The sequence below is a fragment of the Lissotriton helveticus genome, chromosome 1_1 (genome assembly GCF_964261635.1).
Source record: "Lissotriton helveticus chromosome 1_1, aLisHel1.1, whole genome shotgun sequence".
Lineage (NCBI taxonomy): Eukaryota > Metazoa > Chordata > Amphibia > Caudata > Salamandridae > Lissotriton > Lissotriton helveticus.
The window spans coordinates 1,305,453,401-1,306,606,833 of record NC_136057.1 but is presented as its reverse complement, the minus strand read 5'-3'; the positions used below and the strand labels follow the sequence as shown (position 1 = coordinate 1,306,606,833).

At 45.8% G+C, this 1,153,433-nt stretch overlaps 1 protein-coding gene across 4 annotated transcripts; it reads left to right on the top strand.

Annotated features, from left to right (window-relative positions):
* Positions 1-295,891: 295,891 nt before the first annotated feature.
* On the top strand, positions 295,892-987,423 carry ADGRL1 (adhesion G protein-coupled receptor L1). 4 transcript variants are annotated; one of them, XM_078681438.1, is made up of 23 exons: positions 295,892-296,793; positions 513,712-513,894; positions 663,855-664,068; positions 726,806-726,915; positions 795,532-796,332; positions 848,954-849,268; positions 852,491-852,594; positions 856,086-856,271; positions 857,395-857,433; positions 860,689-860,872; positions 863,201-863,323; positions 864,335-864,540; positions 872,499-872,669; positions 944,897-945,106; positions 948,234-948,454; positions 949,883-949,949; positions 954,565-954,656; positions 956,948-957,116; positions 970,022-970,150; positions 977,559-977,655; positions 982,108-982,236; positions 983,026-983,043; positions 986,507-987,423. In XM_078681438.1, exons 2-23 carry the CDS (start codon positions 513,825-513,827, stop codon positions 987,259-987,261), a joined length of 4,410 nt encoding a protein of 1,469 aa, XP_078537564.1. In that variant the 5' UTR covers positions 295,892-296,793; positions 513,712-513,824; the 3' UTR covers positions 987,262-987,423. The 4 variants fall into 4 exon arrangements, with proteins under 4 accessions (XP_078537564.1, XP_078537573.1, XP_078537583.1 ...); XM_078681447.1 differs by having other exon boundaries at positions 983,026-983,074; positions 986,507-986,723; XM_078681457.1 differs by lacking the exon at positions 795,532-796,332.
* The last annotated feature ends 166,010 nt before the right edge of the window (positions 987,424-1,153,433 follow it).

Genomic DNA, 1,153,433 nt, shown 5'->3' with positions numbered 1-1,153,433 from the left:
TGATCACACAATTTGCATACAGGAAATTGTCCAATAGATACTCTTGTGATAAATGAAAATGAAAAATGGACAAGTACTTCCGCATGTTTTCAATCGAGCAAAACAAAATGCTACTGTGGCTGCCATCTTATAGTATTACATACAGTAATGAAATGATCATGAATACTATTAATGAATGTAATTAATGGTCGCAAAATGATTTACATTTGTTGCAAAAGCATATAAATAATCTGGCATTAGGTAATATTCTTGATTTTACAAATTATAATTTATAAATAATGCAAATTAATTAGCATTCAGAATATATAAGAGACTGCCACTGAATGTTAGGGAGCAGTTACCAGTGCCAAAGGTTCTTGTTTCATGGGTATATATGCATAGCGGCCATTGTATAGTTGTAATACTCTCAATGCTTCAGAGCGTATCTTGCTAGTCCTACGAGGATCTAAGACCTGATCTAAGGCAAGGTGTAAATAAAGCGATCAATACTGCAATACATTGCACAGCGCTTAATATTACAGTAGCATGTAATACACATAACGATTATAAAAGACATAGGGGTCATTAGTATAGCGGGCGGATCGCCACCGTCCGTTTGTCGGTGGCGATCCGCCCGCCAAAAGTCACCACCCGCATGACTTTTCCCCCCACATTAAGATGGCAGGGGGCCCTGGCGGACGGGAAGACCGTCCGCCGGTTCTCAGCCGGTAGGCAAGCCGTCCGATTGCCTACTGGGCGGAAAAGCACAGCAATATGGTGGCGGTACCTTGCAGGCACCGCCATTCATATTACTATGATGGTGGAGAAGTGCCTTTCCATGACAGCGACTCCGCCATGGAAAGGCATGCAGTTTTTTCTTTGGAGGCCCGTTGCGGGCCCCCAGGGTATTGGGAGGTGGGGGTGCACATGGGGGGTACCCATGGTATCCCCCTGCATTTGCATGCGCATGGTGCCTGCCACGGTGTGCATGCAAATGCGAGACATGCATATATTGCATTGTGGCGGGTGCTGCTTCCAGCACCACCCGCCACAATGCAATGTATGCGGGAGGCCATCGCCACAGTGGCAGTGGCATCCTAATTGCTGGTGCAGGACCACCGCACCACTGGCAGCCGGTCCCAACACCACTAGGGTGGCGGGCGGACATAAGTACGCCACCCTAATAGGCCCCATAGTGTTATAACAATAGTAAAATGTTGGAATACAATTGGATTAACAAAACGTCTTGCAGTATACTTTGCGCTTAGTGTTGAAATAACATATAAATATACAATTGTATTATTAAGGCTCAGAACATTTATAAAAGACATAGTGCCATAAATTGCTTTTCACGAATTTGGAGTGAATTGTGAATGCTAATATGCACTTAAAAACGTGTGCTTTGTAATATACATGACGCCATAGTGGCTAATGTTAGACGATATACTTGATTACTTATACCAGAATATTCCAAAATTAATGAACATGAAGTTATTAAAATCCTAAATCATGATCAGATGTACTGTACCGAATTACATCAGGCCTGAAGGCATGCAAGACCATTGGTAAAAGGAACATCCATGTAGGTCAAAGTAGAAGCAAGTGAAAAAAGTGAAAAAAATGAAAAAAGAAGGCTTATCTGAATAAGAAGTGCCCATTGTGGGGAAGAAAAGGGTAGGGAATTCCACTGTGGCACTATCTGAGAGTGCAGACATTCTTTTCTTTTTCGTATGGCATTCAACTGTCGGCTTGCTCCACCGACATCTCGCGACACCTGCCTCGGGCCAAGGATCCTGGCAGGAGCAACTGCTGTGTGTGATAAATGTATACATATCTAAAAAATAATATAAAAATGTGAAAAAAAATCCTACGTTTAACAATATATATTAAATATAGTTATAATAAAATAATATGCTTTTTCTTTTTTTCTTCAATGTTTGAAGCTAAATAAAAAAATGAATAAAATATCAATATGTTTCTGTATTTATTTTACATTGTTTTAAATCTTGTATATGTAATAAAATATTTATGCTACATTAATGTACTTTAAAAACTATGGGGCTCATTACAATGGTGGAGGGACCGCCAGCCATGCAGTGCCGGGCCCTCCACCATCTGGCAGCAATTTTCCCCGCCAGATTATGATGGGGGGCAAACACAGGAAAGCGTGGCGGACGCAAAGACCGTCCGCCACGCTTCCGAAAGGCAGTCCTTTTCCATCCACCTTGTGGAAATTAACTATGGCCCAACATTGCGGTGGTGCCTGCAAGGCACTGCCATAGGGATTACGATATCCCTTTCTGCCTGTCTTTTCACGGCGGTCATCCCACAGCAAAAAGACAGGCAGAAACAGATTTGGGGGCTCATAGCGGGTCCCCCTTGTGTTGGGGGAAAATGGGATGCACTTCAGGGTACCTATGGTACCCCTACATCTTACTGCACCAAGTGGCAGGCAACGTGTGGTGCCTTTAATGTAGTGCAGTGAAATGCAACACACACGTTTTAATCTCGCGGCGGGTGCTGCTGTCAGCAGCACCCGCCACAATGTTAAAATCAAGCTTGGGACCACCTTGGTGGCAGTCACATCCTAATGTGTGTTGCGGGACAGCCACCTTACACTCATGTCCGCCCGCCATCGTAATAAGCCCCTAAGTTATTTTGATAAAAATATATAAATAATTATGCTTACTCCAAAATATGGGGCCGATTAGGATGGCGGACGTCCTTTGCCCATCCGCCATCCCTGTGGAAACGGGACCGTTCGTGATTGAGCGGCAGTCCCGCCATGGCAATTATGATGCTCCCCAAACACTGCCAGGCACATCATGCATTTTTAACATTACGGTGGCACCGTCCACCGCAATGTTAAAAATGCAGGCATGCATTTGCATACAGAAATCGGCAGGCACCGCGCGGTGCCTGCCGCTTTGTGTATGCAAATGCAGGGGGGAACCACAGGTACCCCCCATGTCCACCCCCCCTCTCGCCTTCACCATGGGGGCCTGCAGGGGGCCCCCAAAGTAAAGACCGCATGCCTTCCGTGGCGACATCTGCAGGAGGCCATCCTAATATGGCTGGTGGTGTCTGGAGGACACTGCCAGCCATATGAACCCTTTTCCGCCCCGGCCGCAAGGCGAACGGGTGGAAAAGCGGCGGATGGTGTTTCCGTCCGCCGCGGTCCCCCCGCCATTGTAATATGGCGGGGGAAATATGAGCCGGTCAATATGAGCCGGTCAGTCACAAATGGCAGACGGATCGCCACCGCCTGCATGGCGGTGGCGATCCGTCCGCCATCCTAATCGGCCCCTATATTTTTATTTTTTAACTATTCCCACTTTACACTACATTAATTTAGAAAAGGTGCTGGACAGTAAACATATATAATTTACTATTCCCACTCCAACATAAATGAACTCAGAGAAGGTGCTGGACACTAAACATATTTAATTTACTATTCCCACTCCAATTTATATTAAGTCAGGGAAGGTGCTGGACACTAAACATATAATTTACTATTCCCACTCAAAACTATATTAACTCTGGGAAGGTGCTGGACACTAAACATATTTAATTTACTATTCCCACTTCAATTTATATTAAGTCAGGGAAGGTGCTGGACACTAAACATATATAATTTACTATTCCCACTCCAAACTATATTAACTTTGGGAAGTGCTGGATAGTAATCATATTAAATGTACAATCCCCCTTCCAAACTATATTAAATCAGGGAAGGTGCTGGAGACTAAACATAAATAATTTACTATTCCCACTAAAAAATACATTAAATAATGAAAAGTATTGATTTAAAAATCAATATTCATAAATAAAAATTAATCATAAAAATAAAATTAAAAAACAATATACACATATAATTATAATACCCACATATTATATATCATAAACACATATCATTTTATATTTACCAAAAAATATATATATATATTAACATGTTCATAAATTGACAAATATATAAACAACACTAATTTATTATCAATATATTTATTGCCAGAAATAAAAGTAATAAACAAAATGTATTTTTATAAATAATAATAATAATAATAATAATAATAACACTGTTTATAGTATTTTAATTGGTAAATATATAACTGCCCCAAAAAAATAGGATTATTGTTTTTAAAAACAACGTAAATCACTGTTAAAAATATTAATAATAAAAATAATGTACACAACATTTTTAGTTACTATTTATTAAAACACATTTAAAATGGTAAAAATGTACATATATATATATATATATATATATATATATATATATATATATATATATATATTCGACAAAAAGCTCCACAACACCTCCGGCAAGCTGTCCAGCAACACCAGTGAGAGAGGAGACGGACCACAGGATCAGGTGCAAAGATTTTATTTAGCACAGAAAAACAGCTACGCGTTTCAGGCTACACGATCCCTTGTTCACGCTGTAAGTCATTTAAAGTTTTTGTTGCTTTTTTTATGTGTATGTGTGCAAGTGCACGCCCTAAACAGTGACATCACATATCACATGGTCATGAAAACAGAAGACATACTCAACAAAGTATGTTTATACATATATTGATAGTTGGTTATCGTAAAATTATGACAGCATAAATGCGTAATGTGATTCGTATGTATAAATTATTTGTAGTGCAATATTACTGAACAAATCCATATATGCACATGTAAAAAACACAAATATATACACACAATTTATGCAGTTTCCAACATATTACGCTGGTACTGTGATGTTAATGGTTGAATCCAAAACGTAAAGATAACACATAATCAAGATCAAAATTAGATACCTAACAGATTTCTACAACCACTGTTAGCTCAAGATCCTAACTAATAATATCTATTGTTTACATGGCCACGATAAAGTGCAAACATTCATAGTGCAAAGCCGCAAGGATTTTAAAGTGCAAAAAGTTGTGCAAAGTTTAAAGTGCAAAGAAGGCATAAAGTGCAAGATGTCTGATTGATATATGAAGCGTATCAATATTTTTAACACAAATCTGTCGCAGAGCCCTGCAACCTATGTTAAAATCCTATAAATTATCTTCTAAAATTTATCAATACAGAAAAGAATCATACTTGAGGAAATATAGCCATGAGAGACTGCAAAAACAAAACTAAACAAAAAGAAAGGGGAATATAACAACCTTAAATGCATATAGGCATATATACATTATACTTCATCTTTTCAGATTCTATATACATTGTTTCATAAAACCATACATTTATTACTTATTTTCTTCTTTTTAACTTCGACATGACAATATGAACATACTGCTATAAATTGATGCTATATAACATTGGTAATTATCAAAATATATAGATACAAATACATACAAAAGTATATAAAAATATCTATATATATATATATATATATATATATATATGTCAGAGATGAACCAAAAATATCAAAAATATCATAAATAGTGTAAACATGACCTCAAATTCATAATAGGCAATATAAATACATGAATAGATGTAAAAACGATGTATATTATGTTTATGTGTTACCATTCATCATCTACCCATTCAAAAGACATTTATTTCTCAATATTAGGGAACCTATATATTGGAAATATTGATATTATATAAAATATGAATGAGGGAAACACTAACTAACCTACTATATAAAACTGATAAAATGCAAACACTAATGAAGCTCAAAGATTAATTTATATAAAGCTATGCATTTCCTCAATGTTATTTAATCCATTGGGCCACTTACTATCGAACTCTAAGATCATCCTAGTTTCTAATTGTCTCAGTAAGCGCTCCCGATTGCCTCCTCTTTTAAGTTTTGGAATGGCTCCCACCACATAATACCTAAGGCAGTCCAAATCCTGATTATGGACATCTTTAAAGTGGCGAGCCACCGGGTAGGCCTGGTTATTATGGAGCATTGCCCTTAGGTGTTGCAATATTCTCACGTGCACCTGTAGCTTTGTACTTCCTACATAATTTAAGCCACAGGTGCACGTGACAACATATACTGCAAATTCCGTTTTGCAATCAAAATTGCCTCGAATGGGTGTTTCATTTGCACCAAATGGAGAGGAGTAGGTAGCTTTATTCATACCAAACTTACATGCACGACAGCTAGTACATTTCCTAAACCCGCTATTAGGTTGTAGCCAGGACACTTTTTGTTTTGTTTCCGGTGCTGCCTTATCCAAGGTGGACCGCATGTTCCTGGCTCGTCTAAAGGTAATGTTCGGGGTATTGGGAAGTTTGCCACTGAGAATTGTGTCTGTCAACACAATTGGCCAATTTTGATTAATTATGGCTCTTAGTTTTCTATCTTCACTGCTGAAAGTAGTGATAAGTCGTGGACATGTGTTGGTATTGGCTGTTTTTAGTGTTGCTGCTTGGGTCATATTATTATGTTGTGTGTTCGCATCATTAACAGGGGTATTTTTAAATAAACTCTCCCTTGGTCTTAATCTAGCTTTTTGGATGGCTTTTTGCAGAATAGAGTCAGTGTAACCACGTATTTTGAAACGTTTGATCATTTCTTCCACACAACGGTCAAAATCATCAGATGAGCTACAAATTCTTTTCAGTCTTAAAATTCTATTTTGGTCTTATTCACGTGAGATGTGAAATGTAAGTTTGAGGAGTTTAAATTGATGTCTTCTACAAACTTGTTAGCCTGCTGTTCATCACCTTTCCACAGGCTGAAGACATCGTCTATATAGCGTAAGTAACAGCAGATATGATTGTCAACCCAATGTTTGTGTTCCGTCGACAGGACCTGTTTCTCCCACCAGCCAACGTGTAAACACGCGTAGCTGGGGGAGAAACAGGACCCCATTGCTACTCCTCTGAGTTGTCTAAATAAATCAGAACCAAAGGCAAAGAAATTATTGTTCAGGCACCAATCAATTAAAAGAATAATAATTTTGTTGTGCTCATAATACTCAATACTCCTGCTAGATAGATAATATTTAATAGCTTCTAGTCCTTGTGAGTGGTTGATGCTCGTATAGAGTGATTCCAGGTCTAATGTTATTAATAACATGTCAGCACTCCACGTTAAATTTTGAATTTTGCATAAAAAATCACTCGTATCACGAACATAGCTAGGTAACTCCTTGACAAAGTCCTGCAAAAAATAGTCTATATATTGTCCTACTTGCTCTCCCATACTATTGATGGCGGAGATGATTGGTCTGCCAGGGACGGGATTTGTGAGCTTGTGAACCTTAGGAATTAGGTATAGGGACGGCACAACAGGGAATTCAATATTCATAAATTTATACTCCTCCAGAGAGATAAGTCCTTCCCTACGCCACTGTCCCAGCATTTTTTGCAGTTTTTCTTTGGCTCTTGTGTATTCCTTTTGATTGGTCTTTTCATAGCATTTAGTATCGCTCAATTGTCTATTGGCTTCCAAAATGTAATCTTTTTTTGGCCAAATGACCAAATTGCCACCTTTGTCTGAATTTTTAATTACAATTTCACTGTCTTCTGCAAGTCTCTTCATCAATTTGTCATATGCTCTTGTCATGTGTAAATGTTTCTTTTTTTTTCATTGTTTATTGATTGATACAATTTCATAATATCATTTGTAACACAGTCATGAAATACATCTATGCAGTCTTTAGGCATCATAGGCATGAAGTTGGATTTGGATTTAAATGGACTTAAGCCAGCTCCTTTTTGAAAGATGTCGATCTTGTTTAATCTCACCTGTGTTGTTTGATCAATATCAGAGTTAGAAGGGTCTGAGTTATCTTTTAAATCATGTATTGTGAGAACAATTTCCGCATCAGATGATTGAAAAGGAGCTGAAATAGCTGGCTCGCCATTATCTTTATTCATTTGTATTGTGATTCTGGCATCTTTTGAGGCGAAATGTTTCTTTAGTTTAAGCTTGCGGATGAAACAAAAAACATCCACTCGAGTCGTAGTATAATTCATACTTTGTATGGGACAGTAGTTGAGGCCAAGTGACAGTAGCTGTTCTTCTACCTTAGTCAAAGTTATTGTTGATAGGTTAATTATAGTTTTGTCTTCTACCGTCTGTTGCTCCAATTGCTTTTTTTCTTCTTTTTTTGTTAATTTTTGTTTACATCTGTGTCTCCTTTCTTTTCGCCTTTTGTTTCTTCTTTTCTTGTTTGCTTCCGCGTCAACATTGGTCGTGACGTTTGTAGTCTCTCTTCGACTAAAAAATCCAATTCTTCAGCTAAGTCTAATCTGGTTGCCGGGAACTGGTTGGAGGAGATTGATTCACAACTTGAACCACTTGTTAACGAAATCGTATCAGTGCTGGTTATATCTTCATTATCCTCATTTTCCACATTAACTGTGTTGAGTATTCCACTTGTGGAAGCATCACTTGATGGTTCATTGGATTTACTTTTGCTCCTTTTATTGCTATATTCTTGTCTTTTTTGTGCATTATATTTTCGAGAGAAAGTGAAGATTCTGCCGTGATTGTGGTCATCCTCATCACGGGTAAATTTGTGTGCTTTCCTAATCTTTATCTTCTCCTTGTGTTTTTCCAATTTGACATTCATAGCATCCCACATTATCTTAATTTCATCATTGGTTCCCTTGTTGTTAATTTCATTTGTTAATCTCTCAATTTCTTCCAAGATTATGTCCCGGTCGATGGTTGCATATTTAATTAAAATATGGACCGAGTTCATTGAGGCTGCCAAATTGTTCTCTCCCCACTCTTTCAACATGGCAGGGTTGGGTTTGTCAAAACTGGGAGCAAGGAGAAACCCCGAGGAACTCTTCCAACTTCAGCATATTTACTCAACGATTTGTGCTCCCACCATTTAGTTATTTCCGTTTTTTTATTCTTTTCCAGATTTTTAAATAGTGTTTTAATATTTGTAGCTGCTGCATCTTGTAAACTTTCATTGGGCGTTTTGTTTTTTATCGCAGTATTTGACGTTTTACTAAACATCTCCTCAGCTGCTTCTTCGCGTTTTTTCATAGCTTCCGCTGACATGATTTCTGTGCTATTTTAAGAAAACAACCCAGCTTTGATTGTGTCGGGTCTGAATAACGTCCTGTCCTTAACCTCGCTAACCTGAACGTGTTTTCCAAATCACTCACCGCGTAACAGTAGTCTTCAAGCCGTAGGTCCTCCGACTCGACCGGTCTGAAGATTTCTTCGTCGGCTTCGGCAATATGTCAAAAGTCAGGGGGCAGCCGTTTGTATTTTCCACCACGGAATTCTAGAAGGCGGTTTGATGGCGGCTGCCGTCTTTTTCAGCGAGGGGGTCCGTATAGCGAAGCAAACCAACTTTCGCTGCAATATTCAACAAAAAGCTCCACAACACCTCCGGCAAGCTGTCCAGCAACACCAGCGAGAGAGGAGAAGGACCACAGGATCAGGTGCGGTAAGGAGTGGGTGGCAGCTACTCTAACTCCGCTTGGCGCTGACATTGTACAGACACGCTGGGTTACTTATAAAATTGTCAAGGGAGCTCGAGAATGTTTTAATGATCGTTTTTAAAAATTTTCCTTGCACTTCGTAATAACTTGCCACAAATCCTGATTACAAACTCTGAATATTGATTTTAAATGTGTATCGCTCCTGGCTAGATAATTAGAGGCACGCTGTGTTTGAATTCACTTACTTGCATACAACTAGGGATCTATCTGTCTGCCTCCTGACCCCTGAACCGGTACTGCAGCACTGCAGCCTATCGCGGTGTGTGGAGGGCGGGGCAGAGACAGACCACACGGAAAGTCGAGCGGTTAGCGCTCTAGACATCCGATTTTGAAAGGCTATTTAGGCAGCGAGGAGGCAGACGCATTTGCGGTAAGGAGTGGGTGGCAGCTACTCTAACTCCGCTTGGCGCTGACATTGTACAGACACGCTGGGTTACTTATAAAATTGTCAAGGGAGCTCGAGACTGTTTTAATGATCGTTTTTAAAAATTTTCCTTGCACTTCGTAATAACTTGCCACAAATCCTGATTACAAACTCTGAATATTGATTTTAAATGTGTATCGCTCCTGGCTAGATAATTAGAGGCACGCTGTGTTTGAATTCACTTACTTGCATACAACTAGGGATCTATCTGTCTGCCTCCTGACCCCTGAACCGGTACTGCAGCACTGCAGCCTATCGCGGTGTGTGGAGGGCGGGGCAGAGACAGACCACACGGGGAGTCGAGCGGTTAGCGCTCTAGACATCCGATTTTGAAAGGCTATTTAGCCCTCGTCGGCCCCAGCGCGCAGCATTGGCACGCAGGGTGGCGCCTAACTCTGCGCCTAAGACGAGCCAAAGACCAGCCCGTCTGCGCCCGTCCGCGACCGGACGGGGCCAGGGGCAATGGCACCAAATTCGACCAATGCAGATCGTTGGTCCGCGTCTCATATCTCATACTCCCCTCAGACTCTCACGGCCCTACGCTGCACACTTCCTGACTCATGCACCATGGGGGTTTACACCAGCTTGGAGGGGCCCTTCACATGCCGGCACTGCAAATTCCAGTTCCATATGGCATTGGAGGACAAAACAAATACATACCCTGCTGTTGAATCCCGAAGTGCGATTACTAAGTCAAGCGACTTTGTTGGGAACAGCCCCACTATTGCTGACAGGGTGGGTACTAATGCATCACCTGGGAATAAGAACCTCTTATGTAATATTCGGTCATTATCTAAACACTCCACCGAAGTATGGGACCTAATTTCATCAACAGAACCCGACCTATGTTTCCTGACGGAAACATGGCTGAAACCCCACTCGGTCCCGGCCATAACCCTAGGAATCCCAATAGGATACAAAATGGTCAGACTAGACCGCCCTATTAAAATTGGGGGCGGGATTGCAATAGTCTACAAACAAGAAATGAATATCTCCATCCTAGATGAACTATGCACCCCAGAAATGGAACTGCTAATTTTTAAAATTAGCACCTCACCCAAATGCAGTCAAAAAGGAGCACTGATCTATCGCCCTCCGGGACCCTGTGCTAATTTTTCCACCACACTATTAGAAGCTCTAGCTCCCCACGTAAGTAAAGAAAGAAATGTTTTGCTCGTGGGAGATTTCAACATTTATAGCGAACTAAAAGAGTGTACCGAAGCACAAACCCTGTTGACAGATTTGTCTCTACTGGGCTTAAAACAAGCCAACAGTGGTCCCACACACCAGGCAGGACACACTCTGGATTTAATCTTGTCCAATCTAGCAGAAATTAAATGTCTCCCTCCAACGCAAGTAAAATGGACAGATCATTTTATTATAGAATTTTATACCCCCTACCTTTGCACTCCCCCCTCAAGCGTTATAGCCTTGCCAAGCAAACGTAGGCAATGGCATAAAATCACCCAAAATTCTTTTAAAAACAGATTTGTTGAACCTTCCCCTAGGCCCACAGAGGACATTGAGGAGGCCCTAACTAAATTTGAAGGTGCGCTGGTAACCGCAGTGAATGAAATTGCCCCCCTTAAACTGTTCAAACCGCGTCCGGCACACAAACAAGAAGTCTGGTTTTCAGAACATCTAAGATCCCTAAAAAGAACGGCCAGGAAACTTGAAAAGAAATGGAGATCGTCCCACCAGAATGATGACAAAAGTCGCTTCTGGGAATCCCTCTCCATATACCACAAAGCCATTCGTAGGGCTCGCAAAACTCATATCGCATCCCAAATTGAAGCTGCGGGAAGCACCCCAAGGGTATTATACCAAATCTTACAATCTTTTATCAAACCAGTGGCCTGCGAGAGTTCGGAGTGTGAATCTCAGCAACTGTGTGACGATATCTCACAGTTTTTTACTAAAAAAATAGATAACATCTATGAAAAAATCACTAGCGCAAACCTGTCCTTCGGTGGAAACAACTCTCCTCCACTAAGCAAGGAATATCCGATCTCCACCACACACCCCCTGGTCATATTTCCCGCTATCACTCTTGAGGAGGTAACAGCTATCATATCCCAAATCAAGAGTGGTTGCCCAGATGACATCATCCCAGCAAGAATCATGCCTATGATTGCTTCCGAATTAGGGCCTGCGATTCAGACATTGGTGAATCTTTCCCTGAATACCGGTGTGGTCCCCAGAGGGTGGAAAAGGGCTCTGGTCAGACCAATTAGGAAAAATACAACAATCCCCTGGACAGATCTGTCCAACCTTAGGCCTATATCCCTGCTCCCATTCCTGGGAAAACTCCTTGAAAAACATGTGAATCACCATCTATCCATGTACATCGAACAAAGAGGAGGACTGGATTATTCACAATCCGGCTTTAGGCCTAAACATAGTACGGAGTCGGCCCTGATATCAGTCATGGACGACCTGCACATGTATCAAGATAGGGGCCTTTCTGTTATCATGGTGCTGTTGGACCTGTCAGCGGCGTTTGATACGGTGTCACACAGCATCCTGACTAGCCGAATGGAAAACATCGGTCTAACAGACAAAGCCCTGACATGGCTAAGAAGCTTCCTATCCAACCGCACCCAAACTGTCACCATGGGTGCCTACCGCTCGGCGGAGGTGGAGATCTCCAAAGGGGTACCACAGGGCTCCTGTCTGAGCCCAACCCTTTTTAACGTCTATGTGGCACCCCTGGCTGGAATTATGCGAGCATATGGTTTCGTCCCTGTATCCTATGCGGACGACACACAGCTCCTTTTCCCCTTTAAATCTATGACCGCCGAGGTAAAGGACTCCTTCTCACAAGGCATGAGAGCAGTGGCACAGTGGATGTCATCTAACTGTTTGCAGTGTAACGTGAACAAGACCGAAGTTATGCTGTTCGGGGAGGCTAAGATTCTCTGGACCCCAGATTGGTGGCCACATGATCTGGGTCCAGTCCCCGAACCCAAACAAATTGTAAAAAAATTAGGAATCCGATTAGATCAGGAACTCTCGTTAAAACAACACAGCAACTACGTCGTGGGATCATGTTTCCACGTAATCAGTATGCTACGGAAAATATTCCCTATTCTCCCAGATTCCGTCAGGAAAACGCTAGTGCAGGCTCTGATTCTTAGCCGCATCGATTACTGTAACGGCCTGTTACTATCCGTAAATGAGGGAGTATTGGCAAAACTCCAAGTGGTGCAAAATACTGCTGCCCGCTTGGTCTTAAACGCCCCCCCCCGGTCTGCATCTAAGCCTCTTTTAGACAGACTGCATTGGCTATCAGTCCGGCAGAGGACTAAGTTTAAGACCTGTTGCCTAATCCACAAAAGCTTAAACGGACTAGGTCCTGCATACCTGAAAAATAAATTTATAGCCTACACCCCTTCGCGTTCCCTTAGGTCAAGCAACCAATCCCTACTAGTTGAGCCCCGCGCAAGGAAGGCCAGGCACGGAGGTAGAGCCCTTTCCGTGGCCGGCCCATCGCTATGGAATAAGCTCCCTCTAGATCTCAGACAGTGTTCGGAACACCTTATGTTCAGGAAGAAACTCAAAACCTTCCTATTCCAAAACTAGCTCCATCCGGTCCCCTCTCTAACTGTGTCTGCTATGTTTCTTGGGCGCAGAGATACTCCCTAGGGAGTTGATTCAAGCGCGATATAAACTCGCAAAAAAAAACAAAAAAAAAAACGATTTTATTTGGCACAGAAAAACAGCTATGCGTTTCAGGCTACACGAGCCCTTGTTCACGCTGTAAGTCATTTAAAGTTTTTGTTGCTTTTTTTATGTGTATGTGTGCAAGTGCATGCCCTAAACAGTGACATCACATATCACATGGTCATGAAAACAGAAGACATACTCAACAAAGTATGTTTACACATATATTGATAGTTGGTTATCGTAAAATTATGACAGCATAAATGCGTAACGTGATTCGTATGTATAAATTATTTGTAGTGCAATATTACTGGACAAATCCATATATGCACATGTAAAAAACACAAATATATACACACAATTTATGCAGTTTCCAACATATTACGCTGGTACTGTGATATATATATATATATACTATATCAATGTGAACAAGGCAGGTGTACCGAAACACGTCATAGCGAAAGTATCGAAATAAATATCAGGACCGAATAGCAATGTTACCCCTGTGTCTGTGTCCGATTCGTATGGAGACTTCGGAAATGGTATATATATATATATATACATCTATATATATATATATATATATATATATCTATATATATATATATATATATATATATATATATATATATATATATATATATATATATATATATATATATATATATATATATATATATGAAATCCAACGCGTTGCCGGCGGCAGCCGTCAGCCAGCAAACAAGTACACAGACTCCTTAATAATTACCGCAAGCCAGACTTCATTTCGAAAAATTTATTTCCAACAAATGGTGATGGTGGTGCCAGTCATCAGACGCGTTTCGGACTTACGTCCTTGCTCACTGAATATATATATATAACCACAAGTACCATCATGCATGCTTTGCATGCGCCCACAGGGGCGGGACTTGGGAGTATATCAGGTGTTCCAACCTAATGCTGGCAGTTGCTCTGCATTTTAACCCGTGATCAAGGACATTCATGTTTGAAACGCGTTGGGCTTTTAATTAAAGATCGAATAGCAACAAACCCCAACTCTGCAGTCTTCAATTAAAGGAGTAACTCTTCGTGTGAGGCGCCTTAACCGAGGGCAACCTTCTTTGTTGGATATTTGCGGCTGGTCCAGTCGCGAAAGCGCCCTGCTGCTTTGCAGATCCTGCGCATTGAAACCAATCCGCGAAAAGAAACCCAGAGGTCCGTGTTGAAAGACATTTTAATCAACAGAGTGGCAGTTTCTGTGTGCTCAAGATCAACCCACTGAGGTAAAACTTTGAAATATTTGGGGCACGCCAACACCCACTGGGAAAGAATATGTACGGTACCACAAGTACCATCATGTACGCTTTGCATACGCCCACAGGGGCGGGACTTGAGAGTATATCAGGTGTTCCAACCTAATGCTGGCAGTTGCTCTGCATTTTAGCCCGCGATCAAGGACATTTATGTTTGAAACGCGTTGGGCTTTTAATTAAAGATCGAATAGCAACAAACCCCGACTCTGCAGTCTTCAATTAAAGGAGTAACTCTGCGTGTGAGGCGTCTTCACCGAGGGCAACCTTCTTTGTTGGATATTAGCGGCTGGTCCAGTCGTGAAAGCGCCCTGCTGCTTTGCAGATCCTGCGCATTGAAACCAATCTGGAGGAATTTCAATGGTTTTGTATGAGTGAAATGTCCAGCTAACTATAACACCCCTGAAACCTATGGTTTTTTCAATGAATTTCTAAGGTTTTTTTTAAAAGATAATTCCTAACTATAACCTGCCTGAAACTTGTGTTTTTTTCAGTGAATTTAGATAATTCCTTAGTATAACTTAATAATTGTATGTGTATTTACCAATATATATTTCATGTTTTGGAAAAAAATGAATCTGAAATTAGTATATTTCCACATTTATTTTACTGATAAATATGCACTCATGGCTGAAAGACTGACTGTTTTCACTCATGTAAACACTCTTAGATGATAAACTATACACAATCTTCATATTAAAATGTGCAAGTTTTCTTATACGAGGATATATATTGCTCTTTAAGGCTCTTTACTAAAAGTCTTTTATTATTTTTACCCTTTTACTTTTAGAACGACAGACCTATTGGCCTACTACTCATCATTGACAGCATTTACAAACGCTAAAAAAAAACAATTTCCGTATTTATCCACACTTTAAAATAAATAGAGAGGAAAATACTTTCTGTCTGTATTTATCTGTAAAAATCATTAAAAACATAAATCAAGGAGCCCTACTTATAATTTAAGAATATTGTCAACCTAATTAGCAGTAATTCACATATAAGTGTGGTAAAAGTATGACGCATCACCTATAATACCTGACTTTCAAGAACAGTGTTCGCAGTTCGATTGCAAAGTCCATCATCATCTTAGCCCACCACTATCTCACTGTAGGTAACACCTTGCTTAATCTTCCCAATGCCCCAAATGTCGGCACACCTTTCTGGGGGTAGCTTTACGCTTTACAAATGATGTATTTTTCTAATTAAAAAGCATAGTGATAACAAATATTAATACGTTCTTTTTTTTCTTCTATTGTAAACAATATTTTTTTTTATATCTTCTATTTAGATGTTTTTAATCATGACAAAGCAAAGGACACAGTTTACCGGGTAACACTTTTTATACTCTCCAACGTATGTAGATAATACGGACCTTTTACGTGTTACTATGGAAATCAAAACCGTTACAGCTTCACAGTTTGTAACTTTTCCCAACACGTGCACAAGAAAAACAGTTAAAACGTGAGCACATGTAAACTGTAAAAGGTGAAATCTACATAGGCGGAGCCAAATCTTCCTTCCATAGACTCCTAAAGAACCAAAAACGATATAAACCACACCTATTGTACGATTAGTTGCGTTTTCGTGAGTTATTTCTGCGTCGCCAATCTGTGATGCAGGTTCCCTTTTTCTAGCATCGGATTCTTGTTTTGTGTCAACCAACATATTCTGGAGTTGTAAGTTGTTTCATTATTCACTATGGCATAGTAGATAGTTATAATTTGTGACTATTTGTCAATATTTAAACATTTATATCTAGAAAAATGTGTTATTGCATGTTTTTCCCTTTTTATCTGTAACGTCAGCAGCTTGCTTTCAGAAAGATAGATTACAACAAACATTTCTCCTTTTCTCGCTCCTTTCAGCCTATATATTGTGACTTTCTATATTATAATATTGACACTGTACTTTGCTTCCGAGGTGTTGGTGACCCGTCGGCGCAGACCCTAAACATTTACAATCAACGTTACCACCTTCCACTTGTTAGTGTGTTTTCCCCTAGGGATTATATACTGTTAATATGTATATTATAATATTAACAGTTATGCTAATATCAGTGGATTTCATGACCCGTCGTCACAAAGAGTAAAGATATATAAGCAACATCACTAGCTTTTAGTTTTTAGTCTGTTCCTCCCTTTTGATCATATACTGTGAATATATATATTATAATTTTCACAGGCATGATCTAAGAGGAGTTTATGACCCATCGCCACGAAGATCAAACTGTTTGAGCTCCCGGGGAAAAGAAGCTCAGAAAATAATTACAAAAGGGGGTGGTGATGGACGGAGCATCTGAACCAATCAAACACTCACACCCAGTCAACAGATCTGGGTTTAATGGCTTTAATGGCTTGGCAGTTTGGGCTGGACTGTTCCCATGAGGCACAGGGTCAGACTGATTTGCATATGGCCATGTCTGAACTGGGGTGGCAGAGTGGGCTAAAGAACGGTGATGGATTAAACCCAGATCTGTTGACTGGGTGTGAGTGTTTGATTGGTTCAGATGCTCCGTCCATCACCACCCCCTTTTGTACCACTTTGTTCGCCATAAGTTGGCAGGGTATGCTCAGACGTGAGTCCCTTGCTCCCTTTGCCACTGGATTCAAGCAAGCCAGGCTGAAGACCGCTGAAATGCCAGAAACCGGTCCTCGGAAGCTTGTTTCCGGTCCAGGGAAGGCATGGCTTGGCAGTTCGGGCTGGACTGTTCCTATGAGGCACAGGGTCAGACTGGTTTGCATATGGCAATGTCTGAACTGGGGTGGCAGAGTGGGCTAAAGAACGGTGATGGATTAAACCCAGATCTGTTGATTGGGTGTGAGTGTTTGATTGGTTCAGATGCTCCGTCCATCACCACCCCTTTTTGTACCACAGAAAATAATTACAGCTCGAAAGTATTTAGTTATGTTCTGTTAAATAGATAACTTTATTTTCCTTTTCTTTTTACTGTAACAATGGTATCAATCGTTATATTGTAATAGATTGTCCTATTGTTACAGAAGAGGAATAGGAGATTGTTCAGCGCCATCTGTAATACAGATTAGAAAACATTAGAACGTACTTGATCAGATTTTTTTTCAGGGAGCATATTTTATGAAATTGCAGAATAACAAATATAGCTTTCATACATACTTTGTTACTTTAAATATTTGATAAACCCTACATTTCTGAATTTTATTTTCAAATTTCTATTCTTCTCATTTGCGGTTCCTATACACCTTCTCCCTAAAGAATATATAGGACCAGTACTGTATATTATATTAGTACCATCCTATATATTCTTAAATGAGTATGTGATTTGTTAGCGGAACACTGTGTGACCTCTAAGCACTACAACAGACTGTTCCTGAATTCTACAGAATACAAATTTGAAAAATAATAATGCATACATTTCTATGTAATATAAGGTCACTTGTATTTAACTGTTTTTTACTTGTTCTCCTGACCTCAGATAATGTAGTGTGAGAGTGTTTGTTGTAGCACTTCTTTTCTACTTTATCAAAAAGTAACTGATGCCCTCTTACATTATCAAGAATATGGAGAAACACTTTTACAAACTATAGCAGAAAAAAAGAGGGTATTGCCCCGCTTAACTGATATTTTCTGAAATTGCATTTTTAATTGTCACCCCTTTCATATATATGCAGCATCAGTTTCAGAAGAAAGTTTATTTGTATTTGCTAAATAAAAACAGTTTCAAAACTAGACTGAAATCTTTGCTGCACAACCACACCTTCCCATCAGAAAAGTAAACACCACATTATACGTAAATAGTGCTCCTGGGAAGTATCCCATCCGCAAACTTGATTAAAAAACACCGCAAGACACTGTCATTTTTCCGCTGTGATTTGTACAGCACACGGTAATTATATAAATGGCCCTTAAAACATATTTTAAAAAATGTGTCTTTATAATCCCTGTCCACCACCTTGTTACCACTGTACAGAGTTAATACTGTTCCTAACCTCCCCTCCCACCCATTAAGGAGCAAACTTGTGCTCGAAACACAGCCAATACAATGCCCATGTTGTTCTGCAGACGAGGAAGGAATGACTGCCAAAACTTTTACTTTTAATGCTTCGTAGCCAATGAACATTAAGCTTCGTAAGGTCCCACTTGGAACACGTTACCCAATGAAATGTCCCTAATACTCCGCGAAGAGGGAAGAAATCGCTGACAACACTTCTACTTTCAACAGTTTACAGCCAATCAACATTAAGCTTGGGAAAGTCCTCCTTGGAGCACGTCAGCAAATCAGATGTCCCTCCTACTCCGCAGAGCAGAAGTGAATGGCTGGCAACACTTCCACTTTCAATAGTTCGCAACAAACCAACATAAAGCTCAGGAAAGTCCTCCTTACAACATATAAGCCAATTAGATGTCCTTGCTACTCTCCGGAGCAGAAGTGAAATGCAGAAAACACTTCTACTTTCAATAGTTCACACCCAATGAACATTAAGCTTGTTGTTAAACACTTTAGCCAATTAAACGTTAAATTTGTTCCACACACACATAAAGAACACGCCGTCCTACATATTAATACATTGCCTGTAACAAAGTGACTCTATCAGTAACAAAAGTGAACACTGCCTAATAAATAAACATTATTCCACATTATATCAAAGAAAAGCCGCAATAAGCCACATTGTTGTTTTCCAGATATGATTTACACAGCCTACTGCACCCCCCTCCCAACATGAGTGAAGCCCTGGAACTGTGGGGGCCCCAGCGTACCCCTCTATTATTTTTATTATATTTTTCACTGACTTCTTCTACGACTAACGGTTCCTATGGAAAACTTTTAAAACTCCAGCACAGTAACTGTTTCGATTAGCAACATAGTGTGGTGAACTTCTAACCTCTGTGCTCACTTAAGTGTTCCATGAACTGTTACTATGGTAACAGTCAGTAAGCAGTTTGGGGGTAGGGTTGAAAGGTACTGGCTGTATAGAAACCGTTATATTTACCCAGGATCCTCTACATGACAGAAAGGAAACAAAGCAAGACAGAACACTGTGTAGCAGTTTTACAAATCCCTTGAGCCACTTTCGCGTCCCTTTTCCCATGTTAAAAATGATGCAACAGTAACACAATGAAGTTGTAAATCTGCCCCTATGCACATTACGAGCAAAAGAAGTGCACAACTCTTTCAATTCTTTATCGATCACAATTAGATAGAATTGCTTCACGATTCACAATGCACTTCAAAAAATACTTTGTGCCTATTTAAATGGGAGACAACATTGTAGACATTACAAAACTTAAGGACATATTTACAAACACGGCGTTAAAATTGTTGACGCTTTAATGGCTGCAACCTACAACAAAATAGACTTTGAAATCCTTTGTTATCTTACCGGAAGATTTTCTCAACATTGCTGTTTGCTATGCAACAGTGAGAGCCACCCCGCGGAGCTATAAAATAATTGGTTGGAGTGGACTTCAAGGCCCACCCTGCAAAATTAGAAGTGTGGGGACCTCAACGACCCTCCTCAAGCCCCCAGAACCACCTCCTCCGTGGATTTGTGTATTGTGGGAGGCAGACTGCGTGGACCTCCGTCTGGAGCCCTTGAGGGCCCTAGGGACCGCCACGCCCCAGGGCCGGCTTCTGCAGTGTCCCGGGGTGCCTACCCCTGGGACACTGCTGTTTGCTATGAGAAGGCGGGAGTCTCGCGGCACCCGCCCTCCCATAGCAAACTTAGGGGTCCATTAAAGTCCGCCCACCATCCTATCGGTCATTGCGACTGCCCGCCATAAGGGCGGGGGTCCCATGGGGGTAATAGGATGCGCCCGCCACTGTGGCGGGCACATCCTGCATTGTTAGCATTGTGGCGGGCGGTGCTCTCAGCACCTGATGGCGCTCAGGTGGATAGAGTCCTTCCTTGCCGGGCGCACATTCCAGGTATGGGACAGCAATCACCACTCGTCCACCCTCCCCCTCACGAGCGGGGTCCCCCAGGGATCATCTCTAAGCCCTACGCTTTTTAATGCTTATATGGCCCCCCTTGAAGACGTGGTGACACCCCTCGGCATCAAAATAGTGAGTTACGCGGATGACACACAGCTGATCGTCTCCCTATCCCAACTAGACGACCACCCAGACAATTTGGCAAATTGCCTTACGAAAATCTATGGCTGGATGTGTGAATCATCACTCAAATTAAACGGGTCGAAGACCGAAGTGATGCTCATGGGAAAGCAATGGGTGACCATCCCCCCATCAGCCTGGCCAGACGTGTTCGGGGAAATTCCCACCCCGAAAAAAGAAATTAAGACCCTAGGAGTCTGGCTAGAACCCGAGCTCTCAATGAAAACACAAGCAGCCAAAACTGCAGGAACCTGTTTTGGGCTTATGCGCACCACCCGCAAGATTCTTCCCCTACTCCCGCCCACCTCCAGAAAACTCCTAGTCCAAGGGCTAATTCTGTCACGGTTGGACTACAGTAACATGGTTTACCTGGGTGCCCCAGAGGCCACCTTGGCTAAAATACAACGAACACAGAACGCTACAGCCCGACTACTCATGAACCTTCCCTCCAGAGTGTCAGCTAAACCTGCCATCAAAGCCCTGCACTGGCTCCCGGTGCGTCAAAGGGTGGAATTCAAAGCCATGTGCACGGCTTACAAACTGATTAATGGAGCTGGCCCTCCGATTCTCAGCGACCTGGTAACTCCTTATATAGCTCCCAGATCCCTGCGGTCCGAGAATGAACATCTAGCCAACATCCCCAAATTTAAAAAGACACGCACTGGAGGCCGACGCTTCTCTGTGAAAGCTTCCACCGGATGGAACTCACTCCCCCGTACCCTCAGACTGGAACCCAGCTATCTTATTTTCAGAAAAAAATTGAAAACACTTCTATTTCCGAAATAACGTCCCCCCCTTTTCTTTTGTTTTTTTCTCCTCCATCTCATCTGGATATCCAAATCATTACAGCGCGGGGATGCCTTCGGGTCACCAGGCGCTCTACAAGTCGTTAAAATAAATAAATAAAAATAAAATAAATGCTAACAATGCACGAATGCATTTACATTAATTAACTTTGTTAATTCAAATGCAGGTGGGTACCACAGGTACCCCCCCGTGTGCACCCCCCCACCTCTCCTTTACTCCGGGGGCCCGCAGGGGGCCCCCAAAGTGAAGACCGCATGCCTTTCCGTGGCAGCATCGCCGCCATGGAAAGGCATCTGTTCTGGCCCATCCTAATATGGCTGGGGGTGTCTAATGGACACCGCCACCATGTTAGTACTTTGCGACCGGGGCGGAAAAGTGGCGGACGGTCTTTCCGTCCGCTGCGGTCCCCCGCCATACTAATATGGCGGGTGGGCATTTAGGTGAGGATGGCGGGCGGATTGCCCCTGCCAGGCCGGTGGTGGCTACCGCCAGCCTGGCGGGGGCAATCCGCCCACCATCCTAATGGGCTCCTTATTTTGGATTTTGAAAGACACTGCAGTGCGCCCCTGGTGTGCACGCCCTGGATGCACAACTCATAATCTGTAGGCTGCTCGACTCCAGCGCCTTTGGTGCACAACTTCTACGCGTTTGGGAGCCGGCATTACTTTTCCACATGGGGAGCTACTAACATGCAGCTCCCTATGTGGAAAAGCAACCCGATTTAGATGTTGAAAGAGAGAACAGATTTCCTTGCTATGGGAGGGCAAGATAGCCACCCCGGGACACTGTAGGAGCCGGCCCTCCCACAATACATAAAGCACCGGGGAGTGGTGCTCCCCGGGGCTTTGAAGACCTTGCAGCACCCCCAGTCATGTTTTTTTTTGTAGCCCCGGGGGGTAAGGTAGCCCTTGAGTGCTCCAGGAGCGGGGCCATGCAGTCCCTCTCCCACAATACATAAAGCCCCAGGGTTGGTGGTCCCCGCGGCTTTGAGGACCTTCGACCCCTCCCTTCAATATTTTATTCTTTTTAGCCCCGGGGTTTGACGATCCCCGAGGCTGGGGGGCCCCTCTGGGCCCCACATAAAATTTAACAATTTTCCCCCCGGTATTTAACCCCCTGGAGACAAATTATTAAAAACAACTCTGTTTTATTTTATATATTTTGCGGCACAGTCCACACACCCTACATGCACCTGCCACTTTTTCTTAATGTGGGTCCTGGGGTCCTTGTGTGACCCCCTAAGCAGGTCTACAGGGTAAAATAATTTCTACCCTGCCCCTTTCTATTTTTTTCACACATAATCCACTGACTTCCTCAACCTCGCTTCTACCGAGGCACAAAATGGCTGCCAACAGTTCCTGGTTTTGAATGTTTAAAACCGCTTGACAGCCAATTAGCATTGAGTGCGTGATCGGGATGGTGCGCTTATGGTACAATGACAATCCTCGCACAATACGCGGATCCACCGCGCCCATAGATATATAAATTACTTTAACAGTAATTTTCTCAGGAACTACTGAACAGATTAACACCATTTAAGCAAAAAGCACAAGTCTGAACTGAGGACTACCTTTTTGCCAAATTTGGTGTAATTCCGTTCAGTTGTTCAGGCTCTAGCCGCGGCTAAAGGTCCATAGGGCAATTGCATGGGAAAACACGTTTTGGGAGCCTCTTTTTTCTCGGCCCCCACTTGAAGAGTCACCCCCAACCTTCAGAGAAGGAGCGGAACTAAGCTTGCCAAAAGTTTGGAAAATTTCGAAGAGATTCATCAATTGGCACCAAAGTTAGTGGCAATAGAATGTCGCGAAATTCCTATGCATAATAGGTCCTAACTATAACTACCTACTGGCTAGTAGGTTATATATATAGGTCTCCCCCATGCAACACTCACCTGAATACACGGCATTCTGGTAGCTGTAGTCGTGGCAGGACTGCAGCCGAGTTGACATCATGTGACCAAGGGTCAGCGAATATCCGGCAATGAGAGAGACACTGGACACTTAAAGGTGGGGGTGGAGTTACACTTTGATTACGGTGGCATCTGAAGAAGGCCGTAAGGCTGAAATGCATCATGCCACGCTGTAATCAATAAAGAATCTTCCGACGTTTCCCCTGAGTCGCCTTTACCTTTGCCTTTTGGAGTGGGAAGTTGTGGATATATATATATATATATATATATATATATATATATATATCAATCCACAAGAGTTTCACCTCAAACGAAGGAGCCCACACACGGGTAAGTACAGCAAATGCATTTAATTATATTCAAGGCTGCAGCGTGAGGCAGGAAAAAACAACAGCAAGTCCATTCAGCCGACGTGTTTCGGGCCACTGCCCTTTGTCATAGGCTGTATCTGCAATGGTATTTCAAACGTAGGGCACACCTTTATCCATTAAAGTACCGCGCCTCAGTGGGTGTAGCCATATGGTACTTGAAGTGTCACCAGTGTTGCTCGAGTGAGCCGTTTTTAAGTCCATCACACTTTAAACAATATGAATATATATACACACACACATACATACATGTATGTAGTCTATACACCAGCATTCCACACAATGCAGGAGTGGATGCGTGCAGACACTTCTTAAAACAAAGATCATTATCATTTCTAGTTCACACAGAAATGATACTGGACATGATCACTATTTGCTTGAAGAATAATTTTTTCATCTTTGATAAAACCATGTACAGACAAACCCAGGGGACGGCAATGGGGACCTGCTTCGCCCCCAGCTTTGCAGGTCTTTACCTCGGCTGGTGGAAGGAGCAGGTGGTCCGGAACATCAAATTGTACCAAGACCATGTCGTCCTCTGGGCAAGGTACATAGACGATATTTTTTGTATTTGGAGAGGTGAGCAGGAGAAAGCAGATGAATTTGTCCGAATACTCTATGTGAATGATTGTAACCTACAGTTTACCAGTGAGACCAGTAAGGAAAGAATTGTTTTCTTGGATCTTGAAGTATATATTTACAAAGATTCAATACAGAGTAGATTGCACAGGAAAAAGACTGCTGGCAACAGTCTGTTACTTTCCCAGAGTTGTCACCCCAGAAATCTAGTTGCTAGTATTCCTTTTGGAGAACTATTGCGAGCCAAACGCAACTGTAGCTCTGCTGAGGACTACATAAAAGAAGAGACTATCATGTGCAATAGATTTAGAGAAAGGGGTTATAAAGAGGACACTATTCTAGCATCAGTTGAGAAGATGAAGAATCTTAATAGGGATGACCTGTTGAATAAATCAGAGAGGAAAGAAACAGACAATAAGCTTAGATTTATAACTACATACAACAACCAGGCTTGGGAGGTGCGGAAAAGCTTAAATAAATTTTGGGAAGTTTTACGAACAGACGATGATCTCAGTGAGTATGTGGGACTATACCCATCTATCACTTTCCGACGATGCAAGTCCCTCAAGGATACTTTGATGACAAACTGTATAAAAGAAACTAAAAAGAAAAATCCAATTGAAGGTTTTTTTACTTGTATGAAGTGCAAGGCATGCAAGTATAGTCAGAATTGCAAAACAGTCAAATTGAGGAAAGACAAACCGGCGTTCAAAATCAATAGACATTTCTCCTGCGACACTGAGTTCGCTGTGTATGCATTGAGATGTCCTTGTGACCTCTATTATATTGGAAGTACCATCAAGAAAGCGAAATTACGGGTTCTTGAACACCTACGAGCAATCGCTAATAATGATAGACAGTACCCGGTTGCTCGCCATTTCCATGAAGCCCACAACCAAAACCAAAACCTCCTCAAATTCTGTGTGTTAGATTCAGTACCCCAGAGGGAAAGAGGGGGAAATCGCATGATTGAGTTGAGGAAACTTGAATCCAAAATGATTATAAGGTTTAATACCATGATACCTGCAGGGTTAAACTTTGATGAGGAATTGTCAATTCATCTGAGATAATAATATGAATTAATTTGTCTGAACCTTTGCGTCATTTGTCTCTTGAATAGTTTTTTAACTGATTGTTTTTATATTCACTAAGAGAGAGTTCCTCTGACAATTAATTAGAAAATATATGTTTTCATTGCAGAATGAATTGTATGACAGATTTGAAGATCCGGAAGATGAATTATGTACATGCTCACTTGAGCGGGACTTTTATTTTCATTTGCGCAAAACAGAATGATGTTCAGTTGATTGTATTTAGGGGCACATCATGCTACACAGGTACTTGGTATGCCCGGCGGATTACGAATTTCCAAAGCTCACTAGGGCGGTATAATTAAACATTTTCCTTTTGTCTATTATATATAGATATAAGGGCATGAAGAAGAGAAAAATAAGTCAAGCCACGCCCACTGGGGCAGTAAATGTTGTGACATCTATTTTTGCTCTGTTATTACTAACTCTAAGAATGCATAATTATGTATTATATTTTGAGTTGAACGACAATTACGTATCTAAACTGTTTTATTTAAAAGTTTAGGCAATGAAGTCTTTCCATTGTTTTCATTATTAAAGGTGGAACTAGTCTCTACCACTTTAAATACACATTTGCATCAGTGTAAACTTGACCCGTGAACAAGCTGTGATTGAAACAGCGAAACGCGTTGGGCACCCGTTGCAGGAATAAATAAATGCGTTTGAAGAACTGAGGCCGCGGCACCAGTGTGAATTCTTTTCGTGATACTGGATTTGTTGGACACATACATACATATACATATATATTGTATGGACTTCCAGTCCCAGCATGCAATTGAAGCTGTACTCATCTGACTTTGATTGATGGTTATTAATAAAGGGAGATCGCTGGAAACCATTTTGTTGGCAGTTTTTGTGTGGCAGTGGAAACCTATGATTAAGAACGATGGATGTGCCTGACACTTCCTTATCCTTGTGGAACAGTATATATATAGATATATATATATATATATATATAGATATATATTATGCTCCATGGGGTTGTCCAAGTAGCGGGTAGCACCCGAGCCTGCGTGCGCCTTCCCCCAAGCGTTAGTTGGTATGGGCAGTTGCGTGTTTGAAATAGGCCCGACGCGTTTCGGAAATTTATTTTCCTCATCAGGGGCCAGCAGTAAAGTGCATGACGTCTACCATCTCCCTGTATGAAAACACATATTGTGCTTGTGGGAGATGTAGTCCATATATCCTGGATGGATGCACTCTCAAATTACTGCTTGTTCCAAGGCTCTACCATGAGCCCCAAACATCACTCCTGTCCTCATCCATCACGCAGCTCCACATACGAGACTCCTTGGATAGCGAGTCTCGTGGCCCCCGTTTCTTCGGGGTGGTGCAACCCAGCGGCAGGACCGCCGCTAATGTATTACGCTCCATGGGGTTGTCCAAGTAGCGGGTAGCACCCGAGCCTGCGTGCGCCTTCCCCAAAGCGTTAATTGGTATGGGCAGTTGCGTGTTTGAAATAGGCCCGACGCGTTTCGGAAATTTATTTTCCTCATCAGGGGCCAGCAGTAAAGTGCATGACGTCTACCATCTCCCTGTATGAAAACACATATTGTGCTTGTGGGAGATGTAGTCCATATATCCTGGATGGATGCACTCTCAAATTACTGCTTGTTCCAAGGCTCTACCATGAGCCCCAAACATCACTCCTGTCCTCATCCATCACGCAGCTCCACATACGAGACTCCTTGGATAGCGAGTCTCGTGGCCCCCGTTTCTTCGGGGTGGTGCAACCCAGCGGCAGGACCGCCGCTAATGTATTACGCTCCATGGGGTTGTCCAAGTAGCGGGTAGCACCCGAGCCTGCGTGCGCCTTCCCCAAAGCGTTAGTTGGTATGGGCAGTTGCGTGTTTGAAATAGGCCCGACGCGTTTCGGAAATTTATTTTCCTCATCAGGGGCCAGCAGTAAAGTGCATGACGTCTACCATCTCCCTGTATGAAAACACATATTGTGCTTGTGGGAGATGTAGTTCATATATCCTGGATGGATGCACTCTCAAATTACTGCTTGTTCCAAGGCTCTACCATGAGCCCCAAACATCACTCCTGTCCTCATCCATCACGCAGCTCCACATACGAGACTCCTTGGATAGCGAGTCTCGTGGCCCCCGTTTCTTCGGGGTGGTGCAACCCAGTGGCAGGACCGCCGCTAATGTATTACGCTCCATGGGGTTGTCCAAGTAGCGGGTAGCACCCGAGCCTGCGTGCGCCTTCCCCAAAGCGTTAGTTGGTATGGGCAGTTGCGTGTTTGAAATAGGCCCGACGCGTTTCGGAAATTCATTTTCCTCATCAGGGGCCAGCAGTAAAGTGCATGACGTCTACTTTCCTCATCAGGGGCCTATTTCAAACACGCAACTGCCCATACCAACTAACGCTTTGGGGAAGGCGCACACAGGCTCGGGTGCTACCCGCTACTTGGACAACCCCATGGAGCGTAATATATATATATATAGATATATATATATATATATATATATATATATATATATATATATATACATTACCTACTGGCGGTTGCCAGTAGGTAGTTATAGTTAGGACCTAGTTACCATAGGAAAATCGCAACATTCTATTCCCAATAACTTTGGTGCCGATTGACGAATCTTCGCGAAATTTTCAAAACTTATGGCACGCTCCGGTCTGCTCCTATCTTGAACGTTTCGGGGAGATTCGGCAACCGGGGGACGAGAAAAAAGGGGGGTCCCAAAACATGTTTTGCCTATGTAATTTTCCATAGGAAACATTAGACACGGCTACAGCCCTGCTGAACGGAATTACACCAAATTTGGCAAAAAGGTAGCCTTTGGTTAAGAAAGAGACTTTTTGTTAAATGGTGTAAATCTGTTCAGTATTTGCTGAGAAAATCTAAATTAAAAAAAATTATATATCTAGAGGCACGAAGGATCCGCGCACCCTCCCAATCACGAGCTGCATGCTAATTGGCTGTCAACACTCCAAACTAGGAAGTGTTGGCAGCCATCTTGAGATGTCATCAGTGATGTCATGAGTGATGTCACTGACCATGTCATGAGTGATGTAATATGTGACGTCATCAGCAGTGCATTGCGGGTGCACGAATTATAGTTAGCTGAACTAACTATAACGGGGGAATTTCTGTGGTTTTGTACGAGTGAAATGTCCAGCTAACTATAACGCCACTGAAACCTATGGTTTTTTTCAGTGAAAAAAAATAAAATATATATATATATATATATATTCCATCAAAGAGTTAGCCCCAATGGAAGACCACACAAGGAGGTTTTCTTAACGGTTATTTAATGAAGTCAGCTACACAGTTAAAACAGGCAAAGTGCATCCCTTCTTATTTGCCGGACGCGTTTCGGGCTTCCCTTTCTCAATGGCAAAGTTCTCTATTCGCCACGGAGGTCTGCACACTCATTTAACTTCACTAGGACCAGCACCAGTGGGCGGGCCATGAACTTAGCCTTCTGGTCCTTGTAGTGCTGCTATATCGTTCCTCAGGTGAGTCTGTCAATGCGTGCATGCTGTATGTCCAAAATTATATCCCAGTGTATCGCAGCACTACAAAGACCAGAAGGCTAAGTTCATTAGATAGAAAAAAATATCTAGCAGAGGGGCAAATACAACTTTCAGATGAGAACTGTTATTGTGTCTCTAGCAAGAGTGAAGTAACAAAATTGAATTTGAAATATGGTGAGAAGCTAGTTGAGTGGAGAGAAAGGGGATTATTGGAATGGGAGGAATACAACTATTTGAATTTATTTATTTATTTATTTATTTCTGGCGATTTTTAGAGCGCGCAAATACCCTGGGGTGTCTCGGCGCTGTAGTTGCAGAACTCTCCGGAGGAAGGGGGGGGGGATTAGGCAGGGAACAGCCATGTCTTTAGTTGCTTTCTGAAGTTAAGAAGGGTCGGAGCGCTCTTGATGTTTAGAGGAAGTGCGTTCCACATTTTGGCCGTGGCCACAGCAAAGCGTTTGTCGCCCCAGTTGGCCCTTCTTGTACGGGGGACCATGAGTAGGTGCGCTGAGGATGACCGCAGAGTTCTAGTATGTTCAAGCGGTCGGAAGGCTTTCCTTAAAAATAAGGGTCCTTGATCGTGAATGGCCTTATATGCAATGCATAAAGCCTTAAACTTGATGCGGCTCCTCACCGGTAGCCAATGTAATTGTCGGATGTAGGGGGAAACTGATGCAAATCTAGGGATAGATAGCAGTGTTCTGGCAGCAGCGTTCTGGACGGTTTGCAGTTTATTAAGAACCTTTTGTTGTGTATTGAGTAACAATGCATTGCAGTAATCAGTTTTGGAGAATACTAGTGTACTGACCAAGGTTTTGCCTGCATGTGACGGAAGGTATGGGATTAGTTTTTTTATCCTTTTTAGTACGTGGAAGGAAGAAGAAACCACAGCATTGACATGTTGCTGGAATGTCAATTTGTTATCGAAGATAACGCCCAAGTTGCGTACCTTCGTCACAGGTTCTGGCGGTTGTCCCATCTGGTAAGGCCACCATTGAGGGGACCAGGTGGGTTGAAGCCTCCCGAATGTCATCACTTCTGAATCATCAACGGTATTCGCTGGGAAGACAACTATACACTGATTACCTTAGATGTAAGTAGTCTTTTACCCCAGTATTGAACATCAACTAGGTTTGCAAACTATTAGACACTCTTGAAAACCCGTTTGATCTCCCTATTTTTTAAATTCCGAAATCATTTTAGACATGATTAAATTTAGTTTAACTAACAATTTCTTTCTGTTTGATGATGTCATCTACCGGCAGTCTCAGGGCACAGCCATGGGGCCCTGCTTTGCCCCCAGCTGTGCAAAATCTTTTCATGGGCTAGTGGGAGGAGCAGGTGGCCTCACAATTGGCAGAATTTGAGAATTGTGTCCTGTGGCTGCGGTATATTGATGACATCTTTTTTATTTGGAATGGAGACGTTGAATCTGCAAGTGCTTTTGTTACGAAACTCAATATTAATGTATACAATCTCATTTTCACTGAGCATATTAGCAAGACTATGATTGAGTTCTTGGATGTGCTTGTTGAAATGAAAGGTCACACATTACAATCTAAATTGTTCCGCAAGAAAACGGCAGAGAACAGTATTCTAAGTGCCTCCAGCTCCCATCCCCGCAATTTGGCTTACAGCATCCCGTATGGGGATCTGTTGCGTGCTAAATGCAATTGTAGCACTGAAGCTAGTTATCAGGTTGAAAAAGAGATCATGTGTCAACTCTTCAGTGAGAGGGAATATAGTGGTAAAATCATAGCAGAAGCAGGCAGAAGAGTCAAACAGGTTACCAGAAACCAGCTACTGCACCCAGTGAGACTCTATACAGAGCCTGATACTTTGAGGTTTATCACCACATACTCAGGTCAAGCACAGGATATATGCCAGATATTGAACAGACACTGGCATGTACTTCTGACAAATGACAGTTTGAAGAAAACACTCATTACGCGACTAACTGAGTCTTAATCTGATTACCAGCAACATGAGGCCAACCCAAGTGGGCTGCCCAAGCTTTCGATGTTACAAAAACTGCAAAGCCTGCAGCAACAGTGTAGATTGCACTAGATTCTCAATTTCCAGTACCAGTAAAGAAGTAGTAATCAGGAAGGCACTAACTTGCAACACCATGTACTGCATATACGCGCTTACAAGTTATTTGTCCTTGTAACGTATAGTGCGGCATATATAGGCCGCACTATACGCACACCAAAAAGAGAGTACTTGAACATGTGCGTGCTATTCGTAACAACAGACAGTACCCAGTTGCACACCATTTTTTCGACCATCATTTTCAAAATGAAAAATTACTGGTGGTGGTGATTGATACTGTGCTCAATAATGTGAGAGGGGCAATTGTGAAATCTCACTACGTCAACTGAAGTCTAGGTACATTATTGATTTGGAAACTATGACACCAGGTGGCCTGAATTCAAATGAAGAATTGGTTGTCCACTTACATAGTTAAACCGTTTGTGTGTTTTGTAATGCAATTGTGCTGCTGATCGCTTCCCCTCCTTTTGTATTGTATTTAATATTTATTCATATCTTTTCACTTTTAGGTGAGGGTATTGTGTATGCTGACAACAGGCAGTCATCTTATCGATCGATTCAGTGTATTGCTGATACACAAACAGTTGGAACCATTTGCCTACTGGTATTATGAGCACTAAGCGTGGTGGTATAGGTTTGACCATTTGGATATGAGGAAATACCAACTTCCGAAGGACTGTGATTTTTGCCCACTTGGGCTATACCTTCTTTCTCTCTTCCAGTCCGTGGTTCCTTTGTACCAGTTCTGATGAATTAATATGATTTTTTGTGCACTTATATATATCAAAATATATGTTGACACTGTAAAGGGAGTCTATGTCAAATGGTCGATTTGTATTTATACTTTTATATATATATATTTTCATGAATTCATTCACCACTGATGAAGTTGTTATCATTGAACTTTTGCTTGTGTATTTAATGGAACATCAGCATTAGGTATGATCATTATTGTTAAGCAGTGTGATTCTGCATTGTAATCAATTATGGAGCTCTGTGCACCAGTCCGGATTTCGAGCAAATCACAGCACCGAGACCGCCCTCATCGCAGCCACAGACGACATCAGAACCCTATGGACAACGGAGAAACAGCCGCCCTAATCCTCCTAGACCTCTCAGCTGCCTTTGACACCGTATGCCATCGCACCCTAGTACACCGCCTCAACAACACGGGAATCCAGGCCCTGGAATGGGTCACCTCGTTCCTCACCGGCAGAACCCAGAGAGTCCGCCTCCCCCTTTCCGCTCCTCAGCCACCGAAACCATCTGCGGTGTACCTCAAGGATCATCACTCAGCCCAACACTCTTCAATATCTACATGAGTCCCCTCACCGCCATCGCATGAAAACACAACATCAACATCATCTCCTACGCCGATGACACCCAGCTGATACTCTCCCTCACCAAGGACCCAGCCACCGCCAAAACAAACCTCCAGGAGGGAATGAAAGAGGTAGCAGACTGGATGAAGCACAGCCGTCTCAAGCTCAACTCGGACAAGACGGAGGTCCTCATCCTCGGACAATCCCCCTCTGCGTGGGACAACTCCTGGTGGTCCTCAGCGCTGGGCACCGCACCGACACCCACGGACCATGCACGCAACCTGGGCTTCATCCTAGACTCCTCGCTCACAATGACCAAACAAGTCTACGCCGTCTCATTCTCATGCTTCAACACCCTATGCATGCTCCGAAAGATCTTCCGATGGATCCCCACCGAAACCAGAAGAACAGTCACCCAGGCCCTCGTCACTGGACTACGAGAACGCCCTCTACGCTGGAACCACCGCCAAACTTCAGAACCGTCTCCAACGCATACAAAACGCCTCCGCACGACTCATCCTCAACATCCCCTGCCGCAGCCACATCTCAACCCACCTGAGAAACCTCCACTGGCTCCCCGTCAGCAAAAGAATCACGTTCAGACTCCTCACCCACGCACACAAAGCACTCCACAACATTGGCCCAGAATACCTCAACAGCCGACTCGCGTTCAACACCCCCACCCGCCAGCTCCGATCCACCAACCTCGCCCTCGCCAGTGTCCCACGAATCCGCAGAACCACCGCCGGAGGACGATCATTCTCCTACCTGGCATTAAAGACCTGGAACTCCCTTCCCACCCACCTACGACTGACCCAGGACCATCTCCGCTTCAGGAAGCACCTCAAGACCTGGGTCTTCGAGCAATAGCAGTGCCCCGCCCCCCCCCCAGCGCCTTGAGACCCTAACGGGTGAGTAGCGCGCTCTACAAATGATTGATTGATTGATTGATTGATTGATTGATTGACTTAATTATTTCACTTAAAATGACGAACTGCATCGTTTTAAGATGGCCTCCTTGGTTGTGCACTGTTGTATATACCTTCGTTAAGAATGAGTCCTTTTTCTATGTTGATATCACTTTTATAATGGCAGTTATGTCACTTGCCTGCTTGGAGCGTGATCAAGGCGAAAGCTGAAACGCGTTGTTTGGAGCCATTTCATAAAATTTTCTGCAACTTTTAAGAGTGTTTGAGTAACTTCTTGGTATCACAGAGGAGCTGAAGTGTAAATACAGGGTTGCCGGTAACCCGTCCTCGAACAGCCCACAATTGACAGCCTTGTACCAGAACCGGGATCTGTTTTTCTGTTTTGTTCATATATATATATATATATATATATATATATATATATATATATATATATATATATATATATATATATATATATTTGTGTGTATATATATATATTATATACTAGCAGCCCGTCCCGACGTTGTCCGGGAGCAATTAGGCTCCAGGCCCCCCGCCGCCCCGACGTTGTCCGTGGGTCCCCTGGAGCCTTCCTCCGTATATTGCAGTATTATACCTCTATGTTTACTTTGTATGCTTTTGTAACCTGCACACGTAACTTTTTCCTCCTGTAATGCACCGTTTGCTACGCTCACGATTGTCACTTTTGTAATGCACCGTTTGCTATCTCTTGTATTTTTTTGGCTCACGATTGCCATTTTTGCTTTTGCTTCATTTAATGTAACGTTTGCTTTTGTTTTTTGCTCACTTGTAATGTTCTCATGTTCTCATCCGCCATCCCTGCTCCTTAATAAATAAATAAATAACCTACCTCATCCGCTTGCTTCATTTAATGTAACGTTTGCTTTTGTTTTTTGCTCACTTGTAATGTTCTCATGTTCTCATCCGCCGCTCCCCGCTCCTTAATAAATCTATACTACTATTAGCTGACTCACCCGCGCTGACTCTGCCACACCCGCACTGACTCTACCCGAATCAAATAAATAACCTACCTCACCCGCCGCTCACCGGCCCTCCCCGCCGCTCCTCACCGCCTGTCCGCCGATCCTCACCGCTCCTTCCAGCCTGTCCGCTGCTCCTCACCGCTCCTTCCAGCCTGTCTGCCGCTCCTCCCCGCGCTGATGTCCGCTGCTCCACTTCCGCTCCTGCACGCCGCTCCTCCCTGCGCTCCTGATGTCACCATGCAGGTCGCGGCCGGCGCTACTTGCAAGGGACTACTTTTTTTTTATCGTCAATTTTTTAAATAACGTTTTTTATATAGCCTATGTCCATCTGCACAATCTGACGATTACAATGATGTATCGGGTGTGTGGATTGGCGCTGTGGTTTCCGAGTTTACCCGCCTCAAAGGTCCAAAGTTCTTGCTTTATAATAGTAGTATAGATATAAATACGTGGCGAAAAACTAGGAAGAGGGAGCCCCGGGATGCCGCATGTGAGGAAATTTGTTTTAATTTATTTAACATTGTTTTAAATCATTGCCAGGGCATTTACAAGAGGGCGGAAGGGAGGCGGGAGGCACCTAGTGGGGCTACGCAAAGTGTGTGGGTGGGGGTAGCTTCCTCCCCACTTCACGGAGCTTCGCGTAGCCCCACTACGCACACTACGCCCACCCCTAAATAAAATAAAATAAATAATGAAAACAAATTATTATAATACACCTTATGCCCCTTAAATAAAAATATTTACAATCATAAAACTAAACATTTAAATACGTAACAAATTTTAACAAAATAATTAAATATACATAATAATTTGAAAATTTTAAATTATTGAAGTATATATTCCACAATATATTCCACACATAAATATTAAGGGGCCTATTAGCATATTAGGCAGATCTCCACCGCAGGGGCGGCGGTGGCCACCTCCGGCCCGGGGGTGGCGATCCGCCCGCCAAATGTCCCTGGTTCACCCCCCATCATATTAGTATGATGGGGGCACCACGGTGGACGGAAAGACCGTCCGCCGCTGTTCCGCCAGTCGGATTGTCGACCAGGCAGAAAAGGGGCACAATATGACAATATGGTGGCGGTGCCTTGCAGGCACCGCTATCCATATTACTATGGCTGCGGTTGGATGCCTTTCCATGGAAAGGCATACAGGAATTCACTGTTGGGGCCCGTTATGGGCCCCTGTTGTACCTGTGGGGTACCTATGGTACCTCCCTACATTGGCATGCACAAGGTGGCAGGCACAGTGCGGTGCCTGTCACGTTTTGCAGGCCAATGCACAGCACGCATATTTGGCATTGTGGTGGGTCCTGTACACAACGCACTGCCCACCACAATGTTAAATATGCAGGATGCGACCACCAAGGTGGTGGTCGCATCCTAATGGGCACAGTGGGACTGCCGCACCTTTGGTGGGCGGTCTCGTTTACCTTTACGGTTACCGTTACAGTGGCGGGTAATAGGCCCCTTCGTTTTTTTAATACATTTTACAAATTAATAAAAAAATATTTTTAATATTATGACCAAATTAAGATATATAATCCAACATAAACCAAAAATTGACTCAATAAAAAATGTATATTTACCTAAATATTAAATTTAAAATTGTAAATTTGTAAATTTTACATTTAAAAAAAACAACTCAACTTTATCCCCTATAAACACAACATAACACTCCCCAAAAAAGTATGATTTAATTGAATAAACTTTTAAAACATTCCCCACCCTTATCCCCTATCAACTCAACATCCTGCTCCTAAATAAAACATTATTAAATCTTTACAATGTTTAAAAAAAATTACATTTTAAAAACACATTTTTTAAAACACTCCCCACCCTTATACTATATAAACCCAACATCCCGCTCCTAAAATAAAAATTATAATTTATTTTTAAAATTGTAATTTTTTTAAAAATGTTTGAAAAAATACTTTTTAAAACACTCCCCACCCTTATCCCGTATAAACTCCACATCCCGCTCCTACATAAAAAATTATAAAATCTTTACACATTTTTTTACATTTTTTCTAATTTTAAATACAAACTTTTAAAAAAAGACTCCCCGTCCTTATCCCCTATGAACCTAACATCCTAAAAAAAGTATAATTTTTTTTACATTTTTGAAAAAAAACTTTTTAAAACACTCCCCACCCTAGGGGGCTGATTAGGATGGCAGGCGGACTCTAATCTGCATGCCATCCCAGTGGAAATGGGACTGGCTGCCAGACATGTGGCGGTCCCGCAGCCCTGATTAGGATGCGACTGCCACCTTGGCAGTCGCATCCTGCATATTTTACATTGCGGCGGGAGCTGCATACAGCAGCACCCGCTGCGGTGCCTGCCACCTCGTGCATGCAAATAGAGGGGAGTATCATGGGGACCAACGAAGTGCACCCCCACTCCCCCTGGGCCCGCATAGGGCCCCCAAAGAACATCCCCGCCAGCCTTTCCATGGCGGTAAAGCCGCCATGGAAAGGCCTTCACAACTCCGATCCCGCTCCTAAATAAAAAATTACAAAATCTTTACAATTGTTAACATTTTTCTAATTTTAAAGACAAACTTTTTTAAAAAACACTCCCCACCCTTATCCCCTATAAATCCAATATCCTAAAAAAATTATAATTTCTTTTTCCATTTAAATTTTTTTAACATTTTTGAAAAAAAACTTTTTAAAACACTCACCACCCTTATCCCCTATAAACCCAACATCCTGCTTCCCTACATTTTTAATTTTAAGTTTTTTAAAAACACTTTTTAAAACCCTCCTTACCCTAGGGGGCTGATTAGGATGGCAGGCGGACTCTAGTCCGCACGCCATCCCAGTGAAAACGGGACCGGCCGCCAGACTTGCGGTGGTCCCGCAGCCCTGATTAGGATGCGACCACCACCCTGGCAGTCACATCCTGCATATTTTACATTGCAGCGGGTGCTGCATACAGCAGCACCCGCCGCGGTGCCTGCCACCTTGTGCATGTAAATAGAGGGGAGTACCATGGGTACCACCGAAGTGCACCCCCTGGGCCTGCATAGGGCCCCCAAAGAACATTCCTGTTTGCCTTTCCATGGTAGCCACCATGGAAGGGCCTTCACAACTCACCATGCTAATATGCTAGGCACCGCCACCACATTAGGGGCCAATTCCGGCCAGCCGGCAATTGGAATGATTGTCGACCGGCAGAAAAGCTGCGGACACACTTTTCGTCTTCCGCGAAACCCCCCGCCATTGTAATAAGGAGGGGGTTTCACTCGTTACGATGTTGTGGTGGTCGACACCGCCGGATCAGTGGTGGCGAATGTCACAACATCATATTGAGCCCCTTATTCCTTATAAACCCAAGATCCTGCTCCTAAAAAAAAGTATAATTCAAAACTTTTTTTTACCATTGATTAACAATTATTCTATCATTTACAAACATGTAACATAATAAAAAAATATTGAAACAATATATTTTCATGAATGAATGAATACGCACTTGTAGAGCGCATGACTGCCCAAGGGCGTCCCAGCGCTTCACGTGACACCGTATCATTCACCACTGCTCATGGAAAGAGAAAAGTCTTCAGCTGCTTCCTAAACCTGAGATAGTCATGTTCAAGACGAAAAAAACTGGAAGTTGGTTCCAGGACTTTGCTGCATTGTATGGGAACCATCGGCCTCCCGCCCGTGACCGTTTAATCCTAGGAACTGCAAGAAGTTGTTTATTGTTAGATCTAAGAGTCCTATTGGTGCGATATAATTGGACCATGGACTGAATCATAGGAGGGCCATTACCAATAATGGACTTATGAATAATATACATTGCCTTAAACCTGATTTTTTCCTGCACAGGAAGCCAGTGCAACCGACTCAGCGCTAACTTAGCAGAATTACATTTTGGAACATTCATTAGAAAGTGGGCCGCACAGTTCTGAACAGTCTGTAAGATCTTGGTGGTTCCTTGCGGTGCACCCAAGTAAACTGCATTCGCGTAGCCCAGCCGTGATAAAATAAGAGCTTCGACCACCGTATGTCTGGCTTCAAATGGGAGAAGAGGAAAAATCTTCCTTATCAATCTAAGAAGACCATAGCAGTTAGCCACAACTTTACGTGCTTGTACTGTAAAGTTGAGGTTGCAGACAAACCATATGCCCAGACTCTTCATTTGTTTCTTTGGTACAGGAGGGGGACCAAGACAGCTAGGCCACAACGGATCTAAATTCCTAGGGGCCACATGGCTCATTATCACAATTTCTGTCTTGTCACTGTTCAATTTAAGAAAGGACAGATCCATCCACCCCGAGACTTTCACAAGGCAGGAAGTTAAACCCGGGTCAGCTTTGTCTTTCTGACTAAGGGACACCACCAACTGGGTGTGTTGTCAGCTTACGTAACAGTATAGATCCCCCAGGGGAGTTCCACATACGCAAGGGACCTTATGTAGATATTAAACATGGTGGGACTCAAAGAGGACCCCTGGGGGACTCCACACTGCTCGGAGTCTGCTTCGAAAGAACATCCTCTTCAAAGATCACATATGACCTGTCTGAAAGGAAGGACTGCAGCCATTTAAGGGCCGTCCCTGCTACCCGTACCTCCCTGAGGTTTTGGATCATAATTTGATGGTTTACCGTATCAAAGACTGCGCTGAGATCTGACAAAATGATCGCCGCACTGCCTCCGTTGTCCAGGATTTTTCTAGACTCTTTGACCACGGCAAGAAGGGCAGTCTCCGTGCCCTGGTTGCACCTACAACTGGTCTGGGTGGGATTGAGGCAGTTATTTTCCTCCAGAAAAGCTGCCAATGTGGAGTTAACATACTTTTCCACAAGTTTACTAATTCCAGCAGCAAAGAGATGGGGCGGTAGTTGGCCCAGTCCTCAGGATCTAAATTGGACTTTTTCAGAAGAGCTTTGACTCTTGCTTGTTTCCAGAGAAGCGGAACCTGCCCCAATTCAAGAGAGGTATTTATGACGTCCAAAATAACTGGAGAGACAATCTCTGAAACCAGATTAAGGATGGACGGAGGGGCGGGATCTGCCGGAGATACCGATTTCAGCTCTCTCAAAAGTTTCTGCAGGGCCGGTAGGGTCAGCAGAACTAATTCCTCCAGCATGACTTGTTGAGTAGGCAATGGGATATTAATATCAAGGTTGGTTTGCTGAAACGTAGAGTAGATGTTATTGACTTTTGTGAAGAAATAAATGTGCTATTTCATCACAACGCTTTTGAGCATCATCAGATTCAATAGGAGGACTAGGAGGAGTGAGCAAGGATTTCATAATTTTAAAAATTTCCCTAGGGGAATTGGATGCAGAAGCAATTTTTCCATGATAGTAGCTAGCTCGAGCAGCTTTTATTTAATTATATAATTGCTCTTGCTAATCTCTGTGAAATCCTTCCTCCATTTCCTCTCAAATTGTTTGCAAGATTGTTTGAGCTGTCTAAGTTTGTGGGAGTACCACGCTTTCTTATTGGGCCCAACTCGATGGCATAATTCTTTCTTAGGAAGAGCAGAGTCCAACAAGGACTCCAGCCAACTGTTAAAATTGGCATTAGCCATCGTGGGATCAGCGTGAGGTAAAGGGGTAGAATTTATAAGATTGGATACCCAGTTTTCTACAGAAAGTTTGGACCATGTGCAACCGAACGTTTTAGTCCTAACAAATGACTGTAACTGATCTTGGGGAGTCCATATGAAGGATAGTAAAAAATGATCAGACCAAGGTACCGCAATGGCCTCGGCCAAAGTAATATTTGTAAGGTTTGTAAATAGCGGATCAAGCAAATGGCCTAATATGTGGGTCGGGCTGGTCACGATGGGAAACATCACTTACAATGCAACTTTTACCACGCAGTGCCTTTACGACGCAACTTTTACAACGCAAACCATTACAACGCATTGCGCTGGGGGGCGCTCTAGGATAGGGAATGTATTTAATATACTATCCAACACCTTTCCTACTATCCACGGGGACTGGAGTTGGAATAGTAAATTAAATAAATCACTATCCAGCGCCTAAAAGCACTATGCGTTGTAATGGTATTCGTTGTAAATACCACGTTGTAAAGGCATGCGATGTAAAAGTATGCGTTGTAACGTCATACATGCGTCACGATTTGCTTGAATTGAAATGTTTCCAAGCCTTCTATAAGGTCCTGCAAAGGAGAGGAATCGGGATCATCAAAATGCATGTTCAGATCACCCAGGATCGAAAAATTGGATGAACAGCTCGCCCAATTGGTGGCTATATCTGGTAGATCATAACAAAAATTGCCAAATGCTCCTGGAGGACGGTATATAAGGACTCCTGAAAAGGTGTATGTAGATGAAAAACGTATGCCAAAGGAAAGGCTCTCACAGTCGGATAAAGGAGTCAAAGTAGAGCTACATCTATAGATATTTGTATATATAATGGCAATCCCCCCACCACGGCCACTGGCACGATCTTGTCTAAGAATGGTGTAGTTAGAGGGAAGAGCCTGAACCAAATCAGCGTCAGAATCATTGCTGGTCCAGGTTTCCGTCAAAAAGAGAACATCTGGGCTCCTCTCCTCTAAAAGTAAATGAATTTCACTGGAGTGTTTAGGTAGGGACCGACAGTTAAGAAGTAACATTGATATAGATCTACCTTTGCCATCTTCAATTACCAAAGGGGGAGAAGTATGAAAAAGCTTAAAATTGAAATTACAAAAAGGGCCGGAAACATTTCCCTCTTCCAAAGACATAATATGCGCACGCTTATTCCTAATCCCATCCTTAATCCTGAGGAGCTGCTCCCTGTTATAGCAATAGTTGTCTGAAAAGGATTGGATAGGGGTTCTGGCCCCTAGCCCCGTCCTGGCGCGGACGGCTGGAGACGGGCTTGCATTTGGTGCGCCTTTGGCGCGACGGTGGCGCGTCCACTGCGTGGAAGCGTCATTGGCTCAATTTGAGGCTGATTCTGCGGAAGTGCGCGTCAGCGTCCAAAAAAGATCTAGAGCGCTGACCTAAGGTTAGCAGAAAACGGAATTTCCCCTGAGCATTAGACACATCTCAAAATGGCCCCAGCGATTGGTACAGTGCAGTCATAGCGATATTTTAGCAAACAATATTTATCACAACAATATTTTTACCAACACACTACATCGATATTATTAACATTGATATTTTAAACATTGATATTTTTTACTGTCGATATTTAAAACTCGGTATTCTATATTGCGTCTACTTACCAGTACACATATACATTTGAACCCTGCCATCTGGCTTAGAGACAACACAGGGAAACTGAACAGTCTTCTGACCACACAACCACTGGAACACTCCCTTGAACAGCAGGAGGGGGTACTCAATAAACACGGTCTCACAACACAGTGTTCATCTCTGCAATACACTTCAGAATAGACAAAAATAATTGATGTATTTCTATATATTTTCAGCTTACTTGACAGTTTCAGACTCAGCAAACTGTCATAAACTCTTTTTCAAAGCACTATGAACATAGTTTCCATAACTGAATTAGAAAATTTGTTAAAAAGGAATATTTCATTACCATGAAACAGCAGTACAAAAAAACATTTCAATAAAACTGCCACACAGCTCCCGAAAAAAACAGTTTCAGATTTTGCTGCCATACCATGTCATCCAATAGGAATGCAACATTTACTTTCTGCGAATCGTCATTACCCCAATTCGTAGTTCTTCTTTTCCCAGTACTCATATAGTGAGATGTGCCTGCCTCTGACAGAACGATTACCAGTAAGTAGTTGTTGCAATACCCCCTCATCTAGTCCTCCCAGTCCCTGTTGTTGATTAGGGCCTCATTACGATGCTGGTCGGACTGTCCGTCTGACCGCCACAGCTATGAACTAATTCCTACTGTAGCGGTCGGGAAAGTTCCCACCACCATATTACAATACAACCACTACTACTGTGGCAGTCATATCCACGGTGTTGCACACATCCCATGAATATGTCGCTGCAAGTGCATAAAAACTCACAGGAAACATGTGATATGCATGCACATGCATAACATATGTGGGCATATGCCTTTTGTCGCATGTGCCCCATTGCTGGAGTGTGGTGATCTGTGCGCAGTCCAGTCAATGGGGATACATACATCTATGGACTTACCTGCATTCCTGTGCCCACTGGGTCTTGTCTTCAGGGTTCAGCTGCAGCAGTGTAGGGGGGACCTAGACAAAGGGATCCAAGCCGGAGATTGTCGGGAAGAAGCAGAATTGGGTGAGTATGCATCGCAAATCCTTTGTTTCTGGTGAGTCAAGGCAGTCAGTCGGACCGGCTTGGTCTGCTCGTTGGAAATGCATATCGTAATCCGGACGACGGTCGGAACTCCCTGTACAGCTCTATGGCTGCTTCTTTTCTCTGACTGTCATCTCAGCAGTTTGAGAACAGCTGTCGGAGTCAGCGGTCTTCCAGCGGTCGGTCGGACTGCATCTAGCATGCATCGTAATTCGGCGGTCAGTCCAACCGCTTCCTATGAGACTGCAGCAGTCTGGCCAACGAGGCCACGGTTGTTGGCCCAACCAGCATCGTAATGAGGCCTTTTAGTGAGGATTTACCAAGTTTAAGCCACTTGCACTGACAAATTGCCAATGGTGAAAATTAGTTTACTAAACAAACAATTACTTTATTGCTATTTACAAAACTTTTGTGCCAAAATTAAATTCATTAGAACTGGAAAGATCTAGTATGCTTTACAAAGCATAGTGTGAGCACCAGATGACTGCCCTGCACTTTTCTTGAAGGATACTCCACCCACTGTGCCCAAGATATGAATACTGATCTAGTTAAATGACTCTGGACGTTTGAAGGAATTTCTACATTCATTATTTTGTAAGCTTGCGATATAGCTTTTTGTACCTGTCTACTTATGGTTTATGTGGTTACTTTTCACCTCTGTTCCTGACAGTGGGAAGCAGTTTGATGATCTAAAATCTTTAGTGTGATCTATTTAAATTTTAAGAGATCTAATGAGATTTATCAAGAAGGAATATAAGAGTCTGTGTCTGAATGAAGCAGTGGAAGAACAATCTCCTGAGATAGATGGAAAGAAGTATGTACTTTTGGTATGCATAGAGGAATGACGCTACCAATGCAGACAACTCGCCCAACCTTTGTGCAGATGTGACCCTACCAGAAGGGTGGTTTTTGAAGACAACCAAACCAAATCAACCTGTTCTAGGGGTTCAAAAGAATTTTTTTATAGACCATTCAGGACTACCAAAATGTCCCATGATGGACCTGGAATAGGAACAACAGGTCTTTTCAGGCTGAAACTTTCAAAAGCCTAAAGGTAAGAGGAGAGACCTTCATCAAATCACCTCCTATCCCAAGAGCTTTGATAGCAGACTATTGTGCAAAATGGTTAAAGGAGCCAGGCCTGTAAAAATCCATCCCTGAAGGAATCCAATACTAAGAAGGGATCCATCGAGACCGGATCCAGATTATGGGAAGAACATCATTTTTGTAAGGAAACCCAATGTTTTTAATATAAAGCTAGAGTAGAGAGTTTTCTTGACATTTGCATGTCTTTGGCTACCTCTCTAGAACATTTCAAACTCTTGAGATTTACCCATTCAAGTGTCAAGCCATCAGTTGAAGGTGCCAGAGCTAAACTAGTGACAGGACTGGAGGCTGAAGAGGTAACAAATGGAATAGTTGATGGAAGGAATGCCCTTTCGATAGATTCTACAGATTAGGCATTCATGGCCAAGGTGGCCATAATGGGGCCTTATCTGACGCTCTTCGTCCAAATATTCTGAAGCGTGTTTGGGAAGCAGGGAATTGGTGGGAAGGCATACAGAATGCCCTGTGTGCATGTGTTTGACAGAGCATCCACTGCCCATGCCTTAGGACTCCATGGTTCTGTGCAAAAGGCAAGTACCAACACATTGTTCCGGGATGAAATCAGGTCTATCCAAGGGGTGCCAAAGCAGACATAAATCTGATTGAACAGGCCAACAGGCAAATGATATGCTATTGAGGATGGACGGTTCTGACTGAGTGAGTCTGCTTGAAGGTTCAGTCATCTTTGATATATACCATTTTTAAATGTATAAGGTGTATCTCTGCCCATGCAAACATTTGAGATGATACTAGATTGAAATCCTTACTCTTAATCCCTCCCTGTCGATTTGAGTAACATCGTGTCGCCTGATTTTCTGCTCTGACTATGCCATTTCTATTCTTCAGCTGCTTGTAAAAGGCCTGCAGAGCCTTCCAGACTGCTTATATTTCCCTGTAGATGAGGAACGGGACCTTTCCCCATCTGACAAGGACCCTTCTTTTCCTGCGCCAACAGTGTTGCTCCCCAACCACAGGGACTGACGGCCATGGATAACAGAAGGGGAATTGGATAGGTTAGACACACCCACTGATAGATTGCAGTCCGTCAACTACCACTGCAGGTGTGTTTCTATCTGAGATTATACATGTATCAGGAACTCATAGGTATTAGAGCTCAGATAATAATATTGTAGGATATGTTTCACAAGAGACTTCAAGAGATAACGGTAGTATGACGGAACCATGCATGCCCTTAAGACACATCTTTACAACTGGTCGATTCCAACACAAATGCCTTTAAGACGCATTGGCTTTACTACAAAATGTATTACCACACACATGCCTTTACGACAAATGCCTTTACAACAGAAATAAAAATATAAGTATCTTACAGGTAAGTATAAATTTACCTGTAAAATATTTTACATGTAAATATTTTAATGAGTAAATAAGTATTTTACATATATATATATATATGAAAATTCGAAAAAGCTGCCCGCTTTAGGAAGGGTCCACAACAGGTAGATTTGCTTTAAGAATTTTATTGGAGGTTGCCGTATACGAGTGATGAAAACCTGCTTGCCAAATTCTCCTTTCTGGTCCGACGCGTTTCATGCCTCACTGCATTTCATCAGGGACTAAGGTTCATGTTTCTGCGTGATGGCGCTGTATTTAGTAGTGACGATTCAAGTCCCGCCTCAGTGGGCGTGGCCAACAGGCATCTTGGTACTTGCAGTCTTATTGTTTCCTTAGTGGGCCAAGTGCCATCCGCAGTTCTAACAATCTATAAAAAGTTTTTTCCACAGTGGGTTGCCGCATGAGTTCTCCTCCTTGCACCGGCACCTTCACACCTCCAACACCGCACCTGCTCCAAATGTGGTCTCGCTGGGTGGCGAGACTGCTGGTCTGTGTTTCAACAGCGGGACCGTTCCGCGACCCAGGCTTGGCCGCAGATATGGAAATTCGAAAAAGCTGCCTGCTTTAGGAAGGGTCCACAACAGGTAGATTTGCTTTAAGAATGTTATTGGAGGTTGCCGTATACGAGTGATGAAAACCTGCTTGCCAAATTCTCCATTCTGGTCCGACGCGTTTCATGCCCCACTGCATTTCATCAGGGACTAAGGTTCATGTTTCTGCGTGATGGCGCTGTATTTAGTAGTGACGATTCAAGTCCCGCCTCAGTGGGCGTGGCCAACAGGCATCTTGGTACTTGCAGTCTTATTGTTTCCCTAGTGGGCCAAGTGCCATCCGCAGTTCTAACAATCTGGCAAGCAGGTTTTCATCACTCGTATACGGCAACCTCCAATAAAATTCTTAAAGCAAATCTACCTGTTGTGGACCCTTCCTAAAGCGGGCAGCTTTTTCGAATTTTCATATATATATATATATATATATATATATATATATATATATATATATTTATATATATAGAACAACCTCCATCTCCTCCCGCAATCGCTCTCACTCCGATCACGTTTTGGACACAGACACTGACCAGAAATTTCGGATGCTAGTTAGATTTTATTCAGCTGTCGCCATAACGTTTCGGCCCAAAGCCTTGATCACACGACAGCGTAACCACATTTTGCGTGAGTATTTAAAGTGCACAGTGCTCTACTTGATTGGTCAAATTTTAACCATAAATATAGAGGAAAGACTACTTGTCACAGGCATCACGTTCCTATTCTTACAGGTTCGAAGTAACTAGTACATTAAAACTTTATAAGTACTTAGTTCCACCTTTACAATAATTATGTACACAATAATTTCTGCAATAAATAATCCTGGGTTAAACCCCTGTTAACAATCACCACATATTTACATATTTACATATTTTTTCTTTTTCAAAATTGTGGGATAAATCCCTTTAGTTGTAGTAATTACACAGGTATTAACCTCCTGGTCTTCCTCTGTGAATTATCCCTAATCCCCAATACGTGTAAAGTGCTTCTATGTGCTTAAGATTTAAAAAAAACATTCATATTATTTCAAAGTAGGATTGAGCTTATTGTTACAAATCCTTTCATCTTATCATTTCTGTTGCTGCTCATGTCAGCCCCTTCCTCTCATATTGTGCAATACATATCATCATTTCCTTTTCTCAGCTTCCCTTACTATTCATTTTTGAAGGGTTTGACTTCCTCAGAGTTTCTTATCAGAGTATACTGGAATGTTCTACTTCTTCACCTTTTGCTTCATTATTCAGGGATATATCTATGGGCTTTACATCACATTTGACAGTTATTGCGTTTCACAGTTCTATCTTCTTATATGCCGCCTATCATGGTTATCATCTCGGGCCCTAATACTATGGTATATTCATTTTTACATAGTTTTCTACTTATAAAACCATAAATATGCTAAAATATACAAAAATATATATATATATTTTTCTCATTATATACAATTCAGACGATATAACAAATTCATTTATATACAATATATAAAAAATCTCATTTGTTTTCGTGATATTTGGTTACCCGAGTTTGACCTTAGTTGTATAATCATTTAGTGCAGACATGTGTAAAGATCTTCAGTGAGGTTTAATCCTCCTGGCTATTTGCTATTAAACTTCAATATGTAATTAGTTTCCATTTTGCTCAGTTTGGTCTCCCTATTACCCCCTCTCCTGCTGGCTGTGATGGCATCCACTACAAAGTATGTCAGTTCCTTATTGTTACTCTGGTGATGTGTTTTGAAGTGACGCGCCACTGGGTAGGTATTATCTTGTGTGGTAATTGCCCTCAAATGTTGCAAAATTCTTCTGTGGACGGGGAGCTTAGTGCTCCCCACATATTTCAGTTTGCAGGGGCATTCCAGAATGTAAACAGCGTATTCCGTTTTACACGTGAGTACCTTAGTGATCTGATGTTTCCGTTCACTAAAGCCATCGCTGTATACCCGCTTGTTTACAGCATGACCACAGGCCTTGCAGGTTTTACATTTAAAAAACCCTTTATTGTTTTTGTACCATGATGTGCTGTCAATTATCTCTGGAAATGTTACTACTACCCTCTCTCTCATGTTTGGGGCTTTACTGAAAGTTATGGACGCCTTTTTGGGGAGGTTCTGGCCAATAATAGGGTCTTTGCTTACTATAGGCCAATTTTTGTCTATGATTTTGCGCACATCTCTGTGCTGATTGCAATATCCCATTATTATCCGAAAAGATTAAATTTTTGTCTTTGCTATACAGTTTGCTGTCAGTGGGACATTAGATGTCTCAGCCGAGACATCTTTGTAACCAAGCAACTCCTTTCTATCCTTAGTCATTGACTTCTGGATTGCCTGTTTTATAGTGTTTATATGGTACCCACGCTCCAAAAATCTCCGTGTGCTTGCTTCCTGGGCCCTTATCAGTTCCTCAGGTTCACTACACAGTCTCCTTATCCTGAGCATCTCCCCATACGGGATACTCCGTATCAAATGCGATGGGTGAGTGCTACTTACGTGTAGTATTGTATTTCCAGCAGTAACTTTTCGGTATAATCTGCTCTCTAGCTTGTTGTTGTGTGTGTATACCTCGATATCAAGTGTTTTCAATTAATTTTTCCGCTTCAATTTTAGTACCCCTCCACACCACAAACAAGTCATCAATGAAGCGGTACCACGCTGTTACATTCTCCCTCATTTCTTTTTCAAAGGTGGTTCTGAGGACCAGTTCCTCCCAAGCCCCCATGTGTAAACATGCGACGCTTGGTGAAAAACTGGCCCCTATTGCCACTCCCTGACGTTGTTTGTATAAGAGGTTGTTAAATATGAACACATTGTGTTCCAAACAGTATGTTAGCATTCTTATTAACATAATAGTATGCTCTTTGAACTCTTCAGTTCTTCTTGTGAGGTAATATTTGACCGCTTCAATACAATCCAAATGTCGAATACTTGTATAAAGGGCACTTACATCTAGAGCTAGCATCCAATCTCCTGGTTGCCATTCAATGTCATTCATTTTGCATAAAAAGTCTCCTGAGTCACGGACATATGAGTCAAGGGATTGTACAAAATTTTGAAGGAAGTAATCAATATATATTGACGTGTTTTCCAGTAATCCCCCTATTGCATTGATAATCGGTCTGCCTGGGGGATTGTTGAGGTCTTTATGCACTTTTGGAATGAAATATATGCAAGGCATGACTGGATGGTCCACTTTTAGATATTGAAATTCTGAGTCAGATATTACTTTTTTGCTCTTCCATCGTGTTAGCCAGGAGTGATATTCAGTTTGCATTTCCTTTGCTGATATTGCATTCACTCGCTCATAATGGTTTCGGTCATTCAGCTGTGCATATGCCTCTTTGTCATACATTTCCTTTGTTAGTAAGACCACATTTCCTCCCTTGTCACTTGGTCGCACTATGATGTTCTTGTCCTTATTCAGTTTTGTTACCAATTGCTCATAATTCATTGTTTGCTGATTGTTTTTGTAGTGCCCCTTATTTATTCGTTTGTGTAACTCTTTGAGGTCATTTATTACATTCTCATGAAAAATGTCGATTCCATCGCGTGGCATAATGGGGCAAAACGTAGACGGCGGTTTAAAGGGTGTTAGTCCTGTGTCTCCTTCTTTCTCATTTCTTATGTTGGGGGTGCTTACTGATTGTGGCATTGGCTCCGCTCCCTCGGTTTCCCATAATCCGGCTAACTCTTGAGAGAGTGTTCCAGGTTGTTCACTTTGACTCATGTTACTGTCAACAGGACATTTGTTGGTATTTCTACGTTTGTGATATTTTCTTAGTTTTAGCTTCCTTGTTGCTTTATAAATATCTGTCTGTGCTGCCACATAGTTGAGATTTGACTTTGGTGCAAATGATAACCCAAATTTCAAAATGTTTTCCTCATTTTTCGTTAATACCATAGTGGTGAGGTTGATTATCGTTTTGTTCGAAGCCTCTATTGTTTCTTGGTCCATTTCCCCCGGCCTCTCCACGTGGCCTGATTCCCGTTTCCACCGCCGCCTCGTCCTTTGCCTCTTCCTTGCGATGTAGTTCTTCCTCCTACGTTGTAGTTTTTTCGCGTCCCAGGTCTTAGTGACTGCAGTCTGTCCTGGCATAAAAAATTGATTTCTTCACCAGGGGAAGGTCGTTTCCTTAGTGTGGCAGCCACTGCCTCCCTCTGTTCTGACTCCGATCCACTGCCCCCCTCCGAGCTGAAATCTGATATTGTCGAGTCAGTTTGATCTTTCCGCAGTCTTGTCTGAGGCACCTTTTCATATCTTACAGTTTGTGTATTACCCGACAGCGTGGTACGCATGGAGTCATATCGCCTTGAGAAGGTAAAAATTTGCCCCAATTCATAGTCTTTTCGGTCTCTCTGGAACTTGTATGTCTTGCGGTCAATGATTTTTTTCTTCCTCTTTTTTCACCCTGATTTTCATTTCTTTTAACAGTTTCTCCTTTTCATCCTCAGGGCCCATTGTTTCTAGTTCCTCATTTATAGCTGATATCTCCTCTAATATTAATGCCCGATCTATGTCAGCATATTTGATAAGGACAAGAACTTGTTGTCTCGATGCTTCGAGGTTTATGTCAGCCCATTCCTTCAGTAAATCCAAATTGGGATTTTCGTAACTGGGAGCTGTGAGTATTCGAAGTCCCCGAGGTATTCTATTCACCTCAATGTATCTCTGTAGAGACTTCGATTCCCACCATTTACTTTGTTCCTGGCGGGATTTCTTTTCTAAGATTTTAATTTTCTCATGCAGAGAGTCATTTTTGGGGCCACTGGCAGCTTCCGATTTATTACGGGTAGTCGTTGTTGTTGTTGACTGACTATCCGAGAACATCGCGCTAGCCCTAGACTCTCGTTCTTTTACGCTGTCGGCTGACATTTTAATTAGCTGTAGGTTTAGTTGCGGCTGTCCTGTTACACTGCGTACAATACTTTTCACTCACAGGTAACACCGCACATCCGTTAAAGTCCTTCCTCCCTCCTGTACCTTATTTGTCGGCTTCGGAATCCTCACTCCTTATCCCGGTACTGCCGCGCCTTCTTTTCGGTGCAGGTTTCTCGGGGGTTATTGGATTTTCCGAACTCGCTCTTCGTACTCGGGGGGGTCTGACGCCGCTCTCCCTCACGGAAGTTCCAAACTTGCTCCATTGAAAACCCGGACCGGATACCACTTTAGCGTCGACCAATCAGCTCTTCCCTCTCAAGCTGATTTCGGAAGGGGTCCGTGTAAGCCGTGTGATATCTTTAACGGCTAACTATATCGAACAACCTCCATCTCCTCCCGCAATCGCTCTCACTCCGATCACGTTTTGGACACAGACACGGACCAGAAATTTCGGATGCTGGTTAGATTTTATTCAGCTGTCGCCATAACGTTTCGGCCCAAAGCCTTGATCACATGACAGCGTAACCACATTTTGCGTGAGTATTTAAAGTGCACAGTGCTCTACTTGATTGGTCAAATTTTAACCATAAATATAGAGGAAAGACTACTTGTCACAGGCATCACGTTCCTATTCTTACAGGTTCGAAGTAACTAGTACATTAAAACTTTATAAGTACTTAGTTCCGCCTTTACAATAATTATGTACACAATAATTTCTGCAATAAATAATCCTGGGTTAAACCCCTGTTAACAATCACCACATATTTACATATTTACATATTTTTTCTTTTTCAAATATTTATATATATATATATGTATTTATGTATGTATGTATGTATATATATATATATATATATATATATATATATATATATATATATATATATATACCAAATTGCTTTAAAAAGAAATGATCACTCAGGGGGTTAATCCAAAAGTTGTTATTTTATCCAGTAATGTGTTTCGAGTGTTACACTCTCTTGCTCACACACTGGATGTGAGTAACCCAGCAGTATACATACATTTCCTTCGAAATAGAAGGTGGACAAAAGAGAGCTGTAATACACAGGCAAACATGGCATCCATTTGAAGTGCATAAATACATATTGCCCTGGTGCCCATTTCTTCAGTTTTCAGTCAACATACCACTTGTATGCTGTACTTGAACATCGTTATATATAAATATTGTGTTATTCCACTAAAGTACATTGTTACCAATCACAAGACTACCATCATAAATTGCTCTACATGGGATTATATGTGTAAAGACATCTTTAAAGGGTGTTGTGTCACATACGATTATGGCATCCATCTTGGAATGTCTTTTCTCTGAAGTATGGTATCCTCATAGAGAGATACTTTTTAAACATAGAGAATGTGACATATATATATGAGATCCGTATTACAGGAGAAAGATCTCAGTACATGAAGAGACCGAGGTGGTATCTGTGTAATCTATGTTGCGTAGTGCTGAATTTGTATGTTAATACAATTTCAATTCAGTGACATTACACTAGGAACTGCGTGTTCACCTGAAAGTTTCTACTGTCATAGTGCCCAACTTTTCATCTCATTTGATACTTGAGCCACAGTGTCGAATTTCTGGGACACTAAGCATCCTAAAATCATCTACAAATTAACACATACAGGGGCCCGATTAACAGAACTAACTTAAGACAAAATCCTAAACTTACTACCATTTTGGCATTCACTTAAGGCACTTCTCATTTCGGTATTCACAGAAGGCACTTACTCATTTCGGTATTCACAGAAGTTAGGACCCCTAACTTTAGGACTCCTAAATGCATTCTGTGAATACCGAAAGTCTTAAAGTTAGGATTTTTCTCAGTTTAGGAGTAGTAAAGTTAGGACTCCTAACTTTAGGACTAAAGTTTTGTCTTCAATTAGTTCTGTGAATCAGGCCCTACGATCCTATAATACCATACTTGTTCAAGAAAGATAGGAAGGAAATCTGTATGTTCTGAGAAAAGCAACATAAACAATTGCAGGTTCACGAATGACATTCTGAATCTCATGGTGTACGTCATGTGGTAACAGAATAACATAAAATAAGGAACTGTGAAGTACATGTGATCAAACTTAGATTAAAAAAACAGTGTATCTTATCAGTGATGTGCCCTTCACCACTTCGAAGTGATGTTCAAAGAAAAGCGTAGGGCCCCCTGATGATCTCATCCTATTTGAGATGGTCCCTTCCTTTTCCCCTGTGACATAAAAGAAAAATAAATTATGCAATTTATGTAGTGTGCATTTGATAAAATTTAGGATATTATAGAGAACATACCAAACACGCAATATACTAGAAACCCAAAGGAGTCACTTATACTGTGTATTATCCCTAGTTTTCATGTAGGTGAATACCTAATCCTTCATCTACATTATGCCCTTTTGGGAATCTACAAAGTAGATTAAGAATATGTCAGGATTCTCTTTTCCTAAATGGTAAGGTTCTGCCCAACCTCTGTAATTCTGGTGTATCTGCTCTATAATGAAATACTGTAGGAGGGAGCTGTTTCACAAGTGATACTCAGCGAAATGCCTGGCCTTCGGGTAGTTTGGATCTTTCTTGTTTATAGCTCACATGTGCTCCAATATTCTTTCTTTAGGTGGAAAAAATATACTCCCTTCATACAGTAACTTACTAGGGCATTCAAGTACATAGATGGCACAGGCGGAACTACAAGTCAAGAATTGGTTGATGTTTTTCAAACCAGTAGGTTTTTTCTATGTTTTTTTCATGTAGCTTGCCCGGCATGCCTTGCAATGGCCACATGGAAAAACAACCTGTAGTCCCTGTTTGGAAGTGTGTTGTTTTCTGGTAATATCTCCCTTGACCAGTATGTCCCTATGGTTTCTTCCTTTCCTGTATGTTATCATGGGTCGTTTTGAAAGATCTTGTCCCTATACGGGGTCACTCGTCAAAATATTCCAGTTACGTGCCACTATTCTTGCGATCTTCTTGGATTCTAGATTGTAGGTCAAGATTACTATAGGTGTGGCTTCTTTGTCAGTATTTTCTGGTTGTTCAAGGAGAATTTCTTTTCGTGTGATTCTATTTGTTTTGTCTCTAGCTCTCTCCAGAACCCACATGGGGTAGCCTCGTTCCGTAAATCTCTTCATCATATTTTCCTTTTCTCTCAGAAAGTCATCCTCAGTACTGCAGTTTCTCTTTGCTCTCAGTAGTTCCCCATTTGTGATACTCCATTTCAGGATTTTCTGGGTGACTACTGAGAGCATGTAGGAGACTGTAAACCAGCTGTTGCTTTCCTGTGTAGTGTAGTTTTTTTTACTTTGTTGTTCTCCACCTCAACTTTAACATCCAGGAATGTAATACTTTCCTGACGCATGCAGCCAAGACCTGGAACCAGCTGCCACTTCCAATAAAAAACAGTCCATCACTTCTAGCTTTCAGGAACGCCGCAAAAACATGGCTCTTCTCGGGCTAGCCGTTTTCCAACGTGGCATGCCTAGACTTTTTTTTGCAACAGACCTAGCGCCAAGACGCCCCTGGGCATTCGCGTGCTCTATAAATCCTTAAATCAAATCAAATCACTTATGGTATAGGTAAGCCTTAGGTTGTATCCATTCCTATTAAGGTCATTCATTCTTTCCACTGCACTAGTCTCACTGCCTTTCCATATGTCGAATATGTCGTCTACATAGCGCAGCCATTTGATCACTTACCCTTCCCTGTGTTCTGCTTCTAGACCTTTCAAGGTTTCCTCTTCCCATGCTCCCAGAAAAAGATTCACAAAACTAGGGGCAAAACATGTCCCCGTGGCAGTTCCTAGGACTTGCTTGTAAAAGGTTCCATCAAACACAAACATATTGTTATGTAAACAGAAGCGCAACATTGCTAGTAGCATGTGTGTGGTTGTGGTAGCAGATTTCTCTGTCCTCCCGGAAATGTTAACACGATTTAATACCCAGAGAGTGATTAATTACAGTATACAGGGAGTTGACATTCATGGATATAAGCAGATAGTCATCCTCCCATTCTATGTTCTCCATCTTCCCCAGGAAATCGTTTGTATCCCTTATGTGTGAAGGGAGTGCTGTGACGTAATTTCTGAGGAAGTGATCTACATATTTTGAGATGTGTTTGGCTACACTCCCTATTGAGGAGGAGACAATAGGTCTGCCAGGTGGTACTGTGGCATTTTTGTGAATTTTAGGTAGAAAATAAAACTCTGACAGCTTGAGGTAGTCACGTTTCAAATGGAAGTATTCCTCCCACTGGAGGATTCCGCTATCTTTCCAGCCCATAAGCTTTTTCCATATGCAGATAATGCTCTCATTATATTCTGTTATCTGCGTTTTTACATACAATTTGGTATCATTCAACTGTCTCAATGCTCCAGTTCTGTAAGTCTCTCTGTCCCACAGCATGATACTGCCCCCTTTGTCTGCTGGATGTATCACAATGTTATCATCCTCTGAGAGTGTTGTGATCACTCTTATTTGTTCTCCGAAAAGTTCTGTGGTACGTTGGTCTTTTTCCCCTGGAGGCGTAGTTGGATCAGGTCATTCCTAACAGTGTCATGAAATGAGTCAATATAATATTGTCATGTGCCGTATTTGGTAAGAAGATAGATTTTGGTTTGAAGTCCGTACCTGCTGACCGGTCTGTCGTGACTCCCAACATTCCATCTGTACCTCCTGGTACCATGTCAGATTCAACAAGGAGTTCTTGAAGTGTTTTTAGTGTATCCCTAATGGCTAGGTAGAAATTGTTATTGGTGTATTCAGAGGATTGAACTAATTTGGGATTAAAAGTCCGCCAGCGTGTGCGATCCTGTTACTGAGGGCGGGGGAAGTGGAAGGAGCAAGTCTTTGAAGTTATATATAGCACTGTGCTAATTCTATGCTTAAAAACTTTGATAGAAAAACAGAAATTTGAGGTGAGCAGATCTAGAGTGTTGAGAGTGCTCTAACAGGAGCTGCTTTCCACCTAAACTTGAGAACTACCCAGAGTTCTCTCCTACTTTTTTGCATAATTTATGCATCACTCTATGCCTGAAAGGGTTTTGATTTGACTTATACTGGGTGCTCCCTTGTGTCTGGACAACGCTATACCTCTCTGAAGAGCTCTAATTAGAGCAAAACACTGTGTCAGGGGTTGCTTTTACTCATTTCAGGTTGGCAAGTCAAAGCTGCAATACTGTGCCTGGAGTGATAAATGGCTTTTGTCATTTTACAGCTCGGCAAGGACAGCACTGTTCTAGTCCTATGCTTAAAGACTTTGCTGTATAAATGGCAAGAGAGAGAGAGAGAACAAGATATATATATATATATATATATATATATATATATATATATATATATATATATATATATATATATTGCTACAGGCCTCCTCCCCTAGCCGGGAAAGCAGAAACAGCACTCGCGGGGTGTTTTTCATCAGTTACTTCCTTCATTCAAGCGCTCCTCACAGACGCGTTTCGGGGCAAGCCCTTTATCAATGTGTCAACACGAGTGTTGCACAGGAGCCATTTTTAAAGTGCAGTGTGCGATTTCATGAGAGAAAGTGAGGTAAGACTACTCAATCACATTTACATGAGCGCCATATTGGAAAGTGCAAAACAAGCAGGAATTATTACTCATTCAATGATGTAAGTACTTTCAAACAGTAATTCCAAACTTTTAGGTAACTTTACATAATGCCGTGAATCGGCCAACCAAATGCATCCGAAAATGCCAAATCCTATCAAGCTTTATATAAGCAATTGTAAGTGTTGAGTAAACCACGTTCGATAAATACATGACATTCATGTTTCAATAGTTCAAAATGAAAGATCTTAGACGATATCGTCTTACGCATACAACACATATAATTTTCTCAGAATATTGGCTTTGGGGAATAGTATTTAATCGCCTGATATGTGGCACATTCCTATTGAATCTTGCGGTGGATCGGCTGTGGCGGTTTCTATCACTAGAAACCGACAAATTACCTCTATACAATGCCCAAGGCAGTGTGATTCCCTCATGGATTACTAGATGGCTGTGGTAATGTGTCTACAGGTTTATTTCCCAAGGTGGATTGCCAATTCTTCTCCGCTATTCAGGCCCTTTGGAATTTTGGTTTGCATGTCAATGATATACCTGGATTCCAAGCGTCTGAGTTTAAGTAATCTGTTACCACCCCTTTCATGATCTAATACCTGGTCCAACCCAAAGTATTGTAGGGCGTCCCTGTCACTTTGATGTTTGATCGCAAAATGTTTAGCTACAGGTGATGTCATGTCCTTGTTTGCTATAGCACGCATGTGCTCAAGGATTCTCAGTTTCCCGCTCTTGATAGTGCTCCCTATGTACCTTAACTTGCAGGGGCACAACAGACAATACACTACATATGGTGTTTGGCAGGTAATGAATGAACTGATTAGTGTTCGATCTTTCAGGCCAGGAATTTCATAGCCTAGAACCCTTTTGCTATATGCACAAGCCTTGCATTTTCCGCAAGGAAAAAAGCCTTTCATGTCTGCCACAGTGTTAGTTCTCATTTTTGGAGCATCTAGATGGCTATGTACTAAGAGATCCTTTAAAGATTTTGTTCTCTTAAAAGTTACGTGGGGACCACTCGGGATATCCATCCCGAGGATGGGGTCTGTTTTCAGAATGTGCCAATTTCTACGTAAAGTTCCCTTCAGAAAATTGGCATCTTTAGAGTAAGTTGTTATTAGACGGAATTTTCCATCCTCGTTCTTTTTAGTGTTCTGTTTCAACAACTCATCTCTTGGAATCCTGGTCACTCTATTGAGTGTCTGGCTCAGGAGGGTTGGACTATATCCTCTGACTTTGAACCTTGCAATGCTGTTTTTTGCTGCATTTTGGAAGTCCTCCTCACGTGAGCAGTTGCGCTTAAGGCGCAAAAGCTCCCCGTAGGGGATACTTCGTTTTAGGTTTTCCGGATGCCCACTATCCGCATGCAGGATGCTGTTTCCAGCAGTAGGCTTGCGGTACAGAGAAGTGGTCACTTGATTGTTTACAATTGCTACCCGGAGATCGAGGTAGCTCACTGCCACTGAGCTTACCTCGCCGGTGAACTGTAGATTGACATTGTTGTTATTCAGATGGGAAATATAATCTTTGGCACTTTGTACCGACCCTCTCCACACCAGGAAGAGGTCATCTATGTATCTGTGCCATTTGATCGCATTCTCCGTCCACGTCCGGTTTCCCTCAGACCAGGTCACCTGCTCCTCCCACCAGCCTATGAATAAATTCGCAGGTGCCCATCGCGGTTCCAGAGGTCTGTCTAAATAAATCCCCCTGAAAAAGAAAGATGTTATTTGTTAAACAAAATTCAGTAAGTTCCATAAGCATGGTGCTATGTCCCGCAAATTTTAAGGGTCTTTTGGTCATGAAATATTCAACTGCTTTAAGGCCCTGAGAGTGCTCAATGCACGTATATAAACTGGTGATGTCCATTACAATCAGGACATAAGCAGGGTCCCAGACCAAGTCTTGCAGTTGTACAATAAAATCCTTGGTGTCCTTGATGTACGAGGACAAGTTTAAGACTGATTGAAACAGAAAATGATCAATGAAGATCGACAAGTTCTCTGTTAGGCTGCCCATTGAAGATACTATTGGATGGCCCGGCGGTGCTCTGAGATCTTTGTGGATCTTCGGTAGGTGGTAGAATGTCGGGATTGTAGGATGATTCGATCGCAGGAACAGATGTTCTTCTGTGTTGAGCATATCCTTGTTGTGCCATTTCTGAATCAGTTTATCATACTCTAAAACACTATCCTGATATTTTTTCATGGTTGTTGGTTCATAGTGTTGTCGATTCAGTAGCTGCCGTTTGGCTTCCCCAACGTAAAAGTCCTTTGCCATTATAATGACGTTTCCGCCTTTATCAGATGGTTTGTAAATTACTGAGAAATCGGCTTGAAGATTCCTCAACGCCTCTCTTTGTCCCGGTGTTAGTGGGTTAGATGTTGCATTTCCCTCACTCCTCCTCGATGTTCGGAATTTTATCAAATCCCTCAACACGGTTTCAGAGAAAGTGTCGATAGCGTCCTGCGCCATTTGTGGGAGGAATTGAGAGATCGGTTTAAAAGGACTGCAGGGAGCCTCTTGATCTATGCCCACCCGTCTACTCCTTTGTGTGAGACTCTGGTCATCAAGATCTGTTCTTGGAATTTCTGATCTCATTTCTTCAAAAATTTCAAGGGTTTCCAAATCGCCTAGTTGAATAATGTAAGTATCTTTGATTTTGTTCTGTAGACATCTAGTCTCATGTACCGTAGGTTTTGTTTTAAAGTACTTATGCAATTTTAGTTTCCTTGTGAACTTGAAGAGGTCGATTCTGGTTTGAGTGTATTCGAGATTATTTAGTGGACAAAAGGAGAGACCTAGTTTTAATACAGATTCCTCATCCTTGGTTAATTTTTTAGGACTGAGATTGACAATGGTTAGTGTGTCAGCTGCGTTTACCGTGTCCCCCCTTCTTGGCTTTCCCGTTTCTCGTTTGATTGTTGCCTTCGCCTCTTCCTCGTCCTCTTCCGGCCGCCCCTCCTCGTTTTCCTGTGTCCTGTTCTGGGGCTTGACTTCCCCCCCCCCCTGAGCCACGCTTGTCGGATTAAATCGAATTCCTCGTGAAAAGGAGTTTTCCTAATTGATTTTGAAGGACCTGCTAATTCTTCTTCCTCAGATCCTGTAATCTCCGATTCCGAGGTTTCTATTGTCACAGTTGCTTGGCCAGGGTTTTGTCTTCTCCGGATTAGTTCTTTTCGGGGGCCGTCAGAACTCTGCCCATTGAGTAGTCCCTCTCATCCCTGTCGAATTTCTCTTCTTTTCTTTGTCTGATCTTGGTTTCATATCTGACTAGTCTCTTTTTCATTTCTGTCATTAGTTCTTGATGTTGGCTATTGCCTGGTAGATTTTCCAATTCCTCCTCAAGTTTTTTTTATCTCATCCAGAACTTTTGCCCGGTCGCTCTAGGCAAATTTCATCAGTAGTTGTAAACTTCCCTTGCAGAATTGAGCAGTGTGTACATGCCACTCTTCAAGGAGCTGGGGGTCAGGATTTTCGTAGGCTGGGATAGTATATACTCGCAAGCCGCGTGGGACTCTCTCTACTTTGATGTAGTTCTCCAGAGAGGTAGCCTCCCACCACTTGCGCATTTCCCTTTCAAAGAGTCTTTCCAGCTTAGAATATTTCTGCACCAAGGGGTCCGCACTTTTGGCATCATTGGTCGTGGTAGTGCGTATTAGTCCACCCGTTTTCTTATTGAACATACCAGCGGCCACCTCTTCGCGTGCTGCATCACTAAACATAAGTTCTTTGTCGTGTGGAGTACCAGTCCCGGTCTCCGTGTGGAAGTTGAACTGACAACACCCCTCACCACGCCCTCGCTAACCGCTGCACACCGTCAAGACAGAGATTACTGGATAATAAACAGACGGCTTACCCGGTTCTTCTCCGCGGGGGCCCCTGTGCGTTCCTCTCTCGTCTTGGCTGTAGTCCGGTCTCCTCACGTTGAGGGTGATTATCGGAATGTCAGCAGAAATATCCGAATATATCCTCCAAGTCTGGGCGGTGCCTCCGTCAAAATCAATTCACGCTCCTCTGTACCAAAGTGTGACGGGGCACTAGCGGTGCCCCGTCACTTTGGTACAGAGGAGCGTGAATATATATATATATATATATATATATATATATATATATATATATATATATATATATATATATATGTATATATATATTACCTACTGGCGATAGCCAGTAGGTATATATAGTTAGGATTGATTTCCATAGGGAAATCGCAACATTCTATTGGGAATAACTTTGGCGCCGGTTGAGGAATCTGCCTGAATTTTTCAGCAACTTTGCCTTGCGGCGCTCCGGTCCTTTCCTGAAAGTTTGGGGGGGATTCGTCAAGCGGGGGCCAAGATAAAAGGGGGTTCCCAAAACGTGTTTTCCCCATGTTAATTTCCATAGGGCGGTCGGTCGCACTTTTAGCTCGAACGGCTGAATGGATTTTCACCAAACTTGGCAAAATTGTAGGGACTGGTAGCCCGATGTGCCTTTGCTATGTCTCAAGATATGTGCTCCAGTGGATTTTGAGTAATTTAGGTTAAAAAAAATTTATATATCTATAGCAGCTTACCCGTGAGCTTACCCGTACGCTTACGGTACCCGTATGTGCGCGTACCGTAAGCGTACCTCTAGTGCGCGAGCTGCATTCTGATTGGCTGCCAATGTCTGTCAACACTCCAAAACAGAAACTGTTGGCAGCCATCTTGTGCCTCGGTAGACTGAGGCACAGGAAAGCAGAAAAACAAACGTGTAGAACTCAAAAAGGGAGCAGGGTAGAAGCATCCTGACCCCCTAGGCCTGGTCAGGGGGTCCCACAAGGACCCCCAAGGCCCAAAAAAAATAAAATTCGGAAAATCGCGAGGTACGCTTACGGTAAGCGTACCGGTACGCGTGCCGGTACCTCATTTTTTTACAAGAAAAAAAAAAAGATTTGGGGGCCTTGTAGAAACACTCTGACCCCCCTAGGGCTGTTCAGGTGGTCCCATACAGATATTAACATATATAAATGTTATCCGCTAATATAATTAGCATTTAAAAAACCTTGCGAGTTCACTGAAAAAACAAAGGTTTCAGGCCTTATATAGTTAGGAATTAGCATTTAAAAAAACTTTGAAATTCACTGAAAAAACCATAGGTTTCACACCAGTTATAGTTAGGAATTAGCATTTAAAAAACCTATGAAATTCACTGAAAAAACCATAGGTTTCACACCAGTTATAGTTAGGAATTAGCATTTTAAAAACCTATTAAATACACTGAGAAAACCATAGGTTTGACACCAGTTATAGTTAGCTGAACATTTTACTCATACACACACACACCCCACACACATACCCCCACATACACACACCCGAAACCCACCCCTCCCACACACACACCCCACACATACCTCACACACCCACACCTCCAACCACACCCAAACACCCCACACACCCACACCCACACACACACCATACACCCCCACACCCCCACCTACACCCACACACCCCACACCCCCCCACCCACACACACCTCACTCCCCCCCACACACACACACACACCTCACAGACACACCCCACACATCCCCCACACACACCTCACCCCCCCACACACACACCTCTGACACCCCCCCCACACACACACATACACACACACACCCCACACACATACCTCACACACACACACCCCCACACCCACACACACATTCCTCACCCCCACACACACACCCCCACACACACACACCCCCACACACACCCCACACCCACACCCACACATCCTACACACACACACCCCACTCACATACCCCCACACACACACCCCCCCAGACCCCCCACACACACACACCACTCACACACACACTCATTATTTTTTTTATTTTTTTTTTGAGGGGGTGCGCGCCACAGTACACGTATCGGTACACGTACCGGTACGCGTACCCTGGAGAAAAAAAGAAAGACAGAGTTTTTTTTTAAATGTAGCATTTTTATATAAATTGGAGGTAGTTCTGAAAAGAACTGTTTTTTTATTCTTATTGTTGTTTTATATTTTTTTATTGTTTTTTGTACCCCGCGACTTTAAAAAAAAAAAAAAGTTTTTTGCATTGGGGGTCCTTGTGGGACCCCCTGAGCAGACCTAGGGGGTCAGGGTGTTTCTACTCTGGCCCCTTTGCGAGTTTCACACCTTTGTTTCACTGCTTTCTTGTGCCTTGGTTCGAACAAGGCACAAGATGGCTGCCAGGGACACCCAGTATGCAAGGGGAATTAGTTCCCCCTCATCAAACATGCACGGGGGCTGCGTTGCAGAGAGGTGTAAAAAAGGGTGTGGCCTCATTACACCTCTATGCATTGCAGCCATCTGGCGCATACTGGAGGCTCCTGGTGGGCTAGTTGGCCCCCAGGGACCCCCATTATGCAAGGGGAATTAGTTCCCCCTCTGCAAACGCGCCAGGCGGTTGCGTTGCAGAGAGGTGTAACAAGGGGCATAGCCTCATTACACCTCTGCAATGCAGCACCCTGGCGCATACTGGAGGTTCCAGGTGGGCTAGTTGGCCCCCAGGGGCCCCCAGTATGCAGGGGGAATGAGTTCCCCCCTCTTCAAACATGCACGGGGGCTGCGTTGCAGAGAGGTGTAAAAAGGGCCGTGGCTTAATTACACCTCTCTGCAATGCAGTCCGCTGGTGCATACTGGAGATTCCTGGTGGGCTTTCAGGTCTTATATAGTTAGGAATTAGCATTAAATAAACTTTGAAATTCACTGAAAAAAACATAGGTTTCAGGCCTTATATAGTTAGGAATTAGCATTTAAAAAACCTTTGAAATTCACTGAAAAAACCATAGGTTTCAGGCCTTATATAGTTAGGAATTAGCATTTAAAAAACCTTGCAAATTCACTGAAAAAACCATAGGTTTCAGACCTTATATAGTTAGGAATTAGCATTTAAAAAACCTTGCAAATTCAATGAAAAAACCATAGGTTTCAGGCCTTATATAGTTAGGAATTAGCATTTAAAAAACCTTGCAAATTTACTGAAAAAAACATAGGTTTCAGGCCTTATATAGTTAGGAATTAGGCACAAGAAAGCAGAAAAACAAACGTGTAGAACACAAAAAGGGGGCAGGGTAGAAACACCCTGACCCCCTAGGGCTGCTCAGGTGGCCCCACTAGGATATTTATTTATTTATTTATTTTTTTGGGTTAAAGACTTATTTAGGGTTGCAAAGTAATACACCGCTATTTAGCCAACAACCCGGAGGCAGGCAGCATCAATAGGTACAATTAGATCTCTTTTTGCGGTCACATGTCATATACACTTGCTTACAGTCTGCAACATGTTGCATGTAATATATCTAGGGAAGAAAAGCAAAGAAACAAACATTTTAAACTAAACCTAAAGCTTCTGTGTTTTGTAACGTCAATCTTGTCAACACATGGAGTATCGTGTCACCATCTCTGGAGCGAGCCCTTAAGTCCCCGTCCAATAGACAAGGGAGGAAGGGGGGGGGGGAGGGGAGGGGCGATGACATGTCAGGCGTCTCACCTCTGGCAGTTTACTCATCCAAACAGTCTCAGGTGTGGGGCTAGCGTCCACCCACCCTATATCACAACACCCTCTGTGCCAGCGTTATCAGTCATATCGCCACTTCATCCATGCCCTTGCATTCCTGCTATCTAAAACCCCCATCCTCTCGCATCTTCACACTGTCCACCCTCATTCATCCAACATGGTGCCAGCCAGCAGGTTCGCCAGGGGCTGCCATATATCAGCCGGTCTGGACCTCAGCGGGAGTAGTTCCCAGTAAGTAGTCAGCTGATCACGACAGTATAGTGCCGAGTTAATCCAACCTGTTACCCCAGGAGCGCCCTGTTGCTTCCAATGTAGTGCAATTTGTCTCTTCGCCAGTAGCAGCAACATAGCGATCAGTTTTCTCGAGGCACAGGGTATAGCAGCTACCATTCCCAGAAGCGCCATCAGGGGGTCCGGAGGCAACTGCTCTCCTAGGATTTGTCCCAACTTTGAGAACACCTCAGCCCAATATCGCTGTATAGGAGAGCATGTCCAAGTTAGGTGGAAGAAGTCCGCATCCATGGCGCCACAACGCCAGCAGCGAGAGTCGGCTATTAACCCAAGTTTGAAGAGCTGAGCCGGTGTGCGGTATAGCCTATGTAGAAAATTAAAGTGGATTAATCTCAATCTGTAGTTGGGAGACAGGTTCTCCAACTGAGTGCAGCTGAACGCCCATTGTTTGTCCGTTATGCTGAGTCCCGTCTCAACCTCCCATTGTGCTTTCGAACCGGGTCGTATCCATGGTGCCGTATCCTGTGTTACTTTATAGATCCTAGTAATCAATTTATGTGGAGATTTGTTCGCTAATATGTTTTCCAACGCCGAGACCGTTGGTGGCACCATCGGGAACATCGGGTACCTGGCCCTACACGCCGCTCTGAGCTGATAATACAGGAGTAGTTCAGATGCTGTAGGGACCTCTGAACCGCAGATGTCTCCCAGCTCTACAAAAGTGTTGTCCGGGTATAGATCACTAGCGACCAAAAGCCTGCTCTTACGTGCCCTTTCAGATATCGCCGCATCCAGCAAGGGACTCAGTAACGGATTACCACCCAGCGGCATTGATGGAGCATATAATTCAGCAACGCCCGCCCGTTTCGCTATGTTTTGCCAGGCCCATCGTGTTGTTTCAACTGTGTTCACATCCACCGGCGAGCGTTTGTATTTTTGGTAGACCGTCGTGGCCAAGGGTGTGGGTGCCGACACGTCTGTCTCGATCACCACATGAGGTTGGTACGGGATCGGGTGCTGCCAATAATGCAGGTATTGAGCCTGAGCACAGTATGCGTATAGCTCAAAGTCCGGAGCCGCCAGACCACCCTGTTTAAAGGGAAGCGTCAGTACCTTCCACTGAATTCTGGGCTGTTTGCCCGCCCATACTAAGTCCAAAATCGCGGAGCGTATGCGCTTAAAAAAGGATATCGTAAGTGGCAGAGGTATGTTGGCAAATAAATATAAACATTTCGGAAGTATAACCATTTTAGTTATGGCTATCCGGCCTGTCATCGACAGCGGCAGAGTGACCCATTTTTTCACCTTCGTCTCGAGCCAGTCAACTGCCCGTCCGTAGTTCAATAGCCATAGGTCCTGTATCGAGCGGCTAATATGGATCCCCAGGTACTTCACCTCTTCCGACACCCAGGCTATGGGGAACTCAGTGCTGCATTGTACCGTACCATCCGTCAACGGCAGTATCGTAGATTTAGACCAGTTAATGGTAATGCCCGTCAAACCACCGTACCGCACTAGTTCACGCATGAGGGGGTCTAAATTGTCAGCCGGATTCCGTACAAAGATTGTCATGTCATCGGCATATAGGGACACCAAGAGCCCCCTTGAAGTGAACCCTATACTGCGCTGGGTATGGTGTTGCCGCAGTCTCGCCGCGAGGGGTTCTGTGGCGATGGCGAAGAGCAGCGGCGATAGGGGGCAGCCTTGCCTGGTTCCCCTAGAAATACTTATCATCCGCGAAATCTGTCCATTTACCTTCACTCTCGCCGTAGGGCAATTGTACAGAATGCACATTTTCTGAATGAAAAGCCCACTGAAGCCCATTCTCGTGAACAGTGCTTGCAAAAATTTCCATTCGAGGGAGTCAAATGCCTTAGTGGCGTCCAGCAAGGCAGCAGTCGCTTGGACCCTCGGGTCCAAGTAGTGGAGCAGACCAAACAGTGTGCACAGATTTTGCGAGGTCGATCTACCTGTCACGAATCCCGATTGATCCGACAGCGCTATTTGGGGCAGCATCGGTTTCAAACGTTCTGCCAATAATTTAGCGTAGATCTTGGCATCTAGGTTTATCAGCGAGAGTGGCCTGTACGAATCAGGGCTCGTTGGATCTTTGTCCGGCTTTAAAAGCGTGATTATCATGGCTTCACGGAGCGACGGGGGAAGGATCCCAGTTTCGATCGCTTCCATGTACAGCTTATGTAACCTGGGGACCAGGATATCAGCGAATTCTTTATAGAAGGCCGCTGTAAGACCATCCGGTCCCGGCGCTTTACCCGACGGCATTCCAGCTATTATCGACCGTATGTCGTCCTGCGTGATCGGCAGGTCCATGTATTCACATGCCCCGTTGTTAAACCACGCCAGTGCAATTGTGTCCAGGTATTCCGTTATCACTTCGTCCCCCGGTTGTAGTTTAGAGGCATACAAGTCCTCATAATAGGCCGCCATAGCGTGTAAGATATCATTTGGCGCCCTGATAGACTCGCCAGTCGCATCCGTAAGTTCCAAGATATATTCCGCACCTCTTGGCTTACGAAGCATCGCAGCCATTGTCCTACCTGGGCGGTCTCCCTCCCCATATCTCCGAGCCTGAGCGTATTTACTTAAGAACTTCACCTCTCTGTCTGCCTCCTCCTGATACTTAGTGAGAGTAGCCCTGAATGTCGCCTGGGTTTTGGCAGTAGGCAATCTAGTGAGCTCAACCTCTAGAGCCGCGAATTCCTTTTCTAGCGCATCTAGTGTACTCCTGATGGACCGCAACACTCCTGTTTTTAGTGCCATGCAGTGTCCCCTTGTCACCGCCTTGCACGCCTCCCATAGCGTACCAGGCGATTCCACAGTCCCTTCATTGAACTCAAAAAATTCCTCCAACTTAAGTCTCAACTCTTCCCTGAATACCTGATCCAGGAGGGCCTGTGAGGGAAATCGCCAGCTGAAGGGCTGAGCGTATTGTGCAGGTGTGGCCAATGTCACTACCACTGGAGCGTGGTCCGACAAAGACCTCGGTAGATGTACCACTGCCACCACCGAGGCATGCAAGTCCCTGGACATCAACCAGTAGTCCAGTCGCTACCAAGCGGCCCTGTGGGCCGTAATGCAAGTGCCCTCCCGCGCCTGGGGGTGTAAATGCCGCCAGGAATCCACCAGGGACACCTCTAGGATAATGCCTCCCAGCGCCTCTGCCGCCCTTGGGTGGTGTTCCCGGGCAGCGCCCTGTCGATCTACCGCGTCAGACAGCACTACATTGAAATCACCCGCCCATAGTATTGCTGCATCACCAAACGTACGCATTGTGTCCCAAAGAGTTTCATAGAAGGCAGGGTTATCATCATTCGGGCCATAAACATTCACCAGCAATACCTGCATTCCACACAACACGCCCAAAATCAAAGCGTATCTGCCGTTCGCATCCTTCATCACCCGCTGTGTCACCCAGTGTAGGCCTCGGCGGATCAAGACAGCCACCCCCCTGGCATAGTTTGAGTATGGGGCATGTATCACTTCCCCCCATCTAGAGTGTTTTAGTTGTGGGGCGTCCGTGGAACTTAGATGCGTTTCTTGGAGCATGCAGATATCTACATTTTTCCGTGATAAGTAGGCATGGACCAATCTCGCCTTCCTCCTATCATTCATCCCCCTCACGTTCCAAGACATGCATGCTATGGACGGTAATCTGGGATCCCCACCTAAGGCAGTAGTCTCACCAGATGTCAAGCACTCTCTAGCGGCCATAGTGATACCAAAAGATGAAGGTAAAATCGGCTCGGCAGAGCACTCGACTCAATATCGCCACAGTTCCAGGGCTCGCAGTCTATCGCTACCTTATCGGTGACTATCAAATAGAATATCTCCAGTGACACAGTAAACACAGAGCTTTTCTGAAGTAACAGTGCAAACCAAACATACCCTTTCCCATCCCTCCCGCCCCACCCGCTCCAACCCCCCAATCAGGTCGTGCAGTCATCCCCCCCAGTACCAACCCAACTGAACCAAGTATCAACAACAATATATGGTCGAACCGTAGTTTGGGATACATCCCTCGGGGTATGCAGGTGTCTGCCTACTAACCCTGTACTTTTGACAGGGCGATCGTGTGCAACTCTGACTCTGTACGCTACAGGGCCTATTGCGCCCCAGGGCCAGCGGGGCAACGAGCATCTATTGGTAAGGATCTGGACAAGCCAATAGGAATTACAACAACTCCCCGCATAGGTGTGTAGCGCCCCATCTCCCTCAGTGGCATGATTACTTTGTCCCACACTAAAACAGGGGTCCCAGCAGCGCTTAATTACATAACACATGAACTATTCGACATCACTTAGCTGGTCAGTGTCCCCACGTTTGTCGGTCTCGGTCTGCCCCCTCTGATCCTTGGCAAGTTGTTTGGCAAATTTCAGCGCTGCTTTGGCGTCCGTGAAGAAGGTGGGTTTGCCCGGCCCCGGCACCCTCAGCTTCGCCGGGTAGATCAAGGAGTACTTTGTGCCAGTCTGTTGGAACACCTTCTTTGCGGGCAGGAATTCCCGCCTGGCTGATTGAACCTGGAGCGTGAAGTCCGGGTACATAGCAATCCGGTTCCCTTTGTATTGCAAATCCGCCACGTTGCGTGCCAGCCGTAGTATTGTGTCCCTGTCCCTATAGTTTAGAATGCGCGCAAGGATTGTCCGTGGTGGAGCTACCGGCTTGGGCACTGGTCCTAGCGTGCGGTGTGCCCTTTCCACCAGGAACATCGGGGATAGTTCCGCTCCAAATAGATCTTTCAGCATCTGCTCAACGTAGCGCTCCATATTCGCAATGTCCGTCGATTCCGCCACACCCGTGACGCGTACGTTGTTTCTCCTGGACCTGGCTTCCAAATCTTCATTCTTCATTTGGATCAGGGAGAGCACTTTGTCCATTCCTCGCAGCTTCTTGTCCAGGTCCGATTGGCATTCCTCCGTTTCCGTCACACGCGTTTCCAGCACCCCGACTACTCCTTCCTGCTTGTCCATTCTTTTAGTCATACTGTCCATCCTAGCAGCCAGGGCGTCCATCTTCCCATCGATGCCTTGCAGACTCGATTTGAGGTCTTGGAACATGGCCTTGATGTCGTCCGCTGGCAGCACTGGCCGGGCGTCTCCCGAAAGCTCCTGATCCGGCGTTTCATTGCCCGTCGGCTTCTAGGACGATTTCTCAAAGGCGAGTTTGGGCTGCCGCGTGTCTGGCTTACCCATGGCGTCGTCCAGGTCCGACGTGCCTCCAACCACTGTCCAGGAATGCCGTGTAAACAATTCGGGCAAGTTAAGTGGCGGCGGTCGCAGCTTTCGAAAAGTACTTGACTTGTCTCCGCGCCAGGCGTCTGCAACTTGGTCCCGTGAAGGGTCGGGCTCCCACGCCAATGAGCAGGCGCACCGCAAGTTCACCCCCTGGCACCGCGTTGTTCGACCTCAGTGCTTCCAGGGCAGCACGTCCACACAAGTCGGCATCCCCCACATGCAAAGAAAAGGAAAGTAGTGCAGCGAGCCACCTCCAACTGTTTCAGCTGTGACTGAACAAAATGGCGGTCGCCAACCCGCACTAGCAGGCCCAAGCAACGTCTACTGATGCATGTCCCAGAGTACCAGGCTCGGCAGGGGCCGCACGCCGCACAGCGGGTCAGCCGCTTTCAATCCGCTCACCGGGTGGCACTCTGTCTCTCCGGCGGCGTCCGAGCGCCCCCACCGCTTCTTCCGCTGTGACTGCGCGCCGTCAAGCCCGCGCAACGCGGTCCCTCACCGATATGTTCACTGGCGTCTGTATCCTCGCCTATGGAGCGGGTGTGCGCGGTGATGCCGCTTGTACCAGGCACCGCTCACAGCAGTCAGGCTCGGTCAGCGAGTCTCCGAGCCAGGCGGCACACACAGGATGGGCCGAGCCGGGCACCCCCACACTTCCGGCCGGCTAGCACCTACGCAAGCTCCCGGCGTCACACGCCGCTTCAGGCCCCACTGCGCAGGCAGGTCGGAAAGGCGGCTCCACCGCGGACCGGGGCACAGGATCTTCGAACTTACGCTCGTTAGGGCGGGGAAGCCTTGCAAGCACAAAGGGCACAACACCCGAGCCCCAGAGGCAGTTACGAACGGATTGTTGGCGGATTAATTAACTCGATCGGCGGAGCTCACCACTCAGGCAGCCATTCTGCTCGGCAGCCAAGCCACGCCCCCCCGGCCCCACTAGGATATTAATATATTTAAACGTTATCCGCTAATAGAATTAGCATTTAAAAAACCTTTCAAATTCACTGAAAAAACCATAGGTTTCAGGCCTTATATAGTTAGGAATTAGCATTTAAAAAACCTTTGAAATTCACTGAAAAAACCATAGGTTTCAGACCTTATATAGTTAGGAATTAGCATTTAAAAAAAACTTTGAAATTCACTGAAAAAACCATAGGTTTCAGGCCTTATATAGTTAGGAATTAGCATTTAAAAAAACCTTTGAAATTCACTGAAAAAACCATAGGTTTCAGGAGTTATATAGTTAGGAATTAGCTTTTACAAAACCTTTGAAATTCACTCAAAAAACTACAAGTTTTAGTGGTGTTATAGTTAGCTGGACATTTTACTCATACAAAACCATTGAAATTGCTCCTATATAGTTAGTTGTACTAAGTATATATCGCGCACCCGCAATCCACTGCTGATGATGTCACATATTAGATCATTCATGACATGGTAAGTGACATCACTGATGACATCTCAAATGACATCACTGATGACATCACTGATGACATCATCCATGTGACAATCACATACACCTTTTCATACACTATTACAATTTTTCAACACTCTTTGTAAAATACAGAGTATCATATTTAAATCCATTGTCACAGCAATACAAGTATCTAAAAATCCACTCAGTGATTCATACATGTATACACACATCTAATCCCTTACCTGTGGATTCACTCATACGTGCTGTCAATGAACAATAGAACACTATCAAAAATACTTATACATTTATATCGACATTAAACAACAGCATGCATCCTATTCACATATGAAGTCATCCTACTCACTTATGCAAACAATGGATCATACTTACATATTTACTTAGCAAAACACTTATACAAACACCACTTCTTCTATTCATTTAGATAGTAAGTCATACTTAGTGAATTATAAAATCATTATTACAAGTATACAGTTATCCATACAGTTACTCACACAATCATTGTGTCTTATGTATACTTATTTATATACAACAACTGACACATACACTGCCTTTTATTTTTCTAGTTTGTTGGACCTGTACCTTTGAGAAATATATTTGCTCATCACCACACCCATAAAGAGATTCCCTCACCCAAACTGTTAGAACATGTAGTTTTAACTTCATATATCTACTGAATAAACTATTCATACATCTTTGGACAGTCACACACCCTCCACCGAACCACACACACTTTCACACTCCCATACAAATACTCAGTTAACTAATCAATAACTAATATAGACTTTCACATAGCTAGTAACCAACTGTAGAATCAGTTTACACAACAACTGACAAAGTGATACAGATATTCACACATTTTAGTTACTATCCACTATATTTAGCGAGACATTATAAATTGGTCAAGTAAACAGTCAATTACACTGCTGCTAAATCCTCCATCCAAATATTTATTTATATATCCACTCATTCTTCAATGCAAATTGCTATATATAATGCATATTTAAATAACGAAGCAAACCACATTAACTGGATGATGTCATCAGTGATGTCATCAGTGATGTCATTTGAGATGTCATCAGTGATGTCACTGACCATGTCATGAATGATCTAATATGTGACATCATCAGCAGTGGATTGCGGGTGCGCGATATATACTTAGTACAACTAATTATATAGGAGCAATTTCAATGGTTTTGTATGAGTAAAATGTCCAGCTAACTATAACACCACTAAAACTTATAGTTTTTTGAGTAAATTTCAAAGGTTTTGTAAAAGCTAATTCCTAACTATATAAGGCCTGAAACCTATGGTTTTTTCAGTGAATATATATATATATATTTATTTTTTTACACCAAAGACGTGGCACTCCATACTTGTTTTTTTTAGCTCAATTTATTCAAAACTTCAGAGCTCGAACCAACGTGTGTCAACCTAACCTCTGCTTTGTTCCAAGTCTAGAGTGCCGCGTCTTTGGTATAAAATTGTTGTATTCGGGCCATGATCCGGACCCCACGCAGAGCACCAGTAGCTAAGCGCACAGGGTCTGAGGATCACATTGGTGCATATATATATATATATATATATATATATATATATATATATATATATATATATATATCACCAAACTCCCACCAACGTAGGAAATGGAGTCGCACACACTCGGCTTTTCAAACAGGTATTTTTATTTTCTTATGGGTGATGTTCCTGACGCGTTTCGTCTATCCTTAGACTTTCTCAAAGGTCACCCCTTACGCCATCGCTACCGTCAGTCCTACAACAAATGCCAATGTTCCACTTTTGTAGACCCCCAATGGTCAGACCCCCAATGGTCATTGCGTATGTTTCCAGGCATGCTGGGTCTTGTAGTCCATTGGCGGCAGTGTCTCGTCTGTTCTCAATTAGGCGGTGTTTTTTAATTGCATATTATTTTTCAAAAGTCTGTTAGTCCGTGTGCTGCTTGCCAAACCATTTTCAAGTTCGCTTGCAGAATCATACCGATGTCAGTCATCGGTGGCAACCGCTTTCCCTCTCGTTCGTCACGACCAAAAATGAAGGGTTCAGGTCGGGAAAGCCTACGGCGCGCTTGCTGATTGTGCGGCACTCCCGCGGCAGAACCACACCGCTAAATATCACCAAACTCCCACCAACGTAGGAAATGGAGTCGCACACACTCGGCTTTTCAAACAGGTATTTTTATTTTCTTATGGGTGATGTTCCTGACGCCTTTCGTCTATCCTTAGACTTTCTCAAAGGTCACCCCTTACGCCATCGCTGCCGTCAGTCCTACAACAAATGCCAATGTTCCACTTTTGTAGACCCCCAATGGCAGACCCCCAATGGTCATTGCGTATGTTTCCGGGCATGCTGGGTCTTGTAGTCCATTGGCGGCAGTGTCTCGTCTGTTCTCAATTAGGTGGTGTTTTTTAATTGCATATTATTTTTCAAAAGTCTGTTAGTCCGTGTGCTGCTTGCCAAACCATTTTCAAGTTCGCTTGCAGAATCATACCGATGTCAGTCATCGGTGGCAACCGCTTTCCCTCTCGTTCGTCACGACCAAAAATGAAGGGTTCAGGTCGGGAAAGCCTCCGGCGCGCTTGCTGATTGTGCGGCACTCCCGCGGCAGAACCACACCGCTAAATATCACCAAACTCCCACCAACGTAGGAAATGGAGTCGCACACACTCGGCTTTTCAAACAGGTATTTTTATTTTCTTATGGGTGATGTTCCTGACGCGTTTCGTCTATCCTTAGACTTTCTCAAAGGTCACCCCTTTCGCCATCGCTGCCGTCAGTCCTACAACAAATGCCAATGTTCCACTTTTGTAGACCCCCAATGGTCAGACCCCCAATGGTCATTGCGTATGTTTCCGGGCATGCTGGGTCTTGTAGTCCATTGGCGGCAGTGTCTCGTCTGTTCTCAATTAGGCGGTGTTTTTTAATTGCATATTATTTTTCAAAAGTCTGTTAGTCCGTGTGCTGCTTGCCAAACCATTTTCAAGTTCGCTTGCAGAATCATACCGATGTCAGTCATCGGTGGCAACCGCTTTCCCTCTCGTTCGTCACGACCAAAAATGAAGGGTTCAGGTCGGGAAAGCCTACGGCGCTTGCTGATTGTGCGGCACTCCCGCGGCAGAACCACACCGCTAAATATCACCAAACTCCCACCAACGTAGGAAATGGAGTCGCACACACTCGGCTTTTCAAACAGGTATTTTTATTTTCTTATGGGTGATGTTCCTGATGCGTTTCGTCTATCCTTAGACTTTCTCAAAGGTCACCCCTTACGCCATCGCTGCCGTCAGTCCTACAACAAATGCCAATGTTCCACTTTTGTAGACCCCCAATGGTCAGACCCCCAATGGTCATTGCGTATGTTTCCGGGCATGCTGGGTCTTGTAGTCCATTGGCGGCAGTGTCTCGTCTGTTCTCAATTAGGCGGTGTTTTTTAATTGCATATTATTTTTCAAAAGTCTGTTAGTCCGTGTGCTGCTTGCCAAACCATTTTCAAGTTCGCTTGCAGAATCATACCGATGTCAGTCATCGGTGGCAACCGCTTTCCCTCTCGTTCGTCACGACCAAAAATGAAGGGTTCAGGTCGGGAAAGCCTCCGGCGCGCTTGCTGATTGTGCGGCACTCCCGCGGCAGAACCACACCGCTAAATATCACCAAACTCCCACCAACATAGGAAATGGAGTCGCACACACTCGGCTTTTCAAACAGGTATTTTTATTTTCTTATGGGTGATGTTCCTGACGCGTTTCGTCTATCCTTAGACTTTCTCAAAGGTCACCCCTTACGCCATCGCTGCCGTCAGTCCTACAACAAATGCCAATGTTCCACTTTTGTAGACCCCCAATGGTCAGACCCCCAATGGTCATTGCGTATGTTTCCGGGCATGCTGGGTCTTGTAGTCCATTGGCGGCAGTGTCTCGTCTGTTCTCAATTAGGCGGTGTTTTTTAATTGCATATTATTTTTCAAAAGTCTGTTAGTCCGTGTGCTGCTTGCCAAACCATTTTCAAGTTCGCTTGCAGAATCATACCGATGTCAGTCATCGGTGGCAACCGCTTTCCCTCTCGTTCGTCACGACCAAAAATGAAGGGTTCAGGTCGGGAAAGCCTCCGGCGCGCTTGCTGATTGTGCGGCACTCCCGCGGCAGAACCACACCGCTAAATATCACCAAACTCCCACCAACGTAGGAAATGGAGTCGCACACACTCGGCTTTTCAAACAGGTATTTTTATTTTCTTATGGGTGATGTTCCTGACGCGTTTCGTCTATCCTTAGACTTTCTCAAAGGTCACCGCTTACGCCATTGCTGCCGTCAGTCCTACAACAAATGCCAATGTTCCACTTTTGTAGACCCCCAATGGTCAGACCCCCAATGGTCATTGCGTATGTTTCCGGGCATGCTGGGTCTTGTAGTCCATTGGCGGCAGTGTCTCGTCTGTTCTCAATTAGGCGGTGTTTTTTAATTGCATATTATTTTTCAAAAGTCTGTTAGTCCGTGTGCTGCTTGCCAAACCATTTTCAAGTTCGCTTGCAGAATCATACCGATGTCAGTCATCAGTGGCAACCGCTTTCCCTCTCGTTCGTCACGACCAAAAATGAAGGGTTCAGGTCGGGAAAGCCTCCGGCACGCTTGCTGATTGTGCGGCACTCCCGCGGCAGAACCACACCGCTAAATATCACCAAACTCCCACCAACGTAAGAAACGGAGTCGCACACACTCGGCTTTTCAAACAGGTATTTTTATTTTCTTATGGGTGATGTTCCTGACGCGTTTCGTCTATCCTTAGACTTTCTCAAAGGTCACCCCTTACGCCATCGCTGCCGTCAGTCCTACAACAAATGCCAATGTTCCACTTTTGTAGACCCCCAATGGTCAGACCCCCAATGGTCATTGCGTATGTTTCCGGGCATGCTGGGTCTTGTAGTCCATTGGCGGCAGTGTCTCGTCTGTTCTCAATTAGGCGGTGTTTTTTAATTGCATATTATTTTTCAAAAGTCTGTTAGTCCGTGTGCTGCTTGCCAAACCATTTTCAAGTTCGCTTGCAGAATCATACCGATGTCAGTCATCGGTGGCAACCGCTTTCCCTCTCGTTCGTCACGACCAAAAATGAAGGGTTCAGGTCGGGAAAGCCTCCGGCGCGCTTGCTGATTGTGCGGCACTCCCGCGGCAGAACCACACCGCTAAATATCACCAAACTCCCACCAACGTAGGAAATGGAGTATATATATATATATATATATGCACGAAAACTCCTCCAAGCCACTTCCAATCGCACGGACCAGCGAGGCATTCACACAGGAGTCGGACCACAGGATCAGTTACAGGTTTTCTTTATTTTGGCAGATACAGCTGGTAAAAGTGCATTACGCGTTTCGGGCTACACGAGCCCTTGCTCACATGCAAAGATTGTTTGTAATTTTTTTGTTTTTATAATGCTTAGTGGTTGCCCAAACCCAGCGCTCTGATCAAATCATGTGACCATAGACATAAACAACATCTCAGATGTTGTAGTTCTTACTGTGCAAATACGCAAAAAGAAATCAAATAACAATTTCTAAATAGGATAACACTTTGTCATCTTCACATATATATATATATCCGAACCAAAACCAGTGCGTCTTCTTTCGGGCACCGGAATACAACACAGCGATAAAGGTAAATTGCTCCAAAATTAATTTGTTAGCAGGTTTAGAGGGATATATATATGACATCGGGGGCGGAGCCTGGGTCACTTGGTCAATATAGGCAGCAGGACAACATCAGTGTGTTGATGAAAACCTCCTGAATACTTGTGGCGCTGAGGAAGGCATTGTTATGCCGAAATGCATTCACCGATTTTGTGGAAATAAACGGCTTCCATGTTGTCCCCAGCTGAGGCTTCTGCTCTTTTTTACTGAAGCGGTTGTTTGGATATATATATATATATATATATATATATATATATATATATATATATATATATATATATATATATATATATATATATATATATATATATATAATATATATATATATATACTAGCAGCCCGTCCCGACGTTGTCCGGGAGCAATTAGTCTTCAGGGCCCCCGCCCGGCCCGACGTTGTCCGTGGGTCCCCCGGAGCCTTGCTCCATATATTGCAGTATTATACCTCTATGTTTACTTTGTACGCTTTTGTAACCTGCACACGTCACTTTTTCCTCCTGTAATGCAGTATTATACCTCTGTTTACTTTGTACGCTTTTGTAACCTGCACACGTCAATTTTTCCTCCTGTAATGCACCGTTTGGCTCACTTTTGTAACGCACCGTTTGCTTCCTCTTGTATTTTGTTGGCTCACGATTGTCATTTTTGCTTGATTTAAAGTAACATTTGCTAACTTTGTACGCTTTTGTAACCTGCACACGTCACTTTTTCCTCCTGTAATGCACCGTTTGGCTCACTTTTGTAATGCACCGTTTGCTTCCTCTTTTATTTTGTTGGCTCACTGTTGTCATTTTTGCTTCATTTAATGTAACGTTTGCTTTTGTATTTTGCCGCCGCTCACCGCTCCTAAATAAATAAATAAATAACCTACCTCATCCGCCGCTCGCCGCTCCTCCCCGCCTGTCCGCCGCTCCTCACCGCCTGTCCGCCGCTCCTCGCCGCCTGTTCGCCGCTCCTCACCGCCTGTCCACCTCTCCTCACCGCCTGTCCGCCGCTCCTCACCGCCTGTCCGCCGCTCCTCTCCGCCTGTCCGCCGCTCCTCACCGCTCCTCCCCGCCTGTGCACCGCTCCTCCCCACGCTCATGTCCACCGGTCCTCTTCGCGCTCCTGTACGCCGCTCCTCCCCGCGCTCCTAACGTCAGCACGCACGTCGCGGCCGGCGCTTCTTCCAAGGGACTACTTTTTTGGGGGGGAAATTTTTGAAATTACGTATATTTATTACGTTTCTATAGCCTATGTCCATCTGCACACCCTGACGATTACAACGATGTATCGGGTGTGTGGATTGGCGCTGTGGTTCCCGAGTTTACCCGCCTCAAAGGTTCAAAGTTCTTCCTTTATAATAGTAGTATAGATAGGGTTTATAGACTGAAAAAATCCAAAGGTTATAGGGACTTTATAGTTAGGACATAGAATAAAACAGCCTTAGAAATTCAATAAAAAACCAAAGATTACAGGGACGTTGTAGTTAGGTTCAGATTTTTACATGCACAAAACCACAGAAATTCAGCTGGTAAAGTTGGGGGTATTTCAAGTAACTATAACTCGTGCCCTAAGGTAACTATAACTCGCGCCATCGCCATGCACAGTTCATAATTATATGGCAGTTGTTACAATGGTATTACCAATGATGTCATAGAAGATGTCATGAGTGATGTAATATCTGGGGTAATTATCAGTGCATGGCGAGGGCTTGACTTATATTTACCTTAGGGCACGAGTTATAGTTACTACTTGAAATAACTCTAACTATAACCGCTGAGTTTCTATGTTTTTTTGTGTGTAAAATCTGAACATAACTACAACGTCCCCGTAACCTTTGTTTCTTAAACTAATTTCTAATGTTTTTAAATTCTATTTCCTAACTATAACATCCCTTTAACCTTTGCTTTTTCAGTACATTTCTAGGGTTTGTTTAACATTAAGTAAAATGCCCATCACAATGCATGGTGGGTTGGGGAGTTCGACGCAGGGCTTGGTCTGCAATTGTGCTGCCCCCAATCAAGCTTGCTAATCCTGCCCCCTACCTCTCCTCCTTGCCATCCATTGTCCAAGTCCATGCCCCTGCTCTCTCGTTACAGCCCTGTGTGAGACCTGTTCTGCCACTGCCCTTCCCACCTGCCATGAACAGTCAGCTTGCTGCGTATCCATCTACTCCCTACTGTCCGTTGTTTGAGTCCATGCACCAGCCCCCTCCCTCCTGCCCTGCATCAACCAATGTCCTGCCACTGCCCTCCATTTAGCTTGATGGCCCTGCCCACTCCTCCTGCCCTCTGTTGCCCAAATCTATGCCGCATCATTGCTCTCCTGCTAGCATTGGTGCTTAGCTTGCTGCCCATACCCTCCTTCCCCGCCCTCCGATGTCTGTGTGCTTGCCCCTGCTCCCTTCATTTTGCTCACTATGTTCCATGGACCTGACACTGTCCCTCCTATCTACGCTGACTGTTCTGTTTAGTTGCCACTGCCCCTCCGACCTGCCTAGCATAGTCACATGACTGCTACCAGTCCGTGCCACCTTCACCCTGTGTGTTCTAGTTCCATGCCCCTAACCCTCCTTCTGTCATTCATGGACCATTTTACTGCCACTCCCTTATGCCCTCTATGTTCTGTTGTGCTGCAACTTCTCCTCCTGCCTATTATGCATGACCTGTTGTGAAGCCCCTTCCCCTGCCCTCTTTTGCCTGTGTCCAGCCCCTATCATCCCTTCTGTCCTCCATGGTCCTTTGTGCATGCCTTCTGCCCCCTACTTCTTGCCTATCATGGCCATTGTGCTGTCACTAACCATCTTGCTTGCCATGCATGGCCTGCTGTGCTGCCACAGTCTTTCCAGCCTGTGCTGTATGGCCAGCTTGCTGCCTCTGGCCCCCTCTCACCCTTCAACCTTCCCTCTGTTGTCCATGTGTATGCCATTATAGTCTCGCAGTTGCCCTCCAGGGTGTGATGTGCTTTCAGTGCTCATCCCGCTTGCTGCCCTTGCCTCTTTACCCTCTGCTCTCTGTTGTCCATGTGCATGGAACAGTATCCTCTCTATTGCTTTCCATGGTCTGTTGTGCTACACTACCATCCTGCTTGCCCTGTTTGTATTGTGCTGCTGTAACCCCTGATGCCTGCCCTATAAGGTCAGATTGGTGACGCTGCCCATCTCCCTCCTGCTCTCTATTATCCAAGTCTTTGTCCCAACCTCATTCCTCCTGCCTTCAGAGATCCAATGTGCTATACTTGCCAAAATGTTAAACTTGATAAGAGGGAGAAACGAGCATTTGCAATGCAATAGGTCTCGCATTATTAAAGTTAGATCTATTGGCATTGTAAATGGCGATGCCTTTTATTTATGTTTTTGCTTTTAAAACATAAATAAAAGGCATTGTAATTTACAATGCTAATAGCTTAAACTCTCGCAAAAGTGAGACCTAATGCATTGCAAATGCTTGTTTAAAGGACGCCCCAGACAAGTCTTCCCCAACCTACCAACCTTCAGCGATAGGACAAAACTGCAAGCTTATCTCAGCAAGTCCATACCTGAATACAGCGTGCTTCGAAGAGCAGCACATACGCTGCTCAGGATCGACCTAAAAAGTCTCTGTTTTAATAGCATTATACAATATGGTCGGGTATACAGGAAAGAGCTGGCAGTGTTGGATAGTTGTCAGGGGCTTTTCATTCGTTTTTGTGTTAAGCGCTACACATGGAACATTGTTTAATGTAATTGATACCTAGTGTTAATTTGTCCTTTTTTTCAGTGACTTTGTGTGCATGCATGCGTGTGCATATATGTATGTGTGTGTGCGTGTGTGTTTATGTGTTTGCGTTTGTTTGTGTGTGTTTGTATGTATGTATGTGTGCGTATGTATGTGTGTATGTATGTGTGTGTGTATGTATGTATGTGTGTATGTATGTATGTATGTGTGTGTGTGTGTGTTTCTCTCCAGATTATAGGTTCACATTTCTGCTGGGCAGCCTCTGCCTTTTATCCTTTGGTGTCATTCTCCCTCTGACACGTCATTGGTTTCACACGAGTCTCACTGTGGTGAGAGTGCTGCAGGAGAGTATCAGGGGTACTGGGTCTCTGGATGACAGTTTGTGTGGAATAATGTTTTTACTAGAAAAGTGCTTTAGACCGATGACCCCAGAGCCTGCTCCCTTCCAGTGTGTGGTGAGATTTTTAGGATGTGGGGGCTCTGAAGCGACAAGTTTTATAGCGCTTGCGAGCGCTGTATTCACCTGCCTAGCGCTTGGGAGCGCTTCATTTCCCTGAAGCGCCTGGAAGCGCTTTATTGCAGGAGGCCGGTGCCCACCCGGCATTGGCCGCGGGATTTGCCTCCTTAGCGCTTTAGAGCGCTGTGTTTGCCGTTGAAGCGCGTGGTGCTCCAAGCCGGTGCCCACCCGGCATTTGCCCCAAATTGCGGCGTATTTCCACTTGTAGCTAGTGTCACCTCGCTTTATAATTAAATTCTGGAGGGAGCCTACCCCTCGTGTGTCCCCCCGCATCACCGCCGCAGCCCGGGACAAACCGAACATCGCCGCCGGCCTGCGACCAGGAAGTCAGGCAGGCCGGGCGGGACAACCGGAAACCGGAAGTAGGAGGGCGGGAGCCTACCCCGCCTCCCACGAAGAGCTGTGGCTGTTTTGAGCACCGGAGCAGGCACGAGCCTACCCTGCGCCCCGGTGCACTTGACCTAAGAAGGAGGGAGGAAGAGTCCTGCTGCCGGCGCCTTCCACAAGTGAGGGAGAGCCCGTGGTAACCGGCATAGACGAGCCCTGCAGCTGCCGATGAGAGGAGAGGCGCCACACCAAGGAAGCCGGTGAGTGGGGCTTCGCCTTGGTGGCTCTCGGGAGCATTCTCTGGCTGTCTTGAGTCCGGGAGGGACTCCAAGGAAGGCGCCATTTGCACTAAGAGCTGCGGCGGGGGCTCTGTATGTGTGTGAGCGTGCGTGTGTGTATGTGTCTTGGAGTCTGTGTGTATGCGTGTGTGTATGCGTGTGTGTTTAAAAGAGGCCGATGACTGTGGGGGGGGGGAGTGTGTGTGAGCGAGCGAGTGTCTGTCTGTCTGTGTGTGTATATGCGCGCGCATGTGTGCCAACTTCAAGAAATCGGAGACGGGGATGTGCACGGCGCGGCGCGGGGCTGGACGTGCGCGTTCGCGCACCCAAATCCGCATGAAAAGCTCGTAACACCCTCTTGTCCCTAATTCCCCCGAGACGGGCAGCTATACGTCTCCAGCTGGACGCATCCTTCGGATGCTATTCCAGCGAGACCTAAAAACCTGGAGAATTGATTTTCCCCATTGACTTACATTGAAAAAGAGGAGATTTGAGGCAGGAGACAGATAAAAGAAATCCCTTTTGGGCCTAAAAGCATTGGGAAGTTCCTGCCTGAATTTGGCCTGATGGCATGTATGGTTGTACAGCCATTGCATCTTACTTCTCCCTCAATTATCTGTAATATTACCAGACTCTCTTGCCTGTCCAGCATGGCTGTTTATTTTTTACTTTTTTTATATAGCACAAACTTGACTCAAAGGTATCAGATCGCTTTACAGGAGCACCAGTTCCATTACAGACAGAGTCGACCCTGTTTTCCCATCTTCAAAGTCAGTCGTTCTTGCCATTAAGCCACACCCTTTCCACTTTGTGTTTGTTGCCCCTGCCTCCCCTTTCCCCTGGCCTCTATGTCCGTTATGCTGCCACTGCCCCTCCTGGCTGCCCAGTGTGGTTAACTTGTTGCCTCTGCACCCTCGTCTCTGCCCTCAGTTTTCTCCGAGTCTGTGCCCCTGACATTTGCCTCACCACAGTATTCTAGTAAATAACTAGATTGCCAACATTCTATATCTATTACAAAAGTGTTGGACACCTGATGTCAACTTAATGTAATCAAAACTGTAATACCTAAGGCATTTCCTTTAGAATTTATAAAAATGGGAAGATCTTATTCTCAGAGAAATAATGGTTAGTGCTCTAAAACTCTAAAATGATGACATGTTTTCTGAATTCTCAAATAGTGACAAAACACTTTTAAGTTATTTGCTATCATGAAGTTTTGTTATCGAGTTGATCACTTGATTATATGTTGCACTAAGGGGAGAGAACGTAGCGTTACGGCCAGAGCTGCAGACTTTGCAACTGGGGAACCAGGTTTGAGTTTCAGTGGCAGCTCAACATCCTGTGATTCTGGGTAAATCACTTATTCTCCCCATGTGTAAAGCCCGAAAGGAATGCATCCCTGTATATTGTAACTGATGCTCATGTAAAACACTCTGATACCTTCGGGTCAAGTCTGCACTATATAAAACTGCAAAACATACAAATGTATTTGGGCTATACTTGGGCTACATTTGAGTGATATGTGTGCTACATTTGGGCTGTCTGTCTGTGGCCATCTTGGGAGACTTATTTGTTATTAATAAGGCTCCCTTTCGTTTCTACGAATTTTTACAGATAAATACAGACAGAAAGCAATGTGGTTTTCTGTCTGCATTTTTTTTTTTAATTGGTTAATGCAGAAAATTGGGCTTCTTTTAAGTGACTCTCCATGCTGTCTTTCATGAATTATAGCCCAACAGCTGAGCAGAAGGTTAGCATGGGAAGTTAAAAAAACAGGATATGTCTTTAAATAACAGCATAGCTCAACACACATTTGTGGTATAATGCCAATATGTACCTGTGGATGTATTACTATGTAATATTTGGCAGCTTAAATAGCCAAAACACGACAGACGTCAACGTATGACTGTGTGTCTATCAGTTAAATAATTATGGAAATGTACAGTTTGACAACTTCATTTACCTGCAAAACACTAAATAAACATAGCTAAATACAGATTAAATGGCCAAAAAATAAATAATGATAAATACAGACGGAAATGTTAAAGAAAATACCATAAAACCGGGAGCCCTAGATATGAAGCTCCCTGATTGCCTCGTTTACTGCAATAGCCTCAGTAAAAAATGATTTCAGTTTTCCACTTCGATTCCATCAAGATGGCAGTAAGATGTGCCACGCTTTGGCATAAATTCAGAATGTTAGCGCTCTAGTTGCTCATCAGAACACGGTAGTAAACTGCTGATTATCAGGTAGTTAATTGACAGTCTGCTGCTGGTGTTGACAGTGCATGTTCCAGTCTACCATGTTTCAGTCTACATTTCAGAATGTTTTAATGAAATAGAAAAGGAAGATATTTGAGAATTCGCTTAACATTTGTCTTAATTTTTGTTTCTACAACACTAACCTAAATTCCTATGGCAAAATGAAACCCCTCACTTTGTTCCTTTCCAAATTAAATGTTTTAAGTTTTACCAGTTTCATTCAATCAAGATGGCTTCAGGGGTGCCACACTTTTGTCCTAGGTAAGACTGTTAGCTCTTTACTACACCCAGGGTGGCTGCAGTAAAAGACTGTTGGAAGCACATGTTTTAATGAGAATGTCAGATTTCATTCTCATATGGCTGAGAAACAAGGTGTGAATTTACAGGAAGTATGCTCTCATTTTAGCTTCTGGAGCACCTTCAATAACCTCTATGGTAAAATCGTGTGAAAACTGTTTTCTGTCAAACATGATTCTTGAAATCCTAGCAGAAGGCTTTTTCACAGGGAAAATCACCTTAGCAACAAATGATTTATATTGTAACTAAAATCTGCTATCACCCTTTATAGGTTTTCCTTTTTGTGACCCTCAAAACCTGGCATTCCCTACAATGCATTTCAATGGGATGCTATCATGTACATTGGTCCCAAGATGCTTGCCATCACTTTCCGGTTGAAGTGCTGACAGCCAATCAGTTCAGTGCTCAGGCTCTGAAGTGAAGTGAAGTGAAGTAGGTACTTATATAGCGCAAAAAATTGTCACATTACGGGTATCCTGGCGCTTAGAGTGAAGAAAGCCAATATAGCGGTGGATATAGCTATCCGAGAGAGGGACTAATGTTTGCTCCTAGGGAACAGCCAGGTTTTCAGGCTCTTCCTGAAGCACGTCAGCGTGCTGATCTGTCTGAGAATCTGGGGCAACTCATTCCAAAGGCGGGCCGCCGCCACACCAAAGGCTCTGCCTCCCACCCTTGATCTCTTAAACCTGGTGGCCGTGATCAAATTAGTACTGGAGGAGAGAAGCTGTCTCCCGGGGTTGTACCAGGTAAATCTCTCCTGCAGAGGAACAGGTCCCAAGCCATGGGCCGCTTTATATACAATGCAGAGAGATTTAAAACATATTCTCTCCTTAAGAGGCAGCCAATGAAGATCACTCAAGGCCAAGGCTGTAGAAGACCGACGCTGTCTCTTAAGCACCAGCTTTGCGGCCATCGACTGGACTCTCTGCAACCCATGCAGAATATATTGCTGTGCTCCTAAATATAGGGAATTGCAGTAATCCAGTCAATTTAAGATTATGCTCCTCACTACCAAGGAACGGGAGTCATTTGGTAGTAGCGGAAGGATCTTCCGTAGCACGCGCAGTAGGGAGAGACAAACACCGATGGTTTTATTGGCCTGTGCCTCCATTTGGAGGTTGCCATCCACCAGGACCACCAAGTTACGCACTGTTTTGGCAGGGGTCAAAGGTGCATCCTCAGGGGTGAGCCTAAATTCTGTCGATAAAGTGCGGTACACTCTAGTAGCCGGACAAAACACCACCTCTGTTTCCCCCCCCCCCCCCCCCCCCATTGAACTGTAGGGTGTTTTCCCTGAGCCAACTAGCAGTCTGACACATGCACTCCTGGAAGGTCTCCATAGATACTGGTTGTTTTCCTTCCAAGGAGAACACCAATTGAGTGTCATCTGCATAGTTGACCAGGTCAATTCCAAAAGATCTAATCATGGGGAACAGGGGGTGCAAATAGATATTAAAAAGTATAGGGCTGATCGCAGAGCCCTGTGGTACTCTATGATGAACTATTGACTTGGCCGAAGTAAAAGGTGTCAGAGACACAGCCTGTTGTCGTCCCGACAGATATGAGCGTAGCCACTGCAAGGCCCGTCCTTTTACTCCTAAACTCACTAATCTTTCCACTAGCACTGCATGGCTCACCGTATCGAATGCGGCTGACATATCCAGTAATACTAGGACCGAGGAGTTCCCATTGTCAGCACTCATTCGTAGGTTGTCCATTACTGAAGCCATAGTGGTCTCCGTACCATGTCCTGGACGAAAACCAAATTGGTCCAGCAACAAATTTTCTTCCAGATAACATGACAGAGTTTTACTGACTATTTTTTCAAGAATCTTAATAGGATAAGGCAGAAGTGATATTGGTCTAAAATTCGCTGGAGTAGTAGGGTTCAGAGAAGTTTTTTTAACAGGGGAGTCACCACTGCCTGCTTCCATATCTCTGGCACCTCTCCTACCTCCAGGGACTGACAGCAAATCTGTCGCAGCCAAGGAAAAGGTTTCCTGCCCAAAGGTTTTCCAAATTTTGTGTGGGAGGGGGTCTAGGGGAGATCCCGAGGACACACTTTGGGCAAGCTGAATAAAGGATTCTTCCCTAGGGGTTTGAAAGTATTTCAGGGAGGTGTCTATCCAAGGTCCCTCATGCACCTTCTTGGGAGACTCATCCTGATTGCTATGATCCATGATCTGAAGTTTCCCAACCATTTAAAAATAATTCTCTTCAAAATGGGAGGCAATCTTGTCACAAAGTTTCTGCGTAGCAACCACCTTGTTGCTCATGCAGGCAGGACTAGAGAGATCCCTGAAAACATTGAAGAGTGCTTTTGTGCTGTTGGGTGCTTGTAGAATGGATGCAGCTAAAAAGTTTGCTTTGGCCTTAGCGATAGATGCCTTATACTGAGACTGTAATAAACTCAAATTAGTTTTATCTGTCTCAGAGTAGGTCCTCCTCCATTTTCTCTCAGCCTTTTTACATGCTACACATAGCAATTTCAGCTCCTCGTTGTACCATGGGGCAGAAGCCTTTTTTCTATTCTTAAGCCTTTTTTCTGGGGCCAATAGGTTGAGAGTATCAATTACATAGGTACAGTAGGGTTGGTAGTTTTCTTTTACGGAGCCAGAGGGGTCAAAAGGATTCTGGTTCGGGGGTGACACACGGGTCCTATTTCTCACTAATTTGGCCCATTCTCTTCTCTTTTGGTAGGTTACCTACCGAATATTACTAACTTCTACACCAGATATCATGATGTCAAAGTGAATAAGGGAGTGGTCAGTCCAATTTTGAGGTAGTACCTCAACCACCTTAGTCTCATTCTCAGCCCTGATATACCAATTTTGATTTACTTAAATTTCTCAAAAATTACTGAATGGAGTTACACCCACCAAATAACAAAAATCATGATCTGCGGAACAAAATCTTCCTTTCTGACAAATTTGGTGTAATTCCATTCAGCGGTTTTGGCTGCAGCCGTGTCTAATGACTCTATGAGAATTAATATGGGAACTGCACTTTTGTGATCTCCCCTTTTTCTTGGCCCCCGCTTGACGGATCACCCCGAAACTTTCCATGCCCAACTAGAATTACCAGAGTACTTTTTTAGGAACATTTCATAAAGATTGGTCCAAAAGCGCCAAAGATGTAGGCAAGTCAAAAAAACGTTTCCTATGGAAACATGGTCCTAACTATACCTACCTACTGGTGACCGACAGTAGGTTTTATATGTATATATATATCATGTCATGCATGTAGAGATGACTCTTACGCCAAGATCATTGACAAGTTCTTTATTGGCAACTCTGCTAAGCACCGCAAAGACGATCACAACATATCGCCGTTCCCTCATCAACTGTCCCTCCCTGGAACCCCACGCATGCACCCTTATTCTAAGAACACACAGACATTCTGACAAAGAATACTACAACACGACACATCTTCCCCCTTAACAATAATAAAAGAACAAATGAAAACTATATATAAACTATATACAACAAAGGAAAATAAACTAAACTAATTAACATAGCAGCTCCCCCAACATTTTATATATTTTACACTAGCTATTCGACTCACATGCCATACAGACACTTGGGAAACACACTTCCTCCCCTTGCCACCTTCCTTGGTACCCTTGTAGTGTTTTACAACATTCCCCTTAACTCTTTCCGGTGACGTACTATCCATCCATCCTATGTCAACTCTCATGAACTCCATCTCAAAACATCTTTCAGGTGACAAAGATGGTCCTAACTTTGTTAAACTTTTATTTGAATCAGCACACTCCCTGCATTCCCTCACTACCCTACCCAACTCAATTTCAACACCTGCCCACCAGACTCTCCTCTTTGTCCTAACAATTCCGAAATGTCCTTCATGACATAAACCTACTATTCTTCCCCTCAAGGTTCTGGGTGGTAAGACTTCCCCTCCTCTGTAAACAAATCTTGATTCTACACTCCACTCATCTCTCACATTCCAAAAGCGCCTTCCTTCATCTGCATTTGGTTTCCCTTCACTCCAACCTTCAAAAACTTTCTCTTTTTTTTCCCATCAACCCATCTTTTCTATAATGCAGAAGCCACTCAATTGACTTCTCGAACTCTTCCTCTACTACAGCAATTTGACACCTATTTCACTCACTCCTAGGTACTTCTTTAATCGGTAAGGGCAATCTACTCAAACAGTCCGCAACTTCACTTCGTACTCCAGGAACATATTTAATCACGTCATTGTAATCCTGTAATATCTTTAAAGGTCTTGCTGTTCTGAAATATTCCATTTTCCACACACAACTAAGGGCCTCCCTTGTTGTTGCAGAATAAAGTCCTTCTGCTGGTGTCAAACTCCTTGATGCAAATCCAAAAACAACATCTTTTCCTTCACCATCAATTTGTGTTAAAACCGCACCCATCCATACCGATGACTCAACCCTTTCTACCATTCCTGAAGTCTCCAACCTTATTAATTCCTTCCTCAATTCATTCCTTTCTGTAAACTGTTCGTTTCTTACTCTATAAATTACATGAACGGCATTCTCCTTTAATTTTATCTCATGTTTTAAATCCATAAACACGCCCAAATTTCCTGAGAACATATCACTATACTTTCCTTTAAATTCTCCCGTCAAATCATCCTCTTTAACTTCCTCCACTAAATCATCATTCTCACCCAACACCATAACCTGCTCTTTTGCATTCGGATTAAGTATTATATCCAAGCTTGCCTGATCTCTCCATCCTAAAACACTTGGTCCATTTTCCGCAACATACATTCTTCCCTTTGCCACCCTCCTTTTAAACACAAATGTCACATCTCTACACCCCACCATTGGAATACTTTTCCCAGTGAATCCTCTTGGATTTATGTCACTTTTCATTAGATCTACACCAATCTCCTTCACAAATTTCCTCTTCCACATATCCAGATTAACAATAGTATATGGCGATCCCGAATCTGCCACTAACATCACTATTACCCCCGCCACTTCAATTTCACATTGGGGTTTACTCCTCCCTTTACTTTTTTCATCCAAAATAAAATCTCTTATCATAAATACGTCATCGTCTACATCTGAATCGTCTTCTTTAACTTGTTTCCTCAACTCATCTTCTCCCCTTGTCACATACTTTATCCTTGTAGTTTTATCTCTTCTATAACAAACTCTTGCGTAATGACCAATTAATCCACATACAGTACATTTTTGATCTCTTGCTCTACATGCTTGACTGTCCGCTAAATGTGTATAACTTCCACACCTAAAACACGCTAAATTGGTTGTGCTTTCTCTTCTATATTCATTCTTTGTTGCTTGAAAATATTTCTTCTCCGTCTTCTCTTCATCAAATTTATCTTTCCTTTCTGCACCAACGCCGCTTGCTCTTATAGTTTTCCTCACAACACACACTTCTTCTCTATCTTTTCCTTTCTCTTCTTCCAGGGCTGCTTTCGCACATCTGACAGATACTTCAGCCTTTCTTACTACCGCTAGCACTTTATTCAATGTTCCATCTCCCATTGTCCATAATCTTTCTTGCACCTTTTAATTGTTTGTGAGCATAATGATTTGATCTCTTATTAACTCTTCTCTATCTGTCCAAATCTACATTTCTCCGCCATTCTTTTCAATACGCTCAAATAATCATCAATCTTCTCATCCTGTTCTTGCTTCCTCCTGAAAAACTTGTATCTGTCAATTGCCACACATACCGTTGGCGCATAATATCTCTCTAAGTCGTCCAACGCATTCTCATATACATCCGTTTCATCTTCACCTCTTTCCTTCTTTTGCATCCGCATATATTGCCTGATTCCTTCTGGTCCTAAGGAATGTAGCAAAATTCCTTTTTTTATTTCCGGTGTCATTTCCTCATTTTTGATAGTGAACATATAATTATTGAAATACACTTTCCATTCTTGCCATCTTATTTTAGGTTCACCAGGTTCTGTTAAAAATGGTATTGGTGGTGTTAATGTAAACGTTTGTGCTGCACACATTTCAGAAAGTATAAATTACACTTCCAATAAACTTCCTTTCCTTGTTAGAGTTTGCTCTTCCTTTCCCTTCCTTTTATTCTGCTTTTTTTTTGTACTTAATTGTTGCAATTATATTCTTTAAAACGATTTCTCAACTCTTAAACTGCTTTTCTGATGCTTAACAATAGTTTCCTTCCTCTAATGGTATTGACGGTGTTTTAAACGACTTTCCAATTCTTAAACTGCTTCCTTGTTGCTTAACATTCGTTTCCTTTCTAAATTATCTTATTACCAAAGTTATCCCTCTATTGTCTGTTGTTTGCTCCTTCAACACATATGAATTCAAGCTTCAATCCATTCTTGATGTGTTTCCCCTTGAAATCAGTCTTCTTCCGATGTCAATTCGCTTTTCTTAGTCTTACTTCCTAGTATAATGAATGTACGACTTCCCAAACCCCTAAAATGGCCGCCGAGCGCGATGATGTCATACGCTGCACATCTCGCGTAGTCTTCCTCTCCACGCGACGTCTTCTATGCTGTCCTTGCGCTTGTGCGTGACAACTGCTCTTGCATCCCTCCGTCACAGACTGCGCACGAGACAGCTCCGATGGCACTCAAGACTGCTTTTAAATCACGCTCCACGCGCCAACACGTTTCCTTTAGGTACAGTTCCTCTCTTTTTTCCTTTGCCACTCAATTCCGCTTTTATCACGTTGTACGCTAGCTTAATGTACATGCGCTCAATCAGTACCAAATTACTTTTCAATTGTCCCGTCCTCCTCACCTCTTAACTTCTTTCGCTCAAAAGTTTATCTCTTCATGTATCACGCCTTCCTTTCTCAATGGTCGTCAGTTTCTTCTTTTCACTTCATTTCACTTCTTCTCCTCAAACTCGTATCTTCTTTTCACTTCATTTCACTTCTTCTCCTCAAACTCGTATCTTCTTTTCACTTCACTTCACTTTTATTTTTTTCAAACTCCGTGGGTCCACGCAGAGTTGCTCAATCCTCTGTCGCCAAAATTGTAGAGATGACTCTTACTCCAAGATCATTGACAAGTTCTTTATTGGCAATCACAACATATCGCCGTTCCCTCATCAACTGTCCCTCCCTGGGACCCCCCGCATGCACCCTTATTCTAAGAACACACAGACATTCTGACAAAGAATACTACAACACGACAATGCACTTTAGATTTTTAAATGGTTTCTTGAATTATACAAACTGACATCGATAAAGGTGTAGTGCCGAAACGCGTCTGTCAGTGCTTTGAGGTTATGAACATTAAAAAGCACTTTTTTGCCATATATATGTGTGTGTGTGTTGTGAATACATGCATGGTAAAGACACATGCGCTGTAATGAATGCGTGATAAAGGTAATGCCTTGTAATGGCCTAGTTGCACAGGTTGTTTCCCAGTGGTACAATGCCCATGTGACAACCACTGTTAAATAACTCATTAACCATTGTATTTTCAACCAAGTCCTTGCCGAGTCCATGGTTCTTAACACCAGTCTCTGAATGACGGACTGAATTGCTAGGATTCTGGAGTGGGATAGAAACACAATGACCCAGCTGTACGTCAAACAATGCTACTATGAAAGGGTTGGACTGGGTCACAATCAGCCGTAACTTCTGAAGATTGATGAGGAAACTGAACTTCTGCAGTATACCGGTCACCAGTGCTTTAAATGGAAAAAGAAAAGTGCTGGTACTCACCTAATTTATTGGGATGGGTCTTGAGGGTCTTGGCTTTGAGCAGGTATTTAACAATGGTGGTATTTTCTCATTCAATGCAAAAGCGTGTGTCCTTAGGCCAAGTTTCTTCATATGTGCATGACATAATTGGTGTTTTTTGCAGTTTTATATTGTGCGAACTTGGCCACAGGGCATTAAAGCTTTTTACTTGAGAAGTAGAAGTTTTACATGAAAACATCTTTTTTTGTTTTTATGGTATGGGGAGATCACCCAGAATAACAGGATGTTGAGCAGAATCTGGGATTTCAGCTCTCTGTGCCATGAAAACAAAATAAAGTATGGGTTTATGTAGAACTTGCAATGCTCATTTAAAGTGCTTTTATACCCTCCTGCCAAGTGTGCGCTATATATATAACTGAAAAAAAGTACTAATTGCGCACTGTACGAGAACTGAACTTGTAGTGTAGTCCAGCGCTGCAACCTTACACTCTAACTGACAACTCAAAAGTTACAATGTGGTTAGCTCTGTCCGACAGGCCATATCTCCTTACTCCTGTAACGCTGTCAGTTAGAGTGTAAGTCAGCAGCAGCAACCTAGCGCTGGAATACACAAACTGTTGACTGTCAGAGCGCCTCACAGACACACTCCCCCTGAAAGTATTCAACAGCACCTGCACTGCATGAAATCCGGTACCCCAGAGCCCGACCTCAGCTTTCCTCTAGGAGTACTCTCTTGCCACAAGGAGAAGTTCCGGTACTATAGGGGAGAAAACTGAGAAGTGCCGGTACTCAGTACTGGTGAGTACCGGCCCATTTAAAGCACCGCCGTGATGGAGCAAGGATTCGCACATGAAGCGACTTGCTTGTATTCATGAACCTCGAATAAAGTTAATAATGTAATCAACATGTTCGTTTTACTAATTTTGCATATTTTACCTTTACACGGGGTGTCCGAGTGAAGCTTGCTTATGTGTTTTACTAATCCTAATACGCTTGCATCTAAAATGGCTGCTGCTATGCAAGGTTTTCTATTGCGCATGCGTCTGTCATACTCACGTGACATGACGTATTCTCTGCTTTGGAGGGAATCTGTCGCTTTTGCGCACTAGGGCTAATATGGCTGCTCTATGTTCTCACATGCGAGAGGCTTGCATTGCTGCTTTTGCAAAGCTGTTTGTTTTGCCTAATCCTAATGCTATAGATAAAATTAAGATAATGGGAATAGAGTAGAAATTCATGGTATACAGTATATTAATTTATTCTGTGTTCTAATAATGTTACTTTCTACTTTTCATGTATCATAATCTTTGGGCCTGGGGGACGTTGATACTCCATTTTGAAAGTCTTTCTGCACATGACAAGATACAGAGAAAAGTTGAAGTCATTTGTCATTGAAACCCAGCCAAAGACAGTCACAGCCAAGATGTGCCTGGGAAGATGAACTCTCACCTTGCTAGAAGAAACTAAGCTGTACTCGTTGTAATACAATGTATTTGTCAATAGAACATCCATTGTTAGTAGAATTGAAGACATCATGTGAACCTGAATTTGATGGGCGGAAATGTAAATTTGAATAAGAGATGGTGCAAGTCTCAAATTTGGTATGGTGTGACGACCTCTCCTCCTCCTTTGTCCAATCGAAATTGGGATCCTTACACTTACACAAATTTGGGGGTGGTACACTGACCTGGAAAACAGTATAACTAGCCTAGGTTTAGCTAGAGAAATTGTCCGACTTGTCAGAATAGCTGACCTGTCACGGACCCAACGCACTCAATAGGTGACTAAGAGCAGAGGGCTGCAGAGCACTCTGTCAAAAGATTTGCTGACCCAGTCGGGGTTCAGGAAGCTGAGGTGCTGGCGAAGCACTTTGTCGGTGAATTAGATAACCCAATCGGGGTTCTGGCTGAATCCTTGCAGAGAGGGAGTAGCGCAGGCGTTGCAACTGAACTGCGGGTGCTGGTCTTAAGCTTTGGTGGTCTGGTCCTGATCCAAATTTGGTTTGTCTTGTCCTGATTCTGATCTGCACCTGCTGGCCTACTGGCGACTGCAACCTTTGGGGTTCTTTCCTGTCCTTTCAACTGACCCGTGGCCAGGGTTGGTCTTCACACCATTCTAGGTAAATATATATCTGTGTGGGTTAAATTGTCATCATACTTTGCGTCTTATTCTTTACCTTCCCTAAATAGATAAAAGCTTTGATTGCATATGTTCCTTTTCTTACCCATCCTTTTTACGATCAAAATCATCATTTAATAGTATGTTCCACTTTCTTACCCTCCTATAGATTTTGCTGAGATGTTCTCATGATTGCATAGCATATGTTTTCTTGATCCCTTTTTCAACCCTCCCCTTTTGAGAATACTTAAATTTGGTAATTAGACTTAATAAGTGTGTTCCATTTTTCTTACCTTCCCTATAGTTGTATGCTCAAATACATTTTTTCGTGATTGCATTTTATGTTCCCTCTTCTCACCCACCCTTTGGTAATTGCTTAAAGTTGTGTTATTTAGCATGTTCCATTTCTTTACTTACCCTTAGAAAATTGTACAAGTCTGTCTGAGTTAAATAGCATGTTCCTTGTTCTTACCTTCCCTTTAAAATCTAAATGATTGGCATAATATTTATTTTGCATAGCTATAAACTGTTTCTAATGTTGGTTATTGATAGTCTAATTGCTTTTAACCTCTTGATCATGACTTATGATGAAATTTAGATAAAGATTTTAACACTTTCCCGAATCTGTGGTTATTAAATGAGTGCATATGTTATTTGCTACCAAATTTACACTAACTCCCTGATCCAATAGGTTACAGGTACTAGTGACAAGGAGTGGTAAGTCAATGGTATAGGACCTAGTAGAATAAAATATCTGGTAGTAGCGTGGGTTACCTGATTAAGTAAATGTGTAATTAATTATGGGCCCAGGTGAATATGGTAAATTCCTAGTCGGGTGACCTGCGCGCTCTATCAGGCGGTCACCATTTCCATATTGCTCTGAGCCTTAGCTAGAGAGGAAGCACACAACAACCAGTTGTCCATATATCGGAACATACATATCTCTTGCAAATGTATGCTATGATTGGGGTTAATACGTTCATAAAAACCCTAGCAGATGTCGCTAAACTGAAAGACCGAGCTTGGAATTGTTAGTGGTTCTCTCCTCTTGTGAACCGCAGGAAGTGCTGACGATACGCATGAACTGAGACATGGAAGTTGGTGTTCTGAAGATCTAAAGCCACCAAAAAATTTCCTTGAGAAATTAGGGGACTCGTGTTTAGTATGGTACCATTTTGAACACATATACAAATTTGTTTAGTGTTTTTCCATCCATCACTGGGTAGAGTCTTGCATCCAACTTCGGTACTATGAATATGATAAAGTAGAAACCTCTTCTCTGTTTGGCTTTCAGACCTGGTACTGTTGCTTTTTCACAAGGAGAGCCTGAATGCCTGATAATATATGCTTGTACTTTTAATCTTTCCTTTGGTAAGACAGTAGGCATGAAGCATCACACAGCAGGTTCCTGTTTGAACAGAATTAAATATCCTTCAGGAATCAGGTTTAGAATTGAATTCACTCTTATATACCCTTTCCAGGAGTTGACAAAATATAGTTCTGTAGTAGGGGGTCTCTGTGTATAGTCATGATCTAGTGAATAGTCCCGCTCATGTGCGGGGACCTCGGAGCAATCAAAAATAATCTCTTAAACTGTCTTCTTTGCAGTATTGCATAGACACTTAAGAGAGAATTAAAGACAGATAATGCAGCCTATACATGCAAGGCTACACTGTCCAGTACTTCAACTAGAAATGCAAGGATATTCCAAAAATATCCCACTTTAGACCTGTCTGCCAGGTTTAACCATGGAAAACACTTCCCCCCTTCACCAAATCCTTAGAATGATAGAGAGGAAGACAAGCCCCCATAGGCTGCCATTATGTGGCTAAAAAAGGGATACCGTGCCTTTAAGGAAACTTTCCAGAACTCTCCTGGTATCCCAGAATGCACAGCAACTCCCTCCACTTTCAGTTCTTTTTTCGGGCTCCTGCTAACAGGACCCTGGAGCATTGAGCTCTCCCTTTTTTGGGTTTATTTCAAAATTGTGCACTTTTAAAGTGTTAGAGTGTGTTCACTCGACGTGTTTTTGCCTTGTCTACTTCTGACTGGAGTTTATCTGCTGTTCTGGCTGTTCCTTTTATCAAACATGCCGCCTTTATTTGATAAATGTTCTGAGTGCTCCAGGAAAAAGGCAAAATCGGATCCTCACAGGGTTTGTATCCTGTGCCTGCCTTCTTCTCATGTTCCTGAGGAGTGTGACATCTGTCTGCAGTTTCCTAAAAGAACCCTCAAGGTCAGGGAGCAGACCAGGCTCCAAGGCTTGGAGCTGAGAAGGCAGCAAGGACAAGGTGGGTCTGTGCATGAAGGGGCTCCTTCCTCAGCCCGTGCGTCGGCCTCTGGGGGGCTCCCCAGTAAAGAAAAGGCCAGAAAACGCCACCCGTCTCCGTCGATAGCCTCGACGTCGGCATCGAAGGGAATGACCACAGTCTGTTCTCCGTCTCCCCGGGGCTCCGGGTCGAAGCGACGTCGACGCTCGACGTTGAGGGGACTGACGTTGAGATCTCCGTCGAGGCCGACGTCGAGGACTGGTTCGTCGTCGAGCTATCATCGACATCGAGAGGGGTCAAGATGCCGGCGCACGCCATCGATGTGACACCGCCGGTCACAGTCGACGTCGACACGTAAGTCTGCGACGTCGAGACGAAGATCAGCGTCGAGACGGAGGTCTTTGACGCCGAGGAGGTCACCGTAGTCGAGGAGACGATCGACGTCGAAATACCGCTCGTCATCGTCGAGGAGACTGCCGTCGCCGTCGAGACGATGTTCGTTGGCGTCAAGGAGACGATCGTCGACGTCAAGGAGACGTTCATCGACGTCGAAGGGACGCTCAGCGTCGAGGAGGAAGACTAGACGTTCTAGGACTAGGACGGAGTCCCCAGCTTCAGCGAGCACGCGGTCGCGGCAGCGCCGTCGCTCGCCCACGAGGGAGAGGGCCTCTAGATCGCCCCCCTCTGGTCAGAAGAAGAAGAAAAGAAGAGTGGGACGGTCTCCGGACTCGGAGTACTCTCAAGTCTACTTGCCCACCAAACCAAGGTCGCCTACACTGCCTCCTTTACCCGTGGATCCTCCCCACGGACACCGACTCCTCCCCCACAACCTCCTACGCCTCCACTACCTCATGTTCCTCCTCATCGTCCTCCTCCACCGGCTCCGCCGAGGTCTACCTCACTGCCTCATTTGCCGATGCCGCCTACTGGGCTTCCACAGCCTAGGCTTCCGGCTCGGCCTCCACAGCGCCCTCCTGTCCGGCCTGCAGACCTCCCAAAACTGCGGAGATCGAGGTCTCGCTCACGGCGGAGCGATAGGTCCAGGAGTCGCCATCGCTCCTCTACAAGGTCCAGACGACGCCATAGGAGGGACAGATCTAGATCCCGCCACACGGACTCGTCCAGTGCCAGGGATTACTCACCAACCCTGTCGGACTCCCCACGGATGATGGTGTCCCCAAAAGACGATATTGTCTCCTTCCAGGAGGTGTTGCTGCGAGGAGCGGCTAAGTTGGGCATCACGCTCACTACGCCCACACCCTTGACTTCCGTCATTTTCGAGACCCTTCACAAGAAACAATTGTCTCGACCATTGTTACCGTTGGTACCAGGGCTAGTGGAACCCGCCATGGAGCGCTTCCTCACCCCTGCGGTTACTAAAGCAGCGCCTTCCAGGCTGCAAAAGAAGTATCTGGCCCCTGACACGGATCCTGCGTTCCTTCGCTTGGACCCTGCGCCGGATTTGGTGATTGTGACGGCGGCGAGGAAGCAGCACGCAACCACCCCATCATCGACAGTGCCTCCTGGTAAGGAGAGCCGCTGGACGGATTCGGCAGGCAGGAAGGTCTGCGGGAAGGCAGCCACGTCTATGAAGGCCGCGAGTGCCGCGGCCTTGCTGGGGCGTTATGATCGGTCCCTCTGGGAGTCCCTAGCACGGTTCGTGGAACGTCTTCCAAGGGAGGATAGGGAAGATTTCCAAGAAATCCTTAATGAAGGACTGATGGTCTCCAACCAGGTGATCAGCTCCGCTGCAGATTCCTCCCTCCTGGCAGCACACGGATACTGCCATGGGGTCAACCTGAGGCGCCACGCCTGGCTGCGTCTGACGTCCTTGACGCCCGAGGCGCAGCAGAGGGTGGCCAATCTACCCTTCTCTGGTGAGACCCTGTTTGGTAAACACGCAGATGAGGAGATGGCCCGTATGAAGGTGGAGGCGGAGACCTTGATGGCTGTCGAACTGGAGAAGCTGAAGGAACAGAAGAAGACCTTCTGCTCGTTCAAGAGACGATACGGGGCACAAGGTAGAGGGCAGGGTGGCCAGGCTGGACAACAACAACAGCAGCAACAGCAGCAGTTCCAGCGGCACCCGTTCCAAAAGCGCCAGAGGGGCCGTAGTGGTCAGCAGGGTTCATCCGCGACCAAAGGCCCGGCCGGGTCTAGGCCCTGAGCTGTTACTTCCCCTTCATCCGTTACCCGCTCCGGTGGGGGAAGCATTCCACATTACCTGGCAGAGTGGAGAAACATTACTCAGGACAAGTGGGTGCTGAATATTGTTTGCAATGGATACAGTCTTCGTTTCACCAGCCCGCCTCCAGCGATTCCACCGGTCTGCTCACAGTTCCGACTGTGTAGTACAGAAGAAGCACAAGAACGAGTTCAAGCCCATTCTGGATTTGCGACAAGCAAACAAGTGGATTCGCAGGGAGAAGTTTAGCATGCTGTCCTTGCACCAGATCTATCCTCAGCTGCAGAGAGGAGACTGGCTGTGCGCGATAGATCTGCGAGATGCGTACTTCCATGTGCCCATTGCACGGAAACATCGGAAGTTCCTGCGCTTCCTAGTCGGCGCCAATCATTATCAGTACGCCGTACTACCGTTTGGACTGAAGTCTGCACCCAGGACTTTTTCAAAATGCATGGCTGTGGTAGCAGCGCACCTGAGAAAGAACAAGGTGTTTGTCTACCTGTACCTGGACGATTGGTTGATCAAAGCCTCTACCTTCCAGGAAGCACAGTTGCACTTCAACAGGACGGCCGTCCTGCTGAACAGTCTGGGGTTGCACATAAATCTGTCCAAGTCTGTCCCGATTCCTGTGCAGTGCCTACAGTACTTGGGAGCCTCGATCAATACGTTGTCGGCAAGCGTGTCTCCTTCGGAGGAGAGACGCTTATCCATCCTTCGGAAGACTCAGGCTCTCATAGCTGCTCCATCTACAACAGTGAGGACGGTGTCTTCTCCACTGGGATCGATGGCCTCTTGTATCTTCCTCACGCCACACGCGCGCCTACACATGAGTCCGCTACAGGAATGCTTGGAAGATCAGTGGGACCAGAGGAAAGGGTGTTGGGACGACCAGATTCAGCTGTCTCTTCACGCCCAACAGTCCCTGAGATGGTGGTGCTCGGCAGAGAATTTACTCAGAGGGGTTCCTTTCCACAAGGATATCCCGACTCGGACTATCGTGACGGATGCGTCTCTCCTGGGCCGGGGAGCGCATTCAGACCATCTACAGATCCAGGGAACGTGGTCTCCGGCGGAGTCCACGTATCACATCAATTTCCTGGAACTCAGAGCGGTGCACTTGGCACTGAAGGCCTTTCTTCCGTCCTTCCAGACCAGCTCCTTGCTTGTACAGACGGACAATACAACCACGATATATTACCTCAACAAGCAGGGAAGCTCGAGATCGCGCACACTGTTGCAGGAGGCGCAGGCGATCTGGCACTGGCTGCTAGCCAGAGGATTGACGATAACGGTGACTCATCTGCCCGGTGTACAGAATGTTCAGGCGGACGCCCTCAGCAGGCTGCTACAAGAAAACCACGAGTGGGTCATAAACGGCGAAGTGATCGAAGTCATCTTCGCCGTGTGGGGCACTCCAGACGTGGATCTGTTCGCCACCGTCGAAAACAGCAAATGCCGCGACTTCGCCTCGAGGTATTACCAACCGGGGACGCTGGGGAACACGTTATGGATCAACTGGTTGAACAGCTTTCTGTACGCTTTTCCACCCATCCCCCTGATTCCGGCGGTGCTCATCAAGCTGGCCCAGTCTCGGGCGCGGATGATCCTCATTGCTCTGGAATGGCCCAGGCAATGGTGGTTCACAGACCTGCTTCATCGCTCGATCCTGCCTCATCGGCGGCTGCCGTGTCGGTCGGACCTTCTCACGAAGTTCGGGGGGCAGATGGTGCACCCCAACCTCTCGTCGTTGAGTTTGGCGGCATGGCTCCTGAGATAGTGCAACATGGCCACTTAAATCTTCCTGAGGATTGCATGGACATATTGAAGGAGGCTAAGAGGCCGTCTATTAGGACCTCTTATGTTTATAAATGGAAGAGATTCTGTATCTGGTGCAAGTCTAAGAACTATGAGCCTACGACCTGCAAAGAGGATGTCATCCTACCATACCTTCTGCATCTGGCTCAGTCTGGACTTAATTTCCATTCCATTAAGGTTCATCTGGCTGCATTGACTGCTTACAGAAAATGTCCTTCCCAGACATCTTTCTTCCAGATCCCTGTGATTAAGGATTTTCTGGAAGGATTGAAGGTGTTCCCTCCTCTTTGACTTCCTTCACCGGCATGGGAACTGAATGTGGTGCTGTCCAGATTGATGAAGGAGCCTTTTGAACCTATTCATAAGGCTTCGCTGCAGCACCTGTCGTGGAAGGCGGCGTTCCTCGTGGCCATTACATCAGCCCACAGGGTGAGTGAGATTCAGGCATTGTGTTGTCAAGAATCTTATACTGTGTTTCATGCTGCTAAGGTTGTTATGCGCACTCATCCTAAGTTCCTTCCCAAGGTGATTTCTGATTTTCATGTTAATCAGACTATAACGTTATCAACTTTTTTCCAGAATCCTTCTACTCCAGCGGAAAGGTCTCTTCATTCTCTGGATGTTAGAAGGGTGTTGAAATTTTATCTGGATAAGACTAAAGACATTCACAGGTCCGATCAATTGTTTGTCAACTATGGGTCGGTCAGGACTGGTCTGGTTACTTCGAAGCAGTCTATCTCTAGGTGGATTGTGTCGTGTATCCAGCTTTGTTATCAGAAAGCGAATAAGTCCTTAGGGGGTAGGCCTAAGGTTCATTCCACCAGGGGCAAAGCGGCTACAACTGCTTTGCTTCGTAATGTTCCCATTGCAGAAATCTGCAAGGCTGCCACTTGGAAGTCGGTCCATACCTTTGCTAAACATTACTGTCTGGACTCTGATGCCAGGGCAGATGCTCAGGTCGGACAGGCTTCGCTGCGAAACCTGTTCGCATAATCGTGGTGTTGTCTTTTTCTCCACCGCCGGGTTGTTTTTTGGATGGGCTTGCCATTCTATTCACTAGATTATGACTATACACAGAGATCCCCTACTACAGAAGGAGTAGTTTCTTACCTGTAACTCCAGTTCTGTAGTAGGGGTATCTCTGTTATAGTCATAAGCGCCTGCCCTCCTCCTCGGTGGAGAAAGGTATGAAACGATGAATGCTACAGGTCTAGCTGATACACCTCCAAAAACAACTGAAAGTGGAGGGAGTTGCTGTGCATTCAGGGATACCAGGAGAGTTCTGGAAAGTTTCCTTAAAGGCACGGTATCCCTTTTTAAGCCACATAATGGCAGCCTATGGGGGCTTGTCTGTCCTGTCCTTCCTCTCTATCATTCCAAGGATTTGGTGAAGGGGGGAAGTGTTTTCCATGGTTAAACCTGGCAGACAGGTCTAAAGTGGGATATTTTTGTAATATCCTTGCATTTCTAGTTGAAGTACTGGACAGTGTAGCCTTGCATGTATAGGCTGCATTATTTGTCTTTAATTCTCTCTCAAGTGTCTATGCAATACTGCAAAGAAGACAGCTTAAGAGATTATTTTTGATTGCTCCGAGGTCCCCGCACATGGGCGGGACTATTCACTAGATTATGACTATAACAGAGATACCCCTGCTACAGAACTGGAGTTACAGGTAAGAAACTACTCCTTATTTTCTCCCAACTCTATATAGTCATGTTTTACTTGTATCTTATACTGCTAACCAACGTGGCCCCCTTGATCATGGACCCGGCCACAAAAGGGACGTCTTTCTTGAAAGCTCTGATTCCCTTTCTGCTGGATTATAGATTTTTTGGTTTGAGGACAGTTTACAAGGCCTGCAGAGTCTTTTCTTTTCTGCTGCCTTTTGAAATATTTTGTCCAGTACAAATCCAAATTGTTTGTGACCGGAAAAAAGAGATTTCTGTATTAAGGATCTTTGTTGATTTTGACAAGAGCCGTCATCCATCTACAGCTGCACCTCCCGCTTATGCCCATGGACTGTCAAATGTGACATCAGATAGAAACTAGTTAATCAACTCCAAATTAGCTAAAATCTGACTTGGAGCTTGGTTATCCTACAGATAATCATATGACGCCTGAAAGTCTTTCAAAAGCACTTTAGTGGCATATGCAGAGTAAATATCTGCTCTCAAAGCAAAATTCGCAGAAGCATAGGATCTTTTAAAAGTAGACTCCATTTTTGTTATCTATTACACCTGGTAAAGTTGTTTTCTCAGATGCTAAGGATGAGGTAGATGCCACAGACGACAATATTGTGTTTACTTTCGGGATTTGCAGAAAGTCAGTATCAAAATTATTTAGCATGTACCTCTTGCTTTGGAATTATTGGATTTCCGCTTTGCCCAGATCACTCTGGTCTTTGAACCCAATGTACTTAATGAGGTCACGAGTCATGAAGAAGCAACTCATCAGCTTTCACACCACTATATTGTTAATAAAAACCTTCTTGGTCTGGGTTTTTGCTTCAAAGCACAGTACCTATCTAATATGAACCAGTAGGTCTTGTAATTGTGACATATTTGCCTCTCTGATCTGAGTCCTGGTCATTATCCAGGTCCAATGTTTGCCTCTTTGTTTGAGGCTCTACTAAGGCAGGTTCCACTGCCTCTTTTATCAGGCATTTGACTTCAGTCCTAGAAAGTTGGAGGATTTCCTCCGCCTTCTCAATCTGTGGCTCAATAATGTTCTGTTTCACAGCAGCTTCCCTGTCCTCCCTTAGAGCAGCAGCACAGGAACGTGCTAGGGTGGTGTTATTTCCTGTTAAATAGTGTTGAGAATACTCTGAGAACAAGCACTTCACGGGGGGATGTCACAACACTGAGGATCATCAGTAAATACAGTCACCTGCATGCGGTCATTAACAAGATCACTCAGGCTCGCATTGAAAAGTGATCCTTCACCAAGTGTTTCGCCTCAGCGACTGCTCTCCAAATTCATATTCAGGAACTTGCCTGTCAATTGACATCTTCTTCTTCAAGGGCGTGCCTCGTGCTGATCTATGAAAAGCACTTGCGTTTCAATTAGCGCCCACGCAGCCACACAGCGTATGTTAATATTCCAACATTATGTGCAGGAAGTAAGCTGTTTTTGCAAATTTGCTGCCATGAGGCCCATATCTGTCAACGCGGTGTGCAATAGCTCTTACATTACTTGCAGCAATACTGGACCTGTGTTATACATAGGACGCAATGTGCCCGTTTGCGCCGCGGGGCTCCTTTCAAAAGGTGCGTCTGGTACAGACTGGAAACTGCACGCAAGCATCATGAATACGCTTACCCCAGGGCAGCTGCTATCTCATAGTTTCCCTGAGGGGTAGCACATTCAGTCAGTAAAATACAGAGATGCTGCTTACAAGCCACTCTATGTTTCACAGTATGGGTGGCAGGCGCTCCGTCACGCCCCTCGGGTAGGCTGTGCTGGTGACGGAGCGGTTTCATCATGGCCCGCTCGCCGCGCTTGCGCGGTGCTGATTTCGTGCCTGCGCGGCGCGTTCTATTGAGCGGGCGGGCCGTGACGGAACCGCTCCGTCACAAGCACAGCCCACCCAAGGAGCGTGACGGAGCGGTTCCGTCACCAGCGTCGGAGCGCCGCATGGCCCCCACCACCCCTTAGCGCTGCGCCGGAATTGCCGCCGCAGCAAAAGCGTTAAAGAGGGAACAGAAATCCCTCAGCAGGCGGGTGTAGCAACTGACTGCACCCACATGCAGGGCGATGGTCTGGGAGGGCCATGGGAACCACTTTGCCCCTTACAGAGTGCTGCCCTCAGTGAGCGCCACCTTATTGTGGCGCGCTGTCAGTGTGCCTCCTTAGGGCCAATTTTCCTCTGCACCTGGGTCGCAATATGGCTTGGGCGCAGAGGCAAAGTCATGCCCTCATTTGCATAGGGCTATGCATTCAAGCAAATGAGTGAGCTAGCTCCTGCTCAAGATAGCAATGCTGCTACAGAATCAACTGCACAAGCGTCTGTGGCCCCTTCTGTAATACCAAAGTCCCCTAGTGTGCACAACGCAGGTGCACACACCTTGTGCGTCCCCAGGCACTAAGCATAATATGGCCCCTGGTGTCTTCTTAAAACAAAATATCTGAATAACCACTTTAGGGAACCAAGCCAGAAAATGACAAAGCCTTTTGCCAATTTTACAACAAAGTCTGTAAGCATATGACTTGCTAGTGCCATTCCACGCCCAGTTGACGGGGTACTTTAAAATGCTAGAAACAGCACAATCAAATGCTTCAACAATGCACTACAAGACAGGCCTGAGGAAAGCTCTTCCAGGGCAGCTGTTATCAGAAACACCTCGACACCGATCTGTACTGCCCCTCTCAGTGATTCCCCTCCAAGCATGGAAGTAGGACAACTTCAACAATGCAACACGACTGTTCCAAGGAGCACTTAACAGCAGGCCTTTCTGCCAGCAGTTACCTCTTTTCTTCCTGTGCTGAACTTTTGTTCAGAATGTTGTCCCAGCACATTTCCTCTGTGTGGATGTTGATTATCCCCCCAGCACTTTCTTGCTGTGCTGGTTTCCTTGCGCCTTATTGCCTTGTACTCCAAGCACACCTTCGCAGTGTTCTATTCTTTGGGCTGTAGGCTCTTTGTAGGCAATGATGGAAGGGATCAGCTGCTTGGATATTTCTTTCCGCTTCCTCTCTCAATCACAGGTTGACCAAAAGGCTATCTGGCGACAGAGACACTGTTGTGGCATCTAAATCTTTACTAATCTAATTTTCACTTCTTTCACACACATGAATTCTTTAATCTCGTCTCCAGTGTAACCAAGTCTCTTAAGTGCAGTAATCAGTCTGGACTCTGCAGGGCAAACAAGGTAGCTTCTTTATTCACAGATCCAGGGTGCGTTTAAGAACATCATGATCTGTTGCAGGATTCAAGTATATATGCACAGCATATCCCACCTGGGGCATGGGACTTCCCTGCTCAGCCTCTGGTGTCAATTTGTGTAACTGTCAAACCAACGCTCCAAGTGACATAGCTAAATTCCATGCCGCATCATATCTATGGGGGTGCATTGACATGGAGAACAAAAGCTTTTTTCTCAGAATGTTCATGCAGGGATGTTGTTTTTGCAAACATGAACTACAATCTTTGGAAAGTAGGAAGTTTATGAACCTTCATGGGCGAATTTAAAACTCCGCACATCTCTCTCTCATGAGGTGACCACATGGCTCTGGCAGTAAGATCAGCTGGAAGCTGGGCAGTGTCAGGAGCGGCCCGTGCAGGTAAGAGCGGTGGGGCAGGGTGGGAGTGGATTCGACAGACGATGAGGAGGGTGAGTTAAATATTTATTTAATTTTCCATCGTCATCGTCTGTTGAGTCCCCCCCACCGCCACACCGATCTTACCTGCACGGGCCCTTCCTGGGCAGTGTATACCCTTATCCTAGTGGGACGGTTGCATCCTTATTACCAGGGCACTTGCCTCCTGTTCCTGTACCTAAATAAGGATGACCTCTCTTTCTGCAAGCTGTGGATCTTGTGCTACCTCTAGAGTGGAACCCCTTTCTGGAAGTAGCCAGCCACAGCCCAGGAAGGGAGATACAGAGGGATCAAGATGATCCATTGATTTTGAGACTTCAGTATTACTGATGCACAAGTACCGCCACTGAGAATACATTTCACTGCACCAAAGTCGGTGCAAGGGTGATAGTGGAGGATTTACTTTTTTTTAAAGTTTCCTTTTGAGTTACAGTTAGGGTTTGCTTAGGGATAACGGTTGGGTTAGACTTAGAATTTGGGATATAGTTTGGATTTGGGTTAGTGTTTGGATGGGTTTGGGTCAGGGTTTCGTTTCCACGTTGAGTTTGGTTTTGAGAATAGGTGTTGGTTACAGTGACGTAGGTTTACCCTTAGAGTTAGGGTTAGTACTATGGTAAGGAATAGACTGAAGATTAATATGTATTGTTAGGGAATTATTTAGACTAAGGGGTACACAGGTGCTGCAACACTGTGTTTTTAAAGGGAATTAATGGGGTATAAAGGGTTTAAGAGTTTATGAATGGCTATGGGTAGGGGCTAGTAATGAGTAGTATGGGGTAGTAAGGAGATTCCAGGGTTCAGGCATAGGTAAAGGTCAGGGGGTGTAAGGGTTTTAAGGTTCATGGATGAGGGTAGTGAGTGGTAGTGAAGGGTTTTAAGGGTTAAAGGATAGGAAGGGTAAAGGAGAGTAAGGGGCTTTAGGTTCAATGAATGGGTAAGGCTATCGAATTGTTTGGGTTCAGGGCTGGGTACGAGTAGTAAGTGTTAGTAAGCAGTATTTAGGGTTAACAGATGAATAATAGGTAGTAAGTGGCTATAAGGGTTCAAGGATGGGTAAGGGTATAGAGTAGTATTAAAAAAGAGAGTGGGGGTACCACACAAAAAATCATATATATGTTTATCCCAGTGGTAGTCAGTAGTGGGTTGTTATAGTTAGGAGTGGACCGAATTTCCATAGGCAATGGAATGTTGGATTTTCTAAAAATGTTGGTGCTGTGTGACGAATCTTAACAAAACATTCCTCAAAAAATTTCAGTCACCTCGTTTGTTTCCTGGAAAGTTTTTGGGTGTTTCGCCAAGTGGGGGCCGAGAAAAAGAAGGATTCCAAAACTCATCTTGACCATGCTATTTCCCATATAAACTTTAGACAATGCTGAAGCCTAAGCGGCTGAAAGGAATGACACCAAATTTGTCAGAAAGCCAGATCTTTACTCATTAAGCATGCTTTGGTTTAAATCTGTTTGTACAGTTTACAGAAGCTTCAAAATGTATAGATACCTAGCAACACAAGCAGCAAATTAGGCCACTGGTTGGTTTGATCCGTAGGACTGAGACCTTTACAGAGGAACCAAGGGCTGTAATTGGCGGCTGTTAGTCAGTTCCCATATCCAGAAAATAAAGACAACAAATAAGGGGGCAGGGTAGGGGTACACTGACCCCCCTGACCCTTGTAGAAGGGCCCTGAGGGACGTTCTTGGGGTCGAAGTGAAAAAAAAGATTGCATCACCACAGAGTTGCGGTACTCACATGGTACTCTCTGCAGAAACTTGCCAGTGTGCTGTGAAATTTCTACAAAATTATCCAGCAGCCATTCATGTCATTTGACTTAAAAAAAACTCTAAAGTTTTGCTGAGAACACCAAAGGATAAAGTGATGTTATAGTTAGGTGAACATTTTAGTTAAAACGTTACATTTTAAACTCTAACCACTGAAATTCACCAGTCATCATTTAACTATAACTTGCACCCCCACCATGTACTACTTATAAACTTGCATATTAAACTGTCATGACATATTCTATCACATCATTGATAACATCACTGAAGACATCTTAAAAGACATCAGTGATAACAACACTATGCACGGCACCTCGCCCGACATGTACTGCTAATTACCCCACCTATTACATCACCCATGACATCACTGATAACATCACTACAACATCTTAAATTACATCATTCATCAAAGCAGTCTGCATGGTGGGGTGAAAGATGTAGATACTTTTGCACACAAGTTATAGCTCCTTGATATAATTATAACTTGTAACTTTCCGTGGTTTTGTCCATTTAAAATGGTATGTTTTAACTGACATTTTCACCTAGCTATTATGTCGCTCTAACCTTTGTTTTTTTCAGTGTAAAATAAAAGAATATATATTCCAGTAAGTAGTTATAGTTAGGACCTAGTTTCCATAGGAAAAGCTTTTTTTGTTTTCTCAATATCATTGGCGCCGGTTGACGAATCTTCGCATAATTTTTAAAACTAGTGGCCCGCTCTGGTCAGCTCCTGTCTTGAAAGTTCCAGGGTTATTTGACAAGCAGGGCCTGTGAAAAAAAGGGGGTCCCAAAACGTGTTTTACCCATGTAATTTTCCATAGGAAACTTTAGACACAGCTACAGCCCTAACTGCTGAACGGAATTACACCAAATTTGGCAAAAAAGATAGCCCTTGGTTCAGAAAGAGACCTTTTTGTTAAATGGTGTAAATGTGTTCAGTAGTTTCTGAGACATTAGAAAAAGAAAGCGTTTCGATATCTAGGGCAGCGGTGGGTTCGCAAACCCTCCCAAGCATGAGCTTCACTGTGATTGGCTGCCAACACTCCAAACCAGGAAGTGTTGGCAGCTATCTTGTGACTCAGTAGAACCGAGTCACAAGAAAACAGTGAAACGCAGTGAAAAATAAGAAAAGGGGGCAGGGTAGAAACACACTGACCCCTAGGCCTGCTCAGGGGGTCCCACAGGGACCCCCAGGGCCAAAAAAAGCATTTTTTTAAAAAAAGAATCGGCTGAATTCGCCCTGGGGTCACGAATCCGATCCGCGCTTCGTTGTATTTAAACCCCCGGGTGGGCCAGGTCCCCGGGGCACTGAAAAAAATGCGTGGGGGGACCCGATCCCCCACACTGCCCCGGGGACTGCAACCTCCCCGGGCTTTATTTATGAGTTGCGGGGGCATGCAGCCCCCCCGCAGCCCCGGGGACCACCACCTCCCCGGGGTTCAGTTTAATAATAAAAAATAAGGCGCGGGGAGATCACGAGCCACCCCACATGCCCGGGGACCACCACCTCCCTGGGGCACTGTATATTTAAATTTGGGGGTCCGTTACGGAGCCCCAAGCCCCGGGGACCACCACATCCCCGGGGCTTTCTAAATGAAGGGAGGGGACAGTGTGGACCTCATCTTGGAGCCCTTGATGGCCCTGGGGACTGCCACCCCCAGGGCCGACTCCTGCAGTGTCCCGGGGTGCCCAGCCCCGGGACACTGCTGTTTGCTATGGCAGGATGGGAGCCGTGCAGCTCCCGCCCTGTCATAGCAAACAATGGTTTGGATTTTGTAAGCGAGAGCAGGTTTCCTGCTCTTGCTTACAAAATCCAAACCAGATTGCTTTTCCACAAGGGGAGCTGCATGTTAGCAGCTCCCCTTGTGGAAAAGCAATGCCGGCTCCTGCAGGAGGCTGGGAACCGGCGGTACCGTGGGAGCATTAAGGCTCCCCCCACAGTCCCCAACGGAAAGTGCTGGCCCCAGGGGATGGGGTCCCCGGGGTCAGAAGTGGCCCAGAAGGGGGGCCACGCGGCCCCCCTCCCTCAATAACAAAAAAATAAAAAAAATAGAAAAAGAGGGACAGCCCGGGGGATGGGGTCTCTGGGGCTAATAGAGGCTTCAGGAGGGGGGCCACGCAGCCCCACTCCTAATTTATTTTTTATATAAAAAAATTAATTTATGCCCATGCCCCGAGGGATGGGGTCCCCGGGGCCAAAATTGGTTCGGAAGTGGGGCCACCCGGCCCCCTTCACGTTCATTATTATTACTTTTGTTTAAATAGGGGTTAGGCCCTGGGGGATGGGGTGCCCAGGTCCTCAAAAATGGGAAAAGAAGGGGGCCGCACAGCTACCCTTCTGAAAAAAAAAATGAAAAAAAAACGTCATTGCTCTGGTGGCCCCGCCCCCTCCCTGCATCACTCTGCAAACGCGCCCCATGGCGCATTGAAAGTTGGGAAATGTATTCCCCTTAAATACTGGGGGTGCCAGGGGGGCCAACTACCCCACCAGGTACCTCCAGTATGTGCCACAGAGTTGCGTTGCAGATAGGTGGTCCGAGGCCCTGCCCCTTTTTACACCTCTCTGCAACGCAGCTCTGTGGCGCTTACTGGAGGTACCTGGTGGGCAAGTTGGACCCCAGGGACCCTCAGGAATCAAGGGGACTTAATCCCCCAACTTAAAACACGCCACAGGCCCGTATGCACAGTGGTGAAGGGAGGGTCCGGGGCCTGATGTGATGTGTGCAAACACACCCCTTGGCGCGTTTTAAGTTGGGGGATTAGGTCCCCTTGAATCCTGAGAGTCACTGGGGGCCAACTAGCCCACCAGGTACCTCCAGTAAGTGCAAGGGAGCTGCATTGCAGAGAGCTGGTCCAAGGCCACACCCCCTTTTTACACCACTCTGCAAAGCAGCTCTGTGGTGCTTACTGGAGTTAGCTTGTGGGCTAGTTGGTGCCAGGGACCCTCAGGACTCAAGGGGACTTAATACCCCAACTTAAAACACACCAAAGGGTGCGTTTGCACAGTGGTGCAGGGAGGGGGCGTGGCCTGATGTGACAAGTGTGCAAACGCGCCCAGTGGTACGTTTTAAGTTGGGGGATTAAGTCCCCTTGAATCCTGAGGGTCCCAGGGGGCAAACTAGCCCACCAGGTACCTCCAGTAAGTGCCACAGAGTTATGTTGCAGTGCGGTGTAAAAAGGGGCGTGCCTCACGAAACCTCTCTGCAACACAGCCCTGTGGCGCTTACTGGAGGTTTCTGGTGGGCTAGTTGGCCCCCAGGGACCCTTAGGATTCAAGGGGACTTAATCCTTTAACTTAAAACACTCCACAGGGCGCGTATGCACACTTGTCACATCAGGCTCCGCCCCCTCCCTGTACCACTGTGCAAACTTGCCCCGCGGTGCATTTTAAGTTGGGGGATTAATTCCCCTTCAATCCTGAGGGTCCCTGGGACCCAAGTAGCCCACCACATACCTCCAGTAAGCGCCACAGGGCTGCGTTGCAGAGAGGTGGTCCGAGGCCACGCCCCTTTTTACACCTCTCTGCAACACAGCTCTGTGATGCTTACTGGAGATACTTGGTGGGTTAGTTGGACCCCAGGGACCCTCAGGATTTAAGGGGACTTAATTCCCCAACTTAAAACGAGTCACGTGGCGCCTTTGCACAGTTGTAAAGGGAGGGGGCGGGGCTTGATGTGACATGTGTGCAAACATGCCCTGTGGCGCGTTTTAGGTAGGGGAATTAATTCCCCTTCAATCCTGAGGGTCCTTGGGGCCAACTAGCCCACCAGGTACCTCCAGTAAGCACCACAGGGCTGTGTTGCAGAGAGGTGGTCCGAGGCCACGCCCCTTTTTATACCTCTCTGCAACGCTACTCTGTGGCGCTTACTGGAGGTACCTGGTGGGCTACTTGGACCCCAGGGACCCTCAGGATTCAAGGGGACTTAATCCCCCAACTTAAAATGCGCCACAGGGTGCGTTTGCACAGTGGTGAAGGGAGGGGACGGGCCCTGATGCGACATGTGTGCAAACACATCCTGTGGCGTGTTTTAAGTTGGGGGATTAAGTCCCCTTGAATCCTGAGGGTCCCTGGGGAAAAACTAGCCCACCAGGTACCTTCAGTAGGCGCTCAGAACTGCGTTGCAGAGAAGTGGTCTGAGGCCACGCCCCTTTTTACACCTCTCTGCAATGCAGCCCTGTGGCGCTTACTGGAGATACCTGCTGGGCTAGTTGGACCCCAGGGACTTTCAGGATTTAATGGGACTTAATCCACCAACTTAAAACGAGCCACGTGGCGCGTTTGCACAGCGCTGAAGGCAGGGTGCGGGGCCTGATGAGACTAGTGTGCAAACATGCTCTGTGGTGAGTTTTCAAGTTGGGGGTTAAGGTCCCCTTGTATCCTGAGGGTCCCTGGGGGGAACTAGCCAACAAGGTACCTTCAGTAAGCACAACAGAGTAGCGGTGCAAAGAGGTGAAAAAAGGGGCGTGACCTCAGATCACCTCTCTGCAACGCAGCTCCTGAGTGCTTACCGTAGGTACCTGGTGGGCTAGTTGGGCCCCAGGGACCCTCGGGATTCAAGGGGACTTAATCCCCCAACTTACAACGCGCCACAGTGCGCGTTTGAACATTTGTCACATCAGGTCCCACACCCTCCCTTCAGCACTGTGCAAACGGGCCCTCTGGTGTATTGTAAGTTGGGGAATTAAGTCCCCTTGAATCTTGAGGGTCCCTTGGGTCCAACTAGCCCACCAGCTACCTCCAGTAAGCGCCACAGAGCTGTGTTGCAGAGAGGTGTAAAAAGGGGCATGGCTTGGACCACCTCTCTGCAACGCAGCTTGTTTCCAGTCCAGGGAGGACCTGGCCTGACAGTTCGGGCTGGTCCTTTTCCATTGGGCACAGGGTCAAGACTGATTTGCATATGGATGGGTCCAAACTGGAATGGCATGGTAAGCAAAAAAACAATGGATTTAGGCCCGGATCTGTGTACTGGGGTGAATGTATGACATTGTTCTGCATTCTGTCCATCAATTGTTCTTTTTGCACTTGTCACCCCGAGTGGGACAGGTATGCCCAGACGTGGGTCCCATGCTCTCCATGCCACTGAGGTCAAGCTATCCTGGTTGATGAGGGCTGAAAGCTCGAAACCGGTCCTAGGATGCTTGTTTCCAGTCCAGGGAGGACCTGGCTTGGCAGTTCGGGCTGGACTGTTCCCAATGGGCACAGGGTCAAGACTGATTTGCATATGGCTGGGTCCAAACTGGAATGGCATGGTGAGCAAAAAAACAATGGATTTTGGCCCGGATCTCCGTACTGGGGAGAACTTATGACATTGTTGTGCATTATGCCCAGACGTGGGTCCTGTGCTCTCCATGCCACTGGAGTCAAGCTATCCTGGCTGATGAGGGCTGAAAGCCCGAACCCGGTCCTAGGATGCTTGTTTCCAGTTCAGGGAGGACCTGGCCTGGCAGTTCGAGCTAGACTGTTCCCATTGGGCAAAGCGTCAAGACTGATTTGCAGATGGCTGGGTCCAAACTGGAATAACATGGTGAGCAAAAAAGCATGGATTTAGGCCCAGATCTCTGTAGTAGGGTGAATGTATAACATTGTTCGGCATTCTGTCCATCAATTGTTCTTTTTGCATTTGTCAACCCCAAGTGGGACGGGTATGCCCAGACGTGGGTCCCGTGCTCTCCATCCCACTGGAGCCAAGCTTTTCTGGCTGATGAGGGCTGAAAGCCCGAAACCGGTCCTAGGATGCTTGTTTCCAGTCCAGGGAGGACTTGGCCTGGCAGTTCGGGCTGGACTGTTCCCATTGGGCACAGGGTCGACTGATTTGCATATTGCTGGGACCAAACTGGAATGGCATGGTGAGCAAAAAAACTGATGGGTTTAGGCCCAGATCTCTTTAATGGGGTGAATGTATGACATTGTTCTGCATTCTGTCCTTCAATTGTTCTTTTTGCACTTGCACCCCGAGTGGGACAGGTATGCCAAGACGTGGATCCCATGCTCTCCATGCCACTGTAGTCAAGCTATCCTGGCTGATGAGGGCTGAAAGCCCAAACCCAGTCCTAGGATGCTTGTTTCCAGTTCAGGGAGGACCTGGCCTGGCAATTCGGGCTAGACTGTTCCCATTGGGCAAAGGGTCAAGACTGATTTGCATATGGCTGGGTCAAAACTAGAATAACATGGTGAGCAAAAAAACATGGATTTAGGCCCAGATCTCTGTACTGGGTTGAATGTTTGACATTGTTCTGCATTCTGTCCATCAATTGTTCTTTTTGCATTTGTCACCCCAATTGGGACGGGTATGCCCAGACGTGGGTCCTGTGCTCTCCATCCCACTGGAGCCAAGCTTTTCTGGCTGATGAAGGCTGAAAGCCCGAAACCGGTCCTAGGATGCTTGTTTCCAGTCCAGGGAGGACTTGGCCTGGCAGTTCGGGCTGGACTGTTCCCATCGGGCACAGGGTCGACTGATTTGCATATTGCTGGGTCCAAACTGGAATGGCATGGTGAGCAAAAAAACTGATGGGTTTAGGCCCAGATCTCTTTACTGGGGTGAATGTATGACATTGTTCTGCATTCTGTCCATCAATTGTTATTTTTGCACTTGTCACCCCGAGTGGGACAGGTATGCCAAGACGTGGGTCCCATGCTCTGCATGCCACTGGAGTCAAGCTATCCTGGCTGATGAGGGCTGAAAGCCTGAACCGGTCCTAGGATGCTTGTTTCCAGTCCAGGGAGGACCTGGCCTGGCAGTTCGGGCTGGACTGTTTCCAATGAGCACAGGGTCAAGACTGATTTGCATATGGCTGGGTCCAAACTGGAATGGCATGGTGAGCAAAAAAACGATGGATTTTGGCCGGATCTCTGTACTGGGGTGAATGTATGACATTGTTCTGCATTCTGTCCATCAATTGTTCTTTTTGCACTTGTCACCCCGAGTGGGACAGGTATGCCAAGACGTGGGTCCCATGCTCTCCATGCCACTGGAGTCAAGCTATCCAGGCTGATGAGGGCTGAAAGCCCGAACCCAGTCCTAGGATGCTTGTTTCCAGTTCAGGGAGGACCTGGCCTGGCAATTCGGGCTAGACTGTTCCCATTAGGCAAAGGGTCAAGACTGATTTTCATATGGCTGGGTCCAAACTGGAATAACATGGTGAGCAGAAAAACATGGATTTAGGCCCAGATCTCTGTACTGGGTTGAATGTATAACATCGTTCTGCATTCTGTCCATCAATTTTTCTTTTTGCATTTGTCACCCCAAGTGGGACGGGTATGCCCAGACGTGGGACCCGTGCTGTACATGCCACTGGAGTCAAGCTATCCTTGCTGATGAGGGCTGAGAGCCTGAACCGGGTCCTAGGATGCTTGTTTCCAGTCCAGGGAGGACCTGGCCTGGCAGTTCGGGATGGACTGTTCCCATTGGGCACAGGGTCAAGACTGATATGCATATGGCTGGGTCCAAACTGGAATGGCATGGTGAGCAAAAAAATTATGGATTTAGGCCGAGATCTCTGCACTGGGGTGAATGTATGACAATGTTCTGGATTCTGTCCATTTGTTGTTCTTTTTGCAAGGTTAGGTTTTAGCCTTGAGGGTTGTGTTTAGAGTTAGATGTAATGTTAGGGTAAGGTTAAAGGGGCCATGTAGTGAGTTTTAACACATTAGGTCAAGGTCAAAAACCCCAAGCAAACTGGGTAAAGTGGGTTGTTTTTTTCTCCACACTAGGTTACCCTTTAAGTTTGATTGTTTAAGATTAGGCACATGAGCTTGTCTAGTATAATTACCCTGTACTTAAATTCTCAGTAGAGGTATTCTCACTAGGTATAATATCAGGATTTAGGGTTGGTGTTAGGGTTAGTTTTAGCATTAAGTTTAATTTAAACTATTGACTAGATTTAGGGTTTAATCAAAGTTAATGTTTACATAAGGCTGCACGTATAAACATAGCCAAAATCTGAATGTAATGTTATGCGATTTAGTATTTAAAGAAATTCATTTTTTGTTAAAAATGTATTGCAATATATTTTTAATTGTGTAATCAATATACAATATGTCAGGTATTTTTTAAAGTATTCATAATAATATATGTTATTATTTAATGTAAATGTATATGTTTTTATTTACACATTTTTTTATTACTACAATACATGTAATTTAATGTATAATTTATTAGAATTTATGTATATTATTTGTAAATTATTTTAAAAACACATGTATTTTAAAGAATTCATTTTATTAAAAGTCAATAGATTCTTTCTATATTTAATATTTTTAAGTTATGTATTTTAAAATGTATTACTTTTTTGAAAGAATATTGAACTTTTTTAATTACAATAATAATAAATACATTTCAATTCCTAAAGTTACCAATGCAATGTCGATATTTTAGCCCATAACATTTTTGTAGTTGATATGCTTGTACTTCACATTATATGGATGAAAAGTCAAATTTTTGGGTTTTAATATTTTAACAAGTATATTTTTATTAAAGATTCAACAAAGGGGCTTATGTTCCTAAGGAAAGAAAGCAGGTTTTCTCAAATAGTAGAGAATGCCTGGACTGGGATCATGGGGACAGTCAACAAGACTGTCTCATGTCGCCCTCACACATCCCCTAGAGGATGTCATGCTTCATCATACGGCAGTGCTCCTCGTCGGGCTGGCGCTGCAAAACCTCACAAGTCCCCTAAAGGGTCACTTTGGCGGAGATCTTTTTAAGAGGCTGCTGTATGATGAGTGCAAGTGAGGTGATCAGTGATGTGGAGTAGTGATGTGTGATCGGAAGTTAAAACTGATAAGGGAAAGCCTGCACTATACATTAATGAGGGGGTCACCCTTCCTGGAATAAAAACCTATGACAGGTGAGTGCTACCTTGAGGGTTTAAGAGGAAGCCTGGTAGTCTGTGTGTTGTGACTAGATAGGGGAAGTATCCTATAGTCGTGGGAGGGGGAACTATCTCAGGTCACTGCCTCGATTATATTTTTGTACCGCAATATTTGTATGCTTTATATTTCAATCTATATCCCATAAAACTGTTTCTAACAGGGGGAGGACTGCTGCCACTTGATGGCAGTTCTCCGTCCACTGCTGTAACTTCACACTTCTAGGAAACGTCCAAAGACCCACCGCCACTCTACTGTTCCCTGACTGCCCTCCAAAGCCCGGCTGTTATAATTGGAGCTATCCCTTTACATGGCCTGCAATATCCCCCCACCCCAGTGTCCTTCCACCCTCAGCTTCCTGCATCTGTTTCCTATGCTGATAGGGTACAGCCTAGGCCATCACTAGATTTCCTCCTTAAGGATGTCCCACCATGAGTTTTTCATCCCAACAGATGATGTTGGGAAACGTTACCTTGGGCAGACTATCCCCGATTTGCTGAACTTTGCAGCTAGAGGATACACCTTTGTCCACCCAATGGAGCAATGATTAGCCATCACTCCTTTGATGGCTGAAGACACTATGGTCTGAGACATTGTATCTTTATAGCGAGACACCAAATGCAGGAGTATTTTTGGACTATAAGATGTGCTACTGTGTTCAAAACACTCCTAGGTGTCTTATGAGGTAAGCTGGTGATCCGAGATAGAGATGGTTGGCATGGACCAGCCTCCAATAGACTGCTGAAGTGTCACAAAATGCCCAGCTCTGGTTCCTCTGCTCCTTGTAATGTGCCTTTATGAGGCCACCTTAGATGAACAAAATGTGATGGGTGGAATGCTTGCAAACATCTCAGCCATGGGCAGTCATTTGGCCCCCATGCCTACCGCGTCATTCCAGACAAGGAGCAACCATTATCAAACCAGTCATACTCCTTCTCCGTTAGGAGTAGACATGATGGAACCACCAGGCCAGGTCACCTACGAAGAGGAGCACCACTAACCCTAGACCACTCCCAGTCCCGTTGAAATTCATCACTGATGTGTGAATAGGGTGCGATCCTTTAGGAGGTCATCTAGTGGCTCAGAAATGATATTCTATCTCATTGTCTTAACCTGGGTACCACAGCAGCTAAAGTGTCCAGTAGCACACAGAGATTCATAACAATTTTGTTATCCTATGACCAGCATTCTGAGGCCATATTTTGGCAAGGAATCCCTAACCAGGGTTCTCCTTCTTCGCCTGGACTTCACCCAAAGCCTATCCATGACTTCAGAAAGCAAGTCCATTTGAATTCAGTGTGTTTATTGTTCACTCAAAACAAAATAAGTATCTATTATTTGAGACCTTTCTTCACAGGTAGCTTCCTCACGAGGGATATATCATGGAGCTGGCTGACAAAAAGCTTTAATGTGTTCTTTCCATTTTTTTTCTACCTTTTTTTCGTTCGTTATCTTTGATTGTATTAATTTCAGATTTGGATATACAGTACTATTTTTTTCATTTATTTTGCTTTAATATTTCCGTTCTTGGTTGTTCGCGGATGACTCCTCCCTGCTGAAAGGCTTCTAGAATTCTCTCCAGTGGCGGCTGACACGGATTGGAGGTAGCGAGGCGGGGGCAGGGGGAGGATGCCGGGGAAGTGGGTATTAAAAAATAAAAGAAAATAAAAAATCTTACCTTGTCGCTGCTTTCTCGCTGCGTCTCTCCTCCGAAGTCCCTCACTTGGCCTGAACTGGAAGCACATCTAGACTCCCAATCAGCCGATCTCAACAATGCCTTGGCAGCATTATGATTGGTCTGAGTGCCGTGGTTCGGCGCTCAGACATTGACTGGGAGTATGGGCATGTTCTCCATGCAGGCTGTATTCCATCCTGCATGGAGAACATGCGAAGTGCACCTGATGGTTTGGACGGCCCAAGAAACCCGGCCAAACAGTCATTGTGCACTTAGGAGGGTGCTACCACTCCTCCCCTGCCCGGTTCTGTGAGCAGAGCAGCCCCACCCTGCCCCACAGCGCAAAGCTGCCGGAAGTAGGACAAAATAAAACGATAATACCGCGTCATTATAATTTTATTTTCCCTTTATTTCACTGTTATAAGGCAGTGGAGTGACACTCGTCCGCCTTAGCGAAGGAGCCGCTACTGATCCTCTCCCATTAAGGACAGCTAATGAGGCACAAAGAAAATGGCGGCCGACTCTTTATCACAGCAGAAGATAGGCCGAGTATGTCCTTCTGGCTCCTTACAGACACTATCTTCGGGGGCATGATTTGGACATACAAATGTTCCCAATAGGTCATGAGAGTAATTTTGGCTTGTTTTTCTGAGGAAGAACACTGGGAGGCTCTGAGCGCCCGCAGCTACAAGCTGTTAGCCTCCACCACTCTTTTTGTAGTGTGAACTATGGGCTTTTGTGACTGAACTGTGCCTCACTGAAATTTTTGTTCCACCTGCATAATTTCCATAATTCATCAATTTCGTTTTTGCAAAACGAGCCATTTCCTATAATTGTGAAAGGCTGATGGCACGGTGAGGCATTTTCTCCACCAATTACCCTCCTGCGATTATCTTGCGTTACTATTTTTGAGCAAAGTATACTCTCGTGGAGAAAAGTTACTAAAGCTACTGGTGAAATATATTTCACTTAAAGCACGTAATTTAACAAATATTATGTCAATTTTGTGGAATGAAAACTCAATTTTGGATCTTCCGCAGCTACTTGAAAATCTGCAAGAATGGGCCTCTCCTGGACCTTCAGTGGACGCTCCTGGCCTAGGGGTATAGAATGCTAAGAGAATGGAAACTCAGCATGGGAGTCTCAGCTTCAAGCTCTGTGTATCCAAAGTTAATTCAAGAGGGCAGGATCTAAGGCAATTTTTCAGGATATCGGCAGCTGCAAATGTACATATAATCAGGGCTTTAAGTGGGATGAAAAAACTGGGGGGTCCCCAAAGGGGCGTGGTCTTTGTAATTATGGGTGTGGCTTAAAACACCTTAGCTAAAAACCTGTGCTTAGCATAGTGTGCCGCTCGACTGGTTCTTTACTGTTTCTGTCATTGCAGCCAGATACATAACACAACAAGTAACATCACACCTACAACAAGCCAGGACTATTGGCTTTGTCAATGGTTGTTGGTTGCATAAGATAAATAAGCAACAACTATGGCTTCGCTGTATATAATTTTGAAAATGCTTCAGTTCAGAAATGATGAGGCTGTGAAAGAACTATAACGAGTCTCTTTGACGTTACCTCAAAGGCAGTGATGGCTGGCACTGCACGCAGAGTTAAGATATATGTTTTCCATTTTAAAGGTTGAGGGCAAGAATAGAGAGCCCGATAGGGACCTGTCTCAGCACATGCTTTTTAGAATTTCCGGTGCTGAGCACCGGCAAGACCCGTCCCACTTAAAGCCTTGCATACAAGTAATCTTAATACAGAGCACTTTCATTGCCAGATGTTATCCTAAACGTATGTCACAGATCTACCCCCTGGGCCTAAGCGGGCCGAATGTTTACACTTTTATCTCTGCAAAAAGCTATAATTTCAGGAGGTTTTCGTAGACACTGAGCAGGTAGTTGCTAGCCAGCTGTTGTCCCGCGTGGCCGATGGACAACAGCTGACTAATCAACTGCCTAGTCCACAAAAACCTCCTGAAATTAGGGCTTTTTGGAGCGATAAAAGCGTAAAAATCTACCACTCTGCCTTAGAAGTGATATTTAAGGCAGAGTGGTAGATTTCCGATCAGGTCGATAGATGCCCTTGAGAGGCCGGGCCGGCTGGGCCAGAGTCGGTTCCACTCAGGCAGAGGCGAGGAAGCAGAGACTCCCGGTGTCCCTGCACGTGCCTCTCTCACTGGCATCAGCAAGGATGTGGGAGGGGGCGGGGCCGAGGCTGCAGGAAAGCCTCAGAGTCATGGATTTTCCGTGAGAAGATTAAAGACTTCATACGCTCGAAGCACTTCCATCCAATACATGCATTTATCAGGAGTTACTCCGATATCGGCAGATCTCCTGTTCAATTTTTAATGCAAAAAGCTCAATTAGCTCATTCAGGAGCTGTCCTAAAATAACCGCTGAACTGGCCAAGTGCACCCCAAGATCGGGAATTTTCGGTGTGTGTGTGTGGGGGGGGGGGGTACTTCCACCTACTGTGGGAGCATGGAAGGTCTGGTGTGAGGGAAAAAGAGATAGAAGGGTGAATGGGTGTTTGGATGAATGAATTGATGGACTGGGCTAGGTGGCTGAGTAGTGTATTTTTTTTAAATATTTATTTGAGTTTTATATGGCGCTGGCTAGACCCAGAGGAACCACATAGCGAGTTACAAGGTACAATAATTTAAACATTTGCTGCACAGTCATTACAAAGTAAGTGGTAAATCATACGGGGCAGTGAAGGCAAAGGGGGACAAGAATAGGATACTGAGAATAGGTGAGAGGAGAGAAGGAAACCTGAGGGGGGAATGGAGTTAAGGCAATCTAGCAAGAAAGAGAAAAACGTTTGACTATCGTCAGGGAGAGTCCTGAGGTAAGGGGGAAAGGACAAAGGTCAAACAAGATGGCGGGTCCGAGTCGTGGGTATCGACGGAGACAAACACCAAAATGGCAGGATGTACAAAAGTACAAAATCCTGAAGAAAAAAAAACAGAGAGCAGGATTCATTGAGTAGAGTCAAAGGGGGGACGCAGCCATAAACCCAAGGTGGGCGGAAGGCTGTAGCAAGCGTGCACAGGCTCTGGATCGCGGGGGCATTGGTGTCGGCGATCTGCAAGGCGTAGATCTGGGGAAGATAGCTTGGGAGTTAGGGAGCAGAATAGGAGAAAAGGGAGGCAGTGGAGAAGTTCGGGGGTGGGGGGGGAGGGGTGCCTTCCAGGTAAAGAAAGGTACAGAAGAGCCCGGGAGCGTCGCACAGCAGCGCTGAGTAGATTCATCACCCCTGCACCCCTGTAATTGGAGAGGACTTACTGGTCCCAGAAGTCAGGTCTGAGGCAAGGCGCCTGAAACCGGTCCCAGGATGCTTGTTTTCGGTCCAGGGAAGACATGGCTTGGCAGTTCGGGCTGGACTGTTCCCATGAGGCACAGGGTCAGACTGATTTGCATATGGCCTTGTCTGAACTGGGGTGGCAGAGTGGGCTAAAGAACGGTGATGGATTAAACCCAGATCTTTTGACTGGGTGTGAGTGTTTGATTGGTTCAGATGCTCCGTCCATCACCACCCCCTTTTGTACTGCTTTAGCAAAAGAGAAAGCACACAAAACCAGTCATAAAGACATGGAAACATTCATATCTCTTGCAAATGTAGGGATGCTACGATTGGGGTCAATACCTTCATAAAAACCCTGGAAGATGTCGCCAAACTGAACGGCAGAGCTTGGAATTGTTAATTGCTCCCTCCTACAGTGAACCGCAGGAACTGCTGATGTTACGCATGAAGTTGAAGTTGAAAATTCTTGATAAAGCGCACTGTGACCAAGCGGCTTCCTGGCGCTGAGATTAAGACTGAGGGGCATAGAAGTCTGTAGGGATGGAAATCAGTGGGAGTACGCTTGGGAAAACAGGAAAGTCTTGACGGCCTTGCGGAATTGCGAGTAGACTGGGGTAGATCTAATGGACAGTGGAAGGCTGTTCCAGAAGCAGGGGGCTAGGACAGAGAATCTGGTACCTCCAGTTTTGGACCTGCGGAGGCGAGGGACGGTGAGAAGGGCCTGATTGGAGGAGTGGAGGGCACGACTGGGAGTGTAGGGACTTGGCCACTGGATTCAAGATAGCCTGGCTCATGAGGATTACGAATCTGAAACCGGTCCTAGGAAGCTTGATTCCGGTCCAGGTAAGGCATGGCTTAGCAGTTCGGGCTGGACTGTTTCCATGAGGCACAGGGTCAAGGCTGATTTGCATATAGCCATGTCTGAACTGGGGTGGCAGAGTGGGCAAAAGAACTGTGATGGATTAAACCCAGATCAGTTGACTGGGGATGAGTGCTGCATTGCTCAACACTCCGTCCATCATCCCCTTTGGTTTTGCTTTGTTTGCCCTAAATTGGCAGGGTATGCCCAGACGTGGAACCCTTGCTCACTTTCCCACTGGATTCAAGCTAGCCTGGCTGATGACGGCTGATTAGCCAGAAACCTGTCCCAGTATGCTTGTTTCCGGTCGAGGAAAGACATGGCTGGCAGTTCAGGCTGGACTGTTCCCATGAGGCACAGGGTCAGACTGATTTGCAAATGGCCATGTCTGAACTGGGGTGGCAGAGTGAGCTAAAGAAGGATGATGGATTAAACCCAGATCAGTTGACTGGGGGCGAGTGCTTGCATTGCTCAACACTCCGTCTATCATCCCCTTTGGTTTTGCACCCAAGAAGACGGCCAGGATGGGGGAGGCAACAAGGCAGCAGCGGGGACTGGGAGAGCTAGCCTCCATTGATCGGAAGATTGCAGGCAAGAATTTGGGTGCACCGGACCAGCAGCACTGGGGCTGGATGAGTTGATGAGTTTATGGATGGATGGATGATGTGTCAGGGCAGGCAAGTGGTGGGTGTGGTGGATGAGTGTAGAATCATTGAACATTGGTGGTGTATGTAGAAGTGGTGGTTGAATGAATGGATGATTAGTAGATGGGTAGATGGATTGACTGGGGGATTAATGGACGGGCGGACGAATGGATGAGTCATGAAAGTTTGAATACAATACACTTCTTGCAATAGCTACATGGATCACAGAACCATGTGAACATAAACTTTAGGCTGAGTTTGTGGAGGAAATCAAGAGGAACCATTTTTCTGGCTGGTCTCTAAATCCAGGTGCCTTTCAGTGCAGAAGCCTCCTGTTAAGTAGACTTACAAACAAGGCAGCCAGGCTTCAACATAAAGAGAGACCTGGCTTTCAGGACACCTTTCGTTGTGACCAGTCTAGACTGAGACGCCATTAAAAGGGCGGTTTCACCATCCAGGTGTAAGGGGATCAGCGCTTGGGATGTGCTCCTTAAGCCAGTTGCCAGTAGTTTTTTTTTCTGTTTGAGTCATAATTGATGCCATGCTGGCTGGAAGTTATGTTATGTTACATTATGTTATGTGGAATTGTAGAGTGCAACTTATCATCCAAACTGTATCCAGGTGCTGGAGCAAGCATGTAGGCCATCTGCTGGGGATTAGTTGAAGAGCCAGGTGTTCAGCCTCTTGCGGAACTCAGGAAGTGAGGAGGAGTCCCTGATGTGTGGAAGTAGGTCGTTCCATGTTTCAGGTGCGATGTAGGAGGAGGCTAGGCCACCCATCCTGCTTTTGCAGATCTGGGTGGTCTGTGCGAGGAAGGGTTTGTGCAGTGACTTGTATGCATGTGTGATAAGTTTGAATTGACAGTGTTTGTGTATTGGCAGCCAGTGGACTTCTCTGAGGTTTGTCATGATGTGTGTGCAACATGGAAGGTCCAGGATGAGTCTAGCTGTGGTGTTCTGGATGGTTTGAAGTCAGTGGAGGATATGGCTGGAGATTCCGGCATAGAGTACGTTGCCGTACTCTAGTCTGCCAGTGACTAGGGTTTGAGTGACGGTATGCCTTGTGCTCATGGGGTTTCAGTTGAAGGTTTTCCTTAGACTGCTTAATGCGTGGAAGCTGGAGGTGCTGACTGCGTTCACCTCGGAGGCCATTGTGAGTTTGTCATCTAAGATGATTCCCAGGTTTCTTGCATGGTTAAAGGGTATTAGTGTTGGTCCGCACTCTCGTCGCACTTTGGTGGCCACCAGGTGGGGTTCCAGGTGGAGTACTTGTTCCTGAAAATCATCACTTCCGTCTTGTTTGAGCTGGATTTCAGGCAGTTGTTTTTCATCCATTCTGATATGCAGATCATGAATTTGGCAAAGTCGGATCTGTTAGTGGGGGACTTGAACATTGAGAGGATGAGCTGGGTCTTATGGGAGGTAGGCAGGTTGCTGATGATTGTGGTTCCCTTGTTTTTCAAAGTTATTATTAAGCATGAGCGGATTTTGCGTATTGGCAATCCGCGTATTTGCGTATTTGCGTATTTCGAAAATATGCAAAATCCGCGGATCCTAGCGTATTTTTTTTTTGTGTGTTCGCACGGGTTTCTGCAAGTTCGCGAGGGTTTTATTGTACAAAACGCTCGCGAACATGCAGAAACCCGTGCGAACACAATGTGCCTACTCATGGCCAAACGGACGGGGCTTCCATGCGAGTGCACATGCCTCTTGTGTGTATAAAAGGTCAGAGGCCGATCAGAGCAGCAGATGAAGATACAGAGACTCCTGGTCACAGGAACAGCACAGGGATTGTGCTCATGAAAGTCAAGGATGCAAAGGCCTCTATCCAGCATCACAGCTGACTTTCAACGGTAGATTTGGTAAAGAAGGCACATTGCCCAGCCTCGACGACGCTCTCGATTGTTTCTGGGCTGATGAATGAGTCACTGCATTTGAGCTTCAACTAGTTCCAGCGACCATGTGTGTGTTACTATGCAATCGCGCCGAAGGGCGCAGGGGTCTCTTGAGTGTATTTTACAATGGCGCCAGCAAGCTGCCAGCGCCGTTGTAAAATAGTTACAAAGTTAGCTTGCACAGGAAGCACTTAGATAAAATAAAGAAGCACCTGCTTCGTTTTATCTAGTGGTTCCTGTGCAAGCTAACTTTGTAACTATTTTACAACGGCGCTGGCAGCTTGCTGGCGCCATTGTAAAATAGTTACATGAGTGGGGGTTCAACTTTTGAACCCGTTACATCCGCGGATTTTTTTTTCGGATTTTGTGAAAAATACGTAAAATATGCGGATTGCGTATTCACTAAAAATCCGAAAAATCCGCGGACGTAACGGATTTACCGCTCACACTTAGTTATTATAGATCTTCTAAATTTCCTGTGGAAAAAGTTGGAGAGGTTGTCGCAGAGTTTCTGGCAGAGGGTGATGAAGTTGGCTGAGGCTGCTGGGGAAGTCAAATCTTTGATATTGGCGAAGATCTCTTTGCCATCATGGGCGCTAGCTTCCATCCGGTCGGTGGGGAATCTACTTTTGGTATCTCTCAGAAGGTGGTGGTAGTGCCTGAGAGGTGCTTTGTTGGTTGATCTGGCTTCGGCGTAGTGGTTGGCTCATCTTTGCAACATAGGTTTTTAAAGAGAAGTTATTGTCAGTGAAGAAGCTGTAGAATTTAGCTGTCACAGAACTGGGACTCATCAGGCCTTCTTGCATCAAAGGAAGAGTTCATAGTGAATGAAAATTACAAATGCTGTTCCTTACATACAAAACGGTCTTACGATCTCTAACTCCACACAACAAAAAAAATCCCAATTTTATTCTGAACTTCATGGGCCGAAGGTCCTTTGCAACAGTCACCTCTGGATACAGGGCCTCCTTCACTTTCTCTTTTTCAGTCACCCCTGAGCAGGATGTCTTCAAAGCAAATCAAAATTATTGGCACCACCCTCTTCTGATCTGTCTCGCGCAATTTTGTCAATTAAACCGTATTTTTAAGGACAAGAGATTGGTGCACAACCCTTGTTGCCATTTTGTTTTGATTCATAAATTGGTGTTTCTAATGGGGTACCCCCACAAGAGCAGAGGCCATGACAGAGTTTTAGGATATCTCATATAAGCTAAATTCATATGCAATGAATATAGCATGGAATTATTGATATCTGGTATGACTGCGTCCTTATGAGCAAACTTTGGACACCTGCAGTTTGGAACACCATCCTTCTTATTGCCTACCCCGAGATGTGCTGAACCAAAGAGGGAGCCCCAAAGTCTTTAGACACCAAAACTGCACCAAGACTAGCAATTACAGCGAAGACCAGTCAGCTTTAATACTTTGTACCTCAGCAACAAATGCATTTATTGATAGGTCCAAACATACAACAACAACTACAATGCAACATGCATGGAGACGTCCTAAAGTCATGCAGCAGGTATTTTGGCCGATCCTGCATTCATGTTTTAGCTCGAAAGGAGGCATGGTCTTAACTGTCCAATGCAGTGGTCGAAGTGGGAAATAAAAAGTAGGGGAACTGTGGGTGGAGAATCAGAGGGCAGGAATAACCAAAGATTGAATCAGTGGGCGGAGTCAGGGGTGTGGCTAGAAATAGCAAAACATACCAATTTTTAGTACGTTTAGCATTTCACTGACTAGTTACAGCTTATAACGTTATTTAATTAAAACAATGGATAAACATGTTTATTTGAGGTTTAATTCAGGAAAAAGCAAACACTTATAGGGAATACAAGTTTATGTAAAGCGTGTGAAATATAAGCAGGAACAACATGTTACCTTAACCCTTTCGTTGCTGCCGTTGGCACACAAGGTGCTCCATGCATAGCCTGGTTCAAACCAGTTGCTGGGGCACTCCAGCCCCAGCTCTGGCGCGAAACTGGACAAACGGAAAGGGGTGTAACCACCCCATTCCCAGGTTCTACCCATAGGAGGGACCTAGCAGGTAATCCAGCCCCTTAGTTTAGTATAAAGTTAGGAGCTGTGTCTAGAGACTTTAGATTTATCCTGGAAAGAAACTCTGAAACGAAACTCTTGGACCTTCGACGTTCCATATTGACTGGAAAACTGAAGACATCTCCCTTGTGGTCAAGGAGTGACCACCCTGTGCAAACAGGCACCTACAGTAACTTGCCGGTTTGCTTTGTCGACGCTCCCGCTAGAACCCGAAGACGCAGGAACTGGACTTCCAGACTTCTCTGACTCCAACCCACATCCACAGCAAAACTGAGACCCGTGGCGGACACGAGAGACGTGGGACCGGATATCCTGGACTGCCTGCTTTTTGCTACTTGTGCTGCTTCTGAGGTACCCTTGAAGTTGTGCATTAGGGTTTGAGAAGCCCCAGACCCGAGCAGCATTTGCACCGAAGCTCAGCCCTCCACACTCCACGAGTGCCGCGTTGGGGCCTGTGCCTGTATTTCAGCTCAATGCGTCTTCACGGTTGCTAACCCGTTGGCTAGTAGGCCCTCTGAAGACATCTTTGTCAAACTTCATTGCTTGCCTGGTTGCTCCGGGCTTGCTCCAGCTTCTCTGTGAAGGAGAAGCTCCCCAGACTTGCTGGTCTGAACTGCAGCCAATCTTCCCATCATGCGTGGATTGCATTTGCCAAGGTTTGTTGGGTCCAATCTGGATACCGACACCGCCAACAGCTAGATCCGTCATGGGACAGCTCGACTCCAGCTCCTGGTAATCGTCAACGCCTCCTGGTCCTCGTGGCTGCAGAGACAAGCTTCACCTCTTCACCTGATTGCATCTCGGAATCGCCTGGTTCCTTCCTGGTCCCTTCCTGGGCACTGGCTAGTGACCCAGACTTTGATCCCTCTACTTTCAGGTTCTTCTCGACTCCGATCTACCCTTGGATCCACCCGGACACTTTTCTCCTGGTCGCCTGCAGCACTTTCTTGCAGCTCTCCATAGGAAACAGCGACGAAACCTGACACGAAAGAACACTTATGCACCCGGCTTCCCTGGGTGAGGTAACTCGAGTACTCCGGTGCTCCTGTGGGTATTAACTATCCAAGTGTCCTAGTTTAACAGGGTTTTCCCGTAGTCCATCCGGAAGTGTCCAAAATCTACTACTGTCTAACTTTTACGTTCCCATTGAAACTCTATGGTAACCTGCGTGTGTGTTTATACACTGCACACGCTTCCCGTGGGCCTCCTACTTCCAATCCCTTGGTTGCTCAGTGTAGCCCCAGCGATTTCCTAGGCCCTAGGCCTACTCACCTTTCCTGAAGTGGTTCTTATACCACTAATTCAGTATATGGTTCGTGAGGCCCCTAGGGCAGAATTGTATTTGTGCAACTTATTGTATGCTTATTGAGTAACTTGTGCTGTATCTCGAATTCTGACCTCATAAAGAATGCAGAGGGGTTGTGTTAGTAATAAATACATATATATTTGATATATACCGTGTGTGGTGTCCTTTCATTTGGTATTAAAGGGATTATATATGGTAAAACAGCTGGCTTCACATGCTCTCTGAAGTTTTAGCCTAAAACTGCTTTGTCCATGCTACCACTACGATAGCTGGTCTATAAGGTTGACTTTACAACCATCACCATAAGGGTTGTTTGGACTGGTGCAAGGTGCCCACTAGAATAGTGGACATCATATATCAGGCCAACTTCTCACACTGCCCCGTTCACTACTCCTGCCTCGTTCACTACACCTGCCCCGTTCACTACACCTGCCCCGTTCACTACACCTGCCCCGTTCACTACACCTGCCCCGTTCACTGCACCTGCCCCGTTCACTGCTCCTGCCCAGTTCACTGCTCCTGGCCCGTTCACTGCTCCTGGCCCGTTCACTGCTCCTGCCCCGTTCAGCGCTCCTGCCCCGCACACCGCTCCTGCCCCACTCACCGCTCCTGCCCGGTTACCGCTCTTGCTCATGCCTAATCACCGCTCCTGCCCCATCACTTCTCCTGCTTCATCACCTCTCCTGCCCCGTCACCTCTCCTGCCCCGTCACCTCTCCTGTCCCGCCACTCCTCCTGCCCGGTCACCTCTCCTCTTCTGCCCTGTCACGTCACCTGCCCATCATGTCACCTGCCCGTCATGTCACCTGCCCGTCATGTCACCTGCCGCCACTTCTTCTGCCCGGTCACTTCTCCAGTCTGTCACTTCTCCAGCTGTCACTTCTCCTGCCCGGCCACTTCTCCTGCCCGGTCACCTCTCCTGCCCTGTTGCCTCTCCTTCCCTGTCACTTCTCATTTCCCGTCACTTCTCATTCCCAGACACTTCTCCTGTCCCGTCACTTCTCCTGGCCCATCACTTCTCCTGGCCCGTCACTTCTCCTGGCCCGTCACTTCTCCTGTCCTGTCACTTTTCCTGCACCGTTGCTTCTGCCCCGTTCACTCCTCCTTCCCCATTCACTGCTCCTGCCCCATTCACTGCTCCTGCCCCATTCACTCCTACTGCCCCATTCACTCCTACTGACCCATTCACTCCTACTGCCCCGTTCATTCCTACTGCCCCGTTCACTCCTACTGCCCCGTTCACTCCTACTGCCCCGTTCACTGCTCCTGCCCCGTTCACTGCTCCTGCCCCGTTCACTGCTCCTGCCCCGTTCACTGCTCCTGCCCCGTTCACTGCTCCTGTCCGTTCACTGCCCCTATCCGTTCACTGCTCCTGCCCATTCCTAATCACCGCTCCTGCCCCTTCACTTCTCCTGCCCCATCACTTCTCCTGCCCCGTCACCTCTCCTTTCCTGTCACCTCTCCTGTCCCATCACTGCTCCTGACACGTCACCTCTCCTGCCCCGCCACTTCTCCTGCCTATCACTTCTCCTGCCTGTCTCTCCTCCTGCCCTGTCACTTCTCCTGCCCAGTACTTCTCCTGCCCAGTCACCTCTCCTGCCCTATTACCTCTCCTTTCCTGTCGCCTCTTCTGTCCCGTCACTGCTCCTGCCCAGTTCACTCTGTGTACAACATTGACAAGATACACAAGGTGGCAAATTCCTCACAGTACTCTGTTTGGGGAAAGCTCCTCTGTAATCATTAACTCCAATCTCACTGGCACATGACATGCTAAAGGCAGACGGCGGGGACATTGTTTTTCGAAAGGGGGTAATCAGCCTCAATCGGAAACTAAAGCATTTTCAATCGGAAACTAAAGCATTTTCAATATTATATACAACAAAGCCATAGTTGTATGAATGTAGTATATTTATCTTTTCCAACCAACAACCTTTGACAAAGCCAATAGTCCTGGCTTGGTGTAGGTTTAATGTTACTTGTTGTATTATATATGTGGAGGCAATAACAGAAGCAGCAAAATACAAGTCGGGCAGCACATTACGCTGGGCACATATTTTTAGCATAAATGTTTTAAGCCGCATCCTTAATTATATCGGCCACGTCCCTTTGAGAGCCGGACAGTTATTTCAACCCACTTAAAGCCCTGCCCCAATTGTGCTGTGAGTGAAGGAAGGTCATGAAAAGTTGGTCGTATGGGTGTCAAGGGGGATCATATTGTCAGAGCCACTGTAGCATCACAACAAGAGATTCCCCAGCACACAGGCCCTCTACGAGGAGATTGAGACAAATAGTTTTTCTCAGTCTCTTTAGATTGTACTGGGTTGCCCTCCTGAGGAACAGTGCAAAAAATGTCAGTGCATCAGTGAAAAAAAATGTGATTAACCCTATAAACAGAAAAGGCATTTTTTTCAGGCCTTCTCACATAACATGACACAATCATTGTATTGTAATTGCATTTATATAGTGCTTACTACCCCCAACTAGGCGTCGAAGCGCTCTTTCGGGGAAAGCTTCTCTGTAATCACTAACTCCAATCTCAGTGGCACATGACGTGCTAAAGGCAGACGGCGGGCGCATTGTCATTCTAAAGGGGGTAATCAGCCTCAATCGGAATGACAATGGGCCTGCCATCAGCCTGTGAGAGCTCAGGGAGGGGCTGCTGCAGCCTCTGGAGTACAACAGAGAAGTGCGAGCAGCCCCTGAAAGCTGAAAGAAAAAAGTTATTGTTTTTATTAGGTAGAACTATTCTTGCCGTCCCGGGATGCTTTTTTGAAAGCAAGAAGTTGGGGAACGGACTGGAATAATTTCTAGAAGTAGGGGCACGCCGTGCCCTTCCGTCCCCGCCCACTTCTACCACTGGTCCGATGACTTTGGCACTGGAACTTGCTTCTTGTGACTAGTTCACAATGAAACCAACAACTGCGCCTTCAGAAAAAAAGCCCAGAATCATCAGTTCCTGGTGCATCCATCACATGTGTTCCTCCTACTGAGAAGTATGTGACTAGAGGTGTTCCCATTCATTCAGTCGTAGACATGTTTCAACCCTAGGCATGTATCAGTGAATCTGCCAAGGCCCAAGGCCCCCATTCATTATCACCCCCAAAGACTAAATTCACATGTGCTATATAAGGCTGCCCACTTGGCATGTACAGGCGGCCAATCCAGGGGACTACTCAGACACCAACGTGAGTGCTCCTCAGCAGAACCATAGGCGGTGTAGACAAGGAGCTTGCAAAAGATGCTCGTGAGGGCACATCCCTTTCACTCTGCTGTTAGGAGGCTGTCGGAAGAAGATTCATATATTAGGGGTTACTGAGAGGCCTGTATCGTAGGGTCAAGTTGTCCCAAACCCATGTAAAGTAGTATGACTGGAAGAGCTGGCTTTTTATGTCGAGCATACCCTGCTTGCTCTGCGAGGCATGTAGTAGTCGAGTAGACTGTGGAAGCCTTGCCTTCTCTCCGCCCATATTTTTGATTGGCTGATGTCATTGTCCTTGGTAAATGCTGGCTTCCAATTGATAATGAGGCTTGTTAGTCCCTCCTTGTTACTGCCCCGTCGCCATTTGTTACCTCCCATGAGGACTGGATCATTTACTTGTGGTGTTACACGTCTCCTTCATGAGTCGGTAAGCACTATTTTTTATTTTATTTGCAGTGCGGTCCGCTTTCACTTTAGCGTCCTCGCTTGTTTATTTAATTTGCAGTGTGGGCTGAAAGGGAAAGTTTCTACTCACTAATCTAACAAGCATTTGCAATGCAATAGGTCTCGCATTTACATGAGTTTGCGCTATTGACATAGCAAATAACAATGCCTTTTATTTCTGTTTTTAAAAACATAAATAAAAGGCATAGTCATTTACAATGCCAATAGCTTAAATTCGCTGATGCTTGTTAATCTTGGGACTGGACTGCACATTCTGTCATTTTTTTCAGGGGACTGCAGGCCCTGGGGTGGTGGGGTTTGCTTTCAAAGCTCTATGGACTGGCATGAACCAACCATCAACGCCTATAAGGCCCTGTCACTGAAACTGTAGTACGGAAGGATTGTATATTTTTGCCAGGGCTAGTTTTGGTTTCCAGTCCTGCCTGGCCTGTTCTACAGTGGGCAGATATGACTCTGCTGCCTCATCTTCTGTAATCTACAAAACCTTCTCCCTCTCTGCTGGTGCCCTCCCCTATTTTAATGTATTAAAGGTATTTTTCTAGGGAGTGCCTGGCACCAAATGGCCAAAGAGAAGGAAGGGCGGGTTAACTCTGGCGAGTACAAGTCCTCAAGTTGAATAGATTTTACACAACATGGCCGCTTGAATCACTAAGGTCAGATATTCTATTTGTTCACTGTTTTCTAATCACTGTACTCTAATTCTGGTACTGAAGAGACTACAGTGCATGGGAACCCTTCAGAAACTGAAAAGACCCGAATTCTATTCTGGAAAGGAGGAGGAAGGGGCACCCTCGGGACAGTGGGATCAAGGAGGTGTTTGAGCCTTTCTTTGATGGCTGTTTGGGTCTCCCAGACAAAGAAAATCATGGAGGGGATGTCATGCCAGCCTCTCAATCCTCTGAGGTTGATAACAAGGTAATATTAATAACAATAAAAATACAAATAATAATTAACCCCTCGGCTGCGCCGCCCGTTTTGTGGCAGTGCAGCACTGCCGCAAACGGGTGGGGCCGCGTCAGCCATTGGCCGACAGCAGCACCAGCGAGGTAGTGCTGCCGTCGGCCAATGGCCGACGACAGCATGGAAGGGGTTAATAAAAATAATAACAACAACAATAATAACAGCAACAATAATACTGATGACAGTAATAATAATAGATGTATAATATAACAAAACAACAATAATAATAGTTATAATAATCGTTTTATGACAATTTTTTATTAATATTGTTGTACCTGTTGTAGCAGTTGTTGTTACTGTAATAATAATAATGAACAGAATACTAATTATTATATTATTAATATTGTTGTTATTACATTTATTGTAGTTGTTGTTGTAGCAGTTGTTGTTACTATAATTCTATAATAATAATAAAAATAAACAGAATAATAATTATTATTATTATTGTTGCTGGTATTATGTATATTAAAGGGGGCTCCGTCCATCGCCACCCCCTTCTGTACCGCGTTATTATATTTATAGTAGTAGTTATTGCAGCAGATGTTACAATTGTTATTACTTTTGTTGCTCTCGTTCATCCCTATGCGGGCGTGCGTCAGGGCCCGCATGCCCCTATTTCGTCTACACTGAGAATAGTCACGTCCTCCATGCTCTCGCCCACTGTGCCCTTCCTCTCTGCCCTCCTTGTGTCTTCGTCTCCCTCACTCCCTCCACCTTCCCGGGGAAAGTCCGCTCCCCTTCCTCCCCGTGCCAGTCTGCTCTCTGCCCGCTCTTCTGGTAAACTGCTGGTTGCGGCGACGAATGGAGGCGAGACAAGCCATTGGCGCCCAAGGTTTATTTTTATTTCACAAATTAGGTTGTCTCGGCCCCGCTCCAGCCCCGCCCACCTCCATCTTGCAGCACGCACAATCTCTCACAACATTACACCCCCTGCCGTAGCCGAGATGACAGCGCCTTCTCGTAAATCAAACCCAGCCTTCGCGGAGACGGTGGCGTCAAAATGGGGCAAAAAAGAGAGCCCCAGGGGGGCAGAGAGAGGCATTTCTGGAAGTCCTATTTGCGAAGCCTTCACTCTGGATCCTAATTGATTTTTGATTAACACTTTGGTCTTCGATTCCATTAGCAGCGAGCCATTCAGCTCAGATAGGGCCTACTCGGCGCAGGGCGGGAAGGATGGAAGAGTTGGCAAAGGGCCTCTTGCCCTCCAAGGGCTATCGTTTCCAGGTTTCCTGGTAGCCCGAGCCTTCTCATATCCTGGGCGGCCTCGCATTCGGCCAACACAATCCAATATCCGCGAATGAGGGGGCACGAGAGCGATCAGCTGAAGTAGAACGTCTCTGGCAGGTCCAAGCCTCCCAGGGTGCACCGGGAAGGGGCAGGCTGAGGGGAGGCAGGATAGCGCGAGAGACAGCGAGGGCAGGATACAGGCCCAATGGAGGTATGGAGGGAATGTAGCTTGGCTAAGGGCCTGGTTACAAGTGTCACTTTAAATCCAACACCAAAGTATTTGGGATTTGTTGGAATGTGATAATTATCACCTACTGACTTTTTGGGGAATAACATGCAGATGTTTATGCTAACCACAATAAGGTGCGAATATCCTGGGAAATACCGGGGGGGGGGGGGGGGGCAAATTTACGAGCCCTTATGCCAGATTTGCGCCGCGGTTGCGTCACTTTTGTGACGCAGCGGCGGCGCAAAGCCAGCGCCATTCTGCGGGCTATTTAAAGTGTGGCGCATCTAGGGAGATGTGTCACGTTGTAAAGCCCTGCTCCACATGTGGGCGTTCCTGCACGGGGGGGGGCGTTCCAGCGCAGGAACGCCTTCGAAAAGTGGCTGAGTGAAATCTACAAGATTTCACTATGTCACTTATACGGCCATGCTGCTTCAAAACCCTGCGCCTGCTTGAAGCAGGTGTAAGGATTGATGCAGCATGTTAGGGATAGGGGCACCCCGATCCTTGCTGGAGCTACGTCGCGCTTGCGACGCAACTCTAGCAATGCGCCGCCATTCCGCGGGAAGATGCGACACGCATCTACCCATCCGTGCGCCACGGTGAGTCACAATGTAAATGCGGCGCATCAGTGGAGGCGCACGGGTGAGCAGCTGCGTCGCAACTCATCTGGCGCATTCCTGCTGATTAGCAGAGATGCGCCAGAAGTAGTAAAATCTGCCCCCCGGTCTTTACCCCTTATTTAATTTCAGCACATTTTACCTCACAAAATGTAATGAAGGTTGCGATTTTTATTGCAGCTGTAAATTTGCTGTTGCAATAAACAGCGCAGCACTTGTAACTGGAATTTAGGAGGACTGTTGTAATTAGGCGAAGGTGTCTTGATACATTCCTATAGGCAATGCCTACTGACGAGGTACAGTCTCAAAGGGGTATGCATTCTATCACAGTGGCGCATACAGTTAGACACAGTGGGGCATATTCACAAAGAAATTACGCAGAGCGGTGCTGCAAACAATTTAGCAGTGCTGCTCTGTGTTATTTAAAAAATGCAGGGATGCACCGTATTCACAAGAACACGAAGCAATCCTGTGTTTTCTCTTGTGCCAGTGCTAAAAAAGCTGCCCTGCGTCAACGCAGATGCCCTTGCACCATGGTGCAAGGGTGCGTTGCAGGGATGATAGCCTTCCCCAGTCTCTGGGAAGCGACCACCCCCTTATGGCCTTTCTTCCCCTCTCTAATAACCAGACCGACTGTCTTCTGGAAGGGATTAAATCTGGCTCCCCACTAGAGTCATGCTCCCCCAAATGGGTGAGGATAGGTAGGGAGATTATTGTTCACCATCTAACAGAAACTCTAAACCTAGCCATTAATTCTGGATGCTTTCCACTTGCTTGGAAAGCTGCGGTCATTAAGCCTTTACTAAAAAAAGATAATCTTATTCTTGACCCCACAGACTTTAAAAACTATCAACCAATCTCCCTACTCCCTGTACCAGCTAAGATTTTGGAGAAGCATCTTAACGCCCAATTAAATACATACTTAGAGCAACATAATCTTCTTGATCCTTCCCAGCATGGATCTAGATCCTGCCATGGAGCAGAAACAGCCTTAATAACTGCAATCAATAACATATGCATGCTTGTCGATGCTGGGCAATCCACGATGCTGATCCTTTTGGATCTGTCCTCCGCCTTGGATACCATCGCCCCCAATACATTGATCAATAGGCTGCAACAAATGGGTATCTCTGGATATGCACTGAAGATGCTGTCCTCTTTATTGACTGAAAGATCTCAAAGAGTTAAGATGGATCAATTTATTTCTGACCCTGTCTTAAACTATTGTGGAGTTCCTCATGGGACCTCCCTGAGCCCCACACTGTTTAATATGTATATGTCTCCCCTCTTGCACAATTGGTCAGGTCATTTGGGCTTGAGGTAATATCTTATGCAGATGACACACAGCTAATAGTGACAATCACTCAAGATGTAGAAGCATCAGCCACCAATTTTAATAACTGTATGAAGTCGGTGGCTCTCTGGATGAGGGAGAACTATCTTCAATTAAATAGGGACATGACAGAGGTACTGATGTTTGGTAATCATCACCCAGAATGGACCCACTCTTGGTGGCCAGAAACATTGGGATCATGCCCCTAGCTGGTTGAATCTGCAAAAAACCTTGGTGTCATAGTTGACACCAGTTTATCCTTCATCCTCTAGGTTATTATGACAGTATCCTCTTGCTTTTGGGTCATAAGGACCCTCAGAAAGATATTTCTATTTCTTTACCTTGATTCACGGAAACAAGTTGCTGTCTCACTAATTCTTATTAAGTTGGATTATTGTAATGCTCTCCTTCTGCCATCCAACAGGGATACCATCAATAAACTGCAGCTGGTACAGAATGCTACAGCTAGACTAATACTGGACATTCCTAAATACCACTCAAATTCGTCCGCCATCAAGAATTTGCATTGGCTGTCAGCACGAAATAGAATTCTATTCAAAACTTTGTGCATTGTTCATAAGGCACTACGCAATATAGGGCCAGCAGGAATCAGAAATATCTTCCACGAGTATGTCCCTAATAGTCAATTATGATCAACCAATAAAAACCTGCTGGTAGTTCCGAGATACAGAAGAGCACGATGGGGAGGCAGAGCCTCTCGGTCGCGGCAGCTAAGCTTGGAATACTCTTCCTTTATCCATATCCGGTTTAGAGCTATACCTTCCTTTCCGGAAAGATTTGAAGACCTGGCTTTTTGCCTTGGAAATCTAACCTTCATAATCTGCCCACCAGTTAGCTACTACTGCATCAGCACCTAGATGCCTTAGGGTATATGTACGCACTTTAGAAATACTTCATTAATTCATGATTGTTTATGTGCAGGAAGGAACACCTTCCTGCAAATAAACAATAATTAAAGGTGATTTGCTCCCATGTGTGCATGCAGCACACATACAAAGAGCAAAAAATGAGGAGAAATAAAACTCTATTGCCTTCCAATTATGTTAGTTTTTGGTGCTGCCTCAGATTTACAGGCCCTTGTAAAACTGGGCAACGGCAAAAAGCAATGGGCGTTGCGGTAGAACGCCCACAGCAATACCTATTGCGTGCCAGTTTCACTCACAAAACTGTGTCAAAGAGAATGATATTTACAATGCAGCGTTAATTCACGCAAAGTGGCTTAGCACCAAACTGTAAATATGGAGCAGGGCATTTCCCACCGGTGCGGCATAAAATGTAACACTCCTGTGGCGTAATGTCCTTGTAAATATACCGGACTGTGTGAAAAGTATGCCCACCCCAAAGGACTTGTATGGAGATTGGACATGGGGAGTTCATAGAGCGATTAAGGCATGTAAGGGTTACAGCAAAATTAATCCATGTCAAGCCACATTGCAGCTGTCTTAGTGTGTCCTCTAGTGAACTATTGGAATACTAAACTGTAATCCGATTGGTTGGATGGATGTGAACCAGAGCAGCATACAATCAAAGCTGTGTTGGAAGCTGAAAGATGTCCTGGAGAATGTTTTAATATTAGGCTGTTGTGTTGGTTCAACTTATGCACGGCAACTGTTCTCTTGTCCCAGAATAGAATGCAGCCTCTTGAGGGCCTAGAGAAGAGAACAGATGATGGTTGCTTGGTACAGCTCTGAAGAGCTTCTGTCTCGCTTGTCTCCAGGTTATTATGTTGGAATAAACGTAACGTGTTGAACCTACTGGGCTTATTTAAAAGAAACTGATGCATCTGTATAGAATCATCAGTTTCCATGTGCCTGCATGCGAACCCCTTGCACCACCATAGATGCGCCGTATTTACAATATGGTGTACCATGGCGCAAGGATTGACAGATGCGTCCGAAATTTGGACGCATCTGGCGGCGCAAAAGTCATGCATTGCTGGACTCGTGTCGCAAGCATGACTCAATTCCGTCAATGCATGGGGACGCCTATTCCTAATATACTGCATCACTCTTTACGCCTGCTCCAAGCAGGCGTAAGGTTTTGACACAGTGGCGTCCTAAAAGTGGCGCAGTGAAATCTTGTAGATTTCACTGCATCATTTCAACAAGGCTTTCCCGTGTGGGAACGCCCACCCTGTTAATGGGTCACAACTTGGCGAACTGATTACGCCTCTGTTGCATTACAAAAAGTAACGCAATGGCGAGGCAAATGTGTTGCAAGGGGCTTTTAAATCTGCCCCTTAATGTTTTGGTGTGCTGCATAATGCAACAAGTGGCAGTGAGCTAAACCTTGAGCTAGAATTTACACAGCCTTGAAGATGTTGTGTGTTGTAACAAATTACAGGAGCATCTTTGAAGTGTGATCCTTCTATTTGAGAGTTACGTAGAAAAAAGGAGCAACTACAGCTTGCGAACTGCTCTCGGGGGCCCATCACAAGATGACTGCTTCATGTGAGGCCTTAAGTGCACCTCACCATCATAACCTACATATGAGAAATGGGAGGGTGTCACAGAGATTATTTGCAGTAACATTAGTGAGCAGCTGTTGTGCTACAATATTGAAAACACACATCACAATCCCTGAATATTAGATGTAGATACATTTAGAATTTGGAGGATTGTGCCTGTCCACTGTTAGTGGCCTGCCAAAGACGGAATGAAATAGCTGAAATTGGGATCTAAAATGTAAAGCTATTTTGAACATGTCCCCCCAAAGTATGTTGGCCCAGGGCCTCCAAAAATCCTTAAGATGTCCCTGCTATTGCTGCTGGTGTGAGTGTGGCCCTGGACTTATGGGTCTAGAATTCAGTGGCCCAAACAGAACGAGGCGGGGCATGCAGGACGCACCTGGGCTGCACCTGGCTCAAAACTAGGCCAAGACGGGACCATCTGAGCCAGTCAGAGCCCGAAAGAGGCTCTTGGCCGCTCAACCTTGATAGCTGGAAGGAAGTATTAATAAAGTATTTGAAGCCTTGAATGTCTTGAAAAAAACAGATAGGTAATAAAAAAGCAGCCGTGGCACCCAAAGGTCAGGAGGATAAGGCAATGCTTTCAGCATCCTCCATCTCCTCATACATTATAAATGGGATAGATGTAATTACAACAGAAATTAGGTGAGTGGAGGAAAGACTTTCTACTGTCCATCAGAAGATATGCAATGACACAAATCCCTATCATATCAGTACTGCTGGTGTTAGTTGTCCACCCGAAGGCGCAATAGTATATAGTGTATGATTGGGGGATGTTGTTAGTACTATAAGTCCAATTACTACTTTGAACTGTAACACGTGTAATCCATGTGTAAATACCAACGAGCTCCCAATTACTACCGAAATAGATCTGTTTCGAGCTGAGACACACTCTCTGTCAATGAAGAAAAAAAAAGAAATAGTAAAAGATACGCTGGGGAAGAATACTAATTTGACCTCAAAATATAAAGCCCAAGGCTAGTCCCACTTGACTTGGAATGCTATTCTACCAATGACTAAGCTTACTAATTTAGAATCTATAGCACAAAACCTAATAACTCTCCACTCAGAATCTATGCTTAAAGTTGAAGAACTGGTATCAAGACTGTTTTCCCAATTAACGGAGAAACCCAAAGACTTGAGACCAATTTCGTAAAATTATTGAAGCAAGAGGATGTAGTTAAACAAACCTATTGGGCAAAATAATGTATTAATAAACTCTGACAGTGTTGGAGAAAGCCGATAATTGATCAGTTGTCCATTGTTTGGTAAGATATGTCTACTAAACTATTGTCAGGGCTATGGCGTAGGAGTGGGGTTCTATGCCTTCAATAAATTTAGATGAAAATTCCACCAGGACAGCTTTTACTTTTAATATTGGGAAAAGAAGAATTTCAAAAGTTCAACCTTTGCTTCCCAAATGGGGAGAAATTATTATTTACAAATACCTCCAGATTGCACGCCCTATGAGGTAGTGCTGGGAAGAGTCACACCATGAACAGAAAATCAGACATAAAACTGGCAAGAATCAAGGAATATCCCTTACCAAAGTTGAACACTACATTTAGTGGTTAACCTGTCTTTTTATAGCATTCAAATACTATTTTATTTCAATTGTAGTATGCAGCAGTATTCTTTTTGTGAAGACTAGTGTATGAAGACTACTGAAATGTGAGTGAACCCTAACAGAATACTAAGAAGTTACTTATTTGCTAATCGTATAGTCTTCCTTACAATGCAGAACATTGAGTGAATACAAACAATTTGAATACTACTGGACTTTAATGAATATTACTAGACTACTAATCACATTCTTCTATTGAAGGATTGCTGAGTCGATGATAATAGCAGAAATTGGTACGAACATGAACCTTATTATGTGTTTACTATTGAACTATTAAAAAAATGAATGTGCAAAACCTTTTTGTCCAAACTTTTAAAGCTAACCCAAATGATATGGCTAGCACAATAATATATCACAATATTAACAAATAAACAAGTACACTTTTAGATGCTTCCTAATTACACAATAGCAATTGTAAGTGAAGGTAGGCAGAAACCACAATCAATGTCTACTTTCTTAGCTCACAACTTCCTCAATTAATATATTACTACAAATGAATTGTCAAAGTGTTATTCCAGCACTTATGACCCTTTTGTCATATGACTATTTGGTGTATCTTCAACAGTGAGATCAAAAGTGTACAATAAGGTAAAATTATGCATTGAGTATTAGCACAAAGAACAATTTACTCATACAATGACTGAGACGCATAAAAGCCAAGCTTCATTTGTCAATGAAAACATTAGACGAAATGGTTATCAGGAATATAATTTAATTAAGAATAAATCAGAATTTGATGATACACACAACAATGTGAATTTCAAAAGGATAGGTGGTGGAAATTAGCTTGTACACATAATTTAAAATGCATTTAGAAAAACGTTTGTAAAAGTAAACACATCGGCCTTAATATGGGTGTCCTGGTAATTTCTTGTTTGGAGTGGGGAGGGGGTTGCAATTAAAAGTGATGTTGATTTAACATTTCTTAGTAATTACATGGTAGAATACGTCATAAACCCCAGATAAGGGTTCAAACCTGCTGAAAATGAACTATGAAATAGACCCTATAAAGATCTGGGCATGTAGATTTTGGTGAAGGGTACCACAAGGGCAATCCAAATCAAGACAGTATGGAGTTGAAAACATTGCAAGGCTGGGAAATAGTGATTACGTAACCGAAGAGCATTAGTGTTTTAAATCAAGTACATCGAAATGACTTGCAATGGAACAATTGCAAAAATCCAGTTGACTACATACAGAGGACCTCATCTACAAGAAAAAGATGCAGCACGGCTCTGCAAGTCATTTAGCTGTGCAGTGCTGCGTCATTTTCAAAGCACAGGGATGCACTGTATTAACAGCGATGCGATGCATCCCTGTGCTTTCCCCTGCACTGATGCACAACTGTCTGCCATGCGCCAGCGCAGGCGCCCTTGCGTCATTTTGCAAGGGTGCCATCGCTGCGGGGATGAATGTTTTTGTGCAGGAAGGCCACCTTCCTGCACAAAAACAATCATAAATGGAATTTTCCTCTTTCTATGTGTGCTGCAGAAGGCAACATGCATAGAAAGAGGAAAAACAAGGAGAAATAAAAGTATTTCTCCTCATTGCACCATTCCTATGCCTCCCCTGAGGAGGCGTAGAATTCGGACACATTCCCAGTTTTACAAAATGTTGTAAATCTGGTAATGCGTCAAGTTCCGTGGCTGTTGCGTGGGAACACCCACAGCAGCACCCAAGGAACACCCCTTTCACACAGAGGTATGTTTGAAAGGGACCCATATTTACAGGGCCATGAACATTTTACGTGGCCTTGTAAATATGGGCAAGCCCATTGCGCCGCAGGTACGTCAAAAAAAGTGATGCACCAGCAGTGCAATGGGCTGGTAAATGAACTCCTGAGTTACAAAACAGTCAAAGTAGTTCAATCCACTATGAGGAGAAAGTGGCTTCTATATCATGTTGTGGTACTGCTAATACAACAGCATCCGCTTATATCTCTCATAGTGATTTGGGAATTCACATACAAATTACTATTTCCCGGTACAAACAAAGCAGCAACTTCCTACTATTTCTGAAACATACACTGCTATCATCTGGTTCCAACTTGGATTAACTAGATGGACATTGAAGTCTCTGAAATATGTGTTTATACAATGCGTCGGATTTAATAGTGCCATGTTGTGGGTTTTACTATTTATTCCTCGGACCTGGATTCATTTTTAAACTTTTCCATACTGCATCTCTGAATTTTCTAAATATTTTATTGTATTTTGGTCCCGTCTGTCAAGCTTGTTGTAGTTTGCTGCATACACATAGCAATAACCCTTCCTCAAACTAATTTTATCAAATGATGCTACTTTCCTTTCGAACTTTGAGCTGCTAGGAACTCATCATTTGTTAAAACGTTTGTAGTCACTTCCCCATTTGAAAGCAACCATTCATTATCAAAAAAAATTACACACTCATTGATGGATCCATAAGTCTGTTGATTGCATTTTCTATCTTGCCATCATGTTACAGGTTGCTTTTAGCAATGGGATCATCTTAATTAATGTCAAAGCATTTAGAATTTGCATTTCTACATTTTGTGTTCCAGAGATGTAGTACACTATATAGCCATTTAGGTCTTCAAAATGAAAACAGTTTTTTGAAAAGAATGGCCCATTATAGCGTACACAGTCTGAAAGATATACTAACTGATGAATAATCATGGTCATGAACCTTTGATCATACAGGTCTCAAAAGATTTGATAAAAGGGAGCAAGCAAGTCTCTGCTAGGTTGATTTCTGAAAACGTTAGGCTTTCTTTATTAAGTTAATATATTCCTTTTGCGAAGAGGCAAACATTTATAAATAACTGATACAGTAATACATCTGCTAGTACCGGAATTCCCCAGAAGAGCAAAAGGTTTCTGTATTCTGAGAATTTCCATAAATGGACATCTTCAAAGCTACGAGGAGGTCTTGATATGTTAAGTGGGGGCTTGATAGCCTGTAATCTCTTGCTAACAAGGTCTCCGTAAGAACATGCTGAAAAGCATGACATTTGTATTGCTTCCTGAACCATAATGTAAGCATTAATTTCATTTCACCAGCACAAACCCTATGCATATAATCTAAACGGAATCCCATAATACATAGTAAAAGGGTAAGGGATAGAAACCGGACAGGGCCCTTCACACCATGAACTGAATATTCATGTTCACCCAGTTGTACTTTAGCCAATGTTTCATTTATATAATTATGCAAATGTTCTGTTGTTTGGGGTGGTCCTTTAGGATCATCATAATTGTAAGGAAACACATGACAATGCTCTATTCCCAATCTTGAAGTCGTATATGGCTGTAAACGAGACCAACAATTAAATTTCAGGTCACCAAACAACAAGCTGGTAGATCACAAGTGCTTGAAAGTAGTGCCACACGACATACAACAGAAAAATCTATGTGACATGTGAACATAACTCAATTTTCCAACCCACTCAATTCCTCAGTTAAAGGATGTAGGGATGTCCACATATATGGGTTCTAAATTCCACAGACAAGCATATTTTCTTTTGCTTTGCGATTTGTTACAGAGAGCTCATTAATCATCAAATACGCAGGCCAGTTATTTAGTTTGCTACTTTTAAAAATGCTCACTCCATCTGTGTTTAAAACGTAAGAGATATTGTTTTTCATAATTAATATTGCCTTATCAAAAATCTTGTATATCAAATTCCATCATAAACATCACCCATTACAGAGTTTCCATTCTGTTTGTAGTGTTCACAGCTGTGTGTTCGCACTTCCTCTCTAAAATCTCACTTCTTAAACATAGTATTTAACTGTTCAACTATGGATTGTTGGCCACAAAAAACCAGCACCAGGCTCTGTAAGATCCTTTAGACAGTGAGTGCTACTGCATATCTTTGCATTATCACTGATGCATTCATAACAAGAGGAACAGTTGTTTCTTATCAGAGGAATAGTGATGTATTATTTTTATAAACATCTTAAGTTGGAATAACAAGTTAATCATTTTATTAGGCACTGGTAAAATGAAGCAGATTACGTCCATTAGTGCCCCTAGTGCCTCATCAGAAATTCTAAATCTAACCCCAAAGCAAATGATAAGCAGTAGGACAGCTTGCACAGTGTGTCGTTAAATGTAAATAAAAAATTGTCTTCTTGGATTTCATGCTCTTCAGAAATGTTATTTCCATCCTCAATTACAATAGTTATATTGTTTACAATGTTCTCTGTAAAGACTTGTGATTCAAAACCCATTTCATTGTCTTCTGGATCAAAATTCTCTTTCATCTGCATATTCAGTCTAATGCCCAGATGTTTAATTCCTCATAAGCCTCTTCATCAAAATCATATGTTGGAGTGCGTAAATTACATTCCGTAGTAAAGGATGAGACCATTTCAGTCTCTAACTCTTTATGATCTATACATGAAACAGAAGAAAACATGCATTGAAGTATATTAGAAACCAGTGAATTAAGCTTCTCTAAATGAAGTATTATGCAATTCAGAAAATCCAGTCACTTATTAAACACACCATCCATGGAGATGTCAGTTAAAACAGAATAAAACAAACTTTCTGATGAGGGACCAGAGATCTACCTTGATCTTTCCCTTATATTTGTAATAATTTAACCCCTCAAACTTGACATGAAGAAAAATGTATGTCTGTTTGGTGAAAAGGCATTGATAACAAAGAGGTAGCTGTTATGGGGCAAATCATTTCTCTCAATGTCACTTTCTTTAACAAGTTGCTAGAAGAGAATAAAGGATTTCTTCGATGATTTTTGAAAACTGCCTATGCGTAGAAACTTTCTGTAGTGGCATAATTTGTAAAATAGCAAAGAGCATGACCATTCAACGGGTTCTCATAAGGAGCTACTACGCTAGAACATCCACAATGAACAGTTAAATAAACTATTTTATATGGTGGTGATATGATTGCATCATTAAAAATGAGCTTACCTGCCTTTTCTGATTGATTACATTCACCCTTTACACCTGGTTTATCACCAATCTCACTGGAACGTATGATATTTTTATTTAAATACCTAAAGCAGACATTATCATTGATTCCTATAAAATAAAGAAACACGTTTATAAAAGTATATCCTAAAAACTGTGCTGGAGATCAAAATGTATATGTCTACAAGAGGTGAGATCAATGCTAATATACCTCTAAGTTCTATTTTTTTTTTTAAAACAGCAATTTAAAAAAACGTGTTTAATTGATTTTAAGAACCAATAAAAACAATAAGGAATATACAGTGGCAGAGTTTCAGGGCCACACATAAGGTTCCAAGACATACGAGGCATAGTCAACTATAGGACTGGGTATATTCCCCAAAGGTAACCTTCATAGCGTCAGAGAGTTCCAGACAGTAGAAAGTGCCTCCTGTTAAATGAACCAAGTTTTTGAGCAGAAAACATCAACAAATGAGCAGAGCTGAAAGTACCTTGGTTGCCATACACATTATCATATGCCTCAGCCAGGACAATCATCCTCAGAGCTGCTCGCTGTGCTAGATTTCCCCTCTTCATCAAAGTGTTCAAGCAATTGGGCCCATAGTTTTATCTCTTCCAATGCCTTCTCATCAGTGGGAGGCAACCACATGTGGTGTTCCTCTGCCAGCCCAAATTCCCTTAAGACTCTCATCCACTAAGCTACCGGCAGCACACTGGTGCCTAACCAGTCAATGGCTATGTGCCTTTTTCCCAGAAGACGAGCTAGTTGGGCTAGCTTGGAGGGGATTTTGTGCCCTCTGGGTCTATCAGCCACGCCCAGCTGGCAGACGAGCAGTGTTAGAGGGATCACCACTCCAGTGGCATCCTCAATCTTTGGTGACACCTGTCCCCAGAAGGTTTGGGCCTCAATGCACTCCCAGGCCAAATGCAAAAGAGTGGCACCTACCTCCCAACAGTGCACCCATTTAGCCCCTCTAGAGAGATCCATTCTATTAATTGTGTACGGTGTTGTGTAGGCATGGTGTAAATGGAAGATTAGTCAGGCCTGCTTCAACCATTGTTTTGTTTCTTCCACCTGAAAGCAGGTTATTGCCTCCAAGAAATCTTAGGAAGAAAAATGAAGGCACCAGCCTCCTTTCCCTGTATGACTTTGAGGTGGCATCCTGGCCTTAAAACAGAACACATTTGTCCCATCCCCCCAAATCCCATTAGTTATATTAACCTACTACCTTCCTAAAGCTGCAGTTTGTAATAAAATAGGAAATGAGGATGTTCCCAACGAGCGCTGCTAAGAATTATCAATAATAGAGATCTAGAATCATGCTAGCGATACAAAAATCTCAGAAACAGGTGAGCAGTGTAGAGACAGAATATGTCCATTTGTAGATAGTAATTGTATCACTCTTATTCACTCATTACACAGACCTTCTCAGAGTGCAAAGTCAAGGTCCACCCCAACACCCAAATATATTTTGCACTAATGGGAAGAAGAGAATCAGTGAATGGGCTGCCACTATAAATTGATGTGGACTTACACAACAAAAAGCCCCACTTGCAGTGACAATGCAGAAATATTAATTTGTAACATAAATATTAATAATCTATTAATAACTATTAATACCCATTGGCTCATCAAGGATTCAGGTTGGCTAGTGATCTTTGTAATGAAATTAACATGGTCAGAAGAATTTCGAGCATTGGGAACAGGGAGAAGTTGTTTAGTGGGGACTGTGTTGTGGTGAACTATAAAAGAGTGAACATGGCGGCAAACCTGGCTCTTAGACTCACATTAAAGTCATGTCATTTGGTTACTTTTATAAACCCTCCTTATCAACTGCGCAGCCCCATACAGATAACCAAACCAAATTCTGTAGGGATGACAAATACAGATCCATATGCCAACTTTCCTGCTAGCAATAGCTTTGATCCCCTTTAAAGTGTGGTAGAGAATGTTTGACACATCTCATATGCAAGTCGGACTGAGAGTCTAAATTCACCTAAAGAGGAGAAGTGGGATATGCATGCACATGTTAACTCTAGCCCTAAACAGAAAGGGGATCACCAATCATTTAGGGCCAGATGTACGACTGTTATTAGTGGTCGCAGACGGGAAATAGGCCACTTTGCGACCACAAAAAAGAGTTGCGGCATGTACCAAACCTATTTTGTGTGTCGGTAACTGTTACAGACTCGCAAAATAGGTTTTGCGAGTCGCTATTAGGAAGGGGTGTGCCAAGGGCGTCCTGTCCTAATTGCGAGTCGCAGGGGGATGTAAGATTATTTGTGACCGCAGATGCGGTTGAAAAACAATTGCATTTACCACAAATTTCAAATTGGTAGTAAGCCAGTCACAAACAGGAAGGGGTCCCCAAGGGACCCCTACCCCTTTGAGATTGGCAGATAAAGTGTTTTTAAGAGCAGGCAGTGGTCCCACGGACCACTCTGCTCTTAAAAACTGAAACGTTTCCTTTTTATATTTGAAGCGTATCCTGTTTTCCATTAAGTATAAAGGGGTGCATTAAAAAAAAGTAGCTTTATTTGAAAATTAAACACAGACATGGGAATCTGCTGTCCCCAGCAGGCCATCATTCCCGTGTTATTGCTCATTCCGAATGGGTCGCAAATTGCCACGTGTCTCATAAATATTGATGAGGCAGGTAATTTGCAACCCCAATGGAAATCGTAAAATGTGTCTGAGACACATTCGCCTATTTCCATTTGCGACTCGCAAATTGCTAGTGGCAAAAAATTGCAAATTGCGAGTCACAAAAGGAAATGGTCATACATCTGGCCCTGCATCTCAGCATATTAGTAAATAAGTGTCCTGGAATGTTGCAGGTATACATGTAAAATTAGATAATCAGGATTGCATAGCATTTATAAGTGATTTTTTTCAGATAAACTTTTTTTTATTTTTATATTTACTTAAACAAAGCAGAACAAAAGACAATACTCGCGCAAAACAACTACATATATACATAATGACAATAGTTCAACGTCATCTCTTAACAATGGCACTCAAAACAGTTTTCCCATATTCCAGGGACCTGGGGGGCCATAACCCAGATGACAGTGTTTCTAAAAGAGGCCGGCAAATCACAAAACCAGAGTAACCCTCTATTGAGTCTTAGCTTGTTGTTGGCTCAAAGGTTTGTATCTCAATGTCTATAAGCCAAGGCCTAGCTGGACAGGGTTCTAGAACAGTTCTGTGGTGGTTTGACCCGTTTTCCAAGATTTTAAAATTTTTATGGTAGCGCCCTCTTGCCTGATATACCGGTCATTTCAGGTTCATGAGGAAGTCCATGTCTGTGGCCCGATCCTCCCAAGGATGGGGCTACGTGCTTTTCCATGCCTTTGCGATGTCTTGATTTGCCACCAGCAATCTCAACCAGTTCAGCGTCCTCTGGCACCTTTTGCCTTCTGCCTCCTCAGTAATGTGTAGCAGGATCAGTTTCAGCTCCCTAGGGATCCTCCAACCCAACTCCATCCCCAGAGTCCCAAATACTTCCTTCCAAAAGTGAGATAGGAAAGGACAGCTCCAGAAGGTGTGAAATAAATCTCCATCAGCGTCATTGCAGCACAGGCAAGTCCCGGAGTTTGTCAATCCCATATGGAACAACCTTGTCCAAGTGAGGTATGTGCAGTGAAGTATTGTAAGTTATATAGAGCAGAATTGAGTTGCCACTATAGCTTCCCTTAGGGCTGCCGTGGCCTTCCCCCAGTCTTTGTCATCGATCTGACTTAGATCTCAGGACCAGGCCTCTCTCACTGGTATCATCTGGTCTGGCTGTTGATGTAGCAGTGCTTGAAAGAGAACCAATAAATAGATTCTGAGTTTTTATATTGGTCAGTAGGATTTTTTACTCCAATGGTGAATAGGCTGGTATTCCAGTGTCTGCGGGTAGGTAGGGAATGAGGGTATGTTGCAACTGAAGATAACAGAAGAACTCCGAGCAGTGCATTTGGTACTCCAATTGCAGCTCCGAGATAGCCTTGAGGGACCTATGGGAGAGGGCATGACCAAGGGTTGTGATGCCAATTACATCCCATGTTGCTTAACATTTGTATAGCGCACAATCACCCGTTAGGGTCTCTAGGCGCTGGGGGCCGTCGGGAAGATTAAGCAAGCTATTGCCCAGAGTCGCATGGTGCTGGGCTAACCTGCCGCCGGAGCTAGGGATCAAACCCTGATCCCCAGATTCCAGCGTCAGTCGCCCTGGCCGCGGCGCCACACCTCTCCCATCTGGCAAATCCACAGAACACTGATACCTGAGAAAGCCTGGTCCCCTCCACAATGGGGTCTCCAACATCAGCCCCGTGTCCCATCCTGCAGCTTTGTTGCCTCCTTTCATATGGTCAGTAATACTCATGTAGAGGCAGGCATAACACTTGGCCCGGTGCCACTATAAAACAGATGTGAGAGGCAGCCACAGCCCAGGACCTATCCTTCCACTGTGTAAGGTGCCCAAACCCTTCAAACCACCAGTCGTTGAAAATTAACAGATGTGCCACTCAGTAGGTCCAGAGTGGCAGGACCTCCCTTGAGAACAGGCCTGCAGCATTTTGCTAGGGTTATGCGGGGAATCCCCGCACTCCACAGGAGCTCGCTGAATAGTGCATTCGCCCTGGTGAAGAAGCTTTTCTTTACAGGAAACAGGAAGTTCTGGAGTTGATATAGGAAACTTGGCAGGGAGATCATTTTAATTAAGGCTGAGCGGCCCAGCAAGGACAGTGGGAGGGAGTTCCCGAACGTAACATAGCCAGCTAGCCTTTTGAGCTGGAAATGGAGGTTGAGATCATATGCTAGATCCCTATCTTCCATGATAAATACCCAAAGGTAGCTGAAGCCCTGTGGGATCACCCGTATCTCCAGAGCCAATGACAGGATCGTTGTGTAACATGCACTGGGAAACATGCCCTGTACTCCTTGCATCGATTTCTTCATTGTGTGGCTATATTCCTTTCTCGGGGCCGTCTACTGTCTCTGTCTTCTCCTTTATTTCCTCGTCCTCCCACCCCACTGAACAGAGAGAGGGTCTAAGGGACAGATGGGTGTGTGGCGGTGCAGAGATAATTTGTTGCCAGGACGTGGGGTGAAAATGATTTTCAACTAGTTTCGGTGGAGCTTTGCTATTATCTGCAGACTACCCTAATTTAATTGTAAAAGCCCTGTAAAAATTTCTCAATTTTATCAAATTTTTCTTTTTACTATTGAGAGGTCAGGAAAAACGATGCTGTTATTCTTTTACAACACTATGGGGCCCATTAGGATGTCGGGCGGATTGCCCCCGCCAGGCTGACGGTAGCCACTGCCAGCCTGGCGGGGGCAATCCGACCGACATCCTCACTCGTTCCCCCCCCCCGCCATATTAATATGGCGGGGGGGACCTCGGCGGACGGAAAGACCGTCCGCCGCTTTTCAGCCCCGGTCGCCTTGCGGCCGGGGCGGAAAAGGAATAATATGGTGGCGGTGTCTATCAACAACCACCAGCCATATTACAATTGGGCATTTTACAACCTTTCCGTGGCGGCAATGCCGCCACGGAAAGGCATGCGGTCTTCACTCTGGGGGCCCCCTGCGGGCCCCCAGAGTGAAGGAGGGGTGGTGGCTGCACACGGGGGGTACCTGTGGTACCCCCCCCACATTTGCATGAACAAAGCGTCAGGCACCGCGCGGTGCCTGCCGCTTTGTTTATGCAAATGCTGAAATGCATTTCTAGCATTGTGGCGGGCGGTGCTGTGAGCACCGCCCGCCACAATGCTAGAAATGCAGGATATGCCCGCCACTGTGGCGGGCACATCCTAATGCCCCCCACAGGACCCCCGCCCTTATGGCGGGCGGTCCCAATCCCCGTCAGGAAGGCGGGCGGGCAAAGTCCGCCCGCCATCCTAATGACCCCCTATGTTTGAACCTAATTGAACTCCTGTAGTGAAATAATTAGAACAGGAGTCGCAGAGACAGTTAAGAAAATCTCTAACTCCAATGTCAAAGCTCCAGGTGGGAAATTTGAACATAAACGTTATTGGGCTTCCCAGCAACAAAGTTTGTAGTTTCACAGACAGGGTTGGGATAGAACGGTACATTTTGTTCACACAGCTTATTGGTTATCTTTAACTGACTTAGTGATGAAGCATAATTTAAGCTTTGCCAGGCAAGAGGAGATAGTTTTGGCTAAGAAATACCCTGACCTTTGTGTGTAAAGGCTCAGGAAGTACTATTGATTTTATTTTATTTGCATTACATTTAAGTACTCTTATATCAAATTTGAAAGTGATTCCCAGATGCTTCAGTGATTACAATCCACTATTAATTGATCTACATCTGGCTTCTCCAATAGGTACTTCGGGAGCTACTAGTATCTCGCCAGCCACCTGTAAGTAGCTCTTCTGTTTGCAGCCTGGCCTCCTAAATATGAAGCTTTTAATAATATGTGTATACCTAAATTGAAAAGTGCGTATTCAAGATGAAAATGGGTTTATTTGAGGAAATCATAAGCTGATGATTGTAGAAAAGTTATGTTGTTACTATTAGAACACTTATAATACTAGTAGCTCAGGATAATTTTCATTGGACATTAGTAGCTCTTAATATTGAAAAGGTTGGAGGCCCCAGATCTACATCGTCCCCAAAATAATAAGTACTCCGAAAGGCCACCTATTGTATTTTTGAAAAGCCAAGACCAAAGAATAAAATGGAATAGAATTGATCCCACTAGTTTTTCGCCTAAACTATTAAAGTTGACCATGGGACATTTGACACTTGTGTTGATGGGAAGGGTGATCCCTATGGCATTATATGTGCCTTCCAATCAATAGGTAAAACTAACAGCTCCATGCAAACGTTAAAGGAGTTTTTCCCTAAACACCAAATAATAGGGTGGTTTGATCAACACAGATTCAAATGCTCATAAAAAGCTGTAAATGGCTTAAAAAAACTATCTCGCTCAAGGGAAGAAATTATGGTATGCAGGTATCAATATAGAGAAACAATTAAAACAACAAAGAGAAATTAGAGAAAAGGCCTGGGATTTGCTGGTTGCAGCAAGTCAATATAAGGACATGAGGTTGTTTTGGAGGGTGTGATATGCCCTCTACTTTTATGATAAGGCTTCATTTGGTATCAATATAGTGATTCCGGCAGGAGACTGGATTGATTATTGATCAAATGTTTTTACACATGATGTGTCACAATTAAGTCAGATATTCATTATCTAGTAGATAATAAGGAGAGGCAGTACCAGCTTGCTCAATCAATCCAGGTTCAGGAAATAAGTAATGCGTTCTTGACAAGTTGACTTTTTAAAGTCTAACATTCCACTGTGTAACACCATTGCTGACAAATGTATGTTGTGCTGCTACTATAGACTTCAACCCCTAGACTTGGCTGAAGCAATTACTGTTCCTGTTTGCGTCAGTTGTTATCAACCAAGCTTCTTGTTGGATGCAACAGTAAAGATATTTGGTAACATTTTGCTATCAAAGTTAGAGACATAAGTAGAGGAGAATTTATTTTTCTGAAATCCAATATGGATACAGATAGGGCCTGGACATGGTGGAACAATGTCTCAACCTTCAACTAATCACAGGGAAACACAGAAAGGCAAAGATAGGTTCAGTCCTCATGGGTTTTATGGATCTTTGATTCTAGGAATCTCTCAAAACGGTGCCACTTAATGGAAAACATGAGGGTTTGGCCTTCATTCTCTTAAAAAGAATATATGAAGACACAACTGCAAGGGTTAGACATGGCACTAATGGGGAATGTACAGATAAAATAAAGCTGACTGGGGTATAATAGCACTTTTTTTTAAATTTCTTCTTATAATAATGGGCTTGAAAAGTTTTTATTTAGCAAGTGGAATGATTGGCCACAGTCAGGGGACATGCCCAGTGCCGGTCTTACTTTATGCGGATGATGCTGTCCTGTTATCTAGGAGAGCAAATTACTTACATGCTTTACTGGATGGATTTGCCCTGTTCATGAATGAAATAGATGTACATCAATTTTAAAAATTCATTTGTTATGACCTGTGGCCCAAAAATAATCATAATTATAAATCTTTAAACTGGAAAAATCAAGTTGGAGAGGGTCACTCATTTTACTTATCAGAGCATTCCATGTTCTGCAGTTACAGACTGGAGACACTTGACAGCGGTGATAACAAAACAGATGGGGTATTCTTTTGAAGCAGTGCATAGATTTGCTGTGAAGCTGTGGGATATCCCATTAAAATCTATTTCAGAAAGATATCAGGCTAAATGTATTTCAGAACGGTTTTCTGGTGCTCCAGGTTGGGACTATATTAATCCAGGGCCTTTTCAGAGGATTAAAAATGATTTTTTCCACTATCTTTTGTCATTGCCGAAATCCTGTCCAAGGCCATTTGTCATGCCAAAATGGGCTTGCCTTATATTGCTGATTGTATTGAAAGCTCCCCAGGTTTCCTTTGAATCTTTATATGGGTTAAGAGTGTAGAAGAAAGGGGGTGCGGCTTAAGCAACAACTGTAATGGCAGCTTATTAGAGTAGCTCCTTGGATCCTCTGACCCCAGCCTGAAATCCACTACATAGATCCGTGCATGATATCGGCAGTGACAACACGAGCACTTGTGGCAGTAGCGACGTTAATTTGGCGCTGAAAGGAGCAACAGCGGTGGACTAAGGTAGAAAACAAAGTAGCATCCTGACGAGATCCTGGAACCGCGGGCTCAAGTGTAGATGGCGTGGTGTACTGAAACCAGCCACGGAGGGAGCGCAATACCGGGCGAGACAACAAACCCCACAACGCGGCTTAGGGAGGTGAGCAGCTGCACGCCCGGGTCGGAGGGAAGGACGGCTCCAGTTAAGCAGGAGCGAGACGCCATGGGGGACGAAGTGGAGCACTCGGGCCCAGCCCTCGGCCTAGTCCAGTATTAGGAAGCGCGAGCAGCAAAGGCGGAGGAGACAATCAGCGGGGAAAGACACCGAGGAGAGGTGCGCTCACCGGCATTCAGAGGTCAGGGGACCAGGGACATCTAAAGGATTTTTGGGGCCCTGGGCCAAACATATTTTGGGGGCCCCTGTTCGGAACAGCTCTAAATTAATGATCTAATTTCAGCACTTTCATGTCCTTTTTGGCCAGGTCACTGACGGGCACACACCTCCAAATTCCAAATAAATTTACATCCAATATTCTGGGATAGTGATGTGTGTTTTCAATATTGTAACACAGCAGCAGCTCCCTAATATTGCTGCAAATCATTTCTGTGACCCCTCCCCATTCCTAATATGTGAGGTCCTGTTCTATCAGGGGCCTCTTGAAAGTTTGGGGCCATGGGTTAGAGCCCACTTTGCCCATGCCTTAAATCGTCTCTGCAGGGGACTGCCATGTTTGCTCAGGCATGCCCCTAGGAACTATCCATGAGTGTCTTCCCCTGCTGACCACACTAGAGAACCAGGGTAGCAACTAAGGGTCCAAACAAAACCCCCTGGGAAGGTTGTGACGACGGCTGGGGCATAGCTGGACAGGTGGCAGAATTAAATTAACGCAGACTTGCCTCGGAGATTACATGAGAAACTAGGGATGGAGAGATAGAGGCTGCAGTGAGTCCAGGAGCCGCAGCTCAGACCACAGGGTGAAAAGTACTGGCACCTTAGAGTGTACCATACTAAGCACCAGAAGAGCTGATGCTGAGCCATGTGGAGGAGACGATCAGCCATGGTCCGCAGCCATGAAATTTGATCAACGGGTGCAGCAGTGGGCCCGAAAGTGTAGAAGCCACTAACATCCTGCATAAAGGCCCGAACCCCTAAAACCGGACAGTAATTGGTATTGCAGGTCAGTTATGAGCAGTAGTGTCGGGCAGTCGACCCAGATGGCCATCCAATCTCACACAAACAAACTAATCGAGAGAAACCACAAGTGAACCGGGAGAAGCGCCGCAATCCAGGGGCTGGCAGAAAAAAGCGGGCTCTCACGTAGTAAGAAAACAGAGGAGACAATGGCCTGAGCCAAGGGTCCGAAAAGTACGCTGCTGACGAAACTGGACAAATTTGCAACCCAGAGGTCCTTCGACTCAGAAACTGCAAACAACGGAAGCGTGATAGCTGAACCGGAGCTAGAAAAGCATGACCCGACTTTGAAAGACATTATGGACGCCATTTCGGGTGTGCGCACTTCGCTGGAGCAAAGAATGGACTCAATCACAATGGAGGTTACTCTGATCAGAGCAGACCTACATAAAATGGGTGAAAAAGTTAGGATTATGGAAATGGTTACAATGAAGCTAAATAGAGACAGAAAGATTCGGATACTTACAGGTGCGACACGCCCTACAGGCGCAAATTCCAAGGGGTGAGTCCCCCCCAGAGGCCTCGCCACTGGAAGATAGGCTCCTGAATGGGTATATGCCCAAAAAAGCGATATCCCTAACTTACCAGAAGGTAATTAATAAGGCTCCAGACCCCATGGCACGACTCTGTGGGAGTTGGGAGAGGGATTGTTAGAACTGGGGGTCTCTAGTTGGCTGAGGTAGGTACCTTAGACCAAATAGGGACCCTTGCTTCTAGTCAGGGTAAGGAGGAACACACTCTTATATAACCCCTGCTCACCCCTTGATAGCTTGGCACGAGCAGTCAGGCTTATCTCCAAGGCAATGTGTAAAGTATTTGCAACCACACTCCCAGTAACACAGTGATAGCACCACAAATGGACACCACACTGGTTTCATAAAAATAGCAGTATCTTTATAAAAAGGAATACGATAAGACCAACAATAGAAATCCAACATATGCATATTCATAATATTTCACTTGGCTGGTTATTAGGCCAGTAATCATTTGTAGGTTATTGCGGTATTAATGAGCAATTCACGATCTCTAATGCCGTCCTAATGCTCTATGCCGTTCGTAATGCAGTTCGTAATGTAGTAATAAGACAGTCCTTAATGCAAGAATCAGGCAGTTTGTAATGCAAAATAATGTAGTTTGTAATGCAAGAATCAGGCAGTTCGTAATGCAAAAATGATGAGGTTCGTAATGCAAAAATCAGGCAGTCCGTAATGCAAGAATAATGCAGTAAGCCAATCTGAGCGGTCAACTCGGGCACCACTAGGCCTCAACAGCAGAGACAGCGGTCGTAAGTTTAAAGGGGTACCGCTGTGCAGGTACGGGTTGCTTGGGGACTCACCACTTCTAAGGCGGTGCAGCGGGAGTGAGATCGTAGCACTCCTGCTCTCCTCCTGCACGCCCCCCAGGCCACACACGATTGAGACTCCCGACCGGAGTCCAAGCCTTACCTGGGGGGTGCGCTGCCTCACTCTCTCTCTCTCCGCTCATCAGACATCCTGCTGGGTGTTGTATATTTATCTTTCCTCTATTTCCATGCTCTACCATAGTTCTTACCTGTGTCATTCATTCCAGAATGTAGATGGCTCTGCCTCCTCCTAGTGTTCTAGTTGGTGACAGTTTGTGCCTGGCCAGCTTGCGTTGAGGTTGCTCCATGCTTTTCTCCTACAATAAACCTCCTGTGGTACACCTGTGGTCCCAACAATTTACAACAATTTTTGGCGACGTTTATTGGCTGGCCAGTACTGGTGAAGACCTCATCTTGATGTGGATCCCTTCAAGATTCTGTACCAGAAAGAGCGGAGCATCCTTAACAAGAAACGAACCTGCTGCGTGTTGATTTCATCAATTTCTCCTTGGTTCCCTTCATTTTGGAAAGAAGACGTCCATCTGAGAAATTGTGAGTAATTTTACGGATAATTACATCGGACAGTGCAGCTCGAGCGCAACCAGCGCTGACGTCATGGATGTTTGATCTCCGTAGAAGCGCGAGCTTCATGGTTGCCTTGGAGACGTCTTCCATCGACGTTCAAGCGCGAGCTACATTGTTGCCAAGGAGACGCGTCAATGCTGCCTGACCTGCCTGGAAGAGCGAACTGCGTGGTTGCCTAGGAGACGTCTTTCATCGGCGAAGAAGCGCGAGCTCTATAGTTGCCTAGGAGACGCCTCTTCTACTGACGACAACAGTGTCTACCGTCACACGTGAGACACCTCTTTACTTCGTTTCTTCCACGCGCACTTCCTGTGCGTTCCAAACCTCGTTTTGGTGAAATCATAACCTTATAATCAGCGGCGGCCATTTTAACTCCAAGTGTTTGCCCTTCAAGCCTCGATTTCGATCGGCAGCCATATTGAATCATCCTAACGCGAATCCAGCGCGGATTTTGCTCGTTTTTAATATAAACTCCTTCATATTCCTGTCGCAGCGCCCAGACATCGTTTTTGCACAATTTCTGTGAAAAAGGTATGTTTTATTGTCAAATTGAACTCAACTTGTTGTAAAAAAAAAAAAAAAAAAAAAAAAAAAAAAAAAAAAAAAATTTTCTTTCAGCACTTTTGACTCAGCCAACTTGACAATTATGGCACAACAATTTATGGTTACTTTACCTCCTCAATTCTTGCCCGAGCCTGGTGTTCCAGACATACCTTGGGAAGACTGGTACATAATGTTTGACAATTATCTGGAAGCGCTGGATGGGCAGGAATTTTCACCCAAAAGGAAAAAAGCTATTCTTTTAAGTACACTGGGCAAGGAAGGGCAGAGGGTCTTTAGATTTTTACCGATCACACTTGGAGCTAGTGGGCAAGAAATTGATGAATTTAAAGAGGCGGTTAATCGTTTAGAGATCAGATTTGCAAAGGAGGAGAATCTGATTATGAACCGCTATAAATTCTATACACAACGCCAAAAAGATTCAGAAACTATAGATGACTTCGTGGCCAGACTTAGGGAACTGTCTATAAAGTGCAAGTTCGGCTCAATGAACGATGAGCTCATTAGAGATCAATTGGTAGTCCAGTGCTCTAGTAAGAAAATCCAAGAGAGGCTATGGGCTGCTAAGAACCCGACCTTGAAAGACGCTATAGATCTAGCCAAAGTCATTGAGGAATCTAGTAAATGCATGAAGGTCTTGGATTCACACAAACCTTCTTCTCATCAGGAAGTCTCTGTGGTTTCTGACAAAGGTGGTGTTGTGGAGTGTGAGCACTGCTCTGGAGACAATGTTGCTGTAGTGAAGAACAGGCCCAGACCTACTGCGAAGAAAACCTCAGTGAACAAGGTCTGCAACAGATGTGGCAGCAGTAGTCACTCTTCCGACGCAAGGTTTTGCTTTGCCTCTAACAAAGAGTGTTTGAAGTGTGGGAAAGTCGGGCACTTCTCCAAAATGTGCAAGGGCAAAGCCAAGCAGAGAGTGAATATTGTCGATGACTATGTGGATGATTCTGGAGTTGAACCCGATAGACTCCTGGTCATTGATGATGTGGATGTCATCTGTGATGATCCTAGACAAACCAGACCCAAAGCCATTTTTAAGATTGACTCCCACGAAGTGTTGTTGATGGTTGACACAGGTTCTCGTCATACTATTATACCTAAGTCTACCTTTGATGCCTTTTGGGAAGGGGTCAAGTTACATCCCAGTGATATTTCCCCTAAGGGTTTCAATGGGCAGAAAATTGAAATCCTTGGCTTCTTTGAGTCCGAGATTACCTTTGAGAAGAGGTCTATCTTTGGGAAAGTTTATGTTTCTATTGATGGTCCTCCCATCTTAGGGTGGGTACACCAATATGATCTTTATATTGTGATCAATCCCAGAGCAAAGAACCAAATAATGGTGGTGGATGATGACTCTGTTGAGTTTATACTCTCTGAATTTGGGTCTGTTTTCAGGGAGGAGTTGGGTGAACTTCGGGGGTATGCCCATCTTATAAAACTAAAGAAAGATAGTTTGCCTGTGCAACATCGTGTAAGGAGAATTCCTATCTCCATCCGCGATGAAGTGAAACTCCTAATTGAGGAGATGCTTCAATCCGGGGTTATTGAACCCACAGAAGCATCAGCATGGATTTCGCCCGTCGTTATTTCCAAAAAATCAGACGGAAAATTGAGATTTTGTGTGGACCTCAGGTCCTTAAACAAGAGTGTCGTTGCAGACACCTTTCCTTTACCAAACATTACAGAGATGGTTTCCACTCTTCAGGGGGCGAGGTACTTCTCCAAACTCGACCTGAAGAGTGCCTATCATCAGGTCAAGCTCCATGAATCCTCGAAGCATCTGACCGCCTTCATCACCCCGGAGGGGATCTTCCAATTTACTCGCCTTCCCTTCGGGTTGATTTCGGCGGCGAGTGTCTTCCAAAGGTTAGTCAGCGAAATTTTCAAGGGGCTCAAAAATGTTGTATTTTTTCAAGATGATATCTTGGTCTTTGGCAAATCTGTGGCAGACCATAACCACGTTCTCAGAAATGTCCTACACAGGATTTGGGACACTGGTCTTACGTTACGTAGGGAGAAGTGTTCTTTTCTTGTAGAAAACATTGAGTACCTGGGACATGAAATCTCTGTCAATGGAGTCAGACCAAAGAAGAATCTTCTTGATGCAATACGCCTAGCTCCTTGCCCGTCTGACAAGGACCAGTTGCGGTCATTCATGGGCTTAATCGAATACTACTCCAAGTTCGTAGAGAAATTCTCAGAGAAGACATTGCCTTTGAGAGCTCTGTTGAAGAAAGGTTGTAAATTTTCCTGGGGTCCTGAATTGGAAGCGTGTTTTAAGGGCATCAAGGAAGCCATCTGCAATGCCAAGGTGCTGGCACCATTTGATACTGCGAAATCCTCTACTCTCCTGGTTGATGCCAGTGCCCATGGTCTTGGTGCGGTCCTACTTCAATCACACAAAGACGGCGACAGGCCGGTTGCTTTTGCCTCGCGTACTCTTTCCAAGAGTGAACAGAACTATTCTGTTATCGAGAAAGAGACTTTGGCTGCTGCGTGGGGTGCTCATCACTTTCGACCTTACCTATGGGGCATTCGATTCAACCTTAAGACTGACCACAAACCCCTTATACGCATTCTTTCTCCCGGGGGTGGAGCATTTGGTTCCCCAAGATTGGCAAGGTTGGCCTCCAAACTCCAAGAATACCACTTTGATATTTCCCACATCTCTGGGTGGAGAAATTTCCAGGCTGACTGCCTGTCTAGGTTGGCCGTTCCACCAGGTACTGATGTTGGTTTCAGTCTAGACGGTCTTGATGAGAATGTTGCCTGGATTGATGATGTTCTTCTGCTAACTGAGGGTTCCTTTTCTCGCTCTGAGTGGGTTGAAGCTATGTCCAGGGACAATGTTTTACAGGAAGTCATCCAGTTGATAAGGTTGGGTTCTCGCAGGGAGAGCTGTCTCCATGTTTCTGTTCGCCCCTTCCTTAAGGTCATTGATGATCTGTCTGTTTACAATGATAATGTTGTCATGCGTGGCGACAAATTTGTGCCTCCTGTTGACTTGAGACCCAAACTCATTTCTTTAGCCCACGAGGGTCATCTTGGCCAAACCCTGACGCAACAACGTCTCAAGTTGAATTTTTGGTGGCCCGGTATGGACTCCATGGTTTCTTCTTGGGTTGAGGACTGCCATACTTGCAAAGAGGGGGAGAAGAGACTTAAAGTTTTTGCGGGGTCTGAGATGGGTGTGCTGCAGTTCCCTGAAATTCCGTGGCACACCATTTGTCTGGATTTCATAGGTCCTATGGCTGAGCTACCCCTTTCCCAGAGGTTTGCTGTTGTAATCGTGGATTGCCACTCGAAATGGCTGTCCGTGGAGTTTCTTAAGGACATCACCACAGCCTCTACCATTAAACACCTCAGTTCCTTGTTCTTTAGGGAAGGCTTTCCTAGCGTTCTTATAACTGACAATGGTACGCAGTTAGTCTCACATGAGATGAAAGCCTTTTTGTCTGAATGTGGCATTTCTCACCATAGGACTTCTCTTTACAACCCCCAGGGCAATGGCCTTTGCGAACGCCTCAACAGGTTAGTGAAAGGTACCGTTCAAATGGCACTCTCCAGTAGTTCGTCTGTCTCTTCCCTTGTTAGTGAAATGGTCTATGCGTATTGCACCACTCTTCACGGCTCCCATCTCAAATCCCCTTTTGAGATGATGAGGGGTAGGGTTCCCAGCACCAAACTCATCCCATTTTGGCTCAAGGACTTGGTCTCTCAGTCTCTCTTAGATGGTGCGTCCAAAGTGGCTCCTAAGTCTCCTTGTAAGAGTACTGTGACTTTACCAGTTAAGAGTGTCTCCAATAAGAGTTCTGTGAATATGTCCTCTAAGGACCTCTCATGCAAACCTGTTGTTGGTGGTAAACTTTCAGCTAAAATTGTTCACTGTAAACTTACGAAAGGCGACTTGGTCAAGGTGAAGTCTGGTCGTGTTTCAGGAGGCTTGTCAAAATTCCGTGGTCCTTTTCTTGTGAAAACGGTCTACCCTCACTATGTTGTTCTCTCGAATGGGGAAAAATGGAATTTAAGGAGGGTTGCCCTCTATCAGAAAGCTGGTGTCAAAGCTAGTGTTTGTCCTGGTCCTACTTCCCCCGTGCCTGCCCGGGATCTCTCCACTTCAGGGTTCATATTTATTCCCTCTCAGGTTCCGGATCCGGCTCTTGCTGTGCCTGTTCCCGTTAATCCTTTGGTGAGGGACAATGGTGGAGGGGATGCCCCTGACCCTGTTGATGCTGCTCCCAACCCCAGTGCTGTTTCCAGTCCCTCTTTACCTGTTCCCAGACCTCAGAGGTCCCATAAAACCCCTTCTTATTTGAATGATTTTTGTTGTGATTAAGTCTTAGAGGGGTGACGTGTGTCCCTTTCTATGACTAATTTTATTGCATTGACTGTTTTGTGCTTCACAACTTTTGTTTTATGCTTCTCAACTGTTGCTTACAACTTTTCCATCGTTTTGCAAATGCTCTTACAACTTTTCCATCGTTTTACAAATGCTCTTATTTCGAGTTAAGTTTCCTTTCCACGACATTTCCTTTTTTTGTTAAGTTTCTTTTTTTTCTTGTGTTTTATTCTACGAGAGGAGATGTGTTGTATATTTATCTTTCCTCTATTTCCATGCTCTACCATAGTTCTTACCTGTGTCATTCATTCCAGAATGTAGATGGCTCTGCCTCCTCCTAGTGTTCTAGTTGGTGACAGTTTGTGCCTGGCCAGCTTGCGTTGAGGTTGCTCCATGCTTTTCTCCTACAATAAACCTCCTGTGGTACACCTGTGGTCCCAACTATTTACAACACTGGGCAATCCCGAACACGTTGCAGCCTTGTTGCTAGGTGATGCTGTAGCCAGATGGGTTACAGCACAGCCTTCTCCTTCGTTGATGATCTTCGGCAGATTCCTTTCAACAAAAAACTACCACAATCCCTTTCACCTTGTAGCTTCCGTAGCTTCAAGAAATCCTTTAGCACGTTGCGGCTCGGGCCGGCGTCGGCGATCTTTTCTCACAGCCTCTGTTACGATGACGGCTCGGGCCACAAACAGCAATGCAGCAGCGTGGACAATGTTTCACGCTGTGGGGGCAATGCTGTCACAGGGCACCTTGTAAGTAGCACAACGGACCACACAGCAGTCTCAGGCGTGCAAACAGCACATGCACACAGCGTGACTGAAACACAATTCTTAGTTTCAAGTAGCCTTTAGCACATTGCGACTCGGTCCGGTGGCAGCGATCTTTACTCATAGCCTCAGTTACGATGACGGCTCAGGCCACAAATAGCAAGGCAGCAGCGTGGACGATACTTCCCGCTGCAGGGGCAATGCGGTCACGGGGCACCTCGTAAACAGCACCACGGACCACACAGCAGTCTCCGCGTGCAAAAAGTACACTTACACAGCGTCGCTGAGACACACTTGGAAACTTTTGTGTTCCTGAGTTTCCACAACAGGCTACCAGCTCTCCTAGGGCCCTTGTAGACAAGTTACTTCAGGACACAGCACACAGCAAAGTCCTCTAAAGCAGGGGGACACAGCACACAGCAAAGCTCCTTGTCCTCTCCTTAGTCAAATCAGCAAACTGCAGGCCAGCCCCAGAACACACAGCAAGGGCAGTTAGTCTCTTCAGCTGTTCTTCTTTGGCAGAGATTCCTCTTGAATACAAAGTAGTTTCAATCCTTTTTCAGTAAGGATTTCAGTCATGACTTCAGTGGTTTCAGCTCTTACATTTATACCCTTAAATGCCTTTGAAGTCTTTGTGTTCAGGGGGCTCTGACCTCGGTCCAAACCAGACCTGGGTATCTTCTTGCCAGTGCACACCCTCCTCCTTTGATAGTCAGGGTCTGGGGCCCAGACGCTCAGCAGGAGGTGGAGCCATCCTCTGGTGGCAACAACACAGCCTTGTTCACATCCAGTGGGCTACTCTTCCCCCCACATCAAACGCAGGCCAGCCTGTTGCTGTCTCACCTACTTCTCCCTAGGGTCGGGAAACTTCCCAGACCCTGTCAGATCCAAACCCAGGCTGGCAATATACAACCAGGCAGAGGCACACAGGATGGTTTAAGACAAGAAACCAGCCACTTCTAAAAGCGTGGTTTTTACACACAATTCAAAAACCATCTTCACAAAAAGATGTGTTATTCAATTCTGAATTCAGGCACACTAAACTCCATCTCTCAATCTTATGCCTATGGGAAGATATGGCGGAAACATGGGACACAGCATCCCCCATTCTGTCCTATGGGCAAGATGGCCTTGCAACAGTAAAAAATGAATTTGGCAGTATTTCACTGTTAGGACATGGTACACACCTCAGTACATGTCCTACCTTTCACATACACTGCACCCTGCCCAGGGGGTACCTTGGGCCTACTATAGTGGTGTACCTTGGGACTACTGTATGGGTATCTGATGTGCATAAAAAGGGAAGGGAAGGCCTGGCAAGTGGGTGCACTTGCCAGGACAACAAGGCAGTTAACAAACTGCGCAGGCTCTGCAGTGGGCAGGCCTGAGATCTCTTCTTAGGGCTACTTGTATGGGTGGCACAATTAGTGCTGTAGGCCCACTGGTAGCATTTGCATTACCAGCCCTGGCACACATAGTGCACTTTTACTAGGGACTTTACTAGTAAGGCAAACATGCCAATTAGGGACAACCAATTACCATAACACTTTATACAGGGAGCACTTGCACTTTGACACTGATCAGCTGTGGCAAAGTGCCCAAAGCTTCTAAGTCTGCAAGATAATGTCAGAAAAAGGTCTAGAAGGAAGGCAAACATTTAAGGAACTTTAGCCAAAAAGGGCCACGTCCTACAGGGATATATAGGAGCTGGACCAGGATAAATGGCAGGAAGCACTGGCCTCGTCCAGAGAGGATGCGATATGTTCCACACTCAGGTTGGTGCAGTCAAAGATACTCCACAGAATATATTTCACCGGGCCAACACTGGTTAGGATGGGCCGTAGGGAAGATCCTGGGTGTGGAAAGCGGTGTGGCCGGGAGGGCATGTTTCTACATATAATATGGGATTGTACACACATCGAAGGGTATAGGAGGGGGTACACCTTAGCATGGAGGACGCTCTGGGGTCGAAGTTGAAACTTGAAATAAAAAGATGCTTGTTAAATATTTGGGAACCAACAGACCTGAATAGTAAAGAAAAAACTTGGGTAACTTTGGGCCTGATGGTCGCCAACCAAAATATCGCCAGAATGTGTGGGGCAACTATAGCACCAACAGTGGGCGCCTGGAAGAAAGACATGGACTGGTGCATGATGAGGGAAAAGACTGTATACGAAGCCAGGGGATCTTCTGAGAAAGTGATCACAAATATGGGAAAAATGGAATATGTATAGAGGAAACATTTGTGTTCCACCCTCTCTCCCTTCCCCTCCCACCTCACCTGTTGAACAGAGATTTTAGATCTGAAGTATCAACCTCCACCGTGTATAATCAAATTATCAACGAATGTATAATCCATGTGAACAGTATATCATTGTCTAAATTATCATTCTGATGTCTGAAGGTCAGAACACTGTCATCGATAAAAAAAATTGTGGAGAAAAAAAAGAGTGTAGAAGAAAAACAACACTATACTAAGGAATACCAGAATACACATTTATTGCATCGAGGAAGTGTTTTGACCGAGGGAGAATATGAGCCACCAGACTTCTCTCAAAACTGAAAACACAGGCAGTGTATATACAAATCTCCATGGTCAGATGTCATTTGGTTCTCCAGAAGAGGAGGCCTGTTCAAACAAAATATTTTACACCTTAACAGGTGTGCAACATAATTTAAGAAAGGCTTCCTGCAATTAGAAATTTCCAGCTTCCCAAAACACCATAGTAAGTAAAGCGCTTAACAGTTTAGCCTTGTTCAGTGATATATGGTAAGTAATGTGAAGTAACAGTAAATGTCTCAAAGCAGAAACTGCTACTTTATACTCTTCGAAGGTCAAAAAGTGACCTACACAGATATTCTTGGTGTTGAAGAGAGGAGTACTGGTCAGGAGGTCATCTGCACACATACAAACACATCATGGGCACTGTCGTGTTTTTCTTTTATCTCCCACAATTCCTGGGGAGAGGAGTTGGCCTAACGGCTAGGGCGCTCGACCTCGGACCTGGAGGAACTGGTTCGAGTCTCGGTAACGACGCCAAAACCTCCTGTGATTCTGGGCAAATCACTTAATCTCCCCGTGCCTAAAATGAAAGTAACTGGAAAACGTAAAAATGTAACATAACTGGAAAAATATGTAAAGCGCTCTGATACCTGATTCGGTTCGGGTCTAGTTCGCGCTATATAAAACTCTGCAAAAAAAAAAAAATCATCCTTTTTGCTTCCTCAATCACAATTAAAGACATCTTTATGGCATTAGTCTCTCTTTATCATACTCCTCTTGTTTCGCTCCACTTCCTGTCTACTATTTCCTCTGAAAGCCCCAGACCTCTCCTCTTGAATGCTTTTTTTTGCCATACAGCACATACATCTTGTTACTTACTACCCAATGCACAGGCATTGTGCAGAACATTTTGAAGAAACATAATTTTATGACAAACACAAACCTCACAATCCCCCAGAAGAAGAAGGAATCCCAACACCTTTCCTTCTGAATTGTGTTAATGACCATCTGCCCTGCTCTATACTGCTCTGAAAAGTTAGTTTCCTTTAGCTCTCTTTAATGAGCGATTCATGAACTGGTGGATAAGGGTCATGGCTTTCATATTAGCACCTAGTTTAGACGTCATCCTTTCTATCTCTTTCCCAGTAAACTCCATTAACCAATTCTAATGCCCATCAGTACTTCCACATCTATTTTCCAATTTCCTGGAAGGCCATTGATGGTGACAGGATGTGAGAGGACTGAATCAAGCCAAGTGCCTACCCGGAGCCCATGTAACCCTTTTATAAAAGCATAGGTCATAAGGCACACGGCCACTGGCAAATTCAGAAAGCATTCTTTGCAAGAGAGTCAAGGCTGTATTGAAGACAAAAGTAAAATTGACTGGTTGTAACGTTGTGGTAGATATTCTAATGCTCCATTTGATGTCTGTTATTTGTCAATTGAATTGTAAGTGCTGTTGATAAGTACCTTTCAGAAAGTACAGCAACCTTAAAATCAGATTGCCATAACTTACTAACTCCCATCTACCTGCTCCTCCATGAATTATTCCCTCGGCCAGTCTGTCCTCATTCACTTGGCACCTATTAACTTCCTCATCCACTGCAATGGTGTTAAAAAGTGAATTTATTCTGCCAAAAACTCCTTGCACATCTCCCAATACACTTCTTCACACTGGACGGTGGCTAGTAGTGTTCACTTCTTCTAGAGCCCCCTCCAATCTCCTTTGTACCCAGGCTATTAAATCAGCATGATAGGCAAAATGCAAAATGTATCTTTGCACACCAATGTAGACCGCCAGGTTCATGGGTGTTTTTCTTGCATTGTATAGCAGAATACACATGTAGGGCCTTATTACAAGTACACGGTACATAGGACAATCATACTCACTGTGGTGGTCCAACCACCGCCACACTGTGGGCCTACTCGCAGTATTATGAGTGTGGCGATCGGACCACCACAGGATCGCTGCATCCGCCAGGGATCCAGGATCCTGTGGTGGTTGTGCAGCAGTCAGGGAACTGCAACATGCTGGGGGTGCCACTGCAGCGCCGCCGAGCATATTACGAGTTTCCTGTCTGCCGTCCCTTTCATGGCACATAGCCTGCATTGAAAAGGGTGGCGGAGAGGGAACAAAGGGGGCTCTAACAGGGCCCCCTGTTGCTCCTGGGCCTGGGGGTGCATGCAGGGGGCACATGTTTTCATTGCCACACCATGCAGGAACGTGCAGTTGGTGCTCTCATGTTGGCATGCTGTATAGTAGGTTCTCCTATGAGCCTAACAGCCCACCGCCATGAGACAGCCTCAGCACTACTCGTCCAACCGGGATTAAACTTAATCTGGCGGGTGGGTGCACCCCTGCTTTGGTGGTCGTCCACCGGATGACGCTGTGGCAGCACCCTTGGATGACTGCCAAAGTCATAATAAGGCCCATAGACTTGTTGAGGAAGTGTGTTGACTAGTCAAGAGACTGAGCCCCTAGACTCGTAGGCAGCATATATACAAATCTCAACAGCCCGTTCCCCGCAAGAGGAGGCCTGTTCAAACAGAATGGTTTACTGATGAACAGGTATGCAACCTAATTTAGGCAAGGCTTGCTGCAATTAGAAACTGTTCCAGCTTCCCAAAGCACAATAGTAAATTAGTAAAATGCTTACCAGTTAATCCTTGTATAGTGATATATGGTAAGCAATGTGAGGGGACAGCAAATGTTTCGAAGTAGAAACTGCATTCTTACAGTGTTGAAAAGTGACCTGAACAAATATTCTTGGTGTTGAAGAGAGGAGTACTGGTCAGGAGTAGGGGTGGGTAAAATGTTTTATTCTGCTAACAGACTTGACGGAATTTGGCGACTCCAAGTTACTCTTGCAACACATAGTTCCAGCAAACTTCCGCCAATACCTGCGAGTTTCACCGACCCCTTGTCAGGAGGGCATCTGCACTCACACACATTTGATTTTTGTTTTCTCATCATGGCAATGTTGTGTTTTTCATTTATCTTCCGCAAGAGTGAAACTGCATTTTCTAAAGCTATTCTCAAGTATTGTTTGCCCTTAGACAAAATGACAGATATCCCATGGCTCAAGTATGGTAAACCTTTCCATGCTCATGACGGCTCCATGCCGTCATGAGCCACGGACGGCGTGTGCTCATGACGGTGTGGAGCCGTCATGCAACTGCTCCCCGCCTATGCGGCACTAATTTCCCGCCTGTGCGCGCGAATTAGTGAGTGGGCGGGATCATGACGGCTCCACACCGTCATGTGCACACGCCGCCCATGAGTCATGACGGCATGGAGCCGTCATGAGTAAGGGAGTGCCACACCCACCCCCTAGCCCCGCCCGCACTGCAGCCGAATTCGTGCCGCGGCGAAAAGGTTAAGCAATGTTTTGATATATTGGGGACCCCTGAACTGTTTGTACATCCTAAATTAATCCAAATTAATAGTGAAGTGCGAGTTTTATGACTTTTTAATGTATGAGCAAAAGGTTAGAGTCCCGGATAGTTCTCAATGTAAACATATTTGATGATATGTCAATCTGATGCTATTGAACCTTATTTGCTTTTTGTCCGCAACAAACAGTATTGCTTTTATTTAACACTTTACAATTCTTATTTGCATTTCCAGTGACTGGCACATAGTTTGAAAATCTCCCACCTGTTCCTTGGGACAATGCTATGAAAGAAAATGCTTTGCATCTTATACTGTTTTGCACTCCGTATAAATCCCTGTGACAACAATGTATTTTAGCCTTAGAGCCCACCATAGGTGGCTCTACAGGCCAATAAAGGCCTGCTCCAGCACTAAAGGCCTGTGCCGAAAGCGAGGGCCTGTAACAAGGGAGTGGGCCTTTAATGGCCGGTAGAGCGGGCTATGGAGGGTTCTTAGGCTATTGGAACATTCCGCCCGAGAGGGTAAAATATTGTAATTTGTAAAAGCAAAGTCGTAACATGGGAGAGGGCCTTTAATGGCTGGTAGAGCCTACTATGGAGGGTTCTTAGGCTATTGGAACATTCCGCCCGAGTGGGCAGAATATTCTAATTTGTAAAAACAAAGTCATTTCGGAGCCCAAGGCCGTTTAAATCCCCTCTGGCTCAGAGAGGCCTTTGTTCACAACAACAGCTATGAAATGAAAAAACTAATTGAAATGTTGCTCTACTGGCTTCTACCGGCCAGTAGAAGCCCGGGGCACTCCTTTGTCTTCAATGGAACGCTCAACATTCGAAATAAATGTTCTAATATTCCTTTATTTAAAGCCCTAAACATTAGATGCTATAAGTCTGCAATGTATTTTATCCAGAAAACATTTGTAGTATGGTTATCACTTTTATTCTTGTATCATTAAAAGTAAGAGTAATTTATGGTAGTGAAAATTGGCAAACTTGTATTTGATGTGTATGATTCTCCAAATGTAATTAATAATCTCTTTTTAATAATTCATGATTTTAAGGAATTTTATGTATTATTTAATGTGCTTTTATGGCTTATTAGTTATTATAAGTCGAATAAACATTCATTTGATTCAACTACAAAGACATTGCAGAATTGTTTTTAAAAAAAAGTAAATTAATGTATTAAAAAAATTCTACATTTCAAACTAAAATACTATTAAAACTATGTTCCTGTACAATAATTTAAAACAAAGAAAACATCTAAAATTAATATATAAAATAAATGTAATTATCAAATAAAATGCATACAATTATTAAAAGGACATATGTCAGTAATAATTTATGTTATATAAGAACACAATATAAAGATATACATCATTATTCAATTCTGAAAAAAATAAAACATTATACAAATATTACACCATTAAAGATATTAAAAAAACAATACTAGATCTAATAGTTCTCATAGAATAAATCAGTCATAGTAATAAGTGAAAAACACAATGTAAATTAAAATATAATAATTTAAAATTAAATAAAAACAAATTTAACAAAACAGATCAAAATAATAAGCGAATATCAAATAAAAAATATTTAAAACATGATCACAAATTTTACTATAATTACAATCCTAAAAACATTGTGTCATGTTATAACAGATTTATGAAGTACACACCACCGTAGGGTTTCCTGGCACTAAAGCATGACAAATTAGTTGGACTAAAATGTATTGCATTTAGTGAAAGAGAGTAGTTTTCAGCTTTTTCCTGAATGCGAAATGGTTAGAACAGAATTTAAGTTTTGCCGGTAATAAAAATCAATGCATCTTGAGAACAGGAAGGAAACATATATACAAAATTCTAATTCCAATATACTAAACATTAAAACTGCATTTAAAACACAAGCATAAGATTATAACTCCATACTAACAAAAATAATTTTAAAAATACCTACAGTGGGGAGAAATTACATTTCCACGCCAAAGTAAACAACTTTGGGTATAGTGATGGCATTTGAAGGGGATCGGATTGACTATTTTCACTGTAACCTAAACAGCTTCATGGACAGGGATGGACTTTGGGAGTGGTGAAGAGAGTTATATTTACTATTCCAGATGTAGCAAAAATGGGGGAAATGTTGGTCTTTGGAGGGCTCATATTTACTATTCACACTCCAACCAGAGCACTAGTAGGAAGACTGTTGCACTTTAAAGAGGTCAGATTTACTAATTCTACTCAAAACCTAATAGAATTGAGGAATATATTGGATTTTGGAGGTGTCAAATCTACTACAACCTGAGCAACAGGAGGGAACGTGTTGGACTTTGGAGGGGTCAGATTTATTATTCCTACACCAGTCTAAGCAACAGCACAGAATATGTTAGGCTTTGCAGGGTGAGATTGACAATTCCCAGTTCAAATGTATAGAAAAAAACCTAAAAATGTAATTAATACATAATCAAAATAATTATGTTTAAAGCATAAATCAAACTATTAAAATAAAATTAAAAAAATTACTACAAAAATCGTCAAAATTTACATTTAGAACAATTAATTCTATCTAGATGGATAGATAGATATATAGATACTAGATAGATAGTTCCAGAGAACCACACATTTCCCAAAAGTTTAGGGACCCACAGGGGGTCAACCCGTATCTAAGATGGCCGACCCCCAGACAATTTCATTGATTTAAAAAAAAATATTTTTGCACTTTCAAATTCACCTGGCGGTGGGGGTGGGGGGGGGGGGTGCTGGGGCATGATTGCCACTCCCCCACCCCCTGGAAATAAGCAACCTTTAAAAAAAATAAAAATCCTCCCGATGGGGGCTGGCCCGATGTCAAGAGGGCCGACCCCCATTAGCATTCCCTGGTGTCTAGTTGGTTTCCTGGCTGTGGATTGCAGCGTGATCACGATCTACCGCCAGGAAACCGTTTCAGGGAGGCCTCATTTGAAAGGGCACACTCTCCTCATATCTTCACTATAATATAGACCAAGATAGTTTGGGAACAAAATAACTATTTTCCGAAGCCGCACAATTTGATAGAAAGCTCTGTAATAAAGAGATTAAGAGAGAATGTCTTCTGAGTGACAGCTGGTCTATGCTCCCACCAAGATAAAGCAATTATCAAAGCTTTTTTTTTTACATAATACTAAATACTGGACTTAGCCAGTTTGTAAGCACCGTTAAATTTGGCAGATAAGTGAATGGAAACAGAGGGGCATTAGGAGATTTGCTCAGGAACAAACATTTTGATAAAGTGACCAGATCAGGACACTAGTTAGTAATACTCTTTTCACAGCTGAACAATTCAGCTACTGGTGCCCAGCGTGGGTCCCTGAAGGTGGAATCCTTAGTAGATTCTCAATACAACCATAGTGGAAATCTACAATGATTTTGAGTAGCCTATGAATTTTGACTCTGCAATCCAGCCACTTGCCTCCAAGCAAAAGTATTGCTTTTCTAACTCGCTAGGTGTACAACAATTGTCCATAATTGCTAGGCTTCCCAGGTCCATGAGTGACTAGGCGGACTAGTACTGTTTTTTATTCTCAGACTTCTGGGACTTGTAGTCCTGGGTTTATACTAGGTTAAATAACACTATTCTATTGTTAGGAATGACAGGAAAGGTAAGCGTGGAGGAGGAGGTAGCAATGCATAGAAATTCTTTCTGTTCCAACCTACTTCATGAGACCAATATACCTAATTTGTGTGCATGCTTCTGGAGGTTTCCCTATGCACACTCCCATAATTAGACTAATATTAGTCTGTGGTAACTGTACCCTAATTGAGAAATGTATATATCACGTTTCTAATCACCTTAGGGTCCCCGATTCTGATACTGCGATTAAAATGAACCCTTCATTCTTACGAGACAACAAACATTTTTGCAACTCTTGAGGTTCCGTGGTTTTCGGGACCGGACTCCATTTTGTTTGCGTTGTTCGAGACGCCATTTTGTTTTGCCCTCACGTAGGCCGTGGAAGTAAACGAACGAACAAAGTTGCATGGGCTTCGTTGTTCATGTACGTATTAACTTGGTCTTTTCGATTTGCGAGTGAACTGCAAGATGCTGACCCCGTCACCTGAAACTGACCTTTTCACGAAGTGAGTTTCTCTAGCTGATCGTTGTCTGAAATTGCTAATCAATGTTCAGGATATCGTTAACTTTTAGTTTCTTGCACATATCTTATCCTACTCAACATCTGAATTGCTCTTTTCCTTATGTCTTTTCATTACATGGGTAGTGCTTTCAATTATGGGTTTGTCCGGCTTGTGGTAATCGAATTTGGGACAGTCCTAATAATTAACTTGTGGGTTGGTACGATGTAAAGTGAGCTTCTTGGAATGTAATAATGTGTGTAAAATTTATTTGATTCGTCAGAATTTGCCGCAGTGGGTGTGCATTCGTAATGAACTAAAATTCTAGATAAAAGGTGATGTCTTGCTCTACGAAAATTGAGCAGTTTCCTGAGTTGTACACCGTGTTGTATTGCTTGGTTTACTGTTACTAGCTGCAGCTAATAAATTTGATCTCTGACGCCACCTAGAAGTATTCCGTGTCTCTGTTTGCCAGGACAGGGGAATCCGAAGACTTCGGGCGTGTCCCTGATGCCGCTGGGTTCTAAGAAAACCCGGTTCTTCAGTTGGCGCCCAACGTTGGGCGACATCAAGCGGTACCGGTCCAAGCCCGAGGATCGTGAGGAGCCACGTGAGAAAATTCTGGAGGAAGGCCGCCACTTCATCGACCCCTGTATGTCAGCATGGACCAAAGGTTTTTGCTGCAAGGCTTCCCGCTTTCCGACGGCTACGAAGGACTGCTGCCCTGACTGTCGCCCTGTCTTAGACCCTCGATTGATTCTTTGTAGAGAGAGACGATAGACGGTCTTCTGGTGGCGTGACAGATATTTTGGTTAAGTATAAGTGGGTCGCTCCCACGACTTTGTTTTGGTTCTTGGTTTTGTTTGATTCGGTTGCTGCAACAATCGAAGCCGAGGGGCTCGTATATTTGCGAGTGTATCGATAGTTGATAACCCCTTGAAGTTTGAAGCTAGACTAGTGAGCTATAAGATGCCTGGTCTTAGCAAAATTAGGAAATGGTTTAGTTGTGGTTGCAGCAGGGATTCCCGATTGGAGGATTCGTGTCCGATATCTCCGGTTGGAACTCCAACTTATGAGCTCTATTCAAAACACAGAGTGGGTCCTATTACTTATAACGAAGTGTGGGTCCGCTATACGAAGAAAGATGGTGTTTTACGATGGCCCCAACATGGTAGTTTCGAATTAAATATTTTAGACAATCTGGAAGTTGTGCTATTTAAGAAGAAAGCCCGGCCGGCAATGTTTGACTTTTTCCGCCTTTGGCGAAATGAAGCCAAACAGCGAGAAATTAAGCAAGCTAAAAGAGATAAGAAAGATAAGAATATGTCAGTACTACAAGCTGCTAGGCAGTTTAAGGAAGATGGAGAAGAGCGTACGAGTGAAGTCTCAGATAGACAACGTTGCATGGCCATAGATAAATGTTATCCGGCCTTGCCGTCTTCTCCTCCGAAAGTGATTGAAGACCTTGAAAAAGATCCTTTGATCTCTCATTTATTGAGATTGCCACCTCCATATGTGCAGGGTGCTACTGCGCCTCCATTACCCCCGGTTTTTCCACCCTTTGTTCTTCAACCTCCTGCTGTTGTCAAGCCACCCGTTGTTCCACAGACGGTTCTCCCTTCTACTGCGCAGCCTTCTCAAGGGCCGCCAGTTTTGCTACCAGCTTTGCCTCAAACTCCTTTGCCTTCTACTTCTGAATCTTCGACTTCTACTGTTCTTGTCCCTACACCTCTTTTGCCTCAAAATACTTATTCTCCTGTTCTTATGTCTACTTCTTCTCCTTCTGCTCGAAAATGAATGACTGAGACTGTTGTTAATCTGTTGTCTCCATTGTTTGGGTCATTGAATATGACCCCTGTTTCGGAACGTAAGCAGAGTCGTAGTCAGCTTCCTAGTTCCGAGGAACGGACAGTGTTGGATTTGTTGGCTCGTAGGTGAATTTTAAATGTTTCGAGGTATGATTTGCCAGCGGTTATGGATGTTTTCTTTCAATGGGATCCGCCTAAGCAAAGGTATGTTTTTGATGTAATGTGTACTTTTCTGCATCAGGAATGGGAAGATAATGAGTTGGGTCCAATTCCGCAGGATGTGCTTGATGTTCAGTCAGAGTTTGCTACTGGAATCTGATGTTACAGATGCCGTAGAGACGATACTTGCTTTGAGATCTAGGCTTCCGCCTCAGACATTGCACGAACCTGATTCCTCCGTTAGGAGAAAAGTGAAGCAGTATCCTATGAGAGAAGTTCCTCCTGTATGAAGAGAGGCCATTGTTGCTAATGTTAATCAGGGTATTCAAGCTGCAGAGGCTCATTTTCAGCGAGTATGGGTACATGTTCCTTGGAAGAGAGCAGAGGTCTTGGCTCTTAAACAGACCTTACCTAACCCTCGTAAAAATCCTGCTGGTTATTACAAAGAGTTGTCCCAGACAGTTGATGCGTGTATTATGAATTTAGCCGACATCGATATGTTGATGGGTAATGTAGTTCCTCAACCTTTATGGGCGAAGATTCTTCATGAGAATCATGCGCCAGAGTTAGGAGATACGTGGGCGAATATTGTTGATGCAGATGGTCGACGGGTGGGAGGTGCTAAACCTGAACCTTTAGTTGCAGAATTACCAGGTAGAATTATTAATTTGATGAAAACGATGATGCCTCCTTTACGAGTGAATTGGGATAAGCTAGCAGCATGTAAGCAAAAGAAAGACAAGAGTGTGTCTGATTTCTTCACTAAGTTTGAGGAAACGTTTATCGATCATAGTGGTCAGGATATGAGTACGGAAGGTGGTCAAAGGTTGTTTGTGGACAAATTTGTCCTTAACTTGCTTCCCAAACTTTCTAATAAGTTGAAGGACTCTGAGAGTTCATGGGCTGTTTCTTCGTCAGCCTAGATATTGGCTACTGCACAATATTACGAGAATAGAGATAAAGATGAGAAGGATAAAGCGGAGAAGAAAACTAAAGATCTAAAGACGAAAGTTCTTTTGCAGCAAGCTTATCCGCCTCGTACGAATCAGCCTCAGTTTCAGCAACCTCCACAGTTTCAGAGATTGTTACAGAAGCCTGAGCCTTATGCTCCGCGATTCTTTCCTGGTCCTAATCAGTGTGCTTACTGCAGAGAGGAAGGTCATTTCAAGAATAGTTGCCCGGCTTTGCTACAGTGTGCGAATGGTGTATCTGGTCAGAGAGGTCGTGGTGGTTTCCAGCAAGCTCCTAGGGGTAGGGGACGTGGTGTGTTTCCCCAAAATAAGCGTTCCTCTCCCCCTCAGAATTCTGCGAATTATTTTGACAGACAGAATGTTCCGAGTGGTCAGTCTGCCCAGTACTATGTTGAGGATTACTGTGTTGAAGGTGAGAGTGTTGGTTATAATGATAACTAGGATAGCCAAGGACAAAGTGAGGGAGTAGTGTCAGTTCCAGTAGACCGGAGTGGACCTTATGTTGAAGTGGTTACATCAGGTGTGGTAGAACCTTTTCTTTTGGATACTGGTGCGATGAAGAGTTCTATTATGCACTCTAAACTTCCTGGCGCACCTTTGTCTGGCTTGACCAATGTGTCAGTAGGATTTTCAGGTGCCCCAGTTCGTAATCCGGTTTCTAGTCCTTTGTCCCTTTCTATTGGTCCTTGTGAATTGGAAGCTCCACTTATTCTAACGACTGGTTGTGGTGAGAATCTGTTGGGTTTGGACTTGCTGAAAAGATTGTATGCGACATTACATTGCTCTCCTTCGGGAGTACACCTTACCCTGGGTAAGAGAGTGATTTTCCAATGTATTTGTCTAAAGATTGCCTTCCACTGGAATTGCGTTCGCTTCCTGATACACTTTGGGCTACAGGTCCAAATGATGTTGGCCTTTTGCAGATTCCACCCTATGTTGTTACCCTCAAGTTAAATGCTAGGCTACCTCGTATTCCGCAATATAAAATCTCGAGCGATGGCGAGAGAGCTCTTTTAGCGATCATCTATGATTTGGTTAAGAAGGGTGTAGTTGAAGAAACGAGAGGTAATGTGTGTAATAGTCCTGTTTTGCCTGTCCTTAAGCGTACTGATGTTTCTCAGCCACCTGTGTACCGGTTTGTGATTGACCTTCGAGAGGTTAACAAAATTATTGTGCCACAGTTTCCTGTTGTTCCTGATATAACTGCTTTGTTGACTCTGATTCCTGCTTCGGCTGCTTGGTTTTCAGTTATCGACTTGAGAAATGCTTTCTTCAGTATTCCGATTGCTGAGGAGAGTAGAGATAATTTTGGCTTCTCTTTAGGAGGACGAAGCTTCCGGTTTAAGAGAGCTCCTCAAGGTTATTGTGAAAGTCCCTCAATCTATAGTCAGGTGTTGAAAACTCAGCTTGATGGTTTTGTGTTGCCTTCTGGTGCTACTCTTATCCAGTATGTTGACGATCTTCTTGTTGCTGCTGATGATGAAGAGATTTGTAAAGAGGCTACTTTTTCTTTGTTGCGACATTTGTCTGACCTTCATCATAAAGTGTCACCTTCAAAGTTACAGTATTGCCGCCAAGAAGTGACCTACTTAGGTCGTCTCTTGTCGAAGGAGGGACGGCGATTGACCCCAGAACGAATTCAAACGATTGCGCAAATGAGTGTGCCATCCACACAGAGAGAAGTGCGTGCGTTTTTAGGTATTACGTCGTATTGTAGACAATGGATTCTGAATTTTTCCCTTCTAGCGAAACCTCCGTTGGCATTGACTCTTAAAGATACTCCGCATCCTCTTCCTTGGTCTGACGTATGTCAGAGAAGTTTTTCTGAATTACGTGATGCATTGTGTTCGGCTCCGGTGTTAGGTACTCCGGACTACAGTAAGCCTTTCACGTTGTATGTGCACGAGAAAGAAGGTTGTGCGTTGTCAGTATTGACACAACAATTCGGAGACAAGCAACGTCCATGTGCGTATTTTTCAGCGACGTTAGATCCGGTAGCTAAAGCATTGCCGAGTTGTTTGAGAGCTACAGCGGCAGCGGCTGTTTCTATCCGACAGTCTGCTGGTTTGGTATTGGATAATACGTTGATTGTAATGGTCCCACATGCAGTGGATACCTTATTGAACAGGACCAAGACACAGCACCTTACTAGTGCACGTTTGTCAGGTTACGAGTTGACGCTTTTGGCTAGCCATGTGCACATCAAAAGATGTCATGTGTTGAATCCAGCTACGTTGTGGCCGATTTCTGTAGAGACAGATGCTCAAGAACAGCATGATTGCTTTCTTCGGACAGAGGAAGAAACAAAGGCTAGAGTTGATTTAAAAGATACTCCTCTTACGAATGTTGATGGTACTCTATGGGTAGATGGTTCGTGTTTTAAGCTTCCGAATGGTGAAACGACTGCGGCGTATGCCGTCACAACTTTGCATACAGTTGTTGAAACAGCACGCATAGCACAGAATTCTGCGCAAGCAGCAGAGTTGATAGCACTGACTAGAGCGTGTGTATTGTCAGAAGGAAAGCGAGTGAATGTCTATACTGATAGCCAGTATGCATTTGGTGTTGCCCATAGTTTTGGACGTTTGTGGAGAGAGAGAGGATTTCTTACTTCCCATGGTACGAAAATTCAGCATGGGCAGTTAGTGAATGAACTTCTGGAATCACTTACTCTCCCAAAGCAGATTGCAATTGTGAAGTGTAGTGCGCATAAGAAAGTTGTGGATGATGTAGGTCGAGGAAATGCGTTTGCGGATGAAGTTGCGAAGGAAACGGCGAAAGACATGATGAGTCGTATGTATTAAGTTTGGTAGTCATATAATGAAAATGATAGGATCCAACTCCAATGTCTTTGACTTGTAAGGTGTTTATTCATTCCAAATAAGTATTTGGTTCACAAGAAAAACCAGCCGACACGTGTTTCGTCAACACCGGGGTAAACCCGTGACTCTTCAGGGCTGGGGAAATAAAGTAGGAGAATTGAAACAATACTATTTGAGGGGGGCGATAAGTGACAGCACATTTTGTGGTGGGTGAATGGGTTGTAGGCCAGTGGGGGAGGCGTGAGGGGTGGGGAAGAATGGCCTGCAGCCAGTCTAGAAAGAGTGGAGACCTAGACTGGCTGCACTTATCGCCCCCCTCAAATAGTATTGTTTCAATTCTCCTACTTTATTTCCCCAGCCCTGAAGAGTCATGGGTTTACCCCGGTGTTGACGAAACACGTGTCGGCTGGTTTTTCTTGTGAAACAAATACTTATATTGAATGAATAAACACCTTACAAGTCAAAGACATTGGAGTTGGATCCTATCCTTTTCATTATATGACTACCAAACTTAATTGTTAGACACTGATGCAGGTTGTGTGCGCTTGACTTTGCATTTATGTACACAGAAGGTTGAGGCCTCCTCCCCTTCTTTTTTCTGAGACAAGGGTTATCTCAGATCAAGTAGCACCAACCACCCAACTTCTCAAACTACCCATTGACCACTACCTGTAGAGCGCCTCGATATTTCTGAACACTCTCATAACCCCTCGCTGAACTTTGCATGAGTCGTATGTATGTTGCAGGCCCCGCTAATTGGGTCATGGCAGGTGGAATGTGTGAAGACACAATAGAAAGTGTGAAGATGATTCAGGCTGAAGCGACTGAGAAGGAAGTGAGTACGTGGAGAGAAAGTACGGGTATGTTGGATTCGACAGGTTGTTGGGTTGAGTTGTCGGAGCACCGGCGATGGTTGTTGCCAGATGCGTATGTGCTCCCAGTGGTTAGTATGGCTCATGGAATGGCTCACATTAGTTCGAAGGGAATATGCAAGCTGTTGGCTCCAGTATGGCAGAATGCTGGAATTCCGAAATGTGCTGAGAATGTGGTGAAGCATTGTATGATTTGTTTGAAATACAATCCTGGAAAGGGAACTCCAACTCCAGCTGGTCATTTTACTCCTCTGACGTATCCGTTTGAGGTGATACAGCTAGATTACATTCAGATGGAGAGATCCAATAATTTGAAGTATGTCCGTGTGGTTGTTTGCGCCTTTTCCAGATGGATAGAGGCCTACCCCCTAAAGGATAATACTGCCTTGTCTACAGCCAAGGTTTTGCTCAAAGAGTATTTCCCCAGATTTGGTTTGCCGAGAATTGTATGGTCTGACAATGGGAGTGAATTTGTGGGTCAAATTATGAAGAAAGTGTGTGCTGGTTTGGGTATCAATCAGAAATTCCATGCTGCGAATCACCCCAGTCTGCTGGACTTGTTGAGTGCTATAACGGCACATTGAAGCTGAAGCTAGCTAAGATTCAAGCGAGCACTGGTCTTACATGGCCAGATGCCTTGCCGTTGGCTCTTTTGTCAACGAGGATGACTGTGCATTCTCGTGTGGGACTTAGCCCATACGAAATAGTTTTTGGTCGTCCGGCGAATGTTTGGGGTGTGCCTCGTCCCAAGAAATACAGTGACATTGAGTACCCTATGTTGGTGGATTACTTACATGACTTGACTGCTAAATTGCGTGTTCTCCACCAACAGGTCTATGGCGGTTTGCCGACAGCTACTGCAGAGCCAGGCCACACGATTCAACCTGGAGATTATGTATTAACGAAGAATTTCCAACGAACTAAGAACTTGGAACCGAGATGGACTGGTCCCCATTTAGTTCTGTTAGTAACTCGGACTGCTGTTAGAGTAGCTGGCAAAAAGAACTGGGTGCATGCCACCCATTGTAAAAAAAGTTCCTTTGCCCTTACCGTATGATAAGTGGGTGAGGGATGGAATAGCTGATTCCGAATGTGAAAGAGTTCCTAGATTCGTACCTTTTAGTGATGCGCATTTGACATGGACTCAGTCAGAACGTGCGGATGATGACATTCTCCAAGCTGCTGTGCCGTTGCACCTAAGAATCGACACAACGAATCCAGAGGTCCTTTTCCAAGACCAGACTGTGCCTGGTAAAGAGCGCTACGATCTAAGATTGAGAAAGACTGAATAGAATGGACAAATAAATTAGAATTTTTTTATGTAGTGAATTACACCTTGTCAGATCAAGAGACTTTTTTACTTTTTTCTTTTTCGAGTCACCATCCGGACTCCGCTGCAGGGTCGCGGTACAGCCTTAAGGGGTGAGCCGCGTATTGACGAAAGGTCTGTGGTTCATGGTCGTTAGTACGATCTTGACGCACACTTAAGTGAAGAAGGTAATAGCAGTGAGCAGCACGTTAGAGGATGGAGTTTTTTGAGTCTGGTAAGGGTGTTAAGAGAATTGATTTTAAAGTACAAATATGTATATTGATTCGTAGCAAATGTTTTTTAATATTGTGTTTTTTAATGCTTTTGAATATTACCTTAGCTTGTGTGGGTTGGATTTTCTATGTCACACAACAGACGCTTGCATCTACGTCCCAACCTACTCTTTCTTTTCCTACTGTTTCTCCACATGAGTTTCATACGTTGCCTGAACATGAACAGACATGAAGATCAGAATTTGCGAACAATTCGTTTATACAGATGTTGCATCAGCATCAGTTAGTCGTAAATACCACAAATTGTTGGGTTTGTGGTCTTATGCCGCATACGATAGATAAGGGAATGCCATATTTGGTTTTGCCTTTTTCGCCTAATGGGTCAGTATGGGCACTTCAAGCGATGTTTATCTATGCGAATGAAGCATCTCCTGTACGTTCCGTCAAAGATAATGTGAGTAACAATGCTTTGATACGGGGAATAGTCGATATGATCAGAGAGATCGATGAGTATAATGCTATCCCTAAAGATGAGGTACGAGCATATGTTGGTTGGAACAAGACGAGATATAGTATTAGTCTGACTGAAAAGGAGAGACAGAAAAGGTCTCCTCCTATTTGGATTATACCCCACCGAGGTCATGTTTGTCTGCAAGGTAATGGTCAGAATCCGAGAGCTCAGCTTGGTAAGAGTGTGTGTGTTCACACCTATGTCTATACGTCCCAGAAATATCCACCGTTCGTGCCAGCCAAAGGCACGTATTTTGTTTGTTACGACAGAGCATATACATGGTTGCCATCTGATTTCTCAGGCACATGTTATGTGGCATTTTTGCTTCCCCCTACATACACAGCTGCTTTCAATTACCATAAGACAAGATATGGTAGAGGTGTTATCGATGCGAAAGATACTGTCGCACAAGAAGTTGGAGACTTCTTTAAGGGTTTCCTGCCCTTTTGGGGTCCTATGGCTAATAGTAAGAATATTCGTCAGCTTACGAGAGTGGTCCAGGCCACTATAAATGAGACTGCAGGTGCCCTTAGCAATATTACAGCTGAGCTTCAAGCGGATCGCCTTATGACATTACAGAACCGTTTTGTTTTAGATATCATACTTGCAGATAGAGGTGGAGTATGTAAATTGATCGGATCTAGTTGCTGCGTTTTCATACCAGATAATGCCCCGACAGTGTACCAAGCCATCATGAAGTTGCATAAGTCCGCTGAGTCTATACATGTAGACGAAGGGAACTGATCGTTGATAGGATGGTTTTGGAACTGCTGTCCAAATGGGGATGGAAGATTCTGATGTTTCTTGGTATGGCTTTAGCGATCCTTTTCTCGTGTTGCTTATGCATCCAGTGTGGTCCCGCCATTTGTGGCCTTTGTGTTACGATCTGTGTGAGAAGACCCGTTCCGAGAGAAGTGAAGGATAATAAGATGATGTTACAGCAACACCTTGATGATCTGATGAGAATAGATATAGACCTGGATTCAGATTGACGTGAGTTTAGGTTATTGCCTACGTAATGGCAAAAGGAGGGTCTGAGGTTCCGTGGTTTTCGGGACCGGACTCCATTTTGTTTGCGTTGTTCGAGACGCCATTTTGTGTTGCCCTCACATAGGCCGTGGAAGTAAACGAACGAAAAAAGTTGCATGGGCTTCGTTGTTCATGTACGTATTAACTTGGTCTTTTTTTTTTTTTTGTAATCTTTTTATTATTATAACACAAGAGGAAAAATATACATAGACATATCGGGTGGCAATAAACGAACTACAGCACAGTCGTGGACGGGCAAACCGAGAGACAAAATAATGTACATCCATAAGCAACAGAAATTCAAATGCAGGGTGAACCAGAAGCAAGCAATTGTATAGCAATGACAGCAGTCACCCCTCAACAACACCCGCCCACCAGAAGTACAGGATATATGGATCAAACGTAGGACACCCGAATATGCTTGGATAAGAATCAGGAGAATACGCCACAGCTCTCGTGAAGAAAGGAAAGGGGAAATAGAATGGTCATAGAAAATAACAAAGAAAAATAAACCCCCCCCCCCACCCTACACCCCTGCCGATGGCTACGACCTAACCCCACTAGCAGCGTGCCTGTCGCCCCTTATACTACACCCCAAGGAAGGGGGAAAAAAAGATGGAGGAGGAGACTGTAACAGATCAATACGAGCTCCCTGACTCCCAACCCCCGACAAGAGCAAACACTCCGTACCGGAACGTTAAGCAAGTTATAGCAATCAAGAGACATTTTGTAGGGGAGTAGCAAGTAGAAAAAGGAACATCCTGCCCAAATCCCGGCATCACAGAAGCACCAAACCCGTTCCGCATACAGCAGACAAAGAAATCAAACACTCAGAACCACGTCTGGCTCTCGCTCTCATAGATATAACCCAACAAAAACAAAAGAAACATTGCTGCAATGTCCAATCAAGTTCAGCTCAAACCCTCACATCCCATCACGAAAACCCCTTCAAGTACTAATAAGTTAGCGCGATTTTCCACACGGATCAATCTTGGGAATAAGAAACAATTAACATATAGTAATGCAAGTCATACAATGCCACATGACGCTAGTCGTGATACTATTATAAGCGTGTCCCACATCGTCACCGGCCAAACAAACATCAGATAGCACCAAAGCATCCTCAGCCCTGGCCCGCACGATCAATCGAAGATGAGAAGGTACCAACAGTCGACGTCAAACAATGTCTCGCTTTTCCCCCCTAGCCCCAGCATTATGAGCTTTAGCAATCCAGAAAGCATCCTCAACCTTGCCCCCTGCGATCAAGATGGTCGATAGAGTCCAGCAGTCCAGCCGCTATCATGGACGGCAGAGGCGCCCGGTATTGCCAATACAGACAGGGGAGTCATCCACCAGAGTCTACCCAGACCACCTCTGCGCGTCCGAGAACAAAACAAAAAGGACCAAGGTGGTGCAGAAGCCCTCCGGAAACAACAGGCCTGAGCGATAGCACCAGCTCCAAAAAGAAATAAAGAGCCACGCCATCAGAGCACAAAGGAGTTGCTAAACATGGCGCCCGAGGACGGCATCCCAACCAATGCACGAAACCACGAACACCAGCCCTCTTCCGGGCCACTGCGATCAGTACATCGGCTGACTCCGAACCATGATCCCCCACCGCTTTCGCAGGCATCTGGGCAAGCAGATCACTGTGGTCCGGTGCAGGGTGTGGCGCAGTGTCCAGCACCGAAGGACAACCACGGCCAGCAGGAGTAATGGCAGCAAGCCGGCTCCCCAGATCCCGGGCATCCTCCTGCAAGGCAGCACGAACAGTTTCTAGTGCACTCAGAACATCGCGGAGTCCCAGGGGTGCTCCAGGAAGAGAGGACGCAGCAGTTCCCCATATCCAGGGCCCACGGACGCGCATCAGCTCCGGGGTCCGGTCGCCATCTTCACTCGTTAGCAGCAGACCACCCCGCCGATAATCCGCAGAGCACAGCCGAGCCAAAGGCATAGGGGCAACGGGCTGCATTTCGGTACCACACACAGGGCTGATAGGAAATCGGTAATTAGCCGGACTCTCGGCCGTGGTCTAGGGTCTCCACTGTCAAGCGCTGAGTACGCGGTGTATAAAATGGCGTCTACTACGGAACAGGGGCAGACGAGGGAGCTGCACAGGTCGCTTCCAAGCCGGGAAACGATACAATGTATGTCCCGTAGTTACAATGCATCCAGGCGGGCAAGATCGCGGGGCGGGATGAAATGTTGCAGCGGGAGGCACAGCGCAACAGTCTCTCACCAGCCGATCGACTCCGCCTCATATGCGATGTCTGCTGTTGACATGGTCGGGTCCGGCCGTGCCACACGAACAAAGACCGGACCTTCCGCCGCGCAGGGCCAGGGAAGAAGCGAGAGTGCAGCACCGCCACTACCGTCTGGAACGAGCCGGAAACACACCATTGTACTCAGGATCGGTTCGCCGTTTCAAAGCTGGGCTCAAGCTGGGCTCCGTTGCAGGATAAATTACAGGATCGTGGAGGAAAGCGTGAAGGTCGGCGGAGCCGAGAGTCTAGGCGGCCATCATGGTTGCAGGCGAAGCTCCTCCTCTCAACTTGGTCTTTTTGATTTGCGAGTGAACTGCAAGATGCTGACCCCGTCACCTGAAACTGACCTTTTCACAAAGCCAGTTTCTCTAGCTGATCGTTGTCTGAAATTGCTAATCAATGTTCAGGATATCGTTAACTTTTAGTTTCTTGCACATATCTTATCCTACTCAACATCTGAATTGCTCTTTTCCTTATGTCTTTTCATTACATGGGTAGTGCTTTCAATTATGGGTTTGTCCGGCTTGTGGTAATCGAATTTGGGACAGTCCTAATAATTAACTTGTGGGTTGGTACGATGTAAAGTGAGCTTCTTGGAATGTAATAATGTGTGTAAAATGTATTTGATTCGTCAGAATTTGCCGCAGTGGGTGTGCATTCGTAATGAACTAAAATTCTAGATAAAAGGTGATGTCTTGCTCTACGAAAATTGAGCAGTTTCCTGAGTTGTAGACCATGTTGTATTGCTTGGTTTACTGTTACTAGCTGAAGCGAATAAATTTGGTCTCTGACGCCACCTAGAAGTATTCCGTGTCTCTGTTTGCCAGGACAGGGGAATCCGAAGACTTCGGGCGTGTCCCTGACGCCGCTGGGTTCTAAGAAAACCTGGTTCTTCACTCTGCCTTAAACCTAGACTCATTAGTGGCGTGACACTAGTTTTAATCATCTACTAGGGGTCCATAATGTCCACTGATGATGATACTTGTGGACTGGTTGCATTATTTACTGATTTCTTTCTCTTTACGCTATTGAAGCCAGAGATCAGTTTAAGACAGCCTGCATCACCCACAAAGTCTTACACACTTCCTTGTCTATGGACTTGAAAGAAAAGCCCAAACTTTCTAGTAGACAATGACTCATGCACAGCATACACTCTCTTCTCCTTGAACCACAACATTCAGTAATGACAGACATCTCACATTTTCTCTCGCAGCGCAGCTAGATTATGGAATTCACTTCCGCTGGCACCACACTATACCTTTGACACATCTCTTTATTTTGTATCTGGAACTGCTACTGCTCCAATGACCCTTAAGAGACCTGTCCCTCACTCACATCTGCCTTTAATGCTAATTAGAACATTGGAATGTTGGGAGCTCCATTGAAAACAATGGGGTGCTCCGGGCTTATAATGGCTGGTATAAGCCCGGAGCTCCAACATTCCAATGTTTCTTTGTTCACAGCTCTGGCAGTGAACAAAGGCTTCAGGGAACCTGAGGGGATTTCAATCCCCTCACACTCCTTGAAGCCTTTGTTTAATTTGTTAGAACATTCTGCCCTCTAGTGGAAGAATGTACGAATACCCTTATAGCACTTCATAGCTGGGCTATACCAGCTATTAAAGTCCCGCTCCCTTGTTAAAGTCCCTCACCTTCGGCTCGGGCCTTTAACGCTGGAACAGGCCTTTAATAGCCAGTGCAGCCCGCTATGGTGGGCTATAAGGCTATAATATGACAGCAGTTAGTGCTTAATTTGTTGAAAAATAAGTGACAGGGCCCCAGATGTGTCTCAGGAGGCCAGTGCAGTTCTCACTGCCTGCTTTCAATGCTTGAGAGCCAACAACCAGTACCGGTGTTGCCTACTTACCATCACATTTCAGCAAATGCGACAATATGGACTATTCCTAGCCACCCACAGCTGTAAAAAATTGCCTGGAGGTGCTGCTATGATTCATTTTTATGTATTTATAATTTTTAAATCATTTGCTGTTTAACATTAGACACACAGAATCACTAATATGTGTTGGTGTCAAGAGATAAGTGGCAATGTCAAGCAGCGGCAAACACCAGCACCTACGAGTATCTGACTCCACAGTCTACCTTAAACTTTTTACCTTTGTTCTTGACCTCTTGATCATTGCTATGAAATATTCGACTTATAGATTTACCTTGATCTCTCGTGTCTCCTTTGCAGACTGTTGCTCTGGCCTTTTCGTTTGGCACTTTGGGGTCGCTCCCTATTCACAAGAGTAGCTATCCCAGAATACCCCCCCATCCACCCCCACATTCCCGATACTCCAGACCTGGATTTCCTGTCCACTTGAGCTCTTGATGCACTTTTGCTCCTTTCTTTTGGAAATCCAGTCCTGAATTTTCCACTCTTACTTGTCTTCCCTCCACTCTCTTTTCAAAGGATGAACCATAGGATGTAACTTTTCCTTGGCCTCTCCCCAGTACCTAGATTACTTTCTTTGTACTTCAGTCCTGCTTTTGCTCTACTCCCTGCTTTATCTTTGTATGAAAGTTCTCTCTTTTTAGTACTCCAGTCTTTCTGTCGACCTCATGCCCATCTCCATGTCCTAGCTTTACCACCTTACTTCATGTGGCAGCCTAATGTATCCATGATTTAGACATGTTTGCCTTCATTGAGCAACTTGCACTAGCATTCCTTACAACAACAATTTGTAACAGGAAAGGCAGGAAGAGAAGCATGGTTTCCAGATGGCATGGAGTGAGGTAGCAACCTGGCTGGCTGTCTGCTCACTTTGACACACTAGTCCAGTGTGTCCTTCTCTTTCTTCCCTGTCTGTTTGTGCTTAAACACTAAGGGGTCCATTAATGGGGAAGTAATGCACCGCAGCGCCAAAATCACATTACTGCACTGAGGAAAAGGGCCCTGTATTTAAAAGATATGATGGGTTTGTCAACACGTCACACATCTCCAGGAAGCACAACGCAAAGCCTAAAATGTGCCGCAATTGCGGCACATCGGAAATCCAGGCATAGAAAATGATGCAATGGCTGTAGTATGAAAATAACACTTTGGCAAGCTCAACTATGCAATGGAGGTAGTCATACTGCAGCTCGGAGTAGCTAGGAGACCACCAACACCACCACTTTCTAGGCAGCAAAGATGGAGGGAGTGTGTTTACTGACAGCACATATTCATCATTGACCTCAGGGAGGATGAGGTCATAAAGTTGTACAGACTCAAGAGGGAGTCCATCATGGAATTGTTGGCTAAAATTGGGCCAAGGCTACTGCCACCAATGGCAAGGCCCACTAACATTCCACCACATGTCAAACTTTTGGCTGTGCTCCACATGCTGGCATCGGGTTCTTTCCAAGTCACAACAATCAGATTGGTAGGAAACTCCCAGGGAGGAGTTTCTGTCTTCTTACTCTCTGTTTTAGATGCCATAACGAAACTCATACCCCAGTACCTTCTTTTCCTCAAAACTCAACAACAACTGGCTACCAAGTAAGGATTCTAGGCCATCGCTGGATTTCCTCATGTCCTTGGTGCAATTGACTGCACACATGTGCAATTTTGCCCCCGCTGCAACATCCCATCGCTACAGAAACTAGACCCAGATGGTAAACTCCGCTCACGGAGTTTGCGGAATTCAGGCACTCTGCGGAGGAGTGCAGAGTTCTTGAATTCCACCTTCTCAAGCACAAAGCAGAGGGTTTTTTTCCGTTTACTTGCTCGAGGTCAGTTTGCCACAATAATCTCGGGCCGCTAGCAAGCTCTTTTAATACTATGCGCTCGTTTTCATGCTTTCCGGCTGCGACGGCACCAATGTAGTGTCGATCAGGGGTGTACCGCTCCTGCTCCTTTTGTGCTCAAGAAGCAGCTGAGAGGCATTTCGAGTGGATTTTCTTCTCTAACGGGCTGTTGGAGTTTTTTTGAGTGCAAAAAGCCTTTTTTCCCAAATGGAAGGAAGTGCCCCAGAGACTCCAACTTCCTGCTCCTGTCAAGCAGGCTCCTCCCAGTGCTTTGTCAATCTACTGGTCTCTTTTTATTAGGATTTGGAGCTGGAAGAATATTTCTCCTTGTCTGCTGTATATATACCATTGGACTTAAGGACTTTGTATTTGAGATTTCACAAGTAAGTTCAAAAACTATTGTATAAGGTTTTTTTTTTATTGGGGGCATGCACGAAGATTTAGTTGCACTTTTCTTCAATTCATGTTTTTTACATTTATTGTGGTGGGTGGGCTGCAGTTTTAGTAGGGGCCTAGTTACTTTTTTGCATGTCAATTGTCTTGTTTTGTAAAGGACAAATGTTGCACAGTTTTGTACATTTTCTCCACTATTTTAAAAAATTTGCAATATCCAATTAATTCACTCTGCAGCCTAGTCTGCCAATGGGCCTTTCAGCGAGGAAGGGCCAGTGCTAGTCATTGGTGCATATAACAACTGTTTTTGTGGTTTCTGTTGAAGTGAAACATCATTTAGGCCATGGATGCCATTGGATTACATTACAAAATGTATTTTTTGAGTATTTCAATTTTTTTCTGCAAACAGTGTACAGGTGGCACAATATCTGATGCCTTTGGAGGATGTGTATTGTACAATTTCCTAGCTCAGTTCATTTTCATTTTTGGCATTGATGAATTAATACTGTTTTTTCCTTTTTCACCATGCCTCCTTTGTGTGGCCAGTGTGTAAGTGTGTTTGCCATAGCCTACAAGTTGTCTTTGTTCCCCAAACCATATGGCCAGCAGCCATTTTGTATTGTCAGTGTTCATAGGCATGCATTTGTTCTTTGTTTCCCATGACTCCTGTTTGTTGTGTGACCATGTAGCTGGTGGCCATTTTGTGTAAGCAGCCAGTGTGCTTTTGCCGTAGGCCTGCATGAGTTCTTTGTTTTCCATGCTTCCTGCTTGTTGTTGTGACCATGTGGCTGGCAGCCATTTTGTGTAGCCAGCCAGTGGGCTTTTACCATAGGCCTGCATGTCTTCTTCATTGTCGCCATGCCTCCTTGCTAGTTGTTGTTGTGATCATGCGGTTTTGTTCATGCAGCCTCTGAGCTCTTACCATAGGCCTGCATGTGTTTTTTTCCCATGCCTCCTGCTTGTGGTTGTTGTGACCATGTGGCTGGTGACCATTTTGTGTAGCCAGCCAGTGTGCTTTTGCCTTAGACCTGCATATGTTCTTTGTTGTTGCCATGCCTCCTTGCTCTGTGTTGTTGTTTGACCATGTGGCACTGGCTGGCAGGCATTTTTTGCATCTAGCCAGTGTACCATTAGGCTTGCTTGAATGGATGAGATATCAGTTTAATAATATGCTTTAGGATCTTTGTAGTATGTATATTAAAAATATGATTTTTACAAACTGTGCTTATATATCTTACATGCATTTTTTTTGCACCTCCAATAGGTTTCTTCTTATCCTCCAATATAAACCTCAGCAATTATTGTTTTTTTTAATTATAAGTTTGTCTTTTTAATTTTATTTTCATTTTTTAATTCTTTATTCATTTTATTTTTTAAATCTCCCTTATTTGTAATGTTTTCTTAATTAAAATTTGTTTACATTTTTAAAAAAATATTCTTATTTTTTAAAGTCTTATCATTTTGTTCAATTTTTTTACATTTTAATATTTTTTTTAAACTTTTTGTTTCAATTAAAAAAACGTTTTTCATTTTGCCTCGGTTGCATTCAGTTTTTTAGGTATATAATTCTATTTCCTCCTGGACACCCTGGCTGCGATGCACTTTAGACTCATCAGCATCATTCATTTGTGTAATGATGATTATTCCATTTCCCCCTGGACCACATTGCCTGCCATAAAACCTCAATTTCTAAAAAGATTATTATTCCATTTACCCATACAGTTCCCTGAGTGCCACTTGTGTCTCCTTTTGAATATATGGACATAAAGGAAAGAGCTCTATCATTCTGTATATTGTGTGTTATTCTGATGGGGAATTATATTTTATGGTATGGTTGTGTGGTTTAACTTTAAAGTGGTAACCAACCACACTAATATTGCCCTTGTCTGCAGTAATTAAAACTGTAACAATGCCACTTTTCACTAAATGTTTTTCTTACTTGTTTGCTTTTAGGTGCACAAACGAAGAGACATCACCAGCAGTCCTGCCAAACAGAAGGCCTCTGCAGTGAAGTCACAGGTCAGTCCTCCAATCTCTTTTGCTTGTGCAGCTTAGTGCAACTGCCAACTGAGAGTTTAAAGATGGCCCCACAGAAAGATTATTCCAAGAAACTGGTCAGTAAGAAGAAGCAACTTCTTGTCAGTGGTGTGCTGACCCAAACCTTTTTGGACCACATTGTGTGCCTGCTGCACCAGCCTCTAGGGAGCAAGCGGAAAGCAGCACTCCCTCATCAACAGCAGCACCCCAACCTAAGCCCAAGACCATGTCTGTCAGTGAGGTAGCCACTGCAATTATGGCGACACCGGCGAGCATTGACACTGAATTTTGTTTGTCCCTTTCGCAAAATAGTACCCAATCATTTCATGAAAAAGAGCAAAGTGGATAGCAACTGCAGTCAGCAATAATACACCTTCCTGATGTTGGAGCAGAAGAAGAGGTTGAGTTTAATTTTGAGCAAGAACCTCCTCTTTTAGAATCATTACCTACCAGATCTCCAGCAAAGGAAACGTTAGGGTACTACTCCACCATCTTCTCCAAGCCCCACTTCTGATTATGATGATAGTGACATGGAGTGGACCCTGACAGAGTCCAGGAGAGGTATGGGAAAAGAAAAGTTCCTTAAAGCATTAGAATTATGGAAGGGGACAGTGAGTATCTCTCTGCAGCCTTCGACACAGTCTCACACAGCACCCTAGCCTGCAGATTCTATGACGCAGGAATCCAGAAGAAAGCCCTCAACTGGATCTGCTCTTTCCTCGCCTGCCAAACGCAGCGGTTCAGACTCCTTCCCTTCCTCCCTTCATCTCGGACCTCACACCGACCACCTGCGGAGTCCACCAAGGATCTTCCATCAGCCCCAACCTGTTCAACGTCTACATGGCCCGCCATCATCCATTGCCAGATCACACGGACTCAACATCCGTATCGTACTCAGACGACACCCAACTCATCCTCTCCCTATCCAACAAACCCAACATCTCCAAACAAAACTTTCACGACGGAATGGAAGCAGTCTCAGGTGGATGAAGAACAGCTGTCTACAACTAAACACGGACAAAACTAAAGTACTCATCACGGGCCCACACTCCATACCTGGAATGACACCTGGTGTCTCCCGCCCTCGAGAACCCACTCTTCCCCACGTACCACGCTCGCAACCTCAGAATCATCCTAGACTCCGAACTCAAAATGGACAGCCAAATCAACGCTGTCACATCTTCTTGTTTCCACACCCTCCGTCTCCTACGAAAAAACCCCAACTGGATACCCATTGACCACAGGAAAACCATCACACATGCCCTCACCAGCATCAGATTGGACTACAGCAATGCACTCTACACCGGGATCAACAAAAACCCCACCAGCAATCTCCAGAATGTCCAGAATGATTCCGCCAGACTAGTCCTGAACCTATCGTGCTACTGCCACATCACCAAACACCTGCAGACACTACACTGGCTCCCCAGACAAGAGAATCACCGTCAAGTTCCTCACCCACGGCCACAAAGCCCTCCACAACACCGGACCTGCCTACATGAACCACCGCCTCTCGTTCCACGCACCCAAAAGAACCCTCAGGTCTGCCCAACTCTCCCTTGTGATGGTGCCATGCATCAAAAAGACCAGAACTGGAGGTCGTTCCTTCTCCTACATCATGGCAAAGGCTTGTAACACCCTCCTTCTCTACCTCCGACACCTACACTTTCCTTTTTCTTGAAGGACCTCAAGACCTGGCTCTTCGACGAATCACAGGGAACATCCAGGAGCTTTGAACCCTCCCCTCCGCCCTCAGCGCCTTGAAACCCTTTTGGTTGAGTAGTTGCGCTCTACAAACCAGTGATTAATTGATTGAGGATGATGACAAAGTGGTGGCTCCTCCACTAAGGCAGATCAGCATCACCCCGCTGCTCAGCGAGCAGTGCAAAAAAAGAAAACACTAATAACAAGAGTTCTTATCATTGTCTTTTTCTTTGCTGGTCTTGGAGCCAGGTCGGGTGGAGTGGGGCTAGGCTCACCACCGTCAGAGCAGAGTGAGGAGTTGTTTGCACTCCTCTAAGTGCGCATGATGGTTTGACAAGCCCTCTTGAGCCAGCTAAACCGCCAGGCGTACTTAGCATGTTCTCCACTGGGCTATGTTGCACAGCCCAGTGGAGAACATGCCCAGGCTCCCAGGCACTGCCTGAGCGGCCTGTTTGGCCGCTCAGACCAATCACAATGCTGCTGCTGCAGCATCATGATTGGCTGGGAGAGGCGAGGAGCTTGGTTGCTTTCCGGTCTGCTGATGGAGGAGAGGCGGTGGTGACAGGTAAGTTTATTTTTTATTATTTTTTCATCCCCCCTTCACCACCACTGTTCCGAGGCAGCCACCACTGGTAGAATTAGTCATCGTGGAAGGTGACACAGAGTCAAACATTGCTATTCAACCTGCTCTAAGGGATGGGGCACAGGTAGCACCACCAGCTCCCATATTTTCAAAGCCCCAGGAGTGACCTGCATTAGGAACCACTACCTCAGTAGAAGTATACACTGCAGAGAGGCAATCAACAACACATCTACATACCTCCAGTTCTTCTTCAGACTTTGGCAGTGACACAGTACAAAAGTACTCCTCCCCAGTTTGCGACTTTTTTATGGTTACCAAAGAGGGGGAGCACATTGAAGAATGCACCATTTGCCACACAAATGTTCTTTGAGGTAAGCCTGGGACACATTATGGTACTAAAGGCCGAACACCCCGCAGTTCTGGGGTGCTGATTTTAACCTCCAGAGAGGACAGTCTTGTCTCACAGTGGCTAACAACATGATCATCCAGAACACCTGCAACAACAGCAAAAGAAGAATCAGACCCAACCTCAGCATTGTATTGGTTACAATTCGCAGGGTTTAAGTTCAGTGAAGATGCGATGGCAAAAGAGGTTGAAGAAGTGGTAACACCAATGACCATCCACAGGATATTCCTGGAGTATCTGGATGATCCAAAAGAGGTCTATGTGGATCAAACCCCATTGATATATTGGTATGGGAAGGTTCGCCAATGGCCAAAGCTCAGCAGACTGGCAATAAACAATCTGGCGTGTCCTGTAGCCAGTGTGTCTGCTGAAAATGTGCTCAGTGTAGACGGTGCGGTTGTCACAGTGAGAAGGACCAGTCATTCACCTCTAAACGTGGAAAGATTGACTATGATCAAAATAAAGCAACATTTCATACCGCACAATTACACCGTTCCTCAGCAGCAGCAGCAAAGGAGAAGGAAGAAGAGGGGGATTGGCCAGATCCAAGCATGTTAGCTGATCAATTCTGGGTGAACCACCTGAGTTTGAGGACAAACTCTACTTTCCCAGACTGAGTATGTCAGTGCTCCAATAGAACTTTTAAAAATTATTTCTTGTTGATCTTCTAACTTTGCCCCCTGCCCCGAAAAAAGTAGATAGTGGAACATTATTGTTTTTTAGCAAGAATTATGCCACCCTACAGATTGTAATTGGACTAGTGTGCATAGAAGAAGCCTCCATAATTACTTTATGACATTGGAGACAATGCCTGCCTCCCACGCAGGTCTATCTTTAATGCATCACTTAGCAGGGCTGCCCCAGAAGATCGCTGATTCACAAGTGTCAATACCAAATTCCAATGTGATATCTTCATCAAAGATGAATTGTGTACCTACTACCTAACCTACCCGTGCTTGGATTAGGATAGGTAAACTGCAGCTAGTGGAATGGTGAATTAGGGATTGTGAGTGATGATTGATGATTCATGTGGTGGCAGACGGTGAGGGAGGGTGTTGAACTGTAATTTGGGAACTTGCTTGTGATGTTGATTTGAAACGTTTGGGGCCTGAATGATTGGAAGTCATTTTTTCCTGTAGTTGATTGGCCTTTTAAAACGTACTTAACGAAAATTAACCTGTACGGTCCACTCCCTTGATCCTTCTGATTTTTTCATCATCTAGGAGGGCTGCTCCAGGCGATCATCATTTGATTTACAAGACTGCCAAATTCCAATCTGTTGCTTGCATCGGGGAAGATAGTCTACCTACCACCGTGCTTGGATTGAAGCAAGTAACCATTGCACCAACAAGTGATTATTGAGTGATTGTGAGTGTTGATTATGATGGTGGCAATCAGTGAGGGAGGGTGTTGAACTGTAATTTGGGAACTTGCTTGAGATGATTTACAATGTTTGGGGCCTGAATGATGGGCAATAATCTTTATTTTTTCCTGTAGGTGATTGGCTCTTTCACATTTAGCCAGATTTACTTGCAGGTTCCCCTTCTTTTTGTCTGGTTCTTCAGGGACCAGAATAGTCACTTAGCTAACAAACAAAAGCCTATACAAAATACTGCAATTCTGTTTCCTCCACTCTGCCAGCAGAGTTTGATGAGTTTTGTCAACTCTCTGCTCCGTGGGAAGTGTGGGGTGCAGCAAAGCAACTCTAGGTTTGCCCCCATAGAGTTTGTAGTTGCAAAAGATAAACCCTGCCTCAGTAGAATAATAATATTGCTTAGTTTTGACTGTTGTGGTATTTGAATTTCTTGCTTATGATGAACCTGGCTCCTGCCTGAGTAGGCTTTTCGTAGGCCTGGGCGGTGAACTCTGCTCCGTTCTTAGAGTTGAGAAAATACTGCTCCATGTAGTGCAACAGAGTTTTTCCCCACTCGCGAATGGTAAGTTGGTGAGCGCGAGCTGCCGGTCAGGTAGAATTTCTCCCTGAGCGGCAGTAAGATAGGCGTGAATGGTAGTTCGCACTGCACTCCACCACTTGGGGAACTCCGCTTAGTTTTTTTATCACTTCGCAGAGTACCACGTAACAAAACTCTGTGAACTACGCCCAGGCCTGCCTTCTTGTGCAAGGACAGTGTCTGATTAGTGACCCTGTCATGGGTGTTTTTCTAGACCCTATATGTCTGAAACAAGTAATTCTTTTCCCCGTTCATAATGAGTTAAAGGAGAAAGGGGCATCGCAGGGGCAGGAGGTTGTGTGCCTGACTGGCACTTTTGTCAGCAGGCGGCACAAGGCCCTCACACACTGTGCATTCACTGAGAGGTCCATGGCCAGGCAACACAAACTATTGCCCCTAGTTGAGCAATTCAAGTACAGAAATGAAAATTGGGCAGTAAAACTAAAAAGCAGGCCACATGCCACAGTAATGGGGAGCAACTGACTGAAAATACACAGAAATGCGGGGAGATCCCTCTGCTACGGCCTGATAGCAGCAAACAGGTGAAGCCGGATAGTGTCTTCGGCCATTGGTGTCAAGGTTAGCAGCAGACAACGTACCCAGTAAGACATACAATAAAAATGCCACTAACCTGTAGTATCCAACCAGCGAGGACCACACCTTGAAGCTTATCTTCCCTATACCCTATAGCACTGACCCTCCCTGTGTGAACTCACACACCAGGGACAGGTAGCCCTCGGGGCAGGGGGAAGGAGGTTGATCGGGGAGGTAGCAGCGAAGACACCCTTCGCGGTCTGGTCTAAGGAATCGGATGTCTTCTAGTCATAACAACTTCTCTGGAAATACAAGAACAATCGTTGTAGGAGAATATATAAAATAAGGGCTTACTTCCATAACACCTCTATAAAGCGGATACGTACTTAAAACCTGCTCTCTGGCAGCTTGAGATCAGGGTTAAAGTCAGAAGCAAGTACGTAGGTCTCTTGGGGTTGTAGCACCCCCGCCTGATTCCCCTGTAGTATCGCCTTAGAGTCTAGCCTATAGTAGTTATATTCACTACTGGCTGCTATCTCGCAACAAGGTCTGTATTTACTTTTATCTCAGGGTCACTGATTTTGCGGTAATAATAAAGTCACAAACAAAAAAGGTAGCAGGGCCGTGCTCAATGTTAATGGTCCTACCTCGAACCCACGGGAAAAAACAAAAAGGTCCAAGACACGGCGGCGTCCTCCTGCGGGAAAGAAAGCGTCCGCCCAACGGCTTCTCCGACGGCGTCCTCCAGCGGGAAAGAAAGCGTCCGCCCAACGGCTTCTCCGACGGCGTCCTCCAGCGGGAAAGAAAGCGTCCGCCCAACGGCTCCTCCGAATACAAACTTGGCTCAGCTCCAACTCGAAGAGTGACGGGAAGGATTGACAAGCACCTGGTAAAGGGAAAGGAGGGTCCTTATGGACGCCGCCCAGAGGGCGCGTTCCGTTTCGCCTGGCCCCAGAGCTTTCTGGGAGATGTAGTGCTGCAGCGGTATTGTCCTATTCTACCTCTGTAACTATGGGCAATCGCTACAGAACCCCCTCTCGAGTATCGCCGTCCCGGCGGTCGTCCAGGCTTCCCCGGGTGCTTCAGATGAAACTGCGTTACCAAATCAGGGCAGTGGAGATTCAGCTCGGGTTCCCACGTTCTCTCCTCTGCCCCAAAACCCTTCCAACTAACCAGGTACTGCACTCTACCCCTGTGGATCCTAGAATCTAACAGCTCTTCCACCTCGTACTCTTCCAATCCCTCCACCAACAGTGGGGAAGGATGAACGGGCAGTCTAGTGTCCACAGGACAAGGCAGGAGTAGGGAGACGTGAAAAACTGGATGGATCCGCCAATTAAGGGGGATAGACAGCCTCAGTGCCACAGGGTTGATGACCTCCTCAACACTATAGGGACCTATATATCTTGGTTTCAGTTTGTTAATACCCCGGAGATGTATGTTTTTCGTGGAAAGCCATACCTTGTCCCCCACCTGGTAGACTGGTTCAGGTGTGCGTTTCTTATCGGCGTGGCGTTTCTGCGAGGCCTGAGCGTCCGCCAAGTGACGTTTCGCGTCTATTTGCACAGCCTGCAGATGCGCATGATGTTCTTGGATGCTGGGCAGTTTGGATGACACTGGCCAATCGAAGGGGAGGATGTTCGGGTGATACCCTAGAAGGCAAAAGAAAGGGGAACAACCCAAGGTGGAGTGATCAGTGTTATTATACGTGAATTCCGCTAACCACAAGAGGGTGACCCAATCCGTCGAATTCTGCAACGTGAAGCAACGTAGATATTGCTCTATGGTCTGGTTGAGCCTCTCCGTCTTGCCATCTGTCTGCGGGTGGTAGCTTGTAGAGAGCCTGACATCGATATCCAATGACTTACAAAGGGCTTTCCAAAAACGGGATGTGAATTGTGCTCCTCTGTCGGTTATGAAGACCCTCGGAATGCCATGGGCTCTGATAAGATGTTGCAATATAACCATGGCCAATTCAGCAGATGTAGGTAGGCTCTCCAAAGGCACAAAATGACCCATTTTGGTCAAGTGGTCGATAAGTACGAGTATTGTAGTCTTTTCTTGACATAATGGCATCTCCACAATAAAGTCCATGGAGCCCGTATGCCACGGTGCAGGGGGTACAGGAATAGGGCGAAGTAGACCCGTAGGTTTGGTATGTTTGGTTTTACCCTGGGTGCTCACCGCACAGTTCCTTACGTATTTTCTGACATCATTTCGTAAGGCAGGCCACCAGAATGATCGTTCGATGGTAGCTATAGTTTTGTACACCCCCCAATGACCTCCTAACACGGAATCGTGGGCCCAATGGAGCACCTGCATTTGCAACCCCGGGTCAGGAACGTACAAGGCATGTCTATAGTACAGGAGTTCGTCTGTTTGTGACCGCCATTGGGGTTCTTCCTGAAGCCATGACTGGGCATCGACATCCGTTAATGCCACCCGGAGGTCCTCAATGAAATCCATGGAGGTGAGCAAGGCTATGGTGCTTTTGGGAAAAGATCTTTCAGGCAGGATAAAAGATGGTTCCACGGTTACCTCTGACTGAGTATCTTGGGTGTCTTGATTCCTGGAGAGTGCATCGGCCTTTCCGTTTTGAGGGCCGGGACGGTATTTAATGACGAAGTCGTAATCTGAGAAAAAGAGAGTCCATCTCAGTTGTCGGGGTGTGAGGGCCTTTGCTGTTTTGAGGAATAACAAATTTCTATGGTCTGTGTATATTTCGATGGTATGACGAGCTCCAAGCAGGTAGTGTCGCAATTCCTCACAACCCCGTTTTATGGCCAGCAGCTCTTTGTCAGTGATGGAATAATTGACTTCACTAGGACTAAGTTTCTTAGAGTAGTAGGCCACTGGGTGGATTTGCCCTGTTGTAGGGTGGCGTTGCGAGAGCACCCCTCCCAGGGCAAACTGTGAGGCATCGGTTTCCAAAATGAACGGTAGTTGGGCATCCGGATGCCGCAAGATGGGAGCTTGGGTGAATCGTTCTTTGAGGATCCGAAATGACTGTTCTGCTTCCTCACTCCACTTAAATGGAACGTTTTTCCGTAACAGAGCAGATATGGGGTGGATGATCTTAGAGAAGTCCTTGATAAAGCGTCTATAATAGTTCGCAAAGCCGAGGAAACTCTGCACCGCTTTGACGTCTTGTGGGGTTTTCCAATTCGTGATGGCCTCTACCTTCCCACTTTCTATCTGAAAGCCTTCGGCGTTTATCACGTACCCCAAAAAGGAGACCTCCGTTGCATGGAAAAGGCATTTTTCCAATTTGGCGAACAGATCGTGCTGTTGTAGACGACTTAACACTTCCTTGACATGTTGTTCGTGTTCTAGGAGAGTGCTGGAGTAAACAAGGATGTCGTCAATGTACACCATACATATGGCATCCAATAGGCCCCGGAGCACTTCATCCATAAAAAATTGGAACGCCGCTGGGGCGTTACATAGTCCAAAGGGCATAACGTTGTACTCGAATAATCCGAACTTCGTTCGGAACGCCGTCTTCCACTCGTCGCCCTTTTTGACCCGAACCAGATGATAGGCCCCTCGAAGATCCAACTTGGTGAAGTAACGAGCTCCCTTTATTTGGTCCATCAACACTGGAATCAATGGAAGGGGATATCTATTTTTTATCGTGATGTTATTCAATGCCCTGTAGTCGATACACGGTCTCAATTCCGCACAGTCCTTCTTCGGGATAAAAAACAGGGGTGACGAAGCAGGGGACGTGGAATGACTGATGAATCCCGACGCTAGATTCTCCTCGATGTACTTCTGGAGATATGCGTTCTCATGTTCAGTCAGAGCGTACACACGACTACAAGGGATAGCCGCCCCTGGGAGTAGTTCAATGCAGCAATCGTAAACCCTATGCGGGGGTAGACTGGTTGCCTTCTGTTTATCAAACAGGGAACGATATTCCTTGTAGGGTTCTGGTAGGCTGGATACACAGCAAATGCTTTTATCGGTACAGGCCACAGCCAGGTGGCTAATCCTGTGACATGCTTCATCCTCAGGTGACAAGGGCGAAGAGGTGTAACAATGTTCCATACAATAGGAGGAGATTAATTCCACGGTGCGTGCAGACCAACTCACCACAGGATCGTGTAGTGTTAGCCAAGGCATGCCTAAGATAAGGCGAAACTGGGGTGCGGCGATTAAATCGAACTGGATAAATTCGGTGTGTTCTCCGTGCTGCATTCGCAGAGGGACGGTGTGTTTTGAAACAGGCCCAGAGGATAAGACGGACCCATCCACCGCCTTCACGTGTTCCGGCTGATCCTTCTTCTCCCAAGCTATCCCAAGGGAGGTAGCATAGTCGATGTCCATGTAATTGCCTGTGGCTCCCGAATCTAACAGAGCATCCGTAGGCGTGACCTGGTCCTCTGTGGTCCACAGGGACACTGGGATGTTCATATGAGCCACAGCGGGCATCATCGTATTAGCAAGGAGTGAGGAGATCGTAGTTTGTCGCATGCCCATCCCAGAGATCTCAAACTGGTCTGGACGTTCTAGTTTTCCGACGTCTCTTTTGTTCCCATGACGGTCGGTTTTCGTGGCGGGGGATTCCTGTCGGATTGTTGGGCTCTGGCCCTGCACTCTCTGATGAAGTGCCCTCCTTTGCCACAGTATAAACATAGCTTCATTTTACGCCGTCGCTCTCGTTCCTCAGAAGACAGAGGACCTCTGACACCACCGATCTGCATAGGCTCAGTACCGTCCGTACTTTTGGCGCCGTCTTCCTGAGGGGGTTTTGGTTTGGGATACCATACACGTCCATCACCCCGGCTCCGATCTCCTCTTCTCTCCAGCAGCCGATGATCTAATTGGACTGTCAGGTCTATGAGTTCCTCACAAGTTGCAGGCAGTTGGACCACCTGCGATAAGACGTCCTTCAATTCACTTCTTAGGCCTTGATAGAACAGAGAGATTCTCTTTTCTGGAGGCCAATCGGTTTCTGCTATGAGCCGGTTAAAGGACGTGATGTACGACAAGAGATCCTGTGACCCCTGATGTAGCGTCAAGAGCTCCCTATCCAAAGATAACATATGGGTCTTTCTGTCTAACAGTTTTCGCAAGGCTGAACAAAAGTCTGGGAATTGGTGCAGAATGGGATCATTCCTTTCCATTAAAGGGATAGTCCAGCTTGCAGCGTTTCCGCCCATGTACGACCTCATAAAAGTGGTCTTGGCTGCGTCGTCCTGGAACACAGAAGGCTTACACAAAAAGTGGAGGCGGCACTGGTTCAGGAATGTCTCGAACTTCTTGGGATCCCCATAGAACCTCTCAGGGGGAGCCAGAGGTATACCAGTACTCTGAATGACGTGCACCGTAGGGGAATGGTCAGTGGAGGACGAAGGTATGGTGGTCGGAGTAAAGAACCCACCCGCTGCTGCCCCAGGGGATGCAGGCTGCGCTATGGTTTGTGTTGGTGGAGGGAGTGTTGCTTCTCTAATATATGACCCTGCCCCGGGATTCTTTCGGGACAAGCCAGCGACTTCTCTACGCATGGTGTTCATGTCTTTTCTAAGTTCGTGGTTCTCCACTCGGGACGCATGCACTTCCTGCTGCAGTAGGCTAATTCCTTCTAGCAGCGATGCCAAAGTAGCGCTCGTATCCATGGCCCAGGCTAGTTGTCTTCCTTGGGCTTGTCAATCTGTTAAGGTTAGCAGCAGACAACATACCCAGTAAGACATACAATAAAAATGCCACTAACCTGTAGTATCTAACCAGCGGGGACCACAGCTTGAAGCTTATCTTCCCTATACCCTATAGCACTGACCCTCCCTGTGTGAACTCACACACCAGGGACAGGTAGCCCTCGGGGCAGGGGGAAGGAGGTTGATCGGGGAGGTAGCAGCGAAGACACCCTTCGCGGTCTGGTCTAAGGAATCGGATGTCTTCTAGTCATAACAACTTCTCTGGAAATACAAGAACAATCGTTGTAGGAGAATATATAAAATAAGGGCTTACTTCCATAACACCTCTATAAAGCGGATACATACTTAAAACCTGCTCTCTGGCAGCTTGAGATCAGGGTTAAAGTCAGAAGCAAGTACGTAGGTCTCTTGTGGTTGTAGCACCCCCGCCTGATTCCCCTGTAGTATCGCCTTAGAGTCTAGCCTATAGTAGTTATATTCACTACTGGCTGCTATCTCGCAACAAGGTCTGTATTTACTTTTATCTCAGGGTCACTGATTTTGCGGTGATAATAAAGTCACAAACAAAAAAGGTAGCATGGCCGTGCTCAATGTTAATGGTCCTACCTCGAACCCACGGGAAAAAACAAAAAGGTCCAAGACACGGCGGCGTCCTCCTGCGGGAAAGAAAGCGTCCGCCCAACGGCTTCTCCGACGGTGTCCTCCAGCGGGAAAGAAAGCGTCCGCCCAACGGCTTCTCCGACGGCGTCCTCCAGCGGGAAAGAAAGCGTCCGCCCAACGGCTCTTCCGAATACAAACTTGGCTCAGCTCCAACTCGAAGAGTGACGGGAAGGATTGACATCTCTTTTCAACAAACAAGGGAACCCAATTAAGTACCAAGGACCTTGGGCAATAGATTATTCAAGAAAACAATGGTCCTTAGAAAAAGGAAACTTTCAGTACAATATCACATATAGACTCAAATAAGTACTATATCTCAAAGGTTTTCAGTGCCCAGCCGGGCCTGAATTTTAATTTCAAGTATAAAACATATATACAGTGACCATGAGGTCTGATTTAGGAATTGATAGGGTGCAAGCCTGCACCTATCCAAAGTACATTCGAACAGCGTTCGAGGAAAGAAAGATAGGGATAAACAAAGAGAAAGCAAAGAAGTTCAGGCAAAAAGAACATGGGAGCCAATTGTCCCTTGCATCATTGGTATCATTCACCCGCAAATAAGGACAAACAATAACTGTAACAAAATTTGCATAATAGACAGGTTACAGAATTGTAAAAAAGTGTCGACGGCGTTTCGATCCCCCGGCTCCTATAGAACTGGGATCATCATCAGGACTTTCTAATTTATTGCCTGTAAGAACTTTTGTCATAAGCCTGTTTAGAGTAAAAGGAGGGAGAAAAGAAAGAAGATTCTTTTTACATATAACGCACTTAGTTCAGGACTTTTTCATTTCAGACAATATTTCTTGCAATTAATGTCGAGGGCCACAAACAAGTGGGCGGAACAATCATGAGGGCAACCCGTTGTGGGTGAGAAGTGGCCTCATGCAGACACATTGTGTGACTAGTCGGCGCAATATTGTGAGTGTTAGGGAAGTATATAATTTGAGTTGTTACCGCTTGTGCATACCGGTAGTGAAGCATTCGTGGCGAGTGTTACCGTATGAGCATAATAATCGATTGTTTAACATACCTTGTGGCGCAAGGAATACTCTGCTGTGCCGAGTTGGAGTGAGCAAAAGTGCACAATGTCTAAGGATTAAAGAACGGGGGTCAGTGCCGTGTTGAGCCGTTTGTGTCACAATAAATAAGTGAACTAAGGTGCCTAAAAATTACCTCCGTGAGGACTCGGTGAGCCTCAACCTTGCGGAGCGCGAATTGCTCCCTTGCAGCGAGGTGGTCCAGTGCCTGGGGATGTAAGGAAGCAGTTAAGTTTCGTGGTGGGCCGTAAAGGCGTGCCTAGTGGTGGTATAAATTGCTGAAAAATATACCTCCGTAACTTGTTGACGGTCAGACTGGAATCCGTTTTTAAGTTTCGCCCATGCCACAGGAATAATGGATTTGGGTTTTGCGGGGCAGCGTAATAAACTGCGCACTCTGTAAGAAACGGGGATTACTTGTAGTAATCTATTTAAGAAATGGTGCAGGCGAGGCAAAAGGGGCAACTAGTGCGCTCTTACCTTTCAGTTGCAGAAAGTGCTGCTTTGCTCTCCAGTCGAGCGGATTCCTACTCAGCGTGCACAATGGCCGCGAGCCGACTTCTCAGCAATCCGGAAGTGGAGTTGCAGTCGGTTTGAGACATTTAAATAAACGAAGCCAAGCACATGAAACCATGGCGGCCATCTTGGAACGGTAAAATATGTGCTCGCGAAGTGTCTAAGTGCTCACCTCCATGCATGCTTCATGACTTTTTAGGAACAATATTGAAATTACATTTGCAATTATGTCATTTGAATACCATTTTGACAGTTGACCTAGAAAGGGAGGAAAGTAGTGACATTTCAAATGATACTTTTAGTAATTACTGCCCGTTTGACTCTATGTCTAGAAGAGATGGTAGTGGCATTTCCAGCCCAAGTAATAGTTTTCACTTTTGCTACAAGTTAGACTATGTGTCTGAGAAAAAGTTCAGAGGAACCAAGTCTATATTTCAGAGTAAGCCAGCCCAATCTTCAGTGCGGTTAAGTCCATTCTGGATCGTGTCCAAGAGGATGATGCATTTGAGTTCCTCATGGTTGAGCAGTTGGCTCATGTTGCCACCTCTCACTGGTAACTTCAGTGACTTTAGTATGGTCCAGCGGAATTCGTCTTCCTTGTGTTTAGCGTCATTGAAGTGTTCCACAAGTGGGGCATTTGGAGTTTGACAGCGGATGCGGCTCCTGTGTTGGCAAATCCTTGTTTTTACCTTCTGCGAAGTTTGGCCAACATACATTTTGTTGCAGGGACATTGAATCAAATAAATAACATTACAAGTATTGCAATTAGACAAAGAAGTACTAGTAAAAGTGATATTATTAAATATTCTTGTTTTTCCTTCAATGGCCATGTCACACACACTGCAATTACCACATTTCACATGCCCAACCACGGGGGGCATACCCCAAATAGCTTCAAGTGTGGACGCTTGAGTGGGACTTGGTAGTGCTGCCCTCACTAAGTGGTCCTTCAGATTCTTATTTTTCTTGAAGGCGAACAAGGGACGTTCTAGTTCAAGTGTGCCTGCATTCACTACTGGCCAGTGTTGCAGTACCATTTTCCTCATTTTGTTTGATACAGGGGAGAAAGTGGTCACACAGGCTAGTCTGTCCTGAGGTGTCTTGACTGACGGTGTCAATAATGTTTCTCTGGGTCTGTACCATGCTCTCTTTAGGGCATTTTTGACAATTCTCTTTGGATAACCCCTATTTTTGAGTTTATCAGCTAGAATGGCACTTTCTTTGAAATAGTCCTGTCTACAGGAGCAATTTCTCCTAATTCGCAGGAACTGGGAGAATGGAAGGGAATCCCGCAGAGCCCTAGGATGGTGGCTGGAATAATCCAGTAGGGTATTGCGCTCTGTGGTTTTTCTGAACAGACGGGTCAGAAGGACTCCATCCTGGTGAAAAATAGTGAGATCCAGGAAATCAATAGCCAGTTTGTCAGATGTTAGGGTAAAATGGAGTCCGCAACAATTATTGTCCATCCAATGTAGGAAGTGGCGCAGATCACCGACTTCACATCTCCAAATCATGAAGATGTCGTCAATGTATCTGCGCCACAAACCTATCCCCGGGAAGAACGGGTTCGATGTTGTTAATATTACCTCGGTCTCAATCTCATTCATGAATAATACCGCCAGATTTGGAGCAAAAATTGCTCCCATGCTTGTCCCCTTTATCTGCTGATAGAAAACGCCATTAAATGTAAAGAAGTTCCTTGTCAGACAGATTTCGAGAAGTTGTAAAATGAACTCCGTTGGTATTGTATGTGGCCGTGGTCGTGTATCTAGAGTCTTCTGGATCACCTTCAGGGCTAAAACCTGAGGAATGTTTGTGTAAAGGGACTCTACGTCCATGGTACACAGTGTGTCTGTCACTGGGTCGAATGGTAGATTTTCAACCAATGAAATCATGGACATAGAGTCCCTCACATAACAGGGTGTCGAGGGGACAAACCCTTTTATGAAAAAATCAATAAAGGATCCAAGGGGCTCAAGAATTGAACCGCAAGCTGAAACAATGGGGCGGCCTGGGGGTGACGTTACATTTTTGTGAACTTTAGGTAAAGTATATATCACTGGAGTCCTAGGGCTTTTGATGTTCAAATAGTTAAACTCTTTCTTAGATAAAAAGCCCTCTGCCACTGCGTCTGTCGTGATTTTCTTTAGCGGGAAAGAAAGCGTCCGCCCAACGGCTTCTCCGACGGCGTCCTCCAGCGGGAAAGAAAGCGTCCGCCCAACGGCTCCTCCGAATACAAACTTGGCTCAGCTCCAACTCGAAGAGTGACGGGAAGGATTGACAAGCACCTGGTAAAGGGAAAGGAGGGTCCTTATGGACGCCGCCCAGAGGGCGCGTTCCGTTTCGCCTGGCCCCAGAGCTTTCTGGGAGATGTAGTGCTGCAGCGGTATTGTCCTATTCTACCTCTGTAACTATGGGCAATCGCTACCATTGGTTCCTTGGATAGGGTTCAGTTTAGGAAATGGGCATAGCGAGTGAGCTGGAGACATGACATACGGTCTCATCAGCAGCGCTGCTTACATTCATGTCCTTCAATAGACAGATGATGTCCAGCCAGGACGATGCATTGGTACAAAATGGGGTGATATATCATTAACCTCTTGTATAGCTCACAAAACTTGCAGCGTGGAGCTATTATTTCCTAGCATTTTATCAACCTCAGAAGACAAAAAGGCTGTATGAATATTGCTGACATATGAAAATAAGGCCAACAGGTTAAACACAGATCTATGCAGTAGTTGCAGTAACCAGTCGAGCTTACCCCTGCAGTCCTTCCAGAATGGCTCATCTCCTTCATACCTCTGGGGACCAAAGGTGTAATGCAGTCCTGTCAAGCCCTTGCTGCTCACAGGGAGACACAACCATTGAGGGACACAACCATTGAGGGACACAACCATTGAGGGCCCCAACCTTGCAAGCCCCCCCTTTACATAGTCCAACCACTGCATCCACAGCCTACACTTCCTGTGGATCCAATCACTCCGATGCTGTATGACATATGATGTCGGGCACTGTGGGAATCTCCTCAGAGGAGTCTCCCAGCCAAGATTAACGTCCAGCTTTCCCAAGGTTTCTTTCCGCGTACAGTCTATGCGCAGCCACCGGCACCAGCCATTTCCCAGGAGTTGGTCTAACGGCTAGGGCAGTCGTCCTCGAATCTGGGGAACTGAGTTTGACTCTCGACAATGACGCTGAACATCCTGTGATTCGGCAAATCACCTAATCCCCCCGCCCCTAATAATAAAAAAAAAGAATGTATCCTCATGTAACACAACTGGTGCTATGTAAAGTGCTCTGATACCCGATTCGGGCCAAGTTCGCGCTATATAAAACTCCGTAAAATAAAAAATAAAAATACCTGACAGAGCAAGGGACAGAGGAAGGCTGCTAAAAGGGACAACCCAAAGTTACATTAAGGACCCCCTCTGTCACACACACCCCAGCGATGGAAGAGCACGCAGAGTATGTCCCGTTCCGGTGTGGGAAGTCACGCTCCTTCGACCAGGTAAGAGCCAATGCAGTGCAGGCGCCTGTGCAGTTCAGTCACATTGTAAGTAGGGTGGAGACGAACTCCGCGGAATTCCATAGAGTTTTTATGCAACTCTGTGGATTTCTGCGTTGGGCAACTCCACGAACTCCACCCACTCCTACTCAGGTCATGACTGGGATGCAGTTACTCGGGGTCAGGAGGATGGAAGAACTGGACTACCCCATCAACAGCTACGAACAATAACTTCTCAACTTCTAAGGGAAATCATGACTTTGAGGCCTAGTACTCAGCTATGTGGAATGGAGAGAGGTGCATTGATTTGTGAAATGCTGTTGTGTGAATGTGTGTGCGTGTTGTACTGGTGACAAAAGTGAAACTCCGAGTCCTCCTCTTGTTTTTTTTGCTATGCCTCCCAGTCTCTTTCGTACATTCCTCATGAAGCTTAAGTTCTTTCTGCCCTTCTATTTAACGCTGAAATACTGTTTCTATTTTACAATCCACAGGCCTTCTAGCCTCTTTCATGAACAAAAGGCCAAAACTGAGCTAAACACTCCTGCTTACCTACCGGACCAGTCCAGAGAGGCACCTAAGAGTGATGGACATTCCAGAGGAGAATGCATCGTGCACCACCAAATTTTGCAATTAAGTAGCATTTTTCTTTTGACAATCATATTTTGAGAACTGTGTGGGTGGGTTCACTCTTCCATAATTTTATTTTTTTCAACCTGGAATACAGAATATATGAATAAGAATATATGATTACTTCGGACTCAGGGGCAGAGCACTGTTTGCAATGTATTTAACTGTACAGTGTCATACTCCTTCCTTTGTTTCCTTCTACAACAGATTGATGACGATGATGTGCTGCTCATTGACTAGATGAATGTTGTCCTTGTGTAATGTTTGTCTTTGTCAAACCTCTCCCCAAATCCCCTTTCCCATCCATTCATCCAGCTCCGAACCCTCTTCCGACGGGCTGTGTGATTTATTGAGGTGTGGCTTGATTTACACCATCAATGGATCACACACTTGGTGGGGAAGATGTGGTGAAAGCAACACCAACTCACTACCGGATCTTCTAAGCAAAAGCCCACACTGGCCCCATTTATCCATCAGTGCATAAAAGTGATCCATATTTTAGATATAGATTAGAACGAAGATCACCAGTCATCAACAACATCATTCAGGTGTTGCATAACCGTAAACGCCTAACCTAAGCTTGTTCACTTCAGAATTTGGGTTAATTTTTTATGACACAAGGATTTGAATTGTAACTTTAATTTTAATTAAATAATAGCTCCCCATTGCTTAAGTTACTACTATTGGTATATTTTGTTATTTTATCACTATCAGGAGTTCTTTTTTGTATCATCATGTAGTGGTCTGGTCTCAATTCTTTGTAAAGCTTTGCTGTAACCCACTAACTCAGTGTTTTATTTCCATTTAGTTGTCTGTGTTGGATAATCGTTCTGATTAATCCTACAGTTGGAGCTCACCTGGGTGGGAGTGGGTCCTCGCTTGTGAACTTGAGATGCCTTCCCTGCTATTGTTTCTTCTATATTCAGGTAAGACAACCATGGAGTGAAGTGACCTAGTTAAGTTACTAAGGGCCCGATGTAGGTCGGTCGGTAACGGCCGAAAATCGGTATTTTCGGCCGTTACCGATCGGTATCGAGCCCTCGGGATGTAGCAGTCAGAAAACCGCCCGAATCGGTTAAAATTCCGATTCGGTAAGGTAACCGTTTCGGTAGAATACCGAATCGGAAATATCCCCGAATCGGCAAATATACCGATTCGGTAACAAACCGATTCGGTAAATATCATGGAATCGGAAATTTCTCCGAATGGGTATAATACCGAATCGGAAAAACTCCGAATCGGGAAAAAAATACCGATCGGTAAATTTATCGATTCGGCAATTTTACCGATTCGGTATAAAACCGATTCTGTGTGAAAAACTGAAGAGTGAGATGTAGGAAAGGTCTGAAATACCGATTTAGCGTCAAAATCGGTATTTAAAAATCGGTATTTACCATGGATTGGAATCAGGTGGTAACCAGGTGCAACCTATAAAAAAGGACCCAAAATGCATTGCTGCTTGCACCATGGCAGCTTTTTATGTCATAGCAAGACGGCTACGGCTACAGCAGGAAGGAGAGAGGGAATGGCTGAGACAGGAGCAGGTGTATAGACAGCGGATCACCCTGTTCATGCTGACAGAGAGGTACAGGCTGGACCCAGAGACCATAATGGAGCTCATTAGGGACCTCAAACCCCTGTTGCAGCACCCCACCCCAAGGGCACACGCAATCCCAGTGCACGTGCAGGTGCTATGCAGCCTACACCTGCTTGCGTCTGGCAGCTATCAAAGTGTAGTTGCTGTGGCAGGAGGGGTGACCCAGAGCAGAATGTCAAGGTTCTTCCATAAGTTCCTAGACGCCATGATACACAGGATGGACCACTACATTTCCTTCCCTTCAACCCATGCAGAACTGGTACAGACAAAAGCAGACTTCTATCAGATGGCAAGATTCCCCCACATCATTGGCTGCATAGATGGCACACACATTCCGATTTGTCCCCCTGCTGACACAGAATATATATACCGTAATCGGAAGTCAACGCACACCATAAATGTGCAGGTGATTTGTAATGCCAAGTGTGTCATCACTGACGTGGTAGCAAAATTCCCAGGGAGTACCCATGACTCCTACATCTTTCAAAATAGCGGAATTTATGCACGGCTGACGGCAGGGGAATTCGGTGAAGGATACCTCCTAGGTAAGACACAGTGTCAGACCCCCATGACCCAAATAGCTGTGTGAAGTACATGTATGCATGTGAGTAATGTTACCCCTTTTCCTTCTAGGCGACAGTGCATATGCCCTCCGCTCATTCATACTCACCCCCTACCTCAACCCCTCAACACCCAGCCAAAGGAGGTATAACCGTGCACACAAAAGCACAAGGAATGTAGTGGAACGGACCTTCGGCATCTGGAAAAGCAGGTTCAGATGCCTGCACAAGAGCGGAGGTGCTAGACAATATACCCCCATCACCTGCTGCAAGATGATTGCTGTCTGTGCAATGTTGCACAACCTTGCGGTCAAGAAGGGCACAGAGGTAGAGTTGTCTGACTACGAGGACCCTGACGATGACACAGCTGTGCCACTAACACAACCTACAGGAGTCTCTACACCAAGTGATGGGAGGTACAGACGTGAGGAGATAACAGACAACTATTTCTGAGTGAGTACAGATGCACAAACATGTTGTGAAAGTGAAGAAATGCTATGTTTTAATGTAGGAACAACGTGACAGCACTGATGTGCAACAATTGAACAAGAAGAAAACAATAGGTGGTCAGGAACTGTGCGTGGTTGCATCACCCACACTGGCAGTCTTATTTCTTGCTGCGCTTGGCTGACCCACTGGGATGCGCCTCCCCCCCTTCAGCGTGTCCGGCTGCCTCTGCCGAGCGCCTGGTGCTCCGGCGCGGCTCGGACAGTGTGCTGGCAGGACTGCTGCGGCTGCTGCTGTCCCCAGCCTCTGCCACGTCCAGGGCAGGATTCACTACAGTGTTTGAAATAATTAGTGCCTCCATGGCACTGGTGATGCGGGCCATGCCCCTGGTCACCTCAGCAGTGTTATTAGTGAGGCACTCCTCCATATTTGCCCCACGGCGGCATAGCAGGGCTGTTGATGCCGCAAGCCTGTTGATTCCCCGGTTCTGTACTCGGGCATCCCTGCGCCGTATGTGTTCATGTTGGTCCAACTTTTCACACAGCTGTGTCATGGCAGTTGTCATTCTGCCCATACCTGTGCCTATTTCCCGGGTGGTTGCAACTAAGTCAACAATCCCCTTTGTTAACTCCCCCATCTGCAGGTTGTGCTGTCGCAGTTGCCGGTGACAGGCAAGGATGTATTTGGCCTGCATCCGCTGTATCCGGACCATGCTCCCCTCTAGCCCCTGGAAGACGCTGGGCTCCCGTGATGGTAAAGCACTGCCACTGCTGGAAGTGCGTGGACGGCGGCGTTCGGTGCTGGTCTGCTGTATGGGCTGCTGTGCCACAGGTGTGACTGGTGTGGGATCTGGTGCCTGACCCGCATCTCCCTCCATGATGGACAATGGGGCCACTATTATCCTCCTGGCTGTGGCTGTGGCAGGTGCTGGCTGGGATCGTGTGGGTGAGTTCTCAGGGGAGAACCGGAGTGTTGGGGATTGGGACAATTGGGGGGAGTGGGGAAACAAGAGGGAATGTCCAGAGTCATCCTCAATTGCAGTCTCGCTGCTGTCCTCCAACTCCTGCGACTCAGGCATGCTGCTTGGCCCTGCCACCACACTGTCTGCTGGTGCTGGTGCTGAGGCCTGTGCAGCTGCTGCTCCACTACCTGATGGTGGCCCTAGGAATAAAGTAGATTTTGTCAACTGAGTGGAAATGTCTTACTGTCACTACAATGAATGCATTGCACATGTGAAGTTCATTACTCAGATTATTTCTTAAGGTGCATAGCTGTGTCATGTGCAAAGTGAAAAGTTCCTACATTAGCTGGCTACATTTCACATCATGCTTTGCACATTTAAATTGCTAGCAGTACTGGACTGGGGTTTGGCTGTACACGGGGGCCAATGGGGAGGTGTCTGGTAGGGTGTGTCATGCTGTGCATGCTTCTTACCTTTAGCTTTGGCTCTGGCTGAGCTGTCCAGGTCCCCGACTCCGACCACACTCTCCCTCTCGATAGTTGTCGATACCAGTTCCTCCAGTTCCGTGAGGGGGGGCGCGGGGTTCCTGCCGCCACCGGTCAGTCCTGCCTGCTTGCTGATCTCCGCCAGTTTCCTCTTGGTGAGGCTCCTGATGTCATAGAACCTCTTCTTGAGGTCATCCATTGTCCTGGGGGTCACACCAACTGCATTCACCCTCTCGCTGATGGCACTCCACAGGTTTCTTTTTGTTGACTCTGGTACACTGAGGGACAGCCTCCCATACAGCTGCCTGTGTACCAACACCACCTCCTCCACTAAGACTTTCAGCTCCAAGCTGCTGAACTTCACCTTTCTCTTCCTGTCAGCCTTCTGGCTCTCTGAGCTGCTTGCCATTTTCAATCTGTACTCAGTACTCCCAAAACTCTCTCTGCTGCTCAGTCTCCCTGTTCAGCTCTGGCTTCCTTTCCAGAAAGTTCTGATGAGTTGCACCTGCATGGGTAGCCACTCCCTGCTAGGGTGGGGGAGGGTGCTTCCACCTCATTGGCTGCTTTCAGTAGTTTCACTTCCTTGTTTGCCGATCACGTGTTTACCGAATCGGTATTTACCGAATCGGTATTTACCGAATCGGGAAATACCGAATCGGGAAATACCGATTCGGTTTTGATAATGCTTTCCTATGGGATGCCATTACCGATTCGGTATCTACCGATTGGGTATCTACCGATTCGGGAAATACCGATTCGGGACATACCGAATCGGTAAATGCCGATTCGGTAGATACCCAATCGGTAAGTGTAGGGACACGATACCGATTGTTACCGAATCGATATTTTTTGGAATTTTTTTATCTACATATCAATTACCGATTTCTGAATACCGATTCGGTATGATTCGGTATTTTAAAATCGGTAAATGACTTTTACCTACATCGGGCCCTTAGCAACTAACTAACTGCTACTGCAAGTAATCATTTATCTAAGTTGCTGTAGAGAATATAAGTCCTGGCATCATCCCCCATACTGGTCAAGATAGTTAGAGAGATATAACGCTAAACCTATGCAGTATAATACATTCTTACAAGCAGATAAACAGGCTGCGTAAAAACTAAGGGTAACAGTCCAAAGTAAAAGTAAAACACAAAAAAATTACTTCAGGCATACATTTTGATGAAATATAATAATTTCTCCTTTATCTTTTTTAAGAAACTAACTCACCCTCTCCACCCACAACAGGCCCACCCCTTTCCCAAAACAAATTGACCCAACCACCAATGTCCAAAAATGTGAAATGTTCAATGAATAATTAAACTGGTCCCAACTCCCTTCCTACCTACAAGTCCCTCCCACCAAAACAATTGTTTTTTAAAACCACTAGAAGAGGGCATTGTCTAGTTGGGTCTGAAGCAGGTCCAGGCTCTGTTCCATTCTTAGGACCCAGCTCGCCATAGCATCCAGCCACCGCAGGATGCACCACAGCAGTGGCCGGTCAGAGCAGGATGAGGTGGCAGCAGTTGTTAGCTGGAGGCGGTGCCGGCGATGGGATGGCAGGGAGGCTGGGGGCTGAGGGGGGACAGCTGCACTGCGCCCTGGCTGAGAGTGTGAGGCAGAAGTTTCTGCCTCATCTTCTTCCAGGACCACCAGCCGCCGGTATTCGTGCTGGATACAGTTCATCCCCAGCTGCCGTAGGCGGGTAGCTGTCTCATGCCTGGTGAGTGGTATGAGTGGACCCGCAGGTGTAGCTATATTGACAAAAACAAAAAAGACATATTGTAAATGATGCTCTTTACAAACAATTGTTTTAAATTAGTGGGTGGCACAGTAGCAGTACATTGCTGGTCCCCTACGGCCATTGGAATTGTATATGATTATGATTAGTAGAGTCACAAGGCTAATTTTATGTTTTACCTACACATGCCTCGCATACAAAGTACTGACTATGTGGCAGAAAAGAAGTAAGGCAGAATAACACCGGTTTAAAAAACTGTGATGTAATTTTTTTTTCTTCTAGAGGTTTTTCAAGTAACTAAACAGACACTGTAAGTAGAAAAATAAATTACCTCTCATTAATGAGTAAGGCATTAAGGGGCATATTACCAAGGGTGGTGATAGGCAATTATCGCCGGTTTAGCGGCCATTTTCGGCCGCTAAGCGGCGATAATTCTATTGCTCTATTAGCAAGCTGTCGCTAACTGATGTTAGCGACAGCTTTTAGGCGATAGCAAGCGGTTTGGGGCCCGCTTTGCATGTCAGCGATATTTATCGCTAATGACATGCAAAGTGGGCGTACCCAACCTCTTAGCGACTGAAAGCAGTCGCTAACGTCGCTATCGCCTATTAGCAAGGCAGGCGTAGCGATGGAAATATTCCCGCTATAGCCAAAAACCAACGCCTGCCCAGACCAGTTCTTAGCCATGTTATCCAATGGGAGGTGGATAACATGGCTAAGAGCATTTCGTCGCTAATGCGTGAATATCGCTGTATTCTAAGTGATATTCATGCATTTCGCCGCTATCGCTGGATATTTTAGCACAATGGAGAAAAACGTTGCTAATAGCATGTTTTCTCCGCTAACATATCCAGCGATAGGCAGCGATAGAAAAATCGTCGCTAAGCCTATTTAGCGATAATTATCGCTACTTGTTGGTAATATGCCCCTATGTACTATGGAGTACAAGTTGTGTGTTGTGCTCAATAAATGGAGCCATTCTCTGCTACCTAGCTCGTCTGGTATTTTGCTACTGTCTGCAGCTGGGGCAGCTGTAGTTGACAATTATCTATTTTTAATTCCAATGGCCATGCTCTTCTACAAACGCCTTTCTTTTTCTTCTACCCTGACTGCAAAGAGGCAGATGAATAATAAATAAGATATTAAGTCTACTGCAGGATAGGCCAGATAAGCCTTTCTTAAATTTTTTCAATAAAAAAAACACAACCGTAATACATCAGTACAGTTCGCTTAGCACTGCAGTATATTCTAACAAAAATATAATTCTGGGCATTTGGTTGGTTTACATTGTTAGACAAGCCAGGTAGTGAAACCAACCAAAAACCTTTCATAATAGGGGGCAGAGCTATAACCAATGATGATCATGAAGACTCAGTCATTGAACCACAATGAAGGGGTGGAATAATGGTCAATGAAATACATATGGTGTTGGTTGGCAAATACAATGGCACCTCATGCTTTTTCCAGCCGTGCTGCACTTTCATGAAATCTGCTGGTATACTGTATAAATGAATTACACAGCATACAACATTAGAGGGTGGGGGGGGCTGGTCAATGACCATGGCCACTCTCTCGTTAACTCAACTGTTGGAGCATGAGTAGGAAAAAGAAAGCCTTCTCAACAAACATTAATGGTGAATACTATTTCTAATGCTAGCTTAATTGGACCTGCAATCTTCACAGCAGACTGCAGAGTACCAAAAATATGTTCTTAGTCTTACAGTACCACAAGATATATAGGAGAGAGGGAAACATTATTATTAACAAAGCAGAAGATAATTGAACTAGAGACTAGTACAGAATGGAAAAAGTCTGCTATCAAACAAAATACCACAAAATAAGGAAAAGAAACATAATGCAGGGATAACAGGAATGAAACAAAAAATGAATAGGGGACTTGGAAAAAAAGGAGATAGCATTAAAAAATAAACAAGGAACAATTTAAAAGTAGCATAGTGGGCAGAGGAAAAAGAGCTAATTCATTGTGCTTTGTACGAGTAGCTTTGTATCCCGCCCTCGTCAACACGTGAAAGGTAGACAACAGGCAAGGGTGTCAGAGCAACTTTATTTCTCGCCAGCAAAACCCGCCTCCATGCAACAACTTCAGTCCTGGATCCCAGCACCAACATTCCAATACCCCAAAATTCTACCCTAAGCCCACAACAATAATAAAACCTAACTTTAGTGAACTGATTATAATAAATATTAGGACTTACTGAGGTTAGTAGAGCCCTCTGCAGCGGCGCTGGCGGTCGGCGCCTCCTGCTGACTGGCTGCTCCCAGACCCATCCCTGCAATGTCCCTCTTCTTTCCCTTGGGCGCTGATGTAAGAAATGAAGAAGATAAAAAAGAAATTAGTGATTCAGGTCATCTCTACAAAATTTTTATGACAGGCAAAAGCAGCTACCTAATTGTACTTCGGTAAAACAGGTCGCCTATAGTACTAGTTTTGAGTCTATCTACTATCATTGAGTTGCCCATACCAATCCCAAATTCCCTATTTCAAATTTCCTTAACAAAAACTACATTTGGAACACATTCATTGCAGTGAATGATCTTTAATTCTATTCTCGTTTCTCAACCCCCATTGATGGACCAACTCAGTCTCCCTTATTTGTAATGCATAGATGCATAGTACACATAACTATGAAATAACTTGAAACTGCACAAGCTACATAAACAAAGTCACAGAGAATGCTAACTCACTAATATCACTAATTCACTATGGTGATAGGAGGACAGAAGAGTCTTCAATGGCTTCTTAATACATCAGCCAAAGTGAGCACCAATGTTGAGTACGATTAGGTAGCGCTGAGCACCTGCCTATCAGAAACTGAATCACATAATAATATTCTAAGCGTATCTTACTCTAAGTGTGAGCTGCCATTAGGAAAAAAATGTTAGCATTGTAGAAACACAACAAATAATTAATACTCACAGAGCAGTAGAATCTCGACACCAAGCAGGTCCTGCTCCTTGTCAAGTATATCTGACCAGTGGTGCATCAGCTGCTGGATGGTGCACCAACCCTGGCTGGTGCAACACACGCACTGGCGCACCCTCCATGAGTGCAGCCAATGCTCCCACAGGAAATATCCACTGCCGGGCCTGTCGACTGCTGCCAACATGGAGGAGAGGTGGTACTGCACAGAAAAAACTATTGCTGCCACCTCCACCTTGCTAAAGATGGCCTGGGCTGCACAACTATACGCCGGCACTACCCACAAGGTAGCCTACCCTGCTCTGCCATGTAACTGGGTGGGGTAAACATTAGAAAATAAAATAAAATGAAAGAAGAAATTCAAAATTAGGGGGAAAACAAAACAAAGTCATGAAAAACATGAAAAAAATTAAAATAAATGTAAAATTCACCGACACAAAAACACACACTATTTCAATACATAAAAATGAGGGGTGGATTAATTAGGAAGGCAGAGGATTGCAAAGATATCAGAGGGATTGAAGATTAGGCCCAGCACCATAAAAAGAGTGGAACACAAGATGTCCGCCCCCATGCAAACCACGTGGTGCCGATCGTGTGTAATTTGGAATGCACAGACGTACTCCACATTGTGTTTTGCAACACAAATGGGCACGCAGGCAAACTCCACCCACCTGCGTAACTCCATGTATCGTGGCAGAGTTTTTGTGCCACTTCGCGGAGCTCCGCATAGCGCGACTCTGCGAACTCCACCAAGGCTTAACAGAAACCACAAACACACATATTTCATCAATGTTCAGGACATAGAGAATCATCAGGGAACGTACATAAATGAGCTGGCAAAATTCCCAGGGAGTGCACATGATGCCTTCCTCTTCCGCCACAGTATCATCAATTAGCAGGTTCATAATGACACATAAGGGAATGTTCTACTCATTGGTAAGAAAACCACAAATATACTTAATACTAACTAAGAATTTGAATGTACGACATAATAGCCATCTCTGTTTGTAAATGGATCTTGTGTTATATGCAGATAGTGGGAATAATGGACAATAACATGTAGACCACAATGTACCATTGAGACCTTCCCTCACTAATCCTGCAATGGATTCATGCAAAAATCACCTGTGAGAAGTATTCTGTCATCTCACACTGTGTGAGTGGACAGACACATTTTCCTCACTGGATAACAAATCAACACCACAATCATGCAGTCCACACGTGAATTTAATAGGAGTAAAAAGGGTGCATATAAGCTAAGTGAGGGATGTGTATATGTTCAGTGTTTAATCTAGTCTTGGAAAATTCTGAAAGATACACTAAAATAATGTGTGTTGAAAAAATCATGTTTTCCTAAGTAAATGTGTCACACATGGCAGTAAACTTATACGTTGACCTAAGTATCAGGTGCAATGATGGAAGAAGTAGTTAAAAATTCCATTTATGTCATGCACTGTGAGTGTATCCTCAATTCATGTGTAAATGTCAAATCCAGGTTTGTATGTGATCCCAATAGTACACAGTAGTACACATATGTCTTAGCCATTCTTATAGTCTAGGCCCAAGCATATACATAGTTATCAACCCACATTAACATACTTCATCAGTGTGATAGATGACCAGTTTGGTGTCTCAGATTGCCTTCTTTTCCTGCATTTCAGTCCATCAATGTCAAAATGACAAGGAAAGCAGCCAAGGAGTTTGAAGCTACACTGCCTGAAGTAGTCACCGCATTGAATACAAGAAAAATTGTTGCCCACCTCAATGGCCAGCCCAGCCGCCTGTTGACTGTACATTAAACATTTTTTAGTACAGAAAAAAGAGGCAACATGATAACTTGACAGAAAACACATTCATCAAGAGACATTTGACACTGAATAGATACTCATAGATCTTCATTATAGATATAGGGCCAGATGTAGGAGCCCAAATACCGGTCGGTAACGTCCAATTTCGGCCGTTACCGACCGGTATTTAGGATTCGGCATGTAGGGGGCATCTCATTTACAGAATCGGTAAATTTACCGATTCGGTAAATATACAGAATCGGTAAAATACCGAATCGGTAAATTTACCGATTCTGTAAATGAGATGTAGGTGGCACTTCAAAGAGTGCCACAGGCCCTTAAGAGTCGGTATTTTACCACACAATCCTATTGGGTGGTAAAATACCGAATTCAGGTGTGCATGCACATCTGTGCATGCACACCTGTGCAATGTGACACACAGACATGCCCTTAGGGCATGTATGTGTGCCACATGTTACACGTGCCTGTACTTGGGGTGCTAGAGAGTGTCAAAGTGACACCCCCTGCACCCTTGCAGGATTCGGTATTTACCGAATCGGTAAATACCGAATCGGTATTGCCCATTGATTCCTATGGGCTTCAAGGCCCATAGGAATCAATGGGCAATACCGAATCGGTATTTACCGATTCGGTAAATACCAAATTTTACAGATTCGGTAAATCAAAAAAGAAATTTACCTACATCTCCCTCCTTCTAATTTACCGATTCATAAATACCGAATCGGTAAAATTCGGTATTTAAGAATTGGTAAATTAGAATTACCTACATCTGGCCCCCAGTTCTTTATGCTTTATTGTGTATTTTCAAAGAGCGCAGCCAATGGGTTTTACCTTACAACAGGCTTCATCAGGGCAAGAGAATGGTACCACTGGGACACAAGAGATTCTTCTTGTTATATAGTAGAAAGTATTGTCAGCATTCACAACTAAATCCTGATGAAAACATATAGTCCATTTAAAATTCAGATGTTAAAATGTCAACTGTCTGAAATGAGCGTTTGCACTATGTGCCAAAAGGTGGATCCTTCCACAATCCTGTGGTTCACGTGCCAGTCAATTCTCTTAGATTATGTCCGCGATGTGTTCCTCTAGTACTAGTTATTCCCAAATGTAATACTCTACCATAGCTATAGGAGCCATGATTTTGGGACTGCATGGGCCGTGTATGGCGCCAACCGCCTTTGTTTCATTTACGAAAATGCTGACATTTCCGTTAACAAAATGGAGGCGGATGGCGCCGTACATGGCCCATTCAGGATGATAAGAAGTCCTAGATTCAAGACTCCTGTAGCTATGGTAGGAGAAGTATCTGATGTGTCCCAGTGGTATGATTCTCTTACCCTGATGAAGCCTTTGGTAAGATGAAACGCGTTGGCTGAGTTCCTTTGAAAATACACAATAAAGCATAAAGAACTATATCTACAACGAAGATCTATGAGTATCTAGTCAGTGTCAAATGTCTCTTTATGAATGTATTTTCTGTCAAGTTATCATGTTGCTTCTCTATTTTCTGTACTAAAAAATGTCAAAATTACACAGTCAATCAATATGCTGTCAAACATGTCACACAACAGTGAATAACGTAGAATAAGATGCAACCAGGGCATTTTTTCACAGTGTACTCAGGATCCCAAACTCAACACTCTCTTGCCACATTAATGATGTCATGATCAAGGCATATAAGTACTAAATCACATACAATGCAAAAACACGTACATATGTGTGAAATAATAAAGTGTTGTGTATAGATCTGTAGTATAAAGTTACTTGTATCTACATCAGTTTCTCCCAAATAAAAACAGCTTCAATTGCCATACCTATGTGTGTATTAAAGTTCACCATGGCACCTTGCCACCTAAAAAGCATTAGCTGTTGTTTTTCGAAAAAAATATATAACTATCCATGTCACATGTTGGAAATTCACCGCATATACTAAACAAATAGCCATGCTATCTTTAGTAAACAAATCAACGGCTGTTCTAATTTCATGTAGGCAAGCAAGGACATCTGAGGAAACAAAAGGTCAAATATATGTGTGAGTGTCAAAAGTGTTGGCACTGTCACAACCTACCTAGGGCAGAATATATGCCAGAGAATCTGATCATAAGTGTGTTACTTTGCACACATAGTGAGTGAAAATAACATAGGGATGTCAAGAACATTCCAAAATATTTATCATAGTTATCTACTGCCTAAACATGCTAGTCAACATGAAAAATGCCCTTTGTATCAGGGCATGGACAATATTTGCAATGACACATAGAACTTAAAGATACATGTCTAAACCAATGGTCAACAGTATCTAACAACTATTGGTCAAAACTGTTAGAAATGTGTATGGGTTTACCAGCATACATAAAATACATGTACAGGTATGTCTCATTATTAATGTGCAAACTCATTCACTGTAGTATTTTTGTACTTTCCGATGCTCAAGAATATGGGTTGCAGCCGTGGGTCATGACCCCATTTACCCATCCCCAGATGGAGGCTGAAAAATGATATAACACGGCACACACCAAGTGTATGTGTGAAAGTCAATGTAAAAATTGACTCACTCACATCTTCTCAACTTGATGTAGGTCTCAACGTGTAGCAATCATGTTGTCTGAGCTGTTGATCAAAATGGGGCCTTAACACCAAACATTTAACAATCAAAGCAGCAAGCCAATGGGATGCAGTGTACTGCAAGAAAAGGACAGGGCAGAATTGCCACATATCTACATAGTAATGGTCCATTCCTGTCCTCACACACTTAAGCAGTGCAGTGCAGCACAGCTAGAAGTCTTGCTGCGTTCTGCAGCAGCAAAGTGTGTTCCATGTGGTACTCTGTGAATTATGGAACACATATCTCCTAAAATGTTAGTATCTGCAGCAAACCCCTCACTGTTGTGTGTCTCACAAATGGACTAGCATGCAGAATGGCAGCACTTTGCAAGAGCAAATGTTGTTGCAGATACCATCAAGGATCATTAGTGACAGTTGTCATGGCTGAAGGCCTAGTCTCAGCTGTAGATATTAAAATGTCATTTGTAAAGAAGGCATACATGCATGTGTGGGGATCCACAAAACACTACACGTGACACCTTTCCTGGGCAGATTGTTATACATACCACATCTGTCCACTGTTGACAAAATACACAATTACAATGCTTTTCACAGAAATGTGAGGAGACTTAAAGGCCTGCTACGGAACTCTATATACAGATGAAGATGGAATGTGAGGCATTAACCAGAGAAGTAAGACAAGGGAGATGTTTGCCAACCATCACATCACCTCAAGGACACAGAGCTGGTAAACGTGTGAGGCGTCCATGGACAAAGTCAAGCACAAATGTATGTCTACATACACAATTTAATTGAATATGGTGCAACAGAGATGTTGGGTAAGAAATTACCCCTGCGTGGTAAGAGAAGTGCACCCCTGCCCTGAGTGTACAACTGCTTAGTTGTGCAGCTCACAAACTCTGGTATATACTCAAAGGGGAACAGGGTATATGCATGTGTGCCTTGACATAGGCCTGTGTCAAGTATTGCAGTCTAATTGGACCAGGAGGGCAACACAAACACCTGCTCTCATTATAGATGTACAATATTGCCTTTGCCAGGGTTAAGCGAGAGCTAAAGTGGGGATGGCAGCATGTTGAGCACGTGTGTAGTGAACAGTCGTAGTGTAAATTACCTTTCAACCCGGGTTCACTGTAATGAGGCCTGCTGGCTCACAAACCTCTTCAAATGTTCTGTTGTTGTGTGTTACACTCACCCCTGCCCAACATGAGGTTGATCAGGAAATGTGAGCAGGACAAAATCTTGTGCAGACTGCATGTACCTGTGCAAGTGAAACACCTCAAATAGGTGGAACTGTTATCAGTGTTCACATGGATAGTGTGTGTGTGCTAGTACTTTATGTTCCACACATCGGACTGTAAAACAGTTCAAAGGAAGTGAAGAACTAAACAGTGGTGCACATTAACAAGTTGTGTCATGCAGTGTAGCAAGTCACTTTGCTGTACAGAACTGCGTGACAGGGAAAGAGCAGGAATATGCTGTATATTAAAATATAGGGTGCAATCCTGCTTTTACTTCTGCATTGGTGCCGTTTTGGCTGCCTTGCAACAATGCAGACACCCTTGTAGCTTGGTGCAAGGGTGCTTGTTTTGCATGCAGGATTGCTTTCTGTGCATGACGGGCCACCATTCAGCAAATAACAATTCCTGAGAGGCATATTCCTTGAGCTAGATGTGCTGCAAAATGCAGCACACATTGAAAGAGGAAGTAGCTGGGAAAAATAAAGTTTAGCACTCCTTCTTACGCCGCTCCTGGGAAGGTGTATCTTTCTGGATCAATACAAAATTTACCAGATCTTTTAAGTCTGGTAATGTGTCTATAAGCATGGGAGTTGCATGGTGTTAAACCTGGCATTTTGGCATGATCTCTCCTGACCTTTTTGACTACTGATCTCCTGTTTGGACCTTGTTTTGTTGGCATAGGTCTTTGAGCACATTTGACACTGCCATTTAGTGCCAAAATGATGGGCTTGTCATATACATGATTGGCTGATCCGATTTAGCTGTAAGTCCCTTGTCAAGGGGTAAGACATTTACCCATAGCATATATATTGAATGCTCCTCCACAGGCATGCAGCACTGGTTGTGCATCCACTGAGGTAGCTCGTCGATTGTGCTACAGGTTTGTCCTGGTGTTGCCTGTGTGCACAGGTTACTGTTAATTGTGTTGTCATTTAAAAAGCTACTTGCCAGGGTTCTGCATGTCTCTTGCTATATCGGGAATTCTCCCTGGTGACGGGGTGCAGTGTTGGGAAAAGGGAGAACGTGTGCATGTATGCAAGGGTTGTGAATGGCACCGGGTGGTGTGTTCAGTACGACATGACCTGTTTCTCACATTGGATTGGCATAGGCAAAACCAGGAAAAGGCTATTGAGCAGTATTTCCTGCGGGCAGAATAGTATAGTATTATGTTTGATATTGATGAGTTTGTAATGGTGAAATCATAGACCCTCTTTCTCCCCCCATTTTTTGATTTTGTAATGGTGAATCCTTTCCGGTCGCGTGAGTAGATCCAACATTGCATGTGTGGAAATGTCACTTTTGGGAAAGTGGGCATTTCAATGCTCATGACTCTGTGTGCCTGTCAGCCTGTTTCCAATTCACATCTGGGTGCTAGGGGGATAGGTACATCTTTGCATTTTTGATTGAAGGCCATAAATTAGGGGTGCCAGGGACACTGCGGGCCTCTGACTGTGAGGGGCTTTTCTGGGATGGTTACATGGGGGTGGAATTGGCACCTGCATTCCAAGAAGCAGGGTCTTGGCTCCACTAAATATAGTGATCAAACCTCCCGGGGCAGGATGGCAGACGGCACAAATTTTAGAGAGGGCATATGCATTTCAAAGGTGGTCTTTTGAATTGATTGTATCTTTAAAGGCCATGTGGGTATAACTACTGGGGCTCTAACCTCCAATAGTAGAGACACTTTTTGATTTGAAACCATACAATGCTGGTTCAATGCTGGGACATTTACATGAGGAATCATTATAGCAGGAGGGACTGCAACAGGATTATCCTCAGGCTTGTGGTGGCCTGGAGGTTGTCATGCTCCAGATAGGTGTCTATCACTTGGTGTATTTTGCCTGGACATTGCTAGCCTGGACATTGCAACTGTCATGGCCCGGGTCCCTAAGTCCTCTCTAAGGATTGGTTAGCTGGCAGCCAGTCCACAAGAACTCAGGCATATAATGGATCTCACCGCTTCCACAAGATCGTAAGGGCTGCACTGGGTGCGGCAGAAACAGGTGGATGTGATTGTTGTTCGGGACAAGGACTGGCCTGACAAACACCATTATCACACTGTGGGGAGGACTGTGCTCATAACGATCAGCAGTCACCTGAGATGCCTGAGACGTGAGGAGTTTGAGTAGTGTGGGGGAAGCTTGCAGAGTCTGAGGGACCCATGCTTGCCACTAAGGGGACTTGTGCTAGCTTGCGCTCGATTTCATGTGGTGTCCAAGGGGTGATGGGGGAACTAGAGGCAGGAGTTGAGACTGTCTTTGATCTCCAGATCAGGAGGAAAACAGTGGATGACATCCCACCCTCTATCCTAGGTCATTGGCTCCCTCTCCCTGGACCCACGACATAAGTTACTTTGTTGTGGAGAACATCGTGACTAGGCCTGAGGGGTTCTGTGTGCCTTGTGGGCACCTGCAGCTGTCTGTCAGAGGTACAGCAGTTCACACCTCTACCTGAGCGGAAACATTTCTCCAGACTTTGAAGTGCTCCATTTTCCTGGGTCACAATCTTTTGTCTACATGGGGGGATTGCGATCCCACACTAGTGCAGGTGCTGCTGGGTGCCTGGAGGTCTAATCAGGATGGACAAAACTAAGTTACTGTTTCTTTCCATGTTAGGTGGTTCTGACTGTCTATTCAACGTGGCTTCAGCAGGGGCAATGTGTATCATTGACTTGTGTAGTTGAGTAGCTGAGGAGCTGGGTCAAGAGGCTTAGTCAAAGACCTGTGACTGTTGCACCTTTCTGCAAATGGGAAAGTTTAACAATTGTAAATAACTGTAAAATGTATATACAATATGTATCTAATTTTGATTTTAATGGGGAATTCCGACAATTGCATATAAATGTAAAGTGTGTATACAATGTTTATTTCATTTTGACTTCAGTGTGTGTAATACAAGGGCAAGTGCTTTATACATATGGTGTGGAGTCTTTTTGTGGCATGCGCAGTGTGTTGCGAGGGTGGTGTTGTGCCGATACTTAACACTTGGGCCCTGAGGAAAAGCCTGACTGCCTGGTGCCAAGCTACCTAAGGGTGAGCACAGGTTATCGGACACGTGAATAGTACTCATTCTATCTGGAGCGAGGATTCAGACTGGATTTGATGTGTCCCTGCCAGCCGGAAACCACTGGGTCTAACACATGGGAACACCCAAGTGTTAGCAATAGAATGCCTCCCTAGCTCAGAGTAAGGCAATGCAGAAATATGTGATGCCATACTTCACTTGAGATGCATGATGGGCTTGCACGGCTTTGCAAACATCATATTTAATTAGTGCACTGCATGTACTATGTTGTGTTGTGCAAGTGCCATGCAACTGGGGTCAGACATATACCCCTGAGTGCAGCAGTGGCTGCGCTGTTAAATTACATGGAGGACGCTGCCTACCTTTGTACGTAACACATGGCTGTCTGGTAAAAACATGAGGCTTATTGCACTCACACCAGATGGAGTTTGAAAGTTTAGCAATCCTGCAAGTTGGGTAGGACATACTCTAAAATATGGTGGAGCCACCATGTGTTAGAGCGCGGGTTCACCTGCCCAGAATTTTACCATACTCACCTGGGGCCATAAAAACAAACATACACACTTTGAACAGGTAAACCTACGCTTAACCAGTGATTTATTTGAACTTTTAGGACCTATACCTTGACTTTCCAATCCTAGTCACCGGTACCTAGAGTCCTAAGGGATCAAGGGAGTTAGCATGAAAATAGGTAGTAAATAAACATTTGCACTCATAAAATAAACACAGACTCGGGGAAGGTTTAAAGGCTTTATCTAAATAATTTCTATAAATGTAAATGTCTATACTAAATTAATCAGGGCTTGATCAATTACAAAGAATAAAATCAAAGCAAGATGAAGTGAAAATATCATGAAATGTTCTTTAAGCATTGAAACATATGAAGGGTAAGAAGAGGGAAACAGCACAATGACATACCTACGCAGCTTTATATTTAGCTAGAATGGTGTGAAGACCAACCCTGCCCACGGGCTGGTATAAAGGACAGGACCCCCGATAGTGCAGGTGCCAACAGGATAGAACAGGTGCAGACCAGAATCAGGATAAGTACGGACCAAATTGGATCAGGACAAGACCATCGCAGGTCAGGACCGCACCCACAGCTAAAGTGCAACGCCAGCGTCACACCCCGATCCGCAGCTAACAGTCAGACCCCGATTAGGTTAGCGACTCTTCTCCCTCAGGAGCCCCGATTGGGTTATCAAACTCCTTCCCAGAACCCTGAATGGGTTATCAAATCTTCTGACAGAGTGCTCCGCCAGCACCTCTGCTCCCGAATTTTCTGACAGAGTGCTCTGCCAGCACCTCTGCTCTCGATCGCCTATTGAGTGCGTTGGGTCAGTGACAGGTAAGCTATTCGGACAAGTCGGACAATCTAACTAGCTAAGCATACCTTAGTTATACCATTTTCCAGGGCAGTGTACCACCCCCAATGTTGCAAATGTGTGTATTCCCTCAATTTGATTGGTGGTCAAAAGACGAGGAGAGGTCATCACACCATACCAGTTATGAGGTCATGCTCTTCAATATTCAGATTAATGTTCCCGCCCAATATTTAATTATTCCCATGCACTTTTATTTCACCTGGCAATAAATGTTCCAATAGTAAATACAATGTATAATTTGACATCCTCTTGGAGGTTCAGGAGGTCGAGTTCCCAGGAACATCTTCTATCAAGTCGAGAGTTGGCAGGAATTCAATGCCATGGCTTGTGGACTCGGGTGAATTCGGCGCATGCCCAGTTTCAGGACCCAAGATAGAACATCATTATACTCGATTGGTCAGAACACGAGCTAATAGCAAAGTCAAAGAGAAACAGTTTTAGAAACTTTTATAAATGAATGCACTGTATACCACTTACCTCTACTCTATTCCCATTACTTTATTTTAACTACAGCATTAGGGATTATGCAGAACGAACAACTCAGTAAAAGCAGCAATGCAAGCTTTAAGCACATGAGAACATAGAGCAGCCATCTTTAGTTCTAGTGCGCAGAAGCAAAGTTTTTAAACCAAGCAGTAAGTACGTCATGTCACGTGAGTGTGACAGACTCATGCGCAGAAAAATTCCTGCGTTGCGGCGGCCATTTTAATGCATTCGAGTTACGGTTAGTAAGAAGCACATATGCAAGCTTCCCCAGCTTACAAGAAATGTTGTGTTTTGCATTGTTAATAAGACAAAACATGTTGGTTAATACATTACTTATTATTTTGAGAGGGTTGAGTCCAAGCAAGGCGCTTTACATATGAAACCTTGCTCCATCACCTGTCCCAGTGGTTCCCTAAATGTGTGTTGCATCCGTGACACATTACGAGGAATGGGTCTTTACAGATCACAGTTAGAGAGAGAGATTGCACTGATTATGGAATCAAAATGAGTGGTGCATATGCCCCAGGATCAATCTTTACATGCACATATGACTGTGGGGGACATCATCCAGGTGTGTACCCTGGTAATGTATGTGAAAAATGATGTGTGAGCATTTTGCTCTGGATTCCTACCCTGCTGTTTTGCTGTGCTGCCTGCTGGTTCCATGGCTGTGTGGAAAGGACTGCACATGACTCCCTTGAACCCAGACTGAGTCCAAGGGCAATCTGCCTGGCCTTCTGTCATTAAGTTTCAGTGACATAAAAGACTTCCTTCTACCCTGCTTCAGCACCTGTACAATGCCATCTGTCACTGACCTGCCAAGTAGGGCCATCCCAGTCCTCGACCAATGGAATTGGGCCCAAGATGTTTAGACCAGCTGAAGCCATGCTTCTATTGTAGATCCCATGCTTTGCCCCTGTTGCGTCGGTCAGAGCCTGCGCATCGCACCTGTTTCGCCAGTCGTACCCACACTTCGGCCCTGCTGCATTACTCTGAATCTGCGCATCACACCAGTTTCTTGTAACTGACTGTACCGCAGAAGTGCTACTGCGCAGTGCATCCAACAAGCAATGTCTATTTGCATAGCAATGCGTCAGAAAAATCAACGCAGATGTCGGAAAAATGCTGGACACACCCAGGACATTACACAATGGATGTGGCAGGCTGCATACTAGGAAGTGTGAAAGTTTGTTTCACTTTCACTTACATTCTGTTACTTTGTGCTGGGTGCTGGAGGTAGTTTTGAGAGTGTCTGGTGTTTTGGAGCGATTTGTGGTCTTGTTGGTGTCTGGTCTGTCCCATTCTGGTGTCAATTGTGTAACTTTTGTGTCCTTTTGTAATATATTGTATTAGTAATTGTGATTGTATTGTCTGTGTTTGTCTATTTAGGGATTTAATCCGTGTTTAATTTGCAAATAAATAAGTGCCAGGGCTCTCGTCAGGAGGCCACTGCAGCTTGCACCACACATTGCCCCATCCAGCGCTGCCAATGATAGTAACAACACAACTACATATCATCTCACTCCTGCAATCATGACAATTTAGACTATTTCCTGCCCTCAGAGGTAAAAGAATGGCTTAGGCATCAAGTAATAGTCATTTTTAATGTAGATTGAATTATTAATTAACTGTTGTTGTGGTCATCTCTAAATTAGCCATATAGCACCACTTGTCAAGCGGCAGTGTTGATAATTAAGTGCCGATGCGGAGCACCAGAAACCACTGGCTCAAATGTAGCACTGGTTTTATTCGAGGTAGGTATTAGGTTAAGGGGTGTTTGTTTGGGGTGTAGTGGGTTTAGTAGGGTTTTGGTCATGTCGGAAATGGGTAGGGCAAACAATTATAGTGAAAGAGAGGGTATGGGTCCTCCTTTGGCTCCTGGTGCATTACCTGCACAACATCCTGGCCTCGGGGGGGTAGGGTCAACCCAGGCTGACCCCCTCCCCCCCCCGACAGGAAGGAGTGCTGGGAGAGGGTGCATTAGCACATGTGTCAGAGATTTAGGGTTGAGCGCACTGTCTCTCAGCTTAAACATCGCTGGGCTGATGTTGTGGCACATGAGGCGGATCTGGTGGACAGCCTGTGATCAGAGGAGGTATGTTTACACCATTTATATGTATTAATGTTACTATCTCATTTATGCACAAGTTGAATCCTGAAAGGGGCAGATTATTTATGTGGTGGTTTGATTTTGCACCATGCAAATTGCTTCAAATACAATAGAAACATTAAAGTGCTATTATGTAAGCAACACAAGGCCATCCATTTTGGGTGCCTCAGAGTGGGTACATAAACCCAGTCTAATACTCTCTCTCTCTTGATAACTTTATTGCGGTCATAGACCATAAAAGCACAAATAAAATATATACATACACAGAATAAAATACGTGAGTAGTTATAAAATACATAGTTAAAAAGTTATTAACCACTTGGCTGCTAAGGCACCTGAGGCACTTCCATTGACTTTCCATTGAAATCAATGGAAACTCCATGACGAGTTACCCTTGTCATTAGCACTGAAGGGGTTAAACAGTAAGATATCAAGGTGATGGTATCAAAACGTCCCAGTTAATCACAAATTGTTGCAGTTCATTAAAGTGAGCCTTCTGCGCCACATACCATATAAAAAGCGGGATACCGCAAACACAATAGAGGGGGAGGTATCGTATCGTAAAATTCTAGCAGCTTGAGCACATTGTCTTAAAGCAAGGTTTCTGCATAGCGGTGTCAACCAACATCTCCTTATTGTACTGTAGGCTGGGCAGAAAAATAAGACGTGGACAATATCCTCTTTGGTATTGTTACAGATTGGACAGATTCCCTCTTCTCGTCCATTCCATTTACACGTAAATGCCCCAATAGGTAGGCAACCATGTCTTAGTTGTGTGTAAAGTTTTCTTGCGAGGGGGGGCTGTATTATGTCCAAAAACTCCTCCCTCTTAGGCGCGAGTTTTACCTGCAAAAACTCAGCAGACAGGCTACCCAGCGTAGACGAGCTATACAGAAGGCTTAGGTTATAGTGACTCAAAGAGACCAGTAGCTCCAATCTCTTCACTCTCGGGCAGCTCACCTCCGGGGTCTCCCATAGTTGGGGCATGCCAATTTGATATATAAGGGCCTTGATGTGGGTGAGCCAGGGAGTATTCTTGGTCTTTAGATGGCCCCAGACTGCAGCAGACTCGGCTCTATAATCCTCAAGCTCAGGCACTGTCCAGAGCCTTCTCCAATACAGAAGAGGACGGATGGCTAACAATTCTGAGATGGGCTCTAGTCCTAGGTCGAGTCTCAGGGGTGTGAGCGGGGTGCTCTGGGGGAGGCCTATCAAGTTCTGCATAAAGGCCTGTTCCACCTTAAGAAGGCTTTGTGTGTTCTTATGGCCCCAGAGTTCTGCACCATACATCACAGCTGGTCTAGCTTGCGCCCCATAGATCTCGAGGGCAGGGGCAACTGGCTTAAACAAGGTTGCTCTATAGAACTTGCCAACACCCCCTCCAATCTGCGCCAACCTCAAAGCAGATTTGGATATCTGAGGGCCCCAACCGAAATCTTCAGTCAGGGTAACCCCCAAGTATACAAAAGTTCTCACCCTTTCCAACGGGACGCCATTTAGTACCGGGTTAGGGCGAGTTCGCTTCGGGGGATGAAAGATCATGAACTTCGTCTTAGCTAAGTTTATCTCTAATCCCCTTAAAGCGCAGAAAGATACAAAACCATCCAGGACCGTCTGGATACCTGATGATGTTCGAGACAACAACAAGGTGTCGTCTGCGAACATCAGAGCAGGTACCCGGCCAGTGGCCAACCAGGGAGCATCACTGTCTCTGACCTTATCCAGTTCACCCACCAAGCCATTAATATAGAGACTAAAGAGCGTAGGGGCCAGGGCGCAGCCCTGGCGTACGCCTCTAGTCACGGGGAAGCGGGCTGATAATTCCCCATTCTTCCCGCATCTCACCTTGGCGTAGTTCCCTACGTGGAAGCGCATCAGGACATCTAGCAGATAGGGCGGGAGGTCTAGCTCTTTCAATACCCTCCACAGGCTTTCCCTGGGGACAAGATCGAAAGCAGCCCGCAGGTCTACGAAAACAAGGTAGAGGCTGCCACCCTCTACACTTGCTGTCTTCCAGAATAGGACTTGCAACCTAAAAATTTGGTCCAAGGTCGAAATTCCAGATCTGAAGCCGGCCTGTAGGGTAGTCAGTATTTTATTCTCCTCCATCCACCCCAACAGTCTATCCAAGACGACTCGACCCATTAGCTTCTGAGAAGTATCCAGGAGGCTAATCGGCCGATAATTTGATGGCACTAAGGGGCAGCCCTTCTTGAAGATTGGCACAATCTCCGCTCCTGCCCAGGTGTCCGGTATCTTGGCTCCCCAAAGGACAGCATTGAATAGAACAGCCAAGTACGGGGCCCAGATTTTTGGCTGGGAGCGGAAAAGATCTCCTGGTAGTCTGTCGAGGCCTGGGGCTTTGTTGGGTAGTTGCCTGTTGATCACCGATTCCACCTCTTTGACTGTGATGCTCTCGGTGTCTCCAGGGCCCTCCCTTGTCAAGTTGTCCCGCTGACCTAACGGATGGCCCAAGTCCGAGGCCCCCCGCAGTCGATACTCGTGCGGGGGGTCTGGGCCTCGGGCCATCCGTAGGGCATCATCTGTCACCGATAGCTCTGCCCCGTTTAGGGGTTCACTAGTATCAGTCTCAGGGCTGGTGTAAAGCGCAGCAAAATGAGCCTCCCAGACTGACGGAGCAATGTTTGGTTGGAGAGGCTTCCCTCCCTCTTTTGAACCAGAATTTACTATTGCCCAGAATAATTTGTTGTCTTTTGCTAATAGGGCCCCTCTTAGGTCTTCCCACCTGGCTTCTTCCCACTCCTTCTTGCCCCTGGCGAGCTCCTTTTTGTATAGCAATCTGGTTGCCCTAATGTTCACTCTGTTGTTAGATTTGATTGCCGCAAGTAGCTTCTTTTTTAGTTTTTTGCAAGCATCATCAAACCAAGGGTGAGATTTCAGAGCTCGCCTTTTAGTTCCTTTTACAGGGTAGAACAGGTCCCCCAATGCTGTAACTAGCTTGCTGTGGGTTTCCACTGCCTGATGCTTACCAGATAGATCCCCCATTTGGGTGATAAGTGGGATCGCAACCTGGTAAATTTTCGCTAGTCTGGATGGTGAATTTACTAGGTGGGGCCATTTAACCCTTCTTCTATTATTCAGTCTAATACAATGCACGGGCACATGCTGCGTTGCTATACCTTGCCTCGGGGGGCTGTTCATTGGGTTGTGGGAGGTTGATAACATTGAACACACATCAATTTAGAAGCATTACCTGTATCCACATACAGGATTAGGCAGGGAATGATCAAAGAAATTATAAAACCTGCACTTGTGATGGGTAAGGAAGAAACATATGTATAATCTCCTATTATGTTAAATTTTGTATGTGTGCTGCATTGTTCAGGCAAGTATTTTGTGCAGGAAGGTGGCCCTTCCAGGATGAAACAATTAAAACCTCCCTACATGTTGCAAGGTAGCATGCATTGCTGCGAGTCAGCACTTTCTGCACCAGCGCAATGAAAAGTCTGATATGGTCCTTACAATGTTGCAAACACTGTAAATCAGTCCTTTCCCATTGCAGCACTACTTTGGTCTGCCCAGCACCAATGGTTTCCCCCTTGTGTCATAGTGCAAGGGAGGCTGAGATGATGTTGCCCAGTAGTACAGAAAACATCACATGCCCGAGGGAGCTTCAGGAAAGTGATGTGAGATATCTCTGAGCTTCAATGTCCAGGCAGCTCTGCCATGCAAGGTGACTAGCTGCCACCCATATTCATACAATATATGCATATGTGTGTCAAGCGTGTTGAATATTTAAAATCACTGGGAAGTTATAGTACTTATAATGGAATTTAGATTCTATATAGTTGCACTATTTACAATGCAATGCTCAAATCTTTATATTTTAGGTGGACATGTCCCATACACCTGGGGAGACGTTGACACCTTCCGGGATCCTAAAGCAACCAGTAAGGGTAAGAGAACATGTTTGTCGTTCTGTACGGTCTGTGTGTGATCCATGATAGTTGTAACATTATGATGCAACTAAATGACAGTCAATGTATCAACATAACCAAACTTGTCCACAGAATAATTGTGATTTGAAGAGGATGCATGTCAATGTGCATGTAGGGGTAATGTATGCAGACGCACAGAATTCCTGCATCTATTTCAGCTGTGGCAATGTTTGCTTGTCTACAGTTTTGATGCAATAGGCACATAAAACATCATCTGGCGCTAAATCTGCAGAAGTTTAACACTATCAAAATTTGTTGTGCAACACATGCCACAAACATTACAAACAATGTTTTAACAGGTGTAGTATCAAAGTGGATTGAGCTAGGCTAAGCTTGTCTGGACACGGTTTTGTTACCTATGTCCATATTTGAGTATGAAACTGGTCCTGATGAGGAGGGCAAATATTACCTAGACAGTGTTATCAAGTGTAAACACGATGGAATCAAAAAATCTGATGTTCAAAAAATGTGTGTCAATATGCCACATATATTGCTTCATCTTGCAGTATAGTATCCTTATACATTCAACCTCTCCTGCTACATAATTTCAGTGTGAATGACTGTAGGTGAGGGTCAAGATTCCTGCTGATCAACACTTTGGTATTTAGACCCATACTTGTCCCTGTAGCTCTGTGTCAAATAAAAAGCCAAATTGTTAAATCATGTAGGACAGTACCAGCAGGGTGGCCATCACAATCAAGCCCTTTTTCCTATGATAGATACGGTGAATCATGCAAATCATGGATTTGAAAGAGAACATATGACATGTCAACGGTGTTAGTATATTATCATAAGAATTTATAAATCATCATTTACTTAACTTAACCTGAGGTATGGCTGTTGTAAACCGGCCTCAGGGGTACTTGAGCCTGCCTCAGAGTAGTCCATGTCATACCTATGTGAAATGGAGTGCCAGAGGAACAATTACACTGATACCCTGGAGGCTGCAGGGATGTAGGGCTGCTACTCTACTTAACCATGGTGTTTTAAGCTCATTCCCAGACTGCCTGACTGATGCGCATTTTGAGTGTAGCTGTCCAAACAACAGGGTTCTGGTCATATAGCTTTGCAGGTCTAAACTGGAAATCAAGGTTCATATCTCAGTGCAATGTGTATGTTTTGAATCACATTGTGCAAATGGCATTACTATAAAATCTCTGGAGCGCCAGTAGGCCTCAATGTATGGATATACATTGGATATACAGTCTCATTGGCATGGCTTGACCAGCTGGACAAACGCACTACTCTGCACATGGAATGGCACTGAAATCCCAACTTCAAGACCCGTATATCCCCTATGTACCATTTCGAGGAGGCATTCATATAATGCAAGGTATGGAGTCATTTTGCTGCACTGTGTAAAGGTTCACATGCATGGGTGCACTGTTAGCAGCATACAGCCTAGTACACTGCTCACCTACTGGAAGGGTAAGTTAGACTGGCTGGCACCAACACAGTCACCCTTGCATCAAGGTGAAAGATTCCCTGCGTTATACCCCACAATGTTCTTGTACAGATGAGTACTCCAGCATGCATACACACCCTCCTGAGATGCATTGCCTTATTTTAGTTGTGCACTAACAAAAGCAGCCCTGGAAAAAGAAGTGTACAGACCTTTGATTATGTGAAGGTCATCATGGTACTGCTACAACTGTATACCAAAAGCTATATGTCAGATTTACTGATATTTTCCTGAGGGTAGATTGGTAAAGTGTACTACAGTTTTATCTTGCAGGAGGCACCAATCACCCTCCATCTATGTATTGGCTACCTGACACTGAGTAAGTCAAGACAGCAAAGTGTGCTCCCTTGTGTAACTCCAGATGAGACATGCAACACAGAAGCATACTACCTGGACGTGCTTACCTTATTACCATACATGTATGTTAATTAGCAAATTTCATCCCACTTGCATGATGCGATACCAACACCAAAACTGTCCATATCTGGGCCATGTGTCCAAATTCCTATCGACAAATAATCAAGATTGCGACTCATGTTATGAATGATATGGTTGTAAACATATTGTGACTACATTTCCATATTGTACACCTACACTAACTGCACTTGACTCAGTTTGTCTTGGTCGATTAGGAGATGTCTTTGTACTGAAGGTATATTGTACATATCTCAATCTCAATGTTTGGTATTGATCTGGACTGCAACATATGATTTTGCAAACATCATGTACATTTACAACTTGAGTTAATAAGTTTTTCGTTTACCTCCCTAGATAACATGACAGCTGACGAAGCTAGAAGCTACTCATTGAGATAGGAACGCTACTGTCATATCCGTCACGTTGTGAAGGCTTTTCAGAAGATGGTTGTGTGAAAGGACCTAAGCAATGGGTACCTGAAAGTCTGGATGGCCGATGGACACCACACAATCTGTTTGGGCCCAAACATCTGGAGAGTGCCCAGCAGCAGTAGCAGCTAGTCCAAACAGAGGCCACAGCGGGGCCATCTACTGACTCACAGTAGCCAACCATATGGGTCAGGAGTCCTGCACCTGCCAGGGGATCTTTGTCAGAATTCCAGATTCTAAAGGGGTTGTGGAAGATACACAGGAGGATGCATGGCATCGGACAGGAACAGGCCAGCCTCCGGGAAAATATGTTAACCTTACAGGAGGCCATGTAGTGTATCTGTGCACACATTTGAGACACTCCCTTGGACATTCCCTTTTCCTGTTTTTAATATGTTGGTTTATTGTTTGTTGCTACTAGGCATAGTGTAAGCTAGGGTTTAGTATAGGCATGTTGTAGTTCAGGGTTAGTTCTTAGATATTTTAGTAGGTAGTTATTTTTAAGTCTGTTTTTTATACTGTAAGGTTTTTAAGTGGGTGGGGTGATGAAGTTTAGTGCGTTAAAATAAATAAATATTTTTTCGGTTTACACGTTGTTAAAACTGGGATTTCTGGTTGGCTAAGGCTTGCGCCAAGGCCAGGCAGAAACCACCACTCTAGTCAGGGCAAGGGAGTCACACGCCAAAATAACCCCTGCTCACTCCCTTGGTAGCTTGGCACGAGCAGTCAGGCTTATCCCGGAGGCAATGTGTAAAGCATTTGTGCACGCACACAGCAACAACATCCCAGGCACACCACAAAAGGAACTCCACACAAGGTTATATAAAAATAACTTTTGTATTCTTAAAACACATCAGATAGTAATCACACAATATACATTGTGCCAACTGGCACGGGCAATATTCACAAGGGATTATTTACACAGGACAGGGCCACGTGGGCCACTGTCATGATCAACACTTAGCAGAAATTGGTACAAGTAAAAGTAGATCATAAACCTACAACCAGTAACTACTGGTAATCACTGTACTCCACCTCAACCTGTAACATAAACTACATTATGTACAGGCACATCAGGCGCGAATTACATCCTGCGCCAACCTCACCTACATAAACACATTATGCAATCTCCTCACTAGTCTAAACATGTTAGACCCTACCTCCTAAGTATAACTCACATTTAGGGGCGTAAAGCACAGAGTGAAGTACAATCTCATTAACACAAACCTACATAGGTAAAACAATCTCATAATCATAAACCACAGTTTTAGAAGTATCAGATACAGGGTGCGCAAAACATACTATATCCAATACATTTCCTAGCACCACATTTAGAACACATCAATCACATTAGGACCTTGCGCCCTATCCATATACCAACCCCCCTGGCCAACTTTCCATCCAAGAAGGGGCTCAAATGCCCTGTGTCCAGACTGTCAGGGCGCGCTGCCAATGCAGCGCCAGTCAGGGGTGCGCCATCTGCGCAAACCTAAACGTTGCAGCTGCCTACTACTTGCTGGGCAGCCGCGTTGGGGCAACAAGGCGCTGGAATTTCCCTCGTAACAGGTGTAGAGTAGCACAACAGTCCCCCAACGTTAGGAGGCTCATGGAGCAAACCATATTGTGATAACAAGCCAAGTACTTTTTAACTATCACTTAAGTCACTTCGAACCCCACCACTCACTCACACTTATAAATTCCTCACATGCACCTCACATAGTCATTGTGTAAAAGTGTTCCTGCGTAGTCGTAGGTAGTAGCACGCCACATCCCGTAGAGGGGTGCGAAGACCCCAATGATGAAGCATGACACCAAGGGTCCTTTTGGTGTGTGAGGGGTATTTAAAGAACACTGCCTTTTCCCCACCATTGTAGGGACCACCCACACCCACCTGTGGATTCTCTTTGTTTATCAAATTCTACTAAGGGAGAACGAACCCACCCCGTCTCTCTCTCCCCTTGTGTTATTTTCCTAGCTGAGAACAAGAACAGGGCCTAAACGCGGCAGCTGGCACTAAGTGCTGCGCAGCTGTGGAAGGCCTGGCACCACTGTGCCACCTCTGGCCCTCTCAGGGACTCTCTCAAATGCCGCCTAAATGGTGCAGCTGCCCACTACTTGCTGGGCAGCTGTAAATCAGCAAAACTGCAGCATGGGCCCTCAATGGCCCCTGGAACAACTGACTGTGCCCACTGGAGCCATCTAGGCTCTGGAAATGATGGGGCTAAACGTTGGAGCCACCTAGGCTCTAAAAGACACACATGGCCCCTGGAGCATTCTGGCTCCTTAACCCCTTCGACGCTCATGACGAGCTCAGCTCGTCATGGAGTTTCCATTGACTTCAATGGAAATTACATTGAAGTGCCAGAATATGCTTAGCATCCAAGTGGTTAAATACATAATGCCCCCAAAGGTTGGAGAACGACCTTGCCAGGGGCAATAAAGCATGGGCCCCTCTAGGCCTGGGTAAATCGGTATGGCCATACGTTGAAGCCATCTAGGCTCTGGGAGCAATGGGGGCAAAAATGAGGGCACGGACATGGGTCCCTCGGGACCCCTTTAAACCATTGTGTGCCCCCTTCAGTGGAGCAAGCCCCCTATCAGGCGGGGCCCGCTCGGGAAAGGATGCGGCTGTGCCCCCCCTGCCCAGCCCTCACTCACCAGGCTCCTGTGTGGGTGGGGACTCCTCCGGTCTCCTCCTAGCTGGGACCGGCACGCTGCTCGCCAGGTTGGGGCTCTCTCTTGGGTGCCTCCGGGACCGGCAACACTCCTCTTGTGGCACGGGGCTTCCCTGTCCCTCCTGGGAGCCCCGCGCTGCCATCGGCGGCTGCTGCTGCCTCTTTACTTCACCCGGGCCCACTCCTGGGACCCGGGACTTCTCAATGGAGCCGGCGAGGCTCCGGGGCTGATCTAGGGCGGTGAGCAGGACTTCCTGTCTTCAAGCAGAAGTCCCGCCCCGCTCCAGGCATCGGCTGCCTGACTTCCTCCTCACCACGTCCCCCGGCGTTGATTTCTTCGTCGGGGCACAACGAGGGGTAGGCTCCCTTGGTATAGGAAGTATGTCTGCGGGGTGGGTACCCGCAAAGAGGCTCAACTAAGCGGGGTGGGCACCCGCGTTAATTATGCAGTAACGAAGACGCAGGGTGTACACCTGCGCATCAACCATCAAAAACAAGGGCATAATGCAGGGTAGGCACCTGCTTGTAAATATCAAAAATAAGTGTGGTGGGCACCCGCACTGCCTTTATCAATGCAGCCATGAGGAGCAAGGTGCCCCCAAAACGAAGCCAGCACTCACAAGGTGCTGGGGAAGCTCCCAAAAGTCTCTCTGGGGTCCTGAAGGTGATGAAACAAAGTAGAAGAGTCTCACAAAATCTCCGGGGCATCCAGTGGCTGGGGGCAGGGCCCAGGGAGGCAAGCCTTCCCCTGGGCCCCAGCAGCAGCATGCCCCTGGAAGATTCCAGTCAAAGAACAAGAACATTTTCATGGGGTCACAGCCCCTCTTTTATACAACATTTCCTTTGTTTCCAAAGGTGCAGGCAAGGGGTGAACCAAATGCAACTGGTTCTTGAGCACTTTGTTTTGCTCAGCCCCACTCCCTATTCACAGGATGGGTCAGGGACATCAGACATACCACAGGGGTTGGAGCCAGCATTGTGGAGGGAAGGCCCAGCCCTATTTAGGTCCCAGGTGCACTCCTCCCTCCCATCAACATGCAGATCTCTCCATTCACCACCGGGGCAGACCCATCCTGACTCCTGGAGCCAGGCACACCAGCCAGCTCCAGCCAATCACAAGCCAGACAGTCAATTCACATTCACTGTACAGACATGCCAACTTCTAGAAGTGGCACTTCCACACTAGACACAATAAATATGTGCACATCATTGCGCAGCATTTAATCTCACGAGTTCGCACATACCCAACTCGACCCTGCACTCCCCACACATCTGGAACTACCATGGACCCACATATCCCCATGCATTCCTATGGGAGGGCAGGCCACTCTCACCACACAAACACAGAGAGCACACGCACTTTACACTGGACCACAGTGAAAAAGTGCGCCGAGGCCTACAATCACCAACACCAGGTTACAGAAACAGGCTAGGAAAATGCAAAAAGTTTCGGGGTGAACCTACCAAAAGGGCCAAGTCCAACACATGTCTCTGTAGTATATGTTTAGGTATAGTTGTTGTTTGTATTATACCAATCTATGTGTATGAGGTGGGGTGGGGTGCTGGTGTTTACTTGTCATGTGTGTATAGTAGTTAAGATAGTTTAAGATAAGTTAAGATCAGATAAGATAGTTTAACATACGTTTAACATAAGTTAAGATCGTTTAGTTAGTGTAGGCTAGGTAGGTGTGGGTAATTTTAATAGTTTTGATACATTTAAAAATGTTCTGCTTTAACTAGATTATCAGTTCATATGTAAGAGTTTGTACCATTGTGTACGTTGAGTTGAGTACATGATGTAGAAATTGGCATGCATTCTATGAAGGTATTTGTAGCTTTGTCAGAGGCCTAGGGACAACTGTTAGTCTACCTCACATTTGAATAATGTACAGACCATTTCTCATACTTTAGACACTGTGTGAAAGTGATAGGGAAAGTATAGGTGGGATACTTTTGTCACTAGAGGTTGCTGATCCTTGGTTGCACTGGAACGTACTGCACTACTTCACACACCCATGCACCATTGAGCAAGGGATCATTGTTGATAGGTTACAAATTGTGAATATCGTCACACCTGCCTGGAGAATGTCCACATATTTGCCATTGACTACTTGGTATGAGTGTCAACTACATTCAAAGTTTCTTGACCATATATCTCCCATTTGCTCTTCCCCTGGGGGGTGTTACATTGTTTCTGGTTCTGCGGTCTGGAACTTATAAAACAAATGTATGTACAATAGATTTAGGGGCATATTAGCAAGAACGCACATCTAACCTGGGCTTCTATTGGAATTCTATAACGCATATTAGCAAGCCCATTATTGCCGTTTTAGCTGCAGTTTCCTGCCGCTAAAACGGCGATAATTTTAACGAGCTTCTTGCTAATAAGCCCCATAGTGTGTGGTTGCACTCACACTCTACACATATTAGACCTCTCCAAGGGCCATATGTATCAACATTCCGTTTTGCGATTTCTAAATAGCGAATTTTAAGGAATCGCTATTTAGAAATCGCAAAATGGTATGTATTTAGAAAATCGCTTTTTCTAGCGATTTCTTAAAATTCCTTAATTAGCAATTTGCTAATTGCAATTAAGGAATAATTTCCCATTCATTTCTATGGGCCAGGAGGCCCATAGGAATGAAGGGGAAATTTGCGATTCGCAATTTGCTAATCGCAAATTGAGAATATTATCAAGGGTGCAGGGGTGTCCAAAGGACACCCTGTTGCACCCCTGAAATCTGCATGGGTGCACATGTGGCGCACATACATGCCCTAAGGGCATGTATGTGCGTCACATGGCACTTTGAAAAATGAAAAAATATGCATTTTGAAAGGAATTCGCAACTTACCACCAACTAGAAGTTGGTGGTAATTTGCGATTCCTTAAGGCCAATTTGTGATTTTTTTGGCTTCTTACATTGCATTTAAGGAATCGCAAACTTTGCGATTCCTTAAATGCAATCGCAAGATAAGGAATCGCAATTTGTGCGATTCCTTATTTTTCAAGCAGATTTCCTTGATACATACCATTAGTCCAAATTGCATTCGCAAACGCCGAAATTCTGCGAATTTCGGCGTTTGGGAAGTCAATTTGGCTTGATACATATGGCCCTAACACATTTTATTTACTTATCCTAGTGTAGTATTTTTGCCCCCAATTATCAGGTGACACTGGTCTCCGACATGGAGCCCCTGCATTTTTTGGTTACTGACAATCAAGTTATTGGATTGGCCTTGTGCATCCCTTTGTGGCACAAGTAAGATGCTAATTCATGTGGAATATGAGCTCGAGTATCTGCCTATTATCAGTCCAACCCCGCAGATTTAGGTCCTGCAGAATCTCTTCTGTGTGAGCAGTGAGGTTATCATTTTAGGATGATAAAGTTATCATGTTCACTGAACAACATTTATATGGATGAGTGGAATAGTGTTTTGGCTACACATTTCCCATGTATTGTTGGTAATAGTGTGATTAGAGGCAGATTCTCACTGTGTGTCAGTCAAGTGACTGCAGCTTGTTCTTACACGCTGACATTCCATTGGAAAAGAACGCATTGCTCATTATATCATTGCAGTGGTTGCACTTAGTGTAGGTGCAAATCCAAAGACAGCATGTGCAATTGACTTTAGCTCCCTCTTCTTGAGATGCAAACAAGTGGATTAGTATTGTACATTTCCACAATGGTATATATAGTCCTTTCAGCAAAAAACATACAATACATTTTGTGGTTTGGTAAAAATTGGTGTATAAGAGTTATTTTTTATTAAAGATTGTAGGTCCCTCACTATGGGGCCGATTAGGATGGCGGACGGATCGCCACCGCCATGCAGACAGTGGCGATCCGTCCGCCATCTGTGCCTGTCCGCCACCAATTTCCTCTTCGCCATATTACAATGGCGGGGGACCGCGGCGGACAGAAACACCGTCTGACGCTTTTCCGCCCGGTCGCCTTGCGGCTGGGGCGGAAAAGGGTTCATATGGCTGGCGGTGTCTTCCAGACATCGCCAGCCATATTACGATGGCCGGATGCAGATGCCTTTCCGTGGCGGCAATGCCGCCACGGAAAGGCATACGGGCTTTGCTTTGGGGGCCCGTTGCTGGCCCCCAGGGTGAAGGGGGTGGGGGGTGCACATGGGGGTACCTATTGTTGTATTTCTATCTAGGACCCTAATTCGATATTCCTGATTTATGCCCTTATATGGTTATAATAAATAATATCCTTATAAAGTCATAAGAATCATATCCATATTTAGTCGTAGCCCATGCAGTCCAAATTAAGCAAGGCTACTTCCCCAGACTCCTAGAGAGTACAACGCGTTCTTTAAACAAAGCAAACCTCCAGCAACCTGGGAAGTCCCCATGCTTCTGTTTTGATTTGTCCTAGAAATCCTGCGAACACTGAAAGAACGGCCAGTTCTTAGTGACATCTTTATTGACGTCTTATGTCCAACCTTACGTCAAACCCGGCACCTTTCAGGTATAAATATACCAATGTTGCCTTAAGCAAACACACAGTGGTTTGTAGCCGAGCGGCTATCTACTTGCCCGAGAGCCCAGCTGATGCGAGAGCCCACGGACGCCGCCCCTCCCTTTTGACGCACTGAGAAAGACGCTGTCTTTTTCTCCAGCCGAGAAAATCCAGCTCCGGTGTTTCCAGATACCCTTGCAGGTTGCTGGGATATCGAGTCCTGAGAAAGAGATACCAGACCTCCTGCTTTCTATTACACAGGTACGGAGCTGACTAAACCCTTAAAGAGAATTCTTGACTCAGATTCTTGGCAAAAACCAACTTAACTTAAACTGCTACTTACTTACTCCTTCCCACGTATTAGGCTTAGGTCAGGTACACCGGGGTAGGCGTATTTAGAAGCACCAGTTGAGTACGTTAGTCAATGTATATATGTATGTATATATTTTATCCATTTTAAAGTATCATATGGCTAAGAAACCATATTAATGCTTTTACAGTATTATTTCATAATACTCCTTTTACTGTACGCACTTTACTTTACATTAAGTATTGCAATTATGGCAATTCATTTCTTCTTGCATGAGAAAGAAGACTGCTCAATAAATAACACCTTTTATTGAAAACGCCTGTCTCTCTTTTCTCTGCACTCTGGTGAAACTAAGTATGCACGATTGACTGAGTAAAATAGCTGTCTATTGTTTTCACACGACTCTAGAGATACACTCTTATTCTGAGGGAGCAAAGTTGTCATGTTTATGGTTGTCAGAAGCTAATCCCTTCTTGTCTATCCAGAGAAGTTAAACTCCTCCTTGTTTATTCGAGAACGTTTCTAGTGACCTCTGAGCTTGCTGGCAAAACTAATTAAGTCTAATATAGTCAGTAGAGACCTAGTCGACCTCAGTCCTACGTCTACACTGCTGTTTATATTATTCCAATGCGCAGAGCCTATTGGGAATATAGGAACTACACTACATGGCGCCCAACGTTTGGTAAGGCGATAATCTAACGCAAGACACTAGAGTAACTCAGTCGTGCTTTTTCACACAGAACCCTTCTTCCCGTAAATACTCCAAAAGATCTCTGGAGTGGGTAAAAGGTTAAAATCCGCCGGAACTTAGTAGGAAGAGATTCCTATGTATAGTTTTGGTTTAGTCAACGTTGAAGGATACAGTGTTCCAAAATATTGTGCACCTAATCTTTGTTTCCCTTGAAACTTGATCTGCAACAAAAAGCTTTCTGTCAGTAAAATGCCTGACGGAGACGAAGAAAGAGGTGCTACAGCGTCTCCACAGTTGTTGGATGACACAAATATCCAACAGAATGACCCGAATGCTATTTACATTCCGGCAAATATAAGAAGAACTATAACTATTAAACGTATAGAAAATGGACTGACATCACGAGGTGGTACAGTCATATTCGTGGTAGAGGCCCATGAATATCGGCAGACAGAGGTATTCTATTCATGGATACACTTTCCAGCTTCAAACGCTGTAACAAGAGAATTCCACTATTACAAAATAGAGGAACCTCCGGATGAATACACTCCTTTCAAGGAGGTTGAAATCCCATTGAATTACCAAGAGCACCTGCTCTGGTTTAAAGGCGCCCTAAAACATAAAAATCACATCACCAGGCTTGGTCCACTAGGTAGACCAGGAGCAACGTGGCCAGTTCTAGCCAGCTACACACCACATCCAGACATTGATAAAATGTCAGACCGGGAACTTTTAGCTCAGCTAAAAATACTAATTAAGATACATAGACAATTGGTCCAATATGTAATGCGGACTTCAACAGTCCAACCAGCAATTAATATTCCACAGCTGACCCCTCATCAGGGGAACACAAACAAAATTACACCACAGAACATACAATCATGTCTTGGTAAAACACCCGCAAAACGGGAACAAATTCCATTCTGGTTAGCACAAAAAATCACTCAAATAGAGGCAGTATTTCCTGATACTACAGCCAATGAGAAACACAGAATTCTGACTATCTGTCTTCCAATGGGGATCGCACCACATGTGGAGGACTGTGACACTTGGGGCACAGTCTTTGCTTCCATCTACACAAAAATACATGGTGTTCCGTCCATGGCGGTAATACCAGATGTGTTAAGACAAATTCAAAATGAATACGGTCCAGAACCTGCTTTAACTCTGGGTATGAAATTACTGAAAGACTTCAGGCAGGTCTCGGCTATATTACTAGCCAACATAAAAGGAGAAGCAGCATCTATGGCGATCCGCCAGAAACTGAAAGAAACAGATATAGCAGAACAACCTTTTGAACTTGCCAGAATCATAGAAAATTCCAATGAAGAACTAGGAAGAGATAGTTTGGGTGGGAAACCAGTAAAACCCCAACTAACTGAAAATCCTGAAAAAACTTTTATTAAAAATAATCTAAATACTCCAAAAAAGAGTTGGGATGGTAATAAACAATCCACTCCCAAAGAAAAACGATTCCAGTCCAGAGGAAGGTCTCCTCAACGGAGAGAAAGATCTCCGGACCAAGGACACAAGTCTCCCCAGAGGGAGCCCTCTGAGAAAAGATACAACCTTAGAGATAGGGATAAATTGAGAAAACCTGATAGATATCAAGATATTGATACACGTCCCTCTCGATCTTTTCAGACTTCCTCACAGAAATCGGACAGAAGAGGACGGTCAGAACACAAGGAAGAGCACGTCAAGTCCAAAGATAAGGAACCTGCTCATCAAAGTAAAAAATTACAATTTCCAAGAAAGAAGGTAGCCAGTATTAAAATAATTAAACATGCCGAGGATACTGAGGACACAACTGAAAAACGGAGAGTGGGCTCAGACAATGCTAGACAGCGTAGCAGAAGTGACCATAGCTCGCAAGATCTTGATGAATCTTCTGGAGACAGTGGACACGAATGAATACATTCAAGTGGAAACTGCAGATACCAGAGTTAGCAAACCTCATAAAATATACGAAATAACACTGCGTATAGAGGGGGACAAGACCAGGAAAGTAAGGGGTCTCTTTTGGGATAACCTTTCAAAAGGCTATGACATTCTGTTAGCTGAGAAAGACTGGCCACCAGAGTTTGTCAGGGAGTGCCCTCATGGCGAAGAAATGATTATGCCTGCCTTCTCAAATCATATTCCGATTCATAAAAAATATACACTTGCAAGAAAATGGGCAGTGGCCCAAGCTCCTGTATTATATAAAAATCATGTAGGATGGGATGAGGACTCTCCTCCTCACAAAATCCAGTCAAAATGTGAACCCACTGCACAAAGGCAGTATCCTGTTAAGCAAGAAGCTAAAAAACAAGTCAGGGAGATCTTAGATCAACTTGAATACCAGGGGGTGATTGAAACATGCACCTCACAAATGAACAATCCTTTGTTTCCTGTCTCCAAGCCAGACGATTCATATTGTCTAGTTTTGGACTACAGACACTTAAACTCATGTTGCAAAACATTTGCAGTACAAAACTCACAGAGTGCAGCACTAATGAATAACATCGTGCGCAAAAAATATAAAATGACATTAGACATCTCTAATGGATTCTTTTGTCAGAACATTGCACCTGAGAGCAGGTATTTGACCGCGTTCTCAATAATGGGGTAGCAAAAACACTTCTGTCGACTCCCACAGGGATTCAAGAATAGCCCAGGGTTATTCTCAGCAAGAGTAACAGAGTTACTACAAATATATGATGATGAAGCATTGTCTTATGTCGATGACATCTATCTAACAGATGATGACCTGGAGACTCACTTGAAAAGAGTGAACACCATAATACTTGGTTTTGCAGCAGAGGGTTACAAATTCAACTTTAAAAAGTCACGAATTGCCCATCTAACTGTCCTATTTTTAGGATATGAATTATCAAGTGAAGGCAAAAGCCTAGCAGACAACTTCTTAGAGAAGTGTGCGGTACTCCAAGCACCTAAAACGCTGAAGAACTTACAATCAATACTAGGTTTCCTGAATTTCGGAAGAACATACATTCTAAAATATGCAGAGAGGGTTAAACCTCTCTATGAATTAATAAAACATGATTTCAAACCAATCAATTGGACTCAGAAACATACAGAAATTTTAAGATCATTGCAAACAGACATGTTAGCTAAAACTAACTTACAAACACTCGAAAACGTACGCAACCTTGTAATCCGAGTCATCCCAGGAAGATGCGGATTCACGTACCTAACCTCTAATGAGGGAGAAACGGTACAAATAGCTTACAAATCACACTTGTACACACACGCTGGAATGAAATTCAGTTCTACTGAAAAAATTCTACTAGCGGTTCATACTGCTGTAGCAAAAGAAAGAGCCCAAGCCCAAGGCAGAAGGATAACTGTTTTAACAGCAGAATCAGCCCTTGAGGCATTAACAAGCCCACGCAATTTGACTGCTGTGGCATTAGATCCAAAATGGATACAATGGGAAAATTCTCTTGCTGCAGAAGACGTGAAATACTATTTTGACCTGAAAATGAAAAAACTAGAAAATCTAGAATACGAAGAAGAATATCCTCTGCCAATCGAAATTCTGCCTCTCGAACAATACACATGTGTGATTACATGGACAGATTTGCACAACACTACGAAGTAGAGAAAAAATCCTACAACGCAGCGTGCGCAATTGTTAAAGGTCGCTGGCGCTTTGGTAAATTCAGACCATTAATTACCAAAACTGAATCACTCAGAAACTGCTCAATTCAGCGAGCTGAAATAAGATCTTTAAAGATGGCGCTTGAAAATGCCGATCGCGAATTCCCCACACTAATAGTGTGCGATTCGCATTTCTGCGTCAAGTCTTACAATAATGACATGCAGACCTGGATTCAAAACGATTACAAAGATGACACAGGTGCCACAATAAAGCATAAGAAGCTTTGGGAACAGGTAGTTTTTTTGCAGAAAGAACTACGAAAGACTCACGTGATACATACACTGAGTCACCGACGTGATGGCATTGACGTTGCAGGGAATTCATTGGCTCACAGAGCCACAGCGGAAGCAGCTCAACCGGCTTCCGTAGCCACAAAAAAGCGTTCAGAAAAATACATAGACGGAGAGACAATGCCGGCGGTAAAAGCGTCTTTAAAAGGCGACTATGCAGCATTACCTCTGAACTATCCACTCAGTAATACATACATAATTGATGCAAACTCCGTTCCTTTTGCTCAAATCCCTGGAGTGGGGGATAGAGTAATTCCAAACATGAACAGGAGAGTCTTACTAATAGCAGACGCACACATGGGAGAGGGTCTAGGTCATCGAGAGAGCAAGGAATCTCAGAAAGAATTACAATCAGAATACTGGTGGCCGGGGATGAGCCTGCAACATTACAAATTTGCAAAGGATTGTCCAAACTGCAACAGAGATCGCAGTCATGAACCGGACCAGACTAGTGCCAGGATGCCTCTATTAGAAAGCATAATCCAGCAGGAAAAATGCGTCCCATTAATGTTTAGGACTAGATTCACTTAAAATGTAGGCCCCAGCGCTCGGCTGACGCCAGAACTGTTATAAAAGATTTGTGAGTCTTTATCGGCACATATGCAATTGGCATGCTACATTCTGACCAGGGTCCTGCGTTTAGCTCTAGGGCTTACAAGGAGGCCATGGCCAGCATGGGCATTGCATTGCGCTATGGTTGTCCCTTCCATCCTGAGGGAAATGCGGTAGTGGAAAGAAAAAAACGGGACATAAAGCAATCTATAACGGCGAGGGTATTAGGTTCGGGTGATGGGTGAAAAAGAGCACCTCCTTTGAGAAGCTTGTTGGGGTTCAAAGAGGGAATGTTCCCACCTTAATTCCAAACAGCTAACATCCATGTAGATACCCATAGAGATCCACGCGGAAAAAACAGATCTCCATCAACTGCCCTTTGTGGCCAGTGTCATCATTTGGATAATCCGTTTGGTATTGGTATTGGTATTGGTATTTGGTATTTGTAGAGCGCAACTGCCGCTCCGGAAGGAGCATCCTGGCGCTAACTGGAAAATGAGTGAATGAGAGGTCGAATGTAAGCAGGATTAGATGGCATGCAGCACATATTCGTCAGATAGGCTGTAGATCCATGTTTTTAGTTGTTTCCTGAAGTGGATTTCCTTGGTAAGGGATCGCAAATGCTGGGGCATACAGTTCCATGCTTTGGAGGATAGGTGGGTAAGTGTTTTACCCCCTTTAGTTTTTTAGTCTTGCACACTCAAAACCTCTTGATGTATTAGGTGAGTGATCTGACATAAAATCCGTACAGACCTCTATGGACAGTGTAAGATACTGTAAGATACTAGGATGTACATGAGTCCCCCATATACTTACCACCGTGTCTACTGGATCCTATGATGGAGAATGATATCGAAGAAAAGTACAGTGCAAGTGATAGTGTGATTAAAAAGGAAATGGAGGAGAAAAATATTATTTATTCTTTATATCTCTCCCAAACCTGTTAAAATGATGGCAGATGCGGCGTGTAAACAAATATGCCGCTGATCTTACATACAAAATAGTCAACTAGTTTCAGCCCAGTGGGTATCTGACCCGGGCTTTCTTCAGGACCCTTGTCTGCTACTGCATGTGCATAAACATTTGTTTATTGTAAATTTGTCATATTACCTTCATATAGGCATGGTGATTTATGGAACACCTGCAAAACAAAGGCACACAAACACAATCCATCATAATTAAAAATAAGTGTTCTCTCAAGAAACCAAAAATCCCTCTTTCTCTTGTATTTCCCTTCAAACTCGTATATAGAACATGTCGAATCACTCACCCGTCCTATATGTGGTATATGCCTCACCTCACCCGGTAAACACTCAGGTGTATGAGACCCCGCCCTGAAATCAAGGTAAAAATTACCAGATTAGAGAGGTTAATGTGTCGAATCCCCTGAGGGCCCCTCACATCCATGTATAGTAGCATGTATAGTGACAATCATCAACAGATTTAGACCCAAAAACCCTTTGCAGAAAAATACATTACTGATCACTTTTTTCTTTTTTTGAAGAACAACTCCTTGATCTTTTCATCAAATGATGTGAAAAAGGTAAAAATTATTTTCTAATAGGAGGTTCCTTAAGGAAGTAACTTCCCAATGTCTCTATTGGTATGTCTATAATAACAGATAACGTGATTATTTTTATAATCGTAACTTGCCATGATAACATCTCAGAGGCTCACCCGTTTTTGCAAGCGTTGATAGTAAAACGCGGCAACCTAGGCAGCTTAGTTCTAATCAGTCACATGTAATATCGGCAAATGCCAATTTATACCACGTAAAGGTATCTGTTTAAAAGTATGTAAATATATTGAAAGTAACAGCGCTGTAACCAGTCACGTGTAACTTTCATAAGCCCCATAGACACCGCACGAGGGATCTGCCTCGGAATATTATCGCTTTGTATGCAAAAAGTTACTGGAAAGGAAACTCTTCCTTACCTAACCGTCGGTGCCTCGGGCTTCACCACAGTGTATGGGAGGTCCCGAGGCGTCGACTTCCGCATCAATAAGAGCATTTGGAAGAGCCCTCTCTTGCGTTCTTGACCAGAACTACAAAGTGACGTCACGCGCTTGACGCGCGTAGTTCTTTACAGTAGAACTATCTCACAACCGTCATCTCTCATGGTTCCGGCCGAACTACAAAGTGATGTAACGCGCATTATGCGTGTAGTTCATTGCGATCTAGTTTGCCTTCATATATTTGCCTATTTAATCGGAGCTTGCTTTTCTGTACTCGCAGTCCGTGATGTTCTCATCTTATTTAAATATTAAAACTTAGACCTGAACTATCAAGTGTATATGCAATAGTCATGCAGATTAGACATGGAACGTCAATGTCTGTACTCTCATGTATGCTATAGGTCAGGGTGGATTCTACCATGATGTCACAATCTGATCTACAGATGGCATACCCCAACCTCTATTGGTGTCCTAGTGATGTGTACTGTCTCATTGGCCCCAACTTAATATGAATATTGATAAACACTTACGAGAAGGGGGGTTTTGGTATGAGATCTATGAAACACAGATGATTAGCCAAAGTTACAGTCAGGAATCTCTTTATAAGAGGGTCCAGGGTATTGTGTCGTTTAGTCCCTTAGTATCACTACGTAGTCTAAAGACCCATCTTTGTTCCTTCATGAACAGATATTTAGCTTTGTCACTCACATGCGGAGGAATGTATGGTTTCTCCAAAACAGTCCACATGAACATATCAGGGGAATGGTTAGATTCTGCAAAATGTCTAGTCAGTTTCGTGTTCGACTTCTTGCACCTGAATGTGCTCTTGTGTTCCAACATTCGTGTTTTTACTTTGCGGGTAGTCATACCTACATAGGGCAAACCACATGGACAGTTAATCAGATAGATTAAGTTGTCACTATTGCAATTGGTGAATGAGGTTTGTACCCATGGTCGTGATGTCCCAATGTCGATTGTTTTTGACTGTTTGGTTTGTGGACACATGGCACACGATCCACAAGGATAGTGGCCTTGAACCGCTGGCAAATTCCATAAGGTGCCTATACCTCTAGGTTCTTGTTGTCTCGGGCGTGTATGTACTAATCTATCCCGCAGACTCTGACCTCTCTTTAGAGCAAACAAAGGCAACGGAATCTTTTCACTGCTGGTATTTAAGAAACGCCAGTTTTTTCTCACGCATTTCTGAATGCCATTAGTTAGTCTGTTAAATGTGTTGACAAAAGTTAGGCGTCCCAAAGGTGGTTTAGCAACCTTTGGCTCCAACAGAGCTTCTCTATGATTGTTTCTGGCACGTTTACAAGCCATTTTGACCACACTTCTAGGATATTTCTTATCATGTAGCTGTACAGATAGATCTTTCGCATGTTGTTCATATTTCTCTATTGTAGAGCAATTACGTCTCAGACGCAAGAATTGGCCGTATGGTAAATTGGCCTGCAACCACTTCGGGTGTTCACTGTCGTAACGTAAGAGTGAGTTAACCGCCATTGGTTTCCGGAAAAGCTCACTCTGTAGGCCTGTCGGTGTCACATATATGGAAATATCCAAGAAGGAGAGTCTGCTCTTGTTTACTTCCAAAGTGAACCTCAAAAATTCGTTGCGGGTGTTCAACCATTGATGGAACTGTGTGACAGAATCCTCATCCCCATGCCATACTACTAAGATATCGTCGATATACCTCTTCCACAGTTTAATATGCTGGTGGAAGGGGTTACCGTTAGATAGTACAAAATGTTTACCGACCTCAAACCAGATTCAATCCCCAAATCTATAATCTTACATACACAAGAATCTGGTGGTCATTATAAATACAGTAAGAAAGAGAAAGGAGAGTAGAGGGACCAGATTCGAAAAAGAGCACCTCCTTTGAGAAGCTTGTTGGGGTTCTGAGAGGGAATGTTCCAACCTTCATTCCAAACAGCTAACATCCATGTAGATACCCATAGAGATCCACGCGGAAAAAACAGATCTCCATCAACTGCCCTTTGTGGCCAGTGTCATCATTTGGATAATCCGTTTGTCTTGCACACTCAAAACCTCTTGATGTATTAGGTGAGTGATCTGACATAAAATCCGTATAGACCTCTATGGACAGTGTAAGATATTGTAAGATACTAGGATGTACATGAGTCCCCCATATATTTACCACCGTGTCTACTGGATCTTATGATGGAGAATGATATCGAAGAAAAGTACAGTGCAAGTGATAGTGTGATTAAAAAGGAAATGGAGGAGAAAAATATTATTTATTCTTTATATCTCTCCCAAACGACGTCGAATCTCTCTACACATCCATTCCTCAAGACGCCAAGCTTGACACCATTGCAGCCATTCTAAATGAAAGCCCTGGGGACTATATAACACCAGTCCACTTCATCTTGACACTAGCCCAGCTGGCCATGAAGGAGAACTTCTTTAAGTTCGAGGAGACCATCTACCTCCAAACCTCTGGGACCAGCATGGGCAGTGTTTTTGCGCCAAGTCTGGCCAATCTCCATGTTCATACCTTCGAACAGGATTTTGTACTATCTAACGGTAACCCCTTCCACCAGCATATTAAGCTGTGGAAGAGGTATATCGACGATATCCTAGTAGTATGGCATGGGGATGAGGATTCTGTCACACAGTTCCATCAATGGTTGAACACCCGCAACAAATTTTTGAGGTTCACTTTGGAAGTAAACAAGAGCAGACTCTCCTTCTTGGATATTTCCATATATGTGACACCGACAGGCCTACAGAGTGAGCTTTTCCGGAAACCAATGGCAGTTAACTCACTCTTACGTTACGACAGTGAACACCCGAAGTCGTTGCGGGACAATTTACCATACGGCCAATTCTTACGTCTGAGACGTAATTGCTCTACAATAGAGAAATATGAACAACATGCGAAAGATCTATCTGTACAGCTACATGATAAGACATATCCTAGTAGTGTGGTCAAAAAGGCTTGTAAACGTGCCAGAAACAATCATGGAGAAGCTCTGTTGGAGCCAAAGGTTGCTAAACCACCTTTGGGACGCCTAACTTTTGTCAACACATTTAACAGACTTACTACATGGCATTCAGAAATGCGTGAGAAAAAACTGGCGTTTCTTAAATACCAGCAGTGAAAAGATTCCGTTGCCCTTGTTTGCTCTAAAGAGAGGTCATAGTCTGCGGGATAGATTAGTACATGCACGCCCGAGACAACAAGAACCTAGAGGTATAGGCACCTTATGGAATTTGCCAGCGGTTCAAGGCCACTATCCTTGTGGATCGTGTGCCATGTGTCCACAAGCCAAACGGTCAAAAACAATCGACATTGGGACATCACGACCATGGGTACAAACCTCGTTCACCAATTGCAATAGTGACAACTTAATCTATCTGATTAACTGTCCATGTGGTTTGCCCTATGTAGGTATGACTACCCGCAAAGTAAAAACACGAATGTTGGAACACAAGAGCACATTCAGGTGCAAGAAGTCGAACACGAAACTGACTAGACATTTTGCAGAATCTAACCATTCCCCTGATATGTTCATGTGGACTGTTTTGGAGAAACCATACATTCCTCCGCATGTGAGTGACAAAGCTAAATATCTGTTCATGAAGGAACAAAGATGGGTCTTTAGACTACGTAGTGATACTAAGGGACTAAACGACACAATACCCTGGACCCTCTTATAAAGAGATTCCTGACAGTAACTTTGGCTAATCATCTGTGTTTCATAGATCTCATACCAAAACCCCCCCTTCTCGTAAGTGTTTATCAATATTCATATTAAGTTGGGGCCAATGAGACAGTACACATCACTAGGACACCAATAGAGGTTGGGGTATGCCATCTGTAGATCAGATTGTGACATCATGGTAGAATCCACCCTGACCTATAGCATACATGAGAGTACAGACATTGACGTTCCATGTCTAATCTGCATGACTATTGCATATACACTTGATAGTTCAGGTCTAAGTTCTAATACTTAAATAAGATGAGAACATAACGGACTGCGAGTACAGAAAAGCAAGCTCCGATTAAATAGACAAATATATGAAGGCAAACTAGATCGCAATGAACTACACGCATAATGCGCGTTACATCACTTTGTAGTTCGGCCGGAACCATGAGAGATGACGGTTGTGAGATAGTTCTACTGTAAAGAACTACGCGCGTCAAGCGCGTGACGTCACTTTGTAGTTCTGGTCAAGAACGCAAGAGAGGGCTCTTCCAAATGCTCTTATTGATGCGGAAGTCGACGCCTCGGGACCTCCCATACACTGTGGTGAAGCCCGAGGCACCGACGGTTAGGTAAGGAAGAGTTTCCTTTCCAGTAACTTTTTGCATACAAAGCGATAATATTCCGAGGCAGATCCCTCGTGCGGTGTCTACGGGGCTTATGAAAGTTACACGTGACTGGTTACAGCGCTGTTACTTTCAATATATTTACATACTTTTAAACAGATACCTTTACGTGGTATACATTGGCATTTGCCGATATTACATGGGACTGATTAGAACTAAGCTGCCTAGGTTGCCGCGTTTTACTATCAACGCTTGCATAAACGGGTGAGCCTCTGAGATGTAATCATGGCAAGTTACGATTTTAAAAATATTCACGTTATCTGTTATTATAGACATACCAATAGAGACATTGGGAAGTTACTTCCTTAAGGAACCTCCTAATAGAAAATAATTTTTACCTTTTTAACATCATTTGAAGAAAAGATCAAGGAGTTGTTCTTCAAAAAAAGAAAAAAGTGATCAGTAATGTATTTTTCTGCGAAGGGTTTTTGGGTCTAAATCTGTTGATGATTGTCACTATACATGTTACTATACATGGATGTGAGGGGCCCTCAGGGGATTCGACACATTAACCTCTCTAATCTGGTCATTTTTACCTTGATTTCAGGGCGGGGTCTCATACACCTGAGTGTTTACCGGGTGAGGTGAGGCATATACCACATATAGGACGGGTGAGTGATTCGACGTGTTCTCTATACAAGTTTGAAGGGAAATACAAGAGAAAGTGGGATTTTTGGTTTCTTGAGAGAACACCTATTCTTAATTATGATGGATTGTGTTTGTGTGCCTTTGTTTTGCAGGTGTTCCATAAATCACCATGCCTATATGACGGTAATATGACAAATTTACAATAAACAAATGTTTATACACATGCAGTAGCAGACAAGGGTCCTGAAGAAAGCCCGGGTCAGATACCCACTTAGCTGAAACTAGTTGACCATTGTGTATGTAAGATCAGCGGCATATTTGTTTACACGCCGCATCTGCCATCATTTTAACAGCTTTGGGAGAGATATAAAGAATAAATAATATTTTTCTCCTCCATTTCCTTTTTAATCACACTATTGTTGGACCCGGCCTCGTGGCGCGGTCAGCTGCTGTCTCTCCACACCCTGCGAGCGCAGGCCTGCACCCTGAGTCCCCTGCGCAGCCTCCCCGTTAGCGTAACCTGCACCCCGAGCCTGGTCGTCCTACTCCCGATAAGCCCGACCCTCGTCACCAACGACCAGGCCTGACCATCCCGTCCCACTCCCGGCTCCGAGCGCCTAACCTTGCATGCCCCACAAGGCCCGGCAGCCATTTTCCCTTCCCGAGATTCCTGTCTCCCTGGGCCTAGCGTGACCCCGGCCCCAGCGAAACCCAGACTCCAAAGGCGCGCCAGTCCCAGCTGGGGGGTAAAGGGCTCCCCGAGTGAGATAAGCCAGGGAGTTTCGATGGCCCCTCCGGCCTCCCCTGAGAGACCGGTATCTGTCACACCTCTGGCCTTCCCGCTGGCATCTGGGACCCATCGTCAAAGGATCAAAGAACCAACCGCCGGACCTCGCCAACGACCAGCCCCCAGGGCATGAGACCTCCGCCTGCGATGGTCCGGACATCAAAGGGCCAATGGACTATATCTGGGCCCGCCCGACAACTAGCGGGCAGTTGTATCTTGGACCTGAAGCCCTGCTGATCTGATCGCGGCTGACCCTAAGACGAACTCAACCTCGCACCCTTGAGCCCTGCTGACGCTGTCGCGGCTCCCTCTTCGCAACACAGAACTGAACCACCTGAGCCCTGCTGACGCTGTCGCGGCTCGAGGTGAACTCACAACCATCGGAGCCCTGCTGACGCTGTCGCGGCTCGTCCTCTCTAACACCTCGGAGCCCTGCTGACGCTGTCGCGGCTCGAGCTGAACTCGCAACCATCGGAGCCCTGCTGACGCTGTCGCGGCTCGACCTTGCAAAGACCTCGGAGCCCTGCTGACGCTGTCGCGGCTCAAGCTTGAACTAGTGACCACCTGAGCCCTGCTGACGCTGTCGCGGCTCCCCAAGACTTTCTCCGGTCCGAGCCCTGCTGACCTCGTCGCGGCTCGAGGAGTACTCTGGTCCGGCTGGACCATCGAGACCACCATCACGACCCGAGCCGACTCGACGTGAGTGAAGCAGCCAGTACAACCATCATCCCGTATCCCCCAGCTCGAGGATTGAGAGCTGTGCGCAGGGTACGCACTGTACTGGCCCAAACGCTAAAGACTGTCCCGCTTCCCTCTTCCCGAATCCTCAGAGACTCTGTGATCCCTCGATCATTCTGTACATAAGAGTGCTTCCTTCTTTTTACTGCATATAAAGAACTTGTCATTGAAATTCAACGTAGTGGTGTCTGTTCGTAAGTGTGGTGTGAGCTCAGTGTGTACGATCCTAGACTCGAAGTCCTCCCCGGTGAGGACCTCACGATAAGACTCGGCAAGATCTGTGGGAGAGGTGGGTCCCGGGGTGGTTGGGTGAGTACAACCTGGCCCTCTGAGATCGCCCCTTCTAACATTGGTGGCAGCGTCGCGATAAGAACCTACGTCTAGGGATCGTACAGTACTGACACACTACCTGAACGAAGAACAACCATGAGCCTCACGAACGACAAAACCACCTTCCAGATGGAGCTTCTGGGAGACTATTCGCACCGAGAGCTCAAACAATTCTGCAAGGATCTCCATATCCCGACAACGGGATTGAACACTAAAGAAGACCTTCAACAAGCCCTAACAGCCTGGGTGGAGAGCGGAGCAACACCTCCAGCACCGACAGAAGTCGTTGGAGAGGGAGCACCCCTGACCGAAACCCACGCCCAAGAGCTTGAGAGAGCTGAATCCCGACACGGAATTCCAGCACGGAGAGAGGTCTGTCACGAGAAGAGATGACCGACCGAGAACGCAGCTGAAACCACGAGCTCGAACTAGCCCGTCTGAAAATAGAAGGAGAGCTCAAGCTGGCAGAGAAGAAGCTAGCCATCGAGCAGCTGCGGCTGCAAGGAGAACTGGAGGAGAAGAAACTCCAGAGAGAGCACGAAGGGAAAAGACTCCAGCTGGAGCACGAGCGTGGCCTGAAGGAGATCGAACTAAAGGCCTGAAACGAAGACAACCGAACATCGGCGACCCGAGAGGCCGTTCCCCCGGGAGAACCCAAGTTCCACATCCCCAAGGATGTGGTCAAGGAGTATTACAAGAATGATGACATCCAGCAATGGTTCAAGGCCTACGAGGTCGCCATGACCTCCCACCGAGTTCCGCAGAAGGATTGGGGGGCCGGGCTGTGGGGGCGATTCCTGAGTGAGGGGAGGGACACCCTGCTCGATCTACCCTCCGCCGAACAGACCTCTTACAGCCACATGAAGGAGGCCCTTCTCACAAGGTACGGACTCACCCCTGAAATGTACCGCCAACGCTTTAGAGAATGCAAGAAAATCCCCGGCACCACCTGGGTGGAATATGTAAACTTCTACAGCAGGGCCCTGGAAGGGTGGATCAAGGGCAGCAAAGTGTCCACCTTCGAGGGGCTCATCGACCTCATTGCCTATGAACATTTGTCCCTGAACTGCTTTGTGGAACTCCGACAGCACCTTCTGGACAGCAAGTTGGCTGACCCCCGGAAGCTGGCCGTCGAGGCCGATCGATGGGTGAGCACCAGAGTCCCCCGGGGGCCCGGAGGAGACTCTGGCCGAAACGAACAAGGATCTTCCCGCCAGAGGGGAGGGGGGAATCAGAATAGACAGAGGGGATCCCAGGTAGGGTCCCCGCGCAGTCCCCCCAGAAACCAGCCCGGCACCTCACCTCCCACAGCGCGCGCAGGGTTTCCCCCAGCCAAACCAGGGCCCCGAGTCAGCCAAGCCTGCTACCATTGCCAGCAACCAGGGCACTATGCCAATGACCCCCGATGCCCGTTGTTCAAGAAGCCCGCCGCGGAGGGGCCCCCAGCGCGCCACATCACCTCAGTAGCCCTAGAAGAGGAGGGGGAAGAGGAGTTCGAGGGAGCTGACCCAGCCGCCATGATGTTAGTCTCTCTGGGAGATAGGGAGATGGTCCCAGGAGCCCCCCTGCCCGACAACACGGAAAAGTACCGCCAGCAGGTGACTGTCAATGGCCACCACAGAGGGGCACTCCGAGACACCGGGGCCAGTATCACCGCAGTCAAACGACACCTAGTCACCGAAGCCCAAATTGTTCCCCACATCTCCTGCAGGGTGATCGCAGCTGACAACTCCGTCCGCACCTGCCGGATTGCTCAAGTCCCTTTCGAATGGGGGGGCGTCTCAGGAGAGTTACGAGTGGCAGTCCGTTCAGACATGCCTGTGGACTGCCTGCTCGGCAACGATCTAGAGAGCTCCCCATGGAAGCGGGTTGAGAAACGGACCCACCTGGAGATGGTGGGCCTGCCTGAATGGGCCTGTGTGAGCACCCGGTCGATGACCGCCCGGGCAGCTCACCCCGAGGGGGTGAACCTTGAGACCACACCGCCAACCCCTGAGGACCCCGAGGTCCCCGAGTCCTTTGAGACCACCGAGCTGTCCCCCGGAGAGAGCTCCCCCCCTGACGCAGGTCCCCTCGGCCCTGACGTCGAACAGACCACGAGCCTGGACGACCTTCCTGAGCTGGCCCAGTGGCGCCAGGAAGGAGGACCGTCCCGAGAAGAATTCTGCCTGGAACAGACCTCCTGTCCGTCCTTGGTTGGGCCGCGGCAGCAGGCCACCGCCCAGGCCGCCAGTGACCAGTCCGGCTCCCACTGTATCTATTGGGAAAACGGCCTCTTATATAGCGAACAAAAATCTGCCGAGCTAGGGTCAGCCCGAGTGCTGGTGGTACCTCTACGCTTCCGCGGCTTCCTCCTCAACCTGGCCCATGATGTGCCCCTGGCGGGACACCTGGGACAGGACAAGACGTATCATCGCCTGGTCACCCACTTCTACTGGCCAGGCATGCGCTCCGATGTAGAGGCCCACTGTAAGTCCTGCACCACGTGTCAGTCCAGCGGGAAGAACGGAGGGAAGCGCAAAGCCCCCCTCCAACCCTTCCCCGTGGTCAGTACCCCCTTTGAAAGGGTGGGAATCGACATTGTGGGCCCTCTCGACCCCAGGACCTCCTTAGGTCACCGCTTTATCCTTGTCTTGGTGGACCATGCCACCCGCTACCCCGAAGCCATTCCCCTCCGAACGGTGACGGCCCCCGTAGTGGGGCGGGCCCTCATGGGGATCTTCTCTCGGGTGGGATTCCCCCGAGAAGTCGTAAGCGACCGAGGGACCAACTTCATCTCGAAATACATGAAGTCCCTCTGGCAACAATGTGGGGTGACCTACAAGTTCACCACCCCTTATCACCCCCAGGGTAACGGTCTGGTTGAGCGATTCAACCGGACCCTCAAGGGAATGATCATGGGTTTCGAAGAGCCCCTGAGGCGTAAGTGGGATGTCCTCCTCCCCTGTCTCCTCTTCGCGTACCGCGAAGTCCCCCAGAAGTCCCTGGGGTTCAGCCCCTTCGAGCTCCTCTACGGACACCCCGTCCGAGGACCCCTCAGCCTGGTCAAGGAAGGTTGGGAGACGGCGGCCCCAGAGCCCCCTCCGGATGTGTTTCTTTACATCCTGGCTCTCCGTAACCAGACCAGAAAGTTCCGAGAACTGGCCGAGGCCAACCTCGAGGCCAGTCAAGAAGAAATGAAACGGTGGTATGACCAGAATGCCACTCTGGTCGAGTTTCAACCCGGCCAGCAGGTCTGGGTGATGGCCCCCATAGAGCCCTGTGCCCTGCAAGACAAGTGGACCGGGCCCTTCAAGGTGGTGGGGCGCAAGAGTCAGGTGACTTAACTCATCGATGTGCAGTCCCCCAGGAACCCCTTGAGGGTCCTCCACGTGAACCGCCTCAAGCCCCACTTCGCCCGGTCCGAGTTGAGTTTGCTCCTCGCCACGGACGACGGACAGGAAGAGGAAACGGAGCCTCTCCCCGATCTCCTGTGCGCCAAGGAAAAAGATGGCTCCGTAGAGGGAGTGAGGCTCTCCTCTTCCCTCTCCCCCGAGCAGCGCGAGGACTGTCGCCAGTTACTGGGACAGTTCTCGGACCTCTTCTCCCTAACCCCCGGCGTCACCAGCTGGTGCATCCACGACGTGGACACCGGAGATAGCCCACCGGTACGGCACAGAGCCTACCGCGTCCCTGACAGAGTCCGGGCCTGCATCAAGGCCGAAGTCTCGAAGATGCTAGCCCTAGGAGTGGTCGAAGCCTCCGACAGCCCATGGGCTACTCCTGTGGTTCTGGTTCCGAAGGCAGCCGCCCCCGGCGCTGTTCCCGAGCTGAGGTTCCGCGTTGACTACCGCGGGCTCAACGCAGTCACCAGAACTGATGCTCATCCCATCCCCCGAGCAGACGAGCTTATTGATCGCCTAGGGGCTGCTCGCTTCCTTAGCACATTCGACCTGACCAGCGGATACTGACAAATCGCCCTCACAGAGGGGGCCAGGGAGCGATCCGCTTTTTCCACCCCGGATGGTCACTACCATTTCCGGGTGATGCCCTTCGGGATGAAAAACGCCCCCGCCACCTTCCAGAGGCTGGTGAACCAGGTACTGGCGGGGTTGGAAGAGTTCAGCGCTGCGTATCTGGACGATATCGCAGTCTACAGTTCTCACTGGTCCGAGCACCTCCAGCACCTCTGGGCGGTGCTGACAGCCCTGAGGAGGGCTGGCCTCACCATTAAGGCAAGCAAGTGCCAGATCGGACAAGGGTCTGTGGTCTACCTCGGGCACCAGGTCGGAAGCGGCCTCGTAGCCCCCCTCCAGCCCAAGATCGATGCAATCGTAGCCTGGGAGGCCCCCACGACCCAGACGGAAGTGCGGGCGTTCCTAGGGCTCACGGGGTACTATCGAAGGTTTATCAAAGGGTACGGCAGCATCGTAGCCCCTCTCACGGAGTTAACCTCCAAAAGCCAGCCGAAGAAAGTCAGCTGGACCCCCACCTGCCAAGAAGCGTTCGAAACCCTGAAAAACGCCATGTGTACTGCTCCAGTCCTACAGGCCCCCGACTACTCCCAAGAGTTTGTAGTTCAGACAGACGCGTCCGAGCATGGCATCGGAGCAGTCCTGTCCCAGATAAACGAGGACGGCCTGGATCAGCCAGTGGCATTCATGAGCCGGAGGCTACTCCCTCGAGAACAACGGTGGAGCACCATCGAGCGGGAGGCCTTCGCGGTGGTTTGGGCCCTGAAGAAGCTGAGGCCCTACCTGTTCGGTACTCACTTCCGGGTCCAGACCGACCACCGACCCCTCCGGTGGCTAATGCAGATGAGAGGGGAGAATCCCAAATTGCTGCGCTGGTCCATCTCCCTCCAGGGGATGGACTTCACTGTTGAGCACCGGCCTGGTGCTGACCACGCCAACGCAGACGGCCTGTCCCGATTCTTCCGCCTCAGCGAAGAGAACCCCCAAGAGGATGGGTAGTTCTCCCCGCCTTCAGCTGGGGGGGACGCGTGTTGGACCCGGCCTCGTGGCGCGGTCCGCTGCTGTCTCTCCACACCCTGTGAGCGCAGGCCTGCACCCTGAGTCCCCTGCGCAGCTTCCCCGTTAGCGTAACCTGCACCCCGAGCCTGGTCGTCCTACTCCCGATAAGCCCGACCCTCGTCACCAACGACCAGGCCTGACTATCCCGTCCCACTCCCGGCTCCGAGCGCCTAATCTTGCATGCCCCACAAGGACCGGCAGCCATTTTCCCTTCCCGAGATTCCTGTCTCCCTGGGCCTAGCGTGACCCCGGCCCCAGCGAAACCCAGACTCCAAAGGCGCGCCAGTCCCGGTTGGGGGGTAAAGAGCTCCCCGAGTGAGATAAGCCAGGGAGTTTCGATGGCCCCTCCGGCCTCCCCTGAGAGACCGGTATCTGTCACACCTCTGGCCTTCCCGTGTGGGCCAGTTTCGTTCACACCTCTGGCCCCCCCCAGTGCTGGCTCCAGACCCGCTGGCGTCTGGGACCCATCGTCAAAGGATCAAAGAACCAACCGCCGGACCTCGCCAACGACCAGCCCCCAGGGCATGAGACCTCCGCCTGCGATGGTCCGGACATCAAAGGGCCAATGGACTATATCTGGGCCCGCCCGACAACTAGCGGGCAGTTGTATCTTGGACCTGAAGCCCTGCTGATCTGATCGCGGCTGACCCTAAGACGAACTCAACCTCGCACCCTTGAGCCCTGCTGACGCTGTCGCGGCTCCCTCTTCGCAACACGTAACTGAACCACCTGAGCCCTGCTGACGCTGTTGCGGCTCGAGCTGAACTCGCAACCATCGGAGCCCTGCTGACGCTGTCGCGGCTCGTCCTCTCTAAGACCTCGGAGCCCTGCTGACGCTGTCGCGGCTCGAACTGAACTCGCAACCATCGGAGCCCTGCTGACGCTGTCGCGGCTCGACCTTGCAAAGACCTCGGAGCCCTGCTGATGCTGTCGCGGCTCAAGCTTGAACTAGTGACCACCTGAGCCCTGCTGACGCTGTCGCGGCTCCCCAAGACTTTCTCCGGTCCGAGCCCTGCTGAATTTGTCGCGGCTCGAGGAGTACTCTGGGCCGGCTGGACCATCGAGACCACCATCACGACCCGAGCCGACTCGACGTGAGTGAAGCAGCCAGTACAACCATCATCCCGTATCCCCCAGCTCGAGGATTGAGAGCTGTGCGCAGGGTATGCACCGTACTGGCCCAAAGGCTAAAGACTGTCCCGCTTCCCTCTTCCCGAATCCTCAGAGACTCTGTGATCCCTCGATCATTCTGTACATGAGAGTGCTTCCTTCTTTTTACTGCATATAAAGAAATTGTCATTGAAATTCAATGTAGTGGTGTCTGTTCGTAAGTGTGGCGTGAGCTCAGTGTGTACGAGCCTAGACTCGGAGTCCTCCCCGGTGAGGACCTCACGATAAGACTCGGCAAGATCTGTGGGAGAGGTGGGTCCGGGGGTGGTTGGGTGAGTACAACCTGGCCCTCTGAGATCGCCCCTTCTAACAACTATCACTTGCACTGTACTTTTCTTCGATATCATTCTCCATCATAAGATCCAGTAGACATGGTGGTAAATATATGGGGGACTCATGTACATCCTAGTATCTTACAGTATCTTACACTGTCTGTAGAGATCTATACGGATTTTATGTCAGATCACTCACCTAATACATCAAGAGGTTTTGAGTGTGCAAGACAAACGGATTATCCAAATGATGACACTGGCCACAAAGGGCAGTTGATGGAGATCTGTTTTTCCGCGTGGATCTCTATGGGTATCTACATGGATGTTAGCTGTTTGGAATGAAGGTGGGAATATTCCCTCTCTGAACCCCAACATGCTTCTCAAAGGAGGTGCTCTTTTTCGAATCTGGTCCTTCTACTCTCCTTTCTCTTTCTTACTGTATTTATAATGACCACCAGATTCTTGTGTATGTAAGATTATAGATTTGGGGATTGAATCTGGTTTGAGGTCGGTAAACATTCCCTTTGACCCTTGTCCTTTGTGGACGTGTTTTGAGTGGGTCCAACATTTAACAAGTGTCCAACATTTAACAAGTGTCCAACGTAGTCTTAATAATCTGCCAAGACATTCTCTAAAAGGTCTCAGTCCGTACGAACTATTGTTCGGTACTAGAATGCATATTCAGGACCTTGATAGTCACACTTCAGTGGTAGAAGAAAAATGCTTTGATATCAAGGACCGTTTGGCTGTTTTGCAGGACTTAAATGAAACAAGACGAAACCTGAGCAACATAAAGTTAAAACAACAGCCAACAGCCACTGAAGAAAAACCACCTGTCCCAGCAAGACCTGTCTGGATTCCAAAGATTGGGGATCTGGTCAGAGAGAAGATCGCGGTGAAGAAGGAATTTGGGCCTTCTTACAGAAAAGCAGTACCTGTCTTAGCTATCAGCGGAACAAGATCCGTTGTACTACCGCCCCTTGCTGGTAAAAAGGAGAACCGAGTTGTATCCATCGACCTGGTAAAACCACAATCATGTGGCCAATATTAAGTAGTAGGCCCAGTGGACTCCTAAGAAATAGCAGAGTACCAAAATTTGCTACGATACAAGAGGTTCAAACTGAGAGACTAATCACATTCGATAAACCTGCAGTGAATAAAAAAAAACTATGCAACAAAGCCATGGAACTTGTGCCTCTTGAAACCCAAATTGCAACAGTTCGTCAAGAAACACCAGTCTACAACGATGTAGCCTCAGACTATGCTAATGAAACAAAGAAAAATCCAAAAGCAACTGAAAATCCAAAAGCAATTCCAACAATTGAAAGAAATGCATCTGGCTACTTCATCAATTTCGATGACTTTTCTGAAGATCCAAGCGAGCCTGAAGAAAAGCCAGCCACAAAAACTTTCAAAGAAAAAGTAACAGAACTCATCAACTCAAAGAAACCTATCTGATTTCTCCATGGATTGAAATTTTGGATTGTGTTAGGTGTACTTTTCCTCCTGCTTTGGCTCATCATGGTTCTTTGTTTGGGAAAATTCATTGAAGGAAAATACAGTACAATGGACACAGCAAGTCAGAACATCAACTTGGTCCTAAAGCCTCACAAATCATCTCACATCGAGAAAAGAGAATTATCATCAGTAAACGTCACAGCCAATCCAATACCCGGTGGGGTAGCATGGGACAAAACGGATTATGAAATCTATGGCCCGATTGACCTCTTGAAATATCCACACCAGTTTAAGGTTTCATTAAGTGACTTTGTAAAACCAAGTACTTTCTCTGATGATTAGGACTTTGAAAATATTAATAATATGATGTCAGATTTAGTAATGTCAGCAACATTTACAGAACATGATTATTTACAGGGTTCATCAAATTATGAAGAAATGTACTGCTATAATCACTTTGGTCATCACTATTTGCATAAATCTGCACAGCCTAGAAATGTTTATAATTATAACTAATGGGAACATTGTGCAACACCACCTAAAAGCAGGTCTAAAACATTTTTTGAGACATTCCCATACTTCTCAGGGTTTAACACAAGTGATGCAGAAGCGTTTTATTTTAGAATGATAAATAAGAGAGGAATGAAAACAATGTTGACAAATACTAAATTGATTTATTCTGAAGCATTTTATGAAAAGATTATTACATTTGTTTTTCAATTCTGGAACAAAAACATTGAAACAAAAACCATCTGGGGTACAAAAGAATGGCAGGTCCAAGGTTTAGAAGCATTGTTTAGAGCCTGCATGATCCCAGAACAATTAATATTCCTGAATGACACCATTCAACAGACTACCTGTCTTGGCCTAGCCAATATTAAGGACTTAAACAAACCGTCTATTCCGAAGCCCATACCTGATAGTGATAGCACTACTGATATGGAGATAGACGTATCCCATATTTTATACCAAAACAGAACACATCCTGATTGGAAAAAATGGTTGATCTGGCCCACAGACACAAATAACTGTCAAGATAGATTCCTGAACAAAATACAGGGGTTAAAACTGAACAGGCCAGACCCAAGATACTCCCAGAGACAACATCCAGGGATAGTTACAACATACAGTGTAGGGAAACTATGCCGCGAATGGCTACAAAAATCCACACTGGCTGAAATTAAGCAACACTTGACTTTACTTAAAGACAGTGCTGACTTGCGTGATTTCATACTGGGACCACGCAAACAGCGTCAAAAACGTTTCATAGCGGCCGGTATATAAGCTGCGTACAACGAAGCTTGGAAAGTAATGCAAATTGAAACAGCAGAAAAAATACGAGAAATTGATCGTATTCATTTGGAAAAATCACTTTCTGTTGTGGACAATGGGTTAACGACTCTGTCCTCCAGAATATATTCACTGGACAGTATCGTATCATCTGCTATTGATATAATAGAGCAGGACTTACTAATGTTACAACATGGTCAGTCCCAATTACGTTCTATTGTACAGCTTGGCTGGACGTTGCAAAATCTGCGTTCAGGCTACGTACCATGGCGTTTAATCAACTCAACATCATTATTCTCTATCTTTAACCTTACTAATAAACAAATCAGTTTGGCACAAAAAGGAGCAGACTATACGATTCTGAGCATTGAAAAACTTGAGAGATTACCATTGACAATGTCAGAAAGACCTGTCATTGAATGGATAATACACAGAATAATTACAATTCCGATAACAACTTTCCAATTTAAATATTGCCAAGAATATATACCAGCGGGCCAGTATGAAAGGTTGGGTAAAGGGTACATCAAGTCAACATGGAAATTACCTTATACACACACATGTTACAGTGAAAAGAAAAAGAATGTATTTCTTAGTGGTAAAAGTTGTAAACGATCACTAAGCAGTACACTTCTGTGTCAAGGTATTAACTTGCATGGGACCTGCGAAGGGTCTTCGAATAACCTTTCATGTCACCTGCACGGCACTCCTACAACACAGATAGAGCCATTCTTTAGACAACTTTCTAACGGGAGCTATGTTCTAATAAATGACCACAGCTGTTGTGGCATGGTGCCAGGGAAAGCCTATCTCGTCAGCGTTAGTTCCATGGTCACTTGCTGTATGCAAGTATTGTATCCAAACAGCACTCCAGACATGGAGGCGGCATGGCCTTATTTGAATATCTCTTCTATTCGAATTGATACTTTAAGCAGAATGAAATCCGTTCTTTTACAGACAACTGTGCCTTTGACCTCGTCCAGACAAACGTATGATCTGCAAGTTGCAAGGACAACGGCAGAGATACATTCCCTTTTATCAACAAATTGCCCCATGCATTTCGTAGAAATGCTAAGCCAAATCCTAAACATGTCAGATACCAGTGGCATCGCACATGTATTTAAGACAATTTTTTCGGGACTGTTAACACCCTTCGAAACAGTTCTGGGCATTTTGTCCATTCTGTCTTTGGCGGTCTACCTCTACTTTTGGGACTCGTGGCAGGAATCTTATTTTTGATCCTTCTGCTCCGATATGGCAAGCCAAGTCGCAGACAAGACTCCAGCAACGATGGAAGAAACGATCCTAGCTATACGCTATCGGGACCGCATAACTAAAGTCCTCGGATTAGCACGGCTAAGAGATCTGAATATGACCTGGTTTCTTTCATTCAGACCTATCTGGCAAAATTGCATCTTACCTGTGCTTCGATGTATGCTATGCGGAGAAGAATGTGTTTTGGACATCTGTCTTACACTACCATCAGCAGTACCATTGGATACAGATACTTTGCTAGGTTCTGTAACGGCTCATGCATCGTGTTGTCCCCAGCGGCTACCCATTCTGATGACGGCATTCGTTGAGACTTCACCACTACGAGTATGTGGCAGTGGAGTACGAGATGAGAGCAGCATCACCCAGGTACAACCTTCTGTGAGCAATGCTGATCCTGACATCGATGATAGCAATCATTCTCACACATCCACTGTTACGGCATTTTCAAACTTGGTCGAACTTTCACCTGATGTCGTAGACCAATTTTTTGCGAGTCTGTCTGAAATGATGTTCTCCCCTGAACAGAAAGAATAGCTTTAAAGCAAAGAGCACACAGCGTTCCCTGAACTCTGAATTCGGCCTTCAGCTTTGATAAACAAAAGCTACTGAAAACATTTGGAACTATTTTACCCTGAAAACGAAATTATTTTTTTTCGCTTCCAAAATATTTACCTTTTTCTGGCACAGAGTACTCTGCTTAAAGTAGAACTATTCTTAGAGAACAGAGCTTCTATTTTAGGAACTCTAGAGACAATATTTTACCTCAGCCTCTAGCACATGTACAGCATTTGTATTAATATGTGATGGAATGGTCTCGACCTTCTCTTCTGTATTAAGAGCCATTTCATGTGTAATTTTCGCAATTCATTCAGCTGATATATATATGCATTTTTAACTGAATGATACCACTGCTTGAAAAGCGTACAGTACCAATACTCATTTTCGTGTATTTACCATATACCATTTCAAATGCGAATTATGTATTTTGGGGTGGGTTGGAAAACACATGCACCATTATACGTTTACTACTGCTTAGTTTTAAGTAATGAGGGACATTAGATCGTGGAGTGGGTGTTGTATTTCTATCTAGGACCCTAATTCGATATTCCTGATGTATACCCTTATGTGGTTATAATAAATAATATCCTTATAAAGGCACAGGAATCATATCCATATTTAGTTGTAGCCCATGTAGTCCAAATTAAGGAAGGCTACTTCCCCAGACTCCTAGAGAGTACAACGCGTTCTTTAAACAAAGCAAACCTCCAGCAACCTGGGAAGTCCCCATGCTTCTGTTTTGATTTGTCCTAGAAATCCTGCGAACACTAAAAGAACGGCCAGTTCTTAGTGACATCTTTATTGACGTCTTATGTCCAACCTTACGTCAAACCCGGCACCTTTCAGGTATAAATATACCAATGTTGCCTTAAGCAAACACACAGTGGTTTGTAGCCGAGCGGCTATCTACTTGCCCGAGAGCCCAGCTGATGCGAGAGCCCACGGACGCCGCCCCTCCCTTTTGACGCACTGAGAAAGACGCTGTCTTTTTCTCCAGCCGAGAAAATCCAGCTCCGGTGTTTCCAGATACCCTTGCAGGTTGCTGGGATATCGAGTCCTGAGAAAGAGATACCAGACCTCCTGCTTTCTATTACACAGGTACGGAGCTGACTAAACCCTTAAAGAGAATTCTTGACTCAGATTCTTGGCAAAAACCAACTTAACTTAAACTGCTACTTACTTACTCCTTCCCACGTATTAGGCTTAGGTCAGGTACACCGGGGTAGGCGTATTTATAAGCACCAGTTGAGTACGTTAGTCAATGTATATATGTATGTATATATTTTATCCATTTTAAAGTATCATATGGCTAAGAAACCATATTAATGCTTTTACAGTATTATTTCATAATACTCCTTTTACTGTACGCACTTTACTTTACATTAAGTATTGCAATTATGGCAATTCATTTCTTCTTGCATGAGAAAGAAGACTGCTCAATAAATAACACCTTTTATTGAAAACGCCTGTCTCTCTTTTCTCTGCACTCTGGTGAAACTAAGTATGCACGATTGACTGAGTAAAATAGCTGTCTATTGTTTTCACACGACTCTAGAGATACACTCTTATTCTGAGGGAGCAAAGTTGTCATGTTTATGGTTGTCAGAAGCTAATCCCTTCTTGTCTATCCAGAGAAGTTAAACTCCTCCTTGTTTATTCGAGAACGTTTCTAGTGACCTCTGAGCTTGCTAGCAAAACTAATTAAGTCTAATATAGTCAGTAGAGACCTAGTCGACCTCAGTCCTACGTCTACACTGCTGTTTATATTATTCCAATGCGCAGAGCCTATTGGAAATATAGGAACTACACTACACTATGGTACCCCCCTGCGTTTCACAGTACAACATGGCAGGCACCGCGCGATGCCTGTCATGTTGTGCTGTGAAACGCACAACATGCATTTTTGACATTGCGGCGGTCAGTGCTTTTTTTTCAGCACCGTCGGCCGCAATGTTAAAAGTGCGGGATGCACCCGCCACTGTGGCGGGTGCATCCTTATTCGGGGCACGGTACCTCCGCCCTTGTGGAGGACGGTCCCTGCCCCAGACAGGATGGCGGAAGGACTTTGTCCATCTCCATCCTAATTGACCCCAATCTTTTTTCGGGAGTCCAATGGTAGAATTTTGGACAACACTAACAGTTTTTGAAAGCTTAGAAGACCAAACAGAGCCTATTTAGGAGACATGTCATGCGACATGTGGAGGTGAGGGGTATTTCAGAGAAGAGGTACAAATTGCCATTAGGGCAAGTAGGGTTGTTTCAAAGTCCGCAAGTGATATGATCAACAAGTGCACAAACAGCACAGTGCTGGTCGACAAAGGAGGTGGCATGATGTCTAACACAGGACCATTAGGAAACTGTCCAGGAGGCACTGACAAATATTATCTGGCAGATTGCTGACAGAAACAGGGAAACTCCATGTCTTCCTCCTCTGATGGGTGTTGTGCCTCTCCTGCAGTTGGTGGTGTTTGTATGGCAGGCACCTGAGACACACATACATCAGAGTCAGAAGATGTGGCTCCCCTGTCTCCACTAGCATGTGTCTGTGACAGTAAGGCAGCCTGGAAATCCCTGGCAAGGGTCTGCTGGCTTGCCAAGAAAGCAACAACGTTGCTATTGATGCACCCATTGTTGTCATGTAGGAGTCCAACCTGCGCTCCATGGATTCCATGATGTTACAGGTGGCCCCAACTGCATGGCAACTTCACTGGTGTCTGATGTAGAGGACTGTTGTTGGGCCCTCTTCATGTTAACACCAGTGATGTCATGTAGGGACTCATTAATCCCATGGAGCCAAAAGGACGTGTCTATAATAACATTTGTTATACTCTTATTAGGGCTCAGACACTTACGGACTACTTCTAGGGTACCCGCTATGTTCTTCATCCCCACCCGCATCTCATCATCAGTTCGCAGCTGGACTCCTACCATTCGCCGTTCAAATCTAACTTGAGTGTCCTCCGAGTCCTCAGCCGGGATTGGACAGCTAGATGGGGCATGTCTGTGGGTCACAGTTCCTCTAAAGAGCCTGCAATGTCGCCTACCCTTGCCATGACCGAAGGAGATTCAAAAGAGTCCAGGAGTTGTTGCAAGGTGTCATCATCCATGGGGGGCATCGGGGGTGCAGGATGACATCACCAATCAGGTTTTCATCAAGGACAGGCTGCTCTACAGGAGGTACTGTTTGTCCCTCTGGAAAGACGTAGAAATATATAAATAATGTTCCATGATAGATGTATACATAGATGATTTGGTGACAATTAGGCTGATTTTGTATTCACTGTCAAGTACAAAGGGATATGTTGAAGATATTTTATTACAAGTAAATGAGGCCATGTTACACTATTGTTGCCTTTCACATAGCAATACCTTTATATTGTTCATACAACGTCTGTATAAACAAAGGATCCTATTTGTGTAATGGCACACAATGCAATGCAGCTAGGTTGCTTGCTGGCCTGCCCTGCTCTGCCCTGCCCGGCATGGAAGAGTGAGTGCTGGTAAGGCACCCATTTAACATAATATGTTACTTTTCTGGTTTGTGCCTACACTGATGTGATATTCGCATCTTAAAACCACTGCTGAGACCATTGCACCATGTCACCAGGGTGGCTGCATTCCCTCAAGCCATCAGTTTGCACCCCAGCACTGACCATATAATATTATTATGTTATGTATTACATATATATATAAACCAGCCCTGTGCCTTTCACATAGAACAACACACCAATCTGGCTTGCTGAAGTGTTGCATGCAATTTGAGCAATATTGTGGCCTATGAGTTATATTTGACAAACATCCACATAGCTTTACACTGCAAGGAACCTTGCTACACTGCAGGAATGGTTACAGGCATGTATATACCTTACTTTGCTTATTTGTGCAGAATCTAGTACTTTTCTAGCACACACAGAGTCATTTCCAGAGTCCACAACAGTAAACACTGAGAACCATCTCTGAAAGGGATAGCTACGGTCACACTTGGAAATATGTAAAAGCGCAAGCTGACTCCATTTCCTCAGAACCCAATATGGAAATCTACAAAGTCCCACAAAGGTCTTCACTCAGTCCAACTCACTTGTATTTGTACATTACTCCTATAGAAATCATCATTCAGGTCCAGGGACTCTACTTCTTCTCACACACTGATGACACCCAGCTCATAGGTTGACTCTCAGGAGACACCAACACAAGCAACATGGGTTACATTATGCCATTGAGTATTTTACCTATCTGTATATGAGAGTAATGGCTCATACTGAACCTCACCAGATAGTAATCAGGATATTCAGCAACATGTACCTACCCTGGTTTCCCACACAACTAGGCCCAAGCATCTCACCCTCCAACCGTTCCAGACAACTGCCCTTCATCCTGGTCACTCATCCCAACCTGAGACTTCACGATTCCCAGTTTCACCTCTACCTTCTTTCACATATTTTGCATAGTGAGACATTTCTTCCTATGGCCACCTCCTGACACTTGCTACACCGCCACCCAGGCCCTCATGACATGTAGACTGTAGTTCACCAATGTCCTCTACCACAGCATCTTTGCACAGCTGCTACACAAGTGGCAAACTTTCAAACACAACAATGCCAGATTACAACTCAGCCAAACTTGCAGCACTCACATTACACCTTATCTCCTTTAGAGACAATGGCTCCCCATGCAGAAACACTGCCAATTCTATATGCTCAGACACACCTATAAGATGCTACACTACCAGGGGCCCATCTAGCCCTCACACCCTCTACGCTTCCAACAAATACCCATGGACCTCTGCTGTGCATCACTTGCATTCACCCCACCCCTAATATCCATTTGAGAAAAACCAGGAGGTAGGGTGGTCTCTTATGGCTCTCAACACCTGTAAAAACTCACATAGCACATGAAGACAGCAGCTTGCAATATGGTTTAGTGCTACTGACTGTACACCTGGCTCTTCACATGATCCTACTTGAAGAGCCGGCACATACTTAGCACCGGGAAACCCTCTCGGGTGAGAACTTAATGCTCTGGTAAGCCACATTACTTTATATTACATTACTTTTCACTTTTGACTGCCTACCCCAAGACAAGCACATTTGCTGCATGGTGCAAGGGGGCCTATATTGTCACTAACCTCTCTGGAAAGATTCCAAGGTCTATGCACCATGTGCTGCTTCAGTCCTGGGTGTTTGCTTTGTATTGTAGGACTTGTACTCTTGGTCAGGATTCAAAGGACAGCCTGGACTGGGGCAGCACATCAAGCATGGACCTGAGAAGCTTGGCAGAGCTGGACTGGACTGAATGAATTGTCACTGCCCAGGAAACCTACATTAATGTGATAGATGAGTTAACATGCAGGATATTTCTGCCCTTTCCCTTGCACACATTGCAGTGCAGCGCAGCAAAGTAAGCTGCTGTGCTGCACTGCATGACAGTTTTGACCATATGGTCCCTTGTTTTCACTTACCCTTTAGCTCTTCCTGGTCCTCAACCACAGCACTATCCTGTCTGGGAACTCCTGCCATCAACTTTGATACCACTAGCTCTTCCAATGAGTCCAACTCCTCCTTTATTTTAAATTGTAAATGTTTGAATATATTTTTTATCTTTTTGTAAAGCACCAAAACGTCACAATATATAAGAGAGCCTGTGTATTAAATGTATTTATTTTTTCTAGAAGAAACCGTCCTGAAGAAGGTGTCATATCTAAAAAAAAAGCACTGAAACGCTGCGTCGACTTTTTATGGTTTTCTTGTATAAATTGTATATTTTTGTTATATTAAATGTATATGGCTATACCTTGGTTTTAAGAATAAAATGTGACAATTTTTTATCGATTTCTATATTGTGTATAGTGTAATCAGTGCTCCTATGACGTCTTTGTTGTGCTCTTGTTATCCTTTTAACTTAAAGTGTATTGCTGAGTTATTGGTTCCGAACATAATATTGTGTCTTGAACGAAGGTAGCTCTTTACCTCCCATAGTGTTACTGTGGTAGGCAAGAGTAGCGTATTAGTAATTCGCAAATATACGTTTGTTGAGGGACTTTTGATTTTTTCTGACTATGCACCCTGTCCCCTATTGGATTTGAGGGTACCTCCCGGTAGATTTATAGTCCAACTCCTCCTGGACATTGGGTGCTCATTCGGTCCTCACTGCTGTCCTCAGGTTCTTGGCCAGTTTCTCTTTGGTCCTGCACTTATAATCGTGCCACCTCTTCTTGCACTCTGGCACTGTCCTTTTTGTTTGCCCTACACTGTGGATCTTATCAACCATGGACTGTCAAATGGCTTACTTCTTCCCAAATGGCAACTTGGAGATGACAAAAGAGTAGGTGTTCATTCTGTGTCACCTCAGATATTAATATTTGGTTCTCCTCCTCACTGAAATTACTCTTCGCCTGCCCCCTGGTCTGCTGTCTGGTCATCTTGGCTAGGGTTCAGGTTGTTGCCCTCACTGTTGGCTGTTGTTACTCCCTCCATTTCTTGCTCTTCTTCAATTGGATCCTTTTTTTGTTTTGAAATGTGTCGCTTTTTGAAAATTACCGCAATGCAACACACTCCTGCGTGATACAATACTGATTTGCTGAACGTACAGGTGCTTTACGACACACAAAGCAGCTTGGCGTCATGGAGGCAGCAGTTGTGTTGCAACAGTTTGCGCCATCCTTCCCGCTGATTTATCAGGTTTGTTTAATGAAGCTTCAGACCTTGTGCCATTGTGCGCTGTACCATAAATAAAGCGCATCAGTGTCGCGAGAAAGTGGCACAGTGCTAGTTTTTCTGATGCAATGCTGCTGCAATGTAGCGTTTTGTCAGTTCGCATAAATATGCAACTTAGCATCTCTTCCCTCTTTCCCTTGCATTTCTTGATTTTCAAGGGCAGTCTCATAGTAAATCTCTTGAGCTTCCCAATTCCATGTGTGAGTTGTGCATCCAGTTAAGTTTGTATTTCTAACCACTAACTAAAACATGAAGAGAAATTTTGAGACTCATTATATGAGTGCTTATCACTGCATGTAGAGGGCTTGTATTCCGTTTTCCTACCACAGGTGCACATCTTGCCTGCTCTTTGCAGGAGAGTCCTGTGGAAGGGCTGATACCCTTTGTGGGACCACACAGTGGCCTGCAGGGCTACAGAGGAGGAGGAGGAATGGTTACTGACACCTTTCTAGGAGGCACAGTGGGGAGATGATAGAGGAATGTGGAAGGCAAGGACCCACTCCTTCAGTCAAATCTTCAAAGAACTAATAAAGCTGAAATTCCAGGATTGAGTGATATATATTGTTAGCTTGTCATCCATTGAGGCCAAAAATCAGAGGTTACCAAACCAATTTGTGTGGGGTCACTCTTGGTATTCAGTCTGAGAGAATCAATGTAAATGGGCACCTAAAAGTGTAACCTTATGAAAGCTTTAAACTGATCCCTCATTTTTCAGGGTCTTGCCCCTCATGGGTTTTTGGGTGCATTTTTTATTTTTCTTCTTAAATTTCATATTTTATTTGTTATATTTTTTTCAAGGGCTTGGCAGCTGCACACGGCTACTTTCCTTTGTCTTTGCTCTTCTGCACTCATTTTATCATTTAAAAAATGGCTGTCAGTCATCTTGGAATGTTAAATGAAACTTATTAAAAAAGCCAAAAGGGGCACAAGGCATAGACGTGTTGTGGCATCACAATTCATGTGCCCTCACTTCCCAAAAACGAATTGCAAAATGCCCACTGATCGGTGTGTATGCTTCATGACACACTGGAAAACATTATTGAAATTGGGACTTCCTATAAAAATAAAGCCGTCAAAGATGGCGAACAGTGCATGCTGCTCGTGACTCCTCCTCCTCCATGGTGGTTAAGTTCTGTTCTATCTTTCAGTGCATGACATAGTTGAGAGACGCGCAAACGCCAAGCAAATTCCCAAGGTTGCAAGTGTTTTTACAGACAAACGATTTCATAAATGCCATTACTGAGAAACCATTTCACCTAAATAGTTCAATGGAAATTTTCAAAATGAATAGCATTTATCATTTCATAGAAACCAATTTATAGAATATCTTTTTGTATAAATTTAGTTTTGCATGCTTTATTTTATAAAGTGTAAGTACGACTGCAGATCATACAGTTTTGTTGGAAGTATATATATTTCAGTGCTTTACGTCGGGGGACATTATTTCAGATTTATATCTTTTACATTGTAAAACAATTACTCTGGATACTTTTAATTCCCTGACCCCTCACAACCCAAATAAATACCTGCCCCTTAATTCCCCTCACTACACCTAAGCTGTACCCATTCCTGACCCCTAAACTACACACATCCCTAAACCCTAAAAGCTCTTTCTACACCTACATTCAACTCATTATTGAACCATAAAAGCAGACTCCCCATAAACTTGACTCATTCCTGAAACCTAAAAACACCTTTGCATGCCTAAACCCCAGCCATCCCTGCCCACTTAAAATCCCTCCCAAACCCTGCTCATCACTGAACCCTAAAAACCCCTCACTGCCCATAAACATCACCTCTCCATAACCCCTAAAACTAGGGGTGGGCGGAACTCACAGAGTTTCACTCCACGGAATACCTCAGAGTTATGTAAAAATTCTGCTGGATTCTGCAGAGTTTCCTTTACCCCTACTCCACACCCTGGTGTTGCGAGCCTCCGCTCTCTGTTTAGCTTTCAGGCACGTACCCGGTCGGGTGAGTCCTGTGCTCACGCGACAAGTTGCTGAATAGTTGGAGCAAGTGAGTCTCAGGTGCTGCAGAGCTCTCTCTCTCATGTGCTCTGCCTGTGCTCTCCAATAATGAGTCCAAAAGCACTCTGGGAAATGAGAGTCTCACAAGGAGCAGGGATTCCTGCTGGAATCTGCTAATACCTTTTCCGGATAACTAGATGCTAACCCCATCTACACCTTCCCACCATATCACTATGTAAAGTAATATTCACATGTATATAATATGAACAATGATGGAAATGCATCATTTTGTGAGAGATCGAGCAGGAAATAGGAAAACAAAAGTAGTGCTGAAACTCTGCTCCGCGGCAGAATGCAGTATTTATTGGCAATTCCGCATTGTACATGGAGTGCGGAGTTCCCGAATTCTGCACACTCAGCGAGCGGAGTGCATTTCTCCACCCAGGGCCTACTAAGACCCCTTACCACACCTAAACTGAACCCATCTATAAACGCATAAAACTTTTCGACATCTATACTCCACCCAAACCCGAACCCTAAATACTCTTCACCACCCCAACTATTACCCATTACTGAACCTTAAAAACGCCACCAGCCCTAAATTCCACCAAACCATGAACCCTAAAACAGTGCAGCGAAAGAATATCGAGGAAGAAATATCGAATTGCATAAATATTGTGGTAAAAATATCGTGGGTCAGGAATATTGACCGAAAAATCCTCGAGGTCAAGAAAATCGATTTTAGGTAAGTAATATTGATGTAAAAAATATCGAAGTGTTTAACATAGTTTGTAAAATCTAGTTGTTAAAAATATCGATTTTTTATTAATGTTATGTATTTTAGTATATATTATATGTGTGTGGTGTTTTTTTTTGTATAAGAATTGTTTTAATTTTCATTATATGTGTTAAAATGTTAGAAGTTATTACATTTTTTTAAATTTAATTTTGAGTTTTTAGTTCCGTAGCCGGTTGTGGGTTTATAGGGGAATAGGGTGGGAAGTAATTTAATTATATAAAATGTATTGATTATTTATAGTAGTCACAATATTTTTTTTATTGAATTTTGCGTTTTAGTCCCATTGCGGGTTGTAGGTTTATAGGGGAATAGGGTGGGAAGTAATTGAATTATATCAAATGTATTGATTATTTATAATAGTTATTAATTTTTTTATTTGAAATTTGCGTTTTAGTTCTGTAGCAGGTTGTGGGTTTATAGGGGAATAGGGTGGGAAGTAATTTAAATATATTAAATGTATTGAACAATTTGTGTTTATTAATATTTGTTTAATTGTGATGTTATCATGTTAAATGCGTAAATTACTTTATTATTAATTGTTTAATAATTAGTTCCTAATCAATTTCAATTAATTAATTCGTAATTATTTATGGTAATTGTGTAATTCATTTTTAGGTGTGTATTGTGGTGTTTATATGTGTAAATGGTGGGAGGGATGGGAAGTAATTTAGTTTTTATTGATAAATTAACAATTAGTTGTTAATTAGTTTAAATTAATTAATTAGTAATTAGTTATGGTAATTTTGTAATTCATTTTAGGTGTGTGTTGTGGTGTTTATAGGTATAAATGGTGTGAAGGGTGGCAAGTAATCTATTTTTTATTCATGAATTAATAATTAGTTGCTAATTAGTTTAAATGAATTAATTAGTAATTAAATATGGTCATTGTGTAATTAATTTAAGGTGTGTGTTGTGGTGTTTATAGGTATAAATTGTGTGAAGGGTGGCAAGTACTTTATTTTTTATTGATGAATTATTATTTATTAGTTAATTAATATACATTCATTAATTAGTCATTCATTTTGGTAATTGTGTAATTAATTTTAGGTGTATTGTGGATATTATAGTGTTAAAGAATGTGTACTCAATGAATGTTTATCTTTTTTACGGATAATATATTTTAAATTCATTATTAATTACGTTAATTATGGGAATAAATTTAAATAAAAATGCTGATGTCTTTTTTATATGTGTGGTGTTATAGGGTAGGAAATAAAATAAATACATTAATGTTTTAAATAATTTAGTTGTTTGTTAAAATTTGCTCCTTTTTAATAAATATTGTTTATAAATGTATTCATGAATATATTTTATATAATATTTGTACCCCTGTGTTATATGTAATTAACATTATAATATGTGTTCTTTTTATATGTTAGTTATATTTAATTGTATGTTTTTTTAAAAAAAAAATTCTTTATTTTGTGCCCCGCTTCATGCCCTAGTCCGACTGACCCAGTCCTTGGAGACGTTTATTTATTTTTAAGATTATTTAATTTTTTCAATTTTTTAAATGTTATCAGTAATTTTTGTTTATCTGCTATACAACACTTTCTGTACTGTTGCACTCACTGGAGTGGGAATAATAACTTTCTACCCTCCGCTATCCAATACTTTCCCTACTGTTGCACTCACTGGAGTGGGAATAGTAATTTTTACCCCTCCACTATCCAAAATTTTCCCTACTGTTGCACTCACTGGAGTGGGAATAGTAATTTTCACCCCTCTGCTATCCAATACTTTCCCTACTGTTGCACTCACTGGAGTGGGAATAGTAATTTTTACCCTTCCGCTATCCAGTACTTCCTCTACTGCTGCACTCACTGGTGTGGGAATAGTAATTTTTACCCCTCCGCTATCCAGCACTTTCCCTACAGTCATTTTACCCCACCACTATCCAATACTTTCCTTACTGTTGCACTCACTTGAGTGGGAATAGTAAATTGTACCCCTCTGCTATGCAACGCTTTCCCTAATGTTACACTCTTTGAAGTGGGACTAGTAATTTTCACCCCTTCGCTATCCATCACTTTTCCTACTGTTGCAATCACTGGAGTGGGAATAGTAATTTTTACCCCTCCACTATCCAATACTTTCCTTACTGTTGCACTCACTGGAGTGGGAACAGAATTTTTACCACTCTGCCATCTAACACTTTCTCTACTGTTGCACTCATTGCAGTTGGAATAGTAATTTTTACCCCTTCACTATCCAGCACTTTCCCTATTGTTGCAATCACTGGAGTGGGAATAGTGATAGTTACCCCTTCGCTATCCAGCACTTTTCCTACTGTTGTAATCACTGGAGGGGGAATAGTAATTTTTGCCCCTTCGCTATCCAAAACTTTCCCTCTTGTTGCAATCACTGGAGTGGAAATAGTGATTTTTACCCCTCTTCTCTCTAACACTTTCTCTACTGTTGCACTCACTGGAGTGGGAATAGTAATTTTTACCCCTCCGCTATCTAACATTTTCCCTACTGTTGCACTCATTGCAGTTGGAATTGTAAATTTAATTATTTTGCTATCCAACATTTCCCTACTGTTGTATTTATTGTATTGCGAAATGTATGTTTTAATGTTGTTTTAATAGTTTAATGTTTTAATTATAGAATTTGTTTTATTTTAAATTATTGATATATGTATATATTTTATTTTTTTATCATTTAAAGGTTTAACAATTAAATAAAGATAATAGTTAACAAATTATTTTAAACCAAATATATGTATATGTATAAATTATTATGTGTGTGGGTTTATATTTTTTTTATTAAGTTTAATTTTTATATTTAGTTAAAATGTATATCAAGAGGCCGATTCTGATTCGGTAAACCAATCGTATGACCGAATCGAATCCGTAGCCCTTTCCGTACGACTCGTACAATTCCGTCCGAATTGCGTAGCACGATTCGTTTGAAAAATATACGACCGAATCATTGCAAACCGTACGAAAAGCAAGGGAAAATCCGTACGACACGAACCATCACAGTGAACCGTACGAATCGTAAACATGCTGTACGACGTGACAAATACGATCCGAGGAATGAGAATGCGATTCGTACAGAAAACATCGCGTATGAGCGATTCGTACGGAGAGCCACACAATCACATACGCACCGTACCCGTGTAATCATGGGGTGTAGGCACCGTACCCCTACACACCGTACCCCTGCAATCATGGGGTGTACGCACCGTACCCCTACGCACGTACCCCTGGAATCATGAGGTGTACGCACCGTACCCCTGCAATCATGGGGTGTACGCACCGTACCCAGGGGGGTCCGTTTTGTACGCGGTTCGAGTCGAAATCTGCTTTTCCGGACGTTTTGAGCTCCTGTAGAAAAAGTGTCATACGGAGTGTTGACGAGACGAATCATACTTGCTGGGTCGGAAAATGCTGCTTTGATCCATACGGATGTCGCGTACTGCGTGTTTTGAATGCGATTCGTACGGAGATCTGCTTTGGGTCCGAATCGTACTTCATCTTACGTAGGGGGACGTTTAAGGGTATGATTCGTATGGGAAATATGCTCCATATGGCTATTTGTAAGGGATTTTACCGAATCGGAATCGGACCCTAAATGTAATTTATTTTGTTAAAGATAGTATTAATATTTTATACATTTAATATATATTATTTTATTTTATTTATATTTTTGAAACAATATTTTTTACATCTATATTTTTAACTTCAATCTTTTTGATTCGATATTTTTGTACTTACCTGTTTGAGTACAGGGAGTCGATATTTTTACAATCTATATTTTTTCGATATTTTACCACCAATGTTTTTTCCATCGATATTCTATCGGTGAACCCACTAAAACAAATCAACACACTTACACTCCACCCATCGGTGAACTCTCAAAACAACTCACACCCATAAACTTCACTCATCAATTAACCCTAAAATCACCTAACCAAACCTAAACTCTACCCATTTCTGATACCTAAAATCACCCTCACCACCTCTAAACTCCATCCAACCCTGAACTTTAAAAAAACTTTTCTATACCTGAACCCCACCTATTCCTGACTCCTAAAACTCCTTGCTTACCCCTCAGCGTTACCCATCCCTGAACCCAAAAATCCCTCACTAGTCTTAACACCACCCAAATTTAATGTCATTTTGTATTTTTCCTCAAAAATTATCTCTCCTTTAAAATGTTTCCTTGAATTTTTGATTTATTTCTTTTTCCTTAAAAAACATATTTTCTTAAAATTGGTTTTCCATGATTTGGCTTCCTCCAATGTGGTTTTACTTTCATTAATTCACATACATCAAATTCACACACCATAAGAAGAAGTTGAAGAGGCCAAGTTTCTGCAGGACCCCAGGGACATCACACAATTTTTGGGTGCTAAAGAGGCATAGATATCAGCACCGACAACTAGCGGTATCTTGACCGGCTGAGTGGATTACTCCCACAAGACACTTGTTTGAGTCTGAATTTGTTGTTGCTCAGGTCTCGGACCCGCATTCTCAGTGTTAGAACAATAGCCTCACCATTCTCTTTCATCATCTGATTGCAGAGAGTGAAGACCGTGCCTGTGGATTAACTCTTCATTCTTCATGTCAAGATTAATTTGTGTTGCCGATCTGTCCCTACCAGACTGCCTTAGTAGAGACAACTCCATTTCTTATCCCTCTCTAAGGTAGGTTAACTCCTAGTAAATGTCTCAAATCACTCCTCACACTATACGACATGCTACCTGCCTAACCTGCTAAAAAGGGCTCTTAACCATTTACCATTTCGTGTGGTGAGCTTTCTGCCATGCAACAGGGAAAGTGAAAACCACTCTATGGGCATTCGGTGATGATGTCACCCAAAACCCGTCCCATGGCTGAGTCACCACCCCATGCCCCTGCCTTCTCTCCTCTCCCAATCCCCCCAGGTAGAGAGGGCAATGTTCTCCCCTCGGTCCAGGGACCATGTTGCATGAAGAATCATACTGACACCATGCCTGGTTCTATGGAAAAGAATGCTTTATTTGGGAGCAAGTTCTGCTCATGTTACAGACATCCTTTGTGTATACCTTACAATCTTTCATGCCCTAAACCAAAGCACAAACAACCATTGACTAATGCTTCTCCCACACTCTAAACAATTTTGCACCACTACAAATTCCCACTGGCTCTCATTATTACCCTAGAACTTTTAATCAACTTTTAACAAACTTATATCTCACTTTCCCTTAAACTCTTTTTTCCTCTTCCACTTTCTTCCTCTTCTTTTTGTTGCCTAGCCTTCCTACCCGGGACCAGGCTTAGATCTTGACTGAACTCTTTTTTCTATCTTCTCTTTCAATTGCCCCTTCCTTCTTTCGCCAGCTTCATATTCTTTGATCTTTGAGCCATCACACCACCACTAGAAAAGCCATCCTGTGAGATGTTCTTTTGTTCCCCTTTCATTGTATGTTTTCACCCCCCCCACCCCCCCGGCACCTTCATCAGTTTTTCCAAGTAAATGCAATTTGCCCAGTAGGGACTGGTGATCTCCACCATACCAAAACAGGTTTGGACATTCAAAAACAGTATCCATGTGACTGATAAATAATAGCCTTTATTTCTTGCAGTACTCCAAAACATCATTGTTTACTTCTTTCACAGCCTATATGCTGCAGTCTTGGTCACTCCCCTTCATACTCTCCTGGACAACAGATGCATCCATTGCTCTTGCATCTGTACACATTTGTCCCTCACTTCTGAAAGGTCTTTTTCCCTCTCCACACTTTGGGCAGGGAGAGACTTTTCACACTATGGGGTCTATTACGATGGCGGCGGACTTTCGTATCGTGAAATGGGTCTGCCCGCTATGTGTGCAGCAGTCCCGCATATACAATTAGGATGCGCCCGCCACACTGGCGGGCGCATCCCACATTTTTTACATTGCGGCAGGCGGTGCTGTCAGCAGCACCCCCCGCAATGCAAAAAAGGCATTTGTGCATTTGCATGCACAAAGTGGCAGACACCGCGCAGTGCCTGCCACGTTATGCATTCAAATGCAGGGGGGTACCATAGGTAGCCCCCGTGTGCCCACTCCCCAACATCCTGGGGGCTCGCAACGGATCCCCAACTGCGGAAACCAGATACCTTGTCACCACGGAAAGGCTGCTCCCCGCATGCATTGTAATATGGATGGCGGTGTCTAGCAGACACCGCCACCATATTCAACCCTTTTCCGCCCGGTTGAGGTTGACTCGTCGACCAGGCGGAAAAGCGGCCGACCGTCTTCTCGTTCGGCGCGGTACCCCCTCCATCATAACATGGCAGGGGGAAATGGGAGGCGAGCGGAGATATCAGGTGGATCGCCACCGCCCGCATGGTGGTGGCGATCCGCCTGACATTATAATAGACCCCTACATTAGGTCCTGATGAAAAGCCGAGAAGCCGAACATGTCGACGCAATTTACTTCAACAACGCTTTTAACCAAACTGAATTTCCTCATTAGTGGGAAGTAGGAGTTTGGCTTCTGCTTTTACTCTATCCGGTGGACCCACGAATAAAAACCCTCTTTTATTAGGCACCATTGTGGTATTTCTAACTAACTGTCACACCAGCGCCACACACTTGCACTCACCATTGCAGAATTTTTACTGTAAAAGATCTCTGCCAAAGAGCCCGCTCGCGGGGTGCATGGGGTATTGCAGCACCGACCCCACGAGGAGCAAAAACGCCTAATGATGAAGCACAACACCTTTATGGGTGTGTGAGAGCAACTTTTCCAAATAAGAAAATTCCCCCCACCTATACATCCATCCTGAGACACCTTCTCCCCACCCCCATTTTTTTTGTTCCTCCGCGCCTATTTGACCTGACTCTTTTTAGGAACTGCTACCCCTGTGTGTTTCACACACTTTTGTCCTAATCTTCAATAATTCCAGGCCTGTGGATTGCACAATTTTTTCCCATGTATATCATTCAACACCATGTCAGGCCTGTGGCATTTTCCCTCGTTTCCCATAGTATGGGCATCAGCTGTCCCTCCGGTGCCAACCACCTCACTGCCACTTCTTCGGATGTTAATCCCAACTGCTGACCACAGCACTCCTGCTGCTCATTTCACGGTGGAATGCCTACAAATAATGTTCTCTTTCTTCCTAATGTTCTGTGCTGTCTGGCTTGTGGGACAAACAACCTTGATAGCTGTGCATTCACTGCCTCAACGCAGATCTCAAACAGCCCCACATACATTAACTTCTCTGTACTCTCATTCTCTTGAGATTTTTGCTGAATCCTAACCTGAACCCCTCTGGTAATGCTTCTATCTGGAATGAATGCAGCCTCTGCTGACCCTTCTCCAGGACCTCCGGGTTCAGCCATAGTCCCAGCACACCCAACACCGGACACCGCCCTTACATCCTCATGGACAAACAACCTCCTTGACCCCTTCCCTTCCAGCTGCAGGAATCTCTTTACTTGCCTTACTGGGCATATCTTTTGCATCCGATGGACTTATCCTCACTTTCTCTCTTTCGCTCTCTGATTGGTTTGTACCTTCATAAACATCTTATCTTCCTCCAACTTCACATCCTCACATAACAATCGGCCGCACCTCTGTGCCCCTACAACTTCTGATACTCTGAATGCCTCCAAAAAACGTAACCAAAAATATAGCCCTAACTAGCCTAAATTCCCAAATGGATGCACACACAGATTTCATTCAGGCTGTTACTTTCCTCAGAATGTTCTTCTTTTATTGACCACCCCCTCTTTTACAGACCCAACCAACTTTGCTGAGTACTCTCTGGCTCACTCCTTCTACTCTCACAGCTCATATCCCTAGAAACACTTTCTGTAGAAGGTGATTGCTACCAACTTTTCAGCAATAGTCTCTAGTGCCGGTCTCTTTCTACAAGGTTCATCAAGAAATGTATCAGGCTAGCTCACCTGGTCTCCAGACCTCAATCTGGGGATCACGGTTCGATCCCCGGCACCGGCGGCAGATTAGCCCAGCACCATGTGACTCGGGGCAATAGGTTGCTTAATCTTCCCGATGGCCCCCAGCGCCTAGAGACCCTTTCAGGTGGTTGTGCGCTTTACAAATGTGGATTATTATTACTTTAGTTTTCTTTTAAGCTCAATTCTTCACAAACTCTGTCCAAGCCACCCTATATGTGTTCCTCGTAGAGTCAGCCAGAACAGCCAGCTACTTCTCAGCCAAATACATAATTTGCATATACCAATCTTCTGCATATCTGGTGGTACTTGGGTCTCCTGCCAGTCATGGTCTAGAGCCAAACCACAGAACCTTGGCCACTGAGAACTAGATAGTGCGTCAGCCACTCTATTTTCCAATCCTAGTGTAAGCCTTGCTTTGTGCTTCGCATTCCACTTCAGACATTTCAGTACCAATGCTCTGACAGCACCTACCCATCCCAGGCAAACGTTTGTTTATCAAGTGCACAACTTCTTAGTTGTTCACCAAAAAAGTCACTCTTCAGACTTTGAGCTCCTCACCCCACAACCTCTTGGCCGGTACCACTTGAAAGAATTTCAAAAACATTTTGCTGTTATATTTCTGTCTCCGCCCCTCGGGCCATCTCTTAACACACCAACAACCTCTTCTAAAACACCCAAAACCGAATTTGCTCAATGTGTTATAAGATTTCAACTGTCCAGTCTACTGGATTGTCTTGAACTCCCTTCCACCCAGGAGCTTCATTCAGCACCTCCAGTGCTGATCCTCCTCACAGTAATAGCGGCGGCTCTTCCGCTAAGGTGGAGGGCCATCGCCCCACTGCTCTCTGAGCAGTGCAAAAACAAAAAATAAAATGATAATTACACAATGTTATTATCATTATATATTTCTGAACTGGCTCAGTTTGGTTGCATTTTAGGTGCAGTGTGGGTGGGGTGGGGCTGGGCTGTTGTCACAGCCAGCAGGAGGAGGAGTGGTGGGCACTTCCTAAGTGCGCATGATGGTTTGGCCGGTCGTCTTGGGCCGGTCAAACCGTCAAGCGCACGTAGCATGTTCTTCAGCCGGCTGCTTTGAACAGCCTGGGTGGAGAACATGCACAGTCTCCCACTCCCTGCCTAAGCACCGAACAAGGGTGCTCAGACCAATCACGCCGCTGCTGCTGTCATGCTGGTGACAGCAGTGTCGTGATTGGTTAGGAGAGTATGGGAGCCTGTGTGCGTCCTACTTCATCTACAGAAGAAGGACAGAGGAGAGACAGCATCAGTTAAATCAAATGTTATATCTTTTCTAATCCCCACGCAACCCCACCCCCTAGCCCCCGACCTCCCCTACCAGTACTATGCATCAACAGCCACCACTGCACAGTAGGCCAGGGTTGGTGCATTCTGATGGTGACACAGGCACCAGTGATGCTTCTACCACTGACCTCAAGGAAATTCATCCAAGAAGGACATATTTCTTGGTCTTTGTAAAGATGGCTGAAATGCTGTACAGTGAGGCATCAATCTTTGCTACTTGAACATAAGTGGAGTTATGCACTGGGGTCCGAATAGAATCCCTCATCAACATATCGCATCCAAATGGAGCACCAATTACCTAAAGATTCCCAGGTGCTATGATCCTGTCTGTGTCTCTCAGAGTTGCCAGCTTAGTCTGTAATGTGGATGGTGGATCCCCAGATGGCTCAAGCTAAGTCTTTTCACTTGAACAGGGAGGCAAGTATATTGACAACTACAGAATGGACACTTACAAACTGTGACCCACAGAGACAAGCTGATGACAGGGCAATTTCGGTGAGGCAGAATGCTTGCTTCTGCTGGGCTGAAGCTTTCAAAGTATTGTAAAGTTATTGACCTGACTCTCACTGGGTGATGTGCTTAAGTAGTGCCAAATAGCTGGGTTCTGAGAAGTTAAGAAGCTGAGAAGTGTGGCTCAATGGTTAGAGCGGCAGACCCTGATGCAGTAGTCTGGCCGGGACCAGGGTTCAATTCACCCCCTTGGCGGGTCTCGGGCTCAATTTCCTCGGACCTGATAATTCTCGCCTCGGTGCCTATTCTAATCATGGGTCCCACTCTGTGACTCTGGGCAATAGCTTGCTTAATCTCTACAACGGTCCCAACAACGCTGAGGATGCCTGACGTCACCTTGGGGGTGCCCAGGAGTGGGCTCCTCACAGGGAAAGACCAGGAAGGGTTCCTCGGTGGTATTCGTTCAAGCGCCAAGATGCCTACGGTTAGTCGTGCGCTATACAAGTGCGTAATCATCATTCTTTCAAGATGGTACTGTTGTAGGCCTCATACCAACCATTTCAGACTCTCAATACTAAATACAGTCCAGTACTTTGCATGCCCCTGCTTTGAGTTAAAGTCCAAGAGGAAGTCATTATTTGGAAACATCAAGCCCATTCCTCAAATTCCAACAGAAGCGAAGAATTCCTAATGACTTCCTCAAAGCAGCGTCATCCCTGGCTTCTCATTCCTCAGCTGTACACTTTCACTCCATATGGGAACTCTGTACTCCCAGCTCATCACACCACCCCTTGACCTCAATGGAGTCCATTGGGTCTTTAGCAAAATATAGGCCTTGGTGAAATTGTAATTACGCCGGAGTAATCAGAGTAACATCGGTAATTGTGTGCTACTCTTTTAACACAAAATTACTGTAAATTACACAATTTTGCCTGGATACGTAATTATGAGTTATTCGGCACAGAAATCCTACTGCAGGAGCACATGAACAACAAACTTAGCAAGCATGAGCGACTGCAGACTGCTGCTGGTCATGTTCTACTGCATTTAGCGCTATTTTATTAGTGCACAATGCATCCTTGAGTCCACTTTGGAAGCAACTGTGCATTTTACACTAAGGAAATAGCACTAAATCATGGATTATGATCCTCGCGTAATCTGCATGATCTGAGGTAATTTTGTTGTAATTTCGAGTAATTACACTACAGTAAGTTACTCCCTCCCCTACCAAAATGCAAGCACCACTTGTGACTTTTCTATGTCTGCCAGCTTGCTAGCTGTGTCTGAAAGACTGCCCAGTAAAGGCATCGTCCAGGCCGGTGAACATAAATAGTGTAGTTTAGCAGAGCAACGAGATCAGCTTCTGTCCAAATCCATTTCACTGTGATGTACACTGTGCGTGGGTATTTGCCTTGCGATGGCCTTCCCATATGATTCTTTTTTTTTTTTTATTGTATTGTTTTATGCAAGGAAAAACAGGGAAAAGCAGGTCAAGTTTTGCACAAAAACATAAAAATGCTTCCCATATGATTCTAATTACTGCCACCCTGTCCCATTAACCTGCTTCTTTTTTTGTTGTTTAGTCGCCCTGATTCCTTTTGTTTGGAAAAAGTAGCTTCTTTTTTTTTTTTTGGTTATTGTTGGACAGCAAATCAGGAGTGAGTCCGGCTTAAGTGGTCAACCTACCTTTCCTTTATTCTTTTTATGGAGAGAACCGCGCCATACCGCCAATCCTGTATCCCTCCCACTTTTTCATTTTTTACAGAAGTATGTCCCCCCACCCATGCTCCTTACCTCTGGGCCCTGACATATTGCTGCCTGTGGCTTTGGTGTTGTATGGTGTGCTGTGCTGTGCAGTGCAGATGGCGAAAGGTCTGGCAAAAGAGAGGACAAGGCAGGAGGGCCACATACCGTCCAACTCCTTTCTGATTCTCCTTCCAACCTTGAGATAATGGGTCATTCATCCATGTAAATGGATACTTGTATAGCGCACTACTCACCCGCAGGGTCTCAAGGCGCTTATACGAATACAGCTGTGGAACCCATCCTGGCTTTCCCTGTGAGGTGTCCACTCCTGGGCACCCCAAGGTGAAGCCAGGCATCCTTAGCGTTGTTGGGGCCGTTGTGGAGATTAAGGAAGCTATTGCCCAGAGTTGCAGAGTGGGACTCCATGATTGGAATAGGCACCGAGGCGAGAATTATCAGGTCCGGGGAATTTTGAGCCCAAGACCCGCCGAGGCGGAGAATTGAACCCTGGTCCCGGGCTAGACCTCTGCATCAGGGTCTGCCGCTCTAACTATTGAGCCACACTTCTCCATCCAATCGTGCAGGTCGGATGTTCCTTCTACCTGGAACAGCTGCAGGTTGCATCACCACTGCCTCTTTTCAGGATGGCACACTACAAAGTCCTGTCCGTTAAGGTGAACCGAAACAAATATGATTATTCCCGAGCAAACATTTACAGGAGTATTTGGCACTCATCGTGGCATTATGAGTAAGGCTCCCTGTTTTCAGTTTTTACTAATTTGCACAGATAAATACAGACAGAAAACCCTTTATTTTCTCATCTGTATTTATTTTTTAATGTGGATAAAAACGGAAATTGGGATGCTTTTTGAGTGATTCTAAATACTCTCTACCATGACTACCAGGCCAATAGCAGTGTGAATTGACAGGTAAGGTGGTTAAGAAAGAAATTAAGATTAGTAAAGAGGGTTACACAGCAGTAGTTTTGCATATGATTGATAATGAAATGTGCTTATTCTCATATAAGAGCATTGATTTATGTTCTGTGGGTCTTCATATCACTGAAACTCGGCAGGCATTCAAGCATGAGTGCTTATTTAGTGGTTAAATTGATATGTAAATATACCAGTCTCAGCTTCATTTTTTTCACACAACCCAAAATAAATATGGATAAATACAGATAAAATTAGCAAAAAATAAATATGGATAAATACAGATGGAAATGTCAAAAAATAAATAGCATAAAACCAGGAGCACTAATTATGTGCCTTGTTCTCTGCTCAAAGTCCAAGTGGAATGGTGAACACTACCAACGCCATAGCTTCTTTATTGATCAGAAAACAACTACAAGGCTTCAGACTGGTAGTGGACCTGTGGGAATGGGCCCTCTCCAGATGAATGTGCCTCCTGCTCTTCCACATTACATGGGTTTTGAATCAGAGAGCCGGTGTCCTTTGCAGGTGTCTCTCCTCTTTCTACATGTGGTAGCTGACCCACACAGGCCTCAATGCTTCTTTTGAGGCATTGGGGTCCCCGAATAAAGATGCTTTTGCGACAGAACTGAAGAACGTGTGCAATTGCGTTTACTCTTGGTTGACAGGGCTCAAATGTCCCTCAGAAACGGGGTAATGCTAGACTGGTGACAGACATTCTTCAATGCTACCTCTGTGACATCATCCCGTCAAGAGTAATTTAAATAACTTATTGTGGGTGCGCGGCCATTTTGCGGTCTCAGTTTGGTCCTGTCATGGTTGGTTCTCAGACTTCCGGTACTTGCGTCTCAGGAGGCCCTTGTCTTCCATGGAGCAAGCCATGCTGACCATAGATGATGGGGAAATGTTCCCTCTCTTTAGTGCACATCATCTAGCCATCTTGTGATTATGGCAGTAAAACACCAGCACCAGATCCCAGTGCAGAAGCAAGTGGATGGGGTTGTACAATTGGTCAATCACTAAGGACATGAAACCTTTCACTTGTTTATGTCCTTTTGAAGAACCTGGCAGAATCAGATGTTCGAGTAGATCACGATAAACTCTATAGCAAATATTCCAAGGAGTTAATTGATGGCAAAAGCCAAACTTCTTCTGACTGGCCTTGTGCATCTGTTCTTCTCCCTTTAAAGGAGGAGCCTGAGACGGGATCTCAACGTAAAATATCATCGCGTCTCCAGTACAAGCCTGATGGGACCATAACTTTCTGTGTCATGAAGTTTCTGTTATGGAAAACAGACCCACTGATTACCATAGCATCTGCAATACACATTACTGAGCGGCAAGCCCTATCCTCCATCCCAAAGGCTTTGACTGAATGTAATATAAATGAGGCAATTTGTCTCCCAGCTCTTCTTCAGCTGCTGTGCTCTTCCTCAGATTAAGAGGTGTTGTGAAACGTTGACGTGAAGCCTACTGTCAGATTGTTAACGGAGAGCGCAAACGATCTATGCCCTAGTGATCAGATCTTTGACTAGGTCTATGTTACCTGCGGCAGTGGGGATGCAGGAAAATTCATAGACAAAACTACTACTACAGCTTCTGTTGCTTATGCTCTACAAGAAAACATTGTCAATAGAATGTCCCAACATACTCCGCCAGACTCTGGGAATAATCGGGGGCATTCTCCACGCATGTTTTTATGTGCAGGGAAGCCACATGTCCACCGCTAATGCCTTCTGCAAGCAGTACATTCTTGACTCTTCTCCCTGAGGTGATGTTAGCTGAAAGGTTTTATGGAACCTTTTCTCTTAACTTTCGGGCTGCCATGTGCTGCTTTTTATCATTCCCTTTCATTTTTCTCTTATTAGGTTTTATATAAGGGTTTTTTTTAGCACAAGATCACCATATCGTATTGCGCCGATCAAAATAACCCAACGGTAAGAGCAACTGAGGAGATTTAAGACAAACTGAAAGTGACCTTGAAAAGCTGGGTTTTCAATTCCTTTTTAAACCTATCCAGAGAAGACAGGGTACGTAGGTTAACCATTAATGAGTTCCATTCCTTGGCTTCTGCATAGAAGAAAGCTATTTCGCCAAAGGAGAAAGTATGAATTTCAGGAACATCTGAAGAATTTTGCTACCTGAACTGAGGTTATGAGGTTGAGAGAGAATATGTTGGATTCTTTGTGCCACTGGAAGCCAATGAAGCTGAATAACAATGGGAGTAATATGGTCTTTGATTGTTCTTCATGCAAAATTGCGGACTTTTGCATTTCTTATTAGTTAGAGTCTTTCGATTAGCTTCTTAGGGAAAGCCCAACCACAAGAATTTGGCATAATTCAACTGCGGGTGAATGAAAGATGCGACTAGGTGTTTGTTATAATGAGTTGGTAGAAAAAGCGACATCTTTTTCAGGTATTCGAGGTGCCAAAAAACAGGGCCTAGTAACCTTAGTTATTTGCAGTTGAAAGGCTAACTTAGCATCAATATTGACCCCAAAATTATTTTCAGTAGAGAAGGAGATGAGCACAGGGCACATGTTGTCTGGTCAACATGTAAGACTCCAATTCTCAATACATTTCTTAGTGATTATTATTTCCGTATTGGCCGGATTCAGTTTTAGAAACTTAGGGGCCCATTAGGATGGCGGCGGATTGCCCCCGCCAGGCTGGCGGTAGCCACCGCCAGCCTGGCGGGGGCATTCCGCCCGCCATCTGCACCTAGATTCCCCCGCCATATTAGGATGGGGGGGGGGACCGCGGCGGACGGAAAGACCGTCCGCCGCTTTTCCGCCCCGGTCGGGGCGGAAAACGTTTAATATGGTGGCCGTGTCTATTAGACACCGCCAGCCATATTATGATGGGCTCAAACAGATGCCTTTCGGTGGCGGCAATGCTGCCACGGAAAGGCATGCAGTCTTCACTTCGGGGGCCCCCATGGTGAAGGGGGGGTGGGGGGTGCACATGGGGGGTACCTGTGGTACCCCCCTGCATTTGCATACACAATGCGGCAAGGAACCGCGCGGTGCCTGCCGCTTTGTGTATGCAAATGCATACATGCATTTTAGCATTGTGGCGGGCGGTGCTGATAGCACCGCCCGCTACAATGTTAAAAATGCATGATGCGCCCGCCACTGTGGCGGGCGCATCCTAATATGCAGTGCGGGACCGCCGCTCCGCTCGCGGGCGGTCCCGTTTTCCGTAAGGGTGGCGGGCGGGCAAAGTCCGCCCGCCATCTTAATGGGGGCCTAAGTGACCATCCAGGTATGCATTAAACATTGAATGTTTCCTTCTTTTGAAGTATTATATAGCGTCACACCTCAAGTTGGCCACTTCAGAGCACTAGGAGTAAAATTATATAGAATTAAGAGAGAACAAGTAGAACGGGGTTAGAATCCACTTGAATGTGGAAACTGCTACTAGATATGGAAATCTTTGGCAAAACCTTTTGAAAAGGTAGATGTCTAGCTGAAAATGTATCAGAATAACGTAATTTTAAAGAGTTTCCTGACTGAAAATGTATTGGAAACAGATTGCTGTAGTCCAAGGGTACTCTTAAGTCTCCTGCTTTGATTCCCCAAATACCTGTCAACATGATTCAATCTTTTCAAGGGACTTGTTGTGAACCTAGGGACACGTTAGGAGCAGATCAAGGTTGTAAGAATGGGGCAAAGTTGTCTTGATGGTGTGTACAAACATCTACCACAGGGAACTACACCTACACTGCCTCCTTCAGTATTCCGGTCCATATTTCACTGTCTCCCTATGTAGGCAATTTCATTCCCGTCGTACTCCAGTCCCGGCTCTCCCACCCTCACTCTGTACTTCTTTTAGCACTTTCGTCCAGGCTTCCAGCATCCCTGGTCACAGTTGTGCACCCTCCCTTTGGGACTCAAATGCTAGGTTTCGTACAAGTGCTGTCTCTCTTGAGTGCACCCCCACTCTGTGTCCCTCCTAGACTTCCAAGAGAGCCTGCCTAACCTGCATCCACCCCAACCCATGTGTTGCCCCAGTCCTGGTTTCCAACAGGCCCGTTTACTCCCTCGCCTACTCCAGCCGTGGCGCCTCTGCTCTCCTTGTGAACTCAGACCCTGCATGTGATTCTCTGGTCCTGGGTTTCCAACAACCCAGCCTCCTTCATCTACCTTCCTTTGTTACTCCAGCCTTGTGTCTCCTACCCTCTTTGCATTTTGTCCATCCCTTTGCCATGCCATACTCAGAGCTCATACTCTCCCCATGTACTCTGTCCCTCACTTTGGATCTCCAGTCATGGATTTCTACCTGCTGCGGTGCTCTTACACTTCCTCCCTTTGGTTTTTCGACACCACTGTCTCTCTAGGCATTCCCCTACTTTGTCACTCTAATCATGGAATTCTCCGTTATCTCGTGAACTCCAGTCCTCTCATTTTGGAATCCCGGTCCTGGGTTTTGAAGAGTTCATGTATCCCTTGGTCTCCCTCTCTTTGCTACTCCATTCTTGGGGCTCATCCTCACCTTGTACACTCCAGTTCTCTCATGTTGCCACTCCAGTCCTATATTTCCAAGAACCCTGGTTCCCTCTGCCTTCTTCCTTTGTTACTCCAGCCCTTTCTCATAGCACTCAGTCCCTCCCTTGGGCATTCCTGCGCTGGGTTTCCAGCCACCCTTGTTCCCTCGCACTCCATCCCCTTGGTGCTAATGTCCTGGGTTTCCAACAGCACCTATCTCTCTCTAGGTCCCTCGCCTTGTGTTACTTAAAGCCTGGGGATTCTCCTGTACCTGTGCACGTCAGTCTTTTCATGGCAGCTCTCCTGTCTTATGTTCCCAACCATGTCTCCTTTCCTCTCCCTCATTTTCTTACTGTAATCCTGTTTCCCTCTCTCTCCCTTGGAGCTCAGTCGCTTCCTTTGGTACTACAGGCCTGCGTGTATACCTGCTACCCCTTGCACTCCCTCCCTTTAGTTCTTCAATCTTGGGATTCCAGCACCCCTGCCCCCCTCCCCTTAGTCATTCCTATCTTGGGACTCCTCCTTTCCTTGTGATCTCCAGTCTCATCGTTGTGGTACTCCACGTCTAGGTATCACATGTTCTCAGTCTCCCTTACTCCCCCTCCCTCTGTTACTCTTGTGGCTGATCCTCACCGTGTACACTCCAGTTCCCTCAGGTAGCTACTCCAAATCTGGGTTGCTTTCTACCCTGTTTCCCTTTGCCTCCTCCCTATGTTACTCCAGTCCTGTGTTTTCCACTCTCTCATTGTCCCTGCTTCGGAATTCCTGTGCTCTATTTCCATTTCCCCTATCTCCAGTGCTTAATTTGAGCCGGTGGTTTCCAGTGCTTGGCATCAGCATTTAATTGTCAACCCCGGCACATAAGAGAGTCTGCCACATGGTGGCACTGTTTGTTTACTCAGAGATCAGCATAACAACAGCTGTTTATTAATTCAATGTACATGAAACATTACTAACGCCTGCCACCAAAGATATTCTTATAGTTTGGGGGGGCTAGAATAGTCTGAATTGTCACATTTGGAGGTGTGTGATGGTTAGTAGTTGCGTTGGTACTCTCGTAGGCAATGCAGGTGGAGGGGCAATGGGTAGTGCAAGTGGCAGTGGCTTCCTCACCAGGTCCGTGGAACTTTTTTTTTTTTTTTTTTTTTTTTTTTTTTTACAAATTAAGCACTGCCTGTTTCCCTTGTAGTCTCACCTTTCATGCTCCAATCCTGGTTTTCCATCAGTTCCTGTCGCTCTTAGTCTCCCAACCTTTGTGACTTCAGTTTTAGGCTCCTGGTCTCCTTGTTTACTCCAGCCCCCTCGTTTTACTTCTTCAGTCTTGCGTTTCCAATAAACATGCCCCCTTGCTTTCCCTCCCTTTGTTATTCCAATAGTGTCTCTCGCTCTCTCTTTCTGCCCAATCCGTCCTTCCGTACTCCAGTGCCGGGTTTATCCCCCGCTATCTCCTGCCTTTGCTTCTCCCGGGCTGTCTCCCCTCCTCGGCGCCTCCCGTCCGTGGATCCGCGCTCCGCGTCTTTCCCGTCGGTGCCTGCGGATGGAGACTGAATGAAACACCTCCCTGCCGCTGCTGTCCGTGCTGCCTGCACCGCATCCCCTGCCAGAGATACCAGGCAGCCCCGGGGGCTGGAGGAACGGAGAGACCCCCTGAGGAGACCCTGGACGCAGCTGATGCCCCTGGGGTCTCTGGCACCGATGGGTGAGACCGGCCGCTAGCACAAGTACCATTCCCCTCCATCGATCCGTGGTCCTTGCTCGCCTCCTTGGTCCGTGGTCCTTCCGTCTGGGCTCAGTGATGGAGGCGAGGGCTCTCTCCGGCTGAGGACCGGGCTCCATCCCTCGCCGAGCCGCTGCGCCCCGCGCCCGGGGTGGGGGCGCACATCTCACGGAGGGCGGAGGAGGTGGGAGGAAAGCCGCATTGTTGAATCTCCGTGAGCATCCGAAGGCAGATTCGACAATTACCTGGAGAAGCGAGGAGCGGGGGGAACCGCGCCACGGAGCGCCAGCAGCCGCCGTCCTCGCCAGCCTCGGCTGCCATCTGAAGACCCATCTTGACCACCACACCGTACCAGGTCAACGCATCTGGCGTACATGTTCTACAACCCGTCTTCCCTCCCATGCGTGACAACGTGACACCTCAACGACCCTAGCGTAACACTTCAGCGTCCCTAGCGTGTCATTCAGACACCCCAAGCATCTCCTCCCTGGCAGGCTCGCGGCCCCTCTAAGGAGCTAGACGGCGCATCCCCACCACCAGACAGCGCATCCCCACCACCACCGCGCCGTGCTGTTATCATCGGCTATGGGGCAGCCATGACCGTGGCTATGAGGCACAGCACTGTGTGTCTGGACAGTGTTGAAACGTAGATAAAAGATGACTTCCACGAATAAGGGCGATTGGTCACCTGGCCCCCACAGTATCCCACGTTACGTCCTGTCGAAGACTTAGCTTGTATCTTATAAAGACCCCAATCGCTGCCAACTAGATGCAAATCCGCTCAAAGCCCGGCCTTTCCCGCCAGTCGAGCATGCGTCTGCCCTCCCCTTCGATGCCCGGCTGCTCGGAAGGGTCCCCCTCGGCATGGCGCTGTCCCCGGGGGCTTGGTCACTGATGGAGGCGGCAGAGAGGGGAAGACGGGCGCTGACAGAGCGAGCCAGCCAAGGGCGTCGGAGAGTGCGGGCTCGGTGGGTTGGGGGAGGGCCCCACCAGTGACGACGAGTGCAATCATTTCATATCAGTATAGCGCTCCTTGCCGTTCCCTGGATCTTCTTAGCGGTGCATCAACCCAACTGCTCCCCTCATTGAGGTCGAAGGATGGGCGGATGAATCCAACCGATGAGATTCAAGCCTGTGGCCCAAAGGTGGCACATGGATTGTCGCAGCAGGTTCAATGCCCCACTGAGCTATCTTCTCCGCGTGCCAAAGCTGAACTGACGTCCCAGTAGACAGACTGGCACCTGGGACTGCTTTATATTTTTGAGATCTGTTGCTCGAAGAAAATAAGACCCTGTTTTGTTGTCCGCAGTATCATTTCCCACTGATCGGAGGATTGCTAAAGCAAGAACATTTCAGACTAGATCTTGTTGCAGGGGCATCTCTCCAGTAGATGGACCTCGACGGGCACTGGTTAGTGCCAGGCATGGCATGGTGTGCCAGCTGAAGCACCTCATGGATGAAGGCTGAGCAAGGTAAGGGTTTCCCAGCTCCGGCGCTCTTGAGTGTCTTGCAAAGTTGTCTTGAGTCTTGTCTTTGGTCTTAGCTGATGACCTCCCTGTCACCTGCTTGGCGCTTTGAGAATCCTGGTGATGGCGGGGAATGGCTTGGTCATGCCAGAATGCCCCATTGATGGTGTGGACTAGTGCAAGGGGGCAGTCAGCCCAGGCACCCAATGGAATGGTTCCATTTGGAACCCACAAATCATGGCAGATAAAGGGGCATCTATCATGTTTGCTCAGACTTGTACCATCTGGGTAGAGTTGCCCAGCATGTACAGTGCTGCTGTTGAGAGAAGGGTGACCAGGGCAAAAAAAAAAAACTCAAGATGGGTATCTCTGCCCAGCAAATCTGGGTGGAAGCCGCACCATGCTGTACCATGGAGGCTGTGGCTCGTGCGGTGGAGGCTGGCTCCTGCCCTTCATGGTGGAGGACCGGTGCTGACTGCTCTTGAGGCTTGAGGCTCATATTGGAAGCCATGATGGTCTTTTGCCCATATTGTATGGCAAAAAGGTTCGGCTTGTGTGTTGGATGCTGCTGGGGCAGGTATTGGACCACAAAGAGGGAGGTATCTTTAAATCCAGTAGGGACAGGGTAAAGTCTGTAAAAACACAAAACGTGTAGCGTGTCTAGGGACATTTCGTGTTTTTGCAGTTATTGGACCCACATAGGATTTAGATTATTACTTTGATTGGCCCGGTGGTCATGACGGATGGTGATCACATTTGGTCTTAGTCTTGGATGGTGCCCGAAAGGTTTGATGAATGCCTAGAATGGCATTTAGGGATGATACTGATGCCGTTGGGATTTTGAGTGTGCCTTGAATCAGTATGCAGCTCATATTGAATGTCGATAGGATTTTGTGTACACATTGGATGAGTCTAGTTTATGCCAATAAGGTTTAGTGTGTGCATTGGATGGGGTCGACGATCATGTTTGATGGCTCCAGTGTTTGATTTCTGCATTGGACAAGAGTGCTAGTTGGGTAGTGTGTGCTATAGAAAGGCACTCATTTCAGTTCGGTAGACGAGGATGAAGATATTGTCTCGTGTGATTTGTATGGCCTTTTGGCACATGATAGGTGCCAACTGGGCTCTCTGTGTGCAGTGCATTGGGTCTGGGAATCATAATCGATAGGATTAGGATTTAATGTATATGTTAGATGTGTCTTTGGATCATACTGGATGGCTTTTGGGCTTTAGTATTAACTGAACAGGGTATTTTGCCATCGTGTGTGATGGTAGGATTTAGTGTACGTATTGTATGGGATCTGGAAGGCGTCTGGAATTCACTAAAATGTATGGTGCTTAGTTTCTGTGTATTAATTGAGTGGGATCCTAAATGAAGGACAGAAGTAGGATTTGGGGTGTATATTGATAGCAATTCCAGTTTGCGCTATGCATTAGATGGCTTCTTTAGCTCATGGAGTTCATGGTACACTGCTTGATGTTGTTTGGGGGTCATATGTGTGGGGGGAATAGAGATTTGTGTATGAAGTAGCTGGCACTGGATAGCTATAGGGTGCAGGTGTGCTTTGGATTAAGGCTTTGTTGCATGCTGGTTGGCATTAGGGTCTGGGGTATGCTTCACTAAGGGGTTCACAGAACCATACTCGATGGCACAAGCATATGGGCTGTGCTTTGATCGATGCTCCTCTGGAATGTTGCCCGTGTGGGATGTACATCGTGGTAGAGCTTAGACTTGTGCTAGATTGAATATGTTGCGGTGCACATTGGATATGGTCTGACGTTCGTAATGGATGGAGACAGAGTATAAAGTACTCCTCTGGTTGGATCTTCTTTGACTCATTCTGAATTGCTATGGACGCCTGTGCAGGTGGGCCCCCAACCTTTCTGGGCCCCCACAATCCTTCGGGGGCCCCCATTCAGTCCAAGGCCAATGAATATATGTGAGACTAAGACGCCCCTTTTCACATTCTTAAGGGGGAAACGTTTTGCGCTATGCCACTGTTCCTCTGTGTGTGATCGATGGGTTCTGAGGCACAAGTTGGGTGTTGATAATCTAGAGTATCCCGGACAGAATCTAAGATTTCAGGTTGGGTGAGGACGTATGGGCCCAAACTGCCCATCAGTACCAACAGAAGGTCATACTGGGTGGGGGGACCAGTTGGGATCCGCATTATATGAGAATGCTGTCTCAGTCAGTACGGTGATAGTTGGTGGATGCATTTAGGCTTAGGCTTGATCTGATAGGGATTGGTTTGTGTATTGAATTGGGTCTTGGCTCCTACTGGATTGCAGTAGAGGTCGGTGGGTCTCACTCAGGGAAGTGTTTAGGATTGATGAGCGCTGGTGTAGCCATTAAATCGGTTTTAGGCTGGGTGTAAGGCAACAGCGATTGGCGTATGCACTATAAAGGGTGTCTTGATGGTAATAGAAAATGGTGCATGCGTTTAATAGGGTGCCTTGCTCATCTTGTACGGCAATCGGGCTGGATTCATAACGCCTGGTGACAGGCCTTGAGGCTGTGTTTTATGGGATGTCGTACCTATAAGGCTGGCGATAGTGTTTGCGATAGAGCCCAGGCTCATATTAGGTGTGAAAGGGTTTTATGCTCAACATTGGCGAGGGTAATTAACTGGGTGGCAAATGGGGTGCTATTTGATGCTGTCTGGGGATCATAATGGTGCTATTAAATTTGGGAAATAGAGGTGGGTGTGGGGGTCGCACACGTGAATATGGTGTGGGCTATGCAGAAGTATATAATGTTTGAAGGTACGGCTAGATGTTACAGGGTCTTCACACAGAATGGCAATGCCCTTTGAGTTACTTTACTCGTATTAGGGGGCAGAGGGCCTGGGCACATTTTGGACGTGGTATAGTTTGAACTATGGAACTGATAAGTTCAGTGGCTTCCAGTTTGTGTCGATGGCTTTCTAAGCCTTCAGAGTAGCCATGGGGTCTGCTGTAGGGATCACTTAGGGTCTGGGGCGAATACTGCTAGGTGATGCAGTTTATTATATGGATGATAACGTCCAGGGTTCGTATTAAATGGCGGTAATATTTTGTGTATGCTTTTGATTTGGCGTTCTGCTTGTGCAGATGGGTATAGGGCATAGGATATATGCTGGATGGGATCGAGGGTTCACGTGGTATGGGTGACAGGGTTGCTTTCCTGGGTCTGAGGCTCAAACTGGATGTGATAGGACAGGTGTCTGGTATTGTGCACCGTTTGACTCAATTTGGGTGGCTATAGGGCTTCTTTATCTCATCCTGCCTAGTATTGGAGTTTGGAGAGAAATTTGCGTAATTTCCCAAAATCATTAAGCGTTTTTATGTAAAATTCTGACCCTGCATTTTCTGCCACTTTGTATCATGAAATGATCCTCGCGTGCGTTTTGGAATCGAGGATGCATTTTGTACGAAAAAAGAGCACAATTGTGTGCATCGCTCACCTTTCAGCTCGTTGGTGTTATTCCTGTGCTCCTACAGTAGGATTCTTGCCTGAACCAAATCTTAATTTCACGACTTGGCTTAAAAGTGTACTTTCGGACATTTCGCATAACAGTTGTAACATAAAATGATTGGATTGAATGCAACATTATGCTAGTCTAAATGAAAGTTGGTTTGGGTTTAGTTTCTGTATTGGGTGGCTTCTAGAGCTACAACATAGACGGGTTTGAGATGTGTGTTGGAGGGAATCGAGTTGAGTGTATTTGAGGGCTTGGCTCATCCTGGATTGTAAAAGGGCTTGGTGTATTTATTATATGCGGGCAGTTATATGTTGATTGAGTTTGTAGTATACAGCGGCTGGGTTCTGGTGATGATACCAGAAGGCAGTAGGGTGGGGTTGTGCATTGGATGGGGTCGGCCATGTGGAAGGGGCGGTGTTTTGGTTGGGGTCCATGTCTCATACGAATACTGGAAGTGATGGGTGTGGTTTGGCTCATGCTTAATGGTACCAGAGTATAATATCAGCATTGGATGGGGCACATGCCTCATGTTTGATGTTGTAGGTTTTGGTGTCTGGATTAGGTGGTGTCTTGGGCTCATACTAGATAGTGATGAGGCATGGGGTGTTTACTGAATAGGTCCAGTGGATGAATACACTTGGAAGAGGGTTTGTTGCATGCATTGGATGGTGTCTTTGGCTCATGCTTGATTGCAATATTGTTTTGAGTCTGCAATTTTTTTGGGGGTGTTCTTAGTTGATTGTACTAGGCTAGAGATACGTATAGGGTAGGTCTGGCAATTAGCTCACAATAGGAGGCAATAGGGTCAGAGGGTCGTGTTAGGGTATGAGAGTCCTGGTCGGAATTGATGGGGTCTGCAATCTCATTAAGTTGCAGTGGGCACTGATAAGTTTGTTTGCAGTCGGGTTTGATGGGGACTGAGGCTTCTAATAAAGACTGAGGCTATTAGTGTGGACTAAAGCTCACATTGAATGTCAATGGGATCTGAGGTTTGTTTATGATGGACTTTGAGGAAATGGGGGGATTTAGTGGTATGTGAGGCCTGTAATGAAGTATGAGGCTCACACTGAGTGAGTGTGATGGGATTTCAGGCTAATGACATTGTCTTAGGTTCATATTCAGTATTGATGGGGTCTGAGGCTTACAACAGGGTCTGATGCTCGCTTTGGATGTTGATGGAGTGTAGTGGTAAGATGGGATTTGAGGCTTCAGGTGTTTGTGGCTGATGTAGGTTTGCAGTTGAGTCCAAGGTTTAGGATGTTATCTGTGGCTCAAGTTGGGCGTTATTGGGGTCTTAGGCTCGCAATGAGGTCTGAGGGTCACGTTGTGGGTTGATGGGGGTCTGAGGTTCATGTTGGGTGTCAATGCAGTTGATCGTTGATGGGATTTGAGGCGTGTGGTGTTGTCTGTGGCTCATGTTGGATGAAGATGGGATCCGAGGTTCATGGTGGAGTCGGTATCTCACATTGGATGACAATGGTGTCTGAGATGTACGCTTGATCTATATGAAGACATGAGTTTTTGATATCTGATGATATTACTGGATGGAGGTGGCACCCAGAGTTTTTATGATTGGGCTTGGGCATGTTCACGGAGGAATATATGGATGTTGCTGCTGCCAGTGAAAGCTAGTGCGTGTGCTGTATTGCAGTGGAATCACAGACTTGTGTGTTGAGTTTTTGTCTTGTGCTGCTTATGTGTGATGGGAGTAACCGTCTTGCCGTTTGTATTGTTTTATGTACATGTTAAGACAGGGGCCCACTGAGTGTCAAAGGAGTCTGCGATTCAAGGTATCTTTGGTTTTTACTGGAAGACAATGGAGCCTGGAATCCTACTCTGATTGCATGAGAGCCTGGACTTGTGATGTGTGGTGGTCGAATGGGCTGCCTACTGGGTGTAGAGGAGTGTGTGACTCTATACTAGTGAATTTGGAGACAAGGGGGGTTCATCCTGAGTGTCAGTAGTGGCTGCATCGCTGCCTGAGTGGGCTTGGATAGTTAGGATCACTATGTGATCATGAAGGTTTGGGATTGCTCTGTATGGTTATGCATAGGCTGATTAAATATGAAGAAAGGGGCTCACAGTGCCTCTGGTGAGGGAGCAGAGATGGGGAAGGAAGCTCTTGATAGTTTAAAACATTTTTGGAAACTACTTTTGGGTATCATTGACCCAGGTACAGAACAGGGATTTTTGTGGTGTTCTAGCTTGGAATCACTTGTTTTTGGGATTCCTAGTTCCCTACAGGTTTGGGATGTTGTGGGGGTAGACTGTGGTTCATGTTGTAGTTGGTTGTTTTTTGGATGTTTGGAGTTCTTTAGAACTTTGCAGTCCTGGTTGATGTTCTTTTGTGTGTACTGTGGTTTCTCAGGATCATTGAAGCGGTGTCTTTGGGAAACTACTCAGTGGAATCTGAAGTCTGGGAAGATACTGCAGTTTTTACATCTTAGAACGTCACTTTAGTTTTTGTACTTATTCAGGTTGGTTCTGGTTGCATTGCTAGTGGTCTTGTGAAATTGGTTTGATTTTGAAGGATTCTAGTTTATCAGCCTATTAGCTTTTGTTTGGGTGGATGTGATTACTCTACATGAAGTGGTCTGGTATGCCTTTGCTTAGGCATACAGTGTCATTGGCCTTTAATTGGAAGACTATAGTTTTAGTTTACAATCTGTAGTTTCTCTCATTTTTATGACTGGTATTGGTCTGACGTGGTGAGGACGTCCTATCTTGTTGGGGTTGGTTGGTAGCTTTGGGTTACTGTGTGCAGTATTTTTTGCTAGGGGTCTTTTTTAAGTAGAGAGAGCGTAGTTTTTCTTTTTACAGATGTCGTTGGGCTTGTTTGATTCATGTTGTTATGAGATATTTGGAACTCTTTAAACTGGGATTTGAGGGACCTACTTCTTGAGGAACTGGGTCAATGTTGTTTTTAGATGTTTTGAATTTCTAGACTGGGTGCGGCTGTCATTAATATTATGGTCACACGTTTGTTGGGGTTATACTAGTTATAGGTTGATGGTTCAAAAGTATCTCTCTGGTACTAATGCCGCCCTGGTTTGAGGCTTATTTTGTCTGTGGTTTTTAGTTTGTGATGTTATGGGTGAGAGTCTTTGGTAGCTATCACAGAATTAGTAGAGGAAGGGATGGTTTCTCTGTCTGTGTCTTCGGATATCCGTGGTTTGGAGGCTTTAATATCTCTGGTTGGGGAGCTCCAAATACCATAGCTTTGGAGTTCTAAACTAAGGGGTTTTGGATTGTGTTGATGTCATTGGAGCCCTGGCTATGTTTACATGTATGCATCTTCCTTGGTTTGGACTTGGAGGGTTGCTTTAGCGTAAACAGGTGATGATGTCTCTCAGTCTGAAAAGGCAAAGATTTTCGGGATATGGGAGGGTTTCACCTTATTTAGTTGAGCTGCAATAGTCTGTATTTTGGTCGTTCAGCGGTCACCTTTGATTGATAGGACAGATTGAATTTCTGTAGTGTGGCGGGTTAAGGTTTGTGAAGTGACCTTGGATAAGACACACTCTTTCCATTAATCCTGAATTAGAATCTTCTCTTCTGCGACCAGTCATATTTATTTTTCCATCCTGGGGAACTGACTTGAGCTTCATGCCTCTCCATTCTGATGTCTTTCAACATTAGAATAGCTTATAAATCATCTAAATGCTGATAGAAAGTGGTGCATGAAAAAGGATGTGTTTGAACGTCGCTGTTGTGTAAGCAGTTGCAGCTCCTTTGTACTGTAGCAACTCCTGTGGTGGTTTAGTGGCGCTGGTCCAAAGGGTGGGTGGAAATGCGTGTATTCTGAGTTGGTTGGGCTGTTATTTTCATGGACTGGTGGGTCTTTTGTACTGTGGTTGATGAGGTGGTTGGTGAGGTGGTTGTTGAGGTGGTTGGTGTTCTGGGTTGATAGGGCTGCTTGTGGTCTTGTTGTGTGTGACCTTTAGCACTCATGGTTGCTGATGTGATTATTTCTCTGGTATCCTGAAGCTATTGGTTGTCTGAAATAACTGGGCTGTGCTTCTTCTGTTGTAAGTGGGCTGTGTGTCCTCTGGTTTTATAATGTTGTTCCTCTGGATTAGGTGATTGGTGGTGCCTCTGGTTTCAGCTGTAGAAATTGTTCTCGTTTGGTGATTTGTCAATGATATTTTTCATGAGATGAGCCTTCTTTGGTTTGCATGAACTGTGTTTATTGATTGCCTTGGGCTGTCAAGTCTCTGTAGTATAGGTGGGCTGCCATTGCTCTGGTTTAGGTTTGTTGGGGTGCCATAGCTTTGTTGTACCTTTATGTAAGAGCCTGCGAGAGCTGTGTTTTCTGAGGTTGATGCTGCACCGCTGTGGGGGACAAAATCATATTGGTTCTGATGTAGAAAATAATTTGGTTATTAGGTCTGTTGTTAGCCAATGCCTTTTGATTTTACTAAAATGTATATGAATAACTTAATTTTTGGGTATTTCAGTCAGCCATTCATTGGTCTGTTATTGTCATTCACATTTGAAGAATGGGGCAAAGTTTAAGCCCACTGCTATGCCAATGTGTGCTTTTACATATATATTTTTTTTAAGTTTTTATTTTAAAATTAACAAGGGCTTCGCCACTTCCTAAACTTTAATGTTTAGGAAAAAACATGACAGAGCAAGTATTAATAAAACCAAAAAGACCTTGCAAATGCTTGTTTGATGTGGCACCACACTTCAGTGGCTGGGCCCTTCATTTTTGGAGGATGTTAGGTTCATGGTGGTTACTCTTTATGGTGGTGAATATGCTTATATGGATATGCTTGCTATAGGTTTGGTGTGCATTGCTAGTTTTGGATGACAGTATCAACAGTTGTTCATGAAAAATTATTCAAAAAATACTTTTAAATATTTGCAGAGTCAATAAAAAGGTATCAGTCGTTAAACTACACTTCTGCATATCACGCTTGTCACTTTTGACGTGCACTATGCAGATTTTGTTATTGGAAGCACATTTTAATGGATTCTATCTGTGTAAATTTCCACTCGGTAATTTCCGTTTGTCCAGCTAGTTTGACTGGGTTTGTGGTGTTTTGGTGTGCTGCCCTGCACTTTTGTGTGTGAGCATACGGTGCAATATGTTATCCCTGTTTGGATGTGTGTAATGCTTGTGGAAGACGGTGAAGGTGTGTGAGTTTGTTGTGTTTTGTACCTTAGCATTTTGACTTTATGGGGACATTGTGTAGGGTGTAGTTGTGATGACAAGTTTTGTGTTGAAGTCTGGTCTTGGGAATTTTCAATTTAGGTGATGCATGGTCAAACTTTCCATATTTCTTTGTTTTGTGCATTGAATGTGTAGACTTGGGGATATTGGGGAAGCCTTTGTTGAAGAAAGCAGTGCATTCCATGCCCTGGCTGTTGCATGACTAGGTGCCTGTGACCACGTGTCCTATATGCATAAATATTTGAAGGCCTCATTGTGAGTATGCGAGCATGGTACTAGAGTGTCCTGTTCGAGGAGGTGTAAAGACTTGCACGTCTTGGTACATTGTGCAGTGGTGGTCACAACTTAGTTGTTGTCTCATTTCTTTGTTGGACATGACGTACGTGAAGCTTCATGTCTAGACCTGTTGCATTGCGTATGTGACTGCTTTTTGTTGTCTTTATGTGCCTGCTTTTTGTTGTCTTTATGTGCCTGTATGGGTACTGGAGAGTTTAACAGGTTGTTGTTGTTGGGGGAACGTGTAAGCTAAATATTGTGGAGACTCAGTGATAAGGGCCTAACACGAAATAAGAAATGTAACGTCCTACCTAAGTGTCTCCAGATTCCTATATAAAGACCCTGACCCCTAACTTCAACACTGGCGTTCCATATTTTTTTTAATAGGATCACTATTTTGTCGGACGTGGCTCCCTCCAGTTTTGGGTAGTATTAGTGCGATTGACTTTGATGGCCTTGGTTCTGTTTGTACTGAGTCGGTGAGCAGTGTTGACTCTGTTTAGCTGGTTTGGGCGGCTGGACTGTGATATTTATTTTATGTCTGAACTGTACTGCACTCTGACTTAAGAAGCTGTAAGTGCTTTGTGCTACAAGGCCTGAAGTCGGTCTGGACTGTTGTTATTATCGGTTTGTAGAGGACTGTTGTACAGAACATTGAGTTGGCTTTGCTATTTGTTCAAGTGAAGGTAGTGTGTTCTGGTGTAGATGGTTGTGGTGCACTCTGATTGATTTAAGCTGCACTGTGCTTTGCTTGGGGAGCTGGAGTTTGCTTTGATTTAGGGGCTGCTAGTTGCTCTGGTGTATATGGTTATATTGCACTGTGGTTATGGGCCGCAGTTTGCTTTGATTTATAGGTTTGTTGTGCTGTTGTGGCTGGTGTTCACTCTGTAGTGATTTCCCCTGTGGCGCCTGATTAGTGGTGGACATGGGCTGGTGTAGATGCTGGTAGCTAGCCACGATTCACAGGGTGGCTTTGCTTCCACTGATTATAGGGTATAGTATGGTATGTGCTTGTTTTTGACCCTATGCAGCGTGGGGTAGGGAGTTCTACATGAATGGGGTCCAAGCCTGCTGTTTTTCTCGGTGGAAATTGTGTTTTGTGCCTCTTGGGAGAGGTTGCTATTAGAAAACATCAAAGTGTCCTTTGTGGGTGTTTTTTAAGTATCTCCGTCGCCTCGCTGGGTGCATGAAAGCAGATGTCTACATAACCAATCGTGTAATCCGATCTCGAGTCCCCACCGTGTGTAAAGGCGGCGGACCCCTCGGGGCTCTCGGCTGGCGTGGGCTGCGTCTCTTCCACCCTCTGTCTCGGGCACAGGGGTGGGTAGCGGCGGGTGCGTGGCCCTAGGAAACATATGGAGCCCGCGGCCCTTGCTCGGTTTACCCTCATCCGCTTGTCTTAAAGGGGCGGCGGAATGGAGACGGAAGTGCAGAGACGTGGGGTGCAGTGCGTTATGGCCGCTGTGCGTGTTTGTATGGTGGGGTCTACGCGTCCACCTTTCATGTGCGTGTGTTTATCCCCTGCACATACGTGACTGCATGTATGTACGCGCACAACCGAAAAGACCAAGAAAGGTGGGTGAAAATAATCCCCCCGCGCGTGGCCTCGTTGAGAGGGTGAACACAGCGGCGTCCTTGCCGCCTCAGCGAGAGGGGAAGAACGGACGGTGCCTGTCGCTTGCCTGGCGGGGAAGGCGGGAGATAAACGACAGAGAGAGAAATTGAGACAATAGCTTGCAGGGGGAAAAAAGATGGCACGCGACGGAGCACCGGGGGTGGGGAGGGGGCGAGATGAGAGGTGGCACCGGCCAGGTGGAGGGGAAGAGGAGGTGGCTGAAGAGAGGGAGAGCCCCCGGGTTTGGAGAGGAGAGGGCAGGGGTGCTGGTGCCTGCCTTGGAGTGAGGGCCATTCGCCCGAGGACTGCAGTCTTCAGGCGCGAGCCTGCCTCCCTCCCCCTCTCCAGCGCGCCGCCTGTGTGTGCATTTGTATGACTCGCACGTCGGGCGGTGCAGAACAATGGAGAGGTGTTTGCGTGGGCGCCTAGCGGGCGTCTTCGAGGCGGGGTGGCACGCTCACCTCCCCGTGGCCTTCTCCTGTCGTTTTCCGTGTAAATGGTCGTCTTTTGCGCTTCCTCTGGTGTGGCTGATGGAGCCGCTCTCGGCGTTGTGCGCAGCCAGCCTGTGTGTGTGTGTACATGTGTGTGACGCGTGTCTCGCGCCCTTTCGACCGATGTGTCGAAGGGGAGCGCAAGGAGAAGCCGTCGGTCTCTGCCTGTCTCCTCGAGTGTGTTGATGCGCTTGGCTGTGGTTTCTCTGCAGCTTTGCCACCGGTGTCTGTTCCAATTAGTGTCTGTATGAATTAACGCGGGGTGTTTTGCGTCTGCCACGAATGTGCACAGTACTGGAGAGCTCTGTGTGTTTATAATGTCTGATTGTCAGTACCATGCAACCGCAATTCGGTGACGTGTGTGGCGTTTGTATGTCCTTGTACAGACCCCTTTGGCTCTCTTCGTATGTGCATGGTGCGACTCGAGTCACTGTGTGTGTGTGTGTGTGGTGACTGCATCATGGCAGCGCCTTGAGTGTTCCATGCTATTGCTGTGCCTCTGTGGTTCAGTTAAATGCGTCTAAATTGTATTATACACTAGAGAAAGGCGTCTGCACTGTGATTCTGTGGTGTCTGCCTTTCTCTAATAAACAAACACCACCACGCACAAACCCACAAAAACAATCCCTTTGCTGCCCCGAAGGAGCACGCCGGCCTAATGTGCCTGTCTCCTCCATCTGAAGTCACTGGTAATGTGTTCGCGGTGATGCACGCTTTTGTGGTTGCCAGCGATGGGAGGGCAGAGACGAATGTGGCTCTAGAACTCGATTGGCACCTTCCCACTGAAGGTAATGACCACCTCACCACCGAAGGCTGCCCTAGAACCTCCCCAGCATTTTACGGCTGAGCCTCACACCAGAACCACATCTGCGGGGTCACACCTGTGGACCGTGCAAGAACTCTGTGCGTATCTGCTCTAGCACTCCACTATCACCCTACCAGCGATGATCGCTCCCAAGCTTCAGGAGCCTCTCAACAGAGAACTCGTCTAGAATCCAGCGGACGCCTCACTGGTGAGGACCACTGCTGGACTCCGTGAGTAGCCCCCAGTGAGGACGACTTGGAACCCAGCACCGCATCCCTGAAGAATCCTCTAGAATTCGACCAGCATCTCACCACTGAGGTCCCCTCTAGAAATTCGCCTGTTCTAGAATGCTGGGAACCTCCCCGCTGAATGATGGGAACCTCTGCACAGTTTACCACTGATGTCCTCTCCAGAATTACAGGACCCCCCCCCCTCCCCCACTGAGGTCTCCCCTAGCACTCCGTGAGCAACTTACGAGTTAGGCCAACTCTAGAAATCCACAAGCTCCTTACCAGCCTGGACGACTCTCGAACTCTATGTCTGGAACTCTGTGAGCACTCACCGAAGAATGCTCTAGAACCTTATCTGCACTTAGAGGCTGGTGCCACTCTTGTACTGTGCACATTTGCCATTGACACCCTAGAGCATCATGACCACGCTACCAGTGACGGCCTCTTTAGAACTCCAGCAGCAACTCACCCCCAGGAACTGCTCCAGATCTGTGAGCATCTCACCAGTGAGGACCTCTGTCGAACCAGACTTGCCGCTCTAGAACTCCACGGGCACCTCACTACCGAGGACCACTCTGGAACTCTCTGAATGAGCATGTTGTTGCCTTTTCGTAGGTCTCCCAACACTGCCCTACTAAGGGTCAGCTCTCGCCCTCCAATAAGATAATGTGTATTAATCTTGGGTTGAAAAGTGTGCAAATTAAATGCATCTTTAATCGCTAAAATACTGACCTGCATTAGTAATGGCTTTCATGTATAGAATGAGTAAAATTATGAAAGTTCAAAGAGTTTAAGTGTGGCAATTGTGACTAGTTGGCAGTTGGCAACACACGGCTGTGTGAGGATGCACCAGTGTGAGTGGTTTGTGCCCAGGAGTTGTGTGAGGATGAACCAGGTGTGAGTGGTTAGGGGTCCAACTGTTAGAGAGGTGACGTGTGAGAGGTCCCACAGAGCATGAATGGCTGTGCATTGATGAAATGGGTCTCCACATTCAAAACACTGCGTTGTTTACAGGCCTAGGGGTTGCGTCATAAAGGAGACAAAGGTCAGGATCTTGAAGATTATGGATCCAGAGTGTGAGGTTTGTGGGGGTGCCTACCACTGAAAGCCATTGGCAGGGTTTGTTTACTTTTAGGGGTTCTTCACGAGGTCCAGGGGCCAAGAGATAAGCGTGGCCAAGTGGTGATCATGATAGCTCCATAGCCAAAAGCAACATTTGTTCATGTGAATTTGAGGGCTACCTGCTTCTCCAGGAGATGCAATGTCTTCTTTCAAAGCCCCCCAGATAGCAGAACTGCTGGTTCTGTGGATAAGGGCTGTGATGGAGCACTTGGCCCACTTCACTATTAGTGTGCTTATTACCTCAACACTCTGTATGTCAGGGATAACATTCATCCCTTTTCACACTGAATCCAAAATGGCTGTTGCCATGAACAATGCTACTTTTAACTTATGTCTCTTGATTTTTTTGCTCAACTGGTTATGAAATTAAATGAAATGCCGGCATTTGTAAAGCGCACAGCTACCTCCACCGGAGGTGTCCCGGCGCTGTCCGTATACCGCTTAGGAACCCTTCCTGGCTTTTTCCCTGTGAAATGTCCACTCCTGGGCACCCCAAGGTGGAGCCAGGCATCCCAGCGCTGTTGGGGCCGTTGTGGAGACTAAGCAAGCTATTGCCCAGAGTTGCAGAGTGGGACCCATGATTAGAATAGCCACCAAGGCGAGAATTATCAGGTCTGAGGAAATTGAGCCCAAGACCCGCCGAGGCGGGTATCGAACCCTGGTCCCAGACCAGACCTCTGCATCAGGGTCTGCCGCTCTAACCATTGAGCCACACTTCTCCACTATGGTAATCTAGACACCGACCTACACCCTGTTCTTTCAGAAAACGATAAAATTATCTTGACTCCGCCTGCTGCAGTCATGCAGGCACCTGGTTTCTAGACTTTTCACACTACTTTCAGGTGTTGTACTGCGCCTGTCTGGCCCTAAGACTTCCAAGGATAACCTTGGAAGGACTCCTCCTTGTTAGTAGCTACAAGTCCCCTTCATCTTGTCATTGTTTCCTGTGACTCCAGGGGAGATTGTCCTGAAACATCCTGTGACCTTCCTTATAACACAATCTTTGCCATGAACAGAAGATCCTTGCAGATGCCCTCAGGCGTAAGCCAGGTATGACTGTTGAGCCACAGCCTGCCAGACTTCAGGATTTCATTTTTGTTGAAGTTGAGTGTGACGCTTCACCAGTCTCAGATCTTCTCATAGAGTATGACGACCTCATTTGGACCATCTCATGGAGGGCAGGCAAAGAACCACATCAGGCATTTCAAACTGAGGATGGCTGCAGAACACCATGAGAAATGAGGTCCTGGGCGTCCCGTTTTAAAAATCAATTAACATCTCTTAAGGATTGATCAAGATCTCCAGTGGCATTTCGCCGTTAAGGACATCTCCAGATGTGTGGGAGCATTTTAGAATGGCGAGTGTCTCTGGTACCCCATAAGCATCATCGCCCTCATTAACAAATGCTCTAGAACTCAATGAACAGCATCTCCTAAATAAGGGCTCTAAAATACCAGAACCGCTTTGGCACGGAGGACGCCTCGAGACCTGTATAAGCACCTCATACTGACAAGAGCTCTGGAACTTCATGACGACATCTGAAATAGAGAAGCGTCTTTATTTAACTAAGCACGTCAGCATTTAGGATGTCTCTAAATGAGCCCCACCACATCGATGTACGCTTTCGAGCATGACAAGTATCTCATTACTTAGGCCAGCTCTAGAACCTCAAATGCACCTTCACGTTGAAGGTATCTTTCGAGCAAGATGAGCGCTCCACATGGAGATTAGTGCCGTAATTCCTGATCAGACCGTTATTGATAACTGCTCTACGGTTCCATGTACACTGTGACATGGAGGTTGGTACTTGAACTCCAGGCACACCTCGACATTGAGGTTGCCTCTAAAAATCTGTATGCATACTGAACCCGCAGCCAATGGTTGGAATCCATGCATGCATTGATGTTGGAGGCGGCTCTTGACCTCCATGCTCATATTGATGCTGAGGCTGGCTCCTGAACTCCATGTCACCCATGTTTATGCTGTGGTCAGCTCTTCACTGCTATAAGCACCTGGATTTTGAATATATTGGAGAAACCCCTATGCACCAATCACTAAGGTTGGCCCATGAACTCCATGTCCATCTCAATGATGGGCTTGGCACTTGAGCTACTTGCAAATTTTGATTCTGAAGTGAACTGTACAGATCCATGGCTTCCTCAACGTTGAGGTTGGTTCTTGTCGTCTAAGACCCACTCGAAGGCCGCCATGTTAAGTTTCTGGTTTTGTCTTCATCTTGATGATAGAGAAGATGTCTTTAGCCATCAGCAGCATTGGACACTGTGCTCTATTTAGTCCTGGAGGTAGAAAATAGGCTCCAAAATTAAACCGGTCTCCATTAGCGAATAATATAGCCAAAAAAGTGCCCCATCTGCAAAGCAGCAGTTTTGAACTTGTAAAGGTTTGTTTAATAAGGGTTTTGCAAGGTAGAAACGACTGCATGCATTTGTGCTTGTAGCAGGCAATGTTTGTGGTAGTATCAGGAAACCAACTGTAAACAATGACCATCAAACAGACCCACAATCAGCCAAATATGGCCCACACACTAACCTCTCATACCAGCCCTTTGGGCATTGCCAAATTGCCCTATTGGCCAGTCCGACGATGTCTCTCAACCCCACAATGAAAAGGAGCTTTGGGGCTTCAGGCATTCAGCCTGGCCGCATCCCATGATATGACGGTGTACACCTCCTTCGCACACGAGACAGAGTCCTTTGAGATGCATCCCTTACTAGCCTTGGTCCATGTGGAACAGAACTTTCAGCAGAAGATCCAACACTCTCAGGGTAGAATGTTATTGCCTTCTCTTCACCTCTGATGAGATTTTAACAGTCGCTGTCCTTGTACCAGTGTCTGGCCCATTCACTCGAATCTTGTTCCTATCACCATGGGATGGACACGTATGCTAGGTGATGACTCCATCGGGCGAAGTCGTGTATCATTTGCTGCCCCCATGGTGGAGAACCCTGCACCTGAAGATGTTCCCATGAAATGAAGTCTAGGACCTCCTAGTCTTTTCAATGTTGTAGTGAGGTATTTTACTTCCTCTATGGGCCAATGGTATTTAATAAATGTTGGTCCCATGGGGTCCAAATGTCTGTCCCTGACTCCACGGAGAGAAGTTGTGCACCAGTCACTGTCCCGGGCTTTGAGTTAGTAATTTATCCACTCTAGTGAATTCTTGTTCGATTGACTGCCCTTATTGGAAGAAACCCTGTGTCAGTCTCTGGCCCTTTGTGGCAAGGTTTTATGATCCCAATCCCTGCCCCCAGGGGTAAAAATATGATCCAGGCCCTGATCCCAAAAGGAGGAGGCCTTTTGCCAGCCTCTGATGCCCATGGGTGTAATCTTTTGAAAGTCCCTGCCCCAATGAGCAGAACTTTGCAACTCTCCCTAAATCTTGTACCAGCTTACTTCGGGAACAGATGACTCCTCCTTTAAAAAACAAACAAAAAAACCTTTTAACAGAGTATTTTAACATTGAAATTCATAGGTACCACACCTCCATGTGCAGAACACTGTATGGAAGCTTCATAATTTGGCATCAGTACAGCTCAGCAGGGCATTCTTCTCAGGCCGTAAAAGAGCTGTTAACAGCACCTACCAGACTCTTCGTACCGCAAAGTCTGGCCGGCATCAGTGATAATTAATTCTTATTAATGACTGTGAGGAAGAGCTTTATCCTAGAACGAGCCTGCGATCTCTTCTTGACATTGCATGCCTGAACTAATCCACCTTCCGCTTACTCACCTGTGAAAGCGAGAAGTCTCCTTGCCAGGGTGCGAAACCTTCAATGAAGTCCAACCACGAGGAGGTACTTCGAGCCTATCGATTGCTCACCCGAAAGAGTGTCATTGCTGCCGCTATCAACATATTTATATCGCCTTTTCTGAGAGATGATCATGTTGAAGCTCCATTGAGACCACTTTGTGTCACTCAGAACCAGCATCTCCGAAGGGAACGCCCACTTCGATGGCGGGAAAGATTTGCTAATTGACAGCAAAGAGAATTCCATGATGTGGTCCCCAGGACAGAGAATGCCTGGTGGATCCTGTGATGAGATGTTGACTCAGAAGTCTGTGGAGGGACCAGATTGCGGGCATCGAGGTGAGGGTGTAAATGGACCAAAAGGTAAACGCTATAAGACCCGATACACAGAAACGTTGCAAACCTCCAGGTGAATTAAATCGCACATTGGGGACATTTACGACTGGCACCTCAATTGACAAAATTGCAATGGTGCATGATGGGAAATTACCATGCCTATAGCTTTCCTCTCAGGCGTCTGTTTCCGCTAACTCTGCATGTATAGAATATCAGTGTTGAAAAAAAATATATGCAAATGTAGGGTTAGAAAATGTATGGGATGACACAAAAAAGACTGGTCATATTTCTTCTCATGTGAAGCATATTTACATACAAAATGATTGTGTTTTGTACACAAGGTCTGGCAAAGTGTGAGTATTCAATGACTTTCCCACCCTAGGAAGGGCTTATGCCTAGCTCTCTCCACTGCAAGTTCAGAAGCACAGATAAGTGTTGGGAAAGGAATAGCAAATTTTGACAAGTGCCCACAAAGTTGATTAATTGCTGAGCTTGCATAGGGAGTACCTCTGTATGAAGAGCAACCTTAGTGAGTCCCGTGCCCGTTTTGCGCGCCAAGTTTCCTACTTTTTCCGTGTGTGAGTTGCATTTACAGCTGTGGGCCCAGATGTTGACTATTTCTGTTATTGAGGTGGGATAATGGGCAACGCCATACAGGAAGACACCAAAAATGAGGAAACAACCTCTAGATTAAAGAAACAAGACTGTTCTATTGCTCTTGCCTAGGGGTGATATTGAGGACTTTAAGCCCATTAAAAAAGCCCAAGTCATGTCTTGCAACCCCTGCAGGAGGTGCGCACCCATATATTGCTGACATATTGGTCGACTTGACTGTCAATGACCGATCCCTCTGATTCACTTAGCTTTAAGTTTCAACCCAGTCTGGCATGTGACGGGCCCACAGCTTCAATGTGTGGCCTCATCATGGCCGCCGGTTAATGGGCACCAACCAACCTTGACAGCGATGTTGTATCACGAGGTGTCCATGAATAAGACCAAGCAGAAGGATAGAGCGAAGTAGGGTCAGATAAAAGATGTGAAATAAGAATGGGGAACAAAATCCCCAAGTCACCCCTCTCAAGCGTCCCTGCAAAATAATGGAGGACGCGTGCGGCGCCAGTGCTGAAGGTAGATTGTTTGGCTTTTTTACAGCCCATTTAATAACCGTGTCTCTAAAATATTATTCACCTCCCAAGACCTTGATATTGCAAAGAGTTTTGGAAGAATGATGTCACTAGGAGGTTGGACAGGCACCACCACCACGGCCTGCCACCATGGCCTGCCACCATGGCCTGCCACCACGGACTGCCACCACGGACTGCCACCACGGACTGCCACCACGGACTGCCACCACTGACTGCTATCTCTGTATTTAGTTGGAGTCATTACCCCTCATGCCGGAGGCGCAGTGTCAAAAGACAATGTTGACTTTCCCCAAACCTTGGTTGGGGCAGTTTGAAGTAGTGGCCCTAGGGGCACAAGATCAGCCTTGCACTGTCCTTTGGGGGCACTTGAAGCATTATTACCAGTCTTTGTGTGTGTGTGTGTGTGTGCGCGTGGGTTTGCAGCCATTATCCCGCATTTTTTTCCCCGCGGACTTTCAGTCCGCATACCATTTGTCCGCAAGGTCATTGACCTCGCATACCATCATCCCGCATTTTTTCAAAACGCATGTGCATTTATCACGCATGTCTTTACAACGAATTACGTTGTAAAGGCATGTATGGTAAATGCATTAACGTTGTGAAAACCACGATGTCGAGAGAGGTATGGGGGTTTGGGTTAATTTTTTCTTCGTGCTGGGTTAGTGATTGTGTAGTGTAGTGTTGTGTTAGTGTAGTGTAGAGTTGTGGTGGTTGTTTAGTGTAGGGTCGTGCTGGGGGAAGTGTTATAGGGGTTAGGGTAGTGTTGTGGTGGTTGTTTAGTGTAGGGTCGTGCTGGGTGTAGTGTTTTAGGGTTTAGGGTAGTGCTGTAGTGTTTGTGTAGTGTAGGGTCGTGCTGGGGGTAGTGTTTTAGGGTTTAGGGTAGTGTTGTAGTGTTTGCGTAGTGTAGGGTCATGCTAGGGGTAGTGTTTTAGGGTGTAGGGTAGTGTTGTAGTGTTTGTGTAGTGTAGGGTCATGCTGGGGGTACTGTTTTAGGGTAGTGTTGTAGTGTTTGTGTAGTGTAGGGTCATGCTGGGGTGTAGTGTTTTAGGGTTTAGGTTTGTGTTGTGTTTGGGTAGTGTAGGGTCATGCTGGGGTGTAGTGGTTTAGGGTAGTATTGTAGTGTTTGGGTAGGGGCATGCTGGGGGTAGTGTATTAAGGTAGTGTTGTAGTGTTTGTTTAGGGAAGTAAAGTGCTTTATGGTAGTGTTGGAGGGTCGTGGTGGGTAGTGTAAATGTTGGAAAAGGACTGTGTGTCAAGGGTGGGTGGTGCAGGGGTACTAAATTGTAGTGTAGGGTAGGGTAGGGTACTCTTACTTACCTTTACAACTTTTACAACGAGTATATCTTTAACATGCGTGCCTTTTCGTTGTAATGGCATGCGTGCTAAAGGCATATTCGTTTAAAAAGTTTTCGTTCTCTTAATTTGCGGACTAATAGTACTTGCGGTATTATATTTGCGGTATGATGGGATGCGGGATTTTTGTCTGCGGTCTAACGTCATATCTTCGTGTGCGTGTGTGTGTTGTCCTGTTGTGTTAAATATGAGTGTCTTGGTGTTCATCACTTAATGGGTATGCTGTCTTTTGTGCCTGTGGCAGTGACAGCGGTGGTTCGTTGGTTCGCTGTTGTGTGCTCGTACTTTGATGTCTGGTAGTGTTCATGCGTAACCATTTGCGTTGGTGTGCTTCAGTCTGATTGTGTTACTTTTGGCATCTATGCCATGAGGTGGAGAGGTATTTGTGTTGCACTGCTTGAAAGAGTATGTTCATTTCATTTTGTGGAAACGTGCCCAACTTCTTCACGCACGTTTTAAATACCCCATGTGCCTGAGAAGTGAATGTCTGCGTGTGTCTTTGTGTCTCTCGTCGGTAACGGCATCTGTCTCCTCATGCATGGGTTTGAAATGTAGCTGCATGTCTGCGGTCATGTGTGTTAGATTTTGTGTGTGCGCACGCTTCATTGCATGATATTATTTCTCTGTAGTGTTTCCCAAAATGTATCCGTGTGTCTAAAAGATGGCACACTCTTGCAGCCGCAGCACGTGCTCACCCGGTTGTGTTGGTGTGTGGTTCTTTCGGTGTACGCAAGGCCGGCGATAGAGCCCAGCAGCTTGCGCCTGTGATGTGTTCACTTCTACGTCTGAGTGTTAGTGTGTCTAAGTCTATCGGACACACTCCCACGCCAGCACGTGCCTCAAGGTGTGTTCGGTCCTTTTCGTGTCTCTGTGCATAGGTATGCCCTTGTCTCATGAATGGTTCACGCGGTGTGAATTAGAATTTGCATATGAGTTAGTGTTTCCATGGGTTCCAATGGGCAGTGTGTGCGTTTGTGTCACTGATTCTAAGCGTGCGAAAAGACACGTTCATCTGCAGTCACCATCTTTGGATGTCCGAGTAGCTGTTTGTGTGTGTTTTAGTGTATCCAATCCTACAAATTGATTGGTGTTTCAGTTGCAGTATCCGCATCTGTGTGTGTGTGTGCTAGCGTGTTGCAGTTGCTGTGGCCGCATATGTGTGTGTGTGTATGTACGTGTTGCTGTTCTCGACATGCGAACTGACAAACGTTGCAGCTGCAGTCCTATGCTCTGGTTGTGTGTGTTCCTGTTTGTGTCTCGCTGTGTGTTACTATTTTCAAGCTTGCTAGCAGATGGTCAGTGCAGCAGGGCATGCCTCTGGTTGTGTGTGTTTGTGTCTCGCTGTGTGTTACTTTTTTCAAACTTGCTAGCAGACGGTCACTGCAGCAGTGCATGCCTCTGGTTGTGTGTGTTGTCACTGTGTATACCTGCCAGTGGACACCTGCTGCGGCTGCAGCGGCCGCCTCTGGTTGTGTGTGTTTCGTTGCGCGCCTGTGTGTGTGTGTTCTTTCCTCGCTCCCAGATTAGTACGCCAAGCAGGTCCTCGCTGAATGTTATTTTGCTCCATGTTCCGCGGGCAATTTACAGCAACGCTTTGCAGTGCGTTTTAAAATCGTATTTCTGTGGCACAGATATTTCCCAGAGGCCCCTCTGGCACCAGCAGTGCATTTATTAAGAGCTCATCAGCTGTTCCTTCACGCACGCAAACACACACACACACTCGCGCAGCACACACATGCTCGCCGCCGGGGGGGCTACCCATTCCCACTTACTCCCCTATTAAGCGGGGGTCTGTAACTCGGTAAAGACCCGCTTCTGTAATGGGGGCTTCAGCTAATGCCATGTGACGGAGGGTAGGCGAGTGATATTGTGCCGCCCCCCTCCCTGGCCGCCGAGCACCTCTGCCTGGATACAGGCGCTGTTGGCGCGCATGGACGTGCCCGGTACCCTGGCGCTCTCCCAGGCTCGCTCCGAGGATGGATGGTGTGAGCAGGAGGCAGGAGAAGGGGGTAGGAAGGCAGGAGGTGCGCGCGGAGCCGCCACAGACATGGCCGCCTGTGGCATCTCGTGCTTTGCCTTGCTATGCTCATGCTGCGGTAGGCTGACCAGCTTGTGAACACATACAAAACGGAGGCATGGCATAAACATAGAAGTAGGACTAAAACGAATGGCAGAATGGCCATCCATCACCATCACGGAGAACGCAGACATTAAGTCACTGAGAGAACTGCCACTTTCGCACCGAGTGACATCTGATTTAACTAAATTGCTTTGTGATGAGGGCTCGCGCCTAATCATGCACTGGAACACATGAAAATGTATGAAAACTTGCCTTTCTCTGGTCGTTCCTCTGCGAAAACTGTGACGTGCTAAATGTATCCAAATTTGCCAGTTCAGATGTTGGAAAACCCGGACTGCCCTAGAAAGTCTGGGATGTCTGGTCACCCCGCGCAGTGGTCAGCGTTCCCTTCCAGCCCTCTGCCTCATAGCGTGTCTGGTTTGGGCAGTGGGAGGCAGGGGGGGAGCATCTCAAGGATTTTGGGGGCCCTGGGCCAAACGAATTTTGGGGGCCTCTGTTAGGAACAGCACTTATGATCCAATTTGAGCTCTTTCATGCCCTCTTTGGCCATGTCACTGACAGTGCACAGGCATGCTAATCCAAATTGTAAATGTGTTTACATCTAATAGTCAGGGATATAGATGTGTGTTTCCAATATTGTAACACAACTGCAGCTCACTAAAATTACTGCAAATAATCTCTGTGATAACCCTCCCATTTCTCATATGTGCGATCCTGTTTCGATTTTAAATATTTTTTATGGATGTTGCACTGAACCTAAAACAAGCTTTCTCTGCAAAATGTCTTTAATAGACTCTCACACATCACCAACTTAAAAAATAAATTAAAGGAAAATGGTATTTAATCTATTTAAGAATTATTCAAGGTCATCAGGGCAAGACTTTCTGCAGAACAGAGCTGGCTCTATTGGGTCCCCCTGAAAGGCTGGGGCCCTGGCCCAGAGCCCACTTTGCCTATGCCTTAAAACGTCTTTGGCGGGAGGAGTGTTCCCAGAGAAATTGGCCAGTATGCCCCATGGGGAGTTTTGTGATAGTAATATGGTGTCCTGCGGGTTGGGGACTGGTCCACGGCCTGCTTGGTACCAACTGTCTCTATTTGGACGATGGTACAGTCTTGGCAACTTTGGGCCACTTGCATTCTGAATGTAGATATTTATTCATTTATCAGAATTCTGCTAATATTCTGCTGCAAATTTTTCTGTCTCATAACAAAATCGAATTCAATTGGCCGCTGCCTTTACATGGAGGTGTCAACTGGCAGTTTTCCAGAGCATGGATAAGCCTGGTCTTCAGCGCTGATCCTAATATTCCAGGAGGTTCAAGAGGCACCATTCCTTAAAACAAAATGGTGTCTCATTGGGCAGTGCCATCTATGCACTGATGTTCCAGTATCGGCTTCATGACCTTGTATTGCGGATACTATGTCTGTCACTTATGATTAAAGAGGGTCCTGCTGGTCTGTGATGCAAACACTCAGGCTGAAGTGGAAGGCAAAACTTAAACCAGAGGTGGGAAGGCCTAGGCTGAGTCGAAGTACGCAGGCTCTTTGGGATTTTATGTCCTAATGACCAATATTAAAGCAGGTCTAGACTTGATACAGAGCAATTCCCCAACTGTGCAATAACTTTTCCTTTGAATGACGAGAAGTGCTGTATTTGATGCTATATATTGGCAGCCCTATTTTTAAGTTAAAAAAAAGCAAACTTGGTCCTAAGCACAATACATTTTTCTATTGGGAGCCAAATTCAGAAAAAAGGCTCCTTTCTAGAAACCTTTAAAGCAATTCTGTTTTTCGAGTACTGTCATTACTTAGCGCTCACTTTATAGGAAAACTAGCTTCAATGCACCCCTTTCTAGGAGTCTTCTGTTGTTGGAAAAAATGATAATGGAAAATTTGACATTAATATTAATAAATGATGTAGGGCCATTCCCGTAACAGTATCCTTTACAAGGAAACCCTCATCGGAGAGCAGATGTTGGCATACCATTTATGTCTAGATCCCATTATCAAATCATTCCCTACCTAGAGACCCTGCTACCGGAGCACTATCTTCGAAGAGCTCCCCTATAGGAACAGCCTTTCTAAGCGCTCCTTTTACAGCAACATTCTTCCTATAAGACCCCATGTGATAGGAATACTGACCTCCTTATGTAAGCATTCCTCTTCCTAGATCCTATGATTGGTATATTTTCTTTAAGAACACCTGCTATTGAAGCATGTTATGTCAAGAAGATCTATAACACAAAATCCTCTAGGACCATCTCTTATAGGAGCATCTCCCACCCTCAACAGAGCTCTTATTCTCTAAACCTTTCCGACTGAGAGACCTCGTTATAGAAACATTGTCCTCTAAGCTCCTTTGTTAGAAGATGCTAGATGCACCACCCTAGAGACCTTGTTATAGCAACATTTTTCTCTAAGAGCCTTTCTTAGAAGAGCATACCACTGCCTTAGAGACCTTGTTATAGCAACATTCTCCCCCAATGGTCATAGAGAACTTGCTACAGGGGCATTTCCCCTTATAAAGGCTCCTATTAAAGAACATTGCATGTATCATATCATTAGGGTGTTTGGCATGACCCTCCCTGAAGCCACATTGCTCTCACTATATGTTATCTACATGTAAGTTTGCATGTGACTAATAGAAAACTAAAATGTAAATCTACAGATGCCTTTGAAAGAGTCAAGATTAGTAAAAAGTAGATAGTGGCAGTGCTTAATTCATGCCAGTGCTAGCAGGTGGTGGACATTTGCACTTATTTTGTGGCACCCAAATATAAGATCTGATTTAAATAATGGTCCCACATCCTGGGACAAAAACTCCCAGGATTTGGGGGTGATTTTTTTTTGGTTTGTTTTTCAGAAATAAACTCCCACTTTTGGAGTTTATTTTTTAAAAACATAAAATGTGAAATCTTTGGTGTATGGCAGGCAAAACTGATGGCAGCTGTACATCAATATTTTACTATAATGAATGGAACCACAGTGGCAGCAGTTCTTTTCAAAGTAGAGAGATGACCGCAGGGCCGGCGATCATCTCGAAATGTGGTGGACTTAGTATTTTCAGAAATGGTGAAAGTAATGTCCATCACCATCAGGACAAACGCTTCTCTGTCTTCTACTCAAAATTGGGTCCTTCCTTTTCATGATCAAACTTTGACCTGGATCAAGAAATAGAAATAAAGAAATGGGGAGAAAAAAGGAATGGGAGAACGCAGGAAATCGGGAATTAAAAGAACCTGCAAGAGTGAGATAAAGACAGCAAATGTAAGACAATGGAAGTAAGTGGCTCGTGGTGGAACCAAGACTAGGCAGCCTTGTTGTTTGACAAACCCGGCATTTGGTAGTGCCACTGGCAGGCTCCTAAGACAACCTTTAGGCCCCCACCACTTATGAGGGTGTTTTCTTAAAAGTTAATCATCAGGTAAGTGAAAAGTTTACTCCAAGAGGATGGGGAGAGTAGCTGTTGGCCTATGGCCAGAAGTGGCAGAGCCATTGTAGGAGCTATGGAGGTCCCACCCAGGGAAGGGACAAAGATGCTGATGAAACCCAAAATGAAAGAGGCTCTTCTTTGCCTCAAAATCTTTTCTTAAAAGCAGTCCTAAATTAAGACCAGGACAGGATACTGGGAATTCCTCAATCTTAGAATACTAAGGGCCTGATGATGATGCCGGTCGGACGAGCGTCGGATGGCCATGCTTTGGGAATTGGACCGGCCGACAGGGAGTCGAGGTCCCGCAAGACAAATTACGATCCGACCACCATGGAGGCAGTCGGAAACATGCCCCTTAACAGTGAGGCTTTTGCTGCGGCCCAAAAAAGGGCGGCAGCACAAGCCTCACTGCCATTAGGTATGTTTGTAATCATCCCTGCATCTTGTGGCACATGGTGCCGGGATGTTTAGGGAGGCACCATAGTTTCCCCTCCAGAACCCATAGCTGAGGGCCAGAAGGTAAGGGGTCCCACTAGGGGCCCCCAAACTCACTTTCCGACTGCCTTTTCATGGCGGGCAGATTGCCATAAAATTTTAGGCAGAAAGGGACATTGTGATCCCCTTGGTGGTGGATTGGAGCCCCTCCGATGGTCCGACAGGCTCCTTGAGCCCGTCGGATGTGAGGCGGTCGGTACTTCCGCCAGAAGCCTCTGCCCGCCGCATCCTAATGCGGCAGGTGGTCCTGCATGGGCTGATGGCGGTAGGACCACCACTGATGGCGTAGCAGTGGTTGTCTCACCTCCATCGTAGTCAGGCCCTACGTTTCTGGGTGTAAATGTGTGCACCTTGATCATGGGTGCGTAATCCGTTCATGCACAGCGTCCAAATGCTGCATTCATTTTCATGCCAAATATTGTCTCTGCCGTAGCATAGGCCTAGTATGAGTCACATGTACTAAAATAGTGGTTCTCAGTTGCAAGGAAATGAGCTGAAACGCACCGCGCAGTGTAGGGGACACCAGGAATGACAGACCTAATTGTAACAGATTATTGTGGGGTGGTTGGAGATCCTTGTTCCTGCATCGAAAAATCCAGACTGTGCATTAGGGCAGAACCCAAAGATAGCGCTGTGGTGAGGAAATTACCAGAGTGATGAAATCCTTTAATTACAGATTTAATTGATAGAGCAAATAGTAGGAACGAGGCTGGTAATTAGGAGATTTATAATTGTTCATAATTGTTCGACTCACTAGGGAAGAAATTCCCTTTAAGCTTCTGGTGTATTTGATACATTGTGCACAGCTTCAAGGAGCTGTTGTGCAGGCATACACAGCCAATGACAAATGGAGAGGCAGTCATCGGGTCCTAAAGTCACCTCTGCTCACTAAGCACATGTTTACTATTATGGTATGTCCATACAAAAGGCCCACAATGAAGTTATTGCGATGTTGGTACTTGGGTGAAAAGCTTATAAAGGGAGCCACTTTTCTTCCAACCCTCTTTCACCGACCCCTCCATCTGCTAATGGCTTCCCTCCATATTTCTATACTCTATTTATCACATTCCTTTCTTCACCAATCCCTCTCCTCTCTTTTGCTGTCATCGCCCCCATAGCCATCATGGCCTCCTATCCTCCATCGCATTGTTGTTCACTCCATCCATCGCCTTTACTTCACCTGTTCTCTTCCATCTTTTTTGCTAGCCATTGTCCACTGGATACTGTGGATAATTTATGCGGATGCTTGGAGGTACTTTTCATCTGCACTTAGTTTTTAAACTTCCAAAAATATTTTAGATAGCCTACGGCATATGTGTTTTTGAAATACAGAGATCCTAGACATCTGGCAACACTTCATAACTCTTTGTTTATTTTCTCTCAGTTGCGTTCCTGGTTTGAAGGTGCTTCCTTTAGGGTTGACTGCCTAACATCACCCATTTCCTAAGGCATGAATGGCATTTGACAGATCACCTTGCTTCCTGGCTCCTCCAAGGCATTGGACATATGATGAGCATCATTCCTGCCTAGTTGCTTACCCACCAGATGGGTTTTTGTCCTGCATTCACCCAAGGAGATCACCCACGGAGTTCATAACATCTTGGCCTCTCACCTTCACTTCCATATATTATCCTTTGAGCCCACAACTCTTTGTGTGGGAAACAGTCCATCACCTCGTCTCCTTAAGATTATTTGTCTAAAGTTACCATTAATTAGAAATCCCATCGCTTTATCTTACCGCTTTGCTATTTTCCTCCCAGTGACACTGTGGATTTCTTTGAGGTTAGATGGCTTCTGATGGCCTGCTCCATTGGCAGAGAGAAGTTTGGGCAAAATCTGTGAAAGTTTCTACTCTGTTTTTTTTCCTTGTTTCTTTAAGAGTGTAGGTGGACCAATATCAACAGATAAATGCTCTTCAGCATCCTTGTATCAATGGAAGTGTAGAATGGTGATGTTGGGAAAAGAACACGTGTAGGTAGAACAATCCTGCAAAGGAAGGAGTGCAATTAAAACGGCTATGTAAAACTGATAGTACTAAATGAATATGTTGATGTGACTGTCCACATCCAGTGAATGGCGAAATAATACTAGGGATGTGCGTAATTTACTATTGCGTAATTACACGAAATGACAGCAAAATGACAATTATATGTAGTCATGTGAAATACAAAACCATCATTTTGTGCTATATTTCAGCTCAAAAGGCGTCCTCCTGCTCATTTTTGCTCCCGTTTTGTTGTTCGTGCACGTTTGTGGTAACATTTTACTGTGAATCGCACGTTCAGGGTAAAGTTTTATCGCAAATGACTCGTAATGACACATAGTGGTATAATGGCATCATTTCAATTTCATGTAACAAGCATAACATGAAATACCCCAAATTATGTGAAGTACACTGGGATCATTTACATTTTGCCCAGACCTAAATAAGACTGCTTATACCCAGGTACCGGCAAAGCTAATAACATACAAACTAGCTTTCCTATTGTCTGCAACGTCTGCTGCCTACATTTTGTAAAACGTTCAAACCAATGGCATTAACATATCGAAATGTAAAATCCTATGACTCATAGTTGTCATTACTTTAAAAATTTGCAAGCGGTCTGTCTGGTGAAGCCAAGTTTAAAATTCTTACCCGAGGCCGTAGCCATTCTCTAGATTGCAGTGTAGTTATCCCTAAATTTGGAAGCATGAACAGTGTATGTCAGTTGTTCTACTAGAATGTGTCTAAATGTGCTGGTCAGGGTCTCACAGCAGAGTAGTGACGCAATCCTTTTCGTCATATACAAGGACACATCCACGCATCCTTACGGCAACAGGAGTGGGTTCATTTTGCCAGCGGCCATCAGTTTTGCTTAAACAGCAGTGACTCACTTGTTGGGTATTGGACACGGTCTACACCCCTAAAATGTTTCTGTAGTAAATGTACCTCAAAGTTATAAATATCTGCAAAAACTTTCAAGCTTGTTAAGAGTTTTCTTTAGAAATTGAAGACCGCGTTTCAACGGCCAGCGATAATTATCACTGGCCGTTCTTAGCGTGAGAATTGTTATCGCCGGCTTTCGCTGATAATTATCGCCATGCTAGTGCTGTGTTAACAACGCATAGCGCAATGGCGATAATTATTCCAGCGATAGCGTTTTTTTCCATGGAACATCGCTGGTTTTCCAGCGATGTTCCATGGAAAACGGCGATAACCTTGCTGATACGACCCTCTGGTCGTATCAGCAGAATCCACCTCCAATATAAAGTATAGGTAAGTCAGCATTTTTAGAGACGTTAGTTTTTGGAGAAAACCACGGTTTTCGCCAAAAACTAACGTCTGCAAAAATGTCTGGGCCTCCTTGTAAAAATCGCAATGTGCACATCATCGATATTTAACAAGGTTGTTCTTCCTAGTGACGCCCACATTGCATCTCATTAGAGATGCAAAAGGAGGCGTCGGGTAAAAGGATGCTAACATACGCTAATGCATGTTATCACCCTCTTGTTAATAGGGCGAAAACATTATCTCTGCTTTTTTGGCTTTTAAAGCGAAAAAAGCGGAGATAAGACCCTTGATAATATGCCCCAAGGTTTTTAATTCACAGATAAATCTATTGAGAAGCCTATACTTGTATGAATTACCTTTAGTAAAGGGAGGTTGGAAAGCCTTAGTTCATCTTTTCAGGAATGGATCCTTTTTGCAGTAGCCTCAGCTGCATCTGTGGCTTGAGCTGCTGTGAGTCCTCACCCTGCACAGAGACATCAGGCTCCGCCCTCCATTTGTCATTGAGATCTGTCCTGTCAGAGCTGCTCTTGATTCTGTTCTTGCAGCCTAACTTTGAATCACCTCATCTGACCCAGCACAGCCTCACTGAGGTGAACAAACTTCAGAGGAGCATTTTTTTCCACCCAGTGTTACTCTAACTCGTTTGTTGCCTACAAACCTTGTTCCACTTGATTTATTGTTTATTTTGGAACGCAAAACACTAAGGTAAACACTTAACTGTTTAAAGGAAAGATTAGAGTAGTTTATTGTATCTTATATTCTTTAATTACTATGAATATTTAATTATATGAAGTTTAGCAGCGTGTTTTTTACGTGATTTAATAAAAAAGAGCCATCTATATAACATTAAACAATAAGAAACCATTTCATTAAAAAAAAGGTAATTAGTTTTTTGATAAGTATAAAAATTGAAGTGTGGTAAAATAATTTTGAAGATGTGATTCTATATGTTTACCCCTACGTTTCTTTTGCCGTGACAACTGAGTGACAGGGTAAGATCACTCAGATAAACTCTACAAAATATATTTGGAGATGGACCTGTTACATTATGTCTGTTAATTTGATACAACTAGTGGTTTGAACTGTTCTGCCTTTGTGATTGACATTTTCTGGTGATCTCAAATTAACTCGCGGATTTGTATACCTTTGGTTAAGCTATGAACACTGGAATGCATAATGTAGCTAGCTAACACTATCTCTAGTTGCAAAATGGCTGCCTGTGTTTATCTTAGGGTTTTTACATACAATTGTTGTACTGTAATGTTCTGAGTGCACTATAATTCGTGTATTTTAGCAGTCCATGTAATTATAGGCACATGGCATAGTCCATAGTTGCCTAGTATTTTAAATATTCACCTATGCATATATTATTTAACAGTCCAGTCACTATAGCAAAAATATGATCTTTTATCAAAATGACAGCTGCTGTTGAATTATTGACATTGGTGTATACAATCCTCGGTTGACCCCACTTTAATGGACTGCAATGGTCTGTCACAAGTGGACTTGAGTGGTCTGAGAGGAGCTATTTCATTTAAAATATATTAGGTTGTGTTCAGCTATCTCTTCTTTGTGGAGCTCTCATTCTTTCTTGGATTTCAACAGCCTGTGCTGAGTGGTCACTGTTGGGTTGTAACTGTCTGTTTTGAGCTACCTCCAATCTTTATTGGGCGCTCTGCTTTGAAATACTAGTGCAAGTCAAAATATCGTCGATGGATCATGACTGTCTCTGTGGGGCATTTTAATGGGTTCTAACTGCATGAGCTGGGCTATCACTGTGTGATTCCCACAGTCTGGTAAGCTATCTTCTTTTAGTAACAGTGTTGCCGATAACTTGCGCTTTAACTTTCTGTTCGTTATATGGCTCAGGTCAATCAATCAATCAATACACTTGTAGAGTGCGCTACTCACCCGTGGGGGTCTCAAGGCGCTGGGGGGGGGGGGGGGGGGGGAATTCCGCTACTGCTCGAAGAGCCAGGTCTTGAGGTGTTTCCTGAATGTGATGTGGTCCTGGGTCAGTCATAGGTGGGCGGGAAGGGAGTTCCACTTTTTGGCTGCCAGGTAGGAGAATGATCTTCCTCCAGCGGTGGTTCTGCGCATCCGTGGGACGGTGGCGAGGGCGAGGCTGGCGGAGCGGAGTTTGCGTGTTGGAGTGGCTTGCTCGCATTTCAGGTCATCACAGTCTGATTGAACACTTATACTTATGTTATGTGTTGACTTTCTCAGATTTCATTTAAGTTCTTGTTTTATCTAAATTTCTGTGCCTCATAGGTGTGACGACTAGGGAGCTAGAAGCTGTTGTGGTTTTTGTTATATATTAGGACGCTTGTTTCTTCCCACTTGGCGCACTTGGTGAGTTGCCTTGATACACCTTCTTGTCACGCCCCCTCTGACTCACATTGGTGGGTCATTTAAAGCCGCTAGGATGTAGATGTGCAATGGGTACACCACTGGTGCACCTAAGGTTACGCCGGCTGTGCCAGTCCATGCCCCATCTACGCCCAGTGCCAGCCTCTCTGCTTAACATTCAGCAGACCCCTCCAGGAGTAGGGAGAAGCCACATAAGTTACTCCTGCACTGACGTGCTTGCTCTTAATCCTTTACTGTCGTGCTATCCCATCCCATCCCATCCCTTCGTTCCTCTCCTTATATTTCCCGTTGGGAACCCTACCCGCTCCGTCAGGGTGGCAGACTTGCATTTCTGTTTATTGAAGGACTAACCATCTCCGCGCTCTCTCTAGATTCTTTGCAGTCTCTGAATCCATTGGCTTTACCATCTGCCTTTCACCTACCAGCTCTATTGCAGGAGATCTATGCTATAGGCATCCCTTTCCGTACCAAAGATTTGGCAACTCACTGGCTGTCTTCATATCCAAAATTATTCTGAGTCAACCCAAGGTTCTCCAACATGGGAGCTCTAATGTTTGGGACGACGGCCTGGCTAACGCCACCTCTTATGGATTCTTTGATGGTCCTAAATTTGCATCAGTTAGGTAAAGGGCCCAGCCATATCCATGAACAGTGCCATCATTTGATATTTACTTTTCAGTGGAATAATGTGAGCCACCAACCCATTCCACTTGCTTGACCTGATCATTAATAAATTCCATTTGAACAATTTGACTATGCTTTCAACTTTGATTGCGTTCCTCAGTGCTACTCGGAGAAGACCCGCTTTTGGCAAATGTTCTCCCTTGAAATTTTTAATTCTGCCTATGTCAGTCTGCCACCGTTCGGTTCTAGTAGCTGTCTCACTGGGATCTGACTGAGGGGATTGCTCTGACACTGGAACTCTCACTACTTGAAGCTGTCCCTTCATCATAGCCCCTCTGGCCCCCAGACTCCTCCTCTTTAAGGGAGGAGACACTCCATTGTAAAAAACTAGACCAAGCCCGGCAGCAGGACTATCACCCACCAACAAGGTCACACCATAAGCTGCTCAGTTTTTCTACAAACATTTTTTGGGGAACAACGGATGCAAACTAGTATGCTTCCAAAATTCGCGGCACCAATAATGCTTCAAGGGAAATTTTAAAGTGTGCAAGTGCTATGACCTGACCACACTGACTTAGCCTAAGTCACTCTGCAATAGTCTCTCTGAGACCTTTGCTGATCAAAATTAAAAATATCTGCAGCACTATGCGATATTCATGGTCTACTTCAATCCGCTTTGCTTACGCCTTCTGAAACTGTCTTGCAAAGTACCAGTCCTCCTGAACTCTTTACTTCAGTTAGCTGCTCTCTTACTGAATTCTCCCCTCTATCCATCCTTGATCCCAACTGCGGGTCAACTTGGTTTCCTCTGGTTCTCTCTGTACCGTGCATCACCCCCCCCCCCCCTCCTTTAACAAAGCCGTCTGTACGGCATTTGTCCTAGATGACCGGAAAATGCCTTGGTCATACCTCGCTGAAAAGTTAATGGCTGGTCTGTATACTCTTGGCAACCTCAAACCTACGTTTATTTTTCCTTTTCTCATACAACTCTTGGAAAAAATCATCAATAAATAACTCTAGTCATATTTTGAAACTATATTCCACACAAAAAGAGGGGGAATTGTGAGATTTTTGTGGAAAAGCTTACCATCTCCTTGAAGTCAAAGCATTGTATATAGAGGATAAGGCAACCTTTGTTAAAAAGCAGACTGGCAATGACGGTATATGCCAAAATTACAGAACCTCGCCATGGCAACCGGTTAAGGAACTAAACCTCGTGTGGCCATGGCGAGGTTGTGGAATTAGATGAGTACTGTCATTTCCAATCTTTTTGGGAACAAGGGTTACCTTATCCTTTTTTGATTATGCCATAATTGTAAACTAATCGCATTCTTGAATTGGCCCAATCTAGCTTCATAACTTCTCAGAGCACGGAAGCTGGTTGCAAGGATGCTGGTTTGCATCACTGAGTACCTTCGTATGAAGGCAGACCATGATATTCTTCAGTATTGATCTTGCATGAGTTGTTGACTGCACACAACACTGTCACCTACTAGATTCTCTTACAACAACTTGCAATTGCAGGTATTACAGGCCATCCTCTAAAATGGATAACATATTATCTTAACAACAAGTACCAAGCTGTTATCCAGGGGCCTTACAAATTCCATTTGAAAACCTTGCACTGTGGCATGCTGCAGGAATCATCTCTTAACCCAACTGTGTTTAACTTGTATGTGCTGCACTCGCTTCACTCATCCGCTCATGCGGCCTTATATCCAGTTGGAGGATACTCAGATCCTGTTCTCTTCTAATAATGATTCTCCTCAGTCAATTACTATCTTTCAAAACTGCCCGCTCAGCGTTGCCAAATGGATGGGCAACAATCCTTTAAGGTAACACTCAAGTAAGAGAGATGTTTTTATATTTTCAAATCACAACTCCCCTTTGCTGGATCTCACTAATCGTTGACCCTCTTCCCACGGCCTACCTCCAGCCCCAGTAATCAGGTTAATAAAGTAGATTTCATAATTGATCAGGACCTATCCCTTTCAGCTCAAGTTAACAAATTCTCTTTGTCTTGTTTTCTTCTATTGAAAATTCAGCAATTTCTTTCAGCCTACACTCAGCCATGCCGCTATTCTCAGCCCCCTGAAGGAGATGCCCCCTTTGTTTTTGGCATCTCCTTCTGACACTTTGACACAGCTACAAAGTGTACAAAAGGCAGCTGCTTTCTTGGCTTTGGTTTTACCTTCTCATTCCTCCTCTGCTGCTGCTGTCAAATCGCTTCATTGACTCCTGCTAACAACTCACATTCTTTTCAAATCACTACGTGTGGTGTTCTGGGCCTTCCATTGCTTTGGTTTCAAGTATTTGCAGGTCAGGTTAGCGCCACATGTTCCTCGCTGCATCAAATATCCAACTCCACCTATCTTCTCCGAATTCCCGGATACTGTGATCCAAGATCTGAGGGCTGCACTTTTTCCATCTTAGTTGCTAAACTTTGGAATTCTTTGCCAATTTTTCTACTGGCACTCAACCAACTCCTTCCTTTTTGCAAAGCATTTAAAATCTGTCTCTCTTAAAAATTCCTGATAAATCATTATTGTAATACCTGATATCTCAATGTTGCTTCTAGGTCCAGGACACCCTTTGAGTGTTTGTACACTTCATAAAAACCCCTTACACATTTTGACTGGCTCAATTGCTGGATCCCCCTTGGATTATAACAGTCAGAGCTTGGAAATGTTAACTTGCTTATACTATCTAAACTGGGTACCTTCAGTTGATTATTCCATCTGGGATAAGTTATCTCCTTTTGTTTACAACATTTCGTTTTAGAAGTGTCTATGTTTTGCTATAAAAGCGTAGGTGAGGTTGTCTCAATTGATTTATAAAATACTGGCTGGTGCTTTCTTCATTCGGGAATGAAAACCTGTGTTGAAATATATCTATTGACTTGTAACCATTTTTGCAGAGTTGCACACATTGGACTATAATGATATGAGATGACTGCTTCATAATAGCATATATTGAGTTACCCCCACTATGCTAGAATAAATTGTCATGCGTTATCGCCATTGGCCTAGAACAGCCAGTGTGAGAAGTTTCCACTGGATTAGAACAACTAAACTGAACTATATCCACTGAATTCAGTTTGTGTTTAGCTTTCTTCAGTGGGGAATATCAGTCTGTGTTGACTCCTTTCTTTTTGACTACAAGAGGTTTGTGTTCCCCAGGATTGTGACACATTGTGTTGAGGTATCTCCTATGGATGACAACAGATTGTGTTGATGATTCTCCATTCTACTGCAACAGCTTGTGTTGAGGTATTCCCTTTGGGCTAGAGCCGGGTATCTTTAGTTAGCTTTGTGGCATTATACGGGTCTGTGTTCATTTACCTCTGTGTGTTACAATGGTTAGAGTTGAGCAACCACCGCTGTATCCTAACATTAGACTATGAACAGTCTGTGTGATTTTCTTTCCATTGGATTATAAAAGCCCATGTTGAACCATCCCCATGCCTGTTTTGAGCTGTCCTCATATCCACCCGTAGTCCTGGATTATAGCAGTCAACGATATCCGTTGGATTATCCAGTCCGCATGGAGCTATCTTGTACGGATTAGAAATTCCTGTTTGCAATTATCTCTTGGAATGCATTTGCTGGAGTTTAATTAGATTCCCTGGATTATAACAGCCGGCATTTGATTTTAGCAATCTCTTTAAAAGGGTCTGTTCGCTGCTAGATCACATTGAAATTAAAATAAAGACTTTTCATTGGATTATAATAGCCATAGCTCTACCTCCGTTGTTTCTTTGTTACAACATTCTGAGCGGAGCTTTCATTATTGAATTCAAGTTGTGTAATATGAACTGTCTTCACTGGATAATAATAGACTGATGGAAGTATATAGAATTTTATTTTTGTATTGTAATTGTCAAATTGAGTGGAATCATACTTATTGGAATATGATGAGATTTTGTTGTGTATTTGTGTATTAGCCAAAGTTCAGAGCTGCATTAGCATTTCAAAATGATGTTTCCCGTTCCACATATTTATTGTTGTTCCAGCAAATGCCATAACAACAACCTCGGCAGACGAAATATTTCAATAAATATCACTATCCAAATCCATCACTTTAAAGCATAAAAGCAATGGAAACTGTACAAACACTGTATGTAATGGAAGAAATCATTGCCCCTTGCTTAAACTGCCTGGCGTCCATTTAAATATCTCAGCAATGTTCAATCAATGCAACCATCTTAAGTTTCGCGAATCGCCAAGGGGTTACTTATAAAGCGAAGCAAAGCTCGTACTCCCTTCAAGGTTGGTCCTTCCAGTAAGTGCTGCAGGGTTTCTTTTACATACCTAAGATCATTCACATTAAACAGAGGCTTGAGAGATTTAATACAAAACACAATACAACAAGCAAATGTATTCGTTGCACACAATTTCTATGCCATACTACACATACTTACTACAGCCTTTCACAGTTTTTTGAGTGCACACTGAGTGAAGGAGTCGTGACCTTGGAAGGACGCGTTAGTGAATGGTAGGTTTTCAGACATGTGAGGAGGATGCCAGTGGGCGAGCCTCATTTTCTGTCGTTTCTAAGCGATTACACTTTATTGATCGAAGGGTAGATTTTAGTTGCCCTACAAAGGTTTGTGTTTGCGAGTACCTTCCAAAGTGGTTGTGCTTAACTTGGCGAAGCCCAGTTCGGGCTGGACTGTTCCCATGAGGCACAGGGTCAGACTTATTTGCATATGGCCATGTCTGAAATGGTGTTGTGGAGTGAATGATGATGGATTAAACCCAGATCCGTTGACTGGGGGTGACTGTTTGATTTGCTCAAACGCTCCATCCATCATCCCCTTTGGTATAACTTGCCAGGCAAGCAATTAAAAATCTAAGCTTCACACCATGGGTAAGGCTGTGGGGAACATATTCCAAGAAAATCAGAAAAGGCAAATGCAAGGAAACAACTGTTTACTTACCATCTGCATTGGTACAGTTGTTTTCTCGGAAAGTAAGAAACCTTGCTCTTAATCAAAGGGGAAATTAATTTAGGACTCAATATTCTGCAACATAATGCTTTATTAATTCACGGGAACACAAAACAAAAGCTACATTGGTAGCTGTATCTGCAATATGAGAGAGACAATCTACAAAACATCTGCAATATTTTGAGATTTTCTCCCTTTGATGGAAAATACTCTCACATTAGATTTTTTCTTTTACATTTGAAGCAAACATTTTGCGTTTCCACATTGAAACTGTGAGTTGCATCTCCATACTCTGCACTAGGTTCCTGTTTTCTGTACTCCACAGTTAATGTGTGGCTCAAGTTTTAAAGCCATGCTCATTACTTCTTCATTGTGATCATTTAATCAAAGTAGAAAGCTCCTTATTCGCGAATGTAACATATAACATAATGTAACCGCGTCATTCAGCATATCTTCACAACAGCTTGAATTACATTCTAACTTCTAAATACTATTATAAGTTTTACAATTTTAAAATTCATTTTCTGGGGAAAGCCCCGGTATTTGATGGGAAACACCCAGTTCAAAAGCGGCACCTAAGTTTCCCCTCTCTATGCAAAAGTTTTGCATATGTGCTTTTCAGAAACAAAATCCACTTACTACCAAGGCAAATCTGGCTGCAGGGGAGATTTTCTGGAACAGCATGTGTAGCACGTGGAGTGGGAAATTATTGTTCCTTTTGGTCAGGCAAGAGTTAACTATTTTAAAAGTGGTGAACCACTTTCATTTTATACCTTTAAAGATACTTACTAACACCCCAAATGAATTTGACACAAAGTATAAACACATACCCAAATGACTGCACTAATTTAGCAAATTATGGGCCAGATGTAGGTCGGCAAATACCGGTTGGCAACGGCCGATTTTGGCCGTTACCGACCGGTATTTGCAAATTAAGATGTAGGGGCCTTAAAATTTACAGATTCGGTATATTTACCGAATCGGTAAATTTACCAATTTGGTAAAATACCGATTCTGTAAATGTACCGAATCGGTAAATTAATATGTAGGTGGCACTGAAAACAGTGCCACAGGCCCTTACCGATTCGTTATTTACCATGTAATACTATTGCATGGTAAATAACGAATACCTGTGTACATGCACATCTGTGCATGTACACCTGTGCCATGTGACACTGTGCACCCCTGTTTGTGGCACCCCTGTTTGTGGCTTGTGTGCCATGTGACACACAGGGCATGTATGTGTGTCACATGGCACACAAGCCACAAACAGGGGTGCAACAGGGTGTCAAAGTAACACCCTGTCCCCCTTGGCAAATCGGTAACTTTACCGATTCTGTAATTACCTAATCGGTATTTGCCATTGAATCCTATGGGCTTCAAGGCCCATAGGAATCAATGACAAATACCGATTCGGTAATTACAGAATCGGTAAATACCGAATCCTACCGATTCGGTATTTTTTACCGAAAAATTACCTACATTAGATTTATTATTATTATTATTATTATTTATTTTTATAAAGCGCGATAGTCACCCGGAGGTATCCCAGCGCTGAGGAACCCTGAATTCACCAGTCAGCGGGGCAAGAAACTGAGATAGGAAGAAAGGGAGAATGAAAGATCAGAGACAGGGGGGGGGTGCACAGGTTAGGGAAAGAGATGGGTTTTTAACAGCTTCCTGAAGCGCAGGTATTGAGGTTCCATTCGTAGGTTACGAGGAAGAGAATTCCAAAGGCGGGAGGCTTGTACCGAAAAACGTGTTCCTCCTGTTCGGGTTTTCCTGAATCTTGGGGTGTTGATAAAGTTTTCTGCATTGGAACGGAGGGATCTAGAATTTCTGTAGGGGGTGACAGAATTACTGAGGACAGGAGGGCCTTGGTTGTGCAGCGTTTTGTGGACGAGACATAGGGCCTTAAATTTGACTCTCTCCCTTATGGGGAGCCAGTGGAGGAGTTTGAGAGCGGGTTTAGCAGATGATCTGGCCGAGGTGTTAGTGATGATCCGGGCGGCCGTGTTCTGAATTGTCTGCAGTTTAGTAAGGGTCGCTTCGGGAGCGCCCAGGTAAATCACATTACTATAGTCCAGCCTCGATATTATGAGACCTTGGACTAATAGTTTTTGGGATTTAGGGGGGAGAATCGGTAAAATTCGGTATTTATGAATCGGTAAATCTAATTTACCTACATCGGGCCCTATGTCTCCATATTGTGGGTATGCAGAAATTAGTTTCTCCATCTGTAAAAATATTTCCCAGATAGTGGAAAAATGTGCTTTATATGCTAATGCACATTTCTGATGCTCATTCTCTGATCTATTGTCTAACCTGGGTACAATGTATGTGAACATTAGTGTTTTGCAAAGATGTATAACTCTGCTCCTGATTATTTTTCAGAATCACCTCAAACAGGGATACCTATGCAAAATATGGGAAAAAATATGTGAGAGTTACTTGACACACAAACAATGTCTATGTAAATCAGTAATTAAGGTTTGAAGTTGCCTCTGCACATGTGGCGGTCCGTGTGGAACAGTGGAACAATATTGATAAAATATTTTGGCCATAAATCCAGAGATTTAGGGGCTGATTATGATGGCGGTTGGACAAGCATCTGACCCCCAACCTGTCAGGAATGGGATCGGCCGACAGGGAGCCTGCGGTCCCGCTAGGCAAATCACGATACGACTGCTGAGGAGGTGCTCGGAAACATGCCTCTTAGCATTGAGGCTTGTGCTGCAGCCCAAAAAAGGGTCCGCAGCACAAGCCTCACTGCCATAGGTGCCCCCAGACCCCATAGCGGAGGGCCAGGGGAAAAGTCATTTTCCTCCTTTCTTTTCATGGCGGGCGGAAAGGGACATTGTAATGCCTACAGCTGTGCCTGAGCAGGCACCGCCCCTATAGTAGGGATTACTGTACCTCCGACAGGCTCCTTGAGCCCAAGGATGCGAGGCGGATGGTCCCTCGGCCAGATGCCTCCTACCAACGCATCCTAATGTGGCAGGCAGACCTGCTGAGGTGGATGGCAGTGGGACCGCCACCCATGGCCTGACGGTGGCAGTCCCACCGCCATCGTAATCAGGCCCCTAATTTGCAATTCTGTGCAATGCATCTCCACGCAACAACATGGGTGTGCATAATTGAGTATATAGCACTCATGTCTTAGAATTTTACATTTATTTGGGCACACCTTAGTTGTACTTGGAATCTGAAACATCCCCCTTCCATTTCAATAAATAAACTGTAGGCTCTCTTAACTTATTGAAGGTAGGTTTCTTGTTCAGAATCGACTTTCAGAATGTATTTATATAAAGATATGTATGTGTTAGTCATTCAAACGTTCAGTAATTTGCCTGTGGTATAAAATCCACCATGTATATGCATGCTCGCCCACTGTAATTGTAACTTTAGTCATCTTACTGCAAACTTGGTTTTTAAAACTATGTTATTTTCTTATATTACTCTGTAATGTCCTGCGTAAGGCCCTGAGACACCCCCGAGGTATTGTTCCTTCTAAAATAATTGGAGACAATAAAGTGAATGAGACACCTGCGATGACCTCTGACCGCCACCCCCATGATATGGAACAACTTTACAAAGTAGAGCACTGGCTGCCTAAAATGAAATCCAATTAGTTTGTGGAGAGTGCGACTCCAGTGGTCAATATAGCAATATTATTGTTACCCATAGGGTCAACGAGATCTTTCTTCAATGACATTGTTCCGGTGTCTGTCCCCTTAAAACAACCCTAATCGCATCAAACCTCGGTTTTCTTGACCTCGCCCCCTCAGTAATATGAAAAGGTCCCCCTGCCAATAGCAATGATGTCCATTCTGAAAAGGTTAATCAGCAATGAATTTACACCTGTGTAGGCGGCTAACGGGTCCAACTGGCGCGTTTGACCGGCTGGAGACTTGTCCCAGGGCAGCCAGTCATCAGCGCACAATGGAGCCAACGCAGGCAATCAGGCAGCTGCCTGTAGATTGTTATTAACAGCTGACGAGGCCGAGTGCAGACCAGAGACCAGCAAATTAAGTAGAACTGGAGCCAACACAACCTTGTTTCAGCCGAATCCCAATCGATCTTGGGATTGTCAACGCAGTCTCGGGTGTAATCTGACCTGCGCCCACAAACTGCCATAGAACACTCTTTCCAACTACAGTAGACGCTGTTTGAGGGCTGTTAAAGACAATTTAGAAGGTGGACAAGCTCTAGAAACATATATAAAACACGTTTTAAGGGCCGCGGAGCACAAGAATAGCGGTTTCTTACATTAGACAGCGTTGGCGAGTGAAGTGAGGCAGTGTTTGATAGCTCGTTCCATCATCTGCCTTGCAGTAAATCGGAATAAGAAGGAAGAAAACGCAGCCAATTGGACTGTGCTCGAAATGAACTCGGTAAGAATGTTCTATTTCAGTGCCTGGCTTCTCGCCCTCCCTCGTGTTATGATGATTTGGGGCCATTTGTCAACGATAGAGTAGCCCAAGCGTGACACAGTTATAGGACAGTAAGTTAAGATGGTTGGGACCATCTCCCAGTAAATTAATCAATCAGTCAAGCTGTATAAGTTTGTATAGCACAGCTAATCACCCGTGAGAGTACCCAGGCGTTGTTTAATGGCCCACTTCACAAAAGGTAAATTCAGCTGTAAACAGGAATCCAAAAAGAGATTCCCGATATGCATAAATGGTTGTATGGGTGCAAACATCTTTGCCACAAATGCTAAGAAATCTTCAGTCCCAAATACCACTCAAGGATGGGTGGAGAAGACTTTCCAAAGTGCACTTTGCTTTGGAAGTTTGAACGTCCACAAACCTAGGAATTTGTGGGCATGTCCAAACTGCAGTCTAACTGCTTCCGACCATGGAAATGATCAGAGAGGGCTGTAGTAACTGTCCTTCCAAGATGGGTGAAGAGAGGGGCTACCGATTGCCCCCACATTTGGTGGCCGTGTAGGGGAAGTGCTTTCTCCTGGAGGAAAAATTGGTTCCCCGCTGAGGAAAAGGGGTGATTTCGCGCAGTAGGCTCCCTTCCACCTTGCAGTCTTTTCCACTGTGGAAAACTTTCACATATTGATGACCATGCACCATCTCGATTTCAATGTAAAAATATAGCACCTTATTTCATCACAATCCCTTTCCCATATCCTTAACTGCAACCTATCCAACACTGACAATGTCATCCCCCTGGGATTCAGTCTGAACTCCCACTTAAACCTTCAGGAGCACATGGCGGCCGTGGCTAGCATTGCTGAACATCAGCTTTGATTGATTTGTGGATTGTGGAGTGTGGACTCAATCCCTGTATCCGAAAACAAGAACTCCAAAGAAGTAATTCAAGACCAAGTGCTGTCTGGCATTGAAGCGGCAATTCTGTCTTTCCTGGTGTCTCACCATTCTCTGCCCAAAGCCTTTCTGTGTGGAGGGGTGTGCGAAAATCAAGTAATTTGCTTTCGTATCATTATGTGAAACTGCAGCAAAATGTTAGGTATTTACATGAAATGCAGAACCATAATTTCAGAGCTAAATGCGTACTCCCACCAGTTTTCGACACAAGGAACATTGTGCACTGAAAAAAATAGTGCAAAAAAAATAAATCCACAAACGACAAGTGCTCATCTTATGTTTTTCCCTTGCGTCATGGTAAATGTTTTCCATGAAGTGGCGTAGTAGCATAATTTCAAGAATGTTGCTTAGCAAGCATGACCCAAAATTACACGATTTGTGCTGGCGTCATTTAAATTTTCCCAAGGCCCATCTGTATGGCACAGTACTACTGATCTCTGGAGCAGGCCGTTCCCTATCACACCATTTTTTAACAGGAGGGCTCTCTGAAGCAGTCTTTCTCTGCATGTGCTCTGGGAGTTTGGAATTTTGCCCTGCTTCCGATTCTTAGTATTGCCTCCTTGCTCACTTTCAATTCCTAAACACTTTCCTCTTAATCAATATTTCACCTTGCCCCCCCACACACACACTTGATCGCCGTGTCTCTACCTGTCAGTGTCTTCACTCCTTGCTGACCTTTGTTGACTTTGACATGCCCGATACACCCTACTCGTCAGTCTTCGTTATGGCTGCAACCCCTACAGGTGCCTGTTGCTCCTGTATTTGAGCTTTTTCGAGATTACCATCTTCTTTTTCCTACTATTGCCTGGTTTTATAAGATTATGTACACTTCTATTCTCTGTAAAGCGCTCTGATGCCCCAGTGTCTTGAATGTGCTATATAAAAATTCAAACACAGTACAGAAACTCTGTAGTGGGAACAGATGCCAGTTGGAGGCAACACCTGACTACGTCTGAAAACATGTGGCTGGTACAGATTTGTAGTATATTCACACCACCACAAAGACATAAAAATACGAGTGCAATTGTACTGCTTTTTTCATGAAACTGGACCTCAGATTTTAAAGGGAGTGGGCACCGGTATACATGCAGATCCGTAACTGCTCTGTTTTTCACCCTGGGTTTTACAAAAGTGACTTTCCTATACTTACTTCCCATACTTAATTCAAAATAAATTTCAAACAAATTCTTAAACATGCATTTAAAAAAAATCTTCTTTAACTTGCAAACCTAGAAGGTCAAGTCCCATATTTTGAGTTACGAATGATTAAAATATAGGATGTTGAAATGGAGGTTTATCAGGTCTGATTGTCACCTGAAAATATTTCCACCGTTGGAAATGCTGCAACAGCGTGCATAGAGGAAGACGGGCAGGGAGTGGTGTGGAGTAAATTTATCACGTGTGTAATTATTAATAATACGTTTTTTTTGTAGTGACGTTGTTTGGTGCGCCTGGTGTCACCCTCTTGTAAATGTACAGTTCTGAGGGGGGTTGGGGTACTCGTTTTGTTGGCGTTGGTTAGCTTGCTAGGAAGTAGATTTGCAGATATTACACAAGACACACACACAGAACCCCCTCGAACATATAACAGTCACATTTTATTTGAAAGGGTGTTGCGGAAAGCTTGGCCTGTCTCAAGTGGGCAAATACTACGTTACGTCTTCTATGTAAAGCAAAAATGCTGTTTTTTTTTGGGGGGGGGGGGTTTAGAGATAAAGGCTGCATTTCTCTGCACTTTTAACTTAGAGGCGAGAAACATAATATAAATGGAGAAGGCAGAAAGGTGTCCAGGAACACACAATGGCGGGCTAGAATTCTCGACTTTAGAAGTAGATGCCGTGGACAGCAGCTCAGGCGGTGACGTTACTGAATTACATGCAGCAGCGTGGACAACAGTACGGACTGTTAACGGAATTTAGCCAGCACCTCGGACAGCGCCACAAAGTGTAATGTTGCGGTACAGCGCAGTCACAACCATGGACAGCAGCACAGGCTGTAATGTTGCTGTAATATTGCTGTACAGCGCAGTCAGAACCATGGACAGCAGCACAGGCTGTAATGTTGCTGTACAGCGCAGTCAGTACCATAGACAGCAGCACAGGATGTAATGTTGCTGCACAGCGCAGTCAGCACCATGGACAGCAGCACGCTGTAATATTTGCTAAGCCGCGCAATCGGCATGGCGGACTGTAGCACAGGCTGTGATATTGCCTCGCCGAATACAGTCAGAATCGCGGATAGTAACACTGACTGTGGTATTACTTTTAAAATCACTACTGCACAATTTGAATATACGCTCATGTAGAGAAGCGGTAACTACCTGGCTCGGCTGGACCTCAATCCCATTAGTATGTAGAGGGGTGAAACTTTTAAACGTGTATTTAAAGGAAATCGGTTGAAACTATATAGAGAGCGAAAAAGATTCTCTAAAAAAACTAACAGCCAACCAGAAAATTAAGAAGTGTCAAAGTGCTGTTTTCTTTTTTTTTATTGCTAGAAAGGCATGATTTTTTTCTTTTTAAACTTTGTTTAAAAAACGAAATTTAAAATTTTAGATGCATAAAAGTAACATTGATTATCTTTGTATGATTAAGCAAACTATTCTATGTGTATATATGTAGTAGTATTATTTAAAAACTGTTATTTGGTGTAATGGTTTTTGTTTTCAAAAAAGACCGATCACCTAAAAATAAAATCTTGAAATCTTTAAAATCTCGACTGTGGTATTCGTGCAGAGCACGGTCACCACCATGGACATCCTCACACTGTGTTATGACTTTATTGAGTACCGCAGAGACTGTTTGTTAATTCACAGTACATTCAGCTTGGTGGACAGCAACACAAACGGTAATATTCTTTCAGCGAGTACACTCAGAAACGTGAGCACCACAACACGGTAATTTTTAAATTACAGCACAGACTGTAATGTTACTGCGCGTTGCAGTCGGCACCATCGACAGCAAACACACTAATATTTACTGAACAGCGCAATCAGCATGGCGAACTGTAGCACGGGCAGTGATATTAATGCCCAGCACAGTCAGAACACGGACATCACACACTGTGGCCTCTATTCACTGAGTACAGCGAGCACCGCCGAGCGCAGCAGAGACTAGAATGGTAACTTACAGTACAGTTGCAAAGAGATGCTTGTTCAAGCTGCTCACCCACAATTACAAAGCACTACACAACGAAGGACCAACATACCTCAATGACGAGTGAACTTTCACCAACCATCCCTCTCCCTAGCAGCCACCCAACGCATCTAGAGAGCAAACAGCGGAGGCCGCTCCTTCTCCCATGTGGCAGCTAAGACTTGGACCCCCCCCCACCCCCGGCACCTCAGAGCCTCAGCACCCCTCCCTCAGTTCAGGAAGGACCTCAAGAGCTGGATGTTAAATCAATAGGTACATGATCCCACAGCGCCTTGAGTCCCTCACAGGTGAAGCAGTTGCGCTTTACAAATCCTGATTGATTGATTGATTGAGCTCTGTGGACTTCAGCACAGACTGTAAAATTAATTCAGCAAGTACACTCAGAAATATGAGCAGCAGCACATGGTAATTTGTAAATTACAGCACAGTCTGTAGTGCTACTGCATGGCTCACTTTGCCACTGGATTCAAGCAAGCCGGGCTGAAGACGGCTGTAATGCCAGAAACCGGTCCTCCGAAGCTTGTTTCCGGTCCAGGGAAGGCATGGCTTGGCAGTTCTGGCTGGACTGTTCCCATGAGGCACAGGGTCAGACTGATTTGCATATGGCCATGTCTGAACTGGGGTGGCAGAGTGGGCTAAAGAACGGTGATGGATTAAACCCAGATCTTTCGACTGGGTGTGAGTATTTGATTGGTTCAGATGCTCCGTCCATCACCACCCCCTTTTGTATCAGTCAGCACCATGGACACCAGGCACACTGATATCTGACTTGTAAATGAAGGTTTATGCTGACATAGCAATATGGAAGCGCTTGAATAAGGGGGTTCAGCCAAGCTGCTCCTTATAAAAAGTAACCGACACTGATGTGCAAGCACAGATTATCTGCATTTGAGAGGGAGAAAGGAGATGGCAGGCTCCAAAATAAAACTGCTATTTTGTTCTTTTTTTTTTGCAATGCTGGGCAAAACAAGTCCTAATTTGCATGATGAGGGAAAGATGTGTATTATTCTAGACAAAAATGATAGTAGCAGCAGAAGCAGCTGCAGTTTTTGACTCCACATCAGTGTATGAGTCACTAGTCCTGACAGCAGCCGCTCCTGAATATGTCCTTATCAGGGTGCAAGTCGCCTAAGCAGATCGAGGGTGGGTCATGGTATAAAGGCACATTCTATGCAGACCTGAGGACGTGGAGGTCATCTTACATAGGGTTAGGTGTTGCCCACAGTGATGAGCTGTATGACAGCTCCACCAATCAGTCTGCAGGTTTTGCGAACGTGCAGCTTTGTGACAGGCTATTCCCCAGCCCTGCTGGCCTTTCATGAAACATTGCCCTGTCTGATATCTCCCAAATTCGTTGTAGGCCAGCTAATGTCTGGATGAGTGCGGAATAATGGTACGGAGCTAGAGTTCTACAGAACATGCCTGTAGCACCTTGTTATGCTGTTTTCTTGTTATGCCCCAACCTTAACTGCCTCTTGGTGCTGTTGGGACTTTAGAAATCTTGATATGGTCTGGGTGTAGCCCATGAGTTTGCTCATGGGTCAGGATCGAGTCTTGTGGCTTCCAGCCCCAAGTCATGCCTGTAAGTTATTCCCCCACTAGGATCATCAGAGCATCAGAGCTGACTCTCAACTTTGCACTTAAACCTGAATGTACAATCAATAGACCAGGGGTCTCCAACCTTTTCTGTAATAAGAGCTATATATGTTCAATGAAAATCAGTCCGAGCTACTAATGTAATTAGTGTTGTAATAGCAACCACATCGTACAAGATTACATTGGTACCCGCCTCATGCAAGATTACCTGCTGTGATCACCTCAAAGCATCAGGAAGGGATGCCAGCAAAAAAGTAGAAAAGTGTTATCAGTTTGGAATGCCTTACAAAGGTACTACATAAAAGCCATAGATGAAAGCCAACCATTTCTTTCCAGACATCAGCTTATGAATTTTGAAAATACACAAATTGTGTGTGTGTGTATGTCTGTGTGTCTGTGTGTGTCTGCACGCTGCAAACAGGAGTGTTGCCAGTAGCACAGGAGCTACTCATTGGAGATGCCTGCAATAGAGGATTGTATGTCAAGATATTGGGGAAAAAGTATTGTGGAACCAAAATACTGAGACCTAAATGAAGGCAATGACTATGAAAGAGAACACTGAACGTCTATAGTTAAATGTAAGTAACATGTTCTTCAGCATAGACTCTTCAAAAAGATGCTAACATGGAAGAGCCATAGAGTCAAAATTACAAATAAGCAACTACTTGTCCTTTGACATTGGATCTTATGAGAGATACTGATGCTGATTACCTCGCAGGTAGGTACTTGTTGCTCTCCAGCATCAGATCATATGGAATATGACGGTGGAGAGCTTAGTTGCAGATGTGTAGATTATTTTTCTTCATGATGGGAATCTTATGAATGAAGCCAACCACTGCGAGATTGTAGTCCAGGTAAGCATCCTTCTCTGTCGGATTCATATATTCTTAGGTTAAGGAGGAGAGGTGCAGTGTGCTCATTACAGACGGGCTCTGTGAGAAAGGATACGCAGGGTGAGCCAGGAAGTGGCGAGGACGGGTGAGGTGGAGGCACGGGAGATGTCACCTGGAAGAGGTGTTCGAGGCGCTGTGATATTGCCAGAATACGAGAAGGAATGAAGGTGAAGGTGTGATCCGACGTTGCAGAGGGTTGGAGGTGTGAGACAGAGGAAGACAAACTGTGAGTTTTTAATTTTTCCCAGACACAGCTGCTGCACTTCTGAGGCAGGTGCCTGCTGCGACGCCTCAAATAACATTTGCGGGACATGTTTGGAGCTAAAAGAAGGAAACTATACTTGGAACTATCCTCTCTTTTGCTATGGGCATTGGAAAATATGCAGTGTCTCAATACAAACAGTGTACAAAAAAATGGCGCACACTCAACTCACCAAGGAGGCAGTAAGAGGCGGTAGGATATTAATGTTACAATTTATAATAGTTTAATTTCTAAAGCACATGGTTACACCCAAAGGTGTCTCCCCATGCTAGGGTTGGCCTTCCTTCCTACAGCCAAGCGTAAACTAACACACCTAACCAGCCATCCAGAAAGGGGGTACTCCACAAATGCCCCTCCCGCATCTGCAATAGCCAAGTTTTGAGCATTTTACGAAATGCTGTTTGGGTACAACGTTCCCAGGTGTCTCCAGGTGTGGGAGCCAGCAGGGGTGTAGGCAGGAACTTTGCACACAATATAAAAACTCTTCCATGGAGGCATGTGGGGAAATTAATTCTCTCCAGACCGCCAGTGATACCTAGGCGAGTCCCAAAGTCCCCAGTGTCACTCACGGCCACGCAAGAGTGGGCAGGGAAGCAAAATGTGTAACTCAACGGATTGCGGAAGAGGAAAAATTTATTTTTGCTATACTGTGGTAGGGCCTGGGTTATATGAGTATAGGAACCCTAGCGCTGAGTGAGTACAGATGAGGAGCTACCAATGCACCTGTGAAAAGGGATGCTACCTCTGAGGCAGAGCTAACCTCTGGGGTTATTATTTATACTTGTAGATTTTTGTGTATGTTTGTGTGTCGTGCATGAATGCATGTCTATATAAATATATATAACTTAACTGAAAAAACAATAGTGAAAAGGATTTATAGTTAAGTGAAAATGTCAGTTAAAATATACAGGGGCAGATTTACAAGAAAGTGAAGCATCTGTAGAGATGCGTCACTTTCCCTGTGCCACCCCGAGAAACCCTTGCGCCACCATGGATGCGCCATAGTTACAATACGGCGCACCATGGTGAAAGGATTGACAAATGTGTCCGAAATTCTCAAGCATCTGTTTGGACAAAAGCCATGCATTGCTGGAGTCGTGTCACAAGCACTACGCAACTCCAGCTATGCATTTTGAGGCCTATTCCCACTACACTGCGACACTCCTAACGCCTGCTTGAAGCAGGCATAAGGTTTTGACACAGTGCCATCCTAGAAGTGATGCAGTGAAATCTTGTAGATTTCACTACGTCACTTTTACAAGGCTTTCCTGCGTGTGAACGCCCACCCTGCATACAATATACCTGAAGCAGGTATAATGTAACGCAGGGCTTTACAACGGTACGAATCTACCTAGATGCGTAACATTGTAAATTCACTGCATTTTTTATGCCGCCGCTGCATCACAAAAGTGACGCAACGGCAGCACAAAAGTGTTGAAGGGGGTTGTAAATATGCCCCACAATTTTTAAACTAACAAAACAACTGAAATTAACCTGTTACAGTTAAGTCAAGTCACCATAACTCGTGCCTCTGCCATGCACGGAGTGATCAGTGATCTCATTGTAGATGCTGCAGTAATGTTATCAATGATGTCATAGACCATGTCATGAGTGATGTAATAGAGGAGGTATTAGCACTGCTTGGCAAAGGTATGAGTTATAGTTATATTAGGGCATGAGCTATAGTTACTTGAGATAATTATAACTGGCAAATTTCAATGGTTTTGTCAAATTAAAATAGTAAGTTTTAGCTGACATTTTCACCTAACTAGAATGTCCCTTTAACCATTGTTTAAAAAAAAAAAAAGGTAAAGATGTCCTTCGCCATGGGTGACGTGGAGTTGGATGGCCCTATGGAAAAGTAGTCCTAACTTTAACTACCCAATAGCAACTCCACCACTGGTTAAGATATATATATATATATATATATATATATATATATATATATATATATATATATATATATATATATACACACATACACAAACATATAGAGATAAATAGATATGTAGATAGAGAGAGAGAGATTGATTCCACGTGCACATCAGCAGAAGCCTGAATAACAGGTGTTTTTCATACACAACTCATCTTAATGGACTCATTTTACTAACCCCGGTGGGATAAAAGCCTGAGTGCACCCACCGTGACCATAGGTCAAACACGGGTTTCTGGATTGCATGCCTTAGTACACTGAGCCACCAGATCCAGTTACAATATGGCTGTTAAGCACCTCACCCACGTAGCAAAAGAGCAGAACAGTGATTAATAGCGCACAGTACTAGTAGGAGGACCAGGATGGATGAAGTGATGCAGGTCACAGTTCAAAGACGGGGCTGGCACCCCAAAAAGTTCTCACAGGAGAACGAATGATCAGAGTGAAACCCTATTGTTTTGAAGTAAACTTTGGCTGACAAAGCTTTCTGACACCTCGGGAGTGCGAATGGGCAATTGCTAAAGGTGTCTAAAGTGTTTGGGTTTTTTTTGCACATGAAGTTGTGTAAAGTCTCCCATTTTAGCCCCTCGTTAAGTTTGCGAAATTTCCCAATTTGTGTTTACCTGTGAAGTTTTTCTGCATCGTGAGATAACTTTAATTCTGTCGAACATTGCCAGGCAAGAAAACGTATGCAGACATTTAATCTGCAAGTTAACAATTTGCTGGGGTCTTTTTTAAGTGTCAAATGGCGTTGCACAGGAGAAGAAAACTAAGGCGATAATTTTCAGTTTGGCGACTTGACTGCCAAACCATTGGAAGGGTGGAGTCCCTGCCTATAAAGCTGAGAGTTCTCTGAGAATTAAGAGGAAAAATGTTGCCAAAATTTCCATCCCTGACGCGGTGGGTGCCCTGTCAAAGAAATTTAAATGTCGAGAGAGCCTGCCATGTAATGGTGTCTGTTTGGCCTTTTTTTCGTTCTGCAGAAATAAACCTCCAAAGTCAGGTGGTTTCTAAGAAACTTGTTTGAAAAATCCCTAAGGCCCACGCACTTTGCTCCTTGTATAGGAGACAGTTGTTCTTTTTTCATGTTGGGGACCGCCATGCCTCGACTTGGGGATTTGGGCAGGAAAAGCCAGCTTGGGAAGGCCTTCCATAATGAGGTTGGGCCTTCCAACACTGAGATCCCAGTACCCCTGCGACAGATAGGCCGACAGATAGGCCGATGGCAATGGGCATTTTAAAAAGGAGCCCATGGGGGCATCGGCATCAGAAACCCACTGGTCCTATGATATCTAAATGAGGCAGGTGAACCACAAGGATGGCAGAGCGAGACATCCCCCAGGGTGTCACGAAAAGGCTTGCGTCCTCCAACCTCTTAATGGAGGGCACATAAATTGTTGCAAAAGTCGTGTGTTTCATGTGATTGTGGCAAAGTTTTCCATTGATCTTCGTAGAGGTTGGGGGAAAAAATGAAATCACTCATTGTGACCCACTAGCCACCTCACAGCCACATCTCTTCCCAGCAACAGGGATGTTACCCCAGAAGCTGCACCTTTCCATTTTCTTCGCCTAGTGATTGCATGAGAAATCGCTCAATGATTTCATGGTCCCCCAGCAGTACCGCTTATGAAGTGACTGTCTGCTGAAGACAGGAGCTTTTCAAGGACATTCCAAAATCATCAACACGTTTCGGCTTTTCCTAGGTTTTGCAGATGTTACCTTTCTCTAAGAGTAGTAGATGTCCTGTGGTGTAGAATGTGCAAAACCTGATACCACTACAATAAAACATGATACAGTCGCCTACAAGTCGTATTTTTTAGGCATGGGCTCGGGGGCATTTGTCATTGGCGGATACTGTGATGATTTTACCCATTATGAGAAACTGTGATTTTGATCAAAGTGAGTGACGTCCAGGAGTGTGAGCATCAGGTGACACATAGGAGGAGCCATCAAGGGCCTTGGGTACCACAAAACAGCTCAACATGAACCAGGCTAGAGGCAGGAACAACTCGTCGCCAGATCGTATGCCTAACGGGCAGCTAGTATTTGTCACCAGCCGTTCTGGCTACTGGGAGGAAGAATGGGTCACATACCCTCATGGAACAGTTTGACAAAAGACTTTCTGCTGAGAAACCAGGGAGAAATGGTCGCCCGCCCTTCCAGTTGGGGAGAAGAGGGAATTGGTCGCCCGCCCTTCCAGTTGGGGAGAAGAGGGAATTGGTCGCCAGCCCTTCCTGTTAGAGTGCAGGGGCATGTTTTGCCAACCATTCCGGCTCCAGGCTAGGAACGATTCATCAACCTTACTTCTGGCTAGAGGGCAGGGGGAATTGGTCGCCAGCCCTCCCGCCTACAGGGCAGGAGTACTCTAATCGCCCCGAACGGAGCGCTGAGATGGGATGGGGGCTGCGTGTTGCCGTGGTGATGTCCTTTGCCTGTTTGTCACTATCATTCGTCAGGGCTGCCTTCTTCTGGGATGGGTAATCCGCCCACCTGTGCTCTTTGAGCTCCGGCTACGTGAGAATCACCCCTGCGTGCTGATTGGCCCGTGTGCTCAAAGCCGATGGAAGCTTAACCGGCCAGGATCCGGGCCTTTATCTGTGACCCGGGGGCGACACGCGTAGAGTGTCGCGCATTTTACGTACAAGCTGCGTTGACCAGTGCTGTGCTTTCCAGGGTAGGCCCAGAGACACACAACATACTGCGTTTACCAGCAGGACAACCTTTGAACCCCGCACAAGTCACACACGTGCCGCTGCTTTCGGGTGATAGTAGCAAACGTAGGAAAGTAAAAAGCACTTTGCACACCTACACAGTAGTACTACTCGATTCACACATAGACACCACTGACTGTAAGTGCACTATACACATAACTCGTACGCAGCGAACACAACGCACGTACATCACAGGAGATTGTGGTGCGTGTTGGTCCACATTTTAGCAAGAGACATTTACACACCACATTTATGATGCACACCGCATACACGGACAGGGGGCTGGGGTTATTTAGGTATTTGGTCGAAGACGAATGGTGGAGCGCCCCTGCACAGTTCTGACCGTGTCAGGGGCCTTCTGGGCACAGTTCCCGGTGTAGATAAAGGAAGCGAGCGGGATAAGGCACGTGCTGCAGTTTTCTGTCTGCAACCTTCAGATCGCCAGCTCCTAATCAAGAGGGCCGACTTGGCGTTTCAACTTTCCGAGGCCGATTAAATGGAAGTCCATCAACGGATTAGTAGTCACAGTAGTTACAGCGCTACGAAGCCACAAGGTAACGGCAGCAATGTATTGTTTGTCATTCTGAACCCCTGGCTGTGCTTTGAGCGGGCGCCCGTCCCGTCCTTCTGTCGCCACGCGGCTGAAAATTCGGATTCGAGGCGCTGGTTTCTGTTCTCTCATTATCATATCTGCCAAATTATCTGCCATTTCCCTAACTAGCAGTTTCCCCGCTGTGCCGGTCTGTGCTGCCTCGCCTGGTAATTACCCTGTGAAATATCATGTACAGGCAGGAGGGGGCGGGGCCTCCGCCCGCCTGGTGTGGGGTTGGGGAAGCAGGCACCCCGTCCACCGACACACACACCGACGGGACAAAGGGTTAACTAGGCACCGGTCCTTGATCTGAGAGTCAGGCCACCTCCCACAGGAAGTGTGTGCGAGTCTCTGTGTAAATCTAGTAGTCCTCACCTACAGCTTGCCTGTACTTGCGAGCAGGGCTTTTTTAGTGGAATGAAAAAAAACTAGTCGCTCTCTCAAAGGAGCGTGGCCAATGTAATTAAGAGTGTGGCTTAAAACATGTAAGCTAAAACTCTGTGCTTAGCATGGTGTGTTGCCCGACTTGTATTTGGCTGTTTTTTTCATTGCATCCAGAAATTTGATACAACAACTAACATCATACCTACAACATGTCAGGGTTATTGGCTTTGTCAATGGCTGTTAGTTGCAAAAGATAAATAAGCAGCAACTATGGCCTGTCTATAATATTGAAAACGCTTCCACTTCAAGCCCTGGAGACACCAGGACAATGTGGCTGCTCCTGAGTTTCAAAAAGAGAAGGGAAATCCAGAGCGACAATGACTCTCTTTAAAGGTCTTCCCTTCCCCTACACACTCACCTGGCATGACATCATACCGTAACTGTCCACTAGTGAGAAGTGAGCAGTGTGAGCCCCGCACATGATGTCCCTGCTGGCACAAAACAAAGAACGATAGAGATCAGTTTCGAGGCCCCCTTTGAAAAACTGCCTGTGCTCAGCACCGGTGAGACCCGGCCCACTGAAAGCCCTGCTCGCGAGCCTACCATTCAATCAATCAATCAATCATGCCATTTGTATAGCGCACTACTCACCCGGGAGGGTCTCAAGGCGCTTGGGGGGAGGGATATGCTACTGCTCGAACAGCCATTGCATGTGAGATTATCTGCGCACACCTGTTGTGAGCTGTTGCATCCTGGGGTGCGGGTGCCGCAGAGTGAGAAGGGACGACAGACCAGCTACAGGTTGTTTCGCTTTATTTATGATCTCCGTGCTACATACAGCTAGAGGTGGGCGAGCCAACAAGATAACAGGCAGAACTGAGCCAGAGCTGAGCCAAGGGTCCACGGGCTGAGTCCCAAAAATGCCTGCTATGTAAATGATGCAACAAACACCATTTACATTATGACAAAGTCTCTTCAAAATTAAAAAACAGCGTATACTTAACATTGTTACAGTTTCACATTTAATACATCACATTATAGCACAGCATTGAGAAGTACTTAATAAAAGAGTTTTTAATCATTAACTTGGATCCAGTCCTGCCCCGTCCCCACATTGGCTTATGGGGCAACATTATTCTCTATTACATCAAATGCAATAGATTTTTATACAGCTGGTATTCTGCATTTGAAAGCGTTTTCGTGTGTGACTATGAAAAAAAGTGAGTTTTAGTGAAATAAAAAATGTGTCTAAGTTTACACCATTTAAGCATGGAAGTTGTGATTTATTAATGTTTTCTGGTTCTACTTTGTAGAAACCAGCCACTAAATGGGCATCGATTTTTTTTTTTTATTATATATTTTTTTTCTGGTAATGCTTTGCTTTTACCTCTTTGTGTAGGTTTCTGTATATATATAGCGTAAACTCAACCCAGAAGTATTACGAAGCCTTACTTAAGCACCAGTTACATTAAACAAGTTCACATTCAGTTTTTAGACAGGCGATTAAGTGATTTGCCCAGAATCGCAGGATGTTGAGCCGACGCCAAGACTTGAAGCCGGTTCCCCTGCTCCAAAGTCAGCAGCTCAGGCCATAAGCCACATTTTGGGTATGGAGAGGGCGGAAGGCAGAAAGCTTTGAAAAGCTCGGCTCATTATGGGCTCAATGTTCCAACAGTATCTCGAGCTGAGCTAAAGCTTGCCCACCTCCATACAGCAAGCGTCCCTGCCCTGCAGCTTCTTCCTCCTCCGCCCCGGGTCTGTGCATGCTGATCCCTCTCCAGTCTCTGTCACTTCCGCTCCTGACCTCCCCTGGGACTGGTCAGTGTTCAGTGGTCATTTCTCTCCTCCACTCCGCATGTGCAGTGCCTGTGTGTCTGCCCTGCCGCAGATTGTGTGTCAGACAGGAGCCCAACGCTCATTGGGCTCAACGGGCTTCATGCCCCCCCCCCCCCCCCCGCCACCCGTCGTGTGTGTCAGCCCGGGCTGAGATGTCTTATTGCAGCAGCACCCGAGTACTTCACAGGACTTTAAAAGACCATTTACTTGTTAAGGAGGCTTTGTTGTGTTTTCACCCCTTCTTAGAGCCCCTGCATCTCCACTCTGTCTATTGCTGGAAGAATTAGCCCCCCCCTGATATTTTTAACCCCCCCACGTGGTTCTTGTTGCGCCTCTCGCACCAGCACGCCGCCCATTCGCTTCTCTCCCCCTCTCACCTCTCTGCTTTCACCTCTATTAACCCTCCCTCCATCAGCGCCCGTGGAACCTTATCTTTTCCACCCCATCCGTTTCGTCTTCTCACCCCCTCTCACTCCTTCCTCCATGTTCCCTCCATTTCTCAGACTTCCACCCCTCCTCAGACTTCCAGCCTTCCTTACCCCTCGTCGTCTCTCCCACCCGGGCTTCCTGCCGGTTATGCTCCTCCGTTTGCTGTCTCCGATTGCATTTCTCGGGCTGGCGTAAGTAAAGGAGCTCTGCTCGGAGCCTGTGACTCCTGGTGTTTAGAGGTTGGGAGGTGAGGCCAGACCCCCGGACAATCTATCTTCTGTAGAGCGCCGCTCAGTCCCCCATATCTCACAGATATGCCTTGGTCTGAACTTGGGCCCCCCGAAGGGCTGAGCGGGGCCCTGAAACCTCAACCCCCCTGCTTCCCCTACCCACCATTCCCCAACCCTGCGCCCAGGGGCTTGCGCCACGGCCCCATCCTTTGGCAACTTTATCAACACTTCATCCCTGCATCACAGCAATAGCATGTCAGGCTACGCTCCAAGCCAGAAGGCACATTTTACCCTTGACCTCTAGCTTACGTCACCTTATTACTTCTGCAGCGAGAAAGGGCAGGGCAGGCTGAACTCCACGGTGATTGAGCGGTGTTCTGTGCACACCTTCGACCTTTCACCTTCGCTTCATCCCCTCCAAAACGCAGAAAAAAGCAGGCCGCGCTCTGTGCGCGGCCCAGAAGCCACCGTTCACCCTTGACCTCTCACCTGTCACAATAACTGATTGAAGGGTGTTCTGTGCACACCTTCAACCTTTCACCTTCACCATGGCAGCATAGAAAGAGGCGGCCATGCTGAGGGCCCGGCCCAGAAGGTGGAGCGGCGCCTCCTTCACGAGCCGTTCACCTCTGACCTCTTGCGTGTGCCACATGCAGCTCTGAATGATGAGTGGAGTTCATTCCCCTCACACCTTCTATGAGTCACCTTCCCTCCCTCACCACTCCTACAGCTAGAAAGAATCAATGCCCATCCCCCCAGCTGAGAAGGAGCACCTCTTCTGCTGGCTCTAACCTCTGACCTTTTGATTCACATGCAGAGATCTGGAATTCAGTCCCCTCACACCTTCATTTCTTCACCACTTCTTCATTTGAAGAAAGACGAGGACATTTTGCCTACATGTCAGCGTTTTGAAACTGACAAGGGTGACATTTTGAAAAAAAAACGGGGAATGATCTTTCCCATTGACTTACATTGAAGCAGAGGAGATTTTAGGCAGAGGAAACGTAAAATAAAGCGATTTTGACCTAAAAAGTGTGAGTCTCCGGTCTGAATCGGTTCTGTTGGCATATATATATTTGCAGCCCTCGGGGAAAAAAGCACATTTCAAGATTTACCCCTTGCCTGCAACACCTGCAGAGAGAGGATGGAGTGGGGGTGAAGTTCATCCCCCACACACCGTCCGTCAGTCGCACCTCTCAGTCACCTCTTGTCTTTCGACCCGTTAGTCTTGGATACACACACTCTCCTCCTGAGTACACTCCTCCAAGCCTGGGGTCTTCACCTCTCTCCGGTTCATGCGCCTCTCCAGCAGTGGCGGCTCGCAGAGGGAATGCGGTGGGACCGGATGGGGATGGGGCAGGGTGGGGGGATAGTGCAGTCGGACATATGACGGCAAGGAGTAAAGTAAGTAAGTAAATAAATAAAACTACTTACCTTGCGCTCGCTGCATCACTGAGTTGGCGATGCAGCAAGCGCAAGGTAAATAGTTGTATTTATTTATTTACCTACTTTACTCCTCGCAGTTGTATGTCCAACTCCACAACCACTCCACCCCACCCTGCCCCGCCCCGCCCCGCAGCATTCCCTCTGCGAGCCGCCACTGCTCACCAGGGCCATCCTCTATCTCATCCCCTCAGACACGCCTGCTCCTCTTCTGCCTATAATCTGGGTGTCACCCCTCTCTCCATCCATACTTCCATTCAGGGCTTTAAGTGGGCCGGGTCCTGCCAGAGCTCAGCACTGCCAGTTTTAAATCGCAAGTGTTGAGACGGTCCCTATCGGGCTCTCCATTTTTGCCCTCACCCAGTGGGTGAAAAACCAAATCTTACCTTTGCAGCAGTACCACCCTTCACTGTCTTTTAAGTAACTTCAAATAGCCTGGTTATAGTTCTTTCAGAGTCTCATCATTTCAGAATGGAAGGACTTTCAATATTATACACAACTAAACCATAGTTGTTGCCTATTTATCTTATGCAACTAACATCGACTGGCAAAGCCAATAGTCCTGGCTTGTTGTAGGTGTAATGTTACTTGTTGTATTATACATCTGGATGCAATGACAGAAGCAGCAAAATACCAGATGGGCGGCACACTATGCTAAGCACAGATTTTTAGTTAAGGTGTTTTTAGGCCACGCCCTTAATTACATCAGACACACCCTTTAAGAGAGACCCCTGTTTTTGTATCCCACTTAAAGCCCTGCTTCCATCGAATCCGACTTGTAACTGCAGACCGCGCCCTGCCTCTTTGTGCCAGTGACTATACACTTCTCCTCTCCCACCTTCAATATTACAATTCCCTCCTACCTTGACTCCCTCCCACCCACTTCTTTTATCCACCCCTCGGCTCCTAACACGCTATGAATTTCTTTAGCTGCAGCCTTCCAGTCTTTGCTTGCCCTTTTCTCTTTAATCCATATTCACCCTGGCAACCCAACATGTCAAAGAATTTGTTTCACATTCCCTTTTACTTTAACTTAAAGCTATTCCTGGCCTCACCCTCTACCTTCCCTCCTGCCCGTTTAGTCTCCTCTTGTTCTCTCTGCTCTGCACCCCCCTTCTCTCCTCTCACCATCTTCCTTTGACCTCCTCTTGGTCCTGCTTATTCGTCTGACTCTAGAATGTCCCCCCCCCTTCACCTGAACACTCCTCTCTCCTCTATCCTTTCAGTTCCCTGTCAGAATATGGAAACTTCCCTTTGTCTCTCCCTTTCCACCCTTTGTGCTCACCTGCTGCCAGACCCTCCCAAATCTGCACAACTTTTGTTGCTTCGCCATAGAAATGTTTCTGCCTTTCAAGTTGTTCTCTTATTGCAGGGTTCTATTCTTTCCGTGAAAGTGTTTAAAAAATGGAAACCTCAACAAATTAATTGTGATCAGTTTTACAATTTGAGAAAAATTCACTGTAGCTTAAAAGCAAAAACAAGCACACATTAAAATAATAAAAAATTAAATTAAACGAAACAAAAATGTGGATGCGAGACTCTCGACTTGGTTCCACCTAGGACTCACCGTTGGGCGTTCTGGGACTGCGGGCATCCGACATCTGGTGCACTGTTCTAGGATGTGGAATTTGTCATCCAGTGAGCTAAAAAGATCTAACGACCTCGAAAGTCAAACTGGATCAAAAGTAAAAGAAGAAGAAGGGACAACAGTGCAGCTCCGAGAAGGCGGCACAGTGGCGCTGCGCTGCCTTGTGTTACTCTGCCCCAGGGAGGCGTTCCATGGGTATTGCCATACATCCACCCATGGATTTACCATTACTGGTAGACCTGGGAATGCGTAAAAATTCTACGCCTCCCCAGGTGTTTCCAAACTAGGAGAAATATCTTTATTTCACCTCTTTCTATGTGTGCTCCATTCTGCAGCACACATGCTAGATACAGCGCATTCCTTCCCTTTCCCAATCACAGCGCAGCAAGGTGACTTGCTGCGCTGCCTGAATTTTTAATAAATTTGCCCCAGAATTTTTTCTGTTGACGTCAAGGACAACATTTAAAAAGATTAAGGCACATGCTTATTGACATTTTTAGTGACTGACACTTTTTCCTCAGGAAAGAGTTTATAAATCGTTGGAGTCAATTTTGATTCTTTATTGTGTAGAGACCGCCACATCAATTATCCGTTTGTCTTGTTAAATTGTTACCTCAAATTGCCAGGCAGATTATTCCATTATGGCTGAAACACATACACCTATAAAGGCTGAGACGTTATTGGCAGTGGCATTGATTGCTGCAGTTCCTTTGTTACCGGTGTCTCAAAAAATCTCTTCCTAAACTCCTCGTTCTTAGAATTCCATTACTAGGGGTGTGGTTAGAATTCCCTTTTAATCCTGAAAGTGCGGTTATGTTTGTAGGACTGTAAGACACCTTCACTGGCTCCCCGGTCTGGCCACAATGTAATCCAGGGTCCTTTCTTCCACTCAAAAGGCTCCATTTGTCACAGCTCTGCCTCATTTGTCCTCTCCGCTTAAAACGGTTGCTCTTGCCAAGACTCACAGACCGTGGTGGCTCCTCCATGGGGGCATGGGGCGTTGCCCCACTGCTTTCTCGCAGTGCGAGAAGGCAGAAACATAAAATTATAAAAGTACAATTTTATATTTCTGCTTCTTGCACTGCGAGAAAGCAGAATGCCTGAAGTGCCTGGCTGGGGGCGGGCGGGTGGGCGGTCCTGCTCGAAGGCATGGGGGGGGCTTTGCCCACTATTGTGGGTAGTGACTGTTTGGTCGGCCCCAGGGCCGAACAAAGGAGTCATGCGCACTCCCTATTTTTTTCTCTATATAGGCTGCTGTATGCAGCCTACATAGAGAAAATGGCCCGGCTGGGGCGTGCTCCGATGCGACCTTACCAATCACAACTCTGCTATTGCAGTGTTGTGATTGGCTTAGGGGAGGGAGGCTGCTGAGGCAAAAAGAAGCCAGGAGCAGCGGCAGGCAGGAGCTGAGGCGCCAGCGCTGCTTATCCGGAGGTCGAGAAAGGTAAGTTTTTCATTTTAATTACTGTCCCTCCCCCTTGAGCATTCCCCCCACCTTGCTTGCCAGCAGCGACTGTGCAGCAGGTTTCCGGCATTTTAATTTAACTTGAAAAGCGGACTACCTATCTCATCCCTGCAGTCCTGTCCTTGCAGACCATGGCAAACTTAGTTTCTCAGTTCACTTGAGAGTAGTGCCCATATGGCAACGCCAGTGGTGATGCGATACAGTTCCATTCCCGATTATGGCCCAGTACCTCAAAGAACCTTGAAGGAAACCCTAACACAAACCCCTTCATCTCTGTGAAGAGGCAGCGTGAGAGCACCTATCACCACGAGGGGCACAACACTTTCTGACAGGACGAGACACGTCCCCAGCTCAGGTGGGGTCCCAGTGAGGTTCAGCTACATCACACGCTCGAGATCGCAAATATATACAGACGCGTTTGTTCACATCGAACGGCCAACACAGATAAAAGGCAGTGGTATGTTATTAATGCCCTCTTTTGGCTGCGGACACCGCGCCTTATAACACTCCCCCGCCCAGTATCAAAGGCATTGTTTAATGCCTGCTTACCGCGTTGAGGGTAGTGATTGTCGGATCAGTACTGGGTGAAGTGGTCCCGATTGTGCCTCAAGATGGCAGGTTTCAGAGCGCTACCCCTGCGTGCATGAGGCCTCACATGGTGAATGTTCTGAGCTCTCTGTGAGGGTTGCGACATGAGCGGGGCTGGGGTTGCAATACTAGGGACCCAATATTTCTTTCGGTTTCAGCCCTGCTGTCTTGTTTCAGGTGTATTGTGTTCCGTCTGTTGTAGTGTTGGTTCGGCTTGATAGCGGATCGGATGGGGTCTGGCCTCAGTGCTGCCTTGGGAGTGGGGCTGAAGCTCCTCACTGTTCCTCCTCCTTCTCCTCCCATCGCCTCTGACCTGGCTCTGGCCATCTCACGCAGCCCACCTCTTGCAGGTTCCAAGGACCATACGAGAGGAGGTTCAGTGATTTAAGGTGTGGGGTCTGTCTTTGGAGTTTGTAGGGCAGGCATGCGCATTGAGAATGGCTGAATGAGGTACAGGACACTGTTGTCCCGGGTCCATTGTGAAGTTACAGAGTGGAGTAGCTGTGTCGTTGTGAATGTCATCATTGCAAGACTGTGAGGGGAGGGTGTCGGGCAGGTTCATTGCGGAGAGTGGACAGACAAGACATCTTTGTCTGCCCTGTGCATGTAACATAGTTAGAACTTTGCTTGTTGTGCTATGGAGTTTGCACACTACAGTAGCTGGGCAGTTTTAATTCTGTAAACTATGGAGTGTAATTCCTGCGTTTGCATGGTTTGGGTCAATGCTGTCACAATTGCTTTGTAGTCATCAAGTTTTCTTTGGGGTGCATGATTTTCCCACTCTTTTTTTTTAGTTTTCTCAAGCGAGACCCCCTCTGGACTCCCTTTTGACAGTCATGCTCACTAGCCCCGTGATGCAGTACACATCGGCAGCTTTTGCGCCCTACCACTTTTGAATGTCACCAGCCGCCACTTCTCACTGATCAAGTAGAACTTAGGGTCTGGTGACTTTAGGTCCACCTGAGTAAAGGCTGGTAGCAAATCTTTTACCACCCATGCTCGTCCGCTCTTGAATTCCTTACCACAAGCACTTGCTTTAATGAATTCACATCTGCATGTTTAATTTTTTTTAAATGAGGGCAGTGAACCAAAGATTTTTCACAGGCGTCCAACACCAATTCCGCCAAATGCCACGGATGCAGAATACCTAGCCTGTTCTTGATTCCACCTCATGCGTCTTTCTAACACACACTCTACACTTCCTATCACTTTACTTCCCTCTGTGAGTTCTTTTTCACACAAGCCTTCTTAATTTATCACTGTTTTCCTCTTTTATTTTTTTCTTCTCATGATCACTTTTTCTACCTTGTTCTCTCTCTTGCTTTGGCCAGATTCTGATGATGAAAAATAAGTCTTGGTCCCCAAAATGTGTGGCTGGTCCCCACCACAGGCACCCACGAGCACAGATTAAGCACTGCACATCTGCTTTTCACAAGTGCTCGGAAAACTCCGCTCTCATAATTCTTTCCAGTACTCGGTTTACCATCAAAGTTTGTATGCCCGGGGTTTGTCAAACTATAAGAATACTTCCTGAGAATGAAGAGGTGACCGTTGCTTCTACCGGTGTACAGACGTGGGTCTGTTTATGTTCAGATCCTCAGCTATAGGGTGATGTGCTGTTTTGGTTCAATGAGGATGCCCCACTATTGGCCAATACCCACTCCCACTTAGCATCAGGAACAAGCATTTTCAATGCAATAGGTCTTGCATTACAGATGGTTTGGGGTATTGGCATTGCAAGTAATAATGCAACACCAATAGCTCATACTTTCAGTAATGTGAGACCTAGTGCATTGCAAATGATAGCATAGTGAGGCCGGAACCTGCATTGTATGTCTCAGTGCAGTACCACAAGCTGCTCCTAGAGGTCCCTAGTGAGTAAGGCACCAGCACTGCATGTCTAGGTGCAGTACTGCAAGCTGCTCCTAGATGTCCCTAGTGAGCAAGGCACTAGCACTGCATGTCTACAAAGTTGGAGTTTTTGGCATTACAAATGGCAACGTTTTTTTACCTAGCCATGTTGCAGAGTTCTGTACCATATGTGGCCAAAAGGGGTCCTCTTTTGGTCACATATGGTACTGCACACTGCAGAAGCTATGGTAAATCCACCCTACCCAACATGCATTGCATGCAAGACAGTACTACGAGTACATTCAAATAGCTATATCCCTATATACAATTAGTAGCTTTGAAACCTGACAAAAGAATTATTAAATTAATTTTGAATTAGGTTGTACTCTGTGCGGAGCTGATGAAGGGAAATTTATAGACGCGCTCATATGAATGTGAGATGTTCTAGTGAGTGAAGTAACCATTGCCAGTCTACGTTAGGACCAAGTGTGTGTCCTGCCTGAACCCTTTTAAAAAAATAGTGCCTTGAGGCTGTAATTAAAACCTAGAGAGTAACAACACGGGTGTCCTCATGGGAGGTTACAAGAAGAGACAGGGCAGTACTAAGGAGGGACTACTAAGCCTATTGACCAATGAAAAGCAACCATTTACAAAGGACAGGGACATGAGCCAATTAAAAGGATGGCCTGAAAGTGGGCATAGCTTTATGTCCATATCCTGAATACAGCATGTCTCGAAGAGACAGTGCAAGTGCTGCCCAGGCGAGACCTAAAAATGAACCTTTTAACTACACTCTTTTGTTTTGTAGCCAGAATTAAGCCATAAGGTTCACTTTCGAAAACAGGCAGGTCATTTTGACTGCTTCTGAATTTGTTTACCATTTTCATTGTTTTGGTATTGTCGTGTGAAAGCCCAATAACAAACTGTGATTTATATCTTGCATTACCACTCTACATCTTCCTAATATCTTTACTGAATATTCACATTGTTTGGCACCTCTGTTTATGTATCAGTAGGTATATTAAAACGTTTACAGTTTTTTTTCAAAATGTGGCAAAACATACTGAGCAGAAACCATGTCAGCAGAAGAGTGTTTGATTACATTCACATTATGTTTCAGCACATTAAGGCTCATATTTCACTTTTTAAAACAGAGTGTGCAGGATAAAACCCTCATTTATCTGTCTCACCCCTCCTCTTTCACCTCCTGTCTAGCTCTCACTATCGCACCCTCTGTCCTCCTACCTTTCTGTTGACCCACCTATGTGGTCTATTTCACCCTTTACTCCTAACCTCTCTCTTTACTCTTTTACTTCCTTCTCACACTGCCCCGACCAACACCACCACATTCTCTGCAACCGAATCACTACCTACCTAGTATTTAGTTTTGACGGGGATGCTGTCCCCCTCTGTGTTAGAGGGCGGTTGGGCGATATCCCATCTCTTCCCTTTCTTCTTGGCTGTTCATGGGATTTCACGTGATATTATTTTCCGAAACATCTTTTCAAAACATATTTTACAACAGCATTGTTTTTTTGTGGTCTGGCTTCACAGTGTAGTTGTTGCCAGACAATTTAGTGAGCATCATTAGAGAGGGACTTTCTAATCGCCCACTTGTTGGGATCCAGGAGTGCATGCTTTGATTGGGCTGACATTGTGGTCCACCAGTTGGGGTCATTTTGTGTATTTATCCAGCTGCCTGAGCTTGAACTTCCAGGGACACACACATGATGTTGTAAATCTAGTAAAGTGTCTTAGAAAACTAAGTAGTTCATGGTGTTTTTAACTAACAGCAGCACAGATGGTATAGCAGTCAATAATCTACATGAATGCTTAGGTCTGGCTTGGCAGTTCAATGCCATCTCAACTTTTAACTTCCACCAATATTATTCTACAGATCTTTTCTTCCACACAAACACGTTTCCATTGCCATGCTATTTACTGTTAATGCTTAACTCACCACATACCATTTATTTAAAACCAGACCTATTGACATTGCCAATGCTTGTTCTATGCAATGTATTATTAAGGCCTGGGAGAGATGTTCATTAAAATGTCAACATTTTCTAAATTTTATGTAAAGGTTTTAAAAATAAAAATTCTACTCAAGCATGCTTCTTGCCTTAAAAAAACGTAGGATATCAAGAAATACTGGTTCATCCAGAACATGTCTTGCCAAGAGGCTTTTTCTACTTCAACCAGTCTGTCACCTGCATCTCGTGAAACCTTTTAATGCAGGATGCACGTTCAGCTAAAAAAGAAAACGTGAGATACCAGCAAAGCACATCTCGATACAAAACGGCAATTTTGTGAGAAATGAATGGAATTTTGCGAGGACAAAATGTATGCTGTTGTTCTCCAGCCTGTAGTATTTTGTACCAAAGTATCTTTTCATAGATTTCAACCATCCCTTAATACCTTTTTTATTTTCATTTTGTATATTTTATCTGTTTCTTTTGGCATATTGATCTTCATAGACACACACACAAACACACACACACAGATACATATAGCCTCAAACCCCCACATATGTGGTAATGAGTAGTGCATTACACTCTGCATATCTGTATGTGTGTATATATATATGTGTATATATATATGCATATGTGTATATGTATATATGTGTGTATATATATATATATATATATATATGTATATATATGTATGTGTATATATGTGTTTAAGTATAGGTATATGTGCATGTGTGTATATATGTGTGTGTGTGTGTGTGTGTGTGCACGAATATATATATATATATATATATATATATATATATATATATATATATATATATATATTCACAATAGTTCAAAATCAACTCGGCATCCGCTTTCCGTTGATAAAGAAATTTGAAAAAAGCCACAAACTCGGTGCTCTCGTTTCCAGTGCGTTTATTCCGTGAATAACAGCCCACCAGTCGCCATGACGCGTTTCGCCTCAGCCGAGGCTTGATCACATGATATATATACACAAACACTTAAAAATAACAAATTGGGAGGAAAAGCTGCAAACCCAAACCCCACTAAATATATATTACAGTGATGTTATAGTTAGGTTCACATTTTACCGACACAAAACCATGGAAATTCAGCAGTTGGAGTTATCTCAAGTAACTATAACTCATGCCCTAAAGTAACTATAACAAGCACCCCTGCTATGCGCAATTTTCTCATCAATAGTTTTACAGCAAATTTTGCAGCGATATTATCAATGATGTCATAGAAGATGTCATGAGTGATCTAATATGTGGGGCACCAGCAGTGCATGGTGAGGGTGCAAGTTATAGTTACAGTTACCTTAGGGCTTGAGTCATAGTTACTTGAGATAACTCTAACTATAACTGCTGAATTTCTATGGTTTTGTGCGTGTAAAATCTAAACCTAACTATAACAGCCCTGGCTATAACCTATGGTTGTTTAGTGAATTTCTAAGGGTTTTTTAAATTCTTTTATCTAAACTTTAACATCCGAAATGTTTGTTTTTTTCAGTGAATTTCTATGTTTTTTTAATGCAATTTCCTAACTCTTTTGTCCCGGTAACTTTTGATTTTTACAGTGAATTGCTAGTTGTTTTTTCTTTACGGAAAGTAATATTTAATTACCATACGTTAATCAAACCACTGCCACATGCAGCCAACCCCATGCCATGGATGTCCTTTGGCCGTGCATGGCAGAGGCTTGGCCGCAGGGCCTGGCCTGCAGCCAAACCCTACGCTGTGCACTGCCTTAGGCCGTACGCAGTGGAGTATGGGCCACAGGGACTCGCATATGGCTAACCCCCTAAAGGCAGCTAACCTGAGCGGGGGGCAGGCATCCCTCCTCCCCGGCTGAATTCTGCCTCCGGGACCCAAACCCCTAGGGTCTAGTATGTTTTGTGGGGGGAACGTGTCCCCCTCCATGGGCCAATTTTGGCCACGGGGACGTCACCTCCTAGGGCTCAACCCCATTCTAAAGGGGGAGGGGTTACAAAGCTCCCCGCAGCTAATTTCTGCCCCGGGGAGCACCCCGTCTGGGTCCCAGCACCTTCCTAAATGCGGAGGGGGACATGCAACCCCATTCCTGGGCTAATTTCGGCCCTGAGGACCCCATCCCACAGGGCTTGGCCAATTACAAAAGGGGGATGGGAGCTGCATTGCCTCCATTACTGTGCCAATCTTGACCCTGTGGACCAGGTCCCCCATGGCCCAGCCAATAAAGGGTGGGTGCTCCAGTGCCCATACTGGGCACCCACTAAATCCTAGTTGAGGCCCCCGTGGCTCCAGCCATCCCCCACAACCAACGGGAGCAATATTCAGATCTGTTTCCTTGCCCACACTACTGTCCCAGCTGGCGGGACCATTTTTAAAGCTCCCATTAGCTAGGAGTAGACTTTGTGCTTGCTCTGTTGAGCTTTGAAATTGCCGCCAAGTGAGAGCAAAGACAGGGGACCGCCATGTCCGGGGGGTGCACCCTAGGACATAGTATGAGCTGGCCCGGGGGATGGGGTCCCTAGGGCCATTAAGGGCTCTGGGAGGGGGGCCTTGGGGGCCGCTCTCCCCTTTGTTATTGCAGTCGGGCCCCCGAGGATGCGGCAGAGCTCAATCTGGAGAGTAATGGTGGGTGAAGAACTCCGCTCCGCCTGCTGAGTGTGTGGAGTTTTGCCTGCTCTACGCTCCGCCAAGTAGGCAAAACTCCGCACACTCCGCGGCAGAGCGGACTTGGCATCCCACCAGCCTCCCACCAGCCCTATTACCAATTATGTACATTAAAAAAACAACTTAAAGAGTAATACAATGCCTTACCTTATTTGCAGTGTCCCCGGCCTGCCCTTTTCCTCCATCGCGACTCCTACCTCAAAACTGCGCATGCGCGGCGGGCGCCTTCTCATGTGCAGTTTTGAGGTGGAAGTCACAATGGAGGAAGAGGGCAGCCTGGGGACACCGCAGATAAGGTAATACATTTTATTACTCTTTCAATCATTTAAAAAAAAAAATGTACATAATTGGTAATAGGGCGGGTGGTGCTTAGCGAAGTGTGCGAAGTTAATTTTGAACTCCGTGGCACACCGTGTAGCGCCACTATGCACACTACGCCCAGGGTTACCAGAGAGGGGGGCTACATGTCAACTCCACTTTTATTCTTGTGACCATGCTCCCAGGGCCGAAATTGGCCTAGAAGGGGGGGGTGGGCGTTGGCCCCCTACCTCTTTTGTATATCGCTGGGCCCTGGGGGATGGGGTATCCGTGGTCAAAATAGGCCTGGGGGAGGGAGGCCCCTCCCCCTTTTCAATACCAAACCAGCCCAAGGGATGGTGTCCCAGGGGCAAAATCAGCTGTGGGAAGGGGTCTACCTGCGTCCCTCCCCTATATTGAAATAACCCCCACCCCCCCGGGACGTGGTCCAGTCGGGTAGAACACAAGAACAGGAGCATGCCTACCTACTAGGCCTAAGGGTTCAGGGTATTCCTACCCTAACCCCTGTGTTAATTTTTGCATTTTTCTTGGGACTTGGGCCGAGTCTCGAATCCCAAGATGGCTGCCACTACTTTCTGGATGAAGTGGTGGCAGTCAATAACCGCATTGCTGGTGTCACGTGGATTTGTGGATCAACTGTTGTGGATCTGTGGTGGATCCAAGTCTCTAGATATACATACATATTTTTCTTTAATAACTCCAAAACTACTGAACATATTTACACCAAATTACAAAAAAACACTCTTTCTGGACCAAAATCATGTCAAATTTGCTGTAATTCCAGCTGTTTGGACTGTAGTCAGTCTAATATCCCTATGGGAAATTGCATGAGGAAAACACATTTTGGGGCCCCCTATTTTTCTCGGCCCCCTGCTTGACGAATCAACTTGAAACTTTCGAAACAGCAGCTAAAGTGAGTGGCAAACCAGTTTTAAAAATGTTGTGAAGATTCGTGAAAGTGTGCAAAAGTCATGAAGAAGAGAAAAAACGCCCTTCCAATGGAAACTAAGGGTCAGATGTAGGTATCCAAATACCGGTCGGTAACGGACAAAAATACCGATTTTTGGCCGTTACCGACCGGTATTTGGATACTGAGATGTAGGGCATCCAAAAACATACAGATTCGGTAAAATTACTGAATCGGTAAATTTACAGAATCGGTAATTTTACTGAATCGGTAAAATTACCGAATCTGTATGTTGAAATGTAGGTGGCACTGTAAACAGTGCCACAGGGCTTTAAGGATTCGTTATTTACCACCAACTATTAGTTGGTGGTAAATAACGAATACCTGTGATATGCAAATCTGTGCATGTACACCTGTGCCATGTGGCACACATACATGCCCTTAGGGCAAGTATGGGTGCCACATGGCACACAAGCCCTAATCAGGGGTGCAACAGGCTGTCAAAGTGACACCCTGCCACCCTTGAATTTTTCGGTATTTACCGAATCGGTAATTACCGATTCGGTAATTGGCATTCACAGGCCCATAGGAATCAATGGCAAATACCGAATCGGTAAATACCGATTCGGTAAATACCGAATCCTACCGATTCGGTATTTTTTACCGAATTTTTACCTACAATGGACTTACCGATTCATAAATACCGAATCGGTAAAATTCGTTATTTATGAATCGGTAAATCCAAATTACCTACATCTAGCCCTAGGTCATAACTATAACTACATACTGGCGACTGCCAGTAGGTAACATATATATATATATATATATATATATATATATATATATATATATATATATATATATATGTTTTTGTGGTGATATTAGTTTGATTTGTTTTTTAAGTTTTTAGAGAATTAAATGCCTAAATACCTAAAATCTCCTTTCGTTGTATGCTTAATATTTTCTTTTCACCAAAACATAGCTATTTCTTTCTCTCACTCATGTATATCTATTCGTAAATGTCCATTTGCATTTCTAAAATATGTGCAATATGTCTCAAAATATTTACAAAATGTAAAAGTTAAAAAAAAATGTACTATTGAAACTATGTTGCCAAATTACAACTACATATTTTTAGGGTAAATTAAATTTTTTGAGTGCAATGATTCATTTGCTTTAAGATGTTATGGGAAAATTATGTTACTGTAAAAGATGTCTTTGAGAAGAAATGTTTCTACAAGTTATTTTGAAAAATTAGCTCACAAGCTGCCGTTCATGGTGCCACAGGATAAGGCTGAGAAAGCAGAACGTGATCCCTCCTACTCTCTGTGAGGCGAAGTGATGCTTGCTTCCCCCAGGCCGGCAGTGCTCCCCTCACCTCATGTATAGCGCAGTGAGTAGGCCAGCAGCAGACGCGGTGTGGTGAATATCACAGATCAGGGTGTTCAATGTAGTCTAGGCGGGATCTGTGCCATATTTTCAGGATATCCACATAGGATAAATTTACAGATAATAAATCTGGTTGGAACTCCCCTAGGAAGTTGTTATCCAGAATATCTGGTCTGAATCAGCCCCCCAGAGCCTATATTAGACGCCCCTCGCATAGACTGTCAGCGCCTTCCTCTCTCCAAGGGCATCTTCTTAGCATATGGTGTGTGTTGAAGCTCAGACGTTGTATAATATTTAATGGCACACAGATGCATAACGTAAAAAAGTTATAATATTGGCCACTTCTGTGGCTCAAAGTCGCAGAAGTTTGAAAGAGCTTTTGTCAGACTAGCCTCTTCCATTGTACTCTTGCTGCCAATGAAGAAGGGCCCTCTGGAACATAAAGTGGAGGCATCTTTGGTACGAGAGCGTGCACAGTTGACCGAAGAGACATGAACTCAACCCACCAATGGTCCAAGACTGAAGCTCAACATGTGCAGGGGAAGCTTACCCATCCTGTAGACATGAATCCGAAGGGAAGCCATCTTATTAGAAGCGATACCGCATTTCCTTCATTTGTGTAACCAATAGGGTGCCATTATTAGTCCCAAAAGAGGCATTGCATGCCCCCTTGCTGGCTAGGACAGCGGGTGCTCAGGAGGACGGTGTACCTTCTTTAACCCACTCGGGTTTAAGGAACCAAGCGATAAGCTCAGTGTGAAGGCGTGGTTGAGCAAACGAGGCCTACGCCTTATACTAGAAGCTTTAAGAGTTGGTAATAAGCGTAGTGTAATACAAATGTAATGCAAGTCAAGAACTTTAATTGTCCAGTACCTGTGCGATATACATTAAGAAGACCCATCGCTCTGAATTGGTCATAATTAGGAACTGGTAAAACCATCTTGGAAAAATATCTTTACCGTACCGCCACATTATTAGCATGGGTTGGTTTACTGGCAGATTACAACTATTTAATATGTGGGTATTCAGTCTTATCGATTACTACTTCGCTTTCCTTCTTCTGTGCTGATTTCAACATGAATTTTCCACCACCTCTGGGCAATATCAGGACTGAATTTGTTTCACACCAGGTCTCAGCTCAATTTGTGCCCGACTTGGCATGTGAAAAAGGATGTAAATCAGTATTATCCCCATTTCACTTATACTAATTTACTCAAAATGAGCCCGGAATGACAAAATTGTAGTGTATAGATACTGACAACACTTTCCTAACTTCTGCCCCCTAAACATATTGGTAAAAATAATTGAGTTGCAGTGATAAACAATAGGGCTGTCAGGCTTTTTCTCCAGGTCTTTGGGCAGGTTAGTGTGCTGATCATTGCCAATGCTGGCACTGCCTCTACTCCTCACTGCCCCAGGTCCCTGGCTACTGGTGGTAGTAAGGGTTAGCCAAGACTGCCTAAATCATCTTGGCGGTTCATTGGTAGAAGTGTCTGAGCTGTCAAGGCTTTTTCTATGAGATGGTCTGGAGATTGATTTCAGATGCAGTGTAACACAGAAGGTTGTCACACTTAATAATGATCACTGTCCATTTAATTGAAAGGGCATGTCCTCTACCTATTACTAGGACAGGTATGACGATAGAACAGTAAAAATGAAACATAGTAGTTAAAAAAAGCTGAACAGTTGAGCAATAATGGTTGTTGAGTTTCAGGTTTTACTCAGATCCTAGAAGTTTTAGAGAGCGAATGCATCTCTTTCCCACAAACCAGGAAGCTGCCTGTGGGTTTTTTGACGGAAGGCTGGGTCTCCAGAGCCATCTTGACTCTCTGCGGTCGCTTGGCAGAACAGGTCTAGTCTAGCTCATGGGAGGTGGCAGTCAAGCCTAGCTACAGCTTAACGCCTTTGATTATCACATACACAATAACTATGAATGTCCAATCGGGGTTATTACTTAATTAACCCTGTAATACGCATCTTACTGTTATAGAACAGCAAAAACAGAAGACTAATGGAGCCAAACAGAAGCCCTGAACACTAACCATTTAAAGAAAGTCAGGGTCTGTGGTTAGGGCCCTGATTTGGGTTTTGTGGACTCTTTCACCCTAAGTTATGTAATTAGCTTCACATAGACCCTTTTCTGCATATGCTGGCCCAGTGTTGACTTGTGAAAGTTCAGTAGCATGGATAGCCCCAGAGCTGTCCATGGTGCTGACCGTTTTTAACAGGGGAGTTGAAGGAGGTTACTTTACTTGAGGGGTTTCATAGGCCAACGTCAGAGGGTGGCTCTGCTCTATTTACTTTAGACCTTCACAGAGGATTTTATTGTTTTTTTGTGCAATTATGTGAAATAAGCATATCAAATAAACTAATAGTCAATACAAGTTAATGTATCTCTCTTCTTACTGGTGACAGTCAACATGTTTAAGTCTTGCCATGGTACGACGGTGCTTCTGCCCTTGTTCTTGAGGTCAGGGGCACTGTAGGCTTCTACCTTTTTGTAGTTGAAGACTTCCAATGCCCCCCCCCCCCCTCGGGGGACTTCGGTACAGACCTCACCTTCATTTGAAGTGGAAATGTTTCTATTCTTGACTGAAATTTTGGTAGCAAGCGACTTCAAGGGGAAAAAAGTGAAAGTCGATAGTTAGATGAGAATCCTCCAGATATGTTGTTTTCGAATCTGAGAGCAAAATGGAAGTAGAGTAACCAAGTTGTACTCAGAAAATGTATAAAATGGGCACAAAGTGGAGAAAGAGGGTATGAGAGCCACTGAATAAAAATAAATTGACTGCCAGTTTGAGGAAACGTCAGGGCTCAAAATCTAAAAGCCACTCATCGAAACAGAAGCAAGACATTCAACCACATCTCCCCCACACTCTCTGAGCTTTCACTGGCTCCCTATCAGTTCGAGCTCGCTTGCCTAGCCTTCACGGCGATCCAGCTTTGTATCGCAGTCTTGCTCTAGTCGACCAATTTACTCAACATCTCCGGAGGGACTAGGAACCTCCGAAGCAATGAAAACCTTCTTCAAGAAATACCTTCTTCTGAGCCTGGCATGCTGTGCAGTGGTTTTTCTCCAGAAGATGCCATTTTCTGGAGCACTCTGTCTACTGGAATCAGATCTGCACGGATCTTTCTATTCTCTTGTCATCTGTTAAAGACACACCTGTGCAGACAGCACCGGAAGAAGGAATTCTGCATTTTACCACAGGATTGCAGCTGCGTTCCCACTTTCACTGTCAGAGCTGATCTCCATGACATCCAATGTCAATGTTCCTTCAGTCCTCCCACCTTCACTCCTTCAATTCTATCGGGCTTGTCTTTCCTCCCTCCTCTCTGCTCACCAGTTCACTGCCTTTTCCCTATTTTCCACTCCCATTGTCTTCCTCTCCTCACTGTCGCTCCTCCCGCTTCTCTGATCTTCCTCCTTCCCGTGATACCTCCTTGTTCACTCACCTATTTATATTGCATCTCTTCACACCTCCTGATGAGACCTGGAGTCGCATTTATTGTTGTTACAGTGCGAAGCGTTTCTATACCTTTGGTGACAGTGCGCGATATTTATATATGTCTGAAATAAATAATTAAAGCGATCTGGGTCATTCTATGACTTCTGGGCGCTCCCTTTTGGATTTTTTTCTTACTTTTTCCGAACTTGCAACAGATAAAAGGGATTAACTGATTTACTGCCCTTGTTAGAGTTCAAGCCCCGAGTGAATGGTCTGATCAGGTTGCCTCCAATGGCCTCAGATGCTTTCATTCTTTCTATGAAATGAGCTCATAGGCCTTGATTATCTTGCTGCAATAAAGAGCAGCCTCGTTGTCAGATTACAATCTGGTCGGACACTCGAGCGCTTGGCTTTTCATTAGCAGAAAGAATCCGAGTGAAGATCTGAATACCTCTCTACTTCATTGTGCATCAGTCTAAGTAGCACTTGTGTCCTGACAGTAGCAATGCTCCTTTCCCAGAGTGCAGGGAGGTTGCTTGCATCTGGTGAGGCCTTTTCTCCAGGTCTGAGCTTATTGGGCAGCATTCTTGTGGGGTTCCGCTGTTTACCATTGGTGTTCTGAGGCTGTCAGCCTATGGATGTGTACATAACTGGCTACGTCTACCCTTGGATTCCTCACTATTGGTTGAGAAGTCAAAGTCTTCTCTAGAACAGTAGTGTCCAATGTGGCACAGGGTGGATCAAATCATGTGTCAAAATGCTGGGTCTAGTGGCTTCGTGGACTAATGCGTCCACTGTAGGGGCTTGTGTTCGACCTCATGGTCACAGGTTCAAATACCGGTGAGTCCACTCAGCCTTTCATCCTTCTGAGGTCGATAAAATGAGTACCATTGAGTTGGATAACAATAAACATCTGTTATTCAGCGCCAAGAGCCCTACGGGTAAACGTGCACCTTACAAATGCATGTCATGTCAGATCTTCAAGCTATCCCAGAAGGACACGTTTACATGCAGTCAATCTATATGAACACGTTTACATAGTTAATGGTTATCCTGAAAATTTAGCATGGTTCCAGCCCTCGGGAGCCTACATTGGAAAGCATCATTGTAGCAGGAGACTAAGGTTTTTTAACACAGACAGTATTACACCGTAATAGCATACAAGAAAGCTCAATGTCTCGTCTGGGACAAAATTCATAGAACATAAAAGGTATTTATTTACAGTCAAGAAATGTAGGGTGGTTAAAATTATCATCCATCTCTAACCATCTTCAGAAGGTTCTAAAACAGTCTGGGTCAACCGGTGGCCCCCATGTGCCCAGAGATCCCCTAGGGTAGATGGTTTCGAAGGCTTAAGATGTCTTCGGACACTTTAGAGACGTAGTCACCGCAGTCTACCACAAACATATCTGCAGTCAATGACTCAAAGGGCAGACAGGAATTTTACTACAAATGTATCTCTGTCTGTTCTTCACTCCCGACAAATTCCCATGGTTGTCAATGGCATTCCGGCAAAATCTTAGCAAGCTGTGCCCCTGTCTTGGTTTTTCTCGAGTACCAAAGCTGCCAACACAAACAAGACAAAGGGGGTCTGTCAGGGGTGGTGCAGGCTAATTCAAAGGAGGACTGGTGAGTAAACATGAGCTGGGTGACTCTCAAAGCTCTGCAAAGTTGTGTGCAGTGGGTGCTGGCGAATGGATAGCAACCAGCACTTGGCACCCAAGGATGATACCAATCTGTGACAAATGCCCTTGCGATACACCAGAGACCCGCAAACGATTAGGAGGTGTTTAGAGATCTCCCAGAACACCCCTGTTCTCCTGGTAAGTTTGCGGTTGCATGGTACATCTGTGTGATAAGTCCATGTAGTGCAGCGCCAAGAAGCCCCAAGGGTGAAAAAAACACACTTACGAAATTGCTGACAGCAAAACAACGCTGGGGGCTGTATCTTAAACCCGAACTGTCAGAGTTCGCATTTTCCGGTCGCACACAGATCTGAAAGTATACAGTGTAAGAGGAGGCACTCACTGGGAAGCAAGGGCATCTGGATGTGGGTTACATTGAAAGCAGATGTATTTATCCACCATAACTCGGAAGCAGCGTTTCTTGCGCAGTGCTTAATTTGAGCCAGTGGTTTCCGATGCTGGGCATGGGCACTTAAGTGTCAACACCGGCAGATATGACAGTCTCCCACATGGTAGCGCTGTTTGACTAATTTAGAGATGAACACAGCAACAGTTGTTTGTTTATTGAATATAAATGAGAAATTACTTTTACCTGCTGCCCAAGCCATGTTTATAGCTTTGGGGGCCTGGAATAGACGAAATTGTCATGCTTATAGGCGTGTGAGTTAGTAGTTGTGTTGGTAATGTCACTGGTGGTGCTGACAAGGGCAATGGGCATGCAAAGTGCAGTGGCCTCCAAACAAGGACACTGGCACTTATTATTATTTTATTTTTTTTACAAATTAAGCTCTGGTGGTGAGCATGGTGGCAACGCCAAGGCACTGCACCTCAGATGTTTGTAAGATTGGGAGTTGGGCACCCCAACGTGGACATTTCTTAATAATTGAGAGATGTTTCGGGCACACAGCGCAGGGTGACTCTCAGTCGCTGTTGATGGGTAGAAGAGGCCTGTAGATGTGGATTCCACATTCTGCCGAGAAGCTGCTGGGTGTCTGAGGTACAGGCTCCTGGGACAGCTCCAAGCAAAGGGGAAGCTGGCAGGCCTTCACCCTCGTAAAGAGAAATTCAATCCTGTGCAACAATCAGTGTGCTTGAGGGAGGGAGAGCAGGCACAGACGTGGATTCTGGAAGTGGCAAGAGACACTGTTTATATTTCACGTTTTAAATAATCTTGGGTTCCATAAGTTTGTTTGCTATTACCAGAATGTTGGGTTCTTGTAGTTTTTTTCCACAGAGCATATCACACCTCTATAGTGCATACTTTTGACTAAGTCGCCTCCAGGCCACAATAGAGAGCTCGAGAGTGGAGGCTGAGGGCAGTGCAAGTTTCTAACGGTGCCTGTCAGTGGGTCACAAAGGTGTTCAGAATGCATGGCCATCCAGTCCTTGGCCTCTTCGCGGAGCGCACAGAGCAATGACCACATCTTCCAGTTCCAGTTGTGATTCTGTGCAAATGTGTGTGAAGGAGGTATACAGCTATCAAAATATTGACACCGCAAAAGTAAATGCGATGCTTGCAGGTGAGAGGGTGCATTTGGGGGTGGTTGAGTGATGGAGATGCGAGGAAGTACATTCAGGAGAGAGTGAAAAGATGGTGTTGTAGAGGAAAGAGAGAAGGATTAGGATGTGCAGATGGATGGGCTGTGAAGAGAAGCAAGGTGTGCATGTTCAACAGACTGAATTGAGATACTATGAATTCACAGCCTCCCAATTTCGGAATTGAATATTTTTTTTATATTAATTATTTACAACATTAGCATTGTTGGTTCTCATTTATTTTAAAGGGCTATTTAGACAAAGTCAATAGTCTTGGCTGGTTTTAAGTGTATGCTGGTGTTGTGTTATATATTGCTGGATAATATAAAGCTCAGAGATTAACCAAAATACTGTTTGGATGGCACACTATGGGAATCACAAACATTTAGTTTACATTTTAAAGCCCGTTCTTTATTACACATGAAACTACCCTTTTGGAGACCTCCCAATTTTTTCATCACACCTAAAGCCATGAGCAGGCCAACTGAGGAACGGAAGGTGGGAAAGCAGACCAACTCTGGAACGCAAGGTGTGGAAGCACCAGATCAGGACTGCAAGGTGTGGAAGCACCAGATCAGGACTGCAAGGTGTGGAAGCAGTCCCATTTGGGTACGCAAGGTGTGGAAGCAGACAAGCTCAGGAACGCAAGGTGTGGCAGTAGACCAACTCAACAACGCAAAGTGTGAAAGCAGACCAGCTCAGGAAGGCAAGCTGTAGAAGCAGATCAACTCAGAAACGCAAGGTGTGGAAGCAGACCAACTCGGTAACACAAAGTGTGGAAGCAGACCAACCTGGGAACGCAAGGTGTTAAAGCAGACCAACCTGGGAACGCAAGGTGTAGAAGCAGACCAACTCGAAACGCAAGGTGTGGAAGCAGACCAACTCGGTAACACAAAGTGTGGAAGCAGACCAACCTGGGAACGCAAGGTGTGGAAGCAGACCAACTCGGTAACACAAAGTGTGGAAGCAGACCAACCTGGGAACGCAAGGTGTTAAAGCAGACCAACTTGGGAACGCAATGTGTGGAAGCAGACCAACTTGGGAACGCAATGTGTGGAAGCAGACCAACCTGGGAACGCCAGGTGTTAAAGCAGACCAACTTGGGAACGCAATGTGTGGAAGCAGACCAATTCGGGACACAAGGTTTTGAAGCAGACCAACTTGGGAACACAATGTGTGGAATCGGTGAACAGCGTTTACTTCTCATGCGATACTTTGCATGCCATTACAACGCGGTTGTTATAACAACTGCGTTGTTAATTCGAATAACTTTACTACGCAAGTCGGAACAACAACTTGCGTTAGGGGGGAGAAGGTGTTGAATTTAAAATCCAACACCTTCCGTAGTGTCCACACAGACTGGAGTTGGAATAGTAAATGTTACTATTCCAACATCCAGTGCCTCCTAATGCAATTCGTTGTTCCGAACTTGATGGGGAAGCAGACCAATTTGGTAACAGAAGGTGTGCAAGCAGACCAACTTGGGAGTGCAAGATGTAGAAGGCGACACGTGGGAACTCAACGTGTGGCCGCACGCTCTAGGGACTTGGACTTAGATTGTGTTGCTATCTCTCTCCGTGACCTGGGGAGTAGAAATGGACACATTCTGGACCCGAGTAGACGCAGGTTCCCTCGTGGACTTTCTGAAAGCAGACACAAAAATGGACTTAGAATGGAAGCAGACCCAATCAGTGAGACAGAGTGAAAACAGCAACACCGACTTTAAGCACCCTTAAAAGCATAAACGCATCCCAGGTCAGTGCGTCTAATAAAGGTTCATAGAGTTATGGTAGCTGCTGTCCTTGTAATTGGTATTTGCTTTTTCAATCTTCATTTTAGCAGTAAAATACTAATCAGTTCTCAACGAGGCACTCCTCTCATTTAAACTGGAAAGTTAGCTTTCACTGCCATTAAAGCTCTTCACAGGAGCTTAACCTTGTTGGTGCCATATTTAAATGCTGCAGAATGTGTTAAATGCTAAAATACGGACTGGAAGCAGACACGGTCATGACCCAAGGAAGTGGAAGAATAGACACTCATGACCCCAGGAAGTGTAAGCAGAACTGCTCATGACCCCAGGAAGTGAAAGAATAGACACTCATGACCCCAGGAAGTGAAAGAATAGACACTCATGACCCCAGGAAGTGTAAGAATAGACACTCATGGCCCCAGGAAGTGTATGCAGACACACTCATGGCCCCAGGAAGTGTATGCAGACACACTCATGGCCCCAGGAAGTGTAAGCAGACACACTCATGGCCCCATGAAGTGTAAGCAGACACACTCATGGCCCCATGAAGTGTAAGCAGACACACTCATGGCCCCATGAAGTGGAAGCAGACACACTCATGGCATCAGGAAGTGGAAGAATAGACACTCATGGCCCTGTGAAGTGTAAGCAGACACACTCATGGCCCCATGAAGTGTAAGCAGACACACTCATGGCCCCATGAAGTGTAAGCAGACACACTCATGGAACCAGGAAGTGTAAGCAGGCACACTCATGGCCCGTGAAGTGTAAGCAGACACACTCATGGAACCAGGAAGTGTAAGCAGACACACTTGTGGCCCCAGGAAGTGTAAGCAGACACACTCATGGCCCCAGGAAGTGTAAGCAGACACACTCATGGCCCGTGAAGTGTAAGCAGACACACTCATGGCCCCAGGAAGTGTAAGCAGACACACTCGTGGCCCCAGGAAGTGTAAGCAGACACACTCCTGGCCCCAGGAAGTGTAAGCAGACACACTCATGGCCCGTGAAGTGTAAGCAGACACACTCATGGCCCCAGGAAGTGTAAGCAGACACACTCATGGCCCCAGGAAGTGTAAGCAGATACACTCATGGCCCGTGAAGTGTAAGCAGACACACTCATGGCCCCAGGAAGTGTAAGCAGACACACTCATGGCCCCAGGAAGTGTAAGCAGACACACTCATGGCCCGTGAAGTGTAAGCAGACACACTCATGGCCCCAGGAAGTGTAAGCAGACACGCTCATGGCCCCAGGAAGTGTAAGCAGACACACTCACGGCCCCAGGAAGTGTAAGCAGACGCACTCATGGCCCCAGGAAGTGGAAGAATAGACATTCATAACCCCAGGAAGTGTAAGCAGACGCACTCAAGGCCTCATGAAGTGTAAGCAGACACACTCATGGCCCCAGGAAGTGTAAGCAGACACACTCATGGCCCCAGGAAGTGTAAGCAGATACACTCATGGCCCCAGGAAGTGTAAGCAGATACACTCATGGCCCCAGGAAGTGTAAGCAGATACACTCATGGCCCGTGAAGTGTAAGCAGACACACTCATGGCCCCATGAAGTGGAAGAATAGACACTCATGGCCCCAGGAAGTGTAAGCAGACACACTCATGGCCCCATGAAGTGGAAGAATAGACACTCATGGCCCCAGGAAGTGTAAGCAGACACACTCATGGCCCCAGGAAGTGGAAGAATAGACATTCATAACCCCAGGAAGTGTAAGCAGACACACTCAAGGCCTCATGAAGTGTAAGCAGACACACTCATGGCCCCGTAAAGTGTAAGCAGAATCGCTCATGACCCCAGGAAGTGGAAGAATACACACTCATGACCCCAGGTAGTGTAAGCAGACACCCTCCTGGCCCCATGAAATGAGAAACTGAAATACCCGGGACTCAGTGAGAGGGAGCATACACATTCAGTGACCAAAGGAGTGGAAATAGAAATCCTCGTTGACTCAAAGAGGGGAAACAGGCTCACTCGTGAGATACACAGACCCTCTGAAGGTGTGGTAACAAACCCTCCTGGGCCCGAGGAGCCGAAGCAGAAACATTCAGGGGCAGGAGGCAGCCCCGGAGACTGGAAACAGACACACTCGGGCCTCAGAGTGCAAGCAGACACACTCGGAGAGAGAGAATAAAGCCAGAGTGTGGAAACAGACTCCCTTCCATTATGGCACACACGCCGAGTGCCCGGCTGAGGGGACGCCCTCCGGTATGGATTTTTGATGGTTCCCAGTGTTCATTTCACTGTTCGCATCAACAGAATTAGCTGTGCTAAGCCTCGTAATGATTAACACTGCTGCTAATTATCCCGAGCTGCTGCAGTTTAGTGCATTAGGACTGATGCTCGGAGACATGGTGTCCGGGCAGCTATCAATACCCGCCGGCGCCGGGGGCCGCTGCATTACACCCTGCCTGGAAGAGAGACACCGGGGGAGGGGCTGAGGACAGCAGGACAGCCATTCACAATCTATCCAGCTCAATTCGTTCACCTCTCTATTCATTCACTGCTCAATCCAGCTCAATTTATTCACCGCCTCATCCATACTCACTGCTCTCTCCATTCAACTCTCAAACCAGTTCAATTTGTTCACCGCTCAATCCATTCACAGCTCAATCCATTCACCGCTCATTCCAACTCAATCCATTCACCGCTCTATCCGTTCACTGCTCTATCCAGCTCAATCCTTTACCCGCTCAATCCATTCACCGCTCTATCCATTCACCGCTCAAACCAGTTCAATCCATTCACAGCTCAATCCATTCACCACTCTATCTATAGTCACTGGTCTATCCGATCACCGCTCAAACCAGTTCAGTCCATTCACCGCTCTATCAATACCCCGCCCAATCCAGTGACTGTGCTATCCATTCACCACTCATTCCAGCTCAATTCATTCACTGCTCTCTCGATTCACTGCTCAATCCATTCACCACTCAATCCATTCATCACTCAATCCAGCTCAATCCATTCACTGCTCTATCAATTCACTGCTCTATCCATTCACCACTAAATTCAGCTCAATCCATTCACCGCTCTATCCATTCACTGCTCTATCCATTCACCGCTCAATCCATTCACCGCTCAATTCAGCTCAATCCATTCACCGCTCTATCCATTCACCACTCAATTCAGCTCAATCCATTCACCGCTCTATCCATTCACCGCTCTATCCATTCACCGCTCTATCCATTCACCATTCTATCCATTCACTGCTCTATCCATTCACCGCTCAATCCATTCACCGCTCTATTCATACCCCACTCAATCCAGTCAACGCGCTATCCATTCATTGCTCATTACAGCTCAATCCATTCACTGCTCTATTCATTCACCGCTCAATCCATTCACCGTTCATCTATTCACCGCTCAATCCATTCACCGCTCTATTCATACCCCCATCAATCCAGTCAACGCGCTATCCATTCATTGCTCATTACAGCTCAATCCATTCACTGATCTATCCATTCACCGCTCCAAAGAAATTGTTGTGGTCTAATCACAAGTCCAAAAGGGGCGGCGGGTATACTGGTAAAGGAAATCAAGACCGATGTGCTTATTCGAAATGCTCAAGTGTCCCCGCCTCGTTCCACCAGCATCCCGGCTCCGGTGAATCCCCGCATATTTGATAATGCATTTTTCTAATCAAAAGTGATTATCTGTGCATCGGTTTTGGGTGTTTTACCAGTTGGTTAGCACCTTCTTTTGCTTTTTTCCTCTCACTTTCTAATCAAAGTCTTAATATTTAGTCCTTTATTTACATTTCATATTTTTATTTTTAATGATGTACTTGAACCACTGTTTGGATTCCAGTATTATTTAGCCCCTGGTTCAGGTTCTAGGGTGGCCCCTGTTGTCCGTATCCATTCACCATTTAAGCCACCTGCTGATCAGTCACGTCCATTCACTGCTCTATCCACTGCATCCCACCACTCCAAACCCATCCTTCTTTTATCACGGACCCACCAAAACTCTTCCGTTAACACCACCAATCTTCCATGTTCACTTATCTGGATATGAACCTCCACTCCTTCCTTTCGACTGATTTCGCTAGACCCCTCTTCTGCCCACATTCTGCTGTTGGTTCAGCATCTAATCCAACCTCTCTGAATGGCTACTTCACCCCTCTCTCTACCTCTCCCTGTGAGAAGTTGGCCTGGTATATGATGCTCACTAGTTCTAGTGATCACCTTGTACCATGCCAAGCAACCCTTATGATGATTGGTTGTAAGCCAACCTTGATAGACCAGCTATCCTAGTAGCGTGGACAAAGCAGTCTTAGGCTAAACTCTGTCAAGGCATGTGAAGCAAGCTGTTTTACCATACACAATCCCCTTGAATACCAAATGAAAGGACACCACACAGATATATATTGAAAATATATATAGATTTATTTCTACAAATATCCCCTATACTCTTTATGAGCACAGAAGCAAATGCGTTAAAACAAAACACAGTTTAAATATACAAAAGTTGCACAATATGGATGAGCCCTAGGGGCCACATAAACCATATACTAAAATAGTGGTATAAGAACCACTATGGGGAAAGGAAAGAGGCCTAGGGCCTGGGGAATCGCTGGAGCTGTTCGAGACTAGCAGTGATGAAGTCGGGAAAGGCCCGCGGGACTCGGGTGCAGTGCTCAAAGTGCACGCATGCACCAAAGTTAAGTCAATGGTGCGTAAAAGTTACAAAGTTAGTGTTTAAGGAACCTTCCGATGGACCTACAAGGATAAAACTTTAGACACAGGCACTAGAGGTGTACACCAGTGTGGGAACAGCGGCGTTGCTGAGTTACCTCACCCACAGGAAGCGGGTGCACAGGTGTGAAGTAGTGTCGGGTTTCGTCACGCAGGTCGATGGTGCTTGGAGCTGAAGATGCTGCAGGCGGGTCGTCGAGGAGAGTTCCGGTGGATCCAAGGGTGGATCTGAAGAGGTGAAGACCTGAAAGCAGAGGGGACAATGTTCAAAGTCACTAGCCAGTGACTACCGTGGAACCAGGATGGAACCAGGCAATGTCGGGTGCAAACAGGTGAAGAGGTGCAGCTTGTCTCCGCAGCCACGTGGTCACGAAGAGGTCAGATGTCCAGGAGTCGATCACGAGCTGTCCCACGAAGGCTCTAGCTGATGGCGGTGTCGGCAACTTGATTGGAGCAAGCAGGCCTTGGCTAATGCAAGCCACGCAGGAAGTGGAAAAAGCTTAACACTCGGACCAGCAAGGTCCGAGCGGGTGCTCCTTTTCAGGGGAGCAAGGGCCAGTCTGGAGCAACCAGACCAGCGTTGCAAATTGTAGTTTTCGTCGCCAAGATGGCCACTAGCCGCGTGGCAAGTGACCGGGATGGCACATCGAGTGGCAAAGTGCAAAAGGGCCCCACGCAGATCGTGGAGATGCTGGGGGGCTGATCTTCGGTGCAAATGCTGCTCGGTGTCGGGGCTTCTCAAACCCCAAAGCACAGCATCGAGGGTGCCTCGGGTGCTGCGCAGTCAGCTCTTCGGGGGTCTTCCAAGATGTCCGGTCTCACGTCTCTCGGTGCCTCCACGGGTCTCTTCTTTTCAGGGACTGTGGATCGGGCTCTGAGATGTCTGGGAGTCTGGGTCTTGTCAGGCTCTGGGCTCAGGCTCCGGCGGGAGGCGGCGGCAAAGCAGACATTGAGTTGCTGGTTGGTGCCTGTATTCACAGGGTGGTCACTCCTTGGCCACAAGGGAGATTCTCTTCAGTCTTCTGTGCAGCAGAATGTCGAAGTCAAGTTTTCTTCTTATTTCAAGTCAAGTTTAGGATGATCTGAAGTCTTGGGACACAGCTCCTACTCTTATTCGAATTCTAGGGGCCGGATTACCTGCTAGGTCCCTCCTCTGGGTGGGACCTGGAAGGGGGGTGGTTACACCCCCTTTCCTTTGTCCAGCTTCGCACCAAGACTGGGGCTGGAGAGCCCCAGCACCTGTTTGAACTGGCATATGCACAGGGACACCTTGTGTGCCCCAGGCATGTCTGATTCTATTCAGCCCTGTCCTACCCAATACACAAAATCCTGTCTGGGGTGGTGCTAGCACCTCCCAAGGCAGGAAACCCTTTGTCCAAACCTCCCTCGCTGGAAGGGCTCCCAGCAGCAGGAGGTCAGACTTGTGTCTGTGGTGGCAGCATCCATTTTGTGATGCTGAGGCTCTGTTTAACTTTAACCGGGGTTCAGGTTAGGTACATGTCATATCCCTCTAGAAGGGTGGAATGCTACCCCCGTCGCCAAAACTGGCGAGGGGGTAGTATTCCAATTCGTATGACACCTTACTCGACATGTTTTGATAAAGCCAATCCAAAGATAGCATTTAACCGCGAGGTTCATAATGCACTTAAGAGTATATGGTATGGCAGTATCATGAAACAGCTAAAGGACATGGTTTCCGAAAGCTGCAGACAGGCTCAGCTCATGCCAGAGCACCATCTCACATATTTTCAAGCACTCTGCCTCCAGGATTGATGAGGCCTTCCATAGGAGTGGCTGATAGGAACGTATGTGTCCATTTTAGGTTAGGCATAGGCATACTACACCTAAGTAAGGGGTGGTTACACCGACTTACCCCAGCTGAGTGATCAGCCAGTTGTGTCAAATATGGAGGCCAGGCCAGGGGTGGCATAATACATGCTGCAGCCCCTGGTAGGCCTTGGAAACACCTATGCCCTGGGTACCTAGGGTACACTGTTACAGGGGCCAATAAGGTGAACCAGTTCCAATTGTGTATGTACCTAAGGTGAGAGAGCAATTAGCCTGGGGCCCTGAATAGCAGGATCCCAGGCCAACTAAGTCAAAAACCAGCTAAACACTAGGCAAAAAGTTTGGGGGTAACCATAGTCGGATATCCACCTTCCAACACTCCCCATGTCCCAGATTCCGGTACTTCTTACCCTGTGTGCTGAGAAGTAGCAAAGCAGGAGTTTTGTGTGCGCTCATTCACTCGCTCAGTAGTTTACAACCTCCCAAGAGCATGAGTACTCAGTTTAACCAAAATAGGTGTCCAGCTCCCACTTGAAACCAGCGCTTAATTTGTGCCAGTGGTCGCCAGCAGTGAGTCCAGCACTCATTGTTGGGGACAGGGACTTTATTTTTCAGTATCAGACTTTCAAGAGACCGAAAAGCAGAAAAGGGAGCAAAAAAGGAAGAAGATAAGCAGCGAGAGAGGGAGAAAGAGCTAAAAAAAATCAACAAGAGTGAGATGAAAAAGATAGGCTGTTTAGGGTGGTGGGCGAAAGATAAACGTAGTGGGCTAGTGACCAGGCCGCCTTTTGGCATGAGCAAGCAAGGCCCAGGGCGCCAATCTTTAATAGGGGCAAAGAGAACTGTCTGCATAAATGTCCTGCAAAGAGCAATGCTCCTTTATCATGGCTTCAGTGATTCCTTTAAAGTGCTTCAATTCGTTTTTAATATGCCGCAGTCTCTGTTTTCAGCACCCTATCAGCTGCCTACTTTACCCTCCCATCTACCTCTCCCTTCCACAGCCACACATCAATACCCCCTCCCCAAGAACTAACTTGGAACCAGCCAGATGGAGCTAAATTGTGGGTAATTCAAGTGAGCTGGGGAAGGTGTGGACTGTGGAGATGTGAGTCAGAGTCAAGTCCCTGCTTTTATGTTTCCAGCCAGGCATTGACCTTTGGAAAAGGGCTGCTGCTTCAATTTATTTAACAGCAATTGCAAATTATGTCCGCCCAGGCCGCTGTTGGAGCATGGGCCAGGTCCGCTAGTGACAAGGCAGCATTGGTATCCAGCCATGGTCAAACTTCAGGTTATCATTACCCTAATTATTGTCCACCATAGATATCGTGGCTTGAATATTGTTTACAAAAATATCACTCTGTTGGGTGTACATTTCCTGCTATCACCACCAATAGAGCAATATTTTTAAAAACAATATTTACCACTTTGTTTCACCATATTTGGGACGATAAGTTTTGTCAGATGATATTTAGGCCACAATATTCTGGCATTATATCCCAGCGGCAGCGCCAGCGGAGGCTGCTGGAGAACCCTTCGAGCCGCCGCTCTTTCTATTTACAGGCTATGCAACGAGTGAAGCAGAGTGTTCAGGGCACTGACTAACAACATCAGGGCCTTGGAGGGAAGACATTGGCAAGGCAGGGAACTAAAGTCTAAGGAGTGGGGTGGAGGCACCTGAATAAATAATAGCCTTTGTTAGTGATGGTCTGATGCTGCAAGGAATGTCTTCTCACACCAACAGCAATTCAACAGGTGTGACTGAAGACCTCATATCCCCTCTTATAAGTAAGATCACCAGTTTTATGGTATTGATTTTTAGACAATTTTGTTACTCAAGGTATACTTTTTGTGTCCCATTTTAATATAAAATGTCCAACATTTGAGTTTGTCCTCTGAAAAAAATAAAGCTACAATGTCTCACACTTATTTATACCAAAAAGAACTCTTGCAATTGCTAACTGGAACCTATCCAAACTTTGAACTTTAGTTTTTGCGTGAAAGTTGCCATACTATAGGACTATTAACAATGTAAAGAGCAAGACAAAACATTTTCTTTCGTTTTTATAGCAAATTAAAGACGGAGTAGGTTGTCTTTTTCTGTTTGACTTTTTGGGCAACATGCAGTGAAAACAGAAAACTGAAATACTTAATTACAAGTTAAGTGAGAGCTTTATGTAGCAGGGATTTTATCAATGAAAATTCAAATTAGTATCAACCTTTTGGATTTCGTCTTGGTTGCATCCCAAGCCATCATTTTTTGTCTCAATAGTGCCTCAAAGAAATGGGAACAACTATAGTTATCCTGTTCCAAATGCTGCCCAAACACAAAGTTCACGAATAAAAAAGGGCAACGCCAGAGGCATTGAAGTCTTGCATCTCATGGGCAAGCGGCAGCTCAGGCCCTTATGACACAGCGTGTTGGAATCAGGCTTTGGAATGTACCCAGAACTTAGGGAGGTTCCCTCAAACCATAAAAGTGACACTGACTATACATGAGTTCATTTTGTCACAGAGACTAAAACGGCAAAACTGGACCAACAGATTCTAAGAGCTAGCTTGCAAGGGCGATCGGGTCAGTCTGTAGCAGGTTTTTGGGGGGCAGTGCTACATATATTTCCATCTGGTTTGCATCTGTCTCTACTGGCAACGATGAGCTAACATTCCGTCATGGAATGCTGCCAGAGGACTTCCCAGCGGTTGAGATTGATTGAAATATTGCCATTCACCTCTTTTGTTTACAGTCACCCTGCAAGTTGTAATGGGGTGTATTAGAGGCGCGTTCTCATTGGTTAGAAGTTATTGGCCCACTGAGCGCCATCTCTTGTTTGAGAGCTCTCCTGCCACCCTTGTTCTCCATCAAATGATGCTGTGAGTGGTTACGAAAACAAGACATTTCCTCCCATGCTGATTCCAAAATGGCGCCCATCTTGTCCCGCTCTTGGTTAATGCGGCGCATTATCACAGCTGATGCCCGCGCAGCCCTAGTTAACGGCTGAGCGGAGCCTCCTGCCGGTACTCCTTTCTTCAGAATCCTCTTTCTTTTCTGCGTTCTCCCGCTCTGCCGGGATAAGGGGCAATTTTCCTCACTTTCTCATCTCGGAGGGGGTGGAAATCTCTATTCTTCCGCGCCTTTGTCTTACCCTGTGTAGGGAGCCTCCGAGGGAATAAAAGTGTCCCTAATACGTCTATAATGCATTTCTAAAGCTTCCGTCGTGTTCCTCTGCCCGCTCAGCATGCCGGCCTCACTCTGCTGGCACGACCCTGGCAGCTGTGACAGCACATTGTGCAGCGTGCTCTGGTCACACAGGCAGGCGATGTTTGCGTGATGTATTTTATTTTAAGATGTAGGACAAAACAACATGGCGACCCGACTTTTGCCTTTTGCCTGGATGATGACCAAAGACCATCTGTGACTCGGAGAAAAGGAGGCCCGGGAGGGATTTGATAAGTTATATCATAAAATAGAGCAATTTATAGCGCCCACCATGGAATAGGCCCGCTGCGTGGCACCTCCAGTTTTCCGTCACCCAGTTTAAAGAATAACGGACAAGTCCCTTCCATACATCCATCGATGTGCATAACGCACAACAAATATCCATGGCAAGATCAACGCATTTCACCTTCACAATATCCAGCAAAAACCATTACTAAGCGAGACACTGAACAAAACTTTACTAACCATACACAAAGCAAGAACCGTACACCACTGAGAGGTGGCAACACCAGAGCAGCATGAAAAGGGCACCCGGGTGAAGAGATCTCTTCAATGCCATACAGATGGCGGAAACAACTACTACAAATGCACCTGACATAACTGAGCATCAGTGCTTGGAAGCCCAGGTTAGCAGACCTACAGCCCGATTCATGAAAGCAAAAACGGCTCGCAAAGGGCCAGATTCTGAGAATCTGGCCCTTTGCGAGCGCTATTTTTGCATTTGGGATTAATCATCCCAAATGCAAAAATCACAATTCTAGAAATCGCTAAATTGTGATTAATTGCATTTAAGGAATCTCAATTTGAGATTCCTTAAATGCAATTCATGAACCATTTTAAAATTGCAAATTCGCAATCTGGGGCCGCTATTTACCGCTAGGTCTAACTACGTGGTAAATAGCAAAAACTTAGAAAAATGCACTTTAGTGCATTTTTCTAAGTTGTATGTTACACACACACATGTCTTTTGGACATGTGTGTGCGCAACACCAGTGTACATTTCCATTTCAGGGGTGCTACAGGGTGTCCTTTGGACACCCTGGCACCCTTGAAATTGCTTCCTTATTTGCGATTCGCTAATTGCGAATCGCAAATAAGGAATGACTCCCCATTCATTCCTATGGGTCTTTAGGCCCATAGGAATGAATGGGAAAGCCATTCCTTATTTGCGATTAGCAATTAGCGAATCGCAAATAAGGAAGCAGTAGAAATCGCTAAAATTATTGCCATTTCTACATGAATCCCGTTTTGCGAGTCTTTAATAGCGATTCCTTAAAAATCGCTATTAAGGACTCGCAAAACATGACAATAATGAATCTGGGGGCTAGTACTGGGGCATGGTGCAGGGGGCGTAGCCACACCCACACCGCGCAAGGCACTTGAACAAAGGAGTGATGCGACACACCCTGGAGGCCAAGGTTGCTGGACATGCTATATCCTCAACTCTCCTTGATACGCATGCAAGCGTCACCTATTTCAGCATGGCACGAACACCTGTTGGCCACTCACGCAACACGGCTATATGCCCTTACTCCGCCAATACTTCCATCGCCCAACCCTGGCTCCGAGGGCAGGCACCAGGACGAATAAATGTTGCAATAACCTTCTTAACAAGGAAATATTAGAAGTCAAACTCCTGGACAAATCAAAAGCTCTTCAGTACATTTCATAGTGAAGTCGGCTGATAGCCAGAAACCGGTCCTAGGATGCTTGATTTCGGTCCAGAGAAGACATGGCTTGGCAGTTCGGTCTGGACTGTTCCCATGAGGCACAGGGTCAAGGCTGATTTGCATATGGCCTGTCTGAACTGGGGTGGCTTGGTGAGCAAAATAACGATGGATTAAACCCAGATCTGTGACTGGGGGTGAATGGTTTGCCATTGTGCAACATTCCGTCCATCATCTTGTGTGTTTTGCATTTCATAGTGACCCCATGCCTGGCCTGTCTCCATGAGCCTGTTGAGGCTTTTTCGCCTATTGTAGTTTGCGCCCTGTAGCCCGAGGCGTATAATGGGAAATTGAAACCTTCCAGTCCAAAATGAGGGCCTGATGTGTTTCTTCCAGTGAAGTATCGCAGAGTTCATGGCATTTGTCCTTCGGGGGAATCCTGATGTTCCCCTGTGTATTGTAGCATCAGTTTCACTGGAAATAAACTCGGTCAATCTACAAACTGTGGGCAGAATTTTTCTATTTCGGTTTATCATTTGCCTAGCTTTTTGTTCACGATGTCGTCTACAATTTGCAGTTTTGTTCTCAGCTATTTTATCATTTGCCCGACGTTTCTATGCATAATGGCAGGTGTTTGTGGAACTTGTCTCTGCAAGTTTCTTTAGTCAAGCATTTCTATGCATGATTGTAAATGCTTGCAGACTTTTTCTCTGTCAGTTGACCTTTTGTAAAGCTTTTCTATGCATACTGGCAAATGCCTGCTGAAGTTTCCTCTGCGAGTAAACCTTGTACAGAGCTGTTCTCCATAAAGACACGTGCTCAAAGGCCTGCGATTTTCACATCGTCCTGAGATCAAATTGCACACCTGCTAAATGCCAGTAGCATGAAGTAAGGACTTGTTGCAAAATATAAATGGCATTTTTTTAAATCAGATTATATTTGATGAAAAATGTGCATGCAAAAAAACAGTTTGCATGGTTAGCTTCCATGTTATAATCCTGAATTGGGGGTTAACAATCACAAAATGGGTTTGCCTGGAGTATCGAATGAGGCACTAAGGGGTATATGTATTAAAACATCGTTTTGAGAGTCCTTACTAGCAATTTTTTGCGAATCGCTATTAAGGACTGGCAAAATGCAATGTATGTACATTCCTACATATTCCTTAATTGCAAATCGCAATTAAGGAATACCTTCCCATTCCTTCGTATGGGCCCAGAGGCCCATAGGAATGAATGGGAAGACATTCGCAATTTCCGAGTACCCATTAGGTACTCGCAAATTGCGAATGCAATTTCAAGGGTGCGAGGGTGTCAAAAGGGCACCTTGTTGCACCCCTGAAATATGTATGTGGCACTTTGAAAAATGCAAAAAAGTGCATTTTTCAAAGAAATCACTAATTACCACCACCCTGAAGTTGGTGGTAATTTGCGATTTCATAAGCCAAAATCGCACAACTTGGGGGCTTCCTACATTGCCCTTAAATGCATTCGCAAAATAGGGAATCGCAAATTTTGCGATTCCCTATATTGCAAGGGCCTTTGGGATGATATATCCAAAAAGGCTTTTTCCTGTTCGCAAATGGGCCAATTCTGAGAATCTGCCCATTTGCGAATGGGAAATTGGCTTGATACATATGCCCCTAAGTGTTTTCTGAAAAGTCTATTTGGTGCAGAACTTTTTTTTATTAATCTGTGATCCAATATATTTGGCATTGTCAGAAAACAAGTTTTTCAAACAAACGTGGCAAAGTAAAACACTTTGCAACATGCTGAAGTTTTACATAGAACTTCACAAAGATTGCAAAAATAAAGTTTCCGAAGTTGCACTTTTCTGTAGAAAGAACAGCTGCTTGAGTTCTGTTGTTCCTGGGCGTTCCCAATTAATTTTTGTCACGAACGGTGTTTGCAGTACATTTTTTACTGTGAGTGCTGTGTAATTATGCTACGTGGCACATTCCCGGTAGCTTTTCATAAGAAGCATAACACAACATTTCCAAAAGTTGGTGAATACCAGTGAAATTTAAATTTCGCCCAGGCCTATAAGAAACAGCAGAAATTGGGTAAGAGAACAATTGATGGAACGGTCAGAAGAGCCAGAGGATGGTAGCAAAGTCTGTTTGTCCAGTGTGTTCGTCAGAGATGAGGTGACTCTGAGAGGAAAGGATCAGCTTCATAGCAGACCCATCATGCATGCAGCATCAGCTCATCAAAGATAAATTGGGGAAGCCAGAGCCCCAGGCACTTATTATAATGCACATTAGTGCAATAGATTAAGATGGAGAGGAAGGTAGCAGAGCCCCAGGATTGTAGCAGGACTTGCATCAGTGCAGTGTGATCTTCAAAGATTCAGTGATTCGGAGCAGAAGTTTACCGGACTCGGTATGAGGGCAACATGTTCCTTGACAATTGGATACTCAGGGAGGCAAAGGAAGCACCCTATGGTTAAATCAGAAGCAACACTTATGCAGTATGATGATTAAAGAGCGAGCGAGCGACTCCTAGAGCGGTAGGGAGAAAGGGAGCACCCCAGAACTGTTGGACCCTCAGAGTTCCTTCAACCCCCCCTAAGAAGGCGTCTTGTATAACAGCATGATAGAGAACCCTATATCTACTCCCAGCAGGCAATGGGCTTGGTGTTTATTGAGAATCATATTGGCACAGTGTGGTATCAACGGCCTGCCAGCATTGAGGCGTTCAAAACTGGATTTAGCTCTACGCATACTAGATCTCTTAAAATCCCTCATTGCCAGAGTGAAATTGGACGGAATGAATCCAGAGACTACCTGAGAAGATATCAAGATATTATACGTTTGTTCCATAAACAGAACATCTAACAGGCACAGCTTCTCTGTTATGTTTTCTCTCATCTAGTCACTTCTTTAGTTCATCACAAACCCAACATACTATATTACCTCATTCGTTGTGCACCACCGTATTGCCCCATTTATGTGAGACATCATCTCATTACATTTGCCAAATTCTTTTTTTGGCGCTGTAACATGCGCTGTTGTCTGGTCAGTTCTTTCTCCCATGGTAAGGCAAAAATTCCAACAATCCCTAAGCATGCAAATGTCAACAAACTTACTCTCCATTCCTCTTGGTGTCTGTGGTTAGCACTTGCATGCAATCTACAAGCCTCCTTCTTGAATGGACCATGACTTCTCTCATGCCAAGGTCCACCATCCAGCCCTCCCCAACGATGGGTTCCTAAATCACCAAGCAACGCCAGGCACAGGCAACACTTTAGAATACCATTAGCACATCTCTGCACCTACGTGTTCACATATCCCTGCTATTCTTCCTCTCTTCCCGCCTTCTACGCTTCTTCCAGTTCAGGGGTTTAAGTGCATTACATTCTTAGAACAGTGAGCAAATCATCCTGGATGCGATCCTCCGCCGTTGAAATAGGGAACACAAAGGCCGGGGTCAACATGGCGGCCTCCCTTTTGTCTCTGCGCCGCGCCGCGCGCCGCAGACGCTCCAGCATTCCTTTGAATGCGTCGCGAGGCCCTCTAGCCTCTTTATCTGATCTCTATGGTAATCGCACGCGGCATTGTGGCGTGCGGAACGGCGAGGGGAGGGCTGTCTGCGTCTGAAGGCTGATCCTGCCATGCTGCCAGACAGTGACAGACCCTGGGAGACGAGCACGCAGTACACATGTTTTATTCAGCCGTTCATGCTTCAACGGTGGTAGGATCCGTCAAGGGGCTGTCGCAGACTCAAGACAGGGCATCAAGGAAGAGGAGAGGTCTGTTGTGTGGGAGGAAGGACCTGGCGGTAAGGTCATCGGGCAATAAGATCTCGCGAGAAGTTGACTCAAACCCATGACAAGGGGGTGTGGGGGTCACAGAAGAGGAACCATTGGTTGTGTGGAGGTCAAGATCCTTCATAAGGCCACCAGGAGGTAGGATCACGCAATAGACTGCGTCATAGTCCGGGAAGAGCCCTCCAGAAGAACATGAATACAGTAGAAGCCAGGGTTGAGTCTTATCTTCAATAGAGTTTGATGCTGGAGTCTTTCAGTTTCATCGCACTCAAAATGACCCCATTGGTTCAATTAGCCATTATGGGTCCTTGTTGCAACGTTTACTGCAGCTTCTGCAGCGGAGATGCCCCTCCCGCTAGTCAAACCTGGCCACCAGAATTTGCGTGATCCCTGTTCCAGATGGGTCATCAGCTAAGCTCTCTTGTGGGAAGTGAACCATTCTCTGCACCACATCCAACGTATTCATTAAAAAAGCATACCTGCCAAGAGAAGAAAAGAAAAGGCTGTGGCGGGAACAGAGCCGGATGGACGTGACGAGGAGACCAGGCTAATTAGCATAGATGGATGTGAAGGATTTAAAGGTGTGGTTGGCTGACCTAAATGAGTTGATCAATGAGTGAATGTTTGCACTTTTGTTACATAGTCAACTCCATGGGGTGAGCTGACTCTAGGTACTAGACCTGTTACACACAGAGAAGATCACTGGGCCTGGGCAAAATCTAAATTACGCAGGTAAAGTTTGTAAAATTCCAGAATTTCGCTGTATGGGAAAATCACTAAATGTATCTGAATTTTGATACTGGCTTAAACAGAAAATACCTTACCTAGAGGCATTTTGTGCTAAAACTATTTGAATGTCGGTATCTTGCCTGACCTTTTTTCCAAGAGGAATAACCCTGCATGAAAAAAGTTGCACGCAATACCAGCAAAAAGCTACATTTCAGTCATTTTCTTTAAAATGTATTTAAACATTTCTGAGTTTTGCATACTTCTATGTTCTGCTTGGCCACAAGTCGTTGGCTGGAAGGCTGTGTTGATGCTCGTCATATCCACTTCACTTTAGGGAGAGAGGTGTCTGCTAGCAGTTAATGTCTGCCAAATATGAAGTTATTGTTGCTGGTTGCCACTGGATGGAGGGCACGGCCATTTTGCCCTTTGTCACTAGTCTTCACCAAACAATCTTGTGCACTGTTGTAACTCGTGGAAGACATGACATGGAGATGTTTGATGGGCCGGTATATTCTTCAGCATTGCCTAAATGATTTTAGCCATTGAACAATTTCTCTGGACACAGAATATCATGTCCTTGCTTACAGCCTAGGTTTTCCAGAAGGAGAGACTGCTCCAAATATGCCCTGTTCGTCCCAGGAGAATCATTCTAATCTGACACTTCGATTTCCAGATTCAAGTAGGACCCTTCTTCTCACCATCCACTCTATACCGTTGTCCACTTGAGGTTTTCAGATTTTAGGTCTGGCTTTTGAGATGTTTAGTGTTTTGATGTACCTAACGTTTTGTTAGTACATCATTCCAGTAATGGCTTTACGACATGTACATTCTGTGTGTCTATTAGTTGTGTCACTCCATAGACTATTGTCTGTGCCTCTGCCTAAAAACAGTGCATTGTTTAGCACCCAGGATGTGAAAGAAAAGCCATCAATAAAACAATGGGTACACTTACTTACTGGCTGACATATCAGCTTCAGTCTGGAATAGCTTTGTTTTTTGATCCTGCAGTTGGTAGAATGTTTTTAGAAAAGCATTTGTGTATTTGTGTGTATCCTAAAATATAGCTAATTAGACAGTGACGGTAGGTGAAGGCCATCATGGCTGTCAGCAGAAGTAGTTTCACCTCTTCTACTGCCATCATCCACAGATTCATCCAGCAGTCTGTGGTATATATTGTCCATTGCCACAACACAAAATAACCAAAGGAGCACCTACAGTAATGCAGTGTATTACAGCATTTATATAGCTCTTACTAGTCCTATGTAAGGCGCTGAGCCACTTTCCTACATGAGTAGCATGCTACACCATGGAGGGCATGTGGTTGGAAGGATGTTGTTTTTGTTGTTGGTATCTTTGAACAGCTCTGCAGGTCCCTTTATGGTATTTCGTGTGATATAACTGTTTAACAGGTTACTGCACAGGGTTGTCCAATTTGAGATTTTCTGTATAGTTTTGGTCCTACACTGCTCAATGGTAAGGTGTTGCAGTAGGTGTGGAACAAGGCTTCTGTCCTGGAAACTTGGAGGCTTTGGACCGCATTACGAGTCTGGCAGTCCGAGGACCGCCAGACTCGTGGGGGCGCGGCGGTGATGATGCCGCCACCACTGCACCTGCAGTCTAACTGACCCATTACAAGTTGGGCAGTCCAACCGCCATTGCAGCACTGCAGCTGGTAGGGAACCACTGTTTCCTGGTGGTGGCGTGGCGGTCATGGCCTCAGTAGAATGCTGGCTGTGCCGCTGCCATGCATATTACGAGTTTCAGGACCGCCAGCGGTGTCATGAAGGCCTTTCCTCCATGAAAAGGCTTGCGGTCCTTAAACAAATGAGGCCCTAAAGGGACCCCTATTGTTCATGAGCATGGGGATGCATGCAAGGGGGGCACAACATGTGCCTCCCTGTGTGCATGCACTCCAGTTCCGGGACGTCATGGAATTTGCAGTCCATGCTGTGCAGGAACTATTTTTCGCATTCCCATTGAGGTGCCCATTTTCAGAGGCACTTCAGTGGGACCACCAAAAAAAGCCCGCCAGACACAATGAAACTCGTAATCTGGTGGGCAGTGCGAGCACATGTTTGGCGGAGTCGGCCGCCGAAGTGGCAGTCCACACTTGCACCACCAAACTCGTAATTAGGTTACCTTAATTGTGCCATGTGTTTGCCTCAATGGGCAGTGATGGACTGATGCTGCTTTTCAGCTGCCTCTCGTGTTCTACATTTATGTTCCCCTTACTTGCTGTAAACTTTGAGGCTCCATGTTTCTGGCACGCATCAAGGATTGCCCAATGTGCCAAAAAAATCATCCCTTGTAGCCCCTTCCAGAGTGTCCTCCACATCCCTCCTCGGCATCACTTACCTGGTAACCATAGGAGGCCTCCAGGCTTTCACCATGCCACCTCTCGTATGTCCTGCACACAGAACATCCTCGAACAGGAAGTCATCAGAGGGGAGGTGGGAAAATAGTTTCTTTTATACAAAGCCTCATGAGGATGTTTGTGCCAACTTCTGGAAGGCTATGATTTCATTCAACCACAGAAGGACAATAACAAAAAGAATCACCCACTCTACCTAAAAGGTGAAGAGCCTAATGGAATCCTCCTGCTTGATTGATTTTTCAATTCTGAGAACAAAATGGGAGGTGGAAAAACCACTGGAATGTTTGTGAGTTCCAAGCTAAGAGGGAAGGCAGTGATGGACCCTGGAAGATTAGAAGGGAAAATAAAACTGGACATTAATAAGTTAATTATGCCCTTGAGGCTCAAAATCTTGAAGCCCCATTTTAAACATAATGCAATCTGTGAAAGTCTTTGTCTTCCTACCTCACAAGTTTGGTGTGTTTTGACATTTTCTGTCCTTAAACATGTCCAAAAGGAGTGTCACTAAGACCCAACCTGCAGTGCTGTTACAAGTGGAGGCCATCAATGAGATCCAATCCACACCAACTGCTTCCAAGCTCCAACGGAGATGGGTTTCACGAAAGAAGAATATCCGGGTTGGGGTGGTACGTCATCTATGATCGAATCATGGGCCAGTCCTTCAAAGTGAACTGGTTAGGACCTCTATTTTTCACTAGCATTTGTTCTATTGGCTTCACTACTATATGTTTCAAGCCCCCTTAGAATATCTGTCACTGCTCTCGAGGATCTCAGTTCCCAAGAGAAGCACCAGTCACTGACTCTGCTGCTGGGCGGGGCTGAGTGAGCTTCTCCAACTCTTTAGAGCTAGATGTAGATCAAGAGAGTGGGTATTCTATTGAATTCTTTGAATTGTTTTATAGTGTGCCCCTATGTCACCTCTAGACACTTTGCAGCATCTTGGAGTCTTGTCCGTTAGCGCTACACAATATAGTTTGAGCGCACCGTCAATGACAAGGGTGACTCCATACCTCCAACTCACCAGGATTGCAGGTTTGAAACCCTTTTGGTTCCATTGAAAGCCAAATACTACACCATCCAGTCTGCATTTGCTTTTAAAGTTAAAAGCCTGATGACTGGGTGCATTGAGTCATGGTGACATAGAACCTGGTGCGAGTCTTTGCTAGGTACTTTTCAGTAGACCGATGGAGTCTGCGGCCTACAATTTATTGCATGACCACCCCATTGGAATGATTGTTTTTTATGGTTGCAATAGCCACCATTAAAAAAGCATCAGAATGTTTTACAAAGATGATCAACTACTACATAAAAAAACAAAATAAGTAGGTGAGGTAGGCCTAGCCGCAGAATAAGACCAGGCAGTTGAGGAGAAACAGTATCAGTTTGCATTCAGTAGTTGTGGAGCAAGAGTCCCATTACATTTTAAGAGTATAACATTAAAGGTCACAGAGTCAATGAAATGTAAAATACTGTATGAAGACTTCTTTTCAATGCGAAGGGTCAGTGAGTGGAAACAATCCAAGTTCTCAGGAAGACTAATTTTTGTTTTAGTTCCCAACATTTCAACATTCACATTTCAATAGCAAGCCCTCTTCAGGGTTTAATATGTTGAAAATACCAACATGTCTGCTCTTGAAAATATTTGTCTGCTCTTAGGTAGTACCCTTGAGTGCCTGCGTTTGTTTGCTATAAGTGCACTAGCCTTGCCTGCATGGGTCTTTATTTACTGCCTACAATCCTTTAAAGAGCATTATTACTGACAACTTCATTTGGATGCAGAAGGCAATAGTTACCCAGTAGATGTAAATATGGGGATTCTACATGTACTTTAAGAGAGAACTGCATCTGCTTCCAAGCTTGGCCTGTTCTGTTGGCACTAGTTGGTAGTGTGTGGTCAGGCATGAGAGTTTCCTCCATTTAGGGTATTGTTGCAGTCTAAGCTTGCCAACAGAAAAGTATAGACACTTAGTTTTAGGTCTGAAGAAGATGGACACCACATGAAACTGGGAAACTGTTCCCAGTGGCAAGAGAATGCTGCTCTTGAATGAGGAGTGTTTTACTTATTAGGTGTAGAGGTTCGCAAGGCACAATCACTACTCTTTCCTAAAATCGAAGTGAACATATTTCCTACATAAAGAGCTTAATATTATGAGCAGAGATGTCAAATTTGGGGTCTACATGACGCCCTATTCTATTTTGTACAAGCATGCTTGGCACTATTGTCTCCATTGCCTACGCATTGATAACCTGCACGAATGGTTTGAAAAAAGCATATGAAGAATTGTGCATCTTTCTTTCACTCACTTAAATACTGTCCCTGCTTTGCTCTCTAGCCTCCCATGGCTAAAATCTTGGAAAGTTGGGTAAATCACCAACACTCCCAGCACATTGAGAGTAACAACCTTCTCAATAAGGTTCAATCAGCCTTCCACCCCACCCTGAGTATCGAGACTGTGTTGTTCACCGCTTGTAACAACATCCACATGATACTAGATGCTGATGGACCAGCAGCTCAATTCTGTTACATCCATGGTGTCTTTCTGTCAACATCCTGCTGGAGAGATTCGACAAGCAATCCTACACAGCCCATTTCCGTCAGCATTCAAAGTCCAAGCATGTGGAGTACCCCAGGGGTCTGCTCGACCTTATTCATTCTCTACGTGGCCTCTCTAGCAGACCTAATATTATTTGGATTCCAGTTCCATCTCACACAAACGAGAAGGGGGAGAGGGTCAACTACTCCACTACCCCAACCCTCTAATTGTAACCTTAACACATCAAAAGGGGTAGAGAGGAAAAAATACCTAGACAACACATGCGGGGGCACACACAGTGTTTGTAAAACTTCCCTCACTCTCACACAGATCTGTGTGTGACATGCTTCATCATCGGGTCTGCTTACAAAACAAAACACCCTGGCGTAGCCACGCACAGGATGGAGCATAGGGGAGGTGGTAACACAAACAACATAAACAACGAAACACATATGGGTGAGTAAAAAGTGCTACCAACCCTGACTGGGAACAGGGATAAGAAAGAGTGCAGTAGGAAGTGACCTTAAAACTGTCTCATGGATACTCTATTGATTACTTTATTCTGGAGTCCCATGGACAGGATTAAAAACTAGAAAGGATGGGTTTATTTGTGAGAAAGTTTAGGGATTCACATCAACCCTCCCAAGACTGCCAAAGTCAACATGTTTCAACGGAGTTGTAATGTGTCCACACTAGAGGGTCACGCCGGTCTTCTTCAGGACTCCTATCAGTCCCCATCCAAGAGCCCTGTTACCTTATTTTGGTTAGTATCCAGGGTACATATGTATAGTAACCCTGCTGTGTGGGGGTACTTCCCCTAACATGGGACACATGTACAAGTTTATTCCTATCAAAGGCTTGAAATGGCAGCGGGCTAGATGAACCCCCGAGGACACAACTGCCCCGTGGGTGCCCCCACATGTTTTGTCTAGGTCTTTTTTCCTCTCTACTTTTTAATCCTGTCCATGGGACTCCAGAATAAAGTAATCGATAGAGTACCCAAGAGACAGTTTTAAGGTCACTTCCTACTGCACTCTTTCTTATCCCTGTTCCCAGTCAGGGTTGGTAGCACTTTTTACTCACCCATATGTGTTTCGTTGTTTATATTGTTTGTGTTACCACCTCCCCTATGCTCCATCCTGTGCGTGGCTACGCCAGGGTGTTTTGTTTTGTAAGCAGACCCGATGATGAAGCATGTCGCAGACAGATCTGTGTGTGAGTGAGGGAAGTTTTACAAACACTGTGTGTGCCCCCGCATGTGTTGTCTAGGTATTTTTTCCTCTCTACCCCTTTTGATGTGTTAAGGTTACAATTAGAGGGTTGGGGTAGTGGAGTAGTTGACCCTCTCCCCCTTCTCGTTTGTGTGAGATGGAACTGGAATCCAAATAATATTAGGTCTGCTAGAGAGGCCACGTAGAGAATGAATAAGGTCGAGCAGACCCCTGGGGTACTCCACATGCTTGGACTTTGAATGTGTGTTAAGATTCCAGTTCCATGCCTATGCTGACAATGCACAGCTGATTATCTGACTAGATGACTGAGCTAGATTTCAAGATCATATATAACCATGCATGGTGGCCATAGTAGACTGGGTGAATTCCAATTTCTTTCAGCTAAACTCAGACAAAAGAGAAGTTCTGGTGTTTGGTAGTATCGCAGCCAGGTCTTCATCTTGGTGGCTCTACTCTATGGGTCCTGCCAGGTCCCAGCCACAAACGTTCTCAATCTGGAAGTCACTTTTGACATAAGTATCTCCTTCGAGGCACACATTCAGAAACCTACATCATCCTGTTTTCTGATCCTAAAGCTTTTCAAAAAGATCCATCCTGTTCTCCCTTTGGAGCATAGTCAGCAGCCTATCCACTCAATGGTGACAAGTTGACAGCATTACTGCAATGCTCTATATGCCGGTCCCCCTCTCTACTTGACTTGCAAGTTGCAGATGATTCAAAATGCAGCAGCAAGTTTATTGCTGAACATTCCTAAATTTGCGAGCATTTCTCCACATCTTAAGTCACTCCACTGGCTTCCTATGCAGCAAATAAGCCTTGTTGAGGCTCTCTGCTGAGCGCTCTACCTCCCACAAGAGAAATTATATCTCTTCACTTATTCAAGGTGCACTCCTTTTAGATCTCTACACTCTTCTGCCTCTTATCTGGTGGCTGTCCCTAGGTACCAGAAGGAATGCTAGGGTGGTCATGCATTCTTTGTGGTGGTGGCAAGAGTATGGAACATCTTACCTATGAACGTGATTTCAGAACCTCTTTAACTTGGATGACATAGAACCCTGAAACTCATCTGTTCCAACTGCCTTAATGGCTATTTCATTTTTGCTGTCTTTTAGACTCTAGGCACTTTACCACTGCAAACTAGTCCTAAGGTGCAAGTGCTCACTGTCTAAAATGTAATGGTATTTGGTTTCTCCATAAGTTGCCTATCTGATTTACTTGTAGGTCCCACGCACCAGGTGTGCCCAGGGCCTGTAAGTCAAATGCTACTAGTGGCCTGCAGCACTGATTGTGCCACCGACATGAGTAGCCCTGCAAACCTGTCTCAGGCCTGCAACTGCATTGTCTGTGTGTGCAGTTTTAAGCTGCCATGTCAAACTGGCACGTGCACCCACCTGCCAGGCCCAAACCCTCCCTTTCATTACATGTAAGGCATCCCTACGGTAGGCCAAAGCAAAAGCAAATACAAGGAGATGATGGATGTAGCACTGAAACTTTTCAGACACTCACCCCCAGTCACAGATCTGTGTTGAATCCATCATCATTCTTTAGCTCACTTCGGCTCCTCAGTTCAGACCCAGCTATATGCAAAACAGTCTTGACCCTGTGCCTCATGGGAACAGGCCAGCCTGAATTGCCAAGCCAGGTCTGAACCGGAAACAAGCATCCTGGGACTGCTTTCTGGGTAACACCTTTCATCATCCAGGCTAGCTTGAATCCAATGGCAAAGTGATCAAGGGACCCACGTCTGGGCATACCCTGCCAAGTTAGCGAGAACAAAGCAAACACAAAGAGATGATGTACGGAGCACTGAAACTTTTCAGACACTCACCCCAGTCACAGATCTGGGTTGAATCCTTCGTCATTATTTAGCTCACTTCACCACCTCAGTTCAGACCCAGCTATATGCAAATCAGTCTTGACCCTGTGACTCATGGGAACAGGCCAGCCAGAACTGCCAAGCCAGGTCTTCCCTGAACCGGAAACAAGCATCCTGGGACCAGTTTCTGGGTAAACCCTTCATCAGCCAGGCTAGCTTGAATCCAGTGGCAAAGTGAGCAAGGGACCCACATCTGGACATACCCTGCCAACTTAGGGCGAACAAAGCAAACACAAGGAGATGATGGACGGAGCACTGAAACTTTTCAAGGAACAGGGTCAAGTCTGATTTGCATATGGCTGGGTCCAAACTGGGGTGGTGTGGAGAGCAAAAGAACGATTGATTAAACCCAGATCCTTGCGACTTGGGGTGAATTTTTGCATTGTCCAGCATTCCGTCCATCAATTGTTTCTTTTGCATAAAGCATCCCTAAGGTAGGCCCTAGGTAGCCCCAGGGGCAGGATGCAGTGTATTTAAAAGATAGGACATGTACTGGTGAGTTTTACATGTCCTGGTAGTGACATTGCCGTTTGTTTTTCATTACAGCAAGGCCTATCTCTCCCATAGGTTGGCATTGGAGTTGCCTTGTAACATCTTACAAGTGTATCTTCCAATTGGGAGTTGATAGAAAATTGGAGTTTGGTGTGTCGGACTCACAATTTAAAAATACATCTTTTAGTGAAGTTGTTTTTTAAATTGCAGGTCTGAAAATGCCACTTTTAGAAATTTGACATTTTCTTAATTTAACGATTCTGAGCCTCTGCCTGTCTCTGAATACACGTCTGGGTTGGATAACGGTTATGCTTTGTGAATTTACTCTAGACAGTCACATACAAAGGGAGCTGAGGTGTGCTCTGCATATCCTAATGGCCTATCACCAGGCAGATGGGTCTTCCTGAGCTAGAGTGGTTTGAGGAGTTGACACTTGCACCTGAACAAGGCTGTGCCTGAACCCTCACAAAGCAGTCTCTACTCCCCTGTAGTGTGTATGGTGGTCTGTGCCAGGAAGGGAAGGGTCTTGTGCACTACAAAGACTTTCCTTTGAAGTTTGCCTACTTCAAAGTCTGAAATGGGGATAAGTAATGTGCCTCTGACACCATATACTCAGAACACTTCAGGATTGAGGACATTCTGCTATGAAGAAGAGCGGTGTTGCTGACAGGAGAAACTGCCAGTTTGCTGTTTGTTTTGCTGTGTTGGCCTGCTGCTTCTGTCCTGGGAGTGAAAGGACTGGACTTTGCTTTCCACATCCTGCATTCAAAGTTTTTCCAAGGGCTTGAGTTGAGCTTGCCTCCTGTTGGAATTCTCAGGGCCATCAAAGACTTCACCTGCAGCACTTATACTTTCTGCTGAGAGCCCTCCTCTACCAAGTGGTGCCAAATCCAGTTCCTGGGCTCTTGGAAGTGAGTTTGCTATGTTCAACAAGAAGAAACCAGCACATCAACTTTGAGTGTGACTTCGGAGCTTGTGCTGCTCTCCGACACCACGCCACTGCCTGCACCAGAGCCGTTGTCCCTGCTCAACATAATGACCAGGACTTACAATGCAGGTCCAACACCGCAGCAGTGCTTCCGAAGAACCGCCTCAGAGGGAGTCCTGAGTACAGCATCACCGATGTCCATTGTGCCCAACCCCACCACCACACTGGTGACATGACCTCAACACTGCAAAATCAATGCCACATGGCTTGACTCTCAACACTTTGACACCCCACCGCCGGCGGAACCGATGCTCACCGCCAGCGCTGCATAACCTCCACTGTGGCTTGCAATATCCCAAGCACCAACGTGTCAATGACCTGCACCAATAGTAAGGAACCAACGCCGCTCCTGCACCCATAATGTATCACCTCCTTGGAGCCTCGCTACATCTTTATTTTGTCATTGTTTCCAAAGTACCGTAACCGCGGTCTATATGACTCAGTAGCCCGCGCACGCTTCATCGCGGTCGGCCCTGAACCTTGAGATTTGACTCCATCAGCATGTTGTTGTAGCCCCGGTTGAAGCAATTGTGTTTCAATGCTCTATAATTGCATTTAATCTTTGAGAATTCATAACATGAGTTGTGTATGGTCGATTTTTTTGTCATTTTGGTCTTGTTTTATTCAGAAAAATATTGACTATTTTTCTAAACTGGTGTGTAGTAATTTTGTAGTGGTGTGTGCACATGCGTGTGTGCATAGGTGTATACACAAATACATTACACATTTCCTCTGGTGATAAGCCACACTGCTCTGTGCGAAGCTACCAAGGAGGTGAGTAGGGGTTATTCCTAGTGTGCAACTTACTTACCCTGACTAGAGCGATGGGCCCTGCTTGGACAGTGGGCAAACAACTGCCAACCAGAGACCCCATTTCTAACACCTGTCAATGTGGTTTGACATAGGGGCTGTGACAAAATGGTGTAAAAGCACTGTCAATGGGGAGTGGTGTAAGAACAAGTAGTACAAGGTGTATTGGTCCTGGCATTTGTAGATGGTGTAGGGCCGTGTTTCCCAAACTGTGGTCCGTGGACCCCCAGGGGTCCGTGACACATTCCCAGGGGGTCCGAAGGCAGCAGTTTTAAAAGCACTTCAAAGTTCCTTCTATAATTAGCAGTTTTTAAGCAACAATAAATGTGTCAAGATACCAGTGATTAAGGTACCTGCTGGAGAGAGATGAGAGTTTTGTCCAGTGACAACTTTGAGTTATCTAATGTAGCACAGAGGGTTAATATGCCTACTGCAAAGAAAGTGTACCATGCATTTTTAAAAAACAGTATTTTATGTGCATAGGTGAGTGGGTTACTGTTTATGTCACAGAGATTCTTTTGTTACTGTGCAGTTTATAAGTGACAACCGTAATCTAGCACAGTGACCTGTAAACTTTCATCAAGAGCTGCTTGCAAACTGCATGGTACAAGTTAGTATCTTATGTTTTTACCCCGTCTTTAATTATTCTGATGCGCCCAAAAAGGTTTATTTGGGTGCAAATACATTTTTACTTTTAAAGTTAATGCTTACTAATTTGTTATGTTCGGAATCCCAAGTTTGTGCTTCTCCAGACCAAGCACTCTTTAAAAATGCCTACCTGTGTGAATGACATGTAAATCCTACAACTTGTAGTCCCCTTTGCCTTATGTAACATTTTGTTTACACTGATTTACACGTATGATTCATTGTCTCTATATGTGTGTGATGTAAAGTGCTCTGACATCCTACAATGGTACAAGAGATGCTATAAAACAAATGAAATACATGTGACAACCGGGGCTATGGAGAGATGAGAGGCACTGTTGGAGGGTGATAATAAGAGAACCTTTGCAGAACCCCAACAATGATTGTCGTATGCTGGTGCATAGTAAGGACTTCATTTACTATTCGGTAAAGGCTAATACAATTCAATACATAATGATACATGTGTTTTAGACTGCACCATTGTTTCCTAAATGTCTTAGGGGGAGAGCCTCCCAAAGCCCCCTTTGTATTAGTCAGGCTCACCACACTGCACTTGGTGTGCACCGTATGGGGACTGGTCTGAAAACATTTGCCAGGGCTGCTTTGGGTTTCCAGTCTGGCCCTGGCAGGAGCAGACACCTCGTACTGCGAAATAAAACCAACCATTTAAAAGTTAGTCACAGAGATGCAGCACCAACCTCCCATTAAAATGTTTAGTTTTTTTCAAATTCTTTTAATATAAAATACTAAGGGGGATATTTACAACAGAAGTGGCGGAGCGTGTCGTTAGCCTCCTTGGCTTAACGACACGCTCTGCCACTTCAGAAACGCAAGACTGCACCATATTTACATGAATATGGTACAGCCATGCATTTCCTACCATGCTGGCGGTACACTTAGCAGTATAGCGGCAATGCAGGCACCCTTGCACCATAGTGCAAGTGTGTCTGCGTGCAGGGGAAAGATTTTTATGTACAGGAAGGTCCCCCTTCCTGCACATAGACAATCTTGAAATGCAGTTTTGTTACTTCTATGTGTGCTGCTTAATGCAGCACACATGGAAGTTACCAAATGCCATTTTTTTAAAAGATTGTTATTCTGCAGGAAGTGGCACCTTCCTGAAAATAAACAATCCAACGCGTTTTGCTTGTTCCATATGTGCTGCACAAGGCAGCACACATGGAAAAAGCAAAAACGTGGAGAAATAAAGCATTTCTCCTTGTTTAGCGAAGTTAAGACCTGGTTTTCCCTGCTCTTACTTTTGGCGCTGCCTCCTATTTACGCTGCCCTTGTAAATAGATGGTAGCATCAAAATCAATGGGTGTTGTGGTAGAACGCCCACCCTTTCACGCTAAGCATTGCGTGAAAGGGACCTTATTTACAAAGCAGTGTTAAGCCATGTTAAGAGTCTTAACACTGCCTTGTAAATAAGGTAAAGCCCCTATCACCACGGGATCGTCACAACAAGTGACGTTCCCATGGCGATAGGGGCTTGTAAATATGCCCCTGAAATCCTTAGTAATTTGAGTATTTGTTTTGTGTGCACGTGTTTATTTTTTTCGAATTACTGTTTTAATATTTGACATTTAAATCATACAAATTGCTTGGGGGTCCCCGGCTTCCAGTCGTGACTCAATGGGGGTCCTCAGGAGTCAAAAGTTTGGGAACCACTGGTGTAGGGAATCTGCCCGGAGGGCAAAAAGTTGTTGTGACATGGCAGACGGTATAAGGGCATTGCCCATGGTAGTTGAGTAGGGTCCTGGGCATGGGGCTCAGGGGCGGGATGCTGAAGGTGCCAAGCAAACTGAAGGGGGTAAGGATGATGGTATAGTGGTCCAGACATGCGTAATGGTGTTGGGGCTATTGGGTAAGCGTTAGTAAGGGAGCTGTGGCCTGCGATGTGTGTAGTATCCCTAGTATGGGAATAGCGTACAGCCCTAAGTTATGGGGCAAGGTGTAGGGTCTGTGACATGGGGAGGGTGTAGGGTCTGTGACATGGGGAGGGTGTAGGGGCTGTGACATGGGGAGGGTGTAGGGTCTGTGACATGGGGAGGGTGTAGGGTCTGTGACATGGGGAGGGTGTAGGGTCTGTGACATGGGGAGGGTGTAGGGTCTGTGACATGGGGAGGGTGTAGGGTCTGTGACATGGAGAGGGTGTAGGGTCTGTGACATGGGGAGGGTGTAGGGGCTGTGACATGGGGAGGGTGTAGGGTCTGTGACATGGGGAGGGTGTAGGGTCTGTGACATGTAGGGTCTGTGACATGGGGAGGGTGTAGGGGCTGTGACATGGGGAGGGTGTAGGGGCTGTGACATGGGGAGGGTGTAGGGGCTGTGACATGGGGAGGGTGTAGGGTCTGTGACATGGGGAGGGTGTAGGGTCTGTGACATGGGGAGGGTGTAGGGGCTGTGACATGGGGAGGGTGTAGGGTCTGTGACATGGGGAGGGTGTAGGGTCTGTGACATGGGGAGGGTGTAGGGTCTGTGACATGGGGAGGGTGTAGGGGCTGTGACAGGGAGAGGGTGTAGGGTCTGTGACATGGGGAGGGTGTAGGCTCTGTGACATGGGGAGGGTGTAGGGGCTGTGACATGGGGAGGGTGTAGGGTCTGTGACATGGGGAGGGTGTAGGGGCTGTGACATGGGGAGGGTGTAGGGGCTGTGACATGGGGAGGGTGTAGGGTCTGTGACATGGGGAGGGTGTAGGGGCTGTGACATGGGGAGGGTGTAGGGGCTGTGACATGGGGAGGGTGTAGGGTCTGTGACATGGGGAGGGTGTAGGGTCTGTGACATGGGGAGGGTGTAGGGTCTGTGACATGGGGAGGGTGTAGGGTCTGTGACATGGGGAGGGTGTAGGGGCTGTGACAGGGAGAGGGTGTAGGGGCTGTGACATGGGGAGGGTGTAGGGTCTGTGACATGGGGAGGGTGTAGGGGCTGTGACATGGGGAGGGTGTAGGGTCTGTGACATGGGGAGGGTGTAGGGTCTGTGACATGGGGAGGGTGTAGGGTCTGTGACATGGGGAGGGTGTAGGGTCTGTGACATGGGGATGGTGTAGGGGCTGTGACATGGGGAGGGTGTAGGGTCTGTGACATGGGGAGGGTGTAGGGGCTGTGACAGGGAGAGGGTGTAGGGTCTGTGACATGGGGAGGGTGTAGGGGCTGTGACATGGGGAGGGTGTAGGGGCTGTGACATGGGGAGGGTGTAGGGTCTGTGACATGGGGAGGGTGTAGGGTCTGTGACATGGGGAGGGTGTAGGGGCTGTGACATGGGGAGGGTGTAGGGTCTGTGACATGGGGAGGGTGTAGGGGCTGTGACATGGGGAGGGTGTAGGGGCTGTAACATGGGGAGGGTGTAGGGTCTGTGACATGGGGAGGGTGTAGGGTCTGTGACATGGGGAGGGTGTAGGGTCTGTGACATGGGGAGGGTGTAGGGGCTGTGACATGGGGAGGGTGTAGGGTCTGTGACATGGGGAGGGTGTAGGGGCTGTGACATGGGGAGGGTGTAGGGTCTGTGACATGGGGAGGGTGTAGGGTCTGTGACATGGGGAGGGTGTAGGGTTTGTGACATGGGGAGGGTGTAGGGTCTGTGACATGGGGATGGTGTAGGGGCTGTGACATGGGGAGGGTGTAGGGTCTGTGACATGGGGAGGGTGTAGGGGCTGTGACAGGGAGAGGGTGTAGGGTCTGTGACATGGGGAGGGTGTAGGGGCTGTGACATGGGGAGGGTGTAGGGTCTGTGACATGGGGAGGGTGTAGGGTCTGTGACATGGGGAGAGTGTAGGGGCTGTGACACGGGGAGGGTGTAGGGTCTGTGACATGGGGAGGGTGTAGGGTCTGTGACATGGGGAGGGTGTAGGGGCTGTGACATGGGGAGGGTGTAGGGTCTGTGACATGGGGAGGGTGTAGGGTTTGTGACATGGGGAGGGTGTAGGGGAGGGTGTAGGGTCTGTGACATGGGGAGGGTGTAGGGTCTGTGACATGGGGAGGGTGTAGGGTCTGTGACATGGGGAGGGTGTAGGGTCTGTGACATGTAGGGTCTGTGACATGGGGAGGGTGTAGGGGCTGTGACATGGGGAGGGTGTAGGGGCTGTGACATGGGGAGGGTGTAGGGGCTGTGACATGGGGAGGGTGTAGGGGCTGTGACATGGGGAGGGTGTAGGGGCTGTGACATGGGGAGGGTGTAGGGTCTGTGACATGGGGAGGGTGTAGGGTTTGTGACATGGGGAGGGTGTAGGGGAGGGTGTAGGGTCTGTGACATGGGGAGGGTGTAGGGTCTGTGACATGGGGAGGGTGTAGGGTCTGTGACATGGGGAGGGTGTAGGGTCTGTGACATGTAGGGTCTGTGACATGGGGAGGGTGTAGGGGCTGTGACATGGGGAGGGTGTAGGGGCTGTGACATGGGGAGGGTGTAGGGGCTGTGACATGGGGAGGGTGTAGGGGCTGTGACATGGGGAGGGTGTAGGGGCTGTGACATGGGGAGGGTGTAGGGGCTGTGACATGGGGAGGGTGTAGGGGCTGTGACATGGGGAGGGTGTAGGGGCTGTGACATGGGGAGGGTGTAGGGGCTGTGACATGGGGAGGGTGTAGGGGCTGTGACATGGGGAGGGTGTAGGGTGTGTGACATGGGGAGGGTGTAGGGGCTGTGACATGGGGAGGGTGTAGGGTGTGTGACATGGGGAGGGTGTAGGGTGTGTGACATGGGGATGGTGTAGGGTGTGTGACATGGGGAGGGTGTAGGGGCTGTGACATGGGGAGGGTGTAGGGTCTGTGACATGGGGAGGGTGTAGGGTCTGTGACATGGGGAGGGTGTAGGGTCTGTGACATGGGGAGGGTGTAGGGTCTGTGACATGGGGAGGGTGTAGGGTCTGTGACATGGGGAGGGTGTAGGGTCTGTGACATGGGGAGGGTGTAGGGTCTGTGACATGGGGAGGGTGTAGGGTCTGTGACATGGGGAGGGTGTAGGGGCTGTGACATGGGGAGGGTGTAGGGGCTGTGACATGGGGAGGGTGTAGGGTTTGTGACATGGAGAGGGTGTAGGGTCTGTGACATGGGGATGGTGTAGGGGCTGTGACATGGGGAGGGTGTAGGGGCTGTGACATGGGGAGGGTGTAGGGGCTGTGACAGGGAGAGGGTGTCGGGTCTGTGACATGGGGAGGGTGTAGGGGCTGTGACATGGGGAGGGTGTAGGGTGTGTGACATGGGGAGGGTGTAGGGGCTGTGACATGGGGAGGGTGTAGGGTCTGTGACATGGGGAGGGTGTAGGGGCTGTGACATGGGGAGGGTGTAGGGTGTGTGACATGGGGATGGTGTAGGGTCTGTGACATGGGGATGGTGTAGGGTCTGTGACATGGGGAGGGTGTAGGGGCTGTGACATGGGGAGGGTGTAGGGTCTGTGACATGGGGAGGGTGTAGGGGCTGTGACATGGGGAGGGTGTAGGGTGTGTGACATGGGGATGGTGTAGGGTCTGTGACATGGGGAGGGTGTAGGGTCTGTGACATGGGGAGGGTGTAGGGGCTGTGACATGGGGAGGGTGTAGGGTCTGTGACATGGGGAGGGTGTAGGGTCTGTGACATGGGGAGGGTGTAGGGGCTGTGACATGGGGAGGGTGTAGGGTGTGTGACATGGGGAGGGTGTAGGGGCTGTGACATGGGGAGGGTGTAGGGTGTGTGACATGGGGATGGTGTAGGGTCTGTGACATGGGGATGGTGTAGGGTCTGTGACATGGGGAGGGTGTAGGGGCTGTGACATGGGGAGGGTGTAGGGTCTGTGACATGGGGAGGGTGTAGGGGCTGTGACATGGGGAGGGTGTAGGGTGTGTGACATGGGGATGGTGTAGGGTCTGTGACATGGGGAGGGTGTAGGGTCTGTGACATGGGGAGGGTGTAGGGGCTGTGACATGGGGAGGGTGTAGGGTCTGTGACATGGGGAGGGTGTAGGGTCTGTGACATGGGGAGGGTGTAGGGGCTGTGACATGGGGAGGGTGTAGGGTGTGTGACATGGGGATGGTGTAGGGTCTGTGACATGGGGAGGGTGTAGGGGCTGTGACATGGGGAGGGTGTAGGGTCTGTGACATGGGGAGGGTGTAGGGTCTGTGACATGGGGAGGGTGTAGGGTCTGTGACATGGGGAGGGTGTAGGGTCTGTGACATGGGGAGGGTGTAGGGGCTGTGACATGGGGAGGGTGGTGTGGGATGCTAGGTTGGTGCACGCGCCCCAGCTCCTCCGGCTGGTACTCTGGCGTTGCCCACCGTGGACGGTGTACATGGGCTGCTTCCGGTGATGCGGTGGGTCCCGGCTGGTGTAGGGGTGTCTGCCCCTTTGGAAGGTAGCCCTGATCACTCGAGACGGTGTGAATGCGCCGCTCCCGGGACCCCGAGGGATGCTGTCCCCGAGGGGAGGGACGCGGCGCCCTCCGCAGAGACCGCGTCAGCCCCTTCCCGCGCTCTGTCTGCACACTGAGGTCCGTGATCATAATAATAGGCTGTTTGATTCCTGCCACGAGCTATAGGCGCGGATTTCAAGCCCCCTCCGCCGCGCATCCCTCTCCCACCCAGGACAGGAATGAATATCTGCGCCCGGAGGTCTCGGAGCGGCTGTCACTTCCGCTTAAGCTCCTGTGAGACCTCCGCGTTGCCGGGCTGTCATCGCGGCACTAATGACCAGCTTACACCCTGAGCCCCCCTGCGCCTCACTCCACCCCGGCTCGGAATCATCCAGAAGCGATCTCCTGCTCCCCACCCGCTGTCGACTCAGCACTCGGAAGGTCGGGTTTTGCTTTTCACGTCCTTACGCGCCCTGCTGCACAGATGAAGCCCTCCCTCCCAGCTCTCCGCGCCCCCTACACTCTCGCACCGTGTCAGTGCTCGACTGCCCCTTACACACGCACCTCAGTGTCCGCCCTACTGCCCTACACTCTCACCTGCAGGTCTCTCCTGCCCCTACACACTCACCTGCAGGGCTCTCCTGCCCCTACACACTCACCTACAGTGCTCTGCTGCCCTAGACACTCACCTACAGTGCTCTGCTGCCCTACACTCTCACCTGCAGTGCCCTGCTGCCCTGGACACTCACCTACAGTGCTCTGCTGCCCTGGACACTCACCTACAGTGCTCTGCTGCCCTGGACACTCACCTACAGTGCTCTGCTGCCCTGGACACTCACCTACAGTGCTATGCTGCCCTACACACTCACCTACAGTGCTCTGCTGTCCTACACACTCACCTACAGTGCTCTGCTGCCCTGGACACTCACCTACAGTGCTCTGCTCTCCTACACTCTCACCTGCAGTGCCCTGCTGCCCTTGACACTCACCTACAGTGCTCTGCTGCCCTGGACACTCACCTACACTGCTCTGCTGCCCTGGACACTCACCTACAGTGCTCTGCTCTCCTACACTCTCACCTACAGTGCTCTGCTGCCCTTGACACTCACCTACAGTGCTCTGCTGCCCTGGACACTCACCTACACTGCTCTGCTGCCCTGGACACTCACCTACAGTGCTCTGCTCTCCTACACTCTCACCTACAGTGCTCTGCTGCCCTGGACACTCACCTACAGTGCTATGCTGCCCTACACACTCACCTACAGTGCTCTGCTGCCCTGGACACTCACCTACAGTGCTATGCTGCCCTACACTCTCACCTACAGTGCTCTGCTGCCCTACACTCTCACCTACAGTGCTCTGCTGCCCTTGACACTCACCTACAGTGCTCTGCTGCCCTGGACACTCACCTACAGTGCTCTGCTCTCCTACACTCTCACCTACAGTGGTCTGCTGCCCTACACTCTCACCTACAGTGCTCTGCTTCCCTGGACACTCACCTACAGGGCTCTACTGCCCTACACTCTCACCTGTAGTGCTCTGCTGCCCTAGACACTCACCTACAGTGCTCACCCGTCCTACACTCTCACCTACAGTGCTCTGCTGCCCTACACACTCACCTACAGTGTCCTTGCTTGAGCCCTACAGAATCTCTTCCAATGCTCTGCTGCCCTACACTCTCACCTGCAGGGCTCTACTGCTCTGCACACTCACCTACAGGGCTCTACTGCCCTACACACTCACCTACAGTGCTCTGCTGCCCTACACTCTCACCTACAGTGCTCTGCTGCCCTACAGACTCACCTACAGTGCTCTGCTGCCCTACACTCTCACCTACAGTGTCCTTGCTTGAGCCCTACACACTCACCTACAGTGCTCTGCTGCCCTACAGACTCACCTACAGTGCTCTGCTGCCCTACAGACTCACCTACAGTGCTCTGCTGCCCTACACTCTCACCTACAGTGTCCTTGCTTGAGCCCTACACACTCACCTACAGTGCTCTGCTGCCCTTGACACTCACCTACAGTGTCCTTGCTTGAGCCCTACACTCTCACCTACAGTGCTTTGCTGCCCTACAGACTCACCTACAGTGCTCTGCTGCCCTACACTCTCACCTACAGTGTCCTTGCTTGAGCCCTACACTCTCACCTACAGTGCTCTGCTGCCCTACACTCTCACCTACAGTGCTTTGCTGCCCTACAGACTCACCTACAGTGCTCTGCTGCCCTACACTCTCACCTACAGTGCTCAGCCGTCCTACACTCTCACCTACAGTGCCCTGCTGCCCTACACTCTCACCTACAGTGCTCTGCTGCCCTACACACTCACCTACAGTGTCCTTGCTTGAGCCCTACAGAATCTCTTCCAATGCTCTGCTGCCTCTGTTGTGCTGCGCCTTCCCCTCCTGCTGTCTTGCCCTGACATCCTTCCAGCTCCGTGTAGTGCTGCTCTCTCTCCATCCCCACCTTTTCTGCTGCTTTTCAGTAACTTAGGCCTAGATTTAAATGTAAATATAACGATTGGTTTGTGGAGAATTCAGTATATCCTCGTTCGGTGTAGGCTCTGACGTGGTGACCCCCTCTGGCAGAATTCGCCAAGAAACTTCTGGAAAAAATGTATCGTTTAATCCACAAATTGGAGGATTTTCTTACCCCAAGCAACACTAAATCCACCCTTGGGCCAATTGTAACTCCTCGAGGTTCCTATTTTCAACCCCCCACTGTTCCCCAAGCACATTTATTGCGTCCCTGCCCCTCCCCACTCCTAAAAAGCCTCGGGGAATTCAGAATAATCAATATTTAAGTAATGAATGTAAAACGAGTACAATTAGCAAGATGTAATGCCCCATTTCTCCTAAGGAGCTGTTTTGAAAGTGCAAAGCCAACAAATATGATCAAATAAAGGTAGAGTCATTAGATGCGAGTCTACCTCCCACAGATTTGATGTCAGTCCACATTTAGGACTGAACAAACCCAGCACATAATTGTTTTCAGGCTGCTCTCAATTTTCTACCTAAATGTCCTAAGGCATCCAGATATTTCACATTTGTCTAAAATGTCAAAACTGCTTTACTCTATTTTTTTTGTCATTTTCGTCAGCAAAGGGCAAAGACCATGTTTTTTTATTTTTTAAATGTATTATTTAAGGCAATATTGACTCATATAGAATAAACAAAAGTTGCCACATTCTCCAAACCCACCCTCTCTCTTTCTTCTTTCTTTATAACTCTGCGTGCTACACAATTTACAACGATGATCCCATGCGGCCAAGACCCCTCTTTCAGAAAAGCCTTCATACATTTTTGCTTGAATTAGAAATTGCTAATGCGATATCCAGTCCTCGTGCTATTGTAACAGTATCAAAGCTGAGCAAGGACTGCCAGGGCCTGATGTACAAAGCTTTTCAGCAGTTGTAAACCCCCTGATTTGCTAAATCAGAGGGTTTGTAATTGGTAAAAAAAACTTTTTTTCTAATGTGCTAAATCCATTTAGCCATTGGCAAAGTATTTCTGAATCGATAAGGGAGTTTAGAAATGGTTTCCGAATTCCTGTTGGAAGGGGCATGTGTTGTATTGTTTCCTAATAGGGTTTCGGACCGGTGTATCAAAGGTTTGCCACTGTAATTCTGGTCCCAAACCATTGACCAGTTTCCGATTGCCCTGTTAGGTTGGTAACTGATTAGCAAATGAGGGGGGGGTTCTCCTTGAGACACCTTCCCCTTGGCAATCAAGGTGGCAGCTTCAGGGGGAGTAGGCAGTGGGTCAGGGGACCATTGCCTACTTTCACTGAAGTTTTCCAAAATGGAAAACTTCTTCTTTAACTCCCCCCTCTCCCTTCCTAAGGAACTCAGGATACTTTAAAAAAAAGTTTAAACTAAAAGTTTCTAGTTTTGGAACGCAGCCACAAGGATGGTGGTTTACTGTCCCTTGCAAGCCGCCATCGCTGTGGTTTTACCCAATCACAAAGGTTCACAAATTGCAACTAGTGTAATGAATATTAATTACGGTCATTCATCTGACACCCCCCACCCCCGGAATCTGTATTTTGTGAACTGACCTATTGTTACAAATGTTAGTTCAGAATGTCACATTTGCAAAAAGTCGGTGCACAATTTGTAAAACCTTTTTGCGAAATAATCTTTGAATGTCAGTGCGTTCTTCGGTTCACACCCATCTTTACCATGATTGCAGTCGCGTCCTGGAACTGAGCAAAGGAATATCTCCCAACTTTTGTCAAGTATCAACACAATTAAATGTGCTTTTCCTGTCACATCAAAACACCATAACATAGTATATTGCCTTTTGGCAATATGTCCTGTTAGACACGATGTAGTGAATGGTTATGCATGAAAATGTCATTATCCTTATGTAAAAAGGGCGAGGCTTTGAGATATGCATGCATGCTGGATATGGTTCCACCATAGGACACAACACACAATATGTAGAGCACCCTGCCATATAATCGCTGTGTAGCTCTATCTCCCTTGCCTCCCAAACCTTAAGATTTCATCCCTTAGAGAAATCACAATATTTTATCTAACCTTCTAGCAAATACTGAAGAACATGAAATGTGAATGAAACACGTTTCACACTTGCAATCAGGCCTTCTTCAGGGCTCATTGGTTTAGGCTTAGAGCGGGTGTGAGGTTTCTTCCGATCTCTTTTTAATGCAACATTTCGGACACCGCTTTGTAGTAACCTTGGCTGTCCACGCTCAGAAAATCAATGTGCTTCAGATGACATGTTCTGCCTAACAGGGTCACGCTCTCTACATCTGTGTATTTTGGAGAGAGTGGTGCAGCCACCTCAAGGGTCAATGCACAATGTAATTAGTGCTCTTAAACACTAGCTGGTGTACGGCCTCAAGGGAAGTAGAAGATGTGACCGTGCAGTATTAATATTGGGTTGGGCGGTTGAGACTGACAGCTGGAGGGCTGGAGAGCAGACTTCTATGTTCAAGAGAGCTTGATGAAGCAGTCGACAGCAGATTGGGTGTTGCGACAGCCTGTATACAAAGCGCCAGATGAGGCAGTTTCAAGCTGAAGCGGGAGCAGTCTGTGCCGCCTTCCGATGAAGGCAGTTGAACTGTCTATCTCAGCCCGCGAGAGCTTTATGGAAATAACCATCTCACCTTCAGAATGGAAGAAGGAGCACGTTTGCCTAGATGTTGCTTGTGTTTGTGAAGAGGATAAACCAGACTAGCTAGGATCAATGAATACCCAATTAAAATTTGGAAAGTGACGGAACAGAGAGAGAAAAAGTATTTCCCAAGGTCACAAGCGGGTTTTTGCAGATTTTTGCAAATCATAAAATAATGTTGCATGTTGAACCCAAGGTCAAGTGATTTAGACATGATAAAATGTCACCGATTTCCTCGGTCACTGAGAACTGACACTGATGACGAGCCAGTCCAAAGGCTGCCGCCCACACTTCAAATGAACTTCAAGTTCCAAGGCCCTTGAACATGGCTTCTAGTGAACACTGAGGCTCAGGACCACTGACCACAGCATGCAGTGACTAAGTGCAAACGACAACTGATCAGTCCTAGGACAGCTAACCTCAACCAGCAAATCCTCCCAAAACTCAATAATGACTTCTTCCAATAACAAACGGTTTCAACTCAATAATTCTCAGCATTACTTAAATCTGCCACTAATGGCAGACGAGTTTTATGGCTGCTGACCACATCTAGCAACTTCAGGGACTTTCAGTTTCACTAATGTCTTTTTCTGGAGGTCACTCAAACCTTGCAGAACAATCCTCTTCACGCCAAGGTCAATGGTCCCCACTGCCATCATGCCAAAAGGTATTCTCTTCCTCAACCCTCTGCGGACCCTTCCTTAGTGCCACTTCTTTGTTGAATATGCCAGCTCTACTCTTTGATTTTCTGGTTGTTGGATCCCTTTCATTTTTCATTAATCAATGCACATTATAGCGACAATATCAAAGGCTTCCGCTGACCACCTTCATTTGTACGTTTTCAAAGACTCCATTAAGGGAGGCTAAATATTGTCATCGCGATTACCATTCCAGCTTCCAATGTATAAGTTGCAGGACATTGAGTCATTCTATCACTGGAGGGCAGCAAAAAAATGATGGATGGAATTTATTGAAATAATCCTAATTTCTAGGGATTCCTGCATAGCACTCCATTCCATCGTTTTTAACTCATATGTGCTATTACAGACGGGAATCAACCACACACAAATCAGTCTTGAACTACACCATAGTGAACAGCTCAGCCCAAATTGATGGGGTATAAGCCTACTGAACTAGAGCACAAACAATCACGAGTGCCTTTTGGCCTTATTGGACCTCATCAGTGAGGTGCCCCTTAACCCCCTATCTCACTGCAAGTTGGGGTCTAATTCTGGCCATAACACTGGAGATGCCCCAAAAAGTTAAAATTAGATTTCCGAAGTTTGCTTAGGTTCATTTGAAAAGACCATACATTTGTGTCATTTGCATTCGACTGCTTCTTTGTTGGTGAGGCTACGTCTCATTTGCGCATAGTTGATTCTTTTCTGTAGTAGCAGAGGTCATCAACAATTGTGGATTTTTTAATGCCATCAAGAGTAATTACCAGTTGCAGAGATTAATTTAAGCATTTCCAACCTTTGCATTTTGCTCATTTCACATTCCGACTGGTGAGCAGATCAGAATGTCACTAAATTCTGATAACTTTGGACAGCAGTGCCCAGGTTCCCCGTCCATGTACCAAATGATGACTAAAGCTTCCTTGCCTGGGCCTTGGTGTAAAGTATGACTGGGCAACTCCTGATTGTAGATATTATCTCTTTTCATGCCACTCACTCCTCTAAATAAGCTTTAAATCGTGATCTTTCCTCTTTTCAGTCTGGAGTTTGGATACAATGATTAAAAATTTTGAAGACTAAATTTATGTTAAATACAGTCTGATTGGAATTCCTTTTTTCAATTATGGTCAGCCTCATATTTTCCAGTCCATGACTGGTTGCTGCATATCCTTTGTATGTATCCATACATCGTTGACTACCGACAAGCTAGATCGCTCAGTTCCACATTGGTTGACTGGTACTGACCTTAATCTAGACTTCCCTTCCTCAGTGTATCCTACCAGTCTTGCATGGCTATTCCCAGTCACTTCTCACCAATGCTGCTATAAAAGCAAATCATCCTGTTTCGTTGTCAACTGTGGCAATAATACCACAATTCCCTGACCTAGAACAGTGATAGATAGATTCCTTGGTCCCTACCATGAATCCAAGAATGCCAAGTGTCATTAGAGCGTATGCACTTTGGTGTATGGTGTATCCCTGTCAACTCTGGCAATTTATCTACAGTGTTTTTTTATGGAGTTTTATATAGCACGAACTTGCCCGAAGGTATCGGATATCAGAGCTCTTTACATAGCACCAGTTGCGTTACATGAGGACACATTAATTTTTTTGTGATTCACTAGCCCATTAGCTACTGTCCCCCTTGATCAGGCATTCCCAGTAATATAAGCAACGGCTATCACTGGTCACTAATTCTTATTTACACTCACTATTTCCATTGCCGGTCACTAACTCCCTGGAGCACTAGCCATTGTGTAACCTGGTTCCCAAAGTAAATAACCAAAGCCATTCCTTATCTATGAGAAATCCCTAATATTGTTGACCTTTGACAACTGGTAGCCATGATCATTGATTCCAAAACTCACTTATCAGTCCTGTCCCTGGTCCATGAGTGAATCCTCACATCGTTGTCTATTGGCCGCTATGAACCATGGTCATTGTCTCAATAAGTAGATAACCAATCGCATCCCTGTTTATTGAATGATTCCTAACACTGTTGACTTTTTGACACTCAGAACAGCAACCACTGCTGTGCAATGATTCTTAACACCATTGACCATTAAACACTTACAATCATGATCGCTCTTTCCAAGAGTCCGTGACCAGTAGCAATGTCGTTGAATGAATCCTATAATTACTGATGATAGACCCTTGTCAACCATGATCATTGGTTCTCAGAGTCACTAAGAAATGGCCCCCATGTTCAGCAATCCCTATTGTGACAGGTCACTGGCCGCTATGTCAATTCTAACAAAAAAGCAATCCCTTTTGTGTCTCACACTTTCACTATCAACACCATCTAATAATATGTGCTTTGTGTTCCTAAAGGACATTCCTACCTCACATTCATGCACTACACTCTCTTGACTCTGAACACTGTTAAATGTAAACATGTCTAATTTATTCAATATAATCCAATCTTCACATACCTTTTGAAGTTAAAACATACTGAATACAATATTTCATTAGTTTAATGCAATGTTATTTTAAAAAATCTTTTTAAAAAACAGTAATCATAAAGTGTGTAAAATATTATCACTAAAATATCTCAATATTGCATAACACAGGTCTCTTATTAAGGAAGGGAATATTGCTCTAATTTCTTTAGTCACAAAACTAACAATGACCGTATTTTCACTAAACATATATATTTCATCACAAGTTGATGGACCACACATTCATATAGCCACATGGACAGTGCCTTGTTAGATAGACTCTGCTAGTTCTGTTTCTAAGTAGAGTATTCTAAATACTTTTTATACTGTTTGGATTGTACTGTGCGGGAATTGGGCATCTGATAAAGCGTTTGACCTCTTGGTTGGTGCTGAAGCAGTGGCAACGTTAATTGTGACCACAATATGGCAGGTTATTTCTGTCCTATTAGAAGGGTATGAGTCGGCATACAAATTGTAATTAAAATTGCACAGTTGTTCATTACAAATGACTATTAACACCAAATTCTGTCATAAATGATGCTTGTAATCAATAGTTCAATGACCAATAGTTTAGTAGAACTGAGTTATCCTCCTACCACATGTAACTAGGTTGAAGAGCATCGGGGTCTAGGTAAAGATGATCTGTGTGGTTGCTGCTGTGCCTGTTAGGGGCCCAAAGGGAAGCTTGCTCTGCCTCTGCTGTCTGTAGAAGTGATTGAAACTCCAAAAGGACTTTTCGTTCTGTGTGAGAGAAGCTTGGACTGCTGCCGCCTTTGCTATGGTGGTTCTGTGTGTGGGAAGAAAGCTTTTACTGCCAGTGCCTCTGGTGTACATTTTCTGTGTATGTGTGGGAACAGTACATGGCTGCTGACTTTGATGTGTCACCCTAGTAGGCGTGAGAGAAGCTTGCACTGCTGCCTGACTGTGTTGCACTTGGCATGTATGTTTCAGGGAGCCGTAAACATCTGCTGCTAGAACCTGACACATTCTGACTGTGTGTGAGTGAAGCTTGTGCTGCTGCTGTCTGTGCTATGCATGTATTGCATGAGGGAGGGTTCAGTTGCTGCTGCTTGTATATTTCATTTTCTGTGTGTGAGAGATGTTTGCAGCACTGCTCCACATGCTGCACTTGTTCAGCGCGTGCATGGGACCCTCACGCTGCAGTAACTTGCTCTACTCGTCCTGTTTGCATGAGGGAAGCTTGCACCCCTGCTCCCTATGGTTCATCAAGTCTTTGTGAGACTGCGACGAGGCTCTACGTTGGTTGTTACTTTTATGCACACAGGGCTTAGCAAGAGCTGGTCAAGAGTTAGTAAGATGTTCCATTTAGAACTGAGCCAGCCAGTGTGAATGTGGATCCCGCCAACTCCACAGAACAAGTTTGAGTCACCCTCAATACTTACAATACATCCCACAAAAATATTACCGTAGGATCCCGGGACTGTGACAACCCACCTCGATGTTAGAAGAAACCTTCAGAGCTGTCTTCTCCAAATCTACTTCACACCTACTTCTCCACTGTGGAATCTCTGTGGGATGAATCAGTCCACAAATGGGGCTTCCACCTCAAGATGGTTTTGTTTGTAGTGTGCGCTACACAAATGCATGATCTTGAGTATGCACAAGTCACCCATTGATTCCTTCTGTGGGTTCTAGTTAGACATCTGTTTATGCTCCTGTGCAGCACAGCACCAGAAGTGTCTATAAGTTCCTAGTCCTTAAGTCAGTAGCCCAGTTTGCCTGGTAAGAGAAGTCAAGTCCCACTGATTTGGTGCAAGTCTCACAACAAGCCTCAGCCAGTCTCAATGCTCCCTCTGACTTCCATCGAGCCCCACTCTTGGGATCGCTCAAATGTATATGTCAACAATATATTTAGGTCCTAGATACTAATATCCCAGTAATGTGAACTCCTAAACCCGACAGTTTCTTTACTATAACTTCGGTATAAGGCTGTGCTCCTCACCAAACCAAGAAAGATAAAAAGTTTGGCCAAACCTTTGGATTCTACGTTGAGAGGACCCGCTGAGCGAAACCACAGGTTTTTATACTTCAAAAATAAAAGTGGTCTGATTAGGCAAAGTGTAGGAAGAATAAAGAATGTAGGATTCTATAGGTGCATTATAAATATAATAAGGATATCTTCAAAAGGCAGTTTCAACCTGACAGCAAATATGATACGTAGATTTGCGTTATCCCATTGTAATTCTTTTTAAAGACAACAAGACAATTTATCTTTGTTGACGTTTGCAGGCATATGCCACAAAGCTTAACATTGTTGACAAGAAAACAGAGACCTGTGGTTAAGACAACTGGAATGAAGGTTAATCATTATGGTGGCAACATTACACCCTGATAGGCTAAATATTGTTTACGGCCTGTATTATTTTTTATAGTACTTTGTATTTTTGCCCCATCATAAGACTTCTCATATGCACAATGACATTTATCAGCTATTTTAGTATTTTAATATTTTAGGAATCCATATATGTGTTTATTTTATGTTCATTAGTTAAGAGATTAATTTTATATGTGTGGCTTCATATGAATGGTTGGTCTCTGAGCCTATAATTATGTAGGTTTATAACGATGCAGGTCACCTGTACACATAAGACGCCATTGTCTACAAGGTGTAAGACTATAGATATTTTCAGACGTCTTGTGGTAAGAGACAGAATTTTAATTATATGGTATACTGGAAATTTTACCATTGGCGAAGTACATTAATACCTTCTTCCATTTGACTTAGATATGTGGTTTTAATTTTTGATTGGTGGAGGTAATGTTTTTAATGGATAAGTACAGATGCTGACGTGTGCTTAATGTTTCCTGCTTATAAACCCCCATTGCATTTCACATATTCATGTATTTGAGCGTGCATTTTTTCATTCATAAACGTGTGCAACATATAAACTTTTGCTTCACTGTAGGTTGATAATGCATCAATTATTCATTTATATGTATTAATGCGATTTTACAAAGTTTAGTGTGCTTTAGTAAACATGCAACAGAATTCTGTATGCAAATTGTTGCTTTTCACATCATGCATCACGGGGTAATGTCTTTTCACAATAATCGGAGAAGTGCATTTAAGCCTGGTGTAGACATATATTCAGACTTTTTCCTGGGAGTTTTGTGTGCACTGTGCTGCAAACATTCTTAGTGAAGGCCATCGTCAGGGCTGGAGTGGCCGTAGCGGGCACCGGGCAGTTCCCCGGTGGGCCGGAGGGGTGGGGGCTGGTTTTGTGGTTGCAAGGGGTCTCTTTTCTTACAAGGTGCCGGATTTTCAGCAGTGCTGCAAAATCGGCCCTCTGTAAGAAAAGCGGGAGCAGTGCTTAGCGGCTAACAACCCCCTCCCCTCCTGTTCCCAGGGCCCGTGAAGAAGCAACCTGCCAGTTTTGGTTGCCGCTCCAGTCCGGCCCTGGCCCTCGGCTTCTCAGGGCCAGGCCCTTACCAACTCAAGTGCGCCATATCTAACACCGAGAGTGACCTGAACACTACAGAAGCAAACTGACAGCAATTATTTTTGTTCATTTAAGGTATGCAAGTTAGGCACCACCTAAGAAAATCAGATTGGTACTATGGTGCTAAGAAGGTTTGACAAAGTTTCATCATTTAATACTTGAATTCAATAAATACCGTCAATAATGTTGCAATTGTATATTCTTGTTTATTAATAGCTTTCATTGCCACAGATTTGTTTATTATATAGTCACATCTATTCATATGATCTGCACTAGATTAGCACAATAATTTATATTAGAACATTGGAATGTTGGTGTTTTATTGAAGAGAATGGAGCGCTCTTGGCTTCTAATGGCTGGTATAAGCCCGGGCATCAACATTTCAATGTTAACAGCAAGAGCTGTGAACAAACGCCTCACAGAGACAGAGGGGATTTCAACCCTGTCGGGCTCTGTGAGGCCTTTGTTTTACAAATTAGAGCATTTTGCCCTCTAGGGGGGGAATATTCTAATATCCTTAGAGTCCTCCGTAGCGGGCTCTTTCGGCCATTAAAGGCCTGCTCCCTTGTTAAAGGCCAGAGCCAAACGCTGGCGCAGGCCTTTAATCGCTGGTAGAGAGCACTACACCGGGCTCTAGAGCTATATAAAAGCCTTTTAAACATTTAGTGTGGATTTCTTGTGTTGTCCATTCATGATGAAAGGAGTTTTACATCTCATTAATAAAACAAAAAATCCTATTGTCTTGCAGGACTGATTGTTGCCTTGTACGCACCACTCTCAAGTGGTGGATAGGAGGTTCATGGGTTACAGTCTGCTAGATTCCCTGACTCGGGTTGAAAAATTGGCTAAGCCTGCCAGGTGGTTTAGGGTTTTTAAAACGGGCACTATTTGCACCTACGGTTGCAAAATATATCAGTGTGATAACTTCCATGGGAAGCCAATGGAGACTGGTGAAATGGTTGAGAGTTAGCACCATGTAGTGTATTTGGGAGCCATCATCTTTTAAAGAAGATGCAATACACCATATGTGTATTTTTTCACCACCAGATTCTGCTTTTTGTAGAACAGTCAAGAGGACAACCCTAAATTTAAGGCGAGTAGCATTGGAAATGAGAGTGCACAGACTAACTAAAGAAGCAGCATGATTTTATGTTATGTAGATGTGTGTAAATATAGTGACACTTTCTTTTTGCTTAATTGTTGAGATATTACACATACTTTGTGTTAATTGCAAAAAGGTGAACAATTCACACATGTCTTGCAATACAAAATTCGGAAATTACTCAAAGTTCATGCATAACAACAAAAAATTAAATGCAAGGGTAGTCTTTGTACAACTGCACAAGCTTCTTCAATGTATTTGCCATTGCATTGTTTTAGGGTATACTAGAGAAGGAATTCCTTCTGTAAAATTAATTGCTGACACAGTAATGTGGTAATGTTCTGGTTTCAAGTGGATGTCCTCAAGGCAGATACGACTTTCATAGAGGAATGCAGGCTGATATTTTCCCCTAGTGGAAACAATAAAAAACATAGCCGATGGCGTCCATTTTGTGGCGTTCTCATATCGTGGAAGTCCTTTAAGCTAGAATGTTGTCGTTGGCCGACTTCCGCGCAACTTCGGTGTTGTGGAGGAGCCTAAATTCTGAATGCAGATAATCTCAGGCACAAACATCAACACCAAATATGTGTATTCAGTGATTTGTCAAATGCAGTCAACTTGTCAAATTCTCAACAGCCTTTTCTAGTCTGAGCTGTCAGCTGTAGAAAGAAAAATCACAGTATTAGCAATCCCAAAATCAATAAACGCGCCACGTATCGATCCCCGGGGGTGAGCTCATTACAAAGATTTTTTTAAATTAAAAATGCCTCACTTTTTCTTTGTGTGTAGGGGAAGGTCTTGAGGAAGCAGAATGAGAAATTTACAAAAGACTTGATTCCTTTTCGATACTGTTAACGTAGATCAGAAGATTGATTTCTTCTCTTAACCTTATTGGCGTGTTGCCACCACCCCCCGGCTTCCGCAGACAACCGTCCATTCCAGTGTTTCATATGCATTGACAATGTCTTAAGCTCTTTGTTTTTCCCAAGATGCCAGTCTGTCCGTTTCTGCGTGTACAGCCGCGATGCCGGAGGGTTGACGATTCACCAATAGCATCAACCTCGGTCTTGCATGGCGTGCAGGATCTCTCCATCCCTTCGTTGCCAGTCGGCTGCCTCTCTTCTCCCTCCCTACATCTCGTGATAAATTGTTTCAATACATAACAGGGGTGGAAAAGCATGAGCTCTGGAAGCGCAGAGTAACATGAATGATTAAAGGTGTGTTCGGAAAGTAGGTCAATGCAAGTTGGTCTCACAGGATGACTGTCTATCTGGAAGGGCGACGGAAGAGAAGAACAAGAGCCAGGAAGCCGAAGTCACGTTAATCGTGTATGGCAAGAGCGAGGGGAACCAGTAACCCCAGATTAAACTACTTGATCTTAAGAGCAATTTGTTTCTTGGGAATCTAGTGTGTGACACTGATAACCATGTTCGAAATCCTAAGTTTCAGTTCAAGAATTAGCTCCTCAGGTCCATCTGTAGTGCTCCTGTATGAAGCCTGGATATAGTCACGGAAAGCTCTATCCTAGTTCGTCTATAAAGAAATGAACTAGGGAAACAATGTCCTTCCTCTTTGTCAATCTCTAGATTTGGCGATTACCTTGGACTCTCTTCGTATAAGCGTCAAGCCTCTTTTGCAAGACCATGATCCCTCTCTAAAATAAAGCCTTCAATGCATTTCTGCCTCAGAAGTCTGGTACAGTGTGGGGTACAGTGAAGCGGGGGTGCGCCGGCCGGCTCTAAGACACTCGCTGAGAGACCAATAAAGTAATGTGCTGAAATACTTGAGCCATTACTTCTGATTCTTCCTCAGACTTTAGCTCCTTCAGTTCAAAACAGTGCTTGGAAGTCCAAGTTTCTATGCTGGGGGAGAACCATGTTTTGATGGGGAGCAATTGAAGTTGCCAACGTGCTGTGGAGACCATTTCCTATCTGTGAACTCCTGTGTGAAGTCTAGTAGTTGGATATTGCATATGTGTAGGCGACTGGATCATGGTCACTTAGGGCCAGATGTATGAAGCACTGGCCGCAAGATACTGGTTACGATTTGCGACCAGTATTTTTGTGACCAGTTAGGTGTTTTGCAAACTGACCAATCTACTAATAGTTTGCTTTGCAAAATACGAATTCTTAGTGGGTAGCAAATCAACCCAGCTCATGAATATTAATGAGGTACGACGCAATTGGTGACCCGCTAGGAATCACAGCCATCACAGGGATGGGGGCCTACTGGGTTCAGCAGAACACGAGGTCTGTTATTGCTTTCAAATATAGCAATCTTTTTTTTGCCAAATGCAGGCCGTTTTTCTTAATGGAAAACGGGACATGTTTAAAAAGAAAATGTAATTAACATTTTTTAATAGGAGCAGTGGTCCATGGGACTGCTGTCCACACTTATATATGTTTTTGATCATTCTCAAAGGGGAAGTAGTCCCTAGGGGACCCCTTCCCTTGTGCAAATTGCTCAGTCACGGCTGGCATGACTAGTGGGTGGGGGGTTGGGGATGAGGTCATGCAGGGAGGGCAAAGGCTAATTTAAAAAAAAGAAATTTGAACTTACCTTTGCCTCCGGTCCCGCGTAGTGTTTCCCCTCTCTGCACCGCAGCCTTACAGGAAGCAGGCAGCCTCTCTCTCCTCCCCTAAGCCAATCACAATGCGGCAATGGCTGCGTTGTGATTGGCTAAGATGCCGACCCCACAGGTGTCTACGGGGAGGCCATTTTCTCTATGTAGGCTGCATGCATACATGGAGAAAATGCAGAGTGCGTAAGACTGGTTCAAGGCAAGTCACTCCTTCCCTGGACTCCTACAGAACGGCCCACCCTCCCACCCCCAACCAGGCATACCCTTCTGCTTTCTTGCAGTGCAAGAAGCGGACACATAAAATGGTATTTAAAATACCATTTTATGTTTCTGCTTCTCGCACTGCGAGAAAGCAGTGGGGCAACGCTCCTCCGCTCACGTGGAGGAGTCGCCCAGGGATTGCTTAATAATATATGCTTGTAGTTAGTAAAGTATTAATGTTTTGCGTGTGGATTTCGGTTGTAGAACATTAATACATACTTTTCAGATTCGGTATTTGGAAGGGATACCCTTAACACGCCCCTTCCAAATGCCAAATCAGTTTTGTGTCACAAACTCAAATTGCAATTCGTAATGCCTTATCAAATCCCAATTTGTGGTTTGTACATACCAAAAGGCATTTTTGCAATTGCACAAGGCCCGATTCTGCGCATTGGGGTGTTTGCAACCACAAAAAGCCTTTGTACATCTAGCCCTTAGAGATTTGCAAAGCAGTTGTAGCTGCCTCGATACAAGCGTATTTTGGAACACCTCGTGGGCTTCAGATGATTGGTTGGGAGAGATGATATGGGCGTTATTGCTGTAGAGTTGTTAATGGGGGCTAGTTGGTGTTGGTAGAGGAGCGAGAAAAGTGTTTTTTAAGGATTTTTCTAGTGTACTAGGGTTGTGGACAATTCGCGTGGATTCTGGAAAACGAAAAGTTGCTGTCCTTCAGCCGGGGTGTGTTCAACTTCACGGACCACCAAATTTGGCTTGATCACAGAAGTCTGATGGAAGAAATATTCTAAATAGGGGTGTTCTTATAAGAGAAGCTCATAAGAGGTTGGTCTTCATATCCCACGTTAATAAAAAGAGTTATTTTCAATAAAATAAAATTGCTGTAGCAGCTAAATGATGTGTATAGAAAGAGTTGGCTGAGGACTTTCTAAATTAGGAGGCGGCATGGAGGGTTATTCAGATCCATAGAAGGCAGCTTGTTTGATGTTCTCTTTGTAAAGCTTTCTTTGTCCTCCAGGCTTCCCTCAATCACACTATATCCTGCTAAATTTCCACCCACACCCTCTCTCTTGAAGAATTCTTTTATGATTCAATGCGGCTCAACATCCCTTTCGGGGAAGTGGCGGAAATAGATTGTTGTTTGTCGACAGCGATGGGCATGTGCGGAAGACAGACCGTGAATGAGAGTGGTCAAAAGGCAGAGATATGAAAATGTTTCGCTGTGCATTATGTGCGAGGAGGGGGTGGTTGAACCCCCCGTCGAGCTGCATGGAGGATCCTGCCCGCTTTAATCTTTGTAAATCTCCCATCTGGTGGGTGAAAGCTGAAAAGCTCTTTGGCTGCCTTTTGGATTTGGAGATCAATAGCAGATGGTAAAAGCGCTGAAAGATTCTCACATATGCTGACGTTTGAACTTACAGAAGCCATTGGATGTGTGCGGAGAGGGGGATCGGCAGCCTTTCTGGTCGGCCGCCATGGAGCAAGAAAGTTTGGTGAGCTGCCAGCTGATGGGCAATGTAGGAGGGGTTCCAAGGACTGTGGGTGACTCATGGAAAGTGAGCTTAGCTGTATCCCAGACAGACCACCATAAAGTGCTGAGGTTGAGGGCTCCCAACTGTTTAGTGATGCAGAGTGTCTCCAATTCTCCATGGTCCTTGGGTAACAAGGTAACAAGGCTCTGGCAGCGAGTTGAACGGCCGTCCTGAAGGGCCACCATGGAGCAAGAAGGTTGAGGCTCTGGTAGATGTTTTGGCTCTATATGTACTCCTGGTGCAAGTTTCAGGTCAGATTCCTCTGTGGCACTCCTGATGGGCCACCACACAAACACAGCAGGAAGATTTAGGGGACAATCTAGTGCTGGGTACTGTACAGCGGTGACTATAGATTTCAGGTGCCAAGGCTTGTGCTGAGGAGGACATATGGGTTCCCCCTACAGACAGAACTAGAGCAGGAATGTTTGGGGTACACAAACGAAGTTTCAGGGTCATTGTATTACGATGGTAGAGTTTTAGTGTTGTGCTTGTATTTGAAGCTCACAGAGAGATGCATGTTATCGCTGCGGGGTAGTCTCAGTCAGATAGGCGCCATGTTTTGGGGCGTCATTGCGTGGGTCATTATATGAGGGTCTGACTCATTGTAGTCTTGACTGTTGGTGCAGTCTCTCTCAGAGGGGACTGTAGGCAAGTGGCCTATTTCTGGAAGAGCCATTGCAGGACCCTGATAGAAAAGAACTAAGGTGTGTGTTACCTCTCTTTTTAAAATATGAGCCTTGATCTTTGCTACAAGGCCTGGCACATCCCTCTCTTTGAGTTAGTCGGTTTTGCTGAAATCCAAAGACAACTGGATTTATGTATCTGATTACAACTCTTTATAAAACCAAAGATGAGGACTTGGAGCTTGGGGACAGCAGCAAGTTGGTCTGTTCACCCTAAATGTGCGGCACAATGATATTATACCTGCAGCGGAGTGGTCTGTGTATAGGCTGCAACTAACTGATTCAAATTTAAGCAAAGTAGTGGGCATATTTGTGTATGTGTATCGATATCAGAGACAAGGAAACACTTTGCCGAGCAGTATTCCTGCATTATGAATGTATCTGTTTAAGAAATTCTAAACACTTGACCGATGTGTATTCACTGAAAACACATGTGTTAAGGAAATTCAGATAATGGTTCAAAATCTGAAAACCACTTAACATTTGCGAGATTGAATTTGGAAAAATTTAGTGTAATTTTGCAGTTGGTTCATGTAATTAGGCCACAGCAAATTACGCACATTTTCTACGCCCCTACTCTATGTATTATTTACTAGAAAAACTACTTGCTGACAGTAGTACTTCACTGCACTTAACCCCATAGCTGCTGGGCCCGAATTCTCCCCTCACAACTGAGTACTTTTTTGACTATATGGGGTAGTTTGTGCTTAGGGCTTCTTAAATTATTTTGCACAAACGGTATCCATGCCAAATTTGTGTCCTTTTATTTCCAGCATCCTGTGGATTCTGAAGGTACCCAGAGTTGGTGTATTTTCCCTGGAGGGGACAAAGAAAATAGGGAAAATATAGCAACATTTTGAGTTTTTTGAGAAAAATGGGAAAAATATTCTCCGGATAAAAGTGTCTGTGTTTTTTCCCTATAATTGGCATTAACAGTTTGCTGTGATAAAGTCCCAATTTTCCCAGATTTCAGGAACATGCAGAGCTGAATCAAAAAAATGACTTTTGTATCACGATGTTTGCATTTTCTAAAACAGTAGCCTATTTTCCCTATTATTTGTGCTCTCTATCTACTTCCAGTTTGTGGTGGAAACGAATGTGAAAACCTCATGGTTTTTCTATGGAAATATTGAAAACGAGTCGGTAAACACAGCTATTTTGACAATATTTTCATCTGTAACTTTTTGTGACAATGGCCAATTCACAAAAGCAGTATGCCATTATGTTTGCTAGACCCTTCTGGTTGTGGGGATATATAGAGTTTGTAGCTTCTCCAAGAACCGGAGTTTCCCAGAGCAAACAACTGAGCTGCATCTTGCAATGGCTTTTCATTGAGTCCCTAGTGTGGACCAATTCATATAGTGAAATATGTACAGTGGAAAATGCATATCAAGGAAACCTATGTATTTCTGAAATGGGAAAAAGATATGGAAATTAAGAGTAGTGGTTATTTGTAAATCTCAGAATTTGTGGGTACCTGTACTAGCTTATGATTCAGAGGGTATTTTTCAAAATGTCTTCTTTCCAATACACTGGCTTACACTTGAAAGGTGCAAATGCTGTGAAATCCAATTGCTAATAACACATGTTCTACTATTCTATGCTCCCACAAGTCTTCCAATAAAAATGGTATCTCCCTTGTGTGGGTAGGCTTAGTGCCTGCAACAGGAAATGGGCCAAAACACAACATGGATGCATCGCATTGTTCCACTGAAAACTGATCCTTTTTATTCAATGTGGGTAGCTCTAGAATTAGACCCTAGCTCAGTCGGCACAGTCGAAAACATAGCAACTCTGTATATTTTTTTTAAACTAGACACCTAGGGATATACAGGGTGGAGTGACTTGTGTGGTTCTCACCAGGTTTTTTTTTACCCAAGATTCCTTGCTAACCTCAAACTTTGACTAAAAATACTAATTTTCCTCACATTTTTGTGATAGATAGTCCTGGAATGTGTGGGGAGCCACAAACTTAAATTCACCCAGCATTCCCCCAAGTCTCCTAATAAAAATTGTACCTCACTTGTGTAGGTAGGCCTAGTGCCTGCGACAAGAAACAGCTCAAAACATAACATGGATGCATCACATTTTTCCACTGAAAATTGACCTTTTTTTCCATAGTGGACAGCAACATCTTTTGGACCCTAGTTCAGCCATCACATAAGAACATCTAGCAAACTTGTAGATTTGTTTAAAACTAGACACCTAGGGATATCCAGGGTGGGGTGACGTTGAAGGCTCTCACCAGGTGTTTTTACCCACATCCCTTGTAACTCCCCCACTTTGACTAGAAAAACAAATGTTCCTTAAATTTCTGTGAAGGAAAGCTCTGGAATCTGCGGGGAGCCACAAACTTCTTCCTGCCTGGCATTTCCCCGAGTCTCCTGATAAAAATGGTACCTCACTTGTGTGGGTAGGCCTAGTGCCTGCGACAATAAAAGCCAAAAACACATCATGAACGCATCACCTTTTTTAACTGAAGACTGGCCCTTTTTTTAACAATGTGGGTAGTTGTCGATTTTGGACCCTACCTTAGGCGGCATCTAGGGAAACCTGGTAAACTTGTACATTTTTTTTAACTAGATACCTTTGAGTATCTGGGATTGGGTGACTTGCATGGCTTTCATGAGGTGTTTTTACCTAGAATCCCTTTTTAACCTCAAACGTTAACTAAAAGAGCAAATTTTGTTCACATTTCTGTGATGGAAAGCTCTGGAATCTGCAGGAAGTCAGAAACGCCCATCCAATCTGCATTCCACCAAGTCTCCTGAAAAAAATGGAACCTCACTTATGTGACTAGGCCTTGTGCCTGTGACAGAAACGGATCAATCCAAGGTCAATGGGTGTCCCCTAGCCAGGGCTTTCATTGACCTTGGTTTGAGCCGTTCGTTCCTGTAGCAGGCACTAGGCCCAGATACACAAGTGGCGCTGTGTTTTTATTGGTACAAGTGGGGTAAACAGAGTTGTACGAGTTTTGTGGATTTCTGTGGATTCTGGAAGTTTTCATCACAGAAATGGAAGGAAAATGCTTAATTTTAGGCAGAGTTTGAGGTTTTCAGAGCAGCGTGGGTAAGAACACCTTGTGGGATCCATGCAAGGCACACCACCCTGGACTTCGCTGGTTAAATCTTTTTTTAAATGTGCTGGTTTGCCTAGGTGCCAGCTGAGCTAATGCCCAAAATCCACAGCTAACCACATTGCAAAAAGAAAGAAACAAACAAAAAGTTCTTTGTAAATTTCATATTTACATTTCGACTGACAAAAACCTCTGTCCCCCTTGCAGATTACTTAATATCTGCCACGTTGAGACTACTCCAGCTGCCCATTTAGAAATGACCAAGCTGGCGGTCAATTGAAAACCATTGACAGGAGCTGCCTATATGGCGGTTAGTGTCAATCCCTTTTTACGTTTGACGCACTACTCCATCAACATGACTGAGCCATCTATCAATTTTTTTTAAAACAAAATTCCATAGCCGTATTTTCTTTTTATGAAAAACAAATGCCTCTCTCATCACGGGAGTTGCCTCCTATGGCAAGGGGGGCATTACACAGTTATCACTGCCTCTTACAACCATGGCTTTCCAGGTGGTGATGGGCAATGATAACTGACCTGTATGTCTTCACATCTAAATTAAGTAGGCTGACGCAAAGGTCCGCCACAGATCACCCTTACTCAGGTGGGGCATGGGAGGGGTGCACCATGCCGCAGATGGAGTAGTCTTCACCACTGTTACACCAATGCTCCGTCTACATATATATTGGACGACCAGACGATTATCTTCATGATAAGGATACTCTGTTGCCATTGCGACGGAGAATCCTTACTGCCACAGATATAAATCCAGTACGCATTATTTAAGTTAATCCACCACTTAAACTGGTTGGTTTAAGCATTTCCAGAAATGCAGACTTCAAAACACAAATGCTTATCAAAGTATCTGAATATTGAAATCAAAACTACTGAATGTGAGCCATAAAGCTGCATCAAGGCATCAAGCGCTTTATGGTCCATTCAAATGCCATTCATGCACCACACACAAGACTTTCATACCACCGGCCCAATCCAACAGATCAGTGCACTCGCATCAACGTACCGCCGCTATGCAAGTGCCGATCACATTCATACTCCACAGCACAGAAACCCCATTTATGTCCAGACTTGTTGACAGTTGATGCATCCACAACCTTCTCGAATGAATAAATAGATTGACTACATTTTTACTACCTGCCAAGTAACCACCTCCATTCGGAACATTAACAAACGCATGCCTAGTGAACTTTTACTAATGGCTCCCGTGATAGCCTCATGAGGCTCAGGAAGACATGTCTTACATGCAACTTTAGTGCACTCAATATTGTAAATACAACTCCTTCCAGTTTGTTGATGCATGTTGGGAGTGTCCGAGTATGCCTTCGAGGCCTCATTCCTTGAACTAAGTGAGCATATCTACCTCTGAAAGTAAGGCAAACATGCTGGGGAATACTGGCTACGTTCCCTAAAGAGAATGTCACAAACTACAAAGAACTGCAGTTTTTGGCATACAGGGTAGTCAGTGAGAATGTAGCGTTTGTCACATCCACTATTATGTGCAGTGCTGTGACTGTAATGCGCATGTCACATAATACACTGAACATATGCTAAGTTCTGATGGAGGATGAACATGGCAAGCAGGACAAACATTGTACCTATACGTGTAGAGTTGGGTACTGTGTGCTCTGTAATGTTATGATTTTTTTGTAAGTTGCACTATTACCGAGAGGGTATCTTGTCGCTGATACACAAGCGGTCAGGGCTGATCCGTGGAGTCACCTAGTTGAGGATCCAAGTATTCAGCTTCATGCAGAATGCGCTAATTTTATAAACAGCGCATATGTGTAGAGCCAGGTCATTCTGCCCTTTTGGAGCCAAGTAGGAGAAGTCTGTTCTCCTTGTTCTGGTGCTCCCTATGCTGAGCAAAGGTGTCTGAAAGGCTTCTATGATCTGAGGCGGTATTGAGGAACGTTGGACCAGTGCTGTGTAAGACTTTGAATGTGTGTTTCAGGAGTTTAAAAAAACTGTGGATTGGGAGTCAGTGAAGCTGTTTGAGGTGCCATGTGTGTGCATGTTGGGATGTTGAGGGAGGAGGCTGTTGCTGCGTTCTGTATGGTTTGGAGTAATCTGCTTAGTCGAGTGAGGGAGTAATTCAGTATTGGGGTAAGTGCGGCGCCAATGGGTTTGACTCCATTGGTGAAGACGTAGTGATGGCATGTGTTTCTGTACTACCATTACTATCTGCAGACTACCTATGCAATATTCCTGTGAAAGCACACCTAGTCTAAATTTTTTTTAACCGTTCGTGTCTCTGTCCTCATCAGCGTCCAAACTAATCCTGTATACTTGCCAAGTGAAGCTATACTAATGCCTTCCGTTGATGTCTACTTGAAACGCAAGAAAATGTGTCTGCCATGCTTCTTCAGCGCATTACTGTGCTAAATCCAACTGCTTCATTGGAAAATGCATATTTTTTGTGGAAAGAAAGGGTCTTTTTCACTCTTGTGAGACAAGGAGTGCTGCCTAGATAGTGGAGTGTGCTCAGAGTGCACCGCCCGTAAACTCTACAAATGTAATCGCACGCTGTCTTCTCCGGGTTCCAAAGGCTACACAAAATGGCCGATGAGACAAACAGTCTAGCCCCAAACAGCCAATTAGATTCCTCATTAATTCTTGAAAATTACAATTTCATGGACATATGCTGACTTTGAGCAAAATGGTGCCCAAGAAGTACATTTATTTTTGAATGGAAACTTCAGAAAAGAATACTGAATGGATTTTCACAAATTCAACACAAACGGTGAGCACGCATAATTTGGTATCGTCCTTTTCCCCCCTTTCGGTGGCCGAAACCAAAACTCAGTATTTAAAAATAAGAAATCATATTTTTAGACACACCCCACACTCATTTTTTTCCCACTATATGCTCAATTTGCGAGATACTTTCATGGATCGTATACAAATACACCATGTTTTGTGGATAGTTGTGAGCAAATTTTCCTGGCTGCGTCAAAGTTACTACAGATACAGATATTTTTTTTCTACATAAAATGAGGACTAACCATGACTGAAACAGAGTTACTCCTGCCTCTGTAAAATATATTAGTTTGTTCACATTGTCAGGCTTCGCATGAGATATTATGATGCGAACATTGGTCGAGTTTATAGGATTGTTGCTGGCAGGAAGTGCTGCCATTTCGGGTTTTGACCTGGATGTTCGTATGATCATTCCTGCCGGCCGGTCAGTCAGTCAGTCAGGGCTGGGCCTCAGCTGGCCCGTCAGTCTGGGCCCGTGCGTTTGTTCTGAGGCGGTGACTCACCGCTCTGATCTGCAGGATGTGAGGGCTTTCTCTGCACCAGCTGCGCCCCGGATTAATCCGGGCTCGTGCTCGGGGACCTCCCGTCCTCGCGGGGGGTGGAGGGGCATGGAAACATTATGGTCAGGTCTCTAATCCAGCTGATGACATCTGCCGGCCCGCGCGCGCGGCCGGTGTCAAGACCCGGCCAGGAGCGGTGGGCGGCGCGGGAGCCAGGGCAACAGTAATCGGCGAGTGGCGGCGTGCCAGGGCTTGGCCAGCGGGCAGCCCGGACAGCTGGGCTGGGGGTCGTATCCATTGATTGTGTAGGGAGGAGGCTCAAAGGGGGGACTGGCCGTCTCCCCAAAACCCTTCTCCCAGCCACGCATGACGCTTTCCGGCCGGGCCGGCCAGCTGTGGACCATGCTATGCCTGTTACTTAGCTGAGGCATGTGTCATGGAATGATGCGCATGTGTGCATCTGTGTGCCCTGGATAGGACTCCTAGGTAACCTGTGGTGGAGACCCGGTATGTTTATTTACAAGATAGACATTTAATCTATCGGTTTTAGCCTCAAATCTAGCGCCTGGATACTCTATTGGGGGTTGAGTCACGCTCTATAAATCCAGCTAATATAGCATAACTTCCATACCCATGGTTGCCTTCATGTAGTTTTGCACTAGGCCCCACCCCGTACCTCCACACCGTGCTGATGCGCGGCACTGAGCACCCCAAGGCCATAGCTAGATAAAGGTGCTCATTCCCTGGGCATCTCCCCCTGTCTTACCATGTGCATACTCCTGCCTGGCATTATGCAATCCTCCACTGGCACCCTCTACTCCAACCTCATCGGAAGTGCTCCACTGAGCACTCAAGGCAATGGGTAGGTTCCTGCATCGCAGTGTCGGCGCGTTTGCCTGTTATGCTCTGTTGCGTTATAAAGACTGTGCTTGTTCCAAACATTCCTACACCGATCTCTGTGCCGCTGGTACTCCTGCGGCATGCTTCACAGTGGCTTGGAGTATTCCTGTGCCATCCGCGGCCCTCTGGCTTGCTGCACTGGGTACCCATATTAATAGCTCTGTTAAGTTATTGTGGGTGTGTAGTGAAATGGTTAATATGAGGTTTTACTGTGCCCCACTCTCCGTGCTCAAGATTGGCTGTTGCGGTCTTTGTATATCAGCCACCGGTTTCATCCATTCTCCAAGGACACCGTTGGATATACATGGCCATGGTGGTTGGGTTGATATGAACATCCTCTCTTGTGTCTCGTGGTCTATTGGGTGCACATGACATTGGCTGGGATCAAGTATTCCTCCTCTTGGTTCCCCCATTGCAATCTGCCTCCTACAATGTGTTCTGTTGAGTTCTTCTGGCCACCTATTGGCTTTGAGTAGTTATCTACAGTTTCCCTGATAATCTCCCCTCCTATGTAAGGTACTTTGGCCACTCATGAACATGTATGGGTTGTTGACTGGTCATCTTGCCTTTCATAGCATATTCTGTCATTTTCTCACTGCAGTGGTTGCAGTGGCATAGCAGAGGGGGCGGGATGGTCCTCCCCGGGTGGCATGAGTTTTGTGGGTGGCGGCAGCCCCCCCCCCTCTTAGCTTCGGCTGTCGCGGGAGGCCGCACCAGGAATCACCAGCAATACTCTTACACAGGGCCGCCACGGTGCGGCCGCCACAGGGACCTCCACAGGTGGCATAATGTCTAGCTACGCCACTGAGTGGTTGAGTGGAAGTACTCATCAGACAGACTCCTGCACCACCCATCCTTCTATAACATGCTCTGATGGGTCCTCACGGCCATCCATGGGCTGAATTATTAATCTATGCATTTTCTAGTTATCGTATGAACTGCTGTGTGCTCATGGCCGTCATTGGGTTGAAGAATCCCGGTGCACCCTCTCAACTGTAAAGAATGCTCTGCTGGGTGCTAACTGTAGCAGTCGGTTTCTGGGTCAGAATGGGAAAGATAAAAGGCGCGGGCACCAAAATAAAAGTGGCCCTTGTTTGCAAATTGGGGCAGTTTTGAACTGGTAAAAACACACTGTAAAATTGTTTTGTGAGGTGTGGTAGACTGCATGCATTTGTGCTTTGCAATAGGCAATGTTTGTTTTCATTTAATGGAAATTAACTTTAAAACAGGCCCACAAACCACCAGTAAACCAGCCCACACACTGACCTGCCAGACCAGCCCATTGGGCAATGCCTGATTGCCCTATAGTATTTGTTTTTGTTTGTGTGACCCATGCATCACCCATCCTTCTATGATATCCTCCGATGGTTGATCACAGCCATGGTCGCATTGAATATTGATATGTTGATCTTCTATAATGTTTTGTTAGGTGTATGCTGGCGTGGTTGGGCTAAAGTTATCGTCTAGTGGAACCTTGTGTCACCCATTCTTCTATGATATCCTCCGATGGTTGATCACAGCCATGGCTGCCATGAATATTGATATATTGATCTTCTACAATGTTTTGTTGGGTGCATGCTGGCATGGTTGGGCTAGAGTTATCGCCTATAAAACCCTTGTGTCACTCATTCCTCTGATCTCCTCCGATGGTTGATCACAGCCATGGTCGCCTTGCATATTGATGATATACTGGTCTTCTGCAATGTTTTATTAGGTGCATGCTGGCGTGGTTGGGCTAGAGTTTTGTTGGGTACATGCTGGTGTGGTTGGGCTAAAGTTATCGTCTATCAGACCCATTCATCACCCATTCTTCTGTGATATCCTCCGATGGTTGATCACAGCCATGGTTGCCTTGAATAGTGATATACTGGTATTCAAGCATGTTTCGTTGGGTACATGCTGGTGTGGTTGGGCTAGAGTTATCGTCTATCAGACCCATGTGTCACCCATTCTTCTATGATATCCTCCGATGGTTGATCACAGCCATGGTCGCCTTGAATATTGATATACTGGTCTTCAAGCATCTTTTGTTGGGTGCACGCTGGCATGGTTGGGCTAGAGTTATCGTCTATCAGACCCTTGTGTCACCCATTCTTCTATGATATCCTCCGATGGTTGATCACATCCATGGTCGCATTGAATATTGATATACTGGTCTTCAAGCATGTTTTGTTAGGTCCATGCTGGCGTGGTTGGGCTAGAGTTATCGTCTATCAGACCCTTGTGTCACCCATTCTTCTATGATATCCTCCGATGGTTGATCATAGCCATGGTTGCCTTGAATATTGATATACTGGTCTTCTGAAATGTTTTATTAGGTGCAGCTGGCGTGGTTGGGCTAGAGTTTTGTTGGGTACATGCTGGCGTGGTTGGGCTAGAGTTATCGTCTATAAGACCCATTCATCACCTATTCTTCTATGATAACCTCCGACGGTTGATCACAGCCATGGTTGCCTTGAATATTAATATACTGGTCTTCAAGCATGTTTTGTTGGGTGCATGCTGGCGTGGTTGGGCTAGAGTTATCGTCTATCAGACCCTTGTGTCACCCATTCTTCTATGATATCCTCCGATGGTTGATCATAGCCATGGTTGCCTTGAATATTGATATACTGGTCTTCTGAAATGTTTTATTAGGTGCAGCTGGAGTGGTTGGGCTAGAGTTTTGTTGGGTACATGCTGGCGTGGTTGGGCTAGAGTTATCGTCTATAAGACCCATTCATCACCTATTCTTCTATGATAACCTCCGACGGTTGATCACAGCCATGGTTGCCTTGAATATTAATATACTGGTCTTCAAGCATGTTTTGTTGGGTGCATGCTGGCGTGGTTGGGCTAGAGTTATCGTCTATCAGACCCTTGTGTCATGCATTCTTCTACGGCAAGGATGCTCTCGCTGTCATTGGTGGAGACGCCCCAACACTCCCCATCCTGGTCTGTAGGGTGCTGTTGGGTCCTAATTGCATCAGCCGGCTTCAAGGTGGTGTTTGTGTCGCACCCACCCTCTCTGCCGCATTCCTTCACGAAGGCGAGCTCGCGACCACACTGTCTCGCCTCTGCAGGAGGCGCGTGGTAGGAGAGACCCTAAGAAAGTGTTGTGTCGGTTCCTGAATACCGGCTTTTGTCTGCGCCTCAATTAGAGTGACTAATCCCCGGTTTGTTTGTTTGTTAATTATTTAAGGTCGAGCTGTGGGGAGGAATCCTGTCTGGCAGCAGCGGCGTGAGTTGTAGATTCCCACGTCTCGCTGGCTGCCTGGTGCTTTTTTTTTTATCTTGCGCTTCATCGCAAGGAGATTACCAGGCTCTGACTTGTTATTTCCTGTGAGATGGAGATAATGCTCCCATGTTAATGAAAGCCTTGCCTGAGCCGGGTGCTCGGGGAGCAAGCTCCCGGCGTGGGTGGCACCGCTGGCACGGGGACAGGACTGTCCTCCTCTTCAATTAGCCATGGTAGGGTGCCGCATCTGAGAGCGAGAGATTGCCCCCCATTCCAGTCAAGGTGCTGGATCTCCACGGCGGGGGTCTGGTGGCACCACCCTCGCACCTCGCTGAACGTGTAGGACCTGTGGGTGGCTGGCAGTCTTCCAGATGTGTGCCCCACTGCTGCTGCGATGCACAGCTGCTTGAGGTATCAGAGCCAGGATCTTGGCACAGAGCTACTGCCTTCAGTTCCACAACAATATGCTCGCACTGCAACAAGGCGCGGGGGAGGATCTCGGGGGCGGGGGGGGGGGGGGGGGTGAGGTTCAGGGAATGGACGGACTGGATGGGCTAAGAGGCCCTCGTCGGCCATGCACGTGTGTATAATGCATGTCTGTGGTCGTGGAGGGTCGCCACACTGCTTTCTCGCCTGACACCTGCGCTTAGCTGGCACTGCCTAACTTCTCGGCCAAAGCCTTAGTTACAACCTCTGGAATATATCAAGAAAATACAATCCATTCATACGTACAGCGAGCGTTCACATTCCTTACTTTCATCTACACACTGCACAGCCCTCTGGAGCTGCATAATGGGGAAATTCACCCCCGAACCTGAGCGAAGTGGTCACTTCTTAACTGACCCCCGCGTGTATAGGTGGTGTCCATTGAAGGATGACTTGACAGTGTGATACGGACCTCTCTCAGAGCCCTCAATGACGTTCTGCCTGATTAATTGTGCTCTGTGCAGCACCACACCTTGTGATTTGTGTGGTATGCACCCCACATTTTCCCCTGGTAAATGACACGGGAAGCACCAACATTTGCATGTATGCCCCGTTTCTGGGTCAATGCGAGTCCTTATACAGCATCGGCTGTAGCAGGTGTAAGCTTCCTCCTTATACAATGCCGGAGGTAACAGGTGTAAATTCCTCCTTGTACAGCGCCGGCTGTAGCAGGTGTGCAGACATCCCTGAAACACACAAGCACCAGACCTAGTTTAGACACCAGCAGTGCAGTCAACACACACACACACACAGGCACCAGCAGCACAAACTACACACATACACAACACTCATAACATGTGGATAGATCAAGTACAACCTCCCCCCAGAGCACAGGCAGTAGCAGAAGAAGTACAAAAGACCTTGTACACCTTGGTCCTGAATGTGTAGTAACAATGCAAGCTTCCTCCACATGCAAGCCATACACGCCACCCGTACCCCCAACACTGGTGCAGCATCTGCAGCAGCAGTGCAAGATTACCCTGCAAACAGAGCAGGCAGTGCAGGCCCTCCACTCCATCTCCACCAAGAACACAGGTGCAGTATGAGCAGCCGCAGTGCAAGCTTCCCCCACATAATATGCAGGAACTGCATGCCATACATGCCACCTCCATCAAGAATGCAGGTGCAGTATGAGAAGCAGCAGTGCAAGTTCCCTCACATACAGCACACAAACTGCAAGCCAGACACACCACCCCCAAAACAGGTGCAGCATGGGCACCAGCAGTTCAAGCTTCACCTGCAAACAGAGCAGGCAGCGCAGGCCATCTCCACCAAGGACAGAGGTGCACTGAAAGTAGCAGCAGTGCAAGCCTATCCTGCAAACAGTGCAAGCAGTGCAGGCCAGACATGCCACCTCCACCAAGAACACAGGTGCAGCATGGGCAGCAGCAATGCAAGCTTCCGCCACATACTGTACATGATCTAAAAGCTATACACACCACCCCCACCCCCAACACAGGTGAAGCGTGGGAAGCAGCAGTGCAAGCCTAACCTGCAAACAGTGCAAGCAGTGCAGGCCAGACATGCCACCTCCACCAAGAACACAGGTGCAGCATGGGCAGCAGCAATGCAAGCTTCCGCCACATACTGCACATGATCTAAAAGCTATACACACCACCCCCACCCCCAACACAGGTGCAGCATGAATAGCAGCAATGCAAGCTTCCCCCAGATACAGTGCTCGAACTGCAAGCATTACACACGCCACCCCCACCAACAACACAGGTGAAGCGTGGGAAGCAGCAGTGCAAGCCTAACCTGCAAACAGTGCAAGCAGTGCAGGCCAGACATGCCACCTCCACCAAGAACACAGGTGCAGCATGGGCAGCAGCAATACAAGCTTCCGCCACATACTGCACATGATCTAAAAGCTATACACACCACCCCCACCCCCAACACAGGTGCAGCATGAATAGCAGCAATGCAAGCTTCCCCCAGATACAGTGCTCGAACTGCAAGCATTACACACGCCACCCCCACCAACAACACAGGTGAAGCGTGGGAAGCAGCAGTGCAAGCCTAACCTGCAAACAGTGCAAGCAGTGCAGGCCAGACATGCCACCTCCACCAAGAACACAGGTGCAGCATGGGCAGCAGCAATGCAAGCTTCCCCTACATACTGCACATGATCTAAAAGCCATACACGCCATCCCCACCCCAACACAGGTGCATCATGAGTAGCATCAATGCAAGCTTTCCCCACATACTGCACATGATCTAAAAGCCATACACGCCATCCCCACCCTAACACATGTGCATCATGAGTAGCATCAATGCAAGCTTTCCCCACATACTGCACATGATCTAAAAGCCATACACGCCATCCCCACCCCAACACATGTGCATCATGAGTAGCATCAATGCAAGCTTCTCCCACATACTGCACATGATCTTAAAGCCATACACGCCATCCCCACCCCCAACACATGTGCAGCATGAGTAGCATCAATGCAAGCTTCCCCCACATACTGCACATGATCTAAAAGCCATACACGCCACCCACATCCCAAACACGGGAGCATCATGAGTAGCATCAATGCAAGCTTCCCACACATACTGCACATGATCTTAAAGCCATACACGCCATCCCCAACCCCAACACATGTGCAGCATGAGTAGCATCAATGCAAGCTTCTCCCACATACTGCACATGATCTTAAAGCCATACACGCCATCCCCACCCCCAACACATGTGCAGCATGAGTAGCATCAATGCAAGCTTCCCCCACATACTGCACATGATCTAAAAGCCATACACGCCACCCACATCCCAAACACGGGAGCATCATGAGTAGCATCAATGCAAGCTTCCCACACATACTGCACATGATCTTAAAGCCATACACGCCATCCCCAACCCCAACACATGTGCAGCTTGAGTAGCATCAATGCAAGCTTCTCCCACATACTGCACATGATCTTAAAGCGATACACGCCATCCCCACCCCCAACACATGTGCAGCTTGAGTAGCATCAATGCAAGCTTCCCACACATACTGCACATGGACTGCAAGCATTATACACACCACCCCCACCGCCAACACAGGTGCAGCATGAGTAACATCAATGCAAGCTTCCCCCACATACACTACATGGACTGCAAGCATTATACACACCACCCCCACCGACAACACAGGTGCAGCATGGGCAGCAGAAGTGCAAGCGTCCCCCATACATAGCACAGTGCAAGTCAAACACACCCCGACCCCCACAACACAGGCGCATCATGGGCAGCAGCAGTGCAAGCGTCCCCCATACATAGCACAGTGCAAGTCAAACACACCCCGACCCCCACAACACAGGCGCATCATGGGCAGCAGCAGTGCAAGCGTCCCCCATACATAGCACAGTGCAAGTCAAACACACCCCGACCCCCACAACACAGGCACAGCATGGGCAGCAGCAGTGCAGGCTTCCCCCGCATACAGCACCAACAGTAATAGTAGGACAAGCTGAGCCCCAGAAACATGCCCTGGGCACGGTCTCTGAGCGGCAGCAATAAACGCTGTTGTGTTCTGTGAGCCCAGGGCCAAAATGGCGGCCTGCTCTCATTACTCTCTCCAGCTCCCTTCGACCAAGGCCAACGCGGCTCCCCACAGACCCGTGGAACTGTGAAAAGATATTGATCTGTTGGTGATATTGCAGATATTATTATCTCATTGGTGATTTGAACTCTGAAAAGAAAAGCCTTCAGGGAATCACCCTAAATGGCTTAAGGTATTTTCTGAGCCAATAACAAATTTAATATTGATTTGCTAAAGATGGCCACTTTGGAATGGCAGGAAAGTATTGTCAACAATATCCGGTCCTTACAGCGTGTGCCGCAGAAGTCTTCCAATGCACAAGCGCAATCACCGCCTTGGGTCGTTGAGCGACATTGTCAGGCCTATGGTGCATATGTTAGTTCAGACTGAGGAGAGGTCACAGGGATGTAGTCCACACTGTGCATGCACCAGTGTACTTTAGTGTAAACTGATCATATTCTTAATGCACAGTGAACACACCGAAACGTGCATTGATGTAGAGCAAAGCGCAACAACGTATGGGGTCTACTATGCCTCTTAATGCGTCTTTATTGTGCTTAGATTAGATCTAAGCATTTTTTTTCACTTGGAAGAAATCTTATAAACTACACCTCACATGAATTTTGCAATATTTCGCAAGATTTTGCGGTACGAAAGTTTGCATGACTTTCACTAGTGAGCAACTAGTTCAAGAGAAGGTCGCTCCGGAGTGGGAAAATTGCATCAGAGTTTCTTCTCTTTTTGAACTAGTTCCTTGCCAGAGTCTTGGACTGGTTTGCATATGGCTGGTTCCAAGCTAGGGTGGTGTGGTGAGCAAAAGAATGATGGATTCAACCTAGATCCGTGTGACTAGGGGTGAGTGTTTGCATTGTCCAACATTCCGTCCATCAACTGTTTCTTTTGCAGAGTCTTGGAGACTACTGAATTCTAGTTCTGCCTGTCTGTTCAATTCTCATGCGAGGCACAGGCCATTTTGTGAAATTTGCTGTAATTTTGCATACTTTTTGTGAGATTATGCAAAAGCAATTGCCATTTTGCAAAACTACACTGGTATTGTCTGCTGTAGTGCAGTTCCTGAGATCTGGATTGAATTTGTTCCAGGTCCCGCCCCAGAGGAAGACTGGTTGAGTTTGTTTCACTTGCAAAATTCTGGAATTGCTGGCGCCAACCTTTCCTTCTTCCTGCCCTTCCGTAAGATTTTTTTTATTTTACGTACATAGGTGGTTTGGGGTCTTAAAGTGTAAGGCTTATAGGTCATGAATACACTGTGAACATACGGCTTCTCTCCCTTGAACCAATGTCAGCGTTTTAGTGCCAGGGAGGTTTTTATATTTTCAGTGTTCACAATTACTCTTGCAGCTGCGTTTAGGAAAACTTGTAGCTGAGTCAGTCTGGATTTTGGAAAGCTTGTGGGCAAGGAAAGGGGTCCCTACTCCAGGTTAGAGGCAACTGGGAGGACTGGTGGGAAGGGCCGGTGCCTGACGCTGGGTTAGATACCTGTGAGTGGGTGAGTGGGTGAGTGGGTGAGTGGGTGAGTGAGTGGGTGAGTGAGTGAGTGGGTGAGTGAGTGAGTGAGTGAGTGAGAGAGATTTCGGAGTGAGAGTGTCAAATACAAGGGCGGACAGTGATTTAGAAATCGGAGTGGGCGGCAGTGAGAGGAATCGGTGTCCTGCAGTGAGTTAGAAATAATGGGGTGAAGAAGGACTCAACAGAAATTGAAAGGTGAGAGACAGAGGGATCTGGGCCCCACAGGGAGCTGGAAAAGAAGTCACACAATTATACTGAGTTAGAAATCAGAGAGTGGCGATGACTTAGAAACCTGGGGGGAGGTGGTGGGTATTGATAAGAACTGAGGTCTGACAGTAAGAGACGATACAACATCACAGGGCTCAGTGCCAGTAGCGGCTGGCATCTACCGGGGGTGGTGGGGCAGGTAAATGGGTGGTGGGTAGTGCACCACCGGCTTCTGCAGCAAGTAAAAGAATAATAAAAAGTAAAAGCCACTTACCTTACACGGACGACACCGCATCCTCCTCACAGCACGTCCTCCTCATGCTGCAGTCCGATGTTCAGACAGGCCCCAGCCAACTGCATTAACCAATCCTGACGCTCTCTCACCAGCGTGAGAGCAGTGCCTCGATTGGAGGGAGCAGGCGGCCTCTCTTGCCGCTCCCGAGGATACTGGAGGCCTGCACTTGCTCTAACTCAGCTGTCTTAAGACAGCTGGATTAAAGCTTTTAAAGTGTGCGTGTCTGGCAGGCCGTCTCAAGATGGCCGGTTAAAGGGACATGCGCACTTTGAAAAGAGCTCAAGGCAGTCCACCTTCCTCCCTGCTGCCGTCGCTGTGCAAGCCCTGCCCTGACCCTCGATTCGGGACGGGGTATGAAAAATAAAATGGTAATAAATTAACTTTCTAATCATTTTATTTTCATCTAGTAGGGGCTTTTGGGGCTCATTTTACTTGGCGGGCGGCATTCCTCCGCTCTAACGGAAGAGCCGCCCCTGCTCAGTGCCCATCAGTGAGTTCGACACCCAGAAGTAAAAGCGAGAGGTAGGGGGCGCACCAATTAGATGCATCAATGGTGACAGTTAACAGAGGTTCTCTCCCTCGGGAGCGCTGATAATATGTCAGTGAGCCGGGGGTCATACATGGGTCTGGGGCGTGGTTGCCCTGGCTCCCCATGGTAAGGAGGCAGTGATTGGGCCAGTTTGGGCGCTGGCCCAGAAGCATTAAACTTCTTCCGGGGCTGCGTGGCTAAAACCCCATCCCAATTTAAAGGGCCACTCAGCAGTGAGCAGGTTTCTTGGTTCCTGCTTGCGTCCCGGTTGGTTGGCACCTCAGACCCCCACCCCTCACAACAACCATAAGCAATTCGCTGCTGGTGGGCCCCCTCCATAACAATTCCCTGCCTGGAGCCACACGGGCTAAAGAGTTTTCCCCACCCACCATCCCCAGAGCAGGGTGCCCAAGGGTGTGCTTGCAGTAGCAGGGGTTGGGCGATGAAGGATTTAGTGATAACGAAGTATTTTCTTTTGCAGTGATTTATCAGGATGTATGTATTGTATGTAATATCATGTTTAACCTTCCTTTTTGTTTAGTTTTTTCTTAGCCTTCAATGTATAGCATTCTAACACCAGAGACTTGCCTGGTCACTCGCCAACGGGCGCAGCCGTGAGGGGAACGGCGGAGGTGAACAGGTAGACGCCGGACCGGACACCGGGGCACTACAATCCCGAGCAGCCTGTGGGGCGGAAGCGCGCTCGTGACGTGACGAGAGCGCCCGGAGGCGCCTGCAAAAGGCTGACCCCCCGGGAGCCCAGGGGGGAACACCAGAGACTTGCCTGGTCACTCGCCAACGGGCGCAGCCGTGAGGGGAACGGCGGAGGCGAACAGGTAGACGCCGGACCGGACACCGGGGCACTACAATCCCCAGCAGCCTGTGGGGCGGAAGCGCGCTCGTGACGCGACGAGAGCGCCCGGAGGCGCCTGCAAATGGCTGACCCCCCGGGAGCCCAGGGGGGAACACCAGAGACTTGCCTGGTCACTCGCCAACGGGCGCAGCCGTGAGGGGAACGGCGGAGGCGAACAGGTAGACGCTGGACCGGACACCGGGGCACTACAATCACCAGCAGCCTGTGGGGCGGAAGCGCGCTCGTGACGCGACGAGAGCGCCCGGAGGCGCCTGCAAAAGGCTGACACCCCCTCTCGCCCCACGAGTCGCGCGCGGGAGAAGCCCGGGACAAGGGCGGGGCCGTCTGTGGCCGTCTAGGGACGACGAGGGACGGGACGGGCTACCCCCTTTGATCCAATCTACAAAATGGGTAAGCGTAAATTAACAAACATCTTCCAACGGGGGTCCAGTTAAATCTAAAGTAGCAAGCAAAGCTGTTGCTTCAGCAAGTATTATGTCTTATCTAACTACTGCAGTGGGCAAACTGAACAAGGAAATTGCTGCAACTGAACGCGAGTTGGGACTAGAACAGTTAATTATGGATAGTCATTTATCCCCTACAACGAATAGACTCCCAATTCCACTGGAACCAGCTATAGTTGTTGGTAAATTGCCTAGTACTGTCCCACATGACTTAACAAATACCATTGAGCAAGAAGCTTTAAATAATTCGAACCAAGACATCCTACAATCAGAAGTTACCTCCACCCAGGTACAAACTCTCCATGCTACTAAACGCCTTAAGCGGGTAATTCGAAAACCAAACAAGCAAGGACTATACATACGGAAAAAGGTCCGTTATCCGTTAATTGACATTGAATGCTCACTGAAAAACACGGTGGAGAAAGTACTTGTGGATAAAGTTGAAGCGACACTTGTGCAGATCTCCAATGACATAATAGAAACTTTAAAGGAATGTGTCGTAGATATACTTGGGAAATGTGAAAGGATTAATACATTTTTGTCCACTGATCCCAGAAGGCCATGCACATGCATTTCAAATTCTGCACCAGGGCCATCACAATCCCCTATGGAACAAGAAAAGGAAGTTCAACAACCTCTAATGCTACCTACCCCGCCCCCAGTATCTGTGGGTAATGCAAAGCCCCAAGTATCTGGGGATAATGCAATGCCCCCAATAGTCACCAGTATTACCAGGGTGCAGCAGACGAGTAAAACCTGTTCTGCTCAAGTTACATCTAGAGACTCAGTAACAGGCATTCCTAATCTACCAGGGCCTAGAACCCAACGCTTAAGACCACCTGTACACCTTCCCCCAGAAGCAACACCTTTTGTTGCTATTCTGGTGAACGTACCAGCACTGAAAAGCGGAGAATGTGAGTCAGATATCGCACAGTTAAATAATATCAAGATGTGGTGTGATGCAAACTGTACCGGCCCAAATAACATCTCGGAGTACATCCAAACAGGCAGAAGGGTTGATTGGGTGGGGTATACACCCAAGACATTTGCAGGGGATTGTATGATTGTTAATTTCAGTAGACCCCCATGAGGCCCTACGGTTATTTTGGGATGCTACTGAAGTGAGGGAAGATGAGATTAGAGCAGTACCACTAGGTTTCTTTTATCCTCGACCTGCAATACATAAGCCCCAACCAGGAATGGCCCCGCACAGAGCACAATCTAGATATACCCCCTGCCCAAGTTCATGGGCCACACAGAAAACAGGCTTGTTGCCAAAAATTAGTGATAAACAGGGAGGGGAAGCCGGAAATGGCCTTGTGCTGACAAATAGGTTTGCTGCCTTCTCCAATTTAGAGGAAAATGATTGACTAACCCTACCAGGTAGCATCACAAATCAATCACAACTCCCCATCCCACCTGTAATTGAAAAGAGCAACATAGTAACCATTCCTGATGCCACACTCTCCCCATCTCAACACACTCGGCCGCAAACCACTGAAAAATGTAGTAGTGTGAAAATGATGGGCTGGAACATTGCAGGCTTGCGCTCCAAAAGGGGCGATACAAGATGGTTGGACCTGTTAAAAAAATGTGATGTTGTGGCCCTACAGGAGACTTGGGACAGGGACTGTGATTTTTGGTTAGATGGATATATTTCTTATTTTTTAGCTGCCCAGACAACAAGTTCAGGCCGAAATAAAGGGGGCCTGTTGTTTTTAATATCTGTAAATGTGAAGGGCACTGTGAAGGTACTAAACACACCATCCCATAACTTTTTAGTTCTGGAGGTTACAATGCCTAACACTCATAAATGTGTCTACATAAATTTTTATAATAGCATTCAAAGTATAGCTTTAAATGCCAACATTAACTCGTTAATGGAGTTTTTATGTAGATATAGAGAGAGTCAAACCACTTTTATATATTTTTTTCTGATGGGTGATTTTAAGATTCATTTATGCCAACAAAATTGTCATGTCATGGATACGATTAATACTGATATGTTACAATTATCACATTTTGAGCACTCAGAAAAGGGGTCAGCCCTAGAAGAACTTCTTTTAGAGAATGATTTATATGAACCAGAGTTCTTCGACCGAAAAGACCGGGTGCCAACTTACAGTGCTAGGGACAGCAATACAATTATTGATTATATGTTTATTTCACCAGGCCTGTTACAAAATGTAATGTTTTATAATGCTGTACAGACGACTTTTAGCGACCACAACCCGGTCATACTAGAACTAGATAATAATAATCTGTTTCTATTTACAAAAGGAACAAATATTGATCCAAATATAGCAGGGTACACAGAACTGATTGTTAAGGACCAGGGGAGACGTGTCAAATGGAGCAATATCATCCCTGAGGACTTTCTTTTTTCTCTTAACCTAAAGATGGGCAAAGAAATTAACATCTGCATGGACCCAACTAGGTTTGAGGGGAATATAGTCCAGTCCTTTGAGATGATTTGTTGTCAAGTATCAAATGACTTAAAAAGTAACTCGAAAAAGAAAGAGAAAAGGGCTATGGGATGGTTTGACAAAGAATGCTCCAAATCCCACTGTGAATTATATAAAGCACTAAAAAAGTTACCACGGGATAAACAGGAAGTTGCCAGTTTAAGGCAAAAGTAGAAGGCTAACTTCCTAAGAAGGAAAAACGAAATAAAAAGAAGGGCATGGGAAGACCTATATGAGAAGGCCACTCTGAGGGACAGTGCTAAGTTTTGGAAAATCGTTAATACCCCCTTATTTAACGGGATTGAAAATGCACCGTTAGAAGTAAATATCCCGGAACGAGATTGGTTAGAGCACTTTCAAAACATCTATGGTAGCAATATTGCTGTAGGTCCTCAAGACCGACAACTGATTGAATCAGACGAGGTTTTAGCCAGTTTTACTATCAAAGAGGTGCAGAAGGCAATTGAGGACACGGCAGGGAAGAAGGCCCCTGGCCCAGACGGCGTACCGGCCGACATGTTTAAATCAAACTCGGGCATGTGGGCAGTAGTTCTCACTAATGTCTTTAACGTGATTAGCTTGGAAAGGACAAAAGCGCCAACATCATGGTCACAGTCTGTTATAATCCCCATTTTTAAGAAGGGCCAAAGGGGAGACCCTAGATGCTACAGGCCCATTTCTTTGCTAGATTCTTCCTTTAAAATATTGGGTAAAGTCATTTTGGAAAGAATCTCAAATTGGGCAACAAACAATGATATCCTGTGTGAAGCTCAGTATGGCTTTCGAGCCGGGAGAAGCACTGAGGATCAATGCCTAAATTTACATCTTACTCTGGGTAAATACACTGTGGCATCAAAGGGGATGATGTATTTGGCTTTTATGGATTTGTCCACAGCTTTCGACCTAGTTAATAGGTCAAAGCTGTGGACAATACTTTTGAATTTGGGCCTAGACCAAGCACTAGTGAATTTCCTGGCACGACTCCATAGTGATCTGAGGGCTACCATACGTATGTCCCAAGAGGGAAACTGTACTGCCTTTTTTAAATCAGAAAGGGGGGTGCGCCAAGGGTGCATTTTGGCACCAATGCTCTTTTCACTTTATATTAATTCACTGGGAAAGACCCTGGAAACGGCCTCCATTGATGTACCACGTATGGGTGACTCTTTAATGCCGGTCTTATTATATGCCGACGACACTGTACTGTTGTCAAGAACCTCCAATGGATTACAACGTCTCCTAAATTCTTTCGGGGACTTTATGCAAAGCTTGGATTTATCAGTTAATATTGAGAAAACCCATGTTATGGCAGTAGGAAGTCGTAAGAATAGCATTAAAAACCTCACCTGTAATGGCTCAGTGTTATCTAAAGTTAAAGTTTTTTCTTACCTGGGTGTGGTGTTCGATGAGAAGGGGACATGGGCACCACAAATTACAAGTAAAGCTGTGGCAGTAAAAAGATCGGCTGCTGCTATCCTAGGTTTTGCAAAAAGGTTGGGAGGTAAACCACCTGAGGCTATATTAGCAATTTACAGAGCCAAAACTTTGTCTATTGCGAGGTATGGGGCTGCGATATGGGGCTACAAAAATCTGGCCCATATTCAAAGAGAAGAGAACCTATTTTTGCGATCCCTACTGGGCCTTCCTAAATCCACCCCAGCTTTCTCCGTACATATGGAATTGGGGATAGGGTACATTGAAGACTCATTGGCCCTGGCCCCGCTACTGTCGTGGATTAGGACATGGCTTAACCCAGCCTTAATTCTAAACCATGTGATCATTAGGGATTGTATGGGGAGAGAAAACGTGGCTAAGATCGGTTGGCTACAATATATTAAAAACACAGCAGTATACCTAGGCCGCCCGGAGCTATATATAAACCCCGAGAGTCTAAGGAGAGAGGACATTGACTGGGTTAAGAAAAACTTTATAGAGAAGAAGGAAGCAGAGAGAGAGGCTAGCGAAATTTTAAAACCAACTGTCAGGGCCCACTACATGATGATTGCTTCGTTAACTACTCAATCTTACTTGACGATAGTAAAAAAACCTTTCCATAGGTGGGTCCTCAATAAATTCCGATTTAACCAAGCACATTTTTTGCTAGGAGATTTCGACAAATGGTGTAAGCCTCACGAAAATGCTCCCTGTAAATGTGATCACTTCTCAGATCAAGATTTACTACACTTTGTGTTTTTCTGCCCCTTGATAAGAATGGGAGGGAGAAATACATTAAACCAATCTTGAGAGGTTTAGACTTTATACAGGTCAGACCAGCCTTACTGTATCTGCAGCTCATGGAAACTACAGTAGTAATGTATGGGGTAGCAAATTTCTTGATAATGTCAATTCGATCAAAGCAAGCAAGATCAAGGTTAAATCTCTAACGTAAATTGTTTGCTTAAAACTATCAATTGACTAAAGGTTTTGTAATCCAGAAATGTGAACCAATGTTCTGCACGTCTTGCACTTTTTCCCCAGGCTGTTAGTACTTTTGTATTTAGAATTGTAAATATATGCTAGTCTTGCTAACTTTTAAATTTTTTTACATTGCTAAGGGCCCATAAAACTATTGTCCCTGCAAACATGATGACAAAGAAGTTTTATATGAATTTTTCACCTTTTAATTGTAATTCTTTTAACTTTTAACTTGTTTTTAATAATTTGTCTGTACGATCGAAAGTGATTTTGTAGCATACTTTTATGATTTTAAAACAATCGAATAAAGTGTTTTTGACTCTGACTCTGACTATAGCATTCTCTTGAGTTGTATTTAAACTGGGCAGGTGAGGTCAAGATTGGGGGGCACACTTGGGGTCTTTTATAGCATCCTTTTTTATACATAATTTAACACCAGAGTACCTGGACCCTCCAAGGGGTGGGGCCAGCAAGTTGAACGGAGGTTGTAGGGGCACTGGCTTTTTGGGCAGTCACTTACATGTGGTCCATAGCCCCTTCGCTGCGGGGTTATTCCCCCGCTGTGCTGGGGGGAGGGGGCACGCACAGCACCCCCATGCTCATGACGAGCTCAGCTCGTCATTAGCTACGGCGCTCCAGTGCTCATGACGAGCTGAGCTCGTCACAGGTGCATTGGCTCCCATGGAATGCTCAGCACAGCGGGGGAATTCTCCCCGCACCTGAGCGTTCCATGGGCCATGAGCTCAGCTCGTCATGAGCGTCGAAGGTGTTAACTATCAACCACCTGCGCATACGCATTTGGGCACAACTTAGCACTGGCCCTTGGGGGGCGAGGAACCTGGGTTTAGGGGGTGCCTGCGGTAAATATCCTAAGGGCAGCTGAGCCACCTGCACAAGAAACCTCAAGGCGGGAGAGCTCCCAGTAAGGGAGACGAAAGGTGGGGCTCTTACTTTAAGAGGGCCCCGATCCTTTGGGATGGAGTGGGTGTAAAAAGAAGGGGCACAGAGCCAGTCTTAATCTCACTTGGAACGGTTATGGAGTTTATTATGGTTGCCCAAGAACAGACCAGTTGTGGTCAGGTGATTCCCATCTACTAGTCTCAGTTGAGGCTGGGTCTTACTTGTAAACAAGATGCAAATAATGTGGTTACTGTGTAAAAATGTTATGAAAAATGTGTTTTGTATGAAAATGATAAATGTGGCCAGGGATCGTACGACCCCTATCCCTAATAAATTGGAAAAGGGCTCATGGAATTGTCTTGACATTGATGTTGGTTAGGTGATGGTAAGTACTCATGGGACAGCGGCGACTCCCTGGCCATATAGTTAGAAAGTGAAGAGATATGGGTTTGAGAGTGAGTTGGACACACCAAGAGTGACAGAAAGTTAGAAATCAGGAGTGATTTTGACTTTGAAATCAGGGGAAACGGGGTGAGAGTGAATTGAATGTAAGGGTGACAGCGAGATGAATGAATATAGAGGGTGTGGTTGAAATCAGAATAAAGTGTCCGCAATTGCCCCCGCTGTGGTCCAACGATAAACCTAACCCAATGCCCTGTACCCTCCATGGTCAGGAGGCACAGCACCCAGACCTCCATCTGTGCATAGAGCCCCTCTCACACATGCCACGCCTGTTCCTGCTCACTCTTATGTGAATATTCTGATTCAAAGGCATGGATTCAGCCATAGATCTCCATGGTTTTTGGTCTATATATATGTGTGTGTTTTATTTTGCACTGTGCATCCATCTGTGTGGAGAAGTGTGGCTCAATGGTTAGAGCGGCAGACCCTGATGCAGAGGTCTAGCCCGGGACCAGGGTTCAATTCCCCGCCTCGGTGGGTCTTGGGCTCAAAAATTCCACGGACCTGATAATTCTCGCCTCGGTGCCTATTCCAATCATGGAGTCCCACTCTGCAACTCTGGGCAATAGCTTGCTTAATCTCCACAACGGCCCCCACAACGCCAAGGATGCCTGGCCTCCACCTTGGGGGTGCCCAGGAGTGGACACCTCACAGGGAAAGCCAGGATGGGTTCCACAGCGGTATTCGTACAAGCGCCTTGAGACCTTGCAGGTGAGTAGTGCGCTATACAAGTATCAATTTACAATTTACATCTGTGTGTTTAGTGCACATTTGGATACCTCAAATTTTCCTTGAATGGTTTCTGTGTAAATGATTTTTCTCTGTTTTTATATGAAATGATGAATTTATTACCATACAAATTGAGAAAATTCCTCTTTCAATGGAGTGTTATGTTGAATTTTGGATGTATTTTTTTTATTTTATGTGGAACTCTTCAGAGTCCCAAATCATAATAAATAAACTTGACTTGACTTGGTTACCTGTGTGCTTTAGTGCTGCCTTCCCTGGCAGCGTCCTGGGTGTATTGGTGTCTGCTAGTGGCTGCCAGCTGCAGGCCACAGCAGCCCTAGTCTCCCACCATGACAGGCCTCCTGTCCATCCTACAGTTTCCCACCATGCTAGTCCGCCTGCCTCCTGCCCTTCCTCCCCCCGGTCCCCGGGGACCCGCAGTAACCACGGGAGAGGCGGCAGCAGGCCCTGGGCCCCGAGAGCCCGTCACAGACCGAGCCTGGACCCATTCATCTCTGCAGCCTGGCGGGCGGCAAAGACGGAGGGTCACCTCCCCCGTGGAAACCCGACCCCCGCCGAAGGGAGCAGCGAAGCTTCCTTGGAAATAAACACCTGCCGTGCCGGGGAGGGGGTGGGAGGGTAGGGAGCAGGCCGCTGGGAGTAATGGGGGGTGGCGTTTTGTCGATAGTGCTTCTCCAGTCGGGCTGGATTTCCTGGTGTCCACGGCCTATGAACTGGCATTGATTTCCCATCAGCTGATATTAGTGCTGTCACGTTCCGCCTGACCTTTGACACGGGACTACGCAGGTGTCATAATCCCAGCAGTGCCTCCCAAAACTGATCCGCTTCAGGGCGCCTGGGGCAGGTGTCCGCGCACCCGTCGCCTAGTGGCCACGTGCTGTGTTCGGCAGACTGGCTTAGCGATTGGCATAACGAAACTCGAGCCCCCGCTCCCTTCACTACATAGAGGGGGCAACCATGCTCCGGACACAGTAAGAATCTCTCAGGCCAGGGGCCCGTGCACAGTCCAGAAAGGCCCCCCCCTGGGGGTCGCCCCTACCCGCTGCGGAGGCTGTGGGGGCTACTGTTAGATCCCTGTGTACGGTGACCAGAATTTTAAAGCAAAAAAAAAGGGACATTTCACAAAAATAGAAGAAGGACTCTAATTTTACGTCAAGCGAGCGCCCAGAATGACAGCGCTCCTCAGCAGAGAAATACGGGGACCGTCCTGGCAAATCCGGGACGCCTGGTCACCCTTTCCCTGTGGCTGCGTGCCCCATGGGCTCTCAATGACAGGCGGTGGTAACCTGGTGTGTGCCGAGAGTAGCCGGGGTCACCTGCTGGTAGCCGAGGGGGGTTGCTCAGCAGGTTGAGTTTCAACTGCAGGGGGTGGGGGGAGTAGCCAAATACACGTGGCCCAGTTAGTAACTTTGCTTTTCTCCCTTTCATCTACATAATAATAATAATGATAATTTTTAATATTAATCAAAGTTCATAATTACACTCAACATGATGTGCCTGTTTACCTGAAGTTTACTATTGTGATGCTATTCATGCTCCACCTTTTCTCACAAGATTATGTATTATTAGTGATTAACAATAACAATAGAAATATTAATAATCCTGTTAGAAAAGGTAGAACATATGAATCCATAGAGCACGCTTTACATATAGTATATTCTATTACTATTATTAGTATTTTTATTTTTATTATTTTTACTAGTATTTTTATTACTATTAATGTTGTTGTATATTTATTTTTGTTTAATCATATTACCTATAGTAATAATATTCCAGTTAGCGTTATCAAACCATTGTTTAATGATATGCGAAATTTGCACCAAACGATGTCATGTCCATGGAAGCTGCAGCGGAAGCGTCACAAGAGAGGACTTCACGAGCACATCAGACAGGCACGTCATGTGAGTGGACTTGTACAGTCTGGGGACACATAGAAGAGGTACAGCAGGCAGGGCCGGACTGGGAACCACAACCGGACATGGCAAAGTGATCGGCGGCCCCCACCTCCCCACTCGGGGGAGGGGGGGTGTTGGAGGTGCCGCCGAGCTCTTTGCCGGGGCCGGTTTTCGGGCGATTTTGTTACAGGGCCGACTTTGCAGCTATGCTGCAAAAACGGTCCTGTAAAAAAAAAGGCCCCCAGGGGTCCAAAACCGGCCCCTACCCGTGCGGCACACCGGGGGATTGTCCGGTACCCGCTATGGCCAGTCCGACCCTGACAGCAGGGTGGGTGCAATGCATTGTTTCCTCACTCGTGCACGGTACGTACTGGAGGGGCAGCAGCTGCCTAGGATGTGTATTCACACAAGAAAACCATGAGCAGCAGCAGTGCAAGCTTCCCTCACACACAGAAGAGGTACAGCAGGGTCGGTGCAATGCATTGTTTCCTCACTCATGCACAATAGGCACTGGACGGGCAGTAGCCGCCTATGATGTGCATTCGCACAAGAAAGCCATGAACAGCAGCAGGGCAAGCTACACACGCATGCACACACACTATTTCATGAGCGTCTTAGGTTATAGGCAGAAAGGCTTTGTTACCTCACACGAGAAGTTCACAGTCTGCACCTCACAGCTTTACAAATACTGCGGCACACACTGAGGTCACATGGGCTTGATGCAGAGGAGCAAAGACCACTTCAGGCCGGGGTGCAATGGTCACCTGGTTCGGACAGCCATTTTGAGAATATATCAAGCCCTAGTGTGCAACACCCCAGATATTTTCACTGATATGAGAGCCAAGCATGGGGGTGATCTGGGCCCGCCAGATGAAATAGACACGGGAGATGTGCTGATGTCTCCCTATCTCCACCAGGCTGAAACCAACCCAAGTTCACTAACTCCCTACAGTGTATTGTACTTCAGTCTTACTCTGGAGAATGGGTAAGGCTCCATCTCTTGACTGCAACAGATGTCACCAGGATGTGGACAATTTCTTGCATATGGTCTGGAAGTGTTCTATAGATCAAAGACACCAGAACGCCACCACACAGGCTCTAACACAGGTCCGAAGATGCCCCATGGGCTTATCTGCCAGGCTGATGCTCCTGGGAATACTAGAGGGAAAAAGGACTGTGGTGAGCATGAGTGTCTATTAGCCAAAAAGGCATAGCAAAATCTTGGCGATCTGATACAGCCCCTTACGCAGAAGAGGGGTTGGGAGGGGTGGGCAGGTGCTCACACATCAAGGAACTATTTAAAAGTCTCCACATAGTGGTGGGATCACTCCTAAATAAACAGACTCTTATATCAGACATGTTGTAAGGTTAAAAAATACTGTATCAGGAGCATTACTGTATGATGCGTATATCTGTGCGTATATATTTCCATCGTGTGCTGTTGACTTTCATGAAAGGAACGTAGATGCATATCCCACATTGGTCCCAAAATCTCACCACAGTGTATGGACTCTTGCATGGTTGAGTGGACACTTCACTGTTGGATGCTACCTATACGTTGGTGGAGTTTACATGCAACTATTGTGGTACATTTCAGTGATTGCGATTGTTATCACCCTATGTACTTGCATATCACCAGCATTGCGTAAATAGCAATGCAAACACTTAAGACACATTATAAATCATATGATATGATGACCGTCCTACCTACCAATGCAGTAACCATACTGGCTGGTGTTTTGATCAAACATTTAGCATCTGTGGGAAGCAGTGTTTCCAATATTCAAGAAATTCTCATGAATACACAGTACAAGTCCATACGTATCATTTTTTTTACTTTTATTAGAAAACATAAATAATATCTAATATTTTATTTCCAACACATATCACCTGTTATTTCCTGTTCATAATCTAGGAATACCGTTAGAAACTAGGATACATTTGATTCTCTTGACATCTATGTCATCAAATGTCCTCATTGTGAGGTGAAAACTTCACATACTGTCGCTCGAATTACGTCATTTAAAATCTATGCATAAAATGTTATTCACCAAGGTTAGATGAACACCTTCTTTGTGTGTACTATCGCACTCTGGGGACTGGTGTCCATTGTGTGTTCGGGTACTTGTGTGTTTTTCCTTTTGGAACCGGATAGGTTGTGAAAACATCACGCTCACTACCGGGGTCGTGCGCGGCGAAGCTCCCCGCCTCCTACGGTGTGCTTGTTTATTCATTGCGTTTTGTGTAGCACCGCCATGCCATCACTTGGGAGTACTTTGGAACATTACAGAACATCAAACATTTAATAACACCATTAAACCATAGTGATAATGACAATATGTGCATAATTTATTAACCGAAGCCTGCCCTGGGGTGGAGCGAAGTGCTGGGTTCTGGATCATAGTGCAGTTGGTCTGCGGGTGTCTGTGTGTGTCGAATGCCTCTTGGACCCAGGTTGCTTTCCTTGAGTTTCCTAAACTATTGGTAGTTTGACTTGCAGTTTGTACTTTTGATAGTGCCCCGCATTTATGATCATTTGGTGCAGGGGTGATTTATCGCTGGAAAATTGGCCCAGGTCAATGTTAGGAAATAGTTACTACTACCTGTGCTCGGAGCCCCACGGGAAGACACCTCTGTTGTTGGAAGAAGCAAGGAGGAGCTGGGTAGTGGAGCAAAGCTACGCTGAGAGTGTGGGGCACTGAGGTACAACAGAGAAAGTTTGAGGAGCAGGTTATGGAACCGTCATACTCAACACAAGGAGGAGTTAGTCTAACGGCTAGGGTGGTCGACCTCGAATCTGGGGAACTGGGTTTGAGTCTTCGCAACGACGCTGAACATCCCGTGATTCTGGGAAAATCACTTAGGGCCAGATGTTAGTAATCCCAGATTACCGATTCTTAAATACCGAATCGGTATTTAAGAACTGGCAACCGGGATGTAGGTAATTTTACCGATTTAATTACCGAATCGGTATGATTTGGTAATTACCGAATCGGTATTTACCGATTCGGTAATTGCCATTCATTCCTATGGGCCCATAGGAATGAATGTCAATTACCGAATCGGTAAATACCGATTCGATAATTGAGGGAAACATTGAAGGGTGGCAGGGTGTCACTTTGACACCCTGTTGCACCCCTCAATTGTGCATGGGTGCACATGTTGCTGACATACATGCCCTAAGGGCATGTATGTCTGCAACATGGCACTGTTTCAAAAACAAAAGAAATGCTTTTTAAAGGGTTTTCATAATTTACCACCAACTTCTAGTTGGTGGTAAATTAAGAATACTTAAACCCCTGTAGCACTGATTACAGTGCTACCTACGTGTCAAAATACAGATTCGGTAATTATACTGATTCGGTATTTTACCGATTCGGTAAAATTACCGAATCTGTATTTTAACATGCCCCTACATCCCAAACTCCTAATACCGGTCAATAACGGCTGAAATCGGCTGTTACCGACCGGTATTTGCCTTCTTACATCTGGGCCTAGATCTCCCCATGCCTAACAAAAAAAACAAGCATTTACAATGCAACGGTTTCGCTTTTGTAAAAGTTAGAGCTTTTGTCATTGCTCAAACACGAAAACAAGAGCATACATACCAAGCAAAGATGAAAAACAGACACCGGAGATGCTTGCTTGTGGGGGACAAAGCCATCTGTGGTTAACCAACCTGCAATTCATTTTTGTTGGGCAGGTTATTTCAGTTTGGCGGGCAGGTTATTTTAGCACAGATCAGTACAGTGATTTAGTCGCCTGCATGAACCTATGTACCTCTATCTTTAAAATTATTTTAGGATGAGCAAGCCGTCACAAGACAGGGTCTTAGGGTTCTCTTGGACATCGAGATAGTGGAGCCAGAGTAGAAGGTTTAAAGCTATGTGTTCAAGATGTTGAGGTAATGTAGGAAGGTGGCAACCTGACTATGGTTACCCCAGATTTTTTGCCTGTGTTTAGCTGGTTTTTTGACTTAGTTGACCTGGTTCCCTGCTAATCAGGGCCCCAGGCCATCTGCTCTCTCTGTAAAATGGATTCCATGTACCCTAGGTACATACCACAATTGGAAATGGACTCCTTGTCAGCCCCTGTATAATGCACTATAGGTGCCCAGGGCATAGGAGCCACCAAGGCCTACCAGGGGCTGCAGCATATCTTTTGCCACCCCTGGCTGGTTCTTAAATTGACACAACTGGCTGATCACTTAGCTGGGGTAAGGTGGTGTAATCACCCCTTGCTTAGATATAGTATACCTATATCTAAACCTATATCTGGACACATATTAACCTGTGAGCCACTCCTATGGAAGGCCTCATCAATCCTGGAGGCAGAGTGCGTGGTTTCATGTGAGATGGAGCTCTAGCATGAGCTGAGCCTGTCTGCAGCTGTCGGGAACAACTCCCTAAGCTGTTTCAGGATAAGGCCATACCATATACTCTTAAGTGCCTTATAATCCTCGCGGTTATATAGCAACTTTGGTTTGGCTTTATCAAAACATGTCGTGTAAGGTGTCATACGATTTGGAATACTATCCCCTCGCCAGTTCTGGCGACGGGGATAGCATTCCACCCCTCTAGAGGGGTAAGACATGTTACTTTGCTTAAATGCGGTTAATTTCAAAAAGGACCTTAGATCCACAAAATGGATGCCTCTGCCACAGACAAGAGTCTGGACCCCTGCAGCTGACCGAAACTCAGCCAAATGGGGCCTGGACAAAGGGTTTCCTGTCACAGGAGGGTGTCACCACCCTCCAGACAGGAGATAGTGGATTGTAGCAGGGAGGTTTGAAAGAAACCAGACACTGCCTGGGGAGCACAAGGCTGCCCCTTGCATAATCCGGCCAAACCGGTTCTGGGGCACTCCAGCCCTCGTGCCAGGGCGGCCTGGATCAAAGGAAGGGGGTGTATCCACCCACTTCCTGGGTCCCACCCATAGGGGGGGACCTAGCAGGTAATCACGCCCACCAGATTCGAATAAGAGTGGGAGCAGTGCCAATGCACATCAGATCATCCTGAAATCACCTTTAAACTAAGAAGACGACTGGACTTCGACATTCTGATGAACAGAAGACTGAAGAGCATCTCCCTTGTGGCCTAGGAGGGGCCACCCTGTGAACACAGGCACCACCCAGCACCTCGACGTCTGCTTTGCCGCCGCCTCCCGCCGGAGCCCGAGTGCAGAGCCTGACAAGACCCAGCTTCCCAGACTTCTCCCAGCCCGATCCACAGTCCCTGCAAAGAAGGGACCCGTGGAGGCACCGAGAGACGTGGGAGCAGACATCTTGAAAGACCCCCGAGACGCTGACTGCGCAGCACCCGAGGCACCCTCGACTCTGTGCTTTGGGGTTTGAGAAGCCCCACAATCGAGCAGCTTTTGCATCAAAGATCAGCCCTCCAGCATCTCCACGATCTGCGTGGGGCCCTTTTGCTTTGTGCCACTCGACTCGCCATCCCGGCCGCTTGTCACATGGTCAGCGGCCATCTTGGCGATGAAACCTACAATTTACACTGTGGGTCTGGTTGCTCCAGACCTGCCCTCGCTCCTGTAGAAAGGAGTACCCGCTCTGACCTTGCTGGTCCGAGTAATAAGCCTTTTTCACTTTCCCTGTGGCTTGCATTAGCCAAGGCTTGTTTGCTTCAATCGAGTTGCCGACACCGCCATCAGCTAGAGCCTTTGAGGGACAGCTCGTGATCGACTCCTGGACGTCCTTGATCTCTTCGTGTCCACGTGGCTGCAGAGAGAAGCAACACCTCATCACCTGTTTGCACCCGACTTTGCCTGGTTCCAATCTGGTTCCACGGTGGTCACTGGTCAGTGACTTTGAACACTGTCCCCTCTGCTTTCAGGTCTTCACCACTTCAGATCCACCCTTGGATCCACCGGACACTTCTCCTTCACATCGCCTGCAGCATCTTCAGCTTCAAGCGCCAAGAACCTGCGTGTCAAAACCCGACGCCACTTCGACCCTGTGCACCCGCTTCCTGTGGGTGAGGTAACTTTGCTCTGCCGGTGTTCCCACACTGGTACACATCTCTAGGGTCTGTGTCTTAAGTTTTGTTCCTCTAGGTTCAGCGGAAGTGTCCTTAAACTTTAACTCTATGACTTTTACGCACCATTGGTTAACATTGGTGCATGCGTGCGCTTTCCGCACATCTCCCGAATCCCGAGGGCCATTCCCGACTTCAGCATTGCTTGTCCTGACTGCTCCCAGCGATGCCCTAGGCCTAACCACTGTTCGAGTGGCCTCTCTTATACCACTTGTTTAGTATATGGTTTGAGTGGCCACCCGCCCTCATCCATAATTGTGCAACTTGTATGTTTAAACAGTGCTTTTGATTTAACGCTTGTGCCCCTTTATTCATAAAGAATACTGGGGATTGTTTTTAGTAATAAACACATATATTTTTATAATATATACTTGTGTGGTGTCCTTTCATTTGGTATTACAGGATTGTATGTGGTAAAACAGCTCGCTTAACACGACCTCTTAAGTTAAGCCTTTAGGCTGCTTAGTCCATGCTACCCCTAGGATAGCTTGTCTAATAAGGTTGACTTACAACCAGACACCATAAGGGATTGTTTGGTCAGGTAGTAGGTGGTTCCAGAATTGGAAACATCCCCTACCAGGCCAACTTCTCACATTGGTGAGCAGCGGTGCGGATTTGAGCTTGCTGTTGTTTTACCATTGCAATCTTTGTATCAAATTTAAAGATCACATCAAGTACCTCTAGGTACATATAAATCAAAAGCTTAGCATATTAAGTTCTACTGAACTTAGTAGTTGTAGATTAAAGGGATTAGCACACCCTGACTACAACTCACTAGCAAGGTACAGTAGGAAAACACTTAGTGTAGGTAAGTGCACCACTTACACCTCACTAGTAACCATGTCTGACACAGGAAAAGCCTCAGGGTCTACTCCTGTGACAGTTGACCTTACCCAGGCAACTTTGGGATATGACAAGTTAACCCGTAGAGACTTGATTGCCTTGTGCAAAGCAAGAGGGTTAAAAAGGGGCAGAAGCCCCACCTGCCTAATCCTGGTAGAAATCCTAGAACAGGATGACTTAGAAAAGGCGAAGCAAGCTTCCCTAGAAACAGGAAATGGAGGGAACCCCCCTGTAACTGACCTCCCTCAGGAGGAAGAAGATGATGATGAAGAGGAGGAGGAGGACTCAGAAGTTGAGGACTTAGAAGTTCAGGATCAGGGTAGCCAGGTTCCAGTTGCCAGGCTTAGCCAGGCCAACTTGGACCTACTGGGGAATGGAGAGGGCCAGCACCTCCCCAGAACCCACCATGTTATTCTCCCAGGCAACAGAAGAGTGAGATCTCCCTCAGGGGACTCTCATATTTCTAGTGCCTCCAGAGAATCAGAGAGAGGCATGACTGCTTCTCAGAAAGCTGAGCATAGGGCTAGAATGAGGGCTGTCAAACTCCAAATAGAGAGAGAGGAGGTAGCCCTGAGTCAAGCTAGACTTACCTTAGCTCAAGCTAAACTTGCCTTGGCAAGAGAGCAGAAATTGTGTGGCTTAGATGCCACTGGTGGCAGCAATATTCCTAAAGAGAAACCCAGGTGCTATGATAGTAGAAACCTGACAAAGATTGTGCCCCCCTACAAGGAAGGGGATGACATCCACAAGTGGATAACTGCTCTTGAGAGAGCCTGCATGGTACAGCAGGTTCCTGGGGAACAGTGGGCAGCAATCTTATGGTACTCCTTTTCAGAGAAAGGGAGAGATAAGCTCCTCACTGTCAGACATGAGGATGCAAACAATTACAAAGTCCTGAAGAGTGTCCTAATAGATGGGTTTGGCTTAACCACTGAACAGTACAGGTTGAAGTTCAGAGACACCCAGAAGACACAGACACAGGACTGGACTGATTTTGTAGATTGTGCTACTAAGGCTCTGGAGGGTTGGCTACATGGCAGCAAAGTACATGACTTTACAGGATTGTATAATTTGATTATGAGGGAGCAGATCCTAAGTAATTGTCAGAACCAGCTCTTACACCAGCACCTGGTGGACTCTGATCTGACCTCTCCCCAAGAATTGGGAAAGAAGGCAGACAAGTGGGTCAGAACCAGGATTAGGCCTAAGAATCAGGACAGTAACCAGAAGAAGGAGTCTACCAAGCCTCAAGATAAGGGTGGGGATAAAAATAAAGAAAAGACTTCCCCAGGGCCCCAAAACTCCAAGAGTGGGGGTGGGTCCCAAGACACTTCTTCAACTGAGAAAAAGCCTTATTGTTATGCCTGTAAACAGGTTGGGCATTACAAAACAGACAACTGTTGTCCCAAGAATAACAATAAAGAAAATATACCTCCAAAGCCAGCTTCAACACCTCCTGTTACTGTCAGCAGTAATCCCCCAGGAAGTGGAAGCACACCCAGGAATCTGGGTGGGTTTACTGTTGGAGCTCAGGTGGACCCTGGCCTATCCAGGTCCCCATCACCCAATGATCTTGTTTATGAGACTGGCATGGGGTTTGCCAACTTCTCTGCTTGCCCAAATACTTTGAGCAAGTATAGACAAGAACCCATCATCAATGGTTTGAAAGTTGAAGCTTTTAGAGACACAGGGGCTAGCATCACCATGGTGGCTGATGGCATAGTCCCCTCTAAGCAACTTTTACCTGGTGCCACATACCAGGTTACAAACATTGATGGAATCCAAACAAATCATCCCATGGCAGTAGTAAGTCTCAGCTGGGGAGGTGTCATTGGCCCAAAGAGAGTGGCAGTGTCACCAAACTTGCCTGTAGACTGCCTACTTGGTAATGATTTGGAAATCTCAGCCTGGGCTGAGGTTGAACAGGAAACCCATTCTAGAATGGTGAATTCCAATGGAAAGGTTAGTGGGGCTGTAATGGCTACAGCCCCAATTCAAGATGTCCTTCCTGAAAAGGTTGGTAGGGCTGAGAAACTCTCTGCCCCATCTTTAGCAAAAGCTCTTCCTGAACAGAATAGCAAAGCTGTTATGATAACAGCAGAAACCCAAACTGAGTCTCCTCCTGAAAAGGTTGGTGGGGCTGTGATGGCCACAGCCCAAACTCAAACTGATATGTGTGTTGTGAAGCCTGAAATGATGGATAACTCCACACACACTGAGAGCATGGAGGAGGAAGAGAAATCTCCCCCTCACCAGACTTTAGGACAGGATCAGCCTCCTCAGGGAACTGATCTTACCCCTGATGAAGGAACTGCCCCAGAGGTGGTTGGGCCTAGCCTGACAGAACCTCTGATGTCAGTGGACCCTTCTCAGGTGGGACCCAGTCTGGAGCAGGTAACCTGCCCCTCTCTCCCTTGCCTTAGCCAGCCCAGGGCTGCAGAGGACAAGAAGGACAGTGAGACCCAGAGGGCCCCCTGTCAAATAAAGCACCCCCATCAACAGATTAGGGGCACCAAAACTAGTAGCCCTAGTGAGGTGAAAACTTTAAAAACTCCTGAGGGAGCCCCCTTAAAAACAGTTAGGGACCTCCCACAGATGGATTCTGTTGGGCACAGCCAAACCTGGGACCCAAAGGGCCCAAACCTGAACTGTCCCTCCAGCAAGCCAAACAGAGGGACCCAGCCTCCAGCTTTAGGTAGCCAGAGGTTGACCCTGAGAGCACAGTGCAACTCAGTTAAAGAAAGAAAGGCACACATGGTGGAAGATAATGGGAGGAAGCCAAGCCCTAACTTAGTAGAGCCTCACTTCAAAACTCCATATCCAAACCAGCCTTTAACTTTGCATAAACACACCCAAGGTAGTGATTCCCTATGGTGGAGACCCTCTAATACCCAAAGGGTGAGGGACTGCTTAGTGGACCATGAGCAAGGGGGTACCCATGCTAGTGCAGGTACTTCCTTATATGGCCACTCAGGCAATATAGGCTTACCTGGCCAAGGATAGCCTTATCTCCTTTCGTTTGGGGGGGGGGTTATGTAGGAAGGTGGCTACCTGACTATGGTTACCCCAGATTTTTTGCCTGTGTTTAGCTGGTTTTTTTACTTAGTTGACCTGGTTCCCTGCTAATCAGGGCCCCAGGCCATCTGCTCTCTCTGTAAAATGGATTCCATGTACCCTAGGTACATACCACAATTGGAAATGGACTCCTTGTCAGCCCCTGTATAATGCACTATAGGTGCCCAGGGCATAGGAGCCACCAAGGCCTACCAGGGGCTGCAGCATATCTTTTGCCACCCCTGGCTGGTTCTTAAATTGACACAACTGGCTGATCACTCAGCTGGGGTAAGGTGGTGTAATCACCCCTTGCTTAGATATAGTATACCTATATCTAAACCTATATCTGGACACATATTAACCTGTGAGCCACTCCTATGGAAGGCCTCATCAATCCTGGAGGCAGAGTGCGTGGTTTCATGTGAGATGGAGCTCTAGCATGAGCTGAGCCTGTCTGCAGCTGTCGGGAACAACTCCCTAAGCTGTTTCAGGATAAGGCCATACCATATACTCTTAAGTGCCTTATAATCCTCGCGGTTATATAGCAACTTTGGTTTGGCTTTATCAAAACATGTCGTGTAAGGTGTCATACGATTTGGAATACTATCCCCTCGCCAGTTCTGGCGACGGGGATAGCATTCCACCCCTCTAGAGGGGTAAGACATGTTACTTTGCTTAAATGCGGTTAATTTCAAAAAGGACCTTAGATCCACAAAATGGATGCCTCTGCCACAGACAAGAGTCTGGACCCCTGCAGCTGACCGAAACTCAGCCAAATGGGGCCTGGACAAAGGGTTTCCTGTCACAGGAGGGTGTCACCACCCTCCAGACAGGAGATAGTGGATTGTAGCAGGGAGGTTTGAAAGAAACCAGACACTGCCTGGGGAGCACAAGGCTGCCCCTTGCATAATCCGGCCAAACCGGTTCTGGGGCACTCCAGCCCTCGTGCCAGGGCGGCCTGGATCAAAGGAAGGGGGTGTATCCACCCACTTCCTGGGTCCCACCCATAGGGGGGGACCTAGCAGGTAATCACGCCCACCAGATTCGAATAAGAGTGGGAGCAGTGCCAATGCACATCAGATCATCCTGAAATCACCTTTAAACTAAGAAGACGACTGGACTTCGACATTCTGATGAACAGAAGACTGAAGAGCATCTCCCTTGTGGCCTAGGAGGGGCCACCCTGTGAACACAGGCACCACCCAGCACCTCGACGTCTGCTTTGCCGCCGCCTCCCGCCGGAGCCCGAGTGCAGAGCCTGACAAGACCCAGCTTCCCAGACTTCTCCTAGCCCGATCCACAGTCCCTGCAAAGAAGGGACCCGTGGAGGCACCGAGAGACGTGGGAGCGGACATCTTGAAAGACCCCCGAGACGCTGACTGCGCAGCACCCGAGGCACCCTCGACTCTGTGCTTTGGGGTTTGAGAAGCCCCACAATCGAGCAGCTTTTGCATCAAAGATCAGCCCTCCAGCATCTCCACGATCTGCGTGGGGCCCTTTTGCTTTGTGCCACTCGACTCGCCATCCCGGCTGCTTGTCACGTGGTCAGCGGCCATCTTGGCGACGAAACCTACAATTTACACTGTGGGTCTGGTTGCTCCACACCTGCCCTCGCTCCTGTAGAAAGGAGTACCCGCTCTGACCTTGCTGGTCCGAGTAATAAGCCTTTTTCACTTTCCCTGTGGCTTGCATTAGCCAAGGCCTGTTTGCTTCAATCGAGTTGCCGACACCGCCATCAGCTAGAGCCTTTGAGGGACAGCTCGTGATCGACTCCTGGACGTCCTTGACCTCTTCGTGTCCACGTGGCTGCAGAGAGAAGCAACACCTCATCACCTGTTTGCACCCGACTTTGCCTGGTTCCAATCTGGTTCCACGGTGGTCACTGGTCAGTGACTTTGAACACTGTCCCCTCTGCTTTCAGGTCTTCACCACTTCAGATCCACCCTTGGATCCACCAGACACTTCTCCTTCACATCGCCTGCAGCATCTTCAGCTTCAAGCGCCAAGAACCTGCGTGTCAAAACCCGACGCCACTTCGACCCTGTGCACCCGCTTCCTGTGGGTGAGGTAACTTTGCTCTGCCGGTGTTCCCACACTGGTACACATCTCTAGGGTCTGTGTCTTAAGTTTTGTTCCTCTAGGTTCAGCGGAAGTGTCCTTAAACTTTAACTCTATGACTTTTACGCACCATTGGTTAACATTGGTGCATGCGTGCGCTTTCCGCACATCTCCCGAATCCCGAGGGCCATTCCCGACTTCAGCATTGCTTGTCCTGACTGCTCCCAGCGATTCCCTAGGCCTAACCACTGTTCGAGTGGCCTCTCTTATACCACTTGTTTAGTATATGGTTTGAGTGGCCACCCGCCCTCATCCATAATTGTGCAACTTGTATGTTTAAACAGTGCTTTTGATTTAACGCTTGTGCCCCTTTATTCATAAAGAATACTGGGGATTGTTTTTAGTAATAAACACATATATTTTTATAATATATACTTGTGTGGTGTCCTTTCATTTGGTATTACAGGATTGTATGTGGTAAAACAGCTCGCTTAACACGACCTCTTAAGTTAAGCCTTTAGGCTGCTTAGTCCATGCTACCCCTAGGATAGCTTGTCTAATAAGGTTGACTTACAACCAGACACCATAAGGGATTGTTTGGTCAGGTAGTAGGTGGTTCCAGAATTGGAAACATCCCCTACCAGGCCAACTTCTCACAGGTAAGCACTGTTTTATCTGTTTATGCATATATATATATATATATATATATATATATATATATATATATATATATATATATATATATATATACACAATTGTGCATCACTGGGCTTGGATTCTTAATAAGACTCCAAATTTACAGCTAAAGATTAAAAAGCTATTTTGGGGTGGACCCACCCCAACCTTCCACCCATCCCCATACACACCTTCTCTGCCCCACTTTGCAAAGGACGGTGTCTTAAGTCATTTTTTAGCACTAAATATGTCCATCAGCAAAGCCTTCTAGGACAGGACTCCTGCATGAATCATTGAAGCAGAAACACCATGGAGGAGGCTGGGTCAGCCACCATTAACTCGGCCTCCGACATGCGCACTGGTACAGCCTCATTGATCGTGGCTGAGCTTCACTGTTGAGAAATTGCACAGAGGTACACAGCGAATATTTTCTTCTCATTCAAATCTAGTGTCTGATGTGCTGCTTTTGCTTTGTGCCACTCGACTCGCCATCCCGGCTGCTTGTCACGTGGTCAGCGGCCATCTTGGCGACGAAACCTACAATTTACACTGTGGGTCTGGTTGCTCCACACCTGCCCTCGCTCCTGTAGAAAGGAGTACCCGCTCTGACCTTGCTGGTCCGAGTAATAAGCCTTTTTCACTTTCCCTGTGGCTTGCATTAGCCAAGGCCTGTTTGCTTCAATCGAGTTGCCGACACCGCCATCAGCTAGAGCCTTTGAGAGACAGCTCGTGATCGACTCCTGGACGTCCTTGACCTCTTCGTGTCCACGTGGCTGCAGAGAGAAGCAACACCTCATCACCTGTTTGCACCCGACTTTGCCTGGTTCCAATCTGGTTCCACGGTGGTCACTGGTCAGTGACTTTGAACACTGTCCCCTCTGCTTTCAGGTCTTCACCACTTCAGATCCACCCTTGGATCCACCAGACACTTCTCCTTCACATCGCCTGCAGCATCTTCAGCTTCAAGCGCCAAGAACCTGCGTGTCAAAACCCGACGCCACTTCGACCCTGTGCACCCGCTTCCTGTGGGTGAGGTAACTTTGCTCTGCCGGTGTTCCCACACTGGTACACATCTCTAGGGTCTGTGTCTTAAGTTTTGTTCCTCTAGGTTCAGCGGAAGTGTCCTTAAACTTTAACTCTATGACTTTTACGCACCATTGGTTAACATTGGTGCATGCGTGCGCTTTCCGCACATCTCCCGAATCCCGAGGGCCATTCCCGACTTCAGCATTGCTTGTCCTGACTGCTCCCAGCGATTCCCTAGGCCTAACCACTGTTCGAGTGGCCTCTCTTATACCACTTGTTTAGTATATGGTTTGAGTGGCCACCCGCCCTCATCCATAATTGTGCAACTTGTATGTTTAAACAGTGCTTTTGATTTAACGCTTGTGCCCCTTTATTCATAAAGAATACTGGGGATTGTTTTTAGTAATAAACACATATATTTTTATAATATATACTTGTGTGGTGTCCTTTCATTTGGTATTACAGGATTGTATGTGGTAAAACAGCTCGCTTAACACGACCTCTTAAGTTAAGCCTTTAGGCTGCTTAGTCCATGCTACCCCTAGGATAGCTTGTCTAATAAGGTTGACTTACAACCAGACACCATAAGGGATTGTTTGGTCAGGTAGTAGGTGGTTCCAGAATTGGAAACATCCCCTACCAGGCCAACTTCTCACAGGTAAGCACTGTTTTATCTGTTTATGTATATATATATATATATATATATATATATATATATATATATATATATATATATATATATATATATATATATATATATATATACACAATTGTGCATCACTGGGCTTGGATTCTTAATAAGACTCCAAATTTACAGCTAAAGATTAAAAAGCTATTTTGGGGTGGACCCACCCCAACCTTCCACCCATCCCCATACACACCTTCTCTGCCCCACTTTGCAAAGGACGGTGTCTTAAGTCATTTTTTAGCACTAAATATGTCCATCAGCAAAGCCTTCTAGGACAGGACTCCTGCATGAATCATTGAAGCAGAAACACCATGGAGGAGGCTGGGTCAGCCACCATTAACTCGGCCTCCGACATGCGCACTGGTACAGCCTCATTGATCGTGGCTGAGCTTCACTGTTGAGAAATTGCACAGAGGTACACAGCGAATATTTTCTTCTCATTCAAATCTAGTGTCTGATGTGCTGCTGATTATAAAGAAGTAGAGATCCGAATTACAACCTTATACCAGTTTTAAACTGAGAATAACAGCCAGGGATAGCATTCAATTGATTCTCGCCCATTCAAAGGCAGCCATTTGTATCAAACAAGGTTGAGGCAACAGTATGAGTTTTCATCTAGCGCTCAGCTTTGCAGCGGCTCAAGGGGATCCGAATGAAGGCGGACAAGTCACAGTGTGGTTTTACACCCTCTCTGCCTCCAGCAAAGGCTGTCTTTGACTAGAACATTCAGCCACAATTGGATGGCATTCACTACAATACAAACTCTGCTACAGACACGACAGCCACGCAAAGACGGAAAACAGAGACGACAGCCACGAGGCACGCACAACAATACAAGGAGACAACAGAACACCAGAACACGGAGGCAAAGACGAAGACGGAAAACAGACGGAAAACAAAGACGACAGCCACGAGTCACGCACAACAATACACGGAAACACCAGGACACGAGGGAAATGGAAATGGCTCACCGCAAAGATGGAAAACAAACACGGAGACGACATGAGACAGGGTAGACGTACAAAGTGAAAAGAAAATTATAACAAAATGCTGCTTACCTGATCGCAAATATAAAGTACTTCCTGGCAACTTAAATCTCGCAGCCCACTCCTGCAAAAGACACTTTCAAAAAGACCGAAACATGCCGGGGAAAAAAAAATAAAAAATACCGCCCACCGCTGCATGACGTACAAAAAGGGGCGGAGCTTAAAAAAAACACCGGAACGCCCACGAATCTGCTCCAACATTTACTGGCACATCTCTCTTCCAATGGCTAGCCTCCATTTATGGAGCTAGCCAATGGAAGAGAGAGGCGGGTTAAAGCCCCGTACTGAAGATCAAAAGATTTCGCCTGCGCGACACTGCTGCGCAGTGAACGCCAGGCGAAACCTAATGAATGTGTTCTCATGTAATGTGCCTGGTGCTATGTAAAGCGTTCTGATACCCGATACCTTCAGGTCAAGTTCGCGCTATATAAAACTCCGTAAAATAAAAAAATAAAAATTACTGGATCTCCCCGGACATCCAGGGAATGATGACATATAGATTGCTAACTACGTCAATTGAATATGCTTCGATGCAACAGCAGTGAATGGACCTTCAACTCGCAGAGGACCACCTTAGTGTTTAGTCCAACTGAAAATGATCTGGCAAATCATCTGCAAATGACACAATCTTTGCTACATCGTGGAAGAGGAATGTGGGTCCAACGTTTGTAGGTTTGTGCCTGGAACTTCAAGGATATCGTTGACACCCTGAGGTAGGAACGACAGGGATGCAGGTGATCCGATGCTGAAACGCCACAGGATTAGAAGTAGAGAGCAGGGGAGAATAGACATATGCACAAGCAGATCTACTTAGGTTGCATGACGCAGGTAGTTGAGCATGGTGAAAGAATGTATAGCCTGATCTACACCTGTGGTAAGATGGAGAGAGCAGAGCGTCAATGCAACAGGAACAGCCTGATCTAAACCTGTCATAGGTTGATGTGAAAAGAGGATCATGGGAACATGCACAGCCTGATCTACCCAGGCTTCAAATGGTGAGAGCAAATGATTATGGGAGATAGCATAGCCTGATATGCCTAGTCTACTAGATGTAGAGAGCAGAGGGCCATGGGAGATACCTTGTGTGCTCTACCAAGGATACAAGATGAGTGGAAAGGAGGATGCTGGGAGCACGCACCACCTGAGCTAGAACAGTTAGAATAAGGAGAGCGCAGAGGATTGTGGGAGAACACACAACCTAACCCAGCGCTTCTTCTGGGATTGTGTGAGTGGAAGATCATGGGGACAAATGCATGTAGAGGTTGGATTGAGCACCTGTATTTTTATTCCCCAATAGTAGAAGTGTTTAATTGTGTGTAGCGGGGTGCGGATGGCACTTTAGTAGACATGTTAAAACCAAACTCCTGCACAGTCTCGCTAAAGTATTTCTCGAATCCAACCATCTCTTATATAACCTGCTTCCCTTTTGTTTCGCCTGCCTATCACGAAGGAACACAATACCGCCGAATTAAAGTTGCCTCCTTTTAATTCTATGCTCTCGCGAGGTCACGCTCCGGGTTACTTTGACATGGTTGGTCCCGGAGGGCTTCAAAAAGGCGCCTGTGCCTCTCTTTCCATATGAAAGGTCCCATGCCTGGGCACAGGAGTGCGGCTGCTGGGCCTGCCTTTAGAAATGTAAAGCTGCCTACATTATTAGAAGCTATTTTTGACCTGTGAAAGGGAGATGTGAGGAGTGCTCCAGATCACTCCACCGCTCTTCAGATCTGTTCTGATCGTTGGAATGGAGTGAAATATCCTGTGGGTGCTTTTCATGTTCAGAAGGTGATGTCCCTGAAAAGGCGCGAACATACCTCGATATCAGCAGGAGGTGGACATCCGCCACAAGAGTCTCGCTTTCTTACAAAGCGAGATATGTGTACTCGCCTGTGGCATCTCCCTCTTTCTTTCCCAAAGTCCTACTTGGCAGGGAGAGATGTGGCGGGAATGCCTGACCTTCCTCACGATGCAGGCCTGTGATCGCCTCGTATTCTGTACCCAGTCCCTCACAAGGCCGACACCAGAGCGAATGACTGTATATGCTCAGTTATTTATTCAACTGGGGGGGTCGCTGTTCCTAAGGGGAGGTACAAATGGCGAACAGGCCAAGTGGCGGACAATCAACCAGATTGTTTCTTGTTACCCTCACACACTCCAGGGGGTATCATGCATGCCAGGGAAGCATGATACCCCTAGGATGTATGAGGGTAGCAAGAAACAATCTTGTTGATTGTCCGCCAGTTGGCCTGTCCACCATTTATACCTCCGTTTAAGAACAGTGACCCCCCTGGCCCACCCCCCAGTTGAAAAAATTATACTTTGGAGTACGCGCAGTGGACCTCAAATTGCTCTGAGCCCCCCCCCTCTCTCTTTTGTTAATCTGTATATGTTCAGTCACTGGACATACAATGACTGCAGGAGAACATGTAGTGAAGAGCCAGTGGGCGTCTATCCCTGTTCAGGCTGGTGGTTTAGGGGAGTACAGACCCAGGGGGCAGGGGCAGGTTGTTTACAAGCAAGTGATGAAGAGACAGAAGGGCAGATTTACAAGCCCCTTGCGCCACCCCTACGTCACTTTTCCAATGTTACAAATTACACAAAAGTGGCGCAAGAGGCTTGTAAATAGGCCCCAGAGAGTGTAGATCCCTGGACAGACAACTAGTGTAGGGAGTACAGACTGATTCGCCCAGAATCACAGGATGTTGAGCCACTGCCAGGATTCAAAACGCGTTTCCCAGTTCCAAAGTCGGCAGCTCTGGCACTTCGGCCACATTTCCCCTCGGATATACCTTAATAACAGAGTGTGCAGCCCAAAATCAGTATAGATGCTGGGGTCATATTAACAATGGATGCTTTTCCCTTTGGGCATGGCTGCAGGGGCATTAATACCACAGTGTGCGCACTCTCATCCATAAATGGGTTTTTGTGCATTATTACATGTAAACAAAGCAGTCTTTGCTCATACAGGGCTAGTGGGGTGGATAATATATGTTATAAAGGTAAGATATTATTTTCAGTGTAAACTTCCTTTGTCAACAAAAAAGTAATAAAAAACCTTTGATGTTGCAAAGTTAAGGTGAGGCAAACAACGAATTAGATTGTGTACCACATCCTTACATAAGGTGCAGATCCGTTGTTCAGAGGGAATCTTCTTCCAAGCCCCTAGTGCTGATTATATCGGTAGCATTTCTGACTGTAAAAAGAATATAATTTTTTTGTACTATGTTCGAATGAAAAAAGTAAACAGGGCTGTATCCAATTCAGAATCACGGAGTTAGCAGTCAAATTGTATCCCATTAAGAACTAACATTGAGAGGGATCCATTTTAGAACTTGCTAAAGGTGTCACTGACTTTAAGACTAACATTCATTGGCTATATGACCTGTCCTTTAAATGATCCCTGTATAAGTCCAACCTTGTTAGTGCAAAATGGAAATGCAGAAAAAAGAAGTCTCAGATTTCCCCTCTAATAACAGTTCATTTCTAACAATTATCTAAGTGTTTCTTCTGCTGAATAGGACAATTTATAGCCAAGCACACTACTGCAGCTCATGCTAAAAAAATTAGCACTGCGAGGTCAAATTTCAGCTGTAGGAGTGGAAAAATGTACTGCATACCCATTTGTTGTTTTTTTTAACAAGGCCATGGACAATGAGGAAGGTATTCAAATCCATAGAGTAAGATTGGGGGAATATTTGATTTATAAACCTTCAGTAAGTGATTAAAATGCCTTTTTCAAACTGAAGTGATAAACCCACTTAAGGAACCTCCTTAAGAAATAGTTCTTGGTCGTAAATGATCATTATGAGGTCGATGACTTAGATTATCTGAAAAAAGTCTACCGAAGGAAGGGTACGTCTTCACACTCTCTAGTGACTCAATTCCCACCTTCCAACTCTATGAATTTTTCTTGTTCTTGCTTTAAATATAGCTCTTGTACTCTTCTGAACATGTACTATGAGATAATGTTTACCTACATTATAGTACAATGTATCTTGGTTACGCTGTAGACCTAAGGGCATGAGATCAAATCAAATTAGGTAGTCAGTGTATGAAAGCGAGTGACTATGAATGGAGCCTAAGTACGAGGGGAAATTTTCAGTACGATAAAAAGGAGACCGCAAGTCTTGTAGGTAGAATGAAAAAAGTTGAGGCAAGGAGGCGTCCCTGATTTAAACCATTGGGTGTATTACTCTTTTTAGAGAGTGCTCATAACAACACTCGACTCCAGATAGATAAATGTAAAGCTATTCATAGTCTTAACAGCATTGTGGGATACCAAAGTTGATTTTTTTTTTCAACAACACTGAGATCGAATGCCCTTGAAAAATCACATAAAACCAGTATAAACACATTGCTTCTTTAACCCTACAACGTTATCTAGCTATATAGTTGCCTGTGGAACACTTGGGTTCAAAACCGAATTGTTTACATCGTATTTATGTTTCTCTAAACCATGTAAGATTCCTAAAATGCTCTTTGCAAATATTTGCCCTACTAATTTAAGATGGGTAATTTATCTCCAACTTTGAGGGTCACAACTGAGAGCTTTGTTAAAAAAAAGAAGATTTAGATTTCCAATCCAATTATGAATAGTACCAGTTCTATAACAGAAATCAAAGGCCAGAACTTGGAATTACCCCCCCCCCCCCCCCCAAGAGTAGGATTCAGCTTTTAGAACAGCAATCTGGATCTGATCTAGGCCCCTTTGCCTTTGAATATCTAGGGGAATTGATATAGTGGGTGATTTGTTGAGCAGAGGGAGAAAGAATTTCCAAATCCGTTCTAGTGGGGCTCTGGAACAAGAACTGCCACTCTGCCCATGTCTGCTGCGGGTTCTCTCTATAGAGTGATGTAACATAGGATAGACATGTCTGCTGGGTTGGAGTCCTTTGCTTCAGGCACTGTGCACTGTGAATGCCTAGCCTCTTTCCCCGTTTCTTGTTTATGTAATTCTGCTGCCAAACCCGGGAACTTTGTAACTGAGTATATTCCGTAGTGTATGCCCTTGCAGCGATGGAGTCTCATAAATAAGTTATTGACTTCATCTTTGCTTTTCAAGGCCGGTTACAGCTGCCTTCTACCCCCTGTGCTGCATGAATGCTGATGTTTCTTGTCAGTCTTAGCTCCACCGATAACTCCTGCTGGGTAGAAATTTCGCCCACTGACTGCCCTTCTTGGGTTGGCCACGAGACGCTTGATTCCAAAAATACAAATATTTTGCTCGCTGTCATACTGTGGTAAATGCCAGCACAGCAGTGCCATTGCCAGGAGGAAGTACTATCGATATATATCGATAACGAGAGGCAGTCGTTGAGGTATACGGGTCCAAAGCGCTCCACGACAAAGGACCCGTATACCTCAACGACCGCCTCTCGTTCTACACCCCCACCCGCCAGCTCCGCTCAGCCATCCTCGCCACCGTTGCACGGATCCACAGAACCACCGCTGGAGGAAGGTCTTTCTCCTACCCGGCCGCAAAGACATGGAACTCACTCCCCGCACACCTTTGACTGACCCAGGACCACCTCACCTCAAGACCTGGCTATTCGAGCAATGACAGCACCCCTCCCTTCCCCCCTTTAGTGCCTTGAGACCCTCACGGGTGAGTAGCGCGCTCTATAAATTCATTGATTGATTGATATTTAAGAGTTAGGTGCTAAGTTTGAGGCATAACCCAGGCCATTGGATGCATGCAGCAAAAGGAAGACCATGCTATCCAGCAGAACTGGCGAAATTATCAGGGAAGAACACGCAAACTGTGTGGCATAATGTGTCAATATTGTTTTGCTTGTTGTCATATTAACACACATTAACACTATCTGAGCAAACTTTGCCTCTTTTGTACCGCTTTAGTACCGGAGTATTGACGTCAGAAACTGTAGGGTGACCAATTAACCTTCCAAAGTGTCTTCAACTGCTTGGCACTTCATCTGGTGATTTTGAATCGATACTGAGGTGTTCTGCGTGAGCCGTTAGTTTCGATACCGTTGCCAGTATTTACTACAAAACGTAAAGTTGGTGAATGATTTCCTTTGTGATGATACCTATGTGTGAATGGTTTGCAATAACTGATGTGTTTCTCCTCTGTAATTGCCTTTGTGGGGCTAATGGTGATTTTGTGTGTATTGCTGTCTGTGTCGTCTCTCTGATAGCTCCTGTGAGCTGTTTTGTTGTTACCTGTCTAAATCTGTCCTTCGATTACCGTGTGGGCTGATTTGTGATTGCCTGCTCATAGCTCTTCGGTGATTGCCTTGTGTAACTGTGCCCTTGTGGGGCTGTTAAATGCTTGCTCCGTGTAGCTGTGCCTCTGTAAAGCTGTTCTCTGATTGTCCTGTGCAGCTGTTCCCTGATTGATTCTATAAAGCTGTTGGGTGCGATGTTTGACTGCTCTCTACCTGCCTACGTGATCGTTACCTTTCTTGTGTGCAACTGCTCTGCGAATGAGTGTGTGTTGTGATTGGATCTGTGTTTCTGCTCTGTCGCTGCCTTTATTTGCATCCCGTGACTGTGTACAGCCCCGTTGTCGCTGTCTGTGTGTAACAGCTGTGTGATCGCTTGTTGTTCTCTGCTCCATCAGTGCCAAGGGCAACTGTTCCGTGAATGTTTGTGTAGTGCAGCTGCGTGAATGAATGTGTGACTGTTTTGTGTCTATGTTTCTCACGGAATTCGTGTGTGTGTCTGCTTACAAATTGTGTGTGGATCTTCTTCATGGTTGCAGGTGTGCAGCAGCCGTGTGATCGTCCAGTGTCCACTGTTCCTTCTTTGCTTTTGTCTGGTTGCTCTATGATGCTGTCAAGTGTATCTTTTGTCTATGTATAGCTTTTGTATGACTATCTTCTGTGAATGCGTGTGTGGGTGTCTGCTGATTTGCTGGTCTCTGTGGTGGTATGATTTTCTGTGTATGTGTACTGGTCTGATTGTGTATACCTGGCTGTATGTTTGTCCCGGTGTGTATACCCGTCTGATGAGAGTGTGTACGCGCTAGTGGTATTTCCAGTGTGTGTGTGTCGTTTGTTTGCGTGTGTGTCCCTGCCTTCCTTGGACAGATTTGAATGTAACCTTTAAAAGCCATTCATGCGGGTAACAATCCTCAGGGGACAGATCTGCCTGTGTGAACCTCACTCACCGAGCAGCGACAAAAATGTAAGTGCGTGCAAAAAAACATTAACCATATGTGCAGCCATTTTACAACCTTCGTCAGCGTCGAAAATCGAGCAGTAAATGTGGTGTACTGAGGCACGCGGACCTCGGCAATGGGAAGCCAGCCTGACAAGGAAGGAAGGGGGTGGGGGTAGGCATATTCCTCTCAGAAGCGCTCTCTGGAGTGCAGACCCCTAGCCTCTCATTATGGCCTTGCAGATTCAGAGGCAGGCGAATAAATGTGAGGAGGAAATGGGGGTGGCGTCCCCGTGCCTGCCTCTGGAGCTGTCCGTGGTCCTGAAGCCGCTCCGCCATCTTGTGGAGCTGTCAGCGGTGCTGAAACTCCCCTCGTAGACTGTGCTCTCAGTGGTGCTGAAACGCCCCCACCCCGGCGCTGTCCGTGGTGCTGAAGCTCCTTCGCCTGCCTATGGGTGGCGCCGAAGCTTAGCCTCCTGTCTTTACAGAGGTCAGTAGTGCTGAAGTTGCCCCTTCCCGGTCACAGGCCCGGAGCTTGCTACTTCTGTCACTGCAAATCCTGTCTGAGGTGCTGACGCCCCTCCCGTCTCTCTCATGCGGTTAGTGGCACTAAAGCTGCGCCTCTAGTCAGCATTGCTGGGCCTCATTGCCACTCCAGCCCCACCCAGGGTGACCAGATTTTGAAAAAAGAAACCCTGGACGTTTAGCAAGCATAAAAGAAGGACTACCATTTCACAACAACCGAGGGGCACAGAACAACTTAAATGACAGCTCTTGTCAACATAGAAACACTGCCAAGGAGGAACCAAGGGTACAACGCAAGTTTAAACTCAGCCTCATGTGTGTTAATTAAATTGTTTGTTTTCTTTTAAAATCTCAGCCTGCCTCGGAACACACAAAAATGTGCCTGCTTCCGTTTTCAGTTTAGTCTATCTGAAACCTGGGCCATGTGCTAATTTTGCCAAAATCTTCCGGGACAGCTGGTAAAAAGCAGAGACTTGCCCAGCAAATCCGGGACGCCCACCATCGCTGGAACTTCCTCATCCTCCTTCCTCTGGTGCTGTACGCCCCTCCTCCCCTCCCGTTTCTAGAGCTGTCAGTGGGGCTGAAGCACCTATCTCTGGGGGTTTGAAAAGGGGAAAAAACGCAATTTTCTGGCGTGAGTACAAACAGAACTCATAGCAAAGCCAATGTGGGTATAAAAGGGCCCCAACCTGCTTGAGACAGTATAATAAAATAGATCATTCACGTTTGCTTCGACGAGTGGTGTTAGATGTTTCCAAGCTGCCTCCCATTGGTTGAACCATAACTTGGGCAGGCGGCGAGGGTGGACATTGAGACAGCGCTAAACTTGAAGTGCTCCCACTCGCTCCTCCTCGAGCCCTACCCCACAGAGAGTATACTGCTGCACAGCGCCTGCCTTCTCCCCTGCATAGCGCTCCTGCATAGCGCTTGGTATCGTTTTTCGTTTTTCTGTCTGTTAAGAATTGTAATTAACTTTTAACTAATAGTGTACTGCTGCACAGCGCCTGCCTTCTCCCCTGCATAGCGCTCCTGTATAGCGCTTGGTATCGTTTTTCGTTTTTCTTCCTGTTAAGAATTGTAATTAACTTTTAACTAATAGCGTTTTTCCTGCGCTATAATTTATATTGTTGTTCTGATCAGTGCTCCTGATATCTGGCAACTTTAGCGCGGGGACTGCTGAAATCGCGCTACCCCACCGCCATTTTGCTGTTGTTGTTTGTTTACCTGCCCCAGTGTCTCCTCCCCGCTCCCGCCTCCCAAGCTGACCCTCCCACGCTCCGCCCCCCCACTATCCATTTATGGACAGATGCACCCACGCGCAGCGTCCACGCGCTACGGACACGCCGAAGGTGCGCCAAAGGTAAGCCCGTCTACGCCCGTCCGCGCCTGGACCGCGCCCAGCGCCAGACCCCCTGGCCCCCGCATTGCCCAGCCCTCCCGCATTACCTACGATGCCACCACCCTCCTAGCCCTTAACCCCGGCCGCTCTCCCAACTGCGTCCAAGCCGCTCCTGGACACACCCATGGACCTTTCTCATGCTACTCCTGCAAATTCATCGGCACCGATAACAACTCCGCTACGACCACACCACAGATTCCCGACCCCAACCACCTACAATGCATCTTGCTCAACACCCGATCGGTCCACAGGCACGCCATTGACCTATGGAATCTACTAGACACCATCTCTCCGGACGTCGCCTTCCTAACAGAAACATGGATGAACGCCTCCTCCGCCCCAGACATCACCATTGCCATCCCAGATGATTATAAGATCATACGCAAGGACCGCACCGGCCACACAGGAGGAGGAATCGCTATCGTCCATAAGAAATCCATCCACATCTCAACCAGCTCAGACGTCAATCTCGCCAACTCTGAACACCTTCACTTCCAGATCCACATCGACCCCAAGACCACACTCAGAGGCACCCTCCTTTACAGGCCACCAGGACCCCGCGCACAATTTAGTGAAGACATCACGGACTTCATCACTCCACACGCGCTCCCCTCCGAGGACTACATCCTTCTGGGAGACCTCAATTTTCACCTTGAAAAGAACAACGACTGCAACTCCACCACCCTTTTGGACAACCTCGCCAACCTCGGACTTAAACAACTGGTCACTTCCCCCACCCATATCGCAGGTCACACCCTCGACCCTATCTTCACCTCCAGCAATCATGTCTCCTTCAGCCACACTACGGCTCTCCTCTGGACTGACCACAGCTGCGTTCACTTTACCTACAACAAGCCCAAACCCAACAACCACCCCCTACCAACTCTGCAAAGAAACGGGAACAAAATCACCATCAACCAGATCTCCTTATCGCTTCTTCTAAACCCCCCAGCTCACTCCTCAAACCCCGACCAAGCCGCCACCAACCTCACCCTATGGTTATCCAACAGCGCCGACATCCTAGCACCACTGAAAAAACGACAAAGCAAACTTGGCAGCAAGAAGGCCTCATGGTTCAACGATGATCTTAAGAAATCCAAGAAACTCTGCCGCTCCCTTGAGAAGGCCTGGAAAAAAGACCCAACCACCAGCACCAAGGACGCCTTCAAAAACGCCACCCGCATACACCACCAACTGATCCGAAAGGCCAAGAAAACCGCCTTCAAGGACCGACTAGATAACAACGCCCACAACAGCAAGGAACTTTTCAACATCGTCAAGGAATTTACCAATCCCTCGGCCAACTCTAACGACATCACCCCCTCTCAAGCCCTCTGCGACTCCCTAGCTTCATTCTTCCACAACAAAATTGCAGACATCCACAACAGCTTCGACAACCAACCCGGAGACCAACCCACCCAACCATCTGCTGGACCTTCACCCCCCTCGAACATCCTTAATGACTGGAACCCAATCTCCACTGAGGACACCATCCGCCTGATGAACTCCATCCACTCAGGATCCCCCACAGACCCTTGCCCTCACCACATCTTCAACAAAGCAGACTCCATCATAGCACCGCACCTCCGAGACGTCATCAACTGCTCCTTCAACTCCGCCACCTTCCCGGAAAGCTGGAAACACGCTGAACTCAGCGCCCTTCTGAAAAAACCCACAGCGGACCCCACTGAACTAAAAAATTACCGCCCCATCTCGCTCCTTCCATTCCCGGCCAAAGTCATCGAAAAAGCTGTCAACAACCAGCTCGCCGCCTTCCTCGAAGCCAACAAATCCCTCGACTCCTCACAGTCCGGTTTCCGAGCAAAACACAGCACTGAGACCGCCCTCATCGCAGCAACAGACGACATTCGAACTCTACTGGACAATGGAGACACAGTCGCCCTCATCCTCCTCGACCTCTCCGCAGCCTTCGACACAGTCTGCCATAGCACCCTTCTACAGCGCCTCAGAAACATCGGAATCCAAGGAAAAGCACTAGAATGGATCACCTCGTTCCTCACCGGAAGAACCCAGAGAGTCCGCCTTCCACCATTCAAGTCAGAGGCCACTGAAGTCATCTGCGGCGTACCACAAGGATCTTCACTCAGCCCCACCCTCTTCAACGTGTACATGAGCCCCCTCGCGGTCATCGCACGCCAACACAACCTCAACATCATCTCCTACGCGGATGACACTCAACTGATCCTATCACTCACCAATGACCCTAGCACCGCCAAAACTAACCTACACGAAGGAATGAAAGAAGTAGCCGAATGGATGAAACACAGCCGTCTGAAACTGAACTCAGATAAAACAGAAGTCCTCATCTTAGGTACCTCCCCCTCCGCATGGGACGACTCTTGGTGGCCAGAAGCCCTTGGAAAAGCACCCATCCCGACAGACCACGCACGGAACCTGGGCGTCATCCTGGATTCCTCACTTTCAATGAACAGACAAGTCAACGCCGTCTCCTCATCCTGCTTCAACATTCTTCGCATGCTCAAAAAAACATTTTGTTGGATCCCCACCGAAACTAGGAAATCGGTCACCCACGCTCTGGTCACGATCCGACTGGACTATGGAAACACCCTCTACGCCGGGACTACCGCTAAACTCCAGAAAAAACTCCAACGAATCCAAAACGCCTCAGCCAGGCTCATATTAGACATCCCGCGTAAAGAACATATCTCTGGTCACCTGAAAAACCTCCACTGGCTTCCCGTCAATAAGAGGATCACTTTCCGGCTCCTAACCCACGCACACAAAGCACTCTACGAAATCGGACCAGATTGCCTCAACACACGACTGTCCTTCTACACCCCCTCCCGCCAGCTACGATCATCCAACCAAGCCCTTGCCACTGTACCTCGCATCAACAAAACCACCATGGGAGGTAGATCCTTCTCCTACCTGGCAGCTAAAACCTGGAACTCACTTCCCACTTACCTTCGCCTTACCCAGAACCACCTAGCATTCAGAAAGCAACTTAAAACGTGGATATTCGACAAGTAATTCCCCACCCCCCCTCAAGCGCCTTGAGACCCTCTGGGTATGTAGTGCGCTATACAAATGCTCTGACTTGACTTGACTTGACTTGTGAGAACTTCTAGGCTTTGAGAGACAACATGGTCGAACAGCTCATCCCCTTGAAACTCAATTAATCCACCTAACTTCTTGCCAATTTCAGATTAACTTACTTATAAAGTTACTTACTTAACTTTATTTACTTAATTGCCTGCCCATAGATGTTACCACTAAGGGACCAAGATAATGTGTGAAGTGTGTATTCGCGGTGGAGGAGGCCACAAGGAGGAGGGATCGCTTTGCGGATGGTCATTCCTGTAGTGCAAAGAGCAGGCCGGGCATCGTTGACGGTTGTCACTGTAGCACAGGGATCCAGTTGGGCAACGTGGATGGCCAATGCTGGGGCTTTGTGGGGGGGTCCCCGCAGGCTATTGATTCTCAGGTGCAAAGAGTCAGGTTTACCAGAGGTTCGCATTGGCGGTCTGCGAGAACTGATCTTGGCACAAACATGCCCATTCATGGTTGCAAAGATCCCAAACCTTCAGGGTTTCTCATTTTCTTCCAGAAGGAGCTCACCTGATGCCACAACAAGAGTCCAGGACCTGGGAGGCACCTCTCAGGAATCGGGAACTCACTCCTGTAGAGGCCAGTCGGGGTCAGGCAGTTCCAGTGGGAGGTCTAGTGCAGCAGGTCAACTGTGCAATTTCAGGGAGTCCTCCGGAGCTTGGTATGTCTCTGTATCTCTGAACAGGAGATCAGTCAGTTGACCCTTGAAGTCACGTCAGGCAGCCTGTGATGAAAAGAGCAGGGCCAATTACCCTTCTGAGACAGCAGGGCAGGCCTCAAGCCGCAGGGAAGTCCTCTGGTAGCAGAGCAGTCCTTCTGTAGTATCTTCAGGTCCAGGAGTGTACTGATTATTGGATCTGAGGGTCCTAGTTTTATACCAGGAGCCAGTTTTGAAGTGGGAAAAAACATCTGGAGTTTTTCCTCCAAAGAAGTGTCTGGGATTTCCTGCCTCCCTGCCCTGGTCCCAGGATGTCTAAGAGCACTATAGGCTAGTGAGAACTTCTTTGTGAGTGACATGAGGCAGTGTCTTTGAAGTGCAAGTATGACAGGTGACAGCTCTGCCACTCCCATCAAGTCAGGATGATCCATCTGCCAACACAGAAATCCTCTTTTGTGTGGCTATTTGGGATAAATACACAAAGACAAACTGTCAATGACGCCTAGTCATGTGACCCAGGAACAGGCTGCAGGCACAAATGTTCAGAACAACTAAATGCCAACTTTCTAAAAGTGGCATTTTTAGAGTTGTGACTTAAAATCTGACTTTACCATTAAAGCCGATTTTAAATTGCAATTTCTTAGGCACCAAACATGATATTGATACTTGCTCCCAAACAAAAATTATCACGTATTAAATGTAATAAGGTAAACCAATGTTTTCTGTGGGCAAGGTAGGTCTTACAATAATCAGAAACTAATTTGAGTGTTTTTCACTACCAGACCTGGAAAACGTAAAACACATTTCCCACTTTTTAAGTACACTGCATCCTGCACCACTGGCTGTTTAGACCAACTGTAGGGGTGAATTATATGTATTAAAAAGAAATGTTAAGGTGTGATAAAATGTTTATTTTGCCAGGTTGAAATGGCAGTTTAAAACTGTACACAGGCTACAATAGCAGACCCATTACATGTTTAAAAGGCTATTTAAGTGGGTTGCAAAACAAGTGCGGCAGGCCCACTAGTAGCAGTTCATTTACAGGCCTTGAGTACATATAGTACTACTTTATTAAGGACTTAGAAGCAAATTAAGTGTGCTTATTATATATAAGCCAATTGTACCATATATTAGTAGTGAGCACAAGCACTTTAGCACTAGTTAGCAGTAGTAAAGTGCACAGAGTATAAAAGCCAACAACAATGAATTCAGCCAAATAGTAGGGGTGAAGGCAAAATGTTTGAAGGCAACTCTGCAGAGAGGACCAGACACAACATTCCTAAACCTGCGTTTAATCCCAAGTTGATGTACAGGGTAAATATTTGCATACTCCGGGATACAATGTAGATTCAGAATTTGATTCAGAGGAGGCCCATAACAGGACCTATGCAAACTGAAAAAAATTGGGCGTTCCTTCCTTCATTCTTTGTGGGGTTTGTTTAGGTGTTTATTTAGAGGTTCATTATTTAGGGGTTCATTTAGAGGAGGGCAGTAGCAGGGCTTCTGACAAATAAAAAGATGTGAGTTTCTTCAGGCTTCTCTGTGTTGCCATATAGTTAGGGGTTGATTTAGAGGTGGGTGGCTTGATAGGAGATATTTCCTCCCTTCTTTGTGTTGCTGTAGAGGTAGGGGTTGGTTTAGAGTTGGGTGGTATGATGGGAATACCTTCCTTCTTCTCTGTGTTTCTGTAGAGTTAGGGATTGATTTAGAGGGGTGGTATGATGGGACTCCCTTCCTTCTTTTCTGTGTTGTCGCAGAACTATGGTCATAGGTGGGTGGTATGATGGGAGTTCTTTCTTTCTTCTCTGTGTTGCCACAGAGTTAGGTGTTGATTTAGAGGTAGGTGGTATGATGGGAGTTCCCTACGTCTTCTCTGTGTTGCCATAGAGTTAGGAGATGATTTAGAGGTGGGTGGTTTGGTGGGAGTTCCTTTCTTCTCTGTGTTTCTGTAGAGTTAGGGGTTGATTTAGAGGGATGGTATGATGGGAGTCCTTTGCTTCTTTTCTGTGTTGCTGTATAGTTCAGGGTTGATATAGAGGGAGTGGTATGATCGGAGTTCTTTCTATCTTCTATGTGTTGGTGCAGAGTTAGGGTTATAGGTGGGTGGTTTGATGGGAGTTCCTTCCATCTTCTCTGTGTTGCTGCAGAGTTAGGTATTGATTTAGAGGTAGGTGGTACAATGGGAGTTCCTAACATCTTCTCTGTGACATCATAGAGTTAAGAGAAGATTTAGAGGTGGGTGCTATGGCGGGAGTTCCTTTCTTCTTCTCTGTGTTGCCATAGAGTTAGCAGTTTCACAGAGAAGGAAACGCAACGGAAGCGGGACAATGCCACGCGCGGCCTTCGCCAGCACTTGCACTTCACCAGGCAAGGAGGCCAAGCTCTGCGGTCCATTTCAATCCATTTAAGCATGTTAAGAGGACCACGTAACACTTAGCTGCCCCCCGCGGCTCTCTCTGAGGTTGGTATTGATCGCGTCGGCGCACTCTAGGGAGGGCCTGGAGTATCTCAGGGACAGACTGTCTGTCTGTGCCAGCCGGGGAGCAGCAATCAATGGGCGATGCTGTGTAATCCCTCTCGCAGGCTCTCCGGGTGATCTCTTTAGTGGGTACCATGGTGAGTGAGGATGAAGGCTGAGACCCAAGCTACAGAGGGAGGTTGCTGCGTAGTGCTCTTATAAGTATGTCATTCATTTATTCAGTGCGTAGTCTCCAACTAGACAAGAAGTAAAGTCCACCCTTGTTCCCAATGTCCTGGCATTTTCTGCAGACACAATGGACGTACTTAGAAACATATTATGTGAGCTGTGGGGTTAAAGAGCAGTGTTCTGTTGCCTCTACTGTCATGGCTACCAGATTGTGTTCTAGCTCGTAGAGGCGCTTACATTTGATCTGAAATCCATCTCCGCTTTTACATGAATAATTTGATTGTGTTTCTTCAGCATCCAGGAGCACATTGAGGCAGAGTCTTACCTCAGACAAAGGCTATTGTTACCATCAGCAGCAGGAAGCAGCTTAAAGAAGGGTCTGTGACTTTCTTATTCTTCTGTGAAAAACCCCATGAATTAAGGCCAAGTCTGATAACGGGGACCATGTGCTGCAGCTGACCCTGAGAATATTCCTGTCTGCTGCTGGTCGATGCGGCATACGTGGTGCGCAGAACTCCTCCAGGCTCCTGCCTCCAATGCATGCTTCACCAGGGCTTAGGCTCTATAGGGTGACAACCAAAACATAGCAAGTGTAAAAACGAAAGCTTATACCTTCATGCCGTTGCTCTTGCCTCTTCAAACATTGCTTTTTCCCCAGTTACAGTCTTGGGTTGAGGTAGATTTTACCTAATGGTCTCTGAGCCAGACGTCACCAAAGTGCTATCTGGTTGTGCCATCTGTCTTCTCCCGCTAGACAGGGGTCTACTCTACCTGGTTGAGGCGCACATGAAGTGATCGCGGATTCTACGGGCGAATGCCATTGGCCGTGTCCCCCACTCATTTGCCAATCCTCTCCCTCGAGGTTGTATCCCTATATAGTGGCTGGGTTACCATAATCCTACCTGGGAGTGGGGATGGTGGACATGACATTCCTCTCCTTGTCTTTGTGCCTTGACCTCCATCCTGCTTGCAGAAGTTGTTTTGCAGATTTTTGGCTTGGAGCACGATTCAACATCCCACTCCAGGTAAACCCAGTTCAGTTGTTTCGGATCCAGGTGGAAGCCTGTCAGGCAGCCCTTGTGTCGTACAGGGTAGCCACCCAGATTTTGATTAGAAGAACCACCTGTCATTGGGCCTGGAACTCTGTCCAGCTTTTTATGGACTGAAATATCTACTTGCCCAGTTACACTGAAGGAGGACCTGCAAGGACTTCCTGTGAGAAGGTTCCATAACTTTGGAGTGACAAGCAACCTGCTCCCCACCAGGTGGGAACAAGCTGGTAGAGTCTTTACCTTCCTTCCTGAATAGAAAGGAAGTCTGATAGCATGAAGAGCTAGTGGCAAATCTAGTGCCACCTACCCAATCAATCAATCAATCAAGGGAATTGTAAGCGCGCTACTCACCCGTGAGGGTCTCAAAGCGCTGGGGGGAGGGGCGGGGGAGTAAGCAGCTCTGTTCAGTCAAAGAGCCAGGTCTTGAGTGTTTTCCTGAAGATGTTTAGGGAGGGGGTACATCTGATGTTGATCGAGAGCTCGTTCCAGGTCTTGGCCGCAATGTAGGAGAAGGCTCTTACACTTGTTCTGGCTCAGCGGATGCGGGGGTTTCGGCAAGGGAAAGTCGGCGAATCAGAGGTTTCTCTTGGGTACGTGGAAGGAGATTCTCTCGATGAGATATTGGAGTCTGATGTTGTAGAGGCATTTGTAGGCATGGGTGAGTATCTTGAAAGTAACTCTCTTCTCCATGGGGAGCCAGTGGAGGTTCCGCAGGTGTTGGGTGATGTTTGTGTTGAGGGATGCCAAGGACGAGTCTGGCTGCAGTGTTCTGATGATCTAGAGCTTGCAGAGCAGAGACTTGTTGATCCTGTCATAGAGGGTGTTTCCATAGTCCAGTCTGCTGGTTATGAGTGCATGGGTGATGGCCTTCCTTGATTCGGGGGAGATCCATTTGAAGGTCTTTCGGAGGATGTGGAGGGTGTTGAAGCAGCTAGAGGCAACGGCATTGACCTGTCGGGTCATATAGAGGGAGGAGTTGAGTACGATGCAGAGCCTTTGGGTGTGGTCCATGGGGGTGGGAGGGCTGCCGAGGGTGGGGGGCCACCAGGTGTTATCCCATGCAGAGGGTTAGGGTCTGAGGGCCTCTGTCTTCTCCGAGTTGAGCTTCAGGCAGCTGCTGCTCATCCAGGATGCAACATCCTTCATTCCTTCCTGGCAGTTGAGTCTTGTGGTGCTGGGGTCCTTGGTGAGTGAGAGGATGTGCTGGGTGTTGTTAGCGTAGGATACTATGCTGAGTCCGTGCTGTCTGACAATGGCGGCAAGGGGGGCAATGTAGATGTTGAAGAGCGTGGGGCTGAGTGATGATCCTTGGGGTTACTCCACAGTTGATTTCCATGGGTTCGGAGAGGAAGGGTGGCAGTCTGATTTTCTGGGTTCTGCCGGTGAGGACCAAGCAGATCCAGTCGAGAGCAGGTCCTTGTATGCTGGCGTCATGGCGTCTGGCAGTGAGTGTACGTGGGAGACAGTGTTGAATGCTGCAGAGAGGTTGAGTAGGATCAGGGCCATGGTGTGTCCTTGGCCGAGGAGGGTGCGGATGCCATCTGTGTTGGCGAGTAGAGCGGTCTCAGTGCTGTGCTTACTGTGGAATCTGGATTAGGAGGGGTCGAGGATGGAGTTTTCTTTGATGAATTTTGTTAGTTGTGCATTGATGATTTTCTCTGTGACTTTGACCGCGAAGGGGAGGAGGGAGATGGGTTGGTAGTTCTTGAGGTCCGTGGGATCTGCTGATGGCTTCTTGAGCAGGGGTCTGACTTCTGTGCATTTCCAGGCTTGAAGGTGGCATTGATGGTGCGTTGTAGTGCAATAACGGTGGTGGCTCTGTGGAAGATGTGCGGTAGGCAGGGGTCCATGGGGGCTCCTGAGTGATGCCTTTCATGGTAGAAGCAGTGTCTTCAGTGGTGACTGGGGTCCAAGAGAAGATCGTGGGCTGGCTGGAGTTGCTGGAGAAGGAAGTGGTTTCGGAGTCAGGTGTCTGGTCATTGAAGTTGTCGTAGTGGCCCTTGATTTTCAGATGGAAGTAGGATCGAGCTTGTTGCAGAGGTCCTAGGAAGAGGTGATATCTGTGGATTCGCTGGGGGTCTTGGTGAATTCCTGGATGATGCTGAAGAGTTCCTTGTAGTTTCTGGAGTTAGTGAGGATTTTGTTTTGGATGATGGTCCTTTTGGTGGATCTGATGCGTTGGTGGTATTCCGTCATGGCGTTCTCGTAGGTGGTGCGATCTTCTGACGTTTTGCTATTTCTCCAGTTCTTCTTGAGATGTCTGCAGATGTGTCTGGATTCTTGGAGGTCAGCTGTGAATCAGGTGGCCTTCCTGGAGAGCTGTCTGTCCGGGTTACATAGGGGTGCAAGCTTGTCTGCCTAGTTGGAGATCCATCTGTGGAGTTCTTTGGCTGTGAGGTTGGCATCGGTCGAGGTGGTGGGGGTATCGCGGTTGAGGGTGGAGTTGAGCTTTTCCTCAGTGACTTTGCTCCAGTTCCTTCATGGAGGGGTTTGGGCGGCATTGGTGTGTCGACGTGGAAGGGTACTCAGTTGTGGTCATCCATGGGAGCTGCATGGTGTGGCTGAAGTGGATGTTGTTACCTCCTCCAAGATGGGGTCAAGGGTGTGTCCTGCCTTGTGGGAAGGCGTGGTGGTGAGCTGTTTCAGTCTGATGTTGGTGAGGTTGTCCAGGAGCGTGGTGGAGTTGGGCTCATTGGGGTTGTTGAGGTGGTAGTTCAGGTCTCCGATGAGTATGTCATCCATGGAGGAGGTGGGGTGCGAATAGGTCGGCGATGGTAGTGGCGAACGAAACACGGTCCGGGGTGTCTGTTGGCGAGGGCGCCACAAAGTGTGGTTCTAGAACTGGTTTGAACCTGGAAGTGAAGGTATTCGGTGGTGGAGAAGGAGTCACTCAAGGTAGAGAGTCATAGGGAGCTCTTGTGTGCAATGGCGAGTCCTCCTCGCGGGCGGTTGGGGCATCTGGATCTTGTATCCATCAGGGATGGCGGTGGTGATGTTGGTGTACAGGAGGCATTGGTCCAGGTTTCTGTAAAGAAGGCGACGTCTGGTGAGAGGGTGTCGAGGAGGACCCTGATGTCCACGGCGTGTCTGTGCAGGGAGCACACATTGAGGGGGATGCACCTCAGGGCTTAGGCGGTGTTAGCGGTCATTGCAGGGGTGGTGGCCTTGGGGGTGTTGACGGCGGTGAAGGTCTGGAAGCAGTGACAGCAGAAGAACTGTCCGTGGGTGGTGCTCGGCATGGACAGCTGGTAGTTGTTGCTCCTTCCGGGGTTGAGTGCGAGGAGGGCCGCTGAGTGGTAGCGGTGGATGGTCAGTGAGCCAGGGTCCCGTGTGCTGGTTATGGTCGGGTTGCGGATGGGCACATGCTGGCTTGTCTTTGTTGCACCAGCGGCATGACTGCTGCATGCGTCCGCTGCGCGGCTGTGCAGAGGCTGCCATTAAATAGGGCAAGGGAGGATGGAAGTGCAGCTAGGAGGCGGGAACGGGAAAACCAGAGGGTGAGGGGCCGTGGGGGCGGAAACAGAATATGGGGCAAAATAAGGTACAAGAACAAAATAGAACTATGGCACAAAACATGCAAGAACGAAATAGAATTAAGGCAGATAAAAACAAGAATGACACAGGGACACGAGGACAGCAGCCTCGAACCACTACCTAGTGCAGAGATGGAAGGGGCAGCAGTGGTGGAGGCTCTGTCAGCGAAGTTGCACGGGAACTGCTCAGACGTCCACGCCGCAGCCACCAATAAATAGGGGAAGGGGGAGGGAAGTGCAGCTGGGAGTTGGGAGTGGGAAAACTGGAAGGGGAAGGGGCCACGGGGGCAGCAGCTGTGAGAAAACGGACGGGAAGGGCGGGAGCAGAATATGAGGCAAAATAAGGTACTAGAACGAAATAGAATTATGGCAAAATACAAGCAAGAACATCATAGAATTAAGTAAGATAAAAACAAGAACGACACAGGGACACAAGGACAGCAGCCTAAAACCACTACCCGGCGCAGATGGAAGGGGCAGCAGCGGCAGAGGCTCAGTCAGAGGAGCGGCATGTGCGAAGAGCTGGGTCCTTGACCAGGAGGTCAGGGGACCCACCCTATCGAAACACCATGGATGCTGCCAGAGTGAAGGACTTACAATGAAAAGGAGCAGAATTAGTGATCCAGTAGATTGAGATGAATGGCCGACCTCTAGGGCAGGGTTCTCCAACCGATTCTGTAATAAGAGCTACTAATGTTCAAAAAGACAATCATCCCTTACTACTGATATTATTCATGTTGTAAAAGTGATCACATCAGCCAAGATGACAGTAGTGGCCAACCCATGGCAGGTTACCAGATGGGATCTCCTCAGTGCATCAGGCACAGTTGCCAGAAGTAATGTAAAAAAGGTGTAGTCAATGTGGATTTGCCTCTATGTTGCTAATGCACAACAGTCATAGTTGCAATGACCTCGGCACAAAGGTAATAATATTATTAATAGGCCTTCCCAACGCCACATGATTTATCACTCAAATATCAGCTTTAAATACATTTTGGTAATTCAAGCCCTTTTTCTCCAAACATCAACTGATGAGTTCTGAAAATACACATATTTTAATTTCGAATCCACACTTTCTAAATTTGGTATACATATATTTATTCAACCAAGCCAAAGCTTAGCATTTGGCAGACTTGATTGCACACAGGAGGGCTACTTATATGTAGCTCTAGAGCTACTAGTAACTCACAAGCTACTAGTTGGAGAGACCTGCTGTAAGGTATTTACTGTGACTAAGAACCAGGCCATCATCAACAAAAAAACTCAGCAACAGCTCTATCATTTACATCAACAACTCCATTTTTTTAATCACATGTATTGTCTCTATTCTTCCCCAAAGATTTTCTGCAGACTTTCATGTATTTTTCCAAGGATTTGGAGTGCAACTTCCTTACAAAACAAACATCTTTGCTGTTTGTTTTATTGCATTTAGCGTTATTTTCTGCTCACAACAAGTCAAAAAATGCATCCTTGGGTCCCTTTTGGATGCAAGGGTGCATTTTGCAAAATGAAAATGTTGCTAAATATTGGGTTACTCTCCTTGCACAAGTCTGAGCAATCTTCCATAATGTTGCTGTAATTACGCTACAGCAAAGTATACGAGTTAAGCCCATCCTTAAATAACATCCCTTCACACATTGTGCACATTCCATAAATCTTGTGGTGTGGGGAGGAGGGGACGGTGCTATTGTACTGCATAGCATAGCATTGTATTGTGTTGTAGCATTTACTTATTACTCTTATGTGGGGTGCTCAAGCACTTACCCACATGGATCGAAAGCGTCACCATGTAGGGTGTGTGGTCGCGAAGGTGCTGCTTTTGCCCTATGTGGGAAATGTTTTCATGTCTGTGACACCAGGTGGACTCTTTACTGAAGTCTCATCTTGCATCAGTGTTCAGGTCTATAGCTTGATCTCTGTCACTGCTAAGCCTGTGGTCGAGTCTGTGATAGTGTCCATGACAGAGTCTGCCCCAGACTCTATCGGAACGAATGCAGCAGAGTCTAAAACAAGGGGCTATATTATCAAGAAAGGGCGATACATTATCGCCGCTTTTATCTGCAGGAAACTACCGCTAAAGCGGTGATAATGGGCTTGATAATATGCTTATGTGAATTCCCATAGAAGCCCAGGTTCTGGTGTTAACCTGGGCTTCTATGGGAGTTCACAAGGGCATATTATCAAGCCCATTATCGCTGCTATAGCGGCAGTTTCCTGCCGATAAAAGCAGCGATAATGTATCGCCCTTTCTTGATAATATGGCCCAGAGTTTGTGGCCAAGTCTATGGTCAGGTCAATGACAACATCTACAATACTGCCTGCAGAAGAGCGCTTATGAAAGTCTACTCCAGAAGATGTAGCAAAGGCCACTGCATGGTCTCTGCCAACGCAGAGTGTATGATCAAGTCTGCTTCAGGGTGTGTGCAGTCTTTGGCAAAGCCCCTGATGTTCTATAGTAGAGTCTGTGGTAGAGTCCATCGGAGAGAGTGTGGTGAAGCGTAGTCCTGAGAGTCCGCTTCAGCGTCCGTGGTGAGCCTTTAGTAGAGTTTAGGGCATGATTCATGGCTACCTCAGTGACAGAGTAAACAACAAAGTCAGCGAGATAGTCTATGGCTGTGCCTCTGACAGGGTACGGCAGTGTCAACGAGAGACTCTCTGGCAGAATCTTAAAGCCCTCAGCGGGGTCTTACCATACGCTGCGATGGAATGCAAGGCAACGTCTGTGGCGTGGTCAGTGGTCGAGCTAATGGCGGCTTCTAAGGCTGGCTCTATGGCAGCTGGGAGTACTCCATACCTCCGAGAGAGATTGCAGCGTGCATGTGTGGTTATGTCGGCTGAGTCCCTTTGAGCCAAGGCGGGGTCTTTTAAGGTTTCCAGTAGGGAGCTGAGTTCTCTCCGTGAGCGAATACCAGTAAAGGCGCTCCTGAGAGACAAAGCCTGTTTTCTCTCTCTTCCAATTGATCGTATTGACTCTAACACAAATGTAATAATCTGTAGAAAATGATTTACTTAGTGCCTGTTGGATTTATTGTGTCAATTTGGAGGATTTATGACACATGATTACATTCACTCAATCTGTTTCCCGTAGACAGGAGCCGGCGCCCATTACTGAAATGGCCTCAACCTCTGAAAGAGCCAGTGGGATGGGAGAGCGAAGAGGGCAGTGGGAGGATGTTGGTGCCAGAGGCTGAGCGCCGTCACATGGAGGTGGCCTACTGCCGCGAAAGGTGCTAAGGAATCTGGTTCTGACTCTTGTTAGAAGAGCAGTGCACAAACCAAGCGGCCACTAGGTTTTACCTGAGGTTACAAACAGATAAAAAATGCCTATGGCCATCCACTTTAAACAAGGAGGACAACCTGTGATCCTTACACCGATCGCCATCAGTGGAAAAGTGCTTTGTAGGGCACAACTGAGTAAATAGCACGATCAATCACATCCCGACACTGGCGAATGCTAGTAGTGAGTAGGTTCTGCTACACTGTGTTCTATTTTTGATATTTAGTGCATCCTAAAGTGTATCTGAATGTTCAAAGGTAAAGTAACGCATCTGTCAACGGCTCACGTGCAACAGAGTAGCAATTAACCCCTTGAACGCTCATGACGAGCTGAGTTCGTCATGAGCCACGGTGCTCGTGTGCTCAATGACCGTTGGAACGCTCGCACGCTGGGCTAATTCCCCTGCTGTGCGAACGTTCTACTCAAACGGGTATGGTCATGACGAGCTCAGCTCGTCATGAGCACACGACCACCGTGGCTCATGACGAGCTCAGCTCATCATGAGCACCAGGGCGATGTGCGCGCCCCTCCCCCCCCCCAGCACAGCGGGGGAATGAGCCCCGCATGCAAGGGGTTAAAGCGAATGAGCCACTAGCACCCCATGTAAGTCCATCAAAGTTTCAACATCTTGCAAGGCAGCATTCCTAAAACATGGAATAAAAGAAGAGAATAAATCAGGCAGGAATGTCGGAGAGTCTGGTTGTGTTGGCCTTACCTCAAGGATATGCGTGAGGCAATCCAGGAGATTGACGTTGTTCTTGACCCACTATTCACCAATTCAGACATATTAACTAAAAAGCAATGACTGATTTAATTAAACCTCCTTCTTCATCTCAAGAACCACCGCTAAAGGGTTAGGTCAAAAAGTACCTCGACCTGCAGTTGAGTTACGCCAAATGAGGAACATTTTCACTGTAAAGAGAGACTAGTTTCAACAAGCTGTGACAGGCCTTGAGCGCCTCATCCATAGAAATAAAAGAAATACTGCAAGAAAGCACATCCGCTGATTTGCAAATTTCTACCACCATGAATGACGCAGCGAGTTTTTGAGAATAGTAGTAAACAGGGAAACACATCATTGAGTCTGCCCAGACACAAGCATTAATGTATGAGATACGACATGTCGTAGCTCGGGGGGGGGGGGCGGGCTTTAAACAGAAGTTTCTAGTTGATATCTTTGAGAAAAGGTGGCACTCGTCAACAAGGTTGGGCGTGAAGCCTGCTTTCAATGAGCCGGGAGGCTAGTGGAGTAGCGTTCCTGAAGATGAAGCGGCTCAACCTCTCTAGCCACATGCCAGGGTCTTAACCCATCCCTGCTGCCAGCTACTAACGATGCAGTCACAATCATCACAACATCTAGCCCCCCTCAAGTAATAAATGGACGGTCTGGCTCACAACATGGGAATTGGGCGCCAAACTCATCCGGTTCAGCCTACAAAAAAGCTTACACCAACTTTTACCGCAAACATTTACAAGGTTGCATTAAGCTCTCATCAGGACCTGCAAATGCTGTGTCTGATTTACCGTTTGGCTGTGAAAGCGGAACGGAGACAGTGAGGCAGCGTTTTAATATAGTCCTGTTAATTGCGCAAGTGCGGAGCTGTCAAGAAAGAGAAAATTGTGTTTGCCTTCGCGGCCCTGCACATATCACTTGATTGAGTCAATTGGGAGGAACTGTGGCTCCCAGTAGCTGTAATGGGCATGGAGTCGGGATTGCTGAATTTCATTATACATCCATGCACAAGCAATATTGCTATGGTGAGGCATATAAAGGAGGTAATGTCCCAGGCCTCATTTTGGTGAAATAATTGTCCTCTCAGGACCGCATAATGGTGTCTACTCTATTCAGCGTGCACATTAACAAAGGCGACCTGCCTTGCAGTGTAATTGGGATATTTCATGACAGGCAGGAGCTACGGGAGGACTGGTGGAATGACGTTCAGCATGCATTGCATATGATTGGCTCCTCCGCCCTACACTACTCACAGTTTTTATGCAGGCTGTTCCTCCTCTGTGTATGATTGATGTCAATGTAGCGCCTGAAGTCCCAGCCCTGGGCGCTACGGTGTGCATTGGAAGTGCTCTCATACCCTCTCCCTTACAGATGCTGCTGTCCCCTGGGCCAGTGCTGACCGCAGCTTGGGAAACCCAATAATCCTCGAAAAAAATAGCTTTCATAGAAACAGTTGCTGTAAATGAAGGTTTTAAAACGAGGACTACTTGAAATTAGAGGTTTGCAAAGTAATGTATTTTAAAGTAAAACACATGTTCGAAGTTTTTGCGAAATTATGTGGAATTGCATGCACATTACTTTTGCGAAATGCACTTTTGGGTCAGTGGCTATTCCACAGAACGACATACCTTGCGTGTTCAAAAGTCAGTTGGGAGGGGAACCCGTTGAAAGGTAAAATGTCACCCAAAAGACATATTCTGCTCGAACCCGTGTCCGGAGGTGGGGGTGTTAAATTACATTCTGGCATAATTTCTGAAATGTTAAGTACTTCATACAATGCAAACTTGCACGAATTATGCAAATTACACAGACATTTCAGAAGGGCCTCATTGAAATAGTGATTATACAAAACACTTTTACATAGTACCTAATGCGTTTATAAAAGAATATTTTGAATATCTAATGCTACTTTGGGAGAAACCCATGGACTGTCTGTTGGACACCGCCTAGAACTTGAAAGCCAGCCTTAGCCCTGGAGTGAGATGTGGAGGCCATGCAGGGAAAGATGTCTGGGTGGCCAGAGAGTGCAGGTCATGATAGCGGGTCAGGAGGTCTCTGATTGCATGGCATACCCAGGCCAGCACTCAAGAGCAGAAAGGAACAGTGCGGCAGCTGATGAGCGCTGTAGGTGCCCAGGTTATTCGATTGATACAGTTGTATGGTAAATGGGGGGATGGCGGTGACCAGTATTTAATTTAGAAAGAAACTTCGGCCCTCAACTAGAGAGACTGGCAGTCTGCCAACTCTGCTGAGAGTTGAGTGGAGGTCATGTCTCTGCCCACAGTGCCTCCACTGGCGGAAATCTTCCACCGTTGGTGAATGGTGTAAGGACCACAGTCTGTCTGCCTTGTTTACGGTGGATGGTCAGAGGTATTTTTTTATCTGTTCACAACCCTCAGGTAAAGCCTAGTAGCCTGAAACATAAAAACAGAGAAAAATATCCCCCACACCCATGAAGAAAACGATTATTTTTATCTTGCAGAAAAGTTGGCCTTCTTTAAGCGAGGCAAGAGATGATTGAAGCAAATTTCTCTAAATGTGTTCAGTTTGTTCAAGATTTGTTCCCCACTTGGGGATGCTTTCTTTGTTCAAGATTTGTTCCCCACTTGGGGGTGCTTTCATTCCTAATTCCTTTTTGTGGTTTGTATGGTGCCCATTAAACAATTAGACCTCTCAAGTTATATAAGTAAAGGTTGAACTGGGTAAAAATTGTAACATTAAAATCCCTGTAAATTGCCTGTTCTACTGAATCAAGGTTATCCTTGACAAGCCCGTAACTTTTCCCTGCACCTAGTTAGAGTTTCTGAAAAAAAAACATTCCTCCATTGACATGCCTCCAGAAACCTACATCCATGCAGAAGCTTAACATGCCCCAGGGCTCTGACCTAGTCAAACACTGCCTGATTAAAATATATAGGGTTGACCCTGAAGCACCTTATTGACGCGCTAACTCCTGCTGGGGCCGCAATCTCGCTAGTGAACACTTTCCGATGAGTAGGAAACCTTTGTATTAGCCAATATCCATTGATTGCAATCCATAGTCTCAGCAACATATGTTTGAAAAATGTGACTCCTCTCCCATTTTCAAGTTACATGATCGACATTGGCTAGCACCCCTAAGGGGCTTGTACTCTAGTCCAGCCGCACATTGTCCCTTAGACACACATCAGTCAAGCGGCTTCCTTGTCGGCTGACACCCTTGTTATGGATCCTTAAAGCTGGCACTGTGATAAACGCGATCGCGCTCTAAAGTCTACTCCCTGAGCAACCATCACTTTCCATGAGTGTTATTGGCTCGTGGTGGCTAAAGGTATTAAAAATGAGGGTGGGTCTGGAATCGAATATTTGTACATTCGTTGTCATTCACCCAAAATTGATCATTTATATATAAGAAGCGCATGCCGTGTGCCATAGATTTCAGCTGAACTGGTATTGCTTTCAATTGTTTTGCATAGGTATAAATCACCATAATCAAAAAAGAATTAGGTGAAATATCAGAGCTCCTCTCTGGACTTAGGTAAGGCATCTTAGTATAGGAATACCTGGGATCCCTACGACAGCCTCCCTGAATCTAAGTGTTTGCTTCATTGGTTCAATGTTATAATTTAAAAATCGGTTGCTTCAGTCAATTTCTTTGAAAACAATGTGTTTGAATTTGAATGTTTTTATTATTTTTTATTTTCAGAATAAAACAGTTCCAGAGGTTTTGGTTTGAAATTATTTGAAACTTTGTTTTTAGGGGAATAACACCAAATAACCTAATTTTCTTTTCCACGTAGCTGTCCTTTTTATTCCACGTCCTCCCTCTATTAACCCATGCACTTAACTTGAGGGGGCTAAATGCCGAATATCACCCCTTTATTTATCTTTCGATTTCCCTAGCCCTCCCAGCTCTTAGGTTATCTTATTTTCTCATTAAATTCCTCAGTTTGCCTTTCCGTGTCACAATCCTATTCCACTGAATTATTTTCTTTTAAAACAACTCTACACTTAAGTCTGTGTTCATATTGAATTATTATCATTACTTGGTTATTTTTATTGATATCTGTGTTAACATTTGGTGTGTTTTATGTAATTCTTGTTTCCTTGCCTCCTAATGTGTTCAATCTATTTTTTTTATGGAAGCGCATTGGTAAAATGGTTATAATTGTTTATTCTCCAAATTTATTAGAATGCCTACATATTTGTACTCAAAAAATTTATTTTATAGATTTTTGCATCCTCCATTTCCCACTATGTTCAATTTTGAATTATCTTAGTCTTTCATCTGTTTTTCAATTTTCATTTTTCAACATCTTTCATTCAATGGTCGCTTCTAGAAAATTGAAGTCAAATTAATTCCATTCAGGTTTGTTTCAAATAAGTTGTTTGTCTGTTAATTTCATTCTCACAAAATACCTCATTGAAATCTCCGTACCATGACCGCCTCTCAAGTCTACTAAGCACCAACGCTCCCATCTCTGGCACCATTCTATATTGTCATGGTGCGGCTGGTAATAACCATGAAGCCTTTATACTGGTAACAGATTGAGCTTGTCCTATTCTTCATCCTAACCGCTGACCTTTAGATATCCGAACAAAACCAAAGGTGATGATGGACGGAGCGTTGACAATACAAGCACTCACCCCCAGTCAACTGATCTGGGTTTAATCCATCACCGTTCTTTAGCCCACTTGCCACCCCAGTTCAGACATGGCCATATGCAAATCAGTCTGGCCCTGTGCCTCATGGGAACAGTCCAGCCCGAACTGCCAAGTCTTTTAGATATCCAGCCTTTTCCTGAGGGACCATTTGAATATGATATACAATGCCTCTGCCGTACACACTCGCCGATTCATAGCCAATGGCTGCGATATTTCAACTGTTACATCCACTCTCTAGACAGGCGCCTTCCCTTCAGCATAGAAGGCTACTTTCCAAAGCTATTTTTGACCTTATAAAGCACTTTGTACTGGCACTCATCCTGATACCACATCCTACTCATTTTAGCACCTCATTCATCTAAAGAGCAGGGGAAGATCTTAATCTGTCAAAAAATTCACACAATTCAGTCAATTTGTGAAAGGGAGATTGGGATTTGGGTCTCTTTGTTCCAAAGACAACTTGGCCACTCAACCACATCTCCTTCAAAAGTGTATTAAGGGCCACTTATTGGGATTCTGACAACTTTACAAACCCCTTGTTACATACTTAATCATCCCAAGGGCTGCTTCATGTCGGTTAATGACATGATACCTAGTTGTCAATTACATTTTGCTTCTTTTCCTGCAGCAGTCTACGCTCACACTGTGCTTCGCTACTCAGCTGTTTCTATTCCACGTAAATTATGTTTTTCATCTTAAGCAGTGAAAAATCTAAAGCAGAATTTTGAACAGAAAAAATACAAAACTTGCACATTTTTCAATCCCATGAAAAAATGTCATAAATGATGCCATTCTGCCCTTTTCTAATATTGCCACTGCCTTTAATTGCACTGTAGGGCGAACCAATGACACGTGTTTGCATTGGACGAGTACCGCATGTGTTTCCGCTCCACGCGTTGCTTCAGAAGCGAAGCGCGCTCTAAAATGGCGCGTCTTAAATCAGCAAAGCACACAATGGGGCACCTGCACCGCTTTCTTGACAGTGTTGTCGCAATGTAGGCTTTTTTTAATTAAGCATAATTGCTGCTAAAATTACAGTTATGTTGCTGCTATATTTTCCCTTTCCCGGTGCTAAATTTTGAAATCAGCGCTGTTATATCCTGGGGGGATGAGGGGTGGAGGGATCTGTGTGATTATTGCAGAGAGAAATATGCTGGGAGAGCAGATTAGTCAATGGATGTGATTTATGTAGGAAATTTTGTATCTTACATTGTTAACTTTTGCGGTGTGAGCCTATTCTAGAGTCACTTGGTGACAACTGCTCCGCCATCTATTGGTTCCATTCGTAAACCATATTAAGGAATGCTTTTGGGCGTCAGCCATAGGTGCTGTCTATATGATTCAATTTGACATTGACCTTAATCCCACAATGCCCAAAAATGCAGTCTTCTGATTCTGTTTTTGCCCTCTGGGGTCGAAAGCACTTTCTCCATGGCCATTGGAATGATACAACATAGAAAACTGTTTTTTTGGCACTTTTTGCATGTTTTTTTTCAGGTGCGACCCGTGCAGGTAAGAGCGGTGGGGCGGACGAGGGGGGTGTCGATAGACGATGACGAAGTAAACTTAAACTATACAAAAAAAACACTAACCTTCTGCTCGCTGCAGCAAGATAAGTGTTTTTTTGAAAATGTTGTTTACCTCGTCGTTGTCTGTCGACTTCCCCCTACAACCACACTCCGCCCGCCCCATCTCTCTTACTTGCACTGGCCGCGCCTGTTTTATTTTCTCTTGGTTTTCATGTGAATCTAGAATAGCATAAAGTTGCAAACCTATTGTTACAGGTAAATAACTGTTTCTAGCCACTCACTGTGGTGCTCTCAAGCAGTCCTAGGGCCTACTTATAATAGAGCACTGGATCATTCCGCCGGAACTAGTGTTACCAGATTGCTACATGTCACTGGTACTCCATATTTAACCAATCAGTGCATTCCGTGAATTGTAGCCTTGATTCAGCTCAGTTAAACCAATTTAAGAAGCTCAGCTGAAAACAATGATTTGTAGAAATAATTCTAGGAATGGGGTAAACCATCTGGTAACCCCAACCAGAACTCAGCAGTGCGTGGGGTCTGACTGGCCTATAGGGCAAACAATACAGACCTAAATTGCTGATACGGAATTCATTAAAAAACACAAGAATTTCAGAGTTTTGATTTGTGTGAAATGCCCAAGGGTGGCATGTGAATTAATTAGTGGTGTTTACATAAAACAATTTGCCAATGGAAATTCAGTAAAAAAAGAACACAGACTGGCGTGTGAAATGATTAAATAAAAAAACATATTGTATTCCAAGAACAAAAAATACTGGGGTTCAATATAAAAGATGTCCAAATGTACATTGACAATGTGTTGTCCAAGTAAAGCTACACCATTCAATGTTTTCATCTGCAAATGCATCAAAAATCCACTCTCGAGTGGAGCCATGGAAAGTCCGTCTTTTCATTACGACGACACTTGCACAGTTTGAGGTACTCACAGCAGAGAGATGGGCTCCAGGCAGTGTCTGATGGGCTAGTGAGAGAGGTTAGTGTGTGGACTGGTATTTTAGCAGTTGGTGGTCCTTTTCTATGGCCCGGTGGCAGTGGCAGTGGCGTAGCTAGGCACTTTGCCGCCCGTGGCAGTCCCTGCCTTTGGTGCCACGCAGCTCTGATGAAGAGCTTGGGGGGGAGCCGCCTCCCCCAAAACTCGTGCCACCCTGGCCTGACCACCCCCACGCCCCGTGCTTGCTACGCTACGCCACTTTCTACGGTTACTTTCACTCATTAGTCAATTTGTAAAAAAATAAGTGCCGGGGCTCTCGTCAGGAGGCTGCTTCCACCAGCCCATGTCTCCTGTTAGCGCCGCCTAAAACAGAACCAACTACTAACCATGAGAGTAGGGAGAGTATGTGGTGTAATGCCCAGAGCTGCCGACTTCGGAGTTGGAGAACTAGGTTCTGGTCTTGGTGTCCACTCAACATCCTGTGATTCTGGACAAATCACTTAATCTCCCCTGTCCTTAACTGATGGTCATGAAAAGTGCCGGTGTTGATGATTTAGTGCTGGTGCTGAGCACTGGAAACCACTGGCTCAAATTAAGCACTGGCTTCCCTGATATTACCACAAACATTTCCTGTAGCAAGCACAAATGCATACAGTGCCCCATCCTGCACATAGAGTGTAAATGTAAATGTAAATGTAGGTATACTTATATAGCGCAACCTGTCACCACAAAGGGCATCCTGGCGCTTGCCTAGGGAACCCGTCCTGGTATTCCCCTGTGAGAAGCCCCGACAGGGTGTCCACAGGGTGAAAGTCAGGCATCCCGCCGCGAGGGGCCGTTGTGGAGATTAAGCAATCTATTGCCCAGAGTCACAGAGTGTGAACCCGTGAGTCGAGGAGGCACCGGGACGAGAATTATCGAGTCCGTGGAATTTTTAGCCCAAGACCCGCCGGGGCGGGGAATTGAACCCTGGTCCAGGACCGATCTCAGATTCCGGGTCTGCCGCCTCTAACCCCTGAGCCACACTTCTCCACAAGAAGTGTGTCTTTACAAGGTCAAACCTGGTCTGTTTTGCAACGTGGGACACTTTTTTTTTTAGCCATCTGGTTCGCTAACGGGGGGCACTCTTTTATGGTGCCCAGGCCTATTTTTTAGTCCTAGCACAAACGTGGCTGTAGGCATTCAGCATAATTTGCTTCCACTCTGCAGTGAGTGCAAGGCAATGCAGCAGTAGAGCGTGAGCTTTTGCCAGGGTGTGGGGGCTACAATCATGATTTTAGGCCACCAAATTTAAAGCAGCAATCCCAGTCATCCAGTTATCTGTAACTGGGGAGAGCTGCATCCCCATAAACCTATAGGGGAAACATCCTTTACAACGCAACTTTTACCACGCAGTGCCTTTACGACGCAACTATTACAGCGCATGTCATTACAACGCATAGCGCTGGGGGCGCTCTAGGATAGGGAATAGATTTAATTTACTATCCAACACCTTCCCTACTATCCACGGGGACTGGAGTTGGAATAGTAAATTAAACTATTTACTATCCAGCGCCCCTAAGCGCTATGCGTTGTAACGGCATGCGTTGTAAAAACTGCGTTCTAAAGGCATGCGTGGTAAAAGCATGCGTTGTAATGTCATACATCCACCTATAGTGCTAGTCCAACTCCATGGGCCCTTCCTTTAAACATCCATGGAGGGCATAAGCATGAGGTCACAATGAAGAAGAAAGAGGGGCTGTGTGAGGGGAGCTGAGGGAGTGATGGAGGGACTATGCATCTCTTGATATTTAAAAAGATGAGAATGTCAGTGTGTTTTAAAAAATCAGCTCCAAAGTATGTAACTACAATTGTATGTGCTGACATATGCATGTGTTGGTGCCGATTAATAATGTTTAAGGTTATGTTTTGGTGCTATACACTGCAAAAATAAAAAGTGCCAATAAAACAATGTATCAAAAATTTTGCAGGAAAGAACTTTTTCTTGAAGAGCACCTCACCAAATCCGAGCATGGTATGGAACTTTAGGATGTTTTAAAATCAATATAGCATCTGAAACTATTGCTGCTAACTAAGACTTGTAGCGTGAAGATAAATGATTAAAAACACTCATTGTTTTTAAATTTAGCATGACATTGAATTGGTTCTTTAGCACGTCACTAAACTTTAAGGGCCTCCCCCCAGCATGAAACCATCTTTTTCTGACAGTTTCAGCATACAAAGGAAAAAAAAAGGTGCAAAGGTGAAAGACAGCAAAATACAAGGGTTGGGGTTGGTGAGAGGGAGATATATGGAATAGAAGGCAATTAGAATCGGCTAGAAAGGTAACGAATATGTGCCTAGAATGAAAGACTAGGTGGCAAGAATTCCAGCAAGGTAGATGAACGAGAGCAACTGGGATATGGTTTGGAGGTATGTATGTATTCGCAGTTGCAAGTACGTTGTTATAGTTAGGTTCTAGTTTCCGTAGGAAAAGCATTTTATGTTTTGCTAAGAACATTTGGCGCCATTTGACTAATCTTCACGAAATTCCGATACCTCATGTTCCAGTGAATTCAGTTACTGTCTAACAAATGTACTGGGCCCTGGCAGATGGGGACCTGGGGCCAAAAGGAGGTTGGCTGCCTTTAAGGGGTTAGCCACAGGCCTTGTGGCCAACCCCCTGCTGTGCACGGCTGAAGGCTGTGTGCAGCATGGGGTTGGCTACATGCAGGGGGTATGTTTATTTAGCCCCCGGGAGGTGGTGGTCCCCACAGCATAAAATGGCCCTTTGAGTGGGGCAAGTGCGCCCTCTCCTTTTATATTTACTATGTGTGGCATGCCCAGGACCTGGCCCACCCAGGGGATTTATTAAAAACAGGCACAGGATAATACGTTTTTTTTCACTGCCAATTTGCAGCTCTGTTCAGTTTCTGCAGCAAAATCCTCTTTGTAAGTACTTTTTTGCCATAGTTGGGTCTCTGGAACCCCATCGACCAGAGATTGGGAGTCAGGGTATTCTTACCCTTTCCTCTTTTCTGTTTTTTAACTTTTCTTCATGGAGTCCCAAGAAGGCTACCAACACTTCCTTGTTGAGGTGTTGGCAGCCAATCAGATTTCAGCACTGGGACTGTCAGCTTGTTGGAGTATCATATATTTCTAAATTTGGATTTCTTTTGATATCTCAAAACCTACTGAACGGATTTATACCAATTTACAAGCAGGGCACTTTTCAGCTACCTTTCTGGAAAAGTTGGTGAATTCCTCTCTGCAGTTCAGGCTGTAGTTGTGTCTAAAATCCTAAAGGGAATTTGCATGATGAAAACTTTGGGACTCACCCCTTTTTCTCAGCCGCCGCTGGACAGATCACCTCAAAACTTTAAAGACAGCAGCTGAAGTGAGCAATGTACTAATTTTGAAAAATTTGCAAGGATTTATCAAAGGCACCAAATTATTGGATTAACACAAAAAACACTCTTCCTATGGAAGCAACGTCCTAACTAGAACTACCTACTGACGACCGCCAGTAGGTAATATATATGTTTGCTCAATGGAATAAATATGTGGCATCCTATGACTACTACAAGATACCAATAAAATACCAAATCATCTCCTTCGCAATTATACAGGCAATAAAAGAGCAAACAGGCTTCAGAGAGAGGAAAGGGAGAATCTTTGGTGCAGTCCTTTACAGTTGAGCAGGAAAGAAACGCGGTACTATATAGCTTTGCACTTGTTCGTAGGACTTGGTCGTAGGGTGCTCAAGTGACAAAGCGACTGATTGTCGCAGCCGCAGGAATGGGAGGGTGAGAGCTCATTGCAGTGTGGTGGTGGCATGTTCTCCTTATGCCACATCATCACGAAAAAGCGTTTCCAGGCCATCTCTGTCACATGACAACCTAATGCATTCTGGGAATGTAGTCCTATACTTCCATTGAACCAACGAGTCAATCAACCTTGATACCAATGATTTCGATGTTTCAACACCTGAGACTGCTTAGGGTCCCTGATGATATGGAGTCAGGCACCCCTCTTACAAAAATATTTTTGGGGACCACATCAGAACAATTTTTATCAGTTCCCTAGTGAACACATCTTTGTAATTCAAAACCTGCTTTTAGGATATATATATGGGACCCAGTATGCATTGTAATTAGTGGTGGTGTGTTTATTGTGTGCAATTATGACACACTCAAGCTGTTCAGAATGTGTCTGAAGGGGAAGAGAGTGCCAAACAGAAAAATTGACTAAGGAGGAGAAAGAGAGACAAGAGAAAGGAGAAGGGAGAGAGAGACAGGATGGGATGGGAGGAAGAAGAAACAACATTGGATTACTAGAGGGAGAATTATATAAATATTAGATCTGGGCAAAATGTACATCATGTTCTTCTCAGAAAGTACGGGAAATACAAAACTTGTTGTGTGAAATTATGCACAATTCCAATCCAGCATTTTCCTCATTTTCTTAGGCCCAAATCAGTCCTTGCCTTCATTTTGGACTCAAAGACGAAGTTTACGCTAAAATTAAGCACAACATTGCATGTGATGCCAACAGCCGCGTCCGTTGTTCCCGTGCTCTTGCAAGAAGGATTTTTACCAAAATAACATCGTAAACATCTTACATACACAGCAGGCCATAAATGTGTAATTGTGGGCTTTTTGGGTAAGAAGGATAACACGAAATTCAGGAAAATACGCAAATTGCCCTTGCATAAGCAAAATGCAATCTGTGCATAATGCAAATATTTATATTTAGTCACGCGATGGGCACGGAGAGACAGGCAAAGAGTGAAGCAAAAAGAACTGGAGAGAAAGAGGGGCGAAGAACAGATACAGAGAGAAAATGAACACTAACTAACAGGCACGAGGTAAGAAGAGATAATGACAACAGAGAGAGATAGTCAATGGCGCCCAGAGAGATGATTAAGAAAAGTACAGAGCAGAGGTCTGATGTTATAGAAATAGAAGGAAGCAGGGAGCCGTTTTCAGGAGGGATGGAGAGAAGAACTGCAATAGCATCAGTGGAAAGACAGAGAATAAAAACGCATAGTGGAAAGTGGAGGGACAGTGCAAGGATCAGAGGAGTGGAAAAGTGTTGGGAAACAGAGAGAGAATAAAAGGAAGAGAAACGAGGGGCACAAACAGAAGGTGAGAGAGGAGTGGTGGGTGGACAACCGGAAAACAGGAGAAAGGGGTGCAGTATCGGGCCCTGAAACGAGTCTTTGTGAGAAGCATAGAAAGAACAAGACCAGAGACCATTTAAAAAAAGAAAACAGGTTGAGGATATGGAATGCAAACGAAAAGGGGAATGAGGAAAGAGACTACGGAAAAAATGAAGGGAGAAGAATGCCATACAGAGTCTCAGAGAAAGAGAGAGAGAGAGGTCACATTGGACCCTCAAACCCATAATGAGCCAAGCTTTCATGTGGCTTCGGCCAGCCAACCTCGTTCTCTCCTCATGCACCAAGATGGAAAAACAAAGTTAAGACATTTTAGTCAAAAATGAGAGACAGGCACCCGCTTGGTGTCTGATTTGCAGAAAGTGAAGCCAGAAAACCTGGATTACTAGGGCTTCCTTGCTTACCCAAATTGTGTGATTTTAGGCAAATGCTTTATTTTACCGCTGCTCACTTTCTCACATGAAATATGACTTCAGAATACCGGTGGTACAAAAGCCCATTGTGTTTTATTTAATAGACTAGAATGTTGCTCTATCTGTAAGAATCTAAACATACAGGGTTCACATAACAACCGTCTAATGACACTGTAGCCAGGTTCGGGTTGGGGGCGGGAATGGTTCGCATTTCCTATTTAAAAGCTATCCCTTCGAATAAGTATTCCCCAGTGCAGCGCTATAATGTGATGTAAAATGTCAAAGATTCCACAATAAATAAACACACTATTTTGATTTTTTTTGAAGAGGCTTTGTTATATTTTACATGGTGTTAGTTGCATGGTTTAAATGGCAAGTTCAGGGCTCGACTTATGCACGGGCTCTCAGAAGTAAGCCAGGCCCCCGGCTCGGCGGGCCATGTTCATTTGCTGGCTCTCCCATCTCTTCAAAGAAAGGACCACACCGTTCACGTGTGTGTGAGGGACAGAGTGAGTGAGTGAGTGAGTGAGTGTCAGGGAGCAGAGAGGGGATGAGAAAGAGAGGGAGGAAAGCGACGATGCCTGTCCTGGCGGTGAGGGGGGGCTCCGCGTACAAAACACACCACAAGGTTACGAGCGGGTGAGGGAGCCTGATGCAAAGAGAGCGCGTGATTGGATTATGGCGGAGCGAGAGCTCGCGCCGGCCGCGGATGGAAATGTGGAATGATGGGCGCGCGGCGACGGACCCGGGCCCCAGAGCCAGGGAGGGTATTAGCGATGGAAAGAGGCGAGGCGCTGCGGAGGGAACATCCAGGGGCGTTATTACCGGAGCAGAGACAGATCTGCCGACGGAAGGAGCCCGCCGATTATCAGCCATGTAAAACAGAGTGCATTAGACAGGCGGCGGCCACGACAGGGAGATCATTAGACAGGACGATGGATGAGCGCGGAGGGACAGAGAGGTGCAAATAATGCGAGATGGCTCACTCGGCGAAGGCGGGGCGGAATGACAGACAGGCCCCGCCCGCTGCCGAGGTGGAAGAGTGATAGGAAGGCCGAAGGTAACAATAGACTAGAGGAAGAGACAGCTCACTCAGCGAACACCGGGTGAGAGCAGCACAGAGACTGCTCATCACACTGCAGGAGAGCTGAGGTCAAGGAAAGACGGCTCACCGAGACGGAGACAGGCGTAGACCGAGAGATGGGCTAGGCTGGTGGAGGAACCAGTCACTCAGTGGTGACACGGCCAGCATTAGACATTGGGAATTAAACACGCACTGATAATAGCCAGAGAGACAGAGACGTATAAACTCATGGCCATTCGACATAGAAACAGAGAGGTGGCTTACTCAACGGAAGAGGGTATAGACACGCAGAGGTGGCTTACTCAACAGAAGAGGGGTATAGACACGCAGAGGTGGCTTACTCAACAGAAGAGGGGTATAAACACGCAGAGGTGGCTTACTCAACGGAAGAGGGTATAAACACGCAGAGGTGGCTTACTCAACAGAAGAGGGTATAGACACGCAGAGGTGGCTTACTCATCAAAAGCAGGGTATAGGCACACAGAGGTGGCTTACTCAACGGAAGAGGGGTATAGACACGCAGAGGTGGCTTACTCAACGGAAGAGGGGTATAGACACGCAGAGGTGGCTTACTCAACACAAGAGGGGTATAAACACGCAGAGGTGGCTTACTCAACGGAAGAGGGTATAGACACGCAGAGGTGGCTTACTCAACAGAAGAGGGGTATAGACACGCAGAGGTGGCTTACTCAACAGAAGAGGGGTATAAACACGCAGAGGTGGCTTACTCAACGGAAGAGGGTATAAACACGCAGAGGTGGCTTACTCAACAGAAGAGGGTATAGACACGCAGAGGTGGCTTACTCATCAGAAGCAGGGTATAGGCACACAGAGGTGGCTTACTCAACGGAAGAGGGGTATAGACACGCAGAGGTGGCTTACTCAACGGAAGAGGGGTATAGACACGCAGAGGTGGCTTACTCAACGGAAGAGGGGTATAGACACGCAGAGGTGGCTTACTCAACGGAAGAGGGTATAAACGCACAGAGGTGGCTTACTCAACAGAAGAGGGGTATAAACACGCAGAGGTGGCTTACTCAACAGAAGAGGGTATACACGCACAGAGGTGGCTTACTCAACAGAAGAGGGGTGTAAACACGCAGAGGTGGCTTACTCAACGGAAGAGGGGTATAGACACGCAGAGGTGGCTTACTCAACAGAAGAGGGGTATAGACACGCAGAGGTGGCTTACTCAACGGAAGAGGGGTATAGACACGCAGAGGTGGCTTACTCAACAGAAGAGGGGTATAGACACGCAGAGGTGGCTTACTCAACGGAAGAGGGGTATAGACACGCAGAGGTGGCTTACTCAACACAAGAGGGGTATAAACACGCAGAGGTGGCTTACTCAACAGAAGAGGGGTATAGACACGCAGAGGTGGCTTACTCAACAGAAGAGGGGTATAAACACGCAGAGGTGGCTTACTCAACGGAAGAGGGGTATAGACACGCAGAGGTGGCTTACTCAACAGAAGAGGGTATACACGCACAGAGGTGGCTTACTCAACAGAAGAGGGGTGTAAACACGCAGAGGTGGCTTACTCAACGGAAGAGGGGTATAGACACGCAGAGGTGGCTTACTCAACAGAAGAGGGGTATAGACACGCAGAGGTGGCTTACTCAACAGAAGAGGGGTATAAACACGCAGAGGTGGCTTACTCAACGGAAGAGGGGTATAGACACGCAGAGGTGGCTTACTCAACAGAAGAGGGTATACACGCACAGAGGTGGCTTACTCAACAGAAGAGGGGTGTAAACACGCAGAGGTGGCTTACTCAACAGAAGAGGGGTATAGACACGCAGAGGTGGCTTACTCAACGGAAGAGGGGTATAGACACGCAGAGGTGGCTTACTCAACAGAAGAGGGGTATAGACACGCAGAGGTGGCTTACTCAACAGAAGAGGGGTATAAACACGCAGAGGTGGCTTACTCAACGGAAGAGGGGTATAGACACGCAGAGGTGGCTTACTCAACAGAAGAGGGTATACACGCACAGAGGTGGCTTACTCAACAGAAGAGGGGTGTAAACACGCAGAGGTGGCTTACTCAACGGAAGAGGGGTATAGACACGCAGAGGTGGCTTACTCAACAGAAGAGGGGTATAGACACGCAGAGGTGGCTTACTCAACAGAAGAGGGGTATAAACACGCAGAGGTGGCTTACTCAACGGAAGAGGGGTATAGACACGCAGAGGTGGCTTACTCAACAGAAGAGGGGTATAGACACGCAGAGGTGGCTTACTCAACAGAAGAGGGGTATAAACACGCAGAGGTGGCTTACTCAACGGAAGAGGGTATAAACGCACAGAGGTGGCTTACTCAACGGAAGAGGGGTATAGACACGCAGAGGTGGCTTACTCAACAGAAGAGGGTATACACGCACAGAGGTGGCTTACTCAACAGAAGAGGGGTATAAACACGCAGAGGTGGCTTACTCAACGGAAGAGGGGTATAGACACGCAGAGGTGGCTTACTCAACAGAAGAGGGGTATAGACACGCAGAGGTGGCTTACTCAACACAAGAGGGGTATAAACACGCAGAGGTGGCTTACTCAACGGAAGAGGGGTATAGACACGCAGAGGTGGCTTACTCAACAGAAGAGGGGTATAGACACGCAGAGGTGGCTTACTCAACAGAAGAGGGGTATAAACACGCAGAGGTGGCTTACTCAACGGAAGAGGGTATAAACGCACAGAGGTGGCTTACTCAACGGAAGAGGGGTATAGACACGCAGAGGTGGCTTACTCAACAGAAGAGGGGTATAAACACGCAGAGGTGGCTTACTCAACGGAAGAGGGGTATAGACACGCAGAGGTGGCTTACTCAACAGAAGAGGGGTATAGACACGCAGAGGTGGCTTACTCAACAGAAGAGGGGTATAAACACGCAGAGGTGGCTTACTCAACGGAAGAGGGGTATAGACACGCAGAGGTGGCTTACTCAATGGAAGAGGGGTATAGACACGCAGAGGTGGCTTACTCAACAGAAGAGGGGTATAAACACGCAGAGGTGGCTTACTCAACAGAAGAGGGGTATAAACACGCAGAGGTGGCTTACTCAACGGAAGAGGGGTATAGACACGCAGAGGTGGCTTACTCAACGGAAGAGGGGTATAGACACGCAGAGGTGGCTTACTCAACGGAAGAGGGGTATACACGCACAGAGGTGGCTTACTCAACAGAAGAGGGGTATAAACACGCAGAGGTGGCTTACTCAACGGAAGAGGGGTATAGACACGCAGAGGTGGCTTACTCAACAGAAGAGGGGTATAGACACGCAGAGGTGGCTTACTCAACAGAAGAGGGGTATAAACACGCAGAGGTGGCTTACTCAACGGAAGAGGGGTATAGACACGCAGAGGTGGCTTACTCAACGGAAGAGGGGTATAGACACGCAGAGGTGGCTTACTCAACAGAAGAGGGGTATAAACACGCAGAGGTGGCTTACTCAACGGAAGAGGGGTATAAACACGCAGAGGTGGATTACTCAACGGAAGAAGGTATACATGCACAGAGGTGGCTTACTTAATGGAAGAGGGGTATAGACACGCAGAGGTGGCTTACTCAACGGAAGAGGGGTATAGACACGCAGAGGTGGCTTACTCAACAGAAGAGGGTATACACGCACAGAGGTGGCTTACTCAACTGAAGAGGGTATAAACACACCAGGGGTAGCTGGCACGTATGTGCGCCAGTGGGGTGGGCAACCAAGTGGTGGGTGGTTTGGTGCGTGCATGCAGGCAAGGCGAGTGGCAAATAATAGATAAAGTCACTTACATTGCTGTTGCACGTCAGCTCCGCGAGCTCCAGACTCCAGGAAGCACGAATAACCAATCCTGGTGCTACTCTCACCAGCATGAGATCATCATCTGGATTGGATGGAGCATCCTGGCTGGACGCTCCTTAGGCCCTTTGGGCCTGTGTTTGTTCTCCAGGTGAGTGGAGAGCTGGAAAGTGCACATGCCACCTTGGAGGGTCCATCTTGCTCCCCCAATCCTGCCCATCGGCAGCAGGGGAGGGCATGCCCCCACTAATCCCAGCTGCTGCGCTGCTAAACATATAAAAAATAGAATGGTAATGAAATCATTTCATTGTAATTTAATTTTTCACATGTAGCGCGCAGCAGGTGATGCCCCCTCGCTCTCATGAAGAAACCGCCGCTGAGACACACGAAGGTGGCTTACTCAATGGAAGCATGGTATAGACATGCATGGTATAGAGACAGAGGTGGCTTACTCAACGGAAGTAAGATATAGACACAGAGAGGTGGCTTACTCAATGGAAGCATGGTATTGACACAGAGGTGGCTTAATGAAAGCAGGGTATAGACACACAGAGGTGGCTTACTCAACAGAAGCAGGGTATAGACACACAGAGGTGGCTTACTCAACAGAAGCAGGGTATAGACACACAGAAGTGGCTTACTCAACAGAAGCAGGGTATAGACACAGAGAGGTGGCTTACTCAACAGAAGCAGGGTATAGACACACAGAAGTGGCTTACTCAACAGAAGCAGGGTATAGACACACAGAGGTGGCTTACTCAACAGAAGCAGGGTATAGACACACAGAAGTGGCTTACTCAACAGAAGCAGGGTATAGACACAGAGAGGTGGCTTACTCAACAGAAGCAGGGTATAGACACACAGAAGTGGCTTACTCAACAGAAGCAGGGTATAGACACACAGAGGTGGCTTACTCAACAGAAGCAGGGTATAGGCACACAGAGGTGGCTTACTCAATGGAAGCATGATTGACTTTCAGAGAGGCCACTCACACAACAGAAGCATGAGTAGTGTAATAAATAAACCCCTCACAGGTAGTGAAGAGACTGCTGAGTCAGCGGAGGCAGGCGTGTGCCAAAATTGTGAAGGTTCAGTCAACAAAGTCAGGGGGAGACCGTTAGTGGGGGTCAACCACTCAACAATGGCAATGATAGAGTACTAGAGACACCGCTCACTCAGTAGGGGCAATGAATAGGCACAGGAGCATTGGGAGAAAGGGATGGGGGGGTGGTAGGAGCACACTGCCTCACATCGCAGCACCATTACCCCTTGGCACCCTGGTTAGTGTAGTACAGGATTTCGTACTTGCATCAAAGTTCATCATATTTTGTACCAAAGATGGTGCAGTCATTGCCCTTTCTCTAGACACGTGTTTCTGGATTATGCCGTCATCAGTAGAGAATTGTTCTGGGGTTGCTGGACATGCTGCCACAAATCTCCTAAGGACAATGCCACTCCGGGCACTCCAATGCTTGCCAGCTTCTAGGCTCACAGGAGCCTTTTTAAACTTCTTGCTTTGGGTAGTCTGTTGCTTTCAGTCCATAACCGTTTGTTTTATTGGTCCATTTGTTTTCTTTCCCAGTTCTCACCCTAATCCCTCTTTCTTTGCCTGTTTTAAGGATTTGTTCACACTCCTGCTAACTCCTCAGCAATATTGGGGAATGGGTCTGGGAGCTTATGTATAAATCACCTAAGAAGTGTTAGATGAGTCGTTACCTCAAAACTTCCTGTTGGACATGCTTGGTAGAGCCAATCTGAGAACTGTCAAACTAGAAAAAATTAAGCATAGAGCTGAAATGGTGTAATGCATCGTGTAGTACTACGACCTGACTTGACTATGTTGCTATCACCTCAAGAGGTTATGGCTGATTTGTTTTGTGTTTTTTCTCCGATGTTCTCATATTGTATTGTTTTGTCAACAATTTGGTTGCACATCTTTCTCTTTTTGTGTTTGGTTTCAATTTTTGCTGTTGTCCGATTGGGTTACTATCCTGCTCTTTTCAGATTGATTAATTTCCTGCTCTCCTCTCAGTAAAGATTGTGCTCTCCTGTGACTGTTTCCATATAACCATGTCGCCATCTTTTCTCGGTTAATGTCCTACGCCCATATGATTGAGTCAGTGCCCTTCTCCTTTGGGATTAGTTTCATGTCTAGCTGCTGTCTGATTGGGTTAATAATATCCTGATCTCCTCTTATTCATATTAGGCTTTAATCTGATTGGCTTTAAGTCTTGCTTTCATCTGATCGGTTTCATAACTTGCTCTCATCTGGTTGGTTTATTATCATGCTCCCAACTCATTGGGTTAATTATATGCTTTAATCTGATTGGTTTAATGCCCGCTCTCTTGGTTATCAGGTTAATATTGTGCTCTTATGTGATTGGTTGCACGTTCTGATCTTGTCCTAGTAGGCCAATATCCTGCTTTCGTCAGACTGGTTTCAAGTTTGCAATCTGATTTCATTACATTCCTGCTCTCATATGACCGGTTTAATGTCTCTCTCTCATCTGAATGGGTTAATATACTGCTCTTGACTGATTGGTGTCAAGTCTTGCTGTCACCTGATTTAATGCTTTGCTCCTGTTCATTACTTGCTCTCATCTGGTTGATTTCTAATCATGCTCTCATTTAATTGTTAATACCTGACTCTCGTTTGATTTGCGGTATCCCTAGCCTTTCCTAAATGTTTTTTTTCCTTGCTTTTTTTCAGGTTCCCAGCCGGACACCCCAACTCCCCCGAGAAACCAGTGATGCCTGCCGACCTCTTTGGGTTCCATTGCTGAGCATCCGTACAGTGAGGAAGAGCAAGCCAGGAAGGGCAGCATGGCAGCCTTCGTCCATGCACTCTGGGCGCTCTGCATGGCGACAGTGTGGCTCGCTTCTGCAACACAAGGTAAGGCCCCTCCCAGAAAGTACCAGCAACTTGTATTACCGCCTGGACCAAACCGAGATCTAGGCTCCCAGCACACAAACCCCCGACACATTTACAGATAAATGTTAGTCGTGGCTCCTGGAAAAGGAGTCTCCTCCGAAATGTGATGCATTGTGGCTTTCTCTAGTCCTCTAATGCTACAGTAGTTGTCAGCACCTTTGGTACTTATCACATTTGTTGCCTGCTGCAAAGCCCTGCTGCTGATCTCCTGACACAGATCAACAGCTGTTACCACTGCCTCAGCCTCATGAGAGTAAGCCTAGCCTGATGAGAGTAAGCCTAGCCTCATGAGAGTAAGCCTAGCCTCATGAGAGTAAGCCTAGCCTCGTGAGAGTAAGCCTAGCCTCATGAGAGTAAGCCTAGCCTGATGAGAGTAAGCCTAGCCTGATGAGAGTAAGCCTAGCCTGATGAGAGTAAGCCTAGCCTCATGAGAGTAGGCCTAGCCTGATGAGTTAGCCTAGCCTGATGAGAGTAATCCTAGCCTGATGAGAGTAAGCCAAGCCTGATGAGAGTAAGCCTAGCCTGATAAGAGTAAGCCTAGCCTGATGAGAGTAAGCCTAGCCTGATGAGTTAGCCTAGCCTCATGAGAGTAAGCCTAGCCTGAAGAGAGTAAGCCTAGCCTCATGAGAGTAAGCCTAGTCTCATGAGAGTAAGGCTAGCCTGATGAGAGTAAGCCTAGCCTGATGAGAGTAAGCCTAGCCTCATGAGAGTAAGCCTAGCCTGATGAGAGTAAGCCTAGCCTCATGAGAGTAAGCCTAGCCTCATGAGAGTAAGCCTAGCCTGATGAGAGTAAGCCTAGCCTGATGAGTTAGCCTAGCCTGATGAGAGTAAGCCTAGCCTCATGAGAGTAAGCCTAGCCCGATAAGAGTAAGCCTATCCTGATGAGAGTAAGCCTAGCCTGATGAGAGTAAGCCTAGCCTGATGAGAGTACGCCTAGCCTCATCAGAGTAAGCCTAGCCTGATGAGAGTAAGCCTAGCCTCATGAGAGTAAGCCTAGCCTCATGAGAGTAAGCCTAGCCTCATGAGAGTAAGCCTAGCCTGATGAGAGTAAGCCTAGCCTGATGAGAGTAAGCCTAGCCTGATGAGAGTAAGCCTAGCCTCATGAGAGTAAGCCTAGCCTGATGAGAGTAAGCCTAGCCTGATGAGAGTTAGCCTAGCCTGATGAGTTAGCCTAGCCTGATGAGAGTAAGCCTAGCCTCATGAGAGTAAGCCTAGCCTGATAAGAGTAAGCCTAGCCTGATGAGAGTAAGCCTAGCCTGATGAGTAAGCCTAGCCTCATGAGAGTAAGCCTAGACTCATGAGAGTAAGCCTAGCCTCATGAGAGTAAGCCTAGCCTCATGAGAGTAAGCCTAGCCTCATGAGAGTAAGCCTAGCCTGAAGAGAGTAAGCCTAGCCTCATGAGAGTAAGCCTAGCCTCATGAGAGTAGGCCTAGCCTGATGAGAGTAAGCCTAGCCTCATGAGAGTATGCCTAGCCTGATGAGAGTAAGCCTAGCCTGATGAGAGTAAGCCTAGCCTGATGAGAGTAAGCCTAGCCTGATGAGAGTTAGCCTAGCCTGATGAGAGTTAGCCTAGCCTGATGAGAGTAAGCCTAGCCTGATGAGAGTAAGCCTAGCCTGATGAGAGTAAGCCTAGCCTGATGAGTAAGCCTAGCCTCATGAGAGTAAGCCTAGCCTCATGAGAGTAAGCCTAGCCTCATGAGAGTAAGCCTAGCCTGATGAGAGTAAGCCTAGCCTGATGAGAGTAAGCCTAGCCTGATGAGTAAGCCTAGCCTCATGAGAGTAAGCCTAGCCTCATGAGAGTAAGCCTAGCCTCATGAGAGTAAGCCTAGCCTCATGAGAGTAAGCCTAGCCTCATGAGAGTAAGCCTAGCCTGAAGAGAGTAAGCCTAGCCTCATGAGAGTAAGCCTAGCCTCATGAGAGTAAGCCTAGCCTGATGAGAGTAAGCCTAGCCTCATGAGAGTAAGCCTAGCCTCATGAGAGTAAGCCTAGACTGATGAGAGTAAGCCTAGCCTCATGAGAGTAAGCCTAGCCTCATGAGAGTAAGCCTAGCCTCGTGAGAGTAAGCCTAGCCTCATGAGAGTAAGCCTAGCCTGATGAGAGTAAGCCTAGCCTGATGAGAGTAAGCCTAGCCTGATGAGAGTAAGCCTAGCCTGATGAGTTAGCCTAGCCTCATGAGAGTAAGCCTAGCCTGAAGAGAGTAAGCCTAGCCTCATGAGAGTAAGCCTAGCCTCATGAGAGTAAGGCTAGCCTGATGAGAGTAAGCCTAGCCTCATGAGAGTAAGCCTAGCCTCATGAGAGTAAGCCTAGCCTGATGAGAGTAAGCCTAGCCTCATGAGAGTAAGCCTAGCCTCATGAGAGTAAGCCTAGCCTGATGAGAGTAAGCCTAGCCTGATGAGAGTAAGCCTAGCCTCATGAGAGTAAGCCTAGCCCGATAAGAGTAAGCCTATCCTGATGAGAGTAAGCCTAGCCTGATGAGAGTAAGCCTAGCCTGATGAGAGTACGCCTAGCCTCATCAGAGTAAGCCTAGCCTCATCAGAGTAAGCCTAGCCTCATGAGAGTAAGCCTAGCCTCATGAGAGTAAGCCTAGCCTCATGAGAGTAAGCCTAGCCTCATGAGAGTAAGCCTAGCCTGATGAGAGTAAGCCTAGCCTGATGAGAGTAAGCCTAGCCTCATGAGAGTAAGCCTAGCCTGATGAGAGTAAGCCTAGCCTGATGAGAGTTAGCCTAGCCTGATGAGTTAGCCTAGCCTGATGAGAGTAAGCCTAGCCTCATGAGAGTAAGCCTAGCCTGATAAGAGTAAGCCTAGCCTGATGAGAGTAAGCCTAGCCTGATGAGAGTAAGCCTAGCCTGATGAGAGTAAGCCTAGCCTGATGAGTAAGCCTAGCCTCATGAGAGTAAGCCTAGCCTCATGAGAGTAAGCCTAGACTCATGAGAGTAAGCCTAGCCTCATGAGAGTAAGCCTAGCCTCATGAGAGTAAGCCTAGCCTCATGAGAGTAAGCCTAGCCTCATGAGAGTAAGCCTAGCCTGAAGAGAGTAAGCCTAGCCTGAAGAGAGTAAGCCTAGCCTCATGAGAGTAGGCCTAGCCTGATGAGAGTAAGCCTAGCCTCATGAGAGTATGCCTAGCCTGATGAGAGTAAGCCTAGCCTGATGAGAGTAAGCCTAGCCTGATGAGAGTAAGCCTAGCCTGATGAGAGTTAGCCTAGCCTGATGAGAGTTAGCCTAGCCTGATGAGAGTAAGCCTAGCCTGATGAGAGTAAGCCTAGCCTGATGAGAGTAAGCCTAGCCTGATGAGTAAGCCTAGCCTCATGAGAGTAAGCCTAGCCTCGTGAGAGTAAGCCTAGCCTCATGAGAGTAAGCCTAGCCTGATGAGAGTAAGCCTAGCCTGATGAGTAAGCCTAGCCTCATGAGAGTAAGCCTAGCCTCATGAGAGTAAGCCTAGCCTCATGAGAGTAAGCCTAGCCTCATGAGAGTAAGCCTAGCCTCGTGAGAGTAACCCTAGCCTCGTGAGAGTAAGCCTAGCCTGATGAGAGTAAGCCTAGCCTGATGAGAGTTAGCCTAGCCTGATGAGAGTAAGCCTAGCCCGATAAGAGTAAGCCTATCCTGATGAGAGTAAGCCTATCCTGATGAGAGTAAGCCTAGCCTGATGAGTAAGCCTAGCCTCATGAGAGTAAGCCTAGCCTCATGAGAGTAAGCCTAGCCTCATGAGAGTAAGCCTAGCCTGATGAGAGTAAGCCTAGCCTGATGAGAGTAAGCCTAGCCTGATGAGAGTAAGCCTAGCCTGATGAGAGTAAGCCTAGCCTCATGAGAGTAAGCCTAGCCTCGTGAGAGTAAGCCTAGCCTCATGATAGTAAGCCTAGCCTGATGAGAGTAAGCCTAGCCTGATGAGAGTTAGCCTAGCCTGATGAGAGTAAGCCTAGCCCGATAAGAGTAAGCCTATCCTGATGAGAGTAAGCCTATCCTGATGAGAGTAAGCCTAGCCTGATGAGTAAGCCTAGCCTCATGAGAGTAAGCCTAGCCTCATGAGAGTAAGCCTAGCCTGATGAGAGTAAGCCTAGCCCGATAAGAGTAAGCCTATCCTGATGAGAGTAAGCCTATCCTGATGAGAGTAAGCCTAGCCTGATGAGTAAGCCTAGCCTCATGAGAGTAAGCCTAGCCTCATGAGAGTAAGCCTAGCCTCATGAGAGTAAGCCTAGCCTGATGAGAGTAAGCCTAGCCTGATGAGAGTAAGCCTAGCCTGATGAGAGTAAGCCTAGCCTCATGAGAGTAAGCCTAGCCTCGTGAGAGTAAGCCTAGCCTCATGATAGTAAGCCTAGCCTGATGAGAGTAAGCCTAGCCTGATGAGAGTAAGCCTAGCCCGATAAGAGTAAGCCTATCCTGATGAGAGTAAGCCTATCCTGATGAGAGTAAGCCTAGCCTGATGAGTAAGCCTAGCCTCATGAGAGTAAGCCTAGCCTCATGAGAGTAAGCCTAGCCTCATGAGAGTAAGCCTAGCCTCATGAGAGTAAGCCTAGCCTGATGAGAGTACGCCTAGCCTCTGGTGTAATCCAGCACACTTGCCCCCTGGTTTGTCTCATGCTGATATAAATCAGACATGCCAAGCCTGTAGCACTGAGCAAGGGAAGGAGCTGCAGCTTCTCTTTTAAAAAGTGGACTACAAGCATCACTCACTGTGCCGAAATCATAAACAAACTCAGGGCTGGCACATTCCCACCGAAATGTTTCCTACTAGGATACTTCAGATGTACCTTGGATATATATTACCTCGTGTGGAAAGTGTGGGTATCAGTTGATGGTCCAGGAGGCAAGGGAGTATTCGCACATAGGATATATTTAGATGCAATTAATCTAAATAGAGCTCATCTTCATAGCTTGTGGTTATCTTCCAGCGTTTCCATTGATTCATTCCTTCAGGGCTTTCATTCGACACACCTGCTACAAAGGTATGTACATTATTCAAGCAGTGCCTCTGAAAACACATCAGAAAGTTCATGACTGGGCGATAGATGCACTTGTTGACTCCTGTGATTTGGAAATCGGACTAGCCAGTGCAGTGGCAGCATCAAACAAATTATAAAGAAAACTAGCCACTGCAGTGGCAAAATCAAACAAATTATAAAGAAAACTAGCCAGTGCAGTGGCAAAATCAAACAAATTATAAACAAAACCAGCCAGTGCAGTGGCAAAATCAAACAAATTATAAAGAAAACTAGCCACTGCAGTGGCAAAATCAAACAAATTATAAACAAAACCAGTCAGTGCAGTGGCAAAATGAAACAAATTATAAAGAAAACTAGCCAGTGCAGTGGCAAAATGAAACAAATTATAAACAAAACTAGCCAGTGCAGTGGCAACATCAAACAAATTATAAAGAAAACTAGCCAGTGCAGTGGCAACATCAAACAAATTATAAGGAAAACTAGCCAGTGCAGTGGCAAAAGCAGACAGATTATAAAGAAAACTAGCCAGTGCAGTGGCAACATCAAACAAATTATAAAGAAAACCAGCCAGTGCAGTGGCAACATCAAACAAATTATAAGGAAAACCAGCCAGTGCAGTGGCAACATCAAACAAATTATAAGGAAAACCAGCCAGTGCAGTGGCAACATCAAACAAATTATAAGGAAAACTAGCCAGCGCAGTGGCAAAAGCAGATAGATTATAAAGAAAACCAGCCAGTGCAGTGGAAAAATCAAACAAATTATAAGGAAAACTAGCCAATGCAGTGGCAAAAGCAGACAAGTTATAAAGTAAGCTAGCCAGTGCAGTGGCAATGTCAAACAAATTATAAAGTAAACTAGCCAGTGCAGTGGCAATGTCAAACAAATAAAAAGTCAACTAGCCAGTGCAGTGGCAATGTCAAAGAAATTATAAAGTAAACTAGCCAGTGAAGTGGCAAAAGCAGACAAGTTATAAAGCAAACTAGCCGGTGCAGGGGCAAAAGCCGACGAGTTATAAAGTAAGCTAGCCAGTGCAGTGGCAATGTCAAACAAATTATAAAGTAAACTAGCCAGTGCAGTGGCAATGTCAAACAAATAAAAAGTAAACTAGCCAGTGCAGTGGCAATGTCAAACAAATTACAAAGTAAACTAGCCAGTGAAGTGGCAAAAGCCGACAAGTTATAAAGCAAACTAGCCGGTGCAGGGGCAAAAGCCGACAAGTTATAAAGCAAACTAGCCGGTGCAGTGGCAAAAGCCGACAAGTTATAAAGCAAACTGGCCGGTGCAGTGGCAAAAGCCGACAAGTTATAAAGCAAACTAGCCGGTGCAGTGGCAAAAGCCGACAAGTTATAAAGGAAACTGGCCGGTGCAGTGGCAAAAGCCGACAAGTTATAAAGCAAACTAGCCGGTGCAGTGGCAAAAGCCGACAAGTTATAAAGCAAACTAGCCGGTGCAGTGGCAAAAGCCGACAAGTTATAAAGCAAACTGGCCAGTGCAGTGGCAAAAGCCGACAAGTTATAAAGCAAACTAGCCGGTGCGGTGGCAAAATGAAACAAATTATAAGTTAAACTAGCCAGTGCCCTGGCAAAGTCAAACAAATTATAAAGTGAACAAGCCAGTGATGTGGCAAAAGCAGACAAAATATAAAGTAAGCTAGCTAGCTCAGTGGAAAAAGCAGAAAAGTTATAAAGTAAACTAGCCAGTGCAGTGGCAAAATCAAATAAATTATAATGTAAACTAGCCAGTGAAGTAGCAAAAACAGTCAGATTATAAAATAAACTAGTGAGTGCAGTGGCAAAAGCAGACAAATGATAAGGTAAACTGGGAAAAGCTGACACATTGTGAAGTAACAAAGGCAGCATCAGTAGCTCGATGATGCAGTTTCTGATCTCAGCAGTTCCACAAAGGGCTCAGGCCATGGGTTCCTTCAGCAAGGAGGGAACATGTATCACTGGAAGCCCGAAGACCCGCAGCCTCTACCCCGCAAGCCTCCTCAGGCCGACTGTAACAACTGCTGAGATTGAATACGCACCTCTGCAGGATTTATTAATATTTTTCCTAACAGGTGTGTGTGAATGACGATTGCTAGTTAGCAGCAACACCTGGGAGCACTTGGGATTTCTTCCTGAGAACAGCCCTTATTAATGAACATTTATAGATAATGTGTGAATTCGGCAGTGATAATTAATTCTGCTCCATAACAACACGTGTTAACAAACATCGGTTGTAAAAGCTCAGTAACATTTCAGAAGTAGTTAGCTATGTTCTTTTGCCACACGTGGTAATGAATAATTCATTAACTTGCACCATTACTAGTTAATGCTTCTCCGGTGCGGCACTCCACTAAGGTCCATTAAGTATATTGCTCAACATATACTGTGCTTAATTTGAGCCGGTGGTTGCAAGTGTCTCCCGCCGGCATTCATTTATGGGAACAGGGATTTATCTTTCATGATCAGACTTTCACACAGAAAAAGACCGAGAAAAACAGTAATGGGGGCAGAAACTAGGAAGGAAATCTCAAAAGGAGAAAGGAAAACAGTAACGAAAGGAGAAAGTAGGAATGGAAAGGAACCTACAATAGTGAGATAAAGGGGCAGTGAGTGTAGGATGGTGCATTAAAGAGGAATGAGATAGAATGAAGATGTCTTGGTATTAAGCACCCCGACCTTCAGTAGGGACAGAGGCAGGCTGCTGAGCAAAACTGTGGGCCCAGCACTTATTCTTGTACAAACCATACACCCTCGCGGAGGTTTGTGTAACTGCAATGGAAGTGGGCCTCGCTGCACTGTCAAAATGACATCATGGCTCGTCAGTTTTTAATTTAATGGGATTTTGCTTTTTAAACCAAAAAAAGCAATGACCCCTTTTCATGGAGGTCATTGAAAAGTTTTTACTTTTACATACTACCAAGTTTTAGGTGACGGTTTGTATAAAAGTAAAATATGGCCATGTGTCTGACCACTCTAAATCAGGTGGGCAGACACATGGCTGAATTTCCAATGGCTCTCACTCTGTCAGGCCATCATGTGAGTTTATAGGCGTCGGAGAAGGAGTCATCTCAGCTGTCTACATACTGAAAGGTAAATCAGGCAGGCAGGCTTTCAGGTTGGTGGAAAGGGATCTCTGTCACTACTGTATCGGAGTACCCTTTCTGCCAGCATGTAGATCAGGCCCTAAACCTCGAGTTTGTGAAGTTAACCTCTTTTACTTTTCTTGTTAGTTTTCTTTTTTCTTTTTAATCTTTGGTTTAATTTAGTTGGGTATTAAAATTGTGATCTCAACATTGACTCTTTGGAGACGCGAATATCCTCACTGTGTGAGCCCGAAGTGTTCCTTCGTTTGACGCTGCCCGGCCTCCGGGTGTGGGCGAAACAGCTGTGTAGGGCTTTTAGTGATGTATGATATTTTTCTGTAAATGTGTGAACAGGATACTTTCCACATGACCGTCATGTTGATGTCATTGAAAAATAAATAATAATAAAATAAAAAAAATAAAAAAAAGATCAGGCCCTAAACCTTGAATTTATCTGAATTAGTCATGGGTCTCCTCACAAGTTAATTGCTATTTCCACATAGTTGTTAGTGCTGTTTTTAAGCATCATCTATTCGTGTAAGCGGATAGCTAATGTACGGCACTCCTAAAGTCCCAACCCTTGATTTGCTGAGGTTAGTAAAGAAAAGAAGCTAGCAGCACTCCATAATGCTGGTAGTTAATGCACTGGACCCCAGCAGCTCTAGTTTAGCACCATCGATGCTGGTGACGGAACCACTCCGTCACCAGCCACGGACGCGCTGTGCTGGTGACGGAGTGGTTCTGTCATGGCCCGGCCGACGCGCCTGCGCGGTGCTGATTTTGCGCCTGCACGGCACGTTCTATTGAGCGGGCGGGGCCGTGACGGAACCACTCCGTCACAAGCACAGCGCGCCCGAGGCTCGTGACGGAGGGGTTCCGTCACGAGCATGGCGGCGCCGTGCGGCCCCCCTAGCGCTGCCCGCAGCCAAGGGGTTAAGACCGCAGTGGAGTATGGCCTATTAGTGAATATTGCAGGTTCAAAGTCTATAAGAGCAGAGACCTGCTCAGCGATTCTCACGAGAGCACAGTGTGGATGATTTTCCCTAGGGAATCCTTCCCAGCGGTGCTTTGGCGTGCCAGAGGCTGCTAGTTAATGCAACAAAATCTAGTGTACATACTCCATGCCACTACACAGATTACTTCTTAGATACTCATAGAGTTTGTTAATAGACATTAGTTAGAAGAACTAGCTACGGTTCCTTTGTTCATTCCTTATTATTGTACATTGGTAGCTAATTCGTTAATCATGCTATGTAGCACACTTATTTTATTTTTATTCTTGTAGTTTGACCCAACGTAAAATGCATAAACGGAGCTATGATTCAACTAGAAGAGCACAGTAAGGACACTCAAAACATTGGAAGGGCTCCCTTAGTAATATTCTGTAGATTACACAGTGATGATAAATTCCTGTAACCTGATAGTAAAGGAAAAATATGCTAATGTATGGGAGTAATCACGATTGAAATGATCAACTAAAATTTAAAAAGGAGAATTCTGGGTAAGAATCTAAAGAAAACAATTTAGAATGTGCCCTTGGGTATGTTATTTGAAGGCAGTTAATCAGGCCGGCCGAATGATATTAAATAAGAGTATCAGTGGCACTTGTAGGAAGCAATGATTATAAGAGAGTGGATATGACATGTTAACGCAGTACAGAGACGGCGAATGGTAGGGCAGATATTATATTGCAGACCAGGTGAGGAAGATTAGATCATACATAGTTCAATTTCAAGTAGTCCTGGGAGAAGCACGTTGATTCGGACGGTTAAGCTTGGAGATGTTGCTCAGAAAAAGATATGTGAGGCCTTTCTCGAAATATGTGGCCAATATATATTTTGGAAAAATGATGGAAATTGTATTCTACATGGCGGTACATATAACTTTTTTATCAAATGTACTTTATTTTCGAAAGTGGAGATATTTTTTGACCTTTCATTAACCATCCGGGTGGCGGTGCTCTGTAAAATGTGATCAAACCGAATAAGAAGCAGAGAACGAAGGTCTCAGTAAAAACAATGACGCCTCTGCTGTTTATGTTTCGGAACCCCACTCCCACATTGATCGCCAATATCTGCCACGAATCAGCACAATGCGGGAGAATTCCACCACACACCAGCACATGAGCGACAGATCTTCAGCTAAGGAACAGTGTTGTGATGGCTCTAACCAACTCAAAATGTCCACTCATTGAATTGCTTCTCAAAGTAATCAAACTTGCACACTTCCCACTCGCTTTGACTTTTCTAGACATGGCTGGTCACGTTGGCCAACATCCCTATTGTCATTTCACAAAAGAACAGTCGTCGAGATACAGTGATAATCGAAGTCTTGGTAGAGCACCGGGCACTGTTGACTTTCTACTTTTAGCAGGAGGTGGTTATACACACCACACTGACCAGAAGAAGGTTCGAACTGAGGTGGGTGGAGGATTGTGTGAAAGAGAATCATACATAAATAGGCATATGGCCTTTAGCTCTCGAGTACCTGTTTAAAGGTCCTGCCACTGTTCCACTCATGCTGTGGGGTTGGCAGTTCCTAGCCAACCCAGGAGCTGAGCAGTATCTTACTTGTTTTTCCTGGGACAGCATAAAGGCACCATCTCATGTGTCATTGTGTACATTCATTGTCTGCCATACACGAGACACATCAGTTGCTGCCCTAACCTGCTGCAGATGGCAAATCCAATCCACCCATCAATACTTGGCAACCATTTCAGGAACTGCATTCAAAACATTTACCCTCAAGGCTTATAAGCTCATCAAAATCTAGGAGAAAGACACTTACTTCAGTCCATAAATATTGATCACAGATAAAGTCCACCACATGGAGTTATTCTACCCATACCCGTGCCAATGTAAAAACATTTCTTAATCCATGGCTCGGTTTTTATCTGTTCGCTGTTTCTTTCCAATTACCTCTACCACCATAAATAGGGTCAACACACTCACCACCGCCTATGGGAGAGTGAATTTCCTGTAGTCCCTCCTTGATGATGATCAGGTTCCTCCTTGTGTTGACATTCATCTCTTGTCAATGTATCCCCCAGGCATAAACTATACAGACCAAAGTCCTTCGATCTCTATGCATAATGTTCCTGGTTTAGACCCTGTGCTATTGTGGTAAATCTCATTCGACGGCCTGTAGGCGATAAATGTGCTTTTGAAGATCGTTCTTCAGAACTCAACCCATTGCTTCGCAGTATTCTGTGTTTCTAGCTCCAAGTGGTACTGCTGTTGTAGTTTAGCAGCCTGTGCATAGAAGATACTTAATTGTGTGTCTCTATCTCAGAACACCCGGGTGGCTGTGTCTTTCTCCAAAAGTGTCTCGGTATCACATGTTGGGTGAAAAGAAACAGGCGACACATAAATCATAGAAATTTAGTTACCTTTACTAGCATTGTTAATCTTAACACTAAAAGCCTGAAATAGATCTTGGCTGACGGGTTACTCCGTCACAACCGTGACGGATATCCCGTCCACCGAAATATAAATCCCATAGGGTGTAATGAAATGTATATTTTGGCGGACGGGATATCCATCACCGTTGTGAGGGAGTAACCCAACCATCAAGATCTAAGTCAAGCCCTAAATTATACTCCTCTGGTGAGGATTATGAGAAATGCACGTGACTTAGGCTACTTTTCTCTCATAGGTTCCCTTGCATTGTATTTTACTGATTCCAAATGTGTAATTCTTTGCCTTGAATGCTTATGCAATGTTCTGTCTCTGAACGATGGTGCAGAATCCTTTTAAAAACTTTGCCAGATTAAATTTCTATGAGCGGAAAAACTAATGTTATGCTGGTGGCTCCATGGGTTTATCTTAGAAAGTCCTCTCCCTGGAGATTCTCAGAGTTCTCAGCATTTGATTTAGTCCACTGTGGTTCTCTGCTCTAGTTATCTGTTGGGCAAACACCCATGGGGTCTCCCGAGAGCCATGGCTGTTCCTGGGCTCACTGGTAGTCCAAGCTGGCACCACTCAAACACATCCTCACGCCCCTGGGAAGAAGGAAAACCCAACGCTGTGGGCATATTGATCTGCTTCTCTTTGGAAACCTTCAATTGCCTTGTATCTAAAGTGCTTGATGTAACGGCTGGCATGACTACAGAACCGATAAGAGTGAGCCCTGCGCCAATCGCTGGCATTAAAAGTCAATAGGCTCTGCTGCAACTGCCTTATTTCTTCCATGGTGACAAGTGAGAGAGACCGGTTTTGCTCATTGCTTTCTTTGTAGGCAAGCCCTAGTGGCATAGTATTTCCCATCTATCTTTGCTCGAACATCGACCATATCTGAATTCTTTACCTTACCTTTTTGAAAGGTTTACCCAAAACGCTTGTCCCCAGAGGGTGGCCCCTTACTTAAAAAAACACCTATGGAGCACTAGTCAACTATGAGATCAAGAAACTGCTGCTTAAGTTTAGAGATGCGTCAAAATCACATTTTGCTGATTTAAGAATTTGATGCACTTTGTAACGATAGCAATGGTTCTCAGCATCATAAAACTTTGACTGCAGACACAAATTCTTGCAAACAGAAGTTTTTCCTGAAAAGCATTTCCCCTAATCGTTTTTTTAATGAAGTAATTAAGATGTTCTTATTCTACGATTTATTCCCTTCTTTGCAGTTTCTTTAGCCAAGATTTTTTGACAATTCTGTGAAATAAATGCACCATTTGCGAAGGCTGCAATCTTGATACAAGTGCATGAAGTTTGCAGGGGAAATGTTTGTAACTTTGCACACCCCTACGTATGCGAAGGTGCCAAAATTCGGCGCATTTTTACTGGTGATCCCTCAAGCACTTAGAGCTCGTTATCGCTGTGTCCTGGGTGAGAAGAGATGTAACGTAAACAGGGACAGCCAGTGGAATCCATAGGCCCATGACATGAATACCTGAACACAGAGCTGTTTGAACAGCCATCTTTGTAGTCCTTGTGGTTCCTAGTGGAATCTGGTCTCTGGATCCCCATATCCCAGCAAATGATTGTCAGTTGCTATCTTCACCTTGTTAGGGACATTCTTACTACTCTTGGTGGGGACATGAACCTAGGTATTGGTGCCAATACGAGCCTTGGCCTCGGTGGCAATGAGACCCTGGCCTTGGGAAACACTGATGCTTCTTCTTATAGAGATGTGAACCCTGACCTTGGGGCCTGAGTCCTGGCTTTGTGAAGGAGCTTCTGCTTCACCTTGATAAGGACTTGTGCCCTGTTATTAATCAATATTCTAAACAATACATTTTAATTGAGGACAAGTATCACATAAATTAATACAAAATGCAGTGTACCCAAAAATACGTAAAAGAGAAATAAATGCAAAGAAAAACAATAATTGGGAAACAAAAAGAATACATAACAAAAGATTTAAATAATGCCGTTTGTATTACAAGTTCAGAATGTTTTATATGTCAAACATATATATATATACAAGGTGTATAAAGTATCATTGATATATTACAAATAGAGCAAGTATGGAAGGTCTATATCAAAGAGGCTAATGCAAGTTTATATAAGTTATAAAAGCTGTAGTGGGGGCATCAATTATCAGGCACAATGATGTTATAGTCTTAATCCTCAGTATGGTTGACGGCGTTTCGACTGAATCAAAATACTTGGGGTCATCATCAGGATAAAGATGGAGACTGAGCACAGGAATGAAAACATAGATATAATGATTAATCCATCAGCGCAATTGTACTTGATATTCTTTAGGTGGGATTGTAGGGTAAAGTTCTTTACAGCAGTTCAGAACATTTATTGGCAGTAAATTGTGGTTCAGCAGCCCCTGGGAGTTATTTTCTGAAGTGCAGTCAGTGCTGCCAAAGATGATGAAGCTTGAGACCGATCAAAGTCCATGTTCCCCGCTCAAGAATTCCAAGTGGGGGAGGAGACAAGCTGGCGACCGAGATGGCTGCATAGACGCTCGGCTCCGTGAGCCTTCTCACCCCGCGCTTACATCCTGGCAACTATCCTGAGCCGTAACGGCGTATTTAAGTAGGGGAAGGAAAACTCTCACTGACCGTTTGCTCCTGAGGCTTTTACGTGCGGCGGACCCGTAGAAATCTCCCCGACTGTTTTGTGGCCTTCACGGAGCTGGGACCGGGGTGTCGAGTGAGGAGAGTAGCCGGCCGCGACTGCGACAACAGCGGCCTCTGGTGGAGGTGAGGAGTCGGCCGGAGGGCACCGGAGATCCGATGGGCCGATGGCGACAGTGCCGACCCAGCCCATCTAGCAGAGTGCCTTGTGGGCTGTGCGGTGAAGCCGGGTCGAGGGGAGTGCACGATACTTGGCCCCCTTTCCAGCGTTGTGTCCGGGCATGACTAATGACCTCTCCCGGACTCGGCGGGTGGCCCCCAGGGAGCGGCGGAGATTTTGTTTAGCCTTTTGGTGACCCTTTGCTGGGAAGCCTGCCTTGACTTTCGGGGTCCTCGTGGTGAATCCTGTTGCGCCCTGGTGTGGGGCCCGGTCCCGAGGTGAGGTGGAAAAGGATGAGGACGGATCAACTAAGATGGCGGATGGCACCCTCTTACGCAGACCACATCCAGGCAGAGAAGCCGCTGTGCGGGAGAGTCCTTGGATCTGGCGATACGCGGCAGAGCCCACGACCAGAGATATACTGGCTGCGTTAACAACCCTGCATACGACCCTGATCCGGGACGCCCGGGATCTGGGAAGAAGGATGGCCGCCATTGTCGTCCCACCGTTCCACACGGGCATAGTTCGATCTCAAGGAAGCGCCGATGTGCCCGCCTCTGCGTCAGTGATGAGTGCTCCAGCTACATCTATGTTCGTGGAGATGCTGGAAGACCCGGTTCATGTGATCGCTTTGGACAGATCTGTTGTACATGTGAGTGACTCGTCGGGGCACCTATCTCTTCGGCGGCTGGGGAAACAACGTCGATCTATGGTTTGGGCTGCCCCGGCAGCGTTTCAGCGCTTACCGGATGGTGTGACTCTCTTTCCCTGGCTGGTGAAACTGTGTTCGGACTGGAGGATGTTTTTTGGGTTAATGCTGACACAGACGGATTTCCGCCATACATATTCGGCTGGGTTTTGGTGGCTGAAGTCCCATGGAGTAACAACACTGCCCGGTCCGCCCGGATCACTTGGACTCTCCACGCTGCTCTGTATGCCGATTGATAAGTGGACGTATGTTGGTACTACTGCTAGAAAAGGCCAGGGGTGAGACCGTCTAGGACATAGTGGAACTTATTGTTGGCTTACGGTGATTTGGGGGACACTCAGCGGGGATGTTATTGATTGTGCTATCGGTGATTAATGTTTTCCATGGCTATTCTGATCTTGCTTTTAGGATGTTTACTGTGCGCGGTGGTAGTGGGGGGCGGGTGGCCAGATCGATGGCCCTTCCCCACATTTTTCCTCTCTTTCTTCTTTTTCGCTTTTTCTATATTTCGGGTCTCTTATTTAGGGCGACAGGCACGCTGTTGGGGGGGATAGGCCGTAGCCTTCTGCAGGGGTGCAGGGTGGGGGGTAGGAGGATAGGGTTTGTTAATTTGTCCTTTCTTTGTTTCTATGGCCCTTTGTCTTTCTTCTTTTTTGGTGTCGTCGTTTTTCATGTTTCCTACACTATGTTTCGTTTTGAGGGGTGGGGCGCGGTTTCGCTATGAAACGTGTTTGTTTTTACATTTATCCTGACTCGTATGCCTTACCCCCAATACTTCAAACGTGTTTGCACTACTTGCGGATTTCCTGCTTCATGCTTGCTATTGTAGGACCATGTATGACCGTATGGCATTGATTCTGAGTTTTTCTTTATTGTAAAATGAACCTTCTCGAATCCTGAATCTTGCACAGTACGCTTGACTACAAGTTATATCCTGGACACTTATTAGACCCCGATTTTCGGGCTACTGTATTTTTCTACATTGAGTTGCTGTACTTACGACTTGACTAGCGGCCGGCCGGGGTGGTTGTAGGCCCATGCTTGTATTTGCTTGAAGTAACAATAAAGGTTCTCAAAAAAAAAAAAAATCCAAGTGGCCCTACAATTCCTGCACTACAACACAAAACTCCCTGTTCCACTCCACAGGTCTCCCTTCATCCACTACCTCCTACTTTTTGGCTGACTTTCTCTCCCTTCCCACTTCCTACCTTTGCATAGGCCTATTTCCTGCTACATAGTTCTCTTTTCTTTCTCTTGCCCCCTTTCTTTCCTTCTCTTGCTTCTTTCCTCGTCTCTCCCTTTACCCCACTGCCTCTTTCTCCCTCTTTCACTCACTCACTCCCTTCCCCGCTCCCTCTCTCTGCCTCGCTCCAACACCCTCCGTCTATCGGTAAAGTGTCGTGTGGCGCAACTCCCTTCTTCCCTTTCTAGTGTTCTGAAGTCTTTTCGTCTCTCCCCGCATCCAAACGTGGCTCTGAAGCCGCGTTTTGTGTAGGGAGAAACAGGCGCTTGGTTTCCCGTCCTGTCGAATGTTTGTATCCCCAAACAGCTGTTAACGAAACCAGAGATAAAGAGACCGCGTCCCTTCTTGGCTTTCAGTGTTTCTCCATCTGCCCCCGCTTCCGCCTCCCCTTCCCAGCCGACTGTGCTTTGTTCTGCTATAACACCACACCTTTCGCACTGCAGGCTTAATTAAAGTGTGCCTGCAGTTTATTTAAAAACAACTAATTACCCCGTGCTACACTGCGAGTCTCCATTAACTCCTCCGAGCTAAACCACGTACGCGGCAATTACAGGCGAAAGATTACAGAGGCCGGCCTGCCACAGAACCGGCGCCATTATTAGATTACTTTTGTGGCTGCAGCTAGAGGGAGCCGGAGAAGGATGGCAAGAGAGGTGGGAAAGGGGAAGGAAGAGAAGAGAGGTGGGAATCTGGAAGGAGAGAGGGGAGGAGAGCCGGGGAAGGAAGAGAAGAGAAGAGACGAGAGTTGGGAAAGGGGAAAGAGAGCTGGGAAGGGGAAGGAAGGGAAGAGAGATGGGAATCTGGAAGGAGAAAGGGGAGGAGAGCCGGGGAAGGAAGAGAAGAGAAGAGACGAGAGTTGGGAAAGGGGAAAGAGAGCTGGGAAGGGGAAGGAAGAGAAGAGAGGTGGGAATCTGGAAGGAGAGAGGGGAGGAGAGCCGGGGAAGGAAGAGAAGAGAAGAGACGAGAGTTGGGAAAGGGGAAAGAGAGCTGGGAAGGGGAAGGAAGGGAAGAGAGATGGGAATCTGGAAGGAGAAAGGGGAGGAGAGCCGGGGAAGGAAGAGAAGAGAAGAGACGAGAGTTGGGAAAGGGGAAAGAGAGCTGGGAAAGGGGAAGGAAGGGAAGAGAGATGGGAATCTGGAAGGAGAAAGGGGAGGAGAGCCGGGGAAGGAAGAGAAGAGAAGAGAGCTGGGAAAGGGGAACTAGAGCTGGGAAAGGGGAAGGAAGGGAAGAGAGATGGGAATCTGGAAGGAGAAAGGGGAGGAGAGCCGGGGAAGGAAGAGAAGAGAAGAGAGCTGGGAAAGGGGAACGAGAGCTGGGAAAGGGGAAGGAAGAGAAGAGAGGTGGGAATATAGAAGGAGAGAGGGGAAGAGAGCCGGCAAAGGGGAAGGAAGAGGAGAGAGCTGGGAATAAAGAAGGAAAGAGGGGAGGCAGGTTGGGAAAGAAAGAGAGGAGAACTGAGAATATGGAAGGAGAGAGGGTAAGAGAGCTGGGAAAGGGTAAGGAAGAGTAGAGAGCTCGGAATATGAAAGAAGAGAGGGGAAGAGAATTGGGAATACCAGAGAGGGGAAGAGAGCTGGGGAAGGGGGAAGGAAGAGAAGAGAGCTGGGAATACGGAGGAGGGAGGGGAAGGAAGCTGGGAAAGGGGGTAGGAAGAGAAGAGAGCTGGAAACACCGAAGAAAAAGGGGAAGAGAGTTGGGAAAGGGGAAGGAAGAGGAGAGAGCTAGGAATAAAGAAGGAAAGAGGGGAGGCGGGCTGGGAAAGGAAGAGAGGAGAGCTGAGAATACGGAAGGGCAGAGGGGAAGAGAGCTGGGAAAGGGGAAGGACGAGAAGAGAGCTCGGAATATGGAAGAAAAGAGGGGAAGAGAGCTGGGAAAGGGGATGGAAGAGAAGAAAGTTGGGAATACGGAAGAAGAGGAGGAAAAGATTTTGGAAAGGGGATAGAATAGGAGAGAGCTCGGAATACGGAAGGAGAGAGGGGAAAACGCTGGGAAAGGGGAAAGGAAGGGAGATGGGAGTGGGAATGCGAAAAGAGAGAGGTAAAGAGAACCGAGGAAGTGAGAGAGATGAATACTGCTGAGGGAGAAAAGAAGAGGGAAAAGCTGGGAAAGGAGGGGGAGAGGAAGCGAGGAACAACAAAAGAATTAACGGACACAATGGGAGAGAGGGATGAGGATGAGGAGTAAAGCTGGAGATGTTTAATATTGAATAAAGAAGCAAAGGCAGAGTAACAGGGGTAAATGAGATAATGGAGGGGTGGGGAAGTGGACGAGGGATAGGGAGATGGTAACAAAAGAGGAAAAAAGTAAAATGTAGTCCTGGGCTTGAAAAACGTGCCAGAGTTTTTTTTGTCACTTCACAGAACTCCGCCCAAGCCTAGTAAAATGACCAATAGGATCACCCATAGCACAAGATGTGTATAAACTAAAATGGCAGAGTAGTGGGAAAGAGCAGAGGAGAGGGGTGAAATAGCAGAGAGGGCACATTGGACAGGTGAAAATAAATTGGCATCCCATTTTCGGAAGCCGAACGCATTGAGGGATCTCATAGGTACAGCTGGGCATAGAGCACCTGCAAGGATGGCTGTGGTATACACACAGAGATACGCCTTGGTAAACGAGCACTTCAATGACTCATAGTTAGCAAACAGTTAATATGACGTTAGCTAGCTTTTTAGGTTTCGGCTTGACAGCACAGGCATTGTCTCAAAGAGACATGTTGTGTTTTATGTGTGGGCTTGCAGACTGCCCATCTCCTACCATTGGTAAACTTCAGCGTCACTCTCATTTTCTTTGATGCCATTCATTATGGCATGTGGACGTCATACCCTCTTCTTTTGTTTGGCCCTCCCATAGCGCATGGACCAAGTACTTGTATCCTTACATTGCTTTCAGTTTGTGTAGCTAATTTTTTCATTGTTTTCAAGCACTCAATAGGAGAACTTGTGTTTTCAGGCCATCTCCCTTGTGCACATACCACTAAAATGCATGCACAGGTACATATACGAATATATTTCCTAAAAAGTTGTTAAAACATGAACAGCGCTTGATTATTTAATTTTTTGCACAATCCGATGGCATTGAAGCGATCGCTTCGTTCTTCGTCTGGCTGTAGCGCGGACACGAGCGAATGGTATTGAAGCGCTTTAAGTGATTACCTGTTACATTCCACAATGACACGTTCAGTTTTGTGTCTGATTCTGCTTCAAATGAGGTTTTACCCCCTTCATTGTTTCTCCCTCCCGCTCTCACAATCTCCCAACGCCCTCCGCTTTCCTTGCTTGGCCCGTTTCTAAGCATGGGCGGATTTTGCGGATCCACGATTCGCGGATTCAGCGGATTCACGGATCGTGGATCCGCAAAATCCGCGGATTCAGCGGATTTGCGGATTTGGGGGCGGGGCTTCCTCGGGCGTGTGGGCGGGGCCAAACGGACGGGGCTTCCACGCGAGCGCACATGCCTCTTGTGTGTCTAAAAGGTCAGAGACCGATCAGAGCAGCAGATTAAGAGACAGAAGCCCCTGGTCACAGGAACAGCACGGGGGTTGTGCTCGTAAAAGTCAAAGATGCCCAGCCTCCCAACGCTCACGTTTTTTTTTGGGATGCTGAATGAGTCACTGCATTTGCGCTTCAACTAGTTCCAGCGACCAAGTGTGTGTCACTATGCAATCGCGCCGAAGTGCGCAGGGGTCCCTTGAGTGAAATGTCCATCATAGTGGGTAAATGGCGGGAAGACGGTGCACACCTCGAGTGTGTGGGCGGGGCCAAACGGACGGGGCGTCCATGCGAGCATGCCTCTTGTGTGTATAAAAGGTCAGAGACCGATCAGAGCAGCAGATTAATTATTTAATTGTGCCAGGACCGTCGTGCCCGAATGAACCCTGCCCTTCATATTTATTCAAGACACCACTGTTGAAGTAATTTACGATGGCGCCGGCAAGCTGCCAGCGCCATCCTGCAAAAGTTACTTAATTAGCTTCAACAGGAAGCTCCAACTGCTAAAATAAAGCAGGCGCTCGAGCCCCTGCTGTATCTTATCTGTTAGAGCTTCCTGTTGAAGCTAATTAAGTAACTATTGCAGGATGGGCGCTGGCAGCTTGCCGGCGCCATCGTTAATTAGGCGCGCGCGCTTGAACTTTTGACCGCAAAATCCGCTCCGCTCGCGGATTGCGGATTTTCGGCAAATCCGCGAGAGTTCGCGGATCGCGGATTTGCCGAAAATCCGCAAAATCCGCGATCGGAGCGGATTTTGCGCTCATGCTTACCCGTTTCCCCTCTACCTCCCTCGTTGGGTTTTTTTTTTTTTTTTTGCACAATCCGATGGTATTGGAGTGCTTGCTCCATCCTCCATCTTGACATAGTTCTAACACCAGCCGATAGGAAAGAAGCGCTTTAAGTGCTCACCAGTTCCATCACACAATGACACATTAATTGTCATAGACAGGGGGAAGCATATGTGATTTTCCCAGAATCACAAACTGTTCAGCCAACCCGAGATTCAAACCTGGTTCCCCGGTTTTCTGTCCATTACGCCACATCCTCATTTTACTTCCAATCACCTCAACTGTTTCTCACTATCACTTCCTCATTTGTTCAGCAAGACCATGTTCACACTTAACAAGCATTGGCAAAGCCAATAGATCTCGCAATGACCAAGCTATTGGCCGTGTCAATGTGAATGCCTTTTAGCCATGTTGTCTAGCAGCTCATCTGCTGTTCAGCATGCTGAAAGTCACTGGAAAAAAAGCAATATGATGAGGTCAGTGCACTCCACGTCATAGTGCTTTTTTGTGTTAGGAGGAGCAGGGCAAAACAGCCAACATGGGGGGCTAAGAGACTCAGCATCTTCTCAACATCCCGTGATTCTGGGCTTTTGGTGACTTTCAAAGATGCTGAACAGCAGATGTGCTGCTAGACAACATGGCTAAAAGACATTCACATTGACAAGGCAATAGCTCTGGCATTGCCGATACCTATTGACTTTGCCAATGCTTGTTATGATATTTTTATTACATTTGTATGTAGCGCTCACTATCCCTTATTAGAAAGAAAAAGGCAAACAAAGCCAGTGGAAAATGAATGGGTTTGTTTCTTTGGGCAGACAAGAGTTTCGTATCTGCAGAGAGTTGGGTCTGTGGACAGCCAAGAGTTGCTTCTTTGCTAGCAGTTAGGCCCGTGGACAGAATGAGCTGTCTCTGCAGAGAGGTGGTCTGTAGACAGCCGGAAGTCTCATGTCTATAGATGATTGTGTCTGTGGACAGTAAATAGTTTCATGTTTGAGGGGAGTTAGGTCCACTCAGAAACGGGGCTGTGGACCACCTTGAGTTGCTTCTCCAAGGAGTGATTGGTCTGTGGACAGCACGAGTTTCATCTCTCCTAAGAATCGGGTATATGGAATGCAGAGAGGCTTGTCTCTACAGAGCTGGGTTAGCTGACCGCCAGTAGTTGCTTCTCATTGAGAGGTAGGTCTGTTGACCACCAGTACTTGCTTCTCACTTAAAAGTGGGTCTGCCGACTGCCAGTAGTTGCTTCTCATGGAGAGGTGGGTCTGTGGACCACCAGGAGTTACTTCTCACAGGGAGGTGCGTTTCCCGACCGCCAGAAGTTACTTATCATGGAGAGGTGGGTCTGTGGACGGCCAAGAATACCAGGAGTTACTTCTCACGGAGAGGTGGGTCTGCAAACCACCAGAAGTAACTTCTCACGGAGAGGTGGATCTGCAAACCGCCAGAAGTTACTTCTCACTGAGAGGTGGGTCTGCGGACCAACTGAAGTTACTTCTCACGGAGAGGTTGGTCTGCGGATCGCCAGGAGTTACTTCTCATGGAGAAGTGAGTCTGCTGACCGCCAGGAGTTACTTCTCACAGAGAGGTGAGTCTGCGGACCGCCAGGAGTTACTGCTCACAGAGAGGTGGGTCTGCGGACCGCCAGACCAACCGGAGTTACTTGTCATGGAGAGGTGGGTCTGCGGACCACTAGGAGTTCCTTCTCACATAGAGGTGGGTCTGCGGACCACCAGGAGTTACTCCTCACAGAGAGGTGGGTCTGCGGACCACCAGGAGTTACTTCTCATGGAGAGGTGGGTCTGTGGACCACCAGGAGTTACTTCCCACAGAGAGGTGGATCTGCGGACTGCCAGAAGTTACTTCCCACAGAGAGGTGGGTCTGCGGACCGCCAGGAGTTACTTCTCACGGAGAGGTGGGTCTGCGGACCGCTAGGAGTTACTTCTCACAGAGAGGTGGGTCTGCGGACCGCCAGGAGTTACTTCTCACGGAGAGGTGGGTCTGCGGACCGCCAGGAGTTACTTCTCATGGAGAGGTGGGTCTGCGGACCGCCGGGATTTGCTTCTCACGGAGAGTTGGGTCTGCGGACCACCAGGAGTTACTTCCCACAGAGAGGTGGGTCTGCTGACCGCCAGGACCACCATGAGTTACTTCTCACAGAGAGGTGGGTCTGTGGACCGCCAGGAGTTACTTCTCACGGAGAGGTGGGTCTGCGGACCACCAGGAGTTACTTCTCACGGAGAGGTGGGTCTGCGGGCCGCCAGGAGTTACTTCTCATAGAGAGGTGGGTCTGCGGACCACCAGGAGTTACTTCCCACAGAGAGGTGAGTCTGCAGACCGCCAGGAGTTACTTCTCACGGAGAGGTGCGTCTGCGGACCACCAGGAGTTACTTCTCACGGAGAGGTGGGGCTGCGGACCACCAGGAGTTACTTCTCATGGAGAGGTTGGTCTGCGGACCACCAGGAGTTACTTCTCAAGGAGAGATGGGTCTGCAGACCGCCAGGAGTTACTTCTCACAGAGAGGTGGGTCTGCGGACCGCCAGGAGTTACTTCTCACGGAGAGGTGGGTCTACGGACCGCCAGGAGTTACTTCTCATGGAGAGGTGGGTCTGCGGACCGCCGGGAGTTGCTTTTCACAGAGAGTTGGGTCTGCGGACCACCAGGAGTTACTTCCCACAGAGAGGTGGGTCTGCGGACCGCCAGGACCACCATGAGTTACTTCTCACGGAGAGGTGAGTCGGCGGACCACTAGGAGTTACTTCTCACATTAGAGGTGGGTCTGCCGACCGCCAGGAGTTGCTCCTCACAGAGAGGTGGGTCTGCGGACCACCAGGAGTTACTTCCCACAGAGAGGTGAGTCTGCAGGCCGCCAGGAGTTACTTCTCACGGAGAGGTGCGTCTGCGGACCACCAGGAGTTACTTCTGACGGAGAGGTGGGTCTGCGGACCACCAGGAGTTACGTCTCATGGAGAGGTTGGTCTGCGGACCACCAGGAGTTACTTCTCACGGAGAGATGGGTCTGCAGACCGCCAGGAGTTACTTCTCACGGAGAGGTAGGTCTGCGGACCGCCAGGAGTTACTTCTCACGGAGAGGTGGGTCTGCGGACCACCAGGAGTTACTTCTCACGGAGAGGTGGGTCTGCGGGCTGCCAGGAGTTACTTCTCATGGAGAGGTGGGTCTGAGGACCACCAGGAGTTACTTCCCACAGAGAGGTGGGTCTGCGGACCGCCAGGACCACCATGAGTTACTTCTCACGGAGAGGTGAGTCAGCGGACCACTAGGAGTTACTTCTCACATTAGAGGTGGGTCTGCCGACCGCCAGGAGTTGCTCCTCACCGAGAGGTGAGTCTGCAGACCGCCAGGAGTTACTTCTCACGGAGAGTTGCGTCTGCGGACCACCAGGAGTTACTTCTCACGGAGAGGTGGGGCTGCGGACCACCAGGAGTTACTTCTCACGGATAGGTGGGTCTGCGGACCACCAGGAGTTACTTCTCACGGAGAGGTGGGTCTGCGGACCACCAGGAGTTACTTCTCACGGAGAGGTGGGTCTGCGGACCGCCAGGAGTTACTTCTCATGGAGAGGTTGGTCTGCGGACCACCAGGAGTTACTTCTCAAGGAGAGATGGGTCTGCAGACCACCAGGTGTTACTTCTCACGGAGAGGTGGGTCTGCGGACCACCAGGAGTTACTTCTCACGGAGAGGTGGGTCTGCGGACCACCAGGAGTTACTTCTCACGGAGAGGTGGGTCTGCGGACCGCCAGGAGTTACTTCTCATGGAGAGGTGGGTCTGCGGACCGCCAGGAGCACCATGAGTTACTTCTCATGGAGAGGTGGGTCTGCGGACCGCCAGGAGTTACATCTCTGCATAGAGCTGGGTCTGCGGACCGCCAGGAGTTAGTGCTCACGGAGAGGTGGGTCTGCGGACCACCAAGAGTTACTTCTCATGGAGAGGTGGGTCTGCGGACCACCAAGAGTTACTTCTCATGGAGAGGTGGGTCTGCGGACTGCCAGGAGTTACTTCTCTGCATAGAGCTGGGTCTGCGGACCGCCAGGAGTTCGTGCTCACGGAGAGGTGGGTCTGCGGACCGCCAGGAGTTACTTCCCATGGAGAGGTGAGTCTGCGGACCGCCAGGAGTTACTTCCCATGGAGAGGTGAGTCTGCGGACCGCCAGGAGTTACTTCCCATGGAGAGGTGAGTCTGCGGACCGCCAGGAGTTACTTCCCATGGAGAGGTGAGTCTGCGGACCGCCAGGAGTTACTTCCCATGGAGAGGTGAGTCTGCGGACCGCCAGGAGTTACTTCCCATGGAGAGGTGAGTCTGCGGACCGCCAGGAGTTACTTCTCACGGAGAGTTGGGTCTGCGGACCGCCAGGAGTTACTTCCCATGGAGAGGTGGGTCTGCGGGCCGCCAGGAGTTACTTCTCTGCATAGAGCTGGGTCTGCTGTAAGACTGGTCTCTACAGAGTCGGGTCTGTGGACTGCCAGCATTGCCTCTCCAAGGAGTGGCGAGTCTAGGGACAGCAGAAGACTCGTCTCCACACGGAGCTGGTCTGTGGTCAGCCAGGAGTCCGGGGCCCATCCCGCTCGCTCCTCTGAAGAGTCAGCTTTTGCAGCAGTAAGTTTCTGACACCTCATCCCCTCCGTATCTTAAAAGAATTGAAAGTTCGCTCTTGCAGAGTCGTCTTTTTCAGGGGGAGGAAAGAGGCTCGCCGTTTTGGCGCGCGCCCAGCGCCGAATCTCTGCCCGCCAGACGCGGGACCAGCCGCTTCCCCGCACTGTTTACACATCAGACGTCCTTGCTAAATTTGGACCTGGTCCTGCTGGCAGTGAGTCCGCCGTGCTTGGCGCGACGCTACCTCAGGAGGCTGCGGTCTGGCGGTCAGCGCGCTGGCACTGCGTGTCCTGAGCCCCACGAGGGCCCGACCTCCGGACCGGACCGACTTTCTGCCCCGCCATTTCTTGCACCATTCGTGCGCCAACGGGCAAAGCGCACATTTCGGCCATCCTGTGATGACTCGCTGCACGGGCCTCGATTTTGGCGCTCAAGGGTAGGCACACCTGTAAGTGATTGGCTAGGAGCAGAGAACTCCAGGGTTGAATGGGCACCTCCAGACCCACGCACGCCCTTCTCTAATGAGGCTTTTGCCCGTTTCTGAACTTGTCGATGCCAAAGGAGGTACAGGTTGGTTATTTTGCCCCTGCTATGCAAGGCATAGCAAAGGAGGCTGCCAGTAGGTCAGACACTTGTATTCAAGGCCATCTCTCTTCTGCTACCCTCCAGAACTGAAAGAATCCCTTACTGAAATGAAAAATGTATATAATAAAGAAACTGAGATCATGAAAAACAACAATTTTCTCCTGAAAAACAGTATTTCTCCCAAGGTATGCCTTGCTCATGAGCTCTCTTAGAAACATTTACTCAAAAGCGTAAATTACAACTTTCTCGCTGATCCACATACGTGGCTGCACGACTCATGTAATGTATGCCTTACTTACATTGCATATGTAAGTATATGAAATGCACGTTCACTGGGGACATGCATGTGTTTTTCTCACCCCGCAACAGCATAATGTATGCTAGAAGCGCTGTTACAAAAATTAAAATTCACCCGCGGTAAAATTGTTTTCACGTTCCAATTCTTTCGTTTTGCATTATCTTGCTTCCAGTTATACATCTCCTCTTCGTGCCTGCATCATGAAAGTGTTCCATCGAATAATGCCCTTCATGGTAGGTTGTGCAAAAGTCCTTCTGGGTGGAGGTCTGGCCACAAGATAAGTGAATCATGTGACTTCCCAAGCCTTCTGACTACCTAAAAAGTGGTTATTGTATGAGTAGTTTTCATAGTTTGTCCACTTTTCAGTCTCCAGGGCCTGGATGCAAGCCTGCTTTTTTGTTCCTATTTTAAAGTTCTAGTGCTCAGACTCTAAGCTGCCAGGCCATATTCGTTATAGAACGGTTCTACCCAAATCCTTATAACATATTGTGCCGTAAGGTATGCATGCATTGCGTAAAGTACATACACATAGAACATGCCTTCGCATGTTAACTGTTCTGTTGTATGTCATGCAGTTTTCATAGGCATACATTATGATTTTTCCTGGTTATGTCTGACTTAGAGCTGGGAAAAGCTATGTGAGTCGACCCCTTAGACTTAGGTGCCACATGTGCGACCATTTCATTTTGCGACTCGTAATTTGCGAGTCGCAAAAGCAAATGTACTAATGTGTTTCAGACACATTTTGCGATTCCCAATAGGGTCGCAAGGGACCTGCCTCATCAACATTCACGAGGCAGGTCGCAATTTGTGACCCATTGGGAATGGGCAATAATAACACGGGGATGGTGGCCTGCTGGGGACAGCAAACCTCCATGTATGTGTTTGCTTTTTAAATAGAGCAATTTTTTTAAATCAATCTGTTTTCCTAAAAGGAAAATGGGATGCGTTTAAAAAACAAAATGAAAGTTTCATTTTAATTGTTTAAGAGCAGACAGTTGTCCGTGGGACCACTGCCTGTTATTAAAAAACGTTTTTGCTGCGATTTACAAAGATGATGGGGTCCCCGTAGGGACCCCTTCCCCTTTGCGACTGGATTACCAAATAGTTAAAGTAGGCGGTAAACTGCGATTGTTTTGTGACTGCATTCCGGTTGCAAAACAATCGTACATCCACCTGCGACTCGCTATTTGAAAGGAATGCCCGTGGCACGCCACTTCATAACAGCGACTCACAAACTCTATTTTGTGAGTCGGTAACAAGTTACTGACTTGCAAAATAGGTTTGATACATGCTACAACCCATTTTAGAGGTCACAAACAACCGAATCTCTGTTTGCGACAGCTAAAAATGGTCTTACCTGTTGCCCCAGAACTCTAGTTTGGTGGATTTTATTTGGAGCAACCCAGCCAGGATCCTGGTCCCGTTCAGGGCTGAAATTAATGCGATTGACAAACATCTCTGTTATTTCCATCAGTGTGCATCTGCAGTGGATCCAGGTCTTCTTAGGACAATCATGTCCACATACGCATAACAAAGGCTTCTTCTGAAAGATACACAAGGTCAGAGGTGACCGTGTGACTATCGGCAAAGACATCTGTGGCTGACAGTCACCGGAAGCATCCGTATGCCAGGCTCTGATCCACATGCTTTGCAGCGATGATCAGCTGTAATGTTTTGATTGAAACTGAATTTGATAGGAAAAACCATAGTGGATATAAACACCCCACCCGAGGCCTAAGAAGTTTTTCATGTGATATTTTGCATCAGACAATAGCATTTTCCTGTGGAGACCTTGTACAACTTATAGCTTGGAGCGTGTGGTCTAAAAACAAAAAAGGGCACAGAGGCTAGTTTTAGCTTTCAAATGTCATTAAGAAAATATGATGGAGAATATTCCATGTATAGTAGCGTGCCTCTAAAAAGAGAGCCCTACAAAAAGTACCAAAAAGAATCTGCAAATCTCTTCCACTTCTTATCCAACCCTAAATTTAGGAGATTTAACCATTTTCCTAGCACTAAAATTTCGATTTTTATCATTACAATCCTACATTTGACATAACATTGCCTTAATCCAAACCATAATTTAAATAGCCTACTTATTCCAACCAGAAATTCTTACTCAACTCCAATCATAACCCTAAAGTTCATCCCCGACTCTTTCCAGTTCTAAAACTACTTGAACCTTAAAATGTCTTCTAAAATTCTTATGTGCATCCCTTCCCTTTCCTGTCTTTAACTTAGTTCAAATATTAACTAAATGCTCCATGTTTCACCCTAGAGGTCTTGAATCTTGGATGTTACCTATATTTACTGTGTTTGCCCATTATCCTATTTTCACTCCATCCTTATTCCTAAATCCAATGCAGACTAGCTCTTAGAACATATTTTAACTCTTATTTATAAACAAAACCAGCACTAAGCCTAATGGTACCCTGCCTTCATTTTTGTACTAAATCTTGTCCTACTAGTTCTAATCTCAACACTAACATAACATATTTTAAATGCCTTTAGCCCATTTACTAGAAGTAACAGCTCTATAATCCTTTCCTAACCCCACTACCCCTTTCTCTAACCCTAGCACTAACCTGCATTCCATTTGTCTTCAGATTTTAAAAAACTTTAATCAAAACACTAGCATTTACCCCATACAAGACATTACTTTAATCTCAGTTAGTCGACATTTTGTTAGCATACAACAACTACATTTTTAAATCTGGAAATGTTTATAAATCCTAATCCCAAACATTGAGCTGCAGACAGAATCACATCTTAACACCGACCTCTGGTACTATATCATGCCTAATTCTGTATCAATTGTTTTCTTCGGAATTGCTTTTACACCACCCCTTTTTAGTTTAAGAGCTTGCATTTGGGAAGCAGTAAGGAGGGAAGTACTGGGTGATGGCTGGTAAGTAGGGAAGATGAGGGGCTTCTGCTTTGGGTTATTTATGAGGAAATAGAGGAAAAATGCAATACAGATTCACACTTGAACATTTAAATTTCATAGCTTTAATATACAGCAGCCCGATGTAAGTGTTATAGTCTGAAGGTGCCTTAACTTTCTCATATTGGACCACCACTGTAGACTTGATGCTATGAAGAAAAATGTCTGGCGGGGCTGGGTCCTGCTGCATCCCAAAATGGATAAAATCAGTGAACTTGTCCTGTCTCCCTCAATTTTTGCTTTTTACTGAACAGGAATATGATGCAGGCGGAGCCTTTAGATCTGTAAGGAGGCCTCAAAATAGTCTGATATGCCCTTGGTTGTATGACATAATATCAAGAACAAAAATAACGGTTGACCGCAATATTGTGTCAAAAATACAATTCATAACAATGTTGTGTTTATATACTTACACTTCAGACTACAAAAAATATGTCAAGATAATATTGGCAAGTAAAAGGTAAAGAATATAAGGTTTTTATAAATAAATATTGCTTTATAAATAATGTATTTAAACTATTCGGTTACCAAAATAAACTGTAGAATAAATAGTTTTGATAAATTACAATACAAGTCTAGTTATATAAATATACATGTCTACATAACTATATGTATATTAAAAAATATAAACAATAAGAAAGCATTTTTCAATTAATTTAATTTAAAATACAATATATACATATATATTAGCGGACAGCTCCCACCAAGCAAAAGCAAACATTACTCCACATTCTGCAAGCTGGAGCTGTCAAACAGCTCCGGCTTGCAACAAGCAGAAAGAGGCAAAATAGAGGCCCAGCTACGAGCAGAAAGAAGTAAAATAATGGTCAGATTTGAGCAGCAAGAGGCTAAATAAAGATCAGCAATGAACAGAAAGAGGCAATATAAAGGTCAACAGCGAGCAGAAAGAGGCCAGATAAAGGTCAGCAATTTAAAAAACATTATACATTACAACTATATTAAAGTAAATGATATTGAATACAACCATAGTATTAAAAACATTATATGCAAAAAAACGATATTCTTATCTTTGATTGTCTGTTCCACAATATTCTTGTAGTGATATTTTTAACGCGGTATTCAAGTCATACGATATTCTGGAATTAATATTTTTGTCTTCCGCTGGTCTTGGTGTAGATAAAAGTGCTGATGGTTTACTGAAGCATTTAGATGCCAACATTACATAAGAGGAGACCGAAAATGATGCTGTGTAATCTCATGATAACCCTGATAACTGAGTTTCCCCATAGTTTCACTTTGGGTAACGTTTACGTTTTTCACCAAATTTTTGCTAGCGGAAGGCTTGGATTGGGCAGAAAATGTCTTTCCTGAAACTGCTCCATGAGCAATATTCATTTAAGTGACTATGGAAATTGTATGGGCAAAACAGTGAGTGTGCAGCAAACGTCACACAAACGCCTGATTCACAAAGAGCCTCTGCACTCATGGCGCGAGAAAACTTCGGGCCTCCGCACTCTTGGTGAGCGGCGACTGTGGGCCGCATGCCACGATTACGGAGGCCCTTTGTGAATCCGGACCAACATTTTCACATGGACGACCTCTCCATGAGTAATACACAAAAAACTCAAACATTTTGCAAGATTTTAGCATATTATGCATCAAAACTATTTTGCCATTTTGGCCTGAACTACGGAAAATATATTACACATCTTGAAAACATGTGATTAAAGCATTCTTTTTCTAAAAAAAAATATTGAAAATGTTATTTCCAAAATATGTTGCATCCTTTATTCACTTTAAAAGACATGCACTGTGCATGTGCTGCGTTAATGGGCAGGACTTGTGAGTCTCTGCAACACTGCTCTACATTTAGCTTTTATTTCTGTTAAATTTCAGTGGGATTCCCGGGTTATTTGCAATATGAACCCAATTTCCCAGGAAGTTGGCAGAAGAGGCTATGTGATCTGCTCCCGGCCCAAAACAGTGACGATTGTTGTTGTATTAGCTCCATAAAGGGTCGTCATGGAACATATACACTTCTCTGTTTCCTCGCAGAGACAGAAATATTATATTGTCCTACACTACAGGGGAATGTGTTAGTGTTTGTCTGTTTCCCAGAGTACCCTTCACCGAGTCATAAAGGGAGAAGGCAGTGGACTGGAAGGTTCCGAAGATCAGTGGGTGGCATTTTTGACTAACCATATTCTGCACCTCCCCCCACCCACATGAGATAAACTGATCCGATTACAACCACTTTAAGGAGATGCCAGATAGGTTGCCTGCTGCAGGGGTGAGGGGGCAACGGAAGAGCCAGTGAGGGTGGGAAGAAACTAGAAATGAGCATACGGAGGGGAAAAGCAGCACAAGAGTCAGAGCAAAACAGGGGATGCAAGGAGAAAGAGCAACAGAGAGGCTAGGTGAGAGAACCACACAGGCGAGTGAGAGCAACACGGAGCACAGAGAAAGGAAACACACGGATGAGGGAGAAACGGAGTGCAGAAGGGGAGATGCACACCAAATGGGACAGCTGGAAAACACATGCACTCTCATGGAGTGTTTAAGCAAAATGAAACAAGTAGTTCCCTAAAAGTGAGAAGTGTAAGAACACAGGTAAAGAGGTTGGAATCTAGGGAAGGGACAGACACATGATGGATAAAACAAGCCATTGAAGTAGAAGCAAGCACATGAGAGGTACAATAAAGCCAACTGATGGTAAGCAATGGTCAGCTTTAAGCTCACTCTAAGTTCTTGGTAAGTTGCCAATAGATTGTTTGTATTAAAGTAGCACATATAAAAAAGGATGTGGCTAGACAGCATCGTGGTAAGGCATAAAGGGGACTCCAGGGAAGTATGATGCATCGGAAAGGTGAAAAAATCTCCACAACCCAGCTGTGAAACCTTTTATTCTCACATGTTGTGGCAATAGTTATTGCATGAGAACAAGCCATCCCCCTCTTCGAACCCTCAACACAAACGCGGCTTGTGTTTTGCTGGATTCAAGTTTTATTTTATCCCCTTTCTTATTACGTATTATTGCCCAACTCAAGCGTAGTTGAATTTCACTGTCCTGTTCATGTTATCTGCTGGCTGCAACTAGGCTGTGACATTTATCCACAGTCGCACAAGAGAGTCGGGGCCTGTGGGCAGAACTCTTTGAAAAGGCTAGATTTTAAGATGAACATACATGGAGGACAGGAAGAGGGAGCTGGAGGGAGGAGAGTGAAGACTGCAGTGACCCCTGTGGCCAAAGCGCATACTGCAGTTTCACCGGGGACCCTTAGAGAATGCTTACTTTTGACAGGCCACTAGGTTCCACTGCAACACTGGTGTCTGCCTGGTTAGCATTGTGTAGACAGGAACCCCAGCCCGCCAGCTCTTGCAGAGGGTGCCGTTGTTCTCAGTTCCATGGAGCGCATGTCCTTTGACGTCACGGAGGTCAGTGTGTGCTAATTTCATCCGGAGATTCTACGCAGGTACAAAATCATTCTACAAACCATGTCACAGTACTGCAAAAATATAAAATATTTCATAATAAACCCGCAGATGGCGCGCCTACTGGGAATTTGGATTCACAATAGAATCTAATTATCTTCAAGTTACAATGCTTCTGTTGGAGAAGATGCAACATATCCTATCCGCTGACAGGAAATGACACTCTTTACTGGTCGTGTGCGTAATCGCTCTTCTGTGCATCCTACAATTCACCTCCCTGCCATTATCTGTCCCCATTTTGGCCATCGTGTTCTTCCATCACCTACGAAGGCATCTTCAAAACGACCCTGTGCCCCGTCAGCAAAGTTCCCAGAGCAGTTTGATATTCAATTTTTTAGCTAGACCTTAAACTATATATTTTTGTATTGAGAGCATCTTGCCTTCTCATCTTTCCGCCTCTGCCTCATCTTCTTTTTTCATCATCTGCCCTACGTCTGTCCCATCTTCTTTCTCCTCTATTTGATAAGCCTTCTTCTTTGCTTCCTTCGCCGCCTCTTCATCCCTGGCTTTGTGTCACCACTTTCTCTGCTAACTCTGCACCTTCATACGTTCATCTTGCATCTTCCTTTCTCACGCCACCACCCTCTTCCCTTTTAAGTGGAGATCCATTTTAAAACCCTCTGCTCTCCTCCCATCTCAAGGATTTCCTCCTGTGCTCTGCCCATCTCATCCTATCTTTGCCACCTTATATTTTCATTCTGCATCACATTTGCACTGTGAATCTTTACTCTGTTAGGATGACCAGATTTTCAGAAGGAAAGACTGGCACAGGGAGACATAGAAGTAGCACTGAAGGCAGATCGTGATCAAGATATATAATAAATAAATATGTGTGTCCCCATGTGTGTGTGTGTATACACACACCCACACACTTTGGGCCTTATTATAATAGGGCCCGGAAAGTCTCCGATCACAGGTCGGAGGCTTTCCGGACCCCATCGCGGTTTCAATTCTGGCCGCCTAATTACAATTTAGACAGTCGGAATTGAAACCGGCCGGGTATTCCGGCTGGATTTCGATGGGCTCTAGAAGCCAGTCGGTGACCAGCCCTTAATCCCAATGGACGGCATTTCCGCTGATGGGATTACAATGCTAGGTTTCCCACAGGCTTTCCATGTCGGGCTTTCTGACATGGCAAGCCTATCGAAAAGCGAGTTTAGGGCCCTTACCTTGGTCCCTTCTCCTTGTGGCCTCTGGTTGGAGGGGGGCGAGGGGGCACTTAGGTGCCCCCCTGTTAACCCCTGCACTGTGTGGCAGGCACCTTAAAGTGCCTGCCACATGGTAGAGGTATAAACGCAATATCCCATTTTTCTATGGGAGTTTGTGCTATGTCTGGACCACGGCCACAGCACAAGCTCCTAAAGAGAAATGGGAGTATGCGACCGCACCATGTCCAATCGCATTGTTATTGCGGTGTCGGGACTGCCGATCAGAGGTCGTGCGTCCCGAGACCACAACAGTGTCACTCGGAAGGAATGCCGACTGACATTATAACCGAGCCCATAGTGTGAGGCTTTGACTTTCAAACACTGAAAGCCATTCTAACTCTTGTTCTTTTGAACTCTTCATGTATAGGTCCACCTCTACATCACATTAACCTTGGCAGAACCTTCAACCTGTGCCCCTCTACCCTCCTCTACCATCACCACACTTTGTCTCCCCTCTTTTGGGGACATGGGCCCACCTCCTCCTGCGCCTTCTGAAAGGAAAAGATAAATTACTTAAGTTGTTTCAAGCTTTAGAGGCAGACCTTTCAGGATGACTTTATCTTTGTTCCAAAAACCGGGACATTTATTTAAAGTTGGGGTAAGCGTCGGGACGCAGGGAGAATCTTTTGAAAACCGCGCCTTGCCAGGGAAATCCAGGACCTCTGGTCACCCTATACTCTGCACCTCACCTGCTTAGCTTCCTAGTGCATTCTCTTCCACCTTTTTTCTTTCTTCCTCTTTACCTAATCCTGTCTTCTTCTCCATCGTTCCCATTGCCAGGGTATGTTGTTCGGTATCAAAGGAACAGCTGTTTCATCACTCGATAAATGCCAGGTGTAATAACCCTCCCCTGGGGAGAGATTCATGTTATAAAAGTAACACATTATGAAAATGGGGCCTCCACTGGCCTGGAATGAAAGTGGAAAAAAATGTGAGTTCTTAGTTTTGTTTTGTAAACCCATTTTTCAGAATAGCAATAATAACCCCCAAGAACCCATTTGCATCAGATAATAGTTTGTATCAGGTAATTGCCTTCCAACCCATTGGTACTTATCAATCCATTGAAGCAGCATCACCAGGCCGAAGGCCAATTACCCCACAACAATGGCCTTTAAAACTTTCATTATTGGTAATTGAACATGAACGCAGAGGGCAGGAGAGGTTTATAGAACTCAAGTGCGGCTTTAATTTAAAAAAAGCAAAGATATACTTTGTGGCGTGTTCTAATTCATTTGGTACGCAATGTGTTTTTTTATGTGGTATCTTCAGAATTACATTGAGATAAGGCAATTTGGTGGGTGGAGCTTTATTACATCAGAAGATTGATAACTGTGTAAAGCAGGCTATTATTATAGCCTTATAGCCCGCCGTAGAGGGCTATACCGGCTATTAAAGGCCCTCTCCAGCGGTAAAGGCCCGAGCCGAAGGCGAGGGCCTTTAACAAGGGAGAGGGACTTTAATAGCCGGTATAACCCAGCTACGAAGGGCTATAAGGCTATTAGAACATTCTGCCACTAGAGGGCAGAATGTTCTAACAAGAGAATGTGCTAACAAAAAAAGAACAAAGCCTTATGGGAGCATGAGGGGATTGGAATCCCCTCAGGCTCCCTGAAGCCTTTGTTCACAGCCAGAGCTGTGAACAAAGAAACATTGGAATGTTGGAGCTCCGGGCTTATACCAGCCATTATAAACCGGGAACACTATATTGTTTTCAATGGAGAGCCCAACATTCCAAGGTTCTAATGTCATTTAACAACCTGTGTCTGACCGCCGTAGTTGACAAACAGAATATTCCACTGCACGTTCTAGTAAAGGATGGTGAACAGGTCAGTGCAACTTTCCTTGCTGTGAACTAAAGATTCTCCTAAGACATAATTTGCCACAAATGGGCCGTGTGTCTGTACATTGGGGAGGAGTTTCCCGATGCGAGAGGATGTCGAGAGCTCCATACAGAATATGGGGTTAAATCACTTTGTGCGTGCCATTATGATATAAATAATTGAGTCAATTTAATGGGTAGAGTGCAGTTCAAGGAACTCTTATCAATGGCAGTACACCTTTAACATGAAATTCGACTTCTGGATGTTGATTTTTTTTTCTGATTGTATGTATTCAAAATGTCTTTTTGCTAACTTATCTTTAGTTTGAAATGTTTTTTTTGTATTTTGTTAAGCTCCTATATCCCACATATTATTCCCATGTCTTGTCTGAAATATTGATGCATGCACTTTTCTCGTTTTTGTGTAAATAGATATGTCTAATGTTGGTTTTGTTGTAAAAAAAGTGGGTTAAGTTAATATTTTAACAGTTTTTTACCAAGAGTTGTGGAAATTCTGCATAATGTTTTCAGGGAAACAAACAGAGGCCTATTAGAAAGCAGTATAGGAAGATATAGACTAATTTATTGGAATTTAAAAGCCTAATCTGTTGAATAAATGCAAAAAGAAGAAGTGATTGACAGAATGCTGAACAGTGTCAAACTCTCATCCCCATTCAGAGATCCGAGTCTAAATCCATTACTTTTTTGCTCACCACCCCATTCCAGTATATGCAAATCAGTCTTGACCCTGCTCCCTGTGGGAAAAGTCCAGCCCGAACAGCCAGGCCAGGTCCTCCTTTGACCGGAAACAAGCATCCTAGGACCGGTTTCTGGTTATCACCCCTTATCAGCCAGGATAGCTTGAATCCAGTGGCACAGTAAGTACATGACCCATTTTGGGGCATATCTGGCCACTGGGGGCGACAAATGCAAAAAGAACAATTGATGGACAGAGCTCTTAACAATGTCAAACACTCGCCCCCGGTCAGAGATCTTGGCCTAAATCCATAGTTTTTTTGCTCACCTCATCATTCCAGTTTGAGCCAAGCCATATGCAAATCAGTCTTGAACCTGCTCCCCATGGGAACAGTCCAGCCCGAAATACCAGGCCCGGTCCTCTCTGGACCATAAAAAAGCATCTTAGGACCGGTTTCCGGGCATCACCTCTCATCATCCAGGATAGCTTGAATCCAGTGCCAGGACGAGGACGGGATTGACATCTGGCCGTACCTGTTCCACTTGGGGTGACAAATGCAAAATGAACAATTGATGGAAGGCATAAAGAACAATGTCAAACAATCACCATCAGTCAGAGAGCTGGCCATGCCACAGGATTCAGGCTATCCTAGCTGAAAAGGGGTGATACTCCGAAACCGGTCCTAGGATGCGTGTTTCTGGCCCGGAGATGACCTGGCCTGAGGATTCACACAGCCATGCATCAGCTAATGAGCAATTTGCTACGCAATTAACTGTGTCTGTCTCAGACTTTATGTAGGAAGTCATGAGTGTACCCTGTCACTGCTGTGTGCACCCTATCAACCCCAGAATATCGATGGGGCATAATATCAAAAACAAAATATTTAAAAAAATGCATCAACAGGTAAATATGTCTAGATTTGTTATACGTTACTTCCTATATGTAGCTGTGCAGGGCAAAAATCTGCTAGGTATGTTGATGTTGAGTTAGGAATAGTAACTCTATATTTCCATATTTGCACTTACCTTTCAATATTTTGCCCCTCGATATCCTTGTACCACAATAGTCAGGGGGTCGATATTGTGCAGTACAATCTCTCACTGCTCATTCCCCGACATAATCTTGGGGACCTAAAGTCACGATTTACAGCTGAGGGTCCCTTAGTGTTTCACTGAGACTGTGTATCCACCACCTCATGGACGTTTTAAGGGAGCACCATGCTCACCTTTGTTTTCAGTGCATAATATTTGAAGAGGCCTGCTTGCACCTTATAGGCTCCAGAGAACCATTTTGCTACGAGCCAAAAGTTACCAGCCACTGCACTAGACTCCACCATTGCTAGGTTTGTGTGCTTCCTTAACTCCAAGTCAACTGCTAGCTTGTTGTGTTGAGTGCTAATGAATGTGGTGGCTCGTCAATCTCATTCTCACCATGGTATCTTCCTTCCTCTGTTTAAGTCCTTTCACCCCCATCTTCCCCTTCGCTTTATGCATATTGGGCTCTCGTCAGAAGGACATAGCATGATCTCAAGCCCTGAAAGGCTCAGCTACATTCATATTGGTGCTATACAGATCCCAATACATCCCAACGTTGCAGCTGACCTCTTCCCAGTGGTCAGTAGGCCTAGTTGACCGGTTTGTATTCCCCGGTACTTCAAGATCAGTGCTTTAAATGGACCAGTACGGAGTACCAGCACGTTTTAATTTCCGCCCCGTGAGTACCGGAACTTCTCCTAGGACGAGGGGAGTACCAGTACTCAATGGGGGCCTTGCCTTGACACAGGTGGTGAGCTTCATTTTCTGGTGCCTCAGCAGCACTTTAAACAGGACCTGCACTGATTTCACAATACTGAGCTGAGTTCGCAAAGGAGTGCGCGGGGTATTTTGTTTACCCTTTGATCCTGCACCGTAGGAGTTGGGAGTCCACTATAAAACTAATGGAGAGGGCGTGGGGCGCATTCTTCAGGGCAGTACAGCTTTTTAGCATGCCATTGTTTAAAATGACTGTAAATGATAGTTCATCAGCAATTTAAATTAAGCTTGACCAGGTAAACGCGCATTCGTTTCTGAAAGCAGTGCTCTGAATGAGGCTGCGCTCAGGTCGCGTTGAGACCTACAATTTCTTAACTAGTCGCACAAAAGCTCGGATTTTTAATTCACCCGTTTTGTATCTTAGTTTAATTTTGTTTAATCTTACCCTTGTTTTTAGCGTCGTTACTGGCCCTTACTTGCTCTGTAATTGGTACAATCACCGCATTTGGCGGGTCCTGCTCACTTTCACCGAATACCGGCGCCATCTTGGGGGTAACTTGTGCACGCTCGGCGGCGCCATCGGGTTAGCGCGCTAGTGCTCTAACATCTACTTAAGGCGAGCGAGGACTGAAGCTCATGGCTTGACCAGGTAAACGCGCATTCGTTTCTGAAAGCAGCGCTCTGAATCAGGCTGCGCTCAGGTCGCGTTGAGACCTACAATTTCTTAACTAGTCGCGCAAAAGCTCGGATTTTTCATTCACCCGTTTTGTATCTTAGTTTAATTTTGTTTAATCTTACCCTTGTTTTTAGCGTCGTTACTGGCCCTTACTTGCTCTGTAATTGGTACAATCACCGCATTTGGCGGGTCCTGCTCACTTTCACCGAATACCGGCGCCATCTTGGGGGTAACTTGTGCACGCTCGGCGGCGCCATCGGGTTAGCGCGCTAGTGCTCTAACATCTACTTAAGGCGAGCGAGGACTGAAGCTCATGGCTTGACCAGGTAAACGCGCATTCGTTTCTGAAAGCAGCGCTCTGAATCAGGCTGCGCTCAGGTCGCCTTGAGACCTACAATTTCTTAACTAGTCGCGCATAAGCTCGGATTTTTAATTCACCCGTTTTGTATCTTAGTTTAATTTTGTTTAATCTTACCCTTGTTTTTAGCGTCGTTACTGGCCCTTACTTGCTCTGTAATTGGTACAATCACCGCATTTGGCGGGTCCTGCTCACTTTCACCGAATACCGGCGCCATCTTGGGGGTAACTTGTGCACGCTCGGCGGCGCCATCGGGTTAGCGCGCTAGTGCTCTAACATCTACTTAAGGCGAGCGAGGACTGAAGCTCATGGCTTGACCAGGTAAACGCGCATTCGTTTCTGAAAGCAGCGCTCTGAATCAGGCTGCGCTCAGGTCGCGTTGAGACCTACAATTTCTTAACTAGTCGCGCATAAGCTCGGATTTTTAATTCACCCGTTTTGTATCTTAGTTTAATTTTGTTTAATCTTACCCTTGTTTTTAGCGTCGTTACTGGCCCTTACTTGCTCTGTAATTGGTACAATCACCGCATTTGGCGGGTCCTGCTCACTTTCACCGAATACCGGCGCCATCTTGGGGGTAACTTGTGCACGCTCGGCGGCGCCATCGGGTTAGCGCGCTAGTGCTCTAACATCTACTTAAGGCGAGCGAGGACTGAAGCTCATGGCTTGACCAGGTAAACGCGCATTCGTTTCTGAAAGCAGCGCTCTGAATCAGGCTGCGCTCAGGTCGCGTTGAGACCTACAATTTCTTAACTAGTCGCGCATAAGCTCGGATTTTTAATTCACCCGTTTTGTATCTTAGTTTAATTTGGTTTAATCTTACCCTTGCTTATAGCGTCGTTACTGGCCCTTACTTGCTCTGTAATTGGTACAATCACCGCATTTGGCGGGTCCTGCTCACTTTCACCGAATACCGGCGCCATCTTGGGGGTAACTTGTGCACGCTCGGCGGCGCCATCGTGGTTAGCGTGCTAGTGCTCTAACATCTACTTAAGGCGAGCGAGGACTGAAGCTCATGGCTTGACCAGGTAAACGCGCATTCGTTTCTGAAAGCAGCGCTCTGAATCAGGCTGCGCTCAGGTCGCGTTGAGACCTACAATTTCTTAACTAGTCGCGCATAAGCTCGGATTTTTAATTCACCCGTTTTGTATCTTAGTTTAATTTTGTTTAATCTTACCCTTGTTGTTAGCGTCGTTACTGGCCCTTACTTGCTCTGTAATTGGTACAATCACCGCATTTGGCGGGTCCTGTTCACTTTCACTGAATACCGGCGCCATCTTGGGGGTAACTTGTGCACGCTCGGCGGCGCCATCGTGGTTAGCGCGCTAGTGCTCTAACATCTACTTAAGGCGGCCATGCTTACGCGCAGCGTGAGCGCGCAGCGTGAGCACGCCGGAGTCACGCCAGAGTCCAGCCCGTCTGCGCCCGTCCGCGCACGGACGGGCGCGGGGGCCGGGACTCTTGGCCGAAACTACTCCTATAGTGCGGATCAGTTACATTAACTTAATGTAAATAAGTTGAGGCTAGAGGCAAATGTAATTGCGAGACTGAAAGTGCTGCATCTTTTAAGACCTTCTGATACTACGCCCTATCGCCGGAAACATAAACTGAAAGTGGTTAGTCTGAATACGAGGTCCCTGCATAAACACCATCTGGATATCTTTACTCTTCTCCAAGATGGTGATATTGATATCCTAACCTTAACTGAGACATGGTTAGATAATGACTCAGCCCCAGATATCGTGGCCGCCTTGCCCAGTGAATATGATGTCATCTGGCAAAACCGAGCTAACAACCTGCGAGGTGGAGGAGTTGCAATCTTCTTCAAAAGGCAGTTGACAATGGAAAATCTGATGGCAGACTCGATAGACCTGGCCGATATACTTGGTGTCAAGTTTACTTTTGAAAACTCTTGCTGGGTGATTCTCACCATCTATCGTCCCCCTAACTCCTCGCCTGCTTTTAATGATCTCTTTTGTTCCGTAATATCCGATATCTGCTCAAGACCAAAAAGTGGTGGTTACAGGTGATTTTAACCTTCATTGGGAAAAATCCCCTAAAGTATCAGTAACTCGACAATTGGAGGAAGTTATGTCGGCAATCGGCCTGACACAGCTGGTTAAATGCCCTACCCATATTAAAGGACATACGCTTGATCTGATCTGGACCTCAGATCTAGAGGTCACTATAGACAGCGTTCTACCGTGTCCTTGGTCAGATCATTTCTTTATTTGCTGTACTATCCCCATTAGTGGGAAACCACCTAGTCAAGCTCCAAAACTGAAGCGAGTACGCCAATGGAGGAGTGTTAACTCACAAACGTTGTCGGATATTCTCCCGCAACACCCTGTTCCGCTCAGTGGAAATTTAGATGAGGACTATATGGATTTAACTCAGACCATCTCCCAGGCAATTGACCAGATAGCCCCAGAGAAATTACAACGAGCAAAGGCTATGGGGAAGGGGGCACCCTGGTATACCCCTCCTCTGAGAGAATTTAGGAAAAAGCTTCGCAGTATGGAAAGGAGATGGAGGAAATCCAAGGAGGAATCTGATAGAGAACAATATAAAACCCTCTCAAAAGATTATAAGAAAAGGCTATTGGGGGCAAAAGCGGAATATTTTGATATCCGTATTAAGCGGGCACATAATGTGCAGAAAGAAACCTTTAGTATTTTGTCAGAACTGACAAAGAAACCAACGAATGCGGTTATAAAGATTGAGTGTGATACGTTCCAACATTATTTTTTAGAAAAAGTTGAGATTATTCTTTCTGAGATCAAGAGCAACACGGTGGGTGGCCTTCATGCACCACAGTTGATCAAAGTCCCGCAGGACTGTATTATCTCAACTTTTCCAGAGTTGGACGTTATGAGGCTTGAACATCTTATGTCCTCTATAAAATCGGGCTCACCGGCAGATCCATGTCCTCCAACTATTTTCCGAGGAGCACTAGCTTTGATGTCAGACCATACTGCTTCCTTTCTAAATAGCTCACTACAAATGGGCTATCTCCCAATAAAGCTTAAGGAAGCCCGGGTACGACCCCTGCTGAAAAAACCTGGAGTTGAACAAACAAATTTGAAAAACTATCGACCAATCTCTCAGCTGCCGTTTATGTCCAAAATTCTTGAGCAGCACGTGTTACAATCGCTGTCCGCATTCCTGGAATCACACAATCTTCTCCAGGGACGCCAAGCAGGCTTTCGGGCACATCACAGCACCGAGTTGGTGATGCTCTCGCTGCTGGATGAGCTCAGGGACATGGCTGACAGTAGGAAACCGAGTGCCCTGATACTTCTAGATTTATCAGCGGCATTCGATACTGTCAGCCATGACCTGCTCTTGGATAGACTGGCGAATTTTGGAATAAAGGGCACAGCCTATAAATGGCTTGAGTCCTTTTTGACAGGGAGGCAGCAGAGGATTCAATTGGGAGATGAGATTTCTGAGTTGGGCAGGTTGAACTGTGGGGTTCCGCAAGGATCCGCATTATCCCCGTTACTTTTTAATCTTTATTTGCAACCCCTTATTGAATCCTTGGTACAGATGGGTTGTCGGGTGTTTAATTACGCAGACGACACCCAACTACTCTTTAGTATTGAGAACTCTAAAGCAGCACAACTACATACACAGGAGGTACTCAAGTATACAGTCAGTTGGATGAGGGACAATCTGTTGAAAATCAACCCCGAGAAAACGGAGGTTTTGGTGGTGTCAACCGGCATTTCACCTTGGGGAGATCGGTTCTGGCCAAAAGAACTTGGCCCTACCCCATTGCCAAGGCCAAATGTGAAAAGTCTGGGTATAAAGATTGACAAAGATTTGTCAATGGTCACCCAGATTTCTGCGGTTGTGGGTATCTGTACTGGCCTAATTAGGCAACTGCGTAGACTAGTCCCTCTTTTATCCGAATCTATGCTTCGGACAGTGGTTTCGGCCACAATATTATCAAGATTGGACTATGGTAATGTTTTGTACTTAGGCCTACCAAAGAATTTGATCCATAGATTGCAGGTCGTTTTAAACGACGCTGCACGCCTAATCTTTAAACTTCCGAGAAGATCTCATGCCTCCCCTTTATTGTCCAAGCTCCACTGGCTTCCCGTGAAGCAGAGGGTAGAATTTAAGAGCCTGTGTATCGCACACAAGGCAATCCATGGGCAAGCCCCTGGTTACATTAAGGATCGTTTAATACCCTACAACCCGAAACAAACCTTAAGATCATCTGATGCCTTATTGATGACTTGTCCCCGCTTTAACTTAGTCACAAAAGGAGGCAGATCTTTCTCCATACTTACCCCACTGCTATGGAACAAGCTACCTGTGTCTTTGCGTAAGGAGTCGAATCTCCTTCGCTTCAGAAAACAGCTGAAAACGATCCTTTTTAGGGAGGCTTTTGGACATATTGGCTAACCTATAATTTGTTGGAGTATTCTGTGAGTAAGAATAAAGTGTGGTTTTCTTTGGTCTGGAGCGCCTTGAGACCAGTTGGTGAGCTGGCGCTATATAAACCAAGGTAACAATAACAATAACAATTTCAATAGAATGTAAATTCCTGCCCTTGCCTCCAATTTTATGATTACCCTCAAACAAAAAAACACTTTAAAGGCAACACCATTTTTTTGGGTTTGGTGCATTTAAACCACTTGTTTCGTATGGGAAACCACGTTTAACCCAAATGCGACAGGCAACTCCATGGAATGCTTTAGACTTTCAGACAGTTATAGATTTTACCTGGTAATGCTTTTGCATGCTGGGACTCGTAGTTCTCCTTTCTCATTATAAGTAAGGATTTCTGAAAATTCCAGCACGCAAAGCTTTGATGGCAAAATTCAGAGACGGGTTTGAACATACCCTTATTGTTATTAGGGCCATAACAATAGGACAGATAATTCCGATTTTATCACTCTGCACTTGGATTGCTTGCATATAAAGTTTGGAAAGGTTTAAACCCTAGCCCCGGCCCTGGCTCCGCCCCTAGTCCCACCCCACACTCCACCCCCCAGTCCACCGCACCTTTTGGTGAGTACCTGCACTTATTTGTTCCATTTAAAGCACTGTTCATGATGTATCATTAGCAGAAAACTTCACTCAGACACTTGAAGGGAAGAGGTCAAGACTCTGCTCTTATTCTGTCACTGATTCATGGTTGAAAACAGATCTCTTCAGGGAACATCCTCTGTGTCCCATACAGAATCACAACATTTTGGAGATAGTGTAACCAGGCGATGAGAGTCTACCTTAACTGCACAGTCATGAGTGCACTTTAACTGTACACTCATGAGTGCACCTTAACTGCACAGTCATGAGTGCACCTTAACTGTGCGATCATGAGTGCACCTTAACTGCACAGTCATGAGTGCACCTTAACTGTGCGATCATGAGTGTACCTTAACAGCGCAATCATGAGTGCAGCTTAACTGGGCGATCATGAGTGCAGCTTAACTGCGCGATCATGAGTGCACCTTAACTGCGCGCTCATGAGTGTACCATAACTGCGCTGTCATGAGTGTACCTTAACTGCGCGGCTTAACTGCGCGATCATGAGTGCACCTTAACTGCGCTGTCATGAGTGTACCTTAACTGCGTGGCTTAACTGCGCGATCATGAGTGCACCTTAACTGCGCTGGCATGAATGTACCTTAACTGCACGGTCATAAGTGCACCTTAACTGTGCGATCATGAGTGCACCTTAACTGCACAGTCATGAGTGCACCTTAACTGTGCGATCATGAGTGCACCTTAACTGCGCGATCATGAGTGTACCTTAACTGCGCAATCATGAGTGCAGCTTAACTGCGCAATCATGAGTGCAGCTTAACTGCGCGATCATGAGTGCATCTTAACTGCGCGATCATGAGTGCATCTTAACTGCGCGGTCATGAGTGTACCATAACTGCGCTGTCATGAGTGTACCTTAACTGCGCGGCTTAACTGCGCGATCATAAGTGCACCTTAACTGCGCTATCATGAGTGTACCTTAACTGCGCGATCATGAGTGTAACTTTACTGCGCGATCATGAGTGTACCTTAACTGCGCGGTCATTAGTGCATCTTAACTGCGCGATCATGAGTGTATCTTAACTGCGCGATCATGAGTGCACCTTAACTGCGCGATCATGAGTTCAGCTTAACTGTACGGTCATGAGTGCACCTTAACTGCGCGATCATGAGTGCACCTTAACTGCACAGTCATGAGTGCACCTTAACTGTGCGATCATGAGTGTACCTTAACAGCGCAATCATGAGTGCAGCTTAATTCCACAGTCATGAGTGCACCTTAACTGCGCGATCATGAGTGTACCTTAACTGCGCGATTATGAGGGTAGCTTTACTGCACGGTCATAAGTGCACCTTAACTGCATGGTCATGATTGCATCTTAACTGCGCGGTCAAGAGTGCATCTTAACTGCATGGTCATGAGTGCATCTTAACTGCATGGTCGTGAGTGCATCTTAACTGCGCTGTCATGAGTGCATCTTAACTGCATGGTCATGAGTGCATCTTAACTGCATGGTCGTGAGTGCATCTCAACTGCGCGGTCATGAGTGCATCTTAACTGCATGGTCATGAGTGCACCTTAACTGCGCGATCATGAGTGTAATTTAATTGCGCGGTCATGAGTGTACCTTAACTGCGCGATTATGAGGGTAGCTTTACTGCACGGTCATAAGTGCACCTTAACTGCATGGTCATGAGTGCATCTTAACTGCGCGGTCATGAGTGCATCTTAACTGCATGGTCATGAGTGCATCTTAACTGCGCGGTCATGAGTGCACCTTAACTGCGCGGTCATGAGTGTACCATAATTGCGCTGTCATGAGTGTACCTTAACTGCGCGGCTTAACTGCGCGATCATGAGTGCACCTTAACTGCGCTATCATGAGTGTACCTTAACTGCGAGGTCAAGAGTGTACCTTAACTGCGCGATCATGAGTGTAGCTTAACTGTGCAGTCATGAGTGTACCTTAACTGTGCGGTCATGAGTAGACCTTAACTGCGTGGTTATGACTGCACCTTAACTGCGCGATCATGAGTGTAGCTTAACTGCGCGGTCAAGAGTGTAGCTTAACTGCGCGGTCAAGAGTGTAACTTAACTGCACGGTCATGAGTGTAGCTTAACTGCATGGTCATGAGTGCACCTTAACTGCGCGATCATGAGTGTACCTTAACTGCACAGTCATGAGTGCACCTTAACCATGCGATCATGAGTGTACCTTAACTGCGCGATCATTAGTGCACCTTAACTGCGCGGTCATGAGTATACCTTAACTGCGCGAGCATGAGTGTAGCTTAACTGTGCGGTCATGAGTGTAGCTTAACTCCACAGTCATGAGTGGACCCTAACTGCGCCATCATGAGTGTAGCTTAACTGCACGTCATGAGTGCACCTTGACTGCATGGTCATGAGTGTACCTTAAGTGTGCGGTCATGAGTGTAGCTTAACTGCACGATCATGAGTGCACCTCTACTGCGCAATCATGAGTGTAGCTTAACTGCGAGATCATGAGTGTAGCTTAACTCCACAGTCTTGAGTGCACCTTAACTGCGCAATCATGAGTGCATCTTCACTGCATGGTCATGAGTGCACCTTAACTGTGCGGTCATGAGTGGACCCTAACTGCACAATCATGAGTGTAGCTTAACTGTGTGGTCATGAATGTACCTTAACTGCATGATCATGAGTTCACATTAACTGTGCGGTCATGAGTGGACCCTAACTGCGCCATCAAGAGTGTAGCTTAAATGCACGTCATGAGTGCACCTTGACTGCATGATCATGAGAGCACCTTAACTTGCGGGGTCATACGTATACCTTAACTGCATGGTCATGAGTTCACCTTAACTGCGCAATCATGAGTGTAGCTTAACTGCCCAATCATGAGTGCAGCTTAACTGCCCAATCATGAGTGCACCTTAACTGTGCGGTCATGCAGCATAACTGCGCGGTCATGCGTGCATCTTAACTGCATGGTCATGAGTGCAACTTAACTGCGCTGCCATGAGTGCATCTTAACTGCATGCTCATGAGTGCAGCATAACTGCGCGGTCATGAGTGCAGCTTAACTGCATGGTCATGAGTGCAGCTTAACTGCATGGTCATGAGTGCAGCTTAACTGCGCGGTCATGAGTGCATCTTAACTGCGCGGTCATGAGTGCATCTTAACTGCATGGTCGGGAGTGATGGTCGTGAGTGCATCTTAACTGCGCGGTCATGAGTGCATCTTAACTGCGCGGTCATGAGTGCATCTTAACTGCATGGTCGGGAGTGATGGTCGTGAGTGCATCTTAACTGCGCGGTCATGAGTGCATCTTAACTGCATGGTCATGAATGCATCTTAACTGCATGGTCGTGAGTGCATCTTAACTGCATGGTCATGAGTGCATCTTAACTGCATGGTCATGAGTGCAGCTTAACTGCATGGTCATGAGTGCATCTTAACTGCATGGTCGTGAGTGCAGCTTAACTGCATGGTCGTGAGTGCATCTTAACTGCATGGTCGTGAGTGCATCTTACCTGCATGGTCATGAGTGCATCTTAACTGCATGGTCGTGAGTGCATCTTAACTGCATGGTCGTGAGTGCATCTTAACTGCATGGTCGTGAGTGCATCTTAACTGCATGGTCGTGAGTGCATCTTAACTGCGCGGTCATGAGTGCATCTTAACTGCATGGTCGTGAGTGCATCTTAACTGCATGGTCGTGAGTGCATCTTAACTGCATGGTCGTGAGTGCATCTTAACTACATGGTCGTGAGTGCATCTTAACTGCATGGTCATGAGTGCATCTTAACTGCATGGTCGTGAGTGCATCTTAACTGCATGGTCATGAGTGCATCTTAACTGCATGGTCGTGAGTGCATCTTAACTGCATGGTCATGAGTGCATCTTAACTGCATGGTCATGAGTGCATCTTAACTGCATGGTCGTGAGTGCATCTTAACTGCATGGTCGTGAGTGCATCTTAACTACATGGTCGTGAGTGCATCTTAACTGCATGGTCATGAGTGCATCTTAACTGCATGGTCGTGAGTGCATCTTAACTGCATGGTCATGAGTGCATCTTAACTGCATGGTCGTGAGTGCATCTTAACTGCATGGTCATGAGTGCATCTTAACTGCATGGTCGTGAGTGCATCTTAACTGCATGGTCGTGAGTGCATCTTAACTGCATGGTCATGAGTGCATCTTAACTGCATGGTCGTGAGTGCATCTTAACTGCATGGTCATGAGTGCATCTTAACTGCATGGTCGTGAGTGCATCTTACCTGCATGGTCATGAGTGCATCTTAGCTGCGCGGTCATGAGTGCATCTTAACTGCGCGCACATTGAGCAGAGCACTGTAACAACGCAGGGAGGCGAGAACCGACCTTCGCTGCGAGATCACGAGAGACCCATAACTGCCCAGTCCGGTTAGGTGCTTAACTGTGTATCCATGAGAGGGCCTTGACGGTGCATTTAACAGGATTTTGCGACTAGGTCAAAAGTAGTTTAACCTACTTCAACCTTTCTGCTCTTTTTAAACACGATTTTAGTAATGACAAGACGTTTTAACTCGAAATGTAGGTCTTTTTCACACACGGCTCAGTCCCTCAAATCTGTCCATATGCGGCCTCGGGCATCATGCGTTTGAGTGACGTCACGAACGCCGCAGGAGAACAAGGCCTGGGCCAAGCAAGATGGCGGTTAGGAAGCCAAAATCATAGAGAAATTGGAAAATCACTGGAGAACAAAACGCTCCTCCGCGCTGTACTCAACCCCGGCATGGGCTTTATCCCAAAAGTCTGGCAGCGGCCCGCTCACCCCCTCCCTCTACCTGCCAAGCTAGCAAGGACATCTGACACTTCTAGTTGAAAGGCTCAGGCAGGAGTCTGAAGAAAAGCTGGAAATTGCTGCCTCTTTAAGCCGCCTTTCTTCCCCAGCTAATGGTGGCAGCGCTTTTATGTTGCTGTGTGAGCTGCTATTCCTTTTCCTCTCTTGCTGTCTCTCGCTCTCTCACCCTCCCTCTGTCTCTCCGTCTCTCTCTCTCTCTTTGCTGCGTTGAATGACTCTTGTGCGGAGCACAGGTAAAAATTGGTATTTGAGAGCCGATTCAAGGCCTGGTCCCCGTAGGGACGGTGACACTGCGCGGAACACGCCGTCCTCTCCAGGACCGGGCCGCAGCGTGGCCTTTTGTCATCTCTGAAGCTTGGTTCTTGGGTAGAAAAATAAGAAGGAAAAAAACATGAGAGGCGGCGCAGGTGATAATCAGAGTAGGTGTGTGTGCCAAGGAGAAGAGAGGGGGAGCGAAAGGGAGGGGAGAAACAGATGAGCGGGAGAAAGGAGAGGGAGAAGGGGGGGGTGTCAAGGAGAAGAGAGGGGGGGCGAAAGGGAGGGGAGAAACAGATGAGAGGGGGAAAGGAGAGGGAGAACGGAGGTGTGTGTGTGTCAAGGAGACGAGGGAAGAAAAGAAAGAGAGGGGAGAAAAACAGGTGAGAGGGAGAACGGAGGGGTGTGTGTGTCAAGGAGACGAGGGAAGAAAAGAAAGAGCGGGGAGAAAAACAGGTGAGAGGGAGAAAGGCGAGGGAGAACGGAGGGTGTGTGTGTCAAGGAGATGAGGGAAGAAAAGAAAGAGCGGGGAGAAAAACAGGTGAGAGGGAGAAAGGAGAGGGAGAACGGAGGGGTGTGTGTGTGCCAAGGAGAAGAGAGGGGGGTGAAAGGGAGGGGAGAAACAGATGAGAGGGGGAAAGGAGAGGGAGAACGGGGGGGGTGTCAAGGAGAAGAGAGGGGGGCGAAAGGGAGGGGAGAAACAGATGAGAGGGGGAAAGGAGAGGGAGAACGGAGGTGTGTGTGTGTCAAGGAGACGAGGGAAGAAAAGAAAGAGAGGGGAGAAAAACAGGTGAGAGGGAGAAAGGAGAGGGAGAACGGAGGGGTGTGTGTGTCAAGGAGACGAGGGAAGAAAAGAAAGAGCGGGGAGAAAAACAGGTGAGAGGGAGAAAGGAGAGGGAGAACGGAGGGGTGTGTGTGTCAAGGAGATGAGGGAAGAAAAGAAAGAGCGGGGAGAAAAACAGGTGAGAGGGAGAAAGGAGAGGGAGAACGGATGGGTGTGTGTGTGCCAAGGAGAAGAGAGGGGGGGCGAAAGGGAGGGGAGAAACAGATGAGAGGGGGAAAGGAGAGGGAGAACGGAGGTGTGTGTGTCAAGGAGACGAGGGAAGAAAAGAAAGAGAGGGGAGAAAAACAGGTGAGAGGGAGAAAGGAGAGGGAGAACGGAGGGGTGTGTGTGTCAAGGAGACGAGGGAAGAAAAGAAAGAGCGGGGAGAAAAACAGGTGAGAGGGAGAAAGGAGAGGGAGAACGGAGGGGTGCGTGTGTCAAGGAGATGAGGGAAGAAAAGAAAGAGCGGGGAGAAAAACAGGTGAGAGGGAGAAAGGAGAGGGAGAACGGAGGGGTGTGTGTGTCAAGGAGATGAGGGAAGAAAAGAAAGAGCGGGGAGAAAAACAGGTGAGAGGGAGAAAGGAGAGGGAGAACGGAGGGGTGTGTGTGTGTCAAGGAGATGAGGGAAGAAAAGAAAGAGCGGGGAGAAAAACCGGTGAGAGGGAGAAAGGAGAGGGAGAACGGAGGTGTGTGTGTGTCAAGGAGACGAGGGAAGAAAAGAAAGAGAGGGGAGAAAAACAGGTGAGAGGGAGAAAGGAGAGGGAGAACGGAGGGGTGTGTGTGTCAAGGAGACGAGGGAAGAAAAGAAAGAGCGGGGAGAAAAACAGGTGAGAGGGAGAAAGGAGAGGGAGAACGGAGGGGTGTGTGTGTCAAGGAGACGAGGGAAGAAAAGAAAGAGCGGGGAGAAAAACAGGTGAGAGGGAGAAAGGAGAGGGAGAACGGAGGGGTGTGTGTGTCAAGGAGACGAGGGAAGAAAAGAAAGAGCGGGGAGAAAAACAGGTGAGAGGGAGAAAGGAGGTGCAGGTGGGAATCGGACGAGGTGTGTGGGAGAGAGGGAGGGAGAAAGGAAATAGAAGAGATACAATGGGAGAAGGTTAAGATGATATCTAGAGGAGGATGTAAAGGCCAAGGTGAGGAGAGCTGGAGGATAGGAGAGAGAAAGAGAGGAGAGACTTAAAAAAAATGCGAGGTGGTGCGGGTAAATATCGAAGGAGCTGTGTGTGCCAAAGAGAAGAGAGAGGAAGAAAAGAACGTGGGGTACTGGGAGAAATGAGAGAAGGCACCGATGATAACTGTACCAGAAGGAGGGAGGGTGTGTGTGTTCCTGCAATAAAGACAGAAGATGGATAGAGAAGTGAGAAGTACGTAAAAAGAGAAGAGAAATGAGATGAACCCCGTGATAAATGGGTCTCTGCATACCAAGGAGAAAGGGAGGTAATACACAGGGCCAGTGCTTCATTTGAGACAGTGGTTTCCAGTGCTCGGCACTGGCACTAAAATTGTCAGCACCAGTACCTATGACAGTCTGCCACATGGTGGCACTGTTTTCTTAATTCAGAGATGAGAAAAACAACTGTTGTTTAATAATTCAGTATACATTAATTATGATTAATACCTGCTGCCACAGCCATTCTTTTATCTTTGGGGTCCTGAAATTGCCAGAATTGTGACACTTGTAGGTGACTTATTAGTTATGCTGTTACGGTAATTGCTACGCAAACAAATGATGGACGGAATGCTGAATAAATCATACATTCACCCCCAGTCAAGAGATCTGGGTTAAATCCATCATTCTCGTTATTGTTACGGTAATTGACAGTGGCAATGGGCAGTGCAAGCAGAAGTGGCCTGCTGACTAGAGCCCTGGCCCTTATTTTAGAAATTAGGCACTACATGGGGCAGAGGAAGATAATGAGAGGGCAAACGGGAAAAAGGCAGACAAGGGAGGACCAGTCGATAATGTGAATACCTGCCAAGGAGAAGGGAGGTCGAAACTGGGCAGAACTAGAGAGGAGATAGGGGGAAGAGGCAGGCAGGTAGTGGTAAGGCTGCTTTATGAAAACCAGGAGAGGGGAGTGTGCTTATGAAGAGGGCATCTTGAGGGGAGACCTTCAGATTAATAAAGAGAACCAGATAATGGTCAGAGTGGTAACCGACACTAAGAGAGACAATTAAAGAGAGAGGAACAAACCATGGTTGTAGTAGAGGAGACAGAAGCTCAGACAGAGCACAAAGGGCAGGGAGGGAGAGGAAGAAAGACAGACATTTAGAGGGGAGGGATAGAAATGGGAGAACAAAGGGCAGGGAAATAGATGCGGATGAGAAGGGCAGATAATTTCCTGGTGCTACAGGTCTGGATTGAGGAGGTGGAGCTATTGCAGGGCTTCATGGGGTCTGAGTCTGGGACAAACAGGGCTGCTTCAGAACAGGATTGAGGTGTCTTTGCAGAGCCCAGTACAGCTCTAGTGTCAGAGTAGCAGCTGTTGTCACAAGGGATGGTTAAGGTTTTTTTTGCAGAGCTTAGTACAGCTATAGTGTCAGAGTTGCAGCTGTTGCTTCAAGGGAGGATTGAGGTGTTGTTGCAGATTAGTACAAGCAGTATAGTCTTCCTGTACTGGTACAGTAGGGTTAGGCAGGGTGGGATTGAGGTGTATTCCATAGTGCTGCCTGATGTCCCAAATCTTGAATGGCCACAGCACCGAAGTAGCACTCATTGCAGCCACCAACAACATTAGGCCATCCTGCACTATAGAGAAACAGTCGCACTCATACTACTCGACCTATCCCCGGTATTCAACACTGTCTCCCACTATAATCTAAACAGAAGATTCCATGACATATGCATCAAAGGACCTGCGCTCACCTGGAGCAGATCCAGTGCAGGTCCTCTACTGGATCTGCTCCTTTATCAGTGAAAGACCCCAAATCGTTAACATGCCACCATTCACATCAGAGACTGAGAAACCTATCTGCGGTGTCCCCGGGGATTCTTACCTAAGCCCCAGCCTGTTCGAAATCTATATGACCCCGCTAGCCAACATCTTCCATTCTGAATGTATCACTGTCATCTCATACGCTGACGACACCCAGCTTACCCTCTCGCTGACGGACAAGGGCATGACCTCCAGAACCAGCTTCACCAACTGCATTACCGTCAGGGCCGTACTGGCCGTAGCGGGTAGCGGGCACCGGGCAATCCCCTGGTGCACTGCATGGGTGGGGGCCGGTTTTGGGCCCCTGGAGGACGAATTTGTTACAGGGCCGTTTCTGCAAAAACGGACCTGTAACAAAATTGGCCAAAAACCGGCCCCGGCAAAGACTTCGGCGGCACCCACAACCTCCCCCCCACCCCGGGGGGGGGGTGGCCGAGCACTTTGCCAAGGCCGGTTTTGGATCCCAGTGATTCCCTGATGACCATGGTAACAGACTTGATGAGGATAAACTGCCTAAAGCTCATTTCCAATAAGACAGAGGTTCTAATCTTCCGTAACAAGAACCAGTGGCCATCAGAGCTAGGACCTACACCCACCAAACATGCTAGAATCCTGTGAATCATCCTACATGACAAACTCTACATGAAGGCACAAGTCAGCACAATTCGCACCTCCTGCTTCCACATCCAACACATGCTACGTAAGACCTTCAAGTGGCTGACAAAGAGCACCAAATGGATCATCAACCAAGCACTCATCACAAGCATGCTCGACTACGGCAACACAATCTACTCAGGAATGGCCAAGCAACTCTTACAAAGACTACAGAGCATCTAGAAGGCTGCAGCAAGACTATACTAGACCTCCCGTGCTTACCCACATCGCACTACAGCTCAAGGAACTACACTGGCTCCCCATTCACAAATGCAGCCAATTCAGACTTCTCACTCACACTTATAATATTGTACACAATATCTGATCAACATACCTTAACAACCTCATACACTTTTACCAGCCGACCAGACATATACACTGTACCTCACTCTCACTCGCATACACCCCTGCATTCAGAAAAACAAAGCAGGAGGTCGCTCTTTCTCCTACATTGCACCCAAAACATGGAACAATAAAGTGCTTTTGGTCTTGAATGTGATGTATGGGGTCTCAGTATTTGCCCCGCAGATGGTGCTGCAAGGTCGAGCTGAGGTGTTTCTTCATATATGATGGCGTCCCAGCAGAGGCACAACTAGAGTCAAATTTCGGCGGGGGGGCTAAGAAAAATTTCAGGGTGGCTGATTCTTCAGGCAAAAGGCAGAGTGGAGCTGCAGGGGCTCTAAGCAGTAGGGGACATCAAAGCCTCATTAACAAGCAAAAGGTCTTTAAAAGACCTGTGAAGTACTCTGGTACGGCTGTGTGTGTGCCCGGGAAGCTGTCTCATCCCGGACTGACACACATGACGGGGGGTGGCTGAAGCCCTTTGAGTCCAATGGGCGTTGCGCGCCTACGTCCCAGTAACAGAGTAGCAGTGGTGCTGCATATCGGGACTGAGGTGCCAATGTGGAGCTGTATGCGTTCTCTGTACTGGGTGCTGCACAAAAGAACTGAGATGCTTTTGCACAGCTGTGTGGGGTCTTAAGCCGGGCTCGAGTCGGGGTATCACACGGATGGACGGCGTCCCCCCACTTATTTTACGGGGGGTACGCCACCCCCCCTGCAAACAGCTGGACTTCACTCTTTGGCCTCTCTGGGACGAGGAGCTTGGCACCTTTTGTGACGTCACTTCCGGTCGTGACGTCACTTCCGGCGACAGCGTCCCCCCACTTCTTTTTTCACGACTTGTGCCCTGGACTTAAGCGCTTGTGTAGCAGAAGGCTCTACAGGCAGTTTGTGGTGCATTCACAGACCTGCATGGATTCTCAGTACTGGATTAGCAGGGGTGTAACCTAACTGAAAGCGAGAGCCTTTACAGAGCTACAAATGTTGCTGATGTTGGAACAGCAGAGGTGCTACAGATGGAGGTACATTGTCAGAGCTGCGTGTGGTCACAGCATTGAAAGAGCAGGGCTTCTGCAGCCTTCTGTAGTACAGGACTGAAGCGCCTGTGCCAGGGTACACGAGGTCTATATATTGTAATGTGACATGGATTTGTAGAGCGCAAAACTAGTCATCTTTGAGGGTATTGGTGTAGCATACGGTGGTGCAGGGTATGCTTGAGGTGCCTTTTCAGAGCTGCCCGTGGTTTCATCATTGGAATAGCGGGCGAGGAATAGCAAGATTGGGTAACTTGGCATCCCTGCCACAGGTGTCCATGTTGGTGTAGAATAGGGTGCTACAGGGCAAGCCGAGGTGCCTTTAAAGGGCTGCATGTGTCCCCAGTATTGGAGTAGCAGGCATGCTCTAGATTGGGGTGCCTTTCACAGAACTGTATGGGATCCCAGCTTAGGAATGCCATGATGGAAGTACAGGTTTGAGGTATCTTTGCGTGCTACATATGGTCTCAGTACTCAGGGCACAAGTCCTAAAAAAAGAAGTGGGGGGGGCGCTGACGTCACAACAGGAAGTGACGTCACGAAAGGTGGCTTGCACCATCAGACTCATTGCCTCCCCTCGCTCACCCTTTAGATGCGATTGCATCAGAGAAGCCAGTGCGTGAGCAACATTCTGAATTAGCTCCGATCTCGCCCCAGAGAGGCCAAAGAGTGAATGTGTGGCTCCATTTGCTCCAGTTATCGAACTACCGGTAAAATAAGTGGGGGACACCGTCAGGCGCGCAACACCCATTGGACTCACTGGGCTTCAGCCCCCCCCCCCGTCGTGTGTGGCAGCCCGGGATAAGACAGATCCCGGGCACACACACAGCCACACCCGAACGTTTCACCGGTCTTTAAAAGACCATTTGAAAGTTAACTAGGCCGTGCAGTTGTTTCGCCTCTTCTAAGAGCCCCCGCAGCTCCACTCTGCCTACTGATTAAAGGTTCAGCCCCCCCCCGAAATGTTTTCTTAGCCCCCCGAAATTTGGTTCTAGTTGCGCCTCTGGACACCGTCCACCCGCGTGGTACCCCGACTCGAGCCCTGTCAGTACTGAAATAGCAGAGGTGCTGCAGGGCAGGTTTGAGGCGGTGCTTTAAACAGGCGGTTTATGAGTGCCTGCACTTTCATTTAAAATGGAGAGTATTATCACTTCTGAAGCACTGGTGCCGTACTTTTAGTGGGAGTGTACCAGTATTTCTTGGCAGCAACCGGGTGCTATGCGTAGGGCGGACCCGTACTGCCATATTTCCATTTAAAACGCCGGTTGAGGTGCCTTTGCAGAGCTGCGTGGGATATTGGAGCAGCATGGCGGAGCAGGTCGAAGGCGCTGTGGCAGCGCTGGGCTGGCTTCCCGCCATTCATATAATTCTTGTGAATTAACATTTCCTGAGGTGCCAACAGATCGAAGAGGGAACGTCACGCATTATACCTATTTCTGGCCACCGGATATTCATTGCCACCTGTCGACATCCCATCAGGCCACGGCGGCTCGTGCCACCGAACATCAGCGTGTGGAAGCTTTCCCGCGCTGATGGCGGCCATGATGGCTCCAGCTGCTCCCCGCTCTGCCGGCCGACAACAAGACGCGCCAGATCAGCAAAACGCACCCAAGACAGATGAGCTTTTAAATAACTGGCACAGGCCCGCGTCGAGGTGAACGGGGAGGCAGGGTGCGGGGGTAGAGGCAGGGAGCAGGAGGCCCCAGGCAGCAGAATGTGCACGCCCTCTGTTCTGGTACTGGGGTGGGAGACACCCAGCTGCAAATGGCGGCCATTTTGCTCTTCAGTCGAGCTTCATCCTTAGTCAGACTTCTTAGTATCTATCTCCGCAGCATTCCACGACATTAATTCCTGTCTTCTTTTAAGCTGAGCAGGATTTGGGGGTGGATGGGGGAACAATTGGCAGTTGCACTGTTGGCCATTTGAAACATTTACGCTGACTACTCAATATGTAAATGTGTCCCACGTATGTTAATTGTATATAATTTTATCGTATGTGGATAGCATGAAAATCTGACCCTCGTGGCACACAGATGGACGTCCTTGCACTAGCTCTTGTAAAAAATAAAAAAGGCAAATGTAACTCCAACGAAGAGTGTCTTGGCTGCAAATGTGATGTCAGTGTCTTGAGCACGTTACTCATGGTTAGTCAGTGGGTGCAGCTGCTACTCCTTGCTTGCCCGTTGGCAGTGCTTAATTTGTACTGGAGTTTGCCCGGGCTCGACACCGGCACCTCTTTCTAAACACCTGCACCTATTTATTCACCACATACTGGCGCCGTGTATCTATTTTTTAGTAGAATTCCTCAGTGGTAATGTAATACTCTTTAAACAAGCACTGGCATTTGGCAGGAGTTGGCCCATGTCAGCTGCAGTGGACTCCCCAAAGATACTTTGGCCATGGCACTTACAAATTAAGGGGCAGATTTACAAAACCCTTGCGCCCCTTTTACGCCACCATTGCATCACTTTTGTGACGCAGCGGCGGCGCAAAAGATGCGCCATGGTGCGGGGTACTTACAACGTGACGCATCTGGAAGATGGGTCACGTTGTAAAGCCCTGTGCCAGAAGAAGGCGTTCCTGCGCGGGGGGGGGCGTTCTGGCGCAGGAACGCCTCCTAAAAGTGGATGAGTGAAATCTACAAGATTTCACTCAGTCACTTTGGGGCCCATGCTGCGTCAAAACCCTGAGCCTGCTTCAAGCAGGCGTAAGGATTGACGCAGCATTAACAAGATAGGACCCCCCAGAGCCTTTACCTGAGCTGCGTCGCGCTTGCGACGCAACTCCAGCAATACTCCGCCTTTACGGCACAGATGCTTTACGCATCTGTGCCGTTTTTGCCCATTGGTGCGCCGCATTGTAAATGCGGCGCATCAATGGTGGCGGAGGCATGGTGCACAATAAGTGGCGCATCCCTGCTAATATGCAGGGATGCGCCATTTATTGTAAATCTGCCCCTAAGTGCTTCCCATTGGAATCCCTGACATTGTCTTTGCTAATGCAGGTTTGGGTTTTAAAAAGACAGCAGCTGCTGGAACAAAAGATAGCCCGAGTTCCAGGGCACGTCTTGCAGCAAAAAGCATCAAAAGAAAATCAGTACTTGCATATTGTCTCTTCCATCATACCTGCTTTCAAATGCAGGATTTACAACCCCTGCCAGCATCCAGCTTTTTAGTGTGTAGGTGGACCTTTTGTAGGGGTATGATTAAATTCAATTTCACCTGAAATTTGACATTGACTACTCGAGCCCTTGCAAAGATTACAAAGTGTTTCAACTTTATTAAGTTTCACCAGTTGGTGAAAATTCTTGCAAAAAAAGAAAATATTGTATTACAAATGCTTCCTCAAGTTTTCTTCTCTCCTTTTTCTAGCAAAACGACATGTGCTGTGTTTACTACAGAACAAAAAAATAATTGCACAAAGTTTGGCGACTGACATTTCTGTTAATCCACAATTTTCTGCGCGTTGCAGTGACACACACCATCATACCCGATAACTCCCCGCAGCTCAGCAGGCAGATGCCAGTTACACACTTAACCAAACTTAAAGGCCTCGTGCCCATTGAGCAGTGGTGGACTGCTCTGTATGGAAATTTGAAGATTTAAGGCCAAGCCACCAATTGTGATAAAGCAGGTGGACTGGGGAAAAGTCATAGGAATGTAGAGTCGTCCTTAGCCTTCCCAACCGTATAGAGGTGAAGGCCCACCAGATACTTTCTTATAGGGCAGGCAGCCTGGGTCTGTGGAGGGAGAAGCACAATCCGAACTCTATTGCCGGTGCTACAGCCGCGTAGGAGATCTCTAACTTACATCTGGAAGACAGCAGTGAAAATAAGATCCAGTTGCAATTGGAAAAAAACTTCAAAGTGTGTCAAGAATCTGCTTTGTATACAGCATGTTTGGTTGCTGTCTAGAGCCGAACTTCTGCAGCCTGGACTGGAAAATGAGGATCATATGAAGAACAGCCTTCAATTTTCAAACAAAATAAGGCTGGGTAGTTTATTTTGCCAATTTCAATCTGGAGGCAGATTTTTTAGATGGATGAGCGCTTGAATACCAAGAGTGAGTGCTCAGTTGGACGGTGGCATCAACGCCTACCTGAATGGCCCACTATTGACTTATGGCTGCATCTTTGCGTGTGATCCCCAATTTTCCTTTCCCTCCCACCCAGCATGGAACAGCTTTTGTGAGTCAATATGACACACTACTGGCAAACCATTATAACTTGAGAGGAATATGTTGATAACCCTCAGTTGTGCATGATTCCTCTTCACAGTCATCCACATAAGCTGTAGGACTTAATAACTTCTTGTTCTGTGCTGGACAATCTAACCGCAGAGGCGTGCAGCAAGTGGGTTGTGGAACATGGTATGAGTTTAGAAAGTGGGCTGCAACCATATGCAAGTGAGCCTTCGGTTGTATTAGCCTGCCCAAGCATGGATCTTTAAAAAAGCAATCACTCGTTTGAGGAGACACTGATGTCCTGTACAGATGTAGGGGCAGTTACAAGACTTTGCCACTCAATGGGGGTCAAAGAACTAGATGAGGATGCAACTGCAGGCATGTCTGATCGAAGGAATCAGCCAGAGGTTTATACTAGCTTCAATGGGAAAAAGGTCATTCCACGTTTAGTCTTCGAAAAGATAGTGGATGTTCAATAGGGGTCAAGTAGAAGAAGGGTAGCTCGAACAAAATGCCTGACCCTGCCAGACCTGTAGGATGCCCAAGTTTCCTGAGAGAACAAGCCCCAGTGAAAAACATCACATATTTTTGCAGGCAGATTCAACGGTCAATTGGGTTGTGCTGGTCCAACCAGAAGGCGGATGAACTATTTAATATTCTATTGTTCATCACCTGTAATGCAGCTGTGGGCAAGTGCTCATCTCCCAAGGTGCTGTTTATGTCCAAGGAGGAGCCTTATTTTACTTCTGTCCATCTGAGACGTATCGACATGGGCGACTCCTTGGTATCGACCCTGATTGGACAAAAGGGCAATGTCGCCTGCTGCTATTAAAGTTTGAGCCTCTGTGTACATACATGCATGTATTAGCTCTCCACCATATTTAGAATCTACGTATTGGGGAAAGCTAGTGACTCCGACACCACGTTTCCACTCAACCTTCATATCTTATTTGTTTGTGTGGAATTTAGGAAGTTGGGTTCTAAGGAGGCTAGTAAGTGGACCTTTGTTACAGGGTCTGACTCTCTCTATCCACTCCTAGTTAGCATCCATTTTGTACACTGCACACAATGGTGTACATACATGGTACGGCGAGGAGAGAATCCTTCACAGGGATACAAGCTACCCGGGCTCCCTGATCGACATCTGGCAAATACTAAATGTAAACAGGATACGATCGTGTGGTTCCTTAATTGGCTTTGCAGTTGCTCCTCTAAACTCCTCCTGTGGGTCAGGAATGAGTAATATTCATCAGCTGAAATCTCCTGGTTGAGGAACAGCACCAGGCTTAATACTCAAAGCATAGAGAGCTGAGCTATCACCAACACAAGATGAACAACCTTCTATAGTATTTAGAACTGTGGCTTCATAGGGAGGTTACTCTTCTACCGTCACATCTCTACCCCCACATCCCATGCTGCGGCCAAGGGGTTCAGTGGTGGACCCTACTTAGGGGCCTGAGTGTTCAGCCCTCCTGTGAGGCCCCATGTTCTGCACCTTGCCTATCCGAATTGTGACACAGCACATTATTTAACGCCTTCCATGCATCGGACGGCCCCCAGCCATCCAACGTCACAGTGGACGTGTGCAGAGGACGGCCGGCGGCCGGCCGAACCCCACCCACTCAATAAATCACCAGCACTGCGCCGGAATTCGCACTGCGGTCAAGGTGTTAATTTAGAAAACACGACTTTCGTGTTTTCACGAACACTACCAGTGGGCAGGTCAGCTCTCTTGGCCCCGTCTCCAGGCTCCTGATGCCAGGAGGAGAAGGTGGCTGAGGCAAAATCCAGCTATACAACAGTCTGTAGGTGGCTGTCTGGGTTTTGCATGACCTAGGGGCATTGTTCAACTATGGTCCCCTCGCAAAGGGCCAATCAGTTTCTTTTATCAGACATGCTGCACATGCCTCAGGCAGCTCAGTATATCTGCTAAAATGTGGCTGTCGGGGCACACGTCAGTGTATCTCTGAGGCCAATAGCAAGCCGTACAGAGCAGCAGGGCAGCATCCCTAGCTTTGTCCCACTTCTTATAGGGCTGAGCTTCCAATCCTATCAAGTAGCTGAAAGAGGGAATAAGGTGGGCCTTCCCTTTTCAAACCAGCCCTTGCATTCTCCGCCCGCTCCATGGTGACAATCATGGCTTGCTGGTTCCATTGTCCAGCACCAGATTCCTGTTCAGCTGCAAAGGAAGTACGGTAAGTAAAAAAAGGTATTTCTCTATTCATGTATGTATTTGTTTGTAAGTGACTAAAAGTGAATGGGATTAAGTGAAAGTGAGTGCGTTTGTGAGTGCCAATCAGAGTGAAAGTGTGTGAGAATCAGAGTTTGAGAGTGCGTATGAATAAGTGAAAGTGAGTACAAGGGAGTGAGCGAAGGAGTGTGAGTGTGAGTGTTGGGAGTGAGTGACTGGAGATTGTGAGAGGGAGTGGAAGTGAGTCAAGGGTGTAGCTATCTATGGTGCAGCAGGTGTAGGTGCAGGTGCAGTTGCATCCGGACCCAGAGTCAGTGAGTGTGAAAGGGTGAGTGTATGTAAGGGGGTTTGTAAGTAAGAACAAGAACCAGTGAGTACAAGCACGTTTGTGTGTGAGTAACAGTGGATGGGAGTTGCAAATATGTTGGGCAGCAGTAGTGGCGTGTATGAATGAAGTGACCAGAGGCACTATGACCACCTCTGCAAAATGGCGTCTACTGAGCATCTGGGGTGAAATAGATCTGAGCCGCATGGAGCGTACATGGATAACCTTGGGATTGGCAACTTCCAAACAAAATATTGCAAGATTATTGGGGGGGCAGAGACCGTGCGCAGCTGGAGGACTGGAAGAGAGACATGGATTGGTGTATGTTGGCTAGGAGGGTGGTATATGAAGTCAGGGGATACCACCAAAAGTGGGCGACAAACATTTGGGGACATTACAATGGTTACAGGGGCAATATTTGTAACTACCTCACCCTCACTGGCTTTGATGAAAGGTTATCTGGGCAAACGGTATCCTTAATCAATGTCTACTGTGTCGGAGGAGGAAGGGAAAGAAATGCTGGGTACTGAGATGCTAATGCAGCCGAATGGGATCTATGACGTTACAACGCATACTTTTACAACACATACCTTTACAACAAAATTTTTACAACCCAAAAACTATTACAACGCATGTATTTACAACGCATGTTTTTACAACGCAGGTACCTTTACAACGCATACCATTACAACGTAAGTATTGGTAAGTATATATTAATTTTTAAATGTAAATGAATTGAAATTAATATAATTTAATGTAATATAATTTAATTTAATTTAATTAATTACATTTAAATTTAATTTTACTTTATTTTTACCCTGTACCCCTGTACCCCAAAAACCCAAAACTGACCCTGAACCCTAAAAATACCCTTTTACCCAAAAACCCAAAACTGACCCTGAACCCTAAAAATACCCCTTTACCCAAAAACCAAAACTGACCCTGAACCCTAAAAATACCCCTGTACCCCAAAAACCCAAAACTGACCCTGAACCCTAAAAATACCCCTTTACCCAAAAACCCAAAACTGACCCTGAACCCTAAAAATACCCCTTTACTCAAAAACCCAAAACTGACCCTGAACCCTAAAAATACCCCTTTACCCAAAAACCCAAAACTGACCCTGAACCCTAAAAATACCCCTTTACTCAAAACCCCCAAACTGACCCTGAACCCTAAAAATACCCCTTTACCCAAAAACCCAAAACTGACCCTGAACCCTAAAAATACCCCTTTACTCAAAAACCCAAAACTGACCCTGAACCCTAAAAATACCCCTTTACCCAAATACCCAAAACTGACCTGAACCCTAAAAATACCCCTTAAAAAAACCCAAACATATAACATTTTAAATATAATTATATACTTACCAATACTTACGTTGTAATGGTATGCATTGTAAAAGTACCTACGTTGTAAAAACATGCGTTGTAAATACATGCGTTGTAAAAGTTTTTGCGTTGTAAAAGTTTCGTTGTAATGGTAGTGCGTTGTAAAAGTTGCGTTGTAAAGGTTGTTTCCCAGCCGAATGGAATGCCAGTACACAACAGTTTTTTGTACTTGTTCTTAATTGAATTGTCAATAAAAAGATTTAATTTTAAAAACCTGTGAGTCAGAATGAGTATGAGTGAGTTAGAGGGAAGAGAGTAAATGTGAGAGTATGATCGAAAGCAAATGTAGAAAACAATGTGGTGAACTCCTGGCAGGTATAACACCCACTTCTTTTCAAGAACACCAGCCACCACTAGTTATTTATATTATTTATTTATTTTATTATAGTGTTTTATATAGCGCGAACAAGACCCGTGGGTATCAGAGCGCTTAACATCAAGAATGGTTACACATAAGCAGTAAAATAACAATTATAGAATTATAGAACAAAACCTATAAGAAGTAGAAGAACTTATGGCTAAGGGGGGGTGCAAAAATATATATATTCCAAACACGTGTGCAATTAACAGTAAAAGGTGGCTAAGGCTTAGCTTATCCCTATCTATATAGATAAATAAGAAGAGGTAGAGGTTATATAGTTTTCTGCTATCACATAGTTATCAGTTCATCTAGTAGGAGATGGCAGTGAGGACAAAGTTCAGTTCAGGTATGTGGGTGGAGACATTCACTTATCGGTGATATCGTTCATGAAGATGGCCGCCCTTCATCTGACTAAGAATATTCGTCCCAGAGTTCCGTTGGCTTCCAAACATATTATTGGTTTTATTATTAACTCCGTCTCCATAGAGTGAATCCGTTTAATCCTTCTTAAAACGAGAATAGTATCGGATCTAATCCACGTCAAACCAGATTAATGCTGTAACATTTTCAGTGGCCTCCAGACGTAAGCGCAGAACAAGCTTCATTTGGCACAAAATGTCTCTCTTAGACTTACTAAAGGGATAACAATGCTTGCAGGGGTGGCTCTAGGCTCATGGCGGCCCTGGGCAGGGAGCGTAGGTGGGGGGCCCCGGAAGAGGGGGTCCGGGCGTGGCGGAGCGCGGAGGCCAGTGAAGAGGGGGTCAGGGTGTTTGGAAGTGGAACAGAGCTGGAGGCCACCAAATCCCTGCCAGGGGCCGCCACGCAAATATGTATCCATCCTCAGAGGATTATTATATTAAGGATATATATTGGCGTGGTGGCCCCTGGGGTTTGGCAGCCCTGTGCAGGTGCACAGCTTGCACATGCCTAAGGCCGGCCCTGATGCTTGATCTTGTAGGGAAAAAGAAAAGACTTTGTGGTTCCTGCATATCTATTCTAAAAACTCAGCCTGTCCCATAGAATTTACAGGTGCAACCTTAGAACTTTTTTAACCTCTTGCATGCTCATGACGAGCTGAGCTCGTCATGAGCCACGGCGCTCCGGTCTTCATGACGAGCTCAGCTTGTCATGAACCGTGGAACGCTCGCATGCGGGGATAATTCCCCTGCTGTGCTGAGCGTTCCACGGCAGGTAATGCACCTGTGATGAGCTGAGCTCGTCATGAGCACAGGAGCACCGTGCCTCATGACGAGCTGAGCTCGTCATGAGCACAGGAGCGCCGTGCGCGCACCCCTCCCCCCCAGCACACCGGGAAAATAACCCCCGCAGCGAAGGGGTTAAGCTCTGCAAGTAGAGGGCTGGCGTGTGAGTCCTCAGTTTAGGCACCAGGCGCCTCTTTTATTTATGAAACTAGTCGTTGTTGCCTCATATTTGGATTAAAATATTTTTCTCTTCCAGTAGTGATTAAAACACTTTTTCTTCTGCTGGGTTTGTGATATTTTTGATCCCTGCATCCACTGGAGTTCTGTGCAGTGCTTCAAGATATTCGGACAAATGTTCTTTCCTTCTTGAAACTACATACACAGGTACCTATGGGAATCCATGGACTAACTCCTTTTCACCCACACTTAGAAAGACTTTCTCCAGTGGATGACTTGTATCCCAAGCATTCTGGCTGTGGAACACCCTTCCAAAATATGTGCTTAAACAGTTGCTGATTCGGGGGCGGAGCTTGCCAGCGTCGATGGTGGACGCGTGAGAGCTGAGCTCCTCACCGATACCCACATTATCCTGCAAGTAATCCTTCCATTTGTGCATTTTTGGATGCCCCGGCAGTGGGACCTGATAAGGAGTGGTGATTCGTAGCTCCGGTGAGACGTTCGAGCTCCTGGGAGCCCCACGTTGTCTGAACTTTGGGGTTTCCGCAGGGCGGCGGACCAGGCCCGAATCCCCGGCCTTGCCTAGAGAGGTGCCCGCCGTACGTCGCTGTGCGTGCGGCGCAACAGCTGGCCGCACCCCGGGAAGCGGTGGTTCGGCCGAGTTGGCGACACACGGCTCACACAACTTCTTCCTGAGAGCGGGCGCGACGGCGCTGCTATTTTGGAGCTGCATACCCGCGTTGGTGTTAGCCCTGCAGACTACGGTGAGAAGCTGCGACCTGCACACGCTCTGAGGGCGGAGCGCCCCTGGGACGCGACCGGAGCCTCGGGCTCCCCAGGGGGAACATCGGGCCCCACAGGTCAATCGTTGGAGGGGTCTGTCATTGGAGCCACCATTGTGCCACTGAACTGACTGAGGCGGGAGCCCTGCCGAACTGGCGCGCGGACGGCGTGCATGTGCTGATGGCCCAAGCGCTTGCAACTCCCGCTGGGCCCTGATCCCCGGACTCTCCTGTGATGCGAGGTTACCCACGTGGCTGTGAGTGCGGCCCAGCGCCCGCGGCGTAACCAGTCCACTGAGGGCGGCCGAGTAGCCAGTAGCCGCGATTGCCCACGCACAAGGGATTTACACGGAGACACCCTACTGGAGACGCACCATTCGGAGGATGGTGTAGCCCTGCCTGCAGCGGGGAACTGAGGGACCTGGAAGGCCTGCGAGAGCGCTGTGTACTGAGGTGGGCGCCATTAACGTTCGTCCTCTGCGGGCGTGTGGGGGTCATAAACAGGATCCCACCCTGCGGGCCGCATAGAGCCACCGCGCTTGGAGTGCGTTACACGAGGGCTTCTGAGGTGCGCCTGCAGTCTCTCTCATGCGGTGCCCATTGTGCGGCGAGCCCTCCCGCCCCTGCCTTCCAATGGGGATGGGAGCGCAGTAACCCTCGAGCGTCGGTGCTCGGATAGTTGCCAGGATAGACCGCGTGGGTGGCCGGCAAGGACGGGAGGCCCACTCGATAGCCATTGGTGACTCCACAGGGTATATCCTGCTGAGTACTGCAGCTGGGGTGGCGACACAGAGTGTGCTCCATACTGGTGGTGGCGAAGCTTGGCTGAACTCGGAGGCGCATTCTGAATCAAGTATTGCACAAGCTAGATGACTGACAGACACGCCATGGGAAAAGGTGACAGAACTCAGACCAAACTCGCATTCGAACAGAAGCGCACGAAGGTCCCGGATCCCCCGACCTCGGGGTCCCCGCCGCGAGATACAGCCCCGGAGCGCGGGATGTGCTCAGAAATCAAGGAAATGTTGACAGTCATGGAGAAAGGTCTGCAGGATAGCATGGCTTCAATCGGTACCAAAATTGACGCCCTCTCCTACCGTATGGACCGCATGTCGGAGAGGGTGGACAAACACGCGGAACGCCTCGACATGTCGGAAAGGAGGATCACGGAGGTCGAAGAAGCGCAATTGGAGTGTGACAAAGAACGCAAACAGTTCAGCAAATTACTACAAGTCATCCGGGACAAGTCTGAGGATTTGGAGGCACGCTCCAGGCGCTCGAATATACGAATAACGGGGGTGGCAGAGACGACGAACACTGGCAGAATGGAGCTATTTGTCGAGAAACTCCTGACCACTCTACTGGGCGAGGAAACCTTCTCACCGATGTTTATTGTGGAAAAGGCGCACCTCACCCTGGGACCCCGGCCGAGGTCTGGTGCTGCTGCGAGGCCCATTATTGCCAAACTCCTCAATTACAGAGACAGGGACACGGCATTGCGCGTGGCCAGAGAAAAGGGGAAGTTACAATTCGAGGGAATGGAAATCTCCTTGTACCCGGACTTCACTGTGAAGGTTCAAGAGGAGAGGCGGCACTTTGCCCCGTACAAGAAGCAACTACGAGAGCTGGGCCTGGACTATGCGATGCTGTACCCTGCTAAGCTCCGCATTAATCGGCAGGGCCGGTCGCACTTCTTTACGGATCCGAGGGAATTACAAAAAACTCTGAAAGAATGGTCAAAGGAGCGAAGGAACAGTCCGCGGAGCCAAAACGGAGAACAAGAAGACGCTGCGCTCCTGGATGAGCAGGATTAAGCGGGGGACAGACACGAAGTAGTCCTTCTCTGAGTGCACGGGTGGGGCTGGGTTTAGCGGCTGGTTTCAGTAACATCCCTGATCACAGTGGGAAGACGGACAAGCTTGTAGAGCAGATGCCCAGATGAGACTGATGCAGCGCCAACTAGGTGAGACCTTTCCATTGTTTAATACCGGCAGACGCTCCTCGCACTGTCTGCATGTACTGTTGGTAGCTGGGAGGCACCCCAGGCGGTGTTCCTCCACAGCGTGATTTCCCCATATCTACGAGTTACTGTACTTGCAGGGGTCGGGGGGGGAGACAGCAGTGATTGTGTGGGGCGTTTGATTTAGTCCTGCGATATTAACACTTCATCTGATGGGGAAGGTATGGTCCGACAGCATGGGGAGGCGAATAGCGAGTCGTGCGCACTTCGCATGAGAGAGGGCAGTATGGTGGAACTAAGATTGCCGAGACTACTGCACACAATGGTAGACGATATGGGTGTGTCGGTGCAGGGGCCAGAATGCATGAAGATATGTTGGAATTGCGACAGTTAGCCGTTCTGGTGACCTCTGCCCTAGCGCCTATGGCTTCCTTGGTCCCAACTGGGGCTACTTGGGGTAAAGTTGGGGATGGGTTGAACGAGTTTGGGGGGCGGGAGGGTGTGGTATCCTGTCGGGCCGAGTTCTGCTGTGGGAGGGGGGTTGGGGGATGGGGATTGCGTTTTGAGCTGCTGCTGCCTTCTAGGGTACTCTGGACTGCTCTGTGTGATGGATCAGAACTTGGGAACAATCTCTATGACGGAAAGGTGCTGTGTGCTCAGTGTGCTCAGTGTGTGGTTAATAGTATATGCTCACCCGTGTCTACAAGGTCCTGCGGTGTTTCCTATGGTGTACAAGTGGGAGGAAGCGGGTTTTGTTTTATGTTACCTGCACGCATGTTGCAACTCCTTCTAATTGGAGACTTCACGTTGTACAGATTGAACTGCAATGACTATGGCTGAAGCGGCTACTCCCAGCTTAAACGGGGAGATGGTTTGTATTAGGGCCCTGACGTGGAACGTGAGAGGTCTCAATGATTATCGTAAGCTCAGAAAGGTGATGAACTACCTACAGAGACAACACATTGATCTGGCACTAATTCAGGAAACGCACTTAGTTCCTACTAGTAAAATGCTAACAGCTAGAGGTCTAGTGAGGTGTATCACGCAGGCAGGTTTTACTTCACACTCCAGGGGGGTACTCACCTGGGTTAATCCCAAGTCTAGACTGCAGCTAACGCTTCTGAGCGCTGACCCGGAGGGTAGATTTGTTATCTCGAGATGCGTGGGTAAAGGTCACGACTTCATAGTTATCAACGTATATGGTCCGAACTATGACTCCCCAGCCTTCTACACGGCGCTAGCCAGTTTGTGTGCCCCTCATGCGTCTTCCAGGATACTTTGGGGGGGCGACCTCAACTTAGTGTTCAACCCGGAGATAGACAGATCGGCGGGGCCTCCAAGACGCCCGGCGGCAGCGGCCCAACAGCTGCAAGCCAACATGGTCACATTAGATTTGGTTGATGTTTGGAGAGACAAGTACCCGGACACTGGGGGCTTCACGCACTACTCGTCATTCCACAACATACATACTAGAATAGACTATTGGTTAGCGTCACGAGTCATGATGAAGCACGTAAAGAGATGTGAGGTTCTGCCTCGCACGCTCTCTGACCATTCCCCTCTTTTGCTGGTGCTTGCCACTCCAGAGAGGAGAATACCCCCTTTCACTTGGCGGTTCCCACCATACTCACTGCTTGATGAGACTTTTAGGGCTGAGCTGGCCGAAGAGATAGACTTATTCTTTGGCACTAACATTGGGTCTGTTGAGGATTTTTCCACGGTGTGGGAGACTTTTAAGGTGTTTGTGAGGGGACAGGTGATGGCCAAGCACTCTAGTGTGCTTAAGGCTATACGGCAACGACTAGCATACTTAGAGCAGCGTATAGCGGAGATAGAGCGCGCACACCAAGAGAGTACCGCCAGAGCCGACATGACTGAACTGAAAGACCTAATTCAGGAATTTAATGAGGAAGCGGATAGGGAGGTACGTCACCTGGGTAAATATGCCTCGGCGCGTATATATGGCGAGGGGGAGCGCCCGAGTTCTCTGCTTGCCAAAATCGTGAAAGGCAGTAGGCGAGTTACCCCACTCACGGCACTCCATACTGAGGGGGGAGAGATCCTACGGGAAGAGGGCGACATGCTCACGGAATTCAAAGAATTTTATTTGCGGCTTTACTCGGCCAAATTGACTGATGTTGAGGGTGAAATAGACAGCTACCTGAGCTATATCAAAATGCCCTTTCTGGAAAATTGGCAGAGGGAATTCCTAATGGACTCGATACAAAAAGACGAATTCGCTGATGCACTGGCAGGCATGAGAGCGGGTAGCGCCCCCGGGGCGGACGGTCTGACGGTGGGCTTTTACAAAGCCTTCAAGGATACGCTAATACCGCATCTCTCCACCTTATTTGACGAAATATGCGAGACAGGGTCGATGCCCCCATCTATGCGAGAGGCTATTATAGTCACGATCCTCAAACCAGGAAAACCCCCTGAGCAGTGCGGGTCGTACAGGCCATTGTCGATGATCAATGTTGACGCCAAAATCTTCGCGAAAGTTTTGGCTACACGCTTGGCCCTGGTCGCCCCGTGCTTGGTGGTGCCGGAGCAGGCCGGTTTTATCCCTGAACGCAACCTGAATTACAACATTCGCACGGTACTGGGCGCGATCCAACACACTCGGCCAGACACGCAAGCCATTGCGGTCTTCTTCGATATGGAGAAGGCCTTTGACTCCGTAGAGTGGCCCTTCATGATTAGGGTGTTGCGGAAGCTGGGAGTGGGCAAACCCTTTGTTCAAATGTTGGGTGCGCTCTATCACAGTCCTACGGCTAGGGTGAGGCTGGGAGACAGGGTTTCGGATCCCTTCCCCATTAGCAGAGGGATCAGGCAGGGCTGCCCCCTCTCGCCGCTACTCTATGCGCTAATAGCGGAACCGTTGGCGTGCGCTTTCAGGGAATATCACAGACACAGAGCTATCAGCTTTCCGACATATAAGATAGGGATATCCACGTATGCTGACGACACGCTGCTCTATGTTAGAGATCCTGTGAATAACCTGTCCGCGGTCTTACGGGAAGTAGTGCATTTTGGGGCGCTTTCCGGACTCCGTGTGAACTGGACGAAGTCGGTGGCGTTCCCGCTAACGGCAAGCACTGACCGTTTTGACATGGAGTACCCTCTAGTGTGGTCAACAGACCCGATCAGGTACCTCGGCATTAAAATCCATACTGACCCGGACCTATTAGCCCGCGAAAGCTATGGCGTGGCTTGCAGCAAGTTGACCGATGATGTGGAGGTGTGGTGTAAACTACTGCTCTCCCTCATGGGACGAATCGCGATTATCAAAATGGTGGTACTTCCACGATTCCTTTTCTTATTCTACAATCTCCCCATAGTAATGCCAAAATCATTTTTCCATACCCTCACGCAGCTCCTCATTCGACTGGCATGGGGTGGCGGACAGCCTAGGGTGAAATGGGAGGTCCTGATGCTCCCGTATGAACAGGGAGGCTTGGGAGCACCTAACCTTGAAAGGTACTACCGCATCGCACTTACACACCTGGATACATGGGCGGCCAGACACCCCACATGTGATATTGGAGCGCCTATTTGCAGCCCCTATTCCTCTGCCCGCTACAGTGTGCAGCCCCACGGTCCGCAGAGTGGGAACGCTCGACTCTGTCATGGCCACCAACCATGCTTGGCACTCGCTACTACGTCCGCAGGCCTGTGAGCTCTTATATTCCCCGCTGATGCCGATAGAATGGGCAAGATGGCTCCCCACGGTCGTGGAGACTGGGGTCGTCAGGGCCTTACACGCTCTGGGTGTTAAAGCTATGGGAGATTTCTTTGAAGACGGGAAAGTCAAGACTTGGGAGCAGGTCTCGCAGGGAAGGGAGCGTCATACGCTGCTAGAAAAAATTCAATATTATAGAGTACGTAGAGCCTTTCTGGAATTGCTTGGCCCGGATCTAGTGGAGCCCCCTGAAATTCCAGAGTTCACCTACGTGATAAAAACGAAGTCCCAACATAAGTTAATCACTAACTTGTATAAAATTGGGCATCAACACTCCCGAGTAAACTACACCAGGGCTAGATTGGCGTGGCAGACGGATCTGGGCATGCAGATCGATGACGCTAAGTGGGCCTATTGCTGTTCCAGCACGAGGAGAGTCTCCCTTAACGCCAGACACCGGCTGGTCCACTTTAAATACTTGCAACGTGTGTATTATACTCCGGAAAGGCTTCACAGATATGGATTGAGGCAATCTGCGGAGTGTGAGAGATGTCATGCGTTGGTTGCTGGGTTCATGCACATGGCATGGGAGTGTCCAGGAATACAAAAATTCTGGAAGGCGGTTTTTAGCGAAATGGGCACTATGATTGAGGAGGAGCTCCCGGCCGACCCGGCCCTGGCTTTGCTGAGATACTCCAAGATGCTCCCTGCTTCGTTGCGTAGGCTGGTAGATATGGGTCTCTTAGTGGCACGTAAAGTGGTAGCGACCTGCTGGATGCGAGGGCCTCTGCCGACCCTGAAGAGATGGTCCAGGGAGATGCTTTACTGCAACACGCAATCGGAGGCTTTCGGGGAGTTACTCCCGCCTAGAAGCCGCCCTAAAAATTTCTGGGGATTGTATCAGGCTTATTTAATTGCGAAGAATGCGGAGAGCGACACACCGACACCTTCACAGGAGGAATTAGAGGGGTTGTACGCTAACACTCGACACTAGGTGGAGACAGTGGGGGAGGGACGCCACGCTGCTTCTTACATGACAACATTGGTGGGCTTTGAGCGGGAGTCCCGTTACTCGACCCGGATGGCACAGTACCAAAACGGAGAGTAGGAGGGCGGGGTAGGGTAGGCTTGCACTCACTACACTCCTGACTAATCAGTACGTCCACAGAGAATAGAGTACACATCACAGTAGGACTAGGGACTTTGATAGGCGTAGCTAGTTTGGTAGAGTTGGGGTGGGGGGGGGCGGGACAGGAGAGGAGCAGTTCGAATTAACGGGAGGGAACAACGGAATAAAAGGCAGTTTTTTTCTTGTTTCTCATGTTTGTATGCAAAATATGATACTGTACAGGAATGTCTTAGTGTCGCTGCCTGTCATCTGTACTACTGCAGGAGGACGTTACTATATCACCTCTGTTGTTATTGAATGCTGATTTCTGATCCGACTGAGATGGACAATGTGGCCGGCCCGAAAAGGGATGTAGGCGAGTGACACTGTACTAACAACTGTTTCCATTGGTTAAAAATAAATTAATTAAAAAAAAAACAGTTGCTGATTCACTGTAGGAATCTTACTGTTCCGTTGTAGGAGGTATCCCCTGCATTTCCAGCAGGCCTCAGCACAATTTCAATTTCACCAGAGTAAGAGAAGTATTTTGGTAATTCTGAGTTACTCTTTAATGTAGAATTACTGATAATTACGGGTTGTATGACTGAACCCCGCATGCATTTACCACACAGGCCTTTACACCGCAGTCAGTACCCCGACTGCCATGTTACCATGCGTTCCTTTACCACTCAAGTCATTACAACAGCTTGCTTTAGGGGGCGCTGGACCTTGGAATAGTATAAATTACTATTGTAACCCCAGTGGGTGCATTAGTAGGGAAGGTGTTGGACTTAATATCCAACAGCAGTCCAACACCGTGTTCCCTAAGCAAGTCTTTGTAACAACTTGCGGGGTAAAGGTAAGCATGGTAATGTCGCATTTGGAGTAGTGACTGCTTTGTAAAGACAGGTTGTGATTCTGCCTTTGTTGTAAAGGATGTTTCCCATAATTACATGATTACTGCTGCTAGTGTAATTTAGGGGATTAATCATACCGCAAGAGGACATTTAGCGAGAGGTGGTTGGCGCTTGCCCATCGTGTTCGGCTTTATTTAGCACTGTTTCTTGCATTTTACACGAAGAAAATAGCGCAAAATGCTGGCAGTAAGTTGGAGAACAAATCCAACCCCAAAAGCACATCTAGCGAGCCTGAGTGGCCGCTCATGCTTGCTAATCCTGATTCGGCTGCATTTTGTGCTATTACTTAGCGCAAAAATACAACCTCTCATCCATTGTTTTATGCAAGGGGACACTTTTGCTCTAAAAAATAGTGCTAAACAAAGAATTACTCTTCTCGCATAGTTCCACATAATCTCGTGTAATTCTTATGCAGTGGCAGGTGCCACAAACAAAGGGTAGTGGGGCAGGTGGAGGGAACGCGAGAGGGGGAGCACGGTAGGGGTAGCGTGAAGGGGACGGTAGGAGTTAGAAGTAAAATATTTTTAAAAAACAGATCTTACCTGAAGCCGCCGGCTGCCTCCCACGTTGCGCCCCCTGTCCTCTTCCTGGTCCCAGCAGCCCCTGGGACAGACTCCCATCCAATCCACGTGCTGCTGAGCAGCATGGGGTTTGGCTTGATCGGGCTAGAAAGACACTCCCCTCAGACCATGGAGTCTGTGTGGTTTCTCCAGCCCAGCTGTTCAATGCAGCCGGGCTGGAGAAACCTAAGTGCGCACATGTGTTTGAATGGCCTGAGACAGCCGGCCAGACATATATGTGCACTTAGGGAGTGTGCATAGCCTTCCTCCTACCCCCTCCCATGCCTCGGCTGCCCCTCCCTCCAGCACTGGCTCAGAGCCAGCAAATGAAATATAAAATGATGCTAGAACATCTTTTTATTTTTCATTTGCTGACTCTAAGCCAGGCAGTGGGGCGACGCTCCTCCGCCATTGGGGAGGAGCTGCCACTGTTCTTAGCTAATTCTGTGTGATTACACTACATGAAATTATGCAATTCACGCCCACCCCTAATTTCCAGTTTTCAGATTGCCCTGGGCTTGGAGAGGTGAGGTGTGGCGCTGCGGCCAGGGCGACTGACCCTGGAATCTGGAGATCACGGTTTGTTTCCCGGCTCCGGCGGCAGATTAGCCCAGCACCATGTGGCTCTGGGCAATAGCTTGCTTAATCTTCCTGATGGCCCCCAGCGCCTGGAGACCCTTACGGGTGATTGTTTGCGCTTTACAAATGTGGATTATTATTATTATTATTATTATTATTATTATTATTATTATTATTATTATTATTATTTTTCTAAATGACATTGATAATAGTGTGGCATCCAATCTAGCATTGGTTTCTTATTTCCAGTGCTACAACTTGTTAGGAGAAAGACCTATTGTAAACAACATCTTGCCATTGTCTGGTTTGTCCTGTAATTGTGCATATCAATCCAGAAGCAAGCAACATACACCATTTCCCAAGTTGTGTATGCTGTGCATGTTTTAACTCCAAAGTCTTTTTCATGAGTTTTTGCGTCTATCTAGAAGGCTTCAAAGTTCTAGTCCTGGGTCTGATAGTAGGACAAATACATCAACACCCTATCACACATCTTTTACTGCGGCCGTCCTAAGGTTGCCACCTTGGGCAATCATCTGTGCAGTCAAAAGTATTCTGGGTGTAGTAATCTTGAGACACTTCCATTGAACCAAATGAACTAGCACCTTTTCTATTTGAAACTGAAAAGATCACGACTGGAGCCATGGGTTCCCGATGGCATGAAGTGAGGCAGCTACACCATGGAATGAGCGTGAATGGGTAAGGGGAGTGATCGACTAGCAATATTGAGCAATCTTCAAAGTTAGCGTAGACTAGTGTCGACCATCTGAGGGTCTTAAAGACCCCAAATGGGACTAAACCAGGCTGATCCCTACATTTGTGAGCTATCGCAAGGCATTTCTAGTTTTGTTGCACCCCTCCTCCAAATCCTCTGACCGTCTTTAAGTGGAAGTGTTGAGTAGGAGATTATTTCTGTTGAATGTGCCATCTGTGGCGCGCTCTTGTTGCAGTCTTGGTGAGTGTATGTCTCCCAGCTGGCAGCTGCAGGCCCTCCATACGTAGCTCTCGGAAGCATGCACCAGCTCTCAGATCTCCCGGGCATTAAGGAAAGTGTGTACAACACCGTGCTTTCTGGGAGGAATACATTATGCAAATGAGGACGGTACATCCATCCCCTTAAAGCCCTTGTTTCTCTGCCAAGTGTTGTCTACTTCACCATTTGAAGCTTTAGCGATGAAAACACCAGTTTAAGATTGATGAGGCTTGTACAGATGTGGCAACCTTGCGGGGAGGCTACTGATCAGCTAAAGCGGGTTCACCAGTGGTCTTCTCGTGAGTGCCTGTGGCTGTCCAGGAGTGGGATCTGATGCCAGGCACCTCCTTCCTGGCAGTCAACCCCTGAAATACAATCAGCAGCTGATTGCAAGTCATTTTCCTTCCACACTACTCCAGAGTTCCCTCTAGTAGTCAATGCTTGCCAGACTGTCAAATGAAATGCTCTCTGTGAACTACCACCCACTGAGGGTAGTTACAGTGAAACTTCCCAAATGCATAGCATGTTTTTGCAACATTTGTGTGGCTCCAATGAAACATTTACAAAGTTATCCGTTCGGAACATCAGTATCAAAATTAAGCGATTTTGCAACAATTAAGGATGCATGTATATCCTTGTATCCTTCTTTAAAAAAAAACAATGGATTCTGTGGAAGATTTAGTTGGCAGAAAACATTTAGGACCCTTTCACCGGTCTGGCAGTCCGAGGTCCGCCAGACTCGTGATGGTGTGGCGGATCCCGCCACCGCCGCACCGGTGGTCCAACCACCACATTATGAGTTGGGCAGTCGGACTCCTCCAGGAAACCTCCATTCACTGCCGTTGGAGCAGTGGTCAGTGGCCGCAATATGGTTGGTGGGACCACTGCCGTCCCGCCAAGCATATTTCGAGTTTCCTCTCCTACAGGGTATACATATAAGTTCTTCCTCCATGTAAACCTTGGAGGAGAGGAAACAAAGGGGACCCTACAGGGCCTACCTGTGCCTCCACTGCATGTGGATGCACACAGGGAGATGCATAACATGTGCCTCCTTGTGTGCATGCACATTGGTTCCTGCACGGCATGGACTTTCGATTTCATGCAGTGCTGGAAACTTGTAACATTGTAGTGCCTTTTTCAAAGGCACCGCAGTCTTTAAAAGGGGCACTGCCATAGGACCGCCACATCAACCACCTGCCACACTGCTGAAAAGTCATAATCTGGCAGGTGGGTGGCAGCAACCTTCGATGCCGTGCCACAGCTCCACCAAAATATCATAATCATGGCCTTAGGGTTCTCTTTCACAATTATCACTGGGCATAGAAATGGGTTGGACAACATACACTTCCCTTTTTCCAGCATAAAACTACGACTCTGGGGCATACTGGGTAATTTTGGTTGGGCATGGATCTGTTAGTGTGAGAATGATGTTACTGTACGGAGGAAAAAACTTTGTGAAGGAAAACTGCAATACTTTACTACCTTTACAAAAGGCAAAAATCAGGAATTAGGTAAAACCTAGGTGGAAAAACTTTGCATGTCCCTAGTACGTATTTCCATACGGTGAAAGTGGTTGGCCTTTTTCATTCATTTTCTTGGCCATCTCTCCCATCGCCCTTTATTCTCCCTCATCTCCTTTAGATCACCGGATCATACAGCCTGCTGTCTTGATTTCTGTTCTGGCCTCCAGTTCTTGCACGAATTCAGAAATATCTTGTGCTTCAATATCCACCACCTTCTACCCTGGCCTGCCACGTCTGACCTCCATCTCCTTCCATAATACATGATCATTCTCACTTATTGCGTGCAGGCTACAGTTTCTCAGCTGCTCAAGAGTCTTCCACTTACAAGCTTCAACGGGCCACCGGCCCACTCAAACCCTGGTCCACATGCCCACAGAAAGCCCTTGCTCCCCAACCAAGAGTCCCTATTAGAGGGTTTTCTACTTCGCATGTCTGTCTTCAGCTGGTCCCCCAAACACACCCTCCAGATGGACGTCAATGGCACCAAGTCTATTTGTTGATGGTATCACTATCCTAAAAAAGTGCAAATCTCCTCTTGTGTGCACATGGGGCATAACATTTAATGAAATAATGATACCATTACTTCCTGTCACTGACGTGGGAGCTCTCTCTGTGCTGTTTCGATAGTGGGTCAACCATATACACATTTCCGCCATAGTCCAGATGGCAGGATCCATGTCATACATATTCTCAGGATAACCATGGCCAGTAAATTTACATGCTATTAGTCTAAAGAGGAATCATCTCGGTTATCCTGAAAATGTGGAATGGATCCGGGTACCCTGGACCTACATTGAACATACCACAGAAACAAATATTACTCTAGTAAAAGGCTCGACGGGGCAGTCCTAGATTATCACTATTATCCACATCTTCGTAAATTACCAATGTGAAGATAGTGTATAAACTGCTTTTCTTGTCTTCAATGTTCTACAGAGCTCAAGCCCACTTTAACTTCATTACATAACTTGCTTAGATCACCTACTTGGCGCTGATGTCAGGCCCTTAAATTCAGCACTCTTCAATTGAACAGATTGTCTTCAGATTGCGACTATGGATCTGGGAAATTCACATAATTTGCTTTTACGCAATTAAGTGACATTTCGGGAAAAAAATGCAGTTCTGCATAATTATGCAAAAATGCAAACATGCCATTGAGCACTACATTTTAGCAAAAAATGCATCCCCGTGTTCATTTTGGATGCAAGGACACATTAGTAAACATAAATAATGCCAAAAACACAAGTCCCGTAAATGACCGCTGCTTCTGTTCTGGTCATTCAGGTTGTTTCCATGCGGTAGTTTTTCTACTAGCACACAATTTGGCATAATGGTGTAATTTTCGGAATTTCGATTAGGAAGGGTGACACAAAAGTCTCGAATTTATACAAATGACAAAGGTGCAAATCAAATTTCACCTGAGCATAATTATGGTGCAGACTGAGCATAATCTGCCATTATTTTTCGGTAAAAATAGATTCGTTTGTTCCTCTAGATTTAGTGCAGGCACTACTCCCACTTCTCTTCGGTCCTAAGTGCTCTATGCTTGTCCATCATCTATTGGCTAAGCCCAAACACCTCTGAGTGGGCAGTGCGAAGAGTTTTCATCGTGCTGACACCCAGAACTGGGTCTTATGAGCCTGCAGCCTTTACTGTTACCCCATAAGAACCTCTGGCCACACAATCTCCCTCTATAAAACCCCGACCAAACAATCCATGCACGTAATAACTCCCAGACACTCCCACTCTGTTTACACAACAGCCCCAGATCAGATTGTGTGCTCGAAAAACAGCCCCCAAACACACCCAGTCTTCCAGCATAAGAGGCTCTCGAACCCTACAGTCCTCATACATATTAACCCCTCCCCCAAAGAGTCTGCCTGCATAATAGCCGTCTCTCTCATGCAGTTCATACAGACCCACCACACAACAGGTCCCTGCCCAATCTAGACACTGGTCCTCATTACAAGTTAACCCCTTCACTGCGGGGCGGTTTCCCCCCCGCTGTGCTGGGGGGCTGGGGGCGCGCACAGCACCCCGGTGCTCATGACGAGGTCAGCTCGTCATGAACCGCGGCGCTCCGGTGCTCATGCCGAGCTGAGCTCGTCATGACCACGCCCGTTCCAATGGAACGCTCAGCACAGCAGGGGAATCAGCCCAGCATGCGAGCGTTCCATGTAACGGGCGCGGTCATGACGAGCTCAGCTCGTCATGAGCACCGGAGCGCCGTGGCTCATGACGAGCTGACCTCGTCATGAGCACAGGAGGGGTTAACGGCAAATCCCAAGTGACCACAAACTGTTTGCTCCCAAAGGGAGTCTCCAACTGGGGCACAAGATATGGGAGAAAGCATGCACAGTTAGCACGTTAGTCCCCATTCCGAGGTCCAAAACTCTACATCTTGGATAAATTGTGTGTCTGTTAGATTGCATAGCTGGTGCAACCGGTATTTACAGAGAGTGCGTTGTGCACACTGGCTTGCCCATAATTCTTCTAAGGGCTTTATAACGTTTATTCAGTTGCAGAATGCGATATGCATAGAAGGTGCTGCCATGTCCCCACCTCCAGTGTCTGGCACTATGTATCAACAGACCCATGAATCTGTACATCTTTCTCCCTGTTTGTTCGTGCATCAGAGTACACCAAAACACCCCAGTACCAAACACACACAAACTCTGTAGCTCACAACAACCAAAAGCCCACTACTGAAGAATATACTATGCCAAAAAATTAAAATTGCCCAGAATCAAAATATCTCAAATTAAAGCACTGATATAAATTGCAGCCAGCTAATTTCTCTACCAAAACAACCTTTTGCCTCACAAGAGTCAACAGAATAAGTCTACACCAAAATACACAGTAGAAACAGCTTTTCTGTATCAAAAGAAATCTTTAACAAAACAAGTCACCTATGTAATAACTGAATAACAAAATAAACTCCTACAAAAATAACTTTTGGTCTAATTGACCATTAACAAATACCCTACTAACAATACAAAACACATAAAAAATAACCACACACCAAAATATAAGCAACACAAATAACAAACTATCCCTCAATCAAAATAAACGGACAGAAAAATTGCTCTAAAAAAACTTTTAGCAATGACAAATAGAAAAGTTCACAAAAACGAAACAGAACAACTAGCAACGTAGCCAACAACCAAAAGAATCAACTGTTATTATGATTCCTTTGCAAACCAAGGGCCTGATTACGAGTTTGTCGATCCTCCTGTAGGACTGCCACCACTGCGCCCACAGGAGGATCGCCAAGACCATAGTGCACCTGCCCGCCCACCAGGTTCTGAGTAGAATCAATGGGCGGGTGGGTGGTGCGGCGGCTGTCCCACTGCAGTTGCATGCTTTGGCTGAGGATTGAAGTCAGTTGTTACCGCCGCCATGGGACCGCTCTCATGTCATGCGCACGGTGTGGCAAGCACCATGTTATGCATGCCACACAGTGTACTCAGGAGCATGGGCTTGTGGGGGGGCACATCTTGTGCCCCTGGAACCCACCCTCAGGGTCAGATTTACCCAGAGCCCTGTTGAGGGCCCCTTTTCCTACCTTTCTTCAAAGCATTTCATGGCAGGCTCACCACCATGAATTGGTTGGTGGAAAGGCAGGTCGTAATTCACTTGGCAGTGCCGGAATTGGCACCGCCACAAATTCAGCCTCCAATCCGCACCGTCACTTCTGTGGGATCCTGGCAGTGTAGGCGGTCCTGTGGTGGTCTGACCGCCACTCTCTTAATAAAATGGCGGACCAGAAGGGGTGGCGATGGTCAGACAGCCACCGCAAGTACGGCAGTCCCTGGACCGCCGTACTCGTAATAAGACCCTAAGCCTTGAACAAAATGAATTAATGGTCACAATATACTGTTAGCTGTATACCCTACTGCTAAAATAGCCCAATAACAAAAAAGCCCACTCAAAATAATTCACTTATAGAAAAATTATAGAATAATTCACCATCAAAATAACACTCTAGCTAAAATAGTATCTAAGAATATAACCCACCACCAATCTATCCTTCACCAAAATAGCCCACTGATCTTACAATAATGCTCTAATAATAATGCTCTAATAATAATGCTCTAATGGCTTCCGGTCCCTCCCACCGATCCAAAATAACCCCCCATTAAAATAGCAACCCACACAAGCCACCCCGCTTACAAGCTTACTGACAAAATCGTGCCCCGCTAAAAGGAGCCATTTATTTTTAGTTACAGCAGTTTTTCCAACATGTTTATGACAACACTGACATGCAATTCCCATAGCTGGCTGAAAGAACGCAGGAGCGGCTGTTAGCTATAAACATAGAAATGCCTTTAGTGCGTGATTTCAGCGGATCTGCCTTTTTCCTCCTGAGAATGATGCCCGTGGTTAATGTTGTCTTTAAAATTGGCCATAAAGGGCTGTCTTGGCTCCCTTTCCTCTTTCTTTCTGAATTCGAGTCAACTTTTTAATTTTTATGATATTAGTACTGTTGTTTTTTTTTATCATTCTGCTTTTTTTTCTCAATTATTGTTTTCGAGTGCTGGTCTTACGCTTGAGTACATATAAATACATGTTTAATGAGACGAAAATGTGCTAGACTTTGAGGATGCAAAGATCGTGCGTGTGCTGTTAGGGGTTCTCCCAGTTATTAGCGGCGGACGCACGCTTCTCTTTCGTGTTGTTGCCTGTGCTTGTTCCCATCCTTCTGCCTTCAATGAGACTCTTCTCCGTGAGTTCGAATGAACGAGGTGAATTTATTAGGCTGGTTCCACTTCAACTGAGGTATGTCTTAGGTTATGAAATTAAGTAGATTATGGGCAGCTGGAGGGCAACTATTTTGTTTTCGGTTTAAAGGAAAGATTGAACTATTAGGTCTAAACATTTGAGACTTTCCTTAAAAGACTGCCTCTTCAAAATTTTGAAGAAATCTCAAGAAACTGTGTGATCTATCCAGTGTCCTCCACAATGATTGCAGGAGATATGTTTTCAGAAATAGCCCTATTTTTTTGCCTGGCAAAAATCAGTGCGTTTTGCTTTGCCAGTTAAAAAAAAGAAACACACATATACACACTTGTAGAGAGGCTTTCACACAACCCTCTTCATCTATTGGTCTGTTCCTTCCATCCACCGCCAGATTATTTAGCATAGGGCAAAGGGTTGGCCAACTTTAGCCTTTGGTAAATTTTTCTGTCAGTGATGGCATTATTCCAAAGCACAATGTCACCACCCACATAACATCTGATAAAAATTGGACACCAAGGTGTTCAGAAGGCATCAGATATTTTAATTAAGAGACAGTCTGAGTTTTAGGGAATAACATGCAGATTTTGGTACTTTTTGCACCAAAATCCACGTCGCAGTAAATATCCGGCCCTTTCTTTGTGGAACATTGTGGACATTTTGACTTGCCAAAATGTAATGAATGGCGCGCTATTTATCGCACCAGGTAATTACCAGGAGCAGTAAATATCGCACCACTTGTAGTTCCATAGGGATCGTAAATTAACAGGTCATTTGTAATCAGGCCCTTTATGTTCTTCACCTGCACAACAAATCATTGTGCTTAAAAAAATCTCAGCAGGCTGTGAATTTGCAAAAAAAACGTCTACCAGCAGTTGTCATTGGGCATGGTAAATCTCTGTAAAAGGGAAACTTGCAAAGACAATTCTGAAAACATTTGTCTTTGTGCTGAAAAAGCTCAACAAAATGTAACCCTGCAGAAAAAAAGGCTGCATACATTTTCCATCCTAACTGGGTTCAGCTACACAGCTAATAATCGCCATTGCACAAAAATGCTCTGCATGTGAAAAGTTTGCAACTTTACAAGCTTTGCGAATGCTGACATGTTTTACCTTAGTTTGTCTTTGCAGAAGGTGAATGAGAGCGATAAAGGCCCTCAATACGGATGGCCTGGTTAATTGGGATATGTGCAGAAACGACTGTGGAAACATATTTTGTTCTTCAAATGAAATGCAAAGGATAAGGGGGAAAGATGCAGCAGCATTCGCTCGCTTTATTTTGTAACGTTTAAAAAAACAATGCAATCGAAATATATTTTTCTCTGTACTCTCACACACTTCCACCAGCATCCATTTGCAAAATTGTCCCTCCCCCAAAAGATTATACATGGACTTTCCACATTGAATCACAAGGGATCAGGGCCGGACTGGGAACCCAAAGCAGCCCTGGAAATGTTATAGAACTAGCCCCCCACCGTCCCCCAACCCGGGGGTGCGGTGCAAGTGTGAAGCACCGCTGCTTTTGGTACTAGATGCTGATATTGCAGCACCGCTGCAAAACGGGCCCCCAATAAAAAAAACATTTATAAAGTCCCTCCAAAACCAACCTCCACCCTTCCAGCCTCCTGGGGAAATGCCTGATGCCTACTACGGCCAGTCTGGCCCTGCATTGGATAGAAGAGAGTTTCCAGGGGGTCACAGTTTCATTAAATGTGGGCAACTTTTTTTATAAAGATACTTGCTTTGCCAGTAGCCACTGTTCAGACCCGCCAGCGACTCATCTGAGCTGATATTATAATAAGTTAGTGGCTCAGTCAGTGCCAAAAGTATTTCTCACTTATGTTTATATCTGCGCTTTAGCTTGTCCACCCATCACCCCTGCAAACCCTTTTGCCTCTACACCTTATCTCTCTTTCTTAATAAATATTCAGAAACAGAAAATTTGAGTAAATCCTAAAATGTATACAACATGTTGCTAATTTCCAATAATACCCCAAATCTTGAAAGAATCCCCCAAAATATCCTAGATATTTGCAAAACATCTGAAATCGGTGAACATTTAAAAAATAACGAAACTCTCGTAGTAAAATCAAAATATAAAAAATCTACATGTAACTAAGATGCCTTTTTTTCTGCTGATAAATCTGTGCCTCTTATTTGGATTGTTCTTACTGAGCACCCACAAACATTAACAAACAGCCTGATTTTGAATATAGCACTTTGAAGGTGTGTTAGTCATTTACTGGAATCGGAGATGATGGCAAGGGTGATGAAGGTTGGATGTTAAGGCTTGTAAGGGAGGGAAGTTGTGAGGTTTTGTAGTGTTAGACAAGATGATTTGTCCTTTGTCTTTGCACATAACTGCATTCTTATCATTCTTTGTCTCCCACTATGTTTAGCATTGTTTGCTTCTGACAGTTCTCACATTCGTAATTCCTTCTCCATGGCATCCAACGACAACTCTGGCAGTTGCAGGCTGGACTCCGTGGAGACAGGGCATGCGGGACATGGGCTTCTTTACGTGGATCTTAAATTCAAGCCTCCTTTGTTACCTGTTCTTTACCACGCAACATATTTGTCACAAGTAGAGTACAAGGAGGTCTGGGAGCCCACCGTCATCGCTTTTTGCCTCAAAAGATCTTTCAATACTTTGTGCTGCCTGTGAATTCACATCCTCCTGGTTTTTGTCTGGCCAGCGGTTCCTGAGGCCCTCCACTACTCCCCACCGCTCTGCTTTGCTGTCTTTAGGGATCACACTGGATTACTCAGAGCATTTTGAGAAACCTCAATTGGGGCATGAATCGTTGGGATTGTAAGTGATGCAGCACTGACTCCTACAGCATGTTAGCTTTAAACATAGCACGTCACCTCACACTCTGCGTCATAGGTGTATGGCAGCCATTTTGGATTGGGTTAGTTACCCATTCTTTGTTATTGGCATGCCTGTATTTGTCATTGAATCCTCACACTCTAGCAACTAATTACTGTTTCAGTCGACGGTTATTACAGAGGCCTGAAATTCCCTGAGGACACATTGTTGCAGCCAGAAGCACTTAAAAAAGGTATTTGTCTCCTCAAAATTTTATGACAAGATTTACACTGTTACAAATAAAAGAGAAAGAACAGAAAATCAACCTGTGTTCTGTTTAGACGATGGTCCTATCGATGGTATGGATGACGATTTAGAGAAAACAATGAGTTTTCTTAAAATAACCTTCACCCACCAAAGTGCCCCATGGTGGCACGCTTCATCATCGGGTTCTTCCCGCCCGATGCTGGATGGGGCGTGCTATGACCGACAGAGACGTGGGAGCACTTTGTAGGGTGTTGACTATGAGGGGATGGGAGGGTCAAGCAAGTGTGTATTATTTAAAAAATACCTAGCTACGTAGAGTCTAAATTTTATCAAGTCCTGTAGCTGGTACTGTTAAAAAGGGGTGAATAGAGGCTTACACTATGATGGGTGGTTATCTTCTGGTCCAGGGGGCAAGAACAGCCATCATAGTGTAAGTCTCAATTTGCCCCTTTTTAACAGTACCAGCTACGGGACTTAATAAAATGTAGACTCCACGTAGCCAGGTATGTTTTTTAATAATACACACTTGCTTGACCCTCCTACTCCCATCCCCTCATAGTCAAAACCCTACAAAGTGCTCCCACGTCTCTGTCCGTCATAGCAGCCCGTCCCGCAGTGTGGCGGGAAGAACCCGATGATGAAGCATGCCACCATGGGTCACTTTGGTGGGTGCGGGTTATTTTAAGAAAACTCATCATTTTCCCTAAATCATCTTCTATATCATCGATAGGACGGTCATTCTAATCACAAGTGAACTTCTTTTGGTTATTTATGCAAGACAGGAGGCTAAGTCTACATTGAACCTGACCTCTCCCTCCCCCCTCCTTTGTTTAATTTGCTGTTTAGACAATGTCCAGTGATGTCTAATTTACAGCAGTTTGTCCAGATCGAGCCTTTCCTCCACAACCCTGGTAAACCTCCAATTTCATGGGAAAAATGGTTCAAATCCTTTGAGAATTTTATTGAGCCCATTGATGCTGAAAGATTTTCTCCAAAAAGAAAAGCAGCTATCCTCTATTGTAACTTAGGTCCTGAAGGTAAACAAGTTTATGATAATTTACCGGATATCTCACCCCAGTGGACATTGAGGATTGGAATGAGTATACAGCGGTAATTGCAAGGCTAAAAAACAAGTTTATGGCACAACCAAGTCTTCTGCTTGAAAGTTTTCACCTTTTCAAAAGGAAACAGGCTAAAGAGTAGTCTGTTGATGAATCAGTCTCTGCACTCAGGATCCATGCAACGAAATTTAACTTTGGAAATTCATTTGACACTTATATCAGGGATCAATTTGTTTACAGTTGCAACTCAAAGAAGATTCCGGAATGATTACTCAGTTTTCATAATCCCACTTTAATTCAAAGTTGTGGATAGGGCTAAAGCTATAGAACGTTCTATCATTTTAAGCAAGTGTAGTTCAGCTGAACCCATTGTGCAAGCGTTAATAGTGTACAAATTCCTGAATCTGTGAATGTGTTGTCCTATAGAGGTAAAAATACCAAGTTCACACAAAAAGGAGTAGGAAATATTTCTTTAGATGTGGTTCCAAAATGCATCTTGGAAATCCTGCCTCATAGCCAGCTGTGGGAAAGAGGTGCAACAAGTGTCATAATGTGGGACATTTCCAAGGAGTCTGGAGGAGTGCTAGAGATGGCATTCGGGTAGGTTCTGTGGACATTGCTTCTGTTGTGGATGGATGTTTGCATGATTTGTCCAGAGTGATGCTTATGCTTGATGTAGATTCAGAGGAAGAGAAACCCATCAAAGGTCCCCTTTATGATGTATATGTGGGATCAGTCAAGCTCAACATGTTGGCAGATTCAGGGGCACCCATTACAATTATTTCAGATACATTGTATGATCAGACATGGGGTAAACTCACACCCCAATTTTCACCTGATGTTTCTACCAAAGCTTACAGTGATCAGGATATTCACATAATTGGTTACTTAATGGGCAATGTTAGGTGTTTGGACAGGGAGATATGTACCAAGATATTTGTGGCTGAAAAAGGGAAAATTATTTTTGGATGGCTAGACCTAGCAAATTTAGGCTAATTCCTTGTCCCTGGTTCATTAAATCCTGTCATGTTGAATCATATGATGGTGGCGTCAGTCATTGCCAATAGCGCCAATTTACTATCGGAAATAGGTCAGCAGTTTCCGGATGTTTTTAGTAATAAAATTGGCACGATTCATAAATTTGAGCACCTAAATAACTCAAGAAGAGTGCCACACCTGTTTCTCATAAGGTTAAGCCAGTACCTTGGTCAGTAAGATGTTAACTCAAAGCTTTTCAGGATAAACTGGTTAGAGAAGGTGTTATCAAGCGCACAGACTCTTCTGAGTGGGTAAGTCCCATTGTCATTGTACAAAAAAAGGATGAGGGGGGGGGAATTAGGCTTTGTGTGGAGTTTCACACCCTGAAGAAGAAGTTGGTTGTGGATTGCCACCCTTTATCCAATTTAATTTCAGTTTTCCAACTGTTTTGTTTTACAAGGGGGGAGATGATGTAGTGTTAAACATGGACATTTGTCCTTATATTTATGTCTTGTCATATAACTGCATTCTTTATCACTCTTTGGCTCGCACTATGTTTATTATTGTAAGTGTTTACTTATAACAGCTCTCATGCTCATCATTCCTTCTGCATGGCATCCAGTGACAGCTCTGGTAGTTGCAGACTGGACTCCATGGAGACAGGACATGCAGGACACGGGCTCCTTTCCCTGGATCTTAAATTTATCTTAAAAACTACATCAACGCCTCCTTTGTTACCTGCTCTTTACCACGCAACAGGTTTAAAGAAGAAAAGTTAAATATTGTAAATGAGAGAAGTTGTACAGTGTGGAGGAGGGAAGTTGTATCATTTAAAGGAGGAAAAAAGTACTGTTTCAAGGAGGGAACCAGTAAATTGCAAAGGTGATAAGTTGTAAAGGTGGGGAGTTGTAAAGGTGGCAAGGTGTTCAGGTTAAAGGACTAAAAATGTAAAGTGTAGGAAAGTAATTGTACATTGTGTAGTGCACGGGGAGTGAGATGGGTAAAATAGGTCTGGAGCAGTCTTACTTAAGTCAAGTTTTAATGTTTTTGGTAGCTCAAGCCTGGTTAAAAATGGTGTGGGTGCCCCTATATTGGAATAGTGTTCCTAAAGGGCTAGCAAAGTGTAGATGGTCAACATGTTTCGTGCCCTGTCTGCCCCTAACGGATCAATTGGCACTTCATCAGGACAGAGAAACTAAATGTGAAAGGTGCACTACCGTCTGGTATTGAGATTCTGTGAGTTAATTTTACCAGATGCGGTAGGGAAAAAAATATATACACAGCAATACACATATATAGGTACATATATATAGTGCAAATAATTACTTATATACAGAGGGATATGGTGTATATTTCTGTTTCTGTATGGTGCTTATGTGGGGGACAGCCAATTCTTAAGTCGTTTTCTGAAGATAAGGTGGTTGTCTGTGGATCTTATGTTGGGGGGGTAAAGAGTTCTATATTTGCCTGCTTGAACAGAGAAGGATGTGCAACCCATGTTTTTTTCTTGTATCTTGGGATTTTGAGGCGAGGTGCCACTCTAGAGCGAAGGTTCCTATGATGAATGTGTTTGGTGATTTTAGTCCTGATGAAAAGGGGTCCCATTCCATGTATGGCTTTGTGGGTGATACAAAGCAGCTTGAACATGGATCTTCTGGCAACCGGTAACCAATGCAAGGCTTTTAAGGCAGGGGAGATGTGGTCTTGCGGTTTGATATGCAAGAGTAGTCTGGCAGCCGAGTTTTGAATCCGTTGTTGTCTTTTCATAGTCATTAAAGGTGATCCGTGCTAGAGGCTTTTGAGGTCATCGAGTTTGGACAGAACAAGGGAGATGGTAGCTTGGAGCTTGTGTGGAAATCCCAAATGGGGGAAGATTGGTCACAGAGTTTTTATAGTAAAAAAGCTTGATCTTGCTAGTTTGTCCACTTGGGCATTCATCAATAGCTTGAAGTCCATGGTCAATCCGAAGTTTCTTACTTCCTTCGATACTTTAGGCGCTGATGCCAGTTCATCAGGCCAGGCGGCAAACGGGTCATATGTTTCCATTCACCACACGTGAGTATTTCTGTTTTGGAAGCATTCAATTTGAGATGGCTCCATGTCATCCATTGATCGACGGCTCAGAGACAACTGAAAATTGGCGAGTTTCCAGTGTCTTTGGCGCATTCCAGTTGAAGGAGTATTTGTGTGTCATCTGCATAGTTATAGCACATGAGTTGAAATTGATTGAACTGTACCGGTAATGACTTCATGTAGATGTTGAAAAGCATGGGCGAGATGATAGAGCTTCGAGGGATCCCAGCTTTTGTGGAGTACGGTTAGGACGAGAAGGGTGGGGTATGGATGACAGTAGTTCTGTTTTGAAGGTAGGACGTGATCCAGTCTAGAGCGGTCCCCTCTATGCCGGCTTCGTGGAGTCTTTGCATCAGAGCGTCATGGTCAGCCATATCAAAGGCAGCCGAGAGGTCCAAGAGGAGTAGCGCAACAACCCCGTTGCAGTCAAATGTGTTCTTTAGGTCATCCCAGATGGCAAGGAGGGCAAATTCTGTGCCTCTTCCTGGACGAAATCCTTTTTGGAAGTCTGAAAGTATGGCATTCTCTTCAATGAATTGTGACATCTGGGCAAATGCTGCTCTTTCTATCAGTTTGCCCAGGAAAGGTCCATTTGTAATGGGTCTGTAGTTGTGAGGGTTCAGCGGGTCCAAGTTTGTTTTCTTCCGTAAAGGGCTTTGGTATGACTTTTTGAGTTCTTCTGGAAATATTCGGGTAGTTAAGGAATCGTTGATAATTCTTCTTACTGGAGTGGCAGCAGAGGTTGTTAGAAGAATACGCTTGAAGGTTTGTGGTGGACATGGGTCGGAAGGGCTGCTAGCAGGCCTGCTTGCTTTGACCAGGTCCATAAATTCATCATGTGAAATGTGCTGGAAGGAATGGAGAGGCTGAGTTAGAGTATTCTTGGATTGTTGTTTTATAAAAGGGTTAGTGCTTGTGCTTTGTGTCTGTTTTAAGTACAAGTCCAATGTGTCTGCTTTGTCCGTGTAATGATTTGCCAGTTTGTCGGTGAAACCTTGAGTAACGGGAAGAGTTCCTTCTAAGCAATTTAGTTTACAAAATTCATTGAGTATTTTATAGACTTCTTTATTTGCACATTTAGCATTTAGAATTCTGTCTGAATAGTACCTTTTCTGTGCTTTTTTGATAGCTGACTTGTATAATCTGTTAATTTTCTGTAGGTGAAGTTTGTCTTGTTTGTTTTTTTTAGCCAGGCACATTGCAGCTTTCTAATTTGTAGTTGTATGTCTTTTATCTCTGTATTTCTCCAAGGTGTTTGTTTTCTTTGGTTCTGTTGTGTGGGTTTTAGTGGTATCAGGATATGAAAAGCTTCCTGTAGCCACTTATATAGTTTTTGAACAGAATTTATTGTTTCCAGATCTGTACTGGATGTTAGTTGTGTTTCTAAGTGTTCCACATTGAATTTGTTCCACGGTCGATAGGTGGATGCACGTATGGTGGTTTTAGTTGAATCGCTTAGTGTTGTTTTATGTTTGAAAGCAAGCAAATGGTGATCTGACCATGTGACTGGAGTTATAGTTTGAAAGGTAACTAGTTCGGTATTAGCAAAAATGACAAACAAGGATATGTCCAATGATGTGTGTGAGTTTGTGGACAATCTGATGCAGGTTCAGTGCGTCTATGCCAGTGATTATTGTTTTTGGATGGGTCATATTGGGTTTGTCAAACCAAATGTTGAGGTCACCCAGAATACACAGGTTAGAGTGTATTGTTATCAGGTTTGAAACTGTTTCTAGAAGTGCGTCTGGAAATGTCGCCTTACTAGGTGGAGGTCTGTAAAGAAGCAGGAAGTTAGAGGAGGAAGATGGTGTAGGATTGCATCTTGTTAGAAGAACCTCACAATTCTTATGGAGATGTTGTCAACTTTAGTGATATGTAATGTTTGCCTGAACACAACAGCTAGACCATCTCCTTTTTTGCCTATACAATTTTGTGTGATCGTTTGATATCCTAGAGAAATGGCTTCGTGCAGGACTGGAGCCGTATCATCTCCCAACCAAGATTCAGTTATGAATAGTATGTCTGGCTTTGCTTCGGTGAGAAGGTCGAAGATGTGATGTTTGTTTTTAGAGAGCGATCAAGCATTTATTAGTCTACAGTTTAGAGAATGTGTTTTGCTGCCAGTGAGTCTTTGTTTTGTAGAAGTGATCAGTATTGTGTGGATTAGTAGCAAGTGTGTTTTTAGTGCTGGTATTAGCTGTATGAGGATAGCAATTGTGTAGCTGTTCTGTAATGTGTTTTTCGTCCAGCAGGCTAAGAAGGCAATTTGATGGGTCTGCCTGCGTAGGTAGGGGGGACGGTGTTTGAGAGTGAGTTGGTGTGCTGTGTTGTTTTTTGTGGTTTAACCTTGTTGTGCAGTAGACATGGAGAAGCAAAGTTGTGATATGTGGCAAATTTTTTATATTGTTTGCCTATGTTTAAGGTGAAAGGTGTATGAGTCAGTTGTGGTGGGGCAGAATGTGGGTCATTTAGGAAGGTTCTAAATTGTCCAATGGATGAGAGATGGTTGGAAGAGAGTTGCTGTGTTGTGAAGAGAGAAATCTTGGCATTGTGTTGCATTATTTTATTGTTTATTTATCATTGTAAGTTTAGCTATTGAATGTTCTCTAGTTAGGTATGCATGCATGTTATGTTATGTTATGTTAAAGTTTGTCTTAATATAGCGCTCAGCTACTCCAAAGGAGTGTCCCGGCGCTTCATCAGATTGAGAACAGGTGCTTAGGGGCGGGCAGACCAGGCTGAGGACTATTTTACAAAGAGCCATGTCTTTAGCTCTTTCCTAAATTTCAAAAGGCTGGTATTCTGTCTCAGGGGGACAGGCAGGGAGTTCCACAATTTGGGAGCTAGATAGCGAAAGGAACACCCGCCCAGTCGGGCCCGTCGAACAAGAGGAACAGTTGCCAAGGCCAGAGAAGCTGACCTCAAAGTGCGTGAAGGCATATAAAAAGCCATCCTGTTTCTAATATATTTGGCTCCAATGCCGTGGAGCGCCTTGAAGGCTAACGTGAGAGCCTTAAAAGCCACACGCTTTCTGATGGGGAGCCAATGAAGTTTTTGTAACAGTGCCGTCGCGCTTGTTCTGCGATGGAAGCCAAAAATGGCTCTAGCAGCGGCATTCTGTACAACTTGCAGACGAGAAATGAGAAAAATCGGCAGGCCCAGATAGAGCACATTAGAATAATCCAGGCGGGAGCCTATCAAAGCCTGGACCGTCACTTTCCGGTGACATAGAGACAACATCGGGAGGAATTTTCTGAGCATTTTGATGATGCCAAAACACTTGCCCACAAGGCCCATGACCTGGGGTTTCAATGTCAATCCATCATCAATCTGTACTCCCAATCTGTATTTTCTGTTACCTGGCAACATGACCTAGGAACTTAGAATGTTGTCTATTGAAGCCTGGTCAGCAGTTAGAGTCTGAAGGCTGATCTAGAGGGACACTCTGTTAGCTCAGGAGCGCTGTATCTATTTTTAGAGAATACATCTTTATTTTAATTCTCAATGGACTCTGGATATTTTTCATTGGATGTAACATAAATTTGGCGACGAGGATGGGATAAAATTGGAGTTTGTTCAATTGTCTAGTTTGAAAGGTGGGTGTATGATTGTATTTTATGACTGTAAGTATTATGAGGTTTTATGTCTGCGAGATTTTGTTGTGCTGATGTGCATGATATGTTTTGTTTTTGAGGAGTAGTGAAAAGAGGTGCTGATGTATTTGTTTTATCAGATGGATTTATTTGTATAGTATTGTTTGTGAGTGGAAGTTGTAAGGTAAAGGGGTGTGAATGATGTGTTTGTGAGTAGAGTGTATGTTGTTTGTAGGAGCGCATAAAGTAGATGTAAGACTGTTTGTTTTAGACCTGTTTGGTGCAAGAGTTAAAATGTGTGGCGCTGTGGCATGTAAGTGTTGTGTTGTTGTGTTATTGTGGTGGAAACAAGAGGAGAGTGTTGGTTGGATGAATGATGGAAGGCTGAGTATGGGTTTGTTAATGATGTAAGGGGGTCTGTTAGGAGTAATTAGAGTGGGGAGTATATGTCTGGATGGGTTGTAGTTAAGTATGGTATGGATTTTGGTTGTGTTAATGATGAGTGCATTGGTTAGTGGTATAGGATAGAGTTGTGTACTGTTTGTAGGTGATGGTGGAAATGTGTGGTAGCTGGGATAGAACGGGATATATGTGTGGTTTGTGTGGTTGTGCAGTGTTTGTTGGTTTATTGATTTGTGCATATGGTTTTTTGTAGTAAATGTGTGGAGTATATTTGGTATGAGTGTGTTACTCTGTATGTGGATGGTGTAGGGTGGGTATTACTGAAAGAGAAAATGGGCAGCATTTATGGACCTAGTCCTAACCAGTCTCAAACAGGCAACTGCCCTTGTCCTGTCCTGTCCACCCTTTGCCTCGACGCCCGGGCTGAGGCGCCCTAAGCCTTAGCATTTTATAGCCATAGTAGTTAGGTGACCCCTTCAGCCAATTGAAACCCCAGCCCTAACACTATCCGAGCACAATATCAGCCCTAAAATCTAGAACCAATTGGAGACCAGGACCTTACAGCCAATCTTAGCCCTGGTCCAGGCACTCAATCAGGTTCAAAACCATAATCTCTACGTCCAATAGAGGCCTTAGCCCTAGCAGTAGTCCCAAAACTAGTCCATGCAACCAATCACACAGGAACCCCTAGTCCCTGCTTCCAATAGACAACCAAACCCTATCCCTAGTCCCAACTCTACATTGATTGAATCACAGATCTAGAAACCCACAAAATACCTAACCAATGAGAACACTAACCTTAAGCAAATAGAAACACCAGATACAACCACCAATCAGTGTACAAATGTACCAACCTATAGCAAACTATATAAGGTCCCAGCCACCTCAGACAAGGTTTGCTGGCCAGGTAGTTGGAAGCTGCTCCTCTATTCAGGATGACCTAGGAGAATGACAGGCTCAATCCACACTTCGAACATCTGCAGGTAAGGGCCTAATAAACTGTGTCCTCTAACAATACTGTTTGTATCAAACTTTACTCACTGTCCTAGACAAAAAAAAACGAGTGCTCAATCCCTAGAAAACACAGTTTAAACAGCTCACAGCAGATTACTGCTGTCTCAGAGCACCCTCTGTTGGCATTTAGGCTGGAACTTCAGGTTTGTAGTGATAATCATGAGACTGCCATTAGGGGCGGAAGCCTTCCTGGCATTGGCCCTCTCGCAGGTAAAAGTGGAATCTGAAATATTGAAAGTGGCATGTAGATCTGCCCACTGAATATTCAATACTCCTACATGTAATGGATTAAGTATTCATTGATTGAGGAGCATATGTGTAATGTACTGTCTGCTGTGTTTTATTGCATGCAGATGCAGGTTTTAGAGGTTAGTGCTGTTGACTGCATATATGTGAATATATGAATGCACGAAATATATATTGGTTTGCTTCTATAAACATATATATCAAAGCCTATCCTTCAATCTTTGGAACATAGGCCCATTTCCTTTAAAGTGTGGGGCAGGATGGGGTTTTGACAACTCTTCCTGTAATTTCAAAGTGCCTGGCCTATGGTAATTACCTCCTCCAACTCCATGTATTTTTAAGACTTGTCAGCTCTGCTCAGCCCACAGAAGACTTTTCCTCCAGTGCACTCTTGAAACGACCGTGACCTTGTCTGGTACAGAGGCCAGTTGATCTCCTGCTCAGCTCTCAGAATCCTTGCCTTACCCCAAGGTTAAGACCCCCTGGAATACCCCCCTCCCTCCAGATTGGTTCATTTAACTGGGTCCACCCCTTCAGCTGGTGTCGAACCCCCTCCCCCGGCTTCTCAAACATGGCGGTGGAACCTTCTGCCCTCGAAGGACTCTGCCTGCTGTTCGTGTTCTCCTGCCAAGAGCACTGCCCTGGTGTGCCAAGAGAATGAGCCCTTGGAACTTTGCTGTGCCATGTTCATCTTTCTGTGAATGTGTGCTCTGCTTTACCCCATAGAACAAAGCGCTCTCCCCTGGTGTGGCTGGGGACTGCCTCTGAGCTCGTGTCACAGCCTGGCTCTAAAGTGGAGTGAGTATCCCACCTGGGTCCTTAGGTAGTCCAGCATCTGTCGATAATTCCCAAGAAGTCCGCCTCTGTTCTGTGTAAGCCCTGAGTCTGCTGGAATTGGCCATTACAGGCCTACCTGCACCAAGGAATGCCAGTGTTTCTGCACCATTCAGCTCCTAAAAGTGCTGTCTGGACTAAGTTCTACGGAACTTCATCCTGACATGAAGTGCCTGAAACCAGTGAACTTAGGCTACTCTAGAGCATGCATCATCTCCCTGAAATAAAACTGACCCTTCCTCCTACCTTAGTTGTAACCTTGCACGGTGCCAAGCTGTGCAACGTTTAACGCCACAAACTCGAGGCCTTTCTAGTACAGACTTTTGTAGGGTTTGAATTATGCTATGCAAACCCTTTTGCCTGCACTCTTGCCACCATAAACACAGCTTTTGGGACAAACAGGTCCCCTGTGCTCTAGTTTTGCGGTCTAGCTTATCTTTGGTTTCACAATGAACTCGAGGCATCACCAGCTCCTGAGGTCACTCGTCTTAAGCTTGACCAGACAACACAGGTGAGCAACAAAGGTTAAGAAGCCATTTGGTCCCCAGTGATCCTATATGTCGGTGGCCACTCAGCAGTTCATGTTGCGCTTGGCATTATGGTACTTCTAGTCTCTTGAAGTGTCATTCATTCTGTCCATTGCAATTTATGACGATATGCATTTCATTTTTCCTGAATGGCTACTAAGGAATGTAGCAGGTAAATGAAAAGGTTTGTATGAAGATCAATCATGACACAAGCATTAGCAAAGCCAATAGGCGCGGCGTTGCTGTCAGCCTTTTGGGGTTGCCAATGCTTATTTTGTCTAGTTATTTATAAGATGTTATTGTTCAGGGCTCTAAGAGGAAAATATTTTCAGCATTTCAAACTGTACGCATTGTCTTTGAAATGGAAGGAGCTACTTTGTGTGCGGAAGTGCTTCGTGTGTAACCTCTGTAATTTTAGCCTATTGCAAAAATGGAAATTGTTTTATTTGTAGAATACTTTTTATGCCATCATTGTGTTGGCGAAATAAAGTTATTTCTGACTGTGTGCGGAAGTGCTCCTTCTTGTGAAAGAGCAGCAAGCTGTCACTCGCAGTGAATTTAGCCAATGACTGACCGATCACTCTAGGCTGTAGTAGATTGAAGAATAATGTGAATAACACAACAGACTAATTGATGAAGAATGCTACTTGAAAGACCCTAAAAGAGTATACATCTACATATATATGATGTTAATGAAGTCAAAGGGTCGTGGATAACGCTGGAGATGAAAAGGGAATGTGCTGGAGTTATCAATGCAAGTGAGCTTGTCCTTTGGGAATGGAGGAGAGAGGGTTAACAAGCAGCCCTGTATGTGGAAGCTGTGGTATCCAGGCAGAGACCCAGAGTATCTGCATGCAAAAGGTCCTGCAGGTGGGGAGCTTCGAAGGACAGGTGCTCCTGCAGGGACGTAGCCATCAATAGTTCTGCATGGGTGGTGGCACCAGAGCCCAGACTTAAGGGGCCCATGACATCCAAAATGTGGCTGGTTTTACTGCCAAAGAAAGAACTAGAACCTATTTTAGTTGCTTGCACATGGTCCCATGGCAGCTTTGCTGCACCACTGCACCCGGTCCTCAAGAGTTTTGGGATCAGAGGTAGTCTCCGGGGCAATGCCCCAGTGGATCGAGTCCGGTCCAAAACTCAAACTTACCTCTGGAGAGATATTGGACACTCAAAACCGCAAGTGTTAGGCATTTCATTCATTCAAATCTAATCATGCATTCATAAAGCAAGGTTACAGAATATTTTCCCTACCAAGGATGCTTGGTAGTTGTTTCCACAGCGTAAGGTTGCCAACATTGTAACCCGAAATATGCCATGTAATTTTCTGCCACAACCAGGTATCTACCGTGCAGACAGTGAGACAGTTGCTTGAGGCAACAGAGTGACTCCAGGGTCTCCTGTGGTGTCATAACTGAGTTACTGACCCTAATGACTGGTCTCTGGGAGTTTGACTCTGAGGATATTGCCAACTGAGCAGCCCTACTGTTAGCAAACAAGTTTTCATGATCCATGGACCATCACTGTGCTAGTACATTGTACCCAGCCAGTTCTGAGATATACTCTTCTGAATTTGGCACAGTACCCAGTTTCCCAACTACAAGATCTCAGTCCCGCCCTTTTCGCCCAGGGACTAGGAAAGACAGCCCTTTGGACTGTTCCTCTAGACTTGCAGGGGTCCTCTGTGGTCTTTTTCAGCATCCTCTCATTCTGAGTGGTTGAGAAGAATGCCTGCATCCTACGAATCACGGTTTTGCAATAATCAAGACAGGCATTATTAAAGCCTGCTGAGCTAACTGGAGTCCACAACTATATGGTGCCCATTGCATGTGGCAGGATATCACCAGGAGCAATAACTCCAGGTAAAATTACACCACCGGCAATTCCAAGTATCTCCAACCTTTAATGATCAGATCCACAAACTCAAGAACTCATTATTCTGGGTCATAAGACACTGGACCTAGTTATACACTTCAGGGCCAGGGGCTGCTGGCAGGATTGCACCCTGCTCCTATCTAACCTCTGCAGCATGGAGGGAGTCGATAGTGCATTCGTTCTGGCAAATGTGTCTTGGGTGTTTGTGTGTGGCGTATCTGATGTCTCTGTTTAGGTCTCGCCTGCGCGAGCACGCGCTCTTTTTTTTTTTTTTTTGCAGAGTTTTATATAGCGCGAACTAGAACCGAACCGAATCAGTTATCAGAGCGCTTTACATAGCACCAGTTACACTTTCATTTTAGGCACGGGGAGATTAAGTGATTTGCCCAGAATCACAGGGGGTTTTTGGCGTCGTTACTGAGACTCGAACCCAGATCCCCAGGTCCGAGGTCGAGCGCCTTAGCCGTTAGGCCAACCCCTCTCCCTTTCACAAGCTCTTGCTTGTGAAACTCTGGTGTTCTATAATTGGCTTGGAACCCGCCCATTGCTTACCATTCATTTGCAGAGTTTCCACTCTTCTTTGTTGCCTTCTAATTAGGCAGCGCTTGCCATGCGTCAGTTCCTTTTCTTTTGGTGGCACATGGACCAAGCACAGATTATTTAACTTTAATGAGTGTCCCTCCACTGGCGTCCACAGCTCACATGGTAATTCAACTGCTATTTCTTTCTTTAAACAAAAAGCTATGATGCAGTCAACTCTGGCTGTGTCGTAACACCTTTTTTTACCTCTCCCTCCCCTACCACCCCATCCTGTTTCTTCTCCCCCTACCGCCCGCTCTGCTATCCATGTTTCTTCTCCCCCCACTGCCCTGCCATCTTTGTTTCTTCTTCCTGCCATACATTTTTCTTCTCCACCCTCCTACTGTCCGAATTCAGTGGGAGGCCGCTTCATAGCACTTTTATAAACACATCAACCCACCCCCACCTGCCCCCCATTACCCACCCTCACTCGTTAAACCACCCCAATTTACCCCACCATTACCCACCCCCATCTGCCCCACACATTGCCCACCCCCTGTTATCCACCCCACCGGATTGCCAAAGCCAATATATCACCTATAGGTGAGATCTATTACCTTTGCTGATGCTTATTTTCTTTGGTGTTCTCAGTCCCTTGTTCTGCTACCTTGCCTGTTGGACATGGCCCTTCTTAGGGGGATTTCCATAAATCATTTTTCTTTTTGTCCTCCTGGTTTTTGCCTACTCTCTTTTCATGACCTTAGGACTTTTGGCACTTTCCCACTGTACAGCAGCGGGAAAGTGTGCGCACCCTTCCACACATGCCAGGAAATGTTGGTTTAGATGTCATACGTGTGAGCGCCCTGTAAAAAGGTACACCACATGCCCAGGGTGGGTACTGCACTGGCTAGTAGTAGGATGGAGCACTAATTGTACCCCCAACACTGGAATAACCTGTCAAATTTGTATCATACTCAGGTTGACCTTTCTCACTCATTAGCCAACCATGACAGGGCCTTCCATTACCATCAGAGCAGCCCTAGGGTAAGTCCTGAGGGGTGAAGCTTGCGGTAAGTTAGTGGCCGAGTAGGTACATCTATGTGTTTTCTGCCCAGGTAGTGAAGAACCACCATGTGGGTTTTCCCTTCCTTAGGGAGTCGGCTCTCCCCATGGGTCACCTCCTGGGTTTTGCTGATTCTCTTGTTGTGGCCTTAGGGCCTGGGGCATTTTCCCACTGTAAATGCAGTGTGAAGGTGTGTGCACCCTTCCTACCTATATTAGGAAATGGTGCTTACCTGATGTTGTAAAACAGGACACTAGCCTGTCATTACAGGCCGGTGTATGCACTTGAACCTATGATGTTTTAAAACACGTGTCCAGCATGCCATTGCAGGCCGGGCTACGCCCTTGCACCTATGGTGTTTCTAAACATGTGTCCACACTGCCATTGCAGGTCTGTGTGGGCACAATTGCGCTTCTGCTCAGGTTGGCCTTTCTAAATCACTAGCCATCCTGGGAGGATCTTTCACTACCACTAGAGCTCCCCGAGGGTACATCTTAAGGGGTGAAGCGAGTGGTAGGTGAAAGATCGGGCAGGGACACATGGGTGTTCCCTGCCCAGGTAGTGAGGAATACCCATGTGTGTTTTCACTACCTATGAGGTTTGCTTTTGTTCTTCCCATTGGCTAACAAGGGGGAAATGGTTTATATTACTTCAGGCTGCAATAATGGATTGCAGGGGAGCAGCCTCATCATATTTCCTATCATTGGATTCACAATTAAAAACCCTTTCATGTGTTAAAGGTGGTTTTCTCATTATTAGCTTAGAAAAGCCACTCATTGCGAGTGGGCATTTCTCTGCTCTATAACTCTTTGTGTGCCTTTTAGCTTGACTCCAGTCCACACTTGAGGCTGAGGGAGTATGTCTGGGCATTACCCAGTGGCGCCTATAAAAACATTAGGCATGCAACTGGGACAACATACCTCTGCCATTTGAGGGCCTCACTGGATAGATTGGAGGAAGAGGTTTTGACATTTGACCTCGGGGAGCCAGATCATGGCCCCACTAAATATTAAGATTTGCATTCTGTGGCCTCATGGCAGACCGGATTGAAATTTAGGGGACACATCTGCAGTTCAAAGGGGGACTCTCTTAAATTTCAGTCCCCTCTGAACCACCCCCACTTCAAAGGCACACTACAGTATAACTACTGGTGCCATACTTCAGCAGGGCAGAGATACTCTTGTGGGGACCTGGGACCAGAGAACCTGGAACTGCATGGTGCACACTTCTAGAGAAATCTGTTGTGCACAAGGAGGATTACTGCCTTTGAAAGGGACTGTGCTCCCTTCCTGAATAGTGGCTGGCCTGGGCTGACTGCCTGCTGCTGTGTGGCACCCTGAAGTGCGCGCTCCAAGGGCATGTTGGCTTGCCCCCTGTTCTTTAGGAGATCTCGGGGACATCAAAGATCTCCGACGAGGGATCGACACAGCCTGCTTGTGACACCTAGAAAGCAGCGCCCACTTAATTGCCCACGTCATCTGCTTGATCCCAACTGATAGCACAACAGAAGAACTGTGCCTGGAGACCAGATTGCTTTGTGCGGTTCCCTGAAGTCTTACCCACATCTAAGGTGTGTGGCCCCTGCATTGTGGGGGCTTTGTCTTGCATAAGCGTCTTGTTGGTGGTGAGCGGATTCACCGGTTGCGGGATCCAGCGTGGCCCACTTCAGCGATCGTGCCGAATCTCTCTCGTGCGACATGCCTTTTGCATGCTCATTGCATGCGCTGTCCAATTCCCAGGTTACGACTCTTGGAGGTGATGGCGTAACCATAGTAGGGCCTCATTCTACCTCATGTGGCAGTGCTACACTTGCGCTTGTGTGTGGCTGGAACTGCCTGGTGCAACCAGTATCAATGCACATCAGGCACTGTGCCTCATTTCCAGGGAGGTGCGAACTTTGCGACTTTTCATTGTGTGTTGCCGGGATTGTCTGATGCAACCCATATCAATGCACACTAGACTTTGTGCCTCATTTTCAGAGTGGTACAGAATTTGCAACTCTTTGCTGTGTGACTGGAACGGTCTGGTGCAAACCGTATCAAGGCGCATCAGACGATGTGTCCGAATTGCCTTGGGTGTGACTCTGATCGAAGTGTACCTGATGGGGTGCCTCCTTCTGAGAGGCTCCCCGGCTTCATTCCCCATTCATCGATTGTTCCCTTTTTGGCCCTCAGTACGGCGTTCCAACTGCCCTTTCCTCACCCGGCCCCCCGACGACATTGTTTTTCATACCTGGCCGGTATCATGCTTTACACATTGATTTCTTACCAGGAGAACACTACGTTTGACGTTGGTTTTACCTGTGTGGATTTGGCCCACGGTTCTGCTAAAAGTGCTATAATTGATTGTAGGTACATATTTCTGAAATCTTTGTGACCTGGGGTGCACCCTATAACTGTGTGGTATTGCATTCTAAGAATTGCTAGGGTGGGCCTAGAGTTGACAACGTGTTGCACCACATGAGGGTGCTGGGGGGATAGAGTTAGAATAGGATCTTTCCCAAGTGTGCATTTTTATTGATGACATTTCAACACAGGTGGGGCCTAGTACTACTAGTAATATTTCCTAGTGTGATTTATGCCCCAAAATACATGATGTTCATGTTGTGTTGATTGTTTTGTGTATTGAATACACGCATTATTTTCATACATCACGTGTGAAGTTTCTTTTGTGATGCTCAGTGTATTTATTGTGAGTGAGTGATGAGCCAATGCTTTACACATTACCTCTGTGATAAGCCTGACTTCTCAGTGCCAAGCTACACAAGGGTGAGTGCAGGTTATACAGTGAGTGTAATCACCCACTCCTGACAGTAGTGGCCGATTCTACTTGGCTGGGGCTACACCTCGGCCAACCAGAAAGTGCCCATTCCATCGCTGCTGTTTGCCGCCTTCTCACTTAAAGTGTCTCCTCCTGTTTTCTCCCTCATTCTATTGCTTTCTCGCTTTCTTTTCTTCGCTCCCCTCTTTGCTCTTCCCCTCATTCTCTCTTGTGCTCTCGTCGTTTTCTTTCCCTCCTGAACACCATTACTTCATCTGTTTTTTCCCTTCCCTTGTACAGAATTTCTTTCTAATACTTCATTCTTTAATCTTGTACACGCTCAATTCTCTGATTTTCACATATACTCTAGCCTATCTTCTGTTTTACCTCCCCTTTTTCTTGACTGCTTTTCTCTATTTTGTTCTCTTTTCTCTTGTTCAACTCCTTAGACTATGGTAGTTCCCATATCTCTTATCTCTTTTGTACAGCCTCGCTTCCCTCCCTTTCTTGTACACACTCCTCTGCTTTTTTCACCTTCCTCTATTTTGTATGCACTCATCCCTTTTGTATTTCCCCGTCTTTCTTTCTTGCACACACTCATTCGTATTCGTTTTCCTCTCTCTCTCCTCCTATCTGTTAAATTCTCTCCCTCTGCATCTCACCACTTCTAACTCGCCATTTTGTATTTTTTCCCATACTAGGGCTGCGCTTCCCTTCAGTTCACAATCCCTCTCCTCTCACTCCCTTTCCCCCTCTCCCTCCCCCACCCCCGTCTCCATTCCGTGCTCTTTCCTTCTTTCTCCTCTACTTCACCCCCACCCCCTCTTGGAGGAGCAGATAGGGTCAAACCTGACATCATTTTCTAGTTAATCATGGAAAGCAACAGATGTCGCAGTGAAGGAAGAAGGGGACAGCAGGGGGAGGGAGGGAAGGGGGAAGAAAGTGAGAGGTGGGAGGGAAGGAAGAGAGCACGAGGACTAGCAGGGAGAGGGGGTAGAAACTAGAACTACCGTGAACATCTAACATAAAGAGAAAAGGCCGATAAATGAAACTGGAAAGAAGCAACAGAGTGTGGACGATGAGAGAAGAGGATATGAGAAATAGATTTTTATAATCTGCGCTTCATACCTCTCTTTTGACCTTTCTTTTTATCTCAAATCGTTTTTATTGAATTTTCAAAAAAGTAAAAAAACAATAAATAAGCACAATGGTAAAATGATAAAGCACTACATAGAACAGATTTTAAAATTACGCAATTTAAGGTGCTCGATGTACAGATCTTGAGGAGGGTGGAAGGCCGAGGGGGCTTGCAAGGACCTCGAGTGCGCCCTTCTGCTCCAGCGACCAGCGCTCAACACACTGAGCTGGAACAGAGGAGACTTCAAGAAACTCTGGAGTGTAGGAGAAGTGAGACAGATGGAGGTGGGCAGAGCTGGGGTCAGAGCTGGAGAGAAACAGAGGGAGAAATGATCACAATTGGGAGTAAGGAAAAAGCACGGTGAGGAAAATTGCTAGAGGGTGGGGAGGAATAAAGATAAAAAGGCAGAAAAAGTTTTAGACTAATACAGATTGAATTATTAGAGGGCATAGAGGGGGGGACGAGAAAGAGAGGGAGAGTATGAAAAGAATGAATGCAAGAGATGAACACAGGCACAAAAAATAAAAAGAATGAGAATGTAGACACGTGTGAAAACCCGAAAGTAGGTGAGAGCTGGATAGAGGGAGATGGGACATGGGAGAAATGGGAGACCGCTTCATAGTGGGGTGTTAGGGAGAAGAGAATATGGTCCAGGGCGGACTGGAAAGAAGACCGGAGTGTCGACTTACAAGAGAGAAAGCGAGAGATATGGAACAGGACCACAAGGCCGCTGGCGGTGAGATCTGGAGATGGAACTTGGGTTGAAGTCTCTGGTGAGAAGGGGGAGGGGGAGTGAAGGAGGGGAGAGAGAGCGAGAGTGAGGCCACCCTTGTGCAACGCCATCTCCTCATCGCCCCCCCGTGCCATTAAATCTCTCCACTACATCCCACTCGGTGACCTCAATTTCTACATTGATGGCCCCAACAACGCAAACTCTACAGCCCTCCTGGACATCCTCAACAACATGGGCCACACTCAATACCATCTTCACCTCCAGCGACAGAATTAAATTCACCCACATCACAGAACTCACCTGGACCAACCACGCTAACGTTCGCTTTACCATCACCGACACTCCACCACCAAGCACCACAACACCCCCCACCGCAGCTAAGACTAGGTAACCAAGACCCTACAGATACAAGTCTCTGCACCACACAACCCAAAACTTCAGCAGACATTGACCAGGCTGTCCAGAACTTCTCCGCCTGAATCAACAATGCGCTGCCAGAGTTGCCCCACTTAAACCAGCGAAAACCAACAGAACCTCAAAACAAGCCAGTTGGTACACTCTAGAGTTCAGAACGAACAAGTGCAACTGCTACCAACTCTGGTCCACCTCCTAGGACTTCTCGGAAAGAGCCTCCAACAAGCAGCCCTCTGCAACTATCACCTGCGCATAAAGGAAGACAAGAGAGCAGCCATCATCGCCCGCATTAACACCACAGCCAACCACACGAAGAAACTCTTAAAAATCATCAAAGAATACTCCAACCCAACAGCCACAGAGAACACCTGCCACCCTTCCCAAGAACACTGCGACTCTCTCTGACTACTCCCACAGCAAGATTGCCAACAACTTCGACACCCAATCCCCCACTCTGTCTAGATAACCTCGACCAACCAGCGAACACCAGCTGAATGATAACCACCTGGTCTCCACTCACCACCCAGACCACCACAGCCATCATGTTCTCCATCCACTCCGGGGCACCCAACAACCCCTGCCCCACCATCACTTCAACCTCGGAGGCAACCCAAACTGAGACTGTGCTGATTGCCCCCACAGACGACATCAGAGAAACTGTAACCCTGATCCTCCTTGACCTCTCTGTTGTGTTCAACACTGTCTCTCACCACACCCTCATCAATAGGCTCCACAACATCTGCATACAGCAGAATGCCCTCAAGTGAATCACTTATTTCCTTTAAGGACACACTCAGAGCTTCCAACTGCCCCCCTTCACCTCTGCACCCAAGAAAATCATTTGAGGCGTACACCAAGGCTCATCCCTCAGCCCCATCCTGTTCAAGATCTACATTACCCCCCTCGCAGACATTGTCAGATGTCACAGACTCAACATAATCTCCTAGGCTGACAACACTCATCTAATCCTCTCACTCAACGAGGACCTCTCCAATACCAAAACCAACTTCTGCAATGCCATGAGCACTCTGGCAAAGTGGATGAGAGACAGCTGCCTCAAACTCAACTACGACAAAACAGTAGTACTGATCATCAGAAGAAACAAAAAGCTGGTGGTCGGCAGAACTCGGATCCGCTCCATCACCAGCAGACCATGAACGCAACTTTGTCATCATCCTCAATATCCAACTTACCACAAAGCAACAAGTCAAAGCAGTTGCCTCCTCTGGCCTCCACACCCTCTGCATGCTCAGCAGACTCTCCAGTACAAGATCCTCATGCACGCATACAGAGCTCTCCACAAACAAGGACCATCGTACATCAACCATCGTCTGAACTTACACCTTCACACAAGACACCTGCACTCAGCCTCTCTCGCCCTCGCACACAAACACCCCCATATCCATCACAGCCGCAGCAGGGGCCAATCCTCTCCTTCATTGCCACCAAGACCTGGAATGACCCGCCCCTCCACCTCCGAACAGCAGGTCCTGGCGGACTTCAAAAAGAAACTCAAGACCTGGCTTTTCAACAGAGACATGGGTCCCTCAGCGACCAGATATCCTTAGGGGTGACAGTGCTGCGCTATACAAATGCTGTTTGGTTGATTGAGAGCAAGAGACATACACATAAAAAGAGAGAGAGATAGAGAGGTGCAGCATGGTTAGAAGCCTTTATTCAGGGGGAGAGACACACACAGAGACAGAGAGCGAGAAAGGTGCTGCATGATGAGGATCCCACTGGAGAAAGAGGAAAGTAACATGGCAAGAGGCCTGCTAAAGAGGTTGTGCAAGTGAGAGAGAATGAGGGGGGAAGCGTGGCAAGAAAACTGCTAGATAGAAAGGGAGAGGAAGACAGAGAGAGGGCGAGAGAGAGAGAGAGAGAGGTGGAACCTGGCTTAGAGCTACCAGGGTACACAAATGGAGCATGACAATGAGCTGTGGCATGAAGCGGGGGTAGGCGTGGGGGAGATGGAGCATGACAAGGATGGGGCATTACTAGAAGCCTGCTGAAGGGGACAGAGCATGGCAAATGATTTACAAGAGACAGAGAGAGAGAGAGAAAGAGATGGAACACTCCGAGTGAGAGACAGAGAGAGAGATGGAGCATGGTGAATGGGAGAGATAGAGCAAGAGAGACAGGGGGTAGCAAGTGACCTACAGGAGACAGAGACAGCAAGATACATGGAGCAAGGCTGATGACTTACAAGAGATGGAGAGAATGAGAGAGATGCAGCATGAAACCTGACTTACCTGGGTGAGAGAAAGCGGGAGAGAGTGAGCATAGCGAGTGACTTACGAGAGAGAGAGAGAGAGAGACTAAGCATGGCGAGTGACAAGAGAAAGAGAAATGGAGCACGGCAAGTGACTAACAAGAGACAGAGAGAGAACGAGAGAGATGGAGCATGGTGGTTGACTTACAAGAGGCAGAGAGAGAACGAGAGAGATGGAGCATGGTGGTTGACTTACAAGAGGCAGAGAGAGAGGAATGGAGCATGATGGGTGACGAGAGAGAGAGAGAGAGATTGAGCATGGCGACTGACAAGAGCAAGACAGAGGGCGAGACAGAGAGCACGATGGAGCATGGCGAGTGACTGACAATAGAGAGAGAGAGAGAGAGAGACATCGACCATGACAAGATACAGAGAGAGAGAGGCAGAGAGCGAAAGAGATGGAGCATAGTGAGTGGCTTACAAGAAAGAGAGATAGTGGAGTGCATGGTGAGTGACTTACATGAGCCAGGGTGTGAGAGAGTTAGAAGATGGTTAGAAGCCTCTGTTGGAGCTGCTGGAGCGAGAGTGAAACGGAGCACGCTGTGGGAGCGAGACAGAGCTAGATCAGGGATAGAAGCCCACTGGGGATGGGAATGGAGCATTGACAGAGTATCTCCAGCGTGGGTTGTAGTGGTGCTAAGAGTTTGCTAGCGAGAGGGCAAGAGAGAGTGAATTGTAATTTGATTGGGAGTGCTCAATAGGCCAGGACAGAGCCTGGCTTGGAGTTTGAGTCTGTACCTGGAAATATTCTCACCCAGCAGCCTGGAGAAAGGGGCATAACACAGGCCCCCAGCCTTTCAGGTGTCCCCAACCCTTCAAGGTGGCCCCCATTCAGCCCAAGGTCAAGGAACATCTGGAATGTATGGGAGACGTGGGCCCTCCATTACATTCTGTAGGGGGTCCTGTCATTTTGAGTTATGCCACTTCCTGGAGACACCCACTCTGACCTGAGGTCCACTGTTGTGGTCTGCGGATGTATGATGTTACAACGCATACTTTTACAACGCATACCTTTACAACGCATTTTTTACAATGCAACATCCATTACAACCCATTCCATTACAACGCATGCCATTACAACGAATTTTTAAAAACTACATTTACAACGCATTCCATTACAACGCATACTACCTTTACAACGCATACCATTACAACGCATAACATTACATTGCATGTTTGGTAAGTATTGGATAGTGTAAGTGTAAAAATTACTATTCTAACTCCAGGGGGTGCAACAGTAGGGTAAGTGTTGGATAGTGTAGGGGTAAAGATTACTATTCTAACTCCAGGGGGTGCAACAGTAGGGTAAGTGTTGGATGGTAATGTTATGCGTTGTAATGGTATGCGTTGTAATGACATGCGTTGTAATGACATGCGTTGTAGTGGTATGCGTTGTAGTGTCATGCGTTGTAATGGTTGCGTTGTAATGGCATGCGTTATAATGGATGTTGCGTTGTAAAAGTTTCGTTGTAATGGTAGTGCGTTGTAAAAGTTGCGTTGTAAAGGTTGTTTCCCGTGGTCTGCTCATGAGCTCCACCTCCCCCGCTCAGAGCTGGAACCCTAGCCTGCAGACACATACTACACAACCGCAGCCCAGCTCCTCGGCCTGCAGGCATGCTCACCCCGGTGCAGTGCAGAGCCTGCTCGCTCCTCAGTAATAAGTGTTAACATGACCCTGTGGTCCAGACACAGATGCAATTTCCGTTCTGCCAGCCGTGGGGGGACTGGCTTGCAAGGAGAGGTTTGGGGTGACAGGGTGGCGCGACAGCAGCTTGATTAAAAGTCTCACACCTCAGCAATAGGAAGGGGTGAACAGTTGATAGGAGAAAGCCGAGAACAGAACCATTGAAAGTCTGGGGGCACCCTGCACCTCCCACCACACTCGCCTGCTAAGGAATGCTAGGGGTGGGGACTGGAGATATCAAATGAAAACAGACACGTTTGGGAAATGGGACACCTTCACCCATCCACATTGAAGAGTCTTTAATGCCATTCACTTGGTAAAGTAAACCATACCACTCTCCTATGCACAGAGGCATCTTTAGAAATTAAATTTAGGAGGGGAAGTACACATTGGGCCACTGATAAAACTGGTGGGATCAACTACAAAGGGCAACTGAAATATATAAGAGAGCTACAGATATACAGATATAGATATTTTGTAGGTAGTTATAGTTAGGGCTATGTTGCATAGGGAAAGCATTTTTTGGCTTGCCTATATTTTTAGCGCCGTGTGACAAATCTCCAGGACATTTTCTAAAAAAAGTGCACCTGTCATTCTTGTTTGGCATGGAAAGTTTCAGGGTGATACGTTAAGCCAGGCTGAGAAAAATGGGTGTCAAAAAAGTATGTTTCCCATGTTAATCCCCATAGGAGCTTTGAACATGACTACAACCCGAACCGAGTACCAAACAAAATGTGGAAAAATGAAAAGTGGGCAGGGTGGGAATACCCTGACCCCCAAGCCTTGGTCTTGGGGTCCCTGAGGAACACCAGCAGGGCAAAAAAGCTTTTCTTGGTCTTGGGGTCCCTGAGGAACACCAGCAGGGCAAAAAAGCTTTTTAAAAAAATTAAAAAGATAAAAATACCATGAATTCGTGAATTTGCAGTCCAAATAAAACCAAGTGCGAGCTTCCATGCTTGTTTTCAAAAGGGCCCCTGGGTGGGCCAGGTCTCGGGGGCATTTTATGAAAAAAAGAGGGGGGCACATGGGACCCCCATCTTGAGGCTCTTTGAGCCTTAAGGACCGCCTCCTCCCAATGGCCTTTTTTAAATAACGGAGGTGTGCCGCGAGGACCCGCCTATTTGACTTCTGGAAGCTCCGGGGATTACCACTGCCCCAGAGCAGTTAAAACAACTGACAGGGGGTAGCGTAGACTTACCGTGCCATGGGTAATCACCCCCTTCCTTTCTTTATTTTTAAGAAGGAGAGGGGCTGTGAGGCCTCGCTCCCAGGCCGTTCTCAGCCACGGGTGCCACCATCTCCCTGGGGTGGCCTGTGCAAACAGAAGGAGGGGGCCATGCAGACCCCTAGTAAAGACACAAAGGACCCAGGGGACCGCCACCCCCCAGGGCTCCTGCTATGTCCCAGAGTGCCCACCCCCGGGACATAGCTGTTTGCTTTTTCTTGGCAGGTGGGAGCGAGCTGTTTTATCTCTTTTCCTGCCCTCAGACATGCGGGCAGGGAAAGAAATGAAGCTATTGCTCCTCCACGGAGGGAGCTGCCTTTCAGCAATTCCCTCCATGCAGCAGCAATGTCGGCTCCCGCAGGAGGATGGGTGCTAGCGGGGACCCTGGGGGCCTTGAGGCTTCCCCCCACGGTCCCAGGGGGGAAAGGAAAAAGAGGCAAAATAAAGGTCAGAAAGAGGCATTATAAAGGTCAGAAACGAGAAGAAAGAAGCAAAATAAACGTCAGCAATGAGCAGAAAGAGGTAAAATAAAGGTGAAAAATTAGCAGAAAGAGGCAGAATAAAGGTCAGAAATGAGCAGCAAGAGGCAAAATAAAGGTGACAAAAGAGCAGAATGGGGCAAAATGAAGGTGAAAAATGAGCAGAAAGAAGCAAAATTGAGGTCAGAAACTGGCAGCAAAGGGCACAATAAAGGTGACAAATGAGTCGAAAGATGCAAGATAAATGTGAAAAACTAGCAGAAAGAGGCAGAATAAAAGTCATAAACATGAGCAGCAAGAGGTATAATAAAGGTCAGAAACTAACAGAAAGAAGCTAAGTAAAAGGACAGAAACTAGCAGAAAAAGGGAAAATAAATGTCAGAAATTAGTAAAAAGAGGTGAAATAGAGGCCAGCAACGAACAGAAAGCGGCAAAATAGAGCTCAGCAATGAGCTGAAAGAGGCAAAATAGAGGTCAGAAAGTGGCAAGATCTGTAAGGAGCATACAGAGAGTCAAGAAACAGGTCAAAAACGAGCATAAAGAGGCAAAATAGAGGTCAGAAATTAGCAGAAGAGGCTAAATAAAGGTCAGAAGTGAAGAGAAAAAGACAGAAATTGAGCAGAAAATGAGCAGAACCCACTCAGGCACCCAGTCACAGAACAACTCAGACACTCTCACAATCACTCAAAGACCCATTCAGACACTCATGCACCCACTCACAGATAAACTCAGATACATACACCCACTCACACACCCAATGAGACACTCATGCACTCACTTACACACCCACTGAGACACTCATACTCTTTCTCACACCCGTTCACAGACCTACTCAGAGACTCATGCACCAACTCGCAGACCCACTCAGAAGCTCATGCACTCACTCACACACCTAGTGAAACACTCACTTACACACCCACTGAGACACTCATGCAGTCACTCATACAGTCACTCATACAGTCACTCTCAAAGGCTACAGGTTACAGTTAGGAAATAAAATTTTAAAATCTTAGACATTTCCAGAAAAAAAACAAAGATTGCAAGAACAATATAGTTAGGAAACAACATTTTTAAAAACCTTAGAAACTCACTGAAAAAAACAAATGTTACAGGGACGTTAAAGTTAGGCTCAGATTTCACTTAAAAAAAAATAGTGAAATTTAAGATTTATAGTTACCTGAGCAAACTTATGCCCCCACAATGCACTGCTTATGACCTCTTATATTACATCACTTGTGACATGGTCACTGACATCACCTATGACATCTCAAATAACATCACTGATGACATAATCTACAGAACCACTCACACATACACACCCCTATGAAACTTCTCAAATACTTACCCAACCACTCACATACCCATTCACAGACCCATACAAGTACTCATATAACCACTCAATCATCCATAGAGCCACTCACACACCACTTCCTCACTCATATAGCCCCTCACACAACCACTCACTCACCTATACAGCTACTCATAAACCAGTCACTCATCCTTACAGCCACTCATGCACCCACTCACTCATCCATACAGTCAATCACACACCCAGTCAAACACCCATACAGCCACTCACACATGCAGTCACTCGCCCATAGAGGCACTCACATACATGCACACTCACTTACCCATACAACAACTAACTGACCCACTAACTCATACATACAGGCACCCAGACAACCACTTACTCACTGAAACAGCTACTCACACACCCACTCACCCATAAAGTCTCTCAACACAATCACTTACTCACCTATACAAGCACTCACACACTCAATCCCACATCAACACAACCACTTACATACCCATTCACACATCCATACAAGCACTCCCACAACTGCTCACTCACCCATAGAAATGTTCACACACACCAACTCTGAACACAGCCACTCACACACCATCTAACTTAACCAAACACTCACTCAAACAGCCACTCACTCACCCATGCAGACACTTATACAGCCAGTCACTCACTCATACAGCCATTCAGACACCCACCCACCCACTCACTCACCAATACAGTCACTCACACATCCACTCACTCACCCACACAGCTACTCAGACACCCACATATTCACCCATGCAGCCACTCACACACACACACACACACACCCAAACAGCAAATCACACCCCCACTCACACATGCATACACAGTCATACAGACACTCACATAATACATATTAGAAGTAGTATCTCTCATTAGTAGTACACCCATTATGCTAATTTAACTGTTGTAGTACCTTAGTATATATGTTTAACAATCATAAACTCTTACAAAATGCTTAGACTCACTCTATGATGTCATCAGTGTTGTCATATGTAATGTCACTGACCATGTCATATGAGATCATAAGCAGTTCATTACAAGGATGTAAGTTTAGTTAGCTCAGGTAACTATTACTGCTGAATTTCACTGGTTTTGTGCAAGTGAAATCTGAGCCTAATTAAAGCACTATAGCGTCCCTTTAACCTTTGGTTTTTCAATATAGATATATATATTTCAATAAATATATATAGTGGGTTCACTATATAAATTTTATATATAGTGATATATTGATATACATTGATATTGATAATGTTACTTCAAATCATTATTGTTGTCACTGAGAATTCCCCCTAAAAATAACTTTACTTTAACCTTTGTTTTTTAAGGTGAATATAGATGTATGTAGAAAAAAAAACACATGCATACAAAGTCAGATTAATACATTTTGAGAAAAGGTGGGCTCATGACATCACACAATGCCTCTCACTGCTTTGACACAAATGCATGTGTGTGGCAAAGTACAATGTCTGATGTTTTCTTTGTTACTTCCCAGCACGTTTAGCAGCTGTTTTGGTGGGGCCCAAGGTTGGTGGGTGGTAGGGGGATGAGGACCACTGGAGCTGGGGCACTGGCCCCCATCTACAGACACTAGTGCCTATGTAAACTGTAACTACAGACAGGAAAAATAAGTCCTTGGGCAGGTGGAGATAGTAGACAGTGTAATTGGTGGTACTGCCTCTTATCAGCGTCCAAAGCCCCTTGGTGTTGTTGCCTGCAAAGTTTAGCCGAGTCTTCCTCGGTCATCTTGACTCTCCAGTGATAGGGCTGGTGAGCCATCAAGACTTACTCAGGGAGGTGCTGGAGGCTGGGCTTCTGAGCGAGTATAACTGGGGCCATTAGAATTATGCAGCATTGGAGGATCCAAATTTTGCAGAAGGTTAATTAGATTATGTGACAGGAAAAGGCAAATTATGCTGCACAAATGGAGACATTCTATGATAGTATTAATTATCTAGTTTTGGTATTTTAAGGCAGGTTAGTATCATGAGACAAACTTTCCACCTCATTAGTACCAGTTTAGCACCAATAAACTGGAATCAGCAGCTAAGCAGTGGACACATTAAACTTTGCACAGGGTATGACCTGTGTGGTACTACATGTGGCTCTCTTTTTTAGTAACCTTTACTCGCTTGAGCAAGAGATAATATTTTGTTGAAGTCTGCAAATTATCCAGCAGATGGTGGATTAAGTGACAAGTGTGGCAAATCCATAATTATGCAGGAAATGCTGTCGCTGCAGAATAGCATAATTGATGTGGCCATGAATATATCACAATAATTATCATACTAAATAAATGTCAATGTCCAGCCAAAGGTATTTCTGTGAAAGGTAATACATCTCCATTATACCATTAGATTACTATCCCGGCTACAGTGCCAGGGCATGCTTTTCAGAATAACCACATCAACTCATATATAAAACCACATACATAAATCCATAGTCATTCTTAAAACTGCATGCATTCATTCATCCACAGTTCAAATGTACCACAATAGTAAAACGTAGATGTGCTATAAGTACTAAGTGTTGCGGAGTTATGACCTGAAAAACAAGCACTAGTAAAGCCAATAAATCTTGCCTTTGAAAGGTATTAGGCTATCCCAATCCAAAAAGAAAAAATGGTTGCTGCTGATGCGAAACGTTTTGGCAAAAAAACCAATATGGGTAGTCTTGGCATGATGGCGTATACACGTGCATGTGTCACCACCATGCACACGTATGCGTCATGACACATCTCATTGTTTTTCGTTTTATTTTATCATTTTATGAAGCTGGACATTCATAATGGAGCAGAAAATGTAAAAAGTGCATGAGAGCGCATAACAGAGAAAGAACCAGCCTCACAGTAACCCTGGGCTGCAAAGTTCTCTGTAAAACAAAAATAAAATGAAAAATGGGATGGGGATGGGCAGGAGAACAACTGGGAGTGGGATAGATGGGGTTAAGTCAACCACATGGAGTGGAAGGTGCAGAAGGCAGACAAACCAGTCGGGCGAAGCAAGGTGGGCTGAGAAGTAATGGGCAAGCTAGGGAAGCAACCTAGAGATTAAGGGGAGCAGCACACTGAGGAAATGGCAAGAAGACACATGCACTTTCAGGGAGTACTGAAAAAAAAGGAAAAAAGGAATTCCCAGACATCAGCTGTAGAGAGATGCAATTCATTCAATCAAAAGAATGGTAAAGAAGCTTTACTTCAGGGAAGAAATTAAAAAGAAAAGCGAGGAAAGACATCAAATAACTATCAAGATGGATGGAATGCTTGAATTAATCTCAGCCACTGGTAATTACTCAGGCCGCATCCCAGTCCATCGTTATTTTGCACAGCATGCCACCTCAGTTTGGACCCAGCCATATGCAAATCAGTCTTGACACTGCTCCAATAGGAACACTCCAGCCAGAACTGCCAAGCCAGGTCCTCCCTGAACTGGAACACAAGCAGTTCTGGAACGGTTTCGCCCTTGTTATGGGTTTATCAGCTGGATAGAGTTTGGTTCCAGTGACATAGTGTGCACGGTACCCACATCTGGGCATACCCGTCCCACTCAGGACAACATACTTAAGTATACACACCATGCCACCTCAGTTTGGTCCCGTGCTCACCATGCACCATAGTCAAGTTATCCTGGCTGATGAGGGGTGATACCTCGAAACTGGTCCTAAAATTATTGTTTCCAGTCCAGGGAGAACCTGGCAGGTTAGTTTGGGCTGGATTGTTCCCATGGAGAGCAGGGTCAAGGCTGATTTGCACATGGCTGGGCCTAAACTGGTGTGGGCTAGTGAGCAAAAAACAATGGATTTAGGCCCAGATCTTTGCATTGGGGGTGAGTGTTTGACAGTGTTTCGCATTTCGTCCATCATGTGTTCTTTTTGCATTTAGAGTAGAATAAGCTGCCATGATACAACTAGCTGCCATGGCCGCCAGCAGGGTGGCACTCGTTTGAACATTATTGTCACTTCTGATTTTGATTCCAGTCCAGATAGGGCTCATTTGACTAGGCTACATCTGTGGAAAGTTCAGCCAAATGTCTATGAAATGTTCACTCAATCAACATTCAGTGGAATAAGAGAAAGTTATAGCTTCAACCACTTCTTAATATGTAATGGAATGAGGGCATGTGATCGAAACTCAGAAACCCTTGTCCGCTGCTTTTAAATGTCGGCGTACTGAATACCAATGCTCCGTAGTGTTAAATAAATCTTGTAGTTCTTCCATCCACTACCAGACACTCCAAGGTTCCTGCTTTCTCACTTTGCAATTTCTTTTTCATCTTGTGTTTCCTATTTCTTTCCCATTTGTGCGTTCCTGAGCAGGAGTCGACATATTGGGCGCTTGGCATCTTAAAGACGTTGGGTGGGGTGGAAACACCTTTATATCGTCCTCCTACACCTGGTTCCTCTCTACTCACTCTCTCATCTCTCTCTTTCACTTGATCTTTCCTATATGTTATCAACCAATCTTTTCTTCCTCTCCAATCACTATTTGCTCCTTTTCTTCATGCTCTTTCATCCATTTCTCATTTACTTTCTGTTCGATCCATTTCTTTTCACTCTCGAATGACATTCTCAGCTCTTTAATCTCTTCCCGTCTCCTTACCCCCACTGCTTCTCCTACCCACTTCCTTCGCAGGTCTCTTTTTATCATTTATTACTCTCCTTCCCATTTTCTCATTAGCCTCACTGCTGAGTTCTTCTCTTCTTACTCTCACTTTTTCCCCATCGCTTCTTATTCCCATCCTGTCCTACTCTTACTACTCTCAATCTCGTGCACCCCTCGCCTTAGTCTATTACTCCTGTCCCCATCTCTTCTTGCTCGACCGTGTGTTTCTCTGCCTCTCATGACTTTTATTCCATTCTTCTCTCCTTTTCCTTATGCCTTTCTTCCATCCCCTTCACCTGACATGTTATCATGCCTTTCTCCTGTTCTTTCTCTCACCACTTTCCCTCCCTTTCTCTCTTCTTTTTCATTCTCTCCTCAATCTTCTATTTATTTCTCCTTTTCCCCGTGACTCTTCTCTCTCCTTCCCAGGGCTCGAGTCGGGGTACCACGCGGGTGGACGGCGTCTCACCACTTATTTTACTGGAAGCTCGATAACTGGAGCAAATAGAGCCACCCATTCACTCTTTGGCCTCTCCGGGGCGAGATCTCGACCCAGAGAGGCCAAAGAGTGAATGTGTGGCTCCATTTGCTAAGAGGTGAGTCTTATGGTGCAAGCCTCCTTTAGTGAGGTCACTTCCTGTCGTGACGTCAGCATCCCCCCACTTCTTTTTTTAGGATTTATGCCCTGCTCCTTCCCCCCTGCGCTCTACTTCTCCTGTATTTTCTTGCGTTGTCATCTCTTCCCGGGCGACTTGCTCATTCTTCCTGCGCCCCCACTCCTTGGTGACCTCACCGCCCCTTCTTGTTGTCCTCCACCCCACCTGCACCGTCTTCTCTTCATCCTCTGCCCCCCTTTCCTGGACTCCTTTGTTATTTCCACTGTACATTTCTATTTTTGCCCTCCTCAGACTTGTCTCGCATGAAGTGGCCTCACAGCGGCGCCTCACCGATGACAAACACTAAACACAGTATATCAGTCGCCCCTCTCCCGCCTCCCGGCGCTAGGATTGAATTCCCCTAAATTCATTTCACCGCCTGCGAGATGAACCCGACCCCTCCTGCGGCTGTGAGCGCCGCCTCCCCTGCCTCCGAGGCCTGGTCCCGCTGTTTGTGCTTCACAGCAATCCGGGTTCTGTCGAAATTCTGAAATCCGTGGCCGTCCGTGACTAACCCGAGTCAGGAGGCCTCGAACCGCAATATGAAAATCACACGCTGCCCCCCGCGCCGTGGAAAATCTCTTATAGTCCGCAGAGGGCTCTGTCCCGCCTCTGCGACGCGTGAATGTTTAAATGTAATAAGATGTGTACACACTGGTAGCGCGGCCTGTCCTTTCTGGAATCCTGTGCTCCGTGGGGGCTGCCCATATCTGCTCTGCAGGGTCGGGCTGTGACAGAAAATAGACCCGGGCACCTAGATCAAAATGGCCGCCATTGGCGAATCAGATAGTTAAAAACAATTGCGCATATTTGCAAATCTAGGCATTTTTTTTAAACTTGTATAATTTGTGGAGGGCACAGCTCACCCAATAGGGTGTCCTGGCACTGAAGCAGGAGCTGTATGGGCTGAACCAGGGTCTGGTTAGGTAAAGAGACAGGCCTTCAGGTTCTTGCGAAATTTAACAACTGAGGATCGACTCGGCTCTGATGTGCAGGGGCCGTTCGTTCGAGGCTTTAGGAGCGAGGTAGGAAAAGGCACGAGCACCGGATCTGGTTCTGCATATGCGGGGTGTGGTTGTATGATGGAAGCACACATGCCATTACCACTCATGCCTTTACCATTGACGTCATTTGCAGGTAGTCTGGGGTCGCAGCTGTGACCTCTAGCGTGCTCCCTGCTACTGCTGGCACTTCCTTTGTGACTCCTGGGCTCAGAGGAGGCAAATGTTTTGCCCCAGGACTCACAAAGGGAGTGTCAGGAGTAACAGGAAGCACGCTAGCAGTTCCAGCTGCAACCCCTGACTACCTTCAAATTACGTCCAAGGCCTTTACCACACCATCTTTACAACCAGGTGCGCAACACCCATTGGCCTCAAAGGGCTTCAGCAAACCGTCCCCCCCCCCCCCCCCCCCCCCGTCGTGTGTGGCAGCCCAGGATGAGACACTTCCCCGGCCCGCTCACAGCTGCGCCCGAGCACTTCACAGGTCTTTAAAAGACCTTGTGCATGTTAATGGGGCTTTGTTGTTCTTTCACCCCTTCTAAGAGCCCCTGCAGCTCAACTCTGCCGATTGCCTAAAGATTCAGCCCCCCCGAAATTTGTTCTTACCCCCCCCCCCGAAATTTGACTCTGGTTGCGCCTCTGATTACAACACGTGTCTTTACCAACCATGCCTTTAGCATGCAAGTCTTTACCACAAATATACCTTTACCACGCATGCCTTAACAGCAGACATTTTCATTGTGAAGGCATGTATGGTTTAGCTGGCCCAGTGAAATGAAATGAATGCCTAGGATTACACTATTTGGCCAGCCGTGGCAGCTGGGATTAGTTCCAGGTTTTCTGGTTTCGCTCTGTGCAATTCAGCCACTAGCTTGATATCCCTTCTTTTTTACTTTTTTTACATTAAAGATTAATGCTTCTCTTTAATTATTGTCACATGAGGTTAGAGTGTAGGTGGCAGGCAAAAGCTACATGAACGCTTAGCTCATTTTGGGCTGGGGGGTCCAAAAGGACCTCCGACTAAGCCAGAGCCAGACATCTGGCCCAAGCTTTCAGTGGCTCACCCATCTACAGAATTCATGTTTCACACACAAACACAGACATATAGAAATATAAACATGTACAGCATTAATGTTAAGTTACTTTTTAAACTGTTTCTGCAAATTAAAGACCTGCTACGTAAAAGACTGTAACCTTCCCGGTGATGTATGGACTCACAGTGTATCTTGTGAAATGTAATGTCCCCAATGTTGTCTGGTAAGTAAAGGTCACATATCCTCTGCCAATATCACCCCTGTTACACACTCTGCACAGCCTGTCCCTTCTAAACTGTGATTCCATCTACCTTTTCATACTCTCTGCTCAGCCTGTTCGCTCGGGGCCCTGCTCATATCTGTATGTTACACTCTCTGCCCAGTCAAACCTCCATGAGACCTTTTCACATTCCTCTCTGTGGACTCTTTATCCCTCTATGGAGTCTCTAATCCTCTATGGACCCTCTATCCCTCTATGGATGCTCTATCCCTCGATGGACTCTCTATCCCTCCATGGGTGCTCTATCCCTCTATGTCCCTCTATGGACTCTCTATCCCTCTATGGACTCTCTATAGACCCTCTATCGCACTATGGATGCTCTATCCCTCTATGGATGCGCTATCCCTCTATGGATGCGCTATCCCTCTATGGACTCTCTATGGACTTTTATATCCCTCTATGGACTCTCTATCCCTCTATGGACCCTATATGGACCCTCTATCGCACTATGGACCCTCTATCGCACTATGGACGCTCTATCCCTCTATGGACCCTATATGGACCCTCTATCGCACTATGGACGCTCTATCCCTCTATGGACTCTATATGGACCCTCTATCGCACTATGGATGCTCTATCCCTCTATGGATGCGCTATCCCTCTATGGACTCTCTATGGACTTTTATATCCCTCTATGGACTCTCTATCCCTCTATGGACCCTATATGGACCCTCTATCGCACTATGGACCCTCTATCGCACTATGGACGCTCTATCCCTCTATGGACCCTATATGGACCCTCTATCGCACTATGGACGCTCTATCCCTCTATGGACTCTATATGGACCCTCTATCGCACTATGGGTGCTCTATCCCTCTATGGATGCTCTATCCCTCTATGGATTCTCTATGCCTCTCCTAAATGTACTCTCTGCATAGCCTGTCCTTTCTGGACACTGTCTACCTCCCTATTACATGATCTGTTCAGCCTGTTCTCTATAGGACTTTGCATCTGCACTGCTACATCGACTTCCCTCCCTGTCCTCCCCTGGGCTCTCATTCCTTTGCCGCCTGCCTGCCCTCTATGCACTCTGTTTCCATCTCTCCTGTTATGCTGTCTTCATACCCTGACGTCATTGGGCAGTGTCGATATCCCTGTTGCATGCCCTGTCCAGCCTGTCCTCCCTGTGCTCTCTTCCCATTCCTCCCTGTTAAATTGGCTGTCCAGCCTGTCCTTTCTGGACTCTGGGCCTGATTTAGATCTTGGGGGACGGGTTACTCCATCACAACGGTAATCAATATCCTGTCCAGCTAAATATAAATCCCATTATATTTTATGGGATTTATATTTTGGTCGCCTGATATCTGCCACCATTCGCCAAGATCTAAATCAGTCCCTTGTGTTTCCATCTCTCTTGTTTATCTCTGTGGTCAGCTTATCCTCTCTGTGCCCTCCCCTGACCTATAAATCCTTCCAGGGGATCCCTTGCATTCCTCAGTGTTACTGGCTTTGCCCAGCCTGCCCTATCTGGCCCTCTGTTCCTTCTCCACAACTATTCAGACTGACAACCCTGTCCCCTCCGCAGCTCGGTTTCTTTGGCCCCATTTACATTTCCTACAAGGCCTGCATGGAGTAGGCTCTCACCCATCCTGGTCTTGTGCCGAAACACCCAACCTCCAGTGTAGGTGTGCAACAGTATCACAGGTGGATCTGACCTTTAGTTTGAGCTACAATAGTTCTTAACACGTTCAACACACTTTAACCGTAACCCAGCCGAAACCACAACCAGAAGCCCTGATGTCCAGGACCTGGAGTTGTTCTATCACTAGGTCAGGGTGAAATTTTAATTATGCAGCAGAAATGTACGTATCACTCGAATTTTGTGTTACTCGAAATTCCTCAAATTAATTTTTAAATATGTCACTTTACATAATTTTGTGTAATTTTTGCACACAAGGGAATCGTTAGTGCAAAAGATAATCCGCAAGAAACTTTTTTATCTTTTATCCACGAGACAATAGGTCTGCCAGGGGGAAAAGGTAAATGTTTGTGGACTTTTGGTAGAGTGTAAAGACACTGGAAATTATGTCTAAACACTCTCAAGTACAACTGTTCATCTTCGTCGATAAGACCCACAGTATGCCACTCTGTGAGATGTTTGTTAATCTTAAATGTCAAAGGTCCTGTAGGATTGATAGTCAAGCTCTCATAACATGTTGCATCGTTAAGTTGTGTCAAGATCTAGACCTAATTTCCAGTGTCTTTAACACTCTACCAAAAGTCCACAAACATTTAACCCCCCCCCCCCCCACCCCGGCAGACCTATTGTCTCTGGGATAGGGGGACCCACAGAACGACTTGCTGAATATGTAGATCTTTTTCTTGGACCTCTGGTTCAGAATCTCCCTTCCTACATCAGGGATACTAAGCATATTTTGAGCATTCTTACAGATTTGAACTGGGTTGGACTATTTATGACCAGCCGGGTCGGAATTATCACCGGTGTTTAGGACTGTGTTATCGCATTCATTCCGTTTCAGCCCTGAAGAAGTCGAGGGTTAACACCCTATAGACAAAACACGTGTTGGCTGGACCTTGTGTTATCATTTGAATAAGGACAAAGAGAACACTTCAAGAGACGTTACTTGCCTCCGTCTTTACACCTGCAATCTTTTGAACTTTCGTATTCCTCGTATGCGTGTGCATTTGGACTGACATTATTCATTTTGGACCCTTTGGTCCCTAATCTGAGGGTTTAGGGGTTTTTCCTCACCAGTGGCCCCGCAAGAATTATATCTTTGTTTACATTACGACACCTGGGGAGCGCCAATTTTCCTGTGTTAATTAACACCCCAATTTGTTAGTATATATATATATATATATATCGTCAAGGTACATATATGTGGAGTTATATATAGTAAAACTTTATTTACCCATAGAAAATGACCTTCTTAATATTTTTGTCCTCGATATTTTTGGCAGGATATTCTGTTCCCACAGTATTTGTGTTTCTGATATTTTGTCCAAGCACCGACGATTTTTAATTCTGAACCCTCTCTCCCTTTCCAACTTTCTACCAAAAAAATCCACCGCCTCACTCCTTCACTTCAGAAGAAAGTACTGCAACCGGTGTAAGGAGGAGGGGTGTGGGAGAGATGGCTTGTTTCCTAGAGTGACAGCACTTGCTCGCTCCGCCCCCAGTGTGGTCTGAACGAGTCACGAGAGCCTATCCAGGTGGAGCTGGGGGTCCATACCACCATCGACATATATTCACAAACAGAATGAAATATTAATAAAGCACCTGACTTCATGCTGCGCATGGACTCCAGGAGATCGTCCGCCTTATAATGGCAGCTTCGCCTCTATTCTTCCACACGCACAAAGCCGGGGACCATGGCTCCCCCCCCCGACGCCTCGATTGACTTTGCTAACAAAAGGCTGATATTTTTACAGTTCATTATCTCTCCCTCTCGCGCCTTTCTTCTTCCTCTGAAACCTTGAGGTGGCCCTCCACAAAGACCAACCTCCCCCTGTGCTAGCCGACCCTTGTTAGCGCCACGGTGGAGCGCCAAGAGGGGTTGCACGCATTTATTGGCTGATCAAAGAAAGCCCTTCTCTTTTAGAATGAAAGGCTGTTTTAATGGGAAATGCGGGCTTCTTGCCCTACTGGCTGGCTCTTACCTTAGTTGCCACTGTCGCCATTATTTGTGTAGGGCTGGAAGTCTGGTATCCCTTCCCAGCATCCACACTAGTCCTGAAGAGGCAAAACCTGGGATACCTACCCCTTGGGTCTTAAGGCGAACATGGATGCCACCCCAGATTTTGGAAGCTTTCAGCGTCTGTAGAAAAAGTGAATAGTACTAGTTCCCATAAAAAAAGAGGGCCATGGAAATAAGCTGGATAGTTCTTGACAGGGCAGTACCGTTCAGAGGCCGATCGGATGGTTGGAGAATATTACCAGTGATACCAAAGGACAGAGGCAGACTGAGCTTCAGGGGTCATTGGACATCTCTCCACAGGCTGTGTCGGCCTCTTCTAAGAGGCCAAGACAATGCTCGCAGACTACCAATGCTAGCCAAGAACAGAGCTGGTCTAACTTCTAAGAACATCATGCCTTCAAGGTCTCAGTTTTTATTCTAACTTGTAAATTTGTAATGGTGGCCATCTTGGAATGGGTTGCGCTGGAAATGCAACATAAATAATCCAGTTCTTTTCCATTTCCCTCGTGCACGCCCTGCCACATTGCTGGGTGCCTGGTAGGGTACGACAATGTTTCATTTCCGCAATAGAAACTTCAAAAGAGAAATTGTGGCTAAATAGCAACCAAAAGCGCATTTTTTTGTTGTTGCAGATTTATATAGCACAAACTCAGCTGGAAGGTATTGGAGTGCTTTACTTGAGTACCAGTTACATTACACAAGGTGCCACACTGAAGGTACTCCATGATGTCTTGATGGAGATTGACTGGCAACATCGCACACCCCGTCATTTCATCTTGGATTGCGCCACGTTGGCATTAAAAGAGAATTATTTCCAATACGAGGACACATTCTTCTTACAAACGAATGGTACCTCGATGGGCAGTGTCTTTGCGCCGAGCGTGGCGGGGCTATACGTCCACCACTTTGAGCAGACAAACATCGAAGCCCCCACGAACCCCTACTCAGCAAATATAACAATCTGGCGTCGATACATTGACGATATCCTCATTGTCTGGGAAGGCAATGAGGAGACACTGAGAGATTTTCTCACCTGGATCAATAGCCTTGATCCCTTTCTGAAGTTCACCTGCACTAGCAGTTCTACTGAACTGGCGTTCCTGGACCTCAACATAAAAGCTGATCAGGGGGGTCTGACCACAACGACTCATTACAAACCAACTTCCAGGAACTCGTTGTTGCGTTTTGACAGTTTCCACCCCAGACCTTTGAGGGAGAATCTGCCATTTGGCCAGTTCCTCCGTATTCGCCGGAACTGCAGCAACCTCCATGACTTCAAACACCAGTCCAAAGCCTTGGTCCACAAGTTGGAAGATCGTGGCTACCCGTCCAGAATCATCACAAAATCCTGTAAACGAGCACGCAATCAGAATAGGGAGGCCCTTCTGGAGGCCGTGGTCAGACCACCAGAAACACCAACCATGACGTGTGTGACCACCTATAACACCGCCTCCAATCAGGTCTCCAGTATAATTCGCAAAAATTGGAAAATCATCAATTCAGGCACGAGGAACTGGGACCTCCCACGCTTCGCATACAAAAGGGCACAAAATTTGAAGGATCAGCTGGTCACTACGAGACCCAGAAAAACACACCAAACCAGCCAGACAATTTTAAACACCTGGGGCCTACCAGAACTAATAGGCCACCAACCGTGTTACAACTGTAGCGTCTGCCACCTGACTACCCCTTCAAAGACATTGTCGTTGGAAGTTGGGAAAACCTGGACACAACGACAATTCACAAACTGTAATTCATCTAACCTAGTATACCTAATCACCTGTCGCTGTGGCTTGAGATACGTAGGCATGACGACTAGGAAGGTCAGAACTAGGATGACTGAACACAGAAGCACCATGCGCTGTGGTAAAAACATCAGCAAACTGACCCAGCATTTCATCGTGCAAAATCACACCCCGAATGATTTCACCTGGACGGTGATCGAACAATTCGCACTTTCAAGTTGTGATGAGAAGACCCTGCTCACCAAAGAGCAACGCTGGATTTATCGCCTTTCTACCCATATAGAGGGGCTCAATGATTCCATCCCGTGGAATGCTCTGGCGAGATAAAAAACACATATGTAAGATATTGGTCAGTATCCCTGTCTGCGCTCAGACTCGTGGTCTGTCCCTATTCTGTAATTGCCTCCTTGACCTATATATACCTTGTAATCCCTGTTGTTGCTTTTTAAATAATAAGGGACCCACTTGGGCCTTTTACTTTATTCCTTTCTTTTTCCTTCAGTTGCGCACGGACCCGCGCGCACTTGCCACTACCATTGCCAACCCAGTACCATGGCGCATGCGCGACTGCATAGCGCTCGCATTCACCTCTACCGCGCATGCGCTGGAAACCTCACATTGCGCATGCGCTAGGTGAAAACCGCTAGCTCCCAGCGCCTGCGCCCTAAACAGAAAACGCGACCGCGCCCTCTCCCCTCTCCAGGTGATAACAATCAAACCGGCTATTTAAGCCCTTACCTGACTCTGGCAAAGCTCACTCGGGACACTGGAGCAGGACGATAGGTCGCAGGAACCGCTGATCGGAAATACCGTGAGTAAGCTTGATCTCTGCACAACGCTCTGGGTAAGCAACAATTTCTCTCCACAGGTGATATCCTAACTGTAATCCTCTACAAATGTTTAGGGTCTCCTTTCCCTCCCTGCCAAGTGACCCATGAGGCTTTAACAGCAAGTAGCAAGTGTGAGGAATTATGTACTACACTTACCTGTACCTCACGCTATGCCTGTTTCGCTGTGTAGCCCACCACTGCCACTGCGTTTAATAATTTACCGCCATAGTTCACTATAGCCATGGCACACTCATGGCTAAGTTCTTTGCCGCTCTAGGTCGCTCACGCACACCAGAAGCCGGCAATTGTTGTGTTTTGGTTAATACCATTCTCAATGACTCTCTTTGTATGTCTGTACTGTTTTGTGTTTTATGTACAGTAAAGCAGAGGGAATCCCCCTCTTACACGTACGGCACCTTAGCGAGTGCAACACTTTTTTACCATACACTTTCACTTAATATAGTTTATTTTCACTCACACATACTCATTTGGTCCTGAGGAAAGCCAGTTTTAATCAAAAGGCCTGGCTGAAACATGTAGACCACAAGGACGTAGGAGCCCCTAATATACTCCACAACGTCCACAGCCTTTTTATCTTGCTAACAGGGGCCCAGGTATTAAATTTACCTTTACCCTCGGGAACTGGGACCTCCTGGATAGCTTTTAAACCTTTCACCTCCATTCTCACCAGCACTGCACACTCAGTAAGAATACCTGCTCCTCAGTAATCTGGAGTCGCAGCACACCCGGGACACATTCGGTGTCACTGTGGTGGGCCCGATGATGAAGCATGACACCAACTAGGTTGGTGTGTGAGGGCTTCATGTCCAAACCTAAGGGTTTGCCTACAGATATACCTTCTGAGTCTCCTCTAACACAACATAGCTAGTCCTATATTGATATCTCTACATTACACAAGGACACATTCATTCTTTGGTAAGCACGGGGAGATTAAGTGATTTGCCCACAATCACAGAATGCTAAGTCAATGCCGAGGCTCGAACCTGGTTCCCCAGATCCAAAGTGGGCAGCTCTAGCCGTAAGGCTACATCTCTCCCATTTGGATATTACTAGTGAGACAGTCCCTCAATCCTTGTTTTCAGGAAACAGCATTACTGGTTAAAGCATCCTTCCCAACTCACTTTGTTACAGCTGGATTTTGGTGGGTTTGACACGTGATATGTAGAAATAATGTCTATGATGTGGACTGTATTTATGAAAAATGTTTATGTGGAAATGCCATAGATATGAATGATATGGAAGTAAACGGGAACATCCGGGTATTTCCCTAGGGATCGTTCTGTCCCTAGTAAAATGTAGAATGGCTATTATCAAACAAGAAGAGGGTATTATTTGGGGAAAGCCCGAAAGACAGCACCAATACATCAGCGCGGGCAGGCAGTGCAGAGGATATAAATTGGAGCATCTGGGAACTCCCCAAGGAGACTAAGAACTATGCCAGGTATGCCAGCCAATCATAATGCAGGAATCTGAGAGAAACACAAGCAACCCGTGTCTCGAGACCATCCAGGGAGCCTCGGTCTGGTGGAGCAGCCAAGTGAAGGCCTGGGCAGGTCTAGTCTACTTCAGGAACGAATGCTTTCTGGGGCCACACAGCTGTAAAGCTGAGCTGGTAGAGTGTTGAGCTTCACAGGCACTACAGTGAGGGGCTGATTGTTTGGGAAATATAAAAAACCGGAGTAGGCTGCCTTAAAAGCAGTAGTAGGCGCAGCAAGATCTTGGAAGTAGTGTAAATAGAGGCAGAGTTCGAAGACCGCTGAGCAACCCCCCTAAGCTATCTGGAAACATGCATACCTCTTAAGTAGTGTAATGGTGAAGGGATAATGAATCAATTCTGAGGGGCAGGGATCCCAGGACGAGGCAAGAAGAACGTGGACAAGTAGTGCACGTGGGTTAAGCGAGCAGATGTGTGGGGGGAAGCGACCACACACTCCAGGAAAAGATGTAGCGAAGTGGCGTGATCCAAGGAGGCCTCTTGGATGCTATAGCGCCGCCGAGTGGCAGCATGGAGGTAAGAGGTGCACAGGTCCCGCGGTGCCACAGGAATAGCAGCATGGTAAAGAAGAGGTGGCATACCGTCATTCAGAGCTACAGATTTGAGGTGGCCAGTAGGGAAGTGGCCATTCGTGTTGCTGAGAGTCACAGAGTTGCCGCCAAGACGAGAAGGGCTGAGATTAATCCAAGCATTCCATCCATCACTTTTTTGTATACTTCAGTGTGCTGCCCTAAGTGGGACGGGTGTGCCCATACGTGGGTCCCATGCATACTGTGTCACTGGAATCAAGCTGTATCCGACTGATGAGCCCTAACTAGGGTCGAAGCCAACCCTCAGGTGCTTGTGTTCCGGTTCAGGGAGGACTTGGCTTGGCAGGTTGGGCTAGATTGTTCCTGTTGGAGCAGGGTCAAGACTGATTCGCACATAGCTGGGTCTAAGCTGAGGTGACATGGTGTGCAAAATAATGATGGATTGGGATGTGGCCCGAGTAATTTCCAGTAGCTGAGATTCATTGAAGCATCCATCACTTGCTTGTATACTTTAAGAAGAGACGAGCACCGGGGACCATGAAGGTCCACAGAGTAGCAGCATGTATGATTGACCACGTAAAGGAGAGGGAAAAAAGAAGAAGTTTTGAAGAGGGATAGACTTTGCATTGACTGCACTCTGCATAGACTCTTGGGGCCAACAGAGCATCAGCATGGATAAGTGGGAATAGGCAGGCCCCTGGAATAAGAGTAGGACTGCATAATGAGCAGAAGGACTCACAACTTTGGATGTCCAGGAGAGAATTTGAGCAGTAGAGGTGGTAGAGAGCTATGAAGAGGTGCGAGTAGAGACATTAAGAGAATATATAGGTGGGGGAGGATACTGCAGAGGATCAGGATGTGAAGCTCGAAAATTGCTTCATCCACCGCTTCAAGGCACAGCACCCAGCCTCTTGTTTGAACTTTCTGTCGCACAGGCGCAATACGGTGGTCTAATGACATGGGCATGAATCTTGACCCGGGCCATCAGCATGCTGGTGTCAGTGTCATGGACGTTCATGAACCTGTTCTCATTGCACTCAAGATGGGTCTAAAAGAGAGACTAGGGTTGTTTCTGTCAGGCATGTTTTCCTCGTCATGGAGAAGTCAACTGTGTTTTCATTAATGGGAATGCTGCTCTGCTTAGTAATGTATGGTCATCTCTCACTTGCGGTACTGTTACCCAAATAAATGGGTATCTTCCCAGACTTGCCCTGCAATTCGTGATGGGGCCATCTCTTTCTCCTGCACTGCTGACCACGAGAACAGGATAGATAAAATAAGAATGAGGACAGCACATGAAGAACACAGACTACAGCTATTACTTGGACAACATTATTGCTGGGAGGAGGATGCATGTGACAATTTTTGCAATGGATCACGGAGAGATATCTTGGGTAGACAAGTCGCCTTCAAGCATCAATGCAGGGTTTGGCCTCTATATCTCATCTGACTTTCTGGCTGGGCAGTGGCTCATCTTGAACTTTGGTAATCCTATTCCAAGATATGTCTAAAAGGTGAAATGTCATTACTTCTTTGAATAGTTAAGGAGCTCTGGGTCTTGACCCCTCAACCCCTGTGGCTTTCTCAGTCGCTTCCCTTGCAGCTTGAGTTGGGCTCACCCAGCAAATACAGAGTTTTACAGCATAGTTTCCTCTTCAGTGTAATTTTGTGCAGTCTGCTCCTCTGCATGAGTGAAGGTGGTGAACCGTGCTATGTGCCAAAGCGGCAACTTCCGAGAAGTTCCGAGAAACCAGTTAGTTATGACATAAGAGATCAACAACATTGAGGTAGGAGGGGAGATGGTTGAGTGAATGCTTGGTCAGGAAATCCAGCCTTGAATTGACACCTGAAATCCACGGCCAAACCTTGAGTGGAAGGAAGTGATGCCAATGGCTGCACATTCTCCCACTTCCGGTTACACTGCAATCTGCATCTCTTGGGTACTGCCCAGTTAGTATTGAGTGGATAATCAGTGAACGTGTCTCATAACATCCTGTTTTATCTGAACCAAATGGTGCCTGGGTATTTATGCCTCTTAGCGGGGACTAGTGCGTAGACCTTATGGTGGGGGAGAGGTTCAGTCGCTCCACCACAGTTGGCAGATTTCTAAACTAGCTTGATCAATTTATATTGATTTGTTGTGGTCACCAATAATATCGAGCATTTTTGTGCTGTGATTTGGGAGCCACTGTGATGTTAATGACAGGGATTCCACCACAAAAGTCAATATGAGTAGGAATTTGTTTATAGAACACATGAAGTCAAAGAACTTTTCCGAATCGAGGGAAAGACTGGAGTGCATAGGTATGGATCTTGAGCACGAGGCCAGATGTTGCTTGTCATGTAGGTCACCAGGGTGTACTATTTGGCTTTTGCTGGTGCTTTAATAACACGTATTGACTCTCTTTTAAGTGTATCTCATGAGAGGATAGATATATATATAGATGTTGCCCTCCTCAGAGGATCTCACTCAGCGGACAGCAAGATCCCCGCTTAACAACAATGGAAATTGCTATTATGACTGCTGCTTCTCAGCCTCCTAGGCCATTAAACTCAAAAGGTAACAATCATCGGCAAAGCCAATAGCCAATAGGTCTCATGTACGAGAGAGCTATTTACGTCGTCAATGTCGTTTAGCCATTTTGGACCGCAATGCGGCTGCTGTGCATTAAGTGCCCGAAAGTAAAAAAACAGTGTTAAGACGTTGCTAGGACTTGCCACGTAACAGTACTTTTTAGGTCTCGGCTAGCCGCGCGAAGCGCGTCTCCGCCGAGCCCCTTTTGTCGGCATGTGTGCTTCCCAGGAGACAGTCCTGGCCGCGCGCATCGCCTTGGAGGCGATTTGAAAGTGACACGCGCACGTGAACGAGCGCTGCGGCCAGGCGCTGTCTCCTGTGAAGCACACACGCATGCGCATACACACATCAAGTGCTTCGTGAAATTGCAGATGACGGTAAGTAGATTTATTTACATTGCGTGTGTCCTCTTTTCCCGCCTCCACCCCTGGGGCAATCCCTCGTCTATCCTTGCTCCCCGAACACCAGCCCAGCTCCCTCCCAAGCTCCGGCTGCGGCTTTACCTTTCCAGCGGCGCCGAGCCGGATGCGCGCTCAGATCTGCAGAAGGAACAGATCCCACGGAAATGGAACCGGGAGAGCGAGCGAGCTCCGCCGGGAGGCTCACATCGAGAGGCGCGGGGAGTGGGGCAGCTGCAGTGCGCTTCCACCGACTGCAGGGGGGCATCACCGAGCGGCTTGGCGAGGAAAGAGGTGGGAGGCAGGGGCCGAGCTTGCAGGGAGGAGGGAGGAGAAACGAGAGCGCGCTCGAGGGCCTGACTGAGAGAAGCACGAGGGGGCTGGACTTCTCACGAAAAACAGAATTGAGCTGTAGTTGACACCCCCGGGGTACCAAAGAGTTGTCGGCGTGAAGGAGTAGAAACGTCTCGCCCTGTGGGTATTAACATTTTAAAACTTGGTGACGCTACTCTCGTAAGTTAATAAAACGTTGCCCATCGCAAATCGTACCCAAGCCACCACGCGTACCTCTTGAAAAAGGACCCCTCAGCTTGTGATATACCAGACCCGACCCTTTAGTGAAGATATGTTAGGAGCTCAGGCTCGTGAAGTTTTAAGGCTAGCCTGACTCAAAGAATGAAGGCGGTGTTCTTACCCTTGTTGCACGGAACCACCCAATACTAAAGGGCACTAAAGATGGAACGAAAAAGTAGTAAGTGAGTAGTGAGTGCAGAGTGAGTGTGCAGAGTAGTGAGTGCAGAGTGAGTGTGCAGAGTAGTGAGTGCAGAGTGAGTGTGCAGAGTAGTGAGTGCAGAGTGAGTGTGCAGAGTAGTGAGTGCAGAGTGAGTAGTGAGTGCAGAGTAGTGAGTGCAGAGTGAGTAGTGAGTGCAGAGTGAGTAGTGAGTGCAGAGTGAGTAGTGAGTGCAGAGTGAGTAGTGAGTGCAGAGTAGTGAGTGCAGAGTAGTGAGTGCAGAGTAGTGAGTGCAGAGTAGTGAGTGCAGAGTGAGTGTGCAGAGTGAGTGTGCAGAGTGAGTGTGCAGAGTGAGTGTGCAGAGTGAGTGTGCAGAGTGAGTGTGCAGAGTGAGTGTGCAGAGTGAGTGTGCAGAGTAGTGAGTGTGCAGAGTAGTGAGTGTGCAGAGTAGTGAGTGTGCAGAGTAGTGAGTGTGCAGAGTAGTGAGTGCAGAGTAGTGAGTGCAGAGTAGTGAGTGCAGAGTAGTGAGTGCAGAGTAGTGAGTAGTGAGTGCAGAGTGGTGAGTAGTGAGTGCAGAGTGGTGAGTAGTGAGTAGTGAGTAGTGAGTGCAGAGTAGTGAGTGGTGAGTAGTGAGTGCAGAGTAGTGAGTGGCTGGCCCTGTTTCTAGCTCAAGCGGCACCAGCACCTGTAGTCTAAAGATAATACCTCTGCCTCAAGTGAAGTACTCTGGTACCCAAGGATGACTAGCAAACAATATTATTCACAACGTTGCTTACTATTCAGCAACATTTGACAGTTTGCAATCAATCTTTATAAAAACAATTCAGAGTTTGATAACAAATGAATGCAACACATTGTAATATACAATGGCAATAGCTCAAACTTTAATGCTGCGAGACCTATTGCATTGTAAATGCTTGTTCTGTATTTCTGGCAGGACGGGACGCAATACATAGGGAGGAAGGGCATGTTGAGTGAGGGGAACATGGACAATGGAGGGTGTGAGTCAAGAAGTGCTATGACGCGGCCAGTACTAGCTGCATCAAAGTGATTTTTCTTTGTTTATTGCTGGGTGAGAGGTAACACGGAGGAAGGGTTGGCACCATGGGGGCATGAGGCAAGAAGGAGGGAGGGGGGCAAGTCAGGAGGCAAAACTGAGAATGGGGGTGGAAGGAGGGGCTAAGCTAATGAGCAATGGAGGGTAAGAGGGTAAGCAATAACACACACAACCGGGGAAGGAAGGAGTGAATGGGCAAACAACAGCAGAGCGTAGGAGGTCGGGTAAGCGATAAGAACAGATGGATCGAGGAAGGGGGTAAACAACTAGAGACGGAGGTAGGGAGGATCGGTGAGGGCAAGCCACTAGGCAGACAACAATAGAAGGAGGGAAAGTGGATTGAGGCTAGCAACACAGACAAGAGAGGAACCCAGCAGGGGAAGAAGTACAAGAGGGAGGCAGTTGATAGAGTGCTCAAATGCTAAGGAAAATCTATTGCCTTAAAAAATGAGCAGTGGAAGGACACAAGTAATACGTTCATGCTCCAGGGGAAAGACTAAGATACAAAGAGGAAGGAAGGCAATGATAGCTGACCAATAAGAAGCAAGCCAATCAGAGTGACAATGAAGCAAACCAATGGTAAGCAATGGGACGGCTTTTAAGCCCACTGTTAAAAACATAAAAGGTCTCAAAGAGCTAGCGCATGCCTTGTCTGAACAAGCCCTAAAAATTGCTCTCCTGAGGTTGGATGGCAGTGATGTTACACATCAAACACGAAGGGGTTTCACTCTACTGGCCAGGTTCATTTGGTATGTTTATTTCAGGTTTGGCTCTCCCAATCGAGTTTTTTTGGTAAATTTAACATGCATTCGGTGAAACAAATAAAAACGGTCTTGTGCCTTGATACTGGGGTAAAAATCCCTTTAGAAAACTATATTAATGTAATTTACCGTACTCATTTGACAGTCTGCTAACAACATATTTATTTTAGTTCATTTCATTTTTCATTCTTTTCATAGTTCTTTCATAGTTTTTTTTTTAATAGCAGTACGTGCAAATGAATGAGCCTTCAATGTATTGCTGGATTAACATGATAGAAAGGGAGCATATAGAATTTGTCATAACCATTACTATCAAATGTTGTGCTTTCCTAGTGAACAATAATAATTAATTTTAATGTATTAGCCCACTGTTTACAATAAAAAATACTATGTATCACAATCACCACAAATAGAAAAATAGAAAGTAATGATTAAAAAGTACTGGACAAGTGTATGTTAAAAAGAAAAAGCAGTAGTTAAAAGTTACTAAACACACGAGGCTAACACTCTATAAGCCTCGTGTTAGTCTTGTCATAGTGCCATTATCTTAAATTCGAAAGCAATATCTAACTGCCTCTAGGGTGGATCTTATTTTTGACTTGTTTAAAATTGATCGCAAGTGTATTTTCTTAAATACAAAAGTGTATGGCAAATACATAACATTTGCATAAGAATTTCAGTTGTAAGTCCACAAAGTCGAAAAGCAGACTTCCCTTTAAGAGCTTGATTCCATTTCCCCTCAAATTCATACATGGGAATATAGAACAGTCTAAATCTTCAGTATTTCAATTTGATGTGACTAGGCAAATTGGACCCGAGCTATTCTTGGTCTGGGAAGCAACGATTTCAGAAATGAAATCTATGTGTTTATATTGCTGGTGCATGGCCATATCATTCTCCATCTGTCCTTTGCAGCAAACATTTTCAAGTCAGTAGATTTAGCTTAGTCAGCGTCTTGTAGGCAGGTAGACTGTGCGTTTCTAGAGCCTTTTTGATGATTCTGCATTTAGTTCCATGTTCTTTTACAATGTTTTCTTAAGTTCGAGGTAAACTAGGGATTTTAAGGTTGTGGGGGGGGGCACTTGCACAATCACATGAATAATTCAAGCTAGCTCTGTAATGGAGTGACATTAAAGTTTCTAGATTCAGCTCTAGCCTGATGATGCAATGAGAAGTGGCTGTGCGAAGATGCCGAAGATTTTATACACTCTGCATATAAGTTTTATCGAGATTGGCTTTGACGTGCTATTTAGTGAATTATATGGTAAAAAAGAAATGCTTCATATTGAACACTTTTAGTGAAAATGTAATTGCTCTGCCTCCAAACCGTTTGAAGAATCTTATTATAGATGTAGTGATCATGGTTGATTTAAACTCAGTGTCAGGGCCTTTAACAACTGGTATAGCCTTTGGCAGCGGGCTATTAGGCAAAACTGTAACTCCAAGATACTCGTATTGGTTAACTCTTTCGATCAAGGCATCTTTAAGACCCACGGTACAGTTTTGGTTTTCTTTCAGAATATCATGATTTTGTATTTTGACAACTTGGCGATTAATCCATTCTCCAAGTTAAAATCATTTAGGCGATTTAATGAATATTGTAGTCCTTTTGGAGTTTGCAACAGTAGCCCAAGATCGCGAGCATAGGCCAAGTGAGAAATTCCCTTGTTTCCCAACTTTGCTAGTACACTGTGGTCTGATTTAAGAGACTATGAGAAGTTGGCAATATCTAAGGAGAATACTAAAGTGGGCAAGAATGCAGCCCTGTTTGAGGCCATTCTCAGTGAAGAATTTAGATGACAAAGCATTATCAGTGGATAGTCTTAATTGCAACCATATATATGTATGCAATTCGATGAGGAAATGTAATAATGAAGGATCGATTCCCTAGTGATATCTCCAGTGCTGCAAAACCTTAAGTCAACTTTTCAGCGTTTGCCTGGTGATGAGGTATAGGATAGCGTGGTGGCTCCCAGACTCTAACAAAGATGGTTGCTTCAGATACAGACCCGGGGAAGGGAAAGAGTGCAGCTACGTACTGTGCCTAATATTAATGAATATTAAACAGAGGTACTTGGAGAAGCCTTTCTTCCTCCAACAGGTTCTACTCATATCCACCAGATATATTTTTGACATTTTTCTCAGAACCAGTAAAGTTTAAGGAACTTTGTTATTTTAATAATATATAAATAGCGAAGCCATGTAAAATGAACGTTTCAGAGATGTATCTAATTGTAGATCTAAAGTTAGGGACTGTAAGATGGAGGCAGTGGTTCAAGCTGTAATTGACACACAACACTTACCAGAACAATGGCAATAGCAGATCAGTTCCCAAGATAAGATGGTGGCACTGTTTATCTCAGTCTGAGTTCTGCCGATTGTCAAAGAGATAAGTTGAACTGTTAATGTCTGAAGATAAGGACAGAGTCAGAGGCATCGATGGTTGCCAATTACTGTAGATGATGGAGCTCTTCTGGGTCTGTGTTTCTGAAGAAACGTGCTTCAGGGTCTTTCTTATAATCCGATGGCTTTGCTTCTGTCATCAGTCAAGTAGTGTGGGGGGGGGGGGGCACTGAATTGTTCCTCTGTGCTGTCTGCTTCATTTCCTTGTATCTGCATTTTGTTGTCTGACCCTGATAATGAAATAGAATTTCCAGTTGATTGTATAGCGGAGATAAAGTACTTTAAACAATGACATTCTATGATGTCACTGTTTTTGAATTAAAGACATCCTTTCCTTAAATTCCTGAAGAGGTCATGACAAACTAATTCGACCTCATTTATCATCACTAAAAATAGACACCTACAAAGCTTCCTATAGGGTATCAGAATCTCACAATAAATATCATGCGATAGGGATTTTTTTCCATATACGTGTTTCCTCCTTGTCGCAATGTTTAATAATGAGTGGACCACTTTAATTGCACTTTGTAAACATGTGTTGGTAAATTCAATAGGTCAGGTGTTGGCTGTCAGCATTTTGGCCTTGCCAATGCTTTTGCTTTGTCCTGGTGTTTGTAAAACGTTATTGTTGGCGAAGCTGTCGGTCCCTCTCCAATATATAAGGACAAAATTGGCTGACAGTAAAAATATTTTTGGGCCTCAAACAGCACACACTGCTATAGAAGTGCCCAACACTGAAGGAAACTACTTTGTGTGCAGATGTGCTCCTTGTTAAGAACAGGATACCATCACTCACAGCAAAGTTAGCCAATGGCAGGAGCGAGGTGACCCATTGCCCCATGATGCATGCTGTAGAGGGCGGAGTCAAAATGTGAATGTAACAACAACAAACCAATCATGAACAGGGCTGGCTGGAAGGGCCCATAATTAAGAATATTAAACATAATATTTTACTACAGTCAAAAGGGCATGAATAACGCCATTTGGGCCCTTGTTTTTAGTGGGGACTAGGGGTGGAGGATCATGCTGTGAAAGGCATTCATTTTTAGTATGGCTGTTAGTGGTGGGCTTTCTGATGTGGTCATTCTCTGTAGACCCTAAATTATCTTATCTGCATGGTTTAAAATAATGTGTGCTCTATAATATTATTTTTTTTGCTCAAACAATATAACTTTTGCATGTTATTTAGCTATCTCGTGTGTATGTGTTTTTTTTAATAATGTGTATCTGGATTAGGTCTCTGCAAATATTTTTATTCCCACAAAATTTGCTAAATATTCTCACATCTGAAATGTGTCTTACGTTTTTTTTAGCAGTGAAGGACTATTTTGATCAAAACATGATTTGTGGGAAATATTCTCTCCTCAAGCCAGTTTCTTTTCCACTGTGTAGCATACCCTATGAACGGGATGTGTGTCTTGAATTGTACACACCCCTGTGACGTTGGGGCATTCCCGTTTATGTGTGTGGCCGGATTGGTGTCACTATATCGCGGATTATTACAACGCATTCCGTTACATCGGAATTTTTACAACGCAGGATCTATTACATCGGATGCCATTACAATGCATGGCATTACATCGCAGATGCTATTACAACGCATGGCATTACATCGTAAGTATAGGTAAGTATACTTTTTAAAAAAAATGTAATTAATTTAATTTAATTAATTTAATTTATTTAATTTAATTAAAATACATTTTAAAATAGTAGTTAATTTAATTTAATAAATTTAAATCTATTTATTTAATTTAATTTTAATAAAAATTGTAATTAATTTTATTTAATTAATATAATGACATTATTTTAATTTAAATATGTTTAAAATTGTAATGAAATTAAATTAATTAAAATAATTTTTTTAATTTAATTAATTTAATTAAAAATGTAATTAATATAATATAATTAATTTAATTTAATAAATATATTTTAATTAAATTATAAATGGTAACTATAATTTATTTAGCCCTAATCACAAACCCAACCCTTAACCCTAAAAACACCCCTGTACCCCAAAACCCAAACCCTACCCTGAAACCTAAAAACACCCCTGTACCCCAAAACCCAAACCCTACCCTGAAACCTAAAAACACCCCTGTACCCCAAAACCCAAACCCTACCCTGAAACCTAAAAACACCCCTGTACCTCAAAACCCAAACCCTACCCTGAAACCTAAAAACACCCCTGTACCCCAAAACCCAAACCCTACCCTACCCTGAAACCTAAAAACACCCCTGTACCTCAAAACCCAAACCCTACCCTGAAACCTAAAAACACCCCTTTACCCCAAAACCCAAACCCTACCCTGAAACCTAAAAACACCCCTGTACCCCAAAACCCAAACCCTACCCTGAAACCTAAAAACACCCCTGTACCCCAAAACCCAAACCCTACCCTGAAACCTAAAAACACCCCTGTACCCCAAAACCCAAACCCTACCCTGAAACCTAAAAACACCCCTGTACCTCAAAACCCAAACCCTACCCTGAAACCTAAAAACACCCCTGTACCCCAAAACCCAAACCCTACCCTGAAACCTAAAAACACCCCTGTACCTCAAAACCCAAACCCTACCCTGAAACCTAAAAACACCCCTTTACCCCAAAACCCAAACCCTACCCTGAAACCTAAAAACACCCCTGTACCCCAAAACCCAAACCCTACCCTGAAACCTAAAAACACCCCTGTACCCCAAAACCCAAACCCTACCCTGAAACCTAAAAACACCCCTGTACCCCAAAACCCAAACCCTACCCTGTAACCTAAAAACACCCCTGTACCCCAAAACCCAAACCCTGCCCTAAAACCAAAAAATACCCAAACACCCCAAAACATATACCTCAGTACACCAAAACATATACTCCTATACTCATACTTATTTAAAAAATTACTTAAATTAATAAATTTAATTTATAATATTTAAAAACATAAATAAATATTTTTATTTATTTTTATTTATAATTAATAATAATTAAATCAATTATATAATATTAAATAAAATTAAAAAAATGTATATACTTACCAATACTTACGATGTAATGGTATGCGTTGTAATAGCATATGCGATGTAATGCCATGCGTTGTAATGGCATCCGATGTAATGGATCCTGCGTTGTAATAGCTGCGTTGTAACAGCATTACGACGTAAAAGTTGCGTTGTAAGTGTGCATCACCGTGTGGCCTTCTTCAGCACTGACTCCTACACTCTTCTGGTCAGGAATGGTTTAGTTAAGTTGGCAGTGGATCAGTGGCGTTATGCTCCCCCTCTGAAGTCAAACATCATATATGTAGGAGACAGACTCCAACATTTGCATACCTGAAGTGGACCTAGGAGAGGGTGGTGCATCTCAAAAGAGCATGGCAACTGTCGATGGGGTCAACGAGGTACATTTGGGTAGACCGCGTCTACCCACTCTTTACAGGGTGGACGCCGTCTACTCTGTCATGAAGTTGGACCCCACAGAAATATGTTGAATTTGCCCCAAGACACAGAGGGACCCATTCAGCAACAGGTGCATGTTGTCTGCTTCCGTTTCGAGCAGCACCGTCCAGGCAGAGAGGGGGGCTTATCAGATTCCAGTTGGGCCCATAACAAAGGCTGAAGTTAAGGGGGCATCCGGTCTCCTTTTGTTCAGGTATCCTGGCTGGGAGCTATCAGGAGCCTCACAACTAAAAGCAATGGAAGGGAAACAAAGGCACAGAGCTTATCACTTCAAGAGGGAAGAGGTGTGGCACCGCGGCCAGGGCGACTGCTGCTGGAATCTGGGCTCACGGTTCGATCACCGGCGGCAGGTCAGCCCAGCACCATGTGACCTTGGGCAATAGCTTGCTTAATCTTCCCAACGGCCCGAGTGCCGGGATGCCTTCGGTTAGCTGTTCGCGCTTTACAAATACTGGATTTTTTTTTTCTACAGGTACTTCAGAGAGGCATGCTTTTGACTGTCTTCGGTCCCTTTTTAGGAGACTTATGCATGCAATGTAAGAATGTAAGATGCCTTGACCTGTCCCAGTATTTATTCAAATAACTATTTAAATAATACTTTTTCGTTCTATTTCTTTTATAGGGTTAGTCATCCCTATGCAGGGTGTCAGAGCTCTTTACATCACACGTACATATTATACATTGACACCATGTGTGTGTGAATCGATGTATAGGATGTGTTACTTAATACAGTGAGGGTTACAAGGTGCAGGGTTCATGTGTCCTTCATTGCTCACTGTTTGTGAGCTGTAACAAAAGGATCTCTGTCTTGGGAGCAGTAACCCTTTTTATCCATTTACATAAAATAAAAATCTGTCATCTGCGTGTTACAAAATGTGCTTTGCAGGAGGCATATAAACCCTCTAGGCGATTTTGATGCGAAAAAGGGACTAGACAAAACACAGCTCTCTCCAGCAATTACGTTATCCTCCAGGGATATGTTACCATTACTGTAATTTGCTGGCACACAAAGATATCTGCAGCAGGTGCCTTAACCCCATAAGATATTTTAAAATGCAGACTTTGCAACCAATTAAGCAGAACAGATTTACTGCCACATTCCTCCTTGTTACAAATTTCTTTTTGGCAGGGTTTTAAAAAATAAATGAATAAGATGAGTCCCAGATTTTGCGGCGGGGTTGTGTCACTTTTTTGGCACAATCCCAATGCAAAATCTGATTTCTTAAAATATTGTAATGCGCTCAAATGTGCTCATGGTAGATCTGTTAAACATATCTGTGAGCTCTGATGATTTAATGTCACTTCTTGTGATGTCACCTCCTGTGATGTCATTGGTTGTGATGCTACTTCCTGTGATGGCATGTCTGTTGTCACGCCCTGTGATGTCACGCACATGGGGGTTAGTCCCCCACTTTCGATTGTTTAGGACTTGTGCCCTGGGGTTAACATAGCAGCAAGTGGCTGGCAGCTCAAGAGACCCATGCCACCGCCATGTTGCCCTGGGCAAACCAGACATTCAGTCTCCTGCTTATGTGAGCCGATAGTCCCTGTCTTTTTTGGCTCATTCATGCTGCACTATTACAGAATCTCATATTGTACCTGAAGGGAGCCACGGCGCCTTTTAATTAGACTTTTCAAATCTCCCTCATTTACACTCTGAACATTCTGGGTGCTTCGCTTCACCATCCTCCCAGCTTGACTGCGACAGTAGCCGTCAAGAAGGCGCTGACACGCTGCGCCATTGTGTTCGGTGCTCGGATTATCAATGTTTATTGAGGCCGTTAACGCTCTTAAAGTGCCTTGCGTGTTGCGTATTTGCACATGGCGGCGCCATTTTCATCTAAAGTGTGATATTAATGTGGCATCGACGAGAGCAGTAGCTTTTAAGCTTGCTAAAATTTAGGGTCATTCCGGTGCTCTTTATATTTTTAGAATCCTTGGGCATCAATAATTTGGCAATTTAAGGAGTAGCAGCGCTGCGAATGAAGTCGTCGCGCAGAATCTCAAAGCATGGAGCAATCAGAGTGATACAGTAACATCAAAAGTGTCCCAGAGTTGTATACATACTTGTATAAATACAGTATAGCAGAAAAAAGAATTACACAGCACAAGGAAAATAGCCTAAAACTTATTTGTAACAGCCAACACTTGAATAATACACATAACCCACAGTTTGATATATCAAATTACATTTGTAATATTTATTGTACATACAGATATAGATATATATATATATATATATATATATATATATATATATATATATATATATATATATATGTGCAGTTCTTAACTAGCAAGAACAGTAACTGCCTGTAGAATATTTCTAGTGTGCTAAAAAATATATGCATTCTGTATTCATTTTCAATTTACGAGGCTTGAAGCATTGTTTTGTTTTTTGTGTTTCGTACTTTGGCTTTTGTGCGAGACTGAAACTTCTTTCCATTTATTCCACATTTCAATATCACCCTTGGGTCGGATTGGCAAATGCACAAGCCTGGCATCTGCCTAACATTTGAAAAGTTACTCATATTAGAAGTGACAGGCCCGTTTTTGTTATGCCCCATATACACGGTCAATTTAAATCAAATAATACCTTTTTAGCCTTTCCAGTAAGTTTTGTTCAATTCTGTACCGGAACTCAAATAAAATGGCATTCAAAACGAGATCATGGGAGCCGCAGCTGTCTGCTTTGGATGCCAAGTCTGCACTTAGTTTCAGTGTGGGTGCATTTCTATTTGTGCAGGTCTACACACAATATATATATATATATATATATATATATATATATATATATATATATATATATATATATATATATATATATATATATATATATATATATATATATATATATATATATATATACTGAAAAATGATAAAGGTTCCAGGGACGTTATAGTTAGGAAATGAAATGTAAAAAATCCTTCAAAATTCACAGAAAATATCAACGGTTACATGGACATTATAGTTAGGTTCAGATACTGACTGCCATGTCAACCTGGAAAGGGCACCCACTTGCCAGACCCTAACCTTCCCTTTTCTAATATGCAAAGCGCCCCTAAGCTAGCCCCAGGCTACCCCCATGGGCAGGTTGCAGTGTATGTTAATAGTAGGACATTTACTGGTGTGTTTTACATGTCCTGATAGTGAAATGCTGTGTATTTAATTTTTCACTATTGCAAGGACCAGCTCTCCCATTTGCTATTTTTGGAGCTGCTTTGTAATATTTTACAAGTGTAACTTTCAAATGGAAACAGCTAGAAATTTTGAGTTTTGGCTCTTTGAACTCAGAATTTAATAACACACCTTTTAGTAAAGTTGTTTTTTAAATTGTGTGTTTGAAAATTACACTTTTAGAAAGTGCGCATTTAGGGGGTTATTAGGATGGCGGGCGGACTTAGTCCGCCCGCCATCCTATTGGATTAATGGACCGCCCGTGGGGGGTATTAGGATGCGCCCGCCACAGTGGTGGGCGCATACTGCATTTTTAACATTGTGGCAGGCGGTGCTCTCAGCACCGCCCGGCACAATGCTAAAAATGCATGTGATGAATTTGCATACACAAAGCGGCAGGCACCGCGCGGTGCCTGCCGCATTGTGTATGCAAATGCAGGGGGGTACCACAGGTACCCACCATGTGTATTGCGACTTATATAGCGCACGTATCACCCGAAGGTATCAAGGCGCTTGCTTAGGGAACCCGTCCTGGTATTCCCCTGTGAGATACCCCGGCAGGGTATCCACAAGGTGAAAGCCAGGCATCCCGCCGCGAGGGGCCGTAGTGGAGATTAAGCAAGCTATTGCCCAGAGTCGCAGAGTGTGACCCCGTGAGTCGAGTAGGCACCGGAGCGAGAATTGTCGAGTCCGTGGAATTTTTGAGCCCGAGACCCGCCGAGGCGGGGAATCGAACCCTGGTCCACGGCCGATCTCAGCTTCCGGGTCTGCCGCCTCTAACCACTGAGCCACACTTCTCCACTGTGCACCCCCACCTCGCCTTCAGCATGGGGGCCCGCATGGGGCCCCCAAAGTGAAGACCGCCTGCCTTTCCGTGGCGGCATTGCCGCCACAGAAAGGCATCCCCCAAAGCCCATACTAATATGGCTGGCGGTGTCTGATAGACACCGCCACCATATTAAACCTTTTCCGTCCCGGTCGCAAGGCAACCAGGGCGGAAAAGCGGCAGACGGTCTTTCCGTCCGCCGCGGTCTCCCCACCATAGTAATATGGCGGGGGGAAATGGGTGGCGGACGGGCGGACAAGGATGTCGGGCAGATCGCCACTGCCCGCATGGCGGTGGCGATCCGCCTGACATCCTAATGGGCCCCTTAGTTTTTTAACCATCCTATGTGCCTCTGCCTGCTTGTGGATTCACCGTCTGATTTTAGATTGACAAGGGCAGGCTGCGCATTCACTCCAGACACTCACACAAAGGGAGCTGAGGTGTACCCTGCATATGCTGATGAGCAAACCGGGGCTAGTGCAGTGGGAGGAGTGGTCACTAGCACTGAATAGGCTGTGGCTGCCCTTCACAATACTTTCTCCACCCCCTGTATTATGGCTGGACCAGGGAGGACAGAACTGTTTTACTGAGCAAGAAAGACTTTCTGAACAAAGACTTCAAAGGACAAAAGGGGTTGAAGTATGAGACTTAGAACCCCAGAACTTTAGACTACTTCTGGAATCAAGAAGATCCTCTGCCAAGAAGAAGAGCCGAAGGAGGAGTACTGCCCCTTTGCTCCGTGTTGCTTTGCTGGATTGGCCTGCAGTTGCTGCTCCTGCCAAGGAGAAGAAAAGGACTGGACATTGCTGTTTTCCTGCTTGTGAAGTTTCTCCAAGGGCTTGTGTGTGCTTGCCTCCTGTTCTGAAGCCTCGGGGACACAGACTCCACCTGCAGCATCCTTGAACTTCACTTCTGGGAGTCCTGACCTGCCTTCTGGTGTGAAATCCAGTTCTGGGCCCTTGGAGGTTGTTCCTGCTGCAAAGATCTACACATCTGAAGAAATCTGAAAAATCAACGCTTCGCTCTTCTTGCAGCTGAATTTTCCGACACACCACCACAGGGCAGGATAAAATCCTGATTCACAGACCATGGTGCTGAAGAAATCGACTCAGCGCCTACCAACGGCCCAAGGAATCGCCGCACGCCGAATTCAACACACTGGTCCCCGAAGTCCGAGACCCCCGTGCCGAATTCGACACAGAGCCCTGCTATGCGGCTAAAAGAATCGACAGATTACCCATGTGCTGCTACAAAAAGTGACGCAGCTCCTGGATTGCCGCAGCATCGACCCATAGCACCTGGATTTTCTCACACATCGCACCAGTGCACCAAGTTTTTCTGGCACAACACCCACAGACCAGAATCGCCTGGGAAATTGACGCATCACTTCCCCCCTACTGTCCGGATTCGATGCATCACTTCTCCTGCGTGCACTAGAACTGTTGCATCGCCTCCCCAAGGACTCACAAACAAAATTGCTTGAAACCTTCTAAAAGTCAAAGTTTTAGTTGTATATGTTGTATTTTTGTTGTGTTGGTCTTGTTTGGTTTAGGTACAGCTACTTTATTTTTCTAAACTGGTGTGGTGTCCATTACTAGTATTTTTACTGTGTTACCATGTGTGTTATGTACAAATACTTTACACATTATCTCTGGGATAAGCCTGTCTGCTCCTGCCAAGCTGCCAAGGGGGTGAGCAAGGGTTATTTAAGTGTGCGATTCCCTTATCCTTACTAGTAGGAATGGTCCCTACTTGGACAGGGTACATACCACTGCCAACTAGAGGCCCCTATTTCTAACACATACCTAACTATAATGTCATTTTAACATTTGTATTTTGTTTGCTGTAAATGCATGCTGCCAAAGTGGGAGTGGCGTATTGTGTCAGGTGAGGCCCACTGCCGGTAAATCCTAATAGATTTCGAAAGAGAGTCACACACACTCAAAATGAAGTTCAATTATTTAATATGAGTTCTCCAGCCCCTGCGACGTGTTTCGGCTTTTCAGCCTTGCTCACACACTTTGTGGTAGCGAAACCACATCCCCTATATACTGGTTACTGTTGATACAAAGTGAAAATGAGGATGAAAATCGGACTGGTCATATGGCTCCAACATAGTAATACAGATAATATGCCGCCATCTTGGACTGTTAACTGGCTTGTTACAATTCATATAAATGATACAAGATATTTGTACAATTTGCAAAACATGAAATGCACTACCACAAGGAAAGAAAATGTATGAATATCCACAACTTTGTTCAATAAAATTCCAATGGGCAATAGACTCACTTTGCCTATTGCATAAGGTATACAATATAAACAGTAATGACATGCTACCACGCGCACAAGATGTCAACCTATACAAATGGCATATGCCAAATAATATGATGAGCGCGTTTTGCCTCTGGACGGTCAGCATTGCGGGTGAGTTTCCTCGGTACCAGGTGGCAATCAATGGGAAATGTAAAGCGAAAAGCACTTGCTTTGAGTGGCAACAGGACTAAAATTACAACTGAAAGCACTCACGCCGCAAAATAAACAATCAGTTACTATAGGCATAAATTGATCCTCAATTAAGGACGAATCAATAAAAAGGAATTAAATCACAAAACTGAATAGTGTATCCTACGTGTACAGTGTCAGTTTCCATATGCAACATTAAAGCCTCTGCAAAGGTGCCACTTAAAGTCTGAGTGGGCACAGATAAACAGGCAGTATCCAGTAGCGTACAAACCCACAGTGGACAATCAGATTGCATAGGTATGCCCGAACAAGTTTTGCCTAACCATTCTGGAAACAGGGGATCCATGTACCTAGAGCCACCCAGCAGGCATCGAAAAGGACAAGATACACAAATGAAGCCCAGGTGGGCTAAAATGCATGGCAGTAAGGACCCCAGTCACAGGAAATCGGCAGAGCATCAGGCTCATGCTTCCTCTGGTCGAGCCAGTCCACAGTCAAACATAAATGAAATTATAGTAGAAAAAGTGAAAGTGACAAGTATATCACCCAATATGTCCGAAGTGTCCTGGAAGAAAAGGGTAGGGCGGCCCTGGCCGGGGCCACCTCTTGAACCCAGCACACCAGATCAGAGTCCCTTCCTCTCCTCCCTAGACACAATATAGAAAAAAAAAACGGTTGGTACAAAGTACAAAGAAAGACAGTTTGCAGTTTGTTGACCTAAAATAAATTAGATTAATTACTTAAACAGCTTATAACACGAAATACATTAAGGTCGTTTCAATTCAGGTGAACAATTAACTCCTCATCCGAGTTAGGATAATGAAGGATCTTAAGGGGAGATCGACCAAATCTCCACGCAACACAGCACAGCCTCCCGCGAGGCTTCTCTGCGTTGCGCGACAGGGAAGGAGCAGGAGAGCACCATATCTCGTTTCCCTTGCGCCTGCGCCGATTACAGCTGCTGTGCGCCACAGACCACCTTGGTGCCATAGTGCTAGGGTGTATGCGTGAGTCTAGCATAGGGTTTATACAGGATGGGTACCCTTCCGGTACAAAATACGATGCCTAGATACGAGGGAAGGCTTTTCCCACTTTGTATGCGTGCTGCACAGTGCCTTGCGCCTAGTTTTAAAGTGCACCGTTTTCTCACGCTAAACCCAATCTACTGTATTTAGTAAATTGGGTCTAGCATGAGAAACATTGGGTGATTGCATGGGAACGCCCATGCTCAACCATTGGCACGCCCCTGTGGCGCAAAGTAATGCTAAGCAGCGATATGCGCTGCTTTGCATTACTTTTACGTTATTTTCAGCGCTAAACAAGTTTAGCCCTGGAAAGTAAATTAGGTTAAAAAGATTTTTTCGCCGTTTTGCATCACTTTTGTGATGCAAACACGAGGCAAAATCTTAGTAAATCTCCCCCTTAGTATTAAGCTTAATGAGTTTGGATTCACATTTCCTGAGTGTAGCAGTTTGATCACCACTCCATGGATCTGCCCTGACATGTTGGACACCATAAAATGTAAGTTGTTTTTTGTCACGGTAGTGGTGCATTTCAAAGTGCTAGTTACCCGGTAGTGCTGGTCATTATTGGAGATGGCCCTGGTATGCTCAAGAATTATTTTACGTACTGAATAACTGGTGCTTCCCACATACCTGAGCTAGCATGGATATTCTAAAATATATATAACAGCGGTCACACTGCACGTAATGAACGGGGTTATGAGACTATAGGGTATTTAAAAGGGGATAGTGCCACTATAATGACACTTTTAGTGATGTTCTGGTGGCACTGTGCCCTTCTCTAAATGTACAAAGTGGCGTTAAGCTACTTTTTGTGGCTTAATGCTGCCTTGTCAATACGTCCCCTTTGCATGCATCACTTTGAATGAAAGAGGTGTCCAATGGGTGTTGCTGAGGGCGTTCCACTGCAACACCCATTGCTTTTTGATGCTGCCCCATATTTACAAGAATGTGTAAAGCTGAAGTAGCGCCAAAAACTAGCACCGTCCAATAGCAGGCGTTTCCTGTTACTGCCCAGCTAGCCAGTAGTAATATAACCTGGCAGGACCCTGCTTCACAACCTTTGAGTTTGTAAGTGCCTCCCCTTCGGTACAGGAGTGTCTTCAAAAGTTTGCTCCTGTGGTGGATTGGGATTTAAGGGCAGTTCTGTGCAGGGGAAAATATACATTATTAATTGTGACTGTTTTGACGGAAGCCAGTTACATGACAATAAACGAGAATTTTCATAATAATCCAGAACATCAAACGCCAGGCACTTAGAAAATCTCTTAAATAAACAAAAGAGGGAAACTAGAGGTAGGAGTGATAGAATCAACCTCCCGAACTAGATACTCAAACAATAGGATTCTATCAAAGGGTGTTTGTAATTTTTATTTTTAATGTACAATGTGAAATAAAGTGTATGTAGCTGGTCTTTGTGGATGACAAAGACAAGCACTATGTGTTTTTAAAATACCCCTCACACACTATGATTCCCATAGTGTCATGCTTCATCATTGGGGTCTTCCCGTCGCTCTACGGGGCGGGGCGTGCTACGACCTACGGACTACGCTGGAGCACTTTTTATTTTTGAAGATAGGCTATGTGTGGTGTGACAAATGTGTAAGTGGTAGGGGGTGTAGGGATTGAAGTGTGCAATATAAAAAAGTTAAAAATTTCCTGGCTAGTAGAAAAAAAAAATTCTTCGCTTCTCTTGCTGGAAATGTTAAAAAGGGGTTGTGTAGTATGCCTATTTCCCTAAAAATAAAATAGCAAAAATCGGCTATTCTGTTTGACACCAGCGCTTGAGTTGGCCCTCAGGAAAGAAAATGTTGACCCAGTTAGGTCTATTTATCTAAATGTATGGGATCCCACGGAGCAGCACAGGGGCGGAACGAGGAGAATACGTTATCGGTTAATGACCGCAAGGACTATCCTCTGATGCTGAACTCATGGGGCACGATAAATTTTGATAAATAGACCAAACTGGGTCAACATTTTCTTTTCTGAGGGCCAACTCAAGCCCTGGTGTCAAATAGAATAGCCGATTTTTGCTATTCTATTTTAGGAAAATAGGCATACTACACAAAGTGAGTTACCTGAGTATAGTAGGGATTAATATAGGTCCTGATGAGTAAAGCAGTAGGGGACTGCTTACGAAACATGTCGACCAAGTAGGGCACACCATATAACCCTACCACAACCCCTTTTTAACATTTCCAGCAAGAGAAGCGAATAAATATTTTTTTCTACTAGCCAGGAAATGTTTAACTTTTTTATATTGCACACTTCAATCCCTACACCCCCTACCACTTACACATTTGTCACACCACACATAGCCTATCTTCAAAAATAAAAAGTGCTCCCGCGTAGTCCGTAGGTCATAGCACGCCCCGCCCCGTAGAGGGACGGGAAGACCCCAATGATGAAGCATGACACTATGGGAATCATAGTGTGTGAGGGGTATTTTAAAAACACATAGTGCTTGTCTTTGTCATCCACAAAGACCAGCTACATACACTTTATTTCACATTGTACATTAAAAATAAAAATAAAAATTACAAACATCCTTAGATAGAATCCTTTTGTTTGAGTACTTAGAAAATCTCACCAGCACCCCAAAATGAAATTGTTGGCTCCTAATATTCGCCTGTTTTATTACCATATATATTGTAAGAGAACACCCACTATCAGAACATCACTCAGCTCAAACCAGTCAACTTCCGCTCACAGCGATGGCGGTCATCTGCACTTTCACGTCCCCCCAACTTTTGTTCCAGGTAATTAACTTGCTGAATATTCTTGTGTCTATGTTCTATGTTGCTTGAAGTCTAGACTTCCAGTTGGTCTAGCTCCATAACTCACAAGCACAAAAAAACAAAAGGCAGCCGGGTTTATTAATGTCACCAGAGCGCCCGGCTGGCATCACTACCTCGTAAATCACAGAAACCTATTTGTTTATGTTACACAGTATTAGCTTCGCTCGGGGTGGCATGGGCAAGACGTGCTTTCTCAAATGTTAAAATGATGCCGAAGGAAGCAAATGGAATTCTGGAGTGTACGATTTTATTTTCTGTAATCTTTATTAACACGTTTGGCGAAGGTGTTAATGAGTGTCATTAACGCCGGAGATCTAATGGAAACTTTATTCGGTTTGTGAATGCTGCTTTTAGAACCCGTTTTGTCTGCAGGCGATGTCAGTTTGGCTTATATTTGTTGCAGTTTTTAAGTAACAATGGGCTTGCGCCGGAGGTTTGTTGTGTTCGTTTTTCTCGAGTTTAGCTCTAATAGAACAAAGGGGATTATCAAACTAACTACTCTGTGTTGTGTGTCCTTCTTCTCGTATATGGAAAATAAATCATGGGTGTGACGTCATTCTTGTGACTTGTGCGTTTGAAAACCACTGCAGTTTGTGCAGCAAGAAGAGCTAAGCCCTAGTGACACCCGACAGCTACTGTTGTCTCACTGTGACACCTAGGCGCTCTGCGTTCCCTGATCTGTGCTCAAGGGAAACCGTGCAACCCCCAACGTGGCGTTTTGCAACGATTCATTCGGCTGTAAGAGTCTCGAGCGAGGTAATTGACCAGAATAAAAGTTTGAGGAAGTGTGCATGAAACCCATCATTGCTGTGAATAAAACTTGGCAGGTTTGAGTGACGTCTTCACAGTTGGGAGTCTTCAAGCGACGAAGACGGTGAAAAGGCGCATAAGACATGGGTGAGGAGATGGCGGCTGGAAATATCTGCAGCCCACCCGCGCAAAGAAAGCCCAATATTGAGGGCTGATTCACGACCTCAGGACCGGGAGCCCGTGAGGGCCTCTGTTTTGGACGGGGGTGATCTAGCATCCCTTACCAGGCTCTTGGAAGCCATTACATACACTGATAGAAAATGGCGCTGGGCCATGGAGAGCTGTGATTGGTCAAGAACAGAGGTGGCACAGGCCTGCAAATCCATGTCCGCGTGGTCGCATGCAGTGGGATGTGCACACCTTTATGTTTATGTGCATCTCCCCGTACATGCTATGGAAGGGTGTGTCATCTTACGTGCTGCTGGTCCCGCTCAGCACTTAGCATGATTCCCACTTCCACCACAGCAACGCATGTTCTGCCAATGAGGCAAACACTTGGTGCAACTTTTTAGCATGCCACTGTGTTGGCATCTAGGGACCCTGTTTTATTAATGGTGAGATTTACATGGATGTTCATCCATAACTGAAAGAGTAGTACTGGCGGTGACGTAGTGTGACATGCGCAGTGCCATGTGGCATAGTTTACGCAACCTCATTCTTCTGCCGAAACTGCCCCTGTTCACTGCAGCTCTCACCGCCCCTGCCCATCGCCTTCATGGTCTTGAGTTGGATGCAATGGGCTAGTTGTTTATTCAGACAGGATCCCATTTCATTAGGGAAATTGAGGGCGATTGAGCACTGATTTGTAAGTGTGGCTATTAAATTCTACCCTATGGTTGTACTTTATTGATGCTCTGAATGTAAATATTTTCCATCTATTTCAGAAATGAGCACTGTCTCTCTCAAAGCATGAGTTTAATGTGCACTTTTGTCCTTTGCAGGTCTGAGCCGGGCTGCCCTCCCGTTTGGGCTCATGCGGAGGGAGTTGGCCTGCGAGGGCTACCCGATTGAGCTCCGCTGCCCGGGCAGCGACGTCATCATGGTGGAGAATGCCAACTACGGACGGACAGACGACAAGATCTGTGATGCCGACCCCTTCCAGATGGAGAACGTCCAGTGCTACCTGCCGGATGCGTTCAAGATCATGTCGCAAAGGTAATGGGTTTCTTCCTTCCTTCCTGCCGATGCCAGCTTCATGCTGGTGCCAACTTGTAGGTGATGGCACCTTCCCACTGCTGGCCCCTTTGCAGTGGTGTCACTATCTGGATTGTTATAACTTTCTACAGATGTTATCTTGCCACTAGTACAACCTCCCAGCGTTGCCATGCTCCCATTGATGGCTGTCAGACACAGTTGGGGGTATCATAGACATCCGGGGGCTACCAGGACCCATCTGTCGTGGTTGACGTCATCAGCCACTGGTGTTCTTTGGCCATTCATACTATGGCTCTGCAAACTGGGCCAAGGACACCCCTTTCCGCACATGACTCTCAGGGTAGCAAAGGCGAGCAGTCAAAGATTTTTCAGGGAGAGAGTATGGGGGCAGAGACTCAGAACTCACCAATCATCAATCAGAAACATGAATGTCCTGTCCAGCCCCGTCCAGCCCGGTGTTTGCCTTAGTAAAAAAAAAAAAAAGAAGTACTTTAATAGCACAGCGAAATGAAATACTAGGCACAGAAATGGGTATCAACTCCAGGAATCTACAACATTTTAACAATGTCGATAGTTTCTACACCAACCACATTTTCATATCACGCTTGCCAAAGTTCCTGCCCGCTACAGTCTTAGCAAAGTGGATACAGGTCCCACCCAACTACTAAACATACAGAGGTTTGTCAGCACAATTACAAGTTCACTAAGAGGGTTAAGCGAGCATTGCCAGATGCTGGAACCCATAGGTCAGTTCAGTTTGTATCCTGCAAAAGTGTTACTTCTGGCAGCGGTTACTCCTCTGAATGTGGAAGTCTATCCCCTTAGCACAAGATGCAGTACCTCAATGTCCCAACACCACTCGTGTTTAGGGAGAGGTGTGGCGCCGCGGCCAGGGTGACTGACTCCGGAATCTGGGGACCACGGTTCGATCCCCGGCACCGGCGGCAGATTAGCCCAGCACCATGTTACTCTGGGCAATAGCTTGCTTAATCTTCCCGACGGCCCCCAGCGCCTAGAGACCCTAACGGGTGATGGTTTGCGATTTACAAATGTGGATTATTATTATTATTATTACCTGTGAAAGTAGCTCAGTGCTGCAGTTGTTGCAGGGTGCCCTCAGATCTCTCTCAGTAGTGGAGGTGGCCACATCTCTCAGATCCTGTCACTGAAGTAGCAGCACGGCAGGCCTTTTCAGCGGTCACCCATCTTCAGCAGTTGCAAACTCCAAGCGGCTGGGGGTCCTCTGCTACCGCAGTGCTGATGTCTTCGTGCACAGCTCATTGAAGCAGCAGCATTACAGGTTCCTCAGGCAGCTGCAGCAATGCCACACAGCAGACTGTCACTCTGCATTGAGTTGTCACTTCATGTAGATCTCCATATGACCAAAGTTGATAGGCGGGTGACTCTCACACCTCATGCACAAGGTGTCTCTTCTGGGCGCTCCACATAGCTGCGCTTCTCCTCCTGGACAGTCTTTCTTCCTGCTGGGCCAGGCACTCTCAGTCCCCCTCCTAGGAGACAGGAAGGTCTCTAGGTGCTAGACAGACCTCAGCTCTTCAGGAAGTCTGCAGATTCCAGGTTGTGTCCCCTCACTTTTGGGAGACTGTCTGCCAGGCCTCCACAAGCCCTGGATCACAGCAACTCTTGGAGTGATCTGCGGAGCACCCCCTTCCTTGGTTAAGAAGAATTCAGAACTGGAACAGAGTGTGGTGGTTTCAGCCTCACTTTTACACCAATTGTCCATACAGGGGATGGTAAGCCACTGTCTAAAGTCTAGGAACAGGGTAGTTCATTTTCAGAATTAAATTTTCTCACTGTAGTGCAGACACAACCATTTTGCAAAGCGATGGTTGTCACAGCAGATAGTGACTGTGCTGGCTCCAAGCAGCAGTTTCCCAAAACATGAGAACAAGGCAGTGTGGGAAATCTGCTCCTGGCAATCATAAGCCTCTCCCTCACAGATATAGCAATCAGGGAAGTCAAAAGGCAGTCCTTGCCTAGAAACCTGGCTTTAACAACAGAAACCGCTGACTTACCTCCATTCCCCCATCATTCGTCAATTGATGGTGCTCAGGGCGGCCTAATCAGCAATCATCCATTAAAAGGACCTCTTAGACTGTCTCCGGGCAGCTCTCTCGTGTCAGTGTCCGGGGCCCCTCCCTTAAACTCCAGGGATGCAGGCACCTCACTCCACCTGAACCAAGAAAAAGGTCAATTCGGCGCTGTCAATCACAAAAGATTGGTATGCTGCATCGCTGATTCAGGTCAATGACCCAAGTCATGGGCAGTAGTCCCATGCCATCATAGAGGGCACCCTCTGTGTGTCCCTCTAAGGGATAGAACAGGTTCTGGACCTGGAATTACCATAAACTCGAGTATCAACTGGGCCGTGGCCATGGGGAAATTTATGCAAAAAGCGAAGGCAGTTTTATACCTTTTTAATGAATTTTTGCTAGTTTTTCCCGCAATTTAGGTAATAGTGGGTTTTTAGATTGAACTTGTTTTTAGGATGTATTTATGTGTGTTAATGAAATGTTTTTTTATACGAAATTTTTATTAATGATATGTATTGTTTGTGGACCAGTGGTCCGAATAAACGTGAAATAAACTGAACTGAACAGGGCAACGGGAAGCCAGGATGCTAGTTTGCTATAGAGTCTGATCATTCACGGTAGAGGTGCACACCCATTGACCATGCATGGGACAATCCCATTACAACTCTGGCGCTATCTGACTTGTGCTGCGTTTCTATTTGTTCTGTCCTGACATTGGTGCCTACTCACCAGCAGCCGCGGCCCTTGCCAGTAAGAGCGGTGGGGCTATCGGGCCGGGTGGGGGAGGGTGGTTATTTCGAAGGACGATGACCAGGGAAAATTAAATAAATTATTAACTTGCCCTGGTCATCGTCGCACGAAATCCCCCCTCACCCGGCCCTACCGCTCTTACCTGAACGGGCCACGGCTGCTCACCAGTGGTGGCACTTCCTGAACTGTGCCAACTTTAAACTCATGGCATCTTGTTAATGGTATTGATTAATATAAACAATACCTCCTATACCCAACCCGGACTAGGACAACTCAGATAAAATGCACACAGATGCCATGTGTTCATTCATTCACAGGCTAGCATCCTCAGACTGCACCTATATGTCTTATTATCATCTATATAGTTATTTCCTGTAAATTATACACCATATTACATACAGCAGACGAATGTACATTTATTGGTGAACTGCTTATGAGCTATGATGTCACAGGGAACATACTGAATTGAATATATGATCTATGATGTGAGGAAGAGATTATTGCATAGGTTGTGATGTGTGATATGAGCAAGAGAATGATGCAATGAATGCTGCACTCTGTATGCCGAAGGACGTCAGTAACAGAATGCTTTACTGTTAATATCAGTGAAAGAAAGCCCCGTGGGTTCAATCCTGGATGTCTTTAAGAATATGCTGTGATCTCTCATGTTATGGAATGAATGCTGCCTTGCTTATGGCCCCTGATGTCAGTGAGAGAATGCTTCATTATATACATTCTACGATGTCAATTTTCAATTGAATATAACTTTATTCAGAGGCGATTTAGCGTCCATAAAAGCGTCTTTCAATGCAGACAACATACATTCTATGAAGTCTGAAGAGAACAGTGAATAGATTACGGTCTCAAATAAATGTCACGCAGCGATTGCTGCACAGCGGGACCCGTGACACCAGTGAAGAATGCTTCACGGCTTGACCTATAACATCAGTAAATGAATTCACCATTGTTTGTGTTCTATGGAACCAGTGAGAGAATACTGCATTGTTTGTGATCTATGGAATCAGCGTGAGAATGCTGCATTGTTTGTGATCTATTTAATCAGTGAGAAAATGCACCAATGTTTCTTATCTATGAAATTAGTGAGAGAAGGCTGCATAGTTTGAGATCCATGACATCAGTGAAAGAATGTTGCATTGTTTGTGAGCTGTGGAATCAGTGAGAGAATGCAGCGTCCTCGTGGCACAACACCAGAAGTCAATATGTTTCGAACCCCTAATGGTTTCCAGGTTCTCCTCAGGACTCTGAACTGGTCGTAGACTCTACAATTACAAAAAACAATCATATAATGCCTGACCTAACTGTGTTTAAAGCTACAAGGAATGTTCAGTGCCAGTAAATGTGTTTCTGTGCCTGAATTCAGCGTTCAGTGGATCCGCTGATTCTGGAGGACTGTATTCCTATTCCTCAAATGGCAAAGACTACAGTAAATCAAGAGACTTGAAAACCTTGTCAGACTCTAACTGCTGCCCAAATCACCGCAGTGTGCTGGTATTGTAAAATGACTGCTTTTTCCTACGCCTTCTGTCTGTTTTTTGTAAATGTGGCCCCTCGATAGCTCGGGTTCTGAAAGAGCAAGTTGAACAATTACAACATAAGTGTATTATAAATACGGAAACGTGTACGCGAGGAAAACCTCATGCGTAGAAACGTCAGACCGCTCATTACCTTTGTATTACGCGAGCACCACTGTATTCTATGGGTGTGGCCTCACTGAACTCGATGGAAACCACTAAGTTCGTCATCCCTGCAAACAACAATGTAAGCTTCTCATTACTGCGACTCATCTGAACCATGCCGAAATACTGATCGGCGAGAGTCTGAATGTGCAAACACACTGTGACTTGCCTGTAATTAATTGTGGGGCCGGGAGGGTGTGTGTGAATCCATTGCGCAATAACTACACTCCACGCTGTTACTTGAAGCGTAAAAGGCCATTTTATTAGGACAAGGTTGCAATCATTTAGACTTATTAACAGTACATCAATGCAAGAAATATACGTTCCCATCCCAATACCCAGGCATTCTTCATTCTGCCTTCTCAAAACCATCTCACCTGGTTGACTCTTCCCCATTCACTTGATAACTTCCTTCCTTTCCCCATTCTCACCTTCACTTTCCCTCCAAGCATCCTCTGTTGACTTTGCCTTCATTGCTCATTGCCTTCCGTGCCCCGCTATCAGTCACCTGTGTACCGTTCTCCCACCACCCGAGGGGTGGATCCGCCCGTATGTGACTCCCCACCCCTCCAAAGTACCGTAACGCCTCAGCTCAACCTGCCCTAAACTGGCGCCCCAGACCTAAAACCACCCCTAGTCCTTCGCTGAAACCTGTAGGGTGGGTGAGTGGACAAACTTTTCTAAAACCTCCCAGTGGTGCTCAGGTGTCAGGAAGAGGCTGAATCTTCCTCTCCTGACACCTTATATGGCCCCCCAATCCCACCCCTTCCTTTGACCCCTCTAGCCCCGCCCCCCACCTTGTCCTTCCGCTATTGCGCGAATACCCCGGGGGAAGACTGGTCTGCGACCTTCACTTCCCCCGGGTGCCGCATCGCGCAATAACTACACTCCACGCTATTACTTGAAGCGTAAAAGGCCATTATATTAGGACACGGTTGCAATCATTTAGACTTATTAACAGTACATCAATGCAAGAAATATACGTTCCCATCCCCATGGAGGGTGTGTGTGAATCCATTGCGCAATAACTACACTCCACGCTGTTACTTGAAGCGTAAAAGGCCATTTTATTAGGACAAGGTTGCAATCATTTAGACTTATTAACAGTACATCAATGCAAGAAATATACGTTCCCATCCCCATGCCCAGGCATTCTCCATTCTGCCTTCTCAAAACCATCTCACCTGTTTGACTCTTCCCCATTCACTCGATAACCCCTTCCTTTCCCCATTCTCACCTACACTTGCCCTCCAAGCATCCTCTGTTGCTTTGCCTTCATTGCTCATTGCCTCCCGTGCCCCGCTATCAGTCACCTGTGTACCGTTCTCCCCCCACCCGAGGGGTGGATCCCCCCGTTTGTGACTCCCCACCCCTTCAAAGTACCGCCAACCAGGGAACCCCCGTAGGGCGGTTACCTGCCTCCCCCCCACTGTCCTGCGCACCTTTCGCCTCCTGCCAGCCGACCCTGCGGCCTCCTAGTGGCCTCCTCCACCTCACCCTGTGTCCTGCAGCAAAGTACCATTCTTGTTACAAACGGGAATCGCGAAAGGTGCCCCTCCAATGCGGGCCCACGTGCCCTTCAGTCCTGTGCGCCTAAAGACTGCCCCACTCTGCAGCACCTGGTGGACGACAATCCACCTAAACATGCGTCCCCTGCAAGTCAGGAACGTTCCCGGGACAAAAACCCCGCCAAGAAAAGATGCTCTGAACGCCGTGATAGTCCATCACCCCACCTGTACCTGCGTGCCGGGTAAGCAAAAACCATCCCATGGGGCCACACCCTGCCGTAACCGGCGCCCCCCAACGCGGTGAGCGACCATCCACCACCTGGGCCAATGCCCCTATAAACCAGCAACATGTCCGGGCCCAATCATTTGACCGAAAAAAGTTGCCCCCTCTCGCGGATAACGGCCATCCACCACCTGGCCTGAATCCTGTGGAACCAGTAATCTTGCAGGCCAAACCCTGTCCTCAGACAGATACCGCCCTCGCCATGAACAACCAGTCACCTCCTGGACCTGTGTCCCATGTACATGCAAACTTTTTGTCGGGCCCAGTCCTCGACCCAGAAACAATTGCCCCCCTCTCTGCGAACAACCGTCCACCACTTGCACCTGTGCCCAGCAAAACAAGCAACTTTTCTGGACCAATCTATTGGTCACCCAAGGTGCCCTCCCTCTCCGAGGTGAACGACCATCCACCGCTTGTACATCCGTCCTTTGCATTCCTCGATAAACAATGAAGTTTTGTGACCGCTCCTGGTCCAGAAAGGTGCCCCCCCAACGCCGTGTAACATGTAAGTTTTGTTCCCCTTCCATATGTAATGGCATCACATCTGTAAGAAATGATTAACCTTAGAAGTTCCTGAATGACCAAGAAGCATTCTAGAGCGTGACGTGATCTGCAGATGATCATATGATTCCAATGTGAACAAACTTTGGTCTTAGTTAAGCATCAAACTCCTGCATGTACATCCTCACTTTATCTCTTATATCTTCATGCGTTGGATAATTACCCCGCCCCTCGCGGCAAATGACCGTCCACCACTTGTACTCAGCAAAACAAGCAACCGTTCCCGGAACAATCTATTGGTCACCCAAGGTGCCCCCCCCCACATTTTCGAGGTGAACGACCATCCACCCCTTGTACATCCGTCCTTTGCATCCCTTGATAAACAATAAGATGGGTAGACCACTCCTGTTCCATAAAAGGGTGCCCCCCAACGCTGTGTAGCATGTAAGTTTGTTCCCCTTCGATATGTGATTGCACCGCATCCTTAAGGAATGTTTAACCTCAGAAGTTCCAGATGACAAAGAATCATTCTAGAGCGTGATGATATCTTCAGATGATCATATGATCTCAATGTGAACAACGTTTGGTCTTTGATAAGAATCAAAACTCCTGCATGGTCATCCCCACCTCGTCTCTTACATCCTCGAGCGTTGGATATTTTAGAGTGGATCCCACTACACGCAGTGGACAACTATTCACCACCCGGGCCTGCATCCCGTACACAGAACGTTCTCGGGCCAAACTCCGGCTATGCGAGGTGCCCCCCGTGGACGACCATCCGCCATCTGCACCTATGTCCTAGTGTAAGTGAGTAACAATCCCCGACCATTCTTGGACCTGGACAGGTGCCACCCTTGAAAAAAGACCCCCACCTTCAATCTCCCCCAAACAGTCCCATCGCCAGAGCGCCATGGCCTGGACCTCCAACTCCTCAACCCCCCAACCGTCTTACCCCAGGCACCAACCATGAGCTTGACCAGGATACCCCCTGCTCCAGTCACTGGAAACACATCCCCCGCCAAGCATCCCCCAGGATATCGCCAGACCTGACATATCCCAGTGAACTTCTCCCCCTCATGCATCCTCAAATCAGGGCAACCTCATATTTCCTGTGACCCAACGGCAATCATACTGGCACAAACATCCCCCCCACAATTTCATTCGACTGGTTCCCCATCATCTCACAGCCCACGATTGCGGTCCCTGCTCCAGGCCATAACCGCAGGTCATTCCGTGGCCGCACTTGACCCCTACAACAATAAGGAAACAGTCCAGTTGCCATGCGCCCCCCCTCCCCCACAGCAAACCCACTCAGCCCCAGCCCTTCTCACACAACTACCATTCCACACGCCATCTCCAACACACACCGTCCCAGAGCCCCACTGCTCCCACACCACGCCAGCCGACCCCCACGTTCCCTTCAACATCCATGCCATCACTCGTGCATACTATTTGTAACATTATTCGTGACATTGTCCGAGTAAGAAAGCTGTTGTGGTCACTGCGCGATCCCCGACGGAGGGCAGGCCGCCGCGGACTCCCCTACTGCTTCTGGCCAGCGTTTGGAGGCCGTTGTGCGCCCTGCTGGCATCGCACCTACTGACGGGCTCGACCACCAGCCTTGGTTCGCCCACCCCACCGGGTCGTCACAACCAGGTGGACCCAAGCACCACCGGGCCTCGTACCGTGCTGGCAGTCCCTCACCCCTGACCCCTATACCCTTCACCACGCCACCTGCAAACTCCGACAGGAAACCCGACGCCCAATCCCCCATCCCACCCATGCTGTGAACCCCCAGCTATCTCCAATGCACCCTGACCTACTAACTGGCGTAGGTTCCAATAATGGATGGGCCCATACCTCCACCACGCTGCTAGAAAAGAAGTCGCCTGATGGAACCAGACCGGCCCCCGAGCATCGTCGTTAAAAGATGCCCACAGCCCACTACCTAACCACACATAAAAAAGCCCGCTACACAATTGAGGTGCCCTTGCCTGGAGTACGGGATGGGATGCTACTGAAAAAACGAGAAACAGCTGCCATCAAAATTCAATCCCAAAGCTTAATACGGGCCAAAAAATGCCCCCCCCACACAATAGGAACCCAGACACGGGCCCCACCCCCAAGCCAGAAAGCGGGAGAGAAGCCTCCCCATCACCGCTACGATGCTCCCACGCAGACACGCATGCTGGCTCCAGCCCTATCCCCACCCCCTGAAGGTGCGCGCGCGCAGCGAGGCTCCACCGCCCGCCCCAGCACAGGATGCCCCCCATACCTGTCACATCCGACGTGTCCGGAGGCGGCTCCTCCACGCAAAACCCCACCGCTGCAGCACCTGGCCATCCCTCGCACGTGCAACTTTTCCTAGCAAAAAATCCATCCATACCTAGGTCTGCGCCTCCTGTACATGTCCTCCGTGACCTCTCCCCTCGGCCCGCTCCGACTCACACGCACCTCGTGGCAAAGCCGGCCGCCACGCCGCAAACCTCCCTGGGGACTCCGCAAAAGGAAACGATCTCCCTGGCCCTGCCATGACACGTAGCTAACCCCCCGGCCAGTCGACAAATCGGCCTCCCATCCCCAAGTCACCCCCGAGCTACCACTTTACTAACAAACTTTTTAAAACCTCCCGGTGGTGCTCAGGTGTCAGGAAGAGGCCAGATCTTCCTCTCCTGACACCTTATATGGCCTCCTAATCCCACCCCTTCCTTTGACCCGTCTAGCCCCGCCCCCCACCTTGTCCTTCCGCTATTGCGCGAATACCCCGGGGGAAGACTGGTCTGCTACCTTCACTTCCCCCGGGGGCCGCATCACGCTGACACGCGTTCCTACAGACAGCAAGGGGCGGTCATTTAGACCGTTGTCTAAATGACCCGGTGGTAAAACCTGAGGGTCATGTGTCCTAATGCATTATGGGCCATGTAGTGTAAATCTGACATGTGGACCGTTTCACTGAAGTTTAGCAATCTCAGAGAGCTCGTTTAATCCCTGAAGCGCTGTATCAAATCTCATAATCAGGAACACCTCTCTCTGGGCCAACAGAACTTCAGGGGTGTTTGTGATCTGTGTCATCAGTGACAGAATGCTGCATTGTTCTTGATGTATGGAAGCAGTGTGAGAATGCTGCATTATTCTTGATGTATGGAAGCAGTGTGAAAATGCTGCATTGTTTGACCTATGACATCAGTGAGCAAATGCTGCATTGTTCTTGATGTACGGAAGCAGTATGAGAATGGTGAATTGTTTCTGATCTGTGACATCAGTGAGAGAATGCTGCATTAATTGTGATCTATGGAATCAGTGAGAGAATACTGCATTGTTTGAGCTATGATATCAGTGACAGACTGAAGCAGTGAATGTGACCTCTGACTTCAGTGAGAGAATGCTGCACTGTTCCAGCTATGACATCAGTGAGAGAATGCTGCATTAATTTTATTTTTATTGTTTCATACAGCGCAAACTTGACCCCGTGGGGTATCAGAGCGCTTCACAATAAAACCACATTTACTTAGTTTCTATTATACATTTCGCACAAAAGCATTTTGTTTGTGATCTATGGCATCAGTGACAGAATGCAGCATTGTTTGTAATCTGTGGCATCAGTGAGAGAATGCAGCTTTGTTTGTGATCTAGGGAATCAGTAAGAGAATGCTTCATAGTTTGTGATCTAGGGAATCAGTGAGAGAATGCTTCATAGTTTGGGATCTAGGGAATCAGTGAGAGAATGCTCCATAGTTTGTGATCTAGTGAATCAGTGATAGAATGCTCCATAGTTTGTGATCTATGGAATCAGTAAGGGAATGCTGCATTGTTTGAGCTATTACATCAGTAAGAGAATGTTCATTTTTGTGTGATCTATGGAATCAGTGAGTGAATGCTGCATAGTTTGTGATCTATGACATCAGTCAGAGAATGCTTCATAGTTTGTGATCTAGGGAATCAGTAAGAGAATGCTTCATAGTTTGTGATCTAGGGAATCAGTGAGAGAATGCTTCATAGTTTGTGATCTAGGGAATCAGTGAGAGAATGCTTCATAGTTTGTGATCTAGGGAATCAGTAAGAGAATGCTTCATAGTTTGTGATCTAGGGAATCAGTAAGAGAATGCTCCATAGTTTGTGATCTAGGGAATCAGTGAGAGAATGCTTCATAGTTTGTGATCTAGGGAATCAGTGAGAGAATGCTCCATAGTTTGTGATCTAGGGAATCAGTGAGAGAATGCTCCATAGTTTGTGATCTAGGGAATCAGTGAGAGAATGCTCCATAGTTTGTGATCTATGGAATCAGTAAGGGAATGCTGCATTGTTTGAGCTATTACATCAGTAAGAGAATGTTCATTTTTGTGTGATCTATGGAATCAGTGAGTGAATGCTGCATAGTTTGTGATCTATGACATCAGTAAGAGAATGCTTCATAGTTTGTGATCTAGGGAATCAGTGAGAGAATGCTCCATAGTTTGTGATCTACGGAATCAGTGAGAGAATGCTTCATAGTTTGTGATCTAGGGAATCAGTGAGAGAATGCTCCATAGTTTGTGATCTAGGGAATCAGTGAGAGAATGCTCCATAGTTTGTGATCTATGGAATCAGTGAGAGAATGCTCCATAGTTTGTGATCTATGGAATCAGTAAGGGAATGCTGCATTGTTTGAGCTATTACATCAGTAAGAGAATGTTCATTTTTGTGTGATCTATGGAATCAGTGAGTGAATGCTGCATAGTTTGTGATCTATGGAATCAGTGAGAGAATGCTCCATAGTTTGTGATCTATGGAATCAGTGAGAGAATTCTCCATAGTTTGTGATCTAGGGAATCAGTGAGAGAATACTGCACTGTTTGTGATCTATGGAATCAGTGCATTGTTTGTGATGTATGATATAATTGAGAGAATGCTGAATTGTTTAACCTATGACATTGGTGAGAGAATGCAGCATTGTTTGTGATTTATGGAATCAGAGGGAGAATGCTGAATTGTTTGTGATCTATGGAATCAGTGAGAGAATGCTGCATTTTAGTGATCTATGACATCAGTGAACGAATGCTGCATTGCTTGTGATCTATGGAATCAGGGAGAGAATGCTGCATTGTTTGTGATCTATGGAATCAGTGAGAGAATGCTGCATTTTAGTGATCTATGACATCAGTGAAAGAATGCTGCATTGCTTGTGATCTATGGAATCAGAGAGAGAATGCTGCATTTTAGTGATCTATGACATCAGTGAAAGAATGCTGCATTGCTTGTGATCTATGGAATCAGGGAGAGAATGCTGCATTGTTTGAGATCTATGGTATCAGGAGAAAATGCTGCATTGCTTGATCTATGGAATCAGTAGGAGAATGCTGCATTGCTTGATCTATGGAATCAGTAAGAGAATGCTGCATTGTTTGTGATCTATGGAATCAGTGAGAGAATGCTGCATTGTTTGTGATCTATGGAATCAGTGAGCGAATGCTGCATTGCTTGATCTATGGAATTAGTAAGAGAATGCTGCATTGTTTGTGATCTATGGAATCAGTGAGAGAATGCTGCATTGTTTGTGATCTATGGAATCAGTGAGAGAATGCTGCATTGTTTGAGATCTATGGAATCAGTGAGAGAATGCTGCATTGTTTGGGATCTTTGGAATCAGTGAGAGAATGCTGCATTGTTTGGGATCTATGGAATCGGTGAGAGAATGCTGCATTGTTTGGGATCTATGGAATCAGTGAGAGAATGCAGCATTGTTTGTGATCTATGGAATCGGTGAGAGAATGCTGCATTGTTTGGGATCTATGGAATCAGTGAGAGAATGCAGCATTGTTTGAGATCTATGGAATCAGTGAGAGAATGCAGCATTGTTTGTGATCTATGGAATCGGTGAGAGAATGCTGCATTGTTTGAGATCTATGGAATCAGTGAGAGAATGCTGCATTGTTTGGGATCTATGGAATCAGTGAGAGAATGCTGCATTGTTTCTGATCTATGGAATCAGTGAGAGAATGCTGCATTGTTTCTGATCTATGGAATCAGTGAGAGAATGCTGCATTGTTTGGGATCTTTGGAATCAGTGAGAGAATGCTGCATTGTGTGTGATCTATGGAAACAGTGAGAGAATGCTACATACCGTGTCATCTTTGGAATCAGTGAGAGAATGCTGCATTGTTTGGGATCTTTGGAATCAGTGAGAGAATGCTGCATTGTTTGAGATCTATGGAATCAGTGAGAGAATGCTTCATTGTTTCTGATCTATGGATTCAGTGCGAGAATGCAGCATCGTTTGTGATCTATGGAAACAGTGAGAGAATGCTACATACCGTGTCATCTATGGAATCAGTGAGAGAATGCTGCATTGTTTGTGATCTATTGAATCAGTGAGTGAATGCTGCATTGTTTCTGATCTATGGATTCAGTGTGAGAATGCAGCATCATTTGTGATCTATGGAATCAGTGAGAGCATGCTGCATTGTGTGTGATCTATGGAAACAGTGAGAGAATGCTACATACCGTGTCATCTATGGAATCAGTGAGAGAATGCTGCATTGCTTGATCTATGGAATTAGTAAGAGAATGCTGCATTGTTTGGGATCTTTGGAATCAGTGAGAGAATGCTGCATTGTTTGGGATCTTTGGAATCCGTGAGAGAATGCTGCATTGTTTGAGATCTATGGAATCAGTGAGAGAATGCTTCATTGTTTCTGATCTATGGATTCAGTGCGAGAATGCAGCATCGTTTGTGATCTATGGAAACAGTGAGAGAATGCTACATACTGTGTCATCTATGGAATCAGTGAGAGAATGCTGCATTGTTTGTGATCTATGGAATCAGTGAGTGAATGCTGCATTGTTTGTGATCTATGGAATCAGTGAGAGAATGCAGCATTGTTTGTGAGCTATGGAATCGGTGAGAGAATGCAGCATTGTTTGTGCTCTATGGAATCAGTGAGAATGCGGCATGGTTTGTGATCTATGGAAGCAGTGAGAGAATGCTGCATAGTTGGTGATCTATGGAATCAGTGAGATAATGCAGCATTGTGAGAGAAAGCAGCATTGTTTACAGTTTGCTATGTTATGTAATAGACTGTTACATTTTTTCATGTCTGTGATGTCGGGGACAGATTTCTACGTGTTTACAGCGTGACATAGTCAGTGACAGCTGCATTCTTTAGTTCTGCTAGAAAAGACAGAACCTGGTGTATTGTGTGTTCTACCGTAAAAGACACAATGTTAAGGTTGCTGGTGTTACTGCAGGAATACTCTGATTTGGTAATAGTATGTCATGTCTTAGACAGAGTGCTGCGTTCTTTACTGTCTGATGACACAGGTGAGGCGTCTGCATTTCACTGCATATTATATGATGGAGAAAATGGCGCATTGTCTATTGACGATGAATTAATAGAAAGTGTTCCTATTGGTTTACTGCCTATGAAGTCATAAGAAGGATTACATCATTGTTTACAGCGTGAGGTCAAAGGAGGTTATTGCATTCTTTACTGTCTCTGACGCCATCGAGGAAATCCTGCATTGTTTACGTTTTATGACGTCATTAAACTGCGCTTAGTTCACGATCTAGAAAGTCACGTAGAGAATACTACATTGTTGGATTTCTGACGTCAGCGAGAGCCAGGCAGAGAATTCCGCATTCTTTACGGATGAGGTCATAGATGTATCTATTGTTTACGGGCTATGATTTCACAAAGGGGATACTTCATTTTTTACAGCCTTTGATCTCATAGAGAGAATCTTGCATAATTATTTTTTGATGTCAGGGAGGGAATTAAGTATTAGGTACCGACGTTGTAATAAATAGAATTCTATATTGTTTATGGCCAATGAAGTCATGAGGTGAATGGATCATTGTTTACAGTTTTCGTTGTCATATGAATGCTGCATTTTTCATTGTCTGTGCTGAGTTGTTTAATGACAGTGAAATCCCGCAGATGTCACTGTCATTAAACAGTACAGTACAGAATGTCAGTATTCATTATTCTGTACTGTTTGCTGTCCATGACATAGGCTATCTTATTATCTGAAGTAATAAAATAGAGTTTTGATGAAGCTACTTTGTATAGTGTGAAAGTTCTCGTTATCCCTTACTGCCACACCCTGACCCTTTTGGAGACAATATTAGTGGAACTACATCCTTTTCCCAAGCTCTTTTCATGACAGCTACCCAGGTCCAAAGGCAGTGAGTTGTACTTGCTGTAGAGTACCGTGCCCTCCTGTTAGTCCCTAGAAGCAATGTTTTTGTTAGAGGGGTTGTGATCTTGACTTTTACCTACTTGGTGATGACTCCCATCGTGGGCCGGACCACGCAATCACGTTGAACGTCAAGTAGCAGAGAAAGAGGACTGAGGTGGAGGTAGAGAGGTGGGAGAGGAAGAGATGGAGCGTAGGGTTTGGATTGGGGCAAGAAAGGGAGAAATGAAAGCGAGGACGGTAGTGATTGGCTAAGTCCGTCATTACAACACAAGTGCATTCCCGGAATGGTTGTATGAGTGACCACATACCGGGGCTGTACATCATATTTTATCTCAGATACGGTGAGCGAGAGGTTCCACCACTAGGACCAGTAGACAGGGCCAGACTGGGAACCAAAACCGGCCCTGGCAAAGTGCTCACCCGGGGGCTTGGGGGGTGCGGCTGAGCTGTTTGCCACGGCCAGTTTCAGCCGATTTCGTTACAGCGGCCGATATTGCAGCTATGCTTCAAAAACGGCCCTGCAACAAAATCGGCCCCCAGGTGCCCAAAACCGACCCCCAACCCTGGCGGCCCATCGGGGAAATGCCCGGTGCCCGCTATGGCCAGTCCAGCCCTGCCAATAGAGACCAGCAGACACTGGCTGATCCTATATATTCCTGCTGCAGACACTGGTTTCTGAGCTCTTTCTTACGGTGCCTCAAGTCTAACCACTTTAAAATACAACTACAATTGCGTACCTTACACTTCTACTCATAATTTCTTAATTTATCGAAACGACCCCAATCTAAAACTCTCCTCAGAGGCAAGATAAGCACTGTCCCAGGTTAGTGCAAGGGATTATTTTTAGGTCTGGCTTAGAGATGGCTGTAATTGTTTCGGCCAGCGGCAAGTGTTAATTAAAAAAAAAATCACAATACGTTTATAAATATAACAATACATAGAAGTGTCAGCACTCTTCACTCATTGATGTGTTCAACTTTCATTCACATTTTGCGTCCGCCCACCAGACCAGCACCATAAAACATGGGTAAGTTTTTCATCCCACTTCAGCCATTGGCTCACTTGCACTGCGAATTACGCCATTTTGCCTTTTCACATGTGCACCGCTGCCTAAACAAGGACTCTGCAGTGCGAAAGCGAGTGAGCTAATGCTTTTTTCATTTCATTATTGTTCCGTTTTTATTTTTTAAATTGTCTTTGTTTCTTTAAACAATGTCTTTAGATTGCAGTCATTCAAAGCCACAACTTCCTATTCCCCAATAGAAATAAATGTTTTTCTCTGATGTGCACTGAAGCTTGAAAGGGTTTCTATATTTGTTCTAAGGGCACCTGTTTTCTAGGGAGCATCAGTGCTGTGCTATTAAAATTATATGCAATTGTCATTTTTTTTTACATTTTCTTTTTTGTTATTGCAAACATGGCCATCATATTTAAGCAGCAGCAGGTCTTTTTCTCATCATTTTATTTTTCTGACATATGCCTGGCCAGAAACAGTGCCTTTAACAGTGCTTGCAGACAATGTGACCTTCAATGAAACCCAATTGGGTGACTCCTCTAGCCCACATGTTCCAGATCTGCTGATGAGGGGTGTTAGCCAGAAACCGTTCTCACTATGCTTGTTTCTGGTCCAGGGAAGACCTGGCTTGGCAGTTCGGGCTGGGCTGTTCCCATGAGGAACAGAGTCAAGCCTGATTTGCATATGGCTGGGTCTGAAACTGGGGTGGCAAAGTGAGCTGAATAACAATGATGGATTCAACCCAGATCTAATAGTGACTGGGGTGAGTGTCTGAAAATTTTCAGCACTCAGTCGATCATATTCTTGTGCTTGCTTTTTTGCCACATCTGCTTAATATTTATCTACTTCTACGCTATCACTGAACGCTCAGTGATCGTAGATGTTGGCACATAGTTTTTATTTTTAAAATAAATAGCTGTCTTCTTTAGATTTGAGCGAATATATGTTTCTCTATCTAAAAACATGATATGCTAACTCTACTTAACGCTCACTTCAATCAGCACACTATTGTTAATTTACAGACCACCCCCCAGAACTGAATGTTTTTGTGAAGGAAAGAGTCCTCTATTCTGCAAAATGAAACAATAGCATGGTGAGCATACAGGCTTACCAAAGGTGGAGCTAGAAACCCATACTCTTAAACAACCAAATATATTCTCTCTAATTCTCAAACGTTGTTTCAAATATAGGATTGAGTCCTGGCCAAAAAAAGTATAAAGGACATGCCACTATTCGTCACACTTTTATTCTGATTGCAGGTTTGATTAATTTAACTTTAGTATGGCTTGAAAATGTCATTGAGACTATTAATTAAAGGTCAGAATGTGTGCCTCTTATTCTTATTAAAGTAACACATTCTCTAAAAATCCAGGAAAATGTATCACATTTTTCCATTGGTTTCAATCTACTTTGAACCCCATTCGGCATCACTAACTTCAATTTCACTAGTGAAGCAGATGTAAAATTGCCCTTTCTTTTGAACAGTAATTCACAAATAATCTAAAGTTATAAAAAAAAGAAATCCGACGCACACCACAGATAAAATACCTTAACATTTCTGCCACTCGATGTTCAAGCTGGTGTTTAACGCTTCTTGCACAACATAAATGCGCTTCCGCGTCACGAGCTACAAAACGTTTTCAAAAACACATTTTTTCATGCATCGTTTCTTCGAAAGGGATTTGTTTTAAAATCATGGACACCATCCAGCCTGCCATAACATCTGCCCCAGTCCTTCGTTCCATTCCCCCAAAGTTCCTAATACTAGTTTGAGGCAATCTCTGATATTGTTCCTGGAACTTGAATTACTGGTATCGAAAAATGCAAAATGATTTCCAGGAAAGCAAAGCTACTGCAGTGAACATCGTGAAAGAAAATGTTACTGTAGCATTATTCAGCCTAGCCTTCAGTACCGATGTCCATCATAAAATATTTTCTCCATCACCAACTCCCACTCTCCCATTTGCTCCAATTACCATTCAGGGCTCAGGTAAATTCCAATTTAGCGTGACAGATCCCAACTGTAGGAAAGTGGATTATTATTTTAGTCGCACAAGTGTCCACCATGCAGGGTAGTGCCACTACGTGCTAGATGTCACACAAATTAAATTAAATGTACCTGTGCTCAATCCCTGATAATGTGACACAAAGCAGTCAGGCTTAAATCAAAGTCAACGTGTAAAGTATTCAAGCAGTGGATACGTAGTATAAAAAGTCACACGAAATGCAATAAAACTCCACAACCAATTTTAAAATAAAGAGAAAATGATGTGAGTAACATAGAATGAAAACTACAAAAATCCAAAAATCCCAAAAGAGGAACTTGCAATATGAATCCTTAAAGAATTAAGGGTCAGATGTACGTAGGGAAAGGTTTGTAATCCCCAAATAGCAAATTTTAGTGATTCGCTATTTGGTAATCGCAAATGCCCATGTTCAAAAGAATGTTTTATATTTTCAACAATTCCCAGTTGGTCGCAAATAGACCTACCTTAGTAATATTCATGGGGTAGGTCTCGGTTTGCAACCCATTGGGAATCGCACAACTCACTGGGATGGTGGGCTGCTGGGGTCAGCAGACTGTCATTAATTAATTTTCAATAAAGTAATGTTTTTTTAATTTTTTTAATGCAGCTCATTTTCCTTAAAGGAAAACGGGATACATTTCAAAAGGAAAAATGAAAAATGTTCTTTTCATTTTTTGAGAGTAGGTCCTGATCCTTTTCACAAAGGGGAAGGGTCTGTTGGGACCCCTTCCCATTTGCAAATGGGTTACCACCTACTTGAAGTAGGTGGTGAAATGCAAATGTTTTGCAACTGCATTTTGGTCCCAAAACATTCACACATACAACTGCAATTCGGTATTAGGAAGGCACTCCCTAAACACGCCCCTTCTACCGCCCTTTCTACCGCTCCTAATACAGAATCGCAAACCCAATTTGCGATTTGGTAATAGGTTAACGCATCACAAATTCGCCCCATGTGCCTTTAAAATGCTTTTTTGCTCTCGCAAACAAAGATGAAATGCAATCTGAAGTTGTGGAAGTGCCAGTTGAATACTTTTTTCTATGGGTCCCCCTGAAGCTCTGGAGGAAAAGTATTGCAAAGTTTCCAAAGTTTTTTCTAATGCCCAAACAGCCAGAGAAGTACACTTCTGAGACCCCCAGGACATGAGGGGAGGGCACCTAGAGACTCTCAGGGTGTCTGTAAGAGCCCAACTACAAAGTCCAGTCCAAGTCCAGTTGCCACTGTGTACTTCAGGAAAAGGCATCTTGCAGCTTGTTGTGTCCCTGTAGGAAGTCATCCAACTGACCCTTGGAGTTCGCCTGCTTGTCCTGGCTGCAAGAGGGAGCAGGCATGGTCCATCAGGGAGCCTCAGGTCACAGACAGCAGGTCCAGCCCTCTTCTTATCTTCCACATGTCCAGAAAGTCTTCTGAGGAGAGTTCCTGGGGAGTGCCAGATTTGTGCCTGGCATCAGCCAGTGGGTGGGGGCGAGGGGGACCCCTGGGTACTCCTAACCAATGGGGTAATCTCGGTACTTCTAACCAATGAGGTACGTGCTCCTGGGGGCACGCCTAACCACTTTTTCAGTAGCTCATGGCAGCAGCGGCCCATGCATGTAAGAGCGGTGGGGCCGGGTGGGGGGATTACGACAGACGACGACGAGGGAAACATTTATATTTATTTAACTTTCCCTTGTGGTCGTCTGTCGAATCCTCTCCAACCTGGCCCCACCTCTCTTACCTGCACGGGCTGCTGCTGGTTCTTGGTTGCCTTACTACAAACAATCCCTCAGTGCCCCTCTCTCCCAAAATTAAAGATGGGGAAACCCTTTTACACTTCTGTGGAACCTGTGTGCCCACCCCCAGAGGTGTGATAGGTTAATGGGCAGTCCCCTATTCTGTGGTCACTCATAACTGGTTCTGGGGGTAGCTTCTTCCCAATGGGTGTGTTGCCAGCCTATGAGGACAAAGCGTTGAGTTTTCTAAGTGTCACCTGACATTTGCTTGTGAGAGGGCATTTTGAAGTTAATTAAGTTCCTGGGCCCAACTGGTCTTCCTGCCAGGGCAATAAAACATGTCCCCAGCCCAAGCCATGGTCTCTCCTCTCATAGCAGTTTTCACACCTAATCAGGCCGAGTAGATGCTGGGAAGTGCCTGCAGCTCTAATGCAAATAAGCCTCCAGCAGCTTTAGGCAGGGTAAATGTAACTTTTTAAAAGTTATATTTGCAATTTATTGAAAAACAATCTGACTTCACCATTCGATGGGATTTTTATTAAATACTAGCGTACCCGTCGCGTGTTGCTGCGATATCCGAAGAAAGGAAATTCAAGGAAACTCGTTATGATAACATTCAATTTACATTGTGTCATTTTTATTTAAACGTATTCATTTTAATATGGAAAACATTTCAAAGTGTCGTTTTAATTCTATTTATTTATTCGAGTGCTTGTGGATACACCATTTTTTGTTTTTCCGTCTGGTGCGTACATCAGTATTCGAAAGATTATGAGGGCCCTGGGGGGCCGATATTTAAAAGAAATTTATGCCAAAAACCTTCGCGGGAGTGTACTCAACAACTTCCCAACGTTTCATGGCGATCGGATGAATGGTGTAGTAATGCATAAAGGACAAACAGACAGACAGACAGACATACATTCGTTTTTATATATATAGATGGAAATAACTATTTATATGGAGTCTGTAGCTGGTGTAGAATCTATCTGTTGACTTTTTATGTGTGTCAGCTACAACCTGACCAGAGGTAATGTCGTTTTGGGCCTTGTCTCGGGGGGAACATGCCCTTTTACTCATATTCCATTCTAAAATATTATGCATCCTACTGGCTTATTTAATATTTAAACTCGGGTTTTCCTTCCTGCCAAATGGGTGATTTTGACAAGTCTGAGCAGCTGAGTTTAAGCTCTATTGATCAGGCGAGACAGGGAAGGCCTGAATCCAGGTTTCACTTCTCTGCAGTGGATGGCACACTAGGTGCTGCAGTCCACAACTGGCATTAACTTTCACTGCCATAGGTGTACTTCTGTGCCATGCACTACAGATTTATTGTAAAGTTAAAGGCACCCGTCATGTTTTAAACCAATGGTGACATGTTATAGTAGTCGGATTACATCCATTGGTACCGAATAGCAGTATCCCAGTGCTAGACTTTATGATTACCTGCAGGTGAGTCCCTAAAAAATTGAAAAACTTGGGTGCAAAAAGGGGTAAATTTGCAAAACCAACTAACTAGCGAGCCCATGTTCTTCTAAAAGGAATCCTGTCATACTAACTCTTTTGTCAACTCATATAATGAATGCACTGTCTTCCAAATCCAAGCTTCCAGAAGAAGTGAAGCAACTGTGAACTAGCCATGTCATTAAGACGGTAACACTAGACCCTTCCTTCCTTCAAACTATCAACCTGTTCATAATAGGCCATCCCCTGCCAATGCTATTTGAAACACTGTGAAGAACAACTTTGATGATCATGCGGAGACCTTCCGTCTCCTAGGCGACTGGCAGACCAGCTTTTGTTTTAAACGAAGACACTAAAAGAACATTTTTAGATGTTGAAAAAGCAGTAATGGTATCTGATAAAAATGAGGATGTGATAGCTATTCTGTTAGACATGTCCGGTGCATTTTATGTCAATGACTACATGGTTCTCCCAACTAGATTCAGGAATGTTGTTAGGCTTTCAAATTGTACTTGAAATACCTTAACATTCGTCTGTAGGCAGTGCTTAATTTGCATCAAAATAAGTGACAGGGCCCTCGTCAGAAGGCCACTTCAGCTTGCACCACCCATTGCCCCTGCCAGCACTGCAAATAACACTACCAACTCAACTACTAACCATCACTCACCTACAAATGTGACAATTCAGACTATTCCTGGCCCTCAGAGTGATAGGAAGGGCTTGGGTATTAGTCATTCTTAATGTGTATTGAGTTGATAAACAGCTGGTGTTGTGCTTGTCTCTAAATAAAACAAACAGCACCACCATGTGGCAGACTGTTATGGTGCCAGTTTTGACAATTACGTGCAGGTGCCAAACACTGGAAACCACCGGCTCAAATTAAGCACTGCCTAGGATTGTCATGTGCTAAGATCTGCCTTGGATTTGTTTTTCGGTCCAGGGAGGACCCATCTCGCAGTTTGGGCTGGACTGTTCCCACGAGGAGCAAGGTCAAGACTGGTTTGTATATGGCTGGGTCCAAACTAGGGTGGCCCAAAAGAACGATGAATTTAACCCAGAACTCTTGACTGGGGGTGAATGTTTGATTTATTCCGTATTCCAGCCATCATTTGTTTCTCTAGCATCTGGATTAGATTGAGGCATCAAGAAAGCACGTTTAGATTTTAGAATAAAAGTACTAATGACATATGATAAAAATTAGAGTGTGGAGTTGGAGAAGTCAAGAAAGGGGTGAAACGTGTTGGCAGGACATAAATGGAAAGGGAAAGGAGAGGTTGTGGCATCAGGAAGTTGCTAAACACGCATGTCGTAAATGTGGTGGTAATGGTGAGCAAGCAGAAATGAAGATGTCAGGAAGGAAGTGAAGAGGAGAGAGATAGAACAGATTGGGATAGGAAGGGCAATGAAGATATCATATAGGTTCAAAAAGTGTAAGTATGTGGAGAATGTAACTTGATGGCAGGAAGAGGAAGGTAGGTGAAGGGAGAAATATGGAAATTTAGGGATACTAGAAAGAGAGAGAGAAGGAAACCAATGGTGGGTAATGGAGGGACCAAGGTTTTGCGAAAGTCTACAGCAAGGGATATAGGGCCATATGTATCAACACATTTCCCCATAGACACAAAATGGGCAAAACCCTTTGATACATCTGGCCAATAATGTGACTCGACGCAGGGAGGGGAAGGAATAACGAGTAGGGAAGACAAAGGTAATCAGAAGGATAGACATGACGATTTAGAGAGGATGGTGGAGGGAGAGAATGGAATGAGGAGGAGAGGAGTCAAATGTGTCAGGGTGACAAGAAGCAGCACTGAATGATAAGGGAGTAAGGGGAATCAAGGGAGACATTTTTCCAGGCAGAGCAGGGGTCGATCAGCAGAACAGGGGACTAACTGGAGCAGGAGAAAGAACAAAAAACATAAAAGGAGAAGATTAAAAAGGGTGAAGCGTAGGGATATCCCCAAAAGATGAAAGGATGCAGGGCAGGAAAGGATGTGAAACGGACAAGTACAGAAACCCTTAGAAAGAGACGTACAGGAAGTGTGAGCTGCACTTAATGTGTGTCTCTTCTCACTTTTCCTTGCTTGTCCCACTCTCCCTGTGCTGGAATAGAAAAAGCCATGAGGAAAGGAAATTCATGGCGTTCGCTCTCAGTGGAACATCTGAGATGCACGAAAGGTGATGAGAAACTGGACCATGGAAGCAGTTGGAGGTGTGTATGTGTGTGTGTGTCTCTGGGCAGGTGATGGATTTTATACAGTGTGAACCCAGCTTAACAAACAAAGGGCGCCAAACAAGAGTTCTGCATTAGGAGTGAGGATTCTTTCAAATAAGGCAGGGTATTGATGGTGAAGGTGGTTTCTATTGGGCGGGGAGATAGGATCCTCTGAAACGTTGTGTCTTTAGTCACTGTCTGAATCTCAGTTGGGTAGGAACAGTAACAATACTGACGAGGATGATCCAGATCATGTGTGCGCGGGTGTAGAAGGCTTTCCTTCTGTCTATTTTCCTTTTTTGCCTCTCTTTGTTTCTATTCTCGCCAGGTTCTAGCTCCTGGTATTGTGTTGTCTGCCTGTGGTGGTGATTTTGTGTTGGTGATTTTTTTCTTGACCAGAATTGCAGCAGTGGTACTTCTGGGAACGTTATACGCAAGGGTGGAGGCGTGGAGGTGAAGCCAATGGCGTTCCTTCAGCTTAGGGATGATGTGATCAAACCTACTGCAGCCATTAGATGTACTGCATGGTAGAAGCTGCCCTTGAGGTTGGGCCACCGTGGTGTTGGGGGCCTTAGAGTAGATTGCATGCTTCATCCAGGTGAGAGGGGTCTAACGCTTGGTCCATTCTTCTGAAGTCAGTTTCTAATGGGAATGGGTTCACTGTTTCTGGAGGGGCATATGGTTTCATGCTGATTTTCATTTCTTGGCAACATGTTCATTGATTGAAAGCTTGTGTTGAGCATAAATCCAAGGGACTTTGAATTGGCGTTTAGCTCGGCGTTAAAGCCGACCAGGATTCGTTCAGACACTGATGCCTGAATAAATGGCTCTTCGACGCAGTTGGCAAATAGGAATAATTCTCGCTTTACCAGGTGAAGGTTGAGGTAGGCTCTTGATATTCAGTTCTGTACAAGCTAGAGGCAGGTTTTGAGTCACTGGGTGTTGTAAGCCATTAGCGTTTTCAGATAGAGTTGTGAGTCACCATCACATATGTGAGTTTTGATGCTGCTGTTAGTGAGTAGATGAAATAAAACCCATGGGTACTCCACAGGTTACAAGAAGTTTTTAGGATCTTGAGGATATTGTCTGGACAAGTTGGTGGTTGGTAGTGAGATAGGAGGTGAACGATTGAATGACTGTGTCAGAGAAGCCTACGCGTGTTTACAGGGGCAGTATTGATACTTGGTGGCTGATTACATGTAAGGCTTTAGAGAGACTGAGCAGGATTTGTAGGCAGGTGGCACTCTAGTGGAAGATTAAGAGGGGCATTGTTAACTAGGTAAAGGACGGAAATCTCCAAACTCTAGCCTGGCCTGGAGCCATGTTAATAGGCCTGCAGGAGGAGATTCTTACTGCTCAGGTTTTGAAGTTCAACATAGACTGCTTTATAGATGATTTTTTAGATGTTGCGATAGCGGTAATATTGTCGGGATCCAGTTAAGTATTCCTTTTACCAGATGGAGGATCATGCCTGTTTTGAGGTCGTATGACAAGGTTCCATAACTGAGAAAGGCTTTGTCAACATTGAGTAGGGGTGCGAGAGCACCTTTGAGAACGCATTTAATCATGGATGGTGGTAGAATGTTGCTTTCACATGTGGTAAAGTTGCCGATGAGATGAGAAGATGAAAGAAGGCAAAATAAAGTCTGCTTGGGGTACACAAAGGGAATATGGAGGCAGAGTGAAGGTCTGCTCTTTATAGAGTAACTTCGGATTTGATCGTATTGCTCTAGAAGTGATTGATAGTGTTTCACTTATTCGCTGATTTTGGGATTAGTGGTTTTGGCAGGGGATCGACATAGTACTGGACTGCATTATACACTCTTTGACTTTGATTGTTTTGTTTGTGGCAGCCTAGGAGAAGGTAGCTTTGTTTGGGACGATGAGGGGTCTGTGTGCAGAGTAGAGTGTTTTGATTTGGTGGTCCATCTTCATTGTTTGTTTTGAGAGCTTGTTCTGTGAGAGCTCCAGGTAAGTTTGAGTACAAAGGATCATGTAGTCGGTGGTGCAGTGAGGTCAATGTGATTTTTCAGGGTGGTGGTGGTGCATACACCAACAAGTGTATTGCCATCATCTGTAGGCTGGTGGGGGTTGAAGAGGTCAAAGAGTTCCTTTTGGAGGGAGTCTATACGGAAGTTTTTGAAAGAGGGGTGTTTGTTTTTCTCTATTCAGTTGATCCGGTTGCTTTTTTGGGCCATTGGACTGGATTGAAAGTAAGGCATCTGTGAAGTTGAGTTTGTTGCTTTTGGAGTGGGTAGCTTCTCTGATGTGCTGCTTGACATTCAAGGTTGGGAGGTGTGTAGAGGGATCATTTCAGTGATTTTCTTTTTTATTCAGAGAAGTTGAAATCTCCCAATAATGCTGGATGGATGTGTTGAATGGAAGCAGAAGAGATGAGATCTGCAAGGACTTCATTGAAGTCCTAGTTGGGAGGTGGAGGGGGGGGTCTGTAGATCAGGTTGAAGGTGGGTGTCTGGGGCACTGAGATGGTGCAGAGACAGATGGGGAACTTGAATGACTTCAGTATCTCTGGTTCACTCAGGTGTGAGGTCAGGCACTCTTGTGAATGATTGTGAGTCTTCCACCTGTTGTATGTGGTTGGCACACTGACCACTGTATACTGTGTAGGTTGGGACATATGAGGTGTATGTGGATGGTGCAGTTGTGTTTGTGTAATGAACAGTCAGTTACGGTTGCATTATGTGACTGATTATTATTATTAATTGTGTTTTGTTAAGCGCAAACAACCCGGAGGCCTCATAGCGCTGAGTATTGTCTGACTAGTATAGGTGAAAAGACCAAGGTTAGATAAAAAGAAAAGTTTTCAGTTCCTTCCCTGAATTTCAGAAGGTTAGATTCGCTGCGAAGGGTAGTAGGCAAGGAATTCCAAGCCTTGGCGGCGTTCCAGGAGAAAGATCGCCCGCCCCATCTGGTACGTTTGATTTTGTTCATAGTAGCCAGGAAAGCTGTACTATATCGCAGTGATCTATGGGGAAGGTAAGGGGTCGCTAAAGAACAGATCATTGCTGGTGCGGTCTTCCACATGGCCTTGTGCATAATGCACATAGATTTGAACAATACTCTGGCCTTAATAGGAAGCCAGTGAAGTTTCTTCAGAGCCGCTGTGCCTGATTCTCGCCGGTTAAGGCCCAGCAAAAGGCGGGCTGCCGCATTTTGAGTAACCTGGAGCTTCCTTGTTGTAGAGGCAGGGGCCCCGAGGTATAAGGAATTCCCGTAGTCCAGACGGGACAAGATAATGGCTTGCACCATTATTCTACGGGCTTGAGAGGGAAGGAGTGGCAGCACTTTCCTAAGCATGCGCATAAGGCCACTGCAAACTGATGTTTGCAGTGTCAGGGGAGCGGAGAGCTGCAGAGTGTGAGTTGATAGACATGAGGTGGCCCGTGTTTTTCATTAGTGTGGTATGTGTGCTGGTGAGTGGGATGTGTTCCTTTGGGGTATTTGCCATGAAACATGCGATAAGAATGGCTGCATTGTCTGGTTCTCATTCTGAGGTTGGGCCTAGTGTATGGTTTGTTGGGCACATGGTTTGGGCGTCCCATCTGGGGGCAGGGATTCTGATCCAGGGCCCTCTCCTAGCCGCAAAAGCGTTGAAAAGGTGATCCCATTCTATATGTCTGCCCTTTTCTTCAGCCGCCTAGGCAAGGACACCCAAAGTACTGCCGACGTAGGGACGCATCCTACAGCAGCTCTCATAGGCAGCCATACAATGTCGTATACATATAGAGATTGTAAGATGTGAGAAAAGGTACAGAGGGGTTTGTGAAAAGGCACTCACCAAATGGAATTACAATGCCACAGACAAGTCATATGCCGAAGTAGGGGCGGAGACAGAATTGACTCTGTCAGTGGGGGAGTGGCAAGTCACATGACGTCGACAGCCCTGTGACTTGTGGGGTCCTTGGCCTGGACTTGGGCATGACGATTGGCTGATTTCTCTTGGATCGAGGACCGCGAGGAGCAGGTGAACAGCAGATCACGTGACCTCAGCAGCCCCCGCGACTTGCATTCCGACCCTCATTTGTCCTGAGTCACAAATGGAGAAAATAACACGTGATCTTAAAGCGAAGCTGGCAGGCACCAAGGAAAGGAGTGGGAAAAGCAGGGTGTGTAGAGAGGAAAGCATGAATGGTGGGCAGAGAAATACAGTGTGGTTCAAGTGAGCAGATGCAGGGGACAGGCAGTTGTCAAGTGACCCCGTGAAGGTTCATTAGACGTGACTCAACATAATTTAGCATGCAAGGTTTTTACGTCCAGACGTTTGGTGGAAAAACGAAACTACAAGTCCCATAATGCAAAGTGCTGATACGCCAAGCCACACAGGAGGGGGCGGAGGGAGTGCAAGAGGAGTAGAAGATTTGGGGGAATGGCAGAGGGATTGGCGGCGCTGGGGAGGCACTGAGAATGGATGGGGTGGTGGGGAGGCCACCTGAAAGTTGGAACAGGTGTTCGCAGAATGTGGGCAAAGGAAATGTAAGAGGGAGATAAGGGCAATATGTCTGAGCGGAGTCAAAGAGGTGGGTAAAGCGGGAGGGCAGTGTTTAGAATGGGTGATCCTTGACTGCTGCGTGCAAGGGTGGTGGGTGACCGTGTGTTTGAGGGGTGAGGGCACTGTGTGGGAGCTGTGGAGGGCACGTGAGGGGTGAGGACACCTTGTGGGAGCTGTGGGGGGCAGGTTAGGGGTGAGGGCACCGTGTGGGAGCTGTGGAGGGCAGGTGAGGGGCGAAGGGCACCATGTGGGAGCTGTAGAGGGCAGTTGAGGGGTGAAGGGCACCGTGTTGGAGCTGTGGAGGGCAGGTGAGGGGCGAAGGGCACCGTGTTGGAGCTGTGGAGGGCAGGTGAGGGGCGAAGGGCACCATGTGGGAGCTGTGGAGGGCAGTTGAGGGGTGAAGGGCACCGTGTAGGAGCTGTGGAGGGCAGGTGAGAGGCGAAGGGCACCGTGTTGGAGCTGTGGAAGGCAGGTGAGGGGCGAAGGGCACCATGTGGGAGCTGTGGAGGGCAGGTGAGGGGCGAAGGGCACCGTGTTGGAGCTGTGGAGGTCAGGTGAGGGGCGAAGGGCACCATGTTGGAGCTGTGGAGGTCAGGTGAGGGGTGAAGGGCACCGTGTTGGAGCTGTGGAGGTCAGGTGAGGGGTGAAGGGCACCGTGTGGGAGCTGTGGTGGGCATTTGAGGGGAGAGGGCACCGTGTGGGAGCTGTGGAGGTCAGGTGAGGGGTGAAGGGCACCGTGTTGGAGCTGTGGAGGGCAGGTGAGGGGCGAAGGGCACCGTGTTGGAGCTGTGGAGGGCAGGTGAGGGGCGAAGGGCACCATGTGGGAGCTGTGGAGGGCAGTTGAGGGGTGAAGGGCACCGTGTAGGAGCTGTGGAGGGCAGGTGAGAGGCGAAGGGCACCGTGTTGGAGCTGTGGAAGGCAGGTGAGGGGCGAAGGGCACCATGTGGGAGCTGTGGAGGGCAGTTGAGGGGTGAAGGGCACCGTGTTGGAGCTGTGGAGGTCAGGTGAGGGGTGAAGGGCACCGTGTTGGAGCTGTGGAGGTCAGGTGAGGGGTGAAGTGCACCGTGTGGGAGCTGTGGTGGGCATTTGAGGGGAGAGGGCACCGTGTGGGAGCTGTGGAGGTCAGGTGAGGGGTGAAGGGCACCGTGTTAGAGCTGTGTTGGGCACGTGAGGGGTGAGGGCACAGTTTTGGAGCTGTGGAGAGCAGGGTGTTAAGGAGATGGACCCCAGTGGAGCGCAGTGTGCAGGACTGGCCCATGTCAGTGGCTAGGAGGGGGGGACGGTGTGCTGGGGTGTGGAATAGGGATTGTAAGTGAATAGGATGGGAGGGGGCAGAGTGCAGGGGGGCGAGGGGCGGGGCGGATAAGTGAAGGCCAGGAGCACGTGCTGGACTCCCAGATCGATATTCCCTCTGTTCTTCTTAAAGAGCTTTTCCTTTTCCCGTAAAACGCGTCAGCAGTTCCAGTAACGGGATCCTGGCAACCCGACCCCCCTCGCCGCCCCACCCCGGCCTTTCCATTACTAGAGCCCCCCTTTCCTCTCCAGCGGTTCAGGGTCACGTAGCATCAACAGGGCTGTTCTCAAAAGATACTTAAAATGCCAGACAAACACCAGTGTAAAGTACACTCTGGAGTCAGGGACACCCCTGTGTAATGTGCTCTCTAGGCTCAGAAAAGCCCGTGAAATGCACCCTGTAAGGTCATGCACTCCCCAAATGTAGACGCACCCTGTATTCTGTACTCCAGAGTCAAAAGCACCCCTGTGTAATACACTATCCAGTGTTAGGAGTGCCCCCGGGTAACACAATCTTCAGGACGAAGTGTTCTTTTGAGTAATGAACTCTCTAGGCTCAGGAGAACCACTATGTAATGCTCTCTTCAGAGTCAGGAGCGCCCCTAGGTAATGCACTGTTTAGGGTAAGGAGCAGCCCAGTGTAATGTACTCTCCGGGATCAGTCGCCCCTTATAGAATACGCTCATTAGGGCTGATCGCTGCTGTGTAATACAGTACCCAGGGTCAGGAGTGGCCCTGTGTAAAACACTTGATAGGGCCACACGCGCCCCTGTGTAATGCATTCTCCAGAGCGGGGCGATCCCCTGTGTAATGGAGGCTCCAGAGTGAAGAGCACCCGTCTGTAATGCACTCTCTAAGGTTGGCGGCGTCCCTGTGTAATGCAATCTCTGGGGTCAGGAGCTCCCCTGTGTAATTCACTCTCTGGGTGCAGATCACCCATAAGAAATGCTCTCTCCAGAGTGAGTTACTCAGTGTAATGTACTCTCTAAGGTAAGGAGCACCCTGGTGTATTGCATTTTCCAGGATTTAGGACCCTATGTAATGCACTATCCAGGTTGAGGAGCACTCCTGTGGAATCCACACTAGAGGGCCAGAAGTGCTCCTATATAATGCACTTTATGGGTGCAGATCGCCTGTAAGTAATGTCCTCTCCCAAATGAGGAGTGGCCCTGTGTAATGTACTCTGTAGGGCCAGGAGTGCCCCGGTATGATGCATTTTCCAGGGTCATGATGGCCCCTGTGTAATGCGCTACCTAGGGTGAGGGGTTCCCCTGTGTAATGCACTCTCCAGGGACCAGGAGCGGCCCTGTTTAATGCACTGTTATAGGACCAAGAGCAATGCTGTGTAATGCACTCTCTAGGGTCAGGACAGCCCTTCCATAATGCATGTGCTAGAGTCAGGAGGGTCCTGTGTAATGAACGATCAGCTCCTCCTCTCCCCTACTGACTCAACCAGCAACGCCAAAGTAAACTTCACCACTGAATGCTTAACATCGCTGCTTGGACGAAAAACAACTGCCTCCAGCTAAACACAGACAAACCCCAAGTCCTAATCTTTGGCAACAATCACTCCCCCTGGGGCTTCTCTTCGTGGCACTCCAAAAAATGGCCCACCACCTACCCATGAGGACCATGCCACGACACATAGGATCATCCTGGACACCAACCTCTCCATGAGCGAACAGATCAATGCTGTCTCCTCATCGTGCTTCCACATCCTGTGAATGCTATGAAAGACTTTCAAGTGGATCCAGTACTTAATTTGTAAAAAAATAAGTGCCAGGGCTCTCGTCAGCAGGCCGCTGCAGCGTACACCAATTATTGCCCCAGCCATGCTCCAATCACAGAATCGACACAACTACTAACCATCACACTCTTACCAGTGTGACGGTTGGAGACTATTTAAGGCCCCCAAAACTAAAAGAATTAATAATTAACTGTTGTTGTGGTAATGTCAAAATTAGCCAGACAGCACCACCTTGTGGCAGCCTGTCAAGCTCCAGTGTTGACAATTAAGTGCAGGTGTCGAGCACCGGAGATCACCAGCTCAAATTAAGCACTGTGGATCTCACTGAACACCAGACAGTCACTCAGGCTCTTATCACAAATGGACTTGATTACAGAAACACCCTCTACATCGGAATCACAGCCCATGTCCTACGCTGACTCCAAACCACCCAGAACGCTGCCGCCAGATTCATCCTGAACATCCAACGAAATAACCACATCTCTCCACGCCTCACCAATTTTCACAGGCTCCCAGTCCAGGAAAGATGTAAGTTCAAGTTACTCACCCACGCCTACAAAACTCTTCACAGCACCGGTCCAACTTACCTCAACCACCACCTCAACTTTTACCAACCCACCAGATACCTTCAATATGCGTCCCAGGCAAGAGTACACCTCCCTTGCATCAAGAAGACTGGAAGCGAAGGACGCTTCTTCCCATCCTCGCAACCAAGACCTGAAACGACCTCCTGAAACACCTCAGAACCTCCCCCTTACTCATGGACTTCTGAAGGAACATCAGGACATGGCTCTTCCAGACGAAACACACATGGCCTTCTCCTCCCCGCTCAGGTCTGCCCTACTCAGCGCCTGGAGACCCTCACAAGTGATTACCCATGCTCTTCAAATTCACATAATATGGCATAACTCTCTAGGGTCAGAAGTGTCTCTGTGTTATGCACTTTCCAGGACCAGGAATATCCCTGCATAAGCAGTCTCTGGTTTCAAGACTCCCCTGTGCCTGGAGTGCAATGCCCTTGTGTAATGTACACAGTGTGGTCAAGAGCACACATGTGCAAAGTGCTCTCTAGGATCAGTTGAACCTCTATGTAATGTTCCCCTCAGGCTCCAAAGCGCAACTGTGTACTCTCTCTAGGGTCAGAAGCACTCCTGTATACTACACTCTATGGACAAGAGCGCACCAGTGTAACGCACACTCCAGGGTCAGGAGAACCCCTATGTAATGCACTTTCCAGAGTCGGGAGCGCCCCCGTGTAATATGCACTCTAGGGTCAGGAAAACCAATGAGACTGGAATACAGTGCCCTTATATAGTATACACTCGGGGGTGAAGGTGTCCCATTTGTGTACAGTACAGTTCCATTATGTACCTACCAGTGCGGGTGAGTCTATACATTTGCAAAAAGATACGACACCAAACCACAGGATATCACAAACACGGACGGTGCTGGGCAACAATCGGGGGCCTCTTCCAGCTCGGATATTGATTCCCCTGCACCTGCACTGGAAGGTGATAACTCAAGATGCAAAGTGAATTTTTTAGAGGCGGTATTACGTTACCAACTCGGTATCAAATTTTCAAACACCGGAAATACTACAGCAACGGCAGGCACCCCGCAATTCCGGCGACAACAGGCTCCAGCATTAGGCGTGACTACCAGATCCAGAAAGAAAGAGGGAGATGGAGAGAAGAAACTAACACCAACAAACTTGATAAAGAACCTATCTCATATCCAATTATCTAATGAAGAAACAAGTATCCTAAATAAAGGACTTTCCTTCTGTCCCACTACCTCCTGGAATCTGACAAAAACACAAATAGACCTGTTTAAATTTACTCACAAACTCAAACTAAAAGCTTTCTTTGCTGACCGAACTAGAAGAGAGGAACCCCCATCAAACACCACAACTTCGGAATTATCCATTCAAGATCTGGAACATGTCGACCTGTTGACCAATCTAACTAAGAAAGATGACAATTTTGACACTATCACAACAACATGATTCAGAAAAAGGGGTGGTGATGAACAGAGTGTCTGAATTAAGCAGACCACTCTTACCCAGTCCAAAGATCAGGGCTTGATCCATCACCGTTATTTAGCTCACTGCCCCATCCCAGCTCAGAACCTGGCTATATGCAAATTAGTCTGTCCCTGGCCCAGTGCATCATGGGAACAGGGCAGACCAAACTACCAAGCCAATTCTTCACCAGAAAGGAGACAAGCTTCCGGGGACCGGTTTCTGCCATTTCAGGCGTCGTCGGCCTGGCTTGCTTGAATCCTGATGGAGCAGTGAGCAAGGGACTCATGTCTGAGTATACCCTTCAACGCTTATGGTGGACAAAATGATTCAGAAAAAGGGGTGGTGATGAACAGAGTGTCTGAATTAAGCAGACCACTCTTACCCAGTCCAAAGATCAGGGCTTGATCCATCACCGTTATTTAGCTCACTGCCCCATCCCAGCTCAGAACCTGGCTATATGCAAATTAGTCTGTCCCTGGCCCAGTGCATCATGGGAACAGGGCAGACCAAACTACCAAGCCAATTCTTCACCAGAAAGGAGACAAGCTTCCGGGGACCGGTTTCTGCAAGCAAGCCGGGCCGAAGACGGCTGAAATGCCAGAAACCGGTCCCCGGAAGCTTGTTTCCTTCCCAGTGTAAGAATTGGCTTTTGTAGTCTGGTCTGCCCTGTTCCCATGATGCACTGGGCCAGGGACAGACTAATTTGCATACAGCCAGGTTCTGAAACTGGGATGGTGCAATGAGCTAAAAAACGGTGTTGGATCTAGCCCTGATCTCTTGACTGGGTGAGAGTACTCTGCTTAATTCAGAGACTCTGTCCATCACCACCCCTTGTTGTAAATAATTTTGTCCACCCTAAGCGTGGAAGGGTATACTCAGATGTGAGTCCCTTGCTCATTGCACCATCAGGATTCAAGCAAGCCGGGCCGAAGACGGCTGAAATGCCAGAAACCGGTCCCCGGAAGCTTGTTTCCTTCCCAGTGTAAGAATTGGCTTTTGTAGTCTGGTCTGCCCTGTTCCCATGATGCACTGGGCCAGGGACAGACTAATTTGCATACAGCCAGGTTCTGAAACTGGGATGGTGCAATGAGCTAAAAAACGGTGTTGGATCTAGCCCTGATCTCTTGACTGGGTGAGAGTACTCTGCTTAATTCAGAGACTCTGTCCATCACCACCCCTTGTTGTAAATAACTATCACAACAACAGCATTAGAACTTGGAATAGAAACCAACATCTCTATAGATAGTGAACTCACTAAGAAATCCACCTTCATTCCACAACTGCCTGCAGGCAACAGCATTGATGCATTCCACCAGGCAGTCACACATGATCTAGAACATGCACATACTAAATACCAAAGAAAATCTAAATACGTACTGCATAACATTACACAAGAGGAGAGGACAGCAATCAAACAATTGAAAGACAGAAAGGATCTGATCGTGAAAGAAGCGGACAAGGGTGGAAACCCAGTGGCCCTCCATATAGACGACTACATTTCCGAGGCAAACCGACAACTTGGAGACGACACTTGCTATGAACTTCCAACACGTGACCCAACACAGGATATCCTGAAATCAATAAAAATCAAAATAGATAAGTGGTACAGTCAGGGCCTCATATCACGAACGGAAAAAACATTTCTATATATCTCACACCCCACTATGCCTACCCTCTACCTCTTTCCCAAAATCCACAAAGGCACATACCCCCCACCCGGAAGACCTATCCTAGCAGGGATCAATTCAGCATGCTCCAGGATGGGGGAATACGTAGACAAGAAACTGCAGGGATTGATGAAGGAAATACCATTGTTTATCCAGGATACAAAGGACATCCTAGAAAAACTACAAGACATTACCTGGGAGCCAGACTTCATATTAGTTTGCATTGACATCGTCAGCCTATATACCTCTATATTCTACTCGCCCTGAGGAAGCCCCTGGCCGGACGGCCATGTAAAGTGGTGAAACACGTGTTGGCTGTTGTTTTTGTTCACTCATTCTCTGAAACAGTGTCAGAAATATCATTATGAACACCCTACAAAAAAAACTGTGCGTGATTGGAATTTTTTCCAGAAAGGAACAGATTAATAAAATCTTGCCCAGACAAACCTGTAGAACCCTTATGTAATGTACACTACTGGCAAACATTACCCATATACCTAGAGTGCTGCACTGCGGTGATGTGCATTAGGCAATGAGTGCCTCTGTCTACAGTGCAGCGTTCTTAACGTAAATGTATAATTTGCACATTTAAGTTAAGAACACCCCTTTCTATAAAGGGCAAAACCCTTATGAGCTATGCAACAATTCTCTGGTTAAGAGTATCCCTGTGCCTAAAGCACAGGTCCCCCGCTGTGCATTGTGCACTAGATGCCATAATTAGGAGTTGGGTCGAACGGGGTAAAGTATTTACCACATGTGGTAAATGACATTAACCCAGGGTGGGGTACTTACTGCTTGCGAAAAATACTTCCTATTCCCAGTTTCCAACTTAAAAATGAGGAGTGTGTGGAATTGATGATTAACCCACTGAATTCCGAATGGTTTGCCATTATTACGGGCCTTTTCCACGTGATCCATTTCTGCTGGTTTGTCGTGCCGGGATTTATCGGGGTAATACTGCGAGGTTGGGATTATCACAGAACCTGGACCAGTGATTCGTCGTACGCAGGTGTAACCCTCTCCTCCCCCACTGCCTTGTGTTCTACACACCTTGTGGGAGTTCGGAGGCCTTGCACGGACTAGTGTGTCGAATGTCGGAGCTCTAGACGCGTCATTTGCAATACTATGATCAGTTCATGAGGCCTACTCTAAAGTACTGTGACCAGTTCTAGAGGTTTCCCCGGAGATATCTTACCTAGCTATAGAGGTGTCTCATCTGCAGTATCATATCCAGATCTGGAGGCCACATCTGCAGTATCGTGTCCAGCTCTAGAGGCCACATCTGCAGTATCGTGTCCAGTTCTAGAGGCCACATCTGCAGTATCATATCCAGATCTGGAGGCCACATCTGCAGTATCGTGTCCAGCTCTAGAGGCCACATCTGCAGTATCGTGTCCAGTTCTAGAGGCCACATCTGCAGTATAATGTCCAGTTCTAGAGGCCACATCTGCAATATCATGTCCAGTTCTAGAGGCCACATCTGCAATATCATGTCCAGTTCTAGAGGCCACATCTGCAATATCATGTCTAGTTCTAGAGGCCACGTCTGCAGTATCATGTCCAGTTCTAGAGGCCACATCTGCAATATCATGTCCAGTCCTAGAGGCCACATCTGCAGTATCATGTCCAGTTCTAGAGGCCACGTCTGCAATATCGTGTCCAGTTCTAGCGGCCACATCTACAATATCATGTCTAGTTCTAGAGGCCACGTCTGCAGTATCATATCCAGTTCTAGAGGCCACATCTGCAATATCATACACAGTCCTAGAGGCCACATCTGCAGATTCATGTCCAGTTCTAGAGGCCACGTCTGCAATATCGTGTCCAGTTCTAGAGGCCACGTCTGCAATATCATGTCCAGTTCTAGAGGCCACGTCTGCAATATCGTGTCCAGTTCTAGAGGCCACATCTGTAATATCACACACAGTCCTAGAGGCCACATCTGCAGTATCATGTCCAGTTCTAGAGGCCACATCTGCAATATCATGTCCAGTTCTAGAGGCCACATCTGCATTATCATGTCCAGTTTCAGAGGCCACATCTGCAATATCGTGTCCAGTTCTAGAGGCCACATCTGCAATATCGTATCCAGTTCTAGAGGCCACATCTGCAGTATCATGTCCAGTTCTAGAGGCCACATCTGTAATATCATGTCCAGTTCTAGAGGCCACGTCTGCAATATCATGTCCAGTTCTAGAGGCCACGTCTGCAATATTGTGTCCAGTTCTAGAGGTCACATCTGTAATATCACACACAGTCCTAGAGGCCACATCTGCAGTATCATGTCCATTTCTAGAGGCCACATCTGCAATATCATGTCCAGTTCTAGAGGTCACGTCTGCAGTATCATGTCCAGTTCTAGAGGCCACATCTGCATTATCATGTTCAGTTTCAGAGGCCACATCTGCAATATCGTGTCCAGTTCTAGAGGCCACATCTGCAATATCGTATCCAGTTCTAGAGGCCACATCTGTAATATCATGTCCAGTTCTAGAGGCCACGTCTGCAGTATCTTGTCCAGTTCTAGAGGCCACATCTGCAATATCTTGTGCAGTTCTAGAGGCCCCATCTGCAATATCTTGTCCAGTTCTAGAGGCCACATCTGCAATATCGTATCCTGTTCTAGAGGCCACATCTGCAGTATCATATCCAGTTCTAGAGGCCACGTCTGCAGTATCATGTCCAGTTCTAGATGCCACATCTGCAATATCATGTCCAGTTCTAGAGGCCCCATCTGCAATATCGTATCCAGTTCTAGAGGCCACATCTGCAATATCGTATCCAGTTCTAGAGGCCACGTCTGCAGTATCATGTCCAGTTCTAGAGGCCACATCTGCAATATCGTATCCAGTTCTAGAGGCCACATCTGCAGTATCATATCCAGTTCTAGAGGCCACGTCTGCAGTATCATGTCCAGTTCTAGATGCCACATCTGCAATATCATGTCCAGTTCTAGAGGCCCCATCTGCAATATCGTATCCAGTTCTAGAGGCCCCATCTGCAATATCGTATCCAGTTCTAGAGGCCCCATCTGCAATATCGTATCCAGTTCTGGAGGCCCCATCTGCAATATCGTATCCAGTTCTAGAGGCCACGTCTGCAGTATCATGTCCAGTTCTAGATGCCACATCTGCAATATCATGTCCAGTTCTAGAGGCCCCATCTGCAATATCAAATCCAGTTCTAGAGGCCCTATCTGCAATATCGTATCCAGTTCTAGAGGCCCCATCTGCAATATCGTATCCAGTTCTAGAGCCCCCATCTGCAGTATCATGTCCAGTTCTAGAGGCCACAGCTCCGGTACCCCACACTATTCTAGATGTTGCATCTGCAATATCACGCACAGTTCTACAAGCCACGTCTGCAATATCGTATCCAGTTCTAGAGGCCACATCTGCAATATCGTATCCAGTTCTAGAGGCCACGTCTGCAGTATCATGTCCAGTTCTAGATGCCACATCTGCAATATCATGTCCAGTTCTAGAGGCCCCATCTGCAATATCAAATCCAGTTCTAGAGGCCCTATCTGCAATATCGTATCCAGTTCTAGAGGCCCCATCTGCAATATCGTATCCAGTTCTAGAGCCCCCATCTGCAATATCATGTCCAGTTCTAGAGGCCACAGCTCCGGTACCCCACACTATTCTAGATGTTGCATCTGCAATATCACGCACAGTTCTACAAGCCACGTCTGCAGTATCGTGTACAGTTCTGGAGGGCACGTCTGCAGTCTCAAGCCCAGGCTTCTAGACAGTACATGTGCAGTCTTGTGCCCCGTTCTGGAGGCCACATTTACAGGATCGTGCCAGATTTAGAGCCCATAGAAGCACTTGTGTGCCCAGTTCGAGATGCCACACTCAGAGACTCGGGTAGATTCCACCTTCATGAGCTGAAGCAGCTGTCACCGTAAACTGTTTGAGATGTTGAACCAGCACATCTTACCCCGCCCTTTGCCTCAGAGCACACAACCGCTGACTGCCGTACAGCATCAAGTTACAATGGCCGTTGCTAACTCTTTTTTTAGCAGCAAACTGTAAGTCCGCCGCATGGCTGAGTGGTGCAACCACACCTGCCCAGGACCGGACTGGCCCTATCGGACACAGTGGATATCCCTGGTAGAGTGAGGAGCAGGAGGGCTAATTTTAAAGGTAGAAGGACCAGTGGTTAACAGCTGTCTAGTCTGGCAAAGTGAACCCACGCATTCTTTAAGAAAGCTTTATAATGCACATATCCAAATCTTCAGGAAGCTAAGTCAAAGCTGTAAAATATAGGCCTGAAATGGACACGTTTCCCATGACTGCTTTCAGATCCCAGTCCAACAGTGCACCTGTGCGAGCATCTCTGAAGTCAATAGCACGCGCTGGCATGTTCAAGAACCATCTAAGGCGCCTGCACCCTGAGAGAGTCCCTATGTAGCAAGCAGACGGGCAGCAAGGACTACTTATCTGCGTTACGCGGGAGTCTTTCGGAAACAGGACCAGGTCAAGGTCAAAGAGAGCTGTCTCCGACCCGAGCAGAGCGGTCCCTTCACGTCCCACGGTGTGGCACGACCCTCCCTCCACACTTAAAGGTTTCCTGGCGCCGCCCCACAAGGCATGAGCTGGCAGACAACCCTTCTCTCAGCAGGCCAGCAAAACCCTCCGGAGCAGGCGCCGGTCAAACCCTTCGCTTCGTAGCACTTGTTATACAGCAGCTGGCCTTGAATGAGCACAAATCCTGGGTTAAGATGTCCCCGCCTAACAGGTGTGACCCGGTGTTACACGAGAGGTTCCAACGCCATCATGTTCAGTGCCCTCCACAGACACTGTGTCCCTGGAAGGGAAGGGGCGTGCGTTCACCGTATCGGCTACCCCAGGCCCAGTCGCCGCTGCCTCCTCCCGGGCGCCTGTCTCTTTAAGGACAGCGAGGCCGAGGCGGCCCTGCTGCGTGTGCTCCTGGGCTGCTCTCTTTCCCGGCGCCCCCTGGGGCCCAGGTGAGCTGTGCAGGTATGCCTCTCGTTAAGGGCACGCCACCTGCTCACGGTGCGGCGGCTGATGCAAGAGGCCCGGGAGCCCTGCACTGCCTGCCGAAGGTGACTGCTGATGTCCTTACGTTTCACGAGGGCACCTCAGGGTGGGAGGGAGGAAGTCAAAACATGTTTACAGGCGGTGGCACGGAGGACCCTTCAAACCAGATGGACCGAAGGGGCGCGCGCTCCGCCAGCATTAGACCTCCGCTGACGTCGCTGCACTGTAAGGGAACTACCATACTGTGCGCCTCAATGCTAGGACTAAACTGTTGGTGTAAAATTCTCACCTCAACGATGTAGCCACGGGATTTACACTTCTTTTAAAATGAAGGATTTGGGGCCTGAGAAGGTTGTAAGACCGGCACGCGCTCCTCTCTACATAATACTTTGTTGCTATTGTTGAAAGGAGACCCGTGGTCACCCACATTCAATATCTTGTGACCAGGACCTTACCAACCATCGAGAGTTGACCCCAGGGGGTCCTCATACCGATTCCTCTGCCAACCCTTTACAAAAAGTGTGGGGGGGACAAGAGTGCTTGCCACCAAAGATCATCAGAAGAAGAATCCATTGTGGTCATCGCTGGGGAAAAACATGGCAGCCATCAGCGCTGACCCTTCTGATGAACTGACAATTTATCTGACCTTCCATGGAGGCGGTCTTCAGGTGACATCTGGGAACAGTCTCCAAGTGTAGCAGCACACTCCCTGTAGCAGCTCTAAGAACACTTAACGACCTTTCAAGCTCTACTGGGCGGCCATACTTCTCTTTTTTCATCATGATTCATGGCCCAGTGTTCACACCTGCACATGGGAACCCAATTGTCCCTTAGTGCTCGCTTTCAGAGTGCCCTACCACCCCCAACCTGCCAAGGCACCTAGAATAACTCAAGCTTTCCCTCGATTTTCCATTTGTTTTAGTGGCCACCTTCAAGCCTTTGTCCTTTTAAAGGTAAGGCACATTTAAGAAACGGAGGGGTATATTATCAAGAAATGGCGTTACAATTATCGCCGCTTTAGTGGACGGAAACTGCAGGTAAAGCGACGATAATGGGCTTGATAATATGCCCTTGTGAATTCTCATAGAAGTCCATGTTCTGGTGTGAACATGGGCTTCTATTGGAATTCTCTACGGCATATAATCAAGCCCATTATCGCCGCTTTAGCGGCAGTTTCCTGCCGCTAAAGCAGCGATAATCTTAACTCTGTTCTTGATAATATGCCCATGAGGTTTTTTTTACTAAGAGCCTTGGATATTGGTAAAAGGACTTGGGTATCCCGCTGTCCGTGCACCAAGGTTTAAAACAATTCAAGTCCCTGGTGAAACTTCCACACCCAAATGCCCCTGTACTAGAATTATTGGTTGCACGCGCTCTGGCCGACAGATAGATATCCGCAGGTTTCCTCGAGGCCCCCAAGAGAATTTCTAGTTTGAGTTGTTTCTTTCACCCTAAGGCACACCATGACTTTTTACGTCTTCACTACCGTAACCCTATGTTTGCTTACTTTTGCATTTTCAAATTTTGCAGCCTTCATGACAATGTACACCTTTGCAAGTGTAGGTGTAGTGGAGAGAGTTGTATGCATTTTAATAAGATTGTTTCTTTTTCATAATTGAATCTTCTTAATTTTGTCTCCGCGAGATATTCCCAGACTGGGCTACAAATGCTGAAGCCGGCATTGCAGTTCATACAGTTGATTTCAAACATTAATACATTTACCAAATGATTTCCAAGGATGTCGTTGCTGTAAAATATTAACATTGGCCAAACTGTTTTTAAAACAGGTTATCGGCCACACATTCTCGGATTGGTTATTAAAACTGGATATGTTTTCGGATGTGAAAACCTGATCCCGTACCTTGATGTGATGATATATTTTTTTAATATAATTTTTTAAAGAACATTGTTTGTTATGCTCTATTTTGAATTAATTGAAGTTTTTCACCGAATTCCGATTAAAGGGTGCACATGGGTAGTTACAAAATACTTCTACACTTCTTTGCAGCGAGAGCAATCATTTCAAAGTTCGAAGCCAATAATGAACATTTCTTTTCTGCTAATATTCTCATAAATGCAAAATATATTCCTCGTTAACTGGGTGTTGCATAGGGGTGTGTGTAAGATGCAGTAACTTGGGGGAAACAGCTTTTACAACGCTGTCATCACATCGCAGTGCTATTACAACGCAGTCGTTACAACGAACGCGCTGTTAGTACGCAATACCTTTACATCGCAAGTCATTAGAACGACTTGCTGTAGGGGGCCCTAAGGTATTGAAAATTAATTCCATCACCTTCCCTGCTGTTGCACAAACTGGAGTAGTAATAGTAAATAATACCTTTCCTAACTCCAGCGCGCCCCCTACAGCTAATCGTTCTTATGACTTGTGATGTAAAGTTATTGCGTACTAACAAAGCGGTCGTTGTAACAACCACATTGTAAAAGCACGCGATGTAATAGCATGCGTTGTGACATGCTATATTCGTAACTTAGTTATTTATTTTTTTAAATGTCACTAGCTTTGTTAAGTTGCAACCTCAACAAATGTTATAAAAAAGTATTCTAACTTGAGACCGGTCGCTCCTCTGTCTACTTACTTTGCATTCGCTTACGATGTACTGCTATCTACTACTGCTTGTCTTCACCTTTCTACAACTGTGTCAGACTACGATCATATCGGTCACCGGATATAAGATCATACTGTAATGCGTGTCTTGGAAATGCTATCGGTTCTTGACTTCTTAAAAACATTCCTACACCTCTTGCTTTTATTGTTTGCTCTCTATTACAAAACAAATTAAAAACATGTAGACAAAAAAATAAGTATTTTAACTTTAGCAGCGGTTGTAACTGTTCCACTGCAGTGAGAAACTGCAGGCGGCCTGGTGTCTATGCCATGCGTCCAACCCTGGCAAAGGCCACAAGTTCCCTGTGACCCCCTGCTCCTAGACACAGAAGCCTGGCAAGGGCCAGAATGGTGGTAGACTCCGTGGCAGTGCCATTCCCTGCTGGAGATTCTTATGCCTCACTAAGCTGCAAACTTTGCAAACCCCTGGTTTTGCTGGAGTGTGGCTATAACACAACATGGTCTCCTGTGTTGGCATCAACTGGCTCTTCATCGATGTACCCAACATACCATGACGTGTTTGGGCTCAGTGTAAATTATTAGTTGCACATCATATCCACCCTAAGGCAGGAAGTGTAGGGCGCCGGGAGAAAGAGACATGAGGTGGGATCAGAACTAACCAGCCTTGGTATTCGGCAACCCTAGCATTCAGCAGTGCCGGGGATGCGCTCCTAAGGAACACTTTGGGCCCCTGCACTTATTTCCTTTTCAGACCTTACTCACAGAGGAAAGACCCTTTGTGGGCCATATAACAAACTTACAGTCAACGCAGAGACGCCCTTTGCTTGCTGTTGGTTGGCTTGCTGTCACTCTAATTTGCTGCTTTTTCATCAATATCGGGTCAGACTGGGACAGAAAATTGGCCAGGGCACCAAAGAAAAGTGGCCTCAATGAGCAAATCAGATAGCTAGAAAAGAGGCTCAAATATGTGAATATGGGCAATTTTGAATTTGTAAAGAAAAACTATAGGTTTTTTGATAGTTATAGTACACTGCATACAATTGACCATACTGCGGGATATGTTTGTGGCAATACCAGGAAAATCAACAGTAAACACCAGCCCACAAGACCATAATACAGCCCCAAAGCCGGCATAAATCCAGCCCACAAAAGACCTTTCAGACCAGCCCTTCTGGCACGGCCACATTGCCGTATACGACATTCCAACAATGTTAATGGCTTTCCTTCCATTTCTTGAGTTTCCCTTGCATGGATCTTAGCTTTTTTACCATTCTTGAGAGTGGATGACCTGTACCCTTCCACCTCTCACATTCAGGGTACCACTTTTTCCCTCCTCTATTACACATTTTCCCGGTCTCTACCTCCCCTCTGTTAAGCTTCCCATCAAATACCCTCTCCCACCCCACACACTCGATGGTGCTCCCTCCTCTCCTTCACCCTCCATCTTATCCCTTGCTTCAACAACCCCGACTTTATTATTGTTTTTTTAATTCTACCTCTTCCTTCTATCCTCAAGCTCGTCTGTTGCTCTCCCAGCACGCACTATTGCTTCCCCGAGCTGCATTAATTGCTCCCGAACGCCTCCTCTATTGCTCCCCTCCACTAGTATATATATTTTTTAGGTTCCGAAATCTGCCGTTTTTTCCGGGCCCCTCCATTTTCACAGCGTTTCACACACCCTTGAATGCCTTTTTTTATTTACCACTCCAAGTGGCCTCCGCCATCTTGAAACGATGAATAAGATAAATCAACAAAATGGCAGTTATGTCATGTCGTTTGCATGTGGACATGGTGACACATCTGTGCACATACGTCATTATGTAGGGCATCGCAACACGTATGCACGCACGCACGTCATTGTGCTGTTTGTATGTTCTTTTTTTTCGCACAATGCTGTACAGCATTGCCAAAAACATTTCATTTTGCCGATGCTCCACACCGCAGACTAGCTAATGCTTGTTTATAAATGAAACCCTCTGTTTTACTCCTGCCTCCGCATTTATTTTCTGTTATGCAAATAAAGCATTGTGGTTTTGTAATAGAAAGGTAGGTCTCTGGTCCTCTTTTACAAGATGCCGACGGCGTCGCACTCCGGAAGTGCAGCCATGTTTGCTGGATCGTGGGTGTGTGGAAAGTACTGGGGGAACAGGTGGCTCTCGACGCCCATTCTTCATGCAGATCCTCTCGGAGTGCTGCGGCCTGGCTGAGGCCGCTCTTAAACCCATAAATCATTCAGTGGAGTGAAGATTTGTGCAGATGAAATCAGTTTTGGGCGGGGGCTGAGTTGAAAGCTTCTCACCACTCAAACGGATGCGGGAGTGGAAATCTTTTGACACGCGTGGGCCTCTGGGATGGGCTTTGAGGCAGGAGGGGTTGGGACTAGAGGCTGCTCAGACCTTTAGGGTATGAGGACCTTGAAGGGGGGCCTGAGCGGGTGACGGTGTTATGGCAGAGGGGGCCAACATTTGAAAGTAGACGAGACCAATGAATGCCGTGGAAGGGGGGGGGGGCAGGAAGGGTCTGGGCAGACGGTGCCAGCAGAGCTGGAGCACGGCCTCTCAAAAAGAAGAGATGGAGAAATCAGCACCGTGGACAGCGGCAGAGTCTGTTATGTGACTGCACTGAGTACCGTCAACGCCGACGGTAATGTTACTGCAAAGCGGCACCGTGGACAGCAGCACGGACTGTAATTTTTTTTACTGCAGTCAGCACCGTGGACAGCAGCACGGACTGTGATATGATTGTTCAAGCACCGTGGACAGCAGTTTATACGACAATATTACTCACTAATAGCACTCCGCACCGCGGACAGCAACACCGATAACATTACGGCACTGAGAGCTCTTAGCACTATGTAGACACAGCACAGGCTGCAATGGCACTGCACAGGCAACACACTGGACAGCTACACAAAATGTAATTTTACTGTTTAGGCAATGACTGCACAGGCAGCACCCTGGACAGCTACACAAAATGTAATTGTAATGCTCAGGCAGCATTGGGGACAGCAACACACGCTGTAATTTTACTGTACAGGCTGCACTGTGGACCGTAATATTACTGTACTGAGGTTTCACGAACCACGTACTGCAGCACGACTGAAACATTACTTACCAGCACAGTCAGCACAAGGGACAGCAGGAAAGTCGGTGAAATTACTGTAATAATGACTGCCAGCACCATGGACAGCACCGGAGACGCTTCTATTACATCACCGAGTAGGGTCAGCACCGCGGACAGCAGCAGAGACGGTAATATGTCTAGTCTGAGTGCAGACACCCTCGAGAGACAACTGTAAATGGACTCGGATTTCATCCCGAGCACAACAACACTTTTTGAAGATTCAGACCGTGTTACTTTCCAATTCTGTAATAGTTTATGGTAATGCGGTAGTACGCTGGCGGTAAGATAATGAATTGGAAGGAACATCAGAGAGCACAATATGTTTACGCCGCCCACAGTGTTTTTACAGGGATAAATATTTATGGGAGATGTTTACTTATGCTGGAACAAGAACAAAAAAATTGGAAACTTTATTTTGTTTTCACGGTACTATGAATGACAATATGTGGCGTACTAATAAAATGTAATACTATTAAACAATAATTTATTAAACTATCAATGACCAATACTTCGTGCTTTCACAAACAAATATGATAGACTTGTAGTACATCTGATATTTGCCGTTGTATTAACTTTAAGTGCTGTTCCTCAGAAAAATAACTATTCTTGTGCAATGCCATGTCTAACCATGCTGTAGGTCTCACCTCAAGTCAGCTGCAGCTGTTTGTTGTCGAAAGACCTATTGTAGACCATACCAATATTCACATATTCACAGTCGACTTGGGCCAGTCCATTGCTTGTCATTGGTTGGATATCTTGTCAATCTCATTTGCCTGATTCTTATTATGCCTTTCCTTCCTCTTCTTGTGGCTGTCCCTCCCTTGAAGCATTGCTTGGTTACCATCCCTTTCATTGGATGACTTGAATCCTTCTAACGCTTCCATTCAGGGTCCATTTTTTTTCTTTTAGCACTCCATGGGAGTCTGTGTGTTTTCTTACTCTATCCCTTTCTCCTCGGTGTGCTTCCCCACCCTTCACGCCCCAGCCCCCCTTGCACTTTCGGTGTTGTTCTTCCACCCTTCAGCTCATCTTTAACTTGCCTTGCCCCCGTCCTGCTTGGATTATTTTTATAGTATCCCCCTCCTTTCACATTGCTCTCCCACTCATCTCTGCAACTATCTCTACTTGTTTGCTGTGTTTACTTGCTCACTTCGGCCTCTCATTGCACCTTTGTAGACTAATGCTCAAATATACGCCATCAAACTTTTTTTCTGGCATAGAATCCATGTGTATACATGTTACACGTGCATGCTTGATGGTGCACATGCACATATCACTATGCAGAGGCTATTTTGTTCCAGATGCTAACCAGCATTAGCAAAGCCAAAAGGAGAAACCTATTGGATTTGCCAATGCTTATTCTAGTTTATTTATCAATACGGAAATCTTGTTTCATCTGCCCTTTTTCTCCCACTTGTCCTTTTTCTCTTTTAGTTCAGTACTTTGCTGATGCAGTTGCTTTAGTATTACTAGTACAGTGATGCATAGGTCTCGTCCCTACCATTCATTGAAGGGTAGGGTTCGTTAAATGCTGTACCTCCCCCTCAGAAATAGATTGGCCATGTCCCTTTCCCCTTCTTAGTGATGGACATTTGCTGTCCCTTCAATGATTGACAAGGTATGACCCTTCTTCCCTCGGTGAAGAACAGAATTTGCCCCTTTCCTCTTGAATGATGAACAGATCTTTCCCACTCTTTTGCACCATCATTGATTGACCCGGTATTTTACACCCATCACTGGCTGGTGAGTCATGCCCATCCACATCAGTGATGGACAGCCCATGCTCCTCACCGTCTGTCCTGGACAGTCTTTTATATCCCTACTGCCAAAGTAGTAGACAGTCTATGCCCCTCCCCTTAGCGGAGGACAGGTCTAGGTTTGCAGCCCCCCTCAGTAATGGACAGCTCATGCTCCTCCCCCACAGTGGTCAACGGGTCTTCTCTCTCACCCTCCCTTAAGTGACCGGGTTTCCTTCATCCCATGGGCACCAGTTCCTGGTCTGCCGGGAGATCCCCCGCCTTCCACCTGTGTGGACTTTGGAGTAAGTTCTGCTCTGCTGGCCTGCACCCCCCCCCCCCCTCCATGCCCCCCACGTTTCTGGATCTGCTCCTGCTTTGTTACCTTGCGCCCTCATGCCTCCCACCTTCCGAAATCATCAACTGCTCTTCTGGCCTGCACTGCCACATGTACTCCCCACTGGGGATTAGCTCTTACTCTGCCAGCTTGCACCACCCCATGCCACCACCACTGGGGATCAGCTCTTACTCTGCTGGCTTGCACCCCAATGCCTCCCACCTGTGGCTGATTAGCCCCTGCTCTTCTGGCCTACACCGCTCCATGCCACCCACCACTGGGGATCAGCCCCTGGTCTGCTGGCTTGAACCTTCATGCCTCCTATCTTTAGGGTTCGGTTCCTGCTCGGTGTCCCAGCCCACCCCACCCTGTGACCTCTTGCTCACCTGTCCTGCTGGGTTTTACGCTGCAGGCGGCAGGGGCGGAGGAGTTCCGTGTGTATCTGCAGTCTGGAGATTTGGCATAGACAAAGTGAAAGGGGAAGAGGTGGGGGTGTCTGCGAGGGATGGAGCAGTAACCATGGCAACTCTCTCGCCCTCCGCAGGGAAGGATGCAGAGGGAGGGAAACCGCTCTGCTCGCACGGATATTATTTCTGCTCCTAGTTCTCTGATTATCATTATCCCTTCCCTGATTGTCTTGTAAGAGTCTCCCGGCCTCACGTTTCACCTGCCGGATTGTCTCTCCTCCTCTGTCTCCGTCACCTCTCTTCTCTCTTTCTATCTCTCTTTCTCTCTCCGTTTTCATGTGTGTCTTGGATCTTGCTCCCCCCTCTCTCCTTCTATCTTACCACACAATCTCTTGCCTCTTTTCAACACCAGTCTTTCCTTTTTTCTCATCTTCGCCTCTTTTGATTCTTCGTCTCTCTCTCTCTCTTTCTCTTTCTCCCTCTATCTCTTTCTACAAATATATATTTCCACCAAATGCGCTCTCTCCCCCTGATGATTTTCTCCTCATCGTACTTTTCTCTTCCCCCCCTCTCTCTGTTTTTTCCATGTTCCCTTTCTTCCTCTGTGCTCTTTTCTCCCAGTGCTACCTTCCGCTCACCGCCCATCTCGCTTGGTTATCCCATCTCTCTCTTGTCTTCAAACAGTTTGTTTTTCGAATGAATCATTTCCTTGAAAAGACGCAGGTAGTCAAGTTTGCAATGTACCAATGTACTTTTTGCAAATGTCTTTGGCCAAACTTAAATGTGGAACTGGTACGAAGAGAAGCAGTTCCTGGATTAACAGATTTGCATTGCTTATGTATACCCTGCCAAGGTCAGATTGGGACAAAAAATAGACCCGGACGCAAACTTAAAAGCGGCCCCATTAGCGAAGCATGTAGCTAAAAAGTGGTAATACCAGGGAAATCTACGTAGAAATCAGCCCACCTATCCACAAAAACCGTCCCACAGCGCTAAAACACAGACCCACACACTGATCTGTCAGAGCAGCCCATCGGGCGCTGCCTGATTGGGATGTATGACGGTACAACGCGGTATAAAACACCGCAGACCATCACAACGCATGTTTTACAACACAAGTCGTTACCACGACTTGCGCTGTAGGGTGCTGAACTCAGGAATAGTAAGATTTACTATTCCAACACCAGCCTACGTACAGTAGGGAAGATGCTGGAATAGTAAATCTACTATTCCTTAGCCTAGAACGCCCTCCAGCGCAAGTCGTGGTAATGACTTGCGTTGTTTAACCCGCATTGTAAAGGCACTGCGGTGTAAACACCGCATCGTAATGGCACTGCGGTGTCATTACCGCATTGTAAAGGATGTTCCCCGCCTGATTGTACTATAGGCCAGTCCACCCCTGTCACCTGCTTTAGGACCTTTTCTCAAAGCCGTACCGATGCTTTGGTTCTCCAGACCTGCATTACTCCGTCTGACCCCAGACATAACTAGGCCCCTGGCCCTTTCACCAGCAGGGTTACCCAGCATAGGCTTTGCTTGCCCCAACCACATGCACTGTACCTCTCCACATTCTGCCGCCCCCCCCCCACCCCACACACACACACACGCTGGTGGCTGCTTCCGAGTCTACATATACATGTGTCTTGACTCCACCTTAAGATACAGAAATAGTACAAATCATTCCGCTGGCCCTTGGATACCAAAGGAAGGTGTGTGGTTGGTCAATATATGCTTTTGATGAGTGAAGGTGTGAAATATCTAAGTGCCCACTGAAAGTATTGAGATGGTCACCTACCCGAGAGGTCTCCCATCCAAAATCCTTATAGAAGCACCGGAGCTGAACGGATGCATTTCCAACTCTTTTCCCAGCTTCTGTGCACCCCTTCTAGAAACAAAATCCAAGGTTTCCAGTCCCTTTTGGCATAAGGTTAAATTAATCCAGTATTCCGTTCTCACCAGCCAAATTACTTTAGTATTGACGACATCACTGAGCAAGTCAAGATCTAATCGGGGATACTCCAGAATTATCTTCATCAATCACCATTGGCCAATGGAGACCATCACCTTTCTTGGCCTTGCCGTCTTTCCCTTAAAATTTGGGAAGTTTGTTCTGGTTAAATTAGGCTCAAAGACTCCAAGTATTATTTCATGACCAGTCTGACAGCGACAACCCCCCACTCCATCATTGGCTAAAGAAGGAGTCCTGGCCATGGGTAATTATTAACCGTATTAAACTGGCAGCAGGGTCTTCAACGTACAGCTAGACGGCCTAAGTCACATTCTCAGTACTCACAATGAGTGCCAGTTTCACCACTTGGTGAGTCTACGGATCTTCTTGTCCAGCGTTTCCAAAGCTGTGAGTCGTGACCCACTGGTGGGTCGCAAGCCGATTTTTGGTGGGTCGATTCTGTATTCATCTTGTTACGTTTGCAAGATGGCTTTTAATAGCTGTTTTAGGTTGTCCAGCATGTCTTCCTCGGTCCTGGGGAGCAAACCTTGTTCATCATCGTTCCTTGTACTTTTTGATGAGTTCGGGCTTTCTGTAAACAGGCCTTTAAATCTCGTTCTTATCTTGTCAGATTTGCTGTGGTTGAAAGACAGAGGTCAAATGTTAGGCTCTGTCTTCCAAGGGAGCTTGGTGTTGACTTTTTTTCTCTGACTTCAAAAATGAGAGGATTTACTTGACAATCCTGTGGAATACTGGCAAAGAAAAGTTTTTTTGTAGCACACAACAACATTTAAATGTCTATAAATGAACTGTGCAAATATTTCAAACTATATCAAAATAACGAAAGCACAAATGAAGCACATTTTTTGTAATTCGGAAGTAGGGTGAAAACAAATATTTTAATATCATCAAAACAAATCAGTACACTAGGTGATGCCATTTGCACACATTATCACTTGTGCACTGCATAGTTTTATCAGTAAAACTGAATGTGCAAATGTAATTGTCATTTCAATTGAAAATGTCTTGTCTGTAATGGCAGTGGGCTATCATACCAGACATACTCTACACTATGCCACTCCACTTTACACCACTCCACCCTACTCCATTCCCTCTACTCTATGACAGTCTACTCTGCAACACTCTATAACACTCTATGATACTCTATATTCCACAACACTTTATGACACTCTACTCCATGACAAGACACTATTCGACACTCTGCTCCATGACATGACACTCAGTTATCTTATGTTACTGCAACTTGTATAGCACACATTCACCAGATGGTCTCTTGGCGCTAGGTAGCTGTCTCAGCACGTCTCAGGAAACGTATTGAGAGGCTTGCTTAAAGATCCAAGTCTTCAGCATCTGTCTGAACTTCCTATGATTAAAGGTGGTCCTGAGTTCCAGGGACAGGGAGTTCCAGACACGAGGAGCAATGACTGAAAACCAGACTCCACCTATGCTAAACCTCTTAGATTGGGGGATTACTAATAGGTGCAAATGGGTGGATCTGAGATCAGTGTTGGGTGAGTACTTGTGGATCTGAGATGTAATAAATGCCAGGCTTTGAAAATAGTGCAACATGTTTTGAATGTAGATCTCTGTCTAACTGGGAGCTAGTTAAGATATTTTGTAACTTTAGAAATATGGCAATGTTTGGGCAGCTGATAGATCAGCCGAGCTGCCTGGTCTTGGAACAACAGAAACCTCAGCATAAGATGTTGAGGGAGAACCAAGTAAAGAGAGTTGGCATAGTCTATTCTCGACATGACCAGAGCTATTACGATTGGGACCAAGGCGTCAGTAGTGAGGAATTTCTTGATCTTCTTATTTCTGCAGAGATGGAAAAAGCTGGGAGATATCACTGAGCCAAGATGTGGTTTCATAGATCGATCCTCATCAATTGTAAAACCAAGACTTTTTACCAACTTCTTTGGAGAGGGAGGGGGACCCAACTCATTGGGCCAGAAGGAAGGATTCCAAAGGGTGGGCTTATTTTTGGTGACTACTATCACTGTTCTGTCAGAGTTTGGTTTCATGTGGTTGCTATTCATACAATCCCGGATAAACAGCATTGTGTCTTGGAAATGCAGCTTGGATTTTGGAGTTTTGTCAATCGTGAAGAGGAGTCATCAGCATATTTAAAAATGTTAACTTTCATGTTTTTAAGAGAGTGAACCAGGGGGCAGATGTATATGTTAAAAAGATGAGGGGAAAGAGAAGAACCTTGTGGAACCCAGCAGTATAATTGGACATTAGGAGAATTGAAGGGGGACAGTCTATTTGACTGAGATCTGTTCTTTAGAACGGAGATGATCCAGTTGATTGCTGATTTCTGGAGTCCTGCAGCCCTGACTCGGTCAACCAAGAGGTCATGGTCGACCGTGTCAACGACTGCGGACAGATCGAGGAGGACTATAGCTTGAGTGTTGCCTTTGTCTACTTCCACTCTCATTTCATCTACTACTGAGAGGATCACTGCCTCTGTTGAGTGAGCTGGATGAAAGACCACTTGGCAGTGATCAAGGGAATCTGAGGCCAGAGCTACTTAGATACAAAGAATCAGCGATGCAGAGCTACTTGTGCCTCAAGCAAATACAGGAGGAGACACAACATGAAACAATACTGTTCTATACAATACTCTATTACCCAACACTCTATGACACTCTACTACACCACACAACACTCTACTCCACAACACTTTATGACACTCTACTCCAAGACACAACACTCTACACCACTCCACACTAGGCCACTCAACTCTGCTCTACGACACTCCACTTTATGACGCTCCATGCCACTTCACTCTATGACACTCTATTCTACGACACTCTGTGCCATTTTACTCCACTGTACACCATTCCACTCAATGACACTTTACTCCATCCCACTCTACTCAATAGCACTCCGCTCCGACACTTTACTCCACTCTGAACCACTCAACTCTATGCCCTTCCGCTCTGCCACTCTGTTTTACTCCACTCTACTCCACTGTCCTGTACTCTACACTACTCCACTACACACTATGACACTCAACTCCACACCACTGCACTCCACTCTATACCACTCTAATCTATGTCACTTTATGCCACTTCACTGTAGACCACACCAGTCCACTCTATGCCACTCCTCTCCACAACTCTACTCCTTTCTAAGCCGCTCCACGACTCTACTCCACTCTACAACACTCTGCTCTATGCCACTCTACAACACTGTACTCTACGCCCCTCATGCCCCTCCACGCCCCTCTATTTTGTCCCCTTCCCCTCTGCAATCCTGTCCATGTAAATACCTTTTACACGTGCTAAACAGAAGCTACGCAGGTGTACATGGCTAAAACACATTGGCAAAGCCAATAGCTCTTGCATAGGCAAAACCTTTTGGCTTTGCAAATGCTTGTTTTTGTCTGGTAAAGCTTCGCTGAATTCTATATTTTTTCCCTCTTAAAATCTGCAAAGTGTCCTGATTTCACGCTACCTATGCCCATTTGAAGCTATTCTGTATATTGCTGGGTACTTTTCACCACAATTGCAATATGTATTTACTCCAACTGAACCCAGCCACCATGGAAAATATTTGCAGGCCTTTTCTTTGCAATTTTATCTTTTGCGTAGCTTCGCAACGGACAATGGCAAATGTATGTAGAATGTTTCTATGACGGTTTACTTTTCGTACCAGAAACTATTACAAAATGAAGATTTTCGCACAAATGTGGCAAAATGTAAAACTCGGCAAGTACTACAGACTTGCAAAGTTTCAAAAGATCTTTGTGAAGGTTTTAAAAAAAGATCGCTATTTTACACCCATAGCTGGCCAGATTGTGTTTTTGTTTCTCTCACATGTTTTTCCCCTTTTTTCCTCAGTCCGTATCTTTTTCTCCCATTATCCAACATTTTCATTTATTTGTTATGTCATGTCTCTCTCGCTCATTTCTTATTTGTCTCTCAAATTTGAGTCGGTTAATTTCATACTTTAATTTTTAATGGAAGAATGAATTATATTTTTCCTAATCTCAATCTGTTGATCACCCTCTTCACTTGCTCTACTTAAGTCTCTTTGTTTTCTTCTCTCCTAAATCCTAATCTTTCCTTTCCGTCCTTTTAACTTTGTTTCTTTAATTTACTCTCTTGTTTTCTAATCATGTCCCATTGTTGTTATTTTTGCATTTTATTTTACATTATATTCCCTTTTTTCATTGTTTATCACTTATTACGTGTTTAATTGTTACCCTTTTTCTATTCCTTCTCCTTTCAACCAGTTCTTCCACTGTCTTTCTGTCACCTCTCTGTGTCTATTTCCAATTCTCCTACCTGTTCTTTGTCAGTTTGCTACTCTTTATCACTCTATCTTTCTTATTTATTCTATTATTCTCTCTCGCCCTCTCACATGCTCTTTTATTTATCTCTCTTTTTTTCTTTTTCTCTGTATTTCATCTGTTCCGACTGTTTCTTTTCCACTCATGCAATTATATCTTTTTTCCAAGTGCAGGTATTTAGTTAGTGCCCACATATCCAGCCTTCTTAAATGCTGAAGGTTTTTCCATAGGGGTGTGCTAAGAATTACAAAAAATGATGGCAAAATTATGCGTGAGTACGCAAAATGTAAATCTGTCGTTTCACGCTATATTTTAGCACGAAATGCATCCTCACAGCAACAATTTTTGGTGCAAGGACGCATTTAAACAAAAGTCCTGCGAAAAAACAGCCGCTCGCGTTCTCTTGTTCGCATGCAATCATTAATATTTTTTACTGCAAATTGCGCGCTTGCAGTCAATTTTTACAACTAATGCTGAGTTATTACGTAAAGTGACACAAATATGTTATTTCAGGAATTTCAGAAACAAGAGTAATGTAAAATTCTCAAAAGGGCGCCATTTACGCTCGCATAATCTAAATTTTTCCCGGCCTACTCTTCCACTATGTTAGGGAGTGGAACACCATATTCACCATTCCATGAAAGTCCGCCTCCTGTCCAATGGTGATTCTTTCCTGTGCTTACACCAAGTTGAGTGGTAGATCTGCCGCTGAAGATTCTGTGGCAGACCGAGAACCTTCACTGTCTTTGGCCATCTTTTCACATGAGCTTGGTGGACCCCATACCATACGCGGAGGAGTTTCGGACCAATGAATGTCCTCTATTTAAGAACTTCTATATAGGGTGGTTTTAAGTCAGAAAAATACAAAAAATCGATTTTAGGCTGAACCTCTGTTACTATTCAGTCCCCCCAATGTTACCTTGTCTTTCTGCTTTTCTTTTAACGTCTCCCTTTTGCTCTTTATCTATTTTCATTCTCTTAATCCATTCACCTTTCCTGTCACATTTTCCCTCAATTGTAGTTTCCAGTGTATTTCCTTCTTCCCCTCTCCTTTTCTCTTATTGTTGCCTTCATTTTCCATGTTTCTATCTTTCCCTTTTTCATTCGTTTCTTTCTCAGTTTTCCTTTTCTTCTCTTCTCTTGCGGCTTCAACGGCTGCGTCCTTCTGTTCCATGCGTCTACTCCTTCCCTGTCTGTCTGTCCCCTCTTCCGTTGGGCCCCCGTCCCTGAAACCTCCACCCCATTAAAGGTGAGAGACTGCCGGGCACTTTATACTCTGCCTCCCTCTACCTCTCCTGCACACTTGCTGCTTTCATACGGGGTCGGAAGCCGTACCCTGCAAAGCAATAAAGATTTGCCAGACGTCCTCGTTGTCGAGAAAAAAGAAAAACTATTATACAAACCTAATCTGTTTTTTGCAATTATTCTGCTGCTTCCGCTCCTGCCGGGTAATATCCCCCACTTTCCATCACTTCCCGGCCCCCTCGCCCACAAACGAGTAATTCGTTCGCTAAATCCTGACAGTCGCAGTAATTGAAAGTGAGAGAGACGGGGGAAAGGCAGAGGGAAGCTGGTGAGGAGGGAAGAGCGCGAGAGAAGGGGGAGCAAGGGCGGGAAGACGGGGGTGCAGAGGAATAGGGCGGGTAAGCAGTGGCGTAACGAAACTTGAGGCGGACCCCCTGCAAAGTAAAGAACCCCCCCCCATTACTCCCCACCCCCTCAACCAGTCAGGAGCTCTCAGGCCAGGGGTCCACCGCCCATGCACAATTCGGGGCCCCACGCAGGGCCGGACTGGCCATAGCGAGCACCGGGCAATCCCCCGGTGCGCCGCACGGGTGGGGCCGGTTTTGGGCCCCTGGGGGCCGGTCATGGTACAAGGCCGATTTTACTGCAAAATCGGCCCTGTACCAAAATCGGCCGAAAACTGGCCCAGGGAAACTGCTCGGCGGCACCTCTTACCCCCCGAGTGGGAAGGGCGCGGGGGTCGAGCACTTTGCCAGGGCCGGTTGTGGTTCCCAGTCCGGCCCTGGCCCCACGGCACCACATGGGCTGCGGTTGGGGGAGGGTAATGTTACCTCACTGCAATATGGGGTATATGAAAGGCTGGGATGGGCTGAGGGGGCACCACAGAGGAGAAGCCAGGTAAGAGTGTGGCAGCTGAGGAGAGAGGTGAGCAGGGGCGTAGCTTGGTCATTAAGAGTGGGGGGGATGTGATCGTCAGATTTCCCGACAATCACGCGGACATATATTTTTAAAATACATTATATGACAAGCGGGCGCATGCGAGGGGCTTAAGGGGCAGTGGAAAGGGAGAGGAATGTGGATTGGTAGGGGTTCTAAGTGAGAGAAACAATATTTTGTAAAATAAGATTTTTTACGACATTAAAAATAGAGATGATAGAGTATGTGTGTTTTGGCAAAGTGCCTGTGCAAAAATCTGAGGTGAAATCCGACAGCCAGCTCACCATACCTGACTCAGAGCACCTGTACCCAACAATTCATTATAAAATACATGTATGTGGGGGGTGTAACCCCCCAAACAACTGAAGCTACGCCCCTGGAAGTGGGGAGGACACTGTGATAAGGATATGAGAGGAGAGGAGAGGGGGTCTGAGAAGGGGAAATAGAAAGGGTACTGTAGGAGGAAAAAGAGGAGGTGAGGGAATTGGAATAAGAGAGGGGGCTTAGTGAGTGTTGAGAACAGTGATAAATGCAGGGTAAACAAGCACTGGGAAAGCCAATAGGTCTTGCCCATGGACGAACTATTGACTTTGGCAATCAGGTGGGGGTGCCTAATGGGGGGCTGGAAACAGGATGAATTTAAAAAGCGCCATGAAGTGGCCAGCACTGGCCACTTAATAGCACTCTTTAGGTTGAGATTGAAGAGACTGGGTGGGAAGTAGGGGGAGAAGACTGACGAACGGGGTGAAAAAAAAGGAAGGGATTGAGATAAACTAAATAATAAAAAAGAGGTGTCCTGCAGCAAATTATAAGTGGATAGAAACGGTGATGCTTAGAGCAGGACAGATAAAATAGCATCCACACATCCTGCTTAGGCACATGTGGCTGTATACCAACTAATACCTAAAAAATAAGTGCAGCTCCCTAGGTTTCGCTGAAGGGTAAGTTAAAAAAAGAAGATATGATGCTGCCTGCTTTGACCACGTCATAGCCCCGAAAAATAGTACCTGAATTCCAGCACGAGCAGCAGATGGCCAGCGGAGCCTCTCCAATCAAAAAGGGAACTGATCTATACTTGGTCCCTGCATCCGAGTCTGCAACGGACGTAACATATGCAAAGCGCTGCCCAACGAGACGGCATCAAATAAGAGCGACAATGATGCCAAAGAATGGAAAGCTATGGGAGGGTTCTAAGCTCTTTATTGATTACAACAGTCTCACAAGAGAGAGCGCATGCGCTAGTGCATGCTTTCATAGGCTCGACCTAAAAAATGGGCGAGGACCACATTGGGGACCTAAAGCAGCCCTGGCAAGTTCTGTCAGATCAGCCATCATGCTATATGCAGCGAGCAAGCCTGGCCACTGCAACAGAGGTTTGGAGCTTCTTCCCCCAAAAAAAGATTTGAAAAAAACTGCATATTTTGGAGTGAGGAGTGGGTGGATGAATTAATTCAAGAATGGATTACAGTGAATTAAGAGTTTTAGGTACCTGGAGCAAACAGTCTCAAGAATAGGGTTCTCTAGTTTTCATTTTAGCTCCTGCATTAAAACATCATCCTGCCCCAAAACTAGCACCACCAATCCTTGTGAGACATGCATAGCCCCAGGCTGTTTAAGCATTGATCTAAAACAAGAGCGAGAAAGAGATACACATATGGTTGAATTGCACAGTGTGGAACCCGGAAACCATGCCTCAGCCCCAGCTTCCACTTGACCACATTGTGTGATCCTAAGAAATTACTTTTTTCAGAGTGCCGGCCCTGCAAAAAACAAAAGACGGTAATATTACTCCACTTATAGTAACACCATAGGTAACATATAGAGGGATAAAACAACTGACTTTCCTCTTGGTTCACTAATAGCATTGTCATCAGGGCAGTGGTGGTAGGGGCATAATTGTTTCAAAGTTCATGATTAAAATGTATCACTTCTAACAATGTGCACTCAATGCAATGGCATCATTTAATACACTAAACTTAAATGTGTTGCAGCGGTCACATTGTACAGAAATTCACTGTAAAACCGGGCCCCACATTCCCAGTCAACTGGGATAAAGCCTGGTGCCTGGAAGGGCCAGTCCGTGCCTGGTGGGGGCTGTGGAGAGAAAGGGATTGAGAGCATGGTACTTAAAAGAAGTAGCTTTGTGGAAATAGAGGTGGAGTGTAATAACTGAGGACGGAGCTGTATTAGGAGAAAAGAGGTGAGGGCATAGTGACAGAAAGGAGGGGGCCGGGTCAGGGTAGTACAGCTGAGGGCATGGTGAGAGAGAGGAGGGAGCTGTGTCAGGGTAGTAGAGCTCAGGGCATGGTGACAGAGAGGAGCAGTGTCAGGGTATTAGAGCTGAGGGCATGGTGAGAGAGGAGCTGTGTCAGGGTAGTGGAGCTGAGGGCATGGTGAGAGAGATGAGCTGTGTCAGGGTAGTAGAGCTGAAGTCATGGTGAGAGAAAGGAGCTGTGTCAGGGTAGTGGAGCTGAGGGCATGGTGAGAGAGAGGAGATGTGTCAGGGTAGTACAGCTCAAGGCATGGTGCCAGAGGGGAGGGAGCTGTATCAGGGTAGTAGAGCTGAGGGCATGGTGAGAGAGAGGAGCTGTGTCAGGGTAGTGGAGCTGAGGGCATCGTGAGAGAGATGAGCTGTGTCAGGGTAGTAGAGCTGAGGGCATGGTGAGAGAGGAGCTGTGTCAGGGTAGTGGAGCTGAGGGCATGGTGAGAGAGATGAGCTGTGTCAGGGTAGTAGAGCTGAAGTCATGGTGAGAGAAAGGAGCTGTGTCAGGGTAGTGGAGCTGAGGGCATGGTGAGAGAGATGAGCTGTGTCAGGGTAGTAGAACTGAAGTCATGGTGAGAGAGAGGAGCTGTGTCAGGGTAGTGGAGCTGAGGGCATGGTGAGAGAGAGGAGATGTGTCAGGATAGTACAGCTAAGGGCATGGTGCCAGAGGGGAGGGAGCTGTATCAGGGTAGTAGAGCTGAGGGCATGGTGAGAGAGAGGAGCTGTGCCAGGGTAGTAGAGCTGAGGCCAGGGTGACAGAGAGGAGCTGTGTCAGGGTAGTAGAGATGAGGGCATGGTGACAGAGAGGAGCTGTGTCAGGGTAGTAGAGCTCAGGGCATGGTGACAGAGAGGAGCTGCGTCAGGGTAGTACAGCTCAGGGCATGGTGAGAGAGAGGAGCTGTGTCAGGGTAGTAGAGCTGAGGCCAGGGTGGCAGAGAGGAGCTGTGTAAGGAGTATATAGGTGGCACCATGCTAACTGAGAGAGAGAACTGTGTGAGAAGAATAAAGGGGAGGGTTTGGTAACTGAGAAGGTGGGCTATGTGAAGATTACAGAGGCGAGGGAACTGTAACTCTGAGAGGCAGTACTCCAGAGAGGGGACTGAAGTGTGAGAATAAAGTTGGGGCGTGGTAACTGTAAGAGGCTGTTGTTAAAAGAGAAGAGAATAAAGGCGGGGGCATTGTAACAGATGGGGCTTTTCTGTGGAGAACGGCGTCGAGGACATGACATCTGAGAGAAAATGTTCTTTGTATTGTAGTTATGCGGTTTGCCATAGTTATTTCTAGAAAATGTTCTTTGCTTTATTACAAGTGTTTGGACTAGTTGCTTCTAGGATTAGTGTTTTTGGTTTACTGGTACACGAGTCCCTTCAAGTTATTAGGGTGGTTGCTGTTAGCCTTTACAAGGTTTGCTTTGGTTGCATTTTATCATATTTGAGTATTCTTTTTGTAACAAGGTTTGGTCTAGGATGTACAGTACTGCACCAGATTTGTTTTAGGTTGCTTGTACAAAGTTTGTGTTGGTTGTACTGCACCAGATTTGTTTTAGGTTGCTTGTACAAAGTTTGTGTTGGTTGTACTGCACCAGATTTGTTTTAGGTTGCTTGTACAAAGTTTGTGTTGGTTGTACTGCACCAGATTTGTTTTAGGTTGCTTGTACAAAGTTTGCGTTGGTTGTACAGCACAAGATTTGTTTTAGGTTGCTTGTACAAAGTTTGCGTTGGTTGTACTGCACCAGATTTGTTTTAGGTTGCTTGTACAAAGTTTGCGTTGGTTGTACAGCACCAGATTTGTTTTAGGTTGTTTGTACAAAGTTTGCGTTGGTTGTACTGCACCAGATTTGTTTTAGGTTGCTTGGACAAAGTTTGCGTTGGTTGTACAGCACCAGATTTGTTTTAGGTTGCTTGTACAAAGTTTGCGTTGGTTGTACACCACAAGATTTGTTTTAGGTTGCTTGGACAAAGTTTGCGTTGGTTGTACAGCACCAGATTTGTTTTAGGTTGCTTGTACAAAGTTTGCGTTGGTTGTACACCACAAGATTTGTTTTAGGTTGCTTATACAAAGTTTGTGTTGATTGTACTGCACCAGATTTGTTTTAATTGCTTGTACAACGTTTACTTTGGTTATACTGTACAGATTTGCCCTGGGTTATTCTGACACATTTTTCCGTGTGTTTTTATTGCAAGGTTTGCTTTGGGTTGTATCAGTGTTTGCTCTGGGTTGTTAAAAGCTTACCCTTGAATGGTTTTTATGAGGTTTGTAGAAGGTTTGTGCTGTGTTGTAATAAGGTTCATAATTTATGTTGTCCTACCCGATGTGGTCTGGTTTATTATTTTTTTTATACGATGTGCTTTGGGTGGGGAGCCGCAAGGTTTGCTATGGTTGTTTTTCTATTTTTAGGATGTGTACTTTGGTTTGGGTTTAGGAGGTTTGCTTTGGGTTATTACAAGGTGTGCTTTAGCTGCCTTTCGGATGTTGTTTTTGGGTTGCTTTTTAAATGATTTCCTTTGGGCTGCTCTTTAAGGTTTGCCCTGGGATTTGTTTTAGGACGCTTGTTTCTTATTACAAGTACTGCCCTACTGCCCTTGTTGATTTTAGCAGGTTTATATTAGTTGTTACAAAGTCTGATCTAGGTTGTTCTATTGGTGTTCACTTGAATTGTTACACGTTTTGCATTGGGTTCTACTGTATCAGCTTTGCTCAGTCGTTTCTGGTTCTGGCATGTCCTGTACTGTCCCAGATTTGTTTGTTCTTGGTGGTTGTTGCACGGTTCGCTCTGGCTTGTGTTGTACCAAGCTGTGCTCTGGTGTGTGAGCCCGGGGCAGAGCGCTGGAAGAAGTGCCAGCCTGGCAGAGGTCTCATCAGTTTCTGGGCATGTACTGACAAGGCCCACAGAAGCTCTTATCAGGGTGTAAAGTTGTAATTGGTGTTATGCAAAAAATGGTTATTGAAATGATTTCAATGCATACCAAGCAGGGCCGCTCTGACATCCAATCGGAGGGTGAAGAGCATAGAGCACTGCTGGGACAGGGAGGGAGCGCTGTGGCGTTGGGGGAACAGGGGCACGTTTGGAGCACTGACATACATACATATGGGTGGGATCCAGTGGCTGTCAGTGTCATCTTAAGGTTTTTGGGGGGCCACTGGCAAGAAATATGTAATTCAACACCATGAGGCCAAACAACATTGAATAATATGATAAACTTTGAGATAAAGACATATTTCACTTTCCCAGGGGCCTCTGGGATGGTGGGGCACTAGGCAATTGCTCACTTTGCCCAATCCTTAAAACGTCTCTGATGGCAGTAACAGAAAGAGGGGTACGGAGTGGGTTAAAATTCACAGACAGATATGCTGTATGTGCACAAAAGGGTGCAAGATAGGTAAAATAGTACGAGTAGTTCTGGAAAATATGCAAGCAAGGGGGCAGGCTGGGCAAAGTGACAAGACAAGTATGATGGATTCTCACAGAAGGTCGAATGCAGGACAAAATAGCACCGGAAGGTCTGTAGGAGGTGATCAGAAGGGCGTGACTTGATGGCTTGGGACAACACCAGCAAAAACGTGGTTAAAACTATTTTAAATATCAATAGAGCCTTGACACAGACTCGGTTGATACCAGCAGGGTTTGGGCAAGGTGCAGGGCTGTTATTAATAATCGAGACCCCACAGTGCTACCGTGAGGTGAATATCAGCAGAGCCTGACATAGTGTATGTCCCTAACAGCAGAGAAACTAGAGGTGATTTTAAAAAACAGTATCATTGGGCTGTTTAAGATCTCATCCAGGTTGTCTTCTGATGCCCCCTGCAGGTCTTCTTCCTGAGGCGGGTGTAATCTTTTGTGGTCCACTGCCCCATGATTAACCCCACCTTGCCTTGACTTTTGTCTTTTGGTGTCTTTCCAATGACACTTGTAAAGTTCTTCATCGCCCAACTCCACATGACCTCAGTCCCCCCTTTCTCATGTCTTGCACCTTGGTGACATGCAACCACCTCCACCACTATCTCACGCTGACCACTGAGGTTACTGTGTCCTAGATAATTGCTGGTCCTGACAAGGACTAATGCTTGTCCATGATTCCCGATATCAGCACGAAGGTCTTCCTCTGTGAAATGCAATCTGATAATTGTTAGAGCCGGCCTTGTCTGCATGAACCATCCATTGATGCTTTTTTTCTCTCTCTTCCAGGTGTAACAACCGCACCCAGTGTGTGGTGGTGGCTGGTTCGGATGCATTCCCAGACCCCTGCCCCGGAACCTACAAGTACCTGGAAGTCCAATATGACTGTGTCCCCTACAGTAAGTGCTCTTGCCATTCATCTGTCCAAATGCTCTTCTCTCCAGAAAGTGTGTGCACCATGAGAGGGAGATTCAAAAACTAGTCCGGTTCTGCGTTTCAGGAGACATGGTGTCATAACTCCTTGGGGGATGCCTGACATACTGGGTGACCAGACATTCGCAAACAGAAACTTGCAGTAGAGTCCTGATACCACCTTAAGACCATTCATCAAGGGTATGAGTCCACCAGAAAGATGTAATCCACATGGCCAAAAATATCATATTCAGGACACTGGGGTATCCACTTCACCATCACAAAGGACCCAAAGAGCCTTAGCCATGTAGAACATTGCTTCTTAAACCATGGAACTCCCAAGGAATAAAAATAATTTTGGAGAAGGGGAAATCCGAAAAGTAACTAATGTCTCCCAACCTCTTCTAGTCGTGCCCCTTGTGTTTTTCCTTTAACCTCTTATACAAGCATGCTGAGCCTGTACCTGAATGTGTGGGACTTTAGGCTGAGCTTCCGATTCCAAACTGTAGTCCCAGGACACAATTGTATTGAGTCATAAATGTAAATGTAAATGTAGTGTATTTTGTAAAGCGCACAGCTGCCCCAACGGGGCGTCCCGGCGCTGTATAACGCTGTGGAACCCTTCCTGTGAGAACCAATAAGAAACCTGGGGCGTCATTTGCCAACATGCACTGCAGTAACAACATGAGAAAACAGCTTAGGCTCAACTCTCTCCAATGCAGTTGAATAGTCACAGCATAACTCTGTTATATTTTTGTCTTACGATACTGCTCAGGAAAAGCCTGGGAGTTTTTTCTGTCCTCTTGCATGAGGTCAAAGCCAGATCCATTAGCAGTTTCTAAATCTAAGGTCCTCACTTTCCATATATAGAAAGAGAGCATGGAATGTAAAAGTTCCACTCTGCCTGTGGTGGGAACAGCAGAACTGAGTGACCGTCCTGAGACTGTCATTTGAGCTCCCCGATTGGGAGGTGGTTGAGCTAGTAAGTATGCCTGGCCATGCACGTCGGATATGCCCAGATGTAGCTTCAACTGGGCAATTTATGGTGTTTGTGTACACTCTGGAGGGGTCTGTAGTGCACCTCTCGAACAAAGGGCATCACTTACAACCATTCCAACTCCCATTTGGCAGACTAATTTACAGGAATGCTTGTCCCTTCCATGTGACTTGATTTCCATAAATGCTTTTCCCATCTGATTGACTAGTTGCCACTATTGCTTATCACTTCCGATTGAATGCTTTGGCAGCATTTGGTAGCATCATTCACCCTATCCAGATTACTTTGCACATCTGATTATGTAATTTCCAGGATTGTTCCATTCAGTTGACTTGCTTCCAGGATCGCTTTCAGCATTCAACTGATTAGTATTCAAGATAGGATCACATACGATTGGTTTGTTATTCGTTGTCCTATCAGAATTGCTGATTTCCAGCATTTCTTAACCCATCTGATTGAGTAGTTTCGTAGCTCGAATGCCACAATCGACTGGCTAGTTTTCTATAAATGTTTATGCCAAATTAGTTAATAGGTTTTTAAAGCATTACATGTCATACCTGACCGACAAGTTTCAGGGTTGCAATTACCATCTCATGGATTTGCTTTTCCAACATTGCTTGTCTTATCCAGTTCACTAGGATTGCTCTTTCTACCCCATGGCTGTTTTGAGTATTGCTTGTCTTATCTGATTGACTGCTTTCCAGGCGTATTTGTCCCCCTTCGAAGAACTAATTTTCTGGATAGTTGTCCCACCGATAGATCGATATTCTTAATCCGATTGACTGTTTTTCTTCATCATTTGTCCCAATCCGAATGATTGATTAGTTTAGAAGATTGTTTGTTGCATCACAATTACTCGTTTTCAGGATTGCTTGTACCAGGCGACTGACTGGGTGTTTTTCAGTATGGCTTGTCCCATCTGCTGCTATATTTTCCTTGGCCAATCATGCTTTCCAATTAAATTTGTTTCCATGTGCCTCTGTTCCGCCTTTTGGTGTGATATTCATGCCTGTTCATGCGCCCTGTTAATGCCTAGCCTGTTCTTTGGTAACATGCTCATGCCTGATCATGCGTGCCTAGCCGGTCTTTTGGTGACATACTCGCCTAGCCGGTCTTTTGGTGACATACTCCTGTATGTTCATGCGTGCCTAACCTGTCTTTTGGTGACATACTCATGCTTGATCATGCATGCCTAGCCGGTCTTTTGGTGACATGCTCATGCCTGTTCATGCGTGCCTGCCTAGCCTGTCTTTTGGTGACATGCTCATGCCTGTTCATGCGTGCCTACCTAGCCTGTCTTTTGGTGACATACCCATGCCTGCTCAACCTTTTCCATGGGATGTGTGCTCTTCTCGCCTCCTGGCCTCTCCCCAAGCTTCACCCTCCCCTCCCCCTCCTGCTGCAGTCAGGTGGGAACAAACAATGTTGCCTCATCCTCGTCCCCTCTGCCCTCCCCTTAGCATGTGAGAACCGGCTCAGCTCCGTCCCCAGGGCCCATCCCCTGCAGAAACATCACTAGGTATCCAACGGCATCTCCAAACACCTTGGCATTATAAATAGAGGCGGGGGTTGGTGAGCGGCCCCGGGGGTGCGGCTGGAGCGAGCATGTGTTCAGTGGGGGGGCACCGCTGCTCCAGCTCCTGTTGTTGTTGATGAGATACAACATTCCATCTGAGCTCCTTGATAAGGGCAGCAGCTTCACGCGGGGCCGCTGACGCCACCACGCTGCTGCGTGCGTGCGCGCGTTCCCTCACAAGTGCGTAGCCCGCTGCCACGAGCGCCACGCGCGCTGCGTCGCCTGTGGAGGGTAAACACGGTCGGTGTTGGAGCAAACCACCGCGGGGTAGCTGCCAACCGTCGGGGTGGCCTTCAAGTTGGGCCAATGCAACAAAAGCAGGGGGTGGCTCTGCAAAATGTGTGCCTCGTAAGTGAACACATATGAGTGACCCGGGAGATTCGGGACCCTGCCTCTATTACATTTTATGAATTCCACAGATCTTGGCAGAATATGACTTCCGGATCTCCTTCTTTATCGTGTATTCGTCCCCTCGCTCTATCTTCGCCTTTCTCGCTCTTTTACTTCCACCTCTGTATATGGCATGTGCCTGCTGGAAGCAGAACCAAGAGAGCGCCATTGATTATTATCTGTGTACAGGAGCATCATCTCGGCTCCATCTTCGCCATGTATATTTTGCCCTAATCACTTTCAGCCTACTCGCTCCTGGTTGCACCCAACGTATTACATACCAGGCCCGTTCTAGGTGAGGAGTTGTTAAGTGACGAATGTGTAGTCTAATTAGGAGATGTGGTTTTCAATCTCTGCTACCCATTTGACTAGTCCGTGATCTTGCTCAAATTACTTCATCTCTCTGTGTCTCTGTTCTCTCATTTGCCAAAAAATCCAGAGTACATAACGTAAATCCATTACAGAGTGAGTTTGTAAAGAAAATTCATTAACTTCCTTGGTTGCTTCATTTCCCCCATTCGCCTACGAGCTTTTTAATAACTTCCCTTTCACGCAGCCTTTTCCCCCTTCTACACGAAGCTCTCCTTTTCGACTTAGTTCCATGACATCCTGTTTCTTCCCTTCCTCTCTATCATCGTTCCTCCTGCTTGATTTTTCCCTTCAATTCTCTTTTCTAGCCACTGACCCTTATCTCATTTCCACTTATTTCAGTTCCATTTCTCACATACGCTCCTTTCACCTTTTCCTTCAACCCGTTTCCTGCTCACCCCCCTTTGTGTTTCACCTGTTGCCTGCACACCCATTAAATATTTTCTTTTAATTATTCCCCTTCTTGGTGGATTTTTTCCCACTTGTGTTGCTTTCCATCCTTGATATTCTTGCTGTTTCTTTGTTTTAGTTGCAGTTTTTCTCTGCAAGTTTTCTCATCCCACCCACCCTTCTTTCCTACATTTCACATATATTTCTCCTTCCTTTGGCCTTCATTAAGAGCTTAGAGAAAATGTGTTAATACCACAAATTGGTAAATGTGTAATACCACGTTAAATAGCAAACATGTTAAATGCGTCCACTTATCTTTAACCCTGATTCACCAACTTTCGTAACTGTTCTAGGTCCCCATGCTTTTGAATTGTTCCCCGTCGTCGGGCCCTATCCTGACAACGAGGAATATTTGAAAGTTATGTGAATCTAAGAAAATATTGCGGGAAAACTATGACTGGCATCTTGGTGTTTGTCAGTACAGCAGGTAGAGAAGGTCCTCCATATTGACCTCAAGCTAATAATCTTTATATAGTAGCAACCCAGTCCACACACACACATCCTTCTTAGTCAACATACAGGTTACACATGGGGGCCACAGCAAACAATAGAATCAAACAGTCTTTCTTTATTCTGTTCTGAAGTAGTTTCAATAGTTAAAAAAAATCTTTTTACACCAACGACTGGACTTGATGCTGATGTTGGTAATTGACTGGGGCAAGGTTAGGAGAATCGAAAGAGCTGAATGATGATCAGTAAAAGTTTGTGGACCCCCTGTGTTGATACAGCTGATAGTCTGGGGTTTCCGCTGCCATTTGGGGCATCAGCAGTTCAGTCGGCCAAACAGAAGGATTGGGAAAAACAAAGCACCTGCATTGTGAACTGAGGCGGTCCCATTTATCAGGCATGCACAAAGGAAATGGTTCTACGACTAGACAGGCCTGCATGAAAATAGTTGCCCAAAAAAAACTGGACAGGTGAGAGTCCATTAATTGGACAAAAGTGCACTTTATTTCTGCAAGACACATATATATATATATTGAAAACATAAAAGTACCCAATTCTCCCCAAGTATAAGCCACAGCTCAACACACACCACAGGTGGGGTATGTCCGAGAATGACATTGGGTTGGCGAACTAAATGTCTCTATTTCCACTCACTAATGCAAAGATGGCCACGTTTTTGGATCTCCCTCCTGGTGGACACTGACTCACAGCCTCCTATTGTATTCTACTTCAGGAGCAGGACTGAATGCCAAATCGAGTGGTGAAAGGTCTGGATTGTGAATTGTACTTTGATTTCTCCTCACAGATGCAGCCTTTGCCCAGGGTGTCGGGGAACAGAGGGTGTTGCATAGGGTTGCTAGAGGGATATTGAGATATATGAGCTTCGTCTAATGTGATTTTTAACCTTTTAATTTTCCCTCACATCCTTCCGTTGCAGCCTTCTGGGAGTGGACCACAGTGAGCACATCTCCCGCTGCCCCAAAGTAGTGTCTAAATGTGTCTCCAGGTGAAGTAGGGTTTGGGTGCAAAAATCAACAGGAGACTCTGTAGACAGGACTGTTCCAGGCCCGTTGACCACTTGAGGTAGAAGAGAGTGATTTTGGATATGCCTTCCTTCATTGAACTGTGTTATTGACCCACTAGAAGAGTTGAGCCACAGAACAAGATACTTAGACCATGGGAGCACCCCAGCTGCATGGAAATTACCTAGCCCCTTGGAACAGAAGAAAAATAAAGAGAATTTACAACCTTTGTTTTAAAGTGAGGACTTTCCTGAAGGGACTTTCTTGCATTCTGTGGGACTCCGGTTATGCTATGATAAATAGGATATGGACATGTAGACAGAACCGGGCATTGTATGTATACTGCTTGCATTAGAAGTATTTTTTCATTATCTTTCCATGCAGAAGTAGTTTCCCCCCCCCCTTATAGAGCAAACATTTTTCTTCATGTGTTCACCTACACAGGAGACAGCAACAGCAATAGAAATTGAAATAAGATTAACTCCTCGAGAGCAGCTGTTAGCACTGTCTTTGATTCCAGCCTTCTTACACCCTGATTACGGGTATGGGTGCTTTTTATCTCATCTGATAAATAACAATTTAATGAGTTACTTAGTTATCAAGTGCGATAAATACCACCTATTACAAGTTGTTGGGGAATAACATGGGGATTTTGGTGTTTAACGCAGCAAAATCTGCATGATATGGTAAATACCTTATGGTTTTTGCCCTGTTAAATTTCGGTAGGTTACTTAATGGATCTGATAATTATTGGATGTGTTAAATAATGAGCAATTCGTAATTCTGACCCGTACCTAAACCGGCGTTTCGCAAGTGCCGGATTATACCGACTACATCGTAATCCCTGCCTTAAACTCGGAATACTTCAACTCATGGGATCTTTTAGCAGGAGCCATTTGTTTTGCACTATGTCTTTGAGAACAATAATTTCTCTTGAATGATCAAAAGTCATGAAAGTGGACATTTTTGTCCATGTTAGCTATTTTGGAATAATGTTCATTCCATAGTGTTCTTATTGATAGGTTTGCAAAAGTGATTTTAATTCTCTTTCTTCCAAAATGGCTGCTATGTTTTCCTGAAAAAGGATGGGCTCCTCTCATAGAGAAGGAGGCCATATTCTAGGCCCAAGCATAGAGCTCTGTGTCAGCTATTTGCAAAACAAAGATCATTTTATATTTAGATGTTAAACAGCGATGTGAACAATTGAGGTTTCAAAATAATCAAATCTGTTTTCTGTAGTTGATGACAAATTGGGCTAAGCGTTAAAACAATCGCCTCATTTTCAGGCTTCTGTTAGCAAGTAGTGATGACCATTGTTGTCAAAGTGAAGTCTACCGTTCCAAGATGGCTAGCAAATGTCCATGTAGGTATCTGAGGGCTCCTTAAAGGTGATCCTTTCCTGTTCAATCCCTATTTAATTGTTTCAGCATTCAGACCAAGCATTCATCTGCTTTAAAGAGAAACCTCTGCAACACATTTCCTTACCCAAGGTCAGAAACAGATTGCAGACATCTCTTGGCCTACAGTATATGCTCTCTAAGGCTTGAAAACATTTAGCTAGATGAACCTCAAGGTCACGGGGGCATTCCATTCAAATCCAAAATAAGTGTCTAAAGGGTGCTGATACACAGTGTAGTTTGTGAGTAGTGAATATTCCTGTTCCTCAAGAGTGTAAAATAGTGATTGTCCAAGGCACGGAGAAGCAGGGTACACTGTAATGTCTCCTTATGTCCGCCACTAAGAACTGTAGTGTATTGTTCCCTTGACCCTCATTGGGTGGTAGAGGGGGAGGAAGTGTGGTTTAGTGTATCATGAGAGTGGAACAAAACTAAAGGAAGGGGACAAATTTGGTATGTACCAGTGTGGAGACTCTGTGAATGATCAAACCCAGATCTTTTGACTGGGTGTGAGTGTTTGATTGGTTCAGATGCTCCGTCCATCACCACCCCCTTTTGTACCGCTTTGGCCGCCATAAGTGTGGCAGGGTATGCTCAGACGTGAGTCCCTTGCTCACTTTGCCACTGGATTCAAGCAAGCCGGGCTGAAGACGGCTGTAATGCCAGAAACCGGTCCTCGGAAGCTTGTTTCCGGTCCAGGGAGGGCATGGCTTGGCAGTTCGGGCTGGACTGTTCCCATGAGGCACAGGGTCAGACTGATTTGCATATAGCCATGTCTGAACTGGCGTGGCAGAGTGGGCTAAAGAACGGTGATGGATCAAACTCAGATCTTTTGACTGGGTGTGAGTGTTTGATTGGTTCAGATGCTCCGTCCATCACCACCCCCTTTTGTACGACTCTGTGATGCTGCCATTGTTTTATGCAGAATGCCAGGAGGAAGGTCGCTGCCACTGCAGAAGTCTTGTTTGCACCAGTGGGCATACCCAGTGGCACTGCCACAGTTTGCATGGGCCAGTGGCGAGAACCTGTGACACCACTGTAGTCCCACTGGTTCCTGTCGAGCAAGCCTGTAACATTGAAACACCCTCCAGCACCGCCGTAGTCATACATGTGCCAGTGTATACTAGCCGTGGCACTGACATAGTCTCTTATGTTCCATCGAGAAAACCCTGTGCTCCGTTGGCCGTTTGGAATGTGCGAGCAGGGAGATGGTGTGGTACAGCTATTGATCTTAGGCATGCGTGTAGGAAGATATTGTGCTGATGGCCTCAGTGTTGCATTAGGCCACTGAACTGTCACTGTCTGAGACCCACACAGGGTGCCACATAGGAATCAAGTGCACTGCCACGCTTGTGAAAATGCTAATAGAGGGTCCACAGTCTTATATGTGTCAGAACTGAGTCCCTGTGACTCCACCCACATATCACGTGTGCCGCATAAGAGAGATGCTGTAGCAGTGGGGTGACCCCGTGCCATCACAGAAGTCTTGCCTGTGCCCTAATCGAGAGACCCTGGCGTGGCCACATTCAATGTCAGTCAAGACATCCTAGGGCACGGCCATAGTCTCACCCGTTCCATCAGAGAGATGCTGTGCTCGTGCTGCAGATTTGAATGTGCCATGAGAGTGACCACGTGGCACTGCCGCAGTCTCCCATGTGCCAGTGTAATCGCCATCTGGCAGCACCAACGTCTTCCATGCATCCAATGAGAGACCCTGAGGCATAGTCGCAGCGTTTCGCGTGGCATGGCCAGCGGAGAGGCCACGGATACGGCTCGGTCTACCAGCTGAGGCACTGCCGCCATCTTGCATGTGTCAGCTGTATGACCATTTGCCGCCAACTTCATCTGAAATATGCCATCAGAGAGACCCTGCAGTACAGCCTGGGTGTTTCGTGCCACGACCGAAGTGTTACCCATCATCCCTTGCTCTCGCTCCTCGCGTCCGGCCTCTATTTACAGCACCAAGGGCTTACATTGATGTGAGAAAAGACTGCGAGGGCCTACAGGCAGCGCTCGGGACCTGCCCGCCCATCTGAAGGCAGAGGGGTGTCAGATGGGTACGTGTTTGAGACCAGAAGAGAAACAGACGGGAAGGCTGGAAGGTTAAAGACAACAGCTGCTGCGCATCTCACCACGGGTGCCGCCGACGTCTGTCCTCTCCGCTTCTCCAGCAACAATCCGCCCCTATGAATCCCTTCTCTGTTTCCTTTCCTTCCGCGTTCTCTCCTTGCATTAGCGTACTCTGCCCTCCCCCTTGTGGGCCATCTGTGCTGTCCCCTCTCCTCATTCACCCCATTTACTCTTTTATACAAATCTCCTTGCTTCATTCTTGTTCCTTCCCAGAAGCTTCCACTGCTCGCCGTTCTCTCTTTTTCTTCTTTTTTTCTCTCCCATCCTGCCATCTTCTCAATTCCCTAATTGTTCTATTCCATCCAACACACTGCTCTTTACTCCTTCCTTTTCTCTTTCCTACGTCTCCACCATTCTCTCTCCTACACTCTCCTCGACTCCCCTCCTCTTTTCAATATTTCTGTCATCCTGCTCCCCCTCGAGCCTTGTATCCTTCTTTCCTCAACACCGTTTCTTTCTCTTACAAATTCCTACGGACTCCACTGCAACCCCTTTCATTCTGTCAACCTTCTCCTCTCCCCCTCTACTCTCTTTTTCTCCCGTCTCTCACTCATCTTCCTCTACTCTCCTCTCCCCTCCCTGCCCTTCCCTCTGCATTCTCTATTTATTGTCGGTCCTGATTTGGTCTTCTTTTTCCCTTACATTCTCCTAATTCTTCCAACTCCTTTAAGATCGTCTTCTATCTTCTCTTGCTGTCCCCCTTCCTTCTGTGCTCTCTTATTCTTCTCGATCCTCCCCTTTAATCCATTCTCTACTCTCCCCTATTCTGAATTTTGTTTTACTTCTCCCTCTTTTGTTCTTACCTTACTCCTCTCCCTCACCCGCTCTTTGTTTCTCACGTTATCTCTTGCTTCCTTCTTTTCAAACTTCCATCTCCACTGTCTCATTGTCTTTCCTGTTTCTTTTTAACATTTTTCGTTGATCCCACCATCCCTTTCACACCCTTCTTCCCCTCTTTCTGTCCTCTCTGCTCCCCTCCACTGTCCTGATATCTTTCCTTGCCTTCTTTCTTGTTCTTTTCTCTTCATCTAAACCTATTTCTTCTCTTTATTCCTCCTCTTCCCCATCCTCATACTTATCTCCACTGTTTCACCCCTCCTGTTTCCCACCCTTCATACAGCCATGTTTTTACCCCCTCTTACATTCGCTCCTTTTTGTCACTCCTCTCCCCGTCATTGCCTCCTCCATCCTTACTCCTGTCTTCCCTCTTCCACACCAAGCTCTCCACCCTGCCTCCTAACTTAACCTGGCTGCTCCCTGCTGACTCCTCCCCTACAGTGGCGTAACAAAGGCCCACGCAACCCCCGCGGTGCGGGTGGGCCTCGATCTCCAGGGGGCCGCCTCAGTACAGTACCTTGGCCTGAGAGCTCCTGAGTGTGGTAGGAGGGTCCCCCCCACATAGTTTGCAGGGGTGGCCCTTCAAGTTTCGTTACTCAACTGCTTCCCTAACCCCGGTTTCTGTACTCCCCCTCCGTCCTCCAGGTTCCTCTTGACTCTCCTGACTCCTTTTACCCAACTCCTGTCTGCGGACTCCTCTCCAGCCAGTCCCTCCTGACCCCTCTCCTCCCTTCTAACTTCGATCCTCTCTCCTTACTTCCCCTCATCATCCTCTTACTGCTGACTCCACTACTCAACTTCTGGCACCACACTTCTTTCTTAACTCCTCGCTTGGGTCTTTAGTCCTTACTCCACCCTGGCTCCTGACTTCCTGGCTTTCCTCCTCTTCTTTCTCCCAAACCCCTCTCCTTCCTCCTGGCTCCTGTCCTCCCACCTAACCTCGCTGCTCCTCATCTCTGCCTGGCCACCTTCCCACCCCTGACACCTCTCCTTGACTCTTGTCTCCTTTTCTGTCCGTGCCCCAGTCCTCCCTTTTCTTCCTCCATACTTCCCCCCCTGACTCCTTTCTCTGGGTTCCTCCTCTCAATTCCCCTTGCGCTCCCCTCCCTCTGCACCATCCAGACTCCTCGACTCCAAACCCTGCAATACTTTTCTTGTCCCAGTCTCTGCTTATTCTCCTTTTTCCTCCTGACTCATCTTCTCTCCCATTTACTCATTCCCTTTTCTCTCTCTTTGGGTTGAGCCTAGTTTTCCTCACTCCTTATTTGTTCTCCTCAGGTTCACCTTATTTTGTGACCTATGCTTTGCTCCCATCCTCCTTTCTGGTGGCTTTGCCTTCGAAAATCCTTTCCACCACACCCTGTACCCTTTGTTTTAAACCTCCATGCTCCTACTCTCCTTCAATACTGCTTTCCTTCCTCTAGTCCCACTTTGTGTTCCCCCCATTCCTTTCTCACTTCTTCACTTTCTCTGTGATCTAGACCGTCCTCCATTCCTGCGCCTTTCCCTACCCTAACATCCTCTTCGGCCATCTTTTGTACACGTTTCCCTAGCACTCAACCTGACCATCACTTCTGGCATCTCCACCCTCCTTGTATCTTCAGTAATCCTCCTGTGCAGGGCTTGACTTAGAAGGGTCCTTGCAGCATACCTAGCGTCTTGATACTGTTAGGTTTAGCGCGCTTTATACATTTAATTTGATTTTCATTCCCTTCCTACCCTAGTCCTGGGATTGCTAGGCATGTAGGGGTGTGTTCACCAAGGGAAATAGAACCACTATAAAACATTCATACAGGAATCGAGCATTCCAAATCCACACTGCACCGCCAGAAAGTGGGATTTCCTTTACACCCACCAGGGCATTGAGATTAAAAAAATGTCTCAATCCCTTTTAAGCAGGAATTGCCTGTCCTCGGTGCCCTCATCACTATGACTCGCGCAGAAAGACTGGGCTGTCTGCCATGGACCCTTTTGATATTTCTTTTGGAGAAACCAAAGTTGTGCTCTGAGAGCCAGTCACCAGCACAATCTATAGGCCATTCTGTGCTGTAGACAGAGCTCTCTTTTCTGAGAGGCCCTTGCCTATTGCATCCATAGACAGAACCCTGGGCTTCGCAAGCCATTCTCTAGGCAAATCTTTTCCCTGTAGTCAGACCTCTGGTACAGGGATAAATAGCTTCAAACGTTGCCATTTTGTCGACTGATGAGGAGAGATATCTTGGTTCTCCAAGGCATAAACCTGTCACATCTAGCCAGGAGAGCCGTCTGAGAACTTACTATTACGAGTTTATAGATGTGACTCTTCTGCTTATATCACGAGTGTCAGCAATCCATTCACTAGTATATTTGTCTAGCGTTGTACTCTCTCTGTTTGGGAATGATTGTCAGCAAGTTAGGATGGGAAAGCTGTTCTCATCAGCTGAAAACACCTGTTGTAGCAGCAGAGGCAGACATCAGGCTTTGTATATTGACCAATTTGAACCCTTTCCTTCTGGTTGAAATTCATTTATTCACCTAGGTACACAAAAGATTTGTAAATTTTTACAACAGTTAGTGGTTCTTTTCATTAATAGAGTTCTCACTGTGCTTCAACAACTGCTTGGTCATGGAAAATGACTCCTCTAAGAATGACAAGTCCTCTTGCTGTCCTTGGAATATCTTCACTTGGTCTTTTTCCACTGAAAGAGCACCAGCGTTCCACGGTGAGAAGGGCAAAACTGATACAGACCTAGAAAGAAGTGGTTGCAGTCAGTGATGGCAGATTAATACCTGTACTTTGTTGAAGAATTCGTCACGAAACATTGCCTCACAGAATGACAAGACTAGTTTTTCCAGTTAGGAGAACACAGATTAGGTCAATGCCTATATCTCTCTTACAGAAGATTTATGCTTCTGGTGGTAACAATAAATATGCCTAATTCACCAATTGAACCAGAAAGAGAAAGGAGGCAATCCGAAGTCCACAAGACCTCAAACCTGATACCAGAGAGTTTTTCTTCCGCTATGCAGCCACGGCCCATGCAGCTAAGAGCGGCGGAGGAGGGGATTTCGACAATCGATGACTGTCGAATTCCCCCCCAACCCAGCCAAACCGCCTCATCTCTCTTACCTGCATGGGCCGCAGCTGCTGCTATGGTGGAGACAGTTATTTTGTACCAAGAAAGTTCTGCTCCGGATGCTCCACCCCCATATATCCATGTTGGCAAGCATCTGTCCTTTTAGTGACCGAGAACCCTGCACTGGAATTGAGGTGGAGGTGAAAACATACAAATGTGTGTGGGCCCGAGAGGGCACGGTCTGAATCTCCACTATGGTCACAGCTTTAGGTTGATAGAAACTGTTCTTCTGCCCACAAGATTTCTCAAGGGTTTGATATTTTGATGGAAGAACGTACAAAGATTTAATCACTGGAACTATTACTGAGTGTGGATCAAAAAACACCTCAGCAGTCGAAGACCTGGGTCTTGTAACTCAATAGCACATTCTCCTCCTGGTAGCATCTTTGTTTAATATGTGTAAGAATCTTCACCTTCTAAGCCTTAGAGCAAGGTTGCTATTCTGTTGAAAAACTGTGTAGGGGTAGCAATGCTCTGAAATGAGGGGTGAGGTCTGCTTCCTGCAGCTCCCTTGTCCTATCTCCTGTTCAAGATTCTGCCCTTCCAAGACCACCATCTCCAATAACAGTGGCATTATAATTAAATTCCCCCTTCATACCAATCTAAAAGAAGGCCAGCCAGTCACACTGCTCTGAGGTACTTCTTTGCGTCAGGGTGGAATTTCAACATGGCTGCCTTTTGTGTGCCCCTTCCATGCACACCCTCATTAGCGTCTCCTGTATTCCCTTTTCAAAGCAATGGGAACACTTCTCTATGTTGATAAATTGACATAGGACGTGCACGTCTGAGGAGTAAAAAATACCAACCTAATTTGTAGGTATTTTGATGTACCACTATAAATAAAGTTGACCTAATTACACCGAGATATCCGTGTATTTCAACGCAATTTTTAACAAGTGTTTTTCAGCAGAAAATGTGGAGGCAAAATTGCAGTCTGGAGCGACAGAGCTGTGCAACCACCTCGCTCGCTACTGATCCCACGACTGGTTGTATTTTCATCAGAGTCTGCGGCTTATTATAGCCAATCAGAAGTGTTCCCAGTTTGGGTGCAGGTTTCTAATCAGACAAACGCTTTGTGCTTTCGGTCCAAGTGGCAAGAGTCCTAAGTAACTATGTGAGGGCCACAGGAAAAAGACATTCAGCCATTTTGGAAAAGCAGTGACGCAGTAACAATATGAGAGAGGGGCAAACATGGGAAACTCTGAGCCTGACACAAAATCATATCTGTAAGGCCCATTTGATGTGTTCCAAAGGGTAAACCGGTGATTACGAACAAGAAAAGGGCTGATGTTCTTGTTTGCTTTAGCGAGTTATATTGCCCTCACAGACACCCTGAAATAACTGATAAGAATTAAGGGGATGACGCAAGAGGCAGTAATAACTAATATGGGGTCCTTGCTGCCATCAATACCTTACAACTTCTACTAGCCCGACAGGGGTTGGAAGCCAGGCAGGCAGCAGGAGCAACCCATCTCGCCATACAGGAGGAAGCAAAGACCAGAGATACCTAACGGAGGGCCTGAGCAAGGGAAGGTGCTGTTCTCTGTGTCGTTGGCCGCTGTTAGTTCCCATTTCCACTATTGTAGAAGGCAGCTCCTAGGGAATAGCAGTGTAAGGCAAGGAACTTTGTCTAGTGGCCCAACTGTAACAAAGCAGGACATAGAGAAGACGTTTTGTGTAGAGAAAGGAATACAGGGCAATAACGCCTTCTTGCCCCTTGTCTTTGAGGATCTGGTAGAGACACAAAAAAGCTTTAAAACACATGACCTGAAAATACTCCACAGATCAGATCAGATCATGTGTATGCAAACCTCTGATGCTCTTGCACATCAATAGATCCTGAGCTCGCCTACCACCTGCTAACTATGGACGCCACAGGATGTAGAATCAAAGACTAGATCCTGGTTCTATTCCCCAGCCCGCACTGGTGTCATGGAGCGGTCACAGGATGTGGAGTGGTAAAGAGGACCTCACCTCATTCTGCTAGGGTAGACCTCTATTCACCACTATTCAGTAGTTTGCTATCTGGACTCTGGGTGAAGAGTTAGAGTGTTTGTCAATTTTTCTTAATCAGGTAGCTCGATTTGTGACCCGTACGGCATAGTGTACCAAAATGGTGATCCCTTTGTGTCAAACTGTCTCCTCTTTGGTCACTAAGGGGTAAGCATTTATGAGGTTCCCCATCTCCTTGTGCGGAGCACTCTGCTGCCTTGTTGCTAGGGCATGGTGTAGGGTTTTGGCGTCCCTCAGCTTTACTTTGAGAGGGTTTCCGCCTGCTAGTCACTAAATTATTGAGATGTAGAATTAGGGAGTGCCATAGATTCTCCACCAGAATTCTGCCCTCTGCTCACTTAGAAGTAGAGAGCAGGATTAAGGTGTTCCCTTGCTATCCTTCATGGGGAAGTCTGTCTTCATATCACCAAGGAGTAGAAGTGCTCTGTTCCATTGCTTGAGAGAGTCCACTCTGGTCAGTGAGGAGTAGGGTATCCCGTTATGCTTCATCAAACAGTCTGCTTTGTGGTCACTAAGAGTTTTCAGTGTAAAATTAGGGTGTACCTCTCTTTCACTACTCTACTAAGAGGTAGGGTGCAGGTTTAGGGTGCCCCTTGTCATCCTTTATCAGAAAGTCTGCTTCCATAGCACTAAGAATTAGAAATGTACCATTAGAACCTCCTTATGTTCCCCTGCCCGAGAAAGTATTTTTACTTGTCACTAAGTAAAAGGGGTGGAGAACTTGGGTTTCCCTTTCCTCTTCCTCATTGGACAGTCGCTTTGCGATCACATGGAGACTTGGTATAGAGTGGAAGAGAGCTGAACGGATTCTCCTGAGTAGCACTCTCAAAGCTCACTGTTGAAAGGGGTGTGACAGCTTAGAGATGTATTTTTTGGTTTAACCCGTATGTTTCCTTTCCAGCTGCCTTCGTCCCCAACTAACATCTCCTTCCCTTCAGCAGGTGGCAATGTGATGGCGGGGATATGGTGCATTCTCTCCTCTGACTGTTTGATTTGCTGTGTAATGATTATATTTGACACTGAAAGGGCGAGATTTTGATCGATACCTTATATCTATTGATCCAAACCTCGATCTGGTCGACTGAACCTTTATTGCCTGTCTTGGAAGGAAACAGTACACCTATCTGCAAATTAGTTCACCCAAGAAAGGACTCTGCTCTCAAAGATCACGGACAACTTCTAGGTTTCAAAAGTTTATTGTAAAGATATAATGAGCTGCAAATACAAGCATCTCAGAATGAGATTCACGAGATACACAGGTCCAATTACATACATGTGCTCTCGAAAAGCCCTCAGACGAGCAACAGAAATCACTAACACAAGTTCTAAAAATAGCAAAGCTATCAGCATAGACGCATATCTCTCCTTCATTTAGGTTGGAGGAAAACAAACACAGGTTAGGCGTCCCTACCCTGTTCTAGATGGTATCCCTACTTAACCAAATCCCAACCTAACAAAGGTGTCAGCAATGAATGACCCCCAAGGGAAGTCACCCACTCTAAGTCTCTTGGTGAAAACCTAAAATTCTCCAGTCATGACCCCTCACTGCCTACCCATCCGCTCTCTAAAGGGTCCTCAGGTCTCTGCTCTAACTCCACCCAGGGGTGCTGTCCCTAATACAAAACAGTCAACAACATTTGAGACGCCCCTTGCGAAACGCCTCTCACGTGGTGCAACTTCAGGCTTTTTCCATGATGCTTTGTATTGGGCCTCAGACGTTAGAGTTGACCTTGCTTCTCAGTCTCTTCTCCGGCCCGCTGATACCCCTTAAACATTCCAGAACCCTCCTCCATGTCTGGGCCGTCTACTGAACAGGCCTCTATTCATTCACTTATAATTGGATCCCCCCTTTCCTGTTGCAGACAGATATCTGCCGCCAAGAACCCAACTCTCATAGACTTCTAAAAAGGCTTGCAACATTTCTCAGCCCAGACATGTACGTGTAAATCAATGCTAAAACATTTCAGGCCTACAATATTTCACATTATGATTATAGCATTCAAATTCTTCATTTAATTAAAGCATGTTAAAACTCTTATTCTATTATTTAGAAAACATTACTCTAAATCATGGCCCATTAATGCAATGACCAAAAACGTTAAACAATCTGTGTCGTGAAAAGAAACACCTTCCCTTTTAGCTCCAGCTCTGGCCCTGAGGCCTACCACGTTCTGCGTTTTACCACAGACCATCTTATATGTTAACAGCTACACGACATAGATTCAAAATAATCACGTCTAATAAAATCATATAATGTCACACATTTCTGTATTAGTTCCACTTCTACTTAAATCTCTATATTAGCTATACATTTAGAATATAATTTCAGATACTATTAGCACTCATGGCATTTCTCATCATGACTTGTGCTTACTATAGGTAAGTGTGATGTACTCATATATTTATATCAGTTTGCGCTCTCTCAGTTCCCCCCTTTGATGACCTCTCGGGGTCATCACTAACATTTAAACTGCAGTTATTGCTGGCATTCTCTGTGCTTCCAGAGCTCTCAGGCTCCTGTACTGATTATCTTGTATGGCAGCCAATCTCTGCAACTGTTCTCTTTGGGCCCTTTCTGACCTTCTTGCTCTGTACCATTTGAATACCCTCACCAATCCCCACAATATTATCCCACAGATCAATATTATGATGATAGGCTTTAGGATATACCAAATAAAGCTTTTGCCTAAGGTGGAAAACCACCCTCCAACTGTACTCATTCCGTGGCCCACCTTTTCCCAGACATTTTCTCTACTCAAGTCTTCGATCTCTTTGTGTATATTAGTTATGTTCTTAATAACTTTCTCAAGGGGTTTTGAAAGGTCTGGAATGTAAGTGCAACATTCCTGAACCTTCAAAGCCTTACAGACTCCGCCCTCTTTTGCTAATAAGACATCTAATGCAAGCCGATTTTGAAGAACCATAGCCCTTATCGATTGCATCTCTCCTTCTACCAGCATTAAGGACTGAGCAGTGCTGGCAGACAACCTGTCGACAACTGTTGCCAGTCGTCTAATTTTAACATCATTAAGGATTATTCCCAAAAGAGGGAACATAGCTCCAAAGACATCTCCAACCATTTCTGCATCGCCTAAATCTCTCCTTCCCCTCGATGATGTCTGGCCCTCAATGATCAATAAGTCTTGTGCATGATATATTTTGGGGAAGACAATTGCCAAGTAACATGATCCATACCAGTTGTCAGGTAGTCTCACGTAAGCATTTCTTCCACATACAAAATACACATTTGGAATCACTTGCATTCCCTTCAGGAAATCCTTAGTGTAGTACTCTAAATTAAAGGCATGTTCACAGTCAACTTCACCCACGTATACATTTTCATAATACGTTTTGGCTCGGTGAAGACATAACTTTCCTCTCTGCGCTTTATCTAAAGCTATTGGACCACTACTACCCTTTCTCTTGTGTGACTTCTCTTCCTCGGTCCAATCTAATTTCCCTTGTCCTGATTTTTTCAAAATCTTTTGTCTCCTGTAACGATCATCCACCTGCCCTATGAACTTTTTCTCGACTTCGGACACCTTACATGTCAGGTTATTTCTACGGGCATGTGAAGTATCTAAGGTAATCCAAGGAATGAAGAACTTGGCCAATCTGTCTTCACTCTTCCAGTAATCCCATTTATTCATCTGCTTATAATTTGGGACTTCTGGCAACACAGAATCATAATTGGAGAAATAGTATTCAAAACTATCTCTCTCATAAAATATACTAAGCAATAAGCTACATGTAATGCCATATGTCAGAGGGAGGTGATGATATCGAATTCCTTCATCTACAGACGCAGGCAACTGCATGCAGACGTAGCAATCCTTAACCTCCATGGCATCCACGTATTCATACAAAAGTTTAGCATAAGCATTTGACCTAAAGTCTCCTTGGGACTCGTCTACATGTAACCTGCGGGCTTCTGCAGCCAATAACGCTTTCTCTTGAGTGTTTTCCCTTTTCTCACCTGCAACAGTGGGTGTAAGTGTTACTACAGAATTCGCATCAGTTACCTTTACCTCTTCCTCATGTCCCTTTACATAAGAAATTGTTACCACTAAAGCTATTAATATTATCACTCCTACTATTAGTGTACCTATTATACATTTAGCTCTGCGGTTCGGGGTGCCGGCCTCCATTTCGTCAGACAATCTAGCTTTTCCCTTTCTCCTTGCAAAAAAGTTCTTTTCCTCTCGTTCCTTTACAGTCTCTTTCAATCCCTTTTTTGTTCTTTAGAATCCACACAGCTGGAGGCTGACAGCCTTTTTCGCAAAAAGTCCTTTCACAGTTCAAAAAGACAACCCTAGCCCTTCTCCATCCTCTCAAGGGATTCCCTAAAATTCTCTGCTTCCTGGGCGCTAGGTAATCTTCTTTTCTTCTGCTTGCTTTATTTACAAAGTCCTTTAACAATCGACTATTAGATTTGTGGTTGCAGCTTCAATAGCATAGTTCAATATTTCCATGCGAAGAGTATGCTCTTCATGTGCTGTTATCGTGGTACCAAAGTCGGGGAATTTCAATTCTGTAAGAAACATGTGTTTTAACTTGCTGAGGCGGGGAGGTCTGGGGAGCACGAATGTTAGTGACCCTTCTTGTTCGACACCGGGTACCAACAGTTGTATTTCCACGGTGATAATGGGCTCAGAACTGGACACCACCACCGCTCGGATCCTCCCTGTCTCCGGTTTCACAGACATTTGTCGCCAGATATGTCCACTCAGGTGTGGAGTATCTTCTGTTAGGCACACGCACTCTTCTTGACCTTCTTCGGTCTGGTGCTTCAGCGCCCTGAGCACCTTCTTCTGGGTCTGAGTCTTCTGATATCGGAGGAAGGGTTGCTTCTGGAGTTGACCTCAGGCTAGAACTTCTTCTTTGCGGCCAATTTGCTTCTCCACGTGCCCTTCTACTCCTTCTCCTTCTGGTCTGTTCTCGCTCTCTTTCAGACCTGTCAGGGTCAGACTCGTACTCCCAGCTGTCTTCTCCTTCTGTAGCGTCTTCTGTTTCGCTGTTGTACTGACCGTCCTCAGCTTGGTCAGACTCGTTCCCTGCTTCCACTGGCACCTCTACAGCTTGGCTAGCCCCCTCTATGGCTTCTTGGTCCTCAGCTGGACGTCCATCCGAGAGAGGAGCTGTTTCCAGAGGTGCTGGAACCCTTTTCGTATGCGACGCGTGTATCCAGTTGGGCAGGCCTCCCACCTTTACAGCTGTACTTGTGATCAGAATGACCTGGTAGGGCCCACGCCAACGAATATCCAAGCAGCTTCTTCTCACATGTTTCTTCACCAGGACCCAGTCCCCCGGATACAGGTCATGGCAAGGGCCCTGGCACGCTGGAACCTCTGCAGCCTGCACCTGAAGGGACACAGAACGCATGGCGTCAGACAGCCCCTTACAATAGTCCAGGATCATATCATCTGTGATATTTAACAGTGCAGTAGCTGGAATAGATGGCAGTCTCATTGCTCTCCCCATTAACACCTCATGTGGTGACAACCCTGTTCTTCTGTCTGGGGTACTACGAAGGCTCATGAGTACCAATGGCAGGGCGTCAGGCCAATTCAGGGTCGTTGAGGAGCAAACTTTCGCTATTCTGGACTTGATCGTGCCATTAATTTGTTCCACAATTCCTGAGGCTTCTGGTCGGTAACTGCAATGGAGTTTTTGGTCTATATTCAGTGCAACACAAATCATCTTCACAAGCTCGCTGTTAAAATGTGTTCCCCTATCTGATTCCAAAAAGGCCGGCACCCCGAACCGAGGGATAAGTTCTCTAAGCAGTAACTTAGCCACTGTGAGGGTGTCGCACCTACGTGTAGGGTATGCCTCAACCCATCTGGAGAACACACAAACAACCACCAAGACATAGCGGAGGCGGTTGCATCTTGGCATTTCAATGAAATCTATCTGCATTCTGTTGAATGGACCTCCAGACCTTCCTATGTGACTTAGTGCAACTGGTGTTCTTTTCCCTACATTCAGCTGCTGGCAGGTCACACAACGCTGGCACACTGCTTCTGCTGCTATTCTAAACTTAGGATTGTACCAAGTCTGTCTAAACACTCTCAGCATAGCATCTCTCCCTAAGTGTACGGGACCATGTATGAGTCTAGCCATTGGACTCACCATCTCATTGGGCAACACTGCTCTGCCGTCTGCTGAGACCCAAAAATGAGTCTCACCCATTACACATCCTGCCTTTTCCCATGTTTCCTTTTCTGAATCAGGAGCATTTTCTTGCATGGTTGACAATTCATCCCAAGTATCAACAGTTTCCAGTATCATGGCTAATTCAGTTCTCACATTTATTCCACCCACATCCGCCTCTGTGAAAGAGTATCCTTGTTCTGCGCAATACCGCGCAACTTCATCAGCATATCTATTGCCTTTCGAAACAAAGTCCTCATTTTTGGTATGTGCGATGCACTTTACAACTGCGATACTTGCTGGACATTGCAATGCTTCTAACAACAAGCGCACAAACTCTCCATTGCGAATGGGAGAGCCTGAAGAAGTCATGAACCCTCTTTGAGACCATAACTGCCCGTAATCATGAACTACCCCAAACCCGTATTGGCTGTCGGTGTAGATGGTGACTCGAATTTGATTGCCTGCTAAGCAAGCACGTGTTAGGGCAATAATCTCGGCTACCTGAGCGGAGTGTACTCCTTCCAGGCACCCTGCTTCCACAACTCCTTCAATTGTACAAACAGCATAAGCTGCTCTCAACTGCCCAACTTCGTCTCTTACACATGAGCCATCGACAAAGAAAACTTCATCTGGGTCCGTCAGTGGCTCATCCACGATGTCGGGTCTGGGTTTGGTGCATAGTTCAGTCACATCGAGACAGTCATGGTCTGTATATTCATCATCATCATCAATATCATTTGGGAGTGGCATTAAGGTAGCAGGGTTCAAAACAGAGCATCTCTTGAGGGTCACGTTCTCTGCAGCAAGAATAACTTGCTCATAGCGCGTGAGCCTGCTATTGGTCAGATGCTGTGTTTTGGTCCTGGTCATCAACAGTTCAACAGAATGTGGCACGCACACCTCTAACGGGTGCCCCATGACGATATTTTCACATCTCTCAATGCTGACACCCGTTGCAGCAACGGATTTGAGACATCCGGGCAACGCTGCGGCTACTGGGTCTAAAGTAGCTGAGAAATAAGCAACTGGTCTACGGGCATTCCCATGGATTTGGACCAACACAGACAACGCACAACCTTCTCTCTCACAACAGTAAAGAAAGAATTGTTTATTGTAATCAGGCATTCCCAATGCCGGAGCACGACACAGGTCCTCTCGCAACTGTAGGAACGCCATCAAACAGTCTTTGTCCCATGGTACCGGATCACTCACCTCCTTGTGCGTCAGTTTTTGCAAGGGCTTTGCTTTCAGTGAAAAGTTCACGATCCACTGTCGGCAATAACCCACCATCCCTAGGAACATCCTGACCTCTCTCTGTGTCTGAGGCGCGTTCATTTTCATGATCGCCTCTATCCTGTCTGGTGACACCTTTCGTTTGCCTTTCTCAATTCTGTGTCCCAAGTACTGCACTTCTGTCAGGCAGTACTGCAATTTTCCCGGGGACACCTTGTGCCCATTGGCAGCTAGGTGATTTAACAAAGCAATGGAATCTTCCCTGCAAGCTTCTTCTGTTTCTGACGCCACAAGGAGGTCGTCTATGTACTGGACCAGAACTGACTTCTGGGGCAGCACTAGACTTTCAAGATTTTTCTTCAGAAGCTGGTTAAAGATCGATGGACTCTCTGTATACCCCTGAGGGATACGACACCATGTTAGGACGCGATTTTCCAGCTTAAATGCGAAAAGAAAATGGCTATCTTCGTCCAAAGGGATCGAAAAGAAAGCCTGACAAAGATCTATCACAGTGAACCACTCTGCTTGGAATGGAATCTGAAACAGTATCACTGATGGATTCGGTACCACTGGACAACATGAAACGACTATGTTATTAATCTTTCGAAGGTCCTGCACTATCCGAAATTTCCCATTTGGTTTCTGCAGACCCATAATCGGGGAGTTACATGGACTACCCACGATTTCTTTCAGTATTCCCTGTTTAATCATGGACTCGATCACGGGTTTTATGCCTGCAATCGTTTCTGGAGTCAATTTATACTGGGGTGTTCTTGGGAACTCAGCATGCGGTTTCACTACAATTTTCACTGGGTCCACCCCTTTGACTAATCCAATCTCTTCCCCAGTGAAATCCCATACCTCTGATGCCACTGTCTCTCTCAAATCCCAGGGAAGCTCGTCTACTGTCAAAGTAGGGTACAGCTCCACACATATTCTTGAGTTTGCAACTTTGAAATCTGCATCATCATCATTAGTCAATACCTCCACTCCCTGGGGTGTACAATATATAGTACAATTCAATTTGCACAACAGGTCTCTTCCTAGCAGACACACAGGGCTTGAATCGCAAACTACAAATTGGTGCTCATCGCTGTACTTCCCTATTTTCACCTGTACCGGTTCTGTCAATTGGCTGGTTATTCTCCTGTTTGCGACCCCTACCACCTGTATGGTCTCTCCAGACATGGGCAGGTCTGGAACTGCAGCTGATCTGATCGTGGATCTAGTGGCTCCTGTGTCCACCAGAAATGTCGTAGGGCACCCTGCTACTTCTGCTTCAACATAGGGTCCCCTCTGATCTACCTCTAAGGCTGCCCCAAGGGTGCAGTCTTCTCTTTCCACTCTCTGTCCGGTTAATGGGTCCACATAATAGCACTCTTCACCTTCCACAAACAGGGGCATTTGTCTATAGGTCTTACCCATACTCCCTACTCGAGGAGGTTGCGGGAACTGGGCTCGGGGAGGAGCCCCCCCCCCTTTGAGCACCTTTCCTTGGTATGGCGTCGCCCCTCTCATAGGTGCGCTCTGGACCTCTTCCTCCTCTATCTCTTGCTCTCCTATCTCTACATTGTAAGGGCACTCGCGTTTCCAATGCCCCAACTCGTGGCACTGGTGACACCTAGTCGTTTTCTTCAAGGTAGCTATGTCTACTCTGGGTCTGAAGGTAGTACTCTCCTCATTACCCTTGTTCTGACTGTACTGCTTCTTACCTCCTGTACCTGTCCCTTGCTGCTGTTGTTGCGGTCCCCCCTTTCCTGCTGCCTGCAATTGTACCACCATCAGCTTCTCTTTTAGTTTCTTAGCCTTGGAGTCTACCTCATCACAGCAGTACCTAGCATATCTCAGTATTTCATCTAGGGGTCTACTTTGCCAACAAATCGAGTGTTGCTGAATCATTAAACTAATATCCGGTCTCAGTCCCAGGACGAACTTGGACACGAATTGCCCTATGTCCTTTGGATCCATTACATCCAAGCCGCTATACTGTTTAAACGCCTTCAGCAATCTCTCGTAATATTCATGGACTGTCTCTTTGGGTTCCTGTCTCGTTCTGTCTATTCTGACCCAATCTATGTCTTGCATAGGCACTTTTTCTTTCAGCCAAGTCATCACTCTCTCGAATTTTGCCATCACGATCTCGGACGGCCCATTAGTCCTAGCATCTCTCTCTGGTTCCGTTGTGGGCCACTCAGCGCTAACCTTGCATGCTGTCCACAGATCTCCTGGTACTACAATGTCAAACAGCGTGTTCAGATCTATCCATAGGACTTTTGAGATCTTTACAAACCTCTCGACTTGCTTGTACCACTCCACGGGGCTCTCTCGTAACTTGGGGAAAGATGTGGTAAAAGCAGCTAAATCTCCCCTACTCCAAGGGACATGTACATAGCTCCCATTGGCAACTTCACGCAAAGGGTAAGCTTCTATTCCCTGCTGTCCTGGTGTTATACCAATCATGCTTCTTCTGCCGGTCCCTTTCTTGGACCACCTCTCTTCCCACTTATCTAGTGCCCTCCATGTCCTTATTCCAGTAATCAGTTCCCTTATGTGTGTTTTCAGCCCAATCGTTCTCCTCTCATCTAGATCTCGATCTGAGTAATGTAGCCTGTGGTTACCCTGTAATGCTTTGGTTCTTGACAAGTCCACCATATATTTGCCTGCTAGTTCGACTAACTTCTCATGGACTGCTCTCGCCTTTCGTGTGATGTCCTTTGCCATATACAGTATTTCATCCTGTTCATACATTTCCATTCTTTCTAAAGGCAGGGTACCATCTACCATGTCATCCAGATCTGACCTTAAGCTGGAGACATCAAGTCTCTTGGCTTTTATCTCAGCTCGCAATATGTCTTTTGAAGGGGGCTCACTGGTCTCCCTCCCATCCCAACTTCGAGCTCTGCGTTTGGGCTCAGGAGAATTAATGGGTGGCCTCCCTTGCTCCCATCTCTCCAGGTCCCATGCTCGGCCATCCAATCTTGGAAGGTGATGGAACACGGGCCTTTTATCCCTACTCTCTCTCTGCCCACTCTCGTCTTCTTCTCTCCTCTCACCGCACATCTCTCTGTTATTTTCCCTCTGGTCGCTACACTCCCTTTGCCTCGTATCGCTCAGTATCCGATACGATCCTTCCTGGTTCCCCATATTCCCTGGGCTGCGCTCATTTCTGTCATCACAGGGACTATGGTGCGACCTCTCACAACTCCCATTCTGTTCTCTGGTGCCAGGCACACAGTGTGGACACTTAAAGCTGTTCCTGTACTCTTGCGCTCTCCTCTCCCCTTCACTGAGTATTGGGCACGCCACCCCTCCATTCCCGGGGCCCCCGTTTTCCAGGTCTGTTCTACCTCCATTTCGGGCCCAATGGGTGACTCCCCTACTCCCTCTACAGTCCCACTCCGGGCTACTCTCCCCAGCCCCGCAGTGAGTTCGTGCTCTGCTGTCCTGACTTTCCCTTTCTGCTTCTGCAGCATTGATGCACTTTTGAGCCTTCACTGCCTCATCCCACTGCTTCATGTACTCATTTAGCTCTTGAAAGGATTTTCGTCCAGATCCCCTCAGATCCTTTGGCCATCTAGGGCCCCCAGGATCTCCTCCTGGGTCCCCTGCTGTGTGCATCGGGGTACTCCACTCTCTGGGTATTGGCATCTGACTTGGGGAATTAGTCGTATCGTTCCTCCTTGCCTGTTCTGCTCTTTCTCTGTCTTTCCGTTTCCGTTCTTCCCCTTTTGCTCTCTCTTGGTCATATATCGATATTATAGGACCTATGGTAACAGGTACCTGTAGTGCATCTGGTAATGGGTAGGATGTGGCGCTTTCCGTTTCCGGCGCTCTTTGTACCACAAACCTACCGACCACCTGTTGCACCTGACTAGGCTGGAGCAACTCTTTCTTTGGCTCAGGATCCCACTCTGAACTGGGAAGCAGTCTATGCTCTCCTGCATTGCCCCCCTTTTCTCCTTCAGTATTCTCGACCTCTCCCCCTGCTCTATTATACGGGGGTGGCCTGTCTGTCAGTAATCTGTTTATCAGGCTGTCCTCTGTTTCGCTCTCGTCATCTTCTTCTATGGGGCTTTTATTTACTGGCGCCTCTAACACTGGGTACAGTTTATTTATTTCCAAATTATGCACTCTCCATCTTTTAGCATCCGCATCCCACCTGGCATCCTGTACTGCCCTTACCGAGCGTTTCACCCTTTCTTGTCGTCTGTTCATATTCCTTTCATGCGCTGCCCTAAGCCATGCCTCAAGGGCTTCAAACTGGGTTGGTCTAGGCAAGGGTCTCTTTGAGGTCATGACTGATTTCAATCGATGTAACACCTCTAATCTGAACGTCCCGTACTTCGGGAACGTCAGTTCCTCATTTCCTTCAGTAATCTTACTCCACTCTGATATCCAAAGGATCGTATGCAACCCAACATTTACTGCCATATAACGAGCTGGCGTACCCTCCGGCGGGGCTTCTTCCCCTTCATACGATCCTCTCCTCTCTTTCTTAAACAGCGCTTTCAACCATTTAAAACACTTCATAATTATGCGCACAAAATCCAGCCTCGCTACTCTGTTTACTTCCTGATGACAATCCACCAATCCTGTCGCGGCTTTGCTAGCTTGGCCTATCACAGCGCGGTCTTTCTCCTGTTGGCCAATCACGTCGCGACCCTGTATGACGTGTTCGCTAGCTGGCCTATCACAGCGCGGTCTTTCTCCTGTCAGCCAATCGCTGCGCGACACCACCTGACGTCTCTTTTCTCCGCTTCGCAGCAGCACCCCTCCTTTCTCAACTCGTCTCCCGGTTATGCATGCGTCCCATTCATACACTGAAAAATGACTACTTCCGACCAAGCGGTCACTTCTCTCGACTGTACGTCCACAGTCTATCTGTAATTGTCAACACAACTGACGAGATGTCTATCGTCTTTCTGATAGGTTACTTACACACACAGTAACTTCCGACCAGCGTCCGTTACTCACGCACTCACTCTTACGTTCCCCCTATCTCGGTCTCTCGGGTGATCAATGGTACCTCATGACCCCCTTCACACTAGTTGACAATTACTCTGGGTGTCCGATACACCCGAACCACTTAAGCTCTCCTTGAACTTAAGATTTCCACCGGTTGCGCGCGCTCACAACCTGTTCCACAGTCACTCTACAGACATTCAACTCCGCCAGACATTACAACATAGATACAATACAAAACACCGCAATCTAACACGCATAACCCTTTATACTCACTCTCTCTGATACTGCTGCTTTTTCTGTCTCACGTCATCCGGATCTTCATCTGCGGGCTGTTCTTCCGATCATCGATTTCTAGGGGCCTTGGGGTAAGCTAACCTGGCCTAGGTCACCGTCCTCAAGAAGGCAACCATCCTCTGCTACCAACTGAAAGGGCGAGATTTTGATCGATACCTTATATCTATTGATCCAAACCTCGATCTGGTCGACTGAACCTTTATTGCCTGTCTTGGAAGGAAACAGTACACCTATCTGCAAATTAGTTCACCCAAGAAAGGACTCTGCTCTCAAAGATCACGGACAACTTCTAGGTTTCAAAAGTTTATTGTAAAGATATAATGAGCTGCAAATACAAGCATCTCAGAATGAGATTCACGAGATACACAGGTCCAATTACATACATGTGCTCTCGAAAAGCCCTCAGACGAGCAACAGAAATCACTAACACAAGTTCTAAAAATAGCAAAGCTATCAGCATAGACGCATATCTCTCCTTCATTTAGGTTGGAGGAAAACAAACACAGGTTAGGCGTCCCTACCCTGTTCTAGATGGTATCCCTACTTAACCAAATCCCAACCTAACAAAGGTGTCAGCAATGAATGACCCCCAAGGGAAGTCACCCACTCTAAGTCTCTTGGTGAAAACCTAAAATTCTCCAGTCATGACCCCTCACTGCCTACCCATCCGCTCTCTAAAGGGTCCTCAGGTCTCTGCTCTAACTCCACCCAGGGGTGCTGTCCCTAATACAAAACAGTCAACAACATTTGAGACGCCCCTTGCGAAACGCCTCTCACGTGGTGCAACTTCAGGCTTTTTCCATGATGCTTTGTATTGGGCCTCAGACGTTAGAGTTGACCTTGCTTCTCAGTCTCTTCTCCGGCCCGCTGATACCCCTTAAACATTCCAGAACCCTCCTCCATGTCTGGGCCGTCTACTGAACAGGCCTCTATTCATTCACTTATAATTGGATCCCCCCTTTCCTGTTGCAGACAGATATCTGCCGCCAAGAACCCAACTCTCATAGACTTCTAAAAAGGCTTGCAACATTTCTCAGCCCAGACATGTACGTGTAAATCAATGCTAAAACATTTCAGGCCTACAATATTTCACATTATGATTATAGCATTCAAATTCTTCATTTAATTAAAGCATGTTAAAACTCTTATTCTATTATTTAGAAAACATTACTCTAAATCATGGCCCATTAATGCAATGACCAAAAACGTTAAACAATCTGTGTCGTGAAAAGAAACACCTTCCCTTTTAGCTCCAGCTCTGGCCCTGAGGCCTACCACGTTCTGCGTTTTACCACAGACCATCTTATATGTTAACAGCTACACGACATAGATTCAAAATAATCACGTCTAATAAAATCATATAATGTCACACATTTCTGTATTAGTTCCACTTCTACTTAAATCTCTATATTAGCTATACATTTAGAATATAATTTCAGATACTATTAGCACTCATGGCATTTCTCATCATGACTTGTGCTTACTATAGGTAAGTGTGATGTACTCATATATTTATATCAGTTTGCGCTCTCTCAACACTGTATGAAAATGAATATAAACCCTTTCTTTCTCTTGCTCTTCTCCTTCCCTTTTTGGCTTTTTCTCTTCCCCTTTTCTATTTCTCATTTCCCTCCGGCTCTGCTTCTCTTTCACCTCTTTGACTCTTCATCTGCCCCCCAAGCATCCTTCTCAACTCACCTTTCTCTGTTTATTCCCTGTTACTACCCATCTTCTTTTTCCTTTCTTACTGTTTTCACTGGCTTCTTAAGATGGGTTATTTGTCCTTCTCTTGTCCTTCTTCACTTTCCTTGTTGTCCTTCTCTAGCTCGCTCAGTGTCTCTTTCACTTGCCCACTACCCCGCCTCTTTTTAATGGGCTCGCCTCGTCTTCGGTCCCACATGCCCGCGCTTGCTGACTGAGGTTGCTTTCTCCCCGGCATTATGCCAGCCCCCTGCCGGAACCACTTTCTGGGAAGCTGAGTGTTTTCACAGGTGTGAATAATTACAATTTCCCTTGCTGAATGTCTTTGATTTGATGTTTTCCCACTGGCCGATCCCCTCTCTAGGGATACCAAGCGTCTCTTGCACACCTGCAGTTATATATATGAATGGCTGCGGGCCCTATGTCTGTATTGAGCCATGCTTTGACGTTGCCAAAACCCTTCCAAGATGTCTGCGTCATTGACAGGGTGAGGAAATGCTTGGAAAGTTACTGGCTATGGCAAGATTGACATACATGAAGGCCAGGATGCAGTGACAGCACAAACGTTGGGCGGATAAAGGTTGGATTTAAATCAATAAAATAATGAGTGGGATTTGATCCACATAAGTGTTGTAGCTTGGGAAATAATGAGCAGCAGTGGAAATGGGATCATATGTGCCATACATGGTGTTGGTTTGAGTTGCAGAGCAAGCAACAACAAGAAGGCTTGATTTGTTGAAGAGAGTGGAGAAAAAGGGGTGTTGTTTCAGAAGCTGGGGTCTTGGGACAGAGAGGTGAGATGCATATCGCTTAGGCGCAATGTCATGTCTGTCCAAAATAAAGTAGAACAGGGAATTTGAAGATACAGTGACGGAAAGTTGAATGCAGTGGGAGAGTTGGGGGTGAACCCTGGGCAAAAGCTTCAATTCAATTAGAAAGTAGTAGATCAGCTGGGTCGTCCTCTTTCTTCTGAATTTGAACAGGTGATATTGCGGTCCAACTCTTAACTCTTTCATGTTGTGTTCACAGTGATGGTCTGTTTTGGCTCCATCCTCTCAGTGTCATGTACCAAACATTGGCATAGTCAGATGGTAAACAGATAGAGGGTGAAACAGTGGTACGATGTCTCAGAGTATGAATTATTTAATTATTTTGTCTTGAAGAGATATGGACAGCAATGCCCAGATATGAGGTTAGCTAATTTAATTTGATACACACGTGGCATAAAATTAATGATATGAGAAAATATGATATAAAGAAGGTGATACAATACAAAAACTTCAACTGGCCCTATTTGTCTGCAGATTGAAGGGCAGTGTATGTTAAATCAACAGGATCTGGTTGTAAGGAAAGATGTGGGGGGCAGATGACCAACACAAGTCCCGTTCACTCCTGGATTTTAAAGGTATCTATACAAGGTAGACTTAACTGCAATAAATACACTTGCAAATACATTACATAGTGAGCGGTTATCCTAAAATCTTAGCGTGGATCCGGACCTCCTGGTTACTTTTGCCAAACGGTCTGCCATGAATAATGTAGGGCTCCAGGAGGCCACCAGGAGTGACAACAAGAGATACTTGAGTCCTCAAGGCTACTAGGAAGATGTTACCAGAGCAACTGAGGACCGTTAGCTAAGGTCTAATGGAATACAGATGTTGTCATGGTGCCTATCATCTGTCACTATGCAGCACCAGTGTCTCCCCTAAGACCAACTAACTAGGTCATTGGCAAAGGAGAATTTGAGGGGACCCGTCTCTGTCTATTATTATCTGGCTACAAAAATGAGTTAGCCGTGCTTAATGGATTCACCTCTGCTGAACCTGAAGTTTGCCACAACAGGAATCGGTCTAAATTAAAACAGACTGTAAAAAGATGCTGTGTAAATTTAACTTTCATACCAGCAACGAGGCATCTAAAGGTGTGTTAATTAAAATATGTGCTACAGAAGCTCCAGCAAGAGCAGGCTATTTGGCATCAGTGAAGACATGTATTTGTTTTAATTTTTTGCTGTTCCAGATATAGAGTTGTTTCACTGTGTGAGGTATAAGAAAGACTTTAAGAAGGTGGTTGCCCGATAAATGACGGAACAACCACCAATGCCAAACTTCCAAGCATCACCACTGTTCAGTGTACCTTGGTCACTTGAACAAATACAATGCAGAGAACGAGAGGACGAGCCTTCCCAAAGAATTGGCATTATTCTGAACAATATGGGTGAAATTGCGAAGATTTAAAAATATGAGTGTTGACTGGCAAGTAGTGGGTTTTCCTGTGAAATACCGCAGCGTGAGCATAGCCATGCTTTATTAATTATGTGAAATGCACTATATTATATTCTCTGAAGTTGACTAATGCGTGTTTTGGGAAGCTGCGAGTAAAACACATTACCAGAAAGGAGGCAAGCTTTATTGATGACTCTGGCTGTTGTAGGCATGTGATTTTCATGCAGAAATGGCTGACCACATCAGAGTAACTTTAATTGATGGTGGTTTGTTGTTTTCATAGCTTGACTGGCTCACGCTTTCATGGCCAGGGCTGAATTGAGATTGCACTTGCAAGAGAATGTTGTATCCTTATAGAGACAAGATGCGAAGATCCTTTCTGTAGCTATGTCTGTAAAGGAGGATATCTCCGGGTTTCTGACATTCATCATTCACAAGAAGTTCAGTGATTAAGGTGGTTTATTCATTCCAATCCATCGCAAAATTGGAGGAAAAGTCTAAGCAAATAATGTTCACCATCGATGAGCACTAAAATAGGTTTTGAATCATTGACATACAGGGGTTTTGATAAACATACTAAAAAGGTACGATGGAAGAATATGTTTCTGTAGAGGTTCCCCAGCTGATGATCTGAAAGATAAAGCTTGATAGGTTTGAGAATTCCAACCCTTTAGGCAAAGTCTAAAATAGGCTCAAGGCTGGGAAAACGCCACAAGTGTATCTATATCCTTGATCATTGAGTAGGGCAGTTTGGCCAAGAAAAGAAAGAGCCAATCTGTTTAGCTTGATGAGGGACAGCGGCCTAAATCTGTTTAATCATCAAGGACAGCAATTAAGTTCCCCTATAACAGTGAAACTTGGATTGCTGGTACCCAATGACGGGTTTTCGAGGGAATAGTGCAATTGAATAGTAGCTGCTCCTTCAAGCACTTTTTACAGAAATGGTATTGTAGAGATTGGGTTGTAATTTGCGGAGAATACAGGGTCTATAGAGGGTGTCCCCAATTATAATTTGATCTAGGTATTAACCGTGTCTGAACCACAGCAGCAAGGAATGGGAATTCCCAAATTCATGGTAAGAGTGAAAGTAGGTCATAGCACTTTTCGTCCACTCTTTAGGGTTAGAAGTCCAACTTATGGCATTTGAAGTTTAATATCCCAATTAGGCAAGATTCTTTTTTCAGGGTGTCCCTTTGATATTGATTTTATGTGGCATAGGCAAAAATGACCAGCACATTTAGAACAGCAAAGGATTTCAGGTGTGTTGCCACTGGGCAGGGAGAATGATTTGAGCTGTTTAAATTAGACCTGTAGATTAGAAGCTGTTTGTCATGCAAGCGTAGTGATTGGGTGGCTCAACTGTGACCGCACTTGCTACAGCACTATAAGAAATCCCTAGTCAGTTCCTTTTACTAATAGAGAGGATGAATATTCAAGAAGGTGTTTTTAAGTTTCCAGTGCCTTCTTAAGTGCATATGTGGTGGATTTATGGAAAGTTGAATCTTTAGTGTTGTCAGCTATTAGAGGTGACTTATTTAAGTTCGACTAGACGATTAGTAATGGAGGACAGTGCTTCGTCATAGAGACATGGTGAGAGCGCAACCATATATTGAGTTGTTCGAGGCACATCAGAAGTTGTTCTGTTATCAGAGGTTCAAAATTAGCAGACGCGAGGTTGGATTTCATGCCAAAGTATTTGGAGATCACTCTAAGTGATAAACGACATTTCTCTCCATGGATGAGTTGAAAGTGAATTGAAAAATGATTGGACCAGTTCAGCAGTGTAATTTTTTGATTAGTGAGGGTGAGGGCCAATTTGCAGATCATGGTGGCAGTGTACCCACAGGGACAGAGAGGATGGTTTCTATCATTTTGGTGAATAATGTGAATGATTTTATTAGACGCTGGCTGTGGCATCGGGATAGATTGTTTGAAGTCTCTCAAAAGTTAGATGGGGTTGAATAGGGTGACGGGACCAACAGAGACTAGATCCCGAAACTTGCGCCTGAATTGTCAGTGGATAGTAATCCGGCTAGTGCACTACTTGACAGTGAGGGATTCCATGAAATGAAAATAAGACATGAGCATAGACTAACATTCAAATAATTTTAAAAAAAAATAACTGTGCCTTGTCCAACTCAGTAGTGAATTGTTTTAACATTTTTTACTGAAATATTACAACTGTGTCATATTTACCTTCACAGTATAAAGCGAAGAGTCAGTGTCAAAGTGACCCATTATCCGATTAATATTTATATTCCCAACTGTCAAGCTTTGTATATTCCCTTCCTCCCTCTAGGCGTTGTGTACACTCCATCACAAGTTAGTTTCAATTTCTACCTTGTTTTGCATAAAACAACAGAATTTATTAAACACTCTTGAGTGAGTGATTACTTCTTTACCACCATTCAAGCTACGACCCACATGAGTATTTCTTTATGCAGATGTGTTCCCTCAGGATGAAATGAATTGTGTTCAAGCATTTTCCCCTTAGGTGTAAACTAAGGGCCCAACCGTAATATTGAGTTAGCACATCTTTCAACCAGCAGTCAAAAGTCTATATTCATCTCCCTCGCTCTAGTGTCAATAACTGGGCTGCATCTAACCTGTCTGACAGATCTTCCAATATACCTTTTTAGCATCGCCATAAGTTTTGCAACAGACATTATGTTGCGGAAGCTGGCATCAGTAGGTTTAGTTGGATTGAAACTATAGTGGATGGTGAATAAACTCATCCCGAATGGTTACAAATGTATCCACATAGACATCTGTGCCGTAAATCACTTGTTCATAAGATGCCAATTAATTAATTTCCTGCATCCATGATTCCCAATCTAGCCTGCACGTTTTCCCAAAGTTTGAGTACACTGATTTTGGCTACTGTAATTGCAGTGGCGAACTACCTTTGTTTTGCATGCATTATCTCAGAGTAATCGCTACTATCATGTAGGAGGGCAGAGCGTCACATTATACACAGTACTTCTCCCTTATCTTTCATGGTTTCTCATGCAGCTTTCCAAAATCCCTTTAATGCTGGGCATTCCCATACTTAAGTGCACTATATCACTGTCAGGGAGATCAGATTTCCAATCTAGCTCCGGTCTGTATCCTAGTAGTGCTAAGTCTCTTTGGGGACCACTGCCATTCATGAAGAATCTTAAAATAACTGAGTTTTAAGCAGGCTTCTAGTAAGGATTTGTCATATGTGGAGTAGTGTGGCTCACTGGTTAGAGGCGGCAGACCCGGGAGCAGAAGTCGGCCTGGGACCAGGGTTCAATTCCCGACGCGGCAGGGTCATGGACTTGGGTCAGCGGACTTGATAATTCTCGCTTCGGTGCTTACTCTAATCAGGGGTTCCACTCAGCAACTCTGGGCATTAGCTTGCCTAATCTCCACAACGGCCCCATCAATTCCGGGGATGCCTGGCTCCACCTTGGGGACTCCCAGCAGGGACCATCCCACAGGGAAAGCCAGGACGGGTTCCCCAGAGTTATACAGCGCCAGGAAACCTACAGACGGGTAGCAGTGCGCTTTACAAGCTCAAATACATTTACATATGTGGACATGGTGTCTCTCCAGTCTTCGTCAGTATAGTCCATTTGTAGGAGGTGGGACCACCAAACCTTCAGCGAAGCGTACATGGACACGGAAAATCTATGGATAATGAAGAGTGCATATGTTCCTGAGGCTGCTCCTTTAGGTGTACCCCAGTTGTGTAGTTATTTTAGTACAGTGGAGTCCCCTAATGTGATGGGAGCTGGTGAGAGAAGCCTGCGAAGACAGTGACTACTAAGTAATTGGAAATCCCAACAGAGGATTTGTGAGGTACCAAACTCTGCCTGTATTTCTGCACGTGTCTTCAGTCTACCTTCCATGATGAGTTAGTCGACCGTGTGTATCCTCTGAGATCTGATCATGATCCAGGCAGGTTCTTCTGCTCCTATTTTAAAGATACCATTCTGCCAGATAGGGTCTTTTATGTCAATTCCGCCATCTTCCTCATCAGAGAGTGAACTCCCTTCTTGCGCATTTCATAGAATTGAGTACTGGGTGCGTTGAGGTCAGTTTCTTCTTATTCTCCATGTATAATAAATGAAGAGGTCCTACGGTAACCATCACAGCTTTCTGTAGTGTATCAACGATGTTGTGCATCATTTACCTTATTTGCACAAGTTGCAATGCCTGTCAATGCATTATGACGTGGGGTAATCGCAAATGCCCACTTTTTGTGGTTGTTTGTATTTTTCCCCATTTTAGGTTGTTGTTTCCTCCCTTCCCACACAAATGTCTTTATTAAAATAGTTAGCGTCTTAACCAATCTTGGTGCTACTTGTATGGGTAAAAGAGAAAAATGTACTTCAAGTGAGGCATTATATTAATTTTATATATCTGGACCTTTCCCCTCATCAATACCTAGAGAAAAGAATATAACAACTTGTTGGATTGTATATTAAGGATCACGGGGTTCAAGGTTGTCCTCCAGTATGCGGTTTAGTCCTGTATTAATATTGATCCCCATGTATTGCTGATTAGACGCCTTTTCATTTAAAAGGATGTCATCCCCAGTATTGCATTGTAATTGTAATGAAACCTGCCCGGCCCAGTAATCTTGTTGAAATATTTATCCATCATTGAAAAGTAGCTTAAGACGTGTGATTTTTTAACTTAAACTTGTTGAGTCGTGTGAACAAATTCACACTTCACAACTGTAAAATTGAAGGAGGTTGGTGTGGGAACCTACCTCCTAGGGACTGACTTGGCAGCATCCACATGAAGTAAAAGGCAGGATTCAAAGCGCTTGTATGACAAGTAGCTCTGACTTTGGACACTGGAGTAAGAGAACGCTTGATGAGCAGTTTGCTGGTGATCGGTGGTAAGGGAAGAGAGGACCTGGAAGTGCAGTATGATAACCACTGATTTGGATCATTTCATATTCCTACTGGTCTTATTAAATTCAATCAGTTGAAGAATTGTAGGCTAGATGGACATATCGTTGTCATACTTGCAAATGATTAACAAAGCATTTTGAAGAACAGTCGCTGGAAGTTGTGGCAGCCTTACAGTTTAGGACATTTCAATTTATGGAATTTAATGTTAAAGTAAATTTGTTCACATTGTGTCTGGGAGATAACAAACCCTGAGGAGCATGTGGGAGTGGTGCAATGCAAGGTGGTGATTACCTTGAAAGAGTGGAAGTCTAAAAGTCTGGGAATAAGAGAGCCCGATTAAGTGGAGGGGCAGGGCAATCGAAGCAGATCACATATCCATATAGGCTTTGAGCTACCAACATGGGTCATTGCTTGTCTTCTAGAACTCCTGATGGTATTAAGCAGGTCTACAACCACTTGAGCAGGGTCAAGGCCAGGGGTGCAGGAAGAGGCAGCCCAGAGCAGCTGCACTTCTCGTTGTATGTCACACAGCTGTCCATACAAACTTTGAGTTCCTACGTTGATCTTTGCGGACTTTTCAGAAGGAATTGTGGTATCGAGCTGCCACTAGGGTCACTTGCTTAGGGCCGTAACCAGGGCTGTTCTGAGATTTAGTTACATAATCTGTACATCTGGTAAAGCTGGTGGTAATGGAAAAACTTCCAGTTTATGGGTGAAAGTACTAAATCTGAAGAATTATCAGTCAGCTGAATTTCCAGTGCATTTTCACCATGGGAGAGGTCCAAAATAGCTTTTTATGACAGTGTATTATAAAGAGAAACCGATTTCTATTAATTCCCAAAATGAGAAAGTTGAAATAGCAATGTAGTTATAATTTTAAAGATCCAGTGTCCTGGCCGTAAAGAGTCATTCATCCTTGCAGACATCCAGGAAACCTCGGAGGGTCTCCCGAATTACAGGGAAAGACGGAAGGAATGGAGAAACGGATGAATGTTTGCTTGGCTTGACTGAAAGGGATAGATTGTAATAGGGAGTATCGAATTCCAAATTTCGTCGGGTCACAATATCGTGACCACAATATGGAGAGACAAAATATTTACCAGATAAGTGCACCAAGGGTGGTATAGATTTACTATTCCTCCACATCTATGTACCGTGAAGATATATGTATATCACCCAGTTACTTGAATGTGGAGTTAGGTACTCCTACCGGACGATATTTTTTCAATCGATATAGTGGTCGCGAAATTGTGACCCATCAATATTTGAGATTTGGTATTTCCAGCTAATACCAGAGGCATCGTAGCCACATAGATGAGACTGAGGAGGTAGGGTGAGGTACAAAAAGAAATGAAAAATACTGAAAGCAGGTGGAAGCGCGATGCATGGTAAGCAAAGAGAAGCAGGTAGCAAGACACATGATATGCATGTCTTTTGAAAAACAAATAATGTTATATATGTCAGAGATGGATAGGCGGTAGGTAAGCTGGATGTGAGCCTGGGTAGGGATAGCGATAGATGGATGGATCAGAGTTGACTGAATTGGTATTTAGGGCTCAATGTATCAAACATTGTGTGGGTATGTTCAGTGTTGGGTGCGATGGACAGATGCACAGGCGAATGGGGGCAATAAGGGCTAATGAACAAAATGTGGGAAATATGGATGTGCAGCACGATGGATGGATGGATAGATGGATACATGCGGCGCTCTGTTAAGTAGGGCGCTGTTACCAAAATCAAGTGTATAGCGAAAAAGGTACATGTGAAAAGGTGAGCGGCAGACAGAGCAGTTGGTGAGATCTGGGAGAAAGTGAGAGACTGAAGCAGTAGTTATAAATAGCTGAAGAGGTAAATAGAGTTGATTAGTGTCATGCGTCCTGCTGATTATGTCGCTTTTTATGCCGACTGAAGACTTCCCCCATGGTTCTGCATGCACTGCGGTGACTACTAACGTGTGTGGGTGGGGTGGGGGTGTTAACAATAAAGTCCACTTGTGCAGCCACTGGTGTCAAGAGAGCGTGCGTGCATGCTGTTGCAATCGAGCATGTTCCAGCCGGAAGGTAATGTCGAGCGAAGGCCCACTTTCACCTCCCTATGGCCGCGTCTCCTAGGGAGTAGGTGCCGCATGTGGGAGAGAATTTGTAGACATTCCCTGCCATCTGCTCAACTTTCTGACAGAGCTGCCGGATCTGACTTCAGAAACAAGTGATTAATTCATGGCGCCACCACCTGCCTCCGCGGCCATTGGATTGGCTGATGGGCTCATCTGCATATCCCCTCCCACTCCAATGGACTAAAAATACCGCGAGACAGAGCCTGCAGTTAGATATTCTGCACTTTTCCCCAATGACATTCAGAGCAATTAATGTGAAATAGCCAACATAGTTTTTTCAACAAAATTATTAAAACTGATTATGGGAACGTCATAGCTGAAAGGTCAACACCGTGACTTTGTCAAACCTGCGTGAGTTCCTGTCTAGTCACCCTTGTTTTCTATAGTTGTCTAAATTGACTTTTTTCTTGTGTATCCTTCCATTGGGGTTTGACATGATTCCCTTCATAGGCCCAGCCTCCTTAAAAGAGCACTCACACTCTTTCTCCAGCCACAAAATGGGCATGTGTTAGTACCCACTGTATGGGTGATTTTGGTGGTTAGTTATGATTATTCATTATATAATAGGAAGCGCCATCACAAAACAACCTGATACCTGGAGCGTCTATGGGCAACCGAAATGTATTTTGAAAAAGAGGGACTGCTTGACAAGATAGAAATAGAAGGTTAACTAAAGGACCAACGACCCCATCTTCCGTATAAACATATTTATGCCTCCTCGATCTGTGATAGGACAAAAAGCCTGTTTGAAGCACGCGTGGCACACCTTGAGGTAGCGCCAGTCAAACTTGAGGACCAGCTAAGCCATAAGTGGCCAAGCGAAGCCTGTGAGTGGAAGTTTCTGAAAGCCACCCTCAAAATCAGAAGTTTTACAAATCTCAGTTGAGTCAATCAACGATTAGTCACAGGGTGTATTCAGAGCTGTATCCAACTTTTTTAGTTGGGGAAAGTCTTAAGATCCCATCCAGGCTGGAATATTGCTGCAATGAGTGGTGGGGTAGAATGCACTGAGAATACGTGAAATAACATGATTGTGAGAGGGAGACAGTGAGCCCAGGGCCGACATGGGGTAAGAGGACATCCCCTCCCTTACAGGCAACAAATAAGATGGAGTGTTATTGAGCTCATGGCGCTTGGAGGGCATGACTTGAGAAGACCCTGATACACTGAAACTGCTACGGTGCCATAGAGTGACACTTTGAGTGTGAGGGAGTTAAGAAAAAAAGAGCTTTTGAATCTTTTTTTATTATGGCACAAGGCAAGTCTGAAGACACAGAGAACCAATGTTTCCTGGCCCTTCAGGTAAATAGCTGCCGCCAAAGAGAGGACTGTCCCCCAGAGGCACCATTACTTGATTCAGGCAGTTTAGAAACAGGCAGGGTGCAGCTTTCAGTACACCCAGCTCTATTCAGCTGAGCCTTGGGTGGTTGAGGTTAAAAGAAGCAGTCGTCTGACAGGTTTTTGACAGGCTAGTTCTTCCTCTGGGAATCCCGTGTCCTCTGAGGCTCCTCTACTCCGTAGGCAAGCATGGAGTTATGCCCTGTATATGTCCTCTGACCCAGGACCTGTTGTCACTTTCCAGATAACTCAAGACATCAGGTTCTGTTCCCTGTGTTTTCACTTCCTCCAAGTGTCACATGATTTTAAAGTTTGAGGGCTAATTTTTTCATTGAGGGTCCTCTATGCCTTTTGTCCCGGTGGCTAATTTGGTGCTGCCATTTGGATAGCAAACGATGACAAGAGGGGATGTTAGCTGCAATGTTCCCTGGTTATGATTAATGGGATCAGATGCTTGATATTGATTTGCAGGAAGAACAACCAGAACGAGAAGTAGGGGTAGCCCCATTGTGCAAGGCCATGCCTATCATGCCTTGACGCTTGGTCACAATGTAATCAAGTTCATTGAGGTGCCTCCCTCACTTGACCTTCCTCTTAGTGATGCTTTTGGCCGGCCATTCTTTCACTCTGTAGAAAGAGTTTCTGGCTGTTTGTAGGCAGATTAGTGGAAATAGAAGTTAAACTTGAATAAAGATGGCCCCTCCCCAACTTTCAAAGTAGACTTCCGGTTCAGCTGAAAAATATTTGTCTGTTACTATGAAGATTAGAGGAATACAAATGAAGCTTTGGCAAAGAAGGACCCAGGCTATAAAAGCAGGCATCCAGTTCATCTCTGCAAAGGCTGGCTGCCACTAGGCTGGTTAGTAGAAATAGAAGCAAGACTTCCAAAATGAGGATACTAACCTGTGAAAGTAGGTCTCTGATTCAGCTTAACAAAGGCTGGCTGCCACTAGGCAGGTTAGTAGAAATAGAAGAAAGACTTCCAAAATGAGGATACTAACCTGTGAAAGTAGGTCTCTGATTCAGCTTAACAAAGGCTGGCTGCCACTAGGCAGGTTAGTAGAAATAGAAGAAAGACTTCCAAAATGAGGATACTAACCTGTGAAAGTAGGTCTCTGATTCAGCTTAACAAAGGCTGGCTGCTGGTTGGCCTATTAGTAGAAAGGGAAGGCATGCTTTCACAGAGCTGGGCTGGAATAAGCAGTTGTAAGCACAGTAGGCAATTCTCCTAAACTCTACAAATACCTTAGTCGTGTTCTATTCAGCGCCTCAGTAACGTTTACTTAAACAGACGCGGACAGGGCTAGAAGCTGACATACTGAAGTGTAGGATGAAAGAAATGCACTGGGCACACTGCCTCCCACAAATGGAAGGGTAATACTTTAGCGGAAGGGACGGCTGCAGCCATGATGAAAGTGATGCACATGAGGTGGGTCTGTCTGCACAGACAGTGATCATAGAGGATGCAGGAGGGACCAACACATGAATGTTTCCAATGCTTCCCTTCCTTGGCCTCCCCTGATTATTGTGCATCGCCTGTGGTTGCCTTTGTTCTGCTCCGAGCTTGGTCACTCGGAGTGTGTGTTGCTGCTGGCCTTCAGATCTGAAAAATAATGCTGGGTCCTAGTCAAAAGGCTGGTGATGTGGTCAAGGGAGTTATATGAAGACCCCCAGCCGTGCTGTGGGCTGAAGAGGTTGGCATGTCTGTGAAGGTCCCTGAAACTGGTGTAAGAATTGGGGGGTTCAATGACTCCCAGCCCAGGCACACGTGCGGCAGGGTCAATAGGTCTCCTCGTCTCGGCCTTTCTTCCTAAGTAGCAACACAAATCTCTTTGCCTTCTCTTGGCTTCATGTACCTCCCTCCCTCTTTTCTCTCGCTTCTGCTCTTTTTTCATCTTCTCCCGTTCTTTACTCCCTCACTCACCCCAACTTCCTGCTCACTGATGTAGATATTGAATGTTTAACATTTTCTGCTCTCTATATCCCTGTTTCCTTTTCTCTTCTTTCTCCCACCCTCTCCTTCCATCACCTCTCTCTTTCTAGTCAAAGGTACTGCCTATCCCTCCGTCCTACTTTACTGGCCCCCTTTTTGTGCCTAGCAGTTCCACATTCATCTGTACTCATCCATCTTTCTTCACCTACATGTTGCCATCTCTCCCCGCGTCTCATGCTCCCGCCTTCTTACCTCTGCTTCCCGTTTCCTTTTAAACTACCCATCTTTCTCTAAGATCCCCTGCCTCTACTTCTTTCTCTGCGCCTCTTCTTTCCTCGCTTTTACCCCTCTATTCTCACTGCCCTATTCTAACCTTGCAAACTCTGTAAAAGGTGGGGCATCTACCTCTCCCGCTCTCTCTAATTTCCTTTCTTAAGTTTATTTAGTTTTATTTTTTGGATTTGTTTAATTTTTTTATTGGTTTTAGGACGCTGTTGCGGATTATTGAAACATCCAGGAGTAAAATCTATACAGTTTTTTTTAAAGAAAAACGCAAGAAAGCAGATGTCTTGGCTTCTGTCTCAAAAAGACAACCTAGAAGGGTGGGAGGGGGTTGAATTAAAAGAAAAGTGAATGAAGCAAAGGTTTCTTTGAGAAGGAAGGGGAGCGAAACGACTTAATCTATTTTTCTCTTTTTTTCTTGCACTTTTTTTCATTTTTTTCTCTCTCTTTTCCGATGCTTAATTAGAAGTGGAGCAGAAAGGTAAAGACTGCATCTCACAGACTCCCGCCTCCTTTTCCTCCTTAACCCAGCACCTTGTTTTTTTATTCTTTTGTGGCCATGTTTTCTTGTAAACTCCCATTCTCTCCTTATCCCACCCCAGTGATCCCTCTTTCTCCTTCCCACTGCACCACTTCCCTCTTCCTTTCCTTCCCTTTGCCCCTTCCTCAATCTCGCTTCGCCCACATTTCAGTTTCAGTCGGGCTTTAGTGGCCCTTCCCAAATAACAAGAGGTACCACTGAGTCTTCCCTGAAAGAGGCCAACTTGTCCTCCCCAAGATCTATGAGGCGTGATCCTCATTGTAGAATGCTAAATCCTTTCTTTATTATACCTGTACCGTTCTAAGTTTGCAAGACTAGATACGTTTTGAAGAGAAGCTCCCCACCTCCATGGTATGCATGGTCTCACCGTTTCAACTTCAGTGACATCAACAGAAGCACACAAGGAATTATAGATTCATTGCCCCACTTATGGTGGCACCAGGGTTGGGAATCAGTTCATGGCTTCATGTACAAAACTTCATTTTGTTTTGAAATTCGTGTCACAAGGGACGAATCGGGGACTGGGGACGGAGTCAACGGGACATGAGTACATATCTAGTATTTGATCTTCAGTGTGCATCTGGGGACATATAGGGAGATTTAAGGAAGTTTTTCAGACCTGATGAACTGATTTGGTATTGGTGATTGGCCGATTGAGAAGGTCATGAGTTATCCAGCTTTGAAACACATGGGAGTTGGCCAACCAGCAAGATGATGGAAGTTGTCCAACCAGGAAGGCTATGGGAGTTGGTCAACCAGCAATGCGATGGGAGTGGCCAACTAGAAAGCTCATGTGAGTCAGTTAAATGAAAATATCATGGCAGCTGGTTTGACAACCAAGAAGGTCATGGGAGTTGACAAACTGGTAAGCTTATGGGAGTTGATTAAAAGTGCATCATGAGACTAACCTTGGCAACCATGAAGGGGATGGGAGTTAGCTAACCAGGAAAGTCATGGAACATGGGCTCACGATTAAAAAGGCCACAGCAGTTGATCAACTGAAACATTCATGAAGTAGGCTAACTATAAAGTTATTTGGCATGGCCAACTCAACCATGCATGAAGTAGGCCAACCATTAAGTTGATCAAAGTTAGCCAGCCCAGATGTTTGTGGATTTGGGCTTCAGTAATTGGTCCTCAGAGCAGTCATGGTATTTGTCCACCGAGTAAATGTTCATGGAGTTTGTCAGCCAGGAAGGTCATGAGAGGCGACCACCCTGGAATGTCATGGACATTAGTTATTGGAGATGATCACCTGGAAGGTCATGGAAGTTGGTCTGCATAAAAAGTTAATGGGAGCTGGTTAACTGGGTAGGTCATGAATGTTGGCCAGCTAAGACGGTCGTAGACATTAATTACGGGAGTTAGTCATCTGGGAAGGTCAGGTTAGTTGTCCAACTGAGACAATCATGGCAGTTGCTCAACAATGTCCTTTTTAGAGTACAGAGGAATGGTTTGTCAAAGGAGAAGTACAAGCTTTGCTCTATCGTCACACTCGTAAGTGGTTTCCGATCCCCAGGTTGAGGGTAGAGATGATTGAAGTGTTCCCTCTTACCCCTTACCTGCCATGTCGTGGGTTCATCTTGTGTTCCTGCCCCTTGACTCCTTCCAGGGATCAGTATGTTGTGACTCTTGTCTCTTCTGCCTCATGGCTGCTTCTTCGTCCTTGTGTCAGCTCAGATATGCCATCCGCAGCCCAATTCTTTCAGCTTCCTCCTGCTCTTCGTCCCCATGTTTCCATGGCAACCAATATCCGGATACCTTGGGCTTTTTCAGACACATCCTCCGCCACGCTCGTTCTCCTCTTCATTGCTCCCTCTCCCTCGCTCTGTCTGTCTCAGTCTCTTTTTCTCTCTCCATTCATTTCTTTCTCTTTCTATATATTTCTTACCCTCTCTTCTCTTCTTTCTTTCTCCCTCAGCAGCTTTCTCCTTTTCTCAAGCCCTCTCTCTCTGTAGTTTCCTACTGGTTTATTTTTATCTCCTTCTCTCTTGGTTTCTCTTTGTCTCAGTGTAATATTTTCCTTATTTCACATCATCTTCTTTTCCTCTTTCTAGGTGTTCAATCTACACTCCCTCTTATCTTATTCCCATTTTCATTTCACTGTCTCCATTCTTTTTCCTGACATCCTTGTTGCGTTTTTGAAACCTGTTTGTCTCTTATCCAAGCTCACCGCTCTTTCTCCTTCCTCCCTTTCGCTATTTCTCACTCTGCAAACATCACTATCTCACATATTCGCTTATTTATCTACCACACCCAATGATTGTTTCTTTTTACCATACATCTCCTCTGTCTCCCTCATACATCGTTCTTCAGACTTATGTCACCCTAGGACACCCATCCCTTATCCCATCTCTCTCTCTCTTTCTCTCTCTGTCACTCACTATCTCTTTCTCACTCCCCGTTTTGTTCCCCCTTCTCTGTATCTCACCCTAGCTTTCCCCAGTTCCTCCATTGCCATTGTCTCACCCAGGGTCTCCCCCATCTCCCTCAGAAAAGCTCCCACCACCACTCCTTACAGCCTATTTCCCCCATTTCTCTATCTCTCATACTGTCTATATCCCCTTTATGTCCCATTTTATCTCTCCCCAGCCATCTCATCCCTCTCATGTCTACTCTCTCCACATGTCATTCACTCAGTCTCCCACTCTAGCTATACCTTCCTCTCTCTCTCTCACACTTTCACCCGCTTTCATCTCCACGGCTCTATTTTTCATGCAGGCTGTCAGCTCTTTTCTGCCTTTTGCCTTAATTCTTTCTCATTCGAGGAACTATTCCTCATCCATGCATCTCATCCCACCTCTCACTCTACTCCCCAGCACTCTTTCACTCTTTCCCAAATGGCTCTGCTTTTATCCCTCTCTCCTCTTCCCATCTCTTCACCCACTCCCACCCCGGTGTCCTACGATTTATTTCACTTTGGGTTTTTTTCTTAGGTGGGGGTGGTTGCGTTGGGGGATTTCTCGATGTGTCTGTTTTCTATGTTTACTTTTTTTGAGAAGTCATTTGTGACAGCCTCTTCCAGTGGCGGGTGAACATCATACCGGGGTGTTCGACTGGGTTCAAATGCACTTTCATCACTTTAAGCACACCTTAAAACATGACTACACTTGTAGAATAAATATGCTTCTAAAATAATGCAGATTGTGTTCACTGATTAATTTTGCTCATTGCGCATACTCTGATGTTTGTTCTGTTTAGATAAGTTCCTATTTTTCCTGGAAGCTCCAGTCATGCTCGTGCATTGTACTGTTATTGGCCAAGACCCCTTCTCCCTGTCTTGGGTAAAGGGGTGAGGAGGAGTTATAGAGACCCCCATAGGGCTTCCCCGGGGGCCATATTTGCATTGATCCGTCCTTTTCATCTCCCTCTCATTACACCCACAGTACGAACCATGTCAAGCTGTACACTTTAGGGGTGGCAACAGTGCCCTTGAGAGACTGAGTGACCCCAAATAGACACTGATGTAAAGAGTGTGATGAAAGCCCTTGAAAGTAATAACACACTTAGAATGGCCTGGGCCACCAGCCATGTGTAGAGGTGGAACAGGGGAAAAAGCCAATGTCCAAGTGAAAGAACCAAGCAAACCTTGGGCTGACATGATGTACACAGAGGCAGGGAGAGCCATGCCATTGTCAGGATTGAGTGAAAGTAACACTGCAATTATGTATATAAAGCCTAAGAAGAGAAGAAAATGGACCAGAATAGTAAGCCTAAAGCAGGATGCAGGGGAGCAATGACATGTAGAGGCTCAGCGAAGCTTAGGGAGAGAGCTTAAGGAAACCCTCGGGGAGCAAAAGGCTGGGAGGAGAAGACCGTGGTCAAGGGAGTGAAGCAAAGATAGCCACAGGTGGCAATTGTATGTGTGAAGGCATAGAAGAGAAAACAAAGGCCAAGCGAATGAGCCAAAGCGAGCCCATCAGAACGATAGGAAAGATGTTGGTCTCAGAGACAACAGAGGCATCTAATGGTCCCTCAGAGAAAAGACGACAATGGCTAAAGGAGTGAGCTAAGCCAAACTCTGGGGGAGTGTTTACATATGTAGAGACTGTAAAGAACAGACAGTAGCCAAGGAAGTCAAATAAAGCAATCACTCTGGGAACATTTATAAATATAAATAGAGAGGTTGAGAAGAAATGATACTGGCCAAAGGGAGTGACCTAAAGCGATCCCTTATGGAAAGTCGACAAGTGTTAAGGTTGTCCTTCGAAGTTATATGTATTGAGAGGACTATGAGGAGAAAGACGAAAATGACCAAGTCAGCGAGATATAGCAAGCCCTATAAGAGCATAGCATATGTAGACACTAGAGCAAGCAGAGAAATGGCTAAGAGAAGTGGGTTATTTCAATGACTTATGTAGACATTGGGAGAATTGTGCCATGGACAAAAGACAAAAGTGACCCCTTGGTGGGCTAAATATAATGGAGAAGACAGATTCAGGCTTTGCTGAAGACTTGGCTCAATAGAACTGTCCAAGAAGAACCTTGGAGAAGGCAGATACATGGCGGGTGGAGTTGGCTAGAAAGAGCAGACACAGGACCAACTAAGCGAGCAGATGCTGGACTAGAAGAAGCACAGATATGACACAATGCTGTGTAAAAGCATGCAAACATAACTCGAATGGGAAGCATCAATATGCATTCATGGATGGCATCTCCTCCAGTTATGGGAAGGTGAGGTGACAGGCACGGAACCGGTGGGAAAAGTCAAGGCTGGCCTTGCCTCAAAGGGTGGAGACAGAGAGAGAGACTCTGGGTGGGGGAAAACTGGCCTTGGACACAATATTGTGATGGTTCTCAAAACCTCCAAGGTGAATAGCGACCTCTCTCTCTCTGTGGTATATTAGCATTGTGTTGAGATATGATGCTGACCGTGTGCAAAGAGGCAGAGATATTAACAAAAGAAAAAGGTGAAAGTATAGACAGTTTATGGGCATGGGCAAACCATGGTGGTGGTGGTGGCGGGGGGGGCATGCTGAAGGCTGAGATGCTAGAGAAGGCTGGGTTGGTAGCACAACAAAGAAATGGGGTTGTGCAGCCTGTGGGTTAGTTGAGCAGGATCTGCTGGTTGTGGTTGAGATGGAATGCCCTTGCTTCTTGGTTTCAAAATATATAAGTGGTGAAGCTATGAAAGCATCGACATCAGCCATGGCAAATTAATTCTATAGTTAGTGTAGCCAGGTGCCCCAATCTCACCTCTATTCCTCTCTCCTCCTGTTCTTCTTCATGAGCACATATCGCACAGCAAATAATAAACTAAGATACACGTAAAAAAGTAAAGACACTAGGCAGCCACCACATCAACTCATGAGCTGCCTCTTGTGATCAATGCTAGAGACTTGAAGTAATAGGGCATTGGGAAAGTTACTACATTCCTACAAAAAATTCTTAAAATCTCAAATGTGTGGGAAAGTCCTTCCTCTTTAAACAAAAGTGGCCAGTGACTAAAATAATGCAGGGTTTGTTCACTGATTGGCAAGCCATCCAATTAATCCAAAACACTGGCTAAAAGTGTTCACCCTCACTCCACAATGTGCCTCACCAGTAGATTATGAGGTAGAAACTCCACAATCCTCAATAACATGGTGGGAATTGGATGGAACATGGTGGTGGAAACTATGTCAGTGGTATTGTGCCCTCCTTGTTGTGCCACAAAGTATCTACAAGACAATATCTGGAAAATAACCCCCAAATATGGTTACCCTAAAACATGTTTTCTTTTAAGGTTTGGCAGCTCCCATTAACATTTTTCATTTACAGGTGTTCACATTTGATTGACCAACTTTGTTGTTTGCAGTGTTAATATTTCCTTTGAGAGGCTAATGATTTTACTCCCTATTAAAACGCTTCCTGTACAGCCTGCCTCAATAACACGATCTGACTTCTTCGTTCATGTCACAGTTTTACTTCCTGGTTCATGTTGCAGTTACACTTCGTGATTGGTTGGACAGTCATCACCCAAGGACTCATGTGTCAAAAGATTTCTGGTAACCTCAACATAACGTCAACAGTGAAACTAAAATAATTGCATGAAATGAGATGTATGTGGTAACAGATACCATATTAACTTGTGGCAGAATAATTGCTCATCTAAAGGGGCGCGAGCAAAAGAGCCATAGGAGACATTCAGGAAAAGAGTGGTTGATTCATTGTTTAATTTGTGTGGCTCACGGGTATCATTCCAGTAAGATTTAGATCGCGCTGGTCTGAAAATGAGGATACCTATCGCAAGAGACTGACCAAGGATCTTCAGAAAACAACTTTGTCTACAATGACATGAAGGCCAACATTCATGTTAAAGAAGGGTTGTCTACCTCGAAGAATGGACCATAAGGAGATATCCTGAGTAACCTAAGGGTCAACATACACTGAAAACATGCACAAATCCTACTGTTCTTGAATCATAGTCCACAGGGATGTTTCCTAAACGGTAAATTCCGTAGTAATGGAGGGGCCAGTGCTTCCGTAATGACAGACTAATCCACTGTAATCTGTTACCCAATGTTGATCAAAAAATTGGGACATCACTATAACGGATAGGACAATGTTCACCTGAAACAGACCTCTTCATTATAGGGCCATCATCAATAAGGAACAATGTCCATCTAAAGCTGGAACATTCTCTGAAAACGATTGGACAGCAGTAACCTGGGAGCCGATGCTCACATGAGGGAGGTGTCTGCATAGTATTCTGTGGACTAATATCTGTTCAAGAAGCGCTAATTTAAAGTATCTAATCCATCAATGTTCATCAAAGGCAGACCATGAACCTGCGGCATGCTAAATCTGAATTAGATGTTCCTGCTGTTTCATTCATCAACATTACTGTAGATTTAGCACACTCACAACATATTCCACTTTCTGCTACATACGTAGATTTCAACAAACAAGTGATTTTCAAGCTTAAATGGTTACTGTAGCTCAAAAAATGACTTTATAAAGTACACATCGGATTCACTATGGCAGACACTTTGGAATGGTTAACTGGTCACATTTCTGTTACTGATTGCTCTATTTAGGTGTTTTACTAGTACTAAAGACATCAACCCTTTGTCCAGATACTATTAATGTCCATTAAAAAGACAAAATAGTGACATACACGGCCAGGCATGTGCTGCACATTTTCCTTTATTGGTGCATAATTTAGTCAACCCTGATACTTAATTTGGGCCTCCATTCCCACATAATTTCAGTGGTCCAAGCCGTAGACCATTTTTATTGTAAGAATAAATACATCCACAGTTGCCAATTGATCAGTGTTTTTCAAAAATCAAAACATCAGCCATCATCCATGACCCACGGTCTCCCTATAAAGAGGAGTGTTCTGGGAAGATTAGTGGCCAAAGAACACCCATGGCAATATTTGGAACAGTATTTACATGGGAATAGAGACAGAAGTTGTATTATTTTATTTAATGTTTTCCAAAGACAGGATCTTTAACAGAAATCCAACATGGATCGTTTTGGTTGTCAGTCAGTAGTAAGTTACTCTCATAGCGACATCCTGCAATCTCAGGCAAAGTTAAAAACCCAGCAAAGACAGGAACAAAGCACAGTGATATTAAAGCCATGTGACGTGGTGTGCTGGCACCCCAGGAAAGGTAAAGTATTCAGGCGGTCCATCATACAACCTACAATAGTCAATAAAATTGTCAGTAACAAATGACACCATACTTAGCAAGGTATGTAGCACAATTGCTGCTACCACAGCACGAAAAAACAAACAAAATACAACTAAAATTCAAACCACAATAGACACTGAGCCTGTCGCAGACATAAACATTAGCATGAAGTAGCAGCAATAGCAGCACCTCACTTTGCTGCAATCAACCACCGGCGCTTAAGCTAATAAACATGCCTTGTGCTAAGCAGTTACAGCACGCCAGAACATTGTACAAGAGTGTGAAAGCAAAGCATCAGGAAGATGCACTACAGCATAAATAGTACTAAAATACAACCTCAGTCTTCAGCATAACATAGACTCCTGAGCTCTACCTAAGAATGCTGAATACACCAGGTAAAAGTGCAAACTAAACATTCAGGCAAACTAACACATTCCAGTCTATTGCGTGGGATGTTTTCACCTGCAATCATTTAATGTGCCTAAAGCAAGCCTTACCGAGGCATGCAACACCTAACAAACAAATCACCTCTAAAAATAAATACAGTATCAACCAGCTCCCTAAATCTGTGGGAAAGTGTTTAACTGAGCACAAGCTGAACAGCTACACAGATTGTCTGTAAGTCCTGGCAAAACAAGGAAAGCAGAACATGGCTAGGAGCCAAGTTGGCATGACAAGATGAGAGCACTGCAAGAAGTCCCAACCCGATCTAAAAACAGTGCTTCAAGTGAACGTGCCTACGTAACAGGATGCATAACCAAACTCCTTGGACAATAAGACGATCAAATATAGTTGCCCCAGGGATCACTTACCCATAGCCACTGCTTTCCTGCAAAGCTGGCCGCCTACATCACATGATAGGCAGCTGCGAACTCAAACTTGGAGGTTCTGGTTTGATTTTGTGGTTACTGGCTAGTACTTTTGTAATTGACCCATTCAAAATTGCGTGCCCAATTCACTTCCTGGAGCCAGTTCTGTGGTAGTTCTGAGCACTGTTGCTACTTTGACTTCAGAACCAGATTCTGTTCCTAGAATTCCATGAAAGCATGCACTCTTCGTCATGCATCCCGAAATGCACTCAAAGTCGAAGAAAGCGTCAATTTTGGGGACTACTTCTTGCTGTTGTGCGGTGCCACCCGTTGAAAGCACCAACAGCATTATGTGACAGGTGGTCAATGTTCATGACATATAGGGACCGTACCCTCGAAATGTGGCCTCTGGAATTCTGCAACTATGTAGAGTTTTTGCCTAGTTATGGATTTACAGCACTTGCCCTGTGCTGCATAATTTACAGATTTCAACAAAATGTGTCTTTAACCAAAACGGATCAAAATGTATTAGAAATAAAATCACCACCTGTGGTTCGAAATTGTGGAAGTCCCTTTGCTAAAGTTAGGTGGTCGCTTCAGTTGCTTATTACGGTATTCAGCTAGTAAACTGTTACTAGTGGAGTGAAACATTTGCCTGGTGTTAAAATGGCATAGTATCAAAATACGGCCAGAGAATGTGCCAAATAATGCCCTGTAACCTACCTTTTCTTGCCTCCTAATTTAGTCAAATCTTTAGATAATTTGGTCCTTTATTGATCCTTAGCTCCTGTTTATAGACCATATACATATTTCATCGGAGACAATCATGTTAACCCGTTGACATTATCTTATGGAAAATTGCCAACGTCCATTAAAAAGAAGAATATTGTCTCTAGAATGACTGTTTCTGAATGGTCAAAGAGGTCATGTGTTAAAAATCCTCTTTGCTATTCTATATCATCACAGGGAAGCCAGAACTGGTGCCTTCTCACATTAAACACTCACGATTTATTCACTGGTTGTGATTTCTCTTCTCAAATATCAAAATGAATTTGCTGATTTTGAAAAGCTGAATTACAGTTTTTTTTGTACACCCTTTTGGAAACAATTGAAAGACATTTGTGACATTGAATGAGTGGTATTTTCAATCTATGATTACCCTTAGTATTTTCCGAATTTCCTGACCAGTGCCTATGCCCTTCTAAAAAATGTAATTTAAAAATATGACTAGGGAGAGATTTCCAGTGTGTATATATGTAGACCAACCTCCTCTACTTCTATGAGGACCCAGCCCCTTTCGTTAACCATAATTCTTGACTGACGCTTTCCAACCCAATAATAAAAAATGCAAACTGGCTTTGCCTCACCAAAACGGAACTCCCTTTACTTGTATCCACGAGTGATCACAACAAACATACTGACTCACGGACCCGAAACTACAAGAGCTCCCATCACCATAGAGATAAAGGGAAATCTATACTAAACAACTGCCAACATTCGTCAAGAAAAATAAATGCGGCACACTAATCTAGTGAATCGAAGTCTATGCAAAAACACACTTCAGGGTAAAAAAACAATCAAAGTACTGAGAAGAGCAATAGGTTAGCCCTAAACGCAGACACCCAACCCTGATAACTGAAACTATATTGACATATGGTCAAGTCAAGGGCTCGTGCTCCTTCATGACATCTGCGATGACGCCACCCTTGTCCTTCTAGCAAAAATACAAAAGATGTTAACCTACATCCTTCGCTCAGTAAGCCATCTCCCAAAGAAACATGTTGCTTAAAGATGGCTACCTTGGGTAGTAGAAAAATTGCCAGAGGATGGGCCACCCTCACATCTATCTCGGGTAGAATCAAAGTGAACCAACTTCAAAAAACTAATGAAACCCATCAATTTTCTGACCAACAATTATACAACCACCAACAGCAACACACCACACACTTCTAATACTAGACAAAACATCAAATAAGTATTTATAGAAGACAATATTTATTTACATAAACTTTATGTCCAGCCTATAGATGTCTGTCCGACAGCGTCATTATACCTTCAAATTTATATGCCTCCTCCATACCACGATCGGCTACTCCGTATCTTCTGCTCCCCTTTGTTGGCTTATTTGTTAGTTTGTTTCTGCTTTATTCTAATTGGGGGCAACAATATGGCCAATTAAGAGAGACTGCATCCGTCTCTGTTTTTAAGGCAGTGGGCCCTGGTCGTAGCACATGCATTGCACCCTTTACCGTGCCAAGTCATCAGCTGAGGCCTTGGACTGGGCTGCTGAAGACATCCGTGGTGTAACAGCCCAGTGGAATTTCATTAGCCCTAATTACAGCAAATTAGTGCTGATTGAAGAACCTGCATAGGAAATCAGATCACTTGGAGACGTGCCTGGTAATTATGCAGCACAGGGGTTGCAGGGCCTAGGGAAGCAGTGCAGAAAGAGGGTCCCAGAGCCAGGTTTGAATTATGAGGTTTAAGTGTATCTCGGCCAGATCAGCAGAACGTTCGTTGATGCAGCATGAATGCCCGGTCCATGCTGACCTCACACACCGTTCTTTTGTCAGCCTCGCACGAATGATAGGAATATTCCCAGGTCTTATGGCCCCGTCAGAAGAGTCGGCCCAGAAAAGGTGCCCAACTGAATTAATCCAAACTCACCTTGGCAGCACGCCGCAGCCTCCACCCTTTATGAAGGGCTGCTGGTAATTCCTCACTCACCGATGATGAATTCCAGCCCATTTAGCTTGAGGCTGAACGTGCAGTCCAAGCCGTATGCCCTTCATACCTATCACATGCTTCATTTAAACAACTAGAATGATGTGCCTTCACCCTTTTACCTCAGACTTTCGTCCAGTCCACCCATGCACATAATGCCATCACGATGCCCATTCGATCAAACTCCATATCCTATCATCCACCGTCCTCCTTGAACAACTGATGACTTTTTTTAAGATTTAGGCTTCATCATAGATTCCGTACCCTTCTGTCTTGTTATCGTGGTTCTCTTTGACTTCTTATTAAACTCTTAAGAATGATCTTGAGGGTGTAACGCTTAATAGAAATGCCTTCATACATTAACTTTGAGCTGCCAGATCAGAAATGGATTATTGTTTTGCTGGTACTGGTATTGTGGTTTACTGCCCTCCAACTGTACCTAGTCAATGTGGAGGCATATGGTTTTCTGCAGTGAAGCAGTGCTGCCAGATCTGTCATTTAACCAGGGTGAAATGTAACCCTTCACTCCCCCCATCTTGACCAGTCTCAACCGTTACCAGCCTGTATTGATCATGAATACTGTCTTCCAGCACCAGACACCATGTTCCCTTATACATAAAGTGATCATGGAAAATTGAGCCGGTTGGATAAAGAGCGGTCATCTTTTAAATATATCATGATATACTGCTGCCAAGGACTATAACAGGCATTAAGTCATCCTGCCAAGGGCTACAACATTATTAAAGGCCCTGAACCTGCGATATAGGGCCCTGTGCCACAGGTGAGGGCCTATAACGATGATGAGTGTTTAACAACCATTAACCGTTATTGCCAGAGACAGGAGGGCTATAAGGCTATTTGAACATTCCACCCACTCAGGGTAGAATGTTATAAAATTAAAAAAGAGAAAAGCAGCAAGACTAACATTAAAATGTTGGAGTTAATAGTCTGTACCAGCCATTATTGTCCCTGAGCAACTCCATTGTCTTCAAATGAGTTCTTAGCATTCCAATGTTCTAATACTTCTCAAACGTGATGAAGCCATATCAAACGCATTTGCTGGTCATCATAAGAAAGGAGGGACATAATGGCTCTTATAGGCTTTAACCACAACATGTGGAGTTGCAGAAGGAACTATGATGTTCACGTCCATTCACATCCCGTATGATATGTTTGAAGACTTACTTTTTTCCCGGGGTAGTGTAATTCTGTGATTGTGTATCTGGTCAGGTAGAGTCAAAGCGCCAGGATACCCTCTGGGTGACAGCAGCGCTATACAAGTGTGCAATACATACATACATACATATGTTTGAATGCACCAATGGAGCACTTTGAAACAAATGTCTTCAGTGCTGAATCCCATATTGCTCACCACTCTTAGCTTATTGCTTTGGGTCAGCTAAGTGCTAGTAAATACAAAGGTAGTTTGACCGTCTTTAAATGGTCACATGGTTGTAGTTCCCTTAAAGTAAACACCCATTTCAGTTATTTCTTGCCTCTGGACAGGCACTACATAGTGCCCTTGGTTGGCTCCAAAATAGTCTTTTTGGATAAAAGGGCTTGCTCTGCAAAGTTGGTTTTATGGGAGGTATGTGGACATTTTCCCACAGAGGGCCTGTCCAATATTACTCTACTTCGTGATAGGTTAATATTAGAAAAAGTGAGGCCATTCAGTGTCTCTGCAGTTCTAGAGGTCTTAATCTGCTTTCCTTAAGTGTCACGAAAGTCCAATTTGAACTGATGTAGTCAACTGCAGATCAGGGTATCTTCTTCCCAGTTCGCCATTTAGACTCTGCAAATGCTTGTAAATGCACGTCACAGCTCGTGTCAGTCTACTAAGCAACACAGGTTAATTGTGGCTTGACCTTCAAGGCTTGAGTTAATCAGGGCACTTACCCTTTCCCTTGACCTCAGGGACTTGAGGTATACACTTGCCTGATTAACTAAAGTCCCCGAGGATACACTTTCTCTTGTCCTCAGAGACTTGAGTTATATCCTTGCCAGACTTAATCATGCCCCTGAGAATACACTTTCTCTTGACTTCAGGGGCTTGACTTAAACCTGTGGCTGATTTACTGAAGTCCCTGAGGATACACTTTCTCTTGTCCTCAGAGACTTGAGTTATATCCTTGCCAGACTTAATCATGCCCCTGAGAATACACTTTCTCTTGACTTCAGGGGCTTGACTTAAACCTGTGGCTGATTTACTGAAGTCCCTGAGGATACACTTTCTCTTGTCCTCAGAGACTTGAGTTATATCCTTGCCAGACTTAATCATGCCCCTGAGAATACACTTTCTCTTGACTTCAGGGGCTTGACTTAAACCTGTGGCTGATTTACTGAAGTCCCTGAGGATACACTTTCTCTTGTCCTCAGAGACTTGAGTTATATCCTTGCCAGACTTAATCATGCCCCTGAGAATACACTTTCTCTTGACTTCAGGGGCTTGACTTAAACCTGTGGCTGATTTACTGAAATCCCTGAGGATACACTTTCTCTTGACCTCAGAGACTTGAGTTATTCGGAGCAGTCCCTGATAACCTTTCTCTTGACCTCAGGAATTGTAATTAATCGGGGTAGTCAGAGATATTCTTTTTATGTTGAAGACTCTCGATGAGATGAGCTCCTCAATCAGAGCTACCGTTGTGTGGATGAGTTCAATGGACTTCCTCGACAACTGTTGGATGTCTTAGGTACAATCGGGGCAATGCAGAACTGTGCATGAACAGCATACTGATTGACAGGTTCAGAATGGGACAAAGCAAAGAAGATCAGGAACATTTGTCTCTTCATCTGCAGAATATGGCAGCTCCTCCTTAAACACATACTTATCAAGGCTCCCTTCATGGGCATTGCGTTCAGACGTCAAACTACTACTAGGGCTGTGTTACTAATTATCTGTTTTCACCAGGACTCCCTGGAAATAACATACATGAGCCAATGCCCAAAATTAAGGCATAAAAGGAGCAGGGAATGTACAGGGATTCACAATGTGGGTGTTCTTTGAAGACTATCTATTTGGAGTAGCTACAATTATGTACAGTTGTTACTCTATGGGCATTTCGTGATAAACCAATTTGTGTGTGGCTGATTTTAGAGTCCACATGCTTCTCCGTTCCTTGTGTGCTAGCATTATCAACATATCTCCAAGACCATGGGATGGAACTCAAAAGAGAAATTAAATCTTGATGTCCTAAGACTCGGGAACATTACACCTCCCTCACACTATATTCCCCCAAGTACCAGGTGGCAGATGTTTATGTAAGTACAGACAACACTTCTATTTTCTGTACAAACTGTACTAAAAATGCTATTATTTTGTTCCTTATGAAAGTCTTGAGTTAGCTTCTATGGAGGATTCAAACCTTCACTAATCCAGTTATAAAATGAAGATACATAGAAAGGCAATAGTTCGGCAAGTTTCAATCCTTTCCGCAAATGCAGAAGTTAGACCACCCCCAACATCTTGCTTTAGAGAGCCGTCTACACCCAAATGTTGACTCGAGCCAACCCTTAGAATTTCTATTATGGCACCGGTTTTGCAAAGGGGAGATAGTGTTCTACGATATAATTAATTAGGAATACCTAGGAAACTTAGTAGTTGAAGATGTGTAGCCTTAATTGATATGGCATCCTTTTTTGGTGGCCACATCTCATGTTGATTGCCAAAGTCAGAATCCTGTTTTTTCTTTGGCATCACTTCTCTTGCCTCATGAGCTGAGCCCTGTAGAGGGGAAGCGTCTTTGCCCCTGGCAGTCTGAGTCTTTCTCTTCTAATTTTCATTATCCCAAAACAAGTCACCATCTTTTTGAAACCAAGTTTCTCTAAGATAATGTAAAATATGGTGAGAGCTTGACTTTCCAACGTAAGGCTTGGTATGTCCTTTTCTTATAGTGCTGCTGGTCGCCCAAGTTCCTGGGAGACATTGAGGACAACTTTCTTCTGTACTTGCCAAAAAATCACGGAGCACGTACACGCCCGGATGCATATAAGTGTTTTTCTGTAGGACAAGCTACTCTCCATCAGATACTGCTCTATATCCCCCCCCCCCACTAAATATGATCATTAAAGTCTCTTCTTAGTAGTCTCTGGGGTTTTCCTCCTTGACATGGGAATCCACTTTTTAGCAGGTCAGATGCTGGAGGGGAGTCATCTCCCCTGGCCTAGGGAAGACATAAAGCTGTCTTCGGTCCTCCAGCCTGGATTGTACCATCTTTCCTCTACTTTTTTTACCATCCCTTTCTTTAGGGCTCCCTGGCGGAGGTACATTTCCTTAACTCCTTACCCCAATTGTCCATTGGTTCTTTCTTTCAATCTCTGTTCCGTTTTGGCTTTTCCAGCCTCAGCTTTGGCATTACCCCCCTTACCCCCTTAAAAAATCATGCTGAGCTCTTTCATCCTCCTTGAAACCTGAGAGTGATGTGTGAGGGAGTGCAGGCGAACCATGGCCTTTGGGCATTGGAGTGGCAAAAGCTGTTAGGCCTAAAGGTGGTCAGCTTCCTGACTGCACTATGTATACCACTGCCCGGCCCGCGAAAGCCAACTCACGTCTCAGCAAAGCCCAAAAAACATACATGAGACAAGATGAGTGGCTGTGTTGCTTGTTCTCTGTTGGTAAAGCAAAATAATTGTTCTACAAAATCTTCCCCCCGGCTTTGCTCTACATGCGAGTGCTTAAAATGTGTTGAGGAATATTTCAGGGTCTTTCCTGTATGTACCTCACCCTGACTTTTCTCTCAACCCGATTATGGGGTTTTGATGTCTCACAGCACCTATGCTTGGGTGAAGCCTATATTTCAAACATAACCATTCTAGTTGATGGCCCATGTTTGTTTTTCATTTTCTGTAGCTCAGAGTCTGCACAGTCCCCACAGTCCCACTCCACCGCTAGGGGGTGTCCTTCTTGAGAGGGGTTTATCTTCGGCACTGCTGGCTACTTGAGGCCACAAAGCCTCATTTCAGCAACGTTTTATTTACTGGAATTCGATCTAGCGCCTAGCCCATGTCAACAAACAGAAATCAATTCAGCAATCACTAGACCACTGAAGTATTGTACAGGCTAGAACCAATAAAAGTTGATTCCATTTTTTCAGATTTTCCCCCACTCTCGTTTTTATTAACACCAGTGAATGCTTTCCATGAATTCACTCACCAATTTGTCTCTGTTTTGTATTAAAGTGACAAAAGCCTGGACGATCGATCTTTCAAAAAATGCAGTTATTTGACTTGCGTATCAGTTTTTTTTGTTTTTAATGTGCTAGCCCTATTAGTACATTTTACATTTATTGTTATTTGCACCTTAACTTTCTGTGAAATATTATTATATAATAATGTTTCTTGCAGAGCACAACAGTTGGCTAAATACTGATATTTTGGATTCCCACAATACCATATTTCCTACCCGCCTTCCGTGTGTCCATCACCTCAGCAAAAAGAGTCTGTGAAAGTAAAACGTAATTGCGTCACACCCATCATTTCGTTGAGTCAGAGGGAAATTTAGACTTTTTAACTTCCTCTCAAGTGGTGTAAAGTTAAAGACAGGATTCAAATGCTCCTATTTGAGACGCAAGTATTCCAGTGAAACTCTTTAGTCCTCCAGTGGTACTTTATTATAGCCCACTCAAAAGCCCAAATCTTGGCAAAGTCTTCAAGCATGAATGAATAAAATACCAGACACTCCACACCAGAGAGCGACAGAAGCATTCCCCATTCCGGGCAATCATTACAGGTTTGATTGGGGTTCCCCCACCCGCCCCCAGGCAACAAGTTGGTACAGTTCACCAAGATGTACTTTCTCTCTGCATTGTGGCGACATGAATGAGATGATTCTTAAGAGGGGGTCCTGTGCCGGGCTTTCTCTAGATAAATAGGCAAGCAATGGCGTACCAGCCTTAGAGGAGATGCGCAGGGGCCACAAGACGGACCACTTGCCATGGTGCGGTCTCCTTTAAAAAAAAAAATGCAGATTTATGTAGCGCAAACTTGACCCGAAGGTATTGGAACACTTTACATGAGCACCAGTTACGTTACACAAGGACACATACATTTTTTTGGTAGGCAAGGGAGGATTAAGTGATTTGCCTGGTCCAAAATCTGCAGTCTAGCCTTGAGACCACATCCTGGCCAAAGCGGCGTGCAAACGTCTTGAACGTAGTTGGCGTAAAAACTACAACTTAGAGTGCAAACAGCAATATAAAGACAGTCTGAAAAAATATCATAGACTCGTAAAAATAGCAAAAGGTGCATTCCTGAAGGAGAGGATAGAATCTGCGGATAATTCATCCAAGGAACTGTTTACTATATACAAAGAGCTTACGGCTCCAACTAGGATAATAGCCCAAGACATCTTTTCCGAAGAAATCTGCGAATCAATTGCGGACTACTTCGTGAATAAAGTAGAGAAAATATACGCCTCCTTTCCGGCTGAGACTGATCGGCTTACTAATCACTCTAACAACAGAACGACACCTGTCAAAGAAATGTATTTAAAGTGCTTTACAGTACCTCCCTGACAGGAAATGCTAAGACTAGTGAACAGTATTCAATCAGGCTCCCCTAGTGATGCAGCTCCACCCAAGCGTTTTAAGAACCAGCTTGAGGTGGTAATAGACCATATTAGCAACATGGTCGCTCTCTCATTCAAGGAATCCCACGTGTTAGATGAATGGAAGAGGGCTCAGGTGATACCCCTGAAAAAGAAACCTAACCTCCACATCTCTCAGCTTGCAAAACTTCGCCCTATTTCTCTTCTCCCGTTCTGTATGAAAATAGTGGAAAAGGTGGCCAACACTCAGCTCATGGAGTTCTTGGAAGAGGGCCAGCGTCTTCACCCGTCTCAGACTGGGTTTAGGGCTAGATACTCAACCGAGACAGCCCTTCTCTTCTCTACAGAGAGGCTTAGACAAATAGTAGATGAGGGACAGACGGCAGCGTTGGTACTATTAGACCTGAGAGCGGCGTTTAACACCGTATCTCATACCACGCTGCTGACCCGCCTTACAGAAATAGGAGTGGAAGGACCGGCCCATGAATGGATACAATCCTTTTTAGAAGATAGAAGCTTCCAAGTTCACTGTCCTCCGTTTAAATCTTCCCCTAGATGGTTAAGGCATGGCGTTCCTCAGGGCTCCAGTCTGAGCCCGACGCTATTTAACATATACATGGAACCCCTGGCTAGAATTGTGGCACCGTACGGAGTGGACATCGTGACATACGCAGATGATGCGCAATTGATGATCACCCTAGCCCAAGGCCAGAATGAGGCAGCAGTGAACTTTTCCTCCTGCCTCAAGGAGGTATCTGAGTGGATGAATGACAATTGTCTATGCCTTAATGGCGATAAAACCGAGTTACTGGTGATTGGAAGAGCTCCCACAATCTGGTCATCAGCCTGGTGGCCATCTGAGTTGGGGCCCACACCCTCCCCCTCAGAAACGGTGAAGAACCTCGGTGTCTGCCTGGACTCCAGCCTATCCTATGTACAGCATATTGGAAGGCTTGTGGGCAAATGCTATGGAGTCCTTAAAACCATACGTAAAGTACTCAACTATTTGCCCATTGACACCAGGAAATCTGTCATACATGCACTAGTCACCCCCCACCTGGATTATGGAAACTCCGTGTTTATTGGCCTGAGTAAGAAAGGGTTACAGCAGCTGCAACGCGTTCAAAACTCAGCTGCCAGATTGGCCCTGAATTTGTCCAGAAGAGCCTCAGGGAAACAGGCTCTTAAGACCCTCCATTGGCTACCCATGCAGGAACGTATCCTATTTAAATCACTACACATCGTGTAGCCCAGGGAAAAGGGCCAAGCTATCTTCAAAAGCTTCTTACGATCCATCGCCCAAAACGCAATTTGAGGTCATCTGGGAGCATGCTGTTTCAGGTTCCTCGTATCTTCAAAGCACGAATGGGAGGTCACTCGTTCAGACACTTAGCTTGTAAGAGATGGAATGAGCTCCCTATCGAACTCCGTATGGAACCATCGGAAGCAAGATTCCGACTTAAATTGAAAACATACCTATTCCCTCAAACCTAAGCCCAGTATTTTTCCCCTTCCCCCCCATGTGGTACCAAGTGCTGAAGGTCTTGCTTGCTGGACGGTTTTTCTCCATAGCGCGGGGACACACTGTTATAGTGTAACCATGTGCTCTACAAATGGTTTTATTATTATTATTATTATTATTATTATTATCCTCCTGTAGTCAGTGCGAAGTTTGTCTGTAATGTTTTCATAATCTTTGTACCCCGAAAGGACTTGTCTGGATTACAGCAAAGTCGTGTAAACAGGCCAACCTACGAGGACACAAAAATGCATGGAACAGAAAATCAAGCAACTAGATTAAGTCTCACTCTAAACAAAAACGAGCAGAAGCACCTAATACCGGCTGTGACATCTCTACACCAGCACTTAGTGAAACAGAGGGCACACTTCAAATCTGAGTTGACCCAACAACCCTTTTATGGAGGTACAGAGTAGGTGGCTGCTCAAAGAGTTCACCTGCCCTTCATTGCAGCCTGGGTATTGTACCCTTATTACAAGACCTACCAGAGTCCTCACACCACAGGAGCTCTGGTGGGACTACCTGCAGTGGCTACCTACAATAGGTCACTATCCTCACGGTGTTTAATGCCCTAAATAGGCACATGGCCCCATGCTGGAGTGCTACAAAACAGTGGACAACTATATCATGGTTGTCTAATAGACTATGAGGACCGCATCCATACCAGAACCAGAGGTTTAGGCTATCCACATGGAGTACATTTACATGCAATTAATCTAAATGGGGAACACTTACTTAGTGAAAGGTTATCCTGAAGATCTCACGGATCCAGCCATCGTACGAGATCCCTGTAGTAGGTCCATCTTTGTGTCCAGCTCCCAAACGTATATATGCATAATAGTCTGTGGAAACTAGTCTAACGTTCTAATAAGGTTTGTGATCGGACATTGATGCTGAGAATAACATTATCAATATATTCATATTCAGTAAACGCAACAACCATGAACTCTGGCCTACAACACCACTAATCTCTTCGGATGAAACTCGTAAGAACATGCTAAAATTCCTTATGTTTGTGTCATATGCAGGAAGGTAATATTAATTCAAGACTTTATTTTAGTCACAATTAATTTCAGATCGCTCATCCACCCAGATAGAAATCTAAGCCGCCTGTCACTGTGACATCAACTGCAAGGGGATCAAGAGTGACCGAATGACGTAGTCTAACTCAAGTAAATGGTGATCGGAGAGTTATTACATTGTGTCTACATTTCCAAATTGTTGAACAAAGTCAACCACTCAACATAGGTACGTAGCGGTCTGCCTATCCGCTTTTACCACATTACCTGGTTTAGAGGGCAGAATATAGCTACTGGTGACTAATTATGCCTGTAAAAGACTTTAACTTGTGGTGTGGTTTAGGATTACCAATGGCCGATTGGCATGTAATACATTTTTTACATAAACAAATGTTGATTTTCTGACAAAAGGTGTGTTGTATCAGCCACAGCTAGCCTAGCTCAGCTTCTAATGCTACATAATGGGGGCATGCTAATATGACTTTCTTAGCAATAGGAGACTCATAAAAATCAGCAGTAAACACTAAATGTCAACAGAATGTTTCTTCTTCATGGCCATTTAGGTCTATCTTATCCTATTTAAAGTTGCTCAGATTTGTAATACTTCAACTTTAAACTTGGTTATGGAAACTATTGAACACATTTAAAGATTTAATTTGTAGAAAGAAGAAAGGAAAGTGTCAGATAATACAGTTCTGACATCCCTTTTGGCCCAATGGACAAATACGCAATATATATACATAATTGAATCCACTCAGATCTCCCCATAAACAATTGAAGAAGCTAGGTAATACAGTGTAAGTCCTAAAATCTGAAGGTATGCATGTTTTGAGAATAAAATACGAGTTTGAAGGCAAGAAGTGCTCAGTAACTTACATACAATAATGCAATTTAATATGGCCCTCTGAAGGGCAGCACTTTCTTGTGGGCAGGAATTTGCCTGCCACAACACTATTCATGGACAATTCCAAATTTTAATTTCCTCTTTGGACCAGTGGACGGGGTCGCACCTGATTTTGGTGAGGTTGCTCCATCATTGACAACTGTTTCTGCCGTGAAGAATTTTCCAGTAGAATTCATACACTGAAGCCTTTGGGTGCGCAGTCCCAGATTTAACTAAGGGATGTTGAAAGTAGGATTTGTTAATACAATTTCTATGCAAATCACAATCTCCCATTCAATAAAAATTATCAGGATCATATTTTAACACAAATTGCACCTACCGTAAGATAACCATGGCAAAAAATGACATTATGGTGGATATGGGACTTGAGCGTTGCTCAGCATTTCAGGATCACTCACAACCTATTAGTATGTTAGTTATAAATTCTCTGCAATACTAGAGGGAAAGTGAACCTAACCATATATACACATTTTTTTCACAAAGAATATGACATAAACCCGATAATCTCAGGAATCACAGACATGTACAGAGTTTCCTTGGTTCTTCGGTAAGGATGTGTCCTTCATAGAGCAAATACGAAAAAGGAAAACAATTATCCAGTGTAAAATCCAGTAGAGAGGATACGTTCCCGTAACAGCAAAGATGCCTGGGTCCACATCACCTCTCAGCAGCCGTTTATCAATGGACTTTCACCAAAATAAAGACCCAATCAGAGGATTTGACTATGCAGAGTTTTCTTGAACGAGTGCCTCTCATTGGCTCCTATGCGATTCAAAAATAAAATCTCAGGTTATCAGATTCTCGTGCAGTGTGGGAACTGTCAAGGAGCGGTCATATTTTCAACCACACCTCGTTGGTGTGAAATGCAAATTGGGCTTTCCCTTCCGAGAAGTTTCACACTATAAAGAATCTGCATGAGATTAGCACTTGGCAAGTTGTTATTTTCTGAAGGGCTCGACAGTAGTCGTTTTGCAAGTAGAGATCATCAACCTGATGAAGAAAGATCTCAGGAATGGCAGGAAAACCACCCTTTTGTTGGTGCTTCTTCCAGCAAAGGTTTACCTCAGATCTACTTTCTTGAATAGGAAAGAAAACCACTTATTCTTTTCTACCAACCATTATTACAAAGTTTCCTTTTAGACAGGAAGTTAAACCCAGTCTTTACTCGTCGCCTGTTCTTCATACCAGGACACACATGGGCAATACCTGGAGGTTCATGCAAAAAAAACCTGAGTTTTCTTTATGTTCCTGGTACATATGCCTTCTCTGACTGCAAACGATTATCAAGGTATTGCAGCCACACAAGTTCAAAGTCGGTCTGGCTTGTCCTAACACACCTCAAAGTTTGCCTCCAAGGGTTAGGAGTCATTGTTTCAACTCATCACAAATGTTGTGCCCCCCCAATCCACGTCAGTAGTGAATTATTTCTTCATGATATCCCTGCCGTCATGCAACACCTGCCACACAACACACTGGATATCAACGTATTTAAATTATTTTGTGCAATTCCCATAACATGCCATTACTTTCATTCCACAGCATTAACCCTACTTTCTGAATCCCTTTTTTCCTTTTCAGTTGACCGTTCAGGAGAAGACCTCTTCCCATGGCTGTTCATGTCATCTTTAAGCTTGGACTTTCCATTTTAGCTGCAACGGCGCATCTATCTTGTTTTTTCCCCTTACTAATTCTATACTGTGTGGCATGGCTCTTTTCCAGGTATATTCTGGGATGCGACAGCATTGAGGCACCAGGAGTCGAGAAGTGGTCACACCTCAGAACTCGGCTTGTTGGGGTTGCTAATCATATGATTTGTTTCTTCACTCCAGGGATGACATCCAGGAAGTTCACTCCTAACTACTTTTCACATTATTTCTGAATTTGATTTTAATGGGAGAGAACCAGAGACAAGGAGGAAGGAGCACAAATACTACGATACTTCCTAAATCTTCTGGATTTAGAAGTCAACACTTTCATTCTAATAAAACCAAAATAAGGAGACAATTGATGGAAATATACTTTGTATTCTTTTAATACATCTGCCCACAGACCTGGCTGAAATGCTCTCATAACAGGAATTACTCCTACAAATGGAGCACCCTGGGAGCTGGGTGTGATGTTCTTATGTGAAGAAGATTATAATTACAGGAATTACTTCCACAGGAAGGACAACTTTGGGAGTCTCAGACGCTGTACTTACCATGGAAATGTCCTTTTAACCTCCCTTATTACTGGGATCTACTTTATAGTTAAAAGTACTCCATGGCAATTTTTCCAAACGAAAGAAGCCCATTAATGTTGGGTTTTAGCTGGCTTTGCCTTTCAAAGTCTGGATTTTATGTCCACAGTAAGAACATTGCTCTCATAAGTGGTAACATTAAGATTGCCCGTAACGCTTGATGTTCTATGTTGTGCTCCTTCCTCCTACCTACCAAGCTCCCATTACACCCTCAACCCTTTCCTCAACTGGCAATGATGGCACCAAGTGGGGGACAATAAGAAATATACCCTGGGTACTTAACACATATTGCCCAAGATGCAATGCAGGAGGTCAAAGTGCGTAGTATTATCTAATGCAGCCATGTTAGACACTGACCGCTGCCCTTTGTCTCCTACGGCCATGTTTCTACCCTCATGAATTACGAACCCGAAACCCCACACTCCTCACCTCTCACCATTCCTCCTCACCCAGACCCGTTCCTTCCTGCCCGTCCTGACCCTCACCGCAGGTTCTACGGTTACTTGGACTGAGGCTAGCTTCCCCTGGTGCAGAAAGTATTTGTTTTTCTGTTGTAAACTTCCCTGTCAACATATCTTTGCCTCGCTTCCCATCTGCATTCCAAAATAATCATTTCTCAACCTTTTTAAAGGTACAGTGTTTGCGTTGATTTACTATAATTTTTGAGTCATCCTGGAGGATTGTACCAAGTGATGCAGACGAATATATTAAATTCAAATAGACACCCTCACAGGACGGGGAAAAGTTCCTATTTTTGTTTCCTTTAGTTTGATCCCTGTCCCGCGGCTTGCGAGGATCCTACATGAGAAGCGGTGGGCAGCAGTAACCGCTTTCATCTTCACTATATGTGGAAACATGAAAGAAGTGACTTTGTGGCTGGAAGTTGGGTTTTTGTCTTTTGTTCCTAATGCCACCTTTGATACTCCTTCCCACTGAGGTGTCCTACTCTTCAAGGTGCGTGTGGGGACCTTGATGACCTTTCATCTTGGGATTGTGAAATATCTGGGCTCTGGTGCTTTTTCTGATCATGTGATGCTAGTTAGGCGTGGTTGTGGCCCCAGGGCATATGGCTGATCTAATTCAACATCATGTGCACTTTGATGAGAGCTTCAGCCTTATTTCCTGTCTCAGTGTTAAACATTAAACCCTGACAACAATTCCCTAATATCCTTGTACCCACTTTCCAGTAAGCCAGAAATGCTGGGGCCTCTGGCACAATGTGTGGGTTCAGTATGGCATTTCTTGAGGATAGAGGATAGAGCAGTGACCTATTGCGAAATCTTCAACCACTATGACAGTATTCACCCACAGATAGTACATTTGTCGACCCGGTGCCATGGCGCCCAGCCAAGTCTATAGCACCTTCCTTCTGGTTAGAGTTATGCTTGGAATAACCTTATCACGGTAACATTTAAAAAATGTTGGGAGCTTGCAGGACACTGTAGGGTCAGGTGGTAATGCTGAAAGGCACTGCAATAAAAGGAATTAGGTCGAAAAAACACTTTTTCTAATCTTATGTTGACAATCAGATTGAAGCATTGTCGCCACTTACCTTCCCTTTTGCATAGGACATCTGTTTTCTCCTTCTGAACAAAAGTAAAATGGAGGGATGGGAAACGGAGGGAGGGGCCATTTCTTTCCGATTCATTTTCAACCTTTTTTTCCACTTACTTCCCCTCCCTTCAGACCTTTCCGCCAAAATCGAAAATGAATTGTCTTGCCAATAACAGTTTGTGGTGGACATGATTGGCAGCTTCCGGCTGAAAGCAATGAGTTTGAAAATTACTTAGAATGATGTTTGCTTGGTTGGGTCTGTTCACGACTAACTCTCTGTTTCTTTTTCTCACTCTCCTTGTCTCTCTCGATGTTCTTCGTGCTGCCTCTTTCTTTTTTCTCTGTCTCTTTTCCCTGCCACCCCTCTTTTCCCAAATCTTGTCTCTCTGCTTTTCCCTGGCTATCTCATAAATTCATACACGTTGTCACATTGTAATTCTTCGACTGTCCGCTGTTCCCTCTGTCTCTTTTCTTTCCTTTGAAACTACACATTTTGCTATTCCTTTCCTCACCAATTCTACCACCCACCTTTTGTTGTCTTCTCTCGCCCTTCTCGTCTTTTCCTATATCCTTCCCCAACCTCCCGTCCTTTTTACTCTTTCACTGTATCCTCAATTAATGCCCAATATACACCCACCTCCTCTTTTCTGCCCCTCCCTAATTCTTTTCACCTATGCTCAAACTTTGGTCTCCTTCCCTATTATCCGTTTTTCTCTCTCTCCCATCACTCATTTCTTCTTCTTACTCCTCTCTCTCCTCTCCCCATATTTCTCTTCCCATCTCTTTCTCTTCTTCTTCTGCTATCGCACCCTCTCTTCCCCTTTCTCTCACTTCTCCCTTCTCTCTATTCTACTTCTCTACACCATCCCTCTCCTGCTCTCCTTTCTTCCTTATTTCTGTTGTCTCTCTCTCTTACTTTCTCTCAATCTCTCCTTTCTCTTCTGTGCCTTTCTTCTCCTACGAATTTTTAATTCCTTCAAATTCATACTTCGTCCGCCTTCCTAACTTGTATCTGTTTCTTTTACTGTCTCTCTTCTACATTCTCTCACCGCTCTCTCGCCTCTGTCGTTCCCACCACTCTCCTATTTTCACACTCGCCTTCTCTCAATCTCCACCCGGTCCTACCTTCTCTTTGTTCTGCCTCTAAACTCTATTTGCTCCCCCTCTCTCTCTCTCTCTCTTTCCCTGTAACCTACCCACTCTCCACCCTCCTTCATTCTATCCTTTCTTGTTGCCTCTGCTCTCCGGCCTCTAGTTTTTGTCTGTCCGGGAACATTGCAGAAGGTTCTGGAAGCCACGTCAACCCATGAGTCGGAGCACATGTCTGGAGCATGGTGCAAGGATCCCCTGCAGGCGGGTGACCGCATCTATGTCATGCCCTGGATTCCATATCGGACAGACACCTTGACTGAATATGCCACATGGGAGGACTACATCAGCGGGCGTCACACCACCACGTACCGGTTGCCCAACCGAGTGGACGGGACAGGCTTTGTGGTATACGATGGGGCTGTCTTTTACAACAAGGAGAGGACTCGAAACATTGTGAAATATGACCTACGGACTCGCATCAAGAGTGGCGAGGCCATCATCTCTACTGCCAACTACCATGACACCTCGCCCTACCGCTGGGGCGGAAAGACAGACATCGACCTGGCGGTGGATGAGAACGGCCTCTGGGTGATATATGCAACTGAGAACAATAATGGGAGGCTGGTGGTGAGCCAGCTCAACCCCTACACCCTACGTTTCGAGGGCACCTGGGATACAGGCTACGACAAGCGCTCGGCCTCCAATGCCTTCATGGCATGTGGCGTCCTGTACGTGGTGCGTTCAGTCTATGTTGACGATGACAGTGAGGCAGCAGGCAACCGCATAGACTATGCCTTCAACACCAACATGAACCGCGAAGAGCCTGTGTCGTTGGCCTTCCCCAACCCTTATCAGTATGTGTCCTCAGTGGATTATAACCCCCGAGACAGCCAGCTCTACGTCTGGAACAATTACTTTGTGGTGCGGTACGCCCTGGAATTTGGAGCCCCAGATCCCAGCACAGGTATGATTTTTGCACTTTCTCTTCCCTTTATGCTGCTGCCCATAATGCACAATGAGCGGGACTAGAGTTTGGACTAATAATTGAGAAAGGTATATAGATATTGAGAGCAACCAAGGTCTGCCCTTCTCCACCATGATTTTTGATCTGGTTACACAAATGACATTTACAACTAAAATGTACTGGTACTCTCCTTGCTAAGGCTCCCGCTCAGATGAAGCTCAATTGGCAAGAATGATCAACACAGTTTTATTCTCACATGCAACAGTAGCTGTCTCTTCAGTTCTACTGATACAGACAGGGTGGTCCCAGATACTAGAACGAATAAACCATAACTAAATATCTTGAATGAATACAAAAATTTATAACAACATTGTTTTTATTCACAACGTGTACCATAAAAAATCATTCATAAAATGAGTTCATAATTGATCACATTTAATGCCCCTAAGGAAATGGACAGGGAAGGGTAGTGTTGGGATAGTGAAGGTACTGAATGGGTAATATAACAGTGGTCACTATGACCTCAATAAACCAGAAATAATAATTAATTAACACACTGGAAAGTACAATTCATTAATTCATTAAAACAAACCCATGCCTCAAAAAAACAGAATCACAAATGATAAATCGGGAAAGAGGCTGAACATAAAAAGAAGTGTTGACGTTTCGACCCAAACGACCCGACGAATCTTGATAAACTGAACTCCCGTTTAAGCCCGTGATTAGTTCTCTAGCAGACTCTTCACCTGTGTGTGTGGCAATTCCACCACGATATTTCAGCAAACATTCCTTCTTATTATGACGGCGTGTGCCGACTAGTGTGGATAAATTGGACCCCCCGTTGAAGCCTGTGATTCTCTCTCTTAAAGATTTGTTATCTACATGTGTGGCTACCCTACCCAGATATTCTAGACCCACGCAGCCTTGGTTAAAGAAGCCGGACGCCTTTTGGCTGTAATCATCTTCTATCCAGATCCCTTCATTATAAAACAGCGTTTTGAACACGTCAGAACAAGTCGAACTGCACTTTTGGAGAGAGTAATCACATAGGAACCCTGTGTGCCATACAGCCTTAATAATCTAAGGACCTTGATCCACGTGAAGGATCCCCTTTCCATCTCTGATTAAGTCTCCCAAACCAGATGATTCACTGCCCCCCTCCGTGTCCTTGTCCTGATGAAGACCCTCTAGCAAGGTTTCACTTCATGCCTGCATCTGTTTGGGTCAAAACGTCGACACTTCTTTATATGTTCAGCCTCTTTCCCGATTTATCATTTGTGATTCTGTTTTTTTGAGGCATGGGTTTGTTTTAATTAATGAATGAATTGTACTTTCCAGTGTGTTAATTAATTATTAGTTCTGGTTTATTGAGGTCATAGTGACCACTGTTATATTACCCATTCAGTACCTTCACTATCCCAACACTACCCTTCCCTGTCCATTTCCTTAGGGGCATTAAATGTGATCAATTATGAACTCATTTTATGAATGATTTTTTATGGTACACGTTGTGAATAAAAACAATGTTGTTATAAATGTTTGTATTCATTCAAGATATTTAGTTATGGTTTATTCGTTCTAGTATCTGGGACCACCCTGTCTGTATCAATTATTCACCCAGGTCCCAGCGACTTATTTGGTTAACCCGTGTTTTTACAGCTCTTCAGTTCTACTAGCAGCAAGTTCATTAATAGCCCTCTTTGTAGAATTCACTCTAGCCCGAGATGGGAAACACGTTGTACCTTTACCACACATTTTTTACCAGGTATGGTTTTAGAACGCATATGCTTTTAAAGCATATGACTTTACCACGAATTTAAGGTAAGTTTGGGAGTGTGGGGGGATCTCCCCCACAAATACATTGTTTATAAATATATATAAAATCAATGCGTGGTAAAGGCATACATTGTAAATGCATATGTGCTCTAAAAAAATGTGCGGTGAAAAATGCTTGGTAAAGGCATGCAGAGTATTTCCCTGCGTTGTTCCATCATACATCCGCCCGAGGCAGTACTGAACAGCCGATCCACGGCACCATAATACGGTCCAACAGATTACAGCTGCTAAAAGAAAGGGCGAACCAGGAAACAGCATGGTTGGTGGCAAAATGTCACTTTAGGTGGGGCACCAAAAACCTTTGCTCGGCTGTTGAAATGCCATATTAAGGGTTCATCTAATTTGCCCTCTTTCAGTGATGCTGTGCTTTACAACCCCGTTCTTCCAAGTTTTCCACTGGTGTAATGATTACTTTTCAGTCAGAAGCACAAAGGCATTGGTGGACATCCATTGGCTTCTGTAGTGGTTTCCGAGACATCAGGTCCTTCTGACACTATGGTTGGAGCTCCTCCTCTAAACAATTGCTAGTCTACTTGACCATGTGTTTTCTCCTCACTCAGTGCTTTATCCAATCAGAGCTGCACCTTTTGTGCATTCCATTGGGATGATGCAGCAAAACCCAATGATTCCAGGCCTTTCAGAGGCATGAAGGCTGATTTCAGGCCCATCAACCAGACAAGCGGCACAAACTGAACTACAGTCTTTCCACTGTTTCTTTGATAAATCAACATACTTCTAGTATGTTGTCTATTTCTGCACTCTGGGAATAACACGTAGTCTTTTGTCCATCTCTATGTCAATAATGGCAAGTAGCACTAGGCACTGTTTTAGTTCAATATTTTGGGACATTTCTAATTCCAGAAAAAGTTGTTAAAAACTCCAGAAAATAAGAGCCTGGATGCAAAGGACATACATAGAAGGAAGGCAGTTTATTTAATAACCTTCAGATTTAAAGCTTTAATTTTACTGGTGTTTATTTATTTTTCCTATTGACGCTTCCAAGAGTTTTTCCTCCAAACCTTGCCTCAAAATTGGGACTATTACAAATTTCATCGGCTGGACTGCCTTACGCTTTACTCTCAGAATTGGTAAAACGTAAATCAGGAGAATTCCTACTGGCTAGATTGAAAACCAAAACAGGGACTGTCCACAGACATAGAAGTAGGAATATCATTTTGTAACGATAGAGGGTCACAGAAGGAATTAACTGACAGCGCTGTCTCAATATGGTAAAGACTGAGAATATGGCACTAAGGGGAATTAAACACAACTTTTAAAACACAACGTGTATGTGCTGTATTATCTGTGTTAGCTATATTGCGCTCTGATCAAGGCTAAAAATGAATTCTGCACCGAAATACATGAAAAGTTGCCTCCCTAACTATATTGGATGCACATTCTGCCATAGACAAACTACACTTGTACATCCCACAAACCTATGAGATGGACTATCTGTGAGAAAGATAAACAAGATTAGTGTTTTAGAGGTTGCACCTTTTGGTCCATTCATTAGGCTTAACCTAACCAAAGGAAGACATTTCCGAGATGTCAAGTTGCCCCGTGAGTAGCTCAGTTGGTATGGTTGTCATCTGGGACTTTTGCATCTACAAAGGTAAAAAGAGAACTGAAAGTACCAGAAAGCTAATTATAAAACCAGGACTTGATCAGGAAAGATAGTTCCTCTACTTCTGTCCATCAAAAGAGTAACATAAAATTAACTCTGAATACTCCAGCAACATAAACATTTCACCCTGGCCTAGTTGTGATTAACACCTTCGCTGCGGCGGCTATTCCGCCGCAGCGCTAAGGGGGCGGGGGGCCACGCGGCGCGCCCATGCTGGTGACGGAACCGCTCAGTCACCAGCCTCGGTTGAGCTGTGCTTATGACGGAGCGGTTCCGTCATGGCCCCGCCCGCTCAATAGAACGCAACGCGCAGGCACGTCGGGCGGGCCATGACGGAACCGCTCCGTCATCAGCACAGCGCCACCGCGGCTGATGACGGAGCGGTTCCGTCATCATCACGGAAAAGGTTAAGCTGAGGGGAAAGCTCATGCACTTGTGTGTCAGCTGAGGGTCTTCTTAGATGCTGATTTGTCGCTCTACATACTGCTTTGCTGCTTCACTGAGACACTGAGGGCCATATTTATCAAAGTCCCCTTGCTGCGCTGAGTTACATGTAAAGGGCAGGAATGCGCTGTATTTATCACAATATGGAACGTTCCTGCCTTTTACCAGCGCTGGCTCACAAGGTGCTGCCTAGCGCTAATGCAGACACTCTTGCACCACGGTGTAACAGTGCCTGCATTTTAAGGAGGGTTTATTTGTGCAGGAAGGTACACCTACCTACATAAAAACAATGCCCTGCGGCATATTCCTCTTTCTATGTGCGCTGCAGGATGCAGCACACTTAGAAAGAGAGAAAAGCAAGGAGATATAAAGATATTTCTCCTTGTTACACCTCTCTGGGAAGGCATGGCATTTTGGTGCAGTAATGGTAAATTGTGAAATGCGTTAAAATCCATGGGTTTTGCGTGGGAACACCCCCACACCAGCCATCGAATGCTTCCCTGGGGCAGAGTAAGGCAACATAGCAATTTGCGCAGCATTGCATTTCTCTGGATTTATCAAGCCTCTCTGGGCCAGAAAAGGTGGCCTTGTGTGGCTTGATAAATTTCATTTCCAGGGTTCAGTCGAAGTGATGCAACCTTTGATAAAAAATGGCCCTGAGACACTAGAGCATAGCTGAGAAGTCTTCAAAAACTCTAAAGCAATTAACTTCATCAGTGTAGTGATTTAAAAGGAGCTGGTTGGTGGAAATGTGAGCCTGCACTCCATATTAAGTCTAATGTGCATGCTCACTCCACCTTTTCACCAAAACGAGTGCATTAATTCTTTTCAATTAAAACTGTCAGGTCCCTGGGACAGTCCATGAAAACCGGGAGTGGCTGCGGAAATCGGGGATATCTGGTCATCCTAATCTGACACATAGGGCCATATGTATCATGCCCAAATGCGTTCGTAAATTCGGCGTTTGCGAACGCATATCCGCAAAATGGTATGTATCACACAAATCTGCATGCAAAATAAGGAATCACAAAATTTGCGATTCCTTATTTTGCGATTGCATTTAAGGAATCGCAAATTTTGCGATTCCTTAAATGCAATGTAAGAAGCCAAAAAAATTTCCTAAATGGCCTTAAGGAATCGCAAATTACCACCAACTTCTAGTTGGTGGTAAGTTGCGAATTCCTTGAAAAATGCACATTTTCGCATTTTTCAAAGTGCCATGTGACGCACATTCATGCCCTTAGGGTGCCGTTCGAAGTTGCCAGTGGGAGAGACTCTGAAGCTTGAGACCTTCTGGGAGTGCCTATTTTGACAAAGGAACCGGGAACCAGACCCACCATCTCTGCGGGCGGAGTGACTCACAGCGGGACTGCGAGTCCCAGGATTCCTGCCGGCGCATGCCGCACCTGGAGACTCTTCCCCTGAGCCCCCGCCCCCTCCTGGGCGTTCTTAATCGCGACTCGCGGCCCCCGCTCCACGGGTGCGGCTCGAAGTTGCCAGTGGGAGAGACTCTGAAGCTTGAGACCTTCTGGGAGTGCCTATTTTGACAAAGGAACCGGGAACCAGACCCACCATCTCTGCGGGCAGAGTGCCTCACAGCGGGACTGCGAGTCCCAGGATTCCTGCCGGCGCGTGCCGCACCTGGAGACTCTTCCCCTGAGCCCCCGCCCCCCTCCTGAGTGACGTCATTGCCTAATACCTATAAGAACACGCCTGCCACGCGCACCGCGGGACGCGCGCGGGCGGGCCCCGGGCTAAGCCCAGGCAAAGGGCGGGCCGTTTCAGGCCGTTCAAGGACGGAAGAGGCCGGGCCGGGCCACCTTCCTAACGCCCCATTTTCACTGCCACCTTTGCTTGACTGTTTGTGGTCCTGACGCTGGTTGCTACACAATGGCTAGTAGAGAATCAAGAAGCAAGGCTGCTCACGCGGTATCAGGTACTTTGGACAAATTCCTTTCTAAGGCAAAATATGTGGTTAACAATGGACTAACTCTGCTAGATAAGCAAACTGAAGAGGGTGCAGATTATTCCTCTCTGGCATCCCCGGCCTCACCAACCAATACTAGCACACCTATATTACTTGATGCCACCCATCTGTCAATAATGGATAGTATTGACCAGACCATAGAGTCTGTCCTCCAACAACTGAGGACACCATCGACTTTGCGCAGGGACAGAGATTCCTCTTGCACTTTTGCTGATGCAGATCTCCCTCCTGCCGTTGAGTTGGTACAGGTTGAGGTTCTGGCGGAGGTCCCAATAGTGATAGAACATATGGGTTGTAGGGGGGATCTTGCATCGAAAAGGAAGAGATCGAGAAAGCCCAAAGGCGCTAAAAGGCCCAAAGGCGCTAAAAGGGCCAAAGTTGATTCTATAATGCCCACTCAGGTAGATATTGTAGATAATGCAGGCGCGTCAGGTATACCACCTATGATTAATGATATGGAAACATCGAGCATTCAATCTGTCAACTCCATACCTGTGCACACCGGGCCATTTATCTTTGGTGAGACCTCCCCTAACATCGCAGAGCTCCTTATTAGTTCACTCACTGACATCCTCACAAGCCTTTTGAATCCCCTTACAATCAAACTGGATTCCATAGAGTCCAGACTAATGGCTATAGAAAGATTGAGTGCTAATAATGGCGCTAATTTAGGGATAGGAGCAAGCTCGCAGGGGGCACAGGGGGCCAGTGGGGCCAGTGTTGGGATCACCCATTTCTCCATTGCTGCACCCATTCTGGCTCCAACTCCTTCATTAGCCCCTTCAGGGGAAAACACAAATACTACCAACACCGTAGTACCTGCGCTTCAATCTGTACCGTACCACCACCTAGGCTACTGCCTCCGGTACCAGTCCCCAGAAGGTCGAAGCAACCTGCTCCGGGCACTATACCCAGCCAGGAGAGACCAAACAACGAGACAGTTAATGGTCTTAACCAGTTGGTCAGCCCCAACACCAGGCGCAAGGCAGTAAATCTTCCCCCAGAAGCGGCAGCCTATACGGTGATTCTGATGGGGGTACCAGAGCTTACTGGTGGCGTGATGGAATCGTATGATTCTTTACGCAATAAGGTAATCAGTTGGTTAAACATCCATAGGCCACTACCATCTAACCTAAGAGGAGAAGTCCTTATGGTTAGATGGGTTCCATGGGTTGGGCTTACCGTTAAGAAATGTGTGGGGGACTGCATAATTGTTAGTTTTAAGAGTCCGCAGTTTGCTACCTACATCTGTAATTGGCTTGGTAGTTTAGGTAATACCTCTATTGAACTGGTCCCTCTCTCATATTTTTATCCAAATGCACGTAATCTAACTTTGAGGAGGGACGATGGCTGGACACGTGTGGGTTTTGCAGTAGATGGGTCACGCTACAGGCCCAAACATAACGCCTGCCCTGCCTATGTTAACTATACGCATCCAAACAGATTCTCTTGCCTCGACTATGTCGATTGACCACAAAAGGGTGTGCGCCTACAATCTAATCGAAAGACTGAAAGTGAATGTGTAGGTCAGGGGATGGCGAGAGGTGACATCGAGATCTCTACTCGAGAATCGGAACCCACCTTAAAGAGCAGTCCAATCCCCACTAATTCTGAGAGCCAAGTAGTTATTTTACTCCAGAGCCCTCTGGGTAGCAACTTAACATCCATGGCCGTTTCTGCTCCTGTATTAACATCAGCTGCCCCATCTGCCCCAGAAACATCACCGCAAAGGCCCGTAGTTCCACCCACGGATACTGTACTAGAAGCAACTGAGGGGCCGGGATTAAAAGCCCCTACTGAAACACTCAAGGTTCTCTCCTGGAATGTGGCGGGCATTGCAAATAAGGTACATACAGCAGACTGGGATTTCCTAGTAGGTAGCAGTGATGTCTGTCTTTTCCAGGAGACGTGGGCTAGGGAACCCCTGAGTAGAACGGGTTACGCGGTCTTTGAAATCCCGGCAAGATGGAGTGGCAAGGGGAGGCCCTCGGGTGGTCTGGCGGTCTGGGTAGCTAGTCACACTGGATGTGATACGGAGAACGTACCCACGTTCTCGCAGGATATCCAGTGTGTACTGCTCAAGTGGCCCGGTGCAATAAATCTGGCAATTGTTAATGTATACTCCCGCCCTGTCAGTGTGGCCATGGAATCGTCCACTCTCGAAGATCTATCATCTTTTCTGGGCCAACTGCCAAGTGACTGCAAGGTAGTGATGGACGGAGACTTTAACTGCCACTTTGAACCCCTGGAGGGCTTAAAGGAGGGTTTCCTTACTGCTGAGGATGACTTTTGGGGTGTTCCACCTTGCCTATCCCCCCATCCTAAATCTTGGTCCCCACTTGCAGTGCAAATTATGTCCCTTACCTTAAATTTTGCGATAAGGGCTTGTAATGGGCGCACCCCGTCAGACAGCCCCTCTCTATGTACCTTCAATAGGAAGGACCATGAGTCGAGGCTGGATTATATCTTTATAGACATTGCTCTGTGGTCTAAGGTCAAGGACTTCAGGGTGGTAGCTAGAACCGATAGCGACCACAACGCGCTTTTACTAGAGATGCAACATCCTGCACCTGTTGGCGGATTACCAGTCTCTAATCCTAGTGATGACCCAGTGAACCTGGTCCTCACTTCCAACAGACGCAGAGTAAAATGGGGGAAATTGATAAACGCTGAAGGAAACCTAAGCAAAATCTATGAAATAGCACTCCCCAAATTCGAAGAAATGGATGAATTAATTGAACAACCTAGAGTCCCAGATTATAACGAGAAACTGGGTAAAATCCATGCCAACCTAGTGGGAGAACTTGCTGAGGTTTTCTATCCGGTGGCAGCACCACGTAGCAAAAAGACACGCACTCCATCCTGGTATAATTCGTCTTGTAAGAAGATTAAGTCAGAACTAATTGCCACAATTAAAGCAGGTTCAAACAAGGTCAGGGTCGCTGAACTAAGGAGGGAATATAAGGCGACCATGGCATTGGCAAGGTCGGAGTGGGACTGGAATCGATGGCAGGACCTCTCCACAGCATTAGAGGCGAAGGACTCTAGAACATTTTGGTCCCTAGTAAACACTGGTACAGGAGAACCCAAAGCGGCAGTGGAACCCAACATTGCTTCTCTAGTTTGGGAGGCCCACTTTGGTAAATTGTACCAAGACACTATTCAATCTGCCAATGACATGGCCCTTGAGGCCATGTCTATCCCTGTAACTGGTCTGGAATTTACACTCAGTGAGGTGGTCAGTGCAATAGAGAGACTGGCGATGGGGGAAGGCTCCGGGTCTTGATAGACTGCCTGGTGATCTTTTTAGACATCATTCCGAGATCTGGGGTCCGTACCTCCTTATTCTTTTTAATGCCATCTTAGGAGGTATGGAGGGGGGCGTGGCCTGGAGCCGTTGATGGTGGACGTGTAGTTTGCCAGCTCCGTCCTATGCCCTGAACACCAGCTGATTATCCTGTGATCCCCTGCCTGCAACCCGCCTGCTTCCCACCCAGGTTGTCTCCGGTGACAGGCGGCGTGTAACGGTGCCACGTAGCCCCTCTGGGACCGCTCCTGTGGAAGGTTCTGCCGACGGACCCTGTTGCGGCCTGCTGACCGAGGTGAAGCCCCGGCCTCGGGTGATCGGCCTGACCGGCCTACCCCCACCCTCCTTCGCGGTCCAATCGGGACCCAGGATTGGACTGCTGCCGCTTCGCTGACCAGTACCGCGGGGTGCGATACGGAGTCCTCACCCCCCGCTAGGGCTCCGTTGCCCCCCCCCCCCCTCCCCTCGGCTGCTACAACACAGGCTGTCCACGTTGCTGCGCAGCCCCTCCGAGGCGCGGGAGCGCCTCCGTGCTGTCCCCCCAGCCCGTCCAATTGATCAGCGGGGCTCCGGCGTTGCCACCACTGGGTCAAAGAACGCAGAACAGGCGGCACACACTGCATAGCTGGCGCCGCAAACCAGCATTGTCCCGCACAGGCTACCAGGGTCACGGAGCGGATCTGGCTGGCATTGAGAACATCCTGACGCCATCTTGTCATTACGTTGGGGCAAAGTGGAGACCCTCGGACCCTGGCAGTCTTGCCTCACTTGCCACGGGCCCGCCATTCAGAGGATCAGAGCCGGCCGCGTGAAACAAGGCGGCGGACATTGGAGACCAGCAGCTCACGGGTGTGGGGGCCTGTGCAGGGGTGGTGCGCCTCGCGCTTTGGCGCCTTCTTGCAGCGCTGCAGCCCAGACCTGACTGCGCTCTCGGCAGCCACGACACACTCGCTTTGCAACGATCTGGTTCACACCACCCTTGCCCCCATCACCGCCTCTGCGGACCTCACCGAGGCACCAGTGGCTCACCGACCCACCCTGCGTTGACGCCTCATCTGGGTATCCTGCACCACCCATGCCAGCTCTGGGATCTACGCTGCATCTACCTCTCTGCAGTACATAGTGGTCAGGCCATAACCACTGCCGTACACTCAGAGGGGACACGGCGGGCTGCTGCCTCTACTACAGCGCCACCTTGCTAACAAGGTCTATGGGCAGGACGAAGGGCAAGCCTCAGGACCGGGGCGCCTGAACGGACGTGCAGTCCACGGGTTCGGAGGACCCACTAGCCTCCTCCAATATGGACATCATCCCGCCGACCGGTAAGGGGTCTCAAGACGCCAAGCTAGATCTGATCCTGAATGAAATACGCGCGACGCGCGAAGCGCTAGAATTGCGCATAGACAATATGGCGACCGGCCTATCCTTACTTAAGGCGGACCACAACAAATTGGCGGATCGTGTGGCGGAGCAAAAAATAGCGCTAGACGACATTATCCCGCAGCAAACGGAACACTCCGCGAAACTAGAAAATGTGGAGAAGCAACTGAAGCAGCTGTGGGGGAGGGTGGACGAGGCGGAAGGACGTGCCCGCCGCAACGACGTCCGCATCCTGGGCATTCCGGAGAGAAGCGAAGGAAGAGACCCCACGCAGTTTGTGGAGGATTGGCTTAGGAAGCTGGTGGGCCAGAGAGACCTCACCGCCCTCTACAGTGTGGAAAGGGCGCACAGGATGCCATCACGGCCCCCACAAACTGGGGCACCCCCGCGCCCACTGATCGCCCGTCTCCTCCATTTCAAAGACCGTGACACTGTCCTCCGGGCGGCCAGGGAGGAAGCGCCACTACGCTTCGAGGACAAGACTATCTCGGTCTACCCTGATTTCACGCCCACTGTGCAGCGGGCCAGATCCACCTTCATGGGGGTGAAACGCAAATTGCGTGACAGGAACATGAAATATGCACTTTTGTTCCCTGCTCGGCTCAAAATCCTACATAACAACAAGTCCCATTTTTTTGACTCGCCTGAGGAAGCGACAGAATGGATGGAGGTCGCCCTGACTCCGGCGGCATCGCGGGACCAGTTCACAGGCCACCACAGTGACACCTGCGGGGACTCGCCAGGACGACGGAACGACGCTCACAGCCCTGGACATCACTCATCACATGGAGCATCGGAGGCGGCGCATACACTCGGACGCCAGGCGGCAGACCAAACGTCATCATCCACACATCAGCGTCTAACTGAGGCGGCACTGGCTGCCCACGACGCGGGAGCAACCGGAGACAGACTCACCGTCACCACTGACACTCGCACTGAGGTGTCTGGTTCAGTTGACAGCCTGCAACTTTTCCCGAAGATCACGGCCCAGATGGCTGCAGAGTTCTGAACCATGATACGATTACTTCTCTCCAGGTGGTAACGTATGTCTAATCCCCTCCCTCACATATGGTGGGTTGTATGTGAAGGGATCCATTGTATTGTGGGCTCTCATGCCCACGCAGACAGTTCAGTGCCAATCGACGGAGGTCCACCACCCCCCGGTATGCACACGTACTTGACTGTATTGTGCCCACGTTGGACACCATGGTTTGGCTCCTGGGTACGTTGGCTCAGGGACCTTTTTGTTCAGGGGTTACTTGTTTGCGAGACACTCTCATATTTTAGCACAGCAGGACATGTGGGGTCACCCAGTTGTTACACTTTGCCACACCGCACAGATGGGGATGGGACCTCTTAACAATTACCATTTGTGCACCTGGAATGTGCGTGGCATGGGATCGGTGCATAAACGACATAGAATCCTTGCACAACTCAACCGGAGGGGGACACAGATTGCTTGCTTGCAGGAGACACATTTGAACGCTGCTGAAGCGGTGAAATTGCGAAAGAAATGGAGAGGACAGCTTTATGCTACCTCATATTCCGCATTCTCCAGGGGGGCGGCAATTTGGATCCGTGGCTCTCTCCCCTTTCAGCTGCTGGAGCAACGGGTTGATAAGGAGGGTCGCTATGTATTTGTGCGGGGTCTGTTGGATGGGGAGGCAGTTGTCGTGGGATGTATGTACTCGCCTAATACGAACCAGTCGGAATTTCTGTCCACTGTCAACGGGGTGCTTGCAGACTGGGCTGACCTTCGCTGGATAATAGGGGGTGATTTTAATGCTGTACTTGATGTTCTGCTGGATAGGTCACATCCCCCCTTACAGGCTACTGAGAGCAGGAAACAGGCTGCTGCGCTTGCGAATTGGGCTGAGGGTTGGGATTTGGCAGATGTGTGGCGTAGCATTCACCCTATGGAAAGGGAATACACCTTTTTCTCCCCTCCCCACCAGCTTCACACCAGAATCGATCATGTTTTCTGCTCCAGGTCCCTTACAGCACTGATTGTCCAGACTCAACACATGGGGAAAACGTTATCGGACCATAGCCCCGTGGAAATTACATGGCAGTGGGGTAGGAGGCTGGCCCCCATACCGACCTGGCGACTAATCCCTGATCTCCTTGAGGACTCGGTTTTCCGGTCCTCCGTGTCCGACACTATAGATACCTACTTCTCCACGAATGCGGGCACGGCTAGCTCCCGGCAGGTAGAATGGGACACTTTCAAAGTCTGTCTGAGGGGGGCTGCGATGACTACTAGGGTGGGGAGGGGGCGGGAGGTGATTAGCCAGCTGAAGGAGGTGGAGGGCTCACTTGCATCCCTAGAGAACGAGGCAGCGGGCACCAACGCTCCCTTTACACCACTGCAGGAGGCACGTATTAGACATGCGGAGCTGCTGGAAGAGCTGCGGGTTATCGACTATAGGGAGTACACAAATAGACAACAAACACAGGCCGACCGTGCCGGCCCCCTACTCGCCCGCATCCTGCTGGACTCCCCGATCAGCCAGCCCATTCTGCGGGTTTTGGACCAATCTGGCCAACCAGCTACCACCCAAGTAGGGATTAATACGGCGTTTAAGGACTATTACACCACACTGTACGGCCCCCCACAACCCCTGTCCGAACCCGCACTAGTGGCCTTCATGGCGGATCTGGATCTCCCGCAGCTTACTGCTGATCAGCGCAAAGCCTTAAAGCGTACCGTAACGTTGGCGGAAATCAGACAGGCGATAAGAGCCCTTCCGAAGGGTAAGGCCCCTGGAACGGATGGCCTGCCAGCGGACTTCTACGCCACTTACATAGATCTCCTGGCCCCACGGCTACACATTGTTTATCTGGAAGCCCTACGTACAGCATCTCTACCACAATCATCCATGCAAGCACTGATTACGTCCCTCTTGAAACCGGCCAAAGATGGTTTGCAGTTGGCCGATTACAGACCCCTGTCCCTTCTTAATACTGATTCAAAAATTGTGGCCAAGGTACTGGCATCGAGGCTCGTGCAATACGTGCCTCACCTGGTCCACCCGGACCAATGCGGTTTTGTCACAGGCCGTAATACGGCCATGAACCTTAGGCGCTTGGCCCAACTTATGCTCAGGGACGATGCGGACGTGGGCTCCGAGGGGTGCATCTCTCTGGACTTAAAACAGGCTTTTGATTCCTTAAGGTGGGACTATATGTTTACCACATTGTCAAAATTCGGGATACCACCGGAATTCCTCGATTGGGTCAGATTACTATACACCGTCCCCACGGCCAGGGTGCGCACCTCCAACCAAATCTCGGGCCCCATGGCCATTGCCAGGGGCACCAGGCAGGGCTGCCCACTTTCCCCTCTCCTCTTCGTTCTTGCCCTCGAGCCATTGCTCTGTAGACTTAGGCTGCTGGCCCCCCGTTATGGCATACAGCGACATGGTACGGACCACATTGTCTCTGCGTACGCGGATGATATCATATTATATCTCCGAGATCTGAGGGGCGACCTGGGCCCAGTTTCCCAGGTTTTTGAGGATTTTAGAGAAATCTCTGGCCTCACCATCAGCGAGTCTAAGTCCTACGGGTTCACCTTTGCAGCTGCAGGTGGGTCGACCCCCCTGCCTTTTGCCCCTCATGAATTCCAGATGGCGGACACCACCTTTCGATACCTTGGAATACAGATATATAGAGAGGCGAGCATGATGATAGATGGCAACCTGGGGAGGCGCATTAGAACGCTGAAGTCACAAATTCAATTTTGGTTAACATTGCCGCTCTCCATACCCGGTAGGGTGGCAATTTCCAAGATGGTGATGCTGCCCCGTCTTATCTACTACTTCACCAACCTGCCGTACCAGATCCCAGCGGTAACATTCAGGACCCTAGACTCCCTGCTCACCGAACTTGTGTGGGGACATGGCCGCAGGCGCATAGGGCTGGCCAAGTTACAGCTCCCCTCCAACTCGGGAGGCATGGGCTTACCGGACTTTAGGGCTTATCATTATGCATGTCAGCTACAATGGCTGGCTTACTGGGTGGCGGGCCGCAATCTTCATGAGATTAATCTATCACAAGACGACCATGCCAAGGGGAAAATACACATGTTGCTCCTACCTGGCTCGGATCTACCTAGAAACGCCCCGCCACTCCTCAAACTGGCGATCACACACTGGCGGAGGGCATTGAAATACACGTCCTCTGGGACACCTTATGCCCCCACGATACCACTCTTGGGCATTCCACTAGGCCCGGGCACACTCACGACGACTCTACTGGAGCCCTGGCATGACGCTGGTGTGACACATGTGGGTGACCTGTTTACGGAGGGGCACTTATTGTCCTTCGACGACTTCAGAACCACGCAAGGCATACCCGGCGGCTCCTTTCTCCTACATGCCGGACTCCGACACTATATCTCACGCAATTGGTCACCCGACGGACGGGAACCTATTGCGAATCCTCTAGTCACAATGCTCTACCTCATGGGAACGGGCGGCCATCTGACTAAGTGGCTCACTGCTAGCATTAAATCGGGGAGGGCACTTACACTGACACCACTACGATCGACATGGGAAGCGGATATTGGGAGGCCATTGCGAGACAAGGAGTGGGAGCGCATACTGCAATTCCCCAGGAAGCTAGCTAGAAACCCCAAATACAAGTTCATCCAACTGATGTTGCTACATAGAGCCTACCTAACACCGCACCGCCTACATATGATGTTCCCTACATCCAAGAGCAACTGCCCCCGATGCGATGCAGACGACGCATCTCTGGTACATATGCTGTGGCAATGCCCCAAACTGGGGTATTTCTGGACCACTGTCCATGAATCACTTGAGAAGGCTGGTACACTGGCCCGATCACCTACACTGGAACACACACTCCTAGGGCTAGGGCCATCGACCCGCACCAGGACCGTGGCGGCGCGCTTCTCGGATCTGGCCCTGTTGCTGGCGAAGCGTGCTATCACGATACGATGGAAATCATCGAAGCCGCCCAACCCTGACCTGTGGCGGGCGGAAGTTGTGCGCTGGGGTAAGGCTGAGGGCGAGGCACTACAAAGGGAGGAGAGTGGGGGCCTCCGCAAAACACCTATCTCACTGGAATGGTTTGCCACTTTGGGGGTATTCGAGGCTGGCAATGACAATGATGAAGAGGATGTTAGTGAATAGCCGATCGGGGTGATGTTATGCCCCGACTCATTCTCCTATACGCTGCCACGGCCACTACCCACGGTGCGCTACGAAGGGGAACGGGTAGCTCAGACCCGTCTGTCACATTACCCACCCAGTATGTGTGTTAACCTCAACTATGTGTAAATGAATGGAGTGTGACCCACTTAGCGATATTTCAATCATGTGCCTATTTAGAGAGTGAAGGGTGGGATTTCACAGGGGTGGAGGGTGGGATCGGACGTGAACGGGGTTTGTTAGTTTGTTATGATTCATCGACGAAATGAAAAAATCGAACTTACCATGTCTATATATATGCTCTGGGCAAACGTATACATGTAATACTGAGTTCAACGCCAGACTTGTATATGCGCAACTGTATGCTGTTATTGCTCTCAAACTATGCTAATAAAAAGATTTTCAAAAAAAATAAAAAATCTTAGGAGGTATGGAGATCCCCTGTACTTGGCTGGGGGCGGAGATAGTCCCTATTTTTAAGAAGGGTTCTCCTCTTCTCCCAGCCAACTACAGGCCGATCAGCCTTATAGAAGTCCCCCAAAAACTATTCTCTCGCATCCTTTTGGACCACCTTTTAGATTGGATGGAGGCCAATGAAATACTGAGTCCCCTCCAGGCTGGCTTCAGGAAAAACACGTCCACCATGGACCAGATTTTCCGCCTCGTCCTGCTGTATTGGAAACCGGTGAGGATCGAGGGGGGAGGCTGTACATGGTGTTCGTGGACCTGAGGTCAGCCTTTGACTTGGTTCCACGCAAGAAACTGTGGGAGGTTCTGAAGAAGCTGGGTGTTCCGGCCCAGCTACTGCATGCTATAACTAGGCTGCATGATAGCAATTATGCGCAGGTTAGGTGCGGGAGGGATGGCGCGCTATCATCTAGGTTCCCTGTTCTCAGAGGGGTAAGGCAAGGTTGTGTCCTGGCGCCAACCCTGTTCTGACTCTCTTTGTTAACAGTGTCATATCCCATCTTGACAATGTTAGGGACAATGACGCCCCCTGTATGGCAGGCAGGAGGGTGCCGGCTATCATGTTCGCCGATGACACCCTACTGCTCTCCAAATCCCCGATGAGGATCCAGCGAATTCTGGATGGATTTGGCCTTTTCTGTAGACAACATGGTCTAGAGATCAATACAGAAAAGACCAAATTCATGATTTTTAATCCATCCCCTAAAACTAGACCTAACCCCACATTGGGGCTAGCCAGCCTTGAAAGGGTAACAACTTTCCAGTATCTGGGGGTAACACTACATGAAAATTTATCCTGGGACCCCCAGATAGTGAGATCTCGGCTAAAGCTGTCCCAACTGTCTGGCGCAATTTTGAAGGTTGTAAACACCTCTACCTTTAAACCTGTCAGCCCGGCTGTAGAACTGTACAAAACCCAAGCAAAGGCGGCCTCAACCTATGGGAGTGAACTATGGGGCTACAAAGCAGGGCAAGAACTTGCCAGAGTGGAGAATAATTTTCTTAGATGCCTTTTGGCCCTCCCTCGAGGCACACCGCTGTTGCCCCTAAGACTAGATATGGGTCTCCCCTCTATTGCTGAGGATCTTGAGTCAACGCCATTAAGGTTCTGGCATAGGCTCTGGTCTACTAGTGAACTTGCGCACTATAGGCAAGACCTTATTCATGTTTTGAACCTCAATCATTCTGATAGAATTCCCTGGTTGGCCTTTGTGAAGAAAGAATTGTATTGTTTGAAATTGTCTGAGTTGTGGGATGATCCTGTACAAGGCTGCCAAAGGGTTTCCTGCAAAAAACTGGTGCAAATTTACAAGGAGGAAAGACTAGCACTTTTGGTCTCTGCGTCGAATAACGGCACCCTAATTGATCGTTTTCTGGAATCCAAAAATTCCTATAAATTTGAAGGTTTTATGGATACTATTTTCCCCATTTTGTCACGAAAATTGTTTATACAATGGAGGTTAGGCACATTGCCCATTAAAACCTTTACTTGTAAATGGCTAAAGGGGGATGACAAAATCTGTCCCGGCTGTAACATTAAAGATGAAGATGATATCCATCTCCTGTTTTTCTGCCCTGCATACAACAGGCCCAGAAAATACTGGTTGGTCCCGTTATGCAGGAACTTGGGATTTAGGAGTCACCTGTATGCGTACAGAATACTGAAAACTAGCACTCTGCCCCATATAGTTTTTGCAGTTGCTAAGTTTTTAACGGCCATGTGGCAGATAAGGAAAAAACTATTGAAAGTACGACAATGTCATGAACTGTTTTTCTAATCCTCACTTGTGCCTGGATTATAATGGGAAGTAATTGTATGTATTGTGTTTTTATAATACTTATGTTTTAAATGTGAATATGTTTTGTATCTTTTATTTAATGACCGAAATAAAGAATTTTTGGATTGGATTGGATTGGCATGTATGTGCGCCACATGTGCACCCATGCATATTTCAGGGATGCAACAGGGTGTCCTTTGGACACCCCTGCACCCTTGAAATTATTCTCAATTTTTGATTAGCAAATTGCGAATCGCAAATTGAGAATAACTTCTCATTCATTCCTATGGGCCTCCTGGCCCATAGAAATGAATGAGGAAGTATTCCTTAATTGCGAATTCGCAATTTGCGGATTCGCAATTAAAGAATATCAAGAAATCGCTAAAAAATTGCAATTTTCTTGATACATACCAATTAGCGATTCTGAAATAGCGATTTCTTAAAAATCGCTATTACAGAATCGCTAATTGGTACCTTCATACATATGGCCCACACTCAGTAATTCTCAAAGTACGGCCCAAGGGCTGCATGTGGCCCTCCTGACCTTTACTTGCGGCCGCCTGGTCAACAGCAGCACTGAGCTCCTGTTTTCTAAACTCAGCACTAACACTGAGAAATAAGTTAAATAAACAGGCAAGCCTTTATTTCAAGGTTAATTAAAGTTAAAGAAAGGAAGTAACTAGGTTATCCTGCATGCTTAACTTTAGAAACACCTTTATTTTTAAAGACATCTTGCAGCAAAAGTGTAAAAATATAATGAAGTCTCTTCAAAATTCAAAAAGTGTATTTAATTAACATGCAGGACCATTTCACTTTAGTACATCACATTATATAAGTGCATTGAGAAGTATATTTTTTTTAATGCAAGGGTTTTGAAACATGAATTTACTAACATTGATTCTTCCCCCACCCTGACAACACTGACAAGATTGAACTATAAGATGCAAGTCAGTTGTTAAGTGCACTCTTTGGGCTGGGTTCCTATTATAGATTAACAACATTATGATTTATTAAATCAGACACAGAAGAAGGTTTTGTTCCATGCACATCCTGAAGTCATGTATTTCAACGTCCTTTTATATGTGATAATGTTGAAAAAGGAGGGATGCTGCAATACAACAATTGCCTATGATCACACAATTTGGTAACGTGGGGAAGCCGTGAATTAATCTCAAGTTTTCTGGTTTCACACTGTGCAGTTCAGCCACTTGATTTATATGGTTCGCTTCCCCTATACCCACCTTACTGGCAGGGCCGGTGCTAGGCATGGGCAGCTTGGGCAGCTGCCCAGGGCCTCGCACTCAGCTCACCAGCATGGGGCCACGCACTGGTGATGCATCCTGTCGGTTCCCTGGCAATCCATTTCAAAGAAAGGTGTCACCTTTCTTTGAAATGGAGGGGCCCCCCTCCCCGGCCTCTCAGGGATGGTATCTGGATACATAAGGGAGGGAGACGCTCCCTTCAATTGAAAGGAGACCCATTCACAGACACTATGGGAGGCCCATTGTCCATCATTTTGGCGCCCCCATAGTTGTAACTTTTAGCCCACAAGCAATTCTCACACCTATCGGACTGAAGGTGTGAGAAATGCTTGTGGGCTCAAAGTTACAACAGTGGGGGGGGCGAGAAAATGCTGGACAATAGGCCTCCCACAGTGTCTGTGAATGGGCTCCTTGCAAGGGGCCACTTATCTACATTAGAGGGGCCTCGCACATTGATTTTTAGCCCAGGGCCTCGCAAATCCTAGAACCGGCCCTGCTTACTGGCACCGCTCCCCGGAATCCCACGCTGCTGACCACCAACCTGCTGGCATCAATGCTTCCCTTGGTCACACCACAGACCAACCTTTTTGGCCCCTGAGAAAATGTCTGTGAGTACCCATTCTCTAACTACTGCAGAGCTCTTACGTTTTCCAGTTCAACACGTGAGTAGACCACACATTCCACGTTTATTTCTCTGCATTCTAGGACTGGCAGTCCTTCGAATCCCATTTTAAAATCTTGTCTAAAAGTTCCATAATGAAGAGCAAAAACCTAGGTAGATGAGCTATTCAGACATAGACCAGGAAATGTTGAGGGCTCTGCTGTTATACCTACTCCACTTTAGCTAAAAAAATATAGACTGAGCAAGAATAGTGGCTGAGACAGAGCCATCCAGAGGCCAAGTTACTAATGTTTTAATCAGAAATCTAATCAGTGTCTGTGCACTGGTTTCAAAAGTACAACAAATACTGACAATTTTTAATAAAAGCAAAATGATGTTCCTCTTGCTAGTTTTTATTAGACTTGCCAATAGATCAGCATACAGTATTTTTAGAGAAATGTAATTTTCTTTTAATTATTCGATTTTAAAATAATGATTTTGCATTGGTTCTAGGGCGCCATGCCCTTTGTAGAGCATGAAGAATGTCTCATTTTACAAAATGGCTGCAACACTCGTGGCCACCTTTGACTGTTCTACAAAGCTGGCTAGTTTACTTATTTTAATTGTAATTCCAGTAACTCGGGGGGGGGGGGCTTATTTATAAGAGGGTTGTGTCACGTGTGCACCACGCAATATGGTACATAAGTGACGCATATCTCTAAGTCAGTTATTTGAAGCCACACAAAGCCACTTTGTGTGACTCCGAGTGGCTTAAAAAATCTGAAGTTACGCAACACAGTGCAAATCGCTGCTTCATGGGCATTCCGTGAGTGATCCTATGCAACTCCCATGGATTTTAATGCATCCTCAGGTATGCGCTAAACTCTTACACCTTCCCAGGGGAAGTGTAACAAGGAGAAATCTCTCTATTTCTTCCCGTTTCTTCCTCATGTGTGCTGCATTCTGCACCACACATAGAAAGAGGCCTCCCAGGTTTTTTTCATGGAGAAAGGTGCCCCTCCCTGCATAAAATCAATCCTGCATGCAACACAGGTACCTTTGCAATACAGTGCAATTGGCGCTAGGCTGCTGAACGGGCGCCTGCGCAAGGGAAAGGACAGGAATGTGCTGTATTAACTTAAATATGGTGCATTCCTGCCCTTTCCCTGTCATGCACTGCAGTGGAGCAAGGTGACTTGCTGTGCTGCGCTGCGCTGCGCTGCGCTGCGTTGCGCTGCATCACAAGCTCATAAATGAGACCCTCGGTTTTCTTTGCTTCATGAACCCTGGGCATTCTGGCACGCTTGGCTTTAAGGAAAATGTTTTGGGTTAGGAGTTGGATAACATGAGATGTGAGTCAAGGCATTTGTGTGCTATTCAACTGGTTTTGGCAGTTTGTGACTGTAACATCAGACTGGATATTTGTAATGTATTTTTAGTAGATTTTAGGAATGGGTTCGCAGTGGAGCTGTTTAGTGCAACATATTGTTACCAATCCTTTAATATAGACGTTTTTGCTATTTGCTGTATCATTCCACCTTCCAGGAGTTGTTTCTATGAGGGACTATTTTACATCTGCAAAGTACACTCAGTCATCATAGTGTTTGTCACATTCACTTCTTTAGCTCCTAAATGCATTGTGTACGGAAGATGATCCTTTTTGTTACTTTTTCTCCAACACTGGCAAACACAACAGAGCAGGCTTTAACGCCTTAACCGCGGTGGTATTTCCGCCGCGGTGCGGGCGTTCTAAAGGGTGGGCGGGGCTGCGTCGGCCATTGGCAGCACTGGGGAGGCCGACGGGAGCACGGAAGGGGTTAATGTAATTAACAGAATGTGTGCATGCTATGCATGTAAACAGCATCTGTGAACGCTTTGGTCACATGCATTTACACATTAAAGCCAACCCTGTTGGCTTTGCCAATGATTGATAACAATTGTGTCTAATAAACTTTAGGACATTACATTTGTCCTATAAAACAAATGTAATGCCTTAAAGTTAGCATATTACAGGTATAAATAAACGAGTCTTTTATCCATCATGCATACGTACACAGACTCCTTAATGCATCTGCCATTTTAGTTTTTTTATTTAATTTATCATTCCAAGATGACGAACACCCACCTTGGAGCGATACATTTGAAAAAAGAAATAAAATATGTCCAATCCGCCTTTTCAGAATGGAACAGCCTGGCAACAAATTGCAATAAAGGGATTTATTTTTTTTAAACTGCAAAGACGGAGAGAGGAACGGAGGGGAGCAAAGGTGAAACATGCATGGGGCTGGGAGGGAAGTAAACACCACAGTGTAACGAGAAATGGAGAACAAGAGGTTAAAGCAACGGAGGAGCAGGAGGAGTTAAAAAAGAAATAAAAGTCTTAGAGACAAGAAGTGGTGGGGGAAACCATAAACGAGCTTGGGGGGGGGTGGAGTGGGTAGATCAGGAATTTGAAGGGGGAAGCAGCATAAAAGGAAGAGAGCAATAAAATATGTTCATTCCTATATTTATTTTATTTTAAGCGACTTATAAAGCGCACAAATACCCTGGGGTGTCTCGGCGCTGTGAAATGCAAGAGGAAAAACGGACCTGGAACTGATGACTACTGGTTGAAAAGCCAGGTTTTTACCTGCTTCCTAAAAGCTAGCAGGATGGGACTAGTTTTAATATGGAGGGGGAGAGTATTCCACAGTCTAGCAGTTGCGATTGTGAATCGTCTGTCTCCCCATGAGGTTTTCTTGGTCCGGGGAACATACAGGAGGTAGGCCGATGAGGAGCGCAAAGATCTGTTAGGTGTGTATGGGTAAAGTGCTTTTTTTAGGAACTCGGGTCCAATGTTGCGAATTGCTTTGTATGCAATGCATAGCGCTTTAAATTTAGTTAGACTTCTGATAGGCAGCCAGTGAAGTTGTCACTACTCCTGAAATTGGTTTGAACTTAGAAGTGCCAGACAGGATTCTATAGAGTGTTAAAAGCACAAAGAAAAACGTAGTTCCCTGAATGTGCTTGGTGGAAGGATCCAAGGCATCAATAGAAAAGATTGTAATGAAGTTCTGCTTAAAAGGAGGGACACAAACAAAAGAGGATGGACAGCCATTGACTAAGATGCGAGCAGATGAGAATGACAAGAAAGCCAACCAATGGTAAGCAATGGAGTGACCCAAACCCCACTGTAAGTATTGGTATTGACCACAATTAGTCTTTCAAGGCAGGTAGCTAAAAGATGTCTGTAGGTGAGATTTTAAAAAACCTAAATTCGCCAACATCACACTTTCATGAAACCAACACAAAATCAAGCACTGTAAATATGTCGCTTTTCACTGCATTGTGCGTATTCATATTGCTTCAAAACGTACAACACTACCCATAGGCATGACATTCATCACTGCACTCTTACCTAAACATCCTACACATCAGTGCTGAACACAACCAGCACTCAACCCATCCACACAATCGCTCAATGCCATATAATGCTTTAGAACACACTAGATGCAACACCAAGTGAAAACATGTAAAACGGAAGACCAACAAAGCAACCCGAAGAGGAAGGATGCACAACTCTACCCTAACCTCTGATTCTACGCTGCCAGTACTGAGCACAAACAGAACCCACAGCCAAATGTTCTACATCTCCACATTACCAGTACATCAGGACATTCTAAATGCATCAATAACACACTTCCATGCAATGAGCCCTTCACCAAGGGCCATACAGCTAGATATGTGTTGTTTTTCTGCTATGCTGAATACATCCAAAATACCTCAAGACCTGCAACATAACTCAAGGATGTGAAATGCACCACTATGACCACACATCAGTGCCCAACACATCTGATGCTTAACAGAATGTGAATTCTAACCCATCCATCTACATCCCAGCACTACCAATGTATCATAATCTAACAGAAGCCTCAACATCACGCTCTTGTGCAGTGAAAACAGCATGAAGGGCCACGAAGACAGAAACATATAGCTCTTCAAAAGCACTGTAGACTACCAGGGTTCTTCAAGAGGTGCATAAGAACATGAGGACACGAAATGCACCTCAGTACCAAGGCGCACCTGACACATCCTCCTCGTACACAAGCCAAGCTCAAAACTGTCCATATTGCTTCTCAACAACTAATACTGTTGGTATATCATCAACACTGTACCGCTGCAGCCACAGCCTAGCAACAAACAAACACACCACTAAACACAAACAGAACTTGAACCTACCAATCCTACATCTCTAAATTCAGGACAGCTAAAACATCAGAATCCACTGCATGCCCCTATCCCATAGTTTTATGCAGCAAACATAGTTTCAAGGGTCATATAGAGAGCAACATGTTGCTTTCCAACACATCTAAACACAGGTAGAGCCCTCACCTCCTATGCAAAAGACGCTGTGCATCAGGTGATATTTGTGGCTTATGTATAAGCCACCGCTATCATCTTTTCACCTACTAAAACTCATGCCCCCTAACTCGTATGTGGATTTCTCGTTTCTTCACAACCACCACATATGAAAGTGAATTTGATTCAGTCTGTCACTCTCATCACATCAATCCTGCCCACTTCCCCAACCATCAACCCCATTCAACTCCTGCCCCACCCACGCCTGCTTCAGTGCCAAAAGACAGTCAACTAGCTACTCTCCGCAGTACATTGATACATGGATCCACCATTGGAGCGACCTCCTCCACCAACACAACTCCAATTAGGAGACCATGTCCACCAAGTTAACCTGCATATGTCTGTACGACTGCATCTTCTGTATGTTACCGTCCACATGCGCGAGCTGAGCTATGCTTGCTTTGTGGGATACGTTCACAAGTGTCCTCCACGCATGCATCTGCATGCACTCAGCATATTTGGACAGACCACCAAAGTTAAGAGGCTGGACTTGAGACAGCATTGCACTACACAAATATGGGTAGTATACAGTAAAAATGTATTAAAGTCACCACCAACCAAAAAGCGAAGCAACTTCAAAGTTATGAGAACTAATCAAAGCTAGCAGTAGGTTTGTCGCTCCTTACCCCTGTGCTCTGCCCCTTAAAATTCTGCCCACTCGGATATGGGGACCTACAGGCCCAGGACACATGCTTTTCTTGGACAAACCGTTGACCTCTAATACCTTCGGCCCATTGGCTTAACTGAAGTCATCCAAACAACAGCTCCTACTAAGCTTTGCTTTATTAAATGGCCAGGGTACAAAAAGGTGTTAGATGGAATTCTTGAATGAATCTATTAAATGAAGGACCATGCCTGGAAATATGGTATCCTATGAAACGGTATCATGTGATCACCTTATGAATATTGTTCTGTACAAAGCTGCTATGTACCTGGCAAGAGAAACTAATAATAAAGCTTGCTATTAGGGTAAGATTATGTATAGAGAGAGTTGTGCACATAGGCTTTGGTGGAAGACTATATACAGAAAAGGCATTAAAGTCTAGCTCTTGGGGGTATGAGAATTTACAAATAGGTGACTAGTAGAGCACAAGCTATGTATAGACTAGAGCTGCTCCTACACCAAGGTTTTAGGGTAAAACTCGATACATAGAGGTCATTAAATCTAGCCTTTACGGTCACACTATGTACAGAGGGGGTATTGAAGTCAGCCAATGGGTCAGATCACGTTGCTGCAGGGGTCCTAACCCCTTGCATGCTGCCGCCATTCTGCGCCTGTGCGGCACATTCCGATCGCGCTTGCGGTCATGACGGCCCCCAGCCGTCATCAGCACACGAGCACTGTAGTGCATGACGGCTGGGGGCCGTCCTCAGCATGCAAGGGGTTAAAATGAGCGTTTCGGCTCACTCTTACAGGTAGCGCTCCTTCTCGTGTAATGCATGCCATTTCACTCCCAATAAAGACAGGTAATGGAGGGAAAACCAGGTGAGCTACCACTCCAAGCAGCATGGCGGAGCCACGTGACAGCCTCCACCCAAACAAATTAAACTGGTGCCCAAGAAAGGTTAACACCAAGCAAGAGAAATGTGCTGCAAGACTGCACCAGTCAGCCTAATATAAAAGTTGGCAACCACATAGCCCTACTGTACAAATACATTAAATATCTAAACATATCTAATTCTTTAGCAGGAATGTGGGGAACATTTCATAGAAATATACAGTTTTTTTGCAAGCAATGGTTTGTGGCAATTTGTATTTTTAGGAACTTTTGTGCTCTTGAGCTAAATGATCATCCTATCAAATTATCTCTGAGCTATGCATGTCTAGTTCCTATTGCCTCCCAAGGGGTTCCAGTCCAGGTGGACATCTCCGGCTAAGGTGGGTGTGCTGGGTGGGTGACCCCTCAAGACAGTTGAGATTAGGGGACAGCCGGGGCCCGTGCAGGCAAGCGTGGTGGGGCTGTGTGGGGGGGGGGGGATTTCGACCGAAGATAACGAGGGAAAATGTATTATTTATTTAATTTTCCCTCGCCATTGTCCATCGAGATCCCCCCTCACCCGGCCCCACTGCCCTACCACTCTTACCTGCAAGGGCCGCGGCTGTTGGGGAATCCAGAGGAGGTTACTGCAGGCACGGTTGTTTTCCTTACACTATAGCCAATATTAACCCCTTCCGTGCGGCGCATGTTCAGCGGACGTCGCGTGCACTACCTCAGTAGTGCTGCGCACGTCCGCTGAAAGTTCCGGCCCCGCCCGCGCAATAGAACATTGCGCCCCAGCGCGGAACGTTCGCGCAGCGGAGGGGTTAAGATTGGGCTGGAGTTCACTGACACCTTCACAAAACGCAGAATAGGTGCAAATTATCGGACCTGATAAATTCCATACCCTAGTGAGTCAGACTTTATTGGATGCATCCCAGGGCTTTTTGGGACTGGCCTTTAGGGCACTCAGGCAGTGCCTGAAAGACTGGTCCGACAAGTCAGATTGTTATGGTCTGCTGGGCAGATTTTTCCTGTTGATTTCCCTGCTGTTAAAACAAACGTTGCCTGCAACAAGCTTAAATCCATGCAGGCTTCCATACCTTGTAAAACACTTAGACAGCATGTCTTTACAAGTTCAAAACTGCCCAGTTTGCCAACTTTTTAACTATCTTATTCGCTAATGGAGCGTTCGCTATAGGAGCGTTCCTATATTTCTTGATCCCAGTCCGACCCTGTCTCGCGGTGACCCCTGGAGGTACAAAACCCAATCTACTTTACTCTCTACGATGTGGACGACGATTCTTTGTAGTTAGAGCTGGGGTCCCCCCTGTGCCCCTTTAGCACCAACACCCTGAGCATCTTCAACCAATGGCAGACGCGACCTGGCTCCCTGCCGTTCTTACGGTGAGGCTGCGCGCGCGCAGGCACACACCTCGCTCTCGTTTCCACTGGAGGTGTTGGGAGGGCGGATTGGTCCACGGAGCTCCTCCGGGAGGCGCCAGGCGAGGCCTGCAGCTGTTGAAGCTGATGCAAGAGGTCTTATGGGGGAAAAGACTTTCTAATTAATCAAATTAAATAGTAACACTGTCCTACTCTCTTCTATTGACAAGGCGTCTGTGAGTCTGCGGAGGCAGAGATGGGAGGCAGGGGGGGGGGGGCGGTGTTCGTGAGCGCACCAAGCACTGGCCTCGGATGGAACTCTTAATGGGAACTGGCTCGGCCTCCACACAGGCTCCTGAGGTACTGGGGATGCCAACGGACTCGCTAGGAGCTTTGGCCAAAGGAGGTTTCAGATGAGCAGGAAGGCGGGGCTGCAGTGGGCGTAGCGTCGTTGGGTGATGGGTCAGAACTTGTGCCACATAACGTTGTCAGCAGACATGGCATGCGCCTGGCGGCCATCTTGTCTCGACTCAACCTGTTCAGACCTTGGCCCCCTGTCGCAATGGTACAGCCCTCCATCTCTGCCCACTTGATGGAGCTTATGTCGTGCATTTGATTCTAAACCATTTAATTACTATTTTTCACTTGTAAAGCAATACTTCATTAAGGTTCAATCAGCAAAAAGCGGCTTTCTTAAATCATGAATATTCACACCCACTCGTATCAGGGCGCCCTCCTGGGGGCCGGCACCTGCAACTTATGAGCTTATGAACCAGGGCCTTCCGCATTATACTCACGAAGAGGATTTTTTTTCACCTTTTTGAATTTTACATTCTTAAATTTTGCACCACTTGACTTAGATTTGATTAGATTTTCTCAAGCCTCCTCATCTGTTCTCACTTTTTTCCATCTCTTGCTGTGAAGCAGGATTAGGAAGTATGCAGCTCTTAAGAACCCAAATAGCATTATGTTGCAAACATTGTTTTTTCCAAACAGTAAGGAGTTTGGTAGGTTGGCACCTGCCTCAGAAACCTGTTTGTAAGTTGTTCAAAGGTTCGCATCCCGTCCTTCTGAGAGTGAAAACATGGGTGCCACTGAGTTGCATGTTAATAGGACCCAAAAACTTGTGTTCCGGTCGAACTCAAGCAAACCAGCATCAATTTCTGCCAGATATGGCACTTGGCATTGGTGTCTTTTTCTTTGTTCTTGCTGTCCTTTGAATTGTAGGCCTTGGATGTTTTGCAGTTAATATGTTACTTCATAGCCAACTTTTAATACTCCAGTGCGTTTTGGGCAGTGCAGCTAGTCAAATGTGAAATATGCTTCAGTCCAAGTCCTAATACATATTTCATTCTCTTTTAAGCTATCAATGCCAAATTATATGCAGCATACTTTTTCTGCAGGGACTGTGAAACTCCGAAGAATTTCCTTTTCCTGAAATTGTATTCACAAGCTTGAAAGTTTGAGAATAACAATTCTGCTTACTTAGGCTTTACAGAAAAATAATCTAAGCCAAAACTCACTTCTAGTTGGGAAATTCTGTTAAAAAAAATATTTTGGAAAGAAAATTCTTCTGAGAACTTTTTTTGCAAGAACTTTTGCTATAAGCAAAACTTTGCCAGGTTACAATACTTTGAGAAGTGCAAATTTTATAAACGTTACACACTTTGCAGGGATAATTGGATTTTTGGTACCCCCTAGCATGAGCGTCAGTTCTGTCTGCACATATTCCCTGATAATAGCGCCGGTTGCGTGAGTGCGAAGAGTTATTTTTGTTAGCAGTGTTGAATATATAAATGAGCAACTCGGTTAGTTGCCTGTCAGTGCTGGGTCATACCTCATTTGCAAAACAATTGATGGACGGAATTCTGGACAATGCAAACATTCACCCCCAGTCATAAGGATCTAGGGGTAATCCATCATACTTTTGCTCACCACACCACCCCAGTTCGGACCCAGCCATTTGCAAATCAGTCTTGACCCCATTTGAACATCCCAGGGGGGTCATCAAGAGCAGGTGAAATATTATCCGTCTTCACATAAAAAACAAAGGGATAATACAGGCCAATGGAACCGCTGAGCCACCTTTCCACCTAAGGCCAATAACTGTGACACATGGGTGACTCGGGGGGCCTCTCATAACATTCTACGGGGGTAGCATCATTTTGCACTATGCCACTAGTCCCAACCAGTACAGTGGTAGGCATTTATAGGGGTTGTATGCTAGAGACCTGCATGGCTAAACCACGCATGCCTCTACAATGCTTCCCAAACAACGAATGCGTCTGAACAGCGCGTTCCTTTACCACACATGCATTTACCATGCACTTTCGTGGTAAAGGCATGATTGTTAAAGGGATGTGTGGTATAGATCACACCCCAGACTTCCCGCTTTGAGCCCTAAAACCCTGGCCCCTACCCTATATACAACTCGACCCCTCCGAGCCATAAAAACTAACCCCACCCCTAAAACTACCCCGAACCTTAGTCCTAAAACCCAGCCCCTGCCCTGTAAATAACCCCGCCCGAGCCCTAAAAACAACCCACACCCCTAAAACTACCCCCAAAACCCAGCCCCACTTACCAGTCCGCGTCTTCCCCCGTTCCTTCTACTTCCTGTGCTGCACATCTATCCACGTACTGCCGTAACCACACACATACATTGTTAAGGCATATGCGTAGTTCAGGCAAGCGTTGTTGCGCTTGCAGGGAAACAGCACCTGTGGCTCTGCCTGTGTTGTAAAGGCTGTTTCCCATTTATAGGTTTCCATGTCTGTTTAATCTTTATATCATACCTGCACCCTGGTTTCCTTTTCCTATCCAGTGGCTGCTGTTCTATTTATTTTTGCGGCTTTATACAGCACAAGCCTGGCCCAGGAGCATCACAGCGCTCTACAAGAGACCAAGAAGAAGAAGAGGGATAACAATCAACATAAAAATAACAGATAAGCAACAAAGAACACAAACACATACTCAGCAGCGTGACTCGGGGGAGAGATCACTCAGATTCTATCAGGATGTTCTGGATAGGCCAGAAAAGGGGATGCTGAGAAGCGAGCATAGGTTCATCCAAAGTGTCTCTCAGCTAAGAGGGTTTCGAGAACTGTTTTCTCTCGCCTCTGATTTTGAAACCCAGGAACAGTGAGATTCTCGTGCACTTTCATCTGTCCTGCAAAGAACACCTTCTTTCCTGAGCCCCTGTCTGACTCCTACCCAGGGCTTTTAGTGGGCCGGGTCGTGCCAGTGCTCAACACCAGCTGTTCTAAAAAGCAGGTGCTGAAACGGGTCCCTATCGGGCTCTCTATTTTTGCCCTCACCCTATGGGTGAACAATAAATCTGAACTCTGCAGCAGTGCCACCCTTCACCGCCTTTGATGTAACTTCAAAGAGGCTTGTTATAGTCCTTTCACAGTCTCATCATTTCAGAACTCCGGGCACAAGTCCTTAAAAACAGCACTAACCTAGTTAGGCAGTGTGCAAGTGACATCATAGTGCGTGACATCACGGCGCGCAACATCACAGCGCATGACATCGCGGCGCAGAACATCACTGCGCACGACATCACAGCGCATTACATCACACATGGCATCACTATTGACATCATAGAAAGTGGCATCACAAGCCACGACTTTACAGGAAGTGAAATCACAAGAAGTGACATTGGAAGATGATATGTGATTTCTACACCTTGTAATCCCCAATTTTATGTAACACATCCTGTACATTCATTTACAAACATATAATTTATTGTACATGTAATATGCACATGTTGATGGAAAACGCACTGAGACCCTGCATTGGAATGAGTAGGGCTATACCTGAAAAATAGTGGTACTTAAATTATTTCAATACCTCCTCAAGGGAAGTAAGTTCTATATAAATGCCATTTTTTGTGTGTAAATACTGGGAAAGACCAACACATCTGACATTCTTACAGTGCATGCATATCTCCTAAACAGGGACTGAAGAAGCAAAAAGCTGCCTCTCTTAAGTATGTGCGAAGTGCTAACAAGGTGTGAGCCTTTGCTTCCCCTCTGCTACATATACATCAGGTGTGAGGCTCCTGACTGCTCCCAGTCAAGAGAATTGAACTAAAGGAGGCCTGATGACACCTCAGATTCAGCCTTTGTTATGTGCCCAGCAGGAGGCTTAAATAAGAAAGCCCCGGCTGCGCCTGCATGTTCTTGCTTGTTGCAGAAGGAAAGCAGACAAAGTGCAGGCGCTGCTGAGAGTGTCCCGGTGTTTGGAAATTACACGGGACGAGTTCAGCACATTATTCAGTGAGGCCCAAATTCTTGGCAGGGATGGACGGTGTTCACCCTGTGAGAGAAGTGGGTGGACGTCGTCCATGCTTGTGTAGCTCCCCCACCCCCCGACTCATGCTCTGTCAGAACTGAAGCATTTTCAATGTTATATACAATGAAGCCATAGTTACTGCTTATTTATCTAACACAACTAACAACCATTGCCAAAGCCAATACTCCTTGCTTGTTGTGGGTGTAATGCTACTTGTATGATATGTCTGGATGCAGTGACATGCCAGTCGTGCGGCACCCTATGATAAGCACAGACTTTTAGGTTACGGGTTTTAAGCCTCGCCCTTAATTACAATGGCCACGCCCCTTTGGAGAGATCCTCCAATTTGTTCATTCCACTTAAAACCTTGATCCTACCACTGCAAAAATGCAAACATCTTTCACGGTCTCCTGTTAGAGCTTTGACCCCTCTTTTACACCACCTGAAGGAACCGTATTAATATTCAGCTCTCCCCGTTCCGCCATTTTGTTTAGTCGCCCTTTCAAAAGTGATGGCTCCAAAAATATCATCAAGGTAGTTTGCGAACTTCCTGTACTGTTCTAAAGTTTATGGTGACAACACTGAACTTGCTCTTTTCTCACCTGTACCTTCAATTCATGGGTGGTTGTATTATTTTATAAAAATGTGTTCACGTAAAGCCCTTGCTACCACCGTTTTTCCATGCGAAAGCACCACAAAACAGACATTTACTATTATCCACCTCATTGGCGCTCTTTGTATCGACCTGAGGAGAATGCAGGGCTGAGTTGGGCCTGATGATTTTCAAACCTGCCTGCACGTTGCTCTGGGCGGCGGGTGATTAACCCCTGAAATATTTTTTCCTGCTAACAGCCGCCCCTGCGGTTCCATTCCCATAAGTACATAGCGCCCCCTTGCGGCGGTGGGATAACATCTGAGTCCACTGGGAGGCAGTGTATATAACTTGACACTTCAGATGCCTGGCACTTTCCTCTCTAGTTAACCCGACCACGCAGCTTTGACAAATATGTTATCTATATTCCCAATGAAACCCAAGCGCCTAGATGTAATGCTCGTTCGCAGTTGGCGCTACATGAAACATGTATACAACAACAGGGGGAGGGTGATCCAATTGGATCAGAAGGGCATAAGTACCACTCAAAAGGAGTGGAAGGTCCAGCCTCGGTCCGTGCCCTACGAAAGTATTTATCAAAAAAAGATGGACAAGGCTGTTCCCAGTAAGGGTTAGTGTACTGGTCACAAGGAAGAGGGAGCGTGGTGGTTGACGTGTGAAGGCCTACCACTGGGTATCCATTTTGTTGGATATAGTTGCCTCACACACCTTTGGAGGAGTCATGCTTCATCATAGGCAGTGCTCCTCGTCGGGTAGGCGGTGCAAATCCCCGACGGGCTCACCTCAAAGAGGGGCTCTTTAGCGGAGATCTTTTAATCCAACTGCCTATTGGTGAAGTGCGGGTGTGGGGCCAGGAGGTTGTAGACAGAATGGTGAATTAAAATGGTCAAAGGGTACCAGAAACAACTTTATTCAGGCGGTCCCTTGCTTCAATTAAAAGTGAAGGCTAGTCTGGGTATGCTGGAATTTAATGATTCCTGGCTCTAGACTAGACTATGAAGTGTTAAAAGATCGGTCAACATGTTTCTCGCTATGGTACATTGACACGCGATTCATCAGGACCTATATCGTTGGATCTACAAACAATGATGCCTATGTTATAATCATATGCTCATTACCGGTTGTGGAAATGTTGTACCTCTGTTGCACTGTTCCTTGCCTACGGGTCAAGATTTACATGCAACATCAATGCCCGGCGAGTCGTACATCAGGGATGAGGCCTCTGCATATAAGGCTAAAGTCTCCTGTGTAGTAGGTATTTGTCCTACCCCTCTCCGCTCCTCTCACGCTTAAGGTTTAAATCAAGGTGGGTCCAAAACCTTTATAGGTCCCACCCTTGTTTTGGTGATGTGGCCTTACAGCTGGGGCCAGAGTTCGGGTGAAGCCTCCCAAATAGCAATACGGCTTAAACCAATATAAACTGGGACTAGGAAGTCCCTCACTAGGCCGTAGTTTTTCAGCGCACCATTTTATCTTAGTCCAGTTCTCTACCTATTAACAGCTAGAACTTCAAGTTCAAGGCAAGGTATGTATGTGGCATATAGCACAAGCCGGTGGCGCTCAGGACAAGAACAGTGAAGCTGGTAAGGGTGGAGAGGGGCCGAGGAGAGTGGTCGAGTAGAGCAAAGGAGGGTGGTGGAGTGGGGCAGAGGAGAGTGGTCGAGTAGAGCAAAAGAGGGTGGTGGAGTGGGGCAGAGGAGAGTGGTCGAGTAGAGCAAAAGAGGGTGGTGGAGTGGGGCAGAGGAGAGTAGTCGAATAGAGCAGAGGAGAGTGGTGGAGTGGGACAAAGGAGGGTGGTGGAGTGGGACAAAGGAGGGTGGTGGAGTGGGGCAGAGGAGAGTGGTGGAGTGGGACAAACAAGAGTGGTGGAGTGGGACAAAGGAGGGTGGTGAAGTGGGACATAGGAGGGTGGTGGAGTGGGGCAGAGGAGAGTGGTGGAGTGGGACAAAGGAGAGTGATGGAGTGGGGCAGAGGAGAGTGGTGGAGTGGGACAAATGAGAGTGGTGGAGTGGGACAAAGGAGGGTGGTGGAGTGGGGCAGAGGAGAGTGGTGGAGTGGGAAAAAGGAGAGTGGTGGAGTGGGACAAAGGAGAGTGGTGGAGTGGGACAAAGGAAGGTGGTGGAGTGGAGCAGAGGAGAGTGGTGGAGTGGGACAAAGGAAAGTGGTGGAGTGGGGCAGAGGAGAGTGGTGGAGTGGGACAAAGGAGAGTGGTGGAGTGGGACAAAGGAGAGTGGTGGAGTGGGACAAAGGAGAGTGGTGGAGTGGGACAAAGGAGCGTGGTGGAGTGGGGCAGAGGAGAGTGGTGGAGTGGGGCAGAGGAGAGTGGTCGAGTAGAGCAAAGGAGGGTGGTGGAGTGGGGCAGAGGAGAGTGGTGTAGTGGGACAAAGGAGAGTGGTGTAGTGGGACAAAGGAGAGTGGTGGAGTGGGACAAAGGAGAGTGGTGGAGTGGGACAAAGGAGGGTGGTGGAGTGGGGCAGAGGAGAGTGGTGGGGTGGGGCAAAGGAGAGAGGTCGAGTAGAGCAAAGGAGAGTGGTGGAGTGGGACAGAGGAGGGTGGTGGAGTGGGGCAGAGGAGAGTGGTGGAGTGGGGCAGAGGAGAGTGGTGGAGTGGGGCAGAGGAGAGTGGTGGAGTGGGGCGGAGGAGAGTGGTGGAGTGGGGCGGAGGGGAGTGGTGGAATGGGATAGAGGAGAGTGGTGGTGTGGGGCAGAGGAGAGTGGTGGTGTGGGGCAGAGGAGGGTGGTGGAGTGGGGCAGAGGAGGGTGGTGGAGTGGGGCAGAGGAGAGTGCTGGAGTGGGGCAGAGGAGAGTGGTGGAGTGGGGCAGAGGAGAGTGGTGGAGTGGGGCGGAGGAGAGTGGTGGAGTGGGGCGGAGGGGAGTGGTGGAATGGGATAGAGGAGAGTGGTGGAGTGGGACAAAGGAGGGTGGTGGAGTGGGGCACAGGAGGGTGGTAGGGTGGGGCAGAGGAGAGTGGTGGAGTGGGACAAAGGAGGGTGGTGGAGTGGGGCAGAGGAGGGTGGTGGAGTGGGGCAGGGGAGAGTGGTGGGGTGGGGCAGAGGAGAGTGGTGGAGTGGGGCAGAGGAGAGTGGTGGAGTGGGACAAAGGAGAGTGGTGGAGTGGGACAAAGGAGAGTGGTGGAGTGGGACAAAGGAGCGTGGTGGAGTGGGACAAAGGAGCGTGGTGGAGTGGGGCAGAGGAGAGTGGTGGAGTGGGGCAGAGGAGAGTGGTGGAGTGGGGCAGAGGAGAGTGGTGGAGTGGGGCAGAGGAGAGTGGTGGAGTGGGACAAAGGAGAGTGGTGGAGTGGGACAAAGGAGAGTGGTGGAGTGGGACAAAGGAGAGTGGTGGAGTGGGACAAAGGAGAGTGGTGGAGTGGGACAAAGGAGAGTGGTGGAGTGGGACAAAGGAGAGTGGTGGAGTGGGACAAAGGAGCGTGGTGGAGTGGGGCAAAGGAGGGTGGTGGAGTGGGGCAGAGGAGAGTGGTGGAGTGGGACAAAGGAGGGTGATGGAGTGGGGCAGAGGAGGGTGGTGGAGTGGGGCAGAGGAGGGTGGTGGAGTGGGGCGGAGGAGGGTGGTGGAGTGGGGCGGAGGAGGGTGGTGGAGTGGGACAGAGGAGAGTGGTGGAGTGGGACAAAGGAGGGTGGTGGAGTGGGGCAGAGGAGAGTGGTCGAATAGAGCAGAGGAGATTGGTGGAGTGGGACAGCGGAGAGTGGTCGAATAGAGCAGAGGAGAGTGGTCGAATAGAGCAGAGGATAGTGGTGGAGTAGGACAAAGGAGAGTGGTGGAGTGGGACAAAGGAGGGTGGTGGAGTGGGACAAAGGAGAGTGGTGGAGTGGGACAAAGGAGAGTGGTGGAGTTGGACAGAGGAGAGTGGTGGAGTGGGACAGAGGAGAGTGGTGGAGTGGGACAGAGGAGAGTGGTGGAGTGGGACAGAGGAGAGTGGTGGAGTGGGACAGAGGAGAGTGGTGGAGTGGGACAAAGGAGAGTGGTGGAGTGGGACAAAGGAGAGTGGTGGAGTGGGACAAAGGAGAGTGGTAGAGTGGGGCAGAGGAGAGTGGTAGAGTGGGACAGAGGAGAGTGGTCGAGTAGAGCAAAGGAGGGTGGTGGAGTGGGGCACAGGAGAGTGGTGGAGTGGGACAAAGGAGAGTGGTGGAGTGGGACAAATGAGAGTGGTGGAGTAGGGCAGAGGAGGGTGGTGGAGTGGGGCAGAGGAGAGTGGTCGAGTAGAGCAAAGGAGAGTGGTGGAGTGGGACAAAGGAGAGTGGTGGACTGGGACAAAGGAGAGTGGTGGAGTGGGACAAAGGAAGGTGGTGGAGTGGAGCAGAGGAGAGTGGTGGAGTGGGACAAAGGAAAGTGGTGGAGTGGGGCAGAGGAGAGTGGTGGAGTGGGACAAAGGAGAGTGGTGGAGTGGGACAAAGGAGAGTGGTGGAGTGGGACAAAGGAGAGTGGTGGAGTGGGACAAAGGAGCGTGGTGGAGTGGGGCAGAGGAGAGTGGTGGAGTGGGGCAGAGGAGAGTGGTCGAGTAGAGCAAAGGAGGGTGGTGGAGTGGGGCAGAGGAGAGTGGTGTAGTGGGACAAAGGAGAGTGGTGTAGTGGGACAAAGGAGAGTGGTGTAGTGGGACAAAGGAGAGTGGTGGAGTGGGACAAAGGAGGGTGGTGGAGTGGGGCAGAGGAGAGTGGTGGGGTGGGGCAAAGGAGAGAGGTCGAGTAGAGCAAAGGAGAGTGGTGGAGTGGGACAGAGGAGGGTGGTGGAGTGGGGCAGAGGAGAGTGGTGGAGTGGGGCAGAGGAGAGTGGTGGAGTGGGGCAGAGGAGAGTGGTGGAGTGGGGCGGAGGAGAGTGGTGGAGTGGGGCGGAGGGGAGTGGTGGAATGGGATAGAGGAGAGTGGTGGTGTGGGGCAGAGGAGAGTGGTGGTGTGGGGCAGAGGAGGGTGGTGGAGTGGGGCAGAGGAGGGTGGTGGAGTGGGGCAGAGGAGAGTGCTGGAGTGGGGCAGAGGAGAGTGGTGGAGTGGGGCAGAGGAGAGTGGTGGAGTGGGGCGGAGGAGAGTGGTGGAGTGGGGCGGAGGGGAGTGGTGGAATGGGATAGAGGAGAGTGGTGGAGTGGGACAAAGGAGGGTGGTGGAGTGGGGCACAGGAGGGTGGTAGGGTGGGGCAGAGGAGAGTGGTGGAGTGGGACAAAGGAGGGTGGTGGAGTGGGGCAGAGGAGGGTGGTGGAGTGGGGCAGGGGAGAGTGGTGGGGTGGGGCAGAGGAGAGTGGTGGAGTGGGGCAGAGGAGAGTGGTGGAGTGGGACAAAGGAGAGTGGTGGAGTGGGACAAAGGAGAGTGGTGGAGTGGGACAAAGGAGCGTGGTGGAGTGGGACAAAGGAGCGTGGTGGAGTGGGGCAGAGGAGAGTGGTGGAGTGGGGCAGAGGAGAGTGGTGGAGTGGGGCAGAGGAGAGTGGTGGAGTGGGGCAGAGGAGAGTGGTGGAGTGGGACAAAGGAGAGTGGTGGAGTGGGACAAAGGAGAGTGGTGGAGTGGGACAAAGGAGAGTGGTGGAGTGGGACAAAGGAGAGTGGTGGAGTGGGACAAAGGAGCGTGGTGGAGTGGGGCAAAGGAGGGTGGTGGAGTGGGGCAGAGGAGAGTGGTGGAGTGGGACAAAGGAGGGTGATGGAGTGGGGCAGAGGAGGGTGGTGGAGTGGGGCAGAGGAGGGTGGTGGAGTGGGGCGGAGGAGGGTGGTGGAGTGGGGCGGAGGAGGGTGGTGGAGTGGGACAGAGGAGAGTGGTGGAGTGGGACAAAGGAGGGTGGTGGAGTGGGGCAGAGGAGAGTGGTCGAATAGAGCAGAGGAGATTGGTGGAGTGGGACAGCGGAGAGTGGTCGAATAGAGCAGAGGAGAGTGGTCGAATAGAGCAGAGGATAGTGGTGGAGTAGGACAAAGGAGAGTGGTGGAGTGGGACAAAGGAGGGTGGTGGAGTGGGACAAAGGAGAGTGGTGGAGTGGGACAAAGGAGAGTGGTGGAGTTGGACAGAGGAGAGTGGTGGAGTGGGACAGAGGAGAGTGGTGGAGTGGGACAGAGGAGAGTGGTGGAGTGGGACAGAGGAGAGTGGTGGAGTGGGACAGAGGAGAGTGGTGGAGTGGGACAAAGGAGAGTGGTGGAGTGGGACAAAGGAGAGTGGTGGAGTGGGACAAAGGAGAGTGGTAGAGTGGGGCAGAGGAGAGTGGTAGAGTGGGACAGAGGAGAGTGGTCGAGTAGAGCAAAGGAGGGTGGTGGAGTGGGGCACAGGAGAGTGGTGGAGTGGGACAAAGGAGAGTGGTGGAGTGGGACAAATGAGAGTGGTGGAGTAGGGCAGAGGAGGGTGGTGGAGTGGGGCAGAGGAGAGTGGTCGAGTAGAGCAAAGGAGAGTGGTGGAGTGGGACAAAGGAGAGTGGTGGACTGGGACAGAGGAGAGTGGTCGAGTAGAGCAAAGGAGAGTGGTGGAGTGGGGCAGAGGAGAGTGGTGGAGTGGGACAAAGGAGAGTGGTGGAGTGGGATAAAGGAGAGTGGTCGAGTAGAGCAGAGGAGGGTGGTGGAGTGGAGCAGAGGAGAGTGGTTGAGTGGGATAAAGGAGAGTGGTCGAGAAGAGCAGAGGAGGGTGGTGGAGTGCGGCAGAGGAGGGTGGTGGAGTGCGGCAGAGGATAGTGGTCGAGTAGAGCAGAGAAGAGTGGTCGAGTAGAGCAGAGGAGAGTGGTGGAGTGGAGCAGAGGAGAGTGGTGGAGTGGAGCAGAGGAGAGTGGTGGAGTGGAGCAGAGGAGAGTGGTCGAGTAGAGCAGAGGAGAGTGGTCGAATAGAGCAGAGGAGAGTGGTCGAATAGAGCAGAGGAGAGTGGTCGAATAGAGCAGAGGAGAGTGGTCGAGTAGAGCAGAGGAGAGTGGTCGAGTAGAGCAGAGGAGAGTGGTCGAGTAGAGCAGGGGAGAGTGGTGGAGTAGAGCAGAGGAGAGTGGTGGAGTGGGGCAGAGGAGAGTGGTCGAGTAGAGCAGAGGAGAGGAGAGTGGTGGAGTGGAGCAGAGGAGAGTGGTCAAATAGAGCAGAGGAGAGTTGAGTAGAGCAGAGGAGAGTGGTCGAGTAGAGCAGAGGAGAGTGGTGGAGTAGAGCAGGAGAGAGTGTTGGAGTGGAGCAGAGGAGAGTGGTCAATAAGATCATTGGAGAGTGGTCGAATAGAGCAGAGGAGAGTGGTGGAGTGGGAAGAGGAGAGTGGTACAGTGGGGCAGAGGAGAGTTGTCAAGTAGAGCAGAGGAGAGTGGTGGAGTGGAACAGAGGGGAGTGGTCGAGCAGAGGAGAGTGGTTGAGTGGAGCAGAGTGGTCGAGTGGAGCAGAGGAGAGTGGTCGAGTGGAGCAGAGGGGAGTGGTGGAGTGGGGCAGAGGAGATTGGTCAAATAGAGCAGAGGAGAGTGGTCGAATGGAGCAGAGGAGAGTGGTGGAGTGGAGCAGAGGAGAGTGGTGGAGTGGAGCAGAGGAGAGTGGTGGAGTGGAGCAGAGGAGAGTGGTCGAGTAGAGCAGAGGAGAGTGGTCGAATAGAGCAGAGGAGAGTGGTCGAATAGAGCAGAGGAGAGTGGTCGAATAGAGCAGAGGAGAGTGGTCGAGTAGAGCAGAGGAGAGTGGTCGAGTAGAGCAGAGGAGAGTGGTCGAGTAGAGCAGGGGAGAGTGGTGGAGTAGAGCAGAGGAGAGTGGTGGAGTGGGGCAGAGGAGAGTGGTCGAGTAGAGCAGAGGAGAGGAGAGTGGTGGAGTGGAGCAGAGGAGAGTGGTCAAATAGAGCAGAGGAGAGTTGAGTAGAGCAGAGGAGAGTGGTCGAGTAGAGCAGAGGAGAGTGGTGGAGTAGAGCAGGAGAGAGTGTTGGAGTGGAGCAGAGGAGAGTGGTCAATAAGATCATTGGAGAGTGGTCGAATAGAGCAGAGGAGAGTGGTGGAGTGGGAAGAGGAGAGTGGTACAGTGGGGCAGAGGAGAGTTGTCAAGTAGAGCAGAGGAGAGTGGTGGAGTGGAACAGAGGGGAGTGGTCGAGCAGAGGAGAGTGGTTGAGTGGAGCAGAGTGGTCGAGTGGAGCAGAGGAGAGTGGTCGAGTGGAGCAGAGGGGAGTGGTGGAGTGGGGCAGAGGAGATTGGTCAAATAGAGCAGAGGAGAGTGGTCGAATGGAGCAGAGGAGAGTGGTCGAGTAGAGCCGAGGAGAGTTGTTGAATAGAGCAGAGGAGAGTGGTGGAGTGGAGCAGTGGAGAGTGGTCGAATACAGTATGGTGTGTCCAAAACCTTTATAGGTCCTGCCCTTCTTTTGGTGATGTGGCCTTATAGCTGGGGCCAGAGTTCGGGCGACGCCTCCCAAATAGCAATACGGCTTGAACCAATATAAACTGGGCCTAGGAAGTCCCTCACTAGGCCGTAGGTTTTCAGCGCACCATTTTATTTTAGTCCAGTTCTCTACCTATTAACAGCTAGAACTTCAAGTTCAAGGCAAGGTATGTATGTGGCATATAGCACATGCCGGTGTCGCTCGGAACAAGAACAGTGAAGCTGGTAAGGGTGGAGTGGGGCAGAGTAGAGTGGTCGAGTAGACTAGAGGAGAGTGGTGGAGTGGGACAAAGGAGAGTGGTCGAGTAGAGCAGAGGAGAGTGGTCGAATAGAGCAGAGGAGAGTGATGGAGTGGGGCAGAGGAGAGTAGTCAAGTAGAGCAGAGGAGAGTGGTGGAGTAGGGCGGAGGAGAGTGGTCAGAAAGAGCAGAGGAGAGTGGTGGAGTAGAGCAGAGGAGAGTGGTGGAGTGGAGCAGAGGAGAGTGGTCGAATGGAGCAGAGGAGAGTGGTCGAATGGAGCAGAGGAGAGTGGTCGAATAGAGCAGAGGAGAGTGGTGGAGTGGGGCAGAGGAGAGTAGTGGAGTGGGGCAGAGGAGAGTAGTGGAGTGGGGCAGAGGAGAGTGGTGGAGTGGGGCAGGGGAGAGTGGTGGAGTGGGGCAGGGGAGAGTGGTGGAGTGGGGCAGGGGAGAGTGAGGGAGTGGGGCAGGGGAGAGTGGTGGAGTGGGGCAGAGGAGAGTGGTGGAGTGGAGCAGAGGAGAGCGGTGAGGTGGGGTAGAGGAGAGTGGTCGAGTAGAGCAGAGGAGAGTGGTGGAATGGGACAGAGGAGAGTGGTGGAATGGGACAGAGGAGAGTGGTGGAATGGGACAGAGGAGAGTGGTGGAATGGGACAGAGGAGATTAGTGGAGTGTGGCAGAGGAGAGTGGTGGAGTGGGGCAGAGGAGAGTGGTGGAGTGGTGCAGAGAAGAGTGGTGGAGTGGGGCAGAGGAGAGTGGCGGAGTGGGGCAGAGGAGAGTGGTGGAGTGGGGCAGAGGAGAGTGGTCAGGTAGAGCATAGGAGAGTGGTCGAATAGAGCAGAGGATAATGGTGGTGTGGGGCAGAGGAAAGTGGTTGAATAGAGCAGAGGAGAGTGGTCGAATGGAGCAGAGGAGAGTGATTTAGTGGGGCAGAGGAGAGGGATCGAATAGAACAGAGGAGAGTGGTTGAGTGGAGCAGAGGAGAGTGGTCAAGTGGAGCAGAGAGTGGTCGAGTGGAGCAGAGGAGAGTGATCGAGTAGAGCAGAGGAGAGTGATCGAGTAGAGCAGAGGAGAGTGGTTGAGTAGAGCAGAGGAGAGTGATTGAGTAGAGCAGAGGAGAGTGGTTGAGTAGAGCAGAGGAGAGTGGTTGAGTAGAGCAGAGGAGAGTGGTTGAGTAGAGCAGAGGAGAGTGGTCGAGTAGAGTAGAGCAGAGGAGAGTGATGGAGTGGGGCAGAGGAAAGTGGTTGAATAGAGCAGAGGAGAGTGGTCGAGTAGAGCAGAGGAGAGTGGTCGAATAGAGCAGAGAAGAGTGGTTGAGTAGAGCAGCGGAGAGTGGTCGAATAGAGCAGAGGAGAGTGGTCGAATAGAGCAGAGGAGAGTGGTGGAGTGGGGCAGAGGAGAGTAGTCGAGTAGAGCAGAGGAGAGTGGTGGAGTAGGGCAGAGGAGAGTGGTCGAATGGAGCAGAGGAGAGTGGTCGAATAGAGCAGAGGAGAGTGGTCGAATAGAGCAGAGGAGAGTGGTCGAATAGAGCAGAGGAGAGTGGTGGAGTGGAGCAGAGAAGAGTGGTCGAATAGAGCAGTGGAGAGTGGTCGAGTAAAGCAGAGGAGAGTGGTCGAATAGAGGAGAGGAGAGTGGTGGAGTGGGGCAAAGGAAAGTGGTGGAGTGGGACAGAGGAGAGTGGTCGAATAGAGCAGAGGAGATTGGTGGAGTAGAGCAGCGGAGAGTGCTGGAGTGGAGCAGAGGAGAGTGGTCGAATAGAGCATAGGAGAGTGGTCGAAAAGAGCAGAGGAGTGGTGGAGTGGGGCAGAAGAGCCATGGAGGGAGTAGTGGGGTGTGATCGGAAACGGCCTGCAGTGGTTCAGGGAGGATGGGGGGGGGCTTCTCAGGCCGCTACACTGGGGAGGTTATGCGTCCTTTAGTTATATCGCGCGTAGTTTAACAGCCTCAGTTGCTGTTTAATGTTGGTTCAGTTCTTACTGCTGCGCTGTCAATAAAAGGTCCACCTGGGAGGTTGGATTGGATGGGGAGTTTGAATTACATTCACAGAGTTTGCATCCAGCATTTTCCAAGGGTCATCTGGTGCCACAGAGCAGTCTTGGCTCAGTGTTTGCCATCAGGCAGTTCAGGCTGGATTGTTCCCATTCCAGCAGGATTAAATCGGATTTACATTAGGAAGACCCACGTCTGGAGTGACACAGTAAGCAAAAAAGCATGGACTATATGCAGCCTAGCGCCATTACCAATGGATGACATTAAGTCAAGCATTCTTCCCATCAATTTTATTTTTTAATGTTTTAAAATGACAGCAGCATGTCCAGTACAAGGGAGAGGGTGTGGCGTAGCAGCCAGAGCTGCGATAGCTACTCCTGATACCTTGAATAGTGCCAAGGTGCACTTTCATTTCTCAAATACCTGTCTTTGAAGCTGGGGAACCAGGTTCGAGTCTCGGTGTGGGCTCAACTTCCTGTGATTCTGGGCAAATCACTTCATCCCCTCATGCCTAGAAAAAATACAAATTAAAAAGGAATGCGTCCTTGTGTAATACAACGGGTGTTCATGTAAATCGCTCCAAAACCTTCGTCGAGTTTGCCCTATATATAAAACTGCAAAAAACATTTTTTTTTCTCTGCACCCACAGGACTTTACTCTGGGGGCGGAGAGACAATACTTAAATATACTTCACCCAAGTAGACCAAAACATACTGCTAAAAGTCAGTCGTCATAGTTCTTCAGGAAGAGTTCTCAATGGTGGATGAAAGGAGGAGTACTTTAGGTCCGTCCCTGTAAATCAGGCTCTTACGCTACCTACAGGAAGCACACTGCAGGTAACTGCAACCTCTGTTTAAAGACCACAAAGCAAAACCCTTTGCCACAGGAGAACTTTTGAGGAAAAATACAAGTCCCCGAAATTATCTGGGAAAAGGGGCTCTGCACTTCAGTCCCTACAAGAGAACACACATTGTGCAGATTCACACACACACGTGCACAGAGGCAAGCAGCGGCCTCTTGAACCCCACGTTAGCAGCCGCGGAGGAGTGTTGCCCTGAGCCTGATGGGCGGGCAAGCTGCAGCCCACTGAAAAGTCTCCTCTGGCAGCAGATTCGCAGACAAAAGCTCACAACTTTGTAAGGGAATACAGGGCAGAGCTGAGGGTGGAAGCCAAGGGCTGCTCAAGGAGCCCAGCACAGTGAAGGCGAGAACGAGAAACGATGAAAATGTGAAAATGAAGAAAGGACAGAGAGGGAGAGAAACAAAGGAAACCGTAAAGAGAAAGGAGAGGTGGAAAAAATAAGGAGGGAGAAAGGGAAGAGAGCCGGTAGATGGAAAGGGGAGGGCGGGTGGAAGGGAGACAGGATGGTTGGCAGAAGAACAGAACGTGGCTGTGGTGGGTTAAGGAATGTATTGACGGGTCGATGGATGGGTTTGTGAACAATCGATGGATGAATGGTCGATAGATTGATGGAATGGGCGAAGAATGGATGATTGGGGATAAAATGGATGGATGTGTGATTGAAGGTTGAGTCTGAACTACTTATCGCCACCCATTCTCACTCCTGCCCCCCCCCCCAACTGTTGTCTGCTGTGAGTGTCCTAATGGAACATGTATGGCGGAACACACACACATGCCCAGGACATTGTTACAACCTGTTAGCCTCTGCCTGAGCAACAACCCCCCCCCCTTGCCTCGCCACCCTCCCCCTTGCCTCGCCACCCTCCCCCTTGCCTCGCCACCCTCCCCCTTGCCTCGCCACCCTCCCTAGATGAAATCTAACTGCAGCGTCATGAGCTTACTGTCAGCACCTAAGGCACCCCAATGCACAGCCCTGCAGGGCCCTAGGCTGTTGTTCTCGCCCTTAAACCCTGTCCTTGAAATCCTCCCTCCCGAACAGGAAGTAGAAACTTCCAGAACGTAGAAGCACCACTGAATCCACCCAAACACTCGCTCGTCAGACCCTGTGTGTACCTGCTAAGGGACCACTGCTCCATGAAGGGCTCTGCAGGCAGAGGCTCCGGTGCCCTTGTTGCCAGGGCAAAGGGGACGCCTGCACGGCAAAATGAGTTTTGCTCATAAAATTCTTGCACAGGTGCTGCTAGCTGCCAACAGGCCTTGACACACGTTGACAGTACCCACTACCCCTACCAACACCCCCATCACACCGAAAGAACCCCCACCACCCCCGTCCCCCACACCCGCCAGGTTAGAAATGCACCTTGCTGTCACTAAACGTGCCATCGTCAACAAAAGAGCTGAAAACACACAAGCGGTCACAAGCGGTCGGGTCAAGGTGACATGCTTGTTTACTGAATGGGCACACTTCCGAATATGCTCTTACTGCGTTTGCTATTTCTTTTGGTTACATGTACAGGTTCTGTCCGTCTCAAGCAAGCTCATATAAGTACATCCTCTTCCAGCACGCTCATATAAGTACGTCCTTTTCCGCTGTGTACATTTATTCCTTAGCACAATGAAATGCTTCTGCCTGGATCCACCAAGCAACGCGTACAGCGCTCTGGCGCCCTCATGGGCCCAGTTAGTGTATTGCTCGAAATTCTGATCTGGCTGTCTGATTTCCACCTGTGATTTTGCATACCGAGGTTTGAACACCATTAATGACTTCAGAGATATTGGTCGAGTTTTTTTTGGCAGTGTTGTTTACGAAACTGCAAGAATAAATAATTGATCATACCCCTTCCGAGGTACATGATGTAATTATTTAAGTAGTAGGATTCCTATATGAAGTTCCATTGTTAAAAAAGTTTCATTAAAACTCCACATTATCCATGCTAGAAATGGATACAAATAAATAAGTTACAGACAAGCCCTAGTGGGAGAGTACATAAAGGTGCAACAGAGCACACATTCAAAGGGATGAACACTAGAGACGCTGGCTTGCTCCAGAGCCTGGGAGTGACAATAGGACAAGGGCGGGTTTGGCGCAAGGGAAGGAAGCATGGGGACCACTGGGATCGTGCAGGCACAGTATGATTAAACTAGTGTAAAAATCACAAGGCACTGCAGTGACGGCTCCTACTCTAAGGCGGAGGGGTGTCACCCCACTGCTTCAGTGCAGCTGAGAAAGAAAGGAAAATAAAATGATAATAAGGCAATGTTAATGTCATTTTATTCTTCCCTGCTGCGGCAGCATGAGGGCGGGGCTACTCTGCTGACAGAGCAGGCAAGGAGGGGTGGGCACACTAAAGTGCACATGATGCTTTGACTGGCCCTCTCGGGCCGTCCAAATAGTCATGCGCACTTCAGCATGTTCTCCATGCAGGCTGCATTACAGCCTGCATGGAGAACATGCCCAGGTCCCCGGCCCCAGTCTGAGCATCGAACCACGGTGCTCAGACCAACCACAGATTGGTTTAGGGGCGCCAATCACAATGCTGCATTGCAGCATTGTGATTGGATCAGGGAAGCCTGGCTGCTTCCTGTTCGGCAGAGGGGAGACGACGAGGAGGATACGTGAAGAGTCCAGCTGGATAAGAGAAATGTGTGAACTCAGGGAAGAGAGGAGATTCAAGGCAAATAACATGTCTGTAACAGATGCAAACACAGAGTGTGCTAAGTTGTGAGCATTAGGTGGTTGCGGGGGAAGGTACTAATTAAGGAAGGGGAACATGATTCAAGTGACCAGGGTGGTGTACAGAAAAGGAGGTGGGGAGTGATGAGCCTGGGAGCACAAAGGAGGAGGCAAGGTGAATAAGAGATTACCCAGTGGGAGAGAACCGCTGGATTTAAGCAGTGAGGGATGGTAACGGAGATAGCATGAGAGTTCAAGAAGCAGTTAGAGTGATCAGGTGGGATTAGAAGGTGCATGGGACTAAGAGAGAGACAGAGGAAGAGAGTGACAGGGTTTTAGTGGGGATAGAAGATGACGTGATAGAGACTCTGGCTCTAGCAGGATCAGAGTACAATTGGGCTAGGTCATACAAAGTGTTTATGAAAATGTGAGACAATGTAAGGAGGAAAAACATAGGATTTAAATGGGCAGAGCGGGATTATAACAACATTAGACATGGGTTGGTGGAGTGTTTGGAGCACAAACACTGGGGGCTCAGGAGGTGCCTAATTTGAGCTGGTGGTTGCTGGTGCTCAGCACTGGCTCTTAATTCTCAATACCAGAACGTATTCAAGTCTATCACATGGTGGCACTGTTTGTCTGTTTATGACAAGAGCACATTGAGTGTTTCATAATTCAATATACATTAACAATTTATGATACCAGCCGTTAAGGCCATTTTTAAGCATTGGGTGGCCTGTCATAGATAGAATTTTCACACTTGTAGGAAGGTAATGGTTTGTATTTGAGTTGGTACTGACATTGGCATTGCTGGCAGGGACAACAGGTGGTGCAAACTGCAGTGGCCTCTTGAGAAGGGCCCAACTAATCCCTTAAAAGAATAGAGAATAGTTCAGAATCTGCCAGTTCATGGACCATCCAATACATTATTTGTGTCCTCCAGCAGGAATTTATCTCGATGAGTGAAAGCAATCATGGGTCAGGGATCAGAACATGTGTGATGTCACTTCTGCTACACATAACATGTTCACAAATTGACACTCATGAAAAAAATTACTTCTAGTATGAGAACAAGAAAAGGCTGCTGCAGGTGAAACCTGGGCGGAATATTATGAGATAATTTTTCAAAGATAAAGCAGTTTATGCAATCTACCATCTCCCAGCAGATGTTAGGTAGGCAGTGACAGGAAGTGGATGGGGAAGACCTGGTGCAGACATACAGGGGTGGAAACAAAGTTAAAATAGCCACCTGCAAGCTGTAGCCCAGGACGGATATGTTTGTGAAGTGGAGGCAGAGGGATTTTTCATACTTGGTGGTCTCAATGGTGCCCGCTTTCCAGTGCCTAATTTGTAGAAGGAGTGTCAGTACACAAAGCTCTGAAACCTACGGCCTGTGCAGTTAAGTGTTGGCACATTTAAAGCTGCACAGTCTTGAATCTACTCCATGCCTCTTCAATCCACCACAAGACTCTCTGTCTCTATATGTCACTCTTGCATATTCCTGTAGTCTCCCTATATGATGGGTTTGCTGTCTTTCACTTCCTCCCTCGTTTCCGATTTGTTTGTTTTTCCCCCTCTTGCTCTCTGTAAATGTCTGATGCAGAAAAATAAGTGCTGGTGGTCCGTACCTGCAACCACCAGCTCAAATTAAGCCCTACCCTTTTCTTTCTAATTGTTTCTATGTGAAGGGGCAGGCTGTCTCTTTCTCGCGTCCATTTCAATTCTGAGGCTGTAGATTTGGTGCCACATGTTTGCATCTCTAGATAATTTCCCCCCTAACTTCCTCACCCTATTGGAAAACCTGAACCACATTGGCATGAGGTGAACTTATATCATTGAGCAGGAGTTTTTTTTCACTACCAAAATACATTCATAACATAAACATAATTGAAACATAGTGCGAGGTGCTTCTTATTAGCATAGTGGCCAGGTTATTTGTGACACTTTCAGCAATTTCAGGCTTTCTAGCCAGCACTACTTAGCATTCTGAGATTTAACTATGTTGGGTTTCTCCTGAGAAGTGTGAGCCTACAAGTCCCAGAATGCTAAGAGCTCTTGTAAAAAAAAAAAAGACTAGACTGCACGATGGTGTCACAAGTGGCATGAGCCACCTGGAATCTATGGGAGTTTAGCGTAACCTCCAAATGTCCCAGGACGCCAGGCCCTCTCTGCACTGCTCTGTGTTTGAAACACACATGAAAGACAGGTGGCGGGGAGCAATGGTGCCAGGTGACACAAAACTGGGGTGGAAAACCTCTAATTCACCCTCTTGGGCAAAAATGGAAAACAAAATAGAAGCTGATCTTGGAACTGCGAGATTCCTCATCCACAGTACACACCCTGCAAATTGAGATATGTGAACATTCTAATTAACGTTTTGTTTTCTGTGACTGGTGCATTTAATTACCATGCGCTGCCCAGCTCTCTAGTCACTTTTATTTTTTTGATTCTTTAATTACAGAAGTTTATTTGTGATTTTTATAAAACTATATAAACATCGAATTGATGCAACATTCACGATTCGCAATATTTATAAAAGATGTAAAACATTTAATCATTTCCTAATATATGCAAATATTTCTAGAACTCCTAAGAAACACCACGAGTTTAATCATTCTGGTGGTACCTGGGCACCAGATGCAGTTCTGAAGGCAGAGTATTTTCCTCCTTACTTTTGAAAATTAGGAGTGAATTATTTCCTAAGGACTATTCTCCATCTGAGTACAACATTCTTAAGTAGGTTAAAAATTTTAAAAAATATTTTCTTGACTGAAAGGTGCATTATTAAAGCCCTTCTTCAGACAGGACACACCAGCAGTGGCGTAGAACATTGTATCAGGTCACTTTTGAGGTCACTGATCTGGTTGTATTACTAGGACATTTTGGGTGGAAGCTTGATTGGAGTCAAGTATTGGCCTGAAATATTAGTAAGAGGAAAATTCAAGCTATTCCAGAGTTTATCGAATGGACTAGGTGGTCACTACCACACAATGATGCATAATGTGAATTGTTTCAGATCCCCAATTGAAAAAAGCAAATCCGCTTAAAACCTAAGATAGCGCCCCATGTGCCTACCACTTGGAGTTGTAAACATGGCTTTCTGAACTCGTGTTTGTGTCACTTTGGGGATGTCACTGTTGCAGGGATTCTGCAGAGTCAAAGAACTATATTTGGGACCATAGAACCTTAGTAGGCAGGGACTGGGTCATCCTACCACCTTAGTACTCATGTACCCGGGACTGACTAGCTATAGTGTCTCACTTGCCCCGTGCTCACTCACAGAGGGGCAAGTGATTAGATACCCCAGAACACAACCCTCCCGACCCTTTCAGGAATCACGGTGACAGGACTCACCCTTTCGTACTGGTACTGGTACTGCTCCACAATATGATCTGACAGAGACAAGAGAAATGTTTAAAATATTTATTTTAACTATTGTGCTCTAGTATGCAGTATAAGTTCCAAAATAAGTGACAAGATGCCTAACTCAAATTCGGTCAGCATAGTAAGTAATCCATAAATCACCAAAGGAGCTGTCATTATATTAGATGGGGTAGACTAACCTACCTCCCCTTCTACAGAAACAATGTGATTATATATCAGAAGATCTCTGGGTGTTGGCAGCTGACCCTGTTCCTTAGCATGCACAGGTGAAAGTTCTACATCTCCGGTGTAGTTGCAATCTTATGTCTAAAAATCTCTCTTCAAGTGTGTGTTTTGCAAGTCTGTGTTACCAAACAACAGCTGCAGTTATGTGTTTTGTCTAGGTACTATAGCCTGACCAAAACAGAATAAAAAGGGACATTGTTGTTTGACCTCGTCTACGGTGTTCAGACAAAATTCCAGTAAAGGACGAAACACAAAAACAGTGGCAGGTTCTGTGTCAAAGTACAACCTGACACAAAACAAAATACATTTGTATAGTAACGTGCGCAAAGCAGAGTGCAGCCTGGAACATGCTCCGGCTAACATAAGGAAAACGACAAAGGGCCTGCAAGGAACGCCAAACACTATTAACCTGGGGATATAATCAAAGTCTCTGGGGCATATTTACAAGAAACTGGCTGAGCGTGGTGTTACGCCAAAATTGGTAACGCTGTGCTCCGATAGTTTCAAAACGCAGCGCTATATTCACAAGAATGCGACGCACCCCTGCGTTACCCCTAGCGTTGCCACTAAGAAAGCTGCCTAGCACCAGCACAGGCACCTAAGCACCATTTTGCTAGGGTGCCTACGTTGCAGGGGCAATTGTTTATGTGCAGGATGGGACACCTGCTTAAAACCAGGTATTACCTGGCGGTATTTTGGGCATTGCCCCATACCTTGTAAATATGGGGCAGCCTCAAAAAGCAATGGGTGTTGCGGCGAAATGCCCACTGCAACACCCATTGCTTGCCCCTTTCATGCTAAGTGCTTCATGAAAAGGGACATTATGTACAAGGCAGCATTAAGTGGCTTAACGCTGCTTTGTAAATAAGGTGAAGGTGTTAATACCACCAGAACGTCGGAAAAAGTGGCCCTCTGGTGACATTAACTCCTTGTAAATATGCCCCTATGTTCAGGAGACTTCAGTGACCTGTCAAAACCATCTGCACAGTGCTTTTGAGGCACCTCCCTACATATAATTATCTGTTTTCTTTCAAAGCCTTAATGAAGCAGTGTTTGCTTTGTTCTAACTGTATAACTTTCCTGGTTAACCAAGTGATTTGGAAGTCAGAGCATTAAATTAACCCTTGATGGACATCAATGGCTGGTCCGCATAATTGTGTGTGTGTGTGTGTGTTTGGTGTATGTGTGGTGTGTCAGAGGGAAAGTGATGCGGATGCATGTTCCTGCTAGCATTTAAAAATAGCTTTCCGAAACATCTCCTGTAAAAACAGACTCAAAACCTAGGTCCTAATTACGACTTTGGAGGTGTAGGAGTAGGCTACCATGTCACCACCCCACTCCCACACCACCAAAGTTGACCAGCGCCAACCCACCAGATTAAACATTTCCTCATGGTCTGCTGGATGGCGTTTTGGTGGTCCCGTTGCGGTGCAGTTTTAAGGTCCATTTTTGAGCCTTAGAAGTTCGATGCAGAGGGAGCGCCAAAAGCCTGTTCCTGCATGTCATGGACTGTGCAGTCCATGACATGCAAAAACAGGGCTGCATGCACAGGGGGGGGCACAACATGTGCCCCCCAGCATATACACACATGCACAGGGGCACCAATGGACCTTGTAGGGTCCTCTTACTCTCCTGACTGCCACACTTTTTATGGACATGAAAAGTGAGAAGTTCTGGAAAGTCGTAATGTGCTTGACAGTGCCACAGCAGCACCGCTAACATATTGCTGCACCAGACCACAGCGTCACCGCCGAGGGTTAGTGAATCCCTGCTGTTTGCAGCGGTCCCAGGCTGTCTGACCACCAAAGTTGTAATACGGCAGACAGACCGCCGGCACGGCAGTAGCTCGGCGGTAGCTGCACTGCCACCACTGTGACACCATGAGATTGGCGGTCCACTGACCTCCAAACTAATAAACAAGCCCTTAGACAGCCAAAATCTTGAACGTACACAAATATCTCCCTTTAAAAATGTTGAACTCCCATTCAATGCTCCTCTCAACCACCACTCCCCAAATAAGCATTAACCATTAATTTAGAGCTGGAATAAGTGGTAAGCAAGCTTGGGTGTATTGAAGAATTGAAAGTGGTACTTTTTTAAAAATAAGGTGACATAAAAGAAGTTGAGATTTTTGCATTTATGTTTTGTCTGTGGCTGTGCACCTGACTTACAAATAAGGTCAGAAAATTATGGGTAGAGATATTTGCTTTTCTGAGACTTTCTGGAACTCATAAACGTTCACAGAGGTCCTGGAAGTCTGCATCACACTAAATCCGAGGGTTATCCATTCCTCTTTCCACCTGGAAAGGTATCTATGCCAGGGTGTAAACAGGGAAAGAAAGCAGTTTGTAAATGCCCACAAACCTCCATGTTTGCAAACATTCCCAAACTGCAGAGGCTAACCACACCGTGGAATACCCATTTCCCTGGCCAATAAGTTGTATTTACAGCGTGAAAGCTCCGACCTAATCGCAGAGATCTCGAAAAACACATAAAAGGATTTACACTTCCAGGAATTTGTTTGTGACTTCCTGCGGGAATAAAACAGGAACATTTGGCTGTAAACATACAATTATGATCTAATTTAATTTTGTGAAAAGGGCCTTAAGTTTTTGCAAAAGATATGTTTGCGATCTATGTGTACAGAGGGCAATATGTATTCAATATTCTTTTCAATTCTATGATGAGATCCTATGATGTCATGGACGCCTCCGCGTTTGGTTTAATCCAGCCTTTCCGGTGTACACTCTGAGTATGGATGGATTAAGGGCCTGGTGTTTGCAGTCCCCATTGGCACTGCCCATGTCACCAATGTATCATCACAAGATGCTCAGTAGGTCCACCAGTATGTGTACCACACAATACACATTGGCTAAGATTCCTGTCATTTTATCAGACCCACAAGGCTCACTTTTTTTCCCATCTTTGCTTTTTTCAGGTCCAGTCACTTCCACTCCAATCAGCACAACAACGACTGTGAAACCTACAACTGTCACCACTACGTCTTCACCGTCTGCCACCACCACTGTCCGCCGGACGCCACTTACTACCCACCCCATTGGTGCCATTAACCAGATGGGACCTGATCTCCACCCAATCACTGCCTCCGTCCCCAGCACCCGCAAGCCACCCTCCTCCAATCAGCACATCTTTCCAGAGGTCTTCTGTGAAGCCAAGGAGGTTCGCAGGGTGCAGTGGCCTGCCACTCAGCAGGGCATGTTGGTGGAACGCCCATGCCCCAAGGGCACAAGAGGTAAAGTGCAGGATTTGTAGATGTTTCCTAGGCTTTATCTGTGTTTGATACCACCAAGAGAGGAACTGATCCACACAGATAACTGAATGGGCACTTTGTTGGGTAAAGAGTGATAGAGTTTTGGCAATGCGTAGGTCTGGGTTGGGTGGAGATGTGTAATTGTCAATATTGGATATTACCGCGGTAGTGTAAAAATATGTCGTTGTCTAATTGTGCGACATTTGGATTAGCCATTTGTTGTGCAGAAGTGTTACGTGAATTTGGGTCGGGTTGGTTTTTAGTCCGCAATTTTAAGTGGAGTGGGATTGAACAGGTGATCTGGCGTGCAGCATGAGGTCAGCGTTAGGAGGTGATTTTTAGTGCAGTGGGGATATATGATCTAGAGTTGAATGGGTTATTGTTTGTAGAGAAAGAATATTTATGGGGCAGGGTAGGTTTCTGCTGGTCGATCAGATGAAGCAGCTGACGGACAGCATGGCACTGTGTTTGTCAGGGAGGTGCAATATGTGTTTAAGCAAGTCAATGCAGTGGTTGATAATGGTTGGCAGCAAGGCCGACCAGTAGTTGGCAGAAGTATCAGGTTATATAAGGGATAGCATGGTTTAGTTGTTTTCCATGGACTAGATGGGTGGTAAGGTTTTAGGCTGTGTTAGTGGTTGGAAGATGGTCATGGATAGAAAAGGTCAGTTGGTGGCTACAGCACAAAGTGTATGTGGAACGCGTAAGTGGAACGATTAGGGAACTGATCAGCTTAGTAATTCAGCAGCCAATAACATGTCTGGAAAACTGCCTGGTTGAGCATTATCGAGAGGATTGGTGGGGATTTGTGAGTCAGTCAAGGGCTTCCATGGTATGGTCGTTCAGTGACTTGCTGGAGGTATTGTGTGATTCATGGGTAAAATTGATCATTGAGTCGATAGGTAAAGAGTGGTTGTACAGCTGTCTGGATTACAGATTGGTTTAGGGAAGCTATAGTGTTGGGCAGTGCAGGTTTGAGATTGAAAGAGTGGAAGGGAGGGCCTGACTTGGGACAGGTCAGGTCATTGATTGGAAGGCACGAAGCATGGTTATTGGACAGGAGTGGTCAGTGCTGGCAGGGTGACGGAACAACTTGCAAAAGACAGATGCCACATGGCAGGGCAAGGCGGGTGAATGGTTGGCAGAGGGATAACAGTTGGTAAAAGGTGTGTTGTTGGAGAGGGGTGCAGTTGTTGGGCACAGGATGAGTTATTATTTGGCCCTGGGTTTAGAAATGTCGAGGCGCATTATTATTGAATAAAGGTTCACGATATTGAAAGCAATGTGTGGTTTCAGATTCACAAGAGGTGCTGTAAATCTTCACACATAAAAGTACTCCTGTGCACAAATATACAAGTGTTTCCATATTCCCTGTTGTAGAGTGGTGTTCCATGTATAGTACTGTCCATCCCTGCCCAACGGACAGTCCCGTCATTGGTGCCTGTTATCCCATGTACAGTACTATCCATCCCCCGCATCATGCACACTCCCGGCCTTGCAAGGGGGTATCCCATGTACAGTACTATCCATCCCCCGCATCATGCACACTCCCGGCCTTGCAAGGGGGTATCCCATGTACAGTACTATCCATCCCCCGCATCATGGACACTCCCGGCCTTGCAAGGGGGTATCCCATGTACAGTACTATCCATCCCCCGCATCATGCACACTCCCGGCCTTGCAAGGGGGTATCCCATGTACAGTACTATCCATCCCCCGCATCATGGACACTCCCGGCCTTGCAAGGGGGTATCCCATGTACAGTACTATCCATCCCCCGCATCATGCACACTCCCGGCCTTGCAAGGGGGTATCCCATGTACAGTACTATCCATCCCCCGCATCATGGACACTCTCGGCCTTGCAAGGGGGTATCCCATGTACAGTACTATCCATCCCCCGCATCATGGACACTCCCGGCCTTGCAAGGGGGTATCCCATGTACAGTACTATCCATCCCCCGCATCATGCACACTCCCGGCCTTGCAAGGGGGTATCCCATGTACAGTACTATCCATCCCCCGCATCATGGACACTCCCGGCCTTGCAAGGGGGTATCCCATGTACAGTACTATCCATCCCCCGCATCATGGACACTCCCGGCCTTGCAAGGGGGTATCCCATGTACAGTACTATCCATCCCCCGCATCATGGACACTCCCGGCCTTGCAAGGGGGTATCCCATGTACAGTACTATCCATCCCCGCATCATGCACACTCCCGGCCTTGCAAGGGGGTATCCCATGTATAGTACTGTCTATACCCGCCTCACAGGCAGTCCCGGCCTTGTAGGGTTGTATCCCATGTATAATACTGTCCCTCCCCCGCCTCTCAGAGTCCAGGCTGGTAGTACTGTGAACCGCCCATATACACAGGGACACAATGTTTCTTGTTGCCCCTTTCACTGGATTGAGTACTTATCCCCTTGAAGAAGGACAGTATGTTTCATGGTGTCTGTAGTCTGAGTTCATATGCTAACTCTTCTCTTCCTTTGCCTCTCCCTTCTCCTTGATGTCTCTCTTTCCATATTTTATCACTTGCCCCCTTATTTTCCCCCTCCGGTACTCCGCCTCCCCCTGCATCCTTGTGATCTGCTGCTCCTTCTTCCTTGGGTCTGTTTCTTCGCTTTTGTCCCTCCCTCACCTTCATCCTCTCGCCCTTCCCTGTTCCTAACATTCTTACCTCTCCCTCTCATTCTCTGTTTTGCTGCTCCACTGAATTTTTACATGTATTCTCCTCTCTCTCCCACCCCATTACTTTTCTACTTTTTTGTTCCCTTTCCTCTTTCCTCAATTTTTCATCTACCTCTCCCCGTGTCTCTGGTGTGCTTTCATACTTTGTATTCTCCCCACGGCCTCCTCTTACTCTGCTCTTTCTTCTCCAATTGCCTTTCTCGCCTCCTGTCTATTTCTTGCTCTTCGGCATTTTTCCTATCCTATAATTTTCTTCTTTTCTCAATCGTTCTCGAATCTCTGCCTGTTCTCGATGCATTTCCCTTAAACCCCGCTCCCTCTCTATGCCACTCTCTCTCTCTCTTTGCGTCCCTCTCCCCACACCTCTCTCTCACTCTCTCCCGCCTCTCCCTTTCCCTCTCCCTACCTCTCCCTCCGCCCCCTTCCTTTCTCTCGCGCTCCTCTGCCCTTCTTCCCCCCTCTCGCGCTCCTCTGCCCTTCTCTCCCCCCGCTCTTAATTCTGTCTCTCCAGGAATCGCCTCGTTCCAGTGCTTGCAAACACTGGGTGCCTGGAACCCCAGGGGCCCGGACTTGAGTAACTGCACCTCCCCTTGGGTCAACCAAGTGGCTCAGAAGGTAGGTGGCCTGCGAGCTCACGTGGGAACTGCCTCTTACGTTGTGACAATTCCGGGAGACCACTTAAGAATGGTTTTCTAGCTGTGATAAGAAACACATTTTTGTTTATTCAAGGCAGGGCTTACATTATGTTGAATGTAACAATAAAAGGGCAATGAGCAACAATTCATCTGTTCCTTTTGTGCCATTTAAAGGATGAATTAACAATAGCACAAAAGCTATAAAAATCGTCACAGTGGGAGAGAGAAGCTGAATTACAATACAGAAAACTTGCAAATAAAAAACACATTTTAGAATCAAATGTTATGCTTATATAGTTAAAGTACATTAGTCCTGCCAATGGTTCATTCACAGTTAATAGTACAATTCCAAAAAAAGCACGTGATATGTCCTCTTTTTAGGTCTGGTTTGACAGCACAGCTGCCTTCGACCTGTTGTTAACAGTTCTTTAAAGTATTCCTAGAGTGGCCCTTGGCTCTGCCCCACAGGGATGTACCTTCTCACCCAATGCTCTTGGCTTTTGGGGTATCATTCCACCTCCTGTGCAGTTCTTGCACTGGAATGCCCAATGGACTATTTTACATCTCACAAGTACACTGACTCATCACACACTAAATTATTTTTTGTATACAGAAAGAGATTGGGGGTATTGCTTTTTTTTTACTGCAGGTGGCTCTCAACAATATTTTACTCAGGACTCAAATTGTAAGCCAGATCTATTACTTTAGCAGGGCTTGCCCTCCTGAGAAGCCTCCCTCTGAAATACCAACCTTGCTTCTCTGTCAAGAAAACAGGGGCTGCATCATTGCCCCTCTTAACACCACAATACTAGGGACAATGGTTGATGTGTCACTTGTGTAAGCACTACTCCCATTAACTGTGAAAATTAGTGAGAGTTCTACACACTTAATCTAAACTTTAATTATTGTATTGATTCCTCTTAAAGCATTGTTAAAGGGGCATTGCAGAGAACAGGAAACATATTGTCAAAAACAACTAAAATAATTCAACATTAAACAATAATCTTAATATGTACAGAAGAGTAAGGGCCTGAGCTAGAATTTGGCAGACGGGTTACGGATATCCTGTTTGCCTTATTACAAATGCCATAGAATATAATATACTTGTAATCGGGCAGAAGGGATATCTGTCACAATTAAGATGGAATAGCTCATCCATCAAACTCTGATACAGGCCCTTAGTTATAACATTTTTCTTTCGAAAACTTAAAAACTAACAACAATTGGCAAAAAGTAAATACTAAAAAAGAGTGACCACATTTTTAAGAACAATAGTATTCTGTGTAGCTGAGCTCAGCTATCAGTCAAGATTGAAGTATTGACTATGTTACACATTTGTCTCCACTTTACATGCCTGGAGCACGTAACAATATAACCCAGTGCATCGAAAAAGCATCACTTTGGAATCCCAGAGGACCGCTGCTTAATCTATTCTGTAACCGCTTTTAGGGTATTTACGGGCCTAGACATTTCATAAGGATTTGAAATGTCAATAAGACATTAATGAAGGAAGGCCAGCAGGTCCAGAGCCAATGCATACAATGTAAAAGCAACTGGAAAAGTAGCTTTTCCGTTTCTAGGTGCTTTTTTAAAGCACAAGAAATTAAGGAGCTTATTTACAAGCTTGACGTCACTTTTTCCCATGTTAAAAGTGACGCAATGGTGGCGCAAGGGGCTCGTAAATAAGTCCCTAGGTATTCGGATAGAGTTTTAGAATTTGTCTGTAAATGCAAATTTGAGAATTACTCTCACTTCATCAGTAACAGGTGAACTATGACAAAACAGCCTATTCAGTAGCCCTGATGACCGCCCTCTGCCCACCTTTAAATTGAGCTCCAGAAATAAGCACCAGCTTGTGATATTACACAATCGGTTATGATGTGATCAGTAGTTTTTTTGTACTTCAAAAAGTCATTCATGGTGGAGACCAGTTCGGATCTTACAGTTACCCAACTTTGTAATTTCTACATTTGTTTGGCTTAAAATACATGACCTTCGCAGTTCGATTAGATAAGAAAAACAGATGGGAGGGGAGTGGATCCCAGTGGTAGTCCACGGCTGTGTCCATAGTAGTACTGTGTTGCGTCGACGAGAAAGATGCATTTACTGTACCTGCTTGAGAAATGTGTGGTGCCTGTTCATCACATTTGTACCATTTGAGAAATTGATGTGTCTTTGTAATCATGCAAAAGCTTCAATAAAAAGAGTTAAAAAAAATAGACAGGAAAAAGGTATTTTTAGATTAGCTCACACCGACAGGCAAGCATTTGCTGCAAAAAGGTGTAGTGTCGTTATTCGCACCCTACAACCCTTGCCACATAAACTGGCATAGGCGCACCGATATTTTAAGATGCCTTAACAGAGGGACGTTTCTCTAAAGGAATCTGTGCCAATGACACCTACACGGTTTTAGAGGAGAAAGGCTACAAAAGAGACCCATTTGCTCCTTGGTACATTGTTTGCAACATTTTATAATTTAAAAAAATCAGTGACATGCAAAGAAAATAATTGACTGTAGAATTACATTTCATGTGTGCCGTGCAAAAATACAATTATGCCTTTACAGGGTAACAAGATCTTAATAAAACACATCAGTTTATGTAGGGATAAGCATAGAAACAATACACAAGTGGTATATGAGTGAAATAATATCTACAATTAAAAATATTAATTTAATTGAAAGTGGGAGTGAGCTAATCACCCTGACTTCTACTCTGTGACCCCAGAAATCGAGAGTATAATAGTTATTTACGGAATAATAAAGTATAGTGCACTACATAACTGATGTTTGTGTTTGAATCCCTTTATTTCTAAATGAAAAGATGTATTTTAAGATATGCGGAACTAAGATTCCAGCAGCGAATTTGTACGAAGAGCTCGGTTGTTTCCCTTCACAAAGTTACAAAGTTTGTGATCCTTGGAGGTGTCCCCCTGCGAACAAAGATTCTTGCACAGAAACGTTTTGTGAGAGGTTTTTGCTACAAACGCTGCTTAGCAGTAGGGAGAAGGTACAGGGGTGGGGCGAGGGCGAGGAAGGGGAGCAGAAGGGAGTAGAGGTGGGGAGCGATGGTCATGAGAAGAGACCAGGGTCTGACACAGTTTGAAAGAATCTAGGGCAGGGTGGAGAGAGTTCCTAGGGCACAAGAGACTGCCTACTCCACTATTTCCCAGCTTTTTCTACCATGGACTAATTTTGACAGATCTTTCCAGGAAGAAATTTTGGTCCATGTGCACTCTTAAGAAAGTTTCATGGTTAGATTTGAAACCTGGAAAAAGTTATTAGCATTCCAAAACGTTCTTGTTCAGTGTAACGGGTAACCACAGAGTTGTGAAAGGGGATGTGACGCCACAGTGAGTCTAACTGAATTGTTTCTTTCCAAAAATACTTGGATTGCCAGTGCCAGCTTCAGGCCTGATATGGGTCACTCAAAGACACCAATCTTGCTATTTTTCCTGTCTTTCCTGGCACAGATTAAAAGTGGGGAGAATGCTGCCAACATTGCCAGTGAGCTGGCACGCCACACCAGGGGACCCATCTACGCTGGAGATGTCAGCTCCTCTGTGAAGTTGATGGAGCAACTCTTGGACATCCTGGATTCACAACTGCAGACACTTCGGCCAATAGAGAGGGAGTCCGCCGGCAAGAACTACAATAAGGTATCTGTGAAGTGTTCTCCCTGTTCCCTGACAGGGCCACCTCATGATGGCATGGTCTATTGAGTTTTCTGATGTTTGGCAGACCCCCGGCGGTTGCTCCATTCTCCAAAACTGAAAGATCCCAGATATGCAGATCAATTCTTCGCCAATTTTTCAGTCTGTTGTGAAACCTTGAAGGAAAAATAGAAGCTCTTCCCTTCTCCCTAATTGCCTCAGTTTGAAGTCCCCTAGACATTCATATCTTATTATTATCATTCTCACTATAACCATTTAATTCGAAAGGTAATTGCTAAGTAGTTTATTTGTGTGTAAAGTAGTCAGTCTCAAGACTCCTAGACATGCAGATCTCCCCAACTTCCAATGGTGAAGTCTGGAACCCCCATCGAGTCTGATACCCCGTGTCTAGGTATATTTGCTGCCCACTTGTCATTGGATTGCTTGTGTTCCCATCTGGTGGGGACCAGGCCTGGCAGTTCGGGTTATTTCTTCTAAAGTGGAATAGTGGGGGAAATATAATGGACAGGAATGCCAGTGGCTCGGATGATTTCAAACCTTCCATCCATTATCTTTTTGTTTTTCTGAGTACAACACCCTAAGTGTGACTGGTATGCCCAGACCTGAGGCCCATGGTCACTATGCCTTAGGCATAAACCTATATCCTATTGACAAGGCCTATTAGGCCAAACATGGACTTGTGTTGGTTGTTTCCATTTGCAGGGACCCTGGACTGGCAGTTTATGATGGTCTGTTCTTATTTTAGAAGGACCAGGGCTGATTTTCTTGCGGCCAGTCTCTCTTTAGAGTGGCATAATGGCCAAAAAATGGACTGACGTGGAACCCTGAGTAATTACTAATGACTGACATGAATTCGAGCATTCAACCCATCACCTTTGTTGTTTTCCCCACTGTCATTGAAGACATCCTAGAACCTCTCAAAAAGAATATTACAGCTGCTGTGAGGTTCACAGCAGGTCAGTTCCATGTCCTATCCAGCCAGAAAACTTCAGACCACCACAATCGAACAACTTCTGTGTGTGAAACGTATCTGTCTCTTGGGTTATTGAGAGGATGAGGAAGAATGTCTTAAACTTGTCTCTTTTCTTTTTACCAACTGGAATCTCAGATGCACAAAAGAGAGAAGACTTGCAAAGACTACATCAAGGTGAGTTTGTGGACATGGCTTGCATGATGGTGCATCATGGAATAGATGAATTCTGATGAAGGCAGGGCAAGAAGATGCAAGATACAGGGCTTCACTCATCAGATATGGCTCTGGAATAACCAATGGGAGGGATGAAATACCAAGAGACCTCAGCTGAAGAAAGTGGGTAAACTTCAGAGGTGACGTAAGAATTGGAATGTACTGTCTGGAAGTGCAATGGGCAGATCCACGTACCATAATCAGAGGAGATGCTGAAGATGAGGCGTGTGGTACATTGGCATTGCCACATGCGGTTTTCATTCTATAATCATTAAAATGCTGTAGGTCAGGTCTGAGATGTGTGGGCCATGTGCTGAGGTCGTAATCTCATTGGACGGTGTAGATCATGACTGAGGAGCATTAGGAAGGCTCTCTGTTGGTCCGGGTTGTGTAGATGAGGCTTGAGGTGCCATGGCCAGGCGAGGTCTGGGTCTGGCAATGTAACAGCAGGTCAAGATTGAGGTTTGCTTTACAACACTGTGTAGGTTAAAAGCAACCCACCTTCTTTTAATCAACATTTTGGCTAGTATTAAGGGTTTGTGTTTAGCAAAATGTTCACGGGGTTTCGTTGCCAAGTTGTGCCTTGCGACATGAGGCACAATAACAGCGCTTAAGGTGTAAAGCAATACACAAACACACTGTTGGCATAAACCAGCATTGACGATAACATCTGAATCAGCCTTCTGAAAGGTTTCGTTAATAGCTTGCTATGTTCCTGACAATACTTTCAGAATAATTCAAATCATAAGTAGTATTGCTGGACTGAGGTCAGTAACATCCTATGCCCAGTTCAGAACACTTCTCAAGACCTTGCTGTTTTCTCAGGCATATGAGTAAAGGTTCTGTTATTGTGTAACTGTCGCCCCGCTTTCAGTGCCATGAAGCCGCCTGCTGTAAGTGCGCTTAGCAAGTATTTTTAACATAACATAACATAACATTGCTCCATGATAGCAAGCAGTTGTGTGATTGTGGGGTACTGTATACCACAAAGGCTGGCATGTGTTATTGGTTGACAAGGGTGTAGAGACAGTCTGCAGGGTGCTTGCTGGATTCTGGCTCAGGACAGTAGAGTGTCTGGGGGCAGTGGTAAAATTGGGGTGTGTGAAGACTTTCCTAACCAAATTTCACAATGTTTTTAAAAAAAACCTTTTTCAGCTTTTGGGAGCAACATTATAATAGAAAGTTGTGAAAAGAAGTAACCCTGCAAAATGGGCTTTGTGATGAAAACTCCCAGCAAAAACCCACTTTTTGCATCAAATTCTTTTACAAAAATGTTTTGCAGATTTACCTACGTTGTAAAGCTTTGCTGGCAAAATTAAAATTTCACGCTCCCCTCGTGTAACGTTACTTTCTGACCAGTCTAATCAGATGCCCAATACAAGTCCCACGAGGTAGCCTTTCCTTGGCCAGTGCATGATTCTTTTGGGGGTCGCTCAAGTTGTCTCCGTTCTTCCTCAGTGATCGATTGGTGAATCAACTTCACAAGGCAGTAGGGCTTCTTCACTTCTTATGCCTTAGATCTACTCAATCAACTGTATCCTTAGGGTTATCCCAACTAGAGGTGCCTGAAGTAACTTAGGATGTGATTTAAAGTATGGCGGTCTTTGCTCTGTCACTCAGGGTTGAGAAGGACATTGTCTGCCACCCTGACGGACAGAAGACCACCATATTTAGAATCCACTGCCATATTTATAGCTCAGCATAGTCCCAGCAGTGATACGTGTACCATCTGAGGAACCTCGACAGCAGTTTCTCAGAGGGTACCAATTTGATGGCCATCCACTAAACGTTTTGTTTATCAAAAACAAACTCCTACATTGGGACTTTGTTCTTGAAAAACAAATAACTAATGAGCTCCACACCCAGAGAGTTTGTTTCCTTAGGTGAGGGGGTCATTATTTTTATTTTTATGTTGGTCACAGCCATGTGTTCCTTGGCGGTGCTAGCCATTAGTGTAAGCTTTGCATCAACAGAGTCTACACACGCTCCGTTGATGAAAGCTGACAGTCTGTCCAACTCTAAATAAGTCGGGTGGACTGAAGTTTGGTGGATGGAGTACTCTGTTCGCCAAAGTCTGAATCATTCCCTAAGTCGGTGACATTTTTTAGATTTGTTTTTAAATATGTGAAGTTTATGAACGTAATGAAGCTTAAAACAAAAAGGAGAGGCCTTCAGCAACTCATCGCCACAACAGGGATCTGTTCCTCAGTTCCAGTCTGGCAGTGGGTCATTCTTGGAAAGTGAAACTGGTACAGGCCACAATCATTCTCACAGCAAGCCAAATTACCACTGTCAGTTCTGCACACCGGGCTCCTCCTCCCTGCCTGACCCTCATCCTATCCTCTGCCTGCCTCCCCTGCTTGCGCCTACACTCACCCCCAAGGAAAAATCCTGATGCTGCCCTGATCTCATTCCAAGGCATCCTGTCCAGAGTAACCAACACACAAGATCTCAGCAAACAGGAAATACTGATATTGACAATTTTCAGTACCAGGATGACCCGCACACGGCACATCCTGGAGCAGCAATTCATCATTATGACTTTTCCTTGATCCCTATGCATTGACGAGTCAAGTGAAGTTGGAAAATTATATATTTTCATGAATCCAAGCAGTTCCAGGCTTCTCATGTCTATGTATGTATAGTCAATATTTCACCTGCCCCTAGTCAAAGTCATAGTGATGTGACGCAACTGGTCTTTAGACAGAATGTCGGAAACAGAAATTTCGTGGACGAAAATATTGTGTCAAGAATATCGAGGACACAAATATTGTGAAGGTAAGTTTCTATAGGTAAGCAAAGTTTCACTATGTAAAACTCCACATATATGTACCTTGCCGGCATATATATCTTCCAGGTACGTAGATGTGAAGTTAAGAATAGTTAATCTATACTTACCTATTTGCACTTACTTTCTCGATATTTTGGTCCTCAATGTTTTTGGCATGATATTATGTCTACACGATATTTCTGTTTCCGATATTCTGTCAGTGATCCACGTAACTTCTGCCTTGAAGCAACTTTACAATTACAATAACTAAAATTAAAAATTTGAGTGATTGGAACATCTTGGAAGAGCTGTACAGAAATCCTAGTCCATTTAATTACAGTAGATGTTGCCTATATGCCCTGGATTTAGGTTCATAGGCAGATCTGGGAGTATAAAGAGACAAATGGCAGGGAAACCTGGACTGATGTTCTTGTGCTCCCCGGCAGGCGGTGGTGGAGACCGTGGACAACTTACTGCGGCCTGAGGCCCTTGAGTCATGGAAAGACATGAATGCAACGGAACAGGTGCACACCGCCACTATGCTGCTGGACATTGTGGAGGAGGGCGCCTTCCTGCTGGCCGACAACGTGAAGGAGCCAGCACGGTTCATCACCGCCAAGACCAATGTGGGTGAGTACCGCCGATAACAGGGATCTGACCCCAGACACAGGAGGGCTATGGACCGGCCACTACAAAGGACGAGTCGGATCTGCAGTATGGGAATGTAAGGGATCAGGGAACTTAAGTAGGGGGCTATAGGACAGATTCTGCCCAAGTGGGAAAGAAGGAGAGCAGTAGAGAGAATCCCATGCTGCCCCTGACTGAGGAGCATAGCTGAGACACTGAAGAGGAACAGAAAGTCTTATCTACAGCAGGGAAGCTACAATGGGGGGGAGAGCAGACAGGAGAGAAGGAACCTACCTATCCAATCTCTTACTCTCCCCCCTCCATTCTCTTACTCTCTATTATCTCCCTCAAATCTTTTACTCTTTCGCCTCCCTGTTCAGTGGTGTTGTCTTCTTTGTCAATCTCTTAATGAGGTGAAGGATTAGATGGAGGGCTCAAGAACCTCAGAGAGGGTAGAGGGTGAAGTCCGGAGGATGGAAGGACACTTGAGAGGGTGTGGGGCGGGCAAGTGAGGTGGCTCTGGGGCACCTGAGTGGTAATGGGGGAGACGACTACACCCATGTTCTGCAGGATGTGGTGGTGATGTTGAGGCCGCGTACAGCTAGACGGCAATCCCCATAGGCCCTTCACACCAAGGATCCCATGTTCCTAACAATAGTGATGCTTTCTCCTCTCTGACCTATCTCCACTTCTCCCTCATCTGTGTAGCATCTCTTATTCATTTTCTTCTTTGCCTAATCTTTTCTCTCCCTATCTCTGCCCAGTTTCTTCCTCCTCTCTGCCAAGTCCCTTCCTCCTCTCTAGTCTGTTTCTTCCTCAGCTCTGTCCATTCTCCTCATCTCCCTTCTTTCAGCCAGGAGTCTCCCTCTTTTCTGCAAAATCTCTTATTACTACTCATCCAAGCTTTTATTCTCCTCCTTCCATTATTTTACTCTCTAGTCTCTCACTCCAAACACTTATTCTCTCTCTTTTCTTTCCAGGTGTGTTGTCTTCTTTGTTAATCTCTTAGTCCCCTCACTTCATTTTCTTGCTCTCTATTCTCTCACTCCTCTCAATTCACTCTCACTCTTCTCTGTCCAGTTCTGTTGTCTTCTTTATCACTTTCTTTCACTCCTTCTCTGTTGAATCAAGTATCATCACTGTCTCACCTCTTACTCTCCCTCTGTCCAAACTATCATTCCTCTATGTCCAAACTCCTAAGTACCCTCTCGTATGTAATTTGTCTTATGTCCTTTCCTCTCTTCGCCATCTTGAAATCTGGATCATCACTGTGCATTCTCGTACTCTTACTTCTCTGTAAAATCTCTGCCTTCTCTCTTTCCAAGCTCTTTACTACCCCCGGCCACCATTCTCCATGTAAAATTCCTCACTCCTTTTTCCTAGTATCTCACCTGGTAGACCAATCTCTTATTCCCCCTTCTGTCTGCCCTTTCTCTTATTCCACATTCTCTCTAGGCCATCTCATGCTCTATCTCAACACCCTCTCTTTCATTCTCCCTCCCCTCTATCTATTCTTCCCTCATGTCTGTCCTGTCTCTTACTCTGCCTTTCTTTTCAGACCCCTTATTCCCTCTCTTCTCTGCACCATCTCTTACTCTAGCCTTGTCCCCATCTTTTACTCTCCCTCATCTTTGTCCAATCCATTTCTCCCTCCTCTCTGCCCCTCTGCCCATGCTTGCTCTCCTCTGGTCTATTTTATGGTCTCTGTCCTTGCTCTGTTTCTTAGACTCCCTGCCCTCGGTCCCATTCCTCATTTTTTCTCCTTTTACCCCATTTCTCACTTTTCCTCTAATTAGCCTGTTTTCCCCCATCTGCAGTGTCTCCTATCCTCCTTTCCCTACATCCTCTTCTCCCTTCACTATGTCGAATCTGTTTTCAAACTCCCCTCTGTCCCATCTCTCATACGAGTGCTAAATGTATAAAAGAATAAGTGCTGATGCCCAAAGTTTTGCTCTGAAACCCATGGACGGTAATGTTGTGGTTTCCAAATCCAAGGCTAAGTTGATTTCATCTCATGCCTCTTTCTTCCACCTCCTGGCAATCCCTGCCACTTTAGCTCACTCTTGCTGGTTCTTTTTCATCCCTGCTTCCTCACTTTGCCACTATTTTTCCACCTTTCTCTTCGCCCACTTCCCCCTTACCTTACCTCTCTGTTGCTCTAGGTCAAAACTCTGATGAGAGCAATAAGTGCCAGTCCCCAAAAATGGCTGCTGGTGGCCCCACCGCAAATTAGTGTCTCAAATGAAGCTCTGCTCACATCCACCACGCTCTAGTTCATCTTTTGCTGCCTCATCTCCATGTTTCTTATTCTCCCTCCTTCTTCTTCCTTAGTACTTGAGGTGACTCTTCTGAACACTGAGGAGCAGGTGCATGAGCTAGTCTTCCCGCAGGAGAACCTGAGTGAAAGCTCCATCCAGCTGTCGGCCAACACCATCAAACAGAACAGCCGCAACGGTGAGTGCAGGTGCCGGCAACTCAGTCGACGCCCGAGCGTGGGACTAAGCGGCAGAACTGAGGGAACGTTGCCAGCTGCCGTGGCCCGTAGTGGGGGTACTGGGCAGGCGGTGACGTGGGGAGGGGGAGGGGCAGGGTGGGGGTAGTAATGTATGGATTACGGACTCTAGCAGGTAAGTAAACATATAAATAAATAAAACAAATTAGGTTGAGCGCACTGCATCGCATTTGGTGATGCAGTGCACGCAACAAAATTTGTTTTATTTATTCATATGTTTCCTTATCTGCTAAAGTCCGTAATCCATACATTACTACCCCCCACACTGCCCCTCCCCCTCCCCACGTCACCACCCGGCCGGTACTCCCACTACCGTCCACGGCTGGTTACCAGGAAGGATTTGATTCATCATTTGCAACAGCTTCCCATGCGCAGTGATGCGCGCGCCCCCTTCCTCTGAGGTGTGCAAATACTGCAGTATGCTATGGTGCGGGGGATGGCGGTAAGTGGATGAGAGAAGCTCCCTGCCTGTGAGATGCGCAGAAACACTGCATTAGATGCTGGCTCTGGAAATGGTTTGCAAATGTAGGTGTGTGAGAGAAGTTCCCTGCCTCTGAGGTGTGCAAACGCTGCCTTAAGGTCGGGTGCAGGAGGGTGGTATATAAGTGAGTGAGAGAAACTCCCTGCCTCTGAGGTGCGCCAACACACTGCATTAGACTCTGGCGCACGGATGGGTTGTAAGTGAATGAGAGAAGCTCCCTGTCTATGAAGGGACGCAGAAGCACAGTGTTAGACTCTGGAGCTGATGAGTCCCTTAGAGAATCTCCTATAGGCCCCAGAGATAAGATCATAGTCTTTTTTCAGTTTCACTTTTCAGCTTGTGTACTTATTCCTCTTGCATGATGTGGTCCACTACTGATAGCCCAGCCTGTGGTGTCCCATCATTCTTTGGTGTGATCGGTCACAAAAACATATATTTGGATATAGCTCATGGCCCCGTTTTGCCCTCACAGGTGTGGTCAAGGTGGTCTTCATCCTCTACAACAACCTGGGGTACTTCCTGTCTACAGAGAATGCAACGGTGAAGATCACCGGGGACTACAGCTCCGCCACCCCTTCCCTGGTGGTCAACTCCCAGGTGATCGCTGCCTCCATCAACAAGGAGTCCAGCCGCGTCTTCCTCATGGACCCCGTCATCTTCACCCTCCCCCACCTGGAGGTATGTGCAGCCAAGGCTTACCTGGGGACAGAGTCAGCACGGACGGTAGAGGAGTCAGGTGAATTTCAGAGTGGTGGGTACCTCTGAAAGGCTAGTAGGACTCAGGCAAAGCTCAGGTAGGGTTGCTCAATTGACAAGGGACTGAACCAGGTCCAGCCCTATCAAGTTCTTTAATAGTCAGTCCACCTGTGGGGTTTCCTGTTGTTTTAGCAGCACAGTGGCATCGCTCCGGAGCTGTTTGGTCTGATGGGGAGGGTTCTCTGGCTGCTGACCATCACGAGAAACAGCAACACACAGATTCACCTTTTTTCCCATAATGCTCCTCAAACATATGTATACATATTAGATGAAACATGCATCCCTCACCTCTTCTGTACAATTCACATCTCAGCAACGAAGAATGTTTGTAAACTCTCCCCCGGCTTAGCAGTGAAGGTTCACCCGGACATTATACCACATACAAACTGTTTCCATCACATTATACTCCTACCCCAACCCTCTGCCCCATAGAGGCAAACGTGTGTCTGTAGAGAAGATAGAATTCAGCCAAGAAAGCAACAGCAGTGATAAGAAAGGCGAGGAGGAAGGTTGTCCACCGTGTGCTTTAATACATTCTGACCAAACTGGTTCCATTGAGGAAGCAAGTAGAAACAAGGTAAGACCTTAGAAGGTGACACTATGTTTGATCAGAAGTAAGAGGTGAAGCTGAGCAATAGGATAGAGTTAGGGTCTGACATACCAATGCCAGGCCCAGCGCCCCATTTTCTTTGTTTACTGCTTTGTGCTGGGGTAAGTAATGACCTTCACATTGACCAGTAAGCTTTAACCCCTTATGATTGCCCCGCTTCCAAAAGAGATGTGATTGAGAGTGCAAACTGAAGCAACCCACTATGGCACAAAAAAATTGGTTTCTGGCTGACAGCAAGTAGGAAATTCAACGTTCTTGTTGCAGTAACAGCTCAAATCCAGCCTGGAGCTGAGCCTGTATCAGCAAAAGGAACTGTTCTGTTGATCAATTTCATATAATTTTCTATAGGTGTTTAATCTGGAAAGCTGTCACTTGCTCCGTTTTCTCAGCACAATCTCTTATTTCCCGGTAGATTAATTTAGGATAATGGGCTCCTGGTACTGGCACAAGTTCATCTTAAACAAACTAACACTCTTCCAAAACAAAGGTTGTCTTCCAGGGCTTTTTCTCTACTCCCTATTGCCTGTAAAGCTCTGAAACAAATCCTTCTACCAGGCCTACTCGGAGATTGGTAATCACTTGAATACTTAGCCTAGAGGGGACTCTCTAACCAAACTATGTCCATGTCTGTGGCCTCAGGTCAAAAGAAGGCCTTGTGACTCCAGCTGGACATGTGCCCCCCTCTCCTTGCTTACGGGTCGGTGGCAAATTTTCATGCAGGTCCGTCCATTCCCTGCAGATCCATAGCAAGATATTTAAACTCTCTTCCCAAGAAGAGCAGAAAGTCAGATTTCTTCAGAATACATTTGGTTTCACCTCAGAGGCCTGTGAAGAACAAAACGAGTTTTGACTAATTGAGAAACACGCAGTACAATATTTTAGTCTGTTTGCTTGAAAGACATCTCAAGCCAATCTATCCCTTCGAGGAAGGCCTGGCAATGACTACCATGCATCAAAATGAAGACTTTAATTCGAAGGAACCAGCCAGCCTGAAAGGAGAACAATTATTTGTGTAGATTATTGTTTTAATCGGTCAATTTCTGGGAAATGCACAGGACTCGTGTGCCTGGCATCCATCTCTCAGGTCCACAGCGTTATTCCTTGCCAGGTCACTCCGCCTGCCCCCCAGACTCAGAATTCATGGCAGACATTACCCCACGTGCAGTAGAACTCTGATGGTCAGCAGTCAGACTGCTGCTGGTAATGGGAATGCATGTTTAACTAAGTATGAAAAAACTGTACTTCTACCACGAATGAGTAAGATATTTGAGAATTTTACAAAAATCGTGTCCTCGTTTTAGCGATCTGAAGCACTGAAAATACTTCCTATATCAAAATAAAACCCTTCATTTTATTCATTTACACCAGTCTCATCTGTTTAAAATCTTTCAGTTCTACAGCTCTGATTCCAGCTACCTTGTGTTCTGGAGTGCCTTGTGCTTGTCATAAATATAGAATGTTAGCGCTTTGGTTCTATATTAGAACTGTGTGGTGGCACTGCATTAGAACCCCAGGGAATCAACTGACATGCTGTTGCTGCTGTTGGAGGTACATGTTTTACTCAGCATGTCAGACGAACTGAGGACGATATTTTGAATTTACAGAAAACGTGTCCTCATTTTAGCTTCAGGAGCACCTTCCCTAATTTCTGTGAGAAAATGATGAGTGGAAGCCGTTCTCTCTTAATCATGGTTTGTAAAATCTGACCCGAGTATTAGCATTTTTCACAGGTTGAAATCACCTTAGAACTCTCCACAGTTCTTTTAATTTAGTGTGATACCACTATACATAATTTGGATTGTAACTTAAATATGCTGTAATCCTTTCTATATACCTTGTTCGGTGCCCTCATATCCAGGCATTCACAAAAATGTGTTTAAAATGCCACTAAAATCTCAGAGAAAAAATCCCCAAGGTATGTATTTTTCTAACCTTCCAGCAAAATCATCCCATGAAAAACATCCTGTTTTACAAACAATTTTGCAATTTGTACAGAGAAAAATGTAAGAGTCTGAGTTAGAATACCAAAATTACCCAAGGGGAGGGCAAGCCAGGTAGTTATTGACTGGGGTGGAGTAGGACCTTCTTCTTTGCCTGGGCGCCTCTGACTCGACCCCGGTCAATAATGACCTGGGAGTACCCTCCCCGTGGATAATATTGCCTAATTAATAAACCACTATTCATCAATGATTGTAAGGTAACAAGTAAAAATTCTGCAATCACAGCTTTCCAATGAACAACCTTTTAAGTTGCTGAATCCAACCGCCTATTGGGGTTCTACAGTTCAAAACATTGCATGCAATCCCTTTTTTGTGAGGATCATATAGGTGCAGTTGTTTTCTTGTAAGGAGACAGACACCAAGCCACGATTGTTTCTTATCTATTCTCTTTCTCTCTTAACCTGCTGTTGTGTGGGTGGTTCCTCTCCATTATTCTTGTTCTTCTTCCTCCTGCTAGTCCCATCCCTTTTACACCCCTTCTTTTTTCTCTACTTACCCTTCTTCACACATGTACTTCCGCTCCTGTTCCAATCTCCCTTCTGTAGCTTTTGAGACATACATGTTATTCTTACAATCCCTCATGTTTTAGGAATCGCAAGAATTTTTTATTTCTCCTGTTTTCCTACTAGTCGTGGGATTTGGTACCAACTGGTTTTTCTTCAAAGATGTTGCTCGTTATTTTCTTAGTTCACAAGAATGGAGATTCACCAGACTGGTGTTGTCAGACTAGTGCCTTCATTTTTTATTTTCTTATACCAAAATGAACTGTAATCAAACAATACAATACATAGTGTTAGATTAAAAAAGATAATCACAGTTTACACAGCGTGCCAGCTGCTGGTTCCTTCCTATGAGCGGATCATCAGGAGGCAATGATTAAATCACATTTAGAGACGAATATGCCAACATGAAAATAAATAAGAGAGATACCAGGAAAGACAGAGTGCTGATCCTGCAAAAAGCCAATATGTGTTTTGGGAAGCAAGCAATTCAGGCCTTGGAAAGCTTTTAGAAATGTTAATTGTTTCACTGTAAGCCAATGCCACATAAATATAAGGACAGGAAAAAAGAAAACATTCTACCACTTGAAGTGGTGGCTGTATGCTTGCAATAAAAATTCTAAATATATAATTAATAGAATAGGATGGGGTCTTCTTAACAAAATGGCGGGGAAACCTGTTTTACTTTCAATACAAAGCACTGGAACATATGATTCGTATTGATGCAAGGAAACATACTATTGGCTTTGAATTTCTGTAACCTGAAGACATAGTTCCAAAACAGAACTCACTCTGAAAATTGGATGGAGAATTGTAAGAAAAAAGGCCAGCAAAAGTAAATAATGAGCATATTAGCCTTGGCACTGAAGTGCACTTCTTTTTAGGCAATTGTGCATGTGATCTGACGAAATACTGTCTCTCACAATGCAAGAGAGCCAATCGCTGAATGAAGTGGGGTGACCTGTTGCCCCATCCTCTATGCTGTGGTGGGAAGAAGGAAAATATGAATGACAATTGAACAGCCCAATGGGGATCAAAAGGGCTGACCCAAAGTCCCTTCATGAATGTATATACATTTGTAGGTCTGGCGTTAGCCCAGACCTGTTGATTTTACAAATATTATATATATTAAATACTTACGTATAAGGCTTTCAGACAGCTCATTTCATCCATTGGTCTGTTATTGTATCATTCGCATTTTCTTCCATCCACTACAGCATGGGGCATTGGGTCAGCCCACTTCAGGCCATTGGCTAACTTCACTGGGAGTGATGGCAATCTGCTCTTACATCTGCAGACAAAGTAGTTCCTTCAGTGTCAGGGACTACTATGGTAATTTGTGCTTTTTGAGACAAATTAAAATATTTTTGCATTTAGTCAAGCTTTTATTTATATAAGTGAAGGTCAAGCACCTCGTTCAAAAATAAATATTCACAAAAACCATGCCAAACAGAAAACCAGCATTAAAAAAAGCCAAAAGGCTGGCGGACAATTATTGTGACTTTTAGTTCATTATATGAAACTGATAAACTAAGACTGAGTATATGCCAGACCTAGAAGAACTAAGGGGGTAATGGTCAGTGATGAAGACTACATTTCAAAATGTCTGCCCTACAACTTAGAAAAAGATGCGGAGAACAGTATTGGCCCTGTATGTTCTCTTCAAATGGAAGTTGTCTCTCTCCAAGTAGACCTGGTCCTTTGAATAAGGCAGGGCTAGTACTCAGAAGCCTCCTGCCACCTGTCCTGTGGGATCCCCTTCCTTGCACAGTCATCCTGCTTTTGAGGAGTGCAGGGTTCCTTCTACTCTCTTCCATTGAAGGTGAACTCTTACAAACAGTCTTAGCTAGATGTTCACAATATTGGGAAGGTCCTAGCTACAATCCAACCACTGCTGATACTCAGAAGGACTTCTGTTTCCATTAAAGGAGTAACCTTCAGGGGGTGGGAGATGAAATAGCACTTTTTGCAGGCGGCGTTATGTTAATTAGCGTTTAGCGACCACCGCCCTTAGCGTGTGCCAGGTTACATCTAAACACACACAGAAATCGGTATTGCCACCAACAAATGTGGCTAAGGAGGAAAGAGAGAACTGGTGTTTGCACTGGACGTTTCCGGCCTAATGCGATTTTGGCTTAGATTACAAAAAGCTAACCCACCCAACGACTCGAGGCTTGGAGTTTTCTGCCTGAACTGCGTGACCGTGATATCGGGCGCGAGATTCCCACCAGTAATGATTTACTTCCGTGGGAAGTCTGTAAACATCGCGAGATCAATGGAAGTACCAGAAGGGGCATTAAAGATGTGGATTGATAAAGGGGGAGGAAGACGCGGATTGAGGGAAGGCGACGTTTATATGGAAGACAAATGGGGTGGTGTGTGGGAGGAAGAGGAAATTGTAAGTGTTCTTGTGAAGAATGGATGCTACAACGCACGATATAAAAGCTATGCTACTTGATTGCATATGTGCTAAATGTTCAATAAAATGTAACTGTGAAAAAAGTGAAGACACTGAAATCGTACATTACCAGCAAAAGTTTAGTTTTGCACGTGTCTTTTTAGCCATTGTCAGACTGACTCTAGGAGTGGCCCTAATAAGAGATAATGGCCTCCTCGTGTGAAAACCTTGGCAAATGCCTGAATAACAGGACTTGTGGGCACCGATACATACTGTTCAGGAATTCTGGCATCTACTACAGTGATATGACCATGTTTTCAATTAGCAGGTGTGGTCTGCAGTCACATGGCTTGGAATTACAAGGTGTGGTATAGAGCAGCTAAGGATGGGTGGGTGGGTGTGACGTCACATTGCTTGTCACTGATGGGAGAAACATTCAGAGACTGGTCATGGATGGGCGTGACATTACGGGGCTTGTCATTCCTGCGAGGGACGTTTAGGTAAGCCTGGGCGGTGAACTCCGCTCCGTTTGCGGAGTTTCCTGCACTCCAGTTTACGTGGAGCTTGCAGAGTTACGAATAACTCCGCATCACGTTCACCAACGTCAAGTTGGCAAGCGTGAAGCGAGGAAAATAAACCTCCCGGCGAGATTTTTCCTTGTTGGCGATCGTCAACATCAAGTTGGCAAGTGCGAGCGTGGAAAATAAACATACCGGCAAGATTTTTCAACACGGGGTGGTCAGGTTTCCCACTGCGAGTGGTCGCGTATGCTCGCGATCGCTCGCGATGAGAAACGGCTTGTTCGCAGTGAGAAAGCTGTATTTATCACTATGTTATAAAGTAGCTGTCAATAACGACTGTGGCGTCACAAAGTTTTGCATTGATGACTGTGAAATCACAAAGCTTTCATTGACAACTGTGACCTTTGAAGACATTCCCAGTGAGGGGTTTGATAGTGTGCTGAAAATTACCAGAAGTTGGGGTTACAGAAATATTGCCTACAGTTTGAGAGACGGCATGGCAGACTCCCAGGGTCTGGAATTCTTCGGTGCATGGGGGTCCTAATCCATCTGTAACACCAAGTGCAGAATCTGCAGGCATTTTATAGAATAAGTGAGGTTCAGGGAACATCTTGAAAACAACAAAACCATGTCCTATTGCCAGGACCACTGAAATTTTGTGATTATGCAGCCACATCGTTTTTTGCATAGTTATAGATTTGCCATATTTGCCACATAATTCATCATCTGCTGCATAATCTGCCGATTTGACCCAAAAAAACTTGTTTCCATCTTAAATAGTTCAAAAGTTACTAAAAACCCAGCTGCATGTGTTGCCGCACAGTGGAAGGCCCCATGCAAAGATTGACTGTTCATCTTTCTGTTGCTTATTGCTTTATTTGGGTGATAAACTGGTACTAATGAGGTGCAACCAATGGCCAGACAGTGTCAACAAGTGTAAAAATGACAAAATAATGAAGTAATACGATCACAAAATGTGCCACATTATTCTTAGGGTGACCAGAATTTTAAAGCAATAAACCGGGACATTTCACAAAAATAGAAGAAGGACTATAACTTTATGTCAAGCGAGCGCGCAGAATGACAGCGCTCCTCAGCAGAGAATTACAAAACCGACAGTAATAACATACATAAGATGCTATTTTTAAACCCAGTAGCTTGCCTGTGAATTAAATTGCTTTCTTGGAACAACTGCTAACTATCCCTGTTTTGTAAAACATAAAAAACACCTCTCCCGTTTTTAGTCGACCCTTTCCAAAAACCGGGACATGAGCTACATTTCTCGATATCTGCCCGGACAGCTGGTGAAAAACGGGGACCGTCCTGGCAAATCCGGGACGCCTGGTCACCCTAATTATTCTGCATAATTTGCATCTTCTTGCAGCATAAATTATTCAGTCCTGCTGCACAGTTTGGCCCTCCCCTTCCGCATAATTCCAGTCAGGGCCAGACTGGCCGTAGCGGGCACTGGGCGTTTGGGGGCCGGTTTTAGGCCCCTGGGGGGGCATTTTTTTTACGAGGGCGGGCAATATCTTCCCCCTGTAACAAAATCGTTTGAAACTGGCCCTGCAAACAGCTTGGCTGCACTCTCCTCCTTCCTCCTAGGGGAGCCGGCCGAGCAGTGTGCCAGGGTCGGTTTTGGTTCCCAGTCCGGCCCTGATTCCAGTGGCCATGCCTATTGCCTGTCTGTCACATTGGAGCCTATGCCTGCTGTCTATACCACTGCATCCTAGCTTATCATCGTTCCATCCTTATCTTATGTACATTTATATGTATTCACCTGCACATAGTTGATAGTAGTAACTATACACTTGAAAGACCATTAAATCTTCAAATACTTTTCCAATACAGACCAAGAGCCACTTCAACGCCAACTGCTCGTTCTGGAATTACTCAGAGCGCTCCATGATGGGATACTGGTCAACGCAAGGTTGCCGGCTGGTGGACACCAATAAGACCCACACCACCTGCGCCTGCAGCCACCTCACCAACTTTGCTGTACTGATGGCGCACCGGGAAATAGTAAGTGTCAAGACAGCTGTGCGTGAGGGATAATGTCTTACATCATGTGAAGATGTCATTGTGTGTTGAAGTGAGGGGACTCCTCCACCACAGGGGCTAGTAACATTCTGCAATATGATGGGAAGTTTTCAATCCTGCCGGTCCACCTGGCAGATACCACTGCTTCAAACAGTAGAGAAATATTTTATTCATAGTAACCGATTGTGAGTATTTCTGCCGCCACCTGTCAACTAAGTAAATCAACATGATGCAGGAGGCACTGCAGTTGTCAAAGTCAATTTTGCACTATTCATTGTGACGGACAGGTGACGCTAGAGACAGCAAACACAAGCGTAATGCTCATTGTAACTGATAGGTGATGCTGTTGCTGTGAAAGTCAAATGAATTGTTCGTTGTAAAAGACAGGTGGCGCTGCTGTCAACAAAAATCATCTCTGTAAAAAGTTGCTAAATTAATGATATTGCAAGTAACAGGTTTGTATGACAGTGAATAGGGGAGGGAATGGCGCTGATGCCAACTATCTTTTTCGGAGAGCCGGCACTGCTGCAAGCAGTGGATGCATACAACGTTCCTCAACCGATTAACTTACATGCAAACACTAATGCTCTCAGAGCGTCTACCCTGACGTTTTTCAGTTATTTTACTGTTATTCTGTACAGCACATTTATTTCAAAGTTATTTTATGCTTTGAATAATTTCTTATTGATGTACTAAGGTCACACTATAAGCCTCACCAACTCCACTGTCCTTATACAGCCTTTTCCTGCCCTCTGTCTCTTGTACAGTGTTCCTTCCTTCCTACCCACTGTGTACCTGATCAGGTTCCTCATCCTCTTGACACCATCTGGTCCGCCCCTCTTTGGAGTGTCTGACATCTGTGGAGATTCTGGAGAAGTGGTCTTCAGATCTAGGGTCGGGAGTAGTAACGTGATCTTTGTTGAAACCAACTAGATGTGCAATATATATTTTTGACAAAAAATCACACACATTCAGTTTAGCTGGATTGACACATTTAACTGGAAGACACTGTTGCGAATGTTGGGTGGTGTTCTGTCAGCTGTCCTACTATTATATTTCCTTCAGTTCTTAGGTCTCACCTGAGGCAGCGCCTTCGCTGTCGCTTATTAGACATTTTGTTTACTTACAGGGGGCTTAGAGGCCGCCCATTGTATTCGACTGGTTGGCTTCACCGTCCCTCTCATTTCCTTGCTTCTCTGTGCTCAGCACATACCAGTTTCACTTCGTCTTCGTATGTTTGTCCTTCCCCTGGAGCATGGCTGAAGTCCCTCTTCATTGTTCAGTCTCCTTCGCCTGCTTGTGCAGCTACTTTTTTTCTTTTAATTGCAGCACTCCACAAGAGTGCATGTGTTTGCAGGCCTACTTTTCTCCACACCCACCCCGTCCCACATTGTTGCTGGTGGCCTGTCGTCATTGCTTACCCAATCTCTCCACCTTCCTCCTCCCTCACTGTGTTGGTTGCCCCATCCATCCCACACCCTTCCTCGTTGTGTTGCTTGCCTCGTCCGGTCCACCCCTCTCTTGAAATGTGTTGCTTGACTGCCCCCAGTGTGGTTCCTTGTGCAGCCCCTCCCATCAGACAAAAAAAGCTAAGATGCAGCCAGTGCAGGCTGTATCATGGTGTTTCTTTCCCTAACTTTCAGCCATGCTGTAACGCAGCCTCGCTGCTGTACAACATGGCTAAAAGACATGGACAAAACCAATAGCTATGGCATAGATAAGACCTATCGGCCTATGCTTGTTTGTCAAACTGGGATACAATTATCGAAAATCAACCAATCGTTTTATACTTGTCCTTGCCCACGGGAATGCCACCCAAAGAGATCATGCTTGATAAAAACGCCGCTCTTGACAAGTGCTGGATAAGTATTCATTTGTGATGTTGCCAGCAGGTTAAAAAATGCTTTCATATGGATCCCCAAGATCTGGCAGTCGGCTCTTGGTGGGACTGTCAGCTAGGGTTGTTTTATTTACAGGTGACCTGGGAGATGCCCTAGTAATTCTAGTAATTCTGGTGACATCATAATTTTCTATATTCAAACTGTTTTTTTTTATTTTAGGCTCCAGCAAACATCTTTCTGTATAATCACCTTAATCACCTTCGTCATAGGTGGTACTTTTGTCAACGGTAGTCAATTGATGTTCTTGAGGTAGTGACAAGAACTGATGATATTCCCTGTGATTGATTGCTGAGTTTTAGAACTTCCTTCAGCGGTTCCTCCCTATTCAGGGTGGAATGGAACATACCTGCCATGAGTTTAACATTAGCAAAGCCAATCGGCATTGCCTTGCCAATGCTTTTTGTATGTCATTACTAGTTTTGCCAATGTGGCGCAAATATGGCCAAGCCAATAGCCGTCCTATCTATAATGAAATGTAATTTTTTATACTTCCAAGATGGTCGTCACATTTCATGCAAGTGCAGCATGGCAGCCATCTTGGAAGTGTAGAAAATAATTGTTGGTCCCCTTGAAACATTACTTTCAATCCTAACAAGATGTCGGTCACATTGCATCTTTATGTAATATGACAGACGCATTGTAAGCATAAAAGCTAATATTCCACGAAGGTTGGTCACCACTATTGGCTTTGCCAGTGCCTCTACAGTTTTTCAAGCAGTGGCAAAGCAATGGTGGCAAGCGGCAGCCGGTGAGCAGGATGAGGGACACTGTGGTGATGAGACAAAGATACAAAGAATTACTGCAGTCCTCAGTGTCATAGGTGGAGGGAAGGAGAGGAAAATAATGAGGTAGTGGGGTAAGCAAGGATGACTGGAAAGTGTGGTGAGAAAGATAGGAGTGGTGAGTGCACAGTGAGAAAGAGAGTGGACAGAGAGAGAGAGAGAAAGAACATTATCAAGTTTTAAAACACAAATACCAAACAAAACAGCAGAAAGAAAAATAGTTCCCTGATTTCAGCAGTGAACCCACCAAACATCAGGGTATAACCCAAATTCTGTGTGGGTGGGACAAACACACACCTAGGAAAGAAAGCCATTGAATGAGGAGCAGGGAAATGAAATAGTCAAGACAACTATCCAATTAGCCGACTTTGAAACGTGTTCCAATCAGACTCTGTTTTCATCTCGTCAGACCCCATTCAGGGCTACAGGACTGACAGGTGCTACTGGGCCCAAAACATTGTGGTACTAGTGTAATGGTTTCCGTCTAACTGTGGCTCTGAATTTGGGCCAAGTACAACCCGCTGCCCACTTGAGCGTCAGGGTATTGAGGGCGAGCAGTCACAGGCTTTACAGGGAGGAAGTGTGGATGACAAGGGCTCAGAACTCAACTGTCAACCAACAGGCACAATAACTTAATGCCCAGTGCTTGTCTTCTTGTAAAAGCAGGCACATTAAACACACAAAAGAACTAAATACTACACGTTTCAATTAGATTAGCAGATACTTTGTTGTACACCTGCTTCTCTCAGTAGGCACTGCGCCGACCCTCCCCCACCCCATTCTCGCACCCTCCCACCAGGTGACTTTAACATCTACAATCTCCAGTAAACTGTGGCAGAGGCATAAATAGCCGGGGTGCATATTATGTCACTGCAACCTATAAGGGTTTAGAAGTGCAACTCAGTTCAATAGTTCTTCCCCCAGGTTTATTATGGGCTGAAAGTCCCCGCGCCATTGTACCTAAGACGTGTCTCAATTCTTTGAACACATTGTAAACAACCACAGGAGTAACCCTTAGTCTCATCAGGTCTGGGATATGAGGTATGTAGATACAACTGTGTCCTATTAGGTTTAAGTTAAAAAAACATATCTCCGAATTCAGACAATACCTGACCAATGTATTGTATAACGCCCCAAATTAGAAATCACACCCGACTAAACATATTTGGAAGGAAATCGTTTATGATCAGTTGTTGTGATCATCACAATAGAACAATATATTAAGGGCTCAGTGAGATGTGAACACACAGGGGCGGATTTACATGCCCCATGCAACACTTTTGCACCGCTGTTAAGTCACTTTTGTGATGCAGCGGCGGTGTAAACAGTGCGGCCATACATGACGCATCTAGGGAGGTGTGTCACGTTGTAAAACCCTGCGTCACACTATACCTGTGTAAGGTGTAATGTATGCAGGGTGGGCGTTCCCACACAGGAAAAACCTAGTCGAAGTGACACAGTGAAATCTGCAAGATTTCACTGCGCTTCTTCTAGGACGCCACTGCGTCAAAACCTTTTGGCATGCTTGAAGAAGGCGTAAGGACTGACACAGTACAATATATAGGTCTCCCCAAGCTTTTCTGGAGTTGCATTGTGCTTGCGACACGACTCCAGCAGATGCGTGACTTTTGGGCCAACAGATGCCTCAGAAATTCTGACGCATCTGTCAATCCTTGCACCATGGTGCGCCGTATTGTAAATACGGCGCATCCATGGTGGCATAAGGGTATCGCATGGAGGTGCAGGGAAACTGACACATCATTCCAGATGTGTCAGTTTGTTGTAAATCTGCCCCACAGAGCTCAAAGTATTCATGCAACAAACAATGCAAAAGATAAAAAAGTGATCAGAAATAACAACAAAAGAAGCAGTGGAGAGACCCATTCAGAGATTGCAAATTTGGAAATAAGACATTTTGAAAGTCCAATCAAAATTGGTTCTCAATCCCAACAAGGTCAATCAATGAGGATCTTTCTCGACCGATGAAAGTCGATGGCATTTCAATCCATATACCAATAAAGGGTTATCATCAGGCCAAAAAAAGTTCAAGAACCAAGCACGACCATTTCAAGATTATTAGTATCACTACAGAGGTACGCATGACTTCAGTGGTCCCAAAAGGGTCCCCAGGATCTGTAGTGATGTTGTAGTGATGATGTTCTCAGATGTATATGACTGACCCCCAGGATCCTTGAGGGACCACTGAAAAGGAACTTAAACAACAGAAACTGCAGTCCCACCACTCACTGCTCACCTTTACCATCCACAAAATGACAGTCCCCAGGACAAACTAATCAGCAGTGCCTTACTAATAAGGTCTTCATGGAATTTCTAATGTTAGCCCTGTCTCTTTCCTCCCCACCTCAGTATCTGGACCTTCACCCTCTGGTCATAGGAATGCAGGCAATACACTTCCATTTATGGGTAAGCTATTGTCATCTTCCACCTTAGGCCATGCTAATCCAAGGACTTCGAAAATGATTCCCAATCGTTAAGCATCCAGACTCTCACGTACATAGAGTCTGGCTACCATGCAAGCATCACTCACTCGGTGAACACATACATGCACATGGGATTCCCGGGTCTTCAAATAACTGCAGGAAAGGGGTTTGTAGACCACACTTTTGCTGACATAATAAAGCAAATTCTGGTCACACTTTCAACATAAAAGATGTTGCACTTCCACCACCACTTTAAGTGATACACCTATGACAGGGGTAGTAGTTTGCTGTTTTCTCTGAGGGCAGAGTTGGTGCACCCTCCCGGTTACAGGACAGGTCATGGACCTCACATTGTCAGAGACAGGCCTAGGCCATTGCACTCACTCTATATTAGCATTATCTTAGCGACCAAATCAAAAGTCAGGACACCAGATGCTCATGCAGTCGAGCACTCACAGCCATTAAGTTGAGATTCCATCCCAATACATGTCCTTTACTTTACAGGCAAAACCACTGATCCATTTCTAAAAGGAAGGCTTAAAAACTCTTACTATAATACCTGCCAGTAATGCAGTCCCTATTTACATTTCAAGTTTTACTTCATCCTGTGTTCCTTTTAAAGAGTATTTGCATTTTGCAGGTGTTGTTTTTCTGTAGTTTTTTTCTTTACTTGTATTTAATGAATACTCTGATCTCAGTAGCCATAAGGTGTCTGGGTGAAGTCAGGTTGAGAGTGATTGTTTGAGGGGAATCGAAAGAGAGCGCAGGAAATGAGGATGAAGGCACTGCATTGTGAGTTTCTCACAGTGTCTGTATTTATTTTATTTATTTATTTATTTAATGCATTCTTATAAAGCGCGTACTTTACCCGAAGGTGTCAGAGCACTGTACAATAGAACCAGTTACGTTACATGAGAGAACTGTTACAGGAATGGAACAAATAAAAATAGCATGCCATAGAATCAAATCAACAAAAGCATAAGGCACACAATCTCAGGCACAGCAAGCACAGTCTGTACAAGCAAAAATCATAAAGTCATAAAGGTATTCAGGCTACATGCACATCCGATCCGTAACCTCTCCGCAGAGTGCACAGAGTGGTTGTCACATATGTGCTATTTGTAATTGTGTTTCTATGGGAAAATGTTTGACAGAGGCACACACCTAACTGTCCAAACATTGACAGCACCAAAGGATAAAAGAAAATGCAGTGCTTACATGTGAGTGGGTGGGCTGTGTGTGGGGAGGTATAAAGTGGAGGAGATGAAAGGAAAACTTGCAGAAGGAGACAGTGAAAGACAGTGCTGAAGAGGAAAGAGATGATACCCGAGAGATACAGATGGAGGATAGTGAGAAAGATGCCAGGAGAAAAAGAATGCAAGTGTTTACTAAAGTGAGAGATTTCAGGGTACAATAGTGTGAAGGGGAGAACAGGAGTGACTGAGACACTGAAGACCACAATCCAGTCTACAGACCTTAGTAATGTTTAATTCAGTCTCCTAGTTTCAGGATGGAAATACTTTCAATTCTAATTATTCCCAACGACATCACTGTTGTTACTTATTTTTCTCATACTTCTAACAAGCACTGGCAAAGCCAATAGATTGGGCTTTTCTTAAGGCATGTGTTTGTTGTTCTATTGTGTCTGAACGCAATAACAGAAAACTAACAGAGAGGCACTCGCATACTAGTCAGGGGCATGCTGTTTGAAACACAAGAATATAGTTTATATCTTTTAAGCCACGCCTTTACTTATGTAGGCCATGCCTCTTGGATAGTATTCCTAAGTATGCTTTTTTGGCCCTTTTAGAGACCCTCCCACACTTTTTTCTCACATAAAGCCTTGCACTGAATCACAAGCAAAGGCGAGACAGAAAGCTCGCTCTAAGTTCAGTCAAAGTTAGCCGTTTTCAATGAGATAGTAAACATGTTCTATTTGATGGGATGTAATTCAGAGGGAGACTAGTGACTTTCACTCTGAAAGAACTGTGAAGGTTGACTTTTAACATCTATCTGTAGGCGGCAGTGTGTGTGTGGTCAAGTAAATCATTCTGCTTAGTTTTCTGATGTTGGCTTTTCCAGCTTCTAAAGACCATGGCAATCACTACAAAGGAGAAGATGTGATCTAGTAGCTAGAGTTGTTGACACTAGAATGTGTGGAACCAACTGCAAATCCTGGCTCTGGCTCAACATCCTGTGATAAAAATGTGCATTGTAGTCTGGTTCTGTTGTAAGTTGCTCTTGCTTCCGAGGACCGGTTTCTGGCATTACAGCCGGCTTCAGCCCGGCTTGCTTGAATCCAGTGGCAAAGTGAGCAAGGGACTCACGTCTGAGCATACCCTGCCAACTTATGGCGGCCAAAGCGGTACAAAAGGGGGTGGTGATGGACGGAGCATCTGAATCAATCAAACACTCACACCCAGTCAAAAGATCTGGGTTTAATCCATCACCGTTCTTTAGCCCACTCTGCCACCCCAGTTCAGACATGGCCATATGCAAATCAGTCTGACCCTGTGCCTCATGGGAACAGTCCAGCCCGAACTGCCAAGCCATGCCTTTCCTGTTTACGGTCCAGGGAAGGCATGGCTTGGCAGTTCGGGCTGGACTGTTCCCATGAGGCACAGGGTCAGACTGATTTGCATATGGCCATGTCTGAAGTCTGAACTGGGGTGGCAGAGTGGGCTAAAGAACGGTGATGGATTAAACCCAGATCTTTTGACTGGGTGTGAGTGTTTGATTGGTTCAGATGCTCCGTCCATCACCACCCCCTTTTGTACCTCTTTGGCCGCCATAAGTGTGGCAGGGTATGCTCAGACGTGGGTCCCTTGCTCACTTTGCCACTGGATTCAAGCAAGTCGGGCTGAAGACGGCTGTAATGCCAGAAACCGGTCCTTGGAAGCTTGTTTCCGGTCCAGGGAAGGCATGGCTTGGCAGTTCGGGCTGGACTGTTCCCATGAGGCACAGGGTCAGACTGATTTGCATATGGCCATGTCTGAACTGGGGTGGCAGAGTGGGCTAAAGAACGGTGATGGATTAAACCCAGATCTTTTGACTGGGTGTGAGTGTTTGATTGGTTCAGATGCTCCGTCCATCACCACCCCCTTTTGTACCGCTTTGGCCGCCATAAGTGTGGCAGAGTATGCTCAGACGTGAGTCCCTTGCTCACTTTGCCACTGGATTCAAGCAAGCCGGGCTGAAGACGGCTGTAATGCCAGAAACCGGTCCTCGGAAGCTTGTTTCCGGTCCAGGGAAGGCATGGCTTGGCAGTTCGGGCTGGACTGTTCCCATGAGGCACAGGGTCAGACTGATTTGCATATGGCCATGTCTGAACTGGGGTGGCAGAGTGGGCTAAAGAACGGTGATGGATTAAACCCAGATCTTTTGACTGGGTGTGAGTGTTTGATTGGTTCAGATGCTCCGTCCATCACCACCCCCTTTTGTACCACATATGGGTAGTAAGCGTATTATTACTGTTGCAATACAAAACAACTGTGCCTTGGTCTGTGTGCTAGAGAAGCTTGCACTGCTGCTGCCTGGGCTGTACCTATGGTTCTGTGCAGGGCTAGAGTCGGGGGTACACGCAGGTACACGGTGTCCACCCACTCTTTTCACAGGGTGGATGCCGTCCCCCCTGCCAAGAAGTTGGGCCCCAAAGAAATATGTTGATATTGTCCTGGTGTAAGACAGCGGGACACGTTCAGCAGCGCCTCTATATTGTCTGCTTTCACATCTCAGCAGCAATGTGCAGGCAGAGAGGGAGCTTTTCATGTTCAACTCAGCTGGGACGAAGTTAAGGGGTCAGCAGGCCTCCTTTTGTTTAAATATCTCGACTGGAGGCGGCCTGGAACCTCATACTTACATGTAAATGCCATGGAGGGGAAACAAAGGCACACAGTCTTATCTCTTCACAGGTACTTAAGGGAGGCATGCTTTTGCCGTTGTTCAGCCCCTTTATATAAGAGATGCATGCACTGTAAGAATGTCAGATGTGTTGGTCTGTCCCAGCATTTACAGAAATAATTTCAATAGCACTATTTTATTTCTTTGATAGCGCTATGCAACCCAATGCAGGGTGTCAGAGCTCTTTACGTAACATACACAATATACATTGACAATAAATCATGTGCATGTGTAAATCAATGTACAAGATGAGTTACATGAGACAGGGTTACAAGGTGTAGGAGTCACATGTCCTTCATAGCTCACTGTGCTATGTTACAAGGATTACAATTTATGTACTGCAAGTAACAAAAGGATCTCTGTTTTAAAATCAGTAACCCACTTTACTATCTACATAAAATAAAATTCTGTCATCTACTTGTTACTTGGTGTGCTTTACAGGAGACACATTAACCTTATATTGCTTTGATACAAATCTAGGATTTCACAAAACACAGATCTCTCCAACAAAGGTGTTAAACTCCAGTGTTATCTCACCATTACGACAATTCCCTGAGATTTACTGGAACCTTTACAGCAGGTGCCTTAACCCAATGAAATATTTTAAAATATAGACGTTGCAACCAATTAAGCATAACAGATCTACTGCCTTGCTTCTCCTTGTTGACAATTTCTTTGTGGCAGGGCTTAAAAAAATAAATGTATTAGTTGAGGCCCAGAATTTGCGTCGAGAGTGCACCACTTTTTTGACACAACCCCGACACCAAATCTCATTTGTTAAATCTCATAATGTGTTTAAATGTACTCATGATATACCTGATAACTATATGTGTGCGGTCTTAATATATGATGTCACTTCTTCCATTGAGGTCACTTCCTGCAATGTCACATGCACTGTCACGCATCGTGACATCATGCGCTGTGGAATCACGCGTCATGATTTCCCTTGCACACTGTCCCCCAACTTCGTTTTGTAGGACTTGTGCCCTGGTTCTGTGTGCTTGAGGGAGGCGTGCACACCTGCCGCCCTGCACCTGCTCTGTCTGAACGCAAGACTGACCCAATCTCCCAGAACCGCCGCCCTTCCCAAAAAACACCGCATTACCATATGTGTGAGGCTCCTGTTTTCAGTGAATGTTGAATAACAACATGCCAGATATTTGCTTAGACAACATCCCCGCGGAGGGCGTTCTTTTCAAAGCAGCTGCTCCGTGATGTCGCCATTTGTTCTGCGCGCTTTTTAATAATCTTGTGCTGTTGTTAAAATGTCACTTAATGAGCGCTTTATCTTCTGAAGCAGAGGGGAAGGTGAGTTTCCTTTGTGATGCGACGCTGGCAGGCCCCCTCCGCACTTCCTCCATCCAACCACCTCTCATACACCACCCTCCCCCCACCCCCACCCCCGTCCGGCTCATTGATTCCTTCCGAGGGCCGCATACAGCGCCACCTTCAAAGGCAGCGGGCCTCTCTGCTCTTCCCGAGCTAAAATGGGAATCAAACGCTTCTGAGAAAAAGCAAAATGTGAGCGCAAAGGGGGGTGAGCAGGGAAAGGTATGAGAAGAGGCGCGAGAAGGAGGGAGAGGATACAACGAGGGGGGGGGGGAGAGAGAAACGGAGCGAAAGAGAGGAAAAGGAAGCAAGGGGTAGTAAAAAGAGGAGGCGCCAGTTATGTGGGAGGCGAGAGAAGAGGCGCGAGGGAGAGAAAGGGGCAATGAGAGGTTAAATACATGGGTTAAGACGAGTTGATGGGAAGAGGGAGGGAGAGAACGCAGGAAATAAGGTGAGAAAAAGTGTAGGGGAAGAAAGGAGGAAATACAAAGAGAGAAAAAGAGGGTAAGCCGAGGCAAGATGTGTTGGGGGAAAAAGAGGGCCTATGGGAGGAGATGTAGGAGGGTGAGAACGCGGGAAGCATTGGAGGAACAGAAAGACGTGGAGCGAGGTTTAGCAATGGAGGAAGAGAAGGCCGGGATGGTAATCTAGGGGGCAGGTTTACAAGGGATGGAGTAGCGTGGATAGGGTGACCAGATTCTAAAAAACAAAAACAACCGGGACAAGTATAAGTCATGGAAGTAGGACTGGCAGAAGTACCCAGGGTTTGAAGTGGGATGAAAAAACGGCGTGAAGAGGGTCTCTCAAGGGGCGTGGTCGATGTAATTAAGCACGCGGCTTAAAACACATAATCTAAAAAAATCTGTGATTAGCATAGCGTTCGGCCCGAAAAACGTGCTGATTCTGTCATTGTATCCAGATATATAATACAACAAGTAACATTACACCTACAACAAGCCAGGACTATTGGCTTTGTCAATTGTTGTTAGCTGCATAAGATAAATAAGCAACAACTTTGGCTTTGTTGTACATAACATTGAAAATGCTTCAGTTCTGGAATGGTGAGACTGTAAAAGAACTATAACGAGTCTCTTTGAAGGCAGTGAAGGGTGGCTTTGCTGCAGCAGTAAGATAATTTTTTTCATCGTGAGGGCAAAAATGGCGAGCCCAATAGAGACCCGTCTCAGCACCTGTGAGAAGTAATATTTAACAACAAGGGGTGGTGATGGACAGAGTTTCTGAATTAAGCAGAATACTCTCACCCAGTCAAGAGATCAGGGCTAGATCCAACACCGTTTTTTTAGCTCACTGCACCATCCCAGTTCAGAACCTGGCTATATGCAAATTAGTCTGTTCCTGTCCCAGTGCATGATGGGAACAGGGCAAACCAAACTACCAAGCCAATTCTTACACTGGGAAGGAAACAAGCTTCCGGGGACCAGTTTCTGGCATTTCAGCCGTCGTCGGCCCGGCTTGCTTGAATCCTGATGGTGCAATGAGCAAGGGACTCACATCTGAGTATACCCTTCCACGCTTAGGGTGGACAAAATATTTAACAACAAGGGGTGGTGATGGACAGAGTTTCTGAATTAAGCAGAATACTCTCACCCAGTCAAGAGATCAGGGCTAGATCCAACACCGTTTTTTAGCTCACTGCACCATCCCAGTTCAGAACCTGGCTATATGCAAATTAGTCTGTTCCTGTCCCAGTGCATGATGGGAACAGGGCAAACCAAACTACCAAGCCAATTCTTACACTGGGAAGGAAACAAGCTTCCGGGGACCGGTTTCTGGCATTTCAGCCGTCGTCGGCCCGGCTTGCTTGAATCCTGATGGTGCAATGAGCAAGGGACTCACATCTGAGTATACCCTTCCACGCTTAGGGTGGACAAAATATTTAACAACAAGGGGTGGTGATGGACAGAGTTTCTGAATTAAGCAGAATACTCTCACCCAGTCAAGAGATCAGGGCTAGATCCAACACCGTTTTTTAGCTCACTGCACCATCCCAGTTCAGAACCTGGCTATATGCAAATTAGTCTGTTCCTGTCCCAGTGCATGATGGGAACAGGGCAAACCAAACTACCAAGCCAATTCTTACACTGGGAAGGAAACAAGCTTCCGGGGACCGGTTTCTGGCATTTCAGCCGTCGTCGGCCCGGCTTGCTTGAATCCTGATGGTGCAATGAGAAGTAAAGCAGGCGCACCGAGACCCTATTTAAAAACCGGGACATTTATCTGCTGAACCCAGGCACTGCGCAAAAACCAGGACATTTCTTTAATTTGGAGCAAAGTGTCGGGACACCGGGACACTGCTCTGAAAACCGGGACCATCCGGGGAAACCCGGGACGTCTGGTCACCCTAAGCGTGGAAGGGGAAAAGGATAGTGTACAGAGGGGACAGGTAGGAGATTAGGTGAGGGGGAAAGAAGGGGAGCAGGAGATGGAGAGAACGAGAATAAACAAGCTGCAGACATACGAGGAGAAGAAGAAAGAAGGTGCAATGGGTCAAAGGGAGAGAGACGTTTAGCAATATGGAGACAGGTTGAAGACCATTAGAGACAGCGGAAAGAGAAGTTCAGTTATGGAAAAGGAGAAAATGAAGGGAGATGAAATGCAAAGAACAGACAGACAGAAAAAGAGACTAGGAGGGAAGAGAGAAGGGCAGGGGAGGAAAGAAGGAAGAGAAAATAGGAGTGAATGGGCACCTAGTAGAGGGTGCAGAGACAAAATATCGATGTTAAAATATCGATTTGCACAAATATCAAGGTAAAAATATCGTGGGTCAGAAATATCGACAGAAAAAATATTGTGGTCAAGAATATCAATTTTAGGTAAGTAATATCGATGTAAAAAATATTGAAGTCTTAAATATAATTTGTCAAAATATAGGGCCTGATTCTGATGCGGTTAGGAAAGCATTTCCACCTAGAACCTGATTCTGATGCGGTTAGTAAGGCCTCCTAACGGCATTTGCTCCTTCCAAATCGGATCAGGAACGTGTGTTCCCAACCGAGGGCCCAATTATGATGTGGTTAGGATCATATGCTCCCATTGAAGTCAATGGGAGTCCAACCAAATCGTATCGGGAAGTATCCGGATGCATCGTATTCTGTCAATTGGACTCTCTCAATCCGAGTGGGTCGGAAACCATTTCCAAACCGATTCGGTCGGGAAGCTTTCCAACCCACATCAGAATCAGGCCCTAAGTTGTTAAAAATATCGATTTTTTAATTAATATTATGTATTTTAGTATATATTTTATATATGTGTGTGATGTTTGTCTTTTTGTATAAGAATTGTTTGTATTTTTATTATATGTGTTAAAATTGTAGTAGTTAATCCTTTTTTTTAATTGAATTTTTCAATTTTAGTTCTGCAGCGGGTTGTGGGTTTATAGAGGAATAGGGTGTGAAGTAATTTAATTATATAAATTATATTGATTATTTATAGTAGTTATTACGTTTCTTAAAATTGATTTTTGCATTGTTATTTCTGTAGTGGGTTGTGGGTTTGTAGTGGAACAGGGTGGGTAGTAATTTAATTAAATATATTTTATTGATTATTTATAGTAGTTATTACATTTTTTTACATTGACTTTTGCGTTTTTAGTTCTGTAGCGGGTTGTGGGTTTATAGGGGAATAGGGTGGATGTAATTTAAATATTTCAATTTTGTTGAATAATTTTTATTTATTAATATTTGTATGATTGTGATGTTATAGTGTTAAATGTGTAAATAATGTATTATTAATTGTTTGATAATTAGTAATTAATAATTATGGTAATTGTGTAAATAATTTTAGGTGTGTGTTGCTGTGTTTGTAGGTGTAAATGGTGGGAAGTAATTATATTTTTATTGATGAACTAATAATTAGTTGTTAATTAATTTAAGGTAATTGATTATGGTTATTTTGTAATACATTTTAGGTCTGTGTTGTGGCGTTTATAGGTGTAAATGTTGGAAAGGGTAGGAAGTAATTTACATTTGATTGATTAATTATTAGTTGTTAATTTAAATGAGTTATTTAGTAATTAATTTTGGTAATTGTGTAATTAATTTTAGGTGTGTGTTGTGGTGTTTATAGCTACCCTGGAAAGGATAGGAAGTAATTTATTATTTGTTGATGAATTATTAATTAATTACTATTCGTAATTGTATAAATAATTTTAGGTGTGTGTAGAGGTGTGGATAGTATAGTCTTAAAGAATGTGTAATCAATAAATGTTATCTTTTTTAATAACATATTTTAAATGTATTATTAATTATGGAAATACATTTTAATACAAATGTGGATTTTTTTTATTGGTGTAGTGTTATATGGTAGGAAATAAAATAAATATATTTATGTTTTAAATAATTTGTTTGTGAATATTTGTTTCTTTTAAATAAATATTGTTTATAAATGTATTTCTAAGTTTTTTTAATATCATATTTGTAGGTTTGTATTATATGTAATTAACATTATAATATGTGTTATTTATATATGTTTAATAGGTTTAAGGGTATATTTTTCAAATATTGTTTATTTATTTTTAAGAATATATATATATAGTTTTTTAAATAGTTGAAATGTTATTAGTAATTTATTTTTCTGCTATCCAATACTTTCCCTACTGTTGCACTCACTGGAGAGGGATTAGTAATTGTTACCCCTCCGCTATCCAGCACTTTCCCTACTGTTGCACTCACTGGAGTGGGAATAGTAATTTTTTACCCCTCTGCTATCTAGCACTTTCCCTACTGTTTCACTCACTGGAGTGGGAATAGTAAGTTTTACCCCTCCGCTATCCAACACTTTCCCTACTGTTGCACTCACTGGAGTGGGAATAGTAATTTGTACCCCTCCGCAATTAATACTTTCCCTACTGTTGCACTCACTGGAGTGGGAATAGTAATTTGTACCATTCCTCTATCCAGCACTTTCCCTAATGTTTCACTCACTGGAGTGGGAATAGTAATTTTTACCCCTCAGCTATCCAATACTTTCCCTACTGTTGCACTCACTGGAGTGGGAATAGTAAGTTATACCCCTCCACTATCCAATACTTTCACTACTGTTGTACTCTTTGAATTGGGATTAGTCATTTTTACCTTTCTGCTATCCAGCACTTTACCTACTGTTGCACTCACTGGAGTGGGAATAGTAATTTTTACCCTTCCGCTATCCAGTTTTTTCCCTACATTTGCACTCACTGGAGTCGGAATAGTCATTTTCACCCCTTCGCTATCCAGCACTTTCCCTACTGTTGCACTCACAGGAGTGGGAATAGTAATTTCTACCCCTTCGCTATCCAGCACTTTCCCTGCTGTTACACTCACTGGAGTGGGAATAGTTATTTTTACCCCTCCGCTATCCAAAATTCTCCTTACTGTTGTATTTTTTGTGTTGCGAAATGTACGTTTTATTTTTATTTTAATAGTTTAATGTTTTAATTAATTATAGAATGTTTTTTTTAATTATTGATATATCTATATATGTTTTATATATAATTTAAAAGTTAAAAAATTAAATAAAGATAATAGTAAATAATTTTTTACAAAGTAAATATATGTATATGTATACATAATTATGTTTGTGTGTTTATATTTGTTTAAATTAGGTTTATTTTTTATATTTTGTTAGAATGTGTATTAAATGTAATTTCTTTTGTTAAAGATAATATTAATATTTCATATTTTTTATGTTATTTTATTTATATTTGTAAATCGATATTTTTAACATCTATATTTTTAACTTCGATATTTTTTATTCCATTTTTTTGTACATACCTGTTTAAGTTTAGTGAGTTGATATTTTTACTAGCTATATCTTTATTTCGATATTTTTAATATCAATATTTTTACTATCAATATTCTATCAGTGAACCCTAGCAGAGAATGAAGTTAGAGGAATGGATGAAAGAGGGAGATGTACAGAAAGAGGGGACCGTAATGAGGTAAAGAGAGGTGCTGTAAAGTAGAATGGGAAAATAGGTACTGAGCGGCAAAGGGTGTGTGTTAGGAATTCACCGGTGGATTGAAACAAGCACTGGCAAAGTCAGTAGGTTTCGCCCCATTGGAAAAAAGAAAAATATGTAACAGCATCGCCCAAAAAAATAATTGTTGAAGTGCTATTTGCAATGATGTATACAAATGCATACATCATGACACAGCAGCCATTTTCTTTAAATCTACGGTTTCAGGCTGGTGTATGCCAATTTTGCAGCTGTAAATTACAAAAAAATAAAAGTCACAAAAAAGAGCCTTTAGAGAAATAAATGTGTTAATAGTAAATTGCAATTGCCGGCCCTGATAAAAGGTAAAAGACTATAATATTACAGTATAAAAATATTAATGGGACAATGAGGAGCGAAGGAACAAGGAAGAATGGGGGGTAAGTGGGGTTAGGAAGACAGTGCCCTTTAAAGGCGATGATGAGAACGAAGGGGTGTCAGAGCAATAGAGGAGCTTGTTGAGGTGGGGTGCTTAATAAAGGACAGGGAAGGGTAGCAGCAGAAGAGATGGTGGGTGGAAGAAAAACACTGAGCACACAAGAGGGCAGAAATGTGAGGGGGAAGCAACACACAGATGAGAGGGGAGAAGAGATAAAGTAAACACATTGACTCCCATGGAGTGCCCAAAGCGTAAGAAAAAAGTAGTTTCCTGTATGTAAGCAGTGGAAGGATAAACATCAACCAGCTAAAGATGGTAGACAAACTATGCTCCACGGGAGGGACAATCACAATAAGACTGAAAGTCATCAAATAAGAAGCAAGCAAATGAGATTGACAAGAGGATCAACCAATGATAAGCACTGGCTGACCCAAAGCCCCCTGTGGGTGTTAGTATTGTACACAATAGGTCTTTCAACAAAAACAGCAAAAGTTATTCTTGGGCGAGACGTAAAAAAGGGCTGAATCTCTTTCAATAAGCTCCTTCAACAGCAGCATGTGTTAAATTCGTCCACAAAAATGTACTAAATTAAACGTCTTCTCCAAATCTTTACATTGGGCCGCAAAGTGGAGAACGAACCACAATCGACTCTCTGGATGTGTGAAAAGGCCGCTTTATTGAAGACCGGTGCACCTTACAAAAATATAAACTTGGCATTTGCCTCACAAAACGACACCTCGCTATACATGCTTCTTCAACGTATCCTCCTCCCAAAACCTAATGTTTCCCCAACCTTCTCCTTTCTTTGCCACTATTTAACAACCCCAATTCAGTCAATAACCGTTGACCCTTTAAACCCTGTAACCTCTTCTCTACCTTTCTAAAGATCTATCTAACTATCTTCTATCCTAACCTTATTACCTGCTCTCGATTACCTTGTCCACAACCATAAAATGAACCAGTAAAACGTCCCAGAACTAGCTAGCAGGCGCCACTCAGAAATATTCCCTACGACTTTTCTGACTCACACCACCTAGGCCACTCTTGGATATCTTCAGATGTCCGGAGCATTGTCTAAAACTTCCTTTATTTGTATCAGGTAAATCTCCATCCCATAGCAAGATAAATGCACCCCATCCCCCCTGAAAAAGTACACTGCTGCATACCTTAGTTCTGGATGCTCCACCCTACCAAACCTGACTCACTGCAAAAAACCCTCATGTCCCTGTTTATCTTCCTCCTGGCCTTATCAATGGCAGCGGGTCTCTCGACCCACCTCCAATGTCTTCTGGGAATTAATTCGGTCCAGACAACAAAGCATCCCGACCACTGCTGTCTAATCTCTCTCAAGTCCCTTTGCATTTTCTTCAGTAGAGACAAACCCTTGCAAACCACTAAATCATTTTCCCCAGGTGAATAATTAGAAAATCCAGGCAAACATGACGATGCATCAATTTATTTAAACCGGGGAAAAGTTCATGCGAACGCATACCCGCTTTCCCGTGCCAACTTATTTTAAACAAAGCAGGATCCAATCCCAGGTTAACACTCCCTTTTTGCTGCTCTTGTCTTTCTGCTCACTTGATGAACGAATGTCCGACTATCCAAATTGATAGCGCCTCCGACTCTGACCCTGCCACTGCACCTAAAAAGACACATGCGTGGGAGAAGGAACAACATATCCACTTCCCCCCTCCTCCCCACTTTAGCCTAATGTTTATAGCAGTCTGCAGTCTGCAGTCCAACGCCCCAAATGCGTTATCCTCTCCGAGCCCCGAACCCATCCACGCTGCGTGCGTAGCTACCCCTATCTAGAAAGAATGCGTTCCAAATGCCAATGGTACCTCCCCCATTAGTTTTAGCATGTTCCGCATGTCCCAAAGCAGGTGCGCCGCCGTCATCCCCCACCCGAGGTTCTGCGAAACACTCCACCTGCCTCCCCCCATCCCTCCTTGTAATACGCACCCCCATCAAATTGGGCATATCAAGGCCTCCCCACTGGCCCTTAGAACTACTGTCTTCCCAACCCCCCTTTGGTCCGTCTTTGAGTGGTTAAGGAGGATCGTGGCTGCTTTGCTCCCTTTTACACACCCCTGTACCTCCCCCCAATGCAGTCCTGTAACCCCTTTACTCCCCAACGACTCTGATACTCTGAATGCTCTGAAATAGAACCAAGACATTACTGCAGCAAATAAACCAGCTTCCTGTAAGCTAATGCATATTCTGGGGAGCACCTCTATCATCCTGCACAACATATCCTTTGTTACCGGCAACCTATCCCGCTGTCCCTTCCCCGCTTCCCTGGCCCAACCTTCTAGCATGCGCTTTCCTAACTCTCCTGCTAACGAGGCATATCCGCACCACAACTTGCCCATGAATGCTATCCCCGCTAGTTTAGCAGCTATAGTGACCTTCTACAAACCCCTATCAATCTGGGACATAATGAACTCTATGACATCCTCTTCTCTGGTTAACAAAACGGGGACTCAGTTGTTCCTGAGAGAAGAGTAATAAGTATAAAACGGTCAAGGAGGGAAAATAATGATAGGAGGGTAGTGCTCAGTGGAGGGCTACCCTGGGCATCCCATTAGTTGGAATGAATGGCCTCACACACTCTTGCGAGTGTCATGCTTCATCATCGGCCATTGCTCCTCGTTGGACAGGCGGTGCAATGTCCAACGGGCTCACCTCTAGGAGGGGCTCTTTATCGGTATGCCCATCTCGTAGAAGCTGCTAACGACCCTGCCACCAGTTGCAGCATCCTTTGTCTCCTACGGACCACATCCCCTCAGGCACCGGTGTCCTGTCAAAATCTGCCTCTGTGGCCAACCAATGAAACTTCTCCCACTGAGAGCGAGACAAGGCATCCTCAATGTCATTGTCCACACCCAGGACGTGTTTCGCCCTAAATTGTATATTACACGTTAGACAGCTTAGAATGAATACTTTCATCAGCTTATGGACCTGCTCATCTCTTGCAGACTGCATGTAGACCACCTGCACCACTGCCATGTTGTCCACCCTGAAAATGACCTTCCTAAGCGCTAGTCTCTGCCCCCACACTGTGACTGCTACAACTAAGGGAAACATCTCCAAGAAGGCAATACTCCGGCCCTGCCGTTCCAATGTTGCGGCCACACCACTTGCCCTGTGGATACAGCCCGAAACTGCGTGCTCCTGCAGCGTTAAAAAAGATCTGCACATCCCATTCCCATTCCTCTGGTGCAGACATAGGGATCCCATTGAATTCCTCTAAGAACCTGCACCACATGTGTAAATCCTCCTTTGTCCCTGCTGACAGGTGCATGTGATGGTGCGGCAGCATGAGTCCCTCTAATGACCTGCTCAGTCTCCTGCAAAATGTACTTACTGACCTAACCACCTTGCATGCGAAGTTCAAGTGCCCTAGCAGCACTTGTACAATCCTCACTGTCACTTTCTCCTTGGCCAACATGTCATTGATCAACAGTCTCATGCAGTTTTTTGTCCTCCGATAACCTTCCTTCTATGGCCACCGAATACAATTTGATTCCTAGAAATGACAACACCTTGCTTGGACCGTGTGTCTTCTCTGGCGCCAGGAGCAAACCCAATGCCCCCATGAGCTCTTGGAAACTTGCCAGCTGTTGTCGACAGTCTGTCGAACCAGGCTGTCCCACCAGGAAGAAGTCATCAAGATAGTGTGTCACCTTCTCTTTGCCCATTTTCCAAGAGAAAACCCATTGTAAGAAGGAACTAGACTTCTCAAACAAGGCACATGATATTGAACATCCCATGGGTAACACCTTTTCCACAAAGAATTTCCCATCCACTTGGATGCCCAGCAGCTGGAAATCCTCCGGCTGTACTGGCAGCAGCCGGAAGGCAGCCTTAATGTCGCATTTTGGCATCTCGGCACCCTTGCCAACCCGTTCCACTAGGGCCCTGGCTATGCCGATTGACGAGTACTAAACTGATATCAGGTCCTCTGACATGAAATCATTCACTGACCCTCCCTGTGGCCATGACAAATGCTGAATTAACCAATACTGGCCTGGTTGTTTCTTTGGCACCACACCCACCGGAGAAATAATCTAATCCTTTATTGGGCTAACTGCGAAGCCCCCCTCCATGAACCCTTCTTCCACCTCTTTTTGCAATTTACCCCAAACCACTGATTTATGAACCCCCACTGACTACAGATTCTCTGCCCATATTGCCGACCTCGGGCCCTCATACCCCAACATAAAACCTTCCCTAAAACCCACACTCAGTAGTCGAGCATCCTGTTCTCGTGAGTAATGCGTTAGCCAGGCGTCCAAACAGTCAAGCTTAATGGGTGTATGAGCCTTTGCCCAAGTAAGCCTGCACCCCTCGTCCTCCCCTGCCTCCCATCCCCTGTTGTCCCTGCTGTCCGCTATTCGCATTCTGGTGTTGGAAACCCTGCCCCCATGGCTGGCCCTGCCCTGCATATCCTGCCCCGAAGCACTGCACCAATGGGTGCCTTCCAGCGTATTCTGAGCATTCATGCACAAATCTGCAATATTCCTACATGCAGGTTCCTTTATTGTAATCCAACGTGCCCAGGTCCCCCCTGAGGCCTTCGTTGTGTAGTCCCCCCCTCCCCCCCTGGGTGGGGCGATTTTGAAATGGACAGTAAACTAACAGCAGCCACCTGGCTGTGTATGTTGTCTTCGCAAATTTGACCACCCCAATTGTCTGCTGATCTGATACAGATTAGTATCAATCTACCCCCAGTTTGTCTCAGGATCCCATGCTAGTCTAGCTCTGAACTCTTCATCATAGTGTGACCATGCATAATCCCCATACGTCAAATGCGCCCTTCGAACTACATCCATGTATTTAAACAAAGCCATGCACCTGTCTGGGTATTTTTCTGAATAAACACTTGCGAAAATCAGAAAAGCTGCCATCCAGCTCTGTATGGTCATGGGTACCCTGGGCCTTTTTAATAACTCTAGCTCTTCCTCTTTAGATCCCTCCTTGGACCGCAGTTCCCTATGCAGGAGCTTCAACATGCCCACTTACTCTCCCTTCCAATTTTTCTCAATTGTGGCTAACATGAGGTGTGCCCCCAAAAGTTTTGTCACCCCCATATAAGGCATTTGAGGCAATCTGACCTTACTCTTTGGCCTCCGTCACTTTATTTTTCCCCCAGTCAATCTTGCCCCCTCCTGAGTTGGCTATCGCCTGCTAACGCCGTCTGAGCCTTGCCACATAACTTCCCCGCCTCCCTACCTATCCCTGACTCCCCTTCTGTCTTCTGCCCTTCTGTACCTACCCCTGTGTCCCGTAAATATCGTCCTTTGCATAACTTGATATCATCATCCCCTTCATCACCTCTTGCATCAGTCCCGGTGGACACCTTCCGCTTTGGACTATCTACCCTACCATACCCCCCTCCTTCCTTACCAGATATCAAGGTAAGTGTCCTCACTGGATCCAGCCGCCTAACCAGTCATGCAGAGGGTTGAGTCGTTCGAGCCTTGACTGGGAAAACCGCTTCTTGTTCTGTGTCCTGCAACATACTAGGCACAAGATTACTTGTCCCCCTCCCTTCTTCGTCTACTATTTCCCCTTCCTCTAGGCTATCTTCCTCGTAATCCAGTGGTATGTCATCCCACCCCCCCTTGTTCCATTTTATCCTCCACGTGCCGTGTACTCTGAATGAATTCCTCCAATTTGCCCCCTGCAAGCGGCGGGGAACCCCGCTGCCCTTCCGCCTCCACCTTCCGTCCCTGCACTGACCATGTCACAGCCGTCTTGGAGGCCGCATCGGCCCAACTGGGCTATCGCCCATACGTGTCCATATCAGACCTCCACTTATCACTGAGTCCATAGTCTCTCTCCATGGTCCGGCTGGCCACCCTAGACCCTGCCATCACTTTTCCTCTGTATCGCGGAGCCGCATGCGACGCACCCGAGGTTTGCGCTGCCGTCGCCAGTTGATCCTGTAACAAAATAGCAAGGTCCAGCAAGCCATGGTTAGTATCCCTAACTGTCCCTGCCTGCCCCTGGTCCGGGCACCACTGGCATTATCCCCCTGAACCAGAACCACCCCTAAGGTGTCTGTCCGGGCACCCTTCCCCACCTCTTCCTCTGACCGCCTGAAACCTCCTCTACCCGGTCCTGCGGAGTGCCCCCCGTTGCTGCCGCCCTCCGCTTTGATCCCCCCTCATCTCATATACCCTTCTCTCCCACCCCTCCCCCAAGGCCCCTCCTCCTCCCTTCACTCCAGTGAAGACACTAACTGTCTCCCAGCCAGGCTCATCCCCTTTTTTTCACCCTCCATCCCCCTCCCTTGTTCCCTCCTGCCCCCATTTTTTTCAGGGTCCGCACTTGCTCCGCGGCTCCTGCCACATACCTTGTTTGCCTTCGCTCGCGACCCACTCCACGGCTGCGAACAGGCCCACACTGCCGCCATTACGCCCCTGGCCGGGCGACTTGCCGGCCGCACTGTTCCTTCGACCGGGCCTCTCCATTTCCATTTCCATTTTATTTCATTTGTATCGCGCATAAATCACCCGAAGGTCTCAGAGCGCTGGCAGGCAGAGAAGATCCTTGTGGTCAACTGATCCAAAAAGTGGGACGACTCAGCTGACTAGAAGAGCCAGGTTTTTAGCTGCCTTCGAAACTTCATATGGTCGGACTCTAACCTCAACTGAAGGGGGAGGGAGTTCCAGGCTTCTGGGGCAGTTTTACTGAAAGCTCTATCTCCGTTTCTAACTGTTCGAACTCTGGGTACAGAGAGAAGAGATTTGCTGGAAGAGCGTAGCGTCCTGCTTGGGACGTAGGCCTTGAGCTTATATTCGAGATAGGCAGGTCCATGACCATTTACAACCTTATGGACTAGGCAGCAAAGTTTGAACTTTATGCGTGTTTGTATGGGGAGCCAGTGTAGGGTCTTAAGGCAGGCTACTGATGGGGTGCGAGGGGGTAGATCTAGAACTAGCCTCGCAGCAGTGTTTTGCAGGACTTGCAGTCGATTCAATAGTGTTACGTTGATAGATGAGAAGAGGGCATTTCCATAGTCCATCCTGTTAACAATAAGTCCCTGGACTAGGGGCATACGTGCTGAGAGGGGGATCCATTTAAAGATCTTTCTCAGACTGCGCATCTGGCCATAGCTATTTCCCACTGTTTTTCTTATGTGTTCAGACATGGTCAATTTATCGTCTATTGTTACTCCGAGATTCCTAACAAAGGGCTTGGGGGTTGGGCAGGGGCCGAGGGAGACAGGCCACCAGTCTGATGACCAAATTTGATCGGCTTTGCCGAAAAGCATGACCTCAGTCTTTCCAGCGTTCATCATGAGGTAATTTCTGGTCATCCATTCTTGTATACTGATCATACAGTTCTTGAACCTGCTTTTTATATCCTCAGGGTATTGGTTGATAGTGACGAGGATTTGGGTATCGTCAGCATAGGATACAGTTCCAAACCCGTGTTCTCTGATGACTTTCGCCAAAGGGGAAACATAAATATTAAAAAGGGTCGGGCTCAAAATGGATCCCTGTGGGACACCCTTGTCATTTTCATAGAAAATGGAGGAGTTGGAGCCTAATTGAACCCTGGATCGTCTGTTACCAAGGTAGCTTGTCAGCCATTGGAGTGCGTCGCCTTCGACACCAACCTCTGCAAGGCGCTCCAACAGGACGCAGTGCGAGATGGTGTCGAAGGCCGCAGATAAATCTAGCAGGATTAGTATTGCTGATTTTTTTTAGTCCAAAGACAATCTTAAATTGTCCACGACCTCGAGCAGGGCAGTTTCGGTGCTGTGGAATGCCCTAAAGCCGGATTGGGATGGGTCGAGGAGTTTGTTGGACTCCAGGTGGGCAATGAGCTGTTTATTAATTAAAGCCTCCATAACTTTCCCAAAGAGTGGTAAAAGGGAAATGGGTCGATAGTTTACAAGTTGGTCCGGGTCGGCCGAAGGTTTTTTCAAAATAGGCCTGATTACTGCCTCCTTCCAGTGTTTAGGGACAATGCAGTGCTGTAGTGATTGATTGAAAATATTGGTTAGGGTGGGGATCAAAACTGGGGAGATTTTGGATATAACTTGCAGAGAGGCCGGATTTCCCGGAGCTCCGGATTTCATTTTCAGCAAAATTTGGTTCACCTCATTTTCCGACAAGGGTAAGAACTGTTTTAACGTGACAAAATGATTATTATAACTGTTTTGCCTGTTAACGTAAGAGGTGATGTTATCATCTTTTTTCGTTGACTGGGGAAAACGTTTGTGAATGTCATTTACCTTCTCATGAAAGTAAGAGGCTACAGATTCCACCCAATCCTTGGTATCCGGGGGCGTCTGCTTCGTCCCTGATGGAGTAGTGAATTCCTTAACAATGTTATAGAGTTCTCTTTGTGAATTGGCCGCTAAAGTGATCCTGTTTCCTAGGTAGACTTTTTTTGCCTCAGCAATTTCCTTCATATACTGCCGATGTGCAGTTTTATATATTTCTCTGTCTTGGACACTTTTTGTGTGTCGCCATTTCCGTTCTGCCATCCTAGAGGAGTATTTTGTTTGCTTCAACTCTGGCGTGAACCAAGGAGAGTTGTTTTTTGGGGGTTTGGATTCACGCATGGGAGCTATGTCATCTAATGCAAGAGTGATAGCCGATTCAAGTTTCATGACGGCTAGACTTGGGTTGGTGCGTTGGGAAATGGTGGGAGGAGAAAAATTGGCGGCAAAGGCAGACATGGTGATTTTGTTCCATGGTCTGCTCTTTTTCAGTTTGGCCGGGCAGTTTACCGGGGCCTGAGAGCCATTTATAACAAATTTTATGATATAATGGTCTGTCCAGAGTACTGGGTCAGTCTGTGTGATTGTTACCTTAGGGGAGTTGGTACATACAAAGTCAAGAGTATGGCCAGCTATGTGGTTTGGACCTGTAGGAAGTAGGCATAGTTGTAAAGCATCCAGGCTGGTGATCAGGTCTATAGTGTGAGGGTCAGAGGTTTGTTCAAGATGGTAATTAACATCTCCTATTAGAAGAAAGTTTCCCGTGGCGAGGGCATAGGGCGCTATTGCTCTCACCAGGTCCATGCGGCCGGCCTCTGCCAGGAGCCGCATTGCTTCCTGAACTCTTGCATCTCCAACTGCCATCAGTAAGCCTCCTACCCTACTACACTACTGCCTTGCTACACCACAAGCCTGCCTCTCTACCTGGCCTCCAAATACCCTAAAAAGCTAGTCCCTGACTATCAGCTGCTGTGTCACCTTACAAAATGGCGACACAGCATCCGAAATGGCAGATTAAAAACTATGAACCCCTAGCCCAATTACAGCCTAAGAAGATCTGTACCACCATACCAGGTTAGACTAATCTTAAAATGGTATTCTAAGCAAAATGTTAATTTATATTTTTTTTAATTGGACTGAGTTTTAGAAGTTAGCTTTATTTGTAACCTGCATTGTAAACATGGCAAATATCTGCTGCATTTCTAAAACAATAAATACAAGTATGTGTTTAATAAGCATTAGTGAATAAAAAAAATAATACATTTCAAAACAGACAGCATTGCTCCATGTCTGCTGAGTGATAGTTGAGAATTGTTTTATGTTTGAAAATCTGTGCTTTTGGCATGGTGGATGGTCACATAAGTGTATAGTATATGAGAGGGATTGCCCCCGTTAGCGTGGTTAATGGAGACATTAGGGTTTGGGTGGTACGTGAGAGATCCTCTCGTTTGCATGGTTGAGGAGTAAATAAGTATTTGTAAGAAGAAACTTATAAAAAAATAAAGAAAATGCCTTTAACAGAAATGAAATAAAAAGTAAATGTAATGGATGGGCCAATATTTTTGTAATTGTTTTTAATTGTTTTTAATCAAAATAATCTAATTATTGAAATAAAATCCTTATTTAAATAAAGTACATGAAAACAGGAAAAAGTGTTTATTTTAAACATAATACCACAAGGAACCCCTACAGTGCTCGAGCTCAATGCACAATAGCCAAAGCTGTCTCTAATCCAGACCTAAACACAATGTGAGAGAGAAAATGGTGTGGAGGAGAGACAGAGAGGAAAAAGAGCCAGTACGAGACTAAAAGTCAGGAGGACATTGAAAGGGAGGGGAGCGACAAGCAACCTGGCACGAAGAGAGAAGTGTCAATAAAACATCAACAACATAGAAGTGTGAGAAAGCGATAATGATGAGAGAGCATATATGAAAAAAATGGTGTTGAAAAAGGGGTGAGATGTGGTGGGATTTATTGAGGTGAGCAGAGAGCAAGAGAGTACGATTAAAAGTCAAGAATTCTCTTTTTCAGCATTACCAAACTACAACTTTTTACGGTTCCTCTTCAGAGTTCCTCCAGTTTAGCGTTCGTCACCTGGGGTTTCTCAGCAGTCCAAACATACAATTCTAATAGCTCTGCGGCAATTTCAAAGCTTGGCCAAAATTATGCATACGTCTAAAACTTGAGTTCCAGAGAATCTGGTCTGCTCACAAAAGCCAGATTTAAATTGCAAGACCAATGGAGGTTGAGCAATCTGTGCTGTAGACGCCCACCTTTAGAACTCACTCAGCCCAAGCCTTAGAATCCAAACAAATCTGGCCACATTGGACTGAAATTAAAGACAAGTAATTTTAAAGAGGCTTTCTCTTCTCACCTTGACAATTTCGGGATTACCCCCAACGCCTTCAGAAACAAAAGATTCTCTCAAAACACAGACATCCACTTCATGGCCATAGAAATAATCTGTGTGCCACTTTCCCCATTTAAAGGGCTTTTTTCACTCCCTTGGAAGAGTTTTTTCTCCCCCAAAGGAAACTGATGACGGTGTAGTGATGCAGCATGAAGTGGTATTCCATTAAAATTGAGCACTTGACAAAACAACTAAATAAATAAAACATCTATCATTGCCATGTTGTGTCATGTTAGCAAGGTCCACAGATACCCCTCTACTCTTTTCTTTTTGTGCCCTCTATACTACATGGAGTGTGTGGCTCAGGGGTTAGAGGCGGCAGACCCGGAATCTGAGATCGGTCCTGGACCAGGGTTCAATTCCCCGCCCCGGCGGGTCTTGGGCTAAAAATTCCACGGACCCGATAATTCTCACCCCGGTGCCTCCTCGACTCACGGGTTCACACTCTGCGACTCTGGGCAACAGCTTGCTTAATCTCCACAACGGCCCCTCGCGGCGGGATGCCTGACTTTCACCTCGTGGATACCCTGCTATCTCACAGGGGAATATCAGGAAGGGTTCCCTAAGCAAGCGCCGGGACACCTGCTTTGCGGGTAGCTGTGCGCTATATAAGCTCAACTACATTTATTTACTACATCTGTTTATCTACTGCTGGGGCTGCTAATATCCACCCATGCTGTCCCTGCGACGTCCTTTGCTGGAAGGACCATTCCTCCCAACTTCCTACCTAATACCACAGGAAGTAGTGTCCAGTGTCCTCCTGGCATACCTGGCATCTACATGGTCCTAGTGTCCTCCCGACACACACAATATCTCACCTGTCCTTAAAGATAATCAACAGATCTCTGATATAACATCTTCCTCTTTCGTAATCAAAGATGGGACGTCGTTCCTGGTTCCGAACCCTTGAGGAGAAGATTCCTTGGCGTCTTCATGTATCAGGTCTTGCGAATTTAAGTTTGTCACCTTAGTCGAACTAGTACTGCCATAGAGGAAGCTGTAATGATAATGTTCTTATGTATCTCCATCTAATGTGGGATGTTTGTGTAGCTGCTGCCTGTACGGAGTTATCAGAGTTTGTTGTGATGGTCTCGCGTTGGCGTGGACCCTCTGACTCCGACGCTGACTTTGATGGTTGTCTGTACGGACGCCTCCATGGCCTTGGTGCAACTAGTAATTCAGTTGACCCGAGAGCTAGTACTGGCATGTTGTCTCTGAGTCAGATGTGTTTCCGGCTGGATTTCTGCAAGGAAGTTCTCTCGACTTTGGTGTGATTTGTGTTTCGGTTGGTTTAGCAGCCTGTGATGACGTGACCCTAGGGTCTTCAGATGGTTTTCTAGCTGTCGGGCACTGACCACTCTCAAGCTCTTTTCAACCTGAGCTTATACTTGGAGCTGGGAAGTTTTGCTCATGTCTGACAGACTTGTTTTCTCCATGGGCCTTCTTTGATGGTCTGAGTTAATATCGTTAATGTGAGTTTCTTTATCCATTTTTTTCGGGCTGTGTAGAGCTGGTAGCAATTCCTCTTATGTGAAATTGCCCTCTGGATCCCAGTTCTGTCCATTTGCTATTGCCTTTCTTGGGTGCCTTGGTATTATGATGTTCAGAGTATGACTGCACTAACAAATCTCGGGCGACTAGTGTCCACTTGTCTCTTGATGGTTCTGTCACTGTTCTGATCCAACAAGAGGACTGTGTGGTGCGACTTGCCTGTTGTGTGCATGGTCGAGGCATTAGTCAGTATAGTATTATGGGCTGACTTGTTGGACAGTCAGAGCCAATGCAAAAGTCATTGAGCTGTGGGAGTGAGATATTAGTGCCAAAGGAGTGAAGCCAGAGGGCTGCACTCATTGCCTGTTTATCCCCTGGTCAGTGGTATGCCCCTTGTCTCATGGTCAGAGCAGTCTGAGCATGATATTGCTTTCTACATTGATGTGATGAGCTGTCATTCAGAGAGTGCATGGTCTTATGTCTAAAGTGCTCTTTGTTGGGAGCACTGAACCAGTCTACCACCCTGTGCTGTGTTTCATGTGTTTGCTATGGTCTGTCTAGTGTGTGTTATTAGATATTAATTCAGTAAGAACAATGGAATGGAAATCAGTGCAAACATTTCAAGCCTTACACTTCATAGAAACCTAGATCTGAAGTTAAACAGTTATATTAAGGCATGGAACGAAATAAAGAAAATACAGTTAAAATGCTGGCACCCCTTTCACAAGACGAAAGGACAGGTGATCTGAGGATTTTATGCTGGCATTGACGCTATACTGTTATTACAAAATAGAGAGGTGGAGCAAAATACTCATGTGTGTCCCTCCTAAACGAAAATAATATATCATTAAAAGGTACGGATGCCCTCTTTCCCCTTTCCTCTTTAACCTGGCCCTAGAACCTTTCTTATCTAAATTGCGTCAAAATCCAAACATTCACGGTTTTCAACTTTCTAGTTCGCAGATCAAATTAGCTGCTTATGCGGATGACATTCTCCTTTTCATATCCAACCCATCTGTCTCCATCCCCGCTTTCCTTACCGAAGTCACCGTTTATTCTCAACTCTCTGGATATAAACTAAATAATGATAAATGCGAAATTCTCCCTCTTACCAAATTCACCTTCAAACCTGATTTTGCGGCCTCTAACTTCAAATGGAACACGGCTCATATAAAATACCTTGGTTTGCATATAACCTCTTCTATTTCAGATACTATTTCACTATGCCTTAATCAGTGTGTCCAAAAACTATCAGATCTTACCTCCAGATGGCACCCCCTCTACCTCTCCTGGTGGGGTCGTCTTGACACCATCAAGATGATGTTATCCCCAATCGTCCTCTATATCATTTCAAATATTCCTGTTCCCATCCCTGTCAAATTTTTTAATAAGATCAACAAAACACTTTCCTCCTTTTTATGGTCTGGCAAGAAACCACGTATGTCTCTACTCCGATTGCGTCTCCCCAAGTCAGAAGGCGGGGTTAATTTCCCAAATTTCCCTGCATATCACAAAGCTTTTCTTCTGAAACAAGCTTCCCTATGGCTCAAAGATCCTGCCGAGCCTCTTCCCCTTTGGGCTGAACTTGAACGCCTCTCTCTCTCTCCTTTTTCCTTTGCCGAGTATCTATCCTTCTCCCGCAAACCCCAATTCATTTCTACTCCAATTCACAAATATACTGCGAAATTACTCTTAGCTTCTGTTCCAGACCCTCCCTCCTCTGTTCTTGAGTTCCTCAATACCACCATTTGGTATAATAATAGCATCCTCATCAACCGGAAGCCTTTTTTCTGGAAAACTTGGAGATCGCGAGGCCTAATCTGGGTTTCCCAACTCTTTCAAGGGTCTGTCTTTCAGTCTTTTTCTGTCCTTAGTCGAGCTTTCTCGCTCCCTTCCTCCTTTATTCGCAAATACGTCCTACTTAGGACTGCAGTTATGTCTGTATATGATTCCCTTTCTCATTCCCCTCTTCCTGTTATTTCTTCCAACCCAACCTCTTCCCTCCATTCCCTATTACGTTCCGGTCCTTCAGCTTCTTCCATTTATCATTCTTTTCATATACCTCCAGCTCCTAGGCCGAAATCCATAGTGGAGGAGCAGTGGGAATCTGACTTTGCCACATCTTGGCCTACTTCCCTCTGGGATAAAATCTGGACTAAGCTCCGCAAATCCTCTAGAGCTGCCTCCCTCACACAAACACTTTTCTTCCTTTACAATCGACTCCTCTATACGCCATCTCTCCTTCACAAGAGATTCCCCTTGGTTCCGGACCTCTGTTGGTCTTGCTCCAGTCCCAACGCCACGCTCTTTCACATGCTGTTTTTATGTCCCCTCACACACACCTTTTGGATTCGAGTATGGGACCAGATTAATACTATCTTTCACACTTCTATCCCCTTTTCTCTTACTGATATTTTCCTTGGCTCACTTTCCTCTTCCTGGACTGTTGTTGATGCAAATGTTCACATTATAGATTTGTTAATAGCTGTCACATTCCAACAGATTACTGCAAACTGGAAAAACTCAACTGACATTACTTTCAAAGCTTGGTGGTTTAATGTTTGTTATAATCATAGACTTGATACTGCATTTGTTTATCCCCTTAACCTCGCTCCGAAAAGGCACGCCCTTTGGCTTCCCATCACCCTGTACCTTGATGTTTGTGCCAAGCGTTCCTCTCATTTACCCCCTTTTCAGCAAGAGGTTTCTAAACCTCCCTAAGTTGCCTTTCGTTCCTTTATTTTATCTAGTATTCATTTTTCCACTCATAATATATAGTGCTTCTCCCCATTTACATAGCCTCATATATTTTACATTGCTAGCCTCATTTTCTTTCTCCTTCCCTACAATCTTCACTTTTGGATAATTATTGTTGTAACCTAATTTACCTTCTTTATGAACGATATTGTATCTCATTTCGTTTGTTGTAATGACGCCTCTGTTATACTAATAAAAAAAAAAAATTTTAACCTAAAAAAAAAAAAAGGTACGGTGCTGCTAGAGTAGACTAACGTATGACAACGGAGACGGAATCCTAAATTTTAAGAAAAAAATCAATTTTTGTGTATTACGCAAAGCAGTAAACTGGGAAAGTCATCCTTTATGAAAGAGGTTGCCTCACATACATAACAGTGTCATGCTTCATCACTGGCATCCTCTAGTACCATTGGCGCGGAGCGGTAATGAGTGTGTCCTCGAGAATGGTTGTCATTTTGATGACTGTGTGACTTACAAGGACACCACCCCCTCTTTGACCAGACTACTGGTGTTCCCTTAAGTGTAGGGTTGACTGCCTAAGTCGGTTCTAAGAAAACTCGGGTGGGACTCACCTGGGTGTTAGCACTGGTGATGCAGCAGCATTGCCTTGTAGGAGAAATCGTGCCTGCTGTTTAACTGTAGGGATCCTATAGCCCTGACTAATGCCCCAGACCTGATATGCTAGTTATTGCAGGCAGAAAAATGTTGACGACCACAAGGCGGGTTTGAGTCATTGGCCTCTATTTACCAACCACATAGACTGTTTTTAGAGATAGTCCTCACTAATAAAGGTGATAACTGAGGAACCCTAGGTATTTTAGATTTTCTGTATCCCTTTTGTCCAGTAGTTTTATTCAAGAACTCCATTCTACCGCCAAGTCTTCGAGGAGGTTATGTCCACCCTGGTAGTACCATCTTACCATGGTGAGGAGAGGATGCCGATGATGAAGCATGACACTATTATGTGTGTGAGGCATCCTCTTCCATAATGGATGGCTGTCCCAGTTTTCTGCTATGAGTAATACATAAAAATTGACTTTTGTCCTAAAATGTAGGATTCTGTCTCTGTTGGTCTAGTCTAGCAGTATTATATCGTTTTGTGATATACTATTGAACACTGCACTATAGCTGCGGAGGGTAGGTGATATGTGGATGTTACGCTGGTATGGAACACTATACTTCAGTTGCGGGTGTTTGAGAGCACGACCTGGATTGGGCCCCTTCCTGTGTAGCTCACTTTATGTGGTGGACCAGTAGTGTTTAGCTTGGTAGCGCCAGACCTCGAATATAACAGAGGTGTTTGTTACAGGGCCGATTTTGCAGCTATGCTGCAAAAAAGGCCCTGTAATAAAATCGCCCCCCAGGGGCCCAAAACAGCCCCCCACCCGTGCGGCCACCAGGGGATTGCCCGGTGCCCGCTCCGGCCAGTCCGGCCCTGGTGGAACTAGTTGAATCAGAGCTCAATTCAACCACCAGCTCCAGCTAAAACATTTTTGTGCATGCTAGCTCAGAGACGAGCCCTGATCAGCAGCTTGCAAGATTTTCAAGCAAATTACATGACCTGATTGGAGTTGGGTCCATGTCTAGGCCTTGATAGTGCGGGCACTCACACTACAAACTCTCTCGAAAACAACTAGTTTCTCATATTGTGCACCTTCCAGCCATCTCCCTTTGCTACAGATTATCCCCCTTTTACTGTGAAACCTGTAGTGATCCAAAATATCCGAGCCCTTTTGAAGGGCTCCAAAAACCAGGCCGTTAGGCTTACCTTGCAAGTTTCCGGAGCCACTAGAATATCTTAGGTTTGTGTCTGGGGTCATAGCCCAGGAATCATGAGTTTTGCATACTTCTGAATCAGACTGTTGTGTTCTTTATTTCCTACTATTAAATTAAAGAGCTATTCCTTTAGGAAGCAATGTGTCTGACTGCTAATTCGCCTTCATTAATTGTGGTAACCGACGCATTCAATTTAATCTAACTACCTCCTGAAGTAAGCCTTGAACATTCAGTCACTACCTCCTGAAGTAAGCCTTGAACATTCAGTCACTACCTCCTGAAGTAAGCCTTGAACATTCAGTCACTACCTCCTGAAGTAAGCCTTGAACATTCAGTTACTACCTCCTGAAGTAAGCCTTGAACATTCAGTCACTACCTCCTGAAGTAAGCCTTGAACATTCAGTCACTACCTCCTGAAGTAACTCCTGGAGTAGCCTTGAACATTCAGTCACTACCTCCTGAAGTAAGCCTTGAACATTCAGTCACTACCTCCTGAAGTAAGCCTTGAACATTCAGTTACTACCTCCTGAAGTAAGCCTTGAACATTCAGTCACTACCTCCTGCAGTAAGACTTGAACATTCAGTCACTACCTCCTGAAGTAAGCCTTGAACATTCAGTTACTACCTCCTGAAGTAAGCCTTGGACATTCAGTCACTACCTCCTGAAGTAAGCCTTGAACATTCAGTCACAACCTCCTGAAGTAAGCCTTGAACATTCAGTCACTCCTAGCAATAGAGCGTCAAATAAATTAAGGGAGGCTTAGCTAACCATTACATGCATTAGCCCCAATGCCCTAGGAAACTGAGGGGAATGACTGCACTGCTTAGTACTCCCCTGCTGCCCTAGGGCTTCCAGAACAGGCTTGGCTGTAGGTGTGAGAAAAAAGAGTTGAGAGAGGTAAGAAAAAGTAGAGTGAAGGAGAGATGTAAGAGAATGAGTATAGCAGGGAAACAGATGTAGAGGAGAAAAGGATCAAAAGAGAGGGTGGAGAGGAAGTGTCTGAAAAGGGAGAGCAAGATGGCTGTCTGAAAAATGGAGGCAGAGGTGAGAGTCTCAGTGTAGGTAGAAATGGAGAAGACGAAAGATTGGTGAAGGACTAAGGGGTCCTAGATGCAGGAGCCAGGAGCGAGAGAGTGATAGTGAAGGGAGATAAGGGTCAGGAGAGCGGAAGAGCAGGAGAATTGAGAGACGAGATGGCGATGGCGGGCTGAGATCGAGGGGGGTCGATGAAAGTGTGAGATGTGATGGAGTGCGAATGTAGAGCTCTGCAAGAGAAGATGCAGAGCATGAGGGTGGGCTGAAAGCAAGAGTGCGGGGAGAGAGCGGCAGGAGACAGGTGGTTGCCGCGTGCCTCCTCGCTCTATCCGCCCTTGTCACTTCAACGCACTCAAAGAGCTTTATTGGCAGCGCTGTACCTCCTGATTGCCAAAGTGAGAGCCTCTGATGGATGGAGCAATAGAAATCCTCTGCGCCATTGTTCTCAGAATCCCTCTCTCTCCCACTCTCTCGCTCTCAGTCTATCTCATTTCTGGTCTCTCTTGTTCTTCCCATTCCCTCCCCCATTCTCAATCCACATTTCCTATTGTGTGCTCCTTTCTATTCACTTCTAGGATGACTTATTATCTTGCATACATTGGTAAGTATTGCCAATGAACGAGCAATTTTTTTTTCACAGCTGAAATGAATATTTGAAAAATGCGAATCATAATTGTGCGTGTTTTCGTGGACTATTTGCATAAGACGCAGCTGTCGATCCATGAAGATTGGAGGTCTATTTTCAGGAGTTGAAATACACAGTGGTGGTGAGGGATAGGCAGGCTGGGTGGCCAATTGGGAGGAAGCAGGAGTTGATAAATGAGGGGGCAGGGCACCAATCAGAACACAGGCAAAGATAAGACATGAGCGAGTCAGACAACCAATATGTAGGCAATAAGGAACCAAACAAACATGGGGGAGCAGACTGCCAATCACTACACAGGAAGGGATATCACAGGGGAGCAACAGGAAACAAATCTGCACATGAAAGTTGTAGCAGGGATGGAGAAGGGGACAAATCAGCAATCATGAAGGGCCAAGACAGGGATGGCCACTAGTCAACACAAATGAAGGGGTAAGACGTGGGCTTACTACCAATCAGGGAACAATAGGTCAAAGGTTGGCCACGATTAGCAATAAAGTAAAGACAGGGCAGCCCACCAATTAGCATTTAGGCGAGATTAAGGCAAGGTCCAGCACAAGTGGTCACCCAAGAGTGGTGAACACAAAGGAAAGCCACCGATAAGCATTCAGAAGTAGTGATTGTAAGGTCTAAGCTCCAACCGGTACCTAGGAGTGAGGAAGGGAAGGACACGCTACCAAACAGCACCCAGAAAATAGTAGGAAAGAGGCATCCCCTGAGGGAGGGTGGTTTTCTATATCTCAGCCTACAAGGAGAAGTAGGGAGCAATCATCTACATAACAATAAATCATTAAAAACTTTGTTCAGTTAATAAAGAGAATTAGTTTGAGTTACAAGGGTTTTAATTTCAATTCTTGAAGTCTTACATCTGTTTATTCATTTTTTTAATTGCCATTTATATCAATATAGAACAGTACAACAGTAACAACATAAAGCCGATGGCGATTCATGCATTACATTACATTTGCAATATTTCCAAAAGTGGGATTGATCAAAACATATGTAATAGCAGCAGAAATGACCTGAACATTTAGCCTTGAAAAACCAGTCACCCAACATAAAGTGCATCTGTAAAGCAAGCATTCCACCCCCTCGGATCTAAATTCAACTAGAAATAATGTGTGGCCGTTCAATAGAACCTTCAGGGCACTGAAGTGGACCGTTGAGTATCCTCATGTGCAGAATTAAGCCCTGGATTTGCATCCCCTGTAGCTGGCAGAGGGCTTTGTGATGGGAGCGCAATGGCATCAGCTCCCAGTAATTGGAAAATTGCTCCTGATGGTATACTCCATCGATAAACCAAGCACGTATGGTGGGAGCAGGTGGGAGCAGGTTTTCGGCACCAGTTCATGGCCACTCTGCATTTGGAGGCTAGAAGGAGCAGCATGGCGATGAGTTGGCGGTGACTGGCTGGTGTGTGCTCAATATATCCCAACAGTCCCACCAGGGGAGTATAAGAGGAGTATAAGAGGACCGGTGCCCAGCTGTTGTGTGTATGGTTGAGTTGACTTCCTCCCAGATAGCCGAAACTTTTGAACATTAACATACGAGTTGAATAAAGGAGGCCTGAGGTGAAGCATATCAGACACAGTGAGAGTCAGGGATAAGCCCCATTTTGATGAGCTGTGGTGGGGTGCAATAGAGCTGATGGAGCAATTTGAAGTTTATTAAACGCAGCCTATCGTTTGGGTAAAGGGATTTTATCTGTCCGCAGCAGAATGACCATTGTTTGTCAGTTATTGGAGAGAGGGGGTATGGGGTGTCTGCTTCTCATGTTGTATGCACTGCCAGAGTGGTAAGCGGCAGAGAGGTTTGCATGTCATAAATGTGAGTTATCAGTTTACATGATGAAGGGGTGGTGAGGATGTGTTCCAATGGAGTAAGTCAAAAAAATAAGTAAGTTTGAGCACTGCTCGTGTAATGCCTGTGTAGTCTGGTTCACTGTGCTCCAAGGTTAACTCCCTACCCAGGAGTGAAATATTCAAACAGATATAGCAAGACTCTATTCGGCTTGTCTCCGTGGGCACAAGTATATGCTGGCACTCCAGCAATTAATTCAATACAAAATCGTTCGTTTTTCAAAAAGATTTTTGGTTTTTATGTTCAATTCAAATAATGTTCTTTGATGTTAATGCACATCGTTGTAATGATTTTCCATGATCACATCACAAAAAAATTTTCATATTCATTTCATTGAGTAACCTCCCAATGCATTTCGGCGCGATAGCGCCTTTATCAAGGGATCTGTAAATCAGAAATACATTTCATTAGTACTACCTTCTAATAAGCCACCCACAGTGTTTTTCTAAAAAAACAATCCTTCAAATGTAATTATTAACGTGTAATACATTTGCCCCATAAATGCTTTTCAATACAAATAGGCTAACGAATAATTCGTAACTATTGCATTTTAAATTGTTCAAAAAAACAAAATCAGAAATCACCTATGCGCCGGTTCGTGACGCGTTATTGACCTCACAATCCTAAAGACAATTGCTCTGTTAGTCTCACAGCTAAGGAGGTGGGTTTCGTGTGGTGATTATATTAGAACTCGCTAGGTCTTAAGAGAATGCGGTATGCTTAGTTGTAAAAATTCCGCCCTCCCGTTTTATGGATGCCCAGATTTAAAATCCCCAGCCCAGTTAGGTGCTAGGTGCCGCTGTTAAAACTCCCGCTTACCGCTAATCAAAGTTGGATGGGGTTACATGAATATAAAAATATATGAAATAAAAACCAAAAATCTTTTTGAAAAACGAACGATTTTGTATTGAATTAATTGCTGGAGTGCCAGCATATACTTGTGCCCACGGAGACAAGCCGAATAGAGTCTTGCTATATCTGTTCCAATGGAGTAAGTGTCAGCAGGTGAGCTGGAAATGTGTCACACTGAGCTCCGCAAATAGCCCTAAGTTGATAATATAGAAGGGTGTCTAGTATGGCGGGGGTCGGAGCCGTCGTGCTCTCGAATGTAGGAATGAATTTATCCTCTGTATACAAATCCAAGAATGTTTTAAAATTACGGTTATGTGTGCGGGATCTGGCGCCCTTATTCTGTAGTGGTGGAGCTTTAGGGTTATTGCCTAGGGGGATGGAAGGGCATACTATTAGTGTAGCTTTGTACACTTTCTCAAACCCTCCCATACCTAGCATACAGATGCTGTGTGTTTATTTCCACCTCCTGAGTTCGAATGTCCTGCTCAAGTTGTGTGAGTCTCCCTCATATGGCTTTTAGACGCCGGATTGTTTATTGTTTAAGTAGTAATCTTTAGTTTTCAGCATTAAAAATTAATATAATCCATTGATCGATATTTGATTATAAAATAGAACAAAACATTTGTTAGAATCACAGTCAATATAGTGAAAATACAGCAAGCATGTTCCATAAAGGAAATTCTCTAATCTAAATTAATTTGGAATGCTGAGAAAAGAAGGTGTCAGTTTAGAAACTCAATTCAAAGTTCTGATGAAACAATTAATGTGCAAGCATAAAACTGTAACACACCAGACTGGAAAATACTCACAGTCATAAATCAGCAGATATAAAGTATAGGCTAAATAAACTCTCATGTACAGAAGCCTAAGAAACTCAGATATGAGTCTCCGTCCAGAACTTCATGGAAGGAATCCGCCCTCTACTTTAGGAACAGCACTAATATAAACACCCAATATTCTATGTTGCAACATTATTTTCTTTCTTCTTCTTCATCCTCAAATAGAATATCAGCAAACTCTTGGCAGACTCCCCATTTTCTCACTGGGGCACAATATGATTTCAAACATTAAATATTGAAAAGTTACATTGTTGATATTTTGCGGTCCAGACAGTTCTTCCCACGAATCATACTTCCGGTCACTTCATCTCCTCCCGATGAGAACTCGCTATCACTTGTCTAATACATAACAAATGTCTATTCACTGGCTTGCAGAAAGCTTTTGAAAAATACAGCATTTGTACGAAAAACATTGGGGACAAACAACTATTCAATATGGGAACAGGCCTTTCAGTGTTAATGCATTATTGTTTAATTGACATCTATAGCAAGGTCTATAACATTTAAGTATAATTACCTACAACAACGTTTGCATTTAGTATGTCTTTACTGAAACGTAAGCTTTTCATATAATTAATAAAAGCATTTTTATCTGCTAACAGAATTAGCATAAAAATCCACCAATCAGCAGCATTGTAACTGGCAGGAAGTCATGGTCATGCATCAATGAAGGCAGGCACCACTTGTTATAACTTCTTGTGATGCGTTTAAGCTGACTTTGAAGACTGATTGAAGATCTGACCGGAGCGCCTAGTAAAGGGCTCCGTGATACATTACTTGCGGTACTTTGAGAACATTTGTCAAACTTGCACTACTTTTAGAACAGCACCTGGTAAAGGGCTCCTGAGCTTTTAAATATATTTCAAAAGTGATTCTGCACATTGTTAATTACTCGCGCTTTGTCTTAAAACTCACCCGGTATCCTCCTCGGTCCAGCACGGATTGTTTCGGTTGTCTGGAGGGAGGCCTTCAAACCGGAAGTGAGACAGCACGGATTGTTTCGGTTGTCTCGAGGGAGGCCTTCAAACTGGAAGTGAGACCTGTAAACTTCCCTCCCAATCCCAACGGGAGGTTAGCAGTCTAGACCCCTTACTATAAAGGATGATGCATAGTCAGTTGTGCAGCGGACGCGTTTAAGCTGACTTTGAAGACTGATTGATGATCTGAGCGGAGCGCCTGGTAAAGGGCTCCGTCATACATTACTTGCGGTACTTTAAGAACATTTGTCAAACTTGCACTACTTTTAGAAGAGTACCTGGCAAAGGGCTCCTGAGCTTTTAAATATATTTTAAAATTGATTCTGCACATTGTTAATTACCCGCACTTTGTCTTAAAACTCACCCGGTATCCTCCTCGGTCCAGCACGGATTGTTCCGGTTGTCTGGAGGGAGGCCTTCAGACCGGAAGTGAGACATGTACACTTCCCTCCCAATCCCGAGGGGAGGTTAGCAGTCTAGACCCCTTACTATAAAGGATGATGCATAGTCAGACACGCAGCCAAAGGCAAACCTGTCTGCACCCGTCCGCGCCTGGACATCGCCAGTAGCAGGAATCTCTGCCGGTTTCGCCCATTCTCAGCTCAAACAGGGGAAGGATGCCTATACTTATACAAGAGGAGAGGTAATTGCGATCAAGAACGCCAATACACATGTAGAGTCACCAATCCATACCTGTCAGGGCCGGACTGGGAACCAAAACCGGCCCTGGCAAAGTGCTCAGCCGGCCCCCTCACCCCCCAAGGGGGGTTGGCGGTGCGACCGCGCTCTTTGCCAGGGCTGGTTTTCGGCCGATTTTGTTGCAGGGCTGTTTTTGCAGCAACGCTGCAAAAACAACCCTGTAACAATAACGGCCCCCAGGGGCCAAAAACCGGACCCCACCCTTGCGACGCACCGGGGGATTGCCCGGTGCCCGAAACGGCCAGTGCGGGCATGATGCCTGTCCCACCTCGATGGAATTTGAGGGTCCTTTTTCCTGCAATAACTGTAAATACCAAAACGCCCTAGTTCACTCCAAGAGTGCTAATATCAAGCCAAAACAGAGCATATATTTTATCTCCCACCGAACAGAAAATAGACGCTCTGCCAGAACAGATACCAGCAATGGCTGGAACTGTTTCCTGGCCAATGTAAGGTCACTGCCCAAACAGGCTGCTAATATATGGGACTTGCTATCCTCCAACAACCACCACATAGGGTTCTTAACAGAAACTTGGACCAAACCTCACTCCAATCCTGACATAGCAGTAGCACTCCCTGAGGACTACCACATATTAAAACTAGATAGACCACATAGGACAGGGGAGGAATAGCAATAGTCTATAAGAACTCGACTACTATCTCCGTCCTTGAACAAGTAAGTAACGATCAGTTGGAGATACTGGTTTTTAGCATGAATCTGCACCATAATCTCAACTGGAAAGGAGCCATAGTCTGTCGTCCACCAGGTCCACTAGCCAATACCACTTCACAGCTCATTGAACTCATTGCCCCCCCCCCCCATGTCATTTCCTCCAGAAAGTTCCTTCTTCTCTGAGATTTCAACATACATAGTGAAGTTCGAGACAACCCGGAAACCTCATCTTTCTTGACTGAACTGGCTGCACTCAACCTGACTGTAATAAACATAGATCCAACTCACCAGGCAGGACATACGTTAGACATCATCTTAACTAACTCTCCTGACATTTTTTATGTTGCTACGACTCCTCTGACCTGGTCTGACCATTCCATGGTCGAATTTCGGATTAATAACTACAAGGTCCATCCCACTCCTAAATGCCACCCAAATAAAAGATATAGAAATTGGAATTTAATTACACCTGTACACTTTGAAGGTACATTTTGCCCACCTCATCACGAGGAAACAGATAATGTGGAGAAACGCCTAGCTTCCTTCAATGCTAACCTATGTGCTACTTTAGATATCTTAGCCCCCCTGAAACAGTGCCCTACAACTGTTAAACGCCGCCAGGCTCCATGGTACTCGGCCCCCCTACGCTAGAAAAGGGATCATGCAAAAGACTCGAATGCCACTGGCGCCGCTCTCAAAACCCTTCAGACAAAGAAAAATTCAAGGAGGCTCTGACCCATTACCACCGCAATCTAAAAAACGCGAGGAAGACACATATCGCAGCCACTCTAAAACAAGCCGGGATTTCCCAGAAATGCCTTTATCAGATTTTAAAAACCTCCACCAATCCGTTGGCCTGCGACACGGCAATTGTACCATCCCAAACGCTGTGCGATAACATTGCTAGTCATTTCACACAAAAATTAGACATGATCTATAACAAAATCACTTCTACTATAAATTCTCATGCTACTTTAGGAATGGAACCCCTATTCATTCCTCCGGTAACCTGTTTATTAGAAAATGTTCCTCTACTTACAATTGAAGATACGGAAGCTATCTTTAAAAATGCTAAATCAGGGTCCCCATTAGACCTGATACCTGCTAAAATAACTGCCACCTTGGCCAAACAGCTCGTCGACCCCATTTGTAATATACTCAATAGCTCCCTGAAGGATGGAGCTCTCCCCCAGATTGGAAAGCTGCACAGATGCTCCCAATTAAAAAGAATCTCAAAATCCCACCAGAAGATGTAACAAACTATCGACCCATCTCGCTTCTTCCCCTTCACACCAAAATCTTAGAAAAACACATCAATACACATCTCTCCAACGTTATTGAATCCACTAACAGCCTGGACTCCTCACAATCGGGTTTCCGCCCCAGATACAGCACTGAGTCTGTCTACCTTACTGGCTTTAACTGATAATATTAGAATGCTGCTGGACAAGGGTCAGGCGGTGCTTTTGGTACTGCTTGAATTTTCCGCAACATTCGACACCATATCTCATCAAATTTTACTCAGAAGACTGGGCGATATAGGCATCACAGGGACAGCTCTGAAATGGTTAACCAATTTCCTATCCGACAGAACACAGACCATTAACCTAGGCCCCTACCACTCCAAAACCACCAAAGTCACCAAGGGAGTACCACAAGGCTTGTGTCTGAGTCCCACCTTATTCAACGTTTACGTTGCTCCCCTGGCGAGATTGTTCCGAAAACTAGGCTTCATCCCTATATCATACGCAGATGACACCCAGCTACTTCTTTCATTCGACAAATCCAACCCTAATATTCAAGACATCTTTTGCGAAGGAATGAAATCCATAGCTGAATGGATGAAAATGAATGTTCTCCAATTGAACGCTACCAAGTCCAAGATAATGCTATTTGGTGATGCCACTGTGATGTGGTCGCCTAGTTGGTGGCCAGAGGAACTAGGTCCCACCCCATGCCCCAAACCAATGGTAAAAAACCTTGGTGTCAGACTAGACCAAAAACTCACTCTGAAAGACTATGTCTCTTCCACTATCGGAGCCTGCTTTCACAACCTTAGCAGGCTCAGAAGAGTCTTCCCTTTCCTACCACTGTCCTCGAGGAAAACCTTGATTCAGGCTCTGATTCTAAGCCGCTTGGACTATTGCACTGCGTTGTTAATCTCAGCCAACGAAAGGGACATACACAGACTACAGGTTGTTCAAAACACCGCGGCTCGTCTAGGGACCAACGCCCCCCCCCCCTAGAACAGCCTCTCTCCCTTTGTTACAGGAAATACATTGGCTACCCATACGAAAAAGGATCCACTTTACGATATGCTGTATGGTTTATAAAGCTGTATACAGATTAGGCCCTAGTTACCTCAATGACAAGTTTGTTAACTATGTGCCTCTCAGACCCCTCGGTTCAGGAGAGAAAGCCCTGAGTTCAGTCCCACTCTTTAGAAAGTCTCGACAAGGTGGTAAGGCCTTCTACGATCTTGCCCCACGCCTATGGAACGATCTCCCCATTCGCCTGCGACAGTGTACCGACTACTTGTCCTTTAGGAAAATGCTTAAACATCACTCTTCTAAACAAGTCTCCTCAGCTCGCTTATGTGGCCCCAGTGCTGAGATACCCTTATGGGGAGATTTGTACGCTCTATAAGTGAAATAAATAAATACAAATTGTGTTAAGTGTGTTGTTTCGTTTAGCTCCACTGTTTGACCTCACAGAAGATGAATGACTTTACTCGAATGTAGATCTCAAGTAATCTCACAATCTCAAACTCATTTGCACAAGAACAGGCTGATATATATTTTTTTAAAGAATTGCGCAAAAAATAGGCCTTTCTGAGCTTTTAATTAATTTCGGAAATGGAAGTCAAATTAGATAGCAGCTTTATTTCATAGTAATTCAAGAGCTGTAACCTGGTCGTGGTTTATAAGAAATGGCAGGTTGGAACTAAAGCAGAAAATTGGCCTGGTCACAAAAATAAAAGTATCCCCCTGTAGTGAATGAAATGGCTAAAAAAGTGGCCAATGTTTGGAAATTCTTGCAGTTTGAATTTGTAAAGACACGGTCTAGTAGGGACAGATTTACAAGCCCCTTGCGCTGCACTGGCAGCGCATTCCCTGGCCCCATATTTACAAGGACAGGAAAAGCCAGCCTGCGTGGCTTTTCGTGTCCTTGTAAATATGGCCCCTTAACACCTAGCACTTTGCATGTTACCACGCAACACCCATGGAATGAGACATTTCCAGACTTACGAGGATTCGTAAACCTGGAAATGTGTCAGTAAGCTACGCCACCCTTGGGGTGGCGTAGCAAGGCGCAACGAGGAGACATTTTTCATTTCTCGTTTTTTCCTCTTTCAATGTGTGCTGCATTCTACAGAACGCATTGAAAGAGGAAAATGCCTTTAGTGATTGTTTTTGTGCAGGAAGGTGCCCCTTCCTGCACAAAAACAATCTCTCCATGGCGCAGGCATCCCTGCACCATGGTGCAAGGGTGCCGGTGCATGACAGCTGTTGGTGCGCCATTACAGGGGAGAGCACAGGAGTGCGTCATATAATTGTAAATATGTTGCATTCCTGTGCTCTGAAAGTGCCGCAAAGTGGTGCAGCCAAAGGGCTTGTGGTGCAGCGCTGTGGCACTTTCTTGTAGATCTGCCCGAAGTGTTTTGCAAGGTATGTGGGTCTGCATGGATTTGAGCCTTCTGCAGGCAATGTATTTTTAATATCAGGGAAGTCAACAGTAAAAACTGGCCCAGCAGACCACTAAACAGGACCACAAACAGCCAAAAAAGCGGGCCACAATGATCTGTCAGACAAGCCTTTCGGGCACTGCCTGATTGCCCTATAAGCCGGTTCGACCCCGAGATTCGGTAACATGGCCAGAACTCACTTAAGAAGGGCTGCAGTATGTCTTACAATGTTAAAGTCTGTTGAATAAAAGTCCTTAGGCGTTTTCCATGAACCACAAGGCAAGACTTGTACCTTTCCATAGAGCTTTGGATATAGATTGAGCAATGCAATTCACAAAGTAGAACATTTATCAGTCCATCAACAGGAATGGAAGTGACAAATATCTTGTTGCTATTGTCAAAAAAATGGTTCTACTTTTTGTTTGTAGTCTACATACCAATTGGAGCCATGAACGTTTTTGGAGCCTGTTTTAGATATTTGGTTTCGAAATGGTCTGAAATTAGTCGTGATGCTTGTCCAATACAGTTGCAACAGTAGATCATTCTATGGATATTGACAAAGGTGTTTAAGTCGGCGTCCCAATCAGGGTCAGGAAAATAGCAGCTCATCAATATTTGCATCCAATGGTGATTCGTTCAGCTCATAATGAATTTTGGGACAGAAATGGAGAGAGTGGCATGGTGTTGGGAAGAACACAGGTGAAGTGATAACTGACCAAAGGACCCCATTAAAGAGCCGTGAGAAGAGAAAGAGAATTGAATATTTGGCATAAAACTGTTTATTGGAAGTGGAATATAGACACCAGTTTGTGCAGTCGGACATCCATAATCTCCCCTGTAATGCTAGAAAATATTCAAGACATTTCGGATCTTTTGTTCAAAGTATAGAAATTATTTCTGAGAAGGTTTGTGCTTTGCTTACATTCAGACGTTTAAAATGGACAAAACTCGTTTGAGATCAAAATTATTTTGAAGATGACAACACATATCTCTCAGTTGCAGTCTTAAAAAGATTAAGGGGTTGATAGAGAGATGGGAGCGCAATGGCTTTAACACGGGCGTGTGTGGATTGCATGTGTTGCCACATTTCTACTGTACAGAATATTCACTATGTTTTATTTTTTATTTGTTTGCGCTGTGTCCCTTTCAACATCTCCCATTGTCTAACACTCTCTTCCTTTCAAACATTTGTCCACTTCTTTTCCTTTCTACCCTCTGTGTCTAACTAATTTTCTGCCAGTCTTTCTCTGCCTTGCCTCTGTTTCATTTTCTCTCTCTCCTTCTCTTTCTAGCTCTATTTCTGTCTTGGTTTGTAATTCAATTCTGCCAATCTCTTCCTAACTATTAGCATATTCTCTTGTCCTCTCTATCTGTATATAATTATGTTTGCATCACTCTTTTATTCCTATCTACCGCTTTCATGATCTATCACTCTTTAAGCCTGCCTAACTTTGTTTATCTCTTTCCAGCGACCTCTGTTCTGTCAATTTCTGCCTATGATATATCTGCTCTTTCTGTCTGCTTCTTCTTTTGCCTTGATTGCTGCCTACATTTTTCTGTCTGCCCCTTTTTTCTGTTTTGTTTCTGCCTTCTTTTCTTCTGTTTTGTTTCTGCCTTCTTTTCCACCTCTTTTTTTCTTTTAACTCTCTTGCTGGCTGCCTTTATTTCCTACTTACACTCTGTCAGTCTACATCCCTTTCTGCCTATCTCTCACTCACACATCATTCACGGCAAAAATTCACTGTGAACGTGTAATTCACAGTAAAAATGTTCTGTAAATGAGCAACAGAATGAGAGCAGCTGTTGTTTATAGGGATTTTGCTTAAATGCATCCTTGTGGCAAAAATTGACGCATGGACGCATTTCATGCTATAACATAGCACAAAATGATGACTTTGCATTTCACGTAAATACACAGAATTTGCAGTAATTACTCAAAAGCAAATTACACAAATTTCACACTCTTCTAATTAATAGCCCACTTCATCTAGCACTATCTATCAATCATGCATGTGTAAGTGTGTCTATTCTTCTTTCAGCCGCTTTTTGGTGGAATTATGACATTTTTAATATTACCCAACATTCAAAAACAAAGAATAAAACTCACTTTTAAAGATGCTATCATGGATAAGTAATAACCTTGCTTGTTGTTCAATGTATATTTTACGCCAAGTACTTAGAATAATATGAAATTAATTGAATTCTTTAAGTTGATTGTGCTTTTTAAATAAATTCCAATCTGCCTGGATGGATATTAATCATAGGAGATTTTAACAACAAAAAATCCAATAACCTACTCTATACTATTAAAGATAAAGACCTTGAGGAGGCTTCGTCGATTCCTATGGCAACCTTTCCTGACAATTCTGAGGCAGATTATTACCTACAAAACACTGGTAATATGAAGTTTAATAGAAAATGGTTGCATTGAACAGGATATACCTGCTAATTCTAGCAGGCGGAGACCACCTGTGCCATCAATATTAGATTATACTATTTCCAACTGTGCCTCATTTAATACTCTCTCCTTGTGGAGGGGGGTATAATTTCCAGTATTGTGAGTGACCACTCTATTCCTGATATAAAATTGCCCATTACCAGAAAAGAAATTAACACCTGAAATCACAGTGGTGGTACAACTGAAATTATAAAAGCCACGGAAACTGAAATTCTAATGTGTTTTGAACAATTAATGACGGACTTCCTGCATTCATAGATCTGATACAACAAGTAAGAGACAATGCAATCAGTAATACTTTCGAACATTGTCTCTCAGTTACAACATTATTAACTATGGAGCAGAGCTCTATGGTGAGAAAAAAAGATGTTTTCCAGAGACAAATAGGATTGTGATTTTTCTAAAGCGCTAGATAGGCTGAGATGTACTCAATTGTTGTCCCATTCATCTAACAGAGCAGACAAGATAAAACATCTAAAAAGGTCTAAAAGGAAACAGACTTAAAATGAAACAAAACCAAGCTAATCTGCTCTGGCACGATCTGGAAAGGCTGGCTCTGGAAACAAATTCCAGACATGTTTGGCAAATTATCGCGAAGAAAGTCTCAGCGAGTGTAAAGAATTCTGACACATCATACCGCAGCAAGAGTGGTCACACTAGATCACACAACTTTATGAAGCCAATCCTCTGCAGAGTCCCGAAAAGAAGCTGTTACAAAAACTATATATCAGGCCTATTGAACCCAAAATGTATTCATCCACTGCTAAAGGCAACCGAGTGGGGTGGGGCAGTAGACAAACCACTAAATAACTGTTTATAAATTAAATATGCCGCCAATTATTGTGTAGGATAAAATATGTACCCTTGAACAATTTATATTTCATTCCAAAAAACCGAATGAAAGATCTTGCACTGCCTTTTTTTGGTTAATCCTTCCACTCCAGAACAACTCCTCGAGTTTGGGATCTCAAGTGCTTACGCCCTCTGTTTCAGTTCAGTGTTGCCCTGGGGATATAAACACCTACATGCCGATGAAGGATCATAGCGATGGCATTTGAAAAATAACTTGTACTAAACTCAAGTCCCAATAAAACTGTCCCTCATAGCTTAAATATGGGTGGTCACTTTTGGGCTTCTCAATCAACTATTTCAGGAGTCGGTCTTGTAGCCGGAAAAGAAAGCCCTGAAAAGAGCAATTCCATATACAAGTTATAAATTTAATATAGGCCATTGTCATTCCTTAAAAAATGATGACGTAATTGCTAATTCAGCAGTGGTAGGTAAGATACACGCCTCTTTAGGCTAGTCGTTAGACCATAACGTCCAAATAATAATGTTTTTGTTAAGTTCTGATATATTAGCACTGAAGATGGTTTATGGCTCTTGGAAGAATCGCCCTTTGAATCAGCGATTTTGGCCCCTTTATAAGAAGGCGGGTCCAGAATTTATATCATGTCTTATTCAGGTATATTTTTCCAAGGAAGAGATTATTTGAATCCCTCTTTAGGAATTGCAGTATCTATTGCGAAAGAAAGCCTGTGTTTTTATAAGTCCCCTCCAAATGAACATGCTTGCTAATGTATTTTTTTTTAAATTGAAATGTTTTTAAAAATGTACTAATACACATGTATTCTTATTGATTTTTAAAAACTATTGTGGCTTTGTATTTTCGGCCTCACATGAGATCTTTATCAATTTAGTTTGATACTGATGGTGCTACTGCAAGTTTGATATTGATTTCCTGAGCAGTGGTAGGATGGTGATTGGTTGGAGTTTTGGCAGAGAGTGCCATGTGTCTGTGTTTCTGTGGTACTGCTTTGAATTTCTTGTTTCATCGTCGGGTGACTTGAGTGTTATCTTGGGCTGATTGTCTGAAGAGATAAATGTGAGAATCTACACAGGATGCCCTTTTGGACTAGGCATGACACTTTGAACTGGGAACTCTACTCCCCAGTCCCCCATACCTGATGCATATCTGCTGCGCTTGTAAGGCACCTCCCTCACAAGCACTGTCTATGAATCGATTAACAATAAAGATCTAGTGTAAATTGTAAATGTAAATTGATACTTGTATAGCGCACTACTCACCCGCAAGGGTCTCAAGGCGCTTGTATGAATACCGCTGTGGAACCCATCCTGGCTTTCCCTGTGAGGTGTCCACTCCTGGGCACCCCCAAGGTGGAGGCCAGGCATCCTTAGCGTTGTGGGGGCCGTTGTGGAGATTAAGAAAGCTATTGCCCAGAGTTGCAGAGTGGGACTCCATGATTGGAATAGGCACCGAGGCGAGAATTATCAGGTCCGTGGAATTTTTGAGCTCAAGACCCGCCGAGGCGGGGAATTGAACCCTGGTCCCGGGCTAGACCTCTGCATCAGGGTCTGCCGCTCTAACTATTGAGCCACACTTCTCCACTGGCTCATTTGTCTGGGTAAATCATAGTTTATCTTCTGGAATAAGTTGCATTTTGTGTTATTATTTGAGAGTTGTGGTGTCATTTCAATTGGCACTTCGATTGTGATGCTGTCTCTTGATAATGGCAATATCATGTGAAAGTTATGCATGGATTTCTTGGCCAGAACTCTGGGAGAATTGGCATTTGGGGCGAGCACTAAGCTGGCTGTTGGTACCAGCTCAACCAGTTCTGCTGTAGCTGTTGCAGGCTTTAACTGTGAAGTACACAATTTTACTTTTATATACTTTTCAGTGACCTACTGTGATGCATTGTCAAGAACTCTGTTGCTCATTCCACCATTTGTGAATATAATAAGCATATCATACAAACATGCAGAACCGTTAACAGTGATGAACAGAATTATCCTGCAGAGCTATGTTTCACTGAAATCCACTAAAGTTGAACAAGACCATCATGATTTTCAGGAGATTTGTAACTTACCAGTGGCGGCTGATAGGTAATGGTGGCGGGGTGGGGGAAAGTGGGGGTGGCTAGGAAAAAAGAAAAGAAAACTTACCTGCTGGTCGCCAGCCACCGCCTCTCGTCCGATGCAGGAACCAGGACGCACCCAGGGTCCCAGACACCCCTGACCAATCCGATGCTGCCTTACAGCAATGTTGTGTTTGGTCTGAGCGCCGTGGTTCGGCGCTCAGAGAGGAACTGAGAGGCTGTGCATGTCCTCCACCCAGGTTGTGCAATACAGCTGGTGGAGAACGTTCCGTTATGCTCATTTTATTTTTCGGTCGCACTGCTTTAAAGCAGTGGGGCAACGCTTCTCCGCCTTAGTTTATGCTGCGCCATTTGAGAGTAACTTCTTGCCCTAAACTTGTATACGCATGGCATTTTTCATTGACGTTGCCAATTATTGCTCACATTTCCTTTCTTGCTTAATATATCTACCTGCTTTTAAATCTGTCTCACCTTGACTACTCTGCTCAGTGATATTTTCTCCCCTTTTCTCCTTCCCTTCCATGTTATCGATCTTTGTCCGTGTAACCTTAGCCACCACAAGGCGTTGCCATACATGTAGAGAAGGACCCCACATCACGTTTGTGACTTGATCCCCACAAAAGCTTCCGGCAAACATGATATAGACATCTCTTGACTTGGGCGTAAAGCTCCCACGCTTTCCAGTATCCACTCACCTTGTCTGCTTCTTTTAACCTCTGTTTTTGCCTTTAACCTCTCGAGCCTTCTTTATACAAATGTGTCTTTCTATATACCCATCTTATTTACATCATCTTTCTTTTGTATCTCCCCACAATCCCTCAGCATCCCTATCTGTGTTGTCTTCCTATCTTTTGACCTTGCGTCCACTGTCTTTTTTTTATGCTGACAGCTCTCCCTCTTCTATGACTATACCTGCAATTCTTTGTTTGTGAAAAGTGTCCTTTCCCCCTCATTTACATGGAGAGTGTTTTTGTGGAAAAAAAATGAAATTGCTTGCACGGAATTCCTTTATTTGCCACAATTTGTTTTACATTTAATTTCCATAAAGGCGCATATTAAAAACAGGATTTCAAATACGTTTGTAATGCTCTTTAAATATTAAACAATGGGGTCTGTGTCTCCTCATATTAACTCCACATATTGCCAATTGTTTGTGTTTAGTACTCTGACTGTGCACCCAAATTACATGAATTCGGGTGCAGATGTCAGGATTGCTGAATTAATTCTTTTAACTTGAAATCTGTAAGGGCCACAGGACTTTGAAATTTGAATTGCCTTTAGCAGCAGCTGGGAGGCCTGTTTGAGCCCAGCCCACGTGCTGCCCACTGTGTATCCGCTGCACTCTTTTTGTGCCAACCTTCTTTTTCACTTTTGTAGTTTAGCAGTTTTTGTATCATGTTGATTATGCACCTAACCCCACTCTCACATATTTTTGCATCTAATGGTCTACACTACAGTAATCTGGTGTTCATATATGCCTTAGAAAGGGCCACAAAATTGCTTTCTAAACCGGGCAAAATGACCGTTTTCTTCTCAATGCAGCTACTAAATAGAAGAGAGTCCATACCTTTTCGCTCATCATTTTACTTTTGCCTCTCCCCATAGATCCACCGTCCCTTGTCATACGCTTCTTGTGCCTCTGTTTCACCACCTCACTTTAACCACTCTGCACTCATTTTCCCATATGTTCCCCTCCAACTCACCTCTACTTTTGGCACAACAGTGGCACTGGTGCTGCTATTAGGCAAGATTCCGTAGAAATGTCATTTCCTGAAAGGACATTGAGTCAGCAGCACTCATAGAAAGAGGAAAATGCCTCTGAGGATTGTTTTGTGAAGGAAGGTGTCCCTTCCTGCATAAACAACAATATACCTTACAATGCAGGCACCCATGTACCATGCTGCAAGGGTCCCTGCGTTGGCACTAGGCAGCCAAAACTGTGCCAGTGCACGGGGGGAAAAGCAGGAATGCGCTGTATTCTTTTAAATACTGTGCATTACTGCCCTTTCCCTGTCATGCAGTGCAGTGCAGTGCAGTGCAGTGCAGCAATGTGACTTGCTGTCCTCCATGACACACCCATAAATATCCCCCACTGTTTCTACTGTATATTATGTTTGTGTGGCTTGGCAAGTTGAACAAATGATAATTTCTGTCGTTCTGCATTTCAAATAAAAGTTGACACTCTTTTGATCATATATTATTTCCCCTGTTGCATACGTCTTGGCGACATTATCTCCCGAATGGTTCAGTGCCAGGTGATGACATTGTGGGCACATTTATCTAGCTTTCACGCCGCATGCCATCTTGCTGTGCAATGCGGCGCGAAGGGGAAAGGGCAGGCGTGTGCTGTATTTAACATTACATGGCTCATTCCTGTTCTAACCTTGGGCTGGCGCACAAAGTGCTGCCTAGCACCAACACAGGCACCCTGCGCCATGGTGCAAGGGTCCCTGCGTTGTATGCAGGATTGTTTTTGTGCAGGAAGGTACGCCTTCCTGCACACAAACATTCTTCCACAGCATTTTCCTCTTTCAATGAGTGGTGCAGAATGCAGCATACATAGAGGAAAAATGAGGAGAGATTAAGCTATTTCTCCTCGCTGTGCCTCACCTGTGAGGCGTAGCATTCTGACGCATTCCCAGGTTTACCAGTAATGTGCCAAAATCCAAGGGTGGATGCATGGGAACACCCATGCTGCACCCATGGAATGCCTCCCTGGGGCAGAGTAATGAAACGCAGCGATTTTCTGTGCTCTGTGTTGCGTTAGTGGCCTTGCGTGCATTGACAAATCTGACTTCGTTGTTGCATCGCCGTTGCTTCCCTTTGCGATGCTCATGATAAACGATAAAAAATGCCTATGAATGGCTTATAAGATAAAAGGTCCCAGCTCTAAATAGCCTCTTTCGAAGAGCTAGATTTGTGAACCTTTAGTGTGGTGTTACAGACACTCTTCGGTGGATTTTGGCCCACTGCCCATATATAGTTAAAGTAAGTATGTTCTGGGAGTGTGAACACTTATGGTCCTGTTATGAATGCCTCAAATATAACAAGCAAGTCCTAACGTAGAGCAAAGTACATTCATTTTTGTCAATTTTGTTTATCATTATACTTCTTATTTCTTGGCAGCGCAAATATTTTTCCTTTTAACATGGTTCAACCAATGTGTGTTTTGCTCTCTACTGGTACATAAGCTGAGTGCTTTTCCAAGGTTGAAATGATTTGTTTGCCTGCAAAATGTTCTCAAAAATATCTTGCTCTCAGTGTTTCACCAGTAAGATCACTAGATTATGGTATTTACCGGATTTTCATTTTGAACTTTATTACACAATCACTGTAAAAAATACTTTACTTGTCTAATGTTCAAAATTTAAATCCAGTAAAAAGCGTACTCGTGAAACACAGAAAACATGTTATTTCAAGAAAAGTTTGTTGGAAAATTGAATACACAACATCATAGCATAAAACACATTGAGTCAAAGTAAGATGTCTTATAAGGTAATTGTTATCTTCACATAGGGCCAAATGTACAAACATATTTTCTTGTTGAAAAACCTGCAATTCGCTAAACTTCAGGTTTTGCAAAAAGCAAATGTGTTTTTCAAATGTACTAAACCCATTTAGAGAACAGAAAACGTGTTACTTAAGAGGTGTGGCGCCGCGGCCAGGGCGACTGACGCTGGAATCTGGGGACCACGGTTCGATGCCCGGCTCCGGCGGCAGGTCAGCCCAGCACCATGTGACTCTGGGCAATAGCTTGCTTAATCTTCCCGACGGCCCCCCAGCGCCTAGAGACCCTTACGGGTGATTGTGCGCTTTAAAAAAATAAAAAATAAAAATCACTTAATGGGTTTAGGAAATCATGAGGAATTTGCTATTTGGAAGGGGCGTATTTAGGGCTTTAGAGCTTCCTTATGGTATATATTAATGTTTTGCAACCAAAATGCGATCACAAAACATTAATAATATGCAACACTTCAAAGAAGGTGGTAATCTGTTCCCAAACGGTAGCGGGATAATTTTCCCTTTGTGAATTATGGGCAAAAACATTTTTGGGTAGGAGGCAGGATCTCTGCCATGAAATAAAGGAACCACTACCAACTCTAAAACAATTAGCTTTTCACATTCTTCCCTTTTTTTGTAAACGCATTCTATTTGCCTTTAAGGAAAATGGCCTAATAAAAAAAAGATATTTATTTAAAAGCAGTCACAAACATGGTTGTTTGCTGACTTCGAATAATCAACAGAGACCACCTGAAATTAAATCAGTAGATATTCCGATGTTGTTGGAATACACTCAGTGTGTTAAAATACCCCTCACACACCAAAAGGGCCCTTGGTGTCATGCTTCATCATCGGGGTCTTCCCGCCCCCGCTGCGGGACGGGGCAGTGCTGCGACAAGCGACTACGCCGGAGCACCTTTTATTGTGAGTACTATGTGAGTGAAATGAAGTGAGTGTCAGTGGGGTCAGGAGTGATATTACGAGTGAGGTTTAAAAAATACCTGGCCTAGTGGTAGAAAAAACTATTTAATAGGCACTGGCTGGTATTGTTAAAAAGGGGTGAGGCGGAGGGCAAGAGCGGGTTACTAGCCTTGCTCTCCTGTGTGGGTCAACATGTTTCGGGGCGACATGCCCCTTCGTCAGGACCGGGTAAAGATCCCCCTGTCACTCACTAATGTTCTCCCACAATTTGAGAGTGTAGTGTATTATCAATGTGTATGAATATATATTATAGATACACGTATTCTAGCTATCTCAGAATTTCTGATGATATAAGCCTGAAAGGATAAGAACACAGGTTTTAGAAAAAGCGCGGATCCCAATGCGCTGGACTAATGGATACCTGTAGGGGAAAAAAAAGGAAAAAACATACTTGTAGGCTATCACATGGCAAGCCAGGGGATCCTGGAGAGGGCCAATCCGCCAAATGTAGTGATCGTGGGAACGGATATTTAGACACACATTTATACACACACAACACTGTAGAACACCATATGCTAGCAGAGAGATGTATATACATCAAGATACATACTTTAGAAATGAGGAGACAATGCCCCATGAGCCAAGCTGGACGAAGGGTAAATGGGGTCCAACTGTAAGAAGAAAAGAAAAAAGGGGGGACAAAAAGAAAAAGGTATTGCTAGGACCTTGAGTGGCTCCATATACTAAGTTATTCTAGGGAATGGATTCCAGGTCGGTTCCATCGGCTATGCCGTACTTACTCAACCCCAACACCTCAGTGCTTCCTCCTTCGTCAGTGGCTTCCGTGGTAATGGTAAGCCAGAGCGGGGCGGGTCTTTTTATAGTATGGCTTTAACAGGATGATTGAATGCTGATTGATTAACTCGATATCGGTGTGTGCGTTCGATCGAGTTGTTCGCCATGTAACCAGGGCGGCCATTGTTAAGTGTCCAAAAATGGGTGGGAGGAGGCGCGCTTTGGAGATCGTTATTCTAAGACACGGATGTCCTGTAGCATTGTTTTCTCCGTGTGCTGGATAGGCAGGTACAATATACCGTGATACGCACTAAGGTATATTCGGGCGTCTAAAAAACACAACCGCGCATGCGCGGAAAAGCTCTGTCTGCAGTTTTTCTCCGCGCATGCGCGGAGGAGAAGCGTGCCCTCGCGTAACTCGATACTAAAGGACTGAGCTGCAATAGAACCCTCCCTCACTTCAAATAATGCAAAAAAAGGGGGCAGTGTCCTGTTTTTTCAAAGTAACCACAAAAAAGGGGCAATATCTTGTTTCTATCATTTCAATTGCTAAAAACACTATATTAACAAAGGGGATATATATACAGTGCATTCTTACAAATCATGATTCATATAAATCAGCCACCAGATTTTAGGGGGAGGGGGGGAGAAGGTTATAGTTTGTGATTTGACACTGTTGTTTTTCTTGTTCAGATTATGCGGACGGGGATCATCATAGTCCCTGCGAGGGTTATACCCTGAGTTGGGACCAGGGAATATCATCGTTCAACCCTGTTAGGTGGGTGCCCAGGCGGTAAACCCAACGTTGTTCCTTAGCTAGAAGGTCCTTGTCACTTCTGTAGGCTTCTATGACTGTCCAATTTAGGTCATCGACACTGTGACCCATTGTTACATAATGGGTGGCCATTCTCGTCGTAGTTTTTTTACAACGTACGTTGCTGCGATGTTCGCCCATCCGTATTTTGACTGGCCTAGTGGTCATGCCTACATATTCTTTTTTGCACGGGCAGGTGATCAGATAGACCAAGTTCCGGCTGTTGCAGTTAGTAAAGGAACGTTGTTCCCATGTGGACTGGTTGGAGAAAGTGATATTGCGACTTTTCTGCGTGTACTGGCAGGATGTGCATGAGCCACATGGATGGTGCCCGCCAACTGTTGAAAGTTTGGGGGGTTCCTCGTTAGTGAGTTGTTTTGGTCTTGTGTGGACCAACAAATCTTTGAGGTTCTTGCCTCTTCTGTGTGCAAACATTGGTTTTGGGAAATCTAGTTTTCCGCAATTTAGTATTCTCCAGTGCCTGTTCACAATCTTTGTGATCTGGTTCGAATTGGTGTTGTATGTTGTTACACAAATGGGGCGTTGGTCTTGTTCCTTTTTCTCGGTAGGTTCTAATAAGGCTTCCCTGTTGTTGTTCCGGGCTCTTTTAAAGCCTTTATTGACCACCTTATTTGGATAGTTTCTGTTAATCAGCTTGGTTTTTAAGTCAGCTTCTTGGGTCTTGAAATCTTGAATAGCGCTGCAATTACGCCTAAGGCGGAGGAATTGTCCGTAGGGTAAATTGTCACGTAGATGTCGTGGGTGGAAACTACTATATAGCAACAGACTGTTTTTTGCTGTAGGTTTAAAATGGGTGCATGTTTCTAATTTTCCATTAGAGGGGTAGATATTCAGATCAAGAAAGACAAGGTTCTCCTTGGAGGCTGAGTGAGTGAACTTAAGGAACCGGTCTTGTTGGTTCAGCCAAATCATAAACTGGTCAACAGAGTCTTGATCGCCCCTCCAGATGACAAGGACGTCATCTATGTACCTTTTCCATGCAACCACATGGTTCTTATATGGGTTCTGGTCATTCAGGATTTTAGTGGTTTCGAGGTGGTGCACATAGAGCCCTGCTAAGCTCGGTGCACAGGTGCTGCCCATACTCGTGCCGTGTTTTTGTAGGTAGTATGTATTTTTATACAGAAAAAAGTTTTTCTTCAGGGTCATGGATATGCATTCAATGACCACCTGTCTCGGGGTGTGGTACACCCAAGGGGCAGAGAACAGAACTTCCTCAATTATTTCCAAAGTCTCTTGATGGGGGAGACTCGTGTAGAGACTCTCCACATCTAGACCTAGGAGGAGGTCCTGTTCCGGATCAAAAGGTATCTCCTTGACCAATTGTAGGACGGCTTTTGTGTCCTTTAAATAGGTACTTGTAGTTTGCACTATTGGTCTTAGGAAGGCATCGGCAAATTTTGATAGAGGTTCAAGAATTGACTGTATCCCAGATACTATAGGGCGACCAGGTGGATAAGGGGCGTCCTTATGACTTTTGGGTATTGTGTAAAAGTACGGAGTTTTTGGGTTTTTTTGAAGGAGAAAATCACTCTCTTGTTTTGTTAGCCAATCATGTGCCATTGCTTCTTCAATCATAATGAGGATACAGATCCTAACTTCTTCAGTCGGGTCTTCCCTCAGTACTTGGTAATTGCGTCTGTCTTCAAGTAATTTTCTGCATTCTCTATCGTAATTGGTATATGTTTGTATCACCGTAGCCCCGCCTTTGTCGGCTGGATTAATTACAATAGTTTCGTTATTAGCGAGTTCATGGAGGGCGGTCCTCTCCAGTCTGGAAGTGTTATTAAAGACATCTCCAACGTCCGTGGATAACTTTTCCAGATCTACCATGACTGCTTTTTCGAAAGCTAACAGTTCAACTGGTAACGTTGAATCTGGGGGAGTGAAAGAGGATTTGTTTTTTAGACCTGTATCTGATTGGACGTTAGTTTCATTGTCCGAGTCCTGAAAAAAAGCTTTTAGCTTGAGTTTACGCATAAACTCTTTCATCTCTTGACAGAGTTTAAATTTATCCATCTTGTGAGTGGGGACAAAGCCCAAGCCCTTACTTAGGATATTCTCCTGGACTTCCGTTAGTAAGTGGTCCGACAAATTTACCACTAAGTTCCTCGACTGGTCGACGCTGTTTGGCTCCGAGTTGATACACCTAAGGGTGTCACTGGCTGTTGATTCCAGTGGACCTGTGTACCTTTCCGATTTCTGCCCTTTCTTGTTCCTTGGCGCTGGCCTAAAAAAGGCGGTTGGCCATAGTGGTTGAAAGGAGGCATTTGTTGGTCCCATGGTTGGAATTGATTCCCCATGTAAGCGGGCCCTGGTGGGTATTGCATAAAGCCTGGGGGTCCTTGCATGAAGGGAGGTGGTCCTTGATAGGGGCCCCAACCTCTCCCTCCCCGTGGGTAGCCCTTTCCAAAGAATTGTGTCCCTCCTCGTGTACTCTGGTTACTATTCCTACTGGAGTTAGACCCGTTGGAACTTGTATCAGAAAAGTCAGTGTCTTGATCGTTGTTCTAATTCTTGGACACATGATCTTTTTTGATGTAGGGATATATGCGTTCATGCGTAAAGTTTTCTGTATCTTTTTTGTGTTTTTTATACTTGTTCTTTTTCAAGGTACATTCAAATTGTGTCATTTCTTGATTTAGTTCCTCTAGTCTTTTTTTCAGAGCAGCAGGGGATAGGTAACTCTTGATCTTCACCTCTAACTGGGTTATCTCTATTTTAAGTTCATGTGTTAGTTTTGTCGCAGTTTTTACTATCAGGACTAGCCAGTCCCTCGTACACCTCCAACTTATTAGAGACCAATCCCTCTTGAATTCTAAATCATGGGTGAAGATAAACGGTTCATTTTTCACTATCAGGCCTGGAGGGGCCGTTTTTGACTTCAGATACTCGGACATGAGTAGCCCGTGCAAGGCTGTCTTTATTTGAGTTCTCCTAAGAGCAGCCAGCTCGTCCCAGTCGCCTTCATTGATGCCTGGTTCTGTGTTGCTCAGCCCTTCAAAGGGGCGTAGGGTTGCTAGAATCCTGTCGACCTCCTCATCGTCAAATGCGAGGCCTCCAGCTTCCTCCATCGTGGCTAGCAGGGGGTGTATGTACTGGATATGCGTGTGATAGGTTGTAACTATGTGTATAGGGAAGGGGTGATAAGAAAGAAATAAGTAAGGAAAGCAGAAAAAAACAAGTTGGATTTCCTACCCAAGTCCAGAAATTCTGGTCAACTCTAACTGGAGCGAAGAACTCCCACAGCTGCACGCTGTCTAGAGACTACGGGATATCAAAAAAAGGGGAGTGAAGAGGTGGTGCTACTCAGCACCGCGGTGGGCTAATCCTCCTCTTGCGAAAGTACGAATAATCAACAGAGACCACCTGAAATTAAATCAGTAGATATTCCGATGTTGTTGGAATACACTCAGTGTGTTAAAATACCCCTCACACACCAAAAGGGCCCTTGGTGTCATGCTTCATCATCGGGGTCTTCCCGCCCCCGCTGCGGGACGGGCAGTGCTGCGACAAGCGACTACGCCGGAGCACCTTTTATTGTGAGTACTATGTGAGTGAAATGAAGTGAGTGTCAGTGGGGTCAGGAGTGATATTACGAGTGAGGTTTAAAAAATACCTGGCCTAGTGGTAGAAAAAACTATTTAATAGGCACTGGCTGGTATTGTTAAAAAGGGGTGAGGCGGAGGGCAAGAGCGGGTTACTAGCCTTGCTCTCCTGTGTGGGTCAACATGTTTCGGGGCGACATGCCCCTTCGTCAGGACCGGGTAAAGATCCCCCTGTCACTCACTAATGTTCTCCCACAATTTGAGAGTGTAGTGTATTATCAATGTGTATGAATATATATTATAGATACACGTATTCTAGCTATCTCAGAATTTCTGATGATATAAGCCTGAAAGGATAAGAACACAGGTTTTAGAAAAAGCGCGGATCCCAATGCGCTGGACTAATGGATACCTGTAGGGGGAAAAAAAGGAAAAAACACACTTGTAGGCTATCACATGGCAAGCCAGGGGATCCTGGAGAGGGCCATGCCGCCAAATGTAGTGATCGTGGGAACGGATATTTAGACACACATTTATACACACACAACACTGTAGAACACCATATGCTAGCAGAGAGATGTATATACATCAAGATACATACTTTAGAAATGAGGAGACAATGCCCCATGAGCCAAGCTGGACGAATGGTAAATGGGGTCCAACTGTAAGAAGAAAAGAAAAAAGGGGGGACAAAAAGAAAAAGGTATTGCTAGGACCTTGAGTGGCTCCATATACTAAGTTATTCTAGGGAATGGATTCCAGGTCGGTTCCATCGGCTATGCCGTACTTACTCAACCCCAACACCTCAGTGCTTCCTCCTTCGTCAGTGGCTTCCGTGGTAATGGTAAGCCAGAGCGGGGCGGGTCTTTTTATAGTATGGCTTTAACAGGATGATTGAATGCTGATTGATTAACTCGATATCGGTGTGTGCGTTCGATCGAGTTGTTCGCCATGTAACCAGGGCGGCCATTGTTAAGTGTCCAAAAATGGGTGGGAGGAGGCGCGCTTTGGAGATCGTTATTCTAAGACACGGATGTCCTGTAGCATTGTTTTCTCCGTGTGCTGGATAGGCAGGTACAATATACCGTGATACGAACTAAGGTATATTCGGGCGTCTAAAAAACACAACCGCGCATGCGCGGAAAAGCTCTGTCTGCAGTTTTTCTCTGCGCATGCGCGGAGGAGAAGCGTGCCCTCGCGTAACTCGATACTAAAGGACTGAGCTGCAATAGAACCCTCCCTCACTTCAAATAATGCAAAAAAAGGGGGCAGTGTCCTGTTTTTTCAAAGTAACCACAAAAAAGGGGCAATATCTTGTTTCTATCATTTCAATTGCTAAAAACACTATATTAACAAAGGGGATATATATACAGTGCATTCTTACAAATCATGATTCATATAAATCAGCCACCAGATTTTAGGGGGAGGGGGGGGAGAAGGTTATAGTTTGTGATTTGACACTGTTGTTTTTCTTGTTCAGATTATGCGGACGGGGATCATCATAGTCCCTGCGAGGGTTATACCCTGAGTTGGGACCAGGGAATATCATCGTTCAACCCTGTTAGGTGGGTGCCCAGGCGGTAAACCCAACGTTGTTCCTTAGCTAGAAGGTCCTACGACGAGAATGGCCACCCTTTATGTAACAATGGGTCAGAGTGTCGATTACCTAAATTGGACAGTCATAGAAGCCTACAGAAGTGACAAGGACCTTCTAGCTAAGGAACAATGTTGGGTTTACCGCCTGGGCACCCACCTAACAGGGTTGAACGATGATATTCCCTGGTCCCAACTCAGGGTATAACCCTCGCAGGGACTATGATGATCCCCGTCCGCATAATCTGAACAAGAAAAACAACAGTGTCAAATCACAAACTATAACCTTCTCTCCCCCCTCCCCCTAAAATCTGGTGGCTGATTTATATGAATCATGATTTGTAAGAATGCACTGTATATATATCCCCTTTGTTAATATAGTGTTTTTAGCAATTGAAATGATAGAAACAAGATATTGCCCCTTTTTTGTGGTTACTTTGAAAAAACAGGACACTGCCCCCTTTTTTTGCGTTATTTGAAGTGAGGGAGGGTTCTATTGCAGCTCAGTCCTTTAGTATCGAGTTACGCGAGGGCACGCTTCTCCTCCGCGCATGCGCGGAGAAAAACTGCAGACAGAGCTTTTCCGCGCATGCGCGGTTGTGTTTTTTAGACGCCCGAATATACCTTAGTGCGTATCACGGTATATTGTACCTGCCTATCCAGCACACGGAGAAAACAATGCTACAGGACATCCGTGTCTTAGAATAACGATCTCCAAAGCGCGCCTCCTCCCACCCATTTTTGGACACTTAACAATGGCCGCCCTGGTTACATGGCGAACAACTCGATCGAACGCACACACCGATATCGAGTTAATCAATCAGCATTCAATCATCCTGTTAAAGCCATACTATAAAAAGACCCGCCCCGCTCTGGCTTACCATTACCACGGAAGCCACTGACGAAGGAGGAAGCACTGAGGTGTTGGGGTTGAGTAAGTACGGCATAGCCGATGGAACCGACCTGGAATCCATTCCCTAGAATAACTTAGTATATGGAGCCACTCAAGGTCCTAGCAATACCTTTTTCTTTTTGTCCCCCCTTTTTTCTTTTCTTCTTACAGTTGGACCCCATTTACCCTTCGTCCAGCTTTGCTCATGGGGCATTGTCTCCTCATTTCTAAAGTATGTATCTTGATGTATATACATCTCTCTGCTAGCATATGGTGTTCTACAGTGTTGTGTGTGTATAAATGTGTGTCTAAATATCCGTTCCCACGATCACTACATTTGGCGGCATGGCCCTCTCCAGGATCCCCTGGCTTGCCATGTGATAGCCTACAAGTGTGTTTTTTCCTTTTTTTTCCCCCTACAGGTATCCATTAGTCCAGCGCATTGTGATCCGCGCTTTTTCTAAAACCTGTGTTCTTATCCTTTCAGGCTTATATCATCAGAAATTCTGAGATAGCTAGAATACGTGTATCTATAATATATATTCATACACATTGATAATACACTACACTCTCAAATTGTGGGAGAACATTAGTGAGTGACAGGGGGATCTTTACCCGGTCCTGACGAAGGGGCATGTCGCCCCGAAACATGTTGACCCACACAGGAGAGCAAGGCTAGTAACCCGCTCTTGCCCTCCGCCTCACCCCTTTTTAACAATACCAGCCAGTGCCTATTAAATAGTTTTTTCTACCACTAGGCCAGGTATTTTTTAAACCTCACTCGTAATATCACTCCTGACCCCACTGACACTCACTTCATTTCACTCACATAGTACTCACAATAAAAGGTGCTCCGGCGTAGTCGCTTGTCGCAGCACTGCCCCGTCCCGCAGCGGGGGCGGGAAGACCCCGATGATGAAGCATGACACCAAGGGCCCTTTTGGTGTGTGAGGGGTATTTTAACACACTGAGTGTATTCCAACAACATCGGAATATCTACTGATTTAATTTCAGGTGGTCTTTGTTGATTATTCGTACTTTCGTAAGAGGAGGATTAGCCCACCGCGGTGCTGAGTAGCACCACCTCTACACTCCCTTTTTTTGATATCCCGTGTTTGCTGACTTCATCAGGCCACCATCCCCTTGATGGGAACAAATGATAGTCTTTCACAATTTGTAACCTATCTCATTAATATTCTTGCGATAGGTCGAATTGAGACTCGTTGCAATTCAGTGTTTTGTGAACTGATCGATCAGTACATGAAATGGTTGGCAAAAGACCATTGGATTAGCTAACAGCCAGTGTGCAAATTGTGACCATTATTTGTTAATCTAATGTATATACACCTGGCCCATAAAATGTAAAGGACAAGTAGACTTGTGGTAGTGGAGGCCGGTATTGTGTAACATACTCAGAGGATGTAAATAGTGAAAGTAGGGCAGTCTCAAAAAATATATTGCCTAGACATTTATATTTTGGTTCAGTTTAATTGTATATTGATCTGTCAGCATAAATAGAGAGCCCCATTAGGAGTCTAAAACTATCGGAATGTGCCTGCTGGGGAGGCGTGAGGAGAAAAGATTTACCCATTGGTTTGTGGAGGGGAGGGAAGTAAATCTGCGGTCTTTGTGGTGTAAATTGAATTGGGTATCCTCACATTCTAGTTTTCCTCTTGGTATTCGTTCTAAACTAAAACCAGGCACAATGACGTGTCTGACCATCCCTTGGAACACATTATATATATTAATTATTTACTTAGAAAATGCATGCACAGGAGCATGCATAAATAGTGCTACATTAACATGCTAATCCAGTTAATAGCTATATTAATATTATCTTTTGCAGTGTCAGTCTTTTGTTCTCTGCTTGTTATGCACATTGTAATACTGATATCTTGTACATAGTAAGAATAAATACATTTAGGTAATCAGTTTTTATGTAATGCAAATTCTTTCTGGACATGTTGTCCATCCAAACATGCAGCTCTTTTGAGCACTAACAAGTTAGTAGGAACGCTGTTAACATGTAGACATTCCACCTATTATTTGAAAACATTATTCAAATCCTTGATTTTAAACGACTGCCCATTCATAGATCTGTTTGTATACTTTTTATAGCTCGGTCTGAGGAGTAGCCATAGTAAGTCATTATGTGAAATCTGCAAGGACAGCTTTGGCGCAAGGTGTTGAATCTTCCTGTTTGTGTTTCTTTGTCATCATTCCTCCACACCAGTGTGCAATGCAGATTAATCTCCTAGCCAAAGTTGCATTCTTTGTTGGTAGCTATGGTCTCCCAGTCTTGTCAGATATACACTGTAATCAGCATCTATTATTATAAGGACAGTTAGATTGGTTGCAGCTCAACAGAGGAAGTGCATAGATTTGTGTGACACAGCTAAGTAAAGCCAATAATGTATCTCTACTTCTCTTTTCAGTCTATGTCCCGTTGAGGCAAAGCAAGGCATCCACTCGGTCTAATCTTCTGAGTAGTAGTTCTCAATGTCCCACTCCGTACACAATGTAATCCTCCCGAGAGGCTTCGATCAGTTATAATGTGCCATGGTTTTATCAGCCTCTCGGAAACTGCCTACAAGAGACGATGTACATCTGTGGGTTTAATTGGACATGTTGTGAGTAAAAATATATATGTCCATATTGTACTGAATGGTACAAAGACAACTCTTTGGACTGGTGTTACCTCACATCTGAGGACAGTTTTGAGCCAATGGTGACCAGTGTGGGTCCTACACGATGACCATACATTCTGCAACAATTCCCTCAAGCCTGCATCAGCCACCACTTTTTTAAGTTAAGGCATTTGCCAGGGCAGGTCATCCTTTCATTTCGCGATGCCCAAGAGGAGGTACAATTGGGTAATGAAGCAATCTAGCTTTGGTTGCAGATGAATTCGTTTTGGTACCAAAGTGACCTTCAATAGGGATTTCCTCCCAGTCTCTTTATAAAGTGAATATAAATTCAGTATTCTATGCTATTGGCAGGGCTTCAAACTAATTATTGATGTGACCTCATCCTGCTTCAACAATACGTTTCAGGTTGTAGTATCTCTGTTTTCAGCATTATCAACTTGTTGGTAATATATACTCGGTTGATCCTACCTGAACAAGGTACCACAGCTGTCCTTCCCTCAAAGACAAAAACCATGCAGACAGAATGGGAGACAAAGACAAAGGAGAGGGGAGAAAGAGGAAGAGTCCATAGAAAGGCTCTGTAAAGAAAATCAATGACTTATGCTATAATTATACGAAGTAAATTGTAACGTACAAGCTTTTGTAGCCAAACTGATTGTTTCTTTGGGCTCTTAGCAAAGCTGTTAAAAAATAAAAAATGCAATCAATGGTGAAATGTGATCATTCCAAAGTGTTTGTGTCCTAGGGATATGTAGATCTCTATAGATCTGAATTTAAAGCAGAATTGAACATGGATCTGGTAAAACTGACATTTTTTAAAGTTAACTTTGACCCAGCTCAACGGGATCCATTTTTGACTATCTAGGAGGGGTGAAAGGCTGAGCGGCCCAAAAGGATTACATCTGTGTCATGATCAGATCTCTGAGGCATTCATTTGAATCTACCAAACTATATCAGGAGCTTTTAAAGTGAGAAAAGTTTCCCAAGATTAAGAGGGTCTCAAGAGCTAGAGAACACAGGTTCACACTTCAAACCTATTGAAAACAGAAAGCTCAAGAGAACAACGATAGAGCACCAGGCTAGAGAGTTTTCATCACATTGATCATTATTTGCTCTCACTCATCAATTCTTTGAACCTGTCTGTATTACATGGGCAGCCCAGTTTGGGGATTTAGAGTTGATCTATACTTTTGAACAGGGGATTATATAATAACAAGAGGAGAAGGATTATTAATTATTCTACAGTGATCAATCTATTTTCAACATGTAATAATGGAATATGAGGGTTTTGAAGATAATGTGCTTTGTGTGCCCTCATTCATATAACTTTCTCCTCCCACCGTCCAGCCCCTCTCCCTCTTTGATGCTTCCCTTTTCCTTGCTGCACCTTCCGTCTCACCGCTCGTGGGATCTGTTCGGCTCTTGAGTTAAACAACAATCTTGTAGTGAAAGCTCTAGCAGAGTTAATCTCCCAGCTACACCATCCGAAGATCGAGTGTTCGGGTCAGCCGTGCCTCTCATCTCCGCGATTCACAGCTCTATTGATCCCAGCCTGAGCGGCTTGTGGGCGGAGGCCACAAAAATTATGGTGGGAATAGCTCTTCCAGCCAGAGTGGAATAGCTGTGTCTCTGACTCACAAATGCTATTCACACGTCTCTTGATGAAGGACCAATTCTGCTAGTGGCCAAGGGGTCAGTTGACGTGCATATTCGGAGGCATATGTGTTCTCGAAAACAGTAGGCTCCACAGAGGGTTGGTTGGCTTTGTTAGTTATAGATAGCGTAAGCTCCTTGCCCACGTCCAAAACTGAACATCAGAAGGAAGCAAACCGAGGTATATTTTAGGATCGATATCTCCATTCTTGAGTGTCTCAAAGCACAACGAAAAGGCCAATATTAGTCCAGTTCAATGACATCATCAGCGGTGTATATCTATTTTCTTATGAGGAAAACATACACCAGAGGGTGGCTTTCATTCCTTTTCAACACAGATATCAGCCAGTTTTACCCTATTGTTACAAGACAGACAATCAGCAGGATGCATGGATTTTGTGTCTGCTGAACTACTGCCCAAACAGTTGACTGTAAGTGTTTTTGACCGCTATGTTGGTCAATGGAATGTTTCACTTTCCTAGCAACTGAGGTTTTAATGCCTTGGGTTACTTCAATCGGAACCTCCTTTTCTTGCTTAAGATGCAGCTCACGGGAGTCCTTTGTTGTATTCCTTAGAGAGTCATGAGACAATGTAACAATGTGTTATTGAGAGTCGGGCAGTGGTCTTGAGAAGACTTCCATCTTCTGAAGTTGGACTGTAATTCGATGGGTCTAGATTGGTTCCATGTGGTGCTTTCCTTTTCCTGCCAGAAGGGCAGCTGCCAAAGAGATGAATTCAGTTCTTTATGACAGGAACTTCTTACAATAAGATGCTGTTACCTTCATGTGGATTCTCTCTTACATGTCATTTTCATAATATCAATGATGTGACAAGACTAAATGCTTTCCTTCCTGAAAGGACAACCAGGTTTGTGCCCTTCCTACATCACTCCCAACCATATCATCTGCCACTGTCCCATATAATAATCTACTTATTCACCATTCAACTAATGATGGACTGATGGATCAGTGCAACCTACCTATTTGCCCACCTCTCTCCCATATATCACACATTTATTCTTCCAACCACAATCTATTCATCTGACTTGCCACCCTCTGTTGTCTAATGGGCTAATGTATCCATCAATCCAGCTTTCTTGCAACCAATTATTTTCCTAACTCACACATAATCTGTTGCCTATAGGCAAAATCATCTTATGAACACAAGATTAATCTACTTATTTATTGCACCACAGAGCACCTCTAACCGCATAATCTCCCCTATAACTCACATTTATCAATGTACACAACAATCACTCATATAGTCTCTGATCTACCTTTGAACCAGCAGTCTATTTGTGAACCTATATAGCCCTACACATTTGGCTTAAAAGGTTTTTCTCCACTGCTCAAGTATAAATTAAGGAATTTCAATATATTTGGTGCTATAACCCCAGGGTCAGACTGCCCCACGGCCCCCTACACACAAAATTAATCTCTCAAAGGAGAAGCACTCAAAGATCAAGTCCAGTTTTTTCACATTGGTCAATCACGTTCCATAAACCTTGTTATCAAATTTCCATAAAGTTGAGGTGTACTCTTCCATCCATATGTAACATCCAATAAGGAGACCTATATGCCATTGATTTGAATGACAGCTGTTACTGTCTATTTTTATGCATAAATTAAGACTAAAGATTGATCTGCATTTTTAATCAACAGCATATAAGTCTCCTTATTGGACACTAGCAGCCCGTCCGGACGTTGTCCGGGTATTAAATAGAATGTGTGTAATGTGTGTATTTGGCAAGGGCAATTTATTTTAAAATCTCGCGGTAGACAACATTTTTTGTTTCATTAGAATCAGGACGGAGAAGGCCCAGCTGCAGCCCTGGTTGATGTTAGCAGGCGCGTGTTATTGGTGTTGTGATCCGCCGCCTGAGCCCGGCTACAGCCCTGGCTGATGTTAGCAGGCATGTGTAATGTCGTTGAATGAGAGAGTTATCAGCCGCGGGTAAATCCATTTAATGAGAGAGTTGAGTGACAGCGAATAGGCTGCAGTAATTGTCCCCGCAGACACGCTCATTTGCATGTTCCCCCGCTTGAGGCCCAGATGCAGGCCTGGTTGATTTTATCAGGCGCGTGTAATTAGTGTACTGATCCGCCGCCTGAGCCCGGCTAGAGCCCTGGTTGGTAGCAGGCGCGTGTAATTTTGTTGAATGAGAGAGTTCAGTAACAGCACGCAGGAGATGCTGCAGTAACGTTACTTACCACGCCTCCAGCTGAACGCGTTTGTCACGCCCCCAGCACACGGCCTCAGCAGACGATCTTCTGATTAATGTACGACCCACATGGCATGAAGGGCGGAACGTAGCACACGCCCCCAGCATTTCTCACGCCCCCAGCGTGCCCCTTGATGCGGCGCAATTGCGTTCACATTGCATGAAGGCCAGACACACGCCCCCAGCGTTTCTCACACCCCCAACGTGTCACGCCCCCAGTGTGCCCCTTGATGCTGCGCAGCAACGTAATTGGCGCTTGTATGTACGACTCACATGGCATGAAGGGCGGACACACACCCCCAGCGTTTGTCACACCCCCAGCACACGCCCACAGCCCACGATATGATGGCCGTACCACACGTCCCCAGCGTTAGTCACGCCCTCAGCCCACGCCCACAGCACAACGCAGACACTCCCACAAGGGACTACTTTGCTGGCACAGTTCTTTTACCTTTTAAATGTATATGGTGGCCATCTGCATAGCCTATGTCCTTCTGCTGCAACTGCCCTTTCCAACGCTGTATTGGGTGTTGTGATTGGTGCTGTGGTTACTGAGATTACCCGCCTCAAAGGTTTGGGCTCTCTTTTTATAATATTAGTATGGATGTACTACATATGTTTTAATTTACTATATGTGAGTATTGATGTATGTAAGTGATTATACGTGAGAGTGTGAGAGATTGGAAGAGTTCCTGTATAAATAAGTATGTGTTTCTATAAGTGATTGTTTAAGAGAGTAAGTATGTGTACGTTTCTGTAAAAGTAAGTGTAGTGGTGTGTGTATAGCTGTATATGCAAGTAAATGGATGTTTGATAGTGTATTTGCATGTGTGAGTATGTGTGTGAGTAACTGTATGGATGAGTATCGGTGTGTAACAGGATGTATAGGTGTATAAGTACATATGATGAGTGAGTACATGTATGAGTGACTATATAGAACTGTTGGTGAATGAGTGGATGTGTATGTAGATTTTGGAATTACTGAATAGGTTGTTCTAACTGGTATTGGTATCTCAATTTTCTTGTAAATTTTAGTTTCTATTTTTGAAGGTGTGTATCAAAGGTTATATTACGCTGAGAGGAGGTCTGCCACTCTTTCACAAGAATGATGTCATCAGTGATGCCACTGACCATGTCATGAGTGATGTAATATGTGACGTCATCAGCAGTGCATTGCGGGCGCGCGAGTTATAGTTAGCTGAACTAACTATAACGGGGGAATTTCAATGGTTTTGTATGAGTGAAATGTCCAGCTAACTATAACATGTGTGAAACCTATGGTTTTTTCAGTGAATTTCTAAGGTTTTTTAAATGCTAATTCGTAATTCCTAACTATAACGTGGCTGAAACCTATGGTTTTTTCAGTGAATTTCAAAGGTTTTTTAAATGCTAATTTTTAAATGTATTAATTGTTATTTTTTATACTAATTTACTACATTGTTTTAAAGTATTTATTTTTAGATATTTAATTTTTTTAAATTACATTACATATTTTTAATATAAATTGAAAAAAATGTTTTTAAAAATATTGAAATTGTAATTAAAAAAATAAAAAATTAATGTATATGGTCAAGGGTTTGGGCTCTCTCTTCATAATATTAGTATGGATTACATATGGATGGATGACTAAACCTCAGCTTGATGGACTTTTAAGACCATGGTTTGTGTAACGTGATTGCCCAATGTGACAATTGGACTTGAAATTTGGGACAATATATTTGTGAACCTAACTAGATAACCCTCTTTCCATTTATCAGGCTGTCAAAACAGCACACTAACAATCCCACATCAGTCAAAACAACCATCCTCCACTCATTAGTTCAACTAAAAACACACTTATAATTCACTGATCGATCTATCCACTCTTCGCCTATTTACTATGAAGTCTAGCTGCACACTACATATCAGTGCATCCACACACCTCTTATTTACTCATCGGTTTATCTAGATAACACACACTCAGCAGTATATCCACAAACCACTCATCCACTCCTCAGTTTCACCACACACAACTAATCTATAAAAAAATCCCAAATATTCCCATCCACTCACCGTTTACTTACACCCTTAACTCACGTTTGTCAATCTAATCAACTACCACCCATCCACTCATCAATCTATGCACTCACCAACTGATCTGTCCAATCACAAATCAAAAAAATTAAAACCCCATCCGCTTATCATTCTTTTTATGTGCCATAGATCAATTTATCAGCTTAGCCAGCTACAAGCCATCTAGTGACCTAGTCCAACACAATCTTTCTACTCTCCAAGATAATCTACACTTCTGATTCATTCACTCATCCACTCACAAAGATATTTATCTATCCACATGATCACTACTCATGTTACACAACAAAGACACCTATCAATCCAACTGCAATCTCACCAAACAATGCAGCCCTCCCCATGTGCTGAGACCCCCCACCCATTTATTCCATCACTCCTTAACCCTGCAGTCTTTATGTAGTTCTATCAAATTATCATACAACTAAGCATGTATGCAACCACATAGCAATAAATTACCAGCACATCTGCATAACAACCTCTTGACTTGTTTAGATACCACTCATCCATGTGTTGATCCTCTTCACTCACTTGTCCAACACTTCAACAATTCACTAACTTTCAATCTGCGTTTCAGAGCAGCCATCGATGCCAACCCAAACCAGCCCCACTGACACTAACAAACTTCTGCCACTTACCTATGTTCATGCAAACTACTACACTGCTTGCACTCAACTGTTGTCTATGAGTGTATCACCCACTAGTGGAAAGACAAATCCAGTTCACAACCACAGTCTTACGTAAAACACCCCATCCAATCAACCCACATGCTAATTTCTAAATGAACTATTCAGTCCTTGTAGCCAACTAACCTTTTGCATCAACTCAAACTTGATCACGAGGTCATCAGTCAACCAAACAACATGCCTACTCATTATATGTTATCAATAGTTAGTTTGAATAATTGTTTCGGCCCTGTCCAAGGCTACATTTGACTATGATCGCTTTAACTTGGTCTGTTATTGTTTGACCGAACAACAGATGTTAACTGCATTGTTACATCCAAGCTTGCTCTACAGGACTTCCAATTTGCCTTCACTTGTCTGCTTCCATTCTCATTCACTCTCATAGTAATGGTATAGGTAGGGGTACATGTTAAGTGAATTAGATGATACAGTTGGAGGATGAGAGTTGGGAAGATGTAAGTCCAATGATGAGTCTCCTAGCACGTTGGCACCTGTTGATCAATATTGATTATGAGTGAGACAGTACGGCATCAAGTAGGAATATTCAATGGAACTAGTAACCTAATAAAGCCTCTAGAGTGATATTAATGAAAATGGAGGGCAGCCTCCTTAACAATAATTAAAACAAGTGTACAAGGAAGGGTACATCTCCTCTTACATAAACACTATATTCCCCTTAATTTAATGCTAGTCCTCAAACCCCACTTTCCTTGTTTTTCACTTGTATTGCTTGCTCTTCCACACTTGGATTTTCTTCAAATTGAGATGGGTATAGATGACTCTCTTTGACTTAAAAATGTTTTTTGCTTTCCTTCCCCAGTACCAAGGCCGTATTAATGAGCTGCTGCTGTCTGTCATCACCTGGGTGGGCATCGTGATCTCGCTTGTCTGCCTGGCCATCTGTATCATTACTTTCTGCTTCCTACGTGGACTCCAAACTGACCGCAACACCATCCACAAGAACCTGTGTATCAACCTGTTCATCGCCGAGTTACTGTTTCTCATCGGCATCGATAAGACGCAATATGAGGTGAGAAGACAGGGAGTGGACAAGGTTGAGTTTAAGTTGTGAGGCTGTTATCATAGATGAGAGAAGTCGGCCAAAGAGGATGGATGATAAGAAGGCAAAGGAATTAGAAAATGGGAAGGACACCAAAAATGAGAAAAGAGAAGGCAACAGACTTGGGAGCAGAAGGATTATGAAGGAGATACAAAGATGTAGAAAGCGGCAAGATAAAGTCAGAGGAATAAGGGGCATAGAAACTAGGGGAGAGGAAAAAAGGCTTAGAGGGACGGACTATGTCCATAGATAATGTATATATAGAGCTGTGAAAGCTTGGTAGGTGCTGGAAAAACGGGACAGAAGTCTGGAAAGGAAGTAAGAGGAGAATGATAGACAGGCCATACTTTGGAGAAGAGGTAAAACAAACTGTGAGAGAGGAATGGTAAGAAAAAACAGGCCACTGGTAGAAACAGTAAAAAGAATGGAGTAGATGGAGAAACGGCTGAATAGGAGAGGAGAGGAAACAGGCAAAGAGACACATGTTTGGTGAGGGGAACTAAAGGAAAGAAATATACAACCTAGGAAAGGACAGCAGCTAGGGAAATGGAAAGAGGTTGGTAACAGAAATGGAACCTGAAAAGAGGAGGATTTATTTTGTAGAAAGTAGAATGAAATCTATAGAAAGAGGAATAAGGCTTGTGGCGGGCCAACAGGGACCAAAAGAGAAGAAAAAATATATGGAGGACCCAGGGAGAGGTCCAGAGGTAGAGACTGGGGGGCTTATTTATAAGAGGCTTGCTTCACCAGAGCATAACTTTTTTTGATGCTCCGATGGCGCAAGCTTCTCAATTATACCTATGAGGTGACACAAAGCCACTTTGTGTGGCTTTGCATGGCCTCATAAATATGGAGAAACACCAAGCAGCGCAAGTCACTGCCTTGCCTTACTCTGCATCAAGGAGGCGTTCCGCGGTGGTTGCTGTGGGTTTTCCCTCGCAGCACCCATGGATTTTGATGCTACCCCAGATTTACTTAATCACGTAAACCTGAACCTTACGCTTCTCCAGAGCAGGCGTAATGAGGAGAAATATTTTTATTTCTCTTCCTTTTTTCCTCTTTCCATGTGTGCTGCACACATAAAATGGAGGAAAACGCCTCTTAGGATTCTTTTTGTGCAGGAAGTTTCCCCTTCCTGCACAAAAACAATCCTGCTTGAAACTTAGGCACCCTTGCACCATGATGCAAGGGTACTACCTATGTAGGTGCTAGGCAGCAAAGTGTGTGCCAGCGCAGGGGAAAAGGGCAGGAAAGTACTGTATTTCATGAATACGGTGCATTCCTGCCCTTCCACATTGGGGTAGGGCAGCACTACAAGAAGTCTCAAGGAGCTGCCCTACACCAATTCCTCATAAATGAGGCCCTGAGAGTGGGGCAGAAGCTAAGTAGGCATAGCAGATGCACAGTTAAAGACAGCCTCGTTTTACCTTCTTCTAGCAGCATGTTAAGAATCTTTGTTAAGTGTGGGTGGGTTTTTACTTAAGTAAACAGGTACATACTAATCTTTACACATCTGTGCACAGTGTTCTCTGAATTACATTACTTCATTTCCTCTTTTTTCATCAGTCTATTTTTGCCATGAATATCTGTGTCACTTATGTACTGTTCCATTTTTCTCATTTCTTCTTTAACTGCGTGCCCTTTTGTACTTGGAATCTTTACCAGTCCACACATATTCCTACATCTTACGCCAACCTTTCTCCGTCAATCTCTGTTAAACTAGTATGTTTCTCTGTGACTGTTTCGCATGCCTATGCGCTTGTGCCTTTTCTCTGCAACAGGCTCTCTTTTGTCTCTTTTAGAAACTTGTATTTTATTGTTTCTCTAAAGCAGTATTTATTGCCTCATGTCCATTCTGCCAGTTTGCGTTCATAAACACTTCTAAACATCAATGTGTCTCATACCCTGCTAGAATGCCTATTCACTCACCAGTGTCTAATAATCTCTCTCTAACATCACTGTGTTGCCCATCAGCCTCTTATCTAGGATTCCCCCACATAGATTATTTTACTCTTAACACTCTTGCTTTCCGGTTTCCTATGATCCTTTCACTCCTATGGTGCTGTAACTGTGTTATCATGTCTATTGCACCTAGATTTTCTCGTCACATAATAAGAAGACCTTTTGATGTATGTATTTGCTTATTTATTGGAACCACTCAAACCATTTTGTGGTCTGTGCACAGCAAAATGGATGAAATTCTACTTTAAAAAGTATTGTTTTTCAGAAGAATCAATCATATTTATACGGTTCTGCCCAATCATTTTAAGGTTCATGTAAAAAAACCATCAAATATTGTTGAGTCTCAAATTTGTACTTTTAGTTTGCCCATCAAACTGTGGATACCCAAAAAGTTAAATTCCATAGTAAGCAAATGGCCACAATTCATTTCCTTTTTGCCTCTGTTTCCGTAGTGTAGTACATGCCAACTATAGTGCACCGTCTTCTGTTTGTCCTCACACCACCATTACACAAGTCACATTGCACAAAAGATACAATTCTGCACCGTGCGCTGCCTCTGGGCAATATCTTTGCTCCACACACCCTTGGTCAGCTCTTCTCAGCCACACTTCTTTAGGAAATAAGCTAACATCAAATTAAAGCAAATCTACTAATATTTCTTTGGCCATGGACAGATGCAGTAGAGCACATACGTCTCCTTCACACAGCTTCTGTCCAGGTCTTGGCAGGGGGCTATTTAACAATCTTGTAAACTCCAGTATCCCACCTTCTGGTGTTATTCTTTTTTTTTTTATTTACTTCTGATCTGCTCATAAAAACCTCTATGCCTACAAAGGATCTGCTCCTATTTCCCTTTCATTCTCTCTAGTTAATGCTTTCCCTTCCCCTATCACTTGCAACTAATATACACACAACAGCTTCTCTCTAACTCCAGCTCTTCCACTGTAACCACCTTTGTTTTTTGTTATCTATGATCCTCTCACAGTTAACTCCCCTCCTGTTTTTCTGTGTTTGATATCATAACTCTCCTTCTCTGTCTCAGCCTATCCCCCGTCAGCGTTATTTCTTTTTCTCCCTATTTACCTGTGACTCTTTCACACCTATCTGTCTTCCCTTCTGCCTCTCTCTGATCCAGATTGCCTGTCCTATCTTTGCTGGCCTGCTGCATTATTTCTTTCTGGCCGCCTTCTCCTGGATGTGCCTGGAGGGTGTCCATCTCTACCTGATGCTGGTCGAGGTCTTTGAGAGTGAATATTCACGCAAGAAATATTACTATCTGTGTGGATACTTTTTCCCAGCTCTGGTGGTGGGCATCGCAGCCGCCATTGACTATCGCAGCTATGGCACAGAGAAGGCGTAAGTACTGCTCATAGGCTGGGGTGTTCTGGGGAGCCGTAGCCAAGCTTGTTAGTGACCTGAGCAGAGGAGGCATGTATATGTTGGATGTTATTCAATAATCAGTTTTAGAACTAAAATGCCAAAGGACGAAATGTAACTCTGTGCGGGCCCTGGTCCATGCAGTGTCAGATTCTGCAGGATGCACGGACAGTAGCTTTTGACAGAAGTGTTGGGGAGAGGATGTAGCCTAACGGCTAGGGAGGTCAATCTCAAATTAGGGGAACCGGGTTCGAGTCTCGGCAATGACGCTCAACATCCCTTGATTTCTGAGCAAATCACGTAATCTCCTCATGCCTAACAAAAATGAATGTGTCCTTGTGTAACACAACTGGTTCTCATGTAAAGCGCTCTGATACCTGATACCTTCAGGTCAAGTTCGTACTATATAAAACTACAAAAAAGCAGGGAAAAACAAGTGAGCGCACATCATACTGCTATGCTGTTCTGCAGGAATCTCAGAGACCATTGTTAAAGATATTGGAACTCACTTTTTCCTGAACAGTGAGATCATAGAATTGCATCGGACTTGTGAAGTGTCATGTCCACCCTCTGCTGTACTGAAAGAATAAGGGGTATGCTAACAACAGTGGATCCCTAGGTCGCCATCTGCAGCCTTTTTATAGCACAGAAATCATCCTGCATTAATGTTCTACAACCCAATGCCCAGCTCAATGATCTGGTGCAAATCCTATCGAAACATATGCCACGATTTAGTCAAACCGACTGTGATATTGAAATTGTAATAAGGCTAGCACCCTGAAAAGTGAAATTATTATTCCTATGTCTGTGTTACACCTTTTAAGCTATACTGTTGAAATGTTTTACTTTTTTTGCCCCTGAGTTACATTATCTGTTCCTGTCCAAGTTCTTGTACACTCTCACACGCAACTGGTCCTCATATTTGTTACTTCCTAGCCCTTATTGGCCATTGTATGGACGAAGTTCAGATTGTTAAAATCCGGGTGCAGTATCCAACACCACGGCTTCCTAGTTCACTTTGGTAGTCCATCCCAGACTTTTGTACTGCTTGCCTCTTTACCCAGTTTTTAAGAAATGCCAAATTTGCCAACAAAGTTGTTTTAAAAGTCACACAGACCTGCATCAGATTCTCTTAAGGCGACTGTCCTTTGCACTGTATGTCCTACTAGATTTATCTAATATATGTATTAAGAGCCTCCAAAGTTAGGTTGGAGATGTGTGCATTGGATCCTATCAATTAGCCTTGTGCTGAAAGGACACATATGTAGGGACCCCAGAGCAATTTGCAGAATAAGTCACTATTTTCCTAAACAAATGGGTTTAGGGGGGAGGATCAAAGGGAAGAATGAGGTTGCTGAGAAGATGACTGAGTTAGTTGATGTGCTAATTGTATCTTCTCTTTGGCAGCTGCTGGCTGCGGGTGGATAATTACTTCATCTGGAGTTTCATCGGGCCAGTGTCCTTCGTTATTGTGGTGAGTATTCAAGGACTCCTTCCCTTGTGAGCTGTAACAATTGGATCTTTCAAGAGGTTGCTTCCATAAGCTACATAGAGGAGAACCATACGGATAGTGTGTCCCTTGCAGCTGGCGTCACTGGTGTGCACACAACCTAGTTATCTCTGGTAGGGTTCTGGCTGCCCCTTGCGCTGATGGTTGGTCTCCCTGAATAGTGGCAGCTCCTTCATTGATGTTGCTAGTTTACTTAATTCCCAGAACTGCCAAAACATCAGAGAAATTACGGAGAGTCCCTTGGCCTCCAGACTGGATGTCATCTTCCGAGCCTTTGTGGTAAAGTGACTGCCTGTTTCACAGGTGTTTGCAGGGCTTAATTTGAGCTGGTGGATTCCGTTGCTTGTCATCAGCCCTCAATTGTCAGCACAGGCTCTAGTGATAGTCCACCACATGGTGGCGCTGTCAATCTAATTTTGAGATGAGCACAACAACAGTGTTTAATAAGTCAATATACATTAAAAAGAATTATACCTGCCTGTTAAGCCACTATTATAGCTTTGGGTTGCTTGGAATAGTCAGAATTGTCACACTTGTAGGAGTGTGGTGGTTAATAGTTGTGTTGGAACTGCCATTGGCAAAGCTGGCAGAGGCAATGAGTGGTAAAAGTGGCAGTGGTCCTTGAGAAGGGCCCCGGCACTTACTTTTCTTTACAAATTAAGCACTTGAGCCCATTGGTTAATCTGTAAAAAAATAAGTGCTGGGGATCTCGTCGGCAGTTTTCTCCGGCCTATTCTCGTTTTAGCAGTGCCTAAAACAGAACCAAGTACTAACCATGAAGTTGGGGAAAGCATTTGGCATAATGGCCCGATCTGTCGACTTTGGAGCCAGGAACCAGGTTTGAGTCTCGGAGACAACTCAACATCCTGTGCAAATCTCTTAATCTCCCCGTAAATTAACGTGTCCTCAACTGGTGCTCATGAAAAGCGGTGGTGTTGGTGATTAAGCGCTGGTGCTGAGCACTGGAAATCACCAGCACAAATTAAGCACTGTTTGAGCCATCATGTTGGCGGTGGTGCCCATATGTTAGTGATGGTTCTGTCTCTATAAAACGCTCTGGTGCTCTCATTGCTCAGACACCATGCCAGCCCAGTGGAGAGCCACAGGGCTATCGTGGTCCTTCGAGCTGGCATCATCGGTTCATGCCCAGGCCCAGCTTATTAGCTTTTCGTGCTGGTGGTTGGGCCCATATGATGATACTAGTTCCTGCCTATAAGATGCTGCCAGTATTCGAATATCAGTAAAAGTGCACATCAGTCTGAATGTTGTGCCACTTTTAATGGAAAATGTACTGTCAGTCAAAGTAGTAGATCAGCGTGCTCCTAAAAAATCCACCGGCTACACCCCACACCCCTACCACTCTCTGGCTGAATGGGCGTGGTTCTCACTATACTTGTCCTTAATGTGATTTGGATTTTCCACAATCCCTGTGACTTCTGTGGTGTAGCATTGATGGCATCAACCCCACTCTGAAAATGGTTCCAGCACCACTGTTCCTCCCCGGTGCCAGCCCTGGCCCAGCCTATGTGCTGCAGGGGGGTGTCCGTGGCTTGGGGTTTAGGAGAGGCTGCCAGTTTCCCAGACTCCAAGCCCCCCGCCCCCAGCAGACTTTTGATTGCTGCAGTGAGAAGGCCTGGCGCTGCGGCAGCAGCAGCAGGTGCCCTCGCGCTCGCATCCCCGGATCCCGAAGCGACCCCGGGGCCACGTCTGCGTCTCGGGCTGGCGGGAGCGGCGCTACAAAGCCCGTGTTCACAGAGCCCTCGCTGCGGTGTGATTAGAAATATTAATGAGTGCGACTCCGCCAGAAAGTTGTTGTTCTTCGGAGCCCGCTCCCCGCACCCCGGGGCAGGATCGCAGAGCAGGCCAGAGAGGGGATCAATACGGGGAAAAAGAAGGAGTTTGTCAAACAGTGAAACCACATCAGAGGTCTAATCTGCCAGGATCGATCCGGCGCGGGCCGCGGGGGGAGGGCGCATGAGAAACTAGTGTATGTGTGCTTTCCGTGCAGCTTCACAGGCATGACCGTGCGTACGTGTGTGTATGGACTTCATTGTGTGCATGTGCTCGGCATAGAGTGATTCTGCGCGCGTGTGTGTGTGACCGTGTGTGTGTGTGCGCGCGTGTTTTGACCGTGTGTATCTGCGCGTGTGTGTGACCGTGTGTATCTGCGCGTGTGTGTGACCGCGTGTATCTGCGCGTGTGTGTGACCGTGTGTATCTGCGCGCGTGTGTGACCGTGTGTATCTGCGCGTGTGTGTGACCGTGTGTATCTGCGCGTGTGTGTGACCGTGTGTACCTGCGCTCGTGTTTGACCTGTGTATCTGCGCACGTGTGTGTGACCGTGTGTATCTGCGCACGTGTGTGTGACCGTGTGTATCTGCGCGTGCGTGGTTGGAGGCACCCCAGTGGTGATGCTGTATTTGTCAGATATTTACAATTACGTTTACATGTTTTCACCATACAAAGAAGTGGGGAAATATTGTGTGTTCAAGGGGTGGTTGTCTTAATGTGTCTACGTGAACTACATGTTGTAGAACTTTGTATATATCTATGGTTCAGGCGGCGATGACAACGTGGGTGCCCCTATGACGTGACTTAGTTCATGTCTTGGAGGTCTGTGGAATCCATGTGTGGCTGACAAAACACAAAATGTGTTTGTGACGCGTTAAGCAGCACAGCAGCAGAACCCTTGCATTGGGGTCCTTCCAAGCGTTGTGAGAAATCAACGTCAGGCACACACTGTGCAGAGCCCTTACCAACAGGGCCACCCGCCACCCAGTCACTCCCATTGCACAACCTGTAAATCCATCTCCAAAGAACCTGACAAAGGTGCCACGCACTGGGCATTATGATGCACAAATAGTTAACCGTTGTCCTATGTTGCATTGGGATGCACAATTAGTCTACGTGATCAGGTCGACATTGAGGCAGGTTAGGGTAAAAGCAATGCTGTAGTAAAGATTTTGGGCCCGATTTAGATTCTGGCGGATAGGTTACTACATCACAAATGTGACGGGCATCCCGTACGCTGTTAAAAGCGCATTACGTCCTATGGCTCTTGTAATATGACGGGATATCGATCAGGTTTATGATTGAGTACCCGTCCACCTAACTCTAAAGCAGGCCCTTTGTTTTTATGAACGTGTGTCACTGAAGCTTGTCATGTGGGTGCATGTATGTGCTCCATCTCAACCCATGTGTAAACATTAGCGCCCTTTTGAGGGTTATGAGTCGATGTATGTGTAGAAAAGTGTCTTGAAGAGGCTTCGGGCAGATCACTTGGGAGTATGCAATGCAGCAAACATTAGGCTTATCAAGACTGCTCAGCTCCATCAAGGCTCACGATGGAATTCTGGCTCAGTAATACTGTGAGCCAAAGGAACAAAGAAAGAGCTCTCCATCACTTTTCCTCTTCTGAGAACCTCAGAAATGTGGTGATTGTGGAATGTGGGGACAAATGACATTATGGACGTCTAATGACGCCCCAGAAAAGTACACCGAAGTTGTGTGCCTCTGGCAGTTCTTCATTGTCCTGTGTGTGGGGTTTGACCCCTAAAGCCACCGATGTCCGATTTCATGCCAATGGCTGTATTGGCCACAAATCACAACCCTACTAATCCAGCAAAGACTGTAATGTGGCCAGAGGCAACAGCTAGTTCTATTAATAATGGTGGTCCCTGATAGTAGAATATGCCGGGAAAACCCATGGTGCCCCATATGCCGTCATTTGTCTATGCCTGACCCATCATCCCTTCTCATAAAGTGTGGGGTTACAGTTACGTGAAAAGAAGGGATATACACAAACTGCTGAGGGAGCCTTTGGGTTACGGGAGACAAAGATAGCACTCTACATGTGTGGCACACAGGACATTCACCTACTAAAAATGGTGGCGATACCCCTTATGACAAAGAGAGAGCTGCCCATGGAAGGGTGGAGAAGCCATGGAGAGCTCAGTGAAAGGGTCATGGAGACAGCCTGTTTGTGCACCAGGATGGAAGAGCGAGAGTTCTCAAGGTAAGCGTGATGCCAATAGGTTCCTACTAGTGTGGACGCTCCTTACAAGTGTGGCACAGACATAGCTGGTGGAGTGGTACTTACAGAGGCAGACCCAAATCAGTAGGGCCAGCATGGGTCCTGGAGGTAAAAGCGGTGGATGTAGACCGCTATCATTGTGGCGCTGAGGTAGCTTTCATGGCAAGAAAGATGGAGGCACGTGCTAATTTTGTGGCAGTTCCATGCCAGAGTGTCACAGAGAGTAGATTAAAGAAGGTGCCCCTTAGCAGGGTACTGGCAGGGCATTGAGATAGCAACGAAAGAATGGACCTTGCTCACAATGTGGGGAAATGGGACTTTGGGGAAGGTGAGTTGCAAAATGTTAGTTTGTGTGTGAATCAAAGGGGGGTCAGGTGCTCACAGGATAACGTTATATGATGTGGGCACACATCGCTGAATACAAGTGAAACAAGCCGGGCTTATCCTTGTCTGCTTTAAGAAACTCCCAGCAAATGATGCCCTGCACTTAACATGGTTCTCTTCACTGCAAGCTGACAAATCTCATCTCTTCCTTCTCCCACCTCAGATTAACCTGATATTTTTGATGATCACCCTTCACAAAATGATTCGGAACACCTCCGTCCTGAAGCCAGACTCCAGCCGCCTGGATAACATCAAGTAAGTGGTGTGTGTTTGTCTGGTTGTAATGGACCCCTTGTTATCAATTTTCCTACACCTTTGCCTAATATATCCTTAATATCCTCTTTATTACTGCTCTTGTATTTGCTCTCCTCTGTATTGTTGTTCCACCTCCTCCATTATTTGAAGTGCTGGTGTCTTCCTTCCCAAAATCCTCTTGGTAACGATGCTTCTCATCTCTCCCCTCAGCTCTTTAGCATCAGTGCTCTCACCATTCTCTGTATTGATGATTCTCTTTCTTAAACCAATCCATATGCCCTTTGGTATTACCACTTCCTCTTACCTCCTTCCATCAGTACTCCTTCATCCCTCAACGCCTCATCTTTGCTCTCCTTCCTCGCCCACACTCTTCTCGAACTATACTCCACCCCCTTGCTCAGCTAACCTTTTCAGACTGTGGGGCATATTATCAAGCCTGGCCGATAAAATTATCGCCGCTTTATCGGCAGAAAACTGCAGAGAAAGCGGCGATAATGGGTTTGATAATATGCTCTACGGAATTCCAATCGATGCCCATGTTAGATGTGAAGCGATCTAACATGGGCTTCGATTGAAATTCATAGAGCATATTATCAAGCCCATTATCGCCGCTTTCTCTGCAGTTTTCTGCCGATAAAGCGGCGATAATTTTATCGCCCAGGCTTGATAATATGCCCCTGTATTTTTCCCCCTGATAATCCCCTATGCTTCCTGGCATTATCTTCTCTTCGTTTTGTAGCAGCATGCTATCCTAGCCTCCTTGCATATATATGTGCAAGTGACTTTGCACCAGTCTTACCAGCTTTTCAATGGTTGACCATCTGGAAAAAGTCCTGATTTGCCATAAACTAAGTACACCTTTGGCTTTTTCATTGCATTTACTCCTCACTAGTTCCATTCTATTTATCTGGATCTGTAATAACTCAGGACTAGTATGAGATCCTACATGAAGTAAAATTCAGAGTGGCTGTACTGAGTAAACATACTCTGAAATGTTGGGGGTCGATGCACCCATGATATTGTATGTAAAAGATGGCATGAGTCCCCTGTTCTTCACCTGAATTAGCACATCACCCAAACAAAACTAAAACCTTACTATAATTTATTGGGTTTTCTAGAAAGTGAAGAATATCACTCAAATGTGTGCTGTAGTCCAGACAATTATTGATCCCTGCTCCCCACTGGCTATAAGCACTTCTTTTGCGAAGTTGACTGACTGTGTAGGCCCCACACCACTGACCTCACTATCCAGTAAGACAATACACTAGAAAAGGGATGAGCAGGCCAGCCGGCCAGCCAATGACAGTAGCTGCACCGTGTCATAAATGTGACACCGGCAGTGGCTATAGAGTCAACACCTTGACATTTTAACAGTTTGAGAAGCTCTCTACTGTCCCTATAGACCATTCAGTCTGCCAGAAGGGCAAGATCTTCCCTAACCATAGAGGCCAACATACTCTCACAGAAGGAATCATTTTACAAACTGTGATGGTCAATAAACTGTGGCAGAAAGTAGTGACACTCAATAATCACACAGACCAGTACACTATGAGAGAACAAGAGGGTCCTTTTCTTGGCCATAGAGACAAGACCACTCAGGCAGAAGGAGATCGTCTTCGCTAACCATGAAGACAGGAGGAGATGGTCACACTGAATATAAACACAAGAACATTCACCAAAAGAGGGTCCTCTTGTTGACCACAGATCAGCACACCACGAATGAAGGAGAGATAACTCACTGACCAAAGGGTCCAACACCCTCTGACAGAAGTAGAGGGCCCCAGCTGCTCATAGGGAACAACACATTTTGCCCGGAAATCCTTTGTCCTTTTAGTGACTTTATACAGTCCGAGAATGAGAGAAGCTCCAGCGGCAAATACAGTGTGTTTCCATTGTCATCTGAGGATGTGTATCCTGATGTTGATAAAAATGCTCCAAGTAAATATTAACAGAGGTATATTTTACTCTTCCATCTTCCTTAAATTTGCTTGGCCTCTTTTCTTTTTGCATCCTGTCTTTCTCTCTAGGTGATTTCTTTCTTCATTCCTTTATTACCCGCTTGCACTCTCTCTCTCCACTCCTTCATCTTTCCTTGACCTGCTGTGGTCCTTGTGTTGCTTATGTGTCATTCTCTCTCTCTCTGTTTGCGTTACAGATCCTGGGCGCTGGGAGCAATCGCCCTCCTCTTCCCACCTGCACTCACTCTCTCCACTCCTTCATCTTTCCTTGACCTGCTGTGGTCCTTGCGTTTCTGATTGGTGTCATTCTCTCTGTCTCTGTTTGCGTTACAGATCCTGGGCGCTGGGAGCCATCGCCCTCCTCTTCCTGCTTGGACTCACCTGGGCCTTCGGTCTCCTCTTCATTAACAAGGAGTCCATTGTCATGGCCTACTTGTTCACTACCTTCAATGCCTTCCAGGGAATGTTCATCTTCATCTTCCACTGTGCCCTGCAGAAGAAGGTAACGTAGCTGCTTCTATCCGTAAAATAGCGATAACCTCACGCCCTGTGGCTGGTGATGTCTCCACTGACGTCTACGCTCAAACAACACACGCGGAGGGCCCCAGGTACCCATAGGCTCCCCATGGTCACGCCACTGGCGAATGCAGAGAACAACTCAACAAATCTACAAAATCCTAATTTGCCACAGCTAACTCAACCGAGGATTCGGAATGGCTCCCAAAACTCAGAGTAGTCATATACCAGGAATAGATGACCTCTATCTAAAAGCAGCCATCCAATAGCAACCCTCCACACTATGAGCAAACAGCCATTACCAGAAACCTACCTGGGCAAATATAACAGTGTCATCTGTTGCCAGCGAATCATCAAGCCCAAAACCAAACATGTACACTGCCACAGTAACTGATTTGGATAGACTACCCCTACCTGACACCCACCCAGGCGACTATAACACACCACGCTCCTGCATTCCCAGAAATGGGCTTCGTCTGGCGATATGGCCCTCTTTACCAGTGGGCCAGTGTTAGGTGCAGTATTTAGTGCACCTGACAAATGCAGATACTCTGGGGTATTTCATTTATCGGGCACAATAAATAGCACCTATTTTGAGGTTTGGGGAAATAACATGTGGATTTTGGTTCTTACTGTCCCAAAATCAACATGTCACAGTAAACACAGTACTATTTTCACCTGTTAAATTCTGGCAGGCTTGCGCTGTTGAAATTTAACAAAGGGTGAGGTATTTAACGCACCTTGTAATTTCTGGGTGTGGTAAAGTACAATGCAACAAGGAACTCCAACCTTCCCGTTAGGACAAAAGTTCTCGGTATGCTTTTAAAATGCTGTGCTGATGGATTAGCACTAGGGATACTCCTGTTTTAAAGATGTGAAAAATAAATCTGGTTCTGATATCAAGGAGGCACACACAGTGCATCCCTCTTTGCAAGGATGGCTACTGTCCTCTCCCATGAGCTATGTGTTGACTGACAGTGGTGGCAGCATAATCTATAGGTAGAAAGCAAGGCTGCTGCGTGTAGCCTTGTAAGGACAGTCAAGCAGCTCCCCAGGGGCAAAGTATCTGTATCCGAAGGTAAATGAGGATCATTTTTCTAGGATGATTTTTGAGGATCTTTATTTTTATTCAGTCAAACAAGTGACCAGTGGGTTAAAAACTGCTGTCCTAAGGACACTTCCTTCTCCTCCTTCATCGACCACCAAGAATCTGAGTCAAGATCGACAATAAGCTCTCTCGCCTTCCCCAAGTCCTGTCTGTGGCTGGTACTTGTTTCACTCTGTTGTTTTCTATTAGCAAGTACCTTGCTCTTCTTCCTCAGGACGTCCGCAGGACAGTTGTCCATGCGTTGATTACTGACAGGTTGGGCTATGTGAACACACACACATACGCTGAGAAGCCATGCATGTCTGAGGCACCATGACAGAATGAGCGAAAGACAGATTTATAGCGAGCACTCAACAAACCACTGGAGTCCATTTGTGTTAGCTTCTTAAGATGGTGGTTGCCTTTGTAAGAGGGTGCTGGTATCAACCTTGGGGACAGGGGCCAACACGTACACCTCTCCTTTCCCCTTGCCCCAAATCCAAATGTTTCTGTGGGTGAGCAACATGGCAGTTACCCAGTGATGTCCTTTGTATATAGTCATAATTCTTTCGCAAGTGTAAAACTACCCTTGCCCATTCTCCTGATTGAGATATGCATTTCTTTAAAAATGCCTTGTGTTTGAAGAATTCTATCTGTTCCCGCTCAAACTGGTCTTTGGACGGACAGCAGAACTGCATGATCCAGTCATGAAATGATTATGCCAAGTTGTTACCCTCCAAGATCGGAGGAGCTCCTGCAGATTTGACAGTTGCAGACCACCTAGTTGGCAAGGCCACCAGAGATCTCCTCAACCAAACCAGTGTTCAACATGTCTAATCAAAGACCAAGGAGAACCTGCTATCCAGTGTAGAGCCAGTAGTAGGGCTGTTGTGATGGTCGGCATTCTCCCTCTAGAATGGGCCTACATCTGCGGACCGAGACATACTAGTCTACTAAAGACCTGGACTGTCCTTGCAAAGGGTGACCTGCTTTGCAGCCCTTTGCTGCGCAGCCATGTTGGTCTAGGTGTGCTATATACATGTTTAGAATAAATACAATTAAATACTGGACTTGGGATCCAGAGATTGGTCGTTGGTGAGCAGTCACTGGGCCACCCTTGCTTGGCACTCCCAATAGACTACAAAGGTTAACTCACCTGAAAGTTTGGGCCCTTCAGTTCTGTGTCTGCACGGTTATTTTAGCATGTATTGGACACCTTTTTGGTTTTGTCATTACGTGGTGGGTGCAAACAAATCACCGAAGGTCAAAACTACCAGACCATTGGCCTTTGAGATAACTGAGAAAATCTTTGAACATTTAAACTCTGATTTTGGCCTGAAAGCTACCATGAGGCCAGAGGATAATTGCAACAGTCCCCTCTAGGATAGCATTGGTCCTAGGGCCCAATGGTGATCTAGAATTTAGCATCTTGCACTTAGGAGCTTTTAAGTGCTTCAGGTGTCTTGCCTCTGGCCCAGAGGGTGCTGGGCACATCTGAGTTTACCTACCTACCGGTAAATAAGTTCCCTTTCTTGCTAAAGGCAAAAACTGCACATCACTTTTGTCACCCATTATGTGGAATATAAACCCATTTGAGTGTCTAGGCTCACACCATCTCCAGGAGTTAGTGATTGCTCGATTCCACTACCTTATGAGAGACTAGCACCTAGGAGAAGTACTTGGTCCTATGGTGGAATACAGCCATATTGAAGACCCAGGCACCAGTGGTAAACTCCATTAAATGTTACAATTAACGCCCAGTAACCCTTGGCCGGCTTGGTTTCCCCAAAAAATTGCCTCACACTTATAGAGGCTGGAATCGCTCCACAATAATAACTGAGACCAGTGAATAAGCAAAATCTTATACAGACCACCATAATTATATTTGCATTCTGACCCTACCACCAAATATCTGTCCTAACCGCCGCATCTAATGTCATCTGATATATGTCAACTGCCAGCTTCAAAAACCTCCTCCAAGCTCCATAGCTGACCATGATCTTTTATAAGACATTAACCACCACCAAAGTGTTACTTTTTAGTTACAATTCTTTAATAAAAATTATTTGTGTTCCATGTGATTATTATTTATATCTTTCAGTTACCCTACTTTGTGTTGTGTGTTGATCTGAGGTTGTATCTTGCCTTTTACAATTTTCACAGTTGGCTGTGGTTGCTATACATTGGTTCTGTGATAATTGTGTCATTAGCCTCCTGTACTTCATATGCTGAAGGCCATAGTGTGATCTTGCTTTCAGTATTTTGCACTTCTAATATGATATTAGATATGTATCTGTGTTCAATTTCTTGTCCTTCTAAAGCTTCATATTCTCTGTAATTCTAAGTGTGCTCTTTGCATCTTCAATTTTTGGTGTTGAACTTTATTGAAAGTTCTCTCTTTTATGGTCTCTATGCTTTGATGGTGATCTTGATAGTTCAAAATAAAGTAGTTTATGTGCTTTCTCTTATTTTATCCCATGCAGGCCCTAAACCTCAGTAGTGGGTGTAATTGAAAATGTTGTCTCACTTAGGTTTGATGCTTTAATGATGGCTGTAATTGCTAGTTTTGCCTCTTGCAGTTCCCATTCTTTGGTGTTGAGTGAGATTGCTCGCTTTGTCCCAGGCAGATCCTACGCATCAATGTTTGGTGTGTGGGTTTTGTCTCAAGTAGATCCTATTCTTCGGAGTTGGTCTGGATGCTAACTTTGCCTCTTGCTACACTCTCATTCTTTGCTGTTCAGTGTGATTGCTAACCTTCTCTCATGCAGGTTGAGTACTTTGGTGTTGAGTGTGTTTTCTAGGTTTGGCTCTTGCTGCTCCCATTCTTTAGTGTTGGGTGTGCTAGTTTTCTATCTTTTTCAGTCCCCGTTCTTTTCTGTGTCGGGTCTAGCTGCAAGTTCGGTCTCTTAAGGTTCCTATTTAATGTTGTCAGGTGTGATTTCCTGTTTTATTTCTTGCAACTCCTTTGCTCAGCTGAAGGTGGGTGTGATTGCTAGTCTATCTCTTGCAGCTCCAGTGCTTAGCTGATGGTGGGTGTGATTACCAGTCTGTCCCTTGCAGCTCCTGTTCTTAGCTGACGGTGGTTGTGATTGATGTAGTGTCTTGTGAGTTAGGGATGATGGGACCCTTTGGTCCCTGACCGACTCGGTAGAACAGTGACATAAGCACTTGGGTGTGGGTGATAGGATTCATGATGTAGAATGTTCCGTTAACGGTTACACGCTGAGGAAAAAAGATGTGTAATTCTGAGCTCCATGTGTGGCATGATCTTTTGCGTGTACCTTGGCTGGGGAGGACACTGTAACTGGCAACGAGGTAAGGGTACGTAAACCCTGTGCCCCCATGTACCAAAAGTGTTCTCCTGGAGGGAAAGTGCTAAAAGCGGAAACCTTTCCGATGCATAGAAACACTAAAAGCAGTAGAAACCAGGTACAATGCAAAGAGGAGAGAAGGGCGAAGGACCTATGCAAGAAATAAAGCTGCTACTCACCGCTAAAGAAGAGGACAGCACCTCACAACCAGAGAGTGGGGGCAATGACTCAAGTATTAGCATGCGGATAGTGCTTGACGAAGGTGCTGGTCCAAGCAGGGAGCAGACCTTGCTGGAGAGAGCTCTGCTCCCGACAGCAGAAAGTTCCACAGGTTAAGATGCTGCTGCATTCAATACTACCAAAAAGCTGAATATTGGTGACAAATTGACTGCCTGGATCGAATACTTCAATGATTTCATTGAAGCACTGGAAGATGCAAATTACAAACAGATAATTAAATATCTAAAGAAATTGGCAGGTGAAGGAGTAAAAGAAGTGATAAAAATGATATCACCCGGTGGTGTAGTGACATACCGTGAAATCAAAAAGGTGCTGAACACCAAGTTCAATCCAATGCCAAATGTCGACTATGAAAGGTACATTTTCAATCAAGAAAGGCAGAAAGCTTGTGGATTGTGAATTTGTAGAAAGACTTGATCCGCTCATCAAGCATTACAAGTTCAGTGATGAAGAGTAATACATGCTTGTCTCTCTGATTCCTTCAGATGAAGAATGCTGAAAGAAACACTCGCTTAGAGTGAGTACTCATGGCTGCTAGAAAGAAAGAAAAAGCTGATAGACAAGCAGCTAACATGGAGGCCGGAAAGGCCCAAAATGAATCAGCGCTGTGTAAAAAGTCAAAACACAAGGTAGAAGGCCATAAAGTAATGTCTCCAAAAACATAAGTTGTGTTTTCGATGTGGATATTCCTTACCACATGAGGTAAAGGTCCTGCCATTTGACAGATAGGCAAAGACTGCGAGAAAGAGAATCATTTTGTAATGGTTTGCAAAGCGAGGGAAAGATCAAGTGCTTCAAGTTGAAAAAACTAAATGGAGGAAAGATCAAGTGCGTCACATCAAGAAAACAAAATGGATGCCCTGGGACATTCCGCCCACGCTCACAAGGTCAAACAGCAACATCAGTTGAGGCAAGTAGAAACTGAACGACGTTGATTGTGGTCAAATTCTCATCCAAAAGTGGATCACTGTCATTGTCAAGCGCCAGTGAGGAAGATGGGTGTGTGATGTCAATGTTGACCACAGGACGACGTGCACATGTAGGATTCGCTTCTTGCAAGGAAGAATGCTGGTCAAAGCTAGATCAACAAGTAAAAGTGTGAAATTCTTTTGGACACTGTCCCAAAATCACACTGAAAATGAATGGGTGCTCAATACCTTTTATCATAGACAGTGGCACGTCTATAACCATTATGCCAGCAGCAAAGTACAATAAACTGTCTCCAGTGCCCCGTTTCACCCCATCGAAAACCAAAGTGTATACGTGGCCTGCTTTGACACCACTGCAAAGTCAAGGTTGATCATCCAAGTCTGAAGCATAAGCGACAAAAGGAAAAGCACCAATTCATGAGCTTTAGGGCACTTAATCGATTGGATATGTACTCAGTTTCAATACTGCTGCTGACATGGGTCTGATGTCTGTAAACCAAAATGCTAATGCTTATAATTAGATAGTGAATCAGTTTCCATCCTTGATTCATGGACTAGGAGGACTTAAGACCATGAAAGTGCAGCTTCACATAAATGAGAATATCCATCCTGTTGCTCAACAACACCGTCACATTGCATTTCCTTTACTGTTGAGACAGAACTTGAGACACTATTAAAGCACAACATCATTGAGCGATCTACTGATCCAACACCATGGGTACCACCCATAGTGGTAGTGCTGAAGAAGGATAGTGGAGGAGCTGTACACAGCTGCATGATATGCGCCTAGCGAACAGGGCTATTGAAAGAGAACAACTTCCAGGTCCGCACATTGCTGACAGGATTGCGCAGCGGATTGGATCTAAATTATTTCCCCGGCTTGATTTGAACAAAGAGTATCACCAATTCGAACTGGAAAAAAATTGCAGGCACATTACTACCTTTTTCTACTCATGTTGGTTTATTCAGATTCAAAAGGCAAAGTTTCAGAGTGTCATCAGCTGCAGAATTCTTTCAGGATATCATTTATTGCATAATACAGCCAGTCACAAAGGCTCTCAATTACAGTGATGACATACTAATTTTTGGGGCCACATAAAAAGGAGCATGATAAAGCTCTTACGCAAGTGTGTCTTATACTTGCAGATGCTGATCTCATCTTAAATGCGGCAAAATGTGAGTTTCATAAAACCAAACTCAAGTTCTTTGATCATATCGTTTCTGATGGTGGAATGACTCCAGATCCAAATAAAGTACATGCCATGTTATCCACTTCTCCCCCACAAGATGTTATTATGCTGTGATCCTTCCTTGGTATGGCTTGCTACTGTTCAAGGTATATATGTGACTTTGCCACTGTAAGTGCCCCATTGAGAGACTTAAGGAAACAAAATGTTACATTTCAATGGTCACGTGAATGTGTACAAAGTTTCAAAAAAATCAAGCATGTAATTGAGAACACCACTGAAATGCCATACTTTAATCCAAAATTGCAAATAGAGGTTGATGTTGATGCAAGGCCAGTGGGGTTGGATGCCCTCCTCCCCCAGCACACTGGACATCCCAATGCTCCAAAACACATTGTGTCTTTTGTTATCCAGGGTTTGTCATCAACGGAACGTGCCCATTCACAACCTGAAAAAGAAAGCCACCCTGTGGAATGGGTTTGGGAGCATTTTCATGTGTTCTTGTATGGAAAGCATTTCACAGTTGTCACCTACCACCAAGCATTGCTCACCATTTTCAGCAATCCTAACGCCAAGTTGCCCTCTCACATTGAGAGATGGGGGTTGCGATTGCAGGCATATTATATGATTGTGCACCATCCAGGAAATATCAAAACACTGCTGACTGCTTCTCACATGTACCAATACAGTGTCACGGCACCACTTCTTAAGCGGCTGATGTTTATGTTAACTTCATTGTGAATACCTGTTCCCCTGCTTCTATATTGGTGGAACAATTCATTGCTGCCACGAGCACTGGCAGGGATTAACTAATAATCTAAGACATTATTACACATCAATCGTGATGAAAACATACTCGACCTCTTCATGATGACCTTGAATACCATGAAAATCAAAAATGTGCAGAAAATACTTTCAATAACCCCAGAAGTCACCATCTTACGAGGGTCAAGAATTATCATGACTGACAGTCTGAGACAACTAGTGATTCAACTTCCCATGAGGGACATCGTGAAGTTGATGCTACTATACAAGCTCTACTGGAGTGTGATTCCCTCGTCTTGATGAAAGAGTTGAAAAGGAGTTAAGGGCATGTTATTTGTGCAACTGATTGTCATCCAAAACAACCCCATATCCTTTAAATATGTCTGATCATCCAAAGCATGGGAGCAGATTGCAATTGATTTCTTTGGACCCCTTGACAATGGACATCATCTACTTGTAATTGTTGATAAATATTCCCATTTTCCCCTTGTGGAAGATCTGTCGTCAACTACTCATGACAGAGTTACTGAGAGATTAAAATATAATTTCGCAACATGGGTGTTCCTTCGATTTTGAGATCTGACAATGACCCACCTTTCAATAGTTGAGAATTTAAAGATTTTCTCACTCCTCTAAATATCAAGCATCAAAAAATCACACGTCTCTGGCCACAGGCGAATGGTGTTGTCGAGAGATTAATTAGAACCCTCAAGAAGACAGTTCAGCGTGCTGGAAATGCTTCACCTCAAATCAGTTCTTTAGTCTTTGCTCCGTGCACACAGGTCAACTCCCCCTTCTACCACGGTTGAAAGCCCTGTCACCTTAATATTTGGGAGAGCCATATGAACCAAATTGCCACAATGGACCACTGAGAGATCTATTGACATTGATAAACTTTGCACTGCTACTTCAGCTCACTAACGCAAAATGAAGATCCATGCTGATAGAATCCGCTGTGCTCAGAGCACTGTGTTCAAAAGAGGAGACCAAGTCATTGTTAGGCCGAAACGGAAACGCAAGTCTGATGCTCCTATTGATGCTGACCCGCTGAGGGTTGTGACTACTAAAGGACACATGGTGACTGCTCACATTCCTGGAAAGTCCATTACTCAGGATTCTTCGCATTTCAAGCACTTGCCTCACCATTTGCCATCTCCCGATTTAGGAAGTGAGTCTTATCCACTCGAGAATCTGGAGAGCCCAACAAGTGTACCAGTGTCTCTATCACCAGTGCCAGTAATGGACACTTCTCCTGTATCTCCGCAACCTCACATGACAAGATCTGGGCAATTGATGCGAGCAGCAAAATTATTGAAGAGATGTGATGTATTTATGTATTAATTATACTTTTTATTTAGCAAAGGGTGAGATGTTGTGCCTTATGGGTTAGAGTTGAAGGGACCCTTTTAGTCTCTGATGGACTCCGTAGAACAGTGACATATAATCTTGGGTGTGGGAGACAGAATTCATGATGTAGAATGTTCAGTTAATGGCTACACGCTGAGGAATAAAGACGTGCAATACCAAGCTCTGTGTGTGGTGTGATCATATTCATGTACCCGGACTGGGGAGGACACTACAATTACTAGTCCATCTCTCGCAGCTCCTGTGCTTAGCTGATGGTGGGTCTGATTGCTAGTTCTATCACTTGCAGCTCCTGTGCTTAGCTGATGGCTGGCTTGATTGCTAGTTCTATCGCATGCAGCTCCTGTGCTTAGCTGATGGCGGGGTTGATTGCTAGTTCTATCACTTGCAGCTCCTGTGCTTAGCTGATGGCGGGGTTGATTGCTAGTTCTATCACTTGCAGCTCCTGTGCTTAGCTGATGGCGGGGTTGATTGCTAGTTCTATCACTTGCAGCTCCTGTGCTTAGCTGATGGTGGGTTTGATTGCTAGTTCTGTTGCTTGCAGCTCCTGTGCTTAGCTGATGGCGGGCTTGATTGCTAGTTCTATCGCATGCAGCTCCTGTGCTTAGCTGATGGCGGGGTTGATTGCTAGTTCTATCACTTGCAGCTCCTGTGCTTAGCTGATGGCGGGGTTGATTGCTAGTTCTATCACTTGCAGCTCCTGCGCTTAGCTGATGGTGGGGTTGATTGCTAGTTCTATCACTTGCAGCTCCTGTGCTTAGCTGATGGCGGGGTTGATTGCTAGTTCTGTTGCTTGCAGCTCCTGTGCTTAGCTGAAGGTGGGGTTGATTGCTAGTTCTATCACTTGCAGCTCCTGTGCTTAGCTGATGGTGGGGTTGATTGCTAGTTCTATCACTTGCAGCTCCTGTGCTTAGCTGATGGCGCGGTCGATTGCTAGTTCTATCACTTTCACCTCCTGTGCTTAGCTGATGGCGGGGTTGATTGCTAGTTCTATCACTTGCAGCTCCTGTGCTTAGCTGATGGTGGGTTTGATTGCTAGTTCTGTTGCTTGCAGCTCCTGTGCTTAGCTGATGGCGGGGTTGATTGCTAGTTCTATCACTTGCAGCTCCTGTGCTTAGCTGATGGCGCGGTCGATTGCTAGTTCTATCACTTTCACCTCCTGTGCTTAGCTGATGGCGGGGTTGATTGCTAGTTCTATCACTTGCAGCTCCTGTGCTTAGCTGATGGTGGGTTTGATTGCTAGTTCTGTTGCTTGCAGCTCCTGTGCTTAGCTGATGGCGGGGTTGATTGCTAATTCTATCACTTGCAGCTCCTGTGCTTAGCTGATGGTGGGTTTGATTGCTAGTTCTGTTGCTTGCAGCTCCTGTGCTAAGCTGATGGCGGGGTTGATTGCTAGTTCTGTTGCTTGCAGCTCCTGTGCTTAGCTGATGGCGGGGTTGATTGCTAATTCTATCACTTGCAGCTCCTGTGCTTAGCTGATGGTGGGTTTGATTGCTAGTTCTATCACTTGCAGCTCCTGTGCTTAGCTGATGGTGGGTTTGATTGCTAGTTCTGTTGCTTGCAGCTCCTGTGCTTAGCTGATGGCGGGGTTGATTGCTAGTTCTATCACTTGCAGCTCCTGTGCTTAGCTGATGGTGGGCTTCATTGCTAGTTCTATCACTTGCAGCTCCTGTGCTTAGCTGATGGCGGGGTTGATTGCTAGTTCTATCACTTTCACCTCCTGTGCTTAGCTGATGGCGGGGTTGATTGCTAGTTCTATCACTTGCAGCTCCTGTGCTTAGCTGATGGTGGGTTTGATTGCTAGTTCTGTTGCTTGCAGCTCCTGTGCTTAGCTGATGGCGGGGTTGATTGCTAGTTCTATCACTTGCAGCTCCTGTGCTTAGCTGATGGTGGGCTTGATTGCTAGTTCTATCACTTGCAGCTCCTGTGCTTAGCTGATGGCGGGGTTGATTGCTAGTTCTATCACTTGCAGCTCCTGTGCTTAGCTGATGGTGGGCTTGATTGCTAGTTCTATCACTTGCAGCTCCTGTGCTTAGCTGATGGCGGGGTTGATTGCTAGTTCTGTCTCTTGCAGCTCCGGTGCGTAGCTGACTGCGAGTTTGATTGCTTGTTCTGGCGCGTGCAACTCCCTTGCTTAGCTGATAGTGCTTTCGATGGTTAGTTCTGTCTCTTGCAGCTCCAGTGGTTTGCTGATGGCTATGATTTACAGTTCCGTGTCTTCCAGTCTTAGTTTCAGTGATGCATGACATGTTCTTTTTATGCTGCACAAAGTTGTGTATGGTGAAAAGCAGTGTCTGAGCTGCTGGCCTCTCATCTGCCTGCTGCAGGTTGGAAGTCGTGCCACTCTGACAGGCGCTGTGGACTTGGGCGCTCTCTTGCAAGGATGCTCGGTTCAGCTCCCTCCCCCTCCTTCCCCCAAACCAAAGCACGGAAGACAAAGGTGGTTTCAGCTGTTTAAGCAGCACCTGCGAGTAATTAGGAGTTCTTGGCAGGCACCTCACCCTTTGGCAGCACATCCGAGAACTCGACAAGCAACGCGTTCCCCGCACTTAGCCTTGCAAGCAGAGGAAAGTGCTGGCGGCAAAGTGGCGGATCACTTGGCCGCCTCGCTGTGCTTGGAATGCAAGCAGCCGCCAGGCCTCCATGGTCTGTCTGCAGAGAGGAAGGGGAGTCTGGGCACTGCTCTGATGATCTATCTCAGAGTCTATTCGTTGTAACAAGTAAATAGTGCAAATGTAGGGTACACCTGCTGTGGTGTGCATCAGCAGCCGCGGCCCGTGCAGGTAAGAGCGGTGGGGCTGGATTGGGGGGGGATTTAACAGACAACCACGAGGGAAAATTAAATAAATATTAATGTTCCCTCATGATCGTCTGCCAAAATGCCCCCTGTCCGGCCTCACCGCCCCACCACTCTTACCTGCATGGGCCACGTCTGTGTGCATGTGCAACAGGGTGAGTTCAAATTTGAGTAGGAGCGGTAATGGGCGCAGTGTCTGCTGTGCGTAATTTGTGCCGGTGCTTGAAGATGGAGGGTGCCGGCACCCATATTTGGGGACCAGTCCATGATTTATTTTCCATCATCTCACTTTCAACCAGAACAAGTGGTAGAAAGGTCAAAAGAGAGAAAAGAAGAAGGAACAGAACAAAAAGGAAACCACTGACTCAGCGAGAGAGCAGAGATGAAACAGAATCTGTAAGAGTGAGATAAAGAGACTGCGGTAGGGTGATGGAAGAGAGGCATGAGGTGGAACCAAAACTAGGCTGGCTTGGTATGTGGTAACCCAGCAATGGCAGTAGTGTGTTCCAAAGATAAACTTTGGGTAGCCGACAAACGTAAGTCATGACATAGTATAGGGCAGGTTCTGGAGGCCTTTTGCATTGGAATCTAGTGCAGGGGCACTCCGAATGGAGTAACCAGGCACCCTTCAAATTCCTAAACATAACATTCCTTAACATAACATACCTGCACACCTTTTGTTCCAAATTAAGTACTACGAATCTTAGTGCAACTCAAGGGACACTAGCATTGTGAAGTGCACCTGCCCTCTCACATAACAGGCTTGACCCCTCGCCAGTGCTCTCAAATGGCAGATCCTGACCAGTACTGAGTACCTGCACTTCTTTCATTTGAAGGGGAGAGTACCTGCACTTCTCAGGATTGCTCCAATGCATTTAATGGGAGAGTACAAACACTTTTCTGGAACATACAGGTGCTTTGAATAGTGATTCCCTGCATTTCTTTGATGTTTCCATTTGAAGTTCAGCACATCACTCCTTTTTACAAATATGAGACCACATCTCTTTTATAACTACCGAACCAATATACAAAAGCCGTTACTATCAGTGCCCACATATTTCCTCTGATTTCAACTCGATTCCTTAGTATAGAGAGGGAGCACTTGTTTTTCCTCTGGTATTATTACATACACAATTATCCTGCATCTATGCTGTCCCCTTTCTTTTTCCTGTGTCGCTTCCCCCAGTAAAGATCCACGCTTCATTTCCAGGTACACAAGGAGTACAGCAAGTGCCTGCGTCACTCGTATTGCTGCGTGCGCAGCCCCCCCGGAGGTGCCCATGGTTCCCTCAAGACGTCGGCCATGAGAAGCAACAACCGTTACTACACTGGGACGCAGGTACGTCACCGCAGGACTGGGACTGGCAGGCCAGGGCATTAAAGGTTGAAGGGACATGGTTTCATCTACAAATATTGCCACCTGCCACTCAGGTCCTTGGACTCTACTTCCTTGCTCATCCAAGGTGGAAGATACAGTGTAAGCCAGAGAATTCTGGTCATTGCAATATTTTGGTTGCAGATGCAGTGTAAGCCAGAGAATTCTGGTCATTGCAGTGTTTTGGTTGCAGATGCAGTGTAAGCCAGATAATTCTGGTCATTGCAATGTTTTGGTTGCAGATGCAGTGTAAGCCTGAGAATTCTGGTTATTGCAGTGTTTTGGTTGCAGATGAAGTGTAAGCCAGATAATTCTGGTCATTGCAGTGTTTTGGTGGCAGATGCAGTGTAAGCCTGAGAATTCTGGCCATTGCAGTGTTTTGAAGGCTTCTTGAGCTGAAGTTTATCATGCGTATGTACACAAGTGATTCTCATAGCATAGGCTTTGTCTGTTGTTGACGTATGCAAGAAAAGTAAGGGATGGGCAGGTAGGAAAAACCACTCAGGGCCATTTGCCCATGGTATAGCGCCATACATTGGTGCATGCAGAATTGCGTAGGTATAATGTTGCCCCACACGAAGCCTTTCCCGTGAGGCATGCTGTGAAAGTATATCTTACTTTCTTGTTACAATGGAGTACCTCCGCCAGCCATCGCTGTCACCTGATGGGTGGAAGAAGTAGACACCACACACAGGATAGCTTGGTCTCTGTGATTTCAGGGATGCTGTTGCTCAGAAAATGCTTAGCTTGAGCTACTCATTTAAGTTGTGTCCTCTGTGGAACGAACAATGTGGCTGAGGGAGTAGAGGCTGATTGGTCAGTGGGGCTGGGGCGGTATCAGTCACATGCTGGGTTCTGTTGAGCAGCTAGATTTTCAACTCAGACTAGTGCCATTTCTTGCAGCTTTCTGGAGCTATGATCAAGGTTTCCATCTTGTCGAGCATTCATTACATGCCATCGGTGCCCTCTTTGCAGATATCAGTATTGAATAGTGCCTAGTTACTGCGATGTGGGCAATATGATAGTGTCGGCGGCACAGCAGTGATTGCCCCCTGGGGCAAAATTCTTAAAGGGCACAAAATGATAAAAGATTTTTTTTTTACTATTCATTTTTTTTCTTAGAACATTTTGCACCAGGAAGTGCTAACGGTCCAAGCGTTAGGGTGCACAATATTTGCCTTGCCCCAGGTGCTGGCAATTCACGCTACGCCGCTGGACGCGGGCCTTGGCTTTGGCCACCGCTCTAGCATATGAAGACACTATTGCAGAAGCCTTGCTAAAATACAAGAAGGTAATAGGTCTTAAGAGTACCCTACAGAGCAGGTTATAGCATGCAGCAATAAAAGAGGGACACCAATGCCCTTTTTAGACTGAAGAAGTTTCCTTCTGCCTCACCATACCTGCGAACTCCTGAACCAGTGCGCAGACTGCAAGCATAAACATAACATAACATATGTATTTGTAAAGCGCTTGTTCACTCCGGAGGGTATCCTGCCGCTGAATAACAGATGTTTATGCAGAGGTGGAGCAGGCATTGTGCATCTGGTGAAGAGGAGGCGAGCAGTCGCCAGGGTAGCATTTGAAAACATAGAGCCCTATTGATATAGGCATTTTTAGAGTATGTTAAAAAGTACAAATAAAAGGGAATGTGTCCACTTTGAGGGAGTTGGACGTTTCGGGCCTATCGACTAAGACATCTAGGAGTAAGTAAAAGGGTATTTCTGTAGTACTGCTTCCCATACTCTTAAATGCTTTTGGGACAGCCTTTTGCCAAAGCATGATTCAGAAAAGGGGGTGGTGATGAACAGAGTGCCTGAATTAAGCAGACCACTCTTACCCAGTCCAAAGATCAGGGCTTGATCCATCACCGTTTTTTAGCTCACTGCACCATCCCAGCTCAGAACTTCTGGTGAAGAATTGGCTTGGTAGTTTGGTCTGCCCTGTTCCCATGATGCACTGGGCCAGGGACAGGCTAATTTGCATATAGCCAGGTTCTGAGCTGGGATGGGGCAGTGAGATAAATAACGGTGATGGATCAAGCCCTGATCTTTGGACTGGGTAAGAGTGGTCTGCTTAATTCAGACACTCTGTTCATCACCACCCCCCTTTTCTGAATCGTTTTTGGCCACTATAGGTGTGGCAGGGTATACTCAGACATGAGTCCCTTTCTCACTGCTCCATCAGGATTCAAGCAAGCCGGGCCGAAGAGGCTGAAATGCCAGAAACCGGTCCCCGGTAGCTTGTCCCCTTTCTGGTGAAGAATTGGCTTGGTAGTTTGGTCTGCCCTGTTCCCATGATGCACTGGGCCAGGGACAGGCTAATTTGCATATAGCCAGGTTCTGAGCTGGGATGGGGCAGTGAGATAAATAACGGTGATGGATCAAGCCCTGATCTTTGGACTGGGTAAGAGTGGTCTGCTTAATTCAGACACTCTGTTCATCACCACCCCCTTTTCTGAATCGTTTTTGGCCACTATAGGTGTGGCAGGGTATACTCAGACATGAGTCCCTTTCTCACTGCTCCATCAGGATTCAAGCAAGCCGGGCCGAAGAGGCTGAAATGCCAGAAACCGGTCCCCGGTAGCTTGTCTCCTTTCTGGTGAAGAATTGGCTTGGTAGTTTGGTCTGCCCTGTTCCCATGATGCACTGGGCCAGGGACAGGCTAATTTGCATATAGCCAGGTTCTGAGCTGGGATGGGGCAGTGAGATAAATAACGGTGATGGATCAAGCCCTGATCTTTGGACTGGGTAAGAGTGGTCTGCTTAATTCAGACACTCTGTTCATCACCACCCCCTTTTCTGAATCGTTTTTGGCCACTATAGGTGTGGCAGGGTATACTCAGACATGAGTCCCTTTCTCACTGCTCCATCAGGATTCAAGCAAGCCGGGCCGAAGAGGCTGAAATGCCAGAAACCGGTCCCCGGTAGCTTGTCTCCTTTCTGGTGAAGAATTGGCTTGGTAGTTTGGTCTGCCCTGTTCCCATGATGCACTGGGCCAGGGACAGGCTAATTTGCATATAGCCAGGTTCTGAGCTGGGATGGGGCAGTGAGATAAATAACGGTGATGGATCAAGCCCTGATCTTTGGACTGGGTAAGAGTGGTCTGCTTAATTCAGACACTCTGTTCATCACCACCCCCTTTTCTGAATCGTTTTTGGCCACTATAGGTGTGGCAGGGTATACTCAGACATGAGTCCCTTTCTCACTGCTCCATCAGGATTCAAGCAAGCCGGGCCGAAGAGGCTGAAATGCCAGAAACCGGTCCCCGGTAGCTTGTCTCCTTTCTGGTGAAGAATTGGCTTGGTAGTTTGGTCTGCCCTGTTCCCATGATGCACTGGGCCAGGGACAGGCTAATTTGCATATAGCCAGGTTCTGAGCTGGGATGGGGCAGTGAGATAAATAACGGTGATGGATCAAGCCCTGATCTTTGGACTGGGTAAGAGTGGTCTGCTTAATTCAGACACTCTGTTCATCACCACCCCCTTTTCTGAATCGTTTTTGGCCACTATAGGTGTGGCAGGGTATACTCAGACATGAGTCCCTTTCTCACTGCTCCATCAGGATTCAAGCAAGCCGGGACGAAGAGGCTGAAATGCCAGAAACCGGTCCCCGGTAGCTTGTCTCCTTTCTGGTGAAGAATTGGCTTGGTAGTTTGGTCTGCCCTGTTCCCATGATGCACTGGGCCAGGGACAGGCTAATTTGCATATAGCCAGGTTCTGAGCTGGGATGGGGCAGTGAGATAAATAACGGTGATGGATCAAGCCCTGATCTTTGGACTGGGTAAGAGTGGTCTGCTTAATTCAGACACTCTGTTCATCACCACCCCCTTTTCTGAATCGTTTTTGGCCACTATAGGTGTGGCAGGGTATACTCAGACATGAGTCCCTTTCTCACTGCTCCATCAGGATTCAAGCAAGCCGGGCCGAAGAGGCTGAAATGCCAGAAACCGGTCCCCGGTAGCTTGTCTCCTTTCTGGTGAAGAATTGGCTTGGTAGTTTGGTCTGCCCTGTTCCCATGATGCACTGGGCCAGGGACAGGCTAATTTGCATATAGCCAGGTTCTGAGCTGGGATGGGGCAGTGAGATAAATAACGGTGATGGATCAAGCCCTGATCTTTGGACTGGGTAAGAGTGGTCTGCTTAATTCAGACACTCTGTTCATCACCACCCCCTTTTCTGAATCGTTTTTGGCCACTATAGGTGTGGCAGGGTATACTCAGACATGAGTCCCTTTCTCACTGCTCCATCAGGATTCAAGCAAGCCGGGCCGAAGAGGCTGAAATGCCAGAAACCGGTCCCCGGTAGCTTGTCTCCTTTCTGGTGAAGAATTGGCTTGGTAGTTTGGTCTGCCCTGTTCCCATGATGCACTGGGCCAGGGACAGGCTAATTTGCATATAGCCAGGTTCTGAGCTGGATTGGGCAGTGAGATAAATAACGGTGATGGATCAAGCCCTGATCTTTGGACTGGGTAAGAGTGGTCTGCTTAATTCAGACACTCTGTTCATCACCACCCCCTTTTCTGAATCGTTTTTGGCCACTATAGGTGTGGCAGGGTATACTCAGACATGAGTCCCTTTCTCACTGCTCCATCAGGATTCAAGCAAGCCGGGCCGAAGAGGCTGAAATGCCAGAAACCGGTCCCCGGTAGCTTGTCTCCTTTCTGGTGAAGAATTGGCTTGGTAGTTTGGTCTGCCCTGTTCCCATGATGCACTGGGCCAGGGACAGGCTAATTTGCATATAGCCAGGTTCTGAGCTGGGATGGGGCAGTGAGATAAATAACGGTGATGGATCAAGCCCTGATCTTTGGACTGGGTAAGAGTGGTCTGCTTAATTCAGACACTCTGTTCATCACCACCCCCTTTTCTGAATCGTTTTTGGCCACTATAGGTGTGGCAGGGTATACTCAGACATGAGTCCCTTTCTCACTGCTCCATCAGGATTCAAGCAAGCCGGGCCGAAGAGGCTGAAATGCCAGAAACCGGTCCCCGGTAGCTTGTCTCCTTTCTGGTGAAGAATTGGCTTGGTAGTTTGGTCTGCCCTGTTCCCATGATGCACTGGGCCAGGGACAGGCTAATTTGCATATAGCCAGGTTCTGAGCTGGGATGGGGCAGTGAGATAAATAACGGTGATGGATCAAGCCCTGATCTTTGGACTGGGTAAGAGTGGTCTGCTTAATTCAGACACTCTGTTCATCACCACCCCCTTTTCTGAATCGTTTTTGGCCACTATAGGTGTGGCAGGGTATACTCAGACATGAGTCCCTTTCTCACTGCTCCATCAGGATTCAAGCAAGCCGGGCCGAAGAGGCTGAAATGCCAGAAACCGGTCCCCGGTAGCTTGTCTCCTTTCTGGTGAAGAATTGGCTTGGTAGTTTGGTCTGCCCTGTTCCCATGATGCACTGGGCCAGGGACAGGCTAATTTGCATATAGCCAGGTTCTGAGCTGGGATGGGGCAGTGAGATAAATAACGGTGATGGATCAAGCCCTGATCTTTGGACTGGGTAAGAGTGGTCTGCTTAATTCAGACACTCTGTTCATCACCACCCCCTTTTCTGAATCGTTTTTGGCCACTATAGGTGTGGCAGGGTATACTCAGACATGAGTCCCTTTCTCACTGCTCCATCAGGATTCAAGCAAGCCGGGCCGAAGAGGCTGAAATGCCAGAAACCGGTCCCCGGTAGCTTGTCTCCTTTCTGGTGAAGAATTGGCTTGGTAGTTTGGTCTGCCCTGTTCCCATGATGCACTGGGCCAGGGACAGGCTAATTTGCATATAGCCAGGTTCTGAGCTGGGATGGGGCAGTGAGATAAATAACGGTGATGGATCAAGCCCTGATCTTTGGACTGGGTAAGAGTGGTCTGCTTAATTCAGACACTCTGTTCATCACCACCCCCTTTTCTGAATCGTTTTTGGCCACTATAGGTGTGGCAGGGTATACTCAGACATGAGTCCCTTTCTCACTGCTCCATCAGGATTCAAGCAAGCCGGGCCGAAGAGGCTGAAATGCCAGAAACCGGTCCCCGGTAGCTTGTCTCCTTTCTGGTGAAGAATTGGCTTGGTAGTTTGGTCTGCCCTGTTCCCATGATGCACTGGGCCAGGGACAGGCTAATTTGCATATAGCCAGGTTCTGAGCTGGGATGGGGCAGTGAGATAAATAACGGTGATGGATCAAGCCCTGATCTTTGGACTGGGTAAGAGTGGTCTGCTTAATTCAGACACTCTGTTCATCACCACCCCCTTTTCTGAATCGTTTTTGGCCACTATAGGTGTGGCAGGGTATACTCAGACATGAGTCCCTTTCTCACTGCTCCATCAGGATTCAAGCAAGCCGGGCCGAAGAGGCTGAATTGCCAGAAACCGGTCCCCGGTAGCTTGTCTCCTTTCTGGTGAAGAATTGGCTTGGTAGTTTGGTCTGCCCTGTTCCCATGATGCACTGGGCCAGGGACAGGCTAATTTGCATATAGCCAGGTTCTGAGCTGGGATGGGGCAGTGAGATAAATAACGGTGATGGATCAAGCCCTGATCTTTGGACTGGGTAAGAGTGGTCTGCTTAATTCAGACACTCTGTTCATCACCACCCCCTTTTCTGAATCGTTTTGCCAAAGCATAGCATTCATGACACAGATCACTGAACTTTGAACATTGACCAAATAGATTTCTACAAAAATACCGACCTGATCCAAATGCCACCGTTGTGCACTTTTCCTCAAATATGGTGGGACTGTAGCTAAAAAAAGTACATTAGCCCAATCGTAATGTATGTGGGTTGTCAATTTGGATACAAGTCGACATTTTGTAAAGAGATATGTATGCAAGGTCGAATTTTTAGCAGTGCACATTTTCCAGAGGTATTTTTGAATACTATATCCTTACACTCTGTTTCGGGTGTAACCGATGCCGCATAGATCTCTGGTGCCGAGGCCCAGAATGTGGCAGTGTTGCAGCCAGTATTGCTGAGTCTTGTCTAACCTGGAGAGCTTTGCTTCTGTTCATCTGATCCAGTGAAATGCAACACCTGCTCAGAGACTTTTTACTCCTGATTAGAGATGTACTTAGGCTCACCATTAGCGAGAAAAGCGAATATTATACTGGAAGATAAAGCCGGGGCCATGGGTGCTGACTGAATGTCTGAAGATGCGACCACACTTGCTAGAAGCGACGCCTGGTCAGGATTCTGAGGTGTCCTTCAGGAACAGTTTAATGTACATATAGGATCCTGCTGGGAACAAACGACTCCGGCTCGTCTCATAACCAGTGCCGACTGGCCGTAGCGGGCATCAGGCATTTTCTAGGGAGGCTGGATGGGTGGGACCCGTTAGGGCTGCTTTTGGTTCCCAGTCCAGCCCTGCTCATAACTGGGTTTTTTTCTGCCCACAGAGTCGAATCAGGCGAATGTGGAATGACACCGTTCGGAAGCAGACCGAATCCTCCTTCATGGCCGGCGATATCACTAGCACGCCAACATTGAACCGTGGTGAGTAGCATGGTCTATTTTCTCCTACCCACTGCTGGCCTTCTGCCCACAGACCCCATTCACAGAGCCCCAAAGGCCAGAATAATGTTGTCAAGGGACTTCACCCAAATCGCAAAATGTACAGATTACACTTTGCCACCCCAAGGCAGAGCAAAGAAGCACACCAGCATCAAATGCGTGGTCAAAAACATATGGTCAAATTATAGTTTTCAAAAGTTCACCAGATATTTCACAGCCATGCGTAACCGCAGCATGCCTAAGAACCTAAGTACATCCGCCAGGATCATTCAGCACACTCAATAGATTGAAAAAGCACCTAATGGGTTTACAACAAACTCTGAAGACAGGGGAACACCCCAAGAGCCCTTTCCTCCACTGTTAAAATAAGTACCAGAAAGGGCCAAAACAAAGCTTCCCAGATCAGGTAACATCTCTATAGTTTATACACTTCCAGCCATAGATGACCTTGGTTAAATGTGTTGTTAGCCATGCATTTGATAGAAGGCCACTACGAAATATTCTGAGCACTTGGTATGCTGCCGGTGAACTCAGAGGCAGCACCTTACACACGACTGAAGCAGCAGTTCGAGCCGAGAAGGACTGCTCCAGCCAGGCTGCAATGGGGTAAGAAGCAATTGGGAGATGGGTCCATATTCTGAGACAAAGAAAAAGGGAAAGCCCCGAAAAGGGTTTAATCCTACAACACTGGATCCCAAAATAGTGTTCAGTGTTCATAAGGGTGTCAGATGAAGGTGTCGTTAATATATTGGTTTAAGACTATTTTGTGTTTGAGATTTGCTTAAATCCCATTGTTGGGAGGGAGGTAGCACAATTTCAGTTTACGTATGGTGCCAACAATCTTGATAGGTCACAAGGGTGCAGCAAGGACCTCATGATTATCCTTGATAACCGTATCTTTGCCCATATTTTCTTATTCTACATTAATACTTTCAATCACAACTTGGCTTTTGCCACTTTTTTCTGCTGACCTCTTACTAACCCTCAGCAGGATATATGATCTCCTTGACTGCCAGGCCTCAGGCCTTCCAATATTCTGCCAACTTTCACTGGCAGCCTACCAATGGACAATGGCATTCCACTAGCTCTGGGCCTCTCACTGGCACCCTGCCTGTGTTCCAGTTACCTTCAGAAAAATTCTGCCTTATCCTAACACCCTGTCTCTAAAATTATGCAAAATATCTCACCAGCGCCTACCAGCGTTTCTGTAACATTCACAAACATTTCACCCAACTCCAGCCTGTATGTATTGTCCAATATTCACCAACATCTCACCAGCACCCTAACAATGTGCATCTAACTTCAACCGTTGTATATCTAAGATTCTTCAGCATCTCGTCAGCACCTACCAATAGATCTGTAATACTTAACAGCATCTTAACAGCACGCCATTCACTCACATCTAATAGTTTGTGTTTCCCCAGCACATCTACTTATTTATTTGAGGTTCTTTACTAGTGCAAACCTATCTGCAAGGGAGAGCTTTATAATAAGTAGAGAAACAATAGGTAACATTTAAATAGCAGGTGTAATATACGAAACAAGGTTCAGACTGAGAGGATAGTGAGTTTGAAAAGTAAAGTCTGCAGACATGAGGCTTCAACTTGCTTCTGAATGTCAGAAAGGCCAGGCTCAGTCTGATACGTTCTGGTATCATGTTCTGCCGCGCGAGTGCTAAGCAGCCGAAAGGCTTAAGGCCTAATTTAGATCTTGGCGGAGTGGAACAGTCTGTCGTAAACGTGACCGATATCCCGTCCACCGTATTACGATCCCATTATATCCTGTGGAGAACGTAATATAGCCGTCAAGTTTGTGATGGTGTATTCCATCCGCTGTTATCTAAATAAGGCCCTTAGTTTTCAGTTTCCGTTTCTAGACTTGTGGTATCCCCAATAGCAAGTGGTTTGGCTCCTTGTGTACTTTTGTCCTGCTATGGTGTGAAGCTTATCTTATGGATAAGATGGGAGGCCAGGGTAGAGGGCTTTGTGGTTTTTGTATGTTCATTTAAATGTAATTATAGCTTACAGTAGAAGACACGTTAGGTCTCTTAATGTGAGAGTGAAACGGTCTGGTGTCTTGGATCGAATGACCAAGTGCTCCGTAACATGGAGGTTGGCCATGAGGAGTTGAATAGGGGATTTTAGAAGCTCTGCACTACCCCTATCAAGGTGAGCTAACGCTTATACTCAAGTCTGTTGGAGAAATGAAGGGTCACTACGGTCTCATTGGGGAAATTTGGTCATATAAACATTTTGACAGATTTAGAAAAACGAAAGGATTTGGTATAGGAAACCAGGAAGGAAGGGATCCACAGAAAAGATAGTCTCAGCCGTTCTTCGTCTGGTGTGGGTGTCGATAAAGAAGTATAAACTCAGTTTAAGTAGGGTAGAGTTTTAGGAATAATGTGCTCATGCAGGTAGTTCATTTATCTAGATCTGTTTTGAAGTGGGCAATGCTGGTTGGATACAACACTCTCAGATGTAACTCAGTGGCATTTTTGTCCTGTTCGAAAGAGGTGTTTTACTCCTATCACATAGTTTTAAAGGGCTCCATATATAAGAGGAACAGAAGGCCCCAAAGGCTGGAGCATTGCAGAATGCCACACTTGAGTGGTGTGAAGGTGATTCATAAGAGACAAGTGATTGGACCATTTTCAAACCTTTCTGACAAAAGTGTATGTGGTAGCACATTGCGACTGGTGGGATGGTGTGACAAACCACCATGAGATCCAGTGGGATCAGCAGGCAGGCTTGCCCTCATTCCAGTTATCCAGTGTTTGCACTCTACCTGTCTCAGTGTTGTTAGGGGGAAGATTTCGGATTAAAATATGTTGGATAGATTCAATATTGTGGGCTAGAATTTGAGATGGGGCAGGCTTCTCAATGATCTTGCTATGAAAAGAGGAGTCGGCTGCAGGTCTGAAGTTCTGTGGGCTGTTATGGCAAACATTTCCAAACTTTCGCCTACGATGAGCAGCATCTCACCAGCCTCCTTCTCATCTGTACCTATCATACAGCAAAGTCTCACCAGCACCCTACCGGTCTCTCCACACACCTATTACCAAGTTCTGCTTGCTAATCACAAGAAGCTTCCAAAGAGCACAAAAAACGCCTCTGGCTAAACTCTCCTTGCACAGCAATCCCTTCATGGAGCTCCTACTAAGCGTTCACATTTCACTAGTCCCCCGGAAACATTTACTGACTCTTGGTAAACATTTCCCAGCATCTTTCCACGCTGACAGCCTTGCCATGAAACTCACTGCACTCATTCCCATTCAGAAACCTTCTCACTAGCATGACCAGCAGTTGTCATACCAGTACCTCTGGACACACTGGCATAAGTAACTTACCACAACACCTCATCAGCCCTCCCCACCTAGACTGCAACCAATCTAACCTCATGGCCATAAAACTTGCCACACTATGTTGGGGGGCTAATGCAATCAGTTATTAATTCATTGATCATTTGTTATGCGCTATGTGCATGCCAAAGGTTCTCCACAACGCTGACCGGTCTTAGAGCATTGGAGTGTTGGGAGCTCCGTTGAACACAATGAAGTGGCTCAGAGCTAATAATGACAAGTATAAGCCTCTCGCTCTAACATTCAAATGTTTATCTTTATGTTTCTCCATTTTTAATTTAGAACATTCTACCCTCAGTGGGTGGAATGTTCTTATAACCCTTCCGCCTTGGGCTCTTCTGTTTGTTAAAGGCCCTGTCCTTCCTTTTAGGCCCTTGCCCCCGGCTCAAACCTATAACTCGGATTCAGGGCCTGTAACAACTGGTATAGCCCTCGGCAGTAGGACATAAGGCTATAATGACCCACTACGTTGCATATAAGACTTTAGTCTAATAGCCGGGAAGGCTTTTAACCAAACAAAGCCCATAGTGTCAAATGTATAACTGAGCTAGAAGCTTTTAATATTCCTTCAAAAGGTCACAAAATTCAAATCATAACTTACACTGTAAAGCAGATTGTTGCATTCCTGGGACACACAAAAAAGAGAAATTAATACATTAGGACGTCTGGTGCCTGGCTGGACCCTGGCTGGCCAAGCTCATCTAGATTTTACATGTGTACAAATATTGCAGATACCATAGGTCTACAATTATTGAGGAGTGTGATGATCTGCAGCCTTGAGCTCCCTGCGCTGTGTCGCTAGAAGTGAGCTGAAACACTCCAAAAGCACGCTCATCCTAACCAATAAGATTGGATACAAAAGGCTGTGCTCAACTTGGCTTGTGAGGAACACTTTCATGGTCTACCCAAGTGTCTTGAGACCAGTGCCAGCCCTGTGTGACTCAGTTTAACCCACACAATAATTCTGTTTTTTTGCACATCGATCTGCCACCCTGGCAGGACAACTTGTGATTTTTCAGCACTAGATGAGAGCAACAGAGATATCCTCTTGTGCTGTATTTTCACCTCTCTAGGAACCATGGGTAATCATCTCCTGACCAACCCAGTGTTGCAGACTCGTAGCGGGACCAGCCCTTACAACACTCTGATCGCCGAGTCGGTTGGATTCAACCCATCTTCACCTCCAGTCTTCAACTCTCCAGGTACAGAATCCAGCCTTGCCTATTGCCCACCACCAATACCCTCCTCAACCATGTAGGTCAACCAGTCTCATGCATCATCCCTACGTATGCTACTGCTCCTACCACACTCGCTTGGGATAGGGAATCTCACTAGTTGTTAAGCAACATCTGCAACATGTGTGTCCTGTAGTACGTGTACCGATGTATAGTATGAACTAGTAAATTGAAGCCAGCGCCCCTCTCTCTAAAATGGGGTCTCACGAGGGAACCTTTCGATAACTGTACAGAACAGCTAAAAGAGGAAGATGTAGGTAGCAACAGGAGGTAGCAGGTGCAGCAAACATCACATACGTGCAACAAACACAGGGGAGCGGTCTCATGGACCGAAGAGGTTAAAGTGTTGCTAGAGGCACCCTAGGCTGAGGGCAAGGTGGAAGAAGCGTGGGCTCTGTCGATATCATTCATGAAGCATTGTGTGGGTGCTTGCTGCATAACCTGTAGTGGGAGATGGTCCAGAAGAGGAAGTAAAAAGCCACAAAGGAAAGGTGGTTCTGATTGTTCTTGGAGAGGGAAGGTTGGGGAGGGTGGTTTGGGGTGGGGGGGGGGGTAGTTAATGCCTTCTATTGTTGAGTGTTCTGGCACCAAAGGGTTTGCATGTCATGGTGTCTAGCAGCCAGGCCTCTGCCTGCCCATATGTGTTACCTGATCTTGTGCATCTCCAGTCTCATGCTAACCTCTTGTCTCTCTTTTCTCTGTTTTTGTTTTTCTCTCTCTTTCTCTCTCCTCTCCTTACCACCGGACCTGCGACAGGGAGCTTCCGAGAGTCCAGTACGTCCCTCCTTTCCAGTTCCATTGCGCAGTAATGTTTCCTTCCTTGCTAGTTGGATAGGCTGGGGTCGGGGGGAGAGGGGTAGCTGCTGAGAAGTGAGGTAGAGTAAGGTTGGGAAGTGCAGTACAAGACTGGCAATCTCTGTGACGATGGGCATATAATCTCCGAGTCGATCACATTGTGTGCGTTGAGTTACTAGTGCTACCAGAGATCTGTACATCTCTATTTCCACCTTCACCTAACTGACCATTATTGGAGTGCTGTACACAATTTGGCAAAATTACTGATCAAAGTTCTTGGATCCCTTTCCTATGCTTTAAATAAGCAATGTGAGTAAATGGGTACATATCTTGGTTGTGATTGGATATAAGACTGGTACTAATGAGGTATGGATCCTCACAGCAAAGGTATGGGAAATACAGTCTGGTAGTAATGGAGTAGGAAGCCTGGAACTACAGTGAATAGTCCCTTGTAGTACTAGTAATGGACTATTTGACTTCTGGAGCCTGCAAGTATTTGGGTACTTGACCCAGTCACCATGTAGTGTAGGATCCTAGTCAGGCCATACAAAGCCAATAAAAAAGCCAACTTTACAAAATTGGTGCTACATCAGAGGTGCGCGCAGGGAGGAGTGGCTCGGTTAGTTTAGAGGAAAGAGACAAAGTTAGAGATAATCGTAAGAAACGAATCAGACCCTCATACTAGAGAGAAAGAGTGCAACACAAATTAGAGTGGAGGACCAAACTGCATTTGGCAAAAGTAGAGCGGTGGTTGATGGCAAGGAGTGCAGGTGGGCTACATACCAAGCAACATGAAAATAGTGCACTAGTTAAAAGAAAATGAAGCAAGTTTGGGATACATTAGCCAGCTCAGGAGATACAAGAGTTGAATTGTACCGATTAAAGGGGTGCGTATAATCGTGTGGTTGAAAGCTGGCAATGGGCAAGTTATTTAAAAAGTATGTTTTTGAAGTATCCACAGTGCAATATTTTGACGTTTATCCAAAGTTACACTGAAACACTACCTACGGGAGAGAGTAGCTGCAGTGCTTTAAAAGGAGGGACATTTTTTTACAAGGAGTCGCGAGATTAAATGAGTCAAAGAAGATGGGATTCAACAGTGTAAATCATAAAACAATACGGGCGCGTAGCACCAGTGACCTAGTTCAGCTGCTTGGGTGCTAGGGACTAAAAAGGAGACAATGTCGTGATACCTAAAAAAATGGAAATATGGGACCAGGGCCATTATAGGCCATTGATGCTGATGCTGGTAGGGGTCTAATGAAGGTAAAATGTAAGAAAGGAAACTGGCGGAATACCTTGAAATCACTTGGTGACAGAATCTAAGGCAGCATGAAGTAGGATTGCTAGGCAAATTGAATTGATGTATCTGGAGCTGTATTCTAGGATGCCAATGAAATGAAAGGGACGGGTGTGGGCTACTCAGATCTCATCAGGATCTCTAGGATTGTTCCACATAGACGTTTGAAGAGGTGGCCGAGTAGCCTAGCCGAGGGCTGCTGGGTGATGATTTAGAACTGGCAAAGTGATGGAAGGTAGAAAGTGCAGAAGACTGGAGAGAATAGTTCCACTGGGTCAGGACATTGTCCTTTTCTCTCTAATGCCTCTATAACTCACTAAATAGAACCCTGAAAGGGAAAGAGTTGCCTCTTTGTAGATGACATTCAGTGATGTCACCCAAGAGAAAGTGGTGACTGTGAGGAGGCATGTAAACATCTTCAAGAGCAAAAAAATGCAGCATCTAGAAAACAATTTAGGGTGGAGAAGCCAAGTGGAAGAGAGATACAAAGGCCTAAATATGAAGAGAGAGAGAGAGAGATGAGGCGTGATTGGCCAATAGAAGACTCCAAGAAAGTGCAAGAGGTTCCACCAGATGTGCTTGTGGAGCAAAGTGTGAAGGCTGCTGCTCTCAGGAGAAGCTATCTTCGGCTCACTGTTTGGATTGCAGGACATGAGTCAGGTATTCTTGGGCCAGCATGTGGGTTCGCAGTATCTCTACTCTCAGTAATTCAATAGGATCCTGGTTCTGATCAGTCCATTTCTACCTGATAACCCTTAGGGTTGAGGCAGATTTAGTTGCAACCACCTCTTGACACTGAAGTGTCTCTTCTAGAATGCTATACCGATGTTGTAGATTGACTCAAATAACCTGATTTTTTTAAGTGGCATTCCGAAACAAACCATTTACATCTTTGTAACTTGCCAATAAGTGAGACTTTTTCTGAAGCCTGAGAATAGAGAAAGAGAGACCAGCAGTCGCGGCCTGTGCAGGTAAGAACAGTGGGGCTGGTTAGGGGGGATTTCGAAAGATGGCGACGAGGGAAATTTTATTATTTATTCAATTTTCCCCCGGGGTCGTCTGTCAAATCCCCCCAATGCTCTTACCTGCACGGGCCGCGGCTGGAGACCAGGCTGTTGATGTGACAGAGACCAACGCATTCATATAGTATGCCTGAGGCTGGAAGGAGAAAAACATCTCTGAAGAGAAAGACACTAGACTCTACAGGCTATTCTACCAGAATACTGTGCTTTAAATATTGCCCCACAAAAATTTTGAAGCCAGAATATTGACTAGCGCAATATCACAAGGTTAGTATAAATCGGTCAGTATAGACTTAATATTATTAAATCCAAATCTGTTTACCTTGACATTTGCAAGGTATGTGGATTTGGAGTTAATAGTAGGAAATCTATATTTAGTTCACAACAATATGGGAGTGGACTTCTGGCTGCACTATTTTTGTAGCACATTTTCGTGCTCAATAATCTGATATACAACCACATACAGACGCACTGAACAGGGACATCCCACAAGTCAACAGAACACTGACAGAAATTATGTTATTGGGTGTCAATAACTCTGAACAAAAGTATAGGAGGGAGACACAGGCATTTCTGTAGGGAGTATATGGCCCAGGGTATAAATGAGGAGCTCTGTAGAGGTAGTGTGTTTTCCTAGAGGCTTTATGGACCAAGGAAAAGGCATGACCTTATGCCAGAAAAATGGTGCCGGTCACAATAGCATGGTATTTTCATGTGCATCGCTAATGACATATGATCAACAATCCAGCGCAATGTGTAGGATTTAGGCGAGAACTATAAGGTAATTTAAAACTTTCAAATAGCTCCTCAAATACTAATGGGGAGTTACATCGCCCTATGTCTGATATCGGTTCCAGAGTATTGTTGTTGGATTACATGGGCATTTTATGATACAATGTAATGAAGTTATTATTTGTTTACCAAAATGTTTTACCCAGTCTGTAGGCTTCTTTAAAACTCAATTTGACTGCTCCCTACTGCAACAAAAATGTTCTTAGTTTTTCTTCATTCTGGTACTATGCAGGGTGCTGAGCGTTTCCCCTTGATGTGGGGCTTTGCTCTGACCTTGTGTATGTCCTTCCGATCTGATTGCTCTCTCCACCTTTTGTTCTTCTTCTAGAGCACGCCCTGACCAGCAACCGGGACAATTGTGGCATGGATACCCTCCCACTCAACGGCAACTTCAACAACAGCTACTCCATCCGCAGTGGTGACTTTCCCCCAGATGGAGCCAAGATGGCCGACTGCCGCCGCAACCTAGCCGATGCTGCTGCCTTCGAAAAGATGATCATCTCTGAACTGGTGCACAACAATCTGCGTGGTGCTGGCACTACCACTCGTGGCCATGGGGCAGTTGAGCCTGCTGTCACATCCAATGGAGGGGGTGCCGGCAGCGAGGACGATGCCATTGTCCCGGACGCCCCTTCCCTGACCCACGAAGAGAACACAGAGATCGAACTCATGTACAAAGCTCTTGAAGAGCCTCTGCTGCTCCAGAGGGCGCAGTCCATTCTGTACCAGAGCGATCTGGAGGAGTCTGAGAGCTGCACAGCGGACCTGACGGAGGCGGCCGATGGCCAAGCCACCTCCCCCAACAGAGACTCCCTATATACAAGCATGACCAACCTGAGAGACTCACCTTACCCTGACAGCAGCCCCGAAGCAGCTGTGGTGATGGTGGGGGAAGTGTTACCCCGCCCTCCTGCCCTCAGTGAGATCTACTACACCAACCGGCCCAGCCTTGTTCCCCGGAGTCAGCTCCAAGGGTACTACCAGGCGCAAAGACCGGGTAACGAGGGCTACCTGGTGCAGGCGGGGCTGGAAGGAACTATGCCCGAAGGTGAGGGCCAAATGCAGCTCGTCACCAGCCTCTGAGCTCACAGGGAACGAACCTTTGAACTCTCCTGAAAATAGAAATCCCTGACCCCTCTCCCCCAAAGCAAGGAATGGGGGGCCCTTGTTCATGCCTGAGCTTTTATTTTTGAGTCAAGGGAAGTTAGGTGGGGAGGGGTCTTGGGTTAAAGGTAGGGGTGGGCAGGGGAGGAAGACAGAAGGAAGAAATAGCAAAGGGACAAATGCCGCCTTATTTTTTGGGAAGGAATAATTTAGAAAGTGGAAGGTAGCGCACACACGAGCAGAGATATAGACACCCAGTTTGGGGACAGGGTTTGACGCCAACATCAACCTCTGGCCAAGGAGTGGGATGGCAGGAAGCTAAGCACAAAGAAGAGAGGGCTATTATTTCTGGGAGATACGTCCATGAGACAAGAGGAAGGAGAGATAGAAAAGAAGTCCAAAAGAAAAAGGACTATAAAGTTATTGTTGAAATAAAAAATGAGCAGAGGAAGGAGCAAGGGAAGAGGGACGAGGAAAAAGCTGCTATGAAACGGATGGGTCTGTCTGCACTGTGGCTTTCTGCCTGCCTCCTAATTTGCAATTTTCCCCAGACCTCTGAAGCCCCTTCTGTTGTTGAGCCACGCAGTCCAGAGAATCCTGGTCAGATGTTGAGGTAACTGGTCCAATTGTGGAGGCCATATTTCTTGGGGATGAAGAGAGGGCGGGGGCAACCTAACTGGAATGATGGACCCAAGTGTGAGAAACTGGACTTCAACGATTGGCAAACCAGAATATAGGGATACAAAACCAGACAGCAGCCAATGAGAAACTAGGATACAGGGATGCAAAACAAGAATTTCACCAGTGGAAACCCAGACTTGAACCAGTTGGAACTCTGGAAATGGTTTGTTATCATAGACTTTATTCCCGTGAGTGACTTGGACACATGTTGTGAGACTGAGCGGTGGAACTGGGCTCTGTGGCTCCTTTTATGTCGCCATTGCCAAAAATTGCTGTTTTTCTCCTATTTATCTATAAAAAACTGAAATGGCTCTGTTTTGTGGAAACTCAGTTTAATTACAAGGTGCTCACCTTCCAGTATTTGCCTGTTGATCAGTGGGAAGACAGACAACAGGATGGGGAAATGAAATTTCTTCCAGTGGGAATTCAGGATACAGAGATCAGGAAATGGACTGTAGTAACCTGTAGAAAAGTAGTGTACACAGAGGAGAATGTAACCTGAAGAAAATTTGCTGCCTGGGAAGTGAAGAGACAGTGATTGCTACACGAGAAAACAGATGTAGCCAATGGGAAACATGGATTCTGAAAGACATTTCAACGATTGGAAAATATAGATGCCGGTTGGCATATACAAGACTCCTGGGAATCAGAAAAATGTGTTTCCTTTTATGTTTTCAGTTTGTTTCTTAAAAAATATACATATGGTATCTCGAAGCAGTTCTGCCAGTACCAGGAGCTAGAGCGGTGTCTTCTCTCTGGTGATCAGGGATGGCCATCATTGGTTTCCCCCAAGTGCTGCAGTTCCTTGCCCTGTTCCACAGTCTCACTCTTTCTCCTCTGAGATCTGTGCCTCTTTCTAGGCATTGGTCGGGCTGGTAATCGCACAAGAAAGCGACCTGGGGGTAAGAAGTTTAATCCAGGAGTTGCTTTCGGTCACCATTTCTCCTTAATGCATTCTTTCTGCTTTCCAGAATAGAAATGTTAAATTATCCCTTTCTTGTCACGGAAAAGAAGACGTGGTTACATGCAAGACATGGTTCCACAATTGGCTTTGGGGTGCACCTTTCCCTACTAGCATTCTAAAATATGTACCTGTTAAAGAGAAAATTGGCTATAAGCATTCCTGTCTCAAACTTTGCCCTCTAGTGGTGAAATGTATGAACAGCAGCTATGACAGGGGCAGCTGCCTGAGCAGTATGGGAGCAGTTACTTCTTAGAGGTTTCTGTTTTAGCTGTGTTGAGGAGAAGGCCCCTTTATTAGACTGGCCTGAATGTTGGGGAAGACGTCAACATTGAGGAGTTTCCTAGGTCGTTTCTGAGTTTTAAGTTTTATTTTTGCAAGAATAACAGCCCCCTCTTTGAAGCACAACTTTGCTCTGGCCCTTCCTTGGGGTAAGGGAGAATAGGTTGTTACAAGATTTTCTTTCTAGGAATGGGGGACCAAGACTTAAAACAAAGTTGTGAAACTGTAAATAAAAATGGGGGGGGGGAGGGCAAAGGTTGAAACCCGCTCACAAGAAGATGGCGGCTCTGTTTCTGACAGTGTTTGAGAAACTGTGGAGGTGGTAGAGGTAGGGGACATGCATCTGTGACCCTCCAACCCCCAAGGGAATGGGCAGCACAGAGTCAAAGGAAGCGGGGAAGTTGAGGACGAACGGGGAGCTGGTTTTTTTCTACGATCAAAAAAAGAAAAACATTTTGGCACAATTTGTATGTAATATATTCCATGTACTAGCATTGATTTTCTGTGACCTTTGACATACTCTACCCACCTTCAACAGAAAGTCCATGCGCGCCGTCCATCATGGTCACTCACTGCCACTGCAGAGTCGGTGAGTCCCTGCTGCAAGACCCAAAGATACTGTTATTCATTTTCCCCACCTGTTTTAATTTTTGGTCTTAGTGTAAAAGTGAGAGGAAAAGAATGAGTGAGTAGTTTATTATGCACCACACTACAAGCACAGTGACTTCTTGGCACTAAGCCTGCACCCGGGGAAGGAGTGGTCTCACTGTTGTAGGTGAGATTTTAAGATCCTGTCCCCCTGTGCGCGTTTTGAGGATTAGGATGATCTGAACAGGGAGTTTCAAAGTATGGTGCCTTTGCAGAAGGTGTGAACCAATCAGAAGTATGGGATTTCAAGCCTAGTGAAGAGGCTATTTTGAGGAGTTCGGAGAGACATGCCGCACTTTGGTAACATACGTGGGTAGATTGTGGAATAGTTTGTTGGCCACATGGTGGGGTCTTCGAGGGTTCCTTGATTTCTTTGTTGAAGTTCAGTGTTGAGCAGAGAGCTCTCAAATGTCCAACTCGCAACCAAGTGGAGATTCCTTCCACCGCTCCCTGTATTTCTTAGGAATTCCCAGTTACTATCACCCTGTGCCATCAGCAACTCATCTATCAATATATTATAGGCAAAGCGAAGGTCCCGCAACAGACGGGGACATACATTTTGGACCTTGGCTGGTTATCTCATGGTTCTGGATAGCGTCAGTGCAGGATAGAGAAAATGTATGGTAAAGATAGCACTTTTGGTGCCTTTGGTTGAAGCGCAGAAAAGAGTCCCATAAGGAACTGTAGAGATCTGAATGTCCTGCTTGCATCTTTCCTTGATATGTAATTATTCTAAAACCGTTGCAGGGGGAAGCTGCGGCAAGAATTTTAAGAAAAACATGCATTCTTTTTCCATGCACCAGCAACTAAAAAAGACACTGATCAGCCGGGATTTCAGTATTCCGCACTAATATTAATAATTATGCGCCATTGTTCCCCACCAACATCAGACGTGCCCCCTCCCTGAACACCTTCAGGATGGCTCTGAAGAATTGGCTCTCCGACTGAAACAGAGCTCCCCCCCCAGCGCCTTGAGACCCTCACGGGTGAGTAGTGCGTTTAAAGCCCCCTGATTGATTGATTGATTGTCCAAACCTTCTGTCATCTCAAGGGCTTTGCAGATTGACGCTAGGAATGTGTTGTTCACCAATGATATAAAATTAAATGTCTCCCCTCTTCCAAATAGAATGACAATATGGATGCAATAACTGATATTGCGGTCCTCGTCTTCCTACCCTTTCCCTGCTGTAGGGTACAGGAAGGAGGAAGATAGCAGTGTGGCATGCGGGTGCAGCCACTACAAGACAGTTGTTACCCCAAAGGGACTGAGAATTTTTTTTAAAAACGGGAATGTGGAAAACCTTTGTTGGATCTGATCCATTGTCAATTACTTCTGAGGAGGGATATGTACATCTCAGAAAGTTTCCTTAGTTCCCATGTGGGTGAGTTATGGTGCAAGCATGTGGGGGAGCAGCCCGAAAAGCCCCGGGCCTGATGGGGTACCCGCAGATCTTAATAAGTCTGACCCAGGGACATGGGCAAAGATCCTAGCGAGTGATTTTAATGCTGCAACAATGGTTGGCCCACCTTTATGTTATGTTATCATGGTCTACTTACAATGCCCGTACATTAAAATTACTGAGTGGATCGGAGTTCATCTCATTTCCTGATGGCTTTGATACCCTGATTAGCATGGAGTCCAGCATATGTCTGCAGCATCCATGAAGTTTACACATTATCCGACCTGCTGAACTCGTTTGTGTCTTATTTGTTGAGTGTTCCCCATAATGCCATCCTGAGGTTTCAAACTGACCAATGCCTTTCCTTTTCCAGATATGAACCCTTTTAGTTACTGCTGATTTCAACATGTTTAAGGCCGGGCTAGGCTCTAGTTCCTTGCCACAACGTCACTGCCTTAAATACAGAGGTGTATTGTGGGATTGAAGGCTCTACGACAGCACTCTTGCCAAATTTCCTTCAGCCATTCAGTGTCAAGTCATCTGCTATGATTGTGGGGTGAAAACCCATGATAAAGGACTAAAGAAGGATGCAGTTAATTCTGGGGAATGTATAATACCAGTTGCACTCAACAGTGTGAGTTTCCCCTTCTTTTCTTCCCACTCCCCATATCAGTAAATTGGTATTGGGCGTATGGCTAAAATGTAGTGTTGTTGTTTCTGATCATGTGGCTGGCATCCAGCTCAAGTTACACCAAATGCATGGAAGATCAAAATTAGGGGGTCTTTATAAGATCTTTTTTGGTTCGTGGTGCAACATTGGGCTCAACAAATTGTGATATAAAACTTACAAGAGTTGCCAACATTTTCATGTCATTCATGTAGCATTGGTTTACCACTGTTTTGAGGGACATCAGTCACAGGTGAACCCAAAAGATGTTTTCTTTCTATATTTGCAACAGCCATGTGGAGGCTATCTTGCTCTGCTCATCCACCGAGAACCCATAATGCACTGCTCCTGCCGATGATTTAGCATTTGCCAGGAAACTTCTGAACAGTAGAGCTACGTGGTTTCCAAAGACAGTTCTTCAGTGTTTGCCACGTTGAGGTTTTAGAGCTTGTGCAAGATGTCGAATGCAGCTGTCGGAGACAATCTCTCCCATGCTTTCCCATCAGCTGTATTACGGTGATGACATGGAGTCCTGTTTACAGACATACCACCTTGGCTGTTTTGGACTGCCGCCCACTCAGATCCCCTGCCCTGCAGCGCAGAATGATGGAAAGGTTCAGGAGAAACTGATTAAAATATGTACAATGCACAAAACAAACAGAGAATCTAGTGTGTTCTTCTTTCCGCAAGGCCCTCTCTCTGGAGATCTGGTAAGCCATGCGAGGTTGGACCTGTGGAGGCCAATTCCTTTGCTATTCCAACTCTGCTGCCTCACAGTAATCATTGTGATCAATAGAAACGAATTGGGCAGATCACTCATAGTGCATATCCCAGTCTTGACTGGAAAAGTCTTCCTTTAAACTGACGTATATTTATTGATAGTCTAGTGCTTCTAAAATCCTGGTCGAGGAGATCGCACACTTCAAAAACGCAACAAATTCCACATAATTTCATTTCCTTCTCTTTTTGTTGCACTGATCAGTGCTGGCAAATTACAAGTTGAAGTGCTTCACAATGCTTATGCTATTTCACAGGCATCAATTAACAGCCTGGTGTAGCCCCATGTGAGTGGCTCAGCTCCATATCTGTAAGCCCTTCGAAAGCTCGCGCCTCTCAGAACATTGGTTTCCCTGTAAGCCAGTCCACCTCTTGGACTGAGCAAACATCAACTTTAGCAGCAAGCACATGCAGGCGGGCCACAGTGCGCACTTCAATACAACCTCAAAGTCGCTCAGTACATCTCATCATCTTTGCTCTTTTCTCGTCAATACATTTCTTTTGATCCTACACATAACAGCGCAAAGTAGCCAAAATGCCCAGTAAATGCCCTCAGTTTTCCCACAGTAGCATCAAAGAAAAAAGAGAGCTCTTCAGAAGTTGCCAACTGTGATCTAACTGTTGACTGCCTTAGGAGGGGTTGCCCGCCCTTCATTTAACCTTGGTTTCTTTTTTGGGCTGGTGCCTTGATGAGTCCTTCGCTGAGCTCTCTTAAGAAGAACGTTGGTAAGATGAACAGACTACCCTGGATCATCCCTGTCACCATTATCCTGTTCAGGATTTCCAACCAAGCATGACATGTCTATGGAATTTCCAAATCTTGCACCATTCCGCCCGAGTTGTAAAGTTTGACTTTGTTGTTGAAAGCAGATCTGTCTATGCAGTCCCTCATGCCATAAGTACTCGTATTGCAACACCTCTTGGCACTGTGAGGTTCAAGTGCTGCCAGACTGTGAACTGAATTTGATTAACAGAGCCCCTAAAGGTATACATAATTCATTTTTTATTGTGTCAGATGGAAAATGTTGAGTGTAATTTAAGTGAATTAACCTGCCTCCATTTAGCATGTTCTACCTCAACATTTTGGGTTTTTGTGTCATCCAAGGAGGCTTTCCCCCACCCTGTTCTCCTGAAAGGCTTCCACCTAGATTACAAATGGGGCTGGACTTGTGTCTTTGGTTTCTCTGAGGGCCTTCGGAGTTATTGCCGTTGTCTATGTGGTGGAAACTATGCTGCTATCATTGAGTTCTTATTGTTTAGAGTGATACCAGTGGGTATTAATTCTGGAACTGGTTGCTAAGCTCTTTGGTATGGATTGTGGTCGGTGATGATGCAATACATATTTGACGTGATGCAGGGTTGTGCTTTTTTTTACTTTGTAGGTAGCTTATTAAGCACAAATAACACAGTGATAGGGCAACATCACTTGACCCCTGAGCTTCTGCAACAACACCCACAAATCACAGAATGTAGGGCAGGTGCATTGAAAGATGGCGACTACTAGGGGTGTTCTCACCAGCTTATTTTATCTGACCAGCTAAGCAAAATCAGCCAATGTTGGCAGACAAAGGTTAAAAAGCAAAGGCATAACACTTAGGCAAGCAAACACTGGGGGAGTGCAACATTTGTTCATGCCGCCTATGTCTGCAGGCAAGATCATCGGGTAGCGAGGGAAGCTGAGAGAGACTGTAAAGGGCAGATTCATTATGATTGGACTGGGAATGTGGGGTTAATTTATCTTGATTTTGTAAGGCCGTTTCACTTTTGGTCAGACGACTTCTTAGACCATCAGCCTTTCCCGTGTGTGTGTGTCTTTGGGCACGCACATGTGTGTGGTATATATATGTACGGTATTACTTGTATATATGACACACACTCACACAACCGTTCATGTTTCTTTTCTTTTGTGTGTTTTTTAGGTCTTGTAAAAAAAATCAGAAAGAGGATTGTTGTCAATTATTTATTATTTTGTTACGTCAAAGCTATATATATATATATTTTGTCCTTTTCACTATGCCAAACCAACTCTGGGTCGAGTGCATTAAAAGATAAAAACCTAAGGAAAACAAGGTGAAAAAATATCAATACAAAATGACAAAAAAATGGAACCATTGTGGAGTGAAATAAAAATACAAATAAAGGAATTCTGATTTCTGGACGCTTTACCAGTGCTGGACCCATTTTTGTTTTCCATGTTTAAAGGTTTTTTTTTTACTATGTTTACTGCAATGTTAAGGCAAGGTACCAGACCTAACCCCTGTAAAAGTTCCATTATGTGATGACATTTGCACAAGGTGTGAAGCAGACTTTTAAAAATGTACCAGAGGTGGCAGGTGACTGCCTGGAAGAGGTGAGTTCTGAAAATCTTGGAATTGTATTCCCATCCTCTCAGTCCATGTATTGGACCGAACAACACCAGTATAAATACACCCAAACTGCTACTTTTCAGCAATGCGAATGATCAGGAAATTGATAGATCTGCAATCCTTATGGTTTTGGTGGTTGAACATACTAAACAGGCATCAGTGTCACAAGGATTCTTTTGTTGTAGTGAAACCCAAGACATACAGAGCATCTTAAATGGATAGGAGAATTCATAGGAAGCTACTAAGAAACTTTGACATACTGTTTGAGTGTTGCCATTGGGATTTGGGTTTAAAATGAAGTTGCTATTAGTGGTTTTCAAAGTTGCCAAGTTTTTCTTTTGAAACTCTTGTCAAGTACTATGGAAAACGTTGTAAAAGTTGTAACATTTTGCACTTTGCCACATGTGTGTGAAATTTGTGACTTTTGTAACAATTCACATTGGAAATGGAAAAATACAGATACAAATTCAACATGAATTTGACACTGCAAAAAAAATTGCAAAAAGGTAAATTTGCAGAACAAAAAGTACATATATTTCCCAACTGGGATCAATTAGATTGAAAAGTACCGTCCATAATGCGAAAAGTATCTCACAGGGTGCAGAAAAACAATTGTATGAGTGAACTTGAAGTTTAAGTAGGAAGGTTTGCAAATGTCTCAAATCTTAAACTTTCCAAAACTCCAACACAAAAAAATAACTGTGCAGCCTTAATTGTCCTCTTGCAAGAGAATGAAAGCCTTCGAGAACTATGTGGAAGCCAACATATACTGGATTGCAGAAATATCTAGTCTGGAGGGATTGCTATCACTAAGCAGGGCCTGAAGTTAGTGCATCTGAGCACATAAGCGTGTAACACTGAAACCCCACCAGCCTCCAAGTAAAAAGTCTCTAGGTGACAGCGTTAAGTAGAGGTAAGGCGTAGGCATGGAATGCCTTTGGGTGGCAGAAAGGCCTTCAAAAAATCCAGCTCCTTTATTATTAGGGTGCAGCTACTTGATGAAGGGTTGTTGACACTACAGAAATATTGACTTGTTTTGGTTTTATCTTGCTTATGCTCATGGGGTGGATTAGACCACTTTGAACGCTGCTATTTTATTCTTTTCATTTTTCATTTACAACCTAGCAAAAAAGAAAAGAGAAAAGGCCTGTAGCTTAGTCCAGGAGAAACAAAAATCATTTATACTAAAAGGAATAAACACATGCACTAGAATCGATCGAGGGGAAGACGAGAGGCTCAAAAGAATAAAAAAGTATCTCGGGTACTCTCTAACCTAAAATAACCACTTTTTCTTTTAGGTAAGAACATTTTCCGGACCGCCTTACAACACTCTTCAATAAGTGATATTTAGACACAGTTTACTCTTTCGCATTTTTTTAAAATAATTATTTTGGCAATTAAAATAACTTTACCAATCAAATTCTTTGAAAGACACCTGAAGCGTTTACTAAGCCAAAAAAAATGTCTTTTTCAAGAGGCAAGATAGGAATCATGTAGAACTTCGGGCATTAGTTAAGGTTTGCTGGGGTGGGAGAATTGCAATAAGCCACACACCCCAGTGCTTAATTCGAGCCCATGGTTGCTGGTGGGGCCCAACGGCACTTATTTCTCCTCCTCAGACATTTCCTGAGAGCAAGAGGGTAAAACACACAAACGGGGACAAAGGAGGAAGAGAAAGACAGAGAAAACGTTACTAAAGCGAGAAAGCAGGAACCTACAAGAGGGATTTAAATGGACAGGGGTTGTCTGGCAGTACTTTAAAGAGATCTGAAGTGGATTTGGTATTACCCATTCTTGGTATTCGGCACACTGACCTTTAGTAGTGCTAGCCGCAGGCTTCTGAGCATCACTTTGGGCACCGACATTCATTATTTTATAAATTAATCACTACAAGAACTAGTGGTAGGCATGGGGGGGATTTCTGTTAGGAATGTAGCTTTGGTATTGGCGTCTCAAGAAGCAAGGGTGCCTCATTTGTAATGAATTAAAATGATGGAGTAGCACTTGGAGTGATGTAATCATCAGTAAGTAATTAGAGCATTTCAAATTAACTGATGAGAATGTGATTAAAAAGAGGTCAGGAAGAATAGTAGACAGAAGCATGCAGTATGGTTTCTTACATACATGTAGCTTGCATTTAAACTTTACTTACTCAGAGTGAATCATAGATGCATCTGTCCATACTTCCATTGGGAAGGAACATTTCAGCTTTTATCCAAGTACTGCAGTGACCTGATTTTGAACAGTGAATTTCGAACTTACCCAGTTTGTAGCTATAATGATTGCGCAATTAACATCATTAGGCATGAGTTTGAGAATAAACCTAACTGCATGAACTGCCATTCTCTTAAAAGAGCCACAGAAATCTGAGAAACCAATGCCCCACTCACCCAACTGTGTTTCTACAGGAAATTGTGCAAGAGAATTTAGCCTTCTTGTTTACACTTAATTAAGAATCACCAAAAACCCTATGGCGTGAGATTGATTGTGTATTAGGCACATTGAAACATAGGTCCGGCTAGGCATAATGCTAATTTGTATGTGCTGCAAGTGTCCCCAAGATACAACTTAGAGATGTATGTTTCATTTATTTAATTGTTCATATTCGTTTACAAATACTGAAGAAAAAAATCCATCAAACATAAATCAGTTCAGCATCAATCATAAAATACAGCATAGACAGAATGTACAATGCTTGATACAATAATTCAGTACTTGATAACACAATTTAATGTTTTAACAAGAACATTACATTTGTAGCAGAATCTTTCTATTTGATTTCGATTTAAATAAAATGTAACTGTTCAAAAGGAAACGCAATGCAACAAAATCGTGAAGGGTAAGGACCAAATTCAAACTGTTCACAACACAAGCACTACATAAGTAGATTAATGCACAGGCAAGGCATTAAATACTACGGTCACAAAGGCAGCAATAGCAATTAAATGCAATGATCATCTACTATCTGAAAGTATTTTCCTATATAAGGACACGTCCTAGTCTAATACATATTAAAATGCAATTTTTTTGTGGTTAAAAATACTATCATATACATTCTGCATGCCCATATGTTTAAAACAAAAAAGAGATGGAGTAGGAACATTTTAATCTCAGACTGCTCACAGCAACGTCACTTATTTATCGTTGGATGATAGAAACTCTGTTAAATGCAGGGGGCCCGCTTCACAGAACTAACTTAAGACAAAATCCTAAACTTACTACCATTTTGGTATTCACAGAAGGCACTTACTCATTTCGATATTCACAGAAGTTAGGAGGCTGGACATTAGGACTCCTAAATGCCTTCTGTGAATACCGAAAGTCTTAAAGTTAGGATTTTTCTCAGTTTAGTTGTAGTAAAGTTAGGCATCCTAACTTTAGGACTCCTAAACTGAGAAAAATCCTAACGTTAAGACTTTCGGTATTTACAGGAGGCATTTAGGAGTCCTAAAGTTAGGACTCCTAACTTCTGTGAATACCGAAATGAGTAAGTGCCTTCTGTGAATAACAAAAAAAGTGAGTGCCTTCTGTCAATATCAAAATGGTAGTAAGTTTAGGATTGTGTCTTAAGTTAGTTCTGTGAATCGGGCCCAGTGTTACTAGCTAAAAAACATACCAAAGGTGACAGAAGATGAATATTTCCCGCTTTTGCATATGAACAACTTGATTTTTATTTAATACTGCAAGGTATCCCTAATAACATTTTAAATAGTAAAAAAAACACTGGAGTGACTCTTTTAGTGCCAAAGTCCATGTGAATTTGAAATCTAATTTCATTCTTATGACCACACCTTGGGTAGCTTGTCTACAATTTAATAGTCGGCACAATTCGACCCAATGAATAGCATTGACTTGCTAATCAATTTTAACCAAATGTACGACCAATAGGTCAAGTCATGAACTGTTTTCAATATGTAAGATTTCTTAAGTGGCCTTAAACAATAACCTCTCTATTGAGCATGTATGAGGGTATTGGGAAAGCTTTCCTTATTGTCATATATGATCTAAAAAGAGAGGATTATCAAACATATTTCTGAGATAGCAATAGTTTAGTACTGTAGACAATTGTGAACATTCCATAAACCAGTATACATTCCATAAACCAGTATAATAGGTTTTCTTGTCAAATGTTAATACAAGATTCACTGCAATTAATTATCAAATATTAGTCCCAGAGTAAGATGTCAGGCTCCCATACATGCTGCAACCCCTTACCAGTTTGGTTAAAGATGAATATGCCACTGGCATAATATAGCACTCAAACATGTTTTAGTTGTCAGAACTAGGTGGATTCAAAGGAGACTATTTGTTTTTATTTATTTAGGAAAAAGATCAAATTTTAAGGCTTGACTAGTTGAGTGTATGCTCAAAGTTACTAAGAAAGATAGTAAAACGATATGAAGCTAAAACATCATTTTGTTAAACTTCTGAAGAGCAATACGCTTTCATACATCCAGCACTCTTGCTACTTGAAGAATCGTAGGTCTAAGTATCAGTACATGGGGAGCTACAATCCAGTACACCAAGTTCTGTAGAACTCCAACATTCAATATTTTTGGATAGATACCTTTTACTAAGGCTTGCTTTGCTAACAGCTCTAAGACCCTTGATTTTTGGAGGGTTGAAACCCCCTTAAAGGCTGTATAAAATGGAATTATATTTTTAGTTTTAACCCATGCAGCTAAATACTTTTAGACGGTTCAAGTGAAGTTGTTGCCAGGCACTTATCATAAAAAGTAACCTGTTCTTATTAGGGTGGATTTTAGTTCCACTTATGAATACAAGGAAAGTCACAGACATTTGCCACAGCTCTGACATTGCTTCTGTAGCAAAACAAGTATTTAGAAAAGCCAGTAAAAAAGACCATCATCCATGTTATGTTATGTTATGTTTAAGTCTCTTATATAGCGCACGGCTACCCCGAGGGTCGTCCCTGCGCTTTGGCAAAGAGAACTGCGGGGGAGAACACAACACACTGCTCGCGGAGGCCGACAGAACATCAAGCAGAGAAGAGCCAGGTTTTCAGCTCCTTTCTAAAAGAAAGGAGACTGTTTGCCTTCCTTAGGGAGACAGGTAGCTCATTCCAGCAGCGCGGGGCTAAGTGGCGGAAGGAGCGCCCTCCGATCCGGGTAAATTTGACAGGGAGTACCACAGCTTTGGCCAACAAGGCCGACCGTAGAGTCCTCCTCGGCACGTAGAAGGCCAGACGCTTCCCAATATATTTAGGGCCAATCGAGTGAAGGGCCTTAAAAGCCAAAGTCAGAACCTTAAAGGTGATTCTTTTTGCAATAGGCAACCAATGCAGCTTCGTTAACAAATCCGAGGCTTTCGCCCTGCGTGGGAGCCCAAAAATGGCTCTTGCGGCCGAGTTCTGCACGCTCTGCAGACGGGCCAGCAGATATTTAGGCAGCCCGAGTTACAGGGCGTTCGCATAGTCCAGTCGCGAGCCAATTAAAGACTGCACAATGATTTTTTTGTGTTGCAGAAACAGCAACGGAAGGAACTTCCGTAGCATTTTCAAAATGCCAAAACATTTCCCAGTCAGTCCGCATCGGGTGGAAACATGTCCTGGGGCCACCAAGTCTTCCAGCTGGGATCTGGCGGACATCCAAAGAAAAGCAGCTCCGACTTATCGGAGTTGCATTTCAGACTGTGCCGCCGAAACCAGTCAAAGACCGCACCCAGGCATTCCCTGATCAGACCACCATCAAAAGCCTCTCCCTTTTTAAACGTAAAAAGGAGCTGGGTGTCATCAGCGTAGGATATGATCCGGGCACCGAAGGACTCCGCTACCTCCGCCAGAGGGGCCATATAGATATTAAAAAGGGTGGGGCTCAGGATAGACCCCTGAGGAACCCCCACCTCTAGCGGGGGCATTTCAGTGGAGAACGGAGGTGCCCAGACCATTGTCGACGGCCGGTCAGGAAGGATTTAAACCAGTTCCACACCGTCCCACGAAAGCCGATCACCCAGAGTCTAGAAAGGAGACCGGCGTGGGGGACGGTGTCAAAAGCCGCCGGCAAATCCAGCATAACCAAAATGGCCCTCCCCCCCCCCGATCGAGCGACTCCCTGATGGCATCGGTGATCTCGAGCAGAGCTGTCTCCATTCTAAAATTAGCATGGAAGCCCGATTGAGAATCATGTAAGATGTTATTGCTCTCTATAAAGTTGGAAATAGTGAGCTGTACATGTTTCTCGATCACCTTTGCCAGAGCAGGGAGAAGGGAGATCGGCCTGTAGTTAGCATGGACAAGAGGATCCAAAGTGGGCTTTTTGAGTAGTGGCAGGATCAGAGCATGTTTCCAGGCCAAAGGAACTTCGCCAATGGTCAGGGAGAGATTAAGCAGCGGATTAAGCAATCTGTTGATTGCAGGCGCTATTTTTCCCAGACACTTCACTGGGCAAGGATCCAACGGCGACCCTGAATGAAGCCAGGATAAAAGATCAAGGGAAGTAGAAGCGGATAGAGAAGGGAAGGACGAAAGGACTGGACTCCTCACAGCTAATGGCGAGAGGAGAGAAGCTCGTTGACTTCCAGTTAGACAAAGGCCAGCATCCATGAAGGAGTCCTGAATGGACTTAATTTTGTTAATAAAAAAATCCCCAAGCTGGTTAATCCAAGTTTCGGAGTGAGAATGGGAGGGCGAACTCGAAGAGTTCTTTGCTCCTGTTTTCCGCCTCATCAATTCTACGCTCCAGATAAGCTTTTTTTCCATCGGAGATATGCTTATGATAAAGCCTAATCGCCTCCCTATATTTGCATTTGTCATCCGGATCATACTTGCGCCGCCACAATCTTTCTGCTTTCTTGCAATCTTGACGCATCTTCCCAAGGGAAGGAGTGAACCAAGGGGCCGAGACATGTCTGGCCTCAGATTTAACTAGCTTCCCCGGAGCTAGCTCATTAAATCTGTCTACCAGCCACTTCTGGACTGAATCTAATTTTTCCTCCAGATTACCCGAAAGCCAACAAGGATGACATCGGAGAGCATCGGCCAACATTTCCACCGTAACTCGATGAAATGGCCGCCCCAGCCGATTCGCAACTTTCAGCAATCTCGAACCGGTCATAGCGAAAGAAAAAATACAGAAATCTATTAAAAAATGATCCGACCATAAAACCGGACGCGGCAAAGACACCTCAATCGTCCTGGTCGAAAGAATATGATCAATAGTATGGCCTTTAGCATGAGTTGGGCTGGTAATATAAGAAATCAGCCCTAAAGGAGCAACAATATCCTGCAATTTAATGGTGTCAGGATCTGCTGCATTATCCATATGAAAATTCAGATCCCCCAACAGGATGCAGTGCTCCGATCTGAGGCAAGGCACCGAGAGTGCCGTCTGCAGATCTTCAAAAAAAGAACCAGGGGGGCCAGGGGCTCTGTAGACCAGGATCCCAGTGCACGTTTGACAGGGAGAGAGCCCGAGGATAAAACCTAAAGCTTCACAACCTGTGATATTATCAACGGCAAAGGTAGAACATGGGACACTCTTGTCCACAATCAAAGCCACACCCCCACCTCTACCTTCCACTCTATCCTTCCTAAAGATGTTATAATTGGAAGGGATGGCAGTCGCCAGGTCAGGGCCGGAACACTCTCCCAGCCAAGTCTCCATTAGGAACAGGCAAGATGTTTTTGAGCCAGACAGCAAATTCCAGATATCAACGGAATGTCTGCTAAGTGATCTAGTGTTAAGGAGAGCGCATTGATGGTGTGTGGGGAGGGGCTCAGTGGCGGAATCCATCAAAACGGAGACCCGCCAGCCACAGGTCGAGCAACCCTTCCTAAGGGTGCGACCGCACGGAAAAATCTGACGGCAATTGAATGACTGTCTGTGCAGAGCAATAAGCTCCGAAGAAGTATACGAAAACATGCAGACCGCAGGAACACACTACCCCAAAATTACTAAAAAAGTTAAATAGTGCCCACAGGTCAACCTCGTCCGCCTCCGTGACGCTGACGAGCGCAGACGGGCAGGACTCTGGCACGACTCAGGCGCAGGGAAGGCGCTACCGCTGCGCGCCAAGAGGCGAGCTTTAAATAGCCTGCTCTCAGCGTCCACGATCACAGGGACGCTCCAAGATGGCGTTCGCTAATCCCTTCCCAAACCAAGATGGCACTCACCACCCACGACCTCCCCGGAACCGGGCCCGCTAAACAGCGGTGGGTCTTCCTGAAGAAATTATGGTGCAGGTAAGGGGCAGGACAGGCGATAAAAACATGGAAAACGTAAAACAAATTTTGAAATAAGATCCACAAAACGGGCGCTTTAAAATGATGCAGAGCAGCGCTCTAGGCGCGCGCGACCAGCAGCGAGGCGCCGAAGCAACTCTCGGCCACAGGACACCTTTACCTTTAAGTAATTAATGGACAAGCTATCTGCTCCCAGAGTATTACTTGATTTTCAGTGTCCAGTGCCATGCAGGGCTATTTTATATAAAAATGGACAAGATATGTTTGAGTTCCAAAATGAGGGAAGAATTTATCTTTCCTTAATTTATCAGGTGGGGAGAGTCTACTTTGTAGTGAGTTCTATTCGAAAAAAAATTGTTTACCAATTATTACTCACTTGAAGTTTACCACAAACAGATGGCACTGCAATTTTGATTTTAGGGACATTAATAAGGAGATATAGAAATCAGTTATGTACCATGACTAACAGGACTTTGCCCACAGAGATCTTTAAGATTAGGCGAGTTTCTTTTTTTAAACATAGCCCTGGGCTCAGCTAAACATAAACAGTGAACAAGCATAAAAAACTCTTCATGTCTCAGACATGAACTCACCTTTCCAAGCAACTTTGCTTTGGGGAACTAGCAATTGATTGATTATCTCCTTCTGTTTAGCCATGAAAGAGTCTATTAACTTTGTTAAGCCTCGGGTTGGAAGAAGATTCCTATGAAATGTTCTGTGTCTGCACAGTCAATATATGGAAGGATCTCTAGAATCACTGTGCAGTTGGAAGAAAAAACACTTTGTTGAAGACTTACCATGAATCTTAACTGGCAGATCTCAATGTAGCCAAATTCTCAGGTTCATTACATTGTCCTTCACGTGGACAGCTTTCCCAAAATAGAGGTATATTGGTTTCAATGTAGACTTTTCTCAAACAAAGGGGCATACGTACAAGGAAATGACAGAGCACAGCTGTGCCAAATTTGGCAGCACCGTGCTCCGACATTCCCAAAATGCAGGGATGCACCATATTTACAACAATAGGGTGCACCCCTGTGTTTACCCTAGCGCTGGAGCTAAGATTAGCTGCCTAGCGTCAACGCAGGCACCTTTGCACTTTTGCACCAAAGTGCAAGGGTGCCAGCGTTGCAGAGAATGATTGTTTATGTGCAGGAACAATCAACAATGGTGATTTGTTACTTCTAGGTGTGCTGCAGAATCTAGCACACACAGAAGTAGCAAATGGTCATTATTTAATGAATGTTTATGGTCAGGAAGGGACACCTTTCTGCCCATAAACAATCATTCATGGCATTTTCCTCTCTAGAATAAGCAAAAATGAGGATAAATAAAAGTATTTCCCCTCATTTTGCCTGTCTAACGCATGCTCTTGCATGGCGTTAGTTTTGGGGCAGCCTCAGATTTACACACCCTTGTAAATCTGAGGCAGTATCAAAAAGCAATGGGTGTTGAGGTGGAACGCCCACAGCAACACCCATTGCATGCCCCTTTCATGCAGATACCTGCGAAACGGTTACCATATTTACAAAGCGGCATTAAGCCACAAAAAGAGGCTTATCACCACTTCGTAAATTTATAGCAGGGCATTGCACCACAGGAACATTGTTCAAAGTGACGCTCCTGAGTCTACATTTAGGACAACACTAATATAGAATGGGTATTTACAGCCATGTGGTAGTGTCTTTACTTTGTTTACTGTTACTTTCCATATCTGTACTTCAGGCTAACTTTACATCATCCTCTTATCCAAAGCACAGAAAAGACCATTACTTCATTGGTGTTACTTTGTTCTAACTTTACTATTCTCCCCACCCCTAACCTTCACTATATTGCTTTTGAATTACTAGCATGTAATTTTGTTAATATTAAACCTTAACCATAATTCTTAAATTGAGTGAAATTAATTTTTTTAATTAAATAATTACAGATACTTTATTTTAACATTATCCCAAAACACTCCTAAATGTAATGATTTTTCACTATACTAAATTAACAGTGCATTGACGACTAACTCTATAGCAATTTAATTGAATTAAAAAATATTAATGTTATTTGAATTGGAATGCTAGCCCCATCCCTATAATGAAATCAATTCAAATTATTTAATTCAAATTAAATTAACCTGTTCCATTAAATTTATTCTTACAATAACTCTAATTTAAATTAAGTTGTATAAAAACATTATGGATTTTCCCGCAAAACACATAATGCAACATTTTCCTTCTGTATTATTAAATGGAATTAATGTAATTTTATTCAATAATGTTAATAATATTAAGAGCAATCCTAGTCATAACTATAAATGTCACCAATTCAAGTTAAATATATTTACACTAATGTTATTCTAACGGTAACTATTAAATTATTTCATTGAAATTATTTTCCATTTAATCCACTGGTATTAACCCTAATCTAACTATGAATTAAACAAAAAAATGAATATTAATTATTTGCTAACAACCTTGCTGCTAAACAATACTTACCATAAACGTTGTTTTTTTGATGCTTTCGGAAAATTAATGGTATGGTTCAGTAAATGCAAAGTGAAGGTGATAATGAAGTATTTCTAGGGAAGCAAATGCCAGGTCAAGTAAAGGGCAAGGTAATTCATATTTTACTGCAATTGTCGGGTGTAATTGTTTTTAAAATCATACATAGTGGTTGCAGTGTTTTTACAGTTAAGTGATCCTAATTCCAAAAAAAGTCTGACTGAAAAGTAACTGCAAATTATGCATTGCTCTTGGGCTGCATGGTGTCATTTATTGATTCCAGACACAAAATGAAATGGAATTAGTAATAATAAGGTGGGCCGGCAAACAGACTCTCTAGCGATTGGTGGGTCAGACTTAACAAATTCTGCTTCATCTCTGTGAAAAAGTAATCGTTTCTACTCTGATCCCACCCCCCACCCCCATTTTGTGACTCACACTAGGGGTTACTGAACCTGATTGTGCCCTGGGCCCTGCTAACCAGGCTCAGGGCCATTGCTCTGTTTAAAAGGTATACGGTAATTTGGTATATGTAAGCCCCTAGCATGTAGGATTAGCGTCCCAACAGATATAATGCATTTAAGTGTGCACTGCTCTGTCGCCTGCTTACATTTTAAAAGAAAGCCCAGCATTGCAGACTGCTTAGAAAATAAATCTATGTACAAATTCAACTTTGGAATTAAAGGTACTTCCAAAGTTTTAAATTACCTTATTTGTACCTATAAGTCACCCCTAAGGTTGACCCTAGGTGGCCCAAGGGTAGGGCGCTATGTTAAAATAAGCAGGGACATCATAAAATATGTTTTTAAGCCCTGGTGAGGGAAAAACTGCCATTTAGTTTTTCCACATTGTAGTGCATTCGCTCCATAGGCTAAAATGGGAGGAATTTATTAAACTTTCGTGAAGTCAAACTATTGAGAGGAGTGAGCTAAAATTATACTTCGAGTTTCTAAATAATAGAATACATTCAACAACTTGCCAATTTTAGATTTATTATCACTTTGACAGAAAGAACTTATAGAACTTGCTTTTCTGATGTCTCTGAGTCCAGCTCTGGAGCAACCTCAACTGATTGGCCAGCCTTTGACAGGCTGAGCCAAGCTGCTCTGGTGAGATATGAAGTGGGTTGATTTTCTCCATTTAGGGTTTTAAGGAGCAGTGCTTTCTGGGACAATAATATGCCACACTTCAGGGAAGAGGTCGCCATTGAGAGTGGCACCCTGCACCCCATTGGTCAGGGGTGGCATCCTGCTTGCCAACCCATAAACCTGGAGGAACATGGGAGAGCTGCTTAGCAACTCAGATCCCTGCCTGGAAGAAACAAGAAGAAGAAGGACTGGATGCTGCATGCACCACTGGTTGCACCAAGAGGACTGCACTCTGAAGGACACTTTGGGTTTCAGTAAAAGAAAGACTTTGTCTGATTCTAACAGTTTGAGGACTGGACTTTCCAAAAGAACGGGTTAAATGAGCTCCACCTATATCATCTGCATACATAGGAACTCAGCTGGACAGCGTTCAGTAGACTTTGAAGGATATGGACAGGTACATTTTGGGTCTTGTAGGTCCTAAGTTGCCAGGGAGCAACTCAGAGATTCTGGAAGCTTGGATTGGTGTTCTGAGCACTTCAAGAGCCCAAAAGGACCTTCTGGTACGATCGCCGTATTAAGAGTACGGCAGTCGGAGTGCTTTGGGACCGCCGAAATTGCCAGGAATCCGTGATCTCTGGCTGTTTCATCGGTCTGGGTAAGCAATATGCATGTGTTAGACCTGACACCTTTTGGCGTGGTTCTTCCCCCATCTTTTTGCCTCTGACTCATGTGTTTTGATGCTGTGCTGGATTTCGTTTTTGCTGATTTAGATGCTTTGGACACTCTGCCACTGCTGATCAGTGCCAGAGTGTAAGTGCTCCCTCTGTGAATTGTGATATTGATTGAATATACCTGATTGGCATATTTGTATCACCACGAAGTCCCTAGGAAAGTGCACTGTGTGTGCCAGGGCTGGTGATGACAGATGCTACTAGTGGGCCTGCGGCGCAGATTGCGCCACCCACATGAGTAGCTTTAAAATAGGGACTCAGGCCTGCCAGCGCAGGGCCTGTGTGCAGTCAGTGGACTGCCCTGTCCCCCTGGCCAGTGTCTCCACTGGCTGGGCCTAACCCTTCCCTGTCTGTGCACATCAGTCACCCCTATGGAAGGCTCAAGGTACCCCCCTGGGCAGGGTGCAGTGTATGGATAAGGTAGAGCATGTACTAGTGCAGGTCACATGCTCTAGTAGTGGGCTGCAGCCATTTAATGTGCTCACTGCTGTAAGGCTATCTTGCTCCATAGAGTAACATGGAGGAGGCTGGGCCCATGTGATACCAGCCTATCTTCCCATAGGAACAAGATGGGACATAAGTGAAAGATATCCCTGAACTCAGAATTTAATGACACATCTTTTAGTGAAGGGTGTTTTTAAATCCTGTGTTGGAGAATGGCCCTTTTAGAAAGTGGCTGTTCTCTTGTCTAACCCTTTCTGTGTACCTGGGTTTGTGGAATGCTTGGGTGTGACAGGGGGGCTGCAGAGCCCCCGGAGGAGAGGGTCGGAGCCAGCCCGGGGATGAAAGGGCACATCTGCCTGCCTGGGAGGTGGGAGGAAGGAATGCCTGATAAGTACTGGGCTGTGCCGGCCACCTCCCCCATGCTAGCTCCCTCCTGATGGTCAACTGACACCTCTGGCCCTGAAGCTGACAGGGAGAAGAAAACCAGAGACACCTCAGTGCTCCACAACCCCCAGAACTGGTTTAGACTGGACCCAGGGCCTCCATGCACAAAGACTTCAAAGGACTTCAAAGACATTGAGGGGTATAAGGAAAGGACCCCTGACTACAGAAGATTAGATTCTGAAATTCTGCAACCAAGAAGGAACCTCGGCTGGAAGGAGGACGACTAGAGAACCAAAGGGAGATTGCCTTGCTGTGTGCTCTAACGGCTGACCTGTTCTACTGTCTACCTGGAAGCTGAGGAGGAGAAAGGGACTTTGCTGTGTGCTGTGACCCTGCCTGCTTGCAACTGCCAAGACTTTGCTGTGTGCTGTGTCTACAATACTGAATCTCCAAGGGCCTGAGAAGAGCTGGCCTCCTGCTGGGAACCCAGGGTTAAAGGTTCCTAAAACTTTGCCAAGGACTGCTGAGAGATCGTGCTGTGGTCCGCTCCAACGTGTGATTATTACTTGCCAGCCGTGAGGATTAATCGCTGTGCTCTTCGGCACAGATTCAGGGGGTGAGGAGGGACCCGGAGTGGTTTTCGGCGTCCTACGCTCCCCCTGTTGATCCACAGGTGGAGAATCCGGCTGACCGTGATCAGCGGCCCCGAAAACCCCGTTGCCGCCAAATCACCACCGCGGCCCGGGGCCAGCAAACCCCCCGTAACCTGCTTCGAGGTCTGGGAGTTGCCGCGGCGAAGAACAAAGCTGCCGTGCTCCCATTGGTGGAGGGAGCCGAGCCCCCTCACTAACGCCGCGACGGGATTGGCCCGTGCGGCGCAGCATCATCAGTGGTGGTGGGCCGTGATTGGTTGACGGCCCGCATCGTCAGAGACGAGTCCCGGGAGCCGCTCTGCCATTGGCTGACTCCCGGGTACTGCAGGGGCTCGTCTGAAGGGCCGCGACCTGATTGGTCCGCAGCGTGGAGCAGCCTTCAAGCCGCCGAAGAAGCCGTGATCTGGTGACCCCCCAGCGAGGAGCCGACCGCCGGAGCAGCGGCCTAACCTGTCCTCGCCGAGGGAGTGAGTCCGCGTGTGTTCCCCACCCCGGGCCGGTCATCCCCCGAGGTGTGCTGCATCCCCCGCCGCTCGTTGGATTGTCGAGAGCGGGCGGGAGAGCACGAGGGGACCGGCCGGGGCAAGGAGCGAGTGTGCTCTACGGGGCGCGAGGCGCCTGAGACCATCCGGCGCACGTAGCAGCCCCGGACACCAGGAAAGGAGCCCCCCTTCCCCCAGCATCTGGGTGAGACGCGCAGGAAGCGCTTAGAGTCCCTGACACCAGGGGCTCGTTGTAGGGGCCTATCTTTCTTTGACGCTGGCATTGTTTGACTATTTGCTTTTTATAAGAACTTCCTACTAAGCGCAGCCATTAAGAATTAAGTGCAACATTTTTCTAATGAAGTGTTTATCGTGCAACTGCTTGATTTACCTTGCTGAAACTAGATAAAGTTATATTTTATATATACTTACCTGTGTGGTCTCAGTTTGTGGTGGATTGGGGATTATTGTTATGTTCAGTGCAAATGTTATCCACATTGCCTCTGTTTAGCCTAGACTGCTCGGTCCATGCTACCTAGAGGGTGAGCAGGGGTTATCTCAGAGGGTTATTCCGTCGCCCTGACTGGAAGCTAGGGTCCCTACTTGGTCTAAGGTACTTACCTCTGCCAACCAGAGACCCCGGGTTCTAACATTGGTGGCTCGCGGTGCGGATTTTTGAACTAATAATTGCACTTGACCGGCAGTGATCTCTTGTACATCACTAGTCTAGTTTAGTAACAGGTTGCACAAGATTTCTTTTTCTTTTTGGTGAAACCTTTTTAGTGGAAAAGGTTAGGAAGCATCATGTCTCGGAAAGCGCCAAGCTTGAATGGAGAAGCGGAAGTGGAATTTGAAATCCAGGAGTTGTTAAACTATAACAAGGAGCAACTGAGAAAAGTCTGCAGACAGCTTGAATGCCCAGTAAGGGGCGGCGCAAATAAGGAAGAGCTACGGACAGCTCTGAGGGCCTGGTGGGAGGCCAAACATGGTGACCCAGAGGTTACTACTGGAGAGGGAGACACACAGGAGAATGGGTTTTTGCCCAGTGAATTGCCAGTGAGGAAGCCAGGGTCTAGGACCGGCAGCGACCACTCCAGTAGGGTTATGTCTCCAGAGGAAATAGAGGAGAATCAGCGAGTTAGGGCCCATGAGATTGAGCTTTTGAAGCTCAGAGCGGAAGCCGATGAGAAGAGACTGCGCCTGGAAGTTGAGAAAGAGGCGCAGGAGAGAGCGGCGCAGGAGAGAAGACATACTCTCGCTTTTGAGGAAAAGAAGCTCCAATTGGCTCATGAGAGGAGCATGAAGGAGTTGGACTTCAAATATAAAGAGAGGGTGTCCAGTTCTAATGGTGGCAGCGCACTACCAGTACAGACGGGTAAGGTATACATACCAAAGGATCTGGTACAGAATTATCAGAGGGGTGAGGATATTTATGCGTGGTTCAGAGCGTATGAACTTGCCTTAAAGATGAATGAGGTGCCTGAGAAGAATTGGGGAGCAGGATTGTGGAAGCATTTTGAGGCCTCTGGGAGGGATGTTTTGGCACCCTTAGAAGCAAAGGATGCTTTGTCCTACTCCGCCATGAAGGAGGCTTTGTGCCTCAGGTATGGGCTCACTGCTGAACAGTACCGCCAGAAGTTTAGGAACTTCAAGAAGCTTGATTCAAGTACTTGGGTGGAGTGTGTGAGTATGTACACGCGTGCACTGGAAGGTTGGATGAAGGGCAGCAAAGTTACTGATTATGTGGGGTTGTGTCACTTGATTAGTAGGGAGCACTTAAGTAGTTTATGTGTCCCAGAGCTGTGCCAGCATCTTTTGGATAGCAAGTTAACTGATCCCAGTGAGCTTGCTAAAGAGGCGGACCGGTGGACGAGCACCAGGGTCCACAAGGGGGTGGTAAGTACCCCAGCCAAAGGTGGACAGGGTCCCCAGCAGAAGAGTGGGGGGGACACGGGTAATCAAAAGGAGTCTTCTAAAGGGCCCCAAAGTAGTTCCCAGGAGAAGGTGTCTCAACCCCCCAAGCCTAAGAAGTCCTGGCCCCATAAGGGCCCGCAGGACAAAAAGACCCTTACTTGCTATTCATGCAGGGAGGTGGGGCACATTGCTCCAAGCTGTCCAAAGAAGAAATCAGCACCCACTGGTGCTCCAGCTCCAGCTCCGGCGTTGGCCAGTGTAGCTTTGGGAGGGGATTTGATTTCTAGTGGGGAGGAGGGGTTAGCATTGATGACCCTTGTCTCTCTAGGAGACCAAGAGATGGTCCAGGAAACCTTGCTGCCCCAAAATACTAAGAAATACGGGCAGAAGGTGACCATCAATGGACAGGTGGTGGAGGCTCTGAGAGACACAGGGGCCAGCGTGACATCTGTTAGGTGTCGGTGGGTGTCTGAAGAGCAAATTGTTCCCCAGGTACTCCGGCCTGTGGTGGCAGCTGACAGTTCAGTGCGCTACTGCAAGTTGGCGAAAGTTCCATTCGAATGGGGAGGAGTCTCCGGTATTCTGGAGATTGTTGTAAGTGATGCCTTGCCTGTAGATTGTCTATTAGGTAATGACCTGGAGAGCTCCCCCTGGAAAGAGGTGGAGCACAGGACTCACTTGGAGATGTTGGGTTTGCCTGCGTGGATCTGTGTGTCCACCCGTGCAATGACAGCCAGAGAGGGCGGTCTAGCAGAACTGGAGCCTGGAACAATGGCCCAGGGACCTGCCAAGAGAGGAAGGGGTAGAGGGCGCGGGAAACCGGCCCCCATGTTCCCACGGTCCAGGAGGAAGCAGACCCGGAAGGGGATGCCCTGGAACCTACAGGGGAGCAGGTGGCCGAACTAGGGGAATTGCCGGAGCTGTCCCAGTGGCAGCAAGAGGGTGGTCCCTCCAGGGAGGAATTCTGGCAGGCTCAGAAGGAGTGCCCTTCTCTCATTGGTGTGCGGCAGCAGGCTGCTGACCAGGCCGCAGGCCTGGGGTCCAAGGAGCATTTGATCTACTGGGAGGATGACTTACTTTATAGTGAGCCTAAGTTCGCTGAGCCCGGTGCAGCCCGTGTGCTGGTAGTACCGGAGCGCTTCAGGAACTTCCTACTGGGTCTGGCTCATGACGTGCCTCTTGCAGGACATCTGGGGCAAGACAAGACCTATCACAGGCTTGTCACCCATTTCTACTGGCCCCAAATGAAGACACACGTCTCTGCCTTTTGTAAATCTTGCCAGACTTGTCAGGCCAGTTGCAAGAGTGGAGGGAAGCGCGTGGCCCCCCTCCAACCCTTTCCCGTGGTGAGCACCCCTTTTGAGCGGGTGGGCATTGACATCGTGGGGCCCCTGGATCCCAAGACCGCCCTAGGCAACAGGTTTATCCTGGTCTTGGTGGACCATGCCACTCGGTACCCGGAAGCCCTCCCGCTCAGGACAGTCACCGCCCCAGTGGTGGGCCGTGCCCTGATGGGGATCTTTTCCCGGGTGGGATTTCCCAGCGAGGTCGTCTCAGACCGCGGGACAAACTTCATTTCTAAGTATATGAAGTCCCTGTGGAGTGAGTGTGGGGTGACATACAAATTCACCACTCCTTACCACCCTCAAGGAAATGGTTTGGTTGAGAGATTCAACCGCACATTGAAGGGCATGATTATGGGCCTGGAAGAGCCCATGAGGCGGAAATGGGATGTCTTGTTGCCATGCCTGTTGTTTGCCTACAGGGAGGTACCTCAGAAATCCTTAGGGTTCAGTCCCTTTGAGTTGCTGTATGGCCACCCTGTCAGAGGGCCTCTGACTCTGGTGAAAGAGGGGTGGGAGAAATCCCGTGGGAAAACCCCTCAGGATGTGTTCAGCTATGTGCTGGCCATTCGCAACCAGACCAAGCGCTTCAGGAAGCTCGCTCAAGAGAACCTGGAGGCTAGCCAGGAGGAAATGAAGAGGTGGTATGACCAGAACACTTCTCTAGTTGAGTACCAACCTGGTCAGAAAGTGTGGGTGATGGCGCCAGTGGAGCCTTGTGCGCTCCGTGACAAGTGGTCTGGGCCATATGAGGTGGTGGAGCGCAAGAGCGAGGTTACCTATTTGGTTAACCTGAAGACTCCCAGGCAGCTCTGAGGGTGCTGCATGTGAACCGCCTCAAACCCCACTTTGAGAGGACGGAAGTGACTATGCTCATGGCTATAGATGTTGGAGGGGAGGAGGATAGTGATCCTCTCCCTGACCTCCTGGCAGTCAAGGAGCAAGATGGGTCAGTGGATGGTGTGGTCCTCTCCCCCACCCTGACTCCAGAGCAGCAGGAGGACTGTCGCCAAGTCTTGGGTCAGTTCGCCTCCCTGTTCTCCCTGACCCCAGGTGTCACCAAGTGGTGCGTCCACGACGTGGACACTGGAGACAGTCTGCCTGTGAAACAGAAGTTTTACAGAGTGGCTGACAAGGTCAGAGCCAGCATCAAGGAAGAGGTTTCCAAGATGTTGACGCTAGGGGTTATTGAGCCCTCCAGCAGCCCCTGGGCTAGCCCAGTGGTCTTAGTGCCTAAGAAAGCTGCTACCCCCGGTGGCACCCCAGAACTTCGGTTCTGCGTGGACTACCGTGGGCTCAATGCGGTCACCAAGACTGACGCGCACCCCATCCCCAGAGCGGATGAACTGGTGGATCGGTTGGGAGCTGCCCAGTACCTGAGTACTTTTGATTTGACTTCAGGGTACTGGCAGATTGCCTTAACTGACGGGGCAAAGGAGAGGTCAGCATTTTCGACACCAGAGGGGCACTTCCAGTTCCGTGTCATGCCCTTTGGGTTGAAAAATGCTCCCGCCACATTTCAGAGATTGGTCAACCATGTACTGGCAGGGCTGGAGCAATTCAGCGCAGCCTACCTGGATGACATTGCTGTGTTCAGCTCTACTTGGGAGGAACACCTGCAACACCTCACTGAAGTGTTGAAGGCTCTGCAGAAGGCAGGCCTCACTATCAAGGCCAGTAAATGCCAGCTAGGGCAGGGATCGGTGGTGTACTTGGGACACCAGGTGGGGAGCGGCCAGGTGGCGCCCCTACAGGCGAAGATTGATACCATTCTGGCTTGGGAACCCCCCAAGACCCAGACTGAGGTGAGAGCCTTTTTAGGCCTCACAGGGTATTACAGACGGTTTGTCAAAGGCTATGGCACCATCGTGGCCCCTTTGACAGAGCTGACATCTAGGAATCAGCCCAGAAAAGTGAATTGGACCGAGGCCTGTCAAACTGCTTTTGACACCCTCAAAACTGCCATGTGCACAGCACCGGTGCTTAAGGCACCTGACTTTTCCAGTGAGTTCATTGTGCAAACTGACGCTTCAGAGCAAGGCGTGGGAGCAGTGCTCTCACAGATCAATGAGGAGGGAGGAGATCAACCAGTGGCTTTCATTAGCCGGAGGCTAATCCCCAGAGAACAGAAATGGAGTGCCATTGAAAGAGAAGCTTTCGCCGTGGTCTGGGCTCTGAAGAAGCTGAGGCCCTACCTGTTTGGGACTCACTTCCGTGTTCAGACCGACCACAGGCCCCTCAGGTGGTTAATGCAGATGAGGGGTGAGAATCCAAAATTGTTGAGGTGGTCCATTTCCCTACAGGGGATGGACTTTACGGTGGAGCACCGCCCTGGTACAGAACACGCCAATGCTGACGGTCTGTCCAGATTCTTCCGCCTTAGTGATGAGGACTCCCAAGAGGTTGGGTAGTTCTCCCCACTTTCAGCTGGAGGGGACACGTGTTAGACCTGACACCTTTTGGCGTGGTTCTTCCCCCATCTTTTTGCCTCTGACTCATGTGTTTTGATGCTGTGCTGGATTTCGTTTTTGCTGATTTAGATGCTTTGGACACTCTGCCACTGCTGATCAGAGCCAGAGTGTAAGTGCTCCCTCTGTGAATTGTGATATTGATTGAATATACCTGATTGGCATATTTGTATCACCACGAAGTCCCTAGGAAAGTGCACTGTGTGTGCCAGGGCTGGTGATGACAGATGCTACTAGTGGGCCTGCAGCGCAGATTGCGCCACCCACATGAGTAGCTTTAAAATAGGGACTCAGGCCTGCCAGCGCAGGGCCTGTGTGCAGTCAGTGGACTGCCCTGTCCCCCTGGCCAGTGTCTCCACTGGCTGGGCCTAACCCTTCCCCGTCTGTGCACATCAGTCACCCCTATGGAAGGCTCAAGGTACCCCCCTGGGCAGGGTGCAGTGTATGGATAAGGTAGAGCATGTACTAGTGCAGGTCACATGCTCTAGTAGTGGGCTGCAGCCATTTTATGTGCTCACTGCTGTAAGGCTATCTTGCTTCATAGAGTAACATGGAGGAGGCTGGGCTCATGTGATACCAGCCTATCTTCCCATAGGAACAAGATGGGACATAAGTGAAAGATATCCCTGAACTCAGAATTTATTGACACATCTTTTAGTGAAGGGTGTTTTTAAATCCTGTGTTGGAGAATGGCCCTTTTAGAAAGTGGCTGTTCTCTTGTCTAACCCTTTCTGTGTGCCTGGGTTTGTGGAATGCTTGGGTGTGACAGGGGGGCTGCAGAGCCCCCGGAGGAGAAGGTCGGAGCCAGCCCGGGGATGAAAGGGCACATCTGCCTGCCTGGGAGGTGGGAGGAAGGAATGCCTGATAAGTACTGGGCTGTGCCGGCCACCTCCCCCATGCTAGCTCCCTCCTGATGGTCAACTGACACCTCTGGCCCTGAAGCTGACAGGGAGAAGAAAACCGGAGACACCTCAGTGCTCCGCAACCCCCAGAACTGGTTTAGACTGGACCCAGGGCCTCCATGCACAAAGACTTCAAAGGACTTCAAAGACATTGAGGGGTATAAGGAAAGGACCCCTGACTACAGAAGATTAGATTCTGAAATTCTGCAACCAAGAAGGAACCTCGGCTGGAAGGAGGACGACTAGAGAACCAAAGGGAGATTGCCTTGCTGTGTGCTCTAACGGCTGACCTGTTCTACTGTCTACCTGGAAGCTGAGGAGGAGAAAGGGACTTTGCTGTGTGCTGTGACCCTGCCTGCTTGCAACTGCCAAGACTTTGCTGTGTGCTGTGTCTACAATACTGAATCTCCAAGGGCCTGAGAAGAGCTGGCCTCCTGCTGGGAACCCAGGGTTAAAGGTTTCTAAAACTTTGCCAAGGACTGCTGAGAGATCGTGCTGTGGTCCGCTCCAACGTGTGATTATTACTTGCCAGCCGTGAGGATTAATCGCTGTGCTCTTCGGCACAGATTCAGGGGGTGAGGAGGGACCCGGAGTGGTTTTCGGCGTCCTACGCTCCCCCTGTTGATCCACAGGTGGAGAATCCGGCTGACCGTGATCAGCGGCCCCGAAAACCCCTTTGCCGCCAAATCACCACCGCGGCCCGGGGCCAGCAAACCCCCCGTAACCTGCTTCGAGGTCTGGGAGCTGCCGCGGCGAAGAACGAAGCCGCCGTGCTCCCATTGGTGGAGGGAGCCGAGCCCCCTCACTAACGCCGCGACGGGATTGGCCCGTGCGGCGCAGCGTCATCAGTGGTGGTGGGCCGTGATTGGTTGACGGCCCCGCATCGGCAGAGCCGAGTCCCGGGAGCCGCTCTGCCATTGGCTGACTCCCGGGTACTGCAGGGGCTCGTCTGAAGGGCCACGACCTGATTGGTCCACAGCGTGGAGCAGCCTTCAAGCCGCTGAAGAAGCCGTGATCTGGTGACCCCCAGCGAGGAGCCGGAGCAGCGGCCTGACCTGTCCTCGCCGAGGGAGTGAGTCCGCGTGTGTTCCCCACCCCGGGCCGGTCGTCCCCCGAGGTGTGCTGCATCCCCCGCCGCTCGTTGGATTGTCGAGAGCGGGCAGGAGAGCACGAGGGGACCGGCCGGGGCAAGGAGCGAGTGTGCTCTACGGGGCGCGAGGCGCCTGAGACCATCCGGCGCACGTAGCAGCCCCGGACACCAGGAAAGGAGCCCCCCTTCCCCCAGCATACGGGTGAGACGCGCAGGAAGCGCTTAGAGTCCCTGACACCAGGGGCTTGTTGTAGGGGCCTATCTTTCTTTGACGCTGGCATTGTTTACCCTGCTCTTGGGAGAGTGGATTGAATAGAAATCAGGGGCAATATTTTTAGACCCCTGATTAAAGAGACTAGAGACTATTTGCTTTTTATAAGAACTTCCTACTAAGCGCAGCCATTAAGAATTAAGTGCAACATTTTTCTAATGAAGTGTTTATCGTGCAACTGCTTGATTTACCTTGCTGAAACTAGATAAAGTTATATTTTATATATACTTACCTGTGTGGTCTCAGTTTGTGGTGGATTGGGGATTATTGTTGTGTTCAGTGCAAATGTTATCCACATTGCCTCTGTTTAGCCTAGACTGCTCGCGCCATGCTACCTAGAGGGTGAGCAGGGGTTATCTCAGAGGGTTATTCCGTCGCCCTGACTGGAAGCTAGGGTCCCTACTTGGTCTAAGGTACTTACCTCTGCCAACCAGAGACCCCGGGTTCTAACAGCATGCATATTACAAGTTTCCCCACCGCCTGCCTTTTCAAAGAGGTGAGCCCACCATGAAAGGGCTGGCAGTGGGAAACACTGTGCATGGGGTTGCATGGGGGACACATGTTTGCCCCGCTTTGTGCATGCACCCCTGTTCCTTCACAGCATGGACTGCTCAGTCCATGCCATGCAGGAACGTGCATTGGCGGTCCTGATGTACAAGGACACCCAGAAAGTAAACTACAGTCATGAGTACCTTTCTTGACATCTCAGTAAAGGCACTAGAGGGCTGGATACAGTGTAACCAGGTAAGTACCTATGAGGGGCTATTCAATTTATTCATGAAAGAGTACATTGTGACTAATTGTGCATCAGAAAAGTCACCAGTATCGTGTGTATTCTAAGCTATCTGGACCCAGAGAACTGGGGAGGGGAGACAGATGAGTGGGTGAGAACCAGGGTTTCCACAAAACACAGGGGGTGATCAAAAGAAGGACAGGTCCCCCCACACCAGGGGAAAGCCCTGGACAAACAAGATAAGGAAACAAAAAGAGTCCTCACAAGACCCACAAAAACCTGCAAGGGGCTAGGCCACTTCAACTTCAAGGGGAGGAGGTATTAGGGAAAGTCGTATGAACCTGCTAAGGCAGGAAAGTTCTGAGAGCAGGCTGAGAGGTGTTATGACGGAAATCATTCAGGACACAAAAGTGGAAATGCTGTTTGCACAAAGACCCCTCCTCCCCCCCACACCTTACCACTGGTAGGCAGTCCCAGGGGATTGTCAGTGCAGGTATAAAGGGTGGAGATTTTCCCAGAGATGGGGAGGGGTTTCACAGAGGCAACCTTGGTTTCCCTGGGTAGGGTGGGTGCCTCCCAGCATGGAGAGATACAGGCAGAGGCCTAAAGTCAATGGAACTGAATCACCAGGTGACCTATGCAAACAGCAGTGCCAAACTCCGTCCCATGGCAATGGTGAGTTTGGAATGGGGAGATGTGACAGACCATAAGAAGGTAGTTATGTCTCATGCTCTTCCAGTAGTGTGTCTACTGAGAAATGAGCTTGCAAGGATTCTGGACCTCCCTCTGTGGATATGCCCTGTGGATAGGTTTTTTTATCGGAACAGGAAACAATGAGAATATAAAAACCCTGGTTACTCAGGACAAGTGATCCTTTCTCCCCCCTATTGATCTTTTGGTACTGACTACAAGGAAACTGAAAGGATCCTAGCCTTTTCCTTCTTCCCCCACTTGATATACGATAGGTCACAGAATGCACAGAAGAGAAATGCTGGACACTTGGACCTTGGAGCAATGGCCAAGCCTCCAACACGACAAAGGGCAATTGGTCTGGTTAGCCGGAGGATCTGACATCTGAGGTAGGGATTCTATCCCTGCAAGATTTGTCCTTCTTGGCAGAATTGCAAGGAGCTGGTGGACCCTCTAGAGAGGAGATGTGTCAGGGACAGAGAGAGTATCCCACTCTTGAGAGCCTGAGGCACACTGCCTCCAGGCAAGAAAAGGGTGATGTCAGTGGATTCCACAAAGTCTACAGAGCTGAGGGACTCCTATATACTGAGTACAGAGACCTTAGGAAAGGGGTCACCAGGAGGTTGGTGGTCCCCCAAAAGTATAGAGATTTCTTCCTTACATTGAGCCATGATATCCCGTGGCAGGTCATTTGGGTCAGAGTAAGACATGGAATAGGCTAGCTAACCATTTCTATTGGGCCAATATGACTGTCAAATAAAAGGTTTTTTGCAGCTCCTGTGCAACTTGTCAGGTCAGTGGCAAGACAGGGGGCAAGCCAAGCGCTCCCTTGATATCACTGCCATTGGTTGGGACTCCCTTTGAAAGGGTGGGGTGGACATTGTTGGTCTCCTATACCCACCATTGTCCTATGGGAACAGATATATCTTGGTGGTAATGGACCATGCCACAAGATATCTTAAAGCAATACCCCTCAGAATGATCACTGCTCCTTCAATGGCAGGCACCCTACTTAGTGTGTTCACCATAGTGGGTTTCCGAAAGAAGGTGGTTTCAGATAGAGACACACATTTAAAGACTGGGTCAGAGTAAGACATGGAATAGGCTAGCTAACCATTTCTATTAGCCCAATATGACTGTCAAATAAAAGGTTTTTTGCAGCCCCTGTGCAACTGGTCAGGTCAGTGGCAAGACAGGGGGCAAGCCAAGCGCTCCCTTGATATCACTGCCATTGGTTGGGACTCCCTTTGAAAGGGTGTGGTGGACATTGTTGGTCTCCTATACCCACCATTGTCCTATGGGAACAGATATATCTTGGTGGTAATGGACCATGCCACAAGATATCTTAAAGCAATACCCCTCAGAATGATCACTGCTCCTTCAATGGCAGGCACCCTACTTAGTGTGTTCACCATAGTGGGTTTCCGAAAGAAGGTGGTTTCAGATAGAGACACACATTTAAAGACTGGCTACCTGAAAGTGTGGGAGGGATGTGGTATTACCCACAAGTTAACCATCCCATATCATCCCCAGACTAATGGTCCGGTGAAAAGGTTCAATAGAACCCTGAAGGGCATGGTCATGGGTTTGTCTGACAAATTCAGGCGGAGGTGGGATATTCTCCTCCCATGCCTGCTGTTCTCATACAGGGTGGTACCACAGAAAGGGGTTGGCTTCAGCCCCTTAGAGTTCTGGTTTGAGCACCATGTACGAGGGCCAGTTTGTCTGGTGAGAGAGTCTTGGGGAAAGCCTCCCAAGGAAGCCAAGGACAATGTAATGGATTATGTACTAGGTTTGAGATGTTGCATGGCAGAGTACATGTACAAAGCAAGCAGAAACCTGGAGTCCAGCCAAGAGCTCATGAAGCTCTGGTATGACCAAAAGGCTCCTATGCCTATGTACACTCCCGGACAAATGGTGTGGGTATGGGTGTTAGAACCTTTAACTCCTAGAGCCATCCAGGACAAGTCAACTGGGACCTATATGATCTTAGAAAAGATGGGTGAGGTTACCTATATGGTAGACCTTAACACCGCCAGGAATCCCCACAGGATCCTGCATGTCAATAGTTTGAAACCCCACCAAGATAGGGCAGACATGACCATGCTGATGGTCACGGGTGAAGGCGGAGAAGAGGAGATTGAGCCTCTGCCAGACCTTCTCTCCAACAATGTGCAAGATGGGTCAGTTAAGGGAGCTGTACTCTCTCTTTTCCAAGTTGCCAGACCAGCAGCATTGAGACTGCAAGCAAGTGCTGGGGCAATTTTCTGGTCTGTTCTCCTTGAGCCCAGGGATCATCAACGTGTGTATACATGATGTTGACCCTGGTGACAGCCTACCTGTCAAATATAAGTTGTACAGGTTGTCTGTCCAGGTCAGAGCCAGCATCAAAGCTGCAGTATTTAAGATGCTGGAGTTGGGGGTAATTGAGTCCTCGGATAGTCCATGGGTGCCAGCCCAGAGGTGCTGGTACCCAACCTCATCCCCAAGTGGAGAATATAGTATTGAATGCAGTCCCTAAGACTAATGTGCACCCTATACCTAGAGCCGATGAGCTCATTGATAGGTTAGGGACTGCAAAGTACCTAAGTACATTTGAATGGAATTTAGGCTACTGGCAGATTGGCCTCAGTGAAAGAGCAAAGGAAAGGACAGCATTCTCCACAGCAGAGGGTCACTTTCAATTCACAGTGATGCCCTTTGGTTTAAAGAATGCCCCTGCCACTTCCCAAAGGTTGCTGAACAGGGTCCTGCATGGGAAGGAACACTTCAGTGAAGCTTATCTGGATATTGTAGCTGTGTACAGTTCCACCTGGGAGGATCACCTGGACCACCAGAAGGAAGTGCTTCAGGCCATGAACAGGCAGGCCTATCAAGGCCATGTAGAACCTCTCCAACCCAAAATCCATACTATTCTGGATATGGAGGCTCGTAAAACCAAGAGACAGGTCAGAGACTTTCTTGATGTGACTGGGAGTTATAGACAGTTTGCTCAAAACTAAGGGACCATTGTCACTCCCCTGACAGAAATCTCCTCTAAAAAGTGGCTATGTGTTCAGCACCAGTGTTACTGGCCCCTGACTACTCAAAGGAATGTGTGGGTCAGACAGATACTTAAGAGCAAGGGATTGGGGCAGTGTTGGCACAAGTAAATGAGGAGGGCCTAGATCAGCCAGTTGCCTTCATTAGAAGGCAACTTCTCCTCTAAGAACAAAGATGGAGTGCCAATGAGAGGGAAGCCTTTGCTGTGGTCTGGTCACTGAAGAAGCTGAGACCATACCTGTTTGAAACTCACTTCGTATTCAAACTGATCACAGACCTCTCCGATGGCTCATACAGACGATGTGGGAGGATCCTAAACTGTTGAGGTGGTCCATTTCCCTACAGGGGATGGCCTTTACAGTGGAAGATAGACCTGGGACTGTCCATGCCGATGCAGAAGGACTTTCTAGGTTCTTCTACATAGCTGAAGAGGACTACCAGGGTGTAAGTTAGTTATCCATACCCTTTCATCTGGGGGCTGTGTGAGAAAGTCATACTTTTTGCCCTGATCACCCCCATTCTTTGACTCACCCTGGTGGTTACTGAACCTGATTGTGCGCTGACCCTTGATTGTGCCCTGCCCAGGACCAGTGCTCTGTTTAAAAGGTATTAGGTAATTAGCTGTAATTATGATTGGTATGACAACCTACCTGTAAGGTCCTAGTATATGGCAGGGCATGTAGGTATAGAGGCCCAGCAGATTATATGCACTTAAGTGTGCATGTCTGTGTTGCTGGCTGTCTTTCTAAAAGCCAGCCCTTCTTTGCAGGCAGCTTTTAAAATAAAACTATGTCCAAATTCAACTTTGGAATTAAAGGTACTTCCAAAGTGTTAAACTAACTTATATTTACATATAGGTTACCCCTAAGGTCTTCCCTAGGTGCCCCAAAGGTAGGGTGCTATGTTAAAATAAGCAGGAACATTATAAAATATGTTTTTATAAGCCTTTGTGGGGGGGAAACCGCCGATTTGGTTTTTCCCAGTTGTAGTGCATTAGCCACATAGGCTAACATGGGAAGGCTTTATTAAACTTTAATAAAGTTTAACTATTGACAGGAGTGAGCTAAAATGATACTTCAACGTGTCTAAATAATAGTTATAGTAAATCAAACAACTTGCCAAAGTTAGATGAATTATAACTATGACAGAAAAGAAGGTATAGAACTTGCTTTCCTGATGTAACTTAATCCAGCTCTGGAGCAGCTTCTCCTGATTGGCCAGCCTTTGACAGGCTGAGCCAAGCTGCTCTGATGAGGTGTGAAGTAGCCTGAAACGAAACTGTAGTGGCGTGCTTCCACCAAAGCGTTCCATGGAATGTGGAATGCTTTGGTGAACGGCAGTTGGAACTGGGAAAAACGGCTGGCTGTGCTCCCCACAGCAACTCCATGCGGAATAAACTACATTTCGCTGCACTTACCTGTGGTGGTGTTATCTCTTCAGGAAGTCAAGGCACCACATTTTGACTGGCGACGAGCTGGCGGAGCTGCTGAAGGTTCCACTTCATCTGAGCCATCGACGAGGTCAGAGAAATCGGCTTCAATGTGGCTTATCGGTCATCAGGGTTTTCAGAGGAACGGAAGAAAAAAAAGATAAGATGTTTGTTTTGGTTGTTGTGATTAGGATGTCATCTGCGTACGCCGCTAGTTTGACAGTCTTCTTCTTGATCTTGACGCCTGTTATATCTGTGTTGTCCCTTATTCTGGCTAGCAGGGGTTCTAGAGCGAGCAGGAAGAGGCCGGGGGAGAGGGGGCATCCTTGTCTGGTGCCTCTTCCCAGCGTGAGCGTTTCGGATGCACTCCCGTTTACCACTATTTTTGCTCTCGGTTTGTTGTAGAGGGCCATGACCATTGCCGTGTATTTTTCCCCCAGTCCGAAACTTCCCATGCAGTTCCTCAAGAAGGGCCACGAGACTCTGTCAAAGGCCTTCTCCGCATCCAGCGCTATCATGACTGCCTGTTCATTGCTACTTGCTGTGTGGTTGATTAGATGGCATAGTAGCCTTGTGTTGTCCTGCGATAGTCTGTTTTTAATGTATCCCACTTGTGAGGTGTGGATGATGTCTGGCAGAATTCTGTTTAGTCTATTGGCTAAGACCTTCGCGTAGATTTTGCAGTCAACATTTATTAGCGATATTGGTCTGTAGTTCTGGGGATATTGTGGGTCTTTCCCCTCCTTGGGGATTATGGTGATATTGGCCTCGCACATGGACTCCGTCATCTTCCCGTTCTGGATGCATGTCGAGTACGTTTGTGCCATTAGCGTTTTAATGTGTTCGCTGAAAGTTTTGTAGAACGCTGCGGAGTATCCATCTGGTCCTGGCACTTTGTTCTGTTTCAGTTGGCTTATGGCTGTTCCAATCTCTTCTTCCGTTATGTCGGCTTCGAGCGGCTCCCTCTCCTCCTCCTTGAGTTTTGGCAGGTTGGTGTTATTGAGCAGATCTAGTCCTGCATCTTTGCTCAGGGTCTGATCCTCAGTGTACAGCTCTTGGTAGAATTGTCTGAAGACTTCTAGTATTCCTTTGTTCGTTGTTTGAGACTTGTTCGTTCGATCTATTATTGCTGCTATCGTGTGCTGCCTCTGTTTTGCCTTTAAGTAGGATGCCAGCTGTTTCCCTGCTTTGTTTGCTGCGCATAGGTTGACTGATTTGAACTTCATCAGTCAGGACCCCGCCCTCTCGCTTAAGATCTTGTTCAGTTCGTATTTCTTTTTTGTGAGCAGGGTGAGCGTGTTCTTGTCCGTTATGTTTGCGCAGTGACCTCTCTCCAGTGCTGTTATCTCCTCCTCGAGCTCAAAGATTTTCTTGTTTCTGCTTCTGTTCATCCTGGATTTGATGTTTATCAGTTTCCCCCTTAGTGTCGCTTTGAGGGCGTCCCATATGGTGTCCTTCCCTACTTCGCCATTGTCGTTGTGCTCGAGGTATTCTTTAATTGTGGCATCGATTTCTTTAACGTTCTCTTTGTTCTGGAGAATGTCGTCGTTAAGCCTCCATCTCCTCGTTGGGTTTTCGTTGTGTTTGCCGCTTAGAGTGAGTGTTATTTGAGCGTGGTCCGAGATGGTGATTGGGGCTATCTCCGTTTCCTCTATGAGGTGCGTGTGCGTGTTGGACATCAGTATATAGTCAATCCTGCTGTAGGAGTTGTGTGGGTGTGAGTAGAATGTGTACTCGCGCGCTGTCGGGTGTTGAAGCCTCCATGGGTCTGCTAGATGCTGTTTGACGCACAGGTCTTTCAGGGTGTTGTTGTTGTTGTTGGAGTTATGGCTCGGTCTGTTTGGGTGCCTGTCTGTTGCCTGGTCCATTGTCTTGTTCATGTCCCCGGCTGTGATCAGGAGGTCTTCTTGGGGCAGGCCGGATAGTTTGCTGTCCACCCCCTGCCAAAATTGTTTGTCTTCAGAGTTGGGGCCGTATATGTTGACCATGTGAATTCTGTCGCTTCCTCTCTGGACGCTCGTTATTAGCATGCGGCCGTCTTCGTCTGCATCCGCTGTTTGTGTTGTTAGGTTGGCCCTCTTGCTCAGGATCGTTATAACTCCTCTTTTTTTCCCCTTTGCCGGCGAGCAGAGTACTTCCCCTATCCATCCAGCTTTGAGTTGCTTTGCTTCTTCTTCTGAGAGCTTGGTCTCTTGCAGCATGTATACGTCTCCCTTTAGTTTGGCCAGGTGTTCTAATATTTTCCTTCGTTTGACCGGGTGGTTCAGTCCTTTAACGTTCATGGACACTATCTTCAGGTCAGTGGACAGGCCAGCTTTTGATGGGTCTGTCATGGTGGTCTGGTGTTGTCGCTAGTGCTTTGCGTTCTGCCGCCCCCCCAGGGGGTTGGATGGGAATAGAAAGAAGGAAAAAGTATAGGATGCCTGTAGAGAAAGGCAAGAGTAGAGGTATTTCCGTCAATAAAAGCGCTAATGGCCACAATAGGAGAATACGCGGAAGCCTCAGGCTACAAACTCAACAAGGAGAAATCGGAGTGCAAGCCAATGAATGTCCACACCACAAGAGAGGTCCTAGGCGAATCCGGACTGGCATGGCAGACGAAACCACTAAAATATCTATGACTCCACTTTGGAAGAGACCTCACATCAACGCTACAACATAACGAGGACCTCACACTGAAAAAAATAAAAGAAAGGCTGGAGCTATGGTCGCCAAAATACATAAGCTGGTGGGGACGAATTGAAACCATCAAAATGATGATAACCCCGGCGATAAATTACACGCTAACAATGTTACCACTCCCAATGACAGAGACATTCCACAAAAAACTAGACCAACTCATAAACATCTTCCTATGGAAAAACAAAAAACCAAGGATAAGCCTACAAAAACTAAGACTGGCTAGGGACCTTGGAGGCCTCAACCTGGCGAACTTCAAAACATACCAAACGGCATGCCTGGCGAGACAGGGTATTGCCTGGATAGACGGCACACAAACATACAAACCAGTATGGCTAGAGGTCGAACAAGACATCCTGGGAGGGCTCAAGCCAATAGCCCTTCTAACAGCGAACCGGCACCCACTAAAGTCCAACGCCATACTGAAACACACGAGGGAGGCACTGATGAAAGTAGACAGACGCATGGCGCAGAAGCTGAAAAGCACAGCATGGGAATCTATCTGGTTCAACACAAAAGTAACCTACCATGGAGCGGCATTGCACAATGACACATGGATCGAGAAAGGCATCAGCCTCCCCAACCAGACAGAAACCAAGCAAGGACCACTGACGTTCCAGAACCTACAGCAGCTACACGACCTCCCAAACCAAGAGCTCTACAACTTCCTAAAGATCAAGACAGCAATAACGAAAGCTAACTTACGCAGAGGGGAGCCAGGCATCATCAAATACCTGCAACTCCTCAACTCAGCAGGTCACCAAACTGCAAAGATCTACAAGCTCCTAAGCCCCTCCACGCTGGCGCAGAACAAGAAAGCCACTAACGCATGGGAGACGCTCCTGGGCAGGCAACTGAATGAAATAGAACGAGCAAAAATGTGGAGCTCAGCGACAACAAACAAGGTCACCCCACAACTAGCGCAAACGAAGTATTGGCTACTCCACAAGGCCTACTGGACGCCATCCAAGCTCCACAAAGTCGGCATCGCAGAGTCAGACAAATGCTGGAACTGCCAGAAAGAAGAAGGCACCCTCGAACACCTCATTTTCACCTGCGTGAAAGTCAAGAGGTTCTGGACACAAATCAACACCTTCTTGAACGATATGCTCAAAACCGACCTAACAATCAGCTTCGTAAGCCTGGCGACAGAACACCTAACAGCGAACCTAAAAAGTAGAGAAGAGAGAGAACTCCTAGACCTACTGCTCACAGCAGCCCTTAAAATAATCCTAACGAACTGGAAGAACACAGCCAAAGCAAACTTTAAAACATGGATTAATTGGGTCACCTTCCTGAGAGGAGCAGACAACATCACAGGCAACTTCTCGAAAGAACACAACGCCAAACTACACATGTGGCGCCCACTCGATGACCACCTGAGGAAACCCCAGTAACACCCCCCCCCCACCCCCCCACCCCCCTTTCCCCCCTCTTTCTCTTTTTCCCTTCCTTCCCCTCTTGTAATTGAGGGGAAAACAAACGAGAAGAGCGCGCATCCACAAATGGACTGTTATAGAAAAAAAACGCTACTGTACGCACCACCTATATATATATATTTTTGTATGGTTTTTGTATGCAAATAAAAAAAAAAATTTAAATAAAAAAAAAAAAGATGTTTGTTTTGGTTGAATGCTCTGGCATCGGAGAGGCTTTTCCAGTGTTTGGTTGAGTCTCTTGTATGCTAGGTCTTCATTGAGTGCCTAGCAAGTCATGTAATTGAGCTTTGCATTCTTGGGCCTTGCGCATTTCCTGACGGGCTCATCTCCGTGTGCAGCGTATGCACATTCAGGGACCCTTTTGTGTCAGGAACTAGCGGGGATACGCACACCTGTTTTAAGTCCTTTTCAGCTATGCTAAAGCGATAACACGCACACCATTGTACGCGTGTTGCAGGAACCACTTAGTTTCAAAAAGACAGCGTGGCACGCACACCTGTCTTAGTTCGCGTGTCAGCTTCTGCAGATAAAGCGGTGACATGCACACCATTTAAAGCCTGTTTCATTGCAAATTGTGAAAAAGTTTGGGAATTTTGGTGACACCCACACCTTTGTTCATGTGACAATTTAATTTTGCATTTATCCACCAATACCCTGTCAGTTAAATTTTAAGGGTGGGAAGTATTGCACTGTTACTTGCAACTAAAACATTTACGTTGAGGTCATAGTTTTTTCAATTTATAAAAAAAAGAAAGAAAAAGAAAAGATACTTGAGCATACTTGCAGCGTGTTTGGTTGAGGTCATTCTAAGGTACTTGACAACATAAATCACACCTTTGGGAGAGTGTATTTTTTTGGGTTGAAAAAAAAGCTTTACAGGAATTTTTCTGGTAACGTTTGAAGCATGTAGTCAGTGAACCCTCTGGCTCCGTTTTTAGATAACCCTGGTGAGCCACCTGTATCATGGCAGAACTGGTTGGATGCCTTTGAAACCTATTTTGGAGCCATTGGTGCATCCAGATTTCGACCGGAACGCAGAACATTTCTTTTGCTACATTCCGTTTGGTTCGAAGGACGCTCAATTTTTAAACATTTACTGGAACTTGTAAAAGCAGAGGGCGAAGTAATCGATGAGTATGCGGAAGCGATTAAAGATTAAAAATTGGATCTGATATTTGACATACAGACTATCATTGTGGTTTTCCACCATACATTTTTCATAAGGCAACAAATGACTAGCGAAAATGTTGACACATACATTTTTGCACTCAGGAGGCTTGCAGCTGAATGTAAATTTGAGAATTTTACTGACCATCTGGTACGTGATAAGCTCATTAATCATTGCATTAACTAAGCTATCCAGCAGAAATTGTTGCCTTTAGATGACCCCACTTTAGGAAACTTTATGTATTGCCAAAAGCATTGAAACATGTCCGATTTCAGTCAAAGAGTTAGAAGAAAAGAGCAAAACAGTTAATGTGATAAAGACCAGGGATCATGGAAGCAATAAAAGTGCTTTCACTAAAGACAAGAAAGAGCTGAATAGACTTGGTAGGAGTCACTTTTTCAACCAATCTAATTGTTGCTTCAGGTGTGGCAATGTAGCACATGGTAGATGCAGCAGATCGTGCCCACCGATGTTTGTCACCTGCAGAATGTGTAATAAAGTTGGACATTTTGCCTAAGTATGTCAAAGTTATAAAAAGAACTCCAACACAACAGTAAATGTTGTTGTTGATGATGGTGAAGAAGGGGCAAGATGTTCTTACAAGCAGATTCAAAGTGACCTGCAAGGTAAGGAGGTGGTAGTCAGTGAAGAGGAGGTAGCAACAGGTTATTCGTCCGAGTGTGTGGATCCTGACATCAGTGTCATGGTGGGAAATAGAGTACTCACATTGTTGGTAGGCTCAGGAGCCAGGATCACAATGATCACTAAAGAACAGTTTCAGGAGAATTGGCCAGGTAGATCTTTGGAACCTCCGGACCGCGCACCTGTCATGTTTTTTTTCAAAGAGACAATGGAGTTCAGGGGAAGGACTATTTTTGGTAAAATGTATGTAGGTATAAAAGGTCTTTCAATCTTGGGGTGGCTCTACCAGGGTCTTTTCAAAATGATTTTGAGACCAGGGTCAAAGACCAGGTGTCAGTTATTTCTGATACACAATTAGAGGAGGCAAAAGTGAAGTTTCCCGCATTTTGTAGTGAAGATGTAGGTACCATCAAGGGATTTCATCCATAAGAATCAAAGAAGGTTTGCTCCCGATAAACACAAATTACGCAGTGTTCCATTTTCGGTCAGGGAGGATTTAGAAAAAGAGTTAAAAGGGTTGTGTGACAAAGGAATTAAAGAACCCACTGAGTCATCATTGTGGTTGTCAACTTTGGTAGTAGCTCGCAAATGCAAAAGGGATTTTTGGGTTTGTGTAGATTTATGCAGCTTGAACAAGGGCATCTGGATTGATTCTCATCCCCTCCCAAAGATCTAAAATCTACTGGTACTTATCACGGGAGCAAAGTGGTTCACAAGTTGGACCTTGCTTCTGCTTACCATCAGGTAGTATTAGATAATGAGTCAAGACACTACACTGCTTTTGTTTCACCTATAGGTACTTTTCAATATTGTTGGATGCCGCTCGGATTGGCTTCAGCCGCCGCAGTCTTTCAGAAAATAATGTATCAGCTCCTTAACCTCATGAGCGCTACCGCGTATTCCCGCTGTGCGCTAAAAAAATAAAATGGCTTGTTTATGACAAAGCCAGCTCGTCATCCGCGCAGCGCAGGTAACGCTGATGACGAGCTGGCTTTGTCATCAGCACCGAACGGGTTAAAGGAGTGAAGGGGGTCGCAGCATTTCAGGATGATGTCCGAACATAACACAAACTTAGACAAGGTGCTTTCCATCTTTCAAGAGAAAGATGTTGTACTTAAATTGGGAAAATGTGAGTTTTTGAGAGAAAAAGTGGAATATCTGGATCATGGGGTATCAGGTGAGGGTATTGAACCAAGGCCTGGGTTGGTAGATGCTATTAGTAATGCAGAAGCCCCTGTTGACAAAACAATGCTGAAATCATTTTTAGGATTAAGTGAATTTTATTCAAGATTTATTCCAGACAATGCCAGTTAAGTCAAAGTGCTTACATGTTTACTAAAAAAAGGTGTTTTGTTGGGATAATAACTGTCAAGATGCAAACGTGTTGAAACCTTTCAATCCCAATTCGTTATGGTGCATAACTGTAGATCCCAGCAATCATGGGCTGGGAGCTGTCCTATCACAAAATGAAGTTGGTTTGGAGAACACCAATGCATACGCATCTAGGATGATTAGAGAACCTGAAATGCATTACTCTACCATTGAGAAGGAATTGTTGGCCTGCTGGTGGGCAATCCAAAAATGTATACCTTATGTGTGGGGAACCAAGATCTTGGTCAAGACTGACCGCAAACCGTTGGTCACTATTTTGAGTGGTGAAAAAGTCAAGGATCAAACACCTTGCATATCTAGGTTGGCCACTAAGATCCTACAATTTCATTTTGGCATTGAACACTTTCGGGGGATGAAAAATAGTAGAGCAGATTTTCTGTCTAGAAGCTCATCTCTCATTGAGGATGAAGCAGAAGAGGAAGATTGCGATGAGAGTTGTTTCATTGCAGCGGTTGACCTGGAGGAAATGTGTGCCCTATCTGAGACGAAATGGAGGTGGAAGTGAGAGCAGATGAAGTCTGCAAGCGAACCATTGAATATGTCGGTAAGGGTTGGGCCAGAGAAAGAACAGCAGAATCTGCGTGTCAACCTTTTTGGAAAGTATCTGACAAATTTTCTCTTGAGGATGGACTGTTACTTAGATTGGACAAGTTAGCTCCCCCTTTGGTTTGAGGTCTAGGTTGATCAAATTAGCCCATGAAGGTCATTTAGGTAGCCCATTTACAAAACGTAGGCTTAGGCAAACCTTTTGGTGGCCATCCATGGACAGGCAGGTATACGAATTTGTCAGCAGATGTTTCATTTGTTCTACTTCTGAAAGAACATTTGTTGTAAGGAAACCCCTTCTTTAACCTATTGAATGACCGTCACGTGCATGGGAGAAAGTTGGAATTGATTTGGTTGGTCCTTTTTATGTGCCCCCCCAGCCAGTGTTGTTATGCGTTGGTTTTGGCAGACTTGTACTCCAAATGGCCAGAAGTAAAATTTGTTTCAGACTCCAGTGCCAAAACAGTCATTGGATTTTTGGAAACCATTTTTATGCAAGAGGTTTTTTCGCAGTACTTGTCAGACAATGGTGTTCAATTTGTCAAAGAGGATGTGAAAAATGTCTTGAGGTCAGGGGATGTCACATATTTGAAGACTTCATTGTACCACCCCCAAAGCAATTGGCAGGTCGAGAGGATGAATCGGGTAGTGGTGCAGTGTGCCCGGTGAGCTATTGCAAACAAGTTGGTGGTGACAAATGCTGTTAGTGCCATGATTTGTTTCTATAGGACTAGTCCCCAGAGTTCTACTTTGGTGTCTCTGTTTGAACTCTTGAGAGGAAAAAAAACCATTAAGAAGATTTCTCCTAATTGGATGGGCAAATGGATTAAAGGTGAAGTGTTCTTGTATGATTAATATTTTGACAGTAAAAAGGAATTCGCTCCTGGAGAACGATGACAATCATGCTAGGGTTAGAGAACCACAGTTTCAGGTGGGGGATGTTGTACGCATTAAGAAAGGTGTCCACACTATAAAAGGAGGAGAAAAATTCAGTAACACTGTTGTGATTGATAAAGCTTGTGGAAGTGCCATCAGAGTGAACAGTAGGTGTTGATGGAATGTTGCTAGGGTGGTGAAGTGCAAGGGTGATCAGAATGCCAGATCTACTGTTCCCAGATCTTCTCGCGTACGGAATGTCGATTTAAATTCGGCTTTACCCACTGTTGCACACGAAGAGTTCAGGTCATTGTGACAGACCCAGTTCTTTTGCTCCCCGTGGGGGCAGTACAAAAGTAGGTAGAGGTGACATGTGGGAAGGTTACCGTTCAGGTATAGGTAGTCTAAACCGGTTTCTTTCATTCCTTTTCTGATGTATGAAAGTTCAGTGTTAGAAATGGGATTTCTGGTTGGCAAGGACATGCGCTAAGCCAGGAAGAAACCACCACTCTAGTCAGGGCAAGGGAGTTACACGCTGAAGATAACCCCTGCTCTCCCTCTTGGTAGCTTGGCACAAGCAGTCAGGCTTATCCCAGAGGCAATGTGTAAAGCGTTTGCGCAACACACACACACACACAGCAGCAACACACTAGCCACACCACAAAAGAAACTCCACACAAGGTTATATCAAAAATAGCCTTTGTATTATCTTAAACATATTATAATCATAATCACACAATAAACACTGTGTTAACTGGCACTGGGCAATATTCACAGGGGATTATATACAGGACCAGGCCAATCAGGCCACGGTCAGGACCATCAGAATGCAGGTAGTAAATATAAAACACAACCAGTAACTTGTGGTACTGTAATGACCTCAGCATTATCACGTTAGGCATACAACACATTAGGCCCAAACCTCATTAGCATAAGCACATTACACAATAGGCCTCTCCAGCATGAACACATTATGCATAAAGCAAGGTGCATAAATCACATTTGGCAACCATCAGCATATATCACCTTAGGCATAAAATACATTATGCTGCAAGCATCACATTGGGCATAAACAGTGCTCCACAGTACCACTGAAAAGGTGCACACAGCACCCTAACCCACACTGAACTGACCCCAGGCCAACTGGGCTTTCACTGGGGCTCAAATGCTCTATGTCCCGCCAAGTCAAGGCTTAGCTGCCAATGCAGCAAAGTCACTGTGCGCAGATGCGCTGGGGTGTGGGATGCAACTCACCCCTTCCTTAATAAAAGAATTGGCCCAAACGTTGCAGCTGCCCACTGACCGGTGGGGCAGCTGGGGCAAGATGAGCCCTGGCACTAACCATGTCTTAAGAGCTCCACTCTGGGACTACTGAAATAAACTGACCGGCACCGTGCAGCTGCCCGCGACGGCGGCGCAGCTGTGAGGCAAACAAAAACAATCAAAAACACACGAGGGTCCCTGAATACAAATACTAGGCGGAGGAGGCACGGAAACACTGTAATCAAAAACAAGGGAACCTCCCCTAGAACAAAATATATAGTTAGGTGATCACTCTAATTTCTTTCAAAACATCATCATTGTCCCACACAGAAAATGTTATTTGAAAAGCATATGTCTATTTTTTTAAATTTTAAGTATTCATTCATAGATCCGAAGACAATAAAGACATCAATATATATACACTCTATTTATATTAAGAAACATATGTGAAATCGCCCTCTCATAACTTCAATGCATTGAACACTCTCACACCCATCCAGACCATCATCAATCATACCACTAGACAATATACAGAAAACACAATGATTAGCATTCATATATATACATAGAACCAAATAAATAAGAAAAAAGGAAAAAAGCGCTGATTCGCGTTTCGGAAAAGGATCGATATCCACCAATCCTTCGTCAGGGCGCAAATAAATATATACAATTTCTTCAGTATCTTCTCTAAACATCGGAAGAATACCAGTAAATAGTAATTAAAATAGCGTGACGAAGTGGAATCAGGGCTGTATCTTCACATCTTTACAATAAGTCTTTAAGGAATATCCCTATATTAAATACAGGATACAAGCTTAGTAGTACGAGTACTAGAGATGATTTTCACCGGAGCCTTGACAAGAAATCGTGAGTATATTAATCACGGAGAATGCAAATGAAGCAAGGCAATGGATAGACCTGCAGTATTTATAAAGGGGCCCAAGTTCCTAAGATGTCTCCAGACAACTTAAATCCCGTGGCGTGAGTATATTTATCACGGAGAATGTGACTGGATCAAGGCGATGGTTCCACCGGCGGTATTTACAAAAAGGGGCCCAAGTTCCTAAGAAGTCTCCATACGGTTTAAATTCCGTGGCGCGTGGGGGTAACGCGTCCTCCTTCAGAAATGTCGCAACGTGAATCCAGCGATTTGTAGTATGTATATATATGAATGCTAATTATTTGTAATCATTTGTGTTTTTTGTATATTGTCTAGTGGTATGATTGATGATGGTCTGGATGGGTGTGAGAGTGTTGAATGCATTGAAGTTATGAGAGGGCGATTTCACATATGTTTCTTAATGTAAATAGAGTGTATATATATTGATGTCTTTATTGTCTTCGGATCTATGAATGAATACTTCAAAAAAAAAAATAAATAGACATATGCTTTTCAAATAAAATTCTCTGTGTGGGACAATGATGATGTTTTGAAAGAAATGATCACTTAACTATATATTTTGTTCTATGGGAGGTTCCCTTGTTTTTGATTGCAAACAAAAACAAGCCAAATGAGGCCTGGCACTACTGTGCCACCTGGACCCCCACTTGGGCCCTGAAAACAATGTGCCCCAAGTTGTAGTCAGCACTGGCACTACCAGTGCCTCCGGGAGTGTCCACACGGCTCCAGGCACGGACAATGTGCCTCGGGAGGTTCCTCTCTAGGAACCAGGTTGCCTCACGTGCCGGCTGCCCACAACCGTGTTGCAGCTGTGACCGGCAATAGCAAACTCCACTCCCACTCACCGGACTCTCCTTCTGGGGCACACAGCCCTCAGCTGGGACTTTTCTCGCGGGGGGTCTCTCCACTGGGAGCCCTTGAGGCTACGTCTTTCTTCTGCGCACGTCCCGCCTGGGTCTTCAGGTTTGGCGCTTCCTGGACCACAGGCACAAGTCTGCCTGACTTCCGGCAGGCGCTTCTCTTCCGGCCCCACTTCTCCTCGGCCCCACCCACAACCAGGCAGGCTGCCTGATTTCCGGTTTCGCCACTCGCAGTGGCTCCTTTTCTCTGTGGCAAAGTGCAAGGTAGGCTCCAGCCGTAAAACAACATCAAATGCATGGTGGGTACCCGCTCTTCACGAACACCAATGCAGGTTGGGCTCCCACTAAAGAAGCATAAATGCAGGGTGGGCACCCTCTAGAAGAGTACAGACAGGGTGGACTCCCGCCACCAAAACATCATAAACACAGGGTGGGCACCCGCTACCCAAAGCAGCATAAACGCGGGATGGGCATCCGCTCTCTCCACAGGCAAAACAGGGGAAGTGCTGTGAGACACATACGCTGCTCTCTCTTCTTCAGGTATGCAGTTGTAGCGCTCACGAGGCACTAGGGTCCTCCAGGGTCAAGGGACAAAGCTGAGCCCAGGCAGGCCAGCACACAGGGCCCTGCAGCAGGGAGGCAGTCCATTGTGGCGGTTCCCCCTGTGACACAGCAGCAACAGGTCCCAAGGAAGCACAAAGCACACCTTTTCATGGGGTATCAGTCCCAATATTTATACCAATATTCTCTTTGTCTGCCCTGGCACAGGGCTTTGGGGGAATCAGTCCTAACTGGCTCTGGGGAGTGTAGAGCGCTTTGTGTATAGTGCTCACATCCTCCTTTGTGAGATGGGGCTCTGCCACCACACACACCACAGGGGACGGAGCCAGCAATCACATAGGTAGGCACAGGTCTATTCAGGGTCAGGGGACTACTCCACCCACTACTCCAAATGCAGATGCCCTATTCAGCCTAACGCTGACTCACCCTGCCCTCCTGGAGCCACACACACCTCACCAGCCCCTGTCACTCCAAAGCCAGACATGCAATCCACATCAGGCAGGCAGACACATAGCACACAGAATTGCCAACTTCTAAAAGTGGCATTTCTAAAATAGTTATAATAAATCTGCGCACACCATTGTGTCGAATTTATCATTACTATTCCAAATATACCAAACTTGACCACGCTGCTCCTCTCATACCAGGAATTACCACTGAAACACTTATCAGGGAATCCACAATGCAATCCAATGGGAGGGCAGCCTCACAGTAGTGAGAAACCAAAATGGCTTTTTGTCACTACCAGGACATGTCACACACTTAAGGTACATGCCCTACCTTTTACTTACAATGCACCCTGCCCATAGGGTTAGCTAAGGCCTACCTTAGGGGTGACTGACATGTAGTAAAAGGGGGGTCACAGCATGGCACACATTTTAGGTGCAACGCCACAGCGGCAGTAACACTGGACTCACAGGCCCTGCAATAGCAGAGGCCTGGGATAGGTTTGAAAGGCTACTTTGGTGGGTTGCGCCATTAGCACAGCAAACCCACTAGTAGCATTTAATTTACCATCATCGGGTATATGGGATACCACTTCACAAGGGGCTGCCAGGTAAATTAAATATGCCAAACAGGTGTAAACCACCCTTACCATATTTACCACAGAGGGCACACATACTTTACACTAAACAGCAGTGCTAAAGTGCCCAGAGTCCTAAAACCACCAACACCATGTCAGAAAAAAAGGCTAGGATGAAGGCAAAAAGTTTAGGGATGGCCCTGCAAAAAGGGCCAAGTCCAACATTCAGTTAGTAGCTTCTTGTAATCTGAAGCTGTTTTTGTTTTTTTACACTTTATTTTATCTTATTTTATTCTATATTGTTTTTAAAATTGTATTCTCTTTGCTAACGTGCTAGAGTTCTTGCTGTGGTTTTCCTTTGCAATGTTTGTTATTTTGGGCAATTGCTTTATTTGTGTATAAGGGGAAAAGTAATGTAGTGACGTGCTTCCACCAAAGCGTTCCATGGAATGTGGACTGCTTTGGTGAACAGCAGTTGGAACTGGAAAAAGCAGCTGGCCGTGCTTCCCATGGCAGTTCCGTCTGAATAAACTACGTTTTGCTGCTCTTACCTGTGGTGGTATTATTTCTTCACGAGGTCAAGCCACCACAGAAACAAAGAGACATCTGGTGGAAGGAGATCTGAAAGCTTCAGAGATAAGGCAGGAAAGGGCTAGGTAGCCAAACTGGTCTTCTATGAGGGGCAGACACTTAGGACAGGACCAAGGCCCACCCCCACTTAATGCATCACTATCCAGATGGGAGCACTATAATTGAATTAGCAGAGGTGCTGGAAGGATAGTGTTAGGTAACATGAGTCAAAGCTATAGGGTGGGTTAGACATATCTGAAGCTCCAGGAAAGATTTTCTCCATGTAATTGTTTTTAAGGAACAGTGCTTACCAGGGCAAGAACAAGCCACACTTCAGCGGAAGTGGTCATTTTTAAGGGTGGTACCCTGCACCCCATTGGTGAGAGATGCCCCTCTGCTTGCCATCCCAGAAACAGGGATAAATATGGGAGAGCTACCCAGCAACTGAGATCTCTGCCTGGAAGAAATATGAAGAAGGACTCACCTGCTGAACCCCTGGCCTGCACTAAGAGGACTGCACTCTGAAAAATTTAACCTGCTGCACACTTTGGGCTTCAGCAAAGGAGGGACTTTGATTGATTCTAAAAAGTTTGAGGAGTGAACGCCCTGAAAGAAACAGCTTAACAGAGCTCAACCTGCATCATCTCCACCCAGAAGAACCCAGATGGATAGCATTGAGTGGACTTTGAAATATTTACCCAGGTGCATTGTGGGTCTTGTAGTCCCAACTTCCCAAGGAGTAACTTGGGAATTCTGCAACCTTGAACTGGTGCTTTGAACACTTCAAGAGCCCAAAAGGACATTCTGGAAGAAGATCCAGAAGTTTGGAATGAATTGGAGAATTTTCATCAAAAAGCTTTAAAAGTTGGCCTACCCATCGTCGAGAGTCAACACGACCCAGCCAGAAATTCAGGTTGGTCAAGCAGAACGCTCTGGAGCTCCTAGACCGCCAGGATTTCACCAAAGCTTCGTGCTGAAGCAAGCCGCCATTTTTTTTTTTTTTTTAATCCTCATCTGCCCGACACACGTCCCTTAGATGCGAAGAAGACAACCCGACCAGCTCACTGCCATTGGGAGCAATGCCCTGGAAATTGAGCCGCTACACACCTTGGCAGAACTTTTTATGAGTTGGTGGGTACGACCATGCATCTTATTGACGATCTCAAGGCAACTTCGTGCCAGTAAATCCAGTATGCAGATATCGGGATCGGGGCAGAACACTATACTGAACCATTGAGTAGATGGGCTTAATCATCGGATCTTTGGGGGGGAAAAAAAAAAAAAAAACAAGAAGACAGAGAAAAGTTCACTTCCACTCTGTCAAAAATTTCCAAAATGTGAGGTTCTGGGCTCTACATGTTCTTTTCAAGTCTAGCTTGGAAGTTTCATAAAGTGAGGTTAGCCATGTGGAGTGAGTGGGAGAGGTAATATCCACCCAGTGCATACATATCTGCCGTCTTGTCAACAGGATGGCATAAAATATGAAGGACCGCGCTACTCCAGTGATGTTCTGGTCCAGGCCAAAAATAACAAGTGGTAAAGTTAAGGAAATGTTGGTCTTAATAATTGAATCCAAAGTTGCTTTGATCTCCATCCAATAAGTCGATATGTGGGGGCAATCCCAAAACATATATATATCGGAAGCTGCTAACAATTGCCATTTATTACAGCATTTCCCCTCTTGATATTTGGATAAACGTAAAGGGGAGAGATATGCCCGGTGTAAAGTAAACAGGTGGTTTCGTCTAAGCCAAGCGGGTTTGACCAATTTATACAAAAGGGAGAAAGATTCTGCCCACCAATCCTCGTCTAGTGCCACAATTTCTCTACCCCATAGTTCCGTTGGGAGATTAAAGTCCCCATCTATCTCTTCCAGTATGGACCAATACCAGAGAGCCACCTCCTTACCTCCTGTCTGTTTTTCAACTAATTGTTGTTCTAGAGGGCTAATTCTCCCGGTATTAGGGTCTTTCCTGATTAATTCTCTGGCCCAGCTACTAATTTGTGTGTATTTAAATCTTGATAGTGTCGGCCCTGCTTTCTCCCTAAGGTCTTCCCACCCTATCAAGATGCCTCCATATAGCAATTCACCCCATCTAAGAAGCCCAGCTGTAATTAGGGGGGGTTGCCAGAGAATCTTGCAGGCACAATGGAAGCCCAGGAGAGTCCCAAATCTGAGCGTGGTTAGAGTAGTACGCCAACCCCACTCTACGTTTAATTTGTACCCATGACTTCAGTTGTGTTAATAGAGTCTTCAGCCTCACCTTTTTAAAAAACTTTCGATCTCCAAATTTAAATAAAAACCCATCTAATGGGAGGTTTGCCCCTACCAGCATTGCCTTGAATAATTTCCCATTTGAAGTGAGATCTGGTGACTTCAAGAGCATTCTTGAGTGGGAGAGCTGGAATGCCCGAGAGTAGTACTGCAAGTCTGGAAAGGCCAATCCACCTTTTTCCCTCCTCCTCCTCAGTTTTGTCCAAGCCAACCTCGTGGCTTTATAGCCCCAAATGAAGGAATTTATTTCTTGTTGTCACTTAAGAAGTTGCTTAGAGTCAAATGCAAGGGGAATTGTGTTAAAAATAAAGGTCAGTTTCGGAAGGATAGACATCTTTACAATGTTAACTTTCCCGAAAATTGATAATCTAAGCCCCACCCATGATCTCAAAAGGGCCCTACACTCTCTGGCGACCAGATCTAGGTTAGCTTTAGCTAAGACTTCAATATCTTGCGTTATTTTCACTCCAAGATAACGGATTGAACGGATTGAGGGCGTCACCCCAACACCCGGATTGGCGATATTCCACGTCATAAACTCAGTCTTATCGGCATTGATATCGTAGCCCGAAATAGTTCCGAATTCCTTGGCCTTTTTGACCACTATGGGAAAAGCGTTTGCTGGATCACTGGTGTAAATAACAATATCATCAGCATATAGCCCTATTTTCCTTTCCCATCCGCCGAATTTAAATGAAGAAATTCTTGAGTCGTCCCTAAAGGATTGTGCAAGTGGCTCAATGTATATGCTAAAAAGTAAAGGGGACAAGGGACACCCCTGTCTTGTTCCCCTAGTAATCTGAAAGGGCTGGGTACATACACCATTGACCATGATGCTTGCACTAGGATTTGTATACAGGAGTCCAATTGATCTCCGAAAATTTGGACCGAATTCAAATTTCTTCATGGTCTCGGCTAAATAAGCCCAATTTACCTGATCAAATGCTTTAGTAGCGTCGAGGGTCATAATGGCCATAGGAAGAGAAAACGTAGAGGCTATGTCCACTGCCCCAATTAAGTCATACGTAAGGTCCGAAAGTTGTCTACCCTTTATGAATCCCTTCTGGTCTGTATGAATTATTGAGCCAACCTCACGTCCCAACCGATTCGCCAACACAGCTGCAAAGAGCTTGTAATCGCTATTTAGAAGCGAGATTGGCCTATAGGAGCCACACTTAGCTGGATTTTTCCCGGGTTTCGGGATCAGAACAATAATCGCCTCGCCCCATGATTTAGGAGGGGTCACACCGTTTACTAAGATGTCGTTAAAAAGTCTTGTCAGCACAGAAACTATTTCGGGATCTAGTACGCGAAATAATTCGCCAGGGAGACCATCAGGGCCTACTGCCTTACCCCTCTTCACCTTTTTAATGCTTTCCCTCACTTCTTCCTCTGAAATAGGCCTTTCAAGACGGTCTCTTTGTTCAGAGCTAAGAGTGGGAAGAGTAATCTTCTCCAACCATCTAGATGTTAATATCGGGTCCACCGAGATCTCCTCCTTATATATTTGCTGGAAAAACTCCAAGAATGCTTCTCCAATATCTCTGATGGAAGATCTTTCAAGTGTCTCCCCCTCTAAAATGATGTGCTTTATGTGTTTCTTGGCCTGATCCGATTTAATTTTCCATGCTAGGACCTTACCCGCGGACTCACCGTACTCAAAGTTGGAAAACTTACTTGCTTCCCATCTCAATGCAACCCTCTCTTGAAGAATATTATCTAGTTTCTCTTTTAGGTTTTTACGCTGCTCCTGCTCTATAATAGTTCCAATTCCGGAACCAATACGTTGGTCCAAGGATGAAATATCCTTTTCGATATTGGCGATCTTTGCCCTATATATTCTCCCTCGATAAGAGGCCCTGTTAGTTATATAACCTCTCAGATAAGCTTTATAGGCCTCCCATACTATATTTAACTGGGTAGAGTTTATATTGGTATCCGTGAAAAATTTTGTTTCTTGGATGAGGAGGTCAGTTTCTTCATCCTCTAAGAGAATCGTGCGGTCAAATGACCATAGAGTCTGAGAGGGTTGCTGAGCCGTTTGTAAAGAGAAAAATATAGCGGAGTGATCTGATAAGTGTGAGGGCAGGTATGTTAAGTCCTTTAGGGGGTCTCTTAATGAATAACTAAAAAGAGCGTAGTCAATTCTCGACTTATGATTATATTTATGATTATGGTATGATACCCCAAGTGCTTCACCTGCTCTCTCCCTCCATGGGTCCGCCAATCCGAGCGTTGACATAACAACCCCCAATACCTGCCTGGATTTCTTATAAGTTAATGCCCTTGAGTTGGGAGATTTATCCAATTTTGGGTTAAGTGCCAAATTAAAGTCTCCCATCCATATTATTGGACCTTGAGTTGTTAGGAGGTGGCTCTGAATTTTGTTCAGATATGAGGGGTCATCCTGATTAGGACCGTAATAGCCAACCAGATTATATGGTCTACCCTCTAGACTGACTTTGGCGTATAGCCACCTACCACTAAAGTCTTCCTCATGGGCAAGAATCTGAGCTCTTATTTGCTTTTTGAAAATAATTAATATACCACGAATATTTGCATTATGGTTGGTACAAATAAAACAATCTACCCATCTGATTTTACTCAACATCTCCCTCGCTTCGTGTTGAAGAAGATGAGTTTCCTGAATGACGATGACCTGTGCTGGAGAGTCTCTCAAGTATTGCAATATTCTATACCTCCTACTCTTAACACGCAGGCCATTGACATTCCAGGACAAAAATGTAATTCCCATCAGCTGATGTCCATACCCCTACCCCAGCTCATTAGGTAAGTATAGAAATTACATCTCCCAATGTGAAAAGAACAAAACAGAAATGTGTTTGGAATGATTTGTGAGTGTGGAACGGTGTACGATCGATGAGGATATTTTACAATGTTACCCCTTCCCAACCCCCTCCCCTCCCTGGAAAACCCCCCCTTAGTTATTCTGGCCATTGGTGCCAGATTTGTCTCTCTAAGGAGTCCCCCTTTGCCCAGCTCAGTTACCTATATAAAATATGTTCCGGCATACCTAGGTAAGTACTTTAGGGAGAAACCATCATAATCATAGAGAACAGAAAAAGCTAGAGGTGGGTAATTGTCACAAAAAGTTTCCAGTCCGGGTTAGTGCTCTAAGAGTTTTTCCATTATTTATTTGTTTGTATATATATATATATATATATTTTTTCCCACCTTTCCATCCCCTTATGTTCTTTTTTTCTTTTTTTTTCTCCCTTTCCCCAACCCTATCTTCCTTTTTTTTCCCGTTTCCTTCCTTTTTTTTAATATATTTTTTTATATATATAATTCAACACCCTCTGTGAAAATCCCACTTCCCCCTATCTCCCTTTCTATGTATATTCATTCTATTTCCCCCCCCTTCTCCTTTTTTTTTCCCACATGTCTTTTATCTCTGTGTCTCTGTGTCTCCCTACTATTTATATGTGAAATAACAATCCCAGGCATATATTAAAGCAACAACCAATAGATACAACAAAACAAACTAGTGCAGTTTTAGGACATATACATTTTTAATTTGATTAAAAAGGATTCAGTAAAAAACAGTGCATTGATCATAATTGATAAAAGATTCCATAATGATACATATGTATTCACAAGAAAATTTAATTAAAAAGGAGGTTAGGTGGCATCCGGTCGACGCGTTTCGGCATAAACTATGCCTTCATCGGGACTTAAACCATCCAATTTCTGTAAAAAAGATTATAACAATAGTTTACTTGTTACACCTTCTATCATTAAGTGATACAACTGAACTAGTTCTAGTTTGTTACAACATTCTATTGGTATAAACATTCGCAATAATGATATATCGCCTTATATACAAATATTTTACACCTATGCATATACAGATTTCCATACCCAAGCCACACTTTAATGTGTACAGGCAAACACGAAGATGTGGTACTCAGAGTTAAATTATTTGGCAAAATACAAAAGTTTACACATTGTGTCAAGGACATCCTTATATATCATTCTCTTATTAATCAATGATGCCACGTTTATCAGATCTAGTGGTTCAATTGGTTAGTCCATCTAAGCATATCAATGGCTTTGTGTTTGCTTAAGGCTTTTACTGAAACACGGTTCCTTATTGTTTCTTAGGTACACGGAGAGTTATAAAATAGAGAAATTAGAAGAATAAGATAGGAAAGGTTGGAAAATAGAGAAATTCCATATTTGTTACACTATTTCAGTTAGGATCCCTATTTTAGAAAAATGGTGTCTTAAGTATAAGCACCAATTTACTATGATTTTATAGAAGCATATTATCTTGGTCCCCTTAGAAAATTCTAAATAAATCACCCAGCCTTGAATCCGTGGATACAGCATCTATACAGCCGCTCTGCAGCTTAAATAATTAGAGAACAGCACTGGTCTTGTATTTCAGTACAAGTTTAGGTAAGAAATTTATGCTTATGTATTAGAACTGTAGGAAAAGTTGCTTCTATAAAAGCCTTAAGCAAACACAAAGCCATTGATATGCTTAGATGGACTAACCAATTGAACCACTAGATCTGATAAACGTGGCATCATTGATTAATAAGAGAATGATATATAAGGATGTCCTTGACACAATGTGTAAACTTTTGTATTTTGCCAAATAATTTAACTCTGAGTACCACATCTTCGTGTTTGCCTGTACACATTAAAGTGTGGCTTGGGTATGGAAATCTGTATATGCATAGGTGTAAAATATTTGTATATAAGGCGATATATCATTATTGCGAATGTTTATACCAATAGAATGTTGTAACAAACTAGAACTAGTTCAGTTGTATCACTTAATGATAGAAGGTGTAACAAGTAAACTATTGTTATAATCTTTTTTACAGAAATTGGATGGTTTAAGTCCCGATGAAGGCATAGTTTATGCCGAAACGCGTCGACCGGATGCCACCTAACCTCCTTTTTAATTAAATTTTCTTGTGAATACATATGTATCATTATGGAATCTTTTATCAATTATGATCAATGCACTGTTTTTTACTGAATCCTTTTTAATCAAATTAAAAATGTATATGTCCTAAAACTGCACTAGTTTGTTTTGTTGTATCTATTGGTTGTTGCTTTAATATATGCCTGGGATTGTTATTTCACATATATTGTTTACCCTGTCCCAGGATAACTATCCGTATCAGGGGGTCCTTGTTTGTTAACATAGTCTCCCTACTATTTAGTCTGAAAGCTTTCCCTAGATATTTCCCTGTTGATGGTCGCTAATAGATGTCAGAAGTTCATCTGCCTCCAGTGGGGAGTGGATGTTATGCATTTTATTGTTGTACATAACCCTCAGGAAGGCAGGAAACCTCATCTGGACAGTAGCTCCCAGAGACCTAAACTTCTCCATTTTTTGGCCTAACTCCCATTGTCTGTCAAGGGTAGTTTTCGACAGGTCAGACCTAACAACATAAGAGAAGTCCGGAGCTTTTAGAGCTGTAGATTTAAGTGCTAAATTCAAAATCTTCTCCTTAACAGAATAGGTTAAGAAGTTGACTAGGATCTTTCTTGGTTTAAGTCTCCCCTGTTTTAAACGGAACGGATCTCTGTGAGCTCGGTGAATGTCTTTTTCCAGGTCTTCAACAGATTCCTCCAGGTTCAGGGACTCTTTAAGCAAGGAAGCAACAAATTTTTTCATTTCACCTCCCTCTTTTTCTTCTTTTCCTTCTGGAACTTTCAAAATTCGGATATTGTTCCTCCGTGAGTAGTTCTCCAAAGATTCCACTCTCTCTTTAGTTGCATTTCCATCGTGCCTTAAGTAGTTTATCTTCTCGTTTGCAGAGTCTAGTTTGGCTTTTAAGACATCTACTGCGCTTTCGAGAGTATCAGTCCTCTCCGAGAGAAGATCTACTCTCTTATCCAGTGCATCGAACGCCGCTTTTATCTCTTGCTGATTGCGCTTAGATTCAGCGAACCCACTTTTGATCTCATTTAGTAAGACTTCCAATGAAATCCTCTCCTGTGTCTCTGGAGTCTCACCCACCTTAGCATGAGGGGCTGAAAGCCCGATCTCCTCCTCCGAGATATTATCAACAGGAACCCCTGAGTCTGTGTCCAAAACTTCTAAAGGGGCAATCCCTTGGGTATTTTCTATACCACTCATCTTTCTAACCTCCTCTTGAGGTATGCAGGAGATTTCTAGGACCTGAGGCAACACCTTGAAGTATGATTTAAGTGAGGGAGTGAGCCTCACCGCACTACTTTTAGTGTGTTTGGGTTTTGGTTTAGCGCCTAGTTTTGAATCTTTTGAAACAGATAACCGAGGAGTTGTAGCTGCGGTGACTATATTGACAGGGTTGACGGTATAGTCGCCGGAAAAAACAAAAATAGAAGGGCGCTGGGAGCCCTGGGTAGTCTCACTAGGGTCACAGTCTAAAACTTTTGCTCCCTCTTTTGCGATACCAGAATCAAGACCCACTACAGTGATGGTATCAGTAAGGGTATTATCTTCCACAATATCTGTTGCTAAAGACCGTGTCTCATCACCCCCAAATACCGAGTTCTTAGCTCCTTTAACACCTTTAACACCCCCAAAACCCTGCCCAGACACCTTACTTGAGGGAGGGTAGTGCTTGTAATGCTTGAACAGGTATTTTTCCTGCACCTTCCTCTTCTGATGCTTTAAGATGACGAGTCCTCTGATTTTTCTTTTTTTCCACGTTGGAAGCACCACCTGATTGTGGCCCTTTAGTTATGGCAGGGCACTTTTGGGAGGAGAGAAGGCCGCTGAGATCCCCAAAAACACCGCGGGCCGCCGCTCTGCGGCTCCTTTGCAGCTCCACGGCTGCCTCTGCCCACCGGGAAAGGGAAGTGGAAGACGGAACCCTGAATCCGCACATCCGCGCCTCTGCACCTCCACACAACCACAAGGTAAGCGATCTCACTCGAAACTGAGATCACGAAATCTGCGCGGACCTCCATGGCAGAACTACAGAACTGGCAGAACTTCAGCTCTCCGGAGACAGCTGACGTGACAGCCGACAAGCAGATCTGCGGTACGGCTGGCGCGAGCGAGCAGGCGGGCGGAGCCGACTCTACCTCTCCCGCAGCGCCCTGCTCAGAGCGGCTCCTGTCACGGGGAGAACGCTGGAAAACAAAAGAAGGTAACGGCTAAATAAGTCTCGAGATCCGAACAAGAGTCACTGCATCTCCCGAAATTTGTTAAAGTAACGCCGATAATACCACACCGTTTCGCTGGGCTTTCAGGAGCTCCGTAAGAGAGACGCGACCCGCCCTATAAGCAAGCCGCCATTGTCGACTTTCAAGCCTGCCTGATGAGGAGCCTCACTCAACGTCAAGAGATAAAGCGACTAAGTCAGAAGGTAAAAAACTTGAGTGGGTCCTACTGCTCACTCTATCTGACCTATGCTCCATCATGGTCAGCCTGAAACTTTGACTTTGTCCTGGTGAAGCGTGCCAGAAGCCAAAAGTTGCCACTTTGGGCTTTTAGGCACTAAAAGTATTTATTCTTTAAAAAAGCATATCTCCAGTTCCCTACATTGGATGTTTTTCATTTTGGTGTCTATAATCATGAAAATAGTTCCTATTTTTAAAAATTGGTATTGGATTTTATTTGTCTATTGTGTCTTAATTATTCAATGTATTGTTGTTTTTAAATGCTTTACAACCTGTCTCCTAAGTTAAGCCTGTCTGCTTGCAGCAAAGCTACCAAGGGTTGAGCAAGGATTGATTTATTGAGAATTTGACTAGGCCCTATTTGTGATTGTGCTGCTGTAACTAAGTGTAGGTATCTACCTGCCCTTACTAATAAACCAACGTCCTGCAATCGCATGCTGGATTGCATCCACACTTACATGAATAGTCCTCTTCTTAGGTGGTATTCTGCAGCCCAGTTCCTCCCACTTTATTGGACCCACATACATACAGACATACAGATTGAAATATTCATAACCACAGCCAGAGATAACCACAGGCAGTGATTGTCTGCCAATGTTAAAGATGAATGGTGAGGGGGCATGGCCAGGATACCGACCAAGAAGGCCGCGTAGTCCCGGAGCTCCGCCAGTCTCCTCTGTAAATAAGCAGGCAATTCATTTAAAAATCCCCATCTTCAACAGCCGAAACAATTGCAGGGGGGGTGGAACTGTTGTGGCACCTGCCCTAGAAATTTTAGGCATTCCGGAGGTCCACGGAGGTGCAATTTACCACAACTGCGTGGGCACCGCAGCCCAAGTTGCGAGTGTGCCCGGGAGGACTTCTCCTCCCCTTTACCAACGAGAAGCCGCACAGCCCGGGAGAACGAAGGCTTCAGTGACCTGTCCCCATGAACGCAGCGACCGTTCCATTGGGCCGCACCATCCGGCTGGAGCCTGCACTTGGCTGGAACGGCCTAGGAAGGCAGCGAAACACATTGAACCCCGCTGAGAGGTTGGCCTTTGTCCTCTGCAACTGCGGCCTTTGCACGCTCCTCGTGGCCCGTAATAGCGGAAACGCCACATCGGGCCCGGCACCTTTAATTCACCGGCCCTCAAGTCACCCCCCCCCACCCCAGACAGTCTACATCCCATGTTTGGCCCGGCACCCAGCGTAGACTGCTAGGGCCACCGACCTGGATCCTTGCCTGGTAGCGTGCTCGGATCAGCGCAGGACCGCACTGGCCCCTCACGATTGACTTGTAATCAGTAACCGGGGCCCTGTTCTGAGGTGCAGTGATTCTGCTGTGGCCCTGACCAACTGGCCGCAGCACTCGCATGCCTTCACTTCCCAGTGCATATTACAATAGGCAGTCCGGTACTGCAGAATATTGGCCTATGCACATATCCAGGCCCCATGCAGCCACAGTTTGAACTAAATCTTTTTGCGCACTGGGCAGGCTTAAGCTACTGCCGGCCCTTCAAGCAGCCGCCCAGACTAGCAGCCAATACCCACCAGCCTCCATTTTTCCGGATTTATTCCCTAGGACACACCCACGTTGCGGGCAAAATCTATAAAAGTGGGCCCATAGCAGGATACTAACCCAGCATTTGTCTACCCTGTGGGAGGGTTCAGCTGGCAAGATCACCACCAACATCACTCGCCTGACTCATAGATGGAGGTATGTGACCGAGTCCCATATCCAATTTGCTGCTGCCCACCTGGGTGCCCCTCACTCACTGCACCATATCTTTGCGGGGCGACTGGATCCTGAATGTACGACACACTGGTCCTGGATGCTGTGCAGAATTATCTACCTGGCTCCCCCGCAGGGACACCCAGCTTCACAACGACATCCCAGGCTACAGCGCCACAACTGAAAACCGGCCTACAATCCCCCATCCAGCCACCCAGCTGCTCCCCAGCCCATTAACAAAGTGTGGTATACACAAAGGGTTAAACCCAATAAAGTCAAGGGACCTGGGTGATTAAGTGTTATATAGGAGAGGGGTCCCAGACAAAGAACTAACAATTACAATTTTCAACAATTATTTCCAGAAAAGACAAAAAATGAATGCAAAAAGATTTATTTCAAATTTGCATGGTTACCATACATTGGTTGGATTTCATCAGCATCACATTACAAAATTCGTATATAAGTGTGCCCACATACACAACAGGGAGGGGGTGAAGTGAGGGAGAGTGCCAAGGTTAAAGACGGAATGGTGAAATAGTCAGATTCGCTCGTGATAGATATTAATCACAACTCAAAAACAGTAGTTCATGTGATTCCTTGATCCAAGGTCCACGGAAAAATAAGCTCATATAGAGTCCAAGATAAAATAGATGTAGACCACCTAACTCGCCATCAGCTGCTTGAGTCTAGCTTGGGGGTAGGAGTTGGTGGAGATATTGGCGTCTACGTTTCGACCCACAAAACGCGTAGGATGTTAGTCCTTACAAACGGGGTCTTCTTCAGGACGGGATGGTTGTGGGTGGGCAACCACCTGAAAGAATTGAAAAATTATTTAGTACACAGCCACCTTGTTGGAACATACAAGGCAGGTGGATAATTAAAAAAGGGGGGTTGGGGGGGTTTGGTGGACCTGTTGTCTTCTATTTACTGAACATATCGAGTGCGAACACTGCGATTGGTGGAGCCCTCTAGGTCATTAGAGTGTAACGGGGACTCACCTATCGTGCACAGGAAGATGAACCACATTAGATTCTTGGTCCCGATGGGTCACAGAACTTTAGGTAGAATTCCTAAACGAGGACCATAAGAGAAATCGTAAACATTACCAGGTCATGTACAGGCGCCCCAGAGCTATCTCAATCGTCTCCCTTAAGATTACTTTAACGTAACAACTACCACTGAATTGATGCCCGCTAGAATGGACCACCTACCCATTAATGAGTTGGCGAGGGAGTAAGCTCGAAGGGAACGTTTCTCAAAGGGAAGTACAATTCAACCGCGACGACTTCAGCGTGTGAATCAACAACCTATTATAAAGTATGATTCAAAGAAAAATAAGAACATCACACTTCATCTGCATACACAGTACACTAATTAAACCTGTATTGTCGCGTTATGGTTGTGACCACACACACCGAGGTAATCGTACCTTACGTATACCATTCCAATTGAAAGCTGTCTGGGCTGTACTGGAAGGTGGCCTATAAGGCTCACGGTTAGGGTAGGATCCTGTTTGGCGGCTCTCTCAGGTGCCCGCTAGTCCAAAGGAATTATATTGGTGAGGTTCTCGTAGTTATTAAAGGATACATTTAAATGCATTCCGCATCAAAAATACAAATACCCCACCTTCAGTTTATAAGATTATGATTGTTTTATATCGCCTCCCTGGTCCTTAACAGAGCCCTGTCAAAAACGGAGACATAATCAATTATGAACTAACTTTACAGATTGTTGACATACATAGTGATTGTTAGCGAACCTCGGAAACCTGGAAGTCTCACCTGGCAGGCAAATCACAAAATATTAATAGTTGTCGTTTCACATATGACCAGCGTTGTCAATGGATCCCCACATGATATACTTCTGGAGAAAATAGATGAAAGGGTTCAACACAGCCGAGGTGTAAGTTAACTATTGATGAAGAAAAGACTGTTCGCTAAACAAAGTGTATTCAAAAACCCACATTCGGATTGCAGCTCACCTTAAAAATAATCGCCACCAGTCACGAGGTTACGACGGTGCCCAAACTGCAAAACACACAGATGACCTCCGTGTTACAAACGGGGCTTGTAATAACCAATGTTATAATCTTACGCATACAAATATTGTGCCTCTCACCTAACACCGCCGGCGTGGGGTTCTACCCGACTCCACTTACACACTGGGTCGCACAGTCACCGGAATCCACTTGGTAACGAGGGAAACTCCTGGTAAGAACAGCGTTCAACACAGCCGAGGTGTAAGTTAACTATTGATGAAGAAAAAACTGTTCGCTAAACAAAGTATGTTCAAAAACCCACATTCGGATTGCAGCTCACCTTAAAAATAATCGCCACCAGTCACGAGGTTACGGCGGTGCCCAAACTGCAAAAAACACAGATGACCTCCGTGTTAAAAATGGGGCTCGTACTAACCAATGTTATAATCATTCGCATATAAATATTGATATTGTGCCTCTCACCTAACACCGCCGGCGTGGGGTTCAAACCGACTCCACTTCCACACTGGGTCGCACAGTCACCGGAATCCACTCGGTAACGAGGGAAACTTCCTGGTAGGAACAAGGTGGGCGGGGCCTTCACCCGAGTTTTTATTAAAAGGAATGGAAAAAAGACTGCTATGCGCTCTCATTGTAATCGAAAAAAAGGCAGTTGCTTGGCATTAGGACTCATGGCCAAAGGCAGAGAAATTAGAAAACACATTGTCACACTTGTTATTACATTAACCAAGATTCTTCTGGATATATTATAGAGATTTTGGACATTTACAATCTTGGCAAGATGCATAAACAAAATTTAAATTTTCACATCTGTTGTAGCGCCATTGGCATGCAACATCCAAAAACATTATAAAGAAACATTTACACAGCCGTGGGTGCGGAGGGAATATAAATCGCACATGATTCAAAATACATCGGTAATAACCAAACGTATTGCATTGCCTATTTTGAACAATTGATGCACAGGGTTAACCTTTAGGTATTATAGGTATTAGTAATAATGTCCATCAGGTGTTGGTACTTATTCGCAAGAGCTGCACAGTTGACAGAATATAGCCCCAAGATAGGAACAACAAAGAGTATTCATAGGTTCGCCAACTGCGCAAAGCTGCTTTCAGATTCATTTAGACCCTCAGATACAGAATTACAAATATGGATCCATTTCAGTTCTCTGGCATTTAATACACTGGATATATCACCTCCCCTGGGGCCTAATGTCACATGCTCAAGGACTGCCCATTTCAGAGTTTCCGGGAGATGACTTTCTTTTTGACAATGTTCTACCAATGGTGCCCCCAGTGTCTTGCATCTTATGCGACTGCAAGACACTGGGGGCACCATTGGTAGAACATTGCGCAGTTGGCGAACCTATGAATACTCTTTGTTGTTCCTATCTGTAGCAATGGTTTTTCGGCAACCATGTAGAGTAGTGCCTTTCACTAACCTGCGAGCATTGTGCGCATTACCTGATGGTTGCCTCTAGGCCATAATTGTGGTGATACTGACACTGTGATGTCTCTACAATATGAATACATGTGTTTTACGTTATAAGAGCAATGTACGCATTACCCGTCTCTATGCCATAGTTGTGGTGATACTGACACTGTGATGTCTCTACAATATGAATACATATGTTTCACGTTATAATAATTCCCAGCACTTGGGGCTATATTCTGTCAACTGTGCAGCTCTTGCGAATAAGTACCAACACCTGATGGACATTATTACTAATACCTATAATACCTAAAGGTTAACCCTGTGCATCAATTGTTCAAAATAGGCAATGCAATACGTTTGGTTATTACCGATGTATTTTGAATCATGTGCGATTTATATTCCCTCCGCACCCACGGCTGTGTAAATGTTTCTTTATAATGTTTTTGGATGTTGCATGCCAATGGCGCTACAACAGATGTGAAAATTTAAATTTTGTTTATGCATCTTGCCAAGATTGTAAATGTCCAAAATCTCTATAATATATCCAGAAGAATCTTGGTTAATGTAATAACAAGTGTGACAATGTGTTTTCTAATTTCTCTGCCTTTGGCCATGAGTCCTAATGCCAAGCAACTGCCTTTTTTTCGATTACAATGAGAGCGCATAGCAGTCTTTTTTCCATTCCTTTTAATAAAAACTCGGGTGAAGGCCCCGCCCACCTTGTTCCTACCAGGAAGTTTCCCTCGTTACCGAGTGGATTCCGGTGACTGTGCGACCCAGTGTGGAAGTGGAGTCGGTTTGTACCCCACGCCGGCGGTGTTAGGTGAGAGGCACAATATCAATATTTATATGCGAATGATTATAACATTGGTTAGTACGAGCCCCATTTTTAACACGGAGGTCATCTGTGTTTTTTGCAGTTTGGGCACCGCCGTAACCTCGTGACTGGTGGCGATTATTTTTAAGGTGAGCTGCAATCCGAATGTGGGTTTTTGAACATACTTTGTTTAGCGAACAGTTTTTTCTTCATCAATAGTTAACTTACACCTCGGCTGTGTTGAACCCTGTTCTTACCAGGAGTTTCCCTCGTTACCAAGTGGATTCCGGTGACTGTGCGACCCAGTGTGTAAGTGGAGTCGGGTAGAACCCCACGCCGGCGGTGTTAGGTGAGAGGCACAATATTTGTATGCGTAAGATTATAACATTGGTTAGTACAAGCCCCGTTTGTAACACGGAGGTCATCTGTGTGTTTTGCAGATTGGGCACCGTCGTAACCTCGCGACTGGTGGCGATTATTTTTAAGGTGAGCTGCAATCCGAATGTGGGTTTTTGAACACACTTTGTTTAGCGAACAGTCTTTTCTTCATCAATAGTTAACTTACACCTCGGCTGTGTTGAACCCTTTCATCTATTTTCTCCAGAAGTATATCATGTGGGGATCCATTGACAACGCTGGTCATATGTGAAACGACAACTATTAATATTTTGTGATTTGCCTGCCAGGTGAGACTTCCAGGTTTCCGAGGTTCGCTAACAATCACTATGTATGTCAACAATCCGTAAAGTTAGTTCATAATTGATTATGTCTCCGTTTTTGACAGGGCTCTGTTAAGGACCAGGGAGGCGATATAAAACAATCATAATCTTATAAACTGAAGGTGGGGTATTTGTATTTTTGATGCGGAATGCATTTAAATGTATCCTTTAATAACTACGAGAACCTCACCAATATAATTCCTTTGGACTAGCGGGCACCTGAGAGAGCCGCCAAACAGGATCCTACCCTAACCGTGAGCCTTATAGGCCACCTTCCAGTACAGCCCAGACAGCTTTCAATTGGAATGGTATACGTAAGGTACGATTACCTCGGTGTGTGTGGTCACAACCATAACGCGACAATACAGGTTTAATTAGTGTACTGTGTATGCAGATGAAGTGTGATGTTCTTATTTTTCTTTGAATCATACTTTATAATAGGTTGTTGATTCACATGCTGAAGTCGTCGCGGTTGAATTGTACTTCCCTTTGAGAAACGTTCCCTTCGAGCTTACTCCCTCGCCAACTCATTAATGGGTAGGTGGTCCATTCTAGCGGGCATCAATTCAGTGGTAGTTGTTACGTTAAAGTAAACTTAAGGGAGACGATTGAGATAGCTCTGGGGCGCCTGTACATGACCTGGTAATGTTTACAATTTCTCTTATGGTCCTCGTTTAGGAATTCTACCTAAAGTTCTGTGACCCATCGGGACCAAGAATCTAATGTGGTTCATCTTCCTGTGCACGATAGGTGAGTCCCCGTTACACTCTAATGACCTAGAGGGCTCCACCAATCGCAGTGTTCGCACTCGATATGTTCAGTAAATAGAAGACAACAGGTCCACCAAACCCCCCCCAACCCCCCTTTTTTAATTATCCACCTGCCTTGTATGTTCCAACAAGGTGGCTGTGTACTAAATAATTTTTCAATTCTTTCAGGTGGTTGCCCACCCACAACCATCCCGTCCTGAAGAAGACCCCGTTTGTAAGGACTAACATCCTACGCGTTTTGTGGGTCGAAACGTAGACGCCAATATCTCTACCAACTCCTACCCCCAAGCTAGACTCAAGCAGCTGATGGCGAGTTAGGTGGTCTACATCTATTTTATCTTGGACTCTATATGAGCTTATTTTTCCGTGGACCTTGGATCAAGGAATCACATGAACTACTGTTTTTGAGTTGTGATTAATATCTATCACGAGCGAATCTGACTATTTCCCCATTCCGTCTTTAACCTTGGCACTCTCCCTCACTTCACCCCCTCCCTGTTGTGTATGTGGGCACACTTATATACGAATTTTGTAATGTGATGCTGATGAAATCCAACCAATGTATGGTAACCATGCAAATTTGAAATAAATCTTTTTGCATTCATTTTTTGTCTTTTCTGGAAATAATTGTTGAAAATTGTAATTGTTAGTTCTTTGTCATTAACAAAGTGTGGCCTAATACATCACGACACTGCACCCGTGCAGGCACCACTAACAGCGGGCAAGTGCCACGCCCATCTGGCCACTTTGGGTCATGGTTCGAATGGATCCGAAGCACTGCAAGAAGGCTGGGCGCGCAGGCGACACTACCGGGCCGGGACAAGCAGAAGGGGGGACAAGCCGAAAATTTAAATGGCTGCGCAACAAGGGCCTGGCAGAACTATGTGCAGGATTTAAGGCACTGGACACTCGATTTGATGCTCTGGACAAACACTTGGATGACATGGGAGCATGGCTAGACAAACATGATGACCACCTGGACACAGTTGAAGGCAGGGTATCGGACCTCGAAGACGACTCAGCGCAAACAACCAAACAACTGGAACATGTGGAAAAACTTTTAAAGACTGTCGCAATGAAAAATTAAGATTTGGAATCCAGGAGCCGATACAACAACATTCGAATAATTCGAGTACCCAAATCCACCACTACTGGTTGTCTTGACGGTTTTGTTGAACAACTTTTAGCTGCTCTCTTTGGTAGAGAAACCTTCTCCCCGTCATTCTTAATGGAGAGAGCCCGCCGATCGCTGGGGCTTCTTCGAACCATGGCTGCGCCCCCCGCACCATTATTGCCTGTCTGCTTAACTTCAGGGACAGAGGCACCACATTGCGACAGGCACAAGAGAAAGGCCCCCTTCACTGGCAAGGTGCAACAATCTCCCTATATCCAGATTACACCATCATGGTCCAGGAGACCCGCTGAAAGTTCACTGGTGTCAAGGCCGCCCTCTGGAACCTGGGACTGAGATATGGCATGCTATACCCGGCACGCCTTAGGGTGGACCTTGACAGCAGGTCTCGTATTTTCAAAACACTAGCGGAGGTGCAGGGGTTGCCACAAGCTGTCCAAGAAGAAGACCACTCAAGTTTCAACCTCCCCTGCCAGATCACCACCCGGCTCTGGTTTGCGCGCCAGTGTACATCTATTTTCATCAACCTAACACTGATGGAACTTTCGCAATATATAGGTTATCCTAGTTGATGAGGGACATTGTAGATTAAGCTAAAACGTGTTTGTTTTTTGCATGCCATTATCAATCATAGTCTTTATTACGTAATGGAGGACCCTGCGTGGCATTGCCACTCCCCCAGTGTTGACACAAATAGATTGTTTTTGTTATGTTTTGGGTACAAAACCTGAGTTTGGTATCTTCCCATAGTATGCAAGATGAGAATGGGTTGGGGGTGGGATGAGTGAGTAATGTTTTAGTTTTAATACAGTTCCATACACTTTAGATATTGCTCCATACTGTGCAACCACATAACCAGTTCCACATCATGTTCCCATTTTTTGACTATGAGTACTGACAGCAGAATCCAATCATTCGCAACTCTTACATTAGCGTCATGAAATATATGGGGACTCAACAACCCTTGCAAAGGCAAACAGGTGATACAGCACTTGCAACAACACTAAATAGACATATCATTCCTACAAGAAACTCACTTATCTAGACACCCCTACATTCTTTGCCAAGACTTGGGGCCCACATCGATACTTTGCAAAATACAGCTCGTATGCCAGGGGAGTCTCAATATTAATACATAATCGGGTCCCATTTAGCCCACTGAAAGTGAAAAGTGACAGTGAGGGGTGAAGTCTAATGGTAAAGGGTCATTTGCTGAGAAGGGAAACAACCTTTACAACGCAACTTTTACAACGCACTACCATTACAACGAAACTTTTACAATGCAACATCCATTACATCGCATGCCATTACAACGCAACCATTACAACGCATGACACTACAACGCATACCACTACAACGCATGTCATTACAACGCATACCATTACAACGCATAACATTACAACGCATAGTACCCTTACACTATCCTACACTTACCCTACTGTTGCACCCCCTGGAGTTAGAATAGTAATTTTTACCCCTACACTATCCAACACTTACCCTACTGTTGCACTCCCCTGGATTTAGAATAGTAATTTTTACCCCTACACTATCCAATACTTACCATAGATGCAATGTAATGGTATGCATTGTAATGGTATACGTTGTAAAGGTAGTATGCGTTGTAATGGAATGCGTTATAAAGGTAGTTTTTACAAATTTGTTGTAATGGCATTCGTTGTAATGGAATGCGTTGTAATGGATGTTGCGTTGTAAAAAATGCGTTGTAAAGGTATGCGTTGTAAAAGTATGCATTGTAACCTCATACATCCGCTGAGACACACCATCTTTTTAGTGAAAGTATATGCACCCAATATAGATGACCCTGATTTTTTCTTGGATCTAACGACCCAAATAGATTGCACAGAGATGACACAGATATGCCTGGGAGATGATTTGAACATTTTATGAGACCCTACTCGAGACAGCACTTCGCTCTCCCCAGACACAACACCCAGAGCTCAACGTACTCATACGGACCTCAAACAGGAATATAGTCTAGAGGACGCTTGGCACCACTTACACCCTTTACAGGCAGCATACACACACAACTCAGCATATGACAACACATGGACTCGTCTTGACCACTGGCTTTTATCGCCCAGTCTATTAAACTGGACAATATCCATTACACCTACCCGCAGCCTGTCGGATGACCCGCCAGTATTAGCACAGATGCGCATCCCTCGGGCAGGTGGATTTGAATGCAAATGGACATTTCCTGATATGGTCGTTACGGAAGAAGCGTTCAAATCAGAACTGCGCCAAGCAATAGTAGATTACTTTGAACTAAACAAAGGTACTGTGTCTATATGGGCCACTTTGTGGGAGGCCTTCAAGGCCTACGTTAGAAGGATTTGCATCTCTTAACACGCAGACATACTCAAAGACCTCTGACGTACACTCTCCAAGCTAGACCAACAACTACAGGAAATAGATCAAACACAAATATCACAGGGCGTGGCTTGGCTGCCGATGAAAATGGACGGGTGAGCGCTGAGCTCCGAGGCGACCTTCCCTAATAATCCTGTTGGAGCTTATCCTGACGACCCTGGGGCCCTGGGATTGCCCGCATCTCCTCCCGCAGACAGTGTGTCCTGCTCGGTGGTGATGGGGTCGACCCTGCAACCGTGTGGAGCCGCGCCGCGCCCGGGATCTCGCGGGCGGCGCCGGCCATTTTCAGCGGCCTGAGTGATAGGCCGCATCCCCGGCCTCGATTACACAGGAGGCCGGCCCGCGGTGGGGGCCAGCCGGCCGCCGGCCAACAGGGAGGTCGGAGCCTCGGATTTGTGGGCTTCCGGCGGCGGCGGAACCTGGGCTGCCTTGCCAGACCGGTGAAGCCCGAGGGTGAGGAGGCTGGACACATCCTACGGCCCCGGGGGCCTGCGGAGCACCAGACGCGGGACGCGGGACACGGGGTCGGCTGGGCCCCATCCTGCACTGCCCTCTCTAGAGTGCTCGATCGGCACTGAACACTTGCCGCTTACCGCCGGAGTGCCCTGCTGACGCCGGGAGGATTGGCGGGCCAGCACTGCGGACCCCCGAGGTGGCCCGATCTTTTGGGGCCCTGCTGACTGCTGCTGACGTGGGGAGCTGGGGCCTGATCTGGGAGCCTACAGACGTAGCGGGGCCCGCATCCCAGGGACAGCTCTCGCCTGGTATGCTTCTCGTGGCTGGGACCGTGGCTACCCGCCACTGACGCCGTTGTACTGTAGTGGCCGCATTGCCTGCCGCCTGCTGGGCGCATCGCTCCTGGACTCGGAGGGGCGGCTCGCCCGAGGGGGGCCCCTCGCGGCTGTTATCCTGGGCTGAGGAGCGCGCTGGCCCTGCGCTGGTGGGGAGCTGCTGGTCTTGGAGGCCCACGGCGCCAGCACGTGTGTGGCACGAGGAGTGTCCCTTGGACTTGCGGCCTTGTGTGCTGGACAACCGGCGCGGCGTGCACCCTCGACAGCTCTACCCTACACTACTCCTGATATCGGGGAGAGGCGAGGCCGGTTGCCTTCATGGGGAAGCGCCCAAAACCTCCACCGGACGCTGTAGGGGGAGCGGCGGACAGCCAGGACTCCACTCCGGACACTGGATCGGCGACGGGCCTACCGCAGGGCCAACTGGAGCAGATCTTGAAGGCCATCGCCGACACCAGGGAGGCCTTGCACCATGACATCGGACAGGTATCCACGAATCTGGGCCTTCTATGTGCGGACCACGGCAAACTGGCAGACCGGGTCAAGCAGACCGAGATCTGGATGGACGCCCTGGAACCCGCGGCCAAGGCGACGGAGGCCTTGATGGGGGAGCTGCAGCAAAGGGTGCATCTGCTGGAACAGAGGGCTGAGGATGCCGAAGGACGCAACCGCCGCAATAATATACGCGTGGTGGGCCTGCCTGAAAAGATTGAAGGGACAGACATGCTGGGCTATCTGGAGTCCTGGCTGCGTGACGTGGTGGTCCCGGAGGGTTTGATGCCGTTCTACACTCTGGAACGTGCTCACCGAGTGCCGGCTCGGCCCCCGGCCGAGGGTCGGCCCCCTCGGCCGGTGGTGGCACGCTTGCTGCACTACAGGGATCGTGATCTCATCCTGCAAAAGGCGCGAGCACTGGGGCCCTATAAGGTGGACAACGCCCAGGTTTCCATTTATCCGGACTATTCCTTGGAGGTTCAGAGGCAGCAGTCAACCTTTCTGGCGGTCAAGAAGGCTCTTCGGGAGGAGGGTATCCGCTACTCTCTCTTGTTCCCAGCCCGCATGCGGATCATGATGGATGGTCAATCTTCCTTCTACGATTCTCCCGATGAAGTATGGGACTGGCTGGAATTGTAGAGGACTGGCGCGGATGCGCATCGGATGTCTGAGGAACGGCAGAGGGCGACACCGAGACCTAGGCGGAACAGGAGACCCAAGAGACAACCGCCGAACGCTCAGACACCTTCTGTCTCACAGACTGAGCTGGAACGCAGGGATGCCCTCCGGGCGGTCTCCACCATTTCCAAGACAGTGGGATCGACGTCTGCAGTGGAGTCGGGCTCCTGAGGGGGCACCGACGAGGCAGCATCGGAGGAGTCGGGGTCTGGTGGCCCCGAGCCGCCCCATGTCACTCCTTGAACTGCTGATGATTTGCTGGACGAATGATCCTACTGCCCCCCCGAAGTGGTATTGTATAGGCTGCTGTGTTCCTGATTTGTGTATGGGGTGGAGACGTGTCACCCGGGCGAGCGAGGAACTGTTGTTGGGCGGCTACCTTATGCAGTGGCTCCTGCCATAGATAGGGTGGGGATGCGGGGCACCTAGGGCGCGATGGGGAGGGCTGATCGGGAGGTATGTGTTGCTTGCGGTCCATTGGAAATAGCGACAGGCCACCCCCCCAATCTCACACCTATTGTAGTTACCAGGGACTGTTCTTTTTGGGATTTAGACATTTGGATGAGTTTCTACTGTTTGAGACCTATTCTGGGGATGGGTGGGATGCGGGACTGTTGGGTGGTATCAGGGTTCTGGTTTTGGGGTGTTGTCAGTGTGCATAAGATTTTTGCTTTATTCGGAACTGTACTTGTTATTGTGAATGGGGACCTTACCTGAGCTGAAGTGTGTGACCTGGAATGTGAGGGGACTGAATTCCATGCTGAAACGTCATAAAGTACATGCCTATCTTGGGGGATTCAGGTTGCCTTCTTGCAGGAAACCCACATTGACCAAACTGAGGGGCGGCCTCTGCAACGCAGATGGCGTGGACAACTGTTTTATACGATATATTGCAAGGGGGGTTTTGATTTGGGTACGGGCAGGGGTTCCCTTCCAACCTTTGGTAACAGTGGTCGACCCTGAGGGGAGGTTTGTGGCTGTACAGGGCCGCCTAGATGGGAGGGACGTGACGCTTTGCAGCGTCTACGCCCCGAATGTGGACCAACCTGCCTTCTTTGCGCGATTGTCTGGGAAACTGGCGACAGTCCTGGCCAGCACGGTCCTGCTAGGGGGGGATTTTAACTCTGTACTGGACGTGGAATTAGATAGATCTCACCCACCACTGGCGCAGGCGGCAGTTCACAGACTAGCGAAGAGTAGGAGAGAGTGGCAAAGTAGCTGGGGCCTGGTTGATGTATGGCGGACCCAACACCCTACAGAGAGGGATTTCTCCTTTTACTCCCCCCCACACGATCTGCATGTTCGCCTTGACAGCATTCTCTGCTCACCGGACGCTCAACGCTTGGTCCGCCACAGCAAATACTTAGCTAGGACGATATCCGACCATAACCCTTGCTTGGTAGCGGTCCAATGGATGAGGCGACGTCAAGCTATCCCGACGTGGCGGTTAAACCCATTGGCGTTGGAGGACCCGGCATTTAAGGCCGATGTACGCACTGGGGTGGAAGGCTATTTCGATGCTAATGTGGGCACGGCTTCCAGTAGGGCGCTGGAGTGGGACGCCTTTAAGGCGGTTATTCGGGGCGTCTGTATTTCGGCTACCACGGGAGCCCGTAAGACCCTCCTGCAGGATGTTGCGCGAAGCGAGGGCCGCTTGCGCGAGGAGGAACGGCGCAACCACGTGAATCCTGAGGCTCACGGGGCGGTCTCGGCCGCACGGGAGGAAGTAGCGTCAGCAATGGAAAAGCTGCGCTGCTTTGACTATAAGGAGTTTCTTGTTCGAGCTCATGCTGAGCGTGACAAGGTGGGCTCACTGCTGGCATGGTTGGCCAGTCCAGGGACCCGTGGCACTCCGATTGTGGCGCTGGCCGCCCCGGAGGGACACATGGTTTATACACAGTCGGAGATCAACGATCAATTCCTCACGTATTATGCGCACCTTTATAGGAGCAGGATGCCGGGTGCCCAGGTGGAGTTGGAAGAGTTCCTGTTAGCAGCGCAGCTGCCCCGGAACACGCGAACCGCCTGGGCAGGGATATCTCAGAAGGAGAGATCAGAATGGCCATCAGACACATGGCCCGCCGCAAGACCCCTGGCACAGAAGGGCTGCCAATTGAATTTTATGCAGCCTACGCGGATGTACTGATTCCGCGATTGCAGGCGGTTTATCGGGAGGCCTGGGACACCGGGGTCCTACCAGCGTCTACTCGCGAGGCTTTGGTGATACCCTTACTGAAGCGTGACGGCGATGCGAGCTGCCGTTCGGCCTATCGCCCACTCTCCATGCTCACAACGGACTATAAGATCCTGAGCAAGATCCTCGCGACGCGGCTTCTGGCCCACATGCGCACCTTGGTACACTGCGACCAGGCGGGCTTTATTCTCCAGCGCACCACCGCCACCTGTGTGCGCCGGCTGCTTCGGATCATGGGGGGCGATGCCGCTGCTCGCCCGGGTGCCGCTGTCCTTTCGATTGACATCGAGAAAGCCTTTGACAGTGTTGAGTGGCCATACCTGCTCCGGGTACTGGAGGCCTTTGGACTGGGCGAGCGCTTTGTAAAGTGGACCGCCTTGCTTTATGCCGCGGCCACTGCCCGAGTCAAGACGGGGGCCACCATCTCTGCCCCTTACGTGGTGGGTTGGGGGACCCGACAGGGCTGCTCCCTGTCCCCCCTGTTATTTGCGCTCGCTATTGAACCACTGGCAGCTCACGCCCGTATAGGTCGAGCGTACGCAGGCCTTCCTCTAAGAGCCGACACCCACTACATCTCTCTTTATGCGGACGACTGTTTGCTGTTTTTGGCGGACACAGGCGGTTCCCTGCGTGGGGCCGAGCGCTTGCTGTCGGATTTTGGCCGCCTTTCAGGACTGAGAGTCGACTGGGGGAAATCTTGCCTCTTCCCGCTGGCGCCGGGGATGGATGACTCCCAACCAGAGGGCGAACTACGATGGGAATACCATTGCCTCCCTTATCTAGGTACGCACATCTACCATTCGCCGTTGGCCCTCCTAGAGGGTAACGTCAACAGAGTAATTCGGAGCTTGCAGGGCTGCATGGGATTCTGGCGGACGCTGCTGCTTTCGGTCGCGGGACGAGTGGCGTTACTGAAGATGGTAGCACTTCCCCGATTGCTCTATCTGTTTCGCACTCTGCCGATCTGGATCCCTGCGTCGGTCTTTAACAGACTCCGCTCCCTAACTTCTGGGTTCATCTGGGGGTCGGGCAGACGGCGAGTTACACTGGCCACGTTGATGCGCCCTAGGGCAGACGGGGGACTTGCGGCCCCGGACTTCGAATGGTACTACTTGGCGGCGCAACTGCAGTGGCTCACCCAGGCAGTGGCTTTGGAATTCCGAGGTCCAGAGGGAGTAGCGGGCAGACTATTCCCGAGACACGTCATCTCCTTTATAATCCTAGGCCAGAAATTGGACCTCGCCCAGCTCACAATGGAGGAACGTACGATTCGTAGCTGCTGGCTTCGTTGCCACAGGCGCTCCGGTGCCACTCGCCCTTATGCCCCTGAGATCCCGCTAGGGATGAGCACGGCCTTTCCACACGGCGGCGACTGGTCCGCACTGGCGACATGGGAGGAGCTTGGCTTGCAGATGATCGTCGATCTTTACAAAGATGGGTCACTGCTCACATTTCAAGAGTTGCGGGACGCTTACGATATCCCGAGAGGTGACTATCTGCTACACGCATTGTTAGTGGCCGGTATTCGCCGACACTGGAAGAGTGGGCTCACCGAGCCGCCGACCTTAGAATGCTGTCAATATGTGGTCATGGCTGCTGGCACTCACAAGGCCGTCACCTGCCTTTACCGGAGGTTGTCGACTGTAACCCTACGGCCCCTGGATGGACTGAAAGCCAAGTGGGAAGGGGATATCGGGCGACCGATCCCTGAGTCGACATGGCCGCAGCTATTGCGGCGGGCATGGAAGGGCACTAGGAATGCCAGGTTCCAGTTGATCCAGTTTTTCACCCTACACCGAGCGTACCTAACGCCGGTTAAGATTTTGCAATATTTCGAAGGTGCATCTTCGCTCTGTCCTAGATGTCGGACAGCGGAAGCGGACTTCGCGCACATGTTTTGGATCTGCGGTACGTTGGCTGGTTACTGGGAGGCGGTGATGACCTGCCTGAATGCTGTCACGGACCGGCAGATCGATGCCGAAATGGGCGCCTGCCTATTGTTATGGTTCCCTCACACCCCCCGTACTCGCGTTACCAGTAAATTTTACGATTTGGGCTTGATACTAGCCAAACGAGAGATCACCATGCACTGGAAATCTAGCCAGGGACCCAGCTACTTGCGTTGGAGGACCACTTTGGAGGGGTGGGCGAAAGCGGAGAGCGCTTTGCGGCTGTGACAGGCCAGGCGCCTAAATAATGACAAGGCATTGCAGGTGGCTAGAGCGTGGGAGGCCCTGGTGGTTGCGCTCCAGCAGCCTGAGAGCGAACTGAGCGAGGATGAGGGAGGGGTGACACGGTAGGGGCACTGTAATAAGGAGCACCCCACTTCCAGCGAGGCACACACTACTTACAAGTAACGATAGAGGTTCTGAGAGATCGGATTCCCCATTGATATGCGCTACTTACCTTTTCCTACGGTTCCTACCAAGGAAGTGACTATGTTAGCACTTGGATGATTGAGAGAGAAGACTACGGCACACTGACTAGGGTGGTGTGTTACAGGAAGGGACCGGTTTGGGGGAATGTTCTATATAAAAGGTGTCTTGTCGGAACTGTAGTGTTATCCTGACTTATCGGCTAATACCATATTGCTTTCTCCTTTGTACTGTACTAATTTCGTACTTGACTGCCAATAAAAATAGTTTTTACAAAAAAAACACAAATATCACACCCCGATCAATGTACACAACACTCCGAGCCAAACTAATGACAGAATTTCATGAAGCTGCAGATGGGGAGGCACACTACTTGGGAAAATACACAACTGTGAGACGGTATGGGGAAGGTGATCACCCGGGGCACACATTAAAGCCCCCATGAGGTCAGTCATATATACACGCACTACAAAAACGTGACGACATCAGGGCTATAGATAGAAGTCACATTCAGGATTCGGTACTCACCTATAACACTGACTTATAAACTTCCTGCTCCTCTGAGGGTGCAGTGGGACTCAAAAGGTATTTAGATGAAATAGTAATGGTATGGTTAGATAGTGCGCATCGTTAGTTTCTAAGTGAACCCTTTTCTGAAGAGGAAGTCACCCAAGCAATTTATGTCATGGATGGCTCCAAAGTGCCCCCTATCTTTTAGAAGTATACCAGGAAACAATAGAAAAAGGCATCCTTCCCACCACTCTCCGAGAAGCAGTGATAATTCTACTCCCTAAACCGGTAAAAAAGGCCCATTACATTGCAGACCCTACCACCCACTGTCACTAATGAACTTTGACATTAAAATACTCGCCAAAATGCTGACCACCAGGCTCTCTCTCACATTGGATCAGATTGTTGCACCTGCACAATCAGGGTTTGTCCCACATATATCCACAGCACTGAATATACGCACACTTTTTGCAGTCCTCCATAGAATTTCACCCACCACCCCAGCTGCCGCTGTACTATTGGATTAAGAAAAAGCATTCAACTCTATGGAATGGCCCATTTTATAATGCAATGCCCTAAAGAATGGGCATCCCAAGGGCATTCAATTCCATTATTTGTTTGCTGTACACTATAACGACTGCACATATTCGACTAAATGGAATGCTAACCAGAGCATTCCAGCCCACGCGTGGGACCAGACAGGGATGCCCGCTATCACCCTTGCTGTTTGTTATCGCACTGGACCCGCTAGTGCGTCACCTCCATGAACGTCATATCCACAGGGGGGCCTTCAACCGAAAACCAGTCCCCTACTCATTACCCTAAATGCGGATGACATAATTCTGTATGTGAGACAACCCAGTGACAACCTCGACCCCATCCTTAGAGAGGTGGGTAGATTTGGGGCACTATTAGGCTTACAAATAAACTGCGGCAAGTCAGAGATGTTCCCTTTGACTCCTTGTACCCAAATGATCGCCACCAAATATTCCCTGGTAAGATGTGAGGATTGGGTAAAATATTTAGGGATACATATCTACAAAGACCCAGAGCAGATACAGCGTCTGAATTATGATATTGCACTCGAAAAACTGTCCAGTCAGGTGGACCGCTGGTTGAAATTCCCAATAGCTATAGCAGGTCGAATTGCTATAATTAAGATGGTCATGCTTCCAAAATTCCTATACCTGTTTCACAACATACCTATTCCACTGACCTCCTCATTCTTCACAACATTACACACTTCTCTCTTACGCCTAGTTTGGGGTAATAAACAGCCTAGGATTAGATGTGACACCCTAACGCTACCTTATGAACATGGCGGGTTTGGGGTGCCAAATTTTCAGATATACTAGTTAGTGGCCCAATGCAGTTTTGCTAGGTACTGGTATCAACCAGACGTTAGAATCCCTTACACTCGACACAACTCACAGCAAGGTCTGAAATGCGTCTCAACAACTAGCTGGGCATGGAGGAAACTTATTAGATCCACAGGTGGCTACCTCCTTTATTCATCGGCCCTTCCCCTGGCGGGTTACACCTGGATTCCTATCATATAGGAAGAAATTGTTAGGCGCGCTCTCCCCAAATTCTCTCTCGACACGCTGGGAGATTTATTCCCCCAAGGCCACGTACTCTCCCAGACAGAAGACGCTAGATTTCACCGCGCGACACAGATGGATCATTTCATACTACACAGGCTACAAAACGCTTTAGGTGCACAAATCCCTAGCTACCCACTTGAGCCACCAGAATACACCCCCTTGACTTTACTCATTAAAGACTTGGGGGGCATCTCATGTCTAAACTCTATCAGGCTTGTATCACATTACTCCTCATTAAAGTTTCTTGAATAAGAGAGGCATGGGAACGAGATCTAGGCCATGTTATATCCGACACAACCATATAAACTCTCCATGAACCACCGTCATAAGTTGCTACATTTTACATTCTTATAGCGGGCATATGTGTCTCCCTACTGGGTACATCGCATTGGACAACGCTCACTCACACGCATGCCATAGATGCCAGTCTTCCCATGCAGACTTCCTACATATGACCTGGACTTGCACTAAAATAGCCATTTTTTGGACAACCGTATACATTGAATTATCATGCATGACAAACCAGACGCTCACACCTAACCCAAGTGCTGCTCGGGTTTGTACACAATGTCCCAAAAGAAGTACTTAGATATGTGGCAATAGCTCTGATGTTAGCAAAACGTGAAATTGCAATACGCTGGGGCGGTAAACACCCACTGACACTGAAGTGCTGAACTGCAAGCTTGATTGATTGTGGTACCAATAGCGACACATGTTCTCAACTTCAACCACCTACCTCACGCCCGAGAAACATTTGGCAATCACTCAAAACATATCTTCTAGAAACACAAGATGACTCTGATCACACTCATGATTTGGTGATCTAGCTAGACATGCACACAGAACCACTGCCCATTCAGGTATACACATTTACAATTTTAGCCAATATTTGCTTAAGCGGTGGGTACAGAATTGACTGATGTTGGGAAATAGATAAAATGTCAATATTGATAATAGACTAAGAATTGTAATCAATGCTGTCTGAAACGTAAGCGGTATGGGCAAATATCTGTCATGATCCTATGGTTTGTTCACTGTATGCTAAAAGGTAAATAAAGTGTAAAAAAATGTTTAAAAAGAGATGAATGGTGAGAGGTTTGATCCTTTCACCACTGCATACCAACTGTAGGGAAAGAAATGGATGTTGTAAAGGATTGGTAAGGTGGAAGCTGAACCGTGCTTGCATGTTCCTGGTCATACTCAATTAATTTTGTTTGGCGTAGATCGTACAATTCATTTCTTTTGGCAGAGATTGTAGTGTGGCAAAAGTGTTGGAAGGCACCAGTGGATCCCGTACAGTGAGCAGGTATTTTCAACAGTGCACACTGAAGAAGTGGGGTCCCGATTCACAGAACTAACTTAATACAAAATCCTAAACGTATTACCATTTTGGTATTCACAGAAGGCACTTAATCATTTTGGTATTCACAGAAGGCACTTACTAACTTCGGTATTCACAGAAGTTAGGAGTCCTAACTTTAGGACTCCTAAATGCCTTATGTGAATACCGAAAGTCTTAAAGTTCGGAATTTTCTCAGTTTAGGAGTAGTAAAGTCATGACTCCTAACTGTAGGACTCGCAAACTGATAAAAATCCTAACTTTAAGACTTTAGGAGTCCTAAAGTTAGGACTTCTAACTTCTGTGAATACCAAAATGAGTAAGTGCCTTCTGTGAATACCAAAATGGTAGTAAGTTTAGGATTTTGTCTTAAGTTAGTTCTGAGAATCGGGCCCATAGTTTCCACACCAGGCTAACACAAGCATTTAGTCTAGGAGAACACCGGCATTTATATTTGGATAACAATAAATTACTCAGTCACCCTAATGGAGGTGCCCTCACCAAATTTAGACATTTCTGGCAGCCCAGTGGACATTTCTGGCATTTGCAGGAACCGGCATCATGGTGTTTTCTGTCAATGCATTGTAAGTCTGACAGCTCCGTTAACATGATGGAGCCGAATGGCAAACGTACAACTTTTTTAATGGGATTTGATTTTTAAACATTATAAAGACAATGCCCCCTCGCCAGTGAAGTTTCCTCCCATGGCGAGGGAGGTATTGAGTACTTTCAGTGCCCTTTATCATTAGGTTTTTCCAGGAGGTGACGGGCATTGAAAATTGGCTGTATGCTGACCTACCTATATTAGGTGGATGGACATACAGCCAAACCTAAATGGCCCTTATATTGTCAAACCATTGGAGGGGTTTGACCACGGTAGAGACGTACGGAGTTGGCGGGGATGGAACCCCATCACCCCTGCAAAAAAGTGCCTTTGCATCAACATTTTAATCAGGCCGTAAGGAATGTATACCATATTGGCACAGGCATTTGAAGACATTTCTACAATGATAACACAAGTATTCATAGAGAGTTACACATACGATCAAACTGATTATATGTATGAATTCCAGGAAGAAACAGGAATTCATCAAAGCACAGGAGACGCATTGTGTACTAAGAAAGGAGGCATCTGTGGCAATAAAATACAGAACTTTGCAGAATGATAAAATAGACAACTATGGGAAGGTACAATAAGCAGTAAAACAAGTAGAGAATAGGAATACATATTTGTAAACACATGCATTTACAGAAGGCGTTCCCTGAGGCTGAGAGAATCTACAGAGATTCCACCCTGCCCATCAGAGCTTAATTTTAGACGGTAGTTGCAGGTGTGGCCCACCGCCACTCATTTCTGGGGAGCAGCCTTAATTTTTCTGCATAATACATTTACCATTTCCCGAGAGCTACAGAGAGGAAAAACACACAATGCCAAAAGACGGAGGAAGAGAAAGACGGAAAACAGTGATGAAGGTAGAAAGTGGGAACCTGCAAGAGTGAGATAAAGGGGCAAGGAATACCTGGTGTTGGATTAAAATGTCATGAGGTGGATTTAAGACTACGCACCTTTAGTATTCTGCACATGACATTGAATAACACTGGCCACTGGCTTCTCAGCAAACCTTCAGATACCAGCACTCAAATACTTAATTTATTTTAAAAAAACATAAGAGCCGGGGCTCTAATCAGGAGGCACTGCATCTTACACCACGCATTGCCCTTGCCAGCACTTCCAGTGAAAGTATGAACACAACCACTAACAACCACACACCAAAAAGTGTGACAATACAAGCTTCTCCAGGCACCAAAACTATACGATTGAGTTGGCCTACGGGTATTAATAATTTTTAATGTATACAGAATTTATAAACAACTGGTGTTGTACTCATCTCTATATTAGACAAACATTGCCACCATGTGGTAAACTATCATAAGCGCAGGTGTTGACAACTATTTACCAGTACGAGTAAGAAATTACAGCTCAAATTAAGCACTGCCGCACGCTTTCTTTTACAAATTGAGTACTGCAGCCTACCTCCCACGTGTGTCGGACCTGTGGATTAATGCCTGGGTATTTCCTGAACACCACTGATGGACTGTCGCCACTCCACCACAATCCTTTTCCCGTACCAGGCTGTATCAGAATTGCTAGTGAATACCACCGCCCAATTCTGACATGGTGGTAGGTTGGGAAGCCACTAGCAATGGAAACGACATCTGGTTAACACCAGCCGTGGTCTGTGCAAGTAACAGCTGTGGGGGGGATTTCGAGGGATGATGCTGAGGGAAAATTAATTATTTATTTAATTTCCCCACTGCATCGTACCTCGAAATCCACTCCCATCCGGCCCCTCCGCCCCACTGCTGTTACCTGCATGGACCGCGACAGGTTAACACTATCCCACCTCCACCACTGCCTACATTCAGACCCTCCAGGATTTCGCGATTTCGTGGTTTGCCGCGAAATCGGCACTTTTGTAAAAATGCCACGATTTTTACAAAAGTGCCCACGAAATCGGCACTTTTGTAGAAATCGCGGCATTTTTACAAAAGCCGCTATATCCTGGGGGTCTGGTAAGTAAATGTGGCAAAAACTATCTGTTGTATTGTCCGTTAGCACATTTAACCTTTCTTATTCCCCAGTCCACTGAACACTGCATCACTAGACTTTACTCCCTCTCACCAAACAGTGTATAGGATGTCATGGTTAAAATCCACGACTCAAAAAATCACGGACAATCAATTTATGGCTGCCTGTGACCTCTGCTACACCACCACTGACCTTATTGATGACATCACTACTTTGAATGCAGTTGTGAAAGTGTAGTAGTACTGTCAGCTTGTAGGTATCCATGTCAGAATACATAGAGATTAAAGGCTGCCGCATTGCATACACTAGTTAGACAAATTCCTTTGTCTAACAATTGCTGATATCAGACTGCATTGTAACTTTAAACATGCATATGTCCTCACAATTGATAAATGTAAAAGTAGGTATATTTGTACTTGTCAATAATTTGTATAGACAAGCATTTGTTGTTTCAGCATGTCATTGATGAAAGAAATGGCAAAGGTATATAACACCGGACCGATTAACGAGGTGGGGTGCAAATGTAAATTCGGATAAAATCAGATGCCTTAAGTGTAGATGCCAATCTGCTGCTATCTTACACATGCTGTATACCTGCCTAGCTTTAAATGTATATTGGGAGGAAGTGGCACGGATAGCCTCGGCAGGGTTAGGATAAGAGGAAACAGTTTCTCCTGGGAAGAAACCTCCCTTCCTTGCTTTGATGGGGCCGGTGGCCAGGAAATGTCTGTCACTCCCGGGCCTGTGGCGCATTCTTCGAGTGGCCATGTCCTGGTGTCTGTGCTTCCGTTGGACTCTCGCTTTTTTTAAGGGGGCACCTGTCATGTCTGAGCACTTGTGTGCGGATGCGCCAGGCGCACGCTGGGTGTGGCGCCGCTCGTGGGACCCCTCGCGACGCATGAGAAGCACGTGCTGGTCCGATGAATGAAGGAGAGGCAGACGCTGGTACGGCCTGCGCGCGGCCATTCACTGGTTCTTTGTTGAGCCAAACCTACCACCGGGATCAACCAACAGTAATGAAGAGCTCGGTCAGAGTATGGGGAGGCCCCTGCACTGCTGCACCTAAGGCCCCGCTCATACCAGATATAAGTATGAACAGAGAGCCCATGAACTACGAATCAACTATTGAACACGTCATCAAAGCGGTAAGGCCCTAATTATTAGTGTTCTGTTAAATTCCGGGAATATGTGGTAATTCTTGCTTTTGCAGCAGGCACTGCACCTTTCACAATTTTCTCCAGTTAAATTTTGGCAGGTCAAACCTTCCAAACTTTAGCAGGTGGTGGAGGGTATCGTCAGTAAAGCCTGGGACATAAGGATTTTGGTGTAGTAAGCACCAAAACTTAATTGTTATGCCCCATTTTGAAGGCAAAACGTATACCAGGTAATAATTATCGCACACGATTAACCCTATACAACTTGGGGGCATATGTATGAAGCCCATTTTCAATCAATCAATCAATCAATCATATCATTTATAAAGCTCACTACTTACCCGTGAGGGTCGCAAGGCGGTGAGGGGTGCTGCTACTGCTCGAAGAGCCAGGTCTTGAGGAGTCTTCTGAAGGGCAGCAGGTCTTTGGTCTGCCATAGGTGGTTGGGGAGGGTGTTCTAGGTCTTAGCAGCGAGGTGGGAGAATGCTGTGGTTGCTGCGGAACCCAGACTGGGAAGGGTCCAGGGTGCTGTTCTCCTCGAGGTAGCAGGTCAGTTGTTTGTTGACGGTCTTCTCAATGACCTTCACCGGGAACGGGAGCAGGGAGATGGGCCGGAAGTTCTTGAGGTCCTTGGGGTCCGCCTTGGGTTTCTTGAGTAAGGCGTTGATCTCGGCGTGCTTCCAGCTCTCCGGGAAGGTTGGTGTCTCGAAGGAGATGTTGATGACTTTCCGGAGATGGGGTGTGATGGCTGTGCTGGCTTTCTTGAAGATGTGGTGTGGGCATGGGCTGACGGAGATCCGGAGTGGATGGTGTTCATGATCGTGATGGTGTCGTCGTCGTTGATGTTGGTCCAGGAGAGTATGCGGTTGGTGCTGGTGGTGGTCGTGGGGGTAGAGGTCTCAGTGTTTGTTGGGGCGGTCGTGGCGTTGAAGCTGTTGTGGATGTCTGCGATCTTGCGGGCAGTCTTTTGCTTTTCGAGGGAAACAAGGTGTCTACATTGTAAATAAACCAAATATACATAGTTTTTTAGTTATTTAACAACATGAAGCTAAGATATCTGTGTTTGTTGTAGGAAAAATGGCCAAATAAAATGCAGCAAAATTGCCGCTAAATTTCCATATTTGTGCGGCTAAATTTCCATTTTTGTGCCGCTAAATTTGCTAATCCATGCCGCTATATCCTGGGGGGTCTAACATTGGCAGAGGGAGGCCATCCCCTCTCTCCTATAAAGTCTAAATAAGGCCTTAGTTTGCTTCTCCTTCACAATGTTTTAGTGCATAAAAAATCTCCAGAAAAGATAAACTTACTGAGAAAAATTCAATTTCCTTTTGCTACTGTCTATAGACAAACCCAGGATAAAGTTAAACGTGTAGAGAAAAAGTCTGCATACATTTTCCAGGTCTGCTGTGTTTAGAGTGAAAATGATCTCACTATGTGGGAAAAATATCTCACCATGCAACGAAAATATTTGCACAACCGTAGGAATAGGTGAACTGGGAAACTGACAAGCAGGCAAACTTTGCTTGGGGGCGTATTACATTCCTAATTTTTGCTAGGAAATTCTGGCAATTATATATGCATGGAATAAATGCAGGGCCTCTAGAATTATGGAATTCTGCGGTTGTGGCTTTTTTCACATAATCATGGATTTGCTGCATTTGCCACAGAATCCTTCATCTGCTGCATAATCTGCAGATTTAAAAAAAAATAGTTTCTAGCTCAAACGGATCAAAAGTTACTAAAAATACAGCAACGTGTTCCCGAGCAGTGGAAGGCCCTTTGCAAAGATTAACTGGTCATCTTTCCTTTGCTTATTTTTATATTTAGTTGTTCAATTTACACTAATTAGGAGAAATCTGTGCCCAGACGGTGTTATCATTTGTAAAAATGATAAAATAATGATTTAATACTATTAAAAAACGTGGCACATTAAGCCAAATATTTTGCCCTTTCTTTCCACATAATTTGGTGGTCCTCTGCCACATAATTCGGGGTGTCCTCTGCCGCATAATTCCAGTGACCCTGAATTAAGGATACCAGCCTACTCTACACAATTACTCAAACAATTAGATTTTAAACAAGCCAGACCGTCTTTAATTTATAGGCAGACGTTATCGGATCCGTTTGTCTGTACAGCTGTTACTAGTTTTTTTTGTAGGTGCTATTAATATCAGACAATTCTTAAATTTTTTGGTTTTGGGCTCTCCATGTTACAATTCCAGTATATGCTTGCAATTTTTTTTGTCTTTTTTTCAACGCTGTTCTAAATATTTTTTAAGCTATGCAGTTTGCAATTGAATCTTGAATGCTTTTCTTTTTTGGTTTTAAGAATGCAAAACTGAATAAAGATGTTATTCTGATGAGACGATACCAGGCTTACACAGGCCTTTATATCAGAATAGTAAAGGGAATTATAGAAGGAAAGAACAAAATGTTGCTTCTCTCTGATAGGAAATAGGAATGCCTTTGTGAGCCTAGAATTAAAGCTTCTGTTACTCTTACACAGGATCACTATGTTGTCCAGAACTAAATATACCTCTGCTACATTTGCAGAGTCGGTAATGTGTCTGCACAGAAACAACTGGCTTGCTTCTCGTTTCTCAAGTGTGTGCATGCAGGCAGGCAGGCTAGGCAGCTGTGGCCTCTTTGCTTTGAATTGCTTGCTTGACAGTAAAGTGCTTGTAGTCTCGCAGTTACCCACTTGTTCATTATCTTCTTTTGTGTAATTCAGTTTTCTTTAAGCCCATCAGTCGAATGTGGCGTAAGTGCCTCCCTCGGTGCTGGCCATCAAGGAAGTCCTTGAGGCCACAAGCCAAAAAAGCAACTTCAAGTGCAGTCACATAATCTTTGCAGATGTCTGCCTAAATACAGGGTAAAAAGTTCGAATTATCCCCATATAAACACTTTTGTTTTCCTGATATAAAATATGTGTTGTCCTGGTGTGTGTGTCTGTCTTATGTGTGTTACGCTGCCAGAAATAACTTTGTTATCGCATGAAATAAAGAAAAGGTGTGTGTTTACACCAAGATAGCATAGGCAGGTATAGAAGGGTAACTAACTTATTCCTAAAGGCACTATTGAGCCTTTTATTCAAGCGGTAATAATAGGATCTTATCTGGACTATGCACTGGGATTACTATTATATGCATTGCAGCGGCTGCAGCCAGTTGCAGTTATAGGGCATTGTCACCATATCAGGCGTCAAGCTCGGGGCTGCATTTTCAAATATTTTATGGGGTTAAAAGCACCTGTTGCAGAGTTCCTGGCATGTCCAGCAATGCTCAGGCACTAACAAAAATGTCAAATAACTCTTGTGAATATACCTACTGGAGGGATCGGAGCTTTGTTGCAGTTTAGATTCATCAAGTAGTGCAGAGGGTTAATGTGCCTGCTGCAAAGCAAGTGTAACATGCACAGTGGAGTAGCTAGCCCTACGGCCGCCCATGGAGGCCCCTGCGTTTGACCCCCTGCGGTGGCCGTATTGAAAAACAGGGGTATTGGCGAGATTCCGCACCGTTTGGCGCCCCACGACGGCTGCAATTTAAAGCGGGTGAGGGAAATTGCCGCCCCCCCCCCTAGACAGCAGGTATGAAAGGAGGAGGCCACCGCCCCCAAAACTCATGCCTCCCGGGGCAGACCGCCACTGGCGTAACGAACCTTGAGGGGGCCCCCCTGCAGGGTAAATGAAGGGGCCCCCTCCGGACTCATTCTAGAGCTCCCCAGCAGATGTGCGATGCTGACGGGGCCCCCTGGAGGGTGAGGGCCGCACCGCGGGGGCTGCAGGGGCCTGTGTTACGCCCCTGCAGACCGCCCCCCCCACACCACTGTTCATGCAGATAATAGAATTGTATTTTATGTAGATATCTCACCGGGTTATCACTTTTGTCACAGAGATCTTTTAGTTTCTTGCAGTTCATAAGTTACAATCATCCTACTATAGCACAGTGAGTTATGAACTGGCATCAAAGAGCTGCATACTAACTACAAAGCAGTTATAAAACCTTCTGATTTTACCCAGTCTTTCTTTATCCTAAGGTCGCTAAAAAGGGTTAGTTTGGGTAGAAGTGAATTCTTATCAGTAAAGCCAACCCCAACCGCAGTGCTCATTTTAAATCCTAAATTTGTGCTTCTCCAGACCAACCATTCTTGAAATACTTATGTGACATCTCCTATACATTGATTTGCACACTTGTATGATTCATTGTATCTGTATAATGTGTGTGTGATAGAAAGTGCTTTGACATCCTACATTGGTATGAGTAGCGCTGAAGAAGAAATTAAATACATGTGAGGCAGGGGCTATCGAGAAATGAGAAAAGTGGCAGTGAATGAATCTGTGGAGAAGGAGGTCATTGGGGCCCCAAAAAGGATTGTTGCACGGGGCGGCACCAAGGTTAAAGCCAGCCCTGACTTCATTTAGGGCAAAGCTGTGCTGCCCGACTCTTGCTGGGACGTCCTCGGCAAGCTCATATTGTTGGAGCATGGCCTACAAAAGACGAATGAATCACTTTCAAAAGTTTGTGTACTGGATTTAAAGTGCTACGAATCAGGGGCCACAATTTGTTAAACAAAAACTTTTTTTGTACTCCCAAGGAAGAGCACTTAGAGCTTCATTAGTGTGCCTACTACAGATTCCAAAGATAAGGAAAATCAGGCAAGGAGATAGATTTTATACTTATCACCTAGCTACAAATTGGAACTCCATCCTTTTGGGTTTAAGAAGGGAAGCTGATTTGTTGAAGTTCATAAAAACGCTTAACACTGTTTACACAAGACACCTTGAGCCAGATGTATGAAGCCGTTTGCGATTGGCAAACGCCGGAATTCACAGAATTCCGGCGTTTGCGAATCGCAAACTGTGTTTCGGTATGTATGTGCAAAATCGCAAAATAAGGAATCGCAAAAATTGCGAATCCTTATTTTGCTCAAAAATTTCAGGAATCGCAATTTTGCGATTCCTTAAATGCTATGCATCAAGCATTTCTTTTTTTGCAAATCCACATTAAGAAATCGCAAATTACCACCAACTTGTAGTTGGTGGTAATTTGCGATTTCTTTAACAAATGCACTTTTTGGTATTTGTTAAGGTACCATGTGGCGCTCATACATGTCCTTTGGACACCTCTGCACCCTTGAAATTATTCTTAATTTGCGATTAGCAAATTGCGAATCGCAAATTGAGAATAACTTCACATTCCTTCCTATGGGCCTCCTGGCCCATAGAAATGAATGGGAAATTATTCCTTAATTGCGATTAGCAATTTGCTAATCGCAATTAAAGAATTTTAAGAAATCGCTAAAAAATAGTGAATTTCTACATGCATCCCAATTTGCAATTCCCAAATAGCGATTTGTTAAAAATCACTATTTGGGAATCGCAAATGATGGGGATGATACATCTGCCCCCTTGTTCTGGCAGAACACCTACCAGCAATCCTCATCTGAGCCGTCCTCTGCTTGAAGCCATGATGTCACAATACACAGGAATATGTGGTAGGCAAGTGCCCTCAAGAAGCTGGCACCTTCTCAGGAGAAAAAAGCCTAAGGCGTAATAACCCACCTTGCTTATTGAAGAATTCAAAGGATTAAAGAGAATCAGGAATCCCACTGTGGAATTCTTCTGGAGCGAAGAAACTGGATCAGCAGGTGGGGAGTCCAAAGAATCAAGCGAAGGAACATTGCTTTTTTGTGACAAACCCGCCAAACAGACTGAAGCTCCTGTAAAGCAAAAGAACAGGAAAAGAAAATGACATCAAACATCACAGTACAGGAACCATAATGGATTGAGAAGAAAAAAGAAGAAACAGAGAAAAAAACAGCCATGATGAAAAAATGAAATAAAATAAAAATAAAATTGGAACTGTATTAGCTAAGGACCACCTTTCAAAGGCAGACTGAGGGCACAGGAAAAGGCGGCCCGGGTGAGCGCGTCTCACAGCCTGCAACTGCGGGCTTCTTGAGGCACCTCATACCACCCGGGAGATGCCGCAGACAGGGACGGCCTTAGGCATGTGCAAGCTGTGCACCTGCACAGGGCCACCAAACCTCAGGGGCCACCACACCAATATATATCCTTAATATAATAATCCTCTGAGGATGGATACATTTTTGCGTGGCGGCCCATGGCAGGGATTTGGCAGCCTCCGGCTCTGTTCCACTTCCAAACACCCTGACCCCCCCCTCTTCACTGGCTTCCACGCTCCGCCCCACCCGGTCCTCCTCTTCCGGGGCCCCCTACCTCCGCTCCCTGCCCAGGGCCGCCATGAGTTTAGGGCCGCCCCTGCCGCAGATCTCAGGCGACGAGAAAGCAAGATGCCGCGGTCGCAACAAAAACATGGTTATTCATTCAGTAATCACTGCAATCTGTATCTCTCTAAATCTTACGCCAGGTCGCCTTAGGGCAATCACATGTTTAATAAATGACAACTACAACAAAAGCATCAATACCTTTATGCCTTTATACCTTTATCAATTATTTATACCACAATAATCCACACATTATGACCAAGTACACTCAGACATTCCTTCCAGGGTAATCATAGCATTTTTTACCATGATAACACAGAGGTATTTATATCAGGATGATATATTGCTCAAGGACAAAGTCATTCATATCAAGATAACAGGATTCATTATCAAGATTGTGTTGGATTTTGTACCAAGGTACTTTAAAATGTATGGCATGATATGAAAATTATACCGGATACCTTAGGCAGTATTTATGGAATATCAGTCATTCATACCAGGCACTTTAAGAGGATGACATAGGATGACAAAGACAGTCATAGGAATGTAATGCAAGCATTAATACCATGATGAACTGGGCATTGAAAAAAGAAGAAACAAAATATTTATAAGGATAACACTGGCATTTATTTCACAATAACAAAAATATTGATATCAGGAAAGTAAAGGCATCTACAGTATGACAATCAGGATTGCAAAAGCCATTTGAAAAACAATAACACAGGCATTTGTACAATGACAACACAGACACTTACACCAGGATTCTGTGAGGCTTTTATACACATTTATAACCCTTCTACAGGGCTCTATTAAAGTCTATGTGCCTGATTTAGAGTTTGGCCATCACAAAGGTGGCAGAGTACCATGTCCACCAAACTGTTGTTCCACCCTTTAACTTTAGGGTCAAGTGCACCGGAAAGGGTTCCGATGGTACTACCACTGTTGACTCGGCAGTTGGACACCTACAGCAGTTGAGCTGTCAGTGGAAGGACATTAGTCTTCTTGCCCAATTTAGAAAGGATGGTCTGATGTTCTTTAGCGTGGGGTTCTGACCGGGCCCTGTGCCTAATCTTCCCCTGAGCGCCATACCCCCCTAGTGCACATGGCTGTTGACTGCGCGCAGCCTGAAGTTGGGCACCCAACCGCTTCCATTGTGCATGGCCTTCGGTGTGTGGCTGTTCGCAGGGCCTGGCTGCACAGTGTACGGTTGGGCGCAGTCAGGCAGACCTACTGACTTTGTCAGAGTCTCAACATCAAAATAAATAAAGTGGGCCTATTGACTTTATCAAGGGGTGAGCATATCAACATAACTAAATCAGATCTATGATCTTTGTCCAATACCTACGAGTAACTGTAATCAAATGTTTATTTTACTAATTCACACAATGCAATATTTAATAAAAGTGATTGTTGTAAAAAGTGTTTAATAAAGTTTAATTATAAAAATCAACAAGTCTGAGTTTTTCTCCTAACATTTTCAGCCTACAAAGTGCAGTCATAAAAACACCACAAGAAGGAGGTGCAGTCCAGCTAAAGCACATTGAAATCGAGCTTGGAATGCTTTAGAGAAATATGGTAAATTTTCCTGGAGTCATGGATTTAATGACCCAGGAGACTTGATGTTTTTTTTAATGTGGCTGGGGGTTTGCTGCACTTCTTACAGTCCCCACAACATTAAAAAAAGTGTTTGGTGATACCTCTGCCCCTTCTAGGAGCACCACCAGCAAGAGTTTCTTTATACAAGAAAAGCCCTAGGGCATTAAGAGGGAATGCTTTCCGGAGCAGTGAATAATAAATGATCGGCTCAGGTTACTTAATATTTACTTTTTCTTATTTTTGTTAAATTGTTTTGGGTATCCGATGTGCACCCGGTACACCCACAGTTGTAATTGTGGTTGGGGGCCACGTGGTGTAAAAAATGTAGAAGCCAAGTAATAATGGTAAATGATGGTTTTTCAATAGGGTAAAAATTGTGTGAATGTATGACACATATATCATTCATATATATGACTCAAATGGTAAACACCCAAAATATCGAATTTGAAATATCCACTGGCCATAATATCGAATTAAAAATATAGAGAGGCCAGAATATCGAATTACCAAAATATAGTGGGATAGAATATCGAAATTGAGGTAAGAAATATTGATTTCCATAATATTGAATTTAAAATATTGTTTTCCATAATATCGAGTTTTCTTTTAGTGTTATGTATGCTAGTATATGTGCTAAAATTATACATTATTTTTGTAATGTATGTTTAGTTTTTTTAAAGTAATGAATGTTATGTTATTTAATATTTGTGTAATTTAATTCTGTAGCGGGTTGTGGGTTTATAGGGGAATAGAGTGGGAAGTAATTTAATTATAGTAAATTAAATATAATTTTTTATGAATTATGAATTATTTTTAATTTAATTTTGCATTTTAGTTGTGGAGCGGGTTGTGGGTTTATATGTGAATAGGGTGGGAAGTAATTTAATTGTAATTAAGTAAATATTTATTTTTATTTATATGTATTGATAATTAATTGATTGTTTATTAATTGGTAATTATTTTTAATTAATTGCTAATCAATTTTTATTAATTGATTAATTGATATTTATGTTAATTGTATTAATTTATTATTTGGAGTGGGTTGTGGGTTTATAGGGGAATAGGGTGGGAAGTAATTTAAATGTAATTAAGTAAATATTTTATTGGTATTGATAATTAATGTATTGCTAATTACATTTTTTAATTGGTAATTAATTGTTATTAATTGGTAATTAATTTTTATTAATTGATTAATTGATAATTATGTTAATAGTATTATTTATTATTTTGAGTGGGTTGTGGGTTATAGGGGAATAGAGTGCAAAGTCATTTAATTGAAATTAAGTAATGATTGAAATTATTTTTGTGTATTGATAAATGATTTATTGTTAATTAATTATCAATTGGTAAATTATTTATTACTTATTACATTTTCGGTATTAAAAATGAACAGGTTGTTAAATAATTATTAATAGGTAATAAATTTTTAATAAAACATATTTATTGGTATTTGTAATTAATTATCAAATAGTTTGTGGTTGATAATTAATTTTAATTATTTTTGTATTGGTATTGATAATTAATGTATTCTTATTTAAATATTAAATCATTACTTTTCCTACTGTTGCACTCTCTAGACTGGGAATAGTAATTTTTACCCCTATGCTATCCAACGCTTCCCCTACTGTTGCACTCACTGGAGTGGAAATAGTAATTTTTACCCCTATGCAATCCAACGCTTTCCCTACTGTTGCACTCACTGGAGTGGGAATAGTAATTTTTACCCCTACGCTATCCAACGCTTTACCTACTGTTGCACTAACACGAGTGGGAATAGTAGTTTTTACCCTCCCACTATCCAACACATTCTTTACAATTGTTGTAGTGTGAATACCAATTTTATTCCCTTAGCTATGTACTGTTTTTAATTTTGTTATATTTAATGTAGTGTAAATGATTAATTAACATAAAAAGTATTACTTTAATTATTTAAATTATTATATATTATTTATTTTTGTATTTAGATAATAGGTTTATATATATATATATATATATATATATATATATATATATATATATATATATGTAAATATATTTGTAATTATGTTTTAAATATTTTATAATTATAATTAAGATTAATAATTGTTTTATATTATTAAGTAAATTTATATGTTAAAAAAATCTTTTTACATTATTATTTTTACATTTTCAGCTTTTTTACATTATTTTAACTATGTTTTATTTAATTGTGTTTATTATTTAATTACTTTTATATTATTTTTAAAACAATCAAAAAACTCGATATGTTGTACTTGATATTTTAGTACTTACTTGTTTGTAGATAGGGATTCTATATTATGTCCCTCGATATTTTGGAGTCTAAATTTTGGCCAGTCGATATTCTGTTCCTCGATATTTAGTCATTGAACCGACTCAAATATACTGCATGTATGACATATGTATCGTTCATATATATGAACGATACTTATATCATACATGTACTATATTTCTACCCTATTCAAAACCATTGTTTAACTTAATTACGTTACTTACACATTTTGTACAACAAATGACCCTTTCATATTTATAATAGTTCACACAAAAGACATACACCACATTTTAATTTGGGTATCATTCTCCCTTGAAACAGTTTTTTTCCTTTAAAAACGGTCTATGTCCTCCCACAATGACATGCAGTGTCACACATTTTTCTTTTTTACATTCTATTAAATATTTCCAAAATTAATCTTAAAAAACTACTGTTCATGAAATCATGTGGAGTGCCACATGCATCTTTAAAGAACACATGGGGGGTCATTAGGTAATCCGCCCGTCATCCTACCGGTGAAAGGGACTGCCCGCCATAAGGGCGGGGGTCCCGTGGATAGCATTAGTATGCGCCCGCCACAGTGGCGGGCACATTCTGCATTCCTACCATTGTGGTGGGCGGTGCTCTTAGCACCACCCGCCACAATGGCAGGAAGGCATGCTGTGCACTTCCATGCACAGCATGGCAGGCACTGCGCGGTGCCTGCCATGCTGTGCATGGAACTGCTGGGGGGTACCATAGGTACCCTCCATGTGCACCCCCCCCCCCCACGGAGTCCATGGGGGCCCGCATCGGGCCCCCAAAGCTGACTCCGCATGCCTTTCCATGGCGGTATTGCCGCCACGGAATGGCATCTGAAAAAGCCCATTGTAATATGGCTGGCGGTGTCTGATAGACACCGCCACCATATAAACCCTTTTTCGCAAGGCGACCGGGGCGGAAAAGCGGCGGACGGTCTTTCCTCTGCCGCGGACCCCCCAGCCATACTAATATGGCGGGGGGTCATTCCGGCTAGGATGGCAGGCGGATTGCCCCTGCCAGGCTGGCGGTGGCTACCGCTGGCCTGGCGGGGCGATCCGCCTGCCATCCTAATGGGGGCCTTGGTTTTTGACAAGGCTGAGTAGGCAGGATAGCATGCTGAAGCATTATATCTCCACGCTACAGACGTGAGACATGGGCAAATTAAATAGCAAAATCTGTGTCTGTTCTCTCATCACCATTCAGGGGGGTCTCTATCTAGTTTACTCACTAGGTAATAGCTCATGACAAAGGTATCACTACTTCTCCTGCGCATATGGGCTCATGTTTTGGAAACTCAGGTTAGCTGTTCAATTTTTGGGTTCTTGGTTACTATAAATATAAATACTATATCACAGTTGTCTAGAATTCAAAAATTGCTGCTATACAATCACTCGCCTTTCGAACCTACTCCTTAACTTGGGCATTTGGTTTGATTATAGTGGTTATAGAAACTGATAACGACAAGGCTTCCTATGAATTTGGAATTTGAGTAGACCACTCACTACCATATATAGATCCTTCTCTAAGGTTATGACGTGGGTTTCTTGCGTTTGCCACTCACTGAGATACCAAAATGAGTATTGGTACCTAATTGTCTTTCCTGAACAGGGTTTTACTCCGAGAGGTACAATGGCTCCCCTTCCATGAAGCCCTAATAGAGATTACTCAAGGTAAAACTCATTCACACACTCTGCCTCCATCTTGGATTTTGAGTTCACCTTTTCCACGTGTGCAGTGAAACAGCATCATTTGCAGTGAGCACAGATACTGCTGTTCAGTCCTAGAGGGGTCTTAAAAAAAGATATGCCTGAAAGTATTCCTTTCCAGGGAGGTATATGGCTAACATGTCACTTGATATATTTTTTCCAGATTTCAAAGTCTGTTACAAGGATGGTTTAGTTTTGTTCATTTTTCAATAGTTTCTCAATGCACAACCACGTCCATATAAAGTAATATTCAGAGTAAGATTAGGGGGGGGGGTTTAAAAGTAGATTCCATAGTTTGTTCCTGAAGAATGACACTGACCCCTTTTGGGCACAAAATATTGACAGAAACATGTAGATCAAATAATAAAACAAAAAGGGTCAAATAGAAATCCTTAATGTCCTCCAACTGATTTTAGTCTAACCACAGGGAACATTAATAGAAAGTTTTATTATTCACCTTCAGGTAATTTCACTGTATCTTTTGAGGGTCCCATACTTGTTGCAACATTCTAGCACAGTTTATTGAAACAATTCTCCTAAGAGATCTCCCCCACACATGGGTGTTCTTTGGGATAAGCAAACCATTTGCCTTTCCAATATGGAGGAAGTCCAATGACAGCAACTGGTGAGGTTTTCATGTTCTTCATATGTGGATTCCTGGGACTTGAAAATGAGAAATGTTATTGTTTTGAAAATACATAAATACATACAAGGGTTGCTCAGGATTTTTTACAACGTTTTTCTGTTTTCCCAGGTAAGCCCACTAATGGCGAAATTGCAAATATATTTAGAGTGGACATTGTTTGTTTATCATTAACAACGAGGTTGATGTAAAAACTGCTGCTCCCACAGTGCAATTCTGTGTGATTACCATGCCCCACCTGATGGCAATTAAAGGTATATACAGTACTCGGCAGAAGTCTTTGCCTTTCATTTGATGTCGCTCTGCCTGTGAGAAAGGACAGTGTATGTCTGAAACGTGTAAGGCAACCTTATTTACCAGGGATTTACGGACTGCGTTGTTGCCTGATTATTTTCGATGGAGAGTGAATCCTAAAAGCTTTGGCAACTTGTGGAACTATATATATATATCGTCCTCTCTCTGTGAGAATACCTGCCGACCAATGGGGTCACTCACCTGGCTATTTGAACTGCCTGCGAAAGTCTTTGCAGATTCTCTCCTTTCAACTCGCAACCGGCACTGAGGAAAGCACAATGCTCAAACGCGTCTGCCTGAAGTTTGCCAGGAGATGGGGGACAGGACTTCGTTAATGTGTCACAGTGCTTTAATGGTGGCAATAAATTTACCCGAGTGAAGCTCATGCATGCGTCAGACCCGTTTTGTACCAAGACGGGAGTGGTGGCAATTTGTAAAGGCGGAGGTCGGCTCGGCTTCACTGGCACGCCTCTTGTTCAGGAGCTCCGCATATGGCCGACAAAGGAAAAGTGGTTTTCGTGCACGGACTGCACAAATGCGGCGCCCCCCCAGCCTGGATGGAAGTGTAGGCACTGGGGAAAGAGCAACAGTCTGTCTGTTGGTGAGCTGAACTCGGGTGAGGAGTTCCGCCATGAATTGTGCTTCACGTAAGGAAACAGGGCGCTTGGATGGCTGACGAAGTCGGGCATAACTTTATGTTTGAGGAGATCACTGTATCAAACTCACGTGTCCTAAGCGAACATTTGCTTTTAAAGCACGATCTACGCACTGGAGAAACCTCGGCACCAGAGAGGGGAAAAGTACTTGTGCTGTGTGGAACTTTCCCTGTCCTCTCTCTGTGAGAATACCTGCCGACCAATGGGGTCACTCACCTGGCTATTTGAACTGCCTGCGAAAGTCTTTGCAGATTCTCTCCTTTCAACTCGCAACCGGCACTGAGGAAAGCACAATGCTGAAACGCGTCTGCCTGAAGTTTGCCAGGAGATGGGGGACAGGACTTCGTTAATGTGTCACAGTGCTTTAATGGTGGCAATAAATTTACCCGAGTGAAGCTCATGCATGTGTCAGACCCGTTTTGTACCAAGACGGGAGTGGTGGCAATTTGTAAAGGCGGAGGTCGGCTCGGCTTCACTGGCACGCCTCTTGTTCAGGAGCTCCGCATATGGCCGACAAAGGAAAAGTGGTTTTTGTGCACGGACTGCACAAATGCGGCGCCCCCCCAGCCTGGATGGAAGTGTAGGCACTGGGGAAAGAGCAACAGTCTGTCTGTTGGTGAGCTGAACTCGGGTGAGGAATTCCGCCATGAATTGTGCTTCACGTAAGGAAACAGGGCGCTTGGATGGCTGACGAAGTCGGGGCATAACTTTATGTTTGAGGAGATCACTGTATCAAACTCACGTGTCCTAAGCGAACATTTCCTTTTAAAGCACGATCTACGCACTGGAGAAACCTCGGCACCAGAGAGAGGAAAAGTACTTGTGCTGTGTGGAACTTTCCCTGTCCTCTCTCTGTGAGAATACCTGCCGACCAATGGGGTCACTCACCTGGCTATTTGAACTGCCTGCGAAAGTCTTTGCAGATTCTCTCCTTTCAACTCGCAACCGGCACTGAGGAAAGCACAATGCTGAAACGCGTCTGCCTGAAGTTTGCCAGGAGATGGGGGACAGGACTTCGTTAATGTGTCACAGTGCTTTAATGGTGGCAATAAATTTACCCGAGTGAAGCTCATGCATGTGTCAGACCCGTTTTGTACCAAGACGGGAGTGGTGGCAATATCTCTATATATATATATATATATATATATATATATATATATATATATATATAGAGAGAGAGAGAGAGAGAGAGAGAGAGAGAGAGAGAGAGAGAGAGAGAGAGAGAGAGAGAGAGAGAGATATGTATAGATATATAAAGAACAAAATAGGGTTTTATACTGGGACACCATAGGTATTTAATGGCTTTTATACCAGCAGAGCAAATGCATATTTGCAAGGAAATCGAAGGAATGTATACTTGAAAAGCACATGCATTCAGGTCGAATATGCAGAATAACACAGGGTACCGGAATGGCAAAGTCATAACACTTTACTTTATATCTTGAAATCTTAGGCCTTAATATTACATCAGACCAACATCTATAACAGGATAATGGTGAACATGCAGTACCTAATAGTAGTTAATGGTCTTGCATTAACTGAGCTGGGACAGGGATCTCCTATGGGGCATAAGGATGTGCTTGGGCCTTTCTTTTTCTACAGAAGACCACAATCAATCTGATGGAATAAAATGCCAGTATTTAAACCGGGACAAACAGTTGTTTAATGCAGGATAGATCTCTCGTCCAGCTCAGCACTATAAAGGAATTCTTATCAAGAAACAACAGACCAAGATAAAAAAAACATATTTTTGCTAAGAGTACAAGTGCATTTATGCCAGGATGATAGTAGTATAAAGAGTGTTATAGGAATAAGAGTGGCATTGCCCAGTCCCCACCCCACCAACAAATCTCAGATATTTGTCCTAGGGAATTCAAGTATGTATGTCACTAATACAAAGCATCATGTATACATGTTAACACATTCAATTATATGATCAGACATGCATTTATGTCGTTAGAATAGCAACGTTTCTATCAGGGTATCATCACATGCATGTATACCCCAATAACACAAGACTTTTGCATTTACATCAATTCACCAACAAACATGGTGAATTGGGGGTGATGTCAATGACCCTTTGTCCCGATGCATCCCTAGTGCAAGGATTTTAGAAAATATAGGAAAAAATTATATTGTTTCGCTGGGGTGTGGCCTTTCCAACTGCAGCAATGGCTTTATTTAATCCAATTTTTGGAATCTGGTAGCTGCTTCTGCCTGTTTATGCTAATACCATAAGGTAGCTGCCTCAAATACCTGCTTTGTCGATTTCAGTGGTTAGACTACATTCCTTACCTTTGGTCACACAGCAGCCTCTTATTATTAACTGAAGGACTATAGAATAGGTGAGGATCCAACATTGCATAAAATAAAAGAGCTTTTTGAGCCCTGTTCACTTGTTATTCTTACCACAGCCCATTTGGCACCTGACACCTGACGTTTCAAGGGCAGTAACACACCTACTTAAGAGTAGGGCAGAAGTAATGGAAATCAATTTTAGTAAATAAACATTCAAGGCACTTCACCTTGTCTTTTCTAGAGTGCCAGGACAACCAAGTTAAAGTTAATAAGAACACAAGACAACCAGCTATCTCCTTTATGTAAAATCTCAGAAAACCATGTTTAAGTATTCACAAATCGAATATTCTCTATTGCCTCCTTTATGAGAATTCCAGGATAACCAAGACAAAATTAACAAAAATCCAAGAAACTTCACTCTATCCTTTCTGAGAACTCCTGGATTCCCATCTAAGTTAACAGAAATCCAAGATACACCACTGTCTCCTTTATAGGAATCCCAGGATAACTTATCTCCCTCTATGTGAATGAGAATAGGGCCCATATTTACCATTTTTTATGCAGCGTAAAGCAGTAAGTCACCTTGTTGTGCTACGTGAAAGGGAAAGGGCATGAATGTGCCGTATTTATTATACAGCACATTCCTGTCCTATTCCTGAGAACACCCACACTCCACTCATGGAACACCTCCCCAGGTCAGATCCTGAGCATGGTCCAGGTGAGGGGAGGTCTAGTCCCCTGTCAAGCTGGATGCTATCTGCATACCCTGACGCGGAGGATCTGGTTTATACTGGTTGTATTTATATATTTTTTCAACCGTATGCTTGTTATTATATTGCGGAATAACAAAGTGCACTTATGTTTTTCTGTGTATAGATAATTTTCACGAGTTTCATCACAAATATAAGCAGTAGCAATTTATTAGAGTAGAAGCCCTGAAAAAAGCCTAGGGACTTTAAGCCCGCCTGGCTGAAACATGTCGGCTCTTTTTGGCAGTTATTGTGTCAAACTGCATTTTGCACTGTTCTGTTTTTAGTTAGGGGGTGTGTTGGGGGTTTAATAAAGTTTTTTGTGATAAGGCACATCACCCTATTTTATTCACCACTTTATGCACTTTTTGTGTTTTGCACTGCTTCCATCCATTCTTAGGTCAGTCTCCTGCTAGACTGCTTAAAGTGAATGTGGGTGGTATTCGGCCGAGTATCTGTTGGGACGGTGTACTCTATTGATCAAGAGATACACCGACCTTTTGAGCCGTTTAACCAAATGAGAAAACTGATCATCTGGAATAGTTGATGGTTATTCGGACATCAAGAAAAGCTGTTCCCCACCGCATATCACATTTAATAGTCTCTCTTTTGTCGCTTTTTGAGCATCTTGGCTTTATGATTTTTTCTAGCAGTTTTACAGACAACACTCTACTTTTGAGAGAGTGTGATTAGCTAGCCTCTACTTGTTGGCCTGTAGACCCCCGGTTCTGTTGTGTTGTTGTATACATAGTGTTTGGGGAAGTGTACCTGGGCTGGTCTTAACATTTGTCCCTATGACCTTACTCCTCTCTCTAAGTTTTTATATAGGGATTTGCTATGCCTTGGGTTACTCCAGATTTATCAAACCATGCAGGGCCACGCAAGGTGACCTTGCGTGGCTTAGTATTTTTCACTTCGGTTTTGTGCCGCCCTTGCACCCTCCTGCGTGGCACAAGAGAAACACAAAACCTTGATCAATCTGGCCTTAAGCTTCAGATCTAAACCATATAAACGCTTTAGATGTTTTAGCATCCTTTGCAGAATGTGTTCCAATAACCGAATCCTCAATTCCAGCATCTTTCTTTACCTCCCTTAACCAGCATAACTGGGTGGTGAAGATATTGGGTCTGTTTTGTTTTCAAAGCTATAAAGACACTCCAACACCCCACAACTTTAGCTATGTATTTATAATCCATCACACACCTCATCACCACACATAGCTTTACATTCAATGGAAAAAATTGGCATAAAATACTGAAAGACATAATTTAGCCCTTATAGTCAAAAATAAGTTCATCCACACAGGCAGATAGACATTACTTGAAACATCCAAAGCTTGAACATCAGATGCCCTACTGTGAGACACCAGGCACGAATCTCTCAGTCTACAAAATGTTCTCATTCACTTCTCATTCTTCAAACAATTACAATCCTTTATTCACATCAATACTCATACCTAGCCATTTTTGGTTTATCCATACTTACACTTCTAAGCAATCTACTACTAACAAACTTTAGCCAACTGAATGCCCTCTATCAATTCACCCCTCCATTTAATTTATATCCTTAAAGAGCTACATAGATTAAGTACCCTGCAATAAAATCTTATAGCAATCACTGAAAGAAAATATTGGCCCACATCTTGAAGACTTCACAGGTGTGTATTTGAGCAGAAATGTACAGAAGACCACCACCACGCCAACCATCTGTTCAAATTGTCATCTCTCAAATCAAAATATTCTCTCAATCACTCAACATTTCAGATGTAAGTGAGAGTTAGCATCTCACTCAGATTTTGCCCAATGAAGAAGTCTGTCTGTATCGCTGATGGGGAAATTAGCGTTGTATATAATGACTAGCAGCCCGTCCCGACGTTGTCCGGGTCTGAAATAGAATGTGTGTAATGTGTGTATTTAGCAAGGGCAATTTATTTTAAAATCTCGCGGTAGAAAAAAAAATTTCTTTCATTAGAATCGGGACAGAGAAGGCCCAGCTGCAGCCCTGGTTGATGTTAGCAGGCGTGTGTAATTGGTGTAGTGATCTTCCGCCTGAGCCCGACTACAGCCCTGGTTGATGTTAGCAGGCACGTGTAATGTCGTTGAATGAGAGAGTTATCAGCCGCGGGTAAATCCGTTTAATGAGAGAGTTGAGTGACAGCGAGTAGGAGAGGCTGCAGTAATTGTCCCCGCAGACACGCTCATTTGCGTGTTCCCCCGCTTGAGGCCCAGATGCAGGCCTGTTTGATGTTAGCAGGAGCGTGTTCCCCCGCTTGAGGCCCAGCGGCAGCCCTGGTTGATGTTATCAGGTGCGTGTAATTTCGTTGAATGAGAGAGTTCAGTAACAGCGCGCAGGAGAGGCTTCAGTAACGTTACTTACCACTCCTCCAGCTGAATGCGTTTGTCACGTCCCTAGCACACGGCCACAGCAGACGATCTTCTGATTAATGTACGACCCACATGGCATGAAGGACAAAACGTAGCACTCGCCCCCAGCGTGCCCCTTGATGCGGCACAATTGCGTTCACATGGCATGAAGGCCGGACACACGCCCCCAGCGTTTCTCAAGCCCCCAGCGTGCCCCTTGATGCTGCGCAGCAACGTAATTGGTGCTTGTATGTACAACTCACATGGCATGAAGGGCGGACACATGCCCCCAGCGTTTGTCACGCCACCAGCACACGCCCACAGCCCACGATATGATGGCCGTACCACATGCCCCCAGCGTTAGTCACGCCCCCAGCCCACGCCCACAGCACAACGCAGACACGCCCACAAGGGACTACTTTGCTGGCACGGTTCTTTTACCTTTTAAATGTATATGCTGAAACTGCCCTTTCCAACAATGTATTGGGTGTTGTGATTGGTGCTGTGGTTACTAAGATTACCCGCCTCAAAGGTTTGGTCTCTCTCTTTATAATATTAGTATGGACTACATATGTTTTAATTTACTATATGTGAGTATTGATGTATATAAGTGATTATACGTGAGAGTTTGGAAGAGTTCCTGTATAAATAAGTATGTGTTTCTATAAGTGATTGTTTAAGAGAGTAAGTATGTGTACGTTTCTGCAAAAGTAAGTGTTGTCGTGTGTGTATAGCTGTATATGCAAGTAAATGGATGTTTGATTTTATTTGCATGTATGAGTATGTGTGTGAGTAACTGTATAGATGAGTATCGGTGTGTAACAGGATGTATAGGTGTATAAGTACATATGATGAGTGAGTACATGTATGAGTGACTATATAGAACTGTTGGTGAATGAGTGAATGTGTATGTAGATTTTGGAATTACTGAATAGGTTGTTCTAACTGTATTGGTATCAACATTTTTTTGAAAATGTTAGTTTCTTTTTTGAAGGTGTGTATCAAAGGTTATATTACGCTGAGAGGAGGTCTGCCACTCTTTCACAAGGATGATGTCATCAGTGATGTCATTTGAGATGTCATCAGTGATGTCGTGAGTGATGTCACTGACCATGTCATGAGTGATGTAATATGTGACGTCATCAGCAGTGCATTGCGGGCGCGCGAGTTATAGTTAGCTGAACTAACTATAACGGGGGAATTTCAATGGTTTTGTATGAGTGAAATGTCCAGCTAACTATAACATATCTGAAACCTATGGTTTTTTCAGTGAATTTCTAAGGTTTTTTAAATGCTAATTCCTAACTATAATGTGGCTGAAACCTATGGTTTTTTCAGTGATTTTCAAAGGTTCTTTAAATGCTAATTCCTAACTATAACGTGGCTGAAGCCTATGGTTTTTTCAGTGAATTTCAAAGGTTTTGTAAATGATCATTTTTAAATGTATTAATTGTTATTTTTTTATACTAATTTACTAAATTGTTTTAAAGTATTTATTTTTAGATATTTTATTTTTTTTAATTACATTACATATTTTTAATATAAATTTTAAAAAAAATGTTTTTAAAAATATTGAAATTGTAATTTTTTTTATATATTTTTTTTAAATGTATATATATGGTGGCCGTCTGCATAGCCTATGTCCTTCTGCGGCAACTGCGCTTTCCAACGCTGTATTGGGTGTTGTGATTGGTGCTGTGGTTACTGAGATTACCCGCCTCAAAGGTTTGGGCTCTCTCTTTATAATATTAGTATGGATCACCCAACAAAAGGCTTGTATGTCACAAAAAATGCCCCATGAAGTACCAGAGAATTTTAGTTTAATGCTGTCAATGGTGTTATAAGATCCCTCTTTCCGGATAGAGAGTCCCCAAGATGGCCCTAAATAGTTTGATGCAGCACCCATATGATGTGGAATTGCACGGCCAGATCTGAAGCTATACTGTTGGGCGATCCAGCTGCTGGCAGTACATGATTGGAAATGTGACATGCTCCATGAACCCTCCTTGAAGGCAGACCAGAGGCCATGTCCCCACATGGATACCAGAAAGAGTTGTATGGTCGGGAACCCTCGCTTAGTCATGTCTCATTGCCGAAGATTATAAAAAATATGTTATGTTATGTTATATTGATTTGTATTGCCCACTATTCGCTTGAGAGGATATCCAGGCATTTGGGAAGGTGTGGAGGCTCTGATGTGTTGAGGGAGGTCGTTCCATATCTTGGGTGTGATGTAGGAGAATGAGCAGAAGAAAACTACGTGTGTAACAGAATTTAACAGGAAAGCTTACACTGGAAATAACCGTGTGGAGAAAGTCTGGCTGACTTTTTCAGACTAGAAGTGTTTCAGATATGGAACCTTTTAGGTATTTCTAAAATCTGGAATATATGGAACATGCAAGGCATGCTGACATTTGGTGAACTCCAATGACAATTTGAACCTGCTGACTCAATATTACAAAAACTTGCAAGTTCGGCACACGTTAGTTAAATATGCCTCTCACACGAAAGATACGGCAGAGTAAACATCATTGGAAATTATGCTACATGCAGAGGGCCAACGGTGGACTTCAAATGCCGCACTGACCTCTTTCTATTCCCCAATGGTTGTTTTGAGTATCCGTAGTTTTGTAGTGTGCACAAACAACTCCTGTACCCACTGTTGAGGGGTATAACCCTTGGCCGGGAAACGAAATTGCAAAGATGATGGTTGAATATTAGTTCCAAGGGTTCAAAGGTGACGTCGCTCAGTAGGGTCACCAGGTTGATGTATGGGCCGCCATGATAAGGGCCAGCAAGGAAGCACTGGAAAGTAGTAGCTGTGTTACGGCAAATCGGAAAGTTTCCGATGTGCCGTAACACAGCTACTACTTTGGAATCAATATTCCAGTGACACTATCACTCTATGCAACATATGCCCTGACGAAGTTCTTTTCAAGAACGAAACACGTTGGCTGTTGTTTAGTGTTCATGCATTTGGATTTATATAAATAAAGACTTTTTTCTACGAAGGAACTGATAAAGCTTCATTATTAATTCCTGAACATTCTGGTAGTGCACCACTCCATCATCTTTGTAAACATCATTGGAAATCTGACTATTAGCCGCCATACTACTTAAAAATGCAAACTCACAGATTTATAAAACAATGTTAAATAACTGTGAGACTTCATGTCAGATGGGATGAGGTCTGTAAATACCCTAGAGCGGGCAGAATTTCAAGATTGACAGGCTAGACAATGACAGATACTTGTGGGGCTGTAGTCAATTGGGTACACAGGTACACATGGTATGGGAATGTCCAAAACTACACAGCTACTGGCTAGGGGTACACCGCAAGTTGGTCAGAGTCATTGAAATGGAAATAGAGTTGAGTAAACGGGGGGGGGCGGGGATGTGAGGACATCAGCCACTGCCCATGTATACTGTTCTGTGATATTGCTCTGATCGTGGCAAGGAGAAACATTATAAAAATATAGGGATAGGGAAGCACCGTGACACCCAGTGAAACACTGGCTCATGCCCAGAAAATGGACTGGTGTATGCAAGTTGAAAATACTAACTTACAAGGCACAAGGATGTCCCCAAAGATTCAAAAAAAGATCCTGGTCCCATGGAAATAACTCCTCGCTTATGAGTAGTATCCAGTGGGAAAGAATTAAGATGCATGGTCACTAACACTTGAAAAATAGGCAGTTCAGCTAGTGTCATTATCATTAGTGATACAAATGCATGAATGATTGGTAGAAGATATATGGTAGTATGTTCTAATCGAAACACAAATGTGGATTGTGTCTTGATAAGGACCCTTTGTCCATGTAATCTGATCATGAGGTTTTACAGAGATACCAAAGTGGTTCATATGTTACTGATGTTTATATTCTGGCATAGTCAGGACTTTTGCAAAATAATACAATAGTTAAGGAAAAAAACTAGCATCTCATTTACATTCCAGCACCACACCCTCAGACAGAGCACAAAAAACTTCATAGGGCATCTTCAAACAAAACTGTATAAATGTAAGAGATACAGATCTCAACATAACAAACTTGAAAACACGAGTAAAGGAGAGTAAATAATCCAGTTCCACCTCAACACATGAACTGAACAAGAGGTCTTCGCAAGCGTGAACTTGACCTTAGATGAGGAATCAAATGCACGCCCTCATCCTCAGACACCTGCTTTCTAGAACATTCCTCCGCCTTCATCAGCCTCTCCTTGTTTCACCAGTAATGACAATTAACTCAGACAGAATTTACACAAACGTTGTTAATCACAACCGGATTCCAACTTCTACTAAGTGATGTGACTAGTCTTTCTGCCATGCAAAACGCGACCAATATTACAATGTTTGAGCTTGGTACTCTTCTTTCTGTTAAAGCCCATTTTTGTGTGGCCTCAGCCATATCATCATTTTTCCTCACCATACAATCTAGATCTGATAGTCCACCAACATGATCCAATAACCTCCTCATTCACACAGCGCATAATTTAGACACTGGTTTCTTTCTCCTCAAAAATTGGGAATGTAACACATCTGCCTTACTGTGTGGTGTCCAACACTACCAAAACATGGTGCTAACTGCTCTCAACACATCACTTTTGTTGATAAGTAGCCACTGTATACACTCCCCCACCACCCGATTTATTTGTTCTACTAAACTATTGGTTTGGGGATCGGCCTATCAGCGGCCTTTGACATGGTAAACTACCACACCCTGCTCACTAGATTAGCGTCTGTAGGTGTTGATGGTCTTGGGTCAAAATAGCTAAAATCATGCCTACAAGACCACTGCCAAGCCATGGCTTTACCTCCCTTCTAGTTTCTAGTTTCAGAAATATTCTACATGGAGTCCCAAAGGGCTCTTCACTTAGTCCAATCTTGTTTATTGTCAAATTCAAGCCATCGATCTCGCTTATCAAAACCTATAAGATCACTGTAATCAACTATGCAGATGATAGTCAGCTAATTGTGTCACTCAATAACAATCAGTCTATTACTAACAACTTTCAGGCATGTGTAACGGACATTTCAAATTGAATGAGTGCAAATTTGCTGAAACTAAATGGAAGTAAAACAGAGCTCCTCTGTTGCTCACCCAGTAAGGTTCTGGTGCTTCTGCCCTCCAATCTTTGGCCTCTCCTCACGGGGACTCCGCTCGGTTTTTCAGAGAAGGTTCGGAATCTCTGAGTTATTCTAGACTAGCAGCACGTCCCGACGTTGTCCGGGTATGAAATAGAATGTGTGTAATGTGTGTATTTGGCAAGGGCAATTTATTTTAAAATCTCGCGGTAGACAACATTTTTGTTTCATTAGAATCGGGACGTAGAAGGCCCAGCTGCAGCCCTGGTTGATGTTAGCAGGCGCATGTAAATCGTGTAGTGATCCGCCGCCTGAGCCCGGCTACAGCCCTGGTTGATGTTAGCAGGCACGTGTAATGTCGTTGAATGAGAGAGTTATCAGCCGCGGTTAAATCCGTTTAATGAGAGAGTTGAGTGACAGCGAGTCTGAGAGGCTGCAGTAATTGTCCCCGCAGACACACTCATTTGCGTGTTCCCCCGCTTGAGGCCCAGATGCAGGCCTGTTTGATGTTAGCAGGCGCGTGTTCCCCAGCTTGAGGCCCAGCGGCAGCCCTGGTTGATGTTATCAGGCGCGTGTAATTAGTGTACTGATCCACCGCCTGAGCCCGGCTAGAGCCTTGGTTGATGGTAGCAGGTGCGTGTAATTTCGTTGAATGAGAAGAGTTCAGTAACAGCGCGCAGGAGAGGCTGCAGTAACGTTACTTACCACGCCTCCAGCTGAACGCGTTTGTCATGCCCCCAGCACACGGCCACAGCAGACGATCTTCTGATTAATGTACGACCCACATGGCATGAAGGGCGGACATAGCACACGCCCCCAGCGTGCCCTTTGATGCGGCGCAATTGCGTTCACATGGCATGAAGGCTGGACACACGCCCCCAGCGTTTCTCATGCCCCCAGCGTGTCACGCCCCCAGCGTGCCCCTTGATGCTGCGCAGCAACGTAAGTGGCGCTTGTATGTACGACTCACATGGCATGAAGGGCGGACACACACCCCCAGTGTTTGTCACGCCCCTAGCATTTGTCACGCCCCCAGCACACGCCCATAGCCCACGATATGATGGCCGTACCACACGCCCCCAGCGTTAGTCACGCCCCCAGCCCTCGCCCACAGCACAACGCAGACACGCCCACAAGGGACTACTTTGATGGCACGGTTCTTTTACCTTTTAAATGTATATGGTGGCCGTCTGCATAGCCTATGTCCTTCTGCTGCAACTGCCCTTTCCAACGCTGTATTGGGTGTTTTGATTGGTGCTGTGGTTACTGAGATTACCCGCCTCAAAGGTTTGGGCTCTATCTCTATAATATTAGTATGGATAATTCAGAGGTTTATTCCCGCCCCAAACCACAGCTAAAATCAAACTCCTCTTCTCCTTTCAAAACCATAGACACATTCTACCTTGGAACATTCTATGACTCATAGAGGAGCACATGTCATATTTATCACACATCTCCTCTTTATACAAAACAAAAAAGAGAAAATATCCAAAGAATAAATCTAATGGCAAGAAAGTATATATAACAATGTGTTCATACATATAAAGACAAACTTTCATTGAGAAAAGTGAGAGACTTCACCCCCTTAGGATACAACGATACTGCTGGCTTAATAATGCTAACAAAAAACTAACATCATATATCTGAAAGAACGTTTATTTTCTTACATAGTCTCTGAGATACACAGGGATTCTACAAGATCTCTTTGGTGTTCATTCTTGTGACGAGTGCTTGCCAACAAATACTCGGTACCCTTCTGTTCTTCTGTTCATATGGAGTATTTTTACCAGAGATCCCGTAGAGCCTTCACAATTGAGAAGAAGGTTGTCGGTAAGCATATGCTGAGAATTATAAACCTTCAACCAAATGACCCAGCTCACGTTCCAAATTTTAAAATCTTCTGTTTTGATGGCATTTCTGAATATTTCCCCACTTTTCTTGGCTCTGTGTATTTTGAACCAGACTGAGCCCCCACAGGAACCTTTATTTTTACCCAATCGCCTTCAACCACATCAATCTCTTGCATTAAAATCTTACTTCAGTTTGAGCATTTTTCCTTGTTCCTCCAGTCATCAATCACAGAAACAATAATCAACCCTTCTTCCACTCCAACCACCCTAAAACCAACTTGGATTTGGGCTTCCTCATCGCTTGTCGGAACAACTAGACAATCTCCTCTGAAAACCAGCCCATCATGTACTGAAAGTTTGTTTCTGAGCATCAAAATGAACACGTCAAACTATCCAAATTGTTCTTTACAGGCCACCCGTTTACCATACATGTAATGATAATTGACATGGTATCATCCTTCTCCACCTCTGTCTTCCATTCTTCTTCACTGATAGCCTCATTCACCACCACACAAACACACTCATCAGCCTATATGGTGTCCTCCAAAGTGTCCTCACCATCAGGACTTTCCATGACCAACTTTGACAAGTAATCCACAGTACGGTTCTGCACACCAGGAATATATTCAACATAAACGCAGCAGCCAGGATGCTGTCAGGTACCCATAAATTCAAGTCCATTGCACATGTAATTAAAACATACCTCTGGGGGCGTGGCCAGGACAGCGATGTGAGCAGACGTGTCTCGATTGAGCTCCGTCGCCCCGCTGCACTGTAGAGCTTGTTTCAGCGTAGTTTCGGGGGTCACCCGTTCCTGAGGACCCCCGGTGCATTGCCGAGCCTGCTGGCGATCCATCTTGGAGGCGAATCGCGGCTGTGAGGACTCACGCGGTCACAGCGCAAGGCCCTGGGGTCTCCGGCTCGGCCGCTAGCCGCCATCTTGCCGCAGGGCCCGCTGCCGAGATATCTTGACTAGCTCCTGAAGAGGAGGCCGGCGCAGCGACCTGGGTGGGGCGCCGGAACACTCCTGACCCAGCCTGCGGCTCCGATCCATCAGCGGAGCCGGCCTGACACCGGCTGGGGTGCGCTGACGCTGTCTGCACCGGGCTGCCACCGGCGGGGTGCGCAGCGGCTACCTGGACACCGCACCTACGAGAGCCCCCGGCTTTGGCGGGAGCTGCAGGCCCGGACCAGAGGAGTCGCCGGGGGCCCCCTGCCCGTGGAGCCTGGCCAAGACCCCATCGCTGGACGCACCCGGTGAGCTGCAGCGCGCCGCCCTTCCCCCCCCTTCCTCAACTCCCGGGGGGATCCGGCGACAGCGGGCCTCGACCGCGGGCCTACCCGCCATCTTGCACTCTGGGTCCCGCCTGTGCAGACGGCCCCTATCTAGGCGCTCCCCGCTGCCCCGGACGCCTGCTGCAGCGGCCCCCTGCCCGTGGGGCCTGACCACGACCCCATCGCTGGACGCACCCGGTGAGTTGCAGTGCGCCGCCCTTCCCCCCCCTTCCCCAACTCCCGGGGGGGACCCGGCGACAGCGGGCCTCAACCGCGGGCCTACCCGCCATCTTGCACTCTGGGTCCCACCTGTGCAGCCAGCCCCTATCTAGGCGCTCCCCGCTGCCCCGGACGCCTGCCGCAGCGCTTTGGAGAACTGATGCTGCATGCTGGCGCTGCCTGAGCCTCGGTGGGCCCCCACTCCACAGGACACTTCCCCTGCCTGCCTATCCACCACAACCCGGCCCTGTCGAGCCTGGTGAGCTGCGGCCCGGACGACCACCTTGCCACGGGCGGGCGGATCCGCCATCTTCTACCCCCGGACACGGGGCCTCCTACTGCTGAGGGACGGGGACACTGGAGAGGACCCCCCTGACCACTCCTCGGCTGTCGCTGCAGAGCCGGCTGGGGGTCGCGCTGGGGACTGGCCCTGGCACAGTCGAGCCTGGGAGGCTGCGCTGCTCCACGCCACGCCACGAGCCATAGGAGGCTCTTCACCTGTAGGCCCCGGGTCCTACCTGTTGTGGAGCACCTACTGCCATCGCCCCCCTGACGCCTCCTCTACCTCCACGCTGCCTTGCCTCCCCGGCTGCGCCATCTACCTCCGCTCCTGCGGCCACTCTACGGCCTGGCCTTCACTTGCCTGAGCGCGCTCTGCGCCCTGTTGACGGACCATATAGGCTTTGGACTCGGGAGGGCCAAGGCGTGCACTGCCCTCTCTAGCCTCATGGACTTGAACCCCTGATCGTGAGACCCGGACGCCTGGACCGCGGGGTACCAGTGCGGCCTCCCACAGCATATCCCCCGCCGCTGACCAGAGATTGTCGCGAAACTTGGTCTCGGCCCTACCATGATCTCCAGGTGCATGGCCCCTTACCTTGGGCCGCAGGCCAGAATTCGGGTTAACGGTCAGCTGACATCGCCGCTCTCGATTCACAGGGGCACGAGGCAGGGATGCCCGCTTTCGCCGCTCCTGTTCGCTCTTGCGGTCGAGCCATTGGCGGAGCTGATTAGGCGCACTCCTGATATTCATGGTATCCCCCACGGAGGACGCTCTAACAAGGTAGCGCTATTTGCGGACAACCTGATTCTTACCCTTACGAATCCCCGGGTCTCCCTCCCAGCGGTGCACGGAGCCCTCTCACTGTTTGAGCAGGCGTCCGGCCTTAAAATTAACCACACCAAATCTTGGGCACTTAACCTCACCATCCCCGAAGGGGAGATCTCCCTCCTGAAGGGGGTCACACCCTACCGTTGGGCGGATGACCACATTCAATATCTGGGTCTCGACCTCACACCTCACCTCGACTCGTGGTCCCCGAGGAACTGGGCCTCCTGCCGCAAGGAAGTCCTGGCGGACCTGCGGAAATGGAAACCCTTGATGATTTCCTGGCTGGGGCGGCTCAACGCTGTCAAGATGTCGATCCTCCCCCGCATCCTGTATGTTTTCCAGTGCCTCCCCACCCCGATCCCGATTCACTGCATCAGGACCCTCCAACGCGACCTCACGTCCTTCGTATGGGGGGGCAAACGGCCCCGGTTCTCACAGAAAGTCCTAATGGAGCCGAGAGACAGGGGTGGACTGGCCTGCCCGAATCTCCTCCACTATTATTGGGCGGCGCATCTCCGGTTCGTGATCGAATGGGGTGCACGCGAAAGCGACAAGCACTGGTTCCACATGGACCGAGTGGTCACGGGACGCACCATATGGGACCTACCATGGCTACCGCGTGTGGCGCGCTCCAGAAGCGCGTATATGGCGGTCCCCACAAAGACGGTTCTTGAAGTATGGGACAGAGTGGCAGTGCCCAAGGGTCTCACCACGTTCCCCTCTCCACACACCCCCATTGCAGGTAACCCGCACTTTCCCCCTGCTGCCCAGACCCGAGCCTTCGAGAGTTGGGTACAAGGAGACTGCAGGGTCGCAGGAGATCTTTTTCTTGGTGGGTCGCCTAAATCGTGGCGGGACTGCAGAGACGAATTTGGCCTTCCTCTCACCGCTAGCTTACAGTATGCGCAGCTACGCCACTGGCTCTCGGGAGACGACATGTATCAGGCTGCTACCAGGGCATATACCCCGTTTGAGAAGTTGGCGCGCTCCCTCGGGGGACTGAAACGGCTCGTCTCCCAGATCTACAACATATTGCAACACCCCGTCGCCCCGCCTACACATCCTTATCAGAGGCAGTGGCAGTCGGTGACAGGCGCTGATATCACGCCATCTCAATGGACTCGGCTCTGGAACGACATCCCCAAAATCTACCGCAGCATACCACAGCGGGAAAACGCGTACAAGATGCTAACACAATGGTACTACACTCCCCTGAGACTCAGCAAAATGTTCCCCGCTTCCTCGCCGCTGTGCTGGAGGTGTGGCACTGCGACTGGTGACTTCGTGCACATCTGGTGGTCGTGCCCTATCTTAGCTGTCTTTTGGAAGGAGGTCCTTAGTCACATTAAGAAGGTGCTGGGTTTTCCCCTCCCTGAAGAGGTTTGCACACTCCTGCTGGGCATACGACCCCCCACACTTAGGGCCCTCACGCGCAGCGACTGGATCCTCTCCCTCCACATGCTGGGTGCAGCCAGGCAACTCATTGCTCTATACTGGAAGCGGGCTGAGGCACCGCCGATAGCCTCTTGGTTCGTGCGCCTCTGGCACGTCCTGACCATGGAGCTACTCACGGCGCGGATACAGTCACGGGGGATACGCTTCAAGGCAGTGTGGGAACCTCTCGTGCGATACCTGTGCTCCATCAGCTATGCCCGCCACATGCCCCCCAGGCTCCGCGCCCTGCAATTGTTTGAGGATGCCCTCATCCCTGCTGACCCGACCAGACTAGCCGCCTAGTCGCCTCCCCCAGTGCCAATTTGCGCTTTCCATCCCATATTGGCGACTGCAGCCGCGCACCCCGGCCCCCTCTCCACCTCGCTACAGCTCACTCCTCCTCTGACTTTTCTTCTTTCCTACTTGCCACTCTGGCTTCCACCCCTCTTTGGGGCAGTTCGGCCCCTGTTGGGCCTTTGAACCTGTGGCACCATTGCTCTCCCTTACGTACGCACCTCCCCCGTGCATCGATGCATTACCGTCATCTGACCACCTCTTGTTGCTCTATCCCCTAAGCCACGCGGCCGGCCCCTCCAGGGGTTGTAGGCAGAACGCTGTGTTAATGGTTCCACCTCCCCCGGTTACTACTGCCCATTGATTTTTCCTTTTATATCTGCGCGGCCGGCCCTGAAATGGGGTTGTAGGCTTATCGCTGTGTTCACAATAAAAACAGATTTGAACAAAACATACCTCTGGCTCCCGGTGAGGAATCAAATTAAATTCAAGGCATTATGTATTGCCTATAAAGCCTCCCGAAATCTAGTCCCCCAGTTCTTAATAAAATGTTTAGCTATCCACATTCCCAACAGGCCACTCCGTTCCTCCAATGCATTTCTCCTGTCAGTGCTGCGTACCAAAACTGTCTCTTGGGGTGATCGACGTTTTGTTGTCACGGTCACAAAACTATGGAATTCCCTCCTGCTGGAGATCAGAGCTTCACAAACTCTGCTGGCCTTCAGGAGAAAAATAAAGACCTGGCTGTTCAATCAATAAGTTGCCTATCACTCTGCCTCCGTCCGCAGCGCCGAGACGCCCAAGGGCATTTGCGCGCTTTATAAGTTTCAAAATAATTAAATAAATAAAGGCCTTATTATGCTGAGGGTCAGAAAGCCTCCGATCGCAGGTTGGAGGCTTTCCGAGCCTCATTGTGGTTTCAGTTTCAACCGCCGCATTACAATGCAGGCGGTCGAAACTGAAACCGGACGGTCATTTCAGCTGGATTCCGAAGGACTCGTTGAGCCCGTGGGCCACTCGTAGACTGGCACATAATCCATACGGACAGCGTTTCTGCCATAAGGATTACGATGTTGGTTTCTGATAGGCTTTCCATGCCAGGCTTTTCGACATGGAAAGCCTGCTGGAAAACGGCATTAGGGGGCCCCTAGCCGGACCCCTTCATCCTGCGGCCTCCGGTTGTGGGCTGAAGGGGCACCTAGGCTGCACCCCTGTCCATCCTTGCACCATGTGGAAGGCACCCAGAGGGACCTGCCACGTGGTGCAGGGATGATCATATTCTCCCATTTGTCTATGGGAGCTTGAGCTATAACTGGTTTATGGCCATAGTACAAGCGCCCATTGACAAATGGGAGTATACGACCGCACCATTTGTCCATTTGTCTTTAATCTACACACAACTGTATGACATTTAAGGATTTTCTTGCCACTACAGGGGAAAAAGCCATTCTGATGCTTCTATTTTGGCTATCACCCCCTCTCGTTTTAGCCGCTCTAAATCCTAACCTACATCCAGTTGTAATCTCTGCGGTATTATCCTGACCCTAGCAAACACAAGTATTGCACTTGGTTTTAGTTTAATGTAGTGGTGATATTTTTGGACACACCCTTGATTACCTGTATAGACTTCAAGAAATTCCTTTGCAAATCTGCACAACAATTTATTTGTCTGACTCTCATCTTGGGTTGTGAATTTGGATCTAGAAACACGCCCAGTTCTTTTTGATGTGGCCATCCAAAAATGTTACCTCCCTTCAATGCTGCATATACGACGGCCAGTATAATCCTCCCACAATACTCAACAGTGCTGAGCATAAATCCTTACTTTTTAATTTCCTGCCCCCCATTCCTCTAAGTTTAATATCCATGTGGCAAAGATGGATTCTAAGAAATTTCTTTTGAAACACATTGTGCCCATAAGGGTCAACCTTGAACAAGAATTGAGTAACACATTAATGTCAACATCACCTATTTTGAATTTATCAGTAGGGTCCTCTAACAATTTGGTATCAAGTTCAGACACTTTGGAATCTAGTTTTGCCCTCCATTAATATGTAAAACATATTCTTGCTCGATTTATTTAACCACACAATTCCTATACATCTTTTCTTTGGTCCCCCCTCATTTTGTCAGTACAGCCAACATTTGGCTTGGCAAAATTACATTTCTTGAAATTACCTTTTCCACCACACTGGTGACCCCCCGACCTTAGTGCAGGACACTCACTATATTTAGCCAAATGCCCCAACTGCCCATATCTGAAAAAACATCTTCCTTGAAAACACTAAGAGAATTTTGTTTCTTCAGGTTTTGTTTCTGATTTAGACACTAACTTTGTTTCCACTGTTTGTACTATTTCTTCCACACTGTCAGTTTTATGTAAGTATTTCACACATTTAAACATGCGTTCAAACCTCTTTGCTGTAGTCAGCACATCACTCAAAGGTTGATCTATCTTCAGCCATAAATCTTCTCTAACACGATCACTCCTGCAATGTAATAAAAATTGGTCTCTAATCTGTTCCTTTACCAGTGCTCCAAATTTGCAAGTATATGCCAGTTTAATCCGGCAAGTAATGTATTCTCCAGTGGTTTTATCATCCTTTTTGTGCGTCTTCCAAAATGATACCTTTAAAGGATAGTACTGGTACGAGGTAGGTAATGCTTATCCAGTTTTTTAATTACTATGTCAAACTCATTTAACTGGAGCGTGAACGGAGAAAGTTCTACTCGCTGGAGGCCAAAAACATATTCAAAAAACCCTTGGAAGAATACCGCTAATTTCTCAACTCCAAAAGAAGGGACTTTCTAGCAGACCGCATCGCCAGTGCAAAAAGTTAATCCAGGGACATTTTCAGGATAGTGAAATCTTTTACTAATCCTACAGTACTCGAGCACGAAGCCAGACCGTCTCAAGACCTGCGCATGCCCGAGGCCACCCGGTGGCCATCAGGAGGGCGGGCCCTTAGTCGCGGAGGGCCGCCCCGCCCCTAGACAGGGTCAGACACCCCCCCTCCGGGCAGAGTCGCCTGGTGGAGGGGGCGGCCCAGTGACGCACGTCCGGGGGGCGGCATGCAGGAAGAAGGTATATCTTCCCCCCAGGCCACTGCGGTGGTCTCTTTGCCGCCCCGGACGTTGCGTGGACGTGGACACTCTTTCGTGAATTCTCTCGCCGGTGAGTGTTTTCGGGCTGCCTTTGCGTTACCCCCCCTCTGCCTACTCCCTCCCTGCGGAGGTCACGAGTTCTGGTTAGGCGGCCCGCTTAGTGTCGGGCCGCTGTGGAGGTGGGGGTTGGCAGGCAGGTTGGCGGCTTTCTCGGGGGTACGTTCGGACTCGCCCGCTTCCTCGTTCTGGGGCGCTTGGGCGGCTACCCCCCCCCCTTTTTTCGTCTGTATTGGGGGTGGCCTTCGGATGGGGCCTTGTGCTCCGGGGCAGGGTCTGGGCCTCGGTCGGGTACTTGGGCCCGGGCCCGCCTGGCTACCCCGCGTTACAATTTAGTCGTGTTCGGGGTAGGTAGGGAGGGACGGCCTTGGCCGGGTAAGTTCTTGAGCCTCCGCATCCCAGGCGCCCACGAGGAGGCGAGTAGCGGTTTCAGGAACCCCGGGCATGGGCCGCGTGGTCAAGCCCTGGCCGCGTGGTTAAGCACCGGACCCCCCCCCCCCTTCCCAGACTCCATGCGGTCCCCCTTCCTTTTGGCGCGCGATTCCGCTGTAGTGATTTTAATCCTTTCCTTTGTTCGCAAGGAATTCGTCTCGATAATGTTTTATAGGTTATGCGCTGGCTATGTTCTCATGTAATGAGATAAACATTTTGAGGGAGTCTGTTAACTGTTTTTACATTTTACGAACAATAATGTTTTCATGCACATGCGCCTATAATGTCTTCATGTAATTGAGCTACTCTGTGAGGGGGTTTGGTTTGTTGCTTTTCACGATGCGGTAATGCACTACTTCTCCTGATCGGCGGAAGCTCTGGCCCGGCACGATAATGTTTTCTTGTACAATGTTTCACAGTTACATGAGCTATTCCGTTTTAGGAGTGTTATTTGATGCGCATTTCAGAAAAAATTAACGTTTAACATGTCAATGCGCTTATGTTTTACATGTCATGAGCTATCCCGTGAGGGAGTTTCACTGGTCGCTTGGTTTGCAGCGTGTAACGAACTACATTTGATGATCGGCGGATGCTCATTTCCGCCTCGATAATGTTTTACCGGTAAATGCGGTATTCCGGTTGAGGCAATTGTAAATGTTTCTTATTTAGTAAGTGGTACCGCACTACTTCCCCTGGTGTCGGCGGATGCTCATTGTTGAATAGATAATGTCGGAACATGCATGCCGGTTTTAGAATTACCTTCAGTTTGATCGCGCTACGGACCTACCGTTCTGGCGCGACAATGATACATACGCAAATGCTCTGGCTTGGATGTGTGGTGCGCTAAATGTTCGTGTTTCAGGCACATTTGGTTGGCGCGATATATGCCTCGTGTGTTAAGCATATAACGCTGGTCATCAGAACTGGGTGACGCTGTTTATGCGAGGGTCTTTCAAGCATGTATTATTCTTGTGTTGCCCTTGGGGTCAGGTACACTAATATGGGATGCTACATGCACTTAAGGTTGGTCATGCTTAATGTTGGTATTACGTTTGATTAACGCTATTGCCTGCGAGGGCTAAGATAGCCAACTGTGTGCCAGTCCTAGCGTGCCTTTCGGAGCGCCCAGCCATTATTATCCTCTCTAGCCACGGTAAGGGGCTAAACGCTGAGGGGCTAAACGCTGGCGTGGCGTGCCTTGTAGCAGTCACAACACGTGGCGCGTGGGGGCTGGCAGAGGTATTAGGCATTTTGCGGGGTTGTACCGTGGTGGGGGTACTTTCATGCACTAATGTGACGCTTTGCTCTTGCCAATCGTTTCAGGCCCCTTTTTCTAGACGGGTTCTCCAGGTCGTCTCTCAAGCAGCATCGGCAAGTGACGAAGGTATGTAGTCACGCGGTTACGACGGTATCGCGACAAATGCAGTTGGGGGGTTGCTTTTCTCGTTGTGCTGGTTCTAATGGGGCAGTGTGCAGGCGTGCAACCGTTTCTTCAGTCACGTCTAGCCCTCGAGGCAAACAGTTGTTTATTTGAAATGTTGGGCTTAGTGTCAATTTTCTTCCTTCCTGCAGGAGACGCTTGGTAGCCCTTCGAGGCAAACTGTTGTTTTATTTGCAATGTTGGGCTTAGTGTCCATTTTCTACCTTCCTGCAGAAGACGCTTGGTAGCCCTTCGAGGCAAACAGCTGTTATTTGCAATGTTGGGCTTATTGTCTTTGTTCTTCTTTCACGCAGAAGACGCTTGGAGCTCACTCGGCAACCCCCCCCCCCACCCCACCCCCCATCCACGGCGCACCCGGATTATCTTTCTTGCGTGGTAAGTGCGGCAGGGGACGTTTAGGGAGGGGACACCAGTTGCAAGCCAACGGTGGCATGTTATGTTGCGCAACTTTATTTTGGTGTGGTGCATTGTTGTGGATACATGGACGTTATTTCGCTACGTTTCCGCCTGATTTTATTGTCGTTATTCGATGGGGCGCTCACAGTTATTTTTATTTCAGGTAAAGAGTCGTAGATAGGCATGGAGAGCCAAGGGTCCCCCCCCCTTTTTTCGCAGACGTCCCAGGTCGATGACTCGGGGTTAGGTCCCTCGCAGGACGCTCAGATGAAGGCGTTGATGGAGATGATCAAAGCGAATGGAGTGGCGTGGGCTAGCGAACTTTTGTCGGCCAACCCTCCCAGAGCCACAGCCCCATCCGCACCTGAGCAGGACATTGTAGAAGAGACTCTTACCAGGTCCAAACGGCTTAAGAAGCCAACTTGTAAAGACTTTCCAGCGGAGCCTCCACAGAAAACTAGGGCCGTTGAGCTTGTCAGGAATGTGATTGTACATGCCCCCGCCTCCCCTCCGGCGGCGATCGTGGAGCCCTCACCCATATTACCTCGCCCAGGGGGTTCCGCTGCAGACTTCGCCACTAAAGAGGACCTTGGTAAGCTCACGGATTCCCTCTCGGTTTTTATGTCTGAAGTCAGAGCTAGTCTTCTGTCCGCTTCCTCTCAGATTAGTCCTCCGGCAGGTCCCTCTATTGTGGTGCCACAAGTCTTAGCCACTACGCCTACTGCTCCCACGGACACCTTGTTAGCCCAAGTGTGGGGTGGGCCTCCTGTCCCAGGGGTGGTAGGCATTGCAGCACTCGGGAGCGTCCTGCCTAATCCTGTGGTTGCGGTGGCCCCGCTGCCAGTTACAGCTCCGCTGGTGCCCTCAGACTTAGCCGCGCCCCCCGCGGCTCCAGCATCCCATGTCTTATCCGCACCCCCCGCTGTGCCTGAAGTCCCCGTTGGGGCGTCAGTCCTCACCGCACCAGCAGTTAAGATGACCATGGCACCCTTGTTATCGGGCAAGTGTTCCCTGGCTTGGCAGGTCCCTCAGGCGGCAAAAGAATGCATTTGGCGTAGGGAATTTGTGGATATCTTTTCCTTCCTTATGTTGGGCGTTCACGGGTTTGATATCAGGAAAGTGAGTGCCAAGGACGAGGAAAAGAAAGTCCGTTTTCAGACTTGGCCTGAGAAGACCATTAAGAATTGGAGACAAGCGTTCTCTATGCTAGCAGCGGTTATAACAGAGCGCTTCCCTGAGCAGGCGCAGGCTCTTTTTCAGTATGCAAGTGTGATCGCGGATGAAGCGGATTCTACAACCGGTCTGGCATGGTATAGATATGATTGTGAGTTTCGCATGAAGATGGCGGTCTGTCCAGAGTTGGAATGGGATCAGATTGAGTTGAGATTGTGGGTACAATACATGGGTAAGGGCAAGCTATTGGAAGGTGTTGCGAAATCCGTGACTCAGGATAAGAAACCGGATACTAATAAGGTACAGCAAGCTGAGAACAAAAGCCACTTTAAACAGTCCTTTCGGGGAGGCCGCGGCGGGGGGGGATACAGACAGTATAGCAAAAAAGGTTTCACAGCCACTTGCAGGTTATTCAACGCAGGTAATTGCTCCTGGGGAAAGGCATGCCGGTTTTCTCACGTATGTAGTAAGTGCAGTGGGCCTCATCCCGGGTCAGCATGCGACAAGCGTGATTCCCCGAACACCTCCTCCAAAGACAAGTAATACCGATCAGTCGCTTCCCCCCTGCTCACGCCTCATTGTACTCCCCATGCCAGCTATCTCCCCCCGACACAGCGATATTGATGCTACTTGTCCTGGCGTTAGCGGGGTTTCTTTAAGCCACTCTAAGGGTCCTTCCCCCGTGGTCCTGGATAACCTTCTGCCCTTACTTAGAGAGTATCCCAATGATAAGGACAAGACTATTTTGGCGGGCGGATTCCTTGAAGGCTTCACCATCCCTTACCAGGGACCGATGGTTTCTAGGGATGCTGAAAATCAGAAGTCAGTAAGGGACCTCCCCGATGTTGTTGGCAAGAAAATAGTCAAGGAAGTGTCCTTGGGGAGGGTGGCAGGTCCTTTCCCTTCCCCTCCTCTCCAGAATTTCGTGGTGTCCCCGCTGGGGGTGGTACCAAAAAAAGAGCCGGGGGCCTTCAGGCTTATCCACAATCTGTCCTTCCCTGAGGGTAACTCGGTGAACTCTTGGCTTTCTGATGGCGTTTGCTCAGTTTCGTACTGTTCCCTGGACATGGCAATAGACTTGGTGAGGAGAGCGGGGAAAGGGGCCTGGCTAGCTAAGGCAGACATTGAAGCTGCCTTCCGTCTCCTGCCCGTGCATCCAGATAGTCAGCATCTCTTGGGCTTCAAGTGGCAAGGGGGTTACTACTTTGATAAGTGCATGCCCATGGGCTGTGCGGTGTCCTGCGCTCTCTTTGAGGCATTCAGTACCTTCTTGCAATGGGCTCTCTCCTGGAAATATGGTGTCACGGCTGTGACCCATTACCTTGACGATTTTCTTTTCATTGGTAAGGAGGGCACTCATGAATGTAGGGAGGGCCTGGATGCCTTCATTGCTTTGGCAGGACACCTGGGAGTCCCTTTGGCACCTGGTAAGACGGAGGGCCCTGCACAGATTCTGACCTTCCTTGGTATTGAATTGGATACAGTGGAAGGAGTGTCCAGACTTCCACCTGAGAAAGTGCGGGATCTCAAACGAGATATTCAGGAACTACTAGGCAAGGACAGGGCTACGTTGGGGGTCATCCAGAGTCTCCTGGGCAAACTAAATTTTGCTGCCAGGGTCATTCCTGTGGGGCGGGTGTTTGCTCGTAGATTAGCCAGGGCCACTGCTAAGGTAGTCAAGCGTCATCATTTTGTCAAGCTTTCAGCGGGCTTAAAGAAAGATCTGCTAATGTGGGCAGAGTTCCTGTCGGACTTTAATGGGACAGTCATTTGGAGGTCCCCTTGGGTGGACAGCCCCGAACTCAGTTTGTTCACGGATGCCTCTGGTAGGGAAGGTTTTGGAGCAATACTAGGTGACTTGTGGTGCGCACAGGCGTGGCCGAATGCTTGGCGTAAGCGGGGTATCACCTCAAACATAACTGTCCTGGAGCTATTCCCCATCGTTGTAGCGTTGCATTTGTGGCCGGCCCTTTTGTCCAACAGGAAGGTCCTCTTCTGGTCTGATAACATGGCTGTTGTGCAAGCGATTAATGGCCTCACTGCTAGCTGCCCGTTAGTCCTTTGTTTGTTAAGGGAATTGGCGAATAGGAGCCTGCGGTGCAATCTGGAATTCAGGGCTAGGCACATTGCGGGGGTCAGTAATGTCGCGGCTGACGCTCTTTCTCGTTTGCAGTGGGACCGTTTCCGGGCGGCGTGCCCCCAGGCGAGAACAGAGATGACCCCCTTTGCACCAGGACTTTGGCGACTCTTGAAGTGGAACGAGAACTGAGGGATTTAGGGGAGAGGTCCTTAGCCCCAGGTACTAGGAAGCGTTACGCTAGTCATTTGGCCAATTTTCAGAATGCTACGTCGGATTTGATTTTGTCCGTCTTACCGCTGGAAGCCAGGGTACAAGCATTTGTGGTATGGGCCAAAAAGCAGGGTAAAACACACTCCTGGGTAGGCGGACACTTGGCGGCTATCAGTCACGATGCGAGGTTGAGAGGGGTAGGCGATCCGACCAAGTCGTTCGCAATTAAGGCAGCTCTGAAGGGGTGGGCAAGAGAAGAACCTAGGATCCCTGACACCAGGTCCCCTATTGAGTTCCCCACGTTGAAAGCTATGTTGGCGGTCCTGCAGTCTGTAGTTCACTCGCATTATGAGGCTGCCCTCTTTTCAGCGGCCTTCAGCCTAGCCTTCTTTGGGGCATTCCGAAGCAGCGAGCTGGTAGCACGCTCAAAGGTAGATGTGTCAGGGGATGCTTTAGGGGTGGCAGACTTAACGCTGGCAGTAGGCCTGTCCATCACCCTTAGACGATCCAAAACTGATCAGGCTGGGAAAGGGTCGGTGATCCTACTGGCCCCCCTGGGTGATCCGTGTTGTTGCCCGGTTGAGACACTTAAGTCCTTTCTCTCGATCCGTCCTGCTGTCCAGGGCTACCTTCTTATCCATGCTGATTTGACCCCATTGACTAAGTACCAGATGGATAAAATAATGCTGGCATGCCTTGATAGAGCGGGTTTGCTGAAAGAAGGGAAAAGGTTCTCCAGTCACTCCTTCCGTATTGGGGCGGCCACCTCTGCATTCAAAGCGGGGTTGCAGCCTGAGAAAGTTCAGAAAGTGGGGCGGTGGGAGTCATCCTGTTATAAACGGTACATTCGCCCTTGAACTGTTGTGTTTCCCATCAAGCCCCTTGTACATATGTTTGCTGTGTTTTGGTCATAGATGTGATGCTCATTGTTTTGTGCACCCTTTCGAAATAAAATTTTGATGTAGATTGCGTTTGTTTCTTGACAGGGTCGAGAGTGTGGGTCTTGGGGCATTCCATGGTCGCCAGATTGGGTCGGTGGGCCACGATCAGGCATTGGACACAGGGCTTCACAGATATGGACTGTACTTGGTTGGGTTTTCCTGGCATGCGCTGGCATAGTCTGCTGTACAGATTACAGGTGGCGCTTACCACAGAGAGATCTCCACCACATCACTTAGTTATTCACCTGGGAGGTAATGACCTCACGAACTGGGGGAGGTCTACTTTACTCCAGAAAATGAAAGAAGATATTGGGGCCATCTGTGGAATCATGCGTGAGTGTGAGATTTGGTGGTCTGAAATTGTACCACGTAGAGTGTGGGTAGGCGCTAAGTCATGCCAGGCGATTGAGAGGACCAGGAAGAAAATAAACTGTGCCATGAAGAAGTTTACACAGCAGAGGGGGCTGGGTTTCATCAAACATGATCTTATTCAGGACAAAGTCAAAGGTTATTTTGAGGCCGATGGAATTCATCTGACGCCTGTGGGCTTAGATTTATTCCTCCTGGATTTAAAAGAGGCTCTGCAGAGCAAAGGTTGCAGGTAAAGCTATAGGTTGGTGGGGGGCCCATGCGGCGGCGGGGACCATCGCATGGGCTGTGGCGGAGTTACAGGGCAATCCGGAAACAGAGAGGTGCAACACTGTACTTCAGCGGGCACATAGGGGTGCCAGAGCCTAACCTAGAACCTCATGGGAGGTCTAGGAATCCGAGTCGGCGCCCCAGTAGTCCTTCGGGCGGTTGCGGGCCTGCGCAACTGGGGGTTGCTTAGTTACGTCCCGCAAGGGGCGTCAGTATTATTACCATAATGTTCATCAGCTGGGTGGTTCGCCACGGCGCTGATTGGCTCAGCAGGCGGGCAGGTGGCGAGAATGCGGCCTGCCCTTGGATTGCCCGTAAGATAACCCACCGTGATTACATAATCTTGTATGTAATAATAAACCTGCAGCATATTTTCCCAATCTTAAACAAACGTGTCTTTGTGTTATTTGCGGGATGATGGTAATGTGGGGGCGGGGCTTTTCATGTGGCCCTGAAGTGACTATGCGCATGCCCGAGGCCACCCGGTGGCCATCAGGAGGGCGGGCCCTTAGTCGCGGAGGGCCGCCCCGCCCCTAGACAGGGTCAGACACCCCCCCTCCGGGCAGAGTCGCCTGGTGGAGGGGGCGGCCCAGTGACGCACGTCCGGGGGGCGGCATGCAGGAAGAAGGTATATCTTCCCCCCAGGCCACTGCGGTGGTCTCTTTGCCGCCCCGGACGTTGCGTGGACGTGGACACTCTTTCCCTCCCTACCGCTTACCCAAGAGTGTCAGCTGAGGGGGGGGCTCCTGAGGGAGTTTTAATGTGTTTCTTTTTTCGTTGCAGGCGGAGTTACAGGGCAATCCGGAAACAGAGAGGTGCAACACTGTACTTCAGCGGGCACATAGGGGTGCCAGAGCCTAACCTAGAACCTCATGGGAGGTCTAGGAATCCGAGTCGGCGCCCCAGTAGTCCTTCGGGCGGTTGCGGGCCTGCGCAACTGGGGGTTGCTTAGTTACGTCCCGCAAGGGGCGTCAGTATTATTACCATAATGTTCATCAGCTGGGTGGTTCGCCACGGCGCTGATTGGCTCAGCAGGCGGGCAGGTGGCGAGAATGCGGCCTGCCCTTGGATTGCCCGTAAGATAACCCACCGTGATTACATAATCTTGTATGTAATAATAAACCTGCAGCATATTTTCCCAATCTTAAACAAACGTGTCTTTGTGTTATTTGCGGGATGATGGTAATGTGGGGGCGGGGCTTTTCATGTGGCCCTGAAGTGACTATGTGCACTAACCTCTCGAATGTCCTTGAAGAAAAAATTAGGCAGATCAATGCCTCCTTTCCCCTGGCTCTGGATACCAGAGATTCAGGTGACACCAACAACAACCCCCCCCCCTCCCCCCTCACCCAAGAACCAGCCGGTGTTTGCTTCCTTTTCTATGATTCCCGCAGAGGTGTCTTTGGCTAAACTCCGGAAGTGCAAATCTGGGTCGCCTGGCAACCCATGATCATTCTCGTGGGGGTCACCAAAAAGTGGAATGACTTGCCTCTCCACCTACGCAGGTTGAACTCTGAGCTGGAGTTCAGAAAGACACTAGACATTAGTGGCCCGGTCTGCTTCTCTGTTGTCATCCACGCTAGCGCCGGGACGCCTAGTTTGAGGTAGCTGTGTGCTTTACAAATGCCCTTTATTATTATTATTATTATTATTATCATTTGGACTGTCTGCCCTGAGAGTGTGCAATAATAGCGCTAATTTTTGCTCTGGACTCAAACTTGTCGCCCAAGCTCTCCCATTGTTATAAAATACTTTTTTCCATTGTGCCCAAGCCATTGGAGGATACCCTGGGTTATTAACTCCTTGGGCGGGAGTTCTGAAGAGTGGGCAGGGCTGCATCGGCCAACGGACGTGTGCAGCACTAGCCAGGTAGTGCTTGCGACGGCCGTTGGCCGACGTGCGCAGCAAAGGGGTTAAGAAAGAATGATGGTGGTTTAACATTCTGCACGTTTAAGGCAAATATAATCCAAAGTCCCACACAAACATTATGAAGACTAAAAAACAAACAGATTACCATGGAATCCAATAACTGCTCTCTAATGTAGCAGACAATTATTTCTTCAATGCATACTTGTTACTACTACTAAGTATATAACTAGTATAACAAGACAATGCGTGCTACGTCACACAAAATGGCTGCCGCACCTGTGCAGTGATACAAGAGCCCCAAAACCTTATCCGAAGGAAATCGGATATCTACGGCCCTCCAGCATCTACAGAGCAGTTTTGTTGGTGTCTAAGCAGGACTCCTGAGCAGGTATCAGACTCTCCGCCAGATATATAACACGGACGTCACCTATCCTGTTGGCGTAGTGGGGCAGACTCCCACTCGTCGCCAGAGATACAAGTTAAGTCAGACACAAGTGAAGTGTCTTAGTAGATGTATCCCTGCCCCATCCACATCTACAATCCAACTCCCATTCCCCTTTCAAACCCATAGACACATTCTACCTTAGAACATTCTTTGGTTCATAAAGGAGCGTGAGTCATATTTATCACACTTTACTTTTGCAAGCTTGTACAAAGGATGCTGGGAAAAGCCTCCAGGGGTCTTGGGCCTGGGCTGTAGCAAGGCTCAAAAAGTGAAGAAAGAGGATGGAATGAGTGTTGTAGCTGTGCTGTCACTTCCACATGACCATCCTATCAAACGAGGAGGATATTTATATTACATAAATCTACATTTTTAAATGTCCACACAATTATCCCTTGGTTTGCTCTAATAATTATTCTGTACCAATTTACACATCTTTCAAATACTTAAAGGACATTTTATGTATTTGCCACCGTAGGTTTATGTCTCAAAAGGGAAAAAATACCTGATTTCACTGCTTTCCGTGATATAGTTACCGGCCTAGAATTAATAATAAAGGACTGGGAAGTAAAAAAGAAATCTAGATGGCAGGCCTACTTCCAGTACATAGATAGTGAGTGGTTTATGACTTTTCATTGTGGAAGATTTGTAGCAGCTGTGCACTATAACAGCTATTTTGAAGCTCTTTATATTCCATTAATTTGTACTGAAGGAGCTCATTTCAGACATCTGTCTGGCCACAGGGACATAACAGTTATGATATACTGATTGGCAAAGTGTCACTCAGAGTGCCAGGGCTATGGCATTCAAATGTCCCATATAAGTACTCTAAATAGACAGAAATGTCCAACATGACCAATCTGAAAACTTGGCAGGTATGTAGGTGTCTACACTTTATGCTTGAGATTGATGTCTCTTTATGTCTAAGAGCCACTAAGCTGGGCAAGACATAAAACGAGCTTCTGATGTTTTCACCACCTCTTGATAATCACCCAGTTCCTCCTTTGCAATTAGTGTCAGTTCAGGTAATTGTTTATAAACTCCCCTCTCTTCAAAACCTAATGAGTGAAGACGTAAACAATAATTTAGTTTGGATCTAAATGTATGTGCTCCAGTAGCACACAAATAGGTTCTAAGATCATCACACTGATGTCTCCAATCAATTGATGTCCTTCTGGATATTCCAAAAATCATGGAGGCGGGCTCACAGATTGCACATTGAAGCAACCAACAATTACCTAATGTCAGTCATGTGCCACTAAATCCCCCCTTATGCAGCATTACATTTTTGACCCACTGTAAGTAGGGTCCGTAAAAGGAAAAATAAACTACTCCACATTATGTTACAATACTGGATGAGTGAAAATTTTAAAAAGTCGAACAACTTAGGGTCTCATTTACAACATTTTGGCACAGGGCAGTGCCACGAGGCTTCATGCTGCGCTGCCCTGCGTCCAAAAGAAAAGGGCAGGAATGCGCCAAAGCTATGAGATACGTTGCATTCCCGTCCTCTTTACAAGTGGTGGCGCACAAATGGCTGCCATACGCCAATTCAGGCACCCTTGCACGATGGTGCAAGGGTGCCTGCATTGAAATCAGGTTGTTTTTACAGGAAAGGACACGTTCCTTCACAAAAACAACCGGTGCGCCTGCCTTGGGCACGAGCACGGTTTTGATTTACGCTATGTTGCAAATCTGGGAATGTGTCAAAAACCATTAGCGTTGAGTGGGAACACCCACCGCAATGCCCATGTCACGCCACCCCACGCAGTGTGAGGCAACGCAGTGACTTGCGCTGCGTTGCCTTACACCATATCTACGAGGCCATGAAAAGCCGCTCAAGGTGGCTTTCAGTGACCTCATAGATATGGGTAATCCCAGTGCACCACCGGAACGTTAAGGAAAGGTACATACCAGGGGCACACTGGGCTTGTAAATAAGCCCATACTCTTGTGTTGAATTGAACGCAGATAAAACCCTTTCAAAGACTCTCACACGTGCCTACTTGTACACACTCACACCTTTAACTACCAGTCACTGTTACAAGAAACTGTTTTATTTTTTATTTATATTTGCATTCATTGCCACACAAGTGAAAAGAGAACAGGTGTGCACATCACTAAAAATAAAATCATGAAGACAGTAGTGTGTAGTTGGTAAACACTTGATAAACGGGTGCTTTAATATAGCCTTATAGCCCGCCGTAGAGGGCTATACCGGGTATTAAAGGCCCTCTCCAGCGTTAAAGGCCCCGAGCCGAAGGCGAGGGCCTTTAACAAGGGAGAGGGACTTTAATAGCGGTATAGCCCATCTACGAAGGGCTATAAGGCTATTAGAACATTCTGTCACTAGAGGGCAGAATGTTCTAACAAAAAAAAACAAAGCCTTATGGGAGCGTGAGGGGATTGGAATCCCCTCAGACTCCCTGAAGCCTTTGTTCACAGCCAGAGCTGTGAACAAAGAAACATTGGAATGTTGGAGCTCCAGGCTTATACCAGCCATTACAAGCCCGGAGCACTCCATTGTTTTCAATGGAGCTCCCAACATTCCAATGTTCTAATGAGGTAGTAAACCACTAGACAGGATAGCACAAATGAGAACACATGTGAGCATCAACGAAAATGAGTGCAAAAAAATAGGACGGTAGTCCGTTGAGATTATCAAGTCTTCAGACAACCACATTACAGGATTTGAAGCACACCATGCGTTCCACTACAGGGGGGTAAGATCAGCCTAGCTTCCAATTCTAGGCTAGAAAGTTGCTTAGCAAATCACAATGCGAGTAATAAAAATAAAGAATGATTAACATTGGTTGGTTTATTTAGCATAACTATGGCTGCCCAAGGCCACCCTTTTGAATAGTGCATGTTTATTTGTTGTGCATGTTTTATTTTCATAAGCTTTTAGAAAATTATTGAAATTCAGCTCCAGCCATCGTCTGCCTATGTACATGAAGTAAAAAAAAAAAATCTAGCTTCGTCTGCCAAAACTATGGGGCATATTATCAAGGACCGGTGTTAAAATTATCGCCGTTTTATCGGCAGGTTAACATCTGAACATGGGCTTCTATGGGAATTAACAAGGGCGTATTATCAAGCCCATTATCGCCGTTTTATCTGCAGTTTCCTGCCGATAAAACGGCGATAATTTTAACACCGGTCCTTGATAATATGCCCACCATGTACTTTTGCTAAATTATAACGTTATGTGCCAAAATCGCCGCTGCTATGTTCTCATCATGAATGTGCAGAAAAAGTCTATTCTGTAAAGTTGCAGTTAATGTTTATTTTCTGTACACAATGTTAATGTCAAATGAAAATCATTTGGTAGTAGGCGTTTGGAAAGTAGCAGCCTTCTTGGTTAATTGTACAACTGACTTTTTAGTGCGCCTTTCTACATAAAAACATGCCATGAGATTCTGCGATGTCTTTGTAACATTATACGCTTTGTGTGCTACTTGGGGAGGAGTTAGATCATTCATTTCAAATCTGTCTGCTGCTGTATTAAAGAAGCAAAAAGAACAAATGATGGACAGCACGCTGAACAATATCAAACACTGCCCTCCAGTACAGAGATATTGGCATAAATCCATTGTTTTCTCTCTCACCACGCCATTCCAGTTCGTACCTAGCCATCTGCAAAACAGTCTTGACCCTGCCCCCCATGGGAACAATCCAACCGAACTGCTAGGTCAGGTCTTCCCTGGACCAAACACAAGCATCCTCAGGCAGATTTCGGAGTATTACCTCTCAGCAGCCAATATAGTTTGACTCCGGTGGCATGATGAGCACGGGACCAACATCGGGGCATACCCATCCTACTTAGGGAGACAAATGCAAAAAGAATAAATGAAGGACGGAATTCTGAACAATGTCTAAACACTCCCCTCAGTACAGAGATCTAGGCCTAAATCCATTGTTTGTTTGCTCACCACACCATTCCAGTTTGGAACCAGCCATATGCAAATCAGTCTTGACCCTGTTCCCCATGGGAAAAGTCCAGCCTGAACATCCGGGCATTCATTTGGTCCTTTTGCTTTTGTCGGCATAAGTGGGAAGGGTATATCTAGACATGGGTCCCGTGCTCACTTTGCCACTGGATTCAAGCTAGCCTGGCTGATATGGGGTGTTGCCCCAATATCGTTCCTAGGATACTTGCTTCCAGTCCAGGGAGTACCTGACCTGGAGGTTTGGGCTGATCTGTTCCCATTGGGGGCGGGAACAAGACTGATTTGGATATGTCTCAGTCCAAACTGGGGTGGTGTGGTGAGCAAAATAAATGATGGATTATACCCAGATCTGTGACTCGAGGTGAATGGTTGATTTGTTCAGCATTCCGTCCATCATTTCTTCTTTTTGCATTTGACACCCAAAGTGAGAAGGGTATCCCCAGATGCAGGTCCTGTGCTCACTGTGCCACTGGGTTCAAGCTAGCCTGGCTGATATGGGATGATACCTCGAAACTGAAACCAGGATGCCTTTTCCGGGTCCAGGAGGACCCAGCCTGGTAGTTTGAGCTGGACTGCTCCTACGGGTAGCAGGATCAAGACTGATTTGAATATGTCTGGGTCCAAACTGGGGTAGGGTAATGAGCAAAATAATTATGGATTAAACCCAGAGCTGTGGCTGGGGGTGAATGTTTAATTTGTTCAGCCTTCCGTCCATCATTTGTTCTTTTTGCTTTTGTTGCTCTAAGTGGGAAGGATACGCCCAGACATGTGTCTGATGCTCACTGTGCCACTGGATTCCAACTAGCCTGGCTGATGAGGGGTGATACCTTGGCAGCGGTCCCAGGGTGCTTGTTTTGGGTCCAGGGAGGACCTGGCCTGACAGTCGAGCTGGACTGTTCCCATGGGATCACAGTCTAAACTGATCTGCATATGTCTGGGTCCAAACTGGGGTGGCGTGGTGAGAAAAACAAAATGGTGGATTAAACTCAGACCTGTGACTGTGAGTGACTGTTTGATTTGTTCAGCATTCCGTCCATCGTTGGGTCTTTTTGCTTTTGTTGCCCTAAGTGGGAAGGGTATACCCAGATGTGGGTCCCCTGCTCACTGTCTCAATGTGCCACTAGATTCAACCTAGCCTGGCTGATGAGGGGTGATACCCCGAAACCAGTCCCAGGATGCTTGTTCTGGTCCAGTGACGACCTGGCCTAGCAGTTCAGCTGGACTGTTCCCTTGGGGAGCAGGATCAAGACTGATTTGCAGACGTTTGGGTCCAAGCTGGAGTGCGTGGTGAGCAAGAAATGATGGATTAAACCCAGATCTGTGACTCGAGGTGAATGGTTGAATTGTTCAGCATTCCGTCCATCATTTCTTCTTTTTACATTTGACACCCAAAGTGAGAAGGGTATCCCCAGATGCAGGTCCTGTGCTCACTGTGCCACTGGGTTCAAGCTAGCCTGGCTGATATGGGATGATACCTCGAAACTGAAACCAGGATGCCTTTTCGTGTCCAGGAGGACCCAGTCTGGTAGTTTGAGCTGGACTGCTCCCATGGGTAGCAGGATCAAGACTGATTTGAATATGTCTGGGTCCAAACTGGGGTAGGGTAATGAGCAAAATAATTATGGATTAAACCCAGAGCTGTGGCCGGGGGTGAATGTTTAATTTGTTCAGCATTCCGTCCATCATTTGTTCTTTTTGCTTTTGTTGCTCTAAGTAGGAAGGATACGCCCAGACATGGGTCTGATGCTCACTGTGCCACTGGATACTAACTAGCCTGGCTGATGAGGGGTGATACCTTGACACCGGTCCCAGGATGCTTGTTTTGGGTCCAGGGAGGTCCTGGCCTGACAGATCGAGTTGGACTGTTCCCATGGGGATCACAGTCTAGACTGATCTGCATATGTCTGGGTGCAAACTGGGGTGACGTGGTGAGCAAAACAAAATGGTGGATTAAACCCAAACCTGTGACTGTGAGTGACTGTTTGATTTGTTCACCATTCCGTCCATCACTGGGTCTTTTTGCTTTTGTTGCCCTAAGTGGGAAGGGTATAGCCAGATGTGGGTCCCCTGCTCACTGTCTCAATGTGCCACTAGATTCAAAATAGCCTGGCTGATGAGGGGTGATACCACAATACCAGTCCCAGGATGCTTGTTTCTGGTCCAGTGAGGATCTGGCCTAGCAGTTTAGCTGGACTGTTCCCTTGGGGAGCAGGATCAAGACTGATTTACTAATGTTTGGGTCCAAGCTGGAGTGACGTGGTGAGCAAAAAATTATGGATTAAACCCAGATCTGTGATTGGGGGTGAATGTTTATTTGTTCAGCATTCCATCCATCATTTGTTCTTTTTGCTTTTGTTACTCCAAGTGGGAAGGATACGCACAGACATGGGTCTGATGCTCACTGTGCCACTGGATTGCAACTAGCCTGGCTGATGAGGGGTGATACCTTGACACCGGTCTCAGGATGCTTGTTTTGGGTCCAGGAAGGACCTGGCCTGACAGGTCAAGTTGGACTGTTCCCACGGAGATCACAGTCTAGACTGATCTGCATATGTCTGGGTCCAAACTGGGGTGGCGTGGTGAGCAAAACAAAATGGTGGATTAAACCCAGACCTGTGACTTTGAGTGACTGTTTGATTTGTTCAGCATTCCGTCCATCGTTGGGTCTTTTTGCTTTACTTGCCCTAAATGGGAAGGGTATACCCAGATGTGGGTCCCCCGCTCACTGTCTCATTGTGCCACTAGATTCAACATAGCCTGGCTGATGAGGGGGTGATACCACGATACCAGTCCCAGGATGTTTGCTCTGGTCCAGTGAGGATCTGGCCTAACAGTTCAGTTGGACTGTTCCTCTTGTGGTCCATGACCAAGACTGATTTGCTGATGTTTGGGTCCAAGCTGGCATGGCGTGGTGAGCAAAAAATGATGGATTAAACCCAGATCTGTGACTGGGGGTGAATGTTTATTTGTTCAGCATTCCGTCCATTATTTGTTCTTTTTGATTTTGTCACCCTAAGTGGTACGGGTATGCCCAGGTGTGGGTCCAGTGCTCACTGTGCCACTGTGCCGTTGGACTCAAGCTGCCTGGCTGATATGGGGAGATACTCCGAAATCGGTCCCAGGGTGCTTGTTTCCGGTCCAGAGAGAACATGACCTGGAGGCTTGAGCTGAGCTGTTCCCATTAGGAGCGGGATCAAGACTGATTTGCATATGTCTCAGTCCAAACTGGGGTGGCATGGTGAGCAAAATAAATGAAGGCTTATACCCAGATCTGTGACCCTGGGTGAATGGTTGATTTGTTCAGCATTCCATCCATCATTTGTTTTTTTTTGCTTTTGAAAGCCAAAGTGGGATGGGTATCCCTATATGCCGGTCCTGTGCTCACTGTGCCACTGGATTCAAGCTAGCCTGGCTGATATGGGATGATACCTCGAAACTGAAACAAGGATGCCTTTTTCGGGTCCAGGAGGACCCAGCCTGGTAGTTTGAGCTGGACTTCTCCTATGGTAGCAGGAGCAAGACTGATTTGCTAATGTCTGGGTCCAAACTGGGGTAGGGTGATGAGCAAAAGAATTATGGATTAAACCCAGGTCTGTGACTGGGGGTGAATGTTTAGTTTGTTCAGCATTCTGTCCATCATTTGTTATTTTTGCTTTTGTTGCTCTAAGTGGGAAGGATACGCCCAGACATGGGTCTGATGCTCACTGTGCCACTGGATTCTACTAGCCTGGCTGATGAGGGGTGATACCTTTACTCCGGTCCTTGGATGCTTGTTTTGGGTTCAGGGAGGACCTGGCCTGACAGTCGAGCTGGACTGTTCCCATGGGGATCACAGTCTAGACTGATCTGCATATGTCTGGGTCCAAACTGGTGTGGTGTGGTGAGCAAAACAAAATGGTGGATTAAACCCAAACCTGTGACTGTGAGTGACTGTTTGATTTGTTCAGCATTCCGTCCATCACTGGGTCTTTTTGCTTTTGTTGCCCTAAGTGGGAAGGGTATAACCAGATGTGGGTCCCCTGCTCACTGTGTCAATGTGCCACTAGATTCAACCTAGCCTGGCTGATGAGGGGTGATACCCCGAAACCAGTCCCAGGATGCTTGTTCTGGTCCAGTGAGGACCTGGCCTAGCAGTTCAGCTGGACTGTTCCCTTGGGGAGCAGGATCAAGACTGATTTGCAGATGTTTGGGTCCAAGCTGGAGTGCGTGGTGAGCAAGAATTGATGGATTAAACCCAGATCTGTGACTCGAGGTGAATGGTTGAATTGTTCAGCATTCCGTCCATCATTTCTTCTTTTTACATTTGACACCCAAAGTGAGAAGGGTATCCCCAGATGCAGGTCCTGTGCTCACTGTGCCACTGGGTTCAAGCTAGCCTGGCTGATATGGGATGATACCTCGAAACTGAAACCAGGATGCCTTTTCGTGTCCAGGAGGACCCAGTCTGGTAGTTTGAGCTGGACTGCTCCCATGGGTAGCAGGATCAAGACTGATTTGAATATGTCTGGGTCCAAACTGGGGTAGGGTAATGAGCAAAATAATTATGGATTAAACCCAGAGCTGTGGCCGGGGGTGAATGTTTAATTTGTTCAGCATTCCGTCCATCATTTGTTCTTTTTGCTTTTGTTGCTCTAAGTGGGAAGGATACGCCCAGACATGGGTCTGATGCTCACTGTGCCACTGGATACTAACTAGCCTGGCTGATGAGGGGGTGATACCTTGACACCGGTCCCAGGATGCTTGTTTTGGGTCCAGGGAGGTCCTGGCCTGACAGATCGAGTTGGACTGTTCCCATGGGGATCACAGTCTAGACTGATCTGCATATGTCTGGGTGCAAACTGGGGTGGCGTGGTGAGCAAAACAAAATGGTGGATTAAACCCAAACCTGTGACTGTGAGTGACTGTTTGATTTGTTCACCATTCCGTCCATCACTGGGTCTTTTTGCTTTTGTTGCCCTAAGTGGGAAGGGTATAGCCAGATGTGGGTCCCCTGCTCACTGTCTCAATGTGCCACTAGATTCAACCTAGCCTGGCTGATGAGGGGTGATACCCCGAAACCAGTCCCAGGATGCTTGTTCTGGTCCAGTGAGGACCTGGCCTAGCAGTTCAGCTGGACTGTTCCCTTGGGGAGCAGGATCAAGACTGATTTGCAGATGTTTGGGTCCAAGCTGGAGTGACGTGGTGAGCAAAAAATTATGGATTAAACCCAGATCTGTGACTGGGGGTGAATGTTTATTTGTTCAGCATTCCATCCATCATTTGTTCTTTTTGCTTTTGTTACTCCAAGTGGGAAGGATACGCACAGACATGGGTCTGATGCTCACTGTGCCACTGGATTGCAACTAGCCTGGCTGATGAGGGGTGATACCTTGACACCGGTCTCAGGATGCTTGTTTTGGGTCCAGGAAGGACCTGGCCTGACAGGTCAAGTTGGACTGTTCCCACGGAGATCACAGTCTAGACTGATCTGCATATGTCTGGGTCCAAACTGGGGTGGCGTGGTGAGCAAAACAAAATGGTGGATTAAACCCAGACCTGTGACTTTGAGTGACTGTTTGATTTGTTCAGCATTCCGTCCATCGTTGGGTCTTTTTGCTTTACTTGCCCTAAATGGGAAGGGTATACCCAGATGTGGGTCCCCCGCTCACTGTCTCATTGTGCCACTAGATTCAACATAGCCTGGCTGATGAGGGGGTGATACCACGATACCAGTCCCAGGATGTTTGCTCTGGTCCAGTGAGGATCTGGCCTAACAGTTCAGCTGGACTGTTCCCTTGTGGTCCATGACCAAGACTGATTTGCTGATGTTTGGGTCCAAGCTGGCATGGTGTGGTGAGCAAAAAATGATGGATTAAACCCAGATCTGTGACTGGGGGTGAATGTTTATTTGTTCAGCATTCCGTCCATTATTTGTTCTTTTTGATTTTGTCACCCTAAGTGGTACGGGTATGCCCAGGTGTGGGTCCAGTGCTCACTGTGCCACTGTGCCGTTGGACTCAAGCTAGCCTGGCTGATATGGGGAGATACTCCGAAATCGGTCCCAGGGTGCTTGTTTCCGGTCCAGAGAGAACATGACCTGGAGGCTTGAGCTGAGCTGTTCCCATTAGGAGCGGGATCAAGACTGATTTGCATATGTCTCAGTCCAAACTGGGGTGGCATGGTGAGCAAAATAAATGAAGGCTTATACCCAGATCTGTGACCCTGGGTGAATGGTTGATTTGTTCAGCATTCCATCCATCATTTGTTTTTTTTTGCTTTTGACAGCCAAAGTGGGATGGGTATCCCTATATGCCGGTCCTGTGCTCACTGTGCCACTGGATTCAAGCTAGCCTGGCTGATATGGGATGATACCTCGAAACTGAAACAAGGATGCCTTTTTCGGGTCCAGGAGGACCCAGCCTGGTAGTTTGAGCTGGACTTCTCCTATGGTAGCAGGAGCAAGACTGATTTGCTAATGTCTGGGTCCAAACTGGGGTAGGGTGATGAGCAAAAGAATTATGGATTAAACCCAGGTCTGTGACTGGGGGTGAATGTTTATTTGTTCAGCATTCCATCCATCATTTGTTATTTTTGCTTTTGTTGCTCTAAGTGGGAAGGATACGCCCAGACATGGGTCTGATGCTCACTGTGCCACTGGATTCTACTAGCCTGGCTGATGAGGGGTGATACCTTTACTCCGGTCCTTGGATGCTTGTTTTGGGTTCAGGGAGGACCTGGCCTGACAGTCGAGCTGGACTGTTCCCATGGGGATCACAGTCTAGACTGATCTGCATATGTCTGGGTCCAAACTGGTGTGGTGTGGTGAGCAAAACAAAATGGTGGATTAAACCCAAACCTGTGACTGTGAGTGACTGTTTGATTTGTTCAGCATTCCGTCCATCACTGGGTCTTTTTGCTTTTGTTGCCCTAAGTGGGAAGGGTATAACCAGATGTGGGTCCCCTGCTCACTGTGTCAATGTGCCACTAGATTCAACCTAGCCTGGCTGATGAGGGGTGATACTCGAAACCAGTCCTAGGATGCTTGTTTCTGGTCCAGTGAAGACCTGGCCTAGCAGTTCAGGCTGGATTGTTCCCTTGGGGAGCCGGATCAAGACTGATTTGCAGATGTTTAGGTCCAAGCTGGAGTGGCGTGGTGAGCAAAAAATTATGAATTAAACCCAGATTTGTGACTGGGGGTGAATGTTTATTTGTTCAGCATTCCGTCCATCATTTGTTCTTTTTGCTTTTGTCACCCTAAGTGGTACGGGTATGCCCAGATGTGGGTCCAGTGCTCACTGTGCCCTCGGACGCAAGCTAGCCTGGTTGATGAGGGGTGACACCCCAAAACCGGTCCCAGGATCTTTGTTTCCGGTCCAGTGAGGACGTAGCCAGGCAGTTCGGGCTGATGAAGGGCGATACTCCAAAATAAGTGCTTGTTTCTGGTCTAGGGAGGACCTGGCTTGGCAGTTTGGGCTTGACTGTTCCTATGGGGATGAGGGTCAAGACTTATTTGCATCCGTCTGGGTTCAAACTAGGGTGGTGTGGTGAGCAAAAATAAGATGCATTAAATCTAGATCTGTGACTGGGGGTGAATGTTTAATTTTTTTTCAGCATTCCGTCCACCATTTGTTCTTTTTATTACCATTGCATTTGGCCATAAACTTTAAACTGACCACGTATAAAACGTTCTCGATGATCTGAACACACTCCCCAGGTTCATATTCTATCCTTCAGATAAAAACATTTTGTCTCTAATAACGATGTTTATTTTGAAGTCTCATAAGGACCTCTGGAGATCGACAAGGTCAGATATCCCAGTGACCTTCTATCTTCTTTTTGCTTCAATCACTTTCTTTTCATGCTTGTGTTTTTCCCCCATGGACATCTCTGTGCAGCGCTGCTGTCAATTTTCGTTCTATCGTATTGATGGGGGCTTCTGTACTGTCTGCTGGGTGCAAGTCTATTGGGGGCTGCTTCAACAGGCTGGGAAAGCCCTCTGGTCTCAACTCGCATCTATTTCTTTGCAAAAAGGTTGGTTCTTTCATGAAAAGGTTTTGGCTTGTAAGATTCGTGAAGGATTGCTTCCCACGAGCAGATCAGCCCAGAAAATCAGTATTGCATTTTCTCTATTAGGCCGCTGTGCAAAGCCCAAGGTTGTGCATGCGTCCTTCCGTGTGTGCTGGTCCAGGGGCCAGTTGGCTGAGCATTAAGAAGTTGTAGAGAACTTATTTTTAAAACATCACTAGTAAAACGGTCACATCAGTGAATGTGTTTTAAGTTTCAGATTTTTATAGCAAGCATATTGAAGCCAAATTTAGGTGGTCATTTTGCCTTTTTATGGCATATGCTGGCAATAATTTGGTTTTATTTAAACCACTGCACCAGCTTGCCAAGATCCGAAATGTTGACTTTGCCAGTGCTTGTTTAACTTTGAAAAGAGAATAGAAGGCGGTATAACACAAGAATATTTGCGAGAGTCGCAATCTCGACAATAGTAGCGCCGAGAACACACAAGGAGACCTTTCACAGATAACTGCCAGTGTGCCAGTTGTACAATACATCTGTGGTAGGTGGTGGGTAAGCCACAATATTCACATTAAGCACCAAGCCACACGAGCTGGCGATGTGGCTTGGCCCTGAGAGCCAACTACAAGCCGAGGACGTGAAAAAAGGCTCATGTAAATCAAACAAGTGATATATCAAAATCTGACAAAACTTTTAAAGCAGTTATTTATGTCTTTTACATCGTTATATGTTTCAGTATAATACATGTGCATCCATTTTTGTGTTGGACTAATTAAAATTCAGAATTTCGAAAAAAGAATTGGGTAAGGTTTTTGCCAAATGACACAGGGATACTCATGTGTTCTTGTCTTTGGTTTTAAAGGGGAACAACCGAATCAAAGTGCACACTCTTCTCTTTGAAAGGTACTGTCCTTTTCTTCCATTGTTGCTTCTCAGAGGAGTATAGTTCATGCGCAAGCATCTATCCACTGCCCTTTTTGTTTTACAAAGTAGACAATGGCGTATAGTCCATGCGCATGCCTCTCTTCACTCCACCTTTGCTTTACAGAGTTGCCAAAAGCAGATAGACATTGCGCGAGCCTCTCATCCCTCCCTTTGTTGCTTTACAAAGCGTACAAATGCATTTGGTCCATGTACATGCATCCCTTGAATACATTTGTGGCTTTAAAAAGTGACCAAAGGCACACAATCCATTTCACAATGCCTACATTCACTCCCTTTGCTGCAACACAAAGGGACGCAGCTTCAGATTTCAGCAGAGCAAGTCACTGTTGTGCATTCCCAGACCCTTCTATGACTATTCATTCTTCTACAAGCCATATTGGCCACAGTTGATACATTTGCCTAGTAGAAGAAGTGAGGCATTCAACGGGCGGGGCGGGCCTCTAGTTGCTCCCCACTGAATAATTATGTGTCCACCACTCTGGGCCACTTCGCCCTAAGTTGGCCCAGACGTGGGTCCCTTGCTCACTGTGCAACTGGATTCAAGCTAGCCTGGCTGATGACGGCTGAAATGCCAGAAACCGGCCCCAGGATGCTTGTTTCCAGTCCAGGGAAGACATGGCTTGGCAGTTCGGGCTGGACTGTTCCAATGAGGCACAGGGTCAGGCTGATTTGCATATGGCCATGTCTGAACTGGGGTGGCGGAGTGAGCTAAAGAATGATGATAGATTAAACCCAGATCAGTTGACTGGGGGTGGGGGTTTGCATTGTTCAACACTCCGTCCATCATCCCCTTTGGTTTTGCTTTGCATGCCCTAAATTGGCAGGTATGCCCAGACGTGGGTCCCTTGCTCACTTTGCCACTGGATTCAAGCTAGCCTGGCTGATGACGGCTGAAATGCCAGAAACCGGCCCCAGGATGCTTGTTTCCAGTCCAGGGAAGACATGGCTTGGCAGTTCGGGCTGGACTGTTCCAATGAGGCACAGGGTCAGGCTGATTTGCATATGGCCATGTCTGAACTGGGGTGGCGGAGTGAGCTAAAGAATGATGATAGATTAAACCCAGATCAGTTGACTGGGGGTGGGGGTTTGCATTGTTCAACACTCCGTCCATCATCCCCTTTGGTTTTGCTTTGCATGCCCTAAATTGGCAGGTATGCCCAGACGTGGGTCCCTTGCTCACTTTGCCACTGGATTCAAGCTAGCCTAACTGATGACGGCTGATTAGCCAGAACACTCCGTCCATCATCCCCTTTGGTTTTACCACTCTGGGCCGGCACTTTGTTTGCTTAATCCCACCTTCTGGCATCCTGGGACATCCTGATTACGAAAACGTGTTCCTTCCCTCCTTAAGCCTTGCCCCCTTTACAGTGGAAACTCCGCCTTTCAACTCAGCCGTCAGGTGAGCAGGGGGGGCAGCTTTTTAAGGAGTTGGTGGACCTTTCCCCAGCATCTGTTAGTCAACTCAGGGAAACTATCTACACAGTGGCATAGGAAGGGCACATTGAGCCCTGGGGTAAGCAGGTTATGCCCTCTTGACCACCGGCTGACTAGTAAAATATAGCAATAATCAGATTTAAGTGAGGCTCCTAGGGCTCTCAACCCAGGGGCTATTGCACCTGTTGCACCATTGATATCTGTGCCCCTGGATCAGCAGCCTCCTTGGCAGGGGCAGCTCCTCCGTAATGGCAGAGGAGCGTTGCGCCCCTGTCCAGAGCCAGTAGAGAATAAATGAAATAATAACACAATGTTATTATCATTTTATGTATCGTTGTCTGAGCCGCGATGGAGTCCAAACAATGAGTGTAGGGCATCTTAGACAGGCCAAACAGACATGCGCACTTATGGTTCTCCAACCCGGCTGTGTTGCACAGCCAGGTTGAGGAAAAGTCACAGGCTCCCAGGCACTGTCGCAGAGGCAAACCAGGCCAATCAGACCAATCCTGGTGCTGCTCTCATAGCATGAGAGCAGCGTCTGGATTGAATGGGGAGCCGGTGCAATGAGGCCCATCCGTTTCCCAGCGGGACGAGTAGAGGAACGAGGCGGCCGGCAGCTCAACCAGAGCGGAACGGCAGGGAAATCACCAATCCCCCCGCCCCCAGCCGCCCTACCACTTTAGATAGGCAACTGCACCTCACAGGAATCCCCTGGCTCACAGGAGGAGCCTCTGTGGCTGCCTCCACAGAGAGACCCAGTGCTTTCCTGACCCTGGCAGAAAGATAGGCCAGGGAGGTTATGCCACTCCAGCAGTGCTCAGTTCTTGATTCTTACCAGATGCTTGTGGCAAGGACTTGCGGGGTCAACCTAGAGGACATACATGAGAGAAGATACAGCTCTGCATTTGATATCCAAATGGGTGAGTCAACCTTACTGGGAGGAAGCAGAGCTGACTGTTCACACACTTCAAAAGATTTGAAAAAGAATGTACTGATGATGTTGTCATAAGTAAGACAAGAGGGAGTTCCTTTCCTTGGTGCTGGCTATATAAAAGTCAAAGTTCTTATTGTGTGTGTATTAACATAACAATCTGTTAAATAATACAGAAACAATGTATTTTTGTATAGCACTTCCTCTGAAATTAATCTCTTCAGGATGCTTACATGCTGTGCAATTAATGAAAATGAGGTATAGGGGTTAGCACAGTCTCAGATCCAGTGCAGGGGGCCACCAAACACTCAGGGCCCAGTGGGCTCCACAATGGTGGTTGAGATAGTTGGCCACTAGTGTCCTAGAGCGCGTCATTCCAAGGCTCTGGCAAACTGTGCCACATACGCCCTTTCCTCACTAGACTCTCAGAGTAGTGAGAACCAGAGGTTCAAGGCATCTCAGGGAGGTAGTGTGGGGGTACAGACTTAGAACGCAAACAATTCCACTATAGATTCAATAAAGAAATGTCCAGCGCAATGCTTGTCTTAAAAGTATTTTAATCACAGTAGAACCAAATGCAGTTCATATGAAGTAAGATTATCTATGTGGATGTAGGATTCTTTTCTAAATGAAAAAAGGGAAGATATTATGATTAAAGCTCAGGCGTAGGCTCGTTACGTTGCAGTGGAGCCAGTGATTAATTTAAGCAGGTGGTTTCCAGTGCTCGGCAGGGCACTTAATTGCTGGCACCAGCACTTAATTGTCAGATTCTGCTTTCATTACAGCTGCCACTTGTTGGTGCTGTTTGTATAATTTAAAGATGAGCAGAAAAACGGTTGTTTGTTAGTTCAATATACATTAAAAACAACGAATGCCTGCTACCTAAGCCATTCTTAAAGCTTTGGCGGCCTTGAACACTCTGAATTGTCAGACTTGTAGCAGTGTGATGGTTAGTAGTTGTGTAAGTACAGTGGCAATGTGTGGTGCAAACTGCATGGCCTCCTGATGAGGGCCGACACATATTTCTTTACAAATTAAGCACTGAAGTCTGTGGAGCAGCTTCCTGGTGCTCTTTGCTCCCTGGGTCAGTCCATAGGTAATGGCTATTCAGTGTCAGGCGCCGTGGCTAACCCCGCCCCTGATCGCGCCCGCGCTTCAGAGCGAAGCCGAGAACCCCGACCGGCGGCTAGGGTGACCAACCGTCCGTAAATTTCACGGACTGTCCGTAAATTAGGGCTCATGTCCGTTGTCCGTGATGAATGTTTTAACGGACGGCATTTGTCCGTAATTTTAGCTTGTCAGATAATTAGCATGAATTATTTTCCACAGTTTAGATTCCCCAGCTGAAGTGCAGGCGATTCTCCCGTGCTGCATTCCGGAGGGAGGGGCAGCCGACTGAAACAAATAAGCCCAGGGTGTCTGCTTTCCAAAGAAATGCAAATGTGAGTTAATGGCTACTTCGCAAAGGTAAAGGCTGCTTGATAGGTGCTAACTGCTGGAATCCCTGGAGCTTCCTGGTGACAAGACGTTTACAGAGTTCATGAATTAGAAAAACTATTGAAAGATCAAGAGATTAGGGCAAAGCAATCCAAGGAAGACGAGTTCAAGACACACAGATGGGCACACTGCAAAGTTGAGACAGAAAAGAAAGGGCACTGAGATCGAACATCTTAAAACCGGTGATGAGTCATTTATTTTCAACTGCTGTGTGGCAAGCAGTGGGTAGCCACTTAGAAGTTTGGCAAAGAGCATATAGTATGCAGAAGTGTATAATAGCACCGTAAAGGTATGAGTAAGCACAGTTTTGTGTCACTTCAGCGTACGTTATTTCTTTGATATTCTGAAGATTTCCTTTGTTTGATTAGGAACTTCAACAATTTGTTTAGAAATGTAAACTTTCTTCTGCAGTTTTGTTAACAGCTTTTTTGTATCTCCTCTGATTCCTACATCTGGCATTGCCATCCTTTGATATGAAGGTGTAAATTTTAAATGTATGTACCACACGACCTTTTAATTTTGGTCATCTCGTATAGTGCCACCTGAAAGCAGAAGTATTCGACTTTTTTCCCTAAAACCTGAGGAGCCATCTTGTCCATCAAGTTCTGACCTGCTACTTAGGTTTTGGTTGTGTTCTCATGCGCTTTCTTTGTTGCTCTTTGCAGTAGTTGAAGTGGCTGACAAACCAGATTTTGTGGGGGCAGGACTGCAAGCATCAGCCCCCACCAGCACACTTGTGGCCAGAAAGCAGGGCCCTAACATTTTAACCAGTCGGGCGCATAAACAATGGATCTTTTACCCGCTGCGCAGGATACTCCAAGGCAAAGACCGGGCCTGTTTGCGCCTGGAAGAGGTTGGGCTGGGCCATCGCCTTGGTTTTGCGGCTAGGGGAATTGTAATTTCAGACTACAAGCCTGTAATGAGCTTGACCTGCGACTTTAATCAGCTGTAATTATCTATTAAAAGCACCCTAGTTTATCTTGTTTTCTGCCCGCTAGCATTGTTGGATGGCTAAGCGAAGCTAGGTCCTAACATGGAGGGAGCCACTGCCAAAAAGAAAGATCAGTACACTAGATTAGTATATTAAAAAGGAATGAAGATTCCCTGACTTAAATATATCAAGCTGGAACTGCCAAATCTGGGAAGGCCGGCCCTCTTCTCTAATCCAACCGCCATGACTAAATCAGATATAGTCTGGGCTAAAACATATTTTTAAAGCATTGTGGCACTGCCAAAGGGAGAAACCAGAAATCTCAAAAACTACCATTAGGGAGTATGTTATGTTACAAACCTCACCAGCCTTGGAGCCGTATCTTGAGTGGGTGGATAAACTGAGACAGATTGCTCTTAATTTGGTTTAGACTAGGCTTTGTGAGATGGCACCCCGGTGTCCCCCTATTTTGCTCAAATAAAAAAATGTATATATCATTGATGTGCTTTTCAGCACAATTTATGGTTACTTTTGCAGGAGAAATAACGTTTTTTGACTGACTAACTGGCTAAACATGTGACTATTTGTTAGAGTTAACAAAATAGGTTTGCTTTTGAGAAGGAGTGTAGTGGCTGAATGGTGTGTAGCCTGTCGGTGTGGAATCTGAGGTGCTGTTTGAGGTGTTAACCCCTTCCATGTTCATGACGAGCCCAGCTCATCATGAGTCACAGTGGAGCTGTGCTCATGACAAGCTGGGCTCGTCATAACGGCCGCGGCCCGCCCACGCGCGATTGATTCTCCGCCTGTGCGGGAGAATTAATCAGTGGGCGGGGTCGTGACAAGACCAGCTCGTCATGAGCACAGGTCCACTGTGATTCATGACGAGCACTGCGCCATGGGGGAATTACCCCCGCGGAGAAGGGGTTAAGGGTTAGAAACACAGACACTGTACAACAGAAAATTAAGTGCGCTAAAAAATAGAACTTTTATTGGGAGACAGGTGAACAAACCTATTGTATAAGTAAACATGAACATCCTAGCCTTTTCTGGTGCCAAATAAGACCCCAAAGGTTTTTATAACTCTTTAGCACTTGGTGCAATACTTTTCTAGGAGTTTGGCCAGGCCATTGTTAGTAGAGTTGACTTCTTTTGGGTTCACTTTAGGTTCTCTACACTAATCAGGCCGTACCTACTGCAAGAGTTTGTCCTTGCAGTTGATACAGTTTTCTGGTATGTGTGCAGGAAGCACTGCCAATAACCAGGTCCTTGAATTGGTCCTTCTCATGTTCTTCTAACCCATGTAGGCAAATCTGTGCTTAACATACTGTCGAAACAAGCAGGCCTAAAGCAAGTGACTAGTTCCAAAATTACACACCAAGCAAAACTGGAACAGAATTCTACTCAATGTTAGTTTATTGTTTGGTACCACAGGGTACACTCCGTTTTTAGTTTAGTTAACCGGTCCCTGATATTTAATGAACCACTGTTTCACAGTGAGTCCACCTGGGCTTCCAAACTGGGCCCTCCAATGTCTTTGAGTTTCTTTTATTGGCAAAGGTATTTTAAATATTTTAATCAACTATATGATCATGGAAAGACTACAAAGCAATAGAATAAAATGTAAATATCATTTTTGGACGCGGAGAGAAGCGTTAATATGTATGTAAAATATATGGGATAATGATTGAAAAGGGCATCCTGTTCAGGTTTGTGAAACACAATAGGTCTGTAACCCAAGTAATAACAATAAGCACATGTAGAAAATATTCCCTTTCTTAAACTTTGTATGTAATCCTAATATGCAATAGTGTGTGGATTTATCCACTGCACTACCGGTGCTGAGGTCAGCGCCTCTACCACCCCTCACCAGTGTTCGCTGACCACTGGGCAAGCCCAAATCTAATGGAGATGGTCGCCCCATTCTGTCAAAATTGGGGCCATTCATCCATCCATGTTGAATATATTTTGCTGAGTGTTTGTGGTGTAATGTAGGGCCAATGTGGTATCTTAAATTGGACTAGACTGAAGTGGACGTCACTGGATACTGTTTTATGATACGTGAATACTTTGGCCCAGTCTGCATCGGTTTAGTGGGGTAGCCAGGTCACATTCCCACCTGCCTTGGACGGCTAATGGTCCTGTCACTCTGATTTGTAACAGAGCCCTATTATAATAGACACCTGCCTACCACCCTCTAAGTTTGGTGTTTGTTTGAAGTGCAGTCGATTCCAGGTGGTTGTCCTAGGAAACTCACCCAACACAGCTCAAACATGGTTGGCCATAAATCATTTGAAATTAAACTGTGTCAAAACGGAATTCTTCTTAATCGCCCCGCCCCCCCAACAAATCATCCAGCTTCCTCGGCTGGATGAAGCAACTAACAGCAATCAAAGGGCAACCTCTCATTGTTGAATCAACGAAATCGTTGTGTGTGACACTGGTCAGAAACCTAAAGATGCAGAAACATATCAGCGCCTCCACAAAAGGAGCACATTTCCACATGAACACCCTGGGAAGACTCAAACCCTTTCTGCCAGCAAACGACTTCAAACAAGCAGTTCAAGCCCTAGTAATCCCAAGAGTGGAATATGGGGCTGTAGCCCTATGCGGCCTCCCCAGATCGACGACAGCCCTGCTAAGAACCTCTGTCAACTCAGCTGGGAGACTCAATCCAGGTTAAAGAAGAAACTCTCACATTTCTCCGGACCGTAAAGCCCTCAACTGGCTACCATTTGAAGCTAGAATTCATCCGAAAATCGCATGTATGATGCACAAGGCCTTACATCACAACACTCTGAACTATATAGCTCAGAAACTGGTTCTCTCTTCTGGTAATAGAGCCTTCAGGAGAACCTTCTCTGGAATGGCTCCCAGGATCTGGAATGCTTTGCCCACAGAAACAAGACTGACCCCTTCTACTGTCTCCGTCAAAAAAGAAGTGAAAGTGATTTTCATGGCTAAATTCACTTGAATTACTTACTTATTACTGTAATGTAATGACTAGTCTGTATTAGTGATCAGCTTGTATCGGAATCAACTATATTTTTATTTTTCTATACTTGTACCTCTTTCCAACATCTTCCATGCAAAGCGCTCCGATACCTGCAAGGGTCTTGTTCGCGCTATATAAAACCTTCAAATAAATAAATAAGATGACTCAGTGAGTCAAATTTCCGTTGCTGACTTCCATATATCCTACAGCACACAGGTCTGAATACTTTCAGGGCTTGTTCAGCTATTCATCCTTCCAAGTCCAATAAACTGATTACAACTCAGTTCGGCTAAAATAAACCATGCAAATAGGAAGTTATTCTTGTTATATGTTCTTCTGTCTTTATCCACACCGTTGATAGAGAAACACTTGGTTTGATGCTAATACCTCCTCCCGCCCAAGAAAAGAAGACCATAACAACTTCATGGCATTTGCATATATGGGGACATATGGTGCTTGGTTTCAAAAAGATTATTCTATCTGCATCTTGTCTTGCCTCCTGTAATAAGATTCCAGTACTTAAAACGTAGACTAATGGGTCTTTCTCGAAGTAGTTGCAAAAAGTCTTAGAATGTAAGTCACCGAAAAGCGGAATAAGTGAGCATGATGATCGAATCCAGCAAAGAATCCCTAACCCATTTTGCCTTTTGTGTCCATTTAATTTTTGTTTTGTGTCGGACCTTACGCCATGTATCAGAGGTATGTGCTAATGACATGTCGAGGCACTTTTGACCTGAAGGTAGTACGAGTTTTGCCAGATTTATATGTAACCCCTGGCCCAGAAGGGGATCCCAATTAAATAACTTTGATTTATCATATACAAAATGCTCATTGAAGATATTGTGGGGGATGATGAAAATTCAACAGCGACATTGTTGCCCGGTAGCATTTATTGTTGAATGCATGTTGCTATAATTTGAAAATGGCTGGTTGCCACATTGTGTGGGTAATGAAATTTGGTTAATGTGGGTCCGCTGGTGGCAGAATTATCACAGCGTCAACACTTCACGCCACAGGTTTTTGTCTCTGATGTTATATAATCATTGACAACCTACATACTTTAAAGAGAGTTAATGTATATTCCATACAATGAAATGCAATCTCATATATAATGATATGCCCTATGTGGTGAGGGGCGATATGTTCTTTTTGTTGAAGGGTCATAAGAGGCAAACAAATCCTAGCCCTTTGCAGTGCATTGCGGCTGACTTAGGGTGGCTCTCATCCTGAAAGGCTGCTATGGTCTCGCAGCACTCTCTGGCCTTTTCCTCATATGTCCTCTTTTGTATCCCTCCCCTGGCATAGTGAGTGCTCGTCCAGACAGAAGTTCACACTAGTTCACACAGCTTTTCTCTCCTTCAGTCGGAATCCATGGGCTGATAATGCCATTCTGGAGTTCATCCTCATCTGAATTATATACCATTGCGCGACCTTCTCTGATGTGTCTGTAAAACGTACTTTTTGTCCCAAATTTTTTGTCCTGAATTTTGACCTTCTGTCCTGAATTTCTGTCCTGAATTTTGACCCTTTGTCCTGAATTTTTACACTCACTGTCCTGAATTTGCACCCTTGCCAGTTGGTCACCCTACGCGACCGCCGTTCCCTGACGGCAGCTGGGAGCGCCGTTTGAAGCATAAAAGGACGGGATCCACGCTGGTAACGCGCTTCGTGTTCAGTTCGGATCCCGCCAGGCCTCCCACCGCTTTTTGTATTTTCCCAGCTTACCTGTTTCAGGATACTTTGTACCTCCAGAATTCTTGTTGGGCTTAACCCCTTAACGTCCTGATTCTGCAAAAAGATAGAATTAGGCAAGGGGTTTTAAAGCATTACGGTTTCTTTGTTTCTTTGGGCATTTGCACATTAGGTTTATGTTGGAATAGCACTTATCTGATGGTTCCATGTTCTCCTGCACATTTCATGAGGTCTTTCTGTTCTCAGATCTCTGTAAAGTAAGAAAGCATAATTAGAACTGCGAAGTACCATTGCTCTTCGCTAGTACCAATTATATAGTTTTGCCCCCTGTCTTTTTTGCCTTTTTTTTGTCTTTTGTCCTGTGTCCCCTCCTGATTAGGGAAATTAGTTTTTTGGTTTTTCCCTGCCTACAGGAGTAACGGGAATTATTGTTTGTTTCATTTTTGGAGCTTACTATTTCTACGGTGATTCTCACCGTGGTCTGTACCTTATTTCTTTTCTTGGTGTTCTTGCTTACTGCCGCATTCCTATTGCCTATTGACCTGTGTCCCTCCTTCTAGACAGTAGAGGTGTTCTATCATCCCTGGGAAGTGGTTTCCTCGCACATAATGACATCTCCTATCTAAGGTGTCCCTTAGGAACTAGGAAGGACCATATATATATCCTGTCTTACCCATGCTTAGTACTCATGTTATGTTTTTCTTTTTAGGATTGTAGCAGACCCTCTCAGAAGACCCAGCGGACGTCTACCCCTTCTCTCTTCCCTTGTTTTGTTTCCCTACTTCCCCACCTTCCCTCTACGGCTTTGACATAGTTGGGCTAGGCAGGTGGGTGAGGGAAGTTGGGGTCTAGCGTCGTGTTCATCCATGCCGTCACTGCAGTGAACACAGGTGAGCCCTCACAGAACGCGAAGTCCACATTTACTTTGCTGCCCGGGCGTCATGGAGGAACATCCAATAACATTTGCAGATCTGGCCGGTATGATAGAGAATCTTAGAGTTGATTCCCTACAGCAGGCCTCTCGGGCTGTGCCCCCTTCTGATCAGTCATCAGGTTCTCATGCTACCTCTTTCGCCTCATCGCCCTCTGAGCACTACTCCTCCAGTATATCAAATCACTACACCTTCTTCTATCCCTTTAGCCCTCCAGAACGATTTATGGGTGATCCAGACAAGTTTGCCACATTCATCAATGTGTCAATTGTATTTTATGTGCAAGGCCTCCTGTTTCCCCACCGAACAATCCAAGGTAACTTTTGTTTTATTGTACCTGGGCAGAACAGCTGCCACATGGTCAAATCCTTAAGTGGATAGAAATTATCCTCTATTATATGATTACCAAGCCTTCAAGGAGGAGTTAAGACGTTTATCTGACAGACATTCCTTTATGCAGTCTGTAGACACCGAGGGGCATATTATCAAGGACCAGTGTTAGAATTATCGCCGCTTTATCAGCAGGAAACTGCCGATAAAACGGCGATAATGGGCTTGATAATACGCCCTTGTTAATTCCCATAGAAGCCCATGTTAACATCAGAACATGGGCTTCTATGGGAATTAGCAAGGGCGTATTATCAAGCCCATTATCGCCATTTTATCGGCAGTTTCCTGCCGATAAAACAGCGATAATTCTAACACCGGTCCTTGATAATATGCCCCTGAGTTGTTGAACCTTAAGCAAGGGTCACGTCTCCTGTTTCAACAGATTGGTGGCCGAAGCTGGTTGGCCTGAAGCCAAACATAGTGCTCTTTTCTATAAAGGCTTAAGAGATGAGTTAAAGGATATGCTGGCACAAGTGGGCGACTCTCCTCAAACCTGTGATGCTTTAATTGATTTGGTCGTAACATTGGATCACCGCTTACATGAGAGAAAGAGAGAGAAAGGACGCATACAGTCCAAGTATCTTTGTGTTAGAGAAAGGAAACCAGATATGAAGAAGCCAGTTGGGGATCCAGAACCCATGCAAATAGGCAGTATTAAGGGGCTCCTGAGTCAGGAAGAGAGGCAGAGACAGCGGACCAACAATCTGTGTCTTTACTGTGTCAAATCAGGGCACTTTCTGAGGGATTGCAGAGTTAAACCCCAAAAACGTATGGAGTCGGGAAACTGATTCGCCTGAGCATGGTGGAGACGGATCGCTCAGGTGGGAAAGGTTTACCGGTCTCCCACTTGGTAGGGTTAGGACCTACTTCTTATTCTCTACAACACTTTTTTCTCTCTGCTCAGCTCAGTTGGTGTGACCAAAGGATTGCCGTGCAACTCATATTTGACTCCGGTGCCACTGGAAACTTTATTGATTCAGCCTAGGCCGAGAACATGGGTATCCCTACAAACCCGAAGAGCACCATAGACATTGTTAAGACCATTGACGGAAGTCATATGAAGTCTGGGCCTATTACTCATGCCACCATAGAGTTAGACGTACTATTCTTAAAGCAACACCATGAAACTATTAGTTTTGATATCATTTCCTCCAACAGTTCCAGGCAATCCTCGGTCTTCCGTGGTTGATGAAACACAACCCTGACATCAACTGGGAAAACCATACCATTGATTTTGCTTCCGAGTATTGTATGAACTTTTGCCTTGAGTCTTCTACAACAATGCAACACGTGGCTAGTAGCACTGATTGTACAGCACCTGCATTACCTGACTTATGAGGAGTTCAAGGATGTGTTTGACAAAGAAAAAGCATCTACTCTGCCACCCCATCGGTCGTATAACTGTCATATAGACTCAGTACCTGGTGACAAAATCCTGTGTAGTCGTATATATGCCTTGACGGAAAAAGAAAACACGTATTTGAGGGAATATTTGGATGCCATGCTGCAAAAGGGATTTGTTTGTCCCTCTCGATCTGTAGCATCCTCCCTTCTTTTTTTATACATAAACGGGAAGGGGGTCTTAGGTGTAGGATCAACTACAGAGCTCTTAAAGGCATGACCATGAATAATCAGTCTCCATTGCCTCTTATACAACCCCTGCTTGACCAAGTGAAATCGGCCTCTATATTCACTAAGTTAGATCTGAGAGGGGCATATCACTTGGTTCGAGTAAGAGCTGGAGATGAAGACGGCCTTCCGAACAAAATGTGGGCTGTATGAGTATTTAGTGATGCCCTTTGGGCTGTGTAAAGCCCCCGCCACCTTTCAATTCTTTATTGATGATATTTTAAGGGAGACCTTAGACATAAACGCCATCGCTTACATTGACGATATCCTGATCTACTCTTCGTCGGTGATAGAACATGTCAGACATGTGAAGAGTGTCCTAACCCATCTCAGAGATAACCACCTGTACACAAAACTGGACAAGTGTGAATTTCATGTTCCTGAAGTCACCTTCTTAGGCTTTGTCTTGTCAAAAAAGGGGGTGTCTATGGACCCCCAAAAAGTTGCTGCCATCACAAAATGGCCCTCTCCTCATTCAGTAACAGAAGTGCAGAGCTTCCTGTGCTTCACCAATTTTTATAGGTGATTTTTTATACAAGGATTTGCAGCTCTTACAGTCCCCATCACTAAACTCTTAAACAAGCATTTACAATGCAACGGTTTCGCCTTTGGAAAAGTTAGAGCTATTGGCATTGTAAATGACAACCTTTTTATTTATGTGTTGGCTTTGACAACATAAATAAATGGCATTGTCATTTACAAAGCCAATAGCCGCCCATAGACTTCCCATTTGCTGGCTCCTTCATGGCTCTCCTACCTTACTCCCCTTTGTCCATGCATGCGTCATGCCTCTTCCTGTGTTTAGCTCTCCCCGAGAGCATGGATCGATTGCTCCCTCCCTCCTTAAGGAACTTTTTTAAAAATTGCATCCTTAATTACGACTCCTTTCAACAAAGGCCTTTTGAAGTTATTTCCCCTCCCGGGCTACAGGTGAGCTGTCGGATACGGAAGTTAGGAGCTGTAATACTCTATTTATATGCTGACGTTCCTGCACCCTCTCACCTTTCAAGGAAGAAAGGGAAACACTTTTCTCATGTGCCTGAATCAAAAAAGTAATCTTCTTAACTTCGCTGGAAATGTGTGGCAATGTTTTTTATCTGTGAAGCTAACACTTCTTCCGGCTTCCACTGCTACAAGGAGTTTAAATACCCTGGGGTCAGGAGGGCACTGCTCTACGTCACACATTGCTGAGTCAACACCTGCGGATCATCGAGGCTTTCTGTAATTTGCAATCATTTGATCACAGTGTCCTCATAAACTGAAATGATTCCATACTTGTGACTCTGGGAGGAGCTAATCCTGGTCACAAAACTGTCCTTTGGGATTTGTAGTGGTGAGTCTGCCGCTGGTACTTTACCGTGACACTATGAGGGTCCGCACAGCTCTCTGCAGCAGGCACGCAGGCTGCTGAGCTATCTTTCCGTCCAGAGTGCACCACGCTGTGAAACAGAATGTCTTCTTGGTGCACAAACTTACGTGACAAGAGTGTCCATCCAGGAGTCATCTGCACCCTGACTGTCTGCCCTGCAGGAGGCCAGTTGACACGGACGCACATCCATTCGCAGGCCTCTTGGCAGTGTGGAGGAGACATGCTTCCCTAGTGGTGTTGTACAGTGTGACACGGACAGCGGGAGGGGGGGGGCGGGCACACGGACAGCGGGAGGGGGGGCGGGACGAGGGGACCCAGATGGGGTCGGTGTCCCAGCGCGCATTTGCCCTTGTCCCCGTTTGGACCCCCACCCCGCAACTGTGGAATCGCTGCCATTGCTGAGTGGCAACACAGGAAACAAACTTTCAACTCCCTCCACACCCTAACACTCATTTCATAAGACACGACGGACCGCCTCTCTCATGTCGGAAAGCTGGACTGACTGCATTCCAGGCCTGCACGGTGCGCCGGGAATCCCTCAGTACGTGGGGTGCTTTCGCAACGACTATACTTCTTTCGGTAACTCCCGTGAGAACCGGAGTTTCCCTGGTCGCATTGGTGATGTTCTCCCCTTCTGGCTACATACAATATGCCCTGGGGTGAGGAAAGACACGGCCTTGCCTCTAGATTCATGATGGCAGCGCCAACCTGACGATCAAAACAGCAGATATTGTGTGCATACCGAGGCTGTTTGCTGTTCATTCCGATTGTAATCTGCGACTTCTCTTGCACCACGTCTGTCATCATGTGATCTCGTAGTGTCTTTCTGACACACATTCTACACCTCACATAAACATCACCAACAGTGCTCACGTGGAAGAACAAGCACCTTACGGGCACATCGGACAGCGGGAGGGTGGGGGCGGGCGGGCACACGGACAGCGGGAGGGGGGGCGGGTGGCTACACGGACAGCGGGAGGGGGGGCGGGCAGAAAACAGCCAGCGGGAGGGGGGCGGGCGGGCAGAAAACAGCCAGCGGGAGGGGGGGCGGGCGGGCACACGGACAGCGGGAGGGGGGGCGGGCAGAAAACAGTCAGCGGGACAGGGAACAAAACAACAATGAACACAAACCGGTGTAAAAAAAAAAAGTCCACGCCCACAGTGCCCACGTCTTCATGACGTTGCAGAGAGGGAAAGAATCGTCGGGAACGCCCACCAATCGCCTCGGGAAATGACGGACAGTTCTCTCTTCCAATGGCTAGCCTCCATTTATGGAGCTAGCCAATGGAAGAGAGAGGCTGAACTAAAGCACACAGTGTAACTCAAAAGATTTCGACCTGTGCCGAAAAGCTGCGCGGCGCAGCTTTTCGCCAGGTCGAAACCTAAAAAGGGGATATTGTTCCATTGGACTCCAGATGCTGAAAAGGTTTTTACTTGTTTAAAATAGGCCTTTGTTACAGCCCCTGTTTTATCGCATCCTGACACTTCACAGCCTTTTCTACTGGAAGCAGACGCCTCCCAAGTTGCTATAGGAGGAGTGCTGTCTCAGAGAGACATACAGACAGAACAACTTCATCCTGTGGCATACTATTACCATAAGCTAACACCTGCTGAAGTAAACTACTCTGTGGGGGATAGAGAGCTATTGGCTATAAAGAGAGCTTTGGAAGAATGGCGTCAGTACCTGCTTGGAGCCTTGCACACCGTAACAGTCATCACCGATCATAGAAATCTGCAATTCTTGAAGGCTGCTAAGGCCTTATCTATGAGACAAATGAGATGGACCCATTTTTTTAGTGACTGACTATGTCATTCAGTTCCAGGCTGGCACTAAACACGGCAAGGCTGATCCCCTATCCTGGTTTGGCTATGACTTCCCAGATGAGCTGAGCACACAAGCCCCACCTTGTATCCTGAACCTTGATCGTGTGTTGGGGTACCTTCTCAGAAGAATCTTTTATGAAAGAGGTAGCTCTTGCACACAACTCATAGGAACCTCGAAACCAAACATGACAGGGTCAGAAGTAACAACTTAGTTTTTATTCAAGGCGGTTTAGTTCTCCCTACTCAGTCTCTTCAACCACAAGCACTGGATTGGGGTCATACACACGCCTCAGCAGACCACCCAGGATATAAAAAAACCTTGCTCTGCTTAAGAGGCATTTCTGGTGGCCATCTATGAATCAAGATGCCCAGTTGTACGTTTAAGGTTGTTAACTCCGTGCTCAAAGCAAAAGTACCCACCAAGTGCCTGTTGGTCTCTTGACTCCTCTTCCTACTCCTCCTACCCCATGGCATTCCATTACTATGTACTTCATTGTAGAACTGCCTCCTACTAAGCTAGGGCATACTGTCATACTTGTCATCATTGACATGTTCTCCAAGATGTCCCATTTCATACCCCTGAAGAAACTGCCTACATCCTAGGTACTGGCCTGTGTGTTTCTCCAACAAATAGTACATCTTCGTGGCTTACCCTCCGTCATTGTATCAGACAGGGGCCCTAAATTTGTTTCCCGTTTTTGGAAAGGGTTGAATAGCATGATGGAGAGAGATGTAGGTCTCTCTACGGCACATCACCCCCAGACCGGTCAGACAGAAAGGGTCAACCAGTGTATTGAACAATATTTGAGGTGTCACCTCTTACAAGGAGCGAAGGATTGGGACTCGGTTTTATGGACTGCAGAGTTTGCATATTATAACAGTGAACATGTTTCTATTGGGGTTTCTCCCTTTTATCTGTAACTATGGGTTTCACCCTCGCTGTGCTCTGGTTTCGCCTTTAACGCCTTCTACTTCTCCGGCTGCTCATGAGGTGGTATTCCGTCTCCAGGATATTCATGCTTCCGCAAAAAAATCTTTAGACGAGGACAAGAGGAAGTACAAAGAACGAGCGGATCGACATAGTCGACCTCCGCCTGCTTATGCTATAGGAGACAGGGTGTGGTTGTCCACCCGGAACATCCAGATTAAGGCCCGCGCTATTGGTCAATATGTTGTTTCTAAAGAGGTGAACCTGGTTGCTCTGAAACTTGCCTTGCCTGGCTATTTGCGTTTACATCCAGCCTTTCATGTGTCGTTGTTGAAGCCAGTCACCCCTGGCACTGTTGTTCCTGTACAACTTTCCCCTGTGTTGGTGGATGATGGTCCTGAGTATGTGGTGGCCTATTTTGTGTACTCCCATAGGGTGCGTCGTCGGTTGCAATACCTGATTCACTGGAAGGGTTACGGGCCTGATGAGCGTTCATGGGAACCGTCATCTAATGTCCATGCTCCCCGTTTGGTTCACTTGTTCCATCGCCGTTATCCGTTCAAACCCAAACCGGTTGGGTGGGAGTTTGGAGGGGTGTACTGTCAGGTGCCATGGCTAATGCCGCCCCCAATGGCACCCGCCCTTGAGAGCGAAGCCAAGAGGCCAGCCCGCCATTCCCTGACAGCAACTGGGGGCGGCGTTTGAAGTATATAAGGACGGAATCCACGCTGGTAAAGTGATTTGCGATCCAGTTCGGATCCCGCCAGGCCTCCCACCGCTTTTCAGAATTTCCCTGCTTACCTGTTACTTAGGCTTGTCCTCCAGTTCTTGTCGTCTGTGATTCTTCGTGTTGCTGACTCCTGTTGTGTTCCTCTGCTTATGGGTCCTTGAGTGTTCTTCCGAGGCTGTTTGCTGACTGCTCCTGGTTGTCAGGATACTTTGTAGCTCCAGAGCTCTTGTTGGGCTTAACCCCTTAACGTCCTGATTCTGCAAAATATAGAATTAGGCAAGGGGTTTTAAAGCATCACGGTTTCTATGTTTCTTGGGCATTTTCACATTATGTTTATGTTGGAATAGCACTTATCTGATGGTTCCATGTTCTCTTGCACATTTCATGAGGTCCTTCTGTTCTCAGATCTCTGTAAGGTAAGAAAGCATAATTAGAACTGCGAAGTAACATTGCTCTTCGCTAGTACGAATGATATAGTTTTGCCACCTGCCTTTTTTGCCTTTTTTCTGTCTTTTGTCCCATGTCTCCTCCTGATAAGGGAAATTAGTTTTTTGTTGTTTCCTTACCCACAGGAGTAACGGGAATTATTGTTTGTTTCATTTTTGGGGCTTACTATTTATGCGGTGATTCTCACCAAGGTCTGTACCTTATTTCTTTTCTTGGTTTTCTTGCTTAATGCCGCAGTCCTATTGCCTATTGACCTGTGTCCCTCCTTCTGGAAAGTAGAGGTGTTCTATCATCCCTGGGAAGTGGTTTCCTCACACATAATGGCATCTCCTATCTAAGGTATCTCTTAGGAACTAGGAAGGACCATATATATATCCTGTCTTACCCATACTTAGTGCTTACATTATGTTTTCCTTTTTAGGATTGTAGCAGACCCTCTCAGAAGACCCAGCGGACGTCTAGCCCTTCTCTCTTCCCTTGTTTTGTTTGCCTCCTTCCCCACCTTCTCTCTTTGGCTTTGACATAGTTGGGCTGAGGAGGTGGGTGTTCATCTATGCCATTCCTGCAGTAAACACAGGTGGGCCCTCATATTCAGTTCTTCTACGTAGATAGCAATGTTCAATAAATTGTCCCAGCAATCCCAGTTCACAGTCACTGTCTCTCAGGCATATGGAATTACCTGAACTGGTGATCACTCAGGGTTACCAAGCATGCGTTTGTGGTTGGAAGGCTGTCGTGCTGACCAGGATTCCTTTGGGTAACTCCACCAACTTCTCTCCACAGTCTGCTGGCTGGCACAACAGCAGCTTCACGAAGAAACCTCTAGTAGTGTTCTTCAGCCGCTAGTGTAGAAGGATCTTTATCCTTCAGTCTATGTCCCTGGTGTAATTGCAGAAGTACAATGAAAGCAGAGTCCGCAAAGGATATATGTGTCTTTCCCCGTGGTGGTCTATGAATCAGTCAGTCTTCACTTTGCGATTGACACTGGCAAGACTGGCATGTTATCTACTATGTCAGACTAACTCAGTGGTAGGAAACGGAGAAGGAGAGACCCTGGACTTCACCGATTTTCTTGACACTCACTCGCGTTTCATATGCTCCTTCTGAGCCAAACCGAACACCAGGCTCAGCAGCTGGGTTCTCCTCCATGGGCAGGCCCACTACTGTGGGACACGCCTCTCCCTACTGAACAGGCCGGCATACCTGCTACTTCTTCGAGGAAGATGTTCAAAAACTAGCTGATGTCCCCTCACTTTAATTAGATATACTCGGAAAGGGTTTTTAATACACAGATTCTTTCGGGCGCTCTGCCTACAGAGTGCGCAAAGCTTGTAGTAGCTGTAGGAAGTGGGAGTGGTGCAACTGGCGAGCGGAAGACCCTATCACCGCTCCAATCGTGTGCTAGAATTAACTAACATACACAAAAACATAATATATAAAAATGCCTATGCGCACACACAAAAAGTTTCTTTTACAGTCGTGTCTCCGTTTAGTGACACCATTGAAAACGCCAAGGACAACAAAACATAATAATGCAATTTCTTGGTGTTTGTTGATGTGATTTCAGATTTTATTCCACAACCAGCCGACACGTGTTTCGTCGCGTGCGAACAGTATAATCGCTACTCCTCAGGGCTATGGTGCAGAAATCAAAAGATACAAGGTCGGTCCACTGGTGATACTTCCGCCCCAGCGTGGCTCGTGACCAATACTAAGCAGTATCTTCGAAAGAAAACTAATTGTGACACTATGTCCCGTGGATATGTGTTCCCAACGGAATGTATCCTCGTTGCGTAAAGAAGTATGAGCGTGACTCTCCTCGGAGATCGCACTGGAGACGTGTCGCTCCTGTGCAATACGCCCGGGATGTGTGGCGAAACAAAGCCTGGAGTGGATAACTCCGGAATTGCGTGTCTTGGATCAGACGAGTAGTGTAGTTGATCCGTTTCTTCCCGGGTCGCCGTGTTCCATCCCGGGCGTATTGCACAGGAGCGACACGTCTCCAGTGCGATCTCCGAGGAGAGTCGCGCTCATACTTCTTTTTCTTTTGAAGATACTGCTTAGTATTGGTCACAAGCCCCGCTGGGGCGGAAGTATCACCAGTGGAGCGACCTTGTATCTTTTGATTTCTGCACCATAGCCCTGAGGAGTCGCGATTATCCTGTTCGCACGTGACGAAACACATGTCGGCTGGTGGTGGAATAAAATCTGAAATCACATCAACAAACACCAAGAAATTGCATTATTATGTTTTGTTGTCCTTGGCGTTTTCAATGGTGTCACTAAACGGAGACACGACTGTAAAAGAAACTTTTTGTGTGTATGCATAGGCATTTTGATATATCCCCTCACTTTCAGGAGACTGGCTATCAGCAACAAGGGTCCTGAAACACAACAGTTGTCCTTTCTCCTCAAACAGAGAAGCCGCTCAAACGGCAACAAAGCTGGAAAGTTTGGGACCCACTTTTAAGTTTGATCTTCAAACAAGGAATGTGGGTACACTGGGTTTGAAAAACAGAATGCCTGGTTTCTTTTCATAGTTCATTTTTCCTTGGCAGCACAGACAGGTTATTTGTGCAAAGTGATGGCTCCTCACAGCGGTGATGGGGACTCCAAGAGTACCCAAGTGAGCACAATAAGTGTTAAGCTCTGCACCAGGAGCTCATAGGACTTTCAGGATGGCCACTCAATGGAAGACGAAGGATCCATGCCCTCCCCAGAAACTTCCCTTTCACTAGCAACTGTCTCTGCTGACTCACTCTTATTCCCCCAACAGTAACGAAATGCAGTGCTCAGGAAGGACTAATCAGTACTCCCTTGCTAAAAAGGTCACATAGAAATTGAAAAGACAGTCCTATCTCCACCTCTTCACACTTCAGTTTCTAGCATTATATCCACCTCCTCAGAAATGTAGGCAATACACTTTGGCTATCTGGGGGCCATTTCACAACCTACATCTCAGCGGTTTGCACATAGTTGCATCTGTATATAGTGATATCTATACCGCATCAACCCAGCTTTGAAGCAACAGAGCATCTTGTCGTATCCTCTTGCCTGCCCTCATCAAGGTTACTAACAGAAAGGCGGCCTAGCAACTTTCCACTTTTCAACTTTGGTACATCAGAATATATCACTACATTGAGAGGCAGTTATTTATGGATAGTTTTTAATCATGAACATACACGCATTCATGCCCTTCCTACTCCCCCAGTCTTGACGTCAATGTCATTAGCGAACCAAGAGGCAAGTCTGTTGTCAATTGCACCCGCCATATGGCTTAGCTTGTTATTGCTCCATCAAGCAGCATTACATTCTTTTAAATGAAACATACAAGATCATTTTGTACAGTTCACATCCTGAACTCATGTATTACAAAGTGCTCCCAAATCTGATAATGAAGAAAAAGTAGGATCGGTGAAATAAAATAATTGTCTAGGATGACACTATTTGATCAAGCGGGAAAGAAGAGGATTGATCTTTGGTTTTCTAGTTTCACATTATGCAATTCAACCATTAGATGGGTATCTCTTTCTTAGGTTTACATTAAAGGTTAATGCTTTGTCTTTAATTCCATTGCACATCAGGTGCAGTTTGGGTGGCAGGCAGAAGACACATGACTGCTCGGCTCATTTTAGGTTCGAGGACCTCGAGTTGATCTAGAGCTGTGCATCTGGCTTGCGCTGTCATTGGTTTACCTAAACAAACTTTCTAGGGTGGGCCAATGTGAAAACAAATGTTATAACTCAATCCATCCCCTTTGAGTGTTCATGCTGGACCCCCAGCATAGGTAAAATTCATTCCTGGCAGTTGTCCTGGAGATGGACCTCAAGTTAAAGTAGCAAACTAATGTGATCTTCTGTTTCTGCATCTGTTGTCCAAAATATCTGGCTAGAATCCTACAATATCTGTCTCCTGGGCTCAGGCCAAAATTGTCTTGGCCTGTGGACTCTCTCCGATGGATTACTACAAGAACCGTTTTTTGGGTCTCCATGAGTCCGTCCTTTCTAAGCTTCAGAAGGTTCTCATTTTGTGGTCCAGAGAGTGGCACAGCTGTAGAGATTTGATCATGTCTTTGATCCCCGGAAAGCTCTGCATGGGTTACTTGTACGACAGAGGGTCAACTACTGCATGGAGTATAAAGTGTTTTATGGTATCGACCGTGTCTTTTTTCAAGAACACTTTTATTATAGGACATCTATACCCCCAATCCCTAATTCAAATCAAATTCGCACTGGAGAAGGTTAGCTCAGCATCCAAGGTGCAAACCCTGGAACAGGCTCCTTGTTTAACTAAGGTCAACCAACAGACTTCTCAATTCCAGAAAAGTATTAAAGACCTTTTTATTTTGTTTGTAATCTTCATTTTAGCTCTTAGGTGTTATTTCTCAATTTTTGCTTGATGTCCTTTGAGATTAACCTAATGCTGTACGTGAAAAAAATCTAATTACTGTAAGGGGGGTTGGGGTGGTAGGGAGAAGAATATATACATCGGATGGGAATCTACACATTTTGACTTTCGGTTCGCATATTACAAATTGAATTGGATTTCACAAGCTTACAACCAAGATGTAGCAGTTTGCCCAGATTCACACAACGTCTGGTCTATTACCAAAGGCGGGATTATAACGAAACTCTCAGATCCCAAACACTGGTAACTTTAAACACATTGTCTCCCTGAGCTATATTTCAAGAGCTCAGAAAGCACACTCTGGTCATTACTCACATTCTGCCTGATTCAGAAGGAAAGTAGTACATCTACACTCATAGATTTACTCCTCTGTGCAACTGTAGGTTTACTACTTTCTGGGATTCACAAACATTCCCCGGAATCTATATTGATAGTTGCACAATACACAGGTTTCCGTGCATGTTCCTGGGCAGTCATATGGTTTACCCAGTGGCATCCTATTTCTGTTCCCGTTCCTGGCAGACATGATAAAATTGAATGAAGAAACAAATGCATCTTTGTCAATAGAGCCCACTGTATGGAAATCACATGATAGATGATCTTTGTATCCCTTCTCTCGCACGCTTCAAGAAGGAGGCCAAAACCTTCCTCATGGGTAAATTTCTCGTTTAATCCCTGCCCTCACCCACCACATTTTGCCTGTCGAATCTAAGCCTATCACTCCCGAAAGTAGCTAAGACTATTGCCTCCTCCCCTGATCATCAATTATCCCGCAAAGATTTTAAGGGCCGCTGTTTTTACTGTTTCTAACTATGAGTGTAACCATCTACATGTGGGAGTAAGGGTAAGATGGGTTATTATTTCTCTGCATTATGTTGGTTTGTAGACCTTGTATACCATGTAAAGCGCATACCCTCACCGGTCAAGTTCGCGCTCTATAAAACGCTAAAATAAATAAATAAGAAATCGTTGAAGAAATATGGTGGGCTAACGGAGCATGAGTCACTCAGAGAAGTGGCAAGAACAAAACAGAAAATACATATTTGCAAAATGGTTAGAAGCCCACCAAGAAAAAACTACATCTCCTATTCAACAGGAGGCTGCTCTTTCTTTGCAAAACTGCACCAGGGAGGTGCAAAAAGGGCAGGGTTTGGCTGTACTATCACCCATGGAGGTCTAGACCTGCACCAGGCATTCGGCTTGAGCAATACTGAGCCTTCTTTAGTCGCCCAGCTTTCTCTGAGTCTCCACACATGGGCATACATTTTTATACACTACAGCCAATTTGTCCTCAAATTCCAACACTTTTCTGGCCATTTGTCCAACGCCTAGCCCCTAAACAGCTTTCATTTAGCAGCTAAGGAGTTAAAAGAAGGGCGAGGAGTGGAAAATACCGAATGTAAACAGAATTCTCAGATTGCTACTTACTTTATACTCCTGCTGCAGCCATCTTGAGCTATGAGACCAAGAGTAGCAAGAACAGTGCCACTGGTACCAAAGGGCAAGGCAGGGGTAGCAACGGCTGCCCCTAAATTCCCAAAATGTAAGTCCATGCCAATCAACAGTGGGTACAAATTATGGACTCGTCTAAGTTCAAGTTTGCTGATGCTAGCTGGGCAATAGTGGGGTGCCCATGTGTTGCTCTCTACCTAGCAAGGTTTGTATTCAAGGTGACAGCAGCAAGCAAGCAACATGCAGGAGGAGTTGAGGAAGGAGGCTGAGGCAAAAGCATGGACAGTGGGAAGAGGAGGGGAGCAACACAATGGACAGGGGGTGGATGGAGCGGCAACAAATGTTTTTAAAAGTAGCTGCAGAATTGCGCTGCCAAAAGAAGGACGCTGGCCCCAAACAGGAAGCTGTACTTGTTTCAAGCTCCATGGAAGAGACAAACACTGGAGTTCATATGTCTGCAGTTTGTTTTCATTTAAAGAAACTCAAGACTGAGTTCAAGAGAACCGGCAAAGACATTGCAATATCTGAACTAAGCTGAAAAGCTGAAAACCCTGAAGGAATCGAAAAGCCTAAAATCTAATAGGAATAAAAAAGGGACTAGGATTGTCTAGGTGCGAACAGGTGACTAGGTGACTTGGTTGTGCTATTCACGGGGGAGAAAAAAGAAAAAGGACAAAAAGGATAAAAAGAACGTACATGGCTATTTGACCACAGTCCTTACAGTCCATTACAAACTATCTGGATTATCTAGACTTTCACCTTAAATATATAAATATATAAAATACAACCACTAAATCTTTGAAAAAAAAAAAAAAAAAGAGCTGGCACTAGGGCCTTAAGACCATCAAGACCATCCAGAGCAGCTGGCGGGGCTGGAGCTGGAGCTGGAACCGGTGCTGGAGCTGGCTGGAGCTGGCGCGGTTAGAGCAGTATGGGCAGCTATAAACACAGCTATAAACGCAGCTACTAAAATCAAAATAGAGATCAGGACCCCACAAGAAACATTATCTGCAGCTATTTCATATATTCCACCATCTGCTTGGGCAACTGCTAAAGTAAGAGCTAAAGTAAGAGCAAGAGCTAAAGGCCGTAAGGTACAAACTCTACAAACACTATTATCAACACGATTATCGACAAAACCAAAGCAATTAAATCGATCCCCAAAGCTATTGTTGTCACAGGCACTTGGCTCTGTACAGGCATCGGCTATGGCTGGAAATAAAGTAAAGACAGGGTCCACTAGTCGCAATGGTCTAATGGGTGTTGGAAATGAAGCTGCTGGGGGGTCCGATGGGCCGGTTGAATTGAATGCCGTCATGGAGAAAGACACTTTAGATGCATCGGTCTCATCAGGCCTACATTATGTAACACACCCAACCCAAACCCAGACCCAGACCCAGGGAGCGCAAGAGAAACATGAGAAACAAGAAACCCAAGAGAGGCCGGAGAACTCAGATGGCAGGGGAAATATCAAAGAGACTCAAAATATACAAGGACTTCAGAAAACAAAAGAAACACAGAGACGACCTGAAACCAGAGGGTACAAGGCAATGGAATTCAATGAGGAAAATCATGATGGCAATATAAGAGCTAATAAACAAGATGGGAGAGGTAGAGACACTGAGTCGGAAAGGAAACTCCATAAAGAAGTCGAAAAGATGAAAAGGAAAGGAAAGGAGAAAGAGAAAGTGAGAGAGGTGGAAAAGGAATCAGAAAGCGCCGAAAATCTAGAACTCTTGGCAAAAAAGGCAAAAAGATTACAAACAATTAAGAACCTAAAAGCGGCGGCCAAAACATCCGGTCATTTGATAGATTCCCAACCAAGAATTTCAAACATATTTAGCCCAGCAATTAAAGATAGATCACGCATCTGCTCTACCAACGATATAGCACTAAACACAATGGATCAACATGGCGAGCAAAATGGGGCCACCACCGTCGCAGACCAGGCTGCGCACCTAGAGCGGGCCGATGTGAGGGAAGAGAGCATCTTGGGCCCCAATCTGGATTCAGTCTTGAACACGAGCCTAGATATTGAAGGGCCTGCAGCAGCTGTGGCCTTCGATGGTTCCGAGTCTGAGATCTATGAGACTGGGATCTCTATCTCCAGCGAATCCAGCGAAGAGAGCGAACTGAGCGAGGGTCCCAAACTGGCGGAACATCTTTTGAAGGTATTTTCTCCAACGGATAGTGGAATAAAAAATGACTCCATACATGACAACACACCCAGAAAAAAACTTGAAAAAAAAGAAGTAGACATAAGAGACATTCAAAAATAATCCACGATGAAACTACAGACCCTGGGAGCAATCCAGAGCAAATCGTAGGGAGAACCAAACTGCAACGCAAAAGC

What these genes read in the sequence shown, in the direction of transcription:
- ADGRL1 (XM_078681438.1), top strand. Translation starts at nt 513,825, where the DNA reads ATGGCAGCCTTCGTCCATGCACTCTGGGCGCTCTGCATGGCGACAGTG. An exon ending in TTCAAGATCATGTCGCAAAG is followed by an intron (nt 664,069 to 726,805) that starts GTAATGGGTTTC and finishes TCTCTCTTCCAG; the next exon opens with GTGTAACAACCGCACCCAGT. An exon ending in TCACCCTCCCCCACCTGGAG is followed by an intron (nt 864,541 to 872,498) that starts GTATGTGCAGCC and finishes TTTCCAATACAG; the next exon opens with ACCAAGAGCCACTTCAACGC.